At 41.6% G+C, this 1,069,920-nt stretch overlaps 23 protein-coding genes, 1 long non-coding RNA gene, 2 other non-coding genes and 1 pseudogene across 98 annotated transcripts in view; 14 read left to right on the top strand and 13 right to left on the bottom strand.

Moving 5' to 3' along the window:
* Positions 1-43,300: 43,300 nt before the first annotated feature.
* Positions 43,301-383,706, top strand: FRMD5 (FERM domain containing 5). Of its 4 annotated transcripts, none has more exons than XM_060294342.1 (15): positions 43,301-43,617; positions 336,737-336,841; positions 341,873-341,915; positions 342,145-342,223; positions 350,823-350,920; positions 353,092-353,215; positions 356,201-356,288; positions 366,932-367,020; positions 370,062-370,125; positions 370,742-370,833; positions 373,421-373,495; positions 374,056-374,124; positions 375,020-375,126; positions 380,481-380,824; positions 381,004-383,706. In XM_060294342.1, exons 1-15 carry the CDS (start codon positions 43,516-43,518, stop codon positions 381,049-381,051), a joined length of 1,527 nt encoding a protein of 508 aa, XP_060150325.1. In that variant the 5' UTR covers positions 43,301-43,515; the 3' UTR covers positions 381,052-383,706. The 4 variants fall into 4 exon arrangements, with proteins under 4 accessions (XP_060150325.1, XP_060150324.1, XP_060150323.1 ...); XM_060294341.1 differs by having other exon boundaries at positions 381,700-383,706; XM_060294340.1 differs by having other exon boundaries at positions 380,481-383,706.
* TRNAG-UCC (transfer RNA glycine (anticodon UCC)) lies at positions 79,778-79,850 on the bottom strand. The gene has a single exon. It is a non-coding gene; the product is annotated as a tRNA-Gly (tRNA).
* LOC115845114 (large ribosomal subunit protein eL39-like) lies at positions 357,311-361,223 on the top strand. Its single transcript, XM_060293692.1, has 2 exons — positions 357,311-357,368; positions 357,869-361,223. Exons 1-2 carry the CDS (start codon positions 357,311-357,313, stop codon positions 358,114-358,116), a joined length of 306 nt encoding a protein of 101 aa, XP_060149675.1. The 3' UTR covers positions 358,117-361,223.
* LOC132596853 (uncharacterized) lies at positions 376,534-384,903 on the bottom strand. The gene is made up of 3 exons (XR_009563007.1): positions 380,527-384,903; positions 379,375-379,506; positions 376,534-376,715 (listed from the first exon to the last, which is right to left on the bottom strand). It is a non-coding gene; the product is annotated as an uncharacterized lncRNA (long non-coding RNA).
* A 2,495-nt stretch (positions 384,904-387,398) lies between these two features.
* On the bottom strand, positions 387,399-451,780 carry WDR76 (WD repeat domain 76). 13 transcript variants are annotated; one of them, XM_060294345.1, is made up of 17 exons: positions 451,652-451,768; positions 450,172-450,292; positions 449,862-449,943; positions 449,229-449,408; positions 448,604-449,014; positions 435,830-435,922; positions 434,479-434,534; positions 419,119-419,169; positions 414,476-414,602; positions 412,493-412,594; positions 412,349-412,392; positions 411,324-411,477; positions 402,985-403,143; positions 397,629-397,846; positions 396,883-397,035; positions 395,202-395,255; positions 387,399-388,940 (listed from the first exon to the last, which is right to left on the bottom strand). In XM_060294345.1, the coding sequence occupies exons 1-17, from the start codon at positions 451,656-451,658 to the stop codon at positions 388,685-388,687; spliced, it is 2,268 nt and encodes a 755-aa protein (XP_060150328.1). In that variant the 5' UTR covers positions 451,659-451,768; the 3' UTR covers positions 387,399-388,684. The 13 variants fall into 13 exon arrangements, with proteins under 13 accessions (XP_060150328.1, XP_060150327.1, XP_060150332.1 ...); XM_060294344.1 differs by having other exon boundaries at positions 412,478-412,594; XM_060294349.1 differs by adding an exon at positions 450,349-450,415 and having other exon boundaries at positions 412,478-412,594; positions 449,862-450,238; positions 451,652-451,767.
* A 95-nt stretch (positions 451,781-451,875) lies between these two features.
* Positions 451,876-464,687, top strand: MFAP1 (microfibril associated protein 1). Its single transcript, XM_030842831.2, has 9 exons — positions 451,876-452,083; positions 455,824-456,043; positions 457,192-457,321; positions 457,834-458,021; positions 458,544-458,652; positions 458,755-458,915; positions 460,793-460,952; positions 463,740-463,829; positions 463,926-464,687. The coding sequence occupies exons 1-9, from the start codon at positions 452,005-452,007 to the stop codon at positions 464,106-464,108; spliced, it is 1,320 nt and encodes a 439-aa protein (XP_030698691.1). The 5' UTR covers positions 451,876-452,004; the 3' UTR covers positions 464,109-464,687.
* A 1,808-nt stretch (positions 464,688-466,495) lies between these two features.
* Positions 466,496-468,488, bottom strand: HYPK (huntingtin interacting protein K). Of its 2 annotated transcripts, XM_030842835.3 has the most exons (4): positions 467,611-468,488; positions 467,217-467,272; positions 466,814-466,865; positions 466,496-466,662 (listed from the first exon to the last, which is right to left on the bottom strand). In XM_030842835.3, exons 1-4 carry the CDS (start codon positions 467,770-467,772, stop codon positions 466,567-466,569), a joined length of 366 nt encoding a protein of 121 aa, XP_030698695.1. In that variant the 5' UTR covers positions 467,773-468,488; the 3' UTR covers positions 466,496-466,566. The 2 variants fall into 2 exon arrangements, with proteins under 2 accessions (XP_030698695.1, XP_030698696.1); XM_030842836.2 differs by lacking the exons at positions 466,496-466,662; positions 467,217-467,272 and having other exon boundaries at positions 466,806-466,865; positions 467,611-467,811.
* A 3,312-nt stretch (positions 468,489-471,800) lies between these two features.
* SERF2 (small EDRK-rich factor 2) lies at positions 471,801-475,649 on the bottom strand. 4 transcript variants are annotated; one of them, XR_011377244.1, is made up of 5 exons: positions 475,509-475,649; positions 474,803-474,911; positions 473,958-474,207; positions 473,461-473,604; positions 471,801-473,241 (listed from the first exon to the last, which is right to left on the bottom strand). XR_011377244.1 is itself a non-coding variant. In XM_060294357.1 (4 exons), exons 1-4 carry the CDS (start codon positions 475,513-475,515, stop codon positions 473,566-473,568), a joined length of 405 nt encoding a protein of 134 aa, XP_060150340.1. In that variant the 5' UTR covers positions 475,516-475,649; the 3' UTR covers positions 473,339-473,565. The 4 variants fall into 4 exon arrangements, 3 of the variants coding, with proteins under 3 accessions (XP_060150340.1, XP_030698693.1, XP_030698694.1); XM_060294357.1 differs by lacking the exon at positions 471,801-473,241 and having other exon boundaries at positions 473,339-473,604; XM_030842833.3 differs by lacking the exons at positions 471,801-473,241; positions 473,461-473,604 and having other exon boundaries at positions 473,847-474,207.
* An 8-nt stretch (positions 475,650-475,657) lies between these two features.
* ELL3 (elongation factor for RNA polymerase II 3) lies at positions 475,658-488,523 on the top strand. The gene is made up of 12 exons (XM_030842832.2): positions 475,658-475,716; positions 484,961-485,094; positions 485,343-485,378; positions 485,726-485,838; positions 485,968-486,169; positions 486,259-486,338; positions 486,474-486,549; positions 486,958-487,150; positions 487,234-487,276; positions 487,403-487,574; positions 487,804-487,848; positions 487,928-488,523. Exons 2-12 carry the CDS (start codon positions 484,963-484,965, stop codon positions 488,036-488,038), a joined length of 1,203 nt encoding a protein of 400 aa, XP_030698692.2. The 5' UTR covers positions 475,658-475,716; positions 484,961-484,962; the 3' UTR covers positions 488,039-488,523.
* Positions 488,524-489,969: 1,446 nt separating this feature from the next.
* PDIA3 (protein disulfide isomerase family A member 3) lies at positions 489,970-512,495 on the bottom strand. Its single transcript, XM_030842796.3, has 13 exons — positions 512,174-512,495; positions 506,098-506,176; positions 504,235-504,352; positions 499,558-499,665; positions 498,024-498,153; positions 494,315-494,431; positions 493,878-494,003; positions 493,118-493,300; positions 492,187-492,295; positions 491,510-491,638; positions 490,870-490,949; positions 490,454-490,511; positions 489,970-490,241 (listed from the first exon to the last, which is right to left on the bottom strand). Exons 1-13 carry the CDS (start codon positions 512,338-512,340, stop codon positions 490,128-490,130), a joined length of 1,518 nt encoding a protein of 505 aa, XP_030698656.2. The 5' UTR covers positions 512,341-512,495; the 3' UTR covers positions 489,970-490,127.
* A 65-nt stretch (positions 512,496-512,560) lies between these two features.
* On the top strand, positions 512,561-550,892 carry STRC (stereocilin). 7 transcript variants are annotated; one of them, XM_060294359.1, is made up of 33 exons: positions 512,561-512,831; positions 521,085-521,141; positions 524,127-524,317; positions 532,500-532,588; positions 532,744-532,808; positions 533,204-533,989; positions 534,079-534,103; positions 534,852-536,106; positions 537,075-537,137; positions 537,248-537,358; positions 537,530-537,696; positions 537,865-538,051; positions 538,168-538,283; positions 538,552-538,684; positions 539,058-539,240; positions 539,524-539,562; positions 539,730-539,897; positions 540,042-540,107; positions 540,642-540,767; positions 541,076-541,134; positions 541,964-542,087; positions 542,201-542,313; positions 544,514-544,649; positions 545,060-545,256; positions 545,448-545,538; positions 545,761-545,917; positions 546,527-546,696; positions 547,333-547,488; positions 548,251-548,393; positions 548,585-548,733; positions 548,963-549,060; positions 549,157-549,304; positions 549,500-550,891. In XM_060294359.1, exons 3-33 carry the CDS (start codon positions 524,306-524,308, stop codon positions 549,586-549,588), a joined length of 5,421 nt encoding a protein of 1,806 aa, XP_060150342.1. In that variant the 5' UTR covers positions 512,561-512,831; positions 521,085-521,141; positions 524,127-524,305; the 3' UTR covers positions 549,589-550,891. The 7 variants fall into 7 exon arrangements, with proteins under 7 accessions (XP_060150342.1, XP_060150345.1, XP_060150347.1 ...); XM_060294362.2 differs by lacking the exon at positions 512,561-512,831 and having other exon boundaries at positions 519,061-521,141; positions 545,159-545,256; positions 549,500-550,892; XM_060294364.2 differs by lacking the exon at positions 512,561-512,831 and having other exon boundaries at positions 519,061-521,141; positions 535,932-536,106; positions 549,500-550,892.
* Positions 549,841-556,056, bottom strand: CKMT1B (creatine kinase, mitochondrial 1B). Of its 3 annotated transcripts, none has more exons than XM_070044926.1 (10): positions 555,953-556,056; positions 554,803-555,112; positions 553,978-554,176; positions 553,681-553,776; positions 553,084-553,305; positions 552,853-552,938; positions 552,620-552,743; positions 550,628-550,762; positions 550,299-550,424; positions 549,841-550,100 (listed from the first exon to the last, which is right to left on the bottom strand). In XM_070044926.1, the coding sequence occupies exons 2-10, from the start codon at positions 554,949-554,951 to the stop codon at positions 549,987-549,989; spliced, it is 1,251 nt and encodes a 416-aa protein (XP_069901027.1). In that variant the 5' UTR covers positions 554,952-555,112; positions 555,953-556,056; the 3' UTR covers positions 549,841-549,986. The 3 variants fall into 3 exon arrangements, with proteins under 3 accessions (XP_069901027.1, XP_069901026.1, XP_030698662.1); XM_070044925.1 differs by having other exon boundaries at positions 555,860-555,981; XM_030842802.2 differs by lacking the exon at positions 555,953-556,056 and having other exon boundaries at positions 554,803-555,177.
* Positions 556,057-559,258: 3,202 nt separating this feature from the next.
* Positions 559,259-609,120, top strand: PPIP5K1 (diphosphoinositol pentakisphosphate kinase 1). Of its 21 annotated transcripts, none has more exons than XM_060294376.1 (33): positions 559,320-559,403; positions 562,984-563,079; positions 563,363-563,537; positions 563,971-564,166; positions 564,612-564,702; positions 564,928-565,013; positions 565,313-565,467; positions 565,600-565,701; positions 566,157-566,318; positions 566,469-566,590; positions 568,258-568,359; positions 568,582-568,668; positions 568,786-568,861; positions 569,005-569,114; positions 569,200-569,282; positions 569,451-569,582; positions 569,738-569,859; positions 570,230-570,412; positions 572,623-572,764; positions 572,950-573,173; positions 573,494-573,597; positions 573,833-573,947; positions 574,117-574,224; positions 574,837-574,953; positions 575,110-575,274; positions 577,110-577,259; positions 578,004-578,094; positions 580,980-581,105; positions 581,823-581,885; positions 585,382-585,564; positions 587,049-587,186; positions 604,090-604,203; positions 606,840-609,120. In XM_060294376.1, the coding sequence occupies exons 3-33, from the start codon at positions 563,391-563,393 to the stop codon at positions 607,772-607,774; spliced, it is 4,731 nt and encodes a 1,576-aa protein (XP_060150359.1). In that variant the 5' UTR covers positions 559,320-559,403; positions 562,984-563,079; positions 563,363-563,390; the 3' UTR covers positions 607,775-609,120. The 21 variants fall into 21 exon arrangements, with proteins under 21 accessions (XP_060150356.1, XP_060150359.1, XP_060150371.1 ...); XM_060294370.1 differs by having other exon boundaries at positions 559,321-559,403; positions 573,494-573,621; positions 606,840-609,119; XM_060294371.1 differs by lacking the exon at positions 559,320-559,403 and adding an exon at positions 559,731-559,852 and having other exon boundaries at positions 573,494-573,621; positions 606,840-609,119.
* Positions 589,224-590,355, top strand: LOC115845196 (forkhead box protein K2 pseudogene; annotated as a pseudogene).
* A 944-nt stretch (positions 609,121-610,064) lies between the features above and the next one.
* MAP1A (microtubule associated protein 1A) lies at positions 610,065-630,535 on the bottom strand. The gene is made up of 7 exons (XM_030842722.2): positions 630,264-630,535; positions 629,204-629,305; positions 621,103-621,185; positions 620,684-620,824; positions 612,343-620,458; positions 611,966-612,186; positions 610,065-611,629 (listed from the first exon to the last, which is right to left on the bottom strand). The coding sequence occupies exons 1-7, from the start codon at positions 630,499-630,501 to the stop codon at positions 611,474-611,476; spliced, it is 9,057 nt and encodes a 3,018-aa protein (XP_030698582.2). The 5' UTR covers positions 630,502-630,535; the 3' UTR covers positions 610,065-611,473.
* TP53BP1 (tumor protein p53 binding protein 1) lies at positions 629,753-718,907 on the top strand. 10 transcript variants are annotated; one of them, XM_030842724.2, is made up of 31 exons: positions 629,753-629,892; positions 630,998-631,111; positions 634,663-634,867; positions 651,630-651,835; positions 652,409-652,593; positions 652,875-652,968; positions 653,196-653,280; positions 661,218-661,348; positions 662,165-662,317; positions 662,670-662,799; positions 664,145-664,311; positions 665,879-666,008; positions 666,801-666,895; positions 669,507-669,712; positions 677,379-678,705; positions 682,978-683,097; positions 683,867-684,070; positions 687,471-687,528; positions 689,390-689,482; positions 694,257-694,740; positions 698,292-698,444; positions 705,191-705,462; positions 706,126-706,275; positions 706,571-707,001; positions 709,990-710,181; positions 710,601-710,816; positions 712,421-712,636; positions 716,680-716,774; positions 717,311-717,510; positions 718,011-718,156; positions 718,553-718,907. In XM_030842724.2, the coding sequence occupies exons 4-31, from the start codon at positions 651,829-651,831 to the stop codon at positions 718,738-718,740; spliced, it is 5,928 nt and encodes a 1,975-aa protein (XP_030698584.2). In that variant the 5' UTR covers positions 629,753-629,892; positions 630,998-631,111; positions 634,663-634,867; positions 651,630-651,828; the 3' UTR covers positions 718,741-718,907. The 10 variants fall into 10 exon arrangements, with proteins under 10 accessions (XP_030698584.2, XP_030698586.2, XP_030698588.2 ...); XM_030842726.2 differs by lacking the exons at positions 629,753-629,892; positions 630,998-631,111; positions 634,663-634,867 and having other exon boundaries at positions 651,679-651,835; positions 665,882-666,008; XM_060294365.1 differs by lacking the exons at positions 629,753-629,892; positions 630,998-631,111; positions 634,663-634,867; positions 651,630-651,835 and adding an exon at positions 652,225-652,244.
* LOC115845199 (small nucleolar RNA SNORD88) lies at positions 636,267-636,355 on the top strand. The gene has a single exon (XR_004036360.1). It is a non-coding gene; the product is annotated as a small nucleolar RNA SNORD88 (small nucleolar RNA).
* A 283-nt stretch (positions 718,908-719,190) lies between the features above and the next one.
* On the bottom strand, positions 719,191-766,396 carry TUBGCP4 (tubulin gamma complex component 4). 2 transcript variants are annotated; one of them, XM_060294395.1, is made up of 19 exons: positions 766,041-766,396; positions 756,307-756,435; positions 753,284-753,406; positions 752,843-752,896; positions 752,357-752,413; positions 749,879-749,958; positions 748,264-748,465; positions 745,399-745,564; positions 745,036-745,160; positions 737,027-737,053; positions 730,453-730,503; positions 729,941-730,046; positions 728,080-728,187; positions 727,505-727,643; positions 724,300-724,477; positions 723,609-723,743; positions 722,038-722,154; positions 721,281-721,420; positions 719,191-720,671 (listed from the first exon to the last, which is right to left on the bottom strand). In XM_060294395.1, the coding sequence occupies exons 1-19, from the start codon at positions 766,116-766,118 to the stop codon at positions 720,659-720,661; spliced, it is 2,028 nt and encodes a 675-aa protein (XP_060150378.1). In that variant the 5' UTR covers positions 766,119-766,396; the 3' UTR covers positions 719,191-720,658. The 2 variants fall into 2 exon arrangements, with proteins under 2 accessions (XP_060150378.1, XP_030698601.1); XM_030842741.2 differs by lacking the exon at positions 737,027-737,053 and having other exon boundaries at positions 766,041-766,395.
* ZSCAN29 (zinc finger and SCAN domain containing 29) lies at positions 766,016-776,546 on the top strand. 6 transcript variants are annotated; one of them, XM_060294391.1, is made up of 6 exons: positions 766,016-766,852; positions 767,404-767,841; positions 768,325-768,529; positions 770,502-771,200; positions 773,487-773,954; positions 774,960-776,546. In XM_060294391.1, the coding sequence occupies exons 2-6, from the start codon at positions 767,527-767,529 to the stop codon at positions 775,826-775,828; spliced, it is 2,556 nt and encodes an 851-aa protein (XP_060150374.1). In that variant the 5' UTR covers positions 766,016-766,852; positions 767,404-767,526; the 3' UTR covers positions 775,829-776,546. The 6 variants fall into 6 exon arrangements, with proteins under 6 accessions (XP_060150374.1, XP_060150375.1, XP_060150376.1 ...); XM_060294392.1 differs by having other exon boundaries at positions 766,016-766,520; XM_060294393.1 differs by having other exon boundaries at positions 766,016-766,491.
* Positions 776,547-778,791: 2,245 nt separating this feature from the next.
* On the bottom strand, positions 778,792-806,239 carry MAPDA (N6-Methyl-AMP deaminase). 4 transcript variants are annotated; one of them, XM_060294398.2, is made up of 12 exons: positions 805,645-806,239; positions 800,828-800,941; positions 799,325-799,553; positions 798,953-799,083; positions 798,404-798,464; positions 794,817-794,901; positions 789,026-789,107; positions 786,768-786,894; positions 785,647-785,727; positions 783,307-783,445; positions 781,107-781,227; positions 778,792-780,585 (listed from the first exon to the last, which is right to left on the bottom strand). In XM_060294398.2, exons 3-12 carry the CDS (start codon positions 799,385-799,387, stop codon positions 780,513-780,515), a joined length of 963 nt encoding a protein of 320 aa, XP_060150381.1. In that variant the 5' UTR covers positions 799,388-799,553; positions 800,828-800,941; positions 805,645-806,239; the 3' UTR covers positions 778,792-780,512. The 4 variants fall into 4 exon arrangements, with proteins under 4 accessions (XP_060150381.1, XP_060150379.1, XP_060150382.1 ...); XM_060294396.1 differs by having other exon boundaries at positions 781,127-781,227; positions 805,645-806,237; XM_060294399.1 differs by lacking the exon at positions 798,953-799,083 and having other exon boundaries at positions 781,127-781,227; positions 805,645-806,238.
* Positions 791,582-793,987, bottom strand: LOC115845181 (mitotic checkpoint protein BUB3-like). The gene is made up of 2 exons (XM_030842891.3): positions 792,934-793,987; positions 791,582-791,697 (listed from the first exon to the last, which is right to left on the bottom strand). The coding sequence occupies exons 1-2, from the start codon at positions 793,902-793,904 to the stop codon at positions 791,688-791,690; spliced, it is 981 nt and encodes a 326-aa protein (XP_030698751.2). The 5' UTR covers positions 793,905-793,987; the 3' UTR covers positions 791,582-791,687.
* Positions 805,945-809,043, top strand: LCMT2 (leucine carboxyl methyltransferase 2). Its single transcript, XM_030842885.2, has one exon. It carries the CDS (start codon positions 806,048-806,050, stop codon positions 808,106-808,108), a length of 2,061 nt encoding a protein of 686 aa, XP_030698745.1. The 5' UTR covers positions 805,945-806,047; the 3' UTR covers positions 808,109-809,043.
* Positions 809,044-821,491: 12,448 nt separating this feature from the next.
* Positions 821,492-854,029, top strand: TGM5 (transglutaminase 5). The gene is given in 13 exon segments (XM_030842758.2): positions 821,492-821,540; positions 822,264-822,443; positions 823,942-824,063; positions 826,983-827,111; positions 827,202-827,379; positions 845,868-846,006; positions 846,654-846,757; positions 846,863-847,102; positions 851,186-851,261; positions 851,263-851,540; positions 852,059-852,219; positions 853,592-853,725; positions 853,876-854,029. Coding segments are annotated over 13 exon segments (1,944 nt in total).
* Positions 854,030-875,383: 21,354 nt separating this feature from the next.
* Positions 875,384-892,902, top strand: EPB42 (erythrocyte membrane protein band 4.2). Its single transcript, XM_030842892.2, has 13 exons — positions 875,384-875,393; positions 876,696-876,881; positions 877,823-878,053; positions 880,878-880,996; positions 881,922-882,026; positions 882,883-883,060; positions 883,655-883,793; positions 884,081-884,184; positions 884,961-885,203; positions 886,249-886,548; positions 889,487-889,641; positions 890,762-890,895; positions 892,740-892,902. Exons 1-13 carry the CDS (start codon positions 875,384-875,386, stop codon positions 892,900-892,902), a joined length of 2,067 nt encoding a protein of 688 aa, XP_030698752.2.
* Positions 892,903-893,913: 1,011 nt separating this feature from the next.
* Positions 893,914-912,153, bottom strand: CCNDBP1 (cyclin D1 binding protein 1). 3 transcript variants are annotated; one of them, XM_060294401.1, is made up of 12 exons: positions 911,967-912,153; positions 911,739-911,798; positions 911,366-911,445; positions 908,595-908,676; positions 907,557-907,653; positions 907,317-907,384; positions 906,656-906,732; positions 906,031-906,311; positions 904,841-904,901; positions 903,771-903,855; positions 895,827-895,873; positions 893,914-895,571 (listed from the first exon to the last, which is right to left on the bottom strand). In XM_060294401.1, the coding sequence occupies exons 1-11, from the start codon at positions 912,073-912,075 to the stop codon at positions 895,836-895,838; spliced, it is 1,038 nt and encodes a 345-aa protein (XP_060150384.1). In that variant the 5' UTR covers positions 912,076-912,153; the 3' UTR covers positions 893,914-895,571; positions 895,827-895,835. The 3 variants fall into 3 exon arrangements, with proteins under 3 accessions (XP_060150384.1, XP_030698765.1, XP_060150383.1); XM_030842905.2 differs by lacking the exon at positions 903,771-903,855; XM_060294400.2 differs by lacking the exons at positions 893,914-895,571; positions 895,827-895,873 and having other exon boundaries at positions 903,556-903,855.
* A 153-nt stretch (positions 912,154-912,306) lies between these two features.
* TMEM62 (transmembrane protein 62) lies at positions 912,307-946,840 on the bottom strand. Of its 4 annotated transcripts, XM_030842893.2 has the most exons (15): positions 946,349-946,840; positions 945,965-946,076; positions 944,664-944,801; positions 942,387-942,432; positions 938,039-938,180; positions 935,444-935,568; positions 935,174-935,296; positions 931,103-931,258; positions 929,034-929,072; positions 928,080-928,239; positions 923,681-923,794; positions 920,965-921,049; positions 917,666-917,770; positions 915,514-915,632; positions 912,307-913,141 (listed from the first exon to the last, which is right to left on the bottom strand). In XM_030842893.2, exons 1-15 carry the CDS (start codon positions 946,526-946,528, stop codon positions 912,815-912,817), a joined length of 1,971 nt encoding a protein of 656 aa, XP_030698753.1. In that variant the 5' UTR covers positions 946,529-946,840; the 3' UTR covers positions 912,307-912,814. The 4 variants fall into 4 exon arrangements, with proteins under 4 accessions (XP_030698753.1, XP_030698754.1, XP_030698759.1 ...); XM_030842894.2 differs by lacking the exon at positions 929,034-929,072 and having other exon boundaries at positions 946,349-946,839; XM_030842899.3 differs by lacking the exon at positions 942,387-942,432 and having other exon boundaries at positions 946,697-946,825.
* A 35,742-nt stretch (positions 946,841-982,582) lies between these two features.
* Positions 982,583-1,069,920, top strand: part of UBR1 (ubiquitin protein ligase E3 component n-recognin 1) — a 166,934-nt gene continuing 79,596 nt past the window's right edge. For 2 of the 3 annotated variants that reach the window (XM_030842844.2, XM_060294402.1), the window contains exons 1-14: positions 982,583-982,744; positions 1,021,183-1,021,439; positions 1,024,116-1,024,194; positions 1,036,141-1,036,251; positions 1,048,746-1,048,876; positions 1,057,062-1,057,200; positions 1,058,386-1,058,448; positions 1,058,690-1,058,813; positions 1,059,129-1,059,236; positions 1,059,878-1,059,966; positions 1,061,516-1,061,614; positions 1,062,568-1,062,725; positions 1,067,329-1,067,428; positions 1,067,972-1,068,100. In XM_030842844.2, the coding sequence (XP_030698704.1) occupies positions 982,664-982,744; positions 1,021,183-1,021,439; positions 1,024,116-1,024,194; positions 1,036,141-1,036,251; positions 1,048,746-1,048,876; positions 1,057,062-1,057,200; positions 1,058,386-1,058,448; positions 1,058,690-1,058,813; positions 1,059,129-1,059,236; positions 1,059,878-1,059,966; positions 1,061,516-1,061,614; positions 1,062,568-1,062,725; positions 1,067,329-1,067,428; positions 1,067,972-1,068,100 (1,668 nt within the window). In that variant the 5' untranslated portion in view covers positions 982,583-982,663. The remainder of the gene's footprint in view (positions 982,745-1,021,182; positions 1,021,440-1,024,115; positions 1,024,195-1,036,140; positions 1,036,252-1,048,745; positions 1,048,877-1,057,061; positions 1,057,201-1,058,385; positions 1,058,449-1,058,689; positions 1,058,814-1,059,128; positions 1,059,237-1,059,877; positions 1,059,967-1,061,515; positions 1,061,615-1,062,567; positions 1,062,726-1,067,328; positions 1,067,429-1,067,971; positions 1,068,101-1,069,920) is intronic. The other variant, XM_030842843.2, reaches the window with a different exon arrangement.

The following is a 1,069,920-nucleotide window of genomic DNA, read 5'->3' on the forward strand; positions in this document are numbered from 1 at the left end:
TCTCTCTTTCTCTTTCTCACACACATATATATTCAGACACACACAAAGAAAAGGATCTAGAAAAAAAAAGATAAAAACAACTCTTATCTGATCCACTTACCATCTGCCCTTTCTATCTATCACTGAAAATTTGGGTAAAATGTTCAGTCTTGTACTCATTTCCCTCTTTTAGTCCCTATTCTCTTATTCGTGCTGGGTGGGAGACAAAGTGGGTGTGCAAAAAGGCAGTCTCTTATTTCCCACTGCATGATTTCCCTCTTCAGTCATTCCATGTGCTGCTGTCAGCTGACAGAAACCATCAAGAGACTCTGTTTTATGGTTATGCAGAGAACTCTGAACATTTTGTAGGAGGTGTCTCATAGGAGAAAAGTAGAGAGGCTGTCAGCCACTGCTATTATTGCCATCCTTTCACCAGGTGGCAAAGGTAAACCTGTTCTGTCAAATAGCCCAAAAGCTTATCAGAGAGGAGAAGACTGATGTGTTTATATCATCTGAGCTTATACAACATGCTTAATTAATTCATGGGATGTTTTATTTTTGAATTTGGCTCTTCAGTTTCAGGAACACATGTCTTTATGGTTGTAATCTTTTGCTTCCCCCTTACCTTGATATATGCATATGTATCTGTGTGTGTAATTATGTGTATATGTAATATACATCTATATATGCATCTGTATAGCATAGTTCAGTTCAATAGGCATTTATTAAGTACTTACTATGTACCAGGCATCAAGGATGCAGGATGAATAAAATATGGACCCTGCTCTCAAGGAGCTTATGATCTAATAGTATTTGTCTTTCTGAAGGGAAGATTTCATATGTAGTGATTGTGTTTGTTAAGTTATACCACACAGAGTATTAAAACTTAACAGGACTTTCCTTCAGCTATAGGAAGCAGAAGAGAACTAATCTGTATATTATTTACATACAGCTTTTACTTTTAAAATTAAATACAAAATAATTTTAGGCTTACAGAAAAGTTGCAAAGATAGCACAAATCTATATTCCTTACATCCTTCCTATATACCTATATAAGAATTCCTATATACCCTTTTCTTATGTTCCTCTAATGTTGGCATGTAGCCATGGTACATTTATCAAAACTGGGAAATTAACATTGGTACATACTATTAACTAAACATAGACTTAATCTGGATATCAGCAGTTTTCCACTAATATCCTTTTTCTGTTCCAGGATCTGATCTAGGCTCCTACAGTGCATTTAGCTGTCATGTCTCTTTTAGTCTCCTCTAATCTCTGATAGTTCTTCAATCCTTCCTTGTGTTTCATGACCTTGACACTTTTAAGTATTGCAGATCAGGAAATTTGTAAACTGTCCCTCAGTTTAGGTTTGTCTGATGTTTTCTCATTATTAGATTGAGGTTATAAATTTTTGAGAAAAATCTCACAGAGACAATGTCCTTAACACATCCTTTATCAGGGGTACGTGATATTGACATGTCTTATTACTGGTGATATTAACCTTGATCATCTGGTTAAGGTGCTGTCTGCCAGGTTTCACACTGCAAGGTTACTACTTTTTTCTCATTGTAATTGAGAATTGGAATTTTGTCTTTGTAATATTCCACAAATATTTAAGTTAATAGTTTTAAATTTACAGGAAGATTGCAAAAATAGTACATAGGGTTCCCATATACCCATTTCCCCCTATTGTTAACATCTTACATATACATTTGTCACAGCTATTGAGCCAACATTGATACATTACTATTGACTGAACTCCATACTTTATTTGGATTTTACTGTTTCACTCAATGATTTGATTGATCTTGCCTGTAGCAATTGTTACGTGGTGTTCTAATGGTGATTTTCTATTTGCCTCATTTTTTCTACATCATTAATTGGAATTCTTCTGTGAGGAAGAATTGTTCCTTCTCCCCCATTTATTTGTTTATTTACTTATTTAATCATTTATTTATATCAGTGTGGACTCATGGATATTTATTCTATTCTTCAGGTTATAATATAATGCTATTATTATTTATTTTGTTTGATCAAATTCTTCCAGCTCTGGCCACTGGAAGCTCTTTCAGGTCACCTCTGTGTCCTTTGGACATGCTCCTATCTTTTTTCCTTTTTTGTGGGGGAGCCCTTCCTTACTTTCTGGCACTGTGTTTGCAATTTTTATGTAAAGCTAATAGACACTGTCATTTAGGAGGCTATCTTTTCGTTAAATACTTACTAATTTCTTCCTTGGCTGACATTTTAACTATTTTTCTTTCCTTACTCTTATCATTCAAACATTATGAATATCCTAAATTACACTGGAAGGTCAAGGTGTGGAAAATACACTGAGAAGGGAAAGAGGGTGGGATCTATGTGGACAGGGCTTGCTTTCCTATTCCTTCCTTTATTTACAGTTGTGGGCAAGTTGCCCAATCTCTCTAAGTCTCAGTTTACTCATCTATAAAGTCGTGATGATAGTACTAATATTTACTTTGCAGAGTCGTAAAGATTAGATGACTTAAATTTAAATTTACCTGGTGGTCCAGTGGGTGAGACTGCGCTCCCCATGCAGGGCACCCAGGTTCGATCCCTGGTCGGGGAACTAGATCCTACATGCCACAACGAAGATTCTGGCGCAGCCTAAATAAATAAATATCTAGATGAGTTGTGTCTTAAGATAAAAAAGTACCTTGTTACTTATAAAATTTTATATAAAGGTTATAGAGTTATCTCTGTATCATAGCACAAGGGCACTGTATCCTATCCTTTTAATTATTTGGTACTGGTTGTTAAGGAAATGTTTTTATGATTACACAGAGAGGTCCATTCAAGTGAGAATAATGAACAATTGAAATTGTACTAGCCAAAAAAAATGTGCCTGGAACCAGATTAATGTATTTACTCAGATGCAATCTCATTTCTATAACTCTATTCATTCGGAAAACCCGAGGATTATAGTAGTAATAAGCATGACCCATCTGTCTTTCAGACATAAAATGAAGCCTTTGTCCTTATTAAAATAAAACTATGTCAGGATCAAATTCTTTTTTTCCAAAGCCATGCAATATGTTTCCTCAACCAATATAAAACATCATACGGAAGCAATTCAAGTTGTGGAGTCTGGTTGTTTGCTCAGAGCAATCACCCACCTGTTCATCAGTCAGTGAGATTTTTTTAATTAATTAATTAATTGTTAAATAAATAAATGAAGACTGCGTTGGGTCTTCATTGCTGTGCGTGGGCTTTCTCTAGTTGGGGTGAGTGGGGGCTCCTCTTCGTTGCGGTGCATGGTTTCCTCATTGCAGTGGTTTCCCTTGTTGCAGAGCATGGGCTCTAGGGCGCGGGCTCAGTAGTTGTGGTGCACGGGCTTAGTTGTTCCGTGGCATGTGGGATCTTCCCGGACCAGGGCTCGAACCTGCGTCCCCTGCACTGGCAGGTGGATTCTTAACCACTGAGCCAACAGGGAAGCCCCTGACTTGACCAAATTCTTGATGGACAGTGAATGACACTGAAGATCAAATAAGTGTTCTATGGTGCAATGTTTGAAAGAAATTCAACATAGAACATTATTGATCCTTTAAAAATGTTTATTAGAAGCACACAGTGCCCCCGATGGTTTAGTAAATCTAAAATAACCCAGTAATATACCATCTAATCTTTTGTATGTGGTAAACTAAAAATTGGGGCTAATACAGTGATGCTATTGAAAACCTCCAGCTTCTGATTCTAGCCTCACTTTGGGCCCTTTTCCCTCTCCCATGAAGTCTTAGGAATGGCATGAGGACAGTGATTTTGAAAGGATCTGCAGCATTGTCTATAAAGCAAAGAACACAGACCAAGAGCCCAAACTGGTTTACCACATAGTAGCCAGAGGGTCTCCTCTTGACTCCAACTCTGGCCTCATATTTCTTTCGTGCATTTTTTACTATTTTCAGCACAAACACCAAAGGATTTGAACTTCAAACTTCTCAAATTGAACCGTGATTGCTACATATCTGCAATAGTAAGTTCACCCCTTACTAGTGGTCGATAGTTCACCCCTTCCTTGATTTTTATGGCTGTGGAAAAACGGAACCAGGCTGCACTATGACATTTCAGCACTAAGTGGAGCCAGACACCCAACTGCCTTAAAACTTACAAATCAGCAAAGAGCACAGCCCCCTTAACCTGAAAACCTGACTTTGCTGGGGTTTTACAAATGGACAGAACTGGAGTTTTATGGTGAATCATCTGTTTAGTGTATTTGAATGCTCAGGCCTCAGGGGACAGACACCAGGTAAACAATTTGTTTAGCTCATCTCACGTGGATTAAAGAAAATGGATCAAATAAATACCAACTAACCAACTTGTTCGTACCTCATGATTCCCACACCCTCTACCCTTTGTTACAAGCTTCTGCAAGACAAGGGGCTAGCCTTTGGTGGTTCAAATTCTGTTCTGCAAGACTAGAATGGGCCCATTTGGGGAAGAGCCCTGGCTAATAGGAAGATTTGTGATAGTGTTTGGGTAATGCTTTTGCAAGTAACTATGTATTTGGCATAGGGACAGATTTGTCCAGTGCAGACTACTGGGTTGTGGGAGTGGGAGCCTGTCATGGGGTGATGAGTATCTGTAGGTGACTGATGGAGAATAGAAAGAGTCACAAGCCAGTCTCATCTAGAAACTTGGCACAGACTGAGCCACCATTTAATTCTTGAGAGACCCTGAGAACCTAAGTATAAAAGAGATGAGCTTCTTGCAATTATTCTTCTGCTTTCTGCCTTAGTTTCCTTGTCTGTGAAAAGGAATAAGAATGCTTATTCCCACTTCCACTTCTATTTAAGGATACGGTGAAATGGGGTTACAAGGTTTAAAAATCCCTATTTTTCAGCTTCTGGAGACTAAGCAGACTTTATCTTTTTTTTTAAATTTTATTATTATAAGCAGACTATCTTATGGGTGAGGAACTTGGTGTGATATGCCACATTAAAGTCAAATGCATGTGGAATCTGGGGGGTGGGATGAACTGGGAGATTGGGACTGACAAATATACACTACTAAGTATAAAACAGATGACTAATGAGAACCTACTGTGTAGCACAGGGAACTCTACTCAATTCTCTGTGGGACCTAAATGGGAAGGAAATCCGAAAAAGAGGGGATATATGTATATGTATGGCTGATTCGCTTTGCTGTACAGCAGAAACTAGCACAGCATTGAAAAGCAACTATACTCCAATAGAAATTAATTTAAAAAAGTCAAATGCATGTGGAATCTTGCCCTGACTTGCCCAGACTTGCCCTGAAAGGGATCACAGAACTCACAATGAGATCCTGTTTGTCCATTTACTAATGCATCGTTTCCATTTGACTTATTAAAGGAGGAACTTCTGTGGACATTCTCTTCCAACTTAACGGTTGGAAGGAGTGGAGTAACTGTCTATGGCTAAGTCCCTAAGGAGAGCAAAGAGAAGTGACCTTGCTAACACTATTAGCTCAGGCCCTTTCTCTCTCTTCTTTCACTGTCAATCTCCTAAAATGTGTGGTCCACAGTCACTGTCCCTACGTCCTCCTCTCCCATTCTCTTAGTAACTTCCTGGACTTTGACTTCCATCCCTAAGAGTGCTTTCTATAAGAAAACCAGTGTTATTTTTTCTGTCAGTTTTATTTAGTTCATATTCTCTCTTTCTCTCTCTCTCTCCTTTTTTTTTGGCCGTGCTGTGGAGCATACAGGATCTTAGTTCCCTGACCAGGGATTGAACCCATGCCCCCTGCATTGGAAGCTCAGAGTCTTAACCACTGGACCACCAGGGAAGTTTCCATATTCTCTTTTCAGCAACATTTATTCTGATGACCACGCTCTCTGATGGACAAACCTCTCTTTAGTGTCTTTTGATGATTGATCACTCTATTTCCTTTGTCAGCATGGCTTCCCCCTTTTGTCCCCACTGTGTGTGCCCCTAAAGCAGTGTCCTTGGCCTGGCTTTATATTCATTCTCTTGCTCATTTTTATGCCCTCCTAGTCTTCTATATCTTCCTCTCCCAACTTCTAAGACTTAACTTTAACCTGTGCTTAATTCAAAAGTCATGATAGTATGCAGGTTAAAAGCATGGATTCTGGTGTCAGAATGTCTGAGTTCAAATACTGGCTCTGCCACTTACTAGCAGTGTCACCTAATTTCCCTATCTGTAAAATGTGGATAATAATAGAACTTAACTTCATTGGATTGGAGGATTAAGTAGGCTCCTGTGATATGCATAGAATAGTGCCTGTTACATAGTAACTACTATATAAGTATTAACTATCATTATTATTATGTTCTAGATCAAGTTTTTAATCTGCTTTTAGTACATCTCCACTTGCATGCCCCTTGAATCTATTTCTTACTTTCAGTTCTACAGCTTCTTTCTTCTCCTTGTAGAGAAGTGGCTAAGAGTATGGTCATTTGAGTCAAACATGGGTTAATCTACTTCTTACCAACCATATGACCTCCTGTAACATACTTCAACTCTCCAAGCCATCTCCTCATCTGTATCTATATCATAGGATTGCTGTGAGAATTAAATGAGGTAGTATATGTGAATAAGATGATATAAACAAAGTAAACAATTAACAAATAGTAGTTATTCCATTGTTGTTACCACCAGATCTTCTGCATTTAGCACAAATACTACATCTTCCACAAAGCAGCCTCAGTGCTCCACCCACAGTGCTTACCTCCTGCTTCTGAATGTTTGTAGCATTTGTGATCTGTCCCACTTATTTCACAGTTAGCTTATTTCACTGTATATTGTCATTTACCATTTTGTTAATTTGTCTTCTCTTCCTGGTTTAAGTGTAAGCTCTTTGAAGAGAGGGACCTTGTCTTACACCTCCTGTAGCTTTAGTATCTAGCCCAGTGTTTGGTAAATAAACTGTGATGGACAATCTGTATTCTCGTCAAATTTCAAATGCCAAATTGGAGCTGATTATCCGCTCCCCATCGCAGTTCCCCTGACTCTCTGTTAAGAACCACTTCGATTGAAACTGGGCCGCCAGCAGTGGAAGGGCCAAGTCCTAACCACTGGACGGCCAGGGAGTTACCAAGAACCACCTTTATTTCTAATCTCCTAGGTCAGAAATCTTTGACACTGCTCATGAATTTCTTATGTACAGAATCTTCCTGAGTTCCATTAATTCTGCATGTGCCTGGCTCAGTGCCTAACACATAGTACTTGATCAATAAATGTTGAATAATGATTGAATAAAAATTACTAGATTTTGGGCTTCCCTGGTGGCGCAGTGGTTGAGAGTCCGCCTGCCGATGCAGGGGACGCCGGTTCATGCCCTGGTCCGGGAAGATCCCACATGCCGCGGAGCGGCTGGGCCCGTGAGCCATGGCCGCTGAGCCTGCACATCCGGAGCCTGTGCTCCGCAACGGGAGAGGACACAACAGTGAGAGGTCCGCATACCGAAAAAAACAATTACTAGATTTTAATTTTATATGCTTTAGATTTGCCTCTTTTCTTTATCTCTAATGATACCACCCTGGTCCAGACCCTCATTGACTGTGTCCAGAATATTGAAATAGCTTTCTATCTGGCTTTCTAATTTTCTTCTTTGATTTTAATATATAGTTTACCTGTTACTGCTATACAAATATTCCTAAAATACCATTTCTATGCACAAATATTACCTCATTTAATTCTCACAACGACCCTATGAAGATGGGTTCTCTACTGTTTGTGGAATCAGCTTATCCTCTGAGGCTAGTTTTCAAGGTCTTCCGCAGTTTGGTCTCACTCTACTTATGCCAGTATTTTCTCTCACCAATACCCTTCACAAACTCCATGCTCCATCCCAAGCTGATAGCACTAGTTCTACGTATTTTCCTTCACACCCCCTCCTGATATCATGCCAAATCCTGCTTTAATCAACATCTCAATCATTAAACACCTTTATCTTTTTTTAATTTTTACTTCAAAATTTATCCATCTTTTAAAAAGAAAATAAGATCCCATGAGAAAACTTTCTTGGACTGTCGTAACCTTCATTTATTTCTGTCTTCTTCATATAACTCCCTTGTAAACGTACATAACTTCCATATAAAATCTTTATTATCCTATTTACCATTTAAGTATTTATTCCAATTTATTACTATATAATTATTTTATGTGGGTTAGTTAGCAGAGTCTGCCTATTTGTATCATACATCTGTTAAGAGAAGAATACATGAGTTATAAGTCTTTGTGTGTTCTTCTGTGTCTACGTGAGCTGAGTATACAGTAGAAGCTCAAAAACACTTGGTTGATAATATTGTAGAAGTTAATCTGATGAAGTTGGTATTTCAGGAAACACAGCTTTCTCAAATCTTAATCCAGGATAAGATCTGTGATGTTTCCAAATAATTTAATCAAATGTCAAATTATATTGTCTCTAATATTGACTAGAAGGTAAAATATCATGGTATCATTTATTTTAATAAAAACAAAGTTTGCCATTGATGAAAGCTCTCTCACAGATTTATCCTCTTTTGTATGAATGTGATACCTAAAAAAAGTTTCGTAAAAGAGAATGAGAAATTACAGAAACCAAACACCATTTAAAGTTTCTGTTTCTAAATGCCAGATCAACAAGTAAACTCAAGGATGTTCATTTCAATCCTTCTAACACTAATACCATGGAGAGCTCATGGCTGCTCTCCCACATGATGCATCCAGGTTCTGGACATGCCAAGACCTTAGAATTTAAAGGAATCTGTTAAGTCCAACCGCAGTGCTAGTTGTGGTTTTTGTTGAATGCTAAGAAGGGCATTCTGCTATGAGAAAGAAAAACAGAGACTATGAAGTGTTTTCCTTTTAAATCCTGGTAGAAATCTGAGGTTCTGTGTCTTGACATAGTGTGCTACACTGTTTTATTCAGTTATGCTTTAGGGAAATAGTGCATGTATTTGTGTAGGCAAAGGGGGAGCTTTAGATGCTATCCTCTTTCAGGCTATCCTCTATCTCTCCTTGAGTATGTGGAAATTACCTGGACAAGGTTTCCTGTGCTTAAGTAATCCTTATCTCACCTTTATGGTTTTCGCCAACTATTTTTCCCTTAAATTGATTATTTACATACATTTACCTTAAAAGAAGAATGTCTCTATATCACTCCTGAAAATAAAAAAAGTTTCTATTTTCATAAGTAGAATGTAACCATGAAGATAAATGTAACAAAAACAAAACCTTTTCATCAAATTCCAGCTAGAGACTTTTGGTCTCTGAGCCCAAGACTTGACTCACTCTTTGTTACAAAGGAAGATTAGTAGATCTTAGAGAGGTGTTAACACAGATTGATGGGACTTCCCTGGTGGTCCAGTGGCTAAGACTCTGCACTCCCAATGCAGGGGGCCTGGGTTCGATCCCTGGTCAGGAAAGTAGATCCCACATGTATGCCACAAATAAGAGTTCGCATGCTGCAACTAAAGATCCCATGTACTGCAACTAAGACCAGGCACAGCCAAAATAATTAAACAGATATTTTAAAAAGACATATTGATGTTAAAATGAAATTTTTGTTCGTGCCAAAATCAATGTTACTAAAAGAAAAGTGAAAGGAAAATAATTTTCTCATTGCCCAAGTTAGTTATGATGTCATCACTGCATATCACTTAAAATTATCTCCAGCATGCCCCAGCTTGGGATACACTAGACTAGAAGAAAATTTAAATTGAATCACTTTTTTAAAAGACTGAGGGAGAATCCCAAAAAAGAGTTATCCTTATGCCGTCAAAGACTGTCATACACTTCTATTTTCAAATCTGTAAACACAATTTTGTTAGTTTTCATTTTTATTTTAGGATCCCTCATTACAAAGGCGAGGGCTAAGAAAAGAAGGCCTTTCAATGTACCTACATCACCTTTTCTGAAAACTCAGATAAAATTCATAGAGGTCATTTACCTACTTAGAAGTTAACAAATATAATCAATATTAAGCTATAAACCAAACCTTGGCTTGTAAGTCCACCACAAGCTGAAGGGAAACAAGTCAGTAGAGGTACAAGAGAGAAACATTTTAGAATTGTAATAGAGCAATTAGGAAAAGACAGGAAGGAGAAAAGAAGTGCATTAGGAAACCTGGGTAGGTCCAAGTAAGTTTTCTATTATTATTATTATTTTTAACCCCACAGGAAAGCCATTTTAATTTCAATATTTAACGAAGACTTTCTGAGTTACAAATTAATGCTGACCAAGTAGGAATACAAGTCCATGTTTGTAAAAGTTGGCCCCATCAGTGACTTGTTTTTTTTTTTTAACATCTTTATTGGAGTATAATTGCTTTACAGTGGTGTGTTAGTTTCTGCTTTATAACAAAGTGAATCAGTTATATGTAAACATATGTTCCCATATCTCTTCCCTCTTGCGTCTCCCTCCCTCCCATCCTCCCTATCCCACCCCTCTAGGTGGTCACAAAGCACCGAGCTGATCTCCCTGTGCTATGTGGCTACTTCCCACTAGCTATCTATTTTACGTTTGATAGTATATATATGTCCATACCACTCTCTCACTTTGTCCCAGCTTACCCTTCCCCCTCCCCATATCCTCAAGTCCATTCTCTGGTAGGTCTGTGTCTTTATTCCCGTCTTACCCCTAGGTTCTTCATGACCTTTTTTTTTTCCTATTATTTTTTAAAAGGAGTTTTCAAAGTAGGATGATCTACTGTCCTAGTTTTCCTGAGACTGGGAGATTTCCTAGGACATATGACTTGTATAATTGGGAAAGTCCTGGCAAACTGAAAGGAGTTGGTCACCCTCTTTCAAAAGCTTCCTTCAAGCATACATAATAAGCAGCAGAGAAGTAGACGTTTTCCTCCTGTGGGTGTAGGAGGGTGTATGAGATTATGCGTATAGAGCATCTGATAGACTGCCATTCCCAGAGTCCAGAAATCACTTTCGGAATATTAAGTATCCAGCCTTTTTCCTAAAATTATAATTCAATTTTATTGAATAACGAAAGGGATGTGTCCTCTTCCAACACTTTCCCCCTCTATTTACTATCTGTCATCTAAGTGCTAAGTGCCACGCACATAGTAATCCTTCTAGGGTTTTGGGGCATTATCTGTATATGGTGGAAAAGTAACCAAAGGCATTTGAATAGGAAAACTCTCCAGTTCAGCATGGCAGTGTCTTTTCACAAATCATCTACTTGTCTTTTGAACTCTTGACAATTTATGACAATGTAATTAAATTAATCACTGAAATGCCTTCTCTGTGCAAGGCATTTTGTTAATTTAATTCTAAGATCTTTTTATAAACCACATGTAAAACTGAGTTATACATTTCTACTTTGTTGAAAATCAAGATTTGAGGTTTTTCCAGATCTGTGCCTTGAAGAAATCAATTTTCTATAGGGAAATAATTACCATGAAATTTTAAATTGTACATTTTCCAAGCACGTCTCGTTAAAACTCTAAAAGAATTTTCTAGGTGGAAAATACAATACAGTATTAATATTCCACAATTCACTATATAGTAACATAATTTCTTCTTCTCAATGACATTCTTCTCATTCATTTATTGCATTTTTTAAAAATTAGTGAACACCTTCTTTGGGCCAGACAGTAGTAGGAACTCTGGATACAGGAACAAGACAAAGTCCCTGCCTTTGTGGAGCTCACTTTCTGGTGCCCTTGAGACATTTACAGTGGGAAGAATAGGAGAAAAAAAGTCTCTAAGGCATGAAGCTCTGACTACTTAGGAGAAAAGGATTAGCTAGCCAAACAGATCTTGCCTATTTTTTAGTCTTCAGACCTTGGGGACCAAAGGAAAGGAAATCAGAATAGTTTAGAACAAGAAATGATTCATATTGGAAGAGAATCAGAATAAGAAGAAAATAAAAAGCTAGACTCGCTACCCTTTCTGTCTTCCTTGGAGTAGAGTTCCACAAAAAGCAATCATTTGATATGGACATAAGGTTACCGTCTCTTGTCCCTGAACCTTTTCTGAAGTTCTTGATAAACAGCTTTGTTTAATATATCTTGTTTCTTAAAAAAAAAAAAGTTTCACTATTCATCTATTACACACCTTCAACTTTGCTTTCATGGATAAGCTGCTATGTCCATGAAATTCTTCAGAATATCAAGAATTTTACTGGGCTGATTTTTTCAAGCAAAATTTCTTTCTATTGTTACAGGGCCTCACCTCTAAATAAAGAAAGAAAACTATAGGTCATTTTGAGATTCTTTTGGCAAAGAACACAACCACTATTATACACAATAATAATATATTTATTAAGCATCAACTATATGCAGGAAATTAAAGATAGTAGAAAAGATAAGTAAAGCACAGTCCTTGGTCTTAATGAAATTACCATTAGTGTGTCATGTGCTAGGGACTAGTGGAGTTGAAAAAGTATTCAGGAGGATTCTGGAGTAGGCAGAAATTATTATTCTGTTTTTCCTTCTAACAAAACTCTGATTTTGACCAAGAGTTCACCCTTCCATATGCCTCAGGAGAAACAAATCCAATTCTATATTGGATGCCTGATTAATCTAAACTGATCAGGATAATCCCTTCCCTTTTCATGTAACTGGCTTAAAAAGAGATATGTGAACCAATTCTAACAAGTCATAGATGTTTGTTGGAAGCTTCTGGAAAAAGACACTCTTATTGTTCTGGCTGGATGTTAAGAGGTAGGATGTAGCCTCGATAGCTATTGACAACTATCTTAAGACCACTGAGGAAGAGGAAAGGGTAGCCTCAGAATGAAGCTGATATTAAGGAAGACAAGCAGATAGACGGAAAAAACTTGAGTATTTTTTAAAAAATAAATTTATTTGTCTTTATTGATTTTTGGCTGCGTTGGGTCTTTGTTGCTGCATGTGGGCTTTCTCATGGTTTTGAGCAGGGGCTACTCTTTGTTGCGGTGGGCGGGCTTCTCAATGCGGTGGCTTCTCTTGTTGTGGAGCACGGGCTCTAGGCACACGGACTTCAGTAGCTGTGGCATGCGGGCTCAGTAGCTGTGGCACGCGGGCTCAGTAGTTGTGGCTTGCAGGCTCTAGAATGCAGGCTCAGTAGCTGTGGCGTACGGGCTTAGTTGCTCCACGGCACGTGGGATCTTCCCAGACCAGGGCTCGAACCTGTGTCCCCTGCGTTAGCAGGTGGATTCTTAACAACTGCGCCACCAGGGAAGCCCAAAACTTGAGTTCTTGATCACATAATTTTTCCACTGGGTTAACCAACCCTGAAAGCTTCTCCCACATCACTCTGGTTTTCCAGTTTTGTGAGCCAACATACTTTCTTATTAGGTCAGTTTGAATCAAGGTGAGGTTATTTACAGAGAACATCCTACTTGGATGCAGGTTCCAACTTTCAAAGACTTATAATCTAGTTGCAGAGGCAGGAGTTACCATATTTCATTGACTCTGTGATGTATTTCCTTTACCCACACATTAGCATCTCTGAAATCAGGATGTATCTCTGAAATCAGGGTAGTGTCGTAAAATTGTTCTCAGCCAAATGGCAGCCTTAACATAGTTGTCAATGCTTGTGCATGCGTGCGTGACCTTCGTCATACCATTCATATTACTAATGTTTTAATTATAGGTATTACTTGAAATACATATATTAAGTTTAATTGCCATTGAAAATTAATCATAATTACATCGTGATTCAGAACTGAAATAAAAGCTTATTAAGTCTGCAGAAATGCACAGAAACAGCAGTGAAACATACATTTTATATAAATGGAGCAATATTCATCCTTGGAGGAATTACGATTCCATAGTTTCTTGCAAATACTTTATATAGGACCTAGGAAAGAAAGATACCCACAAATATATGAAACTGCGTACACTCTGTTACTGAGATGCATGCAAAAGGAATGCCCATCATACGCCAAACTAAGCACCTGAAAGTAAGAAAAAAAAAGTCAAATTCTTTAGAAAAGATGTAAGAAATTTCAAAGTTGTGAGGGGCTTGTGTTACGAATTCATGCATAAGGCACTGTGCCATAGAAAATAGAAATATTATCAGCTGTCTTTTGCTTGTAGGAAGCTAATTGTCAAATTGGTTTTTTAGGTAGATTGTGGTTATACCAGCTGTGTATGAAACTTCATTTTCCTGAAATAGGGGAAGAGTTTTTAATTATTCAACTTTCTACTATTATTTTTGTACTCAAAAGCCAGGTCAGCGGGACTTCCCTGGTGGCGCAGTGGTTAAGAATCCACCTGCCAATGCAGGGGACACGGGTCTGAGCTCTGGTCCTGGAAGATCCCACATGCTATGGAGCAACTAAGCCCACGCACCACAACTACTGAGCTTGTGTGCCACAACTACTGAAGCCTGCGCACCTAGAGCCTGTGTTACATAACAAGAGAAGCCACCACAGTGAGAAGCCCGTGCACTGTAAGGAAGAGTAGCCCCCACTCGCCTCAACTAGAGAAAGCCCACGCGCAGCAATGAAGACCCAATGCAGCCATAAATAAATAAATAAATAATTTTAAAAAGCCAGATCACCTTCTTTTCTTTACATAATTGAGGCATTTTGTTCTTTAAATGAAAGAGCAGCACTGTTACTGGAGATAATGTTATTCAGCCCTGATAAAAATCTGTTTCAAATACTGCATGGTATCACTTATATGAAGAATCCAAAAAGAAGTCAAACTCATAGAAAATGAGAATAGAAAAGTGGTTGCCAGGGTTTTTGGGGTGGGGGAAACAGGGAGAGGTTGGTAAAAGGGTACAAACTTTCAGTTATAAGATGAATAAGGCCTGAGGAGCTAATGTATAGCATAGTGACTATAGTTGATAACACTATTGTATAATTGAAATTTTCTAAGAGCGTAGAACTTAGATGTTCTCACACACACACACACACACACACACACAAACACACACACACAAAAGAGAAAAAGAAAAAGAAAAGACAAACATGTGAGGTGATGGATGTGTCAGTTAACTCTTTGGGGGGAATTCTTTCACAATATATACATGTATATCAAATCATCACAATGTAAGCTTTAAATATCTTACAAGTTTGTCAATTATACCTCAATAAAGCTGAAAAAAAAAAACCTGAGAAAACTACTCGAACTTTGGAACTTGCACCTCTCAGCATAAATTTAGCTGAATAGATCCTTTCTTCTCTTGGAATTATCATCTGTAGTATCCATAGGATAACCTGCATTCCCTTGGAAATGCTTATGTGCAGCAGGACAGAGGTTTCTTTATTGCTTTGTGTTTAAAATGATTACAGACATATTGAGAGTGTGGAGAGACTGCGATCTACTGGAACTAGATCTCTAAACAGTCCCTAAGTGATCTCTCTTCCACTTTTCTCCTTCTCTTTTATTTAATTCTATACGATGGAGAATATCCTCTAAAGCCAGATCTGATCCTCCTGCCTGTGGAATAACACACAAATACCTCAGTCTGATATTCAGTTTGATAAAGCCAGCCTACCTTTCCAGCTTTGTCTTGCACCATCCCCTTCCAAACATGCCATACCTCAGTCACAGTGGAGTACTTGCCTTTGCCCAAATCTACCTGTAGTCTCTTCTCGGCATACCTTGGCTCCTCCTTCCTTGTGGAATCCTTTCCCACCATTCTTCCTGTTGGAGTTCTTCACATCCATCATGGCTCAGCTCAAGTAGTGCTATTTTACATCTTCTTACTAAGAGTTAATGTTTCCCTTCCTTATTTTCCTATCACTCTCATTGCATGTCATGTCCCTCCTACACTTAGTTTATCTTGTATTAAAATTAAAAGTGGGGTGTGTGTGTATGTTTGCTCAACTAGACTGTGGTTCTTCTGAGGGCAGTGAACAAATTTTTACTTAATTTTATTCATTCAATAGTGAATGGAGGTAGCCACTGTCTTAAATGCACTAATGAAACTTCTGGTCAATCAGAAAAGTCAGACATTGGGACTTCCCTGGTGGCACAGTGGTTGAGAATCTGCCTGCCAATGCAGGGGACATGGGTTCGATTCCTGGTCTGGGAAGATCCTACATGCTGTGGAGCAACTAAGCCCATGCACCACAACTACTGAGCCCGTGCACCACGACTACTGAAGCCCGCATGCTCTAGGGCCTGTGTGCTTCAACTACTGAGCCCACATGCTGCAACTACTGAAGCCTGTGCACCTAGAGCCCATGCTTCACAAAAAGAGAAGCCACCGCAATGAGAAACCTGTGCACCACAACAAAGAGTAGCCTCTTCTTGCTGCAACAAAGACCCAACCAAAACTTAAAAAAAAAAAAAATTTTAAAAAATTTGGTTTTTAAAAAAAACAAAAATTTAAAAAAAAAAAGAAAGAAAAAGAAAAGTCAGACGTTAACCAATAATTATAAGTGTGTTCAGTATAATGATTGAGAAATGCAGGTTTTAACAGGAGTATACAATAAGGGGACATAATTTAGTCTGGGGAATTAGGGAATGCTTCCTGGAAGAAGTAATGTTTAAAGTGAATTCTAATGGAGAGTAGGAAATAGCTAGGTGAAGGTGAGAAGGAAATTGAAAACGTAGACGGGAACAGTATCTAAGATTTCAGAAAAAAACGATGTGTTCTAAGTACTGAAAAAAGTCAGGGTTATGGAGATTTAATGAAGGAGGGGGAGTGTGGCATGACATGAGACTGATTGAAGTAGGCAGGGGCTTCATCATGCAGTCCTAATAATTTATTATTTTATCCTGGGGGGAGTAGGAAATAATTGGAGTTTTTAGTAAGGGGAATGAGGTCAGAATTATGTTGTTAAAAGTGCACTTGGCCTTTAATCCATTTTGAGTTTATTTCTGTGTATGGTGTTAGGTAGTGTTCTAATTTCATTCTTTTATATGTAGCTGTCCAATTTTCCCAGCACCACTTATTGAAGAGACTGTCTTGTCTCCATTGTATATTCTTTCCTCCTTTGTCACAGATTAGGTGACCATAGGTGCACAGGTTTATCTCTGGGCTTTCTATCTTGTACCATTGATTTATATTTCTGTTTTTGTGCTAGTACCATACTGTCTTGATTACTGTAGCTTTGTAGTATAGTCTGAAGTCAGGGAGCTTGATTCCTCCAGCTCTGTTTTTCTTTCTCAAGATTGCTTTGGCTATTCAGGGTCTTTTGTGTTTCCATAAAAATTGTATAATTTTTTTGTTCTAATTCTGTGAAAAATGCCATTGGTAATTTGATAGGGATTGCATTAAACCTATAGATTGCTTTGGGTAGTATAGTCATTTTCACAATATTGCTTCTTCCAATCCAGAAGCATAGTATATATCTCCATCTGTTTGTGTCATCTTTGATTTCCTTCATCAGTGTTTTATAGTTTTCTGAGTACAGGTCTTTTGCTTCCTTAAGTAAGTTTACTCCTAGGTATTTTATTCTTTTTGTTGTGATGGTAAATGGGATTGTTTCCTTAATTTCTGTTTCTGATCTTTCATTGTTAGTGTGTAGGAATGCAAGAGATTTCTGTTCATTAATTTTGTATCCTGCAACATTACCAAATTCATTGATTAGTTCTAGTAGTTTTCTGGTGGCATCTTTAGGATTTTCTATGTATAGTATCATGTCATCTGCAAAGACCTAAATGTAAGGCCAGATACTATAAAACTCTTAGAGGAAAACATAGGAAAAACACTCTTTGACATAAATCACAGCAAGATCTTTTATGACCCACCTCCTAGAGTAATGAAAATAAAAACAAAAATAAGCAAATGGGACCTAATTAAACTTAAAAGCTTTTGCACAGCAAAGGAAACCATAAACAAGATGAAAAGACAACCCACAGAATGGGAGAAAATATTTACAAATGAAGCAACAGACAAAGGATTAATCTCCAAAATATACAAACAGTTCACGCAGCTCAATATAAAAAAACCAAACAACCTAATCAAAAAATGGGCAGAAGATCTAAATAAACATTTCAGCAAAGAAGACATACAGATGGGCAAGAGGCACATGAAAAGATGCTCAACAGCACTAATTATCAGGGAAATGTAAATCAAAACTGCAATGAAATATCACCTCACACCGGTCAGAATGGCCATCATCAGAAAATCTAGAAACAATAAATGCTGGAGAGGGTGTGGAGAAAAGGGAACCCTCTTGCACTGTTGGTGGGAATGTAAATTGATACAGCCACTGTGGAGAACAGTATGAAGTTTCCTTAAAAAACTAAAAATAGAACTACCATATGACCCAGGAATCCCACTACTGGGCATATAAGCTGAGAAAACCATAATTCAAAAAGACACATGCACCCCAATGTTCACTGCAGCACTATTTACAATAGCCAGGACATGGAAACAACCTAAATGTCCATTGACAGATGAATGAGTAAAGAAGATGTGGTACATATATATAATGGAATATTACTCAGCCATAAAAATAATTGGGTCATTTGTAGAGATGTGGATGGACCTAGAGTCTGTCATACTCTACAGTGAAGTAAGTCAGGAAGAGAAAAACAAATATCGTATATTAACGCATATATGTGGAATCTAGAAAAATGGGACAGGTGAACCTACTTGCAGGACAGGAATAGAAAGGCAGATGTAGAGAACGGACATGTGGACACAGGGAGGGAAGGAGAGGGTGGGATGAATTGGAAGGTTAGGTTTGACATAAATACACTACCATTTATAAAATAGCTAGTGGGAACCTGCTATATAGCACAGCGAGCTCAGCTTGGTGCTCTGTGATTGCCTAGTTGGGTGGAATGGATTGGGGGAGGGAAGTCCAAGAGGGAGGGGACATGTGTATGCGTATGGCTGATTCACTTTGCTATGCGGCAGAAACTAACACAACATTGTAAAGCAATTATACTCCAATTTAAAAAAAAAGCACACTTGGCAGCAATATGAATAGATTGGAGACACACGAGTAGATGGGGGAAGGCCATTTTTTTAAAAATTTAATTTATTTAGTTATTATTTATTTTTGGCTTCATTGGGTCTTTGTTGCTGTGTGCGGCTTTCTCTAGTTGCGGTGAGCAGGGGCTACTCTTCGTTGCAGTGCACGGGCTTCTTATTGTGGTGGCTTCTCTTGTTGTGGAGCATGGGCTCTAGGCTCGCGAGCTTCAGTAGTTGTGGCACACGGACTCAGTAGTTGTGGCTTGTGGGCTCTAGAGCGCAGGTTCAGTAGCTGTGGCACACGGGCTTAGTTGCTCCACGGCATGTGGGATCTTCCCAGACCAGGGCTCGAACCCGTGTCTGCTGCATTGGCAAGCAGATTCTTAACCACTGCACTACCAGGGAAGCCCCAGAAGGCCAGTTTTTTGTTTTGTTTTTTGGCGGGAGGGGAGAGGTTGGGACTAGTTTTATTTGTTTGTTTTTTGTAATAATCCAGGCAAGAGACAATGGTGACTTAGATTATTAGATCTTTTTATGTCCTACAATATTGAATACAAGTGCTTGTTTCCAGTATAGTTAAGAAATGTTTCTTGAACTGAAGTAAATTAATTGACACATCACATATAAACCACAAGACAGTGTCAGGAAGGCATTTCAAACAGTTAGGCATTCTTCTCCAGATGACCTCCTCAGGTCTGTGAGCCCCAGGTCCGATCAGCCCAGAGCAAACCATTCCTTCTTAGGTGACTCCTGGAGATTCTGTATCAGGAAGAAAATGCTGTAGCTTAAACTACTGCCAGCCACATTTTAAGGGAAACTTCCCTGCAAAGGTCACTTGTTAAGTATTGGTGGAAATGACATTCCTTTCAGCTTCGAGGAAGGACGCTCATACTTTCTCATTAGCTGGCTCTTGCTTTGGTTGCTAATGTTTCAAAATATGCAAATAAAATCTCTCCCTTAGCTTACTGCATAAAAACAACAGCTTATGCTTTTAATCTTTTGTGAAGTTAGAAGATCAGTCCAGGTGTGATATTTGATTATCTTGTGTCAGAGATTTTTTATGCTTAGTAATTTTTTTTAAAATTTCAAGATAACCATTTATCACCAAAAAGGGAAGTGTGTATGGGTATGCATAGGTGCGATTCAAGAAGAAAAGTAAAGGAAAATTCTTCTTTGTTACATTTTTGCCTTAAAATGAACATAATTATAACATATTAGAAAATATTTTAAATATTTTTTAAAAAGAAAAGAACATATGAGCAGATATCAGAGGACAATAACCAGTTATCTAAGGCATAATTATTCAGGGCAGCTGGGAGATATACCTATATCTATATGCTTTCAGATACCAAATATTACAATATAATTTTTTTATTGGGGTATAGTTGTTTTACAATGTTGTGTTAGTTTCTACTGTACAGAAAAATGGAGTTCCCTGTGCTATGCAGCAGGTTCTCATTAGTTATCTATGTTACACATATTAGTGTATATATGTCAATCCAAATCTCCCAACTCCTCCCACCCCCCCCCCCCCGTTTCCCCCTTGGTGTCCATGCATTTGTTCTCTACATCTGTGTCTCCATTTCTGCCTTGCAAACTGGTTCATCTGCACAATTTTTCTAGATTCCACATATATGCGTTAATATACTATATTTGTTTTTCTCTTTCTGACTTACTTTACTCTGTATGACAGTCTCTAGGTCCATCCACGTCTCTACAAATGACCCAGTTTCATTCTGTTTCACGGCTGAGTAATATTCCATCGTATATATGTACCACATCTTCTTTATCCATTCATCTGTCGTAGGACATTTAGGTTGCTTCCATGACCTGGCTATTGTAAATAGTGCTGCAGTGAACACTGGGGTGCATGTGTCTTTTTGAATTATGGATTTCTCAGGTTATATGCCCAGTAGTGGGATTACTGGGTCATATGATAATTCTATTTTTAGCTTCTTGAGGAACCTCCATACTGTTCTTCATAGTGGCTGTATTGATTTACATTCCCAACAATACAAGAGGGTTCCCTTTTCTCCACATCCTCTGTAGCATTTCAATGTAATTACCTTTTGATTAAGTTTCTTTTCATTGTGACAAAACAAAAAAAGTTAATCCCTCCTTCAAACCTAGTGTTTTTATCTGTAAAATGGGGATAATAATATGTACTTCATGAAATTGAAAGGATTAAAATTTTTAAATGTTATATTTTAAAAGTACATAAAATATTTGATTAATGAAATAATATATAGAAATCATACTAAGATGCTCTGCATAGCTAGTCTCTTCTACTCAACCTGAAAGATTTGATATTATTAGGAATGATTACATTACAGATTGGATTAATGAAAATTTTTAGACAAAAATTTTCTGGCTTTATTGAAATATAATTGATATATAATATTGTGTGTAAGTTTAAGGTGTACATGTGTTGATTGATACATGTATATATTGCAAAATGATTATCACCTTAGCTTTAGCCAAAAGTATTCTCACATCACATAATTACCATTTCTTTTTTCTGGTGAGAACATTTAAGATCTTCTCTCTTAGCAACTTTCAGGTATATAATATAGCATTATTAACTATAATCACCATGCTGTACATTAGATCCCCAGAACTTATGCACCTTACAACTGTAAGTTTGTACCCTTTGACCTAGACAAATTTTTAAATAGTTGCAATTAGTCTTTGGTTCACTTGTCTGCTCCTTTTCATTCCTCTGCTACTCCCTGGTTCATCCTCTTCCATATTCCTGGTGTCCTCATGATGATTTCCGGTTGCTCATTGCTTCCTTCTGCAGCCTTTTCATACCTAACCGCTCCCAAGGTATTTCATGATATATTCCAAAATGAGTTATCTTTTCCCCTAACCTTATTTAAACTCTCAACCTCTTCATGGGGCTGACTTTAGCTAAGTGTTAGGAAGAAAGTACTCATACTAAGCTAATTTGAATCAAAGCATTGATTAATTTAGTCTTTATGAGTATATTTAATTTTGAAAAGAGAAAAGTCATTAATCTTACTTGTGTCTTGGTAGTGGAATTTTAAACTTTGTAAAGGAGATTTTTTTAGGTCAGGTAACAATTTAACTAGCAGTAGTTCTCAAACTTAGTTGCACATTGGAATCATTTGAGAAGCTTTTTAAAAGATGCCTATTGCCAAGACCCTACTCTCAGAGATTCTAATATAATTGGTCTGGAGTGTGGTCCAGGTATTGGAATTTTTAAAGCTTCCCAGAAGGATTCTAATATGCAGCTAGGTTTGAGAACCACCAGGTTAGAATGAGTGCCTTGATTTATCTTTCAATACTAAAAAATTTCCATTTTTCTGTTATGTGAGTTCCATACATATTAATTGCTATATCTGGTAAAATGAAGACTGGGAAAAAATTTAACTGAAAGATAATAGAGAATAATTATAATTTAAATGTCATCAAATCCAAATCCCACATTTTACTAATGATGAAACAGACTCAAATGATTAAGGTTACACAGTTAGTTATAGAGCCAGGAAATCTTTACATGGCAAACAACAGGATATTTTTAAATATCCTAAATGCTTCTTTTTACTTTTAGAAATTTAATTTATTTACTAATGGACTAAACTTACTTTAAAATAAGATACATTATGCAAATGACAAAAATTCAAGCAATGCACAAAGATATAAAATGAAAAGCAAATCTCCAAACCCACTTCAAATCTCACTTTCAAACTTACTTTTTTTAAAAATAATTTCTCCACGAAGAGTATAACCATTACTTTCCACAAGGCGGCAGTATTGCTTACTCTTCAACAATCTCCCTGAAGGCCTGATACTTCCCTAATTGTCCAGGGTGGGCTATGAAGACTCAAATCCTCCCAGAGACAGAATCAATTGGGCCCTGGTACTAAAATGCCACATCAAAGCCAGATTCCTGATTCACAGTGAAATGCAGATGTGAGCAAAGAACTGCACCGGACAGAGCTGTAACTGTGTGGAGAAACATTAGGAATAGATCAGGGACTGAGGAGACAAATGGAAGCACAGGGCAAGGTGCTGTCTGGAAACCTACCAGTTGCCTCTCTCTGTGGAGGTACTAGAAGGGCTGGGGTCCTGTTTTGTGAAAATGTGCATCCAACTCTGTCCTGCACAAAATTTTCCCTTTACAACAAACTGGTCTGAGGCTGTAGGACCCAGTCAAGGGCTTCTATGCTATCCCTACAGCTCCAGGAGTCTGTGGGCTACTAGAAAAAAGCCTGGATCTTTTGATAGTGTCCTTGTAAAAAATGCTGAGGGGATCATGTTTGCGTTTCCCAAACCTGGTAGATTCCCAGCCAGGAACAGGTGATAAAAATCACAGATGCTCTGGTTTTTGTCATTAACTTCTAGAGACATATGATGTAAGGAGACTGATTTTTAGACTTTCTATGTGGTATAATGTATCTACTAGAATAAAAAGTTTATTACTGGTGACATCTTTGGGATCCTAAGACAATGACCCTTCTTTGTGACGTTCAGGAATAGGCTTCTCCATGACCTAGCAGGGGACAGAACTGAAGAAAGTCATAAAATGATTAGATCTTAGGAAGAAAAACTCTTTTTATTTTTTTAAAAAAGTTTTCCTTTATTTGGCTTTGCCGGGTCTTTGTTGCAGCATGTGGGATCTTTTTACTTGTGACATGCAGGACCTAGTTCCTTGACCAGGGATCGAACCCCAGCTCCCTGCATTAGGAGTGTGGAGTCTTAACCACTGGACCACCAGGGAAGTCCCAGAAAGACTCTTTTTAATGTCCTCAAAGCCTTGAGATTGTTGAGGCAGGGATGGGGCCTGGGGCAAGGAATGGACTATGAGAGAGAAAGGGTTATGGAAGGGAAGCTCTGTCCCCAAGGTGAATCCAGACAAACGAAAGGGAAAAAGATATATGAAGCACATGATGGAATTTGCAAGATAAAGCTCTAATAACTTCGGATCTATAGTGATCTATTAGGGATCACTTGGAGTAAAGGGTTTATTCTCCAACACAGAACATAGAGCAAGGACCGAGAACTCGGTTTTTATTTTTCCTAATCAAAGGACTCTCTAAAACCGTCCAAACGCTTAGACCAACTTGTAGTTCAAAAGGTCTTTTGGTAACCAATGGCAGTTGGCGTGCCTAATCGCAACAAGAAACAAGACAGACATCATGTTGAATATTCCTCGTCATAATGTCAATTCAAGTTAAAATCCTTACTTTCCACAGGCATTATTCCTTTCAGGGCCCCCTAGCTATATCTAAATGATATGCCTGACTTTAATTATGAAGTTATATTCTTTTTTGTTTTGTTTGTTTGTTTGTTTCACTGTATCCAAACTTAATCCTAGATTAGGGCACTTGGCAATGTGTCCAGTCATCATGGTTTGTAATTCTGACCATTTCCTTCATGAAGCTTGGAAATCTTATATAGTCCTGGCAGAAATTTGATTGATGAACAAAAGAAGTGAGATGTTGACCTGCATTTTCTGGGTTTGAAGCTACAATAAGTTTTGCACAGGGTATATAATGTAGTTAATGAGTATTTCCAAACCTCAAACTGGAAATATGAAACCTGATCAAAAGTCAGCGAGGAAAATCTGATGTGCTCCAAAAGACAATTAGGAGTATCCACTAAAAGGATTCTTGACAATAATGCAAGCAGAATGCCATGATCGTTGCTACGGAGTTAGTAGAACCGTGAAAAATTATTTTAAAAAATGACCACTGAGTTCTTTCAATTTCACCTTAATTCAAGTAAAAGATAGATGTAAAAACCAAGAAGGGAATAGCATTGCCAGTGCCATGCCATGCCCTTCCTTGCCCTGAAACCAGGTGCATGGTAACCAGGAAAGATGCTCTTAGTGATCAATAAGAGCGTGTGTAACCCTTTCTTATTGTCTGAGAGGATTTCCTGCTTTGTATATTGCCCATCAATATCTGGTTCCCCTTCTTGTGGGAGGATTAAAGTCTGATGAGCTCAGGTGTCACCATGTGATTTACTCTGGCCATTGAAATGTGAGTGGAGGCTTTGGGGGTTCCTCTGGCATAAGTTTTTTTTTTTTTTTTTTTTTTCAAATACAGGACTTCGTTTATTAATAAAGTAATCATTATTATGCTTTTTGGAAAAAAAGTCTAAAAATGTTCAGCCTTCATGTTAATGTAGGTTAGGCCACCCAAAAGACAAAGCAAAGATAACATTAAGTCATGGTCCAGGGTTACACTTATGAGAAACAAATACAAGACTTATGGGACTTGATATATAAAAACAACCAAAGTAAACTGTATTTCAAATTTGTTTATATAAAAACACATTAGGGGGACTTCCCTGGCGGTGCAGTGGTTAAGACTCCACGCTCACAATGCAGGGGGCCTGGGTTCGATCCCTGGTCGGGGAACTGGATCCCGCATGCATGTTGCAACTAGGAGATCGCATGCCACAACTAAAGGAGCCCACATGCCGCAACTAAGGAGCCAGTGCAACAAATTTAAAAAAAAAAAAAAACAGTAGGAACTTCCTCGGTGGCACAGTGGCTAAGAATCTGCCTGCCAATGTAGGGGACACGGGTTCGAGCTCTGGTCCGGGAAGATCCCACATGCCGTGGAGCAACTAAGCCCGTGTGCCACAACTACTGAGCCTGTGCTCTAGAGCCCACGAGCCACAAGTACTGAGCCCATGTGCCACAACTACTGAAGCCCACGCGCCTAGAGCCCATGCTCCGCAACAAGAGAAGCCACCACCATGAGAAGCCTGTGCACTGCAACGAAGAGTAGCCTCTGCTCGCCACAACTAGCGAAAGCCTGTGCACAGCAACAAAGACCCAACACAACCAAAAAAAATAAAAAATATATATATATATTAAAGATCACTTTAAAATAGTGTCCATCTTTTCTTTAAATGAGCATAGACTAATCTGCAATCATGACATAAGTTTTAAGAGCCAGAGCATGCTTTTTTTCAAATGTTCCCTCTTTCCTCTGCCATGATTACTGGTAATATTCCACATAGAAGTTGCTCCAGCAGCCTGGGTGCTGGAGTAAAGATCATGATGTAGAGCTGGGCTCCTTTCCTGGTTTCTAATGCACATGTTGTTGCAAGCAAGGTGTATACTTTTTTTGTTTTAAGCCACTGAGATTTTGGGTTGTTTGTCACTGCAGCGCAACTGACCCATCCAACTTCATTGATTTGTTCAGTCTACTACATACATTCTCAGTGGGAATACTACTGCCTCCACGGGGGCAAAAATTGGTTCTTAGAGGGCAAAAGAGCACAGATATACATGCAGTAACAAGTATACAATATATCTGTGGTATTAAATTTTCATGGGGCTGGGGGTGGGGGAGACCTAGGGAAAAAAATGTCTAAAAAGGCTCATTAGGAGGCAATAATGAAATAATGGTTGAGAAACATTGGTCTTTAAGGCAAAAAGTAATGGTCAGCCTGTCTTTATAAAGTCTAATCCAGAGGTTCTCAACTCTGGTGGCACATTTGAAGCTCCTGGAGAGCTTTTTATTTATTTTATTTTATTATTATTATTTTTTTGTTTATTTTTGGCTGCTCTGGGTCTTCACTGCTGGGCATGGGCTTTCTCTAGTTGCGGCGAGTAGGGACTACTCTTCATTGCGGTGTGCAGGCTTCTCATCGCAGTGGCTTCTCTTGCTGCAGAGCACGGGCTTTAGGCACATGGGCTTCAGTAGTTGCAGCACGCCGGCTCAGTAGTTGTGGCACGCGGGTCCTAGAGCACATGGGCTTCAGGAACTGTGGCTTGTGGGCTCTAGAGCACAGGCTCAGTAGTTGTGGTGCGTGGGCTTAGGTGCTCCATGGCATGTGGGGTCTTCCTGGACCAGGGATCGAACCCATGTCCCCTGCATTGGCAGGTGGATTCTTAACCACTGCACCACCAGGGAAGTCCCTGGAGAGCTTTTTAAAAACACTGATACCCACGTGTGGTTCTCAGAGATTCTAATTTAATTGGTAGAATCCACCCATTGGTATTTTTTTTAAAGCTCCCAGGTAATTCTAATTTGCAAACAGGGTTAAGAACCACTGGACCAGACATTATCAAAGACAAAGCAGCATTGCTTCCCCTGGGAGAGGTGCCACACAAATAGCAGAGAAATAGCACAGTGCACTGGAAATGGCTGGCATGGAGTACAACTCACTTCTACTTTAGAAGGGCTATTCTGGCCTCACACCAGGTAACAAAAAGCTGGATTCATCAAGAAGAGACAGCAATGTCCAATTTCTGTATTTTATCTTTCCCATTTCATGACGCACTATTTGAATGCAGAGGGTCCTTTATGACTCATTTGGAAAACATAAGAAGGGAAAAAATATGGCTGTAGTTATTCCTGGGCTAGTACCCATAGTCAGCATTTTCTGCACAGATGCAATTTGGAAATCATCTCTGTCTTCAGCTCCTAAAATTTAAAATTCTTACTGAGTTAAAAGCTATTCAGCATGGAACCTTCTTTATCCTCTATAACTAGGGAAACTCTAGATGCCAGGGGGACACTTTCACATAGATTGTGAAAATTAAAACTTAAATTAACTTTTTTAAAAATTAAGAAGATAAAACACTTTCTCCTTCTTAGAAAGGGGTCTCAGTGGCTAAATGACAGTGACGAAGGATTATCATGGCTGAATTTGGTCGTTAGATGTATCATCACTTATTCTTTCCTGAAATGTCACTTGGAATTGACAATGATATGGCTGTATTTTTTTTCTTTTCTTTTCTTTTTTTTTTTTTTTTTGATATGGCTGTATTTTAATGAAGTGACTCCATTTCCAGCCAGGAAGTCAAAATTATAATGTGTTGATTAGCAAGTATATGACTTTATATTTTCCTTTTACACATCTTCACAGGAGATAGCATTTACATTGTTCTCATTTATTTGGAGGTTCTAACTAAAAGGTGTAGATTGTCTTTCTTGATGTTATTTTTGGTCACTGAGTACCTAGTTTAAGAGCAAGGGTGGAGATATTTGCAGGCATTTCTTGTGAAATTTCTTGAAGCTGGAAAATAAAATTTCTAGGAAATTCTTCATGAGAAGGAGAGAGTCAGCATCAGTTGTACAAGTTGACAAATGCTCACAGCTAGCTTGTCAACACTTTGTTGATGATTTTGGCACAGGCAGAAAAGAGAAAATCAAGTGTTTAAGGTTACCTTTAGAGACAAGGATGGATTTGAGATGCAGAGATGGATAAAATGTGGATCCAAGAAGGTTTAAATGCTAACTGATCTGTAGTTCTAATTCTAATCTAATTCTAATTCTAATCTAGCTCTAATCTAATTCTGAAGAATGGCAACAATGTGTTGTAATGAGTCCCTTTCAAAATGCCTACCGGCTCCACTTACTAAAGGGGGGAGAGCCACTCAGTGTCATATGATGCTGCTCCCCTAGCCATAGCTGATTGGACAAGGAGTAGACATGTGACCTGAGGTTGGGCTAATTACATTCTCTCTCCTGGATATTTGGAATTGGGATGCAATCTCTAGCTAGTTTTTCTTGGGCAATGGAGCTAGTAGGTGATAAAGAGCTGGGGCTAGACTGCCATTTTCTACCAAGGGGATGCTGAAACAGAGAAAGCCAATCTTCAAAGAAAAAAGATATTACTGAGCTTAGAAGAGGTGAAAAGAATACCTTTAGTTCCTGACTTTCAAGTTCCATGTCAAGTCCCTTGGCATGTGAAGTTCCATGTCAAGACCTGGCTGTCCCACCGGCTTTGGTTCCACTAGATACTCCTGTATCCTTTTAATAAGCATCACCCCTTGTGCTTGAGTTAGTTTGAGTGGGTTTCTGTTCCTTGCAAGCAATTATTCCTGATTACGACAGAGTTCTTCTCCACAAAGAACAGCTAAAATCTATGAAAGACATAGGCCACATTTACTGCAGACGTTCAGCTTCTTAAAATTTTGCTTGAATTATCCACATTAGTCTTCTGGTGGATGAACTGGCTGTTTAGTATAACGGATGTGGCAGGCTTTGTGAGCAAATGGGTCAGAAAGAAATGCTGAATGCCATGAAATCTTTGGAACAATGGGCACATGTTTTACCATACATGTTCTAAACAAAAGGGCAAAGATCCAAACATGCAAAACCTTATGGTTGCATTTTTCCTTCTTTAACCTAATTAAGCTCTTAATAATATAGCTAGATTTAAAGGAGATATGCATAGCAATTTAATGTCTCCATTATAAAGGGTTTGAAAAGATGCTAAGATGGATAGAATAATCAGCTCTATCAGTTCCATTAATTTCTAGCCCCCTTTTGCTTCTGCTTTAGACCCCTGACACCAATTATGCAAATTTGCTCACACAGTGCCTGGTTGCTTTTGCATAGTAATTTAAATGTAGGTGTCTTATGAAGACAAAAGGAAATGCACTGTCCTTTTCAGAATTTAGAATTTGAACTGATTCACTGATTTTCTTCCTGTGGAATTACCAGGCAGCTGGAGAAACAGCTGGACCAGTTTCTGAACACCAACAAAAAACCTCAAGTCTGAATTACAATAGGGGTTTTTATCAGAATTTTATAGTATTGTTTAATAAATACAAAACACACTTTAGTAGTAATTGGCTACTTTCCTGTTTACATTAGTAAATGAATTATGAAGATGAAGCCAAATGTGCTAAGAGTTGCTTGATTCACAGAGAGAAATCATTTTGAACTTTATTTTAAGGATTACAGAGTCCATTTTGAAGGAGGATCTAAATTAAAGCCCTTACCTAACCTGTCTTAGTTTCCTAGGGGCAGTATAGCTTAATGGTCCTTGAGGATTGCTTGGGTTCAACACCCAATTCTACTAGCTATGTGACCTTTGGTAAGTTATTCAACCTCTGTGTGCTTTAATTTTCTCATTTGTGAAGTGAGGATAAAACAGTGCCTACTTCATTGAGTAGTTGTGAGGATTAAGTGAGTTAGTTTATATGAAGCACTTAATACAGTGCCTAGCATACAGTAAATGTTATTAGTCATTATTGTAACCCCAAATGCAAAATCTTATGTTTGCCTAAAATTTCAGCCAGTGGAACTAATTATTCCGATTAGTGCAATATCCTTTCAAACCCAGTTAGTGACTCAAAAGTAGGGAAATAGACATATGTTTGCCTTTTTACAGGCAGACCAGTGTGGGTAAGGAGGGGTATAGAGTCATGCATGTATAAGCTGCCTTGATCTCAAAGATCAGCCTTCCTACTTCCTTATGAGAAACACATTCTTCCCAGGAGGTTGGCTGGATGACTGTCTTATCTTCAGACAGGGCCAGCATGTTCTGGTTAATGGTAAGTAGACAAGGTACACTGGGTCAAGATAGGTACAAGGTGGACCCAACTGCAGATTCTGGGAGGAAATCCTTGCCTCACTGATACACATCAGAAGGGCGTGGAAATAAGGAAGTGAGGGTATCTTGGGGAAGCGGTTGATAATAAGGAGAAATAACTCGAAGTTAGAGAGTTTTTCTGAGTTGGATATCACAGTGCTAGGTAATACAGGAGAGGGACTATTCAGAGATCTAGACAGACAGCCTGCTGTTTGTCTTTTTTTTTTTTAACATCTTTATTGGAGTATAATTGCTTTACAATGGTGTGTTAGTTTCTGCTGTGTAACAAAATTAATCAGCTATACATATAGATATATCCCCATATCGCCTCCTGTTTGCATCTCCCTCCCACCCTCCCTATCCCACCCCTCTAGGTGGACACAAAGCACTGAGCTGATCTCCCTGTGCTATGCAGCTGCTTCCCACTAGCAGCCTGCTGTTTGAATCAGGGCTGTTTGCAAATAGCAGCATCTGGAATGGGAGGAACTATTAAGAATACATTAAACCCTTTCTCAGAGGGACTGTGATTTTTCGGTGTATCAAGATGAAGGAGCTAATTGAAGGAGCCATAAGGGAATTGAGATACCAGAAGTAGTGGCCGGATCTCACCAATTGGACAGAACTCTGTGTCAGAACTGGAGCGTGTGACTGGAACCATAGCAGCAATGGCAGATTACACTGGTTGTTGGGATAAAGATTGGTTAGGATGGTCCTAGGGGTGGTTTGGGTAGAACCTTCATGTCCAATGGGTCTACCCGTATGGATAAGGATAAAAAAGGCTGGAAGGGGGAGGGAGAAAAGAACACCAGGGTGCTTATGAAGGAGTGAGGGAGTCCTTTAGGTAGTTTCTTTTGTCTTCTAAACTTTGAGTCACAGAAAGCACCATTGATCTTCTGGACATTTTCTCATTTAAGGAATGGTGGTCTTAAAGAATGCCTTACATCAGTCTGGGCAACATCTCTGAGTGACGGGTAGGAGAAAAAAATAAAAAGAACTGTGTTCCCTACAGAATTACTAGGCTTCTCCTGGCAATAAACTCTAAGAGATTGGAAGTTTCCCCCCCACACTCTCTCTCCCTTTCTCTTATGTCCTTAAAATACCTGCTTCCTAGCATGCAAGGAAGAAAGAGGCATGACATAAAAATCTACTTTGAAAATTCATATTTTTTGATTACCAGATTAGGGAAGAACAATGGCTCTTGGAATCAGAATTGCACTAGTTGCAAAGGAAAATGATCTTCTATGAGAGTTGGGTGCTGTGCAAATATCCTTGTGGTTGCTCTTGAGTTAATAAGCCTCCCTAACTATCATTGATTATGACTACTTCCTGTTGCAGAAAAGAATTCCTTTTCATAACTACAAACATAACCTGTTGCCTAAATTATGTAAGTAGAAACCAAGCACATGGAAATCAGAGACTAAAAGACGAGCATTTGGTATTCAATTTACATTTCTGAATGAATGAGATGCTCAATGTGCATTACAAGATAATGATGATGACAATGGTTAGGAATGAAGGAGGAAAAGGAAAGGGAAAGGGACAGAGAAAGGCAAGAAACAGCTGTAACCCTATGGCAGCTGGCTTACCAATTACTGCTGCTGAAGCGACTACAATACACTGTTTTCAATTATTCAGAGGCTGGTTCTCCAGTTTGTATATCACCTCAGGTTTTTGCTTCAGATGTCCCCTTCTACCGATTGCCCTTTAGTCATCCGTTTAATGGCTATTAATCCCCAGGGAAGATGAGGGAACAAAAGAGATTAATGTTAGCTAAAACTTTCCCAGTGTTTTCTTCATTTCATTCTCACAGCAACTCTATAAGAGAGGGTCTATTATCCCTGTTTTACAAATGAGGGAGCCGAGGCCTAGCAATAGTCCCAAGGTCACAGAGCTAGTATGGAGCAGAGCTAGAATTTGAACGATGGGCTGTCTGAAACTAGAGACATGCTCTTACCCATTACATTCTCCTACTTCCACGCTACTCAGACTTCGAACTTGTTTCCAGTCATTGTAAATGTTCCCAGTGCTTTATAGTTTACAAATGTTTCCTTCCCTCCCTCCCTTCCTTCATCCTTTATTTTGTGTGTGTAAATGTGTACTACTTTGGTTTATTATATTCATTTTCTTCTTGTATCTTTTGAGTTCTTAAGCCTCAAGCTGCCCCTGTGTTGCAATGTTTTGCAGTCAAAACGTTCTATAAGGCCTATTAAAGAAAACAGCAATTTCCTAGGCCCCAATTTTCTCAGTCCCCTCTCCCAGAGGCAATAGCTGTCAGCTATTTCTGCTGTTTCTTTTGGTGTTTGTCTCAGTATTTCTAAATAATATGCTTATATTGCTTACTTGTTGATTTTTTTTAAATTAGGTGTTTTATGAAAGATATCTTTCAACTACCTCAACCCCAGCCTACCCCAATCACACACCTACACACTTTCCTATCCATTCTTTCAATATAGTTATATCATTATGTTGGTTAAGTTAAATCAATATTTATGTTATTATGACTATGTAAATGCCTACATACTATGATTACCTTTCTTTTTTGTTTTTCATGGAGTTATACATGCTTTGTTTTTATTTTTCACTTACTTTGTTTTATTATAATTATCACTACCTCATAACCAAATTCTCCCCCAAAGGTGTATTTCTTTTCAATATAGTCAGACACATTAGGTAGTCTATAAATTTCACCTTCTTTGAAACATCTAAGAGCCTTCTGATTTTCTCAATTCGAAAGGATACATGCACCCCAATGTTCAGTGCAGTGCTGTTGACAATAGCCAAGACACGGAAGCAACCAAATTTCCATTGACAGAGGAACAGATAAAGATGATGTGGTACATACATATACACAATGAAATATTACTCAGCCATCAAAAAGAATGAAATATTGCCATTTGCAGCAACATGAATGGACCTGGAGATTATCATACTAAGTGAAGTAAGTCAGACAGAAAAAGACAAATATCATATGATATTGCTTATATGTGGAATCTAAAAAAAAAAAAGATACAAATGAACTTATTTACAAAACAGAAACAGACTGACTTAGAAAATGAACTTATGGTTACCAGGGGGGAAAGGGGGGTGGCGGGGGAGGAACAGATTGGGAGTTTGGGATTGACATGCTGTATTTAAAATAGATAGCCAACAAGGACCTACTGTATAGCACAGGGAACTCTGCTCAATATTCTGTAATAACCTAAATGGGAAAAGAATTTGAAAAAGAATAGATACATGTGTATGTATACTGAATCACTTTGCTGGACACCTGAAACTAACACAACATTGTTAATCAACTATACTCCAGTATAAAATAAAAGTTTAAAAAAGTAAAATAAATAAATAAATAAAAATTTTATTTATTTATTTTTGGCTGCATTGGGTCTTCATTGTTGTGCATGGGCTTTCTCTTTTTGCAGAGCACAGACTCTAGGCGCATGGGCTTCAGTAGCTGTGGCTCGTGGGCTCTAGAGCGCAGGCTCAGTAGTTGTGGCACATGGGCTTAGTTGCTCCGTGGCATGTGGGATCTTCCCGGACTAGGGCTCGAAACCCGTGTTCCCTGCATTAACAGGCGGATTCTTAACCACTGCACCACCAGGGAAGTCCCATCCATTTTGACTCTGATTCTTCGAGTAGACTCACTTCACAGCTGTCATTCTGGGATCAAACTTGACCACTATTCTGAGAATTTACATGTCTCTTTCTTGTGTTAGATCTCATTTCCAGAATCCTACGTCTTAATCAGCTTTTGATAATTTTTTCTTTCTTTTATCTTCTTTCTTTTTTTTCTCTTTTTCAGTAATGATTCCAAAATTTCAGTGGCTAACAACAAAAAAGATTTATTTCTCACTTTCATTAGATATACTCTGTAGGTTGGCTGCAGCTCTGCTCCATGTTGGCTTCTTCTCAGGACCCAGGAGCAGTCCTGATCTGGCCCACACCAATCTTTTGGGAGAGAAAAGAGCAATGATATCCACCATTTCCACTTACTTTTAATTGTTCAAAGCAAACCAGTAGCCAGGTTTGATGTCACTGGGATGGGAAGTAAAATTATAACCCTGATAGAGAAGGGCAGGGAATTTTTTGAACACATAACACAATCTACTATGTGTTCCTATTTCTTGGTTTGCTCCAACATTTTTGGAGAACCATCCTCCAGTAGCTTCCTGAGGAAGGGTGCATAAGAGTTAAATTTCTTGAGATCGTGTATTTCTAAAATGTCTTTTTACCCAATTGACAGCTAATTTATATTAGCTTTGTATAACTTTTTTCCCTTCTGGAAGTTTATTTTTGTTCCTAAAGTTCTGAAATTTCACAGTGGTGTGTCATGGTGTGGATTTGTTTCCATACATTGTGCTGGATAGTTGGTAGACCCTCTAAATTTGGAAATTCATGTCCTTCAGTTTAGAAAATTTTCTTGAATTATGCCTTTGATAATTTCCTGCCCTCCACCTTTTTTTCCTTATTTGTAAACATGTTTATTTTTCATGTCTCCTGTTTTATTTTATATTTATAAAGGTTCTTTTTAATTATCTGAATGTGTTTTTTTCCTAAATGGCATTTGGTACTTATTTCAGGAATGCCTTATCTTCTCCTGTCTCTATTAGGATATTTACTAATAATTTGCTTTTTGAACATTTTCTTTTTCCTGCTTAGTCTTTTCATCCTTCAAGTTGCCTGTTTCCTTTTCGTTTTGGTCTCTACATTTTATGTTAGAGGAATTACTTAAACTCCTTAAATTTCTGGTGATGCCACCCCCAGTTCAGCAACTCTATTTTGCTCTCTCCAGAGAATTATTTTCCAATAAATAGACAAAAGAAGTCTCTTGGCTGCTTAGAGTCAGGGAAGGGAACTGTTTGTTAAATGGACTTTCAAACAATCTTCCTGTTTTCAGTCCTGTCTCCACTTCCTAAAGCACCTGTTGCATCAATTTCTAAATATTTTGTGGGTTCTACGTGCAAATCAGATTGCTTCTCAGCTTTCTCCTTTGCTGGATATGGATTCAACTTTCTTGGGTCTGCTCAATTATTACTCACCCATATGCTTTCTGGCTCCCAAAATGTTATTACTGTGGTTCCTCTTCATTCACATTGGTCACGTAGGTTTATGTTTTTTAAAAATCCCTTACTGTGGTTTTAACAAATTTGGAGCAAAAGTAGAGGTAAATGCATGTGTTCAACCTGCTATTTTTAAGCAAAAGTCTTATGACTCTGAGAACAACCAGGGAAAACATTATCATCCCCATTTTATAAATGAGAAACAGAATTCAAATGACTTGTCAGGATTACACAGCATATAATGCTAGATCTAGGGCTTGTATTCATTCTGGACTTTTGACTCCAAGTTCAATGCTCTTTCCACTAAATTCCTAAAAAAGAAGGTTGTATAATGTAGTTGTTAAAAGCACAGTCTTTGGCACCAGAGACCTGGGTATGAGTCCAGGTCTTGCTTCTTCATAGCTGTATTCTTTTGACGAATTGTTTAGTCTCACTACAATGAAAATTCCTCATTTATAGAATGGGGATGATATCAATAGCACAACCTCACCATAGTGTTGTGAGGATTCATTTAGATAATACATGTAAAGTACCCAGCAGAGCTTCTGGCATATAGTAAGTGCTCCCTTATTACTATAATGGAAAAATTGAAATGATAAGATATAATAATGATTTGCAGTTTTAATTAACTGAACTATGTTCAGGGAAACTTTTAAATTAATTCTGCAGACATTTACTGAATAATTAGCATGTGCACTGTGGAATGTTTATTCTTGCTTTCTCTTGTATTTGAACCTCTTTATGAAAACATCTTTGATTAGTAACTACTCCAAAACTAGTTGAGCTTGGATGACAAATTTCTGAGTAAGGAAAGAAGAATTAGGCAGGGTCACAGATTTTCTATCCATCAACCTAATTACCAATAACAACAAAAAATGCATTTACAAAGTCCAAAATTCACTAGCAGCTAAAACAAGGTAAAGGACGAAACCTTACACATAAATGAAAAAAATTTTAAAGGCGACCAATATGAGAAACAGTATTCTGGTTCAGTCAGGTGTGGCTACTCACCCTGCCCCTATTTCTCAGAAGCAGAATGAGAGGGGAAAAGGGTGGGGGATTTTTAAATTATTTTTTTATTGGATTATAGTTGATTTACAATGTTGTGTTAGTTTCTGCTGTACAGCGAAGTGAATCAGTTATACATATACATATACCCACTCTGTTTTAGATTCTTTTCCTATATAGGTCATTACAGAGTACTGAATAGAGTTCCCTGTGCTATACAGTTAGTTCTTATTAGTTGTCTATTTTATATATATAGTAGTGTGTATATGTCAATCCCAATCTCCCAATTTATCCTTCCTCCCGCGGGTGGGGGATTTGACAACATTCTGAGGTTCTCCCTCATGCCTTCACTAATGTGTGAAGAAGAATTCTTAGGGTGTAGATAAGCAACCTTGGGGAGGGTGGAGAAATGGGGGAATCTAAGAAAACTGTTTTAGAATGGAAGCCACCATAAACCACCATGGGACCTCAGCAGTGACAATAAGGGCCTCCAGAGGTTTCCACTTCCTCTTTCCACTTTCCAGCTCACTGGGCTGAGCAGAAGGACTGATACAAATTACACAAGAGTGTAATATACCCCGGCTGGTTAGATTGGGCTGGGTTTAGCCATTTACTGACTCCCACAAGAGAGCAGAAAACTAAGGGCAACACTCAGCACCAACTTCCCTCTTTTCTTCCCCTTATCCCGCATCTTCATTTTAGAGCAAATTGACTAGAAAACAACTCCAAACTGGGGGAAGAAATACTGGCACATATCAGAGCAAATTGAAAGTCTGAAGAGTCTGTCCATGCTGAGCATGAACTGGATAAAATATAAGGACATGACTACTATTCAAGCATGGTAGAAAGAAACATGATTTTTGAAAGAGAGGTGAAGAATCTAGTTTAGATGGAAACAGCTGTTAAAGGAAAAACCAGAGCTGGATGGTAAAGTGTTTAAAAACAGATTTTATTCAGAAAAACTATTGTAATAAAGGAAAATAGTCCTCAGCATAGAACTGGGCTCAATTCTGAATACAGCAAGGAAAAGTGGGAATTTATAGCTAAGGAGCAGGATGGGGATTGGGGGGGGGTGGAGTTGGGGGTCAGTGAATGAGAAATTACTAAGAGGAAGCATCAGGCATAAGGGGGGATTCCACCTAAACCAACCTAGCAATATTCTTGCTGAAGGCAGGCCAAGGTGATCAGACATTATCTGGGGGATGATAGGCTATGAGAAATTTGGTAAGACGTTGAGGATGATTGGATATTGAGTTTGGGGGATTCTGGCTAAACCGACTTAACAGGATTCTTGCTAAAATTAGGTATACAAAGACAGACAAAAGTCCAAAAGATGGAAAAAAATCCAAAAGATGGAAAAAAGTCCAAAAGTCAAGGCCTGGTTAGGAAGGGGATCCATAGGGGCCAGACTAAAGTTTGGTCAAGGACAGACTCTTTGTTATAACCCAGAGAAAAGAAGCATATTCCTTAAGACTATTTTGTTCCATAGACTCAGTAAGAAATAATATTCAATACAATAAGAGGTCCAAGATGAGATGTTAAACAATAGAATGATTGAGAACCAAAATAATATCATTACAGATCATATAAATAAATTTCAACAGCAAGGAACAAAATAAAATTGGCTGAATATTAGGTTAATAGCATGGAGGAAAGATTTGGGACAATCACAATGAATAAAGAGGGAAAAGGCATAGAGATTTAAGAATTTAAAAGAAATGAAAGATACAGTCAAATATAATCCAATATTGGGCTAATTGGTGTCCCAGAGGAAGAGAACTCAACAAATTAAAAAATAATAAGAGCTATTGTACCAAAAAACCCACCATCTTACACCAGGGAAAATTGATTTAGAACAATTAACATAGAGGTATGTTCTGATTAAGTTCTTGAACTTCAGGGTTAACTATATAGAGCCTTCAGCCATCTTAGAAGAAAAGAAAATCACCTATAGTGGAAAAATTTTGACTCAACTCAGACTTCTCCATAGCAAATGTCAGGAAAAAACAGACATAGGAGCCATGGCTACAAAATTCTGAGAGAAGGAACGTGAACAAAATGTGAGCCACAAGTAGTATTTCTGTTCAAGTATTTGTTCAAGGCAACAGGCAGACAAAAGAAGGACTCAGGGAATGTGGCCCTTAAGCATTCTTGAACAAACTACTTAGCAAAGAAATCCCACCTATCAGGATGTGAATAAAAATAAAAAACCCAGAATGATGTTGCTAAGATAAAAGGATTGGTGGTAAGCACTGAATCTATTTGAATACAGAAGTGAGACTAAACAACTAGAGTAAATATGGTTGCCAGAAGCTGTTAAACCCTGACAAAATAGAAATAATATAAGCCACAAAAATTGGATGTTGGTGTACAGAGGGTGGGAGGAAGTATAATAATGTTAATTATTTCATTATCTGAGCAAGTAGTCAATTGACACTATTAATCAAGAAATATGGGCTATTCTGATTTCTCCTTGTTTATATATTTTCTTTTCCCATATTTTTGGGCTATTTCTCATGTCTTTGCTGCCATGCCCCTTTATATCTTTTTTAAAACCAACGTGCATTGAATATTAATCTACATAAACTGAATACTTAATAAATGTTGCTGAAGTAATTTTGTAGACTGCATGGGACTGTAAATTCTATGAGGATGGAGAATATGTTTTATTCATCTTTGAATTCTCTCAGTACCTGGCATAGGGACTTGCATATTGTAGATCACTAGTAAATTTTTTTGAATAAATGAATTAATTTGCTTTGTTTCATATACATTATGTTGCTAGAACAATGGCTGGCTGGAAATATAAGGAAAATGAGCCATAATTGGAGAATATGATAAAGGCTGTCACCCATATCTGAGAGACCTATTATAAACGCTTCTGATGCCTCATTAAAGACATTCTATTGTTTTCAGAATGCATTTTCCCCCCAGTAAATAATCTCCGTTTGCTCTAATTTAATTATTCATACAGCTATAGGAATGATCATTTCCAAACACAGATCTGATCCTGTCACTTCTCTCCTTAAAAACCTCCCATGCTCCCCTACTGTCTGAAAAACAGAATCCAAATTCCTAAGCATGGCATTGAAGGTCCTATATGATCTGGCTTCAGTCCATCTCTTTCCAGCCAATTCATCTCACATGTTGTCCATCCAGGGGTACTTGCAATTTTGGGAACATGCTATACACATTTGTGCTTCTATATCTTTGCTCATGCTGTTTCCTCTACTTAAAATGTCACTTCTCATCGCATATCCTTCTCTTCTCCTCCTGTCTGCAGCCATCATGACACTACTCCATTCCTTAGGACCCAACTCCATTGCTTTCTCTGTTAGGCTTTGCTGTCTCCCACGTGTAAATAATTGTACCATTTGTTGTTCTTCTGCAGTAATTCGTTCATGCTCCATGTATCATATTATACCTAATTGTACATATATTGAACACACTCTCCTAGATTGTGAACTTCTTGGTTTGTACATTTCCTTTTCCCATGTTCTTTGGTCTGTGTCTTATGTATTCTAGAAAACTGTCACAGAGTATGTGCCTGACACATAGTAAATGCTAGATAAATGTTTGTAGTTTGGAGTTTAAAAACCACATGCATTTCTTATATTTCCATATAAAGATAATTCTTTTAAGTAATGAGGGCTAAACTGAAAATCCTAAGGGTTGGTAGAAGGTAGAAAATCTGTCTCTTAAACTGTGGTTTTCTGTCCTGATAAAAGAGAAGCCTTCAGAGGTAGACTGCTCTGGGAAAACTCTGAATTGTTTAGTTCCTCAAATTAAAGCAAGTATACATGTATTACTCTTGGAAAACTATAAAGTAACCATTAAACTGAATGTAGATGCTTTAGGCTGAGAAGCAGTGCTCCATTTGGATACATAAATCTTTGTGTGTAGAGCAGGAGCATGGCTTCCCCAGACATTGTTGCAGAAGAGAAGAGAACTGTTTCTTTCTGTTGACTTAGACCATGTATGTGTCAATATATTGTTGTTTCTGTAGAGATGTGGATATCCTTGTTTGAGCCCATGCCCTTAGGAGAACAGATGCTGAGATCTAAAGGATATAGGAAAGCAAAGACAGGCATGATCCTTACTGTTTCCTGGAGAAACAATTACGCAAAGGTACTGAACTGGCTTTGGTGAGGCTCTACCTGTAAAGACTGAGGACCTACATGTAAAGACTGAATAACTTAGTCTTTGTGAGAAATGTGCTGCTGCTGGACTGTTATGTTCTAAGGTGATAACCCAGTTGGGTCAGAGATCAAGGTCACACCCCTGGGGATGTAGGGTGGGGTTTCCTCTGAAGGAGTAGATATTCCCATGGTTAGTCATCCTAGGGAGAAGTTGCACCTGGGACAGAAAATGGGAGTTTGAAAGTGGACCTTTAACTGGATGAGGAGAGTTGTTTTCTTCTCTGAGCTTTACAGTGGTTGGGCCCGTATGCTCAAGACATGGTTAGGAGAACTCTTGATTGAGAGGGGAGATGTATGGACCCAGACATATGGACCCAGGCTGGAAACTCAACAGTAAGGCAGGCCTGATCTAGTCCATAAGGGCTCTGAGAGTAGCCATGTCATTCTTATGTTTGTGATGTCCTGGGGAAGAGAGGGCACTGCCCCTTCCTGCCAAATCCCAAGGCAATGCTGAAGATTGCATTGGCTGGAGAGAGCTCAGTGTTCCAGAACATCAGGGTATGGGACATCTGAAGCAGAGGCAGAAATAGTTCAGTTATTTCAGGAATATGTGGGTGACAGCACCTCTCCTGGGGACTCCTCCATAGTAGAGAAGGGAGAGGAACTCTAAAGGGGGCTGGCTGACATCCTGATAATTTGGAAGGTGGGAACTCAGAAGTATTGTAGTTGGGGTTTTTTTTGGGGGGAATTTTATTTCAAATATGACCTCCTTTATAGTCAAAAACTTGAATGCTATGACACTCTGATTCTCAAGGACATATGAGGCCTTTTATTGAACAAATCCTTTCCATCTTGGGCATCCTGTTCAATAGACTTGAGAAAACCAAAGGTAAACAAAGTATTCCTCCATTTGATTTTATATGAACCCTCTCTTTTTAGTTCCCCTTAGGCCTCTGTTCTCAAGTCTTATTGTAGAGGCATACAAGAAACCAGAAACCGATAGATTCTTGCTTTTCTTCCATTATTTGTCCGTCCTCTGTTTTCTTTACAAAGTGTTCTGTTTCAGAGAGTAAGGGAGAGTTTTAAGTTTTTTCTGGATATTATGCATAAGCATGGATGAGTATCTGACTGGTCTTTCAATGAGGAGAACATCTAAGCTGACATGATTTTCTTAGGCTGAGCAGGAATGTTATTTGATGCATAGGCATAGCAGCCACAATCTTATCCCTGTTGATTGTATTTGTGGTCATACTTTGAAAAAAGGCTGCATTCAGTTCTGTAGAGCTTTTCTGGATTCATGGTGCTTTGTCTTTTTATTCTGACAGCTGATTATTTGCATAACTTGTTAAAGAGGCCTCCCTATCATCACATTACTGGCTTTCCTCTAGCTTTTTGGATATTTTTTCTTGCTCTCTTAGATTTTACATCAAATAGCAACTTTTCCTTCAACAAAAGTTCTGCCTGTCTGAAATCTTTCATCATCTCTCTCAACCACACAACAAAGCTGAACTCTGTAGAATATCACTTTGACACATTAATAATTGCATTTGTCTCTAAGACCTTCCTGAAATTCTCTTAGTTTCTTCTCTTGGGGTTTAGATGCTGTACAGTATCTATCAATTCCATTTACTTCATTTAAAAAACATTTATTGAGTATTATGTTGCAGGCACCAGGCTACCTGCTGGAGCTATGAAATAGAGGAGCTCACATCTGGTTTTATGGCTAGAATACTTGGCTCACTGCTTCTAGTTTCTAAACTAACTCATCCAGGATTGCATTGAGAAGAAGAACCTCCTCTTATGGCTCCTGAATGCCATAGGGGAGAATGTAACTAATGAGGAGAGCAATCCAGGTTACTGAGGTGATAAGCAATCCAAGATACAAAGAGGGGCAGGGTGGGTCACATGCAAAAAAAAAAAAGGATAAATTCTGGAGTCCAAAGACACTAGGGAAGAAGCATACTTTAATGGTCGGGCTTTTTTCTCAGTTAACATTGGGTTTTATTTTTGTTATGTTATACCTACAACCAACAGTGTAAATGAAAATAACAGGAAATTATGTGTATTTCATTATTTTCAATTAATATATTTATTACAGCATTAACGTTGTTGATTTGATCCTTTTGTAACATTTCCTTCCATCAAAATTTTTTGAGGGAGAATACTGTCTCTTAGTGAAATTTTTATAAAGAACATGAGGTCTTTAGATATGAGGTCAGAGAAGGCAGGAGACAATTTTTTTTCTTTGTGATGTATACCTCCTTACATACTCTGGCGTTTTGTTCAGGAAGTATGAAGACACGATAATTCTAGTTCTAAAGGTGTAAGGAAAGGGTTGATCTTTTCCTCTGTATTATACCGGCGGAAGGAGCACGTCTCAGTCTCTTCCTTTTGTCTTCTGAAAATAAAAGGAAGGAGGCAAAGGGTGTTTGAGTGGAGGGTTTTCTAGGGGTTAAACCCTGGTGCTTCAGACCCTCTGCGAACCCGGCAGGTTTTCCTTAAGTAGCTCCTGTAAAACAGATGTTCTCCAAAATAAGAGGGATGGAGCAGAGGAGACCGTCGGGCTGCCTTGCGATACAGCGCAGGTGGGGGTAGCCGCCTGGTCCAGAGCCGAAGGTGCTTGCATTCTGCAGGTGCAGGGATTGTGAGCTCTCACCGCTCCGGCTCCCGAGAGGCAAGAACCGAGGTGTTGCAGAGGGTGGGACTTGGCCCCTGAAGCAGAGGCCAAATGTATTCCAAACAGCTGACAATGATCGAGCCGGGTGCCCACACCTGGTCCGGGGGTGGGGAAGTAGCATCTACAGGAACCGCAGGGAGAAAACGAGCCCCTGGTTTGGGACGCCAGAGGGCTGGTCCGGCTTATCTCGGTCCGACTGCTTTCCCGTGATTGCTTCCCCAGCTTGTCCATCATCGCAGTGCCCTATTTCTACTGGCTCTACTGTCTGCCACTCGGTTCCGCCGCGCTGACCCCCATTGGGCCCCTCCGGCCGAGGCCCCGCCCCACGAGCAGGACACGGGCAGTAGGGCGCGGAGGAAAGAGAGCCGGGCGCTTGTTCTGGGCTGTGGGGAGGCGGTGGCGGAGAAGGAGGAGGAGAAGGAGGAGGAGCTGGGTCAGCAGGAGGCAGCGGCGGCGTCCGCGCTGGGGTGATGGTGCAGGTGCTTGGGGCCGGTGCGGAGCTGCCTGGCTGAGGGGCGCCTGGTCCGGGGTCCGCAGCGCCGCCGCGTCTCTCCCGGGGGCGGGTGGGCGGGAAGATGCTGAGCAGGTTGATGAGCGGCAGCAGCAGGAGCCTGGAGCGCGAGTACAGCTGCACCGTGCGGCTGCTGGACGACAGCGAGTACACCTGCACCATCCAGGTCAGTGCCGCGCCGCCCCGCCCGCGGGACCCCCTCGTCCCCCGAGTCTGGCCAACTTGGCCCGCGCCCGCGCGTCGCTCCAGACCCCAGCGCTTTGTCCACCCCTGGCTGCGGCGGACGGCCCCGGTGCAGGGCGCCTCTGCCTGACCCCCAGTCCGGGGCTGGGCACTCGGAGCTCGGCGCTGCTGAGAGGCGAGTCCTCGCGTTCTGGACCCCCACCTCGCCCCCTGCCCTCTCCCGAGGTGAGGACGCTCTATCCTGGCTCCTCGAACCCGCCGGTGTGGGGAGCACCTTCCTCGGGCGTCGGGAGGGAGGCTCTTTCCCCGGCCGCCCCGTCGGGGGGCGCAGGTTTTGACTCTCCGGCCCGGCAAGGACGGCTGGCGGCTTTTCTTACATCTCTTTGGCTGGAACGATAATGGTGTATGTCATAATTTGCCCCCCGCCCCCCCCCCCCCCCCCCCCCGCCCAGCATTTGTGAGTCAGAGCTCTCAGAAGGTAGAATTGAACGCGTAGCCCATGCAGAGTGGCCTATTGAAGGGGATACCAGCCCTCCGGGCTTTAAAGACTTAGGCCCCCCCTCTGGCCTTTCTCTCCCCAAATCTTATTCAGTTGGGCAGTTCTGGGGGGCGTGAGGTAAAGATTTAGCAACAAGTCCCAGCGATTTGAGGGTTGGCGTTGGTGAGAATCGGTGACTTACAAAAAAACGCCAACAATACGGTAAGGCTGCACAGCATTTCTTCAGAACCTGGTATTTTTGAAGGGATTTTTACAACCTCTCGCTGCGTGGCACGTCAGGAGTAGTAGTCTTTCCCAGGAATGCAGTCACAGCCCTCTTCCTCCTTTATAAAGTAAGAGATAGAAAACATTAACAATGCTCCGGTGTTTAGTTCACCAGCCAGGAGGATCCTGCGCTCACTGCCGAAAACTGCCCTTTCTGGAGAAGCAAATTGAGCTGGACCCAGAGGGTCTCACCTGATCCCCTGCCTTTGCAGCAAAAAACCCGAGAGGGCTTCTCACCTCAGATGTGGCAGACAAAAACTGACGGCCGGGGTCCTACTCTCTTTGTCTCTTTCCCCGCCCCCCTCCCCCATTAATTTTTTTCGCTGACAATGCTCAATAGCGGAAAATAGCGGTGGGTGAGAAAGACGTTGGATAGTATATGAGAGCAGCTGCTCTCTGCTGACTCCGTGCTCAGGTCAGCCTTCTCTACACTTTCCTTATTCTCCCACCTCCAAAACCAACTCTGGGCATGAGTGCTGACTGCTGCCAAAGATCTATGAGGGTAGAGAAAGAGAACAAAATCTCTTTTTCAGGCCACTTAAATACAGATTAAGCAGTCATAAAGATGCTAGCCATCAAGTGAAAGGATTTTTGTAGTTGAATATGATGTAGAGATGTTGTGTATTATTTCCTTACTGAATGAGTGTCATGCTACTTTTTGTTTCTATTGTATCTTTATGTGTCATGTACAGTTTTTTTTTTTTTTTGTTTTTTGGTGGGGGACTCAGGAAACAGGGATTGAGTGGACATCCTTACCATTTGAATACATTGTGCAGAGCTTTTAAAGTCTTTATTCTTTGTTTTAAAATTTAAAGCATTTACACAATAGCATATCAAGGGCAGTGTGAGATTTAGACTTCATGAGTCCTAAAAATACTTTTGGGATATATGGTGAAATAAAATTTCTGGGACAGATCATTAACTTTTGCCAAGATATAAAGTACAAATGAAACACAATTCATGTCACCTGTCCATTTAGTGATAACCTTGTGGTTTTCAGGTATCACAAAAAGGCAACTAGTTATTTTTCCCAGATAGTGGAAAACCCAGTTGGCTTATTGGTATTATACTTGTGGGTGGTTTTTATTACTGTTGCGAAAAATATTTTTAAGTTGAGGAGGACTTATTGGATTTATGCTTGCTATATGCTACTATGGTTGTATTTATTTTCCTGCTGGTCTTATTTTACATGATTACAATTTAATATGTTATAAAAATGTAGGCCACTTAAAAAAATTAAGCTTGGTGTAATATGACCATACTGTAGTAAGTGTTCACTATCTAGATATGTTAATGATTGTGCATTGTGATTCTTGCATGAAATTTAAAAAACACAGGAATTCTAAACTATATGTAATATTGTCATTCTTTGGCACTACTATTGTGAATTGCTTTTGTTTTTACCCACCTGAGGAAATGTGGAAAATAAGACAATATTTTACGTGAAATTAATATTTTGCGCATACACCTTTTTTTGAGCATTAGAGATTGAGCTTTTCTTAGCAACTTTTCCCGCTTGTATATTTCTATTGTGTGTGTGTGTGTGTGTGTGTGTGTGTGTTTGTTGGGGGGGTGGAGAGAGAGAGAGAGCGCGAGCACATATGCGCTTATTTGTCAGACATTGGGCACAGGGTTTTTTAAATCAGTATGTGAGCTACTTACTGGGTTAAAGCAGTATTTACAACATTTAGGAATTGCAGTACTGTATATTAAAAAAAATTGGTGATAATTTGACCTCCTTTTCCTAAAAGTATTGTATGGCATATTTTTCTTTAAGGTATTTATTTTAGAAAAATTTCAGTGCCTCTTGAGATCATCAGAGACCACTTAGGATATTACAGAATCAGAAATGTATCACTGGGTTAGAGTCATAATAGCTACATTTGGTAAAATTTGGTAAATTTCAGTTGTAGGAAATTCTATCAAAGTGTTGGTCTAGCCTTTCATATTGCAGCAGTTATACTGATCTGGCATTTAGGATGTGATTATTAAGGTAATGAAAATGCCTTATATCTTCTCAATGAAGGTTGCCACAGTTACCAGACTATTCTTTTATTCTTTCTGATATGCGAATGTAGTTGTAGACCATGAGAAATGAAAGTATACATAGGAGGGTTGTAGTATAATTGCTCCCCTGTGAAGAACATTGTTAACAGCTCCCTGCCAGTTTTGAAGGTCATTGCCTCATAAATGCAGATCTGGTCCATATTTTTCACACATCTGTTTCATTTAAACACATATTTATTTACTTACCACATTTACTATCTTACTTTGTTATTTTATTTGGGAGAAAATAGGAAAAACGAAAAGGCTACCTACTATCTTTGAACTCTCCGAATGGAGTCATTTAGGTGCTTAGGCATGTAATATCTAAAGAATAGATTTTTAACTATCTTTCAGGTTATAACAGCTTATAAAATATTAAGAATATATTGCAGAAATGCCAGTAGAAATATGTATTGAAAAATATATATTGCCAAGTCAGAATATTAATCACTTTTTATTGGTTATTGCTGAAAAGTAAAGCTACCCTAGAAATGAATTTGATTTTACTGGGAACACATTAAAATAACAACTGATTAAGCAGCTAGGTTAGATTAGTTTTTGCAGTTAAATAAGGTGCAACCATAAATGAAATGTGTGTGCAGAGGCAGTTCTAAGTGGAACCAAGATGTGGATTTGATTGTGGCTCAGCCATTTAGTAACTGTGGGACATGGAGTAAGGGAGAGAATATTGAGGGAGAGAACAAATGCATTGATCCTTGCACCTGCCAGGCACTTCGCGTGTATTATTATCTCATTTACCTCACATCAGTGTTATGGATTGATTTTATACCCATTGTACCAGCTAAAGAAAATGGGATCGTGGATTGGTGGGAGAGCCTATATTTGTTGAATGGATAACTATGTACTAGGCTTTGTGCTAGGTGCTTTGCTTATACCTTACATCAGCCGTTGAGAGGTAGGTGGTATTATCCTCCTTTTACAGATGAAAGATAGTCCCAGATGACGGAACTTGCTCAAAGCTAGTAGGTGGCTGTACTGTATTTAAACCCCAGCCCTTTTGTCTCTAAATCCCATCGTTATTCCCTCTATCCATTCTGACTCCTTAAGTTACTTCACCTGTCCGTACCTTAATTTCCTCATCTATAAAATGGAAATTTAATACTTATTTCGCAGTAAAGAGAAAGTTATTTGGAGATATCACTACAAATAATAAGGAACATTTAAATAGACTAATATACTGTACTTATATTGTGCCTTATTCTATTCAGTTCAGAAATAGAATTGAGAAATGTTTTACTTTTTTAGAAAAATAATTGAACTTAAGCTGTAAGTCCCCGTAAAATGATTTCTGATTAATTTCAGTAAAATTGTGAGATCCAAGACTGGCATAACTGAAATCTTTATTAGAACTCTTCTTTAAAATCAAGAGTTCAAGTTTGCTTTCCTTCTATTCTACCAAGTCTTTGGCTTTAGAGAGGCATTTATTGCTTGGACTGTGATTTGTCTTTTCTAAGAACTTCTGCTTCTTGGTAAGTGGAATCCTTGGTTTCATTAATGCAAAAAGGATGTTCTTAGAGAATTAGGATAATTTTATTCACAGAGAAAAACACAAGGCTGTTGTATTTTCATGAATATTGGTTTTTAAAAACTTTATTTTAAAAAGTAATTATGCTGTCTCAGGATCTCTGTTACAATAGCAAGTCAGTTAGAATCTAATTCTTAAAACTAAGTTCCAAAATTAGCCTTCTAGGATCCTAAAAGCACTTGTATTCTGTTTCTTAATTTGTATATTAAAACATTTATTGTATAAAACTAATGCAAATCAGTCTTTTCAGTACAGAAGGTAAATTCTAGATGTGTATTTATGCTTTCATTCTTTTTCTTTTTGAAGAAGTCCTGTTTAAGAAGTGTCATTGGCATCCAAGAGAAACCTAGATGCAATCACTACAACAGATTTTACTCAAGGGTATTTGTATGAACTTGCATTCTGTTAAGTGCTTGGAATGAGTATGCTAGATGAGGCAATTCAACATAGTGTACAGAGCATGTGATTTTGAGTCCTCTGTTTATACATTGTCCAGAGACTCGTGTATCATGTCTGTGATATTAATATCATATTTAAAAAAGGAAATGTTTGCCAAAATAAAATCAGACAACCTGAAGGCAATAAACAGTCATTTTTCATATGTTTGTAATGGTTTATGTGTAATTCTTAAAATGTGTAATCCAAAATAAATAGCAAGGCATTAGCTTTAGAGGCAATTTACCAATGATATAATAGTTACTATATTAAAATATTTTGGATTATTTTAAGAATTTTGTTTTCTGATAGATTATACTTTAGAATTTATAAAGGAGAGAGTAAGAGGAAGCTATGAATCTTAAACCCCAAGAATCACAGCACCTAGTTCAGTGCCTTACATAGTTCAGTAAATACTTTTTCTGATTTGTTTGTGCTACATGATTGCTGTGTTAACTACAACACTTTAAAATTTCTTCTGCCTGAAAACAATAAACATTTTCTAACAATCGTATAACCCTTTTTGTAGTTTCATCCCATCCCATTTCGAACCGTTTTTCTCTGTAACCCCTCTCTCTCTGGTGAGAAGTACAGTATGTAAATGTGGTATTTTATGAAGCCTGCTAACTTTTTGCAGTTATCCTTTGTTGAATTAGTGGCGCTTCAGCCCACAGCTCCTATGATTTTTTTCGTTTGTCTGTTAGGATTTCAAGCCTTTCAGGTGCCCTCACTTCCCCCATCTCTGCAGGTTTAGAAGGCTTACAGCAAATGAATACTGTGTAGTACAGTGCTTCATGGAGCGTTAGAGGTCTGGCAGAATTAGGGTATTGAGCATACGGTTCACCACAGCCACAGAACCTTCCTGCACTCCTTTCCTCCAAGTCAGTACTACATAAAGCAACCTCCTCACAGACTCGTTTTCTAACCTGTTATCTGGACAGGAAGTGAACCATGCTTCCCAATCTGTTTCTAAATATGTCTATTTTATTTTATTATTTTTTAAAATTTATTTGTTTTTATTTTTGGCTGTGTCGGGTCTTCATTGCTGTGCTTGGGCTTTCTCTAGCTGCGGAGAGCGGGGGCTACTCTTCGTTGTGGTGCACAGGCTTCTTATTGTGGTGGCTTCTCTTGTTGTGGCTCACCGGCTCTAGGCGCACGGGCCTCAGTAGTTGTGGCTCACGGGCTTAGTTGCCCCGCGGCATGTGGGATCTTCCCGGGCCAGGGATTGAACCCGTGTCCACTGCATTGGCAGGTGTATTCTTTTTCTTTTTTTTTTTTTAACATCTTTACTGGAGTATAATTGCTTTACAATGGTGTGTTAGTTTCAGCTGTATAACAAAGTGAATCAGCTATACATATATCCCCATATCCCCTCCCTCTTGCGTCTCCCTCCCACCCTCCCTATCCCACCCCTCTAGTGGTCACAAATCATGGCAGGTGGATTCTTAACCACTGTGCCACCAGGGAAGCCCTATGTGTATTTTAAGTTGAATTCATCTTCTCTCTGGTAGCCTCATCTGTAACATTCTGTTGGACTCTGCAGATCCTGTTTCTTGGAGCAGCCTCCTGTGGGTCACTCTTCCTCAGCTGTGCCTAGCCAGAGCTTGTACAAGATATGTGAATATCATGGAGGATTGGCAGCAACCTTATAGCTTCTGTATCTCACCTACATGGTGCTTAGGGAGGAGGGTGCTGCTCTCCAGGAGGCCCAGTGGCAGTTGTTGCCCCTCTGTTTTATGGCCTTGATCCTTGGGGCTCAAGCCAACCACCTGAATGGTTTTCTTATGCAGCTGAGAAATTTGGAGAGTGCTGGAGCATCTCCATCCTATGCTGTACAGTGAGTGGTATTTCCCCTAAGAAAGCAAAACACCTTGTCATACGTCCATCCTAGCCATTGAAGCAGGCCTTCCATTCCTTTAAGACCCTAGGCCCTGGTGGCCAATAGAACTTTTGAAGCTTTTACAAACATTTTACATATGGTAGAGCCAAAGAAAGACTAGGGAGAGCAGTTTCTCTGGGAGGATAATCCCCAGATTTAAATTATGGAACTCTTGCCTTCCAAGGCCATCACGTGATGCTCATTACTGTTGTCAATATTTTGAACAAGATAGGCCCCTGTATTGGTCTTTCACCAATTATAATTACTGTACTATTTCTAGGGATGGTGTTTTACTCTGTGGTCTTTCCAGCTTAATTGCATCATATCCTAGATTTGGAAGGTAGGAACCTGTAAGGAATCTTAGGTTCAAATTCTCTAGGCTTTTGCTTGCTACTGTCAGAGTAAACATCAACTGTGTGAATCAAGTCCTCTAAGGAGATCCTTCCGTGCCATGCTCATACAGGCAAAATAATTGGGCCACATGCTTGGCAACCACTGAGTTTGTGTACAATAGCTCCATTCACTTGTCTACAGAAAACACCCCTTTGACAGTGATTATAGCTTTCATCCCCCTCCTCTACTTCTGACTCCCTGCATTACCATGACCTCATCTGTTGGTCTGTATTTAGAGGCACTCTGGACCACTCCAGAAATGCTTTAGGACTTGTTCTTGTATGTTAAAGATCATTTCAAGTTAGGCAACGACTGCCCACCAGGGGAAGCCATTCAGGATCAGGACCAAACCTAGCTATTCTTATGCCTTATTTGAGCCATCTTACTGTGTCACAGCTCAGGGGTTTTCTTCCTTTTGTAGAAATTGTGAACCTTGTGAAAAGCAAGGAGAATAGAGTGGGGGAGTTAAACCTTCTCAGTGGTTTAAAAGTGTGGTTCCTGGATGAGCAGCATTAGTTTCACGTGGGTACTCGTTAGAAACGCAGATTCTTGTCCCCACTGCAGACCTAGCAAATCGGAAAGTTGGGGCCTGGAACTCATCAGTTTAAGTCTTTCAGCTGAGTCTTATGCTTGCTGAGGTTTGAGAATAGCTACTACTTGGTCACACAGATATTTAGTAGATAACATTGATGAGTATTGTTGATTGACTGGATATAAAAAATGAGGGAGAAGGAGAAGCCAAGAGTGAATCTCTTATTTCTGACTTTTGATTTATTTCTGAATGGCCTTAACTGATTCTCTACCCTTAAAAGGTAAAAAGTTATTTGCAGATATGCATATCTGTCTTCAAGTGGGCAGGATTCTAAAGATGGTTCATAATTCCAATTTGATGCTCTTATATTTATTGGTTAGTTTTATTTTTTGTCTTTCCTGACCTACAAACAATATGATTATTTCATATTTGTATACTGTTTTTCAAAGAAATCTTCACAACTTAAAGCACTGGGGGAATAGGAGGAGTAAAGCTCCCTGTCGTGCAAGGACTTACAGCCTAGAGAGGGATTATAAACATGTAAATAGCAAACCATAAAACATCACAGAATTCAGGGCTAGGACAAGGTGATATGCTGTGGCAGCGCACATGTGGGGGACTTGAAATTAAATATTTCTCAAAGGAGGTGAGATTTGAACTAGGTCATGAAAGATTGCCAAAAGCAGAAAATGGGCTGTGCGTATGGGTAAAGGGCATTCCAGGCTAAGGTAACAGCAGGCTACTTCTAGGTAGAAAAGCTAAAAATGTAAAGCCAAGTATGCTTAGTCTTTCCTTTACTATGTTGATTTGACTTACTCTGGTACAGTTGAGTCAAACGACAGAAATCTACTTGCCTAGGAAAAATTACTGTCAGCAAATTTCAATCATTCTTGACGTGCTCAGAGGAATCAGTCTAAACTAAAAATAAATGCATAAAGCTGGCAATGAATTAAATCTAATTCCAAAACTGTGTAACACAGATTAAGATTCTTCACAAAGCAATGGCATCATATAAAGAAAAGGTAGATTGGGATATCAATCTTAATTCTGTGACTGCAGCAACTAAGTATGAATTTTATTTTCAAGAGACGTCATCAGTTTAGTTATCTGACAAAAAAAAGAAGGTATCAAATTCCAACATTCAGCTGTTGTTTGAAAATCCTTTGACTGATACAGTGTAGCCTAGACTGTGCATTAACAGTTAGGAAATGTAACCTGTGGAGCCCTAAAAGGCACTTTTCAGCATCTCTATTCCCAAACCTAAGTGGCCACCCAAAATAGCTTTTCTGGAGGACAGAGGAGTGCTTCCCTGGATTCTCCTGTGAGCCGCTGCCTGCTGGCTCCAAAGTTCCCAGCCCTACACAGGGTGCACTTTTAGCACTCAACACAGTGCCAGGCTGGAGCTTTGGGGATGGGAACCTCCAAGAAAGCACTGTTTGGCATTTGGGCAATCAATGTTCGGCAGAATGCCAATGCTAATAGGTTATTTTGCTCTGGAAGAGGAGAATAAGGAGGGATAGTCTAAAGACTGATGAATAGGGGAATGACTGACAATACAAGCACTCCATTTTGTTGGCAAGTTTAAGGAGGCTTGCTGTGAAATGGTATTATGGGAGCCAGTTAAATTAGCAAAGGCCCACAGGCCCAAGGCCTGAAAGAAATAGTGGTACCTCAAACAGCATGCCCTAGGGCACACTCAAATGTCTGGCCACTTTCATTGAATTTGTGGTAGGAAAAAGCCAAATCATTAGGAATCTTCTCAGTCTGGTACTCCCTCCAGGCACTGCATAATCAGGCAAATTATCCTTTGCCTCTAGGCAGGTGCACAGCCTTATTTCTCTATAGCTTGATTTAACTCAAGGGCCTCTAGTCTGGGTCCTAGCCTAATTCTGAGGACACCTAAGAGGAAGAGTTGGCTTCAGGAGTCCCAGAGGATTCCAGATACTCTAGTGAGGAGGTGCTACTAAGATTCTTATTTTGTCAAACATGAGCCAAGCAGGTAAGAACATTGATCACAACACAAGGAAGCAGAATTAATCAATTCACCTAAGGATCTCAAGTACTTCTGGGGGATAATTGAGGCTGGAGAAGGCATCCAGCCTGTCCTGTTTCAGATTTTTGCCTCTAGAAAGATCTAAAAGCCCCAGGAGTTATTACGGAATTGGAGGTTTGTACGTCCGGAGGACCTATGGACTAGCAATGATGTGGGGGATGTTATAAGACATGTTGAACCTACAATTTCACAGTATACACTCATCTGTACAACAGAATATCCCATCAGCTCTTTGGGAGGCCACTCAGGAAATTTGGCTGTTGAGAGATAAAAATCTGATCAAAACAGAAGGTAGTTCCAGTCCTACAGTGCAGCTTCTTCAATCTATGTCCAGTTTCAGGTTCTGGTACATATGAAGTAGGTTAAAAAAAAAAGTGAATGAGAGTTTGCTTGGTATAGCTGTAGGACATAAGTTACTGAGCTAACTATTGTAATGTCAGATTTTATAAGCAGAATAGCTAATCAACACTTTCTTTGCTTATTTTTAAATACACCTTGGATAATTTAGACAAGCTTGTTTAAATGAATACCCATAGTACAGAAAGCACATCTAGGAATTGTCTTCTAATAATTTTTATGGTAAAGGAGAACACATATTACCTGTATTCCAATTTTTGATTTTGGGTATACTAGACAGTCTGATTATTCTAAGGAGACAGATAGAATGCTATTATATTGTCTTGCTGCAAATTAGATCTTTTAGTGTATCATTATAAAATATTATGGACTATTCCTACTAATGTATCTCATATAAGATACCTTTAGCTTCTGGTCAAAAGAAAATGACAAAAGAAGTAGAAAAACTTTACTTTCTCTTCTTGGTTTCCACAATTTTATTTCCTACCATCTTTTCTGACGTGATAGCTCTTCTGTCCATCTCTTATTATGTCCTCTGTTTTATGCTGATTTATACTTTGGGCCATTCATTTAATACAATCTCTTATCACCACTTCTAATTGGCATCACTGCCAAGTTATACCTTTGCTTATGGTCAGATTCTTTGTGTGGTGGCCACACCTTCTGTTGGTGGGGGGAGGTGTTAAAAAAAGATATAATCATAGTGTATGTATATATACACTGAGGCATAATGTGATCCATATCCTTTAATTTCATTATTTAACACAAAAGTGTATATTTTAGTTAATTGGAATTTGAGACAAGACAAACAAATGAAAGTCTGTATTGTATAAAATGGTATCTTGAGGCTGGGCTGAGTATTATGTGTTTAGAGTTTTCTATTAACTTTTTTGCAGTTTTTTATACTTAATGAATTAATAGACCTAATGAGACTCTATGTCTACTGTGACTTCAGGTCTGGTTCTTAGGGAATGGATGGACATGGTAGGGCTGCCCATGACCAGGAAAGTCTTTACTCTGGACAGCTAAAGTCAGTGAAACTGGATGGAGAGTTAAAATAGTTGACTAAAGGAAGAAACAAAAGATTAAAACCAGAGAAACAGTCGGGATAGAGCAAGATGAGCCTTAAGCAGAAATACCTGGTCAGAATTTGGAGGGAGAATCTGGAGAAGAAAGTTGGGGATAATGAAAGAATATTGAAGATCTGTGGGTTGGCCAAAAAGTTCTTTCAGGTTTTTTCTGTAACATCTTACGGAAAAACCCAAACGAACTTTTTGGCCAACCTGATATTTTTTGTTGTTTCAGCTGAATGTGATAGAAGAGCTTAATGGTTTAAAGGAGGCCTCTGGGCTTGGCCCCCATGTTGGGGTGATGTTTAAAATATTCAACAATCAATGAGTCATGGTGAATACCTACCTCACTGACCAAGACTCTGCCAGAGGGCACTGAAGTTGCGTCTAGCGCCCTCTGCTGCGCCAGACACTAAATATTTAGTGCTGAATCATGGGAGGTGGGGTTGGGATTGGTCCCAGGGCAGAAGGGAGAAGCCTCTCAGGGCAGAGGCTATTTGCCAACTGATAGAGAGAGATTTCAACATTTTAATGACCGGCATGGTCTTATCGATAGCACACAAAGCTGAATTCACTCCTCACTCCCTCAGGCTTCTTCTGTTAGGTGGGATGAGATGGGAACTTCCAAGAGGCCACAAGAGCTCAGGTGTTTCTGAGGTAAGATAGGGATCTGGATGAGTTCAGTTTTCCTCTTTGAACTCTAGCCTCAGTGATGGCAGGAATCAGAGCTCCTACATTGCCTTCCCTGGCTCTCCATTTGTGCTTGCCAGATATGGGGTCCCTAAAGGTCCAAGTTTTACCCTCCTGCAGAGTGGCGAACCAATTCTGACCTTTCTCATGCTTCCAAAATGCACCTCTGATCATTTTCTTTTTAAAATCCTTCAAGCTTTTCCCATTGCCTACTGGCTTGCAGCCTTTTAGCTTGGCATAGGAGGTCTTCCATCATCTCTCTCATGCCTCCCTTCCAGCCTTGTCTCCTATCATCCTCCATATGCATTTTCTCCTGCTGCATGAATCATCAGCCTCTCATTACCTCCTTATTCCAGGGTAGACTCACTCCCCAGTGTTGCTGGGCAGTGCCTTGGGGGACCTTATTGTAGCACTTACCACATTGAAATGTAAATGTTCACTCACATGTTTTCCTCTCCCTAGACTGAACTGTTGGAAGGGCACAGATTATATCTTTGTACAGTTAGTAGGTAAGGTCTCATGTTGGGGCCCAAGAAATGTTGATAATAGATGTGCATGAATGAAAAATGTTATCTCTGATAAAGGGGATTATTAATAATGCAAATGTAAGGTTACCTCTGACTTGAACTAAATAGATTTTTAAAAATGAACAGTGATTTCCCTGGTGGGGCAGTGGTTAAGAATCTGCCTGCCGGGCTTCCCTGGTGGCGCAGTGGTTGAGAGTCTGCCTGCCGATGCAGGGGACACGGGTTTGTGCCCCGGTCCGGGAGGATCCCGCATGCCGCAGAGCGGCTGGACCCGTGAGCCATGGCCACTGAGCCTGCGCATCCAGAGCCTGTGCGTCCAGAGCCTGCGCGTCCGGAGCCTGTGCTCCGCAATGGGAGAGGCCACAACAGTGAGAGGCCCGCGTACGGCAAAAAAAAAAAAAAAAAAAAAAAAAAAGAATCTGCCTGCCAACGCAGGGGATCCGGGGGTGAGCCCTGGTCCGGGAAGATCCCACCTGTGGCGGAGAAACTGAGCTCATGCGCTGCAACAACTTAGCCTGTGCTCTGGAGCCCACGAGCCACAACTGCTGAGCCTGTGTGCTGTAACTTCTGAAGCCTGCGGGCCTAGAGCCTGTGCTCCTCAACAAGAGAAGCCACCACAATGAGAAGCCCGTGCACCACAAAGAAGAGTAGCCCCCGCTCGCCACAACTAGAGAAAGCCCGCACGCAGCAATGAAAATCCAACGCAGACAAAAATAAAATAAACAAATAAATTTATTTTAAAAAAGGAACATATCAGATTTTCTGGTCTTTAGAGATACGTTATGGTGACTTCAAAAGGTGGTGATTTAGTGGTGATGGTTGCACAACTCTAGGAATATACTAAAAACCTCTGAATTGTACACTTTATGATGGTAATCTTAGGTTGTGAATTTTATCTCAATTCACACGTCAATTTCTTGGTTTTGACAGTGTACTGCAGTTATGTAAGTTACCACTGGGGGAAGCTGGGCGAAGGACACATGCGACATCTTTAAACTATCTTTACAATTTTTCTATTATTATAATAAAAAGTTTTAAGGAGTGATTAAATTAGTTTTCCTGAGCAAATATGTTTATTATTTAGTTAGGATTTATGGTTTAGAATGACTGTAGAAAGTTTTCTCACTTGATTGGGATCCAGTTACTGTTTTTTTTTTTTTTTTTTTTGCGGTACGGGGGCCTCTCACTGTTGTGGCCTCTCCCGTTGCGGAGCACAGGCTCCGGACGCGCCGGCGCAGCGGCCATGGCTCACGGGCCCAGCCACTCCGTGGCATGTGGGATCTTCTCGGACCGGGGCACAGACCTGTGTCCCCTGCATCAGCAGGCGGACTCTCAACCACTGCGCCACCAGGGAAGCCCCGTAGGATCCAGTTAGTTTACAAAATTACGTAGGATTATTTATAAGTAGATAGATACATTTTAACATATGATACTTGAAAATACAGTAAGTTCAATTATATTCTAATAAGATAAATTAAGGGTTTAGAAATATCTCAGTAGTCTTTTTTGCATCCTTTTTTTTTCCTGTGATTTTCTGTTCCTCTCCTTATAATGTTTCCCTGACATAATTAATTACAATTAAAATGAATGTACTGACAAAGTATGCATATCATAAATGGTGCCATTCTTATGTGTTAGGGAGTTATGTAATGACCATATTATGTATCTTAATTGTAATATGTGTTAATTGATCCATTTAAAAATTTATTGAGTACTTAACTGTGTTTCTGGGCTCTGTGGTAAGCACTTTATATGCATTCTTTCATTTAATCCTACTTATTTAATAGAAAATATTATTGCCCCTAGTTACAGATGAGTACAATAAGGCTTAGAGATGTTAAACAGCTCCCCCAATGTTACACAGCTAGTCAGTGTGGGAGCTGGGATTTGAACATGGGTCTCTGACCTCAGAGTTGTTCTAACACACTGCTCTGTGATGAAGCAGGCAGTATAGTCCAATGGGGAAAACACTGATGTTGGGGAGTCAGGAGACCTGTGTTAAATGCCTGACTCTGACTGGTTAACTTTGAGGCCTTGAGCAGGTAACTTAAGCTTTAAGATGCAACTTAACCTCTCATCTGCAAAATGAGGAGGCTCAAATAGAAGACCCCTCAAGTCTCTTTTAGCACAGACATTTGTCCATGGCTCAGTAGTGTTTTTCTTTGTGTTCCCTCTGTGAAGGATATTCTTTATAAATGCAAATGTTCCTTTTAAAGTAAGAGATGTCAAAAAAGAGGTTGGTGACTGCTTCAGTCTATTATCTGGCCCTAGGTTTTGCAGAACACAAAATATAGTTTTATCTACTCATTCAACACATTAGATTCTGGGGGATTGACTCATGCTAATCAAAGTCATAAGAATTTTTTTTTTTGTAATCCAGAATCTGTTTGTTAATTATATAGTAGGGTACTGAATACTAGTTTCTGTCATTGTAGGCACTTCTTTTAGCATCAGAGACTTTGGAAAACCAAATTAAAAGCTTTTTTGGAAGGCAAAGAAAATCAAATCGTTTTGAGGGATATTCTTCTAGGTTGTGTAAAAGCCTTATAAACTATCTCTGCTCCATACTAGAGTTCTAGTAATGATGTATCTACCAGAATCAGTTTTTCTATCTCCCTTGAGAAGTACTTACTAAATGCTGATAAAGTCTTCTCTTTAGCCCTCCCCCATTTCATGAAGATTATGCATTAACATGTACATATGTTAATAATACATCTTCAAATTTTCTTTTTCTTTTTTTTTTTTAAGTTATATCCAGTCTAGAGGATACTCTGTTTACTTTGATTAGGCTTAGGTGTTTCTCAGGACTCTATTTGAAATGCCATTTTCCCCCCTAAGTTAGTGGACTTAGCCAGAGAACTTTCTTTAATTTTGTCTGTATTTCAGAGGGAGGCCTTTTTTTAAACTTTGATCTCAAATTTTAAGGGGGGTTCTGCCATAGTCCTCATATATCACTCTATCATAGACAGTATTATCTTGATGACATCAATAGGAGGCATACTCTACATATGCTATGCAATGTATTTTAAAGGTTTCCACTATTTTTTTGCTCTCAAGTTTCCAAATAGTGTTTTCTGCATTTTCTATAATGTAAACTTGCCTTTTATAAAAGTCAGTACTTGATTTACATAGACTAAAAATTCACTCTTTTATAGGTGTACAGTTCTTTGAATTTTTTTTTTTTTTTTTTTTGCGGTACGCGGACCTCTCACTGTTCTGGCCTCTCCCGTTGCGGAGCACAGGCTCCGGACGCGCAGGCTCAGCAGCCATGGCTCACGGGCCTAGCCGCTCCGCGGCATGTGGGATCTTCCCAGACCGGGACACGAACCCGTGTCCCCTGCATTGGCAGGCGGACTCTCAACTACTGCGCCACCAGGGAAGCCCCTCGGTAAAGGTTTTAATTTCTCCATCAAATCTGAATGAGATCCTTGCTGGGTAGAGTAATCTTGGTTGTAGGATTTTCTCCTTCATCACTTTCAATATGTCCTGCCACTCCCTTCTGGCTTGCAGAGTTTCTGCTGAAAGATCAGCTGTTAACCTTATGGGGATTCCCTTGTGTGTTACTTGTTGTTTTTCCCTTGCTGCTTTTAATATATTTTCTTTGTATTTATTTTTGATAGTTTGATTAGTATGTATCTTGGCGTGTTTCTCCTTGGATTTATCCTGTATGGGACTCTCTGTGTTTCCTGGACTTGATTATTTCCTTTCCCATATTAGGGAAGTTTTCAACTATAATCTCTTCAAGTATTTTCTCAGTCCCTTTCTTTTTCTCTTCTTCTTCTGGGACCCCTATAATTCGAACCTTGTGCCCTTTTGTGGTCAGTCTCTTCCCCCTTCCCTGGATCTGTGTCAGCCACTAATCTGGTTTCTGTCCTTATGGTTTTGCCTCTTCCACAATGTCATATAAACAGAATCATACAATATGTAATCTTTTTTTTTTCTTGCGGTACGTGGGCCTCTCACTGTCGTGGCCTGTCCCGTTGCGGAGCACAGGCTCCAGACGCACAGGCTCAGCGGCCATGACTCACGGGCCTAGCCGTTCCGCGGCATGTGGGATCTTCCCGGACCGGGGCACGAACCCGTGTCCCCTGCATCGGCAGGCGGACTCTCAACCACTGCGCCACCAGGGAAGCCCAATATGTAATCTTTTGAATCTGGTTTCTTTCACTTAGCATAATGCTTTTTTGAGATGCAAATTATATATCATAAAGTTAATCTGTTTAAGGTGTACAATTCAACAGTTTTTAGTATTTTTACAGAGTTGTGCAGTCATCAGCATAATCTAATTTTAGAACACTGATATCACTTCCAAAAGAAACCTTGTACCCATTAGCAGTACCCTATTTCCAGTCTCCCTCCTTCCAACTCTCTGCCCTAGGCAAACTCTAATCTACTTTCTGTCTATAGATTTGCCTATTCTGGACATTTCAAATAAATGGTATCACACTATATATGGTCTTTTGTAACTTTCACTCCCTCTTCCCAACTCTCTGCCCTAGGCAAACTCTAATCTACTTTCTGTCTATAGATTTGCCTATTCTGGACATTTCAAGTAAATGGTATCACACTATATATGGTCTTTTGTAACTTTTACTTGGCATAATGTTTTTGAGGCTCATCCAGGTAGTAACTTATATTAGTACTTCTTTTTTATTGCCAAATAGTTTCCCATTGTGTGGACATATCACATTTTGTTTTTCCATTCATCAGTTGATGGAAATTTGCATTGTTCCACTTTCTGGCTTTTAAAAATAATGCTATGATCATTTATGTACAAGTTTTTGTGTGGATATGTTTTCATTTCTCTTGGATATGTTATGAACATTTGTATACAAGTTCTTGTGTGGAAATATGTTTTTATTTCTCTTGGATAGATACCTAGGAGTGAAATTGCTGTGTTCTGTGGTAACTTGATGTTTAACGTTTGAGGAATTGCCGAACAGTTTTTCAGAGTGACTGCATGAGAGCTCCAGTTTCTCCACATCCTCTCCAATCATCACTGTTGTCTTTTTGATTATAGCCATTCTATGAGTGTGAAGTAGGATCTCATTGTGGTTTTAATTTGCGCTTCCCTGATGACTAAAGATGCTGAATATCTTTTTATGAGTTTATTAGCCATTTGCATATCTTTTTTGAGGAACATCTATTCACTTTTGCCCATTTTTAAAATGGCTTGTCCTTATTATTGAGTTGTAAGAGTTCATTATATATTCTGGATGCAGGTCTTTTATCAGACAGATGATTTACAGATATTTTCTCCTATTCTGTGAGTTGTCTTTTCATTTTCTTGATGATATCTTTTGAAGCACAAAAGGTTTTAATTTTGATAAAGTACAACTTATCAATCTTTTTTATTGCTTGTGCTTTGGGTGTCATATGTAAGAAATCACTGACCTAACCCCAGAAAATTTTCCTGTATTTTCTTCTAAGAGTTTTGTAGTGTCAACTCTTACATTTGTGTCTATGGTCCACTTTGAGATAATTTTTGTGTGTGATATGAGATAGGGATCTAAATTTATACTTTTACATGTTGACATCCAGTTGTCCAGCAGCTTTGGTTGGAAAGACTATTCTTTCCCCATCAAATTATCTTGGTCCCTTTGGTAGAGGCTCAATTGACCATAAATGTATGTGTTTATTTCCGGATTCTTCTATTCCATTGATCTATCTATATGCCAGTACCACATCACTGTCTGGGTTACTTCAGCTTTGTGGTAAGTTTTGAAATCGGGAAGTGAATCCACCAACTTTGTTCTTTTTTTAAAAAATTAATTAATTTTATTTTATTTGCTTTATTTTTGGCTGTGTTGGGTCTTCGTTGCTGCATGCGGGCTTTTCTCTGGTTGCAGCAAGCGGGGGCTACTCTTCTTTGTGGTGCGCAGGCTTCTCATTGTGGTGGCTTCTCTTGTTGGGAGCACGGGCTCTAGGCACGCGGACTTCAGTAGTTGTGGCACGTGGGCTCTAGAGTGCAGGCTCAGTAATTGTGCCGCACAGGCTTAGTTGCTCCGTGGCATGTGGGGTCTTCCCGGACCAGGGCTCGAGCCTGTATCTCCTGCATTGGCAGGCGGATTCTTAACCACTGCGCCACCAGGGAAGCCCCCAACTTTGTTCTTTTAAAAGATCATTTTGGGGACTTCCCTGGTGGTCCAGTGGTAAAGAATCCGCCTCCCAGTGCAGGGGATGTGGGTTCAATCCCTGGTCGGGGAACTAAGATTCCACATGCTGCGGGGCAACTAAGCCCCCATGCCACAACTACTGAGCCTGCGTGCCTCAACTAAAGAGACTGCGTGCTGCCAACTACAGAGCCCATGCACTCTGGAGCCCACGCACCACAACTAGAGAGAGAAAACCTGCACGCCACAACTAGAATGTAGCCTGGTGGAAGGAAAGATTCCGCATGCCGCGACGAAGATCCCGCGTGTTGCAACTAAGACCTGACGGAGCCAAAAAAAAAAAAAAAAGATCATTTTGACTATTCTTAATCCATTGCATTTCTATATGAATTTTAGGATTTGCTTATCAATTTCTGCAAAAAGTCCGGGTGGAATTTTGATAAGAATTGCACTGAATCTGTAGCTCAATTTGGGGAGTGTTGCGATCCCCTTAACAATATTAAGTCTTCTAATATATGAACATAGAATGTCTTTCAATTTATTTAGATTTTTTAAAACAATGTTTTGTAGTTTTCAGCGTAAGCATAATGCTTTTGAGATTCCTTCATATTACTGCATGTATCAGCAGTTTGTACCTTTTCATTGCTGAGTACTATTCCATTGTATGGATAGAGCACAGTTTGTTTATCTGTTAACCAGTTGATGGATATTTGAGTTAATTCTATTTTTGGCAGTTACGAATAAAGCTGTAAAAGATATTTGCATACAGGTTTTCATTTCATTTGGGTAAGTACCTAGAAATGGAGTTACTAGTTGTACATAAGTGTGTGTTTACCTTTATAAGAAACTGCCAAACCGTTTTCCAAAGTGGTTGTACTATTTTGCATTCCCACTGGCAATAAATGAGAGTTCCAGTTGCTCCAAATCCTGAGCAACACTTGGTATTATTAGTCGTTTTTTTTTAAAAAAAAACTATTTTGATAGTGTAGTGGTATTTCATTGAAATTTTCATTTGCATTTCTCTAATGACATATGCTATGGGACATAAAATTCATGAAATCCTAGACTTTGGGAGTCACAATAAACATGAAAGAGTTCATTACTGGTTTTTATGCAGTGTTCTTCAGACATATCTCATGGGCTGTCTGAGGCTGGGGGAGTTAGGGGACTGAGGAGCATTCTGATTGGGTGTGGATCTGAGTTCCCTGACCAGAAGAGCTCTACTTTTATCATTTTTTATATTGAATTTCCATGTAACACGTCACTAGAAAAAAGATACCTCTGTGAAAAAAAATAATGTTTGAAAGCTAATGAACTCACTCTCTTTTTTAGAGGACAAAACTGAGACCAAGAGAGGTAAATTGACTTAAGCTCATATAGTTAGTTTGGAGTAGGCTCATAATCCAGTGATCTTTATTCTACATTATATTATCTTGTCATAAATAAAATTCTAGTATTTGTTGGCCCATGGAAGAATTATGATAAAAAGCATCATCAAGATTTATTAAAATCATAAGTATTTAAAAAAACAAGTTTCTGTTATGCTGAAAAATAGTACATAGAAACTAAGTCATCTTTCATGAGTTAGTTGCACTAAGGAAGTGTTTTTTTTTCTTTAGGAAACCAGTTTCTAGTACAAAACCTTTTAAAATTATGTGCTTGGTTTCTAAGTGGTGTAGAAAATGTGGCACTACTGTCAGAGGTTACAAATGACAGTACATTATGGAAATAGGTGACGGAACAAGCAGGGATTTGCCTTGGGGAAACAGACATTATATTTTCTTATCAGTTTTGACAAACACCGGCAGTGGCTCATCAATGTTGAAAGGGTAAAATTGAATTCATTAGGCGCAATCATAATGGTTAGAATAAGTTATATTTTATAAGAAGCATTCAGTTCTGAAATCCTTCCTTTATTGTGGTTTTTCTAGAAATTACTAGAGTGTGAAAGCAATTCTCTATTGATAGTTCTGAGATTGGCTGCAGGACTGATGAGTAAGCAGTGCATGGTTAGATTGAGCAGAATTTTATTAGAATGCCTTTGGTGGATTTGAGTAGAAGTTTTATTTAATAATGGTATTGTGAAAGGTGCATCATATTTGGATTCAGAAAACTTAAAGTCAAATCTTAGTTCTGCTTCATACTACCTCTGTGACCTTGAATGAGTCACTTCTGTGACTTTTTCATTTTTTTAAAAAATTCAATTAGAAAGGATGACAGTGATATCTGCCCAGGCTACTTCCCAGAGTCATATGAGGAGAGAAAAAAATAAGAAAAACATATAAGGTACTTTGTAAATTTTAAAGTATTGCTCAGCTATAGTATTATTATAAATAATAATTTTTAGAATTGTGATATACAAGGTTTTTAAAGTGGTTTTTCTTCCTGATATTTGGCCACAATTTACTTGCATTCTTTTTTTTAAATTGAAGTATAGTTGTTTTATAATGTGTTTCAGATGTAGAGCAGAGTGATTCAGTTTCATATATATCTATTCTTTTTCAGATTCTTTTGCTTACAGGTTATTATAAGATATCGAATGTAGTTCTCTGTGCTATACAGGAGGTCCTTGTTTACCTATTTTATATATAGTAGTATGTCTCTGTTAATCTCAAACTCCTAACTTATCCCGCCACCCCCCTTCCCCTTTGGTAACCATAAGTTTGTTTTCTATGCCTGTGAATCTATTTCTATTTTGTAAATAAGTTCATTTGTGTCATTTTTAAAGGTTCTACATATAAGTGATAACATATGATATTTGTCTTTCTCTAACTTACTTCACTTAGTATGATAATCTCTAGGTCCATCCATGTTGCTGCATTATTTCATTCTTTTTTATGGCTGAGTAATATTCCATTGTATATATGTACCACATCTTTATCCATTCATCTGTCCATGGACATTTAGGTTGCTTCCATGTCTTGGCTATTGTAAATAGTGCTATTATGAACATATGGGTGCGTGTATCTTTTCGAATCAGAGTTTTCGTCTTTTCCAGATATATGCCCAGGAGTAGGATTGCTGGATCATATGGTAGCTCTATTTTTAGTTTTTAAAGGAACCTCCATAATGTTTTCCATAGTTTCTGCACCAATTTACATTCCCACCAACAGTGTAAGAGGGTTCCCTTTTCTCCACACCTTCTCCAGCATTTATTATTTGTAGACTTTTTAATGATGGTCATTCTGATTGGTGTGAGGTGTTACCTCACTGTAGTTTTGATTTGCATTTCTCTAATAATCAGTGATGTTGAATATCTTTTCATGTGCCTGTTGGCCATTTGTATGTCTTCTTTGGAGAAATGTCTATTTAGGTCTTCTGCCCATTTTTGGATTGGGTTGTTGTTGGTTATTGTTTTTTGTTTTGATATTACGCTGTATGAGCTGTTTGTATGTTTTGGAAATTAATCCCTTGTTGGTCACATCATTCACAAATATTTTCTCCTGTTCCATAGGTTGTCTTTTCATTTTGTTTATGGTTTCCTTTGCTGTGCAAAAGCTTTTAAGTTTAATTAGGCCCCATTTGTTTATAATTTGCACTCTTTTTGCCTCTGTCACATGTCTCTAGTTTCTGGGGGAAGTTCTGCTCTGTCCTTAGTCGTCTTCTTTCTCTTTCAAATAGGTGACCCTTTCTCACTGCTGTCTATTAGAAAAGATGACTGTGTTAGTTTTTTCTTAAGGACAAGATGAGTTGTTTTTTTTTTAATTTTTTACAGATATTTAGCTTAAGAAGCCTGGCTGAAGTATTAAAGCTATAAACTGCATGTAGGTTTTCTTATTTGGTATTGAATTTTCCTTCCTCATGGTTGTAGAGTTTCTTGTACTACTGCCTTTTCTCTGGGCTCTCCGCTTCCTTTAGGTGTGTTTGACACCTAATATACTTTTGCCTTGGTCATGCCCATTTGTTGGTTTGTAATGGAATTCATGATACCTTATCAAGATTTAGTTTGTGGAGATGAATGGTGGAATCATATATCTCAACTCCCCCAATACTGACAAAAAGAGATTTCATTTGCTGATCTGACTCCTGTGTCTTAGATGGAGTTAAGGGTCTTTGTCAGTCTTCAGAAACCGTAGACACTGGAAACAACTTTCTTCTGTGTTGGTGAAATGGAAGTATTTTCCGTTTCTGATATCTGAAGCTGATGAAGTTGTAAATTGTAGTGTTGTTTCTTTTTCTTCCTGGTTAAGAGAACAGAATTTTACCAGAGGGTTTTCAAAGTCATTTTGAGTGGCCACTCTCTGTCTTATTTCTTTTTATTCAAGTTAATTTTTAAAAAGTTGTATATTTTAAATATTACTGATACAAATGAATATCTTGGAGAACAGTCATATCTGGCATGAAATACTGTTTCATTGTTAGGAGATTTATTTATGATTTTTGTTAGGCTTGCCTTCATCATTTGGAGTAATATTTTTAAAGTAACAAAACATTTCATTTTTTAAAATTAGAGGCTAGTTTTTAAAAAGTCACTGAATTTAATTCTGAATTAAAGCAAAGGAATAGAAATACTAGTGTGTTCATGGTTTATTTAGAGTTACTACTGGGTTACGTTATACTTTGTATTTTAGAAAACACCATTTGTGTACTTCAATAAAAAGGATATATAGGTTACAAGTTTGAGATTAACAGATACACACTACTATATTTAAAATAGATAAACCAAAAGGACCTACTTTATAGTACAGGGAACTATATTCAATATCTTGTAAAAAGCTATAATGGAAAAGAGTTTGAGAAAGTATAGATGTACATGAAACTGAATCACTTTGCTGTATACCTAAAACTAACACAACATTGTAAATCAACTATATTTCAGTAAAAAGAAAAATTATATATAGGGATACTGTGTTAAAAGGCAACAGATAGTCATTTAAGGAATATTCTTTTCAGTGATGATGTTCTAGGGTTATTTTGTTCATGACAGTCTTTCCTGAGGGTTGGGAAAACAGAGCCTGGGATGGAGTAGATGAAGGTGCCTGTGCCTCTCAATGAATTCCTCATTGAGAATTCAAAGGTTGGCATATGCTGTAATCATTCATATGTAGGGGAAAATCATATCTTGGCCTAGAGAAATCTAATTTCTAAAAATACTACAGGGCCAGCATTTTCAGTGTGCATTATTGTATGCTCCATAGTATATTAAAAACAAAAATGCTGGGTCCCTAAATACAGCCTTGCAATTATAACCAAAAGCTTACAGTGTTGAATACTAAGTAGATCAGAGAAATTCATAACCAGCAAAATCGGGTAGTTTGAACAGCTTGATCAGTAATTTGGCTGCCAGTAGAATGACTTCTCTAAAATATCACTTATCAGACTTAATTATGGCGGGAATTATAATGCAGCTTTCATATTTTTCACTCATGTATACATTAAATTGTATTCTAAAAGTGTCACAATTTTGTGATAACAGTGTATTTTGTGTTTAGATGTTTTACACAAAAAATGTGCATTAACGTATTTTAAGAAGAGCAGGTTCTTCTGCTTAGGGCTATAGGGCATCTTTGTGGGCTCTTAAACATTTCTGATTGTAGGCATGTATCTCCTGACCAAGCTGTGAGTACTGTAGATTTTAATAGTTGTGTGTGTGTTCTTAACATAGCAACATAAATAGAATATATCAATTAAAGCATTATCAGCTAGAGTAATATAGGTATATCTTGAGTCACAGAATAGATGACTTTCTAAAAAAACTGATTGTAAATGGAAGAGTTTTTAAATGAACTATTCATGAAAATCTGTAGCAAATCCTGTTGTTAAATGAAAAATCATATGTAAAGTAATACATAACTCAACCTAGTTTTCATGGTAAAGGTGTTGTATAACCAGCTAGGTAAGATAACTCTTTCTGGAATAGCAGACAAAAGCCAGTGGTTTATCTAAGGGCATAAGCTCCATCGGAAGTTGCTGACAGGGGTCAAAGACAGCCTGCTTTGTTTGCAAGAGGTCCTGGGCCTCGAAATGCTTTGGGGGCCAAAAAGAGACTGACAGTAAATGTAAGGACTCTCAACTCTACTGAAAGGGAAAAATCTTGGGAAAATGGAGATTTATTTCCATGTTTAAAGAGACAGCTGAGAACAATTAGGTAGTCTTAAAAAATGGTGGGAAAAGCAAGTTTTGGGAAATCTGTATTTGAGAAGAAAACCTCCAAAAGTAATATTTAAAAATCAGAAGGGAAAATTTATACACTAATCCTGTATTCTCTCCAGGCATGAAAGGGCCTGTAGCTGCTATATACAAGGCAATAGGCAAAAGACTGAATATTATATTCCACCTCTGCATGTGTTTCAGTAATGATAGTATTTTTTTTCTATAACATGAAAGGAGTATTAGTACTATATATAAATAGGGAAATAGCTATAGTTACCATATTTTTAAAAAGTATATTCAGGGCTTCACTGGTGGCGCAGTGGTTGAGAGTCCGCCTGCCGATGCAGGGGACACGGGTTCGTATCCCGGTCCGGGAAGATCCCACATGCCACGGAGCGGCTGGGCCCGTGAGCCATGGCCGCTGAGCCTGCGCGTCTGGAGCCTGTGCTCCGCAACGGGAGAGGCCGCAGCAGTGAGAGGCCCGCGTACCACAAAAAAAAAAAAAAAAAAAAGTATACTCAGATAGTCTAAATTTGGTATTATCAGAAATTATATACAAATAGTTACCATATTTTTGGCTAAAAAAATTCCACATTTTGTCATTGTGTTGTATTGGAACTCACATATTTTGATGAGTTGTCTCAAGCAAGGGTCTCTAGAAATCTGCTGCTGTCAAGTAAACCCCTATAAAATCTGACACAGCAGGTCCTGGAGTGCCTTCATATTACACCTACATTTACTTGGAGGAGATGTGTGCTTGAATATTTTCAGGATAACTGTTCTCAGCAGCTCTCTGCCAGCCCCTTTCCCTCCTTTCAACTCTATTTTCTTAGGAACTTCATTTCTCTCAACTCCCCCTTCTACATGATGATCTTAGGTCTCAGGGATTTTTTAAAAAAGGGGTCTTTTCTACTCAAAATATTTTTGGGGGATTCTAGTTCCAAAGGAATCATTTGGTTAAAGGTAATTTTCCTGTAGGGTCTGGAGGAATGGAGGAGAATCTAAGGGACCATTTTATATTTTCTTTTTTTAATTTAATTTTATTTTTTTTGTGGTACGCGGGCCTCTCACTGCCGCGGCCTCTCCCGTTGCGGAGCACAGGCTCCGGACGCACAGGCTCAGCGGCCATGGCTCACGGGACCAGCCGTTCCGCGGCATATGGAATCTTCCCGGACCGGGGCACAAACCCGTGTCCCCTGTATCGGCAGGCGGACTCTCAACCACTGCGCCACCAGGGAAGCCCCATTTTATATTTTCTTGATGGAAGACAAAGGATGTAGAGTGTCCTGAAGGAGTACATGCAAGGTGAGTATAAGAAATGATTAAAGCCTTTCAGGAAGCCTGGAGTAATTGGAGTTGAAGAGAGTAAGTTCAAGTGTAACACAGAAGTAAGTGGTTTATTAGGTACATATGTTTTATACTTGTCAATTTCTATTGAATAAAATGAAAGCTGCCTCATCCAGGGCTCATGCATTTTCCACGTGAGTTCTCTGGCCATGATTACATGGAAGCACAGGAGACATCAAATAGAGCAATTTGAAGTAGTAAGTGATAGGGAGGAGTAGCCTAGGAGATCCTGAAATGGTATCGATCAAGGAACAACAGGGAGAGGAGAAACCTTTGAAGTAAAGGAGGCCTGTAGCAGCAGGTGAGTGTATGATGGAGTAGCACTTATTTAGTCGGCTTGGCAGAAGAGGAACTAGGGCATTAAGATCAGCACCTAGGAGGGAATCAGAAAAAGGGTGGGTAGAGGTGGAGTAAATGTAAAATCTGGATTATCAGACATGAACTATCTTGGGGAAATCAGTAAATTCCAGTTCTTTGCATTGTCCCAGCCTCTAAATATAATTGCACCTACAATTTGAACTCTTAACTCCCATATACATTTAAATTGATTCCTGGATTCTGATTGGGCAGTAAAGATACAGTTTATGCTCACTTTCAAATAGTGGAGCTGTTTTAAAAAAACAGGTTTTACACCAAATTAACTGTTCTCGTCATTACTATTATAATTTCCGTTGTGTTTGCCACCAAAAATAAAACTGGCTCTAACACACAAAAATCAAACACAAGAATTCTGAAATTCCTTTTAATTTGGCAGTGAGCAAGTCTGTATGCATGTGATTTTTCCCACTAGTCCTTGTGAGAACTTAATCAAATGAGTGATCTTCTATGTGTGAAAGAACTTTAAACTCAGAAGGATCCTCATACACAGTGTGGACTTCAAAGTTTTAGAGACTAAAAAAAAGATATTAATTGCATTATAACATTAATTTCCTCTTAATTGAGAAATCACTCAGCATGAGACTTATGTTTAAACAGCTGTATAAACTAAGTCATGGTCAATTCTGTTTAGTGCATTCATTCTCTTGCTGCACGAGGTGTGCTTTCTCAGTGCAAACAATTTAATTTATTCTAACAGTTGTCCTAGTAGTTAAGTAAATTATTCCCCCTTTTTAATGAAGAGTTGCTTATCTATTATTGATTGGCAATAGAGTTTCTAGTCACTTTACTTGATTAGAAGATTGAACTGTTAATTGATATTAGCATCAGATTTCTTAGAACAGAGGATAAATAGGATCAGTGTTCTGCTTTGTTGAACATGGACTTTCAGTGACTTAACTACAAATTTGAAGTTAAATCTTATTAGTACTATGCCTCATTAAATAGAATGCCTCAGAGAGAGAGGACTTGGAATGGATATCATTGTCACCCATAAAATACTCAATAAATATCTCTTATATGCTAGGCACTAGGCCAAGTACAGAGGATGAAGAATGAAGAAGAAAGTCAGGGCCACCAGGATCCAGGTGTCTGGGGAAGAGAGCATTGTTGCTGTACGCTCCTTCTTGGACCATTGTCAGTAATGCAGATACTCTTCTCTGCTGAGCATTTTTCTTAATCCAGTGCACCTAGGCAGTCCATACCAGTTGCTTGGCAGTGAAACCTGTCGGCCCGTTTGTCTACTTATTATTATATTGAAAAGTCCAATTGGTAAAGACAGATTTATTAGGAAAAAATTACAAATTAAGGAGTTAATTGGATTGAAAAATGCCGAAAGATATTAAACCTTTGGTCTTTGCTTCAGTTGGAATGATTCATTGATTTTCAGAAATATCTGAGTTTAGATAAAAGCAAACTCAGAAAGCAATTTCTCACTTTGGAAAAACTTTAATTTCTAAATTAGCAGTAATAGGAGTCACTAGAAGAAATTAGAAATATTTGTTTAATCTTTGCATGGGGAGAGATTTCTAAGCATAAAGATAATGGAAGAAATAAAAAAGAAAGAGATCAGGGCTTCCCTGGTGGCGCAGTGGTAGAGAGTCCGCCTGCTGATGCAGGGAACACGGGTTCGTGCCCCAGTCCGGGAGGATCCACATGCCACGGAGCGGCTGGGCCCGTGAGCCATGGCCGCTGAGCCTGTGCGTCCGGAGCCTGTGCTCCACAATGGGAGAGGCCACAGCAGTGAGAGGCCCGCGTACTGCAAAGAAAAAAATAAAAGAAAGAGATCAAAAGATATATCACATGAAAATTAAAATTTTCTTCATGTCAGAGACATCAAAAACAAAAGCTAAAAGGTAAGCAAAAATTCAGGAGAAAACTTTGTAGCTAATATGGTAAAAGATTTATATCCTTAGTAATAATAATAAAAACTCCACATATAAACACTAAAAAATAACCCAATAGCTCAATGGGGAAAATGCCACAAAGTGGACAGTGCAGTTGGGAATTACAGTTGGCTAATAAACATGTGAAAAATGTTTACTTCACCTTCATTCATAAGCAAAAAACTATAAATTAAAATGAGATGCCAGGTATTATGATTTAAGTTAGCAAAAACTAAAAAATAATTCTCAATTATGGTAAGAATACACTGAGTAAAAGTTTAAATTGGTGCAGTCTTTTTTGAAAAGATTGGCAAGTTTATTCCTAGGTCACTCTCCCAAGGAAATGATTAAAAATACAGGAAAATAATATTTATACTAAGGTGTTCATTAGAACATTATTTATAAGAGTGAAAAAATTAAACTTATATATAAAATAGAAGAATGGTTAAGTAAATTATGGTATGTCAGAAGATAGAATAATAGAGTTAATCATGTATACAAGGATCTGATAATTTGAAAGATAATTTTATAAAAATTTAAATGTGTATTATAATCTGAACTATAGAAAAATATCAAAAGATACACTAATTTCCTGTGACTGCTGTTGTTACCACAAACTTGGTGGTTTAAAACAACAAGCATTTATTCTCTCATAGTTCTGGAGGCCAGAGGTCCAAAATTAGTATCACTGTGCTGAAATCAAGGTGTTGACAAGGCTGTATCTCCCTCCAGAGGCTCTAGGGGAGAATCTGTTCCTTGCCTCTGCCAGCTTCTCGAGGCTGCAGGCATTCCTTAGCTTGTGGCTGCATCACTACAGTCTCATTTATGCTGCCTTCTCTTCTGTGTGTAACCTCTCTTGCCTCTGTTGTATAAAGACACTTGTGATTGCATTTAGGGCCCACCTGGATAATTCAAAATGATCTCCTGAATTTAGTTTAACTTAATCAATCTTATAAAGACCTTTTCCAAATAAAGTAACATTTTCAGGGATTAGAAATGATATCTTTGGGGGCAATTATTCAGCCTATTACAGAAGGTTATACATCAAAATTTTGATGGTTATTATCTCTGGGTGTTGTGATTATGGAGGATTTAAATTTTATATCTTATATCCTTGTCTTCCAGGAAGACTCAGGGAAGTAATATTAACTCCATGAGCTTCTCTCAAACTGTATCAGATATGATTTAAACCTTTTTGAAATCTTTGACTATCAGGTCACTCTGCTTGGAGGTTCAGAAGGGATTTAAAACATTAGAAATATGACTTTTTTCCCCTTCAGTTTTATGATGGTTATTTGATTTAGAAGTTGTACCCTATCAGGACAGATAAACAGAACTCCATTATTATTTGTCCTCCTATGGATTACTTTTCAAAGACTTTTAACCACTAAACTATATTTACTAATAATTAAATTTTCCCATTTTAATTAATGAAGGACATATATACATGCCAACTAGAATTTCTGATCATTATGAATAGCCAAATACAAAGAAATCTTGAGTCAATATAGAATTTTCACTGGGCTATTTGAAATATTGAAAATACCTCATAGATTATCACTATTATTCTCTTTACTGGTAGTGGCTTTAATGGACATCTTTATTCCTAAATGTTCTGAGAACTCTGGGTTGGGAGCACCCGTAGAATTTATTTCTTAAAATATTTTAAATAAATATTTTAAGTTATTCTTCTCTTAGGGAAGTGTAGTATGACTATAATCTACAAAATTAATCATTGAATCAAAAGTTAAACTTGTAGATTCCTCCATCATCTTTGATAAAACCATCTCTGCTTTTGTCAGTGTCAGTGTCCTTTTGGACATCGTTCAGAATTTGTTTTTATATTATTAGCTACCCCAATCTACCTTTCATCTTCAACTCACTTTCTACTTTGCTTAAACTGTCTTCTAACTTTAGAAAGAAGCAAGTGTTCCATTTCATTTTGATGGACAGATAGCAATGTGGTGAAATTTTAAGATGTAAAGACAAGAAAGCTTAGCTGTGTTTATAACTGTAGATGCAAATAAGATCTCATCTGTTCATTTCTGCTCAAATTTGGTAGTTCTTGAAGTATCTTCATTCATTTCCAGAGCCATGCTGGAGTTGGGTACCCCAGGTTGCTGGAAGGTTGAAATTATTCCCATCCAGCTGAAGATTTCTATCACTAACATTGCTGCAGTTGCTACTATTATGAAACCCTGTTATTCTCTACTCTTTTGAATTCCCCAAGTTCTTTCTTTAAGAAGTAAAGAAAATGAGGGGGAACTTGAATATTAGGTTTGAGACTATATAAAAAATGGTTAGCTTGTGGGGTAGAGAGTGGAGTTCAATTCCTTTGTTTACTTTGTTTTGTTAAAGGTCAAGGTGGCCTTTGATAAGTCACATATAACAAATATAAAACAAAATATAGCAAATACATGTTACATTTTACAGTAGAATTGTAACATGGCAGGAAGATTTCCTGCCTCAAGTAGTAAGTGTGATATAACCAAGTTCAAGATCTCATTTCTGCGGTTTATTGAATGCTGCAGTATCTAGCTTTCCCTGATTTTATACATATTGGATAATATCTCCATAATTTATCCAGAATAGTATTACTTCACCAATACTAGTTATTTTAAGTGAAATAAATTGACTTTCCTTAGTATGGGTATAAATATGTACCCTGATTACCTGGGGATTTTAATTTTATTATTTTTAACCTTAAATTACATTTAATTATGATCAATGTCTTTGACTGGAATCCATGTGCTTGGGAAATATGCTTGCAAAATGACCACAAAATAATAGGGTTAAGCAAATCTATAATTTTGAAAATCTCAAAAAGCATTCCAAGACATATTAGAATCTTGACAAGTCTTGACAAGGATGCTTATTTTTAGTATGACCAGAGGGAAGTAGAAGTGGAGAGGTCAGCGTTTATGTCCAAACCGCATCAGCAGAATTAGGGTTAGAATTCTTTGTTTCACATAGAAGTGTTAAGATTTTTTTTCTGAGCCAGTATTTCTTCTACATATTGAAACGTATATTAACTGTATCTGTTTTAATACTTAGGGGTCAAATGGATTGTAACAGCCTTAGGCCATATGTTCATAAACTTGAGAGTCATGAAAATAGATTAGGAGAATGCTTTTTCTCCTATAGGATGAATTACCACAAGATGAAAACAGCCTTGGAATTGCTGTCGAGTTAGGAACCTAGTTAATTTAAGAGAGAAGGTGTTACTGAAGTAACATTCTGCTTTTTATTGCATCCTGCTATAATGATACTGCTAGGCATAGGAGAAACAAAAATGTACATATATATATATTTGTTGAATTTTTTCCCCTGAAGAACTTTTCTTACAATTTTCTTGGAAATTGGGAGGGATGCTGTCTTTATTTTCATAAGTGCGCCAAAAGGAGATATTTGAAGAAAAAATATACATCTGAGCATATATCAGTTTTAAAAATAAAACGTTTTATGCTAGAGAATATACCATATTTCCTCTGTTTTGTCCTAAGATTCCAGCCATTTAAGCTTCCAGAAGGTAGAGTATAACTAATTTGATAAATTTCTATGTTTCAAAAAAGGTTGCTGTAGGAGAGAGCTCAGATATCCATCAACTGGTGAATGGATAACCAAACTGTGGAACAGCCATAAAATGGAATAGTACTCAGCAATAGAAAGGAACAAACCATTGATTTATGCAACAACATGATGAATTTCAAACGCGTTTTGCTAAGTAATAGAAGCCAGACACGAAAGGGTTTTGGACTATATAATTCTATGATACGACATTCTGGAAAGAGCAAAAATATAGGGACAGAAATCACATCAGTGATTATCAGGGGCTGGGGCCTAGGAGAAGGAATTGACTAAAAACGTACAAGGCAGCTTTTCTAGATGGTGGAAACATTCTGTATGTTCATTGTGATAGTGGTTATATGATTGTAACATTTGTCAAAGCACATTACTTAAAAAAGGTGAATTTTACTTTTTGTAAATTGTATTGTACTCCACTAAATCTGACCAAAAAAGTGTAAGGTATACCGAGAGGGTCCTCAACAAATATTAATTTACGGGAATTAGATTAATATCTGCTACCTGCCAGCCATTAGCCCATTGTATCAAAGTTCTTACTTGCAAGCAACAGAACTGACTTTGGCTGATTTTAACAGAAGAGAAATTTATTGATAAGACATTACACAGCTCAGAAAACTTATAGGGAGGATACAAAGCAGGTTTGGAAAATGGACAACAGCAAGGGAAGCTAGAGAGCACCCAGAACCAAGAATAACACTGTAGAGCCTGTCTGGAAAAGACACTGCTGTCTCTGTCTCTGATGCCACAACTTGCCCCACTGTCACCAAGGATACCGGAAACTAGGTACCAGTGTCACATTCCTGCCATTTCTGCCCCTGTACACTTGATATTGGTGCTGCAACTGTCTTAGCTGCCTGTGTCTGCCACCAGCATGTATTCTCTTTGGTCCCTCCTTCTTCACTGTCACAGCTTCAGAGTCAAGGTCCAGGGTAGAAGTGTTTGGGTGGCCAAGCCAGAGTCATATGCTGTATTCCAGCTGCAAGGAAGGCTAGGAAAGTGAGTGTCTGATGTTTTCAGTTTCTACAGTATCTCCCACCAAGACCCAGAAAGTTAGAAAGCAGTTATGCTGGGCAGAAAAATCCATTATTTCTATGCATCCATCAAAATATGAACTAAATTTTAAACTTTACTTTCTGTAGCCCTTATCCTGCTAGTGAATAGGCTAGCATTCTGTTAATTTTTATTATTGTATGATGCAGTTTATGATTGTCACAGTCGAGTTTCATATATGATCTTTGATCTTTAGGCTAATTTTTGAAAGACTTTTCTTTTTTTCTTAGAGCAGTTTTAGATTTATAGCAAAATTGAGAGGAAGGTAGAGGGATTTCCCATACACATGCATACCTTTCTCCATTATTAAGGCTGCTTTTTTTCTTTTAAAATTTTATTTATTGAGGCAACATTGGTTTGTAATATTATATTTCAACACTACAGCGTGCCTACCACCAAAAGTTTAGTTTCCATCTGTCACCATACTGTTGATCCCCTTTACCCATTTCTCTCACCTCCTAACCTCCCTTCCCCTCTGGTAACCAATACTCTGTTCTCTGTATCTATGTGTTTGTTTTTGTTTGTTCACTTATTTTCATTTATTTGTTTGTTTTTTATATTCCATGTACAAGTGAAATCACATGATATTTGTATTTTTCCATCTGATTTCTCTCAGCATAATACCCTCAAGCTTTATTCATATTGTCACAAGTGGCAAGATTTTATCTTTTTTATGGCTGAGTAGTGTTCTACTGTATATATATACCACATCTTTATTTTATTTTATTTTATTTTTTAACATCTTTATTGGAGTAAAATTGCTTTACAATGGTGTGTTAGTTTCTGCTTTATAACAAAGTGAATCAGTTATACATATGTTCCCATATCTCTTCCCTCTTGCATCTCCCTCCCTCCCACCCTCCCTATCCCACCCCTCTAGGTGGTCACAAAGCACCGAGGTGATCTCCCTGTGCTATGCGGCTGCTTCCCACTAGCTATCTATTTTATGTTTGGTAGTGTATATATGTCCATGCCACTCTCTCACTTTGTCCCAGCTTACCCTTCCCCCTCCCCGTATCCTCAACTCCATTCTCTAGTAGGTCTGCATCTTTATTCCCGTCTTGCCCCTAGGTTCTTCATGACCATTTTTTTTTTTTAGATTCCATATATATGTGTTAGCATATGGTATTTGTTTTTCTCTTTCTGACTTATTTCACTCTGTATGACAGTCTCTAGGTCCATCCACCTCACTACAAATAACTGTTTTGTTCCTTTTTATGACTGAGTAATGTTCCATTGATATATACCACATCTTATTTATCCATCATAAATGGATAAATTTATCCATTCATATGGTTGTTTCCATATCTTGGCTATTGTAAATAATGCTGCCATGAACATAGGGGTGCATATTTTTGAATATTTTTTTGTATTCTTCAGATAAATATCCAGAAGTGGAATAGCTGGGTCATATGGTAATTCTGTTCTTAATGTTTTGTGGAGTCTCCATATTGTTTTCCATAGTGGCTACTTCAGTTTACATTCCCACCAACAGTGCATGAAGGGACATTCCTTTTTCTCCACATCCTCACCAGCACTTATTTCTTGCTTTTTCAATAATGTAGGCTGATTTTAGTTTAAAGAATAATTCTGAATCTGCAAAGAATGACCAATAATATGTGCTTCAAACATGGTGAGTAGTCAGTAAATGTTGTTAAACAAATCCATAAAAGTTAGAAAAAGTATATTTTTCTATAACCAAAAAAGTGTGCTTAAAGATACAAAAATAATCAGTACACAAAGAGAGTGTACCGTGATCAAGTGCTGGAATCTCAGGCTAGATCATCATTTGGAAGTGCATTAGTAGACTATTATATCAGACGATGAAATGAGAAAAATCTTGGACTTGTCTTCTCGCAATCTGCTAAGATGACCACCACATACATGCACTAGTAAGGAAGGATGTTCCGGGAAACCAAAGAAAACATGATGGGGGTGGGTAGACATTGTGTGGAAGGAAGTGAGGCTGTAGAAATGAAAGGTAGAGAGGATAGTGAGGAGCAGGAGATAGAGAAGCCTCTTGTCTTGCTTTCCTAAGAGACGGTGCCCAGGTTAAGGAGCAGCATAAAATGGAGCATGCAGATTTGAAAGACTTCTTGCTGGAAGAAAGGCAGAGATAGAGAATGTGGGGTTAAAAATGGATAATGATGTCTGTCGACATTTAATTTGGCTCTTATGACATGAAGTGGAGGCACTTGACTAGGCAACCTTCAGGGCCTCTAATCAGCTGCACATTCACCCCATGCAACAAGAGAAGAGGCCTTGTTAAAAATCTTAGCACAGTGGAGAGGAGAGGGAGACAGCAGCTTTTGACCCTAACGTGAGACCCTGCAAAAGTTCTGTTCATGAGAAATTCATTTTCTTCTCTTTCAGATCTGGTTAAGAATGAACACTTGGATGTTTCACTTCATGTGGATTTAGTTAGCATCTTGGCAATCCTACTTTTTTTCTGAACAATGTGTTTGTTGTTAGTTTCATGATGTTGGTCATGTTTGTGCTTTGTAACTTATTGCTGTTTTCCCATATACAAATAGATCATTTATGCACTTTCTGAGGTCTTACCTTAATCCTGACTTTCTAAATGTTCTTAAATGTCCCAGATATATATCAGCACACTTTGTTTACTAGCATTTGCCTTTTAAAAAGTGAAATATAAAAGACATAATTTAGTTACCATACAATTCACCCTTTTACAGAGTACAGTTCACTGGTTTTTAGAATATTCACAAAGTTGTGTGTCTATTTCCACTTTATATTTTTATTTTCACCACCCCCAAAAGAAACCCTTTACCTATTAGCAGTTACTCCCCATTCCCTCCTATCACCAGCTCCTGGCAACCACTTATCTACTTTCCATCTCTATGAGTTTGCCTGTTTGGGAAATTTCATACAAATGGAATCATGTAGTATGTGGCCTTTTGTGAATGACTTCTTTTACTAGCAAAATGTTTCCAAAGTTCACCTGCTTGTAGCCTGTATCAGTACTTCATTTCTTTAAAAAAAAATTGTGGTAAAACATAAAAAATACAAATTTTATCATATTCACAATTTTTAAGTGTACAGTTCTGTGGCATTAGGTACATTCACATTGTTGTACTTCATTCCTTTTTATTGCTGAATAATATTCCATTGTATGGATATACTACATCTTGTTCATCTACTCATCGTTTGGCAGACACTGGATCGTTTCCACTTTTTGGCTATTATGTTCTGCTATGAACATTTGTGTACCAGAATTTACTTTCAATCTGAAATATTTCAATCATGGTGAAGAAGATTGAACTTTGGACTTGTATTTTAAGTGCATCTCTTAGACTGATGAGGTAATGTTAATGTATTCCTGGGCAATCACCTAACTTCTCTTGGTCTGAGAGCAAGTGCCATGCGGCATGTGGGATCTTAGCTCCCCAACCAGGGATCGAACCTGTGCCCCCTGCAGTGGAAGTGCAGAGTCCTAACCACTGGACCACCAGGGAATTCCTGGAAGTTGGCTTTTAGAAAAGAGGGAAAGAAAGGAGGGATGCTTGGGCAGCTGTAGACTGAAATTCGAAGTGAATCTTTGGGCTCCACACAGTTTCCTTCGTCTTTCTGTTGTCATCCCTTATTCTCTCATCGCCAGCGCTCTCTTGCCGCCTCATTACAAGAGTTTCATATGACCCCGCAATCTCACTACTGTGCATATACCCTGAGAAAACCATAATTCAAAAAGAGTCATGTACCAAAATGTTCATTGCAGCTCTATTTACAATAGCCTGGAGATGGAAACAACCTAAGTGCCCATCATCAGATGAATGGATAAAGAAGATGTGGCACATATATACAATGGAATGTTACTCAGCCATAAAAAGAAACGAAATTGGGCTATTTGTAATGAGGTGGATAGACCTAGAGTCTGTCATACAGAGTGAAGTAAGTCAGAAAGAGAAAAACAAATACCGTATGCTAACACATATATATGGAATTTAAGAAAAAGAATGTCATGAAGAACCTAGGGGTAAGACAGGAATAAAGACACAGACCTACTAGAGAATGGACTTGAGGATATGGGGAGGGGGAAGGGTGAGCTGTGACAAAGTGAGAGAGAGGCATGGACATACATACACTACCAAACTTAAGGTAGATAGCTAGTGGGAAGCAGCCACATAGCACAGGGAGATCAGCTCAGTGCTTTGTGACCACCTAGAGGGGTGGGATAGGGAGGGTGGGAGGGAGGGAGATGCTAGAGGGAAGAGATATGGGAACATATGTATATGTATAACTGATTCACTTTGTTATAAAGCAGAAACTAACACACCATTGTAAAGCAACTATACTCCAATAAAGATGTAAAAAAAAAAGAGTTCCCACTGCTCCTCCTCTTCCTCACTTTCCCTCGAAACTCTCCTCCAGTATGATTAATTGTCAGCTTCTTTCAACCACCTAAGTGACCAATAAACCTATTTTGCTTAGTTTGTTTGCTTTTGGTGGCAGGAGGTGTGTGTATATGTGTTTATTTGTTAACTTAAATGAAGGTGTAAATGATGGAAATGCTTTGTAATCTAAGGGAGAGATTTTGAGGCAGGACAGGTTTTCTTCATTCATACCACTCAACCTATTGCACCTGTTTACTGAAAAAAGACACTTCAAGTAGGGAAGGAAAAGAGGAGTCTGAGGTTCTTATAACCCTTTAAGAAAGTGTCTCTACCTAAAAATTCCAGGAAGGAATGGCAGAACGTGAGGCTCCTAAAGGTGACAGTTCATTACAAAGTCACAGAAAGCAGTCTCTCAGCTGAATCCCACTTCCAGAGAAAATAATCATTGTAGTGGAGAGTGTGTAGAAGGAGGGGAAGGTATGGTGGAGTAGAGGGCAGTTTTGGAGTTTGGGACATTTAAATAGAAGCAGAACTAGTTAAGATCAGTCCCATCTCTGATGGAGAAAGAAGTTGATCACCGTATGCCATCCCAGTGCCTTCCTGGAAATTACCAGTGGTAGTAAGTTATACAATCACTTATTGTTTGCTTAATTACCATGCATCACAGCAATGATTATGCATTGCAAAATTATTGTGTTTTATTTTATTAGAAAACTGTACATAACCTTTTTAGCTAGGCATGTTGCTCAGTTACTCTCAATAGAAAGCATTACTGGTGGGTAAGAGTATTGATATGCAGGTGAGACTTTGTGGTGCTCTTTAAGTCCTAACATGTTTTTTGGCAACATTTAACGAAGCAATGTGCTAGACCCTGAGGGTGTTACAGTGAAAGCCAAGGTCTTAGCCTAAACAGGCTTATGATTAGGTGGGTGAATATCAAATCGCCATAATAAACTGTGCTAAGTATTCAGAGGTATAGACAGGATACTTTGGGACACTTGGCTCAGCATGAGAGTGGTCAGGGTAGACTTTCTAGAGGAAGTAACAGTTGAACTGTCTTGAATAATAAGTAGGAGCTGTTTGGGCACAGAAATTGGGGGAGGGCTTCCCTGGTGGCACAGTGGTTAAGAATCTGCCTGCCAATGCAGGGGACAGGGGTTAAAGCCCTGGTCTGGGAAGATCCCACATGCCGCGGAGCAACTAAGCCCGTGCACCACAACTACTGAGCCTGCGCTCTAGAGCCCGCGAGCCACAACTACTGAGCCTGCGTGCCACAACTACTGAAGCCCGTGGGCCTAGAGCCTGTGCTCTGCAACGAGAGAAGCCACCGCAATGAGAAGCCCACGCACCACAACGAAGAGTAGCCCCCACTCGCGGCAACTAGAGAAAGCACAGGTGCAGCAATGAAGACCCAACGCAGCCAAAAATAAATAAAAAAAAAAGAAAAGAAAAGAAATTGGGGGAGCCGTGGGACATTACAGGTAGAAGGAATAGCATGGGCACAGGTAGAGGCGTCTTTGCCTACATGTGTTGCCAACTCAGGAAGGGACCAATAAGTATCCATGGGATGGTAAAGGAGATAAAAAACAATACATTTGATCCTGCTGACAAAGAGCACATGGTTTACTTACTAGAGATGTATTTATTCTTTTGTGCCACCAGGGTGTCCTTTAGCAAATTACCTGCCTCTTCCATTGTGCAATATGGTACGCTAGTGGCTTGATAAAATTAACACCCCCTCCACAAGTGAGCAATTTACTTTCTTCTTATAAAATCAGGGCTGGTAAATTGCTTTGTATTCTTTTAGCTGGTTATATAGGGGTTTTTTTTTACAAGTTGTATTTTTTTTTAAACAAAAATCCAAAGAGAATTTTATGGACAAAGAATCTTCAAACAAAATGCTTAGATATTCCTAGTTGTCATGAAAATGTGCTTAATTGGTGATGATGGATTTAATATTTAATAGTTTGAAAAGCTCCATTCAAACTTAAATGTCCAACAATAGGGGACTGATTGAATAAATCATGATATATTCTCAGATACTATTTAGCCTTAAGTATGAAGTTATGGAAGAATGTTATGACATAGATGCTCACCGTGTTGCTGAATGTCCAAGAGTGGTCTACAGATGGGTTAGTGAGTAACATGGTATCACTTTTCTAAAATGTGTATTAACTGGTAAGCTCCAGGCCTCAGTAGCCTGGAAGAATGAAACAGGTCCTTTTTATGTTCTCCCAATGATAATAACCCATCTTGCCCTTTCCTTCTTACCAACCTGTCAGATTCTGGTCTATCCTGTAATAGCTCCCAGTTATTTCTGAGAGTCCTAAATGTGCCATATGATTCGTCTTTGGCTCACCCTTGTTGATAGATGCTACCCTTGATGAGCCTCACTGAAGGTACTGCTGAGAACCTCACGGCCTTGACAGAGAAGCTGCCTCTATTCAGCATGAGTCTATCAAATCCCTTAATTCTGGTGTGCCAGAGAATTGCATGTTCTTTTCGGAGGTGGGGAAAAGTGGCTTCCTCCACAGAGCTGGGCTTTGTTGCAAAAGTCCACAGACCTACTTAAGAAATCCTGCAATTCCTCTAACTGCTGGTCTTCATCCTTTATTCACAAGGGTTCAGACTTGGAAGATCACAGCAGAAGTTACCGTGCTCCCCAGTCCACCTGCTTTTGCTCTCTTGGTGAATGGCATCATCATCTGCCTCCTTGTTCCAGTCAGAAACCTGAGGCATTCCAGACTCATCCCGATCGCTCACGTTTAGCCTCCAAATTTTCTTTATTCTTTTGTCTTTCAGTCTTGGAAATCTGTTAATCCTTTTTGTCTCCACTGCCTCTCCAGAGTTCAGGCCTTCATTTCTCATCTGGATTATATTAATAGCCTCCTAATCATTCATGAAGCTTCCAAGTCTTTCTCCTCTTCTGAGTTAGCTTCCACACTCCATTAGCATGGAACACATAGCCCTTTAGGGTCTAGCCTTGATACAGCTCCATCCTTTTCCCTGCCACTCAGTCTCTCTATAGATACCTTATTTGGTGTTTCTACTCTCTCAGACATGTGTGTCTTTTAAAAAATTTTTAATAAAATATATATAACATAAAATTTACCATTTTTAAATGTACAATTCAGTGGCATGAAGTACATTCACAATATTGTGTAACCATCACCACTGTCTATTTCCAGAACTCTTTCATCGTCCCAAACAGAACTGCTGTGTCTCTTTTGCCTCACTGCATGGCACGTGGGATCTTAGTTCCCCAACCAGGGATGGAACCCATGCTCACCGCAGTGGAAACGTGAAGTCCTTACCATGGCACCGCCAGAGAATTCCCTGAACTGCTGTGTCTTTTCCTCTAAGTAGAATGCCCTGAACTGCTGTGTCTTTTCCTCTAAGTAGAATGCCGTGTCCCCCCACTCCCACCCCTGTTCCTCCTAAGGATCTCTCCAGACTTGAATCAAATGCCACCTTGTCTGAGAAACTTTCCACGATTCTTTAGACTTGAGTTTGGTGTATGCTTTTTTGTCTTCCCATGCCACTCTGGACATATACCTATCATGACACATCTACAATATTATGATTGTTGGCTTATGAGGCTCTTTTCCACTAGACTTTGAGGTCTTTGAATGAAAAGTCTGACTTTGAATAAAGAGTCTTTTTTGTCTGCATCCTTAGCTTCTAGCATTGTGCCTGCTGTGAATAAACGATTGGACTCAGCTTCCTATCAGCTAGGCAAATTAACACTTGCTCACATGCTAGCATTGAATGAAAATCAGGTAGCAGGTCTAAAAGAAATTTCATAAATATAGGCTCTTTCTCCTTTTCATTAGATATTCATGGAAATTTGTTTTTGAGGGCTGCTTTGAGTATGTAATTTCTCAGGCAGTTAGACATAGTCTCCTATACTTATGATTTTAATGGGTGAGTGATGGGTTGAGTTAGGAGTATACAGTAACTGGGTAAGGGGGGATGAGAATTAGGGAGAGTAAAAATATTACAAAATGCTGAAAGTATAATATGTGTGGTCTTCAATATCCAGAATAGTGAGTTTCCAAGACTGCTTTTTGTCAGGTTATGAGGTATAAAAGAAGGAAATGGATGTCTTATTTTGGTGCTATTGGATGGAAAATCAGAGAGAAGACACTGGAATGAGTCAAGGTACTAGGCAGGGTTTAAGGGCACAGCAATTTCTTTTTTTCCTTCTGTCCAGTTTTTTTTTCCGAGAACAGGAAAATAGATAGGGACAATTCTTAAAAGACAGAGCCACTACTAATTCTGTTATGGCGTCCCTAGCTTCTCATGGTAGTAGTTCAACGTTTCACTTCTGGTTATACCTCACCCTGATGTGAGATGCTTTGTCAGAAGGAGTGGGACAGAGGCTCCAGAATTCCTAGAATAAGGGTTTCCCTGGTGGCGCAGTGGTTGAGAATCTGCCTACTAATGCAGGGGACACGGGTTCGAGCCCTGGTCTGGGAGGATCCCACATGCCGCAGAGCAACTAGGCCCGTGAGCCACAACTACTGAGCCTGTGTGTCTGGAGCCTGTGCTCCGCAGCAAGAGAGACCGCGATAGTGAGAGGCCTGCGCACTGCGATGAAGAGTGGCCCCCGCTTGCCACAACTAGAGAGAGCCCTCGCACAGAAACGAAGACCCAACACAGCAAAAAAATTAATTAATTAATAAAACTCCTACCCCTGACATCTTAAAAAGAAAAATTCCTGGAATAAAACTTAGATATGTGGATCTGTCATTCATGCACTTTTATTTCACTTCCTTTTGCCTTAAATTGAGTGGAGTAAAATGCTAAGTATACCATTTAAAATCCTGTTCAGCCAGCTGCTCAGCTAGAAAGGTCAATCTTCATCACTCCATTTACACTGAACAAACATATTTGTGGCAGCAAGAGAAGAGATCTGAATCAAGAAAAAAAAAATGAAGTCCAGTAGAGTGATTCAATTGTCTAATCAAGCATCTGACTTGAACATAATTTGAAGGGCCCTTGAAGTTTCTTTTTTTTAAAGGCTTGAAATCAGAAATTTGCAACTGACACAACATGAGTCATGCAGATCTGATTGAGGTTCCTGCGTTTTCTTTTTCTTTCAACTCTTGAGTTGTACTCTTTCATTTTCTTTCCTGTTTGGAGTCCAGTGGAAAAAGGAAATGAGTAATTTAAAGTGAAATTATATGGTACATTTGCATATTGTAGAACTAGTGGTATTTTGGATTTGCAATTTATGATATAAATGACTTTGCAGTAGTTGTTTTTCACACAATACGTTTAGAAATTTCTGTTTCAGCACATTGAAAAAGTAGTGCCTTGGTAGTGTGACTTACCTGTTTAGGACTTTTTAAGTCATTATTGTTACTTAGATTCTTTTTTTTTCTTTTTTAGCTCTCTAACTTAAATACCGATAAAACAACCTGATTGTCGTTGTAAAATGCCTGCGTCTAAGAATTTAGCCTAATTCACCCACTAGTAATTTAGGGCCACATTGTGCATTGATGTAACTGAATGTCTTTTGCTGTCCAAATATGTCATTTAAAAAGTAAGTAACAACTCAGAAGAAGGGTGTTCAACATGGATCCTTTCTTCTAGCATGCTTAGCAAAAGCATTTGGTTTAAGGATGTTCTGTATTTTCTGAACAAAGCTGATGTTGTAATTTTGTTGATTTATTTATCTGAAAGTGTGTATAATTTAGACGAAATGCTTTTCAAGAAAGAAAGCATGTAGGCATTGCTGCCTGCAGGGTACTATAGTGATACTAATAATTTAAACATCTATTAGGACTTTGATATAATCAAATGATCCACAGTTATTTAAAGAGGAGTAATTCTGAAGATTTAGTCCTTAATGTGAGGGAACCTCATAGATCACAAATATAGAATATGTCTTACACTGATGCTGATGGATTATTCTTGAACATTTGGCCAGTGGGGAGTGCTTTGGATCCTTTAAGTGTTTGTTGACATGAACTGTGTTTTGTAAATAGAGGTTGAGGATGGGGACTTCTGAAGAAAGGAGGCTTCATGCAGAGACTTAGGAATGAAACGTATCTGAAGGCATTTGAATTCAGCTCAACATAAAAATAATGTGTGCAAAAATTATTGTGTATGTTTAACATGATGTAGAAGATGTAATCATAATGACATTTTAAAATTTGAGAATAGAATGAAAAGTTGATCTCTGTCCCATCCCTGACCTCTCGTCTCCCAGCTTGCTTTCTCAGTGGCAGCTGATGTTACTAGTTTCTTGCATATCTAGAAGTGTCAATTTAAAAGGTGTTTTCCCAGTGTTTATCACAGTGCCAAACAAAATCCCATTTTCATATTTCCAAATAGCAGGGGAAGAATGTGACTTAGCTTCAGAAGCGAGAGCCTACCTGGGGCATATAGGTATTCTTCAACTTTAATACATTATGTGTTACTGGAAACACATATAAAAGTCAAATGTGTGAACCTCAAAGGAAAGTTTGAGTGCCAAAGCTACTACAAAATCCTGAACTTTGTGCTTACTTTTTTTTTGCGGTACGCGGGCCTCTCACTGCCGTGGCCTCTCCCGTTGCGGAGCACAGGCTCCGGATGCGCAGGCTCAGCGGCCATGGCTCACGGGCCCAGCCGCTCCGCGGCATGTGGGATCCTCCCGGACCGGGGCATGAACCCGTGTCCCCTGCATCGGCAGGCGGACCCCCAACCACTGCGCCACCAGGGAAGCCCCGTGCTTACTTTTTAAAGAACAATCTTTGATGACCCATATTTACAGTTTAAAAAATTATTTGTACATGTACTTTTTGTTTTGTTTTGTTTTTGCAGTTGGGCATTTAGTTGACTGGTTTTTGTCCATTGAGACAAAACATGGTCTTTTTCAGTACACTTAAGGTTTTCATCTTTGCCTCAGTGGTTCTGCCTTTATGATAGTATACTGTTTATCATTACTATCAGCTCTTTTTTTCTCCTTTCCTTTGGAGAACTTTCTGCATATTTCATTACACTCCTTACTGCATCTAGACAATGGTCACTGTAAAAAAGTGGGGGAGGGATCAAGTTAGTGAATTTAAAAAATTTAACCTTTTGAGACCATAGAATGTTATTATGGATGCAGGTTTAGGGATATTTTAAAATTGAGAAGATAATTCTAGGTCAGAGTTTCCCAAACATGTTGACCATGGAACATTTTAAAATGTAAAAATGAAATATATGAGATGTATAATTAATGCATGGATTGACATATAGCAAAACTATTTTACAGAGGAGTTAGTTATTGCAAGAAATGATCAGAATTTGAATCTTTTGCTGTTTTCTTTGTTATAAATATATAGTGTTAATCCACAACCAAAAATTTTAATTAAGAACAAAAAGAATTAAAATATTGCAAGATAAAAATATTTTATAGTTTTTTTTTTTGGTTTTGAAATATAACCTAAAAACCACATTAAAAATGAAAAGAGTATTTTTGTATTTTATACATATCCACTGTTTACTCTTAGGAACCATGTTGCTCAGTCTGATTCTCATAGCAGATGTAGCATCAAACCTATTCATTAATTTTGTTGGGAGTGTTTTCTTTTTGTAAAATTTATTTTCTTTTATTTTTTGTGGGAATCTTAGTTGCAGTGCGCGGGGTCTTCATTGAGACATGCGGGCTTCTCTCTAGTTGTGGTGCACAGGTATTTTTCTCTCTAGTTGTGGTGCGTGGGCTCCAGGGAGCATGGGCTCTGTAGTTTGTGGCACGCAGGCTCTCTCACTGAGGCGTGCGACTTCAGTAGTTGTGGCGCGCAGGCTTAGTTGTCCCGTGGCATGTGGGATCTTAGTTCCCCGACCAGGGCTCGAACCCGCGTCCCCTGCATTGGAAGGTGGATTCTTTACCACTGGACCACCAGGGAAATCCCGAGAGTGTTTTCTTACAGCATAAGAACATTTCAGAAGAGATTTTTATAACAAAGGGGAGAACATGAACTGCAGGTTTACAATCATCTACTGCTCTTGAAGTATGCAGCTCTGAAAATCATAAATTGTTTCATGTTGGACAGCTCACCTTCCAATTTTTTAGAAACCAAGTGCTATGATTATTACTTTCACATTGAAGGGGTCTGGCTTTTTGCTCGCTTGGGTCATCATGTATGGATTATGAACTAGCCATAGGTCTGTGGGGAATAACTAAGAGTGGTATAAATATTCAATGTAATAAATAAAATATCACAAATATATGCTGAAACAAAATGACAGGATTCACAACATAGACCAGCATTTATTTAATTGGCAATACATGTTCTGTGTAACTGTTTGTTGGAAAATACTCTGGGTAAATGACAGGTCAAACTTTCTTGGCATTGTCAGGTATTTTGCTATTGTGTACCATTTCTTTTTCTCCCTCACATTTTAAAAATAAACTTTTAAACCAAAGTACAGTATTTTTTATACATATATATTTATATAGGAAAATACAAATAATAAATATATAACTAGATGAGTTATCACAAAGTAAACATATCCATGTAACTAGCACCCAGATCAAGAAACAAAATATTACCAGTACCCTGAGAAGCCTTCCTCATGACTCATCCTTCTCCCCCATTACTGCCTTTTTTCCTACCAAAAGGTCATCGCTATCATAATTTCTAATAACACATCACTTTAGCCCATTTTAAATTATTTTATTATGTGTTCTTTTGTATCTGTTTTTATCCTCAATGTAATATTAGTCCAATTTATCTATGTTGTATATGTCTGTAGTTTATCTTAATTACTGTGTTGTATTGCAGTGTATAATATACCATAGTTTTCTATGGACTTTTGGGATATTCTCTTTTTAGAGCTATTACAAATAATCCTGCTATGAATATTCTTATACATATTTTTTGGTGTGTATACATGGTATATATATCTAGGAGTAGAATTGCTAGGTCATACAGTATATTTATATTCAACTTTAATAGATCCTACCAAAGCTTTCCTATGTGGCTTTACAATTTAAGTTCTTTTCAGTGGTGTATGTCTGCTACACTACATTCTCACCAACACATGTTATTATCCATCTTTTATTTTAGTTGTTCTGGTAGGTCTGTGGTGGTGTCTCATGTTCGTGTTAATTTTATGTTTCTCTGATACCTAATAAAATCGGACATCTTTTCATATGTTTATGGATGTCTTTTTAGTGAAGAATCTGTTCAAATACCTATTTTTCTTTTTACATATAGCTTTACTGAGGCATAATTCACATACTACACTATTCACACATTTAAAGGGTACAATTCAGTGACTTTTAGTATATTCACAGAGTTGTATATCCATCACCACATCAATTTTAGAATGTTTTCATTGTGCGAAAAAGAATTGCTCTCCTTAGCTGTCACTACCCAACCCCTCCACTCAGGACTCTCTTCCCTGACCCACTGGGCCCGTGGCAACCACTAATCTACATTCTGTCTCTATAGATTTGCCTATTCTGGACATTTCATCTAAATGGAATCATACAATATGAAGTCCTTTGTGACAGGCTTCTTTCACTTAACATAATGATTTCAAGGTTCCTCCATATTTCAGCATGTATCCAGTACTTCATACATTTTTATTCCTGAATAATATTCTGTTGTATGGATATGCCACATTTTATTTACACTTTTCATCAGAAGGTGGGCATTTTGGTTGTTTCTGCTTTTTGGCATAATTATGAGTAATGCTGCCATGAACATTTGTGCATCAGTTTTTGTGTGCTAGCATATGTTTTTATTTCTCTTGGGTTATGTATTGTTTCTTAAAGATTTGTGTACTGTGTAAAGGTGTTTACCGTTTTGCCTAGATATATATTTAAAATAAATTTAAAAATAAACATTGCTAACATCTATTATGTTGAACACACATTTTTGTGGAATACGATTGTTCCAAGGAGCACGGTTTGAGAAAGATTTCTAAGTGGTCGTGCTCTTCAGTATGATGGGATGTGAGGACAAGGGTGTGAGCCAGGAATCCGAGAGTAGTAAGTACCAAGTATTGGACTCTCATTTCACAGAAGATATTTTAGTTTGGATTTCATTGTTGAAGGAACTGTAGTCAATACTGTGTGTTATTATCTTCTCTTGGAATGGGATAGAGGGTAAATAAGGATTTTATAGAGTCCAGAAGATCTAAGAAACAGCCCTTTAAAACAATTAGGAAAGAGATGTGTGATTTCTAGAATTTTTCTGTGAGGTATTTAGGGCTTTTCATCTTTCAAAGTTGTCATAAATTTATAGAATTTGCTTCATAGAGGCCTTTTCTATAATGCATCAGAGTATGAATTATCAGAATTTCAATGTCAAATAGAAAAGACATTGTATAGTGGTTGCAATAAAGGCTTTATCCATAAAGTGTTGCCTGTTTTGCAATGAAAACAGTTCACTAAAACTTAATTAGCAGTATATACCAAGCAATTTTCACTCAGAAGCATCTTATAAATCTGCTCTGATTATAAATCATAAATACTGTTTTACACTATTGAGTATGATTAAAACCCAAATTAATCTCAAAGAAAAAGCTTTGGTTCCCTAAGTAGCCAAACATGTAAGCAGATAAAGAAGTAACGTGGTGATTAGGGAAAACTAAAAACTTGTGTACTGTATTGGTTGGTCTGTTCTTAACACCTGTTTTCTAAGTCATGTTAAAAGACAAAGTTATTTCAAGTTAAGTTCACATCATAGTGAAAATTCAATTCCATTCCCATTGTGCAAAATCATAATGTATTAATTTTTTACATGGTAATAGAGCATTAAATTTTAAGTTGCCATTTCCGTATGGTAAACTTCTTTAGTATGATGTATTTTTTTTCTAATAGAGATGATTGAAATGAAAGACAAGGAGCCAATTATATTTTATTAGTGGCCAAATGTGTTCACTAAATTCCATGTGTTAAATATTGAACTTTCTCATTCAGTTTGGCAGAATTATCCTTGGTAACCATGTGTCCCTGCGGCTTATTAAACATAATTGAACCGCTAGTGTGGGATCAGAACTGTAACTGTGAGTAACATGCTGACGAATCCCAGACTCTAAGCAGTGACTTTTAGGGTTGGGTTTCTTAGAACTGAAGTCCTGTTCAGATAAGTTTTACACTGAAATGGACTTCACTCCCAAATTTTGTGTTTTGTAGTGTATGTTTCATCTATGTTTCCACTTACCTTTCCTGCCAAACCTTATTCTAAACCCTTACCAGCAATTAAGCCCTGGTAGTTTTAGTGATATAAGAACACCACGTTTATGAAACTCTTGTTCTAGCAAATGCAATAGTGGAAAGTAATATACTAATTGAAACAGCGATTTTAAAGAGATGCTGGATTTTTTTTTAGCATCTTTATTGGGGTATAATTGCTTTACAATGATGTGTTAGTTTCTGCTTTATAACAAAGTGAATCAGTTATACATATACATATGTTCCCCTATCTCTTCCCTCTTGTGTCTCCCTCCCTCCCACCCTCCCTATTCCACCCCTCCAGGCGGTCACAAAGCACCGAGCTGATATCCCTGTGCTATGCGGCTGCTTCCCACTAGCTATCTACCTTACGTTAGTTAGTGTATATATGTCCATGCCTCTCTCTCGCTTTGTCACAGCTCACCCTTCCCCCTCCCCATAGAGATGCTGGATTTTACAGAGTTAAGTGCTAATGAGCACCCAAGGTGATGGTGCCATAACGGATGATCATTTCTCATTCCCACCTTAGCCTATGGTGAGTAGTTGGTGCGCTCAGTTCTGTACAGCTATCTGCCAGCTCTCTGATGGCCTGGAGCATTAGGACCGCAGGACAGATGTTTGCAGGAGGCCTTTATGGGTAGGTCTATGAACCAAAATCAGTAGTGAAGCAGCAAAAACAGAGAAGTAAACTGCTGTAGTTTATATATCTTCGTGGGAGTCTACTCCAGATATTTTTATTGTAAATCTTAGTAAACTGAAAAGAGTAAGAGTTTTCTGCCTCCAGAACAACTTATTGGGATAAATTCATCAGTCTGTGATGGTGTGACTCTCGTCAGGTTTCAACCAAAACTCTTTTCCTCTCTTGCTTTCCAACAAAGATCGGCTTTCTTTGCAGCCTGCCACAGTAAGGGAACAAGCATGGGCTTCCTCAGTCTTCTCACAGTTTGGAAGGCTTGGATATCATATGAATTTGACTCACTCTGTTGCAAGTTCCCCCTTCTAAAAGGATTTTGTTTGGAGAAAATGAATGGAATGTCTTAAGTATAACAGTGGAATATTTATGAATTATGCAAGCATTCAAATGTCAGTTGCTGGGGACTTCCCTGGTGGCACAGTGGTTAAGAATCCCCCTGCCAACGCAGGGCACACGGGTTCGAGCCCTGGTCTGGGAAGATCCCACATGCCGTGGAGCAGCTAAGCCCGTGTGCCACAACTACTGAGCCTGCTCTCTAGAGCCCACGAGCCACAACTACTGAGTCCATGTGCCACAACTACTGAGCCCACGTGCCACAACTACTGAAGCCTGCACGCCTAGAGTCCGTGCTCCGCAACAAGAGAAGCCACTGCAATGAGAAGCCCATGCACCGCAACGAAGAGTAGCCCCCGCTCACTGCAGCTAGAGAAAGCTCGTGCGCAGCAACGAAGACCCAACGCAGCCAACATAAAGAAAAAAAGTCAGTTGCTTATGGGAAAATGTGTTTGAAATAGATTTGTGCTAAATGGTGGTTATGTTTTCAATCTAGTCCACAGAAACCATTTAGCTCAGGTTGTACCTGTGAAGAGAAGTTGTTATCATCTAGGATCTTTTAGGGTGCCTGAACCACCAAGTCCTCTGGGCCCAAGACACTTGATAGCTTAAAGCTTTGCATCACATGAAGTCCCATGAGTGAAACAGTGGCGACTCCTAAGTGCATTCCTTCCTCTGCTCACTGATTCATTGCCAGGCCTTTCTGTCTCCTGTGTCTCAGCCTTGCCCATGTCTAGTTGGATAAGAGGCAGTGAGCAGTCAGCCCAAAGGCTGATAGAATCAGAGGCTGAGTGGGCCTTGTTTATTTACAAGTTCCTTTTCCAGAGGGGTTTTACTTAAAAAAAAAATTTATAAAAACAACATCTACTCTATAGATATCTTCAACTTACAAAGCTCCTGTTCTTAAGCAGAAGCTATGTTTTTTGGGTTTTTTGGTTTTGTTTTGCCTTTTTTTTTTAAGGGAAACAAAGAGAAGAGAAGCCCTGCAATGACATGTGAAGAACACTGGCCTGGGAATCAGTACAGTCAGTTCTTAATTCTGACTTTGTGCTCCACATTTGGAGCTTGTGCCAACCCCTAACCTCTGTTTGTGCATGTGTAAGAGGCAGAGATGTGAAGGAAGAATCTAAGGACTCTTCCAGTTCCCAAATACTATGACCATAGGGCCCAATGTGTTCTACACCTTCCTAGAGTTGTAAGGCTTCTGTGAAATGTCATTGCAGTGTCTGATGATGGCCAGTGAAGCTCGAGGAGGATGAAAAAGAATGAGTCCTACTTAGAAGAGTGAGACCTTAGAAAGCTGTGATAGTGGAGCCTCATGGCCTGGTTCTGGTTCCAGTTTCACTATGAAGTAATCATGAGACTTCAGGCTCTTGAACTCTTTGGGTCTGTTTCTTCCTCTTTAATGTTTAAAGTTTAGGTGGTTGCATTAGGTGGCTTCTAGATTATCCTTCAGCTCTCAGATTCTACTGATATCTCCAAGGAAATAGGTATTGAATGGTAATCCTAACATCTAAGTGATTCAGTCTTCTTTGCAACGCTTCTGGCGTAAAGGAAATCACTGCACAGAAGCAGACAAAGTACAAAATTATGAACACCTACTGTATTAGACACTGATAGGCTCTGGGAGACTTTCATAGTCACACACAGTAGCTGGCTATAATGTTTAGGTTTAGGAGTTCTGTGTTTCCATCTAATTTACAATCAAGAAAAAGAGCTTCAGGCAAAGATAATACTGTCTATTATCCAGTATTGCACCGGACACCTCTCATGTAGTTTGTTGGGAAATATCATGTTTCTTTGGTCTCCAGAATTAGTTTTTACAGTTAATAATTCTCTCATAATATCTTGCTTATTAATGGAACCCTTGGAAAGGTGCTTTAAGTAGCAAAATGTTTACTCTAGCTCATGGTTCTATATGGTTGGTGAAAATTTTGGGCTGTGTGTCCCTCTCTGTATACACAGTATCTTTATAGACAGCTGATTTCTCAGTCCCAGAGTGAACAGTCTGGATTTTTGAGACACTAAGAAAGCTAGATGGAAGTAAATCTTGTAAGTGCTCGTGTGAATTCAACATGAAGATCAAATGAGAAGTGTTTCAAAGTTGGCCGTGTGAGGATGGCAGAGTATTTTGTAATCTCCAGTTTCAGTGTTTGGGCTGTACTGTGTGTGATACTTTCTTTGTGGTCAGGCAGGGCACCTCCTGTTATCTTGGAGCTGAGTTTTATAACTCTTTCTGGATTTGGAACACATTGTTTACCCTCCCCTTAGGAAGAAGTACAGAATTTGTCCAGTTGTATTCCAGTACACCTTCTCCTAATTTAAATAACCAAAGTAATTCTTATTAATTCAGTTAACCTTTTATATTTATAACCCTCCCCATACTCTTTTCCTTTCCCGAGGGGCTCCATTTCTTAGTTATCATTACGAGAATGATAGATTTTAAAGAAAATTTCTGGCCTACACGTTGTGGAGATGTATATACATATTTTCATAATTGTAAGTCCCCCATAGAGATTCTAGTAATTATGTTATAACTGTGTGGAGTCCTCATAATTTGTTTTTTTGTAATTTATGCTAATTTATAATGAATATACTTATAAAATTCTTAATAAATTGTTGTGAGCATCTAAGAGAAGAAGCGCACGTTATTTATGCTACCATGGATTCACCAAAACCAAGTTATGTCGGACTCATCTCACTTCTTCTTGGAAAGGTTTAGTAGACCGATCATGGAAATGGAAAAAGCAAAGTTTAGCTAGAACTCAGTAGGACATTTACCCACATGTCATAATATTTTTGAAGGCCAGATGGAAAAATATGGACTAACTGCTAATATAATTAGGTAGATTAGTATTAATCAATGGAAGAAATTTTCTGTTATCATACCTCTAGGGTTCTCTGTTTAGAACTTCTTGATCAACATTTTTATCAGTTCTTCAGATGAAGCCTTCTATCAAAGACATGCTTATTGATTTTGTGAATGACGTAGTGTGGGAAGGGATAATGAATATATTTGATGACGTAGGAAGATATGGAAACGGTCCCCAAGGATAAAGACAACTGGCTTAATTTAATGATAGCATTAAATAGATTTAAGAATAAGGCCCTGCACATGGAGGAAACAAAAAAACCCTGTACAAATGAGCCCAGAATATGAGAGACTTGCTTAAGTGTAGCAGGCATGAAAATGACTTAGAGGTTTAATAGATGGTGCGTACAGTGTTCATCAGTCCTATATTTGTAGTGACCAAGTAAAGCTAATGTGGGCTTAGGTAGACTGTGTTACTAGAAGTCTAATAACAGGACTGGGAAAGTGATGCTCCCACTCTACAGCTTCCAAATTACAAGGAGAATTCAGTTTGAGTACAGAGTGCCCTTGAGGAGAACAATTAGGATTGTTTAGAGCCTAGAAACTGAATCAAGAAAGAAAGTCAAAGGAACCACAGTGTTATAATTCCTTTGGAAACTTCTACAGTTTTGCTTTCACATTTAGGTTTTTTTTTTTTCCTTCTCCCATCAATTTTACTTGGCTGTATGGTGGGTATCTAATTTGCCATGTACATAGCCAAGTATCCCACCAACTTTTATTGAATAGTCTATTTCCCCCCTCAGTTTGGAGTATCACCAGTGTCCAATATCCAGTTTCTGTGTGTGCACTTGTCTTTCCATTGGTTTGTTTGTTTGTCTGTCTATCCTTAGGCCAGTATCTCATGATTTTAATTATTTTACCATTTTCTTCAAAATTATCTTGGCTATTCTTGGCCTTTTATTCTTCTTTGTGAATTTTAAATATTTATTTATTCATTTGGTTGTGCTGGATCTTTTTTTTTTTTTTTTTTTTTTTTTTTGCGGTACGCGGGCCTCTCACTGTTGTGGCCTCTCCCGTTGCAGAGCACAGGCTCTGGATGCACAGGCTCCGGACGCGCAGGCTCAGCAGCCATGGCTCACGGGCCCAGCCGCTCCGCGGCATGTGGGATCTTCCCAGACCGGGGCATGAACCCGTGTCCCCTGCATCGGCAGGCGGACTCTCAACCACTGCGCCACCAGGGAAGCCCTGCGCCGGGTCTTAGTTGTGGCAGGTGGGCTTCTTAGTTGCAGCAGGAGGATTCCTTAGTTGCGGCTTGTGGGCTCCTTAATTGTGGCATGCGAACTCTTAGTTGTGACATGCATGTGGGATCTGGAATCTAGTTCCCTGACCAAGTATTGAACCCAGGCCCCCTGCATTGAGAGCACGGAGCCTTAGCCACTGCGCCACCAGGGAAGTCCCTTCTATGTGAATTTTAGAATGAGCTTGGTGAGTTCTATAAAAATTCCTTATTGAATTTTTACTGGAATTGTGTTGATTTTTTTAAATGGAGTAATTTGAGGAAAATTGATATAATTATTCCATCAATTATTCCTGTTTATGAACATGATATATTTCTATCTTTAGCTCCTCTTTGAGTTTTTAATACAGTTTTATACTTTTCTTTAGCAGATTCTTACACATAATTTGTTGAATTTATTTCCAGTTGCCTTATAGTGTTTGTTGCTTATACTTGATTTCTTTTTTTATTTTTATTTTTTATTTTATTTTTTTTCGGCACTTGGGCCTCTCTCTCTTGTGGCCTCTCCTGTCGCGGAGCACAGGCTCTGGAAGCGCAGGCTCAGCGGCCATGGTACATGGGCCCAGCCTCTCCGGGCATGTGGGATCTTCCCGGACCGGGGCACGAACCCGTGTCCCCTGCATTGGCAGGCGGACTCTCAACCACTGTGCCACCAGGGAAGCCCTTTGATTTCTTTTTTTTAAATGACATTTTGAATTGGTTACTACTGGTACTTAAGAACGCTATCAATTTTTATAAGTTGATCTTATATCCAGCAACCTTGCTGAATTCTCTTTATTAATTCTGATAGTAGATTCCCTTGGATTTTTTATGAGAGTAATGATAACATGCAAATAATGACAGTTTTGATATATCCTTTTAAATTCTTTTATCTTTATTTTTTTCTTACTTCATTACACTGTCTGGGACCTCGAAAACAATGTTGACTAGAAGTGGTGATGGTGGATATCATCATTCTATTCTTGACTATCCCTCTTTACCACTTTAGTTGCATTTTTACAGTGTTTGATATATATTGCTTTCATTATTGTTCGGTTCTAGTATTTCATAATTTCTATTTTGATTTCATCCCTATGAGTTATTTTTTAGTACATTTAAAATTTTCTAAACATATGATTGTTCTCTATTTACTTTTTATTGTCAATTTCTGATTATCTGTATTGTGCTTGAGGAATGTGATTAGTATGGGATTTATTCTTAGAAATTAGTTGATGCTAGCTTTGAGACCTAATATGTAGTCAATACTATAAATGTCTTGTGTGTGCTTAAAACCAGTGTTTTTTCTTTTTCTGTTTGGTATTGGGTTTTTTTTGTGTGTGTGAGTGTGTATGTATAACATCAAACTCAGTGTTGTGTTAAATTTGCTGTATCCTTAGGGAATTTTTGTCTGCTTGATTTGTTAGTTTCTGATAGCAGAATGTTAAAATCTCTCACCACAATTGTAGTTTTGTTACTTTCTCTTTGTTAATTGCATAAGTTTCTGTTTCCTATACATTTGAGAGCCTGTATTATTAATTGTGTAAGTTCATTATATCTTCTTTGTAGAGTGTTCTTTTATTATTATATAATGTCTTTTTTGTTCTTATTTTTGTTTTATATCTTAAGTTCTATTTTGTCTGTTAATATTGCTTTGCCAGCTTTCCTTTGTTTAATATTTACCTGATAAATTTTTTCACCATCTATTTTCAAATTTTCTGGATCATTTTGCTTTAGATGTGTCATTAATTGGATTTGTTAACTAGTCTGATAGACTGTCTTTTAATAGATGAGTGTGTCTGTGTTTGTGTGTGTGTGTGTAGAGAGAGAGAGAGAGAATTGAACTCATTTTTGCCATTTTTACTTTCTCTTTATTTTCTTTTACATTACTCTTGTAATTTAGATTGATAAAATTGTCAGTATCATTTTTTTTTGGTTCCTCCACTGATTTTAGAATCCATAGATGGCATTTCTGTTCTTATCGTGGTTGTTCCTAAGTTTTTAATATTCACACAACTATAGAATTTTATAGCAGAGTTTAAAAGGATCTTGGTATACTTGAACATTCCCTTCTTTTCTAGCTCCACTTGTAAAAACTGCTTTATTAAGATATAATTTGCATACCTTACAATTCATACATTTAAATGCACAATTCAGTGTTTTTTAGTTTGCTCATAGGGTTATGTAACCATCTCAACAATCTAATTTTATAACATTTCTGTCCCACTTAATTCTGTACCCTTAAACAGTGTCTGGCCTACTCCCCATTTCCTCTCCTGTCCTCCCAGTCCAGGCAACCACTGACTTCGATTTGCGTATTCTGAATATTTCATATAGGTGGAATTATATAATACGTGGTTTTGTTTGTTACTGGCTTCTTTCCACGTAGCATAATGTTTCAAAGGTTCATTCATGTTACCACTTTTCTTTTAATCATGAAAAATTAGTTATTTTATTTATAGTCTATAATTAGGTACATTTGATAATACATTTTCTTCTCTTTATTTTTGTGTGTGTCGGGTTTTAGTTGCAGCATGCGGTATCTTTTGTTGCTGTGCGTGGGCTTCTCTCTAGTTGTGGCGTGCGAGTTTTCTCTCTCTAGTGTGGCACGCGGGCTCCAGAGCACACGGGCTCTGTAGTTTGCAGCACACAGGCTCTCTTGTTGAGGCACGCGAGCTCAGTAGTTGTGGCGCGTGGGCTTAGTTGCCCCACGGCATGTGGGATCTTAGTTCCCCGACTAGGGATCGAACCCGTGTCCTCTGCATTGGAAGGCAGATTCTTTACCACTGGACCACTAGGGAAGTCCTGGTAATACATTTTATCAGTTTGTGGGAGCATCAGTATATCTTGATTCCTTTTTTGAGCTCTTCTTTGTGAAGTTCATCCTAAAATATATCAATTCCTTACTGAGAATCTGTTAGTGGAAAACTCAATCTTTGTAGGTCTTAAAATGTCTTTATTTTGTCCTCATTCTTATGAAGATTAACTGGGCATTGAATTCTGGTTTGACAGTTCTTTTCTCTTATCACTTTGAACATATTGAACAATCTAACTCCATTACCTTCAAGGCATCTATTATTGTTGATAAAGTATCTGCTGTCAGTCTAATTGGTTTTTTTTGGGTAGGTAATATTTTTTATGGCACCTTGATCTTCTGCAGTTTCACAATTATAGGTCTCGGTGTGGATTTATTTGTATTTATCCCGATTAGTACTGAGACTGCACTTTGAATGTCTGTGTTTTATGGCTGTTTTTCCTTTATCTCTTTGAGGATCCTAAACACATTTATTTTAAGGTCATTTCAGATTGTTCTATTATTTTCATTTTGTCTTGAGTGAATTGATTTCTCAGTAGTTGATTTTTTTGGTAATTGTGGTGTCAGTTTTCTTCATGTATTTTGGAATTTTGGTTTGAGAGCTTAACTTGAGTGAGAATTATTACCTATCTCACCTTACCCAGTCTTGCCTAACAGTTTTGTGGTTGCCTCCATCTCGTTCCACTAGGTAACTCAGGATTCCTGATCTTCAAAATAGTCATGCTAATGCACATCCAGCCATTGAGCTAGCAAGTGGCTGGCTTGGATCCTGCCTTTTTTGGTGTACAGTTTCACATAAACTGATTTTTTCAGTCTCATTTCTGGAGTTCTGCCCACTCCCTGATTTTAAGCAATGAGCCTGGCTCCAGTTCCATGCCTTAAGTGAGGCACTTTTAATTCTCATTAACCTACAGAAGCTGAATTCCTGGCCCTCTTTGCTTGATTCCAGACCTGGAGCTCATTAGGCCTCACTCACTGCTTTATGTTTCTGTTCCATTTGTAGTCCCTGGAAATATGTGTTTTAACTAATGTATTACAATAGAATTAATATGATTTACTGTCATCTCCTTGTATGGCATTTATGGTAGGTGGAATAACTGAGTATCTGTTTGAACCTCCTTCTAGTATGCCTTCCTTTACCACAGAGACTGAAAAGTAAAAATTACCACATAGGTTTCCTTACATCTAGGGTTCCTGATGTGATTCAGATTGCACTAATCATATTCAGTTCTATGAGACTTGAATTCAGAGCTGAGTTAAGTGTAGTATATAGTATAGGGATAGGATATAGTACACGTGGCATCACTTTTGCTGGAGCAGATCCAGTGGCTTAAATTTATGGCTATTTTTGGTCCCCAGGTTGCAGCCCTTAGTTTGTTACAGCCAGCATTTCTGGCAGCAACTTCCTGATCTCTAACTGAAGCTAAGGCATTGTGTTCTTAGAGCCAACAATCACATTGGTGGCTGCCTAATTCCTGGACTGTGGCTAAGGAGGTGTAATCTGGGCCAGCACTTGGCACAGGAGCACCCTGCTTCCTTAACTTTCTGATGGTGGCAGAGGTGGCAGTTCCCTTGGCAGGCCAGTTCTGTGTGGATTCTAAGACTTGTTCCTTAAAGTTCAGTATAGAGGCTATTCTTCCAACCCTCCCAATTATTGTGTTAGCATTTAAGTATTAAATCTGATTCTGCTTAAAATACTAGAAGATTTTCATACCTGCAACTGAACCCTAGCTAATACAGCAGCTAGGATTTTACATTTTTTACCTTTTATTTTTTGTGTATTGCTGTTATATGAGTAGTGCAGTAATGCGGGGGTTGGGGGGTGGGGGAGTAGGGAGCAGTGTGGCCTCAAAGTGTGAACTTACACAACTGTCTTATTCAGACTCTCTGTCTCTAATATTTTTCAATTTCAAGCACTTTCCTTTAGGTCCTCAACACGTAAAACTCTTTTGATTTGTATAGTTGTCTGAACCATAATATTATGAAACTGAAATAAAATGGTATTTGTTACCCCTAAGGAGAAAGAAGACAGTATGTATTCAAGATTCCAATACAGTCTGATTGGCCTAAAGAAACTTAGAAGATGTAACACATTTTTCTACCACTGGACGGTAATGAAAGGTTATGCTCTTTGAAGACTATGATGAATTAATATGACCAAAAAGTTAGAAAACACCATATAGGAATAACTAAATCTTACTCTCCCTGTTTTCTTTCTACTTTTATATTTTATCATAGCCAGACTGCTAGTTATATACCTAGAGAAATAAAACTCTTCTCTAGGATTTATAGAATAAAAATAAATATTCACTCTAGCCATCTTTGTGAAAGGGTTCTGGGATTTCTGACATTCTGTTTTTATTAAAATGTTATTTGCATTTGTTAGGAAATCTTCTATTTCATAATTTTCCTGGCATGACTTTGTGGTTACCAAAACTTACCTGTATCAGGTTTGCATTTTAAATAATATTGTGACTCCTGTCCAGGAAATAGGCAGAAGTATCTTTAAAATGTTATGCCTCATCTACAAACACGTCTCATTGTTCCCTTTCATTTGTAGTTATTTAAAAAATTATGCCAGACTCATAACACAGAGACATGTTTATAATACAGTGAAATCTAAAACAATTAGGCCTTAAAAACATGTCTACATTATAATTACAACTTTGAAAATTATTTATGCATAGGACTAAGGACTGGAAAGAAATATGAAAACAATTGGAAAGAGATGATGCATTCTAGAGGGCTTGTTTTGTTCAGAGTAGGCTTGTTTTGACTCCTAGTTTCTGCAATCTGCCTTTCCTCTCCTCCGTTTGTGAGAACTAGGAAAACATTTATCTCTAGGCTTCTGGCACTCTTTTTTGTCAATTGTAAAAAATTATTGAGAGTAGTTGTGCGAACAACATATCTACATATTTTTCAATATTCCGAGATGTCATTTATGTAGACTTGGGGACTCAGGCTCATTTAGCCACAGTTATCCCTGTTCTGGAGTTCCAATAGCTCTTCTTAGATGCATAGAAAGTAGGGGGAATAAGGGAAGGAAAGAACCACTGTGTGAGGCAGAGAAAAAAGAAGCTCTCAGTTCCTGTTTGTCTCTCTCCTTATCCAGATTGAAACTACACTTGGCAAGGATAGAAAAACCTTGATTAGAAAGAAATTAAACAAACGCAAGTAATAAATTCCATATATTTGGTAAGGGAGCACTTCATTCATCGAGCACCTATTGTGTCCCGGGTTCTGATCCAGGCACTGAGCATGTAACGGTGAACAAAGCAGACAAAATCTTTGCCCTCATAGTACTTTTGTTCTAGTGGAGTAGATAGACAACAAACAAATAAATATAGAATATAATATTCAGTAGCGATAATACTTTAAAGAAAAATAAAGTAAGGTAAGAGGATAGAAATACTCTTTAGATAATCACTGAAGGCTTTTCTGAGATGGCATTTGAGCAGAGAGACTTGACTGAGATGAGGGTCCGGGCTATGGGGGAGAGGCCCTGCAGCCTGAAGCAACAACAAATGCAAAAGTCCTGAGTTGGCAGGATGCCTAAGTGAGAAACAGCAAGAAGGCTCCTGTGACTATAGAATGAGGGAGCAAGGGAAAGTGCAACAAGAAGTGAGGTTAGAAACATTAGACCAGATAGCTTTTTGGATAGACAGAAAGTTTGGGTAACTTTAAGGCTAAAACCTGGCTTGCATTCATCCTTTGGTCAGTAGAGGTCATCTGTGCCAAAGAAACAAAGCCCTATTTATTTATTTATTTACTTACTTACTTTCTGGTAGTGACATTACTGTGAAATTTGTAGCATAGAAATAAGAATTTCTTTTCAATGTTAACACCAACAAGTTTATGCCAACAGGTTTCCTGCTTGTCTGAGTCAAGGTTGTAAGTAAATCTGTATATCTGTGTACCCTGTGCTTCGAAGTTCTAATAATGAAAAGCTACACAAGAGATGCTACGTTCTCTCCCTTCTATTTTATTTATTTATTTATTAACATCTTTATTAGAGTATAATTGCTTTACAACGGTGTGTTAGTTTCTGCTTTATAACAAAGTGAATCAGCTATACATATACATATATCCCCATATCTCCTCCCTCTTACGTCTGCCTCCCACCCTCCTATCCCACCCCTCTAGGTGGTCACAAAGCACCAAGCTGATCTCCCTGTGCTATGTGGCTGCTTCCCACTAGCTATCTATTTTACATTTGGTAGTATATATAAGTCCATGCCACTATCTCATTTCGTCCCAGCTTACCCTTCCCCCTCCCTGTGTCCTCAAGTCCATTCTCTATGTCTGCATCTTTATTCCTGTCCTGCCCCTAGGTTCTTCAGAACCATTTTTTTAAATTCCATATATATGTGTTAGCATACGGTATTTGTTTTTCTCTTTCTGACTTATTTCACTCTGTATGACAGACTCTAGGTCCATCCACCTCACTACAAGTAACTCAATTTCATTTCCTTTTATGGCTGAGTAATATTCCATTGTATATGTGTACCACATCTTCTTTATCCATTCATCTGTCGAGGGACACTTAGGTTGCTTCCATGTCCTGGCTATTGTAAATAGACGTGCAGTAAACATTGTGGTACATGCCTCTTTTTGAATTATGGTTTTCTCAGGGTATATGCCCAGTAGTCGTTCTCTCCCTTTTAGTTTATCCTCAGTGGATCCATACAATTATAAACCAGTTTCTATCCTATAACTTGTGTTAACTACTCAAAGTTTGGAAGAAATAGGTACCTTCTGAAGTGCTAATCTTACAAATTCCCAAATAGGCTTCACAACTCTAACAGATGATACATATATATTATGGAAAGATTTCTTCTAGAGTCATTTGCTGGAATTTTGAACAAGGTTCGCTTTGCCTGGACTGCACCAGCCTTACCCCTTTTCTTTTTAGTTTCCCAGAGTCACCCGAGAAGAGCTTTCCCTTTGTGGGTGGTATATAAGTCTCACTTGGAACTACCTTGGAGTAGTAAGACTGAAGTATAATCCTTGGAAAAAGAGGTAGACAAGAATGTAATCAGGGTCCTGAGGGAGGGATCTAATCTGCATTGCCCGTTTGGGAAAGAAGGCTACGAAGATGAAGCAGAGCAGAAGATGAGGTCCAGTGGGCAAGTCCTGTTGCCTCCAGGGATTGACGGGGATGCCAGTCTCTCACGGGTCTCACTTTGCACGGGGGCACAGATGTGGTAATGACAGGTGGTAGCAACCTGCTGGGGCATGATGGATTTACAGGGGAGAGGATGGTTCTGGTAGTAGTGTAGCCCACTTGGAGGTAGTACCATTGGCTGCAGGAGGAGTGATCTTACTAATCACCAAGCAAGGCTCAAGTCATCCCATCATCTTTCAAGGGGAAGGGAGGGATTTGTGTGGGAGAGAGCATCAAGTAAGGGATATCTTAGCTGACATTGTGGATATTGACATTGAGGATCCTTGGTTGAGCTCCCCAAGCTGGGGTTCCTTAAGGAACACCTATTATAAAAGTTACCTGAGTCATTTGTGTCACCCGTGGCTCATTTGTTCCTTGCCAGAAGTCCATGAGAAGGGTCCTATTCACTATCCTGGGGAAATACTGCAAGTCAAAGCTTCTAGACTGACCTTCCTGCTGGAGGAAGAACAGTGCTGTGAAAATCAGACAGCAAAAGGTTCTTCCTTCTGTTCTTGGCTCTAGTTAAGTCTATTTTTGTGGTGTGGACTGTTGTGAGGAGCTTTATTCTTAAAGCTTATCCTGCAGAATCTCTTGATGTCCTTGGAAATGACTTTAAGCTGTCTCTTCTTGTTTGGAGCTAATGGGATATTGAAGCGGAAATTGAGTTATATTGTCGTCTGGGGACTGCAGGGAATCTCTAAGGATTACTTTCACTCTTTGTTTATTTTAAATAAAAAAATGCCTTTGAGGTATGGATGGCAGGGTAAAGACACAATTACAGGAATTGCTGTCACTCCTCACTGGATTCTTCAGTCACAGCACAAAGTTGTTGCTATAGTTCCATAGCCCTGGGGATAATGTCTGTGATTCCTTTGCTTATTACATTTTTGGGACAATGCTTCTTGCACTTGCAAAGTCTGACTTATGGTAAATCAGAGTGGTCAGATTCCAAGTGTATGAAATGGTAATTAAAGTGAACAAAAATTGGGGTTTTGACTTTAGAGGCAAAATTCCTTTTTACTAGATGGAGTTTCTTGAATTGACTTTTAAAAATGGCATGTAAGTAGGTATCTCTTGGTTCATTTTACGTTGGGGAAAAATGTTCAGCATCTTGAACATTTTTTCAATATAATTGACTTTGATCCTTAAGGGCTATTTGGATTAGGGTTAGCCTGTGGTCTCAGTTGTGTTATCTTTTTCAAAGTAAAACTTGTTTGAGATCTTATAATGTAGAAATGTTTTATGCCCAATACTGTTGACTTTTGTTTCTGTAAGAGTGTTAGATCTCGACTAACATTCTGCTTCTATATCTTAATCAACTTCATAATCCTGTTCCTTTTTCACTGATACTTCTTTGTGAAACTTAATTTCTTAACTCTTTAGTACTAAATAATACAGACATAAAAATAGTTGCCCATCTTGGACATTTTTTGATGAGTACCCTTTTTTTCTCAGGATAATCATTAAAATATGAGTTTCTACAAATTACTGCCATGATCCCATCTGTACGTTGGGGGTGAAATTTTTACCTTTTCTGTTCCTTGGTACAGCTGCTGAAGAAATTAATCAAACATGGAAGTATAAGTAAAAATGGAGGCAGAGTGGGAAAAGCCAGATTCCTCCAGCTGCCTCCTTCATAGTACTAAAAGCTTGTTCTCTTAGAATGACAATAACATCTGGTGGGTTATTTTTATTAACGGGTATCATTAGAGAAATAAGAGCCAACAACAACGAAGTTGGGATTGTTTAGTAGTCATGGAAATGGGGGGTGGTAGTGGTTAGTCAGTGCTTTTCCGTTTCTGGAATGACCACTGACCACTCCAGATTGAGATTTGGATATTTCTCTCTTATGACTTCCATAATAAAAAAGCATTTATTAAATGACTCTGTGTGAAACATGTTCTGTTTTGTGCTATATAGAGAGAGTGCTCCTTTCTGGTTCTTTGTGATTTGAAGTGAACAATCACAGAATGAACACTCACTAGGATCAAACATCAAACAGATACTTGAAGTGCTTATAATGTGTGAATGCAATAGCCCCCAGTGATTGGCATGAGGGAATTTTATTAGTTTAATTTAACCATCCAGTGGCTGGATGTTCCCTTCACTTCTTGTTACTTAGGAACATTTTTGTAAAGAAGACTGATTTCCACAACGATTTAAGTAATGGCAGGTTGAAGGATTGGTTGGCTGAGAGTAGGAGGGACACAGTGTGTGAGACTGCCAAGAGACAGGATAGAATGATGGACTGGCAAAGAGAAAGAGGATTAGAAACATTCTAATGAGGAAAGAGTCTATAGGAGAATAAGAAGAGCTGAGGGTCCTTGAAGTGCAGTGACAGGAGTGTGAAACTCAGATTAAGGAGTTGGTTCCTAGTCAATAGGGTAATGTAATGTTCCTGCAAAAGTTTCTGAAGGGATCTCACCAGTGCAGAGGGAAAAGAACCTGTGTTTTTTTAGACTCCCACATTTTATTAGGAGCTGTATGACACTTTCTTGAATATATCATAGTCTCTAGAACTGTGGCATTTAGTCTCAGCATGCTCTAATACAGATCACATACAAACTTACACTATTTTAAAGATTTATTGTATCAATTTATGCATTTTAGTTTTTTATCATGAGGTTTAAGAAGAAGGTTAAATCAAAATTTGTAGAAAGTAAAACCCGTCCTAGGGGAATGCTAGTATCTCTAACACTCAGCCTGGATTTTGAAGCTGTCAGTTGGAGCCATATTTCTTTTGTTTGTTTGTTTGTTTGCGGTACGCGGTCCTCTCACTGTTGTGGCCACTCCCGTTGCAGAGCACAGGCTCCAGATGCGCAGGCTCAGCGGCCATGGCTCATGGGCCCAGCCACTCTGCGGCATGTGGGATCTTCCCGGACCGGGGCAGGAACCCGCGTCCCCTGCATCGCCAGGCGAACTCTCAACGACTGCGCCATCAGGGAAGCCCTGGAGCCATATTTCTTGAGATTTTTTTTTTTTTAACTGACCTAGCTGGATTGTGTCATTTTAATATGGTAACATATATATAAGATAGAAGAACAAAATGAACCTCTTACTGATTATCACTTGGGAGAAGGTTCAGAGAGGCGAACTTTTAATGATACTTTGGTGTACTTATGATACATTTGTCCCACAAAATCATTGAAGTAGCTGACCTGACTTATATTGGTTTTTTGATAGCATCTGATTGCAACTCTGTGGGAATTTCTTCAAGTGAAAGGTAATTTATGGAACTTACTGATAAAACCACTTACATTTTAAAAAGCTTCTTATTGCTTTTAGATACACTCAGGAAAGGCCAAGATGTCCTAGGCTTCACTGTTAATGTTGTGCTTACCCCATAGTCAGTGGTGGCACTGTAGCAGTGAGTCAATTCAAAATGACAGGAAAAAGAGGACTACTATGGCAAGATTGGTGCCGGTGCTTTATTCAGTGATCATTGACACTCAAAAGAGGTCATAAAAATGATGGTGGAATTTTGAAGATTGATGAGAAAGAGTGAGATTTTATCATCTTCATATTCTTTTTTTTTCCTTAGGAGAAAAGAGCTTTTATTTCTTCTGAATGTCAAATCAGAAGTACTTAGTATTCATCAGACCACCCTTCTCCCTTCTAACGTCTAAGAATTTCAGGATCTCAGAAATTATAGCTGAAACTTTATCCTCAATTCCAAAGGCCTCGAGGTAAAATAAAGGAATTTAAAAATCAGCTTAAGGGCTTCCCTGGTGGCGCAGTGGTTAAGAATCCGGCTGCCAATGCAGGGGACGCAGGTTCAAGCCCTGGTCTGGGAAGATCCCATATGCCGTGGAGCAACCAAGCCCGTGCACCACAACTACTGAATCTGCACTCTAGAGCCCGTGAGCCGCAACTACTGAAGCCCACGCGCCTAGAGTCTGTGCTCCGCAGCAAGAGAAGCCACCGCAATGAGAAGCCCGTGCATCGCAACGAAGAGTAGCCCCCGCTCGCCGCAACTAGAGAAAGCCCGTGCACATCAACGAAGACCCAACACAGCCAAAAATAAATAATAAATAAATAAATAAATTTAAAAAATCAGCTTAACCTCAGCATTTAGAGAGAAACTGAACAAATCATCTATCATCTACTTTGGAATCACTTAACAAGAGCACAAGGTACTAGGGCAATAATCAAAATGACTCTGTGAAAATCAGTCATATCAGATCCATTTCCTGTTCTATAACAGAACGAAAGACCCATAGACAATGATGAAATAGTTACTTTCTTTTTTTTAAATAAATTTATTTATTTTATTTACTTTATTTTTGGCTGCGTTGGGTCTTCGTTGCTGAACACAGGCTTTCTGTAGTTGTGGTGCGCAGGCTTCTGTTGTGGAGCACAGGCTCTAGGCACACGGGCTTCAGTAGTTGTGGCACGTGGGCTCAGTAGTTGTGGCTTGTGGGCTCTGGAGGGCAGGCTCAGTAGTTGTGGCACACAGGCTCAGTTGCTCCGCGGCATGTGGGATCTTCCCGGACCAGGGCTCCAACCTGTGTCTCCTGCATTGGCAGGCGGATTCCTAACAACTGTGCCACCAGGGAAGCCCTAGTTACTGTTTCTTAATTTCAGTAAGCTTTTGATTCTGACTCATGAGACATTTTCATTGAAAAACTAGAAAGCACCCTTTCATGAGTGTAAGAAACTGCACGGAAAAAAAGAATACAGTAAAAACAAAAATTTATTTAGATTTTTCCAAATTAATTGCTGTCCTTTGTCACCAGATGTATTTTTAATTTCTGTGTCAATGTCTGTCTTACTGATATATTGTAGTTTTTATAAACATTCTCCTACTGAGGGATACTTGTGTGATTTCTAGTTTTTCACTATTCTAAATAGCACATCTAAGAACATCTCTATATAGATTACAGTCATCCCTTAGTATCCACAGGGGATTGGTTCCAAGATCCCCATGACACCACAATCTGTGGATGCTCAACTACCTTGTATTAAATGGCATAGTACAGTCAACCCTCTGTTTCTGTGAGTTCCACATCTGTGGATCTGGAGAGCCAACTGTATTTTTCTTTCTTCTTCCCTTCTTCCTTCTCTCTTTTCTTCCTCCCTTCTTTCTTTTTTTAGGGTACTGAATATTTCTTTACATTCCTCATATTGCCAGTTGGAATTACTGAATCAAAAAATATGAACAATTTTACAGTTCTTACTGATTATGCATTACTGATTATTTTTCAGAAAGATTGAATTGACTAATAATGTCACTAAGTCAAAATACAGTTCATTCAACATCAGATTTTATAATTTCTATTTTGTTAGTTAAGCAGTAGTACTTAAAACCAATTTTAATTAGCATTTCTTTAATTTCTAATGGTGTATTTTCCCACATGATTACTTTCTCATTTGTATTTTCTTTTTCAAAATTTTTTCCTTTGACCACTTGTGAGTGATTTTTAGATGTTGTCCTTATATAATTGTATACTTCTTTTACATTTTTGGACAGCAAATCACATTTTCATTTATCACATTTCATTTATCACATTTTCTCAATTTGTATTCCTTTTTGTTTTTCTTTATTACAATTTAGTAAACTGATGTTTTTATTTTTTTTCTGTGAGATATCTTCTTAATCACCACAAAAGGTTAATTTTCTGGTTTATTTTATTATTTTTAAAAATATTCAGTCATACACATATACAGATATACTAGGCAAGGTATGGATCCAAATAAATTTTTTGTACTAATATTCAGTTATTTCAACATTTCTTAAGTGGTGAGTCCTTCCCCCAAATGTTGGGTTGCTACTGATTTCTCACTTGCTATGTATTAAATAAACAATACCAAATAAATCTATCCCATTCCATGGGTCACTTATTCTCAAGTCTGTGTCATACACTTTTGATTAATGTTCATTTTATTGTATCCATAAATAATTCTTTTTTTCCACAAATAATTATTGCCATCTTATTTTCCATGTTTCATCAGGCTGATAATCAATGAAAATACAAAAATATTTTAACTGGTATTAAATTAAACTTATTTTTACTTTAGGAGTTTTATCTTTACAATACTTAGTCTTATCAGCTTGAAGTATAGCTTTTATTAATTAATGTCTTCTTTTATTCTACCATTAAGTCTCTTTCCTTAAATAAATGTCTTAAATTTTGTTAAAATAATGTCTGTTTCAAGGTTTTTTACCTTCTGTTAATGAATTTTTATTTTCACTACATCTTTATTAATAGTTACATGTCACTATAATTTAGGAATGCAATTTGAATAAATGTATTTTATATCTTATAGTGAGAAGTATGGTATTGACTAGACTATTTTAACTATCATATAAGGAATATTTTTTAAAAATGTTCTCCCATGAAGCCTGGAAATACCCAGGAAGGGTACAGCAAGTTATAGAATTTACCAAGAAAGGGTCTGACAGAAGGTGAAGAGGGGAGGGAATAGAAGTCAAGAAACAAGCCTTAGAGATTTGGTGATCAGACTCTTGTCTACCTATTAGAGACTCCCCGTCTTAGTTTTACTACATTTAGACCAATGATCATTGGCTTAAAGATTGAAACTAGGTCAATAGTTCAACACTAGTGCGGCAGTACTTTTTTAGTGGTCTTTCTCACTTTGTGAAAGTCCTTTTCTCCCTCTGATAGTTGTTTGTTACTCTTTTTCTTCCATAGCCAACCACCTTGAAAGATACCACCTTCTCTTGCTGTTTTTACTTCCTTGGCATTTATTTACTTCATACTCACCAGAATCTGGCTTTTGCTTCCACCCTACTGAAATGCTGTAGTTAATGTCACTAGTGATCTTCTAAATACTAGATGCTGGAGATGCTTTTTAGCCCTTATCCTAATTGACCTTTTTGCAACACTTGACACAGCTAACAATTTCTTCTGTGATGCTTTCCTTTAAATCAATCTAAATATTTCTTTCTCTTTTTCTGTTCATTCTTTTCCACTTCTCTGAGTTTTTTTGCAAGTTCTTTTTCCTTCCTACATGCTGGGGATTCACAGAGGTCTATACTTGAATTTCTGTTTCTCATTCTATACTTTCTTTCTGGGTAATCTTACCCTTGGCCTCAGTTTCCACTACCACTTAAGACACTGATGACTACCGAACCTATATGTTGATTGAGTTCAGGCTGTGTTCCCAAGCATGAGGCATGTACACTCAAACTCAACACGTCCAAATTGAACTCATCATCATACCTCCAAAATCCTCTGCTCTGACATAATCCCTATTTGGAGGCAGTGTCTTTATTGTCCATCTAGTTACCTAAGCCAAATCTATTACTTATCCTATAATCCTTCTTCTGTCTCACTTATGCATCAATCTGTTACCACATTTTGTCAGTTTCATCTTCGAAATCTCTCTTAAATCTGGCCCTCCCACCCTACCTCCTCTGCCACTATCTTATTTCAGGTCTTCATTATTCTTGCCCAAACTACAGTGGCCTCTTACTTAGGCTCCTTGCCTCTAGACAGTTCTTTCCTAATTAACCTGTGCAATGATTACAGAGAGATCTTTCTAAAATCCAGTATGCTTATGCCATTCTTTTTCTTGGAATCCTTTAATGGTTTCATTATTGTCAGAATAAAGCCCAGATTCCTTAGCATGATCTATAGGTCCCTTTATGATCTGAGTCCTCTGCACCTGTCCACATTATGTCCTGATCATCCCTGACAGGTGTTCTATGCTCCGGCCATATTGAATTATCTGTACATCTCTTGACCATTCCTACTTTGTGTTTGTACATTCTGTTCCCTTGAGATATGTTCCCTCTTCTTTACTTAGTCACATCCTTTGAGAGGCTCACTCATTCATTCAATAAATACTTTTTACTACTTGCTATGTGTAAAGTACTATTCTAAATGCCAGAGATAGTAATAAATAAAACAGAGAGGAGGGGACTTCCCTGGTGGCACAGTGGTTAAGAGTCCGACTGCCAATGCAGGGCACACGGGTTCAAGCCCTGGCCCCGGAACATCCCACATGCCACAGAGCGACTAAGCCCATGTTCCACAACTACTGAGCCTGCGCTCTAGAGCCTGCGAGCCACAACTACTGAAGCCTGTGCGCCTAGAGCCTGTGCTCCGCAACGAGAGAAGCCACTGCAATGAGAAGCCCACGCACCGCAACGAAGAGTAGCCCCCGTTCACCGCAACTAGAGAAAGCCCACGTGCAGCAACGGAGACCCAACGCAGTCAAAAAACAAAACAAAACAAAACAAAACAAAAACTTATTAAAAAAACCCCCCAAAACAGAGAGGAATCTTTCTGGAGCTTTACATTCTAGTAGAACTAGAACTGAGTTAGGTGCCTTTGTCCTCTCACAGTGCCTTACTCCTCTTACAGTGCCTTACTCTTTTTTTAAAACATTTTTTCTTAAATTCAGTATGAAGTAGATGAAGTTAGTCTCTGTGATGCTGGCGTTTCTATCAAGGGCCTTTCTTCTCATATCCTTCCCTGGAGATGGCATCATTGCTAATGCATAAAAATTGCCCTCTCTCTCATCCATTATCAAAACCTGTTCTTATGAAAGGACCTTAAATTTATTCCTTTTATAGAAGGTAAAAATGAGAGTTTAAAGTATTGTCTCTCTCAAAGATATTCTATTCCAAAAGGCCAGAGAAACCTTACACTTGCATCAAATTGCTTAAGATCAAGTTTAAATTTTGGAGCAATCTGCATTTTTCAATACTGTTAAAACTGAAAAAAAGAGAAAGAAAGAAAGAAAAAGGCATCCTGATATAGAACCAGTTAGGTTATGGTGGGTAGTCACTCTGAGTCTGAAGTCAGTGGCCTTCAGTTTTTAACATTGTGACGATTTCATGAGGAACCTTGAGCCCATTCATACTATTTTTTTTTTATCCCTAGTTGTCAGCTAGGGAGAAAAATACTGTTTACTTCCTTTTCTTGGATCTTGGGAAGGTTGGTGAGCCATTTTGGAGGAAAAGTGCCATATAAATCTAATAAATGATAATAAATCAACGATAATAATTTAAAACTATTCCTAGAGGACAGGCTGTATACAAAGTTCTCTGTAACACCTTTGTGAATCACGTTGGGGATCTGATTGAATCTGAGTTTGTGACTGCCTAGTTTATGAAGATTATCTGCTTGGGGCTTGGGTTTGAATTGTATTTTGAATGAGAGAAGTAAATAATCTGATAAATTGAGGTAAGAATTCAGTGAAGTGAAACATATAAGGGTAGGAAAGGAAGAAGAGATAGGTTCTTGGAAAAGTGAATATGGGCAAAAGTGATTGAATATGGATCTAAGATATTGCAGAAATGGAAAATGGGGTTCCTATGATAAAATAATAGAGAGTATTAAGCAAGGTTGGCCTTGTAGTGGTCAGAGGAGGAGACCATCAACATGTTTTGGATTTTTAGGAGCATCAGAAAGACATCTCCCTCTGCCCTAAAGTATATTTTCCATTTACTAGGCTAAACATTCTTTGAAAGATGTCTTTGACCTTGTGCAATGCAAATGTGTGTAGAAAGAAAAACACCTTATGCTCTCTATAAATTAACTTGGTCTGCTTTGAAATTTGGCTTAGATGCTGCCCTGGAGTTATGTACTAATATGGAGTTGCCTGTGACCTATTAAAGAAATTTAGGTACCAGAGTTTTCATAATTGCTTCTTTAGTTTCTTCCTCATAGTTTTATTCTAAATCACAAGTGGAGAATTACTAGAATATATGAACCCACCTCAATCACTACCCCTAGTAAACTTCGTTAATCTTTGAGATATTTGTTTCTGCAAAGAACAGTGACAAAAAATGAAATGGAATCCAGGTTAACTAATTTTTATTTGTTCCTTCCTCCAATTCCTCAAAGCAGACTGTTAAGGCTGTGTGTACGTTTTAGAGAGAGGGTAGAAGACATATTAATGATTGAAAGCTGCTGCTATATTTAGAAATGCCTTTTATTGTTTGGAACATACGTGTCTTAGACAAGGGAAGAAGTACACATAGCTGCTAGAATCCCTGACTATACCTACACCCTGTTCCCTTCTACCTCTCCTGGCCACCCCAAGTCCCTCACCTTCATGAAATACTAAGGCCCTGCTGGATCATCTCTACAGAGTTGCATACAGAGAAGCACAATCCAGCAACCAGGAGGAATTTAAAAGGGATCTCAGTCTTGACTTGCTTCTCTCAAAGAATATGAAATAAAAGTCTAGTTATGTTTCTTGCAATCCTCTTTATTCTTTTCTCCAGATTCTTTACCTTAGGGCTGCTCAGACACCCCTCCCTCACTAAAAGACTGAGCTATTTCTAGCACCTCAACCTGATTTTTTTGTTCTCAGCTACTCTCTCCAACTCTTTATTAGATGGGCAAACTTAGTCTTTCTGGCTTCTTTAATTGTTTTTCTCCATTCCTTGCCCATTATATTACATTCTCTAGATTACATTGTCTGCAACAAAGGTGAATCCAGAAACTGACAGAATAAGCAGGAATTCTTTCTTCTTCCCTCTCTGGTTCTGCCCTTCTCTGTCCATTCTCTGGATTCTGAACCACAATAAGTCCTGGGAAACTGGGCAGTACAAAATAGAACTTTCCTTAGAGGGCTGTGAAAGGGGTTAGGGCAAGTTGAATGTGTGGAGACAAAATGCATTTTAGTTTTCTCCTCCTTCTCCGAGGAGGAGTACATTCACACTTTAATAAATCTTGTTGTGGTCATATAAGGTTGCTTTGAGGATCCCGGAATTCTATTTTCTGGGTCCAAGAGAGCAAGGATGCAGACAGAAAAGAAGAGAGCAGTAACCAGCAGCAGGGGAGGGGGGAGCATAAAGGAGATAGTGCTGACCTTTTCTCCCTCTCTCCCAACCTTATTCAGTTGCAAGCAACAGATTCCTTCTTTAATCCTTTAGCTGTTTAATGGAAGTCTTTTATGCTGGCAGCATCACGTCTAACTGGCACATTCAGATCCTCCGACTGTTATAGCCTCATAGTCAGGGTGGAGGCTCTGCCAGTTGTTAAGCAAAAAAAATATCTATATCTGTATCTCTGTATATATCTATATATCCTGAAACATTCTTCCATATCCCCAAATAAATCATCTTTCCTTCTCTTCCTTATGCCTGCCACTTCCTCTGGTTAGCACATATTATAAGACGCTGTCATATTGGAGAAGGCTAGCCGTCAGATAGGGGTGATGGGAGAGGGCGTGAATTGTCAACAAGGGATAGCTTAGACTCCTATGCTAATATTAGATGCTTTGATCAGTCATTAGCATAATCTGGAGAAGAAATGACCCTGTCTTACTGTACCTGGTGTACCTTTTCATCCTGACGATCGCCTCAGAACCTCCATATGCTCCTCATTCAACTGACTCTAAATTTGAAGCCCCCTGAAACTGCACCTACCTTCACAGCAGTTTTTTCCTACAAGTGTTTAGAACTCAGTTTTCCTCTGATCTTGTTTCTCTGATCTGAATCCACCTGCTTCCTATCCTTTGAGAAATTCTCAAAATTTATGATCTGCTTAGCAGCACTCTTCCTTGCTTTCACTGAAATTCTGAATTTATTCTTTTAAAGTATTTTCTTTCATCTCATTGGGTTTAGGATAGGAAGGTGTTTAGATGTGTGTAAAGCCTATCATCTCGATCCAGTCTTAGTTTTTATTATTTTACATGTATTTCTGTGGTTTTGCTTAATGTCACCCTTCTATGTGTGATTGACTCAAAACATTATTAAAAATCTGAACATTATTTATAGTTTTCTTTGCTAGAAAGAAACACATTTCCAGCTCAAGCTTATTAAAATGTATAGAATATGTTAAGTTGATTTTGTAAGTCAATCCCAGATTTAAAAGAATAAAGTGCATAAATGTGTGAGTAATACAAATGACTACTATTTTCATGGAGATAAAAGTTGACATTGATAACAAACTTTCTTACTGCTTTATATTACATGTGACTCGTGGACAGTTTTGATAGATCTCTGATATGATAAGAGTGCATTGCATTTGTATAATTTGACTTATGTCCCAGTATTTTTTGTTTTTAAGCATTATAACACAAGCATTTTTCAGAGTTGCAGAGCAGAGTTCAAACTGGCAGACTCCAGGCCAAATCCAGGCTATTCTCATGTTTTGTTTGACTCTCATAATATTGGCTCACTCGGTGTTGTTGTTGTTTTAGATTGAATTAATTGCCAATGTGTGAATGTCAAAATATTTCACAAAGAGATCCTGACTTCCAGATGCTTTTGAAAAATCAGAAGATTTGGCAGCACTGGGTCCACCTTCCCCCATGGCAGTAAATGACTGGAGCTGAGTAGTGGCTGCCCTTGTTAGCTAGGAGTTCACCATAGTCGTCATCATTCCCTGTTGTCTCTTAAACCAGTCTGCTTCTATCTTTATTCTTTCTCTCCTGATCCTGTGGGCATATGAGTTTGTGACCCCTGCTCTGTGTAGTCTTTATAACCATTGTTTTAAATTATTATGAAATATCTATAGAGTAAGTATACTATTATAATGATCAGTTTCCTTTTTTTTTTTAAAGTGCATATAATTCTGTGATTTTCAACTTTGTAAACATATTTTTCCACATTGGCATTATACCCTAGATGCAGAAGTATAGATTCAGAAGAATGAGAACAGTTATATGGTTCTTGATAAATATGCAAGTACCTCCTCAATAAAGATCGCTAAGGCTGGCTTCCCACCCACGCTGTCCTGGTGGGGATCACATCAGTTTAGTTCTGGTTTTTACTTTTGTTGATCCAATTAGTAATCAAAAGATGGCTTGATGAACATAGAATCAGAATAAAGGGCTCCAAGTAGTCTTCTTTTTTAAATTTGATTTTTATTTTATATTGGGGTATAGTTGATTTACAATATCATGTTAGTTTCAGGTGTACAGCAAAGTGATTCAGTTATACATATACATATATCCACTCTTTTTAAGATTCTTTTCCCATATAGGTTATTACAGAGTATTGAATAGAGTTCCCTCATTTATATATGTATATATAGTATACGTTAATCCCAAACTCCTAATTTATCCCTCCCCACCGCCTTTCCCCTTTGGTAACTATAAGTTTGTTTTTGAAGTCTGTGAGTCTCCAAGTAGTCTTGAAAGTACATTTCATTATACTTCAGTGGAGACTGATATGTTAAAGTTGCTTTTATAATACAGAACACCTGTCTCTCAAAATCACAATGCCTGCTGAGTCAGTATCTGTTTCCCTTGGACACAGCAGGGTAAATAGCACCAAATTCTTCTTTGTAACACCTTCCTCACCTTTCTAAAATATCCACTTATACTGTTATCTTCTTTTAACACATTCTTGCTTCATATAAATTTCAATAACATTAGGTTACAACTTTATTTTAAATAAATCATTTTTGCTGAGATACCAAATCATCTTATTGGACTTGGGATAGAGGAACCCAAATGACCTTTTTATGATCGATGACTTTTACAGAGAACTAATGCCATCCATTATGTTTACCCTTTGTAGATTCATGTTCAGTTTTATCTTCCAAGCTTTGGGTAATCTTTATACCGGCATTTGTTTAATACTTCACAGTTCCCCAAATAAAGTTCACATATATTATTTTATCCCTTTCAGTCCCTTTGTCAGTCCTCTGTGACAGAGTATCATGATCCCTATTTTTGAAAATGAAGAAACTGATGATCAGAGCATGTAAGTGACTTGCTTAAGGTCAAAAAGACAGTATGTAATGGAGTTGAGAATTAAACCATGATTTTCTGACTTCAAGTCCCTGTATCCAAAGTAAGCAGTAGTCTGGAGTCCAGGAGATCAAGTAGAACCCGACAGTGATCTCAGTGGTTCAGAAACTAGAAGGAGGCATGATCCTAAGGTGCAGATTGTTCATTTGAAGGTCTTTTGTGCTCCTGCTGTGACAGCAGGGTTGTCTGGATATAAGTGGTGGAGAACTCTACAAGAGGGTTTCTCAGGGAGGTAGTTGCAGCCTGTTTGTGAGAGTCCTGCAAATTTGGTATGTTTTGGTCCTGTTGGGGCAGCTGCAGGGCAAAAGCTGAAGAGAGATTTTCTTACAGAACCATTCCTAGAAAGCCCCTCTTCTCATCTGGCTAGACACAAAGATACTCGCTAGTAAAGCTTAACTTGTCCCTGAAGCATTTTTATTTTAAAAGATGATTTAGAGATAAGACAGAAGGGAAAAATCAGAGAGGGTGGGATGGTAGATAGGGGATTCTTTGCTCATTAAGGTTTTTTTTCAATATTTTTTCAAGATACTGAGAAGATAGAGTTACGAATTTTAAAATAATGAACAAAATGCCTAATATAAGGAATTCCTATATTCCCTTTAGGCTTTTATTCTCTTAAAATTATTTCTAAAAGCATATAATAGATTTTTGTATAAAACTAGTTTTATTATAAGTTCATTCTAATTCCTGTACACTTAAGATAGTCATTACAGCAAAACTGTTAAATATAAAAATGAGATCTATTTCTGTCTCCAGGGACCTCTGGTATTTTCATATGAAGAGGGAGGGAGAAGTATTCAACAAATAATTTTTCTGGCATATGGGTCTCCAAGTTGGTGAATATATTTCCTACCTTGTTATTACACCCCAAATGACTGAGAATGGAGCCGGGGGGGGGGATGAAGTGCATCCATTTCTTTTGTAGAGATTAGAAACAAGATGCTTATTGTCCTACTTCTTCAAAATGTTCAGAATATGTGATTAAGAACAACTCTAAATGCTTTAGAGTTGAAAGAAAGTTGGAATCTGGCTCCTCTAGGCCTAGTGACCTTGAGATTTACAAAGAAGCTTAAAGAAACCATATGTCTCTATTGAATGGTATGTTTTTGAAATCTTTCAAATGTATCCGTACATTTTAGCTGAATTAGTTTATATTCAGAGCATATATAAATCATAATTAGAACTCAACTAATCTCTATTGCAGCAAAATCATCATTCTAATCTTGGTGGTTGAAACCTTTGTAGGGATGGAAAATTGTTTTCCATGAAGTCTGAAGTGACTACTAGATATGTATTTAGCTTTAGTAAAAATTTGAGACTACCTTCAAACCTATGGAACTTTTCAACATGCAAGTTATTCTAAGGGAAAAAACCTTCACATGATCTGCAAATGGTACCAAATGCATTTCCAAATGCTACCAAGACAAACAGACATGTCTTCATAAATAAGAAGTGTCCTATGCACATTAAAAATTCTTTATATTTTTAGATCTAGAGGTCTTCTTCCTATGAGTCTTTTTTAGCCTTAGGGTAACTATCATGAAAGGATGCATACACAGTCAGTATCTCAAGGATACTGCTAGCAGCTGCATCAAAATATTCTTAGGGATTTTGTTTATTGACAGGATAAAACCTGAAGATCAAGAGAAATAAATTGATCAGGGCCTTGCAGGAGCAACTTATCACTCTGCAATACCTTTGGCAGTTTCTGAAAATGCATGCTGGCCGGAAGTTTTTTAATTACCAAAACCATCAGATCATTTGCTTGGTTCTTGTGGAGTCAGTGAAATATGTGACTGGATAATGGAGTCTGTCCAAGAAAAAATGAGCTAAGCACTGTGCCTGGCCCTGTCCCTGTTGCAGATGGAAGGCCAGATGAGCAGGGGCAGTCAGTCGCCAATCATCAGGCTCATATATATAGAAACACATGCACATACATACACATATATATGCTACTATATATATATATATATATATGTATACATGAGAATTAAAATAAGAAAGAAAAGATATTTTGTAGTGCATAACAAGACCTTATATTTTCAGTGGGTTGCATTCCTGGAAAAGGCATTCTAAGTGGAAATGATTTTTAATTTTAATTTGGTTTTCCTTTCAAAGTAACATTATTATAGGGGTTATGTTCTTGACTAGAGGAGAGATACCTGAGTCTCTATACAATTGGCTATAACTCTAATATATAATCAGCTATTAATGATAGAAAAGCATAATAATAGCCAAGCACTTTTCAAAAATAATATATTTTCTCATTTAACTTCTCACATTATTATCTTCATTTTGCACATGAGGAAAGTGAAGTTTGGAGAGGTTCAATAATCTGAGGAAGATCATAGGGCCAGGAAGTACTACAGCATGGATTCATTAAAGGGATTAGAAAATGCTTATTCCTCGAGAGTTTCAGGGATAGAGATATAAAGAGCAATGAGAAAAATTGAGGCTAGGTGGATTATAATGGAAAAGAAGGCGTACTCTGTGCTTTTGCTGAACTGAAAGCAATAATGGGATGTCTTTGCCAGAGGGTTGTATGAGTGATTTACGTTGCTGAATGGCAGTAAATTGAGGACTGTCTGTACTATAGTTGTAAAATATATGAAATTCTGCAAAACGTAGCTAACAGGAAAGAATGTGTTTTGCCTGGGTAACAATGGTAACATCTTAAAAATAGCTTGGGGCATCATAATGGATAAATACCTGCTTATTATTGCAATAGGATGTGTACTCTATGGTGCAGATTTGTTCTTGGTGCATGATGACATCAGGCATATCTATAAAATAGATTAGAAGAGTGAAGGTAATTATGAAATGCCTATGAGCTATTCTATGAGCTGGAGTATTCTAGAATAGTCAGGATGGGACAGACTTATGCCTAGTATGTAGAAAACTGGATAGAGTGTTACTCTTATACCACCAACAAGAAAAAGATAATATAAAAACCATAACTTTTCTTGAACCTATCAGATAACTGAGGTTGCAAGGCAATCAACTAGCCTAAAAGCTAGGAATATATAGGTAACTCCAAGGAGAGACAGGATGCAACCACTGTCTTACCTGTGGCAGAGCATGGGAGGAAGATGGGACCACTACATAAGTGAATAAGAACTCAGCAATAAATTTTAACAAATTATTAAAGGTGGAGTGTGGGCTAGGATGAGAGTATAGAACACCTAAGAGTTGCAGACACAAAGGGTATTTGTACCTACTTATAGTTCATATCCAAGGTCTTCTGCTGTATATTCTTTGGAAAGTTTTGGAAAAGGGGTGGGAGACCAGGGAAATCCTCCCTCAGTTCTGCAGGACTGGGGAGGGGAGTAGTTGCTGCAGTGGAAAAGATACAAAGCTCTACCCATACCCTTCTCAAAGAAAAAAAAAGCCTTCATTTGTTTGGAGAAAACAGCAAACCCTGTTGCACCCCAGGGGCATGTATAAACCTACTGTGGCTGGGGAAAAAGGAAATAAAGTACCCTCTACCTGTGGGGGAATAAGCGGAAACCATCTGGGGCCCAGACCATTAAAGGTCTCCTACATGATGTATTCAATAAAAAATATTATGAAACACACAAAAAAGCAAGAAAAAAACAGCCCACTGTCAAGAGACAAAGAAATAAACAGAAGAAGACTTAGAGATGAGCAAGATGTTGGAATACTTATAGAGGGAATTTAAAACAACTACGATTAGTATGTTAAAGGATCTAGTGGAAAATATGGACAACATAAATGAACAAGCAGGGGGTTTCAGCAGAGAGATGGAAACTTCAAGAAAGAATCAAATGGCAATGGTAAACATAAAAAACACAGTAATATTAATGAAGAATGCTTTTCATGAGCTCATCAGTAGACTTGCCATAGCTGAGGAAAGAATCAGTGACCTTGAAGATAATAGAAATTACCCAAACCAAAAACACCAAGAGAAAAAAGAACGGGAAAAAAGCACTCCAAAACAGAACAGAGCATCCAGGAGCTCAGGGGCAATATCACATGGTCTAACATTCTAATGTACCATATAATTGGAATCCCAGGAAAAAAAAGACAGAAAGAATGGGCAGAAGAAATATTGGAAGGCACATGATTGAGAGTTTTCCACAACTGGTGAAATGGAGGATGTTAAACCATGGATCCAAAAAGCTCAGAAATCCCAAGTAGGATAAATGCCAAACACAATACACATATCCTACCTAGCCATATGATATTCAAATTTCTGAAAACCAAAGATGAAGTGAAAATCTTGAAGGCAGCCAAAGAAAAAGGGCACATTATATACAGAAGCAGAGATATTAATTAGAGCAGACTTCTAGTCAGAAACCTGGCAAGCCAGAAGACAATGAATAACATCTTTAAAGTGCTGAAAGAAAAAAAAGTCTGTCAATTCAGAATAGACTTTAAGTGAAAAACTGACACAAGAAACAAAGAAGGATGTTAAATAATGATAAAGGGTCAGTCATATAGGAAGATAGAACAATTGTTTATGCACCTAATAACATCAGAGCACCTAAATATATAAAGCAAACATTGACAGAACTGAAGGGAGAACTAGACAACAATACAAAAATAGTGGAAGATTCAGTACTCCACTTTCAATAATGGACAGAACATCCAGACAGAAAATCAATAAGGAAACATTGGACTTGGATTATACTTTAGACCAAATGGAACTAAAGTCATATACAGAACATTCCATCCAACAGCAGCAGAATACACATTCTTATCAAGTGTGCACAGAACTTTCTCCAGGACAGATCACATGTTAGGTTACAAATCAAGTCTTACAAAACTTAAGAAGACTGAAATCATACTGAGTATTTATTCTGATCAAATGGAATGAAACTGGAAATCAATAGCAGAAGGAAAACTGGAAAATTCACAAATATGTGGAAATTAAACAACATACTCTTCAACAACCAAAGGGTGAAGAAAAAATTTAAAAAGGAAATTAGAAAATATCCCAGTACAAATGAAAACAAAACGCAACATACCAAAACGTATTGGATGCAGCAAAAGCAGTACTAAGAGGGAAATTTATTGTGATACATGCCTACATTAAAAAAGAAGAAAGATCTCAAACAATGCAACTTTACACCTTATTATGGAGCTAGAAAACTTCTTAGACTCCTTAGTCTTTAGAACAGACTAAACTCAAAGCAGAAGGAAGAAAATTATACAGATTAGAGCAGAAATAAGTGAAATAGAAAACAGAAAAACAATAGAAAATCAGTGAAACCAAGAGTAGTATTTTAAAAAAAACAAACCCTTAGCTAGCTAAGAAAAAAGGAGAGAAGGGTAAATTAATAAAATCAGAAATGAAAGAGGAGACATTATAATTGATGCCACAGAAATAAAAAGAATAATGAGATTACTATGAAAAACTATATGCCAAAAAACCCAGATAACCTAGAATAATTGGATAAATTCCTAGAAACATGCAGCCTATCAAGACTAAATCATGAAGATGTAGAAAGTCTGAACAAGCCTATAACTAGTATGGAGATTGAATCAGGAATCAAAAACCTCCCAACAAGGAAAAGCCTAGGATCAGATGCCTTCACTGGTGAATTCTACCAAATTAAAGAAGAATTAATGCCAAGCCTTTTCAAACTTTTCCAAAAAATTGAAGAGGAGAGAATATTTCCAAACTCATTTTTTGAGGCCAGTATTACCCTGATACCACAGCCAGACAAAGACACCATAAGAAAAAACTACAGGCCAATATCCCTGATGAACATAGGAGGAAAATCCTCAACAAAATACCAGCAACCTAAATCCAACAGTACATTAAAAGGATCATACAGCATGAACAAGTGGGATTTATCCCTGGGATGCCAGGATGGTTCAACGTACAAAAATCAATGTGGTGCAGTACATTAACAGAATACATCTCAATAGATGCAGAAAAAGCATATAACGAAATTCAACACCCTTATGCAAATACAACACAAAATGGTTTAAAGTCTTAAACATAAGATATGAAACTGTAAAACTCCTAGAAAAAACATAGGGGAAGAGTTTTATGACATTGGTCTTGGCAATGATTTCATGGATATGACACCAAGAGCACAGGCAGCAAAAGCAAAAATAGACAAGTAGAACTATATCAAACTTAAAAAAAAAGCTTCTGCACGGCAAACAAAACAATCAACATATTGAAAAGGAAACCTATGGAATGGTAGAAGATATTTGCAAACCATATATCTGATAAGAGTTTAATCTCCAGAATATGTAAGAAACTCCTACAACTCAATAGCAAAACAAACAAACAAACAAAACCCCACCTAATAACCCAATTAAAAATTAGTTAAGGGGCTTCCCTGGTGGCGCAATGGTTAAGAATCCGCCTGCCAATGGAGGGGACACGGGTTCGAGCCCTGGTCTGGGAAGATCCCACGTGCCGTGGAGCAACTAAGCCCATGTGCCTGCACTAAAGCCTGCACGCCTAGAGCCCATGCTTCGCAACAAGAGAAGCCCCGCAACGAAGAACAGCCCCCGCTTGCCGCAACTAGAGAAAGCCTGTGCGTATCAACAAAGACCCAGTGCAGCCAAAAATAAATAAATAAAATTTATTTTAAAAAATAGTTAAGGACTTAAATAGACATTGCTCCAAAGACTACAAATGGCTAACAGATACAAAGAGTACAAATGGCTAACAGATACATGAAAAAATGTACACCATCACTAATTATCAGAGAAATGCAAATCAAAACCATAATAAGATATCATTTCATACCTGTCAGGATGGCTATTATAAAAAATAACAAAAGACAACAAGTGCTGGTGAGACTGTGAAAAAAATTGGAACCCTTGTACACTGTTGGTGGGAATGCAAAATGGTGCAGTCACTATGGAAAACAATATGGAGGTTCTTTGAAAAATTAAAAATAGAACTACTGTATTATTTAACAGTCCCACTTCCGGGTGGGAAGAAGAAGAATTGAAATTGAAATTGAAATTGAAATTCAGAAGAATTGAAATCAGGATTTCAAAGAAATGTTAGCACTCCTGTGTTCGTTACAGCACTATTTCCAATAGCTGTGATACAATCTAAATATGCATCAACAGATGAATGGATAAAGAAAATGTATTACATACGTACAATGAATTATTCAGACTTTAAAACGAGGAAATTCTGCAATATGCAACAACATGGATGAATCTTGAAGACATCATGCTGAGTGAAATAAGCTAGTGACAGAAAGACAAATACTGCAAGATTACACTTATATGAAATATTTAAAATAGTAAAATTCATAGAAACAAAGATTGGAATGGTGGTTGCCAGTTGCTGAGAGAAAGGAGGCTTGGGGAGTTACTAATCAACGGACATACAGTTGCATTAAGCAAGATGAATACGTTTTAGAGATCTTTTGAGCAACATTGTACCTGTGGTCAACAATATTGTACACTTAAAAATTTAAGAGGGTAGTTAAAAAAATTTAACAGGGTAGATTTCATGTTGAGTGTTCTTACAACAATTAAATAAAAGTTAGAAAAGGGGAAAAAAGATAACTTCTTTGTTATGTATATTTTACCACAGTATAAGAAAAAAGAGGAAATCAAGATTTTTCAAGAGGATACAAAATAAATGCACAGAAATCTCTGGCATTCTTGTACACTAATGATGAAAAATCTGAAAGTGAAATTAAGAAAACACTCCCATTTACCATGGCAACAAAAAGAATAAAATATCTAGGAATAAACCTACCTAAGGAGATAAAAGACCTGTATACAGAAAATAAGACACTGATGAAAGAAATTAAAGATGATACAAATAGCTGGAGAGATATACCATGTTCTTGGATTGGAAGAATCAACATTGTGAAAATGAGTCTACTACCCAAAGCAATCTACAGATCCAATGCAATCCCTATCAAACTACCACTGGTATTTTTCACAGAGCTAGAACAAAAAATTTCACACTTTGTATGGAAATACGAAAGACCCCGAATAGCCAAAGCAATCTTGAGAATGAAAAATGGAGCTGGAGGAATCATGCTCCCTGACTTCAGACTATACTACATAGCTACAGTAATCAAGACAGTATGGTACTGGCACAAAAACAGAAATATAGATCAATGGAACAGGATAGAAAGCCCAGAGATAAACCCATGCACATATGGTCATCTTATCTTTGATAAAGGAGGCAAGAATATACAGTGGAGAAAAGACAGCCTCTTTAATAAGTGGTGCTGGGAAAACTGGACAGCTACATGTAAAAGAATGAAATTAGAACACTCCCTAACACCATACACAAAAATAAACTCAAAATGGATTAAAGACCTAAATGTAAGGCCAGACACCATCACACTCTTAGAGGAAAACATAGGCAGAAGACTATATGACAGAAATCACAGCAAGATCCTTTTTGACCCACCTCCTAGAGAAATGGAAATAAAAACAAAAATAAACAAATGGGACCTAATGAAATTTCAAAGCTTTTGCACAGCAAAGGAAACCATAAACAAGACCAAAAGACAACCCTCAGAATGGGAGAAAATATTTGCAAATGAAGCAACTGACAAAGGATTAATCTCCAAAATTTACAAGCAGCTCTTGCAGCTCAATAACAAAAAAAACAACCCAATCCAAAAATAGGCAGAAGAGGTAAATAGGCATTTCTCCAAAGAAGATATACAGATTGCCAACAAACACGTGAAAGGATGCTCAACAGCATTAATCATTAGAGAAATGCAAATCAAAACTACACTGAGATATCATCTCACACCAGTCAGAATGGCCATCATCAAAAAATCTAGAAACAGTAAACGCTGGAGAGGGTACGGAGAAAAGGGAACCCTCTTGCACTGCTGGTGGGAATGTAAATTGATACAGCCACTATGGAGAACAGTATGGAGGTTCCTTAAAAAACTAAAAATAGAACTACCATACGACCCAGCAATCCCACTACTGGCCATATACCCTGAGAAAACCGTAATGCAAAAAGAGTCATGTACCACATGTTCATTGCAGCTCTATTTACAGTAGCCAGGACATGGAAGCAAGCTAAGTGTCCATCGACAGATGAATGGATAAAGAAGATGTGGCACATATATACAATGGCATATTACTCAGCCATAAAAAGAAACGAAATTGTGTTATTTGTAGTGAGGTGGATGGACCTAGAGTCTGTCATACAGAGTGAAGTAAGTCAGAAAGCGAAAAACAAATACCGTATGCTAACACATATATATGGAATCTAAGGAAAAAAAAAAGGTCAGGAAGAACCTAGGGGTAAGATGGGAATAAAGACACAGACCTACTAGAAAATGGACTTGAGGATATGGGGAGGGAGAAGGGTAAGCTGTGACAAAGTGAGAGAGTGGCATGGACATATATACACTACCAAATGTAAAATAAGTAGCCAGTGGGAAGCAGCCGCATAGCACAGGGAGATCAGCTCGGTGCTTTGTGACCACCTAGAGGGCTGGGATAGGGAGGGTGGGAGGGAGGGAGACGCAATAGGGAAGAGATATGGGAACATATGTATATGTATAACTGATTCACTTTGTTATAAAGCAGAAACTAACACACCATTGTAAAGCAATTATACTCCAATAAAGACATTTAAAAAAAAAGAATAATCAGGATGAAAAGAATGAAAAAAAATAGTGACAGCAGTACTTCATAGTTAATGTGATTAGACAAGGTTCAAGCCATGTCCCTAGAGTTTAGAAATTAAAATTATTCAAGGAACATAATCATTAAGGATAATCACATACAGGTTAATAATATCAAAATTAATAACGACAGTAGCTCACATTTATTTAGTATATGTTATGGGTCCAACACTATGATGAATGCATTAGCAAACACTTTTTTGTAAGGAACAGTAAATATTTTTGGCTTTGCAGGACACATACACTTTCTTTTGCATATTACTCTTAGCTTTTTGGTTTGTTTGATGGTTTGGTTTTGTTTTTACATACTTTTTAAAGTGTAAAAACTATTCTTAGCCTGAGGACTATACAAAAAGCGTCTGCAGGCTGAATTTGGCCTTGGCCTGTAGTTTGCCTATGCCTGGTCTTGACGTTGAGTTTTTGACCCAGCACATATGACTACTTAACAAAATTCAAACCAGTTGTATATCCCTGAAAAGTTTGTAGAAAAGACCAAAGCCAAATGTAAGTTGAAATTTAATTGTCATATTTCCATGGCTTTTGTGGCTGTAGAAAGGATAATATCAAACATTAATGAAATAATTTAAATCATCTACCACCCTAGCACTGTAACCAAGTTCGTATTACTTTCCAATCCTGGCCTTCATGCAGCATATTTTAAGGACACTAACTTTTAATGTATTTTCAGCATGTAAAAATAACTTCAGCATTCCTATTTTTAAAATCTTATCATTTTTTATGATCTAATAGAATGTTAAAATTTTTATCAGTTGGATTCCAATCATGCAGCTTCATCAGAGCTGTCACTTTTTTTTTCTTCTCTAATCACATAACATTTGAGCAGCTTTTTTCAGCCAGTGATTATAAGGCAAGAGAGAATAGAGTTCCACAGAGGAGAGTCCTGTAAAAAAAAGAGCACATGAAGATTGAGAATGTCAAAAAAGGTGGGAATGGGGTGGGATAGAATTGTCAAAATGGTGCACTTCATACCTAAAAGATCAATTTCTATTTAAGATTTTGTTCAACTTTTGGCCTTCCGTGTCTTTCTTGTTTTTGGTTTTGTTTGTGCAGTTACTTGTAGCTTCTTTATTATTTCTCCTTAGACTGGTGCTGATGTACTTTATTACCACTCTTCCTTTTCTTTACCTTCCTGTCTCCAGCAGTTTTCTCTAGCTATGGCAAGGTTGTATCTCCCTTCCCGTCTTAGATCTTTTCATTTGCCCATCACCCTTCCCAAATACTTTTATTTTATGAATGAAGATACATTTTATAATTTAAGAAACAAATGAAAACTCCACTATACCATATATTGTGGTCTGGGGCTCTTGGGGGTCCCTGAGACCCTTTCAGAGAGTCCTTGGAGTCACAGCTATTTTCATAATAATGCTAAGAGTTATTTACCTTTCTAACTTTCTTGAATTAATACATGTTTTATTACAAGTTTATCCATTTTAATTTCTAATATGGTAGATATTTATTGATATCGCATATAAACAAAAGCTTTTAAAATCCTTAATTATTTTTAGCAGTGTAAAGGCATCCTGAGACCAAAAAGTTTGAGAATGGCTGATGTATCCTATCCTATCAGCAAACATTGATTAAGCACCTTTGTATTTTCAGGCAGAGTTCTAGTCCCTTGGAATAAGTGGCAGAACTTTCCCTCAAACATCTCACAGTTTAAAAAGGGAGAGGTTGGTAAAAGGGTACAAACTTTCATGTATAAGATGAGGGACTTCCCTGGTGGGGCAGTGGTTAAGAATCCGCCTGTCAATGCAGGGGACACGGGTTCAAGCCCTGGTCTGGGAAGATCCCACATGCCACGGAGCAAGTAAGCCTGTGCGCCACAACTACTGAGGCTGCTTTCTGGAGCCCGCGAGCCACAACTGCTGAGCTTGCAAGCCACAACTACTGAAGCCCGTGCGCCTAGAGCCCGTGCTCCGCAACATGAGAAGCCGCTACAATGAGAAGCCTGCACACCGCAACAAAGAGTAGCCCCTGCTCAACGCAACTAGAGAAAGCCTGCACACAGCAACAAAGACCCAACACAGCCAAAAATAAATAATAAATTAATTAATTAATAAAAAAAGATGAATAAGGTCTGAAGATCTAATGCAAAACATGGTGACTATAGTTGATAACACTGTATTGTACAATTAAATTTGCTAAGAGAGTAGTACTTACATTTTCTCTCTCATACACACTCAAAAAGTGAGTTGGTGGATATGTTAATTAGGTGGGGGCCTCCTTTCATAATGTATATGTATATCAAACCAACCCTATGTACACTTTAAATATCTTAACGATTTTATGTATCAGTTATACTTCAGTGAAGCTGAAAAAAAGAAGCACCTCACAGTTTAGTGGAGAAGACAGACACCTCAAGGAATAAGTATAGTTGGAGGCAGTAAGTGCAGAGATAATCATATATCATGGGAATCCAGAGGGAAGGACACTTAACTAATCATAATTATGGTGATGGTTGTAGAAGGGATCAGTGAGAAGCTGGAACCATATCTGTTAAGCCTTCCCAGAGGAGTTGACCACTAAACCACTGATTTTAGAAATCAGAATGAGTTAGCTAGGTGGAGGATTGTGATAGGCATTCTCAAGGAAGCAGCAGGAGCCAAGGAACGGAAACAAAGAAGAGTGCAGTGTGTGCCGGCAAACACAGCCAGTCTGTGTTATTGTGTGTTGGGTGGGTCTCAGGGAAGAGTGGAGCAGAGGCTAGAGGTGGCAGCTAGAGGCTAGAGAGATCTTAGCCATTTTTGGCCTGTTAGGAGTTTGGATTCCATCTTTAGAAGGAAAGGACCTTTTTAATTTTTTTTAAGCACATATTCAGTTTTAATGCTTCTTTCTATACTTGAAGAGTTTGGTTTATTAAAACAATATTAGCTAATTATTGAGCGTCAGGTTAACTTCTGAATATTTCACATATATCAACACTTTACAGTCATCCTCATTTTACATATGAGAAAATGAAAGCTCAAAGAGGTTAAGGATACATAGCCATCTAGAGGGTGAAATGTCCAGGCAGCCTTGCTCCAGAATCGGCACTCTTCACCGGTATGCTGTCGCACCTCTCGTATAAAAGAAAAGGTGAAAGGGTAAAGTTCTGAGAGGTGAACAGCTGGTTACAAAACTGTTCTCAAAAATGAAAACTAGCTCTGTGAATGTGCTAAAAACTACTGAAGTGTGCAGTTTGAAGGGGTGAAATTTATAGTTGTGTGAGTTATATCTCAATAAAGGAAGATCCTTATGTTGAGATGCATAGAGCTTTTATAGATACAACTCAGATAATAAGTCTCTGGCTTATATTCTAATAATAAAGCCCTTTTATTAACATTCGTTGATAGACATTTAGCAAATGGGATCTTAATAGGCTTCTGTGAAAATAACCCCTTGGGAGCTTCAAATGCAGGTTATGAGGTATATGTGTAAATTGGGTCACAGCCCCTACTTGGTTATATGTGGAAATTCAAAGGTATCTGCAGTGAATGTGTATGAAATAAGCTTGTTCCATATTGTGAGTTTGTCTTTCTGCTTACTTTTATACTACTAACCTTCCAGTGCATTCTCTGCCTTGTGTTTTCCATATATGGATTTATGTTTTTGCTTTAAAATCAACGGCTAATATCTTTTGATGTTTGCTTGTAAATATTGGTTTCTCATAGGCTCTGTGATACCTTGAAACAATAGGTGGAAAAATAAGCTTTAGTACCTACTTGTTTTACTACAAATTGAAAAACATTTTTGCAAGTTTACTGTCTTTCTTTGGCAAGCACTTAACTTTATTTTTCTGTGGAACAAATTTAACCATAACTTTAAAAAACACAGTCATAAGCTTAATAGGAAGGAATTGTGTGGTAAATATCCACCATCCATTTAGTTCTAATGGGCAGTAATGTTAACATATTTTCTTGTTAAAGCTAATGAATGTAAAAAGTATTTCCATTTTTTGAAAGGCTAAATTGAGAACTGCTAGAGCTAAGTAGGATAGCCAGGAAAGCAGAATGACAGACGACACATAAATAGTGGAAAGATGAAGCAATCTTAAATTCCTCAACTCAGTAATAAATGACAAAACATGTTAGCAAATCTGCATCTTTTAAAAGTTTTTGCAGCCATTTAAATCTAACTCTAACAGTTTCTTACAACTAGCACATTTGTTTTTTAAGACATCTTGCTTTTCAGACCTTTGAAATAATTTGAGTGATAGGCTCTTGCCTAATGTATATTGTAGTAATAGTGGTATTGATAAGAATGTTTTAGCAACATTATACATAATAGCCAAAAAGTAGAAACAACCCGAATGTCCATCAACTGAGAAACTGGGTAAATAAAATGTGGCATATCCATACAATGGAGTACTATTTGGCAATATAAAGAAATATACGTTGCAACATGGATGAGCCTTGAAAGCATCAAGCTAAATGAGAGAAACCAGTCACAAAAGACTACATACTGTATGATTCCATTTGTATGAAATGTCCAGTATAGGCAAATCCGTGGAGACAGGAAGTAGATTAGTGGTTGTCTGGGGCTGAGGGAGAGTGGAGCTGGGAAATGCGTATGACTGCTGATGGGTGTGGGGCTTCTTCTTGGGATGATGAAAATGTTCTAAAACTGATGGTGGTAAAGGTTGCACAACCCTGTGTATATACTTAAACCCACTGAATTATATACACTTTAAATGAGCGAATTAGTCTGAGTTATATCTAAATAAAGCTGTTTGATCTGTCTATTCATCTATCTCTATCTCAACAGTTAGAGCGATAACTTGAAGACTGAAAAGTTTGAAAATGCATGTTGTGAGGGCAGGTAAAAAGCCACAGACTATAAAGTACAGAATATGTCTAATCAGAATTATGCCATAAAACTGCTTCATAATTTGAATAGAAGGACGTTTTTCCCCTTGGAAGGTTAAAAAAACCCCTATACCTTGTGGTCATTTTATTACTATTTAATTCCTACTTTCTCTCTTTCTGGAGAAACTTTGGATTCTGACAGGTCTATATTGATCTGACAAGGTCTCAGAGACTAGCACTGTCGCAGCAGTGGATACCCGAGCTGGCTCTTTTCCTAAGGCTATACTGGCGTTTGGGCAAATGACCTGCGGACAATGAATGCAATATATCAGCCACAGAGAGATTTTTCTTTCTGAGTGACCATATGTGTCTTCTTGTCCTAGCCAGGTCTCTCTTTCTTGGACAACAGAAGGAAAGCCTCCCTACCATAACTGCTGGGATTCTCTTCTATCCCTCTCCCAGTGTCCCAGGGTATGAGGGTAGGCACAGCATTTGTTCCAAAGTCATCATCTCCTTTTGTCCATTTCCCTTCATTCCTTTTAGCTGTCCAAGGCTTGGACCAAAAGATTGTGATTGATGAGCTTTCTGACTTGTTCACTCTTTCAGGCACACACAGTGGACAGCTGGGAGCCCAGCCAGGTTCTCTGTCCAGTTGCTTGTCTAAGTGATCCCCAAGTGAGTCAGTGAGCCCTTAAGTCCAACTCTAACCATCCATTTGATTAGTGGGGTGGGTAGGCTGTGGACTGGAAACGCTTTTCAACTCTTACAAAGTACCTTTAAATTCTTTTTTGTCCTCAAGACAGAATGAAAGTTTGCTTGGGAGTTTCTGGAAAGTCTCTTATCTTCAAACAAACAAGCAAATAAATAAAAACTACGTTTCATTTCAAGCTAGGTAAATTTCTTCCTTTCCTTTTCCTATCAAAAAGTAGTCTTCATTTTCTTACCCTAATTTCTCCATGGCTCTTTCAATTTAGCTTTTATTTCTATTGATTTGCTAGATCTGTTTACCAGAAATAACATTCTTATAAGTTGAGGACCTCCTTCACGCCAAAATCCCCAATCTGCATTCTACTTGACATTAGTGATAACATCCAGACGACTCCCTCCTTCTCAGAACTCTCTCTTCCTTTGACTGGAACTCAACTGATGCTTATTGGATTCAATAACATTTCCTCACACTGAAGCATCGAGGCTTACTTCTTACTTTTCAGCTGATCTATCTTTGTCTCTTGCAATGAACTATGTATTTCTCTCATCCCCTAACTGGAGTATTCTCTTAAGGCTCTACATGTGGGTGCATGACCAACTGCATCTGGTTTAAATCTAGACCTTGTGGTCCAGGGTAGTGGGTGTGTCCAACAGGTTAAAGGTACCTGCAAAGAATGGATAATGGTGCCAAGTGGACTGCTTCTTCCATTGAGTGTGATGTGGCAAGCACTATAAAGATCGATTAACAAGGCTTTTCAACAAGTCAGTATCACAAAGCTTTTCAGCCCTAAAGTACCTAGACTTTAGGGAACTCAGAATCACTAAGGGTAATGGTTTAAAATAGAATTCTGGACCCTCTCCAAACCTGTGATTCATGCTCTCTCGAAGTGGCTCCCAGGAATCTGCATTTTTTAGAAAAGCATCTAAATGATTCTGATGCACTTGTTCCATTCATCATTCTCAGAGCAAGCAATGCCACAATCCCCTTTCCTTTAGTTATAGGCTACATCCCTAGAGAATAAGGAGGAGCTAATAGTAATTTGCAAAATATGGTATAAGTTGCCTAGGACCTGGAATATATCTATTTCTGAAATAACACAGTACTCACCACCTTATATTTCTTCATCCTCACCCTGGGAACAAGTACATTCATCGCCATTCTTTATAGTGAAGATCTAAAGAGAGCAGGCATACCAGTTCTATCAGTCTATTTCTACCTTCTCAGGAGTTTCAGAATCATCTGTAAAAGGCCTGGAATCCAGAAGCACCCAAGAGAATTAGCAACAAGAAATATATAGTAAGTAGGTTAGTTAATGAGGTTATGGTGTTAGTGTTGTTTCACATCGTTTAAGATACTCCACTATGCCTATATTTGGGGGAAAACATGTATATCCTCTAACATTCTGACTTGATTTGGTTTGATTTCCTACACTGCCCACTACCTACAAGATTTCTCTGTGCTCCCCTTCCTGGGGGAAAGTCCCATGGAGTTATATGTATAGCTGCTTGGTCACAAAGCTGGCTTCTCCAGCTTAGCATTGCAAGGCCTGAAGAACTAGTTTATTTACAGCTGCAGGAACTAGTTCTCTGGTCTAGACCCTTTAGTCTAACAAGTAGAAAGAATCCAGAAATATCAGGGTTCTGTCCCTTCAGCAAATTCTTTGGGAGGTAGACTCTCAACGTCAGAAGTCAAAGTGCCTGTGGTTCACATCTGCCTTAGGAGATACCAGCTCCTCACGTGATGTCTCATTGACATCGTTGTCACTTTCTTTTGTTACAAGAGACCTTGGGTGTGATGTGAGGTCACTAAGATGAATAATGTAGGAGTGGTTTTTAGTTCAGAGGAGCAACTTGTCAACAGCTTGTATTTTTATTATTTTATTTTTTAACATCTTTATTGGAGAATAATTGCTTTACAATGGTGTGTTACTTTCTGCTGTATAACAAAGTGAATCAGCTATAAGTATGCATATATCCCCATATCTCCTTCCTCTTGCATCTCCCTCTCACCCTCCCTATCCCATCCCTGTAGGTGGTCACAAAGCACTGAGCCGATCACCCTGTGCTATGCGGCTGCTTCCCACTAGCTATCTATTTTTTTTTTTTTTTTTTTTGCAGTACGCGGGCCTCTCACCGCTATGGCCTCTCCCGTTGCGGAGCACAGGCTGCAGACGCGCAGGCTTATCGGCCATGGCTCACGGGCCCAGCCGCTCCGCGACATGTGGGATCTTCCCAGACCGGGGCATGAACCCGTGTCCCCTGCATCGGCAGGCAGATTCTCAACCACTGCGCCACCAGGGAAGCCCCTAGCTATCTATTTTATGTTTGGTAGTGTATATATGTCCATGCCACTCTCTCACTTTGTCCCAGCTTACCCTTTCCCCTCTCCGTATTCTCAAGTCCATTCTCTAGTAGGTCTGCGTCTTTATTCCCGTCTTGCCCCTAGATTCTTCATGACTGTTCTTTGTTTTTTTTAGATTCCATATTGATGTGTTAGCATACAGTATTTGTTTTTCTCTTTCTGACTTACTTCACTCTGTATGACAGACTCTAGGTCCATCCACCTCACTACAGATAACACAATTTCGTTTCTTTTTATGGCTATGTAATATTCCATTGTATATATTGCCACATCTTCATTATCCATTCATCTGTCGATGGACACTTAGGTTGCTTCCATGTCCTGGCTACTGTAAATAGAGCTGCAAATGAACATTTTGGTACATGACTCTTTGAATTATGGTTTTCTCAGGGTATATGGCCAGTAGTGGGATTGCTGGGTCATATGGTAGTTCTATTTTTAGTTTTTTAAGGAACCTCCATACTGTTCTCCATAGTGGCTGTATCAATTTACATCCCCACCAACAGTGCAAGAGGGTTCCCTTTTCTCCACACCCTCTCCAGCATTTATTGTTTGTAGATTTTTTGATGATGGCCATTCTGACTGCTGTGAGGTGATAACTCATAGTACTTTGACTTGCATTTCTCTAATAATTAGTGATGTTGAGCATCCTTTCATGTGTTCGTTGGCAATCTTTGGTAATCTTCTCTGGAGTAATGTCTATTTAAGTATTGTGCCCATTTTTGGATTTTTTTTTAACATCTTTATTGGAGTATAATTGCTTTACAATGGAGTGTTAGTTTCTGCTTTATAACAAAGTGAATCAGTTATACATATACATATGTTCCCATATCTCTTCCCTATTGCGTCTCCCTCCCTCCTACCCTCCCTATCCCACCCCTCTAGGTGGTCACAAACCACCGAGCTGATCTCCCTCTGCTATGAGGCTGCTTCCCACTAGATATCTATTTTACATTTGGTAGTGTATATATATGTCCATGCCACTCTCTCACTTTGTCACAGCTTACCGTTCCCCCTCCGCATATCCTCACGTCCATTCTCTAGTAGGTCGGTGTCTTTATTCTCATCATACCTCTAGGTTCTTAATGACTTTTTTATTCTTAGATTCCATATACATGTGTTAGCATACGGTATTTGTTTTTATCTCTCTACTTACTTCACTCTGTATGACAGACTCTAGGTCCATCCACCTCACTACAAATAACTCAATTTCGTTTCTTTTTATGGCTGAGTAATATTCCATTGTATATATGTGCCACATCTTCTTTATCCATTCATCTGTTGATGGACACTTAGGTTGCTTCCATGTCCTGGCTATTGTAAATAGAGCTGCAATGAACATATTGGTACATGACTCTTTTTGAATTATGGTTTGCTCAGGGTATATGCCCAGTAGTGGGATTGCGGTGTCGTATGGTAGTTCTATTTGTAGTTTTTTAAGGAACCTCCATACTGTTCTCCATAGTGGCTGTATCAATTTACATTCCCACCAACAGTGCAAGAGGGTTCCCTTTTCTCCACACCCTCTCCGGCATTTATTGTTTCTAGATTTTTTGATGATGACCATTCAGACAGGTGTGAGATGATATCTCGTTGTGGTTTTGATTTGCATTTCTCTAATGATTAATGATGTTGAGCATTCTTTCATGTGTTTGTTGGCAATCTGTATATCTTCTTTGGAGAAATGTCTATTTAGGTCTTCTGCCCATTTTTGGATTGGGTTGTTTGTTTTTTTTGATATTGAGCTGCATGAGCTGCTTGTAAATTTTGGAGATTAATCCTTTGTCAGTTGCTTCATTTGCAAATATTTTCTCCCATTCTGAGGGTTGTCTTTTGGTCTTGTTTATGGTTTCCTTTGCTGTGCAAAAGCTTTGAAATTTCATTAGGTCCCATTTGTTTATTTTTGTTTTTATATCCATTTCTCTAGGAGGTGGGTCAAAAAGGATCTTGCTGTGATTTCTGTCATAGAGTGTTCTGCCTATGTTTTCCTCTAAGAGTTTGATAGTTTCTGGCCTTACATTTAGGTCTTTAATCCATTTTGAGCTTATTTTTGTGTATGGTGTTAGAGAGTGATCTAATCCCATACTTTTACAAGTCCCTGTCCAGTTGTCCTAGCACCACTTATTAAAGAGGTTGTCCTTTCTCCACTGTACATTTCTGCCTCTTTTATCAAAGAAAAGGTGACCATATGTGCGTGGGTTTATCTCTCGGCTTTCTATCCTGTTCCATTGATCTTTCTGTTTTTGTGCCAGTACCATAGTGTCTTGATTACTGTAGCTTTGAAGTATAGTCTCAAGTCAGGGAGCCTGATTCCTCCAGCTCCGTTTTTCGTTCTCAAGATTGCTTTGGCTATTTGGGGTCTTTTGTGTTTCCATACATATTGTGAACTTTTTTGTTCTAGTTCTGTGAAAAATGCCAGTGGTAGTTTGTTAGGGATTGCATTGAATCTGTACATTGCTTTGGGTAGTAGAGTCATTTTCACAATGTTGATTCTTCCAATCCAAGAACATGGTATATCTCTCCATCTATTTGTATCATCTTTAATTTCTTTGATCAGTGTCTTACAATTTTCTGCATACAGGTCTTTTGTCTCCTTAGGTCGGTTTATTCCTAGATATTTTATTCTTTTTGTTGCAGTGGTAAATGGGAGTGTTTTCTTGATTTCAGTTTCAGATTTTTCATCATTAGTGTATAGGAATGCCAGAGTTTTCTGTGCATTAATTTTGTATCCTGCTACTTTACCAAATTCATTGATTAGCTTTAGTAGTTTTCTGGTAGCATCTTTAGGATTCTATATATATAGTATCATGTCATCTGCAAACAGTGACAGCTTTACTTCTTTTCCGATTTGGATTCCTTTTTTTTTTTTTCTTCTCTGATTGCTGTGGCTAAAACTTCCAAAGCTATGTTGAATAAGAGTGGTGAGAGTGGGCAACCTTGTCTTGTTCCTGATCTTAATGGAAATGGTTTCAGTTTTTCACCATAGAGGACATTGTTGGCTATGGGTTTGTCATATATGGCCTTTGTTATGTTGAGGTAAGTTCCCTTTATGCCTACTTTCTGGAGGGTTTTTATCCTAAATGGGTGTTGAATTTTGTTAAAATCTTTCTCTGCATCTATTGAGATGACCATATGGTTTTTCTCCTTTAATTTGTTAATATGGTGTATCACATCAATTGATTTGTGTATATTGAAGAACCCTTGCATTCCTGGGATAAACCCCTCTTGATCATGGTTTATGATCCTTTTAATATGCTGTTGGATTCCGTTTGCTAGTATTTTGTTGAGGATTTTTGCATCTATGTTCATCAGTGATATTAGCCTGTAGTTTTCTTACTTGGTGACATCTTTGTCTGGTTTTGGTATCAGGGTGATGGTGACTTTGTAGAATGAGTTTGGCAGTGTTCCTCCCTCTGCTATATTTTGGAAGAGTTTGAGAAGGATAGGTGTTAGCTCTTCTCTAAGTCTTTGATAGAATTCTCCTGTGAAGCCATCTGGTCCTGGGCTTTTGTTTGTTGGAAGATTTTTAATCGCAGTTTCAATTTCAATGCTTGGTCTGTTCAGTGATTGGTCTGTTTATATTTTCTATTTCTTCCTGGTTCAGTTTCGGCAGGTTGTGCCTTTCTAAGAATTTTTCCATTTCTTCCAGGTTGTCCATTTTATTGACATAGAGTTGCTTGTAGTAATCTCTCATGATCTTTTGTATTTCTTCAGTGTCAGTTGTTACTTCTTTTTCATTTCTAATTCTATTGATTTGAGTCTTCTCCCTTTTTGTGTTGATGAGTCTGGCTAATGGTTTATCAATTTTGTTTATCTTCTCAAAGAACCAGCTTTTAGTTTTATTGATCTTTGCTATTGTTCCCTTCATTTCTTTTTCATTTATTTCTGATCTGATCTTTATGATTTCTTTCCTTCTGCTAACTTTGGGGTTTTTTTGTTCTTCTTTCTCTAATTGCTTTAGGTGCTAGGTTAGGTTTTTTATTTGAGATGTTTCCTGTTTCTTACGTTACGTTTGTATTGCTATAGACTTCCCTCTTAGAACTGCTTTTACTGCATCCCATAGGTTTTGGGTCATCGTGTCTCCATTGTCATTTGTTTCTAGGTATTTTTTGATTTCCTCTTTGATTTCTTCAGTGATCACTTCGTTATTAAGTAGTGTATTGTTTAGCCTCCATGTGTTTGTATTTTTTACAGATCTTTTCCTGTAATTGATATCTAGTCTCATAGCGTTGTGGTCAGAAAAGATACTTGATACAATTTCAATTTTCTTAAATTTACCAAGGCTTGATTTGTGACCCACGATATGATCTATCCTGGAGAATGTTCCATGAGCACTTGAGAAAAATGTGTATTGTGTTGTTTTTGGATAGAATGTCCCATAAATATCAATTAAGTCCATCTTGTTTAATGTATCATTTAAAGCTTGTGTTTTCTTCTTTATTTTCATTTTGGGTGATCTGTCCATTGGTGAAAGTGGGGTGTTAAAGTCCCCTACTATGATTGTGTTACTGTCAATTTCCCCTTTTATGGCTGTTAGTATTTGCCTTATGTTTTGAGGTGCTCCTATGTTGGGTGCTTAAATATTTACAATTGTTATATCTTCTTCTTTGATTGATCCCTTGATCATTATGTAGTGTCCTTCTATGTCTCTTGTAATAGTCTTTGTTTTAAAGTCTATTTTGTCTGATGTGAGAATTGCTACTCCACCTTTCTTTTGATTTCCATTGCATGGAATATCTTCTTCCATCCCCTCACTTTCAGTCTGTATGTGTCCCTAGGTCTGAAGTGGGTCTGTTTTAGACAGAATATATACGGGTCTTGTTTTTGTATTCTTTCAGGCAGTCTGTGTCTCTTGGTTGGAGCATTTAATCCATTTACATTTAAGGTAATTATCGATATGTATGTTCCTATTACCATTTTCTTAATTGTTTTTGGTTTGTTATTGTAGGTCCTTTCCTTCTTTTGTGTTTCCTGCCTAGAGAAGTACCTTTAGCATTTGTTGTAATAATGTCATATTTTTGATATCTGACTACTGTCTTGCTCTACTTTAATAGATACATCAAGGAGGTGGAAAGCAGTCCACTTCTCTTCATCTGCGAAGCAAGCACCTTTACTCTAAATAGCAAATAGTTGATTTAGAAACTCAAAAGATAATTTTTTACCATCTTTATTGGAGTATAGTTGCTTTACAATAGTGTGTTAGTTTCTGCAATATACCAAAGTGAATCAGCTATACATAAACATATATCCCCATATCTTGTATAAAGTTTTGTTTTGTATGGTTTGTAGACTTGTTGGGAAAAGGTGGCTTTGTCTAATTATGCCTGATATGTAGACTAATTACTCTAATATGTGATTTTTAAAGGAATTAAATGCATGTACAAAAATGTAAGCAGTAAGGTATGGAGTAGGGTCTCCCTTTAAGTCACAGTTGTGACTGGGTCTCTTTATGAGGCATCAGAAATATCAATCAGATGACCGTGGGTGAGGATATGGCACATTTGCAGTTGGGGTTCACAGTCATCCAACTCTGTGAGTGAAGGGAGACCCAAGGCCCTGGCAGAAGCTACCTCCTGGACTGTTTTTCTGTTGTTGTCTCCTTTTGAAGAGAATATGCTTTCTGTTCAGTGGAGGGTCACGTGACCAGGGAGAGTCACACACATTGGCGTTGAAGCTTAGACTTTTTATTTTGTCTCTTTTTTTTGTTACTCTGAACTTTTGGTAGTGTGACGTTTCTTTTTTTGGCTGCTTTAGGCATCTGGTTCCCGCTGATGCACATACCACAGGGTCAGGCCAGGTCTATACTGCTGCAGGGCCTTTCTCCTGTACTTTAAGAACATGACATTTTACAACAGGATGCAGTATACATGTCATTCAAAGGCCATGCCGCAGCTCCTGGAACACAAAGACTCACTGAGTTTGCCATGGTTGCGTGCAAATATTTGATAAGTCAAATGCCTGTCTGAAACAGTTTGTTAGGCTGTGGTTGGAGGAAAACAAGAACAAGCTAAAATCAGTTGTTTGGGAGGAATATTTGGCATGGTTTCTCTGCAGTTGGGCAAACATAATTTGTCCGTGTACTCAGCTGGGCACACAGTAGCAGTCCTTCTGTCCACAGAAGGAATTTGCACACATTAGACAAGTTACTGGTCCGAATCTCCAGGACATACATAGATCATTCCCATATGTGTATTTGTTTGTACACACACTTGTATATTATCTTAATATATAACGTTGAAAGCAGAGCCTCCCCTGGGCTGCCTTGCGTTCTTCGGAGAGCCTCCTTGTAGTTGACACTTGCAGCACCTTATACTTCTTCCAGAGTGAGTACACGTGTCAGGCTGCTGGGTGCTCTGCTTCTCGTCTGCCTGACCTGGACACTTTCATAGCCATGTCATTCCAGCAGTTCAGATCTGACCTCGAGTAAGTCTTATGGCCCTATCCCTCCCCTTGGTTTACTGTATGCTCACTCATCAACCTTGGCAAAGTGGATTTTACCATCAGAAGTATCCATTTATTTTAGAGAAAAGGGTAGTTTTATTGGACTTCTTGTTCTCACTAGCTTTTGTGGAGAGAAAAAAGAATCCTGTGTTCCATAAACTAAAATGATAGCATTATAATTTTGCATAAAATTGTCCGTGATTTAATTAACGATTATCAGTAAGTCTGTGAATAAACTCCTCTTTACATCCGTCCTTTACTTTTTGGCAGCTGACTCACTATCACGTTTTTTTGTACTTTCCAAAGCAGACGCCACACTTTGTGGTCTGGAGCCCCATAATCACAAGATGTGACAAGGGTCACTCACTATCATCCCTCCTTTTTACTGTCTCTTTTCTTGCTTCTGACGTTTCCCAGGGAGTAGTGGACATGTGGAAAACACAGTGCTGACTGTTTGCACAGTGACCTTAAGCACATTCGTGGTTTATGAAATGGGCTGGTCAAGGACTGCCCTTTTGAAAACTCCCTTCTACAAAATTTATTTCGAAGAAATATATGACTAATTAATTCTTCAATAGTACGCTGGGGAATCTGCTTCAGTATTTTTAAAGTGTACATACAGGAAAAGTGCTGCATGTGTGATCAAATAGATCACCTTGAGTTGGAATCATGGACATGATTTACTCACATTTATGGATGGCATGTTGGTCAGCCTTCCTGGGGTCTGTTTTGGGTTGAGGTGGGCTATCAAGGCCGGGCCATACCCCGTCAGGGCTGCTTCTGAGGGCAGCATACAGTTGGAGGGGCTAGGGCAAGAAGGGGAGAACCTAAAGGGGCAGGTCATTTATTATGGATTTCCAGTCAGCTATGCCAGGAGGAACAAGGTAGCTGAACTCTGGGAAAGCTCCAGAGCCTTGTTGCAGGAGGGTGCATTTGGAGAGGAGCCAGAGGGTTTAATGAAGGTCAGAAAATGTGAGCCAGAGAGACGATGAAGTACAAAGGGGAGTCAAAGCCTGGTTCAGCAACATCTGACAGGGCCTTCCTCTTGAGTGTGAAGCTCAGGGGTCATTCTTAAAGTCTTGCTAAACTGTTTGGGGAAGCTGAGTCCTCTGGGGATGTTCATTATACAGAATCCTCAGCCTGTTTCTCAGAGATTCTGACTCAGTAGGTCTGAGATGGGCTTCTGGAATCTGTGTTTGCCAGTATTCCAGGTGAGTCTTATGATTGGGTAATTTGGGGAAACACTCTGCAGCTAGACTACATTCATTTTGTTAGATGGCTGCGCTGGCTAGCTCCTCAGGGGTCCAACGAGTGATGAAAAGTGAATCACTGCATCATGGTAATATGAAATCTGTGGATGTGATAATTCCATTGATGCTTTTTAAAGAGGCCATTTCAATGTGTCCCTCAATGAATTTTCCTAGAACTGTTTATCAGCCCACTTGAAATTTGTTAGATGAACTTGGTCTGATTAAAGACAGGAAAAATGGCTTCTCTGAACTCATGGCCCCTTCATGTTCCAAAACGTCTTTCGGAATATTCATGTCCATGTATCAGCAACTCAGAGTGAATACTAGCTGTAAAATGAAACAGGAATCATAGGCTTTGGATTTACATCATGGACATAAAACTTCTAAATATGTGTAGCCTAAACTAATTTGTGCTATAGTCAAAATAAAATGTTAAATGGAATGGAAAATAAACCTCTTAGCGTTCTGTACACTGATGGTGGACAACTTGTGAGTTGTAGGAGCTTGATTAACACTGGAGGGTTTCCAACACACTGGTAAGTGGGAATTTTGTGGCTCAGTACAATGTTTATGTCTTAGTTAGGACTAGCTGGCTATAGGTGTCTGAAAGAAACTTGAGCTAGCCTTAGCAGAAAGAGGGGTTTATTATAAGGATATAGGGGTTGGAAGACCCAAGAACAAGCGAGCAGATACTGCAACTAGGGAACAAATAGGAAGTCAGCACAGACCTAAGGGGTTCTTGTGTTCCTTCTTCCTATGCTTTTATTTGCACATCTGCTTCTTTCTTATCTATGTATAGACCTAATTTCTCTGCACCACTGTCCATTTGGTAGAAAAAGGACTACCTGATTGTACCCAAGTTACTATATTATCCCTGTTACAGTTCCATGCTCATGGAGACCTTACTTGACTTTATCATGGTTCTTACTCCAGAGTCTCAGGAGAGGAAATCTGATTGGCCTGGCTTTAGTTAGTGTGCATCCCTGGGCTCATGGTACATCTAAGGCTGCCAGAGTCCATATATCTCTGGAAATATGGAATGGAATGTGGAGATGCGATCCCTGAGAAAGGAAGATCCGTGTGAGGTGACCTGCTCACCCCAAAACACAACTACTGCCATATATATTGTTGAAAATTTCTGTGATTTTTTTTTTCCCAGTGGGGCTGGATTATATTGCTCCATTAAGATATCAGCATGGTGGCAGTGTTTTATCACCAAGGTATTGCTTCTCTTCTGTGCTTTTGCATACGCTAACAGATTTAGTCATTCCTGCCCTTCTTCACCTGACTGACCCCTATTCATGTTCAACTTTCATATTACATAACTCTTTTCAGGAGAAGAACTCATCAGTCAGTTTTCCTTGCTTCCGTATGCCCCTCCCTTCCCTTATCCCTGATGAGATAGAGTATTTTTGGCCTGAAGGAGGAAAGGAAAAAGAGTTTAGAAAATGTACATATCCTTGAAAATGAGCCCTAGGCCCTGTACTTCCTACCTAATTTGTACAAGTTTCCATGCTGATAAAAGAGAGCAAGACAGGGCTACAAGTAATACACAATTACTATAACATGAAGCAAAATGGAAGTTCCAGAAGAACAATATAGGAGGAGATAACATTAGGATATAGGGTCAGTGAAAGACTTTATGAAGGAGATTTCACTTGAGACAGGCCTTGAAATACAAGTTGACTTGCTGGAGGTTGAGGTAGCAGGAGAGAGAAGATTCTAGGTACAGAGGTCAGAATAAACAAGAGCATAGATGTAGCAAAATTGAAGGTGTGCAAAGCTCATTTCACTAGAACAGAGGATAAAGGTGCATTAGGAGAGTAATCTAGAAAGGGTCACTTAGAAAGGGTTTCCTTTTTTGGGCAATGGAGAGCCATTGACAGATTTTGGACAGAAGAATTACATCATTAGAATATGTGAGGTCAAAAACCTATGTGCCTTTTTCTCTGAATCTTTGGAGTCTAGCATTGTATCTGCTACAGAGAATGTGTGCTTAATAAATATTTGTGACTACATCAATGATCAGAACCATATTTTAGCAGCATTAATCTAGCAGTACCAGATGGAGTTATAGGGGAAGACTGGGAACTGCAGGAGCAGTTTGGAGGTGAATAAAGTAGTTTGGATGAGAATTAGTGAAGACCTCTCAGCTAGAACAGAAAGGATGGAGGCTTCCTGTGAGATACTGTGGAGGTAGAATCTGAAGGACCAGAGATACACACCAGAGGGAAGAGACCCTTTCAGTTAAGCGACTGGATTCCTAAAGAGATTGAGGACCACACAAAACCTACATATTACTGTTTTATGAGAGAAAAATATGAAATATTTTATTCACCTGACTTTTTAAATTAAAAGTTGAGAACATTAAACCTAGACCAATCAGAAGCGATTTTTAAAAACTATACACTTCAAGGTCTGCCTCTTTCCTATCCTTGTGTCGTCATACAGTGCGGCTCTCTGTTGATGTTCCATGGAGGAGGCCTGAACTTTATCCTAAAAATCTTTCATACATGGGCCCTCTTTGTATTTTCCCCTTCTCCTGTTGACTGAGGGGGAACAGGAGAGAGGGGAGGAGGGGCTCAGGCAGCACACTGTTCTAAAGAAAAATAACACAAAAACTGCCAGTTAAAAGAGAAAACTTCCTGTGGGCAGAAGGAAATTAAGAGTTAGAGCTAGCCTAGGGTTTCCTTTCTCCAATAACGACAACAAAGTTTGTGGAAAAATGAGTCTTTAATGAAACAGCCACCCTTTTTATAGGGGTAGAGGTTGTAAACCTCCTAAAGATACCTTCTGGGGTTTAGCACTGTAGGGCGCTTTCAGTCACCAATTCCCATTTTTTCTCCCTCTTAAAGTCTTGTTCACATTCATGTGCTGTGATTTATCTTCTTCCAGAGCCACTTGTGTTCAGGAAGGAGGAGGTAAATTACTAAGAGAAGCATTCATTAAGGATTGTATCGTAAGCCCTCTGCTACGTAGTGGTGATGACGAGTCAGTTGTTCTGGTTTCTTGCACTTGAGGAATTTATAACCCTGGTTAAGGAAACAGGGAAAAAATATATATATATATATATGAAGTAAGTAATATTACAAAGCATATACTAAGTGCCAAATAAGCCTGATTTCATACTGTTTGCTTCGTAAATGGATCAGAACCACCAGTCAGGTACACCGCACCACTTAAGTGGATTTAATTTATCATTTTCTTCTCCTTAAGAAAAACACTTAAGGATTTCCTAAAGATCTCATTGAGAGAGAAAATCATGTTTGACAAATTAAATAGAATACAATTATTAATAGCTTACCGTTGCTGTAAATTGATCTCAATGGCTTGGTACTTGAATAATGAAACAGGTTCTTTGATTTATGTTGTAACTCCGTTGCCAAATGTTTCCATAGTTACAGTGCTCTTTGTGCAAGGTCCCAGAGCTGGTTGTGTTAAATAGTCTCAAATTGTCCATTTTCTCAGTTTGCATATTTGCAGTCTGTAGCAATGGAAAGAATTTAGTAGTTGTGCTAGGGATTCATAGTGCTGTTTTTAAAAATTCAAAACAAGGAGGGTAGAGTGATTAAAATGTAGCACTTTCTTTGGAAATGAGTACAATAAGACTTAAAGACGCACATCTTCAGGGGAACATTGCAGTCATTCATCTCTCTGGTAATTCAGAGAAGGCTTCCACCGCATTTTGTCTTTGGTAAAAAAGTATCTTGAGTGGGCTGAGCTGGCTGTTGTGGCTAAATATTGTATGTGCTGAAATATAGTTACACGTCAAAGTGCAAAATCTGGCTGTGATACACATAATTAATGCTGGTAACACATGTGGGGCATCTAAAGTGAGAAGTAATCATAGGTATTTTTTTTATGTCATCTCAGTAATTTTACAGGTGAGCCTTCTGAAGCTCTAAGAGAGGAGTTAACTTGCTTATGGCCTTGCAGCTCAGAGGTGGGATCTGAAAGTGTCCACTGGTGAGTCTGACGTTCACCAGGGCCACAGATTTTCAGATTCCTGGCATTGCCATAGTCTGCCTCTGGCTTTAACTCCAGAATAGCCGAGTTTCATGTGGAGACTGGAGTAGTTCCCTAACTCACAAATTTAGTTCAAGTAAAGTAAGTGATGGAGGTGAGTGTGCATGTGAGCCTGTGTGCATGCATACACACACTCATGCGTCCACTGCTGAGGGACAGTGTTGGCGGTCTTTGCTGTGCTCTCTCTTTAAGATGAAAGGAAGAAGGGTGGAAGACAAAATTTCATTAGGCTCTTAGGTCTAATCAGCTACTTTCTCATCTCTGTAGACTTATAATATGCACTTCTGATGTCTTGACCTAGCTGGCTGCATGCACTGTGGTCATCCTCCAATGAAAGTGTTGCTATTCCTTACATCCCAATTATTTTCCTTCTGCCTGCTCTGACTGCTGAAAGCTACCCCAATTAAATGCCACCTGTTAGGAAGTGATCAACTTTTTAAAGGACAAACAAAGGCGTGCCTGTTTATCTCCTGGGATCTCTGGTATTGACAAGGAATGGTCAGTTCCACATTGCATATAAACTTATAACCGTTGTAATAGCTTTATGTCGGCTTTTTTCTTTCTTATTTTACATAGAAGAATGGACCCACAGAGAAACATTTCAAAGCATGTCTGAAATTGTGAAGTAGGTTAGCTGAGGGCAAAAATAAATGTGGGAAATATAGGTAGATCTGGAGTCCCAGAGGCACTGCCTTTCTTTTCCTTGTTTATACATTCTTTCTGTTATATCAGACAGCCAGCTTTTATTTTCTCTAGAATTCTATCTCTGAGTTTTTATTATAAGTATACATATAAAAATAGAATTAATATGAAAGTTTATCTACAATATCAGATGGATCAAGTATCCATTTGCTTTTTTACACTAAGGGATTCCTTGAATAAGCCATTTTGATTGGCCATTTTCAGGAGAAAACCACTACTCTACTGAGTGGTAGAGCTTAATGGTTTAAAGGGGTAGGGCCTTGAAGTCAGACAGAACAGCATTCAAATCCCACCTCTGACAGTGCTGCTGTGTGACTTCAGGGAAGCTAGTTAACCTTTCTGAACCTCAGGTTTCTCTTTTGTAAAACAAAGATAATAGTAGATCTTGTTTCCCAGAGTTTCTGTAACAATGAAAGGTCATGCATGTAAAGTACCTGTCATAGTGCCTGGCATGTGATATGGAATGAATAAATGGTAGCTGTTAGAGTCATTTTCCCTCCTTAACTCTAGTCCTCAGTACCTCTCTGGACACATAGGTTTTGAAGAAAGGAAGAAGATAACAAGCTAGAAGGGATGACCTGGAATAGTTGGTGCCACTCAGAGGTGTGCAAGTAGAATCAGACTTGTGGAAGAAGAATCAGGGCATCATTTCTCTCTTTCAAGTCCCAATATTGAACCAAAAAATACTTAGGTAAGGGAGTATTATACTTATCGTGGAGTGGCCTTAAAATGATTGAATTCTTACCATGTATTTATGATTCCATTTATATGAAATGTCCAGAATAGACAAATCTGTAGAGACGAAGTAGCTGAGGAGTTGCTTAGGGCTGGTGGGGAGAGGGTTAGAGGGAAGTGGGGAATGACTGCTAGTGGGCGCAAGGTTTCTTTTTGGGGTGATGAAAAATATTCTAGAATTGATTATGGTGATAATTGCACAACTCTGTGAATACACTAAAAATCATTGAATTGTATACTTTAAAATTAATTGTATGGTATGTGAATTGTATCTCAATAAATTTGTTTAAGAAATTGTTAGATTCTTGCCTGTTTTGTCAACTAGAATTCAAGTGCAGGTGGGGATATTGAGGAAAAGCCACTTGAAAGGTCATACAGGTAGTAGATAGCAGAGTCAAAGTTCAATGTAGCTCCAAAACCTGCACTTAAGTAGAGAATGGACTTGAGGACATGGGGAGGGGGAAGGGTAAGCTGGGACGAAGTGAGAGAATAACGTTGACATATATACACTGCCAAATGTAAAATAGCTAGTGGGAAGCAGCTGCATGGCACAGGGAGATCAGCTTGGTGCTTTGTGACCAACTAGAGGGGTGGAATAGGGAGGGTGGGAGGGAGACGCAAGAGGGAGGAGGTATGGGGATGTATGTATATGTATAGCTGATTCACTTTGTTATAAAGGAGAAACTAACACACCATTGTAAAGCAATTATACTCCATTAAAGATGTTAAAAAAATCAATAAACTCTATTTTGTCTGATATGAGAATTGCTACTCCAGCTTTCTTCTGATTTCCATTTGCATGGAATATCTTTTTCCATCCCCTCACTTTCAGTCTGTGTCCCTAGGTCTGAAGCGGTTCTCTTGTAGACAGCATATATACAGGTCCTGTTTTTGTATCCATTCAACCAGTCTATGTCTTTTGGTTGGAGCATTTAATCCTTTTACATTTAAGGTGATTATCAATATGTGTGTTCCTATTACCTTTTTCTTAATTGTTTTGGGTTTATTATTGTAGGTCTTTTCCTTCTCTTGTGTTTCCTGCCTAGAGAAGTTCCTTTAGCATTTGTTGTAAAGCTGGTTTGGTGGTGCTGAATTCTCTTAACTTTTGCTTGTCTGTAAAGGTTTTAATTTGTGAAATCTGAATGAGGTCCTTGCTGGGCAGAGTAATCTTGGTTGTAGGTTTTTCCGTTTCATCACTTTAAATATGTCCTGCCACTCCCTTGTGGCTTGCAGAGTTTCTGCTGAAAGGTCAGCTATTAACCTTATGGGGATTCCCTTGTATGTTATTTGTTGCTTTTCCCTTGCTGCTTTTAATATTTTTTCTTTGTATTTAGTTTTTGATAGTTTGATTAATATGTGTCTTGGTGTGTTTCTCCTTAGATTTATCCTGTATGAGACTCTCTGTGCTTCCTGGACTTGATTGACTTTCTTTTCCCACGTTAGGGAAGTTTTCAACTATAATCTCTTCAAATATTTTCTCAGACCCTTTCCTTTTCTCTTCTTCTTCTGGGACCTCCATAATTCAAATGTTAGTGTGTTTAATGTTGTCCCAGAGATCTCAGACTGTCCTCAATTCTTTTCATTCTTTTCTCTTTATTCTGCTCTGCAGTAGTTATTTCCACTATTTTATCTTCCAGGTCATTTATCCTTTCTTCTGCCTCGGTTATTCTGCTATTGATTCCTTCTAGAGAATTTTTAATTTCATTTATTGTGTTGTTCATCATTGTTTGTTTGCTTTTTAGTTCTTCTAGGACCTTGTTAAGGGTTTCTTGTATTTTCTCCATTGTATTTCCAAGATTTGGGATCATCTATACTATCATTACTCTGAATTCTTTTTCAGGTAGACTGCCTATTTCCTCTTCATTTGTTTGGTCTGGTGGGTTTTTACCTTGCTCCTTCATCTGCTGTGTATTTCTCTGTCTTCTCATTTTTTTTTTAACTTACTGTGTTTGGGGTCTCCTTTTCGCAGTCTGCAGGTTCATAGCTCCCATTGTTTTTGGTTCTGTCCCCAGTGGGTGAGGTTGGTTCACTGGCTTGTGGAGGGGACTGGTGCCTGTGTTCTGGTGGATGAGGTTGGATCTTGTCTTTCTGGTGCGCAGGGCCTCGTCCGGTGGTGTGTTTGGGGGTGTCTGTGAGCTTAGTATGATTTTAGGCAGCCTCTCTACTAATGGGTGGGGTTGTGTTCCTGACTTGCTAGTTGTTTGGCATAGCATGTCCAGCACTGTACTTACTGGCCGTTGGGTGGAGATGGGCCTTAGCATTGAGATGGAGGTCTCTGGGAGAGCTCTCGCTGATTGATATTACATGGAGCCGGGAGGTCTCTGGTATCCAATGTCCTGAACTCGGCTCTCCCACCTCAGAGGCTCAGGCCTGACACCCCGCCGGAGCACCAAGACCCTGTCAGCCACACAGCTCAGAAGAAAACTTTTATTTCCCTTTTCCTTCCTGCTTCATCTAGTTTCACTTGCTCATAGGGTGCAACACAGAGGGCTCAGACCCAGCACTTCAGACCAGAGTTCCTAGTGCAAAACGGCTGCGCCTGGCACCTCAGGTCAGTGGGCGTGTGAGGAAGTGCTGCGCATAACACTCTTTAATCATTTTCAAATGTACAATTCAGTGGCATTAAGTACATTTACAGTGTTGTGCAACCACCACCACTATCTAGTTCTAGAACATTTTCATCACCCCCGAAAGGACACTCCGTATTCATTAAGCAGTCACTCCCTGTTCTCTCCGACCCAGGCAACCACTAGTCTGTTTTCTGTCTCTATGGATTCACCCATCCTGGGTATTTCATATAATGGAATCATACAATATGGAACCTTTGGTATCTGGCATCTTTCACTTTGCATAATGTTTTCAAGACTCATCCACATTGTAGCATGTATTAGTACATCGTTCCTTTTTATAGGTGAATAATATGCCATTATATGAATGTACCACATTTTGTTTATCCATTAATCTATTGATAGGCATTTGGATCCTTTCCACATTTTGGCTCTTGTGACTATGAGCATTCATGCACAAGTATTTGTTGGAACACCTCTTTTTAGTTCATTTGCGTATACACCTAGGAGTGGAATTGCTGTGTCATATGGTAATGTTATATTTAGTTTATTGAGGAACCTTTAGTATCCCTTTAGTCATGTTAAGATATTGTATAACCCATAAAGATATTGCTACTTGTATTATAATTAAACACCTCCCTTTCTTTCCTAGAGCTAATTGGTCAGCAGGGCCTCTCAATTCTACCTCTGAAACTCCTTTTCTCAACTTCACTTAAGCCATCAGACTCTTAATGTATCTTACCAAACCAACTGATGATTGTGTGACTTGAGCAAATTATTTATCCTCTCTGTCTCAGTTTCATTATTGATGAAATGTGGAATAATCTCTGTAGAGAGTTATAATAATTGAGATAATACATGTAAAACTCTTTATGCTGTCACATGAGGACTCAGTGAATGGTAGCTATTATCAGTAGTCTTCTGACTTGTCTCTTTTCCCCAAGTTTGGTTTCCTCAGATCCATTAGCCATATTGCTGCCAGAATAATTTTCCTAAAATGCAAATTTGATCATGTCTCTTCCCGCTATTTTCAGCTTTACTGACGTATAACTGATAAATATTACTTTATGTCACAACTCTCTTTGTCTACAAGATAAAGTGCAGACTCCTTAGCTTGATTAAAGACCATATTATTTGGCTTTTCCTGTCCTGTGTGGACCCTTATATTTTCAAGACTATTGTCTGCACACCCACCATCCACAGGGTTTCCACAGCAACAGATCATTTATTTACTCTTCTGTTTTTTTTACTTAACGTTCTGTTTTGGTCTCTGACGAGTTTCCTTATTTTCTTGAGAACTTAGCTATATATTTTAAAGTATCTTTGCTAAATTTTATTCTGAGTTTCACTGAGCTATGTTGGAGGAAGCTTTTCAGGTTCACTCTATTGTCATAAATAAAAAGTCCTTTTAATAGTTCTAGTCTCATCTCCTATCTCTCCCATTTGCCTTCATACAGGACTCCTCTGGGACTAGAACTGGGGTTAATTCATCTTTATATGCCTAGGGTCTGGAACACAGTGGTTACATAATATCTCTTTAGTGAATTAATGTGTATGCTCCAGGCTACAATGTTTATTTGGAAGACTTTTTCACTTTTAAAAATTCACAACAGACTAATGGCTGCAGTTGTTAAATAATGATCTATATAAATGCCAGCTGCTAAGTGAAGTTTGTGCATATGGGAACATTTCCCAGTAGCTGTATTAGATTTTGAAGGGTAAATGTCTTCGTACTCAGATCACAGGCATTTATGTATCCTGATCCTGGGACGTGGTTTACGCATGCTGCTTCCCCAGATTGTGTACTATAGTCATACTCTTTTAGCAGAATTATATTTATAATTTTTATGTCAGTGACGGTCTCTGAGTTTTATAACTCATGGAAGTATTCTTAGTGTGGCTGTCAGTTATTCACTAAGGACATAACAACAATTAATGTCTCACGTTTCTATAGTTCTTTTAAAAAACTTTATAGAGGTATAACAAATATCATACAATTCATGCATTTAAAGTGTACCATTCAGTGTCTTTTAGTATATTCACTGAGTTGTGCAGCCATCCCCACAAGCAATTTTAGAACATTTTTATGCTCCCCTGAAAAGAATCCTTGTACCTATTTTTAGTCTCTTCTTCCCTCAGCCTGGAAACCACTAATCTACTTCCTGTCTGTATTCGCCTATTGTGGACATTTCATAGAAATGAATTCATGCAAAATGTGGCTTTTTGTGTCTGGCTTCTTTTACTTAGCATGTTTGAAAGAGTCATCCATATTGTAGCATGTATCAGTTCACTTTTGAGGCTAAATAATATTCCACTGTATGAATATTCCACATGTTGTTTACCCATTCATCCATTAATGGCTATTTAAGTTGTTTCTACTTTTTATTTTTTTTGATTTTTAAATTTTGGCTGCGTTGGGTCTTCAGTGCTGTGTGTGGGCTTTCTGTAGTTGAGGTGAGCTGGGGCTACTCTTCATTGCTGTGCGGGGGCTTCTCATTGCGGTGGTTTCTCTTGTCATGGAGCATGGGCTCTAAGTGAGTGGGCTTCAGTCGTTGTGGCTCAGGGGCTCAGCAGTTGTGGGGGCTGAGCACAGGCTTAGCCTGTGGGCTCGGGGGCTCTAGAGCACAGGCTCAGTAGTTGTGGCGCATGGGCTCTGTTGCTCCATGGCTGGTGGGATCTTCCTGGACCAGGGATTGAACCCATGTCCCCTGCATTGGCAGGCGGATTCTTAACCACTGTGCCACCAAGGAAGTCCTTGTTTCTACTTTTTAGCTCATATAAATAATGCTGCTGTGAACATTTGTGTAAAATTTTTTTTTCTGTGTGTGGATATATATTTTCATTTCTCTTGTGTATATACTTAGGAATAGAATTGCTGGGTCATATGATACCTCTTTGTTTAACCATTTTAGGAGCTGCCCGACTGTTTTTCATAGGTCTTTTAACTTAAGAAAATAATAAGTACATCTACTGATTTATCTTTATAATATCTTAGATATTTAAAAAAATTGTTCTCCTCTCCATTTTAGAAATGAGAAAACCGGGGCACAGGAAATTGAACTTGTTTGCCAAAGGTCACACAGCTAATAAGAGTCATGTCTTCTAACACCTGTAGTGGCCATCGTTCTCTTTGTGTTTCTCAGCTGTTATCTGTATCTGGCTGCAAATGTAAGGTTGGGGAAACAGAGCTGGATAGCAATGCATTACAAATATTAAAAAGTATAAATCTCATAAGTTAATATGATCTTAGTTATGCTAATAGAAACATCCAAATACATGTTTGAAAGAAGGGAAGATATAATCCTTTTGTCCTTAGCACTTAACTGTCCCATGGCTAAAATGTTAGTTTCCATCTGGGATGACAGGTACTGTCAACCTGGAGTTCGTTCAGAGAAGACAATGAAAGGCTTCAACACTATGATATAGGAATAAAGGCTATATTCTCCAGTGATTGGCATGGAGAAGAGAGAAGACTTACAAGAACATGATAGCTGTGGGAATTCCCTGGCGGTCCAGTGGTTAGGACTCTGCACTCTCAGTGCCGAGGGCCTGGGTTCATTCCCTGGTCAGGGAACTAAAATCCCACAAGCCACACGGCGTGGCCAAAAACAGCAACAACAAAAATTCTGAAGTGCTGGGGGGTCAGGAACACCATTCAGTCCTCAATAAAGGTCATTATTAAAAAAAAAAAAAAGAATGTGTTAGCTTCTTTCAGATTAGAAGATCTGTCATGTGAAACATTTGGAAAAAGGTTGAGAGCTGTGCTATCTTGCCCCAGAGGGAAGAAGCAGGAAGTTTCAAGGAGATAGATTTATTCCAACATTTATATCTGAATTCATATCAGAATAATTTCTGACAGTTGGAGTTAATTGCAAATGAATTGGGCCGCCTTGGGAGTTCTTGTAATTCTCCATCAATAATAGTATCCAAACAGGAGCAAGATGACTGCTAGTAGGGAATTCTGCAGTGGTGATCCAGCATCCTGTGGGTTGTCTTAGATCATTTTTGAGGTTCCTTTCAACCAAGAGAAACTGGTTCTTTTATGTCTAGAGAAAACAAAGGTAGAGGAAGTTAACTACAGCCTGGAAAACGGTGGGCAAGTATAAGGTAAAGATGGGTATATTGTCATTCTCTTGGAATTTGGTAGCCAAATCATAAAATTTTAGAGCAGTGAAGGACCTCATTGATCACTTTGGCTATGCCTCCTTATTATATAGATGGGGATACAGATACAGAGATTATTCACCATACTCATGGTCAAATACTCAATTACTGGCAGAGTCTGGACTAGAATCCATGTTACTTAAAAATCAATAAAAAATTTTTAATTAAAAATAATAAAATAAATGAGAGAATTATTCATTTCAACAATTAAAAGAAAACACAAATAACTTGATAGAAATACCGACAAATCCAAGACTAGATTATGACAAGATCCTTAATATATTATTAATGAAAGCTAGGTATGTTCAGGATGTCTTTCTAACCTTTTGAGGACAAGATCAAAGAGTGAATGACAAGCTTTACCACAAAACTCACCGTGGTGCCGCTGTCAGAGAGAAGATATTGAACTGAATGAACCATTGATTTGACACAGTATGGCCCTTTAAACTGTGCTCTATGTCTTTGTGTTTCTTCTGTCTTTGCCTTTATCAATGTTTTTGAATGTCCTATTATTTTCCTAGTTTGATCCCACCAATCTTGTTTTATTCCAGATTCACCTTTTTCTGAGTGTCTTGAATGTGTAACACGCACAACAAATGCATTAAACAGCAAAGAATTCAAAACTTCTAACATTGATAACAGTAAAGCATTCAAGAACGATGAAATTAAAACAATGGGGAAAAAATCTTGGGCTCAGCTGAAGCCCTGCTAGGAGCATGCCAGCCAGTTATGAGGCCTGTGCAGGACCTACTGAGGTGGTCAGGTTACACGTAGATGTGCCAGACTATGGATAGACAGCAGTTCTGTCCCCCAAATTTAAACACATAGCCTGAAAGTATTGTAACAATTAGTAACCTTGTAAGACTGTCATGAGAAATGAAATCTAATCTTGATCATTTTAAAAAATATTTTAAGAGGAGTTTATCAAGTAAATTTTCTTCCTTAAAATGGATGCTGTTTAGGGTACTGGGGACATCTTGATTCCCTTCTGCTCTTCCCTGTGGGATTTCATATCCTAATCTTTCCCATAGCATCCTAAAGAGAGTATTAGGATAGTTTGCATATTTCCAGGTCTCTTTTCACTGTTTGTTATCACAGGAAATATCCTGTGATACTTATACATGTCCACTGAGGCCCAAAGGTAAAAGAAGGGCATTTTAATCCGTTTTTTAAAGCATACGATCAGAAAGTGTTTGAGAAGCCTGTTATGAATTATGAGCATTTTCAGTAAGTCATTGACAAACTATCTTCAGCCACCAAATCCTGTGAAATTTAGTTTCATAATTGCGTCACACTCCTTTGATACCCCTGTTGGAGTCAGTATTTACTGGGGAAAACACTAACTCAATTGCCAAACTTTCTCTCGCCTCCTTTCAGCACACCTGCAAAGTGCTTATCATAATGGGGATTACGCTTGTTCCAAACGCTTGTTCCAAGGAGAAGCTCTCCTTTTGAATTAGCCAATTAGCCAGTGTTTCATATCTTATCTTTCATTCCCACACCTATGAATTTTTTCCCTCCAAGTACTGACACTTATCTGTGAGCTTGTAAATTGAAAAGTATGTATTCCTTTGCTAGACATCTCATCACTGCATAATATGACCTTCAGCTATGCTTTCAGGAAGTGATTATTTATGTCTGGGTAAAAAAAATCTGCAGGCTGTATGTGGAAACTGATTTTTTTAAAAATTTTTTTACAGAAACCTCCCATCTTACAGTGTTTCTTTTCATATGAAACAACATAATCTTCAACAGAAATAAAAGAACACTGGAATGAGATTTGTGCAAAGCATGTTTCTGAAAAGTCAGCACATTTAGCTGTCAGTTATGGACAAAATCACCAGAGATAAAAGCACTGATCCCTCCAGGGAGGAGGACTGATCGTTACATAGCAAGAATCCTGGCTGACCCAGCATGGTTCAGTGAGGGAATCTCACCACCAGAAAAGTCACCCGAGAGTACTTTTTTATTTTTTTAACATCTTTACTAGAGTATAATTGCTTTACAATGGTGTGTTAGTTTCTGCTTTATAACAAAGTGAATCAGCTATACATATACATATATCCCTGTATCCCTGTATCCTCTCCCTCTTGTGTCTCCCTCTCACCCTCCCTGTCCCACCCCTCTAGGTGGACACAAAGCACCGAGCTGATCCACCCGAGAGTACTTTTAAAAAATGCACTTCTTTGGTTTTGCCATTTCAGACTTATTCTTGATTGGTGGATAGAGTGTTTGTTTGTTTTTTTTTTTTTTGCGGTACGCGGGCCTCTCACCGCCGCGGCCTCTCCCGTTGCGGAGCACAGGCTCCAGACGTGCAGGCTCAGCGGCCACGGCTCACGGGCCCAACCACTCCGCAGCATGTGGGATCTTCCCGGACCGGGGCACGAACCCATGTCCCCTGCATCGGCAGGCGGACTCGCAACCACCGCGCCACCAGGGAAGCCCGGATAGAGTGTTTTTGAAGATTTGCTGCAACCTTGAAAGTCACTTTCCTTGCCTCTGTTCTGATGTGGGCTCATGGAGGAAGGGGCCCTTGACTTTGTTTTATAGAGTTAACATGAGCAAGAGAAAACTGGATGAAACTTTGATCAGTCTTAAGAATGACCATTTACGAAAATGAATAGTTTTATTGTCCCCATAGTACCAAGAAAATGAAAGAATTAATGGGAAAAGCAGGTTTTAGAGTAATTTCAAAGCCTACTGCCATTTTGCAGATCATGAAAGACCTTAGGATATTGGTGTTGATGTTTTGGGTTCACTTTCCTTCCTCATTGTCCTCTGAGGCTGTATATATGCAGCAGATGGACCAGATTGTGGCACAGCTGACCTGTTAATTTTGACCATATTCATTATTGGAAACTTTCATTGGTTGTGCTGCAATTCACATCAGCCACTAAGATGGCCAAAATTAATGGATTTTTCAATGCCTTATAAGCCATTCAATTATGGCACCAACAGATGGACAAAATGTCAGTTCAGAATTTTATTTGAGAAGGGATATAAATCAGTGTGAGCCATACTAATAATTTTTTTATTAATCCTCTGAGTTCCTAAGCAAAGAGAAAGAATCTCAAACGATCTTAGTAAATGTGAAATACGTTCATTTTTGTATGTGAAAGAATATAACTAGTGACTTCTTTGTGTTTATTATTACTGGCTTATTGCTGGATTCCACCTAACAATCTCTTTGTTTCCTGGAACAGATGATCTCAGATCTCTTAAAGAATCACAATACTGACTTGCCTTTTGATGTGTAGAACAGTGAATTTCGAGGTTATACATCCTTTCCCAAGTTCGTAGTTGAGGATTTTAAGCAGTCAGTAAAGGCAGAACATTAAAGGAGAGAAAATCCAGAACAAGCTGTTCAAAACTAATCAGTAGGAAATTATGTAAACTTAATTAACTAGGGCATCAAGGGAAGGGCTATGGAGTATAATGAAATATTTTTGAAATGAGGCAAAGCAGCCAAACTAAAACAAGGTTAGCTGAAGTTAGTTGAAGTGTTTCCAAAAGGAAGGGAGGGAATATCCTCTCTGCAAAAGGAGCACTGCTTGACCTTGTGCCTTATTTTTGGCTGTGAAACTCTGTGCCAGGATTCTCAAGAAGGGGTGGATGTACAAGAAGAGTCTGGAGCTGAGTGAACCAAAAAAGGGGAAATTCCTGGCTTGTACTTTTTATTGAATGATATTCATGCAGTAAAATGGGTTCTGAAATATAGACCTTATGGTCCAGCTGTAAACCTCTGACCTTCCATTTACAAATGAGCCAAAATGATTAGCCAGGATTTAGAAGAAATCTGTATATTTCAGGTGTAAGTAGGCCAGATGGAGAAAGACTGAAGGTTCTGTCTACTGCTCAGATTCAGTTCAGTTTTTTTTTTTTTTTAAAGGGAAAATTTATTTATTTATTTATTTTTGGCTGTGTTGGGTCTTCGTTTCTGTATGAGGGCTTTCTCTAGTTGTGGCACGCAGGGACCACTCTTCATCGCGGTGCGCGGGCCTCTCACTATCGCGGCCTCTCTTGTTGCAGAGCACAGGCTCCAGACGTGCAGTCTCAGTAGTTGTGGCTCACAGGCCTAGTTGCTCCACGGCATTGGAACTGTGAGGTACCATTGACATGGATGTGCTATAACCTGTCATCCTTGGCTTATAGATCTCCCCAGGGGAAATGTTCCAGGACAGTGAGCAAAAGAAATGTTTTCTGGGGAAAGAATCAGGGCAAGAGCATTGTGATTTCAGACGTCACAATTTTTCCCTCTAGCAGTCTATATCCAAGAGCAAATCTATGCCAGCCAAGCAGATGAATCTGGCATTTCTGAATATATGTGATGGCTGGAATTAAGATTTCTGGTGACAACTATGGGCCTCTATCAGATACCCCTTTCTGGACATCTCAGACTGAGAGATGACTGGAAGAGGGATTGTTTTACACCCAGAGACCAGGAAACTTCTATTCTTATTCATAGAGCTTTTCACTTTTCTGAGTGTTTCCCTCTGCCTGTCAGGCCTTGTGTTCTCAAAAATTCCTGCCCTCACACCAGGGGAGGGAATAATTGAAGTTAGATAGTTGGTTTTTGAGTTGGACCAATACTTTCCATATGGAACTTCCATAGAAGAAATGGGTCAAATAGAGGACACGCAGGGGAAGCAACTCTGAATGCTTACATGGACACATACATATTTGTTTTGATATGTTAGAACCTATGTAAAAGGAAAGTACTGTCTAAAATAAGATGATAGTGTTCTATAGTCATATCATCATTTGAGTATTTATTACTGAATGTTTTTTAAAATAAATTTATTTATTTTATTATTTTATTTATATATTGTTTCTGACCTCATTGAGTCTTCGTTGCTGCGCGCGGGCTTTTCTCTGTGTGACAAGTGGGGGCTACTCTTCGTTGTGGTGCGTGGACTTCTCATTGTGGTGGCTTCCCTTGTTGCAGAGCATGGGCTCTAGGCACGTGGGCTTCAGTAGTTGTGGCATATGGGCTCAGTAGTTGTGGCTCATGGGCTCTAGAGCGCAGGCTCCGTAGTTGTGGCACATGGGCTTAGCTGCTCTGCGGCATGCGGGATCTTCCTGGACCAGGGATCGAGCCCATGTCGCCTGCACTGGCAGGCGGATTCTCAACCACTGCACCACCAGGGAAGCCCTGAATGTTTTTTTATTATAAGTTTCAAAAAGCAGATTGAGTCAGAGCTCACTTAAATTAAGAGGGGAAACACTTGTTCTTGTATGATGCTTAAACTCTATATTTGGAAATAGAGGATTAAGAAACTTATATCCTTTAATATATGTAATAAACTACAACTATTCAAGGGTTGAACAGCATCTTGTTGGAAGCAATTTATTTTCCATTAAAACTGACACCACTTAGAATTTGCATTTTGAGGTCTACTTGTCTAAGACCTCATTTCTATCCTATACTTTAAAATTGTTGCTCTCCAAGCCAGGGAAATGATGTTTTCTGGGCCTGTGTATGATGGCTCTGTACCAAACCAGCAATGTCTAGTAACCTTCCAAGGCCTGTGTGGTTTTTTAGAGATTTATTATATAGAGGGAAGAAACAAGCGTGTTCTATTTTATACTATTTAGGACCTAAGAATCACTCTTTTCCCTCAGGATTCACTTGCACTGAGGCCTAGACAGAGAAACTCTGGCTCTTTGTCATCCTGAACTGCCCCAGTCCTTGCTTTAGCTTGTAGCCTGCAGCCTCAGGAGGGACCCCAATACTCCATTTCCTTGGTGTTTGAGGTATAAGTTCTAGATTTCTGAAATGTACACCTAGGAATTCCTGGTGATGGCATAAAAGCTGACATCATTATGAAAAGTGGGCAAAGGTATTGTGCCCTTTGTGCGGAAGTTTAAAATTTCTTATATCCTACCTACAGTTAAGGGGGGAATCATAAATTAAAACACCACACCACAAACAACCAACTTCCCCATTAACAAATAAATAGCCTTCCCATACCACAGTTGGAAGGCACCTAATAGATCATCCCCTTTATTAGACTGTGGCCGTGGGCTTCTCAGTGTTATCCTTGTAATACTAAGGCCTAGAGGAAAACCTGGTACAGGTAAATAAACAATAAAAGAAATGAAAGAATAATTCAGTGACCTAGCTCTGTGATTTGCACTTTTTTCTTTGCAAAGATCTTTTAAATGAATTTTGTTTCCCATGGCCTCCAAATTTTGAAAGATTTCCTGCTCTGCATTAGGTAATAATTTATTTGTTTTCTAATTTTATTGACCAAAGCCAACCAGGATTTCTGGTCAACGTGAGAAAATCATGGTTAGTTAGGACTGTAATTCCAGCTCAGAAAAAAAGAAATTTGACATTTTAGTTAGATGATGTAACAAATAAGCTTTTTGAAATAAAAGTAACTTCCAGCCCAGTAGTACTTTTTGGAAGTCTCCTCTGAGTCTGAGCATGCAGACTGAAAATTAATGATTTAGTCTAACCTACTCATTTTATAGATAAACTTGCTAAACTGTAAGGAGTTAGGGTGAAATGATTTATTGGTAAAGCCAGACTAATTGATTTCCATTTCGCAGTTTAAAGAGTCTGGTTAAGATGGGTATATAGGCTAAGGCTTAGAGAGGATATTTAGAATGAGGCCTTAAGCACCTGGCTCTTTTTTTTTTTTTTTAACATCTTTATTGGAGTATAATTGCTTTACAATGGTGTGTTAGTTTCTGCTTTATAACAAAGTGAATCAGCTGTACATATACATTTATCCCCATATCTCCTCCCTTTTGCGTCTCCCTCCCATCCTCCCTATCCCACCCCTCTAGGTGGTCACAAAGCACCAAGCTGATCTCCCTGTGCTATGCAGCTGCTTCCCACTACACTTGGCTCTTTTGTATGAATAATTTTTGGATTGTGCTGATTAAAATAGGTTACAGATAGAATCTCATTTTAATACAAACTTTATTATCTCACATCTAGTTACATATAATATCATTGCATATTTCAGTGATCTAGCTCATAGTTCATACTAATGTTTTATTGTTATGGATCACAAAGTTCTTCCAGGTTAAAATAATTCATATGAATAGATGTCATAGAGCAGTGGTCCCCAGCCTTTTTGGCATCAGGGACTGGTTTCATGAAAGACAATTTTTCCACAGACCAGGGGGAGGGATGGTTTCGGGATGATTCAAGCACATTACATTTATTGTGCACTTTATTTCTATTATTATTACATTGTAATATATAATGAAATAATTATACAACTCACCATAATGCAGGATCAGTGCGAGCCCTGAGCTTGTTTTCCTGCAACTAGATGGTCCGATCTGGGGGTGATGGGAGACAGTGACACCCGAAGTGTGTTGCTTATGTCCAGTCTACTCCGTAAGATGCGGCTTAATTGTCACTTGCCACTCACTGATAGGGTTTTGATATGAGTCTGCAAGCAATTGATTTATTATGGTCTCTGTTCAGTCAAACCTCCCTGCTAACGATAATCTGTATTTGCAGCCACTGCCCAGCGCTAGCATCACCGCCTCAGCTCCTAGATCCCTTGTATGTGCAGTTCACAGTAGGGCTCGAGCTCCTATGAGAATCTAAAGCTGCCACTGATCTGACAGGAGGTGGAGCTCAGGCGGTAATGCGAGCAATGGGGAGCGACTGTAAGTACAGATGAAACTTCACTCGCTCACCCACCACTCACCACCTGCTGTGTGGCCCGGTTCCTAACAGGCCACAGACCAGTACCGGGAGTTGGGGAACCCTGTCATAGAGGACCCATTTTGTCCAAGAAGGATGTGGGAACACCCTCCTTATGGCCCCAGGAGAGGGAATTGCTTGAGGGTACATGTCATCAACTTGAGATCAGGCCAATGGCAGCCACAACATATTGACTCTTGAGAACAGTGGCATCAACCTTTGTAAAGCCTACAGAGAAAACCAGGGGAGAAACTATGCAGCGAAGCAAGGTCAAGGATTTGAAGTGGGTCAAGATTCTAGTGTCTATGTTGTTTTGCATTTTTGCTGTTATTAACATGTCAACATGATAATAGATGGTCAGTTAAGTTTGAGTGTCAAAATTATTATTATTATTATTTTTGCGGTACGCGGGCCTCTCACTGTTGTGGCCTCTCCCGTTGTGGAGCACAGGCTCCGGACGCGCAGGCTCAGCGGCCATGGCTCACGGGCCCAGCCGCTCCGTGTCATGTGGGATCCTCCCGGACCGGGGCACGAACCTGTGTCCCCCGCATCGTCAGGAGCACTCCCAACCACTGCGCCACCAGGGAAGCCCCTAGTGTCAAAATTATTAATCACAATTCCCTATTCATGCAGAGAATATGAGGAAGTCATACAATGGGGAGAGAAATACCAAAATTTACCTGAAAGATGAACTCTTTACAATTTTCATGTTTTAAAATGTTATTGAGGTATAATTTATAGATAATAAAAAGCACAGATTATTATTTTTTTTGCTAGCAAAAATTTGGGACAGTTTTATCTTTGAAAGAGGCAGTATCTAGCATCCAGAATCATAGTCCAATTAATGGAATGAACCTCTTCCAACCTGAACACAGTCTTTTTTTTTTTTAAGGAATTCCTGTATTATTTATTTATTTATTTATTTTTGGCTGTGTTGGGTCTTTGTTTCTGTGCAAGGGCTTTCTCTAGTAGCGGCAAGCGGGGGCCACTCACTATTGTGGCCTCTCTTGTTGCGGAGCATAGGCTCCAGACACGCAGGCTCAGTAGTTGTGGCTCACGGGCCCAGTTGCTCCGCGGCATGTGGGATCTTCCCAGACCAGGGCTCGAACCCGTGTCCCCTGCATTGGCAGACAGATTCTCAACTACTGCGCCACCAGGAAAGCCCTGAACACAGTCATTTTGACTTTAGTATGACATAAAGGAATATATATAACACAGCAAATTCTGTAGCCCTACAAAAGCAAAACTAATGAGTGCTTGTCACTGGAAGTTTTTATAATGGAGGTAAGCAGTAACCAATTCTGAAGTTGATTAAATTGTCTGTGACAACATTTCTTTAATAAATTTTACCATTTTCACTTCTGAAGGACAAGATAGTCTAGCGATGTTTCAAAATCCCTTATTTAATTAACAAAGGAGAATCATGCAGGCTCTATTGTGACAGACAAGTAGCAGGAAGGTGCAGACATTTGCAAGGTGGTGTGGATTGGTCTCTTCTTCCACCAGGCAGTCACAACACATAAAAGGCATACCCTGCTCTTTGTTTTGAGTGTTTTATGTCACACATAGGTTTTAGAATTATTAAAAGAGAACTGATGAGGTTGATAAGTCCAAAACATGTTTTCTATCTGTTTGTACAATAAGAACTCTTAAGAAATATCTTAAAAAGAAAATCCAGCATTAATAGTAAGGAAGCAGTTTTTGCATATAAGCACTTGTGTGTAGTGGAATATGAAAAGATTTTTTTTTAAAGTTTTCCTAATTGTTAAGAATATGATTAGTGTACCTTCATTAAGATAATGAATGACACAATTAAGATTCAAATAAAGCTTTATGTCCTGAAATGATGGAGCAAAGCTTAAAGAGATGACATTAAACAAGTAAATATAAAATCCTGAACTTATATTCCAAAAGTCAACTCTGTGTCTACAAGATGGAGACGATAGCATTTTATGGTAAAAAACCCCAGAGATTTTAGTTAATTATAAGCTCACCTAAAGCAAAGTGGTAGGACGGTAGCCCCAAATGCTTATATTAAGTTACATCTAATATGGAGGAGAGAGTTTTACAGTACACTTGACTATTGTTGCCAGAACTTTAGTTTTGTGTTCCCTTCTGGGGGTTACATTTTAAGAAGGATGTCAACCAACTGAGGCATACTGGACAGATGGTGGCAAGGTAATGAGGGGACTGAAAAGTTCCCGAGAGACCAAAGCAGAGTAACTGGGGGAAAGCATAAGTAAAATCATAGTTCTTGCCTCTGGGGAAAAAAACCTTAGAGATTATTTAATCTGGAGCTCTTACTTTTGACCTGAGGAAACTGGTTCAGAGAGCTGTGTCCTGAGTCATAGGACAAGACAGGAGCAGACTAGTTTCCAAAAGTGCTACGTGATGAGAGATCAGGTGCCAAATATGTGACATGCTGTGTGGAAGAGGGCCCAGATGTCTTTCATAGCTTGAAAAGGCAGAACCAAGACTAATGTTTGGAGGTTGAAGGAAAGATTTGAAATAAAAATAGAAGCAACAACTTCCTAGTGATTACAGATGCCTAAAATTGGAATAGGTTGCCTTGAAAAGCAGTGAGCTGCCCATCACTGGATATGTTCAAGTAAAGGCTGAGAATGTTGTTGAGGTGATTCCTTCTGTGCAGGAAAGGTTGGATTACACTAGTTTATTATTATAGCCCCTTTTAATTGCTAATAAGAGCTAACATTTATTGAGTACTTATGGATTGCTATGCTAAAGTAGTATATATGTATTATCTCGTTGAGTCTTATAATATTGATGATACATGAGGAGGCTGAGGCCCAGAGAACCACTTATTTTTGCCTGTGGTCACATGGTTAGTAATTGATGAGGTGGAATTCATATCCAGGCAGTTGGGCTCCAGAGCCAGTTTTGGTAATTTCTGTGCTGCAGCTGACCCTTAACTGCAGTTCTCTGACTCACATAAATATGTATTAGATTTATTTAGATCCTTTCTTTCATGACTTACAACATTTTTGAACGGAAGGAATATCTCAATGAGAGGGCCCAGCTTGCATTCGGGGGTCTGGTTTCTTATGGGATTTAGTGTTATGAACGTGCCCTGCAAGCCTGTGTGCATTCACAGCCCTTGATAATAAATCTTCTGGAAACAGCCAGCCATTTGCAGTTCCTGAGCCATTTCCGTAATGGTAGAAGTTATATTAAAGTACCATTTATCATTAAGAGAACTCATGTTCCCAAATCTACTCACTTTACGTATATTTTCAAAAATTCTCCTTAGTAGGTATTCTGATCCCTGTATTATAAATGTGAAAACTGTATGTTAGATTTTGATCAACCTGACTCCAGCCCAAACTGAACTATTTTTTAATTGAACTTTTTATTTTGAGATAATTGTAGATTCACATGCAGTTTTAAGAATTAATACAGAGATATCCAGTGTACTCATCCAATTTCCCCCAATAATACTTTGCGAACCTATAGCACAATATCACAAGGAGGATATTGACATGGATACAGTCAAGATACAGAACATTTCCATTACTACGGGGATCCCTCTTATTGCCCCTTTATTGCCACCTTCCTCTCGTCCACCCTCCTGTCCCTCACCCTGACGACCACTAATCTATTCTCCATGTGTATAATTTTTGTCATTTTAAGAATCTCATATAAATGAAATCATACCTCATATAACCTTTTGGGATTGTTTCTCTTCACTCAGCATAATTCCTTAGAGATTCATCTAGGTTGTTGTAGTTAACAATAGTTTTCTTTTTAGTGCCCAGAAATATCCATGGTGTAATGCAGTTTGTTTAACCATTACCTGTTAAAGGACATCTGGGTTGTTTCCAGTTTTCAGTACTATGAATAAAGCTGTTATAAACATTTGTGTAAAGGTTTTTGTGTGAACAGAGGCTTTCATTTCTCTGAGATAAATGTCCAGGAGTGAAATTGCTAGGTTATATGGTAGGTTGGTGTTTAGTTTTATAAGAAACTGCCAAAATGTTTCTTAGAGTGGCTGTACCATTTTACAGTCCTACCAACAGTGTATAAATAACCCAGTTTCTTTGCATCCTTACCAGCATTTGGTGTTGTCATTATTTTTTATTTCATTCTGAGAGATGTGTAGTGATATCTCTTTGTGGCTTTAATTTACGTTTCCCTGGTGGCTAATGATGTTGAACATCCTTTCATATGCTTATTTGCCACATGTGTATTCTCTTCAGTGAAATGTCTGTTCTTTTTTTTTTTTGCCCGTGTCCTCATTGGATTGTTTGCATTTTTACTGTTAGGTTTTGAAAGAGCCTGAACTTTTATAGATATCCATTTCAACAATGTGCTCTTCATTTCCTCTGTCATACCTGTCTTGCCAATACCCTGCTCAGGGTAACTCCCATAGCCTGACTTGTGTGACTTCTTGTAGCCTGGAAAAGTTGTGGTTCCATTCTGAATAGATGTAGAACAAAATACAGGTTGTCTGAACTTACAGCTGCCTAACAATCTTTTTTTCTTAGATATAATTCACATGTCATAAAATTCACCTGTTTAAATTGTACAAATCATTGATTTCTAGTATATTCATAAAGTTGTACAACTATCACACTGTGTAATTCCAGAATATTGTCATCACTGCAAAAAAGAAACCTTGTTTCTATTAGCAGTCACTCTGAATTTCCCCATTCTCCCTTTCCTCCAGTCCCTGGAAACCACTAATCTACTCTCTGACCCTGTGGATTTATGTGTTTTGAACATTTAATATAAATTGAATCATATAGTATGTGCCCTTTGTGTCTGGCTTCTCTCAATTAGCATAATGTTTTCCAGGTTCATTTTTAAGGTTCATCCATGTTCTAGCAGGTATCAGTACTTCATTCCTTTTTCAGGACTGAATAATACTCTATGGATACATCCCACATTTTGTTTATCTGTTCATCAGTTAATATATATTTATTTCCACTTTTCAGCTATTATGAAGAATGCTGCTGTGGACATTTGTGTACAAGTTTTTGTGTGGACATACAATTTCATTTCTTTTGAGATATACCTAGGAATGAAACTGCTGTGTCATATGGTAACCCTATGTTTAACTGTTTGAGAAAATGCCAAACTCAAAATGGCTGCACCGTTTGACATTCCCACCAGCAATGTATGAGAGTTACAAGTTCTCTACACCTTCACCAACACTTGTTATTTTTATTACAGCCATTTATTTTTGATTATGATCATTCTAGTGGGTGTGAGATGATACCACATTGTGATTTGCATTTCCCTAATGACTAGTGATATTGCGTATTTTCACATAGGCTTATTGGCTATTCGTAATTCTTTGGAGAAATGTCTATTCACGTCGTTTGCCCATTTTTAAATTGTTGAGTTGTAAGAGTGTTTTTTTATATATTTTGGATGTGAGACCCTTATCAGATATAGGATTTGCAAATATTTTCTCCCATTCTGTGGCCTGTATTTTCGCTTTCTTATGGTGTCCTTTGAAGCACAAAGGTTGTTAATTTGGAATAAGACCATTTTAACTATTTCTCCTTTGGTCGCTTTTGCTTTTAGGTATCTTAGCAATTTTTAAACTATGTTCTTTTACTCTTTGTTATGGCCCCTTTGATCTTTTCCAAGTGCCCCCCATTCACAGCAAGTACCCTGTCTCCTTAGTTCCTTTACGCAGATGAACTTGCCTCCTTCTTTCTGAGAAGGCTGCGATTATTTGCCATAATTTCCCCAACTTCCTTTGTCTCAACTTCGTAAGTTTCTATGTATTTTCACTCTCCCTCCTCTTGTCACATCCTCCTTTGAAATACAAAGTTTTGCTTTTCCTTGTTAAGATGAACACCTCCACTTGGGCTATTTCATCCTCTCCCCTCAGACTTTGATTCAATGATTGGACTCTCTCTCCCTCCTAGCGTCAATAATCTCTCCTTCTCTACTCTTCTTTCTTTTCTGCCTTCATATAATCTCAGGTCTCTGTTTCCTCTTTAAAGAAAAATAAAGGGGGGGACGTTCCCCAGTTTTATTTTTCCTTTAACCTAACAACCTCTTTGACTTTTCCCTTTACTTTTAATCTTGAAGATGTTTCACCTCATCTAAAATATTGCAGTAACCTTCTCAATGGTCTCCAAGTCCCCAGTCTCCCGCTTTGACTCATCTTACGCACTTTCCATCAGATAAATCGTCCCAAAATGAAGTTCTTAATCACCTAACTCTCCAGCCTAAAAATTTTTGATGACTCGTTTAATACCAAGTTATCTACAGGACTCCCCAGACTAATTTAATTCAAAGTCTTTATAACATCCTCTCAACTCTGACACATCTGGACAACTCACTCTGCCCTGAACACAGCCCCTTAGCTTCCTGCCTAATGTCTGCTCCCCAGAATACCTGTTTTCCTTACTCTTTTCCTATGGAAATTCTGTCTTTACTCAGAGACCCCTGTCTTTTTTCACCATCTCCTCCCCCTTCCACCAGAGGGTACTCTCTAATCTGTATACCCCTACCACATTGCAAACTTCTATGTGGCCCTGATTATTCTGCCTTGTATTATAGCTCTTTAAAATAGATTGTAAGCTCCCTGAAGGCAGAGACTAATAGCTTGTTCCGTCTCTGGACCTTCTCTAGTAACCAGACAGGGCTTTAGATCTGTAGGTACTGAGTAAGTATCTCTTGAATTGATGAAATTTGAATTGAAAACAAGAACCAGGGCACCCCACATCCTTGGAGAAAAATCTGGAAAAGATAAGGCAGAAAACATGAGGTAGACAGGGAGTGGTGAAGCTGGGCAAGTAATTTATGCTTTAGCTTTACAGTGAATCAGAATATAAGCTCAAAACCTCATTTTTCTGGATGTCAGTTTTAAAACTGATCATTGCATAGCAGCTGTATTCTTTATTTTCAAAACACCAAGGGTAAAAATCCATATATATATGTGCATATATAAATATGCACACACACATATATATATATGTAGCAGAACCAGTTGAGTAAAATGCTATAGAGTCACTTTATGTGACAAGTTGAATAATCTGTTCAGAATCATGGCCCTAGAATTGTTAGGAAGGGTGTCATGTTCATCTCCCAATTACGGAGAAAGGAAGTAGCGAATTGCAGGAACTTTTATTCTAAGTTATTAATCTACTTATGCCTCTCTAAAGGGAGAGGTAGAGGCAACTTTCACATTTTCTTTATATCAAATTTATTGGATGAGAGAAAAATAAATATAATTTTAAAGACTTTTAAGGAACCTTTGCTTTATCTTCAGGTAAGAGTGCTTTCCAATTTTCTACGGCTACTTTTAAGTACATTATGAGTATCCATACAGTGAAATACTATGTAGCAATTACATATGTTTTCACAAGGAAAGATGTCCACAATATATTGTGTAAAAAGAGCAAGTCCCAGAAATATATTCAGTATTCTCCCCCTTTAGAGCCTATTAATATATAGAAGATATATTTGTAAATGTATAAAAAATTATTTGGAATAATATACACCAAGCTCTCAACCATGGTTAAGTCTGGGGAAAAGACTGAGATTGAGGGAAGGAATGAAGTAGGACTTTTTATTCTACATATTTCTGTTTTATTTAAAATTATATGTGCTTTTATTTCTGTTTTGGTTGGGTTGGGTTTGTTTTTCTTGAAAAAAAGCTTCCTAAATACAAAAATGTACAAAGATAATAAAACATACTCCCATGCACCAATCACCCAAAATGAAGAAATGTCCTTTTTTTAATATTTGCTTTAGAAATTATTAAAAATTAAAATTATATGGTTGAAATCACCTATATTCTCTTCCCAATTCTATTCCTTTATTTCCCTCCCTGAGGTCAATAACTAGCTTCAATATCTGGCCATGTCAGTATCTTCAGATCTAGTTCAAACATTTGTAGTACTACAGTGGGCCCTCCATATCTGTGGGTTTCATATGTGCACATTCAACCAACTGCAGATCAAAAATATTTGCAAGGGGGAGTCCCCTGGTGGCCTAGTGGTTAGGATTCTGGACTTTCACTGCTGTGGCCTGGGTCCAATCCCTCTCCGGGAACTGAGATCCCACAAGCCATGCAGCATGGCAAAAAAAAAAGGGAGGGGGGAATTCCAGAAAGTTTCAAAAAGTAAAACTTGAATTGGCCTCGTGCCAGCAACTATTGAAATAGCATTTACAGTGTATTTACAACTATTTGTATATCATTTACATTGTATTAGGTGTTACAAGCAATCTAGAGATGATTTAAAGTATATGAAAGGGTGTGCGTAGATTATATGCAAATACTATGTCATTTTATATAAGGGAAATGAGCATCCACAGATTTTGGTATTCATATGGTCCTGGAATCAATCCCCCACAGATACTGAGGGAGGAATATATATAGTATCCAGTAATATGAATATATCACAATTTATGACACCTTCCACAGGTCGATACTTGGGTTCTTCCCATATTTTTTTTTTGTCTTATGGATGGTTCTTCAATGGACATCCCTGTACATGTCTCTTTACGTACCTGTGTGAGAGGTTTTCTAGGGCAGGGCTTCCCAAACTTTTTGTCTGAGTCAAAGACAGAAAAGGATTTTTGCATGGCAGACTGTGGTAAACAGATGAGAGGTAAATGGCAGGGTCTCTGTCTAAGCCCCACTGCCATCCTGAGGGCTGAAGGAGTCATTACTTAAGTACACCAGGACCATCTTGCCACATCATACCTTTTGAGAAATTCTGCTCTTGGGCCTTGTCTCTCAAACTTTTATTTTATTTAAAAATTTTTATTGGAGTATAGTTGATTTATGCTGTTGTGTTAGTTTCAGCTGTACAGCAAAGTGAATCAGTTATACATATACATATATCCACTCTTTTTTAGATCCTTTTCCCATATAGGTCATTAAAGAGTATTGAGTAGAGCTCCCTGTGCTATACATTAGGTCCTTATTAGTTACCTATTTTATATATAGTAATGTGTATATGTCAATTCCAATCTCCCAGTTTATCCCCCCCCTTTACCCCCTGATAACCATAAGCTTGTTTTTTACATCTGTGACTCTATTTCTGTTTTGTAAATAAGTTCATTTGTACCATTTTTTTAGATTCCACATAAAAGTGATATCATATGATATTTGTCTTTCTCTGTATGACTTCACTCAGTTATGACAATCTCTAGGTCCATCCATGTTGCTGCAAATCTCAAAGTTTTAAATGTGATCTTGTTAAAATGGAGATTTTGATTCTGTAGGACTGGGGTTGGGTCTGGGATTCTGTGTTTTAGGTAGTGCTAATGCTTTGAGTAACAAAGCTCTATTGCTGTGTTGTCCAGTATGATAACCACTAACCACACATGGCTATTGAACACTTGAAATGAGGTTAGTCTGAATTGAGACATGTTGTAAGTATAAAATACACACTTTTAGTATGAAAATAACATATCTCATTTGTATTTTTATATTATTACACATTGATTATCAATTTCATATTGAAATGATACTATTGTGAAATGTATTGAGTTAAAGAAAATATATTATTAAAATTAATTTTCCCTATTTCTTTTACTTTAGTTTGGCTGCTGAAACATTTTGAATTACATGTGTGGTTTGGTTTACATTTCTTTTTTTTTTCTTCTCCCCCACCCCCCGCAAAAAAAACAAAACAAAAAACAACTAATGCCCAGCACCTACCCCCAGAAACATGGACTCATGTTTTCTTTCTTTCTCTCTTTCTTTCTTTCTTCCTTCCTTCTTTCCTTACTTTCTCTCTCTTTCTTTTTCTTATTTTAAAATTTTTAAATTTAATTTTATTATTTTTTTATACAGCAGGTTCTTCTTAGTCATCAGTTTTATACACATCAGTGTACACATGTCAATCCCAATCACCCAATTCATCACACCACCATCCCCACCCCACCCCCGCGGTTTTCCCCCCGCTTGGTGTCCATACATTTGTTCTCTACATCTGTGTCTCAACTTCTGCCTTGCAAACCAGTTGATCTGTACCATTTTTCTAGGTTCCACATACATGCCTTAATATAAGGTACTTGTTTTTCTCTTTCTGACTTACTTCACTCTGTATGACAGTCTCTAGACCCATCCACGTCTCAACAAATGACCCAATTTCGTTCCTTTTTATGGCTGAGTAATAGTCCATTGTATATATGTACCACAACTTCTTTATCCATTCATCTGTCAATGGGCATTTAGATTGCTTCCATGACCTGGCTATTGTAAATAGTGCTGCAATGAACATTGGGGTGCATGTGTCTTTTTGAATTATGGTTTTCTCTGGGTATATGCCCAGTAGTGGGATTGCTGGATCATATGGTAATTCTATTTTCAGTGTTTTAAGGAACCTCCATACTGTTCTCCATAGTGGCTGTATCAATTTACATCCCCACCAACAGTGCAAGAGGGTTCCCTTTTCTCCACACCCTCTCCAGCATTTGTTGTTTGTAGATTTTCTGATGATGCCCATTTTAACTGGTGTGAAGTGATACCTCACTGTAGTTTTGATTTGCATTTCTCTAATAATTAGGATGTTGAGCAGATTTTCATATGCTTCTTGGCCATCTGTATGTCTTCTATTTACATCTTCTGCCCATTTTTGGATTGGGTTGTTTGTTTCTTTAATATTGAGCTGCATGAGCTGTTTATATATTTTGGAGATTAATCCTTTGTCCCTTGATTCGTTTGCAAATATTTTCTCCCATTCTGAGGGTTGTCTTTTTGTCTTGTTTATGGTTTCCTTTGCTGTGTAAAAGCTTTGAAGTTTCATTAGGTCCCATTTGTTTATTTTTGTTTTTATTTCCATTACTCTAGGAGATGGATAAAAAAAGATCTTGCTGTGATTTATGTCAAAGAGTGTTCTTCCTATGCTTTCCTCTAAGAGTTTTATAGTGTCCAGTCTTAAATTTAGGTCTCGAATCCATTTTGAGTTTATTTTTGTGTATGGTGTTAGGGAGTGTTCTAATTTCGTTCTTTTACATGTAGCTGTCCAGTTTTCCCAGCACCACTTATTGAAGAGACTGTCTTTTCTCCATTGTATATCCTTGCCTCCTTTGTCATAGATTAGTTGACCGTAGGTGCGTGGGTTTATCTCTGGGCTTTCTATCTTGTTCCATTGATCTATCTTTCTGTTTTTGTGCCAGTACCATATTGTCATGATTACTGCAGCTTTATAGTATAGTCTGAAGTCAGGGAGTCTGATTCCTCCAGCTCCGTTTTTTTCCCTCAAAACTGCTTTGGCTATTCGGGGTCTTTTGTGTCTCCATACAAATTTTAGGATGGTTTGTTCTAGTTCCGTAAAAAATGCCATTGGTAATTTGATAGGGATTACATTGAATCTGTAGATTGCTTTGGGTAGTATAGTCATTTTCACAATATTGATTCTTCCAATCGAAGAACATGGTATATCTATTCCTCTGTTGGTATCATCTTTAATTTCTTTCATCAGTGTCTTATAGTTTTCTGCATACAGGTCTTTTGTCTCCCTAGGTAGGTTTATTCCTAGATATTTTATTCTTTTTGTTGCAGTGGTAAATGGGAGTGTTTTCTTGATTTCCCTTTCAGATTTTTCATCATTAGTGTATAGGAATGCAAAAGATTTCTGTGCAATAGTTTTGTATCCTGCAACTTTACCAAATTCATTGATTAGCTCTAGTAGTTTTCTGGTGGCATTTCTCTATGTATATATCATGGCATCTGCAAACAGTGACAGTTTTACTTCTTCTTTTCCATTTTGTATTCCTTTTATTTCTTTTCCTTCTCTGATTGCTGTGGCTAGGACTTCCAAAACTATGTTGAATAATAGTGGTGAGAGTGGACATCCTTCTGTTGTTCCTGATCTTAGAGGAAATGGTTTCAGTTTTTCACCATTGAGAATGATGTTTGCTGTGGGTTTGTCGTATATGGCCTTTATTATGTTCCCTCTATGCCCACTTTCTGGAGAGTTTTTATCCTAAATGAGTGTTGAATTTTGTCAAAAGCTTTTTCTGCATCTATTGAGATGATCATATGGTTTTTATTCTTCAATTTGTTAATATGGTGTATCACATTGATTGATTTGTGTATATTGAAGAATCCTTGCATCCCTGGGATAAATCCCACTTGATCATGGTGTATGATCCTTTTAATGTGTTGTTGGATTCTGTTTGCTACTGTTTTGCTGAGGATTTTTATATCTCTATTCATCATTGATATTGGTCTGTAATTTTCTTTTCTTGTGATATCTTTGTCTGGTTTTGGTATCAGGGTGATGGTGGCCTCATAGAATGAGTTTTGGAGTGTTCCTTCCTCTGCAGTTTTTTGGAAGAGTTTGAGAAGGATGGGTGTTAGCTCTTCTGTAAATGTTTGATAGAAATCACCTGTGAAGCCATCTGGTCCTGGACTTTTGTTTGTTGGAAGGTTTTTAATCACAGTTTCAATTTCATTACCTGTGATTGGTCTCTTCATATTTTCTATTTCTTCCTTGTTCAGTCTTGGAGGGTTATACCTTTCTAGCAATTTGTCCATTTCTTCCAGGTTGTCCATTTTATTGTCATAGAGTTGCTTGTAGTAGGCTCTTAGGATGCTTTGTTATTTCTGCGGTGTCTGTTGTATCTTCTCCTTTTTCATTTCTAATTTTATTGATTTGAGTCCTCTCCCTCTTTTTCTTGATGAGTCTGGCTAATGGTTATCAATTTTATTTATCTTCTCAAAGAATCAGCTTTTATTTTTATTGATCTTTGCTATTGTTTTCTTTGTTTCTATTTCATTTATTTCTGCTCTGATCTTTATGATTTCTCTCCTGCTAACTTTGGGTTTTGTTTGTTCTTCTTTCTCTAGTTTCTTTAGATGTAAGGTTAGATTGTTTATTTGAGATTTTTCTTGTTTCTTGAGGTAGGCTTGTATAGCTATAAACTTCTCTCTTAGAACTGCTTTGGCTGCATCCCATAGGTTTTGGATGGTCGTGTTTTCATTGTCATTTGTCTCTAGGTATTTTTTGATTTCCTCTTTGATTTCTTCAGTGATGTCTTGGTTATTTAGTAACATATTGTTTAGCCTCCATGAGTTTGTGTTTTTTACGTTCTTTTCCCTGTAATTCATTTCTAATCTCATAGCATTGTGGTCAGAAAAGATGCTTGATATGATTTCAATATTCTTAAATTTACAGAGGCTTGATTTGTGACCCAAGATGTGATCTATCCTGGAGAATGTTCCGTGCGCACTTGAGAGGAAAGTGTAATCTGCTGTTTTTGGATGGAATGTCCTATAAATATCAGTTAAATCTATCTGGTCTATTGTGTCATTTAAAGCTTCTGTTTCCTTATTTATTTTCATTTTAGATGATCTGTCCATTGGTGTAAGTGAGGTGTTAAAGTCCCCCACTATTATTATTATGTTACTGTCGATTTCCTCTTTTATAGCTGTTAGCAGCTGCCTTATGTATTTAGGTGCTCCTATGTTGGCTGCACATGTATTTATAATTGTTATATCTTCTTCTTGGATTGATCCCTTGATCATTATGTAGTGTCCTTCCTTGTCTCTTGTAACATTCTTTATTTTAAAGTCGATTGTATCTGATATGAGTATTGCTACTTCAGCTTTCTTTTGATTTCCATTTGTATGGAATATCTTTTTCCATCCCCTCACTTTCAGTCTGTATGTGTGCCTAGGTCTGAAGTGGGTCTCTTGTAGACAGCATATATATGGGTCTTGTTTTTGTATCCATTCAGCAAGCCTGTGTCTTTTGGTTGGAGCATTTAATCCATTCACGTTTAAGGTAATTATTGATACGTATGTTCCTATGTCCATTTTCTTAATTGTTTTGGGTTTGTTTTTGTAGGTCCTTTTCTTCTCTTGTGTTTCCCACTTAGAGAAGTTCCTTTAGCATTTCTTATAGAGCTGGTTTGGTGATGCTGAATTCTCTTAGCTTTTGCTTGTCCATAAAGCTTTTGATTTCTTCTTCAAATCTGAATGAGATTCTTGCCGGGTAGAGTAATCTTGGTTGTAGGTTCTTCCCTTTCATCACTTTAAGTATATCATGCCAGTGCCTTCCGGCTTGGAGAGTTTCTGCTGAGAAATCAGCTGTTAACCTTATGGGAGTTCCCTTGTATGTTATTTGTCATTTTTCCCTTGCTGCTTTCAATAATTTTTCTTTGTCTTTAATTTTTGCCAATTTGGTTACTATGTGTCTCGGTGTGTTTCTCCTTAAGTTTATCCTATATGGGACTTGCTGCGCTTTCTGGTCTTGGGTGGCTATTTCCTTTCCTATGTTAGGGAAGTTTTCGACTATAATCTCTTCAAATATTTTCTCTGGTCCTTTCTCTCCTTCTTCTCCTTCTGGGACCCCTATAATGCGAATGTTGTTGTGTTTAATGTTGTCCCAGAAGTCTCTTCAGCTGTCTTCATTTCTTTTCATTCATTTTTCTTTAGTCTGTTCCGCAGCAGTGAATTCCACCATTCTGTCTTCCAGGTCACTTATTCGTTCTTCTGCCTCATTTATTCTGCTATTGATTCCTTCTAGTGTAGTTTTCATTTCACTTATTGTATTGTTCATCTCTGTTTGTTTGTTCTTTAATTCTTCTAGGTCTTTGTTAAACATTTCTTGCATCTTCTCCATCCTTGCCTCCATTCTTTTTCCGAGGTCCTGGATCATCTTCACTATCATTATTCTGAATTCTTTTTCTGGAAGTTTGCCTATCTCCACTTCATTTAGTTGTTTTTCTTGGGTTTTATCTTGTTCCTTCATCTGGTACGTAGCCTTCTGCCTTTTCATCTTGTCTATCTTTCTGTGAATGTGGTTTTTGTTCCACAGGCTGCAGGATTGTAGTTCTTCTTGCTTCTGCTGTCTGCCCTCTGATGGATGAGACTATCCCCATTAAGGAATTTTTGCTGAATAAAGATTTTCTTGTAGTAGTTTTAAAGTTTTACACCTCAAATTTAGACCTTCTACCTATTTGGTGTTTATTTTTGTATAGAATGTGAGGTAGAGATCAAATTGTAATACATATAATTTTGCATGTGTGTTTCCAAATGAAAAGCCTGTTATCTCACCCATTTATTGAACAGTCCATCGTTTCCCTGATTCTTTGAAATCTTTCCTCTTTCATATGCCCAGGACCATATCTATTTCTCTGTATTGCTTTTTTTTCCCAAGATAGTTGAAGATAGGCTTTCAAGGTCACTAAAGTGATAGGAAAAGGTTAGAAAGTCATCCTAATAGTGATATGAGCAGTGGATTATGCCTGAGTTGACAATATAATTTTTCCTCCTAATTCACTTTTGAGAATGAAAGTGGATTCTTAAGATAATTAAAATACATAATTTTTAAAGTATTTATTGACTGAAAAATGGTTTTATTACATTAGTGGACTGTAAAATAGCCTGTTCAAAAACTATTTTCCTGAAATATTTTTTTCTAAAACACATATACACATATACATTAAAACAAAATTTTTAAAAAACTGTATATTGATTATCCGAAGTTGCAAAAATAACAATCAGAACAGTTATTCTTGGCATACTCACATACTCTAATTATTTTCTTAACTATGTCTGTATCTGTTAGCATGTCACTGGTCTTTTTCTGAATTATATATGTCGAAATGAACTTACTGTTTTTAGTATTCTTACAAAATTGCTCAGTTGTCTTCACAGTTACATTTTATGGCTCATAAATATGACCTTATTGACTCTTCTATATAAACCATAATATTATTAATTGAAAGAAATACTTCCTCTAAGATGCTGAGGTACTTGATAAACTCAGAACAAATTCTTTTAAATGGAGAATATTTTCATTTTTGTTTTTATATTAAAATATATAAGTACATGAATAAATTCATGCGAGTAAGTTTGACAGCTTAGATGAGATGACAAATTTCTTGAAAGACACAACCAAAGCTCACTCAGGAAGAAACAGATAACTGGAGTAGCCCCATATCTTTTAAAGGAAGCCAGCTGATAGTTAAAAACCTTGAATCCAAACCAAACAAACAAAAACTCTAGTCCTAGGTCTTCCCTGGTGGCGAAATGGTTGAGAGTCCGCCTGCCGATGCAGGCGACACGGGTTCGTGCCCTGGTCCGGGAAGATCCCACATGCCACGGAGTGGCTGGGCCCGTGAGCCATGGCCGCTGAGCCTGCGCATCTGGAGGCTGTGTTCCGCAACAGGAGAGGCCACAACAGAGAGAGGCCTGTGTACCGCAAAAAAAAAAGCAAAAAACAAAACTCTAGTCCTAGATAGATATACTAATAAATTTTACAGTCGTATACAAACTCTTTCTGGGTGGCTTTTTAAAAAAGAAACTGACAAACTGATGCTAAAAATGATATGGAAGTGCAGAGAACCTAGAATAGGTTCATAAAGGACTTATGTCCAGAATATATAAATATCACAAATCATTAAGACAATAAACTCAGTTTTTAAAATATGCAGAAGATTTAAACGCTTCACCAGTGGAAATATATAAATGGTCAATAACCACTTGAAGAGAACCTCAACACTGTTAGTCATCAGGCAAATGCACATTAAAACCACAATGGCAGCAATACACACCCACTAGAATGACTGTAATTAAAGGTTTATAATATCAAGTGTTGTTGAGAATCTGGAGGAAGTAGAGTTATTGTATACTACTGGCAGGAATGCAGTATGATACACCCTCTTTGGAAAGCAGTTTGGCCATTTCTTTTTTTTTTTCTTGCGGTACGCGGGCCTCTGTTGTGGCCTCTCCTGTTGTGGAGCACAGGCTCTGGACGCACAGGCTCAGCGGCCATGGCTCACGGGCCCAGCCACTCTGCGGCATGTGGGATCTTCCCAGACTGGGGCACGAACCCGTGTCCCCTGCATCGGCAGGCGGCCTCTCAACCACCGTGCCACCAGGGAAGCCTGGCCATTTCTTATAAAGGTAAACATACACTAAGAATATGACCCTGCAGTCCCACTCCTAACGTATGTCCACATAAAGACTTATATGTAAATGTGCGTATCAGCTTTAATCATGAAAGCCCTAAAGTGGAAATAGCCCATATGTTTTTCAGCAGGTAAACTGCAGTAAATTCATATAATGAAATGCTACTCAGCAGTACAAAGGCAGAAACTTCTGATACAGGCTACAGTATGGATGAATTGCAAGAGCATTATGGTAAATGAAAGAAGCCAGAAACAAAGGATTATATACTGTACTATCCAATTTATGTGAAATTCTAGAAAAGGCAAAACCTTAGGGACACAGAACACATCGGTGGTTGCCAGGGCTGGAGAGCGGTGAGGGGATTGACTGCAAAGGATACAGAACTTTTTGGAGTGATGTGAATACTTTATGTCTTAATTGTGGTGATTTTTACATGATTGTACACAGTGAGTCAAAATTCATTGAACTATATATACTTCAGTATTATTTTATAAATTTATTTATTTTTGGCTGCATTGGGTCTTCTTTGCTGTGCGCGGGCTTTCTCTAGTTGCAGTGAGTGGGGGCTACTCTTCGTTGCGGTGCTCAAGCTTCTCATTGCTGTGGCTTCTCTTGTTGCGGAGCATGGGCTCCAGGCACGCAGGCTTCAGTAGTTGTGACACATGGGCTCAGTAGTTGTGGCTCGTGGGCTTAGTTACTCTGCAGCATGTGGGATCTTCCCGGACCAGGGCTCAAACCCGTGTCCCCTGCATTGGCAGGTGGATTCTTAGCCACTGTACCACCAGGGAAGTCCGCTACTAACTTTTGTTGAGGTATAATTTACATATAACATTGTATTAAAAATAAACTTTTAATTTTGGAATAATTTTAGATCTACAGAAAAGTTCCAAAGATAGTACAGAGAGTTCTCACTTATCCCTCACCTAGTTTTTCCTGTTGTTTACAGCTTATATTTCCATGGTACATTTGTCAAAATTAAGAAACCACTGTTGCTACATCACTGTTATCTTAACCAAACATTGTTTGGATTTCACCTGTTTTTCCACTATCGTTCTCTTTCTGTCCAAGGATCCAATTCAGGGTACCACACAGCATCCTGTCTCCTCAGTTTCTTCTGGTCTGTGGCAGTTGCTCAGCCTTTCCTTGACTTTTATGACCTTGACAGTTTTGAGGAGTATTGGTCAGGTATTTTGTGAAATATCCCTCAGTTTGGATTTGTTTGACGTTTTTCTCATGATTCAACAGGAGTTATGGTTTTAGGAAAGAATACCGGACATGTATTCAGTCATTAAAAAGAATATCCTGCCTTTTGTGACAACATGGATGTACCCTGGAGAGTATTACGCTAAGTGAAATAAGTCAGACAGAGAAAGACAGATACTGTACATTTTTACTTACGTGTGGAATCTAAAAAAGCTGAATTCAGAGAGTAGAATGGTGGTTGCCAGGGGCTTGGGTGTGGGGGAAATAGGGAGATGTTAGTCAAAATATACATACTTCCAGCTATAAGATGAATAAGTTCTGGGGACTTAATGAACAGCATGGTGACTAATTAACAATACTGTATTATACAGTTGAAAGTTGTTAAAGAGAGTGGATCTTAAATGTTATCACCACATGTGTACACACACACACACACACACACACACACACACACACAAGTAATTATGTGAGGGGATGGATGTATTACCATAACTTTATTATGGTAATCATTTCATTATATATATATGTATACATATGTGTATGTGTATATATATATATATAAATCTTTGCAACGTACACCCTAAACTTACATATATTATATGTCGGTAATATCTCAGTAAAGCTGGGGAGGGGGAAGAACCCCAGAAATGAAGTGTTCTCATTAAATAACATAAAGGGATATACATACATGCTATCAGCATGACTTATCACTGGTGATGTAAACCTTGTCACCTGGCCAAAGCAGTGTTTGCCCGATTTCTACACTGTACAGTTACTCATACCTGCCCCCCACAGCCTACCACCATACTATTTGTTATACTTCTTTGGAAGCAAGTCACTAAGTCCAGCTCACACTCAAGAGAGAGGAGGGAAGAATTAAGCTCTACCTCCTGCAGTGGGAGTGGCAGTATCTACGTAAATTATTTGGAGTTCTTTTATAAAGGAAGATTTATCTTTTCTCCCCCATTCATTTATTTACTCAATAATCTATTTATATCAGCATCAACTCATGCTTATTTACTTTCTGCTTTGTGTTATAAACCAAACTATGTTATTTATTTTATTGCTCAGACTGTTTCGGCTTTAGCCATTCTTTCAGGTTGGCTCTAAATTCCTTTGACATGCTCCCATCCTTTTGATTTTTTAGTACTTCCTTACCTTGTGGCACTACTGTTTGCTCCAGGCTTATGTTGCATTTTCCCCCAGCCTTAGGATCATTCATTTATCCAAGGAACCCTGGTTTCTTTTATTGTAGAATGGTATTTAGAAACCAAGATCTGGGTGTGCTCACTGCTGCTAGAGTGTGACTGCTTCTAGTCTCCCTCAGCAGACAGAGCCAGGAAATGTCTCCATGCAAACCCATGTAAAAGCACATATCTATAATTATTTCTGCATCTATCTTCATATATTAAGCTGAACATGAGTTTATACTCATGTCTTTGACTCTAATAACATCTTTAACTCTAACCCAGTACTACTTGGTTTATTCTGGCCTTCTTCCCTTGCTTCCTCTCTAACAGTAAAAAAACTGGCTCCCACCATCCACCACTCATTTACTTATTTGTTCGACTCCTCTGTATGTGCACCTACTAACTTTTGATGTAAATGCCAATACTTCTTCAAAAGGATTATATCTTCTAGTTTTAGTATGGATGGTGATATCTCTATCCCTCCTATGGTAGATGGAAGATGTCAGCAAATACTTTGTGTAGGGTACTTGCTCATAATCCACTTACTTGAGAAAGGAATTTGGGACTTAATTTTTCATTAAGCATGCACATTTTAAACGCTCATTGATGCTGAAAGGATTTATTACAAATTTAAAAAGCATCACCAAGCAATAAAATACAGTCTTTGTTTACACCAGTAAAATAAATGACAAAAGCACTGTAGAAGGAATGCTCTACTGTTCAAATATTTTACAGCAGGACTGCTCAGGTTGTATTTTCTTCACGAATATCTAACCTGTGACTTAATATATTTCCCACTGACCCTGGAGGCCTGGTAGCTTTGTGCATCTCACAACACATGGATGGCGTGGGTTACAACATGATTGGCTGGTTTATCAGGCAGATGGCAGGGGACAGCAGCATCAAATACTTCTCCTGTGAACACTCAAGACAGGAAAGAATGAGTTGTGCCTAGCCACTTGTGTTCTTGCACACTTCATTTTACCAGCAGGCACCTTGCATGATGTCTTTGAAAGGGCAATGTTAGTTATTTGTATCAGGAAATGGTGGTGGAAAATGATTGCTGGTCATCATGCAGATTTAACAACATATGGGAAATGTATCTCACCACTAGACAAGACCATGGGAGAGGCTGGAAGTTCAAAGCAAAGAGCCTGCTAAACCTGTCCCAGCCCATCCAAGTATATTTTATTGCAGTGAAAAATACTTTTTGAAAAGTAGATACTCTGATTCAAATGTCAAACTCTATGGAATTCCCTGATTGGCAGCTGTAACCTGGACTGGGTGACAGTCCAGGATGAATGATCACACATTTATGACCTAGCTGAAGTCTTAAACACTTTAAAGTACAGTGGATGATGATAACACTCTAGACAAAGGGTCAGACTAATAGTGGCAGACCATGGGTACCCTTTACTGCTTTTTTTTTTAATAGATCTTTATTGGAGTATAATTGCTTCACAATACTATGTTAGTTTGTGTTGCACAACAAAGAGAATCAGCCATATGCATACACATGTCACCTTATCCCCTCCCTCTTGAGCCTCCCTCTCATCCTCCCTATCCCAACCCTCTAGGTCCTCGCAAAGCACCAAGCTGATCTCCCTGTGCTATGCGGCTGCTTCCCACCAGCCAATTATTTTACATTCGGTAGTGCATATATGTTGATGCTACTCTCACTTTGCCCCAGCTTTGCCCTCCCACCCCGTGTCCTCAAGTCCATTTTCTATGTCTGCCTCTTTATTCCTGCCCTGCAACTAGGTTCCTCATACCTTTTTTTTTTTACATTCCATATATATGTGTTAGCATATGTTATTTGTTTTTCTCTTTCTGACTTCACTCTGTATGACAGACTCTAGGTCCATCCACCTCACTACAAATAATTCAATTTCATTTCTTTTTATGGCTGAGTAATATTCCATTGTATATATGTGCCACCTCTTCTTTATCCATTCATGAGTCGATGGACATCTAGGTTGGTTCCATATCCTGGCTATTGTAAAGAGTGCTGCAATAAACATTGTGGTACATCTCTTTTTGTTTTTGTTTGTTTAAGTGTTTCAGAAAAACATTTTATATACTACAGACAAATTATTTTTATTATCTGCTAAAATAGTTTCCTAAGGCCATTTTCTTTTTCTTTTTCTTTTTTTTTTGCGTTACGCGGGCCTCTCACTGTTGTGGCCTCTCCCGTTGCGGAGCACAGGCTCCGGACGCGCAGGCCCAGCAGCCATGGCTCACGGGCCCAGCCGCTCCATGGCATGTGGGATCCTCCCGGACCGGGGCACGAACCCGTGTTCCCTGCATCGGCAGGCGGACTCTCAATCACTGAGCCACCAGGGAAGCCCTTCTTTTTTTCTCTAACATCTTTATTGGAGTATAACTGCTTTACAATGGTGTGTTAGTTTCTGCTTTATAACAAAGTGAATCAGCTATACATATACATATATCCTCATATCTCTTCCCTCTTGCATCTCTCTCTGCCACCCTCCCTATCCCACCCCTCTAGGTGGTCAGAAAGCACTGAGCTGACCTCCCTGTGCTATGTGGCTGCTTCCCACTAGCTATCTATTTTACATTTGGTAGTGTATATATGTCCATGCCACTCTCTCACTTCATCCGAGCTTACCCTTCCCCCTCCCTGTGTCCTCAAGTCCATTCTCTACATCTGCGTCATTATTCCTGTCCTGCCCCTAGGTTCTTCAGAACCCTTTTTTTTAGATTCCATATATATATGTTAGCATATGGTATTTGTTTTTCTCTTTCTGACTTACTTCTCTGTGTGACAGACTCTACGGCCATCCACCTCATTACAAATAACTCAATTTCATTTCTTTTTATGGCTGAGTAATATTCCATTGTACATATGTGCCACCTCTTCTTTAGCCATTCATGTGTCGATGGACATTTAGGTTGGTTCCATGTCCTGGCTATTGTAAATAGTGCTGCAATAAACATTGTGATACATGTCTCTTTTTGAATTTTGGTTTTCTCAGGGTATATGTCCAGTAGTGGGATTGCTGTGTCATATGGTAGTTCTATTTTTAGTTTCTTAAGGAACCTCCATAGTGTTTTACATAGTGGTTGTATCAGTTTACATTCCTACCAACAGTGCAGGAGGGTTCCCTTTTCACCACATCCATTCCAGCATTTATTGTTTCTAGATTTTTTGATAATGGCCGTTCTGACTGGCGTGAGGTGATACCTCATTGTAGTTTTGATTTGCATTTCTCTAATAATTAGTGATGTTGAGCATCTTTTCATGTGCCTCTTGGCCATCTGTATGTCTTCTTTGGTGAAATGTCTATTTAGGTCTTCTGCCCATTTTTTAACAGGATTGTTTGGTTTTTCGATATTGAGCTCCATGAGCTGTTTGTATATTTTGGAGATTAATCCTTTGTTGTTTCATTTGCAAATTTTTTCTCCCATTCTGAGGGTTGTCTTTTTGGCTTGTTTATGGTTTCCTTTGCTGTGCAAAAGCTTTTAAGTTTATTTAAGTCCCATTAGTTTATTTTTGTTTTTATTTCCATTACTCTAGGAGGTGGGTCAAAAAAGATCTTGCTGTGGTTTATGTCAAAGAGTGTTTTTCTGGGCTTCCCTGGGGGTACAGTGGTTGAGAGTCTGCCTGCCAATGCAGGGGACACGGGTTCGTGCCCCAGTCTGGGAAGATCCCACATGCCGTGGAGCGGCTGGACCCGTGAGCCATGGCCGCTGAGCCTGCGTGTCCGGAACCTGTGCTCCGCAATGGGAGAGGCCACAACAGTGAGAGGCCCACGTACCGCAAAAAAAAAAAGAGTGTTTTTCGTATGTTTTCCTCTAAGAGTTTTACAGTGTCTGGTCTTACATTTAAGTCTTTAATCCATTTGGAGTTTATTTTTGTATATGGTGTTAGGTAGTGTTCTAATTTCATTCTTTTACATGTAGCTGTCCAGTTTTCCCAGCACCATTTATTGAAGAGGCTGTCTTTTCTCCATTGTATATTCTTGCCTCCTATGTCGTAAATTAGGTGCCCGTATGTGCGTGGGTTTATCTCTGGGCATTCTGTCTTGTACCATTGATCTATATTTCTGTTTTTGTGCCAGTACCATAGTGTCTTGATTACTGTGGCTTTGTGGTATAGTTTGACATCAGGGAGCGTGACTCCTCCAACTGCGTTTTTCTTTCTCAAGATTGCTTTGGTTATTCAGGGTCTTTGTGTTTCCATACAAATTGTAAAATTTTTGTTTTACAATTTGTAAAATTTGTTCTAATTCTGTGAAGAATGCCATTGGTAGTTTGATAGAGATTACATTGAATCTGTAGATTGCTTTGCATAGTACAGTCATTTTCACAATATTGATTCTTCCAATCCAAGAACATGGTATATTTCTCCATTTGTTTATGTCATCTTTGATTTCTTTCATCAGTGTTTTATAGTTTTCTGAGTACAAGTCTTTCACCTCCTTAGGGAGGTTGATTCCTAGGTATTTCATTCTTTTTGTTGCAGTGGTAAATGGGAGTGTTTCCTTAATTTCTCTTTCAGATTTTTCGTTGTTGGTGTATAGGAATGCCCGAGATATCTGTGCATTAATTTTGTATCCTGAAACCTTACCAAATTCATTGATTAGTTCTGGTAGTTTTCTGGTGGCATCTTTAGGATTTTCTATGTATAGTATCGTGTCATTGGCAAACAGTGACAGTTTTATTTCTTCTTTTCCAGTTTGGGTTCCTTTTATTTCTTTTTCTTCTCTGATTGCTATGGCTAGGACTTCCAAAACTATGTTGAATAATAGTGGTGAGATTGGACATCCTTGTCTTGTTCCTGATCTTAGTGGATATGCTTTCAGTTTTTCGCCATTGAGTATGATGCTTGCTGTGGGTTTGTCATAATTAGCCTTTATTATGTTGAGGTAAATGTTGCCCAGTTTCTGGAGAGTTTTTATCCTAAATGGGTGTTGAATTTTGTCAAAAGCTCTTTCTGCATCTACTGAGATGGTCATATGGTTTTTATTCCTTAATTTGTTAATGTGGTGTATCATGTTGATTGGTTGGTGTATATTGAAGAATCCTTGCATCACTTGGATAAATCCCACTTGATTATGGTGTATGATCCTTTTAATGTGCTGTTGGATTGTGTTTGGTAGTATTTTGTTGAGGATTTTTGCATCTATGTTCATCAGTGATATTGGTCTATAATTTTTTGTGTGTGTGATACCTTTTTCTGGTTTTGGTATCAGGGTGATGGTGGTTTTGTAGAATGAATTTGGGAGTGTTTCTCCCTCTGCAATTTTTTGGAAGAGTTTGAGAAGGATTGGTGTTAGCTCTTCTCTAAATGTTTGATAAAATTCACCTGTGAAGACTTCTGGTCCTGGACATTGTGGAAGGTTTTTAATTATAATTTCAATTTCATTACTTGTGATAGGTCTGTTTATATTTTCTAATTCTTCTTGGTTCAGTATTGGAAAATTGTACCCTTCCAAGAACTGTCCATTTCTTCGTGCTTATCCATTTTATTGGTGTAGAGTTGTTTGTAGTAGTCTCTTATAATCCTTTGTATTTCTGCAGTGTCAGTTGTGATTTCTCCTTTTTCATTTCTAATTTTTATAATGATTTGCATCCTCCCCCTTTTTTCTTGATGAGTCTGCCTAAGTGTTTATCAATTTTATCTTCTCAAAGAACCAGGTTTTAGTTTTATTGATGTTTGCTATTGTTTTCTTCATTTCTGTTTCATTTATTTCTGCTCTGATCTTTATGATTTCTTTCCTTCTACTGACTTTCTACTGTAATATTTTTTCTTTGAATTTAATTTTTGTTAGTTTGATCAATATGTGCCTGGTGTTTTTTTCCTAGGGTTTATCCTGTATGGGACTCTCTGTGCTTCCTGGACTTGGGTGACTATTTCCTTTCCCACATTAGGGAAGTTTTCAACTATAATCTCTTCAAATATTTTCTCAGACCCTTTCTTTTTCTCTTCTTCTTCTGGGACCCCTATAATTCGAATGTTGGTGCGTTTAGTGTTGTCCCAGAGGTCTCTGAGATTGTCTTCAATTATTTTCATTCTTTTTTCTTTATCTGTTCCTCAGCAGTTATTTCCACCATTTTGTCTTCCAACTCACTTATTGGTTTTTCTGCCTCAATTATTCTGTTATTGATTCCTTCTAGTGTATTTTTCATTGCAGTTATTGTGTTGTTCATTTCTGCTTATTCTTTAGTTCTTCTAAATCTTTGTTAAGCATTTCTCATGTTTTCTCAATCCGTGCCTCCATTCTATTTCCAAGATTCTGGATCATCTTTACTATCATTACTCTGAATTCTTTTTCAGGTAGATTGCCGGTTTCCTCTTCATTTATTTGGTCTTATAAGTTTTTATCTTGCCCCTTCATCTGTGACATATTTTTTTGCCATCTCATTTTTTTTTTTTTAATGAGTGGGAATGTGTTCCTGTCTTACTGGTTGTTTGATCAACACTGGCGTTTGTAGGCTACTCAGTAGAGCTGAGTCTTGGTGCTGAGATGAGGAACTCTGTGAGACCTCACTCCAAAGAATATTCCCTGGGGTCTGAGGTTCTCTGTTAGTCCAGTAGTTTGGACTCAGAGCTCCCACCACAGGAGCTTTGGCCCGACCCTGGGCTCGGGAACCAAGATCTCACAAGCCGCCGGTTCACTTTTGGGTTCCTCCTGTCTCCTTGGGTGTCAGAGTCCCCCACCAGCAGCCGGCAGGGGCCCTAGTTGTGGGGAGACGTTAACTCCGCATCTTCCCACACTGCCATCTTGACTCCGCCTCCTTTACTGCTTTTTATCTTGGTCAACCCTGGGATTACCCCACAACTTTTCCTTAGGACTGAACCTCTGGGAGTATCCGTGGGCATTACAGTTTGCCTTCTTCGATCCCAGACTGGTACGATGATCTCTCCCAAATGCTTCTTGAAACCTCTCCAAAACATCTGCCCCTAGAGTTTGACTGGGAGGGATTCAGAGTTAAGTAACTATGATATTGAGAGGAGCTGGCATGTCTGGGTTGTGGGAGTTGAGAGAAAAGAAAACATAATGATAAAATCACATTTGTAAAGCACATGGAGTAGAGAGGTGAAAGATGTAGGATTTCCCCATTGTTGTATCTTTGTGTCAAGAGCTGAAAAATGTGGGAGGATACTGTTGTACTCTTCTGACCTAATCAAAAGCAGCAGCTAGTACATAGTGAAAGCTTCAGTTGTGAAATGCAGGGGAGAATGTGGCAGTTTGGAAAGTTATATTGCATGTGAGACATTATGTCCAAGGGCTATGGAGGACAGAGAGAGAATCATCAAATAGTTCCTTCCTTCATTGAGCTTATATTTTTAAAGGGATTTAAAATGTTCTCACATAGGGTCCTGTCTCATTTACTCTCTAGAGCGCAGGCCCTTAAGCCAAGTATTCTTAGATTCAGATTTGGAGAATAAGTTAGTATGACAGGGATTTTTTTCCTTATTTTATGTAATTAAATGGCTTCTAACCTTGTCTTCTTTTAGATCGCCCTTATAGAATTGTCATTTCTGTCTTCTTATCCCATTATGGAATGAAATTTCTATTGTGCGAAGTCATTAGGGAATAAGCCATTTGAGGACTAAAAAAATACGTTTTCCATATAGTTGAGGATTTGATGATTTATGTCCTCAATTTTTTACTTTAATTTTGAATGAAATTGTTTTAAGAGGTGCCTTTATTATTATTATTGGGGTATAGTTGTTTTACACTGTTGTATTAGTTTCTACTGTACAGCTGAGTGGAGTTCCCTGTGCTATATAGCAAGTTCTCATTATCTGTTTAATACATATTAGCGTATATATGTCAATCCCAATCTCCCAATTCATCCCACTACCCCTTTCCCCCTTGGTGTGCATACATTTGTTCTCTACATCTCTGTGTCTATTTCTGAAGAGATGCCTTTTTAAACAGAGAATTTTTTCTTTTTTTGGCCACAAGGCATGTGAGATCTTAGTTCCCCAACCAGGGATCGAATCTGTGCCCCCTGCAATGGAAGCTTGGAGTCTTACCCACTGGATCACCAGGGAAGTCCCTAAACAGAGAATGTTTATCTTGACTTGATCTCTTCTTGACTCAGGGTCATGTTTAGGAATGTTAGTATTTTGTGCTGTGCATATATATGGCGTGGGGACATGGAGCTGATTGATGTAGTTTGCAGCTATGTAGCTCTGCACCGTGGACAGCCCCTTCTCCCCAGGGGCCCTTGAACTGCCTTGACTGGCAGGCTTCTGGGTGGATGTGCGTGTCCTTAGGCACCTTTTGCTTTCTGTTTCTCCCCTGCCTTCCAGGGCTGTTGGTGAGCTGGTAACTCACTGTTGGTTTAGACTGTAGAATGAGTTTCTTTTCTGCTTCTTTTGTAACTGGCTTTCTTCTGTGCCAGTGTCTGCCACTTGCAGCCTTGCCGCCTACCCTGTCATTGTTTGTAATCTCTGCTTCTGCTTCCGGTCTCTGTTGCTGTCTGACAGCTCTCTCCCCTTCCCTTCTTATCTTTTTCTATCCTTTCTCTTCTCCTTTGTGCTCATGGACATTATCAGCAAACCTGAGGAAGCCTTTTCCTACAAATAGCCATCTGATCAGTCTGCAGCTCTTTAACACTTTGAGCTGTTTTTGTAGCCAAGTGTTCAGGGGCTGACTCTGAACGTCAAATACTTTAAGAAAAATGGTGCTTCTGAATTTGAAGCCAAGGACTTGTTGAGACTTGTCTCTATATAAATGACGTTTTATTCTACCTCTTGTGTAGTCATCCTAGAGTGTATTTCTTGTTTACATAAGGTAGACTAATTTAGTGTTTATATTTCTTACTCTTCTTGAATGGATCCCATTATTTGTTTAGTTTTCCAGGGTACGGCAGCATATTGAATTGATATTCTCAAATGTTTGAGGCCCAGAGAAAAGGCCAGCTCTTCCACGAAGTCTTCCTTAACCTTCCTAGTACCTGTTCAGACTCTATCACAACATTTATTCACCTGGCCTCTCAGTATGCATGTTATCTCTTTACCACGTTAGGGGCTGTTTGAAGTAGAGGAGGGAGTGGGTATATATTGGTGTCATTTTTGAATTTCCTTCTTTACTACTGCTCTTAAAACAGTACCTTGTATATAATAGTTGTCCCAAAAATGTTCTGTTGAATTGAATAACCCACTGTCTCTCCCAGATCCCTTTTGTAGTTTGTGACTGTTGCTAGTTGAAGGCCTCTCCCATTTGTGTCATTTTGCACTTGGTCACACTGAATCTCCTCTGCCAGTTGCCCAAATTCCTAAATTCTTCTTGATAGTCTGTCCCCAAAGAGTCTGGCTCTTTGCTGCTTAGGGGAATTTAGTGTCAAACAGAAACCAGATAAAGTTACTATGTAAGTCCTCTTCTACAGCCTTTTTAAAGATATAAATAAGTTCTTTACAATTCTCTGTCCTTAGGAATAAATGCTCATTTGTTCTTCACACATTTTTTTTTGTCTCTGAGCCAGTTCACTCCCCACAATAAAATAGGCCCAGTACTTTTTAAATAACTTTATTGAGGTATAATTCACATATTATACAATTCACACATTTAAAGTATATAATTCAGTGTTTTTTAGTATGTTCACAGAGTTGCGCAACCATCCCCATAAACTAATTTTAGGATATTTTCATCATCCCCAAAAGAAATCCCCTGCCCGTTATCAGTCAGTCTCCATTTCCCCAACTTCCAGTCCCAGGCAATCATGAATCTACTTTCTATCTCTATAGATTTGCCTTTGCTGGACATTTCATATAAATGGAATCATACCATATGTGGTCTTTTGTGACTGACCTTTTTCACTTGATATTACTGATTTTTAAAAATACTCTTATATTTATAACTTTCTACAGAACACATGTGGCCTTGTAACTCTCATAACTCCTTCTGTGGCCTACTTTTATTGGATTTGTGATATTTGGTTAAGTTGCAAAATATACTGTCACACATCAAATAACACTGGCTGCTGATGGTATTGAAAATGGCCCTGTTTCAGAGCTAAGAGAATTTTGCACAAGATTCAGTTAAAGTTATATTTCATAAGGCTGTTCCAAACTATTGCTGTGATCAAATGAATTGGGATATAATAGGACTCCATGGTTTTCACACTGACCCATCTTCTCATGGGTTATGTGAGGCTTTGGATTGTGTAATTCCTAAGGATCATAAAGCACTGGAGCTGGAAGCAACCCAGCAGTCATTTGGCTTAATCTCTCTTTCTCTAACTCCTATCCCATTTCACAGATCTCAGAATGTTACAGATCCCAGAAGGTCAAATAGCCAATTAATAGAGCCAGTCATAGCAAGATTAGAACCAGTGTATCTCAATTACTAATCCAAGTTTCTTTCCTTTACTTCTTTTTGGCCTGATTGCTGTTTTAGCCTGGGTTCTCTAGAAGCCAGAGCCTGAGGGCAGGAATTAAATGAAGATTTATTTGGAGGTACAATCCCAGAACACTGAGAGTAAGGGGAAAGAGATGAGAAGTAAGAAGCTATGAGAAACAAAGTAAAGTGATTGGATTGCCGTGACTGTGTCATGATGATCCTCAAAGGGATTAAGCTGGTTGTTCAGCAAGTGGATATACTTGACCTCATGTGGTGTCTCCAGATAGGGTAGATGAACAGTTCGTGGGAGCAGGGAGGGAGAGGAAATGTATCTGCCTGGACCCTTTCTGCCTGCTGTTTCCGATTATCAAATGTCACCTTGTGGTGAGTTAAATTCATAGTTCTGTCATCCTGCTTCACCAGTGGTCACTTGGAAAGCCAGATTCCATGCCCTGGTGTAGGATTTTATCCAAGTTTGGAAGTAACAGGAGAATCCGGAAACTCAGGGCATATGGCTAACTAGCCATCAATATGGGGGATCACCCCCTCACCCACGGTGTCCCTGGTTGGCTTCAGGGACAATGAAATAATGGTCTGGAGGGGAATTGAGGAGGTGCAGAAGCTATGTTTGATGTCTTGGCAAGATAGTATCCTTCCTAGCCTAGGTTTCTGAAGTCATTTATGAGCTAGTATATCTGAAGGATTTATTTAGATTGACAGTAACAGTCTTTGTTCTAACAAGATAGTTTTTCACATTGTCGTGGTTGAGACTCTTCAGAGTACTGAATATTTAGAAACCTGTAACGAAAACCTTGAGTTAGGAAACTTGTTCTCTCGACCACCTCTCTTCTCTACAATAAAGAGAACATCTGGAAAGGCTTTTCATAATTATAATTGCTCAGTACCTAGGTTTCTGTATCGTTTGCCCCACATGGAGAGATTTCCTCCGCCAGTTACATTCTTATTCTTCTCCAGCCTATATTGATATTTTTCCTGCTCTGACCACTTAAAGTTTGCTTTCCCTGTATTTACCCTACTCTCTCTCATTTATATATCACTTCAGAATTATTCTCTCCTAGTTTGATTCTATGCTAATTTGAATGTCCTTTACTTTTTGTAAATCCTCCCACTGCCTAGAATTATGAATGCTTGTTGACTGTCCAACCATGGGTTGGAGTATTAGGTTTATTTAGGCTAAGCTGTCCAGCAGAATCTGGACAGTGGACAAAGAGATGATTAAGTCTTTAAGCTTTTCAGTGAATAATTGCTAATGAAAAATTTAGTGAGTTTGAAAAGGTTTGAAGATGAGAGAGGATCATATATTAGTTAATGACTAAGAGAGGAGGTTATTTCATTGTGGGGACAAATGGTAAGAAATACCAGAACAAGAAGGGCAAAAACAGTGGTTAAATGATAACTGTGGTATAGAAAATGAAGATCACACAAAGAAAAGGGGATTTGTAACAATGACATTTGTAGAATTAGAGAATGTCAGAGCTGGAGGAGACTCTAGATATAATTTAGTTCAATCCACTTCGTACAAGTGAAAAAACAGGCTGAAAGAGGTTGAGTGACTTAAGGCCAAACCACAGGTTCAGATCCAAGTTTTTGAACTGAGGTTTTCAGTCAGGTGGTTGTTTCATACCTGCTTTGTACCACAAAGTACCACATCTACTATAAGTATGTTCCATACTTCTTTTCCTGAAAAGCTTCTACAGAATTATTTTTACTATTTGGTGTTTTTTTTTTCTTTTTATCACTGTACTTGGTAAAATGAAAGGTACCTGAGTTTTTATTTACTTTTAATGTTTCCAAATACATTTGGTATTAAAGCTTAGAGTTTATGTAATGACTTCACACTGACAGTGTAGTGTCAGGTGAAGGGCTTCAACAAGAAAATCAAACCATCTTCGTAGCTGAGGATAGTATTAATAATTTAATAAAAGCATTTTAATGGTTGCTTTTGTCATAAGCTTCCTTTCAAGACCACATATAAACCCAAATCAGATCTTAAAAGAGTCCAGTGTTTGTCTGGAGTTCAAGCAGTTGCTCTTGTATGATCCTTCTGCAGTGCTACTATAACATGTTGGTGCCAACGGCGCCAATTCTGGGCCAAACAAAATAAAATCCACCCCCCCATCCCCTGTCTTTATCCAGGCTATCCTAACCCTGTTCCTGGTCACAAGACTTTATGAGAGGAATGTGGGCTGAATTTCAGACCCCTATGGCCAGGTGCCTGGGGCAATTCACAAACTGTGAAATCTTAGGAGACAGCTCAACATTTTTGGAGGCAGATCCTTGTGTACCTTTCACCTTTGTGATTCTGGGATTACCATTATGAAAGCTGACATATTAAAATTGTATCCTAAAGAGTTTGCATCTGTTTAAAATATGGGTAGAGTCTAATTTTTAAAAATATATCCAGTTCTCTATAAAGAAGCTAATTTCATTTTCTGGAGGACACCCCTGTGAAAATAGCATTTAGCTGATGGTCACAATCTATTAAGGAAATAATTCTTTGTATTAAATGTTTCCTCATTCATTCAAATCAGTTTCTGTAATGAAGATGTTACTTTGTCACTTATGTTTAATTAGTTAATGTGTATTTGAAGAGAGTCTTGGTAAAATCTGGCAGATTTTTCCAAGTTACAGTGTTTCAGATTTTTGTGGTTCCAAATGGCTTTGGAGAGCACACAATTGCAGGGAAGGTAATAGGATGGAGGCCAGGATGTGGGCTGTTCCTGCACCTTAATTCTTTCTTCTCTCAGTGCCTCATTTTCCACCTATGGGCCAATAAGTGGGAAAATGAGATAACATTAAGTCAGTCTTGTTCTTCATATCATTAATAGCTGTTAGTCCTTTACTGTAACTACTAGAGATTTTGTGTTTTTCAAATAATGAGTAATGGTATACACATTATGTTCTGTTAAGTGGTTGAACACAAGAAGGTAAACAACCGTACACATATCCCATTGGAGTGTTTTTTATAAAACACACAATTTTAATAGTAGTAACTAACATAGTTGTTGCTTACAGTTTGCCACTTGCTTTCACATATGTGATGACATTTAATCCTGACTACAACTTTGTGAAATAGGAATTATTATTAATCTCATTTTGTGGGTAACTTGACTTCTCCAGTGCCACTTCTCTTCCATTCTGTATCCTTTCTTACGCTATTATATCTGTGTTCATGGCTTCAGTTATCACCTAACTATATCAAATTTTTATCACTAACCCTGAGCTCTAGATTTTTTTAATCCAGTGATATTTTTGGCCTCTCCATTTGGATGTCTCATGAATGCCTCACATTCAACAGATCCAAAACTGAACTCATGGCCTCCCTGTCAAACTTGGTTCTCTTCCAATGTTCTCCTTATTAGTGAATGACATCGCCATCCACCATCCAATTGTGCAAAACTAGAAACTCATTTCTTGCCCTTAAACTGTTCTTTCTCTTGCCTCATACCCAAAATGTCAGAGTTCCCTCCACTTTGCTTCCTATGTAGTCCTCAAATCTGCCCACTTCTCTGCATCTCCACGGCCACCACTCCAATCCAAGCTCTCCAGCATCATCTCTTTATCCTGCTCCAGTAGCTTCGTGATTGGTCACCTCATACTGGAGCTTTTCGCCCACCCATAATCCATTCTCCACACAACATCCAGAATGATCTTTACAAAACACAAATCTCAAGATGTCTCTACCTACTTCCACCCTGCTTAAAAACCTCAATGAATTTTACTTCAGGAACTTCCCATTCCTCTTAAAATAGAGGCAAAATCTTTATTTCGCAAGGACTTGTGTTCTAGTCCCTGCTTCCCTTCCATCCTCATCTTTTGCCAGGTTCCTGAGCTCCCTTCTCTGAGCTTTTTAATACACCATGTTCCCTCCAGCCACTGCCCATTGCACATGCTTTCCCTTTGTTTGGAATTGTCTTCCTTCTGCCTTTTACCTAGTTACCTGCTACTCTACCTGATTTTAGCTCCCTGAATCCTAATCCACAACAGATCTAGACTCCCTGCAGTACTCTCTCATGCTGTCTTTTACCTCTTCTTATGCACTTAGCACACTTGCATTGCTGTGATATTTTAAAATTAATATTCATCATTCTCACAAGACCATGAGCTTCATGATATCAGGGACTGTGTCTGGTTTTGTGTACTCTTACATCCGTATCAGCTAGGATTGTACCCAGCACATAGTAGGCCCTCAATGTGTGTTTATGAGTGAGTGAACAAATGAATTTGATATCCTCTAAAGCCTTTTCTGGTCCTAACATTCTATGATTCTGTAAGAGGCAGAGAAGTATACGGCTAGATAAGTATTGAATGGAGTCTAATTTTTCATTCTTTGTAAGAAATGGTAACAATGTCTTTTGTTGAGATGGAAACTGATCCATGAGAGTGGGGCTTCCCAGAGATTAGAGTAGAAGGCTTACTGGTCTCTAATATCCTTCCTAGGCTCTATCACAGGGTGGCCTGATCAACATTTTGATTCTGGAAATGGAGAGAAATATTGTATAAAAAGAAGTGGCTCTAGAAGCAATGACACTCAAGTAACAACAAGTAGAGCTAGCACACAGTTTTTTGGATGCTAATACCTTTCTCCAGTAAAAGGAACCCAAGATCCTTGGAGAAATGGCTTGATTCCAGGACTGGGGCAGGAAATATACAAGATGAGCGTAGAGCATCTTTTAGTGCCAGAGAGTAAGGAAGCACTCAAAAGAAACTCATATGGTGGGATATGTTAAAGGGACACAGTAGCCAACTGAATGAGTTCCTAATGGTCAAAGCTGCAACAGTTTGAGCAACAAAATAAAGTAGTGTTGTATCATAACCCAAAGTATGAAATAAATGTACGTGAGTCTATACTGATAGAAATAAATGAATAACTTAATAAATGGGAGAAAATAGAAAAATCTGTAATAAATAAATGGTGATGAAAAGACAAGTCTCCCATACAGGAGAACCCAAGTAATTTATGTAGCTACTTTGCTGTCAAGAAGGTGGAGCATAAATCTCTACTCCTTAAGCGTGTGCTGTACATAGTGACTTCCTTCCAAAGCATACAGCATGGAAAAGAGAGGAGGGAAAGAGTAACTTTACAATGTAGAACCCTGAAAAACACTACCTTTGCCAGGTGATAAAGATTAATAGCCACAGTGAAGGTAGTGTTCATAATACACACCCTTGATATGATACAATAAGAATGGCACTTTAGCTCTGTAGTTTTCCTCTCCCAAACCCATAACCCCAGTATGATCATGAGGAAGACTTTAGACAAATCCCAATTGAGAGACATTCTGCAAAATACCTGACTAATATTCCTCACAACTGGCAAGATCATAAAAAACAAGGAAAATCTGAAAAACAGTCACAACCAAGAGAAGCTTAAGGAGACATGACTACAAAATGTAAAATGGTTCCTCGGATGGGGTTCTGGAACAGAAAAAGGACATTAGGTTAAAACTAAGAAAATATGAATAAAGTATAGATTTTGGTTAAAAATAATATATCAGTATTAGTTCATTAATTGTGACAAATGTGCCATACTAATGTAAAATGTTTTAATAGGAGAAGAAACTGGGTGTGGGATAAACGTACTATCTTTGCAAATTTCTGTGTCTCTGAAACTGTTCTAAAAATGTTTTAAATTATTTAAATGTTCTTTTAAAAATGTAGCTGAATATATAAACTAATTAGGAGATGAAAGATAGGGAAAAGTTAAAGAACACTCTGAATTTCAGGGTCAATTAAGAAATCATCAATTTAGGATCTAATTGTTTGCTTTGTCAGTTTATCTATTGCCCATTTGGGGTAAATTTGGGGAAAGTTTTTCTTAAAGGAAAATACTCTTTATTCATCAGATACCCCTCAAGTATAACTTTCCCATAATTTTTTGTTTCTAGCGTTTTTTTCTTTCACTTGAGCTGAAAAATTCTAAAAATGTAACCACCCCCTTTTTGGCAGTCTGCTGAAGTTGAGAAGAAACCATTTATATGGAAACTAGAATAGCTGGTATTCCAGACTAAAGTAATAAGCTTCGGCATTAACAATTCATGGATGTAATTTTTTGTGATGGTTATGCTTTATATTAATCTTCTACTGGTGTTTCTAAATTTGATATTTTAAAAACTCCATTCACTCAACTAAAATTGATTGTGTGTTCATGTACAGGGTGATATGGTGATCAGAAAGGTGACTTGTACACAGATCCTGCCCACAAAGAGTTTATAGTTTAGTGCTGGAGACATGACATGTTTATAAACAAATATACTATAAAGTAGAGGGTTGTAACTTTCCAATAAAGGTGTAGATAAAGTGCTATCCAAGATGATCAGTGGAAAAGGTTGCTCCAAATTGAAGGGCTCATGAAGGAAATAGCAGTTTGACTTGGTCTTAAATAATTGCAGACTCCACTAAGGCAGAGTTTATGTATTATTAATTTGTGTACCTTTAGCACATAGTAGGTATTAAATAACATTTGTTGGATGACTGAAGAATTTGTAAATGCAGAGATGGGAGGAAGGAAAGACATTATAGTCCTACCTATTGCTTCTAACAATGTGATATAAGACTAACGTCTGTGTATCGTATTTTTTCTTTGCCTCGTTGATTATTTAGTTGATAAATTAGTTAGTTTGATTCTGTCACTTTCCATTTCTGCATCTCAACAAATATATTATTTATGAATACATTATTTACAAAGGATTTTACAGTGACTTTCCAATGGCTAGGATATGGAATGAAGGAGCAGAGCCAGTCCTCTATTCAATAAGGGGGCTCTATTTTTTAGGAGTCCACTGTCCAAGTTGAGATTTATTCAGGCAGCTTATACTTTCATTTGCCTTTCTTCTTTGGGCTACTTTACGGCTTGTGGAACTCTCTACCAGATAGTGGTACAAATTCAGGGAGAAGTAATAAAAATCAAATGAGTCATCTACTTCTTAGCAACTCTGGTCAGGGTTCTGGTGAAGAAGGTTAAAACTATATCTAAAATAAATATTGCATATCATCTGTGGATTTCAGTTATATGGGTTCTTTCTCTCATTTCTATGGATTATTAAGAGGTAGCTGATAGCATATCTCAGCCATTTTTAGGAGGGTTTCCCTGTTGGTTGCACTATTGTAATTTGGTTTTTTAACTGACCCAAGTTTTTTATCTACAGGTAATAGCAATAATGTGTGCTGCCTTTCCTTCAAGAAATACAAAGTGCTTTAACAGTGGATTTCTAGGGATACAGCTATAATAAAAACTAGCATAGATATGACACCAAAATCATAAGTGACAAAATAAAAAATAGATACATTAGACTTGATTAAAATAAGAAACTTTTGTGGTGCAAATGATACCATCAAGAAAGTGAAAAGACTGTCCACATAATGGAGGAGAATATTTGCAAATCGTTTAACTAATAAGGGACTTGCATCCAGAATATATAAAAACTCTTACAACTCAATAATAAAAAGCCAACCTAATAAAAAATGGGTAAAGGATTTTGACACACATTTCTCCAAATAAGATATACAAATGGCCAATAAGCACACGAAAAAGTGCTCAATATCATCAGTTCTTACGGAAATTAAAATCAAATCAAAACCAGAATGAGATACTGCTTCACACTCCCTAGGATAGCTATAATAAAAAAAGTCGATAATACAAGCCTTGTGAGGGTGTGGAGAAACTGGAACCCTCATATATGATTGGTGAGAATATAAAATGGGACAGCCACTTTGGAAAACAGTCTGGCAGTTCCTCAAGAAGTTAAATATAGAGAGAGTTACCATATGATCCAGCAATACAACTCATAGGTATATATGCCCAAGTGAAATGAAAACGTATGTCCACACAAAAACTTGTACACAATAATTGGAAACAACCCAAATGTCTATCAACTGAGAAGTGGATAAACAAAATATGGTATATCCCTACAATAGAATATTGTTTGTCAATAAAAAGGAAGTACCGATACATGCTACAACACAGATGAACATTGAAAACATGCTAAGTGAAAGAAGCCAGACCCCCAAAGGTCATGTATTATATGATTCCATTTATATGAAATGTCCAGAGGGAAGAGATATGGGAACATATGTATATGTATAACTAATTCACTTTGTTTTAAAGCAGAAACTAACACACCATTGTAAAGCAATTATACTCCAATAAAGATGTAAAAAAAAAAAAAAGAAATGTCCAGAACAGGCATATCCATAGAGATTGAAAGTAGATTAGTGGTTACCAGGGGCTGGTAGGTGTTGGGAGGAATGAGAATTAGCTGTTAATGGTTTCTTTTAGGGGAGACAAAAATGTTCTAAAATTAGATCCTGGTGATGGTTGCACAACCTTGTGAATATACTAAACACCACTGAATTGTATACTTTAAATGGTGAATTGTAAAGTATGTGAAGTGCATCTATCTTAATAAAGCTGTTGTCCTCACAGTAGAGACAGTACTGGCATGCTAGACACCTACAGCTAAATCTAAATGTCTTTAAGAAAGGTTGCATCCAGTATTGGTGTGGAAAAGTTATAGGGTAATCTTTTCTCAGCCTGCATGGATGCTCTACTTCTTGAATTTTAGAATTAAGGGAAATTGAATTTGGCTAACCTTAATATAGCTTTCAAATGTATTAAATTTATACATTGTGTTTCCAAGAATTAGCAAACTCCAAAAATGTGGAAAGGTTAGGAACTGCTTAGAAAAATTGTAGTGACCATTGCTATTCTTAGAAAAGCAATTACACCAACACTGTATTTCAATTCCAGAGCCAACAGAAACTGTGTCAAAGTAACCTTGCAAACACTAGGAAAGCTGCTAGGGAGGAAAATTGGGAAATTAAATTAATATTAGCCTCTTGAGTCAGTTCTTTTGTGTGTGGTCCATTGTACTTTTCTGTTTGCCTTGAACTGGCTTTGGTAATTAGATGTTGAATTAAGGAAATAGATGGAAATGTGTACTATATGGAAATGACCTTGTAGCAATAAAGCTCATAATACATTTTCCATCATTTGTCTTCAAACATTTTTTCTGCATGTGTGATTTGTCTACTTCCGTTCTTAATGTAATGTAATAGCACATCTGTAGCTATTTATTATTTTTCCCCCTTTTTATTTTCTTTGACTTCTCTCCTACTTGGTCTCTATTCAGAGCTAAATTTTATTTTATTTTATTTTATTTTGATTCTTTTCTCTCTCTTTTTTTAAAGATTAATTATTTATTTTTGGCTGTGTTGGGTCTTTGCTGCTGTGCGTGGGCTCTCTCTAGTTGCAGAGAGCAGGGGCCACTCCTCGCTGCAGTGCCCGGGCCTCTCATTGCGGTGGCCTCTCCTGTTGCGGAGCACAGGCTCCAGGCACGCGGGCCTCAGCAGCTGCACCGCATGGGCCCAGTTGCTCCACAGCATGTGGGATCCTCCCAGACCAGGGATCGAACCCGTTTCCCCTGCATGGCAAGTGGACTCCCAACCACTGTGCCACCAGGGAAGCCCCAGAGCTAAGTTAAACATGCCAAAATCTTTTCCTTTTGTGGAATATTTGTACAGGGAAGAATGAGACACCCCCCTCCCTTCTTCAATGAAAGGAGATCCTCGTTCATTCATTCAGGAATTGTCTATTGAGTGTCTACTCTGTACAAGGCATTAGGCGAGGTTGTGGGTTTTTCTAAAATAATCAAGGAGATTACTGCAAAGCTGAGCTCTGAAGTACATTTTAATGTTAACATCACAGTGCTATGAATGATGGTAGCAGCAAAGAGACAATACTGTTGTAGGTAAGAAGAAATAGATAATTCCATTGAACTCTCTGTGACAGAGTGACAAATGGCAACAGACCTTGTTCAGGCCCTAATCATGAGCTGAAGAATGACTGTATTTCCCAGGGGTGAGATAGTGCTTTGACCTGATGTTAAAGCCAGCTGTTCTCATATTCAGGATATAACAGCATTGTATTCACATATCAAAGAGAGTGGATGACAAATACTATATTTCTCCTTTCTACTCTTCTCCTTCTGCCCTTTTCTTATACTTCTAAATGTCCTTTCTGACCATTCTTATCTCAGTTTTATTTCTCCTCCTTCCATATTACTCTCTGTTGAATAATAGGCTTTATTACTAGTTTTAGTGTCACTGATATTCCTTAACAAATCGTCTGGTTTTCCATGTTGAGCTTAAGGGACATATGTACATGTATGCACAAATATTTACCTAGGCATAGTCAACTTTTTATTCCGTTTTCCCATTCTCTTTTTGCCATTTTAAGTTGTTTTAACTATGGTTGATGTGGGTTGAGTAGTCTTTTGGTATGAATCATTTAAGCATAGTCCGAGTACAAGATATACACCAGAGGGGGAAGTGAATCTGTCATAACATGTTAGCCATTTCTCTCATGTTAGAAAAGACAGCGTGACAGGAGAATGAGTCCTTGCCGTAAATGCCATATCTAAAAATCTAAGGTTAAATTGAAAAATATCTAGGAAAAATGGTGGAATTTGCTAATTATTCAGTAATGTCACTTGTAATCATCTTGGAGGAGAACAATTGCCTTCCTGGACACATCTGACTGTCTAATCCAAGAGAGACTGAATTCCACCTAATAGGATTTTATAAATTATTGGATAAGACTGTACTTTAAGCTGAATTGGATAGTTAACTAATTTTTCCCACTAACCAGTGAATATAGGTTTGGAAGGAAAGTCAGAGTTGTTCTAAACAAAATAAAGGAATTTTATTTTTCTTTCCGCATCTGAGTCGTAGTGTGAGCTGTTATGTATCGCAGTTATGTTTAAGGGGTGGCCAGAGGAAGTGTAGTCATCAAAGGAGTTTGAGACAGAATGTTCAGAGGTAGGAGATAAACACAGGGCATGTGTTAGTGGGAAGTAAAGGAAGCAAGAGTTAAAAAAAAAAAAGCTGTAGTCATTAATGTTGAATGGTGCTTAACAGGGAACATGATGATTGAGATGTGCCTGTTGGATTCAACAACAAGGAGGTTGTTAATGGCCTTTATCAGAGCCTTTTAGTGACATGTGGGGCAGGGATCCTCATTAAAATAGAAGAGTGAATAGAAGATGATAAGGATGCTGACCAGCACTGCTTCTACTCACTATTGTACTGGAAGCCCATGAATAAAGCAAAACAAACAAAAACGTGTAAGGCTTAGAAAGAAACAAAAGTAATGTTGTTACAGATGTTATGGGTTTTTTAAAATTTTCTATTAGAAAAATCCAAGAGAATCTACAAACTACTGGGTACAAGAATATATAAAAATCAGAATTTGATTTTTCTTCAAGTGCTTGGCATGTATTATCTTGTTTATTCCTCTTAGTAACTACAATGAAGTACAGTGATCATCCCCATTCTATTGGTAAGGAAATTGTGGTACAGAGAGGTTAAGCAACTAACACAGTCACACAGCCATGTGGGTAAGAAGATTTAAGCCCAGACAGTCCAGCTGCAAGGACCCAAACTCTTAACCACTGCTCTCTACTGTCTTCAAGGACAGGGACAGAGTAGTTAGAAGAGACCCAGGATACAAGGAAAGTTTTTCTGTTTGTTTGTTTTCTTAGTTTAAAGATAGGTGAATGTTGAGCGAGTGTGTGAGTGATGAGGATGAGAGCGACTGATTAATGAAACTTAGGTCTGAAGGAGACAAAAAAGAACGAGATTTAAAAAACCCTCAGGACACATTCATGCTTGGTCAGAGAAAGGATGCCTCCTCCTCTGACACTAGTTCAAGAGTGGTTATGTCTGAAAGAGATGCAGAGTTTGGAGTAAGGCATTTCTGGTGGTGTTCTGTCCCGTTGACAAGTGCTGTCTGACTGGATGTATTAGGAGCTATTCCTTTGATTTTTGTGACATGTGGTGCAGTTTCTCTCGCCAGCGGCATCTCTTAGGTCAGCACACATTTCTCACTTAGTTCATCCAAGCAGTGCCTTTAGAGAGAGTTTACTATGGGGAAGGACCGTCAGGAACACACATGTGACATTTTTGAGTCATTCTATTTAGTTGGCTCCAGGACAGAATAAGAGCCTCTCAGCTGATGAATAAAAAGTACTGGACTGACCTCACCTTCCTGAGATGCCTGAGAATAGCACAGGGCTGCTCGGGTTTGTGATATATAAACAGCAGATAGATTTTTCAATCTAGGATCAGAATTGTTCAATTGGCAAAGGAACAATGGGTTCAAAGGAAAATATAGTAAGGTACCAACCTCTAACAAGAGAAGCATCCACATAATTGCACATCACTGATGGTATAGATCCAAAGGTGTCTCCAAATTCTGTTACGTCTGTGGTATGCTGACAACACTAGTAGGCAGATAATAATCAACAGACATTCTTTGGATAAGAAAGTAAAATATTCTTTAGGAAATAAAACACATTCTGACACCTTCAAACAAACGCCAGAAGAATTTGGCAAAAGACATTGCAGCAAGTGCCAGAGTCTCAGTCAGCCAGGATGCTGGGTGCTTGGCTCACAGCCAGTCAGGCACATGTAAAGATTAAGGGGTACTTCTTTACACCGTCAGAGTAGCACTTAGGATAATGCTCCAGATGTATGTGTTCAAAATTTGAACTCAGACCAAGCCTCAGTGGTGTACACTTATTCCATGGTTGATTTCATTGCTTAGTGATTATAAATTTCTTAAGAGACTCTATGGCCTTTTGTCAGCATGCCATGGCAAGACAACAAAAAATTTAAACTATAGATTATGTAGAGTATCCTCTGGGTATGGGTACTGTATCTTGTAACTCAGCCAGCTCTGGAAGAGCCACCTGTGGCAGCAATTTTTTTTTTTTATAATGGCAGTTTGTACAGAACATGACCAGTGTTGGAAGAGTAACATTTTTTAAAAACTTATTTATTTTATTTATTTATATTTGGCTGTGTTGGGTCTTCGTTGCTGCGCGCGAAGGCCACTTGCTCTAGTTGCGGTGAGCGGGGGCCACTGTTCATTGTGGTGCGCGGGCTTCTCATTACGGCAGCCTCTCCTGTTGCGGAGCACGGGCTCCAGGTGCGTGGGCTTCAGTAGTTGTGGCACGTGGGCTCAGTAGTTGTGGCATGTGGGCTCTAGAGCGCAGGCTCAGCAGTTGTGGTGCACAGGCTTAGTTGCTCCGGGGCACGTGGGATCCTCCCAGACCAGGGCTCGAACCCGTGTCCCCTGCGTTGGCAGGTGGATTCCTAACCACTGTGCCACCAGGGAAGGCCAGGTCTTGGACTGAAGTCTGGAACCTGCTGCATGTGCTGGGAGGAATTTGGCAATTCTAGTTGTAGGACAAGGTCTTTGGCAAATATGGAAATGGAGAAAAGGAGGATTCCAGCAAGAAGCCAGTGGAAATGGGGACTCTTGGAGTAAGCATCATTCAGTGTTTCAGGGAGTCACCTTTAGGGCCTGAGATCACCAAAAGAGGGAATAGATACATAAGAGGACAAGGAGGAGATACAGTTCTCTAACCTGGGTACAGGGAAAGTAGACTCCTAATTACAAGCAACCAATTGCTAGGTTAGAGCTAGACTGAGCCTGATAGCAGAACTCATCAATATTGGACTAGGGCTTCCTAAATCTCTTCACTTTCAGCTCCCAAGTTTCAGACTGCCCTAAAGCCTAGAGAAAGAGCTAAATCTGAAATAGCTGACGTCTCTGAGGATTTGTTTTGGAGGTTGGGGCCCGGGTGGAGGGACAGGGAAGTAGGCAAGCCCTACATCTCCCTGCCCCAAGCAATGCTAAGTAAGGGGGATATATTTTCCCTGAGATAGACAGATAAGCCCATTAACTCTCAAAGGAGTAAGAAAGGGAACACAGCTTTCTGTCTATAATCCCTTACTGTGAAATTGATGCAGAAACAGGTGCTAATGCAGGTGGTAAATGAGGGGAATGTGACTCAGTTTACTGGTCTATAGAAGTCTGTGAACTTGAGTGTAGGCCAAGTGAGCCGTCAGGGAAAATACACAGATGTTATTAGGTCAGGGGAAAAAAACCATTTAAGTAACTAGTCAGATCATTATAACTAGAAGGCCTGAAAAACTAAACTACCTTGCTGGAAAAGGAGGGTTGAATGAACAGAAGTCATCCCTGCGTGATTGGTGACCCTTAAGATCCTATTGTGGCAAATTATATCACTGTTCTTTTCAAGGAAGCCAGATTCAATTAGATACCTGCCTGAAAAGTATATTTTCATTATCGAAATTGGGATCTTTTTCCCGCCCAGACTATTGCCAAGGAAGCAAGAGCAACAACTTCAACTCTACAGCCTGACTAAATTCCAGAACCCTGTGTGACCAGGCAAACTCCTGAAATCTTTCTAACCACCAGTTTTAGATATGCTGCGTCTGTGACCTATTGTGTTTTCCTGTATGTTGTGAGTGCTGCATGGGAAAATTTATGCTCTAGATCAAGTAGGTACAAATGAATCATAATCACCATTTACTGAACACTTATTAGATATCAGACACTGTGCTAAGCCCCAAACATGAATGATCTTATTTAATTTTTGTAAATCTTTAGGGACAAACTATTTTCCCTGTTTTGTAGAGAAAGCTAGACTTAGATCAAATAACTTGCCCAAAGTCACCAAGTTAGTAAAAGAGCCAGAATTTGAACTCAAGGAGTTTGACTGCAGTGCCTATGATTTTAATCATTATATTCTATTGCCTTTCCTCTTTCCACTTTTGAAATTAAGTCAGAACTAAAACCATTTTTTAAATATTAGAAATGTTTACCTATGTAGTTTTCTGAAGAAAAAAATCTTACAAAACAAAAGCAAATAAGGGGATAAATGAAAGCCTCTATTGAATATACACAGTGCAAATTATATCACATGAAAATATAAAGCATAGAGCTCACTAATGCCATATCAAGAAAGGGGCTTGTGGAAAAACGGTCATTTGTGATATTTGTGGAGACGCCTCTTAAAAGAGAATTTGTCCTTTATCATCGTTTGAAAAGCTTTAATAGTCTATTTTCTGGCCTGCTGCAATATTTTAAAAGCTTCCAAGGGACCTGGTCAGTATGTGGCCTGCTTCTGGCGTATAATCTGTAGAACAGGGACAGAGTAATCATTTGAGAAATACAAAAGTTGTCCTTGTCTTTAGTTTCTCTAATGTCTTTGTAACATTCAGGTAATCTTAAAGTTAAGGCGGGGGCTTCCCTGACGGTCCAGTGGTTAAGACTGTGCGCTTCCACTACAGGGGGCACGAATTCGATCCCTGGTGGGGGAACTGAGATACCACAAGCCATGCCACAGCCAAAAAAAAAAGTGAAGGCAGAAGAAGGTGTATGGTGATTGAGGAATACCATAGAAATAGCCACCAAATACCGGAGTACACAAAATAGAACAAGAGAGCATTAACATTATTAATTCTGTTTTAATATTTTCATTGGGCAATAATGGGATCGCTATAATATCCACAGTTTTGTTTTTTTTTTTTCCTTCTTGCAGATGAGAGGCCCTGGACAGACTTTAGGTTCTTGCTTATTTCAAGAAATTCAAAAACAACCTTCATTTGCACTGTCTCGGATAATTGCTTTTGTCAGCCAGGGCAAGGTAGCGACGTGTGTGGCGGCACCCACCAGGCGGGCAGGGCCCAGAGCTCTGCTGCCGAGCACATGGGTGTCTAATCACTCTGCCAGGCCTTCTGATTAGGACACTCAGTCAAATCAACAGCTCTCCTGCATGCTCAGGTCTTCTCCTTCCTTCCATCTTTACACTGGCCCTTTTTGGAAAACTTCTAGTAAGAAAGCTCTTATCGTTTTAACAGAGAATAGATTTCTTCTCCCTCTTTATTTTTTTTTTATTATTTTTTCCTGAGATTAGATTTTTTATTTTTATTTTTATTGGAGTATGGTTGCTTTACAATGTTGTGTTAGCCTCCACTGCACAACAAAATGAGTAGGCCATACACATACAGACATCCCCTCCCTTTTGGACTTCCCTCCCATTTAGGTTGCCACAGTGCACTAGGTGAGTTCCCTGTGCTATACAGCATGTTCCCATCAGTTGTCCGTCTTATACATAGTGTCAATAATGTATGTGTGCCAATCCCAGTCTCCCAATTCCTCCCTCCACACCCCTTTCACCCTTAGTATCCATACATTCGTCCTCTACGTTTGTGTCTCTGTTCTGCTTTGTAAATAAGACCATCTATACCATTTTTCTAGATTCCACATATATGCGTTATTATACGGTATTTGCTTTTCTCTTTCTGACTTAATTCACTCTGTATGACACTCTCTAGGTCCATCCACGTCTCTACAAATGACCCTCTTTAGTTCCAAGCCATTCTTCTCTCTCCTGCCTGCCTCAGACTTCACATTCTTTTGTTCAGTATCCCTCGTCCAGCACTTCCATCCCCCTCCCTTCCATGTAAGCTCAAGTGTCAGCGTGACAGGAGACTGCAGGACCTCCTTCAAACTCTCCACAGAGTCAGACCATTCCAGCCTCTCCTCAGCCTCCTCCTTCACCTCCTCTTTTTGGAGAAACGGAGTGGGATCTGTGGTGTAGCTGAGCTTTGCTAACAAGGCGGAGTTGCCTGTGATTTAGCACTTAACTAGGAAGAGAAACATGCTCGCTTTTCCCCAGCATAGGTTCTGTTACCGCAAAGCTTGAGCATGAAGCTTACGGGGAGCTAGAAACTTCACTGAGCCCATCCGTGTTTGCTTCACTCATCCAGGGCTTTGGAGTCATTAACACATTAAACATTTCTATAAAGCAGTGCTGCATTTTATCATAAATCATATCAGTAACAGTAGGTATTTTCAGCTGTACCTTATACTCCTGCTCAAGGAGAAGTAAATATAGAAATAAACAAATAGTAGAGGGCAGAATGACGCGGCTTTGTGATTCTGCTCTTTTTCATATCCTGGGTGTAGGATTTCATTATGCAAATCTTATAGCACCAATTTCCTCTGTCCCCCTCCCTTAGCACCCCCCCCCCAAGTTCAACAAAAATTAATTTCATTTAATTTTTAAAAAATTAGTGTTCTAGTGACCACACATGTTCATTCTCATTTAGTCTGTCTAAAATTATGCCAGGAATTCTGTTAAGGAAGTATATACAACAAACATCAGCTATTAACTTTTTCATTTGTTTCCCATGTTCAAAACTCCCTGAGAGATCAGGCTACCCAAGGCAGAGTATTCATGACTCATTCATCCACTTATTCATTCATTACAGGAAACATTGGAGGCTAGCATATAAAAATGAATAAGACATAGTCCATACACATGAAGAATTTATAATCCCAAGGAGCTTTTTCATTCATTGATTCATTCAGTACTTGCTGATTATGTCCTCAGGTGTTCTCACTTGCAGAACACTCTGGCTATGCATCAGAATTACCTGCAGAGCTTTTAAAAATTAGTATTGCTCAGGCCCCACCCTACTTAGAACTGCCAGGCATCTGTCTATTTTAAAGCTTCACAGATGATTCTGGTGTACAGCTAGGATGCTGAGAAACATAGTTCATTGTGGAAGTTCATTGTTTCAGTCAGCACACATCTCCACCTCAGTCCTGTATAACCTTGTATTTTATTTACCATGTTTTCTCTGTCATTCCTTGTGATGTTCTGTGTTATGAATCCTAGCCACTGTTAATGCCGACAGGCTGCGTAGCTCCAACGCTGAAATTGACTTGGGACAGGTAAAATCAAGTTGCCACTAAATGCCAAAGTTAGTTTATTGGTTCAGACATCACCCATTCTGGTTCCATAACGCTCACTGCTTTTCTGTTGTGACTGCAAGGTTGAATCCTGCACAGCTCTTCATGTTTTTCTCTTGAGGCAAGAGGATACTGCAGTTATCCAAAGGGCTTTGAAATGGGGAACCAGATGTAAGTTAAATATGGTGGTAGGAGCCATGTCATAAAGATTATAAGCTTGTTTTAGGAATGAAGTGGGGACTGTGTTGGCTTAATACCAAGAAGATACTGGCATTGTCTTTTTTTTTTTTTGGTAATTAATTAATTTCGGGCTGCGTTGGGTCTTCGTTGCTGCCCGTGGGCTTTCTTTAGTTGCGGTGAGTGGGGGCTACTGTTCGTTGCGGTGAGCAGGCTTCTCATTGCGGTGGCATCTCTTGTTGCGGAGCACGGGCTCTAGGCACACAGGCTTCAGTAGTTGTGGCACGTGGGCTCAGTAGTTGTGGTGCACGGGCTTAGCTGCTCTGCGGCACGTGAGATCTTCCCGGACCAGGGCTCAAATCCGTGTCCCCTGCATTGGCAGGCGGATTCTTAACCACTGCGCCACCAGGGAAGCCCCGTCATTGTCTTCTTAATTAAGTCTGCCTGGATGATATAGCATTACCTGTTGATCAGTTTCCTCTCACGGCCTCTCATTCATTCCTTCATTCAGTGAATATTTATTGAATACTTACATCAGGCACTGTGTTAGGGCTGCGGATATAGTGGTGAACAAAATAGAAGTGGTTCTACTTATTTCTTTGAGCCTTCCCAAGAGACTATATAGCTTCATAATTTTGTCAGTATCACAGTGTCCTTTCTCCTGAGCTGATTAGCGGGGAAGACAGATTACCTAAATATCCAATCTCGTTTAAAGCTTAAGCTGATGCAGTGATCCAAACAGTCCCTTGAGGTAATATCACAAATGACAGGCCTGTCAGTCTCTGGGTCTCAGGGGTAATGTCCCTCATCCACCTGAGTGCTGCTTGCTTTGCTGGCATTACAGCTGAAATATGGCTGTAGGCTGCCTGATCAGAACCCGGTAGCACTCTTGCTGGCTGGACTTCACCTTGGCTTCTACTGGTTGCACATCCCTGAGTCTGTGCTGCATCTGCCGTCCTCTCTCCTCTTGTAATCTTTCAGGGTCTGTGCCTTATATGACCTATGGGAGCTCAGGACACCTGAATCTCAGGCTCTTCTCTGCCAGCCCTGCTATAACACTGAGTCACTGTGTCTGTGCCCCATGTGGTGGTGAAGACCACCGGAGAGTTGATCTTGTCCTGGAGTCTTAAACAAACAAGAAAAGAGGGCAGGCACTCAGCCTTTGGTTTCATCCTCTCTTAATAGACTCTGCAGGCAGAGGAAATGAGAGCTGCTTTGCCGCCCTTGCCCCAGTCTCTCAGGGTCTGGAAGGACTGGGCTTTCTCTGACATTATATCCTCCTCCTTCCATAGACCTAAAGTGGCTGAATAACTGGATGGAATATCTTCTCTACATTCTCTTTTATGTAGACTTGTTGATATAGCAAAGGGAGAGGTAAAGAATTTTGGAAAATCCTCTCGCAAGACAACTTGGCTTGCCAGGCTGCTGTCTTTAAGCACGTTGTAGATTCTGTTGTTGTGTGCAGTTGTTCATTCTCTGTTCCTGTTGCCATGTGACTTGTAGCACCTCCTATGAGAAGAGTACACATCCTTGCCCCATTGAAGTGGGGCTGAGACAAGTGTTTTTCATTGGTCAATGGCATGTGAGCGGATGTGATAGAGGCCACATCTGAGCAGAAGCTTTGAGAGTCAGTGCAGGTCTCTTGCACCACCAGCCCTCTTGTTCTATTCCTTCTGCCATGAGGGTGGCATGACCAAAACAGGGACTTCTTTGTCAGCCTGCGTCACAGGATGAGCTGACACTGGATGTGGCCAAGCTCTAATGTGAGTAAGAAATAAAATTTTGTTGCTATAAGCCACTGAGATTTGGGGTTATTTGTTACTGTAACAAAGCTGACTAATATATGCCATAATATTTTGCATATCAAAAGCCAAATGTCACTTCCTTCTTTCTATTTATAGTCCTTCTCTAATAAATCGTAATCTCTCCCCAAGCAGATGGATGCCTTGAGCTAGACAGGGTGAAGGTTACGCATTCAGAAAGGCAAAAGAATAAAGCATCTTAATTCTTTTCAAAATATTGCCAGGTTACATACATAAAGAGAGGAATTTCATATGGAAAACAAACTGTGATTTTTTGGTTTTGTTTGTTTTTGATTTGTGTGTGTTTTGCTTTTGGGTTGTTTGCTCCAAAAGAAAGAAGTAATCACCATTGTATAAATACATGGTGGTATATGCTATGCATACAGCACATCTAGGTGACAATTAGAAAGTGGTTATTAAAGAATAGAAAGTAACATTTTGAGGTTATGGTATTGTTACAGAGACGTAATATGTAGAAGAGGGTGCTAACCTCATACAGTGGCAGGTAAACTCTGGGCTGTGATCTCAGAGTTGTGGTCCATAGTTTGTGACCAACCACAGGATCCCTTCTGTCCTTATGCATGTGATTGAGTTCAAATTCCAACAGACAGCAAGGATTCTTCTTGCTATTTTCATTCTGTTGTATTTTAGGGACTTGCAAGCAGGTAAGACTTATTTAGTGGTGAACACACCTGCTGTTTGTTTAGTTATTCCAAAGGCAAACAAAAGAACTGGAAAACAATGAGGAAAGAACTGTTGGTCCCGCCGTGATTATTTTAGCTACATCTGTGCACACACAGTAGTCACCATGAGCAGATAAATTTTGGAAAAGGTAGAAAAACATAGTAGCTTTTTCCTTTAGAAATGCCTAGGGTTCTGCTGGATTTGAGGGATCAGAATTTCCCTGCTACTGTGGTTCATTTCTGATTTTGTATACAGAACTGCCCACTATTTTCTGTTCGAGAAAAAGCATTTCGCCATGCTCAAACCTGGGATTTTCTAAGAAAAAAAGTGAAACTGAGCAGGACCCCATGGGGCCCTCCTGGGTACAAAAACCCCTCTTTGTTCCCTCTTTTCTTGTTTGTAGAAAAAATTTAAAAAGGCTTTCTCCTAGGTCTTCCCTGAGTTCCAGAGAGCAGGCTCCAGCAGTTAATAGGACAACAGAGTCACAGAACTCTTAGTTCCTCCTGAAGAGCTATAGATAACAATCTAATGCATATCTTTGAGTTATTCTGCAGAAACTAAGACCCCCCCCCCCCACCCAGGTGGAGGATGATGACTACATGCTGATCACAAGCACATAGACCCCAGACAGGTTGGAACCAGAAGGTTGAGATTCTGGAGACATCACCCTATTACCTCACCATCAACCAATCAGAAGAGAGTCACATACCCTGCAGCACTCACCCCAAATTTTGCCTTTGAAAACTCTTCCCCAAAAGAATTTGGAGTCTTTTGAGCATGAGCCACCCATTCTCCTTGCTTGGCCCTTGCAATAAACCTTTCTCTGCTCCAGACTCCAACATTTCTGTTTGTTTGGTCTCACTATGCATCAGGCACATGAACTTGGGTTCAACAACAAGAATAACAGTCCTACTGTTATTGAAGTCCAACTTCATATACTTTGTCTTGATGGACAGAGTTTACAGCTGGACCTGATAACATGTTTGTAGGTCAGTTCTCTCATGAGTACATATATTATAAACTGTTAAGAAAACAGTAACATAAGGCCTAATTGTTTTTAAAGTAATTGATCACGTACTGTGAATTTGGAAAGAAACAAACTAGCTCATGAGAAATATAGTAATAGATATTTTAGTATATTCCAGTACAGTCAAATGCTATTTTAAATTTCAGTAGATAAAAGTAGATAATAAGTGGAACACTTTTTGTTCAAGACAAAATATATGAAAAATTTTTTTTTCTTTTTTGCGATACATGGGTCTCTCACTGTTGTGGCCTCTCCCGTTGCGGAGCATAGGCTCCGGACGCTCAGGCTCAGCGGCCATGGCTCATGGGCCCAGCCACTCTGCGGCATGTGGGATCTTCCCTGACCAGGGCACGAACCCGTGTCCCCTGCATCGGCAGGCGGACTCTCAACCACTGCGCCACCAGGGAAGCCCAAAATATATGAAATTAGTTTCATTCAAAAAAAAGAAAATTAGACTGACAATGATTGCCTGAGCCTATATAAGCAAAGGCAATGAGGCAATGAGAAAAGGCTGGTTTTTTTTTCTGGGTCAGATTTCAGAACTCATCTTGTTTAAGAAAGAAAATCATACCTGCTGATCCCCAGAAACTCAGTAAGTGAGCAGCCACCAAACCTGGCTCTTCAGAGCAGCAGGCCCCTTACCTGTCACTCATTTGGCATCTACATCTATTTGCTTTACCTGTATTTGTCAGATGTTCCATCTCCTATTCTCCTAATGCACCTTTCTCTGAGTAATTCTTCCACTGAGTCCTGTGCACCAAATTTTATTCCAAAGCCAACAGTATTCCATATTTATACTCAGAATGCTAATTAATCCATGAGTTACCTTTTAGTGCATAGAATACTCTTATAACCAGAAAAATGAATGCTCACTTCCTGAGTCTGATTTATTCGGTTGTCCCTATACCTTGGCCGACTGGAGATAGATGTATCTAATTTCCACGCCTCTGCTTTGTTTCCTAGAATGTTCTTCTCCTTCGTTTCTATCTTCCTCCAAGGCCCGTTCGCACTCCATTCCTCCATGAAGCCTCCCTCACTCCCTCTGGACCCCAGCTGGATGTTATCACTCTCATCTCTGCATTGTGATAGCATTGAATTACTATTTTTCTCATAGGGAATGTTAATGATATTTGGGTCTATGTTATAGTTATTTGTATACATTGTGTATCTCTCCTGTTAATGTTGATGGTGATAGCAGTTACCATATTTTGAGACCTTTCTGTTTGCCAGACCCTGGGCTAAACACTTTATACCTCACAATAACTCTGTGAGTTAACTATTATTATCCCATTTCTGCAAATGAGGAAATTGAGGCTAAAAGAGCTTAAAGCAAGGTGAGCCAAGGTCATAGAGCTAAATATAGTAAAGTCTGTTCAACTCCAGAACCAATGCTTTTTTTTTTTTTTTTTTTTTTTTTTTGCGCGGTACGCAGGCCTCTCACTGTTGTGGCCTCTCCCGTTGCGGAGCACAGGCTCCAGACGCGCAGGCTCAGCGGCCATGGCTCACGGGCCCAGCCACTCCGCGGCACGTGGGATCTTCCCGGACCAGGGCACGAACCCGTGTCCCCTGCATCGGCAGGCGGACTCTCAACCACTGCACCACCAGGGAAGCCCTAGAACCAATGCTCTTAATCACCCCTCTGCTACTGAGTTATGAACTTCTTAAGGTTGGGAGTTGAGGGGGAATGGAGCAAAACACATTTACTGAATATCGAATCTGTGCCTGATGCTTGAGTAGGAGCTTTCAGGTGCATTATTTGTCATGTGAGGTAATGCTATCTTTTCCATTTTCAGATGATTATAGTTCACTGTAAACAAAATTTGAAAAGACAAGGAATAGACTTTGAGAAGATATTTATAGTACATGTAACTGGGAAAAGACCGAGAGCCAAAATCTAATCAATAAGGAGAAGACCGATTTCCCAATTTAAAACATGAGCAGAAGACATGAAGAGGAAGTTTACTGCAGGAGAAACCTATAATAGACAAAAACACATGAAATGAGACTCAGCCTATTTAGTAATTAGGGAAATAAAAGTTAGAACAATGAGATACCATTTCACACCCATAGCGTTGGCAAAAATTAAAACACCTGTTGAATGAGAATGCTCCTACAATGTTGGGTGCAAAAGAAAATGATGGAGAACAATTTGTGATGGGAAGATTATCATGCCCTGTGACCAGCAATTCCACTTCTAGATATATACCCTAGAGAAATTCTCCCAAGAGGCAGGTTCAGTGCCAGTATTATTTGGGGAATGGGTAAACCGTGATATTTTCATAAAGGAAATCATAGGGAATTAAATGATCTGCCAGACATCTGGGGTTTTTTCCCCTGTATTTTTTCTGTGACTGAAATAACTTATAACTTAAAAGATGAAACAAAACCTAGATTTTAGACCATGTTTTGTATATTGTAACACTTAATGATCATTTATTGAATTAAACATTTGTGTGCACAATGTTAACAGCAGTCATAGTATACTGAATGCTTACTTATTCCTAGGTGCTGTATGTACCTCACACTCTTTTCTTCTTTTCCCCACAACAACCCTGCAATGCAGGAATTGTTAGACTAGCTAGTAAATGAGGAAAATGAGGCCCAGGGAGGTAAAGTATGTCTTCTTTCTTGATCTTGCTGATTCTCAGAAATCCACAAAGTATTACCTTTGTCTCTTGAAAGCATCAATGCTCCATATCTTACAATCAGGAAATAACTTGATCTCTCAGAAGAGTCTAGTTTAATATTAGTAAAAATGAAATTCAAACACTATAAATGTTCTCAAAGACTTTCATATTTGCTAATTCCCCTTATAATTTCATTTTTAGACCCTTGGAAGGATCTCTGCTTTGTTGGGAGCGTGAGAACCATAAATAAGTCCAACTTCCTTTAAAAGGGGCTTTAAAAATTCACTCTACAGTTTTAAAGTCTAGATGTAAACAGATGTTGAGGGAGGAACTTATTTCTGAAAAAAAAATAGATGAAAAGGTGTTGTGCTAAAACAGCATCTTTCTCACAATGAGACATGTTCCTCATCACAGGGTTCAGGATGCTTTGCAGTGGTCTGCCTGTTGCTAACCTCCCTGTTCTGGCAAAGCTGTTTTCTATCCAAAGCCCTTGGCTTTCTTATTCTTGCCTCTGAGCCTTTGTACATGCCATTTTCTCTGAATAAAGTGTTTTTCTCAACATCATAGCTTAGGACTCCTTTGTCAGGCTATCACTGGTAATGCCTCATTTGTAGCAACTCCTAAGACAAACTCTAGATGGGAGGTACTAGAGGATCTGGGGAAATTTAGGAGAGATGAAGATATCCTTGGATATCTATTGTCAAGGTGGTAGCTACATTTAGAAGGCAGAGACATCTCTCAGAAACCCTTGATCACAACCTAGGAGTGTACATATTTGGTGAGGCCCAAAGAAGGGGATTTTTTTTTAAATTGAAGTATAGTTGATTTACAATATTGTTTTAGTTTCAGGTGTACAGCATAGTGATTCAGTATTTTTGCAGATTATACTCCATTATTGGTTATTAAAAGATAATGGGGGGCTTCCCTGGTGGTGCAGTGGTTGAGAGTCCACCTGCCGATGCAGGGGACACGGGTTCATGCCCCGGTCCGGGAAGATCCCACATGCCGCGGAGCGGCTGGGACCATGAGCCATGGCCGCTGAGCCTGCGCGTCCGGAGCCTGTGCTCCGCAATGGGAGAGACCACAACAGTGAGAGGCCCACGTACCGCAAAAAAAAAAAAAAAAAAAAAAAAAGATAATGAGTATAATTCCCTGTCCTATACAATAAACCTTTGTGGCTTTTCTATTATATATAGTAGTTTGTATCTGTCAGTTCCATACCCCTAATTTGTCCCTCCCCCTTTCCTCTCCCCTCTGGTAACCACAAGTTTGTTTTCTGTATCTGTGAGTCTGTTTCTGTTCTGCATATATATTCATTTGTATTATTTTTTAGATTCCACATATGTGATATCATACAGTATTTGTCTTTCTCTGACTTATTTCACTTAGCATAATATTCTCTAGATTCATCCACATTGCTACAAATGGCAGAATTTTATCCTCTTTTATGGCTAATATTCCAGTGTGCGTGTGTGTGTGTGTGTGTGTGTGTGTGTATGTGTAAAACATCTTCTTCATCCAGTTATCTGTTGAGGGGGCACTTGGGTTGCTTCCATATCTTGGGTATTGTATATAGTGCTGCTGTGAACATTGGGGTGCATATATCTTTTCAAATTAGCGTTTTCATTTTTTCTGGATATATACTCATGAGTGGAATTGCTGGATCGTATGGTAGTTATATGTTTAGTTTTTTAAGGAACGTCCATACTGTTTTCCATAGTGGCTGCATCAATTTACATTCCCACCAACAGTGCAGGAGGGTTCCCTTTCTTCACATCCTCTCAAACATTTGTTATTTGTTGACTTTTTGATGATGGCCATTCTGACAGGTATGAGGTGATTCCTCATTGTAGTTTTGATTTGCATTTCTCTAATAATTAGTGATGTTGAGGTTCTTTTCATGTGCCTGTTAGCCATCTGTATGTCTTTTTAGGAAAATATTTATTCAGGTCTTCTCCCCAGTTTTTAATTAGGCTGTTTGGTTTTTTTTTTTTTCTTTTTTTTAAATTGGAGTATAGTTGAGTTACAATGTTGTGTTAGTTTCAGGTGTACAGCAAAATGATTCAGTTGTACGTATACATATATTCATTCTTTTTTAGGTTCTCTTCTCATATAGATTATCACAGAATATTGAGTAGAATTCCCTCTGCTATACAGTAGGTCCTTGTTGGTTATCTATCTTATATATAGTAGTATGTGAATGTTCACACGCTACTGATTTATCAGTAAGCTGCTGATTTATCCTTCCCCCTCAAATTTCCCCTTTGGTAGCCATAAGTTTGTTTCCAATATCTGTTAAGTCTGTTTCTGTTTTGTGACTAAGTTCATTTGTATTATTCTTTTAAAAACTAGGTTCCACAAATGAGTGATACCATATAATATTTGTCTTTCTCTGTCTGACTTACTTCACTTAGTATGATAATCTGTAGGTGCATCCATGTTGCTGCAATAGCATTATTTCATTCTTTTTTATGGCTGAGTAATATTCTATTGTATATGTACCACATCTTCTTTGTCCATTCCTCTGTTAATGGACATTTATGTTGCTTCCATGTCTTGGCTATTGTAAATAGTGCTCCAGTGAACATTGGGATGCATGTATCTTTTCAGATTATGGTTTTCTCCAGATATATGCCCAGGAGTGTGATTGCTGGATCATATGGTAGTTCTCTTTTTAGTTTATTAAGGAACCTCCATACTGTTCTCCACAGTGGTTATACCAATTTACATTCCCACCAACAGTGTAGGAGGGCTCCCTTATCTCCACACCCTCTCCAGCATTTACTGTTTGTAGAGTTTTTGGTGACGGCATTCTGACTTCTGTGAAATGATATCTCATTGTACTTTTAGTTTGCATTTCTCTGATAATTAGTGATGTTGAGCGTCTTTTCATGTGATTTTTGGCCATCTGTATGTCTTCTTTAGAGAAATGTCTATTTAGATCTTCTGCCTATTTTTTGATTGGGTTGTTTGTTTTTTTGACATAGAGCTGCATGAGTTGTTTGTATATTTTGGAGATTAATCCCATGTCAGTCGCATTGTTTGCACATATTATCTCCCGTTCTGAGGGTTGTCTTTTTGATTATGGTTTCCTGTGCTGTGCAGAAGCTTTTAAGTTTAATTAGGTGCCATTTGTTTATTTTTTATTTTATTTTCATTATTCTAGAAGGTGGATCAAAAAGATATTGCTGCAATTTATGTCAAAATGTGTTCTGCCTTTGTTTTTTTCTATGAGTTTTATTATTATTTTAAAAAATGTTAACATCTTTATTGGAGTACTGTTGCTTTACAATATTGTGTTAGTTTCTGCTCTGTAACAAAGTGAATCAGCTGTAGGTAAACATATATCCCCATATCCCCTCTCTCTGGGCCTCCCTCCCACCCTCCCTATCCCACCCCTCTAGGTGGTCACAAAGCAGCGAGCTGGTCTTCCTGTGCTATGCAGCTGCTTCCCACTAGCTATCTATTTTACATTTGGTAGTGTATATATGTCAATGTTACTCTCTCACTTTGTCCCATCTTACCCTTCCCCCTCCCTGTTTCCTCAAGTCCATTCTCTACGTCTGCATCTTTATTCTTGTCCTACCCCTAGGTTCATGAGAACCTTTTATTTTAGGTTCTGTATATATGTGTCAGCATAACGGTATTTGTTTTTCTCTCCCTGACTTACCTCACTCTGTATGACAGACTCTAGGTCCATCCACCTCACTACAAATAACTCAATCTCATTTCTTTTTATGGCTGAGTAATATTCCATTGTATATATGTGCCACACCTTCTTTATCCATTCATCTGTCAATGGACATTTAGGTTGCTTCCATGTCCTGGCTATTGTAAATAGAGCTGCAATGAACATTGTGGTACATGTCTCTTTTTGAATTATAGTTTCCTCAGGGTATATGCCCAGTAGTGGGATTGCTGGGTCATATGGTAGTTCTAGTTTTAGTTTTTTAAGGAACCTCCATACTATTCTCCATAGTGGCTGTACCAATTTACATTCCCACCAACAGTGCAAGAGGGTTCCCTTTTCTCCACACCGTCTCCAGCATTTATTGTTTGTAGATTTTTTAATGAAGGCCATTCTGACCAGTGTGAAGTGATACCTCATTGTGGTTTTGATTTGCATTCCTCTAATGATTAGTGATATTGAGCATCCTTTCATGTGTTTGTTGGCAATCTGTATATCTTCTTTGGAGAAATGTGTGTTTAGGTCTTCTGCCAGTTTTGGATTGGGTTGTTTGTTTTTTTGATATTGAGCTGCATGAGCTGTTTTGCATATTTTGGAGATTAATCCTTTGTCAGTTGCTTCATTTGAAAATATTTTCTCCCATTCGGAGGCTTGTCTATGGTTTCCTCTTGTTTATGGTTTCCTTTGCTGTGCAAAAGCTTTTAAGTTTCATTAGGCCCCATTTGTTTATTTTTGTTTTTATTTCCATTTCTCTAGGAGGTGGGTCAGACAGGATCTTGCTGTGATTTATGTCATAGAGTGTTCTGCCTTTGTTTTCCTCTAAGAGTTTTATAATGTCTGGCCTTACATTTAGGTTTTTAATCCATTTTGAGTTTATTTTTGTGTATGGTGTTAGGAATTGTTCTGATTTCATTCTTTTACATGGAGCTATCCAGTTTCCCCAGCACCATGTATTGAAGACACTGTCTTTTCTCCATTGTATATTCTTGCCTCCTTTATCAAAGATAAGGTGACCATATGTGCATAGCTTTATCTCTGGGCTTTCTACCCCTTTCCATTGATTTATATTTCTGTTTTTGTGCCAGTACCAAACTGTCTTGATTACTTTAGCTTTGTAGTATAGTCTGAAGTCAGGGAGCCTGATTCCTCAAGCTCCATTTTTCTTTCTCAAGATTGCTTTGGCAATTCAGGATCTTTTGTGTTTCCATACAAATTGCCAAAATTTTTGTTCTAGTTCTGTGAAAAATACCATTGGTAGTTTGATAGGTATTGCATTGAATCTGTAGATTGCTTTGGGTAGTATAGTCATTTTCACAATGTTGATTCTTCAGTCCAAGAACATGGTATGTCTCTCCATCTGTTTAATCCATCTTTTTCTCCATCATCTTTAATTTCTTTCATCCGTGTCTTAAAGTTTTCGGCATACAGGTCTTTTGTCTCCTTAGGTAGGTTTATTCCTAGATATTTTATTCTTTTTGTTGTAATGGTAAATGGGAATGTTTCCTTAATTTCCCTTTCAGATTTTTCATCATTAGTGTATAGGAATGCAAGAGATTTCTGTGCATTAATTTTGTATCCTGCTACTTTACCAAATTCATTGATTAGCTCTAGTAGTTTTCTGGTAGCATCTTTAGGATTCTCTATGTATAGTATCATGTCATCAGCAGACAGTGACAGTTTTACTTCTTTTCTAATTTGGATTCCTTTTATTTATTTTTCTTCTCTGATTGCCATGGCTAACACTTCCAAAAGCATGTTGAATAATAGTGGTGAGACTGAGCAACCTTGTCTTGTTCCTGATCTTAGTGGTTTCAGTTTTTCACCATTGAGAACGATGTTGGCTATTGGTTTGTCATATATGGCCTTTACTATGTTGAGGTATGTTCCCTCTATGCCTACTTTCTGGAGAGTTTTTATTATAAATGGGTATTGAATTTTGTCCTGAGTTTTTTCTGCATCTATTGAGATTATCATATGGTTTTTATCCTTCATTCTGTTAATATGGTGTATCACATGGATTGATTTGCGTATGTTGAAGAATCCTTGCATTCCTGGGATAAACCCTACTTGATCGTGGTGTATGATCCTTTTAATGTGCTGTTGGATCCTGTTTGCTGGTATTTTGTTCAGGATTTTTGCATCTATGTTCACTAGTGATATTGGCCTGTAGTTTTCTTTCTTCATGGCATCTTTTTCTGGTTTTGCTATCAGGGTGATTGTGGCTTCATAGAATGAGTTTGGGAGTGTTCCTCCCTCTGCTGTATTTTGGAAGAGTTTGAGAAGAGTAGGTGTTAGCTCTTCTGTAAATGTTTGGTAGAATTCACCTGTGAAGCCATGTGGTCCTGGGCTTTTGCTTTTTGGAATATTTTTAATCACAGTTTCAATGTCAGTGCTTATGATAGATCTGTTCATATCTTCTGTTTCTTCCTGGTTCAGTCTCGGAAGATTGTGCTTTTCTAAGACTTTGTCCATTTCTTCCAGGTTGTCCATTTAATTGGCATATTGCTGCTTGTAGTAATCTCTCATGATCCTTTGTATTTCTGCAGTGTCAGTTGTTAGTTCTCCTTTTTCATTTCTCATTCTGTTGATTTGAGTCTTCTGCCTTTTTTTCTTGATAAGTCTCGCTAATGGTTTATCAATTTTGTTTATCTTCTCAAAGAACCAGCTTTTAGTTTTATTAATCTTTGCTATTGTTCCCTTCATTTCTTTCTTTTTTTTTTTTTTTTCGCTATGCGGGCCTCTCACTGCTGTGGCCTCTCCCGTTGTGGAGCACAGGCTCCGGACACGCAGGCTCAGCGGCCATGGCTCACAGGCTCAGCCGCTCCGCGGCATGTGGGGTTCTCCCAGACCGGGGCACGAACCCGTGTCCCCTGCATCGGCAGGCGGACTCTCAACCACTGCGCCACCAGGGAAGCCCATCCCTTCATTTCTTTTTCATTTATTTCTGATCTGATCTTTATGATTTCTTTCCTTCTGCTAACTTTGGGGTATTTTCATTCTTATTTCTTTGATTGCTTTACATGTAAAGTTAGATTGTTTATTTGAGATGTTTCTTGTATTTTGGGATAGGATTGTTATTGCTATAAACTTCCCTCTTAGAACTGCTTTTGCTGCATCTCATAGGTTTTGCATCATTGTGTTTTGTTGTCATTTGTTTCTAGGTATTTTTGATTTCCTCTTTGATTTCTTCAGTGATCTCATGGTTATTTAGCCTGCATGTGTTTGTATTTTTTATGGTTTTTTTCCCTGTAATTGATATGTAGCCTCATAGCGTTGTGGTTGGAAAAGATACTCAATATGATTTCAGTTTTCTTCAATTTACTGAGGATAGATTTGTGACCCAAGATATGATCTATCCTGGAGAATGTTCCATGAGCACTTGAGAAGAAAGTGTAATCTGATGTTCTTGGATGGAATGTCCTATAAATATCAATTAAGTCCATCTTGTTTAATGTATCATTTAAAGCTTGTTTTTCCTTATTTATTTTCATTTTGTATGATCTGTCCATTGCTAAAAGTGGGGTGTTAAAGTCCTCTTCTATTATTGTGTTACTGTTGATTTCCCCTTTATGGCTGTTAGCATTTGCCTTATGTTTTGAGGTGCTCCTATGTTGGGTGCATAAATATTTACAATTGTTATATCTTCTTCTTGGATTGATCCCTTGATCGTTATTTAGTGTCCTTCTTTGTCTGTTGTAGTAGTCGTAATTTTAAAGTCTGTTTTGTCTGAAATGAGAATTGTTATTCCAGCTTTCTTTTGATTTCCATTTGCATGGAATATCTTTTTCCACCCCCCCACTTTCAGTCTGTATGTGTCCCTAGGTCTAAAGTGGGTCTCTTATAGACAGTATATATACAGGTCTTGTTTTTGTATCCATTCAGCTACTCTGTGTCTTTTGGTTGGAGCATTTGATCCATTTACATTTAAGGTAATTATTGATATGTATGTTCCTATTATCATTTTCTTAATTTTTGTGGGGGTGTTTTTGGGGTCTTTTCTTTCTCTTGTGTTTCCTGCCTAGAGAAATTCCTTTAGCATTTGTGGTAAAGCTGGTTTGGTGGTGCTGAATTCTCTTAGCTTTTGCTTGTCTGTAAAAGTTTTAATTTCTCCATTGAATCTGAATGAGATCCTTGCTGGGTAGAGTAATCTTGGTTGTAGCTTTTTCCTTTTCATCACTTTAAATATGTCCTGCCACTCCCTTGTGGCTGGCAGAGTTTCTGCTGAAGGATCAGCTGTTAACCTTATGGGGATTCCCTTGTATGTTTTTTGTTGCTTTTCCCTTGCTGCTTTTAATATTTTTTCTTTGTATTTAATTTTTGATAGTTTGATTAATATGTGTCTTGGAGTGTTTCTCCTTGGATTTGTCCTGGATGGAGCTCTCTGTGCTTCCTGGACTTGACTAACTATTTCCTTTCCCATGTTATATAGATTAACTATTTCCTTTCCCATGTTAGCAAAGTTTTCAACTATAATCTCTTCCAGTATTTTCTCAGTCCCTTTCTTTTTCTCTTCTTCTTCTGGGACCCCTATAATTTGAATGTTGGTGCGTTTAGTGTTGTCCCAGCGGTCTCTGAGACTGTCCTCAGTTCTTTTCATTCTTTTTTCTTTATTCTGCTCTGCAGTGTTTATTTCCGCTATTTTATCTTCAACGTCACTTATCCATTCTTCTTCCTCAGTTATTCTGCTATTGATTTCTTATAGAGAATTTTTAATTTCATATATTGTGTTGTTCGTCATTGTTTGTTTGCTCTTTAGTTCTTCTAGGTCCTTGTTAAGTGTTTCCTTTTTTTTTTTTCCCACTCTATCTCCCAGATTTTGGATCATCTTTACTATCATTTTTCTGAATTCTTTTTCAGGTAGACTGCCTATTTCTTCTTCATTTGTTTGGTCTGGTGGGTTTTTACCTTGCTCCTTCATCTGGTGCATATTTCTCTGTCTTCTCATTTTGTTTAAGTTACTGCATTTGCTGGCTCCTTTTCACAGTCTCTGGTTCATAGTTCCCGTTGTTTTTGGTGTCTGTCACCAGTGGGTGAGGTTGGTTCACTGGCTTGTGTAGGCTTCCTTGTGCCTGTGTTCTGGTGGGTGGGGCTGGATCTTGTCCTTCTGTTGGGCAAGACCACATCCAGTGATGTATTTTGGGGTTTCTATGAACTTAGTATGACTTTAGGCAGCCTCTCTGCTAATGGGTGGCGTTGTGTTCCTGTCTTGCTAGTTGTTTGGCATGGGGTGTCCAGCACTGGAGCTTGCTGGCCATTGGGTGGAGCTGCTTTAACCCCCTCCTGTCTGCGTGGGGAGCAGATGCCTGAGAGCGGCCTACATGCAGAGGCAGGGTCAGAACCAAAGCTGAACCCCAAGAGCTGTGCGAACAAAGAAGAGAAAGGTAAATTTCTCTGTGCAGCCTCAAGAGAAGTGGATTAAATCCCCACAATCAACTTGATGAACCCTGTATCTGTGGAATACCTGAATAGACAATGAATGTTCCCAAAATTGAGGCAGTGGACTTTGGGAGCAACTGTAGACTTGGGGTTTGCTTTCTGCATCTGATTTGTTTCTGGTTTTTATGTTTATCTTAGTTTAGTTTTTAGTGCTTTTTATCATTGGTGGATTTGTTTATTGGTTTGGTTTCTTGTTTTTTATATTATTTTTTAATTTAAAAAAATTTTTTCCCCTTTTTTCTCTTTTTGTGAATGTGTATGTGTTTGTTTCTTTGTGTGATTTTGTCTGTGTAGTTTTGCTTTTACCATTCGGTTTGGGGTTCTATATGTTCTTGGTTTTTTTTTTTTCCTTTGTTTTTTCTCTCTTTTCTTCCATGCCATGTGGCTGGCAGGGTCTTGGTGCTCCAGTCGGGTGTCAGGCCTGAGCCTCTGAGGTGGAAGAGCCGAGTCCAGGACCTTGGACCACCAGAGACCCTCCGGCCCCACGTAATATCAATCAGCGAGAGCTATCCCAGAGATCTCCATATCAACACTAAGACCCAGTTTCTAAGAGTTTTATAGTGTCCAGCCTTACATTTAGTTCTTTGATCCCTTGAGTTTATTTTTGTGTATGGTGTTGGAAAATGTTCTAATTTCATTCTTTTCCATGTAGCTGTCCAGTTTTCCCAGCATCACTTATGGAAGAGACTGTCTTTTCTCCCTTGTATATTCTTTCCTCCTTTGTCATAGATTAATTGACCATAGGTGCGTGGGTTTCTTTCTGGGGTTTCTATCCTCTTGCAGTGATCTGGGTTGTTTGTTTTTTTGATATTGAGTTGTGTGAGCTGTTTGTATGTTTTGGATACTAGTCCCTTGTCAGTTCCATCATTTGCAAATATTTTCTCCCATTCTGTAGATTGTCTTTTTGTTTGTTGATGGTTTCCTTGGATGTTCTACAAAATTTTGCTTTTAAGTTTAATCAGGACCCATTTAGAAGGGTGCTTCTTCCATCTCCCCACTGCAACATTCCTGCATATCTACAGATCTAACAGCTATTGGACCTACAGACTCCTCCTACCCTAGTCTCCCATCTTCATTCTCTCCAGAACTTGCTGCATCTTTTTTTTTTTTTTTACCAAATTCAGCATCTTTATAGAGTTTAAGCTTTGGGGCATTTTTTTCTGATCCCCATACAGCTGTTCTATAACAAACAGATATACCTCAGAACTTTCTGATACCAATCTGATAATTACTTGCTTATACGGAAAACAGTATGCTGCTGTAGAAACAGTGCTAGAACGCTAGAGGATCTAGAGTCAGGGCTGGCTCTTCCATTTCATGTATGACCCTGAGCCAGTCTCTCTTTTCCCTCCCTCCTAGAAGGAAGGCAAGCTCATTGGTGTGCTGGAGCCAGCCTGTCCTGGCTCACAAAATCTGTTAAATTTTCAGTAACATTGTCAGCTGTTGCTTTTCAAAAATTATTCAAGCATCAGAATATTCCTTATTTTATTTCCTGCTGTCTCTTTTGTAACTGTGTCAATATATATATATATAATATAAAGTTTTTCATTTTAATCATTTTTAAGTATGAATTTCAGTGACATTAAAACAATTCTGTGAGTTGCCTTTTGTGAGCTAGTAAAAAACATGGAAATTATTAGAAATTAAATTATAAAGTTATATTTTAAAAATATAGGTGGAAGGGAGATGCAAGTGGGAGGAGATATGGGATATATGTATATGTATAGCTGATTCACTTTGTTATAAAGCAGAAACTGAAACACCATTGTAAAGCAATTATACTCCAATAAAGGTGGTTAAAAAAAAGAAGAAAAATATAAATGCTCAAAACTTACCATTTTATGATTATCTATGCTCTTCAGTGTATTTACATCTATTACATCTGAATTGTGGAAATACTATACAGTGGTGTACTACTGTACTTTTTTTCCCAACTCTGAGTTCACTGACTTCATATTGATAGCATAAAATTGGTCATGGTAGGAGTATTTATAGCACTGAAATCATCAAACCTACAAATCAGCGTTTGGTTTATTGTTTTGTTGATGATCTAAATTTAAGAAAATGGTGGATAAAATGTTAATAATTTATTGTCTATGGCTATTACATAGCGAATAGCACAAAAAATTGAGAAAATATTCTTCTAATGTTTGAAAACTATTAATTTAGCAAAGAAGTCACTCAGACTATTGAGAAATGAGTGAAGTTCCAACATATGACTTTGTTATTTCAATTCTGTCTTACTAAAGTAAAGGAAATGTTAAATCGTAAGTTCTTGGTGAACCTACACTCAAAGAGCTGGTTGTTAAATATTTATAAATATACCACGGATAAAGCTCCATAAGAGCAGGAACTTAGTCTTGTTCATCACTGTAAACAGGGAACCCAGGAAAGTACCTGGCTTGTTGAACAAATGAAGACACTGAACTTCTCAGTGTCTCAGTTGCTCATCTGTAAATTAAGGACAGTGTTCCTAAGCTGCTTCCTAGGACAGTCTTCCTTTGAGACTGGGGTGAGGGAAGAGCCAAGGTGATAGTAAAGATAAAAGTGCTTTATAAACAAGCAGCACTAAACAAATGTAAAGTAGTCTTATTAAAATATGATGTGATATGATAACATATATTGAATATATATTTTCTTCATATGTTGATTAGAGGACTCTTTAATGAAATAAGGATTTTTATATAAATCATTTGCTTCACCCAAAGAAAACATATATTCACTTTATTTCTTTAAATACTTGGCAGTCTTTTCTTTTGCCTGATTCAGTTCTAGGTGGTCTAGAAAATACCAGAGAAATATATTCCTTGCACTGAAAGAGTGTATGATCTGCTACTCTGCCAAGGACTCTAATTTTTTTTTTCTTATTGAGGTGCCACAGGTATTGTGAACAGCCTTTCTGGTTATAAAAACTCTTCTTCTCTTGCCTTTAAAGTAGCATAGATTTTCTTCTCCAGGGCATCTTGGATGGTGATGTTTGATCATCATTAGTAAGCATTTAATAGATGATCACTGTGTGCACTCACTGTGCTAATAAGAATGTCAACATTATGATTTACAAACTTGGGTGAAATACAGCCTGTTGGAGAAGAAAAATAGGCAAGCAGAGAGGCATTAGAAATATATATCCACAGCAACTATTAGCCATCTCTCTGCCTCTTAACAGTCTGTCTTACTCTACCAAAAATTATTTACCGGAATAAATTGTCTATGTTGGGAGGGACATGGGGGACAAAGGGATAGTGCTGGCTTGAGATTTATAAGACAAAAGGCTCTTTCGAACTAAATGAGAAAAAAGAATGGAAAAGGAGAGGATTAGGGCTGTGGAAGCTAGGGCCCTCTCTTCCCACCCTATATACTTTGTCTCACCCCATAAAATTGGACTAGAATTCTTACGGGTGCAGTCACTGGCTGGTGCCAGTGGACTTGGTATTAAACAAGTACATAGTTTGAGAAGTTAGTGACAGGACATTTTTAATGATTATGGCCCAAAGTGGTATTCTTTCTTTTCAAGGCTCCATATGCATAGACCCCAATCAGATTTTCCTGCTAAGACTTAATCACCCACCTGCCTAACCTTAATCAAATTGTTCCTCATCACTTTATAAAGAAGGCCATTAAGAGTAGCTCCACACTTTATTAAAGGAGTTGGCCCTCCCCCTTTTAAAAACCTAAATCCCACCGAGACATGGAACAGAGTTGTGTTTACAGCTTAACCGTTCCTTTGAGACAGAAATGATATTTTATATTTATGTATTACATTTATATTAACTTTGGTGAAAAGTGCCTTTTGAAGTTTATGTCCATTAAGCCTCAAAGTCTAATCCCTGGATCTAAACCACATTAAATACTTTGATGGCAGCCTGTGCTTTGAACAAGTATTTCAAATAGATAACATTAACCTAAATAATCCTGCTGCCTAATATATTCTCAGATAAAATATTGATTTAAATGCTAATATAGATGTACAAGATTCCATTTGCTTACTGCTCTTTCCTTATACACAAAAATGTATGAACATTTAGCCTTTTCTAGACAGTGAGACTTGTTCTGCAGCCTGCAGCAGGGTTTGAGAGCCATGTTTAAGTTCCCAAAGGCTTCATGCTATTAGATCAGTGACTTGCTAAAATCAGCGCTTGATTGATTTACAGTATACCCTGTGACCCATACTGATTAATATACAAAATAAGCAGTCAAATACAATCATGATAATAGAGTTAGATCTGAAAGGCCTTAACAGTTTACAAAGTACTTGCAGATACATGATCTCATTTGATCCCCTCAAAAATGCTGTGAAGTCGATACAGCAGGTATTATCATCATCCCTTTTTATCGAAGGCCACCCTGTTTCTAAATAATGGAGCTACACTTGAACCCAAGTCATCATGCTCCAGGACCTGTGCAGTTTCCACAATACCATGCTATATCTATCACCTGTTTCAGGATATAGTGAAGAAATACATTATTTGCATGTAAAAATATTAACTATGTTATAAAGACTGTGATGGTTTCTTGGAAAACACTTCAGTGGCATAGCAAATTCCTGTTACATGGCTTGGTACTTGTTGGTCTCAGTGTTCTAAGCAGTTTTAGTCATTTTTAGTGTTTTCCTCTTTCTGATCAGATCTGCCACGTTTTGTCATCACTCTGGGTTTGCAGATGTTGTTTGATGAGATTGCTCTGCAGAGGATGAGAGAATGGTGAGGACACCTAGCATAGCTGATAAGCAGCTTGGTTTTGAGGCAAAAGAGAGCAATGCTTCTTTGGGTCCTGTGAACTGGTAGGAAACCAAGAGGTTAGTCTTTTCTATTAGAAACTCTGTAAACGGAATTTCACCACATCTCGTCACTCCCTAGACCCAAATACTGTATTCTAAACCTTACTCTGTGCTCTAGCAAGATAATAAGGGTAATGCACATATAAATCAACCTTTCATTTACTTAAAAGGATAATCCTGCAGTAAAGGAGGAAATGACAGCTACTCTGATCTTCGAATACTGGGCAAAGGGAAACCGTTCCTAAGCACACAGTCCTTCAATATGACGTAACCTTTTTCATTTAACAAACAGTTTCCCCTAGTAATTCTTTGTGCTGGCAAACCATGAAAGGAAGCATGTGGACTTGGCAGTCCAACCCTGAAGTTTGTGTCTAAAAAATTACCGCAATTTATGTACCAAGGGTCCAAATGACGTTTGTCATTTGGCTGGGCATAGACATTTCTGAAATTAAAAAGGATGACCTTATTTCACTTAGTGAAATGAGATGAACTCTTTAATGGAACCCATTTTGAGTAGTTGTTCATAGGGCAGCACTGTCAAAAAAAAAAAAAAAGAGCTGAATTTATATTCTTCCGTATCATCAGAAGAAAATACACTCCTAAAATAAGTCTAAGATTTGCTTGGTTCTCATTGAGAACCTCAGAGTACCATTTTACAATTCCTATTCCTAGATGGTGATTTGGCACAATTTTTTTCCTTTGAGGTAAAAACAGTGGTCCCAGTACAACTGAAGATAGTACTATGCTTTTTATTGATATTTAGTAAACAATACCCACCTTTTTTTCTTCTTGCTCCTTAATCCTTAGGAAGGCCTATAGTTACCGAGCTTGAATATGTTTTTAATATTCATTTAATATCACATGTATAACATGTAATTAGCAACTTATTAGGAGCCTAATGTGTTTGTTTAGTTAACACTTAAACACCCCTTGCACATCACAGGCACTGTGAATTTATTTAATTCTCCTACAACTCTTGAGGTAAGGACCCTTATCCCCATTTTACTGGGATACAGAGAGGTTAAGTACCTCATCTGACATCACAAAGCTAATAAGTTGGGAGCTGCGGTTTGAACCCAGGAATTCTGGCTCCAGGGGCCTTGCACTTGACCACTATGCTATAGTGCTTTGGCCTTAGATGGGAGGCCACAGGAAGACTCCTTTCCTCAGTGTTAGCCCTGCCTGAGACAAGTGCAGACTCTTTGCTACCTTGACCCCTACCCACTCCAGTCTCTGTCCTCACCTGCTCCAGTCATGCTAATGTTGAACATGTACTGACAAAATAGGTTGGACCAACCCTAATGATAGTCTCTGTTGAATGTGTCCCAAACTTTCCCATCACTCTCCTCTCATCATCCCCTTCCTTTCACCCCTCTTTCTTTATAGGACTTCCTGTAAAGTGAAAATGAGAAAATGTCAAGGATAGCTGGTACTTAATTTGAGTTTTCTTTCAGAGCTGAGGGAGAAATTCCCATTTGGCAACCAAAGTTAGAGGATGAACCATGGGAGAGGTCATTCCTGGTGACTAAGCTGGGGCTCAGAACACATTTTCCAAAAGAAACATTTTTATATATGGTAGGTCGTTTTTATGAGTTATTTACTTTCAGGACAGCATAGACCTATACTTCATTTATCTGTTGATTCATTAGATCATTTGTTCAGCAAGTTTTTAAAGAGCACCATGTGCAGGACTTCCCTGGTGGCGCAATGGTTAAGAATCCACCTGCCAATGCAGGGGACACGGGTTCAAGCCCTGGTCTGGGAAGATCCCACATGCCGTGGGGCAACTAAGCCCGTGCGCCACAACTACTGAGCCCGCACACCTAGAGCCCGTGCTCCACAAGAGAAGCCACCGCAATGAGAAGCCCACGCACCACAACAAAGAGTAGCCCCCGCTCGCCGCAACTAGAGAAAGCCCACCCGCAGCAACGAAGACCCAACGCAGCCAAAAATAAATAAATTAATTAAAACTAAATAAATAAAGAGCACCATGTGCCAGGTATTACACGAGGCGCTAGGGACCCAGATTGCCACCATTGGATTAAGTCCATGGCTTGGCTGGTCCATAGAACCTAACGCATTATTTATAGCATTGAATCTATGAGAAAAGAAGCACTGATGAACTCTGGGAAGGTACCTCTTTCATAATGTAGGTATTGTCAGTAATGACAGTCTTAACTTCAGATATCTGAGAAAAATTTAAAACTTGGAAATGCAAACTGCAAAATATTGACTTTTAGAAATCAATGTGTGCTTTCATTTGAGAATGAACTTTTTAAAAATATGATACCTTTCCAGTAACCAGTTAAACCTGGATTAATTTATATACCCAGCAAGTGGACATCCTATTAATTGAGATCAGTGAATGACACTAGTGGCAAATACTGTGATTCTTTCCCCCAATGCTTCTCAACATCATATCTTTTCGGTGCAGATGTTTTAGAAGTTGGTCACTGAATTTGGAAGAGCTATATCTGTGTTATGTTTTTCTTTCATGTATAAATAGAATGGTTAGGCGTATTTAATTTGGTAGGGAAACTTTATCATTTAATGCCATTTTCTGTTACAGACTTGAAATGGCTAAATACACTTAAGTTCTAAGATGGTTTGTCACTAAATGTAATTAGAGTGTGTAGCTTTGCAAAACCTAAAGGTGTCAAAAGAATGATGCTGTCTGCAATCTTTAGGGAGATTTAGAGTCTCTGCAATACCCAGGAAGACTTTGGAAGTATGCACACACATAACCATTCATTCACTGGTGCACATATAGGTACTTGTGGCACTGATATCTGCCTGTCCCACTTCTGCCCCAGCTCCCCTGATGCTCCGTTATCTAAAGGCTCAAGATCCAGATTTATTGGTTCATTAGGAGCAAATCCTGTCTGGAATGAGTCTTTTGCTTCCAATCCTGGCTGGTATTCAAAAAAGTATTTAGTCCTCTGGACCCTTGCATGAGCATCAGACTTCAGTCTGCCTATCTGATTCTGCCATGTGAGGCCAGTCTCCCTACCAGGTCTTTCTGCCCACCTCCAGATAGACTTGCACGGACTTCCCAACGATAGCCACCAAACACCGAGAACTGTTGTACTAAAGTCTTGACAGGATCCATCCTGCCATAAACAGTTTCATATGTAGTTACTCCTCATCACTTATCTTCCATGTTCGGGAAGCTGGTCATAAGTGACCCCAATACCTGCATAGGCATTTCTGCATTAACACATTCACCCATCCTCTGGACTACTTTCTGTCTCTCTGTCTCTCTCTCAATAGCCTATCAAAAGTATCTTCATCCCACCTCTGTTTTGAATCTCCAGTGATCTCCACCTTGTCCTCATTTCCTGTTTCACATAGACATTACCACACCACCTAGCACCTGTAGGGTATTTTTCCTTTATTTTCTCATCTATGTCAGCCTTGACTCTTCTAATGAGATTGTAAACTCCTGTGAGTTCAGAAATGATTTCAAATGCTTCTTTTGTGTTCCTTATTGTCTCTATCAATAATAAATACTTGTGGGAGGGAGGGAGACGCAAGAGGGAGGAGATGTGGGAACGTGTGTGTGTAGCTGATTCACTTTGTTGTAGGGCGGAAACTAGCACACCATTGTAGAGCAATTACACTCCAATAAAGATGTAAAAAAATAATAATAATAAATACTTATTTCAGTAAGTAACCTTGATAATGTCCAGTGACAGAATAAAGAGTGATACAGTTTTTGAGCCCTTATTATATATTAGGCACCATGTACATTATCCCAGTTAGTCCTCACATCAGCTCTATGAAGTAAGAACTATTATTATATCCTTTTTCAGTTGACACATTGACATTACACAGTTAGGAAGTGGTAGGGGTATAAGGATTTAAACCCAGACCTGTCTGACTCACAGCCCATGAAAATAAACAACTACATTTCTTTGTGTTCAGTATATCTTTGCCTGGGGAACAAAATCTAGATAAGCAATAACCTGCTAGGAGCCTGGGGTTTCCTAGAGGGACTTACTCATTCGTTTTGTCAATATTTGTCAGTGTCTATTGAATCCTTAATAGGAAGAGGCTTTAGAAACTTGCACATAGCAGTGAGGAGTGTGGACAGATGGTGAGTTCAGTGAGGAAAAAGAAGAAGCAAGCAGTAAAGATAGATGGACGCTCACAAATATGAATTGAACAATTCATACGTTCCCTCTTTTTTGTTTAATTTTATTGGAGTATTGTCGACTTACAATGTGTGTTAGTTTCAGGTGTACAGCAAAGTGATTCAGTTATACATATACATATATCATTCTTTTTCAGACTCTTTACCCATATAGGTTATTACAGAATATGGTGTAGAGTTCCCTGTGCTATACAGAAGGTCCACTCATACGTGGAATCTAGTTATAAAAATGATACAAGTGAACTTATTTACAAAACAGAAACAGACTCACAGATTTCGAAAACAAATTTATGGTTACCAAAGGGGAAACCTGGGGGGGGCATAAATTAGGAGCTTGGGATTAACATACACACACTACTATATGTAAACTAGATAACCGTTGCTCCCTCTTTAACCCTTGAACTTGAAACCTGATTTGTGATCCCACCACAAGTCTAGTGAAACTGCACCTCTAAGCCCTACCAGCATTTCCTTAAGTCCCATACTCTGATCTCTGTGTGGCACTTCCCACTGTGACCTCCCACTCCTTCCTGAGCCACTTGCCTCCTTTATTTTCTGTGACAGTCTGCTGAGTCTCAGATTATTTCTCTGATGCCTACTCTTTTCGTTTTGTTGTCTGGCCCTTTTTCTCATCCTATATGCAGGCATTCCCTCAGGTTCTGTCCTTGACCCTCTTCTCTCCTCCTCCTAAACTCCCTCCCTTGTAGATCTCATGCGTTTTCATGGTGTCAGCTCCCATTTGTGTGCAGAACACTCTCTCATCTGTAGTTTCAGCAATCCAGACCTCTCCCCAGGGCTTTAGCCCCACATGTCCAACAGCCTGTCAGGTAGCTTCACTAGCACTTCAGTGTGTCCAAAACCACACATCGTATGTTTCTCTCAAGCCTGCTGTTTCTCTCCTGGGGACCCTATTCTTGAATGACATCAGCATTCTCCAAGTCACCTTTGACTCATCCTTCTTGCTGATCCCCACAACAGTCAGTGACCTGGACCTGTTGATTTTATGTCCTAAATATCCGTTGCCTCTGTCTCTTAATTTCCATTCCCACAAACTTCATTACTACCTGATTAATCTCTCCAGAGAATAGTTCTGATCATCTTTAATTCTCTATTCAAAACTTTCAAGGATATAAAGTATTAAGAAGAAAGAAATGAAGAGAGGGAGACAGGGAGGAAAGAAAAGAGAAGAGGCGTCCTTAGCTGGCCACCCAAGGACCCAACCTTCACTCCTTCCTTCCTTGATCCACCAAGCACAAGCAACAGACCCCGCTGCCAGTAGCAAATATTCTCACCACCTCTTCTAAAAACATGTATCTGTACCTCTCTTTCTCACTTGAATTACAGTTATTAGCATTTATGTGTATCTCTACCACTAGAGATCTTGGGCTCTCATCTTGTTCACTTAGTACCCCCGTACCCAGCACTGTGCTTTAACGCCTAGTAGATACTCACAGAAGTACTGAGAATGAAGTGTGACCATGACTACACCTGCCCCCAGTTACTGCTCTTTTGCTCAGCATAAAGGGTAAATGGAAGATTTCTCCATTGTATGCATGTTTGCTTTACCCCTTTTTTGCTTCTTCCCTCGCCTCTGTCATAAACATGGTTTGTGGGGTCTGATTTAGGGGAGAGGTTCTCGTACAGCTTTTTCTATGAGGTTAGCTATCACTGTCACTGTGGCCTTAAAGAACCTGAGTCATGATTATTTCTGGGCAACTCACTGGGTTCTGTAGCCACTTTGGTCTATTGCTGAGTGTCAACTGGGGACAGAAGGCGGCTTGCTGCCCTCTGGAGTATTTCGGGTAATTCATAGCCAACCCATCCGTAGCAGAAATTTCCCTCAGCAGGACAGATGCAGCCAATTCCAGAGACTGAATCTGTCCTCAACCACAGCCTGATCAATCTTAGTGGATAGTTCTCTTATAAATAGAAATGAATCCTTTTGGCCAACATGGTGCATAAATTGTGTAATAAATATTTCAAAATCCCTTAGAAGTTCAGGGTATGCTATTAGAGGAGTAGCCTCTGTGCCCTGACTAATATATTCACATTCCAAAAAGATACCTCATAAATCCCTGTTTATTCCTGGACAGGGTTCTTGTTCTTTTTGTTGTTTTTTTTTAAACGTCTTTACTGGACTGTAACTGCTTTACAGTGGTATGTTAGTTTCTGCTTTATAACAAAGTGAATCAGCTATACATATACATATATCCCCATATCTCCTCCCTTTTGCGTCTCACTCCCACCTTCCCTATCCCACCGCTCTAGGTGGTCACAAAGTACCGAGCTGATCTCCCTGTGCTATGCAGCTGCTTCCCACTAGCTATCTGTTTTACATTTGGTAGTATTTATAACTCCATGCCACTCTCACTACGTCCCAGCTTACCCTTCCCCCACCCGATATGCTCAAGTCCATTCTCGACCTCTGCCTCTTTATTCCTGTCCTGCCCCTAGGTTCTTCATTACCATTTTATCTTCCTTTAGATTCCATATATATGTGTTAGCATACGGTATTTGTTTTTCTCTTTCTGACTTATTTCACTCTGTATGACAGACTCTAGGTCCATCCACCTCACTACAAATAACTCAATTTTGTTTCTTTTTATGGCTGAGTAATATTCCATTGTATATATGTGCCACATCTTCTTTATCCATTCATCTGTCCATTGACACTTAGGTTGCTTCCATGTCCTGGATATTGTAAATAGAGCTGCAATGAACATTGTGGTACATGCCTCTTTTTGAATTATGTTTTTCTCAGGGTATATGCCCAGTAGTGGGATTGCTGGTTTGTATGGTAATTCTATTTTTAGTTTTTTTTCCTGTTCTCCATAGTGGCTGTATCGTTTACATTCCCACCAACAGTGCAAGAGGGTTCCCTTTTCTCCACACCCTCTCTAGCATTTATTGTTTCTAGATTTTTTGATGATGGCCATTCTGATTGGTGTGAAGTGATACCTCATTTTGGTTTTGATTTGCATTTCTCTAGTGATTATTGACATTGAGCATCCTTTCATGTGTTTGTTGGCAATCTGTATATCTTCTTTGGAGAAATGTCTGTTTAGGGCTTCTGCCCATTTTTGGATTGGGTTGTTTCTGTTTTTGATATTGAGCTGCATGAGCTGCTTGTACATTTTGGAGATTAATCCTTTGTCAGTTGCTTCATTTGTAAATATTTTCTCCCATTCTGAGGGTTGTCTTTATGTCTTGTTTATGATTTCCTTTGCTGTGCAAAAGCTTTTAAGTTTCATTGGTCCCATTTGTTTATTTTTGTTTTTATTTCCATTTCTCTAGGAGGTGGGTCAGACAGGATCTTGCTGTGATTTATGTCATAGAGTGTTCTGCCTATGTTTTCCTCTAAGAGTTTGATAGTGTCTGGCCTTACATTTAGGCCTTTAATCCATTTTAAGTTTATTTTTGTGTATGGTGTTAGGGAGTGTTCTAATTTCATTGTAGCTGTCCAGTTTTCCCAGCACCACGTATTGGAGAGGCTGTCTTTTCTCCACTGTATATTCTTGCCTCCTTTATCAAAGAAAAGGTGACCATATGTGCGTGGGTTTATCTCTGGGCTTTCTTCTATCCTGTTCCATTGATATATATTTCTGTTTTTGTGCCAGTACCATATGGTCTTGATTGCTGTAGCTTTGTAATATAGTCTGAAGTCAGGGAGCCTGATTCCTCCAGCTCCATTTTACTTTCTCAAGATTGCTTTTGCTCTTCAGGGTCTTTTGTGTTTCCATACAAATTGTGAAATTTTTTGTTCTACTTCTGTGAAAAATGCCAGTGGTAGTTTCATAGGGATTGCATTGAATCTGTAGATTGCTTTGGGTAGTAGACTCATTTTCACAATGTTGATTCTTCCAATCCAAGAACATGGTATATCTCTCCATCTATTTGTATCATCTTTAATTTCTTTCATCAGTGTCTTATAATTTTCTGCATACAGGTCTTTTGTCTCCTTAGGTAGGTTTATTCCTAGATATTTTATTCTTTTCGCTGCAGTGATAAATGGGAGTATTTTCTTAATTTCACTTTCAGATTTTTCATCATTAGTGTATAGGAATGGAAGAGATTTCTGCATTAATTTTGTATCCTGCCACTTTACCACATTCATTGATTAGCTCCAGTAGTTTTCTGGTAGCATCTTTAGGATTCTGTATGTATAGTATCATGTCATCTGCAAACAGTGACAGCTTTACTTCTTCTTTTCCAATTTGTATTCCTTTTATTTCTTTTTCTTCTTTGATTGCTGTGGCTAAAACTTCCAAAAGTATGTTGAATAATAGTGGTGAGAGTGGGCACCCTTGTCTTGTTCCTGATCTTAGAGGAAATGTTTTCAGTTTTTCACCATTGAGAATGATGTTGGCTGTGGGTTTGTCATATATGGCCTTTATTATGTTGAGGAAGGTTCCCTCTATGCCTACTTTCTGGAGGGTTTTTATCATAAATCGGCGTTGAATTTTGTTGAAAGCCTTTTCTGCATCTATTGAGATGATCATATGGTTTTTATTCTTCCATTTGTTAATATGGTGTATCACATTGATTGATTTACGTATATTGAAGAATCCTTGCATTCCTGGAATAAACCCCACTTGATCATGGTGTATGATCCTCTTAATGTGCTGTTGGATTCTGTTTGCTAGTATTTTGTTGAGGATTTTTGCATCTATGTTCATCAGTGATATTGGCCTGTAGTTTTCTTTCTTTGTGACATCCTTGTCTGGTTTGGGTATCAGGGTGATGGTGGTCTCATAGAATGAGTTTGGGAGTGTTCCTCCCTCTGCTATATTTTGGAAGAGTTTGAGAAGGTTAGGTGTTAGCTCTTCTGTAAATGTTTGATAGAATGCGCCTGTGAAGCCATCTGGTCCTGGGCCTTTGTTTGTCGGAAGAATTTTAATCACAGTTTCAATTTCAGTGCTTGTGATTGGTCTGTTCCTTTTTTCTATTTCTTCCTGGTTCAGTCTTGGAAGGTTGTGCATTTCTAAGACTTTGTCCATTTCTTCCAAGATGTCTGTTTTATTGGCATAGAGTTGCTTGTAGTAATCTCTCATGATCCTTTGTGTTTCTGCAGTGTCAGTTGTTACTTCTCCTTTTTCATTTCTAATTCTATTGATTTGAGTCTTCTCCCTTTTTTTCTTGATAAGTCTGGCTAATGGTTTATCAATTTTGTTTATCTTCTTAAAGAACCAGGTTTTAGTTTTATTGATCTTTGCTATCATTCCCTTCATTTCTTTTTCATTTATTTCTGATATGATCTTTATGATTTCTTTCCTTCCGCTAACTTTGGGTTTTGGTTAATTGCTTTAGGTGTTAGGTTAGGTTTTTTATTTGAGATATTCCTTGTTTCTTAAGGTAGGCTTGTGTAGCTATAAACTTCCCTCTTAAAACTGCTTTTGCTGCAGTTTTGGGTCGTTGTGTTTTCATAGTCATTTGTTTCTGGGTATTTTTTGATTTCCTCTTTGATTTCTTCAGTGATCTCTTGGTTATTAAGTAGTGTGTTGTTTAGCCTCCATGTGTTTGTATTTTTTACGGATTTATTCCTGTAATTGGTACCTAGTCTTATAGCGTTGTGGTCAGAAAAGATACTTGATACAATTTCAATTTTCTTAAGTTTACCAAGGCTTGATTTGTGACCCAAGATATAATCTATCCTGGAGAATATTCCATGAGCACTTGAGAAGAAAGTGTAGTCTGTTGTTTTTGGATGGAATGTCCTATAAATATCAGTAAAGTCCATTTTGTCTATTGTATCATTTAAAGCTTGTGTTTCCTTATTTATTTTCATTTTGGATGATCTGTCCATTGGTGAAAGTGGAGTGTTAACGTCCCCTAATATGATTGTGTTACTGTTGATTTCCCCTTTTATAGCTGTTAGCATTTGCCTTATTTATTGAGGTGCTCCTATGTTGGGTGCATAAATATTTACAATTGTTATATCTTCTTCTTAGATTGATCCCTTGATATTATGTACTCTCCTTCTTAGTCTCTTGTAATAGTCTTTGTTTTAAAGTCTATTTTGTCATTGGTCATTGAGTGGAGCTGGGTCTTAGCGTTGAGATGGAGATCTCTGGGAGAGCTTTCGCTATTTAATATTACTTGGAGACAGGAGGTCTCTGGTGGACCAATGTCCTGAACTCAGCTCTCCCACCTCAGAGGCACAGGCCTGACACCCACCGGAGTACCAAGACCCTGTCTGCTGTATCACTTCCAGAGATGAGCCAAAGGAAGTACTTAAAGAAAAGATCAGCAAATCCATTTTTCAAAAGATGTCCTTGCTATCAATTTGTCAAGGATGTCTGAATCCTGTCTTCAGAGAGCACAGTAGAGACATGCTCTCCAGTTGAGACTCCTGGGCATATATCTGCTAGTGTTGGAGGGTCTCCTGCAGAGGCGGTGCAGGGGTGTCTGTGGTTCACCACGGGGAAAAGCACACTGGCCGCAGAAGTTCTGGGAAATACTCCTTGGCATTGAGCCCTCCTGGAGTCCACCATTAGCCCCACCCCTAGACGGCGTTCTTATTTGAATTTCTGCCTACTTTCCTACCCTGATGAATGACTTAGAAAGGAACATAAAGGTATTATCACCTTTTCCCATTAAACTGAGGACCTAGGGCAAGTTCTTGCACCCTGTACTCTGGGCCTCTCCTCTTAGTACCCAGCAGTGCACAAAGCCCCATAGCCCCTAGGAACCCAGTGCCTCCAAAGAACACCATAACTTTAAAAAGCTAGAGAAAGACAAAAGTCTCTCCCATCTTTAAGATTTCTTTTCCACTCCTATGAAGTTTCCCTCACTCAAATCTAGTGATAACTTCTTGGAGTGGTTCTTACTTTCTGAAACATTATCATTCAGATTTTTTTGATGTACTGCTGGGGTCCACCTCCTCAGAAACCTGGAGGAAGGGGAGAGAGTGTGAGCTGAGGCAGCAGTGATTCATTCATTTGTTCTTTACTCATTCATTTATTTTTGATGGTTCAACAAACATTTTTTATGTATTATTTTCTAGGCACTGAGATTTGATGATGGGAAAGACATGGTTCCTGCCCTCAGGAAACTGTTAATGGAGGTGTGCCACTAAATAGTGAAATGTAATGTTTCTTAATTTTTTTAAGTCAGAGTCTCCTTTGAGAATTTGAAGAAAGTATTAGCTTTTCCTTCCACCACTGAAAATAGATACACACAAACTTCTGTATACAAAAAACGTTGGTGAACCTGATATTAAAAATACCTGGCCTGGGGGCTTCCCTGGTGGCGCAGTGGTTGAGAGTCCGCCTGCCGATGCAGGGGACACGGGTTCGTGCCCTGGTCTGGGAAGATCCCAAATGCCGCGGAGCGGCTAGGCCCGTGAGTCATGGCCACTGAGCCTGCGCTCCGCAACGGGAGAGGCCACAACAGTGAGAGGCCCGCGTACCGCAAAAAAAAAAAAAAAAAAAACCTGGCCTGGTAGGTGCTGGGAAATGCAGTGTGTTAGGTTGTTAATCTCCATTTTGATCAGTAGAAGGAGAACTGGAAGGTTTTGTGTGTTTGTTTGTTTGTTTGTTTTTAAAGAGTGCAAGATACTCAAGGACAGGGTTTGCGTCATGCACATTTGCACTGTGCACGATGCCTGGCACATAGTAGGTGCCCTATGAATACTTGTTGACTAAGTCAATAAACACTATCACCTTAGGTAGTTTCTCTGGGGCAAAAGCTATGGGTTTTTAAAAAATATTTATTTATTTTATTTATTTGGTTGTGCCGGGTCTTAGTTGTGGCAGGTGGGCTCCTTAGTTGTGGCTTGCCAGCTCCTTACTTGTGGCATGCGAACTCTTAGTTGCGGCATGCACGTGGGATCTAGTTCCCCAACCAGTGATTGAACCCGGACTCCCTGCATTAGGAGCGTGGCGCCTTATCCACTGTGCCATCAGGGAAGTCCCTGGAAGGTTTTTAAATAGTGCTCTTAAAATTGTCAAGTTTGTCAAATGTGTACATTAACTCCAAATGAAATTCTAGGCCCTCACAGTATTATAGAAATTAAAAGCAGAAGCCTTACGTGTAGATTCACACAGGTTCTATAAAAGTTATACAGTTTTCTCTGGAACTTTTTTTATTTTTATTTTTTGCAATACACGGGCCTCTCACTGCTGTGGACTCTCCCGCTGCAGAGCACAGGCTCCGGACGCGCAGGCTTAGCGGCCATGGCTCACGGGCCCAGCCGCTCCGCGGCATGTGGGTTCCTCCTGGACCGGAGCACGAACCCATGTCCCCTGCATCGGCAGGCGGACTCTTAACCACTGCGCCACCAGGGAAGCCCTTCTCTGGAACTTTTATTTGACATTTATTGAAGTCCCTTGGATCACTGGTATGGTTGTGTTACTTATTAAATATCTGTCAAGGACACCTTCCTCCTTGCGAGAATATTAGTCTGAAGTATGAATATGAGAGTCATTGGCCCAAACTGCTGTTATAGGTTAAAGATCAAATTATGGTTTATAGGAAATCTTTAATCAAATTACACAGCCAAAATAGGAGATGAAGTAATTCTTGAGGCTAGGTCTCAAAAATTGATTCATTCAACATCACCAAATATTTGTTGAGTGTCCACTGTATGCCAGGCACCATTCTGGACACCTGGAATATATCAGCAAACAAAACAGACAAGAATTCATGCCCTCATGGAGCTTAAATTCTGGCAGAGATCCAGGGATGGAGGATAAGCAATAAATAATTAACATAATCAATGAGTAAATTACATGGTATGTGAGAAGGTGATTAGTGTTACAGAAGAAAAAAACTTAGAACAGCATGAGGAGGATAGACTGCTGGGGGGGTGGAATGTAATCTCAAACCCAGGAGTCAGGGTGAGCCTCATTGAGAAAGTGAGATTGAACACTTGTGGGAAATGAAGCAATTGTTTTTAACAGAGGATTCAGAGCAAAGGGCTTAAACGGCAGTGTGGCTGGAGTGTTTGACAAATAGCAAGGAGTCTAGCATGCCTGGAGTAAGACGATGGAGACAAAAGTTAGAGATGAAGTCAGAAAGGTGTAAGAGGCCAGATCATGTAGAGCCATTTTAAGCCATTGACTTTGGCTTTTACTCTGAGTAAAACAGGAGGGCATTGCAGGGTTTTAGCAGACGAGTGATTTACACTTTATTTTATTTTATTTCTGTTTTTAAAAAATTTTTATTAGAGTATAGTTGATTTACACTGTTGTTTTAGTTTCTCCTGTACAGAAAAGTGTATCAGTTATACCTATATCCATTCTCTTTTAGATTCTTTTCCCATATAGGTCATTACAGAGTATTGACACAAGTTCCCTGTGCTATACAGTAGGTCCTTATTAGTTTTCTGAGTGAAATAATTCAGACAGAGAAAGATATATGATATCGCTTATATGTGGAATCTAAAAAAATGATACAAATGAATTTATTTACAAAACAGAAATATAGTCACAGGTGTGGAAAACAAACTTATGGTTACCAGTGAGGGAAGCGGGGGTGGGGGATGGTTGGGGATAAACTGGGAGACTGGGATTGAAAAAGACACACTACTATATATAAAGTAGGTGACATATTTTAAAAGGACAACTCTGGCTCCTGTGTTGACAAAAAACTGATTAAGAGGCACGTAGACCAGTTGGGAGAAATCCAAGCCCAAGACAGTGGTGGTGGCTTGGATCAGCATGGTTGGTAGAACTGGAGGTAATGGGAAGTGGTCAGATTCTGAATGTATTTTTTTTTCTCTTTATTGGAGTATAATTGCTTTACAATGTTGGGTTATACAGTTTCTGCTGTATAAAAAAGTGAATCAGCTATACATATACGTATATCCCCATATCTCCTCCCTTTTGCGTCTCCCTCCCACCCTCCCTATCCCACCCTTCTAGGTGATCACAAAGCACCGAGCTGATCTCCCTGTGCTATGCAGCTGCTTCCCACTAGCTATCTATTATACATTTGGTAGTGTATATATGTCCATGCCATCCTCTCACTTCGTCCCAGCTTATCCTTACCCCTCCCCGTGTCCTCAAGTCCATTCTCCACTTCTGCATCTTTATTCCTGTCCTGCCCCTAGGTTCTTCGGAACCTTTTTTTCTTTTTTTTAAGATTCTATACATATGTGTTAGCATACAGTATTTGTTTCTCTCTTTCTGACTTACTTCATTCTGTATGACAGACTCTAGGTCCATCCACCTCACTACAAATAACTCAATTTCATTTCTTTTTATGGCTGAGTAATATTCCATTGTATATATGTGCCACATCTTCTTTATTCATCTGTCGATGGACACTTAGGTTTCTTCCATGTCCTGGATATTGTAAATAGAGCTGCATTGAACATTGTGGTACATGACTCTTTTTGAATTATGGTTTTCTCAGGGTATACGCCCAGTAGTGAGATTGCTGGGTCATATGGTAGTTCTATTTGTAGTTTTTTAAGGAACCTCCATACTGTTCTCCATAATAGCTATACCAGTTTACATTCTCACCAGCAGTGCAAGAGGGTTCCCTTTTCTCCACAACCTCTCTAGCATTTATTGTTTGTAGATTTTTTGGTGATGGCGATTCTGAACGGTGTGAGGTGATACCTCATTGTAGTTTTGATTTTCATTTCTCTAATGATTACTGATGTTGAGCATCCTTTCATGTGTTTGTTGGCAATCTGTGTATCTTCTTTGGAGAAATGTCTATTTAGGTCTTCTACCCGTTTTTGGATTCGGTTGTTTGTTTTTTGATATTGAAGTGCATGAGCTGCTTGTATATTTTGGAGATTAATCCTTTGTCACTTGCTTCATTTGCAAATATTTTCTCCCATTCCGAGGGTTGTCTTTTCATCTTATTTATGATTTCTTTTGCTGTGCAAAAGCTTTTAAGTTTCATTAGGCCCCATTTGTTTATTTTTGGTTTTAATTCCATTTCTGTAGGAGTTGGGTCAAAAAGGATCTTGCTGTGATTTATGTCATGGAGTGTTCTGCCTGTGTTTTCCTCTAAGAGTTTTATAGTGCCTGGCCTTACATTTAGGTCTTTAATCCATTTGGAGTTTATTTTTGCGTATGGTGTTAGGGAGTGTTCTAATTTCATTCTTTTACATGTAGCTGTCCAGTTTTCCCAGCACCACTTATTAAAGAGGCTCTCTTTTCTCCACTGTATATTCTTGCCTCCTTTATCAAAGATAAGATTACCATATATAGGTGGGTTTATCTCTGGGCTTTCTATTCTGTTCCATTGATCTATATTTCTGTTTTTGTGCCAGTACCATACTGTCTTGATTACTGTAGCTTTGTAGTATAGTCTGAAGTCAGGGAGCCTGATTCCTCCAGCTCCATTTTTCTTTCTCAAGATTGCTTTGACTCTTCGGAATCTTTTCCATACAAATTGTGAAATTTTTTCTTCTAGTTCTGTGAAAAATGCCATTGGTAGTTTGATAGGGAGTGCATTGAATCAGTAGATTGCTTTGGGTAGTATAGTCATTTTCACAATGTTGATTCTTCCAATCCAAGAACATGGTATATCTCTCCATCTGTTTATATCGTCTTTAATTTCTTTCATCAGTGTCTTATAGTTTTCTGCATACAGGTCTTTTGTCTCCTTAGGTAGGTTTATTCCTACGTATTTTATTCTTTTTGTTGCAATGGTAAATGGGAGTGTTTCCTTAATTTCACTTTCAGATTTTTCATCGTTAGTGTATAGGAATGCAAGAGATTTCTGTGCAGTAATTTTGGATCCTGCTACTTTACCAAATTCATTGATTAGCTCTAGTAGTTTTCTGGAGGCATCTTTAGGATTCTCTATGTATAGTAGCATGTCATCTGCAAACAGAGACAGCTTTAATTCTTTTCTGATTTGGATTCCTTTTTCTTCTCTGATTGCTCTGGCTTACACATTCAAAAGTATGCTGAATAATAGGGATGAGAGTGGGCACCCTTGTCTTGTTCCTGATCTTAGAGGAAATCGTTTCAGTTTTTCACCATTGAGAATGATGTTGGCTTTGGGTTTGTCATATATGGCTTTATTATGTTGATGTAAGTTCCCTCTGTGCCTACCTTCTGGAGGATTTATGCCATAAATAGGTGTTGAATTTTGTCAAAAGCTTTTTCTGCATCTATTGAGATTATCATATGGTTTTTCTCCTTCAATATGTTAATATGGTGTATCATATTGATTGATTTGCGTATATTGAAGAATTCTTGCGTTCCTGGGATAAACCCCTTTTAATGTGCTGCTGGACTGTGTTTGCTAGGATTTGGTTGAGGATTTTTGTATCTGTGTTCATCAGTGATATTGGCCTTTGGTTTTCTTTTTTTGTGACATCTTTGTCTGGTTTTGGTATCAGAGTGATGGTGATCTTGCAGAACGAGTTCGGGAGTGTTCCTCCCTCTGCTATATTTTGGAAGAGTTTGAGAAGGATAGGTGTTAGTGCTTTTCTAAATGTTTGATAGAATTCACCTGTGAAGCCATCTGGTTCTGGGCTTTGTGTTTTGGAAGATTTTTAATCATAATTTTAATTTCTGTGGTTGTGATTGGTCTGTTTATATTTTCTATTTTTTCCTGGTTCAGTCTCAGGAGGTTGTGCTTTTCTAACAATCTGTCCGTTTCTTCCAGGTTGTCCATTTTATTGGAATATAGTTGCTTGTAGTAATCTCTCATGAGCCTTTGTATTTTTGCAGTGTCAGTTGTTAGTTCTCCTTTTTCATTTCTCATTCTGTTGATTTGAGTCTTCTCCCTTTTTTTCTTGATGAGTCTGGCTAGTGGTTCATTAGTTTTTTTATCTTCTCAAAGAACCAGCTTTTAGTTTTATTGATCTTTGCTATAGTTTCCTTCATTTCCTTTTCATATATTTCTGATCTGATCTTTATGATTTCTTTCCTTCTGCTATCTTGGAGGGTTTTTGTTCTTCTTTCTGTAATTGCTTTAGTTGTAAGGTTAGGTTGTTTATTTGAGATTATTCTTGTCTCCTAAGGTAGGATTGTATTGCTATAAACTTCCCTCTTAGAACTGCTTTTGCTGTATCCCATAGGTTTTGGGTCGTCATATTTTCATTGTCATTTGTTTCTAGGTATTTTTTGATTTCTTTGTGATGTCTTGGTTATTGAGTAGCATATTGTTTAGCCTCCATATGTTTGTAGTTTTTACGGGTTTTTTTTTCCTGTAATTGATATCTAGTCTCATAGTGTTGTGGTTGGAAAAGATACTTGATATGTTTTCAATTTTCTTACGTTTTCCTAGGTTTGATTTGTGCCCCAGGATATGGTCTATCCTGGAGAATGTTCCATGAGCACGTGAGAAGAAAATGTATTCTATTGTTTTTGCATGGAGTGTCCTATAAATATCAGTTAAGTCCATCTTGTTTAATGTGTTATTTAAAGCTTGTGTTTCCTTATTTATTTTCATTTTGGATGATCTGTCCATTGGTGAAAGTGTAAAGTGTTAACATCTCCTAGTATAATTGTGTTGCTGTCGATTTCCCCTTTCATGGTTGTTAGCATTTACTTTATGTATTGAGGTGCTCCTATGTTGGGTGCATAAATATTTACAATTGTTATATCTTCTTCTTGGATTGATCCCATGATCATTATGTAATGTCCTTCTTTGTCTCTTGTAATAGTGTTTGTTTTAAAGTCTATTTTGTCTGATATGAGAATTGCTACTCCAGCTTTCTTTTGATTTGCATTTGCATGGAATATTTTTTTCCATCCCATCACTTTCACTCTGTATGTGTCCCTAGGTCTAAAATGGGTCTCTTATAGATGGCATATATACGGGTCTTGTTTTTGTATCTATTCAGCCAGTCTGTGTCTTTTGGTTGGAGCATTTAATCCATTTACATTTAAGGTAATTATCGACATGTATGTTCCTATTACCATTTTCTTAATTCTTTGGGGTTTTTTTTTTTGTAGGTCTTTTCTTTCTCTTGTGTTTCCTGCATAGAGAAGTTCCTTTAGCATTTGTTGTAAAGCTGGTGATGCTTAATTCTCTTTAATTTTGCTTATCTGGAAAGTTTTTAAGTTCTCCATCGAATCTGAATGAGATCCTTGCCAGGTAGAGTAATCTTGGTTGTAGGTTTTTCCCTTTCATCACTTTTAATATGTCCTGCCACTTCCTTCTGGCTTGCAGAGTTTCTACTGAAAGATTAGTTGTTAACCTTATGGTTTTCCCTTGTATGTTATTTGTTGCTTTTCCCTTGCTGCTTTTAATATTTTTTCTTTGTATTTACTATTTGATAGTTTGATTAATATGTGTCTTGGCATGTTCCTCTTTGGATTTATCCTGTCTGGTACTCTCTTTGCTTCCTGGACTTGATTGACTATTTGCTCTCCCATGTTAGGGAAGTTTTCCACTATAATCTCTTCTAGTATTTTCTCAGATCCTTTCTTTTTCTCCTCTTCTTCTGGGACTGCTGTAATTCCAATGTTGGTGCATTTAATGTTGTCCCAGAGGTCTCTGAGACTGTCCTCAATTCTTTTCAATCTTTTTTCTTTATTGTGCTCCCTGGCAGTTATTTCCACCATTTTATCTTCCAGCTCACTTCTCATTCTTCTGCCTCAGTTGTTCTGTTATTACTTCCTTCTAGAGTTTTTTTTTTTTTTTTTTTTTTGCAGTACACGGGCCTCTCACTGTTGTGGCCTCTCCCATCGCAGAGCACAGGCTCTGGATGGGCAGGCTCAGCGGCCATGGCTCACGGGCCCAGCCGCTCTGCGGCATGTGGGATCCTCCCGGACAGGGGCACGAACTCGTGTCCCCTGCATCAGCAGGTGGACTCTCAACCACTGCGCCACCAGTGAAGCCCTAGAGTATTTTTAATTTGAGTAATTGTATTGTTCATCGCTGTTTGTTTGCTCTTTAGTTCTTCTAGATCCATGTTAAACGTTTCTTGTATTTTCTCCGTTCTGTTTCTGAGATTTTGGATCATCTTTACTATCATTAGTCTGCATTCTTTTTCAGGTAGATTGCCTATTTCATCTTCATTCATTTGGTCTTGTAGGTTTTTACCTTCCTCCTTCGTCTGTAACGTATTTTTTTGTCGTTTCTTTCTTTTTTTCTTTTTTTTTTTGAATTGTGGTGCTGTATTCCTGTCTTACTGGTTGTTTGGCCTGAGATGTCCAGTACTGGAGTTTGCAGGCAGTTGGATAGAGCTGGGTCTTCATGCTGAGATGAGGACTTCCGGGAGGCCTCACTCCGATTGATATTCCCTTGATCTGAGTTTCTCTGTTAGTCCAGTGGTTCGGACTTAGAGCTCCCACCATAGGAGCTCGGGCCTGACCTCTCGCCTGGGAACCAAGATCCCACAAGCAAGTGGCAGGTGAAGTAATGGTCCCTCAAAGACAGAGACGTCCAAATCCCTGGAACTACCTGGGTGGTGTGTGGCAATGGACCCAGATCCGCTGGAGTGGCAGGGCGGCAGCCTGAGGTGCACAGGGTGGCCTGATGTCCTCAGGATCAGAGCCAGGTCATCTGCGCTGCCTGCACTGCCCAGTGCGCCAGGGACTCTACTTGGGCTTGATAGTCTGCACCCCGGATTCATGTCCAAGGCCCTGAATGTATTTTGAAAGCAGAAATGTCAGTGTTTCCTGACAGATTAGATACAGGGTATGAGAGAGAGAGAGAGAGAGAGAGAGAGAGAGAGAGGAAGAGTCAGGGATGAACGCAAGGTTTTGTCCTGAACAACTACAAGGATGGAGTTGCCATCACCTGAGATGGAAAAGGCTATGGGTAGAGCCCATTTGGAATGAAAGATCAGGAGTTTAACTTCCAAGGGTTATATGACTTGGGAATTCTTAGACTACTTTTGGTGCCTCTGGGATTTAGCTCATAAGTAAAGTGAGAATAATAGGAGCCAGGTCTCTCACTGTCAGAAAAGGGAGTTACAAGTATGGCAACAGGGAAGACCGGAATAAACCTTGTGATGTTGCATTGCAATTAGAGATATCGTTGTGAATTCATGGTTTTTAATATATAGATACATAGGTATAGAAATGGATATAAATATACACTCTCAAACATATTTTCTTAACTCCATCACTGAAAAGGCTGGAAAGGAATGACATTCCACTAACAGTGAGCACACAACACCTAGATGTAGGTTTTTAAATATCATTCTCCACTAAAGACATCAGGTACCCTGGAGAAACAGCTGATTCCAGGCTGGGGCAGAGAAAGGTTGAGATGAGCCTGGGACATCTACTGTGCCAGAAAGTACTCAAGTAATGATAAGGACATTACTTATGTCAAAAAGACACAGGAGTGAACTTAAAAAGATTCCATTGGCCAATTCTGGGACTATTTTAGCATCAAAATAAATACTGATAGTAATAGATTATCACACATATAATAAAATGAGGTCCATGAATCCATACTGATATATAAATAAGTGAATTAAATGGGAGATAAAGAAAGCTCTTCTTTATAGTATAATGCCAGATGATAAATGAGTAAGGAATGGTAAAGTTAGAAAAATAACCATTTGACAAATATGAAGGTAATAATTGATTTATGCAAGAATTATCAATGGGTCCTAAACTAATGGATAAAAATTTGATGAGGAATAGCATCTCTACATAGCCTCAAAGCACTTATTGCAAAGGAAAATAGTAATTTTACGGTAGAGAAACCTGGCAGCTGTCATCTAACCAGCGTTCATATCACCAAAAAGGGGACAGACTAACATCATGACCTCCTTATATGGTGCACTGAGAAGGACATAACATGACTTTTGTAGAATTCCTGCTAAAAATGTACAGCCTCGATCTACTCATGAAGAAACCTCAGACAAACCCAAATTAAGAGTCATTTAATGGATCTAGAGTTTATTTTGCAAGATGAAAAGAGTTCTATAGAAATTGGTTGCACAACTATATGAATATGCATAATACTACTGAAATGTGTACTTTGAAATGGTTAAGATAGCTCTATATCAAAAAAACAGTGCAATCCAAAAATGGGAAGAAGACCTAAATAGACATTTCTCCAAAGAAGATAGACAGACTGCCAACAAACACATGAAAGAATGCTCAACATCACTAACCATTAGAGAAATGCAAATCAAAACTACAGTGATATATCACCTCACAGCAGTTAGAATGGCCATCATCAGAAAATCTACAAACAATAAATGCTGGATAGGGTGTGGAGAAAAGGGAACCCTCTTGCACTGTTGGTAGGAATGTAAATTGATACAGCCACTATGGAGAACAGTATGGAGTTTCCTTAAAAAACTAAGACTAGAACTACCATATGACCCAGCAATCCCACTACTGGGCATATACCCTGAGAAAACCATAATTCAAAAAGAGTCATGTACCACAATGTTCATTGCAGCTCTATTTACAATATCCAGGACATGGAAGCAACCTAAGTGTCCATCAACAGATGAATGGATAAAGAAGATGTGGCACATATATACAATGGAATATTACTCAGCCATATAAAGAAACAAAATTGAGTTATTTGTGGTGAAGTGGATGGACCTATAGTCTGTCATACAGAGTGAAGTAAGTCAGAAAGAGAAAAACAAATACTGTATGCTAACACATATATATGGAATCTAAAAAAAAAAAAAAAAGGGTTCTGAAGAACCTAGGGGCAGGACAGGAATAAAGATGCATACGTAAAGAATGGACTTGAGGACATAGAGAGGGGGAAGGGTAAGCTGGGATGAAGTGAGAGAGTGGCATGGACATATATACACTACCAAATGTAAAATAGATAGCTAGTGGGAAGCAGCCACATAGCACAGGGAGGTCAGCTCCGTACTGTGTGACCACCTAGACGAGTAGGATAGGGAGGGTGGGAGGGAGATGCAAGAGGGAGGAGATACTGGGGATATATGTGTATGTATAGCTGATACACTTTGTTATAAAGCAGAAACTAACACACAATTGTAAAGCAATTATACTCCAATAAAGATGTTAAAAAGAAAAAGAATCAACAAAAAGAGTAAAAAATAAATAAAAGATGTGGCACATATATACAATGGAATATTACTCAGCCATAAAAAGAAACAAAATTGACTTATTTATAGTGAGGTGGATAGACCTAGAGACTGTCGTACAGAGTGAAGTAAGTCAGAAAAACAAATACCGTATGCTAACACATATATATGGAATCTGAAAAAAAAACAATGGTTCTGAAGAACCTATGGGTAGGACAGGAATAAAGATGCAGACATAGAGAATGGACTTGAGGACACGGGAAGGGGGAAGGGTAAGCTGGGATGAAGTGAGAGAGTGGCATGGACATATATACACTACCAAATATAGAGTAGATAGCTATTTGGAAGCAGCTGCATAGCACAGGGAGATCAGCTCACTGCTTTGTGACCACCTATAGGGGTGGGATAGGGAGGATGGGAGGGAGACGCAAGAGGGAGGAGATATGGGGATATGTGTACACGTATAGCTGATTCACTTTGTTATAAAGCAGAAACTGACCATTGTAAAGCAATCATACTCCAATAAAGATGTTAAAATAAACAAATAAATAAAATGGTTAAGATAATAAACTTTATATTATGTGTATTTTACCACAATTTTTTTAAATCTTCAAAACTTTAAGGAACATTCTATAAAATATCTTCAGTAAATCATGAAAGGTGAAGACAAACTGTGAAACTGTTCCAGATGAAAGAAGACTAAAGAGACATGACAACTAAATACAGTTTGTGATTCTGGATTGAACCCTGGTTAAGGAGGGAAAAAATACATATAGTAAAATATCAGGACAATTGGCTAAATATGAACAAGGCCTGTAGATTAGATAAAAATATTGTGTCAGCATTACCTTCCTGATTTGGATAATTGCACTGTGGTTATATTAAAGACTGTTCTTGTTCTTAGTAAACATCACAAGCATTGGGGGAGTAATGAGCCATTATGTTTTCAACTTACTCTCAAATGGATCAGAAAAACAATAATATATATGCATACATATATGGGCAGAGAAAGTATGCTTAAGTAAATATGGAAAAATGTTAACAATTAGGGAATCTGGGTGAAGGGAATACAGGATTTCTTAGTACTATTCTTGCAAATTTTCTATAAATCTGAAATTATTTGAAAACAAAAAATTCCAAAAAGGAGTTCGTTGTTGGACATGTGGAGTTTGAGATATCTAGTAGACATCTAAATGGAAATGTCACGCAGGCAGTACCATGTTCTGGAGTTTGAGATACAAGTCTGGGCTGAAGATAAAAAATTGGGGGTCTCCATTATAAATGCAGTTTAAGGCTATGAGAATTGACAAGATTACCAAGGGAGTAAGTTAAGGTAGAATAGAATCAAGAATTGAGTCCTGGAAGAGTTAACTACTTAATTTATATTTCCCTCAATAATGCTCTTTACTTCACTTTTAGTCAGTTATCCAAGATGAAGAACTTGGGATTTGTTTAAAAGCCAGTTGTGAAATGAGAAGAAACACTGTTAACAGCTGAGGAATGGAATTACTGTGTGTCTCCTATCTCCAGTATTCGATGACCCCAGCTCATTTTTTTCCCCAGATGTTTTGGTGCCTAGTTGCCAGCAGGTTGTCCACAGAGAATATCTGTGTTCTAGAAAGTGAAGTCATCTTGCGTGGCAGATGGCAGCTGGATAGAAATAGGCCTGCCTGTTGCACAGCAGGGTAGAACTTCGGAGTGCAAACAGTCTTTCATTCAAATCACAGGCAAACTTTCGGATGCTAAAATCAGCCCTCATCTCACAAGCTCCTCTCATCAGTTTCCTGGTAGAAAGCAGCTGTGCTGCTGGGGATAGAAACCCCTGGCTATCCATAATTAGATCTGAAAGAGCACCCTCTTGTTTCCCCTTTAGTGTGTAAGCCCTAGTGTCAGCCATTGTGGACAGCAGTGGGATTTGGGGGGTTGTACTTAAAGTGAGTGAACTAGAGCGCCTAACAGTCATGACAGACATCCTCCCCGCCAAATGCTGGATCACATATGCATTGCCTCTGATCAGTCTGCTTGTTTGAAACTAATGTCAAAGGCAATGTGTAGTGTTGGCACTAATCTTTGACAAGAAATGAGAAATAAAACCTTTGTTCACTGGTCCAAAGATTTGCTATCAGAGGACCTCTGTCTATCCTTTGATACCTTCACTGTGCCCTGGAAATTATTTCTATACTCATCTTCCAGGAAGCATCATTCTTTCCAACTGACCAATAACAAGCATATCTAAATCTCATAGAGCACTTTGTGACTTACAGGCCCTTGTGTATCCATTGTCTCATTTAATCTTGATAACAGAACTAAAAAGGAGTCTTATCCCCATTTTGTAGAGAAAGAAACATAGCTAAAGATCATATACCATCGGTAAGCAGCTGTGACTCTTTTCCCTGACGAATTGGTGTAGAAAGTATCAAAGTTTCCACATTGAACCAGTTAAGGAAATGTAGTTTTATTAATCACATTGTCTAATAAAGTCTCTCCAATGTGATAGAGAAAATACCTCACAGAAAACAGAGGAGAAAAAATTTTAAAGACCTACTAGATGCAGATGGGAAGTCTTAATCTCATGAATCTTGAGAAATGTATCTTTTGTTGTTGTTGTTGTTCAGAAATAACAGAAGTCATTTGGGCTGAAATGATTGTTGCTTGTGTTGTGTATGACCATCCTGGTTTTTCTGAAAGAGTGGAGATATTTTCTTGTCATCATTGGCAAGTAGCCTCTAAATTATAGGGAGAAAACCTATCATTGTTAGACTTCACTATCATAAAGTCTTATCACTGGAAAACAAGCCTAAGGAATACAGTCGCTCACTTTGGTGATGGAGCTACATCAAGAAAACTCAGGGGAAGGAAGACAATAGGCAAAGAGACAATTTCTTGTGTGGAGAAAGACTAGGTTTCATCGGCAGTTCTGGCATCCTAGGTTGTTGGCAGTAGGCACCCTGAAGGGGATGTGATGAACTACAGGAGAATGCATTGGTAGGAATATATCCTTTACAGCTTTACTGCAGAATGAGGTATTTCTATTAAGTGTGATCCATTCTGCTTTCCTAGAACCAGAAATATGTTTTCTTGAGAAATGTCAAGAGTACTGTTTGTGTGTGATTTGGGGAGAGGAGTGGGCAGAGAACAGGACAACAATGACACCTGGTTTTAGAGATATAGAGCAAAGATGCTGTAAAATACTGATATATGTATTATTTTTTTAAAAAACTCTGTACATGATTCTAATGTGTAGCCAAGGTAGAAAATACTGTTCAAGAGCAGTGATTCTCAAGCTTTGATGTGCAAGTGAGTCATCTGGGGATCTTGTTAAATGGTAGTTTCTGATTTCAGTAGATCCAGGGTACAGCCTGAGCTTTTGCATTTTTAATAAGCTATCAGGTGATACGGAACACTTTGAGTAGCAAAATTCTACAACAAGGGTCCTCAAACTCTGGCCACACAGTAAGATCACCTGGAGAGACTTCTAGTATCCCGTTCTACATGTAAGGAGCTTGGAAATCACCATCCTGTCCCAAAAGTAAAAAGCTGAATAGACTAAAAATTCAACAACTCTTCTTGGATCCAAAAGAGAGGAGAGAATACAGCTCAAACTACTGCCTCCCAAGACTGGAGAGACAGGTGAATACGGGGAGTCGCAGCTTACCAGAGCAGAAACTGTCAACGGAACCAGTGTCCTGGTAGAAAAACCTGAGCTATAATTGACAAATTGCTAGAGGCTCAGTATGGACAACTGTGAGGGTTGAAAACTCCAGGGGACCCATTACAGAGGAGGTCTCCCACAATTTTGTGAGATTTGCCACCAGGAGCTCCTCCAGGTTCACACAATACATGTCAGAGAAAAATTCCCTCATGTTTCCTGCAGAGGGGACTGAGGGATGGGAGTGGAGGTGAGGAGGGGGACCATTTTTAAATACACCAGAGCACTCTCTTCTTCTTAATAGGCTGACCCTCAGGAGAAACTAGTTAATTAGAGCCTAAGGTACTCAGATAATTTCAGAGCCTAACTGACCTGGGGAAAGGAAATACCCAACTCCAGCCCACTCTAGCTATCCTATTCCACCTAAAGGTGCTGGTGGGGGGGGGCGCAGGAGGGGAGAAAACTAAGAAATACTTCGGAAGTTCACAGTCCAGAGGCACAAGTTCACAAAAAGAATGAGACCTAATCACCTAATCACAGGACTTTAGTATGCTTCCCCCTCCATACACCTTACCATCACATTATTAAAGGCTTATTTACAGCAGTTCCCTGTACCCAGTACATCATGTCCAGCCATCAAGAAAAAATTACAAGGCATTCTAAAAGACAAAAAGCACAATTTTAAGAGATAGGGCAAGCTTCAGAACCAGACATAGTAGGGATGTTGGAATGATCATACTGGGAATTTCAAACACCTGATTATTATGCTAAGGGCTCTAATGGATAAAGTGGACACAGGCAAGAACAGATGGGCAATGAAAGCAGAGAGATAGGAATCCTAAGAAAGAACCAAAAAGAAATGCTACAGATAAAAACCACTATAACCAATAAAGAATGTCTTTGAAGGGTTTATTAGCAGACTAGACATGGTTAAGGAGCCATGAGCTTGAGAATTTGTCAATAGAAACCTCCAAAACTGAAAAGCAAAGAGAAAAAAGACTGAAAAAAAAAAAAGAACTGTATATCCAAGGACTGTGGGACAACTACAAAAGGTGTAACATATATAATGGTAATACCAAAGGAGAAGAAAGGAATAGAGGAAATATTTGAAATGATAATGACTGAAAATTTCTCCAAAATTAATGTCAGACACCAAAACATAGATCCAGGAAGCTCAGAGAACACCAAGCAGGATAAATACCAAAAAAACTACACTTAAGCATATGATTTTCAAATTACAGAAAAATCAAAGATAAAGAAACAATCCTGAAAGAAGGCAGAGAGAAAATAGCCTTACCTATAGAGGAACAAAGAATTACATAAACTTCTCAGAAATCATGAGAACAAGGAGAGAGTGGAATGAAATATTTAAGTGTTGACAGGAAAAAAAAAAGAAAAAAAAAACCCGCCAGCCTAGAATTCTGTATGCTTTGAAATTTCCTTCAAAGTGAAGGAGAAATAAAGACTTTCTCAGACAAACAAAAATTAAGGGAATTTGTTGCCAGTAGACCTGCATTATGAGAAATGTTAAAAGTTCTTTAGAGAAAAGGAAAATGATATGGGTCAGAAATTTGAATCTACATAAAGAAAAGAAGACCATCAAAGAAGGAATAAGTGAAGGTAAAAATAAAAACTTTTCTTAATTGATCTAACAGATCACAGTGTTTGTATATACTTATATATATAAGTGAAATGAATGACAGCAATGATATAAAAGACGAGAGGGAGGAATTAGGATTATTTTAAGATACTGCCTGTGGTACAATTGACCCTTTTATTTATTTATTTATTTTAGTTGCGTTGGGTCTTTGTAGCTGTGTGCAGCTTTCTCTAGTTGCATCGAGCGGGGGCTACTCTTTATTGCACTGCACAGGCTTCTCATTGCGGTGGCTTCTCTTGTTGCGGAGCACGGGCTCTAGAGCACAGGCTCAGTAGTTGTGGCACATGGGCTTAGTTGCTCCACAGCATGTGGGATCTTCCTGGACCAGGGCTCGAACCCATGCCCCTGCATTAGCAGGCGGATTCTTAACCACTGCGCCACCAGGGAAGCCCTGGAGGGAAATTTTTAACATTGCATGTACTTATTCGATAAGAGGAACGATCTAAATTCAGTAGTCTAAGTTTCCACCTTAGGAAACTAGAATAAGAAAAACAAGCTAAGTTCAAAGTAAACAGAAGAAAAGAAACAATAAAAATTAGAATGGAAATCAATGAGATTGAAAACAAGAGGTCAATAGAGAAAATCAGCAAAACCAAATCCTTTTATGGACATTAAAAGGATAATAAAGGAATACTGTGAAGAACTCTATGCCCACGAATTTCATATCCTAGATGAAATGGACCAATTCCTTGAAAGACATGATTAGCCTAAACTCTCACAAGAAGAAATAGACAATCTGAATAGCCTACATCTATTAAAGAAATTAAATAAATAAATAATAACCTTCCAAAACAGAAAGCACCAGGCTCAGATGAGTTCTACCAAACATTTAAGGAAGAAATTATACCAATTTTCTGCAATCTCTTTCAGAGGATACAAGCAGAGGAAATACTACCTAAGTCATTCTATGGGCCAGCATTACCGTGATATCAAAACCAGAGAAAGACATTACAAGAAAAGAAAACTACAGACCAGTATCTTTCTTGAACATAGATGTAGAAACCCTCAACAAAATATTAGCAAATTGAATCCAAAAATGTACAAGAAGAATTACATGTTATGATCAAGTGGGATTTATCCCAGGTTTGGAAGGCTGTTTCAACACTCAAAAATCAATTAATCCTTCAGATCAACAGGCTATGAAAGAAAAATCAGATGATCCTATAAATACATCCAAAAAAAGCACTTGACAAAATCCAACACTCATTTATCATAAAAATCTCTCAGTAAATTCTGGATAGAGGGGAACTTTTTCAACCTATTGAGACTACCTACTAAAACCCTTCAGCTAGTGTCATGCTTAATGGTGAGAAACTGAAAGCTTTCCTACTAAGATTAGGGTCAAGGGAAGGTATCCCCTCTCACTATTCCTTTTCTTTTCTCTTTTTTCTTTTAATTGAAGTATAATTCATTTACAATGTGTTAGTTTCAAGTGCACAGCAAAGTGATCCAGATATATATATATATATATATATATACACATATATACACTTTTCATATTCTTTTCCATTATAGGTTATTATAAGATACTGAGTACAGTTCACTCTGCTATACAGTAGGTCCTTGTTGTTTACCTATTTTATATATAGTAGTGTATATATCTTAATCCCAAACTCCTAATTTATCTTTCCCCCCTGCCCCTGCTATCCCCTTTGGTAACCATAAGTTTGTTTTCTATGTCTATGAGTCTATTTCTGTTTTTTAAATAAGTTCATTTGTATCATTTTTTTAGATTCCACATGTAAGTGGAATCTTATACATATACATATATTTGTCTTTCTCTGTCTGACTTCACTTAGTGTGATAATCTCTAGGTCTATCTATGTTGCTGCAAATGGCATTATTTCATTCTTTTTTATGGCTGAGTAATATTTCATTGTATATATATATACCACATCTTCTTTATCCATTCATCTGTCAGTGGGCATTTAGGTTGCTTCTCTGTCTTGGCTATTGTAAATAGTGTTTCTATGAACATTGGGGTGCATGTATCTTTTCAAACTATAGTTTTCTCCAGATATATGCACAGAAGTGGGATTGCTGGATGATATGGTTAACTCTGTTTTTAGTTTTTTAAGGACCATAATGGCTGCACCAGTTTACATTCCCACCAACAGTGTAGGAGGGGTCTCTTTTCTCCACAGCCTCTCCAGCATTTATTATTTGTAGGCTTTTTCCTTTAAAAATTGTTTTTCTTATTTTATTTTGTGGGAGCAGTGAACATAAGGAAACCAGTTTTTCCACCTTTATTGAGATATAACTGATATACAACATTGTGTAATTTTAAGGTGTACAATGTAATGATTTGATATGTATATATATTACAATATGATTGCCACAGTAAGGTAAGTTAATATGTCCATCACCTCACACAGTGACAATTTTTTTGTGTGTTGTGAAAACTTTTAAAATCTATTCTCTTAGCAACTTTCAAATATACAGTACAGTCTTGTTAACTTTAGTCACATTGCTGTACACTACATCTTCAGAACTTATTCATCTTATAACTGGAAGTTTGTACCCATCACTGCTCTCAACATTGTACTAGAAGTACTGGCTAATGCAAAGACAAGAAAAGGAAATAAAAGATGTATGGATTGGAAAGGATGAAATAAAACTGTCTTTGTTCACAAATGGTATCATCATCTATGTAGAAAATCTGAAAAAAAATTGATGAAAAAATTTCTGGAACTAGTAAGTGAATATACCAAGGTTTCAGGATATAGGGTTAATACACAAAAGTCAATCGTTCTATATATCAGCAACGAACAAGTGGAATTTGAAATAAAAACACAATACCATTTACATTTGTGTCTCAAAAACGAAATACTTAGGTATATATCTAACAAAATATGTACAAGATCTATATGAGGTAAGCTATACAACTCTGGTGAACAAAATAGAAGGAGAACTAAATAAATGGAGAGATATTCCGTGATTCATTGTTAAGAAGACTCAAAATTGTCAAGATGTCCATTCTTTCCAACTTAATCCATAGATTCAATGCAATCCCAATCAAAATCCCAGCAAGTTATTTTGTTGATGTTGACAAACTGATTCTACAGTTTATATGGAAAGGCAAAAGGCCTAGAATAGCCAGCTCAATTTTGAAGAAGAACAAAGTTGGAAGACTGGCACAGCAAGACTTACTATAAAGATACAATAGTCAAGACAGTGTGGTATTGGTGAAAGAATAGACAAATTGATCGATGGGATAGAACAGAGAACATAGAAATAAACTCACATAAATGTAGTCAAATGATCCTTGACAAAGGAGCAAAGGCAAGGCAATGGAACAAAGATAGTCTTTTCAACAATGTGGTTGGAAACCTGGACAGCCACATGCAAAAAAAAGTGCGTAGATACAGACCTTGCACCCATCACAACGATTAACTTAAAAAGGATCATAGACCTAAATGTAAAATGAAAAAACTATAAAACTCCTGGAAGATAACATAGAAAAAAACTTAGATAACCTTGGGAATGGTGATGACTTTTTAGATACAACACTATAGGCATGATCGATGAAAGAAAAAAATAAGCTGGACTTTATTAAAAAGAAAGACTTTTGCTCTAGGAAAGACAGTGTCAAGAGAATGAGAAAATAAGCCACAGACTGGGAGAAAATACTTGCAAAACACTTATCAAACACATCTGATAAAGAACCAAAATATACAAAGAACTCTTAAAACTCAACAGTAAGTAAACAGCAACTCTATTGCTAAAATGGTCCAGAGACCTTGACAGACAACTCATCAAAGAAGATGTACAGATGGCAAATAAGCATGGGAAAAGATGTTCCACACTGTATGTCATCAAGGAAATGCAAATAAAAACAATGAAATACCACAACATCAAATGCTGGTAAGGATGTGGAGCAACAGGAACTCTCATTCATTGCTGGTGGGAATGCAAAATGGTACAGCCACTTTGGAAGACAATTTGGTGGTTTCTTATAAAATGAAACATACTCTTACCATACAATCCAGCATATGCGCTTCTTGGTTTTTACCCAAATGAGTTGAAAGCTTATGTCCACACAGAAACCTGCACACAGATATTTGTAGCAGCTTTGTTCATAATTGCCAACACTTAAAAGCAACCAAGATATCCTTCATGAAGTGAGTGGATAAATAAACTGTGGTACAACCAGACAATGGAATATTCTTCAGTGCTGGAAAGAAATGAGCTAGCAAGGCATGAAAAGACATGAAGGAAACTTAAATGCGTATTACTAAGTGAAAGAAGCCAGTCTGAAAAGTCTACATACTGTATGATTCTAACTATATGACATTATGGAAAAGGCAAAACTATGAAGATAGTTAAAAGATCAGTGGTTGCCAGGGGTTAGGTGGATGGATGGATGAAAAGTCAGAGCGCAGAGGAATTTTAGGGCAGTGAAAATACTCTGTATGATACTATAATGATGGATACATGTCATTATGCATTTTTTAAAATATTTATTTGGCCACGCTGGGTCTTAGCTGAGGCACGCAGGATCTTTGTTGCCTCATATGAGATCTTTGCTGCCGCATGCAAGATCTTTAGTTGTGGCACGTGGGATCTGGTCCCCTGACCAGGAATGGAACCTGGGCCCCCTACATTGGGAGCGTGGAGTCTTAACCACTGGACCACCAGGGAAGTCCCACATTGTCATTATACATTTGTACAAACCCATAGAATGTATAATGCCAACAGCTAACCTTACTGTAAACTATGGATTTGGGGTGATTATGATGTATCAATGTAAGTTCATCAGTTGTAACAGTGCACTAATCTGTTGGGGGTTGTTGATAATGGGTGAGTCTATGCTTGTTGGGGAGCAGGAGGTATTTGGGGAATCTCTGTATCTTCCTCTTAATTTTGCTGTGAATTTAAAACTGCTGTAAAAAAAAAAAAGTTGTAAAAATCACCTGGTGAGCTTTAAAAAAAAAAGAACAATAGTGGTCCCTACTCAGACCTATGAAGTCAGAATCAATAAGAGATAGGGTTCAGCAAGCATGGGTATTTTTAAGGCTTCCCTGATGATTCCATTCTGTGGCTAGGTTTGGGCACCTTGGTTCTAAATCTGCATTGTACTAGCATCTAACCACTTGTGGGTATTTAAATTTTAAAAAATTCACTTTCTCAGTTGCATTAACCACATTTCAAGTGGCTTAGACAGTGCAGATGTGGAACATTTCCATTAACACTAAGTTCTATTGGCCAGCACTAAAAAATCTAGAGCAACTCTATACAACAAATATTCTGAAAGGAGAAGTTCTCTTGTTTCTAAAACTGTTGCATTCTGTTCTCTTAGTTTAAAAAAAATCAAATTTCATCTAAAAAGAGGCTGGACAATAGTAGTTACTGTTTTATTTTAGTTTATAATAGTTATTTTCAGAGAGTCCTGTTCTCCCATCTCCTAGTAGAATCTTCTGTGAGCTTGTGAAAGAACACATTGGTTGAACAGTATTGTCCATTCTTTGTAAGTAGAGATACTTATATCAGAAGTTGAAGCAAGGTTTGTAAATGTGTGATAGGGAGCAGGCTGAAGCATCTCTCTTTTAAACTCTAAAAGTGTTTGGTGACATTTGTATATTAATGTCAACATTAAATTTAAATGAAAAATTAAGTAATTAATCTTATTATAATTTTATAATTATTTCTTTTAAGAATTCACAACTTCCTCTTCAAATAGACAATTGGTCATTCTCAGGAATGCCCAACCAAAATTGGATTGTTTCTGCTGTAGGGACAATTCTCAAGTCTGAAACTACACATCAAATTAAAACAAAACAAAAGCAAGGAACACTGAGAAAAGCCTCCCATTAGAAGCCTGCTGAAAGAACAGTTTCAATTCTGATGTGACACTCATTTATGGAGAATATTTGTAGTCTCTACTTCTAAATCCAAATTTATAACAGAAAACAAATATTCTACTCCCAGTAGTATTTTTTTTAATCAAAGACACCTTGTCTTCAAGTAACTCATAGTTTAATGAACTTCTATGTCTCTCATATTTCATCTTGTTGGGAGCTATGGGCAGTCAGGGTTTGGGTTTTGTCTACCACATGTTTTCTCCCTGGAAATCTAGTAATTGGAAGAAGGCTGCAGGGAGCTAGGACATTATAGTGTATTAGAGATTTCATTATCGAGCCATCCCCTGAAGAATATTGGAGTAGATCTCAAGTTTAGCACAGCTAATAGATAAATGGAGATCAGAGAATGGGAGAATGGAGAACAGTTCAATGTCCTGTTTAAAAATATCAAGTATTTCCTCACTTGGTCGCCCCGATCATTCTTAAAGGTGAAGAGATTGTGTGTTTCTTGTGGCAACAATTGTCTGGATTATAGTTCAAGAATTGTCAGTACTGAAGAGAGCTCCAAAGGTCCATTTTTGTCCTTACTGTGAATGTTTTGTCCTGGGAGGGTGTTTATAAGCCTGGTTTGGCAATAGGTTTTTGTGAATATCTATGCTTCAAACCCAAGCCAGGGCTCTGAAGCAGTGCTGGTCTGAGTGCAGAGAATGCAGCAGTGGCAGCAGCAGCAAGGACCTGTCCCAGGCACTCAGGGCTCATTTGTATGGATGCACTGATGCTGTGGGAGCTGCATACATCAAAGCTACTGCAGTCCCCACCATAGAGCCTCATGGAAAACAGGATTGTTCTACAGCTTTGCTTTCCCATCAGAGTTCCGCTTCATAATCTAACGCCCTTTAACTAGAGAGGATCTGGGACAAAGAGAGCTGAATGTACAAAGCAAAGAACAATTTAAGTACAGTGCTCAGAAATAATTGGCAGCTTAGGGTAAGATAAAGTCCCACAGTGGTACAAATCATAGCATCTTAGCCCTGGCAGAGACCTTAAAAGGTCATACAGACCATCTTCCATTGCCTGTCTTCAAAACTTAAACCATTCCAGGTGGATAAGAACTGATTCTACGTTTTAGGCCTTCCAGAAAGAAAATTAAACGGCTCCCTTTGGAACATGTTCTGATATATAGTACCTTTTTCACTGTAAGTTCATTCTTCATTGAGCCCAAATCAGTCATATTGCAGTTAAAATTAGTTTTTATTTGTTCATTCTTTAGTGGAGAGGTATAATGACTAGTCAGTATCCCTTATATAAAAGTCCCTGAAGATCCGCCATAGTTAAATTACCACTTCAACCTTCTTTTCAGTGACAGAAATCTGTTTCCTTACATATTTTACTATAGCCTATTTTTTTAGTCTCTTACTTATTATTACTTTCATCTTCTCCTTCAAGTTCTTCATGTCAGTCTTCGGTTGTAATATCTCAACTGGATCCAGTATTGTAGGAATATCTGACAAGTACTTAGTATAATGAGAAAATCACCTCATGATTCCTAAATACCAGAGGTTTTTGCTTTGCACAGTAGTGTACAGTCTCATGCAGGCTGAGACTGTACAGTGTGGTCTTAATAATCAGTGGGAAAATTACGATACATGAATGTGTGTCAAAACCTTTAAAACACTGTTCCTGTTGGTTATAAATGTATAGAGAAATAAAAAACACAAACTAATATTAGTATACTGTAATTTAAAACATTAAGAATTTAAGTGTTTTATTTCTTTGTAAAAACTTATCCAGAGTAGTTCGAATGGTGCTTGCCTTCTTGTCGTGTAACTTACCATACTGGGCACACGTGCTTTCCATGCCTTGGCAATTTGTTAGACTCCTTCCTAAGTTTGGATCAGCTTCAAACATTTTTTCCCTTGTGCTATCAATGTCATGAAATAGCTCCAAGAGTTCCTTTAATGTGAAGTTTTTTGCCAGCTTCACTTCCTCTGGGACATCTTCTACTTTTCATCACAACCACTTTCCTCATTTACGTTGATTAGTTTGCCTTCCCTCAGTTCCTTTGGTGCATATCTAGTCTCTCGAATGGTAGCAGTGTCAACAATCCCACACTTAGCTCTTTCTTCTATAACACTGTACACATTCCAGCATTATCACTTTTTTATTCTTTGCTGCACATTCGTCTTTGTTGGCCAATTCTGTTTTCCCATTATCAGGTTCATCACTGGCAGACAAGGAGACAACCCCACCAGACACTTTGTTGTTTGTGTGTGAACTTGACTCACAGGCCCACAGTGACCAATCACCAACAGACTTTGAAAGAAGAGATGTGATTTGTCACTGATCATGATGCACATTTGTTTTTTATGTTGTGATTTGTGAACTGAAGAGCTAGCAGTGAAATGAGTACCTTATGCTACTATTCCATGGCAGCTGAAATTTAAACCCTGTTCTTGGAGCACTTGTGTTATTTAGCTAAACTATTATAACTGAAATTCTTGCATTTTACAACCACACAAAATGAGAATGGCCTTATTCAATTCCTACATCTACCCCCAGGTGCTAATGTTCTGGTTCCTGGGTCAGTTTGTTATCCACTCTAATAACACTTAGGTCTTTTTCTGACATACAACCTTGCCAACTTCATCTTAGTAACATTTCTTTCTTCGCCAGGGGTACTATTGATACATTAGGTCTTTCCTCTTTGATTTTATACTTTTGGTTTCCACTAGAGAGCACTCCTTCAGTCTCTAAAGTTTTTTAGAATACTGATTCCCCTCCCAAGTTTATTAGCGTTTGCAAATTAAATATTTCCCCACTCATTAATGTGAAATACTAATTATCCTCACAGAATGTCAGTTCCTTATTACCTCCCAGGTTGACCCAGCCAATTCAGAGTAATCATTTTGGTCATACAGTTCAGTCAGTTCTGTTAGCTTAAGGCCAGTGGTTCCCAGATATGGTTCATCATCGGGTTCTTCCAAGGAGCTTTACAAACAGCTTCCCAATCCCTGTAAGGGACTGGTGAAGGGCTGGGAATCTGTATATTTGAATGCTCCCCTGTAATTAGCTAGGTTTGGTCTGTAATATAAACTATGTTTTCCTAGTTCTTAGTAACCTTATCATAGACTCATAGAACTTTAGAACTGACAAATACATTAGAGATCATTTTGTCAAACATACTCATTTTATAAATGAGGAAAGTAAGACACAAAGATGCCAGATGACTTGGCCATGGTCTCATAGTTACAGACAGAGTGCAGATTAGAACCCATGTTTCCAGACTCTGAATCTAGTACTGTTTCTACCTAATTTCCATCAGTTGGGTCACAGTCAGAATCAGTGACTATCATCTTCAAGCTCTGCTATGGCAGTCTTTTTTTTTTTTTTTTTCTGGTTATGAGTGTATCTGTGCATTAACTTTTGAGGAGAGATGCTTAACTAAGGTTCTCTGTAGCGGATGGGACAGTGGTTAAGGCAAAGATTTTTGACGTAATAGGTGCTGTGGGCCCTGGAGAAGCTCTGGGAGCCTCAATTCAGTCCTGCTCTGGTGCTTACTCTCTGCCTGCTCTGTGTCTGCCCACTGGTGCCCAAGCTGCTGCCTCTGATGTGCTTAGATATCTGTTTGAGTTCTACACAGCGTTTGTTTCTGGAGGCTGTTTGTGTAACTACAGATACTGCCTGACAGGAGAGGAGGAAGGCTGGGTGGGGTGGGAATGTCCTATTCTGTGAAGCTTTCTCTATTTCCATCAGCCGTTCTTACAGCTAAACGAAGACTCTAGCCTTCAGGTTTGCTGACAAGGGAAAATGAGTCTGTCTGTAAGTCTGAGAGAAGAACTAAGGAGTCAAGCCTATATCCCTTTGATATGTTTTATGAGTTCCTGAAAAATAAGTGGGAACGCTGAATAGAGTGTATGAACAGTTAATGTTTACATACTGAGCCTGGCATGAAAAAAACAAAAACGGAATTTGTCTACCTCCTAATCTCTCTGAGCTGCCCTGTCACAGGCAACGGTGTTTGAAATGCTAATGTGTCTAGTAGCCATTTTGTAGGAGGAGGAGCTGCATAATCCTAGAAGCTGAAATCCAGGGACTTCCTTATAAATTTTCCCACCTTCTCTCAAGCATGTGCTGCCCTCATCCCAGCCTCCTGCTAGGCCCCAGAGGATGAAAGATAGTATTTCACTGAATCATGGCATTTTAGAGCTGGAAGAGGTATTAGCATTCTGTTTCAATTCCACATTCTTAGTTTTCTCCCCTGAGACCCCAAGTGGTCAACAAACTTGGCTACAGTCACACGACTTGTTTGGAGCTAGACTTGACTAGAGCTCAGGTCTCCTGATTCCCAGGCCAGTGTGGTTATGGCTGCATCATATTGCACATAAAAACATTCTCAGACTTCTTTTAATATGAAATCCTAGTGATTTGGCAATTGTGAATTTTGGTAGCTGCGACAGACTTTTAGAGAGATGGGACTGCATTGTTATAGCTGGAGAAGTCAGATCAATACTTTTCTACTAAATAGAAGATAGAATTTGGAAAGTATTCAGTGTGGCTGGAATTGAGATAGTAGGTCCCTGCGAGTGGCTAGGAGATGGACCTGGGCTCCTTGCCTAAAACCAGGGGCCAGAAAGGAACTGTCCAGTTTCTGGTAAGGGACTACTCACTTGGTGCGGGGTCCCAAAGTTAGGCTACTTGCAAAGTGCACAAGCCACAAGCCAAGGAACCTAATGTGTAAACTGGTCCAAGGACTGAAGACAATAAACAAAAAAACCCAGCCATGCTCACAGCCTCTCCATTGAGATAACTTTTCAACTCAGGGCACCAGAAGGAGTCTCACAAAAGGCAGCTCTCACTGGAGATGAGCTCACAGAGAAAAAAAAAAAATACAAACCCCACTTGCAGACAGAACCAAGAACCTACAGATAATAGAGCAATGAAAGGAACTTTAACATAAGTCTGCTTAAAATGTCAGGAGGTAAAGGAAGAAAGTCTTTATGTGAACAGGACATTAGGAAGGATGTTCTTCATTAGCCAGCTGATTCTAGGCAGGGGTATTTACCTCAAAGGTAATGTTTCTGGGATTGATTTTATAGGCAAATCACAGATTTGAACCCATTGAGTATTCCTTGGTGGTGCTGATTTTCCCCCTTTTAAATCATTTTTACCTTTTCCTAACTTCACCAGAACTGATGAATAAACACCATTCAGCTTCTAAAAGCACGCCCAGCTTCCCTGAGAGTGGGTTCCCTGTATAGACTGCCATTGGGATTGCTTAGTTCTTGGAAGAACCGGTTCTGCAGTGTCATCTCCTCCACATCCCTGGTGTGTTCCACCTCTGATTTATTCTGACATTTCCAGCTTAGTCAGTATTGCAGGCTGAAGCTATTAAGGTGGCAGACCCTACCTTCCACATTCTTTTACATGACTCAAGTTTCCAGAAAGTTCTTTTAAGAAGTTGAGACACTCCTATCTGGGCTACAGACTGGAACCGTGAAGAATTATCCGTGAGGACCTTTCATAGTAGCATACTCTTTTAAAAACATTAACAGGCCCTACTGAGAAGGTGCAGAAAAGGTTCCATTACTTGTTTAAGTTATGGCTCACCCTGAAGACTGAGACCAAAATGTACAGAAAACACCTATTTTGATTATGTATAGATGCATCCGATCCCAGGATAATGAGAAGGGAACAATCATCTTAAAAAGCTAGAAGATTTGAAAAAGAAAGCGGGGGAAATTTAATTTGCAAGTGAATGCTCAGTTTTATCTTTCCAAGTAAAGGTTAGCATAAATTAATAAAAATTTTTAACATCAAGTCATACGCCCTGATAAACAAAGAAACATTACCTTCTGTTCTCTGGGAACTATACCAGCAGTCTATTTTAGGTAATAATTTTCTTTTTATTTTCTATTTTTTCTCTAAAAGCTTTTCAGTATAATTTGTGAAACATCAAAGTGTTCTTTAAGAACTTCTTAGTCGGGTTCTTGAAGTACCATTTTTCCCCCAGTGAAGTATGAAAACTGAGTCCTCTGAACAGAAAGTAAAGTCTGCTGGCAGATTCCCTGTATGTATATAGAACCAGGTGTCTTCACCCCATTCTGTGAATCCTGTATAGTTCTCAGTAGTCCTGCAGTCTGCACACTATATTTAGTTACCTGATGTTTTCCATCACTTTCTAGTCCCTGACCTTGCCTAAGCAGAGACCAATTCAGTCTCAATTTGGTATTTTTAGCTGGTCACTAGTTCAAGAGTTTCAAAATGGTATCTGTCAAAGACTTTCTTCATAACATTTAGTGAGGACCAGGGATAATATTACTGGGTTTTCCTGGAAGTGGTGCCTTTCCAGTGAAACTTTAAAGTAAGATACGTTTAAAGGTCTTCCAGTGCTTCTTTTTCATTTTCTCCAAAGAAAAACCATCATGAGAAAAAAATAAAATAAATTAAATTAAAGGCTGTAGTGTCCTGGCTTCATTCTACATGAAAGTGTTTAATTTTGCAATAAGTAAAACCTTTTCTTCACTACTTTAAAATACTTGGAATCCATGCTTTCTTTTACTTTTGAATTTTATTTTATTTTTTTTATACAGCAGGTTCTTATTAGTCATCCATTTTATACATATTTAGTGTATATATGTCAATCCCAGTCTCCCAGTTCATCGCACCACCACCACCCCACCACTTTCCCCCATCCATGCTTTCTTTAATGAGGTAGATTATATGGCATTTTATAAAGTTCTCTGACATCCTTATAAGATAATTTTTCTACTACTATGAGATATTTTTCTCTTTCTTCTCCAGAATACAAGATGATTCTAAGAGCTCACACAATCTTACTATTAATGTAGAAGATAGATATTCTTTAAGACTTGTATAAACTTTAGAATGCTACTCTTCGTTGCGGTGCACAGGCTTCTCGTTGCGGTGACTTCTCTTGTTGCAGAGCACAGGCTGTAGGCGCCCGGGCTTCAGTAATTGTGGCACGTGGGCTCAGTAGCTGTGGCTCACGGGCTTAGTGGCTCTGTGGCATGTGGGATCTTCCCAGACCAGGGATCGAACCTGTGTCCCCTACATTGGCAGGTGGTTTCTTAACCACTGCACCACCAGGGAAGTCCCTGTAGAAGTATATATATTTTTTTAGATTCCATATATATGTGTTAGCATATGGTATTTGTTTTTCACTTTCTGACTTACTTCACTCTATATGACAGACTCTAGGTCCATCCACCTCACTACAAATAACTCAATTTCATTTCTTTTTATGGCAAGTAATATTCCATTGTATATATGTGCCACATTTTCTTTATCCATTCGTCTGTCAGTGGATGCTTAGGTTCCTTCCATGTCCTGGCTATTGTAAATAGAGCTGCAATGAACATTGTAGTACGTGACTCTTTGAATTATGGTTTTCTCAGGGTATATGCCCAGCAGTGGGATTGCTGGGTCGTATGGTAGTTCTATTTTTCGTTTTTTTTGTGTGTGTGTGTGTGTGTGTGGTACGTGGGCCTCTCACTGTTGTGGCCTCTCCCGTTGCGGAGCACAGGCTCTGGACGCACAGGCTCAGCGGCCATGGCTCACGGGCCCAGCCGCTCCGCGGCATGTGGGATCTTCCCAGACCAGGGCACGAACCCGTGTCCCCTGCACCGGCAGGCAGACTCTCAACCACTGCGCCACCAGGGAAGCCCTATTTTTCATTTTTTAAGGAACCTCCATACTGTCCTCCATAGTGGCTGTATCAATTTACGTTCCCGCCAACAGTGCGAGAGAGTTCCCTTTCTCCACACACTCTCCAGCATTTATTGTTTGTAGATTTTTTCATGAGGGCCATTCTGACTGGTGTGAGATGATATCTCATTGTAGTTTTGATTTGCATTTCTCTAATGATTACTGATGTTGAGCATTCTTTCATGTGTTTGTTGGCAGTCTGTATATCTTCTTTGGAGAAATGTCTATTTAGGTCTTCTGCCCATTTTTGGATTGGGTTGGTTGTTTTCTTGATATTGAGCTGCATGAGCTGCTTGTAAATTTTGGAGATTAATCCTTTGTCAGTTGCTTCATTTGCAAATATTTTCTCCCATTCTGAGGGTTGTCTTTTCGTCTTGTTTATGGTTTCCTTTGCTGTGCAAAAGCTTTTAAGTTTCATTAGGTCCCATTTGTTCATTTTTGTTTTTATTTCCATTTCTCTAGGAGGTGGGTCAAAAAGGATCTTGCTGTGATTTCTGTCATAGAGTGTCCTGCCTATGTTTTCCTCTAAGAGTTTGATAGTGTCTGGCTTTACATTTAGGTCTTTAATCCATTTTAAGTTTATTTTTGTGTATGATGTTAGGGAGTGTTCTAATTTCATTCTTTTACATGTAGCTGTCCAGTTTTCCCAGCACCACTTATTAAAGAGGCTCTCTTTTCTCCACTGTATATTCTTGCCTCCTTTTTCAAAGATAAGGTGACCATATGTGCGTAGGTTTATCTCTGGGCTTTCTATCCTGTTCCATTGAGCTATATTTCTGTTTTTGTGCCAGTACCATACTGTCTTGATTACTGTAGCTTTGTAGTATAGTCTGACATCAGGGAGCCTGATTTCTCCACCTCCGTTTTCCTTTCTCAAGATTGCTTTGGCTATTCGGGGTCATTTGTGTTTCCATACAAATTGTGAAATTTTTTGTTCTAGTTCTGTGAAAAATGCCATTGGTAGTTTGATAGGGAGTGCATTGAATCAGTAGATTGCTTTGGGTAGTATAGTCATTTTCACAATGTTGATTCTTCCAATCCAGGAACATGGTATATCTCTCCATCTGTTTATATCATCTTTAATTTCTTTCATCGGTGTCTTATAATTTTCTGCATACAGGTCTTTTATCTCCTTAGGTAGGTTTATTCCTAGGTATTTTATTCTTCTTGTTGCAGTGGTGAATGGGAGTGTTTCCTTAATTTCTCTTTCAGATTTTTCATCATTAGTGTATAGGAATGCAAGAGATTTCTGTGCAGTAATTTTGTATCCTGCTACTTTACCAAATTCATTGATTAGGTCTGGTAGTTTTCTGGTAGCATCTTTAGGATTCTCTAGGTAGAGTATCATGTCATCTGCAAACAGTGACAGCTCTACTTCTTTTCTGACTTGGATTCCTTTTATTTCTTTTTCTTCTCTGATTGCTGTAGCTAAAACTTCCCAAAAAAATGTTGAATAATAGTGGTGAGAGTGGGCAACCTTGTCTTTTTCCTGATCTTAGTGGAAATGGTTTCAGTATTTCACCTTTGAGGACAATGTTGGCTGTGGGTTTGTCATATATGGCCTCTATTACATTGAGGTAAGTTCCCTCTATGCCTACTTTCTGGAGGGTTTTTATCATAAATGGGTGTTGAATTTTGTCGAGAGCTTTCTCTGCATCTGTTGAGATGAGCATATGGTTTTTCTCCTTCAATTTGTTAATATGGTGTATCACACTGAATGATTTGCGTATATTGAAGAACCCTTGCATTCCTGGGATAAACCCCACTTGATCATAGTGTATGATCCTTTTAATGTGCTGTTGGATTCTGTTTGCTAGTATTTTGTTGAGGATTGTTGCATCTGTGTTCATCAGTGATATTGATTGGCCTGTAGTTATCTTTCTTTCTGACATCTTTGTCTGGTTTTGGTATCAGGGTGATGGTAGCCTTGTGGAATGAGTTTGAGAGTGTTCCTCCCTCTGCTATATTTTGGAAGAGATTGAGAAGGATAGGTGTTAGCTCTTCTCTAAATGTTTGATAGAATTGGCCTGTGAAGCCATCTGGTCCTGGGCTTTTGTTTGTTGGAAGATTTTTAATCACCGTTTCAATTTCAGTGCTTGTGACTGGTCTGTTCATATTTTCTATTTCTTCCTGGTTCAGTCTCAGACAGTTGTGCATTTCTAAGAATTTGTCCATTTCTTCCAGGTTCTCCATTTTATTGGCATATAGTTGCTTGTAGTAATGTCTCATGATCCTTTGTATTTCTGCAGTGCCAGTTGTTACTTCTCCTCTTTCATTTCTAATTCTGTTGATTTGAGTCTTCTCCCTTTTTTTCTTGATGAGTCTGGCTAATGTTTTATCAATTTTGTTTATCTTCTCAAAGAACCAGCTTTTAGTTTTATTAATCTGTGCTATTTCCTTTGTTTCTTTTTCATTTATCTCTGATCTGATCTTTATGATTTCTTTCCTTCTGCTAACTTTGGGGTTTTTTCATTCTTCTTTGTTTGATTGCTTTAGGTGTAAGGTTAGATTGTTTATTTGAGATGTTTCTTGTTTCTTAAGGTAGGATTGTATTGCCATAAACTTCCCTTTTAGAACTGCTTTTGCTGCATCCCATAGGTTTTGGGTCGTCGTGTTTTCATTGTCATTTGTTTCTAGGTATTTTTTGATTTCCTCTTTGATTTCTTTGGTGATCTCTTGGTTATTAAGATATATAATTGATATCTAGTCTCATAGCGTTGTGGTTGGAAAAGATACTTGATACGATTTCAGTTTTCTTAAATTTACCAAGGCTTGATTTATGACCCAAGATATGATCTATCCTATCCTGGAGAATGCTCCATGAACACTTGAGAAGTGTATTCTGTTGTTTTTGGATGGAATGTCCTATAAATATCAATTAAGTCCATCTTGTTTAATGTATCATTTAAAGCTTGTGTTTCCTAATTTATCTTCATTTTGGATGATCTGTCCATTGGTGAAAGTGGGGTGTTAAAAGTCCCCTACTACGATTGTGTTACTGTCAATTTCCCCTTTTATAGCTGTTAGTATTTGCCTTATGTTTTGAGGTGCTCCTATGTTGGGTGCATAAATATTTACAATTGTTATATCTTCTTCTTGGATTGATCCCTTGATCATTATGTAGTGTCCTTCTTTGTCTCTTGTAATAGTCTTTGTTTTAAAGTTTATTTTGTCTGATATGAGAATGCTACTCCAGCTTTCTTTTGATTTCCATTTGCATGGAATATTTTTTTCCATCCCCTCACTTTCAGTCTGTATGTGTCCCTAGGTCTGAAATGGGTCTCTTGTAGACAGCATATATACAGGTCTTGTTTTTGTATCCATTCAGCCAGTCTATGTCTTTTGGTTGGAGCATGTAATCCATTTACATTTAAGGTAATTATCGATATGTATGTTCCTATTACCATTTTCTTCATTCTTTTGGGTTTGTTATTGTAGGTCTTTTCCTTCTCTTGTGTTTCCGGCCTAGAGAAGTTCCTTTAGCAGTTGTTGTAAAGCTGATTTGGTGGTGCTGAATTCTCTTAGCTTTCGCTTCTCTGTAAATGTTTTAATTTCTCCGTCTAATCTGAATGATATCCTTGCTGGGTAGAGTAATCTTGGTTGTAGGTTTTTCCCTTCCATCGCTTTGAATATGTCCTGCTACTCCCTTCTGGCTTGCAGAGCTTCTGAAGAAAGATCAGCTGTTAACCTTATGGGGCTTTCCTTTTATGTTATTTGTTGTTTTTCCCTTGCTGCTTTTAATGTTTTTTCTTTTTATTTAATTTTTGATAGTTTGTTTAATATGTGTCTTGACATGTTTCTCCTTGGATTTATCCTGTATGGGAATCTCTTCACTTCCTGGACTTGATTAACTGTTTCCTTTGCCATATTAAGGAATTTTTCTACTATAATCTCTTCCAGTATTTTCTCAGTCCCTTTCTTTTTCTCTTCTTCTGGGACCCCTATAATTTGAATGTTGGTGTGTTTAATGTTGTCCCAGAGGTCTCTAAGAGTGTCCTCAATTCTTTTCATTCTTTTTTCTTTAATCTGCTGTGCAGTAGTTATTTCCACTATTTTATCTCCAGGTCACTTATCCATTCTTCTGCCTCAGTTATTCTGCTATTGATTCCTTCTAGAGAATTTTGAATTTCATTTATTGTGTTGTTCATCATTGTTTGTTTGAGTTTTAGTTCTTCTAGGTCCTTGTTAAACGTTCTTGTATTTTCACCATTCTATCCAAGATTTTGGATCTTTACTATCATTATTCTGAATTCTTTTTCAGGTAAACTGCCTATTTTCTCTTCATTTGTTAGGTCTGGTGGGTTTTTACCCTCTTCATCTGCTGTGTGTTTCTCTGTCTTCTCATTTTGCTTAACTTACTGTTTGGTGTCCCCTTTTCGCAGGCTGCAGGTTCATAGTTCCCATTGTTTTTGGTGTCTGCCCCCAGTGGCTAAGGTTGGTTCAGTGGGTTGTGTAGGCTTCCTGGTGGAGGGAACTAGTGCCTTTGTTCTGGTGGATGAGACTGGATCTTGTGTTTCTGGTGGGCAGGTCCGTGTCTGGTGGTGTGTTTTGGGGTGTCTTTGACCTTATTATGATTTTAGGCCACCTCTCTGCTAATGGGTGGGGTTGTGTTCTTGTCTTGCTAGTTGTTTGGCATTGGGTGTCCAGCACTGTAGCTTGCTGGTCATTGAGTGGAGCTGGGTCTTGGCATTTAGATGGAGATCTCTTGGGGATTTTCACCATTTGATAGTAGGTGGTTCTGGGACGTCTCTGGTGGACCAATGTCGTGAACTTGGCTCTCCCACCTCAGAGGCACAGGACTGATTCCTGAATGGAGCACCAAGACCCTGTCATCCACATGGCTCAGAATAAAAGGAGAAAAAAAGAAAGAGAAAAAAATTAAAAGTTATTAAAATAAAAAATAATTATTAAAAATAAAAAAATTTGTAAGGTAATAAAAAAAAAGAAAGAAAGACGAGAGCAATCAAACCAAAAAACAAATCCACCAATGATAACAAGCGCTAAAAACTATACTAAAAAAAAAACAACGGACAGACAGAACCCTAGGACAAATGGTAAAAGCAAAGCTATACAGACAAAATCACATACAGAAGCATACACATACACACAATAAGAGAAGAAGGGGAAAAATATATATATATCGTTGCTCCCAAAGTCCACTGCCTCAATTTGGGATGATTCGTTGTCTATTCAGGTATTGCACAGGTGCAGGGTACATCAAGTTGATTGTGGAGATTTAATCCGCTGCTCCTGAGACTGCTGGGAGAGATTTCCCTTTCTCTTCTTTGTTCGCACAGCTCCCGGGGTTCAGCTTTGGATTTGGCCCCGCCTCTACGTGTAGGTCACCTGAGGGCGTCTGTTCTTCACTCAGACAGGACGGGGTTAAAGGAGCAGCTGATTTGGGGGCTCTGGCTCACTCAGGCCGGGAGGGGTACGGATGCGGGGCGAGGCTGCGACGGCAGCGGCCGGCATAACATTGCACCAGCCTGAGGCTCACCGTGTGTTCTCTCGGGGAAGTTGTCCCTGGATCACGGGACCCTGGCTGTGGCGGGCTGCACAGGCTCCCGGGAGGGGAGGTGGGGATAGTGATCTGTGCTTGCACACAGGCTTCTTGGTAGCTGCAGCAGCAGCCTTAGCATCTCATGCCCGTCTCTGGGGTGCACGCTGATAGCCGCGCTCGCGCCCGTCTCTGGAGCTCCTGTAAGCGACGCTGTTAACCCCCTCTCCTTGCACACCACGAAACAAAGAGGCAAGAAAAAGTCTCTTGTCTCTTCGGCAGCTCCAGAATTTTTCCCCGACTCCCTCCCGGCTAGCTGTGGTGCACTCGCCCCCTTCAGGCTGTGTTCACGACGCCAACCCCAGTCCTCTCCCTGGGATCCGACCGAAGCCGGAGCCTCAGCTCCCAGCCCCCACCCGTCCCAGGGGGTGAGCAGACAAGCCTCTCGGGCTGGCGAGTGCTGGTCGGCACCGATCCTCTGTGCGGGAATCTCTCTGCCTTGCCCTCTGCACCCCTGTTGCTGCGCTCTCCTCCGTAGTTCCAAAGCTTCCCCCTCCACCACTAATGGTCTCCGCCCGTGAAGGGCCTTCCTAGTTTGTGGGAACCTTTCCTCCTTCACAGCTCCCTCCCACTGGTGCAGGTCCAGTCCCTATTCTTTTGTCTCTGTTTATTCTTTCGCCCTACCCAGGTACGTGGGGGGGTTTCTTACCTTTTGGGAGGTCTGAGTTCTTCTGCCAGCGTTCAGTAGGTGTTCTGTAGGGGTTGTTCAGATGTAATTTTGATGTATTTGTGGGGAGGAAGGTGATCTCTTCCGTCTTACTCTTCCGCCATCTTGAAGCTCCATTCCCCTGTAGAAGTATTCTTAGGGAAGCCCTATCTCAATAAATGGAACTTCCATCTATCCATCACCCCTCATGGTCCTTCTTTCACCAAGCCCTACCGATTTTACTTCCTAAAGAACTGTCAAATCCATCCACTTCTCATCTTTTGCCAGAGCCATTGAAAGAGCCTCCTAACTAGACTCCTTCTCATAATCTTGTTACTTTCTGATCACTCACAGTCTGATCCTGTCACTCCTTTGCTTAAAAAACTCTTCAGTGGCTTTCTTTTGCTCTGTGGATAATATCTCAGATCCTTAACATTGTCTCCAAGGCTCTGCACCAACTGACCTCTATCTCCTTTCGCACATCTGCCCCACTTGGGGCTCAACCATAGTCTTCCATTTTCTTGAAAGTACCTCATTCCTTTTTGATTCATGGCCTTTGAAAATCTGTTCTTTATACCTGGAGGGCTCTTCTCATTCCCCTTTCACTTGGATATCTTCTATATTTCCTTCATATTAGAGCATTTCCTCAAAGACTTCCCTAAACCCCAGGCTAAGGCAGATCTTCTTCATTATTTCTATCCTGTTGTCCCTGTAGTTTTCCATTATGAAACTTACATAGTAGATTTGAGGATTTGTAGACTTGTGGATTATTATTGTAAATTCAAAGGCAGCGGAGGTTATACCATTTTGCTTATTATATTCTGTCTGCAGCCACAAGCGTAGTACCTGGCAGGGTAGGTCATGAATAAATGTTTTTGAATGGATAAATTAATTAATGCCTCTTACATATAGTATATAATGAATACATGAAATGAGCACCATCCACAACTATGGTTGGCCAGGGTCAACTCCAGCCCTAACTTTACTGAAACCCTTTCCTCCATTAAAATAGCATGTATTGGGCTTCCCTGGTGGCACAGTGGTTAAGAATCCGCCTGCTAATGCAGGGGACACAGGTTTGATCCTTGGTGCGGGAAGATCTTACATGCCACGAAGCAGCTAAGCCCATGCGTGCACCACAACTACTGTGCCTGCGCTCTAGAGCCTGCAAGCCACAGCTACTGAGCCCACGTGCCACAACAACTGAAGCCTGCTTGCCTAGAGCCCGTGCTCCACAACAAGAGAAGCCACTGCAATGAGAAGCCCGCTCACCGCAACAAAGAGGAGCCCCCGCTTGCCGCAGCTAGAGAAAGCCCGCACGCAGCATCAAAGACCCAATGCAGCCATAAATAAATAAAACAAACAAACAAACAAATTATAAAAAATAAAATAGCATATATCTTCATTCTCCTAGGATGCTTCCAACTGGGAACCAGTCTTAATATCAAGAAGACTCTGATTTCTGATATATGGTTTAGGTGTTTATGTTTTCAGTGATTACTTCATTTCACATGTAAGGGGGAAAATGATCAAGAGACTAGATGGGGTGTCAAAGTAGAACACCATAAACCAGGGAGTATTGAGAGACAGCCAGGGCCAGGTTCTAATTGAGTGCTTCCTTGGCTCTGATCTTAAGGGACCAAAACAACTTCAGTGGTGGCAGAAAAGACATTAGGAAGTGAATAGGGAAATGGTAAAGACTTAATGGGGGATATCGTGTTAGAGATAATGAGTTATTTTCACTAATACTAACTCTTCCTAAAGAGGGGTGCATTTGTTTTTCTAATAAGAATAATCTAAAGATTGGACGACTTACACCCAGCCAGCATTGTCCATTTTCTGAAGGAGTTCTACACAAGTGGAAGGGAGAGCTCTCTGTTACAGGAACTGAGATAGTTGAGATTCTAGTTATTGTTAAGCAGAGGTGGGTTTTATTGACTCAGAGAAGCACTTAACTGCTAAGTGTAGTGAATTAGCTTTGATTTGGGGGGAAACATACTTTGTAGGGCCTAAATACCTTATTAAAAGCAATATAATACTACATAAAAAGAATAAACAAGTTTCTTGGGAAATCATGGTTATAACCAAATAATTTATAGACTAGTATTTCAAAGTGGCAACTGAAGGAATTCAAATGGAACATCGGCGATTCTGGGCAGTGCATTGGGCTTGGAGTTCAATCATAATCTGTTATTTCCTGGTTGCCTTACCCTAAATACTAAATACTCTGTTATCCAATTGGAGATTGGTTTTGTCCTTCAAGTCTTGATTTTCACATCATTGCCCAACACCTGTGTTGTTGTTGTTGAATAAGAAATATTCTGCCTTCTCTCACTATTTTATCATTCTGGGGTACTTTCCAGGCTTACCTAACATTTGTGGAAAACAGTGGGTAAAAGTAAGCAGAGATCACTCCAGAAATTCTTAATGAAACAGAAAATATACAAAAATATTCAGAGCATCTGCACTAATGCCTCATGGAAATCCATTTGGACTTCTAGGGCTGGAGAGAAAGAAATCACCTGACAGTTTTGTGTATCACCACCTAGGTTTCTTTCTGGTCAGTAATGGTGGTGATGTTTCCAGATTTGCTATCTCCTCCCCTGACCCCTGCCCCAATCCATGTGGAGTAAACTATTTTGAATCTGGAAGGAGGTTGCCTCTTTTAAGCCATGGAAGGCTGAGTTTAAGTCCCAGTCCCTTAACTTTAGTGTCTATCACTTCTCCTGGGAATGGAATCCAAATCATTATGGGTCAGTATATACCTATAAAAGTCCAGGATTATAGAAGCTGCATGAACATGCCATGGGAAGCAAATTGAACCCTTTGTGTAAGCAGTTTCTACAGTGCCAGAAATAGAATGTGTTGCCCTCAAAAGTACAGGCTTATTTATTTAGGGAACAGTACTTTGCCAATACAGGGAATTGTACTGCCAATTTAGGGAACAGTACTTTGCCAATACAGTTCCATATTCCTTTAAGCAAACTTCACATGTAAAAACTATGTTTATTCAATAGTGAGGGCTAAAGAACTTTTTGTTTTAAAGGCTTTTTTTTTTAAAGTTGGCCCATGTTTCATCTAAAAAACAAACTTCCTGGTGTAGTTTTTAAAACCTTTTTATTATAAAATAAAACACAGACATGGAAGACCATGTAAACCAAATGTATGGCTTAATACATTATTATAAGGTGAACACCGCTGCTTTGGACTGAATGTTTGTTTCTCCTCCCATATTTATAGATTGAAACCCCCATCCCCAATATGATGGTATTTGGAGTTGGGGCCCTTGGGAGGTAATTGGACCATGAGGCTAGGGCCCTCATGAATGGGATTAGGGCCCTTATAAGAAGTGACACAGAGAAATCACCTGTCTCTGCCATGTGAGGACACAGCAAGATGACCATCTGTAAACCAGTAAGAGGGCTGTCACCTGGTACCCTGATCTTGAATTTCGCAGCCTCCACAACTGTGAGAAATATATGTTTGTTGTTTACGCCAGTAATTTATTAGAGCAGCCTGAACTGGCTAAAACAGTCATGAAGGTCATGAAAAAGAACTTTGCCACCCGTTTGATAGTCCCATCTGTATGCCCCAACTCAGTCATAGCCCTTTCCTTTCCTGATTAGTAACTACTGTTCTGACTTCTATAGAAATCACTTTTCCTTGCATTTTTATCATTTTATCACCCAAATGTGCATTCCTAGACACTATTTTAGTCATGTCCATTTTTCTTAATGCATTTTAAAGTATTTATTTAATTTCTAATTAACTTACAATTTTTTAGGGAAAATCTGTTGTATAAAAGAAGGTATACCTTAAGTCCACTTATCTTTCCCATTGTAGTAAAGGCATTTGTGGACTAAAATGTGTTACCCTCACTTTTGAAATTCATGGAGAATAGCCTAAGCAATTTGCTTGCCTTGTTTGTATGGGCATGTAAAGGGCATCCCCTGTAGGTATGACTGACTGTCTTCAAAAAGGAAAAGAAGAGAAAGAAAAGGGACAGCCCTGAAGAAGAAAATCTTAAGGGACAAGGAAATACATCCTCAGCTGTATTAGTGTAGCAATGTGAGAGTAAAAGGAGAGAAGGGAAAGGAGATAGTGTCGCATCCTACCAGCTCTCAGTTTGCTTAGACTCTGAATTCTAGAAAGCATAAATATTATAGAAAGAGTAAACGGTAGATGAAAGATAGAATTAGGAATCAGGATGTGATCATTGCGAACATTCCCATACCCCATCTCAAAGGGAGATTATCAATATAAATTATACAGAAGAAATAAATGTGACCAAATGAGTAGTTTGGATATAGGGCTAATGATATAAAGGATAGCCCCTAAAACTTCAGTTGGAACCGCATAAAAGTTTTTAAATGAAATTAGATGTAATAATAAATAGCATCATTTTCCACAGCCCTTCGAAAGTGCAGGAACTTTTCCAATTTGCACATAGATTGTATTCCAAAACTTTATTCTAAATTGGTTCATAGAAACCTACAATATATTTCTCCAGAGACATAATATTGTAAGTGGTGATGTAATTTTTAGGTTAGCCCACAAAATATCATTGAACTCATGGGACAACTGATGAACTGTACTTTTGTGATGAAAAACAGCAGAAATACAAGTAGTACAGTACAGGTTGTAAAAATGAAACCCAATATTGAATAAAACACTTATTGAAAATTTTGAATGAGGTACCTAATGAAAATCACATTATCAGAGGCTAACATGGAAGTTTTTTAAAATATATTTCTATATTTTATTTATTTATTTTTGGCTGCGTTAGGTCTTCATTGCTGCATGCGGGCTTTCTCTAGTTGGCGGCGAGCGGGGGCTACTCTTCATTGCGGTGCATGGGCTTCTCATTGCGGTGGCTTCTCTTGTTGTGGAGAATGGGCTCTAGGCGTGCAGGCTCAGTAGTTGTGGCTTGCGGGCTCTAGAGTGCAGGCTCAGTAGTTGTGGCACACGGGCTTAGTTGTTCCACAGCATGTGAGATATTCCCGGACCAGGGCTCGAACCCATGTCCCCTGCATTGGCAGGTGGATTCTTAACCACTGCGCCACCAGGGACGTCCGCTAATATGGAAGTGGATGGAAAGTTTCACAGTGATTTTGAAGTAGGCTTTTGGACATTTTCAGGAGCTGTATACATGACTCACTAATTTTTTATCTATCATTGCTGCAAGTCATGTTGCTTTCATGTTCATTGAAACCAGTATATAACTAGATCTTATTAGCTATAATTTAGATCATTTTTGTATTTACAAGTTGAATGAAGAGTGAGAGGAGGAGAAAGGAAAAAATGATTAAAATGTTTTGAGTTGGAAAAGAATGTATGAGGATATAGGAAAATAAAAAGAAATGTGTGGGAATTGTGGACACTTTTTATTTTCTTTATTAATCCTTTAACAGTAAATGTGTTTTATTTTTATAATGAAAAAAATTTTAATTTTCTTTTTAAAGAATGTGTAGTATGAGGAAAACATTGCTGAGGTGGTATTAACTAAATTGGAGTTCAGGAGGGAGATGAGTCATCTCTTTGCAGGGACAATTGAAGCTATAGAAGTGGATGGGAAATCTCAGACTTCATAGAATAAGGAAAGAGATTAGAAGAAGAAACCATGGGGAACACCAACATTTAAAGGATGGAAAAGAGAAAGAGCCTAAAATATAAAACAGGAGACACATCAGACAGAATAGTATCCTGGAAGCCGACATGGAAGAATGCTTAAGACGGAGGTATTTGTCTATGATGTCAATCCACAGAGATGAGGAAAGGCCAGGGGTGCTCACAGGCATGGCTATAAAAAGACCAAAACCATCCCTTCCATGCTCCCGGGATTCTCTCAGTTGATTCCTGGTGAGGAAAAGATGCTCCTTGCTGACTGGCAAGATTGTGGGCACTCATAAGAATGTACCTGTTCATCAGCCTTATCATTACAGGCCCACAGCACTGTACACCCCAATCACAAATTACACATAGTAAAACTAATCACATATCCAATGCCAGGAGGACCATTTTCTTTCACCTACACAGGGCTTAAGTCACAATTAGCTTTCTTCCTCCAAAGAGTGTGATGAACAAACAGTATATGAATCAAGAGGATGCTAGCCTAGAGCAAGCAACCTAGGAAAAACGTGTACGTCTGTTTCTGGACTCTTTATTCTTTTGTGTTGATCTTTTTTTTCTTTCTGTCAGGACTACACTGTCCTGATTACTGTAGCTTTATAAATACATTTTGAAATTAGACAGTATTAGTCCTCCAAGTTTGTTCTTCTTTTGCGATATTGTTTTGCCTATTTTAGGTCCTTTGTATTGCCACGTGAATTTTAGAATTGGTTTGTTATTCTTCAAAAAAAGAAGCCTGCTGAGATTTTGACAGTAATTACACCGGATCCATAGATCTGTTTGGAGAGAATGGGTATCTTAACAATACTGAGTCTTGAAATCCCTGAACACAATATATCCCTGCATTTGTTTAGGTTTTCTTTAATTTCTGTCAGCAATGTTTTGTAATTTTCAGTGTAATTGTTAGAGTTTTAAAAATTGCTAATCACTTGCATGTGAAATGTTATCTCATTGAGGTTTTAGTGGAGGTCCCTGATCACCACTGAGATCAAGCATCTTTTGAGTGATTATTGGCCCTCAGGTTTCCTCTTCCCTGTATTGCTTTCATGTTGACCCTACACTTTATTTAGCAAGAACGTCTCCATTTGGGTGTTCTTAGGGTCTCCTGTTTTTCATCTATCTTTTGTTTTTATTGATAGTTGAATTTTTTGTTGTTGTTTAGCTCTTCAATTCTGATATAGTAATTTAGACTTTGTGGCAAATACCTCTTTACATCTTTTCATTTCTTATTAACTTTATCCTCTCCTATTTTCTGCCAGTAGGAAGTTCCAGTCTTTCTCCTATTTTCTGCCAGTAGGAAGCTCCAGTCTTTCTCTAGCTTAGATAACTTTTGAGAACTCTGATTTGAAAGCGAAGCAGGAGGTCACTTAACTTGTCAGCGTCCCTTGGGCAATGCCTAGTTTATCTCTTTGCTCAGCTAATCTGCTCATTCCTCATGGTTCACTGCGCTGGACATTCTGCGATTCTGTTCCAACTGAGCATATTAAAAGAGAGAGACAATTCCGCATCACTGGGCAGAACTTGGGCAGCCTGGGGTTCTCACCTTTGAGGCAGCAGGCACCTTGGCAGATTGCTCAGCAAATCTGGGAGAGGGTTGTCAGAAAGCACAAGAGCCTCAGTCATTGTTCTGTGAACTTGCTTTGAGCAGCAAAAGGGATCTGCAGATAACAATTTCTCAAGAAAAATTTGGTGATTGATTTTATTGATGATCCATGTTTCTTTTTTTAATTAATTAATTAATTAATATTTTTTGGGCCATGCCACGTGGCATCTTAGTTCTCCCAGCCAGGGATTGAACCCGTGCCCGCTGCAGTGGAGGCACAGAGTCTTAACCACTGGACCACCAGGGAAGTCCCTGTTGATTGATTTTAATTAAAAAGTTTGATTTCTGTTAGTTATAAAAGAGGCTTTCTGTGATTTCTAGGTCAGAGTCCTACGTGGATCTGGTTATGTCTTACAGAATATTCTTTATGATATTAAAGTTTGTAAATAATTACGTTTTGCTTTTCAATACTTCAAACATTTGTTGAGTACCTACTGTATGCCAAGCAGTGTGTCAAGAATCTACACTATCAGGGTGAAGACAGCATGGTCCTTCCCCTAAAAGGCTTAGAGATACCAGAATGTAGGTAGGAGTTAACTAACTCCAGTGCTTTCTCAGAAAAAGAAAAGGGAAGGTAAAGGCATTCTAAGGCACAAAAAGCAAGCAGTCTTATAGAAACTTGGTCAGGAAGAGTAGATCTAGGGAATTAAATGAATACCTGCAACATGTGATTTCTAGACGACTGGAACCCAAAAAGAAATATTGAAAGAAGTTGGCAGTCAGAGATTTCTGTGCTCCCAGACCCTTGCTCATGCTGTTCTCTTCCTAAAATGTTTTCCATGACCCTTTTCATTTGGCCACCTCCCACTCATCCTTAAGGGCTCATCTTAGATTTTATTTCCTATGGGAAAACTTTCCTCCTTATCTCCCATTTCAGCTAGGGGACCCTCTTACGTGCTTTCATAGTACCGTAACATATGCCCTTACTGTTCCACTTATCACACTGCATTGAAAGTGCCTCTTTATTTGTCTGTCTTCTCCCAGTAGACCACAGATCTATCTTGCTCACCATTGTATTGTACCGTGTTGTGTCTAGCACTGTATAAGGCATGTGGCCCTCACTCATTAAGTATCTGATGAATAAATGGATAAACAGTGAAGTGTCTGATAAGTAAATGAACAAACTGATGAACAAATGAAGGGTGAGGAGGGGGAGTGTTTAGCCCAGAGAAAGAAAAGGCCCAAATATAAGCATAAGGCTAAGGGCTCTGAAGCTGGAGGGGTACGTACTACTATTAGACAGCATCAGTAATTGGAGGAGTGTCTCATTTTCATCATGCTACTGATTGTTGTTGGCCCCAGTCTCCTCCACAGTTCAAGTTCAAGACTTGGCAAGAATTATCAAAAATTGATTATGTGCCTAGTTGTGTATTAGGTGTCCTGGGAATTATGGTCTCTCCCATAAAGTGCTTGCAGATCAAGCTGGTGCCTTCTGTTGTTATCTAAGTGAAGGGACTACTGAAAAAGACGGGATTAAGACACAGAGCTCCCTTCTAGAATTATTTGATCTATTAAGCAACACCTTTCAGAAATGGTTGTTCAAATGGCTGTAAATCAAACTCACCTAAAAGATGACTCTCCAATTTGGTGAAGTACCTTGTTCAAAGTCAATTCACCATAGCTATGACCTTTCCCTGGCTTAGCTGTGGAGTGACTTCCCAAGAAGTTAATTTGATATGTTTTAACAGGACCCTAACATACTGAAACAGTGGGCTAACATCAACAAAAAGAAAGGTACTAGCATAATAAGTCTCACATTTAGTTCTAGCAATTGATTGCACAAGTAGAAGATAGTGGAGGTCTAGCTTAGTAAAGGAATGCTTGAAATGGGGTTCTAGATATCCACAAATTGAACAATGTAAGTTTCTCTTAAACCAAATACTGGCTTAGGTTTTTTGTAAGGGAACTATAATGTTCAGATGAAGATTTAATAGCTTTGAGGCTTCCCTGGTGGCGCAGTGGTTAAGAATCCGCCTGCCAATGCAGGAGACACGGGTTCGATCCCTGGTCCGGGAAGATCCCACATGCCGCGAAGCAACTAAGCCCGTGCGCAACAACTACTGAGCCTACACTCTAGAGCCCGCGAGCCACAACTACTGAGCCGACGTGCCACAACTACTGAAGCCCGCGTGCCTAGAGCCCTTGCTCTGCAACTAGAAGCCACCGCAGTGAGAAGCCCATGCACCGCAACGAAAGAGTAGCCCCCACTCAGTGCAACTGGAGAAAGCCCTCACGCAGCCACGAAGACCCAACGCAGCCAAAAATAAATAAGTAAATTTATTTTAAACAAAAGATTTAATAGCTTTACTATCTCATAAAGCTCTAATATACTTGGACTATCATGTTCAGTATGATCTTCTGAGTTAACGAACATTAGCAAACCAGAGAATAACACAGGATATTGACCAAGATCTAGAAATAAGTCCTGTGAAGATCCAGTTGTAAGAATTAGGTATTTAGCTTGGGGAAGGGAAGACGTGGAAGACATGGTATAGTACAGTGTCAAGTATCTGAAGGGGAATCTTGTGGAAGCCTGAGTAGAGGATATTTCATTTCTTTCAGAAGCAGAGCTAGGATCAGTGGGTTGAACTTACAGGAAGACATTTCTTCTCATTGTCAAAAAGAACTTGCCGCAGTTAACAGTACTCAGAGGTGCAGTGGAGTATGTATGTGAGCTGATGAGCTCTCTATCACTCAAGTGGAGAGTAGAAAGCCATCACCCTGAGATCAGGGCTGTATAGTTGTATAGGTTGGTTGGTACACAGGGCACCTGGCCAAGGGGGCAACTAAGGCTGAAATCCAGCCAGTGCTGCAGTAGCTGTATCATGCATCCTGGCATCGGTCCTGCAGAGGAAGAGGCATCTTTTTATAGTTCACCAAAAGATACTCCAGGTCTAGCAGATACAGAGAGATTTTCTCATCAGGTGAGAGAACAGATTAGTAACTGCTAACTCCCTGCCAACTTTTATCGTTCAAGAAAGTAAAGTAAAAAAAAAAAAAAAAAATCCAAGCAAACAGATTCCATTTAACCTAGAGGAGCATAATTTAATTATGCCTTTCAAAGTATTGATGCATTTGAAGGGCTCCTTAACTCTCTCCACATGACATTCTTTGCTGTGCTGTGCAGGAGGGAATGAGAGGGATGGAGTTCGGTGGTCTTCCATGCTTATTAGTAAGCTCTCCCAATAACAAGGTTTGAGCTCTGCTACATCCGAGGCATATCCAGTGCCTGTCATATCTTTCTTTGGAGATGAAGCACAGTTAAAATGTTTTCCACTGAAAATCCTTATATTTAAGTGTAAATTTTTAAAAGCAGGATATAAAATTGTACATATAATATCATTTCCACTCCGCTGCATAGAAATTTTCTTGAATCAAAGACAACAAAATAATAACAGAGATCTACTCTCTGACGGATGGAATAATTGGTGAGTTTTATGTATTTTGTAAACGGAAAACAAATACTTTAAAACAATCTTTCCTTCACCTTGAAAAATATACATTTTAAATGTTTCATTTCACCTTATGTCTCCACATATGATATAAGAAGAAAAACGGTCTCTTCTTTTTTAACTTTGCATGACCCAAACTTGTCTATTATACTGAGCTAATGGGTTGGGTCAGTTCGGTGAGTTATCCCTGGTATGCCTAGGTTGATCGTTGAAGTATAGTAGTATCTAGTAGCACAACAGAATTTGAATTTGATTCATCCTCCCACCCTGTCAGCAGATTACTCACCAATGGGATTCACACCTTCTACATTCTCAATTCTTCGATTGCATTACTACCACATACTACCAAAACAAAGTGCAATTAAAATCTTTGGGGGAAAAAAGACACCTCATCGACTGAGGAACTGATCCTGGAAATGACCTTCAGAAACAGATGGGGTAAAATGCTATATCCAAGAAGAGTGAGTTTTCCTAGATTCCATACATGTTGAAGCAGGAGAAGGCATAAGTTGCAAACAAACATCTGAGGCAGTACTTTCGACTCCTAAGCTGTGTTCTGTCTCCAGTGCAATGCTGGAAGAGGAGCATTTCAAAGACAAAGAATGGACGCATGAAGCAGTTAGCAAGAGTAAATTGTTGGAACTGCTGGCAGCAGATAGGCCACGAGCATCAGGCCAGCAACCCAGGGTGTCTCTGATGTTTCTGGGAATAGAGGTTTATCTTAAATCTCCACCTGGTTCTTGTTTTAATTTTAGACCTCTCTTTATCTAGTTCATCATTCACATTACAATGGAGTAATTGTAGAAAATTAAGCACAGAATCCAATTTCCCCTTTTTCTTCTACCCTCCCTTTTGTGATTTGCATTTTGTCAGGTGCAGTTTTTGTCTCAGCTAGGACACTCGTGTGACTGTGTGTGTGTGCCTCAATCTGCTTTGACTTCACTTTTGTGTATGATCCAGGCGCCTCACCAGCTAAAGGGCGTGTTCCAATTGCTAAGACACTGCCAGGACAGAGATTTGCCACAAGTTCCTACAGACTCCCACTGAAAACGGATCCTCACTCTGGGGAAGGGACAGAAAAACTGGCAATAATTAAAGCCAGTTGGCAGGTTTTATGATGAAAGGCGCCGGCTGAGGGAGGAGGTACTTATATTAGAAAGTACAAGAAATAAAATTACATTGCTCCAACAAAAACATATTTATAACCATTATAGTTCTTACCTCCAGAAAATGTTAGAGGGTTAGTGTCATTCATCTCTTTTTTTTCAGTTGTGGCATGCGGACTCTTAGTTGCGGCATGTGAATTGTTAGCTGTGGCATGCATGTGGGATCTAGTTCCCCGACCAGGGATGGAACCCTGGCACCCTGCATTGGGAGCACGGAGTCTTACCCACTGGACCACCAGTGAAGTCCCTTATTCATCTTTTCTTAACCAGGAAACTATCCAGTTAACTAGTAGAGGCCCTTCCTATTCCCACAGGCGCAGGCTTATCAGTGGCATACGTTCTATCTGGAACACTGTATGGATTTGGTTACAGGCCACATACAGTCCTCTCAGATCCTAGTTACAGTTATTTATTTGCTAAGGCATTTAAAATGAGCCCCTTTTAAGAAGGCCTTTCAGTGTTTTTGAGCATATGTGACAATTTTCAGGAATCAAGTATTGCAATATTTATTTGTAGAAATCCTTCTAATTTATATGGAGAAATACCACCTAGGGGAAAGGACCACATCTGTCTTGTCCATCATCTGCATCCTCAGAATCTCACACAGAACCTGGGCACAGTAGATGTTGATCAAATGAATGAATGAGTCTGCAAAGCTGTCAAATTCTGAATAATTAAAGAATCAGGACAATTTAAACCTCTCTTTTGGGTGTCTGTAACAAAGTATATCCTTCTCTCTAAATCTGAAGTAAGGCCTCTGGATATAATCGATCAGTCCTTATTCACCCACAGTCCTGTCTCACCCCAGGTAACATAAAATAATGTTACTTTAGGTACAAATTCAGAATAAAAAGACAACTTACAGGATTTGAGGTGAAAGCAAAGACTTTTCAGTGTCTTTCAGTTATTAACTTTAAAATTCTAAATAGAATTTTTCTCCTAAGCAATGTAAGAATAAATGATTGTGGAAAAAAAAAAGAATAAATGATTTTGTAATGATCGTGCCCTTAACGAAAGAAATCCTTTTGCAATTTTAGGAAAAGCTTGTTAAATATAGGAATATATTTTTCCCTCTGAGTACAGAAAGAAAAACAGTTTTCCTTTAGCCAGTAAAATTGCCCTGCATATTCCATACACATTCAAACACAGTAGAATAACGTAAATACAAGGCATTCTATTAAAACCACCTTTAGGAAAGCTACAAGCACCTCAGGTACAGTAAACGGACTGTCATCATTCCAGCTTGGAAAAAGGAAACATACAGAATGAGAGTCAGAAGAACAAAAGAAATATATATCATTTTTCATGTACCAGAGGTAGCTTGAAAAAATGAAATTCCCAGGAAATTCTGAGAAAGGGGTCAGTTGCTTTGCTGTTCACTTTCTCACATCTCTGTAAGAAAAGAAGTGCTCTGCGAGGCAGCATACATCCTCCTCAGTTTTTCAGTTAAAGCTAAAGATAGAAAATATTCCATTTGTAAGGAATACAACTGATTTTGAGTTCTTCTTTAAAACATCAGCTGAGCCTTAAATGTAAAAGAATCATGATGTGATTTGGAGGATTTGCTTCTAATAATCAGGGATAGGTAGAGTACAGGTAGGTAGAGTACAGATGAGACTAGATTAGCTGTGAATTTATCATTGATGAAGCTGGGTGATAGGCACACAGGAGTTCATTATACTGTTCTCTCTACTTTTGTGTATGTTTGAAATTTTCCATTAAAAAAAACTAAACATATTAATCCTCCAAAATGGAAAAAAAAATTTTTTTTGACATTGGCATGGTAAATAGCAGACACATGGAATATGGAATCAGAAGTCCATCATATGCAGGTCTCAGTCCCAAAATGTACTAACAGTGTGGCCCTGTATTAGGTACTGCAGGTCTTCAAACCTCAGTTTCAACATCTAAAAAATGGAAACAATGCCAAACTTATCTAGCTCATAGGGTGTCATGAGGATAAATGAATGAATATTTCTGAAAATACTATGTAACTTGTAAATTTCTACGAAACAGTAAAGTTAAATAATAATTTTTTTTTTTTTTTTTTTTTGCGGTATGCGGGCCTCTCACTGTTGTGGCCTCTCCCGTTGCGGAGCACAGGTTCCGGACGTGCAGGCTCAGCGGCCATGGCTCACGGGCCTAGCCACCCCGCGGCATGTGGGATCTTCCTGGACCAGGGCACGAACCCGTGTCCCCTGCATCGGCAGGTGGACTCTCAACCACTGCACCACCAGGGAAGCCAAATAATTCTTAATTGAACTATAAACCTGTCCAAAGTTGTTCGTGCTTTACTTTTCCCACACTTAACTAAACCAGTTCCAGCCAGAACCAAGTTCATGTCTTTCTGTATCTATAGCAGCAGAACAAAACTGAAGTATCATCTTCTTCTTCCTTCCTTCTGCTTCCATCAGAGATCTGAGCTGCTCCTCTAGTCAACTCCTAACTGACTTTCCTGCCTTCTTTGTGGCCCTCTGCAATCTTCCTGCAATCTACTGCCAGAGAAATCTTCCTAGAACACCACTTGGATCATGTGATTTCCTTGCTCAGAAACATTCCTGGATCCCCACTGCCCATGAGATTAAATCCAGTTTACTTAACCACCCTTTCAAAGTCTTACTGTGTGGTGCCTTTTTTCCCCATTTCTCCTCTAGGGATGCAGTACCCTTTTTCTCCCTGTCTGCCCAGAGTTTATCAATCCCTAAGAATCAGTCTAAATCCTTCTTCCTCCAGGAAGTCTTCCTAAACCTTTCCAGACCATATAATGTCTCCTTTTTCTCAGTTTTAAATATATTTGATTTGGCAAGTAATTGTGTATTCCTTCATGATATCACTTTTATTGTTATATTAAATAGTTAATTATCCCTGTTGTTCCTTAACTTCCTTCGTGGCCTTTTCTATTAGATTACAAACTCTTAGAAGGCAAGAACTGTAACTTTTGTGTCTTTCTGCGTCAAGGCCCAGTGCTTTGCATATAGCAGGTACTTTGATTAACCTTTTCAAATATTACCCTCTGCTTCCATCATAGTCCCTGGTGAGGCCAATAGTTAACATATTAATACTACCCTCATTTGTATTTCTTTGGATCTTAAAAATGACCTCAATTTTTTTTTTTAATTTTGCATGATACCTTATAGAGTGGCATCATGGTGGAAAAGTTCAGTCTTAAGTGTTACACAGATCTAAATTCAAATCCCAACCTAGAGACATTAGCTATGTGAAATCCTGTCAATTTACTTGACCTTCTGATTCCTTGTCTTCCTCAATCATATAATGGAAGCGCAGTAATAATACTTGCTTTGCACAGTTTGGCACAATAGATGTATAGTACCTGGCCAGTGATCCGTAAAAGACACGTATTATCTTAGTGTACATCATATGGTTTTGACAGGTTGTCAAAGTGAAGGATCATGGTTCTATCTAACTCTTGTGGGTTAGGATACAGAAAACAATAGAACAGAGTCAGGAAAAGCCTCTACCCGCTTCTCCAAGCCCTGCCTCCGTGCTCTCTATTTGCTCTTGTGCATCCTTAGCCATAAGGATTATGGGCTAAATATAGCTGGAATCCCTAACGGTCAATTTAAAAAATCCTAGGTCCCCAGGCCATTTTTCATCCCATTCTGTACCAGGTGAGTCCCTTAGTACTTCTTTGGAGGCTCCCCCTCAACCTAAACCATAGCCCAGTCATACCCTTGTTGTTTCCTCGCTCCTTTATTTCATATCAACCCTAATTATACTTAGTTCTCCTGAATTCTTCTACCTGCAGTTACGTGAGGTTTGCCAGCTCTGAGTCTGAACCATGGGCTGTAAATCATCGTGTTTTCATTTATTTAGTGATCCAAGGTTGCTTCTTCTAGGCAAGACCCAAAGCAATGATAAAGACAGACTTCAGTCATAAAGCACAATGCTGTCAATACTTGAGGATATGAAACTAGCAAAATACAAGGTCAAAAGAGAATTATCATCATCTGGAATTGGCCGTTAGGTAATATTTTCTCTCCACTGAGGGCAGGCTTCTGGACATGTGCTTGCTTATGCATAAGAAAAAGAATCACTATGTGAAAAAGGCCAAAATTAATATGCCATAATAGAAAAACCTTGTTATATCAGGATTCTGTCATTATGGGCATTTTTTTTCAATATTTAATGCTGTATTATTTCATGATTGAAAAAGAAAAAGTTCAGGAAAAATGGCCATAAAAACATTAATTATCAAAGAATTGAATAGGGAAAATAACATCACAAGATTATCATGTTATTATATGTAAGGACTTCTGATTGTGAGTCTGACCCACTGTATGGAATGACATTTCTGAGATGGAGCCCTTGTGGCTAATCTGTTTAAAGTTGATCTATAACCAGTGAGTGGTCATCTTGCTTAATCTATGGTTATAACAGAAGTTACATTCACAAATGCTTTTAAAAGGGCAATTTTATATAGGTTACATTTTTTCAAACACAGTATTAGACTTCAATTTGTTCACTTTTGCTCCTCAGCCTTGAGTCATAGAAAGGGACTCAAATTCTAAATTATATTCGTTTATCTACTGCTCATTATCACTGATATGTTTTTTACTTATCTTTTATTGATTGCAAAACAGACCGAAGGAGAACTGTTGGTTTCCATTATATGGATCTCTTTTTTAAAAAATAATCATCTCATTGAAGAATTTTAGTGAGTGTGTGAATGTAAATAACTTGCTCTTTCATTAGTACCAAGTAATGGGTCTTGCCAACTAGAACCCATTAAAAGGGAAAATAAATATTGACTAACTCCACTCATTGTATTTGCTGGTCTTTTAACAAGCAAGAAGGTCCAGAAAAAATTTCAGAGGATTGCCAGGAATCTCAATAGAGACAGTATAATTGTCAGTGAAGTCCCCTTGAAATCCAAAGGCAGCCATATGTCTGTGGATCTAAATCATACACCCATAGAATGATGGAGTATTAGTCCTGGCAGGGACTTTGGTAATCAGCTAGACCAGCTGATTACCAAAGAGACATAAGGTAGTTGGTGTCCCAGCCAGAGTAAGAACTCTTGGGTCTCATCTCCCAGTTCACCACACGCTCACCTCACTACTTTATTTGCAAAGTTTTCCATGTCAACAATTAATATAAGTCAATTGTGATTATTTTCAGGCATGTAATAGCAGCTTTGCTAACACTACCTCAATATCAGTCGATTTCTTTGGAACTGCCAGGACTGTATTTGGTTTATTTTTAAAGCCAGGCAGTTCTTTAAACCTTAAAATATTTTGTTTTCAAAACCTAAAAGGCTCTTTATTTAGTCCATGATGAATATTTGACTAGTGTTAAATTTATCATTCTGGCAGTACACACATTGTACTTGTCAATTAATTGTGACTCATCAAAGAATGTTTTGATGTTGAGTCCTTGGCTAACAGATGGCTCTCTTGAGAGGAATTGAAGTAGTGAGCTATGAGGTCCAAGGAGAGAGACTTCTTACATAATTAGTCACTAGAGGTTGTTTGAATTTGTAAGAAAGCACAGTCTTCTGTGATGGTGGGGGCTGGGCTTTGTACTAAGGTAAGGAAGGCCTCTTCTTTTCTACTCTGTTCATAGAATGGATGGGAGTTGACAGCAGTGTTGCTTGTGTGCCAGGTGTGATTTGAATTGACATGAGTGGCCAGCAGAGCGGCACAAAGTCCAACACTAGGATATTCTGTTTCTATAGGGTCTGTCATCCTGGAAATTCTTAGTCACAGAGACCACCACACAGGAAAGAACAGGCACTCGAGTAATAGTGGTACCAATAAGAACTTGGTAACAGAATGTGAAGCAACGAACCCTGCTTTTAAAAAGCATCATGTCAGAGGCAACAGAAACATGCAAAAACATATCCCCTTTCTTTTTACTCTTTCTTTCACCTTTTCCTTTTTTTTTTCTTTCCAAGATTACTTTTCCCTACCTTTTTACTTAGGTCCATCAATGGTACCCAAGGCATGAGCAGCCCTCGGTACCACATTATTCAGCATCTATGTGCCAGCCACTATGTTAGCATGAATCTGGCTACATGAGAATTAGTCTGATAGTCTGAGTCTAGTGCATGCACCATTGAGTCATTCTTTGGGATGGCATTTAGTGCTTCTTTAATTTATGTAAGAAAAAAGGAACATACATTGTATCATAAATGGGATGAAGAAAAACCTGAAAAAAATTCAAATTCTCTTAGATATATTCTAGAAATGATCACAAACAGCTTAATAGGTGACACACACCTAACCTCTCTGAGCCTCAGTTTCTTCATCTATAAAATAGGATAATAATACATACCTCATGGAATTACATGAGAATTAAGTAAAATGAAATTATCACAGTGTCTTGCCCACAGTGAGGACTCAGTAGGTGGTCTCTGAGTTTAGAAAGGGAAGTAAACTAAGTAAGTAGGCAGTGATGTTTACTTGCTTGCTAGCACAAGGAAACATGGGGGAAATGATAAGGAATCAAGGCAGACTGGTAGTTGAATTAATAATCAATGAGAAGAGGCTATTTTAAAAGGGTGTTTGGCAAGAACATGGCATTCAAAATCAAGTGATCATGCCTTCACTGTACATCACTGGAGTGTTACTTCAGTTTGGGGCTACAAGACTTCAAAGCACTAAGAGAAGAACTAAATTAAGTAATACAAATGTCTGAATGCCTTCTGGAATGTCAATAAATAACCGTGGAGAGAATCAAGGATTTGGGGTAGAGAAAATGGATGTGAGCCTCTGCTCAGCATTTTCTAGGCACCTAACTAGAAATTATCACAAATACTTTAATAGGCAACACATAACCTCACTTAGCTTTCACATCTGTAAAAAAGATTAAAAATAATTTTTAAACCTCTGATAATTTCTGTGAATATGCTTTGCAAATTGCAAAACATTGTATGAATCACTTTTTAAGGCGATAATGGGGGAAGATATTTACTCCCCTCAAAAAAGGCTGACTAAACTGCCTCCTGATATTACAGGTAAAAGAATAAATAAGGGATAGATGATGGTAATTCTTGTTTTCATAGAGGGTAGAGTTGAAAGAAATGAATGGATAACTGTACAATCAATGTTGCAGAGACAAAAGAAAAAAAGCCTAAATATAAAGTTATGTAAACAGTGGCCAACAATGAGCATTAGTAATCCCCTTCTTGTTTATACCTTTCCTAAAATTCATAGACTCATAATTCCCAGCCTTTTTGGAAGGAGACACACACACACACGGGAAGAGTGCTATATAGCATCTTTAACAAATGAAAATGGTTTAAAATACGTCTTGTTTGATGCTTTGGAGTGCTGCAAAGTTAAGGTTCAGAGACCATAATATAGGCAGTTTCATTTAGGGATATTTTAGTTGACATATGACCCAGGAATGGGATCATAGATTGAATGACTTTTTGAGATTACTTCAGTCTATTTTTCTTAGTGGAGCAGATGTTTCTAAGTAACTGAGATGTTGAAAACTTTGGAGCAGAAAATATGTCATCTCACATCATGTGTATTTTAATTGGTTTGATTTCATTTATTTATTTATTTTTTTACATCTCACAAAACAGCTGAATTTAAAAGAAGTAAATGAGGAAAATTCTGATTTCCCTTCTGATGAGCTCTTTGTATGAGAGCTGATTTAGTCCCTTCAATACTTGAAGGGACTTAAGGGGGGAAAACTGTGTCTGGATTAAAACATTAAAAATAGAAAACATAAATTCCAAGATTAAGTCCCTTGAGTTACTTGACATTTGAAGTAATTTCCCCAAAGTAATTTCCTTTGTAAAGGTTTATAAATTTATGAGAGAAAATACCTTATCCTAGCTAGAGATTACTGTGTCAATTAAGAATAAATAGGGATTAGAGAAAACCAAGCATTAGTTTCGAAATGGATCTACTCTAAGTGTGATGGGATCATATTCAACTTATTAAGTGAAACAGTGAATGTATGCCCTCCTTTCTTCTTACCCAAGGCTTGAATAAGTGTATCTGTGAGTGATTTTCTAAAAACTCCTTGTTTGCATGTACTAGTTACTTATCCTTATATCTTTGCCTTGTTTGTCGGGAACTTCCCACCAAAATACATGAACCCCAAATGAATCCCAAGTTATCCATCTGCAATTCTGAAAACATTTTGGTTGTCTCATACAGCCAAGATCTCAAGAAAACAGTCTCTGAGGTTGCCACCTTATTCTTGGTTATAACCAGAGTAGATACAACCCATTGGAAAACAAGCAACATACAGAATAGAAAAATAATGTGTTCCTTTATTGAAAACTAATGTATTTTTCCCAGAGATTGATTGCTCATGAAATGTATTAAGAAGTTGTATACTTAGCAAAACAAACCTCACTCGAGTTTTATGGTTTGCTAATCTACACACAAGAACAGCCCTTTCGCAAAGCAGGTACCCTTCAGCAATTTTTCCATAATACCCTATATACACACATATGTATGTACATACATACAAACATCAGACTTTCAGGCATTCACTGTAGAAAACTCATAAGATCAACAAGAAATCCCTCATGATAACTGAATCTCTATTGGCTTTCTTTTCTTGGTCAAATGCATAGCATTTTTGGTTTGAGATGATAACTTTATTTTAAGCCTGAGAGAGCAGTTGACTTGCCCTTGGTCTAATGATACTGAGCAGCTGCCAAAGCCTGTTTCACATCCACGGGCGAAGACTGTCCCCGGAGAGGGGACACATAACCATGCATGTCTCTTTCAAGATGTTTCTTTGGGTACCATGTCAAGAAATGACTTTCCAAGAGGAGAGAAGGATGTGTGTTTGGCTTTTTGATTACGCCTCTGTGCACAAAGGAGAGACTGTCTTAAAAAGCTGAGACTTTAAGAAAATTCTTGTTACTTAATTTGTATTTACAGTGCACTTAAAGCTCAGGACAAAATTTTGTTTTGTTTTATTTTTTAAGCAAAATATACCAAAGGCCAATAAGTGAACTCACATATACAATAAAATGACATTTTTTCTTCTAAGTTCCAGAATCAAAAGGGACATAATTTGCAGTGGGGGATGCAGGAAGGAGAGGCATAGTCCCTTTGGCTAATCACAATTATAGCTTCCATTTTCTGATGATTTATCATGTAAAATGCTTAGCAAACTTGGACTTCCCTGGTGGCACAGTGGTTAAGAATCCACCTGCCAATGCAGGGGACACAGGTTCGAGCCCTGGTCCAGGAAGATCCCACCTGCGGCGGAGCAATGAAGCCCGTGCATCACAACTACTGAACTGTGCTCTGGAGCCTGCAAGCCTCAACTACTGAAGCCCACGAGCCACGACTGCTGACCCCGTGTGCCACAACTATTGAAGCCCGCACACCTAGAGCCCGTGCTCCACAACAAGAGAAGCCACCGCAATGAGAAGCCCGTGCACCACAACGAAGAGTAGCCCCCACTCGCTGCAACTAGAGAAAGCCTGCATGCAGCAACAAAGACCCAACGCAGCCAAAAATTAATTTTTAAAAAATGCTTAGCAAACTATCTAACACATACAAGATACACAATATTTGTTAAATGAATGAGTGCCAGGTGTTGTGCTAGCATTTTATATCATTTATCTCATTTAATTTCATATGAAGATGCATATATATCTTCATGATAAACATAAAGAAACTGAAACTTCAGTTAAATAACTCATCCACTGTCACACAGCTACTGAGCCTGGCAGCTGGGATTCCACGCTAATCTGATTCCAAAACCTATACCTAATATATCACATCTACCTACACACACACACACACACACACACACACACACACACACACACACACACACACACAGAGTGTCTGAGTTCACTGTCTTTTCAGATTGTCACTTGTTTCAGACTGTCTTATTGCCTTTCCTGTACTCTCCCTGTCAGATTTACTCAACACTATTTTATATTCATTTGATCTCATTTCAAGACATTCCCTAAACCAGACCCTGTTGTACTAGAAAACGCCACTTGTTCTGGGAAATGTTCTTCCCGTTCTTCATGGAGCATCTTAAATTATGTCATCCCAGAATATCTTTCCTGAATATGTTGTATTTTCCTTGAGCCTACAACATACCCAACTCCTTTTTCATTTATTCATTATTTCAGTATTTATTACTCCCCCTCCACATTCACTAACCTCCTATTTTCATTTATCCAAAATTTTAGAATTATTGTTTCAGAACTAGAAGGAACTTCAGCAATCACCTATTCCTAACTCCCAATCAGTTTGCCCAGCTTTGCTTACAGCACATCCCTGAGAGAGGAAAGCTGTGCCTCTGCTTAGTTACTGCCATAGTATGTGAGCTCTCAGTATGGTCAAGGCTACCTGGAAGAATAGCAGGGAGGTACTGTGAGAGGTTCCAGCCTAGATAAGATGAAAATAATCCACGTCTCTTGAGCAGTATTCATGGAGCACTCACCATGGACAGGGCGTTACTGCCAGGCCTTGGGGTGGGCAAACAGTGAGTAAGGCACAGTCTCTACCCACAAGAAACATAGTCTAATGATTATTCTTTGGAGGGGAATGAGCGTACTGCACAAATGTCTGTAAAAAAAGGCATGAGTTTAGAGGTGAATGTTTTGAGGCTTTAAAGGAAGGAAATATCATTGATAATTGGAAGGAATCAGAAAAAACTTCATGAAGAAAGGTAAATTTCATGTTAGGCCTTGCAGGATGGTGGGAACAGTCTTGCTAAAGGGACCCTCTCATCCCCTGCTAGACAAGGCTGTCTCATCAAGCTGAGGGAAGGTGGATGTGGCCAATGCCAAGCTCAATAGAAAGAGATGCTACAGAAACGCAAAGTAAAATGTCATAGTTATTGTTCAGATATGGCAAGCCAGGATGAGTCAACTCCCCTCCCCCACACACATTATCACCTGCTCCCTATTTTGGGATGGCATCAGGGTGAGTAAAAAGCAACACCATTCACCTTTTAGAGTCATTCTTTGGCTTACCCTTTAATATTACTCATCGTACTTTGACCCCCAAATTCTCACTTTGCCTTCTTGCTCAGCCCCTGTATTTGGGGTAGGGAAGCACATAGGGCCAACTGAATAATTTGGGGTCTGTAAAATAACCTTTGAGTCACTGTCTCTCTCAGTGCCTGGATGAGCCAGGGGCGATGCCAAGTGCATTGATGAGCTTGCCCATCTGCTTTGGGCTTCAGCCTCCAGCAGGCCTCCATCTCCTAGGTAAGCATACAGACAGAGGCGTCTCTGGACCAGAAGGTCCTGGATCACAGTCTGTGCAGTTCTGTGCCAGTCCCCATGACAGCATGAGAGCAGGAAGGGACGAGAGGTGCACAAACTGAATAGCCCTCTTCCTGATGATATTTAATTGAATCTGGACACTGACAAGGCTTGGCTGAGTAGCTTTCTTCCCATCACGGGCCGCTCAGCTCTGCCAGATTTCTTCTGTAATGATCATTCCACCCAGGTAGCACAGAACTGTTTCATTGAATGAGACCTTGGGTGAGGATCAAGAAACCTGGGAATGGGTTTCAATTGTGCCATACCCTTTAGGCAAGTCACTTAACATCCGCAAATTACATTTTCTTCATTTGTAAATTAGGAAGAATACCCATCCTGCCAGTCTCTGTGAATTTTTTATCTGAGACTGTAAAAATCACATAATAGTTGAGAATGCCCTTTGAAGGGTTAAATATGTGCTGAATATTACGATTACTAGAGTCTTACTATTAACACACCCAAGTGCAAAAAATACCACCCATGCAGGTAACAAATGAAAGGTACAATGTAGAAACTTGCTAAGCAGTCTTTCTGTTTACACAAGGAGTGTACATTGTAGCTAAGGTATGAGGTTACTGTCCTGTTGTTATTGGCAGAGGAAGTTGGAGATGAAATGTGAGGGAAGTGGGTGTGAAGGTCAGGTGTGTAAGGAGCAAAGAAGGATCTACAAGGGTTAGTGAGCAACGTGGTCTATGGTTGATCAGTGACATCAACCGTATAGAACAGTAATCGGCAGTGTAGACCATAGGAGTAGAGATTCTCCATTTGTGTTTTCCTATTACTCTCTGACCAAGCCTTCTCATTGTTGATCTTCTTTTGGTTGTGGAATGGGAGCGATACTTGCTTCCTAAGTCTGCCTGCCTCTACCACCAAGAATTGGGTCTTGCTTGGACAGGGCAGGGACGATGCTACCAGAGAGAAGCCCAGAAAGCAGGAGCGGGGACTTTGTAGTGCAGCAGTCCTGTCCCCTCTTCCACACTCTACCTCGGCAGCTTCTGTGGAGTTTTGCTTCCCTGGGAATGCTCTGAGAATTCTTTAGCAGAAACCAAGACCGTGCTGCAGTGTCCTCTCTCTCATGGCCCAAAGCAGAACTGCAAGTAGCAGTCATTCCTGAGACCACAGGACAAAGCCTCAGTGGAACTTCTCAGGGTCTAGCCCCTGGCTTCTGGGGTTCCCCAGCAATAGGAGGCAGAGGCCCATCTTGCTGATTCAGATAATTTCCCAAGACCAGATTTAACCTGCTTCCAGCAGCACTTTCTTTATGCTGCTTTCTGCTGACCTACAGTCTTCCTCAAGGAGGCAAATAAACTATTTTTCAACTCCATCCACTTCTCCCGCTCTCTACCCTTCCCTGATGGATTGTCCCAGGTTCCAGCAAAGCTGCATTCGGCAGCCTCTGAGTGAGGTACACGCTGCCACCCGTGTCCCTTTGACCGTCCTGATTAAAGAGGACCCAGCTTAGAAGTTGCAGGCTCCCTTTCTTTTCATAGAACATTTTCTTGAGAAATGTCAGGAAAGTGCAGTCCTCATCCCTGAAAGCTATTCTGCGGTGCTGAAGCCTGGGTCACCCAAGCGTTCCCTCTGCATGATGGCCACGCTCCCAGACTATCGAAAATGCAGCAGTGCACTGAGAGAGACAGTCTGCTGAGGTGGTGTTGGTTTGCAATACCCTGATAAGGAGATTTCATTCCCTCCTTGCTGGCAGAGTTATATAGAGTAATTACATAAGTACTGCTGTGACACTGGGTGGAATCTCATTAAAAACTGTGTAAAGAACAATTGAGTTGTGGTGGAGAATATTCATTTTATTCCAGTTGACTATAATCCATATAATAGAGTATTAGCCTGAGCACAAATGCTGGTGTTGCTCTGATAAAATATATTTGGAATATATATTTAGTGCAGCATTTGCTTATGTGGAGCATGATAAAAAGTCGGTATGGGGCTTCCCTGGTGGTGCAGTGGTTGAGAGTCCGCCTGCCGATGAGGGGGACGCGGGTTGGTGCTCTGGTCCAGGAAGATCCCACGTGCCGCGGAGCGGCTGGGCCCGTGAGCCATGGCCGCTGAGCCTGCGTGTCCGGAGCCTGTACTCTGCGACGGGAGAGGCCACAGCAGTAAGAGGCCCGCAAAAAAAAAAAGTTGGTATGGGGCGGCTCCAGATTTTCCCACTTGGGAAGGAAGCTGCTTGCTATGCTGAGCAGATTGTTATGTGACCCCACTCGTCCTGGAAGAGCCACTCAGCCAGCCTGGATGGGACACTGTATGGCAGTCTGACCACATGGCAACTCTGAACCACTCACACATATAGACAGATGCACTTACAGACTTTGGCCTAGAAGAATGCGCTCCATTCACAGTTTAGCCTTCCCCCCAAGACGGGAGAGAGGCCTGGCCAGGATAGAATTTGTCATAGATTAGTGTTTATTTTTAAAGAGATAGTGGGCCAGCCCTTTTTTAGTGTAAGGGTGTTTTTGGTTGGTGGCATGTGAGTTATCCCTACTGAATATCACTCACCATAACAAACAAGAGCCATTCTAAACAGTTTTCTGATACGGCAGCCTAATACTCAAAAGCACTGAGGGGCAATAACATCCAATACATTTATACACCTTTCTGTGTATAAGGTGCTTTCACATACACTATGTCATCTGGTGTGTGGAGAATTGAGTATCTATGTTGAATTATCCAGAGCACAGATTATTTAATACCTGAAGTCTACATTATTTTACTTTAAATATTTTTCATCACAAAAAAATTACATCATGGAACATTGAGAAATTATGAGAAAAGTTCTCAACGTCAGCATCTTAATACACTAACATTATAATTTGCTCTTATTTCCTTCCAGTCTTTTTTCTTATTCACTCTTGTACGTGTAATCATAATGCTCTACATTGTTAAGTGCTTTTCCTCTGTAGGTCTCCAGACTGCCCCACTTGAATTTTATCTGGTCTCATACCATGTTTAAAGGAAAGAAACCAAGGTTAATCAATCTCTGTTTATATGAAGAGCATTATATTGTAGAGTATATATCCCTGTTGTTCAAAGTCAGTGTCACTTTGCTCATAATCAAAGTACCAAAAAGATGGTTAGGGGAGCATTCATTCTGTTAAGCACCCAGTTTCCCTCTCTGGTTATGAAAACATCTGGGCAAGGCAGCTGGAGAAAACCACTTGAGAATCTGGGATTTGCTGTTTCTGGTAAGGATGCCCCAGCTGCGCCTTGTTGTGCAAGATCTCTTCATCATCTCAGGATGCCAGGTCCCAAGCTGAGCTCACTCGGGGGACTCAGCTCCATCGAATGGGAGTGCTTGGCCTCTGCCTGCGTCATTTAGGAGCTGCAGGTAAAACTGAGGTTAAGAAGCACAGTTGATGCCTCTCTCAGTGTGACCCTGCCAAGAGAAGAGTGTGTGTGTGTGTGTGTCCGTCCCCAAGCATTCCTGAGACAGCTGAGAGGGCACAAATCCATCATCCCCAGGGACCTGTCATCAGCTTCCATCCTGGTGTAGTTCAGGCATGGATGTTCATCTGTGTGAATGCATCTTTTAAAGAGTGAAGCCAATATCCCCCCCAGACTATATCTGACTTTAAAGGGTGAAGCCAACATCCCCACTGCTCCCCTTTTTCTTGAGGAGAGTAGGAATAGGTGTAGGATCTCTCTGGTCACACCCCTCCAGCCTCACCCCTCCAGCCTACCTGTCCTGCAGAAACACTTCAAGCACACAGGGCCTCTAGACCAGATATTTGAGTGGGTTTCTGCAGGCGCTATACCAACTGCTGCTACCTCTGCTGGGAGGGCTGAGGCCACGGAGCAGCAGGCTTATAAGACAGTGTAAGACAACCTCCTAGACCTCCTGCACGCCAGGAAGGAAGAAGGAAGCAGTTAGAGACACCGAGGCATCCTTGTGTTGAGCAGCTCATCGTTGCGATGGCCAATACAAGTTCCAAAGGCCCTGGCTCCCTGACAGGTGCCTCCGTGCCAAGCCATGGCCTCCAAGCAGCATGCAGATGTATTCTTTCTTCTTTCATCCCTTTTTTTCCTTTTAAGTAAGCAGAGCTCCCTAAAGCGCACTTACTCTCCAAATATGTACACGGCAGGATGTGAGAGATCACTTCTGTCTGTAATGGATGCCTTGTGTCCAAGGTATTTTCCTGTGTATCGTGCTGTTCAATTTAGGACTCCTAATGCATGATTAATGCGTGTTTAAACAGTCATTGCCTAATCAGACTGCTTCACCTTTGGGACACTGGTAAGTATACAAAGCAGACCTACAGAAAACACCATCAGCTTGTGCAGAATAATCCCACAATTCCAGTGTTATGCAAGGAGTGAACATTCTGAGGCTCAAAAGGTGCCCATCCAGTGCTATGGTTTCCACTGAGCTGCATATGACTTCTCAGTTTTCAGAAACTGGATTTCAGAACCATTTGTTTAATTCAGTATTTGTTGAACATCTACTGGGCAAGGCTCCATGAGTTCCAGAAAGGGGAATTGGATGAGGGCCCTACTAAAGGGAGCTTACAGTCTAGTGAGAAACAGAATATGTTTATGAATAGTTACAGCACTGAGTGGAAAGTTAGGAGGGCCTTAAGACTGATTTAGAAAAGGGATGGAAAGGCCATTGTGAAGGGGGCCTCGTGTGGACCATGAGTGTAGATGGCAGCAGATGGGACTGAGGGGAAGGCAGGGAGTAAGGAGCTTGCAGTCACTGCGGGGGTGTCAGAAGCCTTGTAGGGGCTTTGCAAGGCCTGTCTGAGTCATCCACACAGGCAGGAGGAGGTAAACTCGCTCGGGGGCCTGTAGTGCCCCCAGCTGTGGGCCTCCTTGAGTTCTTGCCCTGCGGGCTTCACCTACTGGAGCCCTATAGCTGCTGCTTTTGGCCTGTATGGCTGTGAAGAGGGAGAAGTGTCCCAAAAAGAGGTCCCCGAATTCTAGATATTTATTCGCAAAAATGTGATTTGAACCTAACGATCTGTGGACAGATGGCAAATAAGAAAGAGACTAAGGTGGCTGACTGAACATTTTAGTCATTTTCATTTCATCTCATTTGCAGCCCATCCAGGTCCTTAGAAGATGTGCTTGTGACTCACCACGGAGTCTGAACCCTTAAAGTGGGTCATGCCTGAAAAATGGATGAGGACTCTTGCTCTGAGGGATGTTAGTGAGGGGACAGTGTCGGACCTGTCCTTTTCTGAGAATTCTTAGAACTGCTTGCATATAAATAGAGTCTGAAAGAAATGGAAACTTGGCTTGAAGATGTCTTATAGGGAGAGAGTATTGGTATGTGTGTATATTTATACGTACTTTGAAAAAAATTGCACTCTCTTTCTGGAAACTGCTTTAGAAGTTAGGCTTATGATTGCTACATGATTCAACCACCAAATTACTGAAATGCTCCCCTCAAGAGGTATTTGGCATTTTGTAAAAATTTTAGTATAATGAAGTGAATATGTCAAAAACTCAAACATTTTAAATTCTTTCACTTATTCACGTTTGAATTTAGAAGAAAGGATACCTTCAGGTAGGTTTCTTTTTCTTCCTTGACTTAAAAATAATAGTGGGGGGCTTCCCTGGTGGCGCAGTGGTTGAGAGTCCGCCTGCCAATGCAGGGGACGCGGGTTCGTGCCCCGGTCCGGGAAGATCCCACATGCTGCGGAGCGGCTGCGCCTGTGAGCCATGGCCGCTGAGCCTGCGCGTCCGGAGCCTGTGCTCCGCGACGGGAGAGGCCACAGCGGTGAGAGGCCCGCGTACCGCAAAAATAAATAAATAAATAAATAATAGTGGGTGTCTGAGACAAACACCCAAGAGGACTCGGGCCTTCTACTACGATGTCCTAACAGATTTCCCAGGTAGCAGCCAGGTGTTTGAGTACCACACACTTTCAGTCCCTTTTATCCTGTCAACTAATTTTTGGTTATTTTAGTAAATGCCATATGGCACAGTGATTATGTATTTGGGTTCTATGGTTAAACTGCCTGGTTTCAACTCCCAGCTCAGTCACTGACTGACTATGTGATAATTATCACATTACCAACCTTCCCTGTGCTTTAGCTTTCCCGTCTGTCTAATGGGCTTGATGATAGTGCCTGTCTCATATGGTTGCTGTGAAGATGAAGGAGTACATTAGTAGAGCGCTTAACATGGGGCCTGACACATAACTAGCACTCAGTCAGAATTGGCTTTTTTTCTCCTTCCCTCCCCGCCTCTCTCATTTATCCACCTGCAGGAGGATAAACACAAGGATGGCTATTTATAAAACATCAGCCTGGCCACTTTTTAGCTTTTGCTAACAGCTGGGGTAGAAGGTTTTAAGTGCTAGAGGTATTTGAAATGTGGTTAGGGTTTGAGTTGTCTCTTAATTTTCAAATATCCCAGCTGCCTCTGCCTCATCAACAGGAAAATTTAATTTATCAAAACTTAAACTTTCCCAGGACTACACTGTCTATCTGGCATAATGTGCAGCTGTGCTTTCTCCCTGGATGTGCAGTTTCTCCCGTCTTTGCCTTTCTGAATCTCTCTGTCAGTGATTCAACTCGCCAATTCCCTTGACTCCATCTCCCATCTTCCTTCATCATTTGTTCATTCTTGGTTTTTTTTTTTTTTTTCATGCCTTCCTTATGCCTTGAAACCTCCTTAAAACCAGAGATCATAAAAACCATCATTTTAAAATCAGAATTTTAACTTTTGAATGGATTTTCTTTTGTAAATTGCTTCTTATAAAACAACACCTAAACTCTATGGGAAGGCAGTTTTAACTGTCAATTTTTGCCTAACTCGAAATTATCAGCATGAAATCGAGATGACAGCTTCTAAATATATGGAGTTTAGAGCACAGTATAAATGGAAATTTTTGTAGCCACGCATGGCTTTTTGTAATCTACCAATAGTATATTTCCTAGCTAATATTCTTCACACATAGGCTCAGATCCAAGATAAATATCCAGCAGCCAGCCCTGGGTAATGCTTGCTAAAAATGAATCATTCAAGACACTTATGCCAGGAAATTTAGATTTTAAAGGATATCATATGATAAAACAGAAGTCACTTAAGTACTAGTATTCACTAAATTCTACTCAAGTGATAATTTTAAAAGCAGTCACTTCTACAGATATTTTTTTTTCTTTTGGACCAGTTCACCCCAAATTGACAAGGTGTTTAGGAATTTAAAAGCTCGTACTCTTTAGCATATGGGTGAACCAAGATAAGTAGTTTACTGTTTGAAATGGTGTCATTCCGTGTTTTAAAGACTGAAGTTGCCTATGAGACTTCCAAAGTATCTACTTTAATTAGCTTTAGTGCATAAATTAACCAAGTCATCATTCAGAGGGTCTCTATCTTTAAAAATGAGCTGGAAGAGTTTGAGGAACAGAGAGGTGGCCATTTGATCGCCATATGGGCAAAGAGGAGAACAAGACGAGCCCGAGACCCTCTTCTGCCCCTGGAGCCCCTGCCCCATCTAACAGGACCCTTCCTTTAAACAACCTTTTCCCTCCACTGCCCCAGCCTCCAGACCTTCCCTCCCGAGCACAAGACAACCCAGCCTCTACTCCGTTTCCTCTCCCCAGTCACTCCCAGACGTATCTTTCATGTTTTCTTTTGCATTTTACATTAATATGTTAGCAACATCCCAGAGGCTGTGTGCTGGGCGAAAGAGAATGAACAGTGGCTCTGAGCCTGAAGTTCCTCATCTGAAAGATGGAGAGGATTAGAAATAATGTGTGTAAATTAGAAATAATGTGTGTAAATACAGCGTCTGGCACACGGTTAGCTCAGACTCTGCTGTCCTGAAATGCTCCCCTTTCCTTCCAGTTATTTCCACATGTATATGAATATGCAACTATGACAGGAGAAAGCTATTAATTTATAACTGTTTACAGTCATGCTTCACACCCACACACATATACACACCCCACCACACAATGAGGAAAAGAATCCTACTGTCGAGCAGCTCGACTACACTGTCTTGGTTGTGATGAGCAGAGAACTGGAGAGAGCTGCAGATTTGAAGCAGTCGAGAGCTTTGCCTCAAAAAAGAGAGAGAAGGGAAGAGAGTGAAGGGGCTGGACGAGACTGGAAGAGGGAGACATGAGGAGGGATTTGAGTAGCTGCTTGAGGAAGTGAGACTTGGGGGAAGACATTTTAAAAGTCACTTGGGGGAAAGTTTTACTCTCTGTCGTGCTGTGGACCCCTTGCTCCACTCCCTAAGAAATGTTCACAAAGGCTGCATTACAGTTCAGGATGTTTGGAGTTGGGTGCATGTGGTTGAGCATATGTGATATTGAAGGTGCTTTTGGTATCAGTGTCCTTGCGGTTGGCGCAGAATGGGAGTGTGACAGGTTCAGGTTCCAGCAGCCTCTTCCTTCCTATTTAATATTTAATGTTACAGGCCAACGTAAGCTCGTATTTTTAAAAAATTAAATTGAGACTTCCTGAGTGGTAATTTAAATCACTTCCCCTCTGCTTGCAAGTGGCTATGACTTTGGCTTTTGTGTAGTACTCTTTCTAGTTCTTTGGGTTCAGGAAAATTTTTATTTAAAAAAAAAATAGCATCAGAATTTTTAGTGAAGGAGGTTTCTGCTTCCTTTAATGACCAAGTACTTCCTATTGAACCCACTCTCCACAGACAACAACTATAAATGCTGGACAAACTATAAAACACAACCACTTTAAGGCACTGGAGCATGATTGGAAAGCAGCAGAAACTGAAGGAGGGTCTACTCTTGGGAGAAGGAGACAGCAGTGGGCAAGCTTCCCATTCTTTTATGGCTTTTAGCTTGAGGGCATGTCGCATTTGGTGTCATGTAAGGCAGTTAAAACTCATAGAAACCCACAGTTTCTATCGAACCCACAGAGGTCAGAGTTTGGGTCAACCACAGCAGCTGGAAAGTGAAGAGGAAAATCCCAGGAAGGAGAGATGCAGATAAGGGAGCCCCAAATTTTGTGCATAAATTCTGCCTAAATCTCTGGCTGACCCTTGACTATGCACGCCTGGGACAGACTCCAAGGATCCCAGCTAAGCCTAAAAGAATCGAAACTTTATATCCTCTCTAGGTAGCATCTCCTTTTTTAAACAATGCAAATAAATTCTTGGTTTATTGAGCATTTAGTTTGGTGTGTGGCTGTGTGCTGGGGGAATTTAAATATTGTTGAAATTTGACTTTGAGACTATCATTTCAGATACTAGTTGAAATTCCATACACATACGAAACCATAACACACATGTATATGTGAAAACATTAAATAACACAAGGCCACATTCAGTGCCAAATGTCTGCCATACACAAAGTGGGACTTTGCCCTGAAAGAGTTGTATTCGTTTCCTAGAGCTGCTATAACAAACAGTCATAAACTGAGTGGCTTAAAACAACAGAACTTTACTTTCTCACTGTTCTAGAGACTAGAAGTTTGAAATTAAGGTGTCAGCAGAGCGATGCTCCCTCTGGAAGCTCAGAAGACTCCTTCCTTCCCTCTTCCTAGCTGCTAGTGGTTACTGGTATAACCCTGCGTCCATTTTCATATGGCTCTTCTGTCTGCGTGTCTGTCTCCACATGGGCTTCTTATAAGGACACTATCCACTGGATTTAGGGCCCACCCTAATCCAAGATGACTTCATTTTAACTAAATAAGTCTGCAAAGACCTTATTTCCAAATAAGGTCACATTCTGAGGTTCTTAGGTAGACATGAGCTTTCAGGGGGGGAACGCTATTCTACCCAGTACAGAGGGGAATAAAAAGTATTGTGAAATATCCAGAACTTTAAGTTCTGGGTCTAATTAATCCTTAAGTATTAAAGTACTCTCTGTCTTATGGAACACTATTATTCAGGAAAGTGTATCGTGTGCTATGATTACCTAATTACTCATGACTCATCTGCATTTTAACTTTTATATATGTCATCATTGGAAGTAACAACAATTTATTTTTACCGTAAACATTTAAAATTAAGATACCGCTAATTAATCCTGGGCTTCTCCTGGCCCCTTCCCCCTTCCATTGTTCCAAATGAGTAAGGTTAAATGAAGCAGGGGGAGAATAGTGTTATAAAGCCCTTGACAAATCTGTTCTCTAAAGCAAAGCCATTCCATTAAGGAGACCTAAATTTAGATTGTCAAAGCCCCATAGACTGAAAAGCAAGTTGTTAAAACTTATAATGAGTTTCAGTGTTGCTACATTTGGAAATGTCTGCATCTCAGCAGTAGCCCTTGTACTAGTATGCTCTAGAAGAGGGAGGGGGCAGTAAAGGACTCTTGTCTTTGAGGCTATAATTTCAGATATTAGTTGAAAGTCCATGTTTTTAACCTTCACTGATTCTTCAATTGTAAACTCCTAGCAGCTGTAATTTGTAAAAAAGCATTGGGGCAAATCCCCTAATGACAGATCAGAGATGACTGATTTAAAATATTTAATTCAATTTAGAAGAACCAAAGATGAAGCATCCTCTTTCTCCTTCTCCCTCCACCCCTATGCCAGCCACCCTGGCTTTTTCTTAACAATATCCCTGGAGTTAGGGAAAATTCAAATGAAGCTTTTGAGATTCAACTTAAAGTGAAAACATTTTTTTTTTGACATCTTTATTGGAGTAAATTGCTTTACAATGGTGTGTTAATTTCTGCTTTATATCAGTTATACATATACATATATCCCCATATCTCTTCCTTCTTGCGTCTCCCTCACTCCCACCCTCCCTATCCCACCCCTCTAGGTGGTCACAAAGCAGCGAGCTGATCTCCCTGTGCTATGCGGCTGCTTCCCACTAGCTATCAGTTTTACATTTGGTAGTGTATATATGTCCATGCCACTCTCTCACTTTGTCCCAGCTTACCCTTCCCCCTCTCCATATCCTCAAGTCCATTCTCTAGTAGGTCTGCATCTTTATTCCCGTCTTGCCCCTAGGTTCTTCATGACCATTTTTTTGTTTGTTTTTTAGATTCCATATATATGTGTTAGCATACGGTATTTGTTTTTCTCTTTCTGACTTACTTCACTCTGTAGGACAGACTCTAGGTCCATCCACCTCACTACAAATAACTCAATTTCGTTTCTTTTTATGGCTGAGAATATTCCATTGTATATAGGTGCCACATCTTCTTTATCCATTCATCTGTCGATGGACACTTAGGTTGCTTCCATGTCCTGGATATTGTAAATAGAGCTGCAATGAACATTGTGGTACATGACTCTTTTTTTTTTTTTTTTTTTTAAGTATCAGTTGTCTTCCAGTGATCTGACTCTTACTTTATTTATTTACTTATTTATTTATGGCTGTGTTGGGTCTTCGTTTCTGTGCAAGGGCTTTCTCTAGTTGTGGCAAGCGGGGGCCACTCTTCATTGCGGTGCGTGGGCCTCTCTTGTTGCGGAGCACAGGATCCAGACGCGCAGGCTCAGTAATTGTGGCTCACGGGCCTAGTTGCTCCGCGGCATGTGGGGTCCTCCCAGACCAGGGCCCGAACCCATGTCCCCCGCATTGACAGGTAGATTCTCAACCACTGCGCCACCAGGGAAGCCCCATAACTCTTTTTGAATTATGGTTTTCTCAGGGTATATGCCCAGCAGTGGGATTGCTGGGTCATATGGTAGTTGTAGTTTTAGTTTTTTAAGGAACCTCCATACTGTTCTCCATAGTGGCTGTATCATTTTACATTCCCACCAACAGTGCAAGAGGGTTCCCTTTTATCCACACCCTCTCCAGCATTTATTGTTTGTAGATTTTTTGATGATGGCCATCCTGACTGGTGTGAGATGATATCTCATTGTAGTTTTGATTTGCATTTCTCTGATGATTGCTGATGTTGAGCATTCTTTCATGTGTTTGTTGGCAGTCTGTATATCTTCTTGGGAGAACTGCCTATTTAGGTCTTCTGCCCATTTTTGGATTGGGTTGTTTGTTTCTTTGATATTGAGCTGCATGAGCTGCTTGTAAATTTTGGAGATTAATCCTTTGTCAATTGCTTAATTTCCAAGTGTTTTCTCCAGTTCCGAAGGTTGTCTTTTCGTCTTCTTTATGGTTTCCTTTGCTGTGTAAAAGCTTTGAAGTTTCATTAGGTCCCATTTGTTTATTTTTGATTCTATTTCCATTTCTCTAGAAGGTGGGTCAAAAAGGATCTTGCTGTGATTTATGTCATAGAGTGTCCTGCCTATGTTTTCCTCTAAGAGTTCGATGGTGTCTGGCCTTACATTTAGGTCTTTAATCCATTTTAAGTTTATTTTTGTGTATGATGTTAGGGAGTGTTCTCATTTCATTCTTTTACATGTAGCTGTCCAGTTTTCCCAGCACCACTTATTGAAGAGGCTGTCTTTTCTCCATTGAATATTCTTGTCTCCTTTATCAAAGATACGGTGACCATATGTGCGTGGGTTTATCGCTGGGCTTTCTATCCTGTTCCATTGATCTATATTTCTGTTTTTGTGCCAGTACCAAACTGTCTTGATTACTGTAGCTATGCAGTATAGTCTGAAGTCAGGGAGCATAATTCCTCCAGCTCCGTTCTTCTTTCTCAAGATTGCTTTGTCTATTCGGGGTCTTTTGTGTTTCCATAAAAATTGTTAAATTTATTTGTTCTAGTTCTGTGAAATATGCCAGTGGTAGTTTGATAGGGATTGCACTGAATCTGTAGATTGCTTTGGGCAGTATAGTCATTTTCACAATGTTGATTCTTCCAATCCAAGAACATGGTATATCTCTCCATCTGTTTGTATCGTGTTTAATTTCATTCATCAGTGTCTTATAATTTTCTGCATACAGGTCTTTTGTCTCCTTAGGTAGGTTTATTCCTAGATATTTTATTCTTTTTGTTGCAATGGTAAATGGGAGTGTTTTCTTAATTTCACTTTTAGATTTTTCATCATTAGTGCATAGGAATGCAAGAGACTTCTGTGCATTAATTTTGTATCCTGCTACTTTACCAAATTCATTGATTAGGTCTAGTAGTTTTCTGGTAGCCTCTTAAGGATTCTCTATGTACAGTATCATGTCATCTGCAAACAGTGACAGCTTTACTTCTTCTTTTCCGTTTTGGATTCCTTTTATTTCTTTTTCTTCTCTGATTGCTGTGGCTAAAACTTCCAAAACTATGTGGAGTAAGAGTGGTGAGAGTGGGCAACCTTGTCTTGTTCCTGATCTTAGTGGAAATGGTTTCAGTATTTCACCATTGAGGACGATGTTGGCTGTGGGTTTGTCATATATGGCCTTTATTATGTTGAGGAAAGTTCCCTCTATGCCTACTTTCTGGAGGGTTTTTATCATAAATGGGTGTTGAATTTTGTCGAGAGCTTTCTCTGCACTTGTTGAGATGATCATATGGTTTTTCTCCTTCAGTTTGTTAATATGGTGTATCACATTGAATGATTTGCATATATTGAAGAATCCTTGCATTCCTTGGATAAACCCCACTTGATCATGGTGTATGATCCTTTTAATGTGCTGTTGGATTCTGTTTGCTACTATTTTGTTGAGGATTTTTGCATCTATGTTCATCAGTGATATTGGCCTGTAGTTTTCTTTCTTTGTGACATCTTTGTCTGGTGGTGATATCAGAGTGATGGTGGCCTCGTAGAATGAGTTTGGGAGTGTTCCTCCCTCTGCTATATTTTGGAAGAGTTTGAGAAGGATAGGTGTTAGCTCTTCTTTAAATGTTTGATAGAATTCTCCTGTGAAGCCATCTGGTCCTGGGCTTTTGTTTCTTGGAAGATTGTTAATCACAGTCTCAGTTTTAGTGCTTATGATGGGTCTGTTCATATTTTCTATTTCTTGCTGGTTCAGTCTCAGAAGTTTGTGCATTTCTAAGAATTTGTCCATTTCTTCCATGTTGTCCGTTTTATTGGCATAGAGTTGCTGGTAGTAATCTCTCATGATCTTTTGTATTTCTGCAATGTCAGTTGTTACTTCACCTTTTTAATTTCCAATTCTATTGATTTGAGTCTTCTCCCTTTTTTTCTTGATAAGTCTGGCTACTGGTTTATCAATTTTGTTTATCTTCTCAAAGAACCAGCTTTTAGTTTTATTGATCTTTGCTATTGTTTCCTTCATTTCTTGTTCATTTATTTCTGATCTGATCTTTATGATTTCTTTCCTTCTGCTAACTCTGGGGTTTTTTTGTTCTTCTTTCTCTAATTGCTTTAGGTGTAAGGTTAGGTTGTTTATTTGAGATGTTTCTTGTTTCTTAAGGTAGGATTGTATTGCTGTAAACTTCCCTCTTAGAACTGCTTTTGCTGCATCCCATAGGTTTTGGGTCGTGGTGTTTTCATTGTCATTTGTTTCTAGGTATTTTTTGATTTCCTCTTTGATTTCTTCAGTGATCTCTTGGTTATTAAGTAGTGTATTGTTTAGCCTCCACGTGTTTGTAGTTTTTACAGATTTTTTCCTGTAATTGATATCTAGTCTCATAGTGTTGTGGTCGGAAAAGATACTTGATACAATTTCAATTTTCTTAAATTTACCAAGCCTTGATTTGTGACCCAAGATATGATCTATCCTGGAGAATGTTCCATGAGCACTTGAGAAGAAAGTGTATTATGTTGTTTTTGGATGGAGTGTCCTATAAATATCAATTAAGTCCATCTTGTTTAATGTATCATTTAAAGCTTGTGTTTCCTTATTTATTTTCATTTTGGATGATCTGTCCATTGGTGAAAGTGGGGTGTTAAAAGTCCCCTACTATGATTGTGTTACTGTCGATTTCCCCTTTTATGGCTGTTAGTATTTGCCTTATGTTTTGAGGTGCTCCTATGTTGGGTGCATAAATATTTACAATTGTTATATCTTCTTCTTAGATTGATCCCTTGATCATTATGTACTCTCCTTCTTAGTCTCTTGTAATAGTCTTTGTTTTAAAGTCTATTTTGTCTGATATGAGAATTGCTACTCTAGCTTTCTTTTGATTTGCATTTGCATGGAGTATCTTTTTCCATACCCTCACTTTCAGTTTGTATGTGTCCCTAGGTCTGAAATGGGTTCTTGTAGACAGCATATGTACGGGTCTTGTTTTTGTATTCATTCAGCCAGTCTGCTCCAGATTGGAGCATTGAATCTTACATTTAAGGTAGTTATCGATATGTATGTTCCTATTACCATTTTCTTAATTGTTTTGGGTTTGTTATTGTAGGTCTTTTCCTTCTCTTGTGTTTCCTGCCCAGAGAAGTCCCTTTAGCATTTGTTGTAACGCTGGTTTGTTGGTGCTGAATTCTCTTAGCTTTTGCTTGTTTGTAAAGGTTTTAATTTCTCTGTTGAATCTGAATGAGATCCTTGCTGGATAGAGTCATCTTGGTTGTAGGTTTTTCCATTTCATCACTTTAAATATGTCCTGCCACTCCCTTCTGGCTTGCAGAGTTTCTGCTGAAAGATCAGCTATTAACCTTATGGGGATTCCCTTGTATGTTATTTGTTGTTCTTCCCTTGCTGCTTTTAATCTTTTTTCTTTGTATTTACTATTTGATAGTTTGATTAATATGTGTCTTGGCGTGTTTCTCCTTGGATTTATCCTGTATGGGACTCTCTGTGCTTCCTGGACTTGATTAACTATTTCCTTTCCCATATTAGGGAAGTTTTCAACAATAATCTCTTCATATATTTACTGCATCCCTTTCTTTTTCTCTTCTTCTTCTGGGACCCCTATAGTTCGAATGTTGGTGCATTTAATGTTGTCCCAGAGGTCTCTGAGACTGTCTTCAATTCTTTTCATTCTTTTTTCTTTATTCTGCTCTGCAGTAGTTATTTCCACTATTTTATCTTCCAGGTCACTTATCCGTTCTTCTGCCTCAGTTATTCTGCTCTTGATCCCTTCTAGAGAATTTTGAATTTCATTTATTGTGTTGTTCATCACTGTTTGCTCTTTAGTTCTTCTAGGTCCTTGTTAAACGTTTTTTGTATTGTCTCCATTCTATTTCCAAGGTTTTGGGTCATCTTTACTATCATTATTCTGAATTCTTTTTCAGGTAGACTGCCTATTTCCTCTTCATTTGTTAGGTCTGGTGGATTTTTACCTTGCTTCTTCATCTGCTGTGTGTTTCTCTGTCTTCTCATTTTGCTTATCTTACTGTGTTTGGGGTCCCCTTTTCGCAGGCTGCAGTTCGTAGTTCCCATTGTTTTTGGTGTCTGTCCCCAGTGGCTAAGGTTGATTCAGTGGGTTGTGTAGGCTCCCTGGTGGAGACGACTAGTGCCTGTGTTCTGGTGAATGAGGCTGGATCTTGTCTTTCTGGTGGGCAGGTCCACGTTTGGTGGTTGTTTTGGGCTGTGTGTGTCCTTATTATGATTTTAGGCGGCCTCTCTGCTAATGGGTGTGGTTGTGTTCTTGTCTTGCTAGTTGTTTGGCATAGGGTGTCCAGCACTGTAGCTTGCCGGTCATTGAGTGGAGCTGGGTCTTGGCGTTTAATGGAGACCTCTGGGAGATTTTCGCCATTTGATGTTATGTGGAGCTGGGAGGTCTCTTGTGGACCAGTGTCCTGAACTTGGCTCTCCCACCTCAGAGGCACAGCCCTGACACCTGACTGGAGCACCAAGACCCTGTCATCCACACGGCTCAGAGTAAACGGGAGAAAAAAAAGAAATTAAGAAAGTAGAAGGTAAAATAAATAAAATAAAATAAAGTTATTAAAATAAAAAATGATTATTAAAAAAACTTTTTTTTAATTAAAAAAAGAAAGAAGAGCAACCAAACCAAAAAACACATCCACCAATGGTAACAAGTGCTAAAAACTATACTTAAAAAACAAAACAAGAAACGGATAGACAGAACCCTAGGACAAATGGTAAAAGCAGAGCTATACAGACAAAATCACACACACAAGCATACACATACACACTCACAAAAAGAGAAAAAGGGACAAAAATATATATATCGTTGCTCCCAAAGTCCACCTCCTCAATTTGGGATGATTCGTTGTCTATTCAGGTATTTCACAGATGCAGGGTACATCAAGTTGATTGTGGAGCTTTAATCCACTGTTCCTGAGGCTGCTGGGAGAGATTTCCCTTTCTCTTCTTTGTTCACACAGCTCCTGGGGTTCAGCTTTGGATTTGGCCCCGCCTCTGCGTGTAGGTCGCCTGAGGGCGTCTGTTCTTCTCTGAGACAGGACGAGGTTAAAGGAGCAGCTGATTCGGGGACCCTGGCTCACTCAGGCCCGGGGGAGGGAGGGGTACAGATGCGGGGCGAGCCTGTGGCAGCAGAGGTCAGCATGACGTTGCACCAGCCTGAGGTGCGCAGTGCGTTCTCCCGGGGGAGTTGTCCCTGGATCCCGGGACCCTGGCAGTGGCAGGCTGCACAGGCTCCCCGGAAGGGAGGTGTGGACAGTGACCTGTGCTCGCACACAGGCTTCTTGGTGGCGGCAGCGCAGCCTTAGCGTCTCATGCCCGTCTCTGGGGTCCGCGCTGATAGCCGCGGCTCGCGCCCGTCTCTGGAGCTCCTTTAAGCGGCGCTCTTAATCCCCTCTCCTTGCGCACCACGAAATAAAGAGGCAAGAAAAAGTCTCTTGCCTCGTCGCCAGCTCCAGACGTTTTCCCGGACTCCCTCCTGGCTAGCTGTGGTGCACTAGCCCCCTTCAGGCTGTGTTCATGCCGCCAACCCCAGTCCTCTCCTTGGGATCCGACAAAAGCCCGAGCCTCAGCTCCCAGCCCCCACCCACCCCGGCGGGTAAGCAAACAAGCCTCTCGGGCTGGTGAGTGCTGGTCGCCACCAATCCTCTGTGTGGGAATCTCTCCGCTTTGCCCTCCGCACCCCTGTTGCTGCGCTCTCCCCCATGGCTCCGAAGCTCCCCACTCCGCCACCCGTGGTCTCCGCCCGAGAAGGGGCTTCCTAGTGTGTGGAAACCTTTCCTCCTTCACAGCTCCCTCCCACTGGTGCAGGTCCTGTCCCTATTCTTTTGTCTCTGTTTTTTCTTTTTTCTTTTGCGCTACCCAGGTACGTGGGGAGTTTCTTGCCTTTTGGGAGGTCTGAGGTCTTCTGCCAGCGTTCAGTAGGTGTTCTGTAGGAGTTGTTCCACATGTAGGTGTATTTCTGATGTATTTTTGGGGAGGATGGTGATCTCCATGTCTTACTCTTCCGCCATCTTGAAGCTCCTCCTTAAAGTGAAAACATTGTACACCTGTCATAGCTAATTTGACAATAAGTATAAGTGCCAGTCATTCTCTTAATATATCTCTTGAATAAGAATCTTAGAGATGAAAATATATTGCCTCCAGAACGCCTGCTGATGGGCTAAATCTTGAGATGTACTGTGTTTCCTATGCCTGGAATTGACTCTGCTTGGTGTGAAAGTTTTCACCAGTATACCACTTGAAGTTAGTGCTGAGACTCAGCTGCTGGGACAAGAGGAGCATTCACATAGGTTTTTGTGCACAATTAGTTTCAGTTCTACTCGCCAGTCTAAGGAAAGGGCAGTTGGAATGGGGTTGTTAGATATACTTTACTACTTTTATTTATTTATTTATTTATTTTATTTATTTATTTTTTTTGCGGTACGCGGGCCCCTCACTGTTGTGGCTCCGGACGCGCAGGCTCAGCGGCCATGGCTCACAGGCCCAGCCACTCCGCGGCATGTGGGATCTTCCCGGACCGGGGCACGAACCTGCGTCCCCTGCATCGGCAGGCGGACTCTCAACCACTGCGCCACCAGGGAAGCCCCACTACTTTTATTTTTACAGCTTTTATTGAGTCAAGATTATTTCCTTGAGTGCCTGCTATGTTTCAAGGATTAGGCATACCAGAGAAGTAAGACAAGGTCCCTGTTCCATCCACCCTGCCTCCATGACAAATTAGTAGATCATTACAACATACGGAGAGGGAGGGTATGCCCAGAATGCTATGGAAGATCAGAGGAGAGCATCTAAAACTAACTTTAAAGAAATGTACAAATCTCTGTTTATACAAACATGACTTATATGCCTTGAAAATTGAATTCAATCATGGTACCTATAAGAAGGAAATGTATTCTAGCAAATATTTTTTTAAGATAAGATTTGCCAAAAACAGTGTGCTCTAAAAATAAATCAGTGTAATGACTGCTCTAGGAAATCTTAATTATTTCCTTAATTAATTCAATAGTCGGATCCCTGAAAGAATTGATGACCCATTCACCAAAGTCATTGTGATAATGCTCAATTTAAAGATAGCTTTTCAACCTATTCTCCCAGCCTCCTTGCTGAACTGAAATTGTGGAAATTGTCCTCTGTTTCTACTCATTCACAGCCCTCTTCAAACTGGTCACTGAAACACTGTTTATTCTGCCACCTAAATATTTCTTTAATCCATCCCATTTTTATTCTTATCACCATTATCGTAGTCTGTGTGTCCATCAAAGCTCATTTGGATTGTTACAATGATTTTCCATCTGGTCTTCCTGCTTCTAGTCTTACCGTCTTCTAATCCTCCTCCACCAACATGAAATCTACTTACATCTTATTCCCACTTAAAATCTTTCCAACCTTTGCCATCATTGACAGAATAAAGCCCTTAGGATGGCATATGTGGCCATTGACCACCCAGCCCTTGTCTGCCTCTCCGTATTTCACCTTGATCTCCTGCAACAGACCTCCTTGTGCCATGGCAGGTGGTAAAATTCCTAGAACATGCCCTGCTCTGGACATGCTGTTCCCTATGCCATTCTCCCACTCGCAGGCTGGCAAGCTCTATGCATCCTTCAAGACTCAGTTAGTAAATCCTTCTCTTTGTGAGGTCTTTCTGGTAGTCTCATTCCATCACACTATCCCTGTACCTTGTACAATACCTCTGTTATGACATATATCTCCTCACCGTAATTTGTGAGAAATTCTTCCCCTCCCCAAAATAAGGTTCACCTCTAGTTAATGGAAAATTGAGGGGATCACCCCATCACTCTTCATCTTTGGAGTCCTCTTGGGCAGGGAGAATAGGTATCAGTAATATGGCCTCAAAAGATTTCTTACTTGAAGTTCAGGGAGGACTTGAACACACTGAGGGGCTGCTCCAGAGCTTATTCCACTGACTGTGTCTCTTACACAGTCTGATGTCACATGCTTTCCTAAGTAAGTACCTTTGATGAATTGAAAAGAGCACCTCAGAGAACAACATATAAAACACTCTGCCTGGGGAGAAAGACCCACAGGGCCAAGTTAACTTGCCAATGATGTATCATTTTGCTGAGGCAGCAGCTTTTCTTGTCGTGAGCTGACGACTTCCTCAGGCCTTTAGATGTCATGTTAAACTTTAACAGTATCTGGGCTTCCCTGGTGACACAGTGGTTGAGAATCTGCCTGCCAATGCAGGGGACACGGGTTCGAGCCCTGGTCTGGGAAGATCCCACATGCCATGGAGCAGCTAGGCCCGTGAGCCACAACTACTGAGCCTGCGCGTCTGGAGCTTGTGCTCCTCAACAAGAGAGGCCGCAATAGTGAGAAGCCCGCGCACCGCGATGAAGAGTGGCGCCCACTTGCCGCAACTAGAGAAAGCCCTGGCACAGAGACGAAGACCCAACACAGGCAAAAATAAATAAATAAAATGTAAAGTTTAATGATATCTGGAGTGTACAAAGGAAGAACAAAATAGGGACTTCCCTGGTGGTCCAGTGGGTAAGACTCCACGGTCCCAATGCAGGGGGCCCCGAGTTCAATCCCTGGTCAGGGAACTAGATCCCACATGCTGCAGCTAAGGTCCTGCATGCTGCAACTAAAACCCAGCACAGACAAAATAAAAAATTTTTTTAAAAAATTGATAACAGCCTTTGGGGGTATAGAAAGAGTGCATATGACCTCTCGTGTTACACCCAGCTCTTGCCTCAGCTCCCCCAAATACCTAGAGATTTGGGATTGGTTACCAGCTGATCTCTAATCTCCTGGATATAAAGATTTGGAAATGTTCTGATCCAAAAAAAAACCTCAAAGAAAAGTAAGAAGAAATCTGGCTTTAAATGCTGCTTATTTCTTATTCATCATCTTCAAATATTGTCGACTGAATTACTGGCTTCCTGTTAGGTTTTGAGGATTTTTCCCCTTTGTGTATCTTCATGGAGAAGCCTGGCGTCTCCACGTTTTCCAGCAGGAGTGGTTTTCTGCTTGAAGCAGGCCAATAGTGCCCAGGTCTAAGAGATCTAAAGAGTCAGAAAAAAATTCAAGCAATGGGCTTAGCTATGCATTTAGACATAGAGTCAGAGGATTATAAATCCAATCCAAAGCTGCATAGAAGTATGGAGCTGTAGGTTGCTTCCGCAGGGGACATACGAGAAAAATCGAAGGATGGCAGTTCAGCATAATGGAAGGACTGTGAACTTTGGGGCAAGGTAGGCCTGGATTTGAGCCCCACATACTAGCTGTGTGGTCTTAGATATGTCATTTAACTCCACTAAGCCTTGGTTTCCTCTTTGGTAAAATGGGATTAATAGAAACCTTTGTTATGGAATTGTTAGCATCAGAGAGAATGCTTGAGGAATGCTTTGCACGTTTCTCTTAAGAAATGGTAGTTATGATTTTGGGTTTGTGTTGAGAGTGATAGGATAGACTCTGATGTTCCACCCAATCCCCTGGGAGTGCTGTTGGCAGTGGTCTACATCCAGTGACTCCTCAAGCAGGGGTGTACGAGGCCTGGCTATTTTGGTTCAACTTGAAATAACTCTGAAGGACCATTCTAGCTCCAGAGCTCTCCATAGTTCAGCCTAGTCGACACTAGGCCTGCATCGCAGCTCACCTTCTCCCTCGGCCCACTCCAGCTTTCTTTCATAACTTTCCATGGGTGTCAATTCCGAGAGCACTCCTTAAAAACATCCTGCATGCTAAACTCCATCCCAGAGTCACTTCCTGTATAACCTGACCTGTGACAAACGACAAGGCAGGTATCCAATCCTATGTTATTAATCACCCATTGATCTGAAGCCCAAAGAAGATCCTGGGCACCTTGGCTAGGTGTCGGGAAATATTTTAGAAAGACAGGCAAAGCATCAGAAAAACTGTAAGGGAAAGAGGGAAATACCTAGAGACATGTGGAATTTGCCCATGGGAAGGTGTCTGATAATTTACAGAAATTAAAAACATCCTAGGGCTTCCCTGGTGGCACAGTGGTTGAGAGTCCGCCTGCTGATGCAGGGGACATGGGTTCGTGCCCCGGTCTGGGAAGATCCCACGTGCCGCGGAGCGGCTGGGCCCGTGAGCCATGGCCGCTGAGCCTGCGCGTCCGGAGCCTGTGCTCCTCAATGGGAGAGGCCACAACAGTGAGAGGCCCATATACCGCAAAAAAAAAAAAACATCCTAACTCCTATTCCACATGATCCCAGGAGCATGAAAGTGTTTTCCAATATCAACTTCCTGAAAGGAACTTGGCTCTGAGATTCACATCAATATAATTACACATACGTAATGATTAGTCTTTTCCAGTATCGAACTTTTAATTCCCTTTTCTATGGCAAGGACCCAGCTAGAGACCTTCCTGGAAGCAGAGCTGTGTTTCCCTTTCCCATGATGTGTGTGGGTGACCAAGCAGTTATTTTGGAGCCGAGCTGTACTGCAGGCCACTTTCTGTTGCCTGGTGGCATTTAGGCTGGGAGCCCCTTGTACCACTCAGGTGCAGGTGGAGTTAGAATCAGGAGGCCGGACAAAAGATAATACTTGGGACTCCAATCCTGGAATAATTTCTAGGGTTAAGTTTGACTCTGCTTTGGACAGGGACTCCATCTCCAGGAGCAGTCTTATCCCAACATGATCCTTCTCTGTTCTTTCCTACACTGATCTCACTGGGTATTAGGAGTTGAAGACCCAGGAGGACCTCATCAGGGAAGATGAGCTACTGCTAATCTTCAGCTAATAGCCTGGTCATATCATTTAGTAGCTAATCAACCAACACTTCCTGAGGATCAGGTACAAGGCCCTGGGCTGTGCACTATGAGCGCAAACACTGGGGAGCACACTTCTACCTCTCCTGGTAACAGACAGGAACGGGGACATGAACATGGAGAGGCAGCAGTAGGACGGGTGCATGGTACACATAGTGAGTGCCAGGAGATTGGAGGAAAGAAGATGGCTTTTCCCAAGTCACTTTTTCAGATGTCTCTAAATCCCATGTCTCTGCAGTCCTGAGAACGCTCAGGCAGTGCCTGGCCCATGGGAGGCCCTCAATAGATATATACTGAGTTGGGCATTTTTCCCAGGGGTTTGTCATCCATTTTTTGGCCTTCAAATGACACAATATTCAGTTTGCAGCAGATGTGCAAAATTTTTTTAAGAGTGACTTCTCTGCGCTGCCGTACAGCCCTCAGGGGACTCTTGGTCTCAGTACTGGCGGCCTTGCTGTGCGGAGGCACAGAGATGACAGGGATGTGCCAGAGACCTCGGGTGTGCTGCTGAGCTCAAGGCTCCCCCTCTCCTGCCTTCACCCCTACTCTTCAGGCCGAAGAACTGCTGAAGGAGCTCTGGCACGCATCCACAAGTCTTGCCACCTCCGTTTGCTCTCTCCACCATACTGCAAGGCCTAGACCGTTGTTTCACCTGACGTCCTGGGGAGGTGATCACCCCACCCCACCTCCAGTGCAGGTGAGGAGATACATTTCCAAGCCCAGGAATTATTCATAGACCAAGAGGTACCTGTTGCTGCTCAGCCACTGAAGTAATTATATCTGGAAGAACCCTCAGGAAACTTAAGCTCAGGGACTGGGAGGGCACTTACCTCAAAGCACATCCTTGACTTTTATCTCAGCCCAAGTTCAGAGGCTCTGCCTCCGGGCAAATTTAGGATAGTGTGGGATGAGGTTGGAAGGAACGCCTTATCAGCCCCTTCCCATCTCTGTCATTCTCTATCCCTTCTTTACTAGACAGTTGAAGAGTTCTCAATCTTATATTCAGGGTCATGCAAAGAAAACTTCATTCCCCTCCCCAGCCCCAGACTGTCACCCCTAAGGCCCTTTCATACAGAAATTCAGGAGCCCCCTGCCGCCTGGGATGTAGTCTAGGAAACAGTGGGCCTGGGGAGGACGGAGGGATGCACAGCCTCAGCATCCAACCTGAGAAGATCCTGCAGCAGTTCCCTCTGTGTGAGGCTGGAGGTGTGCACTGGAGGATCTAAGAGGATTTTTTCCGTAGTTTACAGCGGAATGTAAAATGACCAGACTCATAGTGGGATAACAGTTTCACATAATGGTCTTCACTGTCTGAGGCCTGCTAGAGGCAGTTTCCAGAATTGAATGAATTCTGTTTAGTTACTCTTCCCATTTACTTTGAGCAATGGCCCTGAGTTTTTCAAATTAATTAAACTAGTGATAAATGTCTTAATGAACATTCACCTTGTAAAGCTACCTGATTACCCTTTTTTTTTTTTTTTTTTTTTTCTGCAGTATGCGGGCCTCTCACTGCTGTGGCCTCTCCCATTGCGGAGCACAGGCTCCGGACGCGCAGGCTCCGGACGCGCAGGCCCAGCCGCTCCGCGGCATGTGGGATCTTCCTGGACCGGGGCACGAACCCGTGTCCCCTGCATCGGCAGGCAGACTCTCAACCACTGCGCCACCAGGGAAGCCCCTGATTACCCTTTTTGTTTTTTGTTTTTTGTTTTTTTTTTTCACTTATTTTATCCTCACTTAAGAGAAGATGGACCTGGAGTGTGATTACTGTGGTCAGCTAAGAACAGAATCAGAGGCTCTGGGCACGTAAAGGCATAAAGGGACACAAGGTCATTTACACAGAGGGAAACTGAGACTCAGAGAAAGAAAGGACTTGCCCAAATTCTCTTGGGCTCAGAATTTGCTTTTCCTTACTCCCTCACGTCCCTGCTGCCCCAAACTCCCGGCTCAAAGCTGAACACAGAAGACTTTCCTCGCTGGCATGGAACATCCTCGGGGCATCTATCCCATACCCATCTACTTCCCCACCCACTGATGGAGGAATGTCTGGATCCTCGCCCAGGAAGGAGAAAGGAGAAGGCTGGTCATGACAGCCAAGACGGAAGTCTGACTGAGAACCTTAAAGAGCACAGAGGCAGGAAGGAGGCAGCAGCAGGCACGGGTCTGGGGCAGCCCCCAGCCCACCTGCTCCCTAGACGAGAGACCCTAGAGGCCAGGGGAGGAAATGTTTTGGAACAGACTCCCTGCCACTGATGGCAAAACTGGGGTGAGAAGGGAGCTCTTTCTCTGAATTAGGTTTGATGATACCTGCCAGCTTTATTTTCTGATGATGTAGCTCATGGCAAAAGGGCAGTGAATTTTGTGCTACTTAGCCATTGAAAGTAAATGGTGATTGGGGACTTGAACTTTCCAGCCAGAACTGGGCAGCTGCCCACTGTCATGAAAGGTAGAGTTTGAAAAATCTGGCAGGAAGGAGCAGAATTCCTCTGTAGTATTGAACCCACAAGCCTGGTGCTCTGAAGTTGGTACTCTTGGTACGTGAGAACATGAAAACTGAATAAAAAGTGAGAGTTGTGGGACTTCCCTGGCGGTCCAGTGGTTGAGACTTCGCCTTCCAGTGCAGCGGGTGCAGGTTCGATCCCTGGTCAGGGATCTAATATCCCACGTGCCTCATGGCCAAAAAAACCCCAAAGCATAAAACAGAAGCAGTATTGTAACAAATTCAGTGAAGACTTTAAAAATGGTCCACGTCAAAAAAAATCTTTAAAAAATAAATAAACTGAGCACTTTAAAAAAAAGTGAGAATTGTGCTGACAAAGCAGGGGCACGATTCTAGAGTGGTATTTGTCCTGGAGTTCAAATATCCACTTTTTCTCCCCCTTATCCCTGCAGTCCTTGCCCCGAGAGCTGCTAGTGACCAACAGGTGCTGGAGAAGGGTGGATCCAGTCCCATGATCCCCAGACCATCCGCATGGGCATCACCTTGATCTTGCTAAGCCCCATCCCAGACCCACTGGGCCAGATACTCTGGGAGAGGGGCCCAGCATTCTGTTTTAACAACTATGCAGGTGATTCCAATGCAGGCTCCAGTTAGAACCACTGGTCCAGAGAATGGTATGGTTCTGAATTTGCTTATTAAGGAAACTATTTTCAAGAGAGCTAGCCATTGCCTCCTACCTTACCTCCCCACTCCATCCCCCTCCACCACTGGGACAGCTGCTGTTGGGAGATCTGGGGTTTGCCCTATTGCTTTCCCAGGCCTCAGCATTTGTAAAATAAACCATCTTTCCACCACCTGCTTGGTTTCTGGCCCCAGCTGTCTCACTTCTCTCCTGGGACTTCCAGTTTTGTTGTTCCAGTGAGGTTGTCTCCACTTAAATGGTGGGAAGGGGGTCATTCATCAGTGTGGCTTTGTACCATCAATGGGACCATAGACCAAGAGCTGTGCCCTGGACCCTACCTCAGAGGCTTCTCTGCTCTGATGAGAGACTTTTCAAGGGAGGCCCTGGTTATCCTTCTCAGAAGAAGCAATGAGAATGACCTGCCTGGTCCTAGCTAGGGACACCAGCAGCTGTGAGTGACTGAGTGAGCTCTGGGGAACTTGGGACTCCAATCCAGGAGCTGTGAGCTCTGCTTGTTCGTACCTCCCCCTTTACCTGCCAGCAGGATGGGCAGTCACCTGCGGACTGCAGGGGGAAGAGTCTGAAGCTACAGTTCACTCTTGTAGCTTTAATGCCAAAGAGAACCAATTATGGTTTTTGAAAGAGATCGGCGCTCTGGAGTAACTTAAATACAATTTTCCAATTTTTTTTTTTGCTTTTTTTTCTAATTAATGCCAAGGCATTAAAAGGTATGGTGGTTGTTGGAACTGTGTCGTATCTTATCCTCCACCTCACTCACTCCTTCCCGAGTGTTAGGAGCGTGTCAAGAGCGTATCAGAAGAAGCTCTGCCTTTGTCCCCGTGGAATTAAATACAGCTGCCAGGCCTCCGAGGGGTTTGGGTTGATGGCATATATTTGATATTTTATACTTTTCTTCTGACCTAGTCTGGGGAGAATAGCCTTGGGATATGGAGAAGATGCAAACCTGTACCTTGAGAGCCCTGCGGGGCAGATTTCCAAAATACTGGCCAACCCCATAAGCTCGGGGACACTGCACAGGTGGACGTGTAGCCAGGACCCACCTGAGCATTCTTGTCCAGGGAGGACTGGCTTCTGTTCCGTGAGTGCACAGCCCCATCGCTAAGGCTGTGTTATGTTCAAGTCCATTCAGCCTAAGGGAAGAAGGGGTCACAGGAGGCAGAGGAGGTTGGTAGGGAAAATACACAGGGTTTTTATGTATATTATGTCTCTTGTTTTGAGCCTCACAATAATCCTTTGAGAGATGTAGTGTTAATCTTGTTTTGTAGCTAAGGAAACGGAAGCTCAGAAGGATTAAGGGACAGGTCTGAGGTCACAAGCTGAGAAGTGTCAGAGCAGGGCCTTGACTCCAAGCCCAGGGCTCATCCTCAGTGAACCTTCCCAGGGCCCTTCCCCTCTCTGCTCTCTTTGCCTCCATGTCAGCTCCAAGGGAACATGAGTGACCTGATAGGGTAATTGAAAAGGAGACTGCACCAGGACTCAGAAATCCTGGACTCTTCATTATTGGATGTGTCCAGCCTAGAACCCACCACATTTGTTGGTACTGGCCAATAAGCAGTTTTCTGCTGAGGGGCAAGGAGACTGGGGGGAAGGCTGCAGGATTATGAGAACCAGTGAGGATGCTGAGCTTGACATGGTGCTCCTGACCCTGGCCACCCAGGCCACTCCCCTTAACCCCAGGAATTCCCAGGCTTGACAAATAGCATGTGCAATTGCCCTTTGCAAAAAAAAAAAAGGCAATAAAATGTGTTGTCAAACTGTCTTTAGGGTTGGGTGCAAGGGGATGTCTATTGTATTTCCTTTTTAAGTAATTTATTTTACTGAAGTATAGCTGATTTACAATGTTGTGCTAATTTCTGCTGTGCAGCATAGAGATTCAGTTATACGTATATACATTCTTTTTCATATTCTTTTCCATTATGGTTTATCACAGGATATTGAATATAGTTCCCTGTGCTATACAGTAGGACCTTGTTGTTTATCCATTCTATATATAATAGTTTGCATCTGCTAATCCCAAACTCCCAGTCCTTCCCTCCCCCACCCCCCGCCCCTGGCAACCACAAGTCTGTTCTCTATGTCTGTGAGTCTGTTCCTGTTTCGTAGATAGGTTCATTTGTGTCATATTTTAGATTCCACATATAAGTGATATCATATGGTATTTGTCTTTCTCTTTCTGACTTACTTCACTTACTATGATAATCTCTAGGTCTGTCCACGTTGCTGCAAATGGCCTTATTTCATTCTTTTTATGGCTGAGTAATATTCTGTTGTATATATGTAGTATATCTTTATCCATTCATCTGTCGATGGACATTTAGGTTGTTTCCATGTCGTGGCTATCGTGTATAGTGCTGCTGTGAACATACGGGTGCATATATCTTTTTGAATTATAGTTTTTTCTGGATATATGCCCAGGAGTGGGATTAATGGATCACATAGCAACTCTATTTTTAGTTTTTTGAGAAACTTCCATACTCTTTTCCATAGTGGCTGCACCAGTTTACATTCCAAGGGGTTGTCTATTTGCCCCAAAATGCTGGGCTTTCTTTACAAATTATCTGAAGCAACGTTGTAGGCATAGTTGTATGAGAGGGTGTGCGTGTATGTGTGCATGTGTTTGTGTGTGTGTGTGTGTGAGAAAGAGAGCGAGAATATGAGCTTCACACAAATACGAAGTGTTGAGTTTTTTTCTAACAAGCCAGGCTGAGTTTTCAGTAATTCTATAGCTATGATATGACTAGTCCACTGAGGTATTCAGCACTGGCTGGAAAAATACAACTGAAATTTATTCCATCAATAGCAAGAAACAGTGACGCTTCTAAGAGTCACTTTACTGTAAAAGTGGCCTCACCATGAGAAAGAGAGACGAGTTTGCTTTCCTTCAGGCCCAGCTCAGGTTTTTTGTCCTTCTGGTAACTTCACCGGATACAAGGAATCCACATAGGAATGGGGATGCCTTGGCTCTTGAAGCATCATCACTGATATCTCAGTAAGTCTAGCCCTCTCGTTAGCCCTGCTCTTACAAGCTCTACGACAGCAGGTTTGAGGATCTGCTCAGAGGGTCTTAACTGCCCTTGTTGAGTCTGGCTTGGACCATCTGTGCTAACAGAACACGTAGTCCTCCCTCCCATGCCGTTGACTTGCACACAGTGACCTCCACGTTCCGGACGGATTGTGTTTTGCCTGCCCCACGTGCATGTCCTCTGCCTAACACACCATGTGGCGCCGAGCTCAGCCAGTTCTCTGACCCAAGCAAGGACTGCCAACAGGGCTCCCTGAGGCCCCATGCCTGGCATCTGAACCTACACATACCTATTTGCATCATGAAAAGCACCCAGTTCCCTCAGTTTGCATGTAGAATGGCTGGTTATTGGTGCAAGAAGGTGCTGCGTTTGTTAAGGACTAGCTGGGGCCAGTGGCTGCAGGAGTCTGGGTGACCACTGTTCCTCTCTCCCTCTGAACTCTGCCTTCCCTCCTCAGGGCCGGACCTCTCCCCCAGGAGCCACATGGCCACCTGGCTCCAGGGCAGCCTCCTGGTGCTACATTCTAGGTACCAAGTACCTGCATGGGCCCCATCGTTCCCAGCCTAACTGCCGAGCTCTGGAGTCCATCTCCTCTGAGAGTAGGAAGCGAGGGCCTGCATGGGGCTAAGCTCTGGCCCTGCTGCGCTGGGGGCAACCCGCTATACGACGGAGTACAGCTGCATTTCTCCCTGCAATTACCCTCCCTCATCTTCTACCAGAGCGAGCTGGCTGCTTTTCTAGCCGCAGCCTCAGCAGTTCCTGGGCAGATTTTGTTGGTTTATGACTAAGCAAGAAAAGTGGGCTCCTGGGCCAGAAGCTCAGCAGGAGTTCTGTCCCTTCAAAGAAAATGTAAATTGGCATGGAAGGTGCAGAGGTTAAGAAATCTGGGGCCCTGCTGTTAGCATTCCTGCCCTTCTCCTCCCTGAGCCTCAGAAAGCCAGGCCGCTTGTAGTGTGCGAACACAGGGGCAGGACCGCACCCCAGTGATTGATTCACACTTCTCAGCTCAGCGTACTCATGCCCTGGCCCTGAGAAGATGAGCTAATGTGGCTGTTCCTCTGTGACATTAAAGTGCTTTTTTTTTTTTTTAATTTATTTATTTATTTTTGGCTGCTTCGGGTCTTCGTCGCTGCGCGTGGGCTTTCTGTAGTTGCAGCGAACGGGGGCTACTCTTCGTTGCAGTGCACGGGCTTCTCATTGCGGTGGCTTCTCTTGTTGTGGAGCAGGGGCTCTAGGTACACGGGCTTGAGTAGTTGTGGCACATGGGCTCAGTAGTTGTGGCTCGTGGCTCTAGAGCACAAGCTCAGTAGTTGTGGCACGCTGACTTAGTTGCTCTGCGGCATGTGGGATCTTCCCGGACCGGGGCTCGAACCCGTGTCTCCTGCATGGGCAGGCGGATTCTTAACCACTGCGCCACCAGGGAAGTTCCGACATTAAAGTGCTTTTACACAGCGCCTGCTCCTGAACCTGGCAGATGGCTGCACACACATGCCCTTAGACGACACGGATAAGGAAAGCCAGCAAGTCTTTGGCCTACAAGAAGTGTAAATGTAAAGTTAAGACAGAAAAGAGGCTGGGATGCCATCCTACCCCTAGGGTGCTGGCTGCCTTATCCCTCCCTCTCCAGTCCCCGAGGACAACTTGTTCAGCTCTTGCTTCCTCCCCCAGGCACCCCCCCATCCTGGCATGGCCTTTCCGCACCCCCGGACTCTTGTGCTTTTGGAGGGCAGGTGCCCACCTCCTGCAACCTTCCACCTCCCCTCTGCCTTCTTGAAGGGCCGTGAAACCACGGCCAGCTCCCCTTTAACTGCACGTGGCCCAGGATCTGTGAAAGTTGTGATGGCTCGTGCCCCCTTCACGACTCAGGTAGTTTTTACTTATAATCTACCTGCCTCACAGGTAAGCTGGATTGAATAAGGCCCAGTGAGTGGGGAGCTTTCTACATGTTAGCTCCTCTTCCCTGGATGCACCACGCCAGAGTCCCTGGGATTGACCCTGTGATGGGTTAAAAAAAAAAGCGGTTCTCCTACCCAAGGGTGTTGACTGTGAGGCAGAAAATGCAATTAACCTTGACCAGTTTAGGTCACTGGCTCAAGCCTGCTTACTGCTTGCTGCTTCAGTGCCTTCCCTAAAGAAGAGACAAACCATAGAGAGCTAGAACCAGGCCCTCCAGGAAGAAGCACCAATATGAATTCTCCTGACCTCTGGTTTCAAAACGATTCTAAGGGGCTCACGAATCATTCTGAGCACCAGAGAGAGAATTAAAAGGATGCATGTGTACGTACTATTATTTTCAAATGTGTGTAGGTGCTATTGTGGTTCATAAAATGTACATTTATTTTTTAGATGGGTGCTTAATACATTGTTTTGACCCACTAATGTCCTTGTGAAGAGAATAACCTCTGAGGTTTAGCTGGATTCGGGTGCTCTGCCTCAGCTCACTTGTCCTGAAGATAAACGGCCTCAGGCTTGGAGCCCCGACTTTGTGACTAAACAGTAATCACCTGTCAGCGTGCGTGCCTGTTTCTCCAGTATAATCAATGGCACGACATTGAGCACACAACACACGGGTTAGCATAGCACCAGGGCAACCGCCAGCAAAGGGAAAAGGAGACAGAACTCACTGGACTTTGCCGTCCCACCAAAAGAGAAAGCTGGCTGCCAGAGAATATTCCAGGAAGCCCCAACTTAAGGCAGGGAGACCATGGAGAGGGAATCCTAGGACACGGCTGGCATCTGGAAGTGCAAGGCAAGGAAGTTTTAAATTCCTAAACCCTAGCCCCTGCCAGAGGCTTGCTGTAGAAACCCACCACGAGAGTCCACCTTGTGACCTCCCCCCCAAAGACTGCCTGGGGCCACTCCACCAGCCACAGGAGTGGGTGCTCCAAGGGAGGGGCGATTGCAACTCTGTGTGAGAGGTGTCGCAGCGGCTCTCAGTAGATCCTGCCTTTGTGTTTCTTCTTGGGTTTTGAACTTCATGGGATTCCGCTCTAAGGAGGAGCTCTGCTCCTACCTCTCTCCCTTCCTTCCCTCCAGCCTTGGAGACACAGCAAGGGAAGATGCTTGTCTTCATTAGTCTCCACAAGAGCCTCGTAGCTCAAAACCATGCCTCCACCACGGGTAAGTGGGAACCTGAGGGAACTCTGACTTCATGGTGGGGAGCAGAGGTTTCACCAGATGCTGAGAAATAATGATAAAAAGATCCTTTTCCACTGATAAAGGGAATGTACAATAGGATGTGTCTTTTTTGTTTTACAACTACCTAAAGAGAAAAGCCATGCTTCTTTTTCTTCCTGTGAAGTGGAAGAACTCTGAGGTTGGATCTGCTGAATTTAATGTTCTTACCAGCTAAGAGCCCTACAAGTGTATTTGAGCTGCCAACCCATGAGTATGAGTTGTTTTTGTGGAAGACATGATTCTTTTTTTTTTTAACATCTTTATTGGAGTATAATTGCTTTCACACAATGGCGTGTTAGTTTCTGCTATATAACAAAGTGAATCAGCTATACATATACCTACATCCCCATATCCCCTCCCTCTTGCGTCTCCCTCCCACCCTCCCTGTCCCACCCCTCTAGATGGTCACAAAGCACTGAGCTGATCTCCCTGTGCTATGCGGCTGCTTCCCATTAGCTATCTATTTTATGTTTGGTAGTGTATATATGTCCATGCCACTCTCTCACTTCATCCCAGCTTACCCTTCCCCCTCCCCGTGTCCTCAAGTCCATTCTCTGTGTCTGCGGGAAGACATGAGTCTTATCAAAAGTCCATGTGATTTCTATCACAGAGGTGCAATTTCCCCATGGCTGCCCCAGGCTTCTGCTAATATGGCTGTTGTATGTAAGGAAGCGAACTTCTTCAGCCATTAAAACTCACACCAGGAGGGACAAATTAGGGGTATGGAATTAACAGATACAAAGTACTATTTATAAAATAGGTGAACAACAAGGGTATACTCTATACCTCAGGGAATTATACCAATTATCTCGTAATAACCTGTAATAAAGTATAATCTGCAAAAATACTGAATCACTGTGCTGTTCACCTGAAACTAACATAATATGTAAATCAACTATATTTCAATTAAAAACAAAAAACTCACCCCAGCTGATCACAGTGTAGTAGCCAGCTTGGTGCAAAGGACAATTTGTAGGGAAAAATATTCATAATAGGCAACTGTCTCTTAGTATTCCATTTCAATTGCTTTGAGAGAGATAACAGTACAGGACATGCTGCTTGAGACAGGGTTAAGCATATTTTCTCTGTTCCCAGAAGAACCTTAAAAATGACCTTAAACTCTTCCCACACTCTGGGGCATCAGTAAGGAAAGAGTTGACAGCCCCTGCCCACAGTGACAGTTGTTGACGGAGTCCTTTGAAAGACCTGGTTTGTGGCCCACTGCCCCGAAGTCCCCGTGTGATTCATAACAAGGCTCTGTTGTGAGAGTAGCTCTTGCTGGTGGGAGACCGAAGGGTGTAAGAATGGGGCCAGCTGCCTCAAGGTTATGTTGTGGGCGGGAGTGTGAGGCCGGCAGAGGAGCACGGGAGGTGCCCACGTGTCACCATCTTCCTTAGTTAAGCTGTCCACTCACTCATCCTTCCAATCCTGCAAGGGTAAGCTTCTTAAGATACTTGCTGAGAGATTTGATATCCTGCCCTAGTTCTCCTTGGAAAAGTATAGGGTGAGCTGGCAGAAGGGACAGAGGTGAGGGGTAAACCCTTTGAGGTCTTAAAGATCTGTCCATACCAGGAGCAGGGCCAGGTCCTTCTGTAATTACCCGTGGCCTTGGGCCTTGTCATAGGTGAGATAGTTTGGCTCTTATAAGACCACCTTGTTTTGCATGCGGAATTAAACACAGATCCACCAGAGATGAGCATCTCAGCTGAACTGCGGAGACCACTGGGGTCAGGCCCAGAGATGCTGTCTTGCAGAGCTCCAGCTGTCCTGACACTTCCCTGCAAGTCATTCTCCCAGCTCATCAGAGATACCCAGGCAGGTCCCTGAGGAGAAGGTTATGGGTTTAGAAGTGGCCTAATTTCTTGACATTTTGTAAAACCTTTTAGCCACCCCTCCACCTTCTATCCATTGTTTCCACAAATAATTATTGAGGACACACCTGCCATATGCCAAGCCCTGTGCTAAATTCTGGGGGAGGGCTCCTACCCTCGTGAAAAGTATGGTGTAGAAAGGGAGCAGATGATAAATAAGTAAACAAATCAACAAGATAATGACAGACTGTCAGTGCCATGAAGGAAATAAACAGGATAAATAAATGAGATAGACAGTGACAGGGAGGGGCTGTTCTGTAGGGAAAGACCTCTCTGCAGCAAGGACATTTGAGTTGAGACCTCAAGGACATGAAGAGCTGGAGGAAGGGCATCCCAGGCAGAGGGGGTACAAAGACGCAGAGGCAGAAAAGCCTTGGCCTGCTCAGGAACAAAGAGATGGTGGCCGGAGAGTGGTGAGAAGAATGATTTGGGGTGAGTTCAGAGAGGAGGCAGGAGCCAGGTCGTGTAGGGCCTTGGAGGCCGCGGTCAGAGCTTGGATTTTATTCTGAGAGCAAGAGAAACCCCTTGCTGACAGTGTCACACAGGAGTGGCAAAGTCATTAAAGATCACTGCGTGCTCGCTGCAGTTAAGAGCCGTGAGGCATATCTATATGTGCTGCTATAGAGTCACAAGATACCGTAATGGGGAAGAATCCCAAGAAGCAGAATACAGTATAAAATATGCTGCTGATGTCTTTTTAAAACAGGAGATGTATATGTATATAGGCTTGCCCGTGTATAAAGTAACCTCATTAAGGATACCCAAGAAGCTGGTGAGGGTTTGCTTCTGGGGATGGGGAACTGCAGCACAGGTAAAAGGGAGACTCTTCATAGTATATTCTTTTGTATGTTTGAATACCTTACTATGTGCCTGTATTACTTATTCATTAAAAAAAAGACAGTTTGTCTAAATCGCGGTCACCCTGGCCGCTATGTGGAGAAAGGGTGAGCACAGAAGCAGAAGACTGGCTAGTAGGCTCTGGCCGTGGTCCAGTTGCGAGGTGGTGGTGGCTTCACCTAGGGAGTTGGTGACGGGGATGCAGAGAAGCAGGAGGATTCATGATGCACTTTAGAGGCAGAGCCAGCTGGACTTGGTGAGTTCCACACGACAGTCCAGAGGAACGCTGTGTGCATTATAGGTGGGAACTGGGCCTACCTGACTCTTACCTGCCTTCTCTGACATCTTTGTGGAAGGAAGGGTTCTTGGGCTCCTTCCAGGTGCTGAAAGCCTCAGAATTCCTGAGAATGTTGAATCCATCACAATATGGAGGACATAGTTATGGACATGTGCCCCTTTCACATCCTCATGCAACTGTTACAAACGATTTTTAATGACCATCAAAACACAGTTACACTGAAGAAGCCCGCCCATTTCTCAACAGAGCTTGCTTTCTTTGCAGAGAGATGCCAAAGGCCAATACCTGTTTGACCTTCTTTGCCACCACCTGAATCTGCTTGAGAAAGACTATTTTGGGATCCGCTTTGTGGACCCTGATAAGCAGCGGGTAAGTCAATATTCGAAGCACAGATGGAGGAGAGGGTTGGTCAGTAAGCCTGAGGCCCTGAACTGTCTGTCACTCATGTTCGGAGTTTAGCCGCAGGAGTCGGGGACCAACCGGACCCTGCAGTTCGGTGTCATCTCTTCAGATCATATTGTGAGACGTGGAAGACCCCATAGCAGAGCTCAGCCGGAGTGGTCCATCGTTTTTTAGATGCTGAAATGGCAGCCTCGAGAGCTGAAGTGATTTGCCCAAAGCTGCCCAGTTAGAGTCAGGGCAGCTGGGCGGGTGTTGTGGTCTCAGAGCCCAGGTCACAGGCTGAGGCTGTCCTGCCCCTCTCTAGTAAATGGGCTGATTCGCCTTGTTCTGGTTAGGAAGGGTCTCACCTGAGTGCCACAAGAACCCAATCTGGGCAGGACAGAGATGGAGCCGAACTGACGTGGGCTTTTCAGCCCTTGCAAATCCTGCAGTTCTTGTTCTGCTCTACGCAAGGTGGGCGGCTCTACAGACACAAGGCATTGACAAGGACTGTGATATTCCGGACAGATACAGAAACAAGGCCCCTGACTACTCCTCCAGCTTCATCTCCCCGACTGTCTCCACCCTGCTGCGGCCCCACCAGATGATACTGTGGCTCTCCACACACGTCAGTCTTCTCCTCTTCAGAGCCTTCGCCTGTACAGTTCTCCTCTGGAACATCGCTTCCCCTTTCCTCACTTCTCTACTCTCCACACTTTCCTTCTGGCTAACTCCTTCTCACATGTAAGGTCTCAGCTTAGACTTTGACTTCTTCCCGGAAGCCTTCCCTAACCCCTACTCTGACTGAGGGGCCCCTCTGATGTGCCCCCATGTGCCCTGTTCTACCCCTATTGGAGTAGAACTTATTACACCATGCCTGTTTGATTACCTGTGTTCCTTGCAAAAATATGAGTTCCACTAGGGCATGGACTTTATCTCATTCATCACTGTAACCCATGGAACTAGCACAGGGCCTAGAATGCAGTGGATGCTCAATAAATATCTGCTGAAGGGATGATGAGTGGGTGAGTTAGTGGGTTATAGTGCCATGTTCCTGCCCTCCACTTGCCCAGCTACCCTTCAGGCCCACGCCTGCAGTTCCTATAACTTCCGTCCATCAGCCCTTTGCTCACTGTGGGGAGGTTCTCTCTGGCATCCCCACCGAAGTGGGAAAGTATGCAGAAGCGTTCAGGCCTCACTGCCTCCCTTCCCCACACCCACTGTTGTCTACCATCCTCCAAAAGCACTGTCACCACAAGCCCCAGAGGGCCCCCCTTTCATGGGTCCACACATTTTTTTCATAGCTCCAAACATAAGCTTCATCTCTGTCACCACTGGGGACCTTGGAGCCCCAGAGGGCGCAGCCTCCCACCAGTGCCCAGGGCCGCAGGTAACTCCCTCTCCAGGCCAGAATCAGATGGTGTTTTTTGTTTCATTCATTCATTTATTCATTCATTTATTAATTATTTGGCTGCGTCAGGTCTTCATTGCTGCTCCCAGGCTTTATCTAGTTGCAGCGAGCAGGGGCTACTCTTCGTTGCTGTGAGCAGGCTTCTCACTGCAGTGACTTCTCTTGTTGCGGAGCACAGGCTCTAGATACACGGGCTTCAGTAGTTGCAGCACGTGGGCCCAGTAGTTGTGGCTCACGGGCTCTAGAGCACAGACTCAGTAGTTGTGGCGCACGGGCTTAGTTGCTCTGCAGCATGTGGGATCTTCCCGGACCAGGGATCGAACCTGCGTCCCCTGCATTGGCAGGCGGATTCTTAACCACTGCACCACCACAGAAGTCCCCAGGTGTTGTTTTGTTGTTTGATGCTCTGAGCCGCTGTGTCTCCAGGTCACATTTAGGGTTTTATGCTGAAGACTTGAGCTGTAGGAAAGAAACCAAAGCCTGAATCTGTTTCCTTTGACAAGCCCTGCCCCACTTTGCTGCCATGTTTCATTCCTCCTGGCTCAGCAGAATTTTGAGCATCACCAGTGTTTGAGGAGTGTTGAGGTCAGCCCCTCACCCTGTAAAGGCCCCACTGTCTTGGCATAAATACTATCCTTAGCTCTGGACGATAGTATAAGACCCCCCCAAAGTGGCACGACACCAGGAAGCTACATGTCCTCACATGCTCTAGGTGTCTGTTCACTCTGTGATGGTAGAGTCTTAGACTGTTTTTACGAAGGGATTTTGTTGTTGTAGTTTGTTTATTTTTGGGAGTCAGAGCTGTTTCTCCTTAAGAAGGAAGACCAGTTACCCCAAGGTCTCTTCATCTCCCAAAGACAGTGGCATATGAAGAAAAAAGGGTAAAATGTATCCTGTTCATTATTTTTTAGTTGGATCAGCATGTGCTTGAGGCGGATAAGAGAGTGTGTTAAGATGACAAAGATTAAAAGCCAAAGGAGACAGGAAAATAAGGAAATGGGGAAAAGGAGAAATAAACTTTCACGGAGTGACTCCTTCGTGCCAGGCTCCACGCTGGGCACAAACCTAGATCTTTCAGCCAATGGACGTTGAGTGATGAGGTGCATCAGGCACGAAGCTAAGAGCTTCACCTGTGTTATTCGATCCTTACCACGAACGAGATGAGTATCCGCAGTTATACCATCCATTCTCCAGATGAGTGGACGATCTCGGACAGGTTATGGAACTTGCCCAAGGCAAGTGGCAAAGCCTGTCTCCTGCTCAGACCTGCCTGATGCCAGAGCCTGTGTGGTTTCTGGGGGTTCCATGCTGAATTCGTACCCTATAGCCTCTAAAGTGACACGGTTCTGTGCTTTTATTGAGGGTTTAAGGAGAGCAGGGAGGCTTGAGAGGGTCCTTGAGAGCTCTGGGGAAATGGACCTGTAAAGAATTGTCCTAGATCTACTGATCACGATAGAGATGGAGGAGATGAGCTCCCTGCCCTGCCCCACCCCAGACCTCTTCCCCTGAGCACCAGGGTGGCAGAGCCCAGCGCTCACATCCATCCCATCCCCTGCTTGCTCTGCAGGGGTCTCCATGGGGTCTGGGATTTCTCTGGTCCCTCCTGGAGGAGCTGCCCTCACTCCCCCTCCCCTGTTCCTGGCTCAGGCCCTGGTCTCAGACTATTCTCACCCTCTCCTTCAAGCCCCCAGAGTCTGAAGATCGTACCACCTTGGCTCCTTCACCCAAATGCAGGAGGAAGCTCCGCTCTCTGAACCTTCTTTTTACTCTTCTCCTGACCCCTCCTCTCCAACCCAATGTTATCAATTTGCTAGTGATTCTAGGACCCAGATATAGGCAGACAGCTGCAGAAGGTAACTCTGGCCATCACCATATTTGGGGGATCCTGTCAAGATTTCTCTACCAGACCCTCTCTTGGACAAGCTTTCCACCTTCTTTCCACCTGCTCGTGGTCTCCTCCAGCCTCACTCCTTTCTGGAGCTCGCACTCCAGTACAAACTAAAGTCTTCTCTCCAGCTATTGCCAAGGAGAATAGCCTTTTGTCATTCAGCCTCTCTGCCTTCTGCTGATAATGGATCTATCATTGCACTTAGCTTCTATCTATCTTCGTTTATTTATTTTAATCTATCGGTCCAGCGCCTCAGGGCATTTAGTTTTCTGAGTCCCCGACACTTGCTGTGTTCTTCTCACTGTCCACAATTCTGGTGTGCTCCGCACAGACAGGCCTCCTCCGCCTTCACAGGCATGGTCTGGAACCCCAGTTGTTTCCATGCAGTTTCATCTCCTGCCTTTGCTCCCCTGTGAAGCCAAGCCGCGGTGGGCCGTGTAATGTGAGAAGGACCTCTTAACCACACTGAGTGGCTCTAATGAGTTGCCAGCCTCGTGGGAACTCAGATCAGAGGAAGCAAGAGAGCAGGATGTCAGCCCAGATTATCCATGTGGAGCTGACGGGAGAACTGGCTCTTGGTGGGTCCATTAACTGTGTGACCCACGGCCCAGCCCAGAAGGTGAGAGCTGGGCATCGAGGGAGGCCAGGATGCGTCTGCGTGGCCCTGCCTGCTTTCCTGCCAGAGGGAGGACTCTCCCAGACGTTTTACTAAATAGAAGTAGTCAGAAAAGAGGGAGGTGTGGACCTGGTTCCTTCTCCTGTTCTACAGCTGCACATTGAACACTGAGCTGGGCACCAGCGATACAGTGGTAAACAAGAGAGACTTTTCTGCCCTCACAGAGCAGTGGTTTTCAGCTACTTCCAGATAATCAGACCCCAAATGTCAGCAGTTCTAGCTCTCTGCAAATTAGCAAGGTTCCTGATTATCATAAAAGCAACAAACATCAATAGTGCATTTTATAAGGCATTCATGTAGAAGTGGGAAACTGACATAGAACGTTCTCGTTGCTTCCTTTCCCAAACGTAAGTACCATGGGAAAAAATGCATTGCTACCATGTCCTGCCTCTGCGAAAATCCAGGGGAAACAGGATACTACACACTGATTGCGGTTAGTTATCTTATGAGACTTAGATTTTAAACATCCCTGGATGCCAAGGAATCCTGAGGATGTGTTCTCTAACACAAGGGTTGGCAATGCATTGCTCAAACAAAGATCAAATATACACCAGCCATCCCTGCCTTCTCCACATTTATGAAATTCCACCTGCCAGTGCTTTCTAGAGCTGCTACCAATAGCCTCTGTGTGTCATCCTGTCCCCACTGCATAACACAAACACAACCCATTAAAGGGAGTGTTTCCCTACTAAAAAGCCAGGTGGGGCTCTGTCCCCATCACACATATGTGCATTCATTTGTGCCTGCGGGCCTGCCAGAAACATGGCTTGGAACTCTGGCGCCCTACGTTGGAAGGCGGCATTGCCAGGGAAGCCCAGAAATGGCATCTGAAGCTGGATCTCTTCCCCCCTTCACAGCTGGTTCCATGGGGAGCTTATTTCAGAAAATCAAATCATTCTGTACTCTCCAAGCCTACATATCACAAGCTTCTGAGCTGCTTTCACCCTGGGCTACAATCTGTCTAGTTTTTTAAATTGAATAAAACAAGTTATATTTGACACTGCTTCTCATTAGGGCTTTCTTGTTCTGTGTTCTCTGTTTCAGCATTGGTTGGAGTTTACAAAGTCTGTGGGGAAGCAGTTGAGATGTAAGTATTGTCCATGAAAAGACGGAAGCCTCACCCCTGGGGAGGGTGGGAGGAAACCTCCCACTTGCAGTGAGTCTTGGGAATTTTCCACTGTTCTAAGTGTAAGTTGGCCCTAAACATGTGAAGATTTTCTTCAGATGGTTCAGAGACCTGTGCATCCCAGTGGGGCGGGGAGCCCAGTCATCTTCCTGGGAAGGTCTTCCCGATGGGCACCTCTTTTTCTCTGCAGCCCAGCCTCCATTCACCATGTGTTTCCGCGTGAAGTTTTACCCTGCAGACCCTGCTGCCCTGAAAGAAGAAATAACCAGGTAAGGCTGAGCTCATGTCCCTCAGCCTCTAAGACTTGTTGGAGAGGATAGGAAAGAGGGACTGTAGCTTCCTAGATCCTCTACTTTGGAAGCTCCCAACTCTGATAGGCAAGGAATTCTTCCTAAATATAGCCTTACTTCTATATTTCATTTCCACATGCTCTCTTTGCTCATCCCCTCAGCAGAATTGCAACAGAGTGAGCTTCTTTCCTTCAAGAATGCTTCATCTTAAACTGGTCATCTGCAAAGGGGTCTGGAGTAATGAATTAATCAAAAGCATTTTTTCTTTTACCAACGATGTGGCCACCATGGATGTTTTTGGAGACGGCCGTGTTGCTGCTTATGTGAGGGCTTGAAATAGACTCCAGCGGCCTAATGTACTTGGGAAATGGTAAAGCAGGACACTGAAAAATGAGCTGGGAAACACTGAGGATTTTAAATCCAAGTGGGTGACCTCCCATGTGCTTATGGATCAGGCCCGTGATAAACTCTTCCTTGTGGGGATCGTGTTCTGTGGCAGGCAGCTACAGGGAATGAATCCTGTCTCACCCAGCACCACTTGGGGATGAGAAAGAACCTCTGTGCCCACACCATCCTACAAGAGGGTCAGTGAATTGGAGCTTCAAAGCTCCCCCAAGGGTTTTGTGTATCTAAGCCAAATTCACTCTAAAAGTCTGACCTCAGAGATTTAGAACTCTCTGAACCGGGATCCTTAATTTTTATATTAGAAAGATGTCATTAGGACCTTAGCAAAACCTTGATGTTACCTTGTAGAGGGTGGAGCCCTAGGTGAAGAGCTGATGCCAGGGAATCCTAGAGCCGGGGAAGAGACAGCTCTGCCAGCTCTGCCCCCGCCTCCCTAAAGCCTTACAGACAGCAAAGATTGGGACGAGGCCACTGCCAGTGTAGAGACTGCTTGTCCTCTAAGGCCTTGAGACCTATTTCTAGATGCTGAACTCCACATGAGCCCCAGTGGAGGTTGAGGGGAATCTTGCGAAGGAATCAAAAGGATCAGGAAGGCTGTTTCCTCCAGATGCTCTGAGCGCACCCACCACCCACTTTAAAGCACTGAGGACAGTGAAGTGTGTAGTTACAACCAAGTCTCGTGCTCCTTACTGGGCACATGGAAACTGCAGGCTCTGCTCGTCCATGTGGAAGTGGATGTGGCCCCTACTTTGCCTGTGAAAACCAAGCTCATCCATATTAATGAGGAATCCTGTAGCTTTAGGCAGGAGAGTGAGGGTAGAACCACTGTGTTTAACAACTTAAACAGAGAGGAGTTTTGGTAAAGCACTAGCCTGCCCTGCTCACGACTTCCAGAGCGCTTGCCACAGTTCTGTACCTGCCCCTCCTTCCCCGCTTCCCTCCCCCTCCCCCCCTCCTTTCCTCCCTCCCTCCCCACCTTTCTCTCCTGAAAGAGGTGATGGTGCCAGGGCAGACCTAGGAGTCCACGCTCCTGTCCACATGTCAGGGCAGATTTAACACATCTTTGTTGAGAGCCTAGCACCTAGCCTCCTAACACCTCGCATCAGGATCACCTTTTCTGCACGTCACTGGACCAACAGTAAGGATGAGACCAACTCAGAGGGCTGCCAGTGACAGCACGACAGACACACGGCTTTCTGATTTGATTAAAGGACAAAAATATATAGTTCTCTTGGCCCTTAGGAGGAGGTCTTTTTCTTTTTTAAGATTTCTTTTTAATGTGTGGACCATTTTTAAAGCCTTTATTACATTTGTTACAGTATTGCTTCTGTTTTATGTGTTGGTTTTTTAGCTGTGAGGCATGTGGGATCTTAGCTCCCTGACCAGGGATCAAACCACACCCCCTGCATTGCAAGGCAAAGTCTAAACCACTGGACTGCCAGGGAAGTCCCAGGAGGAGGTCTTAACAATACAATTTTCTAAAACAAATGTCACTACATGATACTAATGTACAGACCCTCCTACCCAAGGAGCAGCATAGACCAGGAGGCTCAGATCCTGTTTCTGCTACTTCTTGGCTATGTGGCCTTGGACATAAAATAGTTAACTTCTCTGACCTTCAGATCCCTTATTTATAAAATGAGGATAGTAATAGTACCTCCCAGCTTCATTGGGAGGATTAACCACTACACGGGGTCTTGTACTTCTTAATACACCCCCAGGGAGCCTGGCACTGAGCAAAGGCTCACTGTTTACTGCCAGGTCGATTACCTGGTCCGTGGACCTCAGGTGCTCTGCATGGGGCACAAGTACAGTTGGTTCTGGCTTTTCTCCCTTGTTTATGTGATAATCCCCACTCCTTTTCTGTCCTAGCTAGAGTCCTAACACTTAAGCAGCTAACTTGTGAGGACTGGGAAAGCCATGGCCAGGCCCCTCTCCAAGTCAGCAAACTTCAAAGACACTGGCAAGCATGTGAGCTCCTGCCCCTTCCGCATGCAGCTGTGCCCATCATCCTCGACTATTTTCCCCTTGCTCTCTGCCTCACCAGCCTTCCTTCCCTAGAGGGCATTTTCCAAGCGTTGTCAGGTGTGCGGACCTCAAGGTGCCTGGGCCTGATTTGGAGTCTTTGTGCCTCCCCCTCCCTGAGGCGTTCTGTGGAGGCCCTGGTCTTCGCTGCGTCTTTATCCTCATTCACATCCCTGCTGCTCTTAAAAGAGTGGGTACCTGCCCCGGCCTCATTCAATACCCATAATTCATTACTGGCTTAGAGCTCTCCACCCCACCTTCCTGCCAAACTAATTTAGCTGTCAGTGTGGTTTTTTCCCTGGCAATATCAGTCCTAGATTTCGCTGCCGTCTCAGCTACTCCCATAAAGCTAGGCTTAGAGGAGGGGATGAAGAACTGTGCTTCAATTTATCTCTTGGACTCTTCCCAGATGATAAATTTAGTTGCCAAATCCTGATTAATCTCTTTTGTCATTTTTTAAATAAATAAATAGATTTTCTTGTCTGAGCTAGAGACAAGGCAGAGAAGATGGGGATTAGGCACCAGATAGGCACCAGATTTAGCTTTTAACAAGGGCTGCAGGTGTTCGAACTCATTGAAAGATCAAGTAATAGAAGGAAACTGAGTGCACATGGGGCCCCGCCTTCCAAGGAAGCAAACTGCCTGACACATGTTTGAGCAGGTGCTCAAAAAATGTTAATAGACTTTTCAGGTCATTTATTTTTTTAAAAAAAGTTAATAGAGTTTATAGGTAATGTATTCCATCAGTGAACATCACTTGAGACTAGCTTAGGCTAAGATGGGTTGGCAAACTTTCTGTAAAAAACCAGATAGTAAGTATTTTAGGCTTTGTGGGCCATATGGTCTCCGTCGCAACTAATCTGTTCCACCATTGTAATGCGAAAGCAGCCACAGACAGTACATACATGAATGAGCCTGGCTCTGTTCCAATAAAATGTTATTTTATCTCACTGGGGACTCTGGTGGCAGGTTTAGTGTGCCAATCCTGGGAGAAGGAATCAAAAAGATCTGAGTTCAAATCCCAGGTGGTTCTTTAACTAGATGTGTGACAAGGCAGGCAACAATATCTCTGATCACTCCCTTTCCTCATGTATGAGACAGGGATAAAAACAGTAGTCACCTCATAGAATTGCTGAAAGAGTGCGTGTTAAACAGTACAGTGTGTGGCACACAGCATGTACTCAGTAAATCACTGCTGTATTGTCTCTCTCCCCTGGAATGTAAGCTCCATAAGAGCAGGGACTCTGCTTTGTTCTCTGCTGTATTCCCAGCACCTGTGGCTGTACCTGGCACATGTGTGTGCTCAGAACTAGATGGATAGATGGATGGGAGGTTGGATGGATGGATAGAGGGATGGTTGAATGGATGGATGGATGGATGGATGGGTTGGTGGTTGGATGGATAAATGGATGGATGGATGAATGAATGAGTGGATGGGTGGGTGGGAGGGAGGGTGAATGGGCACAGGATATATAGGCTTTCTAGAAGAATATTAAAAGTGACAAAGCATAATCTCTAACTCCAAGGAGCCCGCAGTCTAGTTTGGGGGAGGAAGACATACTAAACAGGATCATAGTTAGGAAAAGGGATGGCAGAAAATAGAGGAAACCAGGGGCGAAGAATCTAATGAAGGGAAGACAGGGCCAAAGGATCTTTTGGAAGAAACTCTTCAGGAGCTGCCAGTGCTTTCCAGAGTTCAGAACCTTTAATTGTGGAAACATCTCTGGATTCATCCCCATCCTCTGACATCAGAAATCAGAATGCCAAAGCCAGTTCCTTGGATGTACATGTTCCAGAAATACATAGGTTTTTCTTGGTCATCTTTTTTTTTTTTTTTTTTAAACCCTGAAGAATCTCTCTCTTTTTTTTTTTTTTTTTTGGCTGCGTTGGGTCTCTGTTGCCACATGCGGACTTTCTCTAGTTACGGCGAGCGGGGGCTACTCTTCATTGTAGTGCGCGGGCTTCTCATTGCAGTGGCTTCTCTTGTTGCGGAGCACGGGCTCTACGTGCACGGGCTTCAGTAGTTGTGGCACATGGGCTCCAGAGCGCAGGCTCAGTAGTTGTGGTGCACCGACTTAGTTGCTCCGCGGCATGTGGGATGTTCCCAGACCAGGGCTCGAACCCGTGTCCCCTGCACTGGCGGGTGGATTCTCAACCACTGCGCCACCAGGGAAGCCCTCCTTGGTCATCTTTTAGGCTCTCACACACTCTGCCTTTGGATGGTCCTCCATCAATTTAGGACAACCTGGCATTTAAACAAAAATGGAGGTGAGGTAAAGCCTCTTTGAAGCCAGAAGGAGATAGGCAAAGTTTAACCAAAAAAGTGTCCTAAAGAGAAAGCTTTTTGTCTTAAATCTGGTCTAAAGCTGATTTCTTTTTCATTCCAGTGAGAATTTCTCTCTGATGACAAAGAGTTCTCCTGACTTCATTTAGGACCCTTTTCTCCCTAACCCATAGCTCACTGAATCACCACGCGGGTTCTGTTTCCTCAGCTATAAAATGCGAGAGTTAGGCTCTGTAACTCCTACTATGAGGGTCTGAGACTGGGGAGCCCGACCAGCCTGCTCATTATGAGCTGCTCATTATAAGCAGGCTGATCCCTTGCCTGACAACTCAGTGGCCCTGGTGCCAAGGCCTCAGGCAACAAGATAGTCTTCCTTAGGCCCTTATGTCGCAGGGGAGAACATGCCAGGGCCTCTTGGGAATAGGCCTAAGGATGCTATGAGTCATGTGGGATGTATTTCCGTGACCAACAACACTGAGTCATTGGTTACCTCCTTAAACGAACAAAACACAAAGCTTGACGGAAGCTGCTGGGGGAGAAAAGGGAGGGGGGACCCCTAGTGTAACTGTCAGTTGATTCTTTCCTGAGCTCATCTCGTCCTCTGCAGACTGTGGTGTGTTTCTTTAGGATGTTGACTTGCCCCTCCATCCCCTCCCCCTCCAGTTGCTGCACCATATTGCTTGACAGTGTTCCCACAGCCTTACCCTTGACCTCCCTGTAGCTGTTCTACCTTCTGAAGTCTGAAGGAACCCCGCCCAGCAGCGGAAAAGCCTTGTTTCCTTTGCAGCTCACCTGAGGCACCTGTCATGCACCTATCGTGGTTCTCACCGTGAGGAGGAGCGTGTCCCCCTTGGAGCTCTAGAGGAGCCTTTTCAAACCCAGCAGCACCCATAACTGACTCTCACATGCTCCTCCCCGGGGTGGGGGGTGTTGTCCTCACCACCCCATTGAGGACCACTATCCAGAGCCTTTGAAATATCTCCTTCAGTCCCGTACGTGCAGCCCCTGAATTTTGGACACAGACAAGCAGAGAGGTGTGGGAGGAGTGATGCATGAACTCAGGCCCCGGGAGTGATCTGTAAGTAAGAGGCCAAAGGCTTGCTGCTACATCCTGCCAAAGCCGGTGGAAGGTGGGAGTTGAAGCAGTGAGAAGCAGAGAAGCACTGAGCCCTTCCTTCCACACACCTGTGGCATTTCTTCGTGGGAAGCAGAGTGAAGAGAAGCTTGATCTGGTAGATCCAACTTAAAAAATGACTACTCATTGCACGATGTATTTTTCCTTCAGTTTTCCTTGGGACCGAGTGGGAGTGGTTGGGATAAGAAGGGGAGTTCTTGTTAACTTCCAGACCACAGTAGTCACCTTCCCTTTGGTTTGAGGAGGGCAGTCCATCCTGATGTGGTTAGAAGGATGCTTGCGAATTTTCTTAGGACAGTGCTTCATAAATTTTAATCTATGTACAGATCACCTGGGGATCTTGTTAAAATGATTCAGTAGGTCTCAGATTGGCCTAATTCTCCATTTCCAACAAGCTCCCAGATGCTGCTGATACCCCTGTCGTGTGGGCCACACTTTGAATAGCAAAGCTTTAGGAGAAAAGAACGTTTGACTGCTCCTTCGTTTCTATGTAATGACTTGAATCACCAAGCCCCGAGCTCTCAGAGTCACGTGATGGCGCCCCTCCTCACCCCAGAAGTTGTGCTGTCATTGGTCCTCTTTCTTTTGAGCATTTTCACATGATCAAGTGGGCATGGAATCCTCTGTTTTATTCTTCAGCCTGAAAACAGAAGCAATAGAAACACCTCTAGTTGTCCAGGGAGTGCCCAATGTCTTTTTGGTTCAAACTGATGGAATTTAAGGGAATTTTACCATATTCCCATTACTCCTGTGAGGATGCTGTAGTTATCTATGGCTGTTTAACAAAATGCCACAAAACTTCACTGAAAAGTATTTCTCATCTCTGAGTGTCTGTGGGTCAGGAATTCAGGAGCGGCTTAGCTGGGTGCTTCTGGCTCAGGGTCTCTCCTGGGGTTGCAGCCAAGCGGTTGGCTGGGCCTGTGGTCATCTGAAGCCTTGACCGGAGGATTCACTTCCAAGATGGTGTACTCACACGGTTGTTGGCAGAAAGCTTCAGTTCCTTGCTAGCTGTTGGCAAAACGCCTCAGTTCCTCACCATGGACCTTTCTATAGGGCTGCTTAAGTGTCCTCGAGCAGAGTGAGTGATCCAAGAGAAGGAGAGTGCAAGGAGGAAGCTGCAGGGACACTATGACCTAGTCTCAGATGTTAGACACTAACTACCACTCCTGCTGTAGTCTGCTTGTTAGAAGCAAGCCACTCAGTCTAACCCACCCTCAAATGGAGTGAATTAAGCTCTACCTCTGGAAATGAGGAGTATCAAGGAATTTGTGAACTTTTTTTTTTTAACCATGCCACGCGGCTTGTGGGATCTTAGTTCCCCAGCCAGGGATTGAACCCACGACCTCAGCAGTGAAAGTGCAGAGTCCTAACCACTGGACCTCCAGGGAATTCCCTGTGGACATATTTTTAAACCACCACAGATGCCCCCTGCCAAGGACCCACTGTGGTAGGTGACTCACTTAAGGGTGTGATACCCCTGGCCTCTGCTCTTCTCAGGGCACCTGTGAGGTTATGAACATCAGAGACCCCGCTCCTTGTAAAGACCTTTCAGAATGGAACGTCAACAGTTCCATTCCATGGCAACAGAGTCCACCCAATTACCTGTGAAACTACAAAGCAGTTATAGTGCAAAGAGGGTAGAATAACACAGTGATGAAGAGCCAACCTCAGTCCTGAATTTGAATCCTGGTTCTGCCACTTACCAGTTATGTGCCCATGAGAAGATCACTTAAGCCTCAGTTTATCTTAAAAAAGGGGAGATAATAACAATATATATCTCAAAGTGGTATGCGAAAATTAGGTGAGATGCTGATGTCAAGTGTGTAAGTCCTGGACTGGGAAACAATAAGTGCTCAATACACATCAGCTACTATTAGCTCTTCTTGATAGCCTGCTTCCACCTGAGGTGAGAGCTTCCTACGGTTGAAGAAATATTAGCCACAGGTTTCTGCATTTCCTTCACCGGTGCCTCTTCTTACACCTTATTCAAATTCTGAGAGGTCTGGTTGACCTCTGCCCATAATGAGGGCCATTCCACGTATGGACAGATTGACTTGGCAAGCCGAGGCAGAACCCTCGCTGGGGCTAGTTCCTTCACCACCTCTCTGCTTCTTAAGAGGCAACGTCAGCAAGGAGAGAGGACCCATCAGCCCCTCTCTTATGACACAGGTTTCTTTCTCCGCACTGAATTGAGCGGGGCCGGCTCCTTCCAACTCCCAGCACTGGGGGACGATGCTTTTAACCAGGAAGTGCCATTTTTGTTTTGGTTTTTTTTTTTTTGCGGTACGCGGGCCTCTCACTGCTGTGGCCTCTCCTGCTGCGGAGCACAGGCTCCGGACGCGCAGGCTCAGCGGCCATGGCTCACGGGCCCAGCCGCTCCACGGCACGTGGGATCTTCCCGGACCGGGGCACGAACCCGCATCCCCTGCATCGGCAGGCGGACTCTCAACCACTGCGCCACCAGGGAAGCCCGCCATTTCTGTTTTGAGCTACAGAAGGAAACTGACAGGTTGTTTTGAATTGAACTTCAAAATCAGTTCAGGGCAAAGTGCTTGAAAGAGCCTTCAGGGAAATGAAAACTGTTATTTGTTCTGTGGTATGTTTTGAGATTTTTGTTTTAATGTAGTAAAAGTGTCCCGACAGAGATTTTGATAGGCTTATATTACATATTTATGTCTTTAAAGCAATCAGAGAAATCCTTTATCGTTCATTTTCTGTTTTCTCTCCAGGTATTTAGTCTTCCTGCAGATCAAAAGGGATCTGTACCACGGCCGCCTCCTCTGTAAAACATCAGATGCTGCCTTGTTAGCAGCTTATATCCTTCAAGGTAATGACTTTTGACAGGATAAATTTGCCTTTCATGCTAAGTACTGATTACATTATTTCAGTTACTGCAGATGACTACTTCTTGGATATAAACAGTATCTAACTTGAAACAGAGCCCGAGTTAAAAGACTTTGCCTGGACTCCCTAGACCCAGGAAGCTCTGACCACGCAACCTTAAATCGTTTGTACCTAAAGTCTTTCTGGCAGCCCCTTCAGACTCTGTTCGGGGGCGGGTGACTTTCCTTGCACCCTTGGTCGATAAAGTTATCGAGACTCTGGAGAGTAATCCAAATCAGCTTTTTCTTGTCTTTTTATTCAAATCTCAAAGATGTGAAGCACCTTGGAATTCTGGTATCTGTTTCAGAGACCTTTCCATTCAGAGTGCTCTAAGTTAAAAATGTTTCCAAGTAACAAACCCATTTTCTAACATGCAAAGAAGGCAGAGTTGGGGTTGTACTCAGCCAATACCCAGACTGGCGGTATTTGCAAAACAGTGGGAAAGGTACGTACTCTTCGTATGTGATCCTTTCTCCTTTCGTGAAATGCAGGGGACTTCTGAGTATTCTAAGTTCGTAGACTTCTCTTAGTCCTTTGGCCTGAAGCTGTCACTGGGTTATTTTGGACCATAGCACTAAAACCATGAAGTTTCTATCAAAGAATCTGAATTCATAATCAGAAATCTGTGAACTCCAGGAAGCTACTTTGTGAACAGAACCTAAAAAAAATGCTTGCCAACAAGAAACTAAAGTTCTTCCGGCAAAAAAAAATATCACAGCTGCGTTAAGAATGTAAAAGTCAGCCTATTGCAACTTTGACTTCTGAGACTCCTGTTTTTAAAAACCTCCTAAGCCTGAAGTCTAGAAGGTACTTGCCAACTTTAAGGTACCCAAAGATACTCCTTTCATTTTTTAAAGGAAAACCTGGTCCCATCTAAGTGAAATTTTAAACTCTAGTTTTACCCTGACAACCATATTGAAATTTTCTTTTTTTTTTTTTTAATTTAAAGAAGTTATTGATATCCAACATTGATGTTTCCCATTTGGAGCTTTCTAAGTAAAATCATAATAAATGACTCCATGGCTCAAGATCACTTCAGACTTTAAGCCCAGGGAAACCTTTAGTCTCTTGCTAAATGACAGAAATTCCCAAGTAGTCTGGAAGGCACGATGAGGAGACCTGTGCCACAGAACAATATTCAGTTGTGAAAAAAGGGCACATTTTCCTCTTAATATTTACTCCCCACTCAAGACTTCTCACCTGCACTGGTTGTGGTTCTCACTAGGGGAGGAGAAAAGACAACCACAAAGCAGCTGAACTTCTTAACATCCTTCCTCCTGACACACACAATGTTCCCTGGGGAATGCTGCATGTGGAGAAGGCTGGATTCTGACCTAGGAACACATTGTAGGGAGTAGCGTGGGCCCACTGGCCACCCCAGATCTGAGATCTCAGCAGCTTTGGGGATGGACTCTGTGAATCTGCAGGACGAGAAAGCCCCACCCCCTGCTGGGAATGGAGAAGTCAGCCTTAGGACCTGGTGCTCTTGAACTCAGCGGCACTTTCTGCTTATAGCCAGTCTTCCCACTCTGCAGCCCTCTCCAGGGGGCCTGGCACCTGTTCAGCCCTCAGTGAATATTTATTCAAATGTACTCACTTGATTTGATTTGATCGGGACTGAGAGTTGAGTTCTGGGTTTGGGTCATGGTTCATTCATCATTTTGCTGTGTCCCTGCTAACATCCTCAAAACGAGATTTAGTCTTTGGATGTGGCTCAGGCCCCAAAGCTTCTGTCTTTCTGATCAAGCTCACAGTTTCCTGTGCTGCCACAAAGAGCATTGTTCTCAGGCTCTCTTCTGGGAGCCTGTGGGCCATGGTGCAGGCTTCTGCTCTTTTATTGCAAATTTACATGTGATGACCTCAGAACGCAGGGTCAGCTCTACCTTCTCTACTTGGCCTTGATATCAACTCATTGTGCACACCTGGGAGAACAAAGGTGGGCCTGCTCCTGAGGAACATGCCCTCTGCCCGACTCACAGCTGTGCTCAGGATCCACTGTTCTTTGCAACTGTGGTGCAGACTTTAGCTTTTGCTCTCTGTGTTCATCTCTTGTTGTTTTGCCAGTGATGATTTACCTATCTCCACAACTGTTTTCCTCTACTTTCCTTTTGCAAGCGGAGATTGGGGATTATGACCCAGGAAAACACCCTGAAGGCTACAGCTCCAAGTTCCAGTTTTTCCCTAAACATTCAGAGAAGCTGGAAAGGAAGATTGCTGAGATTCACAAAACAGAACTCAGGTGCGTGACACTCGGTTCAGGCCAGGCCACTGTCTCCCTCACAGCCTGAGCACACAGCCTCTGCACTGCATCCTCTGCTCCTGCAGACCCAGCCTTCCTGACTCTGGGATGTACCATTTTCAGTGATCCACTGACAGTACAAGCTCAAGGCTCCCTCTGCAAGAACAGTGGTGTAGGCTGAGGCTCAAAGGCAAGAGAGAAGCTATATAGGTAAGGAAAATGGAGAAGGATTGGCCTCTGAAAGGTATGTGCTTCACTAAGATAAATGAAGAGACAGAGGGAAGAATCATGAACTGGGGAAAAGGAAAAGGAAAACGTAAACAGCAGAAGAGGGAAGAGAGGAGGGGTTAAGTGGGGATGTGAAAAATGGGCAAGCCTCCGACCTTGGTCCGTGACAGTGACAGGTGGCTTCTGGATCAGTGGATGGGACCACACAGGGCTGGCCTGATTCATAGCTGGTGTGGGTACCTTGAGAGCACCTCGTTCAAGGGTGTGTCTTCAGTACTGCTTCCTCAACCCCACACCCCTGCACTGAGGGAAGGAGGGGAGAAGCAGCTGGAAGCAGGAGGCTCGTCCTCCTCAGATTCTCCTAGGTCACCCAGAATGTGCCACATCCCATAAAATAGCATCAGTGCATCCTCTCACCCATATGAAATAGTGTTTTCTACAAAGGTTGGTTTTTTAAAAAGCAGCAAAAGGGTGTTTAGGCTCTACTTTGTATGGCATACTGGAGCACAGATTCCCCAAACTGATAAACTAAGAAAAAATTTATATACAATACAGCATTGTAAAATAAAACCTGCTATCATATTAATACAGTGCAATTTAAAAAAAAAAATCTTTTCAAATGTTTGTGTAACTACCTTTCTGGGGAAGGACAATGTCCAAGGGGTGGGAAAAAGATATTTCTAATGATAACATTAACCTTAAACTAGTTCCCACCTGATGCCCCCCGAAACAAAAAATCTTCACCTTCACTCAAAGATTTTACCAAGAAATACGTCCCCAAAGCCTCTTTAGCCTTATAAACAGACCTCCTGCCCACTGTGTGTGGTTGGACTGGTCCCCACCCTCCAGAGGAATGGAGATACCTACCAGAGGTGGAATCCTAGCCGCCTCCCACCCCTCTCCCTGTGCAGGTGCTGCCCCAGCTCCTCCCATCACTCTTAGGGAATAGTGGCCCCTTGTGGTACAGGTCAGAATAAACACATCTGTGAGGGCTCCTGGCTCATTCAAAGGAGAGATCAAGGGTGTGCTGGGACAGCCGGGAGCCCCTGCCAGGAGGGTTTTAGGAGATGTCAGAGCAGTGGGGACAGTCCTCCAGAAACCTCATAGAAGTCAGGGGATCCCCCAGGAAATGATGCCCACTTTGAGGGTCCCAGAGGGTTGAGGGTGAATGCAGCCCACAGAGCCCTCCAGTCTCCACACAGGGAATAAGGAGGCTCCCTGGAAGGGGTAGCGGTGCTCAGCTGCCTCTGGTGCCCAGTCCTTTGCCTGCTGCGCCAGCATTTTCCAAACACCTTCCCTGTGTCTCAGGTGCGCTGGTGGGTGTAAACATCTGCATTCTACAAAATGCCTCCTTACACAGGTACTACTTACACAGGCTCAGCCTCATCTTCATAATGTAAAACTGTGTCTGTGTTTCCTTTCTCCAACTCTAACATGCGTTCCTTGAGGGCCCAGACTGCACTATAGTTTATGGTGTATTTCATACGGGGCAGCACAGAAGCTGCTGAGGTGCTGATTGATTGATGCGTCTCCAGAAAGACACTAGAGGGAATCTGGTCTGCTTCTCCCTCAGGCTGGCTTGTCTTCCTGCCCTGCCGTATTACTTGAGGCAAATGATGAACTTAGAAAGTTTCAGTCCTGCCCACCAGCCGTCAGAGTTGTTGACTTGACAAACTGCCCACACCTCCTCACACTGAAGCCAATCCCACATCTGTAGAAGGAGGTCAGCTTCCCAGGGCACTGGACCCTGAGAGAGCCTGTGGTGATCCTGCACTGGTTCTGTGTGGAGCCCATCCACGCCCCTGCTAAAGAGGCAGCCAGGAGGGGAGTGTTGCTGAAGGCCCCTTCTTCAGATGGCTTGGTGCCAGCGCTGGTTTCTTCCTTTTTTCTGCTTGTTTCCTTTTCACAGTCATCACCCTGTGGGCAGACAGAGCTATTGTGGAGTCTGGAGAGCTCAGCACTGTCTTCTGTTGCATCTCTTTACCCTCCATTCCTGTGTTCCCATTTGGTAAAGGAAGAGGGTTAGGCAGCAAGATATACAGGTCCCTTCTTTGTGTTTCAGTCTAGATCAGATGGCCTGCAGCCAGCCTACAGATGTATTTTTTTTCTGCCCCCATAGTACTTAAAACCACATAATGCCACATAAAATTCGGTATCTGTGAATTCTCTTTAAAAATCACACCTGGGCTCCCCTGGTGGCGCAGTGGTTGAGAGTCCGCCTGCCGATGCAGGGGACACGGGTTCGTGCCCCGGTCTGGGAAGATCCCACATGCCGCGGAGCGGCTGGGCCCGTGAGCCATGGCCGCTGAGCCTCTGTGTCTGGAGCCTGTGCTCCCTAACGGGAGAGGCCACAACAGTGAGAGGCCCACATACCGCAAAAAAAAAAAAAAAAAAAAAAAAGTCACACCTAGCAATGATGGTGTGACTACAATCCAAGACTGCATTCCAAGACTATAGCTGAGGAGCAGCTGCCCTCATTAGACGGGGTGGCACTCCCAGTTTGCCCTAGTCCCCACCACTCCCTATTGTATTACACTCAGCCCATGTCATTCATTATGTAGCCTGCCTCACTCTGAAGACTTCCAAGGTTTTGACCCTAGATAAGAGTCTCTGAAGTCGGTCCTAGGACGGAGCAGGGAGCACACTCTATGGAAAAATCGGAGTGTGAGACACCCTGACCACTTCCTAATTGAGTTTACCTCAGGGGAACCTATGGGAGCAGGAAATCCTGAAATCATCCCATTTTCTTTATTCCAGTGGCCAAACACCAGCAACATCAGAGCTGAACTTTTTAAGAAAAGCGCAGACGTTGGAGACATACGGAGTGGACCCTCACCCGTGTAAGGTAAGACCCGCCCCCATGGCTGGAGACTGAGCTGACCTTGCCCCTCTAGGCAGGGGTCCCCGGTCCGTGGCCTGTTAGGGCCGCACAGCAGGAAGTGAGCGGCGGCGAGCGAGCGGAGCTTCATCTGCCGCTCCCCATCGCTCGCATTATGGCCTGAACCATCTCCCCACCGCCCCCATCCATGGAAAAATTGTCTTCCACAAAACTGGTCCCTGGTGCCAAAAAGGTTGGGGACCGCTGCTCTAGAGGGTGACAGGCAGGGAGGGACCACGCGCCTGTGCCACCCGCCCCTTCAATATTGGGGTGATCGGCTTTTTTAGTGACAGACGCCAGAGAAAATGTCTCATTGTGAAAACTCCTCTGGATTCCACGCTGCATAATCTTGTGGTGCCACGTCGATGTCAGAGGGTCCGAGGCAAAGTCCATCTAAATAACAAATTGGAAACCGGGGCCCCACTTTGGCAGCAGTGGGTAATTTGGTGGAAGTGAAGAGAAGAGGAATGGGGGAGGCCCCCCACAGGGAATGATCAGAGGCTGCTCAGCGCACTGCCCACCCTTCCCTGACCCGTAATCTAGTTTCTTTCCAAGAGTGGGTTTTTATTGACTGCAGCGGCCTAAGTCACTGCGTGGAACTGCAGTGGAGTCACGTTTAATTCCCTTATGCGCGTGTGAGGGCGGGACAGGAACCAGCCAGGGAGGCTCTGCCCAGAGAGGAACCTCTGTGATTACTCACGTGAGTCTGGCATTTCAGAGACGAGCTCGGGCAGCCACTCGAGACTGTGGAAAGCAGTGGAGACCCGTGGCCTCTTCCTGTCTCTCTGTGGCCGGGTCCCTGCGCTTCATCTCCTCATCCCAGCTGCTCTGACACTTCTGGTCTCTGCCTCAGTTTCCCCAACTCTTTGCCTCTCTCTTTCCACTACTGGAGAGACCCCAGTATCACAAGTAAAACTGATTCTCAAACACTGACCTCTTCTTCCTAATAAGTGAGGGGCACCATAAGTTTCCCCCCAAAAATTAATAGAATGGAAACCGAGGAACCCAGTGATGTGGAGGCAGAGTTGCGTTTCCCTTGGCCGCTTGGTGAGGAGATGGTGATGTTTTTGTTGCATAGGATTTAATGCCGAAACTTCAAATATGAACTTTGAGAGCATTCTGGCACTCAGAAACCTGGTCACCCTCCCAGCTCCACAGTTCCCTATCTACCAGCACAGCCTACTGAAGATAACCCCTGTGCTCTTGGGGGCCAGCACTGTCAGAAAACACATTCATGCCATTTTATACCAAAAAAAAAAAAAAGAAGACATACGGATATTTACAAATGAATTAGCAAAGCTTCCTGAATAATGCCTTGTGTACAACCGATGTAGTTTAACTTGCATAAATTCCTCAGATACTATCAGCAGGGGGCTGCAGAGGACTGACTGACAAGAGCTTTGGAGTCAGCTGGCCTTGGCTCCAGGGCCGGTCTCCTCCTTCCTGGGGCCTTCAGAAACTTCTCTGAGCCTGGCTTTCCTCATCCGTGTTAAAGTCCTCAGCAGATACTCCGCACCTGTGCTCCCTGAACTGCTGAGTCACTTCAGGACCTGAAAAGACAACAGCTGCCTTCTTCTCTTCTCCGCCATCCTATGTGCGGCTGGATTTGCTCCATGTCTTCTCACAAGGCTCACAAGTCTTGTCTTCTCACAAGACTTTCAGGATCAAGCAATTCCTGGCCAAGAAACAAAAGCAGAATCATCCCATTCCCCAATGGATTCGAATGAAAACTGGTAATAAAATGAGGTACAACTCCAAGAGAAGACATTGGAGAAGAACCACGCTGGGTCTGTAAGGAGCCTCGCATATGAAGTGGCACACACTTATGCTGTGTCAAGGTCACTTTCATCGTACCATGTCACTTTGAGAACATCACTACCGTCTGACCAGCTGGGTGTGTTTTATTGGGAAAATTATTTTTCTCTTTGCGTGTTTCTGCGCTAGTGCTTTGGTTTAGTAGTAAATATGTGAGACCTTTGGTTAGAAGGGAAAAAAAAAAAGACATAGCTGCCTAAAGATAGATATGGTCAACAGAAGATGCCAGGTCACCTCTGTATTTAACCCCACATCTGTCCAGTCCCCTTGTGGCCACACAGAGTGCCCCCCTCTTCAGAGATGGGTCCCTAGGCAGGGCTGTCACCTGATGGCACGTAGAGGTGGGCTGACAGTGAACCTGAGCATGACAACTGAGTGTAGCCGGGTGGGGATTCTCTGCTGTTGCCTATGGGGGTCTGGAAGCTACAGCGGCAGCCAGCTTGGTGTCCAGCCCAAATCCACGTGCACCCTAGGACTGCGGGGGTCCTGGCTCAGGCCTGTCTTTTGACGAGTCTGTCCACCAACAGACACAGAGGTGAAGAGGCTACAGGAAGGAACCGGCTTTCACACCAGGCACTGCACAAGGCCCAATCCCATATATCATATCATTTCATCCCCACGGCACCCACTCCTAGAAGGAGAGAGGGAAGAGAGGTTTGTGGCACACCTTCCCTAGCAGGCCCACTGGAATCCTTTCACACTATTTTCTTCTCTAATCCTCCTGCCAGCACTGGGAGGTGGATATTATTCTTCCTGATTTACAGACAAGAAGATGAAGAAGATGAAGGTTCCAGGAGGCCACAGTGTACAAGGCCCTGAGTGGCAGAGCAAGAATATATGAACTAAGGTCACTTCCTGTTGCTGTGTATCTCTAAGGAGCAGAAGCCCCCAGGGGACTTCCTCTGGGGAGAAGGTGGGAGCAGTCATCTTGCTGGGATTCCACTTGTTCTTGGGCCCCGTACTACTTGCTCACCCAGGGCCACATCAGGGCCCTGCTGCAGACCCCGCGGCTCATCTCATTAGGCTCTGGCTCAGGATTCCCTCGGCCCTCCTGAGGAAGGAGAACAGTTTGGGAGCCTTTACTCTTGTCATTAAGTAGAGTCACTTTGGTGATAGGCTACCAAGCCCTCCCCTTAATGTTGCTACAAGGAGAGCCGAAATAAGCTGGAGTGCTTGGTGTAATAAATACTGATGATTTCTATTAACAGAGAGGCAATTACTGGGGCCCTGGGAACCTGGGGCACACAGCCCTAGGGAGGACAGAAGAAGAGGAATCGTTTCGATAATTAAATGAGATCAGACCAACGCTTCGGACAGGCTCTGTTCTCCTGGACTGATTAAGAAGCTGCTGTTCTTTCTGATGGTTTCTTTCTGCCCAGAGGGTCCTTGCCTGGCCCTGGGACTAGGAAGAGGATATCCTACCCACTCTGGGTGGGACAGCTGGAGGGCTCCAGTAGCTAGCTGTCTTACACTAATACCCAAACTCTGAACTTGCACAAGCTGTCCTGAGCTCTCTGCCTTTCCCCTGACCCCCAGCTCCTGGCAGGAGCCCCTAGCAGACCAAGCCTACAGCTGCTGGATGAGGAGGATGGAGCAAACCACTGACAGCCCAGTGTTGCGTCTGCTCCCCGGCCCTGACACCTCTCCAACCTCTCACCATCTTGTTCCTTCCAGGGCGCCTGGGACTGGTTGTTTGCCTTGGGTCTCCTGCAGGCCCAGACTGTGGCCTCCTGCCTTGTCAAGGATTTGAAGTGGTCGGACCCACCACATGAGCCCAGCCTTATCATGAATCATGAAGGTGCCATTTGTTGAGAGCCTCCACATGCCAGCCACTTACACTATCTCATTTAACCTTTTTTTTTTTTGGCCACGCCACACAGCACGTGGGATTTTGGTTCCCCGACCAGGGATCGAACCTGTGCCCCCTGCAGTGGAAGCGTGGAGTCTTAACCACTGGACCACCAGGGAAGTCCCAATCTCGTTTAATCTTTACAACAACACTGCCAAGAAGACATTCTTGGGCTTCCTTGGTAGCGCAGTGGTTAAGAATCCGCCTGCCAGAAGACCTAAATAGACATTTCTCCAAAGAAGACATACAGATTACCAACAAACACATGAAAGGATGCTCAACATCACTAATCATTAGAGAAATGGAAATCAAAACTACAACGAGGTATCACCTCACACTGGTCAGAATGGTCATCATCAAAAAATCTACAGACAATAAATGCTGGAGAGGATGTGGAGAAAAGGGAACCCTCTTGCACTGTTGGTGGGAATGTAAATTGATACAGCCACTATGGAGTACAGTATGGAGGTTCCTTAAAAACCTAAAACTAGAACTGCCATACGACCCAGCAATCCCACTACTGGGCATATACCCTGAGAAAACCATAATTCAAAAAGAGTCATGTACCACAATGTTCATTGCAGCACTGTTTACAATAGCCAGGACATGGAAGCAACCTAAATGTCCATCGACAGATGAATGGATAAAGAAGATGTGGCACATATATACAATGGAATATTACTCGGCCATAAAAAGAAAGAAAATTGAGTTATTTGTAGTGAGGTGGATGGACCTAGAGTCTGTCATACAGAGTGAAGTAAATCAGAAAAACAAATACCGAATGCTGATACATATATATGGAATCTAAAAAAAAAAAAAGGGTTATAAAGAACCTAGGGGCAGGACAGGAATAAAGACGCAGACGTAGAGAATGGACTTGAGGACACGGAGAGGGGGAGGGGTAAGCTCAGATGAAGTGAGAGAGTGGCATGGACATATATACACTACCAAATATAAAATAGATAGCTAGTGGGAAGCAGCCACATAGCACAGGGAGGTCAGCTCCGTACTGTGTGACCACCTAGACGAGTAGGATAGGGAGGATGGGAGGGAGATGCAAGAGGGAGGAGATAATGGGGATATATGTATATGTATAGCTGATACACTTTGTTATAAAGCAGAAACTAACACACAATTGTAAAGCAATTATACTCCAATAAAGATGTTAAAAAGAGAAAGAATCAACAAAAAGAGTAAAAAAAAAAATAAAAGATGTGGCATATGTATACAATGAAATACTACTCAGCCATAAAAAGAAACAAAATTGACTAATTTGTAGTGAGGTGGATGGACCTAGAGACTGTCGTACAGAGTGAAGTAAGTCAGAAAAACAAATACCGTATGCTAACACGTATATATGGAATCTAAAAAAAAAAAATGGTTCTGAAGAACCTAGGGGTAGGACAGGAATAAAGATGCAGACATAGAGAATGGACTTGAGGATACGGGGAAGGGGAAGGGGAAGATGGGACGAAGTGAGAGAGTAGCATTGACATATATACACTACCAAATGTAAAACAGATAGCTAGTGAGTAGCAGCCGCATAGCACAGGGAGATCAGCTCCGTACTTTGTGACCACCTAGAGGAGTGGGATAGGGAGGGTGGGAGGGAGATGCAAGAGGGAGAGGATATGGGGATATATGTACACATATACCTGATTCACTTTGTTATAAAGCAGCAACTAACACAACATTGTAAAGCAATTATACTCCAATAAAGATGTTTTAAAAAAAAAAGAAGAATCCGCCTGCCAATGCAGGGGACACAGGTTTGAGGCCTGGTCCAGGAAGATCCCACATGCCACAGAGCAACTAAGTCCGTGTGCCATAACTACTGAGCCTGTGCTCTAGAGCCCATGAGCCACAACTGCTGAGCCCGCATGCTACAACTACTGATGCCCGCGTGCCTAGAGCCCATGCTCCACAATAAGAGAAGTCACTGCAATGAGAAGCCCGTGCGCCGCAACGAAGAGTAGCCCCCACTCGCCGCCACTAGAGAAAGCCCACGCGCAGCAACGAAGACCCAATGCAGCCAAAAATAAATAAATAAAATAATAAATTTATTTTAAAAAAAAGAAGACATTCTTGTCTTCTTTTTAAGATGAGAACACTGAGCTCTGAGGAACTAACTAACATGGTCTTAGTGTTAGTGGCACTAACACTAACACCAGGTCTCGCACTCCAGGCCCCTGTGGGCAACGGTAGAAGAGCACCTGCGCCAGAACCACGGGCTCTGGGTCAGTCGGCCCAGGTCCTGGCTCTGCACTCACCACCCGTGTGGCCTCAGCCAGGTCCCTTCGTTGCCCTGTGTTTCAGGCCCCTCGCTGTCAAGTCAGGGTTGATGATATCATCTGCCTCTTAGGCTGTGCTCAGTAAGCACCCAATACATGCTAATGGTTGTGTTGTTGTTAATAATATTATAGCTGCTACTGATTAGCTGAGTTTATTGAACTCGATACAGAATCTCTTTTAAAAAAGCCTAACGTTTTACTATTTTTCCTGATGCTGATGGATTTAAATTTTGCTATTTAGGAAAAGAGGGTGTGGGAAGTTGAGGTAGAAAGGGAGAAGTTACTCATTGTTAGGGACCATGGAGAAGGGGGATGTGGGTGATACATTGGGGGTCCAGGGGAAAAGTGAAGTGGGCAGGAGGGGAAGGACATCTGTGAGAGTCATCGCAGTGACAGGCCTGTCTCTGGCCAGAGCAAAGGGAAGGGCAGGTCCTCCCATGAACTGGGTGGTGCTGGCCATCTGCACCACCTGGACACCACAGGGCCGGCCTCCAAGTGAAGGCAGGTATTGGAGTTAGAGGGGAACAGTCTCTCCTGACCAGACTGGCTGATTTGGAACAGGGAACAAACTGGGAGTAAATCCCTATTAGACGCCAATAAGTATTACTTATTATCCCAATAAGTAATAATAGCACCTTGTGCAATCCCAATCCATCCTCCCATTTGAAGAGAGCAATTATCCAAACTGCTTCCAATGCAACAGTTGCAGATGAAGCTGCAAGGCCCTGGCACGCAGGCATCCACAGTGCGGGCAGCTTGGATGTTTGCTACTCGTCTCTGGCACATGAGGCATGGGATTGGAATTACAACAAGAAACCTCACATCTGGACCAGCATCAGGGAGTTCCCTGCTGGTCCGGTGGTTGGGATGCCACGCTTGCTTTCACTGCTGAGGGCTCAGGTTCAATCCCTGGCTGGGAACTAGGATCCCCCAAGCTGCACAGCACACCCGAAAAAAAAAAAAAAAGAGCGTGGACCAGCGTGAAAACACAAACAGGCAGCCATAAGTTTCCCAGTTTTTTTCATCTAACAGGCCATTCTCCTTGTGAGCCTGCCCTTTGGATTTGTATGTGGAAGGACAAGTTATGTGACAGAAAGAGAAGGAAATGAGGATGAGGAGAGAAGTGACACAGATGGCAGTAAGCTTCTCCTCAGCTTTTCCATCTTATCAAGCTGGATTCTATCTTTCCTCCCTGTCCCCTGCCCATCCCAATGCAATCAGCACCCCCAGGACGGAGCCATTAATTATCTGGGAGGTGGAATAAAAACTCAGGTCCTGACAGCCCCACAGCAGATATCGCCAGGCCCGCTCTACATCAGGTAACAGTCAAAAGACTTTAGTTTGCGTCTATGGTTGTGAGGTGACAAATCTATTTTCCATTTTTCATCCTTGTGGAAGAAGCTTCAGCCTTGGTTCTACTTGCTTCTCTGGACCTCAGTTTCCTCATCTGTAAGATGAGGACAATAATACATACTCCAAGAAATACTATCGATACTTCCATCTGCTTTTAGGGAGGTGGCCTAGATGATGTACTGCCAGGACAAGGCCACTGTGTTTTTCTTGAGGAGGGGATGGATTTGCACAGTCATTCATGTTCATATGGAACCCACCATCACACTTGACCTGCATCAATACATCATCATCAAATGTTCACCCTAAGATGATCACTCTGTCTAGAAAAGGATTTTTGGAAATCATAGTACTGACTGGTTCTTGGAAATAGGGACATCTGGCCGTCTTTGCCCAGATCTACCTCTGGATACAATGAAGTAGGCTTCTGTCTGCTGCTCCCCAGAGGACATCCTGGATGTGTCTGAGTCAGGACCACAGCATTCTTGGTTGTTATGCCTCTCAAGTCAGCCATCTCCTCTCTGGAGCACGACTGAAACTAATTCAGTCTGGGTGGATGAAGCCTCTATTATTCTTAAAAAACCTGAGAGAAGAAGATTCCATATGCTCTTCCAGACAGTGGTGCCCATTCCTGAAAGGGCTCATAGCTGGGGACCTTCACATTCAATCAACCATGAAAACCACCCAGTTTTAATACACTGAAACACAGCCACAAGAAATCAGAGTGGAAATGAGGAGGAGGAGGCAGGCACCCTGGAAGAGGCTTGGCATCAACCCGTGACAGCTCAGAAATGGAAATCTGGGCAGAAACTTGCCACTTAAGTGGCTTTAGTTCTTCATTTTGGCAGTAAACCTAACATGCTCCCCGCAGTGTAGCCAAGAGGGGCCCACCTGAGGGTGAGGGCAAGTTATCACTGATGCTTCTTGTTCTGCTTCTCTGAGGTCAAGGGCAATGTGTCAAGATGGGGAGCGGGTTTATTTAGAGAGGAGCTTTGGTAGCTGGATTATGAAAGTAATGATCCTATTTTAAGAGCAAGGGAATGACACTATCATTTTATTTGTGTGGTTGACCTAACCTAGACCCTGCTGAAATCAATTTTCTCCTGGTCTATCTATACAAAACAGACATAAAGCCATTTGGTGAATTTACATTACATTTTTCTATGATGATTTCAGTAGTCTCGTAGGTCTTTTGTCCTCTCTTGATCAGAACTGGCAGTGAGTCCCACTTTGTTCCTAAATAAATGCCACCTCTCCAGATGGAAGACCATGAATGATAACTGAAAGAGCACAGCACTGAGACTCCACAACTCCAAGTTTGAGTCCCAGTATCATCCTTGCCACTAACACTGGACATGTTAGTTAGTTCCTCAGAGCTCAGTGTTAGTTAGTTCCTCAGAGCTCAGAGCTCACCTGCCGGTGCCCCCGTGAGGGACAGTGTTTGTGTGCAGTGCTGGCGCTCAGCTGTTAGCACCCACCACCAAGCCCTGATGACAGGCAGGGGGAAGCCCAGCCCCGTGGCTTCAAAGTATCTCCATTCAGGTTATTTTTAAACAGCATTTTGCTGTGCCCATGGGTTGAATGACACTGTGCTTGCAGCCAAGTGTTGGGGTCACGACAGACCCTGAGGAAAGGACAGTAACAACTATGCATTAATTCAAATGTCTGCAAAATATATATTTAGTTTATTCCCTGGGCCCAGATGCTAACACCTGTAATCCTGACTCTAAGAGATAGCTTTAAGGCAAAACTGCACTTTTCCTTGAGGCAAGGCTCATGAGGCCCTGCAGAGGCCCCACTGTTCTTAGGACTAATTAGGCTGAAGATCTGTGTCAGGGAGGCAAAGCCTGAAGGCGGGAGAGACTAGGAGAGCCTGACAGCCACGGCCCACACTTGCACCCATCACACCAGGGGCCTGGCCCCGACCCCATGGCACTATCTGAGCTGTAGCCCAGACAACTGGCCTGTATGCCCATTAGATCAGCAGCCTGGCATAATTTTATGGCCACCTGAACAACACCCTGACAGAGCAGATTCTCACCTGCGGCCGCTATCAGGTGAGAGAATGTAATCGTCACCCAGCTTTCTGTGCCCCATCCCAGGCTAGAAAAGACCTGGGCCTCCTGGAGCTCGTTTCCCACGTGATGGAACCAGGACCTACAGCTTCTGCACCTTCTCCCCTCTTTGCCCAGTAGAACCTTAAGCCTTGTGTTTACCAACTGATAGTGACAGGTGACCAGGAGGCCTCTTTGTTGGTTCAGGCACCACAGGGCTGGCGATAGCTGTTCCACTTGGCCAGTTGCTTCTTATATTTTCTTCAGCTAAACTTTCCTGAGGGAGCCCAGTGTGTCAGTCCATCATGATAATGGTAACTGCTATTCTCTCTCTCACTCACACAGAACAGCTTTCTTGAAATATAATTCACACATCAAAAAAATCCATCCTTTTCAAAGTGTGCAATTCGATGGTTTTTAGTCCATTAACAGAATTGTGAAACTTGTGAAACAATCACCACTATCTAATTTTAGAACATCTTCATCACCTTCAAAAATAAACCCTGTACCTATTAGCTGTCACTCCCTATCTCCTCTTCCCCACAGCCCCTGGCAACCAGTAGTATACTTTTTGTCTCTCTGGATTTTCCTGTTCTGGATATTTCATATAAATGCAAGCATACAACATGTGATCTTTTGTAACTGGCTTCTCTCACTTAGCATAATGTTTTCAAGGTTCATTTGTGTTGTTACAGGTATCAGTACTTCATTCCTTTTTACTGCTGAATAATATTCCATTGTGTGGATGTACCACATTTTGTTTATTCACTTATCAGCTGATGGACATTTGGATTATTTCCACTTTGCAGCTGGTATGAAGAATCCTGCTATGAACATTCATGCACAAGTTTCTGTGTGAACATAATTTTCAATTCCCTTGGGTACATACCTAGGAGTGGAATTGCTGGGTCATATGGTAACTCTACGTTTAACAATCTGAAGAACTTCCAAACTGCTTTCCAAAGTGACTGCACCATTTTACAATCCCACCAGCAATGTGTGAGGGTTTGCGGTTCTCTTTGGATATTCACCACAGCTTTCTAAGATTGGTATTATAATCTACAACTTACAGTTAAGGCCACCAAGGCTCAGAAAAGGTAAGTAACTTGGCTATTACTTCCAAATGCCAGGCTCTTCCCTCTGTGACCAACGGCCAAGTATTAACCCTGTATCCCCAGTGAACAACTGTGTTTCTCACCCTTTTACCTCTGTGCCTGCATCACCCTGATGAGAAATCTTTATGTGTTACAGGATGTGTCAGGAAATGCTGCATTTCTGGCCTTCACTCCTTTTGGGTTTGTTGTTCTGCAAGGAAACAAGAGGGTCCACTTCATTAAATGGTGAGTATCTTTATTTCCAAAACAGGCTTTTTATACCTCACCAACTGGGGAGGGCTGTGGTTCCCATGTCCTATGTCTGTGATTGGGCGAGTTCTGGTTCTGAGCCCTCTCCAAAGCCTTGCATCCATAATGGTAACTGATGAAGGTAGTGGTCTCTTCTAGGGATCCTATGCTTCCACAGGGGTGTTCCTGAGAGCCAACAGCCTCTCCAGAGAGAGAAAGGGTATGGAAGGTTGGTTTCTGGGTAGGATGAGACGTCTAGAGCTGGAGCCAATGTTAGGGAAGCAAAGTTCCCATGAGAACTGAGTCCTTGGGACTGTACCCTGCTGAGGACCGTAGCATCTGCAGGGATGTTTACTCCTTACCCACTCTCCTAACGAAGGAGGGCTTGCAATGACCCCTGGGGCAGATATAAGTTACCCTGTTGCTCTGGCAAAACACCCTCCTTGGACCAAACCCCACAGTGGGCCCTGCCTGCAGGAGCACAGATGCTGCTCTGTCTCCCGTCCCTCTTCAGGGCTTAGGTGTCCTCAGCCTCCAAGAGTCACATCCCCACTCTTTCTTCCCTCCCCTGCCTCTCCCGCTCCCAGTTCTAGCAGGCAAGAGCCACTGCTGCAGCCACAGCTGCTCGGAACTGCTTCCTGTCCGCCCACCTGTTGGGGTCTGTTCTGCTGCGTGGCTCTGTGAGCTGATGCAGCAGACTCTGGTTTGTTGATGGACGTTTGGCTCTCCTAGAGACCCGTTTTCTGGCCCACGCAAACATCTTGCAGCCTCATGTTGTATATTTTACTAAGCCCCTGTGACCTCTGAACCTTCCTGGGCCTTAGACTGCCAAGTCTAAGCTGGCCAGCTCCTCTCAGGGGCTTGGACAGGTGTCTTTCCTTGGCCCAGCAGAGCTCAGCCAGGGAAGCCTGCTCCTGTCTTGTTTCCTCCACCTTCTCAAGAAGAGCTAGCGGGGAACCTGATGACAGAGCTGCTCCCTGGTGAGCTTTCTGCTGGGGATGCTGCAGGCCAGCTCTCCTGCGACATCCTCTTCAGCTCCCCTGTTATCTTGTGGACAGACACCCCCTTTCCAACCCTTGTGGCTCTTGTGAAGCTTGGCGACATGATCAACCACAGTGCTTGTGAAACTGCTCCCCAGACATGCCCGGCCAGGCCCCATTCCCCAGAAAACCCCTTCCCAGGGCGGCCTGCTGCACTGGGCTAACCGGTGTGCTCCCCAACACGCCCATTTCCTACCCCTTCTCAAGCTGGCCCACTCACTGCACTTCTTGGGTGAAGATGGTGAGGATTTGGGGGTCTTCTGTCCAACAAGATACTTTTCAGAAAAAGACAGTGAACAGGGTCAGGCCACCGCTCTCCCAGGGAGGAGCAGTTGCTCTTTGGAGACCTCTGGGTCATCTGATGTTCCTTAGAAGGCCCGGATCCTGGCCACACTCCAACCAGGGTAGCTGTCTTTATGAGGTGGCTGGTAGGGGGCATTTTAGCTAGAAACAGGTAGGACACACCGGGGCCTGTAGTCCCTAAAGTATCCTTACCCTCCAGAAGCCCTGCTGCTCACTGGGTTGTCCCAGACCCTTTTCCTTCTATAGCTTCTCTCACAGCCCATTTCTTCAGGACGTCTCTTCATATGCCTCAACTTTAAAGTAATAGATGTAAATTTAATCACACTTCCAATAGAAAATTTCCTACTTTCCTATCTTGCTTGTTGAAGCCTAGGATGATCTGTGTGCTTGTTTATATATCAATCAATTGATATTTATTGTATTCTGTATGTGTATGAGAGATTGATTGATTGGGAGGGAATCTAACAGGGAAGGAATCCCATGTGGCTTGTACTAGCTCAGAACTGGTGGTCAGAAGTTGTGAGATCTCATCCTGACCCAGCTATGATTTCCAGGGAACAGGTGACTTTCCTCTGTCCCCTGAGTTTTGTCCAGTAGTAAATTGGGTACATTGTTTTCACTACCTTTCTGCTACTTTCTAGGATATTGAGGAAATCTCCCTAGAAATCGCAAAGAGGAAGAAGCCAAGTGGAGGCAGATATGCATGGTCAGACCTCCTTGGGGGGTCCCAGTTGGGTAGAAAAATAAAGACTCTGCCCCCAGTGAGGTAGGAGGGCCGTCAGGCTCCAGAGGGTAGCTGTGTCAGGCCAATGGAAGGGAAGTGAGGAGTGACCAATGCTGAGGCCTAGTTCTCTGGCTCTCAGGGACATCCACCTAAGACCCCAGTCATTTTTCCATTTTGTAAATGTAACCAAGGCTGAGAGCAGTATGTGGAGGTGAGGTCTAAGTCGTGCCATGTACAGTAACCATGTCACTTCTTCTGATTTGTGTCTGTCCTGCGGGTGGATGTACCCCAGTATCCTGTTTGCCTCTTTTACTGCAGCCATTCACTGGGCTGGTGGCTTCAAGGATTTTTCTACAAAAACCCCTAAGCCCCTTTCCTGGTCAGTACGCTGCATGACTGTTCCATGTAATCTGTTCTCTCTCTTTGGTATGTTGCCCTGCCCCCCCTCCCTGAGATCGTTTGACATTTGTCTGCATTAAACTGCATTTTCCATCCAGTGGCACAGTCACCTGAAAGACTCAACTCCCTCAGAACCTGGTCGCATTGTTTTTCATTATTTGCTGTTATCTTGAACTTTGGCCTCATCAGCTACCTGTGGCATCTTACATTTGACAGTCCCATCAAGATAATGCACCTGTGTTATGAACCAAATCCCGAAATGGCCCAGGACCACTCTACCTAGACTCACTTCCCATGCAAACGTTTCCCTTTTACAGCCACTGTTGATGAGCCCGAAATCCTCCTATCACCCTATTATTATAGTGTGATTGACCAGAAAACTGTGGATTGAACTGTTTCAACAACTGTTCTCTAAGGCCCCTACGCTGCTGTCTTGTTTCAGTTCTAATTTTGGCTAAAACTGTGTCTGTGCCTGGAGCCCCTTCCAGTCGGGGTGGGCTGTGCATCTACAAGACTTAGCTGTGAGCAAGCAGCCCACAGTGAGATGACGGGCCTTCTCTTTGTGCTTCTAGGAATGAGGTGACCAAGCTGAAATTTGAAGGAAAGACTTTCTATTTGTACGTAAGTCAGAAAGAGGTGAGTGCTGGCTTCCTTCTCTTCAGGGAGGGCTGGGGCACTGGGGTGGCTCCTGATGGCCAGGGCTGAACCAAAGTGGTCCATCCAGGCAGAGCTAAGCCCCCTGCATGCCAAGCCGGGACCAAGTTCAAGGCTGGAGGTGAGGAGACATGAGATGACGACAGGTGGCTGTAGGTCCTGGAGCACAGGGACTTCCTCAGGGATGCTGGTGACCCTCAGAGGTTCCATACCTCCAGGAAGTACAGAGTAAGATTCTTTTGCTTCCATATGAAAATTCCAGGAAGATAATACCAAAAAAAAAAAAAAAGAAAGAAAGAAAGAAAGAAAATTCCAGATGAGAGTGCCACTTTCTCTGGGGAGGGCTCACTTGGTTCAAGCAGTGCCAGCAGAGACTTACTCTGATTGGACCTGCCAGGTGTGCCATTCTGCACTGAACTCAGCTCTGTCCTGTGGGTGCTGCAGGCTTCTCTTCCGGCCAGCAGCCCCTTCCCCGTCTGAAGCCTCTCCCTGAGAGCACTGGGGAGCCTTCAGACAGCTCAGGGCTCAGTGTCCTGGGCCTCTTCACCCTTTGCTTTGCCATCCACACTCAGCTGTTTCTATGTGGGATTTTTTGTAGGAAAAGAAAATTATTCTCACATATTTTGCTCCAACTCCAGAAGCCTGCAAGCATCTCTGGAAATGTGGGATAGAGAACCAAGCCTTCTACAAGTGAGTGGACACCTGGGATGGGAACTGCCTTTATCAGGGCCAAAGCCATAGAAGCTACTTTCAGAGGAACAATGGGCAGGAAAGTTTGAGAAACTCTGACAAAGGAGACATGAGATGACAAGGCTGGGCTTCCTTATAAAACTCAGACCCCTTTCCAGGTGGCTGTCTGTACCACCTGGAGGGTCAGAGCTCATGTCTGGGAATGCGTGTCAGCGGAGTTGCCCAAGGTGTCTACCTTGCGATGTCGTTGGACAGCCCCCAGTGGCAAAGCAGTTCTGGGTCTTTTCAGGGTAAGGCTTGGGCCAGAGAAAGCCCACAGGTGCCTGACTTGAATAAAGCTGGCCCCTTGGAGCCATTCAGAGCCCAGAATACAAGAGCTCCATGAAGGAACAGGCGCAGCCCAGAGCAGCTCCCTAAGCCTTGGAGAGACTCTGGGGCCCGCTCCCCAGTGGGTGGCCTGGTGCTGAGCTGGGGTTGATACCAGCCCTTCCTGGTGTGTCACTGACAGAGGTGTTGCCAGTGACAGGCCAAGTGCTCAGGAGCCGGGGGTGGGGTAGCTGGAGGAAGCAAGGACTTGACTGTTACTGAGATAGCAGCTTTGGGGCAAAAGAGAGAGCTCAGCTTACCAAATGATTTTGTAAAGTATATTGACGCTTTTGTGCCCAGCTTTCCTTGATTAAAAAAGTTGTTATAAAAGCATTAGGGAGCAAAGAAATAGCCCATCGAGAAACTGGGGTGATGCCAGATGAAGTGTATTTCGCTAAAACCCTTGGTCTTGTTTTTAAAATAGAATGCCATGACTTATGCTTTAATAAGCTGCATCTTAATCCGAACAACATAAGACAGAATGTGTGGTATACTCCTCTCCTGACAGGCCACAGTTCTCCCTCCGGTAACCTGAAGGATCCAGAGCAGAATTGCTCTGGGCTGGGAGGGCACCATCTTCCTCCCCACTCAACAGACTCCTACCTGCTGACTGCTGTGGGATGCTGGCCCCCACAGGCTGTTTCTTGGGCAGGCTGTCTGAGTTGTATAATCAATTCTGTGCATTTGATACCAGAATCAGGGGTGAGTTGAATGGGCAGCCTGAATTCTCACCTGAGTGGGCTTCTTTCTTCTCATGGAGAAGACACTCGGAAGACTTTCACGTGGTCACATTTCCCTCCTATTCAGTCCCTGGCTGTCCAAGGAAAGCCGAGAAAACATTTCAGCACCATTTCTGGAGGCCCTCCTTTGTTTTTCCGTCTGAGCCATGGGAACAGAATTGTGCTTCTGAGCCTGTGACCAAACTCAGTTTCTGAGTCTTTCCTTAACAGATTGCCCACATCCACAATGGAAACCAAGGCCGCTTTTCACTGTTCTCCATGACTACTAATTAGGTGTTAAAAGCCTCTAGCCTGGGTCAGACCCTCATTTATGCCAAGTCGCTAGCAGGAGCCACTTCGGCCTCACTCAGAGTGTCTGTCACGGGCAGATCCCTGCCCCGCTTTTGGCCTAGTGCTTTGAAGGGAGCCGGTCAGGCTCAAGAAGGTGCTCAGAAAAAAATAACTTTACGTGTCTAACACGTATTAAATATTTAAAAAAAAAAAAAAAGAAAGAAAAGGAATGTGCTCAGACAGGAGAGTAAGTAGGCTCAGAGCCTCATGGAGTCCTGAGACAGGTGGGGATGGTGTCCCCAGCACCTGCTGTTCATGGATTATAGGGACAACTCCCTAAATATTCACTGCCCGCTCAGGACAAAGGCTTCAGACCAGTTCGGTTCCCAGCTGGGTTAGCACTACAGGCACCCAGGACGTGTTGTGGATGGGGTCAGGTCTTAGGAGATTCAATCTGGGCAGCTCTGCCCATGCTTCCCTTTCTAAGTGAGAGGAGTACAGGGATCAGAGCAGTCACTAAAGGGTGGCTTCCAGAGTCTCCACCTCAGCTGTTCACAGCCTTGAAAGTGGTGTTAATGGGCTTTCTGGGGGAGGGCAAATGGTTCCAAGTTCAAACAAGTGGTGGAACTTTTATTAAAGTTCAGCTAGTTTCTTCATTTCACGACTTCTCAGAGTCTCTAATGTGACAATATACTTTAGGTTCGCTCCAAGAAGGAGATGGAATAGGAAGGGCACTACTCTCTTCTCCACCCACAGTTACCCAGACATGGACATGAATTCTCAAATACTAGGACTGGAAGGGACTCCTGAGGTCAAGCAGTCCCAGCTCCACCATTTTATAGATAAGACTGAGGCTAACAGAGGAAAAATTTGCCCAGGGTCACACTGCTAACCAGTGGCCTGGCTGAGATTCAGCAGGTGGCATTCTCTTTCCCTAACATTTATTCTCTCAGTCCCCATGGTGAACCCATGAGGCACTCTTGGGGAGCCCTCACTCTCCTAACGTGGAAGTGGATTGCAGCATGCCTGTCCATAGCACTGAGACCGTGAACACGGCCCTCAGGTGCTAAAGGAGTCAGAGACAAGCAGGGCTGTGAAGGGCCTTTTCCTGAGGGGTTCTTTCAAGTAGCCTTTGGAAGGAGCTGGGGACACAGCCTTAGGCTGTAAGGCATTGCAGACCATCTCTCACACTGGACTTTGCCTTGCTGCAGGCTGGAGAAGTCAAGCCAAGTCCGCACAGTGTCCAGCAGCAATTTATTCTTTAAAGGGAGCCGGTTCCGATACAGGTAAATAGTGACAGTAAGTAACCGTTATGGACCTATTTTCAGACCCTTCTCTGGAGAAGGGTGGCCCAGTGGTCCTTATCCTGAGAACAAAGACGCTGGGAACCTCCAGAGGAGTGTGAGGTTTCCATCCGATTCTCCTGTCTCCTAACGCTTTGACTATTTCTTTCCTTCCCTGCAGCTGTTTGCCTGTAGGGGTTAAAATGTGTGTCTTCTCCTGCCCTTACAAAAGCAGCAAAATAAGAACTGTAAGAGTGATTCCTTTCATTTCTATCTAAAGATTTCATTTTTTTGCAATATTTCTGGAACACGCTGGACAATGAGGAATCATTCCTAAATGAGGATGGAAGATCCCAAAGACCGCAGAGACAGAGAGCTGTCAGGACGCCTTAGAGCTCTTTACCCCAGCAAGCAAGCCCTACTCAGTGGCCTAAACATTGAGAAGGGGTAGGCCAAAGAGGCCACTTCCCAATTCAGCTCAAGTATCTGAGATCTTACAGAGGAGCTCAGTCCTGGAACACTGTCTCATTTCTTGCTGCTTGTTTTATTTATACTACTTATAGTGGCCGAGTTGCAAAGGAAGTGATGGAGTCCAGTGCCAAGATCAAACGGGAGCCACCAGAAATACACAGGTAGGCACCAGGGGCTTATCCCCAAACCAGGTCCAGCTCAGATCTCGGACTCTTAAAAGAGCCAGCAGTTTGAGTACTGTGAAGATTCTGGCCATGATGGCTTCCAAACAGGGCAGCAGGGTGAAGAGACCCATCTCAGTCAACGGCATGGGAACAGGATGACCCTGGAGAATGAGGGAAGGTGGGCTAATGCAGATAGTACATCAGACCCAGGAGCCACCTTCCTGGGTAATTCTCTACCATCATCCCAAGTCCTGAAATTGGTCATAGACCTTGGAGGACATGCCCAAGCAGCAAGATTTCATTGGCTCTGGAAACAGGCCATTACAGGAAGCCAGTCACACTAGGTCTGAAATAGTTTCAGGATCCATGCTTTATGTGTAACTGTAAATCATAAATTTCCAGGAGGCCATCTCCTAAAACCTGGTAAGACTGAGGGAGAATATGATTGGCCAAAAGGTCTGGGGTTTGCCAACCAGACTGACCTCTGGGAATGGGAGCATTACTACCTGCCTTCACACGGACACCCCTGCCCTCTGTGGGAAGTCAGGGGAGGCCGCATATCAGTCTTAGGCACATTTTTAGGAGCACCACATATCCTGGGGCTCTACTCTCTGACAATCCTGCCCAGGGACCAGTGGCACCACTGCCACACTAAAGAAAGGTTCAGGTAGGTCTGGGATATAAGGAGGTTGACAAGTTTGAAGTAGTGTCTCTGACTGGGATTCAGGGACTAAAGGCAGAAAGCAGGTATTAAAGATTTTTAAAAACAAAACAAACCTTAACACAGCCAGGCAATTCTCAGGCAATTCTAGTAACCAGTCCTCAACTCTGAGTCCTGACCACATTTGTCAGTGCACTAAGTCAACAGAATTCTTTTTTTCTTTAACCTCAGAGCAGGGATGGTCCCCAGCCGCAGCTGTCCCTCCATAACCCATGGCCCAAGGCTGAGCAGCGTCCCTAGGACCCGGAGAAGAGCTGTTCACATCTCCATCATGGAAGGTGAGCATGAGCTCTGCAGATGACCTGGGGTTCCTCCAAGTTGTCACCTGGACCGGTTCCTCACAGGGACCTTGAAAAGAAGTGAATTTGCACTAGAGACAGCAGAGACAGCAGCAAGTTTCTCCAATGGTAGGGAGAATGTTTCATCCAGTCAATGGGAACACCAGCTGGGTGTCAGGTGAAGGGTAATCCCATCCAGCCCTGATGAGCTGTGGTCCAGGAGGGGTTTGTAGATCTGAGAGTATTAGACTAAACCTTTGGGAGAGAACCACGATCAAAGGCCTTATTTATGTGAGTACCTTAGTTGCTCCATTTGTAAAACTCCATGGGTTTCAAGGAAGCTGATGTACATGCAAGTACTTTAAAGAGATGAAAGCGTTTACTGGGTAGGCAGCAAGCACAATGCAAAGAGCCCTGGTCAGGAAGTCAAGGATGAAGTCAAAATAGGAGCTCTGCCACACATTTTCTGGGCAGGTTGCTTAACCTCTCTGAGCCTGTTGCCCCCACTGTAGAAAGGGGTGGGGGGTGGGGGAAGGTGCCTTGGAAACTCCCAAGTATAATGGCTATGCAAGGTATGGAATTATTGAGGGCTGGCCATCATCAGACACAGCCCCCTGGTTTTCCCTCCTATCTTAGGCTGAGCAGGAGAAGTGAGCCCAGCTCTCTTATTTTGGGGTGTGCATCTCAGGAAAGTGGACTGTCTTCTCCTCTTTTGAGGAAACATAACTTTCTCCCCTCTCTGTGGCCCTTGTTCCCGTCTGCCCTGAGGCTGAAGCCACCAGGTTAATCCCAAGGCTCTTGCAGAGAGTCGGGACAGCTGTCCTCCCAGAGAAAAGGCCACCCCCTGGGGGAAGCTGGCCCTAATGCAGGTATCGCATAGGAGAGCAGCCTCAGGCATTACTGCTCCCCAGCATATGGAAGAATGTCCAGTAAAACCAGCATTCCCAGAAGAGGGAAGACTGAGGCCATCCATGTGGGGATATAACTCATTTGGAGTAGCTGCCAAGCAGGGTTAGCAAAACAACTCAGAGGTGGGGAGAACCATCCTCAAGCTCCCCCAAGACGAGCTGTGAGGCTGCCTCAGTTCCCAACCAGCTCTGGCTGTGCCTTCAGCCTCCTCCTAGAACCTGTCTTCTCCCATTGTAGCAGCAGTAGGCTCCTCAACATCCAAAACTGTCACCCATGCTTACAAAATGCCAGGGGAGAGTGCAGAAAGCTATTAGAGCAGAGACCCCCCCCACCCCAGGGCCAGGGCACGGCCTCAAAAGCTTAGGCTCAGAACTTCACACCTGGCAGATTATAACACAGCAGGCCTCCACGTGCTACTCCCCAAGCCAACGTGCTCCTTACACCCCATGCCCAGTGGTGCCTATAGACAAGCACAGTCTTCATCCCTGGTCATGGCCCTCGAGGCCCATTAGACTCAGAAGAGCGTGGGTAGAAGCTGAGAACTGCCCTGGCAGGAATGAAACTCACAGGCAGAATGTAATTCAGGGTGAGGAGAGGCAGATGGACATCTGGTTTGGATGTGAAAAAAAATACAAGATTTTAGCAGTTGAGCGGCTCTATCAGTGCAGGGATCATCAAGCCTGGGGAAATAAAGAATGGATTATTTCAGGAGGTGAGAGTTCAGCTGCGTCATCTCTCAAGAGGGGGTTTTGCCTTTAAAGCACCTAACACGGCTGACCCTCACTGTTCACCCCAACCAGGCAGGGAAGGGTGAGAGGGAGTCAATGGGGACCTCAGAGGAAGGACACAAACCATCAAAACGCCCAGGAAGTTATGGACAGTTGAAATTGGTTCACGCTCCATCAGGGATTGTCTTTCCTATAGTCCATATGGCACATAATTAATATCACAGAAACCATTTGCCTTTTCCAGGGGAAAGCTTTGTTTGCTATCTCCAAAAACAGTGGGGAAAATTGCAAAAAACATTAACGTAACGTTACAGTTTGAATGAAACCATGTAATCTCAATGAACTGAGACCCTTAAAAAGAAGACTGCATTGGTTGGCCCTGCCCTCTGCTCTAGGGGATGCCAAGATAACACAAGTTATTAGCACAGGCCTGACCCAGAGAGGACATTCAGGTATGTCAGTTCTTTCACCCATTGTGCCCCATGGGGCAGCCAGACAAATAGCATAGATCCCAGTGGAGGAGGGGATGCAGCCCATTTCCAGCCCCAGAGCCACCGCCTTACACTTCAGAGCCACCCAACCCAAAGCCATTTTCTTTGTAGCTTCACATGCTGGATTTTCTGGGACAGTCCCGATTTCCCCTACTCTCTGGGATTATTCCCTGCCCTCTCTGTTCCTCACCCTCTGAGAGGTCTGGGGCCCTTATACGAGCCTCAGGGAAACAGCTACTGGCTGGGAAACCATTACCTTTTATAGCTCTAAGTCCTTCTGACTGAATCCAGTCCCCTGATAACGCTGGCCTCTCAGAGCTGCTCTTTCCCTGCAGCTCAGTCTGCTCTGAGACTCTCAGAGCCAACCTTTTCTCTCCAGCATGGGAGGCACTGCGAAAGGGCTGCTATGGCGTGAGGTCAGTTGGTTTCCCATCCTTTCCCTCTGTACCTTCCCCGCCTGGCTGGTTCCCATGAAGAGATCAGCTGATTTCCACTGACGAAGTACCTGCCTTCCTGGGCCACCATGGGGAAGAGTCTGATTAAGATTCACACCAGAGTCCGAGTTCAGCTCCGGTTGACTAATCACTGCCTTCGGCCCCTGAGTGTGCGCATCCTGAGGATGGGGCCCCGGCTCCAGGGTAGGCTCCTGACCACTGTGCCCCCTGGCCCACTGGGAGCCACCTCTGGGCAAGGCGATCAGCTGGAGCACCTCCAAGGTAAAAAGACACCCTCTGTTTTGCTGTGCCACTCACCCAGATCCCACCCACGGCACCCACCCCATCCATCCCAGAATAACAGGTTTGAGGTGAGTGGTGGTTTCTAGTGAAACCTGAAATTCTGTACAGGACTAACCTAGCATAGGAATAACCTTAACTTTATAGGTGAGGTCTGTTGGGGGAACAGAAGACTAACATTTACTGAGTAATTTTGTTTGTCAGGCTGTCTACTTAGAAATACGTATGTAGCCATTATCTTGTTTACTGAGAGCACCAACAACTCATTATAATGTGGCTTCTGGTGTCCCTCTGATTAGCTCTTTCTGATGTCACAGCCTTTGCCCCTCACCTTCCCCAGCAGGCTTAGGGCTGATTGTAGGCCAGGCTATGATTGCACTAAGTGGCTTCCGGCAGCTATGCTGGTCATACATTGGAAGATCTGGCAGTCAGAGCTGTCCTTGTGAGGGGACAGCCCTTGAAAGGGTGTGAGGTGCCCTGTGCAACGGGGCTGAGGTTCCAGAGAACAGGGAGCCAGAAGAGTACTTGGGAAAGGAGCTGAGCCAGCAACATGTAAGATCAGAGCCTGGAAAGGTTTGTTTCATCAGAAACCCATTTCACACTCCCAGGTACATGTTTCTCATGCTACACACGTGCAAATGGGGGAAGAAGGGAGGAACACTGGGGAAAACAGAAAACAGAGGAACATCAAAGGCTCTGGAACAAGGGACAGGCTCTTAATTTCACCTTATTTCACAACAGTTTCTTGGGCAATTGGGACCTAAGTCTAAGGCAGGTGCAGGCTGTTGACTTAATTCATCCTGGCCTGTTGTTCCACTCCCCGGAATCCAACTGCATGATCATTAGCACCATGGAATAGAAAGAGGCTTGGATTCTACCCTTGTCTTTGCCAGTAACAACCAACCACGTGACTGTAACCTCTTGCCCTCACCACTTCATGAAGTTGTTTAAAGATAAAATGGAAGTGCTTTAAAAAGTTTTAAACATTATACAAATTTAAGTATCTTATAGCATAGGGACAAAGGAAATACAGCCAGGACCGTGCAGCTTCTGAAAGCAGGAGCCGAGAGCTGCTGCTAATATACTAATGGTGAGGTGGTGGGGAGCAGAGGCGGATAGCAGGGGGCTGCCATCTCCCCTGCCCATGCCAGCCACTCGTTCGTAACCCAGGGTTCGTTCCTATGGAGAATCTTTTACTGTGTGTATGCCGAGACGGGCTACAGCAGGCTGGGCAGGCAGGCGGCCTGGCTGCAACTGGCTACCTACCAAGGAAGACGAGATACACTATTTCTGAAATGTTACTGGCACCTTTTAAAAGAGACCTTGGGGCTTCTGAAGCCAGCCCAGAACCAGAAAACTCCGTAATTGGCCCTGGTTAGGTCTTACCTTTACTAGCTGAGTGTCCAGCTGTCTGGGGCAGTCAGGGTCGATTTCAGAGCAACAGAAGGGGACGAGCTTCTCTTGATGTGGACCACAAAAGCAGGGAGAGCCACTCTGGAACCACCAATATGGCCAGGACTAGAAAATACAGACACTGAACTTGAAAACAAGAAGCCATTTCCTTGGGAGCACTATGACATGGGCCACACTTGGTGACTCTGAGCTCTGACATCCTCTGGCCTGGGTGGCTGCTGTTTGGTTGAGGGGGGGTAACCAGCTCCTGTTCTTCCCTACTAGAGCTTTGAGCCCTGGAAAGAAAGAAATGTTCCATCTAAGAAAGTAAAGAGATAATGAGTAGTTTTAGGGGCAGAAGACCCTTCCTCCTAACTAATGTAAGAGAATTTCCCACTGATGCAACAAGATCGTCTCAGAGACCACTCTGTACTCTGGAGTAGCTAAAGCAAGGGGAGCTGTCAGCCTGTTCTGGACCCGGCTCAGTCTAAGGTGAAAAGAGAGGGAGAGCACTTAGGAAGAGCAGATCAGGTTTTTACCTCCCACAGTCACGACAGCTAGAACTGGGTGGCTGAGGAGCCTGATAGCAGCTGCAGAAATCCAAAAGGTGAGCTCATGAGCTCAAGGAGCTGTGTGCCGGCTTGTTAGGAGGACACTCGGCTCCAGAATCTGTATTTGATGAGGCCCAGCTGGGCAAAACACAGTCTCCTCCACATTCCTGCCTCTCAAGGCCCTCGGCTCCCTGAACCATGACCCCAGCTCTGGTTGGGTCAGGGATGGTCTGCGATTCTCTTTCAAAGCCAGGCCCAAGACACCAAAGGCAAGAAAGGCAGAATCTTTAACCAATATGGCCAAAACTATAAGCAAAAAGAAAGAAACTTGCAACCAATGCCACTCTGGTTCCTGCTGCTTCTCTTGTCCTATTCTTGATACATCAAAACAGAGTGCAGTGGCCATTGCTGCTGGTCACGTGGGGCGTGCAAAGGGGCTTCTCCTAAGATTTTAGTGACCAGATAAAGCAGGATAGGTGCTGCCTCCGCCTGACAGCGAAGTGGGTGCCGGCACACAGAAGGCCTGCTCATTTCCTTTTGCCTTTCCAGGTCTCGAGTCCCTACGGGACAGTGCCCACTCCACCCCGGTACGTACCTCCTCCCACGGGGACACTTTCCTGCCTCACGTGAGAAGCAGCCGGGCAGACAGCAATGAGCGAGTCGCCGTGATCGCGGATGAGGCCTACAGCCCTGCAGACAGTGTGCTGCCCACCCCTGTGGCCGAGCACAGCCTGGAGCTGATGCTGCTTTCCCGGCAGATCAATGGGGCCACCTGCAGCATTGAGGAGGAGAAGGAGTGTGAGGCCAGCACCCCAACTGCTGCAGAGATGGAGGCCCTTGGGGGAGAGCTGAGGGCCCTGTGTCAGGGGCACGGCAGGCCAGAGGAGGAACAGGTGAATAAGTTTGTTTTAAGTGTCCTCCGTTTGCTCCTTGTGACCATGGGACTCCTCTTTGTTTTGCTCCTCCTCCTGATCATCCTTACCGAGTCCGACCTTGACATTGCCTTTTTCCGCGATATCCGCCAGACCCCCGAGTTTGAACAATTCCACTATCAATACTTTTGTCCCCTCAGGCGATGGTTTGCCTGCAAAATCCGCTCAGTGGTGAGCCTGCTCACTGACACCTGAGAAGGCATGAATCCTCCCAATAACTAGCCAGGTGGACCAAGGAGCCCGGCTACCCATTCCCAGCAATGGGACCCATCGCGGAACCATCGGCACATGTACCAAGTCCTCCTCTCATGACTCAAAGTCCACAGCCTAGGAGGGTCGTTTCCCAGAAGAAGAAAGGGATAGGCTCATGCCTTGTCTAAACTAACTGGGAAAACTCATTTCCTTCAGAGGTTCTTTCAAGAAAGGCTCGGTGACTCTGTTTCTCATCCTCCCAATTTGCAGGATAAAATTTTTGGTTTTGAATTTTGATTTTTCATAGATGTGTATTATTTTGAAAATATCAAAAATAATTTATTTTATTATTACTGATTCTCGCAGTAGTGTCACCTAGTAGATGGGACACTAGTTGGAGACTAGAGAGCTGTTGTCTTCTGTATTCTGCAGGAGCTTTCCTACTCAGTTCCAGTAGACTCATCACTGCAGCCTCAGTGGGGCAAGCCAGGGGTCTGGACAATGGGGACTGTCTAGGTTTTCTTCCCAGACAGAGCTTTTAAAAAAAAGTAAACATCCGTGTAGAATGATTAAATGGAAAGTTGCTTCTTATGACGGTCTGAGTTGGATTTTCTTTTCCTTTTATTTCTTTCAAATCTGAGCAGAGTGGGCATCTGAAGGGACCACCACTACAGCAGCAGCAGCAGCAGGGGTGGGGTAAGTCTGTCCCCTTAGACTAGTTCCTAGTGGGCATCACCATGAGTTTTGTATAATGAACTTAGACTTCTGTGGGGGTTTTTTCTGAAGACCCTCAAGCCTTTTATAGTGCTCCAGAAGCATTAGGTGAATTTGGTGGTGCCAGGGATAGAACTGTCAGAAATGCAGGACTAAGTGTAGTTAACAGAAACCAGAGCTAAGGTACCTGAGAGACCGTTGAGGTCACAGAGCAGTACTTATTTTGTACAACACCATCCCCCCCCAAAAAAGACTATTTCAATTTATATTTTAACAACAAAATGTATTTTCTTATCAATTCATATTTTGTTTTTACTTTATGGATTAAGAAAAATAGAGCCTGACGAACTTAAACGACACAAGGAAGAAACTGATCCTGAGAATAAAAAGCTTCAGAAAATAGAATTCCAAGATCAACAAACAGCCTGGGAAGGGACCAGGAAAAGAATCTCTTTAAATAGGAGTTCTAAGAGATGCCTACAAAAGAAGGTGAATGTGGCAGAGACCAAGACTTAGATGTAGAAATACTGCCCCCTAGCGTCATCCTCTGCACTGGGAAAATGAAAGTTGTAGGAAAGCACTTACCATCCTTGCCGAGGCTCCATGCAGAAGAGCAGCATGTGGAGGGTGAGTGTGGGGTCCGAGGCCCGAGCTCTGCAACTCTTACAACCACTCACACACAAGATCTTGTTTTCATCTCAGGGAGAGATTTCTAAGTCATCTGGGCCTGAGGACTTACGTAAGGACAGTCAGTGGACATATTCCTGGGACCCACATAACAGTGGAGCAGCTGCTGACACCCTATGATGCTGGGGAGCCTCAAATGCAAAACAGAATGAGTCACATGTAGATCTGCTTTCCCCTAGTTGTCCTCTGAGACAGCAGAACCATGTCCATATATAGAATCTAATAGCCATGGATAAACGGAGTTTTTCCTTTTTTAAGGTTGGGGGTGGTGCTGTGTTTCAAAATTTTAATTGCCCTTTTATCTAGACCAGGGGTCGGCAAACTTCTACTGTAAAGTGCCAGATAGTAAATATTTTTTTATTTTGGTTTTGTGGGCCATACTCTGGCAACTACTCAACTCCGCCATCTTATCACAAAACAGCCATAGGTAATACATAAACAAAGGAGCAAAGCTGTGTTCCAATAACATTTTTATTTATAAAAACAGGCAGTGAGCTGAATTTAGCCCACAGGCCATAATCTGCCAACCCCAAGCTAGACAATAAAACTGCTCCTTACCAGTGTGTAAGCAGAAAGAGGGTCAGCTCTGCTCCAATTCCTGACATGTGTTAAAGATCCGGGATCACTTCCCAGTAGAGGCACTGGGGTTGCTTGTTTAAAGGGTGCTCGAACAACCAACCAGCAAAGAGATGTCTGATGCCAAGATGAGCAAGATCAACCACTGGAATGCTAAAACGCAGCCAGAATCTAAGCATGGAAGAGGGCCTGTCTGATCATTTCCATACCAGCAGAAATTTGGGCAGAATTACAAACATCTATTTTCAAAGTGACAAGACAAAATATGAGGGAGAGCCTAGTAAAGATTAGGGATCGCTTAGAACCAACTAGCCACTGCCACTTGTCATCTACAGGAAAGGCTTTATTAGCACAGGATTGGAGTAAAAAGTAGACTCGGAGAAGAAAAGGCTGTCAGGAAATAGGGGGCTGGTTTTAACCTGGATATCTACTGTCTTATGCAACATAGCAGATTACCTTTTAGTGTAGTGTTCCTACCTCAGTCTGTAGAATATGGTGTTTCTATGCAGTGAGTGATAGCCTCGACTCTGACCTTTCATATTCACATTAAAGAAAGATGAAGTATTCCATATCCTGGTACGTACTTGTGTCTAGAGTTCTAACAGTACAATAGTCCATGCCACTTCCTACAGCTGGATTTTGCTCTCTGAACAGAAACTTTTGGGTTTTTTTTTCCAGGGCTTATCCCACAAAATACAGATAGAAAAGTTTCCTTCAATTTGCTTTTCAAATAGTGCTTGAATAACAAACTTCCTTTGTTGGTGACTAGTCTTTTTTGGTATCTCCCCATCATTAGAAATTGTTCAAGTTTTTAACCTGATTTTACTGTGTTCCACTATGTCTCCTATTTTCTCTCAAAATTAGTTTTGATCTCATTGTAGAAAAAGCAGTGGTTTCCACAGCTTCATCTATCAGAGGAAATAAAACTCTTACTAAAGAATAGTGTACTGCATCTTTAAGCAGTAGAAGGTAAACTACCTGCAAATGTGAATTTCTTAGTTTCATTAAAAATATATATAGTTGTTAACCTCTTGTGTGCCAAAAATTATAAGTTACATTTTCCTTCAAAGCAATGTACTTTTTTCTACATATGCAGTATGTAGTTAGCATAAAATCATTGGTGCCATGAAAATTATTTTTAAACGTAAATAAATATTTAAATATCATAGAAGAGTGGACTCTTTTTTTTTTTTAACTTACAGCCTATCTCACTTTCTCCTCCTTAAAATTAACAACACATAGATAAAAGGATACCAGTGGGATTTACACAGCTGACTGCTGTCTGCGACTGGAATTATTTAAAATAATCATTTTGTTTATAGCCATCTATTATCCTTGTTCTTCCCCCCAAAATAAATACTATTAAGAACTTAGAAGCTGTAAGTGTGGAATAATTTTGGAGATGAATTGGACCACATTTTTCTGATGAGGAAAACCAAGAAATGATTTTCCCAAGGTTACACACAGTCTCAGAGCCCAAAGGAGAATCTAGATGGTCCAGCTTCTGCACCAGTGTTTGTAAGCCTGGAGTAAGAGAGAGAACAGCAAACACTTCCTATGAAGGGAACAGAATGATATCACCACTACAATTACAAACCTCATATTTACAACTTAACAACATACATTCCTTTAACACTATCTCATCTGATTCTGTAACCATCACTCTAGCTATGGACTGGTAATGGTCTTCTAAATTCCATGAGGATAAAAAGTGAGACTAGGGTCCACCCTACTAGCTTATTATCTAATCTTCCTATTTTCAGTTCTACCTGCCTTCCAACCCTCCATTCTGCCACTAGATCATTTTCCTAAAGCACTGATCAGGTTATGTCACTTACTTCCAAATTTTAAGAGGTTCCTATTACCTTTAAAATGATATCCAGGGACCTCCCTGGTGGTGCAGTGGTTAAGAATCCACCTGCCAATGCAGGGGACACAGGTTCAAGCCCTGGTCCGGGAAGATCCCACATGCCGCGGAGCAGCTAAGCCCGTGCACCACAACTACTGAGCCTGAGCTCTAGAGCCCGTGTGCCTAGAGCCAGTGCTCCACAACAAGAGAACCCACTGCAATGAGAAGCCCGCGCACCACAACAAAGAGTAGCCCCTGCTCACTGGAACTAGAGAAAGCCCATATGCAGCAACGAAGACCCAGTGCAGCCAAAAATAAATTAATTAATAAAAAAATAAAATGATATCCAGTGCCCTGTCCCCAGGGAAGTTGGTGTTTTTTTTTAATGACAGGAGTCTCTTAAAGTCGCTTAAAGTGATCTGAAGAGTAAAAAAGCATGAGAACCACTGGATGCAAGTGGTTTCCCATGATCCTACAGACTTACAGCTACAGCGCTTTTTTAAAAAAAAATAAATTTATTTATTTATTTATTTTTGGCTGCATTGGGGTCTTCGTTGCTGCTCACGGGCTTTCTCTAGTTGCGGCAAGCGGGGGCTACTCTTCGTTGCAGTGCGCAGGCTTCTCATTGCAGTGGCTTCTCTTGTTGTGGAGCACGGGCTCTAGGTGCGCGGGCTTCAGTAGTCAGGGCACGTGGGCTCAGTAGTTGTGGCTCATGGGCTCTAGAACGCAGGCTCAGTAGTGGTGGTGCCCTGGTTTTAGTTGCTTCGCGGCATGTGGGAGCTTCCCTGACCAGGGCTTGAACCCGGGTCTCCAGCATTGGCAGGCGGATTCTTAACCACTGTGCCACCAGGGAAGTCCCTACAGCCCTTCTTTGGATAACTAATGACAACTCACCTATGCACACGTCCTTTCAAGGCCCCTGCTTAGGGTGCCTCAACCACAACCAAGCCCCTCTGCACCTGAACACACTTCTGGTTTTAGCTCATGAACAGGCTTCCTCTACACACCCCTACAACATGCTGATGGAGTGGAGTAAAACATACAAAAGATACTTTTAAAACATTTCCTCTTGCACAGGTTCCATTTTAGGAAAACATACCTTAAGATGTTTTACTCCTCGCTCTGTGTAACTGTGCTAAATATTATCTTCCTCACAAAATTCCACCTTTTCATTTGAAAAGTCAAACATTTACAGCCACATGAACCAGAATTATGGGTCTATGCTGTCTTAAAACTAAAACTCATTACTGGCCATCAACTCTGTACTAACAAGGAAAAACAAAAGTACTAAATCAGAAGGGACAGCCTAACAAACGAGACGCCTAAGTTTTTGGAATCTGAAGACAGAGTGCATATACTTCTTCCTCTCAAGTTTGATACAGAAGGCACATGTTTCTGCCCTCCTCCTCTTCTCATGTACTGTACACTGGCTGAAAGTATTTAAACCTTTGTATCCACAGCCCTAAAGCTCTCTGCTTTCCTGGAGAACTATCTTTACAAAGTCTTCTCTGTGGAAAGGTTAACTCAAAGGACAGAATACTAAAATGGGTCTTAAGCAATTCAGATTCTATCAGTTCCTAATCATTTGTGGTCTCTCTTAGTCTGACCAAGTCTCCATCCACCCCAAATGAGATCATCTCCTTCCTCCTTAACGTCACATTAAAAAAGGTCAGGCATCTCAAAGAAAATAACTACAGGAGAATTCAGAGCTTACATGCTTATGAGATGTTATAAAGGCCAGCTAACAAAAAAGGTTTATCCGGAAGGGAGAGAGCAATCATAATACACACATAATTACAGAAGCCACACAGCTTTAAGCGAGTCTCTGGGAGAAGTGCCTTTCACAACAGAATACAGTGTAAGGATGTCCTAAGGGAGGCAACTGTCCTTTACGTGCTTTCTAGATTTAAACAATTGCTCCTTTATAGAGCTTATCACCAAGAAACAAGTCCCCCACTCACCGTCCTTCTCTCCTTCCTGCACCGCCTCAAGAAGACAGAACTCTGTTAAGTAGAATGGGATATAAATAGCACAGCTGATGAAGCTACAATGGCAAAAGAAACCAGAAAAGTGAGAAACATCAAGAATTTGCTAACATTTGGTGCAGAAGCCAGGCAATTAGCACCAAGTATACCACCAAGTATTCAAAGCTTAAGTGATAGTACTAATTTGATTGAGAGTAGTTTTCAACATCTTAAAAGAACAACTCCCACAGAACTAGCTACTCTAGAACCTGTAAAATTAAGTGGCATGGAAAAGGGAAAGGGAGCCTAAAGGTTTCATTTACTATTTCCAGGACAGTTTAAATATACCTCAACCTCACATGACCTTACTTTTTGCATTTCATAAATTAATATTTCCACCTTGCTTATCAATTCCTGTATTCATATCACCAAGAAAATAGAGAAATCCTATTCCTTCTAAACTCCCACAATGTATTAATAAACTAAGCCTCAAAACTTATTTAGACTTTAATTACAGAGAAGGAAATTATTTAAGAAAAAAATGTTCTTCAAGGAAATGAAACATGTCACTTTATTTCTGTGATATACAATTATGAAAAGTTAATATTTCCTCTTAGAAATCAAACATATTGCTGAAGCTATTTACAACAGGCTTTCAGTAGTAGTTTGGCAATGAAGAACAATGGAAAAAGTTGGATAGGTAAGGTCACACAGTAATATTAGTCACTGACTTAGTAATATCCAACAACAGACACATTCAAATTGCCATAGCTTCTGAAAAAAAAATTTTATGAAGGAATTCCAAAAATGGTATTTCATAACACTTCCCCAGGTTATTGAATCTCCTCTGGAGAGTTTAAAGACAGGGACAGATAAGGCTGTCTATGACTTTCTAAGTCAGGCGCTTTTACTTCTTTAACCATGACCCACAGTACCACAGTAATAAAGAAATACATTTTACATCAGAATATACGTATGCATGTATACCTACAAATATGTATGCATATGGAACTAAGTTTCACAAAAGAATACTTACTCTAAGTTTGCTATTCTTTACTATTTCTCTCCTTTTCATTTTTGTAGACACTGTTCATGGCCACTTAACTGATTTCATGTGAACAGCTACAAACCACAGTCTGGGAAACACTGGTCTGAAGTTAATCTCATACTGGATTACAACAATCAGGTAGATCCAAACCCTGTGCCTACAAGCCCTGGGTTTCCTTAGCTGTGTCTCAGGAGCCATGTAGAGGAGCGGGAGGGAAAGGGTCAACACACACAGACACAGGCCCTGCCCAAGTGAACCAAAGCTTCTCAGCAATTTCTTGGGATTTCATGTAAGATTTAATTTAGAGGCAAGGGGGAAAAAAGGTGCTCAGTTTAAAAACTCAAAAGTTTCAAAGTCACTGAGTTAGATGACCTTTCAGGACCCCTTCCAGTGTATGAGTCTAGAAATAAATATTTACTGCAAACTATAAAAAAACCCCACAAATCTATATATCACTATAGAATCAAAACCACAAAAACAACCAAAATACTGATCACTCAAAGCTTTATAATTTATGTTAGAATTTCTCAACATTCTGCCTGATTAAAAGTGCTGAAGCCATCACAGTCTCCCCTTTAATTCCCTTGCCATCCTATAGAAACAACCTCCAAGGCTTCTCTTACTAAAAGTACCTTCTGCTCACAGTTCTTATTAACAAAGCAATTTTATATTTGCTAAAAATAGAACATATTACCAAGTAAACAGACTAAGCCACGTGAATTACTGGGCTCCTTAGACACTGATTAATTTGAACAAATCAGTGTTGTCAAACCAAAAACTCCGCAACTTTCTTAATTCATAAAAACATGTATCCTCCCACTGGAGTTACCACCAGCCAAAATATACCGAGTTGGGTGCATAGCGTTGATGGAACACACAGAGGCAAGGCATTCTCCACCAAGAAAAGAGTGCACCCACTTTCCTCTCTCATGGAAGATTTCCACTCGCCGTGGCTGGGCCATGCTGCCGACTATGATACAGTCTTCTTGTTTAGGGTCCCACACAGCTTGGAACCTGGTCAGCCATCTCCCAGTAATGGTGTTGTGCCTAGTGAAAAAAAACGATTTTTTAAAGGACAGTAGTGTTAAATAACTCCAGGTAGCATGGGCAGAGGGTTAAGATGGCATTGCTCCTAAATGCTGATATTGTCTGCCAAGTTTCTTTTCATTAAGTTACTGTGTCACCAACAACCTAATCTCATCCTTCATGCAAGACTGAAACTCAGGACAGAGATGATGTATTCTGCATTTTTGAATCTCCAGTGCTGGGTATAGTGATTTGTGCTCAGTGGATGATCACTAAATGTCTATTGAAATGGCACATTTTTTGTTCACTATTTACTAGCTCAATGGACTCCCCTCCTTTTTTTTAAGCACATGCAAACAGAAGAAGACCTAGAACAAAGAAATATATAATCTAGGTTTTTGCTGTTTTAACAGGATCTGCTATTTCCCATATTTGTATTCCCCTAATAACCAAACCCTGAAATCATTTTATATTCCATACAACCTTAAAGTTAAAAATACATCTGGAGCTCAAAGAAGAAATCACATGGGAAATTAGAAGATATCTGCAGACAAATAAAAATGAAAACACAACCTACCAAAATCTACGGGATGCTGTGAAAGCAATAGTAAGAGGGAAATTTACAGCAGTAAACATTAGAAAAGAAGAAAGATCTAAAAATCAACAATCTAACTACACCTCAAGGAACTAGAAAAAGAAGAACAAACAAAACCAAAAGACAGCAGAAGGAAGGAAATAATAAAGATTAGAGCAGAGATAAATGAATTACAGAATAGAAAAACAACAGAAAAAAATAAACTAGGAGTTAGTTTTTTGAAAAGATCAACAAAATTGACAAGCCCTTAGCTAGATTAAGAAAAAAAAGAGAGGAAATGCAAATCACTAAAATAAGAAATGAAAATGGGATATTATAACTGATGTCACAGAAATTAAAAGGATTATAATACTATAGACAATTATACACCAATGAACTGGACAATCCAGAAAAAATGAATGAATTCCCAGACAAAGGACTTCCCTGGTGGTCCGGTGGTAAAGAATCTGCCTTCCAACGCAGGGGACACAGGTTCGATCCCTGGTGGGGGAACTTAGATCCCACATGCTGAGGGGCAACTAAGCCCACGCACAACTACAGAGCCCACACACTCTGGAGTCTGCACGCCACAACTAGAGAAAAGAAAACCCACATGCCGCAACTAGAGAGAAGCCTGCATGCCACAACTAGAGAGAAGTCCGCACACCTCAACGAAAGATCCCACATGCCTCAATGAAGATCCCACGTGCTGCAACTAAGACCCAACACAGCCGAAAAGTAATTATTTTTTTAAATTCCCAGACACATACAATTTACCAAGACTGAATCATGAAGAAATAGAAAATCTAAGTAGAACTATAACTAGTAAGGGGATTAAAATAATAACCAAAAACCTCCCAACAAAAAAATCCCAGGACATGGGCTTCCCTGGTGGCGCAGGGGTTGAGAGTCCACCTGCCGATGCAGGAGACACAGGTTCTTAACCCAGTCCGGGAAGATCCCGCATGCCATGGAGCGGCTAGGCCCGTGAGTCATGGCCGCTGGGCCTGCACGTCTGGAGCCTGTGCTCCACAACAGGAGAGTCCACAACAGTGAAAGGCCCGCGTACCGCAAAAAAAAATTAAAAAATTTTTAAAAATCCAAGGACCAGATGGCTTCACTGGAGATTTCTACCTAACATTTAAAGAAGAATTAACACCAGTGCTCCTCAAACTCTTCCAAAAAACTGAAGAGGAGGGAACACTTCCCAATTCATTCTGTGAGGCCAACACTACCCTGATACCAAAGCCAGACAAGGAACCTACAAGAAAAAAAAAAAAAAAAAGCCTACAGACTAATATTCCTAATGAATATTGATGCAAAAATTCACAACAAAATACCAGCAAACCAAATTCAACAGCACATTAAGAGGATTATACACCATGACCAAGTTGAATCTATACCTGGGATGCAAGGATGGTTCAACATATAAAACTCAGTTAATGTAATATACCACATTAACAGAATGAAGGACAAAAATCATAAGATCCTCTCAACCAGTACAGAAAAATCATTTGACAAAATTCAATACCCTTTCATGACAAAATTCAATACCCTTTCAACAAACTAGGAATAGACAAAAACTATCTCAACATAATAAAGGCCATATATGAAAGGCCCACAGCTAACATAATACTCAATGATGAAAAACTGAAAGCTTTTCCTGTAAGATGTGGTAAAAGGCAAGGATGCCTACTCTTGCCATGTCTATTCAACATAGTATTGTAAATTTAGTAGGACTAGAAAACTGGGTAGGACTAAAGACTACACAAACACACAAAAAAACTATTTAAACAATTTCAGCAAATTTACAGGATACAAAAATCAACACACAAAAATCAGTTGCATTTCTACACATTAAGAATAACCAATCCAGAAAGGAAATTAAGAAAACAATCCCATTTACAGTAGCATAAAAAAGAATAAAATATTTAGGAATAAATTTAACCAAAGATGTGAAAGCTTTGTATACTGAAAACTACAAAACATTACTAAAACAAACCAAAGAAGACACAAATAAATGGAAAGACATTGTGGTTGTGGACTGGAAGACTTAATATTGTTAAAATGTCTATACTACCCAAAGTGATCTATAGAATTCAATCAATGCAATCCCTATGAAAATCCCAATGGCATGTTTTACAGAGATAGAAAAAAAATCCTAAAATTGATATGGAAACTCAAGGAACTACAAACAGTCAAAATAATCTTTAAAAAGAAGAACAGGACTTCCCTGGTGGCGCAGTGGTTAAGAATCCACCTGCCAACGCAGGGGACACGCATTCAAGCCCTGGTTCAGGAAGATCCCCAATGCCGCAGAGCAACTAAGCCCACAAGCCACAACTACTGAGCCCGCATGCCGCAACTACTGAAGCCCGTGCACATAGAGCCCATGCTTCGCAACAAAGAGAAGCCACTGCAATGAGAAGCCCGCACACCACAATGAAGAGTAGCCCCTGCTCGCCGCAACTAGAGAAAAGCCCACGCACAGCAACGGAGACCCAGTGCAGCCAAAAATAATTTAAAAAAAAGAACCAAGTTGGGAGCCTCATGTTTCCGGATTTCAAAACATACTACAAAGCAACAGTAATCATGACAGTGTGGTACTGGTATAAAGACAGACACTACAGACCAGCAGAACAGAATAGATCCCATAAATGTACATGTACATGGTCAAGTGATATTCAACAAGGGTGCCAAGACCACAAAATGGGAAAAGGACAGTTTCTTCAACAAATGGTGCTGGGAGAACTGGATATCCACATTCAAAAGAATAAAGTTGGACAATAATCTTATATTATATACAAAAATTAACTCAAAGTGGATTGAAGACCTAAACATAAGACTTGAAACTATTAGTAAAACAGAGAAGAAAACATAGGGGGAAAGTTTCAGGACACTGGATTTAGCAATGATTTCTTCAATATGACACCAAAAGCACAGGCAACAAAAGCAAAATCAGACAAATCTACATCAAATTTAAAAACCCTGTGCATCAAAGGAAACAATCAACAGAGTGAAAAGGCAACCCACAAAATGGTAGAAAATATTCACGAATCACATGTTTGATAAGGGGTTAATATCCAGAATATGTAAGGAATTCCTATAACTCAACAACAAAAATTATGCAATTCAAAAACGGGCAAAAGACTTGAATAGACAGTTCTCCAACGAAGATACACAAATGGCCAACAAGCAAATGAAAAGATGTTTAACATCACTAATCATTAGAGAAATGCAATCAAAACCACAATGAGATATTACCTCCTTAGGATAATCACTAACAAAAGAACAGACAATAAGTGTTGATGAATATAAAGAGAAATTAGAACCCTGGTGCACTACTGGAATATAAAGTGGTTTGGCTGCTATGGAAAAACAGTACAAAGGTTCCTCAAAAAATTAAAAATAGAATTATCAGATGATCCATCAAAATCCCCCTTCTGGGTATATATCCAAAAGAATTCAAAGCAGGATCTTAAAGAGATATCTTTACACCCATTTTGTTCACTGCATTATTCACAATAGCCAAGAGGTAGAAACAATCAAATTCATCTGTCCATTCAAACAATCCATTCATCTGTCCATCAACAGATGAATGGATAAAGAAAATGTGGCACATACATACAGTGGAATATTATGCAGCCTTTAAAAGACGAAGGGACTTCCCTGGTGGCGCAGTGGTTTAGAATCCGCCTGCCAATGCAGGGGACATGGGTTCAATCCCTGGTCCAGGAAGATCCCACATGCCGCAGAGCAACTAAGCCCATGTGCCACAACCACTGAGCCTGGGCTGTAGAGCCCTCAAGCCACAACTACTGAGCCCGTGTAACACAACTACTGAAGCCCATGCGCCTAGAGCCCATGCTCTGCAACAAGAGAAGCCACTGCAATGAGAAGCCCGCGCACTGCAATGAAGAGTAGCCCCGACTCGCCTCAACTAGAGAAAGCCTGTGCACAGCAACGAAGACCCAATGCAGCCAAAAATAAATTAATTTTTTTAACATCTTTATTGGAGTATAATTGCTTTACAATGGTGTGTTAGTTTCTGCTTTATAACAAAGTGAATCAGTTATACATATACATATGTTCCCATATCTCTTCCCTCTTCCGTCTCCCTCCCTCCCACCCTCCCTATCCCAACCCTCTAGGTGGTCACAAAGCACTAAGCTGATCTCCCTGTGCTATGCGGCTGCTTCCCACTAGCTAGCTATTTTACGTTTGGTAGTGTATAAATGTCCCTGCCACTCTCTCACTTTGTCACAGCTTACCCTTCCCCCTCCCCATATCCTCAAGTTCATTCTCTAGTAGGTCTGCGTATTTATTCCCATACCTAGAGTCTGTCCTACAGAGTAAAGTAAGTCAGAAAAAGAAAAACAAATACCGTATGCTAACACATATATATGGAATATAAGGAAAAAAAAGAAATGGTCATGAAGAACCTAGGGGCAAATATGGGAAAAAATAAATTAATTTTAAAAAATTAAACAGGAGGAGATCTTGTCACATGCTAGAATACGGATGAACATCGAGGACATTATGCTAAGTGAAATGAACCAGTCACAAAATGACAAATACTGTATGATTTCACTCATATGAAGTATCTATAATAGTCAAAATCATAGAAATGGAAAGTAGAAAGATGGTTGCCAAGGTCTGGGAAAAGGGGGAAAGAGGAATTAATGTTTAATGGGCAGTTTCAGTTTTGCAAGATAAAAAAATTCTAGAAGTCTGCTGCACAACAACGTGAATATACCTAACACTATTGCACTGTATACATATAAATAGTTAAGATGGTTAATTTATGTGTTTATAACCACAACTAAAAATAAAGTAAAAAAAATTTTTTTAATATATTTGGGGCTCTTTACTGCTCTCCAAAGCAAAAAGCAAAGCACTGCCTTTTTATTCTTTACATTGTAACACCATTAGCAACCCTTTCTAACTAAAGAAGTATGAACAATGGAGAACCACATCTCCCTCTGCCACTCAATGACCCTATCTCTACTGACCTGTGAATCATCACACTAGATAATTTTTTTTAAATATGCATTAGAAACCAATAAACTAGAATTAATAAAGTTTGAAAAAGGAAATGAAGAGGGAAATTCTGTGAAAAAGAAAACAAACATGCTTAAATATAGCCTCTATAGAGTATAAAACTCATGAAGCAACAATCAACATACATTGCACACCCTGTCCCCAACTTCATAAATACTAATAAAGAGGTATGTCTAGGAAGAAGGCATTGCATAAAGTTTGATGTAAAATACATACATTAAAAGTAGCAGATGCAAAAAAAGGGTAACCAAACAAAGTAAGTGGGAAGGTGGAGAGGCCCTCCAAGCCCAGAACAAACAGGTGCAAATAAACAGAGCTTCAGCTAGCCTCACCAGCAAGTAAGTCTCAATAGGGTAACATGAGTAATTCAGGTTGGAATAAAGTCACTCACCTTAACCAAAAATAACCACCCAGAGGCAGAGAACAGCTACTGACTAAAAGAGATTGAACCTCTTTACAGAAACAGGAAACCTGGAAGCAAGAACCCTTCTGTATAGGATAGGAACTGGCAACCTGGAACACTGGAACAATGTAATACAAAATCAGACCTATTACATCTCCTTGACAATCAGATGTCCAATGTATGCACTCCAACAAAGACCTCATAGTAATCCAGGGTCTACTTTATTTGGCACATGGAAACCTACCTGATGGTGGTGAGAAGAGGAATCTTCGAGGATATACAGCTGCTGTCAAAGATTCTACAAAATAAAGAGCAAGAATAAAGGAGCACACTCTTTATTGTTTCTTAATAATTTTCTGAAATATTATCAGTATATTTAACAAGGTTTTCACTGGTTCATGATATGAAATATGACTGTTATCTTAAAATATATAGGATCAGGCTCTAACAAATCTCAGCTAATATATTTACAAAAGTTACAAAGAATATTATAAAATTCAGTGCTTATAGTTTAGTGTGGAAATAACTTATTTAGACATTATTACTCCAAACTTAAATGTACATTCTAAAGTGACAATCTAGACTCTATATTCAGAGTCACAGTAATATAAGTCATACATAAGGGATGTAGTCTGAAAATGCAAAAATAACCTAAAAGTGTATGCATGTATCAAGGGAGACTCATCAGTTGAGGGCGTGATAGTGTCACTTCCAGATTCTGGCGAGACTAAGACTGTCCAGTGACCAAGGGGAGGAGTTCTTGTGGGGCAACTGGAGGTATCCAGAAGCCTCCACTAGGTACCCTGGCAGACAGAAACTAACCGAATCATCACCACCTCCCCCTTCTCCTTATGCCTAGCTATTCCACTGAAATTTCTTGGCACTAGAGCTTATTAACTAATTAGATTACTAGAAAGCCAAATCACTAATGGTTAATGTAACAAGAGTAAACTCTACAGTGCAAATGAACAGGAATGGGACAAATAAGTATAAGTAGCCCTTAAGACAAAGAAAACTACATGGGTGGAAAGGGGACACTGAGCTGCCATTGTCTGGTGACTAAATCTCTTAATGTATTACCTGGTAATACTTACACACTTTACTAGAAATTAACTGGGTACCTGTCGCACACTATAAACCATGTTCTTCCCAATAGATGGGTCTAAACAGAAATTAGGTGCCTTTCTAGAGCCTGGCCCACAGCATACATTTAACAGATACTTGTTGAATGAATAATGAACGAATTCCAAAATCACTTAAGGTAAAACTCTCATAAACAGGGAATTGCTTGCAATGTTAAGCAAAATCAGGGATTTTAGAAGAGAACAAAATCATTTCCTTTGTGATTGCATTAACATTCTCCACATCTTTTTTAATTGGCATTATTTTCTATTTTTGTTCAATTGGTTTATATTACATTTTAAAATCCATTTTTAGGAAGTAGCTATAGAAAGGTATCAAAGCTAAAACCATAAAATTTTATCCAGTAGTTTGTATAAAAGCCCAATTTTTGCTACCTTTTCTGCCTGCCCATGGCCTGGGGCTCTGCAACTTTGATTCAGCACTTCACTTGTGGGGTAGACCCCACTGTCTCCAAAGTAAGAGCTTCTCCCTTTGCTAAAATTATCTCCCCTCCAAGATATCACAAGCCTGATTTCATCTGATTTCAGTGCTAAAAGCAAAGACTGACATCACTCTCCAGGGTAGCTACAGACCTTCCCTGCCAATCTCAAGGAAATCTACAGATCCCAAAACTGCTGAAAAGCCATTAAGTACAGGTCATTGATCTTTGGGAACCTAGACATGACTATGAAACAATAACACTAGTTGATTTAATAAGGAGCAATAGTCAACAAAGCTACTGTTTAACACAGTAACTACAGACTCTAGATTCCTTAACAAGTATTTCTGTCTTCCCAATTTACCTCAGCTTACAATCAGCACATGTGGTTACTACTCTGTTACCAGTAAGAGGTGAAAAATAGGCAGAAGCGATGCTCTTTGTGTGTTCAGTCAAAGAAATCAAAGGCTTGATTCTACTGCGATTCAGGCACCTTGCATCATAAATATGAATATCCCTGTAACAGGAGGAATAATTCTCAGTGTTGTCACAGTACACATAGTAAGACTCTACAATAGCACTGAACATAAATTAGACACTCAAATACTCACTACATTGAAGAACAGTTAAGACAGAACCCTCTAATCTTCTATATTAATTTAAAAAACACTGGTGTAGAGTAAGAAATGAGAAAAATTTCAAAATTATAGCATATATATGTAACCAGGTGGGTACAGAGAGACAAGATTCTAGCTGGTTTTCTAATCTATCCAAGAAAAAAGTTAACACAGACCAAGAAGTTATAGGTCACATGGAACTTTTATATTTTTTACGTACGTTCTTCTCAAAAGACTAGAAGTAAACGCATGAGGCCAAGGAAAACAAAAATGTATATTTTTTCAACACTTGCGCTATTTATTAAATCCAAAAGAATCTCTCATTTTAAAAATAATCACGTTAAAAAAAAACAAAAATGCTCAATCAGTGTAGAAAGGAAAATTATTTGGTCTGTGGGTATTACAAAAAAAGTCAGAGGTCTCTGACCACCAAACTAAAACATTACTCCTAACATTAAAAGGCCTAAATCATAAAATTTCATGAAGGACATACCTTAATCCCGCAGTGATAAAATACTGTCTATGCACTGGGTGGACATGTACAGTTCTTATTTTGCTCAAAGAAGAATTGATAAGTTTCTCACAAGAAGTTCCAGGCGTCCGCCTATCCACTAGTGACATACTTCCATCCCAGTGACCTACTATTAAAGTGGAGGCGTCTTCTGCCAAGAAGTCAAAGGAGGAAAAGCTACTTCTTTCATCTCTATATACCTAAGGATATAAGTAACAATCAACTTATGTAACACTCTTCTTTTAAAGAAAGCCAATGCATAAATTCTTTGTTAAAAGAGTAACAAAACACTTAACCCAAATAACCTCATTTATCCTCCCATGATCCCCACAAGAAGCATAGGGCAAAATGGTAATCCCCTTAGATGGAAACTAAGGCACTGATCAGCTGTGAGACTGCAATCAAACAGCCCATCCACCCATGTCAGGGCTACATCCCAAATCTCTTAAATCCAATAAACTTCAGATGCAGATCTACCCTGTGAAACTTGCTAGGAAATGGACTGAATCTGAATCTTACCCAGTTGAAATACCTTAATATACCAAGTAACTTTGCCAACTAAGTCCAAGGTATATGGCTTGAATGCTCACCTACTCTTGGTGGAAGTGTAAATAGATACAAAATTTTTACAGCAATCAGGACACATCTATCAAAATATTTAATGCTTATACATACCCTTTGACCCAGTAATTTCACTAAGATATATATAAGGATGCTTGCTGCCAGACTGCTTATAACAGCAATAAAAAGCAACCTAAACGTCCACCAGAAAAGATCTGGTTAAATCATGATGGTACATCTCTACTTTGAAATACCATGCAATGCTAAAAAAGAATGAGGTAGATTTGTGCTATTAACTGTCCAAGATATACTAGTAAATTAAAAAAGCAAGTTGCAAAAAACTATGTATATAGTGTGAACACATTAGCGCAAAGAAAAAAATCTGTATCTATATGCTTTAAGTATATGTGTACTTTCTGGAGGCATACACAAAAAATACATAGGTTACTTCGGGAGGGTGGGAATGGGGAAAGGGCAAATTTAGTTTGCACACCCCGTTTACTGTAAGTTTGTGGGGGTTTTTTGGTTGCACTGGGTCTTTGTTGCGGGCTTCTCTCTAGTTGCGGCGTGCAGGTTTAGTTGCCCTGCGGCGTGTGGGATCTTAGTTGCCCGACCAGGGATCAAACCCGTGTCCCCTGCATTGGAAGGTGGATTCTTAATCACTGGACCACCAAAGAAGTCCCCTACTGTAAATATTTTATCATGAGCATGTATTATTGTTATAAATTTTTAATCACTTACAATCCACAATGTTGTTACTTTGGGCTCAGGGCTCACACATATAAGGAATAAAAAATAAATGTTGTAGAATGTGTCAGTACTCAAGTAAGAGAGAATTACCACAATTCTTATCACTTAATCATGAATTGCTACTGACTTTTAGTTTTAATAACAATATTACTATAAACTGAGATTAACAAATAAATACACCAAAGGTATCCCAACCCCTATATCAAAAAAAGCCCAATATACACAAATGAAACGAAGTATTCAGTCATTATATTAAAATGGTTAAGTGCAGGGGATCTGGAGTCAGAGAGACTCAAGTGCAAATTCTAGTTCTGCCTTTTATGTCCTTCAGCAAGCTAATAAACCTCTTTACCTCAGTTTTTTCAACTGTTAAATGGGGAGAACATTACCTATTTCATAGGGTGTTATTAGGCTTAATAATATATATAAAGCACACTCAGGTTAGTACCTAACACAAGGTAATTGTTCAATCAGTAGTATCAGAAGCAAATTACTGATACATGCAATATCATGGATGAATCTTAAAAACATTATGCTAGGTAAATAAAGCCAGACACAAAAAGCTACACACCATTTGATTCCATTTACTTGACATTCTAGAACAGGCAAAATTATAGGGACAGTAATCACATCAGTGGTTGCCAGGGGCTTCAGGAACGGGGAGAGGACTGACTACAAAGGGTCATGAGGTAATTTTTCCAGGTGATGGAAATTTTTTATGTCTTGATTGCAGTGGTGGTTAAACAGGTATATACAATTTGCCAAAACTTATAAAACTGCACACCTAACAAAGGTACATTTTACAATATGTACTGTATACCTCAATAAACCTGACTTTTAAAAAAATAAATAAGTGGATAACTCTTACAACTCAATACTGAAAACACAGATAACCCAATTAAAAAGTAGGCAAAAGATCCAAATTTCTCTAAATAATTACAAATGGCCAATAAGCAGATGAACATGCTCAGCATCATTAATCATTAGGGAAACGCAAGTCAAAACCACAATGAGATACCACTTCATACCCACAAGGTTGGCTATACTCACCACCAACAACAAGCGTTGGAAAAGATGTGGAGAAATGGGAACCCTCACATACTGCTGATGAGTATGTACAACAGTGAAGCCAGTTTGGGAAACCACTTGGCAGTTCATCAGAATGTTAAACATAGAGTTACCATATGACCCAGCAATTACACTCCTAGGTGTATACCCAAGAGAAATGAAAGCACACAAAACTTGTGTATGAATGTTCATAATGGCATTATTCGTAATAGTTAAAAATGGAAACAACACAATTGTTCATCAACTAATCAATGGATGTGTAAAATGTGGTACAGCCACACAAGGGAATACTATTCAGCCACTAAAGAATGAAGTACTGACACATTCTACAACATGCATGAACCTTGAAAACATTTCGATAAGTATAGAAGCCAGTCACAAAAGACTATAAACTGTATGATTCCTTTTATATGAAATGTCCAGAACAGGGAAATATGTAGAGACAGAAAGTAGATTAGTGGTTTTCTAGGGCGAAAGGGGAAATCGGGAGTACTTGATAAGCAAGGGGTTTCTTTTGGAGGTGATAAGTATTCTAAAATTAGATTGTGGTAACAGTTTCACAACCCTATAAATACACTAAAAACCACTGGATTTTACACTTTAAATGGGTGAATTGAATGGTATGTGAATTATATATCTCAACAAAGTTGTATTAAAAAATAAGTACAGGGCTTCCCTGGTGGTGCAGTGGTTGAGAGTCCGCCTGCCGATGCAGCGGACACGGGTTCGTGCTCCAGTCTGGGAAGATCCCACATGCCGCGGAGCAGCTGGGCCCGTGAGCCATGGCCGCTGAGCCTGCACGTCCGGAGCCTGTGCTCCGCAACGGGAGAGGCCACAACAGTGAGAGGCCCGCTTACCGCAAAAAAAATAAATAAATAAATAAGTACAATCAGTTATTATTAAGTGGCTGATAAAACATAGATGTACCTTCAAATTTCAAACTCAAACCTTCCTGTAAGAATATAAACAAATACAAAACAGAATGTGACTTGCATACATAACTATATGGTATGCATTAATAACCAAAGTGCTACCATTAAACAGTTTAAAGAGGACTTTTCACAAAAATTATTTCATTTAATCCATGATTAACAGCCCATCCATTTCCAGTAAGGATTTTAAATATCAATGTTGCTCTTAAAAACCAATTTTTAAAAGGTAAAAATAGAAATTAAAAGAAAAAAAAAGCAAAGACACCAGTAAAAAAAGAAACTGTTTCTTCTAATTGTCAGTAATTAGGAAATCAAGTCTGACCAGCAACACATTAACAGTCTTGAAAAGTCTTTTTTTCATATGGTTAAAAACAGACTTAAAAGAAATTAAACATCCTCATTTTTAAAAGAAAACTCAAAAACTATTAGCTCTCAAGAAGAGAGAAAAAGCTTTCCCAACTGTAAGAAAGATCATTTTAGGAGTTCAGTGAAGAACAAAAGCAGTTACGTATTATACTATAGCTATTAAAATAATTAGTTAAAAACTCTTTTATAAGTAATTATGAATCATCTATACATAGCATATTAAAATAATTACAAAGACAGAATGCGTTCACTTTGAATACTGGCTTACATAAAAAAATTAAGGCATAAAATTAGATCATCAATTAGTATTTATGATGATAAGCCATAATCAGTGATGATACCCTGTTTTCTTCATTGTCTATCACATATAAAATGCTCTTATACTGAGGACCTCTAAAAACTTTAAAAGTCCCATTCGAAATAAGCTAAAGAATGAAAACCTACATCTAAACCATCCTAAATTTCACAAAGATTAAAATCCATATAAAAAAAGAGTTTGATTTGTAGGAATTCTCTTAATGAGGAAATCTGATATGGTTAAGCAAATCTGAAAGCTCACTTGAAATATGTTTGTTGTAACATATTAAGTAGTAGATATTTAAGTAGTAAACCAAAATGTAATCACTGGGATCCAATATTGTGAGGATTCCTCAGGCCTTTGGAAGCTTCTGGCCTACCCAACCAGAGATCAAACCAATTTGAAAACCTCCAAGGGGTAAGTAGTCTGGTTAACTTGGTAGGCTATCTCTGGGAGGATGGACGGTCACGAGTATGAGACCAACATCTTTGAACTATTCTTAAACTTCAACTTCATCTTACCCTGCAGGGGTTAGACTAGCCCAGGAAAAGACCTTATCCTCAATAGGTGGTTATGAATAAACCTGGCCTAAGATGTTCTGAATGAACCCGCTTAGGTGTCCATTTCTTGCCAGAGTACAATTATATGACATCGAATGGCAGTTTTTCATTCTAACTTCACCAGATAAAAACAGCTGAGCTAATCTCTCTACCATCAGCTATACATGGCATATAAGAGATGATAAATCTTAGCTAGAAGACAAAAAACCAAATTTTATAGTTTCTGTGTTATATTACTGGCCAAAAGTTTTGGACAATGTATTATAGTACTGTTATGTGATGAATTTCTCTAGTCTTTTTTGTCATATCTAAGACTCATCCCCACAAAATTCATATCTGCCAAGGCTAGAAATAATGAACAAAAGTATAATAATATTCCAATATTTTTTCCTGAATAAAAGAGGACGAGTTTTAAGCCTTAAAATAGAAGAATAAGTTATTTGATTTAAAAGCTTTCTGCAAAAATAAAAAATAAGAGCAAAAACTTACTATGTACCAGGCTCTGTTTTAAGTAAATGCTTTATCTACATTAACTCATTTAATCCTCATGACAATCCTATAAGGTAGATACTATTACCATTCCATTTCAAAACTAAGGAAATTGAAGCACAAAGAGGTTATGCAACTTACCGAGTTCACACAAATAGTAACAGATGGGATTTGAATTTAGGCAGTGTAGTTCTAAAGTCCCTATTCTACACCATCTCACCCAGTTTGATGGTATAATATAATCATTCATGTGGCATTTCATAAGGAATCCAGAATATCACCTGAGGTCCATATGCAAACATATTAACATTTACCTCCTCAAAAACAGCTCTGGAAAAATCCCCACAGCGTAATGTGCCATCATAGCTCAGTGACAGCAGGTGAGCTGGATTGGCAGGCGAGAAGTAAAGACAGCTAACTGGTTGACTATGGGGTTGAAAAATATAAACTCCATCTTCTTTAGGTTGGTGAGTCTGGAACAGAGTTGGGGGGTGGGGAGAGAGACAAAAACTGGTGAAAAGCAGTAATATTTTCTACATCATTATGTCATTAAACTATTTGCTTGTATTATATTTAGTCTTAGTCTATAATTGTACCCACCTTCCCACTCAGAAAGTCAGAACTAGAAACTTTAGACTCTCACTAAGTTACTTTTTCCTAATTTTCAATCCAACAAAATTAAGTCACATTTATTTTAATAGTTTCCAGCTTTTTGCAACTAGCCAACTAGTTTTTCATAATACAGAGGGAAAAAAATTACTGCTTATAATGACTTCAGTTCATAAAATTCTCAGGAAATGTGAAATTTACTTTTATTTCACATGCAGGATAATTCCTTACTACCAAAACTTCTATCAATACCACTCCCACTTTGCTTGCTAAGTGTGCTTCTATACGAGTATGTCATTCTCAGCTCAATTTTCATAAGGTGTTTGGTCCTGGCACAAAATGATAGTTTTAAAAATATTTTAACCCCTAAATGGCCCATGAAAAATGCATGTGCTTGAGGGACTTCCCTGGTGGCGCAGTGGTTAAGAATCTACCTGCCAATGCAGGGCACATGGGTTTCAGCCCTGGTCTGAGAAGATTCCACATGCCACAGAGAAACTAAGCTCATGTGCCACAACTACTGAGCCTGTGCTCTAGAGCCTGCAAACCACAACTACTGAGCCTGCGAGGCACAACTAGTAAGCCCACATGCCACAACTACTGAAGTCCACGAGCTTAGAGCCCGTACTACACAAGAGAAGCCACCGCAACGAGAAGCCCATGCACAGCAACGAAGACCCAACCAAATATAAATAAATAAATAACAGCCAAAAATAAATAAATAAATAAATTTATTTTTAAAAATACATGTACTTGAATTTCAGTAGTGATATTACTGCTTCTAAGGATTATCGTTTCCACAACTGGATTAACAACTCCGAAATCATCATTTTTTGGATTTTGATGTTATATTCTTATGCGGTATGTCATATTATGAACCAGAACAACTTTCATCTCTAAATCTAGCTTAGTCGGCTCTGAAATACTCAAACACTTTTGTTTTCGTCTTTTTTATTTAAGTTTTTAAATAAAGAGAAAAAAATTTAAAGAAAATAAAGAAACATGAAAAGAGAAGGAAGGAAAAAAATTACAATCACACAAACTCCTCCTCCTACCCAGAGTTAACCACTGTTAACATTTTGGCATATTTGTCTATAGCATATATTTTTTAGAAAAACAAAACTCTCCATTGTTATAAGGAACTCAAACAAATATACAGAGAAATATACAAAGACAAAAGTTTTGAAAAACCATTGAAAACCCAAAATTGACCAAAATTATCATTAAAATACTAAGTGATCATTAAAGATGTCTTTACAAGTACTTACTTATACAGATAGAAGGACAGAGAAGAAATTTAGAGAAAAAAAAAAGGCCACTTTAAGTAGTATTAAATTTAACTATACTTTAGGGGCTTCCCTGGTGGTGCAGTGGTTAAGAATCCACTTGCCAATGCAGGGGACACGGATTCAAGCCCTGGTCCAGGAAGATCCCACATGCTGTGGAGCAACTAAGCCCATGTGCCAGAACTACTGAGCCTGCACTCTAGAGCCCTCAAGCCACAACTACTGAGCCCGTGTGCGACAACTACTGAAGCCCACATGCCTAGAGCCCACGCTCTGCAACAAGTGAAGCAACCACAATAAGAAGCCCACGCACCACAATGAAGAGTAGCCCCCGCTCGCCACAACTAGAGAAAGCCCACGCACACCAATGAAGACCCAATGCAGCCATAAATAAATATAAAAAAATTTTAACTATACTTTAAAATAATAAAAGAAAATCAAGCTGAAGGAATTTTTGAACTTCAAGTATTTCTTTACAAGAGCTATCTCCTAAGAAGGAAAAAGTAGAAAATATAAAGCAGTTTTAGTCATTACGCTTTTTTATTTAACTATGTATGTCTCAATTTTAGACAATTTCTATTGACTGAGAACATTATTCTCACTCCTCCTCCAATCTCCCCTTTCTCCATCTCTATATTTTCTTTTTTCCAGGTTAACAACATTCATATCCAGTTCTGTAACCATAATTCATATGGCTGTTTAATATTAGTTCTGTATTTAAGTATTTATTTATTTATTTCATTTATTTTTGGCTGCGTCAGGTCATAGTTGCGGCACATGGGATCTTGATTGCAGCAAGTGGGATCTTTCATCGCAGCACACAGGCTCTTCATTGTGGCACGCGGGTTTCTCTCTAGTTGTGGCGTGCGGGTTCTCTCTCTCTAGTTGTGGTGCGTGGGCTCTGTAGTTTGCGGCACGCAGGCTCTCTAGTTGAGGCCCGCGGGCTTAGTTGCCCCACAGCATGTGGGATCTTAGCTCCCCAACCAGGGATCGAACCCACGTCCCCTGCATTGGAAGGCAGATTCTTTACCACTGGACCAGGGAAGTCCCAGTTCTGTATTTAAATGGATTCAATACTCATCATCAATTTTTCTGTCAAGCTTCTCCATTCCTGAATCCTTAATTTTGATTTACTTTCAACGGGCCAAGATTTGCTATCAAGCAGTTTTTTCCAGATGAACTCACAGGTCTTCAATTTCTTGAGTTTTTTCAGATGTGAAAAGACCTACCTGCTGTCTTTACATTAGAATAATATCTTGGGCTGGGTATGTATTCCAGGCCACACTTCCTTCTCTCAGAACTTTGTAGACATTACATGAAATGTTGCTGTAGAAAACTGAGGCAAACCTGGCTTTTCCCCTTGAATATAATTTGTTTTTCCTGCCTAAAGAATTCTTTAACATTTAAGTCCAAATCTTCCTAGAACATGGCATACACACTCAAATCTGTCAATCCAATTCTGTCTTTTCAGAAAAGTTCTCTTTGAATATATTTTCTGTTACATTTGTTGGGTCATCTTTGACTGGCTTTCCTTTCCTTTTTTTTTTTAAATGAATTTATTTATTTATCTATCTATCTATCTTTGGCTGCCTTGGGTCTTGCTACTGCACACGGGCTTTCTCTAGTCATGGCAAGTGGGGGCTACTCTTCATTGTGGTGCGTGGGCTTCTCATTGCAGTGGCTTCTCTTGTTGTGGAGCACAGGCTCTAGGAACATGGGCTTCAGTAGTTGTGGCACACAGGCTTCAGTAGTTGTGGCTCATGGGCTCTAGAGTGCAGGCTCAGTAGTTGTGGCACACGGGCTTCGTTGTTCCACGGCATGTGGGATCTTCCTGGACCAGGGATTGAACCCGTGTCCACTGAATTGGCAGGCAGATTCTTAACCACTGCGCCACCAGGGAAGTCCTGGCTTTCCTTTTCTATTGGCTTTTCTCATAAAACTTTTTTCATCTGTGTTTGAGATTACCTCAGATATTTCCTTTAATATCTATAATTTCATTTTCAGCCATGTCTATTCTGTTCCTTTTGTCTAATTTATTAGTTTCACTGATCTTCAATTTGTTTCCTTAGTTCTACAGTCTCCTTTTTCATTTCATTCTGTTGTTTTATCACCTTATCTTTGAGTCTTATTTTACCAAATTAATGTTGATATTAGCTTGCTCCACAGCAGCACTGTCCAAAAGAATTTTCTGAGATGACAAAAATGTTTTATGTATGCACTGTCCAATATGGTATCCACTAGTCATGTGTGGCTATTAAGCACTTGAAATGTGCCTGGTGTAACTGAAGAACTGAATTTTCTATTTTAATTAATTTAAAAATAAATACATGTATCCCCCACTTTTCAAAAGTTCACTTTATGCCACTTTGCTCTTACAAAACACCTATATTAGTACCTATTTTTGCTAACTGAAGGGAATCCAAAGAAGATTTTTGCTTTTGTGAGAAAAGGTGAAAAATGAAAATAGTATTCAATGTTTGTTTTGTAGGAAGTTGTTACAGAGGCTTTATGTATAAAGCTATACATCTGACCTCTACCCACCTGTACAGCTTCCCCCTATTCCACTCATCCCTTCCGTTTATGCCTCTGCTGTTTATGCTCTAGCCACAGAGGCATTCTTTCAGAGGCATTCTTCAGGTCCTTAAATGTATCAAGCCGGCATCCTCCTGCCTAAGGTCCTTGACATGCTGTTCCTCTTGTGTGAAATGCTCTTTTCCCTTTCTTTGCTTGGCTTACTCCTACTTAGCTTTCAAATCTCAACTCAATTCTCAATTCCTCAGGGAAGCCTTCCCTGATCCTCAAAATCAGGCCAGTTCCCCTGTTATGTATTTTTATAACACTACTTTTCCTCCACTCCATTAATCATAGTATATAATTCACTCCACTTATCAAACATGTAATTATTTCATTCATGCTGCTTTTGCCACTAAATTCTAAACTCCATAAGGACAGAGAAAATCCTTCCTCACAAATATGGATGGGGAGTCATTAGAATAGTACTTAGGGGACTTCCCTGGTGGCTCAGTGGTTAAGAATCTGCCTGCCAATGCAGGGGACACAGGTTTGAGCCCTGGTCCAGGAAGATCCCACATGCCGCGGAGCAACTAAGCCCATGCAGCACAACTACTGAGCCTGTGCTCTAGAGCCTGTGAGCCACAACTACTGAGCCTGCGTGCCACAACTACTGAAGACTACACACCTAGAGCCCGTACTCCACAACAAGAGAAGCCACCGCAATGAGAAGCCTGCGCACCGCAACAAATAGTAGCCCCTGCTCGCCGCAACTAGAGAAAGCCCACACGCAGGCTTGACCTGATACAGCCAAAAAATAAAGACCTAACACAGCCAAAAAATAAATATAGAAATAAATTTATTAAAAAAAAGAGTACTTAGCACAAAATACTTAATAAGTGTGGAATGAATGAATGGGTGGGGTGACCGAATAAATGACAGCTCATCTTTTGATCCTTAGGTGAGACTAGGAATCTGACAGAAGGTTAAGAGGAAAACTGAGGGACTGCCAAGACAATACAATGAGGTAAAAGTCTTTTCAACAAATAGTGCTGGGACAACTGGATATACACATACAAAAAGATGAACTTGGGCCCTTACCTTACAGCATATACAAAAATAATTCAAAAAGAACAATTCAAGATGGATCAGTGAACTAAATGTGAAAGCTGAAACTATAAAATTTTTACAAAAAAACACAGGAGAAAATCTTTAAGACTTTGGGTTACACAAAAGATTTCTTAGATATGACACCAAAAACACAGTCCATTAAAAGTTTGATGAATCGGACATCACCAAAATTCAAAAATTTGCACTTCAAAAGATAGCATTAAGAAGATGAAAAGAAGAAATATTTGCAAATCACATATCTGATAAGGATGTGTATCTAGAATATACAAAGAACTCTTACAACTCAACAAGAAGACAAACAACCCAATAAAAAATTGACAAAAGATTTGAATAGACATTTCGCCAAAGATATCCAAATGGCAGGAAAAGATTCTCAACATCATTAGTCATTAGAGAAATGCAAATCAAAACCACATGGAGATACAACTTCACTAGGAAGATACCACCCACTTGAAAGGCTATAATCGAAAAGACAGATAATAATAAATGTTGGTGAGCATGTAAAAAAATTTGAACCCTCATACATTGCTGGTAGGAATAGAAAATGATGCAGCCACTTTGGAAAGCAGGGTGACAGTTCCTCAAATGTTAACCAGTTACCATATGACCTAGCAATTCTACTCCCAGATACCTACCCAAGAGAAATGAAAACACAGACCTACACAAAAATGTGTACACAAATGTTTATAGTAGAATTATTCAGAATAGCCAAAAAGTGGAAACAACACAAATGTCTGTCAAATGATGAATGGATAAACAAAATGTGGTAAAATCAAACAATGGAATACTATTCAGCAATAAAAAAAGAATGAGGTGCTGATAGATGCTATAAAACAGATAAACCTTAAAACTATGCTAAAAGAGGGACTTCCCTGGTGGTCCGGTGGTAAAGAATCCACCTCCCAATGCAGGGGACACAGGTTCAATCTCTGGTTGGGGAACTAAGATCCCACATGCTGTGGGGCAACTAAGTCCACGTGCCACAACTACAGAGCCCACGAGCCCTGGAGCCTGCACACCACAACTAGAGAAAAACCCACATGCCACAACTAGAGAGAAGCCTGCGCGCCACAACAAAAAGCCCACGCCTCAATGAAAGATCCTGCACGCCTCAACAAAAGATCCCGCATGCCTCAACAAAGACCCCACATGCTTCAACTAAGACCCAATGCAGCCAAAATAAATAAATTAATTAATTAAAAAAAAACTATGCTAAAAGAAAAATGCCAATATAAAAGACCACATATTTTATGATTCTATTTATATGAAATGTCCCAAAAGTGCAAATTTGTGGAGATTTGCCTGGGGATAAGGGTAGAAACAGGGATTAAATGTAAGTAGCCACGAGGAATCTTATAGGAATGATGAAAATGTTCTAAAACTGAATTATGGTGATATTTACACAACTCAATAAACTTATTAAAAATCATTAAACTGTACATTTTAAATGTGTAGATTTTATAAAATGTTAATTATACCTCAATAACGCTAAACTTTTTTTTAAAAAACGAGGGGAGTTTCGGAGTGAGCACAGGATAGCCAAGATAATGGTTTTAGACTCGCTCAGTCTGTTAATGAGATAGCCAGGTGTCCTGAAAAATTAGAAAGTTGATAAAAATATTGGACTACAGACACCCAATAATACAGATTTTTGGAGTCACCAGAAAAGACATGACAAAGGGACTTTCCTACATATCTTCAACACACCCTGAAAAGATCTTCACTTGACTATGCTAATTCTCTATTTTTCCTTTTCTAAGTTCTTCAACAAATAGTCTATCCATTGCTTCCATTTCTTCTTCCACCCCATACTTTTTTTAATCTCCTAAAGTCTGTGTTCCTTTCTTACCTTATTGTTGAAGCTATTCTCTCAGCTCACTTATGATACCTTATTTTCAAAACTAATGGCCCTTTTTCTGTTCCCATTCTTTTTAACTCATCTAAAAAAAAAAGCCCTGTCAAACTCCGATGCTTGAAATTCATCTCTTAGCTTATACAACCTTATACCATTTCTGGTCCTCTTCCCACTTCTCTGCTTCTGTTTTCTTTACCAAATCCTTTCACCTCCTACCCCACTCACATTTTATCAAAATAAGGGAGAACCTATGCTCCCAAAATAAGAGAGAATTTGGTTTTCATTTCTTCTCTTCTCACTTACAAAATCCATTTTATTTATTAACCCCAAACCACTGCAAGTCACCATGATTTCTCCATCTCTATTAATTGTCCTTATGGCATTTTTCAGGTCTTTGTTCTACTTCCCCAATTAAAAACTAAGTTCAGAGAACATTAACTCGGCTTTTTTCAATTCTGTAAACACTGAAAGCAATCAATGCATTATTATATGTACAATGAATGAAATTCAATATCTGTTTCTAACTCATCAAAAAATGACTAGGGGGCTTCCCTGGTGGTGCAGTGGTTAAGAATCCACCTGCCAATGCAGGGGACACAGGTTCGAGCCCTGGTCCGGGAAGATCCCACATGCCGCAGAGCAACTAAGCCCATGCGCCACAACTACTGAGCCTGCGCTCTAGAGCCCGTGAGCCACAACTACTGAGCCCATGTGCCACAACTACTGAGCCTGCGTGCCTAGAGCCCATGCTCTGCAACAAGAGAAGCCACCACCATGAGAAGCCCGCGCACCGCAATGAAGAGTAGCCCCCACTCGCTGCAACTAGAGAAAGCCCACATGCAGCAATGAAGACCCAATGCAGCCAAAAATAAATAGACAAAAACTAAATTAATTAAAAAAAAAATTACTAGGATCATCCTAAGAAGATCCTTGGGAAGATATTTTGATCCAGCTTGGAAACTATATTTTAAACATAATTAGAAACCTAAGAACTTTGTATGATCTTTTCATATACACATTTAAAGTTGTAATAAACTTTCCTGGCAGGAATTTATGCCCAGATGACTAAAGATATTCAAGCTAAAAATGTTAAAGTTCTACAAAGCAAATTTAAATTCCTCTAGGTTTCTAAAATTTGGAATCACAAAGCACAAAACTATAAATCTCAAGTAACATCTAGAAACACATGGCTCTAGGCTATTCTTTCGCAGACTATTTGCTTCAAATGTTAATATCTTCAAAACAATTAATAATAACTTACCAAATCCCAAAGCCCAACTTGTCCAGATCTGGCCCCAGCTGCCACCAAAGTTCTAATTTCTGATGGGTGGAGAGCCATTGAGAATATTGGGCCTTTGGTAACTTTATAAACAGTATCTTCACTAATGATCATGCCATTTAAATTGGCTTTGTAGCTGAGAAGATTAAAAAGTTAAATTTTAGAAGTAAAACCAAACTCAGTAGTCAAAACAAGTAAAAGATGATTCGAAAAAGTAAAATCACAATTAGTAAATGTGGGAAAATATTCAACTTCCTGGCAACCAAGGAAATCAAACTAAACAATGGGGTACTATTTTTCACTTATGAAAGCTAAGAGGCTATAGTTACACATACATTCATATATATTGCTAACAGCAGAGTAAATTCATTTAAGATTTTCAGAAATTTTTAAAAAAGATTTTGGAAAACAATCCGGCATTTCCTAAAAGCCATGAAAATGTCCATAATATTTGACACATTAATCTCACTTCTGGAATCTATCCTAAGGAAATAATCCACCATCACAATATAAATTTCAACAAACACACATACAAACAATCAAAATAAATAGAAAACAATTTCAAATACCAAGGGAGTAACAGGAGGTTAAGTAAATTCTACCTGCTAAATCAAATATTATGCAATTATTCAATAAATTTAAAGACTCTAGTAACATGCAACCACAATGTTAATAGAAAAGCATAATGCAAAACTGTACATATATTAGAACATAAAAAAGTAAAAATGTATGTGATATCACTCATTTATTAAACACTGAATGAATATATACTATGTGAAATGCACTTTTCTGGTTATTAAGACAAAATCCATACATTCATGAAGCTTATATCCTAGTGGTATTACATATGGTGATACACGAAAGGAAATATACAAAAACAACAGTTGTTAGGGTAGAAATACGATGGATAATTTTTCTCACCTCTTTCAAATTTCCTGTAATGGTATAGTCTTTAAGTTATAAAGATCCCAGAAAATGTAAAACAAAGGCAAGGAATTTTAACTCACCTTTTAATGCTAGATAACTCCTTCTCAGTGTTTTTACTTCTTGTCTGAAACAATGGGAAAAACCAAAGCACTAAGTTAATATATGTACTAAAATTTGCTTAACAGATGATTCTAAGAGCTTGGGCTTACCCTCCCAAGTGACACCTTGCTCACTTCTGCCCAAGTCTGCAGAAATCCTTTAAATAGTTCACTGTTATCATCTCGATTTTCAGAAGTCATTTCTAAAGGCCCAGGAGGTAACAAAGGCTGTTATAAAAAATAAGAAAAAAAAGTTGGTTGTCGCTCTGCCCTAGAATGTAAGCTTAAGATTTCTTACTACTTTACTTTCAATACCAACAACAGTGGTGACACATAGTTAGCATTCAAAAACAGTTGTTCAATGAATGAATGCCAAGTATCCTGTAAAGTAATAACATGTATTATCTCATTTAATCCCCTTAATAATCCAGTGAATGAGCTATCACATTATAAAGACAGTGGAATGAAACTTAGAGAAGTTAATTTGTCCAAAGTTACACTGCCAGTACCTGGGAATTGATTCAGATCAGTTCAATTTCATACCTCAAAGTTATTACTCTATGTGTTTTTTATTTTTTATTTTTTTAACTGAAGCATAGTTGATTTACAATGTTGTGTCCATCTCTGCTATACAGCAAAGTGACTCAGTTATACACAGACATTCTTTTTTCATATTCTTTTCCATTATGGTTTATCACAGGATACTGAATATAGTTCCCTGTGCTATACAGTAGGACCTTGTTTACCCATCCTGTATATAATAGTTTACATCTGCTAATCCCAAACTCCCAGTCCTTCCCTCCCCCACTGCCCCCCTCACCCGGCATCCACAAGTCTGTTCTCATTTCTGTGAGTTTCTGTTTTGTAGATAGGTTCATTTGTGCCATATTTTAGATTCCACATATTAAGTGATACCATATGATATTTGTCTTTCTCTTACTGTATGTCAGTGTTTTTTAAATCACAGGTTGTAACCCATAGGTCATGAAATCATTTTAATACATTACAACGGACAGTGTGTTTTAGTGACTGAGAAAAGAACAGACTAGGAAATACAAAAGTGTATCACATGTAGTAAGGATAAGTATCATTTCACAAAAGTTTTGTTTCAGGGGTGTGTGTGTGTGTGTGTGTGTGTGTGTGTGTGTGTGTGTGTGTGTGTGTGTGTGTGTGTGGAACGGGTTCAATGTAAATGTATTTCTTATCATGGATGGATGGAGGCTTCAAAAAAATTTGAAAGCTACTCTTCCCCTAGTAACTTAATTTGCAATTAGCTCTCAAAGCACCAGGCTAATCTTCCAATTTATAATTAAGCACTTACATACAAAGTATTAAAAACAGTAGGTGCAATAAAAAAAAAAAACCAGTAGGTGCTCCTGAATAAAAAATATACTCATAATCTTATTTAGACAATAAATTTGCTAAATAAAACTCTTTCCACTCACTGATAGCGTAAAATTAAACTACAGTAAGAGAACCCCATCACTACTGACATATATTATTTATTACTAATAATATTAATAACTACCATTTATTGCTTACTAAGTCCTTAATATAAATGTAGGAAACTTTATAGATACTATTTCATTTATCCCTCACAACACCTCTTTGAGAGGTTTCTGCTATTGTTGCCATTTTAAAAATGGGGAGGGCTTCCTTGGTGGTGCAGTGGTTGAAAGTCCACCTGCCAATGCAGGTGACAAGGGTTCGTGCCCCGGTCCGGGAAGATCCCACATGCTGCGGAGCGGCTAGGCCCGTGAGCCATGGCCGCTGAGCCTGCGCACCCGGAGCCTGTGCTTAGCAACGGGAGAGGCCACAACAGTGAGAGGCCCGCGTACCGCAAAAAAAAAAAAAAAATGGGGAAACTGGGGCTCAGAAAGACTAAGGAATTTACCCACAATCCCACACAGGGTAAGTCTGCAGAAATATAGAATCCAAGCCAGTCTCTTATGAGTTTGAAATCTTACTCATTAAACCATACAACAGCCAAGTATTAAATTAATGATGCACAAATTAAACATAATTTAATGACTTTTTACTCTACTTTCAAACACTTCAAATTTTTGAGTATTTTATTGGTTAATATATTGTATTTGCACTCTTTCTTACATTTTCATCTGCTACTAATATTGGCTGGGTTGGAGTTGCTGGTAATGAAACTCCTGAAGGATCAACTTTTAGTAATCGCATTGACCTTCTACATCCAGTCTCATTTTCTTTCTTCTTAGGCTTCTTTCTAAAGGAGTGGGGGAAAAAATCATGTTATACTCATAAAAGTTATATGTATTTATTAATATCAAGGAGATAACATCTAGTAATCTATCTCACAGATATATTCACACATTGCAAAGATGTATATACATGGCTACACTGATTTTTTTTTTTTCTTCGTCACACTGCGCAGCATGTGGAACTTTCCCAACCCAGGATCAAACCTGTGCCCCCTGCCATGGAAGAATGGAGTCTTAACCACTGGACCACCAGTGAAGTCCCTACACTGATTTTAATTAAAAGCCTGGAAACATCATAAATGTTCATCATGGGGAAGTGAGGGGTGTTAAATAAATTATGACATACATATCTAGCACAATATTATGCAGTCATAAAAAAAGAAATAGATTTTTGTATGCTGATATGACATGAACTCTAAGATACAAGAAGCAAAAACAAGGTCCAGCACATGTTGAATATGGTTCCATTAGCTTTTGTTTTGTTTTGTTTTTTGTTTTTGTTTTTGTTTTTGTGGTACACGGGCCTCTCACTGCTGTGGCCTCTCCCGTTGTGGAGCACAGGCTCCGGACGGGCAGGCTCAGCGGCCATGGCTCACGGGCCCAGCCGCTCCGTGGCATGTGGGATCTTCCCGGACCAGGGCACGAACCCACGTCCCCTGCATCGGCAGGCGGACTCTCAACCACTGCGCCACCAGGGAAGCCCCCCATTTGCTTTTTTACAAAATATATACACATACATTTGTAATTGCTGAGATTACCTATGGAATAATACACATGAAACTATTAACAGTGGTTTCCTCTAGGGAAAAGGCCTGGAGAACTAAGGTCCAGGATAGGAAAGAGACTTAAGTGTTTCATTGCATTGCCTTCCATATAGTTTACTTTTAAAAATCATATACATACCCTACTTTTTTATGCATTATTTTTTTATTTTAAAAAAGTAGTTCAGAACTTCCAGTTTCCAGTTCCAAATTTAAAGAGCTTGAAAGTCACTGCACTGTCTATCAAGTAAAAAGCTGAACAGACTGAAAAATCAACTCTTCTAGGATCCTTAAGAGAAATGAGGGCACAGTAGAAACTGCTGAGCCTACTATTGGAAAGACAGACAGGCAAATGCAAGAAGTCATGGCTTATTGGAGTAGACTTAGAAATGGAAACCATCATGGGAACCAGCAGCAGGGTAGGAAAGCCTGAACTGTAATTGACCAATTGCTGGAGGTTCAGTGTACACAAGTCTGAGAGTTAAAAACTCCATGGAAAACTAGACAGCTACATGTAAAAGAATGGAACTAGAACATTTTCTTACACCATATACAAAAACAGACTCAAAATGGATTAAAGGCGGGCTTCCCTGGTGGTGCAGTGTTTGGGGGTCCGCCTGCCGATGCAGGGGACGCGGGTTCGTGCCCCAGTCTGGGGGGATCCCGCATGCCGAGGAGCGGCTGGGCCCGTGAGCCTATGGCAGCTGAGCCTGCGCATCAGGAGCCTGTGCTCTGCAACGGGAGGGGCCGCAGCAGTGAGGGGCCTGCATACCGCAAAAAAAAAAAAAAAAAATGGATTAAAGGCTTTAATGTAAGACCTGAAACCATAAAACTCCTAGAAGAAAACACAGGTACTACACTCTTTGACATTGTTCTTAGCAATATTTTTTGGATGTGTCTTCTCAGGCAAGAGCAACAAAAGCAAAAAATAAACAAATGGGACCTAATCAAACTTAAAAGCTTTTGCAAAACAAAGGAAACCATCAACAAAATGAAAAGGCAACTGACTGAAGGGAAGAAGATTTGTGCAAATGATATGTCCAATAACGGATTAATATCCAAAATATATAAACAGCTCATACAACTCAACATCAAAAACAAAAAAAAATCTGATTAAACAATAGGTAGAGGACCCAAAGAAGACATAGAGATGGCCAACAGGCACAAATGAAACGATTAGATCATCAGGGAAATACAAATGAAAACCACACTGAGACATCACCTCACACCTGTGAGAATGGCTATCATCAGAAAGACCACAAATAACAAGTGTTGGCAAGGATATGGAGAAAAGGTAACCTCTGTACACTGTTGGTGGGAATGTAAATTTGTGCAGCTACTGTGGAAAACAGTACAAATGTTCCTCAAAAGACTAAAAATAGAACTACCATATTATCCAGTAATTCCACTCCTGGGAATTTATGCAAAGAAAAGAAAAACACTCGTTCAAAAAGACACATGCAGGACTTCCCTGGTGGTGCAGTGGTTAAGAATCTGCCTGCCAATGAAAGGGACACGGGTTCGAGCCCTGGTCCGGGAAGATCCCACATGCCACGGAGCAACTAAGCCCGTGCACCACCACAACTGACCCTGTGCTCTAGAGCTCATGAGCCACAACTACTGAGCCTGCGCGACACAACTACTGAAGCCCATAAACCCTAGAGCCCGTGCACCGCAAGTATTGAGCCCATGCACCACATCTGCTGAAGCCCGCGTGCTCTAGGGCCCGCATGCCACAACTACTGAGCTCGTGTGCTACAACTACCAAAGTCCGTGTACCTAGAGCCCATGCTCCGCAACAGGAAAAGCCACCGCAATAAGAAGCCCATGCACCGCAACAAAGAGTGGCCCTCGCTCACTGCAACTAGAGAAAGCCTGCACGCAGCAACAAAGACCCAGTGCAGCCAAAAAAAAAAAAAAATACATGCACCCCAATGTTCATAGCAGCATTTTTTATAATAGACAAGATATGGAAGCAACCTAAAAGTTCATCAACAGATGAATGGATAAAGAAAATGTGGTATGTATGTGTGTATATATATATATATATATATATGTACGTATGTGTGTGTATATATATATATACACACACAATGTAATACTACAGAGCCATAAAAAAGTGAAGTTTTCCCATTTGCAACAACATGACTGAAACTGGAGGCTATTATGCTTAGTGAAATAAATCAGACAGAAAAAGACAAATGCTGTATGTTATCACCTACATGTGGAATCTAAAGCATAAAACGAATGAATATAACAAAACAGAAACAGACTCAGATATAGAGAACAAACTAGTGGTTACCAGTGGGAGAGGGAAGAGGGGAGGGGCAAGATGGGGTAGGAGGTTAAGAGGTACAAACCACTTTGTACAAAATAAATAAGCTACAAGGATATATTTATAGCACAGGGAATACAGCCATCATTTTATAGTAACTATAAATGGAGTATAATCTATAAAAATTTTAAATCACCATGTTGTACACCTGAAAATAATATAATATTGTAAATCAACTACACTTAAACTGTACTGCTATGAAACCTAATATGAAGACCAAAAATTTGAAATGATCTCTGGCCCATGGCCTTAAAAAGACTGTAACCAGTTCCTTTTAACTTAAATGTTACCACTTTAGCTTAACAATGAGGTATAAAACAAAACCAAGTATACTTGTTATATACTTGGTTAAATACTGGTTAAATTTACCAAAGACTCCTCCAGAAGTCTTTGGTAAATTTAACATTCATTAAGTAATGTGCCAATTTCAAAGTCCTCTAAATCTTTTGTCACAAAGATATTTATAGCACTGTAAACAGAACTAAAGCCTGATATCATATATTATTAAAACTGACATTTATCTCCAAAAGAATTTGACCTATGGTGACTGAACTCCGAAAAAAGTAAAAAGACTGGTAGTTGGAGAAAAGTAGATCTCTCACATTACTTAGTCAATGGCAGTTCCATTGTAATTTAGCCTTAATCTTTTTGCTGAAATGATCTAAATAACAAAAGATCCATAATAAAAATATTTTTTAAAAAAGAAATGAGCTATTAAGCCATGAAAAGACATGGGGGAACCTTAAATGCATATTACTAAAAAAAGCAGCCAACCTGAATGAGACTACATACTGTATGATTCCAAATACATGACTGACATTCAGGAAAAGGCAAAACTATGGAGACAAAAAAATCAGTGATTGCAAGGGGTGAGGGTGATAAGGGATGAAAAGGCAGAGCACAGAGGATTTTAGGGCAGTGAAATACTCTGTACATTATAATGATAGATATATGTCTTTAAACATTTGTACAAACCCAAAGAATGAACAACACCAAGAGTGAACCCTAAGGTAAACTACAGATCTGGGGTGATTATGATGTATCAAGGTAGGTTCATCCTTGGTAACAAACGTATCACTCTGGTGAGTGATTCTGATAATGGGAGAAGCTATGCATGTGTCGGGCAGCGGATGGAAATCTCTGTAACTTACTCTCAATTTTGCTGTGAAACTAAAACTGCTCTAAAAATAAAATCTTAAAAAAAAAGAAACCTCAAGGGGGCATCACCCCCACAATTTTGTAAGATTTATATCCAGGAGCTTGACCAGGCCCTCAAAGTAAATATCAGAGAAAATCTCCTCATGCTTCTAGCAGGGGGAGGAGAAAAGGAAGAATTTTGAAATAGGCCAGCACTCTGTTCTGCCCTCAGGAGAAATCAGTTAACCAGAGCCTAACCTGCTAGGGTATTGTCAGAGGCTAACTGACCTGGGGAAGGGAAATACCCAACAGCAGCCCACTCTTGCCATCTTGTCCAACCTAAGGAGAGAGGAAAAAAACTAAAACACTTGTGAAGTTCACAATCCAAAGATATAGGTTCAGTTAGAGACTGAGAACTAATAACAAGACTACAGAATGCTCCCCTCCCCCAACATCTCACCACCACATTGCTAAAGACCTATTTATAACAGTTACTTTTTCTTGGTACCTCATGTCCAGTTATCAAGAAAAAATTACAAGACACACTGAAAAGCAAAAAACACAATTTAAAGAAACAGAGCAAACTTCAAAACCAGACATGGCAGAAATGTTGAAATTATCACACTAAGAATTTAAAACAACTGTGATTAACATGCTAAGGGCTCCAATGGATAAAACAGACACCATGAAAGAACAGATAAGCAATGTCAACAGAGGGATGTCAATACTAAGAAAGAACCAAAAAGAAATGCCAGAGATCAAAAACACTATAATAGAAATGAAGAATGCCTTTGATGGGCTCAGTAATAGACTGGACATGGCTGAGGAAAGAATCTCCGACCTTGGGGATATCTCAATAGGAATCTCTAAAACTGAAAAGCAAGGAGAAAAAACAGAACAGAATAACCAAGAACGTAGATAACAAAAAAGTATAACATATAAATAATGGGAATACAAGAAAGAAAAAAAGTAACAGAAGAAATATTTGAAATAATAACTGAAAATTCCCCCAAATTAGTGTCAGACACCAAACCACAGATCTAGAAAGCTCAGAGAACATCAAGCAAGATAAATGCAAAAACAAAAATGAAAACAAACAAAGAAATCCTACAACTAGGCAATTCATTTCCAAACTACAGAAAAATCAAAAATAAAATCCTGAAAGGAGCCAGAAGGAAAAACCACTTTACCTACAGAGAACAAAGATAGAAATTAAATCTATCTTCTCAGAAACCATGCAGGCAAGGAGAGAGTGAAAATATTTAAAGTGTTGAGAGAAAAGAAAAACCCAACCTAGAATTCTGTACCCTGGGAAGTTATCCATCAAAGGAAAAGCAAATTAGGAACTTCTGAGACAGTGAACACGGAGAGATGCTAGAAGAGTGATGCTCTCAGAGAGAGATGGAAGCTCCGTGCCATTTCCCTTGCCTGATGCATCTATCCCATCTGGCTGGTCCTGAGTCATATCCATTGTAATAAACAGCACAAGGTGAGTGGTGCTCTTGAGAACCTTCTGTGATTACTACTCACACCTTTTCCAGGGACACTTTCTTAAAAGGACCAACAAGCATCCAGTTTACTCAGATATAATCCCAGATTCATGGAGTTGCTGCTGACCAGATTACACCTGTATCACTAAGACTGGAGTTTCCAGACAAAAAGACAAGAAGGCACAGTAGAAGGAACTGAGCTCATCTCTTCTTACATAATCACCAAAATCACAGCTAACTGCTGAACAACCATCAACAAAAACACGCTGGAAGCTACAAAAAGATACCCTACATCCAAAGACAAAGAAGAAGCCACAAGGAGCTGGTACAAGGGGCACAATCACAATAAAATCAAATCCCATATCTGCCAGGTGGATGACTAACAAACTGGAAAATAATTATACCACAGGAGGGAGAACCCCACATCAGCATCTACAGCCTGGGTTTCTGGCAATGGGAGAAGAAGCTCCCAGAGAACCTGGTTTTGAAGGCCAGTTTGATCACAGGAATTCCACAGGACTGGGGAAACACAAATTCCACTCTTGGAGGGCACACACAAGGTCTCATGTGCACCAGGACTCAGGGAAAAAAGCAGTGACCTCATAAGAGACTGTGCCAGACCTACCTGCCAATAATGGAGGGTCTCCATTGGAGGCAGGGGTAGCTGTGGCTCACTGCAGGGACAAAGACACTGGCAGCAGTAGTTCTGGGGAGTACTCATCAGTGTGAGCCTTCCTGGAGGCCACCAATTTCTCACCAAGACCTGGCCCCACCCAACAACCTGAAGCTTCCATTACTGGGATGCCATGGCCAAACAACCAACAAGGTGGGACACAGCCCCACCCATAAGCAGACAGGCTACTTAAAGTCTTCCTGACCACACAGCTGCTCACTAAACACACAGCATGACCCAGCCCTGCCCAACAGAGGGACAAGACCCAGCTCCACACCCCAGTGGGCAGTAACCAGTCCCTCCCACCAGAAAGCCTGCACAAGCCTCTTAGACAGCCTCATCCACCAGGGAGCAGGCAGAATAAGGAAGAAGAAATACAACCCTGTAGCCTGCATAATGGACACCGCAATCACAGGAAGTTAGACAAAATGAGACAGCAGAGAAATATATCCCACACTAAGGAACATGATAAAAGCCCAGAAGAACAATTAAATGAAGTGGAGAAAGGCAATCTACCTGAAAAAGAATTCAGAGTAATGATAGTGTAGATGATCCAAGATCTCAGAAAAAGAATGGAGGTACAGATTCAGAAGATACAAGAAATGTTTAATGAAGAGCTAGAAGAACTAAACAACAAACAAACAGAAATGGACAATACAATAACTGAAATGAAAAATACACTAGAAGGGGGCTTCCCTGGTGGCGCAGTGGTTGAGAGTCCGCCTGCCGATGCAGGGGACACGGGTTCGTGCCCCAGTCTGGGAAGATACCACATGCCGCAGAGCGGCTAGGTCCGTGAGCCATGGCCGCTGAGCCTGCATGTCCAGAGCCTGTGCTCCGCAACGGAAGAGGCCACAACAGTGAGAGGCCCGGGTACAGGAAAAAAAAAAAACACTAGAAGGAAGCACCAACAGAATAACTGAGGCAGAAGAAAGAATGAGCGAGCTAGAAGAAAGAATGGTGGAAATCACTGCTGCAGAATAAAATAAAAAATAAAAAGAAATGAGGAAAGATGGTGGAGGAGTTAAGACGTGGAGATCACCTTCCTCCCCACAAATACATCAAAACTACATCTACATGTGGAACAATTCCTATAGAACACATACTGAATGCTGGCAGAAGACCTCAGACTTCCCAAAAGGCAAGAAACTCCCCACATACCTGGGTAGGGCAAAAGAAAAAAGGAAAAGCAAAGACAAAAGAATAGGGATGGGACCTGTACCTCTGGGAGGGAGCTGTGAAGGAGGAAAAGTTTCCACACACTAGGAAGCCCCTTCACTGGTGGGGATTGGGGGGGGTGGAAGTTTCGGAGCCACGGAGGAGAGCAGAGCAACAGGGGTGGAGAGGGCAAAGCGGAGAGATTCCTGCACAGAGGATTGGTGCCGACAGTACTCACCAGCCTGAGAGGCTTGTCGGCTCACACACCGGGGTGGGTGGGGGCTGGGAGCTGAGGCTCGGACTTCAGAGTTAAGATCCCAAGGAGAGAACTAGGGTTGGCTGTGTGAACACAGCCTGAAGGGGGATAGTGCACCACAGCTAGCCGAAGGGAGTATGGGAAAAAATCTGGACCTGCCTAAAAGGCAAGAGACCATTGTTTCAGGGTGCGCAAGGAGAGATGATTCAGAGCACCGCCTAAACAAGCTCCAGAGACAGGTGCGAGCCGCAGCTATCAGCAGGGACACCAGAGACAGGCATGAAATGCTAAGGCTGCTGCTGCAGCCATCAGGAAGCCTGTGTGCAAACACAGGTCACTATCCATACCTCCCCTCCTGGGAGCCTGTGCAGCCCGCCACTGTAGGGTCCCATGATCCAGGGACAATTTCCATGGAAGAACACATGGCATGCCTCACGCTGTTGCAACGTCACACCGGCCTCTGCCACCACAGGCTCTCCCTGCATTCCGTACCACTCCCTCCCCCCAGTCTGAGTGAGTCAGAGCCCCCTAACCAGCCGCTCCTTTAACCCATCCTGTCTGGGTGGAGAAGAGATGCCCTCAGGTAAGCTACACGCAGAGATGGGGCCAAATCCAAAGCTGAACCCCAGGAGCTGTGTGAACAAAGAAGAGAAAGAGAAATTTCTCCCAGCAGCCTCAGGAGCAGCAGATTAAATCTTCACAGTCAACGTGATGTACCCTGTATCTGTGAAATGACAACGAATCATCCCAAAAATGACACAGTGGACTATGGGAGCAACTGTAGACTTGGGGTTTGCTTTCAGTATCTCATTTGTTTCTGGTTTTACGTTTCTCTTAGTTTAGTATTTACAGCTTATTATAACTGGTAGATTTGTTTACTGATTTGGTTGCCCTCTTCCTTTTTACATTTTATATAATTTTTTTCCCTTTTTCTCTTTTTGTGAGTGTGTATGTGTATGCTTCTTTGTGTGATTTTGTCTGTATAGCTTTGCTTTTGCCATTTGTCCTAGGGTTCTGACTGTCCGTTTTGTGTTTTGTTTTGTTTTGTTGCGGTACGTGGGCCTCTCACTGTTGTGGCCTCTCCTGTTGCGGAGCACAAGGCTCTGGACACGCAGGCTCAGCAGCCATGGCTCACGGGCCCAGCTGCTCCGCGGCATGTGGGATCTTGCCAGACCAGGGCACGAACCCATGTCCCCTGCATCGGCAGGTGGACTCTCAACCACTGCACCAACAGGGAAGCCCCATTTTGTTTTTTAGTATACTTTTTAGAGCTTGCTATCATTGGTGGATTTGTTTTTTGGTTTGGTTGCTCTCTTCTTTCTCTCTTTTTTTAAATTACTTTTTATTTTTTAATTTTTTTCTATTTTAATAACTTTATTTTACTTTTTTTTTTTTTCCTTTCATTCTTTTTCTTCTGACCCTTGCGGCTGACAGGGTCTTGGTGCTCTGGCCGGATGTCAGTCCTGAGCCTCTGAGGTGGGAGAGTGGAGTTCAGGACACTGGTCCACCAAAGACCTCCCAGCCCCACGTAACATCAAACAACAAAAGCTCTCCCACAGATCTCCATCTCAACGTTAAGAACCAGTTCCACTCAACGAACAGCAAGCTACACTGCTGGACACCCTATGGCAAACAACTAGCAACACAGGAACACAACCCCACCCATTAGCAGAGAGGCTGCCTAAAATAATAATAAGGTCACGGACACCCCAAAACACACCACCAGATGTGGTCCCGCCCACCAGAAAGACAAGATCCAGCCTCATCCACCAGAACACAGAAACCAGTCCCCTCCACCAGGAAGCCTACACAACCCACTGAACCAACCTTACCCACTGGGGACAGATACCAAAAATAATGGGAACTATGAACCTGCAGCCTGTGAAAGGGAGACCACGAACAATAAGTTGAGCCAAAATGAGAAGGCACAGAAATACAAAGCAGATGAAGGAGCAAGGTAAAAACCCACCAGACAAAACAAATGAAGAGGAAACAGGTAGTCCACCTGAAAAAGAATTCAGAGTAATAATAATAAAGGTGATCCAAAATAATGGAAATAGAATGGAGAAATTACAAGAAATGTTTAACAAGGAACTAGAAGAACTAAAGAGCGAACAAACAAGGAAAAACAACACAATAAATATAATAAAAAAAACTCTGGAAGGAATCAATAGCAGAATAACTGAGGCAGAAGAATGGATAGGTGACCTGGAAGATAAAAGAGTGGAAATAACTACTGCAGAGCAGAATAAAGAGAAAAAACATCAAAAGAATTGAGGACAATCTCAGAGACCTCTGGGACAACATTAAACACACCAACATTTGAATTATACAGGTCCCAGAAGAAGAAGAGAAAAAAAAAGGGGACTGAGAAACTAATAAGAACCTGCTGTATAAAAAATAAAATAAAATTCAAAAATTCCCCCCCAAAAAATTAAATACGAAGAAAAAATATTAAAAGCAGCAAGGGAAAAGCAACAACATACAAGGGAATCCCCATAAGGTTAACAGCTGATCTTTCAGCAGAAACTCTGCAAGCCAGAAGGGAGTGGCATGGTATAATTAAAATGATGAAAGGGAAGAAGCTACAACCAAGATTACTCTACCCAGCAAGGATCTCATTCAGATTCGAGGGAGAAATTAAAACCTTTACAAACAAGCAAAACCTAAGAGAATTCAGCACCACCAAACCGGCTCTACAACAAATGCTAAAGGAACTTCTCTCAACAGGAAACACAAGAGGAGGAAAAGACTTAAAATAACAAACACAAAACAATTTAAAAAATGGTAATAGGAACATACATATGGATAATTATGCTCCAAATAAAAGACATACACTAGCTGAATGGAAACAAAAACAAGACCCAAACATATGCTGTCTACAAGAACCCACTTCAGACCTACGGACACATACAGACTGAAAGTGAGGGGATGGAAAAAGATATTCCATGTAAATGGAAATCAAAAGAAAGCTAGAGTAACAATTCTCATATCAGACAGACTTTAAAATAAAGACTATTACAAGAGACAAAGAAGGACACTACATAATGATCAAGGGATCAATCCAAGAAGAAGATATAACACTTGTAACTATTTATGCACCCAACATAGGAGCACCTCAATACATAAGGCAAATGCTAACAGCCATAAAAGGGGAAACTGACAGTAACACAATCATAGTAGGGGACTTTAACACCCCACTTTCACCAATGGAAAGATCATACAAAATGAAAATAAATAAGGAAACACAAGCTTTAAATGATACATTAAACAAGATGGACTTAATTGATATTTATAGAACATTCCATCCAAAAACAACAGATTACACTTTCTTCTCAAGTGCTCATCGAACATTCTCCAGGATAGATCACATCTTGGGTCACAAATCAAGCCTCACAAACTTAACAAAATAAAAATAGTATCAAACATCATTTCCAACCACAACGCTGTAAGATTAGAAATCAATTAAACGAAAAAAAAGTATAAAAAAACACAAACAGGGGCTTCCCTAGTGGCGCAGTGGTTGAGAGTCCATCTGCCGATGCAGGGGACACGGGTTCATGCCCCAGTCCGGGAGGATCCCACATGCCGCGAAGCAGCTGGGCCCGTGAGCCATGGACGCTGAGCCTGCGCGTCCGGAGCCTGTGCTCCTCAACGGGAGAGGCCACAACAGTGAGAAGCCCGCGTATAGCAAAAAAAAAAAACAAAAACCCCACAAACACATAGAGGCTAAACAATGCACTGCTAAATAACCAAGAGATCCTAAAGAAATCAAAGAATAAAGAAAAGAATACAAAGTAACAAATGACAATGAAAACATGATGACCCAAAACCTATGGGACACAAAAAAAGCACTTCTGTAGGGAACTTTATAGCAATTCAATCTCACCTCAAGAAACAACAAAAAACTCAAATAAACAATCTAAACTTACACCTAAAGCAATTAGAGTAAGAAGAACAAAAAAAACCCCAAATTTAGCAAAAGGAAAGAAATCATAAAGATCAGATCAGAAATAAATAAAAAAGAAATGAAGTAAACCATAGCAAAGATCAATAAAACTAAAAGCTGGTTCTTTGAGAAGATAAACAAAATTGAAAAACCATTAGCCAGACACATCAAGAAGAAAAGGGAGAAGACTCAAATCAACAGAATTAGAAATGAAAAAGGAGAAGTAACAACTGACACTGAAGAAATACAAAGGATCATGAGAGATTACTACAAGCAACTATATGCCAATAAAATGGACAACCTGGAAGAAACGGACAAATTCTTAGAAAAGCACAACCTTCCGAGACTGAACCAGGAAGAAATAGAAAATATGAACAGATGAATCACAAGCACTGAAATTGAAACTGTGATTAAAAATCTTCCAGCAAATAAAGGCCCAGGAGGGACTTCACTGGTGGAGCAGTGGTTAAGAATCCGCCTGCCAATGCAGGGGACATGGGTTCAAGCCCTGGTCCGGGAATATCCCACATGCCGCAGAGCAGCTAAGCCCGTGCACCACAACAACTGAGTCTGTACTCTAGAGCACATGAGCCACAACTACTGAGCCCACATGCCACAACTACTGGAGCCCACGCACCTAGAGCCTTTGCTCCACAACAAGAGAATCCACTGCAATGAGAAGCCCGCACACCGCAGCACAGAGTAGCCCCTACTCGCCAAAACTAAAGAAAGCCCGCACGCAGCAACGAAGACCAAACACAACCAAAAATAAATAAATAAACAAACAAACTAACTAAAGGCCGAGGACCAGATGGCTTCACAGACGAATTCTACCAAACATTTAGAGAAGAGCTAACATCTATCCTTCTCAAACTCTTCCAAAATACAGCAGAGGGAGTAACACTCCCAAACTCATTCTACAAGGCAACCATCACCCTGATACCAAAACCAGACAAGGATGACACAAAAAAAGAAAACTACAGGCCAAAATCACTGATGAACATAGATGCAAAAATCCTTAACAAAATACTAGCAAACAGTTTGTCCTATAGTTTCTTAACTATAAATGAAAAATGGATCTTGAAAATTACACATATTGGTTTTTTCACTTGATATGTCTGATTTTTGCTCCTCCAAAAAAAAAAAAATACTAGCAAACAGAATTCAACAGCACATTAAAAGAATCATACACCAAGGGCTTCCCTGGTGGTGCAGTGGTTGAGAATCTGCCTGCCAATGCAGGGGACACGGGTTTGAGACCTGGTCTGGGAGGATCCCACATGCCGTGGAGCAACTGGGCCCGTGAGCCACAACTACTGAGCCTGTGAGTCTGGAGTGTGTGCTCCTCAACAAGAGAGGCTTTGACAGTGAGAGGCCCGCACACCGTGATGAAGAGTGGCACCCACTTCCCACAACTAGAGAAAGCCCTTGCACAAAAATGAAGACCCAACACAGCCAAAAATTAATTAATTAATTTAAAAAAAAAAGAATCATACACCATGATCAAGTAGGTTTTATCCCCGGAAGGCAAGGATTCTTCAATATACACAAATCAATCAGTGTAATAGACCATATTAACAAATTCAGGGAGAACAACCATATGATCATCTTAATAGATGCAGAAAAAGTTTTCAACAAAATTCAGCACCCATTTATGATAAAAACCCTCCAGAATGTAGGCACAGAGGGAACTTACCTCAACATAATAAAGGCCATATATGACAAACCCACAGCCAACATTGTTCTCAATGGTGAAAAACTGAAACCATTTCCACTAAGATCAGGAACCAGACAAGACTGCCCACTCTCACCACTATTATTCAACATAGTTTTGAAAGTTTTAGCCACAGCAATCAGAGAAGAAAAAGAAATAAAAGGAATCCAAATCGGAAAAGAAGAAGTAAAACTGTCACTGTTTGCAGATGACGCAATACTATACATAGAGATGGTGAGATATATCATGCTCTTGGATTGGAAGAATCAATATTGTGAAAATGACTATTCTACCCAAAGCAATCTACAGATTCAATGCAATGCCTATCAAATTACCAATGGCATTTTTCACAGAACTAGAACAAAAAATCTTAAAATTTGTATGGACACACAGAAGACCCTGAATAGCCAAAGCAATCTTGAGGAAGAAAAGTGGAGCTGGAGGAATCAGACTCCCAGACGTCAGACTATACTACAAACCTACAGTAATCAAGACAGTATGGTACTGGCACAAAAACAGAAATATAGATCAATGGAACAGGATAGAAAGCTCAGAGATAAACCCACGCACATATGGTCACCTTATTTTTGATAAAGGAGGCAAGAATATATAATGGAGAAAAGACAGCCTCTTCAATAAGTGGTGCTGGGAAAACTGGACAGCTACATGTAAAAGAATGAAATTAGAACACTTCCTAACACCATACACAAAAATAAACTCAAAATGGATTAAAAACCTAAACGTAAGACCAGATACTATAAAACTCTTAGAGGAAAACATAGGAAAAACACTCTGACGTAAACCACAGCAAGATCTTTTTGACTCACCTCCTAGAGTAATGAAAATAAAATCAAAAATAAGCAAATGGGGGTTCCCTAGTGGCGCAGTTGTTGAGAGTCCGCCTGCCAATGCAGGGGACACGGGTTCATGCCCCAGTCTGGGAGGATCCCACATGTCGCAGAGCGGCTGGGCCCGTGAGCCATGGCTGCTGAGCCTGCGCGTCCGGAGCCTGTGCTCCGCAACGGGAGAGGCCACAGCAGTGAGAGGCCCGCGTACCACAAAAAAAAAAAAAAAGGGACCTAATTAAACTTAAAAGCTTCTGCACAGCAAAGGAAACCATAAACAAGACGAAAAGACAACCCTCAGAATGGGAGAAAATATTTGCAAATGAAGCAACTGACAAAGGATTAATCCCAAAATATACAAGCAGCTCATGCACCTCAATATCAAAACAACAAATAACCCAATCCAAAAATGGGCAGAAGACCTAAATAGACATTTCTCCAAAGAAGACATACAGATGGCCAAGAGGCACATGAAAAGATAATCAACATCACTAATCATTAGAGAAATGCAAATCAAAACTACAATGAGGTATCACCTCATACCAGTGAAAACGGCCATCATCAAAAAATCTACAAACAATAAATGCTGGAGAGGGTGTAGAGAAAAGGGAACCCTCTTGAACTGTTGGTGAGAATGTAAATTGATACAGCCACTATGGAGAACAGTATGGAGCTTCCTTAAAAAACTAAAAACAGAACTACCATATGACCCAACAATCCCCCTACTGGGCATATACCCCGAGAAAACCATAATTCAAAATGACACATGTACCCCAATGTTCACTGCAGCACTATTTACAACAGCCAAGACATGAAAACAACCTAAATGTCCAATGACAAATGAGTGGATAAAGAAGATGTGGTACATATATGCAATGGAATATTACTCAACCATAAAAAGGAACAAAATTGGGTCATTTGTAGAGATGTGGATGGACCTAGAGTCTGTCATACAGAGTGAAGTAAGTCAGAGAAAAAAAAATATCATATATTAATGCATAAATGTGGAAAATAGAAAAATGCTACAGAGGAACCTATTTCCAGGGCAGGAATAGTGACGCAGACGTAGAGAACGAACATGTGGATGTGGCGGGGGTGGGGGGGAGGGTGGGATGAACTGGGAGATTAGGATTGACATATATACACTACAATGTGTAAAACAGATAGCTAGTGGGAACCTGATGTATAGCACAGGGAACTAAGCTTGGTGCTCTGTGATGACCTAGATGGGTGGGATGGGGAGGTGGGGGGTGGGAGGGAGGTCCAAGAGGGAGGGAATATATGTGTACATATAGTTGATTCACTTCGTTGTACAGCAGAAACTAACACAACATTGTAAAGCAATTATACTCCAATTTAAAAAATAAAAGAGGGGACTCACTACAGATCCTATGGACATTAAAAAGGTAATAAAGGAATAATATGAACAACTCAATGCCCACATATTTGAAAACCTAGATAAAATGGACCAATTCCTTGAAACATACACTTTGCCAAAACTCATACAAGAAACAATTTGAAAAGGCCTGTATTTATTAAAGAAATTGAACTAGTAATTAATAACCTTCCAAAACAGAAAGCATCAGGCTGATACGGGTGCACTAGTGAGTTCTACCACACATTGAAGGGAAAAATTAAACCAATTCCCTACAATCTTTTTCAGAGGACAGAAGCAGAGGGAATACTACCTAACTCATTCTATGAGGCTAACATTACTGTGATATCAAAACCAGACAGACATTACAAGAACAGAAAACTACAGATCAATATCTCTCATGAGCCGAGATGCAAAAAACCTCAACAGAATATTAGTAAATTGAATCCAACAATGTATAAAATGTATTATAAACCACAACCAACTGGAATATATCCCAGGTATGCAACACTAGCTCAACACACAAAAATCAATTAATGTAATCCACCCATCAACAGGCTGAGAAAAAAAATTGCATGATCTTATCAATAAATGCAGGAAAAGCATTTGGGAAATCCCAGCACCCATTCAGAATAAAAATTCTCAGTAAACTGAAAATAGAGGGGAACTTCCTCAACGAAATAAAATCTACAAAAAACCCTATAGCTAACATAATATTTAGTGGTGAGAAATGCCAAGCTTTCCCACTGAGATCAGGTACAAGGCAAGAATGTCCTCTCTCAGCACTCCTTACCAATACTGTCGGACTTCCCTGGTAGCGCAGTGGTTGAGAATCCACCTGCCAATGCAGGGGACATAGGTTCGAGCCCTGGTCCAGGAAGATCCCACATGCCGCGGAGCAACTAAGCCCATGCGCCACAACTACTGAGCCTGCACTCTAGAGCCCGCGAGCCACAACTACTGAGACCACATTCCACAACTACTGAAGCCCGTGCACCTAGAGCCCGTGCTCCACAACAAGAGAAGCCACCGCAATGAGAAGCCCGCATATCACAAGGAAGAGTAACCCCCTCTCGCCGCAACTAGAGAAAGCCTGCGCGCAGCAACGAAGACCCAACACAGCCAAAAATTAATTAATTAATTAATTAACTAACAACAACAAAAAAATCGCACTGTGCTGAAAGTTCTAGCTAATGCAATAATAGAAGAAAAGGAAATAAATGGTATAAAGATTGGGAAGAAAGAAATAAAACTGTATTTGTTCACAAATGACATGATAGTCTATTTAGAAAATTCTAAAGAATGGATAAAAATATTCCTGGAAGTAATAAGTGATTATAGCAAGGTTGTAGAATACCGGGTTAATATACAAAAGTCAACTGATTTCCTATATACCAGCAAGAAACAAGTGAAATTTGAAATTTAAAATACAACCCATTTAAATTATAAAGCAAAAAAAAAACCACTTCGGCATAAATCTAAGAAAATATTTATAAGATTTATATGAGGAAAACTACAAAACTCTGATGATAGAAATCATAGAACTAAATAAATGGAGAGATTATCCATGTTCTTTGACAAGAAGACATATTGTCAAGATGTCAGTTCTTCCCAACTTAATCTATAAATTCAAAGCAATCCCAATCAAAATCCCAGCAAGTTATTTTGCAGATATTGACAAACTGATTCTACAGTTTATACAGGGAGGCAAAAGACACAGAAGAACTAACACAATATTTAAGGAGAAGAACAAAGTTAGAGGACTGATTACCCAATGTCAAAACTTACTTTAAAGCCATAATAAGCAAAACAGTGTGATATTGACAAAAGAAACAATTCAACCGTCCATCAACATAGCACATTCATACAGAAAAAAACACATGATGAAGTAAAGCTGTACACATCAACATGAATGAATTTTAAAACATAAAGATATAAAAATGAGCAAAATAAAATCGCAGAATATAAAAATGGCACATTATATGTCAATATAAAAAACAGGACAAAATAAGCAAAATACTGTTTAAATATACATTCACAGGTGGTAAAACTATAAATAAATGCAAGGAGTGATTATCACAGAATTCAGCATAATGGACTTCCTTGACAGTCCCATGGTTAAGAATCAGCCTTCCAATGCAGGGGATGCGGGTTCGATCCTTGGTCAGGGAACGAAGATCCCACATGCTGCGGGGCTACTAAGCCCGCATGCTCTAGAGTCCACGCACCGCAACTACAGAGAAGCCCACGCACTGCAACGAAAGATCCCGTGTGCCACAACTAAGACCCCACACAGCCAAATAAATAAATAAATAAGAATTCACATAATGACTGTTATCTGGAGGGAGGGCCTTAAGAGGTACTATAAATTTCTATTGACCTGGATGGCAAGTACATGGATGGGTGCTTGAATTACTATTATTTTTTCAACTATACAAATACTTCATATGTGGGGACTTCCCTGGTGGCACAGTGATTAAGAATCCGCCTGCCAATACAGGGGACACGGGTTTGATCCCTGGTCTGGGAAGATCCCACATGCCACGGAGCAACTAACCCCATGTGCCACAACTACTGAGCCTGCACTCTAGAGCCCACTTGCCACAACTACTGAAGCCCGTGTGCCTAGAGCCAGTGCTCCACAACAAGAGAACCCACTGCAATGAGAAGCCCGTGCACCACAACAAAGAGTAGCCCCTGCTCGCTGCAACTAGAGAAAGCCCACACCCACAGCAACGCAGATCCAATGCAGCCAAAAATAAATAATAAATTTTTTAAAAAATAAATTGATTAATAAAAAAATATTTCACATGCACTTCTTTGTATGTATAATATATTTAGTAATTTTTAAAAACTTAAACCCCTCCAGATTGGCATAATGCCAACTTTACAGATAAGGAAAGAAAATTACATAAATTGTCCAAAGTTAATACCATAGCTATAAGTTGCTGAATTGAAACTTGAAATCATGTTTGCCAAATTTCAAAAGCTATGCTCTTTCCTCTATATTACATAACTTCTGCTCTATCTACTGGATACTAATACTTATACAACTACTAAGTGCTGGAATTGTGACTTAGGTGAGAAAAACACCATTAATCTTTGCTAATAGGGCTTCCCTGGTGGCACAGTGGTTGAGAGTCTGCCTGCCAATGCAGTGGACATGGGTTCGTGCCCCGGTCCGGGAAGATCCCACATGGCGCGGAGCGGCTGGGCCCGTGAGCCATGGCCGCTGAGCCTGCGCGTCCGGAGCCTGTGCTCCGCGGCAGGAGAGGCCACAGCAGTGAGAGGTCCGCGTACCGCAAAAAAAAAAAAAAATCTTTGCTAATAAAAAATATGCAGAACCGGTGCTATTATCTTCCAGTGTTAATGATGTTCCTCCTGTAACAATTTTTCACACTCGCGGATACCTGGTCATAATTAAAGGTTTAGCTTTTCTCAAGCTAGCTAACCTGCATGAGAATCAAACCAATTAAATGATGCTACATTTCATTAGCATCTAGCACTAAAAAAATGGTCTACTGATGCCAAGATTTTCAGTTTCTTCTCTTATACATAAGCCCTGCTAAAATGAAGAGGAGAGAACTTAACCTGAGGAATCCTGGAGTTCAAATCCTGAAGCTTCCACTTAAGAACTACTTTGACCTTGAGCAAATTATCAGTACTTTACCTCTTTGAGCCTGTTTTCTATCCCACAAAATTTTTGCCAGAAATAAATGAGATAATGCAGTATAAAAATTTTAGGTCACTGCACTGTATTTCATAGATGTGCAACAAATGCTCATTTCCTTCCTTTATTCTAGGAATGGGAAAGAAAAAACAAATTGAGAAGCAAAAAGATAGCCAGAAAAATAAAGTAGAAGAATCTTTAAGAACAGTTTCTCAGGCAAAAATAAGAACAATTTAGTGGTAATAAAGATTTCCCTCCATTAGCAGCAGTAATAAATATAAACAAAATTCAGCTCTCAAGATTCTATTTCCTGTATAGTCCTTTGATGAAGATGAGAACTTTACAGTTATTAAAAGGTAGCATTCCCTCAGAGTTCCTATAAAGGATTAAGATTAGGTTAAATTAAATTACAGAGTTTCTGATCTGCTATTTATTTTACTATATTGAACCAGTTTTTCAAATTATAAAACAACTCAGCAATATATCATGGTACAGGAAATGTAAACCAAATCTTTTACCTTTTGGATTCAGGAGGCTGTCTCTTCTTTATCATTTCACGGAGTCTTGCAGCTGACTGCAAAATACACAAAACATACACATGTAAAAAAACACTATCTTATAACTACATAGCTTACCTTCTAAAATATTAGGTATCTGCTACTGTTTCCACACTAAACCAAGATCTATATAGCAACTAAAGAACCGTGAGATATGATACCTGTTCTTCTAGTAGACGTGAGGCAAATACACTATCAATAATAAAGACAAGTATATAATACTATCTAATGTACTGACATTCTGATACCTTGGACCAAGTTGCTAACAAGTTTACATCATTAAACATTAAACATTTATCAAATATACTACAAATTTAAAAGTTTAAATTCTACTACAGGCAATTCTACTTTGGTGTTTTCCAGAAAAGTTGCAGGTTATATTTCCACAAATCAAATCAGAATTTCTGTTAACTAAAATCAAAATCAGGGATACTTTTGTCTAAATTATGAATTTTCAACTGTTAGTGACTCAACAATTTAGTCCCTTATATTAATTCACCCTCCCTCCCCTCAAGATGCAAATACACACTGAATATTTAGGAATCTGGTATTCAGAGAAACCAAATAGTTATGTAATAAAGCCAAGGATTTAATGTATTTTGGGGGAAAACATCACACACCCTCCTAAACAGCTATTCTCTCATACATAGAAATTTTACCCCAGTGTGAAGACCTTCAGTGTAAATTATACCTTTAGTAATAATGATTATAAAACATTAGCATACTTCTGGCCACTTATCCTTAAAGTTTCCTATACAAAGCATATTCCCATATATTCTTTTTTTTTTTTTTTTTTTGGCCTTGCCACACTGCATGAGGGATCTTAGTTCCCTGACCAGGGATTGAACCTGCACCCCCTGCAATGGAAGCTCGGAATCTTAACCATGGGACTTCCAGGAAAGTTCCTCGCATCTATTCTTAAAGTTTAAAAAAAAAGCCGTCCTCTCTCTCCTCTACCACACATCCCTTAACCCATCCCTCCCACTTCACCTTTAACCTTTAGTTAAAGCAACCTCTTGGAACATACCCTGTTTCTTTGAATCCAAGACAACTATTCATAAGACACCATTATCTTATGTACTACCAAAAAAGGGGTGAGGGGAAGCTGCCAGTTATAGTTTTAATATGCCAATTTCAAAAAAAAATGTCTTGGAATCAATAAAATATGGTAACCTCTTTCTATTAAGTGAAAATCTTGCTCCTAGCTTTACCCTCCCTCATTTGACACTATGAAACCTGATACTATGGTATTTTATCAACCTACTGGCAAGAGGAATAGTATCTCAGTTTTAATTAGAAACTCCACACAAACCTCAGACAACTGAAGAGAAGCAAAAAAGTTTGCATTTTCTGATATGTTCTTCAGTCTCTTCTTTTCGTATGGTGACAATCCTGAAAAATCATCCTATGAAATTACACCAAAAAGATTGTTACTTTATATAATCCATAGCAAAAGTGCCTCGCAAAACTAGTTGTTGCATTCTCCACATGTATATTTTCCTTCAAATTGCACCTACTCTAATTATTTTATGTTATCTTACCAAACAGGACATAATCTTTGCTGCATTGAATATTGAGATAAAGAGTCTGAGTTTGGGATAATCACAGAATATATGTATGGCTTCCCAATTAAATAACAAGTGATCTGATGTCAGAAGTCAGGTAGTGTAACCTAATAGCACATTACTTCCTACTGGCCGTTAATTGTACTATTTCTCAAAGTTATCTTTTTATTAAACAAAACAAGAAAAAACTCAATAACAGAAATTTTAAAATTCATTGAAATGGTTAAAGAAATTCAGAAAAGAGAACAAAGAAAGAGAAACACATGGGCAAAAAAGACAACTTTGAACTAGAAAATCTTGGAGGTCCAATATCCAACTAATAGTTGTAGGGGGAAAAAAGGAGCAGAGAAAATGGAGAGAAAATCATTAGAGAAATAATACAAGAAATTTTCTCAAAACTGAAGAAATGAGTTACCAGATTAAAAGGGCCTGACATGTATGCAACACAATGAATGAAAAAAGACTCAAGCCTAGGCACATCATCACAAAATTTCTCAGTTCCTGAGATGGGTGAGTTAAGAGAAGATCCCAAAAGCTTGCAGAGGGAAAAATAGACCACAAAGAACCAAGAATCAGAATGATACTAACTTCTCAATATTGAGGAAGCTAGAAAACAATGGAAGAATGTGTTAAAAATGATAAGGAAAAATTAAATTATTTTCAACTTACAATTCTAAATCCAGTTAAGCCAGCAATCAAATAAAAAGCATAAAGACTTTTTCAGACATGCAAACTATCTTTCATACACCTGTTTTCAGGAAGTTACTATAAGCTGCACTTCATCAAAATGAGATAATAAACCAAGAAAAAGACAGGATCCAGGCTACAGAAGCTCCAACACAGGACAGATAAAAGATAAAAGAAATTTAAAGGAAAGCAGTAAAAAGAAGGCCAAGAAAGAGTAAAACAGTCCAGAAAGAAGTAGGAAGATGGAGGGCCCCAGAAAATATTTCATGAATAAAATATATATATATACATATGAAGCCATTAGAATTATGTGATTTACATTGAGAGAAATTTTGCAACTCAGGTAAAGCTTGGACTATACGTAGTAAGGATCTGGGAAGGGAAAACATGGGGTGGGGGGAGAAGGGGACAGCACACATGTTTAAACTTCACTTTCCATAGTAAGTCAATAGATAATGTGGGGGAGAAAAGCTAAAATGGCTTAAAGTGCAATTTGTCTGTTGAGCAGCAACCACAAATAGAGAGGTATGTGACAGAAAATTGTTGGCTGTTTTGATTTGTTCCTGTGTATACATGTGTGTACATATGGAATTACCTCTATGTAAGATACATATACACACACACGTGGAATTATATGATGTAAACACATATGTACATGCATCAATTTGACCAAAATAAAGATTTTTCTCACACACACATAAAATAACTGTGGCAGCAAAGGTTATTTTGACATTGCCTTTAAAATTGCTTCTCAGACAAAAACATCACCACCATCATCATCAAGAACTTCCTAAGAATCTATTTCAAAATGGTGCATTTGGAGATCAAAGAAACAAATTTAAATGATTCTACTTACCACAGGAAAAATTAAGAAAATTAACAAAAATCATCAGACATTTTTTTGAGGTATGTGTAATTCAAACTATTCTCACCCATTACGCACCCCTCAAAAACTTGCAACATCAAACACTGAGCAAAGAAGATCAGACAAAGTGGGCTGTCAAAGTAAATATATTATAGAAAATAGATATCTTTTTAATTCCATTATCTTGACACTTGAGAAGTTACTGCATCTATAAAACAGGAAAAGAAATGCTATCTTTAAAAAAACGAAAGAAGGAAAATAACTTGAATTAAAAATATGCTTGGGGGCTTCCCTGGTGGCGCAGTGGTTGAGAGTCCGCCTGCCGATGCAGGGGACACGGGTTCGTGCCTCGGTCCAGGAAGATCCCACATGCCGTGGAGTGGCTGGCCCCGTGAGCCATGGCCGCTAAGCCTGTGCATCCAGAGCCTGTGCTCCGCAATGGGAGAGGCCACAACAGTGAGAGGCCCGCGTACCACAAATGCTTCATGCCAAAAATTTACAAACTGTATGAAAACAAATACAACATTCCCCAAATGACAAAACTGTAGAGATGGAAAACAAATTAGTGGTTGCCAGGGGTTAAGGATGGTGAGAGGGAAGGCAGTGGGCATAACTATAAAGGGGTAGCCTAACAGAGATCTTTGTAGAGATGGAGTATTTCTGTATCGTGATTGTGGTAGTGGCTACATGAATCTATACATGTGATAAAATGATACAGAACTATACACACACCTTATATCAATATGAATTTCCTGGTTTTGATATTGCAATGTAGTTATTTAAGATGTACTCATTGGGGGAGTTCCCTGATGGCCAAGTGGTTAGGACTCTGCACTCTCACTGCCAAGGGCCCGGTTCAATCAAAAAACAAACAAGATGTCCTCATTGGGAAAAACTGGGTGAAGAATACATGAGTCCTCTCTGTACTACTTTTGCAAATTGCTATGAATCTGTAATCACTCTGAAATAAAATTTTTTAAAAATATACATTTCTCAGCTAACATCATACTTAATGGTGAAAAACTGAAAGGTTTTCCCCTAAACTTCGGAACAAGATAAATATGTCTGCTCTCGCCACTTCTGTTAAACATTGTACTGGAAGTTCTAGCAAGGACAATTAGACAAAAAAGGAAATAAAAGACATCCAGATTGGAAAGGAAGAAATATAACTATCTTTATTGCCAATGACATAATCTTATACGTAGAAAATCCTAAAGAATCCACACAAAAAAATTAGAATAAATGACTTCAGCAAAGTTGTAAGATACAAGATCAACATACAAAAATAAGTTGTATTTCTATAATTATCAATGAACAGTCAGAAAATGAAATTAAGGAAACAATACCATTCATAATAGCATCAAAAAGAAAAATATACTTTGACACAAATTTAACCAAAGAAGTGCAAGGCTTGTACACAGAAAATTACAAAATATTGAAGGAAATTAAAGAAAATCTAAGTAAATGGAAAGACATCTCATGTTCATAGATTGAAAAACTTAATATTGTTAAAATGGCAATACTTCCCAAATTGACCTACAGATTCAGTGCAATATCTGTCAAAATTCTAAATGTCATTTTTGCAGAAATGGATAAGCTGATCCTAAAATTCATATGGCAATGCAAGGGACACAGAATGGCCAAACAATCTTGAAAAAGAAGAACCAAGTTAAAAGACTCACACTTCCTGATTTCAAAACTTAACTACAAAGCTACAGTAGTTAAAACAGTGTGGAACTGGCATAAGGATAGGCAGATAGATCAACTAAATAAAACTGAGTCTAGAAATAAACCTATATACCTATGGTGAATTTGTTTTCAATAAGGAAGTCCAGACCATTCAACGTGAAAGAAGAGTCTTGACAACAAATGGTTCTAGGACAAAAAGATATCCATATGCAGAAGTATGAATTTGGACCCCATCTCATATCATATACAAAAATTAACTCAAAATAGATCAAAGACCTAAATTTAACAGCTAAAGCTATAAAATTCTCAGAAGGAAATATAGGTGTAAGTCTTCATAACCCTGGCGTAGGCAATGGTTTCTTAGATATGACACCAAAGCACCAGCAACAAAAGAAAAAATAAACTGACCTCGAATTAAAATTTTTAAATGAAATTTAAATTTAAAACATTTGTATGTCAAAGGACATTATCAAGAAAGTGAAAAGAAAGTCCCAGAATGAGAGAAAATATTTGCAAATAATATATCTAATAAGGACCTAGTGTCCAGAATACATAAAGAACTCTTACAATTCAACAAGAAAAAGACAACTTAGGGGCTTCCCTGGTGGCACAGTGGTTGAGAGTCCGCCTGCCGATGCAGGGGACACGGGTTTGTGCCCTGGTCCGGGAAGATCCCACATGCTGCGGAGCGGCTGGGCCCGTAAGCCATGGCCGCTGAGTCTGCGCGTCCGGAGCCTGTGCTCCACAACGGGAGAGGCCACAACAGTGAGAGGCCCACATACCGCAAAAAAAAAAAAAAAAAAAAAAAGGACAACTTAGAGGAGACCTTCAAGATGGCGGAGGAGTAAGACATGGAGATCACCTTCCTCCCCACAAATACATCAGAAATACATCTACATGTGGAACAACTCCTACAGAACACCTACTGAACGCTGCCAGAAGACCTCAGACTTCCCAAAAGGCAAGAAACTCCCCACGCACCTGGGTACGGCAACAAAGAAAAACAGAGACAAAAGAATAGGGACAGGTCCTGCACCTCTGGGAGGGAGCTGCGAAGGAGGAAAAGTTTCCACACACTAGGAAGGGCAAAGCGGAGAGATTTCCGCACAGAGGATTGGTGCCGACCAGCACTCACCAGTCTGAGAGGATTCTCTGCTCACCTGTTGGGGTGGGTGGGGACTGGGAGCTGAGGCTCAGGCTTCGGAGGTCAGATCCCAGGGAGAGGACTGGAGCTGGCCATGTGAACACAGCCTGAAGGAGGATAATGCGCCACAACTAGCCGGGAGGGAGTCCAGGAAAAAGTCTGGACCTGCCTAGAGGCAAGAGACCACTGTTTTGGGGTACGAGGAGAGGGGATTCAGAACACCACTTAAACAAGCTCCAGAGACAGGTGCAAGCCACGCCTTTCAGCGTGGTCACCAGAGATGGGCATGAAACACTAAGACTGCTGCCACAGCCACCAAGAAGCCTGTGTACAAGCACAGGTCACTATCCACACCTTCCCTCCCGGGAGCCTGTGCAGCCCGCCACTGCCAGGGTCCCGTGATGCAGGGACAACTTCCCAGGAGAACACACAGCACACCTCATGCTGTTGCAATGACATGCTGGCTTCTGCCACCACAGGCTCGCCGCACATTCCATACCCCTCCCTCCCCCCCGGCCTGAGTGAGCCAGAGCCCCCTAATCAGCTGCTACTTTAACGCCATCCTATCTGAGCGAAGAACAGACCCCCTCAGGTGACCGACACGCAGAGGCAGGGCCAAATCCAAAGATGAACCGCAGGAGCTGTATGAACAAAGAAGAGAAAGGGAAATTTCTCCCAGCAGCCTCAGGAGCAGCGGATTAAATCTCCACAACTTGATGTACCCTGTATCTGTGGAATACCTGAATAGACAACGAATCAACCCAAAATTGAGGCAGTGGATTTTGGGAGCAACTGTAGACTTAGAGTTTGCTTTCTGCATCTAATTTGTTTCTGGTTTCATGTTTATCTTAGTTTAGTATTTAGAGTTAATTGTCATTAGTAGATTTCTTTATTAATTTGGTTGCTCTCTTCCTCCTTTTTATATATATATATAGATTTTTTTCCCTTTTTCTCTTTTTGTGAGTGTGTACGTGTATGCTTCTTTCTGTGATTTTGTCTGTACAGCTTTGCTTTTACCATTTGTCCTACTGTTCTGTCTGTCCATTTTTGTTTTTGTTTTTTAAGTAGTTTTTAGTGCTTGCTATCATTGGTGGATTTGTTTATTGGTTTGGTTGCTCTCTTCTTTCTTTCTTTTTTTATTATTTTTTCATTTTTAATAATTATTTTTTTATCTTAAGAACTCTATTTATTATTTTTTCTTTCTTTCTTTCATTTTTTTCTCGCTTTTCTTCTGAGCCATGTGGCTAACAGGGTCTTGGTGCTCCAGCTGGGTATCAAGCCTATGCCTCTGAGGTGGGAGATCAGAGCTCAGGATGTTGGTCCACCAGAGACCTCCCAGCTCCATGTAATATCAAATGGCAAAAGCTCTCCCAGAGATCTCCATCTCAACGCTAAGACCCAGCTCTACTCAACAACCAGCAAGCTACAGTGCTGGACACCCTATGCCAAACAACTAACAGGACAGGAACACAACCCCACCCGCTAGCAGAGAGGCTGCCTAAAATCATAATAAGGTCACAGACACCCCAAAACACACCACTGGACATGGTCTTGCACACCAGAAAGACAAGATCCAGCCTCATCCACCAGAACACAGGCACTAGTCCCCTCCACCAGGAAGCCTTCACAACCCACTGAACCAACCTTGGCCACTAGGGGCAAACACCAAAAACAACGGGAACTACGAACATGCAGCCTGCGAAAAGGAGACCCCAAACACAGTAAGTTAAGCAAAATGGGAAGACAGAGAAATACACAGCAGATGAAAGAGCAACATAAAAACCCACCAGGGCAAACAAATGAAGAGGAAATAGGCAGTCTACCTGAAAAAGAATTCTGAGTAATGATAGTAAAGATGATCGAAAAACTTGGAAATAGAATGCAGAAAATAAAGAAACGTTTAACAAGGACCTAGAAGAACTAAAGAGCAAACAAACAATGATGAACACAATAAATGAAATCAAAAATTCTCTAGAAGGAATCAACAGCAGAATAACCGAGGCAGAAGAACGGATAAGTGACCTGGAAGATAAAATAGTGGAAATAACCACTGCAGAGCAGAATAAAGAAAAAAGAATGAAAAGAATTGAGGACAGTCTCAGAGACCTCTGGGACAACATAAACACACCAACATTCAAATAATAGGGGTCCCACAAGAAGAAGAGTAAAAGAAAGGGACTGAGAAAATATTTGAAGAGATTATAGTTGAAAACTTCTCTAATATGGGAGAGGAAATAGTCAATCGAGTCCAGGAATCACAGAGAGTCCCATACAGGATAAATCCAAGGAGAAACATGCCGAGACACACATTAATCAAACTAACAAAAATTAAACTCAAAGAAAAAATATTAAAAGCAACAAGGGAAAAGCAACAAATAACCTACAACGGAATCCCCATAACCTTCCAAGAAACAAAAGCCCAGGACTAGATGGCTTCACAGGAGAATTCTATCAAACATTTAGAGAAGAGCTAACACCTATCCTTCTCAAACTGTTCCAAAATATAGCAGAGGGAGGAACATTCCCAAACTCATTCTACAAGGGCACCATCACCCTGATGCCAAAACCAGACAAAGATGTCATTAAGAAAGAAAACTACAGGCCAATATCACTGATGAACACAGATGCAAAAATCCTCAACACACTACTAGCAAACAGAATCCAACAGCACATTAAAAGGATCATACACCATGATCAAGTGGGGTTTATCCCAGGAATGCAAGGATTCTTCAGTATACGCAAATCAATCGATGTGATACACTATAATAACAAATGGAAGAATAAAAACCATACGATCATCACAATAGCTGCAGAAAAGGCTTACAACAAAATTCAACACCCATTTATGATAAAAACCCTCCAGAAAGTAGGCACAGAGGGAACTTACCTCAACGTAATAAAGGCCATATATGACAAACCCACAGCCAACATTGTCCTCAATGGTGGAAAACTGAAAGCATTTCCACTAAGATCAAGAATAAGACAAGGTTGCCCACTCTCACCACTATTGTTCAACATAGTTTTGGAAGTTTTAGCCACAGCAATCAGAGAAGAAAAAGAAATAAAAGGAATCCAAATCGGTAAAGAAGAAGTAAAACTGTCACCGTTTGCAGATGACGTGATACTATACACAGAGAATCCTAAAGATGCTACCAGAAAACTACTAGAGCTAATCAATGAATTTGGTAAAGTAGCAGGATACAAAATTAACGCATAGAAATCTCTTGAATTCCTACACACTAATGATGAATAATCTGAAAGTGAAATTAAGGAAACACCCCCATTTACCAGTGCAACAAAAAAAATAAAATATCTAGGAATAAACCTACCTAAGTAGACAAAAGACCTGTATGCAGAAAACTATAAGACACTGATGAATGAAATTAAAGATGATACAAATAGATGGAGATGTATACCATGCTCTTGGATTGGAAGAATCAACGTTATGAAAATGACTATACTACCCAGAGCAATCTACAGATTCAGTTCAATCCCTATCAAACCACCACTGGCATTTTTCACAGAACTAGAACAAAAAATTTCACAATTTGTATGGAAACACAAAAGACGCCAAAGCCAAAGCAATATTGAGAAAGAAAAATGGAGGTGGAGGAATCAGGCTCCTGGACTTCAGACTATACTACAAAGCTACAGTAATCAAGACAGTATGGTACTGGCACAAAAACAGAAGTATAGATCAATGCAACAGGATAGAAAGCCCAGAGATAAACCCATGCACATATGGTCACCTTATTTTTGATAAAGGAGGCAAGAGTATACAAGACAGCCTCTTCAATAAGCGGTGCTGGGAAAACTGTACAGCTATATGTAAAAGAAAGAAATTAGAACACTCCCTAATACCATACACAAAAATAACTCAAAATGGATTAAAGACCTAAATGTAAGGCCAGACACTATAAAACTCTTAGAGGAAAACAAAGGCAGAACATTCTATGACATAAATTACAGCAAGATCCTTTTTGACCCACCTCCTAGAGAAATGGAAATAAAAATAAACAAATGGGACCTAATGAAACTTAAAAGCTTTTGCACAGCAAAGGAAACCATAAACAAGACGAAAAGACAACCCTCAGAATGGAAGAAAGTATTTGCAAATGAAGCAACTGACAAAGGATTAATCTCCAAAATATACAAGCAGCTCATGCACCTCAATATCAAAAAAACAACCCAATCCAAAAATGGGCTGAAGACCTAAATAGACATTTCTCCAAAGAAGATACACAGATTGCCAACAAACACATGAAAGAATGCTCAACATCAGTAATCATTAGAGAAATGCAAATCAAAACTACAATGAGATATCACCTCACACCAGTCAGAATGGCCATCATCAAAAAATCTACAAACAATAAATGCTAGAGAGGGTGTGGAGAAAAGGGAACCCTCTTGCACTGTTGGTGGGAATGTAAATTGATACAGCCACTATGGAGAAGAGTATGGAGGTTCCTTAAAAAACTAAAAATAGGCCTTCCCTGGTGGCACAGTGGTTGAGAGTCTGCCTGCCGATGCAGGGGACACAGGTTCGTGTCCCGGTCCAGGACGATCCCACATGCCGCGGAACGGCTGGGCCCGTGAGCCATGGCCACTGAGCCTGCGCGTCCGGAGCCTGTGCTCCGCAACGGGAGAGGCCACAACAGTGAGAGGCCTGCGTACCGCAAACAAACAAACAAACAATTAAGGACATTAGGTTAAGTGAAATAAGTCACAAAAAGACAAATACTATATGATTCCACTTATATGAGGTACTTATAACAATCAAATTCACAGAGACAGAAAGTAGAATGGTAGTTTTCACAGGCTGAAAGGAGGTAGGGGAATGGGGAGTTATTTAATGGGTATAGAGCTTCAGTTTTACAAGATGAAGAATTCTGGACATTCGTTTTACATCTATGTAAATGTACATAACACTACTGAAACTGTACACTTAAAAATGGTAAAGATGGTAAATTATACATTGTGTATTTTACCTCAATTAAAAATTTTAATTTTTAAAAAAGACAATAATAAGTATTGTTGAGGGTATAGAGAAATTGGATTTTTCATAGTGGTTATGTAAAAATGGTGCAGTCACTTTGGCAAACAATTTGACAATTCCTCAAAAAGTTAAACACAGTTACCATTTGACCCAGCAATTTCACTCCAAGGTATATACCAAGAGAATGGAAAACATCACACAAAATCTCACAAGTAAATGCTCATGGCAGCATTATTCTTAAGAGCAAAAAAGTGAAAGCAACCCAAATGTCCATCAACTGATGAATGCATAAACAAAATGTGGTATATCCATACAATGGAATATTATTCAGCCATAAAAAGGAATAAGTACCAATACATGCTACATGAATGAATGATGAAAACATGGTAAGTGAAGCCAGACCAAAAAAGCCATATATTGTATAATTCCATTTATATGAAATGTCCAGAACAGGCAAATCTATAGACAGAAAGTAGATTAGTGGTTTCCAGGGCTGAGGGAGGGAGGAATAGGGTTTGTAGTCACTGCTAACAGGTATGTGGTTTCTTTTTGGAGTGATGAAAATTTCTGAAATTGGATAGTCGTGATGGCTGCACAGCCTTATGTATGTATACTAAAAAACACTGAATTACACAATTTAGTAAATTTTATGTTATGTGAATTCTATCTTAATAAAAAAATAAATATATGCTTGCTGACAGAAACTAGATATTCACATAGTCTTAAAGTATCTTCCTCAAAGTATTTAGTAATTACAAAGGGAAAAATAGTAAGTTTACATTAGAGAATCCTGGCAGACACCACCTTAGCTAAATGATCAAGGTCAACATCACCAGTAAAATACCAACATCATGTACACCCTGATATGATGCACTGAGGAGGGCACTTTCATTTCTGTGGTATGCTTCCCCAAAATGCAAAATCTTACTCTAATCATGAGAAAACAGCAGATAAACCCAAATTGAGGGAAATTATACAAAATAACTGCCCAGCACTATTCAAAAGTGTCAAGGTCATGAAAGATTGAGAAACTGTTTCCAGATCTACAGAGACATGACAACTAAATCCACTGTATGATCCTGGACTTGATACTGGAAGAGGAAAAGGATATTAGTTGGAAAACTGGTGAAATCCTAATAAATTCTGTACGTTAGTTAACAGCACTGTACCAAGGTTAATTTCTTAGTTCGATAAACATTCTATGCTATGTATGATATTAACAAAAACTGAAGATGGGTGAAAGATATAGGAGAATTGTCTTTACTATTTTTGCAGCTCTTCTGTAAGTGTAAAATTTTCTCAAATTTTTTTAAAACTGTTCAGAAATGCTTCATGACATTAAAATATTTAATAGAAGGACTGAGAGATGAAATATAGCAAACTTCCCAGAAAAGGAGAATAAAATTCTAGACTTACAGGCACTTGTCTTTGATGTGACAGAAGCCATCCTTCACCTGAGAACAAATAAGCTTATAAACTAAATACTTTTCCTAGAGCATGGTACCACAAAGCCTTAACCATTTTACCCCAAAAAGATAATTATTGAAAGGGAAGAGAACAAAAGAATGAAATGTTCTATAAAAGATGTGAGCTCGGGCTTCCCTTGTGGTGCAGTGGTTAAGAATCCAACTGCCAATGCAGGGGACATGGGTTTGAGCCCTGGTCCGGGAATATCCCACGTGCCGCAGAGCACCTGGGCCCGTGTGTCACGGCTGCTGGGCCTGTGCTCTGGAGCCGGCGAGGCACAACTACTGAAGCCCGAGCACCTAGAGCCCGTGCTCCGCAACGGGAGAAACCACCGCAATGAGAGGCCAGCGTACCACAACGAGGAGGGGCCCCTGCTCACCACAGCTGGAAAGGGGCCGCGCGCATCAGCGAAGACCCAATGCAGCCAAAAATAAATAATAAATAAATTTATTTTTTTAAAAAAAAAGATGTGAGCTCTTTCAGCTTGTCCTAAGAAAATATATGCTGAGCATTTATGACTCTGACTATCTCCAGTCCTACCTCATGTTCTAATTTCTGACCCTGTTTACCTTACATCAAAATAAAATCTGTTTTATATTAGCCTCATATACTCAGAATCTTACAGTTCAAGAGGCCAAAGAGATAATCAAATCCACTGGTTCTCAAAGTGCAGTCCTGGACCGTTGTCTCTAGGAAACCATTTTAGACATGCAAATTCTATACCCACTTCAAAACTTCTGAATCAGAAACTGGTGGTGGAGCCCTGCACAAGAGTTTTAACAAGCCTCCCAGGTAATTCTGATATAGGCTAAAGTTTGAGAACCACCAATCTTATCCAATTTCCTCACAGTAGAAGTGATCTGCTTAAAGGTACAAGGTTTCTTAGAAGCGGCCATGACTAAAACCCAGGCTTCCAACCCCCAGTCCAACGCATTTATGACTTAGCCCACCCTGTCCCACCACAGGTCCTAGTTCATTACAACACCGCCTCAATTATCCCATCTCCCTTTCCCTACCATCATTTTCTGTTCTAGTTCCATCAACTTTTCATCATGTGGTAGGGTTTTACCTTGTCTTGCATAAAATTTGTCACTTTAAATGAAGTACAACACTCTCGGCAGGCAATAGAAGCCAAAAGAATTAGATGCTTAATTCCTTAAACTGATGGAACTATTATTTTAAATAGAATTAGTGTTTCTCACGTATCTTCTCTACTCCATCACTTGTCTCCTTTACATAATTAAAGGAAATATTCAGCACATGAATGCAATCAATTAATGGTGATTTTCCTAACCTGACATGGAGTCATTCAAATGCTATATGTCCCACAACTCAGCTTCTTCTGGTACACTGTGCATAAATATGTAAAGGTGAGCATGACACCAGAAAGTAGAAGTAAGCTCAAAAATAAATGCAATAAGCTGAGAGGAAGAAAAAGGGAAGCAGAGTGAAGATTAAGTCAATCCCCTCTTTCACAAATCGAAACCAAGAGTAAAATTAACCCAAGGAAGTTATGTTATACATTTAAAGAATAAAATTTCAGTTAAACATAAATTAGATGACAAAATAATCTGTTTGAGCTAATGAGACCCTTGATAACCTTAGCTTATCAGAACTTAAAAACATATTTTTAAATACGAAAAATTTGAATAAGCTAGTAATTAAATTCTTACCATGCCTGGTGTGGTACCTTCATCACTGTCTCCATCCTGGCTGCTTTCTGTATCAGCACTGAGAATCACTGTATCTGAAGTGCTCTTGTATTGCCACTTGTTACTTTCAGCATGAACATCTAAGGATGATTTTTGCAGAGTGGATTCTGCCTTGGAAGATGTGGCTTCCATCTTTGGGGTTAAAATCCTTCTGCAAGTTTTCTTTATTTCAGCCTTCTTACATTTCTTACATGCCACTTCATTGTTAGAATTCTTATCTAATAGGGATTTGGAGCGCTTAAGTTGATCTGGCTTGTAGCTACTGAGTGAAAAGGGAACAAGATACACCTTAGCTGTTTTTCCTAAAACTGTAGTCTGTACCGGTCTCAGAGACACATAAGCGATGTTTTGGTTTTCCTTATATTCATTCACCTATTCAGGTCAATAAAGGAAAACAGAGAGTATTAAAATTCCAGGTTTTAAGCCTTTTCTTACAGATCTGCATAAATAAATCTAATTCCTATTTCATAATGACAACACAAAGCCAAACTGATAGCCTGTAAGGAAACCTTTTTCCCTCCAAAATCTAGATACCTAATTCATTAACCTGAATAGAATTATTTATTATACTGGACACATTTCTTACCCATGAGTCGGCCAGACCAATAATAAAAATGACGACAGGGGCTTCCCTGGTGGCGCAGTGGTTGGGAGTCCGCCTGCCGATGCAGGCGATACGGGTTCGTGCCCCGGTCCGGGAGGATCCCACATGCCGCGGAGCGGCTGGGCCCGTGCGCCATGGCCGCTGAGCCTGCGCGTCCGGAGCCTGTGCTCCGCAGCGGGAGAGGCCACAACAGTGAGAGGCCCGCGTACCGCAAAAAAAAAAAAAAAAAAAAATGACGACAATTTGTAACTGAGGAGACTGAGTAAATGGAATTGTTTCAAGAGTGGGAAACTGACCATAACGACTGCAAAAGCAAATGCAGGCTTCCGGACCCCAGCCAGACACTATTTTGGGGGTTATTGATAAGCATCTTCCTCAATGCTGAAGGTCTACTTTCCAGAGGAAAACCAGGACAGGCATCCCCGCTTATCTTTTAAAGCAACACCCCCAAAAACCCGTTAAACTGAGAGATGCCCCAAGGAGCAGGAAAGTTTTAGAGTCAGGAGGTGCCGGGTGGCAAGTCCTCCCATCCTCCTCGGCCTATGCCCGGCACACCCCTCACGAAGACTGAGGCAGGAACACACCCGAAAGGGACAAGCCTTTTCTCCCATTCACCTGGAGTCGCTGTCTGGAGCCCACCTTCTCCTCGGCCTCCGCGCGCGACCCAGACATCCTCCCTCCGCTTAGCAGCTGGCGTCTTCCCGCCAAGATTGCGGCGGGAGGCGGGGATGGGTGGAGGTGGGAGGGGCGGGGAGGGGTCCGGGGAGGGGGAGGCCAGGGCGGCGCAGGAGGGTTCCGATCCCAGCCGGTGGGAGGGGGAGAGAGCACTGGGCGTTACATTAGTCTCTTAAAGAGGCAAGGTTGCCAGCCTCACCCCAAACTCAAATTCCTCAGGGAATAGAAAGGACCGAATCGACATTTTTACCTTGGATCCCGGTGATTTTGATACTGCTGATGCCAGTATCTCACTTTGAAAAACACCTGCGCCTCTCCTAAGGAAAAACCACCTTGCCTAGTAACGTGAGCCTGGAAAAGACTCAGGAGCACTTAAATACCGTATGAAATAGAGAGGAAATGAAATCAATATATATGCAGGCTTTACCTCAGCCCCTAGTTCCTTGTAATCCCACCACCAGAAAATTATGCCCAATGGCCACCGTATTTTCTTCCTAGGAATAGAAGCATTTTGATTTTTTTTTTCAAGAGCTGATAACTTAAGCTGGTTTAAACTTCACCCACCAGTTAACTAAGTTGGTTTAAACTTCGCCCACCAGTTAACTAAGATTTAGTGATGACCTTACAAAGCCCAAAGACTGGGGAAATGTTTTAAATAACTTTTGTATCACAAAGCAGCATAAATAAGATTTCAGGACACTGTATTTCTTATAGTTACTGCCATATTAAACTTTTTTTTTTTCCTATTTTCTGGGTTGCCGCGAGCAGAAAAAATTGCCTTCCCAACAGATTTACTCCCTCTGGATAGCATAGTTTTGGAGCTGATGAATTTATAACAAATTTCTATCTACTCTTTTACAGTCCTTTTCTTTATAGCTCAAAACTGCTCCCTTGATTGGTTACTTGAGTTATCCACTGTTCCTTGATCGAGACTTGCCCAATTTCATTTCTTCTCCCAGCTGAGGCCCAATTTTAGGATACAGGTGAAATAATTTGAGAACTAATCCTATTAACAGCACCTTTAAAGCCCTTCAGGAACTTGCACACTCCTTGACTCAAAAATTACTGATAAAATCAAACTTTTCATAGTGTCTGATATATACCATGTTATTTCTGGACTCCAAGACTTTGCTCAGGCTGTCCCTTCTCTCCCCACCACAGCAGTTATAAAACCCTTTCTACAGTGACTGTGTTCTGACTACCAATTAGCCTATGTTTTTTACCACAACCTAACTAGTAAATTGGGATTTCAGTTACTCTTCTATAAGCCCTTGAAGACTTACTAAATGAAATTCAAGTTCCTGGAGGAAACAAGCCTTTCAACAATATTCCATACTCCTTAGAGAAAGCTAAGCGTGGTGCTTAATAATTACTTAGGGACTTTTATATACAAACATTTCAGCCAGGAATATGTTTTAATAGGCAGTCTCCAGAAACAGAAAGAACTGTAAAGCCTAAGAGTGTTCGGATTTCAGGCACTGTTCTAAGCCGCCTGGGGGATTTTTTTTTTCTTGCCACTTGCCCTCACGTGACCAAAAAATACCTCACCACAACCCGCTCAGCCTCATCAACTGAGCTAATCAGGTGCTATTAACAGGATTTCTATTCCGATTAAACGCTAACTCTGAGCTTTCAACAACCTGGACAAACCGCCCTTCACTATCTCCTCAGTTTCTTATCCCTTACTACCCGATTTTCCTTGGCTTCAAACCAACTCTAACGAGCGAAACCTTTCATTCAGCCTTTCCTCGCCGCAGGGTCTCAACAGCAAAGCCCAGCAGAAGCAACTTCCCGCCAGAAAGTGCGTCCAAATACTGCGAGACTGAGGAGGCCAGGGCGGCCTATGAACATGCGCAGTAACAGACTCGACGTTCTAGCCGTAGGCGCCCAGGCGTCCTCCACAATCCCACAATCCTCTGGTCGCATATTTCCGGTTTTTCTAGCTCAGCCGGAAGTGGTGTCTCTATCAGTGGCGCAGCAGTGTACAGTGGCTTTAGTGGAAGAGGTTTTTTCTGTTCGTTGACGTTGTTCTGTTCAGTTTGGAATCAGTCAAGTTTGGGGAGTCACTGCCGCTGCCGTCAACATGTCGGTCCCAAGCTCACTCATGAAACAGCCGCCCATTCAGTCTACGGCTGGGGCCGTCCCGGTTCGCAATGAGAAAGGTACTGTGCTGAGCGGCTTTTCAGTCGGATCTTACCTCTTTCCCCAGCATATTCCAAACCTACCCCGGGCCCACCACCTCAACCCCAGCGACCCTTACGATCTTGCCCCCTATTTCTTCAACTTTCCCTATCAAACTCGCATCCAGTCGCGTTGCTTAGGGGAAACAAAAGCTACTTCCGTCTCATCCTGTTACTAGAGCCTGTGTGCTCTCTCCTACAGCAAGCACCCTGTTGCCTTGGCCTCCACCAATAAGTTAGACTAATAAATATAGTGAATGCCTGCTGTTTGCAAGGGGTTGTGTGGGATACAGTCCCTCTTTTGTTATCCATAGTCTGTTTTTGGTGCTTCTATAACTCTCATCGTTGTTAATTACATGTCCATTTCCCTCTACTGCATCATAAGCTCATAACCTCCTTGAGGCAGGAACTCTGTCTTACTAAACTTTTTATCCCTTCAACCAACGCAGTGCCTGTATTTGTTAAATTGAATACAAAATGGTGTAAGACAATGGTGTAAGGAACTCATAGTCTACTAGATGTGAGACATGCAAAAAGAGGCACATTCTAAGCAGCTGTATGGTCTTTTGCACCTATAATACCTGTCACATAGGTGATACAAACGAAGTGCTTAGGGAGGGCAGAGAAGGAATAATCTCTTCAGATTGGGGTATTTAACTTGATCTTTAAAGGATGGGTGCAGATGGATGAAGGAAAACTGTACCTGTTTGGGAAGTCAGACTGAAAGTTAGAGTTTTTTCAGTAAAGTATTTGAAAACTAATGTCAATTCTTTTTTTAAAAAAATATACGGTACCTATTCTTGTGCAACCTGCCTTTTTTTTTTTTGACTCAACATGTTTTTTGAGAAGTATTCTTTGAATACATGAAGATCTTATTCATTCATTTTAACTATTTATGAGTTCCATTATATAATTAAACCACAGTTTGCTCCCTGCTGAGGGACAGTGTTGTTTTGTTACTTTTTCTCCTGTTACAAACAGTGCTTCAACATGTCTCTTTAGTGCACTTGTGTAAGAATTTCTCTAGGGTAGGGTGAACCTACATTGACACATCATTATCACCCAAAGTCGGTAGTTTACATTAAGGTTCACTCTGGTGTTGTACATTCTGTAGATTTGGACAAATTTGTAGGGACATTTATCCATCATTATGGTATCACACAGTATTTTTACAATGCATTTAAGGTTACTTCGTATCTTTTCATGGCTTGATAGCTCTTTTTTTTTTAATTGCTGAGTAATATTCCATCATCTGGATGTGCCACGATCTATTTACCCATTCACCTAGTAAAGGACATCTTGGTTGCTTACAAGTTTTTGCAGTTATGAACAAAGCTGCAGTAAATATCCGTGTGCAGGTTTTTGTGTGGACATAAGTTTTCAACTCCTTTGGGTAAATACCAAGGAGTATGATTGCTGAATCATACGGTAAGAGTATGCTTAGTTTTGTAGGAAACCATCAAACTATCTTCCAAAGTGGTTGTGCCATTTTGCGTTCCCACCAGCAGTAAATTAGAGTTCCTGTTGCTCCACATTCTCACCAGCATTTGGTATTGTCAGAACTCTGGATCTTAGCCAGCCTAATATGTGTGTAGTGGTATCTCATTTTTTTTTTAATTTGCATTTCCCTGACGACATATAATGTGGAACATCTTTTCACATGCTTATTTGCCATCTTTATATCTTCTTTGCTGAGGTGTCTGTTAAAGTCTTTTACCTCACCTTGTTCTTCACAATTGTCTTGGCTCTTTTTGACCTCCTGTTCTTCCATATGATTTTAAAATCGCCTGAGAACAGCTTTTAATGAAATTGCATTAAAATTATAGATCACACATTTATCGATCAACTCAGGCACAGTTGCCAGCTTCTCATCCTTGAACATGATATATTTCTCCGTTTATTTTGATCTTTTATATCTTTAAATACAATTATATATTTTTCCTCCTAAAGGCCTACATCATTTGTTGATTTATTCCTTAGTATCTTACAGATTAGTTGCTATTGTAAATAGTATTTTTTAACTGTATTATCTAATTATAGGTAGCCAATGTACAGGCACATTTATTTTTATCTAACGTTTATCCAGCATTCTTCTTGAATTTTTTTTAGCTTATCTGTTGGTTATCTTGTATTTTCTACATAAGTAATCATATAGTCTGTAAATTGTGGCAGTTTCTTCCTTTTCAGTTCTTACCTTTTATCTCCTTTTCTTATTGCTCTAATTAAAACTATAATATAACGTTGATTAGAAGATATGATAGGGACAACCTAATGATGCCCACTGTTTTTTAAAGGAATGCCTCTAATGTTTTATCATTAAATATAATGTTTGCTGTATCTATTATTAGATTATGTCACTTTAAATGTATAAACTTTATTTTTTTAATTTTTATTTTGTTGTGATTTCTCATTGTTTTTTTTTTTTTTTCCGGTACGCGGGCCTCTCACTGTTGTGGCCTCTTCCGTTGCGGAGCACAGGCTCCGGACGCGCAGGCTCAGTGGCCATGGCTCATGGGCCCAGCCGCTCCGCGGCATGTGGGATCTTCCCAGACCGGGGCACGAACCCGTGTCCCATGCATCGGCAGGCGGACTCTCAACCACTGCGCCACCAGGGAAGCCCTCTCATTCTTTTTTTAATATTTATTTTTTTAATTTTTTAATTTTATTTATTTTTTTGGCTGCGTCGGGTCTTAGTTGCGAAATGTGGGCTCTCTCGTTGAGGCACGCGAGCTCAGTAGTTGTGGTGTGTGGGCATAGTTGCCCTGTGGCATGTGGGATCTCAGTTCCCCAATCAGGGATTGAACCCGCGTCCCCTGCATTGGAAGGTGGATTCTTTACCACTGGACCACCAGGGAAGTCCCATAAATATATAAACTTTAAATAGTACATTACTTTTTTCCCTGTTAATTTTCTAAGGTTAAGCCATGCTTGTAGTCCTGGGCTAAATCCTGTTATGTCACTAGAGCTTAAAGGGGTTTTTTGGTTAGTTTTTACATTGCCTGAATACATTTGCTATTATGTTATTTAGTATTTTTGTATATGTTCATGAGTGAAATCCACCTAAAAATTTCCCTTGAATTGTACAGTTTGGTTATCAGGGTTATATTCATCTTATAAAATATGTTGGTTAGTTTTCACTGATTTTCTGTTCACTGGAATTGTTGGTATTTGCAAAAGACAGATAATCTACTCTTGCAGGTTTGATAGCACATAAGCTAAAAGAAAAGAAGGTAGAAATAAAGATTAGAAGATTGCGTTATATGGTAATTTATAAAGGCTGCCACGGAAAAGTCTCAAACTAAAAGAATGAACAGTATTTTAATTTTATATTCCCACTTAAGTCATCCTTACTGTGTGCTGGGCACTATTATAAATAATTCGCTTAAGCACATAGTTGAGGTGGAATAGCATGAATTTGTGTTGGAGGTAGTCTCCCTATTTGGGGGGACTTTTTCTATTGTTTCACTGCCCGCCTTCCTCCACTTCATTGTACCCAAGCTAAGCCTCATTATCATTAGTGTTGGTGTTCACAAGAATGCCTTCGCATGACTTGGCCTTTGTAGGAAAACAGCATTAGATGAATAGATGGTTGGGTAATGGCTCTCTTCTTCTCCTGCTTGGACTCTGGTTTGCCAGGAATACAGGGCTCTACCTGGAAAGGCCAAGGGTTGAAGGACATTGGGAAAGAGGCTACTGAAACATAAGTTATTTTTCTCACCCAGGTGAGATTTCGATGGAAAAAGTGAAGGTAAAACGTTATGTGTCGGGAAAGAGGCCAGACTATGCCCCTATGGAGTCCTCAGATGAGGAGGATGAAGAGTTTCAGTTCATTAAGAAAGCCAAAGAACAAGAAGCAGAGCCTGAGGAACAGGAGGAGGATTCATCTAGCGACCCTCGGCTACGGCGTTTGCAGAACCGTATTAGTGAAGATGTGGAGGAGAGGTAATGACTAGGGTTATGCTTCCCTGGACCTGAACCCCTACAGGTTAATTAATAGGAACAACAGCAGTAATAGCTAATACTTGAATAGAACTTACTATGTGCCAGGCACTGTTCCAGGTATATTACATTTACTAATTCTTGTAATCCACATAATAACCTTATGAGGTAGGTACTGTTATCCCCATTTTTACAAGTGAGCAAACAGGCACAGTGGGATTAGGAAAATAACTCATTAAGGTGATGGAAAACACAGACCGTTGGTTGGTTTGTTGAGGAGTCTTTTTAGCACAAAGATGTTTTATAAAATTTGAGAAATTTGATTTTATCCATGCATTTATTCTAAAGGCCAGTGAGGAGAAATGACACTGATGAAGTAGGAAAAAAGGACTGATGTCGAAAAGGGAGCCTCCCAATGAGGGGTTTTGTGTATTGTGTATTGACTGAGACATTACCTTACAGAGGAGGCCAGAGGCTCCAAATTTTCACAGTTCATATTGTCCAAAGGAGTTTTTTCACAGAGCCCTGGGCCCAAACAATTCTGTTTATTTTATTAAGTAGTTAGATCCAAATGATTTAATAAATATTTATGTCCTAGCAACTTAGCCACTTGAAAAATATAATATGTATAAAAGAAAAAACATTTTTATTTCGTTTTTACATAACCACAGTTACTTACTACTGGGGTTTGCGTGTCTCTTGGGCACTGACAACTTCTCAAACCTTAGAGTCACATTGGCACTGTCACTCATTTCCTGTTGCATATTGACTTCATGCAGTACTTGCTTTTTATCACAGCAGCCCAAAAATCCCAGTTTTACTAAGATATATCATTGAAAGGAAACATAGTGTGATCTACTGTTGAAATTGTGAACTACCTTGAGCTTTAAAATATATCCCAGTGCACCCATCTACGTTTGTTGCAGTGCTCCAGGGTGCCTCAGCATACATGTAATGTTTTGGGTCCAACTTGACTATTTGTTCTAACACTTTGAGTTAGTTTCTTTAATCTGCCCCTCAGTTTCCTCATCTCAAGACTTCAGTACTAATAAAAGAAAACATAATGTCCAGGTGCTCTGTGACTAAGGAAATGTGGTTGATGCCTCTTCGTTTTTGTGAGGTTGGTGTTACACTTGGACACTGTCTTTCAGATTGGCTCGACATCGGAAAATAGTGGAACCTGAAGTGGTTGGAGAAAGTGACTCCGAAGTGGAAGGAGATGCTTGGCGCATGGAACGAGAAGATAGCAGTGAAGAAGAAGAGGAAGAGATTGATGATGAGGTATAATTTCAGAAAGTGGGAAGTTCTTTCTGGATACAAGAAAAAGTTAGGGCTTGTGCTCCTTTGATGAGGCCTTAAAGGTGCAAGATATCTGCTTTTGGCAGAAGTCTGATCCAGTGTTCCCTGCTTATTGGGGATAGGATTGAAATAGAATGGTACTAAACATAAAATAGATAGCTAGTGGGAAGCAGCCGCGTAGCACAGGGAGATCAGCTCGGTGCTTTGTGACCACCTAGAGGGGTGGGATAGGGATGGTGGGAGGGAGGGAGATGCAAGAGGGAAGAGATATGGGGACATATGTGTAACTAATTCACTTTGTTATAAAGCAGAAACTAACACATCATTGTAAATCAATTATACTGTAATAAAGATGTTAAAAAAAAAAAGAAATAGAATGGTACTAAGTTGCATTTACTCATATCGGAATTTGTTGAGCTTGATGAGGTTAAAATAAAAAGACATCTCAGAGCACAGGCCAATTAGCTGACTGGCTTGGACATGTAACTTGACAGGAAATAGAACGGCGCCGTGGCATGATGCGTCAACGAGCGCAGGAGAGAAAAAATGAAGAGCTGGAAGTCATGGAGGTGGAAGATGAGGGACGTTCTGGGGAGGAGTCAGAATCAGAGTCTGAGTATGAAGAGTACACAGACAGTGAAGATGAGATGGAGCCTCGCCTTAAGCCAGTTTTCATTCGGAAGTAAGTATCTCACAAACCAGGCCTGAATCCTGGAAATAATTACTGCTTTCCAGGTCTGAAGATGGAAGCCTCTTTTCCCTCTCCTGCTCTTCTGAAATGTAAGCACCAAGGAAAAGTCTTCTGCCCAGTGCCCCAACTCGGCAGGGTATTTGCTGAGGAATATCTTGTTAGCAGGGAGACTGAGTTTGTTTTCACATCTTCTTTTCCACTTAAAGAAAACATACCTGCCAAGGTGTTATATTCTTTTAAACACAAAATCAAGCTTGAAGAGCAAATTCCTATTCCTTTCCTAATGGCTAGAAATCCTAGAGTCCAGCAGATTTCTTGCTATTCAGGCAATTCTCAAAGATGAATGGAATTTTGATGCTCTGAATACCAAGAATGACTCCCATTTTGGGCTCTTTGCAAATAATAGAGCCAGAGATTGTTGGGCTTTGTCTGGTTTGGATGGGACTTAATTTAGGGGAACAGAGACCTCCACTCTAAGGGCTTTGGGTAATTAACAGGACCTCTGTGCTGCAGGAAGGACCGGGTAACGGTTCAGGAACGTGAGGCTGAAGCATTGAAACAGAAGGAGCTGGAACAGGAGGCCAAACGCATGGCTGAAGAGAGGCGCAAGTACACACTCAAGGTACTGGAGGTAGCTGTGAGGATTGAATGCAAGGAGTTGTGTGCTTAGGTCTGTCTGAGGAGAATAAGGAAGTCCAACAGTTGAACTGTTCTCCCTATCCAGATTGTAGAAGAAGAGACCAAGAAAGAGCTGGAGGAGAACAAGCGGTCCCTGGCTGCACTGGATGCACTCAATACTGATGATGAAAATGATGAGGAGGAATATGAGGCGTGGAAAGTTCGGGAGCTAAAGAGAATCAAGAGGGACAGAGAAGATCGAGAAGCGTGAGTAATAGGATGGGCCTAGAGTTAAATACCACTGGTGGGACAGGTTCCTAGTAGGGTAGCTCTGAGGCTCCACACCTACTATGAGTTCCATTCTAGCTTCCTTTAGGGTTCCTGCAACTGGGTGGGTTCCCCATACATTGGAATGTGGCTTTTACAATAAAATCAGGAAAAAGAAATGCATTTTGTCCATGTTTCTCCACAATAGAGTGCCAGCTGATACTCCCTTTAGTAGTTTCCTAGTAGACACACACAAGTTACTCACTGTAATCAGTTATCTGTTGTTGCATAACAACCCAACCCAAAAGTAAGTGACTTGAAACAATTATTTCTCATAATTTTGGAGGTTGGCTATGCAGTTCCTCTGCTGATTTCACCTGGGTTCTCTTACGCAGTTGCGTCCAGCTGGAAGATTGACTGGGCTTCACTCATGTGTCTGGTAGTTGGCTCTGTCAGTTACGATGCCTCACTTCTTGAGTAGGCTAGACTAGTTTCCTTACACAATGGTCTCAGGGCAGCATTCTAAGAGGGCAAAGGTGGAAGCTGGCAAGGTCTTTTGAAGCTCACATATCATTTCTGCAAAGGGACATGCATACTGTGAGGGGAAGAATTTGTGGCATTTAAATAATCTACCACAATCGCTGTGTTAGAGCAGAATCATTTCTGAGCTGCATCACCCATTCCTAAAAATTGATAGGAATGAGAGAGGGTAATCCCAGATTATAATCCTCAATAGAAGACTCTGTCCTCAGCCTGCAGTTTCTAAGGTTTTTATCCTGGGTGTCAAGGAGTCCATGTACCCTTTAACATTGTATGAAAAATTATGTGTTTATTTGCATTTTTTGAAGAAAAGGGATCTATGACTCTCCACCCCAAAAAAAGGGTTAAAGTCACGCAGTTTAATTAATGAGGGTGATCCTTGGTTTGTGACATATAAGCACATTACTAAAGAAATACCAGGGCTTCTCTGGTGGCGCAGTGGTTGAGAGTCTGCCTGCTGATGCAGGGGATATGGGTTCGTGCCCCGGTCCGGGAAGATCCCATGTGCCGCGGAGCGGCTGGGCCCGTGAGCCGTGGCCGCTGGGCCTGCGCGTCTGGAGCCTGTGCTCCGCAAACGGGAGAGGACACAACAGTGAGAGGCCCGTGTTCCGCAAAAAAAAAAAAAAAAGAAATACCAGTAAACTCTTATACAGAGTTATTTGTTTTTTAACATATAAATTTATTTATTTATTTATTTTTGGCTGTGTTGGGTTTTCGTTGCTGCACATGGGCTTTCTCTAGTTGGTGGCAAGCGGGGGCTACTCTTTGTTGCGGTGCATGGGCTTCTCATTGCAATGGCTTTTTTTGTTGCAGAGCACGGGCTCTAGGCACCCAGGCTTCAGTAGTTGTGGCACACGGGCTCTAGAGCGCAGGCTCAGTAGTTGTGGCACACGAGCTTAGCTGCTCCGCGGCATATGGTATCTTCCCGGACCAGGGCTCGAGCCTGTGTCCCCTGCATTGGCAGGCAGATTCTTAACGACTGCGCCACCAGGGAAGCCCCCAGAGTCATTTTAAATTCTTGATTTTTTTTTAACTAAGAAGGCTTTTTAGGGAAGGGAAATTAGTAATGTTATAAAATCAAGCAGTGGTAGTATGTCTAAACCTCAGAAAGGCTAGAATCAACTTTCAAAAGTTTGCAAAACCTGGTCTTGCAAGCATAATGAAGACTATGTCACCCTCTTATTTATTGAGCTCCCGATCTTGATTCCTAACAGGTAATAACTAGAATTGATGAAGATGAATGATGGTTGAAAGGAGCTGGGACTGTGTCATATGCAGATAACTGGGTCTTTCTGAAGCTAAAATGATACTAATAAATAGTTTTGTTCTCTGGACAGGCTTGAAAAGGAGAAAGCAGAAATTGAACGCATGCGAAACCTGACTGAGGAAGAGAGGCGAGCTGAGCTTCGGGCAAATGGCAAAGTCATTACCAACAAAGCTGTTAAGGGCAAATATAAGTTCTTACAGAAGTATTATCACCGGGGTGCCTTCTTCATGGTAAGAAGTGAAAAGAGAATGGGAAAATGGAGCAGTAGGAATAACTCCCCATTTCGCTGGTCCTGGGATGTTACTTCCACTTGCCAGTGGTCAGCTTTCTCATTTGCTTTTTGCCTCTGAAGAATACAACACCAAATAGAGGAAAGCATTGGCAACAGGATTTTAGATGTAGCAGCAACTGTTCTCTTTTGGCCCCAGCTCTCAGAAGGAGGAAATGATGTAATAGAAGAATTGAGGAACTGAAATAGTGATCTATATAGATACTAGACTGTTTGGGTTCCCCAAATCACTTAGATATCATTATCCATAGCTGAGTGAGAAATTTTGGTTATGAGAAAACCAGGCTCTGCAAAGAGCTTTACATTAACTCATGTTTGGGTGGCGTAAGTTTAATTTACTTCATTCTGAGCTGACAGAAAGTGACTAAGTCTAACCAAAAAAATTGTTAATTATCTAACCATTATGTGTAATGCCATCATCTTTTTTCTTCATATAAAAACCAAAGTCAAAATATCAGTCTGTTAACCCTGTATAAAGTGAAAAGGACTTCTTCCAAATTATTTGGGTTAGCACTAGTGATAATTCCTTAATAGAGAGATAGCAGGAAAGGGAATGGGAGAATTGGTTACATTTATTACTCTAATAGCATGTGGTTTGTCAAACTATTTCCTGATGTTAAAGAAGTTTTTATCAAAAACTAGACTAGCTTTTTCAAATGCTGTATAGCAAACCTTAAATATCCCTACTGCAGCTAATTCCTGCTTTTCACTGTAGAAAAATTTTAAAACTTCACTGGAGGATTCCTTACTCCTCTCCCTCCATAATCGGTTTCAGTCTATCTGCTCAGCAGGAAATGTTTGCTTATTATGTAGTTTTCCAGCCCATGTGGTTTTCAAGATATGAGTCAGTGGAGATTATGAATTACTTCTTATACTGCTTCAAAGTCATAAAATATCATTGCTTAAGAATTTCAGCAGCTTTAATAATCAAGCTCCTTAAGGAAGCAGTGCATTGCTGACTGTGACACATAAGGAGAGGTTTATGTGAGTCTTTTGGTGCACATACTCAAATATCAACTCTTCTCATCTGGACAAGGAGAGTGAAGTTGAAATGGCTTCTGAGATTAAATGAGGGACTCTCAGACTCTAACAAGGAGAAAAGTTGGTTTCATGAAAACTGTTTAATTGTCCTACCTTTAAATTGGCCTTTCTATAGCTGAAGGGAAAAAGATTACTCCAAAAGTATGTTTGGTTAAAGGACTCAGCTCTTCCATGAAACTTTCCTTAACTAAAATGGTACTATTTTAATTCTTTCAGCACATATGTTTATGATCTGTATCATAACATTATAGTCTTACTTATATGTTGATTTGAAACTATTCTCTATAGTTATTTTATACAGTTCATTAAGTAAACCTTTTGAGCATTTACTGTATGAAGGGTACTACTGTTAAGCACAGCTACAGGTTATATAATCCTTGCCCTCAGAAGGCTTACACTCTAATAATAGAGCTAAGGCAAATATCTACTGTAACATAAGGAACAGTGAAAGTACTAAGGGACTTCTGAAGAGAGAGGTGTTATATGTGGTAGAAGATTGAAAAGGGTAACATCAAGGAGGTGACATTTAAGATATATAGACTTCCTGGAACTTCCCTGGTGGTCCAGTGGCTAAGGCTCCACGCTCCCAATGCAGGGGGCTCAGGTTTGACCCCTGGTCAGGGAACTAGATCCCGCATGCTGCAACTAAAAGAAAAAAAAGATCCTGCATGCCGCAACTAAGGATCCCACACGCTGCAAGGAAGATCCCACGTGCCGCAACTAAGACCCAGTGCAGCCAAATAAATAAATAAATCTTTTTTTAAAAAAATTAAGATGTATAGACTTCCTGACATTCAGGGGGGTAGGAAGACATTCCATGTAAAGGAACAAGAAATGGAGGCAAAACGTATCATCTGTAAAGGCAAAGGAGTAGATTAAGGCTACACAGCATTTGGCCTTGACTAGTACACAGAGGAACTGTGCTTATTTAATAAAGTAGAGAACCATTGAAGGTTTTTGAGCAGGACAGAGGTATAATGAGAGTTGTGTTCTAGAAACATTAATCCCATGAAATGTGTAAGATTGATTGCAGGGAAAAACTATAATAACCCAGGTAATGAGAATCTAGGTAATTGAGAGAATGTTGGTCCTATTAACAGAAGTTAAGTCAGGAAGAGGCTGATTTGGAAAGGTTAGGGATACAGTTTTCACTTTAGATGTGAGTTTGAAATCCCAGAATACCCAAGCTAAGATGTGTATTGGGCAGTAGAAGAATCAGGATTGGAGATTTGAGAGGCCTGTATGAGGTTGAAATCATGTGAGTGAATGAACATGTTGAGTGCAGAGAAGAATACAGCCAACCTTCAGGAAATGTCTATACTTAGGAAGGAAAAAGACAACACAAGGGAAAAAAAGATTATCATCTCCTCAACTAGATGTAAGCTCTTGGTTCAATAGGTTCAATACCCTCTGCTTTCTTTTTATCCCTTGTTGTAAAATTTAAAAAATTTGTAGTTTGAGGGACTTCCCTGGTGGTCCAGTGGTTACGACTCTGCGCTTCCACTGCAGGGGGCATGGGTTCGATCCCTGGTCAGGGAACTAAGATCCCGCATGCAGCACAGCATGGCCAAAAAAAATTAATTAAAATAATAAAGTTAAATGGTTTTAAAAAATGATCCCTAAAAAACAATGTAGTTTGAATATATGAGAAATAAAACCACAAAATTGATAAGACTCTTTTCTACAGGATGAGGATGAAGAAGTATACAAGAGAGATTTCAGCGCACCTACCCTGGAGGATCATTTCAACAAAACCATTCTTCCCAAAGTCATGCAGGTATGGGGTACCTTAATGACATGAGAGAGAAAAGTAACATATTGAGGGCTGTGACATGATATGTCTGGTGGTATAACTCATCATCTGTCCTAACAGGTCAAGAACTTTGGACGCTCTGGTCGTACCAAGTACACCCACCTCGTGGATCAAGACACCACCTCCTTTGACTCAGCATGGGGCCAAGAGAGTGCCCAGAACACAAAGTTCTTTAAACAAAAGGCAGCTGGGGTACGAGATGTATTTGAGCGGCCATCTGCCAAGAAGCGGAAAAATACTTAACTTATTCTTCCAACTATGGGACACAAGGGGAAATCTCAGCATCTGGTCCTTGATTGTTTTTACTACTATTTACATGGCCCCTGTATCCAGCCTGCTGAGCCTACTGCCATACTTGTGACACTGGGCAAACCTAGTCTTTGAGGTGCTTTGTGAGGTTTGGACTCATGCTGAGAAACCTGCAGAAAAGCACTGTCCAGGTAGGATTAGAGGCTCCCCACTTAGGACTATTTCTGAGAAATCTTCAACTTCATTATTGCTCTGGCTTCCCATATTCACTTGGGACTGTTCCAGGTTTCTTTTTCCAGCCCTTAGCTTGGGTTAGAAAAATGGATGGGCATGTAAGCGGACAATATTACTTCTACCGTACAGGAAATCTAAGCTCATTGAAACCTGTTTTGCATTTTTGGGGTAAATTTTTCTAGATGAACATTACTTTTTGATCCATTTATGTGTGTGTGTGTGTGTGTGTCAAGAAATAAAAGAATCATACACCAAGAGGTTTTTTAGCATACCAGAAATAAAATGTGCAGGCTGACAAGTATCTACCTATTAACTAAAATAAAAGACAGCAAGGAATTATCAGGCAAATTATGTTTCACATTTTAATCATCTCCTTTGATCTCAGAAACCAGCACAGATGCTAGACAGGCTGTATTGTAAGTGGCACCTAGATTTATTCCATGAGCAAATGTGTACGTGGTTGTCCTTCCTGTCTAAACTGTAGCTGTATATAGAACAAAACAGGACACATGAAATGAGGAATCCATGTAGCATACTGGTATCTTCTTGCCCAGCTCATATATCGAGGGCATAGTGCTCTGAGTTGCAATGTTGCGACAACATGTTAGACGTCACTGGCAGAGTTAAATTTAATTTTTTCCATTTAATATTTACCACATGACCACCGTGCATGTGGCAGAGCATTAGGAGTCCCAGGGGTTATAAGGAATGACATTTAACCAGTGGGAAGACTATCTCTAAATTGCATTAAAAAATGAGAAGAGGGGGGACTTCCCTGGTGGCACAGTGGTTAAGAATCCGCCTGCAGGGCCTCCCTGGTGGCACAGTGGTTGAGAGTCCGCCTGCTGATGCAGGGGACACGGGTTCGTGCCCCAGTCTGGGAAGATCCCACATGCCACGGAGCGGCTGGGCCCGTGCGCCATGGCCGCTGAGCCTGTGCGTCCGGAGCCTGTGCTCCACAACGGGAGAGGCCACAACAGTGAGAGGCCTGCGTACCGCAAAAAAAAAAAAGAATCCGCCTGCCAATGCAGGGGACACGGATTCGAGTCCTGGTCCAGGATGATCCCACATGCTGCGGAGCAACTAAGCCCGTGTGGCACAACTACTGAGCCTGCGCTCTAGAGCCCGAGAGCCACAGCTACTGAGCCCACATGCTGCAACTACTGAAGCCCATGCACGTAGAGCCCGTGCTCCACAAGAGAAGCCCCTGCAATGAGAACCCCGTGCATTGCAACCAAGAGTAGCCCCCGCTCACCACAACTAGGGAAAGCCCGCGCGCAGCAACGAAGACCCAACTGAGCCAAAAATAAATATCTCATTTTAGAAGATGAGACAGACAAGGTCTTTTCACAATCTTTAAATGCCCCACTAGAAGAATCACTCATAAATCCTTAAATGTCCTAGAATAAAAATACGAGTGCAAATAATTACTGTGAGGTAATAAACAGAGATGAATATGTCACTTGTATGTGCCAGAAGGAGATACAATCTGAGAATTATCCTAGAGCCAAAATGAGAGTGAGAGCTACATTCACCTGCTCATGAATTCTTACAACAACCTATCAGATCTGTGTATCATTTTATAGTTGAGGAAACAAGCTCAGCAAGGGTGAGTTGGTGATCAAAAATTCGATCAACTTTTAAAGTAAAATTGCTTTCTCTCCAGGTTAGAAAATGGAATCCAAGGTGTAAGTGTTGTGGTTCAGAAAATATTAAATCAAAATCTTTCATAAATTCTATATAAGACATAACCTTTGATAACTTCTATTGTAGTTACCATGTTCCCACCTCAGTACCTAAATTCTAACTCACAGTGGCTTATGAACTGGATTGGTGACTTAAAACTATATACAGTGGCTCCTAGGCAGGTACTGGCCTTTCAGCTGTTCGTAAGCTACCCTAGAGACACATGCCATGGAGTACAGTACACTTTGCTGAGACTCTAAGTGTACCTTGAATGCTGTTGAGAACTAGTCATATGAATGAGCCTGATCTGCCACATAGCATCTGCATCTGAACATGAGGCACTCTTCTACACTGATCCTTCACATAGGTTCATTAAGGGTTATACTCCAACATGTAAATTTCCCACAATAAAATACAATATGATATACATTGCACTTGATCCAAAATGATAAAACTGCAACTTGGAAAAAAAAAAAAACGACATCTTTATTGAAATAAGTTAATCCAGTGGGTAGGTCTGGGAAAACACAAATCAGTTGGTTAGGGCAATAAGAGCCTCTACCACGTTGCCCATGTGTTCCCTCAAGCTCCGTTCTGCTGCTGCTCGCGAGATCTCCATCTCTGTCATCTGCAGGAAAAGGATCAATGATTTTACCTAAGTCTCCTCCCGGGCATTAATGTGCCAGCAGAACATGAGGACTCTACTTGTTTGGGGAAACAACCCAAATTTGACAAAGAAACCGCCCCCACCCATACACTAGTTAGACATTACTACTCACTATCAGCTCCAGATCTTCCTTCTTGATAGTGACTTTGGCCAGTTCCTTCTCCCTGCAAATATTCATGTACTTAGTCCTCATTCTTTACCTCCATCATAAACTCCCAGAAAGGATTTTTCCAGCTGTGCCTTACAAATAAATGACTCTTGATAAACACTGTTGACTGAAAATACAAAACGACTCCCACCCTCTCACCTAACGTCCCATCCTATCCCCTGGAATATTTACAGCAGGCAGCAGGTGTTGCCAGGAGGCCTTTCCTTCCACCAACAAGAGTAAAGTTGTAAATCTTAGATCTGCAGAAATGGGTGATACAGTTGAAGAACAGTACAAGGTACAAAGGCCTAACGATGGCTTTTTTTGTCTGGGGGAATGAGAGGGGCCCGTAGGTAAAACGACTTACCGCTCCTGTTTGGCTTTCTGCTCCCGGGACCGTCTATCCCCAATCACGGACATGGCCTACGGGAAAGAAAGATCTAGTTACTGCTCTGCTTACCCACAATTCCTAATAATCTAAAATACCAGTAACAAGCGGGTGAGGTGTGTATTCACGATGACGAGCGTACCAGGGACCGGGACCTACGTTTAATTCAACTCTGTGCACCTGAGACCCATTTTAAACCCCATCTCCATCAAGTTCCTTTTCGCAAGCGGCGGGCTCCAACGACGGTTCAGTTTCCTTCTTGCCTCCTCCCACCATGGAGATGGAGACCCATCCTGGAGCTGGGCTTCCAGTTTCAGCCTCCCAAGCCCCTTCTGCTCTCATCCCTCCCAGACAGGCTCCCGGCCAACCTCACCGTCTCCAGATTGGAACTCTGAATCTCCTTCTCTTCAGCATAGTCGGTGACTCGCTCCAGGTCCGCCGCCCCACTGTCATGTTTCCGTGGCTTCTCTGGAGGCCGCTCCGGGCCGCTGGTCTCAGTCTCCAACTCTAGCTCCACGTCCCCCTCTGTCGCCATGTCGATCCCACCACGCCGCGCCAGAGGCCCGGCCCCGCCTCAGGAAGACTTCCGGTAACTGCCTCGCAACTTCCGCCGGGAGAGGAGGAGGCGGGACCAGCCGTGGGCCACACCTTCTTTGGTGCTCTGGTTTTAGAACTTCAGCGAGGAAACCAGTACGCCTTTCAGACTTCCTTTCGGGCTTCTAGTGTTGCTTTCTGCCAGGCCGTGTCCCAGACCTAACCCGTCACCACTCCAGGCCTTCCTATCCTTCCCTTCTCTTCACCTAGGTCCAGCCCACACACCCCAAGGAATTCTGTTCAAGATGGATGACGTCTAATCCTAAACCAATTAAGAATGCTAATCTACAAGCCAGATATGCAAACTACTCCCTAATCTGGGGAGAACAGACTGAGTGGCCCAAGGACCCTGGGGAGAAAGTAGTTTCACAGGGACATTTGCATTTACCACATCCTGAAGGTCGGTGTTCTTTTCCTGATGTCCCTCCCCATTCTGTCTGAAACTGGGTGACCAGCCCCGGCACAGCAGGAGTCCAATGGGCTGAGGACAAAAGAAAGCTACTACTTTCTCATCTTCCTTCCATCTGGTGGACCTGGGCCTAATCCCTGGGATAAGGATGGTGGGTGCAAAGGCGGTCACAAGCTCCAGCACCTCCCTCCGCCTGGCACAGCAACGCAGTGGAGTCAGCAGTGTCACAGTGAGTCTTCCCTTCTATCAGGTGAGAGGGTACTGGAGCAAGCGCTATCTGAAAAAATGGAAGGGAATGGTGGCTGAAGCTGGGGAGGAAAACCCATGGGAGCTGATAAAGATGATAGGCCTTCCTTTCACTTGTGAGGCCCTTCTGCTTCTCTGCCTCTAAGACTACTGATCATTAAACCTCTCCTCCCATGTACCCAGTACCGGATATTTAGATCCTGGGAAAGATTAGCGGCCAGATGTGACTTAGGCTTTTAGAAAGTTCTGCTCAAGCCTGCAGTTAAGCTCTTATGATGAAAGCTCTACTTGATGTCAGTGGAAGGCAATCCTAAATAGCTTGGAACCAGACAGTCTGAGAATTCCTGAGTGAAAGAGAAGAGAAGGGAGGGGGAAATTTTGGAATTCAGCCTCTTGGGTTAACCTCACATGTACATTAATGTAAGCCTTTCCTCAGCAAATCTGCACCTTGCTGCCCTGCATCTGCTCTCCCCTCAGGTGCTCTGCTGTGGGCCTGCTCCCTGTACCTGCTGCTGCCATTCTAGGTGACCCCCTCTCACGGAGTCTCCTTGTAGCCGCCTGTTCTACATCCTCCTCCATGTGGGGACCTCAGCAGTCTGCTGCCTCCTGCTGTCAAGGATGGTAGTGCAAAGAGTCTGGGCAAGGCACATGGGGTAAGTGGGAGGAGGTTGGGGTGCAGCAGGACAGGATAAAAGGAGAAACCCTGAGATAAACAAGAGATTCAGGTTGGGGGAAGGGGACAAATGAGTGGACATACCCATAAGAAGAAGGTACTTCTCTATGCATGATGACTTGCCCAGCCATTTCTCACATGTACCTTCCCTCCAGATCCAGATGCCCTCAGGGCTGTGTGCCCATCTGTTTGGCCACTCTCACTGCCCAGTGCTCAGCGGCTCTGGGGTTGTATACCGAGTATGTACAGGAACTGCCACCTTTCGCCTGCTGCAGGCTGTGCCGTTGGTCGACCTCCACTCCCCCACCAGCCTGAGAGCACAGCTGCATAAGAGGTGTGTGTGTATTCTTTGGGTGGGGAGGGGATGACGAGGGAAGTAGAAATAAGCTGAGTAAAGGAAATTCCAAGATGAAGTAATAGCACTGTAAAAAGACAGAAAACAGGTTTAAGTCCCTGCTTCCACTATACTTGCTGTGTGACAACAAGCCACACACCCTCTTTGACATTCTAGTTTCTGAAATGGAGATAACAGTGGGGTTACTATATGCAAATCTTTTGTCTACTCTAAAACATTGTCCGGATGTTTTTATTTAGGTATCTGAAAGTCAGAATTTGGAATGGGCTGTGATGGGCCCATCTCCAGCCCCTCTCACATGGGACTGGTTCCTCCCTTCCTATACTTAGTTGTCTCTTCTCTCCCTTCCTATAGTTCTGGCTTTCTCCTTTGCCTTCCTCCACTGGCACTGTTCACTCTCCTTTGCCTTTTCTTCTGAGTCTGGTTTTCTCTTTCCCTCTTAACCAGCTTCTGGCTCCTCAAGCTGCTGTTCCTGCTAGGTCTCTGTGCTGTTGCCTTCTGCATGCCTGATGAGCATCTCTTCCCAGGTACCTTCCATCTCATCCTGATCAGCGGAAGTAAGCTAAAATATTTTCTAAGAAAAAAAGAGGGTAGGAAGAGGACCAGGAGTAATGATATGATCAGCTACATTTCCCCCACTGGTGCCTCACTTGCAGCCTGGCATTACATTGGCATCTGTAGAGGCTTCACATTCATCCTGCTGCAGTTGGTGCTTTTTACAGCCTTTGCCCGTTCCTGGAACAAGAACTGGTAAGGAGGACATAACCCTAAAGGCTTCCTGGGAAGTCTGACATTACTAGACCCAGTTGGGTGGGGCAAAGGACATGACAGGTTGATGGTCCCAGAGCTTACCACTAAGCAGTATCGAAAAACTCAGGAATGTGAAATGACTGTGGGCCAGGTGGGATGGGTAAGTCTCACCAGTCTTTTGGAAGAGGGGAAATAGTTGATAATGGGTAAAAAGAAGAGTTGGAGCACCAAGCCATTGCCCACCTCCCACCCCTAGGCAAACAGGTGCAGCCCAAGACTGCCGCTGGTTCCTAGCTGTGCTGCTGACCACCCTAGGATTCTACAGCATGGCAGGTTTAGCAGCTGTGCTCCTGTTCCACTACTACACACACCCAGATGGCTGCCTGCTCAACAAGATGCTGCTTAGTCTGCATGTTTGTTGCTGTGGTCTCCTCTCCTTCCTCTCCATCGCTCCCTGCATCCGCCTCAGTGGATACATGCCTTGCAACATTCCAGATTTGGGGGACCTTTGGTATAGCAATTTCATTAGCCTCCCTACCTCAGTCAATTCTCTGCTTCCCCCAAAGGGTGGGGGGACAGAAGTACAAGTGAGGGTAGAAGTAAAGGAAATTACTACCCTGTAGGCTAAAGCAAGGATTCACATTCTCCCCGGAGCAGCTCCACTCTGGCCTTCTACAAGCCTCTGTCAACAGCTGCTATATCACGTAGCTGACATTCTCTGCGCTATCCAGCCATCCTCCAGAGAGTGGTAAGGACAGGACATGGATTTCCCCATGCTAAAACCTTTTTTGCTCCTGCCAAATACCTATTTGTTCTTACCACCTTTCTCTTCTGTTGCCCCTTCTCAGTAATCCTTCAAGGACAGAATCACTCTGTGCCTGCCTGGCCTGAGTAAAATGGAACCCCAAACACCAGATACTTCTCTGGCAGTGTTGAGTGCTGGCATCATGTATGCTTGTGTGCTTTCTGCTTGGTGCATAAAGGTGTCAAGGGAAAGGCGTGAGAGAAGGGAGGATGCTCAGGACAGGGAACGATGGTCAGGAGACTGTCTGGGACCACGGTTTATTTAAACTTTAGAGCAAGATAAGAGGAAAGCTCCCCATGAACAAAAACAACTTCTAAGAATAGCACTTGTCAGATGATCTGTATGAGATGAAGGGGGTAGGGGAAATGACTTGAGAATTTTTAAATGTATAAAGACTTCAAGGCCCTCACATGAAAAGATTTCTAAATCTTTGGCGGAAAAGGGCTCCAGGAGCACAGTACCCTCCTGAGAGTTACTAATATGGACCAACCAGCTAGCAGTAAATGCCCTCAGGCAATCCTGCTATCTGACTGGACCAGCTTGAGAACCATCTCTTCCTTCTCAGCAATGAGGCTTCCTACCTTGCTGAGGTATTTGGGCCCTTGTGGACTGTCAAGGTTTACAGCTGTGAGGTCCAGGTGAGGATGGAGAGCACAATATCCCCAATACCCCTCCCCCCTCACACATAGTCACAGACGCACACACATCCTATCAACCTCTACCCAGAATGCTCAGATTCTAGCTGCTATTACCTTTTATTGAGTACCCACAATGTGCTAAGCACTGTGCTAGATACTTTACATACATAATCTCATTTAATTTAATCCTCACAACAACCCTGTGAGGTAGGTATTTGCTCCATTTTACAAATGGAGAAATTGAGGCACAGAAGGTTAAACATCTTACCAAAGTTCCCATAGCCAGTTATATACTGAAGCTAGAATTTGAACCCAGGTGTGCCTCCACTTTTTACACCACACCAATCTTTTCAAAGAAGAGGAGTTTCCTATACTGTTACCCAGACATTCTTTCTAAAGTCATTCCAAAACATGCTGCCTTTTGTTTTACAAAAGCCCTCACTCTGTTTCTGCTGCCCTGAAACAGTGCAGCCAGAGGAAGGTGAGTGTCAAGTGAGGATCCATAAGTGTAGATTTCTGCAGAGTGCCAAAGAGCCCTCAAGTGCCTTCACAAAAGATGGGGGAGGAGGGAAGAGGTGTTTCAGCAGCACTGCTGCCAGCAGTCCTTTCCTCTCTCCAGGGCAAACAGGTGGGGCTGACAGGCCAGCTAACCAAGAGACCGCTCCAGCTCCTCCAGTGCAAGCCCAGCAGCTTTCCTATAGCTATTCTGCCTTCCACTTCATCTTCTTCCTTGCATCACTCTATGTCATGGTTACCCTCACCAACTGGTTCAGGTAGGATGGAGGCGGGCCTGGGACACTCTTCTGAAAACCTAGTCGTTTTAGGGAAAGAGCAATTCAAGGCCAGTTCCGAGTTCTGAGGACACACACATGGGTCTACCATATACCATACTCTTCGGTGGGGTGGTAGGACAGACCTAAATGTCATGGCCCTCCAGATTCTCTAACTAGACACTTTAGTTCCACAGCTATGAGGGAGCAGAACTGGAAAAGACTTTCACCACGGGCAGCTGGACTACCTTCTGGGTCAAGGTTGCCTCATGCTAGACCCGTGTACTCCTCTATCTGGGGCTGCTACTGGCACCATTCTGTTGGTCCCCAACCCAGGACCCCCAGCCTCCTCTTATCTTCAGGTGACACTGTCATGGCATCAGTATTGCCAGATAACAAATATCCAGTCTAGGTACTTTTAACAAACTGGGGTTCCCTTCAAATTGTACCCCTAGTCTTGACTCACAGGAGCTGTCCAGCCCAACAAATACCTCAAGGATATAATGGGTAGTTACCTCCCTTTAGGCTAAAGTCAGTAGTATGTCTGACTTGAAAAAAGTGGCCATACACACCCTAATGCCCTGGGCAGAGTATCTGACATGCTGGAGCTACCGTTACGTCTTCACCCCAGCTCAAGAGCCTGACTCCCAAGTCAGCAGCTCAGGAACCAGCAGACAGTGCGGCACCAGCTCCTTCCTGGCTCTCATGGTGGAGATGGGGGCAGGGAAAGACCAACAGGGACTGAAGACTTACTTGGCTCTGCCCTTGGAGATAAAAAGGAAAATAAGGAATTCAGCCCTGGGTACAGGGATTTAAGAAGCCCAGAACCCTAGAACAAACCAGGACACAGGAAGAAAGGAGCACAGAGACTACCCTAGGTTTTAATCCTGATGCTGAGGTCAAAGGAAATGGGACGACAAAAACCACCCTCACATAAGGAATGACAGAACAGAAGAGAATGTGAACACTTGAGAGCAGCTAACCATGGGAAGTCAGTGAGCAGCAGGATCTGGGCCAACTTCCAAGCAGGCAAAACTGAGGAAGAATGAGGAAGAGGGGCATAAATTTAGGTCTTGCAGCCTTCCTTCTTAGGACCTCAACTCCATCCGTAGGATGATGTTCAGGGTCTGAGTGGGGGACAAAAAAAATCACAGAAAAGAAGTCCCTAAGGCTCTTAGAGGATTTCTCTACCACATACCCAGAATACCTGTTTGTTGCAGTACAAAAAAGAATTTTTTCCTGTGATGTTTCACTTAGTCTACATATCCACATCCTTTTAGAGTCTGAAGTTCTCTCCCCTCTTGGTGGGAAAGGGCAGCCATTCCTCCATCCCCATCCCCCCAAATCCCCAGTCAAACCAGGCGCTCAAGGAATTACAAAGCTACTTTTAATACTTTGGGGTGAGCCCCACAGGAATAAAAAACACTGGGAAGGGGTAACCCCCTCACCCCCAGGAGTGGCCCAGGGGGAGAGAGGCTACCTGAGGGGAAGGAAGCACAAAAGGGACTCGCTGCAGACTCAGGGCAAAGGGAATGCCATCGGTGCTGGGACCTGTGAGCACTACAGGAGAAAACGCGAGCGTGGTAGGACTGGCTCCAGGCACACAGGCGAAGGGCAAGAGGGTTGGACACGAAGCCACAAAGCTACTTGGGTTCCTCCTTCTTCTCGTTTGCCTTTTTCTGCTTCTGCTGCATGATCTCCGAGTCCCTGGGGGTAGAGATGATGGGGCACTGGGAGGTACCAGAGGGCAAAAGGGACAAGATGCAGGGGGATGAAGGGCACAAAGGATAAGATGGAAGTGGATGGGACAAAATTCAGCATGTGGCTGCTGTATTCCCACCCTAGGAGAACAAGAGGAAGAGAGCTGAGGCTCAAAAGGCAATCAGTCTCTATCTGGCTATTGCCCGAGGGGTCAGAAGTCTGGCCACACAGGCCCAAGGCTATTCTGTGCTGAGTACCACACCCAGCAACACCAGTGAGAAGGCTGGGAGAAGGGAGGACAAATGAACAGCAAGGGGGGCCAAAAGTACTGGGCTGTCATAACCACCACTGCATTTGAAATGTGAAGCTCCCTGCCCTTGCCCTTAAGGTCAGACCCGGGGGCACTCAGAAATCAGACCGAGGGCAGCACCCGCCCCAGTCCCTTCCTATAAGGCTGTGACCTAACAATTTAAAGGGTGAGAGGAATAAAACCCTAGAGGAAACAATGCACTCTGCCCCTCACGACTAGTCCAGATGTAAGCTCTGAGCTAACTCTTTCCAGGTACAACCCTTGGCCTAAACCCAGGTCTCACCCCACCCCTCCCCGCCCCTCCCTGGGGCTACCTCTGCTTGCGGGCAGCAGCAGAAAGCCCGTCATCTCGGCGCTTTCCCTTAACCGAGTCGCTCTGCTTTTTCATATTCTTCTGGCGGGCGAGCTCGCGCTGGTTACCGCCTAGAGAAAGAAGATAAAAGGTGAGACGAGAAGGCCTTTCTGGCCACACACCGGCGACCCTCTCCCCTCACCGGACACTCGTACGGTCCAACACTTCATTCCCGGGTCGCCGACACCGGCCTTTTTCGGGGCCTAGGCTGCAGATTGGACGGAGGGGGTAGCTGCCACAGGGCAGGTCAAAGTGGGGAGTGGACGGAGGACGGTCCTGAGGAGCCTGCTAGAAGCGTGCTTCGAATTTCGGGGCAGCATGGGGGCCCAGACAGGGGGTGGCGGTATGTGTAGACGGTCTGGGTCTCTGTGGGGGATGGGCAGGGATCTGGAATGGGGGGATCTGGGTTTATCACAGGGGCGCAGGGCTTCTCCCCACACCGCAGAGCGCCGGGGAGGGCCTTTGCCTGACGAGGTGGGGAGGTTCTCAAGAAGTGTCTCGGTGGGCAAAGGGTCGACTTCCGGGCTCCAAGTGTGAGGGTCGCTAAACAGCGCTCCTAGAGAAAGGTCTCGTTGGGGAAGCCAAAATGAGGTCAATGCCGAGGTTCGGCAGTCATGTTTAGGATGGAAAAGGAGAAAAGGGCAAGAGGAGGGGGTCTCAGTGCTCACGGGTCATGGCGACGGCAGCAGCTCCGGCCTGCCTCCGTTGCGTCCCCTCGTTCAGTACGACGTTGCAGGCCCCGCCCCTTTCTCGAAGCGTAACGAAGTTGTCTTTTCCTCCCCGCCCCTTCGCGCCCGGGAGCCGATTCCCATTGGACAGGAAGAAACACGTGGAGGCCGCGAGCCACGCTGGAGCTCGGGCGGATAACGGGCGGAGGTTCGCAGGCCGAGCGCGCTGCGTGGGGCGGGGCTTTCCGAACAAGTCGTTAGGTCGGGAGGGGAGAAAGTAGGCCAGGTCACGTGGGCAGAGTGGGTGGGGGTGGAGGGGTGCGGGTGGCTAGGTGGCGCTCCCGCGAGCTTGGGCACGTGACCTGGCAGAGTGCCCTCATGCGGGGATGGTTTGGGACAAGGACAGACTCACTCAGAGGGAACGTAGGGGGAACAGAGGGCTGGGGGTTCGTGGGGGCTGAAATGGTCCGGCCGGTGCTGTTACCAAGACTCTTGGACTAAACTTGCCCCTGTTATCTAGGATCCCCCCAACCAACCACCTGTTTAGATACTTGAGTTTGCATACTATGTAAAATCGTGTACAAACGCAACTTCAGAAGCCCCTTTCTAACCACATTGTTTCCCCATCCCAAACTCCTCCAGTATAGAAATTCGCATCCACATCCCATATGTCCTAAAACTTTGGTCCTGTTCATATCCCCATAGAAGCTTCAAATATGTAGCTTGGAAGTATTGGAGGACCCAAAAATCACGGACTATGGAGTTGGATCAGGGACTAAGAGATTGGAAAAGCCACATACTATGTCCATTTCTCCCTCCGGCATTTCCCCACTGTACTGTACTATCTCCACCATCTCCACCAACCACACCTGGTTTGTAATTCGCAATTGAATAGGGCGGGAAGCTTAGATTTCCCACTAAAATCGCTCTCATTCCCAGTTTCACTAATCTGTGTACAAGACTCCCCACCAGTCCCGAGGAATTCACGGGATAAAGGAGAAATGCTTAGGAAATCTCACAGGAAAGGACTGGTTGTAAATTTTAACATCTGATTCTCTCCAGCTAGTGCCCACAGCAGAACCAAGCTGAGGCTGGCACTTCAGACTGGCTTCTTTCTCAACATAGAGCTGAGGGAAGACAATAAACCTCATTCAGTACCATCCTCACAATTTTTGCCATACCCAGGTATCACTTGAACTACTACTATTTATTACTTTAAAATTTTTTACCAGGGTTGTGTTTGTTTTCTTTTTTTTTTTTTTTTTGGCTGTGCTGTGTGGCTTGTGGGGATCTCAGTTCCCCCACCAGGGATTGAACCTGGGCCTCTGCAGTGAAAACACCAAATCCTAACCACTGAACCACCAGGGAACTCCCTGTATCAGTTTCAAATAAAGGATATAACCCAAACTTCATATTCCTTTAGTAAATTTAAAATCAGTATCACCTGCCCACAAACAGAAAGTAACTATAAAAAGAAATACAATGAAAAGGAAATATTAAATTCTACCAAAATAACATCAATGTCAAAGCTACTGAACCTGGGGCCTGCCCTCTCTTTCTCAGAGAAAGAAATTAACAAGTGTTATAGAGGTAATAAGGCATAAGTCTCCCAAACTGAAGCTTTTTCTTGACATCATCAGAATATTGAAATGCATTTAATTTTTATACTTTCAGTGTTACTTACTGCTATGTCTCTATACTACTAAAATTACTTCTTATATCACCAGTAGCATATATCCCACCCTTTAGTACATACCAAATGTAATAGATCAACATTGGTGGCACACATAACAATGTGCAAATTCTGACTCTGCTACTTACTGGATTTGATTTTGGACAATCATTTTTTCCATGCTTCAATTCCTTTATATGAAAAATGGGAATAATATCTACCCCTTAGTGTTGTGGAAAAGATTAATATAGATAACTTAATATAAAGGACTTGGCCCATAATAGGCACTTGGTTAATAATGTCCTCTCCATCTCCCTTTGGGAAGTCCTAAAACCTCTTCATTCTCCAAATTCCTCTAACTCCTGAGTAGTAGCCAGTCTCTGAAATGGCCCCTAATGATCCCTCCCTTCTGGTATTCACATCCTTGTGTAATCCTCTCCCACACTAAATCAGGGTTGGTCTATGTGACCAATAGAATATGGCAGAAGTGATGGTATATCACTTCTGATGCTAAAAAAAATTGCAGCTTCTGCTTTCCTTTCTCTCTTGGATCACTGGCTCAGGGAGAGCCAGCTGCCATGTCAGGAGGAGAGGCCCATGTGGTGAAGAACTGTGGCCACTGGCCAACAGCCAGAGGGCAGAGAAAATACCTCCACTTTAACTTAGCACGAGGTTGAGAGTTAGGGACCCAAGGCTCTGAGAGAAGGAGGTGAGGCAGGATTTAGGGACCCCACATATAAAGTGAGAAGATGAGGAAACTGGACTTCAAGGGTGGGGACAGCATCTGCAGACCTATAGCAACAGACTGACCACAGTTCACATAAAGAATTTGGACTATCTGGCTTCCTAGCCCCCAGGTTCCAATGGGTCCCCTTGCATATAGAGAGACTACAGAACCAGCCCCATGGAGAAAACTGAGCTAGCCAGGGATGAGTGAAATAGTGCAGGATGAGGAAGCAAGTTCTCTTTTGGCACCTCCTACCTCTTTATCAACTCCAGCTGCTCAGGTGGGTGAGAGAGCGGAACAACCCTGTAACCACTCTCCTCTTATTAACTCACCCCACTCTACCCCCATGCTCAAGAGTCTATTTCCAATCCTAACAGAACCTAGGTTGGTTGCCACACCTCCCTCCAGTCTAACTTTTCCAGTAATTGCCAAAGAAATCACTCATTCTTTCAACAAATATTCATTGTGTTATGCACCAACAATGTACCAACTACTGCATTAGTCATTAGGTATACAGTGATGAACAAAACATGTATATCTCCATACTCACGGAACATATAGTGTAGAGAAGAAGAAACAGCTCTCTCTCTGTATATAACACATATATAGGTATTCCTGTGTGTGTGTGTGTGTGTATATATATATGTATATATATATATATGCAAATCAATTGTGATAACTGCTTTGAAAGAAATGAACAGATTTTACACAAGGATGATATTCAAAAGAGTTAACAGGGCACACAGCATAAGCACCTATCCACCAAAATAGATGTCAGTTTAACCTGAATAAAGACTATCTGTGAACAATTTTTCTACCTCTCCTGGTAAATCATACAACTGCTGGTTCTGTGAAGGGAGTATATCTGTAGACCTTAACTTTGATTAGAGAAGTGAAGCAAGTGATAACTGGGCTGAGGCAAAAGGAGGAGGATTTAGCCAGGGCAAGGGGTGGGGGGAGGCGGGAGAGAACATTTTAGGAGAGGAAACAGCATGTGTGAAGGCCCTAAGGCCCTGCTCCCTCAGGCCATCCCATCAAGAGCCACAAGGTTAGTGGATAGGTAGGTAGTAGGTGAGTCACTAATGCCTAGTGAGCATGCTTTGAAACTAGGTCAGGGAGAAGGTAGGGTAGTGATATGATCTGAGTCACTCCTGCTAATACCGCTACTCGGTAACATTAAGTGAGTACTTATTAAGTATATTAAGTTTACTTTTCTTATTTGGGCCTTACAATTACCTTTTGAGGTGTCATTATTCCCTTTCTACATATTTAGAAACTTTGGCACAGGCAGGTTAAATAACTTTCCCAAGGAAGCACAGGTAATAAAGGGTGGGGCTGAGAGTTTAACCCAGTCACTGCTCTTCAGCAGCAAGATATAAATTTTGAAGAGATCACTCCGTGGAAGGAAAGTGGATTAGAGCAGGTAAATGGAAATGGGGAGACCAGTCAGGAGGCTATCACAGACATCCAGGATTCTAGGCCTAATTGGGTAACAGATAATTGAAATGCAGTTCAGACCAACTGGGGCAAAAAGGGGAATTTGTTGGCTTACATAACCAAACTGGGTCATGGGCTGGGGTGTGAATGACTAAAACCAATGACAGGGGGATGCCTCCCCATCTCTTTGCTTTATTTTCTCAGGTCCAGATCCCTTGACATGATAGGAAATGGCCACCAATGGTCCCTGCCCTCACATATCACAGAGTGACCAAGAGAGGGGGTCTGAGTCTCTTCCTTTAAATTCAGTTTTTAAAACCCCAGGACAGGACTCTGATGGTTTAGGTGCCTACCTTTGTGGTGAGGAGGTGGTGTGGGGCAGGATATAATGAGAGTAGCCCCCACCAGAACCATATGGTTAGTATGGGGAAGGAACAGTTTTATCAAAGAAAGGGAGTTTGTTCCCCAGAAAAGGAGGATGCTAGACAGATCAAACAAAAGATGTCCATTACATCAGGGAACAGAAGATAGCCACTTGGACCAAAATGGTGACAGAAGAAATGGCAAAAGTGTGCAGCTTCAAAATATATTTTGGGTATTCAGTTAGAGAGGAAGATACTATTGATTTCTGGGTTCTTCATCAAATATTAAGTATACACCTATTAAGTGCAAGACACTTCTAGGCAGTGGGTATACAGTGGTGAACAAAACTGACATGGTCTCTGACCTCATGAAGTTAACCCTTTAGTGGGGGAGACTTACAATTCACAAGTAGCCAAACCAAACAGTATGAAGTTACAACTTGTGTTAAGTGTTAAAAGAGAAACAAAAGTGCAAGGACAAAGAATAATGGGAGAGACCCACTTCTGTGGTGACTTTTTTTTTGGCCACGCAACGCAGCTTATGGGATCTTAGTTCCCCGACCAGGGATCAAACCCAGGCCCTTGGCAGTGATAGCATGGAGTCCTAACCACTGGACCACCAGGGAATTCCCTGTGGTGACTTTTCAACTGAGGCCTGTAGAAAAAGTAGAAGAAGGCTCCAGAAGTGCAGCTGAATTCCAAACATTAATAACATCCCTCCTTTAACAAGGAAGAGCAATACAGTTTTAGGAAATTCTTTCCCTCCCTATATTCCAAAAGTGGTCCTGAATGGCTAAGTCAATCAAAGTAAACTCATCACTCTTAGCATTACTGGCTCAGGATTGCCTAAACCATGCATGATATTCACCTTGTGACAGTTACAGGTTTAAGAGTTAGCATATGACCTAAATTGGCCTTATCAGACCAAAGGGAAGGACTTTTGTTCCATTGTGGAGACAGACAGTGCTCTCTCCCACTGACTTGAATAAGGATTCACATAACCCTTACTGCTTTTGGCTTCTGTGACCTTGAAGGACAAGCCTTAGGTTGAAGCAAAGTGAGTGGCAGGAGGAAACTTGGTCCTTGATGATGCTCTTGGGCCACTGAATACATCAACTATAATATTTGTTCTCTCACTGAGCTTCCTGCTATGAGAACCACCATACGTATTTGTTTTTTGTGTAAGCTGCCTTGAGTCAGATTTCTGTAACTTCTGCCAGATACATTTTAAGAAATACACAAACAATAGAAATAGCATATGCCAAGGCCCTGAGATGGGAAAAACCTTGAATAATTAGAGAAATTACAGAGATCACATAATGAAATGATCCAGTAAGATTATCTTAAAGTGCAACCAGCCCTCTCCATGCATATTAAGCTTCTAGTCAGATTTTAGTGCCTTGCTTGTAGAGATGAGTAGATAGCTGAAGATCAGCAAGCATTGGAAAAAACACTTTTAACATAAAAATAGGCCAAAACAAAACAGAAACAGAAAATAAGGTCTTAGAGGATCAGAAACAATTCCAGAAACAAAAGAAAGTGGGAGGGGGACCATAATTAGTAACCTTAGAAATGAAGGGGATATTGAACAAAAACAGGGGAGCTATAAAAAACAAACATTCAGAGAATAATAAAGAGCTCTTGGAAATTAAAAATATGATAAAAGCATTGGAAGATAAAACTTGAAGAAATAGTCAAGAAAATTGGGCAAAAACATAGTGATGGACAGGAAAAAATTTAAAAATTAGGCAATCAGTTCAGGAGGTCAACATCTGTATTATATGAGTTTCAGAATGAGAGGGGGCCCACTGAGTGCCCAGCACAAAGAATAAGAAAAGATCGATGCCACAACATACTAGAACACTGGAGTCACAGAGAAGATCCTAAAGGTTTCTGAGATACAAAATAGGTCACATACAAAGAAAGGATGAAGAATCAGAATGCCTTCAGACTTGTCAGCAGCAACACTGGAGTCCAAAAGACAGTGAGTGATGTCATCAAATATCTGAAGAAAAATAACTAACAACCAATTTTTTTTTTACCCAGCCAAGCTATCAATTAAGTAGAATAGAATAAAGACACACAGTCTCAAAGGACTTATCTACCATGCACCCTTTCCAGGAAGCTATTGGAGATGTACACCAAAATGAGGGGGTAAATCAAGGAAAAAAGTAGTAGAATTCAGGAAAAAAGGGCATCCAATATAGGAGATAAGGAAATCCCCAGGCTGTTTGAAGGGAGACCCCAGGATGATAACTTTGCAGCAGGCTTAGAGAAGCAACTATTTCAGAGTGGAACAGGAGAATGAAAGGGTCTGGAGGTGTATATATAAGGAAAAAAATGGAAACTTATAAAACTGATAAGTTTTATAACTGACAAAATTGATAATATAACTGATTATATTTGAATATATGAGGAGGAGATTTCCACTCCTAGAGGAGCATATTAGAATTAATTGATATAAAAAAAGAATTAATTGATAATAAGTACATACAGGGGCTTCCCTGGTGGTGCAGTGGTTAAGAATCCGCCTGCCAATTCAGGGGACAGGGGTTCGAGCCCTGGTTCAGGAAGATCCCACATGGCGTGGAGCGACTAAGCCCGTGCGCCACAACTACTGAGCCTGCGCTCTAGAGCCCACAAGCCACAACTACTGAGCCCATGTGCCACAACTACTGAAGCCCGCGTGCCTACAGCCCATTCTCCGCAACAAGAGAAGCCACTGCAGCGAGAAGCCCGTGCACTGCGATGAAGAGTAGACCCCGCTCTCCGCAACTAGAGAAAGCCCGCACGCAGCAACGAAGACCCAACGCAGCCAAAAATAAAATAAATTAATTAAATAATTAAAAAAATAAGTACATACACAACTAAGTAAACAAACCAAGATAGGGATAATTATTAATATCAAGGGGGAAACATACAAGAAAGGAAATGTAAACAGTGCACTGTGTCACAGCTTGTAAATAATATTTACACACTCATAAAATGTAAACATTCATTATTGATCTAACAAAAGTAACATTACTACACTAGGAGGTTGAAGAGAGAAAGTACATGCATATATATGGAGAGGATGGGAGAGCTAAAGTCCTCATTTTTAAGATAGAAACCAATGGCTAATATCTGACACTTAAAAAGCCAGAAATGGCATGATACTTAGAAAAAGCAATAAATGCCAGAAGAAACAGTTAAAAGAGTTTTAACTTCCTTTAAGCAGTAGAAAGCAGAAAGGAATAAGGGATAAATATTTTTCATTATGTCTTGTATGGAACTTATATGTACATATATAACTTCCATAGAGACAAATAAATACTATAAAAACCCAACCATGGGGCTTCCCTGGTGGCACAGTGGTTAAGAATCCGCCTGCCAATGCAGGGGACAAGGGTTCAAGCCCTGGTCCGGGAGGATCCCACATGCTGCGGAGCAAGTGGGCCTGTGTGCCACAACTGCTGAGCCTGCGCTCTGGAGCCCACGAGCCACAGCTGCTGAGCCTGCCTGCTGCAGCTGCTGAAGCCCGCACGCCTAGAGCCTGTGCTCCGCAACAAGGGAAGCCACCGCAATGAGAAGCCCACACACAGTAACGAAGAGTAGCCCCCCCTCCCCGCAGCTAGAGAAAGCCTGTGAGCAGCATCGAAGACCCAACGCAGCCAAAAATTAATTAATTTTTTTTAAGAAGTCAAATTTAGGAGGGCTTCCCTGGTGGCGCAGTGGTTAAGAATCTGCCTGCCAATGCAGGAGACACGGGTTCGAGCCCTGGTCCGGGAAGATCCCACATGCCGCGATGCAACTAAGCCCGCGTGCCACAACTACTGAAGCCCGTGAGCCTAGAGCCCATGGTCCGCAACAAGAGAAGCCACTGCAATAAGCATGCGCACCGCAACGAAGAGCAGCCCACACTCTCCACAACTAGAGAAGGCCCGCGCACATCAACGAAGACCCAATGCAGCCAAAAATAAATAAAATAAATAAATTATTTTTAAAAAGTCAAATTTAGGGAGTTCCCTGGAGGTCCAGTGGTTAGGATTTGGTGCTTTTATTGCTGTGGCCTGGGTTCAATCCCTGGTGGGGGAACTAAGATCTCAGAAGCTGTGGGGTGTGGGCAAAAAATAAAAATCAACTTTATTGAGGTATAATTTATAGACATTAAAGTAGATACATTTTAAGTGTGCAATTTGATGAGTTTTGACAAATGTATAGATAATTTGAGTTAGGGTGAAGGGCATTAAGGTCATCTGGGATTATGCCCGTCCAGGGATTTAGCAGAGGTATCCTAGCTAGGAAAGAGAACAACACCAGGGCTCTAGGGAGACATACCCAAACAGGGACAAGTGGCGACACCAAGGGCCGACATGAGATTGGTCCTGGGGTTTCACTGCACCAGGATCTGGACCTCCAGAATGTCTGGAAACTTCATGGCACCTCTTGGTCCTCCTGAGGGAGTGAGCCTGCTCCCTTTCACACCAGTGTCCAACAATCTCACGTGTATAGGCCAGGAAGGGAGACCTGGGACTGAATTCTCCCTCTCCTCTGCCCTGCAACTTTCCTGCCACCAACCACGGCCCCCATCTCTGCCCATCGATGGGGGTCGCTCCGGCTTGCGACAGTCAAGCTTCACTGCTGCCAAAAACGGGCCCTGATTTTCTCTCCATTCATAGTTAGAAACCGGCTTCGGGTTCGCCGCAGTACGTCGGGCAGGGAAAAGCAAAAGCTCTAGGCCAGGTGTTGGCGTCGGGAATCCCCCTTCGGGTCCGCCAGCCTCCGGTCCCTTGGGGCTCTTGGCGTGATGGGCTGGGCCCGCCCAGCAATCAGTCGCTGTCGCTGTCTACCGCCCCTCTGCGTCTAAAACCCTCGGGGGTTGCAGGTTCAGCTTCACTTAGAAACCGAAACTCTTTAAGTGGTCAGGTTAGGTGGAAAAACTGAGGCAGGACTGGGGACTCTAGTGAGAGGTCTGAAGCTGGCTGCAGACTTTCTCCCCGGAACTGGGAGAGCACCTTCCGAAAGCCCAAAAAGCGCATGCCAATCCAAGAAGAAACCGCTGGGGTCGGTGCTAACATCTGGGGGAGAGCGAAGCGCCACCCACGCGAGCGGGAAATCCCAGAGGTGGGGCTGGCTGTGGGTGGGGCCTGGGGTGGGGTCCCGGCGAGGGGCGGGGCCTACCTGGGTTACCGGGTGTGCCAGCCTAGCCCTGCACAGCGGAGGTGGTAGTGGCCCCGGTCTGTGGCTCCCGTCCTATTTGCTCTGTACCTCGCAGCCATGGAGGGACCCCGGGAGCTTCTGAGTAGGAAGCTCCGGCTCTGCTTCACCCCCGCTGCCCGGACCAGCCTCCTGCTGCTCAGGCTCAACGACGCGGCGCTGCGGGCGCTGCACGAGTGTCAGCGGCAACAGGTACGGCCGGCCCGGGCCCCATCCTCTCCATCCCCTACCCCTCGGTTAGTCGGGCCTCAGCCGGCGACAGTGCCGAAGGGGCCTGGGGATGGGAAGCAGCATCCTCAGTCTCCGGCCTCCCCACCTCTCCAAGTGAAGCCTGCGAGGCAGGTCCCCCCACCCCACCCCACCCCCACCCCGGGCACCCGACGCCGGATCCGGGACGCTGTTTCACCTGCTCTTAGCTCAAGTCTGTGCTCTCCCTCCAGGTTCGGCCAGTGATTGCTTTCCAAGGCAACCGAGGGGTAAGCGCGGGCCTGGGGTGTGTGGAGGTGGAGTGCAGGGAGAACAGACATGGGCTCCAGGAAGGTACCATCAGGGCGGGAGGCTGAGGGCAGCCAAGGTCTGAGGAAGTTTCGAGAATTGAACCCCAAATGGGGCGAGGGGCTGCTGGGTTGTGGTCCCAAGAGGCTGCGGTTGAAGAGACTGTGCCGTCTTAGCCTCCTGAGGAACTCAGGCCCAGCTGCACCTGGTGTGCTAATGAGCCCCGTGGGACCCATCGTCAGGCTTAGGCTGGCTCAGGGAGGAGTGGCCTTCATAGTAGGAGGAGGAACTGACTTTCATAGAGCTTACAGTCTCCTTTCACCCACAGTATTTGAGGGTCCCACGTCCTGGCTGGTCCTGCCTCTTTTCCTTCATAGTGTCTCAGTGTGGCCAGGAGGGCCCTGGTGGTGGCTTGGATCTTGTGTGCCAACATTTAGGCAGGTAAGGGGAATAGGTAGCAGGTAAGAAAGAGTTTGTGCAAAGTCTGGGAAGGGGATATCCAGAGGTGCTTCAGAGATCTCCACCTTCCTGTTTTTTGTTTGTTTTTTGTTTTAAACCACTTCTTTCCAGATCTGGGCCTAACCGCCTCCACTGCCTGGGTCCACTCAGGGAGCGCCTCACTATTTGGGCAGCCATGGATTCTGTCCCAGCCCCATCTTCAGTTCAGGGACACAACCTGACTGAAGATGCCAGAGATCACGAGAGCTGGCAGAACATGGGAGACTATTCTGCAGGAGACACAATTTCACAGCCACAGATGGCACTAGAAGAGGTAAGGCCAGAAACTGCAGGGAGTTGGGATAAGGTGGGGCAAAGCCTGAAGCCTAGGGAGCCAAGTGCCCCTGCCACTTTCCCTGCCAGGTGGCAGATCCACTGGCAAGCAGCCAAGGACAGTCACTCCCAGGATCCTTGAGGGAACACATGGCACAGTGGGAAGTGAGGTACTTGGGGGCAGGGTGGGACTAATCTGGGAAGCCCTGTTATTGTCTTCTCTAATCTCCACCCTAAATGCTGTAAAAAGGAATCTAGCCCTACCCTTGGCTTCATCTCTCCCATTCCCTCTTCAAAAATCCTAGGAACCAGACCCATCTTCCAAACAGAGAGCCTGATCAGGTACTGCCTTCCTCTGCTAGCCAGAAACACGTGGACAAGGTAAGTTGTAATAGCAAGGGTGTTTCAAAGAGAGTTGTGTCCAATGAGGCTAAAATTTAAAAATTGGGACCTTATCATTTTCATGCTCCCAGAGCTCATTATATGGAAGTAATTTTTATGTTTTTTAATTTTTATTTTATTTTTTTTTGCGGTACGCGGGCCTCTCACTGCTGTGGCCTCTCCCGCCGCGGAGCACAGGCTCCGGACGCGCAGGCTCAGCAGCCATGGCTCACGGGCCCAGCCACTCCGCGGCATGTGGGATCTTCCCGGACCCGGGCACGAACCCATGTCCCCTGCATCGGCAGGCAGACTCTCAACCACTGTGCCACCAGGGTAATTTTTAAGAGAAGGACAGAATAGGAGGCTTCTGGCTTACTGTTCATGTGACCAAGATATTTTCTCCAACAGAAACGTCCAGCACCTGCAGCTACTGTAAAACTAAAAGAAAAGAGGCTCAGATCTCTGTCTCTAGCTCCAAGTCCCCTACAAGGGCTGCCTAGTCAGGAGCTACAGGAGAGAGAAGATTGGGAGCAAGAAGATAAAGAAGATAAAGATGAAAACATTAGCCCCAGGCTGGTGCACAGTCCCTCAGTTCAAGCAGGTGAGTTAATGGGAGGAGGGTGAAACTGCCATAGTGGGGGAAAAAAAGCCTATCATTACCTTCATGTCTTGCTTCCTTCCTAGACTCTGAATCCCCAAGCCCTGAAGAGGTACCAGATTACCTCCTGTGAGTCCCCTGCCATTTCCAATTTTATCAAGCCTTGTGCATATGAGATATTAAGGTAAACTTCCTGGGAGCTGGAAGCTTTGGGGGGCAATGACATTGAAGGTGACAATACTCTGCTCCTGGCAGGCAATACAGGGCCATCCACAGTGCAGAACAGCACCATGCTTACAAGCAGGACTTTGAGACAGATTATGCTGAATACCGCACTCTGCATGCCCGTGTTGGGGCTGCAAACCAAAGGTTCAGAGAGCTGGGAGCAGAGATGAAGAGCACTCAACGAGGAACTCCAGAATACAAGGTAAGGGCTGGATGGGCCCAGGCTGGCCCCTGAGCTCTACTGGCCGTAAACTCCTGGCCAACTGCCCATAATCCTGTTTGTTCAACAACCAATGTGACAAGCAAGCCAGTTTTGAGGGAAAAATTAGTCTGTATAATTTGGTAGAATGAGAAGGGAAGTTCCTTCACTCCCTAAGAGAACTGGAGCTTTTTTCTTAAGGTTAAACTTGGTGCTAACATTTTCTTTTCAGATGCTGGAAGAAAAGATAGTCCAGGAATATAAAAAGTTCAGGAAGGTAAGACCAGGCCTGGGAATGGTAGCAAAAAGGCAGAATTGACTTTTTTTTTTTTGACATGGATGCTTTTTCTCTGCAGCAGTACCCAGGTTACAGGGAAGAAAAGCACCGTTGTGAGTACCTGCATCAGAAATTGTCCCACATTAAAGGTCTCATCCTGGAGTTTGAGGAAAAGAACAGGGGCAGCTGAAGATGACAGAGGGCTCTTTACCCTCTGCCCAGTGTGCTATGAAGGAACAAAGCAGCTATTAACTAGTGTACAATTGTCTGCTCTTCTTATTGCTGAGTCCATGGTGGGAAGTAGGAGAGCTGCTCTAGGTTCTTAAGGTTTTTCATATTGCCATATTTAAAATTTTAGGGCATGGGCACAGTGCCAAGACTCCACAGCTGTGCCCAGGAGACTAGGAAAAGTAGCAGAGACTTGGCTTCTCCACCTTTAGTTCAGCCAAGTTATTTTTAAATCCTGAGAAATGATACCATTTCCAGGACAAGATACCTTGAGAACATCAGAATTTACTTGGTAGCCTCCCTGAAGAAACAATGAAAACTTTTGGTAACAACTAAAGGAACTTGTAATACAACTGGATATAATGGGAAAGGGCTTGGGTGTTACCCATGTACTGAAAGTGAATTATTTTACAAACATGGCTAAAAAATTAAAACTGATTGCTTCTGTGTCAAGTTTATGTTTTCCTTGAATCCTCTTACCCTTGGCTGTGTATATGAACCAGTTCTGGGGCTCCCTAAAAATTCAGATCCCCAGATCCCAGCACAGGTCTTATGAATTAGAATCTCCAAGATTATGGTTAGGCATCTTTACTTTTTCAAAGCACTATGGATGATCCTGATATATATTTTGCTAAGTGGCTCTGTCAAATCTTGTAATTCAGTGGTCCCCAACCTTTTCGGCACCAGGGACCGGTTTCATGGAAGACAATTTTTCCACAGACTGGGGCAGTGGGCGGGGGGCAGGGGGCGGGGGCGGTGGTTCAGGCGGTAATGCGAGCGATGGGGAGCGGCAGATGAAGCCTCACTTGCCGCCGCTCACCTCCTGCTGTGCGGCCCGGTTCCTAGCAGGCCACAGACCGGCCCAGGGGTTGGGGACCCCTGTTGAAATTGGTAACTAGAGGATACAGTAGGAATAAAGCTCTCCTTTTCCAAACATGGAGGTTGAGGATCACCTGCAACTGGGGCTATCTGGAATTATCCAGTAACTGAAATCTATAACTGTGGATAGGATTTGGATTTACCCACAAAAAGGAAGAGGGAAACGGTTCAATTCATTTGAACCAAAGATCACACCAGTCGTATCCTTTTCATTCCTCACTGTTGCATAAGAAAGTGGATGTTTCACTTACAACGAGGAATGATACTGCCTTTCCCAGTTCCACTGGAGAAGGAAGTTAATGACCACACCCTGGGCTTTGGGGGAGAGAGCTGTACCTGGCAGTGTCAGCAATTCTTGAAACAACTTGGATGTAACCCCAACCTGATGCCACACCCACACAGGGCATTTCTGGGCAGAGAATAGCCCTTGGGAGATATAAACATACTCAGCTGCATGGCAAGGATAAACTGCAATCCATCCTTAGGGCATGGGCAGGCCAGAAACAGCCCAACAAGAAAGGTCCCTCACCTGTTCTAATCATCAGGCTAGGGTCCTGTGCAATAAACATGTGAGGATAGAAAGAGATGAAATCTGGAAAGGAATTACAGGTGACAACTGGGTCCACACCCAGTACAGTACAGCTGTATTGACCATTATGGCAGTCACTAGCCCTACATGTGACTGTTTAATAAAAATTTAAAATATGGTTTCTAGCTACATTTCTAATGCTCAATAGCTACAGGTATTGGGCAATGAAGATTATAGAACATTTCTATCATAGCAGAAAGTTCTACTGGACAGTGCTGGTCTAGAGAACCTCTGCTTCCCCACCTCATGGAGAAAAGACAGTATAAAGGGGGCACATTTATTGTCACTGTTCCAAATGTACAAAAAAAATTAGAAAATAACCCCCACCTCAATCCCCCCCCAACATTCCCCCCAACACAAATAATTTTTCCCAAAACCACAAACATAAACTGGTTCTGGTATTCTCATAAACAGTGCAGCTAAGAAACAGTTTAGAGAAAATTTTAACAGGATTCAGATTATATCCATTCTGTCCTCTCAGCCCTGAGAGGTAATAATCCCATACGGGTCCCAGTCCTCCCCAATGGTTTTCCCATCTCTCGTGGAAGAGTCCTTTTACAAAGTGTTGTGTTTGGCTGCTGCTTTAGAGATCCTCCTGTGCCTTCTTCTTCTTCTTGGGTTTTTCTTCTTGAATTACAGGGGGGTTTGTAGCCTCTCGCTTTAGATAGCTAATAAAATCACTTAATTCACGGCCACCCTGAAAACAGAAAGATAACTCTGAAAATTTAACCTTTCAAAGAACTGTGGATTTTCTTTTTCCCCAATAGGAAGACTTGAATTTTTAAAAGCACATTAGCAACCACATATATGGACCATGAGTTGAATTTCCAGTTACATAAACTCAAAGAACTGAATATGTGTCTGTGGGTGTGTGTATGTATTTGTGGGGAGATGAGACAATGAACTTACTTCATATTTCTTTGGATTCAGTTTCTTATTGGCTGGAGAGAAGTAGATGGTGGGAAAACTGGGAAAAGAAGAAAAGAGTTGCCAAATTTCAGATTCCAGAGTAACTCTGACATACACTTTCCTAATAACTGCTTCTAGGAGTAACTTCTCTTCATGATTTCTAATCTGACCAGATACTATTTTCCATTGGTGGCTACATTACATCCTATCAAAACTCAGAAATATGAAAGCTCACAAGGTCTGTGGCAGCCATGTGGGCCAATGCTGCAGAACTTTAAGCCAGGAAGGCATTGGTGGTTCTGTGCTCAACTGGAATATGAGGACTCTCCAAACTATGCGCAATACAGAAATGGTTTACAAGCTTATTTTTTCCTAGCAGTTACCTAGATACTTTTACTAGTTTTTAATCTACTTACCCTCTGACTTCATATGGAGAAGGCACATCATTGGCTGTGGCATCCATCTTGGCTATGACAATATTTGGGTCTTTTCTGAGCTGTTAATAAAAAGGTTAGATCTTGAAATTTCAAGTTTTCAGTGACTGAGGGACACAGTCAATTTAGGACTTAAAACAACCTCATTCTTTAAAAGCTTGGATAAGTTTTGCTGCTGAGACAGGAAGAGTAGTGATACATGCACACAATATCAAACTTTCCATAAACTTCCCTTTTCTCTCTTGGTTCCCACACATTAAGACTCTATATACAGACACCTTCAAAATTACCTGGCCTAAATAAGATATTATAAGGGCTAAGCCAAGTGATATAAGATGAAGGAACATAATGAATTCATATAAGCCACTATCAAAATTCAGATGCCAGGATCCTTTTAACCACAATCTAGATTGAGTCTGAGGAGTGGAAAGGTAAAGCAGGTATCTGAGGCACTGCACAGGCTCAGAGGGCAGTCAGGAGAAAGTGAGTAAACAGTAGAGAGTTGAAAAAAATCTACCAGTACTTAGGTTCTGAACTAATAAGGGTAACTAAATAGCCAATGCTGACTATGTATGTAAACTTCCCAACTCAAATTTAACTTCAGAATATGGTTCACACTTACCTTCTCTCCCAGTTCTTTATACTTAGGCTCCAGATTCTTACAGTGACCACACCAAGGAGCATAAAATTCAATCAGCACATCTTTATTTTCATCATTCACTATTTCATCAAAATTCTCTGCTACCACTACCTGGGAAACAGAGAAGATTCTCTAGCTGGTAAGGCAAGTTGAACACATTCATGAGCTATATTTGTTTCTGGACCCAATCCCTCTCAAATTTGTTGTGTTGACATTAAAAATATGAAACCCAACTCATATTTATAGACTTTATTAAGATATTACCATTCCCCAGAAATCAACTCATTCCCATGTCTGTCACCTGTCAGACTAAGTTCAGGAAGTCACAGGAAACAAGTGCTACCCAACTCTTGCTTAAAATAATCTCAGAACAACAATATTAAAGCTATTCTTAAAACTATTCTATTAGGGGTTAGCTTGCTCTGCCCTGAAGAGTAACCTAGCCCCAATACAAATATCATCAGAAAATTCTACTCCTGCCCCTATTAAGCATAATGAACTCTGACAATGCTTATTTTATGATGAGGGAGGTGAGTACAAACAAAAACAGAAACTGAGTAGCCAACATGGTCTTCACTTAGCACTTCCCAGTATTTTGGGAATAAAGAAATGAGGAGAGACAGCTATGTAGAGGCTTGGGGAAGTTGTGTGCACCTCACCTTTACGGGCCCATCATTGCTCTCTGGGATAGGCTCAGACTTCAGGTATCTCTTCAGGTTGCCATCAAAGTAATCCTGCAGGAATCTCTCAAGAGCCTTGCCATCGCGCCTGGTATTAGAAAAACAAGGATCAGTTTTGTTAACTTGCTCCCACCACTGAGAAAACTAAAAACCATTTCTTAGAATAGTTTCTACATAGTTTAAATTTCAAGGCTAGGAAGTAACTGGAAGTTTAAAAAAAAAAAAAAGACAGAGCCCTTGTTTCTCAATATGCAGAACTACAGACTGAACAAGAAAGCAACCACCTTCTTGTATTTCTAGTGTGTTCTTTGTGGATTAGAAAGGTCAGAGAAGGAAGAAAACATTGGTCCTTCTGGAAATTCAATTCTGCAAAAGAACCAGGTCCTATTTTGTTGCTCTGGAGAATAATGCCTATCTTTTTTTTTTTTACTGATTTCACTCACAGGAAGATTTTCTCTTGTCTTAATCTCCCGAAGTCTCAGAAGGTGATAGCCAAAACTGTCTGGGGTCTTAAGATCTTTCCAATACCCTGAGTTTACTTTAGGCCAATGTGGTATTCCAAGAAGAAAAGACATTCTGTGGGGATGGGAGGGGACTGGGTTGGTCTGAAATTACATCAATCTCAAAGAGACTGTCTAATGTTCTCTATTTACTATTTTTAATGGCAGGGTGGAAAATAATCATGTAAGAATTCCAAGCTGCCATCCTTTTGTTACCTTTCAAAATTTATTAAGAATCATGATCCTTAAATTATCTATAATTAATTGAGAAAAGTGACCGTCATATGTTTTGATTACAAGACCTAGCTTCACATTCCAATGTTCTTCTTTATAAATCCTCAGTAGTGTAAAAGCCTTTAATAGTTTCTTTGCAGAATCAAATCCCAAACCCACGCTAACTTGTAACTCACGAGAACTCCTCCTGCATGACAAACTTCTCTCCTTTTGCAGTTCTGATAGCAACAACAGGAATCTCGCCAGTAGTGCTTTCCAAGCCAAAATCAGAAAGTTCATGGCTAAAGGTTTTGCGGCTAGCTACAGCAAAGTTGAGTTTCTTCCCAGCATCCAGGAATTTCTTTGCCACCATCATCACTCTATAGGAAACAAGAGATATTTATGCCAAGATTATACCAGGGTGGTAAAGCACTTCTAAACCAAGAAGCAAGAGACCAGAAAGCAAAATTTCATAGTCCCTGCAGCCCTCTGGAAACAGTCTGAACTTGTGTCCTTGGGCACTGACATAGGATTATGGTATACTCCAGTGTCTCACTGAACTTCACTGCCAAACTGTTGGTACAGTCCATTCCCACTGAAACTTGCTATATTATATAACTATAAAATATCGCAGGCATAATAACTAACCCAAAAAGAAAATTTATAAGGATAAAATACACTGAGGGTCTCAATGGGCAACAAGGCACAATGTGTTAAAGGACATTTTAGATAACATTTGCATCTTTTATTGTGAGGTCAGGAATCAGCTGTGTCACACGGCAAAGGAACACCTATGGAAGATATGCCTAACAGATTTTGGAAATAGTTTATTTATCCTTACAGCTTCAAATCCCATTTTCTTATCTGTTCTCACATCACACATGGTAATAGGATAGTTAGAAGGAATTGTTTATGCACTGGGTAAACTTATTTACAAAGGGGAAAAATTATTATTACCTGTTTCTCCAGTAGTTGGAACCTTTAGCATTCTTTTCATAGTCCACATCATAGTAGGCCATAAGTAAGTCCTTGCCCTGTATCAAATCTTTATTGTCTTCTGTCATGTGAGGGCAGATACCAAAACTGAAATGATACAATCCATTATCAAATTTGGCTGGTTTATAGCTATGTTATGGAATTATCATAAAGTAACTGACAGCACTTAAAAAGGAAAGAAATTTTCAATATATAGGATAAGTACCGAGTAATGTAACTTATAGGACCACAATAGGAGTTCTAGGACCCAAACATTACTACTTTAATATAAACTCAACTATTATCATTACAATCCCATGAATGATGCTATTTAATCTAAAACATGGCTCTGCTTAATAACTGAGATAAACAAACTAAAATGAAGCCAAGAAATCCCAAAAGTATAAAGAGGTACTCACATGTTTTCCTGAATAAATTTTTTAATCTTTCCACTGGTCATTTTCTGCTCTGTATATGCCACAGTCCTGTCCTCAAACTTGTTCATCAGATGTGACGGACGAAACAAGGTGATACCCCTTTAGAAAAAAGTCTTAGTAGGTAGACAGCAAAAGAACTGTCTCCCACCTTTTATTTAAAGTTCAGACTATCTACACTTGCTGCCACTTCTAATATCACCATTTAAGCACATAAGGACTCTTTTCTGGGACCACAGCCTTGGCAACATGACCTTCTCATCAACGCTAAGGAGATAACCACCTTAATTTCAAGTGTAATAATTGGGTATGATGATTTAATAAACCTGGGTTGCAAAGTTAGAATACCTTGGTTCTAATACTTGCTCCACCACTAACTTGAAAGACCTCGGGCCAGGTATCAATTTAATTCTTCTGGGCTTCAGCTTTTACATCAGTACAAAAGGGGGTTAGAGCAGATAATTAATTTCCAAACCTTTAAAAACAAAACCCAACTTACCCCAAAGCCCCAATATGTACAAAAAAATAGAGCAGAACTTGCTCTTATTGGAAGGTACCTTGCCCTGCCAGTCTCATTGAAAATTCAACTCTCCCATACAGTAAGAAAATTACTTCATTAGAGAAAATATATTTAAGATTCCTCCCAGCTGTAAAAATTCTATAGGTAGGTATATGATTATAGATAATATTTAGCTTGAGTCCATTAAAAATTTTTTTGTTCTAGATTTCTCTATATGAATGAACACAGTTTACAAAGTTTTCTCTTCCTGGTACTACGTTGCCTCTCTCCCTAAACCAAGCTTTCCTCATTCCACCAGAACACTTGAAGGAAATTCCTTCTTTTTTTTTCTTTTAATAAATTTATTTATTTTTGGCTGTGTTGGGTCTTTGTTGTTGTATGCAGGCTTTCTCTAGTTGTGGCAAGCGGGGGCTACCCTTCGTTGAGATGCGCAGGCTTCTCATTGCGGTGGCTTCTCTTGTTGTGGAGCTCGGGCTTGAGGCATGTGGGCTCAGTAGTTGTGGCTCGTGGGCCCTAGAGCGTGGGCTCAGTAGTTGTGGCACATGGCCTTAGTTGCTCCGCGGCATGTGGGATCTTACGGGACCAGGGCTCGAACCCGTGTGCCCTACAGTGGCAGCCGGATTCTTAACTGCTGTGCAACCAGGGAAGCGCCCTTCTTTACTTTCTAACCCTTTGTTCAGCTAAAACTGAACCCAATTTGGTTCTGAGTCACAGGTTTATATCTAGTACAAGCGTACCCAGAAAATATCACTATTCTAACTATCAATATCTTGCCTCTTGCTTCTCTTCCATTCCTCCTCCCCACACTATACACACCTGTATACAATTTTATCACTTGTTTTGGGCTAGGTGTCAGCACCTTTAAGTCCTTATATCCCTCTCTCCACTCTTCCAATGTTAACCATTAACTTTATGTCAGTTAAAACAGGCATTTTCATAGTATACAAGGTAACTACATAGCAAAAAGGGACCTAATATAAACACGCTGGGCAACCAAGAAGGTGACTATGTCACAGATTTTTTTTAAAAGTATAGTTACCAATTTCAGAGCAGTTATTGTCAAAAATTGAAATCAGTTCTAAATGTGATCTTTAATGATGTTATGGCATTGGGGTACACATGAAAAACTTAAGACACCCTTCATATAAGGTCTACACATGAAGAACTTAAGACACCCCTCATATCAGGTCTTCTAAATAAGACTTCTGATCAGAGGCTGGGAGGCCAATTTTTTTTTCCTTTTTTTTAAAAAAGATTTATTTATTTATTTACTTGGCTGCCCCGGGTCTTAGTTGCAGCACGCGGGATCTTCGTTGCGGCATGTGGGATCTAGTTCCCCAACCAGGGATCAAACCCAGGCCCCCTGGGTTTGGGAGGACAGAGTCTTAGCCACTGGACCACCAGGGAAGTCCCGCTGATAGGCCACTTTTTTTTTTTTTTTTTTTTTTTTGCGGTACGCGGGCCTCTCACTGTTATGGCCTCTCCCGCTGAGGAGCACAGGCTCCGGACGCACAGGCTCAGCGGCCATGGCTCACGGCCCCAGCCGCTCCGTGGCATGTGTGATCTTCCCGGACTGGGGCACGAACCCGTGTCCCCTGCATCGGCAGGCGGACTCTCAACCACTGCGCCACCAGGGGAGCCCTGATAGGTCACTTTTAATGACAAGTGTGAGAGGCAGACACAGTGAACAAATCTAAGGGTAACAGGCTGATATGTGGTGTGCTTAATGAGCCACAAGTGGCTCCACATCATTTATAGACCTGGTGTCTCTTAATCTAAAAGGCAGTAGAGCCTCATGGTTAAGCCCAACAACGTTGCAGCTAGACCTTCTAGCTGCAAAGGTTCAACCCTGGTTCTGCCATTTACGGCATGTGAAGCTTAACCTCTTTGTGTGCTTTCTCCTCTGTAAATGGAGATAATGACAGCTCTGTCTCAACAATTTGTTAAGAGGATTAAAAGAGTTAACAGTACATGGCACATAGTAAACACTGCATATTTTGTTAAATATAAATAACACTAACCCTTGTCACGCTTTTCTTTTTACTCTATATGCTCACCTTGAGTGATCTCATCTAGTCCCATGGTTTCAATAACCATTTACATGTGGTTGACCTATAAATCTTTTAACTCAGTTGAGAACTTTTCCTGAATTTTAGTCTCATTTATCCAATTGTCCAATGGGTCTTCACCACCGGGATGTCTCAAAACTACTCAAATTCACTGTGCCAAAATAGAACTCATCATCATTCCCCCCAAATTTGTTTCTCTTCGTCTTCTTCATAGCTTGATGATGATTGGCCCAGTTATCCAAGTCTTTAGAAACCTAGACTTACTGTAGATCTGCCTTTTTCACACTTGGCTAGGGGCCAAATCCTATTGTCTACATTTTTTATACACACTCCTTCTTCTTCATTGCCCCTAATACTGCCTTAATTTAGATTCTCAGATGTCACCCTTGGTTTAGCCTCTCTTGACTGCCTTGCCATCCCTCCCCTTTCAAACCACCACTATATGGATGCCAGTGTCTTTTCCGCTGAAAACACAAAATTAATCACATTACTCTCTAGCTCAAAGTCTTTCAATGGCTCTCAAATATCTAAAAGATAAAATCTAAATTTTTCTGTATGGCACTTAAGGTTTTCTATAATTTGGTCTCTGCTTACCTCTCCAAGCTTACCTTTCACTATGACCTCATCCACGAACAATACTCCAGCAGTACTACAGGTCCCAACACGCTTAGGTTGTTTCACATCTCGGGGCCCTCTCTCCTGCTGCTCTATCTGGAATAATCTTTATCCCCCACCATAACCTGCCTGGAAAAACTTATCTTTCAAGATATACCTCAAAAGTCACCTCCTCTACGACATTTTTTGATACTACTCCCCACCCCACCCCCCCAAAAAAAATCATTCCCGCCTCTGTACTACTGGTACACTCTGCCTAATTTCTACCATAATACATATAATGCTCACTTACACTTGTATTTTTAAATATATTCACTGTCTCCCATTACTAGATGCCCCTCAAAGGCAGCAACAGTTTCCAGAACTTAGCTTACTGCCTAGTATGTGCTCAATAAAGCTTTTGGAAAAACTAGGCTTAAAAACCACCAGTTCACACAATAGCACTTGGTCAAGGTGCACATTTACAAGGGCATTTAACTCAGTTACTTACTCTCCATCATCATCATACTTGTTCACCAGAGACTCAACACTGGTGTGTGCAAATCGGTAGTTATCTCTCAAGTTGCTGGCTGCTTTTAGAAACTCAGAGTGAGCGTCACTGAATAAATCCTTGAAAAAACCTATATAGAAAATGTCAAACACGAAGAAGAAACAGTAAGTGCTGAGACATATTCAAAACTTTGAAATTCTTCTATTTTTTCAAAGTTTTTATCTTATTATGGATAAGCAAAGCAAGATAGATAGGAGGATTGGGTCTGCTTTGCCATGAGTACTGAGGATATTTGATGAAATATTTAGGATAAGAATTCTTTCTCTACCCTTAAAAAAAAACTTTTTTGAGGAAGCCAAGGGAGAGAATTTGTTAGGGTTCAAGTCTTAATTCTAGTTTTTCACAGTTGAAAAATGTGAGCAAATTGCCTATCTCCTTAGAGTCTCAGGGACTATTTCAGGTGTCAGAGGATTAAATAAGGTAGTATGTCAAAATAAAGTGTAAATTAATTCACCATATTTTTTTCTATGTCTTATTTGTCTTTAGAACTTCAAATCTAGTAAAGTGCCCGAAACCTCAGTGTTTATTAAATGTCTACTTATGGTTAACTCCTTGTAAAATATACAGAATCAATATCCAGATAAGAAGTGACTTTTAGTCAAACTTAAATGATAAACCATCCTCTACTGCCAGAAAGTCAGTTTTATTACAGTAATTAGGAGATTAAGAGAACACACGCTTGTATGTTTAAATTTATTATTATTTTTTTTGCGGTACACGGGGCTCTCACTGTTGTGGCCTCTCCCGTTGTGGAGCACAGGCTCCGGACGCGCAGGCTCAGCGGCCATGGCTCACGGGCCCAGCCGCTCCGCGGCATGTGGGATCCTCTCGGACCGGGGCACGAACCTGTGTCCCCTGCGTTGGCAGGCGGACTCTCAACCACTGTGCAACCAGGGAAGCCCTAAATTTATTTTTTAGTCAAATGTATTATGCATTACATTTAAAACAAAACAAAACAAAAAACACTCAAGATGTAGAATGTGTTTAATTGGCTCAAGTTATTTTAAAAATAATGACATATTGCAACACCCAAGAAAGCAAAGATTGCTATAAAAACATACACAAATCCTAGCAATTTGATCTTAAATTGTAAATTCCCCTACAGCTATGAAAATAGCAGACACAGAGGTTTATCATTTACTTATATCCTCCCACCTTAAAACCCCATTTTCAGTTTTAAGTACTCTATTATTTGAGTTAAATCTCAGGAGTTTAAGAAGTGATAGGAAAAACTGAAGCTATTCCTATTTTCTTTAATTGACATTAAATCTTTACACCTGAAAGAATACCAGGCCACTCAAATAAAACACCAATTTTTTTCTACATTATAGTAATGCTGACCTAATTTTGTGAGTTGTCTTTTCAGCTGCCCCCAAGGTTTCCCAAACAGTTTTAACTTCATTGTTTACTCAGACATAGAGGGCTTTTGAAACCATGTTGATGATTTTGTGGCATAATCAAATTTGCTACTCACCCACCACAGAAGCATCTTTATCATTAACGAACTTTTCAAATTCTTCCTCAGTCCTGAGACCAACTGAAGCTGGTCCAGCCTGCTTCTTCAGGTGGCTGACAATTCCATCTTAAAAGACAAGATGAAAGATTATAGCAACACAAATTTATAATTTTTGAAAAGGTAATCATTCACATGATTTAAAGTTTAAAAAGTTCAAAAGCATATACAATGAAGTTTTCTTCCTATCCTTCTCCTTGTGACCCAGTTTCTTCCCTATAGGATAACATTTCAGTTTTTTGTATATCTTTCCAGACATATTATTCACAAACAAGCAATCACATATTTATTCTTTTCTTTTCTCCTCAAATGGCAGCACACACATATGCTGTTCTGTATTTTGTTTTTGTCATTTAACACAGTTTAGAGATAATTTATGTCCATATACATAATGAACTACCTCAATCTTCTTTATAGCCACATGGTGTTTCATTGTATGGATGTACCACAATTTATTTAACCAGCCACAACTGATGAACATTTGTTTCCAATTTCTTGCTACTGTAAATGATTCTGCAATAAACAACCTTGTACTAGCATCATTTTACACATGACTGAGTGTACCTGTAGGGTAATTTCCTAAAAGTGGATTCACTGGGTCAAAGAGTACATGCATTTATAACTGTTTAACTGCCCCCCCAAAGAGACTGTACTTATTCATATCCCTGCCAGTGATGTATTAAAGTGTTTATAACAATACAGATAATACCTTTGTGCATGTTGTTCTCTGCCTAGAACAATCTTTCCCCAGATATCCACCTGGCTTCCTTCCTCACCTCCTCCTTTAGGTCTTAACTCAAAATGTCATCTTCTCGGGACCTCCCTGGTGGCCCAGTGGTTAAGAATCAGCCTGCCAATGCAGGGGACACAGGTTTGAGCCCTTGTCCGGGAAGATCCCACATGCCACGGAGCAACTACGTCCGTGAGCCACAACTACTGACCCTGTGCTCTGGAGCCCGCAAGCCACAACTACTGAGCCCACGTGCCAATTACTGAAGCCCGTGCGCCTAGAGCCCATGCACCGCAACAAAAGAAGCCACCACAATGAGAAGCCTGCACACTGCAACGAAGAGTAGCCCCCGCTCGTTGCAACTAGAGAAAGCCCGCACACAGCAACAAAGACCAAATGCAGCCAAAAATAATAAAAACAAACAAACAAACAAAAAAGTCATCTTCTCAAGGAATCCTTCCCTAACCATTCCTTGTAAACTAAAACCTATTCAACCCCCAACACTCCCTTATCGCCTGCTTTATCTTTCTTACAGCACATTTCACCCATCTAATACTCTATCTTTATTTATTTTTGTCTGTTTTGCTGATATATACCTAATACCTAACACATAACAAGTTCAAGAAATATCCATTTTGCAAATGAATTAAACAAACAAATCCTTTATTCTTAAGTGGCACAGTCACATGTAGCCTTGCATTTTAAAAGTAGAAAATGCAGTGCCTTGGCTATCTTGTTTCAGGGTTTAACTATATACAGGTCAAACTATGCCACGACCCAGATCCACCCAAATCACATTTTCCTATTTAGGTGAAATGCGCTAGGTAAGTAAAACTGTTTAAAAATAATAATCACATACAAAAACACAAAAAATCTTTTATCCTTTAAGTCTAGTTGACAGACCATTATTCTATTTTCTTCTGGGCTCCGTGCTACACCTCTCCCACCCCTTTCTCTTCTGAGAACTCTAAGGATTTGCTGACCGACTGAGACAGAGTACTGTTTAACTGTTTCAACATGATTGAGTCTATTTTGCTTCTTTTAGAGGTTTTTCTTTCCTTCTCTCCATTCATGATTTTTTTTCCTCTTAAATGTTTTCCTCAACTCCTCACAGAGGAGGGGTTGTGTCAATAGGTAAATTGATATCGGATATGAATTTTTTGGCCTGCAAGGGGACTGTAATTACTATGTCACAATATAAATTATTATAAAGAACTTTACCTCAGGGCTATGATGAAAAGTGTTACGTTTCTCCCTGAGTATTTAAAATTCTCTGGAAGGTATAAAGGGAGGGCTGAGTAACCAGTTGAAGCAGGAAGGCAAACAGCATAGTTCGTAGAATACATGAATAAAATAATCCATCTTAAGTAGCCAAACATCTGATCACCTAGTCAGATGCTGAGAAATACTTGAGTTTAAGAAATCTATGTACAGCCCAAGTGAGATTATCTGCGTAGCAGCAGTCTGGTTGGGTTCACATACAATATAGTTTAGACCTAAGTCCAGAGAAAAACATATCAATAATTCTAACTGCTAACTCTACCCTGAGCTAATAAAATCTGAATCGTAACATGTGTTCATTAATGCTTTTAAGATCAGGAAAAAAAAAATGAATATTTTACCTTTTGTTCTTAGACATGTCAAATTTTGAGTGTTGGCTAAATGACCTCAGTTGGGCCAAAATATTTATTCATGCATTGAAGAGTTATTATCTACTACATGTGGAGAACCTAGGTACTGGGGATAGAGTAATAAATAAACCAAACAAGGTCTCTGATCTCTTGGAGCTTACAATATAAGTAAATCTCCAAATAAATCCCCAAATAAATAATATAATAAATCTTCAAATAAGTAAACAATTTAAAATATCAGATAGTAACCAGTGCTATGCAGAGAATTAAGAGGATGGTAAGAGTATGACTGGGTGGCTACCTTAGGTTTGGTGGCCTGGGAAAGCATCTGGAAGAATTTTTTTTTGGGGGGGGGGGGCCGTGCTGCACAGCTTGTGTGATCTTAGTTGCATGACCAGGGATCGAACCTGGGCCACTGCAGTGAAGCGCCGAGTCCTAACCACTGGACCGCCAGGGAATTCCCTGGGAGGTGAAATTTAAGCCAGGATCTGAATGAAAAAAAGGAGCAAGCATGCAAACATGGGGGAAGATCATTTCAGGCTGTGGACACAGCTAGGGCAAAGGTTCTAAAGTGAAATAGTCTTAAGTCTTAATAGTCTTAAGAGTTAGACAGGAGCCATCTTATGTACAGCTTTGTATACGGGTATCAATCATATATGCTGAAAAAATTCCACATCACCTAAAATGCCCAAACTGAACGAACCCCTTTCCTCTCACCTTTTCATAATAAAAAGGTAAAATATGCCTAATTATTTGATAGACTCAAGATAAAACTATCCAAAACATACTTTCTCATTAATTATGGGCCCTATGTAGAGGGCCAGCCCACTTACTTCCCAAACTTCACCTGTCATCCTTGCTAATTATATTCCAGCCACAAGGTCTTTCTGTCCCTTGAACATATCAAGCTCAGTTATGCCTTAGGGTCTTTTTGTACCTGTTTTCCTTCTGCCTGGAGAGCTCAGGTCCACATCTTCTCATGGTTAGCTCCTTCCTATCATTCAGGTCTCAGCTCAAAGGTTACTTCCCTGATCACTCATAATGTGGTACTCCCAACCCCAATCACTATCACATCAGTTTTATTTTTCTCCTCTAATGCTCTTATCACTAACTGAATTTATCTTATCCACATATATTATTGACATTAAAAATTTTTAAATTGTGGTAAAACATACATAACATAAAATTTACCATCTTAACCATTTTAAAGTATACAATTCTGTGGCATTAAGTACATTCACATTGTTGTACAACCAATCTCCAGTACTGTTTTCCTTTTGCAAAACTGAAACTCTATTCATTAAGCAACTCCCCACAGCCCTTGAGAACCACATTCTACTTCTATCTCTGTGAAACTGACTAGGAATCTCATATAAGTGGAATGACACAGTATTTGTCTTTTTGTACTGGCTTATCTCACTTAGCATGTCTTCAAGGTTCACCCATGTTGTAGCACATCAGAACTTCCTCTTTAAGGCTGAATACTATTCCACTGTATTATATACAATTTACATATAATTAATTATTATTAATATACTACATTTTGTATATTCATACACCCACTGATGGGACACTTGGGCTGCTTCCACCTTTTTGCTATTGTCAATAATGCAGCTATAAACATGGGTATACAAATATCTCTTCCAGACTCTGCTTTTAATTCTTTTAGGTATATACCCAGAAGTGGAATAGTGGATCATACAATAATTCTATTTTTTTTTTTTAGGATACACCATTCTGTTTTCCATAGCAGCTGCATGCACCAGTTTATGTAAGTCCACAACAACAGTGCAGAAGGGTTCCAATTTCTCCACCTCCTTGCCAACACTTGTTCTTTTTTCTTTTTTTTTCTTTATAGTAGTCATCCTAATGGATGTGAGGTGGTTATCTATATATATTTTTAAACTTGTGTGTTGCCTTCTTCTCTTCATCTCCCAGAATGTAAGCATCACGAGAGTAGGAACCTTGTCTGTTTTATTTATCAATAAATTCTGGGCACCTAGTATATCTGGAATATCTGGCACAGAGTAAGTACTGAATAAGTATTTGTCAAATAAAACAATGCTAGTAAACCTTATAAATCAAGTTCAAGTATTTTCTACATTACTTACATAATCTGTTCAGTTAGAGAAGTCTTTTGTTAGCTTCCAAACTGACCTCTTAGGTGAGGAATTTTTAAGACTTAAAGTATCTTGTATAGAAAATGTCAGGTTCCCACTACAAAGAACAGGGTACTTAAACAGATCCAGTTTCCAGAATGTAATCCAGGATCCTTACCAGCAGTCCTTGGCCCATCATAAGCACCTGCTTCTTCACCATCTCTAAATATCTTCAGGGTTGGATATCCACTCACTCCATACTTATTACAGGTGTTTGTGTTGGCAGTACAATCAACCTAAAGATTAAAATACATGAACCACTTGTTATCCAAAAGCCTGCTGCAGGCTCTTCCTATATTCCCAAAATATTAAGAGTTGTCAAATCAAAATATCAAGCAATTTTTGACACATCCTACAGAATATTAGATTTTAAAGGCAGACTGGTGCTTGGCTAGCTACCTCAGAACCACCTAAGGAACTCTAAAATTTAGATTCCTGGGCCTCATACAAGATGCACAAATGACTATTTAAATTCTGCCCTTAGAGTCTCTATTGTCTAAAGCAGTGTTCTCCACCTTTTTCCTGCCCCTCAGAATATGCAAAGGATAAATCACTTAAATTAGAAATAGTGGCTTACTTTGATAATGATTATAATCAGTGGGATGTATCAATGTATACCCCTTAGGTGGGTTGCGGTATATTTGATTTGGCAAGTCACCTACGGTTACTAGCAAAGGTACTGATACTTAAACATGCTCCCTGAGCTTAGTCTTGAATCTGGGCTAAACTATAACATGATAGATCTAGTGAGACTATCAGGAAGAAGAAAAACAACTTCCATCTATTTAGCCACTTATTCGAAACTAGGTAATGCCATCAGCACTTTGCATGTATTATCTCATTAATCTTCATAAGATTCTGAGGTATGATCCCAATACTTTAACATAAATTAAAGTTCAGAAAAGTAATGCATCTATAGTAACAAAGATTATAGCTACATGAAGCAGGAAAAAATCATGACTGAACTCTTTTTTTCTATGGCAAGCTGCCACAGAACATCAGGATTAAAAATAGTTTTCAAAAACAGTCCTGGGCTTCCCTGGTGGCGCAGTGGTTGAGAGTCCGCCTGCTGATGCAGGGGACACGGGTTTATGCCCTGGTCCGGGAAGATCCCACATGCCGCGGATTGGCTGGGCCCATGAGCCATGGCCGCTGAGCCTGAGCGTCCGGAGCCTGTGCTCCGCAACGGGAGAGGCCACAACAGTGAGAGGTCCATATACCGCAAAAAAAAACCCCCAAAAACCCAAAACAGTCCTATATATGTATGAACTATTTATCTGAGGCTGGCCGAGATGTGAACTTTTAGACCGGAGCAACTAGGAGTTTACTACATAAAATTCGGGAAGCATTAGTTTGACTGTAAAAGCAAATACTAAGTTTACAGTTGACCCATTAGTTAATACTTACCAACATCCTCTTGTCATCTTCCTATTCCCATCATTGTGAATAGCGTATAGTAATTTAGGGAACTCATTCACTCATTGATAATTTTCCTCTAAACTTGACTATTGTAATTTTACTTTCCATGTTTGCCCCCCCCCCTTTTTTTTTTTTTTGCTGTACGCGGGCCTCTCACCGCCGTGGCCTCTCCCATTGCGGAGTACAGGCTCCGGACGCGCAGGCTCAGCGGCCATGGCTCACTGGCCCAACCTCTCCGCGGCATGTGGGATCCTCCCGGACCGGGGCACGAACCCCTGTCCCCTGCATCAGCAGGCGGACTCTCAACCACTGCGCCACCAGGGAAGCCCCCCCTTAATTTTTATTTACCATATATTTTACTTCTTTCTTATGCCAGCATTTCCCTTAGTTTCACTACTTGTAATCTTTTGAAACCGTAATTAAGTCAGTTGTGTATTTGCCCAGAAACTAGTGTTCCCTCTTCTCCTTAGCACTGTAAGAATAAAGAAAATCAATGTTAATTTTTACCTACTACTATTTAAAATACCTCATTTCCTTTAATGAAGAATCCATCTATACTCACCTTTGCTAATGGGACTATTCCTTTTAATCTGGTAGCTGCAGCTTCATATTCTGGGGCAAGCTTTTTGCAGTGTCCGCACCTATACAGATATGTTGAAGAAAAAAGGCAAATATATCCTGTAAGTTTGTTAATTTTGTTTCTCTGGGAAGAATCTCAAATTATAATACCACTTTTGACTAGTAGCTGCTTCCAAAAGGAAAAACATCACCTGAACAACATCCAGTACTGATAAGGTAAATTAGAGCTCTCAGAGGTAAAGCTACCTTCTCTAACCTGAGGTCAACTCTATAGGACTGGCTCAGTCCAGAGCAGCATCTATGTTCTCAAAAGTGCAATGGGGTGGCGATGGCGGGGGTAAATTAGGAGTCTGGGATTAACATATACACGTTACTATATATAAAATAAACAAGGACCTAGCACAGGGAACTATATTCACTATCCTGTAATAACCTATACTGGAAAAGAATCTGAAGAAGGATAGATATATATATATATATGTATAACTGAATCACTTTGCTGTACACCTGAAACTAACACAGCATTGTATATTAACTATACTTCAATTAAAAAAAAAGATTAAAAAAGTACAATTGAGCCCTGAAAACTGTAGTCAGAAGTATAAGCCACATTAAAGAGGGAAAGGGCTCAAGCCCTTTTGACAAATTAATGAGGATAAAATAAAGGGCAAGACAGCAATAATCCCATTCCTGGTAGCATTTCCTAAAGGAAGGTACGTATTTTTCCTTAGAAAACCAGCACTGTGGTTCTTAAAAATATAGTGGTTGAAACCTTGTAAGGTCCCAAGTATGATATTAACTCTTTAAGAGTCACGATCAAGTACTTTTTCTCCATTCCTTGAATATGACTCTTTGACCAGAAACCCAGTTTGAGGGGGGTCAGTCGAATAAGGCCCAAAAGGTGCTCATTTGATATACTTTAGCAGCTCGATGGAGGCTTTTTTCCTTCTCAGCTGAGTTTCAACATAGTGTGAGAATGACATATTTAAGACAGTAAGCTTGATTTTTACAGCTACACAGTTCACCTGACTATAACTACTGATGAAGATAAAGCATTATGTCAGTTAGAATATTTTCCCATAGGGCCATCATAAACACCTGTTCCTCTGCCCAGAAAGCCCTAACAGTCCCACAGGCACACTGTACATGCAATGTGGGTAGGAGCTTATCAGTACGCAACTAGCACCAGCTATGTATCATCTCTTCAAAAGCCAACGACTTGCAGAAGGATCACTGGGAGAACGTGATTAGTTCTGTGACCTCCTCACAGACAGCAAATATAGAATTAGAAAACAGAAGGAAGGAAACACAGAAGAAATTTGAGCTGACATTTCATAGCCGAAGTCTCAAAATTTATTTTATTAAGTAATGGATGGGTAAGTAACTTAGAAACATTCTGCCCCCAAAACTTGTTTAAAACAAAGAATTCTAAGAATTTATATTCTTCTAGGTCTTTAGAAGTCCTATTCAAAAATAATCATTAGAAAGCTTAACTGAAAGAGTGATATAAAAAAAGACTATAATATTAGATGTTGCTTAGGGTCACATACATATTTACTAAAAGTATAAAAGAACCAAATGATAAAAACCAAATTCAGGATGGCCAGTGTGTAAGATGGGGAAGGGGTACACAAGGGACTTCAACTGTACTGGCTTTATTTTTTAGACTGGGTGGTGAATAAATGGTATTCCTTATACTGTGTTTCACAGATGCACCTTTTACCATATCTGAAATTGGGATGTGTCTTGCAATCGTTGTCATAGTTTCATTGGTAGCATTTCTCTCTTTGTGAGACATAAAATATATTCATTATATCTTCTGTATTCCATAGTAAATTAAAAATTCATGTACGTGGGTTGTAACAAAACTACACAAATTCCAATTGATTTAATAAAATAACCAATTTATCTAATAAACCTAAGCTTTTGGGAACATAAGGGTGCAAAGGTTAAAAATGAATGTGTGTTAAAGAGAGTAAGAATTGGATCTGGGCCTTAAAGGTTTAAGGCTTCAGACAGGATGGGGTAGGGTATTTTAGAGAAGGAGAATAGTAGAGCAACGTTAAAATTACTAGTGAGAATGATGCATTCAAGAGAACTATGAAGACTTCCCTGGTGGTCCAGTGGTTAAGAATCCGCCTTCCAGGCTTCCCTGGTGGCACAGTGGTTGAGAGTCCGCCTGCCGATGCAGGGGACACGGGTTCGTGCCCCGGTCCGGGAAGATCCCGCATGCCGCAGAGCAGCTGGGCCCGTGAGTCATGGCCCCTGAGCCTGTGCGTCTGGGGGCCTGTGCTCCGCGGTGGGAGAGGCCACAGCAGTGAGAGGCCCGCATAGCGCAAAAAAAAAAAAAAAAGAAAAAGAAAAAAAAAGAATCCGCCTTCCAATGCAGGGGACGTGGGTTCGATCCCTGGTTGGGGAACTAATCCCACATGTCGCAGGGCAACTAAGCCCGCGTGCTGCAACTACTGAGCCCGTGCGCTCTGGAGCCCACGTGCCGCAACGAAGAGCCAGAGCAGCCAAAAAAAGAGAAAAAAAGAAAAGTAATTAGGAATAAATTTATCAAGAGAGGCATAAGAACTGTACACTGAGAATTACAAAATAATGGTTAAAAAAAACAGAACTATGAAGGGCTTTTTTTTTTGGTTGAGAGATAATAAATGTGTTATATGTATTAAGAGATTTCTGTTGAATACGTATGTAGTAATTGTTAAGAAGACAGACAACAGATTTAAGAAGTTTCACCTCAACTACCTTTAAACACCTGAAAAGAAAAAAAAATAGTACAAAATAATTAGGCCAGACCAGTGGGTCTCAAAACAGATGCATATAAAAATATCCATTAAGCATTAAAAAAAAAAAAAAAAAAGGGGGACTTCCCTGGTGGCACAGTGGTTGAGAATTCGCCTGCCAATGCAGGGGACACAGGTTCCCCTGGTCCAGGAGGATCCCACATGCCACAGAGCAACTAAGCCCATGTGCCACAACTACTGAGCCTGCGCTCTAGAGCCCACGAGCCACAACTACTGAGCCTGCATGCCACAACTACTGAAGCCCACGTGCCTAGAGCCCGTGCTCCACAAGATAAGCCACCGCAATAAGAAGCCTGTGCATCGCAACGAAGAGGAGCCCCCGCTTGCACCAACTAGAGAAAGCCCACGTACAGCAACAAAGACCCAACGCAGCCAAAAATAAATAAAATTAAATAAATTAAAAAACAAAACAAACCAAAAAGACTTGTGTGCCTAGGCCCCACCCTGGGACTTACTGAATGATTCCTCTAGGAATCCAGGAGATAACCAGAGGTGTTAGAGGGAGTGTGTGTAAGTGGCAAGGCTGGGACTGAAAACCATTGCCTTAAGCATTGTTAATATCCACAACATCATCAAACGTCCAAAGGGAGGACCTGTCTAACAAGTTCCAATAAGGCTGGAGGAGATTGTCCTCTTTAAATTCACCAGGAATGGAATTTAGGTGGATTTTGAAGGTGATCATCAAGTTTTACCACTACTTCTTTCACCTACTACTAGATAATACTAAAACACAAATAATCCCATTCAGGGATGGCACCTTCAGGGATGGCACCCAGCAGTTAATAATGACTCCCAACATATACTCACCCAACAATCATTACTTCATCCCTGTCATGTGCCTCATGCTACTTTAGCCTCTGATAGAAGAAAAACTGATATAGTCCTTTCCCTGTAGGAACATCAGTCTGGCAGGGGTGATAATATTATTAGGTCCCAATAGAGAGGAGGGAACAACCACTTAGTTGTTCAGGGAAGGAAGAAATCACTTTTGAGCTAAATCTTGTTGAAAAGATCAACTGGGGGTTGGGAGGGGAGGGAATTCCAAGTAAAGGAATCAGTATGTATAAGAAGAAATATTAAATATTCCATTTTATACTATCCACGTAGTCTTTTTCTATACTCTAGAAACACTGTGTATCAAATATCAATTAATACTACTGTCCTAGAGGGCAGGGCACAAATCTACAACACAGGTAGATGCTGAAGACTTAAGACTGACTAGTAAATATTCAGAAATTATCACAAACATTTAAATAGTTCTATTTACTTCCAGAGAAATTCAGATACTCCCATTCTTACAAACTATATAGATGATTGACTCCATAATGGAAATATTAGTCTACAGAGTCAGCTGTAAAGAAATCTTTCACTTTCACTTGTAAAATGAAAGTGGAAAAAATACCCTAAAACAAATGAGAAAAACAACTTGTTCAAAATGGGTCCATTTTACTCTTAATAAGGATTCTTTAACTCTTCCTATCTAACTTATAACAGGAGTACAAGGCAGTTAGAGAGCATTTCCAGCTGAGATATTAATAAATAAAAGAGCTGAATGTGGAGAAATAAGGACATCATCAACAGACTTCCTTGATTCCAAATTACTCATTCAGAAAACTGATCCTTCTTGTAGGCATTGTGGAGGATGACTTTACCTTCCAGACCAATTACATGGAGACATCACAGCAGTGATCCACCCAACTTTAGGGATACTTTAGTGCATGATGGGATATGTAGTTTTTAGGAAGCACATGCAACAATTTAAAGTAGCATAGATCACTTTCAATCGGGGGGAAAAAAATCTGCTTTAAACTAATAGTCTAATAGCCCACAATTCTCCAGCAATTCACTTCATGTGGACCCCTGTAGTCACAGAGGCACCTCCCAGTTTTGATACAACTCCATACAGCCATTCTAATTACAGTAACACCCCCTCAAAGCTAACAGCATGGTTACATGATTGCGAAGAGTTGTTTCTAAGAGAATGTGATTTCTAGTGACGTGTAAAGACCACCTATGATGTGTAATCAGTACTGCCAGTTAGTCGCGGTAATGCCCTGGATGCAAAACCTGTCAGAAGCTGAAAACAAAATGTGCTGCCTCTAAGCACACCCTTCTGGCTCAGGTGGTCTTCATTACAGGACTTCTAGTGTAACCCTCAAGTCAGCTGAGCCCCTGCAGAGTGAAGACCAGAGTTAGAAGCAAGTGAAAGTTATCCACTAACTTTCTTTTACTGAGACTTTTGAATACAAATAGTTTTCAATTAAGGGTCACTGTGGCAGGAGAAAACTTAAGTACTGTAATTAGCGTGGTTATACTGAGCTGTCCCCAGCGTTAAGATAATCATTGTTTGCTATGGTAAAGATGTGGGAGTTAAAAAAAAAATGACAACGCTCAGGTTTACTGAGTCAGATATCCTATTTGCTCTTTCCCCACTCCCACCCCACCCCCAGCTTTTTATTTCCAGTTAGTTCTATCCTAAGTAATTTACATCCTAGTTCAGTTAAAGCACTCTCAAATGGAGTATTTCTCCAACACTGATTACTTTCTCACTGGGGTCTTCTTTGGCATTTTTCAGAAATCCTAATTAAAACTGACCATTTAGACAGATCCTGACGGAATTACTCGGTTCACCTACTCTTTTTAACGGAATTCTGATGGTGCTGAGAAATGATCAGTTTAATGGAGAAGGTGTGCACCTGGCGATGGACAAATAACTGCCTTCCTTAAGAGAGCACTTATGACCATTCTGCAGCCACTCTGACCTTGGCTAGAAACCAACGGCTGCGTGGGGCAAGAAGAAAGGAAGTATCCTGGGGGCCCACGGCCTCTGCACTTGGTGAAACGTTGGCTTCCAATATAAGGCCTTGAGATGCCTCGTCTATAGAATGGAAAACAGTAAAACGGACTCACCCAGAAACTCTAAAGATACCAGTCGAGGGAGGATGGGGTGCAGGGGGTGAAACCCTCTGCAGATAGGAAGTGCCGCAGGAGCACCGAGGTAAGGATGTGGCCCTGCGCGAGAGGGGCCTTCGCGTTCTCCTTCTCGGATCTCGCTCCCAGGCCATCAGTACCGACGTCTCCGCTCTCCGCGAGGCAGCTTGGCTCCCCGGTGGGTGGAAAACCTGCCGGCCTCAGCCGGGCTCGGGGGAACGATGGAGGGCGCCGGCGCTGCGTAGGCCCTACCGTCCCCGCGCCTTCGCCCCCTGCCCACCCGGCCCTCCCTCTCCCGCCCCGGCTAAATGGCCTCACCAGGGGGCGAAGAACTCGACGAGCATGAGGCCTGCAGAGCCCGTGTCGGAGATGCGACTCTCGAAGTTGTCGTCCGTGAGTTCCAGCACGTCAGAAGCAGCGGCGAGGCGGGCCGCGGCGAGGAGCAGCGCCAGGCCCGGGAACAGCGCTAGGCGGCGGAGGCGCATGGCGACTAGGTGAAGCGGCGGCGGCCAGGAGGGTCAGGGTTCGGCGGGGACTGCGGAGGCCAGGCAGAGAACCACGAGCCTTCAGGCTGCGCTCGCGCGTCTGGCCCAGTCGGCCCCGCAGCCGGAGGTCCCAACCCCCCAGCCCGGCTCGGGCCGCAGTGTGGCAGCCGCCGATTGGCTGTGCGGCGCCTGCGTCGGGCGGGCGGGACCAGCTGGTAACGGCCGAGTGGCCGGAGAGCGGGCCTGGGCGGAGGCGACGGGCGCCGGGGCGAGTGAGGCCGGGAGGGTGCTGGCGCCCGGGCCTGGTGCTGGGGGTGGGCCCGGGGCGAGCCGGAACCCAGGAGCGGGCGGGCTGGCGGAGCAGGACTTGCGGCGCTGGGAGCCGACCCTGAGCTCGACCCGCGTGGGGAGAGCCGAGCTCAGGAGGCGTCAGAGCCGGAGGCGGAGGAGTGAAGTCAGGGCTGAGTGGGCGGAAGAGAGCCTGGGCAAAGGTGAGGCCCAGAAGTGGGAATTGAGAGAGGGAGCTGGCACCCGAGGGAGCGCGTTGGAGTGGACACACTTGGGACGGGACACATTTTCAAAATGTCAGGCTGTTGCATTTTGTCCAGTTCCTCTTAACTCGGTCTTTCTTTTGGCGGCACTCCTAAGCCCTCCCACTGACCCACCTCATCGCATTACCTGATACCCTCAGGTCCAGGTGGTGCCTGAATTCCTCTTTGTCCAACCCCGGGATTCCTGCTCTTTGTGGCTGCTGCTTTTAACTAGAAATGCTGTCACACAGGTGAAGGTGTCTGTCCACTTAGTCAACTACGCAGATTGTCTGTAATGACTCCTGTCTCATTTGTTTCAAAAAGCCTTGAGTCTGGGTACAATGTTTGTCTTCTTAAGGGCAAAGAGGTTGGGAGGAAGGGAAGAGAACCTCTAAGGCTTGGTGCAACTCCAAAAATGAAATGACACTCGATTCTTTTATTTTCTTAACAGGCATGGCCACTTATCACCCAGTAGGACACATGCAACTGCCCCGGGCTGATGCCATTCGTTCCCGACTCATTGATACTTTCTCTCTCCTTCAGCATCTGCACGGCTTGAGCCAAGCTGTGCCACGGCACACTATTCGAGAGATACTTGGTCAGCAGCCTGTTTCTTCACTAGGATGAATTTAAGACTCCCATCCACACCCTCCAAAGAGTAGGAAGCAGAGAGGCAATTTTAAGGGTAGAAATTTCAGGGGAGATTGGTTTGGTTGCTAGTTTGGAAGTTACACCAAACTTGATAAATCAAAGGCTTTATAAATAAAACTCTGGATCCAGGAGATGGAACCCATGCCGTTCACTTTTAGGCCTAGGGTAACTATTAGCCCTGGCTGACTTGGAAGTTTCTACCAAAGACACTTAAAACTTTGAGGGTTGAACCTGCAGCCTTTATTCTGAGCATGGACAGTGTTGGTCATAAGCAATAGGTGAGCTCGTACTCCAAAATAGTATTAGTTGTTGTGTGAAGGAGCAGCAAGGTAAGCCCCTGCACTAGGGGGCCCATTATGTAACCAGTGTTCCTGCCCCCAATCCTACCTGCTCCTGATACTCGCAAAGACTTCTTTTTATATTTATCCACTGTCCCTTTTTTTAAATGTTTGGTGTAGATCCTTCCTGTCAGAAGAAACTTATGTTGGGAGATCAACACCAGCTTGTGCGCTTCTCCATAAAGCCTCGTCATGTAGAACGGATTACACATGCCCAGAGACTGATGAGCACCCTTCGAGTGCGCTGCAGCCAGAGTCCACCGCTTTCCTTGTGGGCTGGATGGGTCCTTGAGTGTATCCTTTCATGCCACTCATTTTTATCCCATGACTTTACGGTCTCTCTTGCCTCATCATCTGCCTATTGACTTATTTTTCCCTTCCCAAACTCCATTTTCTTCTCATTCTCACTGCTTCTGTTCTTGCCCTAATTATGTCACCTGCCTAAACCAAAAAGAACTCCACTCTATGTTTTCTTAAGAGAAAACAGGTCCTCTCTTCAGAAACTTTATCATCTTCCTCATCTTTCTGAATACAATTGTACTGATGGTTGAAATAGGTGAGAACTCATGCTGAATGAAAGGGTGGGAGTCATTTTTCCTTTTAAGTTGATCATTTTACACATTTGAATGTTATTTGAATTGTGATAGGAACAATTATATTAAGTCTCTTGGAGTAGGATTTGTGCAACTGCTAAGACCTAGAAACATTTGAAGGGCTCTCAAGTGTAGTAGATAGAAGGTAGTGTAGACACTTAGAGGTGGGGTGTAGTAGTCTCACAAGGAATTGGAGACGGGAAGACCAGTTGCATTTCTTGTGTTAGTCTAATAATTTGAATGAATCTTTTCTAATAGAGATATCAGTACCTATCAGCAAGTGATCCAACATTTACATTTTTACAAATATGTTTAGAAAGATTAAGTACAAATAAGAAAACTCACAATGTATGTAAAGTTACAACTAAGATATTAGATGAGCCAAAAAATGACTTGAAGAGTAGATGACACTAAAACCAATCATAAATTTTATGAAATGTATTAAAAGCAAAAGAATGTTTGGAGAATCAGTGACCTCATTTGATTATCATCTCAAACTGCTCAGAAAGGACAGTAGAAGTACTCACTTCCTTGTTTCATCCTCACTATTTTGGGGAAGTTTCCCACTTTAAAAATAGCTTTTGGACTTCCCTGGTGGTGCAGTGGTTAAAAATCCACCTGCCAGTGCAGGAGACATGGGTTCAAACCCTGGTCCGGGAAGATCCCACATGCCACGGAGCAACTAAACCTGTGTACCGCAACGACTGAGCCTGCGCTCTAGAGCCCTAAGAGAAGCCCGTGCACCACAACAAAGAGTAGCCCCCACTCACCGCAACTAGAGAAAGCCCGCGCAGCAACAAAGACCCAACACAGCCAAAAAATAAATAATAAAAATAAAAAGTAAATTTAAAAAAATAGTCTTTTAATGGAATCAGGTCAAAGGCATTTAAATACACAACAGTATTTGGTGTCATTGACCAACTGCGGTATACTATATGCTTTGAACTGTTTTATTTCCTCCGCACAGTGATGAGGGTTTTAAATTAAGTCACCCACATTTCCTATTTCTTGTTGTTAATGATAATTGGCAAGTATTTGCCCTGTGGGATTAGAGATACAGATTTCAGCCTTGGAATAAAGTAAATAGCAGTAAATATATGGGATTCCCTGAATCTAACAGACAAATCAAAATAGAATAGCACTAACCATTCTTTTTGGTGAAACAGCTGAATATGAAACATGATCACTGTGCCAGAGGATAGGTGGATTGCCTGAATGGGAATCACCTGGCAAGCTCATGAAAATTGTATCTTATTAAGTACATTCTCATGGTAGAAAGGCAGGAGGGATTTTGCAAAGGGAAATAATTTGTGACTAACAGATTTCTTTGAATAGACTAATTCGTGTGGTAAACATTAAGACTTTGTTTAGACTTTTAAAAAGCAATTTTCCAGATCATAAAGAATGCTGTTACAGATAAGGAACAAACAGTGCTCTAGATCAAAGCTCCCCAATCTTTTTCATCTTACAATTTTGTTTCCCAGAAAAACATATATAACCTTGAAAACCTCCATAGTAATTTTAATCATTTTATTTTATCACATTTTTTCTGTGATATGGAGAAGCAAGTTGAAGTAAAAATGATAATTTAGACTAACATGTTGCTAAATATTATATTTTAGTGTTTATTATTATATAATTTTAATAATAAAATGTAAGCAAATTTTTACTTTTGCCATTTTATAAGTGATCATGCTTTTTTTAAAGAAAATATATAATTTGTCTACAAATGAATTTTTAAGTGACATTATATATTAAGTTCGGTTTGGGGATCAAATACATTTAATTTATGGGTTTTTTGTCTGTGTCAAGTGGCTTGCAGGATCTTAGTTGCCTGACCAGGGATTGAACCTGGGCCCATGGCAGTGAAAGCACCGAGTCCGAACCACTGGACCCTGGACCCGAACCAATTCCCTATGTATTATATTTCTAAATTTTCTGTTTCTTTTAAAAAGTTTAGATATAATGTATATTAGTTTTAGGTTTACAACATTGTGTATTGTATGTTAAATACATGTTATATGTTAAAGTGTAGGTGCAAATTTAATTATGTGTTTGGGCATAAAAAAGTAGAAAAAAATCTTCTTCCACAATGATATTGGTAATTCTGCTTTGCACTTTAAACATCAATGGGCTTATTTTTATAATTTTCATATTTTGTTTCTAAATGGTGAGAAGGTGAGAAAAGAAAAAAGATTTGGCTCATTTGCAAGCCCTTCTCTGAAAATAACACATTGTGAGTGTGAATAGTTCTTATTTCCAACAAAAAACTGAGTACAACATTATTATAATTTAAACACTGATTTTTGAGGTTCTAGAGATATCTTGATGTGCCATATAAAATTTTCTATCAGATGAATGCAATTTATAGAATCTGATGAAGATTGTCTTGAGATAAACTTGCAGAATTATTCTTTTGCTCTTCATTAAGTTGTATTTCAACATCAGTGTTCCTTACTTCGTTAATGTAATTAGCCAAAACATTGCTAAAAGCAATAACAATTTAAAACTGTAAGTGTCAAAATCTACACAGCCATTTGTGTTGTTCAGGGTGATTGAGTATTCTCTTGTCTCTATTAACTGCCAGGCATATCAGTCATAGTGCATTTGGAGGCTCTCAGATTGTTCTGTTTCAAAGAGAAAATTTTATTTAGCTTTTAAACCTATTTTGATCTCAGTGCTTTTTTTTACAGCATGATATACATCTATTAAATGTATACAAGAGGTGAAGAGGGTTGAAAGATGAAAGCAAATGAGTTAAGGAATTGAGGTCAGCAAATAATTAGGTTCTAGAGAGAAAGTATAGGATTCAATTTGCTTTGCAGCATAAAATCAATTTTAGGCAGAGTAGAAAGGAGAAGCTTTAAAAGTAACAAAGAACCAAGTAATTTCTTATTATAACCTAATATGCCCCATGAATCTGGCTTCTTGTTCCTAGATATGTTATAAAACACTTTCCATATCATGGCCCTACATTTGCGTTCTTTTCTCAAGGCCTGTTGCTTCTTCATGAAGTTTGGTACCAGGGTAACAGAACAGACAGGGTTGGTGGTCATTAAGAGAGCAATCCCTTGGTGGCTCTCTGACCCCAGAGTGGGAAGGCAGTAACTTGCAGCTGTTAACACGTACCAGTACCAGCAGGAGATGAGTTGTAGCTATTTTTCATGTTCGATTCTGTCCTCCCCTGAATTTCACAGGCTGAAGCAACAACGGCATTAAGAAGAGAAACTCAAAAGAAAAATGGCATAGCAGTGGGCACAACTGTGGTTTTTAACAGTTGCTGATCATTCTCTATCATTCAGCTTCCTGCTTCTTTACTCTTTACTCATCCTTTGCTCTATTCTCACAGAATTGCTCGAATCCTCAAATACCCAACTGTGGCCACTGAAGCTGACTCTGGAGGTGGCAGCTTGGTTCATCTTGCTTGTTTTCATCTTGGAGATCCTTCTTATGTGGCTATCCAGCTTTTTCCTCTTCTGGAAGAATGCCTGGAATGTCTTTGACTTTGTTGTCACCATATTGGTAAGGATAGATATCCTGAGAAATGTGCCTATGTGAATCAAAGACAAGAAAAGTTAAGATACTTAGAGCACAGGAAGAAACAAATAGAAATGTACCTAACCTCCTTATTTTGATTTTTTTCTTCTCTAAAAGTCAGGCATGGTAGGAGTGGTTGGTATTAGGAGCAAGGAAGAATCTGATCACAACATTAACCCCAGCAATAACACCTACCAGTTACTAACCACTTCCTAAATGTCAGAAACTGTCCTTTTTTTCATGCATTTCTTAAAATTTGAGCTCCACAACAACCCAATGAGTTAAGCACTGTATTTATCCCCTTTTAATGTCTGAGCAAGTTGAAATGCAGGGTTTAAGTAATTTCTTATAGAAAGGCTGAATAGGAAACAGTCCCCAGAGAATGCTTTTCAAAGGATAATGACCAAGGAACTATGACAATGATAAAGATAAAGATAAAGAAGGGGCAACTGTGCGTGGGTGCTTTGGGGTATATTTTACTCATGATCTGTGTGTTTCCTACAGTCCCTGATTCCTGAGGTTGTGGTGCTGGTAGGGGTAACAAGCCATTCCGTATGGCTCCAGTTGCTGAGGATCTGCCGGGTGCTAAGGTCTCTTAAACTCTTTGCACGATTCCGTCAAGTTCGAGTCATTATTTTGGCCCTGGTCAGGGCCCTCAAGGTGATTTGACTGCTGCAGCTGTATCAAGTGGGCAAGGTGGATAAACATGGGGGTTTAACATGAAACAGTCTGGGTGGATGAAAGAAGGCAATGAAAGACCCTGTGAAATGTTGTTGATGAGAAAGGGCTAGGGACAGGCTGCTGTGTTCTAGAGATGACTGGGCTCAGGCTAGAAGTGAGGGTTTGGTGGGGGATTTCCAGGGTGGGTCTGACTAGGCTGTAGGTGGAGATCAGCCTAGTCTGGCCCAACTCTGACTCAAGGTCATGGCCTCTAGAGCATGACCTTCCTCTTGATGTTGCTGCTCATCTTCTTCTACATTTTTGCCGTGGCTGGTGTCTACTTCTTCGAGAATTACACCCGTTCAACTCGCCAGGACCTGGAGTATCACATGTTCTTCTCGTAGGCAGGACTGGGGGAAGCCTGGGTTGGGGGAGAGAGTTTGGGCATGAGACTGGGAAGCTAGTCCAAAGTACAGTAATACAAAAAGTATAATATATTGTAAGAAACGGGAATAGAACACAGTAAGGAGAGGTAAAGAGAAAGCAGAGGAATAGTGAGAGGTATTAGCTCCAATTTTGAGGATAGGTCAGGTACTCCTGGTTTGCTTTGGGTTTTGCAAATTCAAACTTACCCTCACCTTTAAATAGCAGTATACTCCATGGGTTAAGCCCTGGTTTCTGTCTCAGTTACCTCTTTTGAAAAATGGGATTAAAAGTAGTACTACTTCATAAGAGTGTAGGGATAAATGAGGTAATTCATTTAAGCATTTAGCACAGCATTTCACACATTGTAAGTGATCAGTAAATGTTACTGTGACCTCAAACATGGTCACTGGTTTTACCCCAGTCTCTTAAATGTAGAGATTACACATGCACATACTTAAATTCTTTCAAAAGTAAAATCCTGATAAGCTTTTTGTCTAGAGGACACTGATTACTAGTAGAAAGTCAATTTGGATTTCGAGGAGACAGTGTTATTTGTGAATTGGAATCCAATCTTGTCAGCACCTCTCAGGTCTCTATCTTAGACTAACAGGTAGTTTTGTAAGAGTATTGACTTGGGGAAGTCCTAGAATTCATTCTGTTCAGGCTCTGATGTTTTCAGTAATATGTATATTGAGGGATAAGAAGGAAAATTTAGATATCTTCCTGAGACCTTTTGTGATATATTCATTATCATTCATTATTTGGAGTCACATGTTTGTGTCACATATCCATCCATTTACTTGACTGTCAGTTCATGCCAGCAAACTAAGTAGGCACGATGTTTGCTAAATTTGTATGTGACTTTCCGTTAGGCGAAGTCCATAGAACAGTGGAGAATGAACTTAGAAAAAAATGATGTGTAATTGGTGATTCAATTTTTAAACATTCAGTTAATACCTATGTATTAAACACCTACTGTGCCCCAGGCAGTGATGGAATGGTGAGAGCTATTCATAGATTATTCATGATAAAGGAAAACCTAATAAAACAATCTCAAACCGAAGAAAGATTAGGTAAAAAATTGAGTATGGTAGAAAAGGGGCTAAAGTCAGAGCAAACTACAAAGAAATGCTCTTATGTTGCTTTGAGAGTAAGAATGATAGTGTTTCTTAGAGAATTAGCTCTCTCTGTCTATACACACACCTCCTTTTTCTTTAGGGACCTGCTGAATTCCGTAGTGACAGTGTTCATTCTCTTTACTATGGATCATTGGTATGCACTGCTTCAGGATACCTGGAAGGTGCCTGAAGTCAGCCGTACCTTCAGCAGCATCTATGTCATCCTCTGGTTGTTACTTGGTTCCATTATCTTTCGAAACATCATAGTAGCCATGATGGGTAAGCATAGAAGAGGTGAAACTTGGTGAGAGGGGTGTTTGGGAAGAAATTAGAGCGAAAGCTAGGATTGGTGAATTACGGAGAGAGAGAACCTGATGTAACAGGAAGGTGCGGGGCCTGGAATGGATATTTCACTTGGTTTCTCCCCACCCAAGCCCTCTCCCCATGTCTAGTCACCACCATCTCCCAACTCCTAATGGCCCTTTGGGGCAGTTACTAACTTCCAGAATATCAGAAATGAGCTGAACGAGGAGATGACACACCTGGAGGTTCAGCACAAAGCCGACATATTCAAGCGTCAGATTATCCAGAGGTCTGCTTCCCCATTTTCAAACCCAGCTTTAGTTCATGAGGGTGCCCTGATCTCATTCTCTGTTTCCGCTCCTTGGCCGCAGTGCCATTTTCCCCTTTGTGACAGATTTGCCTCAGAGTTAGAATTCCCCAGCTCTAAAATACTGCCTGATTCTTTATCCACTGTCAGGGCTTCCCCACTCTTTTTCACTCCTTTACTACAACTTATTCTCCTCACTTGATGATCAGAATTCTTTTTTCCTTACTACACTCCTGCTTCAGTGTAACTCTCTTCACTCTTTTGTGTTTTTTGCTTTGCAGGAGACAAAACCTAATCCCCGAGGCACAGAGGTCAAGCGTTAGCAAAATGGATGCCAGGTTAGGAGTGTATATGTGAAGTGGGATGGACACACATGAAGGAGGAAAGGGTAGGAAACCAAAGGTGAAGATTGGCTTTGAGAGAGAATTCATTCATTCAATAACTATTTATTGTAGTGGGTTGAATGGTGGCCTCAAAAAAGATATGTCCATGTTCTAATTCCCAGAACCTGTGAACATGACCTTATTTAGAAAAAGGGTCTTTGCAGATGCAGTTAAATTTAGGATCTTGAGATGTGATCATTCTGGATTATCCAGGTGGGCCATAAATCCAGTGACAAGGGTCTCTGGATTTAAGAGACAGGAGAGAAGACATAGACATAGAGAATAGGAGACGATGTCAAGACAGAGATAGAGATTGGAGTGATGCAACCACAAGCCAAAGGAAGCCAGTGGATGCAAGGCAACTGCCAGAAGCAACAAGAAGCAAGGAACCTTCTCCCTTTGAGATTCCAAAGGGAGTATGGCCCTGTTGACACATTGATTTCAGACTTCCGGCTTCCAAAATTGTGAGAGAATAAATTTCTGTTGTTTTAAGCTACCAAGTTTGTGGTAATTTCCTACAGCAGCCACAGGAAACTAATAAAAGTACCTTCTGTGAAACATGTTATTCAAGACACTGAGTGTTCAGCAGTGGACAAGAGAGCAGAAGGAGAAATAAGAAATCCATCAACAAATAATTATTGAATGCTTATTAGTTGCTCAGAGTATATCAGTGAACAAAATAAATAATAATGCCTGTTCTCATGGAGCTTATATACTAGTAGGAGGAAAGGGACAGCAAACAATAATCATATTAATAAGAAAATTAGCACATTAAAATATAAGCCTTGAATATAAAAAGAATGTATATATGTGTGTATAACTGAGTCACTTTGCTATAAGCAGAAATTAACACAACATTGTAACTCAACTATACTTCAATAAAAAACAAATTTAAAAATAGGATAAGCATTATAAAAAAGTAAAAAGTAGAATAGGTTAAGGGGGATTGGAGTATAAGAGGGGGGTTGCATATGGGTTGTACTTTTTTTTTTTTTAGGGGCTTCAAATGCTTGGCTTTTATTTATTTATTTATTTATTTTTGGCTGTGTTGGGTCTTCATTTCTGTGCGAGGGCTTTATCTAGTTGTGGCAGGCGGGGGCCACTCACTATCGTGGCCTCTCTTGTTGCGGAGCACAGGCTCCAAACGCGCAGGCTCAGTAGTTGTGGCTCATGGGCCTAGTTGCTCTGCAGCATGTGGGATCTTCCCAGACCAGGGTTCAAACCCGTGTCCCCTGCATTAGCAGGCAGATTCTTAACCACTGTGCCACCAGGGACAGTGGGTCCCTGGGTTGTAATTTTAAACAAGGTAGTCAGGGTGGCCTCTGACAGTGGGTCCCTGGATTGTAATTTTAAACAAGATAGTCAGGGTGGCCTCTGAAAAGGTAACATTTGAGCAAAGACTTGGAGGAAGTCAGGGGATTACTATGTGGATATCTATGGGAAGAGTATTATAGGCAGAGGGAACAGCTAGTACAAAGGTCCTAAAACAGAAGCATGCCTGGTGTGTTTGAGAAATAGCAAGGAAGCTACTGTGACTGAAGCAGAGTAAGTAGGGGGGGAGAATTATAGGAGATGAGGTCAGAGAGGTAATGGGGACCTGATCCTGTAGGGCTGTGGGGACCACTGTGAGGACTTAGGCTTTGATTTCGGGTGAAATGGGGAACATAGCGGAGCAGTGACATGCAGTGACTTACATTTAAGAAAAATTAGTCTGCTTGCTGTGTTGATGATAAACTGAGGGAAGAATAAAATAAGAAGCAGAGAGATGAGTTAGGAGGCTATGCTGCTATACAGGCAAGAGGCGTTGATGGCTCAGACCAGAGTGGTACCAGTGGTACCACTCTGAGAGAAAAGATATTTTGAAGGTAGAGTCAACAGGCTTTCTTTTTTTTTTTTAATTATTTATTTATTTTATTTTATTTTTTATTTTTGGCTGTGTTGGGTCTCCGTTGCTGTGCGCGGGTTTTCTCTAGTTGGGGTGATCCGGAGCTACTCTTCGTTGCGGTGTGCGGGCTTCTCATTGTCATGGCTTCTCTTGTTGCAGAGCACGGGCTCTAGGCGCACAGGCTTCAGTAGTTGTGGCACGTGGGCTCAGTAGTTGTGGCTTGCAGGCTCTAGAGCTCAGGCTCCGTAGTTGTGGCGCATGGGCTTAGTTGCTCCACGGCATGTGGGATCTTCCCGGGCCAGGTCTCGAACCCGTGTCCCTTGCATTGGCAGGCGGATTCTTAACCACTGTGCCACCAGGGAAGCCCTCAACAGGCTTTCTTGATGGATTGGATGTGGGGTATGAGAGAAGAATTAAGGATGAAAGTTCTGACCCAAGCAACTGGAAGGGTTGATTAGCTGAGATGGGGAGGGCTGTGGGTGGAAGAGGTTTGGTGGGCAAAGAGTTCAGTTTTGATTGAATTTGAGATGTCCTTAGACATTCAAGTGGTGCTAAGTGAGTAAAAGTTGTATATACAAGTCTGGATTAAGGAGTGAGGTCTGGACAAGAGGCTTAAATTTGCATCTGGTAGGCATTTGAACTCAGCAGATGAGATCACCAAAGGAGCAACGGTAGATGGAGAAGATATAAAGAGCTGAGCCCAAGTTCCCTCTAATATTAAGAGATGGAATCGAGGGGGCAGAGGCTATAGTTGTGGTGTAATAGGCATAGGGCCAAGGGGTGGGGGGCTAAAACTTTGCAGAATAAGGTGGAGTGTGGAACGTGGAAGCCCGAGTAAGATTGAGCACAGACGTTATGTGGTGAGGGGCACTAATAGGGGTACATGACACGGGATAATTTAGGTTGGATGTGCTTAAACTTAGATTTTGGGAGCAGTTTGGCCTTCATTGCCTTAACTCCTAGCTTTAGGCCAGGGCCAGAATCAGAATAACGAAAGAACCAGCCATATTGTGTAAAAGTATTTGAAGCAATAAAATTTTGCCTTTCACTTACAGAGATGCCAATCAACAAGGGGAATCTTTGGAAGAGTCCAAATACAGTGCCACTAAAGAGAGTTCAAGAGCATCTAAGTCAAAAACAAAGAAGTCCTTGTCAAAAGTGAAGAAGTCTGCATCTTCCTCTTCCTCCTCATCTTCATCTTCCTACTGTTCCTCTTCTTCTGGCTCCAGATATTATGACCGTATTGGTAAGCCGAGGGTTTCTCCCAGTTGAATTCAGACTCCTCTTCTCCATGAGACATCCCATTCTTAATAGGAGCTCTCCCACTATGCACATTTCCCGATTTTCTCCACCAGTCCGATTTTCTGGCCTTGGTTACTTTCTTCACGCTTCTTCATTTCCCCTGTGCTTCTGCCGCACTTTGGAAAAGTATGGCTGTGGCTCTCTTTGTTTATTGTAGAAGTGGTGTCTTGGTGATACATACTTTTCTCTCTCTCCTTCCTATATCCTCTTTCATCCCTGCTTTCTCCTCGCCTGCCCCCATAGAGTTTATCAGCTTTTATCCAACTTCCAAGAATCTAGATATGTTCTTGAGAAGCATTTCTCCCTCCAGGTCAGTTGGACTGGGAGACTCATGTGCACCAGAATCTGCCTGGGCTAATGGATATGGATCAGGATGAACGTGTTGTTTGGCCTAGGGATTCACTCTTCCGATATTTTGAGTTGCTAGAAAAGCTGCAGTATAACCTAGAGGAGCGTAAGCGGTTGCAAGAGTTTGCAGGTATGGATTTAGGGCAGCCATGGAGACCAGGAGTTAAGTCCATTGGAGTAGCATATATAACTGGGGAGAAGAAGGGTGTTTGCTATTTTGGCACCTCAGCCTCTGAATTTCCACCTCACACCTAAAAAAGGCAAATTCACGGTTTAGTATGTCACATTCTGGGCATATGTCCAGATTTCTTCTAACCTAGTGAGGACCTGGCAACCCTGCTTCTCTGGTAGGGGACACCTAAATCCTGTTAGGTCTGAGAGCTTATTTCAAAAGAGAAGAGTATCCAGTTCCAGCTGCTGGAAATTAGGATAAGGTGGGCTCTCACTCTATTTGGGCAGCCTGCCCCCCCTTTTTCTGTTTTTTGGTTTTTTTTTTTGCGGTACATGGGCCTCTCACTGTTGTGGCCTATCCCGCTGCGGAGCACAGGCTCGGGACGCACAGGCTCAGCGGCCATGGCTCATGGGCCCAGCTGCTCCGCGGCATGTGGGATCCTCCTGGACCGGGGCACGAACCCGTGTCCCCTGCCTCGGCAGGCGGACTCTCAGCCACTGCCACCAGGGAAGCCCCAGCCTGTCCCCTTTTGTACATGTTTCTTCTCTTTGAAGGTCACCTTTCAGACCTCAACAGTAAGGGCCTCAGGCTCAAGTTCAATAGCTATGGGGATTAGACAGTCAGCAGAAAGCCCACAAGTGCCCACTGTCCTCAAGAGGTTTATGAATTACAGATTCCTCTTCCTTTCAGTCCCTTCTAGAGTCAAGCCTATGCAGAGAAAATATGTGATCAAATGGTAAAGTTTAGAACTTCCCTGGTGGTCCAGTGGTTAAGAAACCGCCTTCCAATGCAGGGGACGCAGGTTTGATCCCCGGTCGGGGAGCTAATATTCCACATGCCATGGGGCAACTAAGCCCATGCACCGCAACTACCGAGCACGCGTGCCACAGCTAGAGAAGCCTGCGCGCCTCAACGAAGATCCTGTGTGCCGCAACTAAGACCCGACACAGCCAAATAAATAAATAAATGTTTAAAAAAAATAGTGAAGTTGGGACTTCGTGGTGGTGCAGAGGTTAAGAATCTGCCTGCCAATGCAGAGGACATGGGTTCGAGCCCTCTTCCAAGAAAATCCCACATGCTGCAGAGGAACTAAGCCCGTGTGCCACAACTACTGAGCCTGTGCTTTAGAGCCCACGAGCCACAACTACTGAGACCGTGTGCCACAACTACTGAAGCCTGCCCACCTAGAGCCCGTGCTCTGCAACAAGAGAAACCACCACAATGAGAAGCCCGCGCACCACAACGAAGAGTAGCCCCCGCTCGCCGCAACTAGCGAAAGACTTTGTGCAGCAATGAAGACTCAACACAGCCAAAAATAAAATAAATAAATAAATTTTAAAAAATTCTTTTAAAAAAAATAGTAAAGTTTGATTTAAGCTGAGAACTACCTGCTCAAAATTATTTTCCCTAAATTTCTCATTTGAGATTTCACCACCTAGAGATTAATTTGGATCAATGAATTTTCCCTCTAAAATTACAAAAGTTAGGGGCAATTTTTTTTTAACAATTTAATGTGGATTAGTGTTATCCTCCTAATACCTAGCTGAAGTCAACCCCAAGTGAAAATATCAATGGGGGAAGAGGAATGTGTGTGTGGTGGGCATAGGAGAGCAATAAGAGGAATTTATAACATTGGAACATGGAATTTAGAGCAGGATGTCAGACAGGCTTTGCCTACTTCGAATATTGCATTGTTATCCTGCTCTTTCCAACTGTCCTCAGCTCTGCCTCCCCATTTGTTCTGGGGAGAACAGGGTGAAAGGGCGGCGAAGGTAGCAAGATGGCTTCCTTAATCCTGATTAATTCATCTGTGGCAAAGAGGACAGACTCATATGGCTTAATTTAGGGTAAAGATTAGTAAAACTTTTTTTTTTTTTTTTTGCCTCTCCCGTTGCGGAGCACAGGCTCCGGACGCGCAGGCTCAGCGGCCATGGCTCACGGGCCCAGCCGCTCCGCAGCATGTGGGATCTTCCCAGACCGGGGCACGAACCCGTGTCCCTTGCATCGGCAGGCAGACTCTCAACTACTGCACCACCAGGGAAGCCCCAAGATTAGTAAAACTTTGAGTGGAAACCTAGAACCCAGAAAAACAGGGTCTTCACCAAACATTTGTATGTTCTGAACATTCTTACCTCTCCAGCTTCACAGTCTGTTTCTTTACAGTGCAGGCACTGATGAATTTTGAAGACAAGTAAAGCTGACAGCGGATGGCTTCGCTATCTTTGGCAAAAATTAATGAAGGGAAGTGTTGGAAATGGAGAATTCAAAGTATAAATGTCTAATAAATCCTGCTGATAATTGTACAGTGGTCTGTCTCTGAGACATAGGGGATACTGAAAGATATCAGATCAGGTGAAAGTTAGTTCAGATGCCAGTGAGGCCCATGGTCCTTGGCTTTCTACCCTTTCCACAGCTCCTGAATCTCACTCTTTCTTTGGCTTTGTCACTATAGCCCCCACCTTTTCTATAGCATCTACTTCCTGCTAGAGTCCTAATTTCACCTTCTCCCTCACTGGTGGGTACAGGACCCTGGGGGTTGGGGGTAAGGAGACCCCAGGAGCCGTGAGTGTAACTAATTGAGAACTGTTGTTTCCCTTGCTACTCTAAGAACATTGCTTCTCCTGGGCACCGTTAACTTCAATCAAACATCATTTTCATCTGTTTCTGAGCCAAAAGAGCATCCCTTTATTCCATTTCCTTGCCTTTTCTGAGGGCATTGATTCTGTTCTGTAGGGGGCGGGGCAAATCAGTATGTCCCACAGATTTTTTAGAGTCAGTCTATCTCCTGTCAGAGTAGGAACACCTTTTATATAGAACATCACCGAAAGGGGATTATCCAATGTTTTAATGTTTCTAGTTACTGTTGACTTATTATCTAGAGGGCATCATGTTCCATTGTTGGATGACTCAAGTCTTTAGACATGTTTATTATTAAAAATTCTATCATTTATTGAGTGCTTAACATATATGAACATACACATGTATGAAGAATACATGAAACACTGAATGGTGTTCTTTAAAATGGTAAATTTTATGTGAATTAGATCTCAATTTTTAAAATAAAGTAAAAGATTATTTGAAACCAATAACCAACATTATGTTTCAAGGAAAAGCATTTTAGTCATTCCCCATAAAATGTGGGACAAAACAAAAATATTTTAAAAATAAATGTCAATATATAATGTTGTATTAAAATCTTATAATAAGAAATAAATACTTGGAAAGAAGAACTACAAATACTATTTTTAGACACAATTGTATACCTAGAAACCCCAAAGGAATCAAATAGAATTAGAGATAACAAAGAATTTCCATTAAGTACAAATAGAAGAATTGAGGACTGGAGAGAGAAACCTGGGAAGCAGGACCACTTAAGGGATAGGAGGAGGAGGAGCCAGAAAAAAGCCTGAGAGGGAAGAACTGAAGAGACAGGAGGATAATCATTCTAGAGTAATGTCCCTAGAATTTCAAGAAAGGAATGGTCCAGCAAGATCTGGATTGGAGCATCCATTGAACCCAGCAATCAGAATACAATAAATATAATAAAACAGAATAAGGAAGTATTTAATAAATCTTACATGTGCTATCCACAAAGTGAATGCTCATCGAGCAATATCATTGAGTGGCTTTGCTCAAAGTGTGGTCTGAGGACCAGCAGAATTGGCTTCACCTGACTTGTTAGAAGTGCAGAATCTCAGGTCCCATCCTCAGGGCCTGTTGAATCAGGTGTTACATATGCACATTAAAGTTTCAAAAAGCACTGCTTTATAGCTATGTGATGACTGATCCCTTCCTGCTTTCTGTAGTTAACCTTCTCAAATGAATGGCCTGTGCATGCTGCCTCATTCTTTAACTCCTTCCTTAACGAAAATGATCTGGTTTCAATTCTATTGGAATGGAATTTATTCAACAAATTTGCATTTTTCCTATGTTCCTATGTTCCAGACACTGTTATAGGTGTTTGGATATGTCAATGAATGAAGACGACAGAGATCCCTGCCAGTTCTAACTAGCTCCCCATAAGATCCCCAAGTAATAAATAACTTCCATGAAGACAGTGATTTTACCTCCCTCTGTTTTTTTCCCAAAATTATCTTTCCAGCAGCCCAGAGCCGTGTGATAACATCTGCTTAAAAACAAAACCAAACTTTTTTCTGACTAAATAAAAACATTTTAAGGTCTGAGGATCAAGCCTCACTGGCAATGAATCCATTACTCCTCCAGCTTCCTTTTTTATCCTTGCCCTAACCTAATAACCCTGCTATAACTTTTACCAGTCTTCTCAAGTCAAGGAAGAGATTCAGGCTCTATGCCAGGTAAGTATGAAGCTTCCTCAGGAGCATTTTGGAAGTGAAGTTAGGATTTAGATATTGTGATACAATTGAATTTTTTCACATATGGTTTGTATTAAGCTTTTATTTTGGAACATGGTTTCCCCCTTTGATCTTCAGTTATCGCTCACACTGTCAAATATCAATGGATGGATACATAACTTTTTTTTATGTATGGTGTAAGGTGTTTCTGTTTAAGGACACCTTATTTAATATATATTGTTGATTCATTAGCATTGACCTCTGTCAACAACACTATAACTCATGCTTGAATAAAGTTTATCAAACACACGTTTTCTCTGTAAGGTGCATCACAGCCTTCCTGTGCTTAGGAACACTAGAAAGCACTTCAGCACTAAGCTGGGGGACCATTTTAAACGGTGAAATCACCAACAAAAAGCACTAAAATGCTAAAATTGTGGCACTAAATAGATCATGAAAAGGACACTGATTTACAGTATGAGAAGAAGGTGGAGTATTGCCTTGTTTCCCATCCAAGCACTAACCAGGCCCGACCATGCTTAGCTTCCGAGATGAGATCGGGCACATTCAGGGTGGTATGGCTGTAGAGGAGTATTGCCTTGTTTGAACTCAGCTGGGAATGTACACATCAGTCGACTCAAATTTTTTACCACTCTGCAGATGTCTGTGAAGGATTGTGAAAATGCCATAGGTATTGATTTTGGGGTCACAAATAAATTTTAGTGAGCGGAGGAATCTACAACAGAACTCAAAAATGAGAATTTACTCTAAATGCTGTGTGATAATCTGGAGCTTTAGGCTAGTTGGCCTTATGATGCTGCCATCTCAGTGTGTGGTTTCTAGGTTACCTCAACAGGGAAGAGATTGCTGGAGCAATCATTCACTAGCTCTTAAATTCTTTCGTCATTCACTATCCATTAGCCAGAACTAATCACCTGACCCCACCTAACTGCAAGAGATCTGGGGACTGCTTGGATCCTTAGTGAGCAATATATATCTATATTTAAGTTACAAAAGGCAAACCAAAAAGGGAGAAAAACAATTGCACTTTACAAAGGGAGGCCTCTGTTCTAGTCAGACAGAAAGTGCCCTGTGGTTGATTTGGGAGGTTGAGGATGCTTCAGATTTCTCAACTCCTTTGGCTCCTTGCAAGTATCTCCATTCCAATTGCCAGATCACAGAGCATTCCAATCACCCCACCAATCTAATCCATTTCACTTTAGCAACACACATGATTAATATCGTGCTGTGGACCCCCGTAATTTCAGTTTGTTGGCTCTGGTTTTCTCTCTTTCCATTTGCTCATCTGAGGATTGGAACTTGTCTTGCTTTTGTTGAACCTTACCATAGTATAAGCAGTAACTTGCTTGTATTGAATAAGGCTGATATCTTTGCTATAAATCCTAAGCACTTCATCCTCAGTTGGCAGATAGCCTGAATCCTTGGCAGCCACAGGATTGCTTAACCTGATTGCTCCATCATCATGTGGAGTGCCAAGAATTTCCCCTTCTGGGTTGAGGGAGTCCTCATTGTTCCCCTCTCTGCTTGATTCAGCTAGCTCCATACTTGTTCTAAAGGTCTTTCACTCAAGACACTACTTCTTGGTGACAATTTCTGTATTAATTAGGACTCCTTAGTTTCAAATAAAAGAATTCATATTGAGCTAGTCTAATAATAATAGTAGTCACATTTAGTGAATGTTTATTCTGTACCAGTGTCTGGCACATAATGGGTGCTTACTCTTTTTGAATGAATGCCAGGCACTGTGCTAAATACTTTAAATGCCTTATCAAATTTAATACTCATGACAACTCTATACTAGTATTTCTCCTTTTTACAGAAAAGAACACTGTGCCACAGGTTTAGAAACTGCCCAGGACATACTGCTAGTATATGCTGGAGCCAGGACTTGAGCCCAGCCATCTCATTTTTTGCTACCCTATTAGCAAAAAGAATTTATTATAAGAGGGTTGTTATAGAATCAAGGGTGGAAATTCAAGTGGATTGCAGAATGGGCTGGAGCCAGGAGCTAGAAAGCTGTTGGGAACCCAGGCCGTATTCTTCCTCTGATTCTCCTCTCTGCTTTTCAGACTAGATGTACCTTTGATAAGCAAAGAGAAAATATTGGCAAAGTGATACAATAGATCATTTCACTGGTTCTAACTTTTTGACTCACCTTGGAAAATCCCAGCACTGCCCTCACCTCCTTTGATTGCGTGGGCCAAGGTATTCTATTTCTTTGGGCCTCCATTTCCTCATCTATAAAATGAGAAGTTTTTAAAAGAGGATTCTTCAAGTCCTTTCCAGCTCTAAAATTCTATGATCGTGGGCTTCCCTGGTGGCGCAGTGGTTGAGAGTCCGCCTGCCGATGCAGGGGACACAGGTTCGTGACCCGGTCCGGGAAGATCCCACATGCCGCAGAGCGGCTGGGCCCGTGAGCCATGGCCGCTGAGCCTGCGCGTCCGGAGCCTGTGCTCCGCAACGGGAGAGGCCACAACAGTGAGAGGCCCGCGTACCGAAAAAAAAAAAAAAATTCTATGATCGTAAATGGACCTTCCAGGACAGAGGCACATTAATAATGGATTTAAACGTATGAGTTTGGGCTTTAGAGAAGGGTTCTAAGGAGAGAAGGACAGAATATGGTTTTAGTGGAGCCTGTGGTGAATTACTGTTTAGAACTGGTGTCAGGTAAAGGCCTTGGGGATATATAAACGGAGGGCAGAAAAGACTTCTCACCCTGACCAGATCAGAGAGATGGATCTCTCTGATCTATGAGCAGTTTCTGTGTATGTGTGTGTGTGTGTGTGTGTGTGTGTGTGTGTATGCATGTGGGGAATAGCCTCCTTGCATAGTCACTTAATCTGGTTTATTTCTTTTCTCACCTCAGAATTTTCTAAGGGCTTTCTCCTGGGCCACAGGAAGAGAGCCAGAGGGCAAACCCAAACACTTGAATGGCCTAATGAGCAAGTCACTCCTCTCTGTGTATATTTTCTTATCCATAAGATGAGAGGTTTGGTCTGTGTGATCTCTGAAATCCTGCCCAACTCTTAACATTTTGTGGCTCTGGGTACTGAATCAAAAGCCCCTCTCTTCCTGAATGCTCCATCCTTAGACCAGACCTTTGTCTTCATTCCTCTTCTCTGTTTACACCTGGCTGCCCAGATCCATTCTCCTGGCCCCCTTTCTTCTTCAATTCCCTCAAATTCTACTTGCTTTTTAGCTCCTTTGGGCCCTCTTTTGTTCTTATATTTCTATTGTTGTTTATTTAATATTATTTATATATATTTCTGCAGACCCTCCCAGATTACACTCCTGATCTCCAGAACTGCTCCATCTCTATGTCTGCCTACTCCTATCTGCATCCTGGCTCCTCACTGAAGTTATATCCTTGGGTTCCTCTGAGGGCCCCCTGGGATCCCCTATCATTGGTCCCTCTGACAGGCACACCCTTCTCCAAAGCCAAAGGATCAGGTATTCAGTGGCTCAGGTGACAAACCTGCTGTCAGGTTACGGATATTGTTTCCTGAAAGACCACACTACAGTGTCAGTGGAGACTCAGGCTGCCTGCAGTGCCCTGCCCTCACCTGGCTATCCCACACAAGGTGAGAATAACCAGAACTCACCTCTAGTACCAGCGCTTACCTGGAAACATGGCTCTGAGCCTCTGGGCCCTGGTGCTGCTGCTATCCTGTGGAGGTGAGAGGAACAGTGAGCTGGGCTGGGGATGAAGGGGATGGTTGCTGGAAAGAGACTTAAGAACGCAGAGATTAACTGGTTCGAGAAAAAATAAAGGGGCAAGGAAGAGGGGTGGAGACTGGAGCTAAGGGAGAAAATGAGGGTTAAGAAATCAGGCCAAGACTTACTGTAGGGTGTTGAAAGGGACTCAGCTCACCATCTTTTTCACCTCATCTTTAGGCAGGGACTGGGCTCCAGGGCAGGGCTGAATTTGGGTTCCAGGCTTTTCCCTTTCAGTGATCTCTGGTTTCTCTTCTTACAGTGACTCTGGCCCCTACTGGGCCTCAGTCCCTGGACCCTGGTCTCTCCCTCCTGAAGTCTTGGCTCTCCGTTCTGGACCAGGCTCCCCAGGGGTCCCTCAGCCGCTCACGGTTCTCTGCATTCCTGGCCAACATTTCTTCTTCCTTTGAGCCTGGGAGGATGGGGGAGGGACCGGTGGGAGAGCCCCCACCTCTCCAGCCCCCTGCCCTCCGGCTCCATGATTTCTTAGTGACGCTGAGAGGCAGCCCAGACTGGGAGCCAATGCTGGGGCTGCTGGGGGATGTGCTGGCACTGCTGGGACATGAGCAGACCCCCCGGGACTTCCTGGGGCACCAGGCAGGTGTGCTGAGTGGACTTGCAGAGGTGCTGCTGGGAGCCTTAGTTCCCGGGGGACCCCCTAGCCCTACCCGGCCCCCATGCACCCGTGATGGGCCCTCTGACTGCGTTCTGGCAGCTGACTGGTTGCCTTCTCTGCTGCTGTTGTTAGAGGGCACACGCTGGCAGGCCCTGGTGCAGGTGCAGCCCAGCGTGGACCTCGCCAATGCCACAGGCCTCGATGGGAGGGAGCCAGCCCCCCACCTTTTGCAGGGTCTGTTGGCTTTGCTCACCCCAGTGGGGGAGCTGGGCTCTGAGGAGGCTCTTTGGGGAGGTCTGCTGCGCACAGTGGGGGCCCCCCTCTATGCTACCTTCCAGGAGGGGCTGCTCCGAGTCACTGACTCCCTGCAGGATGAGGTCTTTTCCATTCTGGGGCAACCAGAGCCTGATGTCAATGGGCAGTGCCAGGGAGGTGAGTGCTGCTGGGTCTGGGGCTGGGCTGTGGCAGGGCAAGGAAGGGTGAGACTGGGGTAGTTCTCTTCCTTACTCTTTCCCTCCTAGGCAATCTTCAGCAGCTGCTCTTGTGGTAAGTAACAGGAGAGGAATTCTGAGGGATTGGGTGTGGGACGTCATCAGCCTCCAGAGCGGAAGAGGAAACTGATGGGAGGGGTGTAGTTTACAGGTTTTTGAGTGTGACTATCGAGGTTGGTGTCCCAGCTCTACCTCTTCCTAGCCATGTGACCTTGGGCAGGTTATAGCTTCATTCTATGCCTCAGTTTCCCCACTTGGGAAATATGGATAATATTAACTACCTCAGAGTTTTTGCAAGGGATTAAATGAGTTGATACTGTATGTGTAAACCACTTAGAACTGTGCCTTGCACATGGTGCTTGATAAATGTTAACTAATAAAGATGGGGTATGGAAAGAAAGGACAGGATTGCTTCCTCCACCCCTTACTGTTTCAGTACAACAGTGCCAGAGCACAGACGGACATATTCAGTTGCTGGGCAGATTTCCTGATCTGAGGCCAACCAAGGGTTGTGTTTAAGCTGCCTAAAAGCGTATGCAGAAAGGAGAAAGAAGGGGGCCGGGTGGACAGAAGGGACTCCAACTGCTCCTAGGTGATTTTTGTGCCTTGGTGGGACAGATCTCTCTCCCCTTTCCCCCCATTCCAACATTTAAACCGGTAACACCAGTACTCCCAGCGACCTCACTTTTGGAAAAGCCTGTGCTTGCCACCCTCCCTGCAGGGCTCTGGGCCGGGGCCAGAAGTCTCAACCTGAGGACATGTAAACTGATCAGATGCTCACCTGCTCCTCCCTCTGCATCCAGGGGCATCCGGCACAATCTCTCCTGGGATGTGCGGGCATTGGGCTTTCTGTCTGGATCGCCACCTCCACCCCCCGCGCTCCTCCAATGCCTGAGCACAGCTGTGCCTCTGCCCAGGACTTCCCAGCCCTCAGCCCACATCAGCCCTCGCCAGCGGCGGGCCATCTCTCTGGAGGCCCTCTGCGAGAACTCCGCAGGCCCAGCACCGCACTACAGCATTTCCAACTTCACCCTCTACGTGATCTGCCAGCACATTAAGCCTGTCTCCCCGCAGCCCCCTCCCAGCACTGCTGCCATCTGTCAGACAGCTGTGTGGTATGCAGTCTCATGGGCACCAGGTGCCCAAGGCTGGCTCCAGGCCTGCCACGACCAATTTCCCGAAGAGTTCCTGGAGGCAATCTGTAGCGACCTCCCCTTTTCCACCCTGTCGTTTCCCAACCGCCGCTTGGTAAAGCGGCTCTGTGCGGGCCTGCTCCCACCCCCTACCAGCTGCCCTGAAGGCCTGCCCCCTGTCCCCGTCACCCCAGAGATCTTCTGGGGCTGCTTCTTGGAGAACGAGACTCTGTGGGCTGAGCGGCTGTGTAGGGAGGCGAGCCTGCAGGCTGTGCCCCCCAGCAACCAGGCTTGGGTTCAGCATGTGTGCCAGGGCCCCACCCCGGATGTCACGGCCTCCCCACCCTGCCACATTGGACCGTGTGGGGAACGCTGCCCAGATGGGGGCAGCTTCCTGATGATGGTCTGTGCCAATGACACCATGTACGAGGCCCTGGTGCCCTCCTGGCCTTGGCTAGCAGGCCAGTGCAGGATAAGCCGTGGGGGCAATGATACTTGCTTCTTGGAGGGGTTACTGGGCCCTCTTCTGCCCTCTCAGCCCCCACTGGGACCGTCCCCACTTTGCCTGGCCCCAGGCCCCTTCCTGCTTGGCATGCTGTCCCAGCTGCCACGCTGTCAGTCCTCCGTGCCGGCCCCTGCGCACCCCACACGCCTACACTATCTCCTGCGCCTGCTGACCTTCCTCCTGGGTCCAGGGGCCGGAGGGAAGGAGGCCCAGGGGATGCTGGGTCAGGCCCTGATGCTCTCCAGTCTCCCAGACAACTGCTCCTTCTGGGATGCCTTCCGCCCCGAGGGCCGGCGCAGTGTGCTGCGGACAGTCGGGGAGTACCTGGAACAGGAGGAGCAGCCGGACCCCCTGGACTTTGACCCCACTGACAGCTCCAGCTCTGGTGTAAGCAAGATGGAGCTGCTGGCCTGCTTCAGCGTGAGTGATCTGCCAAGGTGAAAGCTCCTGGAACAGAGGGAAGGGCCTCCATGGGAATTCTCTACTATATTACTGAGAGGCAGTAGTGTAGTGCAGCGGTTAAGCCCACAGCTCTGGAGTCATACAGGCTTGGGTTTACATCTTAGTTCTGTGATCAACCCTGGACAAGTTTTTAACCTCTCTGAGCAATATTTTTGTCATCTGCAAACGAATGGGGAGAATAATGGTGCCACTCTTTTTAGGGTGGCTGTAAGGATTACATCAGATAACACATGCTGTGGCCTTAGCACTAGTATATGATATAAAAACAATATATAATAAATGTTATCTCATTATTCTTCCTGACTTTTTGATTTTCCCCCTTTCTGCTCCGGAAAGGAAAGGGATCAAGTTAGAGGACTCTAATTCTGTCCCTAGAGAGTGAGAATTGGAAACTGGCAAAATATAGGAAGATAAGGCAGAAATGAGAAAAATTCAGGGTGATTGCAAATCAGAAGAGTTGGGTTTCAGGTTCAACTATGCCACAAGTGAGGTTTTAGGCGAGTAATTTAATTTGGTTTTCCTGGGCTTCAGTTTCTTCTCTGTAGAGTGAAGGGGCTGGAATATGTGAATACCTTAGTTCATTCATTGAGTTCCGCTTACTTGTAAGGCACTTTGCTAGGTTCTGTAGGGAATATAAAGATTCCTTACTCCATGTTAGGGCCCACTTTCTCGAGTCCTGGGACCAGTGAAATGTAATAATTTGGTTCATATCTACAAGTATTTACTGAGCCAACTATGGCCCTGGCATGGGAAAGGCTATAGCAGACGTGGTCCCTGACCTAAAGGAGTGTAACATCTGAGCAGACACACATACTAGCTTCGGATGAAGGACAAGCATTCTAGCAAGTGGAGTTGGAGTGCCTGGGGAAGCCGCAGGAGGGACAGAGGAGACAGCTCTCTTGGCATCTTGTCTGTCTCCCCTCCAGCCTGTGCTATGGGATCTGCTCCAGAGGGAGAAGAGTGTTTGGGCCCTGCAGATTCTAGTGCAGGTAACAGATGCGGGGGGGTGGGGGGACAGTATGCGGGTGGACTGGGTGATAGCTGTGGCCTGAGGTCCCTGCCCAGTGAGGCCATAACCACCATGACCTCCTACTCCCAGGCCTACCTGCACATGCCGCCAGAAAATCTCCAGCAGCTGGTGCTTTCAGCGGAGAGCGAGGCTGCTCAGGGCTTCCTGACGCTCATGCACCGTTCCTGGGCCCAGATGCAGGTGGGCACGGAGGGAGAAGGGAACGAGGGTGGCGGGGGAAATCTAGGAATCAAGAGCACCTGGAACTAGGTAGGCAATGGGCTCGCTCTAGCAGAAGGAGGAACTCAGCAGGGGAGATGGCCAGAAGAGTGGGCATCCCCAGAGCCGGCATTCATTCCTGTACCCCCACAGGTGCCACCATCTGAGGAGCAGGCCCTGGGTCGTTTGACAGCCTTGCTGCTCCAGCGGTACCCGCGCCTCACCTCCCAGCTCTTCATCGATCTCTCACCACTCATCCCCTTCTTGGCTGTCTCCGACCTGATGCGCTTCCCACCATCCCTGTTGGCCAATGACAGTGTGTAAGGACCTTGTACCACTCCTCCTGACCCTGTCAGGGTCAGGCCAATCCCCCCCACCTAGAGCAGCCCCTTCGATTAAAACTGGGGAGTCTCCTTCCTGTCCATGACAGCAGGTCTGCACAGAGCCAGGGAACAGGGCCAAGGGCTAAGACCCATTACTCTCCCCAGCCTGGCTGCCATCCGGAATTACAGCCCTGAAATGAGGCCTGAACAGAAGGAGGCTCTGGCACGGCGACTGCTGGCCCCTGAGCTGTTTGGGGAAGTGCCCGCCTGGCCCCAGGAGCTGCTATGGGCAGCGCTGCCCCTGCTCCCCCATCTGCCTCTGGAGAACTTTCTGCAACTCAGCCCTCATCAGGTATGTGGACGATCCTTTATTTGACTAGGCTGTTTTCTGATAGGTGGGATGGGAGTCAGTGGCATGTCTCCTAGTCCCACAGTGACCCCAACACAAGCTGACCTTCCCCATCTCAGATCCAGGCCCTGGAGGATAGCTGGCCAGCGGCAGGTCTTGGGCCAGGACACGCCCGACATGTGCTGCGCAGCCTGGTGAACCAGAGTGTCCAGGATGGAGAGGAGCAGGTGCGCAGGTGAGTGGTTGTGGGACCGGTGATCACGGCCAGAGCCGGGGAGAGGCAGGTACAGCTGCCATGATGGGTTGGGGTCCTAGAAAGGAAGGGGCAAGAGAGTAGGCAGTGGCCCCTGGCGGTGTAGGGCTCCAGGAGAGAGGCCTGTCTCTGGCATCCATATTTCCTAGTTTAGCGGTTGGAGTGCTTGCTCCATGTACCCACATGGTCCCTGCCTTAGTACCAGCCTTAGTACCAGCCTCAGTGAAGGCCAGCTTCGTGCCCTCTTCAGGCTGGGGCCCCTCGCCTGTTTCCTGAGCCCTGAGGAGCTGCAGAGCCTGGTACCCTTGAACGATCCAATGGGGCCGGTAGAACAGGGGCTGCTGGAATGTGCGGCCAACGGGACCCTCAGCCCACAAGGACGGGTGAGCCCCTCGGCACAGGCCTACAAGACTCCAGGCTTCCCGTGGGGGGTGGTCTGTGTGGAGGATGTGCCCAGTCATCTCAACCAAGCTTGAGCACAGTTGGTGCCAGCCCTTGCCCCACCTTGGCTACCTTCATTCCTTACTTCCTTACTCCATGGCCATTCTTATCTGTTATCACCCCTTCGGGACCCTGCTCCATCTGGTCTATGACATCTCGAACATATCCTTTGATGTCTTGAACCCAATCTGCTCCTCTCCCATCCCTGGTTCCAAGCCATTATCCAGGCCCTGGGAAATCCAGATGTGGGATTAGAGAGGAGGCTTAAGGTTCACCTGTCTTTTCTCTCCAGTCCCAGACCTTCTTTGGTTACAGGTAGCATATGAACTTCTGGGGGTGTTGCGCTCATCTGGAGGAACTGTGCTGAGCCCCCAGGAGCTTCGAGTTTGGACCCCTCTCTTCCCTCAGCTGGGCCTCCGCTTCCTGCAGGAGCTGTCAGAGCCCCAGCTTAGAGCCATGCTTCCTGCGCTGCAAGGAACCAGTGTCACACCTGCCCAGGTGGGCCTATCTCACTCCCTGGCTTTCATCTGCCACCCACGGAACCTCAGTCAAGAGAATTACATTCAAGGATACCATTGAGCCCCCTGAAGCCTCCTTTTCCTCTGTCCCAAGGAGGACTCCCTCAACCCCCTTCCTCAGATGAAGAAGAGCCCAGAGCCAGGCTGGTCACTGGTGTGGTAGAGAGGGAGCTGGAAGTTTTGGAGGGCGGGCCCTAGGGACCTGCTTGGGACCTGGTTGCCAGGACCTGAGAGCTGTTGTTTCCTGTCCCATCCTCCCTTAGGCTGCGCTACTGCTTGGACGGCTCCTCCCGAGGCGTGACGTGAGTAGCAGCAACTTCTCAACATCCCCCAGAGCTCTCTGTCCACCCCACTTTCCCTGGCTCCCTCTCAGCTCCCCTCATACCTGCCGCCTTTCTGTACTGTGATTGTCCTCTTCCCTACCACCTGGCCCAGCTTCTTCAGGCCTCTTGTCTCTCTTGCTCCCCAGCTGTCCCTGGAGGAACTCTGCTCCTTGCACCCTCTGCTTCCAGGCCTCAGCTCCCAGACATTCCAGGCCATCCCTAGGCGAGTTCTGGTTGGGGCCTGTTCCTGCCTGGCCCCTGAACTGTCACGCCTCTCAGCCTGCCAGACTGCAGCACTGCTGCAGACCTTTCGGGTATGAGAGCAGCAGGGAGGATGGCCAATCAGGGATGAGGGCTCTGGTTGGGAGGAGGGCATCTTCCCTGTGCCCAGGGAAGGCCCCTCAAACCTCATCACTTTTACACACACACACACATACACGCATCTAATTCTCATGCAGGTGAAAGATGGAGTAAAAAACATGGGTGTAACAGGTGCCAGTGCAGCTGTGTGTATCCCTGGTCAGGTACGTGTGGTTTCTCCCGACTGAGCTCCTCTCCACATCCCAGGGATGTTTCATATGGCTGGTGCTGCCCCACATTCTCTCCCTGCAGTGGCCCCGAGAGTCCCACCATGGTGGGTCTGCAGTGGCCCCGAGAGTCCCACCATGGTGGGTCCCACCCTTGGTGGGTCTGTGCCCACCAAGACATTCATAGCTCTCCCCAGAGCCAGTTGCAGGACAGCATGACATCCTAGAATGTCAAAGCCACAAGGGTCTGAGAAATCTTCCAGGCCAGTCATCCTATTTTCAGATAAAGGGACCAAGGCTCTGAGAAACTGAGGGAGTTTAGTCCATCAGGTGCCTAATCAGCAGTGACACTTGACCACCACTGCCTTTTATGTGAGGGCTCTTGGGTGTGCCCTGTTAGAGTGGCACATGCCATTCCACCCTTCTCCTAGTTTTGGTCCCTTCCTGCCCCCATGGTTCCCCTTCTTCTTTGAGGCCTGAGTCCAGACCCTTTCACCTATCACTACACTGCTACACCCACCCCACCGGCAGCCTATCCCCACCACCTGGCCAGACTGCCTGCTGCCTCTGCTCCCACTAAAGCTGCTACAGCTGGACTCTGCTGCTCTTCTGGCTAACCGAAGGCGTTACCGGGAGCTGCCCTGGGCTGAGCAGCAGGTAATTCTTCCCACTACCCCAGAACTCCCTTCTCTCACTACTTTCCACCTCCCTCAGCTATCCCTCAGACATACGGCACATTATCCCTAGCATCCCTTATGATGTGACCTACTTTGCTCTTTCCTTTTCCCTCCTCCCTATTGCCTCATTTCTGTCTCTCTCTCTCTCTCTGTCTCAGCAGTGGGCATTTGGGAGAGTAGGAGGCTGGTGGGACCCACAGGGTGGAGAGGCAGCAGTGGGTCCAAGGCATCATAGGTCCTTGGGCAATATCTCTGCTGGGAAGTGGCTCCTCTTTCTTTCTCCTGTAGGCACAGTTTCTCTGGAAGAAGATGCAGGTGCCCACCAACCTGACCCTCAGGGATCTGCAGTGAGTAACTTGTGTTGAGCTGTGAGTTTAATTCAACTAACATTTTTTGAGTGCTTACCATGTGCCAGGCACCATGTGATATGTGGGGGAGTGGGGGTGTGAGGATCAGTGATGCATAGCCTCAGCCTGGGGGGGGTCTTCTTCTGGCTCCTCCTCCCCTGACCCTCCTGCCCTTCCATAGCACAGTATCTATCCTGATTGGGTTCAGGTCCTAGCCCCATCACCTGTTTGTGATCCTGGGCAAGTCATTTAACCTCTCTAAGCTTCAATTTTTCCTTCTGTAGAATAAGAATTAAAATGGTACCTTCCTACTACCATAGCATTGTAAATCAACTATACTCCAATAAAAATTTTAAAAATAAATAAATAAAATGGTACCTTCCTATAGGTTGTGAAGATTAAATGAGATAAGGCATAAAAGGTACTTAATACAGTGTCGGGCCCAGTGTAAGCTTCTGGTAGACATTTGCTAATTAATCCTTCAGAGCCACTGACCAAGCAGGAATAAACAGGAGTTAAGCATCACCTTACTTCCACCCACAGTAAAAGAACCATGGGCTTCTGAAGACGTGGCTCTAGTCTCACTTTACCACATTTCTAGTAGAATGATGCTGGGAATGTCACCTGACCTCTGTAAATCTTTATTTTCTTCTCTGATAAACAGTGATGATGTTGTGGGAAGCCAGTGAGAATATCTATGGAAAGATATTTCTCAAACTGTAAATTACCGTAAATGAACATCTGTACTTGTGTTGAGAATGTTGATATCAAGGAGCAGACAGGCTGTGGCACGTGTTGAATGAGCATCTACCCACTCACACATCTACAGGGTTCTGGGTACTCTGGCAGGGGGCATGTCCTGTGAGTTTCTGCAGCAGATCAACTCGATGGCAGACTTCCTTGAAGTGGTACACATGATCTATCAACTGCCCACTGGGGTTCGAGGGAGCCTGGTGAGAGGGGTGCTTGTGCATTAGTGGGAGCAGGGAGGCGGGGATGCTGGGTATAGAACCCAGCCTCTATGCTCAGCTCTGTCCTAAACCTGCTTCCCTACCCTGTCCTACAGAGGACCTGTATCTGGGCAGAGCTACAGAGGAGGATGACAATGCCAGAGCCAGAGCTGGCAACCCTGGGGCCAGGACTGAGTGGGCTGGACACCAAGCTACTCCTGGACTTACCGTAAGGCTACAATTGGAGATACTGGATTCTCAGAAGGCTCAACCTAGGGTAGAAGATCTGCCCTTAGGAAATACCTTAGAGGTGGTGTTTTTCTGTCTGGTGGTGCCCTGACATAAGTTACGGCCTAAATCAGAGGATTCTTTTCAAAGTTGTGCTAGGGGAACTTTCCTGGTGGTCCAGTGGGTAAGACTGCATGCTCCCAATGCAGGGGTCCCAGGTTCGATCCCTGGTAGGGGAACTAGATCCCGCATGCATGCCGCAAGTAAGAGTTCGCATGCTGCAACTAAGAAGTCCGCATACCGCAACGGAGTCCGCATGCAGCAACAAAGATACCGCATGACACAACTAAAGATCCCACATGCCACAACGAAGATCCCGCGTGCTGCAACTAAGACCTGGTGCAGCCTAAATAAGTAAATATTTTTTTAAAAACGAAAAACAAAGTTGCTCTAGGTATTGACTGGCTCCCCAAACAAGGCCCCAGCATGGGACACCTGAGCGTGGCAACATTGTGATGTGAGCTGCCAAGCAATATATATATATATATATATATAATATTTATTTATTCGGCTGCGTTGGGTCCTAGTTGCAACACATGGGATCTTCATTTGCTGCGTGCGGGGATCTTTAGTTGCAGCATGCGGGATCTTTAGTTGTGGCATGCGAACTCTTAGTTGCAGCATGTGGGATCTAGTTCCCTGACCGGGGATTGAACCTGGGCCCCCTGTATTGGGTGCATGGAGTCTTAGCCACTGGACCACCAGGGAAGTCCCCAAGCAATCTTATTATAACCTAGGCCACATTAATAGAGGTAGAATATTTAAAATGAGGGAGGTAGAAGTTCCCTGGTGGCCTAGTTGTTAGGATTCCGGGCTTCCACTGCCATGGCCCAGGTTCAATCCCTGGTCATGGAACGGAGATCCCATAAGCCACATGGCATGGCCAAAAATAAAAATAAAAATAAAAAATGAGGAAGGTAATGATTCAATTCTGCCCCACAGGACTGTAGTCTGCTTAGGGAACTGTGTTCTCAGAGGAGTAGGTAAAGATAAAATGTATGAAGCATGTGATAAATACCTTCAAACACCCCAGGGGCTATCAAATAGAAAATAGATTGGCATGTTTCTGAATGGCCCCACTGGGCATGACTAGTACCAGCGAATGTAAATCAGATTTTTACACAATGTGAGGAAAATTGTGGTAGTGAGTTCCTGGCCACTGGAGCTATTCAAGCCTAGTCTGGATGGCCCCATAGCAGGAATGTTGTAGAGCAAATTCAAGTATGCATGAGGAGAGAGAAGACTAGATGAACCTAAGGCGGCTCCTAAACTAGATACTCTAGGAGTTTATGAGTATCTCACTCACAGGCTTCTTTTCCCATTTTGCCCCCATGCTCACCCCATTGCCAACTGAACTGTAAGTCAGAGTAGGAAAAAGCTGGTGTTGGTCTTTCTGGGAGGTGACTCCATCCTTACATTTTTATAGACCTTCCCACAGATTTTGGCTTTTGTACTACTTGTTCCAGTTCCAGACTTGGCAACCCTAGATAGAGTACATGGTGTCACTTCTGATTTTTTGGCAAAATGGCTTTTTAAAAAATGCCTTTTGAACCTATTTAAATATATTGGTTCTTGGAGATAATTTAGAATCCCAAAGACCTGGATGAGGTGAAAGATCCTGGACCATGAGTTGGAAGACCCGCGTTCCTAATTTGTGAAAGAGAGATGAGAAAATACCTCTCTTACCCCCAGGTTTTGCCATAGGATCAAATGAGATAACGCCTAAAAGAACTTTGTCAATTGTATAGTGCTCTACGAACGAGAGGGGACCTTCTCACAATAAGTAGAGGAAGGGTCGTACTGTGGAAAACAGGAACTGAGAGGAAGACCCCACCATTTGATCTCTTTGAACCTCAGTGTTTCATAAAATGGGGGAGGGGACTTAGTGATACTTAATATTTGGGGCTTTTGATTCCATTAGATGAGGTAGGATTGTTTGTTACTTCTCAAGAAGACTGGAAATACGTCACTCCCTTTGTTCTCTCCCTGCAAGCACTGTGGTGGGAACTGGATCTGGGGCTTCCTTTCCAGGGCCACAGGGTTTGGTCTAGTGTTACCTCTTGTCTGGGCAATGTGGCATTCTGTGGTCCCTTCTCAACTTGGCTCCATTCTGAGTCCCCCCCACCGTCAAACTGCTATAGGATCCGGCTGATGGACAGACTGTCCAGTGAATCCATTATGTTGGTGGTGGAGCTGGTACGAGGCACTCCAGAGCAGCTGCTGGAACTGACCCCACCCCACCGGGCAGCCCTGGCAGAAAGGGCACTAGAAAACTTGGTAAGAGTCCACACCATCAGACTCAGAACTGTAGCCTGGGCCATTCTTACCACTCAGACAATGCTCTCTGTCTTCTAGGCCCAGACCTGAACTTTTGCTGCCAAACAGGTTTTTGTCTACAAGGCCTTAGCCCCTAGATCTACCTCTGTGTTTATTCCTTGATAGTCTGCTTCATGTTTCTTGTCCATATCCCTTGGAGTATAAGAATTCCTTGGATTCCACCTCCCAGTCTTCCTGCCTGCTCCTGTTTGGGCTCATTGTTTAGAAAAGTGAACAATGACAATGAACTTCATAGGGTCTTGGGTTGGGAGCTGGAGGGAGGCAAGGTCAAAGGTCTTGGTGTCTTGATCAAAGAGACTGGTCCTTTGAGACAGCAGTGCATTGTCCCAAGGCCTGATGCCCCTCTCCAGGCTCCAAAGGAGACAACAGTGTCAAGGGAAGTGCTGGAGACATTGGGTCCCTTGGTTGGATTCCTGGGGATAGAGAGCACACGACGGATCCCCCTACAGATCCTGCTGGCCCATCTCAGTCAGCTGCAGGGCATCTGCCTAGGAGAGCCATTTGCCACAGAGCTGGGATGGCTGCTGTTGCAGGAGCCTGTTCTTGGGTACGGACCTCCGGGAACTTCAGATTCTAACTCATTCTTCACCCACCCTCTCAACCACCCTTATCAGTGGCAGCCCATTCAATATGCTTGAGGTCCTTGGAGCCCTGAGTCCCCAGTCCCAGCATGTCTTTCCTCTTCCTTCTCACAGTTCACTCAGCATCCCAATCCCTGATCTTCTTTCTGTCCCTCAGGAAACCAGAGTTATGGAGCCAGGATGAAGTCGAGCAAGCAGGACGCCTAGTATTCACTCTGTCTCCCGAGGCTATTTCCTTGATCCCCAGGGTGAGGTGAAGGAACAAGGGAGGGAGTAAGAGCAGAGAGGGGACTGGGGAGCTGGTTCCAGGGAGCTAAGACCAAGGAAGTTGAGGGCAAAGGGTGTGAAGCCCAAATTTAGCAGTGGTGGGGGGGGACTGCTAAAAAGAGACAGGACTTTGGAATTAACAGCTGTAGCAGCTGGCCCTGACCTGCCCGGCTCTGCCCACCCCCTTCTACCTTCTCACCCAGGAGGCCTTGGGCCCAGAGACCCTGGAGCGGCTCCTAGAAAAGCAGCAGAGCTGGGAGCAGAGCAGAGCTGGACAGCTGTGTGCAGGGCCACAGCTCACTGCCAAGAAAGCAGCCCTGGTAGCTGGGTTTGTGCGGCCCACCGCAGAGGATCTCCCAGGTGAAACTCCCCACATGCCCATACATGTAGCATGGTGTACAGGAAAGAGTATCCAGCAATGCAGTCAGACTTGTGCCCTTTAAGCAGATTTGTATAACTTCTCTCTAGGCTGGGGTTTTCTAACCTCTAAAGCACAGAGGTGTGAGGGATGATCTTCAAGGTCTCTTCTAGTTCTAGGGTTCAATAGCTCTGGGAATTTATAACTCATTATATTTTTAGCCCAGGACTCCCCTTTCCCTGCTCGCTTATCCCTGTTAACAGCTAACTCAGCTCTAGGCTTGATTAAGCGTGGAGCTCTCTCCTGGGAAGACGCTTAGGATGGAGGAAGGTGACACTGTGGGGCTAGGGACCTGGGTTCCAATCTAGATCTGCCATTCAGTCCTTGAGCAACCCCGTCGGTCTTCCATCTATACAATGAGGGGCTTGTCCTCTCCAGTCACTTGTTCTAATATCGAGTCCTATAAATCTCACACTGTAGTAATCCCTTGAGCCATGCTGCCCATATTGCCCTGTCCTTCAAAGGTTGGGGGGGGTCATTCCATCTATAGCTATCTCTCTGGGCATACTTTAGTACTACACTGACCCCCTGGTCCTGCCTTCCCCCTTTAGAACCTGTGCCAAATTGTGCAGATGTACGGGGAACATTCCCATCAGCCTGGTCTGCAACCCAGATCGCAGAGATGGAGCTTTTAGACTTTGAAGACTGCCTAGCACTGTTTGCAGAAGACCCAGGACTTGGGCCTGAGGAACTACGGGCAGCGATGGGCAAAGCAAAACAAGTTAGTGATGGAGAGTCCAGTTGGGGTTGGAGGTGGAATAACATGAGGAAGCCGGCTGGGTGTGATATGGAACACAAGGGAATGGATAGCTGGGTGAGGGGTGGGGGACAGAGGAGATAAAAGAATTAGAGGGTTTGGATCCTGAGTAGGAAGTCAGAGGGGATGAATACTGAGGGAAGGAAGCTAGTGAAATGGGTAGAGGGACTAGAGAAGTGGTTACCAAACTTTAGTGTGTATCAAAGTCATCTAGGGAGCAGGTTTTTTAAATGCTTATTCGAGGATCTCATGCTAGACTCACCGAAGAAGAATCTCTGAGGATGGGGTCTGGGCATCTGCATCTTAACAGTCACCGACCGCCCCCAAACCCCAAGAGTCTGGTGCACGTAAGAGTTTCGAACTCATGGACTAGAGTCTGCTATTCTTCACTACCGAGACTCTAGAGTCTTTTAATAACACCTTAGTCAGAGGAACCTTAATCCAGTCCTCTCATTTTACAGTTGAAGAAATTAAAGACCCAGAGAAGGCAAGTGATTTGTCCAGAGTTACACAGCTAAGGTCAGAGGCAAAACTAAGACCCAGCATTCTGACTCTTAATCCAGTGCTTTTTCCATTCACACTCTTCCTCTCTTTCTCTAGTTGTGGGGTCCCCCCGGGGGATTCCGTCCTGAGCAGATCCTGCAGCTGGGTCGGCTCTTAATAGGCCTAGGAGAGAGGGAACTACAGGAGTTGAACCTGGTTGACTGGGGTGTGCTGAGCACCCTGGGGCAGATAGATGGCTGGAGCTCCATCCAGGTAACATCTTCTCTCCTCTCTACCACCTTCCAAACACCCATCCCACAGATACAGGCCTCTAGGGCATCTAAAGCCCAAGGAATTTCTTTCCTGTGATCCTGCCTGGCCATTCTTTCTATCTTTTCCTAATACCTCATACTAGTAGCCTTAGGAACTCTGTGATTTATTCACTCTGAGGCCCTGGACACATAATACTTCCTTCTGCCTCCTTTCCCTTTGGCCTTCTTTTTTTCCATCCTTCTCTTTTTTGGATCCTCAACCTTTCCCATGGCCATTGGATCTTCAGGTCTTTTTTTTTTTAAAATAAATTTATTTATTTTATTTATTTATTTTTGGCTGCGTTGGGTCTTCATTGCTGTGCGCGGGCTTTCTCTGGCTGCGGCAAGCGGGAGCTACTCTTGGTTGCATTGCATGGGCTTCTCATTGCGGTGGCTTCTCTTGTTGCGGAGCACGCGGGCTTCAGTAGTCTTGGCTCGAGGGCTCAGTAGTTGTGGCACGTGGGCTTTAGAGCACAGGCTAAGTGGTTGTGGCGCACGGGCTTAGTTGCTCCGCGGCATGTTGGATCTTCCTGGTCCAGGGCTCAAACCCATGTCCCCTGCATTGGCAGGCGGATTCTTAACCACTGCGCCACCAGGGAAGCCCGGATCTTCAGGTCTTAATAATAAAAAATCCAGTAGCACTTGTCCCTTCCCTAAGCAGTTGCCCATCCCTGACTTCCCCATGACTTCTCTCCTTACCCTGTGGCCTCCACCCCCACCCCAGCTCCGGGTTGTGGTCTCCAGTTTCCTGAAGCAGAGTGGTCGGCACGTGAGCCACCTGGACTTCCTCCACCTGACTGCACTGGGTTACACGCTCTGTGGACTTCGGCCAGAGGAGCTGCAGTATATCAACAGTTGGGAGTTTAGGTCACCTGTGGAGGAGGGTGTGGGTGGTGGTGCTGAGGGAAAAGTGGGCTCACTGGGGAGGGAAGGATCATGCAGGAGTGGTCCCATGGAGGAAGGGATCTCACCTGAAGCCATTTCTACCATCAGCTCATGACCATGGACCCTTATCACCATGGCTGAAACCTTCTCCCTTCCTTCCCACTCTTCCACAGCCAAGCAGCTCTCTTCCTGGGCAACCTGCATCTCCCATGTTCTGAGGAACAACTGGAGGTTCTGGCCCAGCTCCTTGTGCTGCCTGGTGGTTTTGGCCCAGTCAGTAACTGGGGCCCTGAGATCTTCACCGAAATTGGTACAATAGCAGGTAGGGAGACTGGGCCACTAATGCTGCTGGTTGTCAGGGGTTGGTTTCCATACCATGGATGGACTGGTTGGAGGACTGCTCTGGAATTCTTAAGGTGGGAGTCTGAGAAGGTATTTAGGTAAGAGGTTGGAGATGTGTTGGGGAAGGTCTATGGTAGGATACCTTGGGATTATCTGGAGAAGGCCAGTATAAGATAACATTTGCATGCCCATCCCACTTGCTTCAACAGCTGGAATCCCAGACCTGGCTCTTTCAGCACTGCTGCGAGGACAGATCCAGGGCCTTACCCCTCTGGCCATTTCTGTCATCCCTCCTCCGAAATTTGCTGTAAGTATTGATGGAGTGGGGTCTGGGGTGACCACAAGAGAGCCAGGGCCCAACAAGGGCTACAGTGGATGTCCTGATTCTTGCTTCCACCCCTAGGTGGTGTTCAGCCCCACCCAGCTATCTAGTCTCACCAGTGTTCAGGCTGTGGCTGTCACTCCTGAGCAAATGGCCTTTCTGAGTCCTGAGCAGCGACGAGCAGTTGCATGGGCCCAGTATGAGGGGAAGGAGACCCCAGAACAGCAGGGTGAGTTCCCAACTGCACAGCTTGACCCACCAACCCCTGACCCAGAATCTGAACCCTAACTTGGTACTGGTTGGTTCACAGAACCCTTCAGGGAGGTCCTGGAGTGAAGGGATCTACAGGCAGATAGTTTCCAAGTATCAATGGCTCCTGTGGAGCAGAGCTGTGATATTCTTTCCATTCTCTGTCTCATTATAGGTCGAAGCACAGCCTGGGGCCTCCAGGACTGGTCACAACCCTCCTGGGCCCTGGCATTGACCATCTACTTTCTTGGCAACCTGCTATGAGCCTGTCTCTGCAGTTAAAGAGAGAGATTGTTGGGAAAGACATTTTAAGTAATAATGAATAAAGTGCAAATGGAAGTGCAATCTAATTATCCTCAGGAAGCTGATGAGGAATATGGGTAAAATGCTAATGCTTTCCACCCACCTGAGAATCAGTGTTCCTGGCATGCCATATCTGGAGTCTCTTTCCATCACAAATAATCCCACTGCCTTTTTTTTCTTCTGGAGGCTAGTTCCTCCTCATCCCACCATTAGAAATAACACAACTGGAGCGTAGCCAGTAGTCTTTACTAGGACAGAGGGAGTGAGGGGGGAAAGGGAGGATCCAGAGTAAGGAGAATGGGCCACTGTTAGAATGGCAGAGGTCCTGGGAGTCTTGAGTCATCTGCTGGGGATGGGAGTTAATGCTTGTTGGGGAGAGGCGGAGGGACGCGGATATCCTGGCCTCTCTCCAGACGCCGTTCACAGTCAATCAAATAGTTTACTCCATCGATGACCAGCTGCACCAGCTCCACCTGAAGGACACTAACCCTTGATCTCTGCTTGCCACAATCTGACTCTCTTCCGCACTGATTTGACTGCTCTGGGAACTCGTTTCCAATTTCCTCCCCACTCAACCTGAATTTCATTTCAGATTCTATTACATTCCTGAGGCTCACTCCCTGTCACATCTCAACCCCCACAGACCTATCCCGAATCCCTAAGAATCTCACCTCTGACTTGCCCAGTCGGTCCAAATTAGAGATGTCAATGATGCCGCCTGTGGCAGCTGTGTCCACTCCTCCAGTTCCACGTTTTTGGAGTCTTAGGTTCTCTAGGATCTTTGGGAAGCGGCTATCCTAGAGGGGAGATAGAGATTGGGGGGCAGGGTCAACAGAGGCAGAGATTGGTCCGACCTGAAAGAGCCCTGAACCCACTCAGAGCTCTTCCCCTTGACTCTTTAGCTACACTATGTCTGCTCCTTTCCAATATGCCCAATCCCTCCCACCCATACACAGCCACCTTCCTCCTTCACAACCCTCTAACTCCACAACTCCTTTACTTTGCTTAGCAGGGGCAGTTTGATGTGCACTCCTGCCCGAAGTCCAGTGCCTAGGTTAGATGGACAGGTCAAGATGTATCCCAAACGCTCATTCCACATGAACTCCCAGCCACGCTCCTGGATCAGCCGCTCCACCTGAGTGCAGAAAGGCTCTGTTAGTGAAAAGTCAGGGATATGCTAGCCTTCCCTTAGCTAGACCCACAGGAACTCTAGAAAATATGTCTAGAAACAAAGACTTGGGATGTGAAAGAATGACACTGATTTTTTTTTTTTTGGTGGAAATGGCTCATTATCATGCATAAAAGATAATTTTGATGTTGCAAGCCCATAATGATGAGATTGTGCAAAAATATCCTGTGTGGAAGAAGAGAAACTTGAGGGAATGATGCATTAAGGATGATCTAGGGAGATGAACAGAGGTGGTAAACTGAACTGAGAAAAGATCGATTATTCAATGAGTTCTGCATGCATTGACATCTTTACTTTGCTAATGAGCCTAGAGCTTGGAAGATTCTTTCAGCCAGAAAATGAGGTTGTAGGCTTTGCAACAGGAAGAGGCAAGGGAGCCTGTTAACTGTGGAAAGAGCACATGTGAGAAAGCAAGAGGAAGGTGAAAATGCAGCAGAAGAGCCAGATTCATAGTTGTGGAGGGTGGGGGAGGAGTGTGGGAAGCATGTTTTTGTCTCACGTAAACATCCTAATCATGAAGATGACTATTAGAGTTGAAGAGACTGGAGATCTGCCGGAGTTGATGGACATGAAGACCACTACCTAACCTGAGTAAGGGGACGCTGTTCCTAGTTCAGAAAGAACCATGGCATAGGGGGATATTGTATATGATGAACAAGGGGAAATTCTTCCATCTAGAATAGTAACAGCAGTTAACACTTAGGGAACACTTATTACGGGCCACGCACTTTACATGCATTATCTCACTTAAACCCCACAACTTAAAATGTAGGAAGTCTTACTCTCCCAATTTTACAGATGAGAATACTAAGGCATAGAATTTAATATGTTACCTATTACTTGCTAAAAATAACAGAAACTTCCCAGCCAAGATCTAAACGGAAGAGGAGCTCTCTCCCTTTACAAGTTCAAAATAGGACTGTATACATGAGAAAATACAATAAGGATTGGGTTTATGGGGATTTGTAATCTGGAATTGAATATGGAGACCTAATCCATATAGGACTGAGGATTCAGTTCAACTCCTCACGCAGAGCAACGCATTTTAGAACTTAGGCCATTCCATCCTCCACCTTCCCTGGTTTCCCTCCTACTCTCAGCTTAAAATCTAGACATGCTACTTTAGCAAGAATGACAGAATCCAGAGTTAAGGCCTACCTTGGCTCCCAACTGGGTGGTTACATTAGAATCATGAACATACCAATCTCTCACTCCTTACATCCATCCAGGCTTAAACCTTTTCCTTATCTGCACATCCCACCATCCCACACCACACCCCCCAGGCACTGAGCCACCATCTCATTTACTCCTTCTTTGCATTATTTGGCAACTGCTTTATTTACTTCCTTAGACTCCTGACATTCTTTCTCTCTTCCTATTCTTAGGGTGACCACATATCCTGGTTTTCCCTGGACAGTTCTGATTTATACCTCTTGTCCTAGAGTGATTGGTGGTGATCCTTTTCACTATCAAAAGTATCCTGGGTTGGTTGATAAATTATATGGTCAATCTACCATTTTTCTTTTTCTTTTTTTTTTTTGTGGTACGCGGGCCTCTCACTGTTGTGGCCTCTCCCATTGTGGAGCACAGGCTCCGGACGCGCAGGCTCAGTGGCCGTGGCTCACGGGCCCAGCCGCTCCGCGGCATGTGGGATCTTCCCGGACCAGGGCACGAACCCGTGTCCCCTGCATTGGCAGGCGGACTCTCAACCACCGCGCCACCAGGGAAGCCCCAATCTACCTATTTAAATTTGTTTTTTCCTCAAGTCCTCCCACCTAGTTCCCTTATACACTCTTCTCCGACCTCTTTGAGGCCTCGGCAGAATCTTTCAAACACTTTCTTCATGTTGCCACCCTTCTCCATGGAGATGACCCGTGTATGATCCTCCTCATTCACCCAGATCAAGAAGCTCTTCTCATTGTTGTGCCTGAAGGCAGGAGAGAGGGAGGGACAGGGATTAAGAGGCAGGGCAAGAATTGGGGGAGATAGAAAAAAAAGGGCACTTATAGGGGCAGGGGGTAAGCTAAGCCTCATACCAGATTCCACGAGCATCTGGCCAGTCTCGAGCCATTCCTGCTGCGGTCAATAATGGGGACACAGGTTTATCAAACAGGAAGTGGTCCTGGAGAGAGTAAAGGGACTTGGGTTAAGAATCCTCACAGTAGCCCCTGGGCTTCTCAGAGCCCATCTACCTCATCTGGCCCAGCCTCCCCTGACTCTTCTTTCCATCTGCCCCTCCCGCCCAGCTCGCTCTCAAAGCCCCTCACATCAATTAGCTGCTGCTGCTCAGCCTCTGTCATCTCACTGAGCCGATAGTAGCGTCCAGCCAGGTCACCCTTCAGGCCATTCAGTGCCTCCACCACAACACGCTCCACCTCTCGTCGCTCTGCCCGGGTGCAGGCTGGAGGCAGGCTGAGACCCCGGATACTTCGGCCAGTTCTGACTCTTGTGGACAATACATACCTCTCATCAAAGTAGCCAGAACGGATCTGGGGAATCAGAGAAATTAATGTAAGTCACAGAAACACAGTGGATGGGAGCTGAGGGCCTTTGGGAAGGAGAGACCTTAAGGACTAGAGGGGTCCTCATTGCCTGCACTGGAGGAAGCCCATTGGGCAAGCACTCCAACCGAAAGGGCGTTGTAAACCCTCCCCCAAACCTGCCCACCTTGGGGGGTGGCCATTCTCATCCACCCTCTCCTCTCTACAGAGGCTGCTCCTGAACATACAATTCTTTCCCCAGACAGACTAAAAGCTCAGCAGTATAATGACTATGAGTCAGGGTATAATTATGGTTGAAGGGACTGGAGAAACAGAATGTTGTATATAAGGCAATGCAAGTCAGAAGTGGAATATTCGACCTACCTTGCTGGCATCCAGGTCAGTGGTATGTTTCATCGTCTGGGGGTTATATCCATTGTGTCGCTCTTGGATCACAGGGTCAAACAGCTCAGCAAATACCTGAGGGGCAGTTCAGAGGAAGAGGGTGGTTAAGGAGAGGGAATCCCTTCCCAAGGTTTAGTTGTGGATTGATTTCACTGGGTGAGAAAACATGAGTATGGATGGTCCAGTCTTAAGGGTAAGTGAGGTCTTTAGGGGAAAGGAGCTGGGATTACTGGGGAGATAAATTGGGTCACCAGGGGAACTCTGGGGGCCCCCTACCTCATAGGTCTCCTCATCACCAGCTACCATGCCCACAGTCTTGATGAAGGGGTGGCCAGGGTTGTCCACGCCAGTCTGGATACATTGATCTAGCGTCCAACCAGTGGGTGTGGTCTTGTCGCAGAGCCGGGCATAGACTGCTGGGGTCAGGTGACTGGCCATGCAGTTGTTGTGCTTTCGGAGGTCTGGGTACTCAGCACTAGGGAGGGGGTACCAGTAACCATGGAGGGAGGGCACAGGGGGCCTAGACCCAGTGCACTCAGCTGGGAGCATGTCTGGCTTTGTTCTTTGGGAGGAGGGGAGGTTAGAGGGAGCTAAACCTTGGTAATCTCATCAGGGACTTTCAGGATCTATTCTTTCCCAAGAGTTCTAGCTTCCTCTGGCTGGAGGCTCAATTCTCCCAGACCTGCTCAGTTCTTTCCTCCCATGGACACAACATTAGGGATGGGGGGAGGGGAAAGACTAAGGAGGGGAATTCAGGAAACGGGAGAGAACAGCAGGAAAAGGAGATGGAGGAGAGCGGAAAGGATAGTTCCTGGCCTCTCAATTAGGAATTTGGGCAGGGTAGGTGCAGCCAGAACTCACAGGGCCAGAGCTGTCCTTGGGGGTGGGAACTGCGGGCTCCAAGTCCTCAGGAATGCTTTCACCTTATGGTTTTGGCCTCCATCCCCACCCCCACTGAGGTTTTCAGACTGTCCAGCGCCTGTACTCCAGAGCCTTCGTGACTATAGCCCTTCTCTATTGCCCAGGTCCCCATCTCCATCCCCGTTAGCAACTACCCGTCCCCCACCCCCACCCTCACCCGGGCGCCTGAGACACTGATACCTCGGGGGATACAGCCTCCGTCGTTCGCCGGCGGCTCGAACAGGTTCCGAGCGGAGAAGAAACCCAGCGGCTAGAGACCCAGCTCCAGCCAAAGCCAGGAGTCTGAGCCCCGGGCGGGCAGACAGGAGACGAGAGAAGGGACCAGCCATGGCTTGAGGGTCTGGTTACGGAATCCCGGAGTAGGAGCTGGCTCAGGGCAGGAACCGGGAGGGAGGATGCTAACAGGCTGACTGAGAGCCGGAGGTGGGTGCGAGGCTGGAGCCGAAATGGAGGGAGGCTGGGGCGGGAGTGGAAGCCGGTGCCGACCAGGCTGCAGGAGAGGCGCAATGAGCTAGCGGCGGTCGGGCGCAGGAGAGGGAAGCAGAGCTGCAGTCTCCAGGGGTGGGGCTCATGCAGGCCCCGCCTTCCCGCCTGCCACGGCCCTAGGTGTGCGGGGGCAGAGGGCAGGCACCACCCACCAGGTAGATTAGGAAGACTGGAGATTCGCAGCCCTAGGCCGGGGAACGGGCCCACCTGAGATGAGGTCGCCCAGATTTCAGCACCAAGTAGAGGACAGCACCCAAGGGGACAGGAGAGACCCGAACACCCTTCCCCTAAGCCTCCCGGTTTAATAGGAAACCCGTTTCGTCGCCCTGTGGGTGTGAAAGCGTGACACTACCCAACCTCTTCTCGTTTTTTCGGCCTGCCTCAGCAACCTCTTCATCGTCCCAGGGGAGGCGGCCTCGGGGAACAGTGGAATAAACACAGATACCAGAGGAAGACAAAGAGAAAGCACACAGGCAGACGCTGAGAAAGACACCAGCTGCCTCAAGGTCACCTTTTCCTTAGAACCAGGAAGAGGACCAAAGCTCCTCCCTGTCACACCTGTGCTCTCCTTATAAGGTTGTGGAAGGATTCCGGAGAGAAATCAGGGAAACAGGAACTCTTACCCCATCTGTGCTGTGTTGCCCGCCCCCACAGTGCCCCCAAGTCTGAAGCCCTGCTCTGTCCTTCCTCCACTTCTCATGATCCGCCACTTTTCCCCCTCCTCTGCCCTCCTCCCCATCTCCTACTTCACCTTTGATCTTTTACTTCTCAGAGTCTTTTCCAGGCTCCGACCAGTTTGCTGCTCACAGGACTCCCTCTGAGTATTCTCGGCAGGCTTGCCTACCTGTTGTTTGTGCTGGGCGTGGGGCTGGAGTTGGGCAAGGAATTATTATGCTTTCTTCTCCTCCTCTCCCTTCTCCCTGCTCTCTGTAGCTCCCAGTTCCTGAACTGAAGGAGAGTGTAAGGTGACGTGAAGGGTGTGGCGAGATGACGAGGTGTAGGACGGAAACAGGCAGGCACAGGTCCCCAACTGCCACATGTGTTTCCTCTCTTGGCTCCCTAATGCTGTTTAATCCAGACTGTAAGGAGCGGTGTCCAAGGGCATGGGGTCACCAAGGAATCTCTGCCTTCCACCTGGTCCCTTCTCCTCCTCCCTCCTCACAAGGTGCATATTCATATTTGAGAGGGCTTTGTTCCCATATCTCCAAGTGTGACTTGGGTATGACTTGACCTTTGTCCTGGTAGAAGGAGAATGAATGCTTGGAGCTGAAATAGAGATGTGGGCTTCAGTATGGAGGGTCAGTTAAGATGGGGTAGGCATGGTGGCATTAGCCCATTCTTTCAGGTATTGATGATAAAATATTGGCTCTCTGTACACGGATGCCGAAACGAGATACAGAGACAGAGTTTTGGAGGAGAAAGAAATAGTAGCTTTATTCTTGGAGGGAACACAGCAGGCTAGCACCTCAAGAACTGTGCCCCCCTCCCTGTGGAATAGGGAGTGGTCTTCTAGTCAGGGCTCATGGTGGGGGGGGGTAGGTGATAAGGATCAAGGCAGTGACTGGGCTTACATTCTTCTGATGGGTTGGTGGTGAGGTAAGTAGGAGTCAGCAACATCAACCTTCAGGTTCCAGCTGCTCTGGGGTCTGTGGGCAGCATACCCACCTGGAGGGGGTTTCAGTATCTGCAAGACAGCTCAAAGATATCTTTGTGTGTGTCTGTTGATGGGGAACCAGGACCTTACCCCAAGGCTGCACTAACTGTTTCTCTTGACTGTTTCTCTCTTGTCTTGCATCCTCTCACTTCCCTGATTAACAACTGCTTGAACCTGCCTATTGGAAGTAGGGAAAGGTCATGGAGGCTGAATGAAGGCTATTTCCTGTAATCAAAGACATGGGGGACACAGAAAGTCTTTGTGCCCAGGAGCCCCACAGGGCCCTGCTCAGTATCATTACCTTGGTGAACCCACAAGACAGCAAGATACTTGTTAATCTTAAGGGAGAGGATCTGAGAAAAAGAAATTCCCTTCAAGTTGTCCACTGGCCTCACTGATGAGACCCCACTCCATCCCTTTACTCTCATTTCATTCATTCCTCTCAGGCTTCCCTAGTGCTCCTTTTCCTTTCTTCCTCATTTGTGGGTAGCCTTAGTAGCCAATTACCTCTCTTCCAGGTCCATCAGTTCCTTCTTCTCCTGGTAAGAGAGCAATAATCAGAGAATAGATGGAGTTCTGCAGTTGTGTTACCTGAAAACTGGGTTCACCTTTTGGTGGGTGTCAAGCCAATAAACCCAACCAAGCCAAAGATCAGGAGAAGGAAGGATTTATTATTACTTGCCACAAGTAAGGAGAACACCAGGGATCTCTCCCAAAGCAGCGTCTCCCCGAACAGCAAAATCTGGGAAGTTGGGCTTCCCTGGTGGCGCAGTGGTTGAGAGTCCGCCTGCCGATGCAGGGGACACGGGTTCGTGCCCCGGTTCGGGAAAATCCCACATATCGCAGAGCGGGTGGGCCCGTGAGCCATGGCCGCTGAGCCTGCGCGTCCGGAGCCTGTACTCTGCAACGGGAGAGGCCACAACAGTGAGAGGCCCGCGTGCCGCAAAAAAAAAAAAAAAAAATCTGGGAAGTTTTCAGCTAAGGATACATGCATATTCATGAAGGGGTGAAACCGAGCAGGACCCTATGGGGCTCAAAGATGAATTATTATGTATATCCTTTAAGAAATCAGGGCCCTGCCCCAAGACTGCACTGTTGTTTCTTGACTGCTCCTCCCTTGTTTCTGCATTCCCTCCCTTAAGATCATTAATTACTGAGACCTGTTCAAAGGCAAGCATTGTGGCCATACTTATATCACAAAATGGCTTAGGCCAAAATGGGTTCTCTTATATCAAGAAAGCCATTCTTGGTTCTCTTTCTCCGGTGACCCCCCAACCTACCTGCTTACACTAGGGACAAAATGGAGCAGGACGCTGTGGGTCCCTCTCAGGTACAAATCCCTTCTGTGTCTCTGTTTCTTGTTTGTAAGAAATAGGCTTCATTCAGCCTCCTTGACCTTTCCAGAGTTTCAAGGGCAGATTCAAACAGTTGCTAATCAGGGAAGGGAAGGGATACAGAAACACAGGAGGGACAATCAAAAAACTATAGTGCAGCAATTAAAGCAGGATCTTGGTTCCTCCCAGAGGAATATTCATAACAATATCCTTGAGTTCTTCTGCAGGAACTAACCCCACCTCCCACATGGAAGATGGTAACTTCAGGCTGAATAACAGAGTTCTGGAGCACCGCCCTGTTACCTCACCACTAACCAATCAGAAGAAGGTCACATACTTGCAGCCCTCACCCCAAATTTTGCCTATAAAAACTTTTTCCCCAAAACCATCAGGGAGTTAATGGGGTTTTTGAGAACAAGCCACCTGTTCTCCTTGCTCGACCCTGCAATAAACCTTTCTCTGCTCCAAACTCTGGCCTTTCTGTTTGTTTGGCCTCACTGTGCTTTGGGCACACAAACTTGCGTTGGGTAACAGAACTTGGAATAGTCTTGACCAGGGAAACCTGAGTGAGGATGCAAAGATAATAACAATACAAACATACACAAAATGCTTTCATATAATCAGTACCCTATGAGTTAGGGTTTTCTAGTCCCACTCTCTCACAGGTGAGAAAAGAGGGGCTGAGGGAAGTTCAATGACTTGTCCAAGGCTGCACAGCTATTAAAGGCAAGAGGGCAAGCAGAGTGTGGAGATAGGAATCCACTTGTTCAGTCTTCCAAGTCCATCCATCGTCTTGTCTCCTCCATAAGTAAGTCTCTTTTCCTTCCCTTAACTTTCTGATTTGTTTCTGTCTCTTTGTCTCTAGCCTCCCTTTCACTCCTCTAGTCCATTAACATTTGCAATGTACATTTATTGGATCTCTACGTCTATCATATCCCGTTTTATTTTACAAAACGAACAGAAGACTTGGTTTTGTCTTCATGGAGGTGCAATGGCACAGACTCTGCCTCTTCCTCTACATCTCGCTTCCCCCCACTTCTTCTCACTGGAAATTCTCTGTCTAGACCAAGCATCTGGACTGTGGCGACGCAGTTAGAAATCAGAAAATGAACAACAGGTTGCACTTCCTCCCCAGAACCACTAGAGGCCACCATCCTCCGCGCAGAAGCGCCGGCCAACGCAGCCTGACTCTGCTGCCGGTGCGCGCCCTCCGCTGATTGGTGGCGCCGAAGAGAAGTCGTGCTTTGATTGGGCCGCTGTCAGGTGTCGCTGCCGGCAGGTTCGGGTGCGCGAGCGCAGGGAGGCGGGTGAGTGAGGGCCGGGGGCGGTGGGGGAGTGGCTGGGGGCTGGGGGCGGTATCTGAGGGGGTGGACTGGGTAGAGTGGGCTCCTTCGGTGCCGAGGGCCCTGGTTAGGAGCGGCTGGGGGCAGCTCTAGAAAGAGACCCAGCGGAGAGGCCTCAATGTCAGCGAAGGGAGAGTGAGGCGAGGAAGGCGGGGGCGGGCAAAAGGCTAGAGGAGTCGGGATGGGAGGTGGTTTTCGTGACCCGGAGCTGAGTGAGGAGAGCGCAGAGGAGGGGGTCAGCGAGAGAAGAGATGGGCGTGTGAAGGTCTGCGTGAGGAAGAGGGGGTCCTGCTGAGCCAGGGGAGTCTGCCGGGGAGAGGGTCAGGGCGGGCAGGTCTGTGTGAGGAGGCGTGGGAGTGGAGTCAGACCGGAGGCTCGGCTGGAGGAAGGGGTTGTTGCAGAGGAGAGAGAAGGTGAGCCTGGAGGGAAGGCAGGTTGGGAAGGAGTGGCTCTCAGACAGTCTGTGCGGGGGAGCATTGAGGGTTCCATATAAATTTGTTACCAAGTGTGGTGACTCATCTGAGGGTTTGAAAGGCTGTTTAAGGCTGGGGAGTCAATGAGCGACAGGATTAGTTGTATTGTTGATTGGATCGGTTGATTAGTGATGTAGGAGGGGGCAGTAGTTAGGGGAGTCAATGAAGAGTCCTTTTAGTAAGTTGGGGAAAGAAGGCAGTATGAGTGAGTTGATACCGAGAACAAGGGCATCAGCACAGTTCATCAGTGGCTGAATAAGGGTATGTATGAAGCATTAAAAACTGCATCAAGAAGGAGAGAAGGGGTCCACTGTTGAAGGAGATAGTGTTTATGGCCTGAGGAGTTTTAACTGTGTTGGAAGTATTCCCGCCTGACCCTGTACTGACCTTTCTCTTTCATCACTGATGGAGCCCTCCATCAAGTGCAGAAGTGCATGGTGGTTAAAGAAATTAGAGGATTAGGAAAGCAGCCCTAAATTCTAAGGGATAAAAAAGTTACACAGTTTACCCTCCCTTCAGTCCCTTCTCTAGATCTGATTTAACATAGATGTTCCTGAGAAGATTGCCCACCTGCCCCTCCCTCTCTCCTTACCTATTATACTGTCTCCTGCTTCCTCCCCTCCCCTCGCTCCCTTCCACACTGATTCAGGCCCCAGTAAGACTGCCCTTTAGCCTACTGTAGAGTCTGAAGTTTAGAGTCTGAAGTTTTCTTTTGCAACAAAGTATTAGGGGAGAGGGGGAAGGGGAGAAGAGCACAGAAAACAGGGCAATGGCTCTTGGAACACCACATTAAATCCCAGCTTCTCGCAGAGGTACATCTAAATAAATCCTGGCTTATTTCATAGCTATTTCTGTCAGGCTTCTATTTCTGCTTTGTTAACTATGAATTTAGACCTTTCATCTCTCTTCAGCTCCATATTTGTGAACAGATTCTCCTTTGCCATTCAATTATCATCTCCTGTTATAGAGTTATAATAGAATTTCAAGAATGTGGCAGTGTACATTCAGTAGAAAACCAGGAAAGACCTAGTGGAAGAAAGTGTGGAGGGTTAGGAATCTTAGAGAAAGCTCCTGCTTCAGAGAAAGGATAAAGCGTGCAACAAAATTCTGCTTGCTTAAACTATACAGGGACCTTGGGAATGTCACAAGTCATGGAAATTGGGTCAGGTCACGAAAAAGGATTTCAAAGAAACAGGCTACAATCAGGAGGAGTGTGTATGTATAAGACCTGCAGTGTACAGCTGAAAACGTTAAGCCTAAGGAGAATGTTGTGCCCTCACGGTGGTTGAGCAACAGAGAAAAGCAGATGGTGAAGACTAGAAAGGTCAAGATCTATATAAAGATTAGCTATAACTTTCTAATCGAAGCTGCAAACTCACTTGTAATGGAAGGGTTTAAAATAAAAATACGGAAAGTAAATATTGAAGACTAAAAACCTATAAGACTAAATTACTCCATTTACTTAAGGAGTTTGTGGCTTTCATTAGAGCCATTGGTCAGTATTTCTGAGAACTTTTGCAGAATGTAGAAAATTGCAGATGTGACTCAATTTCATTTTTGGAAAAAAATAACAGATACCCGTATCCCCACAATTTAGTATTAACAGATGTTAACCATTTGTATATTTGCTTCAGAGTTTTCTTAATTGAAATAAACATTATAGGTAAGGTTGTGAGGTTCCATTTGAATCCTTCTCAGTTCTGTTTTCCCCTCTGCTCAGAGGTAACCACTATCATGAATTTGATGTCTTTCTTTCCCGTCTGTTTTTATACTTCTAATTATGTATACAGCCATAAACATATGTAGTATTTTTTATTTGTACAAGTGGAATTGTCCTGCATGTATATTTCTGCAGTTTGCATTTGGAAGCTGTCCACGTTATATATAGCTTTGATTCATTTTTTAAAAATGGAAATATAGTTAATTTACAATGTGTTAGTTTCAGGTGTATAGCAAAATGATTCATATATATATATATACATATATATATATATATATATATATACAAGGTATTGAGTATATTTCCCTGTGCTATACAGTTGGTCCTTGTTGTTTACCAATTTTATATATAGTAGTATGTATATGTTAATCCCAAGCTCCTAATTTATCCCCCTGATTCATTTTTAATAATTGCTGTTAGTCAACCATTTGTAAACACAACATTACATTTATCCATTCTTCTACTTGTGACATCTGAGTTGTTCTCGGTTTTTGCCATTACCAGCAGTAAGGTTATGAACATCCCTGCAAATGTCTTTTTATGTGGGAGAGTTTCTCTACAGCGGAGTTTCTCAACCTTGGCACCACTCACATTTTGGACTGGACAATTCTTTGCTGTGGGGGTATATCCTATGCATTTTAGAATGGTGAACAGCATCCTTGGCCTCTACTCACTAGATGCCAATAGCATCTCCCCAGTTGTGACAACCAAAAGTGTCTCCTGACAAATGTCCTTTGCACAGTGTAATCACAGTTGGTTAAGAACCACTGCTGCAGGTGTATGTATGCAGAAGGGGAACTGCCAGGTTGTTCTGACTCAATTTTAAGTCTTAAGATATTCTCACTGATAATGGCTCTAGGCAGGATTTTTTTTCCATTGTAGCTTCTGGTATGAAGGACCTTGGGCTAGACCAGCCTTGTGTCTGTTGTACCCTGAGATGGTAGAGAGAAAATTGAAATTTCAGTTTGAGAATGGGTTGGAGCCTGTTGTACGGATGCCTGTATCCTCAACTTCCCAACTAGCACTAGACCTCTTTCCTTGAACAGATTTTCTGGAACTGAGCATCTCTCTTTTAAGGTAAAGCAGGTGAAGGAGAGACGGGGCATAGGGGATTTTAATGTTCTGATTTAATGTTTAGAACATAGGGTGCCCTCAGTCAATGCTTTTTTGAGTTAATCCTTGGTTGGAATGAAGATAGGGGTTAAGAGCAAAGGCAAATGAACTCTCTTATTCCTCTGCTCTTGAATTAAATCACTGAGTTCAACACTACTGTGGGGAAGTGGAGAAGGGCCAGGAACATTTTGGAATGAGTCCAAAGTTGAAATGTCACTCTGACCTTCTCTTCTGGTAGGAATCAACAGTAGCCTTCCATGAGGAACTGCCTTTCCCATTTGCTGCTGGAGTTAACGGTTTTTCCTGCTGGCAGAATCAGGGACATGCCAGCACTGTAAGGGTTAATCTACTGATCCTCTTACCAGTCTCATGGTTGGGGGTGGGGTGAGCAGGGAGGAAAAGGGAGACCTCAATTTTCTCTTAGGGATCTTTAGTCATCTCAAGTCATAGCCCACATGCCTCCTTTCCTGTTGATCCTTCTCACCATAGCTTTGTTTCCTGTTTCCCCTAGTCCGCTTGTAGTTCCCTCTTATTTTCTCATTCCCCATCCCCCATCCCCATGCACTGCCATGGGGCTTGGATTCTGAACTAACAGGGATACATACCCTCCACTGCAGAGCGGGATGAGTGGGTGCTCCGGCGGGGATGTGGTCATTGCCGGCCAGTGAGGGCGAGAGCGCCACAGCCCACTTCTTCCTTGGAGCTGGAGATGAGGGGCTGGGCACCCGTGGAATAGGCATGAGGACAGAAGAGAGTGACAGCGAGCTCCTTGAGGATGAGGAGGATGAAGTGGTAAGACCAGGGAAAACGATGTAACTTGGTTCTGGGACCCCTGTCATAGTTGAGATTCCATAGGATGGAGACACCTCTCCCCATTCTTCCCAAATGCATAGACTCCCTGTCATAAACAGGCCCTATCCTGATTAAGGGGAAGGGCAGTGGAGATTGGTTAGATTGCCTCTCTTTGAAGCCCCTACCCTTATGCCCTCGTCCTGTTGTCTCATTATCATTGGTTCTCCTACTCTTCTGCCCGAGTACACATTTCCTACTGTGGCAGTAGGAATACCTGCAGGTACCCCCATCTAGGCCTAAGTTAGGAGATAACCTTAACCCCATAGGTCCAAAGTCCTGGCAAGAAACTCTGTGCCCTAAGGAGATGAAACAGTGTGTTCCCTGATAGGGATGGTTTAGGTGGGAAGTACCTGACAGCACTTCCTCTCTGTAGCTTCCTGAACCTCAGATCATTGTTGGCATCTGTGCCATGACCAAGAAATCCAAGTCCAAGCCAATGACCCAAATCCTAGAGCGACTCTGCAGATTTGACTACCTGACTGTTATCATCCTGGGAGAAGATGTGATCCTTAATGAACCTGTGGAAAACTGGCCATCCTGCCACTGCCTCATCTCTTTCCACTCCAAAGGTTGGTGTGTGTGAAGGAAAATGAGAAGGAATGGTTTTGGGAATGCTGGACTGGGAAATGAGGCTCTTACTGTCAAATAGTAAAGAGGCCATCAGCTCTTCCCAACACACTAGGGAACAGTGCAAAGGGGTTTGTTCTCCCTACATCTTGGAGGAGTTGCCGGTGGTAGTTTAAAGCCCATATTTGAACCTCAGGACAGCTCTAAGATTCTTAGGTCTCTGACAGAATTGGTCTTTGGAAGGACCCTAAAAATAATTTCTGTTTTACTTTTTTCTGATGGATATTCTAGACTTGGGAAGTTGGGCAGGAGGATGAGTGCTGGGTTGGATGGGTAGTGGAGCTCAGTGGCAACTAATAGCTTTAATATGTTTATTTCTCTTGCTGTTTTCTCACTGTCTCTTTCACTTTCTTCCTTTGGTCTCTCTATTTCCTTTCTCCATCCCAGGCTTTCCTCTGGACAAAGCTGTTGCTTACTCCAAACTTCGAAACCCTTTTCTTATCAATGACCTGGCTATGCAGTATTACATCCAGGATAGGTATAGCTTTCTGTTGACTGGTGGGATGGGTGGCCCTGAGATCATGCCTGTTTAGAGAACCCACTCTGGGAGGGGCAGAGTCAAAGAAACATGCTTAATTTTTGTACCATACCCTGTTGAGTTCTGTACACGGGTGTCTCTCAATTCCTGAATGAATGAAATCCCTAGCCTCTCCCCTGGTCACCATCCCCCACCTCTCCCAGCTAATTTATTCGGGGGTGACAGGAGGGAGGTGTACCGGATCCTGCAGGAGGAGGGTATTGATCTGCCTCGATATGCTGTGCTCAACCGTGACCCTGCCCGGCCTGAGGGTGAGTACCTGGCCTTGTCCAGTCCTGCCCTGCTTTCTACGACTTAGCCCAGTTCTCCTTCCTCTAGACGTCTCCTATGTACCACCCGGCTCAGTGAGGCTTTGGTTACTGGATTATGGGTAGAGCTAGAGCCATGGGTCTTTGGACAGAACCTTGGACCTCTTATATAGATATTAATTACCATATCTATTATTAAGATATGGTCATAGCAATTTGAGGGTTATGGAGATTACAACTCGGAGAAGTGGGAGTTGGAAGTATTCTTAGGCCCTAGGAATGACCACACGCCTACCTTTCAGAGTGCAACCTGATTGAGGGTGAAGATCAGGTGGAGGTAAATGGAGCCGTCTTTCCCAAGCCCTTTGTGGAGAAGCCAGTGAGTGCAGAGGACCACAATGTTTACATCTACTATCCCAGCTCAGCCGGAGGAGGAAGCCAGCGCCTCTTCCGTAAGGTATGGGAGACATTTGGGCATTTGAGGAGGCAGAGAAGTAGAAGGCCGAGAATGAGGTTGTGGGGAGGGAAGCTGGAGGATTTGGGGACAAGTTAGAGGCAACTTTTTTTTCCCTTCCTTTTTCTCCTGAAGATTGGCAGCCGCAGCAGCGTTTACTCTCCTGAGAGCAGCGTCCGGAAGACAGGGTCATACATCTATGAGGAGTTTATGCCAACAGATGGCACAGATGTCAAGGTTATGGTGGATACGGGATTTAAGAGGTTATAAATGTCTGGGTGGGGTGGGGTGCTTGGGAAGCAAGTGGAAGTGTATGGAAGTGGTCGTAGAAAATAAAGTATGAATGTGATGGGCTTTCATATGCAGGTGAAGGTAAGAAGTGGGGGAAGTAGGTATTTACATTGTCACTATCAGAGCAAGGGCAAGAGTGACATGGAAAATGGAATACTGTTGATAAGTTATTTCTTAGTAAGGACTAGGCAATAGTTTTGGAGTTCTGTGGAGAAACCTTCATAATGATACTAAAGTAGAGCTCAGTAAGAAAAATGTCAGTCTCCTTGTACATAAAACTTGGGGATTTGTTAGTTTTGTTTTTGTTTACTGTGAAACTAGTCTACAGACATAGTGCTCATATTGTCTTCTCATATGCAGGGTGAGCTGTGGGCATACTCAGTGATGCTATGTACCTGCAGGTGTATACAGTGGGGCCAGACTATGCCCATGCTGAAGCCAGAAAATCTCCAGCTTTGGATGGGAAGGTCGAAAGAGACAGTGAGGGGAAAGAAATTCGATATCCAGTCATGCTGACTGCCATGGAAAAGCTGGTGGCCAGGAAAGTCTGCGTAGCTTTTAAGGTGGAGGAAGTCCCCTTGGCGGCGAAGGGGAGGGTGTGTGTGCTGGCGGCGAGGGGGTGGGAGGGATGCAGGAGAGGGGCTGTGGAATGAGGGGGGTGCTGAGAAGGAAGAGTGGCTCTCTTGTTCTCATCTTGCTTTTATCGCCTGCAGCAAACGGTCTGTGGTTTTGACCTCCTTCGTGCCAATGGTCACTCCTTTGTGTGTGATGTCAATGGCTTCAGTTTCGTCAAGAATTCGATGAAATACTACGATGACTGTGCCAAGATTCTGGGGTAAGGGGCACAGTGGTCTGAGCTGGGGAGAATGGGCTTAAAGAAGAGAATTGGAAAGTTTTTACTGTATAGGCATGCCTCGTTTTATTGAGATTTGCGGATACTGCGTTTTTTTTACATATTGAAGGTTTGTGGCAACCTTGTGTCGAGCAAGTCTGTTGGCGCCATTTTTCCAACAGCATTTGCTTACTTCATGTCTCTGTGTGACATTTTGGTAATTCTCACAATATTTCAAATTTTTCACTGTCATATTTGTCATAGTGATCTGTGATCAGTGATCTTTGATGTTACTATTGCAAAAAGATTACAACTTGCTGAAGGCTCAGATGATGGTTAGCATTTTTTTTTAGTAAATTTATTTATTTATTTTTGGGTGTGTTGGGTCTTCATTGCTGTGCGCAGGCTTTCTCTAGTTGCGGCGAGCAGGGGCTACTCTTCGTTGTGGTGTACAGGCTTCTCACTGTGGTGGCTTCTCTTGCTTCAGAGCACGGTCTCTAGGCACGTGGGATTCAGTAGCTGTGGCACGCAGGCTCAGTCGTTGTGGCTCACAGGCTCTAGAGCACAGGCTCAGTAGTTGTGGCGCATGGGCTTAGTTGCTCCACAACACGTGGGATCTTCCCAGGCCAGGGATCGAACCCGTGTCCCCTGCATTGGCAGGTGGATTCTTAACCACTGCTCCACCAGGAAATCCCGATGGTTAGCATTTTTTAGCAATAAAGTATTTTTTAATTAAGATATGTACATTTTTTTAGACCTAATGCTATTGCACACTTAATATACTACAGTATACTGTAAACATAACTTTCATATGCACTGCAAAACTAAAAAAACTCATGTGACTCACTGTATTGCGATATTCACTTTATTGTGGTGGTCTGAAACTGAACTCACAATATCTCCGAGGTATGCCTGTATTTTAAATATCGTAAAAATGGTTTAAAAGTGAAAAAGGTGGGAATGTCCTGGCGGTCCAGTGGTTGGGACTCCGAGCTTCCCCTGCAGGGGGCATGGGTTCAATCCTTGGTCAGGGAACTAAGATCCTACAAGCATACAGTGCAGCCAAAAAATAAAAAAGAATATAGGGCTTCCCTGGTGGAGCAGTAGTTAAGAATCCACCTGCCAGTGCAGGGGACACGGGTTTGATCCCTGGTCTGGAAGATCCCACATGACACGGAGCAACTAAGCCCGAGCGCCACAACTACTGAGCCTCCGCTCTAGGGCCCACGAGCCACAACTACTGAAGCCTCAGTGCCTAGAGCCCATGCTCTGCAACAAGAGAAGCCACTGCAATGAAAACCCACGTACTGCAAGGAAGAGTAGCCCCCACTCACCGCAGCTAGAGAAAGCCCGCGTGCAACAACGAAGACCCAACGCAGCCAAAAATAAAATAAATTAATTAAAAAAAAAAGAATATAGTTAAAGCCCCTACATACCCCTTACTAATTATATCCCCTTCCCTCCCACCGCCCAGAGGTAACCAGTCCTTTATTTGGTCATTCCCATTTATATATTCATATTTTTATTACATATATGGGGTGGCTTTTGCATGTTTTTAGATTTTATATTAATGTATTTTTCAACTACTTGTTAGTTTTTGTGAGTTTCATTCATATATGTAGTTCTGGTTCATTCATTTTCACATGGCTTCTTTGCATTTCTCCTTCTAGGAACACCATAATGCGGGAGCTTGCCCCGCAGTTCCAGATCCCATGGTCCATCCCCACAGAAGCTGAGGACATTCCCATTGTCCCTACCACATCTGGCACTATGTGAGCAAAAGTAAAAGTTAAAAATCTGGAGTAACCTACTTAAGGCATCTGTGTCAGACCAGTGGTTACTTCCTGACCCTGTGCCATCTGACTGGTGGAGCCTACCTTTATTCCTAATCTCAGATAGTTTTTCCTCTGTTCTTTGACCCATTGGGTAGGATGAAATGGGAGGCAGTGTGGGGTGGGACTGGGGAGAGGCTCTAACAACATTCCCTATCTTAGGATGGAACTTCGTTGCGTCATTGCAATTATCCGTCACGGGGATCGTACCCCCAAGCAGAAGATGAAGATGGAAGTGACACACCCAAGGTGGGCAGAGTATCCTAATCTAGACAAATAGGTTTTTGTGAGGGAAATGGGGAGGGGTACCTCCCAGAGGCTCTTGTCTGTCTCAGCCCATACTGAAGCTTCTCCTTATTTCTTCAGGTTTTTTAGTCTGTTTGAAAAACATGGTGGCTACAAGACAGGGAAATTAAAACTGAAGCGGCCTGAGCAGCTACAGGTAAGGTGATGAATCTGGCTGGGAGGAGCAGTGCTACAGAAAGATAGAGGGTATGGGATTGGGGGCCTCAGTGAGAGACCAGGATGAAAGCCTAACCAGCCAGGACTTGGCCTCCTGCACAGATACCCTGTTGTTTCCTCCAGGAGGTGCTGGACATCACAAGGCTGCTATTGGCTGAACTGGAAAAAGAACCAGGTGGTGAGATTGAGGAGAAGACTGGGAAACTGGAGCAGCTGAAATCTGTGCTGGAGATGTGAGAAAGGGAATAGGAAAGGGGGGCCACTAGCAGTGAGAATTGGGTGCTGGGGTAGAAAGTAAACTGTGAGTTTATCCTGCAGGTATGGTCACTTCTCAGGCATCAACCGGAAGGTGCAGTTAACTTACTACCCTCATGGAGTAAAAGCTTCTAATGAGGGGCAAGGTAAGATGTAATACCCCCTTCCCATTACCACTCACATCTTTTATTCTTGAACCCTTAGATGACCTCTATCCCAAATTACCTTTCCGGGCTCCTCAGAAGACCTAACATTTAGATGTCCCCACCATTTTCCTTAGATCTAGATCTGTTCATTGCCCCTTATTCCCACAGATCCACAGGGGGAGGCTCTGGCCCCATCCCTATTGCTGGTACTGAAGTGGGGTGGAGAACTGACCCCTGCTGGCCGTGTTCAGGCTGAGGAGCTGGGGCGAGCTTTCCGCTGCATGTACCCTGGAGGACAGGGTGAGTGTTTTGTAAATACCTAGCAGGGCTGAGATAAGATGATTAGAGAATAAGTTGGGGAAACAAGGGACAGAGACAATAGGGAAGTTAAAGGGGAAATGAGCATTCTTGGGTATTTATAGCCATCCATTCCTGGTCTTCCCCTTTGCCCCCAGGTGACTATGCTGGCTTCCCCGGGTGTGGGCTGCTTCGCCTCCATAGCACCTTCCGCCACGATCTCAAGATTTACGCCTCTGATGAGGGCCGTGTCCAGATGACTGCTGCAGCCTTTGCCAAGGTGCACACTACAGTTCACCCACAGTTCCAGCTTCCATTAGGTAGAGAAGCAGAGTTTGGAGAACTAGTTGGAAATTTCAGAGTGTTTGTGTGCCAACTCAGAGAAGTTTCTGCTTGTGTCTGACTGCATTCTTTTTTTTTTTAATTGGGGTATAGTTGCTTTACAATGTTGTGTTAGTTTCTCCTGTACAGCAAAGTGAATCAGCTGTATGTACTGACTGCGTTCTATACTACTGAGAATAATTAGTGGGGTGGGCCCCTTGACCTATACCCCAACTCCCAAGCCAGCTCTCATTGGATCTCTGGGACCATCGAGGCCTAGGGGAACTAGACTGGAAGGAAAACTAATAGATTCTGTGCTTCCCCTCTAGGGCCTTCTAGCTCTAGAAGGGGAGCTGACACCCATTTTGGTACAAATGGTGAAGAGTGCCAACATGAACGGGCTCTTGGACAGTGATGGCGATTCCCTGAGCAGCTGCCAGCACCGGGTGAAGGCTCGGCTGCACCACATTTTGCAGCAGGATGCACCCTTTGCCCCTGAGGATTATGATCAGGTCAGGCTCTCCTAGACTTTGTGCCCAACACAACCCAATCCCCAAATCCTAGAATTCTAAATAATAGTGATCAGTAATGGTACTTACTGTGTGCCAGGCACTGTTTTATGTGCTCTCCATGTATTGTGTCATTTAATCTTTACCCTTTGAGATAAGTATGGGTCCACAATCTGTCATCCACAGTTTTGGAAATGAAAAAGATTTTTATAACTTTGCCACCAAGATTCGTTTGACAGCAAAACCCGACATGGTAAGACTCTTTCTAATCCCCATTTATCCCATCTAGTGTAAATAGTCATACATTTTGCTACAGAAATAGAAAAGTGTTTGGTTATGTCCTAGACCCTGCTGGAGGTATTATCTAACATGTGGCATATGCACTGTATTAACTTCTTAAAGTCCCAAGACTCAATGTCCCAAAACACAGCTGATCCTAAGGATTTTGAATGGAAGGATGTTTATCTGTTGCTGTATAAAAAACTACCCCAAAACTCAGTAACTTAAGACAAAAACCATTTTATCACCTTACAGCTCTAGGCTCAACTAGTCTTGCTTAGGGTCTTCCCTAAAATTGCCCAGCTGCTGTCCAGATGTTGGGGCTGGAACCATCTGGTGGCTCAGCTGGGATGCTAGGATGGCTGGGCTCTCTCCCTCCTTGTGATGTCCCTGTCCCTGTCGTCTCAGAGCCTCTCCTCTCCATGTGTTTTTCCCATGTGGTTTTTCTAGCAGACCAGGGATCAAATCCATGCCCCCAGCAGTGGAAGCATGAAGTCCTAACCACTGGACCATGAGGGAACTCCCCAGACGGATTTCTTAAATAGTAGCTTAGGACTCCCCCATACCAGAAACTTCCAAGCTTTTTTAAAGTGTAGGCCCAGAATTAGCACAGTATAACTTTATTATTTTTTGTTGGTTAAACAGTCACAGGGCCAGCCCAGATTCAAGGGAAGGGGAATGTGACAAAGAATTAATGGCCATCTTTAATCCACTGTAAGAACTGTGGACCGGTACTACTTTTCCCCCCCTTTACAGATGAGGAAGCCTAGGCTCAGAAGAATTTAAGCAGCCTTTCCAAGGTCACCCAAGGAATCTAACTAGAGGGCCCAGGCTGTTAGCCTCACAGTGTTAATCACAGTGGATGCCACTATCCAAGCCATTCTTTTTCCTTTTTCCTATGTATCCATGCCATGATTGACTGGGGATCATGTGCCAGACAATGATTTTCTACCATCCTCCTACTCACAGCTCCTCATTTCATAACTGCTGTGTAACCATTTTTGATAGATTCTTAAATACGCAAAGTAGCTGAGCACATTGACTAGAGAATGGCATTTTCTGTGTTCTTCTCTGAGCAGGCCTTGATAAAGGGGCAGGACCTTGCTGCCTTATCTTCCAATCCATTGCTCAATGTCAAATCCAAAAAAGCTAAGGTATCTTTCCTTTTTCCTTGCTTCCTTTTGCCAGCAAGAATGGAACTTGTGAGGACCGAGGTAGAATGAGTACATTCAACCTGCAATCTCCTTTCCCCCTCCCCATCTTCATTGACTGTGACCATCCTAAATGCTTGAGTTGGAACTTAGTTCTGAGACAGCACCTCTACTCCATATTCAAGCTAGCATCTTGTTTAGAGGAGTAAGATAGTTATGTCTATTACCCACTCATGAAAACATTCTGTGGGGATTTTGGTTTAATCTGTATTCCTCAGCATTTTCCGTGCTTATTTTAGAACCCCCAAGAAAAGAACCTAGATCTATTTTATTTCCTCTGACTCCAAGACTTTTAAGATGACCCATTCTTAGATGACTGTGTGCTAGAGCAGTCCCCTCATCTGAACTGCTAGTGTTCCCAGTAGCCTAAGAATGCTCGTTGGGGGCTTCCCTGGTGGTGCAGTGGTTGAAAGTCCGCCTGCCGATGCAGGGGACACGGGTTCGTGCCCCGGTCCGGGAGGATCCCACATGCCACGGAGCGGCTGGGCCCGTGAGCCATGGCTGCTGAGCCTGCGCGTCCAGAGCCTGTGCTCCGCAATGGGAGAGGCCACAACAGTGAGAGGCCCGCGTAGCGCAAAAAAAAAAAAAAAAAAAAAGAATGCCTCGTTGGGGTGAGCCAACAGACAGAGCTTATTTGCAGGCAGTCTCTCTGTAATAAGCTCACAGCAATCTAGGCAACTGGCACTGAACCTGTCTTGCTTTTCATCTTTCTATTCTCCACAGCTGGCTCCCACTGGAAGCACTTCCCTACTCAACTCCATGGCTATAATCCAGAATCCTGTGAAGGTCTGTGATCAGGTATTTGCCCTGATTGAAAACCTCACTCACCAGATCCAGAAACGGATGCAGGACCCCAAGTCTGTAGGTGGGTTTGAATACTACTATCTTCCTTTCAAGATTTTGGGTACGGATGGGTTCCTCAGGCAATCCTGTGTCCTCTCCTAAGTGTCTGAGACACGTCATCCTCATCTCTCTGGTTCTGCTTCAGATTTGCTAGGGTCTTTTGTTAGAGGTGAAGCCTTTGGCTCTGTCTGTCTGTCTTCCTTCCAGACCTGCAGCTTTACCACAGCGAGACACTAGAGCTAATGCTACAGCGTTGGAGCAAGCTGGAGCGTGACTTTCGACAGAAGAGTGGGCGCTATGATATCAGTAAGATCCCTGACATCTATGACTGTGTCAAGTATGATGTGCAGCACAATGGGAGTCTGGGACTTCAAGGAACAGCAGAGTTGCTCCGTCTCTCTAAGGCACTGGCTGATGTGGTCATTCCCCAGGTGTGTCTCACATAAGGGATGGAGCCTGGGGCTAGGGGCACTGCAGAAGGAAGGAGAGAAAAGGCAGGAAGGAGGGGCGGTGTGGGAACCAGGGGAAGGAAACTTAGAGAAGGAATTAGTTGTTACAATTAGAGCTACAATCCTGGCTCTGAGGAAGCCCAAGAGGCTAACTGAGGAAAAACCTGGAGAGGGGGAATGTGGTGATGTTGGAAGAAGCCCTAGACCTGAGGTGAAGACAAGCATGATCTTGGACCTGGGAGTATAAGGCAAGAAGAAAACAAGATTCATTGAGGTGCTTATTCCTGGCCTGTGGCCCCTAGGAGTACGGGATCAGTCGGGAGGAGAAACTGGAAATTGCTGTGGGCTTCTGTCTTCCACTGTTGCGGAAGATACTACTTGACCTGCAGAGAACCCACGAGGATGAGTCTGTCAACAAGCTGCACCCCCTGTGAGGGAGGGCTGGGTGGGGTGCTGGATGGAGGGAGGGGCATGTCAGGGAGCTCTTGCGGGAACCCAGGCTGGGACAGCTTGGGGAACCAAGAACAGAAGGGGTCCTGGGGTGGAAAAGAGAGAGAAGTCTTTGAGGCGGGAGGAGGGAGTTTGTGGAGGGCTGAGAAGAGGACTGGCTGACAGTGTGAGTGACTTAGCTGCTGTCTCAGGTACTCCCGAGGAGTGCTCTCCCCAGGCCGCCATGTTCGAACACGTCTCTACTTCACCAGTGAAAGCCACGTCCACTCCCTACTCAGTGTCTTCCGTTATGGGGGACTTCTTGATGTAAGGATCCTTTTTCCTTCAGCCTATGAACATCTTTTCCCAGCGTTCTTTTACTCTCCTCCTCATGCTTCTTTTTTACTGCAAGCTTCCTCTGTTCTCCTCGTCTCCCTGCCCATTCCCTGACTCCCTCGTCCTTGGGCGTTAGCTTACCTCTTCTTGTGTTCGGTAGGAGACCAAGGATGCACAATGGCAGCGAGCTTTGGCTTATCTTAGTGCCATCTCAGAGCTCAACTACATGACCCAGATTGTCATCATGCTTTATGAAGACAACACACGGGTGAGGAGCTAACAGGGCGGGGTGAGGAGAGGCCCCCTTCTTTCTTCTCCATCCCCTTTTAGGGAAAAACTTTTTTATGCTTAGATTCTGTAGAATCCAGTTAGGTGTGGTACCTAGGTACAGCATGATAGAGAACATCCAGGAGGTTCCTCCTGGAACAGAAAACATGTTTTGGGTTGGTGTTGAGCCAGAGAGATACCAGAGAACATAGCTCTGGCATTAGGGAGGGTATGGAGTTTGAACAATGTTACAATGAGTCTTTTTCTCTCAAACATTGTTACACATATACCTTCTTCATCTGGCTCCACAAAGATATCTTTAAATGTGCTGCTGTATGCACTGTAGCAAAGCTGAATTCCTGTGGGAGATGGATAGGGAGGGGGACAGTTGTAGAACTGGAAGTTGGCAAGTCCTGTGGAGGTTGAGAGTATGAGCATCCTGTAACACTAGACTGTAATTAAAGGGAGCTATTACTGTAGAGGGGTGTAAGACACTGAAACCTCAGCCCTGGGAGGATGTGTCCTCTTGAGTTCCTCTCTGTTGTCCCTGCCTGGTCTTCCACCACCATGTCCAGCTTCTCCAACTGCCCTTTCATCTGGTGATGCCCTAAAGGATCCCTTATCAGAGGAGCGGTTCCATGTGGAGCTGCACTTCAGCCCTGGAGTGAAAGGTGTCGAGGAAGAAGGCAGTGCCCCAACTGGCTGTGGATTCCGTCCAGCCTCTTCTGAGGTGGGTCAGAGTGCTGGGATTTGGGACTGGAGGATTTAGGAACCGAGTGACGGGAAACTCGGAAACAGTACAGGGAGGTTAAAAGGGTTGGGGAGAATTGGATTAGGAGGCTGGAGACCATTAACACCTCTCCTGTCTATGCCTGTTGTTGGGTAGAATGAGGAGATGAAAACAGACCAAGGCAGCATGGAGGACCTGTGCCCGGGGAAGGCATCAGATGAGCCAGACGGAGCATTGCAGACCTCACCCCAGCCCTCTGAGGGCCCTGGCCTCCCAAAGAGATCACCCCTCATTCGTAACCGAAAAGCCGGCTCCATGGAGGTAATGGGAGGGGCTTGGGAGAAAGAAGTGGTGGAAGTGCTCATAGGACAATATCCATGAATCTCTGAATCCCCTCAGTGGAATTCTTAGGACCTTAAACAGAGTCTTCCTGCCCCTGATGGATATGTTTTACTTAATCTCTCTTTCACAGCTGGTCTCCCAGGAAAGCTCCTTTAAGCTGCTTCCTACTTCTGAGGTTAAAGAGATGCCAGTGAGGGGTGCCTGAGAGATAAGGACTTTTAGAGATGAGATTGAGGAGGAGGCCTCTGGATGAATTTGAGAAGGCAGTTCTTTAAAAGGAAATATAGTAGAAAAGCGTGTACTCTGGGCTAAAATCCCAGTCTGATAATCAGACGCTGTGTGAGCTTGGACAGGTACCTTCTCCAAGGCTAAATTTTTTTCATCTGTAAAATATAAGTAATACTCACCATGTAGATGCTTAGTAAACAGTAACAATGATAACAATACAGTTGATATTGAAGGCCAGGCCCCTCCATCTCTTTGTTGTCTTGGGTAAATATTAAAGCTCAGATTGTAGTAAATATCACTTTACTAAAAATGGCACTTTAATTTAACCCATTTAGGGTTATCTATACTCTCATCCCAGAAAGGGAGTCAAGTCTCGAGGTCTATCTATCTCCCCTTTGTTCTGATGAGGTTTATCAGTCTGGGCCTGGGTTCTCCTAGTTCTGGTTCTATTTCTCTAGCCTAGAGGAAAAAGGACTGTTGTAAATCTCACATTGTGTCCTGGAGTAAAAACCAAAGTTTTGGTCTTTTCCTGGAGAGATCCTTTCCCTCTTTGGCCCAATGACACTCTTTTTGACCCCGTGATTTATCCCTGTCTCAGGGACCATGACTGTCTATTTTGGGTCCTGCTTTGACAGATGAATCTGTTCACTTGGCTTGGTGCCTGCTCTCTGTCTTAAAGGAATTGGTCTTTCCATTTTGAAATATCTCAGAAGAATCTATAACTAGCTTACATAGGTTCAGACAAAGGTTTATGGTTCAGATTTTGGAGAACGCTGAGAAGACAAACTGCAGTCTCTCTTCTAGACTCATCCTTTTCTTCCTGATTATTTTAAGATGGACTTGAGGTCATGAATACTCAGAGTTTCCTTAGGTGGGGTATGCGTCATATTTTCTTTGAGGTGTAAGTTAACTTAGTATCCATAGTACATTAGTACACTGCAGACTCATGTGAATAGATCAAATGGACAGAATGACATATGATCTTCCATTAATAAACTGCTCCTCCACATCCAGTGTCTTCCCCATTCACATCGTCTGCCAGTCTCTGGCACTATTATGTTGGACCCCCTTTTTTCTTCTGATTTAAGCAGTCAAGAGACAGGCAAAGCAGAGCTCTCAGTGTATCATCTCTCAGACTTGATGAAATTGACTTCTTTCAGGCCTATAGGAAGCCTTCTGTTGTAATCAGATTTCTTCCTCTCAGTTACTAGTGCTGCTTATACCATGCCTACCCAGGATGATGGTTGCCCAAGATATGCTCCTCAGCTTTGCAAGAAAATCTTCTCTCTGCTCTTTGGTCATACAACCTTTTAATATTAATATTTCCTCTCCATGTTCTATAAGTACAGGCATTGGTAGTCTTATTCTTATCAACTACGACCCTTCTTTCCATCCCTTCTTCTCCTCTTGTCATCTTATATTTTTGGACGGCTTTAGAATACAAAATCTGTGACCTTCAGAGCAGCTGTGCCCTAGGCAATCATCCTCTCCAGCCTTACAACTGCCTCTGCCCAATGGGCCCAGGGCTTTGGGGAGCCTGGGGGTGTAAGGAGCCGTGACCGGCTTTCCACCCGGTCTGATTGCAGGTCATGAACATGCAGTGCACGGGGAACCTGGACCTGATCCCCTTGCGGGGACGGCGCCGCCGGAGGTCAGGGGACCTCCCCCGGCCTTCCCCAGCCATCGGCCTACAGCCCCGGGCTGTGTCCACCACTCACCTGGCATCCTGCACACAGGTGTCCCTCCATACTTCATCTTCCCTCATTGCTTCTATCTTTGCCTTTTGGGACTTAGGGACTCAGAACACTGTTGAGGGGTGTGTGTGTGTGTGTGTGTGTGTGTGTGTGTGTGTGTGTGTGTGTGTGTGTGTGTGTGTGTGTGTGTGTGTGTGTGTGTGTGTGTGTGTGTGTGTGTGTGTGTGTGTGTGTGTGTGTGTGTGTGTGTGTGTGTGTGTGTGTGTGTGTGTGGTGTGGGTTATGTGATTGAGCCCTTGTGGGCTTTTCAGAAATCCATTTCATGTCTCCAGGAGTGGAGGGGAGGGCTTTCGGTTCAGATAAGAAACTGAGTATGGCTACCGTAGCCACAGCTGTCCCATGGAAAGAAGAGAGCGCAGCCAGACTTCTTATTGTGGCTGAGCTATTGTGATTTGCTTTCTGAGTTCTGTGGAGGGATATAAAAGATTAAGGTACCCTGCCCTGCTAAGCACTGAGAATGGTTGAATAATGATTTCTCAGATTTGGGATTAGAGGGCTGTAGGGACAGGCATCTTGGAAATAGAAGTGCTTTCTAGTATAGAAGGATTCCCTGGACAGTTTCCTCTGTAAAGTATACTCTTAGACTTTGCATTCCTCTTCCTCATAAAAATCCTTAAACTTCCTGACATTGCTTGGTTTTGTAGGGGCAGGAATTCAGGACCTGGGTTTTAGGCTTCTCAGTTGAGGTGGCAAAACGGTAATTAACATAGAATCCTTCTTCTCCAGGTGCTTTCTGAGACTTCATCCTCGAGGCCTGGTGGCTACCGACTCTTTTCATCTTCACGGCCACCAACGGAGATGAAGCAGAGTGGCCTAGGTATGGTTTTCCAGCATCTCTCATCTGTTGTTGGGAAGGGGTGTCTGTCTGTTCCTTAGAGTTTTATTGTGGAGAACCTTAGTCATGGGAGTTGGGGTCATCTAGTCAGTGGAATTGTTGGGTGGGGCTAGGGAGGATGAATTGGGAGAAGCCACATGTAGGTGTGAACTTTGATCCCAGATGATTGTTTGCATTCCAGGAAGGTGTCTGTCTTTTGGTTTACTACACAACCCCCATTTCTCTGGCTGAAGGGCATTTTTCTGGCTTCCCCTCTTATTCCTTATCCGTCCCTTCAGTCTAGCCCAGACATTTAGGTTCCGTGGAGACTCTGACTCTTCAGAGTTATCAGAGACAAAGCTATAAATAGAGGCACTTGTGAGACGCTCCCTTCCCTCAATAAGGGTCATATTCCTCATTTGGAGAACTTGTGCCATGTCTTCCTTTGAGACCTGTGTTTATTACATCCTTGCTCTGGCCCCTCCTACCTCCGTGCCCTCCCCTTCATCCTCTTTTAATCCTGTAATTCTTCTTCCTTCCTTCCTGAAAATTGAGGGACAAATCTGAGACTGGTGTAGTGGCAGAGGCTTCTCTCAGGACTTTGAGGGAATCTCTCTTGATTTTTTTGATTCCTGGAGAGGGGTGGAGAACATCATTCAACCTTTCCTAAGAACACAGACTGCAGGAAGGACCAAGCCTCAGAGGGTATTGTATTCTTTGGGAGTGGGGAGGGGTCCTTGGGAGGGACTATCTTTGAACACAGCACCTGTGAGCCATTAACCAAAACTGGCAGGTAGAGACAGTGGTGTGGGGTCTAGACTGGGTCCCCTGGCTCTTTCTATCTTGTCCTATTATTCTCTCCATTTAGCTCCTTTCATTTTTCTGTTGAAAGAGAAAGGTCTCCTTGGCACCCAATTTCTTGGCCCCAAAACGGTCAGCATTTGGACCAGAAATGGGAAGAAAGGTTTTTGGTAATTTTCCAGGCTAAGTTTATGGGAGTAGATTGCCTTCTACATCCCTAAAATGAGGTAGATGGTTTGGTGCATGAAAAATAAATGACAAATGTCTAGATCTGTGAATATGGACTTCTTTTCCCAGAAACCCCAGAAGAGAATAGGTTTCAGGTAGGTGGGAAAGAGGATAGGTGTGTCTGGCCCAGTTAAGGGGGAGTGCTGTCAAGAACAAGGCAGAGGCATGAGTCTGGTTGACAGATGGTGGTGGTAAGGTAAAGACTACCCCCTGAGATGATCCAAGACTGGACACGGCAGGATTGGTGGGACTATGCCAGAAAATTATTTCGTGGAGGAAGTAAATGTAGAACAAAGCTTGGGGGTGGGCTGGGATACAGCCAGCTAGTTCCAGCTTCTCTGAAAAAAGCAGACATATTTAGCAACCATTATTTCTCTCTGGAACTCTATTCTTGAGCTTGTTTGAACATGAAACGTAGGAGAAATTGCTGCACAGAGGAGTGGTCCTTAATTCCAGGGTGGAAATTATCAGCCATCTGAACTTCTTGATTTATGTGGTGACCCTGAAATGCTGGGACCCCTGAAACCATATCCCCTCTTTGTGGGCGCAAAGGAAACTGACGTCTCCACTCTGTCCATTTCCCCTATGAATGTTAAGTTCCCAAGTCAAACCCAGGGTCTTGGCTAAGATGGATTTGGAAGTAGAGGAGAAAATCCCACAAACTGGAGTGTTAATCTTGTTTCCTCCTGCCCATTCTCTCCTGTGGGCTATAGTAGGAGACGGGACCATGGGAGTCCCAACCCTACTGTCGATCAGATACTTGGGACAGTGACTAGCTTGATTTATTTGCTTCAGGGATTTTTCAAGTTTTATTTACTCCACTTACTGTCAAGAGTTCTCTTTGCTTTCTTTGAACTTATGTGTGTGGGCATCTGGCTTTGAGCATAGGACTTACAAGACAATAAACTTTCGAGAGTAGAAAAAACATCTTTTTCGCTGTTTTCTGCTCACGAGGTTCTCCTGAGTAGGGTGTTCAGCGGTTAGTAGGCATGTTCTGCGTATAATCACCTGACCCTTCACATGCCTTTCAATTTGTGTCCATTTTCACTTCAGAAACAATGCTCTGTTTCTTCTTGATGAAAAAAATTACTATTTCTTTTCTAACTGAACACAGTTGATCCTGAGTCAGGACACCTGGATTCTAGTCCAGCTTAGCTCCTAACAAACTGTATGACCTTGAACAAATGAGATCCCTTTTGAATGTCAGTTTCTTCATCTCTAAAGTACGAAGGCTGAACTGGATGATCTTTGAATCCATTCCAGCTTCAAAAACTCAGTGAGTCTCATACTTTCTTGGGAAAGGTAAAAAGGCCTAAGGGAAAATAGAAGGGAGGGAACGCTGGATGAAAAACTTAGGAGGAATTGGAACTTATGAGAACTTTGAATTTGAGTTGAGTACTCTAAACTTAGTCTCTAGTTTCAGTCAAAGTTTCTTTCCTTTTAAACAAATAAGGGAGTCGATTTCTGGGTTCTTCAAACCCTATATCCAGCATAAGGAGCATTGAATTAAATCTAGGGAGATCTAGAGGAATCTACCTATTCTTTGAGCATTCCTGAGAGCCACCTAGAGAGCATAGTTTATCCCTTTCAGTAGCTTTGAGTCCCCTAATATGACTAACCCTGTATTTGTAGTGGCCTCTTGTATCTGCCAAGTAGACTTTCAGGAGCATCCTCACTTTGCTTGCCCAGTGTGGCTGTGGACAGTAGTGAAAGCTGTTTGTGGTTATGTGAAGTGGCCACGTGGTGGTGGCTCTGAATGGTTATGTGTGTGTGTCCTGATGTTGTCATGTGAAATCGTGCGTACTTCTGTGTGGTAATTGCAGCTTTGCGTGGCTACTAATGCACTCCCGGCCTTGCAGGCTCACAGTGCACGGGGCTGTTCAGCACCACAGTGCTGGGCGGCTCCTCCAGCGCCCCGAATCTTCAGGACTACGCCCGCAGCCAAGGCAAAAAGCTACCACCTGCCAGTCTGAAGCACCGAGATGGTATGTGGGTGGGTTTTGGGGGGCAACTCTTTTCTTCATTTGTCCGCCAGCAAGGACACAGCTCAAGAACAATTCACGCTTAAGATGGCGCTTGACACTAGCCTTACGACAAGTTTTCTGCATCAGTTATAGAGGGGAGAAGCAACCAAGACCCCATCCACCCCTCCATTTGCATTCCCTCTCGCCATACAAATACTACTTATTTATGCTTATCCCTTCATAATCAGCCACATACAGCCCTGCTACATCAATTTACTCCACCTTTGTATTCTTTCCTGGATTCTGGCCTGTAGGGGTAGGGACCAAGGAGGATGATCCACGGTCAGGAAGAATGCAGTGGAGCCTCAATTAAGATCTAGGAAATCAGGGATGGGGAAGTTGTTCAGCCAAGGCAGGAAAAATGATATGGAAAGAGATTGGGGGAAGTGATGAAAGTTTCTACAAAGATTTTATTTCTTTGTAAATGATCAGAAAGAGGATGTGGTGGTGAGATTAGGGTTGTTTGTGGGACCGTATTATGGTAGAGATGACACATGGATTCCTGAGAGGAGATTATCCAAAGGAAAAGATTGAAATGTGGTAGTAAGGAATCTAAGGGGCGGGGGTGGGAGCAGGTCGTATACTAACTGTAAAGAACAGAGTATATCGTGAGCAAATTCCAGAGCAGAGGGTGGGGACAGCGGTGGGTATAATCCCCGTGATGTCTTTTCTCCCCAGAGCTCTTGTTTGTCCCGGCCGTAAAACGATTTTCTGTGTCGTTTGCAAAGCATCCGACTAACGGTACGTTTGCTTCTGACTCAACGTCATTCCTCCTCACCATGTCACCTCCAGACACTTAACCTCTGAGTTCTGACACTGACTTTCCCTCTCCCTCCACTGTGTTCACACCCTGCTGTCTCTGAACCACTCACTAACTGTCGCTCTTGGGATATATCACTTGTTGTGACAGACCTTAGCCTTGGCTGCAGCCTGGCTGCCCGATTCCTGGGGCCACTCAAGGTCTTATTTCCATGGTCACCATCATCACCATTGTGTCACTTTTTTCAGCATCATCACCGAAACATGAATTAAACCTCTTTCTTTCCCATCACATGACTGCCAGGCTTTGTACAAACATGATAATGGTTCCCCTTCTTAGAAGGAGCGTAGTATTACCTATATCATCCCCATTTCTTCTCTCTATTTGTTTCCCCAACTCCTCAGCTTACGTAATTTTGATCTTCCTGTTTTTTCACCAGCTCTTTTGTTGGAGTGGATGACTAGTTTGCTTCCCTTTTGGAGCAGTGCTGCAGTTCCCAGTTCCCAAGCCTACCCATAAAGGCATTAGTCTTGGGTATATTGTTTTCCATCTCCATATTCCTATCTCCTCCCATTGTGTGTATTTTGTGTGGCTCTTGTGCTCCTGACATCTGCTTTACGTCACTACTAACCTAGGGTCTGAGCCTAGAAAACAGGAGTCCAGATTGATTTGGGATACAAGGAAGAACAAAAGGAGTAGGAGGTGGTAGGTAAAGGAAAAAGAATTGTGCCTTGAGGGTTTCCATGTGGTTTCCATGCAGCCCCAGCCTACTTATGGCACTGCAGTCTCCGAGAAGGGGAAGTGAAGAGTTGAGATGTCTACTGGAGATTCCGGGGGAGCTTAGGAATAAATAATATTTCAAGAATACTGAAGAACAGGGTCTGCCCACACTAAGGTGGGAGAGTTTAGAGATTTGCGTAAACCCAAAACTGAAGGGCTGTGGTCTCTTTGTAGGGTATGGCAGAGGAATCCAGGACTTACTCCTTGCTTTATCCTTTATATCCTTAGTTCCTCTCCGCATTGTATCTTGTCTTCAAGGTAAATCCAGTTTTGTTAGATACGATTTTCTTCTGTTCAAGAGCTAAGACTCTGAGGGAGGTAAAATTAGCTTGGCTTCCTGGCTGAAAAAACTCTAGATCCTGATCACCTGCTCCTTAGACAGTGGCAGCTGCTAGATTTTAGCCCAGTAAGGCCATACATCTCCACTAGGCACTGGTGAAATCTCCCTATGTTGACTAGCTTATACTTGCTCAGTTTATACCCCTACCCCCCACCTGCACTCCTGTTTGTGCCTGTGACAGGAGCTTCCCATTCAGAGTGGCGTGACTGCCTGCACAGTTAGCTTCAAGCTCTTCTGGCCTTCGTGCCACAGTCATCTCCAGAGTAGACCCTCAGGCACCAACCCCAACACTACAGCCTGGGATTTGGACTTATGAGACTTGTTACTTAGGGAACAGAAGATGGTACTAGGAACTTGGGCCCCTGACATCAGAGCTAAATCACAACTCTCCTAACTCTTAGGCTCTGTGAGAAAAGATCCAAATTCCTAAAGCAGATCCTCAAGCCTATATACCTCTAGTTCCCTGAAGGCTTGGTTAGCAGCCTCACCAGTAAAGAAGAATTAATTCTACCAAAAGGGGGAGAGGAAGAAAGACCTGGACAATTATAGTGCAAGAGAGTAAATTCAAGATCTCCTCCAGCACCCTGCACACAACCTCAGGGCTCTGCTGGCCTTTGTTCTTCTTGTACTTGAGCTTGGAGGCTAAAGTGCCTGAGAAGCAGGAATCTAGGAGAAAAAGATTTGGAGCTATTATGTCTCTTGCTGAAGATCATCTAGATTTAATTTGGCCCTCAGGACAATATGAGGGCTCTACCCCATGGCCAAATGTTACTGGACTGACCCAGCAATTACAGAGTGGATGCTCTGTCTGCAATTGCTTGCAGCAGATTAGTCACAACAATGTGCCAGCCTACTGTCCATCACCACCATCTCTTTGCCATGATGTGTGGCTTTGAAATAGCAGCTGGAAGAACTGGACCTGGCTTTGGAAAGGAGGCAAGGCAGTGCTACTTCCTTGCTTTGATGGGAGAACACCCCTCAGCCCATCCCTCCCTCTATTCCTGATAAGCTTCTGTCACATCCTGTGACTACATCAAGTATATAAGTATGGCCCATTAGTAAACCGCATGCTGAACTTACCAAGGTGAACTAATATAGTGGGAAAGAGACTGTGTCTCTCCCTCATCCAGAATGTCAGAGTGTACCCACCCGATCTCCCAAGCTCATTCTCTTCTAGGGACCCACACAACTGTATGACCATTGGTACAGAAATCTCTCTTGACATCCAGACTAAGGTCTCTGGAAACCATAGTCTCATGGGATCACCCTGTGGAGCCCATTCTGGTCTGGGGGTTCTGAGCAGTCGTCCTCAGCTACCTTGATCCTACTTTCTCTGTACCATATTCCTGTTATCAGTTAAGACCCCGTACCTCTTCCCCAAGATCTTTTTCCTACTGTTCCTCTTAAACCCCCTTCCACATGCCTTTCACTGCCTTCAACCATTTGCAGCTGAATCACATATATCCACAAAGTTTGCCAACCAGCTAAGATAGTAAGTAGTTTCGGATTAAAGCTTTTCCACTCGTCTAGCTGAACAAAGTGCAGTTAAACTCACCAGCAGTGGGAAGAAAATATAAAATTATTTCTTTTGGCTTCTATAATTGATACAGTGTCCCTTAAGACTTATGCAAACGTTTTTTTAAAAGTCTATGTATTTGAACAAGAATGAAGGATAATTAATCAATATTGGCATTTTCACATATTGATTCCGTTTTTTACATGCTGTTTTAAAGGACACCTGGTTTCCTGCTAATCTACGTCAGTTACCTAACACAAGCCTTGTCTGTGGCTATCTTAGAGTCTGGTCCAGGGAGCCCAGCCTGAGTCCTCAGGAGCTTTTTTAGCTTCAAATTTTATCTTGATAACGTATACCACTCTTGACCCTCTTCTCTGAGTGACTTCAAATCTTTTCATCTCTATCCCAACCTCATAAATACATTTGTTTGAGAAACAAGCCCTAACTAGGGTTTGCCCAAGAATGATTGGGGACACTGGAGTTCCTAGCTACAGAACTGCCAGCTCACCCCATCCAGAACGATGTGACTGCTGTCTGCAAGCACTGACTGAATTGTGCACAACGAGAAAGGAGAGGGCCTGCTGTATGATGAGGTCTCACGTGCCCCTTCTTCTAGACTCACTTATTTTAGACTTCTTTTAGCATGATGCCAATACTCTTCTCCCCTGCAAGACATGTCCTGTGGCTCTGACCATCTCTGCTTCTCTCTTACCTCACCTTGGAGCTGAGTGGCCCCACCTCCCAGGAATGCTTATGTCATCCAGTACCCCCCTTATTGTCTCTCCCTCTTCTCTTTCTTTATCTTTGTGCTTCCTGCCGTGGTTCCCCCAACCCCTCCAAGAGCTGCTGGATGACCAGCACCCTGTGGTCCGGTTGCTGCGCAGTTTTTCCTCTGACTGCACAGGGGGCTGGCCAGTCTCCTTGGATGCCACGCTGGCGCATCACCTGCACCAGTGCTCCTACCACCTGCGCCTCTTCCGGAACTGGCTGCGCTCAGGCCAGGATGATCCTGAGTGCCTCTACGGTACCCCCTGCCACCAAGCTGGCTGCTGCCACTACCCTGGCTGGGACTGACTGCTTTGCTTCTTGCACTTTTGGCAGGAGAGCCCACCTATTCCTTTCTCCTATTTACTCTAAGGTTATGTGACTTGCATTTAGTTGCTTGGATGGGATTGGGGCCAGGCTGCCTGGTAGCTGTAGCGTTGGCTGCTCCTCCCCTTCCTGTTCTCCTTCCTCACTGCCTCCTAATGTTACCTATTCCCAGTGCTATTTGGTACAGGAGTAGTCTCTTGCCCTGGAATCTATTCTTATCTCTATGACCCTCTACTACCACCATCTTCAAATCCAAGTGTTTTTCTAGCAGTTCTGAGAAGCTGGAGACTGTACCTCTCCTGCCCTCCTGCCACTAGAGTACAGGGGGAAATTGAGGCATAGAGGTCTCAATTGAATACTTGAAGAAAACAAGGGCTGAAGGTTAGAAGATGGTCAGGTATAATCCTTTTTAGTTATATAGGTTTTAATCATTGTCAGACAGGAAGCTGTGTCTTGAATAGATATTGCTGTCCTGCCTACCTTTAATCCATTTAAGGAGATATAAAGGAAGCATAGGAAATATTGGGGACTAAAAAAGTGGTTGAGATGTATGCTTCTTGATCCTCTAATGGGGGCATTTTTTTTTTCATCAACAGGCCCTGGGATTAGAGTTACACATTTAGGTTTACCCTTCACCCTACAATGTAGATCTACATTGGAATTGTTGGGTTCAGAGCAGAGAATCGGTATTTATTCTTTTTTCTAGGGGGTTTGCCTCATTTTCCTGAAGGAATAGAGAAATACTAGCAAGTCTGGGGTCTTCAGTGAGAGCAGAGGAAAGAAGCTTTGAAGTGATGAAAATAACCAAGAAAGAACTTCCATCCCCCAACCTGTTCATACATGCGGTTTTCCTGAGCTGAGCTTCATGTGTATTGCATGCCCTCCTGCTTCCAATATTCTAGCCTTTCTACCCATATCCTAAATCTGCATGAACCCCTCCTCAGATCCCAAGCCCTCCTCCGTAATCTGGTTCTCTTGTACATGATCCCTGAAATCTGCTGTTTTTTCCCAGCTCCATGACCTCCCTACCTCTCATTTAGACCTACAATTTCACCCCTTACCTCTGGACCTTTGTTTTATTTCCCCCAGAAAGTACAAGAGGAGTGTAGGTGCTTACCTCATTGGGATTCTGTTGATTTTTCCATGGAATATTGCAGGCTTTCCATAGGTAGGATAAGAGGTGATTTGATTCACCCAGAGGCCTTAGCAGGAAGACTTTTTAGAAAATCTGGAGGTGACAGAAATAGACTCCTGTAGGGGCTCTAAAGAGTTCCCTCTCCTGAGAATCTTGGATACCCCACACTCCAAAAGCCACAGACACTCCTGATGGTTCTCAGGGACCCTCCATGCTTCCTTGGCCAGTTGGGGTATATCCAGCAGGAATAACATTGACTTTGCCCATCTCTTTTCTAACAGGATTTGAAGGGTGCTCCATGGTGCCTACCATTTACCCCCTGGAAACACTGCATAATGCCCTTTCCCTGCGTCAAGTGAGTGAATTCTTGAGTAGAGTCTGCCAGCGCCACACTGATGCCCAAGCACAGGCATCTGCAGGTATGGAGAATACTCTTATCTTGTACCACTATCTCTGCCCCCACTCCCATGCTTCCTAGAACATGAGTAATAAATTAAAAAGATAGGCACTCTGAAAAAGTAGACTTGAAAAAATGTTTAATTGCATAGGTTAACTCAAAAGCATAGAACGATCACTCCTTCCAAAGTTAACTTATAAATTTAATGTGATCTCAGTAAAAATAGTACTGTTTTTCTAAAGTCAGACAAATTGATTTTGAAGTTGTCATTAAAAAAAAAAAACAAAAAAAACAAGCAAGAATAGCCAAGGAAATCTTGAAAAGAAGAGCAGTGAAGTCATGCTGGCCCTACCAGATTTTAAAACATTTTATAAAACTTCTATAATAAAAACAGTGTAGTATTGGTACATGAATAAACAGAGACCAAGCAAACAAAGTAGAAAATCCAGAAATAGTTGAAGTTAGCATTTAAAAATACTAGGGGAAAGACAGCCTTTAAGAAATGGAGTTGGAAAGTTAGTAGAAGGAAAGAAATCATAAAGATCAGAGCAGAAATAAATGAAACAGAAACAAAGAAAACAATAGCAAAGATCAATAAAACTAAAAGCTGGTTCTTTGAGAAGATAAACAAAACTGATAAACCTTTAGCCAGACTCATCAAGGAAAAGAGGGAGAAGACTCAAATCAATAAAATTAGAAATGAAAAAGGAGAAGTTACAACAGACACTGCAGAAATACAAAGCATCCTAAGAGACTACTATAAGCAACTCTATGCCAATAAAATGGACAACCTGGAAGAAATGGACAAATTCTTAGAAAGGTATAACCTTCCAAGACTAAACCAGGAAGAAATAGAAAATATGAACAGACCAATCACAAGTAATGAAATTGAAACTGTGATTAAAAATCTTCCAACAAACAAAAGTCCAGGACCAGATGGCTTCACAGGTGAATTCTATCAAACAATTAGAGAAGAGCTAACACCCATCCTTCTCAAAATCTTCCAAAAAAACTGCAGAGGAAGGAACACTCCCAAACTCATTCTATGAGGCCACCATTACCCTGATACCAAAACCAGACAAAGATACTACACAAAAAGAAAATTACAGACCAATATCACTGATGAATATAAATGCAAAACTCCTCAACAAAATACTAGCAAACAGAATCCAACAACACATTAAAAGGATCATACACCATGATCAAGTGGGATTTATCCCAGGGGTGCAAGGATTCTTCAATATATGCAAATCAATCAATGTGATACTCCATGTCAACAAATGGAAGAAGAAAAAAACCATATGATCATCTCAAAAAAAAAAAAAAAAAAGGGAGTTGGAGGACTTCCCTGGTGGCACAGTGGTTAAGAATCCACCTGCCAATGCAGGGGACATGGATTCGATCCCTGGTCTGGGAAGATCCCACATGCCACGGAGCAACTAAGCCCGTGTACCACAACTACTAAGCCTGTGCTCTACAGCCTGTGAGCCACAACTACTGAGCCTGCATGCCACAACTACTGAGCCCACATGCTACAACTACTGAGCCCGCATGCTGCAACTACTGAGCCCGTGTGCTGCAACTACTGAAGCCCACACGCTTAGAGCCCTGTGCTCCACAATAAGAGAAGCCACCGCGATGAGAAAAGCCTGCACACCGCAACGAAGAGTAGCCCCTGCTCACTGCAACTAGAGAAAACCTGGGCACAGCAAGGAAGACCCAATGCAGCCAAAAATAAATAAATTTATTTTTTAAAATATATATATATTAAAAGGAACCAAACAGAAAATCTGGGGTTGAAAAGCAAATAACAGAAATGAAAAATTTACTGGAGGACTTCTTAGAAGGTTTGAGCAGGCAGAATTAAAAATCAGCAAACTTAAAGATAGGTCAAGGCGGGCGCCGCCGTCAGTCATGGCCTGACGCTGACACGCTGCGTGTGTCCCGCCCCTTGCCGCCACTTGCAGCTCGCCGGCCAGCGGCCTCGCTCGGCCCTCGGCCTCGCTCGGCCCTCAGCTCAGTGGCGGCGTTGGAAGGCGGCCCGGGCCCTCGCAGGCCCATGGCAGCGGCCGCGGTGTTGCCGGGCGTGGGCGGGCCTCCCGCGGGCGGCGGCGCTGGGGGCGGGCGGGTCCCCACCGGGTGGCTGGGCAGTGGCGCGCCTCGAGGGCTGCAAGTTCGAGTACCTGATGAAGAAGCGCTCGGTGACCATCGGGCGAAACTTGTCGCAGGGCTCGGTGGACGTGAGCATGGGCCACTCGAGCTTCATCTTGCAGCGCCACCTCGAGATCTTAACGCCCCCGGGCGGCGGCGGCGGCAGCGGCCATCCTGGGGCGGCCCTGGAGCCGTCGGCGCAGCCCGGGCCCGATGCGGGTGGCAACTTCTACCTGTGCTGCCTTGGCAAGAATGGCATGTGCGTGGACGGCGTGTTCCAAAGGCGCGGGGTGCCGCCGCTGCAGCTGCCGCGCATGTGCACATTCAGGTTCCCAAGCACAAACGTCAAGATCACTCACCTTCACTGCCCTGTCCAGCAAGGAGAGGGAGAAACAGGAAGCGCCCGAGTCCCTGGTGAAGCCCGTGCAGGCTCACATCTCCCCACTGACCATCAACATTCCAGACACCATGGCCCACCTCATCAGCCCCCTCCCCTCCCCCACAGGAACCATCAGTGCTGTGAACTCCTGTCCATCCAGCCCTCTGGGGAGCAGGGTCTTCAGGGTACAAAACGGGCCATGTGGTACCATCTGACCTCAATTTAATGGCCGACAACTCACAGCCAGAAAATAAGAAGGAAGCTTCAGGTGGAGACAGCCCAAAGGATTATTCAAAGCCACCTTATTCCTATGCACAATTAATTGTACAAGCAATTACGATGGCTCCTGATAAACAACTCACCCTAAATGGAATTTATTCGTACATCACGAAAAACTATCCCTACTACAGGACTGCAGACAAGGGCTGGCAGCTATACATAGGCTGACATACGTATCTTTTTGAAGTTTGCACAGAGATGGTTTTCAAACTTTTCCTGAGGAACCCTTTCTTCAAAAGATACCTCCTCCAGTTGGCCAGTATACAAAACAGATGAACACAGTGCTGCCCTGTTTCAGTGGTCCACCTGTACTTCCAGCCTATTCCTAGGCTGTCTGTGAATCCAGGCCTCCTCAGAGGACACTTTGAAATCGGTGCATAGTATTTCCATTGTTTAGCTTTTTAATTTGTTTAATTTTTTTTTTTTTTTTTTTTTGGGGTACGCGGGCCTTTCACCGTTGCGGCCTCTCCCGTTGCGGAGCACAGGCTCCGGACGCGCAGGCTCAGCGGCCGTGGCTCACGGGCCCAGCCGCTCCGCGGCATGTGGGATCTTCCCGGATCGGGGCGCGAACCCGTGTCCCTAGCATCTGCAGGCGGACGCTCAACCACTGTGCCACCAGGGAAGCCCTAATTTGTTTAATTTTTAAACCTCTACATTGTGTATGTTTTTCCTCTGCATGTCTGTTTTAAGTGTGGCCATTTACTAGGTGTTTAGCAGGATATCACTAATTAAGACAGTATGGGAAAGGGTAAGTTTGAAGTACGGAATGGTAAAAGCATAACAAAAGGGAGAAGAAATATACATTTACAAATTTTGAATTTATTAAGTAACAAGGAATGGCTACAGAATTCCTTTGAGGCTTAATGAGTAAATGATCCTTTGAAAAATGCATCTGTTGAACCATAACCATAATCAAGTGATGTGGGTGGGGTGGGGTGGGGGTAAGCCATTCTGTTTAATGGAGGGTAAAAACTTTTTTCTTCTACCTGCAGATGTATAAACATGTTATAATAAAAATAGTGTTCCAGCCAAAAGAAAAGGTAGGTCAGTTGAAGTTATCCAGTCTGAGGAGAAGAAATAAAAAAGAATGAAGAAAAGTGAACAGAGCCAAAGATACTGTGGGACACCATAAAACATACCACTGTATGTATAATGGAAATCCCAGAAGGAGAAGAGAGAGAGAAAGAGGCAGAAAAAATTTTTGAAGAAAAAATAGCTGAAAACTTCTCAAATTTGATAAAGACACAAGTCTATGTGTCCAAATAGTTCAAACTTCAAGAAGGGTAAATGCAAAGAGATCTACATTGAGATACATTGTAATCAAATTGTCAAAAGACAAAGAGAAAATGTTGAAAGTGGCAAGAGAAAAGCAGCTTGTCACATACAAGGGATATTTAATAGATTAACAAGGCACTCATCAGAAACCATAGAGGCCAGAAAGTAGTGGGGTGACATATTTAAAGTGCTAAAAGAAAAAAACGTCAACCAAGAATTCTATATCTGTCGAAACTGTTCAAAAATGAAGGAAAAATTAAGACATTCCCAAATAAACAAAAGATGAGGGATTTTTTTTTAAACATCTTTATTGGAGTATAATTGCTTTACAGTGGTGTGTTAGTTTCTGCTTTATAACAAAGTGAATCAGTTATACATGTATTCCCATATCTCTTCCCTCTTGTGTCTCCCTCCCTCCCACCCTCCCTATCCCACCCCTCTAGGTGGTCATAAAGCACCAAGCTGATCTCCCTGTGCTATGCGGCTGCTTCCCACTAGCTATCTGTTTTACATTTAGTAGTGTATATATGTCCATGCCACTCTCTCACTTTGTCCCAGCTTACCCTTCCCCCTCCCCTGTCCTCAAGTCCATTCTCTAGTAGGTCTGCGTCTTTATTCCCTTCTTGCCCCTAGGTTCTTCATGACCACTTTTTTTTTTTTTTAGATTCCATATATGTGTGTTAGCATACAGTATTTGTTTTTCTCTTTTTGACTTACTTCACTCTGTATGACAGTCTCTAGGTCCATCCACCTCACTACAAATAACTCAATTTTGTTTCTCTTTATGGCTGAGTAATATTCCATTGTATATATGTGCCACATCTTCTTTATCCATTCATCCAATGATGGACACTTAGGTTGTTTCCATGTCCTGGCTATTGTACATAGAGCTGCAGTGAACATTGTGGTACATGACTCTTTTTGAATTATGGTTTTCTCAGGGTAGGGTATATGCCCAGTAGTGGGATTGCTGGGTCATATGGTAGTTCTATTTTTAGTTTTTTAAGGAACCTCCATACTGTTCTCCATAGTGGCTGTATCAATTTACATTCCCATCAACAGTGCAGGAGGGTTCCCTTTTCTCCACAGCATTTATTTTTTGTAGATTTTTTGATGATGGCCATTCTGACTGGTGTGAGATGATATCTCATTGTAGTTTTGATTTGCATTTCTCTAATGATTACTGATGTTGAGCATTCTTTCGTGTGTTTGTTGGCAGTCTGTATATCTTCTTTGGAGAAATGTCTGTTTAGGTCTTCTGCCCATTTTTGGATTGGGTTGTTTGTTTTTTTGATATTGAGCTGCATGAGCTGCTTGTAAATTTTGGAGATTAATCCTTTGTCAGTTGCTTCATTTGCAAATATTTTCTCCCATTCTGAGGGTTGTCTTTTCATCTTGTTTATGGTTTCCTTTGCTGTGCAAAAGCTTTGAAGTTTCATTAGGTCCCAATTGTTTATTTTTTATTTTATTTCCATTTCTCTAGGAGGTGGGTCAAAAAAGAATTTTGCTGTGATTTATGTCATAGAGTGTTCTGCCTGTGTTTTCCTGCAAGAGTTTGATAGTGTCTGGCCTTACATTTAGGTCTTTAATCCATTTTGAGTTTATTTTTATGTGTGGTGTTAGGGAGTGTTCTAATTTCATTCTTTTACATGTAGCTGTCCAGTTTTCCCAGCACCACTTGTTAAAGAGACTGTCTTTTCTCCATTGAATATTCTTGCCTCCTTTATCAAAGATAAGGTGACCATATGTGCATGGGTTTATCTCTGGGATTTCTATCCTGTTCCATTAATCTATATTTATGTTTTTGTGCCAGTACCGTACTATCTTGATTACTATAGCTTTGTACTATAGTCTGAAGTCAGGGAGCCTGATTCTTCCAGCTCTGTTATTCTTTCTAAAGATTGCTTTGGCTATTCGGGGTCTTTTGTGTTTCCATACAAATTGTGAAATTTTTTGTTCTAGTTCTGTGAGAAATGCCAGCAGTAGTTTGATAGCGATTGCATTGAATCTGTAGATTGCTTTGGGTAGAGACTCATTTTCACAATGTTGATTCTTCCAATCCAAGAACATGATATATCTCTCCATCTATTTGTATCATCTTTAATTTCTTCCATCATTGTCTTATAGTTTTCTGCATACAGATCTTTTGTCTCCTTAGGTAGGTTTATTCCTAGGTATTTTATTCTTTTTGTTGCAATGGTAAGTGGGAGTGTTTTCTTAATTTCACTTTCAGATTTTTCATCATTAGTGTATAGGAATGCAAGAGATTTCTGTGCATTAATTTTGTATCCTGCTAGTTTACCAAATTCATTGTTTAGCTCTAGTAGTTTTCCAGTAACATCTTTAAGCTGAAGGATTTTGTCAGTAGTAGATCTGCCTACAAGAAATGCTAAAAGGAGGCTTTTTGGCTAAAATGACACTAAACAGAAATTTGAAGCCATATCAAAAAATAAAGAACTCAAAAAAAAAAAGAAAGAAAGAAGAAAAAAATAAAGAACTCTGGTAAAAGTAGCTACACTGGTAAATCTAAGAGCCAGCATTATTGTATTTTTGGTTTGTAGCTCCCCTTTTTGTCTTTTTGTTTCATATGTGACAACACGCAAATGAATAAACCAATCATTATGTCTGTTTTAATGGGCACACAATGTACAAAGATATATGATAATTTATGACAATAACAAGGTGGGGACTGAGCTTTATAGCAACAGAGTGTTTGTATGTTATTGAAGCTAATCGCCATCAATTCAAACATTGCTATTGACCTTACAGAAATAAAAAGGATTGTAAGAGAGTACCATGAACAATTGTATGCCAACAAATTAGATAACATAGATGAAAAGGACAATTCCTAGAAATAAACTCTAAAAACCGACTCAAGAAGAAATAGAAAATCTGAACATACCTATAACAAGGAAAAAGACTGAATCAATAGCAAAAACTTCTCAACAAAGAAAAGTCCAAGACCAGATGGCTTCACTGGTGATTTCTACCAAATATTTAAGAAAAATTAGCCCCAGTCCTACTCACCCTCTTCCAAAAAATATAAGAGGAGGAAACACTTTCTGTGAAGTCAGCATTACCCTGATACCAAAGCCAGACAAAGACACCCTAAGAAAAGAAAACTACAGGGCTTCCCTGGTGGTGCAGTGGTTAAGAATCTGCCTGCCAATGCAGGGGACATAGGTTCGAGCCCTGGTCTGGGAAGATTCCCACGTGCATCTAAGTTGCAGAGCAGCTAAGCCTGTGAGCCACAACTACTGAAGCCCATGAGCCACAACTACTGAAGCCTGCACGCCACAACTACTGAAGCCTGCATGCCTTGAGCCCATGCTCCACAACAAGAGAAGCCACTGCAATGAGAAGCCCATGCACCACAACGAAGAGTAGCCCCTGCTTGCCACAGCTAGAGAAAGCCCACGCAGCAATGAAGACCCAACATAGCCATAAATAAATAAATAAATTTAAAAAGAAAAGAAAAGAAAACTACAGACTAATTTCCCCTATGAGTAGAGAGGCAAAAATTTTCAACAATCCCCCCCCACAAAAAAAATTCTCAACAAAATATTAGCAAACCAAATCCAACAGTACACATTAAAAGGATTATACTACACCATGATCAAGTGAGATTTATCTCAGGAATGCAAGGGTGATTCAACATAAGAAAACATGTCAATGTAATACACTACATTAATAGAACAAAGAGAGAAAAAAACCAATCATGTGAATTGATGTGGAAAAGCATTTGGCAAAACCCAACACTCACTGAGCTAGGAACAGAAAGAAACTTCCTCAATGCTATAAAGGACATTTATAAACAACCCCTAGGGACTTCCCTGGTGGTCCAGTGGTTAAGACTCCGTGCTCACAATGCAAAGGGCTGGTGTTCAATCCCTGGTCAGGGATCCCGCATACTGCAACGAGAGGAGCCTGCATGCCACAACTAAAGGAGCCCAAATGTTGCAACCAAAGATCCCACATGCCACATCAAAGATCCCACACGAGACAGCGAAGATCCTGTGTGCTGCAACTAAGACCCAGCATAGCCAAATAAATAAATAAATATTAAAAAACAAAACAAAAACACAGCACAAATCATACTCAGTGGTGAGAGACTGAAAGTTTTCCCTGTAAGATCAGGAGCAAGACAAGGATGCCCACTTTCACCACTGCTATTCAATATTGTACTGGAAGTTTTAGGGAGAGCAGTTAGGCAAAAAAAAAAAAAAAAAAAAGGACCTAAATCGGAAAGGAAGAAGTAAAACTGTCGCTATTCACAGAGGACATAATCCTATATAGAGAAAATGGAAAAGAAACCCCAAAAGAACTACCAGAACTAATGAACAAATTCAACAGTGTTTCAGGGTACAAGATCAACTCACAAAAATCAGTTGTGTTTCTATACACCAGCAATGAACAATCCAAAGGGGAAATTAAGAAAACAATACCATTTATAATAGCATCCAAAAGAATAAAGTACCTGGGAGCAAAATTTAACCAAGAAGTTTAAAGACTTGTACACTGAAAACTGTAAAACATTGCTGAAATAAATTAAAGAAGACCTAAATAAATGGTAAGACATTCCATGTTCATGTAGAATACATAACATTTTTAGGATGACAGTACTCCCCAAAGAGATCTCTGGATTAAATGCAATCCCTATTGGAATTCCAATGCACTTTTTTGTAGAAATGGAAAAGCTGACCCTCAAGTTTATATGGGATTGCAAGGGGACCTGAATAGTCAAAATAATTTTGAAAAAGAAAAAGTCGGAGGACTCACATCTTCTGATATTAAAACTTACTACAAAGCTACAGTAATCCAAACAGTGTGGGATTGCCATAAGGATAAAGTTAGAGACCAATGGAATAGAATCAAGAGTCCAAAAATAAACCCATACTTCCATGGCCAGTTGATTTTCAACAATGTTGCTAAGACCATTTAATGGGGAAAGAATTGTCTCTTCAATAAATGGTGCTAGAACAACTGGATACCCATATGCAAAAGAATGAAGATGGACCTCCCCCACCTCATACCATGTACTAAAGTTAACTCAAAATGGATAAATGGCCTAAATATAAGAGCTAAAACTGTACAACTCTTACAAGACATAAGATAAATCTTCATGACCTTAAGAGTTAGCTAATGGATTCTTAGACAGACCAAAAGCACAAGTAACAAAAGGGGAAAAAATAGATAAATTGGACTTCACCAAAATTTAAACTTTTTGTGCATCAAAGAACATGAAAGAAAGGGAAAAGACAGTCTATAGAAAGGGAGAAAATATTTGCAAATCATATATCTGATAAAGGTCCATAATATAACAATTCAACAGCAAAAAGACAAACAACCCAACTTAAAAGTGAGCAAAGGACTTAAATAGACACTTCTTCAAAGAAGATATACAAATAGCCAAGAAGCACATGAAATAATGCTCACCCTCAGTAACCATCAGGGATATGCAAATCAAAGCCACAATGAGGTACCACTTCACACCCACTAGGATGGCTATAATTTAAAAAGAGAAAGAGCGAGCAGAAAAGTGTTAGTAATGGTATGAACAAATTAGAATTTTTGTACATTGCTGGGGGAAATGTAAAATGGTGCAGCCCTGGTGGAAAACAGTTTGACAATTCCTCAAAAAGCTAAATATAGAGTTACTATCTGACCCAGCAATTCCACTCCCAGGTATATATTCAAAAGAAATGAAAACAGGTACTCTAACAAATATTTACACACAAAAGTTTATGGTGACACTATTCACAACAGTCAAAAGGTGGAAACAACTGAAATGTACGTGAATGGGTAAACAAAATGTGGTATATACATACAATAGAATGTTACTGAACTATAAAAAGGAATGAAGTACTGATATATGTTGCTATATGGATGAACCTCAAAAACACGGCAAGTGAAAGAAACCAGACAGAAAAAGTCACATATTGTATGATTCCATTTATATGAAAGAACTAGAATAGAGATAGAAAGCAAATTGGTGGTTTCCAGGGGTTGAAGGTAGGGTAGAATGAGGAGTAACTTCTTTTTTTTTTTTTTTTTTTTTTTTTTTTTTTGCGGTACATGGGCCTCTCACTGCTGTGGCCTCTCCCGTTGTGGAGCACAGGCTCCGGACGCGCAGGCTCAGTGGCCATGGCTCACGGGCCTAGCTGCTCCGCAGCATGTGGGATCTTCCTGGCATGAACCCGTGTCTCCTGCATCGGCAGGCGGACTCTCAACAACTGCGCCACCAGGGAAGCCCAGGAGTGACTTCTTAATGGATATGGGGTTTTCTTTTGGGGTGATGAAAACTTATCTAGTTTTGGAACTAGATAAGGTGGCAGTGGCACAACATTGTTGATGTGCTAAATGCCACAGTATTATACACTTTAAGATGGTTAGCTTTATGTTATGTGGCTTTCCCTTCAATAATAATAATTTTAAAAAATCATGCAAGTACTAAAAGTAAGCAGGGGTGATGGTGATAAATTCCTTTATCACCTGAAAGTAAGGAGAACCTAATTCTGACTCAAACTCAAATTTGGGAAACAATAGGAAAAGATTGATAAACTAAGCCATATAAACATTTTTTTATATGTTGTAAAACCAATAGCAACATCATAAGCAAGGAAAAATTTTTTCTGCAATTTATATCACATATAGGCTTAATCATCCTAAAATACGGAGAACTTTTACATATCAGAAAGGAAAAGACCAAAAGTGTGATTTTTGAAAAAGGATAGTTTACAAAGAAAGAAATACAGGTGGCTGTTACACATGTGAAATGATGCTCAACCTTGATCATAAGAAATATGCAAATTAAAACTACACTGAGGGACTTCCCTGGTGGTGCAGTGGTTAAGAATCCGCCTGCCAATGCAGGGGACACGGGTTCGATCCCTGGTCTGGGAAGATCCCACATGCCACAGAGCAACTAAGCCCGTGCACCACCACTGAGCCTGTGCTCTAGACCCCACGATCCACAGCTACTGAGCCCGTGTGCCACAACTACTGAAGCCCGTGCAAACCTAGAGCCCATGCTCCACGACAAGAGAAGCCACCACAATGAGAAGTCCGCACACCACCACGAAGAGTAGCCCCTGCTTGCCGCAACTGGAGAAAGCCCGCGTGCAGCAATGAAGACCCAACACAGCCAAAAATAAATAAATAAATAAAAATTTTTAAAAATTAAAAAAAAAATAAATAAAACTACACTGAGATATCATATCTCACCTATTAGATTGTAAAAAATCCAAAAGTTTGATAACATATTCTCTTGACAAGTCTATAATGAGAGAGGCAGTTCCATACATGGTGGGAGTGCAAAATGGTACAACCCCATATGAAGGTAAATTTTGTAATATCTCAGAGAATTACAGATACAGTTACTCTCTTATCTAATAATACAATTTTAGGAATCTATTCTGAAGCTACTGTACACAAAGTTGAAATAACATTTGTATACAGTTATTGTGACGTAATTTATGTTGTTTATTTATTATTTTTGGAAACAACCCCAAAGTTCTTCAGTACAAGAGTGATTGAATAAACAGTGGTATGTCCACTCAAATGAGTACTATGGATCTGTTAAAACTAATGAGGAAGGTCTATATGTTTTGATATGAAGTAATCTCCAGGATATATTGTTAAGTGGATAAAAAAAGGTGCAGAATAGTGTTGATAGTATGTTACCTATTCTATAAGGAGGGGAAATAAGGGGAAAATATACATATTTGCAAAAAGAAATGATAAAAGTAAACACCAGAAACTAATAAAAATGTTTACCACTGGACAGCAATAGGAATGGGGCTGAAGGGCATGAAGAAAAAGGAACTTCCTCTGAATATGCCTTTTTATAAACCTTTGACTTGTGAACCTGTAAATGTTTTTCAAAATATAAGACTAAATCAAAAGAAGTGAATCCTAAAATTGGAAAAAAAAATGGAAAGAAATTACCCTAACTTTATATCAAAATAGTAACATAATCACACAGGGAAAATAATTTTTCAAATAACTTTGGAATACTGTACTTTGACTGTAAATCCTTCAGTGGAACAAAAAGAAATATAAAATAATTTTAATCCTTATTCAGTGGTTTAATTGTTAGTAGTGATATTGATACTATTTTGAAACATATGTCATATGCACACACACATATAATAGAGTGATGCAAATAAGTAATTATGTTTCTGTTATTAGGAATAAGAATTCTCAAAGTCAGATAAATTATATATAAATATAAATTCAGAAGATTTTTAAAGTGCTGTAATGTTAAATTTGAATTGAAAATATCAATATGAATTCCATTTTTTAATGCTTTTTCTAATATCATGCATTAGAAAGAGTATCAATGAGCTCCCTTGGCACCTAGATTTTGGTCTCTACATATCATTCCCCAGTAAAAGCAACCAGGATTCCATGGTTGGATTCCTGGTCTAGGCCCATGTCTTTTAACCTTCTTTTTTTTTTTTTACTAAAATCACACCCCCTCCTACAGAGCCTTTTTAGACTTTTTTCCTCCAATCACTCCCCACCACCTGAAATTTTAATACCACAGATAAACTTTATGTCTGTTTATGTATTGTAGCCATTTGATGGACCACAAACCAGTGGAATATCTAAGTTTTTTCACTTTCACCAAGAACCAATTTTATTGAGGATGCATGATCTAGGGCAAGGAAAGCACAAGGTGATCCTGAGGCATGTTGTAACAGAAGCAAGGAAGCAATCAAGCCTGAAGAGACTCCCACTGACCAGAATTGGAATATTTTAGCATTAAAAAGAATAATTTATTGTAATTGATTAAAGTGCACTGAACATGTAAACATCTACAAGCTCATAATGAATCTTACAAAAAAGAGAACAAAAATAAAATAAAATAATAATCATCTGTCACTATTGATGAATACTTTTCACCAGCTCTTTCTTCTGAAAACTAATTAAAGGGAAATAAACATTTATCCTTCCTTTTCAGTAAGAACTGCAGTTTAATGTAATCAAATGGCCCCAGTTAAAGAGAGAAAGCTCTTCTTTACAGAAAATATGCCAGCTAATAAATACAGAATTGATAGAATTAGAAAATCACCACTTGACAGTCCTAATAAAGTAATTAAGGATCATCAGTGGATACTAACACAATTAGGTGAAATGTTGATCAGGTTCCACAGTGCCAAAGGATTACCTCTAATCAGAAGGGGAAAACTTTACAATGCTGAGATCTCATGGGCCCCACTTTCACTTTGTTAGTAAATTTAGCCTTAGTGGGATAATGAGACATTATGTTCATCCAGTATGATGCAATATAAAGTACACAGGATCACCTCTTGAAGTATTCTTGCCAAAGTTATTTATTTATTTACTTATTTATTTATTATTTTTTTGGGCTGTGTTGGGTTTTCATTGCTGCGCATGGGCTTTCTCTAGTTGCAACAAGTGGGGGCTACTCTTCACTGTGGTGCTCAGGCTTCTCATTGCAGTAGCTTCTATTGTTGTGGAGTACCGGCAGTAGGTGCATGGGCTTCAATAGTTGCAGCATGTGGGCTCAGTAGTTGTGGCATGCGGGCTCTAGAGCGTGCAGGCTTCAGTAGTTCTGGCGCACAGGCTTAGTTGCTCCGCAGTGTGAGATCTTCCCAGACCAGGGATCGAACCTATGTCTCCTGCATTGGATTCTTAACTACTGCACCACCAGGGAAGTCCCAAAGTTATTTAAACTGAATCATTGAACCAGTCAGAATGGCCATCATCAAAAAATCTACAAATGATAAATGCTAGAGAGGGTGTGGAGAAAAGGGAGCCCTCCTACACTGTTGGTGGGAATGCAAACTGGTGCAGCCACTATGGAGAACAGTATGGAGGTTCCTTAAAAAACTAAAATTAGAGCTACCATATGATCTAGCAATCCCACTCCTGGTCATATATGCAGAGAAAACTGTAATTTGAAAAGATACATGCACCCCAATGTTCATAGCAGCACTATTTACAGTAGCCAAGACATGGAACCAACCTAAATGTTGATCGACAGATAAATGGATAAAAAAGATGTGGTACATATATACAATGGAATATTACTCAGCCATAAAAAAGAATAAATAATGCCATTTGCAGCAACATGGATGGACCTAGAGATTATCATAGTAAGTGAAGTAAGACAGAGAAAGATAAATATCATATGATATCACTTATATTTTGAATCTAAAATATGATACAAATGAACTTATTTATAAAACAGAAATAGACTCATAGCCATGGAAAACAAATTTATGGTTACCAAAAGGGAAAGGGGGGAGAGGGATAAATTAGGAATTTGGGATTAACATATACACACTACTATATATAAAATAGATAGCCAACAAGAACCTACTGTATAGCACAGGTAACTATATTCAATATCTTGTAATAACATATAGTGGAGACAAATCTGAAAAAGAATATATATACACATAACTGAATCACTTTGCCATACACCTGAAACTAACATTATAAATCAACTATACTTCAATTTTTTAAAAATTATCAAAACCTAAAAAAAATTATTAAAAATGTAAGCATTTGTTTTTACACTAAAAAAAGAAAAAGAAAAACACCTCAAATGGACTTCCCTGGTGATGCAGTGGTTAAGAGTCTGCCTGCCAATGCAGGAGACACGGGTTCAATTCCTGGTCCGGGAAGATCCCACATGCCGTGGAGCAACTAAGCCCGTGAACCACAACTACTGAGCCTGAGCTGTAGAGCCCGTGAGTCACAACTACAGAGCCTGCATGCCACAACTACTGAAGCCCACGCTCCTAGAGCCCGTGCTCCACAACAAGAGAAGCCACCGCAATGAGAAGCATGTGCACTGCAACGAAGACTAGCCCCCACTCACCGCAACTAGAGAAAGCTCGTGTGCAGCAACAAAGACCCAATGCAGCCAAAAATAAAAAATTAAAAACAAACAAGAGGGCTTCCCTGGTGGCGCAGTGGTTGAGAGTCCGCCTGCCGATGCAGGGGACACGGGTTCGTGCCCCGGTCCGGAAAGATCCCACATGCCGCGGAGGGGCTGGGCCCGTGAGCCATGGCCGCTGAGCCTGCACGTCCGGAGCCTGTGCTCCACAACGGGAGAGGCTACAACAGTGAGAGGCCCGCGTACCACAAAAAAAAAAAAAAAACCCAAGAAAGAACACCTGAATCATTGAATCAAGCCTTTTGTATCTGTCAGTTTATAGGAAATACAAGGGATAGTGAAACAAGTTAAATGTTTCAGTGAGGAAGCAATCAGACAAATCCAGAGTGTGGAATGTGACATTCTGTGAGACAGCTGGCCTGTTCTTTTCAAAAAGTCACTATGAGGGACTTCCCTGGTGGCACAGTGGTTAAGAATCCGCCTGCCAATGTAGGGGACACGGGTTCGATCCCTAGTCCAGGAAGATCCCACACACCACGGAGCAACTAAGCCCATGTGCCACAACTTATGAGCCTGTGCTCTAGAGCCTGCAAGCCACAACTACTGAGCCCATGTGCCACAACAACTGAAGCCTGCACACCTAGAGCCCATGCTCCACAACAAGAGAAGCCACCACAATGAGAAGCCCACGCACCGCAACGAAGAGTAGCCCCCGTTCACCACAACTAGAGAAAGCCCGCAAGCAGCAACGAAGATCCAATGCAGCCAAAAATAAATAAATAAATTTATTTTTTTAAAAAGTCAGTATAAAAAAAATAGGGGGGACCTCGATTCTAGGTTAACACATTATTGACTGGGGGATTTTTGCAGAAACTAACACCTGTGGCCATAATACATCTCCAGTCAAAAATGTGTTAAAAGAGACTTTGGAGACATAATAAAATGGAATGCACAGTTCATGTTTGGATCTTACTATAAAAGACATTTTGGGAATAATTGGGGGAAATTTGAATATGGATTGGATACTAAGATGATATTAGGGTATTTTTAAATTTTGTTAAGTTTATTAATGGTGTATGGCTATGTAGGAAAATTCCTTATATTTTAGAAATGAATACTGAAGCATTTAGAGGTGAAATGTCTCATACTATTCGTCATTTATTTTAAAGAACTTCAGCATGAAGAAATAGATGAAACAAATACGGCAAGATGTTAACATGTTAAATATAGGAGATGAATATATAGGTATTGATTGTACTAGTCTTTCAACTACTTTTATTTTTTTTAAATATATTTATTTATTTTTGGCTGCATTGGGTCTTCGTTGCTGGGCACGGGCTTTTTCTAGCTGCTGCAAGCGGGCACTACTCTTCCTTGCAGTGCGCGGGCTCCTCATTGCAGTGGCTTCTCTTGTTGCAGAGCACGGGCTCTAGGAGCATGGGCTTCAGTAGTTGTGCCATTTGGGCTCAGTAGTTGTGGCTCGCGGGCTCTAGAGCGCAGGTTCAGTAGTTGTGGCGCATGGGCTTAGTTGCTCCGCGGCATGTGGGATCTTCCCAGACCAGGGATGAACCCGTGTCCCCTGCATTGGCAGGTGGATTCTTTCTTTTTTTTTTTGGCCACACAGCATGTGGGATCTTAGTTCCCTGACTAGGGTTTGAACCCGCACCCCCTGCATTGGACGCACGGCATCTTAACCACGGGACCACCAGGGAAGTCCCAGCAGGTGGATTCTTAACCACTGCGCCACCAGAGAAGTCCCTCAACTACTTTTTAAAAAATATGTTTGACAATATTCATAATATAAAGTTTAAAATATTAAAAATGGTTTGTATGAAGGGTCCCTAGGAAATGCTACTTCTCAGTCTGAGGAAGTGTAAGTTGGTTTTCACTTATATTGACAACCTGTGGTTCTTGAATTCTTCCTCATAGCCTTTTTTTTTCTTCCCTCTCTCTCCCTCACCTGTCCAGCCCTCTTTGACTCTATGCACAGCAACCAGACCTCTGATAGCCCGTTTTCTCCACCTCGCACTCTTCATTCACCTACCCTGCAACTCCGGCAGCGCTCTGAAAAGCCCCCTTGGTGTAAGTAATTGTTTTGGAACTGCCTAGAGAAGGCCAAGAGGGAATGGAGGGATTGGTGAATAAGAGACTCGTCACAGGAGGGAAACAAAGATGAGGGTTGAAGGACCAGGAGTAACCAGGCAGGGAGGCAGTTGCACTTGCTGTTTCCAAGATGAAGGGCGGATCTGTTTATTCTCTCTCATCCGTCGCCTCTGTCCTCCATGTGCCCTCTATCTCCTTGGAGGCGCTCCTTAATGATAGTGGCTCAGAGGGTCCTTTAGGGAAGAAAAGATGAAGGCTGCATTCTTCTCAAGTCCCCATTTGGTCTCTACAGCTTTCTCAGTAAAAATGACTTGGGAGGAAACCTAGATATATAGAAAAGCTGGGAAAAAGAAACTAGAATCTGCTACTACTTTCTACCTGTCCCTTCTTTCAAGGTGTCTGTTCTCATTTGTAAGTTCAAGTTCAGGTGCTGCTTTTTCCCATCTCTTCTTTATAATCTCTAGCCTATCACTATTTATCCTTGGTAACAGTGTGAACAGTGGAGCCACAAGGAGTTCTTAGGGTAATTGTAGAGGGGGAGAGATACCAGTGGTGACCAGACAGGGGATAAGGCCCAGAGACACTGGCAATGGAAGAATCCTTCCCTTATTCGTCCTACCTCCAGGGACTATCTAAAATCAAACATTATTTTAATTGGATAGAACTGAAGCAAAGATTCATATTTTTAGCATTGGGGCAAACAGTTGTAGAATTTTGCCCTTCTCCTAGCACCCTCTATGCAGAAGGAACTTTCCTTCCTGACACCAAGAATTCTTCCCCTGAATTTCAGATTATCCTATATTCCCCTTGCCATTGGTCCTTTTACCTCTGTCCAATAGTGTTTATAGGTTCTGTGCCCTAGAAATCTTATCTTTCTTCAACTTCTGTTTCTGTCTGAACTCTTTGATTTGTCGGAATCAAACTACTAGCTAAATATTAAGGCTACTTCTATCCTTGGGTGAACTCAGCTTACACGTTTTCTTCTTTTTTAAATCTCAGTATCAGATGTATAGCCTCACTGGTAAACATTTTCTTTAGGGTCTTTCTGTCTGCCCTAAATAGGCCTTGTTGGCCCCAAACCACATTCCTCTTTTTTTTTTTTTTTTCCACTTGAAGCATGCCTCATATAATCCTTTACTGCAGCGGTCCCCAACCTTTTTGGTATCAGGGACTGGTTTCGTGGAAGACAATTTTTCCACGGACCAGTGGGGAGGGGCATGGTTCAGGCGGTAATGGAGTGATAGGGAGCGATGGCAAGCGGCTGGCAGATGAAGCTTCTTTGCTAGCCCACCGCTCACCTCCTGCTGTGCGGCCTGGTTCCTAACAGGCCTCGGAAGGGGGGGGGTGCTGCTGGGGACCCCTGCTTTACAGAAAAGAGATAGCTGGCATTCCTTAAACTCAATGACTGTTGGAGCCTTTGCAGACTCAGGTTTACCAACTTCCCTGGTTCTCATTGATGACAAGCTATTCAGGTGTCCCCGATTTCCAAAATCTATCATTATTGATATCAGAGTGCTTTAAAGCTACAGTACCATCAATTAGTATGATATTTACAAAGGGAAAAGTAGATTAGTCTCCTACTAGAGATTAATGAAGAGGTAGAAGTTGGGGTAGGAGTTGTCCCACAGTGTAACTGAAGACTCTAAGGCCTTCATTTACTACTGTCAAGATCTAGGAATTAGTTTTTGTATTTTATATGTATATAATATCCATAAGCCTGTAACACTGTATGTCCCAAGACTTACAGGGTCTTAACCCTGGATCTGTAGATGGATTTCAGGGTAAAGTCTATGAACCCCAGGAATTATATGTAAAGATGAGGGGGAATATCCATATGTACATTTTCCTGGGAAGATAGTCCATGACTTTCATTAGAATTTCAAAGGGGGTCAGTGACCCCCAGAAAGGTTAATTAAGAACTGCTGCCATTAAAAAAAAATAAAAGAACTGCCGCCATTTAGAGATTTCATGGCAGTCTTCCATCTTTGAGTAAATCATTTTCCTTCCTATTATTCTGATTCACAAAGTTTTTCTACATTTTCCTGCTTACTTGTCTCTTGGGCAGTAAATAAAGGTTACCTCTGCCCCAGAAATGTGTTTTAAAGAAATAATTCTTAACAAAAGATATACATCAGATTTAACTGGGAGTGTTTCAACATCCCACACCTTTACCCTAAATGTAGAATTAGAATCTCTGGAGATGGAATCTGGAAATATCTATTTTTTAAAAAAATTTCCCATAATTTTGGTATGTAACCCTAATTATGAACCACTGGTATGAAGTGTTCATATGCCTCCAAAGTAAGAATGAGGGGCCATGGGAATTTGGAGTTGGAATGGGGGTACATTTATGAAAGAACTGGATGAAGTGGGCCTCAGCACTGTCTCCTGAAGTCTTAGATGTCCCTTAGTGCCACTCCTGTAGTATACCTTAGGCCAAAGCAACGGTTCCTGGGCTAGGCTAACTTAGGAGTCTCTGCATAACTTAAGAAGAATTCAGACCCTCTTTCCCGAAGACATGAGTAATATAGGCCGTCTGTTCTGGCATTTGAACTACATACATAGAACCTACTCTTCCATCTTGTCTGACTTGGTCTCCTGACTTTGCTTTGCAGACAGCAGTGGCCCTTCCAGCACTGTGTCCAGCGCTGGTCCTTCCTCCCCTACTGCAGTGGATGGTAACTGCCATTTTGGCTTCAGTGATCACCCCTCCCTAAATTCACATGTGACTGAAGAACATCAAGGCCTTGGGCTGCTCCAGGAGACCATTGGGAATGGAGCACAAGAGCTCCCCATAGAAGGGGAACAAGAGCCTTTTGAACGAAACCAGTCCCCACAGGAACCACCTGTGGAAACCAGCCAGCCATGCCAGAAGGTTGCTGAGGAGGTCAGCCAACCATGCCAGAACATCCCTGAAGAGGTCAGCCAGCCATGCCAGGAAGTCCCTGACATCAGCCAGCCATGCCAGGAGAACCATGATGATGTTAACCAGACATGCCAGGAGGTCCCTCAGATCAGCCAACCATGCCAGAATGCCAGCCTACTGTACCAGAAAGTCTCTGAGGAAGCTTGCGAGCTTTGCCAGGAGAACTCTGAGGAGGTCAACCAGCCACGCCAGGGGGCCCCTGTGGAGGTTGGCAGGCGGGTCCCTGGGTTACCTGTAGGGGTTGGTGGCCTGGCCCAGGAAATCCTCATGGAAGTCGGCAAACCAGCCCAAGGGATCCCTGAGGAGCTCAGCCAGCCATGCCAGGAATTCTCTGGGGACATTGGCAGGCTGGCCCAAGAGGCTTCTGCAATCATTTTGTTGTCTCAGGACATCCCAGAGGTTGATAAACCATCCCAAGAGTTCCCTGGGGAGGGTGATCTGCATGTCCAGGAGGTCCCAGAGGAGGTGAATCAGCAGCAGTCCTATGTGGTCCCTGAGTTGATTGACCAGCTGTCTGGAGAGGATGTTCCTGAAGTCCAGTATCCATCTAGCAATGTAAACCCTCAGAGCCAGTCTCTAGCCTGTGACCAGAACTCACCCCTTCCACCAGCAACATGTGATTAATCATTTTCTCATTAGTGGTGTCACACTATACCAGACATTTGAGCTAGCAAATTTTTCTGTTGGCTAACTCACCCGCCAGCATTAAGGCCTTGGATCTCACCAGAGGTGTCTGAGGAAGCAGTCCTCTTGGCATGAAGCATACCTGTGCCAGAGCTGGGCTTGGGGAGGAGCCAACTTCAGGTTAAAGCAGCTGTTGACTTCTCACCCAGCCATTAGACTTGAAAACGATTTCCTTCAAGAGGTAAATGGGTCTATCATTACCTAACTTTCTCTGATCATCCCAGGAAATCCCAGATTGGTAAAGGAACTGCCACTTAACTGCTGAAGACAACACCTGGGGATAGCAAGTGCAAAAGGGGACTCCAAGGTCTCTACTTTTCTGGAAAATATTCACAACTTTTCAAGGTACCCTTAGACCATATGCGCATTCAGGGGACTCTTGTCTTTGTTAGTATCCTCAGGTGGGCCCAGGATGGCTGTCTGAAATGTCTGGGAAAAAAGAGTTCCTTTCCCAAACAAATACCCATCATGGCCACAAATTTTTAGATTGGGCTTATGGATGTTTCCATATCATCCCCAGGTGCCCTCTCTGCCCTAGTCCTGTTCCTCTGGGCAATAGCTCTAGGGAAAAATAGGTATTAGATTGCTGTGAAAATTTCAGAGTAACTACTTAAAATGCTCTGGGGGTTCTTGGCCAATCTGTAAAGCTGGGCCTCCTTTTGTTGTGGGACTATATGGCTTAGGAGATATTGTAGTAGAGAAAAATCAGGTTCTATTTTAAGCAATCAGCAGAGATCAGTATTGTACAGACATGAGCAAAGATTATATATATATTTCTGTAGTCAAGTCAGGGACAGACTGGCCAAAGACCAAATACTCCAGGGTCCCCATAGGATTTGTCCTCATATCATTGTGTCTTTAAGGCCAGGTGTGATTATGAAGCTTTTCCCAAAGATCTGGGGATGGGGATGGGGATGGGGGTGAGTAGGAGGGGTAATGTGGTCATTGGAGTTGGGGGCCGGAACATTATGAGTGCTCAATAAATATAAAATAATGAGAATAGTCAACCATAATAATGGTGGTGATGATGTATGTCCTTGTGAATTCAAGAATGAATGACTGGGGACTTCCCTGGCGGCACAGTGGTTAAGACTCTGTGCTCCCAATGCAGGGGGTCGGGGTTCAATCCCTGGTCAGGGAACTAGATCCCACATGCATGCTGCAACTAAGAGTTCGCATGCCACAACTAAGGAGGCTGCTGGCCGCAACTAAGGAGCACCTGTGCTGCAACTAAGGAGTCTGCGAGCCACAACTAAGACCTGGCACAACCAAATAAATAAATATTTTTAAAAAAAAAGAATGAATGACTGTAGGTCAGTCAAGTCTGTGACTGAATTAATCTGAACCAGTCAAAAGCCATTGTAGTTGAGCAGGAATGGACCTTAAAAATATGGAGATTAAACATCCCAGGAGGTCCCTATGGCAATCAGCCTACAATCCCAAAATTTCTTAAATAAATAGTGTTACCGGGAAGAGAGGTTCTATCTCTGTGAAGCACCAAAGGGTACAGTGCCTTCTCACCAGATCGTTGGAATCACCCTCTTAATTTTTAACTGATGCTTGGGAGTGAGTGTCAGGAGTTGATATAAACGGCGTGTGCTTTCTTTACCCCCTTGATGTCTTTACACTGGGAAAGCCTAGAACACTAGGGGGGCTGGAATATCCCCCTCCGCATGTATTCACATTCACAACTTGGCCTTTCCTGACATACCCAGGACTATAAAGGGTTTCACTGCAGAGGAAAATCCAACATTTTATAATACTTCATGGAAAGCCTGACTGCACAGGTGAAAGCTGTTTACAACCTCAATAGGCTCTGGATCTCTTAGGGCCCCTCAATTCCTTACCTCTTTGGTGTTCTCCTACACAAGGTATCTGATGCTGGTTATTCGGTCCTTAGCTCTTGACCCCATGGTATGCAGATCCCCTTCCCAGGAGGCCCCCTGCCTTTCTTTCCTCCCCCACACCAAATATATGTCCCCACCCTCAGTTCCTATTACCCATACTTGGGCATTCTCACCTATTTTCAGAAATAATGCTGGCTTCCCATAACTTTTTCTCCCTTCACCTGCCCTATATTCTCTGGCTTCCCTGGGTCCTGGAACTGCTTCCAGTCATCAAAGGCATCAAGATAAATGACCATGCTGGTAGAAGCAGAGAGTTAGAAGCCAGGGCCCAGCAACTAAGCAACGTGTGGAGTCAGAAAAGGCCTAAGCAGCACTACGGCGTCTGTAATGAACTTGATTTATTGTTAGAGTTGGAGGTGGCTCCGTCACAGCAGCTGGGAACTGTAGCAGGGACGTGTGGGAGGGAGCAGAGCACAGCAGCACGAGAGGGTGGGAGCTAGGAAGAACACAGGTGGTCTCGTTTTGGTTTCCACACAGTCATTTGGCAGAGAAGCTGAGCCCTGAAGAGCGTCTGGATTTCTCAGTCCTGCAGTCGTCTGGCAGGGCTGCTTATTGGCTTGCTTGGGGTGAGGTCCTCTCCTGGGGTGGTATTTTCGGCCTGTTTTCATCTCACTCAGTAGGAGTTAAGACCTAGCTCAGCTTCCTCTCCCTCTTTCCTTCCTCCCTCTCATTTTCCCCAAGTCCTCTGGCATGGCCTCCACCTCCCCGATCCTCTGTCCAAGAGTCTGGGGCTGGAAAAGCAGCCAGCGTTCCCATTTCAGCTGCAGGATGGCATAGTGGAATGTTGGGGGAGTCACACGTTGCTGGGGTGTCAAATGTTAGGATGTCAGGCAGTGGCTTTTTAACCCATTACACACCAGGCCACAGCAGGTGACCACATGCAGATAAGCCAAGCAGGTATGAGAAGGGATCAGGAGAGTTGGAATGGGTGGGTGAAAACTTCATAAGGTCAGGGAGCTTGGAAGAAGTCTGCGATTGGGGCTGGGCTCTCCTTGCTCCTTTGTGCTGCCCAGTAGGCCTGGTCTGGGCACAGCTCTGGGATGTGAATGGTATGAAGCAGGGGCCGGGAGGATAAGCTCCTTTCTTCTCTCACCAATCTGTTGGTCAAAAGAGCTTCAAGTTTTGGATTGAAACATTCAGATACGGAGAGAAGCAGTGGGACAGTGTAGCAGCAGCATACCCCCAGAACCCTGCTGGGACCCAGACTCTGGTGGGGAAGGGAATGGGAGATGGAGGAAAGGATGCAGCTCTGGCAACCTCACTGACAGTATCCTGCCCCCAGGTCACATAAATTACTATTGGAAATCCTTCCTTGGGATGCTAAATACATAGATTAAGATAAAGAGGTCCTTGGGGTTGGGGATATGATCTCCCTCCATGAGGGAGGAGGTTGCTCTCTGAGATCCATCCTCACTCCCCACCCAACACCAGCATTAGGCAGTGCTAAGAGAGGGTGTCACTCCAGGGTTCTCAGGCATCATATGACCTTGTATCCTAATTTTGCACCCTCCCCCTATCCTAATCCTGTTACCTTTGGTTTTGAGACTCCTTTCAGGCATGGATGAAGGGGAGGCACAACCCCTCCCGTTTAGTCCAGCCTAAGTTCCCACTAGACATCCTGTCCCCCTCGCCCCCCTCAACTCCCATGTCCCTCAACCCCAAAGGACTCAGCATTAGCCATTCTCTAAGGGGGTTGTGGGAGCAGATCCTTGGGGAAGGGAGAGTGGTTCTTTCAGAACTCAATCTTGCAGGCTGGGAAGGACTCATCCTGCATGACCACGGTGCTGCTGCTCGCCAGGACCAGAACGTTCAGTTGTTGCTGCTGCTCATGAGTCTGCTGGTACCACTCACGAGTCACCTCCGTGTCGTGAGTAGGGATCAGAGTTACCTAGGTGGGAGACAAGACATGCCTGAGGTGAGGATGTGAAGTCGGGGGATGGGGCACCTGATGGTCCAGGATGTAGTCCCACTCCCGGAGAAAGAACTCAGTCCTTGTATTTTATTATGTTTTATTTATTTTTTTGGCCGCGCTGCGCGACATGCAGGATGTCAGTTCCCCAACCAGGGATCAAACCTGCGCCCCCTGCAGTGGAAGCGCAGAGTCTTAACCACTGGACCGCCAGGGAAGTGCCCCTCAGTCCTTTTATAAATAGAGACTGTGTTCCATTGCTGCCTCTGAGTAAAGTTTGACCAGACTACCTCCTTGGTGCTTCTTGCCACTCACCTGAAGATTCTCCCCCCACTGGGCCTTGCCCTCCAGCAGGGCGTCCAGCACAGCCCGGCTCGGCTCGCCATTGGCAGGGTCATTTCCACTGACCACATAGTAGGATGCACGCACTCGTCGGAAGAAGTCAAGGTCAGCAGTCTTGCCACTGCAATGATTCGGGATGTAGGCAAGATCCACATATACAGGGGGGCCAGAGCTGCCCTTGGAACCCAAGGCCGCTGTAGAGACAACACAGAACTCATTGTAGAGGGAAAGCAGAACTCTTTTGGCAACCTTCTTCTTCCCTCCCACCCTCCCTCTCTTCCACTGGAGCCCTTGACCAGCCACACCCAGCCCCAAACCACAATCTCTCCCACTTTCCATGTTATACTTACTTGGTCCTGCCTTGAGTCCATTGATTAGGCCTTTGGACATGGGGCTGTGTCCATCCTTTTCCTCTGCTGGGGTGACCTGGCTTGGAGTGCTGCGTGGTCGGGGTGGCACCCGGGATGCTCGATCTGCAGTCCCTTTACCAGGGGTGGGTGAGCGTTTTCCCCGAAGATCCAGACGCTGGGCAGGAGACGCTGGCTTGGCCCTGCCTGTGGCCCTGCGGCCGACTCTCCCCTGTGTCTTCTCCTTCTCCCGTAGCCTCTCTACCCTTCCAGACTCTGAGCTGAGCCCCTCGGGGTCAGCCATGCACACGTCAGGGCGGGGAGGGGCTGGGCGAGGGTCTGGCTGGGGGATAGGGGGTGGGTCATGGCCAGGCCTGGGATGGTGAGTCCCACTAAACCCACCAGCTTTGTCCACAGGCAGGAAGTCCCCATCTTCATCTGAGTCGAGGGCTGCCTCAGCTGTGATGGATGGACACTCCTCAGTTTCTGGTGGAACGTCAGAATCTGACTGCGAGGAGCCCGAGTCGCTGACTGACGTCGGGGGTGTCTCATCTGCCACGGGGCAGGGGCCCCCTGTGGCCCCTGCAGCCCCCACCCGACGCCGCCCTCCTCTCCCTACCAGCCGAGCTTCCTCAGTTAAGAGGTCACTGTCATCCGTGGATTGAGGCAGAGGTGGGTTCAGGAAGGACGGAGAGAGCTCCCCACGATGCGGCCGGGGCTCAGCAGTACATCCCTGGGGCCCAGCCTCCATCTCAGGGGAGACACTTCTAGGTTGGTCTCCAGAGGCCCCTCCAGGGCACCGTGGCTGCTCCGGGGAGAGCAGCGTGTCAGGCCTGGAGCTCCTCTCGGCTCCCTCAGGCCAGGCCCCACGTTCCCAGGCGGGACAGGCCTCAGCCTTTCCTTTCTCAGCCTCAGCTGGGGCAGGGCCTGGGGGCTTGGGGCTGGTTTCAGTTGGGCCATTGGTGGCACGATCCCTGGAGGGGCCCTGTAAGGGGCTTGGCTTCTTGGTGGCTGCCCCTGAGCACTCCAGGCGGCAGGGCAGGGTGCCCTCATCCATGTCTCCAGGCAGGCTTGGAGCCAGAGCTGGGGCCAGGTCCAGTGAAGCTGGAGGTGCTGGGCTCAGAGCAGTGAGGTCCCAGAGGCCATGGGCAGCTGGTTCCATTCCTGGGACCAGCTCTACAGACCCTTGTTCAGCAGCCTCCAGGCCGGGAGGGAAGCGCTCAGCCACACTCGACATCACAGGTGTGGTGGCCTCAGAAGAGGAGCCTTCAGATAGGGCTGGTGAGGCAGGTCGCGGAAGACTGGAGAGAGGGGCCCCGGGAGAGCTGGGTGATGGGAGCTGGGGCAGTGAAGAGTCCAGGCTGGGGGCCTTGGTCACTTCTAGGTACTCATCATGCCGGGCTCTGGTGGGGGGCCCTGGAGCCAGAGCCAAAGCTCGGTCACCAGAGAAGGCAAGGGACCCACAGGGTGCCGAGCGGGGTTCTGCTGGAGAGGGCAGCTGTGGAGGAGCTGGCTGCAATGAGGAGAAGCCAAAGGCTGATGCAGGGAAGTCCAGGCTGGGTCGGGCAGAACCCAGGTGGGAGTCCAAGGAAGGGCTGGTATGTGCCTCACTTTCAGGCCACAGGGCAGAGGAGCCTGCAGGCATGGGCTGCGGGGGACTTGGGGACTGGGCCTCTTTCTCAGGCTGCTCCCGAGCCCCCTTCTCCAGCTCCAAGTCACTCGTGCTGTCATCCCAGTGACCACGGCCTGGTTCCTTGGGGGATGGGGTTCTCCTATCTGGGCTATGGCTCAGGATGTTACCATTAAGTGGGGGGCTTGGGCCTTTGCTCTGGGGGATAGGAGCACGGGGGGGTATTGCAGGTGGGGTGAGGCTGGGATCCACGCTTGGCCCTGGCTCAGGCTCCTGCTTGGGGGGTACGGTGGGTCCCGCCAGAGCTGCATAGCTGAAGGTTGGAGTGTCGAATTGGAGGCGATGGGGTGAGACAGGAGATGAAAGCTCCTTCTCTGCAGATGTGCATTGGCCAGCAGCCTCCTCCTTGGCTGAGATGTGTGGGGGCCAATCCCCAGCTGCTCCAAGTGGAGGCTCTCTAGTGGGGCATGCAGGGCCCAGCCCAGTGAGCATCATCTGCTCATAGATGTCTGCGTACTGGAAGCTTCGCTCATCGGGATAGGGTGTGGGCTCTCTCTGCTCTGGCTCGGTCTGCTCGGGCTCCTTAGAGGCAAGGCTCGCGCTGGCCTCTGGGACCTTTGACCCGAGGGGGCTGCTGTCAGGAACCCCAACCCCACCTTCTTCTTCCCTTTCCCCTTCAGCCTTGCGGTAGTCCTTCCCTAGGGGGGAGTACGGCCCGCCTTCCAACTCAGCTGCCCCCTCCTGCACTGCAGCCACCACACTGTCATACTCGGCTGTGTCCCAAGAGAAGGGCGCAGGAGTGAGTGGCTGTGGGGCAGGTGTTGGGGGAGCTGGAGCTGGGGACAGGGGTGCAGGGGGCAGGGGTCTGTCCTTGGGCACCCATGGTGGGATGTCAGCCAGCCATGACGGGGTGGTGGGCTCATTCCTCATGGGTGGCATGGGCTTAGGCTCTGGGATAGGGCTCTCTTGTCCTGTGGCTGGCGGAACCCTCTGTCCAACCATCTCAGGTGGGGAGGCCGGAGGAGAGATGATCTCAAAAGGGGAGCGAGTCAGCTTGTCCTCTTCCTCTGGTGGCAGCCCAACTGGTGACTCAGCAAGCCAGCGCTCCACCTCCAGCTCCTTCTGTGGTGAGGGCTCCTGGAAGCCCTTAAAGTCTGAGGCCCAGGGGCTCTTGGGTGTAGGCTCCAAGGGGGGCACTTCCTGCTCATCATCCGGCCCCTCATCGAGGAAAGTGCTCTCCCGCTCTTCTGTGAACCGTGGCCGGGCCCCCTGGCCGCCCAGCTCATGAGGGAACCAGACCTTCCGCTCACAGCTCAGCTCCCTCCAGTATGTGTCCTGTTCCAGGACCACATCCTCTGTGCCCCTCCAGTACCTGTCCTCCTGCTCAGGAGATGTGTCCTCCCATGTCCGGGCAGGCTCCTTCTGTTCTCCAGCTGGCTCTCCTCTGGCTGGAGATGTTTCTTGCCACTCCTGGACCACGTCCTGTTCCTTCCAGTACTTCTCGTCCTGCTCCCGGGCCTTGTCCTCCTGCACTGGGCTCTCTTCCAGCCCCAGAGCTTTGGTCTTCTCCAGCAGAGCTTCTTCCTTCTGTCCCACAGCGTTGACTTTTTCTGGAGATTTTTCCTCTAGGATCTTCTCCTTTAGTGTCATGGTTTTATCCTCCTGCACAGGACTCTCCTGCTCCTGAGTTCTGTCCTTCTCTTCCAGAATCTTGTCTTTTTGTTCAACAGCCTTTGGACAAATGTTTTGTTCCAGAGCTTCACCCTTCTGTTCTAGGGCCAAGTATTTTTGTTCTAAAGCCTGGTCCTTCTTTTCCAAGGCCTTGTCCTTCTGTTCCAGGGCCTTGTCCTGCTCAGGGGCTTCATCTTTCTGTTCTAAGGCCTTGCCCTTCAGTTCAGGGACCTTGTCCTCTGGAACCTTGTCTTTATGTTCAGAGTCTCTGACTTTTTGTTCTAAGATTTCATCTTTCTCTCCTGGGACCTTGTCCTCCTGTTCCAAGGTCTTGTCTTTTGGTTCTAAGTCTCTGTCTTTAGGTTCTAAGTCTTTGTCTTTTCCTTCCAGGGCCTTGTCCTTTTGTTCCAAGGCTGTGTCCCTATGCTCTAAGTCTCTGCCTTTTTGTTCCAAAGCCTTATCCTGCTGTTCCACAGCCTTGTCCTTTTCTTCCAGAACCTCGTCTTTGCGATAGATGGCTGTACCCTTCTGCTCTGTGACAGTATCCTTCTGCTCCAGACTTTTGTCCTTCTGCTGTAGGACTTCATCCTTTGGCTCAGGTCCCTTCTCCTTCTGCTCTGGGAGTCCGTCTTTCAACTCTGGAACTTTATCTTCCCACTCCATGGCAATATCCTCCATGGCAGGGCTTGGCAAGGACTCAGGACTCTTGGTGAGGGAGCTATCAGGTGTCAGAATGTGTTCACCAGGGCTTGTGATCATTCCAGGTGACTGCTTCCCATCTCCCAACAGTGTAGAGTGAGAGAAGGAGCTGGCAGGTAATTTTCTGTCAGGGCTCTCATCTGTGACGTCTGCCTGTGCAGCGTATCCACCGGTCCCATCTGTGGGAGGTAACACTGTGGCTGCACGGGCTTCTGGAATAGACACAAGGGCTAGGCGGTGAGAGGTGTCCTCAGTCTGCATCAGAGGCCCTTTTTCTTCCTTTCCAAGGGTTAGTTCCCCAAACTGGAGGGTGCCAAGGCTTTCTGGAGACAGCTGCTTAGAAGAGATATCCAGAGAGGTCTCCTTGCTGGGACTCTCTTCTGAGAGAGAAAGCGACCGGGTGTCTTCTGGAGATACCTGTGGCCAAAGGTCTTTGTGTAGGTGCTGCTCTGTCAGGCCACAGGGAGACCTAGGGACGGCTTCTCGGTCGGCAGTGTCTGGGGAGACCACGCCGAGGACAGAGGGGGACTCCACCTCTTCAGGGGAGAGGCCTCGGTCAGGAAACCGGAGCACCTCATCTTTCTGAGGTTCACCAGGTTCTTGGTGTGATGTACTCAAATCTCTGGGAAGGGCTTCTGTTTCCAGAATCGGCCCTGTGGGCTCTCCCGTCTCCACAGTCTCAAAGACTATTGCTTTGTCCTCTTCTGGCAGCAGTTGGACAGTACAGCCTGCATGTCCTCCAACAATGCTGATGGGTGCTTCCTGGGCCTGGGGGCTCCTGGGAGGAGGCAACGTTCCCTCCTCCTCTGGTGTGCCCTCTTCAGGCCCTGGCTTGACTGTCCCTTCTGCAGCATCTTCCTTGCTCACACCTGGTGTACGCTTAGTATCTCCCCAGGAGTCTGCTTCCTGAAAGTCTTGGGGCTCAGACTTTTCTTCCACTGGGGACTGATGAAAGGGCGTGTGGGTGGCACTGGGTGGGCCAGATGGTGGGGGAGAGGCCATCTTCACTGTGCTGTCATCTGGGCTGAGGCAGCGCTCCTCCGCTTCTCCAACGGCTGGCTCCCCGGGATGTAGGGTGTGGCCAGGGGCAGCAAACATCAGGGGTTCATACTGATCGTGAAGTTTCTCAGACATCTGTACATTTGTGGTCTCCTCCTCTTCCTCTTCCACGGCTCTCTCTCCAGACAAGCCTCTCTGTACAATCTCTCCTCTCTTCTCTGACTCCCCAGTCACGGAGAACTCCTCACAGGGTGGTGATTTGAAACCTTTGTCTTCTTCCAGTGAGGAGGTGGGTGAGATGGTACCAGCTGATGGCACATAGTCCAGGCCCTGAGTGGCTTCCGTGTGGGAGGAGGGGATGCTTGTGACCGTGTCAAGCAGCAGGGAGCTCTTACCTGTCTCCTCTGTCTGGGGAGCTGTGAGTGAAGCCACGGATTGGTCCTCAGCCACAGATGTGGCAAAGGAAGAAAGCTTGTCACACTCAGTGATTGAGGTGGCCGAGGACACATGCTCCTCTTCAGCCAGAGGGGCGGCCACCATGTTGGGGGGGTAGGTGAGTTCCGACTCTGGCGCTCCATAGCCTTTGCTGGGGGTGGTGGGAACAGCAATGTCTGCAGGCTGGCTAGCCTCAAAGGGGCCAGGACCTTCAGGCCCAGGGAGGTCATAGGTACCTGTAGGAAATCTAGGTGGAGCTGCACGCTCCTCCGGCTCATCATGGATCTCCTCATCCGAGATAGTCTGCTCGGTCTCTGAGTAGCCAGGGATTGTCTCGTCCTGGATGTAAGAGACGTGCTCAGTGGCTCCTGCAGGGGTGGCCAGGCTACTTAGGAATGACGAGGTCTCCTTCTCAGGGGCCTTGCCTTGGAGTCCTAGTTCCTGGACCCCGAGAGCCTCCCTGCCCCTTGGCGTTACCTGCAAGGCTTCTTGCTTATGTTTTTGGTAAAAACCCTCAGCCTTTGTCTCTTCCTCTTCCTCCTCGTCTGAAGGGTGCAGCTCCTCCATTTCCTCTAACTCGGCCTTCTCTATCACATCCTCCTTTACCTCAGGTTCACTTTCCTCTCTGGATTCTTTTCTGTCGGGGATCCCCTCTGATTCCTTTGCCTTTTTATCCTCCCAGGGGGCTCTCTCTTTCTCTGTTTCAGCCCCAGAGTCTGGGCCTCTGTCCTTGCTGCCTTGTTCCTCAGGGATGTCTGGGACAGCCTCTTTCTCCTTTATCACAGGCTCTTCTGGTTCCAGCCCTGGGACAGAGGGTGGTGCCCCCGGGGCCAATGTGCTTGGGAGTCCCTCCTCTGCAGTGTCTGGGGGGAGTGGTTTCTCTCCTAGTCCTGTGTCCCTTTGTTCAGCCAGCAACCCCGTCTCCTCACGCTTCAACTCCTCGAAGTCCTGTGTGAGATCCTCTGGTGAAGACAAGGCCAGCTCCCTTGTTGGGAATGGTGCAGCCCCCTTTTGGGCTGGGGGTGTCCGGGGCTCAGAGGACAGCTCCTTCTCCCCACGGGCAGCCCGGCTCTTCTCCATCTTGACTCTGCCGGGGGCCTTGGCTTTGTAGAGGGTCTTACGTACCTCAGGGGTAAAGGGCTTCAGGTCTGGCTTGGAAATCTTTTTGACCTCAGGTTTGGTATCTTTCCTCTTCTCCTCCTTCTTGGCATCCTTCTTTTCCTCCTTCCTTCCTTCATCCTTCTTGAGCTCCTTCCTCTCCTTCTTGATCTCTTTCTTCTCTTTGTCTTTTTTCTCTTCCAGCTTTGATATCTTTTCTTTCAGGTGCTTCTTCCCCACCTTGTCTTTGATCAGCTTTCGCTTCTCTGCCTTCAGTGCCTCACTCGACTCTGTCCTCACCCTCTCAGGCTTGGCAGGCTTCTCTGGGGGCTTCTCAGATGACTCCTTTACCTTCTTCTCTGTCTTGGCTAACTCCTTGGCCAGTTCTGAGCGGGCCTCCTTGGCTCCCTCTTCGGCCACCTCCTCCCGTTTGGCCAGCTTGCCCACGGCTGTCTTGGTTGTGGCCTTGAGGCTCTCCTTGCTATCAGCCCGCTGTTTGATTTTGCTGGGTTTGAGGTTGGCAGGCACAGCCCCAGTGGCCAGCTCCTTCTGCGTGGCCACGGGGTAGCGCAGGAAGTCTAGGTGTCGAAGCTTTTCCAGGCCCTCCAAGATCTTGTTCTGGGGAGCATTCCCTGGAAAAAGCACACGCACAATCTTCTCAGTGGGGTTGGCTGGTAGCCAGACCACCAGAGCAGTGATGGAGGTCAGGTAGGGCACCGAGATCTCAGCCTCCTTCCCATTAGCCAGCACAATGCCTGTCTTAGCTTTACTGTTGCCTGCCCACTTTTGCATGAGGAACTGCATCTCCTTGCTATCCTTGACAGGGTTGAGGACGTACATGTCCAGGCGGCCCACACCCATCTTGTGGAAGAGGGTCAGCGGCTCGATGGTGTTGCTGACCACACGGTAGAGGGGCTCGGCCTGGATGCCTAGGCGGTTTAAGTGCTGCAGAGTGAGGCAGGCCTCCTCAATGCTGCGCTTGGCCTTCCGCGAGGCATCAGGCAGCCGCAGCTTATCGGGCACGTTGAAAAAGACGACTCCAAGCTCGGGGGAGATGAGGTTCTTCACCCAGTCGCTGTAGCTGCTAGAGCCCTGGGACTGCTCCTCCTCCAGTTCCGCCACTTTGCGCTGCAGGAGTCCGTTGATGCCTGGCAGGTTGTCTGCCCCGATGTGTGTGAGCAGCACGGAGTCAATGCGGTCCAAGTGCCGCACCAGCTTCCAGAAGCAGGACTTGCGATCAGAGCCACCATCCACCAGGATGTTGAAACCATTAACGGCAAAGAGGGCAGAGTCCCCGCGGCCGCCAGGGAAGATGTAGCAGCATGGCTTGGAGAGCTTGAGGAAGCCCCCTGAGGTGGGGGGCTCCAGCAGGTCAAAGGGAGATGGCACATCCACGGTCTCAGAGACGTACTCGGAGAACTCAGCCACGCCATCCATGGTGGGCAGCATGGGCTCAGGGTTTAGCCGGAGGTGCAGGGTCTCTTGGGAACTGGATAGTCCCAGGTGGCTCCAATCACCCTCCCCTAAGCAGGACACAGTGAGGAAAGCCTGGATCCCAGGGTCTCTATTGCTGAGCAATTGGGCAATCTAGATGAAGGGGAGATAGAAGGCTGATCAGGTCATTGGGGTTATTGCAAGCCAACTCAGACTCAATCTGCTAATCTCCATCTCTCTCTGAGGTGATCTCCTACCATTCTGCCAGCATCTCTGGCGGTCAAGGAATGTGGGATTTTCCCTTCCTTGGATCCCTCCCCGCAGCTCTAGTCCTACCCCATGTTCTGTTCCTCCTAGACACTCAAACATAGAACTTACCTCTGGGTTTTGAAGGACCTGGGCAAAGTTTTGATAGGAGTAGGTGCCACTCTGTAGGATGAGATCTCCCCCAGGCTCTAAACTTTGCCCACTCAAGATCAGTAGTTTGTGAGCTGAGGGGCTGCTAAGGAGGTGGTGAACCTAGAGTGGAAGGAGAGGACTGGTCACAGAGAGAGGAAGCCCAGGGAAGGGCACAGAATGTTCCTGGTCCCCCTCAGTTCTGCAAGGACACGCTCCCCACTGGTAGCCCCACAGCACCTCCAGGATGGGGCTGGGATTGTGAAGCAGCTTAGATGGCAGAGAGAGGATGGCTCAAAGCCAAGTCCGGGAATTCCTGGCCTTACAGCAGTAGCACTGGCAAGGGTGGGTTACGGCACTTTCGGCAGGCCCTCGTGGCAAAGCACAGGCCCTGGCCTTACCTCGGAGCTGATGCTGTCGGCACTGGGGTTTACCAGGACGATGGTCTCTAGGATCTCACTCTGGTGGCAGAGGGTCCTCTGGCCTGAGGGAGAGATGCAGGAATTTGTACTGAAGGAAGTGGGTATAGACTAAAATGGAGAGGCATTGTGTAAGGCAGGAGAGGAAAGAATGCACTGTCAGAAAATGGGGCTTAGGGGAAAGAGAAGCCTGCTTATCCTGAGATCCTGCCACTCTGGCTACTGCTGAGTAAGGTCTAGGGACTGGCTCCTGCAGCCCTTCCCTTTCAGGCTTTCCTCCTCCCCTCTCCCACAATGGCTGTCTTCTCCCTCCCTTCATCTGCCACCCCCTCTGCCTGGAACTCCCGCCTCAGACTGCCCTGGAGACAAGAACCTTTTGTCCCTGTCTGTCCCTCTCGAGCACTAAGCTCCTGGTGCTGCCTGGGGACCGGTGGGGGGGGGGGGGCGGGGGGCGGGGGGCTCAGCTGAAGGGAGGGCCTCTCGGAGGATGGTCCTCATTCAGCTCTGTCCTCACTAGCTTGCCTTTCCCCTGGGCTTTCTTGCCAGAGTGCCTGGAAATAAGGAGATGGGTGCTTCTGTGCAGTGAGTACAGACTCCTCATCCTCCTTTCAAACCCCCATCCAAGGCCAGAAGTCCCATTCGAAAAGACTCAGAGAAGTCTATGCTATCTAAACCCTTGGGGGTTGGTTACAGTGCAGAGGAGAAATAGGACCTCCTGTTCTGTGCTCTGGTTCCTCAGAGGCTGAGCGTGCACTCACAAACATGCACACAATCATACTGTTTCCACCACCAAAGGTTTCACAGCTCCCCGTCCCACCTCACCTTCATGTCCCCAGGCTCCAGAAAGACCTGGTTCACTCCCCACAACCCATCCCTTTCAAACAGTTTCTCCTCTCATCCTTGCACCTCTCCTGTGGGCCTTCTGTCATGGAGAGGGGAGTCTGGGATTCACAAACAAGAAACAGATAAGGCAGGAGAAGTTCAGAGTATTCCCCAGGCTATGGAGGAACATAGTACACCATCAAATCCCCTCTCTACTTCCCTTATCCAGGCTCACATGAAACACCAAGCAATGCAGCAAAGAAAAAAAGTGCCAGGTTAGACAGGAGATCCTGAAGAAGGATGCTGCCATCCCGTTCCTGCCCTTACCAACTGCAGCACACAGTGGATTTACCTTACAAACACGGAGTTGAACAGATGGTCTGGGGAGTGGGCTGTCTGGAGGATATTGGTGGGAGGACACATAACCTGTCCCCCAGACCCTCTTCTGTGACCCAGTGCTCTCTCCTCTTTCTGGGGCTCAGACAAGAGGACCCTGGGGCCAGGGCCTTTGTTAAGCGGAAGAGCGATGGTGCCAGGATCAGGCAGATCTGGCAGCACTGGGCTGCAGTTGCAGCTGCGGGGGGAAATGAACTAGGGATGGTGTCAGAAGACCAAGCCCCGCACAGGGTAGGTGGGGCCCATGAGGAGTTCAAGCGTTCTTTTCTATTAACTTGGGAGTTGAGGGACACTTTGAGGTCGGTTCAGAGGATGAGAAGCACCTCAGAGACACGCAAGGGCAGGGCTTGGGCAGGTGAGGGATGAGGGATACACCATGGTTCGGGGAGCGGCTGGCCCTAGGCTAGCTCTAAGCAGTTTAGCTTAGAAGGGCAGTTCCTCTCCCCCCACACCCACCCGCCACACGCACCACGAACACACAAGGTCACACATTTGAACTAGGAGGGCCAGAAAGAGAAAGATCTGGGGCACGGATGGATTTGCTTTCTATCTACTACCCGCCTTCCCCAGTCTACCATTCCCTGCAGTCCCCTAGACTGGCTTATAACCATAGACCTCTCTGATCCCAGTACTTGCCTTGGCGCAAGACCCTGCCCCTCACCCATGTGCTCTCAGGTTGTGACTGGCAACTACATGGTTTACACCTAGTGCTCCTCCTTTTCAGGCCTGGGGGAAAGCCCTGTTTCTCTCTTCTACACCCCCCCACCACCCGCGATCCCACTGAAGGCAATTGACTTGTCTTCCCTCCTTCTTCGGAGAGGACACCTGGTGAGGCAGGGGCCCGTCCCTTTGCCAGAGATGGGGCTGGGGGGTGGGCTGCGGGTGCTGAGGCTGAGCGGGCGGGAGGGCAGGTGTCTCCGCAGGGAGGCGGCCGGGGAGGGGGGGTGCCCGGGCAGCTGCAGTCTGCCGCAGTGTGTGAGCGAGTGTGAGTGTGCGCGCTGAGCTCAGGCTCCAGCTCCGCCCCCACCCCCACCCCCCCACACCAGCATGACAAGTCATTTTCTTGGCTGCCTCTACACGGGGGGCGGGGAGGGGGGACGCAGAGAGGGAGAAGGAACTGGCTTCTCTGTTCAGAGCCCCCATCTTGGGAAGGGAAGCAAAGATGAGGTGGGGTGGGAGGCCGTGACTGGGAACCTGTGGGGTTGACAGGACGGGGAATGCGGGGCCGCTGCTGGGGAGGGAGTGCTCTCAATCTCCGGAGCGGCCTCTCCATCCCCGGAGGGAGCCAGAAAGGGGGGCTCGCGGCCCAAGTTTCAAGCTCGTCGCAGGGAATGGGTGTGGGGAGCACGCTGCAAATAGGTTGGTCTGTGAGGAGGCGCATGCCACGTCTTAATGACCCTTTCCTTCCTTCTTTTCCATAGTGTCCCCACCTTCCCATACTTGGCAAAAACTCGCAGTCCCGTTCACCCCCCAGCATAAGAGCAGCTGAGCAATCTAGCAGCTGACACCCAGAGACCCTCCCATCAGGTGCCTTCCCATAACATCCGCCTTTCCCTCAGATTCTTCTGCCCCCACCAAAGACAGAGCCCCCAAACGCCACCAGAGCCCCAGGCCTCGGGGCAGAGCCAGTGACACCACCCTCTGCGGCTGCCCCTAGGCGGCTGGCTCCCAGCTCAGCTCAGCCCAGCTCAGCCCGCGAGGTGGCCTGTCACGGTCCCGGCCCCATTGGCTTCCACCTGGTTCTGGGTCCAGGCTGGCCCCACAGCCAGTTCATCTCCTCTCTCTGTTCCCCCACCCTGCCCACCCCGCTGGGCTAGTTCCAGACACACCAGATGAGGTATCAACTCCATTCCCATTACCCGCATCCCACCTCCCTATCACAGCATCCCCCGTGCCCCATGCCAAGCCCTTTAGTTCGGTTCGGTTCTTACCCTGGGGTGTGGGAGAGAGACCCTCATCGAGGCTGTGGCTCCGGCCTCAGCCGGCAGCTTCGGGGACGAGTCTGCGGCACTAGGGGTGGGAGTGGGGGGGGGCGCTTGATGGTGAGGGCGGCGCCAGGGCGGGGAAGAGGGGCTGGTCCATGACGAGGCACTGGAGACTTAACTGTTTCTTTGCCTTCACAATGTCAGAGATCTGGTGCTTCTGCTTGGATGGGACCTGAGGAGTTGTCTAGCAGCTCAGAGCCAGGGTGGTCTCCAATGGCCCACAGGGCCCTTCTCCCCCAACCCCGCTTAGTTAAGAAATATTCTTTTAGCATCAGCCAAAAGACCAAAGTCCTGTGCTGCACACTGGGGGGACGTAGGAGGTATGGGCTGCTTGGGCCCTCCCCCCTTCTCTCCGGAACCATCTGCTGCCTCTCCCCTCAGACTCAGGGAGTGACCTTCAATCCCTGGAGGAGCAGGAGACAAAGAGGCTGGGGGCCTGAGAGCATGGGGTAGGAGTGAGGGGGGACTACTTGAGAAGGCTGGGGACGACTGAAGGGAGGGAGTTGCGCTGAGCTCTGCTGGCTTCTGAGCCACAGCTGTAGAAATGGGGTGGGAGTGCAGAAATAAGTCTCATTTTAGGTTGGAGGGTAGTTTGAAATCCTGGAGTGGACACATGGTCCTTAGTCCATCTCTAGCCCATCGGGGGTGGGGCACAGGGGCCCTAAGACCGCATACAATTCTGTGCCGATGCAGCACAGCACAGCAACCACACAGGCACTGATACTTGGGATTCTTGGTCATTGGGTATGAAGAGGCATTTTCTGAAGATTCAGGGCACTTTCTGCCTTTCAGTGAAATAGTTAAAGGGATGAAGGAAAATCACCAGGGCCCCAGGCGTACAAGATTTTCTTACTCTAGGCCAATTATTAAAAGTCACAGAAAGTACTCTTTGGACTAAAAAGATCTTGTAATGACTTTGTAGGGTGTTGGGTCCCTGTTCTCCTTGTCTCTGCACTTTGCTATGTCTCTTTGATGTCTCCATTTTATAGGATCTTAATTCTTCTAACATTGGCCCTGTTTCCCTTAGTCTCTACCCCTGTCTCAGATTTGGTGACACGTGCTCTAGGACTCAAAGAGAGGACCTGGAGAGCTCCAGCACTCAGTTCCAACGGGGCAATGCTCATCTCCCCCTGCCCTCTTCCCTTCCATCATCCCTCCCCAGTCCTGGCCGATTCCTACTGCCTTCCTCACAATGACATCCACCCACTCTTAGCCCAGCACCAGCCCCACCCTTGCCCCTGGCTGCCAAGAGCAGCTTTTGAAGGTCAGAGAAGCCAAAATAGTCTCTGCTCTCAGCATCCCCATCCCCCCTAAACTGCCACCAGAGGAGAGGAGGAGCTGAGTCACCAGTGCAAGGGGGGGAGGGGGACTCCAGAGGGGGAGGAATCCTTGCTGAGATCCGGGGATGCAAAGCAGCAACATGGCAACAGCTCCACTTGGATAGAGGAGGCCAGCTACAGAGATATACAACACAAACCAGGCTGAGTTCTGAACATCACAAAGGGGAAACACCTCCTTTCTGCAACTTCATAGTTCTTATTTCCTCCCACCTCAAACCTTCCATCTCCTCCCTGCTTTCTGGAGCTTTCTGGAGTGTGCAAAGAGGGAAACTTGAGTAGACATGTAGCTTGAGAACAAAATAACATTTCTCAGCCCAACGCAGAGCCCACCCTTATTCTCAGCTGTTACCCCCAAGGGCCACACCCTGGGCAAGGTTCCAACTCACAGTGGAGTTTTCCTTCAGCCTTCACCCTCTGAACAGCCACTCACCACAACCACACCTCCACCCGCTGTGTTCCTTGGCTCTGCTGCAATGAAATGGTGAGACGCCAAAGATGAGAGGGAAGCCTGAGCTCAGACACAAAGTGAGATCGCAAGTCCTGGATTTGAGACCCCTCTCTACCATTTTACTAATCATGCTTTTCAACAAGCCACTTAAGCCCTCTGAAAGCTTGCTTCCTGAATTATAAAATGATTGTAATATTAGTACCATCCTCCAACAATGCTATGAGGAGTGAATGACATAAAAGATGAAAAAGTCCTTCATTCCTAGAATCCTAAACCTGCAATGCACAAATACCACTGGAAGTCTGTCTCCCTTTTGTGGAAGATTTATGAGAGGTCACCTAGGTGATCAGGGAAATCCTAAACCAGAATCTCAACTCTAGAGTAACTTAGCTCCCAGGTAAACCCAGGTGCCTGGGAGGTGCCTGCAGGAAGGGACTTAAAATACTCTTCATGTCCCTCCTTTCCTATTTCTGACAGCAATGCAAAACCCAGTTCTAGAGGCCAATGAGCTGTTGTATTAATTCAGAATAGTCTTCATGTTTGCAGAAGTAAAGGAACTAACACTTCCTGAGTGAGTGCAGCAGTGGTGATGCAGAGTCAGACAGAAGGCTTCCAAACTGGTCCTTCAGCCTGTGTTTTTTTAGTCCTAGAATATCCATCATGAATTATAAATTATGAAGCCCTCTCCCTTTCTTATATGTGCCCAATAGTAGAAGTAGTATTAGAGTGTTATTTAAGCTCAGTTTCCCACTGTTCTAATCGTTTCTGGGTTTGTTTTAAAATGTTCAGAAGCTCCAGATTTTTTTGCAGGAGTTAGAAAGGAAGGCTCCAAGTCACCACTGGAGACAAAAGTGGTGCAAAGCCTTTACCACATTTGACCACTAGAAGGAGCTGGGCCACTGACGCTCCATCGAAGGGTCCCCTCCTTGTGTGTGTGTGTGTGTGTGTGTGTGTGTGTGTGTGTGTGTGTGTGTGTGTGTGTGTGTGTGTGTGTGTGTGTGTGTGTGTGTGTGTGTAGGGGGTAGTGGCAGGAATGATGTGTGTGTGTGTGTGTGTGTGTGTGTGTGTGTGTGTGTGTGTGTGTAGGGGGTAGTGGCAGGAATGATTACACTCTCCCCATCATAGCAAGATAAATTTTTGTCCTCCTTTTCAACATTTTGGCCCAGGGCTTGAGGAGAGGTGAGAGGGATGGTGGCCCAGCCTATGGGATGGGCAGAAAGGATTAAATCATAAGGTACTAGCATATTCCACTGAGCCCATCCCAGCAGCCTGGTTCCCTCTGCCTCCCCACTAATGGAGGCTGAAGGGAGGGGAAGTGTCTGCAGCTGCTCTGGGCTGTTGTTTGCGGGGACAGCTGAAAGAGGAGCCAGCAGGGGTGGGGCTGTGGCTGTCTTGGGCCTTGTGGGGTTTTCCAGGAAATTCTCCACTATTCTCCAGGGACATACACAGGCCACCATGAAAATGTCCAAACCTAAAAATCTCAAAAGTAAGCCCTGATCTTGGGTATAATGGCCCTAAGCCTCTTGAGGACACCATGGTAAAACTCTTTGCTTGAGAAGATCTAGTAGGTGCTTGTATATCAGTGCTTGTTTCTGAGAGGTCCCTGAGAGTAACTACGCATCTCCCTGTAAGCGTTTTCCCAAGCATCCCCAAATCTTAATCTGAAGAATGGCTAGGTGTTTTGGTTTAAGTTCTATTCATTCTTACATCATTCCAGAAGGCATCCTACTCTTACATCCGTGTCCAAAAGGACAAGGTTGGAGAATTCAGTGTGAATTAATAACATCAGCAGACACTCCCAAACTTCAGTTCAGTCATTAATTTCATGCTGCCGTCCCTTTATCCAGCCTTGCACCAAAGCTCCTAGGATTAATCAAGTGGTAAAACTGTTGATTTTAAAATTATTAGAGCTAATGGAGGAAGCCATGAAATGAATAATACTAAACAGAAGGCAGTCTCAAAACAGTGACTGGTTACCTTCATAGGAAGCCAGTCACATCAAGAAGATGCCAGACTCACATTTTTAAAATGCTGCACATATTCCTAAGATAATGGAGCATTAGTCATATTAACCATGTCTTCTCTCTCCAGGAGCAGCAGAGGAGTAGGTGATCAGGGAAATGACCAACCATGTGGCAGTTAGCAGGAGAAGCAGGAAAAGAAGGAAAGTGACTATCTATTATGCTGGATAATTGAGAATTATCTGTATAAGATACGAATTCAGTCATTTGATGGCAGTGACTGTTGAGTTGGGTGGATTTATATCCCGTAAAGACACTGGTGTATGAATTGGTTTGTCAACATTTACCAATAACATGAGCAGATGCCCAGCACTTTTATAAAGGGGTGTAGGGCTTTCTGCAGTCTCCCCACAGATATTGTCGTGGAATAATAACTCCTAAAATATTATTTTCTCAAATTCCTGACCATTTCTCCCACACAGCAGAATGGGAAGCTGCATCCTGTGAACTTTGATTTCAGTGCCAAACCTCAAAGTATGACTAGTTCTTGCAGCAGTAAATCCAGGAAACCCTGCTTCCACTCTGGATTTCATGGGCTCATCAGCCTTTGGTACAAGTTTTCTGCTCTGCTCTGGACATCTGTTGACTGAGCCAAAGGAGGAGGCAGAAACCCTGAAACCTGGAGGATAGGCTGTGCAGCCTGAGGGAAACTGCTAAGCAAGGATCTGGGAAGGTGAGTGGGAGGTTCAAGGGTCTCTGCAAAGGGAAGCAAGGAGGCCAGGGCATACAGAAAGGGGAACAAACAAAAAAAAAGGAATTTTTACTTGGGAGATGACTGATCACTCAAGAGGTACCACGTTCCCTTACTGCAAGTCAGTGGCTGTCCATAACCCACCCTCTTCTCAAGTAGAAATTACGTTCTCCAGGCTTCCTCCACCATCATACCATCTGTCTGCGAAGTGCACTGGGTATGTGGGGATAGTTAAGGAGCTTTACAACTTTCCTCTCAGGAGTCCCTCCCTCCCTGACCCAAACTTCCCACAAGGCCAGTTCTGCCAGGGAGAGTGGACTTCTGCTCTTTTGTGACCAGCCCTCACCCAAAGGACTGAGACAAATGACACTGGTCCTAACCTTTGACCTCTGAGGAGAAGTGAGCTAGATGCCGGGTAATGAAGAGTCTCAATTGTTGGTTCAAGTCAATGGATGATAAATCAATATTCCAGGAGAGAATCCCTGTGAGAGAAAAAGAAACAAAGAGGGACCTAGATAAGGTCAGAGGGATTGGACTTGTGGGAGCATTTCCAAGCTCACAGAAGGGGTAAGGAGAGGGAGGGGATAAGGACGGCTGCCATGATCAGCCTCTCTGATGTCTTTAAGAAATGTGGCTAGTGCCTATGTCTAGCTCCCATCCTGTGCCTTTCTTGGGCTTTGCTGAGCCAGAGGGAGAAGTGCAGAGTTTAGGCTAAATTTGGTCATTAACGAGTTTGTATGTAGGAATTTTCTTGCGCAGTTGCCCAATTGTGATAGAAGTGACACCCAAGGGCCCATTCCCAGATACTAGGGACTGCCTTCCCCATACAGGTAAGTAGGATTCTACACTCTCCTTCTGTGGCCCCCTCCTTGCCTTCACTCCCCCGCGGCATGCTTCCACCCGCACGTGGCTCCGCAGCACTGCGCCACAGGCAGTGGAGGACTGAGGAGCTTGTGGCCACGAAGGTCACTCTCTCAGGTTGGACGCTGGCACTGGGATATTTGAGATTTGTCTGCGGCGTTCAAAACGCACCCTGTTCCTGTTCAGACGCCCTAAAGAAGAAACTAAGGTAGGGACGTGGACTCTCCAAGGGATGGTGACGACTTTCAGGACCTCTGGCCCAAGACACTGCGGGAGGGAGGGGTGTAACCAGAGGGCCCCCCACCCAGGCACTGCCCAGCTCCCCCCTCCCCCACGCTCCCGCCTGCCTCAGGGAGACTGCGAACGCCATGGGGTGTGCGGGAAGGATGGAGATGTGAGATGTTGGCAGCTTGGGAGGATATGAACGCGTGACACAGAAGATGCAGGTGACAGGGGCTGATGATTCAGATTAACAGGGTGCGCAGATCTCAGGAAGTGCACGCTAGGGATGGAGGATGCACATGGCAGAGAAGCACGGGATGGAGGATGTTCCGAGCGCAGCCAGGACAGCAAGCTCACCTTGCTCAAGGTGGGCCCGAACGGCCCTCAGCTGATTCTCTGTACCGATATCGCCGATCACGATGAGCAAAGAGTGTTTCTGCAGGTCCCAGCGTGCCGCCGCCACCGCGGCTCCGGCCTCGCACAGCGGCTCCGCGGGGTTCTGAGCCAGCAGAGAGCCGGGGCTTCGGAGCCCTAGCCCGGGACTTGTCTCCATGGCAACGTCGAAAGGCCGCCAGGGCCCAGCCTCGGTCTCCATGGAAACTCCGTTGGAGTGCTAGGCCGGCAGCATCCGCTGCAGAGAGAGTGCGCGCGGTTCTTAAAGGCCGGCGGCAGGAGCCGCTCATTGGCTGCTGCCTGTCAGGGGGCGGACCGTTGGCGCCGCAGGGGCCGGGCTGGGGCCGCGTGCTCTGGCTCTGCGGTTTCGCTGTGCCTGGGGGGGCGGGGGCGTGGCTGTCCCCCTTCGCCCCCAGTCGTTTTCCAGAGGGAGCTCCCACTCCGACTTGAGTAGGGATGGGGGCTCTGAGGGCCGGGTGGCGGGGAGAGTCTGTTGCCTCGGCGCCAGAAGAAGCTTCTAGTTAGGATATTTCCCGGATAAGTGCTGTCTGGCAATTCCGCAGCCTCGCCCGAACCGAGGGGAGCCATCTTGTCCCTCTCTGACTCAGAGTTTGTTTGGGTGCATCGTTCTTTGTCGGTGTGTCTGTATTATCATTGTCTGGAGCTTTTTTTTTTTTCCTTCTGTCACTGCCTGCCAGGGTCCTACATTGCATCCTTGGTGTTTCTGTCGTCATTGCCTCAGGCCCTGGGTGTGCTCTGGAAGGCTGTGCAGTATTGGAGGGACAGAATGACCTTCCGGCCCTGAGTCCCTGGTGAGTTGTTATTCCGAAGATAGTGGTTGGCTCATCGCCATCTCTGCTGAGTGCAATGAGCTCAGACTGCAGCAAGGGGGGTTTGAGTAAAACCCGGGGAAGACCTACCCAACTGCAAGTAATGTGACACAGTGAGTTGGGTAACCTTGGGAGACAATGGTATTACTTCCCCCAGGGAATTCTCAAAATAGAAGGGGCAGTGTTTGAACCAGTGAAGAGGTTGACCCTTCCAAAATTAAAAACAAAACAAAACAAAACAGAAGAAAAACCAGGGGATGTGAAAGAGGACTGAGGAGGCTGGCACTGTTTTATGACTGACTGGAACATCCTTGTAAAAATGGTGTGGTGCTGTAAGTCTACCCTCCCCCTTTCCTCAGTGTGTCTCCACCACCTACTCTGCACTCCAGTGTCTTCTTTTACACAGGATACTGAATCATTCTGTATGTGTATGTATCAGAGCTTGTCTTTCACCCTAGGGCTCCAGCAGCACTTTTTGGAGTCCCATTTGCCTTATACTTTCCGGATGTACAGGGAAGAAAGGAGCACAGCACTTGATTCAGCAAGGCTGCATGTGAACCACTGGAGGCCTCCTCTGGAGGCCCTGAGGAGGATTGGACAGTGTCTGCATTTTGAGTACCTCACAGCAGTCCTGGTTCCTATCATGGAACATGTATTTAGCAAAATATCCAATCCATTCTGCAATTTGGATATGGCCCTACCTGAAATGAACATAATATGTCAATTACATCTCAGTTTTTAAAAATGGACAGGGCCCTGAAAATCCTTTTTGTAGCAGAGAGGGAGAAATAGTACTGGCAGAACATAAGACGGTGGGGATGCCTCACCCTATATGACGCATGAGACAATGCTCTCCTATACCTCCACCCCACAATTTGCAGATCTGAATCTGGCAAAGAGCACAGAGAGATGTGCCGGCCTCCTCTTCTGCAATCAGAAAAGAGTGCCACATGGAGGCAGAGCCAGAATAGGTTGTAGGGAGAGGAAGGGGATAGTTACTATAGCAACTGTAGAGATGAAGCCTTTAACTAGCACAGGGCCTCAGTATAATGGTCAGCAGCAGTTAACCATAGGCTCTGCTTTCATCAAGTCTGACAAAGAGGTTAGACAATAGATATGAATGGTATAGGGGAGGACCACACACTGATTAGATGGTAGGGGCAGAAATTCAGGCCTGTGATCTCAGACCCTGCTAGAATTGGCTTTTTTAATAATTAGAGCTGCAGGGGACTTCCCTGGTGGCGCAGTGGTTAAGAATCCGCCCGCCAATGCAGGGGACATGGGTTCAAGCCCTGGTCCGGGAAGATCCCACATGCCGCGCAGCAACTAAGCCCATGCGCCACAACTGCTGAGCCTGTGCTCTAGAGCCCGCGAGCCACAACTACTGAGTCCGCGTTCCACAGCTACTGAAGCCCGTGCGCCTAGAGCCTGTGCTTCGCAACAAGAATAGCCACCACAGTGAGAAGCCTGCACATCACAACAAGGAGTAGCCCCCATTCGCCGCAACTAGAGAAAGCCCGTGTGAAGCAATGAAGACCCAATGCAGCCAAAAATAAATAAAATAAATAAATAAAATAAATAAAATAATAATTAGAGCTGCAAATACAGGTTATGATAGTACTAAAAGAAAACTGTGGAGTGTTAGCATCTATGCTCCAGAATTTTACAACTGAAGACAGAAACCACTGATCGACATATGTACAATGCATTGAAAGCTGAATAAAATCTTTAAAGAAATACATTTATATATGAATTGAGAAGTATATGAAGTCCTATTTTGTGTTTAGGAATAGTTTGCTGTGGCAGGAGCATTCAAAGACCCGTCCATTTGAGAACCTATGATATACATGATTGTGAGGCACATGCAGTAGTGTGTGCTGGTTATAGAACCCACTGTAGTATTTCATTTTCCTGTTTACCCCTTGAACTGACCAGGTATGATCTTTTGGGAACTCTCCTGTTCTGTATTCTCTTCCACACTCTTGTCATACAGCATTGGTAGATATAGCAGTTACAACCAATGCTTTCCAAACTATTTGTGATGAAGGACCCTTGAATCGTGGAAGGGTTCTCTAAGGATCCATCACTGAAAAAGGAAGTTAGAGGGGGTGTAAAAGGAAGACGGTATTACAGGCTCTTTCCTTGGGTATGCACTGGAGTGGGCATAAGGCAGAAGATATTACAGATCGTAAATTGTTTGAAAGGTAACGGTAGCCTTGGCTATGTTTAAGCCACTTAAGGGATTCTCAGCCCCCAGACTTTTGTCAGTTCATAATATATGGTGATAAATACCCAACAGGTGAATCATATACATGCTTAACAAAGTAGGAGGGGCATCTCTAAATTTTTTGTGGAAATAATTTCATTTTTGGTATTTCAATTATTGAAGTTGTCCTCATGAGAAAATCAGAAATTTATTGGAATTAATTACACTCATCCTGAATTATGTATGTGTGGGAGAGGAAGGTACCATAATCCTTTCAATGCTTAGGGTCTCCATAGGACTTAAGCTAGCTCTGATAATTCATAAAGAAAAAATACTGACTCCTCCCTGCTAGCCCAATGAATGTCATTAGTTTTTCTGGGGATATGAGCTCGTTTGGCAGAATTCCAGCCTGCTCTGCTGGATTGCATGATCTTATCAACCAAAATATCCAAACGGAGGTGTATGCAGCTCACATTCCCATCCTGTACTCAGTTCTGCCTATAAATCATTCTTTACACAGAGAGAGGTGTGTTGGATTACATGATTGATGTGTCAGAAGCTTATCCTTGGCTTTTGGGGAAAATGCTATGATCATAATACATACCAGCAGCCATAGGGTCACTTCTTAACATGAATAGCTGGTTTATCTGCAAAGGCACTGAGTGAAATAACCTCTAATGGGGTACCGAGTAATCTCTAAAAAGTTTGAGATGGGGAAGAAGTCTGCATTTATTACTCTGTCTAGTACACAGAGGAAGACCACAATAAACATTTGTTGCATAATTTTCCTAATTATTATTTGTTCCCTAAGTAATGGGAAGAGCAAAGGCACTGGGTTTACCCTCCTTGTGCAGAGCATTGCAAAGGACAATGAAGAAACTTCCCCTTTTTCCTCCCTCACTCTTCTTTTTAAGAAAGTGATTCCTAAATGTGAGAAAGAAACATTTATGGATACTATTTTCTCTTTTCCATTCCATTAGCATCTGAAATAAAAGTTAGTGTTTGGCTGTGGCCTCTGATAACACCTTTTCCTTTAGTCTGAATAAAGCTGCCTCTTCCTGTAGGGATCGCTAAGGATTTTCATGTGATGGTTAAGAGGATGGTGGTACAGAGAATCTATATGTAAAACTTAGTTTGGAGGCCATGCCTGTGTATGAATTAAATTTTGCATCATTTTTTTTCGAGATATATAATAGAGTTACTTTCCTTCAAGGTATACTTGGGTTGCAGAAGTTTTGTTCCCTTTACAATATTACAAACTCACAGATACTTTGTCTTCTCATCAGTTCTTTCTTTCTATCTAATATTTATTTATTTATTTATTTAGGCTGCACCAGGTTCCAGTTGTGGCACGTGGGATCTCAGTTGTGGCATGCATGCGGGATCTAATTCCCTGACCAGGGATTGAACCCAGGCCCCCTGCACCAGGAGCGCAGAGTCTTATCCACTGGACCACCAGGGAAGTCCTCATCAGTTCTTTCTTGAAGATCCTTCATCATACGTCCTAACTTCCATTTTTAATGATACCTCCTGTAAGTACTTTGCATTAACCCCTTCATTCAGTCAATCTGAGCCATTTGCCTTTCCCTCAGCCATTCTTTTTTTATAAATTTATTTTTTTATTTTTATTTTTCACTGTGTTGGGTCTTCGTTGCTGTGCACAGCTTTCTCTAGTTGCGTCGAGCAGGGGCTACTCTTCGTTGCAGTGCACGGGCTTCTCATTGTGGTGGCTTCTCTTGTTGCTGAGCACAGGCTCTAGGCACATGAGCTTCAGTAGTTGTGGCACGTGGGCTCAGTAGTTGTGGCGCACGAGCTTAGTTGCTCCACGGCATGTGGGATCTTCCTGGACCAGGGCTCGAACCTGTGTCCCCTGCATTGGCAGGTGGATTCTTAACCACTGCGCCACCAGGGAAGTCCCCATTCTTGAACTTTCTGTTCAGGCTGCATCTCTTTCCTTGAGTGTGTTGTTACCCTTAATTCTCATCTAGGGATTTACCTTTATGATTTACTCTATTTGTGGAATAAGGTTCCATCTCATCTCACAAAAAATTTAAGGAGTATGGCCTAACTCAAATAACTGCCTCTCTGAAACTGACTTCCTCACTTGCCAACTGTGTGAACTTAGGCAAGTTCTCATCCTCTCTGTGCTTCAGTTTTCTCATCTGTCAAATTATTAGTAATAGCACCCCACCTTAAGGATTATTTTGATAATTAAGTGGGATAACCTTTTAAATATGCTTAGAACAATGCCTAGAATTCACTTTTTAAGTCATTCATCCAGTAATATTTATTGAGCACTTACTGTGTGCCAGCAAATAAAACACAAAGATCCCTGCTCTTGTGGCGCTTATGTTCTAGTTGGGGAGACAGATAATAAATAGGTATATAGTATGTCAGAAAGTGATTAGTGCTGTGGCAAAAAAGAAAAAATATGGTAAGGGTGATTGAGAATGCTGGAGCAGGCTGTGGTGATGGGGAAGAATGGTGAAGTGGCAGGAAAGATTGCAATTTTAAAGGGGCTGGTCAGGGTGAGCCTTATTAAGATGAGACTTAAGCAGACTTGAAGGAAGTAAGGGGGTTGGCCGTTTGGGTATCCAGTAGTGAGTCTTGTAGGCAGAGAGGATAGCCAGTACAAGGTCCCTAAGGTAGGGGTATGCCTGGTATATTCAAGGCATAGCTGGGGCCCACTGTGGCTGGAGCAGAGGAGTGAAAGAAAGAGGAATAGGAGATGAGATTGGAGATAATAGAGGCCAGATTACATAGGGCCTTGTAGGCATTGTTAGGACTTTGGTTTTTACTCTGAGTGAATTAGGGAACATATGCAGGCATTTGAACAGAGGAATGGTATGGTTTGATGTAGATGTTTACAGGATCACTTTGGCTGCTGTATTGAGAATAGACTGTAGAGGTTGTAAGGATTAAAGTGGGAAACCACTCTCATGATGTCCAGCACTGGACTCCGATCACCCCTGAGGATGAAGTGCCTGCCGGACTTTGACACCTGGGGGTCTGAGGCGCCCTGGTTAAAAATAATAATAATACAGTGAGAATACAGCCAGGGGACTTGCAGTAATCTTGGTGAGCAATGATGTAGCTCAGATCAGAGCAATGTCAGTGGAGATGGTGGGATGCTAGACACACAGTGTTTTAAAGGTAGAGCCAATCTGATTTCCTGCCTCCCAAATGGGGAGTGAGAGAGAAAGAGAGTAAATAGTGACTCCAAAGTTAAATGAAAAACTTTTCAAAAGTTGTCTATAGGAGGAAAGAAGAAACAGATTGTAAGGCAGCCAGGGATGGAAGGTAGACTTTTAGAATTTATCTTATTTGGTAAATTTGACATTGGAATCATGTAAATGGTTTACATAAGTATAAAACAAAATTAAATCAAAATGACCAATCTGATAAATAACCTGTCCCAGAATATATTTTTAAAAATCTACAAATCAATAAAAAAAGACAACCCAATTATAAAGTGGCCAAGCAATTTGAATGGGTTTTCACTAGAGATGATATACAAATGACCAATAAGTACATGAAAAAGTGTTTAACATCATTAGTCCTAAGGAAATGCAAATTAAAATCCCAGTGGGGAGTCTCCTGGTGGCATAGTAGTTAGGATTTTGGGCTTTCATTTCCATGGCCAGGGTTCAGTCCCTGATCAGGGAACTGAGATCCCACAAGCTGCGTGGCACAACCAAAAAATAATAATAATAATAATAAAAAATAAAACCACAGTGTAACATCACTTATCCATAAAATGGCAAAAGTTAAAAGACCAGTAACACCGAATGTGAGCAAGGATGTGGAACAACTAAGACTCTTATATACTGCTAATAGTAGTGTAAAACATTATAATGACTTTATTAAAGTATTTGGAAGTTTCTTATAAAACTAAACATCTACACTATGACCTAGAAATTGCATTCCTAGGCATTTACCCAAGAAAAATCAACACACGTATATCCACAAAGAGATTTGTGATAGTTGTTCATAGCAACTTTATTCATAATTGCCAAAACCTGGAAACAACCCATCCATCAGTAGGAAAATGGATAAACAAATTGTGTTACCCTCATGCAATAGAATACTACTCAGCTGTAAAAAGAAACTACAAATATACACAGCATATATGAAAAATAAAAAACATTATGCTGAAATAAAAGAAACAAAACACAAAAGAATATTTTTTGGTCTCCTGAGAAATAGATACCAAGACGTGATTAGATGTGCAAGAGATTTATTGGGGGAGTATATTGGTTATCTATTGCTTTGAAGCAAATTACTCCAACATTTAGCAGCCTAAAATAACAAACATTTATTACGTCACATAGTTTCTAAGGATCTGAAACCCAGGAGCAAATTAGGTGGGTGTTTTTTTTTTTGCTGTACGCGGGCCTCTCATGTTGTGGCCTCTCCCGCCGCGGAGCACAGGCTCCCAACGCGCAGGCTCAGCGGCCATGGCTCACGGGCCCAGCCGCTCCGCGGCATGTGGGATCTTCCCGGACCGGGGCACGAACCCGTGTCCCCTGCATCGGCAGGCGGACCCTCAACCACTGTGCCACCAGGGAAGCCCAGGTGGGTGGTTTTGACTTAGGATTTCCTGTGAGGTTACAGTCATGATGTCATTTGGGGTTATGGTAATCTGAAGGCTTGAGGCTGAGGCTATATGATCTGCTTCCAAGATGGCTCATTCACATGGCTGTTGGCAGGAAACCTCAACTCCTCACTTTGTAGGACTCTCCATAGGTCTGCTTGAGTATCCTCATGACAGCTGGCTTCTCCCAGAGCAAGTGAACCAAGAAAATAAGGAGGGAGCTATAATGCCTCTTTATGACATAGCGTTGGAAGTTAGGCATCATCACTTCTGCCTTGTTTTATTTATTAGAAGCAAGTCACTGAGTCTAGTCCACTCTCAAGAGGAAGGAAATTGGCTCTACCTTTTGAACGGAGTGTCACTGAATTTGTGGATATATTTTAAACCACCACAGAGGGAGATCAAGGGAAGGCAGAGAGAGCTTCAGACCAAGATACAGGTCTGACATGTGTGGAAAAGAGAGAGGAAAGGAATGAGGATTGGAAAGGAAGAGTCTTATCGTACAGCGTAGGTCCCAAAAAGGTTTGGCCAGGCAGATGAAGAATCTTCAAGTCAAAGGACCTGTTGGAAGAATCCTTTTTATCACAGGATTGGGCCTGCCTTTGTAGCCCTGTTGTTCTCTGGCATTGGCTGGGATTAGCCTATGGAAGTGTGGCTTTGGTGCAAACGTGGGAGTAGGTCCAGAGGGGCAGCAGGTGTGGTCACCAACCAAATATACTCTCTGAAAGAAGATTTCAGTGATGCGTATTCATGATCACCACAAGTGCATACTGCATGAATAAGTTTATGTGAAATTCTATATAGAATGGGCAAAACGTATCTACAGTGATAGAAAGCAAATAAGTGGTTACTGGGGCTGGGGAGGGGATGGGAATTGATTGCAAAGGGGTACAAGGGAATTTAGGGTGATGAAAATGTGCTGTACTTGATTATGGTAGTGGTTACACACATATATACATTGTGGAGTTCATCAAGCTCTATACTTAAAACAGGCACATTTTATTGTACATAAATGATGTATAAAGTTTACTGAAAAACACGATGAACTACCACTTCACATTAACAATACCAAATGTTAGTGAGGATGTGCAGCACCTGAAACTCTCATATGTTGTTAGTGGGAGTATAAAATTATACAACCATTTTGGAAAACCGTTTGTCAGTTTCTTATAAAGTTAAACAAATACTTATCCTATGACCCAGCAGTTCTACCCCTGCATATCAGCCCAAGAGAAATGAAAACGTATGTTCACAAAAAGACTTATTTATGAATATTCATAGGAGCTTTATTTATAATGGTCCAAAACAACCCAAATATCCATCAATAGGTGAATTGATAAATTGTGGAACATGTATACAAAAGAATACTACTGAGCTGATACATGCACCAACATGGATGAATCTCAGAAATGTTGTATTGCGCAAAGAAGATGGAAACAAAAGACTACATACTGCATGATTCCATTTATATAAAATTGTTGAGCAGCAAAACTAATATATAGTGATAGAAATAAGAATATAGTTGCCATGAAAAACTCTCTGGAGTGAGGAAAATGTTTTATATCTTGACTGGTATATAAGTTTAATAGGTGTTTATATTTATCAAAACTCATCAAATTATACAAATGGGCTGTGCATTTCACTGTATTTAAATTTTACCTCAATTAAAAAATCAAAATGAAGAAAGCAGTCACTAAAAATAAAAATCAAAGTGAAATAAATTAACCTGTTTATTGGTAGAATTCTTTCAAATGACTTTAAAATATAATAGTTTAACTGTATATTATTTTCAAAAAATTTTATTGTGATAAAATACACATATGGGACTTCCCTGGCAGCACAGTGTTAAGACTCCCAGTGCAGGGGGCCTGGTTTTGATCCCTGGCCAGGGTACTAGATCCCACATGCATGCCACAACTAAGAGTTCGCATGCCACAACTAAGGAGCCTGCATGCCGCAACTAAGACTCGGCACAACCAAATAAATAAATAAATAATAAAATAAAATACACATAAAATTGACCATTTCAACCATTTTAAAGTGTACAGTTTAGTGATATTAAATATGTTCATAATGTTGTGGAACCGTAACCACCATCCATCTCCATACCCTCCTCCACCTTTTTTTTTTTTTTTTTTTTTTTTTTCTTTTTGCGGTACGCGGGCCTCTCACTGTTGTGGCCTCTCCCGTTGCGGAGCACAGGCTCCGGACGCGCAGGCTCAGCGGCCATGGCTCACGGGCGCAGCTGCTCCGCGGCCTGTGGGATCTTCCCGGACCGGGGCATGAACCCGTATCCCCTGCATCGGCAGGCGGACTCTCAACCACTGCGCCACCAGGGAAGCCCTGTAGCATACTTCTTAATCGTACATTTTTATGGGATATACCCAAAGGAAAGAAATGAACTGCAAAAAATGTTAAACTGTTTTCATTCGCCATCTTGTTAGTAATATTGGGTTTTTTCAGAAATGGTTTTATATATGTAATAGAATAAAGAAAATAAATAAATCGTGCTAATGTTATCAGGAACCAAGATGTTGATTATACTAGAAAGAGATACAAATATAAAATCAAGAAAGTTGGATAAAATCCCTGAAATCCTACATTTAGTTAGAAAAAGGCAAACAGTGACCAACTCAGTAGCAACAAGCATCCAACCATCCAAATTGTGGTCTTTAAATGCCATTTACTACTAAGTGAACTAAGACTTCTTAGAGAAACATCTGATTCTAGATATGAGTCAGGAAATAAACAAGATGAACCTGGAACATCTTGTTATATCAGAAACATCTGATTCTAGATCTGAGGCAGGAAGTAAACAAGATGAACCTGGAACATCTTGTTATATCAGAAAGCAAGGAAGCTATCCAAGACTACTGGAATCATGTCAAGAGAAATCTGGGGCTAATCTGAAAGGACTTCCACAGCTCAAAGATGGGACAATATGCTTTTTTCTTTTTTTAAAATGTACTTGGGTCCTCTTTATTTTATTTATTTATTTATTTATAGCTGCGTTGGGTCTTCTTTGCTGCGCGTGGGCTTTCTCTAGCTGCGGCAAGCAGGGGATACTCTTCATTGCAGTGCGTGGGCTTCTCATTGCGGTGGCTTCTCGTGTTGTGGAGCACGGAGCATGGAGCACAGGCTCTAGGTGCATGGGCTCCAGTAGTTGAAGCATACAGGCTCAGCAGTTGCGGCCCACAGGCCCTAGAGCACACCAGCTTCAGTAGTTGTGGCTCGCAGGCTTAGTTGCTCCACGGCATGTGGGAATCTTCCTGGATCAGGGATCGAACGCATGTCCCTGCATTGGCAGGTGGATTCTTAGCCACTGCGCCACCAGGGAAGTCCCAAGGGACAATATGCATTTCAAAATGAAGAATAATTGCAGTGGGTTGAAGCACACCAAATGTGTTAAAACCCATAGTTCATAGTGATACTAAAAACAAAAATCTCATAAGTCATCCAGTATGCTGGAGAATTCCATTATTTAGAGAACTATTCTCTATTACATGAGAACCTCAACTCATTATTTTGAAAACTAGTAAATCAAAGGAAAGAATCAAACATTTATCCTGCCATTCCTTAGGTAATCAAATATTTGATGAAGGGAAAGTTCTTATTTATAGAAGAATTCCAGCTAATGAATAAAGATAGTGTTCTAAAATTAGAATATCACTTTTTTACAGCCCCTCATGAAATAATGCAGCTAGATAACGATTACCAGTGACTGCTAAGCTGTCAGGTAAAAAGATGGTAATATTTGAACCTATTAATCAATTGTAGCAGAACAAAAATACATTAAACCAGATGTTATATGCCTCCTGATGAGATGCAATAAGAAGTTTATATCAGTTATTCTTGCCAAAAAAAGGAACATAAATCTGAACAAGTATACCTATCTGTTCATTTATAAAAAATAAAAAAGAAAATACTTTATTTATTTATTTTTATTTTATTTATTTATTTATTTTTGGCTGCATTGGGTCTTCCTTGCTGCGCGTGGGCTTTCTCCGGTTGTGGCGAGCAGGGGCTACTCTTCGTTGCGGTGCGTGGGGCTTCTCCTTGCGGTGGCTTCTCTTGTTGCGGAACATGGGCTCTAGGGCACGCGGGCTTCAGCAGCTGTGGCGCGCAGGCTCAGTTGCTCCGCGGCATGTGGGATCCTCGTAGACCAGGGATCAAACCCATGTCCCCTGCACTGGCAGGCAGATTCTTACCCACTGTGCCACCAGGGAAGTCCGGAAAATACTTTAAATACTTTTTCTGATTGCACAACAGGGATGCAATCAGAAAAATCTACGAAGTTGGAAATTTTACAGAACAAATGATGTGATTTCATCAACAAATAAATAAATTGCAGGAAATAAAAAAGAGGAAGACTTGCAGATTAAAAGAGGCCTAAGGTAAGTATCATCCAAATGCAATGTGTAAACTTTGTTTGGAATTGTAAAAAAAAAAAAAAAATTATGAGACAATTGCAGAAACTTGAACACTATATATTTGATAATATTAAAAAATTACTGTTAATTTTCCTTGGGTGTGTTAATGATATTATGTTTAAAAGATTCTCTATATTTAACACACATACAAGTATTTATGGATGAAATGATATGATGTCTGGGATTTTCTTACAAATAATCAGTTGGGGGGAAGTGGGTGGGGATATAGTTGAAACAAGATTGGGCATTTATTGCTGGAGAGGGTGTGGAGAAAAGGGAACCCTCCTACACTGTTGGTGGGAACGTAAAGTGGTGTAGCCACTATGAAAAACAGTATGGAGGTTCTTCAAAAAACTAAAAATAGAGTTGCCATATGGTCCTGCAATCCCACTTTTGGGCATATATCCAGACAAAAGTGTAATTTGAAAAGATGCATGCACCCCAATGTTCACTGCTGCAGTATTTACAATAGCCAAGACACAGAAGCAACCTAACTGTCCATCGGCAGATGAATGGATAAAGAAATTGTGGTACACACACACACACACACACACACACACACACAATGGAATACTACTCAGCCATAAAAAAGAATGAAATAATGCCATTTGCAGCAACATAGATGGACCTAGAGGTTATTATATTAAGTGAAGTAAGTCAGATATAGAAAGACAAATACCATATTATATCACTTATATGTGGAATCTAAACTATGACACAAATTAACGTACCTAAGAAACAGAAACACACTCACAGACATAGAGAACAGACTTGTGGTTTCCAAAGGGAAGAGGGGAAGGGGGAAGGATAGATTGGGAGTTTAGGATTAGTAGGTGCAAACTATTGTATGTAGAACGGATAAACAACAAGGTCCTACTGTATAGCAGAGGGAACTATAGTTAATGTTCTGTGATTAAATCATAATGAAAAAGAATATGAAAAAGAATGTATGTATATGTATAGCTGAATCACTTCGCTGTACAATAGAAATTAACACCACATTGTAAATCAACTATACTTCAATAAAATAATTTTTATAAAAGATTGGGCATTTGTTGATAATTGTTGAAGTTGGATGATAAGTACATGGGTTATATTTTCCTTTCTATTAAAAAAGAATGTCTCCAAGCTTTTTGTTATAAACAGCAGGAGGGATGAAGTTGCCATCAACTGAGATGGGGAAGGCTGCAAGTGGAGCAGATTTGATAGAATGAGTTCAGTTTTAAACATGTCGAGTTTAAGATGTCAATTGGACATCCAAAGGGAGATATTGAATAGGCTGTTAGGTATATAAGTTCAGGATTTGGGAGAGAGGTCAGGGCTAGAGATATAAAGTTGGGAGTCATTGGCATATAAATGGTAGTTACAGCAATGAGACCGGATGAGATCAGAAATGAGTGAGACTAGACAGAGCTTAGAACACAGTAAATGCTCAATAATATTCATTATAACCACATGATTAAAATTCTTTCTTTTGATTTCTTCTTTGCACTCCTACAGCACTTTTATTGTATTTTGTATTATAGTTATTTGTATATCTCTTTTTGAAGAATATGGGCTACTTATTTGCAGAGCTTCCACCAATTTGGGCTTATCTGATGTTTCCTCATGATCAGATTCAGATTATGAATTTTGGGCAGGAATACAATTAAAGTGATGTTTCCTTCTCAGTGTATCATATCAAGTGACACGTGATGACGTTTTGTCCCATTACTAGTGATGTTAACTGGGATCACTTCATTAAGTTACCAGATTTTTTCACTGCAAATTTACTACTTTCTGTTTGTAATAATTCAGTACATTTTAGGGAGATAGTTTGAGACAATGTAAATACCCCCTTTTCCAGAACAGTACTAGTTTTAGTATCAATGATATTTATTTATTTTAAATCATCTTTATTGTAACACATTAAAAAGTGAATGAAACCTAAATGTACAGATGTATGAATTATAAATACAGTAAGTCCCCTACAGATGAATGAGTTCCATTCCGAGAGTGTGTTTGTTAAGTCCAATTTGTTTGTAAGTCCAACAAAGTTATCCTAGGTACCCAACTAACACAATTGGCTATATAGTACTGTACTGTAATAGGGTTTTTAAAAAATATATATTTATTTATTTATTTTTGGCTGAGTTGGGTCTTCGTTGCTGCGTGCGTGCTTTCTCTAGTTGCGGGGAGCAGGGCCCCCCTTTTTGCTGCGGTGCGCAGGCTTCTCATTGTGGTGGCCTCTCCTGATGTGGAGCACAGGCTCCAGGCTCACGGACTTCAATAGTTGTGGCGCACGGGCTTAGTTGCTCCACAGCATGTGGGATCTTCCCAGTCCAGGGCTCAAACCCATGTCCCCTGAATTGGCAGGCGGATTCCTAACCACTGTGCCACCAGGGAAGTCCTGTAATAGGTTTATAATACTTTTCACAGAAATAATACATAAAAAACAAACAAAAAATAAAGAAAACATTTTTAATCTTACAGTATAGTACCTTGAAAAGTACAGTACTCCAACTGCCAAATACGGACTGGCATCGAGTGAACAGGCAAGAAGAGTTACTGCCTAGTGGAGGGAGAGGAGGTGGAAGATGGTAGAGCTGAAGAATTGTCAGCAATAGGAGACGGAGGGCAAGCTGCAATTTCACTCGTGCATGATGTTGTTGGCACAGTTTCTGGTTCCTTGCTGGAACCAGATGCACATTCGCATCTTTGAAAGCTTGCAGCTTGAAGGTTCATATGTAGAAGACTTAACTGTAGTACACGTGTGTAGTGCCTCTAGTAAGAAAATAGAATTTCCAAGCACCCCACTTGGCTCCTAAAGAATTACAACCTCTTTATACCCTCTAAAATTAACCACTAGGCCTGACTTAAATATATTTATTTATTTATCATTTATTTATTTTGGCTGTGCCGGATCTTAGTTGTGGCACGCGAACTCTTGTGGCATGCACGTGGGATCTAGTTCCCCGACCAGGGATCGAACCTGGGCCCCCTGCATTGGGTGTGCCGAGTCTTACCCACTGGACCACCAGGGAAGTCCCTAGGCCTGACTTTTATTGAATCAGATAATTTCTTTATTATTTTTTTATGCTTTAGGTATGCATCTTTATTAAAATTTAGTTTTGTCTCATTGAAAAACTTTTTTATTATAGTAAAATACACATAACATAAACTTAACCATTTTAAACATTTTAAAGTGTACAGTTCAGTGGCATTAAGTACATTCACACTGTTGTGCAGCCATCACCACCATCTCGCTCCAGAACTTTTACATCTTTCCAAACTGAAACTCTGTGCGTATTAAACAGTAAGTCCGTATTCCTCCCTTCCTCCAGCCTTTGGAAACCACTGTTCTACTTTCTGTCTCTGTAGATTTGCCCATTCCAGGTATATAAATGGAATATAAATAGAATCATACAATATGTGTCCTTTTGTATCTGGCTTATTTCACTTAGCACGTTTTCAAGGTTCATCCATGTTGTAGCATGTTGGTAACACTCTTGATTCTTATTCTGTAGTACTGGCTTCCAGGAAATTAGGGATTGGAAAGAAAAACTGAGAGGGAGGACAAGAGCCAGGAACTCTGGAGTCATGAGATGAGAATTTTATTTTTTAAATTTATTGTTTTTTAAATTTATTTATTTTTTATTGAGGTAACATTGGTTTACAACATAAGTTTCATGTGTACAACATTATATTTCTACTTCTGTGTACCCTACCGAGTGCTCACCACCAAAAGTTTAGTTTCCATCTGTCACCATACAGTTGACCCCCTTAGCCACTTTGTCTTTACCCAACCCCTTCCCCTTTGGTAACCCCTACTCTGTTCTCTTTATCTATGTGTTTGTTTTTGTTTGGCTTGTTCATTTATTTTTTGTTTGTTTGTTTGTTCCTGTGGTATATGTCTCTCTCCATCTGACTTCACTTAGCATAATACCCTCAAGGTCCATCCATGTTGTCACAAACGGCAAGATTTCATCTTTTTTTTAATGGTTGAGTAGTATTCATATATATATATATATATATAATATCTTATTTTCATCCATTCATCTGTTCATGGGCACTTAGCTTGTTTACAGGATGAGAATTTTAAAGAGGAGGGAATCAGCAACACTATCAAACATGATAGAGGTCAAAGCTAATAAGATAACTTGACAAGAAATTTTCAGAATCAGTTATTAACAAACATTTTTAGAGTAACTGCTTTGTTCTAGGCACTAGATTTATGGAGGTTAAAGCTAGATTGCAAAGGATTATGGAGTTACTGGTATGGAGAAAGCAGAATTTGGAGGGCAACGACAAAAGAAAGGCCTGGAGCTTGATAAAGAAGTGGAGTGGAGGGGAGATGCTACTAGGATGTGGAGATTTGAATACTTCTATAAGGGGAGGGAATGAGCCAGAGAAGGTAAAATGGCAGGCCCCATCAGTATTCAGATAGACAAGGATTCCATTTTGTTCCCCCCTCATACCACGACCTTCTGTTTCTACCTCTCTCTTTCCAGGTAAGCAGCTTCTGGTGGAGTTGAGCTCTTTGGATTAAACATTTGGAAAGGTGGAGTCACAATTGTGCTTGGTGTTGTGTGTTTGAGAGACTCGGGTTGATAGGAGGGCCTCCAGCTAACTGGTTGGCTGGAAAATTAAGCAACCTTGAAGGGGTGGCAGTGTGCTGCCTTGGTGGGGTTCTGCTAATGTGCCTCCAGGGCCTTACCTATATTTTGGTGTGGCAAATTTGGGGCTCTGGAAATGTTTGAAAAGTGGGTTAAACTGAACAAGGATGATAAACAAAATGTGATATATACCTACAAAGGAATATTATTCAGGCTTTAAAAGGTAGGAAATTCTAACACATGCTATTAAAATTACAACATGGATATACCTTGGGGATATTATGCTAAGTGAAATAAGCCAGACACAAAAGGACAAATATTGTATGAGTCCATTTGTGTGAGGTACCCAGAGTAGACAAATTCATGGAGACAGAAAGTAGAATGGTGGTTGCCAAGGGCTGGAGGGAGAGGGGAATGGGGAAATAAATGTTGAATGGGTACAGAATTTTAGTTTGGGAGGATAAAAAAGTTCTGGAGATGGATGGTGGTGATGGTTGCATGTCAATGCACTTAAGGCCGCTAAACTGCACATGTAAAAATGGTTAAAGCGGTAAATTTCATGTTATGTATATTTTACCACACTAAAAAAAAGCATAGGGGGGGCTTCCCTGGTGGCGCAGTGGTTGAGAGTCCGCCTGCCGATGCAGGGGACACGGGTTCGTGCCCCGGTCCGGGAAGATCCCACATGCCGCAGAGCGGCTGGGCCCGTGAGCCATGGCCACTGAGCCTGCGCGTCCGGAGCCTGTGCTCCGCAATGGGAGAGGCCACAACAGTGAGAGGCCCGCGTAGCGCAAAATAAAAAGAATCGGAGCCATGTGGCAAAATGTTAACAACATGTGAATCTAGGTGAAAGGGTTTATGAGAGATCATTATACTGTTTTTTTTAATTATACTATTTTTGTAACTTTTCTGTTGCTCTGAAATTTTTTTCAAAATAAAAAGTTTACTTAATATTAACAGGAGGACGTTCTGTAGAGGTAAGGTATAGACCAGTTAGGATTGCTTCCACTGCAGGGATTGCAGGTACCTAGTAAGCATATAAGCCTGGTGTTAATAAGCTAATATAGTATCATAGGCAATTATTGACTACCTTAGGCAATTTATTTTCACATTTTAATCATGTCATCACCTTTTTGTTGACTTAACTTCTTCATAAGGATGTGGAATTGACAACTTTTCATTTTTCTCCTCTGTTTTCTTCATATTATTTTAATTATTATGAATTTCTAGAACACTAGGGACACCCATATTTAGTATTCAAATAAAAATACAAAAAGAACAAAAAAAGTTTTGTATCAACTGTTTTGCCATTTCTTTGTCACTGTTCTCCTCCATCATGGATATATAAAACCTCTGCAGTTAGACAGACTGGGTTCTCACAGATTCTGAGACATCGTGCAAATTATGTCATCTCTCTAAGCCTTAGTGTCCTCACCTGTAACCCTCAAAGAGATATGAGGCTTTTAGGTGAGAAAATGAATGTAAAACAGAGCAGAATAGGGACTTCCCTGGTGGCGCAGTGGTTGAGAATCCGCCTGCCAATGCAGGGGACATGGGTTCGTGCCCTGGTCCAGGCAGATCCCACATGCCACGGAGCAACGAAGCCCGAGAGCCACAGCTACCGAGCCTGCACTCTAGAGCCCGCAAGCTACAACCACTGAAGGCCGCGCGCCTAGAGCCCGTGCTCTGCAACAAGAGTAAGCCACCGCAATGAGAAGCCCGCGCACCACAACGAAGAATAACCCCTGCTTGCCGCAACTAGAGAAGGCCCGCGTGCAGCAACAAAGACCCAACGCAGCCAAAAATAAATAAATAAATAAATAAACCAACAAAAAAACCCAGAGCACAATACCTGCCACATAGTATAAATGTAATACATGTTAATAATGAATTATATCATTGGTATATGACTGGGCATGATTGTTTAGGTCCAGGTGCAACAGAAGGCAGCCTAGGGGTCAGAATAATTCTATGTTAGATATAAGTCAGTTTGTAATACTTTAATATTGCAACTTAAAAGGGATATGTGATAGTTTATCATTAAATTTAGTACTTATCCTCAGTAAAGTTCTCTGCCACTAAGCTTCAAAACTATGAGTTTCCAGAGGAAAACCATGAAGCAAATGTAAAGATTGGTGAATAGTGTCTGTGAGGTAGGGTTAAACCATCTGGGGTTCTTTTACTTAGAGAAGTCTGTGAGGAGACCTCAGAAAAAGACTATTAAACTAAGTATGTAGCATTTATGTTCATTGTTTTATTGGTAGAATTATTGGAACAGATGACATGATCCCAGCCTTAGGAGAATTTGTCCAGGTTTTAAACTTGCCGATTAAAGGCAATATGAGTGGGACTTCCCTGGTGGTCCAGTGGCTAAGACTCTGTTCCCAATGCAGGGGGCCTGGGTTCGATCCCTGGTCGGAGAACTAGATCCCGCATGCGTGCTGCAACTGAGAAGCCCATGTGCCAAAACTAAGACCCGGCGCAGTCTAAATCAATAAATGAATATTTAAAAACGAGGATCCTAATGTAATACAAATTAAAAAAATGAGATAACGAATAAGATATTTAAAAAAAAGAATTTAGGTTAGATAATTAGAAGAAAATTTTCAGGCAATGAGGTCTGTTAAACTTCAAAGTGAGTTAACATAGTGTCTGATGGAATTTTCTGACGGAATTTTCTCCTCTGGAGGGCTTTAGAGGTAGATTAGATTTCTCGGAGGTGGCCTAGGTAAAGATGCACCTGTAGATAGGCAGATATGCTGATGGTCCTTTGCAGTCTAAGAGTCAATAAAGGACTTTGGCTCACCTGACTCTAATCAGTCACAGCCTCAGTGGGTAACCATCCTGCCTGCATTTTCTGATCTTTTTGGGTAATTTAATGATTAATTTCATTATCATCCTGCTTAACAAGGAATTCACAGTTTTTCTTCACAGTTTTGTTTTGGTTTTTTTAAAGCTCTTGTTCTATTTAGTAATGGGAATGGCTCAGGCTTATTTATTTATTTTTAGTTATGCTTATTGAGGTTTAATTTACCTTTTAGTATATAGTTTTATAAGTTTTGACAAACATACAGTTGTTTGTCAAATGAGCAAGAAAGCCTGCTTATTTATGTCTTGCTTGGTGATGGGAAATGCAGTAGCAGGACAGAGAAGGGAAAAATATAGTGACTTTGGGGAATTTTTATGGTAATCAAGGTCAAGATCTGTCACATCAGGACCTGATTGTTGGTGTCCTCTCACATCGAGCAGATGAATTCACTTTGTCTACCGAGTGTAGTCAATATTGACCTTACCTGTTTTTTTCAGGATTAAATTTATTTGGTCACTGGTATTCTGTAGCATTGGTGGGGGGGGGGAAGAGAGGAATCAATTATAAATGATTTCAAGATTAAGAAGTGGGATGTGTCTCTGTGTTCTCCATTCCACTTATTGCTCCACTCATAAAACATTCTGGGGACCCTAATTATATTCTAGTTATAGCAACAATAGATTCTAGATTTTTCAGGAAAGTTTCATTTCAAAGATTCTGTCCTTTTGTTCCCATAAGTAACATATACTGAGATGACATGCTTTGATAGAACATTCGTTGGTAGGAAGCTCCACTTCAGCTTAGCCTATATCAGGTATTGAATTGGGTATTTACAGAATTGGAGAATCATGGTTGGGCTGTGCTTAAGTCATTCTGAGGCTGGGGTAGAGAGAGAAAATTACTTCTTATTGAATGCCTACTATGTATATGCCTGGCAGTGTGCTAGGTGCTTTCCCTATTGACAGCTGCTCTGGCTAGAATTCCATCCCAGATCCAACCACCACTTAAAAACAAAAATCAACACCCCCTGCAAAAAAACCCAGAAACAAAACCATATTCCTCATGGAGCCTCTTTCATTAATACAAGTCACAGCTGCCACACCCTCCATAAGACTCCGGCACCATAATTTGGATAATAGACTCTCAAGGCTTCGAGGGACCTTTGAGGTCATCTAGTTAAAGGGGCGGCAGCTGTTCTCTTCACCACCGAGTCTGACAGTTACTGTGCTCAGTTGTCTCAACCGGACGTGCAAAACATGTCTGGGTCTATGGTCTCTGTAGGCTGCAATTCCACAAAAGATAGGTCAACGATAAGCAAATGTGAAGCTTGAACTACGACGTTTCAGACTGGAAAGGGCAATGGGGAAAAATATGGCTTACCGGGGCCCTCAGACAATGTAAATGGAAAAAAAAAATTTTTTTTTTTTAAAGAACTGGCAGAGACGTAATGTGAAGCCCTTGAATTCGCGTAGAGGCCTACAAAAGGGATCCTGATTGACCCGGTAAACCCCAAAGAGTCCTCTCTCTTCAGTTTCACCAGCTCTGAAATTCTAGCCATCCTGGATCTTCTTTGCCCTTTTATTAGAAAGCCGGGAAACCCTCTCCTTTTCCACGCAAGAGGGTGAGAGAGGGGCCTTATGGTGCATGAACGATAGAAAATTGGTCTTTTCTCTTATGTCTGACTAGTGGTACAAACAACCGTCCTGGAAGCAGGGGAATATATTTCACGCCCTCTCAAGGTCCCTTCGGTTCAAGGATACTGTCATTCTCCCGCTGTATTAGAGGGACGGCCTGCAACGTCCAGGCTGCCATGGAAACACGCCGCCGTGTTCCTTTTTCTTACGTGGGGCGGGGCACTCCGCCCAGCCACCAATCATCCACAGGTTTTCTTGAGTGGCGGGCAGCAACAGCGAATGGGCGAGCCGATACCGCGTGACGCGACGGGAAAAGGGGAGTTCGCGGCCCGTGGCGGCGGTGGCTACAGCGTCGACCTGGGGATCGAGCTGGAGGGACCTCGGGAGCGTGCGGAGATCTCTAGCTGGAGCGCGAGGGACCTCCCGCCGGGATGCCTGGTACTGTTTGGAGAAAAGTGGGGGAGTAGTAGGCTCTGAAGGCTTGGGTTTCGGGTCTGAAGGGGATGGCCGACCGGAGGGGGCGGGGTGGCAAGCATGGCGGCGGTGACAGGGAAAGGGTTGGAGGGCCCTGAGGAGGGGGTGGGGTAGCCCTAGCTGGAAAGGCTGGGTGGTCGTGAGGAAGCGTGAAGACCTGTGGGGGTTAAAACGAGCAGAGATTACAAAGAAGCCTTTTGCGGGGTGGTAGAGGCTCCAGAAGGACGTAGGGAGAGTTGTGGGGGATGGAAAAAGGGGCGGGGAGAGAAGAGGTTACGAAGGAGGGGAAAGGGTGTCTACGGGAAGGTGATGGAAGGGGGAGAGAAGGATAGGCAGGCTGATTGTAAATAACGAGGAAATCGGGCCTTGGAAGGTATGATAGGAAAGTGATTGCAGCGATTATAATGTTCTAATTGGAAGAGTCCTACACTGGTCCCCTTTTCCAGGTCTTGTACTTCTGCCTCATTATTTAAGCTCAGACTGCATGAGGAAGGCTAGTAGGTTACACAGAACTGATCTTTTGTTATTCCATTCCAGGGGAGCAGATGGACCCCACTGGAAGTCAGTTGGAGTCAGATTTCTCTCAGCAAGACACTCCTTGCCTGATCATTGAAGATTCTCAGCCTGAAAGCCAGGTTCTAGGCGATGATTCTGGTTCTCGCTTCAGTATGCTATCTCGACACCTTCCTAATCTACAGACGCACAAAGAGAACCCTGTGTTGGTGAGTGATAGGTTGCTTGGAAATGATTGAGTAGATTTTTTTTTTTCCCCTAATCTAGACCAAGCTGCAAAGTAAGTACTCAGGAGATCACTATCTTTTGGATAAAGTTGGCTGGAAAATAAAATCATTTTCACAAAAATATGTATCATTTTGGATTACTTCATATATAGTATATTATGAAATGTATATTTCATATTATGTACATATGTATGTATACATTATGAATGTATATTTTGTATGTATATTTTCTGGGATGTATATTATATATGTATATTTTCTAGGATGTTGTGTCCAATAGTGAACAAACAGCTGGAGAAGAACAAGGAGACAGTAATAGTGGCTTCAATGAACAACTGAAAGAAAACAAAGCTGCAGGTGAGGTCCATTTTGCAAGGGTGCTCTTGTTGGAGCTGGGTGGATATAAACATTATGTGGTTGTGGTGAATGTATGTAAGGAAGTCTGGCATAGTAGCTGGTGCACAATACTCAAAAGGTTGGTTTTCTAATGTAGCTGATTAGATTGGTATTGTCTGCATTCTTGAATTTGTATTACAGTTTGGTGGCAAATGCCTTTTCTGCTAATATCCACTTATTTTTTTCAGAGTCTGTGGATTCTTCTCATTTGGACACATGTGGTTCCATCAGTCAGGTCATTGAACAGTTACCTCAGCCAAATAGGACAAGCAGGTATACTAGTGTTTGAAGGAATTTATTTAAATGTATTAGTGGATCAGTTTTTTTATCTGTACCTGTTGTCTCATTCCAAGGATAAAGGGATTAATCTTATTTTTGTGAATTAGGGAGTGGGATTTGAGAATTGTATTAACTAGCATTCTGTTGGTACTGATAGCTGGAATCTCTTTTGTGAGCTGGTAACATTTTTTTGCACCTACATTATTCAGATTGTGATCTACCTTGTGCATGTGAAACAAGCATTCCTTATTCTTAGCTTGGATATGACTTATTACTAGAAAAAATAATCAAAAAATATTTAGGTATATTATCAAAACAGTTAAGCATGGTTTCTACCTACCAACCAAAGAACCTCGCCAGTTTTAGACCCAGAATGTTTAATTCATACCCTAAACTGTATTCAGTTTTTACTTTGTCTCCTGTATATCTTTACATTGTCCATTTATTGAGTTTATCCTCTATGTTGGGCACTAGATGAGATGTTTGATATATACTGCCATTTAATTTCATCCTTAAAGCAGTTGTACGATGAACACATTATGTTACTTCCCTTACTTAGGCGGGGAAGTGTTAGGCAAAGAAGTTAAAAACCTTGCTCTAGAATGCATTGCTAGTAAGTGACAGAGCTGGGCTTTGAGTCCTTCTGACTCAAGTGCCTCTCTTTCTTTTTTACTATTCAGTACCCAAATTCTCCTAAGATCAAAGGAGAACGTAGGAGTCTTGGGGTGGTGGAATAGAAAAGGGAGGTAGTCAGAGAGGAGGATGTTAGTATGAGGTGAAAGACTAGGGTTTTATCTCAAAAATAAGTGCTTTTTTGTGTGTGTATGTTTGTGTTCTATTTAATACTCTGTGTTTGCACTTAAATTTTTTCTCTCAAATCATCAGTTGGATGCTTTAGAACAATCCCCAAATTGGTGGACTTATTTTGGCCCTCAGGTGGGTTCTGGTTGGCCCACACATAGTTGTAAAATATATTTGAATTAGTTGATAGAATTTAAAAGTAGGGAAATTTCACATAGAACTTAGATTTCCAGCTTCTGGGATTACTAGGCCGGAAGTAATGCAACTGTTGTATTATTGGCAGCAGTTGGCGGGAGCTGTGAGCAGCCAGCCTCTGCTTAGATAGGGCATGAGTGCTATGGTCTGTCATAGTGCCTGTAACTCACTGTTGTATTTGGACACTGAGGCCAGGTATTCTTTTTTCATTTATCCTAGGGCTTGTGCTTTTGTTCTTAAACCCAGCCACTTAACTCATTTATGTTACCTTTCTTTGCTTTTTGTAGGCATTTAAGTTTTTGTGATACCTCTTTAGGAACATGTGCCAGGCTTATATGTGTTTTTGTGGCTCGGCATCTGAGTTTGAACCAGTGGGGACAGAATGCGTGTGTACCCCTTGTTATAAATTAATGGTACTGTTTGAGAAGTCTCATGCTACTTCTTTTCCCTTTTTGCATCAAGGTGTTGCTCTTTCCTTAAAAAAATACTTGAATGCTTACATTTAGTAAACGTGCAGGCACTGTGGTAGGTGTTTTAAAGCATGTTTGCCATTATGGAGCTTACAATTTAATAGGGGAAGCAGATGTTAAATAATTACATAAATAGCTATTCAGTGAGAACTGTGATCATTGTAAAGAGGAAAAAAATAATATATAACCTAACATGGGGGATAAGGGAAAACCTCTTTGAGAAGGATGATCTAAACTATAAATACAAATTTGTTAGGCATAGTTGAAGGGCTGGGGAGAAGTGTGGCATGTGGGAGGAGGAGCTTTCCAAACACAGGGAGCAGCATGTGTAAAGGCCACGAAAACCGCAGAGAATGTGGGGTTGATTCCAAAAGGGGTTGACTTCAAAGCACATGTATACTGATCTCTTTATGTTGTCTTTATTTATTAATGCAGATATTTTGAAAAAGGCTGTTTGTGAACTTTTATATATCATAAAATTCCAAAAGATCTTCCTCTCTTATCTAATGTCCTATTGTGATGTAAGCCTGTGGTCCTAAACATGAAGTGTCCTAAAATATGATGCTGAGGATATTTTTATTTCCCTGTTAAACATTTAAGAAAATTGAGGTGATTGTAGATTCACATGCATTTGTAAAAAATAATAGAGAGATATTCTTTGTGTACTTTTCCCAGTTTCCCCCAATGGTACCACTTTGCAAAACTATAGTATACTTTCACAACCAGAATATTAACATTGATAAAATCCAATGAACTTATTCACATTTCCCTAGTTTTACTTGTACTCATGTGTGTGTATTAATTTTTATACAGCTTAATCACCTGTGTAGGTTTATCCACCACTGAGGTCAAAATGCCGAACAGGAGCTCCAGTGTTGCCCTTTTATAAACACACCCACCTCCCTCTCCTGCACATGAACCTCTGGCAACCGCTAATTAAGACCATCCTCTGGGGAATTCCCTGGTTGTCCAGTGGGTAGGACTCTGTGCTTTCACTGCTGAGGGTGTGGGTTTGATCCCTGGGTGGGGAACTAAGATCCAGGAAGCCGTGCAGTGGGACCAAAAAAAAAAAAGATCATTCTCCACTGGTAAAGTTTTGTCATTTAAAATGTTATATAAATAGGATCATACAGTATATAATCTTTGGGGATTGGCTTTTTTCAATTAGCATAAGTCCCAGGAGATCCATCTGAGTTGTTGCATGTATCAGTGGTTTGTTCCTTCTTATTGCTGAGTAGTGTTCCATGGTATGGATGTACCACAATTTGTTTAACCATTTGCCTATTGAAGGAAATCTGGGTTGATTCTAGATTTTGGCTAATGTAAATAAAGCTGCTATGAACATTTGCATACAGATTTTTGTAAGTCTTCATATCTCTAGGATAAATGGCCAGGTGGGCAATTGCTGGGTCATATGGTAGTTGCCTGTTCAGTTTTTTTAAGAAACTGCTGAACTGTTTTCTAGAGTGGCTGTATCGTTTTACAGTCCCACTAGCAGTGTATGAGACATCCAATTTCTCTCCATTCTCACCAGCATTTGGTGGTGTCACTATTTTTTATTTTAGCCATTCTGATAAGTGTGTGATGATATCTCACTGAGGTTTTAATTTGCATTTCCCTAATGGCTAATGATGTTGAACATCTTTTCATGTGCTTCTCTGCCATCTGTACATCCTCTTCAAGGAAATGTCTGTTTATGTCTTTTGCCTATTTTCTAACTGGATTTTTTTTATTGTGTGTTTTTTTTTAAAATAAATTTATTTTATTATTTATTTATTTATTTAGGCTGAGTTGGGTCTTTTCTTGCTGTGCACGGGCCTTCTCTAGTTGCGGTGAGCAGGGGCCACTCTTCGTTGCAGTGCACGGTCTTCTCATTGAGATGGCTTCTCTTGTTGCGGAGCACGGGCTCTAGGCACATGGGCCTCAGTAGCTGTGGCACACGGGCTCTAGAGCACAGGCTCAGCAGTCGTGGCGTATGGGCCCAGCTGCTCCGCAGCATGTGGGATCTTCCCAGACCAGGGCTTGAACCCGTGTCCCCTTCATTGGCAGGCAGACTCCCAACCACTGCGCCACCAGGGAAGCCCTTTTTATTGTGTTTTGAGACTTCTTTATATATTCTATATATTAGTCCTTTGTAGCATATGTGGTTTGCAAATATTTTTCTCCTACTCTGTAGCTTGTCTTTTCATCCTCTTAAGAGGCTTTTTCCATAGAGCATGTTTTTAATTTTGATGAGGTCTGTTAATTTTTTTTTTTTTTTTTTTTTGTGGTACACGGGCCTCTCACTGTTGTGGCCTCTCCCGTTGCAAAGCACAGGCTCCGGATGCACAGGCTCCACGGCCATGGCTCACGGGCCCAGCCGCTCCACGGCATGTGGGATCTTCCCAGACCGGGGCATGAACCCATGTCCCCTGCATCGGCAGGCGGACTCTCAACCACTGCGCCACCAGGGAAGCCCTGTTAAATATTTTTAAGAGTGATATAAATACATAATTTATTTTAAAAAGAACTTATGAAAAGCAAATAGCCCATTCCCACCATTGGTCCCCTTTCACAGAGGTAATGCTTTTTAAGTGTTTGTGCTTTTATTTCTTTGGGAGGTTATCTTCCTAGCTCTTAATACTGTTGTAAAACTAAGTAACACTGTTGTATTACCATTTCTTGTTTTATCAAATTAAGACACTTGAGTTCCATAATGAAAGATGAGGTTTTAACTCACAACAACATTCTCCTAATTTTTGATGATAATTGTTTTATTTCTTTCATTGGCTACTTCTGTATTTCTAAATAATATATTTAAACCTTTGTTTTCTTTTTCCATCAGTTTTGGATAGTGGAGAAAAGTTTAATTTCAGTACTACTTTTTGTCTATAATTGGATTAATTTCAAGCCTCTTCTGATTCACCTGATCATTCTAATTAAATATTTATTGAGTATTTCCTATATGCAAAGCACTGTTGAGTTTTGGGGATGCAAAGTGATCAGAAGAGATAAGAAACCCTAGACCTTAATGGAGCTTACATTCTGGTATGGGATATAGCAATACATGATAGATAAGTAAAAATATATAGTATCTTAGACTCTGATAGGGCTGAAGAGAAAAATAAAGCAGAGAAGGGGATGGGAAACATCAAAGGAATTGCAAGTTTAGGTAGGGTGACTTAGGGGATGCTTTAGTGATGTGACATTTGACTAAAAATCTTAAGTAAGTGATCTCTACTATTATTTGGGATAAATGTAATCCATGCATAGAGAACAGCAAATGCAAAAGCCCTGAGAGAAGCATGTGCCTGGAATACTTGAGAAATGACAAGGAGGTTAGTGTGGCTGGCATGGAGTGCTTGAGAGGAGTGGGAGAAGAGGTCAGGGAAGTAAAGAGGGAACCAGAATATATAAAGCCTTATGGATCATTGTGAGGAATTTGGCTGTTACTCTTAGGAAAGTATTTAACGGTTTTGAGCAGAGGAATGACATGATCTGACTTAGATTTAAACAGGATCATTCTGGCCGCTGGATCAAGAATAGACTGAAGAGTATACAATTTTTATTTGTCCATTATACCTCAATAAAGCTGGGAAAAATAAAAATTAAAAAAAAAAGCTCTTCAGATTAAATTTAAAAAGGAATAGTCTGAAGGGAGAGCAAGGGTAGAGTCAGGAAGACCTACTAGGAGACTACTGAAATAATTTAGGCAAAATGTGACAGTGGCTAGACCAGAGTAGAAGTGGATGAGGAGTGGTGAGATTCTGGGTTTTTGAAAATATGATTCAAAGATAGATTGGATGTGAAGTATGCAAGAGATGAAGGAGGTAACAGTGATTCCATGTTTTTCATTTGGGAACTAGAAGAATGGAGTTTCTGTTAATTGAGATGAGAAGACTGCAGGGGAAGGTCAGTTATAGACCTGTTACAGTTGAGCTGCCTTTTCAATTGCCAGTTGGAGGCAGTTGACAGTGTGAATGTCTGGAGAAGGTCTAAGCTGGAGATTTAAAATTCCAGAGTCATAAGCATATGGATGATGTTCAAAGCCATGAGTCTGGATAAGATCACTAAGGGGGTGAGTTGTAGGTGAAGAAGAGGTCCAAGGACTCACTGTGCCTACGAGCATTAGGAACTTGAAGAAAACCACCAAAAGAGACTGAGGAAGATCCAAGGTGTGTGGTTTGTGCTGTCTTTCATTTGCTCTTCTACTTTTTGTCATACACACTCTTGACTTTCTTTCCCTATGTTTCCTGAGGTCAGGCATCTGGTCCTCCCAGTTGTGTAGGTAACATTCTATTTTATTTTTGTGGAAGTCTTTATTCAGTCCTTTTTTCTCTTCCTTGGATCATGGTCCCCAACTTTGCAAATTTGTGTTTTCTTCTCTTTTATGCTTATTAAACTTATGCTTAATGGTCTTTATATGAAATGTTACAGGAGGCAAAAATGTCATCTATAATTCTGCCACCCAGAGGCTAATTGCTGTAAACATTTTGGCTTATTTTCCCTGTTGTTTTTTGTTGTTGTTGTGCATTTGATATACATAGTTGACACATGGGAAGTAAAAGTTCGTGTGTTTCTTGACCTTTTTGCTTAACAACATGAGCAGTTAATTTCCCCTGCAATTAAAACTCTAAATAACATTTGCCCCTAGTTTTTTATTTTAAAAGTTTAAACCCACAGTAGAGATGAAAAGATACTATGCATTTTTTCAAAAGATACTATGCATTTTTCTGTGTGTGTGTATAAAATATACTGTTTTGAAACAAAGTTGCAGAAATCATAGTTCCCCTCAAATACTTTAGCATTCATCCCCTAAGAAAAATATTATCCTATATTATCATAATACCCTTATCACACCTAAGAAAATATCGATTCTGTAAAACCTAGTAATAAGTGCATATTCAGATTTTCCAGGTTGTCTCAAAGATGGCTTTATTTTATATATATATATATTTTATCCAGTATCCAATCCAGATTATGGTTTACATGTTGTATTTGGTTGTTTTGAACATTTTTAATGGCTGCATAAATTCCATTTTATGGATTATGAAATTAGTTAATCATTTACCTACTGTTGGGCTTACAGTAGGTTGTTAGTCACAGTGAACTTCGAAAGTAAGTTTGTATAAGGATCTTTTCATATTTCAAATTATTTTTTACAGTTGAAATTACTAGGTATGAACATTTTTTAGAGCTCTTGATACATATTTCCCAGTTGTTCTGCAGAAAGGTTCTATTAGTTTATTCTCTCATAAACAGTATGTGATAATGCTAATCTCACCTCAGGTTTGGGCAGCACTGAATAGTAGTACAGTATTTACAGTTTTTCTTTTCTAATTTGATTGGCAACAAATGGTTTCTCTGATATCTTACCTTTTTTTTTTTTTTTTTCACGGTACGCGGGCCTCTCACTGTTGTGGCCTCTCCCGTTGCGGAGCACAGGCTCCAGACGTGTAGGCTCAGCGGCTATGGCTCACGGGCCCAGCCGCTCCGCGGCATGTGGGATCTTCCCAGACCGGGGCCCCAACCCGTGTCCCCTGTATCAGCAGGCGGACTCTCAACCACTGCACCACCAGGGAAGCCCTGATTTCTTACATGTTTAAAGATACTTGTATTTCTTTTTTTTGTGAGCTGTCTTTTCTGTTGTTTGTCCATTCATATCTTGAGCTTCTTCTTACGAGTTCCTTGTATATTATGGAGACTATTCTTTTGTTATATTGTTGCAGATATTTTTTCCTAATTGTTATGTGTGTTTTACTTTTGTTTATCGTTTTTTGACCTGTGATGTCTTCTTTTCAATACACAGATGTCTTACCTGAATTTTTTTCAGCCACTGTGGTTCTATGTTATGTATTCTAAGAATTTTTACTAAAATTCTTTTGTGAACTGTGTTCTATTAAATAGATGTATTTTTTTTTTTTTTGCGCTACGCGGGCCTCTCACGGTTATGGCCTCTCCTGTTGTGGAGCACAGGCTCCGGAAACGTGGCCATGTCTCAACGGGCCTAGCCGCTCCGCAGCATGTGGGATCCTCCCGGACCGGGGCACGAACCCGTGTCCCCTGCATCGGCAGGCAGACTCTCAACCACTGCGCCACCAGGGAAGCCCAATAGATGTATTTTTGAGCCCCTTCTCTGCACATCTAATGTACATCTTCTCTTGTCACTTGTCAGTAATTCTCTTGAGTGCAAGATTTTTCTATCCCTGCTCAGATTTTTTCAGAGAAAGATAAAAATCAAGTATGTTTGTTTCTTCCTCTGTCTCTTATTTGTATTACTTAATTCTGTACTACAGTGTTTTGAGTTGTTAACCTTTTAGGTGCCTTTTGTAGAAAGAAGCAATAATGGGGTGAGATTTTTTACTTTTTCAAATTTGCTTAAAATGTGGTTGGTGTGTGGGGAGTCACAATAAAATTTAAAGAGTTCTTTGAGCAAAATATCCCGGCCTATCTGCGAACACATGATTGTGTCTTTTTGCTGTATAGTGTTTTGGGAATGTCAGTGGAATCTGCTCCTCCTGTGGGTGAAGAGAAGGAAGAAGAGGTGGAAGAGAAGGAGAAAAAGGAAAAAGAAGGAGATATTTCAGACGATACCACACACTCCCTTGGTGCTGAAGGTAGCTTTATGCCTTTTTCAGGATAGTAGATTGGTCTAACCCCTTTAACATGAGCATGCAGATGTCTAAATTTCTCCCTTTTATCAGGTTATAGATTTCTTATCATTAAATTGAGAATAGTCGTTAGGAAATTTGCTGGTAGCCTAAGATAATCCACCTAATTTGGTGTTCAGGAATTTTTAGCTCATTTTTTAGCCCCCTTTCTGCATACTGACTCCTACTTCTTTTGTATTCATTTGTTTTTCAAATATTTTGGGGATGCATGCCTTGTGGGGTGGAATTACAATATGAAGTACAGTACTCTGCGTGTGTGCGCGCACGGCTTACGTATTTCTTTAGAAAGTAGAAATAGTCTACCTTTATTAGGTGCTTGTAAGGTTTTATGGTACACAGTTTTTGCTTCATTATGCATTTTCCCCCTTTGCTTTTAGTGCTTCTATTCTTTTTTTGTGTGTGTGTATTTTTTTGCGGTACGCGGGCCTCTCACTGTTGTGGCCTCTCCCGTTGTGGAGCAACAGGCTCCGGACGCGCAGGCTCAGCGGCCATGGCTCACGGGCCCAGCCGCTCCGCGGCATGTGGGATCTTCCCGGACCGGGGCATGAACCCGTGTCCCCTGCATCGGCAGGCGGACTCTCAACCACTGCGCCACCAGGGAAGCCCTTAGTGCTTCTATTCTTAATTTTATTTTGAAAAAATTTGGGGGGCAGGGCTTTGATGTGAAAGACTTAATATGACCTTCTTTTGCTAAAGGGCAGCACCTTGCATAGTACATAATGTTGTGGGATGATAGCTGATTTCTTGGGGTTTTCTTCCTAGATCCTGCCTCATCACAGCTGGGCTTTGGGGTTCTAGAACTTTCCCAGAGCCAGGATGTTGAGGAACAAACTCTGCCACGTGAAGCAGACAATCTACAGTCAGTAACCACCAACTCTGCTTATACTAGGCTATCTGATGTGGATGCTAATATTGGTACGTAACATGTTTTCTGGCATTTAGAGTTTGTTTATAAGTATTTTCCTCCCATGCTAGAGCTAGTTGTTTTTTCCTTGATATATCTTATAGCTATCTAAGTTAATATAATCTAAGTTAGTATAGTAAGGTTGTAGAGTTGTCTGGCGAGTACTTGTCAGTTGATGGCTTGCATACTAAGGTTTTTTGTAAGTGGGTAATTGGTTATTTTCCTTTCTGGAATGATGCCTGTATATATTTTCAGTTTGTATTTCTTTCTTTAATATCTTTGCCTTTTAAAAAGCATTTGGGACTACTTTTAGTAGTTTGAAAAATTAAATATTTCCTTCCTGTCTTCTTCTAAAACTTTAAGCAATTAAGCATGAAGAACAGTCTAATGAAGGTATCCCCATGGCAGCACAGCCCAGCAAGGATATCCCTGTGGCACCACAGCCCAGTAAGGATGTATCTGTGGTAGAAGAGCAAAATTCACCACCTGCAAGGTAAACCAAGTTCTTTCTAGAAAGTATTTTTGGGTTTCTGCTATCAGGTTACACTCATTTCACTTGGCCAGGTGGAAACTTTTTCAGAAATTCTTGATTTTTTTCCCCCCCTTGCCCTGGGCATATTTATGGTCCAGTAGAAACATTTATTGTTTATGAATTCTCATTGTGTCATCTTATCTTTAGGCATATTACAAGTCCAATTTATTGCTGCTTTAACTGTAAGGATGATCCCTTAATCTTTGGTTGTTACTCCTCCTCTCTGTTCTTTGTCTGCAGAGGCACTATCTCTCTGTGGTCTGTCTTTCTAAATTCTCTAGTGTTGTAAGAGTCAAAAGAATATTATATTTGAAAGTCTACTGTTTTTATACTTGAGGAGCACCCAGATTGCTTTGGGTCCTCAGGTATCCTGCACCTGGTAGCTTATGGCATAGATAAATAGGGAGGTATTCTTTTCCCATGTCTTTCAGGCTCTTAACTTGGTGGGAATTGGGCAGTATACCTCTGTTCTGCCTATGGTGATTGTTGTATCCAAAACAGCATTGTCTCTGGTCAATACCTCAAGTTTAGATATGGCAGAGGACAAGTGGGATGCTTCCATTTTGGAGAAGAGAATGAGTAAACATTTAGTATTCTTTTGTTTCTTCCTTCAGTAGAAACAGTGGGGAATGGGGTACTGAACAAAGTTGAATATCAAGAGAGGTTGTCTTTCTAATGCAAAACACTCAGTTTAACATTCCACTTTTCCTTAGGAAATTACTCTCTAGGTAGTTTTGCTATCCTGTTTACTCTGGGGAATGGTAGAGTAGGTGAACCGCCTAAGTCTCTGGAACGGAGCCAGCAGTGAGTGTCTTACATGTGTAAGTAGTATTTGTGTGAAGGAGTCTTGGTTTGGGGCTTGGGTTGAGTAGATCAGATCAAAAAGGTCAGCAGAAGATAAAGTGTGTGGCTGGTGCAGAGGATGACTTACATCCAGGCTCTTTCTGTGGGAGGTCATTGTTCTGGCATTGTTGCCGTCTGGATCACACTGCTTCATGCACCTCTAGATAACAATGTATGAAACAAAAATCCCTAACTCACTTATCAGAAATCTTGGACAGCATGCAGCACTGCAGTGAGCAGAGTGGAAAAGAGGTATTGCTTTGTGAGAGACTGAGACACACTTTGAAATGGGCTGAGGGCTTTGCATCATTATAAAGTGTAGCTTATTTCACTTTTAATAAATAGTTTCTGGAAGTTTTGAAATTAAAAAAGGAAAACACACAAAACAGGAAATGCTTCTTTCTTCAAAGATGAAAGCCTTTGAACATAGTAACTTTTTTTCCTGGTGATATGAATTTCCTAGGTCAGAGGACATGCCTGCTAGTCCCAAAGGCTCTCTTGCTGCTGTGGAAACAAAAGAACAAATATCTGTTCAGGAACTTCTGGAAGGTGGGATGCAGATTCAGAAGTCACCAGAGCCTGAGGTTTTGTCAACTCAGGAAGACTTGTTTGACCAGAGCAATAAAACAGGTACAAAGAGTAATTCGTTGCCGTAGCTCTTCTTTTCTGAAGATCTAAACTTTTATTTCTGTTCTGAGGCTACTGTTTTAAGTCAGAAGGCACTTTTTTTTGTTTGTTTGTTTTTGTTTTTTTTTGCGGTACGCGGGCCTCTCACTGTTGTGGCCTCTCCCGTTGCGGAGCACAGGCTCCAGACGCGCAGGCTCAGCGGCCATGGCTCACGGGCCTAACCGCTCCGCGGCATGTGGGATCTTCCCGAACCGGGGCACGAACCCGTGTCCCCTGCATCGGCAGGCGGACTCTCAACCGCTGCGCCACCAGGGAAGCCCCTCAGAAGGCACTTTATAGGTGTGCAGACTTGTTTGTGGTATGGAAGGAAAGTACGTTTCTAGCTGATTAATGAGAAGGACTTTTTGGAAATAATTGCTATTTAGCGTGTGTTAACATAATTTTCTTTCTCTTTTGGAAATGGAGATACTGAAGAATACTAGCTAATAATATGGCAGATTTAATGTTATGGAAAGAGTAGCTATTTCTGTTATCATAAGTCTTCAAATCTTAAATATGATAATTAAGTGAAGAATTTCATGTTCACCTGGGTAACAGTCACTTATTCATCTGTTTATTAGTTCCTCTGCCACAAATAGGAAGTTATGGTCCAGCAGAAAGAATATAATACCTTTAGAAGACTAGAATGGTATTTGTTTCACCTTTCATTAACCCCCACCAGTGCCCCATGCTGCAACCTCACAGAGCCAGAAAGCTTCAGTAACAATCAGCAAAATATGATGTATTGGTTGTAAGTAGGGAGGAAGAGAAGGTTATACTCCTGTACTATGCTGTGAATGTGTGCAGGACATACAGAGCATCACCAAGAAACCTTTTCTGGTCTCTCATTAAAGCTACAAGTTTGTATTTAAGAAATTTCTTTATTCTTGCAATTAATACAGCTGATACTTCATTTGTTGCTAAGGAGAAGGGACCAACAGGAGCCTCTTCATAGTATAAATCAGTAATGACTGCTCATATATCGTTTTACTTGTGCTTTAGTATTTTTTCTGTCTTTTGAGGAGCCCAGGTTCTAATCATGAAAATTGTTGCGTTCATATCATCAGGTGTCATGCACATCGTTTTGACTTCTCCCATCTGCATCATGGCATGAGCTTTACTTCACCTTAGGTAGACCTTGGAATAAAGGGCTCGCTTGCTGTCTTACAATAGAAACTTGACTAGAAAGAAGAGCAGCCAAGGAGAGGTTTAAGCGTCTTGGCTTTTCTTCTCCAAGCTTTAATCATGACAGAAAGGACTAAGGAGTTCTTTTCGTCAATTGTTTATTAAAGAAACCCATAATTTATTAGGGAGAGGATGTTTAATCGTCACTCAAGATTTGCGTTAGTGTGGCATTCCACTAATTGTACAGCAGTTAGAAAACAGTTTCTGCCCTCTTGGAACATGGGTGGATATATGAATATTATGCTTTTTGTACTACTGAGTGTGTTTTGTTTTTTGTTTTTTTGACAATTCAGTAATGTCAATATGAGAAGTAAATGCAACTAGAATTTTTTTTTTTTTTCCTCAGTAGCTTCTGGTGGTTGCTGTACTCCTTCAAGGGAAGAAGGTGGGTGTTCTCTGGCTTCCACACCTGCCACCACTTTGCACCTCCTGCAGCTCTCTGGTCAGAGGTCTCTTGTTCAGGAGAGTCTTTCCACGTAAGTAAGCCTAAAATAACCCTTTCAAGGAAACATGTGCCTGATGGTTTTAGGCTAAGGTTGAAAGAGCTAAAGTTGGTAGTCCAGAAGTCTTTTTGAAACTGAAAAGTAAACTCTAGGCTTAAGAATTTTGGGGAATAAGAACTTAGTGGAATTATCGAAGGCAGGTAGATCTGCTTTCCCATTTGGAGATTTTAAAATTGTAGCCCAAAGGTTTCACCAGGAAAGAAACTGCCCAGTTATTTAGAGACTGTTACATGTCCAAAACAAGCTGCCTGCTGCTCCATTTGGCTAGCAGTTCTTCCCATTTAATGGCATAGGGGTGCAGAAGAGGTTATGCTAGAGTTGACAGTAGTTGGATTTCTTTATCCGTATTAGGGCAAAGAGGTTGCTTTTTTTTTTTTAATAAGAATATACATGATCTTTCTCATAATAGGCAAAAAATGGAGTAAATATTTGTCTCAAATCTGCAGATGAATTAATTTTTTTAGCACTATCTCATCCTGCTTTTCAGTCATGATGTCTTTGTGTCTGGTCATTTACTTTCTCTTGTAATCATATGACTTTTCCCTTAATCTTTTTTTTTTTAATTCTAATTTTGGATATGTGTGGTGTGAGAAATAGTTATTGAAGTATTGTTCATGGCTCTTCTACCAAGGTCGGTTAGCTGTTTGAGAGAAGCACTAATAAGTACTTGAATGAGTTACAGATATTTTTGCTGTTAAAAAGTAGAAAGCAAGTGCGAAGCTGTAGCTGTGGTAAAATAACCTGTGGCTCTCTCTTTGTATAAAGGAATTCCTCAGACCTTGTTGCTCCTTCCCCTGACGCCTTCCGATCTACCCCCTTTATCGTTCCTAGCAGTCCCACAGAGCAAGAAGGGAGAAAAGGTGAGCTCTCTTGATCTATCTGTTGATGTCAGGTTAGAAGAGGGGCAGCACTTCTTCTGCCTTGTGAAGTGTACTGTTCCTTTACATGTTAGAACACTGTGACCTCAACTATTCGCTAGGACTCATGTCTAAGCTTCAGGGGAGTGGCCTAGTGTTAAGTGCTTTCCTCAGTTCTTTGCTCTTCTAGCACTGATTCTTCTGAGAATTCTCTATTGGCAGTTTAATTTTTGAAAAGACCCTTAAGGGAAAATTGTTCAAGTTGAACTCAAATGAATTATCAATAGTATAATGAAGACCTTTATTGCTATTGGCCTAATAGTGTCCAGCAACATGATAGCATGTTACTGGTCAGAGGGAACCAAAAATTGTTTCTTTTGCTCTTTATAGGTTATTTCTGCTATTATCAAAGCAGTTTTAGCCAAAGAGTCATTAGGAGCAGGTGGTAGAAATTTTGGCTTAATTCCCTTCCTCCTTTGAGGACCTAGTGATTTTATATTACTTTATACACAAGAAAGTTTTTCTTTTTACTTAATTTATGTCATTATCTAAACCTCTTTTGCTCTCTTCTAGTCTCCTATCCAGTCATTCAAGATATTTCTAAATTTTTCCTACTTCTACAAAGCCTTTTCCAATAAATTCCATGATTTTTTTCCTTTTCATTCTTTCATATATCAGTAATGGTACAATAGCTAATATTTATTGAACACTTATTTTATGCCAGGCACTGTTCTTTTTGCTTCTCTTTCATTCTGGGTTCTTCTGTTTGTTTCTTTTTTTGTTTGTTTGTTTTTTAAATCCTCACAACATTCCTAAGAAGTAGGTGTTATTTTTATCCCCATTTTACAGATGAGAAAATGGAGGCACAGAGAGATTTCACAACTAAGTCCACAGAGGCAGGATTTGAACTTGGGCAGCTGCCTCCAGAGCCTGTGCTCATGGGTTTTCATTTACCCATGACAAAATTTAATCTTAGACTTTCTTCTGTCACAGAGTTTGTGTCTGGCTATTTTCTCTTGAAATCAATGTAGGTATCCAGATGGACTAATATCACTCTAAGCATAACATGATTAGTGATATCTTCAGTGAAAAATAAAAGTGAATCCATTCTACAAAAAAGGCTGTTAATGCAAGTTAAGTTTGGCTTATTCTTAGAACCATTTTTTCTATCTGTAGTGTGAACACTGAAGATATATAAAAGTAATTATATTAAAAATGCTCTCTCCCTGACTGTAAACATAATTAGTACTTACTGTGGAAAGTTTGGAAAGCATATGGGAAAGTAATGAGAAGAAAATAAAAATCACCTGTGATACCACAGTCCAGATATAATTAGTATTTGGATATGTGTTTCCTTTCAGAGTGTTTTCTATGCATAAATATAAAGAAGTATGTTTACACAAGTGGGATCATGTTATGTATATGATTCAGTGTTCTTTTTTTTATGTAACATTGTATTTTCCTTTGTTAATTTTAGATTTAATGCATTTGCTTAATATGTGCATAACTGTGCAACTGTCTATGGTTTTTTGTATTTTGCTGTTGTTGTCTAAGAATATTAACCTAAAGCCTTTTTATATGTAGTGCTTAGAACAGTCCTTAATAAGTGCTTTGTCACGGCAATAAAGGTCAAAAGGTGTAATGAAAATACTTAACACAGCTGTGGTAGGGAAATAAAGGCCTATAGCATCAGTTCCCGAACATAGCATTAGAGTGGAGTGTGCGTTTGAGGCCAAGCTAAGCAGCAGGGGTAGGTATTGAGGTGGAGGTGGGGCGGGTACCTGGTAGCATGAATGTGGATTATAGGGAAAAACTAAATGGCATAGGTACTTTGTGAGAGTGGTCTAATGGAAGCCTGTTTGGGGTCAAGCTGTAAGATAGGGGAAAAGGGGTTGATGAATCAAATACCTAGCAAGCTAGGCTGGCTCTGAGGAAGATCCTGTTAGCCTACAGGTGGGTAGGATACTATACGAAAAGCAGTGTTTTGTATTTTGTTTGTGTTTATGTTTCCCTCCTGAGCAATTTGTCTCAGGATTAGTGTCCTGTACTCTGTTCTTTGATAAATCATTGCTGCTTGTCACTGATAGATTTTTTTTTTTCCTTCTTCTCTATTTGTCCTGGCATCCACCTCTCTGCACTTAGCAGTTAATGCAAATAAAATGAGTTCATAAATATGTAGATATTTACTTAGAGTGATGAACAAGTTCACTGCCTTTCAAGGCCTGTGGTTAAATTAGGTGCCATTAATCTGGGCGTTCCTATGCAAATGTGAAAACTGAGCTATAATCAGGAAAGGGTCTGAGAGGAACCTAGTTAATTTACTATCATATGGATGGATGGGTATCCCTAGATGAACCCTATTTTAATCTATATCTGAGTATTTTAGGAGTGTGGACTTCCCTCCCCCAGGGGAATAAAGTGTTGCTAGATTTCCAGGACTCAATCTTCTATTAACCTATCAGCTTTTCTGAAAATTGTCACTGTGTTTTTTTTTTTGGTCACTGTTTTTTTTAGGGATGAAAATATCTGAATATAATTGTTATTAGCGGTATTGGAACATGAATAGTATTGATGAGTTCTTATTTCTCAATTTGTGTTTCCTATTTTAAACTAGATGAGCCAATGGATATGTCAGTGTTATCTGAAGGAGGAGAGTCTTTTCAGAAGAAACTCAAAGGTGATGAACGGGTAGGGATAGAAAACCCTCCTCTCCCACCTGAGCCCACTATATCACCACAAGCCTCAACACCGGTATCTCAGAGCACACCAGTCTTCACTCCTGGGTCACTTCCTGTTCCATCCCAGCCTGAGTTTTCTCATGTGAGTATCATAGAAAAAGTTTTTTCCTTCTAACATCTTTTTTTTTTTAAACAACTGTATTGAGGTATAATTTAGAAACCATAAAACTCACCCATTTTAAGTGTATAGTTTAGTGATATTTTAGTAAATTTACAGAATTGTGCAGCTGTTATCAGAATCTAGTTTTAGAACATTTCCAGGGTCATCTAACATCTTGATGTACTTTTTATGTTTGAATTTTGTACTATGTCTTTTTTTTTTAACATCTTTATTGGAGTATAATTTGTACTGTGTCTTTAACTTCTTAAAAGTGTTGCTTTGAAATTGAAAGGGGGCATTAGTCATTATTCTGCCTTAATGCATGAACTTCTCACTAAATCAACCCTAGGCTCTCCACCGGTTGTCAATATCTCCTTTCAAGATGTTCAGGGGCCTCAAACTTTTTCATTTTGGAGAAACCACTTTTGGAGCCTCCTGAGTTCTAATCTGTGCTATTGCCTTCTATTCCTGGTATATAACTGTCACCTCCCTTTCATTGTCTTTGGAGATTGTCCTTACCTGTCTTTGTGTTGGATTCCTCTTGGGCTCCGTGTCTTCTTGCTTGGTTTACTCCCTCATTTTGATGGAGGACATTCTTTAGTAGCATACTTTCTACCCTCATACATGATTCATAGTTTGTAGGAGTATAGAATTTTAGGTTGGAAATAATTTTCCTTTAAACTTTTGAAAGCATCGCTCTGCCGTCTTCAGACTTCCAGTGTTGCTGTTGAGAAGTGTGGCCAGTTTGATTTTGATCTTTAATATGTGAGCTGTTTTTTTTCCTTACTGGAATCTTGTAGATTTTTCTTTTTATCCCCAGTGTTCTGAAACTTCCAGACCCTTGGCATAGGTCTGTTTCCTTCATTGTGTTGGTAAGCCCTCTCAATCTAGAAACTCAAGCCCTTCAGTTCAGGGACGTTTAATTATTTAATTTCTTCCCCTTTGTTCTTTTTTTTTCTTAATGGAGTACCTATTGTTCGGATATTCATATTCCTAGAATAGTTTTGTAATTTTATTACTTTGTGTTCTACTTTCCATCTCTCCCTCCTTTTGTTTAACTTTCTGGATGATTTCCTCAACTATTTTTTTTTAAAACTTAAAAAAACCCTCACTTTATTGAGATATAATTCACGCATCGTGTTGTTCACCCTTTTAAAGTGTATAATCTAGTGGCTTTTAGTATATTCACAAAGTTGTATAGTTATTCACCAGAGTCTAAATTTTTTTTTTTTTTTTGCGGCATGCGGGCCTCTCACTGTTGTGGCCTCTCCGGTTGCGGAGCACAGGCTCCGGACGCGCAGGCTCAGCGGCCATGGCTCACGGGCCCAGCCGCTCCGTGGCATGTGGGATCTTCCCGGACCGGGGCACGAACCCGTGTCCCCTGCATCGGCAGGCGGACTCTCAACCACTGCGCCACCAGGGAAGCCCCAGAGTCTAATTTTAGAACATTTTCATCACGCTCCCCCTCCACCCCCAACAAAAGACCCCATGCTTATTAACAGTCACTCCCATTTCCCCCACCCCCAGCCCTAGTCAATCACTAGTCTACTTTGTGTCTCTATGGATTTGCCTGTTCTGGGCATTTCACATAAGTGGAATTGTACAATATGTAGTCTTTGGTGACTGTTTTCTTTACTGTAATGTTTTCACAGTTCATCCACGTTCTGACATGTATCAGAACTTCATTCCTTTTTATTCTGAATAATACTGTGTATGTACATACCGCGTTTTATTCATCCATTTATCAGTTGATGGACATTTGGGTTGTTTCCCCTTCTTGGCTATTATAAATAATGCTGTGTACATTTGTGCGCAAGCTTTTGCGCGGATGTGTATTTTTATTTTTCTTGTGTATAATTAGGAGTGCAACTGCCAGGTTCAACCATTTTTTAACTTTCTCTGAGACATTAATTTCTACTCTTGGATTTTTCATTTCTATACTCTTTTTTTTCCTTGAATGTTCTCCCTTTTTAAAAAAAAATAGCATTTTGTCATTTCATGGGTATACTATCTTATCTCCTTAATGATATTAGTAATAGTTTCTGAGAAGTTTTCTCCCTGCAATAGTCACTATTTCTTCAAATAGATTTTAGTTAGTTTTGTAGTTTTGATGTTTGACTTTTAAAGAGGCTTTCCTCAAGAGTCTGATAATAATCCTTGATTTTCTGACTGCTTTAAGAGTGAAATCCCAGAAAACTGATTAGAAGTTCTGAATTGGTGGTTAGTGCTTCATGTGTCTGGAATTTACTGTAGTGTGATATGCAGGGCCATTTTTGGGGTCCCCTAATGTCAGTATCTTGATTTATCTTGTCTTGTTCACGTTCCCTCCTGTCTGCCATTGCTTTAGAAGTCTATGATGGAAGAGGACTGGGGGTGTTGAGAGGCAGGTGCAGGTTCCATTGAATATGTAAATTTTCATTTAATCTCCCTGTTTTCAGTCTGGTACTTTCTGATAACTGTGCCTCTTTTCCTCCAGTTCAGGGATGCTCTGTTTTACCCTCTCCAGGGCAGAGGAGGGTCAGGAAGAGCGAATCTGGGGATTAAACTGCTTCTTAAATAGATTTCCAGCCAGTGTTCCTCCTGTTTTTAGCACTACCCTCATCACCACTTCCAGAGTTACCTGGGCTACTGCCAAGTCCTGAATCTTTTTTGGGACATGGTAGTTCTGAGGTATAATTTGGGTTACTTCTTAGCTTTCTCCACTGCTGTCTTAGGAATTCAGTTTTCACTAGTCTGCTAGATGAATGACCACTCTTGCAAAATTTTATTGTGGTTATCTGTTCTTTGTTCTCTTTTTCTTTCTTTTTTTTTTTAAATAAATTTATTTATTTATTTATTTATGGCTGCATTGGGTCTTAGTTGCTGCGTGCGGGCTTTCTCTAGTTGCGGTGAGCAGGGGCTACTCTTCGCGGTGCGCGAGCTTCTCATTGCGATGGATTCTCTTGTTGCAGAGCACGGGCTCTAGGCTCACGGGCTTCAGTAGTTGTGGCTCACGGGCTCTAGAGCACAGGCTCAGTAGTTGTGGTGTATGGGCTTAGTTACTGCGCAGCATGTGGGATCTTCCTGGACCAGGGCTCGAACCCATGTCCCCTGCATTGGCAGGCGGATTCTTAACCACTGCGCCACCAGGGAAATCCCTGTTCTCTTTTTCTTGAAAATGCATTTAAAAAAAAAATCCCTTTACCATTGCTTAGTGAGATTTTGGAAGAGAGTTAAAATGTGTGTATTAAATCCACTGTTTTTATTTGGAAGTTCCATACTTTTTTCATTATGTATCAAACTCCTTACATGTTAGTCTTTTTTTTTTTTTTTTTCTTGTGGTACGCGGGCCTCTCACTGTTGTGGCCTTTCCCGTTGTGGAGCACAGGCTCTGGACGTGCAGGCTCAGTGGCCATGGCTCACGGGCCCAGCCGCTCCGCGGCACGTGGGATCTTCCTGGACCGGGGCACGAACCCGTGTCCCCTGTATCGGCAGGCGGACTCTCAACCACTGCGCCACCAGGGAAGCCCACATGTTAGTCTTAATGACTCACCTTTGCACATCTGTTATTTCTTCTGTAGATGGGTTATGGAAGTCCAAGTGAACCTAATTTTGATGTTGTAATATCTATTTATTAATTTTTGTTTGTGTTGGGTCTTTGTTGCTGCACGCGGCCTTTCTCTGGTTGCGGCGAGTGGGAGTGGTGGCTTCTCTTGTTGCGCAGCATGGGCTCTAGGCACGTGGGCTCAGTAGTTGTGGCTCGTGGGCTCTAGAGCACAGGCTCAGTAGTTGTGGCACACGGGTTTAGTTGCTCCGCGGCATGTGAGATTTTCCTGGACCAGGGCTTGAACACGTGTCCTCTGCATTGGCAGGCGGATTCTTAACCACTGTGCCACCAGGGAAGCCCCATGTATTTCTTTCTTTTTTTCCCTAATAGATTTGTTAATTTCATAGCCTCTTCGACCCTTCACCAGGATGTGAGGGCTGAGGAGAGGATTAGTAGAAAATAGTTTGATATTTAACACTTTCTCATTCTTGATATACATATTAATTTGGGGATGACAAGTCAGAGTATAGATGATTGTTTGTGTGGCTCCTAAACTCTGTGTGTGTGAGACCAGTTTTTGACTGGTTGGATACTATGGATTTATGTCTGTTGAATCTAGACTGGTTGACTCATTGAACGAAGTCCTGACAGTTCTTCATCAGTCTTTATCCAGAGCCCTGAGGTGGTTTTTTCACTTAACTTCGTTATTCTGACTAGGCCTTCAGGGAGCCTCAGCGCTGTGGATTATTAGGGGCCAGACACTCGGAGGCTAGATCCAGGCAGTCTTAAGAAGTACAGCTTATTGATAGGCTGGTTAGCCCCTGAAGTTTTACTTTGCTGACTGAAATTATACATATATTGAAAAAATTCTGTAAAAGATATTACGTAAGTATTTACTTTGATAACACTTAAAACATATTCAGAATGTGGACAACTGCTTAATGAATATGAGGTTTCCTTTCCTTTTTTTTTTTTTTAATTTATTTAATTTATGTTTTTTTTGGCTGCTTTGGGTCTTCGTTGCTGCGCACGGGCTTTCTCTAGTTGTGGCAAGCGGGGGCTACACTTTGTTGTGGTGTGTGGGCTTCTCATTGCAGTGGCTTCTCTTGTTGCAGAGCATGGGCTCTAGGCACACGGGCTTCAGTAATTGTGGCACGCGGACTCAGTAGTTGTGGCTCACGGGCTCTAGAGTGCAGGCTCAGTAGTTGTGGCACACGGACTTAGCTGCTCCGCGGCATGTGGGATCTTCCCCGGCCAGGGCTCGAACCCGTGTCCCCTGCATTGGCAGGCGGATTCTTAACCACTGTGCCACCAGGGAAGTCCCTGAGGTTTCCTTTTGAAGTGATGAAAATGTTTTCATTTTCATTTTAGTAGATAGAGGTGGTGGTTGCACATTGTAAATATTCACTTTAAAGTGGTTATTTTATGAGTTTGACTTTTAAAAAGGTATTTATAATTTTATTAGCAATGTCTTAACTATAAGCCTTTGTAAAATGACTTATTTTTTACAAGAAAAGTAAATACATTTTTCTTGTAGAGTGTGTATAATATACAGATAAGTGAAAATAAGATCATCAATTATCCTGTCTCAAGTAACTGCTCATAACTTTTTTGTTTTGTTTTTCATAACTTTTTAATAGTATATATTTATTAACTTAAAAAAATGAAAATTATATAAAAATGTATAGACCACAATAAAATATATATTCATATACTTTTTTAACTAAAAACTTTTCTATTTAATTCATAGCCTGAATGTTTTTCTATATTTTAAAATACTCATCTACAATTTTGTGTAATTACAAAGTATTCCATCATGTAGGTGTATCATAATTTTTAAATGAATCTCCTATCAGTGGATATTTAAGATATTTTATATTATTTCCTTTTCCAAATAATAATTTTAGTACTGAACAGCAAGCACTGTAGCTAAATCCCAGTGTATTTTCATCAAATAATTTCCTGGAACTGGAATTATTGGACTAAAGGGTATATAAAATTTCAAGGCTGTTGTCGTGTATTGCCAAATTGCCATTAGAAGTGTTGAACCAATTTATACTCAGTCATGCCTCAGAGTATATGAGCAGATTGAAATTTAAGACTATTTTTATAATCTAAAAGTGTAAACAGTAACACCAGACATTGAAATACCAGAAGTTATAGAATATACAGAATGTTTGGCAACCTATTTTGATTCCTCATTCCCTTAAAAATAGGAAATGAATGCCTTACCAGCTATGTCTAGAGCATTACAGCATTTATGTTAGGCAAAATAACAAATTAAATTCTTACATAAAAACATATTTTAGCTTTGGGTTATTTTCTTTTTTTTAAGGTATTATTTACATAAAATAACACCATTTTAAATGTATAGTTTGATCAGTTTTGGTAGTTGTATACAAATGTATAACCACCATCACCATCAAAGTACAGAACAGTTTCCTCACCCTAAAAAGTTTCTTCATGATCCTTTGCCCCCATCCACTCTTCTACCCTAGGCAAGCATTCATCTGCCTTCTGTCACTATAGTTTTATTTTTTCAAGAATTTCATATAGGTTTTCCCTGGTGGCACAGTGGATAAGAATCTGCCTGCCAATGCAGGGACACAGGTTCGATCCCTGGTCCAGGAAGATCCCACATGCTGCAGAGCAACTAAGCCCATGTGCCACAGCTACTGAGCCTGCGCTTTAGAGCCCGCAAGCCACAACTACTGAAGCCCGCGTGCCTAGAGCCCGTGCTCCGCAACAAGAGAAGCCACTGAAATGAGAAGCCCGCGCACCACAATGAAGAGTAGCCCCCGCTCACTGCAACTAGAGAAAGCCTGTGTGTAGCAACGAAGACCCAACACAGCCAAAAATTTTTTAAAAAATTTCATATGATTGGAATCAAAAGTGTATGGTGTTTTGTGTTTGAGTTCTTTAGCCTAGCATATTTTTGAGATTCGTTCATATTCTGGCAAGTTTTAATATTTTAATCCTTTTTATTGTTGAGTAGTATTCTGTAATATAGATATCCACAATTTATTTATTCACCAATTGATGAACATTTGGGTTGCTTCTAGTTTTGGGCTATTATGAATAATACTGTTGTGAACATTTGCATACTACATCTTTGTGTGGACATATGATTTTATTTCTCTTGGGTTAATTACCTACAAGTACAATTTCTGAGTCATATGGTAATATTAATGTATGTTTAACTTTAGAAGATAGTACCAAACTGTTTTCCAAAGTGGCTCTAGCTTTTGCATTGCCACCAGCAGTGTATGACAGTTTCACATCCTCACCAACAGGATGTATTACTACCTTCAGCCTTCCTTGTTGGCATGTAGTGGTATCTGTTGACTAATATTATTGTAAACTTTGAATTTTACATCTTTATGAATGCTAGCATATTTTGAAAGTGGGATGTGAAATAAGGACAGGCATACCTCATTTTATTGCACTTTGCTTTATTGTGCTTTGCAGATAATTTATTTTTTACAAATAGAAGGTTTGTGGCAATCCATCATTGTCGGATGACATTTAGCATTTTTTTAGCAATGAAGTATTTTTTAATTAAGGTATGTACATCTTTTAAAGACATAATGCTATTGCACACTTAATAGACTATAATGTAAACATAACTTCTATGTACACTGGGAAACCTAAAAATTTGTGTGACTTGCTGTATTGTGGTGGTCTGGAACTGAACCTGCAGTATCTCTGAGTTATGCCTGTATATATTCCCACTTTGTGAGAACCGAAGTGGACTGTGTAGGCATATGTTCACGTGATTCCTGTATAATTGATAGGCATATGTTCACGTGATTCCTGTATAATTGAGGGCCCATGATACAGTGTATGACATGATTTTAGTAGTGGTATACAGTTAAATTTAAGTGTCTTCCTACCTAAGTTAATACCTTTAGGTTTTTGTTTGGATTGTGCTTATTCTAGATCAGTGATTCACAAGAAGATCATTAAACAGTGACTTGTGTTGATGAACAGACTGGTGATTATGGCCCTAGAGTTTTAAAATTCTTGCGTAGTTGATTTAGAAATTTTAGAATTGAAGGATTAGATATAAAAGAAATACGATTATGACAAAATGATTATTTGTGTCTTTTTGTTCTTCCCTAGGACATTTTCATTCCATCTCCAAGTTTGGAAGAACGATCAAATGATGAGAAGAAGGATAGAGGTTTGCATAGTTCATCTTTGACTGTTGAGTATTCTAAAACTTCAGAGACTGAACCAAAGAATTCCTCTGAGGATCTTGGGCTTTCTTTGACAGGGGATTCTTGTAAGTTGATGCTTTCTACAAGTGAGTATAGTCAGTCCCCAAAGATAGAAAGCTTGAGTTCTCACAGGATTGATGAAGATGGAGAAAGCACACAGATTGAGGATACTGAACCCATGTCTCCAGTTCTCAATTCTAAACTTGTTCTTGCTGAAAATGATAGTATCCTGATTAATCCAGCACAAGATGGCCAAGTAGAACTGAATCAGAATGATGATAAAACAAAGAGGGTTAACACAGAAAGCAGAGACGACATTAGTATTTTAGCTGATGGTTGCAAAGGCAGAGAAGAAACTGTGGCGGAAGACGTTTGTATTGATCTCACTTGCGATTCAGGTAGTCAGGCAGTTCCCTCTCCAGCTACTCGATCTGAGGCACTCTCTAGTGTGTTAGATCAGGAGGAAGCTATAGAACTTAAAGAACATCATCCAGAGGAGGGGTCTTCAGGGTCTGAGGTGGAAGAAATCCCTGAGACTCCTTGTGAAAGTCAAGGAGAGGAGCCCAAAGAAGAAAATATGGAGAGTGTTGCATTGCACCTTTCTCTGACTGAAACTCAGTCCCAGGGGCTGGGTCTTCCAAAGGAAGTCCCCAAACAAGAATGCCAGGAAGCTATGGAAGTTGAAACCAGTGTGATTAGTATTGATTCCCCCCAAAAGCTTCCAGTACTTGACCAAGAATTGGAACATAAGGATCAGGAAGCATGGGAAGAAGCTACTTCAGAGGACTCGAGTGTTGTCATTGTAGATGTGAAGGAACCATCTCCCAGAGTTGATGTTTCTTCTGAACCTTTAGAGGTAGTGGAAAAATGCTCAGATTCTCAGCTGTGGGAGGATGATGCTCCAGAAATAGAACCATGTGTTGAGAATAGAGCGGATACCCAAGAAGAAAAGAGTGCAGAATATGAAGGAGATCTGAAATCAGTGACTGCAGAAAAAGAACCTGTAGAGGCAGACTCTTCACAGCCTCCCTTGACTTTAGTGAGAACAGATGATGCTCCAGGACCTGGCCAGGAAATGCAGCAGACCCAACCAAAAGAGACAACAGTTAGCACGTTAAGGGAAGACTCAAAAATGGCTAATACAAAGCAGCTGGACTCAGGTGTAGGGGCCCAGCCACTGGAGAAAGCCTCTGCCCATGCCTCACAAAGCTTCTGTGAAAGCTCTAGTGGTAAGTGTGATTACAAATTGTTCTGTGTTTCCAACCAAATTATAATTTGGAATGGAAGGTAGGAGAGAACCACATGCTTATTACATCAGGGCTGAAAATTAACTTGGATTTATGTTTATGAGCAACCAATAATAGTTGGGATATTTAAAATTTGGGGTTGTATTTTTCTTTTGTAGCTGTAATTATTTATAGAATCAGAGAGCAGTTGAGGTTTTTATCAGCTTTATAACTCAGGAGTAATCAACATGAATTTTCTAAGTATTTAGAAATTGTACCAATCTGGTATTTTCTACTTAGGTTCAAACCTTGTTCCATATTTTTATACTTTGAGAGTGGCTTTGTAGTACAGGGATCTTTTTTGATTACCTTACACAGTTAAATCATATTCAAAACTCTCTGGATTGTTTCTTCCTTATGGGCATTAAGTAAACTTTCTAAATTTGGTTCAACATATATACATCTTAAACCTTAAACTGGGAAAGGTGTTAGCTTGTGTTCTTTATAAAGTCAAGAATGAGAATATAGATTACTTTCTGAAATATTTCTAGAATGTCATGTATGACATTAGCTGAAAAGAATTCAAACTTTCTGAATGTCCAAAGTTAGTATAATTTAAAAACAAAACAGGAACTTCCCTGGTGGTGCAGTGGCTAAGAATCCACCTGCCAATGCAGGGGACACGGGTTCGAGCCCTGGTCCAGGAAGATCCCACATGCTGCAGAGCAACTAAGCCCGTGTGCCACAACTACTGAGTCTGCGCTCTAGAGCCTGTGAGCCACAACTACTGAAGCCCGTGTGCCTAGAGCCCATGCTCTGCAACAAGAGAAGCCATGGCAATGGGAAGCCCGCACACTGCAATAAAGGGTAGCCCTCATTTGCCACAACTAGAGAAAGCCCATGCACGGCAACAAAGACCCAGTGCAGCCATAAATCAATTGATAAGTAAACAAAGCAAACTCCAAAAACAAAAGAATAAAAACAAAATACAGACTTAAGAAAGCAAGCTTCTAAGGATATGGAAATGAGAAACAGTATTTAGGTAACACCATCGCTATCAGTATGGGTGATCATACCTTTCGGCGTTCCTGGAACAGTCCCGTTTATACTTCTTGTTTAGGAGTGATTATTAGTAGTACTTTTTTTAATCTCAAAATTTCCCCTGTTCATTAGGCTTTATATTCATGAATATTTTTTTTCCTCTTCAGAATGAGAAATGTTAGAGCTGAAAAGGAAGTTAGCCGATATTGAGTTCAGTCTCTTCTTCCTAAAGTCATGTGGCTAGTTAATGATTGAAGTGGAACTAGAACTTAGGTCTCCTGATTCCCAAGTCTATGCTTTTTCCTACTATAAAACTGTATGATATAGTTTCTCTGATTCTGTTGAGTTATGGTAAAGAACTGTCTGAATGACCTAATATTCTATATTATTGAAGATTTTTATAATTTCATTACATCTAAATACTGTTGTCGATCTAAGTCATGTTTTACAGGAAGGTTGCTTTGGTTGCTATACAGAAAGAATCGTGGGTTGGGGAAAGGGGGAGACTTCAGGCAGACAAGGTAATTGATAGGTTGTTGTAATAGTCCAGGAATGAGGCATTGAAGACCAGATAAGGGTAGTGGCAGTGCTGCCTGTATAAGAGCCAATTTTCCATTAGGTTTTAGTGATGTGTTAGATCAGTGGCGCTAAGATAACTTTTCATAAATAGTCTTCTGTAATTAACGCTTGCATATTACATTTGCGTATTATGGTTTGTCACGTAGAAGGATGTACTTAGAGATTTTATACAGATTTTCAAAAGTCTGAATGGTCGATCATAATGTGAGGGATGGTTCCTGTCAAGAGAGCAGAATAGGTGGTTGTTCCAGGAATGAAAATTCTATAAAATATATCTTTGGAACGTATGATGCTTTGTGAGGTGGTTTTTTTTTTTAATTTTAGTTTCTGTATATTTTTTAAGTTCTTTATTAACTTAAAGGACTTGCTTTTTAAGGAGTTGCCAGAGAATGAATGCTTAGCTATCAACTCATTTCTTTTTGCTATAACTATGGTGGAATTCTTTGCCATTCAGATAATGACGTTGAGATTCTCCACTTCTGCTTTTCACAGTTTCTTTAGCAGTGCATGTGTACTTTTCATCCTTTATTTCTAAAGTCCATTCATTTTCTCTTTTCATCCCTTCAAGTTGCTAATTCATTTTCTTTCATGTAGATGTAAGAGATGTTTTTTGTTGTTGTTTTGTGATTTTGAAGAAAAAATATCAAGATGTGCTTGATATTAAAGATAATGAAGGGTGGAAGTGGAATGGGAAGAGATGAAAGAAGAAAAATGTGGTATAATAAGAAATATATTTGGTCTTCATCCAGTTCCTGGCACCAAGCTCCTAAAACCCTTGTAATTTCCTAAGTGATAGGAATAAGCTTAAGCCCTTTCTGTCACACCTGAGTAATGCTATTGAGGTGATTTAGGGTGGGATCTTCCCTACATAGCCTCAGGGATGGGGCTGTTCACCAGAAAGACAAAGTGATTGGAGGGTTGGAACTTCCGGCCCCACCCACCAACCTCCTCGATGGTGGGGGTGGGGATTAAAGCTCTATAAAAACTCTTGAACAACAAAATTTGATGTTTCCTGGTTGATAAATGAGCCAGGAGGGTATCTAATCCCAGTTCTAAGGGAGACAGAAGTTCCTGCTATCAGAACCCTCTGGACCTCACCCTGTGTACCTCTTCATATAGCTGTTCATCTGTGTCCTTTATAATAAACTGGTAAACGTAAGCAAATGTTTCTCTGAGTACTATAAGTAGCTCTAGCTAATTAATGGAACGTGAGGAAAGTGTCATGGGAACCTGCAGTGTAGAGCCAGTTGCTTAGAAGCACAGGTAACAGCCCGGACTCTGACTGATGTCTTAAGTGAGGGCAGTCTTGTGGGACTGAGCCTTTAACTTGTGGGATCTGATGCTACCTCTGGGTAGATAGTGTCAGAATTGAGTTAACTTCATAGGACACCCGCTAAGTGTGTGCTGGGAATTGGAGAATTGCTTGACGATATTGGGAAGCACATTAGACAAACTGTTTTCACAAGGAATAGTGACTGGGTATGCCAGATTATAGTTATTTTGAGCCATTCCAGGAAAGTAAGTACAAATTTTCATCTGTCAGGTTTAAGAACAGCAATCTGGAGTAATTCTTTTATTCTCCCCAACTTAGTCGTTTTATTAAAAGAGATAATTAGGAAATCAGAAAATGTGATTTTGGCAATTTGCTAATTCTGATTAGAAATTGGAACTGAGACCTAGTTAAAAAGTAAAGTTTTGTTTCTTGACAAATGTTTAATTTAATAATGACTAACCAAAATGTGTACAGTGGAGATGCTCATATATGTGATGAGATTTACCATTGCACAGAGATTTAGATATGAACACTACCGCTGTGGCCTAGAGTGAAATGCTGGTCAGTACTGCTGAACTGTGAAACCCAGATGATTTCTGTTAGAACCAATGAGTATTTTGAAGTCCTTTAGCCCAGTGGTCCCCAGCCTTTTTGGCACTAGGGACCGGTTTTTTGGAAGACAGTTTTTCCACAGATGGGGTGGGGGGTGGGGCGGAAGGCGGAGGTGGGGGGGTGGATAGTTCAAGCGGTAACGCAGGCGATGGGGAGCGGGCAGCAGCAGATGAAGCCTCGCTTGCCGCTGCTCACCTCCTGCTGTGCGGCCCGGTTCCTAGCAGGCCCAGTGGTTGGGGACCCCTGCTTTAGCCCATGAAATCCTTTGTCACCTCTTTGAGTAGACTGTAAATTTTAAGTATTAACATCAGATTTTAACATAGAGAATCCTACAGATTGCTAAAGCTTATAAATTAACTCCTTGGGTTAGCATTACACAAAATTAAAACGTCTAGATTTGAAACTATCCAACTTTGTATCACTGAGTATCCCCATATGTACTTACTGTCTTGAGGCTCAGATGTTTCTCTGTTCCTTTTGACCCCATGTTCCTCAGGCCTCTAAACTTTTGGGCTTCCTCTGTTTGCCTGGCCCCTGGTTGTCTACTTTGTGTCAGTCCTGTTGATGGTTGTACAGAGAGCAGAGAAAATAGTAGGAAATTGGTTGAGAGGCCTGGTGAGGGGGGTTGGGAATGAGGCAGAATTTGAGAGCAAAGGAAAAGAATAATTGAGATATTTCTTGCAGTTCTCCTCACTTTTGCTTTTTTTATACTTCTGTTTTGGTTTCCTTTTTGTTTATCATTGTTTTGTTTTGTTTTTTGTTTTCTCCAGAAACTCCATTTCATTTTACCTTGCCTAAAGAAGGTGATGTTATTCCACCATTGACTGGTGCAACTCCACCTCTTATTGGGCATCTAAAATTGGAGCCCAAGAGACACAGTACTCCTATTGGTGAGTGATTAAAATGTAATGATGTTTAAAGCAGAATTTGAGATATCATTCTTTATGCCAGTGATTCTTTTATATCTCAGGAGTTGGGCCTGCCTGATAAGATTGATTTTTGTCTTAGGAAGAATAAGGTTGTGGTGTCTGATTCCGTGAGTTTACTCCCAGGAGATGTTGAGCAGTGATGAGAGGAAGGAAAGAAAGGATGGAAGGAAGGAAGAAAGAATATTTATAAAGATTTTATTCTATTACTTGCAAGGCCATAGACTCTGAGTGCTAAGCAATGATATAGAGCTGTTTTATGAGGAAGAGGTAGCAGGTAGGGTAGAAGTACTGTTTATTCAGGACCTTGGCTAATCAGTCTGCTGCTTGACAGGGGAAGAAAATTTAGATCCTCCTTCCCTGAAGCAGCTGGTAGTCTTCTACATTAACCTATTTGTTTTCTCTAGTCAGTGCTGGGAGGTAACAATCATGCCGTCTGGAGTCTCCTGCTACCTATGCTTGATGCTGGCAGATGTGGGTTGGCTGAGGGCTCATGCAGCATCCTTTGTCCAGATGCAGAAGTGGAACTGAATCCTGTTGCTCTTCTTAAGACCAGGTGTCAATATTAGTGCGTAGTTGTTGATACTTGTGACAGGATCTATCCTAGGAATCCTCTTCAATCCTGCAGAGCTATGGAGCCAAACAGGCAAATTGATGACCTTGAATTGTTATTTTTCATATTTGTATTTTAGTGTTCTTTCTTCCTTCCTTCCCCCTGCCTCCCTTCTTTCAGGTATTAACAACTATCCCGAAAGCACCATAGCAACCAGTGATGTCATGTCTGAAAGCATGGTGGAGACCAATGACCCCATGCTTGGGAATGAAAAAGGAGATTCTGGGGCTGCCCCAGAAATGGGTGATCAATTGTGTCTGAGAATGAAATTGGTCAGTCCTGAGACTGAGGCGAGTGAAGAGTCTTTGCAGTTTAGTCTGGAAAGTAAGTTTTATTTTGTGTTAATCTTGGGTAACTAGTAGCTCCACATCTTCTGGAAGTATTAATTATCTTTCTTCTAGTTTTAATGATGATACTTTTATAATTATAAATGTATTTGTAAAGTCTTATTCTCATGAATTTAATTCTTTGTTTTAGGCTAGTCACTGTTAATGTTACTGCAGATGTTCTGTTTTGTAACCTCCGTGGTACTGCTTGTATCTCTGTATTAAACTTGTGTCTATATAAACTAATTGGTTTTCATAATCAGAAGGAGTTCAGAAGTGGGTAGAAAATTTAGGATTGTGGATTCACATTGTAGGTTTATGTTAGCTATTTCCCACATTAATTGCAAGTTGTTTGGTATGGCTAGAATACAGAGAAGGTATGAGGGAATGGCTGCAAAGTCGGGACTAGATTCTGAAAGGCCTTTTACATCATGCTGAACAGCTGAAGAATTTTAGGCAAGGGAGTAATATGATCAGATTTGCTTTTTTTAAAGGATCAGCTGAATGTTTGAAAAATTTGTGCCTTTGTTCATCATTCCTTTCCTTGCCCATTTTCTATTCTGCTGCCTGGCAAATGCAGTCTTTAACCAGGAAGTGGGGTCATTAGTAGTGGGGATGGAGGTGAGGGGATGAATTTGAGAGATGAATAGTAGAATAGAGAGGACCTTGGGACCAGTTAAATATGGAAGCAAGAGAGAGGAAAAAATATAGAATGACTTTATATATACATTTTGTTTTCATGATAGCACTCTGAAGTAGATATCCTTATTTCCATTTTATTGGTGAGAAAACTGAGACTAAGAGAGGTTTTAAACCTGAGGTTACAGTAATTGGTAAGAGGTGGAGCTGGAGTGTGAATCAGATCCATCTGACTCTAAAGCTTATAATTCTTCCATTAGGTAGTTTGTAAAAGTGGTTTAATGGCGTTAGAAGAGGAAGAAGTTTTATAAAGGAGATTGTAGAGGAATATTCCAAGAAGAGGACTAGGAGAGTATAACGCCATGGAAGCCTAAGGGAAGGAGAGTTAAAAGAAGACAACGTTATATGCAGAAGTGAGGGTCTAGTAAGATATATCTGAAAATGTACACTGGACTTGGCAATTAGGATCCGTTTGGTGACTCTAGCAAGAACTACTACAGTATAGTGGTTTGGGTAGGAGCTATACTGAAGGTAATTGAGGAGTGAAGGGGAGGAGAAGAGGCAGCAAATGTATTCTACTTTGGAGAAGTTTATGTGAGAAAGGAAGAAAAAATATGGCAAGTTAGAGAGAAATACAGGACTGAAGGAGTTTGTTTTTTTTTTTTTTCATTTTTAGACCGAGGGATACCTGAGCAGGTTTATAGATTGAAAGGAAATCTCCAAAAGAGAGATGCGTTAAAAATGAGACCCCTGAGAGACAGATGGAAGGGGAGCTTTCAAAGACCACAGATAGAGTGAATGGACTTGAATAAGGATTTCTCATTCTCTGAGACCAAAGAAAAGAAATTTTAGCTAATATATTTTGAGTTCTTACTATATGCCAGGCATATATTCCATACATGTACAGCTCATTAAATCTCATAACAAACCTGTAAAGTAGATCCTATTGTTATTCTCATTTTACAGCTAAGGAAACTGAGGCACAGACAGGTTGGGCATGTTCTCTAGAGTCACACAGCTAGTAAATAAAGTAGCCTGAATTCAAAGTAGTTCCAAGACCCAGAAGTCTGGTTCTGAATTATAGTGCTATTCTGTTTCTCAGTGCTTATTGATTTGAAAATTAGAAACTCAGTAGAAATAAAGTATTTCATGTTTCCATCCTTACTGTCATCTTCTCTGAAATCAAGTAGGACTTATCAAGAGAGAGTACATGGTAGCTTTGAATCTTTAGATTTGAAATTACAATTGGGAAGACCTTAAATGGAGCTAAATGTTAAAGATGACCATATTAGTAAATTTTCCTACCTTTCCTGATAATCGGGCACCATACTCACAGTTTTCCTCATTTTATCCTCACAACAAACCTATGAGGGTTGGTCTTGCAGCTTGTGGGATCTTAGTTCCCAGACCAGGGATTGAACCCCAGGCCCACAGCAGTGAAAGTGCAGTGCAGAGTCTTAACCACCTGGACTGCCAGGGAATTCCCGTGTTGGTCCCTTTTTATCCCTATTTTATGGATGAGGAAACTGACTCAGAAGATGAAGTTTACCCCCAGGTTGGACTGCTAAGTGCTAGAGCCAGGGCCTGAACCAGGTTTCTGTATCAGAGCCAGTGCTCTAACCACCAAACTTCAGCTGCCTCCTTGATGGACTATTCAGATTATATTGGGTTATGACTTATTTTAGAAATGTTTAAAAATATTTGTTATTTTCTCTAAGGCTGGAATGAATTGTAAATGAACAAATTTTAATCCCTAGGCATTAGTAGCATTGCTTTGAGACTATGGGATTCTTTTCAGTATGACCTTTAATTTTTGCTACAGATTCTTTCTTGAAAATGTGTTCTATTTTTCAAATATCTATCCCAAAAGCACTTTGGGAAGAACTTGAGTACCTTCTATGTATGGGTTCTTTTAAAACTGTACACTGTTTAAAATTTGTGCATGAACCTGAGACATTTTCCTACATAATTGATTTTATTAAAGTTTTTCCTTTTTAAAAAAATTTTATTGAAGTTGATTACAATGTTGTGTTAGTTTCAGATTAATAAACGTTTTTAGAATTTTTTTTAATTTGTTTTAAAATTTTTAAATTAAAATTTTTTTGTTTATTAATTTTGTGTTTTTTTACTACATAATTTTTTTACTTGTATGAGAAGAGATGGATTGAGATTCAGAAGTTTCATTTTCATTTTTAAATGTTACTACTTAGTAATTCATTATATTGTATTTCTGGAGAAACTGAATAGTCTTCTGTAGGAAGTTTGAAAGAAAATTGGTAGAAGTCAGAAAGACATACCTGGTGGCGCAGTGGTTGAGAGTCCGCCTGCCAATGCAGGGGACACGGGTTCGTGCCCCAGTCCGGGAGGATCCCACGTGCCGCAGAGCGGCTGGGTCCGTGAGCCATGGCCGCTGAGCCTGCGCATCCGGAGCCTGTGCTCCGCAACGGGAGAGGCCACAACAGTGAGAGGCCCGCGTACCGCAAAAAAAAAAAATGATGAGTCTTTTCATGTTCACTTATTATTCTTACCCATTTCCTTTTTATTATTTGTTGCAAATACTAGTAAAGCAGGTTTTTATTTTTCATTTTTATTATTAATTTTTTATGTTTTAGTGAAAGGAGGCCTTCAGAAGCTTCTGAAATCCAAGCATTATTTTAGAGTATCATTGGGTTTGAGCAGGTTTTTAAGAGAAGGTTTTAAGGTGTGATACTGAGTTCTGTTTCTCTTTCCTTTCTTTACTTGCTTTTGTTTTTATTCAGAGCCAGCAACTGGTGAAAGAAAAAATGGATCTACTGCTGTTGCTGAGGCTGTTACCAGGTAACCAGAGCTGGTTGCTATTTAGAGGAGTTTAATATACAAAGCCACTGGTAATGAGGGGAAGATAATTTATCAAGAGAGGAAAAAAACTTAAAATGAAACTTCAGCATAAAGGGTTTAGCAGTGTGTTGAATGTAACCCTAGGCTTTCTTATTAATACTTTAATAAAGCTTTTGCTATACTTAGAATAAGATATTTAATGGTGTTTCCCTTTCTCCTTTTTGTTCATGTGGGAGTGCCATTTCTTCTTTTTCTGTGGGTGAGATTGAGATTGTTTTTGTTATTGGTGAGGAAACAGGGTTAACGAGATAGCCATAGACCTTTTCCCTTTTACGGTCCAGCGCCACTGCCCCCCCCCCACCGCCACCATAGCCTCAGGCCATTTTCTCTTCTGCCTGCCAAATTAGCTACAGCCTTGAAGTGTTATTTTTGCTTTGTCATGAATGCTGTAATGCTTTGAGGATGAGTATGACCCCATCCTGAGGCTCTGGTGGTAAGCTTTGCCATCTGGTGGCCGTGAGAATAGAATTGTTTCATTGGTTTCTGGTGTGAGTCATCCAGTATGAAAAATACTACCAGCGGTTGTTGAAATATAAGTGAGGATTCTTAAATCAGGCTAGACAGGTACTGTACGTAAGTAAAGCGCAGGCTAGGTGCAAGAGCATAAAATGTTGACGATGATGGCCAGCTGAACGTGTGTCCCATTTAAAAGGGGGGGTTAGCCCTTGCTCATTTCCAGCCGGTCATTACCATGCACACCTACTGCTGCCAAATCTTTAAATTTGTAAAGAGAAATCAGGATTTTTAAAAATAAAATTTCCTGCTTGTCTGTAGACTAAATTTGATCCTTAGTTGGAAGTTTCTGACCCATCTGAATCCTTTGATTTGTACCAAGCTGTGTCTAGAGAGATTGGTTGTTTTCTGAGTTTTTGCATATTTAATCTGAAAGATAAGTACCTTTGAATCCTTATTCAGTTGAAGACTCTTTACTGATAATGTTGAAGAAATCTCTTTGGTTTTAACAGAATTGTGTACCCGACACAACTTGTTATTAGTCTGTACATGTGCTTGCTAAGAGAGAACAGAATATGCTGCTGAAGATTCCTGGATCCTTTGGATGGACTGTAGGGATGGAAAAATAGGGGAAAAACTTGAGGCAGAGGGTTGGATTGGTGGATCATGGAATGAGATTCACTGGTATTGTTGTGAAGCAAATTTTGTATATGAGAATCTAGATTTTAAGAATCTTTGACTATTTACTTTACCATTGGGTTCACCATAAGAAATCATTTAAAGTAAGCTCTGTAGCACGTAGCACAGTTTAAATGATCACTGCTTCCTCTGCATTTAGGTGAAGCAGTACCGCTGTTTTTAAGTGTTGTCTGTAACGGCACTGTTCAGATTACTTGCTGCCATCTTATTTCTCTCTCACTCATTTCATTATTGAAGGTTTGAAGCATATACAAAAGTAAAGAGAATAGTATAATGAACTACCATATATTCATCACCCAGTGTCAAAAATTACCAACTTATGACTAGTCTTGATTCATTTATAAATACTTCCAGCACTCTCCTCTCCACTGGATTATTTTTAAGCTAATTCTAGCATTATATCATTTTATCTGTAAATATTTCAATGCTGTCTCTAAAAGATAAGAATTCTTTACTTTGAACTTAACCACAGTACTACTATCATGCTTTTAAATCTGACATTGATTCCTTAATGTCATCAAATATTTGGTATTCAGATTTTTCAGATTCAGAGAAAGGATTTTATTCTCTCTGTGCCTAAAAGGATAATTTCCAGAGGTACTATTCCTTTCAGAACTAACACAGTATATTGCTTTAATTTGTTTCTTAGTCCCCAGAAGACCATGTCTGCGTTTAGCTGTGTCTGTGAAGCCCCGCAAGAGGATGAGGCTCGAAGTCAGGATTCCCCCTCTGTACCCATCAGGCAAGCATTATTTTCATAGCATCTTTTGGGCTACATTGATTCACAAAATGGTTGGTAGCAAAATCTGGAATATACTGCTACTGTTTTGTGAACTTGAGCTTACTCTTTTATCTGAGGGACTGTGACATATTCTAGGTGGATTTATAAATAAGATGTCAGAAATTTTATTAAATATTTTATAGATATAGATTTTTGTCTTTATCTGCCAGTTCTATCAATTTAAAATGATTCAGTCTTCATAAACTTATGAAAATATATCATTCTGTATTTCTAAGATTATTTCCTTTTACTTAGTTTGAAAATGTTTACTTTTTTAATTAACTTTTATTTATGGCTGCGTCAGGTCTTCTTCGTTGCTGTGCGCGGGCTTTCTCTAGTTGCGGTGAGCGGGGGCTGCTCTTCATTGCTGTGCACACACTTCTCACTGCGGTAGCTTCTCTTGTTGCGGAGCACTGGGCTCTACGCGCGTGGGCTTCAGTAGTTGTGGCTCGTGGACTGTAGAGCACAGGCTCAGTAGCTGTGGTGCACAGGCTTAGTTGCTCTGTGGCATGTAGGATCTTCCCAGACCAGGGCTCGAACCTGTGTCCCCTGCATTGGCAGGCAGATTCTTAACCACTGCGCCACCAGGGAAGTGCCGAAAACATTTACTTTTAACAGACTTTTTATTCTCTTTAATTTCCCATATGGCAAAACTGAGATAGATGTTCAACATCTCAAATTTAAAGTTTGTCAGACTCGATGGAATTAAAAAATTCCCATAATTTCTTTACTCCTTCATCTCTTAGAACAGCTCTGAAGTGGGAAAAAATTTTTTGAATTACAAAGTATTTCTTCTCTATTAGAAAAGTATCTTGTTTGGAATATGTGGTTCTTATATTTAGTATAGCGAAATAAGTAATGGCAATGGAATAAGTTTGTATTATCATTATGAAGTGGAATCTTTTATCTCTAGAAATCAATGATTTTGTAATTAGGGAATATAATAATGTTTTGTCAACAGGTATATTCCTAATAGTGTTATTTGCAACATAATTTATTTTTTTCTTTTTTTGTTGGTTGCACCGTGGCTTGCGGGGTCTTAGTTCCCCAACTAGGGATTGAACCCACGACCTCGGTAATGAGAGTGCAGAGTCCTAACTACGGGACTGCCAGGGAATTCCCTGCAACATAATTTCTGTGTTCCTTACTGATAGAAATATTTAAGAGAAACATGTCAGTGCTTTTATTGGACATTCTGATGATTAAATGTGAACTTGTCGGTATTTTTGGGAATCAGATAGCCCAGATGATATCCTCTGTTGTATCAGGAGGCTTGTTAGGCGAAATGCCACCTTGTTTTATTCCAAAAATGGTATGGTGTTGACCCAGCAATTAGGAAATTAATTGATCGCATCGTATTGCCTTCCTATTTTAAAATAGAGACTTTTTTTTAAAACATATTTATTGGAGTATAATTGCTTTACAATGGTGTGTTAGTTTCTGCTTTATAACAAAGTGAATCAGTTATACATATGTCCCCGTATCTCTTCCCTCTTGCATCTCCCTCCCTCCCACCCTCCCTATCCCACCCCTCTAGGTGGTCACAAAGCACCGAGGTGATCTCCCTGTGCTATGCAGCTGCTTCCCACTAGAGACTGTTTTAAAATAGAGAGACTAGGATGCTGGTGATTTTTGTTCAACCTTGGTAGAACAAGGGCCTGAGAATCCAGCTGTTTTTTGTTGTTGTTGTTTTTTTTAAAATTTATTTATTTTTTATTTTTGGTTGCATTGGGTCTTCGTTGGGGTGCACAGGCTTCTCATTGCAGTGGCTTCTCTAGTTGCAGAGCACAGGCTCTAAGCGCATGGGCTTCAGTATTTGTGGCTCGCGGGCTCTAGAACACTGGCTCAGTAGTTGTGGCGCACGGGCCTAGTTGCTCCGCAGCATGTGGGATCTTCCTGGATCAGGGATTGAACCCGTGTCCCCTGCATTGGTAGGCAGATTTTTAACCACTGTGCCACCAGGGAAGCACTCCAGCTGGTTTTGATTCCAGTTCCTCCGCAGACAGACCTACACTCAAAACAGAATGGTTAGAAGTTTATTAAATATGGAGGTTTTTTCTTCCATGTTTCACTTTGGATTAATTTTACCCAGGCTTTCCCTGCTAAAATTTGCTTTCTTTGCATCAGTTTCTAAATCTGACATATAGTGACCAGAGTAGAATTGTGTAGCTGGAACTAATGAAGAAAGAGAAGTGTGGTCCTTCTTGCAATTATTGAATTTCTTCTCTTTTCTGGTACTGAAGTTTCCTTCTTTATTGTTTCTTGGGAGATTAATATACCACATCTTTATGATAGATGTTTCTTGGAGGGAAGTGACTGTGATTTGAACATCATTTATTTATTTGACTGATGCTAACCCAAGAAAGATAGATACCAAAATTCTGGTATTTGACAGGAATCTGCTGAATATTGCTGATGTTGCAATGAGATACCTTTAGTCTTTAGAGAGAGAGGAGTTCCAATTAACAGTTTGGGAGAAAAAAGCAGCCTAATATTTGTCAATTAAGAATTAAAAAGTCAAAAATAAAACAAAGAAAAAAAGTAAAGCTTTGTTTTAGAAGTAAAACTCTATTCGGAAGTTCTACACTAAATAAATAGCTTCTGAGGTAAAATGTCTAGGCTTATTTAAAGTGCGGGGAACAATGGTAATTGAATTCTTGAAATGGTTAATCAAGTCTTGTCCCTTCTAGCTTTTGGCTCACTTTCATTATTGCTCAGCTGTTGATATGTTAGATGTCTTAAAGATTCAAACATGGGTATTCAGTTCATACTTTGTCTTATGCAACTAATATCAATGAGCATCTGCTGTGTATCTAGCACCGTGCTAAGTAATTTATATGTATGATCACTTATAAACCAGATAGGTGTTATTCGTCTGTCTTCTGGTGATCTTATTCTTACCTATTCTTCACTGGACCATATATCCCCATTCAGTTGAGGTTCCTGACAGAGAAGACACAGGCTCTAACAACCAAATGCATACCAGGCTCTCTTTGGCTAGAACTCTTTTCTAAATCCCACTTTGATCTCCTGTTTTGGTAAACTGAGCTGCACAAGATAGAAACCTCAGAGACTTCTCCTTTTGTCTTTCTTCTCCAAGATCCAGAGCAGAGCAAGCCCCAAAGAGTTCTTCATGCTTCTTTTTTCTGTCTACCCAGGTCAGTTCAGCTTCTAAGGGTGAGAGCTCCTCCCAAGTTGGAGACAGCTTTTTCTGTCTAGATGGCTCCATCTTTCTCTGGCCAAACACAACAGCATGTGACATAGTTTCTAGACCCTTTATCATCCTGGATGTTATCTTCTGGGTATATCTCAGTTTATGCTTTGTAAAATATGATGACCTGAAACATTCCAGATGTTTTTCCATGGTCAGTTCAGAATGGGTTCTTTTTATCTTATTTTGGTTATTATATATTTAACACAACCTAAAAATGCATTAGTATGTTGTTTTTTATAGTACAGTGATGCATTCAACTTATGGTTTACTAAAAAGTTAGAAGTTACGGGCATTTTCTATATGATGAACACAGTTATACAATTAGTTAATCTGAAAGTAGATTTTTGCAGTTAATTGATTGAGAGAACATTCTTTTGTTGAAAGTAAATTTATTAAGCACTTTATTATTTTTTTTTAATTTATTTTTATTTTTTGGCTGTACGCGGGCCTCTCACTGTTGTGGCCTCTCCAGTTGCGGAGCACAGGCTCCGGACGCGCAGGCGCAGCGGCCATGGCTCACGGACCCAGCCGCTCCACGGCATGTGGGATCTTCCCATACCGGGGCACGAACCCGTGTCCCATGCATCGGCAGGCGGACTCTCAACCACTGCGCCACCAGGGAAGCCCTAAGCACTTTATATTAAACCCCGTGTTAAGTGTTTTAAGCGTGGAGATGAATAAGATGTGAATGTCAAGTTTCTGTGTAACCTGCTCACTTGGAGTTAATCTGGGCCTATTTATTCTGATGTATTGTTGAGAGCATTTAAGAAAGCTCCTAGGCACCTCAGGGCTTCATGGTATCTGGTTTGTAGGAGACATGCATCAAATGCTTGTGGGATATATGAATAAATCACTGATAGCCAAATGGGAAGACTAATGAAAAGAAATACCCTGAACTGTGAGGAACCAAGTCATTCTGAAATGGTTAGTTGTAGATAATGTCAATATAGCTAGCAAAGATAGAATCTCACCTACAACTCTTTCCTTTACAGATTGGGTTTCTTTTCCTAAAATTATTAGTCAAGGGGTGTAATGAACAGTATCTAGAATGCTAGGAGTCATTTAAGAAATATTAAAACCATTAATAAAGCCAAATGAGACATCTTGACCTAATTGATCTGTTTTGAAGTAGATCCCTAAGTTGCCTTCAGTGTTTATGACTTCAATAATGGTTTTGCATCCTTTGTTTACCTTATTTTCCTGTGTCAGTTTTCAGAGTTCATAGCTAATGGAGAGAAGAAATTTTATGGCTATTTTACCATCATGGTGGAATAGTCCTGTGCACCGTTCTTTTTTCACAGGAGTGAAATTATGATGAGAAATCTTGTAAGGTCATATACTCGGTCACCTCATTTTCACCCTTCCCCACATATCTCAGAGTGTCAAATTATGGTTCCCCCTTGACACACACACACGCACACACACACACACACTCACACACACTCACACTCACGTATACACTTGCTTACTTGATATGGTTTCTTTTTTTTGACATGGTTTCTTTATGTGCTTGATTTTCAGGGGGAACTTGCTGCATTTTCCAAGTACTCAAGATGAAGAGGAGAAGGGAAAATTAGAAGGTGACCAAAGGACCAGCCAGAGTCAACAGCCTATGAAGCCCAGTAGTCCTATCAAAGACCCTGCTTCTCCTACCTCCCTGGAGATGGCCACACAGGAGCCATCCAGTCCTCAAGGGGAAGCAATGGAGACAGACATGCCAGAAGGCCAGAAAGAAGGACAGAATACCAGTCAGGAAAAATCTAGTGAAGCCTTGATTGAAAGGCCCAGCCAAAATAACGTAGGAATCCAGACCATAGAGCATTCCCTCTGGGTCCCCGAAACTGTTTCAGCAGCAACTCAGACTGTAAAGAATGTGTGTGAACAAGGGACCAGTACAGTGGACCAGAACTCTGGAAAACAAGATGCCACAGTTCAGACTGAGAGGGGGAGTGGAGAGAAACCAGTCAGTGCTCCTGGGGATGATACAGAGTCACTCCATAGCCAGGTGAGAGAACATACAGGGTACCTCAGGGGCCCTGTTTTCAACTATCTGGATTCCCAGAGAATTTAAGTTGTGGTACTTGTACTTAATGATAATTCTTAACAGTTTTATACAAACCAGTGGTTAAAGGATAAAAACAATTCATCCAGGATTGGGATAGGGTAGTGAAAATTATGGGTAGCTATAGCCAATAAGATAATCTTTCAGGGAAATGGAATAGTACTAGAGTTTGTCAAGTAGGTCTTTACTGGAAGAGAAAGCCAGGAATATAGTCTGGGTCCTGTAATACTTTTCTACATTCAGTCTTTCCTTCTGCCATCATTTCTCATCCTCCTTTATAACCATAAGAGCTAATTGCTTGTCCCCCAAGTCTATTTAACCAATGTTCCCAGGAACTGAGAGAGTAGAAAGTAAAGGAGGAAGGAGTAGAAGAAGCATGAAGGATAGTTTATCACAGTATTGTAAACAAAGAACACTAACAGGGAAAGTCCCCAGGTGACCAGGGACTGCAGAAAGAGGCTAGGAATAGACATACTGGGAAGAAAAGGTTTGGGGCTGATGAACGTGAGACTGGAAGAACAGCTTCTTGGGAATAGAGTAGGGAATTGTAGGTACTAGTGAAAATTGAGTGGGTAAGAAGTGGTGGTAGTAATGTACATGCTAACAAGAGGAAGTTCATAAAATTTCATTAGTAATAGTGGTTAAATTGCCTTTTCAGTTGCTCTGGTAGATCATCTTCACTTGGGATCTGCCTAGGAAAGCTTCACTAGTGATGTGCCTCTCATTCGAATGGTCCAAGTTGTTTGTTTTATAAAAATAAAATAATTCCTATTTATTGAACACCTACAGTATATCAGCATTGTGCTCAAGACAACCCATGAGGTTGGTATTATTATTCCCATTTCACAGGTAAAGAAACCAAGCTGAAGAGAGGTTAAGTAACTTGCCCAAGATTTTGCCATCAGTAGGTGGCAGAACTGGAATTTGAACTCAGCATATCTGACTTCAGAATCGGTATTCTTTTCATTATGCTATGTTGCTTTTCTGTTTTTAAATCACAGCTTGTGTAGTCTTGTTCTGTTTATCCATGCCTCTCCAAAAATTCTGTTTATATTAGCCTTTTATAGTAACACAGCCTCTGAGACCTAAGACCTTATCAATTCAGGAAGTTTCAAAATAGCATAGCCTTTTGGATATAGGGGCTGTAGCACATCAGACCCTATTTTGCAGCTGTTTATTTTCGCCCTTAAAGTGTTTGATTCTGCCACATAGTAATTAGGTTTCTCTGCCTTTATGAAAAGAGTTTATCTTAAAGACAGCAATCATGTGGGTGCCACTAGATTGTATTTTCTTTTACTTCTTCATATTCTCCCTCTGTCAAATAGGGAAATAATTTCTGTTCCTGTCTCAACATGATGATAGGAGCCAGTGAGCCAGAGCTCAGGCTTTGGAGTCAGACAGCATCTGGATGTTGTGAAAGTTGAGATAAAGTTTGCAAAGCTCTTAGCACTGGGTCTGACACACAGTAAAAGCTCAATATGTGTTGGCTACTGCTACAACCTATTGATTATTATTGTTTTAACTACTACTACTGCAGCTGTTACCAGCACAACCACCACTTATGCTGTACTACTACTATGTCATACAGAGTGAAATGACATATTTAAGAGCTAGTTGCTCCTGCTAAGGAAAGAAAAGTGCTAAAAAAATACAGATGCAGATTGGGTACAGAGTTTCTGTTGAGAAAGATAAAAAAGTTCTGGAGGTGTATATGGTGATGTTTTCACAATAATGTGAATGTACATAATGCTACAAACTGTTTATTTAAAAATGGTTAAAATGGTAAATTTTATGTTAAGTATATTTTACCGCAATTAAAAAATATAAATGGTGGGTACAGTAACAGAAATTGGGGTTGGTGTGCCATCTTTTGAAGAATGGTTGGAAAATGAGGAACGCTGTATGGAGGTTTTCCAAACATCAGTGCTTTTTTATCCCTTGCAGTCTGGGTAGGACTCAGTTCAGTACTCAGAGAAAAACATAGGCAGCCTACATTTGACATTCCTTAAATTTCCATTTATGTGTCAAGTGGGCCTAGAGCCAGGTTTTCTATGAAGTGAAAGTGTGGTTTTATTTTTATTTTATCTTCCCTTAATCATAACAAGATCCTCAAGCTATTTATCTTTACAGAAACCTCTTTTCAGAAGACTATTTGAAGAGAGTAAGCATAACTTTCTTTTTATCTGCCCTTTTTCCCTTCTCTCCTTTCTTATTCTATCAGACATGTTTATTTAGGTATCTCTCTTGAAGTGATCATTTGTCTGGCTGTTGTAATGGAAGAATACAGGGAGGCTTTTTGGCCTCATTTCAGGGACATATAAAGCGCACTGAAACCTTTTAGACCCCTGTGTGTGCAGGCAGGAAGTCCAGGCTGCCATGGCTCTGATACACCCTGATGACTGACGTATGCCCTGACCATTCATTAACCAGAGTTGTATATACCGAAGTATTTTAAGGAATTAGTTGAATAAGTTTCCACGCATTTTATTTTATTTATATTTATTCACATAATTTTAGTAGATATTTCACCCCTAACATGAAGTTGGAGTGCAAATTATTCAGAGAAATTACTTTAGGTAAATTACTACCACACTATCAGGAAAAAACCAGACTCATTATTGCAGTGGTAAATATAACTCTTTTGAAAGACTTAGATACCTTGACACTGACTGCAGAAAGTAAAATCAGTCTACTATAGGGGAAATAAGGTGGGAGAAAAAAGTGTGCATTTCCTCTCACAATTGCAGAGCCATGGGGTAGAAGCGGAGTGGGGGGCTTGGATATGGATAAATGTGGTCTAGGTGTTATGAGAAAACATGTAGGTAACAGTTGTCATAAAAATGTAGGGTCTTATTTAAAATATATAACTGATTATGGTGCAACTAGATATGAAATCCTAATTTGCTAATGTTCTCTGTTTCTGGACACTAGCTCAACTCTTTAGTTACAATCTCTTATTTGGAATAGATCAAATATTTCATATTTAATTCTAGGAGAAATCAGTGTGTCTTGTTCCAGGTATAAATAAACCGTAGTTTTCACTTACTAATGCAGAAAAAACAGACTGCACTGAGACTAACAGATGTTATTGCTTTATGTAAAGTTCTAAAGAATGCTTTCCTTTTATCTGAAGAGCCTGTTGTAAGTGTAAACTTGAATGCTGATTGACAAGTCGGCAACAAAATCAAAAGGATTACAATCTCAATGTGCTTTTAGGGGGTCAAAGTTTCACTTAAATATCCTAGATATAAGTGCTAGATGTTATGCTTTTACTTTAGGCAGGAATGGGTTTTAGGTGAAACTGATACAGACTTTTCCTAGCCTCTGGCTAGACAGCTGGTCCATCCCTAGTGTTACCTATAGGTGAATAGAAACAAAGCAACGGGAAAATTCCATCACATTAGATTCATGGAACCTCTGAACAGTGCTCATCATGAAGCAGTTGACTTGTGATTCTGACAGTTTGCAGTGAGACTCTCTATTTTTTATCATAGGGAGAGGAAGAGTTTGATATGCCTCAGCCCCCTCATGGCCATGTCTTGCATCGCCACATGAGAACAATTCGTGAGGTTCGCACACTTGTCACTCGTGTCATCACAGATGTGTATTATGTGGACGGAACAGAGGTAGAAAGAAAAGTAACTGAGGTAATGTACACTGTGGGTCTATGTGGCAAATTTTTTTCAATAGAAGAATTACCCTGGCCCTCTACCTGCTCCCCTCTTCCCTATACAACTAGCTACTAACACTGTTTTCTCTAATCCTTTTATGAGAAAGTATAACAACTGGGCTAGAGTTCTGAGTTCTGTCTTTCCCAACTGTGGGTTTGCTGTTTGACCTCTGGTCACTTATTTAACCAATCCCATCATGCACTGTGTATCTATAAAGAACAGATTGATAAATCTCTCATGTGTAAAGATTTTATGTGTTTAAAAAAAATTTTTTTTTTAATTGTAGTTGATTTACACTGTTGTGTCCATCTCTGCTGTACAGCAAAGTTACTCAGTTATACACATAGAGACATGCTTTCTTTTTTATATTCTTTTCCATTATGGTTTATCCCAGGATGTTGAATATAGTTCCCTGTTACGTGTTATTTTTAATCCGTGGAAACTAATGAAGTGTAGAACTCCCTGCTTAGCTGCATGTATTTTCTCATCGTTTCTCACTGTTTTCTCACATGTTACCATTTTTTACTCATTGGTCTTAGTTTCCATTCGTGTGTGGTTATGAACCTGTTAGTAGGCGATGTACCTTTTTTTTTAAAATTATTTAATTTATTTTTTTGGCTGCGTTGGGTCTTTGTTGCTGCGGGGGCTACTCTTCAGTGCGGCGCGTGGGCTTCTCATTGCGGTGGCTTCTCTTGTGATGGAGCACAGGCTCTAGGCGCACGGGCTTCAGTAGTTGCAGCACTCGGGCTCAGTAGTTGTGGTACGTGGGCTCTAGGGCTCGTGGGCTTCAGTAGTTGTGACGCACAGGCTTAGTTGCTCCACGATATGTGGGGTCTTCCCAGACCAGGGCTCGAACCTATGTCCCCTGAATTGGCAGGCAGATTCTTAACCACTGTGCCACCAGGGAAGTCCTGGAGATGAACCTTTATTTCTTAGTAGGATTCATTATGGACTCATTCCCAGTGTCAGCATTAATATTGGTGTTTATTGACTGTTATAGTGTACAACGTTGTATGCTGACTTTGTTTAGATCTAATACTTGCTGAGGTTAGAGAGATTTTCTAGAATTAAAGATCTGTCACTTTTTTCTTGGTATATATGTTAATATCTGGGAACCATTTTAGTAATTGATAAGAGGCATAGCTATTCTATTCCTTAGTCAAGCACTTTTCTTTAATTCTGCCAGCTAGCCATATAGGAGGTTGTGCTCAGGGAGAATTAAACTGGTGTATAGTTTTATTTATTTTTTTTGAAATTTTTAAAATGAATTTATTTATTTATTTGGCTGTGTTGGGTCTTTGTTGTTACGTGCAGGCTTTTCTCTAGTTGCGGCGAGCAGGCTTTCTCTAGTTGCGGTGAGCGGGGCTACTCTTCCTTGCGGTACGCGGACTTCTCATTGCAGTGGCTTCTCTTGTTGTGGTATGCGGGCTCTAGAGTATAGGCTCAGTAGTTGTGGCGCACGGGCTTAGTTGCCCTGCAGCATGTGGGATCTTCCCGGACCAGGGCTCGAACCCGTTTCCGCTGCATTGGCAGGTGGATTCTAAACCACTGTGGCACCTGGGAAGTCCAAAACTGGTATATAGTTTTAAGTGGAACATATTATTGCTATTGTTCATTATTGGGCCATTGTGGCCCTCATGTCAGAAAGGATTTTATATTAGTTTGAGAAATCGTCTTTTTTTTTTTTTTGGCCATGCTGTGCAGCTTGCAGGATCTTAGTTCTCCGACTAGGAATTGAACTTGGGCCCTCAGCAGTGAAAGCATGGAGTCCTAACAACTGGACCGCCAGGGAGTTCCCAATTCTTTATTTATTATACACTAAGTTCCAGAAATAATTCTTTTAAAACGTTGATTTACCTTCAATTTTATGTTTACAAAATTTTTTTCAGTGTTATTACTATTTTGGAAAAATTGTGAGCTTAGCAGCTTTATAGAAAAAATTTGCTTTCATGAAAAGTTTTTGTAACTGTTGTAGTCTACACTGAACTATGTGCCAGGTACTAGTTTTAAGTGTTAAACATATTACTTTATTTAATATTTTTTATGGTGCTTTCTAAAGTATATTTTTGGAAACAGCAGGCCTGCTAGATACTCTGAGAGGGAAAACAAAGTTCCATGGTCATAAATATTAAGTTTGAGAAAACACCTAGTGCTGTAACTGCCCCCTCCCCCACCATGGAGATTCACAGTGCATATTACATTAAAGGGTCTAAGAAGCCCTCCAGTAAAGATATCTATTTTGGGACTTCCCTGGTGGTCCAGTGGGTAAGACTCCGTGCTCCCAATGCAGGGGCCCAGGTTCAATCCCTGGTCGGGGAGCTAGATCCTGCATGCATGCCACAACTATGAGCCCGCATGCTACAACTAAAAGATCCCGCACACCACAACAGAGACTCCACAACTAAGAACCGGCGCAGCCAAAGTAAATGAATAAATATTTTTAAAAATCTATTTTATTGTGTAACACAGCATTTCCTAAATTTATTTGACTATTGAACTTTTTTTTTTTTGCGGTACGTGGGCCTTTCACTGTTGTGGCCTCACCCTTTGTGGAGCACAGGCTCCAGACGCGCAGGCTCAGTGGCCATGGCTTATGGGCCCAGCTGCTCCGCGGCATGTGGGATCTTCCCAGACCGGGGCACGAACCCGTGTCCCCTGCATCAGCAGGCGGACTCTCAACCACTGCGCCACCAGGGAAGCCCAGCATTTTTTAAAGTAATGTGTATTATACACCTATGTTACATAGTTTGGGAAACACTTGCCATAATTAAATAAAATAGTAATAGCAAATAACATTTATTGAGCACTAGCTATATGCCAGGCACTCTTTTTTTTTAATTTTTAAATTTTATTTATTTTTTACACAGCAGTTTCTTATTAGTTATCTATTTTATACATATTAGTGTATACATGTCAATCCCAATCTCCCAATTCATCACACCCCACCACCCCACCACCTTCCTCCCTTGGTGTCCGTACGTTTGTTCTTTACATCTGTGTCTCTATTTCTGCCAGGCACTATTCTAAGGACTTTTACGTGATTTAACTCATTTAATTCTCACAACTAAGCTGTGAGGTGTATATTGTTATTCCCATTTTGCACTCAAGAAACTGACATAGCAAGTTAAAATCACTTGCTTAATGCTACAAAGCTAATAAACAGAGGAACTAGAATTCATCCCAGGCAGTCTAATTCCACAGCCTGCATTCCTAACTACTACATTGTGCTGTCTCTTAAGAGTGAAAGGGATGTGTGTCAAACAGAAGGTGTGTGTAGTAGTTCAGAAGAGGAGGAAACGTGTCTGAAGAGAATTTTGATAAAGCCTTTCTGGGTGAGGGCCAGAAAGTACTTGAGTTGGACACTGAAGCTTTTAGATATTGGGAGATACAGGGAAAGGGTGTTCTATACAGAAAGAAGGCTTGGTGAGCAAAGGCACAGAGGCAGAAAGTAAAGAGCACAGATGTGGGAACAGTACACTTGGTGGGCAGCCCAAAGATGTGTAGAGGTGTGAAGGTGGACAGGTTGACGTCAGAGGATTCTGGGAACTTTCCTTCCCTCATCTCTTGTAGCCTTTGTTTATCATATTTTAAAAATTTTATTCATTTATTTACCAGCAGCTTCTTTTTTGCTGTGTTCCTAGCACTATGGTGGGCACTGAGACTAAGAAGATAAAAAGACAGGGTCTCTATTCTCTTAGGAGCTTATTTACACTTGACATGCAACAAATCCAGAACTTGTGGTTGCTGTAGTAGAGGTATGGAAAGATGTGTTAGAAAGAGGGGCCAGAGCCTGCTAGCTTACCTGAAGGTGACTAAAAGGCCTCACAGAAGATGTAGTGCTCAAAGTGTGGCAGATGAGATCGAAGGGCAGGGGAGAAGGACGCTGCAGGCAGAATGAAAAGGTTTGTAAATATGTAGACAGCATGGCATGCTCAATGAATATTTAGAATGTGACAAGGACGGTAGGGTAGGGAATTGTGAGAGAGGGTGCTCTTGAGGATGGTAGGGGCCCAGAGCATAAGGCTTTGTATATCATAGAAGAGAGTTTAGATTTTTATCTTTTGTGTGATGGAAAGCCTTTAAAGAATTTGGGGGAAAGGGATGACATGCTCAGATTTGCATGTTGGAAAGGTCCGATTGGCAGCAGTGTAACGATTGGAATGGGAGGGGTTAGAGGCATAGTTCAGACAAGAGGCAATGAGTGTCAAAATAGGACAGTGGTAGTGGGGATTGAGAGGAGGGAAATAGATGTAAAAAAATACATATATAGAAGGTGAAATTGATAGACTTTGGTGAATTCCTACGTGTGGGGATTGTGGGAGAGGGAGGAATTATATATGATGCCTGGGCTTTTTGCCTGGGCAGATAGATGGTGGTACCATTTACTGAGAGAATATAAATAGGACACTGGTTTGAGAGAGAAGATCCTTCATGCAGTAAATATTTACTGAGGACCTCTTTTGTGGCAGGCACTGTGCTATTTTGAGGATAAATCCAGGAAAGAAGGTGGTCACTACTCTGTCTTAATGTGGCCTCTGTAGTCTAGTAGGAAGGACGCACAGGAAAAAAATAAGCAAATACATTAAAAAGATCATGAGGCCACCTTGGAGCCTGGGCCCAAGTCATTATAAGAGCAAGGGCTCAACTTTTGAACAGTTGCAAAGGCAGGTGTAGTTAGCTACTGTTCTTTGGGCCTACTCTCCAACTGAGACACAGCCTGGAGTCCCAGCCCTCTAGGCTGGTCTTGCCCCTGCTCATTTGCCGTGTCCAAGAGAAGGAGTTGACTTAAGTTCTGAGCTCTCAACACCTGCTTTAGTCAAGTGGCCTTGGCAGATTATGCTGACTCACATCCAGCTAAAGAAGGCAAGTTGGATGATAGGAGATGGTGACTGGAGAATGGTAAGATTTCTGGAGGTGGTGCAGCTTCTGGTAATGACCCTGGTAGTAGCAGATGGCTGAGGTAGAGTAGAGGAAAAGGTTAATGGTGGTAATTAGATCAGGAAAGATTGTTGCTGGATGGGTCATCTGATGGATGTTAGCCTCGGAAAATGACAGCGGAAGGGAGGCTGTGAACCAGGAGTATAACGTGTTCATGCATGAAGAGTCAGTAATTGATAGAATGTTGGTGAGTAACAATGAGGGAAGGAGAGAGTTTAACAGAATGGCAAATAATGATTTGGTAGGAGCAAGAAGTGGGGAGTTAGAAATGATCTGTTAATGGCAGTGGGGAGCAAGGAGGCCTCTCATCTCCAAACTCTTGAATTGAGGTTTGGTTGAGAAAAACCAGCCCGTGCTACAGAGAGCTGCAGGGGATATGAGTTACACTGGGGAGGTCCAGGATTCATTCATTGAAGGCAAGGAAATGAAGAGAAGATGACAGATTGAGTTTTGGATCGGTTAGACTGCAGGTGTCCCTAGTACATACAAGGGTAAGAGTTTAGTAGGCATTCGCATCCATGAATTTGGAGCTGAGTCATCATTGTATTGTTGGTAGACAGGCCGGAATAAGTCAGGTAAGACTGGCCAGAGAAAGCATGGGAGAGTAAGGAAAGGAATGAGAACAGAGTCCTGGGAAATAGTAATTTAAAAGGAATAGGCAGAGAAAGAGGAACCAAAAAACAAGTGCAAATAGAAGTAGCTAAAGAGGTAGAATGAAAGGAAGAAAAAGTGACTTTATAGATTTTAGAAGAGAAGAGATTTTCAAGAAGGGAGTGGTCAAAAATAATCATTTAATCATCTTATAGCATTATTTAAACATGTGTGCATTGCATACTGTCTCCCAGAGAGACTGTAAACTCTTTGAGGGAAGAGTCTGTCTTATACTTCTCCGTATTTTCTCTGATAATTAGCACAATAAGGCATGAACAGGCTAGAGTAGGAAAGCAAATGTGCAGCACCTGTGCTGTAATTTCTCAATCCTGTGCCCGTAGAGGACATTGCTGATTGGTCCTAGAACCTTTCCTCACTAAACCTGGGAATTAGCCTTAGTGGCTGCTTAAAACTGAGCTCCAGGCAACCACTACCAATCCATCAAAGTAGGCATGTGAGTGAGATAAAGTCAGTTTGATATTCCTGTCCTCTGTAGATACCGGAAATTCATATATTTTGATTATTGCCTTTTTGGTTTTCATTTTGGTAAACAGTGATACCATTATATAGCTATTTTTGCCTATAATTTTTAATTTCCTTGATCACATATTGAAAGGTAATAGAAAATATCTAATTTCAAAAAACATGTAAGGCTACCCACTGCTATAATCATGTACCCAGAAGGGCTCCTAACCACTTCTTCCTCTAACCTACCTACTTCCTTACCTTTCTTCTGTTAGACAGGGAATTACCTGTGTCCTCTGGGTTGGAATCCTTGCTGGGTTCTCAGCAGCCAAAGGTTGTGAACTTGTCCAGTAAAAAGATAATTTAACTTAGCTCAGGATAGAGGTCTCTTTCTTCTGATCTAGTACCACCTTTATTTTATTTTTTACGGAGATATGTATTCCCTGTAGAATGCACAGGTCTTAAGTGTTCAGTTCAGTGACTTTGACAGTTATATGTAATCACTACTCAAAGCAAGATATAGAACATTTCCATTACTCCAGAAAGTTCCCTCCTAATTCCCACCTTTCTGAATTGAAATTTCTTGCCATTTAGGATTTTCCAACCATCACATGAGCATTATGTTATTGTGGCTTTTTTAAGCTCTTGTATCCATTTCTTCCTTGCAGGAGACTGAAGAGCCAGTTGTAGAGTGTCAGGAGTGTGAAACTGAAGTTTCCCCTTCACAGACTGGGGGCTCTTCAGGTGACCTGGGGGATATCAGCTCCTTCTCCTCCAAGGCATCCAGCTTACACCGCACGTCAAGTGGGACAAGTCTCTCAGCCATGCACAGCAGTGGCAGCTCAGGGAGAGGAGCCGGACCACTCAAAGGGAAAACCAGTGGGACAGAACCCGCAGATTTTGCCTTGCCCAGCTCCCGAGGAGGCCCAGGAAAACTGAGGTGCAGACAGGGTCTCCAGAGAGAGAGCCACAGCAGGGGCAGGGTTGCTGACGTTTTAATATCACGGGAAAAGGGGAGTAATGGGAAGTCCCCGCATCCTCCTCCTAGGATAAATCAACTCCTCTTCCTCCCCTTTCGTTCCTCTTCTATTTTGGGTTTGCATGGGAGGTAGGGTGGAGCCCTGTGGGAGGCAGAATTCCTGAGAAACTGTAGAAAACAGGTGAGGGGACTTCGGGAAAGCTGGCACATATTCCTGTCCCCCAGCCCCCATTTTCTGCAGCCTATGAGTGTTTTGGTTGGGAGTACAGAAAGTTTGGGGTAGCAGCCCCAACTTGACACATTCCCTAGCTTTTTGTTTTCCTCTACAGGTATCCAGAGCCTGAAGTACAAGAGAAGGCAGGGCAGAAATGAATGTGCTGTTTTTGAGGGCAGCAGTAGGAAGCTTTGTCAGGAGGGAGTAGACTTGCATAGAAGGATGTCCTTTACTTGTTACCCTGTACTCCTGCTCCCAGCTGATTGGGTGGTGGGTGTGTGGACCAGCTTCCTGCTGCCCTGGAGGCTCAGCACGTGTTGGCCTGGCATGTAGTCTGAGGACCAAGGGGAGACTGTGAAGAAAGGATCCAGTAGCAGGTGCTATCAGACTAACCTGTCTTCATTCTCTAGTCCTAGAAAAGGGGTCAGTCAGACAGGGACGCCAGTGTGTGAGGAGGATGGTGATGCGGGCCTTGGCATCAGACAGGGAGGGAAGGCTCCCGTCACGCCTCGTGGGCGCGGGCGAAGGGGCCGCCCGCCTTCTCGGACCACTGGAACCAGGTACCCGGGTAGTGTGAGATACACTTAGTCTATGACTTGTTCAGAAAAAAAGGGAGTAGAGAGAAGAGAGGGGAGTAGAGAGTATGTGGGGTGTCAGGAGGGAGAAGAGGGGCCCACACTGACCGGGGAGTGGGCAGGGTTCAGAGTGAGGCTGCTGAGACACCAGGCGTCTGCCTGTGATGGGTTAGCAAAGAATGGGCTGGAGACCCATGGACAAAGGAGTGGGAAAATTGGTAGATAAGTACGGCTCTCTGCTTATTCTCACTGCCTTCTCCTTTTTCTTATCTCTCTTTAGGGAAACAGCTGTGCCTGGCCCCTTGGGCATAGAGGACATTTCACCCAGCATGTCGCCAGATGATAAATCCTTCACCCGTATTGTGCCCCGCGTGCCAGACTCCACCAGACGAGCAGACATGGGTGCTGGTGCTTTGCGTCGAAGCGACTCTCCAGAGATTCCTTTCCAGACTGCTGCTGGCCCTTCTGATGGCTTAGATGCCTCCTCTCCAGGGAACAGCTTTGTAGGGCTCCGTGTTGTAGCCAAGTGGTCATCCAATGGCTATTTTTACTCTGGAAAAATCACGCGAGATGTTGGAGCTGGGAAGTATAAATTGCTCTTTGATGATGGGTATGAGTGTGATGTGTTGGGCAAAGACATTCTGCTGTGTGACCCCATCCCACTGGACACAGAAGTGACAGCCCTTTCGGAGGATGAGTATTTCAGTGCAGGTAATAAAAGAGGCAAGACCTCTCTTAACACCTCTCCAATCCTCCAATACCAACAGCGTTCACTGCAGCCTGAGTACTTTTCTGTGTTCTCTAATGTCGTATTTCATTCCTAGCGCTGGTTACTCTCACCCCTGGCTTTTTTGTTCTTCTTTATTGCTTGTTTATTTTTGAATAAACTTCTTATTTTTGAAAAATTTTATATATGCAGAAAAGTTGCAAAGTACAGAGTATTAATAGTATATAGAGTTCCCATGAACCCCTCACGCAGCTTTCCCGTTTCCCTGTTGTTAACATTTTACGTTAGCATGTACGTTTGTCAAAACTAAGAAAACTACCTTGGCTCATTACTATTAACTAAATTCCCAACTTTTTTGGATTTCACCAGCTGTTCCATGTCGTTTTTCTGTCCCAGGATCCAATCCAGGATTACTGTATTGCATCTAGTCCTCATGTGTCTTTTTATTTTCTTTTTTTTAAAAATAAATTTATTTATTTATTTATTTATTTTTGGCTGCGTTGGGTCTTCATTGCTGCACGCGGCCTTTCTCTAGTTGCGATGAGCGGGGACTACTCTTTGTTGCAGTGCGTGGGCTTCTCATTGCAGTGGCTTCTCTTGTTGTGGACCACAGGCTCTAGGTGCGTGGGCTTCAGTAGTAGTGGCACGTGGGCTCAGTAGTTGTGGTTCGCGGGCCCTAGAGCGCAGGCTCAGTAGTTGTGGCTTGCGGGCTCTAGAACACAGGCTCAGTAGTTGTGGCACATGGGTTTAGTTGCTCCACAGCATGTGGGATCTTCCCGGACCAGGGCTGGAACCCGTGTACCCTGCATTGGCAGGTGGATTCTTAGCCACTGTGCCACCAGAGAAGCCCCCTCATGTGTCTTTTGTTCTCTGATCTGTAACAATTTCTGAATCTTTTCTTGTTTTTCATGACCTTGACGGTTTTGAGGAGTACTGGTCAGGTGTTTTTTGAATGTCCTTCAGTTTGGGTTTGTCTCATGTTTTCTCTAGATTGGCGTTATGGGTTTTTGAAAGGAATGCTGCAGAAGTGAAGTGTCTTTCTCAACACATTGTATGTGGGAGGGCAGTATGTGACATCCAAAGGGCATCTCTGCTGATATTAACCTTCATCATTGGTGAAGGTGGTGGTTGCCAAGTTTCTCCATTGTAAATTTAGTGTTTTTCCCTTTCCATTTTGTATTCTTTCACCACTGACTTGTAAAGTTACTGCCTTTCTTGATGGGAACCTTAGGTAGCTGAATGTCGCAAATATATTGAGATATTTTTGCTTAGGAGGAGGTTGTTAGTGCTGTGTTTGTGTGTCTGCACACCCACCACTTACTCTCTGGTTTGGAAAAATGGTGCCTTTTTTTTTTTTTTTTTTTTTAAACCGGTACAGTTCCCTGTACCGGTGATGGTGAGAGATTTCTGTCTGTTATGACTGTTTCATGTGCCCATTCTTTGAATATATTGCCTCTTTTCTGTGAAGTAATTTGGGAATACATGTTTGCATTGAGTTTGTCATTTAAAAACATCCTTTTTCTGGGGGATTTTTCAGAACAAGGATTGGTATATAATGGGCAAAAATGCCTCTATTGAAGTCTCTTCAGACTTTCTCGTGCTTTGGACTCCTGAGTAGTTGCTCTTTGCCCCTTTATTTCATTGTTATATGGGCCACTTCACCTTCTAGTTCTGGATAACACTTAGCTCCATGTAGCATCAGTTAGTAGCACATGGATTGAGATCTTTTATGACCTGTGACTTACATAGTTTGTATCAAATGCATTTGTTCCTCTTTCTGGTGTAAAGCCTCTCTTGGAGGTCCACATTAGGCCCTCTTAAGAGAGAGGCAGTTCTCTATCCTGAGTGAATTATGGCATACAGGGGAGGGAATTCTGTGTCCCATTTATTGAGGCTGTCTGCTAATGTTAACACTAGACAGCTTCTAGTTCTAGTAGCTCGTCATTAGTGTGAAGTGTATTGTTGGCCTTGGGCTTCTTTGTGCTCTTGAGGGGTCTTTTTGATTTAGAGATTTAAGCCAGGAGATGAACAAGCAAAGGGGAAAGAGAGTGATTCTGTGGCATAGGTGAGGGAGAGAACCAAGGCCTGCTTTCTCCTCTATCATTTTTTCCCCCTTGGTGCATGCTCTGGGTTTCTTTAGCCCTTCATTTAAGCACAGGCTAATGGGAGAGAACAAATGAACCCTTCTGTTCATAGGAATGAAAAAGTATTCACATTAGTGCCCTGTTTTTATATCATATGTGTGTTGCATTTATGTTTATATTTATATATGTATCTTTTTTATAGGATTGGAAATGGGTCTTGCCCAAGATCACACAGCTTGGTGGTAGCAGAATTAGGCCTAGGCTCAGGTCTCCTGAATTCTAGCCCAGTTTCCTTTTATACCCCACATCGTGTTCCTTCTAATCTAAAGGCCTTATCTTGAGGTTCTGAATCAGAACAAGAGCAGAAAAGTAGATAATAAGGAGGGAAGATTAGGGAGGAGAGGCAGGATTTATTTTTTTCCTTTCTCTGGTCTATATCTCTATTTTGATTTTGCTACACAGACACATGCTTTCTCTCTTTGAATGATGTCATCTTTCATCTACAACTTAACTCAAGAATTATCACCCAGCCTCCAAAGAAACCAAGAAGGAAAGGTTTAGTAAAGTTGTAATGGGACTGTTTAACAAACCACATGCCGTTTCACTTCAAGAACCATTTGAACCGCTAACAACCCACAAAGGCTGGCTTTAGGAAGCTTTATTTTATAACTAAAGGGCTCCTTCTGCTGAGAAGCTTCACGGTCCAGTCCCTGGGTGGTGTCTACATGTACCCTAAGTGGTGCGGTGTCTGGGATTGACAGCCAGGGTTCTGTTCAGCCCTAACTGCAGTCCTCTGTTGTACCTCCTCTAACTCCCTGACTCAGCCCTGCTCTGAGTGGATGCTGAACAGCCTAAACAGCAAGCTGCTTTTATGTTTTTCCTACCCAGGAGTGGTGAAAGGGCATAGGAAGGAGTCTGGAGAGCTGTACTACAGCATTGAAAAAGAAGGCCAAAGGAAGTGGTATAAGCGAATGGCTGTCATCTTGTCCTTGGAGCAAGGAAACAGACTGAGAGAGCAGTACGGCCTAGGCCCATATGAGGCAGTGACGCCCCTCACCAAGGCAGCAGATATCAGCTTAGGTAAGACCTCTGCTTCCTGAACAGCTAACTGCCTCTGGACCCTGGCCTGCTTGTGGTAGGAGGAGTGGTTTTTAGAGCAATCAGTAATGCTTCCCTGAATCTTATCATTCCTTGGTCGTTTATGAGATGGTAATGAGCCAGTTTTTTTGGAGCCACTTCATAGCTCTGTTTTCTCGCCAAGACCAAATAGTAAGTCCTCAGATTTTTTTTGGCCTCCCCAGTTCTATAAGGGACCCAGCACATTTTAGTCATGGCAGAGACTGAAACAGAAAATATGGTGGCCTTAAAAGAGGCTTCCTGCCCCCATGGGAGGTGGGGGAAAGGGTGTGGCGGTCTCTGAATCAGGCTGTGCCCAGCTTCTTGGCGTTCAGGGCCTCAGACCATGGGAGTTGACTCACCTGCGGCTTATCCTCCCATAGACAATTTGGTGGAAGGGAAACGGAAGCGGCGAAGTAACATCAGCTCCCCTGCCACCCCCACTGCCTCCAGCAGCAGCAGTACAACCCCTACCCGAAAGATCACAGAAAGCCCTCGTGCCTCCACCGGAGTTCCCTCAGGCAAAAGAAAACTTACCACTTCTGAGGAGGAACGGTCCCCTGCCAAGCGAGGCCGGAAATCTGCCACTGTGAAACCTGGTGAGTGCTCCCTTTTGCCTCATTCTCCCTCAGACCACAGCAAATGCAGGGTCAGCTGCTGGAGAGACGGAGCCTGATACACGCAATGGCTCCTCCGTCCCAGTTACACAGCTGGAGTCCTGCACAAACCTCCATCTCCCAGCAGAGTCCAGTTGGGTAGATAGGAAGCCGGGTCTTGATTGGCAACATCCGCTGAACCCTGTGTTGGTTCTAGGAGGGAGAGGAAATGTAATTCATTTGAGCAGATTCAAAATAGGTGAAATTTTTCTTAGACCTCTTCCTTTTCCTGGCACCATTTCCGTCCAGAAGCTCTGCTCCCCTCTCCCTTGTGCTCAGGGCCCTTTGGCTTTCCCGGATGTCCTATTGAAAGCCAGTACCTTGGCTTGTATCTCCCCTCTCCCTACCTACCCCCAAATAACCCCTTTCTAGTCCCTCAAGTCATATTAATAGAGGAGTTCAATCCATTTATTGTTTACTGGGTCTCTGCTGTGACCCAGGCCCAGCCACTGTGGCTTCTGGAGACACAGAGGTAAAGTCCTCAGAGTCTGCCCCAAGGGCGCTTTCTGAGTCTCGCAAGCTGAGGAAGTTCATTGGTTGTTACATCGTCCTGGCACCAGAGCTGCTTTTGTTTCCTGTGTATTTGAGTTGTGTCATCTCCATATCTATCTAACACCTCTGCTGTGTTTCAGGGTATGTGAGGCATGGAATTAAGTGCGTCATACATACTACCTCATATAATCCCTATGAGGTATAGGTGCTAGAATTCACTTTATAGTTGAAGAATCTGAGGCACAGAAAAGTTGGCTAACTTTCCCAAGGTGACACAGTAATCCAGAATTCAGACTCAGGCAGTCTGATTTTGAAGCCCAGGCTTATACATGCTACATCAGACTGTTCTCTTGCTGCTGGTTTTATTTTAGGGAGGCATGACCTGTCTGTCATCTTAGCCTCCTAATGAGCCTACGATTCAGCTTCTCCAAGTCAGGTATTTGTTTTCTTCTCGAGGATTTATTGGGGCACTCCAAGCATGGGTGTTCTGGACTGGCTGATTCACTTACCTACTCCCAGGTGTTGAAAACTGGGGCAGTTGAAGCAGGCTGTTTTGATATTGTTCCATCAACACGTAAAAACACTTTATTACAAAGTTCTGTGCACTGTTCTGGTGAGGGTCAGGGATAGGGTGGGAGTATCTGCTGGGGACATTTCTTGGTGAACCCACTTTTTCAAAGGCTGCTTCAAGATATCACATATCCTGGGGAAATCAGGGCACTGGGCAGAGGAAGTGGGCTGAAGATTTCCAAACATTTTTCACTTTTACTTTATCTTTGTATTAGAATCACCTTTTCTGCAGATGACCTCAGAAGTTTTTGGTTTGTTTGTATAAAAACAATACTAGTTGATTTTCACTTATGAAAATAATGTATACATTGTCATGACTGTAAAACTTAAATACATAGAACTACTCTGCACTGCAAACTTGTTCCTAGGTTGTTGGCCATAGGATTGGTCTTTGGTTTATAGCTCAAAAAAGTTCATCAGGACACTGCCTGCACATCCCATCGTGCCCAGGAATGGTCTGTACCCTGTGCCTCTGTCCTTCCCAGGTGCAGTGGGGGCAGGAGAGTTTGTGAGCCCCTGTGAGAGTGGAGACAACATGGGTGAACCCTCTGCCCTGGAAGAGCAGAGAGGGCCTCTGCCCCTCAACAAGACCTTGTTTCTGGGCTATGCCTTTCTCCTCACCATGGCCACAACAAGTGACAAGTTGGCTAGCCGCTCCAAATTGCCAGATGGTCCTACAGGAAGCAGTGAGGAAGAGGAGGGTAAGACCCTAAGAAGCCCTGAGGGCTCTAACATGTGTATTTCCGTCCTTTCCATTCACTTTATGAACCATCTGTAGAGGAGGAAGAGCAAGTGGCAACTGGAATCACGGTCAGGGAAAATTAATTTAACCCTGCTTCTTGGTTTATAGACTATTCTCACAGAATTCCTTTTAGTGATCAGTTCCTCAAAACAATCCTGTGAGGCAGACGGGAGATAGATGTTACATTTTATAGACGCGGAAACAAGCTTGGAGAGGTCGAATAATTGCTTTTTATCCACGATAATGGTAAACTTGGGACTTAGAACCCAACGTTCACTTTACCTACTACAATCAAATCATCCATGTCAGTCAGGTTTCTGAATGCCCTGCCATCCTTCCCATTTGTGTTCTAGGGGCTAGAGTGAAGTTTATTCTCTTGAGGTCTGTGTGCAAGACTGGGAATGTGAGGTACCCAGTGTCCCAGGGTGATGTCAGAGAAAGAGCCTCTAAGCCTTTTCAACTCTTGTGTTTCAACCTTAAACTAAACCTACACATTTCTATGTTGTCTGTTACTCAGGGTTTGAGTAGACTGCAATGGGGAGAGGTAGAAATTATTTGACATGTCTAAAGAGTGTGTGATCTAGGAGAGAAAACTGGGCAGGTACAAATATACATTGCAATATAAGTGACTGACAGCAGTGCAGTACCCAAATGTGTCTGCAAAGACTAACAGTCCAAATGGAATGATGTTCTACAAGTTAGAGTTCTGACTAATACTGAGTCTTGCAAGAGGGAATCGAATCAGGGAACATTGTTATCAGAAAATAGCACCAACTGCAGATCTGTGATGGTTGGCGCTTCAGGTATGTGGATGATTTTCTTTTAAATTTATTTATTTTATTATTTATTTTACTTTTGGCTGTGTTGGGTCTTCATGGCTGCACGCGGGCTTTTCTCAAGTTGGGGAGAGGGGGCCACTCTTTGCGGTGCACGGGCTTCTCATTGTGGTGGCTTCTCTTGTTGCGGGGCACAGGCTCTAGGCGCACGGGCTCAGTATTTGTGGCTCGCGGGCTCTAGAGTGCAGGCTCAGTAGTGGTGGCACATGGGCTCAGTTGCTCCGCGGCATGTGGGAATCTTCCCGGACCAGGGCTCAAACCCGTGTCCCCTGCATTGGCAGGCGGATTCTTAACCACTGCACCACCAGGGAAGCCCCTGATTTTCTTAATTAACCAAAGCTATATCTCACCAGATACAGCTATGTGGAGATCTGTTCAGGGACGTGGGAAGGGTGGTCAGGGAGTTGCAATTGAGGTTTATACTATCTGGAAGGTGCACAAACAGTCGTGAGTATTGAGGCTTTAGGGTGTGGGAGCAGGTGTAGAGTGGGGGGGTTTCAAGATTAAGTGTGGATCAGGCCTGGTTTGTCAGACAATTCAGATAGGTACAGTGGGAAATGAGGCGTGTGAGGAGTTTCCTAGCCAAGAATGTAGTTTGACTTTGATCATAAGGGATTGGGAGTCCCTTGAGGTTTCTGTGAAGAGGTGTCATGGTATCAAAACAGTGTTCGTGGTCTGGTTTTGCTTTCACAATATTGATGGACTCTAGTCTTTATTCTTCAGCACACTCCTAGCCCTTTCCTAGACCAGGACTTCACAAAGCAGCTCTATAGATGTTTTATTTGTTGATTAGTACAGCATGCCTAAGAAAGCTGGCTTTGGTATGAGATGCAAACTGTCAAATTTCTTCAAAATCTGTGAGCCTGTGTGAGATTTAATAAACCTGAGAATTCCCTCCATTCCCCTTTGCAGATATATCACGTTTTTAATCCCATTCTTGTAACCATGTGTGAGGGGAGGTAGGTTTTGTCTAAATGAGGAGGAATTTGGACAGTTTTTTAAAGGGATCTCCATGTTTCTTATAGAAAGTGTGGTTATGGTGAATATGTCTGCTTTATGTTGCTCCTTCATCCTTAGACATTGCCCCTTTGATATTTTTGGTATATGAGAATGTTTAAAGGTTCGTCTATCTCAAGAAGCCCGAGACGTTTGTATTAGAATGGTCCTCCACAGAATTACAGTTTTTAAGAAACTATGTGGTATATCTTCCAGATAAATGGGAATCTCTTTTATTTATATCGGGAGCTCAGTAAAATATTTGAATCAGTCTTGTGAGACATACTTAGTAACGAGTTAAGAATATGGCACCTAGTCTCGTTGGGTGGCACACCATCAGGGACCCATCAGCCACAGGGATGGACTCCAGAGTTAGGTTTTAGTACCTTCATCCTTGATTTAGATGATGGAATTAAAAACCTGTTCATTTTAGCCTCTGGTTGGCAGGGCCATTCATGAAGTCAAAAGTAGAAAAAATTAAATCCAAACTAACTGAGAAAAATTAGAGAAAGGGACTGCCTAGACAGGGTAATATTTGATTACACAAATGCAGGAAATATAGATGGGGATTAAAATCTAAACAGGTTGGGACTAGAAACGGTCCTGGATTAAGTTAGACATAAAATAGAAGTCTTGAGACAAATAAAGAGCTGTGCGGGGCCTTGGCAGTGACTCAGCAGCAGAGTGCTGGTACTGAAAATTGTGGCATGATATATTGATATGGGTCGAGGATGCCACGGCAAAACAGAAATAGTCTTGCTGTATTCTGAGTTTCTTATAACCCTTTGGAGTTTCCAGTTTCATTTTGAGTTTTCATTTTCAAGAAAAGAGCAATAAAAGTGAATAGGCTGGCCAGTCAGACCTAAACAGAGGCCTGAGTTTGGGGCATCAACACTGCCTGAGGAGCCCCAGCAGCAGGGACGGCACCAGAGAGCAGGGGGCTGGGCAGCCTCCTCAGGGGGTCTGCTCCAGCAGGTTTTACTACGGGTATGAGGGGGAAGGGAGTGGTCTTGGCACTGAACTTTTAAACATTTGGTTGGTTTTTTTTATTGGTGATAAGTTCAATAGAGCTTAATTTCTACAATTTCCTAATTAAATAAAATATATTTTTAATGTGTTATTTATATAAGAGGAGCAGATGACGAGAAAACAAGCTCAAATTAGATATTGGTCAAAAGAAGCAATTTCTAATTGCCTAGGGTCATTATAGCTTCAGCCTCATGTCTCATAACTTCTACTTCTACTTCACCCTCAAGATTATAGAGCAGGGCTTCCCTGGTGGCGCAGTGGTTGAGAGTCCGCCTGCCGATGCAGGGGACATGGGTTCGTGCCCCGGTCCGGGAAGATCCCACATGCCACGGAGTGGCTGGGCCTGTGAGCCATGGCCGCTGAGCCTGCATGTCCGGAGCCTGTGCTCCGCAACGGGAGAGGCCACAACAGTGAGGCCCGCGTACCACAAAAAAAAAAAAAAAAAAAAGACTATAGCGCAGTCATTGATGTTCAGTGTCCTGAGGTACTTCAAGACCATCAAAGGGAGATAGTTTTCAATAAAAGGTTGAATCAGGATTTTCTGGCTAAACTTCACTTTAATTAGTTAAATTTTAGAAACCCTGTTTTCTTTGAGCATTTTGGTTTATCAAAGATTTAGTGTATAAGGGGGTAAAATGCTGATGAAGGGCAAATTTGAAGGCTTTATTATAAAAAGTGCTAATCAGTCATTCTTCATCTCCAGAGAAGGCAGAATTAGAGGAAATAGGGTTAGTTTGCAGAAGGAGAGATTTAGGGTAGACATAAGGAGGAACTTCCTGATGGTAAGGGTTACTCAAGTTGGAGTACAGCACTGTGGGAAGTGGGTGCGTGTCCATCCCTGTGCACAGTCCCATGACTCATTCTTAGTATAGAAACCTTTGATGTTTTCAGGTGTAGGACCTGCCTCCATTTCTCATCTTTCCCCACCCCTCCTGCTCTTTCCCTTCTTTTGGCAGCATTTTATAGGCCTCAAGACAGATCTCTTTCTGACCCATGGGGAAGCCCTTCACCTGCATCTTTGGGATACAGTGCTGTGGAGATAGCTGGGGAGTAGAAAAGGGGGCAGTAAGAAGCAGGCATAAAGTAGCAAATAAAAAAACAGCTGGTAGTAACTATTATCTTCGTTATGTCTCTTTAATAGAATTTTTAGAAATTCCTCCTTTCAACAAGCAATACACAGAATCCCAGCTTCGAGCAGGAGCTGGCTATATTCTCGAAGACTTCAATGAAGCCCAGGTGAGGAGTTTCTTTGTGTAGATTCCCAAAGGGGCAGTGATGAGAAGAGTCCACTTGCTGTACCGAGAAGAAGGCTGATAGGGGCCGGGGACGATGGATACAGTTGCTAGAGATTTCAGGAACTGGGAAACTGCCAAAACATTGTCGCATGAGACAGAATTTTTACTGTGTACAAGGAAGAGAAGTTAGAACCTTGGGTTACTTAATAGCTGTGGTTCTGTTGCTGGGACAAAAGCAGATTAAAATTGGTGTTTAATAGCAATCCCTGTTGCAGTGTTGGCTAAATACTTGGGGTTTGGTTGTCCCTTGAGGATTTAAGCCCCCAGAAAGCTGCAGGTGAGGCAGGGGGATTATCTAGGGAAGCTACTTGGGCTTTTTAGTGAGAGAACAGGCCTTGAGCAGAAGGACAGACTCAGTCACATTTTGGATAGTATATGGAAGTGTTCAGATCTGTTCCCTATGACTCATTAAGGCTACTATTCAGGGGCTTTCCCTAGAAGTCACTAGACCCATGGGTGCCGTTCCTTTTCTTCCAGTGTAATACAGCCTACCAGTGTCTCCTAATTGCGGATCAGCATTGTCGAACCCGGAAGTACTTCCTGTGCCTTGCCAGTGGGATTCCTTGTGTGTCTCATGTCTGGGTCCATGATAGTTGCCATGCCAACCAGCTCCAGAATTACCGCAATTATCTGCTGCCAGCTGGGTACAGCCTCGAGGAGCAAAAAATTCTGGATTGGTGAGTAGCTGAGAGCCCATCTAGAACGGCAGACAGGAAGACAGCAAGCTTCCAGAGGGGGAGAATCTAGGAGAGTAAATATTTCTAGAAACTAGAATGATCATAGGATAAATTACAGAATTTCAGTGGGTTTGAGATTATTTTAGCAGTTCATCTAGTTTATTATCCTAGAGTATATTGGTTAGGGACCTTTTGAAAATGTGTGAGATTTTCATGTAGATTCAATATTCTCAACTTGTTTTAAGCAACACGTTTAAAAATACAGGCTCAGGAGCATGATTTGGCTTAAACTTGGCCTCAGGATAAACATGGAAATCAGAAGGGGTAGATGAGAAGGTCAGGATCCCAGAAGATACACATCATTCAGAGAAGGAGGGAAGGGGCGGGGGGTGATACCCTAACGCAGGGCTATTGAAAGCAGTCAGCTGTACCTGCGTCCCTTTGCAGAAAGGCTGTCATTGGATATTATCTGTTGTGCTGTTTCTCTGACTCCTTCGTAGGCAACCCCGTGAAAACCCTTTCCAGAATCTGAAGGTACTCTTGGTATCAGACCAACAGCAGAACTTCCTGGAGCTCTGGTCTGAGATCCTCATGACTGGGGGGGCAGCCTCTGTGAAGCAGCACCATTCAAGTGCCCATAACAAAGGTACCTGAAAAGTTTGTGTGTGTTGTCGTTGCTCCAAGGATGTCCATGACCCGTAGCACTTAGGCCTTGTGGTCTAAGTCTCAGTCTTGATAGGCTGACCCTTACCCGTGTTTCTAAGAGAAGAAAAGTACCACCTTCAAGAGGTGAGCCAACATGAGTGACGCACCGGGCTGTTTATGCTTCTCCTGGTGTCCACTGGTATACCTGCTAAACTCAAGGCCAGCACATAGTGATTGTGACTTTTCACTTTTGGTTGTGATCACTGGCACTGTGTTTGACATGAAGGGCTTTAGTTTGGGCAGAGCGGGATATACTGGTGAGAAGGCTCATCTGTCTTTTAACTGGAGGACTAAATTGAGTCTCCTTTCCTCACTCACCTTCCCCTGCTTCCTGCAGATATTGCTTTAGGGGTATTTGATGTGGTGGTGACGGACCCCTCGTGCCCAGCCTCGGTGCTGAAGTGTGCTGAAGCATTGCAGCTGCCTGTGGTGTCACAAGAGTGGGTGATCCAGTGCCTCATTGTTGGGCAGAGAATTGGATTCAAGCAGCATCCAAAATATAAACACGATTATGTTTCTCACTAAGGATACTCGGTCTTATCGGTTTTATTCCCTGGTGTTGTGGAGACTGTGTTTTAACCAGGTTTTAAATGTGTCTTGTGTGTAACCGGATTCCTTGCATGGATCTTGTATATACTTTTATTTGCTGGACTTTTATGATAAAATAAATGTTGAATCTCTGGTTGTAGTAACTGGGATTTCTTCATCCATTTCTTTGAGCTTAATCTCAACAAATAGCAAGACAAACATAGTACCTTCTCTGCAGTTTTCAATGGGCTTGTTCACTGTAGAAGGAGAGCTAGCCAAGGAAAATAACAGGGAGTGAATTTTTTTTAAAGTTTTCTGTGGTATCATTGTCTGTCAAAAGATTAACCTGGGCTGTCTAAAATTCAGCACTTTCAAAAACCTGATTTTACAATAGGCCCAGATTTATAGTTGTGGCAGAAGTTGAGTGGAATTGGGCACAGCTCTTAGTTTTCTGTCAATGAAAAAAAAAATCTCTCTTTAGAGTTGAGCTCACTAACAGCTGACCTGTGGGTACTGTACTCTCAGCCAAAAGGGTAAAGGACCAATTGTTGTGAATGGGTGGTGACTATAAACAACGACTTGCTGCAAGGATATAAACATGAGAAACAGTGATAACACTTGGAAATGTTTGTTAGAAGCTCTAGCCAGAGGTCCAAAATTTTATTACGGTTACTGTTACAGTTGCTGGAAGCTGTTCCTTCTGTACTCCTAGCATCATCCCTGTTGATGTCCTCTCATTCTCTAAAGTGGGCTTAAATATCTTTTTTTTCTTCCAGATAGTAAATATTTTAGGCTTTTTTGGCCATTTGGTGTGCCACAACTACTTACCTTTGCTACGACAGCATGAAAGCAACTGTAGACAATAGGTAAGCAAATGAGTGTGACTGTGTCCCAATAAAACTTTATTTTACAAAAACAGGTGGCTGGCCATAGTTTGCTAACCTCTGCTCCAGAGGAAGCAGTGGAAGGGGTCATCTTTAGCTGGCAATTACAGGGAATAAGGGTGTGTAGTATGTGGTGGAAGATGTAGAGATGAGGACCAGATTGAGTGGCTACACACTGAGGCCAGAATGCTGCATTCTTTTTCAGTTTGGAGGGGGTTATTCAATGAATATTTCGGTTCACACTGATATGAAGATTGTTATCAGTGATGGTTGAGCCAGATTACTCCTGTGGTCCTTCTAAGTGGGATAATTAGACCTGCATCTTTCACTATTTGAAATCTAACAATTTTTTTTCTTAAGGACCTTTTTTCTTTGTTAAAAAATACTTTGAATACATTGTCAATAGCCAGAATTATTACCCTCTTACCAATCTGAAATAATTGGAAGTTACTGGTAAAATTCTTCAGAGTCACAGTTTTGAAGATCCTTAAGGATAGGAGATGCTCAGTTTTAATTTCTGAAGGAGGAAAGGAGGTCTGTGGGGTGTGGGGAAGCCTGTCTTACCTGGTGCCTTTCTTGCTCACTGGTAACAGCCAGAATTTGACTTATTAATAAATGTAATTCCTTTTTCACATGAGCCATTTAACATTCTGATCTGTATAGCTTACTGCTGTGTCTCTCCCAGTCTGAACAGTACCTAGGCATATAGGTGCTCAGTAAATGAACATATCCGACAAATGTTCTCAATGTAACAGATCCTGCATGGTCAGCAGAGGGAGGGCTGACGCCACAAGTCCTCCTTGGTGGATGGGTTAAGAACTCCCCTAAGGTGGGGCAGGTGCCCCTTCCACATGGGAAGGAGGGGGGAGGATTTGTATCCATGGATGTTCAATAACTGCTTCTAGGAGAAAAGGTAGAGCTTTTCCAGTAGCTGCAGACATACAGTGTCTGGCCAGAGAATGGGATGTTTGTTTTGAATCTTCTGTTACAACGCAGGGGATTGACTTACTTAGTTTGTGGACCAGAAATTCTCACATCCCGAAACTGCAAAAGAAAAAAAAGAGTTGCATCAAAATATCATGCTTTCCCAAGATTTTCTTCAAAGAAATATGAATCAGGGCAACCTGTGATCTAGATAATCTCATCTTAAAATTCTTCTTGCTAATAAAATCACTTAGGAGAAATCTGCTTGACATTTCAGAGAGAGAAAGCAGAATAATAAATTGCTTTTTTGAATGGGACAGACCTCTGAGAGAAGACACCTACCACTGAGTCTCACTATTAGATTTTTAAAAAGTTTGGAGTTAGAAGGAGCAGTCCCCTCCTTTCAGAGGCAAAAAGCTGGGGGGCAGGGAGGCTGGGGTGGGGGATGCTAAGGCTGCACAGCTGGTTCGCGTCACGCTAGGGACTGACGCCCTGCCTCAGCGCCAGGAGTGTTGGTTCTTTACTCTGATGACTTTGACTGCAAAATAATCTTCACTGATGATCAGACACAGCCCTTTCTCTTGCTGAGCCTTACTTTGCTTGTTTATAAAAGGAGGGTATTTGGACTAGATGATGGCTAAAGTCTCCTTCCAGCTCTGGAATTCTACAACTTGTTACAAAGCCACATACACACAGTCCACTGAGTGCCCCAAAGGCAGTTGTTCCTACCTGCCCAGGGTGCCACCAGCCTGGGTGTAATATTTGTTATAATCTAGTCTTAACAGTAGTTGAGCCAAGTCCGAGTTGATCTGATGATTGCGAACACTGGAGAGAATCTTGAATAGGAGTGAAGACTGGCGGCTAAAACCCTGCAGAGAGAAGGACTCAAGCTGTCATTCCTCTTAGACTTACCAGCTATCCATGTGGAGTGAAGGAGCAGGGGAGATTCCTTGGAAAAGTCTTGCTGAAAATTCCACAGTACCAACTGGCCTTCCCCATTCCCATTTCTGTTAGCTCCTAAAATGACTTCTTCATACCGAGTCCATAGAATGCATGACTTCCTATGAAAGTACTCTCATACTCAGTAGGAATTTAGCAGCCAGCTTCAAATTAATATATTCTGCTGTGTACTGGGGTTGGGGAGAGCCTGTGTTTCCGTTACAGGCAGATAATTATAATCTCAGTGAAACAGAGGGTTAGTTCAAGGAAGTAAGGAGGTTGGATGTTAGAAAGTAAGAACAAAGCCAGTGCATATCTGGTGGGCTGAATAAACTATTCAGGGCTGAACTATATTTGAACGCTCAGGCAGCACATAATTATCTGCTTTAAAAACTGATACCAACATTTTTTATCTTATTATTTCTGTGTGTATGTATTGGGGAAATGTTTTAACTGACTCAGAGGAAAAGATCACGATTTCCCATCCACAAAGCCACCTCTGTCCTTTGGACAGGGCTGCTTACTTTCAGTGGCCAGGCTGACTTACCTTCACCAGGATGCTCAGCTGGGCGGCCCCACGTTCATCCAGTGGGCCCAGATTCTGACTGACCAGCGAGCAAAAGCTGTGGCAGAGATCTAAGATTTCATTCAGGCAGTGAAACACCTAGCCAGGAAACACAGTTGACGTTAGGAGAAAAAGGAAGATACACTTGTGAAATTAAAGATTTGGGAAAATAAGAGCCAACCTATTCCCATTCTCTACATCTGACCTCAGGAGAGACAATGCAAGTCCTGCCAGCCCCTCAAAATGCAACATGTGTAAAACACTCTTCCCTTCCAGGCAAAGACACTGTCATTCTTAGTCACCCTGCACGAAACCTCCACTCAAGCCACATTAAACTAGTCATTGTCTCTGGGACTCACCGAGTGTGCTCCCACCTTGAGCTTTGCTTTCAGTGTTGTTCCCTGTGCCTGGGATACTCTCCTCAATACCAGCTTGAGTCCTACTCCTAACAGCGCGCTCCCTTCCCCACCACAGCCTTTAGCGACCCCTTGCTTCCCTCTCCTCTATATTATCTGTACTGTTTACTTGGCGTTTGTTCAGGCCGTCTGTGTTGTTACTGATCTGTGATGTATGTAAGTCCTGTTTCTCCAACTAGATTGTGAGCTCCTTAAGGGCAGAGCCATGACTTATACCTCTTTGTATCCCCAGTGCCTTGCATACAGTAAGCACTCAATAAATATTTAATGACCATCACCTGCTCTGATATTCTGCTTTCCCCAAGGATGCACTCATACTGTACAAGGACAGTCTACCTGTGACAATGGTTCTTGGTTGTTTTCAATTCACAGAACCCTTTGGAGTGGCATCTACAGAACTCACTCTCCCTTAAAAATAACAGCAGCCCCAAATACCAGAACAAAAGAGTGTGGCACAACTGAGGAATAACAAGTAGCTCCCGTCAAAGATAAAGCATAACTTGTTCTATTAGAATCTACAAGGGGTCATTTTCATCTTGCTGCTTTTTCATCCTTGAACTGGAATCAGCTTGTGAGCTTTCAAAGATTGGTGCCTGGGTTCTACTAATTTAAGTGCTCTGGGTCCTAGATTACTTTAAAGCTCCCAGATGATTCCCACGTGGGTCCAAGGCTGAGAATAACTTCCCTGAGGGAGATGCACAATATATGTATGTACATATGTACACACACACACACACAGAGGGAGACACTGCTCTAGTTGTCTGTGAAAACAACTTCCAAACTGGTCGATCCTGATCCACAAGATTTCTAAGAAAGTAAATTCTACATGCTTTTCATTAGTCTTTCTGTGGTGTCAGAAAGGTTTTTAAAAATTTCTTTAAATCCTTCCTTCTGAGGGTTAAGCATATATTCTTTTATCTATAGCTGCTCACCACATCTTGTGATATAGTATTTCAGAAATTCAAAGACATTTAAGTTCCTTTTTAGTATTCCCTCTTAGTTTTGCTTTATAAGTTGTTAAAAATGTTCAAAGACAGAGATTGGAAAGTTGCTTAATGATAGTTCCATATCCTGGCAAGTGCCTAAGGGAACAGTCAGGCTAGAAGCAGTCTGAGGAAACCAACCAGCCCTACTTACAGGTTTCAACAAGATAAAGGACTGGGCCAGCAAATTGCTCAGGAAGTGGTCGTGAGCCAATCGGATGCTTTCAAAGTCTCGGGTAGAATTGATTTGATGAAGCAGCTGTGAGAACTGAGACTCCAGCACATCAACCTGGTAGACAGTTGCACAAATGATTTTAGTACCTTGCATAGTCTAAGTACGCAAGAACATCAGATGCCTGAGAGGATGAAACAGGAACTCTGCTCCCACTCACCTTCCTCCTATCCAAGCCCCTTTAAAGCTGAACGAAGACCCCCTTAACGTTGCCTCGCCTTGTAGGAAGTCGTCTGCCTACTTCCTGACGACCTCCAATGTCTTGGCAGATCTCACCCCCACACCCCCATCCCCCGCACGCCACATCCCCTCCGCCGACTGACTTGGTTAAGTCCTATGGGATTCCAGAAGCTACAGCAAACTATAAAATAAGGGGGCAACAATAATTAAATACTGCATTACTGATAAGGACCTTAACTCCTCGTTCTCCTTCATCCACTTATTTCCATTACCCTCTAAAATGCCCCCCAAGAAACATGCCTAGTGATATAATCCATGAATTTTCTCAAATTCCAGTTTATCACCAAATGCAGGATTCCTCTTCAATGACTCCTGCCAACCTCCTGGACTTTTTTTTCACACCCTTTCCTTCTACTCATCCCTCGACACAGACCTGGAGGTAGTACTGAAGATTATCCACCAAGAAGGCCATGTGATTTCTTAGGCGCCACTTGACTGCGTCGGTCTGGTTGGACTTGAGGTGCTTGCGCTGCATCTGTAGGGCCCAGCAGTGCTGCAGCTCAGCTTGTACCCGGCGCACACTCAGCAAGTACTTGAAAACAACATTGTACCTTGACAGAAACACCAGACTATTCAAGATAAAAACTTCACCCCCCTCAAGCCCCACCTGCGTGACAAACCCTAGAACTCTGTGCCACCCATTTCTCCCCAAAAGGCAGGAAGGATATAAGTTTGCCTAGAGATGGGAACAGATAAACTGGTTTATTTATGTGATGGAATATTGCACAGCCATTAAAATGAATGAACTTCAGCTGTACAACATAAAATGACTCCTAGCAATATGATTTTGAATAAAAAAGGGAAATTTAAAAAGATTACATATAGCCTGATACCTTTTTTTGTAATGCTTAAAACAACTAAATAGAAAAAATATATATACTTTGGGAGAACATATATAGATGTTATAAAACTGTGTAGAAAGGATAGAAGGGACTTCCCTGGTGGCGCAGTGGTTAAGAATCCGCATGCCAATGCAGGGGACACGGGTTCGAGCCCTGGTCCGGGAAGATACCACATGCCATGGAGCAACTAAGCCCATGCACGGCAACTACTGAGCCTGTGCTCTAGAACCCGCAAGCCACAACTACTGAAGCCTGTGCACCTAGAGCCCGTGCTCCACAAGAGAAGCCACCGCAATCAGAAGCCCGTGCATCGCAACGAAGAGTAGCCCCCACTCGCTGCAACTAGAGAAAGCCCGATGCATATAAAACAAACAAAAATTTTAAAAATTAAAATTTATAAAAAAAAAAAGCATGGAATTTAGGGTAGTGGTCACTTAGGGTTGGGGGAGGCAAGGGGGCAGGGCTGGGAAGGACCACACAGGTAGATGGACATTACTGCCAGTGTTCTAGACATTGTTCTAAAAGTGGTTCTGTGGCATTTGTGTGTGTGTGTATGAAGGAGGAAGGAGGGCCCTGCATGGACAAATAAGAATGTGTTGGGAACCAAGGATTTTGGTTGCTGTGATTCTCTGTCCCTGAAGCCCACAGAAGAGGAGATAAAATTGAGGGCTCTGTGGGGAGTGGGGGTGGGGAGGGATAGGTTAGGAGTTTGGGATTAACAGACACACACGACTATATATAAAGTAGATAACCAACAAGGACCTCCTGTATAGCACAGGGAACTATATTCAAGATAATAACCTATAATGGAAAGGAATCTGAAAAAAAAGAATCATATATATCTATATGAATCACTTTGCAGTACACCTGAAACTAACACATTGTAAACCAACTATACTTCAATTAAAAAAAAAAAATCAAGGGCTCCCCTCACAGAGCTCTAGGTAGCTGCCTGATATTGACCCCTGTACCGAGAAGATGCATGGGAAGAGCAGCTGATTCCTGGTAGAATTGGGCTTATTTACCTATTCTTAGGCTGGCTTGCATAAGATAACCTGATTCCATCTGCCTTTAAAAATTATTTCTAATGGAACAATGTACTGAAAATAGTACACCTTGTTTGTATTCTGATTTGAACAAACCCAACCATAAGACATTTTTTAGATAATGGGGGAAATTTCAATGTGGACTGGATATCAGATAATAAGGAATTATTGTTAATTTTACTGGGTGTGATAATAGCACTGTAGTTATATTAAAAAGATGCCTTTTTTAAAAAAAAATTATTTTTGGCTGCATTGGGTCTTTCTTGTTGGGTCTTCGTTGCTGTGCATGGGCTTTCTCTAGCTGCGGTGAGCGGGGGCTACTCTTCGTTGCAGTGCGTGGGCTTCTCATTGTGGTGGCTTCTCTTGTTGCAGAGCTTGGGCTCTAGGTGCACGGGCTTCAGTAGTTGTGGCACTCAGGCTCAGCAGTTGTGGCTCGCGGGCTCTAGAGCGCAGGCTCAGTAGTTGTGGCGCACGGGCTTCGTTGCTGCGCGGCATGTGGGATCTTCCTGGACCAGGGCTCGAACCCATGTCCCCTGCATTGGCAGGTGGATTCTCAACCACTGTGCCACCAGGTAAGTCTCAAAGATGGCTTTTTTGAATTGCATAGTGGTGGAGTGAAATGACATGTCTGGGATTTGCTTTATAAGGCTCTGGCCAAAAAAAGGAGATGAAACAAACAGCGTGATGTTGCTAGTTACTGAAGATGGATGATGCGTCCATGGGTGTTTGTGATAGTCCATACCTTTGTTTATATTTGAAAATTTTCAAAATAAAATGTTTAGGAAAATACTTCTGAGCTTGATTTCTTCAAGGGTGTTAAGAGCATCTCAAGTGAGAAGGAAAGTGGACTGGGAGCTACGGAGGCTCTTTGGACAGAGTCCAGGCAGCTTACTTATGTGGGCTGTGGGCTCTGCGTCTTCTCCCTAAACCAGCTTTATCTTTCCAGTTTATGTCTAGTCTCTCATACCCTAAGCTTCTCTTCCCCCCAAAAGTAGAGGGTTATGAACAGGAATGGAGAGGATGAAGAGAGGCCAAAAACCTGGCAGCCTGTAAATTGCTCGTTATTTTGCAATTAAAAAAAAAAGCTCTGATGGGGCTTCCCTGGTGGTGCAGTGGTTGAGAGTCCGCCTGCCGATACAGGGGACACGGGTTCGTGCCCCGGTCTGGGAAGATACCGCATGCTGCGGAGCGGCTGGGCCCGTGAGCCATGGCCGCTGAGCCTGCGCGTCCGGAGCCTGTGCTCCACGACGGGAGAGGCCACAACAGTGAGAGGCCTGCGTACCGCAAAAAAAAAAAAAAAACCTCTGATGGTTTTAAGGGTTTGACCCGCCCACTCATCCCAGCATCCACTACTCCTACCGTCTCACATCTGCAGCTTCACTTATTAATGTTATCTGTCCAGACCCCGAAGGCATCTGAGTTTGCAGCCTCTGACTTATAGACTGTTAAAAACCAGCTGGGGGACTTCCCTGGCAGTCCAGTGGTTAGGACTTGGTGCTTCCACTGCAGGGGGCCCGGGTTCAATCTCTGGTCAGGGAACTAAGATCCTGCAAGCTGCGGGGCGTGGCCAGAAAACAAACAAAACCAGTTGGCTGGCTATCTTGCTCCCAACCAATTCTACTCCTGATAATTTCTTCTCGTGGAAGTAAGATGGGTAATAATTACCTGTGAGAAACTCAGAAATACTCACTTTTCCAGGACAGCAGGTGTGAAGAGAATGTGTAGTGGCCACTGCACTTTATAGGAAAGACCTAGGGCTGCCCAGCCGGATGCAGGGGCTTCCCGGGGAGAAGTTTCCCGAGAAGGCCCTTCTCTTGCCTGAGTAGCATCTGTTAAGAACAGAGAAGATGACTTTGCTCATCTAGAACTAGAGTTTCAACAAGGTGAGGAACATTCATGAAATGAGCGCTCACTCGAACCTGCAGTGTCAGAAGCATAAAGGGGATACAAAGGGGACTTGTAGAAGGCAAGGAAACTCCCATGGGGTATTCTCTTAGGAGGTCTTTTAGAGATTCTTTTTTTAGTCTTAAAGAACTGTGGCTATAAATAAACAGAGACCATTCCAGCAGCATGACAAAAACAAGCCAAAACCATGGCCTGGCCATCTCTTAGCCTCTCTTGACTTCCCTTTTCTTTTGTGTAAAATTAGGGTACTGGACTAGGTGATTTCTAAGGTCCAAAATGATATGGTTTCTGTGGAAGTGGATGGAAGCAGAACAGGTAATGACCAGTAGGAGCAGAAAGACTCTAGGAAGCACAGCAAACCTTTATGTTCCTTTCCATGATACTCGATTGTTAAGTGCAACAGAGGGAGAAGGTTGTCATCATCTAGCAGCACCTTGTGTGCTGACTGTTGGAAGGCCACATTCACATCTGCAAGAAAGAACACATGGGCTGAGAGAAGGCTTGGCTATGTAACAAATCCATACTCCCCTGGCTTTCCACCTCTCCTGCAGCCCGCCTATCACTAATAGTAGGATACGGTAAACAGTAGTTGCTTCTGCCTGACTAGCATGCATTCCTTCTCCTGTTGCTGATAACAGCGCCCTGGTTTTCCTTGGAGAATCACCCCTGTCCAGAACAATCCATGTAGTTCCAGTGGGGTGGACAATACCTGACCGTCAGGGTAGGCAGGTGACCCAGGAACGATCTACCTTGTTACACTATTTTGTTTAGGGATATGAACATGACCCACAAGCCAGGCCAATCCAGAGGCTCTATTCAGATTCTGAAAGAGGGTAGCTATTTTTTATTCAAGATAAACACGGACTCAGTAGGATGTGAACTTGGTTGCAAGCCATCTTGCTACCATACGGAGCAGGCCTGTCTCAGAAGAAAAGGCAGAGGTGAAAGATGGAATGACACCAAGTCCTGAAGGCGTCATGTAAGCCTTGGAGCAAAACTGCCTAGAGCCATCTTACCTCTGACCTTTTCAGTTACGAGAATCAATAAATTCTCTTTTTTCCTTTGCTTAAGTGAATTTGAATTGGGTTTTCTTGCAACCAAGAAAGTCCTGTGTAAGCACAGTGGACATCTATTGTTTTATAGAGCTAGAAAAACAGTAACCCTGTCTCCCCTCCTGCCCCACTCCCCTCTTTTTTGACTCTGATCCTTATGTAACTCTCCTCAAGTAGTTTGATTAGGAGTGGTAATCCTTCCCATTGGCCAAAGCTGAACACTTTACTGAGGTAGGCATATCTTCCTTTTTTTTTTGCTGCACCTTGTGGCATGCGGGATCGTAGTTCCCCGACCAGGGATCGAACCCGTGCCCCCTGCAGTGGAAGCTCAGAGTCTTAAACCACTGGACCACAAGGTAAGCCCCCAAAGTAGGCGTTTCTTAGTCTGACCTCTTTGATACAGGGATAGGTATATGATCCAGTTGGGCTAATCAAAACCCTTTCCCTGGAATCCCTTAACTTGCTACCAGAGAGACCAGGTTTGACTCCCCCAGTAGACTCTGTGAGGTATGTTCCTGGGAGCTGCTGGTGGCCATGTGGCCAGATGGGACTGGAAGGCCATCAAAGAGCACACAAGAGGCACAGACAAGGTAAGAGAGAGAATCCTAGCAATCCCTAGTTTCAGTTCTCAGGACCAGATATATCCCTGTCCCGCTGGAGTTACAGATACAATAGCAAATACACTCCCCTTTTCTACCTAGGTTAGTTTTCCATCACTGACAGCCTAACGAGTTCTAATACAACAAGTGGCCATAAGTCCCAATATGGAGACTTCCCTGGCAGTCCAGTGGTTAAGACTCCACGTTCCCAATGTGGGGGGGGGGCACGGGTTCGATTCCTGATTGGGGGACTAAGATCCCATGTGCCACATGGCGTGGCCAAAAAAAGAGAAAATCTCAATATGTCCCTTAAGAAATAAATGGCTATAATCTGATGAGATGAAATACTGGTTTGAAGGCCTGTACCAACCCTTCCAGGAAGAGTCACGAGCTGAAGCTGCTCCCAGTAACAACAGTGTGAGCCTACCTGAGTGGCCTTCCATTTTGGAAACACTCTCTGTAACTCACTAGGCTGCTCCTATGTGGCCCAGGCCTAAATGGTTTGGCAGCAGCTAAGAAATACACTACAACTTCAGTAAGCTGGTAATTTTTGGGCCCCAGGGCAATTACCATGTTCAGTTACTGCAGTGGGTGGTGTTTTTAACATGTGTTGAGCTGTATCAATGAAGGCCTGAAACAGTTCTCCACGTCCCAGAAGGTAAAAGTCTTTAATGATCTGCAGAAAGAATTTCAATTTACAATTCAGTAATCCAGCAGAGCTTTTCACTATCCTAAGAGAATTATGCATATAATTTCCAATTTCATCAGTTTGAGCCCAACCTACAAAAGGTCGTAGGCTTTTGGCATTTTAAAGGGACATACTTAGTAATGGCAGGATGACTGGTGTGTCTTTGATATCATTTATTCAATGAAAGCACAATAATGCCAGAAGAAAGTAAGCCAAAGCTTTGTACTGTAATAAACCTGTAGCATTAGATGGAGTTTGCCCACTTGGATGAGGACATAAGGAGCCACTCTGGAAGTCTGGGGACAGGCAACCAGTACTCTCAGGAGAGGACAGAGAATAACGTCATTGTCCACCAGCATCATTTTAAGAGTTAAAAGAACAGCTAAGCTATTACCTTCAGCTGACCCAGTAAATCTGACTCTTCCACCATCAGCTTCCAGAGATGCTGTGAAAAGAACCAATGAAACAGGGTCAATTGAGGACACAGGGTGGGAAGGGGAAGCTGGGACGAAGTGAGAAAGCAGCACTGACATATATACACTACCAAATGTAAAATAGATGGCTAGTGGGAAGCAGCCGCATAGCCCAGGGAGATCAGCTCGGTGCTTTGTGACCACCTAGAGGGGTGGGATAGGGAGGGTGGGAGGGAGGCTCAAGAGGGAGGGGATATGGGGCTATATGTATACATATAGCTGATTCACTTTGCTGTACAGCAGAAACTAATGCAACATTGTAAAGCAGTTATACTCCAGTAAAGATGTGGGGAAAGAAAAAAAACAGGGTCAAAGTTTCATTACAATGAAAACTCCTATAAAGAATGGTTTTGTACAAATCCAGCAAGGTATTGGAAAAAAGAATATATACCATGACCACACTGGGTTAATCCCAGGAATAAAAGTCTAACAGTTAAAAAAATATATGAGATGGAAATATTCTGGAATTAGACAGTGGTAATGGCTGCACAACATCGTGAACATACTAAAACCCACTGAATTGTACCTATTTTTAAATGGCTCAAATGTTTAACTTTGTTGTGTGAATTTTATCTCAATAAAAGTTTTAATATGAATATAATTCACTACATTAAAGATTAAAAAAGAAAAAACATGATCACCTCAATGGATGCAGAAAAAGCATCTGATAAAACTCAATATCTGTTCATGATTTTAGAAAGAAAGCAAACAAGGAATAGAAGGAAATTTCTTTATTCTGATAAAGGGTATATACCAGAACCCCACAGCAAAGAACCTATTTGATGGTGAAACATTAGAAGAAATTCCTTTAAAGTCATCCAACATTGTACTAAAGACTTGCCAATATAGAAAAAAAAAAAACTGAAAAGGAAGAAACAAAACTGTTATTATTGACAGATAATATCACTCACTACCTGCACAGAAAGTCCAAGAGAACTGACATATAGATTATTAGAACTAGTAAGAGAATTCGGCAAGCTTGGTGACTGAGATACAAAAAATCAACTACATAGCCGTTACCAGCATCAAAGGATCCTGACTAGGATTTGCCCCGTGAAGTGATCAATGTCGTGAAGTGATCAATGTTGATTCAGGATTCCTGGAATCTCCACCCTGGTGCTCCCCTTTGCCTTCTCTCACTGGAACTGATACAGATTAGGAACTGGCCTTTGGCCCTTCTCTAATACACAATACTAGACAAAATAGCTGACATCCCCAGAGGAATATAAGCACACAGGTCAAAATAATTAGACATGGGAAGAGTAAAAGAAATACAACAGACTAGGTAACACATACCATCTGAAGCAGAAGTTTTAGAACTGACTGAGTGGCTAGTATAGTGGGATATCCCCTGTAAGACTGAGGTTTCCCATATCCCAGCTGTTCAGAGTACTGCCTGCTACTGGCGCTTTTGGCTAAAGGGAGCTACCTTGCCCATCGTTCCCTCCTGAGGAACCAATTTCTGATAGATGCAGAGGTATAATGGCCTAGCCCTCTAACCTCAATTTGGGACATCTCTGAAGGGCCATTCTAGCTTCAGAGCTCTGCATAAGATGGCCAAGTCTTCTGCTGCAACCACATCACAGTTTATTTCCCCTCTCTACTCAATCCTGCTTCCCTCACTTCTTGCCAAATCTCAGTCACAAAATCTGTTTCCTGGGGAAATCTGACCTTTGACACAGACCAAAAATTTTAAATACTCTTTACAAATATGCTTAAAGAGGTAAGTGTAATAGCAATATAAATATACAAAAATAAATCATAAAAAAGAACCAAGACGCTGGATCAATTGAATATCCATATGCAAAAAATTAAAACTTGATCTATACCTTGCACCACATACAAAAATTAACTCAAAGTGATCATAACCCTACATGTAAAACTAAAACATATAAGTTTTCTAAAAGAAAACAGGAGAAAATTTTTGTGACTTTGGGTTACACAAAGGTTTCTCAGACACAACACCAAAAGCATAAGCCACACACAAAAAAGAAATTGACAAAACTGGACTTAATCAAAATTAACAACTTCTACTCTTTGAAAGACACTGTTAAGAGAATGAAAAGACACGTCATAGACAGGAAGAAAATATTTGTAAGTCACATATCTGATAAAGGACTTACATTCAGAATACATAAACTCTCAAAACTCAACAGTAAGAAAATAAAACAAAAACAAGAAAAAATGGACAAAAGTTTTGGACACTTCACCAAAGAAGATATATGGATGGCAAACAAGTGTATGAAAAAAATTTCAACATCATTAGTCATTAGCGGAATGGAAATTAAAACTACAATGGGGGAATAATCCAAATGTCTATGAACAGATGATGGGAAAACACATTGGTATGAACAATGGGATACTACTCATCAGTAAAAAAGACTAAACTATCAATATATGTGACATGGATTAATCTCAATTATGCTCAGTAAAGGAATACCTAGGAATAAATTTAACCAAGGAAGTGAAAAATCTGTACAACAAAACAAGTCTTTGTTGAAAGAAATTGAAGACAGCATAAATGGAAAGACATTCCATTTTCATGGATCAGAAGAATTATATTGCTAAAAAGTGTATACTATTCAAAGCTATCTATAGATTCAACACAAACCCCGTAAAAATTCTTATCAAAATTCCAAAGGCATTCTTCACAAAAATAGAAAAAAATACTAAAATTTGTGTGGAACCACAAAAGACTCCAAACAGCCAAAGCAATCCTGAGAAACAATAACAAAGCCTGTGGTATCACACTTCCTGACTTCAACTATACTACAAAGCTAAAGTAATTAAAAGAGTATGGGACTTTGGGACAAGATGGCAGAGTAGAAGGGTCTGAGCTCACCTCCTCTCACGAAAACACCAAAATCACAACTAACCACTGAACAACCATCAACAGAAAAGTACTGGAACCTACCCAAAAGATATTCTACTTCCAAAGACAAAGAGGAAGCCACGATGAGATGGTAGGAGGGGTGCATCTGTGATACAATCAAATCCCATACCCACTGGGTGGGTGACCCACAAACTGGAAAACAATTATATTGCAGAAGTTCTCCCACAGGAGTGAGAGTTCTGAGCCCCACATCAGGCTCCACAGTCTGAGGGTCTGGCATCAGAGGAGGAGCCTCCAGAGCATTTGGCTTTGAAGCCTTATCACAGGAACTCCACAGGACTGGGAGAAACAAACGCCACTCCTGGTGGGTGCACACAAGGTCTCATGTGTACCAGGACCTAGGGAAAAAGCAGTGACTTCATAGGAGCCTGGGCCAGACCTACCTGCTGGTCTTTGAGGGTCTCCTGGGGAGGCAGAGGGCAGCTGTGGCTCACTGTGGGGACAAGGACACTGGTGGCAGAGGTACTGGCTACGCACTGGCGGGAGCTGTCCTGGAGGCCACCATTTTGATGCCAAGACCTCACCCCACCCAACAGCCTGAAAGCTACAGTGAGGCATGCCTCAGGCCAAACAACCAACAGGGCAGGAACACAGCCCCACCCATCAGCAGACAGGCTGCCGTAAAGTCTTCCTGAGTCCACAGCCACCTCTAAACCCACCCCTTGATCCAGCCCTGCCCACCAGAGGGAAAAGACCCAGCTCCACCCACCAGTGGACAGGCACAAGTCCCTTGCACCAGGAAGCCTACACAAGACTCTTAGACCAGCCTCATCCACCAGGGCGCAGACACCAGAAGCAAGAGGAACTATAATCCTGCAGCCTGTGGGGCTGCAAACACAGAAAGTTAGATATAATGAGGCAGCAGAGGAATATGTTCCAGACGAAGGAACAAGATAAAACCCCAGAAGAACAACTATGTGAAGTGGAGATAGGCAATTTACCTGAAAAAGAATTAGGAGTAACGATAGTAAAGATGATCCATGATCTTGGACAAAGAAGGGAGGCACAGACCGAGAAGATACAAGAAATGTTTAACAAAGGGCTAGAAAATTTAAAGAACAGACAAACAAAGATGAACAATAACTGAAATGAAAAATACACTAGAAGGAGTCAATAGCAGAATAAATAAGGCAGAAGAACGGATAAGTGAGCTGGAAGACAAAATGGTGGAAATCACTGCCACAGAACTGAATAAAAAAAAAAGAATGAAAACAAATGAGGATAGTTTAAGAGACCTCTGGGACATTAAATGCACCATCATTTGCATTATAGGGGTCCCAGAAGAAGAGAGAGAGTAGGGCCTCAGAAACTATTTGAAGAGAGAATAGCTGAAAACTTCCTGAACATGGGAAAGGAAACAGTCACCCAAGTCCAGGAAGCACAGAGAGTCCCTTACAGCATAAACCCAAGGAGGAACATACCAAGACACATATTAATAAAAATGACAAAAATTAAAGACAGAAAATATTAAAATCAACAAGGGAAAAGCAACAAATAACATACAAGGGAATCCCCATAAGGTTACAGCTTATTTTTCAGCAGAAATTCTGCAGGCCAGAAGAGAGTGGTATGATATATTTAAAGTGATGAAAGGGAAAAACCTACAACCAAGATTACTTTACCCAGCAAGGCTCTCGTTCAGATTCAACAGAGAAATAAAAAGCTTTACAGACAAGCAAAAGCTAAGAGAATTTTGCACCACCAACCAACTTTACAACAAATGCTAGATGAACTTCTCTAGGTGGAAAAGAAAAGCGCACAACTGGGAACAAGAAAATTACAAACGGTAAAGCTCACCAGTAAAGGCAAACATACAGTAAAGGTAGAAATCATCCATACACAAATATGATATCAAAACCAGCAATCGCAGGGCTTCCCTGGTGGCGCGGTGGTTAAGAATCCGCCTGCCAATGCAGGGGACATGGGTTGGAGCCCTGTCCCAGGAAGATCCCACATGCCGTGGAGCAACTAAGCCCGTGCACCACAACTACTGAGCCTGCGCTCTAGAGCCCGCGAGCCACAACTACTGAGCCTGTGTGCCACAACTACTGAAGCCCGCATGCCTAGAGCCCGTGCTCCGCAACAAGAGAAGCCACCACAATGAGAAGCCCACGCACGACAACAAAGAGTAGCCCCCACTCACCACAACTAGAGAAAGCCCATGCACAGCAATGAAGACCCAATGCAGCCCAAAATAAATAAATTTATTTAAAAAAACACCAGCAATCGTGAGAAGAGCGGAGTACAAATGCAGGATACTGGAAATGCATTTGAAATTAAGAGACCAGCAACTTAAAACAATCTTGGATATATAATAGACTGCTATATCAAACCTCATGGTAACCGCAAACCAAAAATCTACAATAGATATACACATAAAAAGGAAAAAGGAATGCAAACACAACACTAAAGATAGTCATCAAATCACAAGAGAAGGGAACAAAAGAAGAAGGGAAGAAGAAAGACCTTCAAAAACAATCCCCAGGGCTTCCCTGGTGGTGCAGTGGTTGAGATGCAGGGGACACGGGTTCGTGCCCCAGTCCGGGAAGATCCCACATGCCGTGGAGCGGCTGCGCCCGTGAGCCATGGCCGCTGAGCCTGCACGTCTGGAGCCTGTGCTCCACAACAGGAGAGGCCACAACAGTGAGAGGCCCGCGTATCGCAAAAAAAAAAAAAAAAAAATCCCCAATTAACAAAATGGCAATAAGGACATACAAATCAATAACTACCTTAAATGTAAATGGATTAAATGCTCCAACCAAAAGACACAGACTTGCTGAATAGATACAAAAACAAGACCCATATACATGCTGTCTACAAGAGACCCACTTCAGATCTAGTGATACATAGACTGAAAGTGAGGTGATGGAAAAAGATATTCCATGCAAATGAAAATCAAAAGAAAGCTGGAGTAGCAATACTCATATCAGACAAAATATACTTTAAAATAAAGACTGTTATAAAGAGACAAAGAAGTACACTACATAATGATCAAGGTATCAATCCAAGAAGAAGATATAACAGTTATAAATATATATGCACCCAACATAGGAGCACTTCAATATATAAGGCAAATGCTAACAGTCATAAAAGGAGAAATCAATAGTAACACAATAATAATGGGCGACTTAACACCCCACTTACATCAATGGGCAGATCATCCAGACAGACAATTAATAAGGAAACAGAAGCTTTAAATGACACATTAGACCAGATGGATTTAATTGATATTTATAGAGCATTCAATCTGAAAGCAGCAGAATACACATTCTTCTCAAGTGCACACAGAACATTCTCCAGGATAGATCACATGCTAAGCCACAAAGCAACCCTTGATAAATTTAAGAAAATTGAAATCATATCAAGCATCTTTTCCGACCACAACACTATGAGATCAGAAATCAACTACAAGAAAAAAACAAAAACACAAATATGTGGAGGCTAAACAATATACTATTAAACAACCAATGGATCACTGAAGAAATCAAAGAGGAAATTGAAAAATTCCTAGAGACAAATGAAAATGAAAACATGATGATTCAAAATCTAAGGGACACTGCAAAAGCAGTTCTAAGAGGGAAGTTTACAACAATATGTCTTACCTGAGGAAACAAGAAAAATCTCAAAAACTAGAGAAAGAAGAACAAACAAAACACAAAGTTAGCAGAAAAAATCATAAAGATCAGAGAAGAAATAATTGAAACAGAGACGAAGAAAACATTGCAACTAAAAGCTGGTTCTTTGAAAAGATAAACAAAATTGATAAACCTTTAGCCAGATTCATCAAGAAAAAAAGGGAGGGACTTCCCTAGCAGTCCAATGATTAACACTTCACCTCCCAATGCAAGGTGTGCGGGCTTAATCACTGGTTGGGGAGCTAAGATCCCACATGCCTCGTGGTGAAAAAACCAAAACATAAACCAGAAGCAACATTGTAACAAATTCAATAAAGACTTTAAAAATGGTCCACATCAAAAAAAAAATCTCTAAACAAAAAAAAAAGGGAGAGGGCTAAAATCAATAAAATTAAAAATGAAAAAGGAGAAGTTACAACAGACATCACAGAAATACAAAGGATCATAAGAGACTACAGCAAGCAACGATATGCCAATAAAATGGACAACCTAGAAGAAATGGAATAAATTCTTAGAAAGGTACAAGCTTCCAAGACTGAACCAGGAAATAGAAAATATGAACAGACCAATCACAAGTACTGAAATTGAAACAATGATTTTAAAACTTCCAACAAACAGAAGTCCAGGACCAGATGGCTTCACAGGCAAATTCTATCAAACATTTAGAGAAGAGCTAACACCTATCCTTCTCAAACTAATTCAAAAACTTGCAGAGGAACACTCCCAAGCTCATTCTACGAGGCCACCATCACCCTGATACCAAAAGAGACAAAGACACCAAAACCAAAGATACCACAAAAAAAGAAAGTTACAGGCCAATATCACTGATGAACATAGAGGCAAAAATCCTCAACAAAATACTAGCAAACCGGGACTTCCCTGGTGGCGCAGTGGTTAAGAATCCGCCTGCCAATGGGGACACAGGTTCGAGCCCTGGTCCAGGAAGATCCCACATGCCATGGAGCAACTAAGCCCATGTGCCACAACTACTGAGCTTGCGCTCTACAGCCCGTGAGCCAAAACTACTGAGTCCACGTGCCACAACTACTGAAGCCTGCGTGCCTAGAGCCCGTGCTCCACAACGAGAAGCCACCACAATGAGAAGCCTGCACACCGCAATGAAGAGTAGCCCCCACTCAGTGCAAGTAGAAAAAGCCCGTGCACAGCAACAAAGACCCAACGCAGCCAAAAAAAAAAAAAAAAAATACTAGCAAACCAAACCCAACAATACATTAAAAGGATCAGACACCATGATCAAGTGGGATTTATCCCAGGGATGCAAGGATTTTTTCAATATCTGCAAATCGATCAGTGTGATAAACCACATTAACAAATTGAAGAATAAAAACCATATGATCATGTCAGCAGAAGCAGAAAAAGTTTTTGACAAAATCCAACACCCATTTATGATAAAAACTCTCTAGAAAGTGGGCACAGAGGGAACCTACCTCAACATAGTAAAGGCCATATATGACAAACCTACAGCTAACATACTCAACAGTGAAAAGCTGAAAGCATGTCTTCTAAGAACAGGAACAAGACAAGGATGTCTACTCTCACCACTTTTACTCAACATAGTTTTAGAAGTCCTAGGCATGACAATCAGAGAAGAAAAAGAAATAAAAGGAATCCAAACTGGAAAAGAAGAAGTAAAACTGTCACTGTTTGCAGATGACATGATACTATACATAGAAAATCCTAAAGATGCCACCAGAAAACTACTAGAGCTCATCAATGAATGGAGACACAAAAAGACCCCAATAGCCAAAGTAATCCTGAGAAAGAAAAATGGAGCTGGAGGAATCAGGCTCCCCGACTTCAGACTATACTATAAAGCTACATTAATTAAAACAGTATGGTACTGGCACAAAGCAGACTTATAGATCAATGGAACAGGATAGAAAGCCCAGAGATAAATCCACGCACCTATGGTCAACTAATCTACGACAAAGGAGGCAAGAATATACAATGGAGAAAAGACAGTGTCTTCAATAAGTGGTGCTGGGAAAACTGGACAGCTACATGTAAAAGAATGAAGTTAGGGCTTCCATGGTGGCGCAGTGGTTAAGTATCCTCCTGTCAATGCAGGGAACACAGGTTTGAGCCCTGGTCCAGGAATATCCCACATGCTGCGGAGCAATTAAGCCCACAAGCCACAACTACTGAGCCCACATGCCACAACTACTGAAGCCCGCATGCCTAGAGCCTGTGCTCCGCAACAAGAGAAGCCACCACAATGAGAAGCCTGCACACCACAACGAAGAGTAGCCCCCACTCACTGCAACTAGAGAAAGCTTGCGCGCAGCAACAAAGACCCAATCCAGTCAGAAAAAAAAAAAAAGAATGAAATTAGAACATTCTCTAACACCATACACAAAAATAAACTCAAAATGCATTAAAGACCTAAATGTAAGACCAGATACTATAAAACTCTTAGAGGAAAACATAGGCAGAACACTCTTTGACATAAATCACAGCAATATCTTTTTGGACACCCCCTTTTAGAGTAATTAAAAAAAAAGGTAGCTAATGAAACTTAAAAGCTTTTGCACAGCAAAGGAAACCATAAACAAAATGAAAAGACAACCCACAGAATAGGAGAAAATATTCGCAAATGAAGCTACCGACAAGGGATTAATCTCCAAAATATACAAGCAGCTCATGCAGCTCAATATCAGAAAAACAAACAACCCAATCAAAAAATGGGCAGAAGATTTAAATAGACATTTCTCCAACGAAGACATACAGATGGCCAAAAAGCACATGAAAAGATGCTCAACACTGCTAATTACTACAGAAATACAAATCAAAACTACAGTGAGGTATCACCTCACACCAGTCAGAATGGCCATCATCAAAAAATCTACAAACAGGGGCTTCCCTGTTGGCGCAGTAGTTGGGAGTCCACCTGCCGATGGAGGGGTCATAGGTTCGTGCCCCGGTCTGGGAGGATCCCACATGCCGCGGAGCAGCTGGGCCCATGAGCCATGGCCGCTGGGCCTGCGTGTCCGGAGCCTGTGCTCCACAACGGGAGAGGCCACAACAGTGAGATGCCCGCGTACTGAAAAAAAAAAAAAAAAATCTACAAACAATAAATGCTAGAGAGGATGTGGAGAAAAGGGAACCCTCCTACACTGTTGGTGGGAATGTAAATTGGTACAGCCACTATGGAGAACAGTATGGAGGTTCCTTAAAAAACTGAAAATAGAGCTTCCATATGATCCAGCAAGCCCACTCCTGGGCATACGTATGAAGAAAGCCATACTTTGAAAAGATACACGCACCCCAATGTTCATAGCAACGTTATTTACAATAGCCAAGACGTGGAAGCAACATAAATGTCCATCTACAGATGAATGATGAAAGAAGATGTGGTCCATATATACAAAGCAATATTACTCAGCCATAAAAAGAGAATGAAATAATGCCATTTGCAGCAACATGGATGGACCTAGAGATTATCATACTAAGTGAAGTAAGTCAGACAGAGAAAAGACAAATATCATATGATATCAATTATATGTGGCATCTAAAAAAAATGATACAAAAGAACTTACTTATAAAACAGAAATAGACTCACAGACTTAGAAAACAAACCTATGGTTACCGAAGGGGAAAGGTGGGGGGTAGGGATAAATTAGGAGGTTGAGATTAACATATACACAATACTATATATAAAATAGATAATCAACAAGGACCTACTGGATAGCACAGGGAACTTTACTCAGTACTCTGTAATAACCTACATGGGAGAAGAACCTGAAAAAGAACAGATGTATGTATAACTAAATCACTCTGCTGTATATCTGAAACTGACACAACACTGTAAATCAAATATACTCCAATATAAAAAAATAAAACAGTATGGAACTGGCAGGAAAAGACATAGAGCAATGGAACAGAAAACTTAGAATCAAAGCCCCGCTTATATAGTCAATTAATATCTGACAAGGGAGCCAAGAACACCCAAGGGCAAAGGATAGTCTCTTTTCAACAAATGGTGCTGGGAAAACTGGATAAGCACATACAGAAAAATGAAATTGGACCCTTGTGTCACACCATGCACAAAAATTAACTTGAAATAGATCAAAGACGTAAACATAAGACCTGATAGCAGAAGAACTCCTAGAGGAAAATGTAAGGAAGAAGTTCTTCAACATTGGTCTTGGCGGGACTTCCCTGGTGGTCCAGTGGTTAAGACTCCACACTTCCAATGCAGGGGGCCCAGGTTCAATCCCTGGTCGGGGAACTAGATCTGGCAGGCTCCAACTAAGAGCCCGCATGCTGCAACTAAAAAAAGATCCTGCATGCTGCAACTAAGACCTGGTGCAGCCAAATAAATAAATAAATATTAAAAAATAGAAAACAGTGGTCTTGGCAATGATTTTTTTTGGATGTGACACCAAAAACACAAACAACAAAAGAAAAAGAAAACACAAAGTGGGACTATATCAAACTTAAAAGCTTCTGCACAGCAAAAGAAACAATCAACAAAATGAAAAGGCAACCTACAGAATGGGAGAAAATATATGCAAATCATATATTTGATAAGGGGTTAAAATCCAAAACACAGAAAGAACTCATTCAACTCAATAACAACAACCAAAACCCCCAAACAATCCTGTTGAAAAATGGGCAGAGGTACTAAATAGGCTTTTTTCCAAAGAAGACATCCAAATGGCCAACAGGAACATGAAAAGATGCTCAACATCACCAACTATCAGGGAAATGCAAATCAAAACCACAATGAGATATCACCTCACACCTGTTACAGTGGCTGTCATTTTTTTTTTTTTTTTTAATTTTTTGGCCACAGTGCACGGCATGTGGGATCTTAGTTCTCTGACCAGGAATTGAACCCGTGCCCCCTGCAGTGGAAGCATGGTGTCTTAACCACTGGACCACCAGGGAAGTCCCAAATAAATTTAGATGAAATGGGTAAGTTCCTTGAAAAGTAGAAAATACCAAAAGTGCTACAAGAAGAAATAAATGTCTTAAATAGATTAATAGGTTTTAAATATATTGAATCAGTGAAGATTTCCTCTCCTAAAAAAACCTAACTTACATAATTTTTCAGGTTAGTTCAATCAAACTTTCAGTAAAAATTCTTGTCTTACATTAACTGTTCTAAAAAACAGGAAAACAGTGATAGACACCAAGCTCATTTTATAAGGCTTATATAATCTTTATTCCACAACCACATAAGAACAATACAGGAAGAGAAAAGTATAGTCTATTTCACTAGTAAATGTAGATAAAAAAATTCCAAACACGTTTTGGCTAACTAAATCCAACAGTACATTAAAAAATAAAACATCACGCTCAAGTATGGTTTATCTCAGAAGATTCAACATCTGAAAATCTAAACAGGAATTTACCTTATGAATAGACTGAAGGAGAAAAAGAACTCAGAGCAAAAAACTGCACCTTAGGGCTTCCCTGGTGGCGCAGTGGTTGGGAGTCCGCCTGCCGATGCAGGGGATGTGGGTTCATGCCCCGGTCCGGGAAGATCCCACATGCCGCGGAGCGGCTGGGCCTGTGAGCCATGGCTGCTGAGCCTGCGCGTCCGGAGCCTGTGCTCCGCAATGGGAGAGGCCACAACAGTGAGAGGCCTGTGTACCGCAAAAAAAAAACAAAACAAAAAAACTGCACCTTAACTGATACAGAATAAGCAGTGATAAAATTCAACATCTATTTATTATAAAAACTCACAGCAAACTAGGAAGAGAAGGTAATTTTTTTAAACTTGATAAACTCATGTGCCAAAGCCTACAGCAAACACTAAAGTAACAGAGAAACTTTAGATGCATTATCTTTAAGAGTCAACAAATCAAGGATGCCTATTATCACCTCTATTGTTTAACATAGCTTATATCAACTATCAACCCAGCTGTTGAATGCCGTACTAGAGATCCTAGTTAAGGCTGTAAGAAAAAAAAGAAGCAAAAGTTGAAAAATTGGAAGGAAAATTGTAAAACTTTCAATAATTGCAAATGATATGATCATTAGTGAGGAAAATCAATAGAATTAACAGACAAACCATTAAAACTAAAAAAAAAAAAAGACTTCAATAAGTTGCCAGGTATAAGATTAACCCACAAAAATTAATACCACAATTTTTCTATATAAGTAGTAACCAACTAGAGATAAAATTAACAAAAAAAAACCTATTATGTATCTAGCAATTAATTTTTAAATATTTTTGTTGAAGTACTAAAATACATACAGAAAAGTGCACCAACTGTAAGCTTACAGCTTGAAGAATTCTCACAAAATGAACACACCTGTATAACCAGCATCCTGAAAGGCCCACCCATGTCCTTTCCACCTACCAAAGGCAAATGCTATCCTGACATCTAACACCAGATAAGCGCTGCTTGTTTTTAAACCTTATATAAAGATTCATACGGTATGTATACCTTTTTAAAAAATGAAAAAGGAGAGAAAGAGATCCAAAAGGGGGTGAGTACGATATGTATTTGCAAGACACTGTTCCCTTTTCCTCCCTGGTACACTCTCTTTTTATTACTTTAAGCTGTTATTATTGTTACAATTATAGCTGTCAAAGTATTAGCTTCCAAGAGTCTGAGCTTCAATTCTTTGTCTATCATTTTTACAAACTGGAAATATAATTTTGAGCAACATGTGTGTTTCAAAATTTCCCAAGGAAACAATTTTGAAATTCTACGTTATTCATTTAATAAAATTTTACTTTCCTCCATTAACTATATTTCCTAAAGAGTTACCACAAAAATGATAACAGAAGAGAAATCAAGTCAGTAAGATGAAAGGGAGTGAAGGCACCAGTCCCCTAGACAACAGCTGCCTTGGCTATAGATGGAGAGGCAGTGTCTTGAAAGTCTGAATGGACAGAAATATGTATTCTGGGTAGTTTAGATATTTACTTTCCCATAAGGAATCAAATCAAGTGATACTTCAAGGTCACCTCAAGATCTAATATTCTATGTCTACATCACAGCTCTGTCTCCAGTGCCTTGGAATTTTTGAGATAGTGACCAGAAAAGGAAATCATATTCATGATAGATTACTGTGCTTCCAACATGAGTATATCCGACACTAATCTTAGCAATTTTAGACACTGACCCTAGTGCCCCTGTGCTTCAAAATCACCTGCAGAGGTTTGTTGATTGGCTGGTGTAAATACAAGTACCTACCAGTACTGACTCCCTCCTGACCTATGAGTCAGAAAGTCTGGAGGTAAGGATTTGGTGCAAGTGCATGTTTTCAGATTTCCCCACGTCATTCTATGCATAGCCAGAGTTGAAAACCACTAATAAGTTAACACAACTAACAAAAGATCTCATTTCACATTATCACACACCTGTGCATCAAATCTTATTATACGCCACAGAACATATGCCCATTTGAAAAATTACTGGTCACAATTTAAGTTGGTGGATGAAGCACAATTCACTTAAAAACACTGAACTAGGAGTCAAAGACTTGTTTCTGAGCCCACCTTTGTTACTCACTATGTGACATCAGAGAAGTTAGCTTTCTGAGAATTATTTTCATTTATAAGAATGGAAAAATATTACTTGTTCTGCCTTCCTAAAATTATCATATCCATAAATTAAGGGATATATAATAAAGCCATTCTAAAATATAAGTAAGGCACTAAATTTAGTCAGAATCAGTTGATTTCCTGAAGTCATTGCCAACTATACAGACAGACTCAAAATGCTGACAGTCTGAAATGAAACCAAGACCTCCCTTTATTCAACTAATTAACTAACTAGCTAACAATCAAACTCCTGTCAGGTGGGAAAAGGCTAAGGCAGTTCTATTATTAAAAACAGAGAGAATGCTTTTATTTTCTACTTCCTGCCCTTCAACTCTCTCAATTCCCTCCAAGCTAAGTTCTAATCACATGAAGAAGAAACAAAAGTCAAGTACTCCATTTTGGGGGAACTAACCTATTTTCTTCTGAAGAAAATAAACTAAGAAAGACAAACCTCAGCCACAGTACTACGTATACGATCCACCACTTGCTCAAAGTCCACCAGGCTGAAGAGGGGTTGCTGCTTGAGACGATGCAGCTCTGCAGCAAAAGTGTCCTCCTGGTTTTTCAAAATGGATCCTGCAAAACGGGAAGGCACTGTCAAAGGAAGACAGGGAACCTGCACAGGCAAGGGTTTCTCATCCCAGTGCCACAGCTATTTCACCTGCCTCTCAGTTAAGCATGTCACTCACAGCTGTGCTGAAATCTCAGCACATAAAGGTCAGTAACCACCCACCCTGCCCAGGCAGACTTTGGGGCCACACAGCATCAAATAAGCCTTTGAGGATGGGGTACAGTTGGGCAAGGAGACTCCTACCTTTCCTAGTCAGGTTTACATTTTGATTCTCGAACATCTGGACAGATTCTCCAACAAACAGGATTTTTTCAGCAACCCTCACTGGAATGTAGGACGGCAGAATCTCCACTCGCAGAGAAAACTGCTTTAGAGATGGTGCCAGCATGTTCTCTTCTTCTATCAGGCGCTGGTCAAAGAAATAATCCGTATCAGAGATGTCGTAGGAAGTGAGAAAGGGAAAGCAAGGAAACATCCGGCAGGTCTCCCAACCCGTGATTTACATTTTCTAGAAGCAGGGACTTTAAATATGAAGTTGCATAATTGTTACATTACTGGTGCTAGAGAAATGTATTCCATTTTTAGGCAGCAAGATAGCATGGTAGAAATAGCAGTGGTTTCATTAACATTAGGATTTTAGCCCTCTGCCTTGGCTACTGTGTAAAAACTTGTGCAGGGGCTTCCCTGGTGGCGCAGTGGTTGAGAGCCCGCCTGCCGATGCAGGGGACACGGGTTCATGCTCCGGTCTGGGAAGATCCCACATGCCGCGGAGCGCCTGGGCCCGTGAGCCATGGCCGCTGAGCCTGCGCGTCTGGAGCCTGTGCTCTGCAACAGGAGAGGCCACAGCAGTGAGAGGCCCGCGTACCGCAAAAAACAAACAAACAAAGAAACAAACAAAAAAAACCTGTGCAGTAGGTCTGGAACCCAGTCTCCTTACTTGTACCATGGAATAATTGATCTTTGTTTTTTTCCAGATCTACATGTCTACGATTTATTATCTTGTGCATATGCCTGCTCTGCCCAGCTCTTTACACAAGCCTGACTCATTTAGCCAAGTGGTTCTCAAAGCCTGGCTCCTGGACCAGCACCATTGGCCTCACTTGGGAGCTTGTTAGAAATGCAAATTTTCAAGCCCCTTCCCAGATTTACAGAAAACCTGGGGGGTAGGCCCAGCAGTCCGTGTTTTAACTAGCTCTCCAGGTGATTCTGAGGCACTCTCCAGTTTGAGAACCACTGATCTAGCCCACTCACCACCCAATCACTCAGGCCCCTTCTGTTCCCTGACTTGCTTTTGAGTTGACCCTTATCCAGCTCCAACTGGAACTTTAGGCTCCATACTCCTGACTTTGATCTCTGCTATTCACCCTTTTAGTTTTGGGCTTGGGTGCTAGTGTGCCTCGGGGCACTATCCTAGACCCTCTTCTCCTCTGGCTCTCAACACTCTTCCTAGACAATCACATCTTCTTCTAAGGCTGAACTGATCATCATAAGAGATATTTTTAATCTTTCTGCATCACAGGACTCTGCAATTATAAAAGCTACGGACCTTCCAGAAAAATATATAACCGTACACTTCACAGACTCTCTGACGCCACTCGTGAACCCCAAATTAAAAACTTCTGTATGCCGATGACTCCTAAGACTTTAAACTAGATTACTCTCATGAGCTCTAGGCTCAGCCCACTGGTCATTTCCTACAAGTACCTCAAACTCAATGTGTCCAAAGTTAGACCCATCTTCTTTCCCCTGACACCAGCAATCCATGTTCCTTATCATCACCACTCGCCCACTACTAAAGGCAGAGACTTGGGTATCATCCTTGATTCTTCCCTCTGGACCCATAGCCAATCAATCACCACGACCTACCTGTTCCAGCTCCTTAATATCTCTCAAGCCTCTTTATTCTTCACCATATTTACTGTTCCCACCCTTGGTGTAGGCCACCATTATTTTTCAGCTAATGTCCCCAACATTCTCCTAACTGAACTACCTGCTGCTAATCTTAATTTTTAAAAAAACGATTCCCCACACAGTTTCTAGAGTGATCTACCATAAAGTCTGATCTAACATACAGAGGTAGGTTAACCTCTTGCCTAAAATTCTTCACGGTTCCCAGCTCTCTTCAGGCTCAAGTCTAAATTCCTTCCCATTGTTTACAAGGGCTTTCATGATCTTACCTCTGCTCATCTCAAAAGCTTCATTGACTGCCACTTCCCACACCCGCGCCCCCACTGTCCCTTACACTCTACATCTCAGCCTTTATTTACTTGACTCTCTCAATTGGATCACTAATGGTTCCCCAAATGAGCCATGTCCTTCATGGCCTCTGTATACTTTACACAGTCCTTTCCTATGCTTGGAATTTTTTTTTTTCTTTTTGACCGTGCAGCATGTGGGATCTTAGTTCCCCGACCAGGGATCAAACCCGCACCCCCTGCAGTGGAAGCTTGGAGTTTTAACCACTGGCCGTGAGGGAAGTCCTCCTCCCAAACTCTTTGCAATTTAGACATACATTCCACTGAAAAGCCTTCTCTAGTTACTCTAAGACCATGTTCCCAGGATACCCATACTTACTCTTTCCAGAGCACTTAGTACACGGTAATATATCTTCCACTAAACTATAAGCTCTTTAAGGACAGGGACTACTACATTTTATTTGTTTATGCAGTTGTGGCATGTGGAACAGTACCTGGCATGTAACAGGCATTCAATAAAATGTTGTAACAGGATAAATGAATGGATGAATGGATAAGAACAATACAGGACTTTGGGGAGTCTAATCAAAACTCTAAACTGCATGTAAAAGCTCTGGGTACCTACAAGACTACCTGAAGAGACAAGACTTATTCTCTTAAACGCGTATACCAGGAAGAGGGGAAACAAAAGGAATCTCACAAATATATTTTCTATTTTATAGTCTCACATTGTTAGGCATTAAGTATTAAGCTAAGATAAAGCCAAGTGTTTACATCTAAAGAATTTATGGAAGGTACCCAGGCTATGATGAGCTGGGGGCTGGGGGCAGGGGCAAGTCACCAAAAGGTCATCTAGCTGTAGACTTTTCCAACTCCTGGCAGGAGCAGGTTAGGCTTCTGGTTGGGCTCTCACCAAGTCCTGGAGTTCTCTCAGTTGTTTTCCTGTCAGTCCCCCAATGCCCAGATCCTCCTCATCCTCTTCTGGTTGGGCACTGACATTACCAGAAGATGGACCCTGTTTGATAAAGAACTCTTCGTGCTGGTCCAAGAGGAGTCCATGTAGCATCCAGGCTGAGAGCTGCTTATACATGACCCCGTGACACACGGCCAGGATTCTGAGTGGAGAGGAAAGCAAGAGCCTTAGAAGTCCACTAAGAGGACACTAAACCCATGCTTTAAACTGCTACAGGATAAACAGAGGCCTGAGGGTTTGGTCAGCAGAAGGGAAATGACCAATTAAGCTAAAAATAATTGTGCTATTTTAACTTAAATGTCTGTGGATGAACTAAGTGGTTAAATTTCCAAACTTGTAGCCAGTGTACTAAAGTCTGAAATGTTCAGTAAATGTTCTGATAGTCTTTTAGAAGAAGCACATTTTTTTTCCTCTTTTTGAGTAAAGTAAGTTTCAAAATGGATGATTCCTTTTAAAATTAAATGGACTTACAGGAGTCTCTTTTTGGCTAACACAGTATTAGTTTTTATTTTTGTTGGAATCACATAAGGAAAGTAGATTCAGTATGTGAGAAGCTGATATACCTGAAAAAGTATTATCCAACAAAATCCAGAGACTGAAACAAAATGCAGAAAGGTTGCTGGAGAATGGGATAGATTCACATGGTCTCAAGGGATCACATCTCAGGTAACATATTAATGACAAAGGGGAAAACGTCCCTCTAAAACAGAGTGATCTGGTGGAAAACACCTAAACCAAGTGATGAAACTTAACACCAGTAATGGGACAAACTTACTTTTTGTGCTTTCTGATATGCTGTAACAGGAAATAATATGACCTATGTAGTATTCTTGCCAAAAATGTTCAACCTGAATCTAATCATGAGGAAATAATCAGAAAAATCCAGATTGTGGAACATTCTACAGGCAGTCTTTGATCATACTCCACATTTAATACAGTTGTAATCATAAAATTTTGTATCCTTTTTTTCAGATAGTATTATAAAAATATTTTTACATGTTGTTATAGTATTTGTAATTTTAATTGCATTATAGTCTATCAAGTGAATATATCTTTAATCAGCTTTCTTCTGCTGCTGGTAATTTTCTAATTTTTTTTTAAAATTTCTTAATATAGTAGACAACATTGCAGTGAATAATGATTGTGCATATGGTTATTTTCTTCTTTTGAATAATTTTGTTAGGATAAAATTTTTAAGAGTGGCATTATAAGATTATAAAGCTACTCAAAATACACATGTTTAGACATAGCTAAGCATAATCCAGCACATGTAGTGGAAATTCTCCAAGGATAATGAGATCCAAAAATGAAAAAGGACTGCCTCAAGGTCATCTAGAGCCTTGCTTCGATACTCAACACTTTATTAAAACCCCCTTTTTGCAATTTCTGAGCCACCGTAAGGATTACATGGGCTCCTTTGCTCATGGGGCTTTTCCATCCTGGTCATAACTTTCCCCAGAAGGAAACCTGAGATGACCTGAAAATAAAACTTGTGCAAAATCAAGTCACCTGACCACCCACTCCGCCTCCCAACCCCAATGAAGCCGTGACTTACTTTTCTAGTGCACTGCGAACAGGAGGCAAACCTCCACAGCTGTGTTTGTACACTGTTTCCAGGATTTGACAACCATGAATCTGTGGAAAATACAGCCTTGTCAAGCTGAATTCCATTTTAATAGTTCATGTAGCACAATCTCATATTCTATATTCAATCCAGAGGGCACAATCTGCAGAGAATGGGGATGAACTTTCTCATAAGATTTTTGTATAGTTCTGATTCTGACTCCAATGCCAATGTGTGGGGGGTTTCCCCACACTACCAAGCAATCCTCTGACACCAGCTTGGGTGTCCTACAATCCAACTCAATTCTGATACTATCCACCCAGAGATAGCATCAGATTCCACAGGTTAAGGGCTCAGTCCCACAAGACTGCCCTCCATTTCCGACGCCAATCACAAGTTCAGGTTGTTCCCTGTGCTTCCAACTGGCTGATTAATAGATCAGAGGTTCCCCCTCCCTGGATTCCACTAATTTGCTAGAGCAGCTCACAGAACTCAGGAAACCCACTTATTCACTAGATTACCTATTTATTATGAAGGATACTAAAGGATACGAGTCAACACCCAGATGAAAAGGCTACACAGGGCGAGGTCCCGAACAAAGGAGCTCCTGCCCGGCATAGTGTCACACAGAGGCACTCTGGCTCACCAATCTGGAAGCTCTCCAAACCCCGTCCTTTTTGGTTTTTATGGAGCCTTCATTACACAGGCAGGATTAATTAAATCACTGGCCATTGGTGACTGAACTCAATTTCTAGCTCTCTGCCCTCCTCTCTCCCCAGAGGTCAGGTGGGAATGGTGGGACTGAAAGTTCCAACCCTCCAATCACGTGGGTGTTTCCCCTGGCAACCAGCCCCATATTAAGTGCTTTCCCAAAATCACCTCATTAACAAACTCAGGTGTGGTAGAAAGGGGTTTGTTATGAATATCAAGTCACCTTTATTGCTCTTATTACTTAGGAAATTCTGAGTTTTAGAAGCTCTGTGCCAGAAACGGGACGAAGACCAAATCTATATTTCTTATTATAAATCACAACATCACAATAGTTGTTGTCGAAGTATGGACCCTCCACCTCCCTGCCCCTCCCCATCCCACCCCATCCCCCAGCAGCATCTGCATCACCTGGAAACTTGTAAGAAATGCAAATTCTTGGGCCTCACTCCAGACCTACTGAATCAGAATCTCTGGGGTAGGGCCCAGCGATCTGGTTTTAACAATCTGCTCCAGGTGATTCTACGGCACAATGAAGTTTGAGAACTACTGCACTACTGCACTGGAAAAACCAGAATCATTTAGAGTTGAAATTCCAAGAAAAGAGGTAAAGAAAGCTCTTATTTCAGATTAAGGCCTAATCCAGACTACTTACAAGGTATACACTTTTCTAAAAATCTGCTTCCTTTTTCAATGTCTTTTTGCCTCTGCTTTTTTTTTTTTAACTGCTTTATTGAGGTATAAGTTATATACAATAAATTCACCTATTTTAAGGGTACTTTCAACAACTTTTAGTAAATTTACAGCATTGTGCAACCATCACCGTAATCCAGTTTTATAACATTTCCATCACTCTAAAAGGATCCCCTGTGCCTGTTCGCACTCCCCCATTCTCACCCACAACCTCAATTTTTAAAGCCTTAGCACTCAGCTTCCTACAACCTCCTCGGCAGGAAGGTTCACCCATCTGCAATCCCTCTACTCATTTACCACTCTCCTTCCTTTGGCCAACGGAAGCTCAAAGTCAACTGAGATGTGCCGGCATGTATGGACCCTTACACTAACCCCACTTACCTAGAAGTTCCCCTCCAATTTTGGGAGATGGTTTAGTAGAGTGGTTAAGAGCATAGTCTTTGGAGTCAGACAGCCCTGGGTTTACATCCTAGTTGTACCATTTACTACCGTCTGTGTGACCCTAAGCACATTCCTTAACCTATTTGATTTTTTAGAGGATTGACTGTGATAATGTATGTAAAGCATTTAGCAGAGTGCCTGGTATGCAACAAGTGCACAATAAAAGCTCGATGTTATTTGATGAGGGCTTCGCAGGGTCAAACAGCACCTCCCCTGCTGGCTCTGCTAGCACAGAATGAATGCAGCAGAGGGTAAGTTTCTTATACAGCAAAAAAATGAAGTAGCAACCTGGCAAACTGACTAGTTAACTAGTTATATTCAAATGAACACTCTTAATAAGCTAAGGCACAAATATAACAGCTTAAGAATGTGAATGAACTAAACATATTTAATCCATCTGTCCTTTTTGATCCAATTATGAACCAGCAGATACTTCTTCTAATGTAAAATCTCAAAGCATCTCAGAATTATTAATTCTGCCCAGAAAAGACATTCTCTGGACACTGGAGACCCTAACTTTTCAATGCATATAATAAAAACTTGTGATAAGAATAGGCATATTTAACTAAGAATTACGAGTATTTCCTTGGTGCTTACCAGAGCAAAAGGAAAAAGGAAAATTCTCACCTTTTGACTTTTAATTTGTTCTACTACAACCATCACAGAGGGGAAAAGGAGCTGGAACTGCAAAGGAGAGAATAATTAGGATGGTATATAATCAAATACAAGGAAAAAAAATTAACTCACAAAATGCCTTTGTTTTTAAATAGTCCCACTTAACATAAAGATGGCAATACCACAGAACAGCCAAGATCCAGGCAATTTGCTACAGGGGTTGGCTGCAGATAGAAAGAGAATGGCAGACAGAAGCAGTTTCTATGTTTGAGGCTAGCATAATTGCTAATACTGAGGCCAATCTAGAGCATTAACATCACACAGTAAGTTTTCACTAAATTTGGAACTTTTCAAACAGTTCTGATCTAGGAAAGCATACAAAATATCAAATGCTGGGCTCTGAATCCAGAAGGAAAAAAGTTCTCAAAAATAATATTTTAAGTTAGATTATTCTAATGATATCAACAGATTCCAAAGCATTTTGTTATCTGGGCATACCTGATCTAAGGAGTAATTGACATGTGATATGGAGAGATGGGGGTCAGCCAGGAACTGCAACAAAAAAACACTCTGATTATGGCTCCATATAAAATATCTTGAATCTATTTCTTCTATGAAAACCGGAAGCGAATGTGAGAGTAGGCTTAGGGTTCATTTTAGGGTATTGAGAATTGATCATTTATAGAAGATTATTAATGTTGATTTTCAGGTGATAACAAAACCAAAGCTAGGGCTCTTCCAAACTCACTCAGGAACCTTTGCCGTGATCCACTTGCCAGTTTGATCATGGCTTGGGCAATCACAGAGAGCACACTTACCCTCCAGCCACGCAGAAAATAGCTCATTCTTAACCACCTGACCATATCAAAGGGCATTACAAATCAGGAACATGTCCTCATCTGCTGTCCCAGAGGTGTTCCCTCCCGTATTTCTTCTCACCTCTTGCTCCAAATCAAGCAGTGCTTGGCGATAAGGCTGCAAAACTGAATCCAGCCCCGTGCAGAAGGCCCTTAGGTAGATTCCATGTGACCCACCTTGGCCCTGCTGCGATGGATGGTGATCCTGAAATCAAACAAAGAGAAGTCAACTTTTCAGCTCAGACCCTGAAACCCAAGGAAGACATTATCCTTTATGAATGGCATTTTTTTGTTTAAATAATTCCCTATCAAAGCAGTGCTTCAATGAGAGGAAAACCTGACTGAAGAGACCTTTTAAAATGTGATAATGTTTTCATTTTCCAAGTGGCTCAGATGTTACAAACAACCAGGTATTACTCCATACTGTCACTAGAGGTTTTCCAACAACTCAATTCTAACCTTATAACTTCTAGCTTAAATCCCTTTGGTGGTTTCCCCTTGCCCCAGAATAATATCTAAACTCCTCTACATGGTATACAACTTCTGGCCCTTACTCTCTCTCTAAAATTATCTTTAACTGCTTCCAACTTCACATCTTCATTTACAAATTACTCAGCAGTTCCCTGAATGTGCCTTGTTTCTATCTCTCACCCCTGTGAATGAGTGTAGTCTGCTTGTAACTCATGTTTGTGACAAATACCTACTCTTCCTGCAGGACCCAACTCCAGCATCTCTTCCCTGAAAAGCCCTTTCTAACCCTCCCTAGGGAATTAATAGCTCCCCTTTGTTGCTTTCATAGCATCCCTGTTTAGTGCTGGAACTGAACTTTTGTTTATCTGTCCCCTCACTAGACCAAGAGCTTCATGAAGCAAGGGCCCATACTTTGTTCATCTTTGCATTTCATTTCCTAGCACAGTTCTTTGAACAGATGGTAACTATTTACTGAATAAATAAAATGACCTCAGTCCTCCTTCTAACAACGCTTCTCCTGCCTAGATGGCAATTCATCAAAAACACGAACCTGATAGCCAACGTGGGGAGTTAGAAGACACTCACCAAGAGGCTATTAACAAATATGGTTTGTCTTTCCAGAAAGCTGCAGTTTCTTTGTAAAAGCATTCTTTTTCTACACAGGGGAATTGCAGTTAACAGTTGACTAGAGGCCATGATGACTAGCCTTTCTGGCTATGTACTGATTTGCATGGTCAGGCTCTGGTGGTGGTAGATACCATAGCAGAATTCAGCAACAAATGTGGTAGGAAGCTTGGGCTCAGAGGTTATAAGGCACACTGTAGCCAGAGGATGCTGCAGAGGATACTAGTAGTTCCTGGAGATAAATGTTGCCAGCTATAATAAGAATAGCACAGGCATAGGGTGAAATAGACCAGATTGGCTTACAACCAGGTGATTTTGTTTTGGTTGTGTCATTCCAGAGAACTGAATGTCTTCATTTATCACAAAATGAAAGAAAAAATGAGACTGCTTTTACTTTTCAAAAAAGAAAAAGGTACTACAAATATCTTTAGAATTTGGGAAAGTAGGAATTCACACATAAGATCCACATAGTCACATGAATATAGGACAGGTTTGGGTTTTTTTAAGTGTTATATACAAACACTTAAAGAGCCCTTTTCATCTATATTAATATGTATACAGGTTCCAACTTGGATCATTGTGTTCTCATTATTATGACTTCATAGCAAACTGGCACTGATTAGGTTTTTTTAAATATAAATTTATTTATTTATTTTTGGCTGCATTGGGTCTTGCTGCATGCGGGCTTTCTCTAGTTGCGGTGAGCAGGGGCTACTCTTCGTTGCAGTGCATGGGCTTCTCATTGCGGTGGTTTCTCTTGCTGTGGAGCATGGGCTCTAGGCACGCAGGCTTCAGTAGTTCTGGCACATGGGCTCAGTAGTTGTGGCTCGCGGGCTCTAGAGCGCAGGTTTAGCAGTTGTGGCTCACAGGCTCTGTGGCATGTGGCATCTTCCTGGACCAGGGCTCGAACCCATGTCCCCTGCCTTGGCAGGCGGATTCTTAACCACTGCACCACCAGGGAAGTCCCTGGCATTGATTAGATTTTAAATTCTTTTCTCTGCAACAAAATCTGTTTGAATCAGAATCCCTGTCCCAGAGATGAAAATATAAGGCATTATTCTCTGACTCCTTTGTCCCATAGATTACCACCAAGGGCCTGACAACCAGTTTATATAACAGGGGCCAGGTGGTACTGACTGCATTGTTTCAGAAAACTATCCTTCCTTTTCCTTTCTAGAAGTCTCTGCCTTTCTCTTCAACCAGAATCATTCTTTCCACTGGGAAATAGTCATCATTGAATCAGAGTCACACAATGCAGCAATCTTCTTACTTACCACTGACAGAATTGCAGACTGTTAAAAGTAAAAAAGAACTTTAAAATTTCTCTTAAAAAAAAAATTTGAGTGTCTACTATATGCCAGGCCCTTCGCATGAATTACCTTGTTTAATCCCCACAACCCTATTAGATAGGTACTATCTATCCCCATTTTATAGGTAAGGAAACTGAGGCTCAGGTTACTGCTGAGCAGTCTATGGCCAGTAAGTGATGGACAGGAAACAAATCTTTGGCCACTACACTATAAAGCACTGACTTCCAATTAATTTATATTAATCAATAATATTTATTAAGTCTTACCACATGCCAAAACCTTCTCCAGTTTAACTCTTATTTACAAATAAGAAAAAGGAAGCCTGAAGATTTTAGTTGCCTGCCTCAATGTAACTACGGTAGTTAGAAGCAAAGTGGCAAAGGAATTTTAAATAATGCTTTGTGTTTTCACCTCTGGGACTGGAACTCTGTTACAGCTCAAACTGATTTAATTCAGGTCTCTTAAAACTTGGGCAAAGCATACTTTCTCTTACATCCATCTGCCTAAATTGGTCCCCATGTATATTTTCCCCTTGTTTGAGGTACAGTCACCTTGCCTTCACTTGAATAATTCCAGTGATGAGAAATTCATAACTTCTTGACACTTACATCACATGAATTACCAATGGATTCACTGAAAGCTTAACATAGCTCCAGTGAGGAGCACTGGAGGTGTACGTTCCCTGAGAACAGGAACCTACCTGCTGCTGCACATGGCCCGTGTACTGTTCAATGAACTCGGTGAAACGAATGTAGTCTGTGCCCAGCCGGCAGAGTCGATTCAGGACACTGGTTTCACTGGGATGGAGAAATGGGAAGTCCTGTGACACCTGCAGGAGAGGAATAATGTTAAAAACGCTGATGCCCGCTACTCACTGCTCACTAGAACGATTGTCTCCCTTTGCAAGATGGCTATTTAAGACTGGTAAGTTCTAGATAACAAAAGTATTTCCAAATCACTACAAAGACGTTGTTCCCCAGTCCCAACTTAGTTATTTATTGAAATAGGCAGTAATGCATGGTAAAGAATTTAAACAGTACAAAATGGTATACATGAAAAATAAGTCAACCTCCACAGAGGCAGCCACTACTACCTGCTTTTTTTTTTTAATTTTAGTATAAATATTATATTGGTTTCAGGTGTACAACATAGTGATCCAGTATTTTTACAGATTACAAACCATACTAAGTTATTATAAAAGACTGACTAGGGGCTTCCCTGGTGGCACAGTGGTTAAGAATCTGCCTGCTAATGCAGGGGACACAGGTCCTATCCCTGGTCTGGGAAGATCCCACATGCTGCGGAGCAACTAAGCCCGTGTGCCACAACTACTGAGCCTGTGCCCTAGAGCCCGCGAGCCACAACTACTGAGCCCACGCGCAGCAGCAATGACCCAATGCAGCCCAAAATAAATAAATAAATAAATTTATTTAAAAAAAAGACTGACTATATTCCTGTGCTGTACATTACATGCCCGTGACTTGTTTATTTTGTAACTGGTAGTTTGTACCTCTTAATACCCTTCACCTATTTCATCCCTCCCCCTATCCCTCTCCCTTCTGGCGACCACCATTTGTTCTCTGTATCTATGCATCTGTTTCTGTCTATGCATATGTTTGTCTGTTTGTTTTGTTTTCTAAATTCCACATATAAGTGAAATCATAAAGTATTTGTCCTTCTCTGTCTGACTTATTTCACTAAGCATAATATCCTCCAGGCCCATCCATGTTGTCACAAATGGCAAGATTTCATTCTTTTTCATGGCTAAGTATATTACCTATTCCTTATGGAATCTTCCTGGGATGGTCTATAAGGATATATGGGGTTTTTGATCTGGTTGCAACAAAGTCTCTTAAGCAATATTGCTCACTCTTGGTTCTGCAGATTCCAGAGGTTTCTCAGACATATTCTTAGGATTTACAAATTCTCTATGAAAATTTAAATTTTGTTTTCATTTTGATAAAAATGTAAAATTAACGTAGCATATTATAATCTGTAAAAGCACCTTATAACTGGACATATAATTTAGTGTCCATATTTTCATTTGTATTTTTAATTTAAATCATGGCCAAATGATAGCCTAGTATGGTATGTAAAGATTTCACAGCAGTTCAAGCAGAAAAATAGTAGTGGGAGAATGTATTCATTCAATCAACTAAGAAAAAAGTCATAGCAAAATATACATAAAGTTACCATTTTAGCCATTCAAGTGTACAGTTTAGTGGCATTAAGTGCATTCGCTTTGTTGTGCAACCATCACCACCATCCATCTCCAGAACTTTTTCATCTTCCCAAACTAAAACTCTGTACCTCTTGAATGATGACTCCCCATTGTTCCTTCCCCCACACACCCTGGTAAGTACCCTTCTAATTTCTGTCTCTATGAATTTGACTACTCTACAATATTTATCCGTTTGTGACTGGCTTATTTCACTTAGCATAGTGTCTTCAAGGTTCATCCATGTTGTAGCATGTGTTAGAATGTCTCTCCTTTCTAAGGCTGAATAATATTCCATTGTATGTACATGCCGCATTTTGTTTATTCACTTCATTTGTGTATGGACATCTGAGTTGCTTCTGCCTTTTGGCTATTGTGAATAATGCTGCTATGAACATGGCTTTACAAATATCTATTTGAGTCCCTGCTTTCACTTCTTTTGGGTATATACCCAGGAATAAAACTGCTGGATCATTTGGTAATTCTGTGTTTAATTTTTGGAGGAGTCACCATATTGTTTTCCACAGGGACTGTACCATTTTACATTTCCACCAGCAATGCACAAGGGTTCTAATTTCTCTACAACCTCACCAACACTTGTTATTTCCTGTTTTTTTGGTAATAACCATCCTAAAGGGTATAAAATGATATCTCATTGTGCTTTTTTTTTTTTTTTTTTTGCGGTACGCGGGTCTCTCACTGTTGTGGCATTTCCCATTGCGGAGGACAGGCTCCGGACGCGCAGGCTCAGCGGCCATGGCTCACAGGCCCAGCCGCTCCGCAGCATGTGAGATCTTCCCGGACCGGGGCACGAACCCGTGTCCCCTGCATCGGCAGGCGGACTCTCAACCACTGCGCCACTAGGGAAGCCCCTCTCATTGTGCTTTTGATTTGCATTTCCCTAATGATTAGTGATATTGATCATCTTTTCACTTGTTGCCCATTGTATATCTTCTTTGGAGAATCAACCAACTTTTAGTGACTACGTACTTATCCCAGGCACTGCGCTAACATTCCAAGATTAAATAGTGAACAAAATCAGACATATTTACTACTCCCAAGGAACTCAGAATATTTCACATTCATATTGTATTTTGTGGAAGCCATCTTTATGTGACAGTAACTGTAGTAATAAATAGGCAAAGAAGAATTTTTCTGTTACTGATTCCACAATAATTTGATTAGGAATCCATTTAATGTAGATTTTAATGACACAATGCTAACCATATCTTCAAGTTAACAACTTAAGAGGTAGCATGACATAGTCCTTAAGAACTTGATCTCTGGAGCCAGACTGCCTAGGTGTGAATCCCTGAGTTGCCTCTTACTTGCTTGAAATCTTAGGCAAGCAATACCCCTCTGTGCCTCAGTTTTCATACCTATAAAGATGATAATTGTGAGGATTAAATAAATTAATACATGTAAATCACATGTGCCAAGCACATAGCAAGTGCTCAATACATGTCAGCAATTTTTTATTATTAGGACAGCTCTACTCAGTTATTAAGTGATACTCCTATTAAAATTGGCATTTGAGGGCTTCCCTGGTGGCGCAGTGGTTGAGAGTCCGCCTGCCGATGCAGGGGACACGGGTTCGTGCCCCGGTCCGGGAAGATCCCACGTGCCGCGGAGCGGCTCGGCCCGTGAGCCATGGCCGCTGAGCCTGCGCGTCCGGAGCCTGTGCTCCGCAACGGGAGAGGCCACAACAGTGAGAGGCCCGCGTACAGCAAAAAAAAAAAAAAAAAAATTGGCATTTGAGCAGTGTTTGTTGGCAGAGTTTTAGAAAAGTTCCAGGTCTCGTTACTCTGAAACAACAAACGATACCTTAAAGTTATTGGTACCATTTGGTACAACCTACTTATATGAACAGGCATTCTCTTCATTAGAGTTACTGAAGTCAAAATAGAAAACAGAGAGCCAGATCTGCAGAAAAGTCATTCTACCATTTAACTCAATGCTGACAATTTAGTTTTAGCAAAACAACAGTATATATTACATTAGATCAGTGGTTCTCAGTGGGGGCAATTTTGCCCCCAAGGGACATGGTAATGTCTGAAGATATTTTTGGTTGCACAACTCAGGGGATACCAGTGGCATCTAGCAAGTAGAGGCCATGGATGCTGCTTAACATCCTACAGTGCACAGGACGGCCCCCACATTATCCAGTCCAAAATGTCAGTAGTGCCAATGCTGAGAAGCTGCATTAGATTAATGTCAATTTGAATTGATAAGTTTGGTAGTTTTATTTACTTTGTAAAATAACTGGTTTTACAGTTGTTAAAGAGCAATATGCTTGAGTTTATACTTAGCTTAATGTGTATACATATTCAATATTACAATAAACTTATTTTTATCAACACTGGGCATTCATGACAATTTTTCCCTTTATCGAAATGTGAAAAACACCGTTCTGCAAAAAGTATGCAATATTTGCTGATTTTGGTGGAATTTTTTTCTTTCACAAATAGCTTAATACCTAGTATGTGGCAGAAACTGTACTAGGTGCTCCTGGTACATCTATGAAGAAGACCACTGTGGTCTTAGCCCCCATGGGCAATCTATGTGAGAGAAAGACTAAACATAGGTAACAACAATAAATAATATGAATTGTGATGTCCTATAAGGGAAATAAACAAGTTGCTGTGATAGAAAATAATGGCATAAGGAGTATACTTAAAGAGGTGGTCAGAGAAGGTTTTTCTGAGAAGTAACTTTAAAGCTGAGAACTTAAGGAGGAAAATATCCGATTGAGACTATTTTATAAGAAAAAAAGGAAGGCAGCTATTGTTCCCATATTCTTTCGTCTCTTTTTACTTCTGACAGTCAGGCACAAACAATTACCTCCTGAATATTTTTCTCCTATATTCCTGGCATTGTGCTAGTTTTACAGAAGAAAAGAAACAATAACAAAAGCAATCTGTTTGATTTATAAGTTTTATAGACCAAGAATGTATATTTTCTGCTCCTCTACAGCCTATACTACCAATTCTCATAGGAACAGGCATGACTTTGTGATCAGACAGAGCTAGATTCAAATATTGCCTTATCAAGACTAGCCACCATAAAGTTCTCTGAACTTCAGTTTGCTCATCTGTAAACTGGGGCCAACAATACCTAAGTTACTAAGTTATGGAGATGATTAGATAATATTACTGGAAGCAGGAGTAGAAAAGAGTGGTTGAGATACTGGAGCCAGACAAAACTGGGTTCAAAAGGAAACAGAAGCTTTAAATGACACAATAGACCAGATAGATTTAATTGATATTTATAGGACATTCCATCCAAAAACAGCAGATTAGACTTTCTTCTCAAGTGCGCACGGAACATTCTCCAGGATAGATCACATCTTGGGTCACAAATCAAGCCTCAGCAAATTTAAGAAAATTGAAATCATATCAAGCATCCTTTCTGACCACAATGCTATGAGATTAGAAATGAATTACAGAGAAAAAAACGTAAAAAACACAAACACATGGAGGCTAAACAATACGTTACTAATAACCAAGAGGTCACTGAAGAAATCAAACAGGAAATCAAAAAATACCTAGAGACAAATGACAATGAAAAAACGACAATCCAAAACCTATGGGATGCAGCAAAAGCAGTTCTAAGAGGGAAGTTTATAGCTATACAAGCCTACCTCAAGAAACAAGAAAAATCTCAAATAAACAATCTAACCTTACACCTAAAAGAATTAGAGAAAGAAGAAAAAACAAAGCCCAAAGTTAGCAGAATGAAAGAAATCATAAAGGTCTGAGCAGAAATAAATGAAATAGAAACAAAGAAAACAATAGCAAAGATCAATAAAACTAAAAGCTGGTTCTTTGAGAAGATAAACAAAATTGATAAACCATTAGCCAGACTCATCAAGGAAAAGAGGGAGAGGACTCAAATCAATAAAATTAGAAATGAAAAAGGAGAAGTTACAACAGACGCTGCAGAAATGCAAAGTATCCTAAGAGACTGCTACAAACAACTGTATGCCAATAAAGTGGACAAACTGGAAGAAATGGACAAATTCTTAGAAAGGTATAACATTCCAAGACTGAACAAGGAAGAAATAGAAAATATGAACAGACCAATCACAAGTAATGAAATTGAAACTGTGATTAAAAATCTTCCAACAAACAAAAGTCCAGGACCAGATGGCTTCACAGGTGAATTCTATCAAACATTTAGAGAAGAGCTAACACCCATCCTTCTCAAACTCTTCCAAAAAACTGCAGAGGAAGGAACACTCCCAAACTCATTCTATGAGGCCACCATCACCCTGATACCAAAACCAGACAAAGATACTACAAAAAAAGAAAATTACAAACCAATATCACTGATGAATATAGATGCAAAAATCCTCAACAAAATACTAGCAAACAGAATCCAACAACACATTAAAAGGATCATACACCATGATCAAGTGGGATTTATCCCAGGGATACAAGGATTCTTCAATATATGCAAATCAATCAATGTGATAAACCATGTTAACAAATTGAAGCAGAAAAACCATATGATCATCTCAACAGATGTATTAAAAGCTTAACAAAATTCAACACCATTTATAATAAAAACTCTCCAGAAAGTGGGCACAGAGGGAACCTACCTCAACATAATAAAGGCCATATATGACAAGCTCACAGCAAACATCATTCTCAATGGTGAAAAACTGAAAGCATTTCCTCTAAGATCAGGAACAAGACAAGGATGTCCACTCTCACCACTATTATTCAACATAGTTTTGGAAGTCCTAGCCATGGCAATCAGAGAAGAAAAAGAAATAAGAGGAATACAAATTGGAAAAGAAGTAAAACTGTCACTGTTTGCAGATGACATGATACTATACATGGAGAATCCTAAAGATGCCACCAGAAAACTACTAGAGCTAATCAATGAATTTGGTAGTTTCAGGATACAAAATTAATGCACAGAAATCTCTTGCATTCCTATACACTAATGATGAAAAACCTGAAACAGAAATTAAGGAAACACTCCCATTTACCATTGCAACAAAAAGAATAAAATACCTAGGAATAAACCTACCTAGGGAGACAAAAGACCTGTATGCAGAAAACGATACGACACTGATGAAAGAAATTAAAGATGATACAAATAGATGGAGAGATATAGCATGTCCTTGAATTGGAAGAATCTATATTGTGAAAATGACTATACTACCCAAAGCAATCTACATATTCAATGCAATCCCTATCAAATTGCCAATGGCATTTTTATGGAACTAGAACAAAAAATCTTAAAAGTTGTATGGAGACACAAAAGACCCCGAATAGCCAAAGCAGTCTTGAGGGAAAAAAACAGAGCTGGAGGAATCAGACTCCCTGACTTCAGACTATACTATAAAGCTACAGTAATCAAGACAATATGGTACTGGCACAAAAACAGAAACAAGATCAATGGAACAAGATAGAAAGCCCAGAGATAAAACCACGCACCTATGGTCAACTAACCTATGACAAAGGAAGCAAGGATATACAATGGAGAAAAGACAGTCTCTTCAATAAGTGGTGTTGGGAAAACTGGACAGCTACATGTAAAAGAATGAAATTAGAACACTCCCTAACACCATACACAAAAATAAACTCAAAATGGATTAGAGACCTAAATATAAGACTGGACACTATAAAACTCTTAGAGGAAAACATGGGAAGAACACTCTTTGACATAAATCACAGCAAGATCTTTTTTGATCCACCTCCTAGAGTAATGGAAATAAAAACAAAAATAAACAAATGGGACCTAATGAAACTTCAAAGCTTTTGCACAGCAAAGGAAACCATAAACAAGACGAAAAAACAACCCTCAGAATGGGAGAAAATATTTGCCAACGAATCAACGGACAAAGGATTAATCTCCAAAATATATAAACAGCTCATGCAGCTCAATATTAAAAAAACAACCCAATCCAAAAATGGGCAGAAGACCTAAATAGACATTTCTCCAAAGAAGACATACAGATGGCCAAGAAGCACATGAAAAACTGCTCAACATCACTAATTATCAGAGAAATGCAAATCAAAACTACAATGAGGTTATCACCTCACACCAGTTAGAATGGGCATCATCAGAAAATCTACAAACAATAAATGCTGGAGAGGGTGTGGAGAAAAGGGAACCCTCTTGCACTGTTGGTGGGAATGTAAATTGATAAAGCCACTATGGAGAACAGTATGGAGGTTCCTTAAAGAACTAAAAATAGAATTACCATATGACCCAGCAATCCCACTACTGGGCATATGCCCAGAGAAAACCATAATTCAAAAAGACACATGCACCCCAATGTTCATTGCAGCACTATTTACAATAGCCAGGTCATGGAAGCAACCTAAATGCCCATCGACAGATGAATGGATAAAGAAGATGTGGTTCATATATACAATGGAATATTACTCAGCCATAAAAAGGAATGAAATTGGGTCATTTGTTGAGACGTGGATGGATCTAGAGACTGTCATACAGACTGAAGTAAGTCAGAAACAGAAAAACAAATATCGTATATTAACGCATATATGTGGAACCTAGAAAAATGGTACAGATGAACTGGTTTGCAGAGCAGAAATTGAGACACAGATGTAGAGAACAAACATATGGACACCAAGCGGGGAAAGCAGCGGAGGGTGGTGGTGGTGTTGTGATGAACTGGGCGATTGGGATTGACATTTATACACTGATGTGTATAAAATTGATGACTAATAAGAACCTGCTGTATAAAAAAATATACATATTATTCAAGTCATCCAATGATGGAATGACCCAGTTGACTGTATGACTGATTTGACCAATAACAGAGAGATGTGAGTAACAACAACAACAAAAAAATTAAATAAAAATTTAAAAAAGACATAGTTTGAAAGTAAAAGGAAGGAAAATGACATACCATACAGTAAACATAAAAATCTGTTTTTCTGTCAGGTTTGGCTATGTTACTATCAGACAAAGTAGGTCTCAAGAAAAGAATTATTACCAAGGATAAAAATAAGGCTCAACAAAATTCTGAAAATTTGAAATCTGACAGTTTGTTCTCTGACTATAATGCAGTTAAATTAGAAATCATTAAGATATCTAGAAAAACCCCTCCAAATACTTGGAAATTAAACAATACAAATCTAAATAACCCATCAGTCAAAATATAAGAAAATAAAATAACAGGCATGGATTTGAATTTCTACTTCATCACTTACTATCTTTGACTTTCACAAGTAACTTAACTTCACTTTGCCTCAGTTTTCTCATCTTTAAATCTAAGTAAACTGGTTAAAATCACTCCTAAATCTTAAAATATATCAGATTTGTATTTTGTTTCAATCCCACCACCAATAACGAATGCAGATTATTTTCAATGGTAATAACAGCAATAAACTCTATATATACATAGAGGACACTATTATTTTTAAAATACCCTTTAGATGTGGAAAGATGTTCAACATCCCTACTTATTAGAGAAATGCAAATCAAAACTACAGTGAGATACCACTTACACCAGTCACAATGGCCATCATTAAAAAGCCTATATAAAAAAAAAAAAACTGGGTTCAAGACCAAGTTTGCTAATCGCTACGTGATCCCTGACACCGGGAGTTAATCTCTGAAATGGTGATAGGTGGTTGTGAAGATTAAATGAGATAAAGCATATAGCACATAGCCCTTCCCCCTCACACATTCCTGGTTACATGAAGGCCCCCCTCCAAATTCTCCTAGTGCAGAAATTTCCCGGGCGAGGTGTAATAAGGGAAACACTCTCACTTTTTCGTCCAACAGAACTGGCTGAACCCTTATTGTGCGTCAGGCACTATGTATTTGGACTAGCTTTCAAAACTCAGTTTAAAAGCACATACAGGGCTTCCCTGGTGGCGCAGTGGTTGAGAGTCCGCCTGCCGATGCAGGGGACACGGGTTCGTGCCCCGGGCCGGGAAGATCCCACATGCCGCGGAGCGGCTGGGCCCGTGAGCCTGCGCGTCCGGAGCCTATGCTCCGCAACGGGAGAGGCCACAACAGTGAGAGGCCCGCGTACCGCTAAAAAAAAAAAAAAAAAAAAAAAGCACATACAATTACTGAGCCCTCCGGTTACCTGCCCAGGGACAAGCCCCCCACGCCTCGGGCCCTGCAAGCCCCGCCTTGTCTGTCCCTCAGACTCCTCCCCTTGGCACTAGCTCGCTCCACCCATTCCGCTCTCGCTAGTTCCCGCGCTCTGAGGCGGACAGTACCTGCAGGCCACTCCGCTTGTTCCAGGTGAAAATGGACCCTGGGTACCCGCTCAGAGCCAAGAGCAGTTCGTGGATCATTCCCACGGCGGACCGCGAGTCCCTATATCCGTCGCACCCTCCTCCAGAGCCTCACCAGGCGACCAAAGAGGCGAGCGCTCCCTCTACTACACGCGCACAGGACCCCGGGAAGGGCAGTTCCTCCTGACTGTACCCGCCGAGACTACTGCTGAGGAGAGCTGACGGGAAGCCGGGAAGGGGTCGGCGCGCCGCGTCCCGGAAGTGAGCCGCGCTCGCCTGGGCCCACTTGCAGGCTCCAGCCGGTGCTCCGCAGGAGTCGCGGGAGCTTCCCTCGCGCATGCGCCTCCAGCGCCCGGGTCGCCCGCTCGGACTTCCGGTTTGGGAGCTGAACTGGAAGGCTGGAGAATCCGGGCTGCAGCCCTACCCCGAGTGGGTGAGGCTAGCCCGCGGTCAGAAATGCGGGTGGGTTGAGTGACAGCCCGAGAAGGAGAAGCTCCCAGGGGTGGGTCGGAGGGTGCTCTCAGGGCGCTTAGCCCGGTCGGAGGCCTCTGGAGGGGCTCACGACGGCTTTCGAGAGTGACCTGGCCGGAGGGAGAGAAGACAAAGAGGCCGGAACCCCGCATCCGCGAACCTTGCAGCCCTCGGAGCGCCTGGCCAGCACCCGAGCTTGTCCTCAGGAGACCCATGACTACTGCCCCTTCGGACTCCCACTCTCCACCAACTCAGTGGGACTCTCCCCAAGCCCACCCGGCCCTCGCTTCAGGAGCCCAAACCAACTTCTCTCAATGCGCGAGGTTTCCATTCAGTAGTTCCCGGCTATTTACTGAGCGGTTACTTTTGCTGTGAGGGAGAACAAAGACCCAGTATTCAGTACTTGATTTTTGTTTGGGGTGGGAATTGGTAGTGGTGGAGTCCGAGGGGGCGGGGCGGACGGAGAGGGCCCGGGGAAGGACGGCGGAGGTACTGGGGGAGATCAGCTGCGACCCGCTGGACAGAGGCTTTTTGTTGCCTTCAGCAGGATGGTGACATGCCTTTAGAACCTCTCGAGCTCCCATATGGTTCGAACACACTATGCTACACTGGTCGGGGGAGCTTCAGTGGGTCAGATTTGGGGGAGGTGGGAGAGGAACAAACAGTACTTTCTATTCTTTGCTGCTTACCCGGGCTGCCCTGCAAGTCTCCCAGAAATGCAGCTTTTGAATGGTCTCTCACCTTCATGCTCGGTTTTGGCTTGCTGTCCTGAAGTTGGTGCTACGTGGAGCGTCTGCGAAGTCAGGCCAGCTCTGGCAAGACTTCAGACATATGAGTATGTTCCTTCTGATAGTGCCATCTCTCTCTATCCTAGGAGGAAACTCTTCTTACAGAGAGAGACTCATCTGCAGGTGATTCTCCAAGGACATGAGAAGATGGGTGTAAGCTGTGGAACCTAGACCCTTAAGTGGAGGGAAGCTGCTTTCTGCTGTGAACGATGGCCAAACCCACCCTGAGAGGGAATGGCACTAACTCTGAGACCTTCCGACAGCGCTTCAGGAGATTTCATTACCAGGAGGTAGCTGGGCCCCGGGCGGCTTTCAGCCAACTCTGGGAACTTTGCTGTCGGTGGCTAAGGCCGGAGGTGCGCACCAAGGAGCAGATTGTAGAATTGTTGGTGCTAGAGCAGTTCCTGACCGTCTTACCTGGGGAGATCCAGAAATGGGTACAAAAGCAATGTCCAGAAAGTGGAGAGGAGGCAGTGTCTCTGGTGGAAGAATTAGAAAGAGAGCCTGGAAGACCTGGACGTTCGGTGAGCAGGGAGGGGATATTCAGAAGTGTGTGACTGGGCAGGGGCAGGATAAAAAGCCAAATTAAGGCACAGTCAGATTTAAAGTGGGGCACAGTCTCCCTTGGTGATGCTTATACTTCTGGTCCTTTAATAGGTAACTTTTTCAGATAGAGCTTATCGGGAGATGCTACCTGGGTGTACCTTTGCTAGGTATCATAACGAGTTATTCATAGTTTCATAGTTTTTTACTTAATAGGGAAGAAAGGGGAGTTATTTTTTAGCCTGGAGTCGGGTTTACTATTTTGATCTTTTTCTTTTGTAGTTCCAGCTGCTCTAAGCCAACAGTAATGGACTAAGAAAGACCCTTGTTCACTATTAACCACCCCCCGCCCCAACCCTAGCCATGTCCCAAAAGGATGATTTCTTTTGGGGTAATAAATAATCTCCTCTGGGAATACCCCTCATTATGACCTTGCAGTGACAATTCATGGGGGTTGTTTCTAGGTCACAGTCTCTGTGAAGGGGCAGGAAGTGCGCTTGGAGAAGATGACACCCCTGAAATCATCACGAGAGTTATTAAGTGTTCGGCAGGAGTCAGTGGAACCCCAGCCCAGGGGTGTACCCAAGAAAGAGAGGGCAAGAAACCCAGACCTGGGACCACAGGAGCAGATGAACCCAAAGGAGAAGCTCAGACCTTTTCAAAGGAGCGGTGAGGAGTAGATTTATATGGGAAGATAGGATGCCATTCTAAATTGGGAAGTAGGGTTGGGAGTAGTGAGTGGGAAAGGGATTTCAGGAAAGAGTGGAAATAGAGTATGCAGTGTTGGGGACCTCCTGAAGGCATATAGTTTAGCTCTCTGCTGCAATTCTTATATTTCCTCTTTTGATAAGTCTGCCAGAGGATGGCTCCCTAGTTTTTCCAGAACTTGGAATTTCTTTCCTCCTGGTAATGATGACACTACGTCAGTATTTTCTAGATAAAAATTCTTTTCTATACTTGAAAGCACATTTTCCTTTTAGTCATTTTCTTTCTCCATATTAAACTATATTTGTTTCTTTCTGCTTTTCCCCAGAAGCTCCATTCTTCAGACCTACTAAGTTTTTGTTACTCTCCCTTGGAAACTTTAAGTTCTCCAAATAGCATGTTAGTTGTGCAGAATTAAATTATATATATTATTCCAGTGAGGGTCTGGTAGATAGAGGCAGAGTAAGAATTTTACTTCAGAATTTCACTACACTTTCTTTCCGTATAACTCAACTAATGATTGTCGTTCACTTGATACTCCCCCGTCTCTTAGAGCTTTCCCCATTGTCTTTGTGCCTAGTTCTTATTCTTAAACTTGATTTTGTGGAACTTGTTTTTCTTCTTTGTACTCTGCAGAACTCCATTTTGTGTGTTTTTTTCTTTGATCACTTCTTTAACTTGTTGAGGTTGTTTTGAATTCTGATCTTATCTAAGACTCTAGGCTTCTCAGCCAGTCTGGTAGTGGTCTCTGTTTAGTCATCCAGATGCAATCCCTCAACTGCACACACAGACTTGCAGAATTAATCAGTTTTGAACACCTACCATGTGCTCAACACCTTGCAGGGTACTCTGCAATGAGAAAAGGTGCCTATCCTCAAAAAGCCTATAATATGATTGAGAACACAAAAGTGAACATAAACATGTGCTGAACTGAACTGTATTGAAACAATGCCAAACAATGACTTGTTACTCAATTGTGAGTACAATAGGGGTTTGGCAGAGTGGGAGACGAGGAAGGGCTGTAGCGAAGGCTTCATGGGGGCACTGATGGGTTAAATTTCGATAGAAGGGAGGGAGTTAAAGGAAAGGCACAGAGTAAAGAATAAACATGTGCTGTGTTTTGGAGAGGAGTCTGCTTTGAACGGGCCATGCCTGGTAACCACTCAGGTTAAGGTTTGGCAATACAAATAGCATATGAGCTGAGGAAGCAAGAGCCTGGAGTTAGGTAGGACAGTGACTGCTGCAGTTACCCAGGTGTGAGAAGGTAAGGGGTCTAGACTTGGATGGTGGCAGTAGGAATAAAGGATATACTAAGGGAAAAACCTTTAGAACTTCGTGACTCAGTGTGAAGGAAATGGAAGAGTTGAAGACAGTCTCCCCCTTGAAATCACTCTGAGTTTAATTCTCTGGCCCCAAGTAGAGAACTACAGCTGATCCTTGAACAACGTGAGTTTGAACTGTGTGGGTCCACTTATACATGGATATTTTTCAATAGTAATTACTACAGTACTGTGGTTGGGTAAGTCTGCAGATGTGGAGGAACCATGGATCCAGAGGGCCTGCTATGAGCTGTACTTGGAATAACCCCCACGTTGGTCAGCTGTGTAGGAGGCAGGAGGTGACTTTCCAGCAGTGCAGGACCTGCCTACAAGTGGTTAGGAGAGCTAGGGAGCAACTTGGAACAGAATTATCTGCTCTGAACACACAACAGAACGTTTTCCTCTCTTGTCACCCTGCTCTGGAAAGTAAAATATTTCTCATTTTTTGAGGTTTCATGTATTTTTCCCCACTTTCTTCAACCCATTGAACTTTCTGAAAACATTTTCTTAGATACTTTGCTTTATAAACCTCTTGGATAAAAAAGGCAGGTCTGAACTCAGAGATGTTTTTTATGATCAGTCCAAACTATGATATCCTTTGTTTGCCTCCCTGCAAGCAGGATTTCCATTTCCTAAATCCAGTGTGGTCTCCAAGTTGGAGCAAGGAGAGCCATGGATCCCAGATCTGGGCTTCAAGGAGAAGGAATTCCCAAGAGGCAGTCACACAGGAGACAAACAAATGCATGCTGATCTGTTACCATCCAGGAGAGAGAGAAGAAGCTGGGTGGAACAGGATCACTGGGGCTTCGAGGATGAGAAGGTGGCAGGTGTGCACTGGGGCTATGAAGAGACCAGAACTCTCCTCGCAATTCTCAGTCAAACTGAGTTTTACGAGGCTCTCCGAAACTGTCATCGAAACAGCCAAGTGTATGGGGCTGTGGCTGAGCGGCTCCGGGAGTATGGGTTCCTCCGGACCCTGGAGCAGTGTAGGACCAAGTTCAAAGGTCTCCAGAAGAGCTATCGGAAAGTCAAGAGTGGCCACCCACCTGAGACCTGCCCCTTCTTTGAAGAGATGGAAGCCCTGATGAGTGCCCAGGTCATTGCCCTGCCCAGTAATGGCCTGGAGGAGGCAGCCTCTCACTCTGGCCTGGTGGGCAGTGATGCTGAGACTGAGGAGCCAGAGCAACAGGACTGGCAGCATAAGGAGGGAGAAGATGCCATGGCTGAAGAGTCTGACAGTGAGGAAGTGGGCCAGGAGGCCACCCCCCAGGACCCCGACAAGTCCACCACACCCGTCCTTTTCCGAAGCCCAAGTGGTAAGCTTTTCTTCTTGGGGTTTTAGGATTAGACTGAGGAGTTATGAGGCTGGATGTGGAGTCAGGAAGCTTAATGTCACCTGCCAGCTTTGTCACTTAGAGAACAGAGGCACTTCTTAGTTTTCTGTGTATTTCATTCTCTTTTGTGGGAAAATCATTGAGCTAATAGTAAGTAGAGAATAATTTTAGATATTTTAAAGAAGTACACTCAGAGTTCAAGAGACTCCTGAAAAGGAGTATCATTCCTTCCATTTCTTTCTTAAAATATTTTTTCCTGATTACAAAATCACTGAAGGCTGAGAAAAACTTGGTACTGTATTATCTTTAACTAATATTTGTTGAGCACCTTATATGAACTGGTGTTTTATCTTTACTTCTCCAAACTCAAGGTCAGTTTATTATGTGTTCCTTTTTACTTAGAAGAGCATAGTGAAGGACTGCCCAAAGTTGGGGAAACATTTTGTTTCCTCTGTGAGATCTGCAACACACATTGGCATTTTAACAGGACTAAGAAGTCTTGCAGCAAGAAACCTTGCTTAACACTCTGCTGAAATATTATTTGCCTATGGAACCATTTTAAAATATCACTTATTACTGTTGATGTAATTTGTACAACCATGTTGCTATGGGAAGAGCACCAAGTATGAATCAGGAGACTTCGTTTCTAACCCTGACCACTAATCAGCTGGGTGACCTCGCACAGCTATCTGGCCATTTCACAGTTTGCGTCCTCAACTGTAAAATGTGGCACAGCAGCAGGACAACTCTAGAGTTGCAGTTCCACTGGGAACAGTTATGTGTCCCTTCCATGTTTTATTATATGTGTTGTTACTTCTGTTCTAGTCTTCTTCTGTCTTGGACTTTTTCTTTTCCTTTTTAAAATAAATAAATAAATTTATTTATTTATTTATTTTTGGCTGCATTGGGTCTTCGTTGCTGCACGTGGGCTTTCTTTAGTTGTGTCGAGCGGGGGCTACTCTTCATTGCGGTGTGCTGGCTTCTCATTGCAGTGGCTTATCTTGTTATGGAGCACGGGCTCTAGTCACGTTGGCTTCAGTAGTTGTGGCATGCAGGCTCAGTAGTTGTGGTACACAGGCTTTGTTGCTCCATGGCATGTGGGATCTTCCCGGACCAGGGCTCGAACCCATGTCCCCTGCATTGGCAGGCAGATTCTTAACCATTGCACCACCAGGGAAGCCCCTCCTTTTCCTTTTTAAAAAAAAATTTGGGATTTCCCTGGTGGTCCAGTGATTGGGACTCTGAGCTTCCACTGCAGGGGGCATGGGTTCTATCCCTGGTCTGGGAACTAAGATCCTGCATGCTGCATGGCCTAAATTAAAAAAAAAAAAATTTTTTTTTCCCCGTTTTGTCACTGGAATAAATTTCGGTAAATCACAATCATGGCACATGTGCTAGCTGCATTACTTGCAGTGAGTGGAGGGTAATGGAAGCAGTGTAATCTCCAGCTAGCTCTCAAGTGGGAGGAAGGCTCTTAGAATCTCCCTTCCCTCTCCCTTCGGCACCTTCAGGGAGCAGAGCCTGTAGTCATCCTGAAGAAGTACTGCCCAAGCTGGGATGGCCTACAGCATTAGCAGAGCTCAGGCCAGAAGATGCTATCTGCTCTGCTTCCTTCCTCTTCCTGGCTTTGCCACTCCTTCACTCCTAAGATGGTGCATGACTACAGGTTCTTATCTTGTACCCTTCAGGTCTTTGCTATTGCTGGGTTGGCTTTTTTTGAGATTGTGGCAAGTGAAGAAGGGCCGTAAAAGGGATTGGATTAAGCAGCAGTGTGATTCTGAAAGAGACTCTTCCTTGGGATTTTGAGTCATTCTATGGGAAACTTAATTCATAAGGAAGTAGGACTGGTAGAAAAAGATTGATCAGAGAATTTAGGGATGGCTCATGGCTGACAGTGACTGATTGTGGGTCTTCTTCCCCATACCAGTTATTTTCTAATTAGGATCAGAATTCCAGAATTACCGGAAGAATGGGGAAATGCATTCTGTACACCTGCCTCAGAGTACATAATGATTGTTACAGTGATAAGGTGGAAAGGCCTCTTTTGAACAGAATGTAGGAATAAAGGTCTCTGTGAAATTGATATAGGATATAGAGAAGCAGAACATTCTGAGAGTTCGTATTGATTTTGGAAACATGAGGTGTTTTTACTTTTTCACCTAGGAGCCCGAGCTTAGGTGATTTTTCATGATGCAGATGATAGGACTGAGGAATTGAGACTATAAAGCCCTGGATTAAGTGGTGCTGAAATTTCTCTTCTGGTGGCAGGTGTACACTGGGGCTATGAAGAGACAAAGACCTACCTTGCAATTCTTAGTGAGACTCAGTTTTATGAAGCCCTCCAGAACTGCCACCGCAACAGCCAGTTGTATGGAGCAGTAGCTGAGCGGTTATGGGAATATGGCTTCCTTAGGACACCAGAGCAGTGTCGGACCAAGTTTAAAAGCCTCCACACCAGCTATCGGAAGGTCAAGAATGGCCAAGCACCAGAGACCTGTCCCTTCTTTGAAGAGATGGATGCTTTGGTGAGTGCCCGGGGTGCTGCCCTGCCCAGTGATGTCCGGGAAGAGGAGGCAGCCTTGTGTCCCACCCAGGAGACCAGTGAGGCCGAAGCCGAGAAGCAAGCCGAGGAAGCAGATGAGGCCATAGAAGAAGATTCTGAAGATGATGAAGAAGATACCGAGGTACCCCCAGAGGCTATGACCCGTGCTCCAGTCTTATTTCAGAGCCCCAGTGGTAAGATCCTTTTACTTCTTAAGGTAGATATAGCAAATAGCAAAGGGAAGGCAGTGGGATTTAGGAGAAAAATCATGAGATTGAAGACCAGAAGTGGCCTCTACACCCAGCTCTCATGGATTCTTATTGTGACCACCTTCTCTCTTCTCCATGTTTCCTGTCTATTATAAAGCAGCTAGTTTATATCCCCTATTCACTTGACCTGCCTCCTCACACTACAGCATCAATCTGAGACGGCTGCAGACTTTGTAAACTAGCCATAAGACTAGCATGTGACCTGCTAGGTTACTAGGCAGTTTACCTAGCAGGGAATCTGAAAGCCTACATTTCCCAAGTAGCATGTCATATACCCATAGATGGATGAAGTTGATTTTTAAAGTTCATTCTCATTTGTTTTTTCTTCTAGTTTCAGCTTGTACACCAGCTGTATGCTTGCTTTATTCACATATATGAACACCTGATAACCTCTTTCTTCAGACACACTTATGCAAAAGTCTGAGATTTCTGAGGGAACTGATCCTTTGAATCTCAGCTACTGTATAAGAAAAAGAACCCCAAAACGTCATTATGGCTTCCCTCCTTGTGAGGAAAATTATTCTGATTTTGGAGTCACACATATATATGTATGTGAATCTAGACTATGTTGTTTATTAGTTGAGTACCTTAGAGCAAGTTACTTAACCCTGTAAATTCGCTCATATGTTAAGACCTACCTCATAAGGTTGATGTAAATGAAGTACCACAGTGAAGCACTTAACACAGTGCTTGGGCATTTGATAAATAAGTTTTCTTTTCCAAAAGTTCTTTAGATCAGCATTCTTTAAGTGTGTTCCATAGAGCATCGATTCCATTAGAGAAGTAAAACATCGGAATTTTAACAGATGGTAGTTATTAGGGATCTAGAGCTCCCTAATTTTTACATTTAATCATCTAATGTGATACTTGCTTTACCCTGGTACATAACTGAGAAAACGGATAACTTCTAAAATTCTATTCTTATGTCAGGTTTTGAGGCTGGATTTGAGAATGAAGAGAATCTAAAACGGGATATTGCTGAGGAAGTACAACTACACAGGACGTTACTTGCAAGGTCTGAGAGGAAAATTCCCCGGCATCTTAATCAAGGTAAAGGCATTGAGAGTGAATGTAGATCAGGAAGACAGTGGGAGAAGACCCCAGGGGAGAGAAGAGGAAAACCAACATTCCCAGAGAGGAGTCTAGGTAAAGTTCTAAGTCATCAGAGACCTTACTTGGGGGAGAGACCCTATAAATATCTCAGATATGGCAAAAGCTTTGGTCCAAACTCCCATCTCATGCATCAGATATCCCCTCAAGTAGAAAATCCATATAAATGTGCTGACTGTGGGAAAAGCTTCAGTCGGAGTGCACGCCTCATTAGACACCGGAGAATCCACACTGGAGAGAAACCTTATAAATGTCTTGACTGTGGGAAAAGCTTCCGTGACAGTTCAAATTTCATCACCCATAGAAGAATCCACACAGGAGAGAAACCGTATCAGTGTGGTGAGTGTGGAAAACGCTTCAACCAGAGCTCAAGCCTTATCATTCACCAGAGAACCCACACAGGAGAAAAGCCCTATCAGTGTGAAGAGTGTGGGAAAAGCTTCAATAACAGTTCTCATTTTAGTGCACATCGAAGGATACACACAGGGGAGAGACCCCATGTGTGTCCTGACTGTGGAAAGAGTTTCAGTAAGAGTTCTGACTTACGTGCACACCACAGAACCCACACAGGAGAGAAACCCTATGGGTGTCATGACTGTGGCAAGTGCTTCAGTAAAAGTTCTGCTCTTAATAAGCACCGAGAGATCCATACACGAGAAAAGCTTCTCTCACAGCCAGCCCCTAAGTAAGCCCCTGAGGATCTATGAAGAAAACAGTCTCATTACATGTATTGAAATTGTTTAGAAAAGTCCTCCAATAGTGAGATCCATCTCCTAATTTGTGCCTGACTAGTTTAGGAAATACTCTAGAATTTACCCCGCTCTTTGTTCCTATGTTTCTTCTGGATCTAGAGTCAAATTCCCAAAGCATCTTAAGAATGAAAGGAAGATTTCATTCCCTCTCCTTGCCTTTATTGACGGCAACACCTTTCCCTCTCAGTGCCTATGTTGTTCCCTTAATAGAGAGGACACAGTAGTAGATCCTATGAGTGTGACGTGCACCCTTCTTTACTCATCCTGTTATAGACTGCATTTCAACTAGAAAAACCCATCACAGCAGCATTTCATGGAGAAGTAGTAAGAATTCTCATTGAATGGGTGTAGCTCTTTATATAGCAATGGAAATGCAAAGAAGAATGACTTTTCCTGCTCACTTAACCCTGTGCTCAGAATGATATATTTGTCATGCACACTCTTCCTTTACCTTAAAGAAGAGTTTAAGTGTTCAATTTGGTTCTGACCTATAAGTCATTTTGTCAAGAACCTAGGTGTGCTATATGGGGAAACAATGTAAACCTCGTATAAATATTGAGGTGTGAACCCTGGATTTCTTAGTTTCTTCCAAGCTCTAGAAGCTTTGGAATAGAAAAATACTGTATTTACAGCGTCTGGTGTGATTTTTTTTTTTCTGGTCCATCTCATCAGAATTTCATGTGTCCCTTGTGGTCTAGAAGCTTAAAGAGCAAGCCAGTTGGATGTGGTGATAGGGAAAGCAGTTAGAATTGCCAAGAGGGAACTGTCCATATTCCACACACTCTAAACACATGGGCTAGTGTCATGCACCCTGTGGACATAATACTGACCTGCAATGCGCAGAGGCCACTTGCCACATTCCCACGGACTGGGAAAACAGACCACTTTGTGCCAACAGCTCTTTACCCTAATGGTAAGGAGGACAGATTATCTTTGGTCAGTGGAGTTGACAATACTTACACACACACATGCACACATATTCAACTGTATACATCTACTTTTAAACGCAGCTGTTCAAATGCAAGTGTAATTCTGATCTTTATGATCAAATAGTATTGAATTAATTGCCCACATGTTCATAGCAGTATGATGAGCAGGTACAGCACAAGTTAAACAGACCCTGTCCTCTTCCTTACAAACTAAAACAGATGACACTGACATGGACAAATAGTGCACATGTATAGCTGCAACAGTTTTAGAGAAATCTAGAAAGCTAGGTAGTAACACTATGCATAAAACTTGAGGTCTGATGCATTAGATTTTGGAAAAAATTTAACAGGTATTTTCTTCTCTTTAATTAGGAAGGCTTCATGAAGCAGGCAGTGCTCAGAGGGAAGGTTACTGGGTGGGATGAACTTTCCAAAACTCATTGCAAAACTGAGTGCTGAATGGGTGAAAAATGGGAAAACTGGGGAGCAAGGGAGCAGAGGGCAAAGGACAGACTGTAAGGAAGGTTAGACAAAGCTTGGAGTAGCACAGAATTGGAGAGGTAGCAAGATATGGGCCGTGCAGAAGGCAGAGAGGGACTCGCCTCAGCTAAAACATGGAGTGCCAGGCAGATCAGGAGATGGGCTCCCATCCTCCAGAGTAAATCAGGTACTGTGCTGTGCTTACTGACAAGGAAACAGCTGACTGGCACTGGGGAAGAAGTATGAGCAGTCTTAGGGGACTAGCTCCTATGGGAGACGAAGGTCAGAAACCAGTATCTTAAGAAGATACTTCAATGGGCAGTTCAGAGGAAAGAAGAACGTGAGTGATGGCCAAGGCCTGGGATAAGTAGCTGCATCATTAGTCACATTGAATGAGTTGGGATGGGAATGAGATCTGAGAGAGAAGTGGGGAGGTAGAATTTTCTAAAATCCATAGCTTACCGTGGTAGATGAAAGATTAGTTAGGGTTCTGGTGCTGAGGGAATTTCCTAATTCCTAACTCTTACGAATTAAGGGGAGATGGTGTCTCAATTATGTTGCCTAAGCAGACAGGAAGATACAAGAAACACGAGTCTAAAGCAATGCCTCGGGATCTGAGATAGTTTAGGAAGTGTGCTATAGTGTTTTTTAAAAAATGAGAGATCACTTGTCTTCAGTATATCTATGTATAGTCTTGTGGGAAAAGCACTGGTTGTGGTACCAACAGATACAAATTCTGGTTCCAAATGTCTTATGTGTAAGTCAACCTGCCTCCATTTCCCTTTCTGTAAAGCAGAACAGTGTTTACACCTTAATCTGCCTCTCAGGGATACCATGTTAATAAAAATTCTATCTATAAAATGCCCAGTGGTTCTCTAGGTGTTTTTTAAAAAAATGTATATATGCAAATTATGATTAAGTTGTTGCTGGTAGGAAAAGATAAATCTTTACCTGCTTTTCTGGCTGCCTGTGTGGGGTTACTACAGGTATGCCTGTCTGAATCTTTATGTTCTAGGCTGAAAAACAAATTAGAATGTGGTAAAATAGAAATAAAAATCTTTCCTTAGTATCTGTATCCATATCCATTGGGACCCATCATAACTGGGCATGGAGAATGAGTCAATTTTAAAAGACCCAGGACCAGCCCTCCAACCTCCAGATGAAGAGAATGTGCAAAAGGAATAGGGCAAGAAAACCATAATTCACAGAGTGATGTACCACAATGTCTACGCAGCTCTATTTACAATAGCCAGGACATGGAAGCAACCTAAGTGTCCATCGACAGATGAATGGATAAAGATGTGGCACATATATACAATGGAATATTACTCAGCCATAAAAAGAAACGAAATTGAGTTATTTGTAGTGAGGTGGATGGACCGAGAGACTCATACAGGGTGAAGTAAGTCAGAAAGAGAAAAACAAATACCATATGCTAACACAGATATATGGAATCTAAAAAAAAAAAAAAAAAAAAAAGGTTCTGAAGAACCTAGGGGCAGGACAGGAATAAAGACGCAGACGTAGAGAATGGACTTGAGGACACAGGAAGGGGGAAGGGTAAGCTGAGATGAAGTGAGAGAGTGGCATGGACATATATACACTACCAAATGTAAAACAGAAAGCTAGTGGGAAGCAGCCGCATAGCACAGGGAGATCAGCTCGGTGCTTTGTGTCCACCTAGAGGGGTGGGATAGGGAGGGTGGGAGGGAGACGCAAGAGGGAGGAGATATGGGGATATATGTATATGTATAGCTGATTCACTTTGTTATACAGCAGAAACTAACACACCATTGTAAAGCAATTATACTCCAATAAAAATGTTTAAAAAAAAAAGGAATAGGGCAAAGGCAAAACTCTTACCAAGGAAAACCCAATTTTATCTCAAACTAGCTCACAAACCATTATCTGCCACCCAATCTGCCACTCCTGAGGATGGAAGAAGCAAAAAATAATACATAGTCTTCAAACATTCTAAGAAAGAGAAACCAAGCCCACTGATGGGGGAGCAAGAGGATCTATGCACCCCTCCCTTTTAATACTTGTTCAGCCTTTGTAGGGACAGACTGGATGGCATGTGCAGCAGAGGAAGCAAGAATATATTAGGAGCTGGACAGTCATATCTGTTCTCATCAATTGTTTCCTTAGTGCTATTATTTCTTTTTATTTTCCCCATGCTATCATTCTTCCCTTTATTGCTTATTCTGTATGGCCAATGCCACAGAACTTAATACACACACACACACACACATACATACATTCGTATATATACACAGAGGGAGAGAGAGAGAGCACTGCCATTTCTCTTTTACTGTAATCTGAGTATAGAGGCTGTCTTGTCAACTCTGTAGAGAATTATTTTTATGGTAACCAGGTAGGGGAGGGAAGATGAGATATGAACATAAGAATGGATCAATTCTCTCTCCATTGTTCGATTCAAAATCTAAAATGTATCTTGACTCCAGGAGGATTAATCATGAGAAGGGCAAAGGCAGATATCAGGAGCTAGCTTTATCTGTCACTTAGGGTCACCCACCCAAAGGAGATTAACCCTGGCTACTGGGATTCACAAAAATGCATGGTATCCCTGGAGTCCACAGTTCTGGGGAATACTTAAGTGAAAGGAGTCCGATTAAAGTAAGCACAACAAAATACAGAGCTGTCATCACAAGCTAGATGGCTTAAAGGTTTTGGCGACAATCTGTTTTTCCTTCTCTCTTCACCTTATTTAGACTAGTAATTCCAAAACTTTTCCTGATGAGAACCTACTTTGATTTTCTTGAAGTTTCATGATCACTAATGAAGGACTGTTAAGTCAAAATCACTGCTGGAATGGGGAGTTCAGTGAGCAGCAACTTTCAAGTCCCTTCCTGTAAGCAGCATGGAGGTGAGCCATGGACGACCTCAGAGCCTGCCAGTCAGTTTAAGAGAGACTGGGCATCCGCCGTGAGTAAGGTGCTAGTGTTGGAGCCCACGGCACTTGGCTGCTATGCTTCCACGGGAGGGAGCAGTGGACAGCTTACTAAGTGGGATACAGCAGGGAGATCTAGGTTGTCATACATACTCGAAAGTAGTTCACCTCATTACAGCTTAAAAATGGAACACTTTTGGCTTCAGATGATTCCACTTCTTCCTCAGATCAGACTTGGTGCTGTCAGAAGCAAAGATGTAGCTGATGGATTCATAAGACAGATCCCACACCTGAGACTGGGTCAAATGAAATGTTTCAGCTGCCAGCTGGTACTCTTGAGAAAGGTGTGTTGCAAAAACACCCTTATCATCGGTCTGCCAACATAAGCAAGAAAGTTTCAAAATGAACGAGGAAATGATTTTTTAAAAAACAACAGCTTTCGTTTAGAGTATTTTCCTATTTACCATGCTTCTTTTAAGAATTTCAACAGGGGCTTATAAATATATCCATGCACATCTGTGACTGAACAGGCTTGTTTATCCTTTTTAAGAACAAAAAATAAAACACCAGGGCAGTGGCTCTCAACCACGGCTGCATGTTTAGATCACCGAGGGAGCTTTTAAAATGTATCTGTGCCCAGGACTCCCCTCAGATCAGTTAAAGCCGAATCGCAAGGGCTGGGTGCTGGGCATCAGTATTGTTGTTCCCCCAGGTACTGTCCAGGACCTTTCCCCGTAGAGCCAAACCAGAGTCACGCTGGCCCTTTGCAGCCTCTCAAGCCCCAATCTCCTCTCACTCCTCCACTTGGGCATCACCCCCAAGGTGTGCAAGGCAGCCAGCTAGGTAGTGAATGTCTGACCTATGGCAACTCAGGGACTAAAGAGGAGCAAAATACCTCACAACAAAACACCTTACACAGATCACGGCAGGATGGAGAATGCTGTACCAGAATCCAAAATGATGCTGCTTATAAGATGGAACTGTCTGACTTTTGACGTTCGAGGTCAAACAGAGTTCTAGATGAAGGGGGGAAAGGACGAAGCCTCTTATTAAAAGCAGATTAGTAGACTCATTCACTGTCACCAAGTAGATACATGAGAAATCTTTCCAAACTATGCTAATTTTCAGTAGTTCATTATTTTACAAAACTGACCTTTTCTTACATGTGAAAATTTGTAGTCCAATGAGTGTAGTTGTGTGGGAACTATGTGCTGCAGCTCATGGCAGGGAATTAACATCCCCTTCACAGCCCTGTGCTTCTCCCTTTCTTTTACCAAAGAAGGAGAGGAAAGAGGGGTGTGATAAGCCAGTCACCATGAAGAAGGCAGGGAAGTATCGTGATAGGGGAGCAGAAGGAATCTTTGAAGGGTTGCTGCACTTCTTCCTGGTCTTACAGTGGGAGCTAAAGTAAAGGTAAGAAAATGGTAGCACTGTCGAGGGTTACAGTATTATAAAAAGCCAAGAGCAGAAATGGACTTCTTCTATGGCTTCAAAGAAAACCTCTAAACTCCTTTACTCAGACAACCATCCATTCACTGCCTGCTGCAAGTCCATCTTAAGAACGACTTCTATGATTATAAAACTCCTGCCTTGAAAAGCTATGCCCGGCTCCCCAGCCAGAGTAAAATACTTCACTGACTTGACTGATGGCATCTGCTCCCTTGAGTAAGGCGGCTGCAACACAGGGCCACTCAGTCCCAGCAATGGCAAACCCAACCTGCCCCTGCTGAGAGCAGAGCCGGGCCACCACACCAAGTAAGATCACTATGCAAGTGGTTTCCAAGATCCTCTACTTTTGTAGAGGTTTAAAAATTTCCTTAGTAAAAAGAAAAGAAATCTCACCCATTATGAATTGCTGAAAAACTCTATGTTAGTCAAAAAAACACACCCACACAGGTGTTACTGCAAATTGTTAAATTTGTAAGTTCAGTGAATTCATCATCCAGTAAAGAGGTTTTCAGCCAACTGCTTCTTTCCCTCATCAGAAAGGCCTTCCCCAACTATCCAATCAAAAGTGGTTATCTCATCACTATTCTACCGGCCTGTTTAATTTTCTTCAAAGAACTTAACACTGGTATTTTCTTGTGTATTTGCTTACTGTCTCTCTTACCTATGCTAGAATATAAGTTTCTTGAGAAAGAAACATTGTCCGTTTTGTTTACTGCTGTATTCCCAGCAATTTGAATAGTGACTGGAACAGAGTAGGCACTTCATAAGTATTTGTTGTTAAATAAAAATAGCTCCAGGGGGGCTTCCCTGGTGGTCCAGTGGTTAAGAATCTGCCTTCCAATGCAGGGGACGCAGTTGAATCCCTGGTTGGGGAACTAAGATCCCACATGCCGCAGGATAACTAAACCCATGCGCCACAACTAGAGAAGCCCACGAGTTGCAACGAAGACCCCGCGCAGCCAAAATAAATAAATAAATAAAAATAAAAACCCTACAGCTAACATTATACTTAATAGCGACAGACTGAATGCTTTTCCCTAAGATAGGGAACAAGGAGAGATGTCAGCTCTCATCACTTATTCTACGAAGTAATGGTGAATAAGTTAAGTTCGGCAATGTCACATAACACATGATAAATATAAAATAATCTACTATATTTCTCTATACTAGCAATGAAAAATAAAAAAAATAAATTAATAAAATAAATTAATTAAAAAAAAAAGCTCCAGGTATACACATGCAGACAAGCAAGTGTGTGATGGTTAACAGACATATAAAAATGTACTTGGAATCTTGCATAAGTCTTAATTTTTAACTAAATGTTACACATTTTCACAACATACATAAATTGGTTAAAGTCATTCCAAAATACTAGACGACCTTATTCCCTCAATATAATACCTGGTTCCAGGAACTGGGGAATGTGGCAGTGAACAAGACAGATAAGGGCCCTGCTCTCATGGAGCTTATACTCTAATGGGAGCTAAAACTTCCTGTTACTTAAATGAGGCTGAGAAAGCATCACTTAACTTCTAAATGATATTTATGTATTTAGAACAGTGCTTCTCTACATATGGGTTGCAACCTGGGGGCTGGGGAGGAAGGGACAGTGAGTTGCCTGGAGGACCTAAAGCCTTAAGCCTTACCGAGCGGTATCTGGTGTTGCCTCACAAAGTCCACCAGATCCAGGGATCCTCCCTCCAAGGAGTTGAGAAATGTGCCGTGCCCAATTCGGTCAGGAAGCAGGTCCAGGAGTACTTGTGTTTCTTTTTTTTGGTTTGGAATCTCAAAAAAAGGGGAAAGAGGGCATCAATAACCTCTTTCAGTGGTTCTTAAAAGTACTTTTTTCTATAGCCAGGTATTTTGTCCCTCTGGGAAGGTAATGCAGACATTCTGGGAAGCTGAACCACTTAGACCTTCCAGCTCCCTTCTTTGCCTTTTATCTTCCCACTTATTTCCCAGTATTCTTCTAGATTCATTTTGATGATAGTAACTATGGAGTCAATAGCCTTTTCACACCATTCTCCTTTAAACCTCACAAGAATCATACAAAAGCATTAAGATGAAGAAATCAAAACTCAGAAAAAGTAATTTTCAAAAACAAAATCTCACAACTCTATATGCATATGTGTGTTTTGTGTTGTGTATATGTCTTCATACATATTACAAAAAGGGATAGAAAAAATATATATAAATAACAAAACTGTTAATAGGATCAACTCAGGAGCAGAACTAAGGGGACCTTTCATTTTTTATTTCTTTACTTCTACTTTACACTATTTCTGTACACGTGGATTTTCTTCAGATACATATAACTTTTGTAGTTAAAAATACAAAGCATTTTAAAGAAAAGCTGTCCAGGCTCACAGAGCTAGTGAATGCTGGAGATAAGGGTGAAACCCGGCTCCATCTGACTCCGGGGCCCAGACTCCATCCACATACAGTGCGCTCATGTTCTATCTAACGACAAGGCTAGCTAAGTGCAAACCACAACCACCATGAAAATGTCTGGCTGTGCTCTTCATCTCCTAGATAGCCTAAAAGACAAACGACCATAACATGTTGAAATGAAATGTTTTATATCCAATGGACCAAACAAGAAAAGCCACAGAAATTAAGGTAAAGAGCAGGTTCTGATGCTGTGCACAAAGGCCAGAGGTAACTGGCCTCATGCTGGCTGTTCTGTTATCCTGACCAATGACTTCAATCTGGCATCAGTTTGGTCAACTAGAGGGTGTCCTACACAAGAAGGATCTTTTGATCAGAGTGTGGAAACATGGATCCTAGATTTTAAGTTCTGCCACTAGATTACTGACTCTCTGCTTTGTAGACATGAAAAAGAGCCAGTACTGACACGAAGCTCCCATTTTTCCCCTAGTCTTTAAATCATGACCTTAATTCTCAAAATAATCATACGAGGTAAGTAAACTAAGTATTATTTCCTGCATTCAAGAAACAAATACAGGGGCTTCCCTGGTGGCGCAGTGATAAAGAATCCGCCTGGCAATGCAGGGGACATGGGTTTGAGCCCTGGTCCGGGAAGATTCCACGTGCCACAGAGCAACTAAGCCCGTATTCCACAACTACTGAGCCTGTGCTCTAGAGCCCGTGAGCCACAACTACTGAGCCTGCGTGCCACAACTACTGAAGCCCGTGCGCCTAGAGCCCGTGCTCTGCAACAAGAGAAGCCATCAATGAGAAGCCCGTGCACCACAACTAGAGAAAAGCCCGCACACAGCAACAAAGACTCAAGGCAGCCAAAAATAAAAATAAATAATAATAATAAAAAAAAGAAACAAATTCATCAAGTTGTATAATTATGTATAGCTTTTTGTATGTTAAAAAAAGAAAAAAAGTAATAGGTAGAAGTACTGAAGTAGAAAGTAAATCCATCTGTAAAATGGGGAAAAGTCCAGGAGAGTCCCTTGGTTGCCTCACAGGGATGTGCTGATTAAGAAAGTGACTGTTCTCCAGCTACTCTCTGTGCATTATCTGCACTGTGCTCATGCTGCCAAGGAGCTGGTGCCACAGGGGCACTTGATCTTCTGCTGAGCCTTATAAAATGATGATGAGCTACTTCCTTTCTTGCCAGTGTACGTGACACATTCAGGTCCCTTCCCTGCAAGGACAGGTGAGACAAACTCATGCTTTTCTCAGTGTCATCTTGCCGCTAACAAGGCTGCTGATATAAATTCATGCATTTTCTCTAGCAAGCTGTCAATTAAGCTGTTTTAAGGACACAACCATAGTGCACGTCAACAGCCAACCCCAGGAACCACAAAAACAAAGGAACAGTAACGTGAGGGACTAAAGCAAGTTATGCCTTCATCATTATAATTTACACAAAAATATTTCTACTTTCTCTTTCTAAAAATGTTTTCCCAAGCCAGGTCTATCTTTAGCCATGTACAAATGATTATTATTTTCCATTAATTATTTTCCATTGTAATCTATCCTCTCCAGCCTAATTTTACAATATTATTTACCTCTGAAAGATGCAATGCCAACTTCAGACCTGATTTTTTAGCTTCTAAAAGAGGTTCCAAGAAGTCTTTTGCTTGTCCTACCTTGAAGACAAAAGTTAAAATGAGGATGTATGAGTACAGGCAAACTGAAGAACTGGTTACTCTGTCTCAATAAAAAAAGAAATAAAATAATGGCAGAAAAAAAACGGCAGATGGACTTATTTGCACATTTTGTTTATAAAGTATCTATGGTGTGCTAGACATGTTAGAGAATTCAAAGCTGGCACAGACACAGTCCTTGCCCTCAAGAATCTTAAGTATCAGTGAACCTGATGACAATCAGCTAAGCTTGATATAACAGTCACCAAATTTTACTTTCGGAAGGATATCTAGATATCTAAAGCTAAGAAGGAGAACTCACCTGATTCAGGAACCAGCATGATTTGTAAAGAAAGCTTCTATCAAATGGACGGATGAAACAAGGCCAGAACAGCCCAGGTTTTGACAAAACCGTAAGAACCAGGTTCACAGGACTCTCTATTTCAATGGTTTTCAACTGGGGTGATTCTGCCCTCCAGGGGACATTTGGTAACGTCTACAAACATTTTTGGTTGTCACAACTAAGAGGGTGCTGGTATCTATTGGGTAGAGGCCAGGGATGCTGCTAAACATCTTATAATGTACAGGACACCCTCCTACAACAAAGAATTCTTTGGCCCCAAATGTCAGTAGTGCCACAGCTGAGGCACCCTGCTTGAATCTGACCAAGAAGCTCTAGACCAGCCTTTCTCAACTGGGGCTTCTGTGAGACAATTAAGCCCTAGCCATAATTAAGCATTAGACATGGATTACATGTTAATAAATTAACTTCTCTAGTAGAATGGTACTAGCTGTGAACCAAAATAAAATAATCATATTGTCATGCAAATCTTTTCCTCTTTTTTTAGGGGGCTTAATTCTTTCACAGAACCCTGTCTGAGAGCAGTTGCTATAGACGTTCTGGTCATCCAGGGCAGGATAGGGCTTCATCCACACAGAGTCTGCTGGACCTCTGGAGAAAGCAGGATGCTCCAAGCTAATCCTCATCCCACAAACTGATTCTACCTTTTAGACATAAAATATGTTTTGGAAAAGTAACTTACAGTAGGGTCTCCACTGAGGTCAAGGCCAAGAACTGTATCCTCAGTAGATAGGAAGAACTCTTCAGCAAGTTTAACAGTCTCCTTGGCTACTGAAGGGCCACCTCTTCTGTCGACTGATATCAAATACCTTTGATACAAGAAAAACACAGTTGAAAATGAGTATTGATTGTGTAGATGAAAAAGACAACTCTTGAGTATGGCCAGAGAGGTATGGCAGGCTACGTGGAATACATCTTACTGGAAAAGTACAGCCTGACTAACTTGACATCTTACTTTGCCATAAGGAATGAGACATAAATTACTAAACAGCACCAAATATCTAGTTAGTGTTCAAAGTTCTATCTCCTGTTTTTTTGTTCATGTATTTGTTTTTTACAGTTTGATTCGGAATCCAACTAAGGTCCACACATTGTGTTGGTCAACGTGTCTCAAGTCTCTTTTAATCTATAGCCACTTCCCCCATGCCTCCACCCTCTACCTCACACCTCCCCCCGGCCTCTTTTCTTGAATTTATTTGTTGAAGAAACCACATCATTTTTCCTATAGTTTCCCACATCTGATTTTGCTGATTGAATCCCCATGTTGATAACATGTTCTCCTGTCTCTTGTATTTCCTATGAATTGGAAACTGGATCTAGTCTAGAGGCTTAATCAGATCAGATTCAATATTGAGGCAAGAGGATTTCATAGGTGGTGATAGCTCTTTCATCAGGAGGCTTAGATCCCTTATTTCATTAAGGGTTACATGACTGGTAATATTCTAATTCTAACATGTATCCAATAGCTGATACAAATTCATTCTTCATACATTAGCTGGATTCCTACAAGGAATCAAATACCCAGAGAACCCCTGCTAATATTGTGTAATTTTCCTCCAGCATTTATTAGTTTATCTATTTATTTACAAAATAAAGAAATCTCTCCAGCATATATTTATTTACAAAATCTGGATCAACTATATATAAAATGCAGTCTTTTTTTTTTCCACTTAACAATTTCCCCTGCCATTAAATGTTAGAAAACAATATAAATCATATGAATATAACATAATGTAATTGTTCTCTGATTGTTGGACATTTTAGAATATTTTCTACTTTTTGTTATAAATAACACTACTGTGAAGAATCTTAACATTAATCAATCTATTTCCTTAGGATACATTTCTAGAACAGAGTTACTGGATCACAGAGGGAAATTATTTTTATAGATCTTAATACCTCTTTAGAGAGGTTTTATTAATTACATATGCTCACCAGCAGTGTGTAAGTTCACAAACACTGGTTAATACTCTTTTTGGGGAGCAGGGTACCTGTTGAAATGGCATTGTAATATCTCGTTTTAAAATTATTTGATTAGTGAAGTTAAATAGTTTTCTATACATTTATTGGCCATTTGTATGTCTTCTTTTCTGAATTCTCTTGTCTTTTGCCTGTTTTTTTTTTTAATTGGGGTATTAGTCCAGTTAAGCTTAATTTTGAGAGATTTTATAGCCAGAAACTATACAGTTAGCTTTCTTCCTTTCTTCCTTCAAGGACTTACTGAGCCCTAATTATGTGCCAGCTCTGTTCTAAGTACTGGTGGGGTAGTGGTGAATCAAAAGACAAGGGCCCTGGCCTCACTGCATTTACACTCTAGCGGGTGAGTGTGTGTACACAAAACAAGAAGACTTCTGATCTTGTTAAGAAGAGTGCCATAAAGGAAATAAACGGGGTGACTAGAAGATGTGGGGAGGCACTTTAGATAAGGTGGTCAAGGAAGGCCCCTCTGAGGAAGTGACAGCCACACTGAGACCTGAATAATGAGAAGCCAACCATGCGAGGATACAGTGGAGGTGTGTTCTAGGCAAAAGTAACAGGAAGTACAAAGGTGCTGATGTGGGACAGTCTTGGACTACTTGAGGAACAGAGGGCGGGCCAGTGCGTGATAAGTGACCAGTGGTCCAGATGAGGCTGTTGAAGTAAGAAAGGCAGCCACGTGGGACCTTGCAGGCCACAGTAAGAAGCCTGGATTTTCGCTGAAGAGCCATGGGAAGCCATACTTCACAAGAGCAACAGGACTCAGAACTTTACTGCCACACGAAAAAATTCAGAATTGCATTCTCAACTTTAAACAACAAGGTTCTTGACTCTGTTTTTTATTAAAAGATAAAAATCGGTTATTGGTTGATTTATAAAATCCACTATACTCAGGCTCAAAAGAGTAAATTTTTCACATTCTAGTATTTTAAATGGTGACCACTAAGGTACAATGCTTCTTACCTAACATCAATGTCTATGTTTTCTTGTTTGGACTGTTTTATACCCTCAAGTACAGATTCCACATAAGTCTTTTTAGTCATTCCTGGAAAGGACACAAATAAAACATTTTTAAAGAGATCATCAACTACTTCATCCTTCAACATTAGCATCCCTATATGAACAAATACATTTTCATTTTATGTGTGATACGGGTATGGTTAAAGATGAGTTATGGATACATTTTAGTAAATACCATTTATACTTTAATCAAATTGAAAAAAAAGAAATACTAGAAAAATGAAATAAAAAAAAGACATAAAATTCAAGCTTGTTTAAAAATTATTCTCAAATTCAACAAACATAAAGTTACTCTCAGGACTTCCCTGGTGGCGCAGTGGTTCAGAATCCGCCTGACAATGCAGGGGATACGGGTTTGAGCCCTGGTCCGGGAAGATCCCACATGCTGTGGAGCAACTAAGCCCGTGTGCCACAACTACTGAGCCTGTGCTCTAGACCCTGCGAGCCACAACTACTGAAGCCCATGCACCTAGAGCCCGTGCTCCACAACGAGAGAAGCCACTGCAATGAGAAGCCCACACACCACAATGAAGAGTAGCCCCTGTTCACCGCAACTACAGAAAGCCTGCGCACAGCAACGAAGACCCAACACAGCCAAAAATAAATAAATAATCAATTAAAAAAAAAAAACCTACTCTCACAAATTGCTATAAAAAGTTTAAATGCTTGTTCTAACAAAACAAGAATAACAAAAGCCCTTTTGTGGGAATTCCCTGGTGATCCAGTGGTTAGGACTCCGTGGTTCTACTGCAGGGGGGCATGGGTTCGATCCCTGGTTGGGGAACCAAATCCCCATGTGCATAGTGTGGCCAGAAAAAAAAAAAGAAGCCCTTTTCTAAGGCCTGTCCTTAAAAACAAAAAATGCCAGAAAATGTTTTCTCTACTAGCAGAATGTTTTCCTGCTTGTCCAGGAAAAAATCCTCTCCCTCAACCCTGCTCAGACTCAGTGTTTCTCATCCAGGGCACTAGAGACGTTCTTTCAAGTTCAGGTGCTCAAGTCCTCCTCTTCTGTGGGTCTCTGAAAAAGCACTCTCCAGAACAACCTCTTCTAAAATACTCCCATACCCCAGTTATAAAATGTTTACTTTTGTTTTGTTTTGTTTTGTTTTTTGCGGTACGCGGGCCTCTCTCTGTTGTGGCCTCTCCCGCTGCGGAGCACAGGCTCCGGACGCGCAGGCTCAGCGGCCATGGCTCACGGGCCCAGCCACTCCGCGGCATGTGGGATCTTCCCGGACCGAGGCATGAACCTGCGTCCCCTGCATCGGCAGGTGGACTCTCAACCACTGTGCCACCAGGGAAGCCCAAAATGTTTATGTTTAGTGGAAAATCTCTAGAAACAACACAGACGATTATAAAGAAGAAAAATAAAAATAACCTGTAATCCCACCACTCAGAAATAACCACTGGCTGTTTTTCTAAGTGTGTGTATATGTGTATATGTGTGTATAAACATATATATGTGTGTATATGTGTATATGTGTGTATAAACATATATAGATAGATAGATAGATAGATAGATAGTTTTGAACAGATGAGATGCTACTAGGTATATATGTATCCTGTTCCTTCATTTAACACTGTATTCTGAGCATGTCTTCACGTCATTGAAGTGTCTTTGCAAATATTTTTAATGGTTGCCAAATATTCCATTAACTTTTATTTAACTATTCCCCTATTGCTGCATACTTAAGGTGACATTCCCCTTTGAATCTCCATTTGAAGAGTCAACTAGCCCTAATAATTGGCAGGTCTCTTCTTTCCTTCCCTTTCACTATCCTCATCAGGATCCTACAGTTTAAAAATGTGAGATAAGAATCTTCTGCTCAGGGGGAGGAATAAATCGGGAGATTGGGATTGACATATACACACCACTATACGTAAAACAGATAACTAATAAAGACCTACTGTATAGCACAGGGAACTCTACTCAGTACTCTGTAATAACCTGTATGGGAAAAGAATCTAAAAAAGAGTGGATATATGTGTATGTATAACTGATTCACTTTGCTGTACAGCAGAAACTAACACATTATAAATCAACTATACTCCAATATAAATTTTAAAAAAAAGAATCTTCTGCTTGTCTCATTTCAGCACTTACTTTACTATATGCAGTTTCAAAAATTTTACCCCCTGAATGATGCTGGGCTACACATATCAGGGTGCAAGATGATCTGGTAGGGCCTCTTTAGGTCACAGACAAAGTGCTAAGGAGGACCCAAGGGCACTACAGAATATCTCCTGATGCTGCTCTTTTTTTTTTTTTTTTTTTAAGGGTTCTGAATCTCTGATTTATTAGACAGCATGGAATTAACAGGTTTAGGTTATTTTACAGAAAGAGCTCAAGCTGCTCGTACACAGCAACTGGGCTTGCTGGGGGAAAACAATTCTTCAGACTACTGCAAAAGGACACAAAGACTCCGCATCCTACACACAGTCAGTATGAAAGGGCACACAGACAAGTTTTTTGCAAGACAGAAAACAGAGAAATCCACATACTAAATAACGCGTCCACAATGACTGTAACACATCCCTTAGGGGATAAGCATGTAACTGTAGGAAGCAAAACAAAGCTTTCCATAGAGAAACCACTTTCACGAGATGATTAGGTGGACCTGCAATGAAGAAAATACATTTCAAAAGATGGGTTCAGACTTACACTAAGTTTTCACTGAAATACTTACAAATAAGACCTTTCTCTGTATCAGAAGAATTTTTTTTAAATACATCATGGATAAAATAAATTTCAGTAAAGGTCCAAGTACCATTCAGAAACATACATTTGCAAATAATGTAAATAAAAAACAAAAAGTGTGACAACAAAAATACTATTTGGTACTACCCAGAATAGGCCAAGCTAAGTTCATGTTCTGCTTCAGGGCATTATATTGAAATGAATCTCATTCTCACTATAATTTTTTTCTTTTTAACCTTAATCACCAGTGGCTGGGTAACTGAAATGGACATGAGAACTATATAAATGTCAGAGAAATATGTAAACCTCATTAATGTTTCCAAAAATTCATTTAGAGATAGAAACAGGTCCAAATAGATGCCTGTCTAAATGTACTGCAATTACGTTACAATTATTTTTCCAAATACACAGATATGCTCTGTCTTTTCTCAGCTCATTACTGACTCAAACAATTTGCTCTTCTGGGATCAATTGTTTGCTAATAAATAATTGTTTACAGTCACAAAATGATGTTAGGAGGTTTTCTTATTAGTTTTCCTTCTGCACCCTAATAAGATTGAAAACGAGCTGATTCCCCAGAGTCTAACCTTAACCTCGCTTTGTTTCACAGCCCAGGAAATGATGACCCATCTGCTTCAGAAAATAATGGACGGCCGAGAGGAAATATTGTTTAATTGTAGATTAACCTCCTCATGAGGCAGTCTGAAGCAGCTTTAGAATTAGCAACTATAACCAGCAAGAGAAACAAATGGCTCAAGAGCCTTTTTCTCTACCATTTAAGGTCCACAAAGAATGCAAAGGGGGTTTTACTACCTACATTTATTCACAAACATTTATTTCCACAATAGAAACAAACACCATCAAGGTCAAAACTGATTCTCAAAAGTGCTGTCGCTGCCCTCAAATTCTGTTTGTCCGAATACCTTTAAATGCAGCAAACCATCAAACCATCTCATGCACTAAAGAAAGTGTTTGTTTTAAAAAAAGCAATAAAAACCTCTTTTCCAATATTTTCAGGTTCTTATAATATTAAAATTAAATTTTTTCCCTGGTTTCTTTGTTAAAAGTAATAAATCCACCATTGGGGAGTACGAATTGTTTTATTATCATCAACATGGCACTTAAGTAAATGAAATCTTGTCAAGTACATGGTGACTTGGGTTTTGTTTCTGCATCTGTCACTTGGCGAATGAAGATACCATCTTCGGGATGTTCCGTGTCATCCATTTCATACATATACGATGATGCTATTGCAAGTGTAGTCCCATCATTACTGAAGGCGAGTGACGCAATGCTGGTGGGGTACCGATGGAACTGGCACAGCCGCTTTTTGTTAAATGGATCCCAAATATTTACAAATCCATCAGAACCACCTGTGGCAAAGGTATTGTGGATGTTGTGAAACGAAATGGCGTTGACTGGGTAAATTTGCTCAATATTATTTTCTTTCAGTCTGTGACACTTGAAGGCATACTTCTTCTTCTGTACCTCAGGGCTTGGGTCCAAGTACTCAACTGCCACTCGGCCTTCAATAGAGCTTAATACATAACCCTGCTTGTTTGGAAATGCTCGTATGCAGCGAGTCTGGTACTTGAGGCTGGACTCCCGGCGCTGCTGCACGTAGCCCATGTTCCGTAAGTCCCACACCAACACTCTGCGGCCTGCGGTGCCCACAATCAGCCGGTCTCCAGACACTGAGAGGGTATACACCTTTTCAGGCTGAGAGAAGGTCCCAGCATTACAAGGGGTTCTGGGATCCCACAATTTAACTGTCTGATCCCAACTCCCAGTAACCATCACATTCACTTCTGGACAATATTCAACACATCTGATAGGGGCATCATGGGTTCCAACAAGATTTTCTTGATCAGTGTTCAAATCATGCATTTTCAATTGATGGTCTAATCCCCCACTCCAGGCATGTGCTGGATCGTAGAAAGCGCAGTCCAGGACGGCGCCGGTGTGCTGGTACTTGAGCCGCATGGAATTGGCCGGCACATCGTAAAGGCGCACGGACGTGTCCCAGGAGGAGACCAACAGGAACTGAGAGGTGTTCGGGCTGAACTTCACCGAGGAGATGCCGTCCTCGGGTGGCTGGTTCAGCTTGAACTCGTTAGAACCGGTCATCTTAGCTCCTTCTGAAGCAACTTCGCCGCTACTCGCCGCCGCCTAGCTTCCCTCGTAGCTCTCCCTGATGCTGCTCTTATGGAAAGAGGGTCCCAGGAAATTTCTCCAGATCACATCCAGATCCACTCATCTCCATCCAGAGAGGTTTTGCCACATCACAGCTTGCTCCTGGCCTAAGATACCATCAGTCCCTGAGACGTGAGTCAATAACCTTCATTTCAGTGATTGTCATGAAATGTGATTCTGCATCCACTCATTGTCTCACAAGTGCCTTGATGCAGGGAACTCGAACTAGCATTTATTTAAGACAATGTAACTATAAGGAAAAAGTGTTCTTTTCTCAGAGTGAGAAAAATAAGAACAAACAAAATGTTTGCAGGTCTTTTTATTTCCCTTCAGACAATACCTGACCTGATTTTTTTAAGTTAAGAATAACTCACTCGGGGCTTCCCTGGTGGCGCAGTGGTTGAGAATCTGCCTGCTAATGCAGGGGACACGGGTTTGTGCCCTGGTCTGGGAAGATCCCACATGCCATGGAGCAACTAGGCCCGTGAGCCACAACTACTGAGCCTGCGCGTCTGGAACCTGTGCTCCGCAACAAGAGAGGCCGCGATAGTGAGAGGCCTGCACACCGCGATGAAGAGTGGCCCCCGCTTGCCACAACCAGAGAAAGCCCTCGCACAGAAACGAAGACCCAACACAGGCAAAAATAAATTAATTAATTAAAAAAAAAGAATAACTCACTCATTAATAACATACATCATTAATGTACATCAGAAGATTTGGACCACTGACCCTACTTTTACAATAGTGTAAAAGTAAATACTTCATAGTCTCAACTTGCAAACACATGCATCATCAAAGCACACGAGAAAAAAGATAGACATCTCCTGAGAAGTAGTTAGAGTCTACCTGTAGCATTTTCTCTGGGTGTGCTCCTTAGTTCCAGGTACTTGACACCATCATCTGCAAATTCTTTAATGACATCTTTCGTGACCTGATAATAAAGGCAATGTATGCAATATTGATTATGTTAGTGTAAGCGTCCCCATGAAAATGCCACGTGCTACAGTTTTATTTCATGCATTAAGTTTGACTTGCAAGTGGTGTTGGGAGTCTCCCACATGGTGAGGATGACCTGCTTTGTCACACCCCTGGTGGAGGCTGTGACAAAACTACCACATTTCCAATAGCTCCCCTTACCCAGTGCCCATACTCACATGAAATCCAAATCTGGACAACACCCACACCTTTTTTTTCTCTTCTCCCCTTTTAACCATTTCTCTATTTCCTAATGAACAGCAGACTGATAAAACAGAGGCAAAACTAAAACCAGTAAAACCACCTATAAGTGTATACTATTTGAAATTTCATTACATATGGAAATAAACAACTAAAATGATTAGGTAGTACTGATGTAAAATTTAAAGTCATGGCTTAAGATTCTTATTCAAGCTATTTAGGGATAAGTTGTATTTTTCAAGAATTTCTTCCGGCAGGGTTAAATTGCCCCCAGAAGTACTTAGGAAGATTCTTCTTAGGCAAAGAAAATGAGTGATAAATTTGAGTAAAACTATATCCAATCTAGCACAAAACTCAACAATCCAAAAATTACTAAATCACCAAGATAAATGACATCTAACGGCTGAAGGCATGTTTTCCTTCATTGCCATCAACCCTAAAATATACCAAATCTAGAAGAAAAAAGGACCAAGTTAGAAATGCTGTGACAACCAGCCCTAGTTAGTCCTTACAGCTGGTATCCTACTCTTAACCTGCTTTGACCATGTGCACATGGGCATGCAGGTGCGGCGTCCTGGCCAAGGAACAAGGCTGGCTGGTTGCGCAGATGGTGCCTAACTGGGTGGCCCCGCCTTGGTGGATTCATTGCAATCCAAGATCTGGGCCTCATCTTTTTTCTTTACACTAAAGCCAAAAAAGGAACTTATTATAATATGAATATAACGGGTGGCTTGGATTCACCAGGAGGTCTGGAGAATCAGCCTCAGAGATTACACAGCTCAGGACAACACAAAAGCATTCAAAATCACGTGACACCCCTGGACCAAGCAAGACACCACTGCTTCCTCCACCACTGAGCATAACCCTGCAGCCTCTGCAGCATCATCACAGGCACTGGACCCCATAGCACTGCTTTCTCAGGAACCCCATGATGCTGCCTCTGCCACCACCAGAGCACAGGCCTCATCTTTGCAGGTTGAAGAACTCACATCTTATCATTGCTCCAGAACTAAGCAGACCCAGAGACACCCTACCCCAGCTCACAGGAGACTAACGCAGAAGCCTATTTGTAATGTATGAATTGCCAACGAGGGTGGAAGTGAGGGTGTGAAGCGATCCTATCTACTATCCAGGGCACCCCCTCTCTTGATGGTGAGGTACGTGTGAAACCAAATAGAACAACAGAAGATTGCTGGCAAATACTGATTGAGAGCAATGGGAGGAAGATTTCTCTAGGCCACATTAAGGCCTGTGGAATCATCTCTAGCTCACGTCCAAGAACACTCCCCTAGGGTCCATATCCGTGTTGGCCAGATTCAGCCCTTTCTGCTCCATGCAGCAACAGGTACCGAGGGCAACTCTTGGCACTTTGGGCTTTCCTCTCCTATGCGCTGGACTGAGAACATCTACTCAAGCACTTTCTTCAGATAGAATCCATCACAATTAAATTTCCGCTTTCTCCAAGAATGGTAAGACTGCACATCTTGAATGAGAAAGAACATGGGCTCTGGAATCGGACAAAATAGTCAATTCTGCCACTTACTCGCAGTGAGTGACCTTGAACAAGTTACACTTAACCTCTTTAGGCCTCAGTTTTTTTCATCTGCAAAAAGGGAACAATAAAAATGCCCACCTCGATAGGGGGAGTGGGAGGGGGATGCAAGAGGGAGGAGATATGGGGATATATGTATATGTATATAGCTGATTCACTTTGTTATAAAGCAGAAACTAACACACCATTGTAAAGCAATTATGCTCCAATAAAAATGTTAAAAAATAAATGCCCACCTCAGAAAGTCATCTTGAGTATAGTGTCTGGCACATGCAATAGTTAATATTATTTCAGTCACATTTCAATCCTGTCTCTTTGAGATTACACCCCGTCGCCATAACTTGACTGTTAAGTGATCCCCACTCAGTCCCACATCTGTAAACAATCTCTTGGCTTACTCTCACACGTGATTCATTTATTATATGTAAATGTTATTAATTTCACTCTCTGGGGCAACTCACTGTCATCCTCTCGACCACCTACAGGTGTTCGTCTAAGTAGCACTAAGTCAAATGCTACAGAATCTTAATTCCTCGCCTCATTTTAATAAAGCTTTTTACCAACTTTGGAAGGAATGAAACAATGAGCATGGCATATGATACCCATGGAGCTCTCAGAATCTAAAATTTTATCAGGTTTGCTCTGTTACACTCAACAACAGAAAGTGAGACAGAGCCTCCTGTGGTGGACATTCCTAGCAGGGTTCAGTGGTACCTGTTGAGTGGCTGATTAGACAATGCTCCCTTCGGTTCCTATAAATCCCTGTTCATGTCTGTAACACAGAGCTTACCTCATGATGTTGGATTTATCCTCTTATGGGTCTGTCTTTCCAGCCTGACTATAGATTCCTGAGGGGCAGGGACCATGCTGATCTATCTTTATATCTCCCAGTCTTTAGCAGGGTGCTTGGAACATTGTGGGCACTCAGTCAACTTTTGTTGAACTAAACTTTTAGAGTTAACACTCCTCCAAAAGGTGATTAATTTACTTAATAACTACCATGAGGATCCATGTCAGCCAAGGAGGAAAATTCTTTCTTGACCAGTCAAAAGTCACCTCTCCAGAAACGCAGGTTACACTTCTTACTTTGCATTTTTTCTAAGGGTTAAGAACACTGATAGGATTCTGCTTCTCTCCAATTACAAAGAGAATATTTTAAAATGCCAACCTGGTCAGATCAATATACAGAAGCCAGTCTGCCATATCAGACTGTAGTATCACAGAGCTAGCTTCAGCTAAGGCAACACAGTGGAGTCCTCTAGCTCTTCATCCCCAGAGGGAAGGCACAATTTCCCTAGGGATTAATCATTCAATCTGTAAGCACCTCTTGAACTTCTTCATTCTCTATAATGTCCACCCAGGGGCAGTTCAAAGTATCCCAAGCAATACATGTAAAGTCTGTGGTCAGATATTTCATATATATATATATGTAAAACAGGACAAGATTTGCTCCTCCACATTGTCCACCACCTAACAGAAGATTCTGATCTTGATTCTTTCCTCATATCTTTTATAATGAACATATCTTTTGATATTACCTCGTAGACAAATGTCTTACATTATGTTTTAAAAGAGTTACCATAAAAAAAGCAGAAAACATTTTTCATCAGATTCTTGATGACAGCAAAAGGTCACATGCAACAACAGAAGGGCATCAATTACTTACTAATTTTTAAACCAGTCTAAAAATTACTTCATTTCTCACCATTAGAATATCTTCAGGGCCAGTAGTAAGCTGATGAATAATTTGAAACATCTGGAAACATCTGCAACATGAAAAGTTTTAACGTACTTTAGTCATCAAAAACTTCACTAAATTAACTGATTTTAGGCTAATAGTAATCATATATTTATAAGAACTAGAGAATAGGTTTTTCAAAAATTACATTGATCTGGAGGGATAATCAAATGACTGAAAATCATACATTACTTTTAAGTGGGAAGTAATAGTTTCCCTTCTCCACCCCCAACCCCTACCCCAAGTGGTAGCAGGAAACTGGGGGAAAAAACCAACAAGTCTATATTTTCAAGTCTAAAGAATATTACAATATAGTGTAACTTCACAAACAATACAAATCACTAAAAATACTATCAACAGTCTGACAGTTGGAAAAAATGCTATAAGTCAAGTTATACTCTCCATACCAGATGGCTACCCTATTCCTTTAACTACAAAAATCTGAATCCTTACATACTATTTACAATCGCAAAATAGAGAAAAAAAGAAGTATGTCCACAATCTCCCCAAACTCACTCTTCTAAAGTTCTTTTCTTTCCCTTGTCAATCATAGTCATCTGATAGTGGATTTTAAGACCTGGCTTCTTGGCTATTAACTTCTTTATGGTATTGGAACTAATGGATCCATTCAAGTGGGCATGAAGTTCCTAAAATAAGAATACAATCAGTAAAAACTTCTCAAGTCCACTAGATTCATAGCATCATACCAGGTGCTTGATGTTTGTAGTCTGTACTAGGCAAACTGCCTACTAGATGTAGCTATATAACTTTTAAAATGTACAGAGTTTGCAAATTCTACTTATAAAATGTACTTGTCTTTTGTGAAAAGAAACAACACAGAAGTCATTATAATTAACAACACTCCAGATTCCTTGGTTGAATTCTCACCACTTTAGGTAATTCTGAGTAAAAGGTTGTCTTCCATGGCTGTTGTTCTTCTGCCTCCATCATGATTTAGCAGAATAGCAAGGTCTTTCTCCAAACACTTATTCTTGGCATGAACAATACAATGTGGTTCAGCCAGTAAGTTCTGTGGTCTTGAATTTCCTTCAGATTGCTTCACTTCCACCCATTTTGATAAGATAAACAGTATGCATGGTTCTGGGCTCAGCTTCACCTATTTAAATGAATGTGAACATTTTCAGATGTTGATGCAAAAGCAAAGAAACAGGTTTTGTTAATTTATTCCTCTATAGACAAAATCTACTCCAAAGCTAACTTAAGTGAGCCAACAACCTGAACAAGAAATAAGAAAAGCCCTCAAGCTGGTAAGAGGTGAATTAAAATCTGAAATTTAGTAGGGTATATTCCTTTACCTATTAGCACTTTCTATAAAACTACTTCTAAAACTAGAAATTTATAAGACCTATTTTGGGTCCAAAAGTTTACATTTTTGAACTATTTAAAATATATAAAGGAAGAGGCACTGGAGTCAGATGGACCTAGGTTAATTCTTTTACCAGTTCTGCTCTTAAGTAGCTGTGTGGCCTTAGTCACTTTTAACCCCATGGCTTCAGTTTCTTTATTCGTAAAAATGGGATAAAAATTCGATAAAAATGCAGAGTAGCTGTGAGGATTAATAAAGTACTTTAAATTCCCCTCTTCTATGTTCCCACATAATCCAGTGACTACCTTTAACTCAGCACTTTATCACACTGTATCTCAATCACTGATTTACTTGTCTTTCTTCCTCACCAGACTATATAAACTTCCTAACAGGGACTATGGCTTATACTACCTCCCTAGCACCTGATGGGGATACAGTAGGATAATTAAACAGTTACTTTAAAAATCCCACTAAAGGATTAAAGACAGAAAGGGAATTTCAAGGGAGTCTGGGAGACTGTTGTAAGCTAACGACCACTTAAAAAAAGAATCCAGTAACCTAGCAACAATCTACTCTACCTTGAAGGAAGAACAGGTGCATCCAAGCATCAGACGCACTTAAGCCACAAACCCTGATAGTTAAAACACAAGATAATAGATACCCGTCTGAATCTTGTTACATGAAGTCAGGGAGTTAATAGTCCTTGAAGAATAGCATTGCTTTGTGTAGCCAAGACAGAAATACAGGGAAACAAACTAGGTGAAAGGGGACATTATACTGAAACCTGAGATGAATTACCATATTTTAGTATATGTTACCACCTTTTTGCTAATATACATATGATTTAAATAGCAGCATGACAGTCCTGGTTAAACCCTTCAGGGCCAAAGGAGGAAATAATGATGTAAGCCTTGACGTCTGCCCAAGAATGAGGAAGAAGGTGGTCTTCTTCCCCTCTCCAATTTTCTTTCGTTTATAAAAATGAAGCCTTCTCAGTCCTGGGGCAGAGCCTTCTCCCCTGCCCGCTTGAATTTCTTACAAGCATCCCATGCTAATAAACTCACTCTTTGGGAATTCCCTGGCAGTCCAGTGGTTAGGAGTTGGCGCTTCCACTGCACGGGGCTCAGGTTTGATCCCTGGTGGGGGAATTAAGATCCCACACGCCGTGCAGGCACAGCCTAAAAATAAAAAAGTAAACTCACTCTTTGTCTGTCACTTTCCCTCTCAATGAATTCTTTCTGCGCCAAGACAAAAGTACCTGAGTTTCAGTAAGTCCTGACACCAGGAGAGCGGTTTCAATTAAAAGACAGCGGGAACTACTGAGCCTGTACGCCACAACTACTGAAGCCTAGAGCCCGTGCTCCGCAACAAGAGAAGCAATGAGAAGCCCGCGCACCGCAATGCAGAGTAGCCCCGGCTCACTGCAACTAGACAGAGCCCACGCACAGCAACAAAGACACAATGCAGCCAAAAATAAAATTTTTTTAAAAGACAGTGGGTTCGAGTCCCTCCTAAGTCAGGGATCATGGGTTCAAGTCCCAATCTGAGGTGCAGGTGGGTTCGAGCCCCAGCCCGTGGGTTTGAGTCCCACCCGAGAAGGAGTGCAGTTTCACACCTAACACAGTGCCCAGCATTTTGTAGGTGATAAATAAATCCTAATTTCCCTTTACCTCTGAAGGTGGCTTATAAATTAAGACAAAATTCCAAGTGAAATTCAGTAATTTTCAAAGTATGGTCCTCAGATATTAATGATGATGATGTTGATAAGAATAGCAGTTTCCATTCAGAGCCTACCAGTTAAGTGGCAAGCACTTTTAATAATATTATCTATAACCCTCCCCATAAGCTTGTAAAATAAATATTTTCACCACATTAAAAATCACTAAATTGATACTGAGAGGGTTAAATAAGTTACCAAGATATTAAAATGGGCAATTAAGAAAATAGTTTGTAGAGATCTAGACAGAGCCATAGAAATCCACAGAAAGGCTAACCCAGTATGAGATAAATTTCAATAGAATTTCAATAAAATGCCGTAGTAAGTGCTTAATAGTAACAAATGAAAAAAGATAGACTATTTAATCAATATGTTTAATATGTCTACTGAAGTACATAAGAGATGTCATTAACACAGAAAAACATACCTTGACATAGTAAAGTCAATTTGTCATAAATTGACCTATAAAGTAAATGTTAATCAAAATATTCCCAAAATTATTCCTTAGAAATTGATTTTTAAAGTTCATGTGGAAGACTTAACTTGTAAAATTATTCAGAAAAAAATATGAAGCTCAGAAGAATACCCAATATGGGTGAAGGTGAGAGTAAAAGTTCTGGTGGGAGCAGAACTTGGTATGATATTTTTGGAAGGTATTTTGGCAACACACACACACACACACACACACACACAAACCCACATACTTTTTGACCCAATAATTATACTTTTAGGAATTTATCCTGTATCTTATAGGATACGTACAAATACACTTCTTGTAACATTATTTATAATAGCAAAAAATTGGAAACAACCTACATGTCCATCAGTAGGGTACTGGTTAAATTAATTGTATATCCATCCAACTGAATATCTATGACTATATGGAAAGACTTCTATAATATAGTGTTATTTCCAAAAAGTAAGTTGCAAAAAAACATTGTTCACAAAGATGACATTTATAAACAAAGCATGTGTGTATACACACACACACTCTTATTTATATATATCTTTATTCCTAAAATAGGTATGAAAGGATACATAGAAAACTGTTCGCACTAGAAAGTGGGTTGGAAGCGGCAAAGGTCAAGGGACAGAATTTTATTTTTACTTACCTTATAAAGTTTTGCACAATTTGAAGGTATTACAACTTGCATGTAATACCTGATTACTTTTTGAAATAATTTTAATAAATTAAAATTTAAGTAATAAATTTAGATAATTCACTTATTACTTTAATAAATCAATTAAAATAAATAATTAATTAATTTTACAGAATTGTTCATAAAATAATTAAATAAATTTTTAGAAAACTTGCAAAACAGCTTTATTAATATGAATTAGGAGAGGGAAGAACTTTTACCTTTAGACAACAGAATGACAGCCTGAAAAAGAATTTAGGACATTTTACATAGCAGGCTGTTAACAAATGTTACAAATGGCTAAATTTTCGTATAAATTTTCAGTCCTACTCTAGGATCCTGACCTGATTTTGTGGCACATTTCAAACCACCTCCAGATTGCCCCTTAACTAGTTATGAGTAAATTTACTGACCCAATAGCTACAATGTTAACCTACGGAAATTTGAAAGCCACCAAAGCAAGCACAGTTTTTACACATTTTTAAAAGTTGTTTCACTGATCATTACCTAAGCTATTGCTATCAACAATTCCATGCCCTGCCAGATTCAGTCTGCCTGGGCTGGCTTTGGCATGGATTAGAAGAAGGTGGGGTGGGAGTGATGTGCCAAACGGCAACACATTGAGATAAGATCTTTCTACATTTGTAGTAATATTTCATCAAGTTAGAGCAGGGCCAGAACCAGGTCTCCTGTTCTCCTGGAGCAGGGGTCCCCAACCCCCAGGCCACGGACCGGTATTGGTCCCTGGCCTGTTAGGAACCGGGCCGCACAGCAGGAGGTGAGTGGTGGGTAAGCAAGCGACGCTTCATCTGTATTTACAGCCGCTCCCCATCGCTCGCATTACAGCCTGAGCTCCGCCTCCTGTCAGCGTTATGGTGAGTATAATTATTTCATTATATATTACAATGTAATAATAATAGAAATAAAGTGCACAATAAATGTAATGCGCTTGAATCATCCGAAATCATCCCACCCCCCAACCCCGTGGAAAAATCGTCTTCCACAAAACCGGTCCCTGGTGCCAAAAAGGTTAGGGACCACTGTCCTAGAGAACTTTTTTCCTCCCCGCCCTCCACCCCCGCCCCCAAAAGGGAACTAAGGATAATAAAAACACTTGTTACTATTTATTAAGTACTTAGTATGAGCCAGGCATTCTGCTAAATGTCTTGGATGGTAATTTTACTTGATTCTCATAATAACCCATGAGGTATTACTGTCTCATTTTACATAAGAAAATATAGATTTTTAACAAATAACCAGAAAACAACTGTAAGGCACCCAAATCACAAATTTTGCTCCATTCTCTTTCTTCTTGAATCACTTTTCTTCATCTGTTCCTTACCAAAAAAGTAGTATTTCTAATATATCATGTACATTTTACTAACTTGTCATATAAAATTCATTTCTGGGGTTCCCTGGTGGCACAGTGGTTGAGGGTCCGCCTGCCGATGCAGAGGACACAGGTTCGTGCCCCGGTCCGGGAAGATCCCACATGCCGCGGAGCGGCTGGGCCCATGAGCCATGGCCGCTGAGCCTGCGCGTCCGGAGCCTGTGCTCCACAACGGGAGAGGCCACAACAGTGAGAGGCTCGCGTAGCGCAAACAAACAAACAAACAAAAATTCATTTCTACAGCACAGTATATTTTTTTTCAAAGTCCTACAACTTTTTTTTCTCTTTGACCCTCGATAAACCCTGAAACACCACACAAAGCAGCACTTAATCTCCTCATTTTAGAAATGACTATCTCAAAGTCCAGCAAGCTCAGGAAAGTCCTTCTCCAATTCCAATTCCAAACTCCTCAAGCGTTCCATAGACCCAGCTGCCTTAGGCTGAACTTTACAACTCAGTCACTACCTTTATAGAGACAACGAAAGCCTTCAGACACGAATTCCCTCTATTTCTCTCTGCTTCCCTCACACTTAAATTTATCTTTATCTATACCCCTTCTTCCCTCATGAATCAGAGAAAGAGGATTCATTCTCTTGTCCCCAAGACTAATTTGTGCCCAGGATCCCATTCCTTCCTATCTATTCCAAGTCATTACTCCACTAATCTTCTCACTTTTCTGTTCATCAACCTCTCTCTCTCCAGTTGCTAATTTCCCTCAGGGAACCACCAGGTAAGTACAGTACTTGCTTCCACCTTAAAAAAATAAAAATAAAAATAAACTTTCTTTTATCCCCCATTCCTCTTTAACTACTGCCCTGTCTCGTCTTTCCTTCTGAGCTAAACTTGAGCTGCCTCCATTTACTTATCTCCCATTCATTATAACATGGATTCTGCCGTTATTACTCCACAGAAATTGCTCTCCCTAAAGTCATTAAGAGCTCTTAAACACCACATCTAAATGACACAGTTCTAGTATCCAAATCCAAATTGGCTGGACTCCAAAACTCATGCCCTTCACCATTATACTATGCTGCTTCAAGGTAACCATACTTATAGTCATCCTGATTTCCTTCTCCATCTCAGTCACCAAATCCCAATTAATAAGTTACAAATCCCGTAAATATCTCTGCAAGCGATTTCCTACGGGTGACGACTCCCAAATACTCAAACTAGAAACTCGATTATTTTAAACCTCCAAGACTCAGACCGTATCAGAGGGAAAAATCACCTCTCTTCCATAGACATATTCAACTTTGTCTTAGAAAACAGAACTTTGAACGTGGAGGGGAATGTCATTTTACAGCTGAGAAACAAGAGGCTGAGTGGTTTACTTATTGTCAGCTTAGCACAGAGCCGGGAATACAAGGGAATCAATAGCGTACATCTGTGGGGAAACATTGATTGGGTGAGTCACAACTGCTGTAAAGGTTTCTTCATTTTGCACCTGGCCTCACTGGCTTGTTTTCAGATTTAAATGGGATCTCTTAGTAAGCACTCGTAGTTAGCATCCGAGGAGCGACCCCCTTCTCCTTGCCCACCAAAGTCAGTGGTTCTAACCCTGCTTTGCCCCTACCAGACACTCAATGCAGACCCTGCCGTCCAAGGAGCTCTGGTTGTCAGTCCCCACAGACTCACCTCTTAAAGATTTTTGTCAACAGTTGAGTCAACTTATGACAGCTTAAATTTTCACTTCAGACAGGAAGGCTTGTAGAAGAGTGATAACCCGCGCTTCCCTGACACAGTCCACGTGTCCACAATAAGCCGCAGCCGTTCGTCTTGCCGCGAAACTGCAGTCCCAGAGAATCAAAGAAATGTCAATCACAGCCGAATGTCAGCACCAGCTGCACCCTCCTCAATACTGATTGGCGAGGTGCGCTCTTCCCGGAAGTGACGCACACCTGTCCAAGGAAGAGGCGTCACGGAGCGGGGTGCGGGGCGGGGGGTGTGATTTTTCCGTACAGAGTCCGCGAGGTGGCTACTGGGAAACGAAAAGGCAGCTCACCACCGGGACGGACCGTTGCTCCTGAGTTCCCTAACCATGGGCCCGCGGAGCCGCGAGCGTCGGGCCGGGGCAGTGCAGAGCACCAACGACAGCAGCGCCGTCAGCAAGACCTCCCTGGCTGCGCGCGGGTACGTGCACGACGCCTTCGCCGCCTTGCTAGTTCCAGGGACCGCGCGCCGCGCGCCGCTCATCCACCGCGGCTACTACGTCCGCGCACGCGCCGTGCGGCACTGCGTGCGCGCCTTCCTGAAGGGGACGTGCGCGGTCCCCGGCGCGCCTCGCGCCCAGATCCTGTCGCTCGGCGCTGGCTCGGACTCGCTGTATTTTCGCCTCAAAACTGCGGGCCGCCTGACCCGGGCTGCGGTCTGGGAGGTAGATTTTCCGGACGTGGCACAGCGCAAAGCGCAGAGGATTCGAGATACGCCGGAACTGTGTGCGTTAACCGGGCCTTTCCAGAGCGGGGACCCCGGGTACACGTTGTGCTTTGAGAGCTCGGACTACTGCATCCTGGGCCTGGACCTGCGGCAGCTTCAGCGATTGGACCACGCCCTGGGCACCGCGGGCCTTGACGCAGCCGCACCGACTCTTCTCCTGGCTGAGGCCGTGCTGACCTACCTCGAGCCGGATGATGCCGCGGCCCTCATCGCCTGGGCCGCCCAGCGTTTTTCTAATGCCCTTTTCGTCGTCTACGAGCAGATGAGGCCGCGTGACGCCTTTGGCGAGTTCATGCAAAAACATTTTCGGCAGCTGAATTCTCCCCTGCATGGCCTGGACCGCTTTCCCGACGCGGAAGCCCAGCAGCAGCGCTTCCTTCAGGCCGGCTGGACCGCCTGCCGTGCCATGGACATGAATGAGTTCTATCGCTGCTTTCTTCCCGCAGAAGAACGCCGGCGCGTGGAAAATCTCGAAACTTTCGACGAGTTTGAGGAGTGGCATCTGAAGTGCGCCCACTATTTCATTCTGGCCGCTTCTCTGGGAGACGCCCTCTCCCAAACTCTGGTGTTTCCACCCTCAGAGACGTTTCCTCGGATAGATCCTGCTTCCCCTTCAGGAGTCTTCCCTGCCAGTATAGTCACTGGTGATAGCCAGGGCCCAGACCTTAAGAGATATGGGCACGCCTCGGTCCTTTTGAGCCCAGGTCTTATTCTCAGTGCTGGAGGATTTGGAGAGCAGGAGGGGCGACATTGCCGAGTGAGAAAGTTTCACTTGCTCTCAAGATACTGTGACTTTGAATGGAAAGGCAACCAAATATGCAGTTGGGGAGCTGGAGCTCAGTGGGATGGACGCCTTTATCACACCATGACAAGACTTTCAGATACTCAGGTTCTGGTTCTGGGAGGGAGACTGTCCCCAGTAACTCCAGCCTTGGGGATTCTCCAGCTTCTTTTTTGCAAGAGTGAGGATAATAACCCTGAGGACCTAAATGTCACAGTCACAAAGGTCGGCCCAGAAGAAGATTCCACTTTGTCATGTTGGCGCCACTCGACAACAGAAGTGTCCTATGAGAATCAGAGATATTTGTTTGTGTATGGGGGCCGCAGTGTGGCCGAACCTGTACTAAGTGACTGGCATTTCCTACATGTGGGGACAATGGCTTGGGTCAGGATCCCAGTGGAGGGAGAAGTACCTGAAGGTCGGCATTCCCACAGTGCCTGCAGCTGTCAAGGGGGAGCCCTCATTGCTGGAGGTCTGGGTGCTTCTGAGGAACCGTTAAGCTCTGTACTCTTTCTGAAACCAATCTCTTGTGGATTCATCTGGGAATCAATAGCCATCCAGCCTCCCATTACCCCAAGGTACTCCCACACAGCTCATGTGGTCAATGGGAAGCTTTTGTTGGTTGGAGGGGTCTGGATTCATTCCTCCTCAGTTCCTGGAGTGACTGTTATTGATCTGTCTACAGGACTGAGCTTCGAGTATCAGATTGACACAACATGTGTGCCATGGCCGTTAATGTTACACAATCATACCAGCATTCTCCTTCCTGAAGAGCAACAGCTCCTGCTCCTTGGAGGTGGTGGGAACTGCTTTTCCTTTGGTACCTACTTCAACCCCTGTACAGTGGCATTAGACCTTTCTTCCTTAAGTGCTAGGCAGTAAGGACTGGACTTGTGATATATTCAGGACCCACTAAAGTAGACAATAAAGCTTTCCAAAATAGTATTTGACTCTGGCTATAGATATTACCACTCCCCTGTTCCCATTCCTTTTTTTGTTTTTTTCTGTTCAGTGCAAAAAGAAAAAAAGTTGTTTAAACACACACCAACGTTCAAAGAGATGGTACAAAAATAAAACATAAATAGGCCTATCTGAAGAGAGTGGTCATATAGTCCTAGAGTAGGAATTGGGGGCCTTTGGGTCCCTGTATCTAGTTTACTGGTCTTCCTCCCATTTTCTAATCTGAGTTTATCCATTTACTGAGTTACAATGACCTGTAGCCTAAGTCAAGTGAAACTTTTCCCAATGCCAGGCTTTGTGATTTTAGATGGGACCTTGGAAGAAGTTTCACACAGATCCTTGGTAAGAATACAAGGCTGAATATAGGTGAAGGGACATGGTATTGACCTCGTTCTTCAAGTATGAAACCTGAAATGAACCCAGTTGCAGTTTGATTAAAGCATTGTGCCATTTAGTGCAGCAGAGAACTCTGTGATAGCTTTAATAAGACACATTTGTATGACTTTATTGACACATGGTTTTGTTCCATTTTTTTGCCACCGGTTCTATATTTATTTAGAATTATAAGTGCTAATAAACCAAACATTTGATTTCTCAGCTCATTTTGTATATGGTATGAAAATGTTTTGCTCCAGATCTACTCCACCCTTCACTATGTTCTGTGTACCAGGAGGCCAACCTTTATGAATTGCATCAATGAGTTTACTTGTTCTCTGGTGTTTGGTGAGTTCCATCAGTCAGAGGTACCAGAGAGGGATGGTTGGACAGTGAGAGTATTCCAGGTGTTTCCCCTACCAGTCTGCAAGTTGGCATTAGCTGCATTCTTTTTTTTTTTAATAAATTTATTTATTTTTGGCTGTGTTGGGTCTTCATTGCTGTGCGCGGGCTTTCTCTAGTTGTGGTGCGTGGGCTTCTCACTGCAGTGGCTTCTCTTGTTGCAGAGCACAGGCTCTAGGTGCATGGGCTTCAGTAGTTGTGGCTCGCGGGCTCTAGAGCGCAGGCTCAGTAGTTGTGGTGCACGAGCTTAGTTGCTCTGCCGCATGTGGGATCTTCCCAGACCAGGGCTCGAACCTGTGTCCCCGGCATTGGCAGGTGGATTCTTAACCACTGTGCCACCAGGGAAGCCCGCAGCTGCATTTTTTTCGTAAAAGCCACAGCTCCTGTCATGTAGTCTTCTATAAGGTATAGCTCTAACTCTGCATCACTCCAAAGAATTCTGTATCTTAGTTGCATTAACCATATTTTAAGTGTTCAATAGCCACATGTGACTAATGGCTACAGTATTAGACAATATAGATGTAGAACATTTCCATCATTGCAGAAACATCTGGACTCCACTGAGGTACTTCACCATCTTGACTTGGTTTCCCTTAACCCTGCTCAACCCCTTTTAATTAGTATCTTCATTAAACTCTCCTCAACTATCCCCTTGAAATGGACCATCTTTCCTGGTGAGCCTTGTGAGATCATGAAACATCTTAGGTATTCATCCTTAAAACTTGAGCCTTAATTTGTCATCTAAATTGTGAATACCTTGTGAAATTCGTGTGTCAAAAGGTAGTGGCTTTGTTGGTACTTAAGTGTACCACTTCAGTATTTCTTGTTAGTCTTCAATCCTTGAAACCTTAATAATAACTTGAGATTCTACAAGTACCTAAATTCTACAAGTACTATCAATGTTAACATCTTGATGGACTTAGTATGACCGAGAATCTTTTTTCCCTAATATTTTAATTAACAACTTTGCATATAAATGCATGTAAAAAGTGTTCAATATGAAAACCAAGTAGCAAACACAAGCCTAGTGTATGGAGAGGGCAATGTTGGCTCTGTTGGATGAAGGTTCCCAGGAGAAGACAAACTGAATAAACTGTTGTTTAACTTCAGCTTCCCTGAGACTGCACAGCCCTTTCTGGGAGAGTTACTAGTTACTGTCATGAGTCCTGGTAAACAAAGGACTTAACTATGGCTAGGCATCTGCAAGGCTATCAGTGGGCCAGGTACTAGGTTACTGGCAAGACTGTGACTGGAAGGGGAAAAGGCTGCTCTGTATTTTTTAAGTTCACCACAAGCCCACCTCCAACTTTTAGGAGCAGATCAAAGCAGAACATGAATGAAGTGAGTGTTCTCAGCTATGTAGTAGTTAGTACCAGAATTCTAACCTAGAAATAACTCCAAAGCCCGGGGTATCCCTTCCATTATGTTACTTCTTAGATGGTACCATCAACCATTACTATATCATTACTTTGGGGCCATATAGAGGGGTGGGGGTGGGAGGGGGAGGCTGTCAGGAGAATGTGGATGTATGTCAGACCTAAATTACTAGCACAGTGATGCCTATTCTCTCAAGTGCTGCCCAGTATGGCACATTGTGAGTAATTGGGCTTGTTCCACATTTCTATGTGATTACCGGATTAAGCATGCGCTCCACCTCTGACCCTACACATGCATCATACTCAGTTAAAGAGTTATTCATTTCTCAAGCTCTACTCTTCAGAGCACTTAGAGTTTTGTCCTCAACATTAACTCTGTGCCTTTGGAGCAGCACTCAGAGGTGCTGGATCCCAGTTTCATAACAGTAATCCACAGCAGTTAGAGATGTGGGCCAGATTAAGAACTGAAGTTGGACTATGCTTTTTGTTTCTCCATTTCACCTCTGAATATCTTTGTTTTAAAATTCTGGTATGGAGCTCTGGGGCAGTTATGAGAGTTATCAACTTCTTGATTGCAGTTTCCAGCTGATCTTCACCCCTTTTTGCTCAACAATGGACCATGGTTACCCCATATCCATTGGAAATGAAATGAGTTCACGCTGCCAGAAGGCTAATCTGAGGGAGTAGGAACATGCATAAATGTGCTTGCGAGCACATGAATACAGGATTTTCCTAGGATGTGCTGATGCTTCACTGGGTATGACTTGGTGTGTAACTCTCAAAGTAAGTTTAACAGGGATAGGAAAGACCTTGCCCTAATATTTATGTGAAGAGTCATTTGCCACCTAATTGTCAGACTAAGACTGGGAAATAAATTGTAATAAGAATGATTTTTAGGATATTACACTACATAGAGCTTTTCTCATTCCCTAGCTTTTGTCCACATTTTTAGGCTTTTCTAATGAAAAGAGCCTCAACCTCTGATTCATATTTAGACTTGCTATTTCAGGAAAAGTTAGCAAAACTGATCTTTCTTATTCAAGGATACATCAGCAATTTAAGGAGGAAAAAAGCTTTGCCACGACCCTTCCTCCCCCATTGTCTTGCTTTTTTCTAATTATCATTTATTTCTCTATTAATATTTATTATACATACTATGTAATTCTTCATTGGCAGCTTTTTCATAAGGCCAGAATCTGACATTCCCTATCTCACAAGCTTCATCCCCTGCCACTCCTCCTCCCCTTATTGACATCCCACTTATATAGGAAGTATACCTGGGACCCAAAGGACAGAATACTGTTACATGCTTCCATTCTTTTACTTACCGTGTTCTCCCTGTTGGGACTCTTAAGACTGCCTCTCCTACCTTACTCTCAACCTCACTATCCCAACTTTGTTCATAAAACTCCTACTTGACTCAAGGCTTATCTTTGGAAATCATTCCCTGGTTCGAATCCACCACCCTTTCAGGCTGGGATGGGTTACTCTTCTGTGTTGCCAGAGCACCTTGTAACTATCATCCATATTGTGTTATAATCTATTTTCTCATCTGTCTACTCACTAGATTGAAGATCCTTGAGGGTAGGGATAGTATCTTATTCACCATTGTATTTCCAGCACCTGGAAATACAGGTGTCAACATCGGAATTGAACAACGATCTCTCATTGTTGGGGTTTAACATCACCAGATCTTTCTCATACCTTTTTAATGTAATATATCCTGTGCCACTGGCTTCCTGGGGAAGAACAGAGTAGCAGTAGTGAAAAATAATACAATGACACCCCAAATGCAAACCTGTCATGCAAACCTGTGTCCTTGGTCAGAAGTGCAGAGAGAATCAGCCAGAACCTTTAGAACACAGCTGTGATTATAAACACCTGCTTTCGGGAACCCCTCTCTTAGTCCCACTGCTTCCCCCATCTTCCACTCAGACATCTGGTGGGTAGTGACAGAGATAATTAACCACAGAGACAGTGGATTTTTTTTTCTTATTTTAGAAGGAGACTAGCATATTAACCACATTTAACTATAAAGAAGATCCACTCCATAGTGACTTGAGCCTGCAACCTACCCTCTAGCCCAATTTCCTTTGAGTTTGCAGTTTGGGTAAGATTTACTTGTGGTCACTTTGGGTTTGAGCTGACGACCTAGACTCACACCAGTGTCAACTCGACTAGAGCACACAGCATCGAAGTTTCTGTACCCTGCTATGTGTTAGCCAACAGCTCATTGAAAAACCCTTATTGTTAATGATAAAATGAACGTATTTACAAAACAGAAACAGATTCACAAAGAAAACAAAGTTATGGTTACCAAGGGGAAAGTGGGGGAGGGATAAATTAGGAGTTTAGGATTAGCAGATACAAACTACTATATATCAGGTAGATAACTGAATCACTTTGCTGTACACCTGAAACTAACACAACATTGTAAATCAACTATAGTCTAATATAAAATAAAAATTACATTAAAAAATAAAATAAACGACAAAGTCCTACTGTGTAGCGCAGGGAACTATATTCAATACCCTATAATAAGCCATAATGGAAAAGAATATGTATATATATGTATAACTGAATCACTTTGCTGTACACCAGAAACTAACACAACATTGTAAATCAACTTTACTTCAATTTTTAAAAAGCCTATAGATTAAAAAAAAACCTGTTGCTATTTATTGTGTATATGCTCATTATAGAAATATTTAAAAAGCAAGATCTGATACATTTAAACATTTTCCAGGACTTTCTAACCACGTTGGGGTTACACTGTATGCCTTTTTTATAAACTCTGCATAAAAATTTTCACAGCCACAAAGTAAGTTAACTTCAGGGGGATAGAATCAAGTGATTGATAGTTCTTGTGCATGACTCTTGTTCAGCTGGTGTCTGCATGACAGTTCCTCAGTTGATGAATCTCCTCTTTGATGAGTGAGTGCCTTCTCTTGCTATATCTGATAAGAATCACTTCAAGTCCCTAAGGTTACTAAGATTATGAAACTAAGATATATGGTATTATTCATGCTATTTTTTTTTTTACAAGCAAGATGAGAGCTATGGTCTACAAAATCAGCTCTGGGGAGACCTGAGAAAAAGAATGAGCAGGTGAAGAACCAACGTACCGCTACCCAAGGTAGAAGAGAAGTAAATACAAAACTGAGGAGCACGGCAAATGGGTAGTCATTGGCAACCTGAATTAATGTTCTCTCATCCTGAAGAACTAACCAGAAAGAACTGTGACAAAAATTCATGCTGGGGCTTCCCTGGTGGTGCAGTGGTTGAGAGTCCGCCTGCCGATGCAGGGGACACGGGTTCATGCTCCGGTCCGGGAAGATCCCACATGCCACGAAGTGGCTGGGCCCGTGAGCCATGGCCGCTGAGCCTGTGTGTCCGGAGCCTGTGCTCCGCAGCGGGAGAGGCCACAAACGTGAGAGGCCCGCGTACCGCAAAAAAAAAAAAAAAATTCATGCTGAACAGCTAAGCCAATGGCAGCTGTGTAGTTTAAGCTCATGGGATTTGGAGTTAGATAGACCTGGGACTGAATCCTGGCTTTCTTCCTTACTGGTATGTGACCTTGGGAAAGTACTTAACTTCTGTAAACCTCAGTTCCCACATCTGTAAAATGGGTGGTATAATAATGGTACCCACATCAAAAGTTGATGAGAGAATTTTATAAGACAATGTAAATAGTGCATTTTAGCACAGTGTAGAGCATACAATAAGGCTCAGTAAATGTTAGCCCAGGACATGGCACAGGTAGGGAGGGATATTCTACAACCTCCCCTGAGTAGTTTGTCCCCAGTGCTTAACCAGTAAGTCCAATATATAATGACTGTTTAACACTGTGCTAGATCTTAAGCGGGAAAAACATGGTCTCTTCTCCCCAAGAAGCTTACAATATAAAAAAAAGAATACACACGGAACAACTGGAGAACAATTAGAACGGACAGTGTAATGTTCAGGGACTCACAGAATATCCTTGAGAAATCAGATAAAGAGTTTGAGAGATGTTACACAGCTGCACAGGTAATTCTTGGCAAAATGGGTTTTGACTGGCATGAGAAGGAGTAGTCAAGGGATGCATCAAGGATAATGTGAGAAAAATGCCTCGTATGGAAAGGATGGATAGAATATAGATGAACAGAGGCGAGAAGCAGGGCTTCCCAGGTTCAATTGTGATGATGCTTTTGGAATGCTTCCCAACACATTTTCTCTTCTTGATGATTCCTATTTGGTTCCCTTAGGTCACATAGCTTTTAACCCTAGGCCGTGAGGCTGGAGTACAAAATAAGGAGATAAGACATAAGAGAAGCACCTTCTAGATGGAAAGGGAGCTAAAGGTCCTCTGGTCCTGGAAGGGAGAGAAAAGGAGAGATTATGGTGATCATCCGGATGACACACAGAAAGATGAGAAGCCTAGAGGGGAAGACCAAGTACACAAATGACTATTTAGAGTGTGATCAGTGCTGTGAAGGAGAATCCAAGTGTTCCAAGAGAGTAAATATGGGGTTTCAGCTAGTTAGAAAAAGCTTCTGTGAGGAGTAACATTTCTATGGAGGTCTGGAGAGATGGCACAAAGCGTGATCAGGGAAAGCATGGCTTGCAGAAAGACTTTAATTTGGGAATTTGGTAATTGGGCAAACCACCAAAAGATCAGAAAGCAAGTGAGAGGTAGAACTGTGGGCAATAGAGATGGAGATGTGGTCAGGGTAAATATGGTGGCAGAACGTGTGAACCACTGGAGCAATGCAAGCCATTGGTGAGTTTGAAGCAGAGGTATGATCCAATCAGTTTAGGTCATATGTGGTGTCTTCAGTCTCCCTGAGAATAATCAAGCCAGGAGTACTGACAAGACTGAGATTGAGTCTGGACTTTGCTATGACAGTTTCTCCGTCGTCATGAATGTCTCCATGAGCATCTTAGCAACAGATGTTGACACATGTTCTGTCACTCAACATGAATCTCACATTCTGAAGGATCATAAATATTATCATTATTACCAGTGAAACTGACAAATGTTTATAGAGAACTTTAAGGCTTCCACAAACACTGTCTACTTTATTCTCAAAGCAGCTCTGTGAAGTGAGCACTACTATTAGCCCCATTTTACATAGGAGTGAGGCTCTGGTCAGTGCTTCCTTGCTGAAGGTCAAATAAAGTAAAAAAAATCTCAGGAGGCCTGGAGCAGTATCTTAAACCAGGTTCTCTAACTCAGACACCTCTGTTCTCTCCATTTGGTCACACGACCTTCAAATAGCAGGTTCCAAACAGCTAATGAAATTTCATAATATTTACAAGGATGAGTAAGAAATCATATGAATTCGGGGGATGGGTGGGGCTAACGAGTTCAATTTTGAAGATATTGAATCTGAAGTGACTGTAGGATCTTCAAGTGGAGAACCCAGTAGACACATATTAAGGGTGTGGAGCCAGGAGAGGATTATAATATGTCTGTATCTATTTTAGAGTTAAAGATCACAAATCCAATGGATTAACCTTAACAGAGGCTGGTCTTTTATCAACATAGAAATGATTTTATGGTTAAAGCGCTTTTTTGTTCTGGAAACTAAATTTAAAGGTTGACTGTATTGGGCTTTTGTCTTTTAGGGGAAAAATCTATAGAGTAAACAGAAATAATATGAGCAGTCAAAGAACATGATTTGCAAAACCATAATGAATATTGATCATAACTTAATCAAATGATTATGACTTAATTAAAAATTAGTGGCCCAATATAGTTGCTTCGCTAGGTTCCAGGTGGGGTTGGCAATCATGTATAGGAAGCTGATGTGGGAACTATATTCAATATCCTGGGATAGTTAACAAATTGAAGAAGAAAAACCAATAGATGCAGAGAAAGCTTTCGACAAAATTCAATACCCATTTATGACAAAAACCCTCCAGAAAGTAGGCATAGAGGGAACTTACCTCAACATAATACAGGCCATATATGACAAACCCACAGCCAACATCGTCCTCAATGGTGAAAAACTGAAACTATTTCCACTAAGATCAGGAAGAAGACAAGGTTGCCCACTCTCACCACTATTATTCAACATAGTTACGGAAGTTTTAGCCACAGCAATCAGAGAAGAAAAAGAAATAAAAGGAATCCAAATCAGAAAAGAAGAAGTAAAGCTGTCACTGTTTGCAGATGACATGACACTATACATCGAGAATCCTAAAGATGCCACCAGAAAACTACTAATCAATGAATTTGGTAAAGTAGCAGGATACAAAATTAATGCACAGAAATCTCTTGCATCCCTATACACTAATGATGAAAAATCTGAAAGTGAAATTAAGAAAACACTCCCATTTACCATTGCAACAAAAAGAATAAAATATCTAGGAATAAACCTACCTAAGAAGTCAAAAGACCTGTATGCAGAAAATTATGACACTGGTGAAAGAAATTAAAGATGATACAAATAGATGGAGAGATATACCATGTTCTTGGATTGGAAGAATCAACATTGTGAAAATGACTATACTACCCCAAACAATCTACAGATTCAATGCAATCTCTATCAAACTACCACTGGCATTTTTCACAGAACTAGAACAAAAAATTTCACAATTTGTATGGAAACACAAAAGACCCCAAATAGCCAAAGCAATCTTGAGAAAGAAAAACGGAGCTGGAGGAATCAGGCTCCTGGACTTCAGACTATACTACAAAGCTACAATAATCCAAACAGTATGGTACTGGCACAAAAACAGAAATATAGATCAATGGAACAAGATAGAAAGCCCAGAGATATACCCACGCACATATGGTCACCTTATCTTTGATAAAAGAGGCAAGAATATACAGTGGAGAAAAGACACCTTCTTCAATAAGTGGTGCTGGGAGAACTGGACAGCTACATGTAAAAGAATGAAATTAGAACACTCCCTAACACCATACACAAAAGTAAACTCAAAATGGATTAAAGACCTAAATGTAAGGCCAGACACCATCAAACTCTTAGAGGAAAACATAGGAAGAACACAGTATGACATAAATCACAGCAAGATCCTTTCTGACCCCCTCCTAGAGAAATGGAAATAAAAACAAAAATTAAAAAATGGGACCTAATGAAACTTAAATCTTTTGCACAGCAAAGGAAACCATAAACAAGACGAAAAGACAACCCTCAGAATGGGAGAAAATATTTGCAAATGAAGCAACTGACAAAGGATTAATCTCCAAAATTTACAAGCAGCTCAGGCAGCTCAATAACAAAAAAATAACCCAATCCAAAAATGGGCGGAAGACCTAAATAGACATTTCTCCAAAGAAGATATACAGATTGTCAACAAACACATGAAAGAATGCTCAACATCAGTAATCACTAGAGAAATGCAAATCAAAACTACAATGAGGTATCATCTCACACTGGTCAGAATGGCTATCATCAAAAAATCTCGAAACAATAAATGCTGGAGAGGGTGTGGAGAAAAGGGAACACTCTTGCACTGCTGCTGGGAATGTGAATTGGTACAGCCACTATGGAGAACAGTATGGAGGTTCCTTAAAAATCTACAAATAGAACTACCATACGACTCAGCAATCCCACTACTGGGCAGAGATCCTGAGAAAACCATAATTCAAAAAGACACATGCACCCCAATGTTCATTGCAGCACTATTTACAATAGCCAGGTCATGGAAGCAACCTAAATGCCTGTCAACAGACGACTCGATAAAGAAGATGTGGCACATATATACAATGGAATATTACTCAGCCATAAAAAGAAACGAAATTGGGTCATTTGTAGAGACGTGGAGGGATCTAGAGACTGTCATACAGAGTGAAGTTAAGTCAGAGAGAGAAAAACAAATATCATATATTAACGCATATATGTGATACCTAGAAAAATGGTACAGATGAATCGGTTTGCAGGGCAGAAATTGAGACACAGATGTAGAGAACAAATGTATGGACACCAAAGGGGGAAAGCAGCGGGGTGGTGGGGGTGGTGGTGGGATGAATTGGGAGATTGGGATTGACATGTATACACTGATGCATATAAAATAGATAACTAATAAGAACATGCTGTAAAAAAAATAATAACAAAAAACAAAAAAACCCTGCCTTTAATCAAAGGAACACTTTCCCTTAAATATAAAAGTAATACACGTTCAAAGCAAAAGCTTGACCAACACCGAAAAGCTCAAAGTAAAGAAAAATTTCCCATAATTTTACCACCTACAGTTAATCTGTAACGTATTGTTTTTTAAACTTATGTTGCTTTTTAATATCTCATGAATTATTTCCCAATATCCTTTGTCCTTTTGTTGATTACATCAGGATGAGAGGAATAAAGTTTACGTATACGACTCATTGTAGGATATTTGGGTTGCACTGAATATCCTTATGTTTACATTTTTATACACAAATTATGATTTTTTCTTAGGAAAAATTCCTAGAGGAGGAATCTGTGGATCAAAGGAATTTATGTTTTAAGGCTTTCTTTTATTTTGTAAGAAATGTTGATAAATTGCCCTCAGAAAGGTGTAACACTTTATCCTTCCATCAAGGAGAGGTATACCCATTACTGCTGAGCAAATAGCAGCACCTCTGCCTGGAGTCAAGCCACTCATCATCCTGGCCCTGCTGCCCTCACAGGCTTTTCTCTCTCTCCTCCTCTACAGCCCCACTGCCCTCCTGCCAGATTATTCTCCTCGTACCTCACACATGCAAGCACATATCCATTCAGCAAACATCTCTGAGCACCCACCAGGTAAGGCGGGAGATTGTGGAGGTTAAGATTGTGCCTGGGTTTGATCCCAGTCCTCCCATTCCTGCATGTCAGGGACAATATGAACACCTCCATCCACAGGCTGTAAGGACATAAACGATTTCAGACACGTAAAATGCTTCTGACAGTGGCTGGCATGTAGTGAGTGTTCAGCGAACATTAGCTGTAATTATCAGCAATTAGGAACAATGCTCCGTTCTAGGCAAAGGGGGTCCAGGTGTAAGAAGATGGCCAACGTCTCTGCTTCCGTGGAACTAATTCTAGATGCTATGAAGTGCTCTTCAGAAAATAAAAAGGGTGTTGTGATGGCAGATGATCATAGGGTGGGAGATGGGGCATCATGTTCAGAGGTCAAGGAAAGCCCCTGTGTGATGTTACCTCTCAGCCAAGACCCGAGGGGGAGACGGGCACTCAGGAGAACAGGGCTGGTTTGGTTTTTGATGTCTCAGATGGCAGGAGCTTTGCATCCCAGAGCTCATTGCAGGCAGATGGCTGTTCTAAATTCTCTATTTGTTTTAAGGCTCATAATACATGGGGATATATTTTGATCCTTTTATATCCTTGTCTTTATCTTAGTCAAGCGCCAGGAGTCATGTGGCCAGGCTTTACATCTCTTACTTGTCATTAACCAGCGTGGGCTGGTGGCCAAGGCGAGAAGGACTTGTGGGCATTGCCATGTTTTTTTTACTAATTGATTCTGCTTGATTTCCTGCTTTGCTGAACCTCTTCCTAATCCTCTTGGCTTTCTTTGCCTGCTCCCTTGAAGGCCCTCCCTTTTGTTCTCTAAAGTCATTGTCTGCCTGACATGAAAAGCACTTCAGTGAGCCAAATGCATAATTATATTAAGTAAAATAAAAACAAAAACAAAAACAAAAAACTGAGTCCCCTAATGGAGAATGAGTTTTCTCCATGCATTGTATACCTTGGGCGTGGAGGGGAAGATATCTTCCTTCTTCCCCCTCCCCTTTCCTTCCTAAACCAATAGTTGGCCTGGGTAAAGGGGAAACAGAGTGGGCTGCCCTTAGGAACAACACTTTGAGCTGTGGGCAGCGGCCAGGAAAAGGCTGCCCCCAGTCCCGTTCCCCACTGTGGAGGTGATGCACACACCTGTGTGCTCTTCACTGCCCCTTTCAGGTATCTGATCTTTCAGGATCGAATGGCCATTGGTTGTTATGTATCGGGTGGAGAGGCTTCTGTGAAGGCTCAGTAGGTCCTGGTATGAAAATGCAGGCCCCTCAGGAACAAATGAGATGTATCAGTTTCCACCAGGATCTAGGCAAGTTGCTTTCAAACTTTTTGACTATAACCCACAATTTATATCATGATCCAGTTATATAATACATAAAATTATGCTTGCTTTTCCTATGTAGGGTGCATTGTGATATTTTCTATTCTATTCTTTAAAAAAAGTATTGGCCACATTTCTCTAAATTTCTTTCACGAACTACTAATAGATTAGACGTGTTTACAAAATGTTGTTTAATAACTCACAGGCATCTGTCTTAGATCTTGCCCTGAATTTTCTCGTTCCAATAATATAACTATTTAAGTGCCGAAGTTACATTTAAGAGGTTGAAAAACTTTGTACTATTTGATCCAGTGATTCATCTTTGAATCTGCCTCAAGGAAAGATTGTTACTAGGAGGGAGGGCCAAGGGACCATCATGCACGTTCTGTTTTCAGCCAGATGTTTGACAAATTTGTGGGAAAGATGCAAAATGAAAGCTGGATTTGATTTTAGACTGTGAAGGAAATTTAAAAACACCTAATCCAATTTCCTCACGTAAAGAATTAGATGTAATCACAGCTAGTTGAACAACTATACTTAAAGAGTATTTCCTAATGGCTCAGTGTTAACGTGGAAGGAGTCTCCAACAATAATACTCCACTGGCCTCTGCCTTAAGTCTTAATGCTTAGAACCATCGTATTACCAATGACTTGGACAAAGACCTGGAAGACTGTTTAGCCAGTTCCCAGAGAGTAAGATAAAGCGTTTAGGTGAAATAATTAGGACTCAAAAAAAATCCAGCCAGGTAACAAAGATGGGCTAAAACTATCAAAGTGAACTCATTTAGTGAAAATATAGAGAACTTATGTGAAGAAAGTTCAAAATGCGAATGGCACAGAAACTGGCTGGAGCAAACACGAGTTTTTCCGCAGCATCCCCAGCCTCTACCCACTAGACACCCGTAGCAGCCTCTCCTCGATTTGTGACAACCAAAAATGTCTCCAGACTTTGCCAAATGTCCTCTAGGGGGCAAAATTGCCCCTGTTGAGAACCACTGAGATAAACTGAGGTACTAATGGGGGAAAGGACCTAATGAATTTTTATCACCAGCAAAAATAGCAAAGCAAATGCAATCTGAGGCTGCATTATTATCAGTACTAAGAGCAACTACTGATGACCGAGTGCTTACCCTGCACCCGCCACTATGCGAAGGTCTTTACTTGTGAGTCCTCACTTAATGCCCACATGAATTCTAGGAGGTAGGAACACCATTGTCACCATTTTTTTGATGTCTAGGGACCTTAAGTGGCTTGCTTAAGGTTTCACAGCCAAGATGGTGAGAGCCTGCACCTTGCCCATTATGCTATGAGAGTTTTAAAATTACACACTAAGTGTACATCCTAGGAAGCAGCCAGTACCCTCATCCACCTGGAATGTGACTGAGAAGAAAGAAATAAGCTGCAAATAACCCTGAGGTGCCCACCCTCCCCCATATCCTAAAGCAGGACTTGCCTGTAGCTGAGGTCCCAGCCTCCAGTCAGCTCATTGACTTAATTCATACAAAATTCGAGTATACTCTTTCTTCTATCATCAGGATAATAGAGTAATTTTTAGAAAGATTGTCAGCAAAAGTGATTAAGAGTACATGGCGGCACTTTGAGGTTAAGTTTCAGTTATCTGGAAATGTTGTGCTGTCTGGGACCCCAGTTCTCGAGCACTGTGGCTCCAGGTCCAGGTCCAGAGGTCACTGGGATCACGATGCTGAAATGCTCTCTGAGGCTGAGTCCTGAGATTAGGGGGCAGGTGGCAGAGGGCTAAGATCTGGACAGCAGTCTTACCCAAGTCAGAGCCAGGTGCCATGAAATGTCAAGAAGTGTCAGGGGATGCTGAGCCCAGGGAGCCACAGCTGGGCAGTGACCTGTCCCCTCGCCAACCCCCGTCCCAGTGGCAGCCTTGGAGCTCAGGTCCGTCGACCTGCAGAACGCCAGGAACAACCAGGAGCCTCACACGCAGGAGGTGGGCCTGCAGTGGCTCATCATGCGCCACGGTGAGTCCTTCACAATCCAGCTGCATTTCAACCGACGCTTCCACTCTGGGACCGACTACATCATCTTTGTGGCTGAGACAGATGAGCCCGCCCCTCCCCAAGACAAAGTTCACCTCAAGGGCCCCTGCCTCTCCTTTCTGAACTTCCACATTTTTGTGTGTGTGTGGTACGCGGGCCTCTCACTGTGTGGCCTCTCCCGTTGCAGAGCACAGGCTCTGGATGTGCAGGTTCAGCAGCCATGGCTCACAGGCCCAGCCGCTCCACGGCATGTGGGATCCTCCCAGACTGGGGCACGAACCCGCGTCCCCTGCATCAGCAGGCAGACTCTCAACCACTGCGCCACCAGGGAAGCCCTTGCCTCTCCTTTCTGAACCGCCCTCCCCTCTCTTCTCCTGGGACCCCGGGGACCCTATTAGTGCTGTTAAGAAAAGATTTGGCCAACTCAGCAAACTAAGATTGTGATAATAACAGACAACTTTTAAATACACAACAGGCACTGTGCTAAAAATTCACACACACTAACTCATTTAATCCCTGTGACAAGACTTTCAGGTGGGTACTACTAAGATCCCATTTTACAGATTGAAAAAATGAGGCCACAGATCGTAAGTGCATGGCCAAGGACACCCAGTGGCAGTAAAAGGATTAGCAAGTGGTAGGAGAAGGTAAGGGTCCTCCCAGTTCCTCTGAAATCGTGTCACATACATTTTGCACCTCACTTTGGGGTCATTCTCTCTTACACAGGACCACAGCCCACCGAGCTGCTGGGAACCCGAGCCACCTTCTTGCTCATCCAGGCCCGACAAGGCAATGTCTGGAGTGCTTCTGACTTCACCATTCATGCCAACTCACTCTTTGTCTCCCTTTTCACACCAGCCAATGCAGTCATTGGTCCCTACACTCTGAAGATGGAGATCTCTCAGGGCCCTGGTCACAGCACAACCCACCCTCTGGGGACTTTCATCCTGCTTTTTAACCCTTGAAGTGCAGGTATAACTTGCTCACAGGTTGTAATTCTAACTGATCCATTGGGAACACTCCGTGAGGATCTACTTAGAAAGCCCTGAAGATAAAATGCTGCACATCTATGCAATGTGTTACCATGTACTCACTAAAAATCATCTTTACAGAGAATTTTTAATGGCATGATGAAAATGTTCATGGTGTGATGTTAAGTGAAATCAATTAGGAAATGGAACACATATGATTCTAATTACATATATGTGCTGAGAAAGAGAGCACAGCCAGAATACACTAAAATGTAACGACGGCTGTTTCTGAGTAGTAAGAAGGGAGATCTTCATTGTCTTCTTTCTGTCATCCATATTTTCCAAATCTCTATGAAAAGCTTGAGGCTTTTATAACCAAGAAAAGATCATCTTTTTTTAAAGTATAGATTATATCGCTGGCCTCTAGAAAAGCACACAAGCTTTTAAGGGGTCCAGTCTTGATTTCTATTGCCATCAACCCATTGCTTATCTGATTATCCAGCAAGATACTGCCATTACTGTTTTTAATTTTATTACTGTTTGTTTTTTGGTTTGGGGCTTTGCCCCCTCTGCTATTCTTAACTGCTCAGAGGATGACGTCTACCTGCCAAGTGAAATACTGCTGCAGGAGTATATCATGATGGACTATGGCTTTGTTTACAATGGTCATGAAAGAGTCATCACCCCCTGGCCCTGGAACTATGGGCAGGTAACACTGTCACCTGAAGTGGGCCTTAGACAACTCTATTAGGTTATGAACTGCCACTAACAGAAGTCAGGATGTGCAGTGCTGGACCAATTTCCCTTCCAGTGAGAGGCACAAGGGGGGAAGGGGAGATGTCTTTCCTTCTCAGTTTTTAATATTTTATGAAAAACTTAAAACATGGAGGTTCAGGCTACTATAATGAACCTCCATGAACCTCTTACCTTCAATAGTGATCAATTTATGGTGTATTTTGTTTCATCTAATCAGGGATTTGCAAACTATAGCCTGTGGGCCAGATGTGGCCCACTGCCTGTTTTTGCATGGCCCAAGAGTTTAGAATGGTTTTCATACTTTATAAACTGCTGAAAAAAAGAATTTAAAAAAAATAACACAGTCGGGCTTCCCTGGTGGCGCAGTGGTTGAGAGTCCGCCTGCCCATGCAGGGGACGCGGGTTCGTGCCCCAGTCCGGGAAGATCCCACGTGCCGCGGAGCGGCTGGGCCCGTGAGCCATGGCCGCTGAGCCTGCGCGTCCGGAGCCTGTGCTCCGCAGCGGGAGAGGCCACAACAGAGAGAGGCCCGCGTACCGCAAAAAACAAAACAAAACAAAACAAAAGTAAACATTTTATAACTGGGGTATGAGAGTATTTTAGAGGAGGTTGTTCTGGAGAGTGCTTTTTCAGAGACCCACAGAAGAGGAGGACTTGAGCACCTGAACTTGAAAGAACGTCTCTAGTGCCCTGGATGAGAAACACTGAGTCTGAGCAGGGTTGAGGGAGAGGATTTTTTCCTGGACAAGCAGGAAAACATTCTGCTAGTAGAGAAAACATTTTCTGGCATTTTTTGTTTTCAAGGACAGGCCTTAGAAAAGGGCCCGCGTACCGCAAAAAAAATAAATAAATAAATAAATAAAATTAAAAATAACACAGTCATCCCTTAGTATTTGCAGAGGATTGGTTTCAGGACGCCTCCACAGATACCAAAATCCAAGCATGCTCAAGTCCCTTATATAAAGTGGCATAGGCCGCTCTCGCCTTCTGAGATGGCCCACGCTCTGTCTGTGGAGTGTGTTTCTCTCTAAATAAATCCACTTCTTACCTATCACTTTGTCTCTCACTGAATTCTTTCTGCCATGACACATCAAGAACCTGAGCTTCATTAAGTCCTGAAACCAGATACTGAAACCCCTGCCAGGTGGGAGAAGTTAACTGTATGCTGCCACAACTGGCAGGACCCAGGACCGGTTGGAACCAGAAGGTTGATGATGCTGACTCCCACTTACCTCACACCAACCAATCAGAAGAAAGTCCATGAGCTGATCACACCCTCGTCTTTGAACCATTACTATAAAACTCCTCACTACCCCCTCCAGGTTGGGACACTCAGTTTTGAGAGCATTAGCCCTCTGTGGCCCCCTTTGCTTGGCAAAGCAATAAAACTATTCTTTTCAACTTCACCCCCCAATAAATAAATAAAAAATAAAGCGGCATAGTATTTGCATATAACCTATGCACAACTTCCCATGTACTTTTAAATCATCTCTAGATACTTAAAACACCTAAAACAATGTAAATGCTATGTAAATAGTTGCTGGCACTGTGCAGCAAATTCACGTTTTGCTTTTGGGAATTTTCTGGAATTTTTTCCCCTAATACTTTTGATCCTATTGGTTGAATCCATGGATGTAGAATCCACGGACACAGAGGGCCAACTGTATTTTGTGATGTGCAAATTATATGAAGTTCAAACTTCGGTGTCTAATAAACAGCATTTCATTGGAACACAGCTATGCTCATTCATTTAGGTATCATCTGTGGCTGCTTTCATGCTACAATGGCAGGATTGAGTAGTTGAGACAGAAACTCTATGGCCTGCAAAGCCTAAAATATTTATTATCTGGTCCTTTACAGAAAAACTTTGCCGATCCCTGATGTATTCTTCCCCATTCCTCGCATCTCATCACTGGATTTTTGGGAAGCAAACTACCATATCATTTAATCGAGTAATACTTCCAAATATAGTTCTAAAAGATGATGACTCTCTGAAAAACTGAGCCACAATACAGTATTATAACTGAAATAATGAACAGCAATTCTTTAATAACACCAAATATCCAGTTAAGGTACACAGCGGGGGACCTTTGACTCTGGGCAACTTTTCTACTCTCAACCACCAGCCGTGGCTGGGATAGTTTCTCTCCGCCTCCCACTGCCTTCTCAGCCCTGTCCACACCCACCGGGAGGGAAAAGTGGGTTGGGGGTAGGAAGCAGGGAGCCTTGCTGAGGAAGATCAGGTTCCCTGTTCTCCAACAACTTGTGTAATTTTTTGAAACTTAGAAAAATACCAGGGTATTTGGTAGCCAAAAGGGTTACGACACATGTAGCAAATACATGTTGTAGCTGTATGTCATGAGTGTACACTGGCTTCTCCTGTGCTCACACCATCAGCACTGAACCCTCTACCTGATTTGAAGGTTCTCCACGCTCTTCCCCCTCTCCTCACATGCCTGGCCTTATATGTATCCATCCGATCTCTTCCTACTCTCGCAAGTCCTCCAGGAGGAAAATCTCTGAGCCTCTGTCTCTGGTACCCATCATGCCCAAAGACCTTGGGTGAATGCCTTCACCCTGCTCTCTTCCTGTCTACCTTGTCCTTCCAAGCCCACCGGCTCCAATAGCCTTCTCTGATGCCTTCAGCTGACTCGCATCTTTCCAAATTCCATTTGCATTTTCCATCAGAAACACACAGGTTAGTTCTTCAAAATTCTGAATCTTAACACATTCCCAACTCGACTTACAAGCTCTTTGAAGGCAGGAACTTGTCTGATATTTGGCCCCACCCCAAACGTCGGTGTTACTGACTTGGCTTCAGAATTCTAGACGTTTTTACTCTTCTCTTTGTTCTTCCTTGAAATCCCCTGGAAGTTTGAAGAGGACATGATAGATATCTGCTTTCAGATTCTGAACAAGAGCCTGTACTTCTTAGAGAACCCAACCAAAGACTACTCCCAGTGGAACAATGTGGTGTATGTCTGCAGGGTGGTGAGCGCCATGGTAAGGCCAGAAGCTTCCCCGGCCCTGCCTGAGCTCCCTGCCCCCCCCCCCCCACCGCACCGCGAAAACCCACCTGTCTCTCCTCTGCAGATCAACAGCAATGATGACAGCCGTGTGCTGCAGGGGAGCTGGAGAGAGGACTACTCCCAGGGGGTCAGCCCACTGGAGCGGACGGGCAGCGTGGCCATCCTGTGACAGTGGGCAGCCAGGGGTGGGCAGCCTGTGAGGTATGGGCAGTGCTGGGTATTTGCAGCTGTTATGGGTACCAGTGAGTGAGCGGGAGATGGGAATGCAGAATCACTTATTGACTCTTCATGATAACTCTTCGAGGTTGGGCTGGGATTATCTCCACTTCACCTGAGTTGACTGTGGCCTGTCCACAGCCCCATGGCTAAGGAGTGGTGGTCACTTGACTCTTAACCAGCACACTCTATAGTCTCAAGGAATCCTGCAATAACCAGGGAAGGTGTGACCTGCTGCAATCACTCTTCAGTCTCCTTGATGGAGCAGTTAGGCTATTAAAATGGTCACCTGGTCCCAAAGTGGAGGCAAAACTGGCTTGTTTCTGACACCTGCTCAGGATTCTCAGCTCAAGGTGAGCCTGGAGTCAGGGGCAGGTTGAGGGAAGCTTGAGGTGCAAGCAGATAATCTGGAAGCCTGATCTCATCTGTGGGCAGAGCTGGTGGCTCCCAAACACTTCTCAGAGAGATTCTTGAGGAGTTACAGTTAGAGATTGACTACTTTGCTGACTACCCTTAAGGAGCATCCATGTTTCATGCATTATCAGTTATTTACAATTTAGTCCCAAGTCATTGATCAGATTATCTGTGAAGATGAGGGAAAGATGGAAAGCACTGTGGTGCCTGCCTATCTTCCCCCAAGAGGCAGGAGTACCTTGCACAGTGCTGCCTGTTACATTGTGATGCTCAAGAAGTGTTTACTGAACCGATGTGTTGACTCTGAGTTGGAGAACGAGGGAGCACAGAATGGGGAGGACAGAGACAGGGTCCAAAGACAAAGTTCTAGACTTTTCTGAGAGGGGCAACATAGCTTGGCAGTTATATACAGGTGCTACAGACAGTGGAGGGGTATAAATATGAGTGTTCAAATCAAGTGACCTCAATTTGTTCATTTGTTTTCACGGGAAAATGCTCAGCACAGTGCCAGTATTTAGTACAGCCAAATTTGCCTTGGACTAGGCAGGTGTTAAGGAGGAGGGCTCAGGCCTTTAGACCCTGCAAAGAGAGGGAGAAGGTCTAAGTCTGCATCTTTGCTCCACCTCCGAGCCTCTCCCCACGGCTAGGCCCTAGAGTCTACGACCTTTGAGCGAGGGGAAAGCTGCTCCTGCCAAGTTGCCTCTGGCCACTGGCAGCCCTGGTCTAACTCTCACCAAGGGTTAAGGGTTTGTGAAAGCCCAGGAGCTGTGCTGGCAGTGGATAGGCGACTGTGGACAGGTGGCGTCCTTTGGGGATCTTCAATGAATCGAAACAAAAAGATTGGTCATTCTTAATAGTCCTCTTACATTTCAAAGCATTGTAATCCTCCCAGCAGCCTCAGCGGGCACCATCTGCTCCTAAGCAGGACAGGGGTAGGATAAACCTCTCTCTAAACTCACCTTGCTTGCTTCCACACCTGGCTGTCGGCTTAATTTCATCTGGCCCTGGTCAAGTGTGTGTGGTGGTGGTGGTGGTGGGGATGACGGTGATGTAGTGGCTGCTTTGTGTGATTCCTAAGACGCCACAAGAGGGTGCTGTTGTCTTATCGAAGATGGTCATTGCCTCGTACATGCAAGGTTCCCTTCGTCGCTGTCTTCCACATATCTCCTCCATAAGTCTATCTGGCTCTTCTATCTGTGCTTTGATTTCTTTCTTTCCTCCAAACCCTTTTATTTGAGTATAATTACAGATCCAGAATTTCAGAACTGAAAATCATCTAGTCCAACTCTTCATTTTGTTACATATAAGAAGACTAAGGGCCAGAGAAGTTAAGCCAGTTACCTAAGGTCACACAGCTTCTCTTCTGGCCACAGCATAGGTCTAATTTTTTAAATTTTTCTTTCCAATTATCAAATGTTTAGGTTCTCTTTTTTTAGTTTGGAAAGCTGCTGAATGGAAAAATCCCTAAATGATAAATTGAGTTGTTGTTAAGTGACCCTCAAATGATTTCTTTCTCTTGGTGGAATGGAGACTATGGATAGGGCAGGTAGGCCACAAGGTTCTGGGCCTGGGTGAGGTGCTCTGAGGATAAAGGAGTGACAGGTATGGATCTGCAAGAATCTTGGCCTTTTCTTCTCCTCCAGCTTGAAAGTGAGAAAGTATGCTCATGAAACCAATGATTCTTCTTGAAATACACTCAGTTAGTCCCCATGCTTTTCTTCTCTTTAGTAATGAGATGCTTAGGTGTTCCAACCCGTGTCGTTTCCAATTTCCATTCTGCATACAACGTGGATGCAAACTTGACCATCGACACCTACTATGACCAACATGCAGAGATGCTGCCAACTCAGAAACAAGACAAAATATGGTAAGGGGCACTGTCTCCTACAGGTCTCTGCTCCGTTCCAGGTAGGGTAGGAAAATTCTGGCCTGATGCTGTCTGGCCTTGAGGAAATATTGCCCCGTACATTGTTGCCGATGCTCAGAGAATAAGTTCCCCAGCCAGAAAGCTGTTCTGGCTAATCAGAGCATCACATCAAGTTCATTTCAGAGATAGAAGACTATGGGATAATGTATTCTGAAGCTGGCAACCAAATGAATAGGTCGTGTCTCCTCTGAATACTGACCTCAAAATCTGTTTCATCTTACTCTTCCTTCTTTGAGCCTTTCTGTTTCGGAAAACAGAGCACATTTCTCTGTTTCTCTGTCAGGGCAAAGCCAGGACTAGCTGCCTCTGCATATTTCCTTTGGTCTCTGCTGACTTCTCCTCTCCCTGCCCCACTCCCTCTCTGTAGGCGTGTGTATATACGTCTGTGTGTGTCTCTGTGTGTCCCTTTATTTTTGGACCTCTAGTTGCTTCCTCTGGTTCCTTTCTCCTCTGCTCTACCCCACATCTGATTTCCTGTTTTTGCTTTTCCAGCCAGTTTCCAGGTGAGACCTTTGAATTGTATGAGAACTAGCTGCTGTCCTTGGAGCTCCCTCCCTCTCTGGGCTCCTCGAGGGCTGAAACTTCTCTGGGTCAATGAGCAGTAGTGTATCTAGGAAGGACATGTCACTTGTGTAGAATTCTGTCTGTGAGCACGTAAGCTGAATCTAATCATGAAGAAACAGCAGGCAAGTCCAAAATGAGGGCCACTCTGATAAAAATAAATAAATAAATACTGTATTCAAAATGTCAATGTGATAAAGCCGGAAGAACTCTTCCAGATCAAAGGACACAAAGGTTTTTGGTCAACTAAATGCCATGTGTGATCCTGGACTGGGTGGAAAAGAATGCCACAGAGCTGCAGTCCCCAACCTTTTTGGCACCAGGGACCGGTTTTGTGGAAGATGATTTTACCACGGGAAGGGTGGGGCGATAGTTCAGGCGGTAACGCAGGCGATGGGGAGCAGCAGATGAAGCTCCACTTGCTCGCTGCTGCTCACCTCCTGCTGTGCGGCCCAGTTGCTAACAGGCCACGGGCCGGTACCGGGGGTTGGGGACCCCTGCCACAGAGGACATTATTAGCTGACAACATTGAAATATAGACAGTAAAGTAGATAAAAGGATAGTATCAATTTTTTTTTTTTTTTGCGGTACGCAGGCCTCTCACTGTTGTGGCCTCTCCCGTTGCGGAGCACAGGCTCCGGACGCGCAGGCTCAGCGGCCATGGCTCACGGGCCCAGCCGCTCCGCGGCATGTGGGATCTTCCCGGACCGGGGCACGAACCCGTGTCCCCTGCATCGGCAGGCGGACTCTCAACTACTGCGCCACCAGGGAAGCCCGAGGATAGTATCAATATTAAATGTGTGAGTTTGATAACTGTACAAGAGTACACAAGGGAAGATCCCTATTCTAAGAAATCTCCATATCCACACTGAAAGAAAGCTAGTGATAAAGCAAAGGGGGCAAAATGCTAACAATAGATGAACTGGGTATATGGGTGCTCTTTGTACTATTCTTGCAACTTTATTATAAGCTTGAAATTACTTCCAAATAAAATGTAGAGAAAATAAAGGAAGAAACAATGATACAAAGCACTCAGTATAGGGTTTGATACCTGGCAAATCCTCTGAAAACGTGAGTCCTTTTCTCCTTACTGCTTTCTCCAGGAATTTCCATGTCTGGAACGAGTGCTGGATGATCCGGAAAGATCTCCCTCCAGGATACAACGGGTGGCAGGTTCTGGACCCCACTCCCCAGCAAACCAGCAGTGGTGAGAGCAGACCATTGTGAAAGGGTCTGGGCTCTGTGGGGACGCCGGTCAGGGTGACTGACCCCATGAGCAGGAGGCCAGAAAGGAACGATGCCTTTCCCACTTCATCCGCTTTCCAAAGTCGTAGCAGAGACAACTTCAGGTCAGGGGTCTAACTTTGCCTTTGACAGTTGGGTGAGCTGATGAGTCACTGGACCTCTCAGTTGTTTCCTCACCTGTAAAGTAGGGAAGATGAAGGTGATGACTGCTGCTTCCCAGGGTGGCTGTGAGCATCAGATGAATTAATGGGAACTGGAGAGCACCCCATGGATGAGGGTCATTAATGCCACTGCCCCTCCCCATCCCATCTCCCTACCTCTACCTCCCATGGCCAGGACCCGCTGGCCCTGGTCCATATGTCAGCAGCCAAGTTAATGGTCCACAACTCCTGTTCCCTGAACAGGGTTGTTCCACTGTGGCCCTGCCTCTGTAAAGGCCATCAGGGAAGGGAAGGTCCACCTGCCCTACAACACCCCATTTGTGTATGCTGAGGTGAACGCCGATGAAGTCGTTTGGCTGTTGGAGGATGGCCAGGCCCAGGAACTCCTGGCCCATATCATCAGTTCCATCAGGAAGGAAATCAGCACCAAGATGGTAGGGTCAGACCAGAGCCAGAACATCACCAGCTCCTACAAGTACCCAGAAGGTGCCTGGGGCCCCAGTTTTTCAGGGAGGGGGGCAGCTGTAACCTCCTTTGTGTTGCCTCCCAAAGGACATGAGGATGGCTCTCACGTTGAAACCATCACCACCTAACCACTGCCTCCGCAAAAGATGACAAAAGACACCATCCAGTGCTTAAAATCAGGAACTCATTTAACCCAAATTTTTGGCAACTCTATGAGGCAAGGAAATATCCCTGGGCTACATGTGACTGAACTGAGCACCAAGAGATGAAGGGACTGTGAGAGAGCAAGGGTTTGAGCCCAGCACCAAGCAACACCAATCGTTCCAGCCATGATGCTGTATTGTCTCCTTAGGCAGCTATTCTTTGTGGCTGAGGCTTCGGGAGGGGACCTGGGAGTTGCTGGGTGCCTTGTTTCCAGCAAGAAGTTCATTGGTCCTCCTGACCCCTCCCCACTGATGTCTTTCCTGGCTCTCCTTTCTGTCAGGATCCTGTGAGGAGCGATCTGTGTTCATGAAGGCCTCCTGGAAAATGCTGGGCCCTTGGAAGGCCTCTTCACCCTTCCTGGACCTGCTGGGGTCTGGGGGCTTTGAGGATCAGCCAGCACAGCTGCAGCTTTACCTGACCAGGAAGGCTGAGTGGGGCCAGGACCTGCTGCCGAAGCTTAATGCCGGGAGTCTGGCAGATAGAGCCCAACCCCAGGGGCCCATCCGCCTGGTGGTGCATTTCTGTGCACAGACCCTGCTGCACGACGGTGGCACCTGGGAGCCCCTCTGGAGACAAATAGTGCGCTTGACCCTGGACTTCGGGGAGGGTGAGTATGAGGCAGGCCTGGAAAGGCACATACAGGGAGGGAAGCTTGGGGCCGTGAACAAGGCACCCCCCCACACACTCACGCACACACACGCATGCACACACATGCACGCACAGCACACACGCACACACACACACGTTGGGCAGTGAAGCTGCTGTTGGCAGGAGATTGAATGTCAGGTACTGTACCTCTGATGCCATCCCACCAGGTGAAACACAGCAGTGACCTCGGGGGGTCAGGGGCGCAGGGTAAGCACCATCTGTCTCTCTCTCTTACACACACACACAAACACTTTCACACATGCACATAGACTCATACTCATATTCTCTCTCAAACACAAACTATTATTTCCTCTCTCACACATACACGTTTTCACTCTCTCTTTCCGAGACCCATTCCTGGACTCAAGATGTATTTTGTCTGTGCTTAGAGACACAGTGACTGCTCTTGCTACCCTACAACAATTATAGAAACAAACTGATGGATGAAAAGCTGATCTGTGTGTCTGGCATCGCCAAGGTGGAGGAGACAGGGAGGTCCATGCTGGGGCCTCCCCACTTATCTACTGAGGTAAGGCATCTGGACAGAGATGGGGCCCAGGGGCCCTCTGACTCACCCAATTCAGGGGCTGGGGGCACAGCAGCTAACAAGGCACAGTCCCTGCCTTGGACACCAAACAGGTGATTAAAGTGCAGTATGGTGTGGTCCCTTGCACTCTGTGCAAAGGGAAGTCTTCCCAGAGGAGGTGACATTTTACAGAAGATGCACAGGAAGACACTCTAGAGAAACAAGGTGGAGTTGAAGGCATTTTAAGTAAGGAAGTAGCTTTGCAGAGGCAAAGAGACAAGAAAGGTGGTATCTGGGAGATGGAGTAGAGAAGACAGGTTTGAGAGAGACTCAGGCCAAATTCCTTGTCACCTGATAAGACAGGGGTGACAAGGAAGAAGGAAACAAATGAAAGGTGAGCCTCACATTTCACGTTCAGAGGCTTGAGTGGCTGGTAAGGCAATTGCATGAGGAACGAATACAGGTGAAGGAAGGGTAAATGGGGGAGGGCAGGGATGACCTCCATGTCCTATAACCAGGGTTTTTCTTCCTCTGAAGGCTCCTTTCCCCACTTTCCCCTCCTACCTGAAGGCCTTGCCCACTGCCTAATCCCCACCTGACTGTGCACCTGGTGGATCTGTGAACAGAACCCTCCACCCCCACCAGAAAGAGATGTGAGTGGCTCCTCATCATAAACTGTCTGGCCACCTGACAGTTTTCACCTGGACATGCTGTGAGGTCATCAGGCCAAGCGATGCCAGGCAGCCTCCGTGAGTGGGGAGGGGGTAACAGTGGGCAGAATCACAAGAGCAGACACAAGCCTGGGGCTGAGGTGAGGGCCCTGCCCATTACACAAAGCCCTGGTTACAACAGGATCCAATGCAAACACATCAAGTGCCAAGTAGGCTATTAATTGGTCCCCATTGCTAAGGAACCCCGGGATGATTTGTGTGACCATGCTGGATGCCAAAGCTATTTTGACCTTGTTCAACTTTGGCACACTCACTAGAGTACAAAGGACTTGTTTCTTTTCTTTGAATTCCAGAGAAGTCAGGATGTGTTCTTCCTTCTCCTCGAGTCTCTGGTTGAGCACGTTCTGTGCCCCCAGTATGATCTGGGTGGTCAGGTCATTTCAGTTCAACACTCGTTTACCAAATATCCATCATTTGGCTGGTACTGTGCTAGGCACTGGGGCTCTAGAAGTGAGTAGGATGGATCCCTGCCTCCCACTCACAAGTCAAGGCCATGCTGCCCTATGACACAGACCTCACATGTGATGCACTGAATACACCTGGAGAAACTCAGGGTCTGCTAATGTATATGAAGACAGAGCAGCATGGGAGGAAGATCCTGACTGGGGTCTAGGACACCTGGGTCAGGTCCTTCTCTGCCATTAACATATCCTGCAACTTGGGCCTCAGAATGACATCACGAGTGGCACATGGATGGCACACATGACACCACTTCCTTATCCCATGCCTGTGTCAGACACTACTAATCAATCATGACCCTCTCACTGGCTCTGGATTGTCCTCAGGATCCTTTTTAACACACCATTCCTATCAGCCACAACTAACGGATTGGAGCTGGCACTTAAGTTGAAATCTAATTGCCATCCTGAGCTAGATGACGGGGAGGGAAATAGATTTCACTTGGTGCCAATTCCCAGTTGGTGGTGGCTTCCAGTAGTACTGTGAGCTCCTAAGGCAGGCCAGTGTATGTGTTAACCGTGAATACTGTGGGCTCATGTTCTCGCCCCTGCAGCGTCTTCGTGCTAAGTGAGCAGTCCCTGGTGGTCATCAGAGGGATGGGGAAGTGAGGTAGCTGAACTGAGTGCGGACATGAGGCCAGTTGCCCATGATAACCCCGTCTTCTCTCCACACAGGTGCCCGAGAGGGCCGAGGTGGGCAAGGCCCTGAGAGTCCACATCACGCTCACCAATACCCCCTCGGTGGCTCTGAGTCACTGCACAATGGTTCTGGAGGGCAGTGGCCTCATCAATGGGCAGATAACAAATGAGTAAGTACCATGGCTATCCACCTGCCTCATGCTGGTTTTAGATAAGGGGATGCCTCGTGGGGTCATAGGACGGTCATAGTCTCCTGGATGCTGCCTCCTTTCCCCCACCTTCCCACCTCCTTGGGGAAGGTTGAGCTCAGTGGTGTTGAGGGTGCGGGGGTGTGGGATGTGCTACCAACGAAGAGAGGAAACCAGATCACCCACCCAAGCAGTTACTCAAGGCTCTAAAAGGCCCTTTTTGACTTTCAGTCTTGGAACTCTGGTGGCCAGACACACCATCCAAATTCAACTGGACCTCTACCCCCATCAAAGCCGGACCCCACCAGCTGCAAGTCCTCATCAGCAGCAACAGATCAAGGAGATCAAGGGCTACAAGTACATCTTCGTTGCTGCAGGAAGGGCTTCTTGAGCCTCACACCCACCTCCTCAGGCCTTCCCAGTCATCCAGCCACTCCCCCGCCCCCCTCCTGACACCCTCTGGGGCCCCCGTACCCCTCCAGGCCCATTTTGCTCTCTTCTCCTCCTGAGGGTGTGGTGTTATCTTTGCTCCTTCTCTGTCCTCTTCCCCCCCTGCCTGGGGGTGAAGGAAGTGCTGTTAGAAGCACTGTGCATCTCGGGAAGAGACAATAAAAATGCTTTATCTATCATCAGTGTTCCTTTTTGTGTGCTAACAAGCTACTTATTGCTACTGGCTGGTCCTCTCAGCCTGACTGCCACCTGTGTGGCTGGGCCCTCCCTGCTCTTCCTGTCTTCTCTCTCCTCCTGCAAGATCTGCAGCCACAAAATAAGTGCAACGTGATCCCCTCTAAACCACCCTCTCTGGAATCCTAGATCTCAGGTCTCTCCATTTAAATTGTCTTAGTGAGCCCTCAAGCAGAGGCTGGAGGGAGGTCTGGGGAGGGCGGCCCAGACATGCTGGGAGGACACTGTGGCCTGCAGGGACCGGCCAGAAGCTGCTGCCGGCCTGAGAGCCTGGGGACAGTGGGGCAGGGCCCACTCACAGGGATAGCGGGCTGCCCCCCAAAACAGGCCCCCACTTTCCCTGACCCCATCTCCCCTTCTTGCTCCCTCACCAACTCCCTCTCCCCAACCTGACCTCCTCAGCCTCTCTTCCTTCATTGTGTGTTTTTGTTATTTTAAGAACAGGGAGCCACTCTTTTGTATTTTCTTCCTGTGATTCTCTAGATCATTTGTGCTCTTCTTAGATAATTTGGAAAGTACAGAAAAGTGAAAAGAAACAAAAGAAAAATCACCGATAGCTTCCCCATCCCAGAAGAAATCTCTGCTAACATTTGACACTTATCTTTCTGGTCTTTTCCCCCCTTTCACTGTGTTTTTGAAAGTTATCATTACATGGCTATCATCAAAAAGACAAGAGATAACGAGTTTTGGTGAGGGTGTGGAGGAAAGGGAAACCGTGTGCACTGTCGGTGGGAGTGTAAATTGGTGCAGCCACAGGGGAAAACAGCATGGAGGCTCCTCAAAAAATTAAAAATAGAACTACCATATGATCCAGTAATTCAACTGTTGGGCATATAACCAAAGGAAATAAAATCACTATCTCGAAGAGATATCTGCACCTCTGTGACACTAGCCAAGATGTGGAAACAACCCGTGTCTGTCAACAGACGAATGGATAAATAAGATGTGGTGTATACAATGGAACATTAGGCAGCCGTGAGAAAGAAGGAAATCCTGCCATTTGCTACAGTATGGATGGACCTTGAGGGCATTATGCTAAGTAAGAGGTGATTCAGATAGAGAAAGACAAATACTGTTTGATACCGCTTATACATGGAATCTAAAAAAGCTGAACTTGTAGAAACCGAGAGTAAAATGTTGGTTACCAGGGGCTGGGGGCAGGGGATTGGGGAGTGTAAGGCCAACTGGCCCGAGGCAGGGGAACACAATAAGGTTCACAGGTTGCATCAGACCGAAACTCTCCGGACCACCCAGTTCCAGGAACTGACCTGGGGACTTTGCACCCGGCCCAGCCTTCCCGCCTTTCGAGGGGCGAGACTAACGGTCCCCCAGGATACCCGAAAAGACCACCAAATAAGGAATACCCTGCGCCCTCCCAGATTCACCACACCCCTTTCCCTTCTTCCCCTATAAAATCTTGCCCAACCCTCGCCCGGGTGCGACTTCTCTGGCCCCTTTCTCTCGGACCAGTGAACCTCGCCCGGGAGCGCTCCCTAATAAAGATCACTTGAAGCTCTCCTCTGTTTCGCGGTCAGCCGCGTCAGGGACTCCTCCGTCCTCTCTCCGGGCCTCGGGCAACTGTGGAGACGTCCCAATTGCCTGACCGCTCTCCGACCCGCCGGGCCTCGGGTGATTGTGGAGACGTCCCAATCGCCTGACCGCCCTCCGACCTGCCATGAATTGGAGACTGAGACCAGGGACGCCTCTCTCCCTTTCCATTCACTCAGGGACAGACTGGGGGTCATGGGAACCTCACAATCGAAACCAGATCCTAAGACGCCCCTGGGGTGTCTCCTAGCCAAGATCTCCGTTGCCGATGGCTTATTTTTCTATTCCACTGTGGCCTGGCCACAATATCCTCTAGACAATCCTGAAGGTACTTTCGATTTTAACATCCTCCGTGATCTAGATAATTACTGCCGCAGGACGGGCAAATGGTCCGAGGTACCCTATGTTCAGGCCTTCTGGTATTTACGCTCCCGCCCTTCCTTCTACATATCCTACATCCAAGCCCCTAATTTCCTTTGACGATGACCCCTCTCCACTAGCCGACCCACCCGAATCTCTCGCCTCTCCCCCCTCCAGAACTCCTCTCCAACCTCCACCCTACCCTGAAGCGGTGCCTCCTCCTCCCGAACCCGCTCCGGCCCATCCAACCGCTCCCCCGCCTCCCTCAACGGTTTCTCCTCCCACGCCCCTTGCTTCGCCAATTAGTGCACATACACGCTCTCACGACTCCCAAGATCCAAATCTCCTCTGCCCTCTGAGGGAGGGAGCAGGAGCGGAAGGATTAGCGTTCATGTTCCCTTTTCCCTGCAAGATCTCTCTCAAATAGAAAAGCGATTAGGCTCCTTTTCTTCCCACTACATCAAAAAATTTCGCTACCTCTCTCAAGCTTACGATCTAACCTGGCACGATATCTTTGTGATCCTATCTTCTACTCTGACCCCTGACGAGACGGAAAGAATTCAAACTGCTGCCCGAAACCATGCAGATCAGGTTCACCTTACCGACAACTCCATGCCTGTCGGAGCGACTGCCGTACCTGGCACCGATCCAGACTGGACTTATCAGGATGGCCAAGATGGCCGTCGTAAGCGCGACCTCATGATCCAATGCCTCCTGGCTGGCATGCAGGCTGCCGCTCATAAGGTAGTCAATTTTGAGAAACGAAAAGAGATAACCCAAGAACCTAACGAAAATCCAGCTATCTTTCTCAATCGCCTTACAGAGGCTTTAACTCTATACACACGGCTGGATCCCGACACCCCGGCAGGGGCAGCGGTGCTAGCCACCCATTTTATCACCCAATCAGCCCCGGACTGATTTCCGAAAGAAATTAAAACGGGCTGAAGACGGCCCTCAAAACCCCTATTCGAGATCTGGTAAAGATGGCCTTTAAAGTCTACAATGGCCGTGAGGATTTGGCAGAATCCAGCCGACAGGCTCGGATGCACCAGAAGGTGGCCCTCCAAACCCAAGCTCTTGTAGCCGCCCTAAGGACGGCCATCTCCCATGGATCACAGCATCCACGGGGTCCGCAAAAGGCAACCCCGCCGGAGGCCTGCTTCAAATGCGGAAAAGAAGGCCACTGGGCTCGCCAGTGTCCCAGTCCCCGACCTCCTTCTAAGCCCTGGCCCAGCTGCGGGCTAACGGGCCACTGGAAGAGTGACTGCCCTACGACTGGCCCTCCCTCAGCGTCTCCACGCGGGGGGCAGGCCGACCCAACAGCATTACCATTCGAACTGCTGGGATTGGCTGACGACTAACGGCGCCCGGACTCGAAGACCCCCATCACCCTCGCCGAGTCCAGGGTAACGCTACAGGTAGCGGGTAAGTCCATCTCATTTCTGGTGGACACGGGGCTACCTATTCGGTCCTGCCTACTTATTCCGGGCCAGTTTCTCCTTCCCAGATCTCGGTCATGGGTATTGATGGCAAACCATCCTTCCCACTCCAGACCGGTCCAGTCCCATGTCATATCGAAGGACTCCATTTTACTCATTCCTTCTTAGTCATACCATCCTGCCCAGTTCCCTTGCTAGGCCGAGATGTCCTTTTCCACTTAGGGGCCTCCCTCCAGCTGGTTAGACTTGACCCTATGGTCCCCTCCTCCCAACTCCTGCTTCCTCTTCTCGGCCTGTCTCTAGAACCCTCCCCCTCCTATCCCCCTCTTCCAATCACACCGAACCCAATCAATCCCCAAGTCTGGACAAATTTTCCTATCAGTACATTTTTTTTTTTTTTTTTTTTTTGCGGTACGCGGGCCTCTCACCGTTGTGGCCTCTCCCGTTGCGGAGCACAGGCTCCGGACGCGCAGGCCCAGCGGCCATGGCTCACGGGCCCAGCCGCTCCGTGGCATGCGGGATCCTCCCGGACCGGGGCACGAACCCGTGTCCCCTGCATCGGCAGGCGGACTACCAACCACTGCACCACCAGGGAAGCCCCTATCAGTACATTCTTTTTAATAGCTACGATCACTCCACTGTTTGGATGTACCAAATGTTTCTCATTAGTCCCCTACTTATGGGTATTTTGGCTGTTTCTAGTGTTTGTCTTAGATAGACAAAGCTACGGAGAGTGTCCCAGCACCACATGTCTGATAATTCCCATCCTCTAAATCTGCCTGGGGGCAGGGGTAGTTCCACAGGCATGCAGACGCAGTGTGGGCAGAAGGAAGGGCGAGCCAGGAGAGGAGAGCAGAAAGAAGGGCAGGGAGGGATGAGAGTAGGGAGTGGGTCTGGTGGGCTTTTGGGGCAGAGGCCAGACTCAACCAAGCCTTACTTCTGACTTAAAGGATGCTGAGTAATATTCCATTGTATATATGTGCCACATCTTCTTTATCCATTCATCCGATGATGGACACTTAGGTTGTTTCCATCTCCAGGCTATTGTAAATAGAGCTGCAATGAACATTTTGGTACATGACACTTTTTGAATTACGGTTTTCTCAGGGTATATGCCCAGTAGTGGGATTGCTGGGTCATATGGTAGTTCTACTTGTAGTTTTTTAAGGAACCTCCATACTGTTCTCCATAGTGGCTGTACCAATTCACATTCCCACCAGCAGTGCAAGAGTGTTCCCTTTTCTCCACACCCTCTCCAGCATTTATTGTTTCGAGATTTTTTGATGATGGCCGTTCTGACTGGTGTGAGATGGAATATTACTCAGCCATAAAAAGAAACAAAATTGAGCTATTTGTAATGAGGTGGATAGACCTAGAGTCTGTCATACAGAGTGAAGTCAGAAAGAGAAAGACAAATACCGTATGCTAACACATATATATGGAATTTAAGAAAAAAAATGTTATAAAGAACCTAGGGGTAAGACAGGAATATAGACACAGACCTACTAGAGAATGGACTTGAGGATATGGGGAGGGGGAAGGGTAAGCTGTGACAAAGCGAGAGAGAGGCATGGACATATATACACTACCAAACATAAGGTAGATAGCTAAGGGGAAGCAGCCGCATAGCACAGGGAGATCAGCTGGGTGCTTTGTGACTGCCTGGAGGGCTGGGATAGGGAGGGTGGGAGGGAGGGAGACGCAAGAGGGAAGAGATATGGGAACATATGTATATGTATAACTGATTCACTTTGTTATAAAGCAGAAACTAACACACCATTGTAAAGCAATTATACTCCAATAAAGATGTAAAAAAAAAAAAGGACGCCCCCGCTTCCCTTCCTCCCTCTCCCTCTCCCCCAACCTTATCCCCAGGGGGCCTGCTGGGTCGTGCCAGAACCCAGAACCCTCAACATCTCTCACCACCTCTCACTGCCCTGTCGCTGAACGGCTCAGAACTCTTACCTATCAGCCCGGTGAAGAGGCACTGCCACTGAATCAAGGAGGACAGCTGTCTGTCTCTCTGTTCTCCCAGTCTCTGTGTCTCTCTTACACACACACACACACACACACACACACACACACGCATATCTCCCGGCCTCCAAGACTAGGGGTTTCAGACTTGTACTGAGGGCCCCCCTGAGCTGTGGGGAGGAGAGTGATGCCTGTGCGGCCTTCTCTTTTCAGTCTTGTGCCCCACCCAGGTCCCAGGGAGAACCTATAGGGGCTAGGGATTGGTAGGGGCTGAAATCAGGATCAGTGGCTCCCCCATCACCACGGCCAAGATATTGGCTGGGGAGCCCCACACACCCTGTCTCAGGCCACTGCTGCTCCCCACTATGGAGAGGGATGTGCGTGCTCTCAACCATGAACCTGCAGCTCTCACCACACTGGTCCAAAACCTGATAAAATGCATGTCAGCCAGGAGTCCTTCTCCACCAGCGACGCCCCCCCTCAGACTGTGTCTGAGGCTGCCTCTGAGGAAGGGGGGAGGGTACCATCACCTGAGGCTCAGGCAGGGCTTCCAGACAGTTCCAGGACACTGCAATGAGGACATCTGCCCCCATGGCCTTTTGTTTGTTCATTCTTAACTTTAAAGAGAAAATTCTTTTTATATCATAAAAGAGACATGTTCATTCCAGAAAATCTAGAGAACACCAATAGGCAAAAAGAAAAAAAATACTGCTACCATCTTTCAGAATAGGGTTCAAAATCCTCTGTTCATACACATATGTTTATAACAAAAGTCAATTCGTGCCCTACACATTATGTAACCTATTCAAGCTTAATATATCAAACGTAGATTTCTGTCTAAATATACAATTTTGCACCCATATATTAATAGTGTACAGAATTCTGTGATGGAGATGATCATTTAACTAGTCCCTAAGAACAGGGCCTTTAGGTTGTTTCCAACTTTTCAGTGTTATAAACAGCACTCAGATGAGCAGCTTAAGTATCTAAATCTTTGTGCACTTTCTAAATACTTTGCTTAGAATAAATTCCTACAGAAGGAATGCTGAGGTCAATGCCAACCCCTAGGTTCCAGTTTTCTCATTTCCAACCAGGACTAGTTGAGTGTAGCAGAAAGGGAAGGGAACATGGACTCACATGGGCTCTGTGTTCAAATTTCACTCTACATATGTATGGTTTGGGCAAGTTACTTATCACTCTGAGCCTGTTTCCTCAACCTTGAGATGGGGCTAGGAGGTAAATGTACTCTGTAAACCAAGAAATTCCACCAAAGGTAACTTTTACTTCTACCCCATGTTCCTATTGAGCCTGTTGCTGGTGTTGATGGGGGGTAGGGGATGGGCCTCCCCAAGACGCCTCACTCATGCCCTTCTTGGAGTCACCGGGTTCTCTCCCCAGAGCTCAGTTTCCATGGCCCTGGGCCTTCTGGGGGTGGGAATGGAACAGGAAGGGTGGCATGGCTTTTCTGCTTTGTGTCCTCCCACTTTGATTCCCAGGAGACGCTGTCTACTTGGACGGTGAACCCCAGAGGCAGGAGTATGTCATGAATGATTACGGCTTCCTATCAAAGGAACAAGAACTGGATCTGTCCCTGCCCCTGGAACTATGGACAGGTGAGTCTCAGCCCTGTTCATGGCCCATCCGGGCCCTGGGCTCCTAGGGAGAGGGGAGGAGGACCAGATGGGAGGGTGCCCTTCATGCAAGCTTCACCCAGAACTGCTGACAAGTGGGGACTAAACGGCACCAGGAAGCTGTGAGACATGACCCCACAACTTCCTGGGAGCTAGGGGAGCAGCCATAGAAAGTTGGAAGGTGTTCTTTGCTGATCACGTCTGATTAGGACAACAGGATTTAAGGGGGAAGGACAGCTGAAGGCACACACTCAGGAATTCCACTAAGTAAGAGGGTGAAGATGAAGGGACAACAGTGACAACGGCCATGATGGCGGCTGGTTTTTTGTTTGTTAACTGTGTTTCCAGCGGGGGCCCAGCTGCCACGCTTACTTAATCCTCACAACACCAGGCGACAGTCCCTAGGGTCAGTTCTGTCACACTGAGGAAAACTTGTGCCCGGAACATCTCATCCAGAAGCACAGCTGATGAGCAGCAGTGCGTCTCCCTCCCCATTACTATTTGCTCTTTGGTTATTTGCTTTTGAAAAAAAATATATATATATATATTTATTTATTTATTTGGCTGCACAGGGTCTTAGTTGGAGCACACAGGATCTTTAGTTGCAGCATGTGAACTCTAAGTTGCGGCATGTGGGATCTAGTTCCCTGACCACGGATCAAATCCGGCCCCCTGCATTGGGAGCGTGGAGTCTTAGCCACTGGACCACAAGGGATGTCCCTAGTTATTTGCTTTGATTACGTATCTTTTTATTATAAAAGTAATACAGGGATTTGCCTGGTGGTGGCCCACATCACAAAGTGTATGAAGAACCCAGCAGCAAGCACCTCACAGAAGAGGGCCCACAACACAAAAAGGTGAGGAACGCAACATGAACACACTCAAACCAGAGGGCCCACACCGTAAAGGGGATGGGAACACAGCAGGAACCACCTTAAACCAGAGGGCCAACATAACAAACGGGATGTGAATCCAGAAGGAACCACCATACACCAGAGGGCCCACAACACGAAGGGTATGAGGAACCAAGCAGGAAGCACCTCACACCACAAGGCCGACATCACAAAGGGGATGAGCAACAAAGCAGGAACCACTTCACACCACAGGGCCCACATCACAAAGGGTATGGGGAACCCAGCAGGAACCAACTCACACCAGAGCGCTCACATCACAAAGGGGAAGAGCAACAAAGCAGGAACCACTTCACATCAGAGGGCTCACATCACAAAGGTGCTGTGCTGAAGTCGGAAATCACCAGAATCGACAAAAGATTCAAGACATTCATTCACCCATCCAGCAAAGATGCACTACGTTTCTGCAATACAGACCTGCCTTGTATTGTTAATGGTTGCATAACGATAAAGCTGACTATCACACAATCCCTGCCCTCAGGAAGACAGACTCATAAACAAATCATTACACACCATGTACCATGTCTAGTAGAGAACTCAGAGTGCCATGAGACCAATGACCTGTGCTCAGGTGGAAAAGTGCCCATCCCGCCATGTCTGGCAGGAGTTGACAACACCACTGGCACTTCATGAATTCATCAATCATGGTGAAGAATGGAGGCTTGCTCCTTGATCTCCCTGCCCACCCCTCCTTGGCATGTGCTCTTATTATCGTAAGTGTTATACACCCTCCTGACTGTAATCTTAACATAAATGTGCCCATGCAATGCTCCTGAGTCACTTGCATGCTCTCGGCTCACTCCTGTCTCATGCTCCTTCAGTGGCAGCTTTTCCCACCTTCACCCTCCCCTCCGAGGCGGTCCTGTGTCACCTCCACCTACAATTCACTGTCAGCTCTGCTCACTCCCTGCCCTCCATTCCTTGCAGATCTGTGCAGACCTGCCGTTCCAAGGAAGTGCATGCTCCCCCTTTGGGCTTCTCTGCATCCAGGGATGTGTCCCCACCCCAGCCTGGAAGGGCTTTGTGCCAAAATATAAGGAGCCTAAACTAAAATCTATAAGCAAATAAATGCTTAATATAAATAAGTATCTAAACTAAAAATTATAAACATTTTAAAATGACAGTAGTATTTGTGAAGAACCCTTAGAAATATCTGTATTTTTTGACTCAGTCATTTTACCTCTTGGAATCTGTCCCAAAGGGGGAAAAGTAGAATTGATCTACAGAGATGTCCATCACAGTATTATTTACAACAGGGGAAAAATTAGAAACCAAGCAAATGTCTAAAAATAACCTCTGCTGAAGTGAAAAAAAAAAATATGTGAACCCATAACAATACCAAAAAATGGGAGAGGGGGATTGAAATGCTTTTCTTTATAGAAGAATGCCAGCTAATACAGGTAGAAGAAATGATAGTGTTAGAATATAATCATTTTGGTACCACCAGTATAATAATTAATTCAGGCAAGGATCATCAAGGATGCTTGTCAAGGCAAGTCAAGCTGCTGAGTCTTGCCAAAGGAGGCATGCCTCTCCCACCCTGCTGGCTGGGGCAGGGGAAACCAACACTTGCTAGACCCTCTATTGGCCCTGGCAGTGCTTGTCTGAGCAACCAGCTGCCTAACCTTTGTGTGGAGCCCCAGGGAGAGGAGCTCAGGAAGGTGGGGAGGGAAGTTGGAAGTGTCGCCAACCCAGTGCCCCAGACAGCTCCTGCCTGCCAAGTGCATGATTTCCCTGAGCCTAAGGGAGCTAAGTCCAGGAATCCACAGCCCACAGGAGATTTTTCTGTCCTTTCTACAGTGATGAGGTGCCTGCGGATCCCCACCCAAGTAATCACCAACTTTGACTCTGGCCACGACACAGACGGAAACCTGATCGTAGATGAGTATTATGACAACACAGGCAGGACTTTGGAGAGTAAGAAGAAGGACAGTGTCTGGCGAGAGACACCTTCTCTTTCTAGGGCAAACCCTACCAGCAGGAAGCAGGCCAGGACTGTACCTATGAGCCTGCTGCCCTCTCATGCCTCACCCCCATTTTCACCAGCCCCAGGGCTTGCTAGCCCCAGCCCGAAGGCTGGGAGGCAGCTGAACACAAATACGATGATTTTCTGAGTCTAGAATTGTCACATCACAAGAGCTCTCTGCCCTGGGGGAGTTTTCCCCTTTGTCACCTCCTTCATTTAATACTCAGCCTGTGGCTCTGACCACAGGAGGGCCTGAAGTCTCACCTCTGGACACAAAAAAACCTCTGCCTCTGTGACTGCTTCTGTGAGTCAGCAGCACATACAGGAAAGGGCTTCAAGGGTCTCTTTGAGAGAGAGTGAAGGGTTTTTAACTTCCGTTGCCTCTGGAAACCTTCACTCTTATTTACAAAGAGAGGAAAGCTCTTTTCCAGGCAAGTTGAGGCTCACAGGAGGAAGAGCGGTCACCTGTCACCCACGGAGGGGTGCAGGCCTGTGGTGCCCTGTCTTTCTATCTAGCCGTCCATCACACATCGCCCCCTGCCTTGCTCCAGAAAGAACTTGAGCATCCTAAACTCTCCCTCAGCTTCATCTGACACCCACTCCTCTGGCTTCTCCCTCAGGAATTTCCACGTCTAGAATGAGTGCTGGATGGCCCGGAATGACCTCCCTCCCGGATACGGAGGCTGGCAGGTGCTGGACGCCACACCTCAGGAGATGAGCAACAGTGAGGCTCTTGGGAGGACAGGCAGAGCCCACTCCCACAGAAACAGACCCGACTCCACCCGGCCCTGCAGCCACAGCCCACTGAGGCACCCCTGTTCCCCTTTAGGCCTCTACTGCTACGGCCCTGCCTCCATCAGAGCCATCAAAGAAGGAGAGGTGGATCTGAAATAGGACACAGCCTTCGCCTTCTCCATGGTAAATGCTGACTGCATGGCCTGGCTGGTCTTTGGAGGGAAGGAGCAGAAACTTCACCTGGACACCAATTCTGTTGGCAATTTTATCAGCACCAAGAGGATCCAGAGTGATGAGCGGGATGACGTCACGGAAAACTGCAAGTACGGAGAAGGTACGACCAATCCCTGTAGGCACCTTCCCCACTACCCCAGAGAACCTCTCTGCCAGCTGGGGCAGCCCTCTGGGGTGTGGATGGGCAGGACCCAGGCCCACTGTCTCCTCAGCCCTACAGTTTTTTGTTTTTTGTTGTTTTTTTTTTTGCGGTACGCAGGCCTCTCACTGTTGTGGCCTCTCCCATTGCGGAGCACAGGCTCCAGACATGCAGGCTTAGGGGCCATGGCTCATGGGCCCAGCCACTCCGCGGCATGTGGGATCTTCCCGGACCGGGGCATGAACCCGTGTCCCCTGCATCGGCAGGAGGACTCCCAACCACTGCGCCACCAGGGAAGCCCATCCCTTCAGGTTTAAGGTCCCAGTTGGGGTGTCCCCACTGCCTCACTTCCTCGCCCACCACCACCCCACTCCCCACAGGCCACTGAGCACCCTCCACAAGATGGTCACATTGATTGCAGGGCCACTGACAGGCATCCCATCAACAGTGTATGAATTCCTTGCGCCTGCCTTCCCGAAAAATCAGCCTCCCACTGAAGATGGCAGGGGACTGAGTAAACTCTCTCCTATTAATTTTATTAATTTCATTTAGCTTATTGTTTGATTCATGTTCCATTGGGTGTTTGGAGGACAGGCCAGACCACAGCCAGCACCGAGGCCCATGTAAGGCCAAATGTTCACTCCTACGTCCACCCTATGAGGATGATTCTGAGAGATGGGAGCCCTAGCAGGGTCTTCTGACCCAAGCCAGCAAGAGCAAGGGGCATCTACATCAGTCAGCTGGACTGATTCCTGGAAACTGAGATAAACCACCAGTTTCAACCACCAGGGAGCCAAGCAAAAATATGCAGTCCAAGAGGGCCAGAAGCAGGGTGAGGGGCAGGACCCGAGCAGGAGTGATTCATGACTACACAGGGTGGGGGCAGGGGTACCTGAGGTTCCTGGGAGCGCCAGCAAGTGGGTGTCTGTGGTTTGTCCGTGTCGGCCTTTGGGGCCAACACAGGGGAGCTCCAGAGTCTGAGCCTGAGAGACAAGCACTGAACACATCCAAGGGTACTGGCGATCATCCCCTCCACCCCCGTTCTCTCTGTGGCTATTTTGGTGGGGGATCCTGAGGACAAGTGGTTTATCACTGAGGAGATTCAAGAACTACCGGACAGGTACATGTAAAAGTAAGAGATTAGATCACTCCCTAACACCATACACAAAAATAAGCTCAAAATGGATTAAAGACCTAAATGTAAGGCCAGACACCATCAAACTCTTAGAGGAAAACATAGGCAGAACACTCTATGACATAAATCACAGCAAGATCCTTTTTGACCCACCTCCTAGAGAATTGGAAATAAAAACAAAAATAAACAAATGGGACCTAATGAAATTTAAAGCTTTTGCACAGCAAAGGAAACCATAAACAAGACCAAAAGACAACCCTCAGAATGGGAGAAGATATTTGCAAATGAAGCAACTGACAAAGGATTAATCTCCAAAATTTATAAGCAGCTCATGCAGCTCAATAACAAAAAAACAAACAACCCAATCCAAAAATGGGCAGAAGCCCTAAACAGACATTTCTCCAAAGAAGATATACAGACGGCCAACAAACACATGAAAGAATGCTCAACATCACTAATCATTAGAGAAATGCAAATCAAAACTACAATGAGATATCATCTCACACCAGTCAGAATGGCCATCATCAAAAAATCTCGAAACAATAAATGCTGGAGAGGGTGTGGAGAAAAGGGAACACTCTTGCACTGCTGGTGGGAATGTGAATTGGTACAGCCACTATGGAGAACAATATGGAGGTTCCTTAAAAAACTACAAATAGAACTACCATACGACCCAGCAATCCCACTACTGGGCATATACCCTGAGAAAACCATAATTCAAAAAGAGTCATGTACCACAATGTTCACTGCAGCTCTATGTACAATAGCCAGGACATGGAAGCAACCTAAGTGTCCATCATCGGATGAATGGATAAAGAAGATGTGGCACATATATACAATGGAATATTACTCAGCCATAAAAAGAAACGAAATTGAGCTATTTGTAATGAGGTGCATAGACCTAGAGTCTGTCATACAGAGTGAAGTAAGTCGGAAAGAGAAAGACAAATGCCGTATGCTAACACATATATATGGAATTTAAGAAAAAAAAATGTCATGAAGAACCTAGGGGTAAGACAGGAATAAAGACACAGACCTACTAGAGAATGGACTTGAGGATATGGGGAGGGGGAAGGGTAAGCTGTGACAAAGCGAGAGAGAGGCATGGACATATATACACTACCAAACGTAAGGTACATAGCTAGTGGGAAGCAGATGCATAGCACAGGGAGACAAGCTCGGTGGTTTGTGACCGCCTGGAGGGGTGGGATAGGGAGGGTGGAAGGGAGGGAGACACAAGCGGGAAGAAACATGGGAACACATATATATGTATAACTGATTCACTTTGTTATAAAGCAGAAACTAACACACCATTGTAAAGCAATTATACTCCAATAAAGATGTAAAAAAAAAAAGAACTACTGGAAGGAAGGAGAGGGAGGCAGGGAAGGGGAGAAAGCCAATGCAGAGCACCTTGTCAGGCGGGGTTAGCACCGTGAGCTGCTGGGACTCAGTCCTGCTGGGGGCCCTGCCAGTGGGGTGACCTGGGAAAATGCAGGACGAAGAATGCTGTTGTCTAACCGTGGCCCTAATTAGTTGTTGTTAATCTGAAATCCAAATGAAACTGCCCTGTATTTTTATTTGCTAGATCTGGCAACCCTATCAGAGATTTAGTGTAAAGTGTAGAACAACACCGCAGATTCATCCCACCCACGAGGCAAGGGGCCTAGGCTCTTCATCCACCAACTCCTTTCAGTCAGGGGTTGAGGGCTGCTCCTTAGGGGGCGCTCCTTAGGGGGCGTAACTTCCCTAGCACTCCTGGCCTGCTCCACGCATGGGCGGAGTCAGCTCTGGTGGCAGAGAAAGCCACAAAGAGCCGCAGGTGCTAGAATTTGAAATTAGGGCACGTGGGCACTGACACAGCAAGTGCCAAGGAGATGTGAGTGGGGCACTGACAGCATGTGCTACAGAGGTCCACAGGGTTCTGCTGTGAACTTGGGCCGGGGGGCCAGGGGGTGGTTGGAGCTATTTTCCAGTGGGCCTGAGTGTCCTGTTCAGTCAGATAGCATTCTGTCTCCTCCCACTGGACTGGCAGAATCTGGGGGTCGAGCAGCCCACAGATGAGCTAAGTCTGATTCACACCTCTCTGGGCTCACTCTTACTGAAGCCAATGTTGCAAGATCCTCTTCTGCCTGGATCCAGGCTTAGAATGACCCCAGAGCGAGGGGAGAAGAGTGGCCTCAGCCTGGGGAGATTGTGGGGTTGCACTGAGGGGACCAGTAAGTGCTCAGTGAAGGCAGCTGCTGGGATTATTAGGGAAGCACGGATGAGTGTTCCTGCACATCCTGGCCACAGCGCCTGCCGCACATCCTGGCCACAGCGCCTGCCCAGGACTGAAGCCTGGGTACTCTGGAAACTCGGCTTCCTTAATTTCCTTTTTTTTTTTTTTTTACCGTAGCTTCTCAGTTTCTCAATTTCCAGGAATTAGTCTTCAACTGACCCATAATTTGGTCCTGGAGCAGAAAATCACACCATGTCCTGTTGTCTTTAAGGTTTATTCCTCTGCATTGTGAGCCTTCATCTTTCCCTTGGGGAACACGGGATAGAGTCCAGTGGTCGTGAGCACAGATTTTCACGTCAGATGAATTTGGTTTCCACTTGACTCTGCCCTGTGCAAGCTGTGTGACTTGGGCGAGTGACATGACCTCTCTGAGCCCCATTTTCCTCATCTGTATATGGAATGATAATAATAATAGTAATACATCTCTCTCACAGTTGATATGAAGATGAAAGGTGTAAGAGCTCAGCAGAGTGTGACTCCTGGAAAGACTTGATGACTAGTAAGGAGCCTTTGTTATTGGAAATGAAGGTTTTAACACCCTGGTGGAGCCTTCACGGAGGGTGTTCAGCCAAGGTTTACCCTCTGGGTCAGCCTGGCCCACAGCTGGTTCTGTGCTCTGTCCTCCCAGGTTCCCTCCAGGAGAAGCAGGTGATTCTGAAGGCTCTTCAGAAGCTGAAGCCTGGAAGGTCCCAAGGCTCCCTCCAAACAAACTTCCAGGTCCATGCTGCCAAGGGACAGTCCTAGGAGCCTTGCTACGCCTTCCCTTCGGCCCAGTGATGTTGTCCAGGTCTCCCTGAAATTCCAGCTGCTCGACCCACCCGACATGGGCCGGGACATAAGGTTTGTCCTGCTGGCCCTCAACACGGTGCCCCAGTTCAAGGACCTCAAAGTGAACCTGAGTGCCCAGTCTCTGCTGCATGATGGCAGCCCCCTGCCCCCATTCTGGCAGGACACAGCCTTCATCACACTCTCTCCTGAAGAAGGTATGGGCTCTGGGTATGGGCATGGGGACAGTCTGTGAACACAGTGGCTTATGGAAATGCCAGTGGGGTCAAGCCAGCCAACAAGGGTTTGGGGGCAGACCCCTGTGACACTGGTCTTCCTAGTGTCCCCTCCAGCACAGAGTCTTCCTCCTTCCCTTCCTTCCTTCCCTCTCCCTCCCTTCTCCTCTCCTCCTTCTGTTTCTTTCCTTTGTCCTCCTCCTTCTTCTCCTCCAATCCTTTCTTTACTACTTCAAGGAATATAGCCTGGGTTAGTGGGGAAAGCCTGAGCTTTGAAGTCATCCAGACCTTGGTTACAGCCTCAGTGCACCCATTTACCAGCAGAATGACCCTAAACAAGCCATTTCACCTCTCAGCCCCTCCATCTGAAAACCGAGTACCTACTTTACTGGGGATCAGTACAGGTTGGCCCCCTCCTCTCTGTAGAAGGGTCCCCAGATCCACCCAGGCCCAGCTGATTTCCCCAGCGAGTCTCACCTCATCCTGTGTTCTCTCCCTAGCAAAGACCTATCCCTGCAAAATCCCCTATTCCCAGTATGGCCAGTACCTGTCCACAGACAAGCTGATCCGCATCAGTGCCCTGGGTGAAGAGAAGAGCAGTCCCGAGAAGACCGTGGTGAACAAGATCATCACCTTAGCCTGTCCCGGCATCATGATTAATGTAGGCAAGAGCCCTGCGTGTGACCTGAGGGCTCCTTGGGTCCAGCTTGGGCCGGGGGCGGTGGGGGAGCCCCCTGAGAGCTTGCTCAGGAGAGCAGCCCCTCCTGTCCCCTGCCTCTTCTGTGGCCTCCAGGAACCTCCCACCAGGAGCGGGAGGTTTATCTGAACACACTCGGTCTCCATCCTCTTACACCATGAGAGGCCTTCCCCAGGGTCAACATGAGGAAACACGGGCTCAAATGGGAGGGTCCTGAGAGGGGGAAAAGCACTGCGCGAACAAAGGTCAGCTTAGGTTTGACTTGCCATTTCCTGGCTGTGCATCCTTGGACAAGCCCCTGGGCTTCTGCATCTTGAACTGTCAATGATGGGATTAGACCAGATGGCCTCCAAGGACCCCTCCTTCTCTGACATTCTGGTGGGGAGACTTCACAGGGCCCTTCCTGCCAGTGCTGTCTCCCCAGTGCCAAGTAGCCCCCTGGACCCTGCTGAGTGAGCCTGGGGTGCCCCCTGGTGGGGTGTGTCTGGCAAGCCCAGCCACTGGAGTCTGTTTTAGGAAGGGTTTCCAAAGGTGCCTTCAAGTTTCCTGAGGCTACTTCCTTCTCTCTATGCCCCAAATGATCCTTTGCTCTTAACTCACGCACTGGTGTGAAAAGAAATCAAGCCAGTCTGGGCTTCCCTGGTGGCGCAGTGGTTGAGAGTCTACCTGCCGATGCAGGGGACGTGGGTTCGTGCCCCGGTCCGGGAAGATCCCACATGCCGTGGAGCGGCTGGGCCCGTGAGCCATGGCCGCTAAGCCTGCGCGTCCGGAGTCTGTGCTCCGCAATGGGAGAGGCCACAACAGTGAGAGGCCCATGTACTGCAAAAAAAAAAAAAAAAAAGAAATCAAGCCAGTTAAGATAAGAGGGTAGGAAGGGATGGAGTCAGATTGCAAAAAGAAGAAACCAGCAAAAATTGCCAAAAAATATTCTATCCACTCAAATTATGCATGAGAATCCTTTGGGAGCTCTTGCTTATTTCACACTTGGATGAAACCCTTGGAGCAGAGGAAATATTACTGGAGACTCCCAACTCATCAGACCTTTCCATATGCTGGGCTGAGTACAAATATTTTACACAAACATCCATACATGTATAAGTGAAGTAAAAGTTTCATGTAACAATATCTTTTGTGATGTACACTGATATTCTCTTCTATTTCATTTTTTTAAATGTTAATGACAACCCATTAAGTTGTCCATAGTTGGAAAAACACAGGCCACGGAAATCCAGCTCTTCAGGAACAGATCTAGGGAACAGTGCCCTCCATAAATGCCTGGTGAACCGGGGGATGAGACTAATTCTCTGCTCCCTCCTCTGTGGATTTCCCTGTTCAGGCTTTAGGAGCAGCCATTGTGAACCGGCCACTCTTCATACAGGTGATATTTTCAAACCCTCTCTCGGAGCAGGTTGAAGATTGTGTACTGACTGTGGAAGGAAGTGGTCTCTTTAGGAGACGGCAGAGAGTGCTGTGAGTGCTCCGCCCTCCCTCCCATCTTATCCTGGGGGTAGCACTGTCCTTTCTGGACAGGGAAAGGGGAGGCCTGGTTGCTGCGTGGAAAGGGACTGTGGGGTTATCATAATCCTATGGTTTTCTGACATTCTCCTTTCTCTGCTGCAGCATTGGAGTCCTCAAACCCCATCACAGAGCCAGCCTCACTCTGGAGACTGTCCCCTTCAAGAGTGGCCGAAGGCAGATCCAAGTAAATCTGAGCAGCAACAAGTTTAAAGACATCAAGGGTTACAGGAACGTCTATGTAGACTTTGGGTTATAAATTCTGGGACAATGAGGTGGACACGTAGATGTTAAGCTTCAGGGAAAGAGCAGGTTCAAACGCAAGCTGTGCCATTCCCCACCCAAACAGAGGCTTCTCTGGGCTCCGACGTGAGCAGCAGAGAGATGCTGGCAATGGATAGTCCCCTGGGCCATTTGCACAGCTCCCCAGGACTCTGTTAAGGGCCCAGGAATTCCATGGTGTCCCGCCCAGAATTGTGAGATTGGCCACGCAGTCCAGAATTGTTGGACTTGGCCATGATTTACTGATCCCCAGATGTCCAGAAAAGAAGAAGACTGGCTGAGCAGCTCACTGTCACTTTGTCATTGCAATGGCTACTTCCCTAGTACCAATAAACTTCAGCCCTCATTCTCATCTTTGTGCCCATACAGTCAACACTTCCCCCACAGCAGCTCCCACCTGTTCCCTGGATTCTGGGAGTCTCCTACTGTTTTACTACCTGAGCCCACTCACTCATTCAAGAAACATTTACTGAGTGCCTGGTATGTGCCAGGCACTGTTCTGAGTGTACAGGATGAAGTGGTAAATAAAGCAAAGTCCCTGCCCCCCTGGAGCTTACATCCTGCCGGGGGGTGGGGGAGACAGAGAATAAACATGTCAACCAATAAGGAAGGCGCTTACAGATGGTGTATCAGTCGTGATTGAGTTAGGAAAACAAAAGGTGTTTCTACATGCTACTATCTTTGTGACACAGAAAAAAGTCTGGAAGATCTCTCACTTGGCCATCCTTTGAATCCCTTCCCAAATCACATCCAAGAGGTCCCTCAGTCTTAACAGTTCCAACCCCTTGGCTGAAAGTCCACCAGTGCGTTGTGGTCTAGCATGGCCCTGGGATGGCTGTGTTCCAGGGAGAAAGCCAGCTGAATAATGCAGTGAGGTAGATTTTGGGTAGGGAATGAAATACTCTCAGACTTTTCTATTGGTTGCAGCTTGTGTTTATGGTCCTACTGAGCACAAAGCAACTGCAAGCATTATCTCCTCTGGGACACACCCACTTTCTCACAGCAATGCGAGAAGCTCTGCACAAAGGCATGATACACCTGCCCTCTAGGAACTGGCTACCTGACTGAGTCAGCTGTTTACGGTATATATTAAATGCACACATTAAATTAAAAAGTTAAATACTTCTATTATATATGAACAAAAGGGTAAGTGCAGTCAATCAGAGAGAGAGGAGAGGGTGTGGTGGGAATTACAGAGTAGGTTGATAGCCATGTTAAAGAGAGGGCTGAGAACCAGGAGAATCCTGGCAGCATGGAGCTAAAGGCAGCCTATAATTATTTTTTCTATAATTATCATCTGACAATTATGAAAAATGGCTTAAGGAAAACATCATGGAGGGGAGCATCTTACAGAGACAACGACCTCTGAAACACTTAAGCTACCGCACTTCCAGACTCTTTCACAAATCCTGATTTTTTTTTTTTTTTTTTGGCTGCCGCACAGCATGCGGGATCTTAGTTCCCCGACGAGGGATCAAACCCCTGCCCCCTGCAGTGGAAGCTCAGAGTCCTAACCCCTGGACACCCAGGGAATTCCTACAAATCCTGATTTTAACATCATATTCATTTACTCTTTTCCTCAACAAATATTCACTGAGTTTCTACTAGGGGCCAGGCCCTGAGTTAGGCACCAAGGACATAAGAAGGACCAAGACTCGCCCTCATGGAGCTCAAGTCTAAGCATATCAAGAATGAAAAATAAACAGGAGGTTACAATACAGAGTGGTGAGAACCACCATGAGGGTGAGTACGGGGTGTTGTGGGAGCGTGAGGAGGGGCAGTTAGTCCAGTCTTACAACTGTGGATCAAGGAAGACTTCCTGGAGGGAGTGGCATTTAAGCTGAAAGCTAAAAGCCCAGGAGTTAGCCAAATAGACTCAGCGGCGTTGAAGGGTTGGGGGTGGAGTAAAGCAGTCAGGAACCGCATGTCACTGAGATGGCTAGAGATCAGAGCAGGATGGAGCAAGTTGCAGGAAAAAAATGTGGCAAGAGCCAGGGGGTGAAGAGCTTCAGGTGGCAGTCTAAGGAATTTGGACCATGATCATCTTCAGGCATCTGTTTCCTCTAAATCTTGATTCATAGTCATTGCCTGCGATGTCAATGCTTAAAGTTGATCCTATTTTGCAGAGCTGAGCAGACTTCATGTGATTTGAGAAGTACTTAAAGGACAAATAGTTCTCCATCCTCATCTGTCACAGGACCTTGCAATTTCCATCAGAGTCACTCTGATGGCCTTGGAGTTAAGGCCTTCCTTAAGGCCTTCCTTGAATGTCAAGGTTGTCTTTCATCTATTCATTTAACATAGGAGTACCTATGTGTAGAATATTCTAGGCCCAGGGGATAGAGCAGTAAACAAGGCAAACAAGGTCCTCCCCCATTCATTCTCAACTCCTAACCCCCAACCCCTGCCAGTGGAATTCAGCACTGGCAGACCTCAGAGATATTGCAGGTTTGGTTCAAGACCACTGCAATAAAGCAAATATCACAATAAAGCAAGTCACACGAATTTTTGGGTTTCCCAATGCATATAAAAGTTATGTTTACACCATACAGTAGTCTATTAAGTGTGCAATAGCACTGTGTCTAAAGAAACAATGTACAGTCCTTATTTAATACTTTATTACTAAAAAATGCTAACTATTATCTGACAACACAGGGTTGCCACAAACCTTCAATTTGTAAAAAACACAATGTTTACAAAATGCAGTCAGTAAAGTGCAATAAAACGAGGTGGGTCTGTACAAAAGTCTAGCCGCAGGCACAAAGGAGCCGTGTGAAGACTTGTAGATGCTGGAAATTATGAATCCCGTATGTGCTTCCACAAGTTTCAACCTCACAACACCTATGAGATCAGTATTGTTATTATCCCCATTTTGTAGAAGGAAAAACTAAGTGTCAGAGAGAGTTAAGTGATTTGCTTAAGGCCTCAAAGCTTGAAAGTGACAGAGCCAGACTCAAACCTAGGTCTTCTAATTCCAAATCCAGGGTCTTTTTTTTTTTTTTTCCCTAGCACCACTTTCTTGCTGTAGGTATTGACATTAATAACATCATCTATCTTCTATCAGTCACCTTCCCCTGTACCTGCCAGTCATATGACCTACATTACATTAACTCATTCTCATAACAGTCTTGCAAGATAGATATTATAACTCCCATTTTATAGAGGAAAAACCTGAGGCACAAAAGTGTAATGGACATTCATTGATTGTTCTCGCCTTTCCTTTGGTGACAGCATCCCAGCTTCTTCTGGAGGAATCCCTTTGTTCCTCATAGTAGCTCTGGTGGGTCTGTCAGCCAAGGCTCCCTGCCTTCCTCTAGCCAAGAGGTGGGCATGTGACTTACACTGGACCAGACGCTTCTCCTAGGACTTTGGCTGCAGAGGGAAGTGAGCCAGAGAAGGCAGAGACTTGGAGCTGATCCATTCTGGCAACAGAGCCCCAGAAAGAGACCATCCAGCAGCTCCTGCTTCCTAGACCTCCTGAGCTGCCCTGGATTCCACCCTTCTGGTTCTGAGCTTGGTCCTCCTTTTTCTATCAGTTCTAGGAGTTCCCTCAATTACTTGCATTCAAAAGACTTTATCTGGTTCAGAGAGATTAGATAACTTGTTTAAGATCACACAGCAAAGTCATTGCGACTCCAAATTCCCACTATACCATGCTGTCCAGTGCTCCTAGAAGTCTGCCCTTTGGTTCTAGGGGTGTCCTTGTTAGTGCCAGAAACGAACCTGAAGTTCAAGGAAGTGGCAGAAACCCTCATTCACCCCAACCCTGTAGATAACAAAAGAGGCTGAGGCTGGCAGTGTGGAAAGGGCAGGCAGCAGCAAGAGCTAGACTTTGTTTCCCAGGCCCTGCTCCTCCTTTGGTCTCTGGCATGATGCTTCAAGGCCCATTGCCCAGCGTTTCTCCCTCACCATCTGCCCACTGACTAGCAGGGAAACAACCAATGTGCAGAAAGTACTGCCTCTCTACCTGCCCATAAGACCCAACTTTCCAGTGTCTGGAAAGCACCTGGTGCCAGCTTTGGGCCTGCTGCTTTTTCAGAAGTACAGACAAAAAGAATTTGATTGCAAAGTGCTCCCAGCTTGCCTCAGACCCATAGGATGGGACCTGGCTCCAGACTGTACATGAGCACAGAGCTTCCTAAGGGGAGGCAGGCCAATTGCTGGGGATAGCAAGGGGGTTCAGTAAATGCTTGAGCTGGGACAATATAGGAATCTGTGGGAATGTGAGAAAGAGCTCTGTCACTTCACCAAGTTAGAGGGAGAAGGGTCAAGATTAGAAACAGAGGGGGAACGAAAGGCTGATTTTAGAAACATATTTTTTACATCCATTGTACTTGGGGATTTTCTAGTTACCTTTTGGTACTGATTTCTAGCCTAGTTCCAATCCGACTAGATTACTCTATCTGATTTTAATCCTTTGCAATTTGTTGAGACCTGTGCTGTGGACCAGAGTGTGGTCCATTTTGACAGATGCTTCATGTGCTCTTGAGTGTGTGTTCTGCAGTTTTGTAACGCATGTTTTTTTTGTTTGTTCTATAAATTATTAAGAGAAGTGTATTAAAATCTCCCATTATGGGACTTCCATGGTGGCGCAGTGGTTAAGAATGTGCCTGCCAATGCAGGGGACACGGTTCAAGCCCTGGTCCAGGAAGATCCCACATGCCCCGGAGCAACTAAGCCTGCGAGACACAACTACTGAGCCGCGTGCCACAACTACTGAAGCCTGCGTGCCTAGAGCCCGTGCTCCGCAACAAGAGAAACCACCGCAGTAAGAAGCCTGCACACCACAACGAAGAGTAGCCCCCGTTTGCCACAACTAGAGAAAGCCCACACGCAGCAACAAAGACTCAACACAGCCAAAAATAAATAAATAAATAAAATAAAATAAAATAAAATCTCCCATCATGGGACTTCCCTGGTGGTGCAGTGGTTAAGAATCCGCCTGCCAATGCAGGGGACAGGGGTTCGAGTCCTAGTCCAAGAAGATCCCACATGCTGCGAAGCAGCTAAGCCTGTGCGCCACAACTACCGAGCCTGCGCTCTAGAGCCTTCGAGCCACAACTACGGAGCCCACTCACCACAACTACTGAAGCCCGTGTGCCTAGAGCCCATGCTCCGTAACAAGAGAAGCCACAGCGATGAGAAGCCCGAGCACCGCAGAGTAGCCCCTGTTCGCTGCAACTAGAGAAAGCCCGCGCGCAGCAACTAAGACCCAAAACAGCCAAAAATTAAAAAAAAAAAATCTCCCATTATGACTGTAGATTTATCTATTTCTCCTTTTAATTCTGTCTGTGAGGGGGGTATATTTTTAGGAGAGGGGCTATTTAGAGGTGGGCAGGGGGTAGAGAACCACAGTAACTGTGGGGCACCCAGAGACTTAGGCCTCGAGGAGCGAGAGGAGGCGGAGACTGTTAGAAACAGGAGACAGAAGGAGCTTTGTGGAGAAGGCTGCCTGCCGGGAACTGACCTTTGGTGATGCTACAGGGAGGGAATCAGAAGAACTGATACTCCAACCTTGCTTTTCTCCATCCTCTGATTTTATGTTTGTGCCCCTTGTTAGGCAAAGGACATAACGGGGGTCAGAGGGCAGGGAGCCTTTGTGTATCATCCACACTGGTCCATCAGCCAGCTTTGGGGCACAAGGCAAGGTGGAGAGGGGTGCAGAGTATATACAAATGGAAACTATCCAGCATAGGAAGTAACTAATCCAACCTCCTGATTTTAAAGGTACTGAGCCTCAGAGGCAGAATACTGGCCCAGAAAACCGTGGGTGAGGAGCATAGCTTGGCCTGGGTGCCAGTTCACACTCCTCTACTCTCCATGTTACCTTCTTAAAAGTGTGACTCGAACCTTAAAAAATAATTGATCTTCATGTTAGCTGGAAATGGCCTATTTCTCATTTATGGATGGTATATTCTACAGCCACTCCTCCATGGAACAGTCTGCATTCTCCAGGAACTACTTCTTAAATGCCTGCTTAGTTTATTACTGTGTTACACATTTGGCAAGGGAGTCAAGGTTCCCACAGTTTAAAGGGGCTATAATTCAGAACCAAAAAACTTACAGCAGGCACAGGTATGCAAACACAATGAACCTGCAGAGTATGTCTGAAGTTCTGCAGTAAAGCCCAGCTGCTCACACACTTTGGTGTCCAGCTGGGGCACAATAAGGATAAAGAAAGTTCCTGCATCCAGAACCCCAGCTCAGCCCCTGACCTTCAGTGAGCTGACAGACAGACCACTTTCCCATCCTACTTAAATCCAGAAATAGCTGTGCATTGACTCACAAGTTGTTCAGGCCTGGAAAAAATCCTGCAGGAAATGTTAAAAGTCATATGGTCTTACAAGCCCTTTTAAACTGGACTGCAGAACACTTTGGCTAAGAAAAGAGTGACTCATTAAGACCCATGTTGTAGGTATTAACTGAGTTACAAATACAGAATGACAGACCAGGAATTATGTTAATTGACTTTCAGTTTCCTTATATATTTTTAAACTTTACCCCTTTTATGGAATGAGGTGAGCTATCCAATTCTTTGGGTAATAGGCTTCTATCAAGAAAAACATTAAAAGACTATCAATGATTAATCTCACCCAGACATTAGCATTATCATTCTATAATTCAAAACTAAAAAAAAACAAAACAACGAACTAGGGAATCCTTGTTCAGCTTTCTAATTTTTCATTTGTTCATTAAACCTATCAGTCCATAAATGTTTCTTGAGCCCCTGTGTTTGCTGCTGTGGGCATAACAAAAGATAACAAGGAAAGTTTGTTTGCCTGGAAATATAAGCCTTCGTTTGTTGGAATATATTCTCTCATATATACAATTCTAGATTAGCCGGTTTCTCCTTCAGCATGTTTGAAGATCATTTCATTTATCTTCTGGCTTATATTGTTTTCATTGAGATATCATCTATTTATCTTATTTTACTACTTTGAAAGTAATATGCTTTTCTCTGGTTACTTAAAAAAGTTTTTTTTTAAATCCTGACTAGAGGGACTTCCTTGGTGGTCCAGTGGTTAAGACTCTGTGCTCCCAATGCAGGGGGCCCAGGTTTGATCCCTGGTCAGGGAACTAGATCCCGCATGCTGCAACGAAGATCCCATATGCGGCAATGAAGATCCCATGTGCTGCAACTAAGACCACATTCAGACAAAAAAAAAGTCCTGACTAGAGTTCTTAGCACATCTTGAATTGGTGGTTTTAGTTTTGGAACATTCTTGGCATTATCTCTTCAAAAATTTCTTCTGCCCAATTCTCTTTCTCTCTCTTCTCCTCTGGGACTGCCGTTTCACAGAGACTTTTTCCTCCATGCTTAATTTGACTCTCTTCTATTGATTTGTTCTCCAGCTCACCAACCTTCTCTTCTGCTGGGATTAATCTGTTTTTAAACTCATTTATGATGTTTTTAATTTTAGTTACTGTATTTGTCAATACTAGAATCTCCATTAGATTATTTACTACATATTTCAATCATCTGCCAAAATTCTGCAGATTATCATTTATTTTCTTGAATATAATAAACATATTTTCTAAAGTCTGTGATGAATAACTCTAATACCTGGATCTCCCATGGGCCTATTTCTATTGCCTATATTTTCTCTTGGTTCTCAGTCATTTGGTCTTTTTTTCTGTTATGGTTGGTAATTTCTCACTGAATGCCAGATATTGTATATAAAAATCATAGAGATTAAGTCAGGTTCTAGATACTGTTAATATCCTCCAGAGAAATTTCCTTCTAGTAGGCACTTAAGGTAGGACACCATAACCCAGGCTGATTTAAATAAGGTTTCAGCACAGACAACCAAAGCAAAAATAGACAAATGGGACTACATCAAACTTTGAAACTACTGTTCATCAAAGGACACAATCAACAGAGTGAAAAGGCAACCTATGGTTTATGAGAAAATATTTACAAATCATAAATCCGATAAGGGGCTAATATCCAGAATATATAAAGAACTCCTATAACTTAACAACAAGAATAACCCAATTTAAAAATGTCCAAAGGATTTGAATAGACATTTCTTCAAAGTTGATATACAAATGGCCAATAAGCATATGAAAAGTTGCTCCATATCACTAACTATGAGAAAAATGCAAATCCAAACTGCATTGAAGGGGCCGGAGCAGCCTGTGGCAGTAGCACCTAGGGGCTGCCATTTTACCAGGGTGTCTGTCTGCTGGACGGTAGAGAATGTGCTGAAAGCTAAGGTTCTGGGAAGATTATAAAGACGTGCTATGGGATAAAAAGATGTGTATAAGTCTTTGTACCTCCTTTCATGGGAGAATATTTTCCCCCAGAGTTCAGCTACAGGAGTTCTGAGGAGGTGGAGACAAGATGGTGGAATAGAAGGACTTGAGCTCACCTCCTCTCATGAAAACAGCAAAATCGCAACTAACTGTTGAACAACAATTGACAGAAAAGACTGGAACCTACCAAAGAAATATGCTACATCCAAAGACAAAAAAGAAACCAAAATGAGATGGTAGGAAGGGCACATTCGCAATACAATCAAATCCCATACCTGCCTAGTGGGTGACCCACAAACTGGAAAATAATTATATTGCAGGTGTGCTCCCACAGGAGTGAGAGTTCTGAGCCTCATGTCAGGCTCCCCAGCCTGGGGGTCTGATATCAGGGGGAGGAGCCCCCAAAGCATTTGGCTTTGAAGGCTAGCAGGGCTTGCTTGCAGGAACTCCACAGGACTGGGGGAAACAGAAACTCCACTCTTGGAGGGTGCACACGAGGTCTCATGTGCACCAGGACCCAGGGAAAAAGCAGTGACTTCGTAGGAGCCTGGGCCAGAAATACTTGCTGGTCTTGGAGAGTCTCCCTGGGAGGTGGGGGTGGCTGTGGCTCACTGTGGGGACAAGGACACTGGTGGTGGAGGTACCGGGGAGTACCCATTGGCGTGAGCTCTCCTGGAGGCTGTCACTTTGACACCAAGACCTGGCCCCACCCAACAGCCTGTAGGCTCCAGTGCTAGGATGCCTCAGGTCAAACAACCAACAGGGTGGGAATACAGCCCCACCCATCAGCAGACAGGCTACTTAAAGTCTTCCTGAGCCCCTAGCCCCCTCTAATTGCATCCCTTGACACAGCCCTGCCCACCAGAGGGACCAGACCCAGCTCCACCCACCAGTGGGCAGGCACCAGTCCCTCCCACCAGAAGGGCTGCAAAAGCCTCTAGAACAGCCTCACCTACCAGGGGGAAGACACCAGAAGCAAAGAGGAACTACAACCCTGCAGCCTGTGGAACGGAGACCACAAACACAGAAAGTTAGATAACATGAAATGGCAGAGAAATATGTTTTATCTTGCTCCCTCACCTTCAGGTGAGGGAGCAAGATAAAACCCCAGAAGAACAACTAAGTGAAGTGGAGACAGGCAATCTACCCAAAAAGGTATTCAGAGTAATGACAGTAAAGATATCCAAGATCTCAGAAAAAGAATGGAAACACAGACCGAGAAGATATAAGAAATGTTTAACAAAGAGAAAATACAAAGAACAAACAGAGTTCAAGAATGCAATAATTGAAATGAAAAATATACTAGGGACTTCCCTGGTGGTCCAGTGGGTAAGACTCCACACACCCAATGCAGGGAGCCCGGGTTCGATTCCTGGTCGGGGAACTAGATCCCGCACGTATGCTTCAACTAAGAGTCCGCATGCCGCAACTAAGAGTCCGCATGCCGCAACTAAGAGTCCGCATGCCGCAACTAAGAAGTCCACATGCTGCAACTAAGAAGTCCACATGCTGCAACTAAAAGACCCTGCACATGGTAGCAAAGATCCTGCGTGCCTCAACTAAGACCCAGCACAGCCAAAATAAATAAATAATAATTTTTTTTAAAGAAAGAAAAATGCACTAGAAGGAATCAACAGCAGAATAAATGAAACAATAGCCAAGACATGGAAGTAACATGAATGTCCATCAACAGATGAATGGATAAAGAAGATGTGGTACATCTATACAATGGAATACTACTCAGCCATAAAAAAGAACAAAATAATGTCATTTGCAGCAATATGGATGGACCTAGAGATTATCATACTAAGTGAAGCAAGTCAGACAGAAAGACAAATATTGTATGATATCACTTATATGTGGAATCTTAAAAAAACAATACAAATGAACTTACTTACAAAACAGTAATGGACTCACAGACATAGAAAACAAACTTACGGTTACCGAAGAGGAAAGGTGGAGGGTAGGGATAAATTAGGAGTTTGGGATTAACATAAACACACTACTATATATAAAACAGATAATCAACAAGGACCTATTACATAGCACAGGGAACTCCACTCAATATTCTATAATAACCTATATGGGAAAAGATTCTGAAAAATAGATATATTTGTATGTATAACTGAATCACTTTGCTGTATACCTGAAACTAACACAACATTGTAAATCAACTATACTCCAATATAAAATAAAAATAAAAAAAAAAAGAAATTCCTTAGTTCTACACACTGTTAAACGTCTTTAAAAAAGTTGCATCTAGAGTGGATGTGAAATACATATGATCTCTGAAAAAAAAATGATTGCTTCATTGTGAGATAAATGTAATTACTCTTCAGTAATCATGTGAAATAATGAAAATTCAGTACTGTGCTATAAATACTGATAATTTTCCAATCATTTTTAATTTAATAAGGAATTATTTCAGGGTCTTTGAGTATATAACATGTCTTTCTAAAAATTAAAACTATCTTCTAATTTATGTAGCTACCTATTCTTAGGACTTCAATATTTACTTCCCAAATATGATTCAGTATGTTTTTGAGTGAGACGGGAGGGATTATTTTTAATCCCTTTACTGTTGAGGATTCAAAAAGAATTTTTCCTTAAAACAGCTTAAATAGTTTTGCTTTTTAAAAAATTACATACAAATTAATTACAACGAAATATAAAATTTCAGAGAAAAACGGTAAAAGCCATCTAAACATTTTCACAGACAACTTTCTCAATATACAGGCACAGAGATATATGCATAAAATTTTATATAAATAGGCTCATATAATATGTGCAACCTTTAAGATGTTTTAGTACTTTTTTTTTTTTTTTTTTTTTTGCAGTATGCAGGCCTCTCACTGTTGTGGCCTCTCCCGTTGCGGAGCACAGGCTCCGGATGCGCAGGCTCAGCGGCCATGGCTCACAGGCCCAGCCGCTCTGCGGCATGTGGGATCTTCCCGGACTGGGGCACGAACCCGTGTCCCCTGCATCGGCAGGCGGACTCTCAACCACTGCGCCACCAGGGAAGCCCTGTTTTAGTACTTTTATCTTTAAAATGAAATAATGTATTTTACATACATGCACATCTATGTATACACACACATCTATGTATACACACACATAGGTGTTGCTGAGTTTTAGTATTTCATTGACTTGGAGGCATAATGTTATCTGTGGGCAGATTAAAAGCTGATAGTGCTTATATGTATATTATAGGTTTTAATAAGTTTTTTATTCGGTGCATACTATGTATTAAGATTGGTGAATTGGGAAATGTTAAAGCAAGTATTAAGATCCTAGTATCTAATACAGATTAGCAATACAGTAGAAGTTTTCTCATCCATTTATTCATTTATTCAATAATATGAGTTGAATTATTTGAGACTATATATTACACTTACATTGTGGGCTGAACTGTGATAGGCAATTAGGAATATAAAAGTAGAATGATTTGGATTTGTTGACAGTTGGGAACTGTTGGATGTACCTGATTAGAAAAGTGACATCTTGAAATATATTAGGAAAGTTAATCTGGCAGTTCCATGTCATTTGAGTCAAATAAAAAGAGACAGTATAGCCTAGTGATAATAGCATGGACCTTAGAATTAGAGGGACTAGGGTTCAAATTCCAACTGTGTCCAATAGAGAGACCAGAAATAAACCCACACACCTATGGTCAATTAATCTTCAACAAGGGAGGCAAGGATATACAATGGAGAAAAGACAGTCTTCAGCAAGTGGTATTGGGATAACTGGACAGCCACACGTAAATCAAAGAAGTTAGAACACTCCCTCACACCATATACAAAAAGGAACTCAAAATGGCTTAAAGACTTAAACAAAAGTGGATGGACATAGAGTCCGTCATACAGAGTGAAGTAAGTCAGAAAGAGAAAAACAAGTATCGTACATTAATGCATACATATGGAATCTAGAGAAATGGTACAGATGAACCTATTTGCAGGGCAGGAATAGAGACACAGACATAGAGAATGGACATGTGGACATGGCGGGGGAAGAGGGGTGGGATGAATTGGGAGATTGGGATTGACATATATACACTACCATATGTAAAACAAATAGCTAATGGGAACCTGCTGTAGAGAACAGGGAGCTCAGCTCAGTGCTGTGTGGTGACCTAGATGGGTGGAATGGGGGTGGGGGGGTGGGAGGGAGATATAAGAGGGAGGGGATATATGTATACATATAGCTGATTCACTTCGTTGTACAGCAGAAACTAACACAATATTGTAAAGCAACTACACCCCAATTTAAAAAAAAGACTTAAACATAAGACATGACACCATAAAACTCCCAGAAGAGAACATAGGCAACATGTTCTCTGACATAAATCATACCAATATTTTCATAGGTCAGTCTCCCCAGGCAGTAGATATAAAAACAATAAACAAATGGGACCTAATCAAACTTACAAGATTTTGCACAGCAATGGAAACCATAAACAAAATGAAAAGACAGCCTACAGAATGAGAGAAAATATTTGCAAACGATGTGACTGACAAGGGTCTAATTTCCAAAATATACAAACAGCTCATACAACTCAACAACAAAAAAATAAACAACCCAATCGAAAAATGGGCAGAAGACCTAAAGAGACATTTCTCCAAAGAAGATATACAGATGGTCAATAGGCACATGAAAAGATGCTCAACATTGCTTATTATCAGAGAAATGCAAATCAAAACTACAATGAGGTATCACTTCACACCACTCAGAATGGCCATCATTAAAAAGTCTACAAATAACAAATGCTGGAGAGGGTATGGAGAAAAGGGAACCCTCCTACACTGTTGGTGGGAATATAAATTGGTGCAGCTACTATGGAGAATAGCATGGAGGTTCCTTAAAAAACTAAAAATAGAGTTACCACATGATCCAGCAATCCCACTTCTGGGCATATATCCAGAGAAAACCATAATTCGTAAAGACATATGCACCCCGACATTCATAGCAGCACTATTTACAACAGCCAGGACATGGAAGCAACATGTATGTCCATCAAGAGAAGAATGGATAAAGAAGATGTGGTATGTGTATATATGTAACGGAATATTACTCAGCCATAAGAAAGAATGAAATAATGCCATTTGCAGCAACAGGGACAGGGATGGACCTAGAGATTATCATACTAAGTGAAGTAAATCAGAAAGAGAAAGATAAATACCATATATCACTTATATGTGGAATCTAAAATATGACACAAATGAACTTATCTACAAAACAGACTCAGACATAGAACACAGACTTGTGGTTGCCAAGAGGGGAAGTGGGGGGAGGGATAAATTAGGAACAGGGGTTAGAAGATACAAACTATTGTATGTAAAACAGATAAACAACAAGGTCCTACTGTATAGCACAGGGAACTATATTCAATATCCTGTAATAATCCATAATGGAAAAGAATATGAAAAGAATACGTATATATCAATATGTATAACTGAATCACTTTGCTGTACACCAGAAACTAACACAACATTGTAAATCAACTATACTTCAATTTTTAAAAATTAGGATAAAAAAATAAAATCTTACAAACAGTGAAAAAAAAAACTTAATTGAAATATTGCCTCACCAGGCAGAGCCCCGCACCCCTGGGCTGGGGAAACCTGCTTCCCTAGAATGTGGGCCTGGCTTCCCTATGGGTTCTTCTGGAATTACTCCCGGAAGCCGGTGCTGGAGCTCGGGCTGAATCGAAGTTTAATCACTGCAGTTGGCGCTAGTGCTCGGGGATCCAATCCTCCCGTAAAACTCGACCACGTCTCAAACCCAGGGTTGGCGTCTTGGTGGAGGAGCATTTGAGTTAATGGAGGGCGGCGTCCCAGCGGAGCATGGGCCGCGGGGGGCCCACCTGGTCCCCTGTGCCCTCCACGCTTCTGGAAGGGCCGCTCAGTAATCGGGGCTGGGGTCCCCACCAGGCAGACTCACGCACACTTCAGTTTAGGGGCCCTCACGCTCTCCTCAACCCTTTGAAGGGTGGGGGGCGTCCTCCCAATTAGGATTCCAACCCTGGGCGCGGCCGGGGTGGGTAGAGACATAGACTTGCCTTGTCCAGGGCCCGAGCCAGAGGGGTCGGCCATGCGCTGCTGAGATGAGGCCCGGGTCCTGACCTCGCGGAGCGGGCGGGGCCAGCCGGTGCAAGGGACCGTTGGTGGCCTGGCCCAAGATCCCCTCTCTGCTTCCGCCTCAGTTTACAGAAGCAAGGTTAGCTGCGTAGGTGGCTGTGCTCGTATTTCTGCGTAAAAGCGCTCACTAGGCGCCAGGCCCTCCCCTGGGAGGGCTTTTCGGCGCCGCTAGGAGGTCTCCATGGCAACCCGGCCCTAATGTGACCCCCGCGTCGGCCGAGCGCAGGCCCGCGGGCTGGACTCAGTGAGGCTAGGACGTGGGTGTCGAACCGTAGAAAATGACCTGAGGGGAAGCTGAGGGGAACAGGCCCACTCGGTTTCGGCACTCAGCCTTCCGCGTTTGGCGGCGAATTGGAGCGCCCTGGCTCCCCCAGCAAGTGCGTCTGGGGACCGACCCGGAGAGTCTACACCATTTTCTAGTTGAACCTCCTTTGGCCTCAGTTTCCTCTTCTGCAAAATGAGGGCGGCACAGCGTCCGCCTGCAGAAGCACTGACCAAGCCCCACTGCGCCCCCTCGGTCCCCGTCACAGGGTCTGACCCCGGAAAGTGCCCCTGAGAAGGGAGAAGGCCTCTCTTCTGCTTTTGCTTCTCTTAGAACTGATTCTTCCCCTCGTGGGAATATGGGTTCATGCAGGACCGTTCCCGGTGAAAGTCTCCCCACCACCAACACGGCTGCCTTCAGAGCGTCTCCCCAACACGACACTGGCCACCCCGCGAGCCCCTTGGACATATTGGTGGGGAGCCTGAGTCCGCTCAGGGTCGCAAACACGCTGCGCCCGTCCGTCCTTCGTACGTCTTCCGTCTGTCCTCCTGTGCGCGTTACAGCTCTGCCCGAGGAGGTGAGGGGTCAGCCACACACACGTGAAAGAAGCCCTACGACAATAACAGCTTAAACTTAGGGGCCTGGAGGTGTCCACCTCGTTGGCCCTGCATCCAGTCAGCAGGAAGGAGGGCCTGGGGCTGCAAGGGGGCGGGGTGGGCGGCACCCAGTCGGACCTGGGACCCTGGTGCGGAGCAAAGCCCGGAAATGGCCAGAGGGGAACACGGGGCTGCCAGAGTGGAGAGTGAGCAAGCCTTTTTAATTTTAATAAAATGGCTTATTCTATGACTATATAGGCATAGGTATCTTTAACTTCTAAGTTTTCTTAATCCCTCGTCCTGAAAGAAAGCAGAGTGCAGTGTTCTGCGGCAGCTCCACAGTGTACAGGGATCACAAATCAGGAATCCTTTCTTCATAAGAGTGAATGTCTGTATTCTTAGAACCAGAAAAATAAATCCCGTCTCTCTCACGCTCAAAAAGAACAAAAAAAAAAAAAGGAGAGAGAGAGAGAAAGAAATATTACCTCACACCCATTCGGATGACTAATATGAAAAACAGGAAATAATGAGTATTGATGGGAATGTGGAGAAGCTGGAACTCATGCATTGTTGGTGGGATTGTAAAATGCCGCAAACACTTCAATAGAACTACCATATTATCCAGCAATCCCACTTCTGGGGATATATCCAAAAGAATTGAAAGCAGGGTCTTGAAGGGATCTTTGCACACTCGTGTTCATAGCAATATTCACAGTAGCCGAGAGGTGGAAGCAACCTAAATGTCTATCAGTGGATGACTGGATAATCAAAATGTGGTATATACATAACAATGGAATGCTATGCAGCCTTTAAAAAAGAAAGAAGTCCTGTCACATGCTACAACATGGATGAACCTTGAGGGCATTATGCTAAGTGAAATAAGCCAGTCACAAAAGGATAAATACAATATGATTCCACTTACATGAAGTATCTAAATTAGTCAAATTAATGATATAGAAAGTAGAATGATTGTTACCAGAGGCTGAGGGAAGGGGGCAAAGTGGAGTTGTGTTTAATGGGTATAGAGTTTCAGTTTTGCAAGATGGAAATGTTCTGGTGATTTCTTTCACAACAATGTAAACATAACACTACCGTACACTTACAAATGGTTAAGATGATAAATTTTATGATATATATTTTCTATCACGATAAAAATTTTTTAAACCATTCTCTGCTATTCCAACATTTAGAACCTTATTAGATAAATAATAGTGATAATAGCATCCATAACAATGTCAGCAGGAGTAAAAATTTCCATTGAATGAGAGCCTAAAAACAATCAAAATCAGGCGTCAGTTTTTGTAAGTGTTCCTCTATTTCCTATTTACATTTACTCCTGGGGTACAGCCCTTAAGGGCTCCCTACTGATAACCTAGGGTGTTTATTGGGGTTATTCATCCTTAATAGCTCTGAAACTCCAATTTTTATCCTTCATCCTTGTAAGACTGCCAGAGATCTGCTCAGATCCTCAGGCTGTCATCTGCCAATAGTGAATCAGCAAGTGTCCCAAAGGAAAAAGTGGCACTCTGTCAGACTTACCTCTCTGTGCTTCTCTTCTCCCTACGATCCCTCAAATTTCTGCTGCCTTTGATTCCTTCAGACAGGAATTTGAGATATTTTAGTCAGATTTCTAGTAATTTTCAACAGGGGCAATGGTATCAAGCTATTCTGCTATATTTAGAAGTTGAAATGCTTGAGTTTTTGTTTTAAAAAAAAGATTGACTACAGAGACCTTGTCAGTGGTGGTTTGGATTACAGACTAATATGAACTCAGATGTACGGGATCTGAGCTGGAAAACCCTAGTGGAGTCCAGTCTTTATCATACACTGTGAGATCTTGGGAAAGCCTCAAATACTGGGAAGCTTAGAGATGAATTTCTAGTGTGTGGACAGCAAGTGTACAGGTAGGTTTGATGTGCATTTTTAGCCTCATCTTTGCTCTGTTTTGTCTCCATCTCTATTCATCTTTCATCTTTTGCATTGTTTTAATATATGCTCTTCTGACACATCATGTTTCATTGTTAGTCATCTTAAATTCTTTCTGGAACAAGGCAGTATGGTAATCGATTTATTCATTAATTCATTCATTAAAATAAACATGCTTACTCCCTGAACCTGTTTTCTCACCAATAAAATTGGAATATTGATTCCTTACTGCGTTTACAAGATTGAGGTCAGATGATATGAGATAATGTATGTGAAAGTGCTTTGTAAAGCAATGTACTGGCATGATTAATTTATTTGAAGCTGGGAGTCACGTTGAATATCTTTTCTTCTTTGCCCTCCATATCCTGGCCATTAGCATGTCTTGCCAGTTTAACCTCCTACATTTCCATCAAATCTGTCCACCTTTGGGACTTCCCTGGTGGTCCAGTGGTTAAGACTTTGTGCTCCCAACGCAGGGAGCCCGGGTTTGATCCCTGATCAGGGAACTAGATCCCACATGGCGCACTAAAAGCCCGCGTGCCAGCAGCTAAAGATCCCGCGTGCCGCAACTAAGACCTGGCGCAGCCAAATAAGTGAATAAATATTAAAAAAAAGAAAATCTGTCCACCTCTATCTTCACCAATACTCCTCTGACCAGGCCACTGTCATCTCTCACTTGAACCATTACAGTTGTTCCTTATTGGTCCTCTCTCTTCCACTTTTGCTCCCTTTAAATAACTTATTATCCCTATTTTAGCCAGTGTGGGTTGTTTTTGTTTTTTTGTTTTTGCGGTACGTGGGCCTCTCACTGTTGTGGCTTCTCCCGTTGCGGAGCACAGGCTCCAGACGCGCAGGCTCAGCGGCCATGGCTCACGGGCCCAGCTACTCCGCGCCATGTGGGATCTTCCTGAACCGGGGCACGAACTCGCGTCCCCTGCATCGGCAGGCAGACTCTCAACTACTGCGCCACCAGGGAAGCCCACCAGTGTGGTATTTTTAAAATGAAAATCTGCTTGTGTGACACTGTTGCTTAAAATACCATTCAATAGCTCCCCAGTGATCTAAGGATAAAATTTAAAATCCTTAACTCAACTCTGCAAGAGGAGCCCTTCCCTTACTTCTCCCCATTATAATCTGTGCTCCAGTCCCATGGCATTCCTTCAATTGCTTACTGCCTTAGGGCCTTTTCACAGGCTGTTTTCTCTCCTCCCACCCCATCCCTTGTACCATTGCCTAGCTCACTGTTTACCCTTCCAGTTTCTCAGCTTAAATATCACTTTCTCAGGGAAGCTTTCCTTGACCTCCACATCTAGGTCCTAGAACTCAGAACTTATCTTTTATAGCACTTGTCACAACAGCAAGTAAATAATTAATGGTGTAAGCACTTAATACTGTCTGTTTGCCCCTGCTGGAATATAAGCTCCTTGGTGGCAAGTACACACCCAGCTAATTTATTACTATATTACCAGTCAGTGCCTAATACAGTTCCAGAATCACAACAGTGCTCAACAAATATTTGTGTCACGTGAATAAATGAATCCTTCTTGGGTCCACACCAGCTGAAAGTTTGTTGTTCTGTCAGAGGCTGGGGCGTTGAAAGGTGTGGGTGCAAGAGGAAGCAGGACAGACCTTTCTGGTCACTCCTCCCTACATCCTCCTCACATCTCCCACTAGCCTTTCCCCAGCTCCCCCAAAACACAGTAGTATCTGTCTCATCACAGGCTTCTCTAAAAGTGGCCCAATGGAAATACTGCCAGAGAGTGGATATTTGTGAAGCTCTATGGAAACTGTATCAGGAAAGAGAAGATTCTCTTTGCTAGTGCCAGAAGTGGAACCCCAAAAGGGGAGCCAACCCACAACTCCCCCACTGTCCTCCCAGGTAGGGGGCTCACAGTGGTGAAAACAGTCTTCTGGTCAGCCTTTTCTTACTCCTACAAGTTTTGGGGTTTTTTTTGTTTTTTTAATATTAACACATAATATATTCCTGTGGTACAAAGACACTAAAGGACATAAAGAAAAAAGCCTTACTCCCAGGCACTGAATTTTCCTATATAGAAGCAGTAACTTTCCAGAAACATTCTATGTAAACACAAGCAAATTTATATATATTCTCACACACACACACCTTTATACAAAGGTACATACTGTTCACACTGTTCTATACCTTGCTTATTTCATTTAACAGTATAGCTTGGACAGCTCATGCAGCTCAATATCAAAAAAACAAACAACCCAATCCAAAAATGGGCAGAAGACCTAAATAGACATTTCTCCAAAGAAGTTATACAGATTGCCAACAAACACATGAAAGGATGCTCAGCATCACTAATCATTAGAGAAATGCAAATCAAAACTACAATGAGGTATCAGCTCACACCAGTCAGAATGGCTATCATCAAAATACCTACAAACAACAAATGCTGGAGAGGATGTGGAGAAAAGGGAACCCTCTTGCACTGTTGGTGGGAATGTAAATTGATAGAGCCACTATGGAGAATAGTATGGAGGTTCCTTAAAAAACTACAAATAGAACTACCATATGACCCAGCAATCCCACTACTGGGCATATACCCTGAGAAAACCATAATTCAGAAAGAGACATATACCACAGTGTTCATTGCAGCTCTATTTACAATAGCCAGGACATGGAAGTAACCAAGGTGTCCATCGACAGATGAATGGATAAAGAAGATGTGGCACATACATACAGTGGAATATTACTCAGCCATAAAAAGAAATGAAACTGAGTTATTTGTAGTGAGGTAGATGGACCTAGAGACTGTCATACAGGGTGAAGTAAGTCAAAAAGAGAAAAACAAATACCGTATGCTAACACATATATATGGAATCTAGAAAAAAAAAAAAAAGGTTCTGAAGAACCGAGGGGCAGGACTGGAATAAAGATGTAGAGAATGGACTTGAGGGCACAGGGAGGGGGAAGGGTAAGCTGGGACGAAATGAGAGAGTGGTATGGACTAATATATACTACCAAATGTAAAATAGCTAGCTAGTGAGAAGCAGCCACATAGCACAGGGAGATCAGCTCGGTGCTTTGTGACCACCTAGAGGGGTGGGATAGGGAGGGTGGGAGGGAGACGCAAGAGGGAGGGGAAACGGGGATATATGTATATGTATAGCTGATTCACTTTGTTATACAGCAGAAACCAACACACCATTGTAAAGCAATTATACTCCAATAAAGATGTTTAAAAACAAAACAAAACAGTAAACAGCAGAAAAATCACATTCTTACCCCATTCCCTAGCTCCCCTCCCCACAGGCAACCAATGGTCTTTGTAGTTTCTTTTATATCCTTCTATAGATATGCCATATATATGCAGGCCAGTCCAGCTGCACCTGAGAGAGCTTCTGGTGACACAGTCTCAGAAGCCCAGATAAAACCCAGGAGGCCAAAGAGGGCTAAATAGGAGATCCTCCTCTGTGTCGTGTCCTTGTTGACTAAACAAGTAGAAATAGGAAAGACATAAGTCCTAAGTCCCAACAGAGTTCCAGACCTTCTGGTAGAGTGTCTCAAGCCCATCAGGCTTGGAAGAGGCAGAGCTCTTGCTTCTGCTTTTAGGACATTTATTTTTCACCAACAAATTCCACCCGCTAATCTCTTTCACACAGATGAATTGCAGACACACATGTTCTCTCTTTATACTATCAAAATGGCCCATGAACATCTAACAGCTTGCAGCTCATGATATGTTTAGGCCCTGAATTTGGAGTTGGATATGGGCCTCCTTCCAGAGTCTTTCAGTGTCATCCACGTAACATCTCTGAGGGTCTCTTGAGGCCACTGAAGCAAGAGGCTTAGCAGCTTACCTGGGCTTCTCCAACTGTCAGATCTTGCCCCCCTCCACCCCCCACTCCAGCCTGTCAGACATACCCCTGTCTGGGCCTCCTGGCACAAGAGATAAAACGAGAAAGGGGAACTCCTAGCAGCTGGTCCAAGAGATACCAGAGGGGAAGGAGCAGGAGAGACAAACATGTGGGGAAGCAGAAGGAAACTCCAGTATTTACAGATTCTTAAGCCAACAAAAGTGCCTTCATCATTTTCTGTTTGGAAGACAGATTCAGAGAGGAAGCTCAGAGCAACAGTTCAAGACAGGCATTTCCTATAGCCAAGTGGATAAGAGCAGCCTGCAGCCATGGGACAAGGTGAGCCAAGCCTGCTCTCCACAGGGCTTACTGGGCTCTCAGTAGCTCCTCCATCCTTACATGTTTTCATTAAAAGAAGCAGGATGGTGGTGGAGGTGACGATGATGTGACTGTGACGGCGAGGTGGTAGTGGGTGCTAATGGTGGTGGAGGTGATGGCGGTAGGGCTATGGTGGGGGGATAGTAAACGGGTGCTGCTGCTGGTGGAGGGGCTGAGGTGTGGGGGCTGGCAGTGGGTACTAGTGGTACTGGAGGTAATGGTTGTGTGGCTCTGGTGGGAAGGGTAGTAGTTGGTGCTGGCAGCAGTGGAGATGACGGAGGTGGATTATGGTGGGAAGTGGTGGTGGGTGCTGTGGTAGCGATGGTACTGGGAGCGTGGCTATGGAGTGGCAATAGGGTAGGTTGTTGGTGGTAAATTGGTCATCGTCATGATGATGGTGGTAAGATGATGATGGTGGTTAAACGGATTTATATTCTTTATCCCAGGATCATCCTAACATGGCTCTTCTCACTGGGTTGTGGTACATCAAAGTTAAATGGGAGAGAAGGAAGGTAGGAGCCAGGGAATCCAACTAAAAGGGGCAGAGGCAGACACCAAGCCGGGAAACAGGCAGCAGCAGAGAATGCAGAAATCTCAGGGGCTTCTGTCAGCACATTTACATTTACAAGTTCTCGATGTAAAGTGAGAACTGCCTGAGAGGACGTCATGATACTCACAGGCCCCCTTCTTGTAGCGTTTTTCTGGGCTGCATGGTACCAAGGGTTTAATGAGCCTTTAGGTGAAAGAGCCACATGCAATCTCGAGTGAGTTGCTTCTGCTCTCTGGGCCTCACTCTTCTCACCTATAAAACAAAACAATTGGACTCAGTGATTTCAAAACCAGCTCTAAAAGTTGTCTGATTGTGTTCTTAGGAAAAAAATGAGTAGGGGTGAGCAAAATTCTGGATTTTATTCATTGCTTCTGGATTGGGACCAGAAAGTGGGGTTGACGATGAGAACAAGCTTCGCTCTTATTAATAATAGTAACAGTCCTACTTAATGGGACTTACTATGTGTCTGACATGGTGCCAAGCGTATTATATACATTACCTCATTTGCTTTCCACAACCCTGCAAGGAGGGATGATTGTTCTAAGGAAGAGGAAACTGAGGCTCAGAGTAGTTAAGTTACTTGCCTGAGATCGCACAGCTAGTAAGTGAGTTGAGCCAAAGATTTAAACCCTGGTCTCTGACTCCAGCGTCTCTGCATTTACTGACGTTGTCATATTTGCCTAGTCTCCATGATTTCTTTCTTTTCACAACAGGCCTGGGGATCAAGAGCTGCGACTTCCAGGCAGCAAGAAACAATGTAGAGCACCACACCAATGACATCAGCTCCCAGCACCTCATTGTGAGGAGGGGGCAGCCCTTCACCATCAGCCTGAACTTCTGGGCTCCAATCCGCACATTTTTGCATACCCTGAAGAAGGTAGTCCTCATTGCACAAACTGGTGAGTGGGGCAGGCCTCGACCTCTTTGGCAGCAGGACTGGGGGTTTCTTTCTCTTGCCCACCAAGGGGCACGTGGCTCACACTGCACCTGGGCCTCCAGAAGTCCTGCCCACTGGCAGGGCCTGTGAGGATGAGATAATATGCGTAATAAGTAGCATTTATTATGATTCAGAAGTTTCTCAGCCGCATTATCACTAAGGGGTCCCTTTGTTGCATATATAGCATCAGTTTTGTAGAAAAGTCTGAATGGGATTTAACCTAGGCTAAATATAACATTTAATTGCTACTACTTGCTGAATCTGTACTACATGTCAGATATTGAGCCAAGGGCTTTACATGCAATATCTCATTAAAACCTCACATTGGGGGCTTCCCTCGTGGTGCAGTGGTTAAGAATCCTCCTGCCAATGAAGGGGACACGGGTTCGAGCCCTGGTCCAGGAAGTTCCCACATGCTGCAGAGCAACTAAGCCCGTGTGCCACAACTACTGAGCCTGCACTCTACAGTCTGCAGGCCACAACTACTGAGCCCATGTGCCACAACTACTGAAGCCTGCATGCTTACAGCCCACGCTCTGCAACAAGAGAAGCCACTGCAATGAGAAGCCCGCGCACCGCAACAAAGACCCAATGCAGCCAAAAATACATAAATAAAATAAATAAATGTATTAAAAAAAAAAACAACCTCACGTTGGCCCTATGAAAGAGGTATCATTACTACACCCATGTTATACACTATGAACCTTTTCTAGATTTAGGTCCATGAGCGCTGAGGACCTGTGCTCTCCCATCACCCTTTACTGCCTCCCATTCCTGGATGGGCTGCTTTCATTCTCCTCCTAATCTAATTTTCACTTGCTCCATCTTTGGGATACTTCACTTTGTTACTCTGAGTTGTGGCAAAGAGATCCAAATGACCAATTCATCTCTGTATGACTGCAGGAGAACAGCCTTCCAAGGCCAACCAGACCCAAGCCACGTTCTCAATTTCCAGTCTTGGGGACCGGAAGTGGTGGAGTGCAATGGTGGAGGAGAGAGATGACCAGTCCTGGACTATCTCTGTGACCACACCCGCAGACGCTGTCATTGGCCACTACTCACTCCTGCTGCAGGTTTCAGGCAGGAAGCAATGCCTGGGCCAGTTCACGCTGCTCTTTAACCCCTGGGGTCGAGGTGAGTTTGGACCTTGGCCAGCCTGGGCTACAAAGGACTCAAGGCCCCGGAGCTGGGGTGCGACTGCTCCAGGCCTCGGGACCCAGCTCCCTCTAGGGCGGCACTAGCACTCAGCTCCTGTGGTGCCTGCCTTCCGGATGAATGGCCTCTCAGACCGAGGGTCCTCTCTTGGGGTCATCTTGGAAGAAGCAGCCCAGGGCTTCCCACTGAGAGCAGAGGCTTGTCTGGTGCTGGCTCAGGCTATTTGGTCACAGGAGCTGAGACTCACTGAGATGACCCTAGGAGAACTACCCTCTTTTATAACAGGACAGGGGCCAAGAGCTGGAAAGCGCTTCAGGAAAAGAGGCGACCTGAGGGACGGGCTTCTCTGTTCCCTCCCTGGGCTCCCATAGTTTGTCTCCAGGGTGAATCCAGGTTTTGTGGCACCTGAAGTTTATATAATTTGGGGGACCCTCTTTCAGAAAAAGAACACAGAATTTTGAATTGCTAAGGCTCCTCCCTGGGCTTATAGGGGTCTGTACTGGTGGGGGGCCCAAAGCTGCAGCTTCAACTTCACAGTAAATCTTCCTTTCTGAGCTCTCTGCTTTTCTCCACTTGTTAGTTCTGTCCTTACTACAGACTGCTGGGTTCTCTCCACAATGACCTATCCCAATATCTGCCTGGAGCAACAAATCAAACAGCCAGCCTCCCTAGCTCAGCAGCCTCTGGGTGGACTTCCTGGGGTCAGGTGGCCTCCAGTGGCCACCTCTGGCAAAGCTCAGCTCTAGCTGTCGGGACTATTTCATCTAGAAAAGTCATCAGACATGGCTGACGTGCTCCAAACAGGAGCTAAGAGAACATTTCCTCTTCCTGCCCATTCTGAAGACTGAATCTGTCTTCCCTTTAGAATCTGCCACCCCCCACCTTAAACCTTTGTGTTCCCTGAACGGTTGTTTGGGGGACGGGCAAAGTTTCCTCCTGCTTGCCTGTCCCTGCTACGCCAGACAAGCCTTTTCCTTTCACGGCCTCATTACGAGGCAGGGCTGGGAACAAGGGGAAGTAGAAGAAATCTTACCAGGTTCCTGCACCCCAGTACCTGATGCCCTTTCTATATGGCACCTGAATCCCAGTGAGCTCCCTATCTCCACTTCTTTTGCCCAGGCTGGGGTTCTGCAGTATCCCCTCTTTCAGGTGGCCCTGTCTCTCCTCAGTTCAGGCCCTTTGCTTCTGCTCCAAGGGGTTTGGCAGGTTGAACAATGGATGAGAACTAGTGTCCACTGAGGTGCCCTTGCCCCATGTGGGTGAGTGTGGATTCAGGGCCCCTTCAGCTGGAGGAGGCCCCATGGCTCTCCGTACACTGAAAGACCCTCAGGCCATTCCCTCCAAAACTGAGGGTTTAGTGTACCTGCCTCGCTGACTTTGAGCCCACATCCAGAGCTAGACCCTGATGGCCAGAGCAAAGACACAGCAAAGACAGTTCTGGGACAGTGCTTGGTTCAGAGGGAGCTCACAGTCTTGACTCAGTGCCAGGATTCTTGCCTCCATGCCTGGCTTGTAGGGACCTGTGTAGGGAAGGCCTCTCTATAGGGGTGAGGGAGGCGTGGAGGGGGGCAGGGTCTGTCTGGCCAGGAGTGAGTTGTTGGCACTACTCACCTGGGAGGTAAGAGATTTTCAGAGGTTATGTGGGACTCAGTCTCATCTTAGCATACTTGGAGATGGGGCTCTCCTGGATTCAAGAGGAAATTTTGCACCCTGTAATGAAAGAATCCTATTCATAAGCAGGGACTTTATTAAGGGGGGAGGGGCTACACCCAAGCAGAGAAGAGGAGGGGCTGCTACCTATGCTCTGAAAATGTACTTCCCAGAGCCTGCAGGGCCTGGGGCCAAACACCTCGGTTTAAAGTGATTTCCTAAGAAGTGATGTCCAGCTGACTTCACAGACAGTACTAAGTATGGAGGGGCAGGGGCCCAGGGCTCCTTGGGCCCATGGTTCTGTGATCTTCTGTCCCAGGTTTTTCAGGGATTCCTGATTTCTAATATGCCATCCTTCTTTTACTTTGAGTACCCTCATCCCAGTTGGATGCCTGGGGGATGGTTTGGAAATCCTCTTCTCTTTCTAGTCCCCAGGAACTAGTCTACCACCCCCCACTTCACCCCTAGCACCAGGCAGAGGGAGACACTTGGCAAGCAGAGCAGGTCCCTCTGCTGCTCCCAGCTTCCTAGAGTGGGTGATGGCCTCCTTAAAGCCCCCACCCTCCTCATGATCCCCAGCCCAACCCTCGGATGAAGACAGCAGGAGAGGCAGCGGGGAGAGACCATAGGAGTCCCAGACCCACTTGGACACCCTGGGTAGAAACTAATGCTCTGGCTACCGCTCTACACATACCTGCTCAAATTCCCTTCTGCTCATGCCTGTCAACACGTTTGATTGGTTTTTCGGAATCACTTTTTTTTTTTTGGTTGAACTTGTGAGGGAGACATGACAGGCCCCCTGGGACGCTCCCTGGGCTGTTGCCAAATTCTCTTGGTTCAGTAGCACTCTGGCTGCAAGTATCTTCGGGAACCAGCAGGCCTTTTAAGGTTGGCTTGTTCCTATTGGCTGGCTGACCATGAAGGTCACCATGGCTGACCCAGAGACTCTGACCCCCTTCCCCACTCTCACCAGAGAGGAGCCTGGATCCCAGTGTGGGGTGAAAAGAGGGGGCTCCTCCTCAGTCCCCATCAGGCCTGGAGCTGAAGAGAAGGCCTGCAGCTGAATCCCACCTGAGCATGGAGGGCAGAGGCCTGGAGGTGGAGGGCAAGCCCAGTATCCCCCAGAGCCTCATTCTTGACTGCTTCTCTCCAGAGGATGCTGTGTTCCTGGCGAATGAAGCTCAACGCAGGGAGTACTTGCTGAACCAGAACGGCCTCATCTTCCTGGGCACAGCTGACTGCATCCAGGCTGAGCCCTGGGACTTTGGCCAGGTACAGGGCCCTCCGGGGAAGCCTCGGGGACAGTGAGTGTCCCATAACCTTCAGTACTCAGGTCAAACAGACTGGGCAGGTCCAAAATCCCCTGGTCATGAGGCCATTTCTTTATGCAGTTTCAGCCCCGTGGTACCTCTCCTCCCTCAGAGCCACACTAGACCATCCTCCACAGCTTCCAGAGTTATCTTCCTAAAGACAACGCAAATCAAACCTCTGTTAAATTCCCACCATCTACAGGATAAAACACAAATCCCCGGGCTTGACACGCAAGGCTCTTCACAGCCGGGCCACTGCTTTCCTTTCCCCAAGAGCCACTCCATGCTCCAGCCCCTGGCCATCCCTTGAATGTGCAGGCTGAATGTTCCCTCTGCCAGGAATACCTTCCCTCCCTTATCCCCTGGAAAACTCCTACCCATCTTTTAAGGCCCTCTGAAAGCCTTCCCCAGCCCCCAGAGGCAGAGTGACTCTCTCCACTGTGCTCTCTGGGTGGGCATCTCTCCTAGAGCCCTGGCCATGTTGCTGAGATCTGTAGCCTAAGCAGCCACATGTCCCCCTCACTCCTAACCCCGGGCTCCTCAAGAGCAGGAGCTGCCGTCTTATCTGCCCCCACACAGGACTGCCCTGTCAGGGGCAGTGGGAGCAAATGACACAGAAAACGATAGAAATGAGAGGACTCGACACGGCCCTGGCGCTCAAGAGCTCACGCTATCAGGAGTCAGACGACAGAAGAGGCAAAGGGCTGGAGTGCCGGGCACAGGGACCAGGCAGCCCTGGGGGCAGAGGGAAAAGCCAGAACTCCCGAGGGGGCAAGGCAGGAAGGAGTGGAGCCTGAGTCTGGAGAAGGACGAGGGGACGGGGTTGACTTGTGGGAAGAATGCCTGACCTGCACACCCACCATCATGGCCCTGTGTGGTCCTTATAGTTCGAGGAGGATGTCATCGACCTCAGCCTGGACTTACTGAGCGTGGACAAGCGGGTGGAGAAGTGGGGCAACCCCGTGCATGTGGCCCGTGTCTTGGGTGCATTGGTGAGTGAGGACAGGGTCGGGAGGGGGAGGTGACGAGACAGCAGCCCTCTGACAGAGCTGCCCCACCTCTACGGCCCTGGCGATCTTCAAATCACAAGTGGTCCCCTCCTCCCAGGGTGTGGGGGACAGTCCTTGAAGAAGGTTCTGAGTGAGGAGGGAAGGACAGTAGCATCCACAGGGGAGAGAAAAGCACAGGGAGGTGTCATCCCTCAGGACACAAGCCAGCAAGGACTAAAACTGGCCCGGATTTCCTTGGCCCCTCCCTTCCTCCCCACCCCCAGCCCAACCTGGGGGCTTAGGTCCCTGGGAGGAAGGGGGTCACATCCATCTTACCCAGTGTTTGCTGCTAAGGTGGTCAAAGGCATTTGTTCTCATTTCTAAATTATTCCCATGAAGGTAGCTTGGTGCTTTCCTGTTGTCCTTAAAAGTTCTCTCACAGGAATAACGTGTCCCGCATTTCCTCATGTGGCTCCGTCCACGCCTCTGAAGAGCTGGTGAGGGACAGGGCCAGCCTGCGAGGGGGAGGAAGCTTGGGATGCGTGGGCCTCGAGGCCCCAGGTGCAAACACTTACAAGGAATGGGAGCCAGGCAGGCCAAGGGGCAGCCCTCCTGCCGCTCTTGTGTCCTGAGTTTTGTTTTTCACGACGGTCCATGAAGCCCTGCTTCTGGAGGACTTGTTAAAAAGGAGGATTCCCAGGAATTCCCTGGTGGTCCAGTGGTTAGGACTCAGTGCTTTCACTGCCCAGGGACACACAGCTTTAACAAGTTCCAGGTGATTGCCATGCAGGTGGTCTGTTCACGCCCCCTTGGAGAACTGTGATGAGCCCTCCTTGCCCATTCACATTTCCCCAAACAGCTGCACGCCCTCAAGGAGAAGAGTGTCCTGCCCACCCCGCAGATCCAGACCACCGAGGAAAAGGCCTTGCTGAACAAGCGCCGGGGCAGCGCGCCCATCCTGCGGCAGTGGGTCAAGGGCCAGGGGAGGCCCGTGTATGATGGTCAGGCCTGGGTGTTGGCCGCCGTTGCTTGCACAGGTACAGAGCAGACTTGCCTGACGCACCCAAACGTCCCCTTGGCGACGGTGCAGTGTCTGCCCTGCTTCTTGGGTTGCCCCTCCTCCACCCGCAGCACTTCCCCGCCTCCAATCACACCCATAACTGCTTCCGGTGCAGTTATAACTGCTTCTGCTTCCGTCTGGCCAAGAAACCAGCTACTTATCCCAAGCAACTCCTCCCAACCAGCTGCCGCTCCTTTTGCCCCTTCGGCAAACTTGGGCCCATCTGGCGAGCTCTGCTCCCAAACTCACTTTTCCCCAAAGCTTCCCCTGGCCCTGCCCCAGGAAAGCAAGCCCTGCTGTGTATCCCGTAAGCCTCCCTCCGCTGTGTACTCTGCCTGCTGTGTAACTGGTTTGTTCCTCGTTTCTGGGCCCTCATATGGCCTGGGTCTGGCTGGTGTCAATTCTAACTTTCTGGTGCCTGTGCCCCTTCTCTTTCCACAATGTCACCTGGCATTTAAGATAGTGAAAGTGCCCGGTGTCCAGAGGAGACCCTGAAAACGCTAGCCATGTACCCTGCCCTCCATATCCCAGGCCTCTCTGGTGCCCTGACCCCCTGCCCCCTTCCATGCAGTGCTGCGAGGCCTGGGAATCCCTGCCCGCGTCGTTACCACGTTCACCTCAGCCCAGGGCACTGGCGGGGGCCTGCTCGTAGATGAGTACTACAGTGAGGAGGGGCTTCAGAATGGAGAAGGCCACAGAGGCAGAATCTGGTGAGAAGCCCGAAGGGGATGAGGTCCCAGACCTGGAAGGGCTCCAAGCCCACGGAGTGTCACCCATGGGAATCCCAAGGGGCCCTGCTGAGAGTAGGCCTTCAAGACTCTTGACAGCAGCATGCTGATGGTCAGGGTGAGTTGTGGAGTGCATGCCCCTTCCCAGGAGTGTTGCAACCACTTTTATGCAGCATCCTCCTATCCCCCTAGTAACAGCTCTGTCATTTCTAGGACCACTTCGGGACTCTTTTTTTCCCCATTTGAGTTGCTTCCTTTGCTACCTTCAGGATCTTCCAGACTTCCACGGAGTGCTGGATGGCTCGGCCTGCTCTGCCCCAGGGTTATGACGGATGGCAGATTCTGTACCCAAGTGCCCCTAATGGAGGTGGAGGTAAAGCCTGGGCATGGGCCCAGGACTTCCCTGGGCTGCACAGAGCTGCAGGAGGACAAAGAGTCCTTCGGAGAGGAAAGAGGGGTAGCAGGTGGTCCAAAGGGGGTCTGCATCCCCTAAAACAGGAGAAGCGCCAGGAATGATAGTGACCAGCAGAATGCTGACCTGATGCCCACAGGCTCAAGGGAACAAATGAGTTAGCCATCTTGGCCCCAAGGTCTCAGGGAGACTAGCCCCCCTCAGAGCAACAGGTGAGGGAGCTGAGTCTCATGGAAGGGCAGAGGGTCTTAAGACAGCTTGTAGAGTGGGACTTCTGGGGTTCTGGATGTGGATGAAGAGGATATCAGGATAGGCTCAAGCTCAGAAAAGGAATCTTCAGGAGTTATAAAAGGATGGCTCTTCCTTTCCCAGGAACAGAACTGTCACAGAGCCTGGCACATAGGAAGTGCTCAGCAAAGGCAACCTATCCCTATCACATCTGTAGTCAAGCTGGTTTAGGAACTCCCGTGTACTCTGTACCTCTGAGGTTATTACCTATCCAGTTTCTGAGAGGGCTCCTGCCATAGGCCATGACCAAAAAGTGTTGTCGCTAAATAGTGAGTTTCACCTCAGCAGTGCCCTCTCAGAAACCTTGCCTAGTGCCCACCTCTGACCTTGATCCCAGGGGAGGGACAATAGGGCATAGGATGGGGACTGCTGTTGTGAGCTCTGACCCAAGCTGAGGTCTGGGCGTGGTTCCTCTCGCTCACCGACCTTTCTCCCTTTCTCTTCCTCAGTCCTGGAGGCCTGTGATCTGGTCCCAGTCAAAGCAGTCAAGGAGGGGATGCTGGGGCTGACCCCTGCAGTATCAGACATTTTTGCCTCGATAAATGCCTCATGTGTGGTCTGGAAGTGCCATGAGGATGGGACACTGGAGCTGACCGACTCCAACACTAAGTATGTTGGCAACAACATCAGCACCAAGGGTGTGGACTGTGACCGCTGTGAGGACATCACACAGAACTACAAGTATCCTGAAGGTACTGGGCAGAGGAGGGCCCTGAAACAGCAACAGGAGGAAAAGAATGGGCCAGACACACGCAGGCCAAAGAGAGGTCCTTTCCCCACCATATAAAACAGGATTTCTCAGCCCTGTTTGACATTATTCACATTCTGGACTGGCTAACTTCGTTGTGGAGGGCTGTGCACCATAGGACATTCAGCAGCATTCCTGGCCTCTATCCACTAGATGCCAGCTCCCCCTCAACCACTGTCACCAGTTGTGACAACCAGAAATGTCTCCCGACATTTCCAGATGTCCCCTGGGGGCACAATTGCCCCCAGTTAAGAACCACTGCTATACAACAGCACAGTTAATACCAAGCCCAGCTGCCAAGAGATGTTCTCTATCTTCTGCTCTCCTTCAACACCCCTCCAAGCTGATTTGGAGCCCACCACTGCAGTGTCCACCCATTTGTCCAAACAAGAAGCCCTGCACTGTCCTTGAGTCTCCCCCATCACCACCCCACTGTACTCTCACACCCATCTCCTCATCTCTTTCCCCATTGCCTGTAGGTCATCCAGGGCCTCATCATCTCTCGTCTAAAGTATTGCAGCAGCCTCCTAACTAGACCCCCGCCTCCAGTCTCCCCATCATTACTCTATTTTCAACTTACAGTTTCCAGAATGAGCTTCACAAGACACAAATATAATTATGTTACAGAATATTCCTGTTCCAGAATATTCCATGGCCTCCATTGCCCTTGGAATAAGTCCAAACTTCTTCACTTAGGAAGATTCAAGTCCCTGCAACTTGTACAAAAACTAGCTCTCTCACCGTTCAAGGGGCAAATTCATAGCACTTGAAGAACTTGATCCCGTGAGTGGCTTGGAAGAGATACACTGTATCTGTGGTGGGTCTAACACAGATCTTTTTTTAGCTAAATATGGACCTAGAGGTTTGCAAAGCTCATGTGGCTTTGGCATTTGAACAGCAGCGGGGAAATGAACCTTAATCCTGGGCTGCTATTAGAAGGGTCTACAGCTGCTGGGTAAGAGGTCTGCTTTGTTTACTCCATTCTTCAGGATCTCTTCAAGAAAAAGAGGTGCTGGAGAAGGTCCAGGAAAACAGAATGAAACATGGGAAAGACGATGGCATCCATCCTCCCAGTCTCGAGACTGATGATCCTTTACATTTCTTCTTGGAAGCACCCAGCTCCCTAGCCCTGGGAGGGGACGCCCGGTTCTCTGTGAACTTGTTAAACCCTAGTGACCATGATAAAGAGGTGCAGCTGGCTGTTGGGCTGCAGGCAGTGTACTACAATGGTGTCCTTGCTGCCAAGCTCTGGACGAAGAAGCTTGTCCTTACACTCAGGGCCAACTCAGGTAACTCTCTACGGCCCCCCTCCCCAGACACTCCACACACCCAGCTCCCGCCCTGGGCAGGCAGCAGCCATACAGCACCCCCTGCAGATCTGAAGAGATAGCATCTAGCCCCTGGTGTGCCCTCTCTCTCTCTTTTTCTCTCTCTCTTTCTCATTCAACACATATTTATTGAGCTTCACACAGGGAAAAAACCCCACAATTCTGATTGCAGTTATATAAGCAAACAGACAGTGTAAGAAGTGTTTGATAAGGTAAACAGAGTACAATGGCAGGTTAGCGTCTTACCCAGGCTGGAGCAGACTGCCCCCAGGTAAATCGGGCTGCCCTCGGTCTTGAAGGTTGAGTAGGACAGTGTCAGACAGTAAAGTGAGTCAAGGGCGGGCTTCCCTGGTGGCGCAGTGGTTGAGAGTCCGCCTGCCAATGCAGGGGACGCGGGTTCGTGCCCCAGTCCGGGAGGATCCCACATGCCGCGGAGTGGCTGGGCCCGTGAGCCATGGCTGCTGGGCCTGCGCGTCTGGAGCCTGTGCTCTGCAACGGGAGAGGCCCGCGTACCGCAAAAAGAAAAGAAAAAAAAGTGGGTCAAGGGCATTCCAGGAAGAAGGGACATATGTTCAGGTTCTTCCTCCTCCTTCAGATTCTTATTTAATTGAGTTGGGATGGGATCCAGGCACTGGTATTTTTTCAGAGCTCCCTGGGTTATTCTAGGGTTGAAATTCCCTGGACTAGAGCAGTTGTTCTCCAACTTTGCTGCTATCAGAACCACCTGGGGGAAGTTTGATGCTCAGCCTGCACCCCAGACCAATTAAGTCAGAAACTCTATGGTTTGGCCCAAACATCAAAAAAGGTTTTAAGTCCTTGGGTGATTCCAATGTGCAGGCAAGAGACTCAGTGGAATAGTGCTTGTGCACATGATTGCAGCAGCCTCCTGATGGGTCCCCCTGCCTCCAGTCCCTCCACCCTGATCCCTTTCCAAGGGAGGGAGGGATGGAGTGCGGGAGTGGTGTGAGAGCTGGACAAGGCCAGATCATGAAGGGGCTTGTAGGTCCTGCTGAGGAGTTTGGGTTTTGTTCTCCGGGCAGTGGGGAGCTGGTGGGAGGTTTTAACCAGGGGAGTCAATGTGATCAGAAATTCATGGGCAGAATGGAATGGAAGGGGTCGTATTAGAGTCGTGGTTCTCAACCTTGGCTGCACGTTGAACCACCTGGGGAATTTAAAAAATACTGATGCTTGGGCCTCACCGTCAGAGTCTGTTATAATTGATTTGGGGTGTGGCCTGGCACTGGGATTGTTTTATAAAGCTTTCCATATGATTCTAATGTACATCCAATGTTGACAACCACTGGATTGGAGGTTGGAAGGTTTTGTAATAATCAAGCCAAGAAATAAAGGACAAACTAAACTAGCTGCACTTTTCAAATGAAGTCATATTGAAGAGGTAGACTAGATTGAACTCGTGTATGTGGGGAGAGGGTGCTTCCAGCTTGGGTGAGCCTCCAGAATAGGGCAAATGGGGAAGAGCAGGTTTGGGGAGAAAGATGTTGAGTTCTGTTTGTGGCATGTTGGATTTGAAAGCCCATAAGACATCCAAGCTGTGACGGCCAGTAGGCAGCTGGAAACCTAAACCTGGTATTCAAGATAAAGGCCTGATTGGGGGTGGGGGGAGTGGGAGAGGACTGTGAGAGGGTGAGGAGGAAACCCAGGCAGCACCAGCATGTTGGGGTGCAGGGGGCAGTCAGGGAAAGAGCAGAGTGAGAGACTGAGAAGTGAAAGAGAGGATGGGGGCACGAAGCAAGGTCAGCAGAGAGGCCATGAGAGGTCAGGGCTGAAAAGCATCCACTGACAGAGTGGTCTGACAGAGAAGCAATGGCAAAGACCAGGTTCCTGGGGCTTAAACAGATTGAGAGTTGAGGAAGTGAGACAAGGTGTGCAGTCCTTCCTGGAAGAGTGGATGGAAAAAGAAGGGAGACCTGGTGGTAGTCAGCTAGGGACACTGGGGAGGAGGGTGTTCTTTGTTTTCTTTTAAGATGAGAGACAGCAGAATCCACTTACATGCTGAGGAAGAATCAGCAGAGAGAAAAGGACGGAAACCTCAGGAGAGATGGGTTATAATTGATGGTGCAATCCTTGGGGAAATGAGAGGCAACTAGAATAATTATAGCTCACATTTATCGAGCACTTATTTTTGGCAAACATGGTGTTAAATGTTCTATATGCATCATCTCATTTATCTTCATAACGACCTTATGAGGCAGGACCCATTATTATCCCACTTTACAGATGAGGAGACCAAGACACAGAGAATTAAATAATTTGCCCGAAGTTACACAGCTAAGCAGTGGTGGGATCAGGGTGGGGCACTGATTTAAAAAGCAAAGGACTGGACTTGGGCAGGGGGGATGCCTCACCCTCCGGGGGGGGTTAACAGCAGGGATAGATGTCTATGTCTGTAGGTTGCGAATGAGAACATGAGCTCGAGAGGCTTCCTCAAGGACGAAGGATGGCTTCATTTTCTCTGCAAAAGGGAAAGAGCAGAAGCAGAGAAGGGGAGGGGACTAAGCATACATATATTCAGCCACGGCTGGGTGGCAGGTCTGAGACCAGCACTTAATGACTGTCTCGTGAACCACAAGCCGGCCCTCCAGGTAGGCATTGTTATTAGACAAGGAAACAGGCTCCAAGAGCTTCACTTGTTCTAGTTCACAGGGGCCCTTTCCCCAGCCCTGTGGAGGTGGTCCATCAAGAGTGTTAGTGGCGGCAGTGATGGTGGTCACGGGTGGGTTCTTGACTGAGTTCAATTTTGAAATTGCTGTGAGGAATGAGGCATCTTTCTGGCTTCAGTGAGGTCCCGACTCCTTTGTGCTGTGTGTGAAACTACTGCTTGTTTCCAGGGCGCATGCACTCACCCCTGGGCGCTGACTCCACCTGTCATATGTTTCAGCTGAGAAAATCTCCACCTTCCTGTCCTTCTCCAATTTTAAACAAAACCCACCAGAGAATAGTTTCCTCAGACTCACGGCTATGGCAACACACTCCAGCCCTACCTGCTTTGCTCAGCAAGACATCGCCATTTGCAGACCACACCTTGCCATCGAGGTAGGCACCAGTCCTTCCCCATATCACTGGCATTTGCCGCTACTCAGGTCCCCATTTCAGAAGGCACCGAGCCTCTCCAGCTTCAGAGCAGTTGACCGTGCTGAAGAACTACCAGGAAACGCTGGGTTGAGAGCTCCTTCTCTTGAAAGAGATCGTTTCTTATACATGCTATTAAAGTTTAAATCTTCCAACTTTAGTTCAGATTAAGTAAAGATTTCTAAAATTGGGGTCTTCCCAGTTGCTGCCTCTATACTTACAGAGATAATAACAGCCTATGTTTATTTAGCACTTTGTACATGTGCCAATGTATTTTCACCTCTTTTACTTCTTTTAATACAAAAGCCCTGGGAGGTGGAATTGTTCCCATTGTTCAGAGGAGGAAACAGTCCCAGAGAGCATCATGCCCACAATCATAAAAATAGGACATTTTAGAGGCTCTTGGTCCAGTACTCTTTCCACATGTCTACCCAGACCAAAACGAATGTGACCTGGTGTCTGCTCTGGAAGAGGTTATTACAGTTGGGCAAGGGAGACACAACACAATGTCAGAGCTTTAGGAGAGGTACAAAGTCGCTCTGGGACAAGTGAAGTAAAGGGGATTAATTCCAGCTGGTGGGTTTGGGGAAGACTTCATGGAGGATGTGGCATTTGTGTTGGGCCTTGAAAAATGGGTAAGCTTTCAGTGCAGAGGTGGGGGAAGGCCGTTGCAGAGAGAAGGCTGAGTAAAGAGGCCCAAAGGAGGGGAGCCTGAGGGGTGCATTGAGGCTCCGAAGGTGCCCGAAGAGGCTGGCGTGTCTTGCAGTCAGGGGAGGAACAGATGAGCCTGCAGGTAGATTGGGAGCAGATCAGGAAGGGCTCTGAATGCCAACCGAAGCTGGATTCTGAGGACAATGGGAAACCCTCCAAAGTTTCTAAGTGAGGGAAAGGCACCATCAGAAGTTGTCAGTGATGGGTCAAGGGTGAGAGTAAATGCAGGAAGAGCAGGTAGAGGAGTAGAGAAGTCAGCTGTGGAGTTTGGGTGAGGATGGCAGAGCTAGGAGAGTAACTGAGGAGGCTTCAGGGAGGGTGGCCAGGAGGGGAAGGAGCGACTGCAGCTCTGTGCTCTTGGCATCTCCCACAGATGCCAGAGACAGCAGAGCAACATCAGCCCCTTACGGCCTCAGTCAGCATCCATAACTCCTTAGATGCTCCCATGAAGGGCTGTGTGATCTCCATCTTCGGAAGGGGACTCATTCACAGAGAGAAGAGCTACAGGTAAGAGACCGCAAGCTTCTCAACCCACAAAAACATCTCAACTGGTCAGAAAGGCAGGAACCCAAGATCAATGACTGTCTTTTTGTTTTGTCTATGGAGACAGAGCAAATACCTGCCAGAGTTAAACTAAAGGATTAGGGCCTCTCTCATCCTGGGGCCACCAATGTGGGTGCAGGAGTGACGGAGGAGGCTCTGTGCCTCTCGGGCACCTGACGCTGGCCGCGGCTCTGGTCACACAGGGAGAGCCTGGGTATTGCTGGTGAATGCAGGTGAGGGGGTTAGGGCTGGGTGGGAGGGAATGCCACAGGGAGGGTAGGCTACCTCTCAGTGAAGCCAGAGAGCTGCATTCTACTAGTGACAACACAATACAGAATTTTGTTTATTTCTACATTCTCTTTTACTCCTATTCCCTACCCCCATTCCCACTACCACCCTTCATATCCTTTTAGTATGTATGAGTACTGTTGCTTCATGAGTACTGTATTCTTAACTTACGTAAATGGTGTTACGTCTAATTTTCTTTTCACTCAGAACTATGTTTTTACGATTCATCCACATGTCAAGTTCATTGCTTCTGCTACATATTACTCCATTGTGTACACCCCCGACTTCCTACCACGCCACTCCACAGCGCCTCCAACTCTCAGACACTACAGATATACGTCCCCTTACATACTCGCTTGAAAAGCTGTGGGAGGTGGGGGGAAATATGCACAGGAATGGAGTAGCTGAGACATAGGATATGACCTGGTTTGACCACGTGCTATCAGATTGGCTTGCATAATGGCTGCAAGAGTCTACAACTCCCTCCAGCAGTACTTGACAGTTTCTATCTTCCTACGATTCCTCCATTCTTGGCAATACCCAGCTTTGTCTTTTTTTCCAGTCTAACAGGATAAGGTAATATCTCATTATTGTTTTAATTTGTAACTCTTCATATGTTTATTAGCCTTTTCCATTTCCTCCTCTGTATAGTTTGTTTTTAACTTTGCCCACTTTTCTTTTGGTGTTCCTGCCTTTTTTTTCCTTGTTGATTTGTGTGTGTGTGTGTGTGTGTGTGTGTGTGTGTGTGTGTGTATATACACAAACCCTGTATAGTCTAGATTAGTGCCTTGTTGGTTTTAGATGTTGTATCTTCGTTCATTATTGCTCCTTCTCTCAAGAAGTCCACAGCATCTTCTGCTGAATACATACGTACAGTTTAGAGTTCACGATGCCTACTCCTACCACCCATGAGGTCCCTCACAGGTTGTCTGGTTGTTGAGCCACTGCCTCAACCTCAAGAAACTCAGTGGGTCAGTCTTGCCCGTAAGTTGAGAGGAGGGACTACCAACATTTAACCAGACTTCTGTGTTCTCCCAGCTCAACTGTGGGGCAAAGCTCCTCAAAAATATCTGCACCATTCCCTCAGTCAACATAAGAAGGTCCACAGGCAGACTAGAAGGTTGCTAATAGGGCTGCAAAACACCACCTGTTGACATACTGACATCTCAATATGCCCATTGGACCCACTGCAGTTAGCAACGAGGATTCCAAAACAGCCTTCCCAAACATACTATTACTAAGAACGAGACCAGACTGAAGTCGCAGGTGATAAACGAAACAACAGGTGTAACTTGGAAGCCCTTAGAATAGGATGTTTCTCTTCTCAAACATACAACTGCTCACCATAGGAGGCTCCTGCCTTCCATCCCCTTCAAACCTCCTCTGTTTTAACAGCAAGGTACTTGGATGTTTATTTCTTCAGAGTCCACTTCTTTAAGCAGGTAAGGATCAGAGTCACTGGGACCAGCAAAGCAATGACCCTGGGACAGAACTAGCACCTGCCTTTTCCTTTATTTCAGATTAAGTTCGGTGCAGTCCAGAAACACCTTGCGCACCCAACTCGAGTTCACACCAATGCAGGTGGGGCTCCAGAGGCTCACTGTGGAAATGGACTGCAACATGTTCCAGAACCTAACCAACTTCAGAAGTGTCACTGTGGTAGCCCCTGAAACTCCAGCTTAAACTTCCAGCTCCAGCATCACTCTCCCCAACCACCCCTTGAATCTACAATCTAAAACCGAATGTGCTGGGAAGAGAAACTCTGCTTATCAGACAAGTAGATCTCTGTTCAGGTTGACCAGAAGAGTGACCAAGAACAAAACTAGATTCCCAGAAATCAATAGAAAAGACATTCATTCATTTCTGTCACCCCAGCTCAAGGCACCCATGAAGACTAGTTGTCTTAGAACGGAAACTACTGGGCTTGAGGAATAAAAAGAAGCCTTTGTAAAGGTACTCAGATAAGTAAATTCAGATTTTTTGAGTCCAGGGTTCTTCATAACCATTTACTGTTCACTCATACATTAATTTATAAAGGAAAAGAACCTAACATTTAAATCATTCTTGTATTTCTAATGAAATGGGACAATATTAGCTAAAAATATGATTTTTAGGTAATCCTAAAATTACACTGACCAGTGCCATCCCTGACCATTATCCTTAAAGATCCAAAGATGACTGAAGAAAGTTATAAAACACACAGCATGAGACCAGAGCACAGAATGATATTCTAGATTCAGCTACAGATAAGTCCTTATTAGAGTTAAATATTATTAAATATTAAATATCCCACAATTAAGTCTGATGTTAATAACATAAATTTGGTCCAGTAGAGAAATACACAATTATTAAGTGTAAAGAAAATAGGACCTATTAAAAAAAAGAAAAAGAAAATAGGACCTATAAAGAAAGATAAAAGAACTGGACTCCTTTTGTACAAAGTTACAAGTTTTTTTGTTTGCTTACATTTTGTTGCTTTGATACTCTGTTTGATTTTAGTTCCTTTTCCTTATAACACTTTTTAATAAAAGTACAGAATGGCACTTTATAAAAGTAAATTAAAACTCTTAAAAAAATAAAATAAAACTCTTGACTCAAGGAATTTCGACCCCAAGTACACACTAGTCTCTCAAAAGAATGGCTGCTGGACTTGGAGGGTACTATGCTAAGTGAAATAAGACAGAGAACTATAAATACTGTATGATATCACTTATATGTGGAATCTAAAAAATACAACAAACTACTGAAGATAACAAAGAAGGGTGGTGGGAATTAAAAAAATGGATAGCTGCTGTTGCTGATCATACCTAAAGAGACCACGGGGACATCAGAAGGGCAGATGTGATGAAGTACATCTATACAAGACAAAGGACCAGCAATAGAAGTGTGGAGACCTGTAGTACATACATAAGGCCTAAGTCAGGTCACCAGAATATACATCACTGTGTACCTTGCTCTCTAAGATATGACCTTCCAGGTTTACCATGCTTTCCAAGATGTGATTTTCCAGACTGATGCAAAAATATAATTAACTGGCGATGGTTTTGCAAAAGGATTAACTGAAGAGGCCCTTAATATTATATAAACTCTCTTATACATTTAAAATTTTTTGATTTATAAAAATTTTGTACTTACATTTGGGGATACATAATACAAAATAGAGAACAACAATACAAGTATGTATAAGGAAAACAACCCTGTTCAATAAGGTGAACAAACCTAACAACTGAGCTTGTTAACCTAAAAAAACAGCCACTTATTTTACCAGCAAGATGGGTTTATTCAGGAATAACAACTGCAATTCGGGTCAAACAGGCTATAGTAAAAGCCACAGGCAAGTCCCACAAATGAAGGAGTAAAAAGGAGGAAGCTGGAGTTCTGAACAAAATTCCATGGAGGAAAGCAAGAATTCAGGGTGATGAGGGGTTCTCACTGGCTTAGTAGCTGGGGTAGTCAGTTTCTCCTAGGAGAGGCAATATATATCATTCCTGTCTGTAACTGACAGTCCTTCCTGTTATTGACCTAGAGTGGTACTGCATGAGAGCCGCCCCCCCCCGCCTTTCTGGCCTCTCAACTCCATTTTAAAGAAGGTTCCCCTTTATTAATTTTCACAAGCTCAATACCAATAGAGGCATGGAGTAAACTGGAATAATATTCAGAAGAACCTTCTGGTGAGAATAATTATATTCTATAACATGCTGAAGTACTAAGAGGGGTTCTGGAGACATCTGCTCTAAAAAAAGTCAAGTCTTTTTCTTCTAAATGTATTTCTGAGCAGAATCAGATCTTTAGACCTATAAACCTAAACAAAAGCAATGTTGTTAGTCTCAACCCACATATTTCTGGTAGAAAAGACTTTGGAAAGGTACTCATTTAACCACTAGCAGGTCAGCATTTTATTGAGACTATCAACATCTTTAACAATGAAATGACACACGTTATTGCAAATAGGGAATAAGGCAGCTTCCCCAGGAATCTCTGAGAGGCAACTCAAGAACAAAAACTCATAGTTATCTTTTATATCTGGCACAGAAAAACATATCATATTCATATGGTTTATAAATAATTGCCAGTTTGGCCTAATCAACAAACTTTGGTAATAGCGTCTCTAGATAAGTATAGATAGGACCTCCCTTTCGATCCAGAAAGTATCCTAGCCCCATTCTAAAAGCAGACATCAGAGCTTGGCTGCGACAGTAAGAAAGGGAGAGAGGCGAGTACAAATGAGCCTGAAAATTCATAATTCAACTTCATGCTGAGTGAGCTCCTTGATTCTGTTCATGCAATGATCAACAGCATTAATAAGTAAAGGGATCCAACTATCTTCTGGCTGTGGGGTCACATGACTTGCTCTGCAAATGGAATGGGAAAACCAGAAGTTAAATTTATTATACTGTCAAGGAAAAAGCTATCCTCAAAAGGGAGCACAGGGAAAATTACAGTAAGAAAAGGCAAGTTTCTCTGCAGAAATACAGCTGCTCCACAGGTAAAGTTGAAAGAAAACACTACACTCACCTTCTACTCCTCAAAATGGGGGGTTGGGAGTTGAGAATGGCTATATAGGTTTATTCTCAAAAAGCTATTTGGGGATAAGTCTTCATACTCACTTTGTAATTTCAAGTGCCTTCTTTAAAACGGATACAAGTTTTGCACACTAGAAAAAAACAAGAGAAGTTACTCACCCTGAGCCCCACCATAAAAAGGAAAGGAGGGAAAAATAGGGGGTGGGGGGGAAGGAGAGCTAAAATATTTTAATACTCAAGTAATAAAGTCATTGTTAAAAAGTCATTAAGTATTATTACTTAATACTCAAGTAATAAAAAATCCATTGGAGAAAACAGTGAAAAACAACAATGTTGATTAGATTAGGGTGGTGGGATCATGGATTCTTCTCTATTTAGCAAAATCTTATTAATACTGTTGCTATAACATCTTTTTTTAAAAAATAAACTTATTTATTTATTTACTTTTGGCTGCATTGGGTCTTCCATTGCTGTGCCGGCTTTCTCTAGTTGCGGTGAGCAGGGGCTAGTCTTCATTGTGGTGTGCAGTCTTCTCATTGCAGTGGCTTCTTTTGTTGTAGAGCACGGGCTCTAGGCACGCAGGCTTCAGTAGTTGTGGCATGTGAGCTCAGTAGTTGTGGCTCGCAGGCTCTAGGGCACAGGCTCAGTAGTTGTGGCGCTCGGGCTTAGTTGCTCTGCGGCATGTGAGATGTTCCCAGACCAGGGCTTGAACCCGTGTCCCCTGCATTCGCAGGCGGATTCTTAACCACTGCACCACCAGGGAAGCCAGCTATAACATCTTTGTAAGTTTTTCTATATTTAAAATATTTTTTAATTATAGAAAACAGAAAAAGGAAGAATATAACCTGAATTTGTCCCAATTGCTGATAGCTCAGGATATATAATAGCAGAAACAACTGGATTTTTTTTTTTTTTTTTTTTTTTGGCTGCATTGGGTCTTCCTTGCTGCACAGGCTTTCTTTAGTTGCGGTGAGCGGGGGATACTCTTCACTGTGGTGCACAGGTTTCTCACTGCAGTGGCTTCTCTTGTTGTGGAGCATGGACTCCAGGTGCGTGGGCTTCAGGTGGTCACAAAGCACCAAGCTGATTTCCCTGTGCTATGTGGCTGCTTCCCACTACCTATCTATTTTATGTTTGGTAATGTATATATGACCATTGCACTCTCACTTTGTCACAGCTTACCCTTCCCCCTCCCCATATCATCAAGTCCATTCTCTAGTAGTAGGTATGTGTCTTTATTCCTGTCTTACGCCTAGGTTCTTCATGACATTTTTTTTTTCTTGGATTCCATATATATGTGTTAGCACATGGTATTTGTCTTTCTTTTTCTGACTTCACACTGTATGACAGACTCTAGGTCCATCCACCTCACCACAAATAACTCAATTTCGTTTCTTTTTAAGGCTGAGTAATATTCCATTGTATATATGTGCCACATCTTCTTTATCCATTCATCCGACGATGGACACTTAGGTTGTTTCCATCTCCTGGCTATTGTAAATAGAGCTGCAATGAACATTTTGGTACATGACTCTTTTTGAATTATGGTTTTCTCAGGGTATATGCCCAATAGTGGGATTGCTGGGCCTCTCTTGTTGCAGAGCACAGGCTCCAGACGCGCAGGCTCAGTAGTTGTGGCTCATGGGCCCAGTTGCTCCGTGACATGTCGGATCTTCCCAGACCAGGGCTCAAACCCATGTTCCGTGCATTAGCAGGAAGATTCTCAACCACTGTGCCACCAGGAAAGCCCCTATTTGTAGTTTTTTAAGGACCTCCATACTGTTCTCCACAGTGTCTGTACCAATTCACATTCCCACCAGCAGTGCAAGAGTGTTCCCTTTTCTCCACACCCTCTCCAGCATTTGTTTCTAGATTTTTTGATGATGGCCATTCTGACTGGTGTGAGATGATATCTCATTGTAGTTTTGATTTGCATTTCTCTAATGATTACTGATGTTGAGCATTCTTTCATGTGTTTGTTGGCAATCTGTATATCTTCTTTGGAGAAATGTCTATTTAGGTCTTCTGCCCATTTTTGGATTGGGTTCTTTGTTTTTTTGTTATTGAGCTGCATGAGCTGCTTGTAAATTTTGGAGATTAATCCTTTGTCAGTTGCTTCATTTGCAAATATCTTCTCCCATTCTGAGGGTTGTCTTTTGGTCTTGTTTATGGCTTCCTTTGCTGTGCAAAAGCTTTGAAGTTTCATTAGGTCCCATTTGTTTATTTTGGTTTTTATTTCCATTTCTCTAGGAGGTGGGTCAAAAAGGATCTTGCTGTGATTTGTGTCATAGAGTGTTCTGCCTGTGTTTTCCTCTGAGAGTTTGATACTTTCTGGCCTTACATTTAGGTCTTTAATCCATCTTGAGCTTATTTTTGTGTATGGTGTTAGGGATTGTTTTAATCTCATACTTTTATATGTACCTGTCCAGTTTTCCCAGCACCACTTATTGAAGAGGCTGTCCTTTCTCCACTGTACATTCCTGCCTCCTTTATCAAAGATAAGGTGACCATATGTGCGTGGGTTTATCCCTGGGCTTTCTATCCTGTTCCACTGAACTATATTTCTGTTTTTGTGCCAGTACCATACTGTCTTGATTACTGTAGCTTTGTAGTATACCCTGAAGTCAGGGAGCCTGATTCCTCCAGCTCGTTTTTCGTTGTCAAGATTGCTTTGGCTATTCGGGGTCTTTTGTGTTTCCATACAAATTGTGAAATTTTTTGTTCTAGTTCTGTGAAAAATGCCAGTGGTAGTTTCATAGGGATTGCATTGAATCTGTAGATTGCTTTGGGTAGTAGAGTCATTTTCACAATGTTGATTCTTCCAATCCAAGAACATGGTATATCTCTCCATCTGTTTGTATCATCTTTAATTTCTTTCATCCGTGTTTTATAATTTTCTGCATACAGGTTTTTTGTCTCCTTAGGTAGGTTTATTCATAGATATTTTATTCTTTTTGTTGCAATGGTAAATGGGAGTGTTTTCTTGATTTCACTTTCAGATTTTTCATCATTAGTGTATAGGAATGCCAGAGATTTCTGTGCACTAATTTTGTATCCCGCTACTTTACCTAATTCATTGATTAGCTCTAGTAGTTTTCTGGTAGCATCTTTAGGATTCTCTATGTATAGTATCATGTCATCTGCAAACAGTGACATGCTTTACTTCTTTTTCAATTTGGATTCGATTTGGATTCCTTTTATTTCCTTTTCTTCTCTGATTCCAAAACTATGTTGAATAAGAGTGGTGAGAGTGGGCAACCTTGTCTTGTTCCTGATCTTAGTGGAAATGGTTTCAGTTTTTCACCACTGAGGACGATGTTGGCTGTGGGTTTGTCATATATGGCCTTTACTATGTGGAGGAAAGTTCCCTCTATGCCTACTTTCTGCAGGGTTTTTATCATAAATGGCTGTTGAATTTTGTCGAAAGCTTTCTCTGCATCTATTGAGATGATCATATGGTTTTTCTCCTTCAATTTGTTAATGTGGTGTATCACGTTGAATGATTTGCGTATATTGAAGAATACTTGCATTCCTGGGATAAACCTCAGTTTATAATGGTCTATGATCCTTTTAATGTGCTGTTGGATTCTGTTTGCTAGTATTTTGTTGAGGATTCTTGCATCTATGTTCATCAGTGACACTGGCCTGTAGTTTTCTTTCTTTGTGACATCCTTGTCTGGTTTTGGTATCAGGGTGATGGTGGCCTCCTAGAATGAGTTTGGGAGTGTTCCTCCCTCTGCTATATTTTGGAAGAGTTTGAGAAGAATAGGTGTTAACTCTTCTCTAAATGTTTGCTAGAATTTGCCTGTGAAGCCATCTGGTCCTGGGCTTTTGTTTGTTGAAGATTTTTAATCACAGTTGCAATTTCAGTGCTTGTGATTGGTCTGTTCATATTTTCTATTTCTTCCTGATTCAGTCTTGGCAGGTTGTGCATTTCTAAGAATTTGTCCATTTCTTCCAGGTTGTCCATTTTATTGGCATAGAGTTGCTTGTAGTAATCTCTCATGATCTTTTGTATTTCTGCAGTGTCATTTGTTACTTCTCCTTTTTCATTTCTAACTCTATTGATTTGAGTCTTCTCCCTTTTTTTCTTGATGAGTCTGGCTAATGGTTTATCAATTTTGTTTATGTTCTCAAAGAACCAGCTTTTAGTTTTATTGATCTTTGCTTCGTTTCCTTCATTTCTTTTTCATTTATTTCTGTTCTGATCTTTATGATTTCTTTCCTTCTGCTAACTTTGGGGGGTTTTTGTTCTTCTTTCTCTAATTGCGTTAGGTGCAAGGTTAGGTTGTTTATTCGAGATGTTTCCTGTTTCTTAAGGTAGGATTGTATTGCTATAAACTTCCCTCTTTGAACTGCTTTTGCTGCATCCCATAGGTTTTGGGTCGTCGTGTCTCCATTGTCATTTGTTTCTAGGTATTTTTTGATTTCCTCTTTGATATCTTCAGTGATCACTTCGTTATTAAGCAGTGTATTGTTTAGCCTCCATGTGTTTGTATTTTTTACAGTTCTTTTCCTGTAATTGATATCTAGTCTCATGGCGTTGTGGTCAGAAAAGATACTTGATACAATTTCAATTTTCTTAAATTTACCAAGGGTTGATTTGTGACCCAAGATATTATCTATTCTGGAGAATGTTCCATGAGCACTTGAGAAAAACGTGTATTCTGTTGTTTTTGGATGGAATGTCCTATGAATATCAATTAAGTCCATCTTGTTTAATGTATCATTTAAAGCTTGTGTTTCCTTATTTACTTTCATTTTGGATGATCTGTCCATTGGTGAAAGTGCGGTGTTAAAGTCCCCTACTATGAATGTGTTACTGTCGATTTCCCCTTTTATGGCTGTTAGTATTTGCCTTATGTATTGAGGTGCTCCTATGTTGGGTGCATAAATATTTACAATTGTTATATCTTCTTCTTGGATCAATCCCTTGATCATTATGTACTGTTCTTCTTTCTCTCTTATAATAGTCTTTGTTTTAAAGTCTATTTTGTCTGATACGAGAATTGCTACTCCAGCTTTCTTTTGGTTTCCATTTGCATGGAATATCTTTTTCCATCCCCTTACTTTGTCTGTATGTGTCTCTAGGTCTGAAGTGAGTCTCTTGTAGACAGCATATATGGTCTTGTTTTTGTATCCGTTTAGCCAATCTGTGTCTTTTGGTGGGAGCATTTAGTCCATTTACATTTAAGGTAATTATCGATATGTATGTTCCTATTACCATTTTCTTAATTGTTTTGGGTTCGTTATTGTAGGTCTTTTCCTTCTCTTGTGTTTCTTGCATAGAGAAGTTCCTTTAGCATTTGTTGTAAAGCTGGTTTGGTGGTGCTGAACTCTCTCAGCTTTTGCTTGTCTGTAAAGGTTTTAATTTCTCCATCAAATCTGAATGAGATCCTTGCTGGGTAGAGTAATCTTGGTTGCAGGTTTTTCTTCTTCATCACTTTAAATATTTCCTGCCAGTCCCTTCTGGCTTGCAGAGTTTCTGCTGAAAGATCAGCTGTTAACCTTATGGGGATTCCCTTGTGTGTTATTTATTTTCCCTTACTGCTTTTAATATGTTTTCTTTGTATTTAATTTTTGATAGTTTGATTAATATGTGTCTTGGCGTATTTCTCCTTGGATTTATCCTGTATGGGACTCTCTGTGCTTCCTGGACTTGATTAACTATTTCCTTTCCCATATTAGGGAAGTTTTCAACTATAATCTCTTCAAATATTTTCTCAGTCCCTTTCTTTTTCTCTTCTTCTTCTGGAACCCCTATAATTCGAATGTTGGTGCGTTTAATGTTGTCCCAGAGGTCTCTGAGACTGTCCTCAGTTCTTTTCATTCTCTTTTCTTTATTCTGCTCTGCAGTAGTTATTTCCACTATTTTATCTTCCAGGTCACTTATCCGTTCTTCTGCCTCAGTTATTCTGCTATTGATCCCATCTAGGGTATTTTTCATTTACTGTGTTGTTCATCGTTGCTTGTTTCATCTTTACTTCTTGTAGGTCCTTGTTGAATGTTTCTTGCATTTTCTCTATTCTATTTCCAAGATTGTGGATCATTTTTACTATCATTATTCTGAATTCTTTTTCAGGTAGACTGCCTATTTCCTCTTCATTTGTTAGGTCTGGTGGGTTTTTATCTTGCTCCTTCATCTGTGGTGTATTTTTCTGTCTTTTCATTTTGCTTATCTTACTGTGTTTGGGGTCTCCTTTCTGCAGGCTGCAGGTTCATAGTTCCCATTGTTTTTGGTGTCTGTCCCCAGTGGCTAAAGTTGGTTCAGTGGCTTGTGTATGCTTCCTGGTGGAGGGGACTACTGCCTGTGTTCTGGTGGATGAGGCTAGATCTTGCCTTTCTGGTGGGCAGGTCCACGTCTGGTGGTGTGTTTTGGGGTGTCTGTGGACTTATTATGATTTTAGGCAGCCTCTCTGCTAATGGGTGGGGTTGTGTTCCTGTTTGCTAGTTATTTGGCATAGGGTGTCCAGCACTGTAGCTTGCTGGTCGTTGAGTGAAGCTGGGTGCTGGTGTTGAGATGGAGATCTCTGGGAGATTTTTGCCGTTTGATATTATGTGGAGCTGGGAGGTCTCTTGTGGACCAGTGTCCTGAAATTGGCTCTCCCACCTCGGAGGCACAGCACTGACTCCTGGCTGAAGCACCAAGAGCCTGTCATCCACATGGCTCAGAATAAAAGGGAGAAAAAGTAAGAAAGAAGAGAAAAGAAAAGAAAAGAAAAGAAAGAAAAAGAAAGAAAGAAAGATGGTAAAATAAAATAAAGATAAAATAAAATAATTAAAATAAAAAATAATTAAGAAAAAAATTTTTTTAAAAAGTAACAATACAAACAAAAACAACCGGACGGATAGAACCCTAGGACAAATGGTGAAAGCAAAGCTATACAGACAAAATCTCACACAGAAGCATACACATACACACTCGCAAAAAGAAGAAAAGAGGAAAAAATAATAAATCTTGCTCTCAAAGTCCACCTCCTCAATTTGGGATGATTCGTTGTCTATTCATGTATTCCACAGATGCAGGGTACATCGAGTTGATTGCGGAGATTTAATCCGCTGCTCCTGAGGCTACTGGGAGAGACTTCCCTTTCTCTTCTTTGTTCGCACAGCTACCGGGGCTCAGCTTTGGATTTGGCCCCACCTCTGCGTGTAGGTCGCTGGAGGGCGTCTGTTCTTTGCTCAGACAGGACAGGGTTAAAGGAGCCGCTGATTCAGGGGCTCCGGCTCACTCAGGCCGGGGGGAGGGAGGGGTACGGATGCGGGGCGACCCTGAGGCAGCAGAGGCTGGCGTGACATTGCACCAGCCTGAGGTGCACCGTACGTTCCCCCAGGGAAGTTGTCCCTGGATCCCGGCACCCTGGCAGTGGCGGGCTGCACAGGCTCCCCGTAAGGGAGGTGTGGAGAGTGACCTGTGCTCGCACATAGGCTTCTTGGTGGCGGCAGCAGCAGCCTTAGCATCTCATGCTCGTCTTTGGGTTCCCCGCTGATAGCCGCGGCTCTCACCTGTGTCTGGAGCTCCTTTAAGCAGCGCTGGTAATCCCCTCTCCTCACGCACCAGGAAACAAAGAGGGAAGAAAAAGTCTCTTGCCTCTTCGGCAGGTCCAGAGTTTTCCCCGGACTCCCTCCTGGCCAGCCGTGGTGCACTGACCCCTTCAGGCTGTGCTCACACCCCCCAGTCCTCTCCCTGAGATCCGACCGAAGCCCGAGCCTCAGCTCCCAGCCCCGCCTGCCCCGGCAGGTGAGCAGAGAAGCCTCTCGGGCTGGTGAGTGCCGGTCGGCACCGATCCTCCATGCAGGAATCTCTCTGCTTTGCCCTCCGCACCCCTGTTGCTGCGCTCTCCTCCGTGGCTCCGAAGCTCCCCGCCTCTGCCACCCGCAGTCTCCATCCGCGAAGGGGCTTCTAATGTGTGGAAACCTTTCCTCCTTCACAGCTCCCTCCCACTGGTGCAGGTCCCATCCCTATTCTTTTGTCTCTGTTTATTCTTTTTTCTTTTGCCCTACCCAGGTACGTGGGGTGTTTCTTGCCTTTTGGGAGGTCTGAGGTCTTCTGCCAGAATTCGGTAGGTGTTCTGTAGGAGTTGTTCCACGTGTAGATGTATTTCTGGTGTATCTGTGGGGAAGAAGGTGATCTCCACGTCTTACTCTTCTGCCATCTTCCTCCGACTTCCGGCAGGTGGATTCTTAACCACTGCACCATCAGGGAAGCCCCTGGATTTTTTTTTTTTTTTAATTTACTTACAGAATTTTAGGAATACCAATAACAAGATAACATGAGGATGTATGTATGCTTCCAATACACTGTGCATTCCTTAAAATTTTATTTGGGCTAACTGACAAGGCATATTGCTAAAGATGTTTATTTCTTACGAAGTCAACTTTTAAAAAAGTGTATGTGGAAAAAAAAAAAGTTAATGCCCGAAAGGATCCTATTGTACTCCAAGGTGTTTGCACATTGTGAAGATACATTTGATCACTCTAATTTCCACTATCTAATTTACCAAATATTATTAGGATTGATACATCTGATGGTAAAATATAAGCCACTGGCAGTTTTGCTTCTCTTTCCAATAAAATGAGACATAAGAACTTGAAGTTTATAAAAATAAGAGAATAGAACTCTAGCACAGGACCCAGGACTTGAAAGAATACAATAAAATCAGATTTTTATAAAGAGCTTAACCCTTGTGGTTAAATTACACAATGTATTGATATTAAAACAGAGTATGTTTCTGAAACACCTATTTTGGCCTATATAGGAAATTAGAAACTTGTGACTTCAGGTTGAAAGAATCCTAAAACACTGTAGTAATTAAGACTTTCTTTTCACGGGAAAACCCAAAGATTTTCCACAGTCTTTGGGTTTTTCTAAATGATTACCCAAGTGGTTATGGAAGAGAGTACTACCAGAGCTCGTGGCTATTAGAATTCAAATTCAGCTTGATAAAGGTCAAGCACAAACACATCGTGACATTACTGTTGTATTTGCATCCAAGTGTAACAAATAAACATATTCCCTATAGCTTAAAGGAAATACTAGTGATTACTGAAATTCTACCAATTAGGTCTGTAGCTATTCCCTCAAAGCCGGTACTTACATTGATTCGCACAGTCAGATGGCACACGGGTGGGTATATGCTCAGAGCCAAATCATCCACACTTAAGGGGAGAAAGCAAAAATAACCATTAACAGAGAAGGAAGAAAGCTCAGCTAGGTGGTCTCCAGTACACAAGTAAGGATGTGACTAGTGAAAAAATGACTCCCAGAAATGCGTATCAGTTCCTTAAATTGGGCAACCAATAAATAATCAATTCAACTGGTATTTACGGAATACATACATACCCTGTTTCACTAGGAAGCTGGGGGGAAAACCTCCCTTGACCAGTAGGATGGGACATAATTAATTTAGTTAAAAATGTGAGGATCTGAAACCATAAATTTAATAACTAACACAGGCAGGGTTCATCCCTGAATGCCACTAAAGTGGGCACCACTTTAACCAAGCAATCAAGTTATTACTATACCACCAATAATGGGACAAACTAACACCATGTGCCTCCCCGATATGATATGATACAATGAAAAGCACAAAACACTCAACTATGTGATATTCTTGCCAAAAAGTGTTTAACCTGAATATAATTATGAGAAAACAATCACATAAATCCAGATTGTTGGATATTCTACATGGCAACTGACCTGGATTCTTTAAAAATGTCAATGTTAAAAAAATACATTAAAAAAAAATAGTCAATGTCAAAAGAAGCTAAAAAGGACAGGGACTGTTGTAGTTGCAAGACACCAAAGAGAAGACAACCAAATGTGGTATGACACCTTGACGGAACCCTGAATTTAAAAAAAAAAGCTATAAAAGACATTGTAGAGACAACTGAGGAAATCTGAATATTAGATAACATTATTATAAATTTCTTAAATGTAATACTAAGAGTAAGAATGTTTTTAGGAGATACACACTGAAATATTTAGGGGTGAAATATCATTAAAGTCTGCAACTTACTCTCAAATGGTTCAGGGATAAAAATGGCACATCTACTTCAATTTTTAAAAAGCTACCTCTAATTATAGAGAAATAAACCAATAGAGAAAAAATTGTGAACAATAGGTGAATCTAGATGGAGGTATAGGTATTCACTGCAATACTTTTTCAACCTTCCTGTAGGTTTGAAAATTTTCAAAATAAAAAGGTGGGGAAAAACCTTGGGTTGACGGCACAAGTTGACATCAGAATGCTGCTGCTCAGAGGTTTTGAGTGAAGATCACGCTTACCTAGGGCTGATCTCATCAGAAATGTCCACAATGTCATCCAGCTGAGCCACCTGATCCTTCTTCCCATTCTCTGCCACTGAGAGCCGGATTCTCTTCAGGCAGGCTTTGGATGCTCTCACCAGTGCAAGGCACGGGATTATGAGCTCCTGATCTTCCTCTGACCAATATGAGTCCCGATTGCTTGGACATCCCAATATATCCTCCTCATCACCGTGGTTGTCAGAGTTGTCCTCCTCAATGTCACTCAAGAGGCCATAGTAAGGGTCACATTCTTCCACAGCCTAAGGCATACCATGATACATGTGAATGCCAAAAAAATAAAAAGGTGTTGTACTTTCAGCATCATGTCCGAGTTGTCCCCAAACTTTAGCCTGCTACTTCCCTAATGGCTACACAGTTGAATTACTTCATAAACCCTCTTCTGACTTTCCTAGTGCAGCAGTGGAACAGAGGGGAATGGTACTAAATCACACACCAGCACGGGGTGGGAGATAGGAGATGGAGGACAGGAGTGAGGATGGGACCTATTTGGTCGACGCTCAGCACATCTTCTCTCTTTATAACCGATCCTCATCTAGACACAGAGTTGCCTTCTGATGACCATCAAAGACAGAGGCCCCCTCACCTGCTCCATTTCCTCATGTGCATCCTTCACAAGATCCACACTCTTTGTCAGCACTGAAAGGGCTGCAGCTTTGTTATCTATGAGTGAAGAATTGGAAGTACTACAATTAGAGAAGAAACCCAACAATTCTCTTAAGTCCGCAAAAAGTAACAATGTTCCCATTTGAAAGGAGTGCCAAGGACAGTCAACAAGGGCAGCAGTTTAATGTAAAATTCTTCTCACATACATCCTCTGGGTACTCAGACAGGGGCTGAAAAGCTTTTTGTCATTCACCACAGGAAGAAATAAAATGGTCATATGATGTTTCTCATCATGGTCCTCTTGGATGACCACTGCTTTTGGCCTAGCAGGCTCTACCTCATAACTGCTTCAGTGTCCTCAAAATACTGCCCCTGGAGCAGGACCAGAAGAGGAAACCATGTCTTTCAACAAGAGACAGAGCCACAGCCAGAGAGTGTTTGAATTTAGAAGTTATGAGAACTAAAAAGACTGGCAAAAAGTATTAATACCTGTCTTTTCATGTTGGGGATAAACCAGATCTATTTCACTAAGCTCTTTATCTAAGTAAAAATACATATATACTACAAAAATGGCAGCTAGATATGAGAGGTCTATCTGCTTTGGCCAGCAGAGTCGATGTCCACTTTGCACTCTCACCCACCTCTTGGGATCCGAGGCACCTGCTGGCACGCCTCCCAGACACTGTTGTAGGAAATAAGGTTCTCAGGGCTGCAGAAAGGAATAAGGATGTATCAATAACCTAGGTTCCTGTTTCCTAAAAGGTCCTTCCAGCTGGTCATTATTCTCAGTTATCAGTAACTTTGCTGTTAAAATGAGTTTTCCCCCCCTCCCAGAAGCAAGGAACCCCATTAACCAATAACCCCAACTGTGGCATCACTACCTCTGAGTTGGAGTGATATAAAGCACTTCCACAAGCTGAGCCATGCCATCCACGATGTCCAGAGTGGCACTCCGTACCAGCTTTCGCAGGGTGATTCCTGTAGCCAAACCCAAAGACTAAGCAGCCTGGTCGTCACCAAAAATAAATTTTAAAAAAAACAGTGGCTTCTTGACAACTGTGGATAAAACACTTTAAGTTTAAACCACATGAGTAGCCCTGAAGATCCATGAGACATGTACTCATTTATAATTATAGCATGATTATAATCAAGGCATGAATATACAAGCAGGGCTGGAGGCCACTTAACCTATAAGGGAGCTCAGGAACAGCATGTGATGTAATATGGGTGGAGGAGCCTGGGGACTGCCTGGGCCTGGGGATGGGGCTGATATCCAACCAGCATCTGTGGCAGTTATAATGTTAGAGAGAGGGAGGAGCCAGGGAGAATTAAAAATGTTAAGAGTCAAGCAAGGGCTTCCCTGGTGGCACAGTGGTTAAGAATCCGCCTGCCAGCGCAGGGGACACAGGTTCGAACCCTGGTCCGGGAAGATCCCACGTGCCGCGGAGCAACTAAGCCCGTGTGCCACAACTACTGAACCTATGCTCTAGAGCCCGTGAGCCACAACTACTGAAGCCCGCATGCCTAGAGCCTGTGCTTCACAAAAAGAGAAGCCACCACAATGAGAAGCCCGTGCACCGTAACGAGGAGTGGCCCCCACTCGCTGCAGGTAGAGAAAGCCCGCGCTCAGCAACAAAGACCCAATGCAGCCAAAAATAAACAAATAAAATAAATTTATTAAAAAAAAAAAAAGAGTCAGGCAAGGCAGGGGAGATGGGAACACAGCATCTGAACCTTAGCACAAAGGCTTACTTATGGAGGTCACATATATTACATAACTACCTTTGACTGCACTTTATGGAAGAAAGTTACATTACATGCTCAAAATGAGGAAAAGGTAAAAGTTTCAGGATAGAAGCTGTCATAGTAGCAAAGATCTATTCCATAAACTGAATGCTTACGTGTATGGAGTGGCTTACCCTGATCCTTGGGAAGCGAATAGTATACTGCAATAATTGCCTTGATGGAAGCATGGACTTGTTCAGAGAACTTCTGGGTTTCCTATGAGGTGATAAGCCAATTTCAGAAAGAAAAAAGGAAATGGATTAGATCAATGTGGTCAACCCATCTACTGTGGAAGAGAGCAGACATCTGTACAGCATCATCAAACATTTTCTGAAGTCCTATTATGCGTTAGGCCCTGTGCTATTCTCATAACATACCAGAGAGGAGTTAGCTGGATACCAGATACTGAGCAGACAACTGATTAAGACATGAAGAAACAGCAGGAAAAACTTATTCCTGATACTCTATATCCCAAGATATTTGTGATCTGTTTTGAGGTATTCACCATACCTTAGACCAGGAGTTGGCAAACTAGGGCCCAAGGGCCCAATCAGGCCCAATGCCAGGTTTTGTAAATAAAGTGTTACTGGGACACAGCCACACTTTTTTTTTTTTTTTTTTTTTTGGCTACATTGGGTCTTCATTGCTGCGCGCAGGTTTTCTCTAGTTGTGGCGAGCGGGGGCTACTCTTCATTGTGGTGAGTGGGCTTCTCATTGCGGTGGCTTCTCTTGTTGCGGAGCACGGGCTCTAGGTTCGCAGGCTCAGTAGTTGTGACGCACGGGCTTAGTTGCTCCGTGGCATGTGGGACCTTCCCGGACCAGGGCTCGAACCTGCATTGGTAGGCGGATTCTTAACCACTGCACCACCAGGGAAGTCCCAACACTCTTGGTTTACATATTGTCTACAGTTGTGTTCACACTACAGGGGCAGAGTTGAGGTCTGCAAAGCCTAAAATGTATACTATCTGGCCCTTTACAGAAAAAGTTTGCCAACTCTATCTTAGGCCATTAACCAGTTGTCTGTCTCTCTGCCTCTGTGTGTGTCTCTGTCTCTTTCTAACAGAATCTCAGTATATCTAAAAGTAATTAGCATGGACTCTACAATGCTCAATGTTGACTATTTTTCTTCGAAGCAGTCACTGGCTTTCTCTTACCTTCTTTGTCCTCACTTCTCTGCTCAATTCTAAGCCAGCATTATGCAAAATGTGGTCCACAGATTGGTGCCAGTCCATAAATGGTCTGTTACCAGTCTGGGATGGATAAATACAATGACTGAGAGCACTTAGAAACTTTTATACCAATTTGACATTGTTTCAACATTCAAACATATAATTTCATAAAAATACCAAGCCATAAGAACTGGAATTAAAATAAAACAAAACAAAAAAACCCCCAAACATTCTTTAATAGAACTAATGTGCTGAGATCCTAAGAAAGCAATTGTGATTCAAATATATATAATTCAAATAAAACCATATTCTAATTTTTCATCAATGAGTAAAAAACCACTGTCCTGAGCATGTACAGAAAAATAGTTCTATTCTTGCTCCTCATGGTATCTTACTAGCTGTGAATTTTAGCCACAAGTCTTAAGTGTATTTGGAAGAAAGGAGTCGGCACATTAAGAAAAATAAGGTAACATTACTACTCCCTTTGAAATAAAGATTGACTTTCTTCAACAAACTTTTAAAGTACTTTCATACAATTCTCTTGTTTCCTCATCTCAGATCTCTGAGGTATGTAAGTGGACAGAGTTTACTACTGTAGGTGCAGCAAGAGAAGATTTTTTCATTTCAAAACATCTAGATATATAATTGAGAAAGAGAATGAAAGTATTGACTATGAAAATAAAATAAGGCAATGAATATGTCATTTTAAAACAAACTTACTCCCAAATTAAGTATACCTAGCTCTAGAAAAACTGAGCATAGAGCATACCTGGCCACAGCCAACAACATTTACTTTCAAGTATTTTATAATAAAGTTTTATAATAAAGCACAAATTCTTTGTTCTAGCAATTCCACTTCTGGGAATTTTTACCAATATATAGATATACACAAAGACTGTATTAGGCAATCTACCACAGCACTGTTTATAATATAATAGTTACAAACTGGAAACAACTTAAATGTCCACACAGTACTGGTTAAATTATGGTTATGTCCACTCTGTTGAATACCATGCTGCCATTACAAAAAACTGAGCAACTTTATATATGCTCCCAAAAATCAATTTGCAAGCTATGTTGTTAGTTTTTTTTAAAAAGGTCCAGAAAAGTGTTTATGGTATCCTATCATTTGTGTAAAAAGAAGCAGGTATATATACATAAGTGTGTATATGCATAGCATGTATATGGAATAATACAAAAGGAACACAGGGCAGGAGATATAAACTTTTTAGCACATTTAACTTTGATATCTTTTGAATTTTATACTGTCTACATTATTACTAATGTAAAAAATAATTCAATGTAAAAGAGTATTATGTAATATAACAAAAAAGGTGTAGCTTAGACATTAGATAGAACCTAATTTAAATCCTAGCTCCACTACTTACCCACCTTAACCTGAGCGTCTGAGCCTGCTTACTCATCTGTCAGATGGGGATCATGTATGTGAAAACACCTAGCAAATAGCAAGTGCTTTTTAAAAAAAAATATCAGAAGGGAAATAACCAGGATGAACTTCAGAATGAACCAATATTTAGAAGAGTTGCCCACCCCATGACAGCTACTGCATTTGGCAATTTGATCTTCAGAACAATCCTGTAATGTGAGAACCACAATCTTACTTGACAGATGAGGAAATTAAATCCCCTGCTTTCAATGTAAAACGTGGAAAGAAAATGAGAGGATTCCTAAGGAATAACAAGGCATCACAAGAACTGTAGGAAAGTGAAGCCCACCTGTGGTGACGGCAGTGGAAGTCGAGAGAAGACTTCGGTCAGAGTCGTGGCTGCCCTTGACACTGCCATAGCTGCCTCACCTGGGAGGTGATAGAGGAGGAGGCGGGAGCCAATATGTTAGTGCCAAAAGGATAAGGCTCCAGCGGCTGCATGGACTTTGAAGATAACGCGTTCCCTCTCCACCCTTGCCGGCTAAGACGTCTCAAAAAACCAACCCCAAATCAGTGTTTTCTATCTCAATCTCAGAGGTGCCGAGGATGGGTAAGGCGAGGTATCCCCACAGACAGGATGGGGCAGGGGAAAGCAGGAAGGAAAGGGGTAGGGACGCTGCAAGAGATGAGAGATGGCAGCCTGCAACAGGAGAGGCACTCACGGAATCTCCTCCAAAAGGTTTCCCGATCAAACTCCTTGGTGGTCTCCCGGGCTTCGCCGACTAGTGGGCGCGGCGTGCGGACCGGGCGGCCGCAAAAGAAAGAGCACAGGTAAGCGGAGTCACCTCCAGACCCCACCTCCTCCGCCCGGACCCCGCCGCCGCCACGGCCTCGCCCCTTCCCACCCAAGCCCGCCCCGGCCGTCGCCCGTCCCCACTACGTCAGCTCACCCCGCACTCCAGGAAGGAGGAACCGCAGCTCCCCTGCTAGGTGCCGGAGCTGCTCCAAAGCCGGAGGCAGGGTGGAGTCTGCGGCTGCAGGTGCAGCCGCGCTCGCCATCTCAGCAGGACGCGAGGAGTCCGCGGCCTAAGCCGCTGCGGGAGCCGCACTGCCGTGACCGCCCCACTTCCGGGCCGCGGGTTCGCTTCCGGCAACAACCCGCCCCGCCCCGCCCCTGCCCAGAGGCCCAGCCGCGCCTCCTTCCGCGCTCCAATGCGCGGCTACACCTCCTCTCGCCCCGCCCTGACCCGCCACGGCGACACAGGCAAGTCCCAGACCGAGTTATGATCATTCATTTATTGATATTTAATTGCTCGAAAACACCCCCGACTGAGGAAGCAGACAGCCCATAACCCTGCTGGAAAAGAGGACTCAGAACTAATCAAGGGTAGTCAGGGTCAGGCTCAAGTTTGCACTGGTTCCCTGCCCCTAAAGTGGCGCCCTTATAGGCTGCTGAGTTCCAGACACTGTGCTAGGTACTTTACATGAGGTAACGTAAAAAACACACTGGGTGGGCCGCAGATACTCCCATACCCACCAGCCCCTGGCCTGTGGATCTCCTAGATTAGGGCTTTCTCTTCACAAAAGTAAATCAACCCTTTGCCTTGTTGGGGAAGGAAGGAATCATGGCATTATTTAGAGAATTTTCTGCAGTCCATTCTGCAGGAATCAGTAGCGGGTAATCCCCTCAACTCCCAGGCGTCCAAGGAACGTCCAAGGCTTGCCCACCAATATTGGCCTTCCGTCTGCTGCTGGGGCAGAGGCCTGGGCGACACAGGTGGATGATGAGACATGGCCTTCAGGAGCTCAGGTGGCTTTTTAACTGCACTATGAAGGTTCCAAGCTCGGCAGAGTTCAGTGTCCACACACAACGAATGAGAACAGGCGTCACCAGTGTCAACCAGGTCCGCAGAGGGGAGAATAATAAAGCTAGAGTACCATATGTCATATGAAGAAAGTAGCAGGAATAAATCTGCCAGATGTACAGTAGTAACATAAGTAGGTGAACAGGTACAATTTTCAAGTATTTTCCTTGATGGAGATGAGACTTGAAGCTGTGACCAAAGCACCGCTGTAGCAAGCTCCAACACAGGTAAACCATCAAGGGGATGTTAAAAAACACCAGCTGGAAAGAGCGAACAGGACCATTAGCTTATTAGCAAGCCCTGGAAGGGTCAGGTCTCACTAACATATTATTGGTGGCTCTTAAAAATATGTTGCTTTCCCTCTTGGGGGTTAACTGATTCTTTATGCTTCAATCACACTTGCTTATAACACTCACAATAGTTGACTTGTAGTTAGTTGTTTATTTTCCTGTATCCTTTTGTTCATCTTAAAGGCAAGTGTCATTTCATTTATGTTGAAGCCCTCAAATAATGTTTAAGGTAGAAATGAACTGAATATGTGGGTGTACAGACACACACACATATGTACAGGACTCTGTTTTTTGTTTTTTATTTTTGGCAGAGTGGGGGGGACTTGGGTATCAGTATTTTTTCTTCTCCCTGCATTTTTATGTGAAGTGGCATAATGAATACTGGAATACAAATTAGAAGATTTAAGTAATAATCCAAGTTTAACTACTATATGAGTCACTCATTCACCAAATAATTATTGAACACCCATTATGTGGCAGATACTGTGCAAGGCTCTAGACAAGGGATACACACATGGGTGACCAAGTTGGAAAAGATGCATCATAGAGCTTACATTCTAGTAGAGAGAAGAGAAACCAAAAAGAAAAAAAAAAAGGAGGGGGAAGATAATTACAGATTGTGATGAATTCAATGAAGAAAATAACTGGGTCACAGGAGGTAACTGGGAGATGGGCCCTCTGAGGCCTGAAGGACAGAAATGAGTCAGTGGAAGGAAGTGCATTCCAGGCAGAAGAAACAAATGAAAAGCCCAGAGGTGGGAGAGGTTAGCTGGAACATGGTAAGCCAGGTGGAAACTGGGGCAGTCAGCATGACCCAGATCACGTCACTGATTTGCTTAAAGGGTTTTAAGCTGAGAAGTGAGTGAGCTGATTAAGATTTTAAAAGGACCACAGTGCATGCTCTGTGGCAAACTGACAATAGGGAGGCAAGAGCAGCAGTGGGAAACCAGTTAGGGGGTTACTGCAGCAGCCCAGGCAAGAAATAATTATTATTTAGACAAGGGTGGTGGTAACAGTAATAGTGGTGGATTCAGCACATATATTGGAGGTAGATCAAATACAGTACTACTTGCTGATGAACTAGATATAAAGTATAAAGGAAGGAGAAAAATTGAAGATACACCCTGGAGAAGATACATCCTGGATAATTTATTGACATTGGAAAGAACTGGGGGAGGAACAGGTTCAGGGATAGAAATTAAAGGTCCTGTTAGAGGTATATTAAGTTGAGATTCCTGTTAGATATCTAAGGAAGATGCAAAATGGTGGTTGGAGGCACCTGAGGTGCAGAGAAGAGGTCTAGGTCAGAGATATTATAGATTTAGGGGCCATGGGCCTAGATGATACATAAAATCCATTCTTAGTGTACTATTTATTTTTTTATTTTTTATTTTTGTACTATTTATTAAAATATGACTATAAGCCCACCTTTTGGTAAGGGTCAGGTTTTACTTGGAATAAGAGTGCTCCTGAGAGACAGCCTCCATCTACATAATAGAAAACTGAACTAGACCCAGATCTAGTCACATATAAAATGCTGCTAAACAGAGAATATTCTGGTCTGTGGTCAGTGTTCACTAGGCAAAGATCTTCCCTACTTGTCTGTCTCTAATCCTGCTGATCATGTTTTATTGCCCTCTTATGAGGCTGTGAACTCATTTCAAACAATGTTTTTGGATCTCTTATACAACTCTAGATCATCACCTCAGATTTTGATTCATTAGCCCCATCAGATGAGTACAAGAGAAAAATTGTTAGGTAAATAGTTTTCAAACCCATTTATAGAAATTTGCTATAGGTCTGGGTTTTTTATTTGTGTTTGTTCTAAAGGAACGTCAATCCAAATGTAAACCTAACAAATCAGTGTTTCATAAACAAGTGTATTGCTAGGACATCACTAGAAAGCTTCCACTGGGTAACTGACCCACTTTTCTTGTGTGTCTATTTTTCTTTTCCTCCCTCTGAAACAATTTCCTTCTTCATTATCATAACCAATTTTGTTTTACCCAGAAGTCTCATTTATTCTACCGTAAGTCTCTTCTTTCACTGTTTATCGATGAAAAAGCACAGTGAAACAAACAACAAAAACAAAAAGCTCTTTCACCTCTTATAAAACTTCCTGCCAAAAATGTATTTTAGATGTTTACAAGAGTGGTGGAGCAAAGAGCTTAGGAAGCACTCTAAAAGCAAACAAAACACCAGATACTAAAGACTGCCCTGCCAGTAAATTAGAAAACATGATCTATGGTGATAAATTTGGGATTTGGGATTTAATTCATAACTATTATGCAATTAGCCCAACAAGGCCAAGATGTTCTTAAATTGCGTTTCTGACTTCTTACCTGGAGAATTCCAACTATAAACGTTACACTGCCTTGTAGGAAATGTCCGTCAACAAAGATCCCAAAGGAAAAGCAGCAACCCAATTTGCCTTTAGTGATTTCACCAACAAACCATGGTCCTGAAAGAGGCAATGAACAAGAAAGGAAGTTAAATAACTATGACTGATTACATACATCATGACATGCATTTACAGAAATAATGAAAAAATATGAGACTAGTCATCTATAAGCATTTATTTGTATAGCTTTTCTTCTTTGCTAATCTCTGTGTTGCACTCAATATCCTAGCTAACCAATTATTTGCTCCTTTGCTCCATATTTCTCTAGATTATAAAATTGCCTGAGTACGTGCTATACCTGGAATAGATTCCAGAAACAGATAGGAGTACGTTCACAAATTTTAGAAGTTTCTATTACAGTAGTAACCTCAATATAAAGCATTAACATTTCCTTTAAGAAGCAAAAAGGTACTCCATAGATACCACAGTTAATTTTCCAGATAACTGAGATTTACTCCTTTACGCAATAAGACTTCAACCACTTTAATCATTCTAAAACACTTCTTTCTTATAAATATTAATGAATGTATTTTAACCTTTTCTGGCTGACCCACAGTCATTACTTTGTACATCAACTACATACTCAGGGTTAACATGTACAAAGTTTAACTCACTTCTTTATTTTAATTTTTCATCTGCAATGCCAGAATGACTTTTCTCTACCCCGTATTATTATTTACTGCCCCTTCTCAATGTTCAGGCATCTAGAACTACTATATTGTCAAGAGTGATTAAGGGACAGTCGGATTTCCCTTCTCAAAATGTAATACCATCATTTGCTGGTAAGGGTAGATTTCAACTGGGACTTCCCTGGTGGTCCAGTGGTTAAGACTCCACGCTCCCAATGCAGGGGACCCGGGTTCAATCCCTGGTCAGGGAACTAGATCCTGCATGCCACAACTAAAAGATCCCACATGCCACAACGAAGATCCCACGTGCTGCAACTAAGACCCGGTGCAGCCAAATAAATAAATGAATAAATATTAAAAAAAAAAGAGTAGAGTTCAACTTTAAAAAGTCATAGGTAATTTTCTCAGATATATATTATATATACTCCATTAGATACACATTAGTTTTAAAAAGTGTTTCCCCTTTAAGTTTCAACCTTTAAAAATGAAACAACTTCTCCCCTTCTAATGTTTTCCTTTACAGCCAGGAACCAAATCACCTGCTTTGCCTCCTAGTGGAAGACTAGTGTGTAAAACAGCTTCAACCTATCTTCTAACAAGAAAACCAACCTCAAAAGGGGAATCTGGCATAGCTTGTTATACAGAATTGTAAAGGGTCATATTATTTCTTTAACTACTTTCTGTTCTCTGGTGGGAGTTACTAATGAGGAAAGAAAAGTCCAAAGATGGACTAAAAGTAGAAAACATAGACTAAGCAACCAATAGTCTAATCTACTCCTAAATGACTCTTAGTAAGGAACATTAGTAAAAAGCTTTAAAAAGAGACTCACAGTGCTTTCTGCTTCCATAACTGACTAAGTGATTTTGTCAGTATTGGGTATAATAATTAACATAAGAGAAGAGCTCAAATGCCTGAACTCACTGCTCATCTCAGTTTCTCTCTTTTTTGAGCTGAGTTTTTAGGAGTCACACGGTAGTAAATAGTCACTCAACTACATACTAGGCATTGTGCTTAATGCTGGGCATAGAGGGGAACAAGATAGATAGGACATCAATGGATATTCTAATGAGGGGAGAGATGATATATACAGAAGATAATCATAAATTCTGATAAAGTAATGAAAGAAATAAAAAGTATGGTGAAATAGAGGATAAAGCTTTAAGGTGGTCAAAGAAGGCTGCTCTGAGATGGCATTGAAGCTGAACTTCTATCTTCTATTAGGTTTCTACACAAATACTAATTGTCATGGTCCTCTCAGCACCCTTAAGTTAACTTGGTGTTGACTAAATGTCCTTTAAGTTAGGAAAGAACTTTATTTCCCAAGATCATGTCACAGGAAATGACTTATGAAAGAGTGGTGTGCCGGTCATTATGCTCTCAAGAACCTAAATGACTACTGTTAAAATTCTCAGTATATTCTTGGGCAGAATTCTCCACAGTCTCAGGTTTCCTAATTGACTTACCCAGCACTGTATAGAGTGTCAGCAACAACATAGAATAGTAGAAGATGCTTATTTTGCTCAAGACATGAAGGGAAAATGAGGTCAAATTTACAAATCCTGGAGGTCCTAAACAGAATAAATTTGAAAAATCCAGTGAACACATGCAAAGTTCAAGTTTTTTATAATATTTTCTAGAAGACTTCCATGGGCATCTACTACATTTTCAGCAAATCATTTGTTATATGGATGACACCACTTTAAATTCAGAAGTTGGCAGGAATTCTGATAAACCAACTCACTTAGAATTACAGAGGGTAGGAAGGCAAAGCAATGGTGTAGTTGTGACACACACACACAAACACACATATACTCTGTGCTCAAAGGATGATCAAATCCCTGTTTTCCATGAGATTTAGTATCCAAATGTACAAACTTCCAAAAGTTGCATCAAAATATATCAAAGGCCACCACAATGTTCATTGCAGCACCATTCACAATAGCCAAGACATAGAAGCAATCTAAACGTCCACTGACAGAGGAATGGATAAAGATGTGGTACATATATAATGGAATATTACTCAGCCATAAAAAAAGAACGAAATAATACTGTTTGCAGCAACATGGATGGACCTAGAGATTATCATACTAAGTGAAGTAATTCAGACAGAAAAAGACAAATATCATATGATATCACTCATATGTGCAATCTAATTTTTAAAAAATCATACAAATGAACTTATTTACAAAACAGAAACAGACTTACAGATATTGAAAACAAATTTATGGTTACCAAAGGGGAAACGTGGGGGTGAGGGATAAATCAGGAGCTTGGGATTAACATACACACACTACTATATATAAGATAGATAACCAACAAGGGCCTACTGTACAGCACAGGGAACTCTACTCAATATTCTGTAAAACCTATATGAGAAAAGAATCTGAGAAAGAATGAATATACATATATGTATAACTGAATCACTTTTTGCTGTACACCTGAAACTAACACAATATTGTAAATCAACTATACTCCAATAAAATTTTCTAAAAACTATATATATATAGTACTATATATACTATATATATCAAAGGCATATCAAACAAATATCAAAATTTAATCTTGGGCTTCCCTGGTGGCGCAGTGGTTGAGAGTCCGCCTGCCGATGCAGGGGACACAGGTTCGTGCCCCAGTCCGGGAAGATCCCACTTGCCGCGGAGCGGCTGCGCCCGTGAGCCATGACCGCTGAGCCTGCGCGTCCGGAGCCTGGGCTCCGCAACGGGAGAGGCCACAACAGTGAGAGGCCCGCGTAACGCAAAAAAAAAAAAAAAAAATTTAATCTTAACTATGAGTATCTGTCCAAATATTCCTTTCCCATATATGATACAGCTCTTGACTCACAGCTATCCTCTTACTCCAACTGAAAGGGATCCGCAAAACTCCAAATTAGCATCTCTTAAAGGGAATTCCCTGGTGGTCCAGTGGTTAGGACTCTGCACTATCACTGACGAGGGCCCAGGTTCATTCCCTGGTCAGAAAACTAAGATCCCACAAGCTGTGTGGTGCGGCAAACACACACACACAATACAATGCCAGAAAGCCCAAGCATAAGGGCTTCATTCTGCAGCCACAGACTAAAGCATCACAGTTCCTCAACCCCAGCCAGCCATTTCACTCATCTGCAGCCGATCATACACTGGTTAGCAGAGGACTATGATGGCAAGCTCAGTACACACTGAGCAATGCTAGAGGTGTACTATTTAAAGGTTTAAAGGACTGGCTCCAGTGAAAGACAGCCTGATGTAAGTTAAATAGCACGTCTTCCCTAATAGGCCAGCATATTCATTTTATACTCATAAAACTGTTCAGCCTGACAGTTAATTTCAGACAAAGCCTGATAACGCATGGCCTTTCTCACTTTGTGTGTTTCATACTTGCTACTCATTCATCTCTCAGCTTCTTTCTTGTTCTAGTCTGGTACTTCTCAAAGTATTAATCTATATATCCACCTATAGTAATTATTATTTATTATAAATACATCATTCTTTAGCCTTAGAGGCAGCTATGCTTTAAACTTTAAGCAACGATTCTCTACTTTGGCTACACATTAGAATAACCTGAGGGAACTTTTAGTAAATACTTATGCCCAGGTCTCACCCTCCAGAGATTCTGACTTAATTGGCCTGGGGAAGAGGGGAGCTGGGACAGCAACCCAGCTGATTCTAGGCAGCAGGACTGAAAATAATGCTTTAGACAGAGCCGTGCTTCTCAGCCCTGACTGCACATTGGAATCATCTGGGGTGCTTTAAAAAATACTGATGCTTAGGTCCTACCCCCAGAGATTCTATGTAAACATTGAGGGTGTTGTGTAGACACTGAGATGTTAAAAAGTTCCCCAGGAGATTCTAAGGTGTAGTCAAAGTTGATAAGTGTTGTTTAAAGAAAAAGAAAAAAACTAACCTGGGGTCAGTCTCTTATTAGCTATGAGACATTGGACAGCCTACATAACCCCTGCAGTCCTTAGTCTTCTAATCTTTAAAATGGGGACAATAATACCTACCTCACAGGATTGTTGTAAGGATTAAGTGAGATAATGTAGGTAAAAATATGTTGTAAATTTTAAACAACTATACAAAAATACTGGTATTCCCACATGAAGCTGAGCCCTCCCTCAAATATTTATTTATTTATACTGTGGGCAAGAAAATATATGTGTGCAATAACGCTTCTTGAACTTTTTCATAGAATTTAAAAATATATATAAGCAGACAAACATTCAGTAGGATATGTATACTACCTATTCAGTTCATCATTTTACTGTTTAACCTTTACTACAGTACTCACTTCCCCCACAGTCACTTCCTGATCCCAGGGACTTCATCCAAGCCAAGAAGGGATAATGAACATTTAATCCAACAAGTATTTATTGTCTGTAATGCACAAACTGGGTGCCGTGGAAAAGAGAAAAGAAGTAGAAAACAAGAGCTCCTATATTGAGGAAATTACAGTCTGATTGAAGAGAAAATGTATATACATTTGAAGTGGTAATGTAAAACAAGGTCATTGGCTAGTTAAATACAGAATTAATCCTCAGGAAGGACTGTTGGGATTCAGAGAAGCAAGCGCTCATTATGACCTAGAATGGCTGGAGAAAATGGTATGGAAAAGAGGGTTTGAGGTGAGCATGGTAGCTTGAAGGATGCACCTCACAGAGCTCAGGCAAAGATAATTTGCATTGATATTTATCACTTGGTAATAGTGAGGACATTATGGGATACACTAAAGTAAAGTCTTCTAAGATTAAGGAACCATGGTGACTAACCTTTATGCTCTGGATATGCTCGATAACGAAAAGCAATGAGAATGATGAGCTGGATCAGCACAATCATCACAAAAAGGACCCGGGCCTGCAGAGAAATAGATATTCACATGACATACATACATGGATACAGCTTCAGTTTTTTTAAATGGCCTAATTAACAAAAATGGAAATGACATCATTAGCAGAAATGACTATATGAGAAAAATATACAAAGAGAATTGAACATCTGACCCACCAAAAAAGATAATTGTAAGTTGCCTCAGCATTATTCTTTCAAGATTTGGATATGATACCTGGACCAATGTTGAAACTAAGTGATTTCATACAGTTATATAAAGTGATCAAATTAAAATAGTCTACTTTCACTGTACTAGGATAAGTATAATTTGTACTGTTTTATTTAAAGTTGTATAGGAGTGAAAAAAACACAACAGTACACAGTACACTGCAGGCTGAGTGAACAGAGACTGCATTTCCTTATGCTTTCTCTATCAAGAAGTCACTCACTTGGAGATTAATTCATAGTAAAGAGACATTTTATCTAGGTTCTTGTTTCTCAAAGTATGGGTCCCAGATCATCATTGGAATCACCTTCAGCCTGTTGGGAATGCAGAATCTCAGGCCCCATCTCAGCCCTACTAATCAGAATCTGCCTCTTATTAACATTCCCAGGTGATTCATAAGTACACCAAAGTTTCCAAAGCCTGATCTAGGTGACCATTAAAAATTCCCAAAAGAGGGCTTCCCTGGTCGTGCAGTGGTTGAGAGTCCGCCTGCCGATGCAGGGGACACGGGTTCGTGCCCCGGTCTGGGAAGATCCCACATGCCGCGGAGCGGCTGGGCCCGTGAGCCATGGCCGCTGAGCCTGCGCGTCCGGAGCCTGTGCTACGCAACGGGAGAGGCCACAACAGTGAGAGGCCCACGTATCGCAAAAAAAAAAAAAAAAAAAAAAATCCCAAAAGAAAAATAAATGACACAAAAAGATTTGTAAAAATGAGATGCAAATGCCCATTAGTCATATTTTTTAAAAGTTCAATCACACAAGTAATAAAAGTAAATTAAAATAATAAGGAATTCACATTTTAAGTATGTGAGGATATACACTAAGGTATCTCTGGAAGATGAAATTAAAGGGGGTTTAAATTTTCTTCTGAACATTGTAGCGTATTTTATGTCAATGCCCAGGACAGGGAGATCTGAGGAAAATAAAGTGTAAATTGCCAGAGCTTCTCTGAAAGACAGTTTGACAGTGTATATTAAAGAAAAAATCCCATTTATTCATTCAAGAAATATTTATTTGAGGGCCTACTTGTGTTAGGCATATCAAAAAGACAAAGATCTCTGCCCTCATGGGGCTTATATTTTAATGAGGGGGGACAGACCAAAAACAATGAATATAATAAATAATTTAAAATTTTGGGTAATTATATAATAAATGAAGTATATAGAATAATGTGTCCACTATTTGATCCAACAATTCATTTCCAGAAATTTCCAAAAAAACTAATATGTATGACTCACAGACTTAGAAAACAAACCAGGGGCAAAGGGTGGGGGGAAGGGATAGTTAGAGAGTTTGCGATTGACATGTACACACTGCTATATTTAAAATGGATAACCAGGGACTTCCCTGGTGGCGCAGTGGTTAAGACTCCACGCTCCCAATGCAGGGGGCCAGGGAACTAGATCCCACATGCAATGCTGCAACTAAGAGTTCACATGCCACAACTAAGGAGCCGACGAGCCACAACTAAGGAGGCCACCTGCTGCAACTAAGACCCAGTGCAACCAAATAAATAAATTAAATAAATAAATAAATATTAAAAGAAATAAAATAAAATGGATAACCAAAAAGGACCTCTACTATATAGCACAGGGAACTCTGCTCAATATTATGTAACAACCTAAATGGGAAAAGAATTTGAAAAAGGATAGATACATGCATATGTATAACTGAATCACTTTGCTGTATACTTGAAACTATCACAACATTGTCAACTATACTCCAATACAAAATAAAAAGTTTAAGAAAAAAAACTAGTATGTGCAAAAACTTAGTTATAAGCAGTATTTTTATAGTAGAGGGAAAAATTGGAAACAAATGTCCAACAAAAGGGAAATAGTAAAATAAATTAAGATGTATCTATGATAATATAATGCAGCCAATAAGCATCATTTATAAAATAAATGTGATGTGAGAAAACAGTCAAATTCCTCAGTAGAAAAAATCAGACAGAAAAAAGAGAATGAAAAGTATATTACCATTTTATATTAAAAACTCATATCTTAATGTAAATAAGAGAAAAATAAATAGAGAGTATCATAATGAGAAATACAATGGCTATAATGGCTAGTGTGATAAAAGAATGATGTGGGGCTGATTGTACTTTATTTCTAAATTTTCCAAGTTTTCTATATTAAGCATGTATTATTTATGTAGGAAGAAATATTATTTTTGAAAGATCCCAATCCAATTTAGCACAGTCCCTATAATTCCCTTAGTTATCCTTGTTTTATGGCACTAGGTAGAACTAGGTCCCAAAACAGGTACTATATGTCCATGCCTCCACTTCAAAATCACTGTATTCTTCTAGACAAGCAACTAAACTTTTAATTTTATAAGGTTCCACTTTCTCATCACATGATTATTATATTATTTATGACTTTGGACCTACCAAATTAAAAACACACATAACACTTAGTTGAATTTACTCACCACAGTACAATGGTCAGTAAGGAGAATAAACGATGCCAGAGGATCAAACCTGAGGTGAATGTCCTCTCGAGCAGAAAATATGTGGTGAACACTCTTACTTCTTCCAGCAGAGTCCTAGTTATAAGCACAGCAGAGAAGCAACCCTCATGTACAAATACGTACAATGTTCCAAGATTAAGTTTCCAATAACTTGTCAGTTATCTCAGAATAAGCAATATTTTTTTCATTTACTTTTGATTCTTCCTATAAGCACTTTAAATAAAACTTCTTTTAAACCCTGTAATTCTAGATTTGAACTGGAAATATCAGCATGTATTACAATGTATTCTCTCTTTTAAAAAACAGAAATCTGTATTTCCCTCTGTTTACTGAAAAGCCCTAAAAATAATAATGAACTCAACAACAATGAGCTAGCTGGGCTAGTGCCCAGATTTTGGTCTCAAAATAAAACTTATCACAACAAGAAACCAGTGCTCTTTAGAGAAATAGGTGATTCCAGTTCTTGAGTAAGAAATGCAAAAGAACTTGAAACATCTTCTACCAGAAAGCAAGAAAACTAACAAGGACTACAGGGATTGTATCAAAGGACTTAGTGGCCAACTTGGAGAGGCTCCCACTAGTCAAACAATTGAGCATCAAAAAGAATAAATGCAATGGATTGAAACGTACCAAATATATATATATTTTAACTATGAATTAATAATGATACTAGAAGACTCATTTAGTTACCTTTGGCAGAAGCTAGAGAAGTAACTTATTACTTTGAAAACTGGTTTAGAACAGGAAAGGTGGAGAAAGAATGAAGACTGATCTTGCCTTTCCTGTATGAACTCTGTATCTCGGTACCAAATAGATGAGGCAAATTTTTTCTTTGTGGGACTATTCTAATTAATACTCCTATAATTAGGAGTGTAATTTGAATATCACCATTTTATAACTCTGATGAAATAATGGATCTAGACTGAGATTATCAGTAAGTGCTAATCCCTCAGTGAAAAGCTGGTTGAGTACTGAAAAGCTGAATGGAGGATAAGCCTGCAGTGTGCTGGTACTGGCTTGACTGACCCACAAGGGCCAACTGCTACATATTCAGGAATTTTGCAGACCAGCTGATGTGTCAGTAGCTTAAAACCAGCTACAGGAGAAATATTTATACTATGGAAATTGGTATAAATCAGGGAGACGCTACAAATCAGGGTCCTCCCTTCAAACCTGCCCCAAGCTGGTTGTTAAATATTTACCAGCATACCACTGGGTAGGGTCAACAATATCTGCATACATTGATCAATCTTAACATTATTAAAAGAGAGACAACCAGATACTATAGGCTTCTGATAAAAGCATAAAACACCAAATGAAGTATTCCTGCCAAAAAACAGACTCAGATCTGATCTAACCTCAAATCTAACTACAGTAATAGAAACTAGATGGGGTAGAGGAACATGCTATATGATAACACATGGATATAAACAGCAAAAATCCAGAATACAGAAACAGTACAGGATAAAAGATCCAGTTTCCAAAGCAAAACAAATTGAGAGGGGAAAAAAAAAGGAGGGTGGAGAGGGAACCTATAGGTTAAACGACACTGAAGAGACAATCACCTAAATGCAATATTTGAGCCTTGTTTGGATTCTCATTTGAACCAACCAAACGCAATTATATGTGACAAAATAAGAAAACTGAACACTAGCTGGATAGTTTGATATTAAGGAATTACTGTTAATTTTTCAGGTGTGATATGGTACTATGGTGACTTTTTTTTAAAATAGCTCTTATCTTTTAGAGATATATACTGCCATATTTACACAGATGAAATGACATCGTGGTACAGGGAGGAGAGAAGTGGATGGAGTACAGATGAAACAAGACTGGTCAAAAGTTGATAATCTTTGAAGTTGGGTGAAGGATACATGGAGATTTATTATAGTATTATCTCTTTCATATATTTTAAAAATTCCTCATCATAAAAAGTTTTAAAATAGCAAAAAGAACTTGTACTGGTGTTTATCAAACTTTTATTGCTCAAATGTTCTAACTCTGAATGACAAGTTCTTAGGGTTTTTTTTTAAGTTCTTGTTTTAAAGCAGAGATTTTCTTTAATTTTGAGATATAGAGATTTCTAGAGTTTGCTCTTTAAATTGGCAAAGGAGGCACAATAATCTTAAATTCTGGTTCTCAAACTTTAATGCACATCAGAATCACCTGGAGGGACTGTCAAAACAGATGGCTGGGTTCCATCCCCAGAGTTTCTGATACATAGGTGTGGGATGGGATTTCTAACAAGTTCCTAGGTGATGCTGACGCTACTACTTCAGAAACCACACTGAGAACTGATTTAAAGGTCCAGTTGGTACTAGGCTGCCCAGAACTTTACAGATATTCAATAAATACAGTGAATAGGTAAAATATAAGATAATAAATCGATGTCTTCTCCCACGAATTTTTCTTTCAGACTTATCTATGGTATACTGTATTTAAAAGGACAGAACTTTCTCACTGATGAATGAGGGGACAGGTTCCCTGTTTAATATTCAGTAGACTAATTTTTTAAAGTTATACTCATAGACATAAAACAGATCAGTGGTTGCCTAGAAATGAGGGTGGAGGGAAGGCAGTTGCAAAGGGACATAAGAAAACTTTTGAGGGTGATAGATCATATTGATTGTAGAAATGGTTTTAAGGATGTATAAGAAAGTCAAAACACACAAAATTGTACTCTTTAAATATATGGAGTTTTTAAATATAAATTCTACCTCAATAACGTAAGAAATGTTAAACATATAAAAAGTATATGTGATTTCACATTTTTACTAAGGATTCAACTAAGCAGGCAGAAAGGTTCAAGAAATGTGAGCTATGGTTTCTTCCTCATAAAACTACAGAAGCTGAGGTTCGGAAGCAATCCAAAGATTTGGAAGTTCCCCATTCCAACAGTGAGCAGGTCTCCTATGGTTGCTCCTACTTCTTCCCCATGACTGTAAAGATAGGGAACAATTTATTCTATGTGCACTTGTATCTTCAAGTCTTTTTTTTTTTTTGCGGTATGCGGGCCTCTCACTGCGCCACCAGGGAAGCCCTTCAAGTCTTTTTAAAATGAGCCAACTTCTAATATGAAAGACATTAAGGAGTTCATCCCCAGGAGTCCCTCCTTCCACTTTCTACCCATGAGTGTCTTCTTCCTCCTAAGCAGAACACTTCAAAGATGGGTGGTACTGGGCTTCCCTGGTGGTGCAGTGGTTGAAAGTCCGCCTGCCGATGCAGGGAACATGGGTTCGTGCCCGGGTCCGGGAAGATCCCACATGCCGCGGAACAGCTGGGCCCTGTGAGCCATGGCCGCAGGGCCTGCGCATCCGGAGCCTGTGCTCCACAACGGGAGAGGCCACAACAGTGAGAGGCCCGCGTACCCCCCCCCAAAAAAAAAAGATGGGTGGTACTGCAAAGTGCCTTCTCTCGTTTCCTCATCTATGAATTGGGGATAAAACTACCCACCACATAAGATTGTTATACAGATTTCGTAAAAAATTCTAAGTGTCTGGCATCTCCTTAGAAGAAGCTCAGTAAATAGCTCCTTCCTGCTCTAAATCCTTCTCTGTGACACATACAAAAAAGATAATGAAAATAATCACGTGTTTTCTGAAGGATTACCTGATAATCTTCAAACCAAGACTTAACATTAAAAGATTAAACAGTTTAAAACTTCATCAAATCATAAAGTTGTAGAAATTGACAGATTTTTTTTTCCAGAAACTAATTTTTTAGCACAGTCTATCCCCTAAAGTGTTTCAAATTGTTGATGAAACTGCTCTATTTTGGTGATGATGATCACTTTCTACTCTGGCAGGTCTAGTGAATTAAATGCTCCCCAAGCTGAATCAGAAAAGGGACAGGCAGACAGTTACTGCATGTGCTATCAATGCCCACTCCCCAAACAAAAAATCCCTTTGATGGATGCCTTAAAAATTATTTATCCTAGAGCTTTCAAAATAGTGACACAATTTCCTATACTTGGAGACAGCAATCAAAGGCGTGGATACGTAAATATTATGTTTTCTGACTTATTCTATTATCTTCAGGAATATTGGGGAATGTGCTCCCATTATTAAAAGATTCTGGCCAAAGCTGGAAGAAAACAGAACAATGATTCCCTGGGGATAAAAAGAGGGGACTATAGCCAGTAGTTGCACACTCATGTCCTCTGCCCAGTTTTTAGTCTAAAAGTAGAATTATTCCTGAGTGTCCATTTTCAGAACATACTAAATCCAGTGTATTCAAATTATTTATTAACTTAGTTTCATCTTATCAATTGACAAAAACAAAACAAAACAAAAAACAAATCGGAGTTCAATGTGGTTACAGCCTAATCATTCACATAGCAAGCTGAAAATTACTAACTTACCTGGACGATTACTTCTATGTTATGTGTCCTATTATTGTAGTTTCTTGGATTCCACTTTAGTATGAAAATAGGACCAGACAAATGACTAGCTTGCCCTAAATGAACTCCATCAATCTTAACTGCGACTGAAGTAATGGAAGATAAGGAAAACACCAAGACTCTAAAATGAGAGCATAAATGCATGGTTTTAGGTATTTGGCATTGTTTTTATAAAGAAGAATAACCCTATTATAACCTGAAAAGATGTAAGTACAGTTGGCCTTCCGTTGGTTGATCTGCGAGTTACTGGGATGTGGAACCTGTGGTTTCTACCAACCATGGATCGAAAATATTCAGAAAAGAAAAATTTCAAGAAAGTTCCCAAAAGCAAAACTTTAATTTGCCTCTCGCCAGCAACTATTTACATAGCAGTTACATTGTGTTAGGTATTATAAGTAATCTAGATATGATTTAAAGTATAGGGAGGATGTGCATAGGTTATATGCAAATACTACACCAGTTTATATAAAGGACTTGAGCATCTGTACACTTTGGTATTCCCAGGGGGTCCTGGAACCAATCCCCCAGAGATACCGAGGGACAACGGTAAGGCAGACCATTACACTGTACAAATGTTCATATGACACTCTTCATATGATCTGGTTTCTTTCTAAATGGTGGCTTCTGGAGTTGTATAATTCAGCCAACCTGAATTGGTGAGAAATCAGAAACTATTCTAAATCTAAATCTGATATCCAGCTCCTATCAAGAAACCTGACCAAGAGATGTATGTTCCACTTACCTAGTGATCAAAAGAAATAAATTAAAGCATATTGGTACCCTTTTTTTCCAGAATAATTAGTAAATTTTTTTAAAAGTACAATATCCAATAATGATAAGAGTGCTGTGAAACTGGCACTCATATTGCTTGGTAACATTATAAATTAGTATCTGTTTTAAAAAGTAATCAGGTACCTTGTGCACTGCTGGTGGGAATGTGAAATGGCGCAGCCACTGTGGAAAACAATGTGGAGGTTCCTCAGAAAATTAAACATAGAATTACCACATGATCTAGCAATCCCACTTCTGAATATATACCCAAAGAACTGAAAGCAGGGACTGGAACACATATTTGTACACCCATGTTCATAGCAGCATTATTTACAGTAGTGAAAAGGCAGAAGCAAAAATGTCTATCAACAGATGAACGGATAAACAAAATGTAGTGTATGTATGCAATGAAACAGTGAATACTCAGCCTTAAAAAGCAAGGAAATTCTGAAACATGCTTCAAAATGGATGAGAACATTATGCTAAATGAAAGAAAGCCAGTCACAAAAGGACAAATACTGTATGATTCTCCTATGAGGTACCTAGAGTTGTCAAATTCATAGAGACAGAAAGTAGAATTGGTGGTTGCCAGGGGCTGGGGGGAGGGGGAATAGGGAGTTAGTGTTCAATGGGTACAGAGTTGCAGTTTTGGAAGCTGAAAAAAATGGTGATGATGGTTGCACAACAATATAAAGGTACTTATTGCCACTAAAAATGCTTAACATGGTAAATTTTATGTTATGTATATTTTACCACAATTTTCTGAAAAAGAATAATGATTTTAGTTGCAAAAAAAAAAAGTAATCAGGCAATCTTTATCAACAGTCACAAAGGAATTCAAACTATTTCACCTAGAATCCTATTTCCAGAACTCTATCTACAGCAATTATTCAAATGAAGGAAGAATCTATATGCATCAGATGTTCATCCTCAAATTAGAAAAAAATCTGAAAGTTCACCAATAAGATAGGAAAATGGTTAAACTGTGGTCCATTCTCTCTGTTGACAGAAAAAAAATAGCAATTAGAATACACGGTGCCCTATGATTACGACTGTGTAAATACAGGCCTGAAAGAGAATGCCTGAGAAGGAAAACTCATGTTAATAATAGTTCTATTGGGGTATGGGGGGGGAGTGGGACAGGGATACACATATAATCCCATTACTCTATTTTCCAAAAGTTATGTTGTACTGCTTTTCAAAATAAAATTTAAAAGAGTATATTAAAACAAGTGCCCTTATGTTTGCAAAAGGTTATGTCTCTTTGCAAAAGGAATGTTAATGTCTCATTAAGATTCTATTTGATACTACCCAGCCATAAAAAAGAACGAAATAATGCCATCTGCGGCAACATGCATTCAACTAGAGATTACCATACTAAGTGAAGTTAGAAAGACAAATACCATATAGTATCACTTATATATGGAATCTAAAATATGACACAAATTAACCTATCCATGAAACAGCAACAGAATCAGGGACATAGAAAATAGACTGGTGGTTGCCAAGGGGGAGGGGGTGGGGGAGGGAAGGACTGGGAGTTTGGGATTAGCAGATGCAAACTGTTATATATGGGACGGGTAAACAGCAAGGTCCTACAGTACAGCACAGGGAACTATATTCAATATCCTGTGATAAACCATAATGGAAAAGAATATGAAAAAGAATGTATACATGTATAACTGACTCACTTTGCTCTCAGAAGTAATTAATACATTGTAATTCAACAATACTTCAATAAAAAATAAATTAAAAAAAAGATTCTATTTATATGCACTGTCAAATTCATATGCCAAATGATTTTTCAATTCCGGAAGGTTTACATAGCTTTTGCTTTTTTGAAAGGCTATGTAGCAAAACAAAAAAATATATACTTCTGATATATGATGTAAATTTTTTTAAGTAGGATACAAATGAATAGGTACATTATGATTACAGCAATGTAAAACCATGCATATAAAAAAGCGAGAATAAAAGACAAAAATAATAATGGTAGGATTATGGGTTTCTAGATTTTTTTTTATTTCAGCAGCTTAAAAATTATATACTTTTTAACTGAATAGGAATGAAACAGTAGGCAATTTATATAATGTTTAGATTGCTGAGAAAACTAAAGTAGAGCATCTCATAGCTTTCACATAAGAATGCAATCACAATGACTTACTCTTCATCAATATCAAACTGAAAGTAAATTCTGAAAAACTGCTACATACCTGATGTGTGTTGAGTGAAGGAGTCTTTCTAGTGGTTCATGTTTAGCAGAACTATAGAGGAGTGATTTAGGATTAGTGATAAGAACCACAGGCCACTCGCCAAAGATCAAATCTGCAAAGCTAAAGAGGTCATGATCAAAAGCAAAGATCCGGTACCTAGACACCAGAGGACAATAAGGTAATTTAGTTACTTCATATTATAAGACGGCCTGAAGGATATATACAGAACAAATGTAAAACGATAAAACTATACTTTCTGAGATCATGAATTTGAATGCAGAGTAAATAATATTGTTCCTCTTTCTTCCCTTGCCCTTATCACTTTATACATTTTGGCACATGTGACATGTGTCACAACTGGGATCTGACTGAAGCAATGAATTTTTACTGTGTCCTAGAACAATGCCTGGTACATAGCATGTACTCTTTAATTTTTAAATAAATGTTTGTTGAATTAAGTCATTTGATTTCTATACTTTAAGACTATTTTGAACCTAAAACATTCATCATAAGTCTAATAATATCTGACATTCTTCATCCCATCAACAATGCTACATAAAATATTAAAATAAACACACTTAGAAACCTTTAATTCTTCTTTTAAACTTTTATTTCTATAATTTCAAAGAAAACAGCAAAAGTTAAGTGGTTTTGATTTTCTAAATGCACAATGAAAGGTAAAACTATTCACTAAAAAGTAACCAAAGTTTTGTATTTTCTAACTTTTAGAACTAAGGAGAGAAATGATTAGCTATGGCAGAAACAATAGTGCTCACCAAATACTCCACGTGCTCCCCTGCATTTCCCAGTCTCCCTGGTATTAGGTTGGGGCCATGTGACTAGTTCTGGCCAATGGGCTGTGAACAGAAGTGACACGTATCACACTTCTGGTCCAAAGTACTTAAGAATGGATATGAGTTCTCTGTGATCTCTTGCCTGCCCTGGAATTGAGGTGTTGAAATAGTCACATTATAGACGGAGGAAGTCTGAATCCCTGAGTTACCCCATGGAGGAGAATTTCCCTGACTTATACTGATTTACATAAATGAAAAAATAAACATCTGTTGTGTTAAGCCATTGATATTTCTAGATTTATTTGCATCCACAACAAAGCCTAGTCTAACATTACTAATACACTAACTGTTTTTAAAAACTCTCCTAGGGAATTCCCTGGCAGTCCAATGGTTAGGACTCCATGCTCTCACTGCTGAGGGCCGGGGTTCTATCACCAGTTGGGGAACTAGGATCCCACAAGACATAGCCAAAAAAAAAAAACCTCTTCTATTGTACTAATATAATTTAAACGTTTATAAGGGCAGGTAAAGGTTAGGTCCTTTCAGTAAAACAAACTCCAAATAAAACCCCAGGGTTGGAATACAGGAGAGCAGGTGGGAAGAGAAAGAAAGGAAATGGCTCCATAATTAACATCACTTAACTTGTAACTGTAGCATTTATAAGAAATAAAGAAGCTGATCAAGGGTTAGGAAGGCTACCTGGTAAAGGCAATTCCAGCCCAGCCCACAGCCTCACAGTCATGAACAGACAGGTCTTAGTTCAAAGTAATTACAGTTGCCAACTAATCACAGGCTTCAAGCATAGCTCTTATACAGTTTCTAGAAAAGCCAACTGAAATGAATAAGTTCCTTCCAAGATATAAAGCTGCTTTTTAATGAATGGGAGTACAGTTGACCCTTGAACAATGAGGGCGTTGGGGCACCGACCCCCAAGCAGTAGAAAATCCGAGTATAATTTCCCAATCAGCCCTCTGTATCCTCAGTTCCACATCCACAGATTCAACTAACCACAGATTGTGTGGTACTGTAGTATTTTGTGAAAAACATCTGAGTATATGTTGACCTGCACAGTTCAAACCGTGTTGCTCAAAGATCAACTGTAGTTATTAGAAAGATAACATATTCAGCTCAACAAATATTCACTAAGTACCTAATATCTTCATAGCACTGGGTTTGACTAAGTTAAAGAGCAATTGATAAAAAACAATGAGGTGATACTTATTTATATTTAAACTTGCACTTAGTTATTCTCAAATATATCTATTTCGTTCTTCTCAATAAATATATATTTATATATATTTAACTATACTATATCTATACTATACTATATACACTATATATATACTATATATATAGTATATAGTATATATATATAGTATAGTATATAGTATAGTATATACTATACTATATATATACTATATACTATATATAGTATATACTATATACTATATAGTAGTATATATATATATAGTATATATATATACTATATAGTATATAGTATAGTAGTATAGTAGTATAGTAGTATAGAGTATAGTAGTATAGTAGTATAGTATAGTAGTATAGTATAGTAGTATAGTAGTAGTATAGTAGTAGTATAGTATACTATAGTATACTATAGTAGTAGTAGTATAGTAGTAGTATAGTATACTATAGTACTATACTATACTATACTATAGTATACTATACTATATAGTATACTATAGTATACTATATACTATAGTATACTATAGTATAGTATACTATAGTATAGTATAGTATAGTACTATAGTATACTATAGTAGTATAGTAGTATAGTATAGTATATAGTATATAGTATAGTAGTATATAGTATAGTAGTATAGTAGTATAGTATAGTAGTATATATATATATATATACACTATATATATAGTATATATTATATATATACTATATATATAACATATATAGTATATATATAGTATATATAGTATATATATACTATATATATACTATATATATACATATACTATATATATAGTATATATACTATACTATACTATACTATACTATACTATAACTATACTATAATATATAACTATACTGTATCCTTTTGATAAATAAGTTATGTTTTCTCTTCAGAAGACTTTAACCTTAGATCTACCATATGACCCAGCATTTCCACTCCTGGGTATATATCCAATTTGAAAAGATACATGCACCCCAATGTTCATAGCAGAATTATTTACAATTGTCAAGATATGGAAGCAACCTAAGTGTCCATCAACAGAAGAATGGATAAACAAGATGTGGTACATATACAATGAAATACTACTCAGCCATAAAAAAAGAATGAAATTTTGCCAGTTGCAACAGTGATGGACTTGGAGGGTATCATGCTAGGTGAATAAGTCAGACAGAGAAAGACAAATGTTGTATGATACCACTTACATGTGGAATCTAAGAAATACAACAAACTAGGGAATATAACAAAAAAGAAACAGACTTACAGATATAGAGAACAAACTAGTGGTTACCAGTGGGGAGAAGGAAGGGAGGAGGGGCAAGATAGAGGTAGGGGTTAAGAGGTACAAACTATTACATATAAAATAAGCTACAAGGATATATTGAACAGCACAGGGAATACAGCCAATATTTTATAATATCTATAAATGAAGTATAACCTTTAAAAATTGTGAATCACTATACTGTACAACTGTAACTTACATAATATTGTATAACTATACTTCAATTAAAAAAGTGTTTAATAATAATAATTTTTAAAAGACTTTAACCTTAATATAACCAACTATAATCTGTTTGAAGAACTTAAATCACTAACATGTTGTAGCAATAACTAGAAAGGCAAATATCAAATTCAGGGAAAAAGATGACGTATTTCTAGCCCTAGTGTTTCTCAAAGTATGGTCCATTGAGCATCTGGTGGGCTTTTTAAAAAAAAGCAGTTTCTTGTGTCCTAACCCAGACCAACACAGCCAATATCTCTAGAGACAGGGCCTGGTAATTTTTATTTTTCATAAGCTCCTCCATAGATCTCGTGTATACTAGATTTTGAGAACTATTTCCTAGAGGATGCATTTGAAAAGCCAACATAACATAGTGATGGCAAACATAATTGCTGCAACAAAGTTTCTGCATAAGGATAAAGACTGCCAGATACATATATTCCTTCAAAAACATAGAGATATCACATGTTTTTCCTTAACTGGGATCACTCACTCATGATAGTGATCAGAAAACTATCATTGCTTTAGCAAAACTTACACGTATAAGTTGTATTCTGTGGGGTAGTTCCCTTACCTTCTGTTATCCTTCCAGTCTCCCACCTCAAGTTCCAAAGTGCCCTGGAAGTGACGAGTGTGCAAAACAGGCATCAGTCCACCAAGTGTGTGGAGGTGCCCACACAAATAAGCTGTAGCCGAACTAACCAATGAAAAATAAATGAAATAAATGAACAAAGATAACTTGTGATGCCAAACTAATAAAAATATCTCTTCAGAAAAGCAAGATAGGTAGAACAACATAAAAGAATTAAAAGCAATTCATTTTGATTTTGGAAGCTTGCCTCACCTCATTATGGACCGAATTCCTGGTGATGGAGAAAGGATAGTGGATGTTGTGAAGTGTCCAAACCAAATACTGTGGTTGCTCCGACTACTTTCCTTGGCCAGTAATGAAAGATCCTCCATCTGTTTCTGAAATCAGAGAAAAACAGAAGGAGCTTTAATTAGAGCTCAGGCTGAAATCTAATGTCAAGAGGTTACACAACTCCCTTGAGGTTTTATAATATTACGTCTAAAGCTTAAACCCTACTAACCAGTGACCTGTATGGACCTCTGTAAGTTTCAAACTGTTTAAACATACAATTCATTTGATCCTAAAAATAACTCTGCACTAAGGAGGACAGGGATTATTCCCATTTGATAGATAAAGAAACAGAAATAAACAATCTTTAAATTACATAAATTTTTTTCTTTATTTATAAATTTCTTTGCAGCAATGAAGAAGAACCACTAATCTTTTCAGCCCTGTATACCACAGTGCAATTAATAAAGAGGATATTGAAACTAAACTTCTAAAACAAGATGAACATATGTCCACAGAAAGCCTTGTACCTGAATATTTACAACATTCTACTCATAACAGACAAAAACTAGAAACCACCAAAAAATTGCAGTATATCCATACCCATACAACGGAATACTACTCAGCAATAAAAAGGATATACACAGTAATAGGGATGAATCTCAAAAACATACTAAGCAAAAGAGGCCGGACACAAGAGTACCTACTGTATGATTTCATTTATGTAAAATTCTAGAACAAACAGCACTAATCTATACTGACAGAAAACACATCAGTGGTTCCCTGGGACTGCAGGTGAAGACTAACAACACAAGAGAACTTTCTGGGGTAATGGAAATGTTCTGTCTTGATTGTGCTGACAGTTACACCAGTATATACATTTGTCAAAGCTCTTCAAATACTCAAAATGAGTGCATTTTATTGTCTGTAAACCATCCCTCATAAAGATGATTTCTAAAATAACTTGTATATATAAATATATACATTAATATTATCTCCAAAGTGCTTATAGCAATGAATTCCTGGGCCCTACTTTCAGAGTTTCTAATTCGTTAAGTCTCAGACAAAGCCTAGGAATCTGCATTTTACAAAACAGCTGCTTTTCATGCAGATTATCAAATCATACCTTAAAAAACACTATTCTAAAGGGTAGGCTTTAAAATAATAAGCTGATCAACTCTGTCTAAAGACACTCAGTAGACAGGAAACAAAATATACCTTCCTTAAATAAAATGCCTAATAAACCCAAAGCATTTAACAATATTCTGCTCAAGTTTCTTTGAACCCTCATATCACTTTAAATCTTTCAGCACTTAGCAAATTCTGCCTTTTATTATAGTTATTTCTGTATAGGTCTTAAGCCCCACCAGTACATTAAATATTCTAAGAGGCCAAGCACTTGATCTTATCACCCTTGTATTCTTATATATGGACACATATGTCTTGCGTTTGGGCACGTGCTCAATAATGAGTTGACATTTGCCGTACCAAGAAATAATTAGAGGTTCTCAGATGTGACTTTCCATACAGTTTTAATCCAGCAACAATTTTCACCGAGCTTAACGAAAAATACTTTAAAAGAAACTTATTTAGGACTTCCTTGGTGGCGCAGTGGTTAAGAATCTGCCTGCCAATGCAGGGGACACAGGTTCGATCCCTGATCTGGGAAGATGCCACATGCCGTGGAGCAACTAAGCCCGTGCGCCACAACTACTGAGCCACGAGCCACAACTATAGAGCCCACGTGCCACAACTACTGAAGCCCACACACCTAGAGCCCGTACCCTGCAACAAGAGAAGCCACTGCAATGAGAAGCCCGTGCACCGCAAGGAAGAGTAGCAAGTACACCGCAAGAAGAGTAGCCCCCGCTCATCACAACTATAGAAAGCTCGCATGCAGCAATGAAGACCCAATGCAGACAAAAAATAAATGGAAAAAAAAAAAAAAAAAGAAAACTCATTTACTTCGATGGTTGCCCTTCTCGTACCAAAAAAATATAGACCATTAGTTAGAAATGGCAACTGTGGGGATTTAGGAATATACCATATAGTATACAAAGCTGTATGCCCTGTGCCTTGCAAAGTGCATGCTGCACTTAGTACATATTTATTTTATTTTTTAAAAATATTTATTTGGCTGCGCTGGGTTAGTTGCGGCATGCAGGATCTTCGTTTTAGTATAAGGGCTCTTTTAGTTGCAGTATGCGGGCTCTTAGTTGTGGCATGCGGGATCTAGTTCCCTGACCAGGAATCAAACCCTGGTCTCCCCCATTGGGAGCAAGGAGTCTTAACCACTGGACCACCAAGGAAGTCCCAGTACATATTTAACAACTGTTTACTGAATTAATGTAAAATGTGAGGTACTGCTTTCCCAGATTTTGGAACAAGGACAGGGATAACAATAATAGGGTTCAAGTAGTCGATAATTTCTTCTAGCCATACCTGTAACCACAGCAGAATTTTCCTCAAGCATTTCTAGATAAGAACTTGTTTACCTAGTATAACTTTAAGTGAGCCGCATGTATCTGGGAAAAGATAAAATAGGTTAGCTGCAAAGGGAAGTGAGATTTTTTACTGTACCTGATCTAAAATTCCAAAGAAATTAAAAGGTCTCTTAGGCCCTGGATTTATGGTGGCATCCAAAGAGATGAAAGAATAGTTGCCAAAGGGAGTACTGTGGACGTAATGGAAAGAGCCATCCCTACGTACAGCAGAATATTTCCTAAAAAATACAAGACAGGAAAGTTTTAGTGTAATCATAAAATAACAGAATGAGTTTAAATTCCTGCCCTAATATCACACTATATTTTGCCTCCCTTTGAAAAGGAAATTTCCATGATCTGACAGAGAAATACACAAAACTAGATCCACAATGGATACATCGATTAAAAGAAATTTTAAAGATTTTCTCCCATTGTTTCCAAAGATTCAGGCAAACATATTCATCAGTAACCAAGCACAAGGTCACCAAGCAAAGCAGAGAAGTACGTGGCTAATTTAGGTGGTCCACTAAACATTTTAAAAGAGATTAGTCAGAATCCAGGGAAATGGTATTTATCAATCATCAAAAATTTTAGTGAGGGCCTTCTAAGTACCTAGCAGAATTCTTGGTATAGTGAGATACAACTGTTTACTTCTTGAAACAGGACTGCAGAGGCTTAAGTCACAATAAAGCCTTGCAAAGATGAAGTCATCAAGCCAGGAGAAAAATGTTAGGTCTGGGCCAGTAAATCTTTTATCGGTTCCTAAAAATATATTGAAAACATACACAGGGTCCACATCCAGTAATGAAAGTCCTCACCACCTTAAGTATCAACAGTATTCAAGTGTCCAGAAAGTTGGAGAGTAAAGATGGGTAACAGAGTACACAGAGTCGGCACTCATTAAGTATTTATTGAATAAATGTGAAAGAAAGTATAGATTATATTTGGAGCATACCTTTATTATTCAAATGTCAGAACATTATAAGAAAATATCTAAGTGTCTTATATGATGTTTTACCTAAGAGCACATATGAAAAAAATACAAATAAACTTCTGAAATTTAATGTGCTATCAGGGAGCTATTTTTAAGCAACAGCCAACAAATATATCATAAATAAATATATTACCATAGATATTACAATTAATAGTCAATTAGCTCCTCTTGGTATATTTTGAATTTCTCTTTCAGGGTTTTTTCCTCATTAAGATTTGTATTTATATTTTTCCTGCTTAGTTTGTTTTCAGAGTTTTTCTTCAGGATCTTATAATCTTACATATGTTGTTTTCTTTCCTACATTTTTGACATATTAAAATCCAACTATCTAAAATAAAATCCAACTACTTGAAAGCAGAGGTTAAAATATACAATAGTTTTTGAATTCTGGATTTTGGCATCTCTGAGTCATTGTAGAGATCAAGATTTAACCTTAAGATTTTTTTCCTTCCAGTTGATATTTCTGTAATGTCTATATCTCTAGCAAAATGTCACATATTAAATCCGGATAAAGTTTAGGTGGTTAGAAACAAAAATATAAAGGTAAGAAACTTTAAAGTGACTAATAATTTTACCTTCCCAATAACTAATCAGTCCCTAAGTCCTATTGATTCTTTGAAAATGTCTGTTAAGCCCATTCCCACAGTCGCCATCAAAGATACAAACAGTTAATAAGAAGTGAAAGATTTTCATCACTGTCCTTTTCCTTCCTCACATTAACAAAAGAGGACAACCTCCTCTTCCAAGTTAAGGTGACTCTAGTTATATGTTAACCAATGCTTTTTGACCTACCATCCTCAAATTCATGTCACCATCCCCACATCCATGACCCTTTTTCAGACAGGTATGTCTTATATTCATTTCAGGCCTTTTCCTTATGATGGTTAGACTGCTGCAGGATTCTTCTATTTGGTCTACACAACTCTAATCTCTCTCTTTTTCTTTTTATCCCTATCCCTATTTTGTTGTGTGTCTGCCCTTTATAAAATACTATTTTCATTGTTACTTATCTCCTTAGGAACCTATACTGGATTATAAACTATTACCCATCACATCTAAATTTTTGTGCTTGTCACTTGTCACTTGACACCTCCATAAATTGGCTCTGCACTATCTACCCAGTGTCACACCAATCCTCAATATGAACCTTTATTCTGGTGATAGCAGTTTCCTTACTGCCCCCCAAAAGCTCATTCCAGCTTTCTTAATGTATTTTTAAATTTTTAAAATTTATTTATTTGGTTGCATCGGGTCTTCATTGTGGCACGCAGGATCTTCGTTGCAGCATGTGGGATCTTTCAGTTGCAACATGCAGGATCTTTTAGTTGTGGCATGCAACTAAAGCTCTGTTTACACTAATCCTTTCAAAATATACCCCTCAGAATTTCTTACTTCTCCAAATGCTACCCATCTTTTTTAAGACTGGACACAATTTTCACTTCTTTTACAAAGTCTTCTCTAACTTGCAGCTAGTAGATAAGTAAGTTCTAGAGATCTAAAGCACAGTATAGTACTTATAGTCAACAATACTGTATTATAAACTTCAAAGTTGCTAACAGACCAGACCTTAATTGTTCTCACCACAAAAAAAGAAACAGTAACTGTGTCACTTGTGATAGGGTTATTAGCTAACCCTATGGTGACAGTCATATTGCAATATATAAATGTATCACATGAACACACTGTATACCTTAAACTTACACAATGTTATATGTCAATTATATCTCAATAAAAAATAAAAAATAAAGGCTGCTCTATGTTCACCCCATGCTAACCTCTGCCTTTTCTGATTTCTCATAGTGATAATTAAGTGTAATAAATAATCTAGGGCTTCCCTGGTGGCACAGTGGTTGAGAGTCCGCCTGCTAATGCAGGGGACACAGGTTCGTGCCCCGGTCCGGGAGGATCCCACATGACGCGGAGCGGCTGGGCCCATGAGCCATGGCCGCTGAGCCTGCGCATCTGGAGCCTGTGCTCCACAATGGGAGAGGCCACAACAGTGAGAGGCCTGCGTACCGCAAAAAAAAATAAAATAAAATAAAAATAAAAAATAAAAAAATAAATAATCTAGCATTTCACAGCCATTCCTTCATGGATTTTTTTTTTCACGTTCTTTTCTAATTGTTTCCTGAACAATTTTTATCTCCCTTAGCTAGACTTACTTGAAGCTAGAGGCCATATTTTTTAATATTAGCTCTTGTATCTCTCACACTATCCAACTAATTATAGGCTCTTAAGACTTGCTACTTGACGGACTGACAGTGTAAAACAAAGCTACTGAATACCCTGGAACAGAAAGTGAAATTACAGCCAAAAGAAGAATTCCAATATAGTAAAACTAGAGAATGGGCTTTCTAACTTAAATATCCTTTCGTATTCATTGCCTTTTTCATATTCATGCACATAAAATTTTTTTTAATATTTGTATGACATACTGGACAAAGCAGCAAGGGGTGAACAACTGGGCTCTTCGGCCACCCCAGAGGCTAAGAGAATCAGTATCTCAGCATTATTAAAATCCACAGTACTCTGGTTGACAAGCTCTGATCTAAACGATTTATTCTGTGCATCAATGGCAAAAAAAAAAAAAGTCTTATAGAATATTAAAAGTACCATTAGTCGACAAAAAGCATTAAAGTATATGAAATAAAAAGAATAAAAGGGGGCTTCCCTGGTGGCACAGTGATTGAGAGTCCGCCTGCCGATGCAGGGGACACGGGTTCGTGCCCCGGTCTGGGAAGATCCCACATGCCGCAGAGCGGCTGGGCCCGTGAGCCATGGCCGCTGAGCCTGCGTGTCCGGAGCCTGTGCTCCGCAACGGGAGAGGCCACAACAGTGAGAGGCCCGTGTACTGCAAAAAAAAAAAAAAAAGAATAAAAGGGACTTCCATGGTGGTGCAGTGGTTAAGAATACGCCTGCCAATGCAGGGGACATGGGTTCGATCCCTGGTCCAGGAAGATCCCACATGCCATGGAGCAACTAAGCCCGTGCACCACAGCTACTGAGCCTGCACTCTAGAGCCCATGAGCCACAACTGCTGAGCCCGTGAGCCACAACTGCTGAGCCTGCATGCCACAACTATTGAAGCCCGTGTGTCTAGAGCCCATGCTCCACAACAAGAGAGGCCACTGCAATGAGAAGCCCACGCATTGCAATGACGAGTAGCCCCTGCTCACTGCAACTAGAGAGAGCCCTCATGCAGCAACGAAGACCCAATGCAGCCAAAAATAAATAAATATCTTTTTAAAAAAGTATAAAAAGAAAGAAGAGGTCCAAGCAAACAAACAAAAGTGAATCACCAAAATAATAATAATAAACTAAAAGGCTCCTTTTCTAAATTACCAGAGGTTCTTTTCTCTGTTAAAAAATGTTTTCACCCATTCAGTGAATTGATTGCACTCTCCCTGTAACAGACTCTACATGGTGGTCTGTCGTCTGTTCATTACAGTACCTGTAATAATTCTCAACACTCTCCAGACTTGGAATGTTGAATGCATCTAATTAAAAAGAAAAGAGCAAACATCATCTATATTAAAAAGAAAAATGCAAACATATTAATGACTAAAGAAAAATGACAATTCTTTCAATAACACTTTAGATGATAGATGCCAATTAATTAGATTGGCATTTAATTTTTAAAACTTGATAATAGAATTCAGGTTATCTGGAAACTTATCTAAAGCACATAGTATACTGAAGAACAATAAATATTTTGAATTATGTACTACTCAGAATAAATCAATTTGAAGTTATAAGACTGGACCACTGTTGCTGCTGTTTTAATTGTGTGATTCTGGAAGCCAGGAAGGACTGGATTCATGCCTGATATATGGATCCATGTCATGGGCTTCTAAACAGCAGATGACTTTGATAACACGGCCAAAGCCCCTCTTTTTAAATCTTAAAAAAGATTCAGTAACAAAGAAGTTATATAATGGTAAGGGAAAAGGTTAAGGACATCATAGAATACTTATCTGGAAATATAATAATTTCATAGAGCTTGATTGCTTGGTTGCAATAGGCTAAAATTGTTTATCAGCTTTGACTTCCAAGAATCCACAACATTTCTAATAACCTTAGAAAGTAAGCTGAAAGCTCAATTTAGGCCAAAAGAAATATTATTGTATATATAATCCTCTTGCTAAGAGAACAATTCTGTTAGAGTTAAATCTTCTTTTTTTTTTTGGCTACACTGCATGGCTTGTGGGATCTCAGTTTCTGAATCAGGGATTGAATCCAGGCCACGGCAGTGAAGTGCCGAATACTAACATTTAGACCACCAAAGAACTCCCTATTATAGTTAAATCTTAATAAAGATTTATATATATATATATATACACACGCACACACACACATATATACCATAAGCATTTATGCCTATACAAGTCAAATTAAATGATTATGAACTCCAAAGGACTATACAAATCATTTAATCACAAAACTCCATTTGATATTTGTTACTTTAAATATATCAGTAGTTTGGCTTGGAACACTTTTTTAATATACACAGATTTGCTTTTATTGCAAAAGAATTTGACTTGTACCCTTAATTAAGATCAGGGAAAAAAGGGAATGTAAACATACCAGAGAAAGTTGTAAGCCAGAATCCTATTTTTAATTTATAATTTCTAGCTGCTTTGTAAGAACTATAGTTGACCCTTGAACAACACAGGTTTGAACTATGTCAATCCACTTATATGCAGAGTTTTTTCAATACATACATACTATAGTACTACATAGATCCTTGGCTGGTTGAATCTGCAGATGCATAGGGCCGACTGTAAAGTTATATCCGAATTTTTGACTGCTTGGGAGTCAGTGCCCCTAACCCCCACGTTCTTCAAGGGTCAACTGTTTTTATAAAGAGGGATTTTTCGATCTAACCAATAGCTGTGTATTTCACCAGATAGAATTTTAAAAGATAGCTTTTTAAAAAATATATAAATAGGTACTCATCAGCAATGAATAATCAAGTGAAGCAAACAAATGAAATACTTAAGTAACCAATAAGAAAGTCAACCTTTATGAAACAAACAGCTCTACCATCAGGACTCTTGGAAAACAGTTCAATTCCTTATTAACACAACAATCATAGTCTAAAAAATGGGAAGGGGTTATCCATTTCTCTCTCCATGCATATTGGAATATATTTGTAATTTTAATTTTTAAATATATATACAGCAAAATTCAATCTTTGTGATGTACAGTTCTATGGATTTTGACAAATGCATAGTCACGTATCTACCACCACAATCAACATACAGAACAGTTCTATTACCCCGCAAAATTATCTCATGATGCCTCTTTTTAGTCAGCCTCTCCCTCCATCTTCAACCCTTTGCAACCACAGATTGTTCTCTGTCTATAGTTTTGCCTTTTCTTGAATGTCATATAAATGGAATTATACAGTAATGTAGACTTATGGGTTTGGCTTCTTTCACTTAGCAAAATTATATCTTTTTAAACATCCATCTGCATGGATTTTGCTATATGCTTTTCTTCCATGTAAAGAAGAAAGAAACCATACCAGTTTCCCCCTCAAGGTCTAACAGTGACATCTGAAGTTTTAAAATCACATATTATCATTGAATTTCACAGTTGTGGCCTTTAGTATACTTAAGCTTATGTTACAATGTCCCATTTTGTAATTTTACAATTTAAATTGGAGAATCTAGGCTCCTGAAGGAAAAAAATCTAGTCTTAATTATAACTGGGACTTGACTCTTACCATGATTTCCTTTGATATCGAGCCACTTGGTTTTTTCCATGACCCTTGTCTTCTTCAGAATACCCTGGTAAATTTGCCATTCTGCCTCCTGCTGCCTAGATCCCAAATTTTCCTTTGTTTTGGCGTCTGTCAGGTCTCCTGTAGGTTTACATAAGAATTGAATGACAATGCAAAATAAAGCTGGGCTGGGGGTTCAATTTTTTTTTTAATGCACACTGAAGAACAAAGATATTTAAAGTACTCAACATGTATTAGCATAACCACTTATGAATCCATCTCTGTCCAAAGCAAGCCATTGAAAACAAGATTCTCAGCACGGGCTTTATTTGTTTCTTATAGGTTAGCAAGTGCCTATTTAACTTCCTGTGATATTAGAAATAGGTTGTGAAAAATGTATCTTTAAAGGGAGCAGTACAAAATGCATCTTGAGACTCTGATGAAATGAAAACTCTTTAATAAGAAATTCCAACACTTTGGGAAGGTGTAAATATCTATGGTAACCTTATTTTCCAAACCCCAAATCAGGATATGTGATCTGACCAAGTATTATTTTTACGGCAAGAAACAATCTGGAAGGTGTAGTTTGGAAAATGAAATACCAAAATTTCTGGGAAACTAGACAGACATTTGAAATTGAGATTGTCCATAAAATGAGGACTCCATCATATCAGCAGAGGTGTTTCAGTAAGGTGGGTGAAAGATGAATCCCCCAAGAGCCGGGATAGATGCTCCTTTAGCTTCTTCTCCAACACAGTTGGGAGCAAAGGGTTTGCGGTTTGAACACTCTAGGGAACCAAGTCACAGAAGTACCAAAGGATGGAAAAAAAAAAAGTGTCCTGAGTTACCTGAAGCCTCAAACAACTGACAATATAAGATTAATACTGTAAGGAAAATGGAAAAGTTAAGAAAAAAAAAAGAAGAAGAGGAAGAGGAGGAGGAGCAGAACTTTTCATTTCTGGTTAAAGGGCTTTCTCTAAGTCTCTCTCAAATCCAGAGCTGCAATAACAACGACAACAAAAAACAGATAACAGACGGCAGACGGAACACTAACGCGAGAATCATGAGCCTTGCTTCCACCGCTTGGCCAAAACCTTGCTATGGCAAGTCATTTAGCCCGGATCTTGACTCAGTTATCCATAGACAAAGGAAATTATAATATCCTATCTCCTCTACAGGAGGAGGACTCACCTGAGGCTGTAGCTAAAGTTCCCCTAACGTCCCCAAATTAAAAGGCTGCAGCCCTGTTTTCATTCTACCATCCGGACCACAGAACAACATGACAGCACGGCAATCCTCCCTACCTGTTGCTAGGACGAGAGCTGGTTGAATGATGTCAATAGTTTCAGAACAGAACTTCTCTAAGTCTACAGCTCTGCCTGGATCGCGAAACCTGCTCAGGTGAATGTCGGATATCTGCCGAAAGCAGGTGTTAAACAGAGATATCTGAGTCAGGAGGAGGCAGCACGAACAGAGACCCAGCGGCTCTCTCCGGCGGAAGTAAAAGGCAAAGACGCAGTGCATCAACGAAACCCCCAGGGAAGGACGGAGCACCAACCCCCTCTCCCCCAGCCCAGAGTGTGGGCCCAAACAGGGGCGGGTCGCGACCCCGCGTTAACTGATGGCGTCTCACCGCGCGGCGCCAGCTCTGCACCCACCCAGCCCCCGCCTGAGCTCCGCTGCGTCACCTGCAGACCCCAGAAGATGTTGCTGGCTCCGAGGCCCGGCGCAGGGTGCGGGCTCCGGGGGGTGCGGGGCTGGGGCAGTGGCGAGGGCGGCCCAGCCAGGCCGTAGTGCTCCAAGAGCACTGCCGCCAAGGCCGCGGCCGCCAGCCCGGCGACCACCCTGACGGCCAGCGCTGCGACCATTCCGCCCGCCGGGGCGCGGCACGCGAGTGCGGGGCCGGGTCAGGGACCGGCCGGGACCGAGCGGTGCCCACCGGGAGCTGCTTTGGTCGCACTTCCGGACTCTATGGTCGCGGGGCCTACGGCGCCGGTCTGGCCAGCCGGCGCTGGCACCTGCGCCTGGCTGTGTACCTGCAAGCCGCCCGCGGCTCTGGGCTCGGTTTGCTAATGCAATGCAGGTAAGAAAAAAAAACCTTGACACCCCCTCCCCGCCCCCAGCGCCACTAGCAGTAGCCTTGGGGTGGCAGGGAAGGAGCCCGGGTCTGGGAGGCGGAGGCTAGCGTCCTGACTCCGCCTTAGTCAATCATGCCGGACCTCGGTGATCGGTTTCCTTGCAAACCAGAGTTAATTCCTACCGAGCGTACTTCACAGGGTTGTTGTGAGAATCAAAGTATGTATGAGGACGCCTTTTAAAAATTGCTGCACACATGTGGCAGGTGGCTTTCTCTGGTTCCTTCTGATTATTAACAAAGTCGCTCCGTAGGTTTTCTATAGATTTAATCCGTATGTTTTGTGAAAGTTGTTTTTTCCTAAAACTGATTTCATGTGCACTTGGTTGCATAATAGTCTAATACGGTGGTGTGCCATTCATTTAATACATTTTAAAATACTTCCTATGGGCCAGGTACAAGAGAAGAATTACATTAGGGTCCTGCCCTTAATTTATCTAACCATTCCCTTATTGTTGAACTTTTGGATTGTTTATTATGTTCTGAATAAACATGTTTGAATAAACATGTTTTGAAAAATATTCTGGGTAAACATATTTCTGTTCTCAATAAACAGTTTTATATGAATACAGCCCCCTTCTTAACCCCTTTTTGAGTTATTTTATTGGGCTGTGTTGCCAGTATTTAAGTTATGCCTATTTCAATTCATTAAATTTTTTTTAGTACTTTTGAAATTCAAGACATTGATCTAAGCAGAAAACATAAAGAAACATAATGGTAAGTAGCTAAAAAGTTCACTATCTTAGAAGTTTATGTAGCAGAGAGAAATACATAAATGAGGTTGAGAAGAACATGCCATTTTGCTACAAGTGACATTGAGATATAAAATGCTAGAGGAAGGTTAAAACCTGGAGAGATCACTTCTTTGGAGAGACTCTGGAAAAGTTTAATTAAGGAGGTGGCATATAAAGAATGGATAGTATTTCTGAGTGGCAGAGATTGGGGGCAGGATGGGGAGAAGCACTTTCCACCAGGACCTAACAACATGAACCAGAGCATTAAGGTGAGAAAACGCAGGTCATGTTGAAGAGACAGTGAGAGTCTTCCTTATCCAGGGGTTGGGCATCTGTGGATTCAACCAACCCATGGGGGTGTGGAAGCTGCAGATACAGAGGGCCAAATTTGGGACTTGGGCACCCAGTGGTTTTGGCAGTTGGGTGGTGGGGGGTGGAAGGTGGGGACAGACTCCTGGAACTGAAACAGGAGGGAAGGGGGCAGGGCACAACCTTTAAAAGAATGACATAGATGTTGAGGATACAACAAAAACTGGTTAGAATCACTAGGTCCAAGATGGCGGGAGATTTAACTTCCAGTAGACCTTGAGCCTCATTATATGCTCATTGTAATACATTAGCATGCTAAATGACACACCGCACCCACAGGCGCCATAACAGTTCCGAGGCTGACCATAAAAGGCCAAAAAGTGGGCAGAGGCCCAATTCCTGGAAATCCCTGCCTTTCCCCCAAAATAAGTTGAAATAATCCTCCCACTCATTAGCCTATGAAATTACCCAGCCCATAAAAAACTAACCATGCCGTATTTCGGGGCCACTCCCACTTTCTGAGAGGCACTACATTTCATTCTGTCTTTGGAGTGTGTTTCTCCCATGGCCACTCTCACCTTCTGATATGGACCGCATTCTGTCTATGGAACGTGTATCTCTCTAAATAAACCTGCTTTCACTTTTCTATGGCTTACTCTTGAATTCTTTCCTGTGCAAAGCCAAGGACCCTCACTTGGCAGCCAGTCCCACAGACTCACTCAAGACCTGGGACATGACCCTCTTCTTGTGCCCCCCTTTTTTTTTTCCTGCAACAGAAAGCCTCTATAAATGCCAAGAGTGAAGATAGATCTGGCAATGGCATAGGGAACCAATTAAACAGAGGGATGTGGCAGAGAGTCCTGTTAAGAGAATACTGCACTAATCCTGTGTTACGATCTGAATATGTCCCCACAAAATTCATATGTTGATAGTATTTGGAGGTAGGGGCTTTGGGCTCCAACCTCCTGAATGGGATTAGTGCCTTTATGAAAGAGACCCTAGAAAGATCCCTGGCCCCTTGCACCATGTGAGGATGAGGCAGGAGATAGGTGTACCCCAGGCTGAGCAGCTGGAGTTTGTCCCCTGTGGGGGGACAGTAGCAGAGAGGAGCTGAGCCCTGCCCAGATAAAAGATAAAGAGACCACATATTTCTCATTCTCGAAGTCAAGGAGACCTTCCCAACTACACATGTGCAGAAAGGCTCCTTGGAGGTCAAAAAGGGAGTGACGTCAACCTACCCATAGGTCTCTTCGCTAGAATCCATCTTGGCTAAGAGATGTGCATGTGTGCACACATGGGAGGACCCTGAGATAAACCAAATAGGGACTCAGAACCAGGCAGAGCAAGATGATTGGCCAGAGGAAACCCAGAACAAATGCCCCATATAAGTGATTCAAACTACCACGAGGGCACAACTCTCTCTCTGCGACTGCCCATGTGTGTCTATTCACAGGTACTCTTTTTCCTCCTAATAAACACTTTACTTGTTTCACTACTTTCTGTCTCCTGGGGAAATTGATTTCTACAAAGCCAAGGGCCAGGGCCTTGTCACTACATTGCAATGTAAATAGCAGTGAGAGTTTTCTTTCTTCTTCTCCTGAGAGCAAGGAAAACAAAGGGAACAGCAAACAAGCTAGAGAAGAAACATAACCTGGCCTGAAAGAGTTAATCACTCCTTGTTTTACTTTAACTGTCACTAATTTGTAGTAACTAGATTTGTACTTTACAAAGCTAATCTCACTCCCTGACACTATGTAATTTACATTTGACACCTATCACCCCTAACTCTGTGTGAGTTACATCTTCACACAGGATGCCTGTCACCCCCTAACCTTATTACCTCCAAGCACTTACATTCTATATGCCCCTGGTAACAAATCACTCCCTGTAGTTTTTGCATTTCAGAAACAAGGTCACCGGCCAATAAACCAGAGGCAAACAGACACAATTACCAGCCTGCAGGACCTCAATTACCCGACAGCCTGACGCCAGCTATGGCTGTTTTGAAATAATGCAAAGGAAAGGAAGAATGCAAGACTTTCACTACTTTGATCCTCATCTTGTACCCCGGACTGCGAGCCCCACATATAAAATCTTACCTGATTCCCAAGGAGTGGGGGGACACAGTTCTTGAGACACTAGCCTGCTGTGTCTTCCCTTCAGCCTGGCAGAAAAATAAAGCCATCTCTCTCTTTCTCCAAAATCCCTGTCTCCATATTTCTGTTCAGCATCAGTGCACAGGGAAGCCGACATTTCAGCAACAGCTGGACACTGTCCCTGGTGGTCTATTGGCTAGGATTCAGCTCTCTAACTGACACGGCCTGACTTCAGTCTCTGGATGAGGAAACAAAATCCTGCTTCAAGCCACTACAGGCCTAGGCCACCCAAGATCAAGGACACAGCAAGAAGTCAGCAGTCTGCAACCTGGAAGAGTGTCTTCACCAGAACCTGACCACACTGGCACCCTGATCTTACACTTCCAGCCTACAGAACAGTGAGAAATAAATTTCTGTTATTTACAAACCACCCAGTCTGTGATATTCTGTTATAGCAGCCTGAATGGACTAAGATATCCAGGTGGTGGGTAATTACAAAGGCCTGAAGTAGGAAGGTGGAAGAGTGTGACATTGAGATTAGAAAGGAAGGATTGTAAAGACAGAGACTACAGAATTTGACAGCTGATTGGATATTTGAAGGAAGAACAAAAGATAGCTGAAAGTTAGTATAAAATTTGGAACTCTAATGATGAAAAAAACTAGGGCTATAGTGTATGTGTAGAGACCATTGTCCACATGAATAAAGTTTTTGGTTTTGTCTAATACTGTGCCACTAAAAAACATCTGGATGAATATCTTTAAAGCAAATTTGGAAGATATGGTTGAGATAATCTGATTTAAAACACAGGCAATGTAGCATATAAAAAATGCATTTGAAGAGGTTTTGGAGGAACCTACCTCAAAGATATGAAAATCATTTTCCAGAAATGGAATACAACAAGAAGCCATGTGATAGATGATAGGAACAGACTTGCTGTAAAGACATCTTGGACAGAGAAACATGGTTTAAAGTCACAAAGGCCAGCAGTTTGAATTTCAGACACTGAATTGTAACCAAGCTGCTTCACCCAAGGTGCTCAAAGTGAAACAGATCAGAACCCTATGGGGCCATCCCTCCTTTCTGTGTCCCCCATCTCTTGTTTGTAGGAGATGGGCTTCATTCAGCCTCCTTAACCTTCCCTAAGTTCCAAAGGGCAGGTTCAAACAGTTGCTAATCAGGGAAGTGAAGGGATACAGAGACAAGGGAGGAGCCACCAAGAAACAATAGTGCAGCCTTGGGGCAGGGTCCTGGTTCCTCAGGAAGGAATATATACATAACAATACCTTGAGTTCTGCAGGAACTAAGGCCCCCACCCAGGTGGAGGATGGTAACTTCAGACTGAGCACAAGATTCCTGGAACACCGCCCTGTTACCTCACCACCGACCAATCAAAAGAAAGCCACACACCATACAGCCCGCATCCCAAATTTTGCCTATAAAAACTTTTTCCCCAAAACCATCAGGGAGTTAATGGGGTTTTTGAGAACAAGCCACCTGTTCTCCTTGCTTGGCCCTGCAGTAAACCTTTCTCTGCTCCAGGCTTCAACATTTTGATCTACTTGGCCTCACTGTGCATCGGGCACACGAACTTTGTTCAGTAACAAAAGTGAGTAGAAACAGGAATTTATTTATGTCATGATGGTTAATGATTCTCCAGAGAAATACTGGTTTGACCAGCTAATCACTACAAATTAGTATAAAAGCTGGTTCTCAGTTCCTGACAGTCAAAGGAGAAAGGTAGATTTCTTGTAATCTCATAAAGATAGCAAGCAGCAATTCACCATGAAAGCAAACTTTCCTAGAATTAAAGTGAAGGGAGAATCTATCACTTGGACATTTCACAATACAATGTACATTGTCATCAAGACTCATAAATTGAACTATATGACTCATAAACATGAGTATTGATGACAATGTACATTGTATTGTGAAATGTCCAAGTGAAAGATTCTCCCTTCACCTTTTTTTAAATTATTTTATTTTTTTTTTGGCTGCGTTGAGTCTTTGTTGCTGCACATGGACTTTCTCTAGTTGCGGCGAGTGGGGGCTACTCTTCATTGCAGAGTGGTGGCTTCTCTTGTGGCAGAGCACGGGCTCTAGGCACGCGGGCTTCAGCAGTTATGGCGTGTGGGCTCAGTAGTTGTGGCACACAGGCTTAGTTGCTCCGTGGCATGTGGGATCTTCCCGGACCAGGGCTTGAACCCGTGTCCCCTGTGTTGGCAGCCGGATTCCTAACTACCGCATCACCAGGGAAGCCCCTCCCTTGCCTTTAATTCTAGGAAAGTTTGCTTTCATGGTAAATTGCTGCTTGCTATCTTTATGATAGCAATTGCCATCAGATCACTATTTCTATACTAACGTTATTTTAAAATCTGAAACTGTATTATTAAATCATTGTTCTGTGAAGTCATTTTGTTACCCAGTGAGGTCCATTTGCTCGACACACAGTAAGCCAAACGCTGAGACTCTGAGGATTATGGCTGAGAAAGAGTTTATTCACAAGGCAGCCAGACAAGGAAATGAGAGAACAAGTCTCAGATCTGCCTCCCCAAAGGCGACGGGGGTGGGATATTTATGGGATAAGCAGGGTGGTCTTAGGCATGGGGAAAGGTGATTGGAGGTAGGGGAAAAGCTGAGGTAATCGGTGTTCTGTGCAGGTGCATGTGGGTTACATGTTTCTGCATAGTGAAAATGGAACTGCTTAGCATGATTAGAGGGTGGAGTTTTCCAGCTGTCTCACATCAAGAGGCTATTCATCAGACACCTGCCCTGGCCCAGTTTTAAAGGTCACACAGCCCCAGCCAGCTTGCACTGGGCAAGAGCTAACTGCAAGTTTCTGTGAAACAACTGGGCTGTGTGAAGATGGGAAGGTGTGGAAAGAAAAAAGAAAGAAAGAAAGAAAGAGAGAGAGAGAGAGAGGAAGGAAGGAAGAAGGGAGGGAAGAAAGGAAGGATGGAAGAAGGAAGGAAGGAAGGAAGGAAGGAAGGAAGGAAGGAAGGAAGGAAGGAAGGAAGGGAAGGAAGGAAGGAAGGAAGAAAACCTTAATCAATGAAGGCCATTTACAGGCAGAGGGGTTTTAACAAGCCGTTCCCACACCTGTTGTTCTGTAAGACAAGCTCAACAATTTTCATTAGTTACCAGCTTCTGTTAACGCTATGGAGCATGGCTTCAATTTCCATAGAAAGCTAAAGTAGTATAATCAAAAGACTTTTACGTGTATATAAATGTTTTTAAAAATTATTTTTCAAAATCATGATAAAATACATATAACGTGTTATATATCTATTAACTGAAAAACCCACACAACCTAAGAGCAGTATGTTTCAATTTTATTTACAGACCTGACTGAGAACTATAGCCCAGGAGACAGCCTCTCAGATAGCTCTAAGGAACTGCTGTGAAGAGGCAGGGAAGGAGCCAGGATATATGTGAATGTTTTGCTGTAGTTTGCTGTAGGGAAAAACATGTAGTCAGGCATAAAAACATTACTGCTAATCACAAAGAACAGATATTTCAAGTGAATGATTTTAGCACTTTTCTCTATATGGGAAGATGCAAGAATCTGGGGTCATAGAAATTTTTCCTTAGATATGCATCTTAACTATCTAGGTGCCCTTATATCCAAAGCACAGAATGCTTCTTGTTCCATCCTGAATTTTCCTCAGGGTGGGTGACTGCAGTGGGTTGCAACTTAATCCTTGAAGAACTGGAATGGATGGCAACATTCCTTGTTTTACACATCTTAACAATGTTTAAGTGTACAATTCAGTGGCATTAAATACATTCACTTTGTTGTGCAACCATCACCTCTTTCCATCTCCAGAACTCTTCAGCATTCCAAACTGAAATGTGTAACCATTAAACATTAATTCCCTATTCTTCCCTCCCTACCCCAAGCCACTAGTAACCACTATTCTACTTTATATGTCTTTATGAATTTGATTATTCTAGGTACCTCATATTAGTGGAATCATACAATATTTGTCATTTTGTGTCTGGCTTATTTCACTTAACATAATGTTTTCAAGGTTCATCCATGTTGTGGCATATGTCAGAATTTCCTTTCTTTTTAAGGATGAATAATATTTCATTATGTGAATATAGCACATTTTCTTTAGTCATGAATCTGTCAATGGACATGTGGATTCTTTCCACCTTTGGGCTATTGTGAATAATGCTGCTAAACATCATTATGTACCGGGTATTTTCTTTTATATAAATTTATTTATTTATTTATTTATTTTTGGCTGCTTTGGGTCTTCATTGCTGCGTGTGGGCTTTCTCTAGTTGGGGTGAGAGGAGGCTACTCTTTGTTGCGGTGCACAGCCTTCTCATTGCAGTGGCTTCTCTTGTTGCGGAGCACGGGCTCTAGGTGCACAGGCTTCAGTAGTTGCAGCACACGGGCTCAGTAGTTGTGGTGCACGGGCTTAGCTGCTCTGCCGCATGTGGGATCTTCCCAGCCCAGGGCTCGAACCCGTGTCCCCTGCATTGGCAGGCGGATTCTTAACCACTGCACCACCAGGGAAGTCCTGTACCGGATATTTTTAAAGCTTTTTAAGGAACACTCCTTTTTTAAAAAAATTGAAGTCTAGTCAATTTACAATATTGTGTTAGTTTCAGGTGTAAAGCAAAGTGATTCGGTTACACACACACACACACACACACACGCACATATGAATATATATATTCTATTTCTAATTCTCTTCCATTATACTGTTGACAAAAAATTAATCAGTTCATCTAAGAAAGAAACAGAAATTTTTATTCAAGCCAAATTTGAGGATAATAACCTGGGAAAGCATCTCCAAAAGCTCTGAGAACTCTTCCACCCATTAGAAGTCAAGGCACAGTTACGTAAGTTTTTCAAGAAAGAGGGCTGTACATTAAATTACATATTATTGACAGTTTACACAATCCAGATCTAAGTGCCATGGGACCCCTTATCAAGAAGGAATATTATCTTTAAGGAGTCATCTTATTGATGGTAGGAGAATGTTGCTCTTGACAATCGAGCAAGTATTTCTGATGAGGGAGGTTTGGTCGATGCATAATGCAGTTAAACAATGCACAGTGCAGGGAAAGAGGAGGCCAAAGGACATAGAAAAATTTTTATGTTTAAAAGAAAAATTTCTGTGTTTAAATTTTTCTTATCTTGCTATAAAATATGAATTTTATTTCACAATAGTTTATTACAAGATATTAAATTTAATTCCCTGTGCGGTACAGTAAGTCCTTGTTGCTTATCTATTTTATATATGATAGTGTGCATGGTGGGGAGAATAAATTGGGATTGACAGATGCACAAGGAGCACTCCTTTAACTCCTTAGGAAACAGAAATTTGAGGGGAATTTTATCTAGGTAGTTAAGGCTCTGTATAAGGAACCTGAAACACCTGTATAAGGAACCTGAAACACCTGCAAAAGTAATGTCAGAGATCAAAGAAATTCTGATGCATACTACAACATGGATGAAGCTTGAGGACATTATGCCAGTAAATTAAGCCAGTCACAAAAGACAAATACTGAATGATTCTGTTACCAAACAAAAGTTCGTGTCCCTGACTCACAGAGAAGCCAAACAAACTGAAACATTGGAATTTGTAGCAGAGAAAGGTTTATTGCAGGGCCAAGCAAGAAGAACAGGTGGCTCATGCCCCAAAAGCCCAAACTCCCCAGTGGTTTTAGGGGAGAAGTTTTTATAGGAAGAATTTGGAGTAAGGGCTGCAGAGTATGTGACTTCTCCTGATTGGTTAGTGGTGACATAACACGGTGGTGCTCCAGAAATCTGGTGCTCTGCCTGAAGTTACCATCCTCCACCTTGGTGGGGGGGCCTTAGTTCCTGCAGAACTCAAAGATATTGTTATGTATACTTCCTCAGAAGGAACCAGGACCCTGCCCTAAGACTGAACTATTGTTTCCTGACTGCTCCTCCCTTGTTTCTGCAACCCCTCCATTCCCTGATTAGCAACTGTTTGAATCTGCCCTGTGGAACTCAGGGAAGGTCAAGGAGGCTAAATGAAGCCTATTTCCTACAAGCAAGAAACAGGGAGGGGACTTCCCGGTGGTGCAGTGGTTAAGAATCTGCCTGCCAATGCAGGGGACAGGGTTCAAGCCCTGGTCCAGGAATATCCCACATGCCGTGGAGCAACTAAGCCTGTGCACCACAACTACTGAACCTGCGCTCTAGAGCCGAGGATCCACAACTACTGAAGCCCGTGCACCTAGATCCTGTGCTCCGCAACAAGAGAAGCCACTGCAATGAAAAGCCCGTGCACCACAACAAAGAGTAGCCCCTGCTTGCGGCAGCTAGAGTAAGTCTACGCACAGCAATGAAAACCCAACAGAACCAAAAATAAATAAATTAATTAATTAATTTTTTAAAATGTAAGTGTTAAATGAGCAGATTGAAGTGGGTGTATTTAAAATTCAATTAAAAACAAAAAAAGAAAGAAACAGGGACACAGAAAGACTTTTGTGCCCAGGAGGGCCCCACAGGTCCAGGTTTCAATTCCATTTATGTGAGGCACCAAGACTACTAAAATTCACAGAGACAGAAAGTAGAATGGTGGTTGCCAGGGGCTGGGGAGAGGGGGAAATGAGGAAATAATGTTTAAGAGGTACAGATTTTCAGTTTTGCAAGATGAAAAAAGTCTTTGAGATGCATGGTATAGTGATGGTTGCAAAACAATGTGAATGTATTTAATGCCATTGTACACTTAAAATGTGCATGCCCACAATGTACATTTAAAAATCAAACTGAGTTCCCCTAAAGCCAAGTTCTTCTGCAGAGTTTATAATTAACCTCTCTATCCAAAACTTTATGCCCTGTCTGTCCCACACTTGTTCTCTCTCAAGATTGAGGAGCATCAGGAGAGGTGCCTTCAAGATGGCAGAGGAGTGAGATGTGGAGATCACCTTCCTCCCCACAAATGCATCAAAACTATATCTACATGTGGAACAACTCCTACCAAACACCTACTGAACGCTGGTAGAAGACCTCAGACTTCCCAAAAGGCAAGAAACTCCCTGTGTACCTGGGTAGGGCAAAAGAAAAAAGAAAAAAGAGACAAAATACAGGGATGGGACCTGCACCTCTGGGAGGGAGCTGTGAAGGAGGAAAAGTTTCCACACACTAGGAAGCCCCTTCACAGGAGGAGACAGGGAGTGGCAGTGGGGGAAGCTTCAGAGCCACAGAAGAGAGCACAGAAACGGGGTGCAGAGGGCAAAGTGGAGACATGCCCGCACAGAGGATTGGGGCCGACCAGCACTCACCAGCCTGAGAGGCTTGTCTGCTCACCCGACGGGGCGGGTGGGGGCTGGGAACTGAGGCTCGGGCTTTGGAGGTCAGATCCCAGGGAGAGGACTGGGGTTGGCTGCACAAACACAGCCTGAAGCGGGCTGGTGTGCCACAGGTAGCCGGGAGGGAGTCCGGGGAAAAGTCTGGAACTGCCTAAGAGGCAAGAGACCATTGTTTTGGGGTGCGCGAGGAGAGGGGATTCAGAGCACCACTTAAATGAGCTCCAGAGATGGGTGCGAACTGTGGCTATCAGCGCAGACACCAGAGACAGGCAGGAAACGCTAAGGCTGCTACTGCAGCCACCAAGAAGCCTGTGTGCAAGCACAGGTCACTATCCGCAACTCCTCTCCTGGAAGCCTGTACAGCCCGCCACTGCCAGGGTCCCGTGATCCAGAGACAACTTCCCCGGGATATCACACAGCATGCCTCAGGCTGGTCCAATGTCACACAGGCCTCTGCCAGCACAGGTTCGCCCCACATTCCGTACCCCTCCCTTCCCCTGGCCTGAGTGAGCCAGAGCCCCCTAATCAGCGGCTCCTTTAACCCCCTGCTGTCTGGGTGAAGAACAGATGCCAGAGGGCAACCTACACACAGAGGCGGGGCCAAATCCAAAGCTGAACCCCAGGACCTGCACGAACAAAGAAGAGAAAGGAAAATCTCTCTGTGCAGCATCAAGAGCAGCGGATTAAATCTCCACAGTCAACTTCATGTACCCTGCATCTGTGGAATACCTGAACAGACAATGAATCATCCCAGAATTGAGGTGGTGGACTTTGGGAGCAACTGTAGACTTGGGGCTTGATTTCTGCATCTAATTTGTTTCTGGTTTTATGTTTATCTTAGTTTAGGATTTAGAGCTTATTATCATTGGCAGATTTGTTTATTGATTTGGTGCCCTCTTCCTTTTTTATACATATATATACTTTTTTCCTTTTTCTCTTTTTGTGTGTGTGTATGTGTATGCTTCTTTGTGTGATTTTGTCTGTACAGCATTCCTTTTGCCATTTGTCCTAGGATTCTGTGTGTCCGTTTTTTGCTTTTTTTTTAGTATAGTATTTAGCACTTGTTATCACTGGTGGATTTGTTTGTTGGTTTGGTTGCTCTCTTTCTTTCTTTTTTATTACCTTTTAATTTTTTATTTTAAATAATTATTTTATTTTAATAACTTTATTTTATTTCCTTTCTTTCTTTTTTTTCCCTTTTATTCTGAGCCATGTGGCTGACACGGTCTTGGTGCTCTAGCTGGGTGTCAGGCCTGAGCCTCTGAGGTGGGAGGGCCAAGTTCAGGACATTGGTCCATGAGAGACCTCCTGGCTCCACATAATATCAAATGACAAAAGCTCTCCCAGAGATCTCCATCTCAATGCTAAGACCCAGCTATACCCAACGACCAGCAATCTACAGGGCTGGACACCCTATGTCAAACAATTAGCAAGACAGGAACACAACCCCACCCATTAGCAGAGAGGCAGCCTAAAATCATAATAAGTTCAAAGACACGACAAAACACACCACCAGATGTGGTCCTACCCACCAGAAAGACAAGATCCAGCTTCATCCACCAGAACACAGGCACTAGTACCCTCCACCAGGAAGCCTACACAACTCACTTGACCAACCTTAGCCACTGGGAGAAGACGCCAAAAAAAATGGGAACTATAAACCTGCAGCCTGCGAAAAAGAGACCCCAAACACAGTAACTTAAGCAAAATGAGAAGACAGAGAAATACACAGCAGATGAAGGAGCAAGGTAAAAACCAAGCAGACCAAACAAATGAAGATGAAATGGGCAGTCTACCTGAAAAAGAATTCAGAGTAATGATAGTAAAGATGATCTAAAATCTTGGAAAGAGAATGGAGAAAATACAAGAAACCCTTAACAAGAACCTAAAAGAATTAAAGAGCGAACAAACAATGATGAACAACACAATAAGTGAAATTAAAAATTCTCTACAAGGAATCAATAACAGAATAACTGAGGCAGAAGAATGGATAAGTGACCTGGAAGATAAAATAATGGAAATAACTACTGCAGAGAAGAATAAAGAAAAAAGAATGAAAAGAATTGAGGACAGTCTCAGACACCTGTGGGACAACATTAAATGCACAAACATTCGAATTATAGGGGTCCCAGAAAAAGAAGACAAAAAGAAGGGACTGAGAAAATATTGGAAGAGATTATAGTTGGAAACTTCCCGAATATGGGAAAGGAAAGAGTCAATCAAATCCAGGAAGAGCAGAGAGTCCCATACAGGATAAATCCAAGGAGAAACACACCAAGACACATATTAATCAAACAATCAAAGATTAAATACAAAGAAAAATTATAAAAAGCAGCAAGGGAAAAACAAGCTTTAAATGATACATTAAACAAGATAGACTTAACTGATATTTATAGGACATTCCATCCCAAAACAGGAGAATACACTTTCTTCTCAAGTGCTCATGCAACATTCTCGAGGCCACATCATATCTTGGGTCACAAACCAAGCACTGGTAAATTTAAGAAAACTGAAATTGTATCAGGTATCTTTTCTGACTACAATGCCATGAGACTAGATATCAATTACAAGAAAAAAATCTGTAAAAAATACAAACACATGGAGGCTAAACAACACTGCTAAATAACCAAGAGATCACTGAAGAAATCAAAGAGGAAACCAAAAAATACCTAGAAACAAATGACACTGAAAACACGACACTTCAAAACCTATGGGATGCAGCATAAACAGTTCTAAGAGGGAAGTTTACAGCAATACAATCCTACCTCAAGAAACAAGAAACATCTCAAATAGACAACCTAACCTTACACCTAAAGCAATTAGAGAAAGAAGAACAAGAAAACCCCAAAGTTAGCAGAAGGAAAGAAATTATAAAGATCAGATCAGAAAGAAATGAAGGAAACGATAGCAAGGATCAATAAAACTAAAAGCTGGTTTGGGGGCTTCCCTGGTGGCGCAGTGGTTGAGAGTCCACCTGCTGATGCAGGGGACACGGGTTTGTGCACCGGTCCGGGAAGATCCCACATGCCGCAGAGCGGCTGGGCCTGTGAGCCATGGCTACTGAGCCTGCACGTCCGGAGCCTGTGCTCCACAACGGGAGAGGCCACAACAGTGAGAGGCCCGCGTACCACAAAAAAATAAATAAATAAAATTTAAAAAAAGCTGACTTTTTCAGAAGATAAACAAAATTGATAAACCATTAGCCAGACTCATCAAGAAAAAAAGGGAGAAGACTCAGATCAACAGAATTAGAAATGAAAAAGGAAAAGTAACAACTGACACTGCAGAAATACAAAGGATCATAAGAGATTACTACAAGCAACTATATGCCAATAAAATGGACAACCTGGAAGAAATGGACAAATTCTTAGAAAAGCACAACCTTCTGAGACTGAACTAGGAAGAAATAGAAAATAAAAACAGACTAATCACAAGCACTGAAATTGAGACTGTGATTAAAAATCTTCCAATAATCAAAAACCCAGGACCAGATGGCTTCACAGGCGAATTCTATCAAACATTTAGAGAAGAGCTAACACCTATTCTTCTCAAACTCTTCCAAAATAGCAGAGGGAGGAACACTCCCAAACTCATTCTATGAGGCCACCATCACCCTGATACCAAAACCAGACAAAGATGTCACAAAGAAAGAAAACTACAGGCCAATATCACTGATGAACATAGATGCAAAAATCCCAGCAAAATACTAGCAAAAAGAATCCAATAGCACATTAAAAGGATCATAGACCATTATCAAGTGGAGTTTATCCCAGGAATGCAAGGATTCTTCAATATATTTAAATCATTCAATGTGATACACCATATTAACAAACTGAAGAATAAAAACCATATGATCATCTCAATAGATGCAGAAAAAGCTTTTGACAAAATTAAACACCCATTTATGATAAAAACCCTCCAGAAAGTAGGCATGGAGGGTACTTTCCTCAACATAATAAAGGCCATATATGAGAAACCCACAGCAAACATCACTCTCAATGGTGAAAAACTGAAAGCATTTCCTCTAAGATCAGGAACAAGATGAGGATGTCCACTCTTGCCACCATTATTCAACATAGATTTGGAAGTCCTAGCCACAGTAATCAGAGAAGAAAAAGAAATAAAAGGATACAAAATGGAAAAGAAGAAGTAAAATTGTCACTGTTTGCAGATGACATGATACCATAGATAGAGAATCCTAAAGATGCCACCAGAAAACTACTAGAGCTAATCAATGAATTTGGTAAAGTTGCAGGATACAAAATTAATGCACAGAAATCTCTTGTATTCCTTTACACTAATGATGAAAAATCTGAAAGAGAAATTAAGGAAATACTCCCATTTATCATTGCAACAAAAAGATACAGTACCTAGGAATAAACCTACCTAAGGAGACAAAATACCTGTATGCAGAAAACTATAAGACACTGATGAAAGAAATTAAAGATGATACAAAAACAGATGGAAAGATATATCATGTACTTCAATTGGAAGAATCAACATTGTGAAAATTACTATACTACCCAAAGCAATCTATTGGCATAGACACCAATGGCATTTTTCACAGAACTAGAACAAAACATTTCACAATTTGTATGGAAACACAAAAGACCCCGAATAGTCAAAGCAATCTTGAGAAAGAAAAATGGAGCTGGAGGAATCAGGCTCCCTGACTTCAGACTATACTACAAAGCTACAGTAATCAAGACAATATGGAACTGGCACAAAAACAGAAATATAGATCAATGGAACAGGATAGAAAGCCCAGAGATAAACACACGCACATATGGTCACCTTATCTTTGATAAAGGAGGCAAGAATATACAATGGAAAAAAGACAGTCTCTTCAATAAGTGGTGCTGGGAAAACTGGACAGTTACATTTAAAAGAATGAAATTAGAACACTCCCTAACACCATACACAAAAATAACTCAAAATGGATTAAAGACCTAAATGTTAAGGCCAGACAATATAAAATGCTTAGGAGAAAACGTAGGCAGAACACACTATGACATAAATCACAGCAAGATCCTTTTTGGCCCACCTCCTAGAGAAATGGAAATAAAAACAAAAATAAACAAATGGGACCCAGTGAAACTTAAAAGATTTTACAGCACAAGGGAAATCATAAACAAGATGAAAGGCAACCCTCAGAATGGGAGAAAATATTTGCAAATGAAGCAACAGACAATGGATTAATCTCCAAATTATACAAACAACTCATGCAGCTCAATATCAAAAAAACAAACAACCCAATCAAAAAATGGGCAGAAGATCTAAATAAACATTTCAGCAAAGAAGACATACAGATGGCCAATAGGCACATGAAAAGATGCTCAACAGCACTAATTATCAGAGAAATTCAAATCAAAACTACAATGAAGTATCACCTCACACTGGTCAGAATGGCCATCATCAGAAAATCTACAAACAATAAATGCTGGAGAGGATGTGGAGAAAAGGGAACCCTCTTTCACTGTTGGTGGGAATGTAAATTGATACAGCCACTGTGGAGAACAGTATGGAGCTTCATTAAAAAACTAAAAATAAAAAAAAAAAAAAACTAAAAATAGAACTACCATACAACCCAGCAATCCCACTACTGGGCATATACCCTGAGAAAACCATAATTCAAAAAGAGTCATGTACTACAATATTCATTGCAGGTCTATTTACAATAGCCAGGAAATGGAAGCAACCTAAGTGTCCATCGACAGATGAATTGATAAAGATGTGGCACATACATACAATGGAATATTACTCAGCCATAAAAAGAAATGAAATTGAGTTATTTGTAGTGAGGTGGGTGGACCTAGAGACTGTCATACAGAGTGAAGTAAGTCAGAAATAGACAGACAAATACCATACGCTAACACATATATACGGAATCTAAAAAAATTTAAATGGTTCTGAAGAATCTAGGGGCAGGACAGCAATAAAGACCCAGACGTAAAGAATGGACTTGAGGACACAGGGAGGGGGAAGGATTAGCTGGGACAAAGTGAGTGAGTGGCAGGGACATATATACACTACCAAATATGAAATACATAGCTAGTAGGAAGCAGCTGCATAGAACAGAGAGTTCAGCTCTGTGCTTTGTGACCACCTAGAGGGGTGGGATACGCAGGTTGTGAGGGAGATGCAAGAGGGAGGAGATATGTGGATATATGTATATGTATAGCTGATTCACTTTGTTATACAGCAGAAACTAACAAAACATTGTAAAGCAATTATACTCTAATAAAAATGTTAAAAGAGATTAAAAATAAAGTAACAGGAAAAAAAAAGAAAAAAAGATTGAGGAGTATCAAAGAAAAGGGGGGATTAAAACTAAGTAGGTCCCTGCAGGCCTTCCTAGACCTTCCCTGAGCTCCAAAGGGCATGTTCAAACCGTTACTAATTAGGGAAGTGAGAGGGTGAAGAAACAAAGGAAAAGAAGTCAAGAAACAATAGTGAGGTGATAAAGCAGTCCTCATTTCTCCTGAAGGGATATAGATAACAATCTGATACATATCTTTGAGCTCTTCTACAGGAACTAAGGCCCCCACCTAGGTGGAGGATGGTGACTACATACCAAGCACAAGCACATAGAGCCCAGACTGGCTGAAACCAGAAGACTGAATATTGTGATTCCTGAAACACCACCCTGTTACCTCACCACCAAACAATCAGAAGAAATTCATGCATCCTGCAGCCCTTCCCCCAAAATTTGCCTTTAAAAACCCTTCTCTGAAGACCATCAGGGAGTTCAGGTCTCTTGAGTATGAGCCACCTTTACTTCTTGCTTGGCCCTTGCGATAAACCTTTCTCTCCTCAGAACTCTGACATTTCTGTTTGTTTGGCATCACCGTTTGTCAGGTGCACAGACTTGGGGTCGACAACAAAAATGTACACAATGTACACTTTAAAAATTAAAATAGTAAATTTTGTGTTATTTATATTTTACCACAATTCCTAAAATAAGAATAAGTAGTAAACTAAAAAAAAATAGAGGTAGGAGGCTTGAACCTAGGTCACTATTAAAATGATCACCATTCATAAGTCATTTTACAGTTGAGTAAAAGAGACAATGACCAGATAGCCACTTTGGAATGAGTCAATCAAGGCAAGTTTGGTTAACTTCAAATCTATTCTTTACATCTATTTAAATGTATGAAACAGATTTACAAACAATCATAAGATTGTCAGCTTTCACTTTCCTGTGATACAAATGCCACTCTGCCGTCCCTTCAATGAAGCATGAATCCACAAGCTTTAAATTAAAAAAAAAAATGCAGAGGACTAATGGCTTCATCAAAAGTCAGAAAAAGCACCAAAATCAGTCATTAAAACTAAATACTACCAGAAAAATATTTTGGTCACATTATTATTATTTATTTTTAATATTCAAAAATTAGCCTTTGGGACTTCCCTGGTGGTCCAGTGGCTAACACTCTGAGCTCCCAATGCAGGGGGCCCGGGCTCGATCTCTGGTCAGGGAACTAGCTCCTACATGCTGCAACTAAGAGATCGCATGCTGCAATGAAAGATCCCGCATGCTGCAACTAAAGAGCCCACATGTCACAACAAAGATCCCACGTGCTGCAACTGAGACCCAGTGCTGCCAAATAAATAAATAAATATTTTTAAAAATTAGCCTTTATTTCTTAAGCTGGTGGTTGATACACTGGTATTCATTCTACCGTTATTCTTTTTTTTTTTTTTTTGCGGTATGCGGGCCTCTCACTGTTGTGGCCTCTGCTGTTGCGGAGCACAGGCTCCGGACGTGCAGGCTCAGCGGCCATGGCTCACGGGCCCAGCCGCTCCGCGGCATGTGGGATCTTCCCAGACTGGGGCATGAACCCGTGTCCCCTGCATCGGCAGGCAGACTCCAAACCACTGCGCCACCTGGGAAGCCCTCTACCGTTACTCTTTAACTTGTACACATGTTACATGTAATCTTTAGTAGTATAAAATATTTAACACAAAATTCTTATGAGATACATTTAATAAAAATATAATAAATTCATACTTTATCCATCAAAGTATAAAAAATATTAAAATGTACATTCAGCTTACAACTTATCCTAAGTATTTCTACTTACAATTTATCCTACGGAAAAATATGGATGTTTATAGAAATTTACCAGTAAGTATGTTTATTAAAGCAAAATTTAGGAATTCCCTGGTGGTCCAGTGGTTAGAACTTGGCACTCTCACTGCTGGGGGCAGGGATCAACCCCTGGTCAGGGAACTAAGATCCCTGGAAGTCGCGTGGCCAAAAAATAAATAAATACATAATTTTAAAAATTTAAAAATAAAGCAAAATTTATAATAGGAGAAAACTAGAAACAAACTACAGTAAATGTTCCACAATAAGAGTCTTAAAAATAAAATGTCACAGCCATATAAAGGAATTACATGCAATAATCTTAAAACAATTTTGAAGAAAAATATTAATGTTATAAAAATATGTTAATAACATAATGAGTATTTTATAAAGCTGTACAGTATAATGTCACTTTACACACACACACACACACACACACACACAGAAAAAAGCCTGGAAACATGTATAGCAAACTGTCAATAATGCTTATCTTGGGATAGTGAGATTTTATGAAATTATAGGTTATTTATATTTTCTTCTCTTTGCTTATACATATTTTCTGAGTTGTTAACAATGACCACGTAAAGAGAAAAAAAATTTTGTTTGTTTTGGGTTAGCAAATTTTTTCTATAAAGGACCTGATAGTAAATGTTTCAGGTTTAATGGACCAGATTGTCTCTTTTGCAATTATTCAACTCTACCCAAAAGAAGCCAGAGTCAATACATAAATGAATGAAGTGGCAGTGTTCCAATAAAACTTTACATATGGACACTGAAATTTGAAGTTCATGTATTTTTCATATATTATGAAATATTCTTCTTTTGATTTATTTTTCAACCATCTGAAATGTAAAAACTATTGTTAGCCTGAAGGCTGTACAAAAACAGGCAGCAGGTGGATTGGGGGCCACATTTTGCTAACCCCTGCTCTAGGACAACTATTCTTATCTTACACAACTCCTTTTCCTACAGTGATGAATTATCTTGGTTTTTCTATATGTTTTGTTTTTCAAGTTCTTAGCACTAATTGTCTGAACTTCTACTTGGCATTTTTAAACACTTCAAGTATTGTGTCAGTCTGATTTTTCAGAAGCAGCGTCTCCCAGAGCTTTCTAATTTCTAACCTGGTCTGTTTTTTCACCATGTCTGGTGCACAGCTGTTGTCTGGGTATCTGCTTTCACTCTGTGCCTAGGGATTTCTTTTGCCTTTTATCACTGTTAGTAATACAGTGCTCCATGTATTGCTTATACTCAGCTCACCTCCATTTTTTCAAGTTTCAGTGTCCACATAGAAAGTTTTTAAAATTAAATTAAATTAATTAATTAATTAATTTTTGGTTGCATCATGTCTTAGTTGCGGCAGGCAGGATCTTCCATTGCGGTGCACAAGATCTTCAATGGGGCGTGCGGGCTTCTCTCTAGTTTTGGTGTGCAGGCTCCAGAGCACATGGGCTCTGCAGTTTGCTGCACGCAGGCTCTCTAGTTGAGGCGTGCGGGCTCAGTAGCTTTGACATGAACTTAGTTGCCCCATGGCACGTGGGACCTTACTTCCCTGACTAGCGATTGAACCCGCATCCCCTGAATTGGAAGGTGGATTCTTTACCACTGGACCATCCGGGAAGTCCTACCACACATAAAGTTTTATTGGAACACTGCCACATTTTAAGGGAAAAGATGCCTGTATAGAATATATAGTTGGTTGGCAAGCTGCATCGACAGGTTCTCAAACCATCGTGGGTCCATCATGGGTCCCATGTGGGTCCTCTTCCTAGAATTTACTCAGATCCTGGACAAAGAAATTTGCTCATGTCTATTTAATGTGTTCACCAAACCACTTGAACCCCAGGATTGAAGTAGTCGTCTGCAAACTAGGGCATATAACTCCTTCCAAAAAACTAGATTTTTAAAAAAATTTATATTTTATTTTTGGCTGTGTTGGGTCTTCTTTGCTACACGCAGACTTTCTCTAGTTGCGGCGTGAGGGCTTCTCATTGTGGTGGCTTCTCTTGTTGCGTAGCACGGGCTCCAGGTACATGGGCTTCGGTAGTTGTGGTATGAGGGCTCAGTAGTTGTGTTTTGTGGGCTCCAGAGTGCAGGCTCAGTAGTTGTGGCTCACGGGCTTCATTGCTCCACGGCATGTGGGATCTTCCTGGACCAGGGCTCGAACCCGTGTCCCCTGCCTTAGCAGGCAGATTCCTAACCACTGCGCCACCAGAGAAGTCCTCCAAACTAGACTTTATTCTCCTGGTAGACTGAGCTATTTCCTGCATGTCTTAACAAAGTTCTTTCCATTGAGCATTTAGTCTCATTCCTTCCCAATCACTTCCACATCTCCATGCCCAGGAGCCTCAGTGAAGAGCACATTCCCTAGAGTCTTATGGATCTTGATTCACATCCTGACTCTATTTCTTCCTAGTTGTGTTACCTTTGGCAAATTCTTTATTTGTCTGATCCTCTTTTTCCACACCCTTTCCCCTCCACTATGGCTGAAATGCTGTTGTGTTTCATCACCTGCAGTGCCAGCATCCTCTGACCAGAGTGCCCTAAATGATCCAGGGCTTAGATCCAGGGCTTAGAGTAAAACCAAGATCCAGGTCTATTTACGCCCCCTAACCTATGTCTGACTCAATTTGAACAAGCAATCTGAGTTTCACTCCAGAAATGATTCCCTGAGTGTGGAAATCCTTATCTCTAAAATGAAGCTAGCCCTGACAAGCCAAGCCAAACTCAGAAATGAAATTTCTGATCTGAGGACTGATTCTTCCAAAATTGGTGCTGATGTCTCCAACCCTGATTACTTCTCCACATTCTCAGGACTTTCCTCATTCTAACAGAGGGTTGATCCCAGCTGTGGGAATGATCTTAGTCCAAGACTAAAGACTACAGTGGACCACCCTCTCCACATCCTTTGACCCTATTGACCTCAATGACCCCTGCTTCTTAGCTTAATATGGGAAACTCTTTCTTCAAGTGAATCTGCCCCCAAATCGGTTTGCTATGGTCCACAGCCTCCCTGAGAGGACAGATAGCCACCCCCCCTCCCCCGTCCCACTTTTCTCAGCTCAGAAATCAGCACTCTTGGGACAGGTAGCAGGAGTAGAAGCTGCGAAGAAACTGAATCAGAAAATGAGGACAGTGGTACCATTCTATAATTTTCTTTCTTTCTTTGCTTCTTCTTTAAAATTTATATTTCCTTTAGTAAGCACAATGTAGTGGGATAACTGAGGACAATGGAAAGGAGACGTGACCCATGAGCCCCCCCCCCCCCGAAAACTGGAGGCTGGCGAATAAGCCAGAACTGCAAACAGTCCTGATTGCTTTGAGCACCCCCCCCCCACCCCCGGGCAAACCGGGGGCATGCGAATAAGCCAGAGTTGTGAACAGTTCTGAATGCTTCGAGCGCCCCCCCCCGGCAAACCGGGGGCCTGCAAAAGAAGCATTGAGTGCTTTGGGCACTGATCCATGAGATGTCCTCAGTATAATCAGAGTGGTGGGAACGCAAGGAAATGTCCTTGTGCTACTTCAGTATAATCAAAATAATGGTGGGAACTTTATGCTGTTCTTGCGCTCAAGGACGAAGCACGGCAGGTGCTCACGAAAGCCAATTATTGCTTGTATAATTAATAAAAACATAGGTTGCTGCTTTGGCACTTCTGAAATGTTAAGAAAACAAGTCTTAAAGTGTAAATCTAGATAATGCTTTAATAAAAGTTACCACAGCAAGACAGACGGCGCTGTTTTGCCTGAGCGAGCGGCAGCCCTCTACTGCTGTGCTTTGGCACAATTCATCTCGTGTGATGAGCTTACTTTCCGCCCTGTCCTAAGAAACTACAACACACAAGACTCAGCTTAGGTTCATATTGTTTTGTTTTCTAAACTGATCATGAGATAAGACGAGTCCCCCTCTCTGAAGATAGGCTAACTTTTCCACCCCAGAGCAAACAATCATCATTCAAACCACTAAGCATTCACCATACGTAAATAAATGCCTTTTCAAATTTGCAGAGGGTATACTGGATTGGCTTCCATACATGTTTCATTTTTACACCTGTGTTCCAACCCTGCAACATTCAAATTGCTGGCATTTAAGAAATCATGCCTGGTCCCAGACTTCCCTGGTGGTCCAGTGGTTAAGACTCTGCTTCCACTGCAGAGGACGGGTTTGATCCCTTGTCTGGGAACTAAGATCCCACATGCTGCGAGGTGCAGCCAAAAAGAAAAAAAAAAGAAAGAAAAAAAACAGTCCCTAATGTTAAAAAGTAAGGAAATATTTCTTGACAAGGAACATGATGACCCAACTGAGACAATCCAGGAACTCTAGTCAATGAACAAGACAAATAAAAGGCTAAGAATAACCACTCATGTAAATTACAGACTAACAGGAAGCTGGGATAATCTTACTAGAATAGTAAAAATAATTTGACAATTTTTACAAATGGAAACGTTCAATTCAATGTAGATGCTTAATTTGTACATACATAAACATATATATTAGCTTTACATCCTTTATATTTATTCAAGTTCTGCCTGCACATGATTTTTTTGTTTTCCCAACTTTCTGAAGTTGCTCCCCCCCCACACACACACTCCCTCCACACCAGGTGGCTTAGTCCCATTAACAGTATTCCTGACAGGAGAGCTCAGGTGTCTCTTCACGTATCTCCAAAGCCTCGGCTGGGAAGGGAGGGCTATTATTTTTATCCAGAGCTCCCAACGTACCTGAACAGAGAAAATATGAAGAAGTTTGGCCTCTACTGAATCCCCCCAGGTTCCCCCCACCGCACCCCGCCGCGTGGCATGCAGGATCTTTGTTCCGGAATCAGGGATCCGGATCGAACCCGTGCCTCCTGCAGTGGAAGCGCACAATCCTAACCACTAGACCACCAGGGAAGTCCCAGAAGTAGTCTTTTCTTAAAACACAAAATATATTTTTCCCATAATCTAGGACAATTCATCTTATTACCCAAGAATTTGGAACCTGGCCATGATTCTCCTTTAGGTACGTTCAAATCTTGACAGTCTAGTGAAGCCCTGAATGTGGAGCCAGGGGACAGCCCTCATTCAACACGACCTGCCCACGGTGATCAGGAGATTGAGCCACAAGAGGGACACTAGGCAGTATTAACTAATTTGCTCTGCCTCCTAGGGAAGCGCTTCCTGGCAAAAGCTCCAGCCCTTCAGTGACGTTATGGGGGCGGGGCGGGGCGTTCCGAGTGGAACCCGCCCCTCTGCCGCTGGCCGCGCCCCTTAAAGCCCCGCCCAGTCGGTGGTGGGAGGCTGCGGTTTCCATGGGGACGGTAAACAGCGCCAAGTTTTTTTCCCTTGTCACTTCAGTTACCCGTGTCATACCCATGATATGATGATATCCCCTGAGCATTGGAAACCAGAGTGTGAGGAGCCAGTGCTGGTGAGCCGGAGTTCGAGCAATGGGGTCTGAAGTCGGTGCCTGGGGTGGGAGTGGTCCTGGGTGGCCTGCCCAAAGAGAGGTGGAGTTCCAAATTAAAGGACCTCAAGCCAAATTCCCCAGGCGCCAAGGACTGTTGGGGGTTAAACACTAATACTTAGGGAAGGAGTTGGGAGTTGAGTAGGGCAGAAGGGACAGAGCCAGGACTAGGGGAAGACCAAGGACGTGGGGGGACGCAGTACAGGCCAAACTTCTTCATATTTTCTCTATTTAGGTACGTTGGGAGCTCTGGATAAAAATAATAGCCCTTCCTGGGCTTCCCTGGTGGCGCAGTGGTTAAGAATCCGCCTGACCATGCAGGAGACACGGGTTCGAGCCCTGGTCCGGGAAGATCCCACATGCGTAGGGCAACGAGGCTCGTGCGCCACAAGTGCTGAGCCTGTGCTCTAGAGCCTGTGAGCCCGCGTGCTGCAACTGCTGAGACCCGTGTGCCTGGAGCCCGTGCTCCACAACGAGAGAGGCCACCACGGTGAGAAGCCCGCGCACTGCAATGAAGAGTGGCCCCCGCTCACCGCAACTACAGAGGGTCCGCGTGCAACAACGAAGACCCAACACAGCCAAAAATAAATAAATAAAATAAATAAATTTAAAAAATAATAATAGCCCTTCCTGCCCAACCGAGGCTTTGGCGGTATGTGAAGAGACACCTGAGCTCTCCTGTCAGGAATACTGTTAATGGGACTAAGCCACCTGGTGTGGAGGGACTGGGAGGAAAACTTCATTTACCCTCTTAAGTTTGGTATTTGGGAGCCTGTGAATTCAACTGAAAAAAGACAGATTGACAGGAGAAAAGGAATACAAGTTTATTAATATTTTTTACATGCATAGGAGTTCACAGAAAAGAGGTAACTCACAGAAGCCATTAGGCTTGGGAATTTATATACCTTTCTTAACGAAGAAAGGGCTTGGGCTTCAAGGGAGATCATTTGTGGGGAAGTAACTAGGAAATATATGGGGGAACTAATAGAAGATAAGGGGCTACTTTTTTTTAGTAAGATTTGTTTATGCAGGCTCATCTTGGTGCTGGCTCTGTCTCTGGTGATAAGGTCTCTCTCCTCGTCCTGGTCCAGGAGAGGGAGGGAGGAAATGTATGTCACCTTCACAAAAGGAAATATATGCCGTGATTTTGGAGAGATAAAGGCAGAGAACCCTTCCTATATCTGTTGATTATGAATTGCCTTTAGCTCAAAATAATCCTTATGCTAAAATGGCATATTTTGGGGTGTTATATCCTGATTCCCTTCATGGCACTATTTTCTAATATAATTTTTATTTTACTCAAAATTATACATGCTCTCAGTTTAAGGAATCAATATTTCAACAGATTTGTGACTAAGAAAGTGGCATTTACTACCAAGAAAATGTTGGGTCCCAAGTGTTCCCCATTCACAATTCCAGAGGAGACTTTCAATTCTGGAGCTCACTCTTTTTTATCAACCTCCATATCTCTCTTGACATGCCAATCATGATAGTTTTGGGCTCTCAGGATTAAGTGATATCCTACTGACTCCCACCTAGGAACAAACCCTCTTTCACAACCACCACAAGGACTACCTTAATTCATACCCAGACCCCTCCTCCCAAAACAGTTGTATCACAATTTTGGTTAAGTCAGTATTCAGGGTTGACCTCAGTGTAACTATGTAATTTCTACTCGGAGCAGAGCTGTATCATTTTCTAGGACAGGGGTAGACACACTTTCTGTAAAGGACCAGATAATATATGTTTCAGGTTTTGTGGGCCATCTGGTCTCTGTAGCAAGTACTCAGCTCTGCTGTGGCAACATGAAAGTAGCCAGAGACAAGTGGCAAAGTTCCAATAATACTTTATGGACACTGAAATATTAATTTCAAATAACTTTCACATGTCACAAAATATTATTATTCTTGATTTTTATGACCACTTAAAAATGTAAAAACCATTCTTAGGTCAGAGTGATACAAACAAGCACTGGGACAACCATAGTTTGCTGACTACTAGTAAAAGCTATTAGCAGATTATTGCCTTAGATCCCTTTATCTCATCAAATTACTGTGAATCTCTATGAACAAAAAAGTATCTTTCATTACATGCAGGTGGTTATATTCAAAGATAAATTATTTTGAACTTCAAAACATAAAGCCCATATCTGAAATGCAATATTTTGGGACCTAATTATTCAAACACTACAAGATCCATTCAGGAAAAATGTACAGTGAAAATAGAAAAACAACAACAACAACACACACACACACACACATAAACTTAACAGTTTACCCTTAATAGTTACTGAAAATTTTGACATAGCCAACTAATACAAATACAATAACAAAAAAAAAATCCGACAAAACAACCCTGATATATGTTAATAAGATATGGAATGAGAGCATTACATTCAAGACAAATTATCTTTAATTTTAAAGCATCTTTGTACTCTCAAAGAAAGATTTTCATATATGTTGTTTTCTTGGGAAATTGGATGCCTAGGAAAAGCTTGTATAACTTAAGTGACATGGTGTAAGATAAATTATTACAATATCCTTGCCTTTATGATTACTATAGGTTCTGGTTAAAGTAGTTCCTGGGATTGTTAAACTATGTCACTTAATTTGTTTTAGTTTTGCTGCCTTTTTACTATTGTGACAAAAAGTGTATGTATGTGTGTATTTATGACAAGAACAGGACCTTTCAGTAAATTTACTCAATTCTGTCACCCTTTTATCACTCTGAAAATAAATTAATGTAATATTCCTTTTTTCTTCCTCATCATGTTAAGAGCTTATCTTCTCTGTTTCCACTAATTTTCCTTCATCCCCTTTTTCCTTTCACTCTTGTCTGCTCATTTCCCCTTCTTCTTATTTTGTCTCGTGCCTGGAAGGTCATTAGACTCTTCTATAACCCAACTCCACTTGCCCTTCCACAGAGGTCACAAGTCCTTGCCTTCTTCATGCCTTGTCTCCATTTCTTTCACTCAATTCTCCCTTTCTTCTTTTTTCTTCCCCCAAAGTCACAATTATTGTGTTCTCCTCTTTTTCACTCTCTACCTTCAGTTTTGGCCTTAATGAAACAATAAGGCAGTTTTGGAAATTTTAGGTAAAGATAGCACATCCATTCAATCCCACGCAGCCTTTTTTGGGTCTCCCTGGTTTTTTATCCACATGATTATCCCCACCTAGCCAGGTCTTATTAGGTCACTATTCTTTCTTTTATTACTTTATTCATAGACTTATTTTCCCACTTCTACTACCCTCCCTTTGTCATTATCTCTTCTCCAGGAGTACCCGTTGGTTTCAGGCTGAAACCACACTTTTCAGGCAATATACTATTGCGGCTAAGAACCTCAGACGTATCTGTGTTGAAGCCAGCTCTGTCACTTTTTAGCTGTGTGACTAGGCAAATCTTGTAACCTCTTTGACCCACTGTTATCTTACCTCTAAAATGAGGACTATAGCAGTCTTTGCTTCACAAAACTGTTTTAAGGAGTAAATGAGATAATACATTTGGGGTTAATGGATTTTCTCATGGGCTCACTGCCTAAGCCCTTTCAATCAGCAGCAGCTCAGCTTTGTCATTCCCCACATCTCTCAAAAGCTTAAGCTCCTCTGTATCTCCATCCTCTGCCATTCTCCTCCTGAGTTCCTGAGCTGCCTTCTGTTCTGAGATCATCAGTCCCCACCTTTAGAGCTTCATGTATAAAGGCCATAAATTATATCCTTGGAACATGTTAATATAGAAATAGCTCACATATAATTCAATTACAGTTTCTCTGGCCCAAGACAATACTACCAAATCCACATACATTGTTAGGTAAGGAAGTTATTGCATTGAAATATGGTTTTTAAAAAGTTAAAAAAAAATAGTAGGGCTTCCCTGGTGGCACAGTGGTTAAGAATCCGCCTACAGTGGCACAGTGGTTAAGAATCCGCAGGGGACACGGGCCTGGTCCGGGAAGATCCCACATGCTGCAGAGCAACTAAGCCTCTGTGCCACAACTACTGAGCCTGCGCACTAGAGCCCGTGAGCCACAACTACTGAGCCCGCGTGAAACAAATACTGAAGCCCATGCACCTAGAGCCCGTGCTCTGCAACAAGAGAAGCCAGCACAATGAGAAGCCCGCGCACCACAACTAAGACTAGCTCCTGCTCGCCACAACTAGAAAAGCCTGCACACAGCAACTAAGACCCAATGCAGCAAAAAATAAATAAATAAAATTTTTTTAAAAAGTAAAAGAAATTTTAAGGTAGGCATCTTGGCAGCCTCTTGGATCAATGGAGCATACCGAGCAAGAGCTAAAGAGGAAACAATACAAAAGAGTTGTACTCCCTCTCTGCTACCTGCTAGTTTTTGAACAGAGAACTTAAACAGATACTTAGTTTTTGAACTAGTTAACTTAATCAATAAATCAAATATTTGTAACAACACCATGTATTTGTATGGCACTTGATAATCGACAAAGTAGTTTCACATGTTTTCTTGTTTAATTATTGCAATTACCTAATCAGGGAAATTTTTTCATCACAGTTATAGATGAGAAAATTGAGGCTGAGAGACTCTATGAGACTTACCTAATTCTTTGCAGGTAGGAAGTGGTGAAATCAGGATTCAAATCGCTGGCATTCGGAGTTCCATAGTCTCCACGTGTCACACAGCCTCACAAGAGCATAGGCTAAACTGAAGAAGATAAGATTTGTCTTTGGGCTTTTTTAGCTGCCTTTTTCCAGCCCTTTGTTTCTCACCATTCCTATCTGTGTTGGAAACCATGATGTGCAGCCCAAATCCCCCTTCAGGAATGAAGGACTTACTTCCCTAGCTGCTGGCAGTGCTGCTGGCTGCATTGCCTCAGCTGGAAGGGAATAATTGCCTCTGCTGAAGAGGCCTGCCTTGTTCAAGGTGACCCCTCTTGCCATGGCTGCCACATCTAAGGACTGATCAATGTGAGGATATAAAGGCCTAGCCACCCTGGTCCCAATTCTGAAGAGCGAGTCCAGCTTCAGAAATCCCCAGGGAGTTGGCTGAGTCCTTCATTCAGACTGCATTGCAGCTCAGCTTCTCCCTCAGCCTAGTGATGTTTCTTTCCCATTCTTTCCCCTTCCTACAGGTATTGATCCCAAGAAATCTCCCTAATAAACCTGTATGCTAAACTCTGCTTCAGTCAGTTTCATTTGAAACCCAACCTCTAACACCATGTACAATTCATAGAACTTGGATTTCAGGCATCTGTTAAACTAATCCCTACTACAAGGTAATCTGATAGGAAGTTATCCTCCTCAAATATAACTTGCATTTTAAGAAGGCCTCAGGTTGAAAACTCTGAGATCCCTAGAAAGAAGCCTCTGATTATGAAATAAATATAAGTGCTAGTTTCTAACCTGGATTTCTAAATTATTGTGGGACCAATGAATATTTTGTGAGTTGATTTTTTAAGATTGTATTTTAAGAACCATTTATAAATTTCAAATACAATAATTTGTATCGTGTAGTATTTTAGTCTTTTCTGAGTTTTTTCCATAAATTTTAAGCGTCCATGATATGGCAGGCAGCCACTCTGTGCTATGTATACAAAGCTGAGACAGACTTCCTGCTCTCAAGAAGCTCACAGCCTAGTAGGGTTAACAGGCATTGAAATAACTCCATCACATGATAAGTACAGGGCCAGAGGCATTTAAAGTGCCATGAAAACACAGAACAATTCCACCTGTTGGAGAATGAGAGAATCAGAAAACTCAGAGGGAGTCATATATAAGCTGATCCCTAAAGAAGCAGTCAACATCTCTTTATAGAAAGAGTTGTGGTGAAGGAGGTGGGCACTCTAGGCCAAGGGACTAACCTATGTGAAAGCACAGAACTATGAGATGGCATGGTGTATGGAAAACACAGTGTGGATAGTTTAAGAAGCGGGGTGGCAAGGGAGATAAGACTAGCAAAAATCATTTCAAGCTAGGTTGAGAAGGGCTTTGAATGCCATGCTTAAGGGTTAAGTTTTATCCTAGAGCAGTTGTCTAATACATTTAGGTAAGAGTCACATGATCAGATTTATTCTTAATAATTCTGGCAGGAGGACAGAGGATGATATGAGCAAGAGAGAGGAAATAAGGAGACCAACTAGGAAGGCTGCTCTTACCTAATCTGGATGAGGAATATCAAGGGTTTGTACCAGGCAGGAGGAATTATGTAGGCCCTACTATCATCCTATATATGAAAATAATCCCAGCGAATGAGATCAGTTAAAATGGAATCACCCCGGGGTTCTTAACTCTGATTGCTCATTAGGATCACGTGGGGGAGGTTTAAAAAAATGAAAATTCAGGTCTCACCCCTTTCTAATTAAATCAGAATCACTAGAATGAGGCCTGGCATTGGAAGTTTTAAAAAGATCCCAGGTGATCCTAATGTGTAACCAGGGTTGAAAGCCTACAGCATAACCCATATATGAGTATTCTAAGGAAAACAGTTCTGAGCATGGCTGTCCCAACTGACTGTGTCATCCTGGGGCATCCAGAAAGTGTCAGTTGTTAATGTGTCAAACAGTAAAATGGCACCTGAAAAATGACCTTGTAGCTTACTTACTCACAAAAGTTACTGTGAACTGATGTTAATTGAAAAAAGTGTGTCTTTGCATAAGAATCAAAGAAATTAATAATCTTATTCTAAACTAGGCCAAACCACACCTTGGTCTAGATAAGAAAAGAGCAATGATAAATCATAAGTTTGTATCTATTTTATCTGGTTCATGCCCTGTAAAATGTCTAATATAAATGTGCTAGGATGTTAAATGTTTGCCAGATACCTGATGAAGACATTTATATTATATAAAATGGTAAAAGAGACTTAAGTTTCTTTTTTTAAAAAAATAGGAGGTAGGAGAGTGCAGTGGCTAAAGGCACAAATTTTGAAGCTAGTCAGAACTAGGTTTTGAATACAGGTTTTATTACTTAGTAATTGCAGGTTTGAACAAGCAACCTCACTTGTTCAAACTTTAATTTCCTTGTCTGTACAATGGTGATAATGAGAACAACATCATGGGATTGTTTTGAGAGTTATTTTAACATACTTTAACATGCAACTAAAACCTTTCACGCAGTAGTTGACATTTCTATGTACGTGTCTTGGTTCCTGCACTTAAGGAACTAACATATTAGAGCTGTATAGCTACTAGTTCCTCCAAGGGGAGGGAAAGATCCACCACAACTGGCTAGATCAGGAAAGACATTATCAAGGAAGCTTTTTGATCTGGATAGATTGGGTATCCATCTACTATCTATCTAGCTGGGTATTCAGTATTTTTTCTATCTTAAAAAAGAGGTAGATTAAAATATTTTTTAAACAAGTAAGAAATATTAATTGTAAGAAAAACTAGAAAATACACAAAGTAGAAAATAAAAGTTTCTGGGACTTCCCTGGTGGTGTGGTGGTTAAGATGTGCTCCCAATGCAGGGGGCCCGGGTTCGATCCCTGGTCAGAGAACTAGATCCCACATGCATGCCGCAACTAAGAGTTCGCATGCCACAACTAAGGAGCCTGCCTGCTGCAACTGAGACCTGGCACAGCCAAATAAATAAATAAATACTGAAAAAAAAATCTTCCTAAGTCAATAAGAATGCCTCTACGACAGTAGTTCTCAAATTGTCGTCTCGAGATCCTTTTATACCTTTTTTTTTTTTTTTTTAAGCTGAGCCACGTAGTGTGCCAGATCTTAGTTCCCCAACAAGGGATTGAACCTATGCCCCCTGCAGTGGAAGTGCAGAGTCTTAACCACTGGACCGCCAGGGAAGTCCAAGGTCCTTTTACACTCTTAAAAATTAGGGAACTTGATTCTTGAGGTGCTAGCCTGCTGTGTTTTCCCCTTTGTCAGGCAAAGATTAAAGCCATTTTTCTTGGGACTTCCCTGGTGGTCCAGTGGTTAAGAATCTGCCTTCCAATGCAGGAGACGTGGGTTTGATCCCTAGTCGGGGAACTAAGATCCCACACGCCATGGGGGGAACTAAGATCCCACATGCCACAGGGGCAACTAAGTCCGTGTGCCACAACTACTGAGCCCACGCTGTCTGGAGCCTGCGTGCTGTAACTACTGAGCCGGTGTTCTGGAGCCTGAGTGCCACAACGAAGAGCCTGTGCGCCACAACAAAAGATCCCACATGCTGCAACTAAGACCCGACGCAGCCAAATAAATAAATAAATAAATTTTTAAAAAGAAAAAAAAATTAGGGAACTCCAAGTTCTTCTGTTTATGTGGGTTATATCTATTATATTTATTGTATTAGAAACTAAAACGGAGGAAAATTTAAAAATATCAATTTGTCTAAAATAACAATTACCAACCCAATACATGTTAAAATAAATAAAATTGTAAGTGAAAAATAGATTATCCAAAACAAACAAAAAGTGTGGCAATGTTTTACATTTTTGCAAATTTCTTTAACAGAAGACAGCTGGGTTCTCGTGTCTCTTTTTTTTTTTTTTTCTTTTTTTTTTGCGGTATGTGGGCCTCTCACTGTTGTGGCCTCTCCCATTGCGGAGCACAGGCTCCAGACGCGCAGGCTCAGCCGCCATGGCTCACAGGCCCAGCCGCTCCGCGGCATATGGGATCTTCCCAGACCGGGGCACGAACCCGCGTCCCCTGCATCGGCAGGCGGACTCTCAACCACTGCGCCACCAGGGAAGCCCTCGTGTCTCTTTCTTCATTCCATCTACTGTGATATGTTGTTTTGGTTCAAGTATATGAAGAAACTCTGGCCTCACACAGATACCTAGTTGGAAAAGGGAGTATTTTAAGTGTTTTCAGATAACTGTGGATATTATTCTTTGAATTTACATCAGAACTGGGCCAATAGTAAAATCTTAAAGATCAATTCAATACGGAATCTGAAATTTTTGTACTCCATAACATTAAATTCTACTGGTCTATTTAGCAATGTGAACAGATCTTTTACCCATGCTGGATTTCATAACATCCTGCATTTGTCATTTGGAAAATATTGGTTCATTGACTTATACAGATCTTCCAAATGTCAATACTTTTCATTACACAATACCCCCCAAAACCACATGTTTTAATATCCTACCAAATTCACTGGGACTTTGTCAAACTCACAGTGGCAGATACAAGTTCTCCACAAAACATTCACTTGAAAGCTTGAATTTTATTGTAGACAAAAACTGTTGTTTTCCTTGATGAGAATGGCTTATTTGTTCATATTTGAGAAAATGCCTGCCTTCTCATTCTATCTTTTACTTGCTCCAGAATCTCATAACCCTAGAATATCTGTCAGTTGTTTTAAGTAAATATGGTGTTCCATGAAAATGGTGGCTGGTTCAGCTAGCAACTCCATCACAGAAATGTTTCTCTTCAAGTCAACAATCATACTTTGGATACAGCAGAAAAGTTTTATGTGTGCTTCCCATTTCATCATACAGAATATTTAAAAGACTCACAGGTTGAGATTTAATAAAATTAATAATTTTTACTGTTTCATCAAGAACATTGTTAAGAGAAACAGCCCCCCCCCCGCCCCGGCCCCCTGACTTTTTCAAGTGCAAGGGAATGGTGGTGAAGAAATTACCAGTGACTTTGGTGCCTAGTTATTTTTGGTGCCACTGCCTTTATTTTGTGTTGCAGCCAGAAGTTTCATCCACCATTGCCTCTGCAGCAGTAATTACAAATACCAACATGGTTGTTTAAAAAGACACGTAACTTCTTTGCCATTACCATAAAAAGTTTTTACCTCACGAACTTTCCGAATCTTGGGAACTCTCATGGGGTCTGTGGGCCACACTTTAAGAACCAATGTTCTAAAATATTTTTTAAAGGTTACAGAGTACTACACTGTATGTGTGACCACAGTTTATTTAGCCAGTGTCCTTTACTGCGGGCATTTGAGTTGTTTCTAATTTTTCTCCATTGCCAGTAATGATGTAGTTAAAACTTCACTTGCACCCTGAATTATTTCTCTAGGATACAGTCTTAAAAATGGAATTGCTAGGCCAAAGTGTATGCATTAAAAAAAAAAAAAAAAGGATCCGGAAGGTTGCCACATTGCTTTCCTGCAGGTTTACCAATTTACACTTGCATTTTACATAACAATATATGAGTATCCTTCCAGCTTATCAACAACGGTGATTATCTTTAAGAAAACAAACAAAAAAACCTCACCAAATTTACAGGCAATAAATGGAATCCATTTTTCTTTAATTTGCACTTATTTGCTTACTAGTTAGGTTTTTTTCATATATTTATAAAAAATGATGAGTATTTTGTTTTTTAATAAATTTATTTATTTATTTATTTTTGGCTGTGTTGGGTCTTTGTTGCTGAGCGTGGGCTTTCTCTAGTTGTGGTTAGCGGGGGGCTACTGTTCGTTGCGATGCGCAGCCTTCTCATTCTGGTGGCTTCTCTTGTTGTGGAGCATGGGCTCTAGGCACGCAGGCTTCAGTAGTTGTGGCTCGCGGGCTCAGTAGTTGTGGCTCACGGGCTTAGTTGCTCCGCGGCATGTGGGATCATCCAAGACCAGGGCTCAAACCCGTGTCAATGCATTGGCAGGAGGATTCTTAACTACTGTGCCACCAGGGAAGTCCCCCAAATTGATGCGTATTTATGTATTTTGTCCATTTTTAAAATCGGAAGAGTCTTCTTTGGGATTTTATCCTTTGGTCTGTCATGAGTGAGTGTTACAGAAATTTCTACCCAGTTTTTGTTTACTTTTTAACTTTGTGTAACTTATTTTTATATGTAAGTTTTTAATTTTGATGAAATTACCTATCAGTCTTTTTATATTATCTGTCTATATTTCTGACATTTAATATTTTCTATATTTTATATTTTCTGCCTTTTCTGTCATGCTTTAAAAAGCCTTCTCCACCCCAATATTATACAAATACATTTACTTATTCCTTTACTTTTTTAAAGCAGTTAATGCCTCAATTCATTATTTTTATATATTATTTGAGGTAAAGACCTAACTTAATCTTTCCCCAAATAGTTAACTACTATTAACTCTTTCCAGAACGTTAGCTTTTTTCCTTTTATTAAAAAATACGTTTTAAAATTACTTCTTTTGTAAACAATTTACAATACAGAAGGTAAAGTAGCTCTAGACCACCTCCCTCCTCTCCTGTTCCTCAGAGCTAACTATTAATAGTTTGCTCTGTTCCCTTTCAAGACTGTTACTTTCGCATTTAAAAGGTAGGTGAGTGCCAAACCATAGTTTGTGGCAACTTGATTGCATTTTCCTCCCACTTAATTTATCTTTATCTTTTCACACAGAGCTATTTTGTTCTCTTTAAGAGCTACACGATGTTCCATAATGCAGATGTACCACGTTTATTTCGTCTTTCCTCTGCCGCTGAATGACTAGGTTTCCCATTTCTCGTTACTTCTTCACCACCTCTCCCAAGAGCTGCTGGGGCCCAAGCTTTCTTGCGCGCATGTGCAAGTTCCCACAAGCTACGCTCTTAAAGAGAGCTTATATTTGAGTACTTTTTCATTTTGTTGGCTCTGGGGAACCAATGCAGGTACTTAGGAAGGCAAAACACACCCAACAACCGCCCGACCAGAAAGAGACTCAGAGCAGGTTCTCACTTAGCCCCGACAGTTTTCTTCCTTTCATAATGGGCGCTGAACTTGTTTTTCACCTCGTAGATGCAACAGTTCCCAGCACCGAAACCAGCTATACAACCACTCGGCCACCAAGCACTATGACTAAAAAACAAGTGGAAGAAACAGCCGCACCGGCCGTGACGCCTGCTTCCGGAAGCGGACCGGAAACCGCTGTTTGATTCTGCGTCAAACCCGACTTCAGGGGCCGTCGTAAAACTGTCGCCCTTCGTCTCTGGGACCGGCCACAGGGTCCCACGCGCCTCCGGCGGGGCGTGTGGATCTGCGGGTGTCAGTTTTCCTCAAGATGGCGGAAGAGGAGGCTGGGGACGCAGAGAGGATGGAAGTCAGCACGGAGTTGCCTCAGACTCCACAACGACTGGCCTCTGTAAGTCCGTGTAGGCTAGTTGCTTTTGTCCCCCCGAGTCCTTCCCTACCGCGTTCAGGAGGATGTGGGGCTTCACCCCTTACGGTGGCTCTGGGGAGCGGGAGTCGTATGGATTGATCAGAAAGGAAGCCACAGAATAAAGTTAGTCATCACCCACATTCCTGCCGGCCAAGTCTCCGGTGTATAATGACTGTCATTTATTAGCCGTGACGAGTTCAAGCTTGTCTCTATCCTGAAATAGAAAGAACTGGTAATGTTATTAGATGGTCTGGTGTAGGGGTTTGGAGGAAGAGCCATTTTCCGACAGACGTAGTGTTAACCCCTCCTAGACGATAGACGTCCAGGACGCAGCACCTAGTGTTGTATTGCATAGCTGGCTGGGTGGGGCTTCATAGTGACAGGGAATGCTGCCTCTGTCAACTCACGTCAAGATATAGGGTGTAGGAGTTGTAGTCCTTCGTTGTAGCATCTTGAGAACCCAGGCCTAATCCTCCGTGGAGAAACCCATCATCTGTCGTTGCTTTTTACAGGTGAAGAACAGACTTTCAGACATTTCAAGTCAGAGCGATACCATTAATTAATATCGGAATCTATACTTTGCCCTTGTATTTTGAAAACCAAAAAAAAAAAAAAAAAAAAGGGAAGGCAGAGATAGTGAGTAAATTTGAGTGAATAGTCTGACTACAGGGAGAAAGCTGACTGAGGAGGATAAGAGGTAGGGGGGCAACATTAGGGAATGTTCTGGATGTCCCCAGGCACCTAGTGGGGAGGTATATAGAAAATATTCAAATATTGGTCACTGCATGCTGTGAAGAGTTTTATTAATTTATCTTTATTGGTGCATATAGAAAGGTGTGGGATTACACCTCTTTCTGAAGTTTCTTCGGTTTGTAGTTTTAATAAAATCATTTTTGAAGTATTTTAACCCTGCAGACACTTGAGCATTGTTTTATGAGAGAACAGAGTGAGCTCCAGAGAAGAGTCCACCTCAGGGACTGAAGAGACTGGCTGGGAGACAGAAATCAGGTGGGGAAGGAGTTGGACTAAGGGTTTGGCCATCAACTAGGGCAGTGCTTGCAACCATCCTCTACCCCAAGTAGCAGTTCAACCTCATTTCACGTATTGAAGGGGGAAGCATGTGTTTGAGATGATAAGAAATGAGAAGATAGGGAAACTTCAGAAGCAGCTGAAACATCTGGTCTTAATGTAAAGCTGTGCTTCTTACATTTTCTAAGGAGTGGAGAAACTGTGCTGTGGTCAGAAGTGTTATCGTAATTTTGTATTGCTAAAGATGACTAGTGTTTATTTAAAGCTTTGATATATTAATTCCTTCCAGGTGGTACCAAAAAACCTCATCAATCTGGATCTTACTTATTTGAGATTGGAGATAATGGTACAGGAATTCAGCTAGAATTATGTTGCAAACTCTTCAATATTAGATTTCTTTGGGCAAGGTTTTGGGTTTTGCAAGATAGTAGGTAGATGACAAGAGAAGTGTAAAAGCCTCAGGTAACTCACACTCTAGAGACACAGGTAGGACAAGTGCTCAAATTTTAATACAAGATAGGGTGATGTAAGTGAATGAAGACTTGTGACTGGTGAGCCTCCTGATCACTTTTTTGGCTTGGCTCTCTCTATTTTAGAACTCCAGACATCTTCCTAGTTTCCTATTCTTTTTAAAAATACCACCTTCAATTTTATCCTGACAATGGAGTAAGACACTGGCTTTTCCAGTTTACTTCTTCTTCTCGATTAAGTGAAGTGATCTCAGAGATTCTTTAACATTTGAATGATTTGAATCTTAACTCACCATTGGGAGGCAGGGGAAAACAAAATAGTAAATATGGAACAGTTACAGAGGTCTAAGAAATCTTACCAATTCCATTAGAGTCTTGTCCCTGGGTATTATATAGTTTCTGTTATTCTTAAATCAAACTTCCTTCTTAGAGCCCAGGTCTTTTTTTACTGTCATGTTGCAATCAACAGGCATGAAGTCTCTCAAATTCCTGACATCACATAACATGCAATTAGAGTGAAGTAATAGGTATGAATTATTGGACATTTATTAGAAGAGCCATTGCTTAAGAATAATTAGGGGAGTTGATTCTGTAGGTCTAGGGTGGGATCTGAGAATTTGCATTTTCACAAGCATGCACTGCAAATGAAGTCCTGGTCTGTGGGCCACAGAGTAAGATTTAGCCAGAGACATTTAGAAGTTCTCAGTATAGAGTTGAAAGTTGAGGTTGTGGGGATGGATAAGATCTTTGAGGAGGAAAGTCTGTGTTTGTGTGTGTGTTTATACATACACAGAGAGAAAGAGATGGTCACACAGAGAGGGAGGGAGGAAGAGAGGGAGAAGCGAGGAAGACAGGAATGATTGAATTTCAGGGATAGACAGTGGAGGAAGGAGCTAGAAAGGGAGCAGACAAGCAGGTAGGAGGTGAGAGTAGTGCAGTGTCATAGGGTGTAGTTTCTAGGAGAGGGTAGTTTATTGGGTCTAGGGAGGTGAAGAGTGAGAAAAATTGGGAATTCATAGTATGTGGAGTGGTCTGACAGAACTTCTGCCTTCTGTCTTCATTAACTGGATTTTCTTCATTAAGTCCATCTCAAAAGATGCCTCCTGGTATGGTACTAAACTCTTTTCTTTTCCCTGTCTACATCCTCTGCCCATGTGATTTCATCCAGTTCTGTGGCTTTAAATACCATCTGTATTCGTTCAGTTCCCAAATTTGTATCTCAGGGTCATCTCACTTTTGAGCTCCACAGTCACAAGTCCGTGTGCCTACTTGACATATCCACTTGGATGTCTGAAAAGTGTTTCAAACGGAGAAGCAATTAGGAAGCTACTACAGTAACCAAGCCATAGTTGCTGGTGGCTTGTACTAAAGCGATATCACTGGAGATGAAGAGAAGTGGATGGATTAGGGAGAGATTTTGGAAGTATGGTAGAAGTAGAAAGATTTGTTTATGGTTTAGGCATGAGGGAAAAGGGAAGAAACAGATGACATCTGGATCCCCAGTTTTTGACTTAAGTATTCATGATTGTGGCTGTGTCATATACTGAGAGGAAAGACCAGGTTTTGGGAGGGCAAAGAAGGGAGACATCAAGTTTTGTTATCCCTGTCTCAGTAGATGACACTTCCATAATAGCTCTTGAATACAAACAACTCTGTCTGTCTCCACTCCATCTCTTTAGTCCTAGCCACCATCTGTTGCCTAGGCAACTGCAGTGGCCTTTTAACTGGTCTCTTAGCTTCTGTTTTTGCCCTCTTCCAGTCCATTCTCCACAGAGCAGCCAGAGAAATCTTTGTAAGACTAAATCAGATCATGTCAATCTCTTGCCTAAATCCTTCAGTGGTTTCCCATCTACTTGGAAAAAAATCTAAACTCATTACATGTTCTTCAAGATCTGGCCTGATCCAGCCCCTCCATCTCCCCTCATTTTCTGTTACTTTCTCTTCATTTACTTTTAGCCACCCTAGCTTCCAAAATAAGTCCAAGCTCTGTCTTACTTCAGGGCCTGTGCCTTTGCTTGCTGTTCTTTTTCATACAGTGTTTTTCCTCTGTTTTTTCTTGATACTTACCTTGTCTAAAAGATGGGTTCCTTTTACCATTCTCTGTCAAAGCACCCTGTTTATTTCCTCCACTGCACTTATTACAATCTGTGATTACTGTATTGTCTTTATTTATTTAAATGTCTGTTTCTCCTACCAGAATGTAAGTTCCGTGAAGGCAAGGATCATGTCTTGACTTGATCATGATCATTTCCTGATCATGTCAAGGAAAAATTATCTACAATCTCATGTGTATAGGGGATCTTTAAGAGATAACATAGTCTTTTTATAGTGGACTTTAAAATATTGAGATATAGAGGAAGGAATGAGAAGTTATATGCTATTTTCAGTGGAGGTGATTTTCCTTAGAAATCTGTATCTCTTATTTTAGGCCAGAGCACAGCTTTCTGTAGTAAGAACATACTTAGAGTGAGAAAACGAGGATGAAAACCAAAGTCTCTCTTTTTAAAAAATAAATAAATTTATTTATTTATTTTTGGCTGCATTGGGTCTTTGTTGCTGCGTGCAGGCTTTCTCTAGTTGCAGTGAGTGGGGGCTACTCTTGGTTGCGGTGTGCAGGCTTCTCATTGTGGTGGCTTCTCTTATTGACTAGGCATGCGGGCTGCAGTAGTTGTGGCACGCGGGCTCAGTAGTTGTGGCACGCGGGCTCAGTAGTTGTGGCACACGGGCTCAGTAGTTGTGGCACGTGGGCTCAGTAGTTGTGGCACACGGGCTTAGTTGCTCCGTGGCACGTGGGATCTTCCTGGACCCGGGATTGAACCCGTGTCCCCTGCATTGGCAGGCGGATTCCATAGCAGAACCTAGTGACAGTTATTTTTTCATCAGCATCTCCTAATTTCTATTGTAGGCAGCTAGGGAAAATTCTGATTTTCAGTACCAAATTCTGTAGAGTCCGATGAAGTTAAGTTTTAAAACTGCAAGTCAAGAGTGACAGCTTCGGGCTTCCCTGGTGGCGCCGTGGTTGAGAATCTGCCTGCCAATGCAGGGGACACGGGTTCAAGCCCTGGTCTGGGAAGATCCCACGTGCTGTGGAGCAACTAGGCCCATGAGACACAACTACTGAGCCTGCGCGTCTGGAGCCTGTGCTCCGCAAAAAGAGAGGCCGCGGTAGTGAGAGGCCCGCGCACCGTGATGAAGAGTGGCCCCAGCTTGCCGCAACTAGAGAAAGCCCTCGCACAGAAACGAAGACCCAACACAGCCAAAAATAAATAAATAAATTAAAATTAAAAATAAAAATTAAAAAAGAGTGACAGCTTCAGTCCTACTAGTAATTTATCTAGTAATTTATCTAAATGAGCTGGTGCTTGAGCCTGACTGCTTATGTTTAATAACAGACATTGTCGTGCAAATAAAGAGGTTTTTGTCCTCGGTACTGCATAGGGTGTCTGTCTGGGTAGATATTATATAAATCAGTGATGCAGGATGAACCAATGCAGTATCCTGCCTGTCCTTTCTTCGTGTGTGCTGGCTTTGAGGGTTACCTCAGATTTCTTTGAAGGTGTTAATCATATGTTGTGTTCTGTGAAACAATTTTCTTTAAGCTTTTAACTCAGATGGCTTAAAACAAACTATTAAGACCTCTTTAGTCCTGAGTGATTTCTGTGAACTCCTATGTGTTCTTCTAAGATATTCTGGTTAACATGCCTCCTGTTGAAGAAACAAAAGTTATTTCATGAGTTTGTTTTTTTAAAGCATTTGGTACAGCTTTTTTTTTTTTTTAATGTTGTTATACCCTGTAGTAAGCTAAGTGCTTATGGAAATACGCTCTACTAAATAATGCTATTGAAAGACCCCAGAAGAGTTATTGTGCTTCCATAAGTGCCTACTTGATATTCAGGAATGACATAAGCCCTGTCCAGAATGGAGTTTGTTTTTGATCACTTGAATGTAATTCTCCTTCTAATAGTTTACTTGATGCTATTCTTCAGAACGAAGTCTGTTTGACTTGTTTGGAAGAGTGGGGCTATAACCACTTAATGTGTCTTTATGGACTACCTTTTAAAAGTCCTTTGAACTTTTGATATTGTTGGATAAGCTAGAAATGACTTTAGCCACAGGGGGAAAAATCTGTAAATTTATGCATTTATGTTTTTATATATACATACTCTGCCTTCCAATCTAAGAAAGAATTTTAGTTGTATTGGAAATATTTATTCAATACAGTAGAAAGAGAATATGAGATATGTACCCCATAGTGTAGGAAACCAGATTTCATTCATCCAGAGACTTAAAGGAGAGCTTAGAAAATTGGAGCATGAGCCTATGGTCAGAGCAGAAAAGGAAGAGAAAGGCTTAGAAGGGATGGTATGCTTTCGAAAACTAAATTCTGACAGCATGAATATATGTATATTATCTCAACAGGAAAGAAGAGAGAGGGGCCTTATTTGTCACACTACTCTATATTTGATTCTGGCTAATTTTATCAATGCCATGAGGACATAGTAGACTTATGTACGAAACAACACAAGGCTTAACAGACATAGGACCAATATGTTATAGGACACACACATAAAATCTCCTTAGGCTAAATTTTGCATCAAAACTAACAAGGTGAAATTTAATTGCCATGAAAGTAAAGACTATGTCTAGGACTGGGTATTTGTGTGTAGGACTAGGTCTCTTATGTGAATGATTTGAGGATTTTAGTTTTCTGCAAACTCACTAAGTCATAATGTGATGTGGCTGCCAAACAAACAAAAAAGCGAACTTTTAAAGCAGTTTAGTGTCCTGGATAAGGAAGGTAATAAGCAGTCCCACTCCTATGTACAGAGACATATTGTGCATGTTCTATGTAAGAGAGAGAGTGCATGTTCTATGTAACATGGAGAGTGGGCTGGATACCATGTCATTAGGGATGGCTAAATTTCATTTCTAGGAATGAACAGATTTCTTTAGTTTCTACATTCCTGTTTAGCCCTGGAATAAAGAAACTAATGAGAGACATAATATTTAGCTTCATTTATTTGATAGGTTGTTGGGTGAAAGAGCAGAGTAATTTGTATTGGATTATTTCAGGCAGCATAGGATAAAAGTTACAGGAAGGTAGATTTTGGTTTAATTATGAGCTGTAAGAATGGAAGTTGGCTGAGTGGATGTGTTCAGACAGGCTTAGGGAGCTGATTATCAGATATGTTTTAGACAGGGTTTCCCTATGGGATAAGTGGGTGCACTAGGGGTTTTGTTGTTTGCTTGTTTTTAAACTTCATAAACCTGTCAAATAGTATTACAAGAAAATTTAGTATAACCAAAAGATTTCTTGGTGCCTAGAGGTGCTACAATTACTAGTCCAGTACTTGCTTTGAGCAGTTCTGCCGCCTCCAGATTTTGTTATGCCTTTAAAACAGGGGAATTAGAAACAGAATTACAGGCCCTCCATAGATGTCCATCAGTTATCTAAGGAAGGGTAAATTGTGATTTGAACAAAAGGAACCTAGTGTACTTAAAGTAAGTTCTGTTTTCAGACTGATGTTACCAGTCATCCCAGTCCCTGGGTCAGAGTTGAAAACATATTTTTTAATCTCCATGGGGATGAGGAAAATGTTTGGAATGTTTGGGGATTTAAATGTTGTGAGAATTTGTTTTTACAGGACAGTCAATTGGGAAAGTCTTCCCTTAACTCCAGATGTTGAAAAAAGTTTTTTTCCCTGAACATGAAAATAAAAATTCCTTAATTTAATCATGTCTCAAATTGGAGAAAATACTAAAAGCAACCAACCAAAGAATCAAACCTACTCCAGTCACCAGTAATTCCTGAACATGTCACCCAGTAGAATACATCCTGTATAGTTTTTCTTATCTAGAAAAAAAACCCAGAAATCTTAGTTGAAAAAAATTTTTTCATACTTGCAGCAGTCATCTAGGAAAAAATATTTGTGAAACAGCGTAATTGTACTTTATCTCCTGTAAGAATTTCGTAAACAGTTTTAGAAGGCTTAATGTTATTATTTGCTTTGTTCTCTTTAGCAAGAAGTCTATAACTTTCAACAATGACTGAGACCTTTTGTTAAGTACTTGAGATAGGCTTGTGTGAATACAAGGATTTGGAAGGAAAGTTCCTTCCCTCAAGGAGCTGAAAATCTGGTTGAAGAGGCTCGATGTACACATTTAAAGGTAACTAATGTTATCTGGCAAAGGTACAGGTGCTGAATGAGTACCTTCTTTAGTAAGTGCTGCATTGGAGTTACAGGGGAGAGAAATTTTCTTAGATGGGTCAGTGAAGTGTTCATGGAGGTGGGCTTTGAGCTAAATCGACCTTAAGGAACAACTAAGGTGGGGGGAGGTGGAAGGATAGAGAGCTAGTGGTAAGGTCAGTGGAGAGGGCATTGATGGCATCAACACCCAGACATTCTGTCCAAATCATCCAATTATGTAAAGATAACATTTTAAAATATCAGTTCCTCAGACTGAGACATGTAATGACAGGGATATAATTTAAGAATATTTAGTGGTATTCATTTAGAGGGAAAAATTAAAAAGAAGGCAAAGCTTTGTTTTTTGTTTTGTTTCACTATTAAAGTGAAATTGAGCAAGTCTTAAGGGTAAATTTAAGAGAATAATGTATTTATATTTGGTTAAGTAGAATGAACACTGAACTCTGGGAGTCAGGATACCTAAGTTCTATTCCTGACCCGGATAGTATTCAGTCTTGAACAAGCCAGTTTACTTTTTCCTTGTCACTCAGTTTTAAATGAAGGACTTGAACCAGAATAGATCCCTTAGGTTTTTGGTGATTCTCAAGTTTCTCCTGTTCTTGAAAATATTCTTGAAAACTAGAACAGAAACTAGTTCTGTGCCTTCCATAATTAGGAAGGACAGAAAAAGGTTTTTGTTTGGTGTATAGGACTGAATATACAGGATTTTTTTTTTCTTTAGTGCTGTTTGAAGAAAAGAACTTTAGGTACTCCATAGAACATTAAATCTGCTAATTATAGTTGTTGCCAGGTATGCAGAGAACACAAGTTGTTGGTTTGTGAGTATCCTAGAAAAGTTGGAGTTAGAATATTGGAAGGTTTAGTTCATTTTTTAAAAAAAGATTTTAGTAAAATATTTAAAATTTTACAGTTAAAAAATTACTCCCAAAATAATGGAATCACTGTAAGGATATTATTCATATTAGGTAAGCAGACATACAAATTCCATGAAAGTATGCTAAAATCCCACTACCCACTACTGTTAACATTTTGGTATATATTCCATCTAACTTTTTCCCCATGTTAATATATATAACACTTAACCAAAATGAGATTTTATACACACTGCTTTGTAACCTACTTTAATGTACTGTGTATCTTCAATGCCTTTCCATTAGATGGAAATAGACATCTTCAGTTATCAGCTCTTTTTTTCTAACTTCTTATTTTGAACTCATTTTAGACTTTTAGAAAACTTAGAAAAATAGCACAGACAGTTCTCTTATATCCCTCACTCCTGCATCCCCTAATGCTAACATCTCACATAAATGTAGAACAATTATTAGGGACCAGAAATTAATATTGCTACTAACTAAACGACAGACCTTATTCAAATTTTACCAGTTTTCCTACTAATATCCTTCTTCTGTTCCAGGATCCTATTGAGGATCCCATCTGACATCCCACCTGTTTGTCTCTTCCAGTATGTAACAATGTCTCACTTTCTCCATAGTCTGCTTCCAGTTTGTAAGTGTCTTGGTCTTTCCTTGTTTTTCATAACCTTGACATGACTACTCAAGAATATTGAGCAGTAATTTTGTGTCATGTTCCTTAATTTGGGTTTGATATTTTCTTAAGTTAGGAATGAGGGCATACATTTTTGGCAAGAATAACACAAAAATGGTACCATATCGTTCTCAGTGAATCATATTAAGGGATTCTTGATATCAATATTTCTTATTACTGGTGATATTTATCTTAATCATTTGGTTAAGTTGGTATCTGCAGGGTTTCTCTACTTTACACTTACTATCTTTTTCCCTTTGTAGTTAATAAGTATCTTCAAGGGAGATACTTTGAGTGTATTTGGCATCATTTTATTTTATTTTTAAAAAAATTTAAATTGATTTTAATTGGAGTATAGTTGCTTAACAATGTTGTGTATTTGGCATCATTTTAAATGGGTGTATATCCTATAGTTTTTTGAGTGGCTCCCCCACCCTGCCCCTTGATTGCAGAGGTATTGTCACTTGTCAAACAAGGTCAAACAGAATTACATTGTTTGAAGTAAAAAGTGAAAATTCTTAGACCCTCTCCACAATTCCTTTTCTCCATGTAATCACTGTAAACAGTTTGATGTTTCTCTTTCTAGACACTTAACTCCATGTTTAGGAAACATCTATACATATATCTATACATTTATATACATGTGTGTATGTTGACTTAGGAAACTCAAATTTGTAGAAATACATAAAGTAAATATAATTTAGGTTTTCATTTAATTTACAAAAATGAAATTTTATTATTTTAAACTTGCTTTTTCGGGCTACAGTATTTTATGATATTCTGACTGCATAGAATGGTATAGATGCATCTTTATTGATAGACATTTAGGTGGACGTTTTTTCACAGTTACAAGTAACATTGTGCACACAGTGGAATATATATATATATTTTTTTTTTTTTTCACAGTAGGGCAGGTGTGGCTAAATGATAGATTCCATCATTTCTTTAAACTATTCCCCTATTGATGGACATTCAGGTTTTTTTTCCTGATATGAATAACTTTGTACATGAAATGTGTAGATGGCAAAAGCTTTAAAATGATTTCTAATAGATAATCTATATAGTAAAAATTGAAATAGTAAAAATGGGTATGTAGTGAAAAATAAATACAGGGGTCTTTCCACTGTTAACAATGTATTTTGAATCCTTTCAGAGGTTTTCTACTCAAATGTAAGCATATACATATATATCTCCTCTTCATTCTCTTCCCTTCTTTGTAAATGGTAGCATACAGTACTTAATGTTCTGTACCTTTTGTTTTTTTGTGTGTTTTTTTTAGTATTAGTTGTTTTTTTGGTTTGTTTTTTTATACTACAGGTTCTTATTAGTCATCAATTTTATGCACATCAGTGTATGCATGTCAATCCCAATCGCCCAATTGAGCACACCAACATCCCCACCCCACTGCGGTTTTCCCATCTTGGTGTCCATACGTTTGTTCTCTACATCTGTGACTCAACTTCTGCCCTACAAACTGGTTCATCTGTACCATTTTTCTAGGTTCCACATACATGTGTTAATATACAATATTTGTTTTTCTCTTTCTGACTTACTTCACTCTGTATGACAGTCTCTAGATCCATCCACGTCTCAAAAACTGACCCAATTTCGTTCCTTTTTATGGCTGAGTAATATTCCATTGTATATATGTACCACAACTTTTTTATCCATTTGTCTGTTAATGGGCATTTAGGTTGCTTCCATGACCTGGCTATTGTAAATAGTGCTGCAATGAACATTGGGGTGCATGTGTCATTATAAATTATGGCTTTCTCTGGGTGTATGCCCAGTAGTGGGATTGCTGGATCGTATGGTAATTCTATTTTTAGTTTTTTAAGGAACCTCCGTACTGTTCTCCATAGTGGCTGTATCAATTTGCATTCCCAACAACAGTGCAAGAGGTTCCCTTTTCTCCGCACCCTCCCCAGGATTTGTTGTTTGTAGATTTTCTGATGATGCCCATTCTAACTGGTGTGAGGTGATACCTCATTGTAGTTTTGATTTGCATTTCTCTAATAATTAGTGACATTGAGCAGCTTTTCATGTACTTCTTGGCCATCTGTATGTCTTCTTTGGAGAAATGTCTATTTAGGTCTTCTGCCCATTTTTGGATTGGGCTGTTTGCTTCTTTAATATTGAGCTGCATGAGCTGTTTATATATTTTGAAGATTAATCCTTTGTCCGTTGATTCATTTGCAAATATTTTCTCCCATTCTGAGGGTTGTCTTTTCATTTTGTTTATGGTTTCCTTTGCTGTGCAAAAGCTTTGAAGTTTCATTAGGTCCCATTTGTTTATTTTTGTTTTCATTTCCATTACTCTAAGAGGTGGATCAAAAAAGATCTTGCTGTGATTTATGTCAAAGAGTGTTCTTCCTATGTTTCCCTCTGAGAGTTTTATAGTGTCCAGTCTTACATTTAGGTCTCGAATACATTTTGAGTTTATTTTTGTGTATGGTGTTAGGGAGTGTTGTAATTTTATTCTTTTACATGTAGCTGTCCAGTTTTCCAGCACCACTCATTGAAGAGACTGTCTTTTCTCCATTGTATATCTTTGCCTCCTTTGTCATAGATTAGTTGACCATAGGTGTGTGGGTTTATCTCTGGGCTTTCTGTTTTGTTCCACTGATCTGTCTTTCTGTTTTCGTGTCAGTACCATATTGTCTTGATTACTGTAGCTTTGTCTAGTCTGAAGTCAGGGAGTCTGATTCCTCCAGCTCCATTTTTTTCCCTCAAGACTGCTTTGGCTATTCGGGGTTTTTTGTGTCTCCATGCAAATTTTGGGATGATTTGTTCTAGTTCCGTAAAAAATGTTATTGGTAATTTGATAGAGATTGCATTGAATCTATAGATTGCTTTGGGTAGTATAGTCATTTTCACAGTATTGATTCTTCCAGTCCAAGAACATGGTATATCTATCTCTCCATCTGTTGGTATCATCTTTAATTTCTTTCATCAGTGTCTTATGGTTTTCTGCATACAGGTCTTTTGTCTCCCTAGGTAGGTTTATTCCTAGGTATTTTATTCTTTTTGTTGCAATGGTAAATGGGAGTGTTTCTATAATTTCTCTTTCAGATTTTTCATCATTAGTGTATAGGAATGCAAGAGATTTCTGTGCATTAATTTTCTATCCTGCAACTTTACCAAATTCATTGATTAGCTCTAGTAGTTTTCTGGTGGCATTTTTAGGATTCTGTATGTATACTATCATTATCATGTCATCTGCAAACAGTGACAGTTTTACTACTTCTTTTCCAATTTGTATTGCTTTTATTTCTTTTTCTTCTCTGATTGCCTTGGCTAGGACTTCCAAAATTATGTTGAATAATAGTGGTAAGAGTGGACATCCTTGTCTCGTTCCTGATCTTAGAGGAAATGCTTTCAGTTTTTCACCATTGAGAATGATGTTTGCTGTGGGTTTGTCGTATATGGCCTTTATTATGTTGAGGTAGGTTCCCTCTATGCCCACTTTCTGGAAAATATTTATCATAAATGGGTGTTGAATTTTGTCACAAGCTTTTTCTGCATCTATTGAGATGATCATATGGTTTTTATTCTTCAATTTGCTAATATGCTGTATCACATTGATTGATTTGCATATATTGAAGAATCCTTGCATCCCTAGGATAAATCCCACTTGATCGTGGTGTATGATCCTTTTAATGTGTTGCTGGATTCTGTTTGCTAGTATTTTGTTGAGGATTTTTGCATCTATATTCATCAGTGATATTGGTCTGTAATTTTCTTTTTGTGTAATATCTTTGTCTGGTTTTGGTATCAGGGTGATGATGGCCTCATAGAATGAGTTTTGGAGTGTTCCTTTCTCTGCAATATTTTGGAAGAATTTGAGAAGGATGGGTGTTAGCTCTTCTCTAAATGTTTGATAGAATTCACCTGTGAAGTCATTTGGTCCTGGACTATTGTTTGTTGGAAGATTTTAAATCACAGTTTCAATTTCATAACTTGTGATTGGTCTGTTCATATTTTCTATTTCTTCCTGGTTCAGTCTTGGAAGGTTATACCTTTCTAAGAGTTTGTCCATTTCTTCCAGTTGGTCCATTTTTTTGGCATATAGTTGTTTGTAGTGTTCTCTTAGGATGCTCTGTATTTCTGCGGTGTCTGTTGTAACTTCTCCTTTTTCATTTGTAATTTTATTGATTTGAATCTTCTCCCTCTTTTTCTTGATGAGGCTGGCTAAAGGTTTATCAATTTTGTTTATGTTCTCAAAAAACCAGCTTTTAGTTTTATTGATCTTTGCTATTGTTTTCTTTGTTTCTATTTCATTTATTTCTGCTCTGATCTTTATGATTTCTTCTGGTAGCTTGGGGTATGTTTGTTCTTCTTTCTCTAGTTCATTTAGGTGTAAGTTTAGATTGTTTACCTGAGATTTTTCTTGTTTCTTGATGTAGGCTTGTATAGCTATACGCTTCCCCTTAGAACGGCTTTTGCTGCCTCCCACAGGTTTTGGGTCGTTGTGTTTTCATTGTCACTTGTCTCTCGGTATTTTTTGATTTCCTCTTTGATTTCTTCAGTGATCTCTTGGTTATTTAGTAATGTATTGTTTATCCTTGATGTGTTTGTGTTTTTTACGTTTTTTTCCCTGTAATTCATTTCTAATCTCTTAGTGTTGTGGTTAGAAAAGATGCTTGAAATGATTTCACTTTTCTTAAATTTACTGAGGCTTGATTTGTGACCCAAGATGTGATCTATCCTGGAGAATGTTCCATGCGCACTTGAGAAGAAAGTGTAATCTGCTGTTTTGGATGAAATGTCCTATAAATATCAATTCAATCTATCTGGTGTATTGTGATATTTAAAGCTTATGTGTCCTTATTTGTTTTCATTTTGGATGATCTGTCCATTGGTGTAAGTGAGGTGTTAAAGTCTCTCACTATTATTGCGTTACTGTCGATTTCCTCTTTTATAGCTGTTAGCAGTTGCTTTATGTATTGAGGTGCTCCTATGTTGGGTGCATATATATTTATAATTGTTATATCTTCTTCTTGGATTGATCCTTTGATCATCATGTAGTGGCCTTCCTTGTCTCTTGTAACATTCTTTATTTTAAAGTCTATTTTATCTGATATGAGTATAGCTACTCCAGCTTTCTTTTGATTTTCATTTGCATGGAATATCTTTTTCCATCCCCTCACTTTCAGTCTGTATGTGTCCCTAGGTCTGAAGTAGGTCTCTTGTAGACAGCATATATATGGGTCTTATTTTTGTATCCATTCAGCGAGCCTGTGTCTTTTGGTTGGAGCATTTAATCCATTCACGTTTAAGGTAATTATCAGTATGTATGTTTTATGACCATTTTCTTAATTGTTTTGGGTTTGTTTTTGTAGGTCCTTTTCTTCTCTTGTGTTTCCCACTTAGAGAAAAGTTTCTTTAGCATTTGTTGTAGAGCTGGTTTGGTGGTGCTGAATTCTCTTAGCTTTTGCTTGTCTGTAAAGCTTTTGATTTCTCCATCGAATGTGAATGAGATCCTTGCTGGGTAGAGTAATCTTGGTTGTAGGTTCTTCCCTTTCATCACTTTAAGTATATCATGCCACTCCCTTCTGGCTTGTAGAGTTTCTGCTGAGAAATCAGCTGTTAACCTTATGGGAGTTCCCTTGTATGTTATTTGTCATTTTTCCCTTGCTGCTTTCAATAATTTTTCTTTGTCTTTTTTTTTGCCAATTTGATTACTATGTGTCTCGATGTGTTTCTCCTTGGGTTTATCCTGTATGGGATTCACTGAGCTTCCTGGACTTGGGTGGCTCTTTCCTTTCCCATGTTAGGGAAGTTTTCGGCTATAATCTCTTCAAATATTTTCTTGGGTCCTTTTTCCCTCTCTTCTCTTTCTGGGACCCCCATAATGCGAAGGTTGTTGCATTTAATGTTGTCCCAGAGGTCTCTTAGACTGTCTTCATTTCTTTTCATTCTTTTTTCTTTAGTCTGTTCCGCAGCAGTGAATTCCACCATTCTGTCTTCCAGGTCACTTATCCGTTCTTCTGCCTCAGTTATTCTGCTATTGATTCCTTCAACTGTAGTTTTCATTTCAGTTATTGTATTGTTCATCTCTGTTTGTTTGTTCTTTAATTCTTCTAGGTTTTTGTTAAACATTTCTTACATCTTCTTGATCTTTGCCTCCATTCTTTTTCCAAGGTCTTGGATCAACTTCACTATCATTATTCTGAATTCTTTTTCTGGAAGGTTGCCTATCTCTACTTCATTTAGTTGTTTTTCTGGGTTTTTATCTTGTTCCTTTATCTGGTATATAGCCCTTTGTCTTTTCATCTTGTCTATCTTTCTGTGAATGTGGTTTTTGTTCCACAGGCTGCAGGATTGTAGTTCTTCTTGCTTCTGCTCTCTGCCCTGTGGTGGATGAGGCTATCTAAGAGGCTTGATGGGAGGGACTGGTGGTGGATAGAGCTGACTGTTGCTCTGGTGGGCAGAGCTCAGTAAAACTTTAATCCACTTGACTGTTAATGGGTGGGGATGGGTTCCCTCCCTGTTGGTTGTTTTGCCTGAGGCAACCCAACCCTGGAGCCTACCTGGGCTCTTTGGTGGGGCTAATGGCAGACTCTGAGAGGGCTCACGCCAAGGAGTACTTCCCAGAACTTCTGCTGACAGTGTCTTTGTCTCCACGGTGAAACAGTGCCACCCCCCGCCACTGCAGGAGACCCGCCAACAGTAGCAGGTGGGTCTGGTTCAGTCTCCCCTGGGTCCCAATATGCACACTACTTTGTGTGTGTCCTCCAAGAGTGGAGTCTCTGTTTCCCCCAGTCCTGTTGAAGTCCTGCAATCAATTCCCTCTAGGCTTCAAAGTCTGATTCTCTAGGAATTCCTCCTCCCATTGCCGGACCCCCGGTTGGGAAGCCTGACGTGGGGCTCAGAACCTTCACTCCAGTGGGTGGACTTCTGTGGTATAAGTGTTCTCCAGTCTGTGAGTCACCCATCCCGCCGTTATGGGATTGGAGTTTACTGTGATTGTGCCCCTCCTACCATCTCAGTGTGGTTTCTCCTTTGTCTTTGGATGTGGGGTGTCTTTTTTGGTGAGTTCCAGTGTATTCCTGCCAATGATTGTCCAGCAGCTAGTTGTGATTCTGGTGTTCTCGCAAGAGGGAGTGAGAGCACGTCCTTCTACTCAGCCATCTTGGTTCCTCCCACCTTTTTTTTCTTCTTTAAAAATATAACTTGAGGAATGTTCCATAGCAGTACATATTGATATCTGCCCCCCTTTTTTATAATGGCTGCATTGAATTTATGTACCATGATTTATTCAACTCCTCTTATGGAGCATTTAGGTTGTTTCCAGTCTCTTATTTATTTATTATTTTTTTTAATTTAAATTTTATTTTTTTTTATTTATTATTTAAAAAATAATTTATTTAGTTGCGCTGGGTCTTAGTTGCGGCAGGTGGGCTCCTTAGTTGCCACGCGTGGGCTCCTTAGTTACGGCAGGCGGGCTCCTTACGTGGGCACATGTCCAGTCTTTTATTATTATAAATAATGCTGTAAATAAAATACTTGTATGTATTTCTTTTTACATATTTGAGTTTATCTGAGGTACAAATTCCTAGAAGTGGGAATTTCTCAGTCAAAGGTTATATAAATTAAAAATTTTAATAACTATCAAAATTGTCCTGAGAGGATAGGCTAATTTAATTTCTACAATGATACCTAATTAAAAATTTTTTTATTATTATTATTATTTTTTAAAGTTTTGGCTCTGTTGGGTCTTCGTTGCTGAGTGCAGGCTTTCTCTAGTTGCGGCGAGCGGGGGCTACTCTTCTTTGTGGTGTGTGGGCTTCTCATTGTGGTGGCTTCTCTTGTTTCAGAGCATGGGCTATAGGAGGGCTGGCTTCAGTAGTTCCAGCACACGGGCTCAGTAGTTGTGGCATGCGGGCTCTAGAGTGCAGGCTCAGTAGTTGTGGCTCACGGGCTTGGTTGCTCCACAGCAGGTGGGGTCTTCCCGGACCAGGGATTGAACCCATGTCTCCTGCAATGGCAGGAGGATTCTTAACCACTGTGCCACCAGGGAAGTCCCTAATAATATCTAGTTTTAACATAATGTTTTACATGAAGTTTTATTGAGTTCAGCTCATTTATAGAGCCATATTGAGCTTCAGGAGAGCAAACTCAGAAAGCCTTATATATAATCAAATATGTGTAACCTTCCTTACTTACCTGTGATGGAACTTTATGTAAATTTTTAAAAAAATTTTTATTGGAGTATAGTTGATTTACAATGATGTGTTAGTTTCAGGTGTACATCAATATGAATCAGTTATACATATATCCACTCTTTTTTTAGATTCTTTTCCCATAGAGGCTATTACAAAGTATTGAGTAGAGTTCCCTCTGCTCTACAGTAGGTTCTTATTCGTTATTTATTTTATAGGTAGTAGTGTGTAATATCTTTTTTTAAAAATATCTTTTAATATCTTTATTGGAGTATAATTACTTTACAATGGTGTGTTAATTACTGCTTTATAACAAAGTGAATCAGCTATATGTATACATATATCCCCATATCTCCTCCCTCTTGCGTCTCCCTGCCACACTCCCTATCCCACCCCTCTAGGTGGTCACAAAGCACTGAGCTGATCTCCCTGTGCTATGTGGCTGCTTCCCACTAGCTAGCTATTTTACATTTGGTAGTATATATTAGTCCATACCACTCTCGCATTTCGTCCCAGCTCACCCTTCCCCCTACCTGTGTCCTCAAGTCCATTCTCTACATCTGCATCTTTATTCCAGTTCTGCCCCTAGGTTCATAAGAACCTTTTTTTTTTTAGATTCCATATATATGTGTTAGCATACGGTATTTGTTTTTCTCTTTCTGACTTCACTCTGTATGACAGACTTGAGGTCCATCCACCTCACTACAAATAACTGAATTTCGTTTCTTTTTATGGCTGAGTAATATTCCATTTTATGTATGTGCCATATCTTCTTTATTCATTCATCTGTCGAGGGACACCTTGGTTGCTTCCATGTCCTGGCTATTGTACATAGAGCTGCAGTGAACACTGTGGTATATGTCTCTTTCTGAATTACGGTTTTCTCAGGGTATATGCCCAGTAGTGGGATTGCTGGGTCATATGATAGTTCTATTTTTAGTTTTTTAAGGAACCTCCATGCTGTTCTCCATAGTGGCTGTACCAATTTACATTCCCACCACAGTGCAAGAGGGTGAGGGTTCCCTTTTCTCCACATCCTCTCCAGCATTTCTTGTTTGTAGATTTTTTGATGATGGCCATTCTGACTGGTGTGAGGTGATACTTCATTGTAGTTTTGATTTGCATTTCTCTAATGATTAGTGATGTTGAGCATCCTTTCATGTGTTTGTTGACAATCTGTATATCTTCCTTGGATAAATGTCTATTTAGGTCTTCTGCCCATTTTTGGATTGGGTTGTTTGTTTTTTTGATATTGAGCTGCATGAACTGCTTGTAAATTTTGGAGATTAATAATTTGTCAGTTGCTTCATTTGCAAATATTTTCTCCCATTCTGAGGGTTATCTTTTCATCTTGTTTATGGTTTCCTTTGCTGTGCAAAAGCTTTTAAGTATCATTAGGTCCCATTTGTTTATTTTTGTTTTTATTTCCATTTCTCTGGGAGGTGGGTCAAAAAGGATCTTGCTGTGATTTATGTCATAGAGTGTTCTGCCTTTGTTTTCCTCTAAGAGTTTTATAGTGTCTGGGCTTAACATTTAGATCTTTAATCTATTTTGAATTTATTTTTGTGTATGGTGTTAGGGAGTGTTCTAATTTCATTCTTTTACATGTAGCTGTCCAGTTTTCCCAGCACCACTTGTTGAAGAGACTGTCTTTTCTCCATTGTATATCTTTGCCTCCTTTGTCATAGATTAGTTGACCATAGGTGCATGGGTGTATCTCTGGGCTTTCTATCTTGTTCCATTGATCTATGTTTCTGTTTTTGCGCCAGTACCATATTGTCTTGCTTACTGTAGCTTTGTAGTCTAGTCTGATGTCAGGGAGTCTGATTCCTCCAGCTCCGTTTTTTTTTCTCTCAAGACTGCTTTGGCTATTCGAGGTCTTTTGTGTCTCCATACAAATTTTAGGGTGATTTGTTCTAGTTCCATAAAAAATGCCATTGGTAATTTGATAGGGATTTCATTGAATCTATAGATTGCTTTGGGTAGTATAGTCATTTTCACAGTATTGATTCTTCCAGTCCAAGAACATGGTATATCTGTTTCTCCATCTGTTGGTATCATCTTTAATTTCTATCATTAGTGTCTTATAGTTTTCTGCATACAGGTCTTTTGTCTCCCTAGGTAGGTTTATTCCTAGGTATTTTATTCTTTTTGTTGCAATGGTAAATGGGAGTGTTTCCATAATTTCTCTTTCAGATTTTTCATCATTAGTGTATAGGAATGCAAGAGATTTCTGTGCATTAATTTTGTATCCTGCTACTTTACCACATTCATTGATTAGCTCTAGTAGTTTTCCGGTAGCATCTTTAGGATTCTCTATGTGTAGCATCATGTCATCTGCAAACAGTGGCAGTTTTCCTTCTTCTTTTCCGATTTGGATTCCTTTTATTTCTTTTTCTTCTCTGATTGCTGTGGCTAAAACTTCCAAAACTATGTTGAAAAACAGTGGTGAGAGTGGACAACCTTGTCTTGTTCCTGATCTTAGTGGAAATGGTTTCATTTTTTCACCATTGAGAACAATGTTGGCTGTTGGTTTCTCATATATGGCCTTTATTATGTTGGGGTAAGTACCCTGTATGCCTACTTTCTTGAGGGTTTTTATCATAAATGGTGTTGAATTTTGTTGAAAGATTTTAATACATCTGTTGAGATGATCATATGGTTTTTCTGCTTCGATTTGTTTATACGGTGTATCACATTGATTGGTTTGCATATATTGAGGAATGCTTTCATTCCTGGGAGAAACCTTACTTGATCATAGTGTATGATCCTTTTAATGTGCTGTTGGATTCTGTTTGCTAGTATTTTGTTCAGGAGTTTTGCATCTATGTTCATTGGTGATATTGGCCTGTAGTTTTCTTTCTTTGTGACATCCTTGTCTGGTTTTGGTATCAAGGTGATGGTGGCCTTGTAGAATGAGTTTGGGAGTGTTCCTCCCTCTGCTATATTTTGGATGACTTTGCGAAGGACAGGTGTTAGCACTTCTCTAAATGCTTGATAGAATTCACCTGTGAAGCCATCTGGTCCTGGGTTTTTGATTATTGGAAGATTTTTAATCACAGTCTCAATTTCAGTGCTTGCGATTGGTCTGTTTTTATTTTCTATTTCTTCCTAGTTCAGTCTCAGAAGGTTGTGCTTTTCTAAGAATTTGTCCATTTCTTCCAGGTTGTCCATTTTATTGGCATATAGTTGCTTGTAGTAATCTCTTATGATCCTTTGTATTTCTGCAGTGTCAGTTGTTACTTTTCCTTTTTCATTTCTAATTCTGTTGATCTGAGCCGTCTCCCTTTTTTTCCTGATGAGTCTGGCTAATGGTTTATCAATTTTGTTTATCTTCTGAAAAAGTCAGCTTTTATTTTATTTTTTTTGTTTATTTTTTTGTGGTACGCGGGCCTCTCACTGTTGTGGCCTCTCCCATTGTGGAGCACAGGCTCCGGACGTGCAGGCTCAGTAGCCATGGCTCACAGGCCCAGCCGCTCTGCGGCATGTGGGATCTTCCCGGACCGGTGCACAAACCCGTGTCCCCTGCATCAGCAGGTGGACTCTCAACCACTGCGCCACCAGGGAAGCCCCCAAACCAGCTTTTAGTTTTATTGATCCTTGCTATCGTTTCCTTCATTTCTTTCTGATCTGATCTTTATAATTTCTTTCCTTCTGCTAACTTTGGGGTTTTCTTGTTCTTCTTTCTCTAATTGCTTTAGGTGTAAGGTTAGGTTGTCTATTTGAGATGTTTCTTGTTTCTTGAGGTAGGATTGTATTGCTGTAAACTTCCCTCTTAGAACTGTTTATGCTGCATCCCATAGGTTTTGAAGTGTCGTGTTTTCAGTGTCATTTGTTTCTAGGTATTTTTTGGTTTCCTCTTTGATTTCTTCAGTGATCTCTTGGTTATTTAGCAGTGTTGTTTAGCCTCCATGTGTTTGTATTTTTTACAGATTTTTTTCTTGTAATTGATATCTAGTCTCATGGCATTGTAGTCAGAAAAGATACCTGATACAATTTCAGTTTTCTTAAATTTACCAGTGCTTGGTTTGTGACCCAAGATATGATCTGGCCTCGAGAATGTTGCATGAGCACTTGAGAAGAAAGTGTATTCTGCTGTTTTGGAATGGAATGTCCTATAAATATCAATTAAGTCTATCTTGTTTAATGTATCATTTAAAGCTTGTATTTCCTTATTTATTTTCATTTTGGATGATCTGTCCATTGGTGAAAGTGTGGTGTTAAAGTCCCCTACTATGGTTGTGTTACTCTCGATGTCCCCTTTTATGGCTGCTAGCCTTTGCCTTATGTATGGAGGTGCTCCTATGTTGGGTGCATAAATATTTACAATTGTTATATCTTCTTGGATTGAGCCCGTGATCATTATGTAGTGTCCTTCTTTTTCCCTTGTAATAGTCTTTATTTTAAAGTCTATTTTGTCTGATATGAGAATTGCTACTCCAGCTTTCTTTTGATTTCCGTTTGCATGGAATATCTTTTCCCATCCCCTTACTTCCAGTCTGTATGTGTCCCTAGGTCTGAAGTGGTTCTCTTGTAGACAGCATGTATATGGGTGTTGTTTTTGTATCCATTCAGCTAGTCTGTGTCTTTTGGAGTATTTAATTCATTTACATTTAAGGTAGTTATCAATATGTATCTTCCTATTACTATTTTCTTAATTGTTTTGTGTTTGTTATTGTAGATCTTTTTCTTCTCTTGTGTTCCTGCCTAAAGAAGTTCCTTTAGCATTTGTTGTAAAGCTGGTTTGGTGATGCTGTATTCTCTTAGCTCTTGATTGTCTGTAAAGGTTTTAATTTCTCTATTGAATCTGAATGAGATCCTTGCTGGGCAGAGTAATCTTCGTTGTAGGTTTTTCCCTTTCATCTCTTTAAATATGTCTTGTCACTCCCTTTTGGCTTGCAGACTTCCTGCTGAAAGATGAGCTGTTAACCTTATGGGGATTCCCTTGTTTGTTTGTTGTTTTTCCCTTGCTGCTTTTAATATTTTTTCTTTGTTTTTAGTTTTTGATAGTTTGATTAATATGAGTCTTGGCATGTTTCTCTTTGGATTTATCCTTTATGGGACACTCTGGGCTTTCTGGGCTTGATTAACTATTTCCTATCCCATATTAGGCAAGTTTTGAACTAAAATCTCTTCAAATATTTTCTCAGTCCCTTTCTTTTTTTCTTCTTCTTCTGGGACCCCTATACTTCGAATGTTGGTGCATGTAATGTTGTCCCAGAGGTCTCTGAAACTGTCCTCAATTCTTTTAACTCTTTTTTCTTTATTCTTCTATGCAGTACTTATTTCCACTGTTTTATCTTCCAGGTCACTTATCCGTTCTTCTGCCTCAGTTATTCTGCTTTTGCTTCCTTCTAGAGCAATTTTAATTTCACTTATTGTGTTGTTCATCATTGTTTGTTTGCTCTTTAGTTCTTCTAGGTCCTTGTTAAGGGTTTCTTGTATTTTCTCCATTCTCTTTCCAAGATTTTGGATCATCTTTACTCTCATTACTCTGAATTCAATTTCAGGTAGACTGCCTATTTCCTCTTCATTTGTTTGGTCTGGTTGGTTTTTACCTTGCTCCTTCAGCTACTGTGTATTTCTCTGTCTTCTCATTTTGCTTAAGTTACTGTGTTTGGGGTCTCTTTTTCGCAGGCTGCATGTTCTTAGTTCCCACTGTTTTTGGTGTCTTCTCCCAGAGGCTAAGGTTCGTTTAGTTGGGTTGTGTAGGCTTCCTGGTGGAGGGGACTGGTGCCTGTGTTCTGGTGCATGATGGTGGATCTTGTCTTTTTGGTGGGCAGGACTACGTCCGGTGGTGTGCTTTGGGGTGTGTGTTACCTTATTATGATTTTAGGCTGCCTCTCTGTTAATGGGTGGGTTTGTGTTCCTGTCTTGCTAGTGTTTGGCATAGGGTGTCTGGCACTGTAGCCTGCTGGTCGTTGCGTGGAGCTGTGTCTTAGCATTGAGGTGGAGATCTCTTGGAGAGCGTTTGTTGTTTGACATTAAATGGAGCCAGGAGGTCTCCGGTGGACCAATGTCCTGAACTCGGTTCTCCCACCTCAGAGCCACAGGCCTGACACCCGGCCAGAGCACCATGACCCTGTCAGCCACATGGCTCAGAAGAAAAGGGAGAAAAAAATAAGGTAAAATAGAGTTATTATAATAAAAAATAATTATTAAAAATAAAAAAATTAAAAAGTAATAAAAAAAGAAAAAAAAAGAAAGAAAGAAATGAGAGCAACCAAACCAAAAAACAAATCCACCAATGGTAACAAATGCTAAAAGCTATACTAAAACAAAAAGAAAATCAAAAACGCACAGACAGAACCCTAGGAGAAATGATAAAAGCAAAGACAGACAAAAATCACACAAAGAAGCATACACACACACACTCACAAAAAGAGAAAAGGGAAAAAAATATATATCTATATACAAAAAAAAAAGGAGGAAGAGAGCAACCAACTCAATAAACAAATCTACCAATGATAATAAACTCTAAATACTAAACTAAGATAAACATAAAACCAGAAACAAATTAGATGCAGAAAGCAAACCTCAAGTCTACAGTTGCTCCCAAAGTCTCGCACTTCAATTTTGAGATGATTCGTTGTATATTCAGGTATTCCACAGATGCAGGGTACATCACGTTGATTGTGAGGATTTAACCCACTGCTCCTGAGGCTGCTGGGAGAGATTTCCCTTTCTCTTCTTTGTTCACACAGCTCTTGGGGTTCAGCTTTGGATTTGGCCCCGCCTCTGCGTGTAGGTCGCCTAAGGGCGTCTGTTCCCCGAGACAGGACGAGGTTAAATTAGCAAGTGATTAGGGGGCTCTGGCTCACTCAGCCTGGGGGAAGGGAGGGGTATGGAATGTGGGGCAAGCCTGCAGCGGCAGAGGCCAGCCTGACCTTGCAACAGCCTGAGGTGTGCCATGTGTTCTCCCTGGGAAGTTGTCCCTGGATCACGGGACCTTGGCAGTGGCGGGCTGCACAGGCTCCCAGGAGGGGGGATGTGGATAGTGACCTGTGCTTGCACACAGGCTTCTTGGTGGCTGCAGTAGCAGCCTTAGGTTTTCCTGCCTGTCTCTAGTGTCCGCGCTGATAGCCGCGGCTCGCGCCCATCTGTAGAGTTCGTTTAGGCAGTGCTCTGAATCCCCTCTCCTCACTCACCCCGAAACAATGGTCTCTTGTCTCTTAGCCAGTTCCAGACTTTTTCCTGGACTGTCTCCCAACTAGCTGTGGCGCACCAGCCCGCTTCAGGCTGTGTTCACGCCGCCAACCCCAGTCCTCTCCCTGGGATCTGACCTCCGAAGCCCGAGCCTTAGCTCCCAGCCCCGACCCGTCCCGGTGGGTGAGCAGACAAGCCTCTCAGGCTGGTAAGTGCTGGTCCGCACCGATCCTCTTTGTGGGAATCTCTCCACTTCGCCTTCTGCACCCCTGTTGCTGTGCTCTTCTCCATGGCTCCGAAGCTTCCCCCCTTTCACCCCACGTCTCCACCAGTGAAGCGGCTTCCTAGTGTGTCGAAACTTTTCCTCCTTCACAGCTCCCTCCCAGAGGTACAGGTCCTGACCCTATTCTTTTGTCTGTTTTTTCTTTTTTCTTTTGCCCTACTCAGGTATGCAGGGAGTTTTTTGCCTTTTGGGAAGTCTGAGGTCTTCTGCCAGCGTTCAGTAGGTGTTCTGTAGGAGTTGTTCCACATGTAGATGTATATCTGATGTATTTGTGGGGAGGAAGGTGATCTCCGCGTCTTACTCCTTTGCCATCTTGAAGGTCTCCCTGCCTTGTAAATTCTTAATTCTAATTAAATGTCAGGTTAGAAAACTCCTTAGACAAGTTTTATTAGTTTATCATAGCTGAATAGAATTCTCATTCCTTTTCTTTGCCTTGAAAATTGTTTTTTAACACTTCAAGGGGACACCTGTTAATTTACTTTAAGATACAGTGGACAAGTATATGTTAACTGTGTCAAAACTCTTTATGATTTTATAAACGTTATCTAGCCTTTGTTTTTACAGACTGAAGAGTCCTAATTTTCCATCCCTATTATTTTTTCTAGGATTCCTTCATTCTTTTGGTAAGTTTTTGCCTAGATAACACTACCCAGTGGTCTGAATAATCAGTCTCACATCTTGGCACAAGGGTGTTCCTGTGCCAAAAGGGCCAGGACCTTAGCTACCATAGATAGCTGTGGGTTGGTGCCCTATGCTCTACTGGCAAGTTGGGTTAGTGTATGATAAATATACTTCTTAGTTTCCTCCTATTTCTGTGTAATTTCATAGAAGGGGTAGCTTAATTTAAGAAGTAGGGGCATGTTCATTTTAATATAGATCCATTCTAAAATTCATCTTTCAGTATTTGGTTGTATGAAAAATTTGAAAAATGCACAGTGAGTAGCAGTATTGGGTAACAGTTACTCATGTTCATTTTGAGTAACAGAAGGTTTTAATTTTGATTAAAATAAAAAATTTATCCATTTTTTTCATGGTTGGTGCTTTTTCTGCCCTGTCCAAGAACTCTTTGCCCACCCATAGGATGTCAAAGAGTTTTCTCCTATGTTTTTGTCAAGAAATTTTAGTTTTATTGTATTTTTTAAAAAAATTTATTTATTTTATTTATTTATTTTTGGCTGCATTGGGTCTTCGCTTCTGCACACCTGCTTTCTCTAGTTGTGGCAAGTGGGGGCTACTCTTCATTGCAGTGCACGGCCTTCTCATCGTGTTGGCTTCTCTTGTTGCAGAGCACAGGCTCTAGGTGTGTGGGCTTCAGTAGTTGTGGCTCGTGGGCCCTAGAGCACAGGCTCAGTAGTTGTGGCACATGGGCTTAGTTGCTCCGTGGCATGTGGGATCTTCCTGGGCCAGGGATCAAACCTGTGTCCCCTGCATTAGCAGGTGGATTCTTAACCACCGCGCCACCAGGGAAGTCCCAACAGTTTTATTTTTTAATATTTAAATCTTTTATTCATTTTGAATTAATTTTTGTGTGTGGTGTGAAGTACGGATTGATGCCATAAGGATATCTAATTACTCCTGCACCAGTTTTTGAAAATGCTGTCTCTTTTGAATTATGTTGGTTCCTTTTAAAAAAATCAGTTGTCTTTATATGTGTGGATTCATTTTTAAACTCTCTCTTAGTTCCATTGATAAATATATTTATCTCAAAATATATATATATATTTATCTCAGTGCTAATTCCACAGTCTCATTTCTTATATCTTTTATAGTAAGTCCCGAAATCATGTAGTGTTAAGTCTTTTCTAAGTCCTTTACATTTTTTTTTTCTTGGCTGTGCTGTGCAGCTTGTGGGATTTTAGTTCCCCAACCAGGTATTGAACCTGGGCCATGGCAATGAAAGGGCCGAGTTGTAACCACTGGAATGCCAGGGAATTCCCTCCATATTCATTTTGGAATCAGCTTGTCAATTCTACAAGAAAGCTTTCTGGGATTGTGTAGAATCTGTAGCTCAGTTTAGGAAGTATAGACATCTCAGTATTGAATCTTTTAAGTAATGAACATGATGTAGCTCTTCATTTTTTTAGGTGTTTTAGAAATTTCTCTCAATAATGTTTAGTCGTTTTCAGTGTAGGGGTTTTTCACAATCTTTATTAAATTAACTCCCAAGTACTTTATGTTTTTTGATGCTATTGTAAATGCTGTTTTTTTAAAAATTTCATTTTCCAGTTTTTTGTTGCTAGTGTATAGAAATACAGGTGATCTTTATCTGTTGATCTTATATCTAATGAGTTTGCTCAATTCACTTACCATTTTTATGTGTGTTTTTTAACTGATTCCTTAGAGTTTTTTATGAAGAGTAATCATATTGTTTGTGAATAGAGACAGCTTTACTTTTTCCTTTGCAATCATCATGCCTTTTATTTATTTTTCTTGTTTTATTTCACTAGCTATGACCTGTAGTACAATATTGAATAGAAGAGAACAGATATCCTTGCTTCATCCCTGATCTTTGGAGGGAATGTATTATTGCAAATATTTTCTCTCAACCTGTTTCTCCTTTTCTTTTTCAAACTAGGTTCTTTTTTATTCACTGTGAAAATTTACATAAAGTAAATAACTGTTTATTCTACAGTTCTATGAGTTTTGACAGTTGCCAACAGTTGTGTAACCGTCACCATAATAGATACTACAGAACAGTTCCATTGCCCTCAAAAATTACATTGCTGCTACTTTGTAGTCAGCCCCTCGCAACCACTTTGCTATCCTCTATCTCGAGTAGTTTTGCCTTTTCTGGAATGTTATATAAATGGAATTATATAGCATATAGCCTTTAAAAATTTTTTAAAAATTTATAATATAACTTAAATGTGTACAAATATAAAACTACTATGAATGCCTTATACTTACAGTTTTAATTTAAGTATAAAACAAACATGAAATTCTAATAAAACCAGAAAGCCAACATATTTCAAATGAACAGTATTAATTTAATTGGAAGGATATTAACTGCAACTGAAATCACCACTGTTGGTTTGATACTAGAGAGTTCTGTTTCTCCTACCTCTCTTTTAGGCCTGCTGTTACTGAGTGGCATTAAAAATGTTGAGCTGGCTGTGTGGTTTGAGGTAATCACTTCACATTTAAGGCCAAATTGCCAACGAGTAATCCATGAAAGTCTTTTAACAGGGCATTTCTTGATACTTAGAAAGCTCTCTTGTTTGATTGAAGATAAGGGTGGTGGTATTGAAATCTGCATATAGTGTCTGTTAAACCCACTTATAGGGACTTCCCTGGCAGTCCAGTGGTTAAGACTCTGCACTCCCACTGCAGGGGGCGTGGGTTCGATCCCTGGTCGGGGAAGTAAGATCCCACATGCCTTGCAGCACAGCCAAAAAAGGAAAAACACCAAAGCCACTTATAATGGGAATCAGGAATTTGGCACAGAGGTGGGCTTTGCTCAGTTCACAGATACGCTGACAACATGAACATGGTCCCAACTGCTAAGAGGCAGTAGGACATAGCCTCTTGAGTTTGACTTCTTTTGATGTTGCATGCATTGATAATTCAGTCCTTTTATTGTTGAGCAGTATTCTATGGTTTGGATGTACAGTTTGTTTATAATCCACCAGTTGAAGGACACCTGAATCATTTCTAGTTTTGAGCGATAATGAATAAAATTGCTATAACTTCATGTACAATTGTCTGTGAACATAAGTTCTTGGGTAGATAACTAGGAGTTTGATTGCTGGGTCATATAGTAAGTATATATTTAACTTTGTAAGAAACTGCTAAACTCTTTCGTAAAGTGGATGTATAACATTTTGAGTTCCTACCAGCACATTCCTTTTCCAGTTTTCTGCATCCTTGTTGATACTTGGTATTGCCAAATGTTTATTTAGGTATTATAGGTGTATCTCACTGTCATTTAAAAAAAATTTTTATTGGAGTATAGTTGCTTTACAATGTTGCGTTAGTTTCTACTGTACAGCAAAGTGAATCAGCTATACGTATACATATATCCCCTCTTTTTTGGATTTCCATCCCATTTAGGTTACCACAGAGCATTGAATAGAGTTCTCTATGCTACACAGTAGGTTCTCATTAATTATCTATTTTATACATAGTATCAGTAGTGTATATATGTCAATCCCAATCTCCCAATTCATCCTACCTACTCCCGCAACCCCTTGGTATCCATACGTTTGTTCTCTACGTCTTTGTCTCTATTCTGCTTTGTAAATGCGATTGTCTATACCAATTTTTTCAGATTACATATATATACGTTAATATACGATACTTGTTTTTCTGACTTACTTCACTGTGTATGACAGTCTCTAGGTCCATCCACATCGGTACAAATGACCCAATTTTGTTCCTTTTTATGGCTGAGTAATATTCCATTGTATATCTGTACCACATCTTCTTTATCCATTCCTCTGTTGATGAACATTTATGTTGTTTCCATGTCATGGCTATTGTAAATAGTGCTGCAATGAACATTGGGGCGCACGTGTCTTTTCGAATTATGGTTTTCTCTGGATATATGCCCAGGAATGGGATTGCTGGGTCACATGGTAGTTCTATTTTTTAGTTTTTTAAGGAACCTCCATACTGTTCTCCACAGAGGCTGTATCAATTTACATTCCCACCAAAAGTGCAAGAGGGTTCCATTTTTTCCACACCCTCTCCAGCATTTATTGTTTATAGATTTCATGATGGTGGCCATTCTGACTGGTGTGAGGTGATATCTCGTAGTTTTGATTTGCCTTTTTCTAATTATTAGTGATGTTGAGCATCTTTTCATGTGCCTCTTGGCCATCTCCATATCTTCTTTGGTGAAATGTCTCTTTAGGGCTTCTGCCCATTTTTAGATTGGTTTGTTTGCTTTTGATATTGAGATATATGATCTGTTTGTATATTTTGCAGATTAATCCTTTGTTACTTCTTTTTTTAATTAAAAAAAATTTAATGTAATTATTGATGTGGTTGACATTAGAGCTACCATTTTATTATTATTTTATCATTCAAATTTTATTTTTTAAAACAGCAATTTCTTATTAGTTATCTATTTTATACATATTAGTGTATATATGTCAATCCCAATCTCCCAATTCATCCCACCACCACCTACCTCCTCGCCACTTTGCTCCCTTGGTGTCCATACGTTTCTTCTATACATCTGTGTCTCTATTTGTGCCCTGCAAAACGTTTTATCAGTACCATTTTTCTAGGTTCCACATATATGCATTAATATATGATTTTTGTTTTTTTCTTTCTGACTTAACTTCACTCTCTATGACAGTCTCTAGATCCATCCACATCTCTACAAATGACCCAATTTCGTTCTGTTTTATGGCTGAGTAATATTCCAGTGTATATATGTACCACATCTTCTTTATCCATTCGTCTGTCGATGGGCATTTAGGTTGCTTCCATGGGGTGCATGTGTCTTTTCGAATTATGGTTTTCTCTGGGTGTATGCCCAGTAGTGGGATTACTGGGTCACATGGTAGTTCTATTTTTAGTTTTTTAAAGAACCTCCATACTGTTCTCCATAGTGGCTGTATCAATTTACATTCCCACCAACAGTGCAAGAGGGTCCCCTTTTCTCCACACCCTCTCCAGCATTTGTGGTTTGTAGATTTTCTGATGATGCCCATTCTGACTGGTGTCAGGTGATACCTCATTGTAGTTTTGATTTGCATTTCTCTAATATTAGTGATGTTGAGCAGCTTTTTTCATGTGCTTCTTGGCCATCTGTATGTCCTCTTTGGAGAAATGTCTATTTAGGTCTTCTGCCCATTTTTTGATTAGGTTGTTTGTTTTTTTAATATTGAGCTGCATGAGGTGTTTATATATTTTGGAGATTAATCCTTTGTCCATTGATATGTTTGCAAATATTTTCTCCCATTCTGGGGGCTGTCTTTTCGTCTTGTTTGTAGTTTCCTTTGCTTTGCAAAAGCTTTTAAGTTTCATTAGGTCCCATTTGTTTGTTTTTATTTCCATTACTCTAGGAGGTGGATCAAAAAAGATCTTGCTGTGATTCTGTGATTTATGTCAAAGAGTGTTCTTCCTATGTTTTCCTCTAAGAGTTTTATAGTGTCTGGTCTTACATTTAGGTCTCTAATCCATTTTGAATTTATTTTTGTGTATGGTGTTAGGGAGTGCTCTAATTTCATCTTTTACATGTAGCTGTCCAGTTTTCCCAGCACCACTTGTTGAAGAGACTGTCTTTTCTCCATTGTATATCCTTGCCTCCTTTGTCATAGATTAGTTGATCATGGGTGTGTGGGTTTATCTCTGGGCTTTCTATCGTATTCCATTGATCTTTGTTTCTGTTTTTGTGCCAGTACCATATTATCTTGATTACTGTAGCTTTGTAGTCTAATCTGAAGTCAGGGGGTCTGATTCCTCCAGCTCCATTTTTTTCCCTCGAAAATGCTTTGGCTCTTTGGGGTCTTTTGTGTCTCCATAGAAATTTTAAGATTTTTTGTTCCAGTTCTGTAAAAGATGCCATTGGTAATTTGATAGGGATTGCATTGAATCTGTAGATTGCTTTGGGTAGTGTAGTCATCTTCACAATATTGATTCTTCCAATCCAAGAACATGGTATATCTCTCCATCTGTTTGTGTCATCTTTGGTTTCTTTCATCAGTGTCTTATAGTTTTCTGCATACAGGTCTTTTGTCTCCTTAGGTAGGTTTATTCTTAGGTATTTTATTCTTTTTGTTGCTATGGTGAATGAGATTATTTCCTTAATTTCTCTGTCTGATCTTTCGTTGTTAGTGTATAGGAATGCAGGAGATTTCTGTGCATTAATTTTGTATCCTGGAACTTTACCAAATTCATTGATTAGCTCTGGTAGTTTTCTGGTAGCATCTTTAGGATTCTCTATGTATAGTATCATGTCATCTGCAAACAGTGACAGTTTTACTTCTTCTTTTCCAATTGATATTCCTTTTATTTCTTTTTCTTCTCTGACTGCTGTGGCTAGCACTTCTAAAACTATGTTGATTAATAGTGGTGAGAGTGGACATCCTTGGCTTGTTCCTGATCTTAGAGGAAATGCTTTCAGTTTTTCACCATTGAGAATGATGTTTGCTGTTGGTTTGTCATATATGGCCTTTCTTATGTTGAGGTAGGTTCCCTCTATGCCCACTTTCTGGAGAGTTTTTATCATAATTGGGTGTTGAATTTTGTCAAAAGCTTTTTCTGCATCTATTGAGATGATCATATGGTTTTTATTCTTCAATTTGTTAATATGGTGTATTGCATTGATTGATTCGCATATATTGAAGAATCCTTGCATCCCTGGGATAAATCCCACTTGATCATGGTGTATGATCCTTTTAATGTGTTGTTGGATTCTGTTTGCTAGTATTTTGTTGAGGATTTTTGCATCTATATTCATCAGTGATATTGGTCTGTAATTTCCTTTTTTGTAGTATCTTTGTCTGGTTTTTGTATCAGGGTGATGGTGGCTTCATAGAATGAGTTTTGGAGTGTTCCTTCCTCTGCAAGTTTTTGCAAGAGTTTGAGAAGGATGGGTGTTAGCTCTTCTCTAAATGTTCTGTAGAATTCACCTGTGAAGCCATCTGGTTCTGGGCTTTTGTTTGTTGGAAGATTTTTTTTTTTTTTTTTTTTTTGCGGTACGCGGGCCTCTCACTGTTGTGGCCTCTCCCGTTGCGGAGCACAGGCTCCGGACGCGCAGGCCCAGCGGCCATGGCTCACGGGCCCAGCTGCTCCGCGGCATGTGGGATCTTCCTGGACCGGGGCACGAACCCGTGTCCCCTGCATCGGCAGGCGGACTGTCAACCACTGCGCCACCAGGGAAGCCCTTGGAAGATTTTTAATTACAGTTTCAATTTCATTACTTGTGATTGGTCTGTTCATATTTTCTGTTTCTTCCTGGTCCAGTCTTGGAAGGTTATGCCTTTCTAAGAGTTTGTCCATTTCTTCCAGGTTGTCCATTTTATTGTCATAGAGTTGCTTGTAGTAGTCTCTTATGATGATTTGTATTTCTGTGGTGTCTGTTATAATTTCTCCATTTTCATTTCTAATTTTATTGATTTGAGTCCTCTCCCTCTTTTTCTTGATGAGTCTGGCTAAAGGTTTATCAATTTTGTTTATGCTCTCAAAGAACCAGCGTTTTTTTTTTTTTTTTTTTGGCGGTATGCGACTCTCTCACTGTTGTCGCCTCTCCTGTTGCAGAGCACAGGCTCTGGACGCGCAGGCTCAGCGGCCATGGCTCATGGGCCCAGCCGCTCCGCAGCCTGTGGGATCTTCCTGGACCGGGACACGAACCTGTGTCCCCTGCATCGGCAGGCGGACTCTCAACCACTGCGCCACCAGGGAAACCACAGAGAACCAGCTTTTAGTTTTATTGATCTTTGCTGTTGTTTTCTTTGTTTCTATTTCATTTATTTCTGCTCTGATGTTTATGATTTCTTTCCTTCTGCTAACTTTGTGTTTTGTTTGTTCTACTTTCTGTAGTTCCTTTAGGTGTAAGGTTAGATTGTTTATTTGAGATTTTTCCTGTTTCTTGACGTAGGCTTGTGTTTCTGTAAACTTCCCTCTTAGAACTGCTTTTGCTGCATCCCACAGGTTTTGGATCGTCGTGTTTTTGTTGTAATTTGTTTGTAGGTATTTTTTGATTTCGTCTTTGATTTCTTCAGTGATCTTTTGGTTCTTTAGTAGCATATTGTTTAGCCTCCGTGTGTTTGTGTTTTTTATGGTTTTTTTCTCCGTAATTGATTTCTAATCTCATAGTATCGTGGTCAGAAAAGATGCTTGATACGATTTCAGTTTTCTTAAATTTACCAAGGGTTGATTTGTGACCCAAGATGTGATCTGTCCTGGAGAATGTTCCATGTGCACTTCAGAAGAAAGTGTATTTTGCTGCTTTCGGATGGATTGTCCTATAGTTATCAATTACGTCTATCTGGTTTAATGTGTCATATAAGGCTTGTGACTCCTTATTAGTTTTCTTTCTGGATGATCTATCTGTTGGTGTAAGTGTAGTGTTGAAGTCCCTCACTATTGTGTTACTGTCGATTTCCACTATTTTGGCTGTCAGCATTTGCCTTATGTATTGAAGTGCTTCTGTGTTGGGTGCGTACATATTTACAATTGTTATATCCTCTTGGATTGATCCTTTTATCATTATGTTGTGTCCTTTGTTGTAACAGTCTTTATTTTAAAGTCTATTTTGTCTTATATGAGTATTGCTACTCCAGCTTTCTTTTGATTTCTATTTGCATGGAATATCTTTTTCCATCCCCTCACTTTCAGTTTGTATGTGTCCCTAGGTCTGAAGTGGGTGTTTTGTGGGCAACATATATACAGGTCTTGTTTTTATATTCATTCAGCCACTTTGTGTCTTTTGGTTGGAGCATTTAATCCATTTACATATAAAGTAATTATCAATATGTATGTTCCTGTTACCATTTTTTAAATTGTTTTGGGTTTGTTTTTGTAGGTCTTTTTCTTCTCTTGTGTTTCCTACCTAGAGAAGTTCTTTTAGCATTTGTTGTAAAGTTGGTCTGGTGGTGCTGAATTCTCTTAGCTTTTGCTTGTCTGTAAAGCTTTTGATTTCTCTGTGAGATCTGAGTGAGAGCCTTGCTGGCTAGAGTAATCTTGGTTGTAGATTTTTCCCTTTCATCACTTTAAATATATCCTGCCACTCTCTTCTGGCCTATAGAGTTTCTGCTGAAAGATCAGCTGATAACCTTGCATGGATTCCCTTGTATGTTATTTGTTGTTTTTCCCTTGCTGCTTTTAATATTTTTTCTTTGTATTTAATTTTTGATAGTTTGATTAATATGTGTCTCAGCATTTTTCTCCTTGGGTTTATCCTGCCTGGACTCCCTGCGCTTCCTGGACTTGATTGACTATTTCCTTTCCCATGTTAGGAAAGTTTTCAACAATAATCTCTTCACATTTTTTTCAGACCCTTTCTCTTTCTGTTCTTCCTCTGGGACCACTATAATTCGAATGTTGGTGCGTTTAATGTTGTCCCAGTGGTCTCTGAGACTGTCTTCAATTCTTTTCATTCTTTTTTCTTTATTCTGCTCCTTGGCTGTTATTTCCACCATTCTATCTTCCAGGTCACTTATCCGTTCTTCTGCCTCAGTTATTCTGCTATTGATTCCTTCTATTTTGTTTTTTAATTTCAGTTATTGTGTTGTTCATCACTGTTTGTTTGTTCTTTAGTTTTTATAGGTCTCTGTTAAACATTTCTTGTATTTTCTCCATTCTGTTTCCAAGATTTTGGGTCATCTTTACTATCATTACTCTGAATTCTTTTCATGCGGACTGCCTATTTCCTCTTCATTTGTTTGGTCTGGTGGGTTTTTACCTTGCTCCTTCATCTGCTGCGTATTTCTGTGTCTTCTCCTTTGTCTAACTTACTGTGTTTGAGGTCTTCTTTCCGCAGGTTGCAGGGTCATAGTTCCTCTTGCTTCTGGTGTCTGCCCCCAGTGGGTGAGTTTGGTCCAGTGACTTGTTTAGGCTTCCTGGTGGGAAGGACTGGCGCCTGCGTTTTGGTGGGTGGAGCTGGATCTTTTCCCTGTGATGGACAGGGCTGTGTCAGGTCGTGTGTTTTGGGGTGTCTGTGGCCTTAGTACGACTTTAGGCAGCCTGTGTGCTGATGGTTGGGTTTGTGTTCCTGTCTTGTTTGTTGTTTGTCGTGGGGTGTCCAGCAGTGGAGCCTGCAGGCAGTTGGGTGGAGTCGGGTCTTGGAGTTGAGATGGAGACTCCCGGGAGAGCTCTGGGGCCAGGAATTCTCTGGCATTCCAGTTTCCTGGGCTCGGCACTCCCACCTCAGAGGCTCAGGCCTGACCCCCTGCCTGGAAACCAAGACCCCGCATGCCACACAGCTCAGCAAAAATGGGGGAAAAAAAAAGAAAAGAAATAAATAAAAGGGTAGGAAGAAAACAAATGAAAACAAACAGACATAAAAAACTCGGGACAAATAGCAAAGACAAAAACAAGCAAGAAGCAACAGCAACAATTAAAAAGAAAGAAACAAACAAAGGAAGAGACAAACAAAACCCCAAATGGTAAAAGTAAAACCAAACAGAAACAAAAATAATCTCTCACACACACACGCGCGCGCGCACACACACACACGTACAAAATAAGAAACCAAAACATAAAACAGAGAAAATGAAAAAGAACAGCCAGACCAACAAAAGAATCCCAAAACAAAATTAAACAATTAAAAGCAAAACTAACCAGAAAAACAAAAACAAAAGCAGAATGCAAATTGAAGGAAAAAGCAAGGAATACAAAACAAACACACAAAAACAATAAATAAAAGTTAAATAGCACAAAGAAAAAAAAAGCAAGTTAAAAACACAGAACAACAAAAAAGTAATGTAGAAATAGAAAAAATATATTATAAATTTAAAAAACTAAATAAAAACAAATAACAAATAATAAAATACACAGGACAAAACAAAACATTAAAAAAATAGTAATAATTATATTTTCCTGGGGTCTCAACTGTCAGTGTCCTTGCCCTCACCTTGAGTCACAGCCAACCTCTGTATCCCCAGACCACCCTACAAAACCTCTAGGTAGGTTTCTGGTCTCTCTCTGGGTACTGAGGGACAGCTAGGACTCTGACATGGCCCAACTCTTGGGTGTACTAGTCCCCAAAGTCCATAGCTGCTAGCACTAGACTGGTTTCTGTTCTGGGAACACTCGTTGTCCGTTCAGATATTTCATAGATGGAGGATTTACCAAGACGATCGCGGGGATTTAACGTGCAGTTTGTGTAGCTGCACGGAAAGATTTTTGTTCCTCTTCTTTAGTCGCCCTGCCCCTGGGGCTCAGCTGTGGTTTTAACCCCACCTTTGCGTGTGTGCCACCCACCGGAGTCTGCTTCCGAGGCTGCCTTGGAGCCCTCAGGTCTGCTCTGGTGAGGACAGGGCGCGGAGGTGGCATGACTGCCTGGGTCTTGGGGGCCCTGGCAGCAACAGGTACGCAGGAAAACTGGTGGCCACGGGCATGAGAGATCTGGCCCTAGTGGGAGCCTTTCCTAACGCCTGGTGACCGGCATGAGAAGGTCAGTTCTGGCAGCTTTTCCTAGCGCCTGTTGGGGCAGGGGTCAGTGCGTGGGGAGAGAGAGGCTGCTGTGGTGGTTCCACCCACTGCACGTCATTCAACAGTGGTGCCTTGCTTCTATGGCAGTTTGGGTTTCCTTCATAAGTGTCCCGGTTGCTGATTTCCTCCCTCCTGTCCCCTCAGGCTGTCTCCTTGCAGCCAACAGCAGTTCTCCCCCCAGGTTTGCTTTCTAATCCCCATGTTCCAGCTCTCAGCCCCCGTGTGAACTGGCAGACACACGTCCCAGTCTGGGGCACACAGGCCTGTGGCACTGACCATCTGTGTAGGTCTCACTCTGTCCCGTCTGCTACAGACCAGCCATTTCATCCTCCTCTGACAGCCTCAGATGTTCGCCTTCTGTCCCAAGTGATTTCCCCATCAGTGAGGGGGCTTCCCCGGATGTGGGAACCTCTGTGCTTCAGCTCCCCTGAGGGGCACAGATCCTGTCCCACTTTTTCTCCTCTTATTTTTCCCTTCTTACTTTCATCCTACCCGGTTATGCAGGGGTGTTTCTTGTCGTTTCTGGTGTCCGAGGTCTTCTGCTAGTGTTCAGCCGGTGTTCTTTGAGAATTGTTCCATCTGTAGATGTATTCTTGATGCTTTTGTGGAGAGAGATGAACTCCACGTCCTTCTACTCCGCCGCCATCTTGGTTTCTCCTCATTGTTGTCTTAATTTGCGCTTCTCTAATGATTTAATGATGTTGAACATGTTTTCATGTATAAATAAGCATGGCAGAAATGCCATCTGTAACAGTTTCTTTTGAAGAGCAGAAGGTTTTACTTTTGCTGAGGTCCAATTTATCTGTTTTTTTCTTTTATGGTTAGTGCTTTTTGTGTTCTGAAAACTCTGGCACTCATTCATTTTGATCTCTCATTAAACGCTATGGTTCCTTTAAATAATTAAACTACTAGAGAGTAAATCCTAAGAGTTTTTATCACAAGGAAAAACACTTTTTTTTCTATTCATTTAATTTTGTTTCTGTGTGAGATGATAGATGTTCACTAAAACTATTGTGGTGATCATTTCATGATATATGTAAGTCAGATAATTATGCTGTATACCTTAAACTTATAAGTGCTATATGTCAATTATATCTCAATAAAATTGTAAGAAGAAAATAAAATAGTTAAACTACTGGTATGGGGAATACTTTGTCTCTACAGCCTTTGACTGATAATAGAATCTTCACACACCAGGAGTTGACCATTTCAGAAGGGAAGAGTAATTCTCCATCCACTATAGCTGCACTTCTTTTTTCCAGATATCTGTGATATGGGGACAACCACTTATTTCCAAGCCTTTTTTTAAAAAAAAAATCATTTACTTTCCTTTTGTATTGGTGAAGTATAAAGGAAGAATATATTGTAAATCAGTTCCTCTGAAACTACACAATTACTGGTGCCCCTAGATTTTTAAGAAGGAACTTGTAACAAAGTTTAATTTTTGTTTTGTTTTGTTTTTCAGTGGTGGCATCAGCAAATTGATTTTCATACTACTTTCTTGAACCATTTGGCACGATTGGTGCCCGAAATTTATTTTGCTGAAATGGAACCAGACTTGGAAAAGCAGGAGGAGAATATACAAATGTCAATAGTCACTCCACTGGAATGGTACTTATTTGGAGAAGATCCAGATATTTGCTTAGAGAAATTGAAGCACAGTGGAGCATTTCAACTCTGTGGGAAGGTTTTCAAAAGTGGAGAGACAACATATTCTTGTAGGTAAGATTTAGAAATGTACAGGATTGGTTATAATAACAACTTGGTGTTCTGTATGTATTTTATGATGTACCTTTCTTGGTATATTACTATTTATAATATATTTAATTCTACATAATTTACTTTGTTTTATTGTGCACTATAAGTTTGTTTTTGCTAATACAGCTTGTTTTTAAATATATGACTTAAACAGTTCTCTCACTTTTTCTTCCTGTTCTCCAGAAGTATATAAGAGATATATTTTTGCCTTGTTTATAACATAGTCCATACACCCTTATCTGAAACTCTTGGTGCCACATGTATTTCAGAATTCTGAATACTTCCCTAGTGGAGTCAGGTCAGGATCCTGTAATCAAACAGAGCATTTCTGTAAGAAACCTATGACTGTTCACAGCAAGTGGTATAAATAAAGTCTATAGTCCCTTGTCATTTCAGGTCATTTTTCCGCCACCAAGTGAGATTTGGTATCAGAGGGTTGTGGACCTGTAGGAGCATTTGTAATTTAGTTGGATAGAAGAGGCCAGTGGTAAGGAAACTGGAAACAGCTTTAGGCTTTTTTTTTGCCTTTTGTGCGAGAGATTGACTTAACACAGCATGGTAACACAGAGAACTTTTTTATTCTCTACTCCTGCCTGAAACTTTTAACTTTTAGATCTTAACAACACTTTTAGTTTTTTTTTCTTTCTTTTTTTTTTTTTTTGCGGTACGCGGGCCTCTCACTGTTGTGGCTTCTCCTGTTGGGGAGCACAGGCTCCGGATGTGCAGGCTCAGCGACCATGGCTCACGGGCCCAGCCGCTCCGTGGCATGTGGGATCCTCCCGGACCGGGGCACGAACCTGTGTCCCCTGCATCAGCAGGCGGACTCTCAACCACTGCACCACCAGGGAGGCCCTTTTCTTTCTTTTATTAGAGGTTGTTTAGGTTAGGAATGTGAAGTTTTAGATTTTATACAGAGAATTGTTTTTTGCTTCACTGTAATTCTAGGTTTGACTGGTTTATGTATAGTTAACAGTTGTCTAGAACATACTGCTTTTCTTTATTCTCTTCCTTTCTCAGGAAACAGTCAGCTTTAGTATTTTATTTCTATTTTGCTATATGACAGTAAGTTTCATTTATCTTGTTATATATTTTTAGCTGAAGCCTGGTCAATTTCAGCTAAAGCATAGTAGATATTTGTAGACCTCATTTCTCCAAAAGGGTCATGGAGGCATTTTTAATTGTCACAGCTAGGGGAATGGTACTGGCATCTAGTGGGTAGAGACCAGGGTTGCTGCTTAAACATCCTATGGCACACGGACAGTCACCTATATCGCCAGCAAATAATTATTCAGTTCAAAATGTCAGTACTGCTGAGGTTGACAAATCCTGCTCTGAATAGGTTAGTAGATGATATTATATTTTAGAGGCTATTATTAGTCAGTTTTTACTTATTAGCTTATAAAAATTCATTTTTAAAACTGCCGAATTCCATCTCTTCAACTTTTCTAAATAAATATTTTAAAAATTAATTTTGCACTTTGCACTAATATATATTATTGTTAATGTTTCCTTGAAAGTATTAAATAAAATTTTACATTTTAGAAGTTTTTATTAGGAAAGAGATTAAGAGAGATTGAATTTAATTTATTCAGTAAATATTCATTGAATACCTGTTGTGTGCCAGGCACTGATCTACATGCTTGGGACATATCATTATAATAAAATAAATTAAAATCCTTTAATTTATGTTGCTTACATTCTAATGAATTTTGTCTTTAACCAAGCCTCATTTACCAGTGAACAATCAGTGTCTGTAAAATACATTCATAACTGTAATAGGGTAAGATGATGCAGAGAATGAAAAAAAGCTGATGATTTTTCAGAAAACTAATTTTGGTATATGTGCTACCAAATGGAGCACCAGAAAATGAATTTTTTTTGAATTTTATTTATTTTTTATACATCAGGTTCTTACTAGTTATCTATTTTATACATATTAGTGTATATATGTCAATCCCAATTCATCACACCACCCCCACCACCCCCAACTTTCCCCCCTTTGTGTCCATATGTTTGTTCTCTACATCTGTGTCTCTATTTCTGCCTTGCAAACCGGTTCATCTGTACCATTTTTTAGATTCCACATATATGCATTAATATACAATATTTGTTTTTCTCTTTCTGACTTACTTCACTCTGTATGACAGTCTCTAGGTCCATCCGTGTCTCTACAAATGACCCAATTTCGTTCCTTTTTATGGCTGAGTAATATTCCACTGTATATATGTACCACAACGTCTTTATCCATTCGTCTGTCGATGGGCGTTTAGGTTGCTTCCATGACCTGGCTATTGAAAATAGTGCTTCAGTGAACATTGGGGTGCACGTGTCTTTTTGACTTGAAAGTCTTTATTGAATTTGTTAACAATACTGCTTCTGTTTTATGTATTGGTTTTTTGGCCACAAGGCATGTGGGAATCTTAGCTCCCCGATCAGGGATTGAACCCACACCCCCTGCCTTGGAAGGTGAAGTCTTAACCACTGGACTGCCAGGGAAGTCCCTGGAATTCAGTTTTTAAAGTATTTTCATAATCAGTTTGTGCATGATATAGGAAATTCATTCACATTATTTTATAGTCATACCTTGAGCATCAGCAGGAGTCATGTAAATTTTGGAGTCTGATTTTTAATCTTTTTCAGGGACTGTGCAATTGATCCAACATGTGTACTCTGTATGGACTGCTTCCAGAATAGTGTTCATAAAAATCATCGTTACAAGGTATGAAAATAGATGCCTAGAATCTCTAGATTGGCAGGAGTCTGATGGCCAGCTAGTCCAAATTCCTGACTAGTACTTGAGTTCCTGCTGTAACAGACCTGATTTGTGAACCTTTAGCTCTGGTTAAACATATCATGTGATAAGACATCTACTACTTCAAGATGCAGCTCCTTACAATTTTTTAATTTTTGAGATACATCATTTTTATGCAGAAGATTGTATAAAGCATATGAACAGCTTAAAGAATAACTATAAAATGAACACCTGTGTAACCACTACTTAGGTCAAGAAATGAGACATTTCCAGCTCTCAGTGGCCTCCCATTTGTTCCTTCTGGATCACCATCCTTCTCTCCTCCTTTGTGATAACCTCTCTCTCCTGTGTTTTGTGATAATGGTTTCCTTGATTTCCCTTTTAGCTTATCACCCAAATCATATTGAATGGTTCTGTTTTTGAATTCTGTACAGATGGAGTCATTCTGTATCTTTTTCTTGTTGAGTAGCTTTCACTCGGCATTAAGTATATACTTATATATATATACGCATATATATATTTTGTCCATTTACCTCATAGGGTTTAATAATCCATATTGTCTTTATTCATTGTATTGTATATAGATATGTAGATTGTTTCCAATTTGGGACTGTTATTGTATTAAAACAATTCTGCTGTGGACATTCTTATTTGTGTATTTTGGTACACATGTACAGGAGTTTATCCAGGGTATATATCTGGAATAGAATTGCTGAGTTCTAGGGTATATCTTAAGTCATAGTAGATAGTGTTTTCCAAAGTGGTTATACCAACACACACTTACAAGATTTGGTGTTGCTAGTCTTTTAAATTTTAGCCAGTTTGGTGGGTATATAATGGTATCACATGGTGGTCTTAGTTTAATTTTCTTAATTAGTAGTGAGGTTGAGGGATTTGCCTCTCCTGTGACATCTTCAGACAACTTTGTTATTTTGAGCTTAAATGTATTTTTCAAGTAACAGTATTGGTTCTGTGCTCTGGGCTTGGGCAGATATAATAATTGATGTTTCTCTTTGTACATATAATATGCCGAAGGTCCCATGTAAATGTAAATAACATCTTAAAGTTATGTAGACTATTTCTTCCATAGAGCTGAAAGTGTGGTTCATGTTTTTAGACTGGCTTCAACATTAGTGCTTCTATCTCAGGAAATGATAAGCTATAGATATATGTTATATATATATATGTATTTTTATTATTGTGCAAAAGAAAAAACATGAGGAGCCTATCATATAGTGTGGTTAAAATGTTTTCCTAACATTGCAAAGCTAATCAGTGATGGAATTTACAAAGTTGATCATTGGTTAATTTCATATTTCCCAGTCGTCTCCATTTATTATAGTTTTTTCCTTATGTTGGAGAACTCAAGAAAGGATGCCAGAAGTAGAGACAATGAGGAAGTTGTTAATTTCTTCTTAGTTTTACTCTGGGATGTTAAGGGGGAGAGATGCTGAAGTCTCAAGGCCAGAGTTTTCCAGTTGCCAAACTTTGGGATTTTGTGGTCCAGTACAATTTCACAAGACTTGGGTAAGACATAGGGTTTTCAAATTTTTATTTGGCTAGGGAAGTTCAATTTTAATTTTAAAAAGAGCACATGAACAGCAACCAAAAAATACCTACCATCTCCTATCATTTTATGAATTTAATTCCAAGAAAGTAGGATAATCTCAGACTAAAGAGCAGGTCTTTAGATTGCATACATGTAGCTCTGTTAAAGAGCTCATCACATTCCTTATTCCTTCCTTTTCTGATTTTCCGTGGACTGGTAAAACTTGTCTGTTAAATTTTAGGAACTTCTTCACTAAGCTACCTTCGAGTATTGAAAGTTTACCAGTCTACACTGCCACCACAAAGCACTCTTTTATGAAGCATGCTTAGGTTTATCATCTTTAGGTTTTTGCAGAGCTCTTCTTGTAGAGGGTGCGTACACAGCTTACTCAGGAACCCTTGAGTTTTCAGAAGGATGGGCTGTTATGTAACTAATAAAAAATTATGTTCATAAGCTTTTAAAAATATTACCCTTCAAAAGTGAGTGTGAAGAGAACAGAAGACTTTTGGTGGGAGAATAATTTGGTAGAGTCTTTCTGGAATACCTATTATGTGTGGTGAAATTTTTAAAGAAAAGTGAGGGAATGACTAATAAATACAATTCACGTAATAGTAACCTCCAGGGCAAGTGGATGATCACAGAGGGAACATCAACAGTATTAATATTCTCTTGTGTTAGATGCTGGATCATTTTATTATTATACTTTGTAACTTGCCTATACATTGTGTATATTCTTTTTATAATAAAAAACATAATAAAAGAAAAAATGAAGCCATTTAAAAAAAAGATGAGAAGAAATAAGAAGGGATCTGTGTTGCTGCAGAGAAGGGGAAGAAAAGAATAACGATGGGGATGCAGACCCAAGATCAGGTACTATGTGAAGAAAGCACCAAGAAAAACCTTTTGTCACAGAATAGCACAGAACAACTTTTGCAGTCCCCGGCACCACAGAGGAAGTGGGGCTGCTGCATGGAGATGGCATGGCAACTCTGTCCAGACCTGCTCCACCATGTCCAAGTTTTCCTTTAAAGTCACGCTGCTGTCTGCCTTACGGAGTACTCAGTGTTCCCAAAAGTACACCTTTTACAGTAGTCTTAAAGTCTGCAGCAGAAGAATGTAAAGTTCCTGCAGTGACATGTGCAGTTATTACCAACGATGAAATAGGAATAAATCCTGCACTGCTGGAAATGTTTTTCTGAAGCATGGTTCAGAACTGCGAATTAGGGAGTTCTCTGGTGGTCTAGTGGTTAGGACTCAGTGCTTTCACTGCTATGGCCCGAGTTCAGTCCCTGGTTAGGGAACTGAGATCCTGCAAGCCACACAGTGCGGCCAAAAAAAGAACTTTGAATTATTCTTAGAGATCGTGTTGGAAGTTCTGCTACTTGGAACATACGATTACCTTTCAGAATAAATATTGGTATTGTTGTTGTAAAATTGAAATCAGGCATTTAAAATACTGTGAAAACACCAATAGTTGATGAAATAATGAAAGGTGACTCTCCATCCCTTCTTGTTATTCACACTCTTCATGTGAAGAGAGAATGCTTCTGCGTTGTGGGTGTTATCACCACAGAAGATCATAGTTCTATCATTGCTACCTCACAACACACACAGGTGTTTCATTTGGGGTAAATGGATTACCCAACTGTGTTTTATAACTGGAGGATGCTTCTGATAATTCTTTCTGAGAACATTTGGAAAATTAAAATTTATTGAGTCTTCCTATTTGTCTTTGAGTTAAACATTTAAAAAGGATTGCTGTTTGCTTGATAGCACCTGACTTGCAGACACAAAAATAGTTCGTCTTGATTATATATTGTTTATGATAAAAAATCATATCAATGAATACTTAACTATCTTAACTTTTTATTGTTTTTTTAAAAATTTTATTTTTGGCTGCATTGGGTCTTTGTTGCTGTGCGTGGGCTTGCTCTAGTTGCAGTGAGTGGGGGCTGCTCTTTGTTGTGGTGCGTGGGCTTCTCATTGCAGTGGCTTCTCTTGTTGCGGAGCACGGGCTCTAGGTGCGCAGGCTTCAGTAGTTGTGGCTCGCAGGCTGTAGAGCGCAGGCTCAGTAGTTGTGGTGCGTGGGCTTAGTTGCTCTGCAGCATGTGGGATCTTCCCGGACCAGGGCTCGAACCCATGTCCCCTGCATTGGCAGGCGGATTCTTAACCACTGCGCCACCAGGGAAGCCCTGTTGAGGTTGTTTTTAAGTGTCAAACTTCATGTGTTCATATAAATTTTAATTTAATACCAAAGAGCCAAAAATTGAATTTTCCCTTATGTGTAAAACTTATATCCCATTCCAAAGAGTTTTCTCTGTGATCTTGCACAATCCAAGATGAGAATTGAAAGTAAAGTAGAGGCATAAAAAACAAGAAACAAAACAAAACAAAAACCTTTTGAGAACAGGAAAATAACAGATAAAAATTGGAGCTTTTTGTTCTGCTGTGTGTAATGTGACCCTTCTTTGTGATATCCAGCTTTTCAGTAGTGTATCCCTTAAAAAAAGCTACAGTAAGATAAATAAGGTCTGAGGATCTAATGTATTTAACATGGTGACTATAGTTGATAACACTGTATTATTGTATGATTGAAATTTGCTTAGAGAGTAGAACTTAAACATTCTTACATACACACAAAAAGGTAACCATGAAACAAGAAAGAATATACTGAAGTACTATCTTTAAAAAAACTTTCAGTAAGCCTCTGCATTTTTATCCTCAAAATAAAAACACCCACTGTTTAAGATTATTATTATTATTTTTTTGGCTGCACCACGTGGTATGTGGGATCTTAGTTCCCCGACCAGGGATCGAATCTGTGCCCCCTGCAATGGAAACATGGAGTCTTAACCACTGTACTGCCAGGGAAGTCCCAAAGATTATTTTTAACTCCATAAATGTTTCCTTTTTGTTGTTAAATGAGAATAGTGAGTTACAAAAATAGTATATTCATACAGCTGTTTCCTCTAATCAGAAAAAAACAGTTTTCAAATGAAGCTTACAGAGTTGTAAAAGGAAGAATAAAATTCTCATGTTATACTTTTAAATGGAAAAAGCACAATATGTATAATTATGCATTCAATTTTTGGATTCAATTTTGCATTCAATTATGTTTCTTTTAGAACTTATTGGGTATATAATATTAAACCATAATATATTTTAACTGCTTACCTATTGGAGAATTTGTTCAGGTTTCAGTTTTTTTTAATTGTAAGCAATATTGCTATAAATATCTTTATATGTAAATCATTTTTCTATATGTAAGATTATTTTTTAGGCTAGGTTCTCAGAAGTGGAATTACTGGATTAAAAAATAGAGACCTTTCAGAGAATAAAAAGACAAGCCACAGACTGGGTGGAAGGCTTTGCAAAACATGTATCTGATAAAGGATTGTTATCCACTATATACAAAAAACTCTTAAAACTCAACAGTAAGAAAATGAACAACTCAGCTTTAAAAATGGGCAAAAGATCTGAAACAGACACTTCACCAAGAAGATACGTAAATGGCAATAAGCACACAAAAAGATGCAAAACATCATATGTCATTAGAGAATTACAAATTAAAACCATAGTGAGATACCACTACATACCTATTAGAATGGCAGAAATCCAAAATATTGACAATACCAAATGCTGGTGAGGATGTGGAGGAACAGGAACTCCTATTCATTGCTGGGTTGGGAATGCAAAACGATACAGCCACTTTGGAAGACAGTTTGGCAGTTTCTTATAGAAATAAATACACTGTAACCATATAATCCAGCAATCATGCTCCTTGGTATTTACCCAAATGAATTGAAAACTTATATCCACAAAAAACACACAAAAAACCTGCACAGAAATGTTTATGGCAGTTTTATTCATATTTGCTGAAACTTGGATGCAACCAAGATGTCTTTCAGTTGGTGAATGGGTGAAAAAACTTTGGTACGTTGATACAATGGAATTTTTAAAAAATGTTTTATTTATTTATTTTATTTTTATTTTTGGCTGCGTTGGGTCTTCGTTGCTGTGCGCAGGCTTTCTTTAGTTCCAGCGAGTGGGGGCTACTCTTCGTTGTGGTGCACGGACTTCTCAGTGTGGTGGCTTCTCTTGTTGCGGAGCATGGGCTATAGGGCACACGGGCTTCAGTAGTTGTGGCACACGGGCTCAGTAGTTGTGGCTCACGGGCTGTAGAGTGCAGGCTCAGTAGTTGTGGCACACAGGCTTGGTTGCTCCACGGCACGTGGGATCTTCCTGGACCAGGGCTCGAACCTGTGTCCCCTGCATTGGCAGGCAGAATCTTAACCACTGCGCCCACCACCAGGGAAGTCCTACAATGGAATATTATTCAGTGCTAAAAAGAAATGATCTATCAAGCTATGAAAAGATATGGCAGGACCTTAAATGCATGTTTCTAAATGAAAGAAGCCATTGTGAAAAGGCTATATACTGTATGGTTCCAGCTGTATGACATTCTGGAAAAGGCAGCACTATGGAGACAGTAAGAAGATCAGTGGATGCTGAGGCTGGGAGATGATGGTGGGAGGGATAGAGGGATGAATAGGTGGAGTACAGGGAATTTTTAGTGCAGTAAAACTACCCTGTGTGATACTGTAGTGGTGTATATACGTCATTATACATTTGTCAAGACCCCCAAAATGTACAACACAAAGAGAGAACCCAAATGTAAATTATGGACTTTAGTTAATGTATCAGGGACTTACTTCCCTGGTGGCACAGTGGTTAAGAATCTGCCTGCCAATGCAGGGGACACGGGTTCAAGCCCTGGTCCCAGAAGATCCCACATGGCACAGATCAACTAAGCCCGTGTGCCACAACTACTGAGCCCATGTGCCTAGAACCTGTGCTCCGCGACAAGAGAAGTCACTGCAGTGAAAAGCCCGCGTGCAGCAACTAAGAGTCAAAGCAGCCAAATATAAATTACTTAATTTAAAAAAAATAATGTATCAACATTGACTCCTCAATTGCAACAAATGTGCCACACTATTGCAAGATGTTCATAATAGGGGAAACTGTGGGTAGGGAAAAGGAGGGATATATGAGAACTCAGTATTTTCTGAGGTATAAAAATAACGATCAGGGTCTATTTTAACAGCCTGCTATAATCCTACATGATGAGAATTTGTATTCATATATTATCTTTGAAACACAACATTAAAAAAAATAATTTAGGCAATGCAATAAAACTTACCTTTTAAAAATTCAAATAATACAAAAGAATACAAATAAAAATTTTTGTTGCCTTTCTGTCCCATCATACTTTCTTTGTTAAACTGAACACAATTTAGTGCACATCCTTACAGATCTTTATGCATGTACACTCATATATATATTTATATGTTTAGGAGGATGTTTGTGTGTGTACAAATGGGATCCTACTATATATTTTGTTTTGCAACTTTTTTTTTTGGCCATGCTGCACAGTTTGCAGGATCTCAGTTCCCCGACCAGGGATTGAACCTGGGCCACAGCAGTGAAAGCCTGGAATCCTAACCACTAGGTCACCAGGGAACTCCCTGCAACTTGATTTTAACTTAATATATCATGGAGATAATTCTGTGTTGATATATATAATAACTCTTGCCTTATTTAATTGCTGCATGTATTCCTTTGTGGGAATATGTCATCAAATATTTAACCCATCACCCTTTTCTAGATAATTACACTGTTTCCAGCTTTCACTGATCAACAAATAATGGAACATACACATATACCTTTGTTTTAATATAAACCAGTGTATATATTAAAGAATGCTTGAGACTAGATTCTTAGAGGTAGATTTTCTGGATTGAAGGGTACATGCATTTAAAATTTTCATAGATTTTGCCAAATGTTTTTCCTGAATTGCTGTGTCAATTTACAGTCCCATTAAAAGGATATGAGGGGCTTCCCTGGTGGCGCAGTGGTTAAGAATCCACCTGCCAATGCAGGGGACATGGGTTCGAGCCCTGGTCTGGGAAGATCCCACATGCTACGGAGCAACCAAGCCCACGCACCACAACTACTGAGCCTGCACTCTAGAGCTCGCTTGCCACAACTGCTGAAGCCCGCGCGCCTAGAGCCTGTGCTCCACAACAAGAGAAGCCACTGCAATGAGAAGCCCGTGCACTGCAACGAAGAGTAGCCCCCACTCGCCACAACCAGAGGGAGCCTGCGCACAGCAACAAAGACCCAACACAGCCAAAAATAAAAATAAAAAAAGGATATGAGAATGTTCTTTATCTACATCCCCAAAGTTTATTTAGTCAGTCTTTTTACTTTTTGCCAATCCGTTAGTCAAATAATCTCATTTTAATTTGCATTTCTATTACTAGTATTAACATCTTTTCATTTTTTAATTGTATGTTTAATTTCTTCTGTGTATTGCCTGTTTTTATCCTTAATTTTTCTTTTGCCTTTTTCTTACTGTTATATACGTTACAAATATTTTCTCTTACTATGCTTGTCTTTAATAATTTTTAAAGTCAGATTTTTTTGAGATATAATTTATATACAATAAAATCTACCCTTGTAAGTGTAGTTCCATGAGTTTTCACAGACATACAGTTCAGTAACCACCACAATAATCAATATATAAAACATATCATTCCCAGAAGTTCTCCCGTTTGCAGGCAGTCCTCTTGCCCACTTACCCCAGCTCCTGGCAGTCACTGATCAGTTTTCTGTCCCTATAGTTTTGGCTTTTCCAAATGTCATATAAGTGAAATCTATATATAGTATGTAGTGTTTCCTATCTGGTTATATTCACTTAGCATAGTGCCTTTGAGATCCTCTCATGTCTCAGCAGTTTGTTCCTTTTTATTGCTGAGTAGTATGCCGTTGTATGGATATGCCACAATATATTACCTGTTCATCAGTTGATGAATATTTGTCTTGTTTCCAGCTTTTAAATAAAGCTGTTACAAACATTCAAGTACATGTCTTTGTGTGGGCATTTGTTTTAATTTTTCTTGGGTAACCTCAGGGTGATATTGCTGGATTATAAATTAAGTGTATTTTTTGACTGTATAAAATCTATTTTCTGTCTTTTAAACTTGATATATACTATCATTTGCCTTACTGACATTTTAATTTATATGTTGTCAAATTTGCCAGATTTTTTTTTTTAATGCTTCTGGATTTTGTGCCTTGCTTCCATGGCATTCCCTATACTAAGGTTATGCTTTTACTTTCATTTGAAACAACTACATTTTTAGTAATCATGGATGAGTCTAGCATTCTTCAGTATATAAAATTGATTTGTATATTCTGATTTCTTTTGTTACTATTGTTCTAGTGATAATGTTTGTACTAATAATTTTTATAATGCCTTTAGTTCCTTTTTACTCCCTTATGTAACTTTTTATTATCTAGTCTGTCAGTTTTAATGCTATCTTTGACTCCCTCCTATTACCTATTTAATAGTTGATAATCTTATGTTGCCTTCTCTTTCCCTTCTCCCACTTTTTAGTTGTAGTCTTTCTGATTGTGAGATCATATAATGTTTACATTCTTCTATCCATGTATCTTTCAACACCTTGATTTGTTCTTAGCGCTACAATTAAATACATAAAATGTTCGCCATTTGTCCTTTTTCTGAAGTTCCCCAGTCACTGCTTGGTCAGCTGAAGTGCATCCTCTAGGGGTCAGTAAACTACAGTTTGTGGGTCAAATCTGGCTCACCATCTGTTTTTGTATTGCCTGCAAGCTAAGCTTGGTTTTTATTCTTTTCTTCTTTTTTTTTTTTCTTTTGGCTGTACCGCAAGGCATGCGGAATCTTAGTTCCCCAACCAGGTATCAAACCTGTGCCCCCTGAAGTGGAAGCGCAGAGTCTTAACCTCTGGACCTCCAGGGAAGTCCCTTAGCTTGGTTTTTATATTTTCAGATGGTTGGGAAAAAAGATGAGAAGAATAATATTTCATGATAAATGAAAATTATATGAAATTAAAATTTCAGTGCCTATAAATAAAGTCTCATTGGAATGTGGCTATGCTGGTTCATTTATTTATTGTCTGTGGCTGATGCTTCACTGCCAGAGCAGAATAGAGTAATTCAACAGAGATTCCATGGCCTGCAAAGACTAAAATATTTACTGTCTGTTCCTTTACACAGGAAGTTTGCTGATCACTGCTCAGGTAGATTTCTCAGGAAGGTCGCATGTATACTGTGTTTCTTAAGTTCTGACATGTTCAAAATTATATTATAGCTCGGCTGTAGACAGTATTCTTGGTTTGCAGTTTCTTTCCTTGAAAATGCCGCTCTGCTGTTGTCTTGCTTTATGTGTTGTTATTGAGAAGTCTGATGCCAGTCTAATTTTCTTGTGATTATGTTATTTCATCTTTTTGCCTAGGGCCTCAGGACTTTTATCTTTAAAATCCAGTAGTTTTAGGAGGGTATACTTTGGAGTTGATCATACTGAGTGAGTTTTCTCTTAGTCACTTTTGGCCATTTGATTGTGTAGATTCAGGTCTTTTATTTCCAGGAAGTTTTCTTAGATTACAGTTTTAAATATTACCTCTGTTCCATTGTTTTGATTTTTCTTTGGTGATTCCAGTTATACTCATCTGCCTCTATTAGGCCTATCTTCTATTTCAACCACTTTTTCTCTGACCCTGTATTTCTTTACTTCATCTTATTTTCATTCTCTTGTTTTCCTGCTTTGTTTCAATGCTATTTATTAACTTTTCATTTGAGTCTATCATCTTGTAATTTAAAAAAATTCATTTCTGATATGATATCGTTTTCTTCCTGGTTTTTCCCCTTAGTTCACTCGAGTCTCATTTTATTTATTCCTATTTCTTTGTCCGTTTCTGTTCTTAGTTCTTATATTTATGATTAAAGGTGTTTAGTCTGATTAAGGGTTTTTAATGCTTGTTTGAGGCTGTGTAATTCAGTTTGGAGCATTGTATAGTTTTCTCCAGCTTCATAATTGGGTTTTGGCTCTTATTTGCATTTTTTGGCTTTTTTTTTTGCAATAGTTTTGTGTGGATATGGTGTACTTCTTTCTGTTCTTTTTCATTTCATGGATAGGTTTACAAGTGCTCTCTTCTGTCAGTTCTACCCTCTTCTCTGTTTTTGTTTTTTTTTTTTGCGGTACGCGAGCCTCTCACTGTTGTGCTCTCTCCCGTTGCGGAGCACAGGCTCCGGACGCGCAGGCTCAGCGGCCATGGCTCACGGGCCCAGCAGCTCCGTGGCATGTGGGATCTTCCCAGACCGGGGCATGAACCTGTGTCCCCTGCATCGGCAGGCGGACTCTCAACCACTGCGCCACCAGGGAAGCCCCTAACTTATTTTATAGATGATATTGGTGATGGTGGTGAGGTGAGGGGAGGGTTTGGCATGTCTTGTTTCTCTCTTGTTTCATAGGATCCTTAAATTTTCTTTCTTATTTACTTCTTTCATTTACTGCCCCATCTATAATGGGTTACCACCTTTTTTAATGTATTTGATTTTCCTCCAAAAGTAATGCTTTTCTGAGGTGGCCACTTCTGGTCCTGTTTACTTTCAGTCTCTTTCCCTGTGAACCACCAAGTCCTCACCTGTGTTCAGTATTTGTCCCTTGGCATTGGGCTTTCTCTTCTGGAGTGTGATTTTGTTTGTGCTTGATCTAAGTCGTTTGTACCCCTCTGTTCTCTTTCATGGGGTCACTTAAGCTTCCCTCTCGTATTGTCTGTAACCACAGGCTTGAAGTGATAGGCAACAGGAACTCTGATAAAGCAAGTCATTTGAAGGTTGTGGTATTTATTTTTTGTCTCCTAGTAATCTTGCAGACATGAGTCATGTGTGGCTTTATTTGTTCTCCTTGTTAATTGTATGCTTTGGAGGGGGGAGATTTGGGGAAGATTCAAATTCAGGTCATTGTCATCCTTCTCTATCTAAATTAGGATATTTTAGATAATTTTTTTTTTTTTACAGGAACCCTCACAGGGACAATGTTGTGAATAAGTTTTAGTTGCTGTGGAACATCAGTATAGATGAAAATACTTTATACATGTCTTAAGTACTTACACAAGTATCATTATAATGATTTTTAAGAAGTTTGTTTAATCATAAAATCTACTGAAGCATTCTGGGTGAAGTATAGATTATTTTTTGCACACGTCACAACCTGTTCTCCATTAGTACAAAGTTTAAAAACTGTTATTTAAAAACTTTGAATATGTTTCAAAAATATCAATTTTGAAGGTTCAGTTTTGTTGTGATTAAGGATTTTTTTTGGTTAACTAATCAAAATATTTTTTGATATATATCTATAACATTAAAGGCAATTAAGGTTGAAATAGAGGGAAACATTTATTATTTGAGTCATCTTTATCATTCTTCTTTGCTTTGTGATATGTTTTGAAATTAAGACATACTCATTTTTCATTTATCAGATGCATACTTCTACTGGAGGAGGATTTTGTGACTGTGGAGACACAGAAGCATGGAAAACTGGCCCTTTTTGTATAAGTCATGAACCTGGAAGAGCAGGTACCACAAAAGAGGTAAGAATATTGCTATTTTTTTAATTGCTAACTATTTTAAGGTTGATGAAATTAAATAGACATAAATGTTATGTGTATGGGTTAAGCCGAATTCCATTGATAATCCTGATTTTTATGTTCTAATATTTAAATGTAAGGAGTTTTATTTGACTCTAGAGAATTTAAGTGTTTGATAATTATATTCCATATTTCTCTAAAGAAGGAATGAATTTACAATGAAAAGATGAACTTAGAATACTTTTTTGTTAAGCAATTTGATGAGTAAACAATATATTAACCTAAAAGAGCAAATGGAAGTAGTTATTAATAGATAGGAGAATATAATGAATTAGAAAACAGTAGAATTGACACATAAATCCATAATTGCTTTTCTTAAAGAAAAAAACGTCAGCAAACTGATTGTCCACTATACGTCCTAATCAAGAAAAAAAACTGCGAGCAAGCCCAGATGTAGACCGTTAAAAAGGAATGGGAAAATAACCATAGAACTACAGATACAGAAGGATTGTAAAAGGCTCCTTATATGACTCTGAACAAATACATTTGAAAATAGATTCTTCTTTTATCAGACAGTATTAAGTGCCATAATTTATTCAAAAACATAGAAAACTTGAATAGGCAGTAACCATTGAAGAAATTTAGAAAATTGTCACATGAAAGTACTTCCTAAAAAATGCCATGCTCTAATAGTTTTACAGAGGAATCCTTTTCAAAACTTAAGGAATAAATAGTTTTTGTACTCTTTAAACTGTTCCTGATAACTATAGCATTGAATACCCTTAGGGTATATATTTTGATCTCTTAAGTACCATTTCCCACTAAAAGAAATCAGGGCTTTTTGTAAAACTGCCTGATTCCACATGTGTGTTAGGGAATAGATAAGGTAGGCTTGTGAGGATGGGTTTGTGTCAAAACCTAAAACCCAGTTTGAAAAGGCTCCCACTGACCTGAGTTGGACAATTGGGGCATCAGAAAAACAATAATAAATAACCACTATGATTGATTGAATCATACTTAATATATAAAAATCCATGAGTTTCTAATAATGAAACTTACATAAGAACTAAATAGAATAAAACTTGTTTGTTGCCATGCAGTGGTTATTGTATCATTTCCTTACTCTAAAAACTGGTAATTGAAGGGAATGGACTAAACGTTTATTCTACCTTTACAACAGGAATTGTATTTCATTGTAAGCAAGTATCTCCAGTTCATGAGGTAAAGCTCTTCTTTCTACAGGAATGCTAGCTAATAGAGAAGGAATAATAGAATTAGAAAAATCAACATTTTGCAAACCCTAAGGAAATATTTGATTTAGACAAAGATCATTAATGGATGCTAAAACCCTTAAAACTTGAATTGATGAGGAACAATATGGGCATGGTTCTGAATTACCATCTCATAGATTACTTGCTAGTCATAAGGGAAAAAACAAAACTGTACAGTGAGGCGGGCAGGGGAGGGCATCATACTGTTGTCACCTGAAACCAGTCATCAGTATTAGCATCATCATGAATATTGGGTTGATATGGCATAATGAGCCTCCTCGTATGATGTAAAATACAGTACATAGTTTAACATCTGAAAATCAGTTAATGTAATACTATATAAATAGAATAAAAAACAAAGCCACATGATCATTTCTGTAGATGCAGCAAAAGCTTTTGACTAAATCCAACACACTTTCATGATAAGAAGACTTAAACTTATAGGGACTTCCCTGGTGGCACAGTGGTTAAGAATCGCCTGCCAGTGCAGGGGACACGGGTTGGAGCCCTGGTCTGGGAAGATCCCACCTGCTGTGGAGCAGCTAAGCCTGTGTGCCACAACTACCGAGCCTGCGCTCTAGAGCCCGCGAGCCACAACTACTGAGCCCACGTACCATAACTACTGAAGCCTGCATGCCTAGAGCCCGTGCTCTACAACAAGAGAAGCCATCGCAATGAGAAGCCCGCGTACCGCAACGAAGAGTAGCCCCCGCTTGCCTCAACTAGAGAAAGCCCGCACACAGCAACAAAGACCCAACGCAGCCAAAAATAAATGAATAAATAAATAAATAAATTTTAAAAAAGACGTAAACTTATAATAGAAGAGAACTTCCTTAACCTGATAGAGGGCATTTATGAAAAACTCACAACTATAATTATATTGTATACTTTCCCCCTAAGATCAGGAATAAGGCAGATTCTGCTTTTGCCACAGAGCATATCCATTCAATATTGTAGTGGAGGTTCTAGCTGGGGCAGTTAGGCAAGAAAAAGAAATAAAAAGCACCCAGATTGGAAAGGAAGAAGTAAAACTAGCTCTGTTTGCAGATGACATGATTTTGTATATAGAAAATCCTAAGGAATCCACTAAAACGTTATTAGAACTAATAAATTCAGCACAGTTGCAGGATATGAGATAATTATACAAAATTACTTGTGTCTATGCATTAGTAATGAACAATACAAAAATGAAATTAAGAAAAAAGAAGTACAAAATTTATTTAATTTGAGAAGATATATGCACCCTTAATGTTCATTGCAGCATTATTTACAATAGCCAAGATATGGAATCAACCTGAGTGCCCATCAATAGCTGAATGGATAAAGAAGATGTGGTGTGTCTGTGTAAATATACACACATACACAAAATGGAATATTACTCAGCCATAAAAAATGAAATATTGCCATTTGAGACAAAATGGATAGACCTAGAGGGTGTTATGCTAAGTGAAATAAATCAGACAAAGACAAATACTGTATGATTTCACTTATATGTGGAATCTAAAGAACAAAACAAATGAACAAACATAACAAAACAGAAACAGAGTCACAGATACAGAGAACAAGTGTTTGCCAGAGGGGATGGAGTTAGGGGGAGGAAAAAAATAGGTGAGGGAGGTTAAGAGGTACAAACTTTCCGTTACAAAATAGGTTATGGGTATGAAGTGTACAGTGTGGGGAGTATAGTCAGTAATTATATAGTATCTTTGTATGGTGATAGATGGTGACTAGACTTACAGTGACCATTTTGAAATGGTGACCATTTATTATCAAATATATATCAGATCACTATGTTGTATACCAGGAACTAACATAGTATTATAGGTCAACTATACTTCAAAAACAAACAAATAAATTCATAGAAAAAGAGATCAGATTTGTGGTATCAGAGGCAGGTGGTGGGAGGAGGGGGAATTGGATGAAGGTGGTCAAAAAAGTATAAACTTCTAAGATAAATAAGTACTGGGGTATAATGTACACCATGATTAAAATAATTAACACTGCTGTGTGTTATATGTGAAAGTTGTTAAGAGAGTAAACTCTGAGTTCCCACCACAAGGAAAAAATATTTTTTCTTTTATTTTGTATCTATATGACTTGATGGATGTTGACTAAACTTATTGTGGTAATCATTTCATGATGTATTTAAGTCATATCATTATCCTGTACACCTTCAACTTATACAGTGCTATGACAATTATATCTCAAAACTGGAAGAAAAAATATAAAAAGAAATAGATTCTAATGTTGTTTATGTAAAACAATAAATTCAAATGGACTCTTCTGATTGAATTTGGATAAATTTTAATTAAAGAGGAACATTTTGGGACTGAGGCTTTGTCCAGTTATAAAGATTTGCACAGAAATCATGTAACAAATAATTGGGCATGGCATAAACTGTCTTGTTTTAACAAGACAATTTTTGGCAAACCTAAATATTTTCACAAGAATATATTTTTTTACTTGCATTAAAACATTTTTAGCATTTACTTTGTACTTATGGTCATTGACAGACTTTTGTTGAATATCCACTCCTTCAACATGTACAGTTTCTAAGGACAGTGTTGCATTTTTCTAATTGTTTCTCAGTGTCCCAGATTTAGGGAAGCAGATTTACAAAGATTTTACTTAAGTGCTGTTGTGTCACAGTTCTGGATTTAGTGCAGGCATATTTAGATGTGATCAGATCTTAACTTGTACTAACATGTGCATGTCTTGATACTTCAAATCAACTCAGTTATATATAAAAGTAACGGGAAGAAAAATAAATTGGGACCCGGGGCTTACCTCAGAATTTATCTGACCTAAGGAAGAGAAAAGTAGTCATTTTAAAGTGTTCATTGCATCCTTTTGTATCTAGGGGATGAGCATGCAGGGGCTGAAAGCTTCGTTGCCTGGAAAGAATTTAGCAGTAGTAGATCTTTTATGTATTTAGAGACATCTGTGTGTATTTCTCTGGAAGCCTATGGGAGATTTTTTGTTTGTTTGTTTGTTTTTATGGAGGCTTTGTTACGTAGCACGATTAGTTAAATCATTGGCCATTGGCAATTGATTCAACCTCTAGCCCCTCTGGGGTTGGGGATGGGACTGAAAGTTGCAGCCTTCTAATCACAAGGTTGGGTCTCCAGGCAACCAGCCCGAATCCTTAGGTGCTTTCTAAAAGTCACCTCGTAAACATAACAAAAGACAGCCCCCACTTCTTCACTTGGGAAATTCCTAGGGTTTTAGGAGCTCTGTGCCAGAAACTGGGATGAAGATATTTCTTATTATAGATCACAGTATTAAAGGCCATGCTCCCCAAATTCAGCTACACATTCAGTACAGTTCCCCAGCTGGAAATTTTTTTTAGGTAATTGACAAGATGGCTCTAAAATTCATATGAAATTGTAAGGGACCCACAATAGCCAAAACAACCCTGGAAAAGAAGAACAAAGTTGGAGGACTCACACATCCCTCTTTTAAAACTTAATACAAAGCAACAGTAATCAAGACAGTGTGGTACTGGCATAATGATAAAAATATAGATTAACAGAATAGATTTGAAATCCCAGAAATAAACCCACATGTCTGTGGTCAGCCATTTTTCAACAAGAGTACCAAGACCATTCACTAGGGTAAGAATAATCTTTTTACCAAATAGGACTGGGACAACTGGATATCCACATGCAAAAGAATGAATCTGGACCCCTAACTCACACCAACCACAAAAATTAACTCAGAATGGATCAAAGACCTAAAAATAAGAGCAAAAACGATAAAACTCTTACAAGAAAACATAGGGATAAATCTTTATTACCTTGGATTTGGCAATAGATTCATAGATGTAACACCAAAAGCATTAGTAATAAAAGAAAAAAAACCTTAAATTGAACTTCATCAAAATTAAACACTATTGGGCTTCCCTGGTGGCGCAGTGGTTGAGAGTCCGCCTGCTGATGCAGGGGACACGGGTTCGTGCCCCGGTCCGGGAAGATCCCACATGCCGTGGAGCGGCTGGGCCCGTGAGCCATGGCCACCGAGCCTGCGCGTCTGGAGCCTGTGCTCCGCAACAGGAGAGGCCACAACAGCGAGAGGCCTGCGTACCGCAAAAAAAAAAAAAAAAAAAAAAATTAAACACTTTTATGTTCCAAAGGACACTACCAAGAAAGTGAGAAGATAGTACACAGAATGAGAGAGAGATATTTGCAAGTCATATTATCCGGTAAAAGGAACTGGTATGTTGAACTTACAAAGAACTCTTAAAACTTAAAAATAAAAAGACAACCCAGTTTTTTTTTTCTTTTTTTTTAGTGGTGGCATTTTATTATTTTATTTTATTTCATTTCATTTCACTGTGTGACTTGCAGGATCTTAGTTCCCCAACCAGGGGTTGAACCTGTGCCCTCTACAGTTAAAGCGCGGAGTCCTAACCACTGGACAGCCGGGGAATTCTTCACATCCCAGTTTTTAAAATGGGCAAAGGATCTGAATATGAATTTTTTCAGAGAATATACAAAATAACCAATAAGCACATGAAAAGATGCTCAACATCATAAGTCATTAGAGAAATGCAAACCAAAACCATAATGAAATACTTCTTAATACCCGCTAATGGCTATAATCAAGAAGCAGGTAATAACAAGTGTTATTCGAACCCTCAGACACTGCTGGTGGAAATGTAAAATGGTGCACCCACTTTGGAAAGAGGCAGTTCTTCAACCTGTGAAATGTAGAGTTACTACATGCCCCAGCAATTGTACTCCTAGACAGACTCAAAATAATTGAAAACAGGTGTTCAAATAATTATTTATACATGAAAGTTCATAGCATTATTCATAATAGTGTTATTATTATAATAAAACAGTGTTATACAAAAATAGAATAGTATTATTATTCTTAATAAAAATCAGAAACAATCCAAATGTTCATCAGCTGATAAATGGATAAGCAAATGTGGTTAGGTTATATCCATTACAGTGGAATATTATTTGGTTATAAAGGGGAATAAAGTGCTGAAACATACTTCAATTTAGAGGAACTCTCTGAAAACATTATGCTAAGTGAAAGAAGCCAGTTACAAAAGACCACATATTACATGATTTCAGTTATATGAAATGTCCAGAATAGAACATCCGTAGGGACAAAAACTAGATTAGTGATTTTTTAGGTCTATGAGGATGGAGACCTTGTGGGTGTGATCATTAAAGGTTTTTTGTATTTTTTTTTTTTTTTTTTTTGCAGTATGCGGGCCTCTCACTGTTGTGGTCTCTCCCGTTGCGGAGCACAGGCTCCGGACGCGCCGACTCAGCGGCCATGGCTCACGGGCCCAGCTGCTCTGCGGCATGTGGGATCTTCCCAGACCGAGGCACGAACCCGTGTCCCCTGCACTGGCAGGCGGACTCTCAACCACTGCGCCACCAGGGAAGCCCTTGTATGTTTTTTTGAGTTGATGAAAATGTTCTAAAACTGACTGTGGTAATAGCTGCACATAAAAACCATTGAATAGTATATTTTTAGTGAATTATATGGTATGTGAATTTATCTCAAGCTGCTAAGAAATTGAAGTACATAGTCTTACTAATGACATATTCTTGCTAAAAATGTTTTACCTGAACTTAATAAAGCCTTGAGATCTAACTTCTAGTTTATAGGAAATACAGGGGAGAGATGAACAAGATAAAGAATACCGCAAGGAAGATAAATATAATATATAGGACATTTCAAGATAAATCTAGAATGTAGGACTTTTTATAGGAAAAATTGGCCTGACCTCAGTCATGAAGAACAAAAGTCAAGGGGTGGGCATGAGAGATTCATTTAGATGTAAATGACTTGAGGCATAACCAAATGTGATAGACATTTGGGGAATAATTAGGAAACTTGAATATGGTCAAGATATCAGATAATATTTAAAAGTTATTGTTAGTGTTATTAGATTATAATAAGGATATTAAGATTATATAAGGAAATGTCCATGTTAAATACATATTAAAGGGCTTCCCTGGTGGCGCAGTGGTTGAGAGTCCGCCTGCCGATGCAGGGGACACAGGTTTGTGCCCCGGTCCAGGAAGATCCCACATGCCGCGGAGCGGCTGGGCCCGTGAGCCATGGCCGCTGAGCCTACACGTCCGGAGCCTGTGCTCCGCAACATGAGAGGCCACAACAGTGAGAGGCCCGCGTACCACAAAAAATCAATCAATCAATCAATAAATAAATATTAAAGTATTTAGGAGTAAAATATCATGATGACTATTTTTTACCTTAAAATAAGCAATAAAAAAGGAAGCATATATGGAAAAAAGAGTTACTAAATTTAGGTAAAATTTGTTTTTATTATACCGGTTTCTCTGTTTCTCTGTATTTAAAAAAAAGATAAAAAATAAATAAAAATCACTCGATTACTTAAACACTACACAAATAACAAAAACATACAAATTATTCCTGAACACAGAGGGCAGAAGAGGGAAATTTTCCAAATTTGTTATATAAAGCCAACATTATGTTGACTTCAGATCTGACATAATATGGAATTTATAAATCAGTTGTATTAATAATTGTTATGCTGAAAGCCTAAATAAAACTAACAGGTAAAATCAAGTTTGACAGAATAATATAATCATGCCTACATTCCTAGAATGAACTGTTTTTGGAATTCATCTGTGAAACTGTTTATGCCTGGCACTTTTTGGGAAAGTAGCTCTTTGATAAGATTTTCAGTTTCTTCCAGAATTATTGGCCTCAAATCAAAAGCTGTTAATCATGCTTGATGATGAAGCACTAGTGTATTCCCATTATAGATAGAGACAGGATAAGGAAATTCACTATTGCTCTTATTATTTACCGCTATTCTGGAAGTCAGTCAAATAGACAAACAGAATGAACTAAAATACATAAATATTGGAGAGGAGGCAAAATAGTCATGATTTATACCTTGACAACCCAAGAAAATTAACTGATAAAGAATTAGAAACTATAGTAGAGTTTAGTTAGGTTGTTAGTTATGGAACTTACATACTAAAAATCATAGTTTAATGTATTCAACAAAATTTTTTTTTCAGGCAAGTCACTTTATTTATTTATTTACATATACATGTATCTATTCTTTTTCAAATTCTTTTTGCACTTAGGTTGTTATAGAAAAAATATTTCTTGAATGCCCTTAAAAGCAATAGCTTTTAGAAAATGTAGTGAAAGAAAAGATCCCATTTACTATACCATCAAAAAAAATAAAATACCTAGGGAAAAAACCAAGAAGAAATCTGCCAGGTCTGTTTTAAGAAAACTTTAAAACTATACTCCTGTAGGAGTATGGGCATGTAAGAAAAAAAAAAAATCAGAAGACACATTTCATTCTTGGATTGGAAGGTTCAGTATTACAAATGATAAAAGTTTTTCCAAAATTAGTCCATAAATTCATTATATTCCCAATCAGAATAACAGCCAAATTCTCTTTTGGAACTTGACAAAAGTAATCAGAAGTTCTTCTGGAAAAATTTATGAGAATTGCCAGGAAAAACTGAAGAGTTATGAGTGTGAATAGATCCAACAGATTTTAAATGTATTAAAGAGCCATAGTAATCCAGACAATGTGACAGTTGGGACTAAAATTCAGATCTTTAGAATCTGGGCTGTAGCACATTTTTTTTTTTTTAACCTTGAATTTGGAAATAATTTCAAATTTGTAAAAAGTTGCAAAAATAGAGTACAAAGAATATTCATATACTCTTTACCCATTCACCTATCGTTAACATATACCTTATTGTTCAGCACTCTATTTTTATTTATTTATTTTTTAAAAAATATTTATTTATTTATTTTGGCTGCTCTGGGTCTTAGTTGTGGCATTTGGGATCTTTAGGTGCGGCATGCAGACTCTTAGTTGTGGCATGCGTTCAGGATCTAGTTCCCCAACCAGGAATCGAACCCAGGCCCCCTGCATTGGGAGTGCAGAGTCTTACCCACTGGACCACGAGGAAGTCCCTCAGCCCTCTATTTTTAGATTGCCTCTTCTCTCTTACTCATTTATTTGTCCTGATTCCAAATGATTATTCCTTCATTTGACAAATAAAAAATTTGCTTGATTAAATATCACCAGATGTCCCTTTCTATTCATTCTCTTGTTTCTGGTTTCTTTTTTTTTTTTAATAAATTTATTTATTTATTTTTGGCTGCATTGGGTCCTCATTGCTGCACACAGGCTTTCTCTTGTTGGGGCGAGGAGGGGCTACTCTTCATTGTGGTGTGTGGGCTTCTCATTGGCGTGGCTTGTCTCTGTTGCAGAGCAAAGGCTAGAGGTGCGCAGGCTTCAGTAGTTGTGGCTCACAGGCTCTAGAGTGCAGGCTCAGTAGTTGTGCGCACAGGCTTAGTTGCTCCATGGCATGTGGGATCTTCCCGGACCAGGGCTCGAACCTGTGTCCCCTGCATTGGCAGGCGAATTCTTAACCACTGTACCACCAGGGAAGTCCCTCTTGTTTCTGTTTTAAGAACCCTTTTCATTCTGATTATTTCCATTTCCTCCTCTGATATTTTTTTAAAGGGTATTGGAATATTTTAGCATATAGTCAGAGGGCTCTGTGGCTTGATTTTTATATCCTCATCATTCCATAACTAATCATTCTAGAAAATTGTTTTTGTACTGTTTTGTGTTAAGTAGCTGAAGAATCCTTGGGAGTTAAATTGCTCATTGAGTTTACAAAACTAGCCTCCCTCTTCCTATATCATGGGATTCCAGTCTGTTGGTGGTTTTCCTGAGTCAGATGGCCTCAGTACACTGAATTTAGTCCTGAACTAACCTGATCTTCTTGGATTTCTTTGGCTTTCTAATTAGATTCCAAAGGTAGTTGGTCATTCAGTCTTATTCTGAAGGTAAATCTGGATATTCTGCAATGACTCTAGATCTGATTCATGATCTAGATGTGAGAGAAGGACACTTATGGCTAGCATATAACTAATCAATTGCCACCCAACAGTCCTTTGTACTTCGCATTTGTTTCATCTCTGCTTTGGTGAATGTGAAATCCATACTCTGCCAGGCGTGTGGCATTGTGCCAACCATAATAGGGATTTACCAAATGTAATTAGACGTGGCTGATACTAATCAGCCCATCATCCAGCATTTGGCAGTATCTCTTAAAGTGTATTTAAGAGAAGTTTCTTTCTAGTCCTGCAGTACATTTCTGGGTTAATTTTTAAGGTTTTTTAAAATCTATTTTGATTATCACCCTTTTGTTCCCTCTAATGGACCTTCTTATTTTCTAAGCTATAAATGATTTATTTTAAAGTTTCTTCTGTACTTGGACTTCCCTGCTGGCGCAGTGGTTAAGAATCTGCCTGCCAGTGCAGGGGACATGGGTTCTATCCCTGGTCCGGGAAGATCCCACATGTCCTGGAAAAACTAAGCCTGTGCACCACAACTACTGAGCCTGCGTTCTGGAGCCCGTGAGCCACAACTACTGAGCCCACGCTCCACAATTCCTGAAGCCCGTGTGCTTTAGGGCCCGTGCTCCACAACAAGAGAAGCCACCACAATGAGAAGCCCGCGTGCTGCAATGAAGAGTAGCCCCTGCTCGCCACAACTAGAGAAATCCCGCGTGCAGCAACGAAGACCCAACACAACCAAAAAATAAATTTAAAAAAAAAAAGTTTCTTCTGTACTTACCAGACCTCTTCTGAAGAACTTAGCCTCTGATTGATACAGTATGGAAGTAATGAGTAGATTCTCTTAACTCTTTAATTCAGACTACTTTTCTGAGGAATTGAAAGGAAATATTGAGCTAAAAAAGGTAAGAAATAGGAACATAGTGGATTAATATTGCTCTTAGTACCTTTGGCACTCTATTTTCTCTCTCTCTAGCAAAAGCTTCTGAGCAAAATCTCCAGAGGAAAGGTGACATATTGAGGAGATGGTAGAAATTAAAATAATAAAGCATTGGGGAGTGAGAAAGAATAGATGCAAAAGAATAAATGTGTAGGTTAATGTTTTCGTCACCACAGAATAAAATACAGTTCATTAGTACGGTCTATAGCAGGCAGGTTAAAATTGAATATTAAAAGCATTGTACTGAATTTCTAGTGGATTGTGTGTGTGTGTGTGTGTGTGTGTCTTAAAGAGCTACTATGTTTCTTTTCCTGCTTACTGCTTTGTTTAAACATCTTATTGGGCTGTAACTTGCATAATGTATTAAAGAATTCACCCATTTAAAGTATAACTTCAGTGCTTTTTTAACATGTACTTCATTCTTTTTTTTATGACCAAATAATATTCCATTGTATGGATTACATACCATTTTATTTATCCGTTCTTCAGTTTATGGAAATTTAGGTCGTTTCCACTTTCTGGCTATTATGAGTAATGCTGCTACAAATATTTGTGTACAAGTTTTTGTGCAGATATATGTTTTCATACTTCTTGGATAGATATCTAGGAGTAGAATTGCTGGGTCATATGGTAACTATACTTAACATTTTGAGCATCTCTCAGACTGTTTTCCAAATTGAACCATTTTACATTTCCACCAGCAGTGCATAGGGTTCAAATATCTCCACATCCTGGCCAATACTTATTGTTATCTCCCTTTTTGATTATAGACACCTTAGCAAGTATGAAGAGGTATCTCATTGTGGTTTTGATTTGCATTTCCATAATGGTTTATGACATAGAGCATTTAAATGTGTTTTTTTTTAGCTAATTGGTTTGAACAAGCCTTTTATTAAGGAAGTTGTATTTTGTAATGAAATTAACATTTTTCCCCCCCATGGGAGTCAAAAGCCCAGATTTTAGTCTTGCTTTTTATATCTGTTTAGAGGTTCTTTGACCTTGGATGGGACCTTTATCTTTTAAATGCCTTTAATTTTCTGCCTTAACAGAGTGGCTATAAGGATCAGTTGAAATAAATTAGTGAGAAAAGTTTTTGTCAGCTGGAGGGGATAACCACTCCCTATAACTCATTGTTCTCTGATGATATAATTATTCAGGCAGGGAAGAACATTCATAATGAAGAGCATCATAAAGGAGACCTCTGTGGTTTTGCCTTCTTGCCTTTCTGTCATCTGTAGCACCAACTTGGCCACAAGGAGTTAAGCTAAACCGATGTGAATAGCAGCATCTTGAGTTGAAGTTAAATTCATTCCTGGAGGATGGTGTAAATGAACTCATTGAAATTATTGCTATAAATTAATAACATTATCTTTCTCATCCACTTACTTATATACAACATTGGTAGTATGTTTTTCTATACTTTCTTGCAGAACTTACGCTGTCCGTTGAATGAAGAGGTAATTGACCAAGCCAGGAAAATATTCCCTTCAGTGATAAAATACATTGTAGAAATGACTGTATGGGAAGAGGAAAAAGAACTGCCTCCTCAACTCCAGATAAGGTGGGGGATTTTTTAAAAGGGAGAAGTTTTCATGATGGTTATTTATATTGCAAAACGGGTGTTTGAAAAATGTCTTTGTTGTTATTTACTGCTTTAACTTAACTATCATTATGAAGATTTTATAGAGAATTGCCTTATTGAAATACTTCCAAAATGCCCATTTATATGAGATGGTCTCTTAAGACACTATACAGAAGTTAAGCCAAAGGAAGAGCCTAATCAGGAGCTTCAGATTTTTAAGAAAACACATTTTGGGGGTCTTGTTCTAAATGATTTACAAGGTCCTAGCAGCCATTCATCCCAGTAGGGAGTAAATTGCCCAGTGTGATACTGGCCTGGACCAACTTCCAGGTTCTCTGAGAGGTTTGTGAACAAAGGTGGGGACTTCGGAATACTGTGTCTCCCTTTAGTCCAAGTCTTTAGCTATTTTCTTGATCAGAAGTTTTGATGGGGGCCACATTCACAGAAAAATAGACGAGATGAAAAGGCAGAGGGCTATGTACCAGATGAAGGAACAAGATAAAACCCCAGAAAAACAACTAAATGAAGTGGAGATAGGCAACCTTCCAGAAAAAGAATTCAGAATAATGATAGTGAAGGTGATCCAAGACCTTGGAAAAAGAATGGATGCAGAGATCGAGAAGATGCAAGAAATGTTTAACGAAGACCTAGAAGAATTAAAGAACAAATAAAAAGAGATGAACAGTACAATAACTGAAATGAAAACTACACTAGAAGGAATCAATAACAGAATAACTGAGGCAGAAGAACGGATAAGTGACCTGGAATACAGAATGGTGGAATTCACTGCTGTGGAACAGAATAAAGAAAAAAAGAATGAAAAGAAATGAAGACAACCTAAGAGACCTCTGGGACAACATTAAATGCAACAACATTTGCATTATAGGGGTCCCAGAAGGAGAAGAGAGAGAGAAAGGATCCGAGAAAATATTTGAAGAGATTATAGTCAAAAACTTCCCTAACATGGGAAAGGAAAGAGCCACCCAAATCCAGGAAAGGCAGAGAGTCCCATACAGGATAAACCCAAGGAGAAACACACTGAGACACATAGTAATCAAATTGGCAAAAATTAAAGACAAAGAAAAATTATTGGAAGCAGCAAGGGAAAAACAACAAATAACATACAAGGGAATTCCTATAAGGTTAACAGCTGATTTCTCAGCAGAAACTCTACAAGCCAGAAGAGAGTGGCATGATATACTTAAAGTGATGAAAGGGAAGAACCTACAACCAAGATTACTCTACCCAGCAAGGATCTCATTCACATTTGATGGAGAAATCAAAAGCTTTACAGACAGGCAAAAGCTAAGAGAATTCAGCACCACCAAACCAGCTCTACAACAAATGCTAAAGGAACTTCTCTAAGTGGGAAACACAAGAGAAGAAAAGGACCTACAAAAACAAACCCAAAACAATTAAGAAAATGGTCATAGGAACATGCATATCAATAATTACCTTAAATGTGAATGGATTAAATACTACAACCAAAAGACACAGGCTCGCTGAATGGATACAAAAACAAGACCCATACATACGCTGTCTACAAGAACCCACTTCAGACCTAGGGACACATACAGACTGAAAGTGAGGGGATGGAAAAAGATATTCCATGTAAATGGAAATCTAAAGAAAGCTGGAGTAGCAATACTCATATCAGATAAAATAGACTTTAAAATAAAGAATGTTACAAGAGACAAGGAAGGCCACTACATGATGATCAAAGGATCGATCCAAGAAGAAGATATAACAATTATAAATATATATGCACCCAACATAGGAGCACCTCAATACTTAAGGCAACTGCTAACAGCTCTAAAAGAGGAAATCGACAGTAACACAATAATAGTGAGGGACTTTAACACCTCATTAACACCAATGGACAGGCCATTCAAACAGAAAATTAATAAGGAAACCCAAGCTTTAAATGACACAATAGACCAGATAGATTTAATAGGCATTTATAGGACATTCCATCCAAAAACAACAGATTACACTTTCTTCTCAAGTGCGCATGGAACATTCTCCAGGATAGATCACATCTTGGGTCACAAATCAAGCCTAAATAAATTTAAGAAAATTGAAATCATATCAAGCATCTTTTCTGAGCACAACGCTATGAGATTAGAAATCAGTTATAGGGGAAAAAAACGTAAAAAGCACAAACACATGGAGGCTAAACACTACGTTACTAAATAACCAAGAGATCACTGAGGAAATCAAAGCGGAAATCAAAAAATACCTAGAGACAAGTGACAATGAAAACACGATGATCCAAAACCTATGGGAGGCAGCAAAAGCAGTTCTAAGAGGGAAGTTTATAGCTATACAAGCCCACCTCAAAAACAAGTAACAATATAACATTACACCTAAAGGACCTAGAGAAAGAAGAACAAACCAAACCCAAAGTTAGCAGAAGGAAAGAAATCATAAAGATCAGAGCAGAAATAAATGAAATAGAAACAAAGAAAACAATAGCAAAGATCAATAGAACTAAAAGCTGGTTCTTTGAGAAGATAAACAAAATTGATAAACCATTAGCCAGACTCATCAAGAAAAAGAGGAAGAGGACTCAAATCAATAAAATTAGAAATGACAAAGGAGAAATCACAACTGACATGGCAGAAATACAAAGAATTATAAGAGATTACGACAAACAACTATGCCAATAAAATAGACAACCTAGAAGAAATGGACAAATTCTTAGAAAGGTATAACCTTCCAAAACTGAACCAGGAAGAAATAGAAAATATGAACAGACCAATCACAAGTAATGAAGTTGAAACTGTGATTAAAAATCTTCTAACAAACATCCAGGACCAGATGGTTTCACACGTGAATTTTGTCAGACATTTAGAGAAGAGCTAACACCCATCCTTCTCAAACTCTTCCAAAAAATAGCAGAGGAAGGAAAGCTCCAAAACTCATTCTATGAGGCCACCATCACCCTGATACCAAAACCAGACAAAGATACTACAAAAAAAGAAAATTACAGACCAATATCACTGATGAATATAGATGCAAAAATCCTCAACAAAATACTAGCAAACAGAATCCAAAAATACATAAAAGTGGGATTTATCCCAGGGATGCAAGGATACTTCAATATACGCAAATTAATCAATGTGATACAGCATATTAGCAAATTGAAGTGGGATCAAGTGGGATTTATCCCAGGGATGCAAGGATACTTCAATATACGCAATATATCCCAGGGATGCAAGGATATACGCAATATATCCCAGGGATGCAAGGATATACGCAATATATCCCAGGGATGCAAGGATACTTCAATATACGCAAATTAATCAATGTGATACAGCATATTAGCAAATTGAAGAATAAAAACCATATGATCATCTCAATAGATGCAGAAAAAGCTTGTGACAAAATTCAACACCACTTATGATAAATATTTTCCAGAAAGTGGGCATAGAGGGAACTACCTCAACATAATAAAGGCCATATACTACAAACCCACAGCAAACATCATTCTCAATGGTGAAAAACTGAAAGCATTTCCTCTAAGATGAGGAATGAGACAAGGATGTCCACCCTCACCACTATTATTCAACATAATTTTGGAAGTCCTAGCCAAGGCAATCAGAGAAGAAAAAGAAATAAAAGGAATACAAATTGGAAAAGAAGAAGTAAAACTGTCACCGTTTGCAGATGACATGATAGTATACATAGAGAATCCTAAAGATGCCACCAGAAAACTATTAGAGCTAATTAATGTATTTGGTAAAGTTGCAGGATACAACATTAATGCACAGAAATCTCTTGCATTCGTATACACATCATCCTATACAATGATTTTTCATCATTCCTTCAGATGATGAAAAATCTGAAAGAGAAATTAAGAAACACTCCCATTTACCATTGCAACAAAAAGAATAAAATACCTAGGAATAAACTGACCTAGGGAGACAAAAGACCTGTATGCAGAAAACTATAAGGCACTGTTGAAAGAAATTAAAGATGATACCAAAAGATGGAGAGATATTCCATGTTCTTGGATTGGAAGAATCAATACTGTGAAAATGACTATACTACCCAAAGCAATCTACAGATTCAATGCAATCCTTGTCAAATTACCAATGGCATTTTTTACAGAACTAGAACAAAAAACCTTAAATTTTGTATGGAGATACAGAAGACCCCAAATAGCCAAAGCAGTCTTGAAGGAAAAAAGCAGAGCTGGAGGAATCAGACTCCCTGACTTCAGACTAGACTACAAAGCTACAGTAATCAAGACAATATGGTACTGGCACAAAAACAGAAACATAGATCAATGAAACAGGATAGAAAGCCCAGAGATAAACCCATGCAACCTATTGTCAACTAATCTATGACAAAGGAGGCAAGGATATACAATGGAGAAAAGAGAGTCTCTTCAATAAGTTGTACTGGGGAAACTAGACAGCTACATGTAAAAGAATGAAATTAGAACACTCCCTAACACCATACACAAAATTAAACTCAAAATGGATTAGAGACCTAAATGTAAGACTGGACACTGTAAAACTCTTAGAGGAAAACATAGGAAGAACACTCTTTGGCATAAATCACAGCGAGATCTTTTTTGATCCACTTCCTAGAGTAATGGAAATAAAAACAAAAATAAACAAATGGGACCTAATGAAACTTAAAAGCTTTTGCAAAGCAAAGGAAACTACACACAAGTCGAAAAGACAACCCTCAGAATGGGAAAACATACTCGTAGACAAATCAACAGACAAAGTATTAATCTCCAACATATATAAACAGCTCATGCAGCTCAATATTAAAAAAACAAACAACCCAATCAAAAAATGGGCAGAAGACCTAAATAGACATTTCTCCAAAGAGGACATACAGGTGGCTAAGAAGCACATGAAAAGCTGCTCAATATCACTAATTATTAGAGAAATGCAAATCAAAACTACAATGAGGTATCACCTGATACCAGTCAGAATGGGCATCATCAGAAAATCTACAAACAACAAATGCCGGAGAGGGTGTGGAGAAAAGGCGGCCCTCTTGCACTGTTGGTGGGAATGTAAATTGATACAGCCACTATGGAGAACAGTATGGAGGTTCATTAAAAAACTGAAAATAGAATTACCATATGACCCAGCAATCCCACTACTGGGCATATACCCAGAGAAAACTATAATTCAAAAAGACACATGCGCCCCAATGTTCAGTGCTGCACTATTTCCAGTAGCCAGGTTATGGAAGCAACCTAAATGCCCATCGACAGACGAATGGATAAAGAAGATGTGGTACCTGTATGCAATGGAATATTACACAGCCATAAAAAGGAACGAAATTGGGTCATTTGTGGAGACGTGGGTGAATCAAGAGACTATCATAGAGAGTGAAGTAAGTCAGAAAGAGAAAAACAAATATGGTATATTAACGCATATCTGTGGAACCTAGAAAAATGATAGAGATGAACCGGTTTGCAGGGCAAAAATAGAGACACAGATGTAGAGAACAAACGTATGGACACCAAGGGGGGAAAGCAGCTGGGAGTGGGGGAATGGTGTGATGAATTGGGAGATTGGGATTGACATGTATTCACTGATGTGTATAAAATGGATGACTAATAAGAACTTGCTGTATAAAAAAATAAAATTAAATTTAAAAAAAAAAGAAAAGAAAAAGAAGAAAAAGAAAAGAAGATATTTTGATGGAGGTTCCCTTGTGGTGCAGTGGTTAACAATCCACCTGCCAATGCAGGGGACATGGATGTGAGCCCTGGTCCAGGAAGATCCCACATGCCGTGGAGCAACTAAGCCCATGTGCCACAACTACTGAGCCTGCACTTTATTTTTTTTATTTTTATTTTTTGGTATGCTGGCCTCTCACTGTTGTGGCCTCTGCCGTTGTGGAGCACAGGCTCCGGACGCGCAGGCTCAGCGGCCACGGCCCAGGGGCCAGCCGCTCCGCGGCACGTGGGATCTTCCCAGACCGGGGCATGAACCCGTGTCCCCTGCATCGGCAGGTGGACTCTCAACCACTGCGCCACCAGGGAAGCCCTGAGCCTGCACTTGAGATCCCATGTTCCACAACTACTGAAGCCCGTGCGCCTAGAGCCCATGCACTGGAACAAGAGAAGCCAACGCAACGAGAAGCCTGCACACTGCACCAAAGATCCAACGCAGCCAAAAATACATAAATTAATTAATTTTAAAAAATTTAAAATATTTGATGGTAGGAATAAGGAGATAGCCCTTTGCCCTGTGCTTTGGGATCTAGATTTATTTCAGGTGTAGGGATTTAACAGTTTTTTGTGGTTTTTCTTCGGTACGCGGGCCTCTCACTGTTGTGGCCTGTCACGTTGCGGAGCACAGGCTCCGGACGCGCAGGCTGAGCGGCCATGGCTCACAGGCCCAGCCACTCCGCCGCATGTGTGATCTTTCCAGACCGGGGCACGAACCCGTGTCCCCTGCATCGGCAGGCGGACTCTCAACCACTTCGCCACCAGGGAAGCCCCAACAGTTGTTTTTTAAAAGTTTATTTATTATTTATTTTTGTCCGCATTGGGTCTTCGTTGCCGCCCGCGTGCTTTCTCCAGTTGCGGCGAGCAGGGGCTGTTCTTCGTTGAGGTGCGTGGGCTTCTCATTGCAGTGGCTTGTCTTTGTTGCGGAGCACAGACTCTAGACGCATGGGCTTCAGTAGTTGTGGCTTGCGGGCTCCGTAGTTGTGGCTCGTGGGTTCTAGAGCGCAGCCTCAGTAGTTGTGGCACACGGGCTTAGTTGCTCTGCGGCATGTGGGATCTTCCCGTACCAGGGCTCGAACCCATGTCCCCTGCATTGGCAGGCAGATTCTTAACCCCTGCGCCACAAGGGAATTCCCTTAACAGTTTTTTTTAGCTAAAACCCAGCAATTTCTAACGACCATATGTCTTTTAGTGACAGTAATATTTGCTCTTAATTTACAAATGCAAAAGAGAATTCTAGACCTGATATGAAATACAGTTTGGGGCTTGTAGGAATTTTTCTACCTGAGTAATATAGGAGTTTCACAAACCTAAGTACAGTTTTTTTAGTTTATTGGGTGTATTTGTATTATTCTATGAGAGAGAATTAAGAATTTCAATTTTTAAAAACATTAAATGTATTGTTTTGACTTTTGCTGGGCCATAAACTGTTTATAAAAATAACGATCATCAGCGATTGTGTCCACAAAGGTTTTAATTTCAGATATTTTGATAGCATCAGTTAAATGCTTTAAGAAACTTTGTGTTGGTAAACATAGTACTAGCAATATGCCTGTCTAAAAAGGGTGGGTTGCTTGAGTGTGGTCATGTGTGTAGAACGCACTGGACTTCAAATTCACAGATCTGAGTTCTAATTCTCACTGCTTATTGGCTTTGGGACCATAGAGAAGTCTTTTTGAGCCTCTATTTCCTAAGGTATAAGAGGCCTGAGAAAAGCTGCCTCTTAGAGTTATGAGGATCAATTGAGTATTAGTGAAAGGTTATTATAAACTGTTTAAAACTGATAATAACTTCTGACATTTGTGTAGCCCATGACAGCCATTTTCACGTATTTTATAAGATCCTCACACCACTCTCAAATGTAGATATTATACTCTTCTTAGAGGTGGAAAAGCTACTGTCATCTCAGCAAGATTAAATGCTTAAGTGATTTGTCTAAGGCCTCTCAGTCAAATGGTAGTTCTGGCACTTTAAATCTATATACCTTTTTAAAAAAAAACTTAAATGTGCTATAAAACCAGTATCACTTAAAATAAATAGAAGGTAAAAATAAGTTAAATAAAAACTAAATGTTAATAAAATCTGTCTGTCATTGCCTGCTTGAAGGTTCTGAGCCTGAGGCCTGTCTCCTTTTGTCAAAGTGGGAGATTAGCAAGATTTAAGAATGGTGTTAAAGACATACTGCCACTTACTGAGAATAATATTTTAATTCTGAAAGTTAGAAAAATTGGGGGACAAACATCGAAAAGGTAATACTTTTGTCAGGGTTTTTAAATTTTATGGCACTGTACCACTTAAAATCACCTCCTATACTAGTATTACAGAGGTACTTTCCCATACGTAGGAAGCTACATGGTGCTGCTTCATCACATGGCATATATTATTTTAGCCTGTATTTCATGTTTTCCTTTGTTTATTTGTTGCAGTGTCTGAATATATATCTTTTTTTAAAAACAGAGAGAAAAATGATAGCTACTACTGTGTCCTTTTCAATGATGAACACCATTCATATGACCATGTCATATACAGTCTACAAAGAGCTCTTGACTGTGAGCTCGCAGAGGCACAGTTGCACACCACTGCCATAGACAAAGAGGTTCGTGTCATTTGAATTATTATGCTGTCTTCATCAGCTTCCTGGAAATTGGGTGTTGACTGGCCCTTGCCAAGTGCCTTAGTATTGTGTTAGGTACAACCATCCTCTTCATTTATCCTTTATAGCCTAAGTAAATTGGTTGAAACTTGATTTTTCTGTGTGTGTTTAACAGTTTAAGATGACTAATTTTCCTCTTCTGTTCTAAATAATTAGAAAGTTACTGAATATACTTGGCAAAGAGTAGTTAAGAATGTCAGCTCGGGCTTCCCTGGTGGCGCAGTGGTTGAGAGTCCGCCTGCCGATGCAGGGGACGCAGATTTGTGCCCCGGTCCGGGAAGATCCCACATACCGCGGAGTGGCTGGGCCTGTGAGCCATGGCCGCTGAGCCTGTGCATCCGGAGCCTGTGCTCCGCAATGGGAGGGGCCACAACAGTGAGAGGCCCGTGTACCGCCAAAAAAAAAAAAAAAAGAATGTCAGCTCAACCTCAGTCTGTTTCTATAATTATTGAATGAATGAATAAATGCATGAATTATGAGAAGTTGGTTAGTTAACATCATCTATTAAAACTATTTTTAGAATAATATTGATAGCATGGCTCAGCTTTTATTTAACACCCATCCAAAGCAAAATGTGTTCTTCGGGTATGCAGAAGGAACATTAACCTAATCCCTACCCTCAAGAGGAGGGTAAGATGGTAGAAGAAATATCATGGCACTAGTAATTAGCATTGTGATTCTAGGACTTGAGGAATCAATATCCTGGCCAAACCTCTAACCCACTAGTGGACCAAAAGTGTGATATGGAACACATGATGAAGAATTTTAAGTTTACTCATGAAAACTGTCTAAGACATATAATAGGAGTTTAGTAAAGCTAACTTATTATTATCTGATAGAAATAGAATATACTACAATAAGTAAATAATTGACATTCTTGCCAAGCAGGAAATCTAGAATCCTAAAGTATAGAAACTCTCCACTAGTGGTATTGAAAGTTCTGAAGCTACATAAAACTGCTAAACATTTATGTTTATCTTCTAGGTATTGTCAATCTTAGGACTTTTAGGCAGTCAACAAATGATTGATAATTAAGAGCTTATTGGGTCTTTGGGCTTTATATTACTTATTGATTGATTGGGATTGTCAATCTACTACCACCTAATTCTCATGTTTGTCTATAATTAGGGCCGTCGCGCTGTTAAAGCAGGTGCTTTTGCTGCTTGCCAGGAAGCAAAGGAAGATATAAAGGTAATTTTCTGAATTAGAGTCAAAAAGAGAATTTTAAGAGGAATGCACATTACAAGAGCCCAAGTAAAACAATTATATTGTTGAAGTGGTTTGACATCCTAAGTAAAGATAAGATTGGAGCATTTAGACCCAGAGATTTGGAACTGCAACAGTTATAGATTTCTTTTTTTGAAGAGTAGATTACTTAGTTAGAACAAAAATTTTAAAACTAGTTTGTTTTTAATATTCCTTTCATTTCTAGAGTCATTCAGAAAATGTCTCTCAACATCCACTTCATGTAGAAGTATTACACTCTGAGGTTATGGCTCATCAGAAATTTGCTTTGCGTCTGGGGTCCTGGATGAATAAAATTATGAGCTATTCAAGTAAGTATATAGCCTATTTTTCTTATTTTTCATAAACTATTGTCTTTTTAAATAGCCACAAATTTTAAAATGTCATTGAGTATAAAATAAAATGGTTTTTGTTTTTTTTTATACATTTTGCTTATTTTCAGGATTGCATTTCAGATGCTGTGAATAATGTTTCATTGGCTCTTGATTCTTTGATATTGACAGAATAATTCTTGATATCAAGTGTAGGATGATTACTGTTAGTTTTTTCATATGTTATTATAGGAAATGTACTTTTGGGAGAAAATACTTTAAGAATAAAAATTATATGACTTTTTTTGTTTGTAGGTGACTTCAGACAGATCTTTTGCCAAGCATGCCTTAGAGAAGAACCTGGCTCTGAGAATCCCTGTCTCATAAGCAGGTTAATGCTTTGGGATGCAAAGCTTTATAAAGGTAGGTAGATCTTTACTTGTGCTTCTTGCCATGAAGCAGAGGAATATTATGACCTTAAAGTGGAGTTTAATCTCTTTTGTTTATTAAATCAGTGAACTTGATAAGATATTATACTTTGAAGGTGAGGTTAACCAATCAATATGTATTCTGTGTTAAAACCCTGGGATATTGCCTTTTAATTATAGTGCCTTTTCATTTACTCAGAACCAGTAAAAAGAGTATGTATGCATTCATGCAGTAGTGCCATTATAAAAGCTATGTTAATTTTCATTTTTAAAATTTAAATGAAGAACCAAAAGTAAAAGGTGAGAGAAAGGTTAAAGGGGATGGAGAAGGGAAAGTACAGAGTAAGAGTAGTCTTTAGTGAAACAGAATGAAAAGGAATGGAGAAAGGTGGGAGAAGTAGGATGAAGTAAGGTACAGGAGTGAGAGGGGTACAGAAAAAGAGGGGAAAGGCATTACATGTATGTATTTTAAATTCTAGCTATTAAATATTAATGCAATAAATGCCACTAACATTTGAGTCCTTGAGGTCTATTAGCATGTGAAATATTTTTATAATATTCTGCCACTACTAATAGCTGGAATGTTTTTTTTGCCTTGGTGATACTCCTCCCACCTCCCTAAAAAATGATGTATAGGTGCCCGTAAGATCCTTCACGAATTGATCTTCAGCAGTTTTTTTATGGAGATGGAATACAAAAAATTCTTTGCTATGGAATTTGTGAAGGTAATTGCTCTTTATAAATAGATATCAATAAATAGAAATAGAAAACCATTTTTGTAAGTGAAATAATGGAAACAAAGGGGATAATTATGAAGCAAGAATTTAATTTTATAGTTCATTTCTCTGTCAAAAAGTTCATTTATTTTCACGTTTGGTAGTATGGAAACAGTAGTCTGAGAGAGGAGATAGGTGGAAAATGACCTATTGTTTGCCTAGAAAAAGCAGTAGGAAGTTATCACATTCATGAATACATTTATCTTTTCTAATCATTTGTTAGTAAAATTATAACAAGAGCAGTGACTAGCTGAAAGGCATAGCAGGGAAAAGGAACAGATATACATGCTAAAAGGAGGCAGATATCTGATGGGCAAGAGTTATACTTAACTATTTGAGGCTAGAATATAAAGATAAATCTTACAGCTTTTTAATATTGTTTTATTGATCTATTGTATATCCCTTATATTGTTATATTTTTTGTCTCTCTCTCTCTCAAGTTAGACTAGTTAGAACATGTACTTCTTTAACCTTCTGCTTTGCCTTATACAGAGGTATCCAGTAAATACTTGTTAGTTTACTCTGATTTTGAGTGGCAGGAAATTCTGTAAAACTTAGGACAGAGGTAGACCCAGGATGGAATTGGAAGCAGAGAGTTAAATAATGATTGTCATAGGCAAATGATACTATGGGATAAGATACCTGCACTTCCTGGATTTTATAAGTAGATTGTTAAAAGCAACTAAGACATTTGGTTTCTTTAAAGGTGATGACAACTCAAATTATCAACTCTATTCTTCTAAAACTCATTAGAGATAGAATATTGGACCATATCTGTGATCTGAAATGAAGTTTTTTCCTTATACAACAGCAGTTCTCCCTCCTTATATGATGTTTTTCTGTATACCGTGGTTACCTCTTAAACTTTGTATGAATTCTAATGGTTGAAATTAAATATGTAGGTCAGGGATCTAACACTGTGCTTACATATAATAGATGCTTGATGCATGACTGGATGTATTATATTTTTGTTCTCCCAAGATATCAGGATTGATTTTCAGCTGGTATGCACCAGTATGTATAAGAAGTTATGTACAGCCAGCATCCATTCTGTTTAAGGCTGGGTTGAATCTGATGGTTGGTTTTCTGGGTCATATCAGCTTTTAAATACTTTCAATATAGTCCCTGCCCTATTCCATTGGGGTAAAATCTGCTAAAAATTGCCCCAGATTCTGTTTGAGAAAGTATATACTACACCTTTGCAGTCCTCTGTGATTTTTACGTGTGTGTGTGTGTGTGTGTGTGTTTGTTGTGTTTTTTAAAAATAGTTCTCAGTATCCAACTATGCTAGTTTGGGTAGCTGAATTCATATTCAGTCTTTTGTTATTCTCTTTCTAGTAAATTTTTGTTGACCATAGTATCTCCCCTTAATAAATAGGAGTTATAATACTTGCCATCTTATACATGGGAACAAATATAGCAGCTGTTAAAATTGGGATTTTAAAAGTTTTCAGTACTTATTTATAATTGCTTCTCCACTTATTGTTTTATCTTCCAGTATTATAAGCAGCTACAGAAAGACTATATCAGTGATGATCATGACAGAAGTATCTCTATAACTGCACTCTCAGTTCAGATGTTTACTGTTCCTACTTTGGTATGTATTAATTAGTCTTGGCAACCTTTCTGAGTAATATTTATTTTATTATTTAAGAATTTTAGTTAGTGTTGAATTGAATTAAAACAATTTCTGAGTCACTATGCTGGTCTAATTACACGTGGAAAATTGAATAATGCTTCAGTGGTATCTGCACGTGAAAATACTTTAATGATACCCAAGGGCTAGGTAATTTGTGGAGTGGGAGTGATGGCACTACCTTGGTCCAAAAGTGCTTATTCCTGCAGGTGAAACCTAGGGATGGTTTCTCAGTGTCTAGAGTAACTTAGGAACAGTGCCTTTTTAATACCAAAAATTTTTTTGTGTGCTATTCTCTTGTTCTTTAGGTTTTTTTTTTTTTTAATCATTGTTAGGGTGGGGGAATAGAGTAAGACAAAACAAAACAGGAGGAGAGTATAACTGTTGAGCATTTGCATGAGATGGAGCTGCATAGGCCTGGGAGGAGGAGGGTGGAGGATTCTGCTTCCTTTTTATCCTGCTACTTTTCCTGTTTCTTCTGGAAAGTTCCTACTTTCTCTTTTCAAAGGCCAGAGAAAAGAATGGGGAAGAGAAATTGGATTGCGATTAAGGGGGAGATGTCAGAATAGAAAATATATATGACAGAAGCCTGAAGTATATCTGTTTGTTCTGCTTTGCTCACTGTGTGATTAACAGTGGTAAACATTCATGTAAATGAATGTTACACAGATACTGTGTAACCTGTGTAATGGGCTTGGGGTGTTCAGATAGGTGTTTTCTAGTTGCTGAGGAGTAGGGAATTTTTACTTTTAGAAAATAATTTCTCAGAAATTGCTATCTTGTGAGACTAAGGAGTATGTTTGTTGCTCAACAAACATTTATTCAAAATGATTTACCAACCAAATGAATACATAAGTAAAGTCCATACTATAATGAGTTAATACTAAAGACAATATTCTTCACATGTTCTGCAGGCTCGACATCTTATTGAAGAGCAAAATGTTATCTCTGTCATCACTGAAACTCTGCTGGAAGTTTTGCCTGAGTACTTGGATAGGAACAATAAATTCAACTTCCAGGGTTATAGCCAGGACAAATTGGGAAGAGTATATGCAGTAATATGTGATCTAAAGTAAGTTGAGTAAAAAGGTGAGGGTACCTGTTAAACACAGTTGTGTTTATTCTGTCCTATATATAAACATCTGATCCTTTTGGTTATCTTGGAATCTTTATAATGATGGCAAGGACAAAGAACTGTTACTGTGATGTCAATAAATGTTTTAAGTGAAGGCTTCTAATAGAGTTAAAATCAGGTCAATAAAGAAGGTACTGAGGAAGGGCCTCTCACAGGAACTTAGGGTCTCTTGGGGTCACCAAATGAATCTCCATCATGGTCACCATGCCTTCCACTCACTTCCACTCATGTATTTTGGTTCTGCCCCTCTTGCATAGTCTCTTTGTGCTTAGTTTCAGATGATCTTGTTGATGTGAATTTTTTTAACTCCTTTTTCATACATATGACCAAGTATTCATCAGGGGTTTCTTAAGTTTTTCTCCCTGAAGAAATGGAGTTTCCTTTTAAAGTAAAGTTGGAATCATATGATAGGTCACATTTGGGATCATTGGACCTAAAAGGAAATAAATTTCTAATTTTTTTAGAAATAGATGGTGACTACTATAAGGATTATGCTGTATAAAGTATTCAATAAATCATAAACTTAATTATTTTAAGAATATATTAAGACAAAATATGTTTCATTTAGTTCACTATTAAAAAAAGAGCTCTAAGATATATATGATTACTTATTCTAGTCCCTACGTGAATAAAATCATTCTAATTTTGTCCACTTCTTCTAGTGACCATGTAAAGTATAGAGAGCTGGAAACAAGTTTCTAAACCAACCTAGAAATAGTTTACTCTAGTTAGAAAAATACATTTGACAGATTTCTGGAACTATGCATTGGATCCTTGATATTACTCAGAAAAATGTTTTCAGACCCTTTCAAATTCTGCAATTTCTAAACATGATTATGACATGTAATTCTTTCTTTAAAGTTCAGTAAATCGTTATGTTATCATATCTTCAGTACAAGTTGAGATGGTGATGAGTTCAGTAGTGAATTGCCATTTAGCCAGTGTGATTCACAAATTATGCATAATTTACAATATGCAAAACAAACAAAAAATATACAAAAACTCCAAATGGCAGTACTTAAAGTTTAGTGTTAAATCAGTGTATTTATCATTCCTTTGGTCTACTGTATAGGAAAAATCTCTTTCTGTGGTTCTCATTACTCTGAAGTATTCTTACAACAGAGTTATTTTTCTATCCAGAGAAGTGCATAATCACATCATTGTTTTGTCTTATTTTATTTTGTGGATCTCTGACTATAATTATTCTCTGTGGTAAATAATTTAGAGTTAATGCATCCCTAGATACTTACCCCTATGGTAAAACTTTAGGGTCCCTGGTTGGGAAGGTAATTTTAAAGTTTTCCCACTCATCTGATGCTCACAACTGCTCTCCTACATCCTTACATAAGTAGAGATATCTCTAATGACAAGGAGAAGGGAAAATTAATGTCTTTTGAGGACCTGATTAGCAGATATTGTGTTAGACTTCTCGTGTAATTCACTCTCACAAGGGTCCTGTGTTATTTATTAGTAACTGCTATGTGCTAAGAAGCTTTACTTATTTTACTTCATTTTATTCTTGCAACATTCTCATAAGGTAGGTGATATCTTTATTTGTAGATTATAATTATTTGCCTAAGGTCACAAAACTAGTAAGTTGCAGAATTTGGATTTGAACCTAACGCTATTTATCTGTAATACTCATGTTCCTTTCACTACATTATGTAGCTTCACAGACTACATAAACAACAACAAAGCCTTCTCTGAAACCTGGCCTAAAGCACCAATCAGATATACCCTTCATTTAACAAATAATTACTGAACCCCATTTCTCAGTCTCTCATTGTAGAAATTTTGTAGTCATTCTTATTATTTCCCCATGTACTTACTCATTCACCACTTCTTCCTGAAGCCCTGCTTATTTTTAAATCAGTTAGAAATAACCACAAATACTTAATGCCTTTTAACTGTTTCTAGAATAAAGTACAGATTCTTCCAGAATTTGTAGCTCTTCATAGTCTCACTTTATATACTACTTATCTGACTGTACCTCAGCATGAAATAAGTTTATTGGTCCTAGCAGAAGCTCTGTTCAGCCTGCCTCAGGAAATTTTCACTCTCTCAAAGCAGTGCATTCTAACCCTTGAGTAGCCCCTTCCAACTTTTAGAAAGTTTATTTTATATTGAAATCTGTCTTTGTAGCTTTCATTATGTGGCTCTAGCTCACCCTTTGTCCATTCAGAGCAACTCAGTGCTCATTTAACTTGACGTATTTGAAGACAGCAGGCATATCTGACAACTCTTTTTTATGTTAAGTTGCATCATTTTCTTTAAATATACCCATTTCATATTTAAAATTCCTTCTACATTATTGTCCTTCGCTACTGAAGCTGTTTTAGTTGACTGTGTACCACTTAAGGTATATGCCAAGAAATGAACACAGTACTCTGAGGTCTGTGTAGTAGAAGGAAGGGATTATTACCTCTCTCATTCTAAATAAATACACCTGTATTAATTTAGTTTCATTTGTCACTCACTCTATGGAAGGTATCTGTTGGGATATTATGGAAATGAAACTTAGAAAAGAGATGCAGTTGAACCTTGGTTCTGTTAAGTGAATATTGTCCTTTTATTACTCTAACTTGTTCCTTCCTTTTTCTGAAAAGTATAGCATATTCTCAATGCAAGTCACCCTCTTCCTCTCCTACTCTGTCCCACCCTCTCCTTCCACTGCTTTTACCACCTATTTTTATCTGCAGACTGCTTTTCTTTTCCTTTCCTTCCTTACTCTTTCCTTTCTTCCTATCTCTTACATCTTCTTTACTTCCTAGGTCTCCTACAGGGGTCAGGCATGAACTATGTGAAACTAGAAATGTAAATTTTCTTCTCTAGATCAGTGCTTCTCAAATATTAATATGAATGCAAATCTTTATGGGAGCTTGTTAAAATGCAGATTATTACTCAGTAGATTCTGCATTTCTAAAGATTCAGTTGATGCTCATGCTTCTAGTTTGTGAACCAACCTTTTGAGTAGCAGTGCTCTACTGCTACTTTGCCAAACTTTGATGCCATTTGTTCATTGTGGTAGAGTTTAAACTTTAGTCTTTTTTACTTTAAAAGGAAGATTTAGAATGTAAAGATTTAGAATGTAATTAGTATATTTCAAAGTTATTTCTTTGATAAAGTCCTGGTGATTGTTTTTCTTTTGTTTTTTTTTTTGCGGTACGCGGGCCTCTCACTATTGTGGCCCCTCCCGTTGCGGAGCACAGGCTCCGGACGCGCAGGCTCAGTGGCCATGGCTCACGGGCCCAGCCGCTCCGCGGCATGTGGGATCCTCCCGGACCGGGGCACGAACCCATGTCCCCTGTATCAGCAGGTGGACACTCATCCACTGCGCCACCAGGGAAGCCCCTGATGATTGTATTTTAACTTTCAACATATTAATGGATATTTAAAGAAAGGGAAAATTAAACCACAATCCTTACTATCTTTATGAATAAAACTAATTTTTCCTCCATTTTTTTGCCATGTCTTTTATGTTCAGCATTACTTCCTTTGTGCCCTTTTTTTGGGAACTTAACATTGGATTACAGTGTCCAGTATACATATCTGTTTTCCCATCTGCACTTTGAACCTCAAGAGTAGGGTGTCTGGTTCATGTTTATGTTCCTGATACCTGGTGTGTAATAGGAATTGATTTGGGTTGACTGAGTGCAAAATAATTTTTAACAATTGTTAATGATTCCTTCCTGAGAAGTTATTTTGTGATAAACCATGTTCCCACTGGATATGAAAACAGCCATTGTCTTTACAGCCAAAAGAAGTATTGGTCTTGTAAATTATAGGCTAAAATGGGTCTGTTTATCTTATGAAACAAATACATTCTGATATGTAAGCCACGATGACATAGGTGCTTATATCCTTCTTCTGGGTTCTGGGCGAAGAAAGCCTGGAGGTAGGAAGTCTGTTCCAAATTTCCTGACCCACCAGCAGTAGTATATCTATGGTACTGAAATCAGGTAGCAGGAACGAATGGCTCTGGGAACCAGTGCAGAATAGTCACACAAAGTTGTACAAATCTTTAGTCATTACATACTGAGCAGCAGTAACAAAGGTATTGAATCCTCAGGCCAAACTACTATAATTCTCATGACTGCATGCTTTAGGGGAAAATGTGTGTCATTTTAATGCACAAAAATATTTTATAACTTACAAAATATTCTGAAATAGTTTGCACAACCAGCATACATCATGCACATGTAGTTTTGACATGCATTTTGAGGCTGAAGGGATTTCAACTGGTCCTTTGGGTGAAGGGTATGAACAGTTCTAGAAAATTTGTACTGTGGTTGTCCAGCTGTGACAGGCTAGATTCACTTAATCAGACTAACTTTTGAGTGGAGAAGTCAGGCTTAGCTTTGACATCTGCCTCTCATAGGTAGAGCATTCACATTTTGCTGGTGTAATTCTAGCACTGCCTAGAGTTATAAGAAATTAGAATTCATAATTTTGATGAATCAACATTATCTATAGCCCTGAGAACCTTAAAATTATCCCAAAATAGGAAAGTGAAATGTTTCTTTGTCTCTTGAAATGATAGGTATATCCTGATCAGCAAGCCTGCAGTGTGGACGGAAAGATTAAGAATGCAGTTCCTTGAAGGCTTTAGATCTTTTTTGAAGATTCTTACCTGTATGCAGGTATGATAGTTCTTCTGTACATCAGTAAGATAAATTTATTTAAAAAAATTTAACCCCAATCTTTAATGTTTTGTTTTGTTTTGAGCAAATTATGTTTTTTATTTGAGAAAGGATAAATCTAGCAAAATAGAAGTAAAATTTAAACACTGCCTCACTGATTCTGCTTTAATAGATCTTTCTGAATAGCTTAGTTAACTGCAGTTGTTACTATTAATGTTTATTTATGCTTACCATGTGATAACTGTAGTAAGCACTTTCATGCATTCTTTCTTTTGAGCTTCATAGCAATCTTATGAGGTAGTTACTATTATTATCCCCCTTTTACCTATAAGGGAATCATAGCTTAGAAATAATTTGACCAGGGTCATACAGCTAGAAAAGTGACAGAGTTATGATTTGAACCCGTGCGTTCTGACCTAGTGTAACAGCTATGTTAAAAAACTACACATACATGAATATAAATCCTGATGATTTTATATTTTGCCAGTGGAAGAGCAAAGAAAGAGGGCCCATATGTATATGTTAACCACTCTTTTCTTGTAGGGAATGGAAGAAATCAGAAGACAGGTTGGGCAACACATAGAAGTGGATCCTGACTGGGAGGCTGCCATTGCTATACAGATGCAATTGAAGAACATTTTACTAATGTTCCAAGAGTGGTGCGCTTGTGATGTAAGTAAAATTTGTTAGAAGGATCCGTGCCTTTTTAAGTGTTCTGATTGTTATTAATAGTATAGTTTTATGTTGCAACTTCCTTGATGTAAAGTTTTATTGCTTAAATAGTTTCTTATATGTTTGAATTATCTTATTAAATTTGTAGTTTTTTACACTTAATTAGAAAATGTGCTCCATGGCATTCCATTTACCTTTGGGAATAGTGGAGTTTAAAAAATACAGCACACACTAATCAATTAATAAATTATTTATTGATAAATTTATTTCCTTGGACATGAATATTAATAATAAAATTAGGACTAGACTTTTAAATATTCCAACAGTGGAGGGGTGTAGATATTAATTCAATCAAGAGCCTTGTTATATGAGTTAAACCATTAAGAAAATTAATTTTAGTTATTTATTTTTTAATTAATTTATTTTTGGCTGCGTTGGGTCTTCGTTGCTGTGTACAGGCTTTCTCTAGTTGCGGCGAGCGGGGGCTACTCTTCATTGCAGTGTGCGGGCTTCTCATTGCAGTGGCTTCTCTTGTTGCAGAGCACAGGCTCTAGGCGCGTGGGCTTCAGTAGTTGTGGCATGCAGGCTCAGTAGTTGTGGCTCTCAGGGTCTAGAGCTCAGGCTCAGTAGTTGTGGCGCTTGGGCTTAGTTGCACCACAGCATGTGAGATCTTCCTGGAGCAGGGCTCGAACCCATGTCCCCTTCATTGGCAGGCAGATTCTTTTTTTAAATAAATTCATTTATTTATTTTTGGCTGTGTTGGGTCTTCGTTTCTGTGCGAGGGCTTTCTCTAGTTGCGGCGAGCGGGGGCCACTCTTCATCGCTGTGCACGGGCCTCTCACTGTCGCAGCCTCTCTTGTTGCAGAGGACAGGCTCCAGACGCGCAGGCTCAGTAGTTGTGGCTCACGGGCCCAGTTGCTCCGCGGCATGTGGGATCTTCCCAGACCAAGGCTCGAACCCATGTTCCCTGCATTGGCAGGCAGACTCTCAACCACTGCGCCACCAGGGAAGCCCCTAGCAGGCAGATTTTTAACGACTGTGCCACCAGGGAAGTCCAAGAAAATTAATTTTAAATATAGAACTAATGTTTTTCCTTAAGCAATAATTTTATTTTATTTGTTTTAAAAAGTATTTATTTTATTTTTGGCTGCGTTGGGTTTTAGTTGCGGCACATGGGATCTTCGTTGTGGCATGTGGGATCCTCTGCTGTGGCATGCGTCCTCCTCTTTGCAGTGTGTGGTCTTCTCTAGTTGTGGCCTGCATGCTCAGTAGTTGTGGCGTGCGGGCTTAGTTGCCCCATGGTATGTGGGATCTTAGTTCACCAACCAGGGATTGAACCCATGTCCCCTGCATTGGAAGGCTGATTCTTAACCACTGGACCTCCAGCAGAGTCCCCTCCTTAAGCAATGATTTTAGACCATAATGCTCTTTAAACACGTAATCCTACTCCAGACTCCCTTTGGAGAAGATGACCTCATTTATTTCTGTTCTGAGAAAATTAACATTATCTAAGTCAAATTCTTTCATCTTCTCCAGTTTCTCTGTACATCTCACTATAGTCAATTCACTGAGTTTCTATATATATCTTCACTATTGGTCTCTTTCATTTTCCTCTTTCTAAAAGTGATGTCTCTACCTAGGCTCTTGGTCCCAACCTATATTTCTTCTTCCTGGAGTTTGCTTCCTCAGTTATCTCCTCTGGTATTTCCCACTCTTTCATTCATCTGCCTGTAAACACACAGGACTCTCCTATTCTTAAGAACAATGAGAATAAAAGCCCCCTTACTTGTCATTGCTACCTCATGAACTGTATTTTATCT

The sequence above is a fragment of the Globicephala melas genome, chromosome 2 (genome assembly GCF_963455315.2).
Source record: "Globicephala melas chromosome 2, mGloMel1.2, whole genome shotgun sequence".
NCBI classification, from domain to species: domain Eukaryota; kingdom Metazoa; phylum Chordata; class Mammalia; order Artiodactyla; family Delphinidae; genus Globicephala; species Globicephala melas.

What these genes read in the sequence shown, in the direction of transcription:
- FRMD5 (XM_060294340.1), top strand. Translation starts at nt 43,516, where the DNA reads ATGCTGAGCAGGTTGATGAGCGGCAGCAGCAGGAGCCTGGAGCGCGAG. An exon ending in AGGGTCCACTTCATTAAATG is followed by an intron (nt 367,021 to 370,061) that starts GTGAGTATCTTT and finishes TTGTGCTTCTAG; the next exon opens with GAATGAGGTGACCAAGCTGA. An exon ending in TCACATCTCCATCATGGAAG is followed by an intron (nt 375,127 to 380,480) that starts GTGAGCATGAGC and finishes TTGCCTTTCCAG; the next exon opens with GTCTCGAGTCCCTACGGGAC.
- LOC115845114 (XM_060293692.1), top strand. Translation starts at nt 357,311, where the DNA reads ATGGAAACCGAGGAACCCAGTGATGTGGAGGCAGAGTTGCGTTTCCCT. An exon ending in GCGTTTCCCTTGGCCGCTTG is followed by an intron (nt 357,369 to 357,868) that starts GTGAGGAGATGG and finishes GAGTCACTTCAG; the next exon opens with GACCTGAAAAGACAACAGCT.
- WDR76 (XM_060294344.1), bottom strand. An exon ending in GCAAGGTGTCACTTGGGAGG is followed by an intron (nt 412,393 to 412,477) that starts GTAAGCCCAAGC and finishes CCATTGTTTCAG; the next exon opens with ACAAGAAGTAAAAACACTGA. An exon ending in TGTGCTGATTGTAAGCTGAG is followed by an intron (nt 395,256 to 396,882) that starts GTAAATTGGGAA and finishes TTTATTTTGTAG; the next exon opens with AATCTTTGACAGCAGCTGTA.
- MFAP1 (XM_030842831.2), top strand. Translation starts at nt 452,005, where the DNA reads ATGTCGGTCCCAAGCTCACTCATGAAACAGCCGCCCATTCAGTCTACG. An exon ending in AGGAAGAGATTGATGATGAG is followed by an intron (nt 457,322 to 457,833) that starts GTATAATTTCAG and finishes GTAACTTGACAG; the next exon opens with GAAATAGAACGGCGCCGTGG. An exon ending in TTCTTCCCAAAGTCATGCAG is followed by an intron (nt 463,830 to 463,925) that starts GTATGGGGTACC and finishes CTGTCCTAACAG; the next exon opens with GTCAAGAACTTTGGACGCTC.
- HYPK (XM_030842835.3), bottom strand. Translation starts at nt 467,772, where the DNA reads ATGGCGACAGAGGGGGACGTGGAGCTAGAGTTGGAGACTGAGACCAGC. An exon ending in AGAGTTCCAATCTGGAGACG is followed by an intron (nt 467,273 to 467,610) that starts GTGAGGTTGGCC and finishes TCTTTCCCGTAG; the next exon opens with GCCATGTCCGTGATTGGGGA. An exon ending in CAGAAAGCCAAACAGGAGCG is followed by an intron (nt 466,866 to 467,216) that starts GTAAGTCGTTTT and finishes GAATATTTGCAG; the next exon opens with GGAGAAGGAACTGGCCAAAG.
- SERF2 (XM_060294357.1), bottom strand. An exon ending in GCTGCTGCCCGCAAGCAGAG is followed by an intron (nt 474,208 to 474,802) that starts GTAGCCCCAGGG and finishes GGTACCTCCCAG; the next exon opens with TGCCCCATCATCTCTACCCC. An exon ending in TTGTGCTTCCTTCCCCTCAG is followed by an intron (nt 473,605 to 473,957) that starts GTAGCCTCTCTC and finishes TCCCCCACTCAG; the next exon opens with ACCCTGAACATCATCCTACG.
- ELL3 (XM_030842832.2), top strand. Translation starts at nt 484,963, where the DNA reads ATGGAGGGACCCCGGGAGCTTCTGAGTAGGAAGCTCCGGCTCTGCTTC. An exon ending in CAGTCCCTCAGTTCAAGCAG is followed by an intron (nt 487,151 to 487,233) that starts GTGAGTTAATGG and finishes CTTCCTTCCTAG; the next exon opens with ACTCTGAATCCCCAAGCCCT. An exon ending in GAGGTACCAGATTACCTCCT is followed by an intron (nt 487,277 to 487,402) that starts GTGAGTCCCCTG and finishes TGCTCCTGGCAG; the next exon opens with GCAATACAGGGCCATCCACA.
- PDIA3 (XM_030842796.3), bottom strand. Translation starts at nt 512,340, where the DNA reads ATGCGCCTCCGCCGCCTAGCGCTGTTCCCGGGCCTGGCGCTGCTCCTC. An exon ending in GTCGAGTTCTTCGCCCCCTG is followed by an intron (nt 506,177 to 512,173) that starts GTGAGGCCATTT and finishes ATATCTGTATAG; the next exon opens with GTGCGGACACTGCAAAAAGC. An exon ending in TGAATCCAAAGAAATATGAA is followed by an intron (nt 490,242 to 490,453) that starts GTAAGTTCATTG and finishes TTCTGTTTTCAG; the next exon opens with GGTGGCCGTGAATTAAGTGA.
- STRC (XM_060294359.1), top strand. An exon ending in GGAGAGGAGCAGGTGCGCAG is followed by an intron (nt 538,284 to 538,551) that starts GTGAGTGGTTGT and finishes TGCCCTCTTCAG; the next exon opens with GCTGGGGCCCCTCGCCTGTT. An exon ending in AAAGGGCACTAGAAAACTTG is followed by an intron (nt 544,650 to 545,059) that starts GTAAGAGTCCAC and finishes GCCCCTCTCCAG; the next exon opens with GCTCCAAAGGAGACAACAGT.
- CKMT1B (XM_070044926.1), bottom strand. Translation starts at nt 554,951, where the DNA reads ATGGCTGGTCCCTTCTCTCGTCTCCTGTCTGCCCGCCCGGGGCTCAGA. An exon ending in AGCAGCAGCAGCTAATTGAT is followed by an intron (nt 552,939 to 553,083) that starts GTGAGGGGCTTT and finishes TACTCTCTCCAG; the next exon opens with GACCACTTCCTGTTTGATAA. An exon ending in AACTGCCCCTGCTAAGCAAA is followed by an intron (nt 550,425 to 550,627) that starts GTAAAGGAGTTG and finishes TCTCCCCTCTAG; the next exon opens with GATAGCCGCTTCCCAAAGAT.
- PPIP5K1 (XM_060294373.1), top strand. Translation starts at nt 563,391, where the DNA reads ATGTGGTCATTGCCGGCCAGTGAGGGCGAGAGCGCCACAGCCCACTTC. An exon ending in GACTGTGCCAAGATTCTGGG is followed by an intron (nt 566,591 to 568,257) that starts GTAAGGGGCACA and finishes TTCTCCTTCTAG; the next exon opens with GAACACCATAATGCGGGAGC. An exon ending in GCAGGACCCCAAGTCTGTAG is followed by an intron (nt 572,765 to 572,949) that starts GTGGGTTTGAAT and finishes TCTTCCTTCCAG; the next exon opens with ACCTGCAGCTTTACCACAGC.
- MAP1A (XM_030842722.2), bottom strand. Translation starts at nt 630,501, where the DNA reads ATGGAGACCGAGGCTGGGCCCTGGCGGCCTTTCGACGTTGCCATGGAG. An exon ending in CCGACAGCATCAGCTCCGAG is followed by an intron (nt 620,825 to 621,102) that starts GTAAGGCCAGGG and finishes CTTCCACTCTAG; the next exon opens with GTTCACCACCTCCTTAGCAG. An exon ending in TGGACTCAAGGCAGGACCAA is followed by an intron (nt 612,187 to 612,342) that starts GTAAGTATAACA and finishes TTGTCTCTACAG; the next exon opens with CGGCCTTGGGTTCCAAGGGC.
- TP53BP1 (XM_030842724.2), top strand. An exon ending in GGCAGCAGATATCAGCTTAG is followed by an intron (nt 710,182 to 710,600) that starts GTAAGACCTCTG and finishes ATCCTCCCATAG; the next exon opens with ACAATTTGGTGGAAGGGAAA. An exon ending in AAGACTTCAATGAAGCCCAG is followed by an intron (nt 716,775 to 717,310) that starts GTGAGGAGTTTC and finishes CTTTTCTTCCAG; the next exon opens with TGTAATACAGCCTACCAGTG.
- TUBGCP4 (XM_060294395.1), bottom strand. Translation starts at nt 766,118, where the DNA reads ATGATCCACGAACTGCTCTTGGCTCTGAGCGGGTACCCAGGGTCCATT. An exon ending in AACAAATTAAAAGTCAAAAG is followed by an intron (nt 749,959 to 752,356) that starts GTGAGAATTTTC and finishes TATTTTCCACAG; the next exon opens with ATTCATGGTTGTCAAATCCT. An exon ending in GTTCGCAGTGCACTAGAAAA is followed by an intron (nt 748,466 to 749,878) that starts GTAAGTCACGGC and finishes CTCTCCACTCAG; the next exon opens with AATCCTGGCCGTGTGTCACG.
- ZSCAN29 (XM_060294391.1), top strand. Translation starts at nt 767,527, where the DNA reads ATGGCCAAACCCACCCTGAGAGGGAATGGCACTAACTCTGAGACCTTC. An exon ending in CCTTTTCCGAAGCCCAAGTG is followed by an intron (nt 771,201 to 773,486) that starts GTAAGCTTTTCT and finishes TTCTGGTGGCAG; the next exon opens with GTGTACACTGGGGCTATGAA. An exon ending in CTTATTTCAGAGCCCCAGTG is followed by an intron (nt 773,955 to 774,959) that starts GTAAGATCCTTT and finishes TTCTTATGTCAG; the next exon opens with GTTTTGAGGCTGGATTTGAG.
- LOC115845181 (XM_030842891.3), bottom strand. Translation starts at nt 793,904, where the DNA reads ATGACCGGTTCTAACGAGTTCAAGCTGAACCAGCCACCCGAGGACGGC.
- MAPDA (XM_030842886.2), bottom strand. Translation starts at nt 799,387, where the DNA reads ATGATGGAGGCAGAAGAACAACAGCCATGGAAGACAACCTTTTACTCA. An exon ending in GCCCTGAAGATATTCTAATG is followed by an intron (nt 794,902 to 798,403) that starts GTGAGAAATGAA and finishes CTTTATTATCAG; the next exon opens with GTCACGAAAGATGTCATTAA. An exon ending in GCAACACCAGATACCGCTCG is followed by an intron (nt 781,228 to 783,306) that starts GTAAGGCTTAAG and finishes CCCTTCATCTAG; the next exon opens with AACTCTGTTTGACCTCGAAC.
- LCMT2 (XM_030842885.2), top strand. Translation starts at nt 806,048, where the DNA reads ATGGGCCCGCGGAGCCGCGAGCGTCGGGCCGGGGCAGTGCAGAGCACC.
- EPB42 (XM_030842892.2), top strand. An exon ending in CTTTAACCCCTGGGGTCGAG is followed by an intron (nt 878,054 to 880,877) that starts GTGAGTTTGGAC and finishes GCTTCTCTCCAG; the next exon opens with AGGATGCTGTGTTCCTGGCG. An exon ending in AGCCCTGGGACTTTGGCCAG is followed by an intron (nt 880,997 to 881,921) that starts GTACAGGGCCCT and finishes TGGTCCTTATAG; the next exon opens with TTCGAGGAGGATGTCATCGA.
- CCNDBP1 (XM_060294400.2), bottom strand. Translation starts at nt 912,075, where the DNA reads ATGGCGAGCGCGGCTGCACCTGCAGCCGCAGACTCCACCCTGCCTCCG. An exon ending in AACCTTTTGGAGGAGATTCC is followed by an intron (nt 911,446 to 911,738) that starts GTGAGTGCCTCT and finishes ATCACCTCCCAG; the next exon opens with GTGAGGCAGCTATGGCAGTG. An exon ending in TTCCACTGCCGTCACCACAG is followed by an intron (nt 908,677 to 911,365) that starts GTGGGCTTCACT and finishes ATCACCTCATAG; the next exon opens with GAAACCCAGAAGTTCTCTGA.
- TMEM62 (XM_030842893.2), bottom strand. Translation starts at nt 946,528, where the DNA reads ATGGTCGCAGCGCTGGCCGTCAGGGTGGTCGCCGGGCTGGCGGCCGCG. An exon ending in CGATATCAAAGGAAATCATG is followed by an intron (nt 942,433 to 944,663) that starts GTAAGAGTCAAG and finishes CTTTTTAATTAG; the next exon opens with ATGCATTCAACATTCCAAGT. An exon ending in GGAATTCGGTCCATAATGAG is followed by an intron (nt 935,297 to 935,443) that starts GTGAGGCAAGCT and finishes TTCATTGGTTAG; the next exon opens with TTCGGCTACAGCTTATTTGT.